The 1153433-nt window shown below is 46.5% G+C and overlaps 2 protein-coding genes across 2 annotated transcripts; both read left to right on the top strand.

Moving 5' to 3' along the window:
- The first annotated feature begins 270360 nt into the window (after positions 1–270360).
- Positions 270361–461316, top strand: LOC144828453 (cytochrome c1, heme protein, mitochondrial-like). Its single transcript, XM_078686630.1, has 7 exons — positions 270361–270536; positions 295511–295701; positions 319023–319149; positions 397889–398046; positions 430161–430321; positions 446630–446730; positions 460841–461316. The coding sequence occupies exons 1-7, from the start codon at positions 270438–270440 to the stop codon at positions 460943–460945; spliced, it is 942 nt and encodes a 313-aa protein (XP_078542756.1). The 5' UTR covers positions 270361–270437; the 3' UTR covers positions 460946–461316.
- Positions 461317–538158: 76842 nt separating this feature from the next.
- LOC144828452 (ranBP-type and C3HC4-type zinc finger-containing protein 1-like) lies at positions 538159–1078230 on the top strand. The gene is made up of 14 exons (XM_078686629.1): positions 538159–538753; positions 630230–630404; positions 634151–634342; positions 663366–663507; positions 685774–685864; positions 713748–714039; positions 744723–744877; positions 767754–767927; positions 914746–914906; positions 952140–952251; positions 971180–971359; positions 1030397–1030495; positions 1046647–1046790; positions 1075849–1078230. The coding sequence occupies exons 1-14, from the start codon at positions 538502–538504 to the stop codon at positions 1075927–1075929; spliced, it is 2250 nt and encodes a 749-aa protein (XP_078542755.1). The 5' UTR covers positions 538159–538501; the 3' UTR covers positions 1075930–1078230.
- Positions 1078231–1153433: the final 75203 nt, after the last annotated feature.

Raw genomic sequence — 1153433 nt, 5'->3', positions numbered from 1 at the left:
TAAATCTGTACGACCTATTTCGCCACATCCATCACTTCCAGCTTGACGTGGTTGTGGTGGGTAAGCCCCCCTTTTCTCATGGAGTCCCAGGATGTGGCCCATTGTATGTTGAAAGAACAGGGGGGATGTTGAACTTTAACGTTCGTGAACTTAGCACACAGGTATGGTGGAGGCTCGATCTGGAGTGAGAAGCCTCACAGTCAGTGGAGCTGAATAAAATCTTGATCAGACTTGCCCACTGCTTGTTCAACAGAGAAATTGCAGTACTCAGGCCAATCTAACTAAAGGCCTACATTTTAAACAGAAGGGCCTACACAGGGGTTCATGCTGGCTAAGTGATAAGAATGTCCCAGAATACTATGTGGAAAAATCGGTCCTCCTCTCATTTCCCCCTTTTTGTTCATTATTGAACACCATTCGTACTGCATATTTAGCTGGCGGCGGGGGGAGTGGCCAGGCTGAGTCATGAAGATGCGGCTCTTCGGGGCTTTTGTTCAGGGCAGCTCCTAAGTCCTCATGTGGTCCCCCTGATTTGTCACACATTGTCTCATAAGGATGTACCAAGTCTCCCCCGAAGGAAGTGGGTGGGCTATTATGCACCTGGGCCTGGTAGTGACTATCAAGAAGAACCTGTAATGTGCGAGAGTCAGGGATGGTAAGCGCTACTATGTTTAACATTGCTACTTCTTCCTTGTCCCCAGCGTATTCCAGTGTATACTCCTGAGTCTGCATAATTCATCCCAACTACCTTTGAGCTAAATCTCTTAACACAGTGCAGCAATATCTGTGTCCCGAAACACAACAGCAACAACACACAAAAGATAGGCATTAGAAACTTTAGTACTGCAGACAGCCATGAAGGCATCCAGTCCAAATTCAACCAATTAGGTAAAACGTCTGCTTGAGCACCTCACTCCTCATGCATCTGTCTTCCCAGATTGTCCAAGTCCTCAATGGTTTTTTTAAGTGTTCCGTTGTCCGCATCATTGGCCAATATGAAAGTATACAGCAGAACCTCCCCACCTTGGCGCATACACCACCATTCATCGCAGTTAACTGATCTAGAACATATCTGTGCTCCAGAACCATAAGTCGCAATGGTCGTAGATCTTCTTTCACAGCGTTGAATCCATCACGGGTGTTGTTGACGAGCTGCATCAGTTCATATCTTGTGACTTGAAGCCAGCGGGCATTGGCTTTGGTCTGGAACAGGGGAATAACGCCCCCGAAGAAAAGTTCAGCATCGTTGAAAAGACTGAATTCTTGTGGAATCTCCTGAAATGGGCCATCTGAAAAATATTTCTTGACTTCCCTTTTTCGGTGGTGGAGCAGGGTGACATCACCTGTCATCGGGTGGGTATGGATGTGGGAAATGTTCGCTGCTGGAACAACCAGATGCAGTTCATGCATTGTGATGATAGAACAGAGTCCTTGCCAGTGGGGAGGCAACTGCAGGTAGATGTGCTCTCCGCAGGCACAATAGATGTCCACGAGGCTGGAGGTGTCGTACTGAAGGTCCGAATTAAAAAGTGTGTTGCTGCAATTAGTGTTCCAACCCACAGGAATTGTTCCGTTACCTAGGAAGCAAAGGAGAGGAGACTTTAGCTTATATGCTCTTTTTGGTTTGTATGTTGTACCCTCATTGAAAGTGTATCTTCTAGTTTCCTGTGCCCATATCTCAGCACACTCCCTCCCAACCTCCGCATTGATATGGTGTTTGTGCTCTTGTCCCGCAATTGGGCTACCTAAGGAGGCTGCCTTACATATCAAGTGATTTGGGCCATTCCACTTGCTGTTGATATAGATAGTCGGAAGGTCATCAGAGATGGGGCCCTTGTTCTTTGTCTTTGATATCTGAACAGAAAGTAACTTAGCAGCACGAGTTAGGGCACACAAATAGTCAAATAGTTCACCTTTCACAATCTCAGAAGACGTTTCAGTGTCTACTTTAGGTTTAGTCGAGGGAACAACCACATTTATTGATCTGCCAGTGACAAGCTGGTGGGGTGTGAGGTGATGATCAGAGCTAGGAGTGTTTCTATGTGTAAAAAGAGCGATGGGAAAGCAATAGAGCCATTTCTTTCCAATTGTGGCACTTATCATACTGATCTTTGCTTTGAGCAGACCGTTGAGGCGCTCACAAACACCATTGCTTTGGGGGTGATAGGCTGAGGTCAACTTATGTTTTACTCCTAACATAGTGGAAATTGTGTCAAAAATGGCGTTTGAAAAATGGCTGCCATTGTCGCTGCGAATGGCATTAGGTAATCTACAGCGACATATGACCTCACGAAGCAGGAAGGTAGCTGCAGCCTTTGCGTCACAATGGACACATGGTCCAGCTTCAATCCACCGTGAGAAAGGGCACACCACTACAATGAGGTATCGGTAGTTCTGGCACCTGTCAATCATGTCTACATAGTCAATGTGGAGCTCTCTAAAAGGACCCTTGGGCCTTGGTATTGTTGAGGCAACTGTTTTCATAGCTGGATTAGGGGAATACTGTTGACAAATGAGGCATTGATGAACGAAGAGTTGTATATGCTCATATGCGTTGGGGATGAACCACTCTGTCTGCAAAGTTGTAGACATGACATCACGAGTGACATGAGTAGGAAGGTGTAACTGAGTGAGTGCTTTTTGCAAAAGAGTCTGTGGCATGACAGGCTTCCCTGTCATTGTCTGTAAATAAAATCTGAAACATCCTGCTGTACTCCCCTCTTCTTCCACAACTCTTTTTCTTCAGGTGGGGCACTTTCCTGTATCTCTCGGAAGTGCAGTTGTGCAATGAGATCATATTGCTGTGTATCATCAATAGTGTATGGAAGTGTTTGGTCAGGGGTATCTGAGAGTGGCGACTCACTTCTGTCATCAACTGTATTTTGTGTACCTTCCTGCACAGCTGAGGGTGCATCTTGGGCAAGCAGAATAGGGGCACAGTCATTTTGTGCTGGGGATAGAGATTGTACAGGTCGGGTCCCTCTGGCTGCTGATTTTGCAGCCCAATCTGCCATGGCATTTCCTCTGGACACGAAATCTTGGCCATTTGTGTGTGCAGCACATTTTATTACAGCTATTTCTGTGGGCAATGTCAATAAGTCTATTAGTTCTTCAAGTAACTGTTTGTGCATCACAGGCGTGCCATCTGTTTTGAGAAATCCACGCCTTTTCCATCTCAAGATGCTGCAATGTGTTGTTGTGGTGACATAAGCAGAATCAGAGTATACAGTAATTCTTTCTTCAGCTCCATATTTGAGGGCTGCAATCAGTGCCACTAGCTCTGCTGCTTGTGCAGAGTAATGTGATGGCAATGCTATCTGCTGTACAATGTCTAGAGAGTCAGAGGAGTTATTCTGCTGTGCTCTGACTACTGCAGCTCCTGTGTATCTGATCCCCGTTTCTTGATCAATGGTAGAGGAACCATCAACAAAGTAGACTGTACTGTCTGGTAATGGGTCCTCTTTTGCTGTTCCTGACTCATCTGGACAGCATGTGGCACAATCATGAGTGTCATCATCAATGGTGGCAATGGGATGGGCAAAGAACGTGGCTGGATTTGCAGTGTGACATTTAACAACCTTCAAGGATGGCAATGACAGTATGACTTCGTATCCTGACACTCTCTGTGTGGCAAGGGTCGTTTTAGCCTTTTGTATTATTGCAAAGACAGCATGCTCAGTATACAGTGTCAGAGGGGAGCCCATAACTATGGGGGTGCTTTTCTCAACAGTGAATGCTGCCGTAGATAAAGCCTGTTCAAAGGGATAATGGCCCCTCATCACTGAGTCTAGCATGCCACTGAAGTATGCAATTGGTTTGTGGCCCATTGCGTACTTTTGGGTGAGGACTGCTGTCATGACCTGTCTATTACAGTGAGTGAACGAATATAATTATTTTGTATAGTCTGGAGAGCCTAACACTGGGGCATTTGTAATTTCATCTTTCAATTTTACAAAGGCTGATGTCATCTCAGGTGTCCAGTCAATCTTGTGATGCCTGTCTTTAGCCATTTTGACAGCTTGCAGTGACAGTAGAATAATCAAAGACCCACTTTCTGAAGTAGTTCACGAATCCCAGGAAATTTTGCATGTCTTTGACTGTCTGAGGTTCTGGAGTGTTCCTTATTACCTCTACTCTTCCTGGGGTAACACTTCTCCCTGATGCTGAAATCATCTGACCTAGATACTGCACTTCCTCCTGACAGTATTGTAATTTCTGTTTGTCTACTTTGTATCCTCGTTGTGCTAGTGTTGTAAGCAGTGCAATTGTATCTTGTCGGCACTCTTGCTCTGTGGTACTACAGAGGAGTATGTCATCGACATATTGTAGCAGAGTGTTGTCACATTGGAAATTTGACAAATCATCTTTGACAACTCTGTTGAACAAACTGGGGGACTCACAGTAGCCCTGGGGTAACCTTTGATACGTGAACTGCCTATTTCTGAAGGAAAATGCGAATAAAAACTGGCTGTCAGTATGCAATGGGACACTGAAAAAGGTATTTTTTAGGTCAATGACGGAGAAGTACTTGCTATTGGGTGGGATGTTAGTAAGGATCACTGAAGGATCAGGAACAATGGGAAATTCTGGGACCACTATACTGTTAATCGAGCGAAGATCATGAACTAGCCTCCATTGGTTTGTTTTCTGTTTGCGTACAGGAAAAAGACACGTGTTGCAAGGGGAGATACAGGTGTATATCACGCCTTGATCTAGTAATGCTTGTATGGTAGGGGCAATTTCTTCCTCTGCTTCTTTAGACAAGGGGTACTGGCGCACTCTGGGGAGAATGGCGCCTTGTTTCAGTGTCACTCTGAATGGTGTAGCTGATTGAATGAGCCCTACATCCTTGGGACCTGTGGTCCAAAGGATGCTGGGTACCTGAGCTAAGTCTGAGTCACGTGTAGCATCAAATACTGTGGTTGAAGTTGGTGTTCTAATTTCAACTGTCACCAATAGGGGGACTGGATTTTGATACATAATTTCTGCTTTCAAATGTTCCTCAGCATCACCGAATAGTTCTTTATTTGAAATGTTCCTCACCAGATATCCAGGCTCAATGAAAATGACGCAGGCCCAAGAGTGGGCAAAGTCATCCATGGCTAAAAAAGCTCCATATGTGGGTGTTATTTCCAGACAGTGTATTCCTAGGATCATATTTTTGTCAGGTACTGGGATGTTCTGTGATTGGGGCGGAAGAGAAATTATTTGGGAAGCTGGACAGTGCGCCCATTAATCTCTGGTGTGTTGGCAATGACAATGTATACCGCTGTGGAGAATGCTTGTTCATCCACTGGGCGGGCTCCTATCTGATCCCTCAGGGAAGAATCCACAGTGACAGCCATCATTCTGGTCAGTGGTGCACCAGGAATGGAGCAAGTCATTGTGCCATTTTCTTTGAAGTGTATTGTCATATTTAACTTGGCCATGAGATCACGTCCCAAGAGATTTACTGGGGACTGTGTTGAGTAAAGTAGACGCTGCTGAATACTTTTACCTCCTATTTCTATTGGCACTCGCTAGGTGAAAGGGACCCTTGTTATTGCCCCAGAGAAACCCTGTGTGTCTGCACTTTGATTGGAGATGGGCAGTGCTCCTTCCCTTATACAGGAGAATGTGGCACCTGCGTCAATCAGAAAACTATACGTTTTGTTGTTAATCGTGACGTACACAACTGGATCCTCTCTAATATTTGTGAGACACGACAACAAGGGACACACAAGGGTTGTCTGTGGGCTGTCCTAACTTGAATACCTTCCAGCCCGGTGCTGCTGGATGGTGCCCTGTAAAACTGCATTGGCGGGGGGCAGTACTGTGGCTCAATGAGGTACAAGAACGTGTGTCTGTGGCACCATTTGGTACACAGGCATTTGTGGCTGAAGCAGCTGTAGCTGTGCCTGTTGAATTGGGGGCTGTACTTTGGCCATCACAGGTGTTTGTAATTGTACCTGCTGCAGCATTGGCTGTTGCTGTGCTGGAGAAGGGTAGGTGTACACTACTTGGGGCTGCAGTGGCTGTGGCTGCTGCTGAACGTATTGTGTTGGTGCCTGAACTTGCTGTGGGTGTCCTCTACCCGCTGACCTCTCTTCATCCTGTATTTTAGTACGGCATTCCTTTATAAGGTGACCTGGCCGCTGACAGTAGCAACACAGTCGTGCTCCTGGCTGGGGTGCAGATATTTGGGAGCCTGATCCTCTGCCCCTCCCCGCATCCCAGTATTTTCAGACCTCATTTGCTTGTTATCATAATACTGCTGTTGTTGTTCATTGGTGCCTGTCTGTTGCTGTGCATTGTCATGGATGGGCTGTGCCTGTATTGGTTGTGCTGCTGCCTGCGTGTTGCCTCCTAGTGCGTTCTGGGCATTTTGTGGAAAATTAGTGACAGCAGTCATTTGACTCACTGGTGTAGCTACCATAACTGCATCAAGAGCCTCCCTTTTCTTTAGTTTTTGTTCCACTAATTTAGCAGCTGCGTTTTCAATTGCTAATTGCCTCTTTTTCTCCTGCTCCTGCTCCTTCTTGCAAAAGTGAATGATGTGATGTTGTATTTTTCGCCATGGTTTGCATTCCATGGCTACTATTCCATCTAATTTGTCCTGTACTGCAGTGGGCAGTCTTATTTTAACTGTACGGTAGAAGAACCTACAGTTACCTCCAGTCACGTCCCATTTCTCTCCTAACTCCTGATGCCATTTTTCCTTCATTCTTGAAATGTACTGTGCTGGATCTTCATTGCTTTGCATTGTTTGTGACATTAGAGATCCGATGTCTGGGACATCGGGAAACTTCCGGCATAGTTCACTCCATAGGGCAGATCTTATTTTATTGAAAGGATTACCATCTAATTCCGTGTTAGTGCTGGAAAGTCTTGTGTCAATGTGTGTGAACATATCATCTGCATCCTCTCCAAAAAGGGAGGTGAGCAGACTTTTTACATCCCCAATAGCCAATGGCACACCGGCAGTGTGTGTTTCAAAGGCTTGTATCCACTTTCCAGCACCCTCTGTGAGGGGTGGGAGTTCCTTCTTTAAGTTTTCTTTGTCCATAAGGGACCAAGGGACATAGATGAGGCGGTCCTTAACATTTTTAAACAGCAGGGGCAGTTGGCGTGTTACCCCTGTGGGCCTTGTGAGGTCATACCTTCATGCGTATTTCTGCCAGACCCTTAGGCCTTGGCGCATGTAATCGTAGTCCCAATCGTCGTCTCCTGCCCCCTGCAAGATACATTCTTCAGCAGTGGCCATTTCCTCTGGTTCAAAAGACCCGTTTCGGGGCCAAACATTAATTTGTGGTGCATTAGCTTCCGTCCAGCCTGCCAAGTCATCTGATAATGGATTGACATAGTAGTCAGACCCTTCTCCAAGTATCACTATCTCATTTGGTGTCAGACCATTGGTCAGTGACTGTCTTGGCCTGTTAAGGGCCATGCGGTACAGTGTTATAGATCTGGTGGTGCGCAGGTGTGCTGTACCTGATACATCATATTCCTGTGGGATGTCATCGGGTCTCCCATGGTTACCTAACACTGCGAGATTTTCTACTTCTGTTCTTCTCTGCCTTATCCACCTGTTTTCTGCTCGTTCAAGCACATTTGACAGGTCCAAATTGTCTATGTCTAGCTCTGGTGTTACTGGCCTGTGTGGTGTAACTACTGGAGATGATGCCTGGGGTACAAGCGTGGGTGGTGGTGTCACCTGGGGGTTGTAGTTAATGACTGTTGGCGGAGCTTGGGTACACTTAAGTTGGCTGTAAGGGAAGCTGCTGTGTTATTCTGTGGTGGTGCTATACTTTGGGACTCCTGATGTAAGTCTATCCATGGCCTTTGCTGTGGCATGATAGTTGGGACCCCACCATTGTGTAACCCTGCTAGGCTTGCAGCACTTGCTAATTCATTGAGTGTTGGGTGTCGCTTCTTACTAAATTGGCCCAAGCCACCCATCAGTTCAGTCATTGTATCCTCTACCCTGCCTACTTGCAATGACATTCGCTGGATGGTTGCTGTATTGCTAGTGGGGCTTCTTGAGTACTGTTCATATGACATGTCCACTGCTTCTCTACGCGTTCTTTGGTGTAAGTCGTGCTCTGTCCTCCACCTGTTGATATCTCCCTCAGTGACTGCCTCAGAGGGGTACTGTTCGCTGTCCCTGTTTTCTTCCTTAAACTGTAGCAGGTGTTCTTCCCCTCGCTTGGGACCAGCAAGGGCTGCCACCCATTCTGGTGTGTCTGTGTATTGTAATGCTGCTGGCTAGGGGACAGGAATGGGCCATAATGTCTAGTTCTTGTCCCTGAGGTATTGTGATCCCTAGTGAAGGATGTGGGGGCTGGGCGGTTAGGTCTGGGGATTGGCATGTGGGAGCTGTGCTGTGAACCGCCAGAGGCCCTATCGCTCTCTTGGTCCTCTTCCTGCTGGGGGTCTGCAGAGTTGGATGCAGGAGTCATCTTTATTGTAAATAGCGCGTCAATCTGAACTGGCATTCCCGATGTTGCACCCTACATCACCGGGCTTTGGGAGCTTAGGGATAGCTGGCCCTGTGTATTCTCTGGTCTACTGTCTTGTGAATCATCTGAGAGATGTCTGGGACATAGATATCTTCATGGCCTATGGCTGCCCGGTCATTTGATAAGGGTTCTAGGTCGATTTTGATGACCAGTCCTGGATACATGCCACCTTCGTCATAGGCTGGGGGAGGTGCGGTGGGTGTTGGGGCAGGTGTGTCATTGTCCTTAAAGATGCTCCACATAGCCAGGGTAGCTTTACGTTTTTTGAGCTTGCTACCAGAGTATTTACCCTCCAGGAATGTTCTAGCATGATCTAGCACCGTTCTATCGAATGTACCTTGTCTGGGCCATGGGTGTAGCATATTTTGTGTGAGTTCGTGCAGCTCCTTACAATGTTTCCTGATACGTTTTTCCTGAGCTGTGAAGTTTTTTATCACGTGTAGCAGTGGTGTTGTCATTATTCTTCAGCGTTGTGTGTAGGAAGGAGTAAGGGTGTAACTCCACTGGGTGTTATTGTCAGCCTCACCTGCTGCAAGTTTGTTGTGTCAATTCCTAGGGCTGATATTAGTGCCAAGATGACTGTACACGTTAGGGGTGAGACCTGAACAGAGAATGGGGTTGTAGCCTCAGAAAGGGCAACAACACAGCCGTTCTCTATGTGTACCGTGATCTGTAGTCTTGGGTGTTGTGTGGGCAGTCTGCTCATCTCCTAGAATTATCTTTGAAGTGGGCAATCGGTTGCAGCGAATTTTGACAATCTTATTCTCCTTTTAACTGGCGGTTTTGTAAATATGCCCACAATAATGGATAATATGTTGTGGAAGGGTGTCTTTATAACCGCTCTATGATACTTTGTGAGGGCTGTTGCTGCAGCTGCTCGTGCAGCTCCTGAGCGTGATGCTCACAAACCAGGGGCAGGTTGGGGTCGTGGATTGCCTGCAGGAATGATGCGTGATGTTCACAGCCTAGTGGTGCTTGAGTATCTCGTGAATCTCCCTGCTTTTCCAGGCAGTTGATGCTTGAAGGAGATGGTATCAGTGAGTGCTGGGGGGTGTGATCAGGGCTCTTGCTACTTACTACACTTCCCACTGACTGTATTGATTCTGTGGAGGACTCTTCAGTAGTATATGATGTTGATGGGAATACCAGTGGCAGTTGCAAAGGTATGTCTTGAGTGTCCCCCACAGAGGGGGAGCTCTGTGAATACTGTGGTCCCTCAAGTGTAAGTTGTGGGCTATGGGTAGGGGGTCTATTGGCTTGCACAGGGAGGCACAGTTGCACCAGATGCAGTGCAGATACTCTTACCTCAGTGCCCCGTGTGAGTGGGACTCCCAACAGGTTCCACGCTTTAGATATCAAGGTACTTTGGCGTTTGTCAAATTTTGTTCGATTTTGAGCGCTAGGATTGTGTACTGCTATTATTCTGTTGTCTAGTATGTGTAGAACTACCTCAACTGATTGCTGCCCTCTACAGCTCATCTGTGTATCCTAATGTAGTATGTATATATATATATACTTGCTGCCCTTATGTTTCAAGTTAAGGAGGTAGGGTGGTCGAGTACAAGCTCTTCCCCCAATGCTTCTTTAATGACTAAATAAAATGCCTCTCTAATCTCTTGTTTATCTGGGCCGTTATAAACACCTTCTGGAGAGAGGTCAGAGAATTGTAGGGCACTAGGGTGTTTGCCAAAGCAAGCAAAGAGGGCCTTGCTTCGCATGGGGTTGCGGGGTATAGTGGGTATCTCTAATCCTGGTGTTACCATAGAAACTTCCACGTGTATGGTGTGTGCAGTCTTATATGTTCTGTAACTCTGTATTCTATTCATTTCTGTGAAAATGCAGTTTTAAAAGAAAAACATTTTCTGCAGACCTAAAATGACAACCAGTTATTTTAAATGGCACAGTGGATGTTCTCTGGCTTTTTCCTAGCGAGGTCTGCAGTGTTGATGGGGGGGGGGGCAATCCTGAATGAAAAATATACACATAGGAAAGTAGCAGCACTAAAGTAATATACCTGAGATAATTGTGGCGCTCCAGATGCTTTAGCCTACAAAATCTCTTTAGTTAGTCAGTGGCAGATCAATACATATGGAGATACACAAATACATTTGAAACCTCCCTAGTTATTGAATCTCACTAACAAACCAGTGTTCTGCATTTGGCAGGGACCTTCACTAATATTATTTTATAATCAATATTCATGTGCGTATAATTAAACAAAGAATCAACAAAAACAATCAATGTGCACCTAAATAATATGGTCTCACTAAAGTCAGCCTCTGTACCAGCCAGTGACTTCCAACACAATGACCATGAAAAAAACAATAGTCACAAAAAAGCTACGCTGTTACACCTAATAAAAAACCTCTATATATACCACTAGATACTAAGCAATAACATACAATCCTGACAGTGCCTAATAATTAGCGAACATTTGTATATACATTTCAAAAAGGAAAAGAAATGCAAATGTTTTAATGTTTGCACTTTTTAACCAGCAATTGCGCACCTTGGCCACTAGAGGGCGCTAAGGTGCTTCCTGTGATAATGGTGTACACAAAAAGAAGAAGAAATGCAAAAGATACTTTTAACTGGCGAAAACACAATGCTTACGACAGAAAACACTTAATCATCCCAGGGAACCACTTAAATTGTCTACACAGGCGATATCCGAGATTCCGTCAACTACACGGTTCTCAGATTTAGCCTCTTCTCTAGTGACTACTGAAATAGAGGTTTTCTCATATCTTATCACTGCTATTTTGTACAGCTTCTTCCTTCGCAACTTATAACTACTATGGGGTTTCCCTCCCTGTCACTCTTTACATCGGACAGAGGTTTTCTCCTTATAAAACCAAATAAGCGCTGAAATATGCCACACGCAGTCTTTCCTTCTTTGTATTTACAAGAGGCACAGTAATAACGTGTCTATTTCTAGCAAGATAAACACGTAAATCACAGTAATTTCCTGACTTCACTCTCAGACTCAGTATTCCACTTCGCACACAATTTTCCCTCAGCTTGAGAATATTTTTAGCGAGACCAACAGAGAGTAACAAACCGATAACCTGGAAGGGATACAGCTGTGTCACAAACACAAACGCCTCTCTACCGTGACCAAGAAAAGACAATCGCACCAGCCAGTCCAGTTATAAACGTACCCGTGCATTGTGCTCCTATTATGGCTCAGTCAGAAAGGAGGGCACAATTGTTTAGCAGCCTGCATTTCCTCCTGGTCCAGCTGTTTCCTGTCTGCTGGTGCTGCTATCCGAGTCCGCGGCACCAAATGTTCGAGGGAGATTTATTACGGGGCAAAAGGACAATGGGTTCAGCGCAGGACTCTGAGAGCCTGCAGGGAATGAGCAAGGGAGTGAGTTAGGGACAATAGGGGCACCTTAATTTGTACCGGGGTGTCCAGAAACGCTTGCTCTAAAAATAGAGAAAACAGAGATGTGAGCTGTGGAAACTGAGGCTAAAAGTTTAACAGATTTATTATGAAGATGCAACTTCAAGAAACTTCAATATAAAGGCATGAAAATCATAACGTTCTGAATCCAGTGCTCCGCATTCTCAGATAGCCACGTGGATCAGATTGCATTTACTGAATCACAGTTTTCTAATAGTCAGAGAGAGTCTATACCTTAAAAACACATTTATGATTTGAGGTAGATTGTATTCAAAAAGCAAAGTACATATGATCCGAGAATACTCACATCTGCCTATAAGTGAGAAATCCTACAATTACAATTTGAACGCTTAAAATGTGATAAAGGTTAAGACAAGTTACAGAGAGCATAGCAGATATAACATTTCATATGGCAGAACAAAAAAGTACAATACAGTTAGTATACATATATATATATTAAGTAAATCAATTGATCAAGAGCTCTTGGAGACAACTCGCTTGCCCGATACCTACAAACAGACGAGGAGTTGTCCAAAGATATTTCTGTGGACCTCCTTTTTATATTCTTTAAGGCGATGAGAAGTCTATTGTAGCGTCATCTCACGCCACGCCATGCCACTTCTCCTACCAGCGTCACTTACGGCCCAGTCCGCACTTTTCCCTCCATACATTCAAATGCAGCCCTTCCTGTAACTTCCTCTGTCCATCACCACCCCTTGTTGTAAATATTTTTGTCCACCCTAAGCGTGGAAGGGTATACTCAGATGTGAGTCCCTTGCTCATTGCACCATCAGGATTCAAGCAAGCCGGGCCGAAGACGGCTGAAATGCCAGAAACCGGTCCCCGGAAGCTTGTTTCCTTCCCAGTGTAAGAATTGGCTTTTGTAGTCTGGTCTGCCCTGTTCCCATGATGCACTGGGCCAGGGACAGACTAATTTGCATACAGCCAGGTTCTGAAACTGGGATGGTGCAATGAGCTAAAAAACGGTGTTGGATCTAGCCCTGATCTCTTGACTGGGTGAGAGTATTCTGCTTAATTCAGAGACTCTGTCCATCACCACCCCTTGTTGTAAATATTTTTGTCCACCCTAAGCGTGGAAGGGTATACTCAGATGTGAGTCCCTTGCTCATTGCACCATCAGGATTCAAGCAAGCCGGGCCGAAGACGGCTGAAATGCCAGAAACCGGTCCCCGGAAGCTTGTTTCCTTCCCAGTGTAAGAATTGGCTTTTGTAGTCTGGTCTGCCCTGTTCCCATGATGCACTGGGCCAGGGACAGACTAATTTGCATACAGCCAGGTTCTAAAACTGGGATGGTGCAATGAGCTAAAAAACGGTGTTGGATCTAGCCCTGATCTCTTGACTGGGTGAGAGTATTCTGCTTAATTCAGAGACTCTGTCCATCACCACCCCTTGTTGTAAATATTTTTGTCCACCCTAAGCGTGGAAGGGTATACTCAGATGTGAGTCCCTTGCTCATTGCACCATCAGGATTCAAGCAAGCCGGGCCGAAGACGGCTGAAATGCCAGAAACCGGTCCCCGGAAGCTTGTTTCCTTCCCAGTGTAAGAATTGGCTTTTGTAGTCTGGTCTGCCCTGTTCCCATGATGCACTGGGTCAGGGACAGACTAATTTGCATACAGCCAGGTTCTGAAACTGGGATGGTGCAATGAGCTAAAAAACAGTGTTGGATCTAGCCCTGATCTCTTGACTGGGTGAGAGTATTCTGCTTAATTCAGAGACTCTGTCCATCACCACCCCTTGTTGTAAATATTTTTGTCCACCCTAAGCGTGGAAGGGTATACTCAGATGTGAGTCCCTTGCTCATTGCACCATCAGGATTCAAGCAAGCCGGGCCGAAGACGGCTGAAATGCCAGAAACCGGTCCCCGGAAGCTTGTTTCCTTCCCAGTGTAAGAATTGGCTTTTGTAGTCTGGTCTGCCCTGTTCCCATGATGCACTGGGCCAGGGACAGACTAATTTGCATACAGCCAGGTTCTGAAACTGGGATGGTGCAATGAGCTAAAAAACGGTGTTGGATCTAGCCCTGATCTCTTGACTGGGTGAGAGTATTCTGCTTAATTCAGAGACTCTGTCCATCACCACCCCTTGTTGTAAATATTTTTGTCCACCCTAAGCGTGGAAGGGTATACTCAGATGTGAGTCCCTTGCTCATTGCACCATCAGGATTCAAGCAAGCCGGGCCGAAGACGGCTGAAATGCCAGAAACCGGTCCCCGGAAGCTTGTTTCCTTCCCAGTGTAAGAATTGGCTTTTGTAGTCTGGTCTGCCCTGTTCCCATGATGCACTGGGCCAGGGACAGACTAATTTGCATACAGCCAGGTTCTGAAACTGGGATGGTGCAATGAGCTAAAAAACGGTGTTGGATCTAGCCCTGATCTCTTGACTGGGTGAGAGTATTCTGCTTAATTCAGAGACTCTGTCCATCACCACCCCTTATTGTAAATATTTTTGTCCACCCTAAGCGTGGAAGGGTATACTCAGATGTGAGTCCCTTGCTCATTGCACCATCAGGATTCAAGCAAGCCGGGCCGAAGACGGCTGAAATGCCAGAAACCGGTCCCCGGAAGCTTGTTTCCTTCCCAGTGTAAGAATTGGCTTTTGTAGTCTGGTCTGCCCTGTTCCCATGATGCACTGGGCCAGGGACAGACTAATTTGCATACAGCCAGGTTCTGAAACTGGGATGGTGCAATGAGCTAAAAAACGGTGTTGGATCTAGCCCTGATCTCTTGACTGGGTGAGAGTATTCTGCTTAATTCAGAGACTCTGTCCATCACCACCCCTTGTTGTAAATATTTTTGTCCACCCTAAGCGTGGAAGGGTTTACTCAGATGTGAGTCCCTTGCTCATTGCACCATCAGGATTCAAGCAAGCCGCGCCGAAGACGGCTGAAATGCCAGAAACCGGTCCCCGGAAGCTTGTTTCCTTCCCAGTGTAAGAATTGGCTTTTGTAGTCTGGTCTGCCCTGTTCCCATGATGCACTGGGCCAGGGACAGACTAATTTGCATACAGCCAGGTTCTGAAACTGGGATGGTTCAATGAGCTAAAAAACGGTGTTGGATTTAGCCCTGATCTCTTGACTGGGTGAGAGTATTCTGCTTAATTCAGAGACTCTGTCCATCACCACCCCTTGTTGTAAATATTTTTGTCCACCCTAAGCGTGGAAGGCTATACTCAGATGTGAGTCCCTTGCTCATTGCACCATCAGGATTCAAGCAAGCCGGGCCGAAGACGGCTGAAATGCCAGAAACCGGTCCAGGGAAGCTTGTTTCCTTCCCAGTGTAAGAATTGGCTTTTGTAGTCTGGTCTGCCCTGTTCCCATGATGCACTGGGCCAGGGACAGACTAATTTGCATACAGCCAGGTTCTGAAACTGGGATGGTGCAATGAGCTAAAAACGGTGTTGGATCTAGCCCTGATCTCTTGACTGGGTGAGAGTATTCTGCTTAATTCAGAGACTCTGTCCATCACCACCCCTTGTTGTAAATATCTTCCTGTAACTGCGGCACGTAAGCTAGGCTAAAGGTCATACCTCTTAGACTGGAAGTCAGTCATAAATTTGCTTCGGGCAGCAGAATAAGGGGCTATTGGAAGAGATATAAGTACATGTATATATATAGTCATCAATGGTTCGCACACCGCTAGCCCCTCCTCCGGATCGCCCCTCGGGACTCTGGTACTTGTAGTAATTTGTGGATCACCCAGGTGGGTGCAAGTCGATACTTGTTGGACTGATGTATCTCTAGACCCGATACATGTCCCGGGTTTTAGGATATCGCCCGAGACATGTCTCGGGTTTCGGGATAACTTCCCTCATCAGTAGAGAAAGATCGTTAGGGGTGGAAGAGAAGGCCGCCACACAACAGTCAAAGGCCTCGATGCCAGAACCGGCACGCAGGTGCGTCGTCCAAGAGCCCGTCGGCCCATAGCTCAAGGGAGCCATATTGTGTTTAGTCATCAATGGTTCGCACACCGCTAGCCCCTCCTCCGGATCGCCCCTCGGGACTCTGGTACTTGTAGTAATTTGTGGATCACCCAGGTGGGTGCAAGTCGATACTTGTTGGACTGATGAATCTCTAGACCCGATACATGTCCCGGGTTTTAGGATATCGCCCGAGACATGTCTCGGGTTTCGGGATAACTTCCCTCATCAGTAGAGAAAGATCGTTAGGGGTGGAAGAGAAGGCCGCCACACAACAGTCAAAGGCCTCGATGCCAGAACCGGCACGCAGGTGCGTCGTCCAAGAGCCCGTCGGCCCATAGCTCAAGGGAGCCATATTGTGTTTAGTCATCAATGGTTCGCACACCGCTAGCCCCTCCTCCGGATCGCCCCTCGGGACTCTGGTACTTGTAGTAATTTGTGGATCACCCAGGTGGGTGCAAGTCGATACTTGTTGGACTGATGAATCTCTAGACCCGATACATGTCCCGGGTTTTAGGATATCGCCCGAGACATGTCTCGGGTTTCGGGATAACTTCCCTCATCAGTAGAGAAAGATCGTTAGGGGTGGAAGAGAAGGCCGCCACACAACAGTCAAAGGCCTCGATGCCAGAACCGGCACGCAGGTGCGTCGTCCAAGAGCCCGTCGGCCCATAGCTCAAGGGAGCCATATTGTGTTTAGTCATCAATGGTTCGCACACCGCTAGCCCCTCCTCCGGATCGCCACTCGGGACTCTGGTACTTGTAGTAATTTGTGGATCACCCAGGTGGGTGCAAGTCGATACTTGTTGGACTGATGAATCTCTAGACCCGATACATGTCCCGGGTTTTAGGATATCGCCCGAGACATGTCTCGGGTTTCGGGATAACTTCCCTCATCAGTAGAGAAAGATCGTTAGGGGTGGAAGAGAAGGCCGCCACACAACAGTCAAAGGCCTCGATGCCAGAACCGGCACGCAGGTGCGTCGTCCAAGAGCCCGTCGGCCCATAGCTCAAGGGAGCCATATTGTGTTTAGTCATCAATGGTTCGCACACCGCTAGCCCCACTGGGGTGAACCACTCAAGAACTCCATGTACCAGAGTCCCTAGGGGCGATCCGGAGGAGGGGCTAGCGGTGTGCGGTCCATTGCGATGGTTTCTACAAATTGGCTCCCTTGAGCTTTGATCCGACTGGCTCCTGGACGACGCACCTGCGTGCCGGTTCGGGCATCGAGGCCATTGACGGGTGTTTGGCGGCCTTCTCTTCCACCCCTAACTATTTTCTCTACTGATGAGGGAAGTTATCCCAAAACCCGAGCCATGTCTCGGGCGATATCCAAAAACCCGGGACATGTATCGGGTCTAGAGATCATCAGTCCAACAAGTACCTACTTGCACCCACTGGGGTGAACCACTCAAGAACTCCATGTACCAGAGTCCCTAGGGGCGATCCGGAGGAGGGGCTAGCGGTGTGCGGTCCATTGCGATGGTTTCTACAAATTGGCTCCCTTGAGCTTTGAGCCGACGGGCTCCTGGACGACGCTCCTGCGTGCCGGTTCGGGCATCGAGGCCATTGACGGTTGTTTGGCGGCCTTCTCTTCCACCCCTAACTATTTTCTCTACTGATGAGGGAAGTTATCCCGAAACCCGAGCCATGTCTCGGGCGATATCCAAAAACCCGGGACATGTATCGGGTCTAGAGATCATCAGTCCAACAAGTACCTACTTGCACCCACTGGGGTGAACCACTCAACAACTCCATGTACCAGAGTCCCTAGGGGCGATCCGGAGGAGGGGCTAGCGGTGTGCGGTCCATTGCGATGGTTTCTACAAATTGGCTCCCTTGAGCTTTGAGCCGACGGGCTCCTGGACGACGCACCTGCGTGCCGGTTCGGGCATCGAGGCCATTGACGGTTGTTTGGCGGCCTTCTCTTCCACCCCTAACTATTTTCTCTACTGATGAGGGAAGTTATCCCGAAACCCGAGCCATGTCTCGGGCGATATCCAAAAACCCGGGACATGTATCGGGTCTAGAGATCATCAGTCCAACAAGTACCTACTTGCACCCACTGGGGTGAACCACTCAACAACTCCATGTACCAGAGTCCCTAGGGGCGATCCGGAGGAGGGGCTAGCGGTGTGCGGTCCATTGCGATGGTTTCTACAAATTGGCTCCCTTGAGCTTTGAGCCGACGGGCTCCTGGACGACGCACCTGCGTGCCGGTTCGGGCATCGAGGCCATTGACGGTTGTTTGGCGGCCTTCTCTTCCACCCCTAACTATTTTCTCTACTGATGAGGGAAGTTATCCCGAAACCCGAGCCATGTCTCGGGCGATATCCAAAAACCCGGGACATGTATCGGGTCTAGAGATCATCAGTCCAACAAGTACCTACTTGCACCCACTGGGGTGAACCACTCAAGAACTCCATGTACCAGAGTCCCTAGGGGCGATCCGGAGGAGGGGCTAGCGGTGTGCGGTCCATTGCAATGGTTTCTACTTGTATATATATAAATCTGTACGCCCTATTTTGCCACATCCATCACTTCCAGCTTGACGTGGCTGTGGTGGGTAAGTTCCCCTTTTCTCATGGAGTCTCAGGATGTGGCCCATTGTATGTCGAAAGAACAGGGAGGATGTTGAACTTTAACGTTCGTGAACTTAGCACACGAGTAATGTGGGGGCTCGATCTGGAGTGAGAAGCCTCACAGTCAGTGGATCTGAATAAAATCTTGATCAGACTTGCCCACTGCTTGTTCAACAGAGAAATGGCAGTACTCAGGCCAATCTAACCAAAGGCCTACATTTTTTTGTCAAATTTTTTTTTAGTCAAAGAAAGGCCTACATTTTAAACAGAAGGGCCTACACAGGGGTTCATGCTGGCTAAGTGATAAGAATGTCCCAGGATACTATGTGGAAAAATCGGTCCCTCTCTCAACGGTGATCAGTCTGGATCACATTTCATTTATTGGGAAAATTACCTCCTGTATTCAGAGCCTAAGGTTGCTGAGCCTGGGTCAGCCTGTGTGCTGGTGGTACTCCAGAGTTTCAGAGCCTTCCTACTGGGGCTGGCTGCCGATGTGCCATTGGCAGGGCATTTGGGGCAGGACAGACCTATGAAAGGCTTGTCACCCACTTTTATTGGCCTCAAATGCACAGGAATTCAGACGCTCACTGTAGGACCTGTCAGACTTGCCAGGCAAGTGGGAAGAGTAGGATGAAGCAGAAGGCTCCTCTCCAGCTATTCCCTGTAGTCAGTACCCCATTCTAGCGAGTAGGAATTGACATTGTGAGGCCACTGGACCCCAGGACAGCCATGGGCAACAGGTTCATCCTGGTCCTGGTGGACGATGCCACCCGGTGCCCGGAAGCCATCCCTCTGAGGACAGTGACGGCCCCCATGGTGGGACGTGCGCTGAAGGGAGTTTTCTCCAGAGTGGGATTCCCTCGAGAGGTGGTGTCTGACCGGGTTACCAATTTCATATCCAAGTTTATGAAATCCCTTTGGCAAGAGTGTGGTGTAACCTACAAGTTCACCACGCCTTACCAACCCCGAAGGAAATGGGTTGGTTGAGAGATTCAACCGAACTCTGAAGGGCATGATAATGGGTCTTGAGGAACCCATGAGGCATAAGTGGACATCCTCTTACCGTGCCTTCTCTTTGCTTACTGTGAGGTGCCACAGAAGTCTCTAGTGTTGAGCCCCTTTGAGCTCCTGTATGGCCACCCAGTGAGAGGACCTCTAAGTCTGGTCAAGGAAGGCTGGGAGAAATCTCCCGGAAACCTCCCCAGAATGTATATAGCTACATGCTGGCCTTCAGGAACCAGACTAGGCGTTTCAGAGCACTTGCTGAGGCAAATCTGGAAGCCAGCCAGGAGGAGATGAAGCGGTGGTATGACCAGAATGGCGCTCTGGTAGAGCTTCAGCCTGGTCAAATGGTTAGGGTCTTGGCCCCAGTGGAGCCTTGTGCGCTCAAGGATAAGTGGACTGGCCCCTTTGAGGTTGTGGAGCGCAAGAGTCCTGTTACTTATTTGGTGGACTTGCGGTCTCCCAGGAACCCCTTGAGGGTCCTGCATGTCAACCGCCTTAAGCCCCACTTGGAGAGGTCTGAAGTGGGCGTGCTCTTGGCAACAGATGCTGGAATGGAAGAGGAGACTGAGCCTCTTCCTGACCTCCTGGCAGCCACAGAGCAAGATGGGTCAGTGGATCCCTGAGCAACAGAATGACTGCCGCCAGTTGCTGGGACAGTTTTCTGACCTGTTTTCCCTGGTTCCTAGTATCACAGATTGGTGCGTCCATGATGTGGATACAGGAGACAGCTTACCTATCAAGCACAAGGCTTACAGGGTAACTGACAGGGTGAGGGCTTGCATCAAAGAGGAGGTCTCAAAGATGCTTGCCCTGGGGGTGATTGAGTCCTCCAGCAGTCCTTGGGCCAGCCCAGTGGTCTTGGTCCCGAAGGCTGCAGCGCCAGGTGCCACACCCGAACTCCGGTTCTGTGTGGACTACAGAGGACTCAATTCAGTCACCAAGACTGTCGCGCACCCCATCCTCAGAGCTGATGAGCTCATTGATCGGTTAGGGGCTGCCCGGTACCTCAGCACATTTGACTTGACGTCTGGGTACTGGCAGATCGCCTTGACTGATGGGGCAAAAGAAAGGGTGTTAGAAGGGGCGATCTCCGAGGGCCAGGTTGTGCTCACCCAGACACCCCAAGATCCACCTCTCCCACAGAACTTGCCGAGTCTTGATTGTGAGGTCCTCACCGGGGGGGCTTCGGGTCTAGGATCGTACACACTGAGCTCACACCACACTACGAACAGACACCACACCGTTGGATTTTAGTAACAAGTTCTTTATATAAGCAAATAACGAAGGAAGCACTCTTATATACACAGTGGTCAAAGGACCACAAAGTTTTGGAGGATTCGGGAAGGGGGAAGCGGGACAGTCTTTTAGTCTCTGGGTCAGTACGAGGCGTACCCTACGCACAGCTCTCAATCCTCGAGCCGGGGGGTACGGGATGATGGTCGTACTGGCTGCCTCACCTTCGTCGAGTCGGCTCGGTCGGGATGGTGGTCTCGATGGTCCAGCCGGACCAGAGTACTCCTCGAGCTGCGACGAGGTCAGCAGGGCTCGCTCTGGAGAGGTTCGTGAGAGCCGCGACAGCGTCAGCAGGGCTCCGATGGTTGCAAGTTCGGGGTCCTCGGGGGTCGCTGGTGCCGCCTCTATGGTCACACCTTCGGGGGTGACCCTTCGTGCGATCATCGACCGGGTACTCACACAGGCCCACTCGGGCAGGCCCACCATCTCTAAGTGGGTCCTTTTCTCAACCCGCTGCCATGGGGAGCTCTCCAGATCGTTGCCGAGCAAGCAGTCCACAGGCATGTCGGAGCGGACCGCCACTCGTAACTCTCCAGAGACGCCCCCCCATTCGAACGGGACTTGAGCTATCCGGCAGGTGCGGACAGAGTTATCAGCTGCGATCACCCTGCAGGAGATGTGGGGAACAATCTGGGCTTCGGTGACGAGGTGCCGTTTGACGGCGGTGATACTGGCCCCGGTGTCTCTGAGCGCCCCTATGTGATGGCCATTGACAGTCACCTGCTGTCGGTACTTCTCTGTGTTGTCGGGTAGGGGAGCTCCGGGGACCATCTCCCTATCACCCAGGGAGACTAACATCATAGCTGCGGGGTCTGCTCCCTCGAACTCTTCCTCCCCCTCCTCTTCTAGGGCTACTGAGGTGATGTGGCGCACTGGGGGCCCTGCAGCGGCAGGCTTCTGGAACAAGGGGCAGCGGGGGTCATTGGCATAGTGCCCGGGTTTCTGGCAATGGTAGCAGGCTTGACTGACTCGGGCCCTGGCTTAGCTGGGGGAAACCCTGCGCGCGCTGTGGGAGGCGAGGTGCCGGGCTGGTTTCTGGGGGGACTACGCGGGGACCCTACCTGGGAACCCCTCTGTCTATTCCGATTCCCCCCTCCCCTCTGGCGGGACGATCCCTGTTCATTTCGGCCAGAATCTCCCCTGGGCCCCCGGGGGACTCTGGTGCTCACCCAGCGATCGGCCTCGACGGCCAGCTTCCGGGGGTCAGCCACCTTGCTGTCCAGGAGGTGCTGTCGGAGTTCCACAAAGCAATTCAGGGACAAGTGTTCGTACGCAATGAGGTCGATGAGCCCCTCGAAGGTGGATACTTTGCTGCCCTTGATCCACCCTTCCAGGGCCCGGCTGTAGAAATTGACATATTCTACCCACGTGGTGCCGGGTATCTTCTTGCAGTCTCGGAAGCGTGGCGGTACATTTCTGGGGTGAGCCCGTACCTTGCGAGGAGGGCCTCTTTCATGAGGCTGTAGGAGGTCTGTTCGGCGGACGGTAGGTCGAGTAGGGTGTCTCTCCCCTCACTCAGGAATCGGCCCGACAGCCCGGCTCCCCAATCTTTCTGCGGAACTCGGTGGGAGGTCATAGCTACCTCGTAGGCCTTGAACCATTGCTGGATGTCATCGTTTTTATAATATTCTTTGACCACATCCTTGGGCATGTGGACCTTGGGTTCCACCGGGGGAACAGACTCTCGGGTCGCTGCTGTTTTGTTGCCTTTGTTCCGGGCCTTTAGTTCTATTTCCAATACGCTGCGCTCGTGCTCCAGCTGGAGCTTCTTTCCGTCATGTTCTCGTTGGAGTTTCTTCTCCTCCAGTTCTCCTTGCAGCCGCAGCTGCTCGATGGCGATTTTTTTTCTCGGCCAGCTTGAGTTCTACCTCCATCTTTAAACGGGCTAGTTCTAGCTCGTGGCTTCGGTTGCGTTCTCGGTCGGTCATCTCTTCTCGAGATAGACCTCTCCCCGTGCTGTGAGTCCGCGTCGGGGACTCTGCTCTTTCTTGCTCTGGGGCGTGGGTTTCGGTCAGGGGGGCTCCCCCTCCATCGGCTTCTGTCGGTGCTGGAGGTTGGGCTCCGGTCTCCACCCAGGCTGTTAGAGCTTGTTGGAAGTCCTCTTTGGTGTTTAATCCCGTTGACGGGATACGGAGATCTTTGCAGAATTGCTTGAGCTCACGGTGCGAATAGTCTCCCAGAAGCTCCATCTGGAAGGTGGTCTTGTCGGTCGTGATGCTCATGGCTGCTCTTCGTTCGGGTAGTGTGTCAGTACTGTACGATCCCTAGACGTAGGTTCTTATCCCGCCGCTGCCACCAATGTTAGAAGGGGTGATCTCCGAGGGCCAGGTTGTGCTCACCCAGACACCCCAAGATCCACCTCTCCCACAGAACTTGCCGAGTCTTGATTGTGAGGTCCTCACCGGGGAGGACTTCGGGTCTAGGATCGTACACACTGAGCTCACACCACACTACGAACAGACACCACACCGTTGGATTTTAGTAACAAGTTCTTTATATAAGCAAATAATGAAGGAAGCACTCTTATATACACAGTGGTCAAAGGACCACAAAGTCTTGGAGGATTCGGGAAGGGGGAAGCGGGACAGTCTTTTAGTCTCTGGGTCAGTACGAGGCGTACCCTACGCACAGCTCTCAATCCTCGAGCCGGGGGGTACGGGATGATGGTCGTACTGGCTGCCTCACCTTCGTCGAGTCGGCTCGGTCGGGATGGTGGTCTCGATGGTCCAGCCGGACCAGAGTACTCCTCGAGCCGCGACGAGGTCAGCAGGGCTCGCTCTGGAGAGGTTCGTGAGAGCCGCGACAGCGTCAGCAGGGCTCCGATGGTTGCAAGTTCAGCTTGAGCCGCGACAGCGTCAGCAGGGCTCCGAGGTCTTAGAGAGGACGAGCCGCGACAGCGTCAGCAGGGCTCCGGTGGTCTTAGAGGTCGAGCCGCGACAGCGTCAGCAGGGCTCCGATGGTTGCAAGTTCAGCTTGAGCCGCGACAGCGTCAGCAGTTCTCCGATGGTCTTAGAGGTCGAGCCGCGACAGCGTCAGCAGGGCTCCGATGGTTGCAAGTTCAGCTTGAGCTGCGACAGCGTCAGCAGGGCTCCGATGGTCTTAGAGGTCGAGCCGCGACAGCGTCAGCAGGGCTCCGATGGTTGCAAGTTCAGCTTGAGCCGCGACAGCGTCAGCAGGGCTCCGATGGTCTTAGAGGTCAAGCCGCGACGGCGTCAGCAGGGCTCCGATGTTCAGGATGAGTCTTCTTAGGGTCAGCCGCGATCAGATCAGCAGGGCTTCAGGTCCAAGATACAACTGCCCGCTAGTTGTCTGGCGGGCCCAGTTATAGTCCTTCTGCTCTTTGATCTCCGGACCCTCGCAGGCGGAGGTCTCAGGCCCTGGGGGCTGGTCGTTGGCGAGGTCCGGCGGTTGGCTCTTTCATCCCTTTGAAAGATGGGCCCGGGAATTCCCAGATGCCCAGCGGGTCTGGAGCCAGCCCTCGGGGAGGCCAGAGGGGTGATCGAAACTGGCCCACAGGAGAGGGCCAAAGGTGTGACAGAAACCAGCCCCTCAGGGGAGGCCGGAGGTGCCATCGAAACTCCCTGGTTTCTCTCACTCGGGAGCCCTTTACCCCCCAGCCGGGACTGGCGCGCCTTTGGAGTCTGGGTTTCGCTGGGGCCGGGGTCACGCTAGGCCCCGGGAGACAGGGATGCCGGGAAGGGAAGATGGCGTCCGGGCCTTGTGGGGCATGCAAGGTTAGGCGCTCGGAGCCGGGAGTGGAGCGGGGAAGGCAGGCCTGGTCGAGGTTCCAGGGGGATCTAGGTTTAACTGTGGTGGGACGACCAGGCTTGGGGTGCAGGCTACACTAATGGGGAGGCTGCGCAGGGGACTCGGGGTACAGGCCTACGCTCACAGGGTGTGGAGGGACAGAGGCGAACCACGCCACGAGGCCGGGTCCAACACGCGTCCCCCCAGCTGAAGGCGGGGAGAACTACCCATCCTCTTGGGGGTTCTCTTCGCTGAGGCGGAAGAATCTGGACAGGCCGTCTGCGTTGGCGTGGTCAGAGCCAGGCCGGTGCTCAACAGTGAAGTCCATCCCCTGGAGGGAGATGGACCAGCGCAGTAATTTGGGGTTCTCCCCTCTCATCTGCATTAGCCACCGGAGAGGTCGGTGGTCGGTCTGGACCCAGAAGTGAGTACCGAACAGATAGGGCCTCAGCTTCTTCAGGGCCCAAACCACCGCGAAGGCTTCTCGCTCGATGGTGCTCCACCTTTGTTCTCGAGGGAGTAGCCTCCGGCTAATGAATGCCACTGGTTGGTCTAGGCCGTTCTCGTTCACCTGGGACAGGACGGCTCCGATGCCATGCTCGGACGCGTCCGTCTAGACTACAAACTCTTGTGAGTAGTCGGGGGCCTGTAGGATGGGGGCGGTGCACATGGCTTCTTTCAACATTTCAAACGCCTCTTGGCAGGCGTAGGTCCAGCTGACTTTCTTCGGCTGGTTTTTGGAGGTTAACTCCATGAGGGGGGCTACGATGCTGCAGTAACTCTTGATGAACCGGCGGTAGTACCCCGTGAGCCCTAGAAACGCCCGCACTTCCGTCTGGGTCGTGGGGGCCTCCCAGGCCACGATGGCATCGATCTTGGGCTGGAGGGGGGCTACGAGGCCGCTTCCGACCTGGTGCCCGAGGTAGATTACGGACCCTTGTCCGATCTGGCACTTGCTTGCCTTAATGGTGAGACCAGCCCTCCTCAGGGAGGTCAGCACCACCCAGAGGTGCTGGAGGTGCTCGGGGCAGTGGGAACTGTACACGGCGATATCGTCCAGATACGCAGCGCTGAACTCTTCCAACCCCGCCAGTACCTGGTTCACAAGTCTCTGGAAGGTGGTGGGGGCGTTCTTCATTCCGAAGGGCATCACCCGGAAATGGTAGTGACCATCCGGGGTGGAAAAAGCGGAACTTTCTTTAGCTCCCTCGGTGAGGGCGATCTGCCAGTATCCACTGGTCAGGTCGAAGGTGCTAAGGAAACGAGCAGCCCCGAGGCGATCGATAAGCTCGTCGGCTCGGGGGATGGGATGAGCATCGGTTCTGGTGACTGCGTTGAGCCCGCGGTAGTCAACGCAGAACCTCAGCTCGGGAACAGCACCGGGGGCGGCTGCCTTCGGAACCAGGACCACGGGGCTAGCCATGGGCTGTCAGAGGCTTCGACCACCCCGAGAGCCAACATCTTCGATACCTCGGCCTTGATGCAGGCCTGGACTCGGTCAGGGACGCGGTAGGCTCTGTGCCGTACTGGGGGGCTGTCCCCGGTGTCCACGTCGTGGACGCACCAGTTGGTGACGCCGGGGGTGAGGGAGAAGAGGTCCGAGAACTGTCCCAACAACTGGCGACAGTCCTCGCGCTGCTCGGGAGAGAGGGAGGAGGAGAGACTCACCCCCTCTACGGAGCCATCTTTTTCTTTTGTGGACAGGAGATCGGGGAGAGGCTCCGTTTCTTCTTCTTCCCAATCGTCCGTGGCGAGGAGTAAGCTCAACTCGGACCGGGCGAAGTGGGGTTTGAGGCGGTTTACGTGAAGGACCCGCAAGGGGTTCCGGGGGGACTCTACATCGATGAGGTAGGTCACCTGACTCTTGCGTTCTACCACCTTGAAGGGCCCTGTCCACTTGTCTTGCAGGGCACAGGGTTCCACGGGGGCCATCACCCAGACCCGCTGTCCGGGCTGAAACTCGACCAGAGTGGCATTCTGGTCATACCACCGTTTCATTTCTTCTTGACTGGCCTCGAGGTTCGCCTCGGCCAGTTCTCGGAACTTCCTCGTCTGGTTCCGGAGGGCCAGAATGTATCGAAACACATCGGGAGGGGGCTCTGGGGCCGCCGTCTCCCACCCTTCCTTGACCAGGGTGAGGGGTCCCCGGACGGGGTGCCCGTAGAGCAGCTCGAAGGGGCTGAACCCCAGGGACTTCTGGGGGACTTCGCGGTACGCGAAGAGGAGACAGGGAAGGAGGACATCCCACTTACGCCTCAGTGGCTCTTCGAGACCCATGATCATTCCCTTGAGGGTCCGGTTGAATCGTTCCACCAGACCGTTACCCTGGGGGTGATATGGGGTGGTGAATTTGTACGTCACCCCACATTGTTGCCAAAGGGACTTCATGTATTTCGAGATGAAGTTGGTCCCTCGGTCGCTGACGACTTCTCGGGGGAATCCCACCCAGGAGAAGATGGCCAGGAGGGCCCGCCCCACTACGGGGGCGGTCACCGTTTGGAGGGGAACGGCTTCGGGGTATCGGGTGGCATGGTCTACCAGAACCAGGATAAAGCGGTGCCCCAAGGAGGTCCGGGGGTCGAGGGGGCCCACGATGTCGATTCTCAGCCTCTCAAAGGGGGTACTGACCACGGGGAAGGGTTGGAGAGGAGCCTTGCGCTTCCCTCCGCTCTTTCCGCTGGACTGACATGTGGGGCAGGACTTACAGTGGGCTTCCACATCGGAGCGCATGCCCGGCCAGTAGAAGTGGGTGACCAGGCGATGATACGTTTTGTCTTGTCCCAAGTGTCCCGCCAGGGGCACGTCGTGGGCCAGGTTCAGGAGAAAGCCGCGGAAGCGTAGGGGGACCACCAGCACTCGGCCAGGCCCTAGTTCGGCGGACTTTTGCTCGCTGTATAAGAGGCCGTTTTCCCAATAGACAAGGTGGGAGCCGGACTGGTCACCGGCGGCCTGGGCGGCGGCCTGCTGCCGCGGCCCCACCAAGGATGGACAGGATGTCTGCTCTAGGCAGAATTCTTCTCGGGGCGGTCCCCCTTCCTGGCGCCATTGGGCCAGCTCAGGAAGGTCGTCCAAGCTCGGGGTCGGTTCGACACCAGGGCCGAGGGGACCTGCGTCGGGGGGGAAGCTCTCCCCGGGGAATAGCTCAGGGGCCTCAGAGAATTCAGGGACCTCGGGGTCCTCGGGGGTCGCCGGTGCCGCCTCTATGGTCGCTCCTTCGGGGGTGACCCTTCGGGCGATCATCGACCGGGTACTCACACAGGCCCACTCGGGCAGGCCCACCATCTCTAAGTGGGTCCTTTTCTCAACCCGCTGCCATGGGGAGCTCTCCAGATCGTTGCCGAGCAGGCAGTCCACAGGCATGTTGGAGTGGACCGCCACTCGTAACTCTCCAGAGACGCCCCCCCATTCGAACGGGACTTGAGCTATCCGGCAGGTGCGGACGGAGTTATCAGCTGCGATCACCCTGCAGGAGATGTGGGGAACAATCTGGGCTTCGGTGACGAGGTGCCGTTTGACGGCGGTGATACTGGCCCCGGTGTCTCTGAGCGCCCCTATGTGATGGCCATTGACAGTCACCTGCTGTCGGTACTTCTCTGTGTTGTCGGGTAGGGGAGCTCCGGGGACCATCTCCCTATCACCCAGGGAGACTAACATCATAGCTGCGGGGTCTGCTCCCTCGAACTCTTCCTCCCCCTCCTCTTCTAGGGCTACTGAGGTGATGTGGCGCACTGGGGGCCCTGCAGCGGCAGGCTTCTGGAACAAGGGGCAGCGGGGGTCATTGGCATAGTGCCCGGGTTTCTGGCAATGGTAACAGGCTTGACTGACTCGGGGCCCTGGCTTAGCTGGGGGAAACCCTGCGCGCGCTGTGGGAGGCGAGGTGCCGGGCTGGTTTCTGGGGGGACTACGCGGGGACCCTACCTGGGAACCCCTCTGTCTATTCTGATTCCCCCCTCCCCTCTGGCGGGACGATCCCTGTTCATTTCGGCCAGAATCTCCCCCGGGCCCCCGGGGGACTCTGGTGCTCACCCAGCGATCGGCCTCGACGGCCAGCTTCCGGGGGTCAGCCAACTTGCTGTCCAGGAGGTGCTGTCGGAGTTCCACAAAGCAATTCAGGGACAAGTGTTCGTACGCAATGAGGTCGATGAGCCCCTCGAAGGTGGATACTTTGCTGCCCTTGATCCACCCTTCCAGGGCCCGGCTGTAGAAATTGACATATTCTACCCACGTGGTGCCGGGTATCTTCTTGCAGTCTCGGAAGCGTTGGCGGTACATTTCTGGGGTGAGCCCGTACCTTGCGAGGAGGGCCTCTTTCATGTGGCTGTAGGAGGTCTGTTCGGCAGACGGTAGGTCGAGTAGGGTCTCTCCCCTCACTCAGGAATCGGCCCCACAGCCCGGCTCCCCAATCTTTCTGCGGAACTCGGTGGGAGGTCATAGCTACCTCGTAGGCCTTGAACCATTGCTGGATGTCATCGTTTTTATAATATTCTTTGACCACATCCTTGGGGATGTGGACCTTGGGTTCCACCGGGGGAACAGACTCTCGGGTCGCTGCTGTTTTGTTGCCTTCGTTCCGGGCCTTTAGTTCTATTTCCAATACGCTGCGCTCGTGCTCCAGCTGGAGCTTCTTTCCGTCATGTTCTCGTTGGAGTTTCTTCTCCTCCAGTTCTCCTTGCAGCCGCAGCTGCTCGATGGCGATTTTTTTTCTCGGCCAGCTTGAGTTCTACCTCCATCTTTAAACGGGCTAGTTCTAGCTCGTGGCTTCGGTTGCGTTCTCGGTCGGTCATCTCTTCTCGAGATAGACCTCTCTCTGTGCTGTGAGTCCGCGTCGGGGACTCTGCTCTTTCTTGCTCTGGGGCGTGGGTTTCGGTCAGGGGGGCTCCCCCTCCATCGGCTTCTGTCGGTGCTGGAGGTTGGGCTCCGGTCTCCACCCAGGCTGTTAGAGCTTGTTGGAAGTCCTCTTTGGTGTTTAATCCCGTTGACGGGATACGGAGATCTTTGCAGAATTGCTTGAGCTCACGGTGCGAATAGTCTCCCAGAAGCTCCATATGGAAGGTGGTCTTGTCGGTCGTGATGCTCATGGCTGCTCTTCGTTCGGGTAGTGTGTCAGTACTGTACGATCCCTAGACGTAGGTTCTTATCCCGCCGCTGCCACCAATGTTAGAAGGGGTGATCTCCGAGGGCCAGGTTGTGCTCACCCAGACACCCCAAGATCCACCTCTCCCACAGAACTTGCCGAGTCTTGATTGTGAGGTCCTCACCGGGGAGGACTTCGGGTCTAGGATCGTACACACTGAGCTCACACCACACTACGAACAGACACCACACCGTTGGATTTTAGTAACAAGTTCTTTATATAAGCAAATAACGAAGGAAGCACTCTTATATACACAGTGGTCAAAGGACCACAAAGTCTTGGAGGATTCGGGAAGGGGGAAGCGGGACAGTCTTTTAGTCTCTGGGTCAGTACGAGGCGTACCCTACGCACAGCTCTCAATCCTCGAGCTGGGGGGTACGGGATGATGGTCGTACTGGCTGCCTCACCTTCGTCGAGTCGGCTCGGTCGGGATGGTGGTCTCGATGGTCCAGCTGGACCAGAGTACTCCTCGAGCCGCGACGAGGTCAGCAGGGCTCGCTCTGGAGAGGTTCGTGAGAGCTGCGACAACGTCAGCAGGGCTCCGATGGTTGCAAGTTCAGCTTGAGCCGCGACAGCGTCAGCAGGGCTCCAAGGTCTTAGAGAGGACGAGCCGCAACAGCGTCAGCAGGGCTCCGGTGGTTGTAGAGGTCGAGCCGCGACCGCGTCAGCAGGGCTCCGATGGTTGCAAGTTCAGCTTGAGCCGCGACAGCGTCAGCAGGGCTCCGATGGTCTTAGAGGTCGAGCCGCGACAGCGTCAGCAGGGCTCCGATGGTTGCAAGTTCAGCTTGAGCCGCGACAGCGTCAGCAGGGCTCCGATGGTCTTAGAGGTCGAGCCGCGATAGCGTCAGCAGGGCTCCGATGGTTGCAAGTTCAGCTTGAGCCGCGACAGCGTCAGCAGGGCTCCGATGGTCTTAGAGGTCGAGCCGCGACGGCGTCAGCAGGGCTCCGATGTTCAGGATGAGTCTTCTTAGGGTCAGCCGCGATCAGATCAGCAGGGCTTCAGGTCCAAGATACAACTGCCCGCTAGTTGTCGGGCGGGCCCAGTTATAGTCCTTCTGCTCCTTGATCTCCGGACCCTCTCAGGCGGAGGTCTCAGGCCCTGGGGGCTGGTCGTTGGCGAGGTCCGGCGGTTGGCTCTTTGATCCCTTTGAAAGATGGGCCCGGGAATTCCCAGACGCCCAGCGGGTCTGGAGCCAGCCCTCGGGGAGGCCAGAGGGGTGATCGAAACTGGCCCACAGGGGAGGGCCAAAGGTGTGACAGAAACCAGCCCCTCAGGGGAGGCCGGAGGTGCCATCGAAACTCCCTGGTTTCTCTCACTGAGGAGCCCTTTACCCCCCAGCCGGGACTGGCGCGCCTTTGGAATCTGGGTTTCGCTGGGGCCGGGGTCACGCTAGGCCCCGGGAGACAGGGATGCCGGGAAGGGAAGATGGCGTCCGGGCCTTGTGGGGCATGCAAGGTTAGGCGCTCGGAGCCGGGAGTGGAGCGGGGAAGGCAGGCCTGGTCGAGGTTCCAGGGGGATCTAGGTTTAACTGTGGTGGGACGACCAGGCTTGGGGTGCAGGCTACACTAACGGGGAGGCTGCGCAGGGGACTCGGGGTACAGGCCTACGCTCACAGGGTGTGGAGGGACAGAGGCGAACCACGCCACGAGGCCGGGTCCAACAAGAGGTCCGCATTCTCCACACCAGATGGGAATTTCCAGTTCCGGGTTATGCCATTTGGGATGAAGAATGCCCCTGCCACCTTTCAGAGGTTGGTCAACCAGGTGTTGGTTGGGCTGGATGAGTTCAGTGACGCCTACCTGGATGACATAGCAGTGTTCAGTGTCACATGGGAAGAACATCTGCGCCACCTCTGGAAAGTGTTGTTGGCACTGCGCAAGGCAGGCCTCACGATCAAGGCAAGTAAGTGCCAGATCGGGCAGGGTTCCGTGGTGTACTTGGGACACCAAGTTGGGAGCGGCCAGGTGGCGCCCCTTCAGCCCAAGATTGAAACCATCCTGGCTTGGGAACCCCCCAAAACCCAGACAGAGGGGAGGGCCTTCCTGGGACTCACTGAGTACTACAGGAGGTTTGTCAAGGGGTATGGCAACATTGTTGCAACCTTGACAGAGCTGACTTCCAAGAAGCAGCCAAAGAAAGTGATTTGGACTGACACCTGTCAGAAAGCTTTTGAGACCCTGAAAACTGCCATGTGCACGGCGCCCGTGCTCTTGGCCCCCAACTTCTCCAAAGAGTTCCTTGTGCAAACAGGCACTTCAGAGCATGGTGTAGGGGCTGTTCTCTCACAGATGACTGAGTAGGGCTTTGACCAACCTGTAGCCTTCATCAGTAGGAGCTTACTTCCACGGGAACAGAGGTGCGGTGCAATTGTGCGTGAGGCATTTGCTGTGGGCTGGGCATTGAAGAAGCTAAGACCCTACTTGTTTGGGTCTCACTTCCAGGTTCAGACAGATCACAGGCCCCTCAGATGGTTGATGAAGATGAGGGGTGAGAATCCTAAGTTGTTGAGGTGATCCATTTCCCTACAGGGGATGGATTTCACGGTGGAACATCGCCCCGGCACAGATCACGCCAATGCTGATGGTCTGTCCAGATTTTTCCGCCTCAGTGATGAGAACTCCCTGGGGTAGGGTAGTTTACCCCACATTTCAGCTGGAGGGGATACGTGTTAGACCTGGCACCATTGGCGTGGGTCTCTCTTCCATTTTCACTGTTGCCTCATGTGTTTTTGCTGGTGTTAGCTGCTCAGAGCACTGTGCCACTGCCAATCAGGGCCACAGTGCAAGTGCTCCCTATGTTAAATTCTTATATTGATTGGATTCCATGTGTGGCTTATTTGGTTTACTGTCAGTCCCTAGTACAGTGCACCAGGAGTGCCCAGGGCTTGGAAATACAAATGCTGCTAGTGGGCTTGCAGCACTGGTTGTGCCACCCACAGAAGCGGCCTGGTAAAATGTGTCTAAGGTCCGCCATTGCATAACCTGTGTGCAGACTGGGCAAGTGCACCCACTTGCCAGTCCCTAAACCTTCCCTTAACTTCATATCAGTCACCCCTATGGTAGGCCCAAGTGCAGGGTGCATTGTAAGCATAAGGTAGGACAAGCCCTGATGTGTGTGGCATGTCCTAATAGTGAATTACAGACATTTTCGTTTTTCACTATTGTAAGGCTACCTGTTCTTCATAGGCCAGAATGGGCTGCTGGAATTATTACACTCTATAATCCTAAGAGACTCAGAGAACATGGTAGAAATTCAAGTTTAGTATGCCTGAACTCAGAATAATAAAATACATCTTTTAATGAAGTTTATTTTAATATCCTGGGTTTGCAAATACCACTTTTAGAAAGTTAGTATTAGTTTGCCTAACTATTTCAGCCCGCCTCTGCTAGGATGTGTATCTGCTGTCTGGTTTCTGTGAGTGACAGGGCTGGGGAATTCCAGGAAACAGGCTGGGGCAGCCAGGTGGTGAATAGGAAGATTCCAACCCGATGGGTGGGAGGAGTGCACCTCGACTCTGAATAGGGCTGTGCTCTGCAACCACAATGCTGGCTCCACCTGCTGGGGAGTGTCTGATGTCTCTGCCCTGCACACTGAAAGAAGAAGCCAGAGTCCGGTAAACAAAGTGCTCCAAAACTGGGCTGAACTGGGCACAGGCCCCCTGGCCTGAAAGAACAAAAGAAATGTGGTATAAATATTGGAGCCCTACTCCTAAGAAATTAGATCCTACTTGAACCAAGAAGAACCTCTGCCCGACGAGAAGGAAATGGGAAAACTGCAAGGAGGAGTACTGTCCCTGACCTGGGGAATTGGCCTGCAGTGGTTGCCTTGCTGCGAGAGGAGAGGAAAAGGCTAAAGAGACTTTTATCAACTTGTGCTTTCAACAATCTCCAAGGGCTTGTGGGTGAGCTTGCCCCCTGAACGGAGTCCCAGGAATATTGGACTCCTACTGCCTCAGACAGAGCCGCTGGACATTGCCAAGATTTGCCCTGCCGCTGGAACCGCGATCTGAGTGCGACTCGTATCCCCCTGTCCACTTTGAAGTCTGTGCCTGGCTGCCCCGCACCGTGTGACTCCGCTCCAAATTTGAGCCGTAGCTCGCACCGTCCAAGAAGAGCCGCCTGCACCCCGCTTCACCCTACCCCCTTCGAGCCGCACTGACTAGCCGCACTTCTGCCGCTGGACTCAGGGATCGGAGCGCACCGCAAGGCTGAATACGGCCCCTACGCTCGCAGCGTACCGGCCGCCTTGCACCGTGCTAGTGAGATCCCCCGGCAGCCCCGCACTCGAAGAGTACGGCCTGTACGTTCGCCACGTACCGGCCGCCTCGTGCCGTGCTGCTTCGCATCAAACAGGCATCCCCGCTCTGAGGCACGACGCACATCACGCCTCACATAGTGAATGCCGGAAAACCAGCATCGTCCGCCTCGCTCCTCGGGGCCCCCGCTCTACGCCTCTTACAAAGACGCCTACAGTCAGCTGGGGTCCGCACCACAGAGGAGCCGCCAACATCCCTGGTTTGCCTTCACTCCTGCCAGCGCCTCGTCCGCTTCGGACGCATTGAAAGGTACTGTACAATTCGCACCATGACTGTGTGCACACCGGACCGGAGAGTCTGCAACGTTTAGTTAACTCTTTGTGTATACGATCTTCCCCCAAAAGAGCCACACAGTCAGCGCGAAGCGCATGGAACACGCATTTTTAAAGAACTCTTTACTTGCTAATAGTATTGTGGCCTATTTTTTACGTGATTTTGGTCTTGTGCTAAGCCTTACATAAAGATACTTATTTTTATACAAATTCTAGTGTGGTATCCCTTTTGTGGTGTTGTCACTGAGTTACTATAGGTGTTCACAAATGCTTAACCTATGACGCTCTGAGATAAGCCTTGTCTGCTTGCGCCACACTACCTAGAGGGTGAGCAGGGTTTTTTTTAGAGGGTGATACCCTTATCCTGACTAGAGGAGAGGGTCCCTGCTTGTCACAAGTACTTACCTGTGCCAACCAGAGACCCCCAAATCTAACACCGATTTTTCAGTATTTATATTTTTTCAAGTTATATAATTTGCAGGAAAAACAGATGCTTTCATCTGCAGCACTTTTTCCCATTTTTCCCAAAAATAACAAAAACTATCTGTATTTTGGCTAATTTCTGACCCTCTTCAGGGGAATCAACAAACCCTGTGTATCTTTAAAATCCCCATGATGTTGAAAGAAAAGGACGCAAATTTGGCATGGATGCCTTATGTGTTAAAAAAGTTAGAGGGCCTAAGCGCGAACTACTCCAAATAGCCCAAAAAAGGCTTAGCACTGGGGGAGGCCTAGCAGCGAAGGGGTTAAAATACTAATACTGTATCTCAGAAAGGGGACCAGCTAGAACAATAACTAAACACCTATTTTTAATAGTTATTACAAATCCAATAGTCTGATTTTGAATGATTATTATGAAAAATGTAACGTTTAGAAAATTACCTTTCCTCTGCCTGAAGTTCCTGGAGGCTAATTTGCATGTGGCTCTCCTGTCATTAATTAGCCTTTGATAGGTGTGAAATGCCTCCCTAGAGTAAACAATAGGCTGACCTGAATGACTTGTCTGAACTCAACACAATATCCAGGGGATGTGGGTATCTTTTTTGAAACTACAGTGTCAAATATTCCTTGAGTATCAAATCCTGTTTGACAGCTCTGCTGGGTTTACATATAAAACTTGGGATATACTTGAAAGGGGGAGAAAACAGGATGCCAAAACAATTCTTGTGGATCCACTGTACCGTGGCTGCCTGAAACTGGATTTTATTTTTAGATGCGAGAAGACACTAGGATTACCATAGTACACCCCGACATATGCACACTCACAGCCTAAGGGGGTCATTACGATGGCGGACGGACTTAAGTCCATCCGTCATCGTCCCGGAGATTGGGGCCGGCCGCCTAAAAGGCAGCTGTCCCGCAAGTGAAATTACAATGCGGCCACCACCACAGCGGCCGCATAAGTCACGTTTAACTTTGCAGCGGGTGCTGCTGTCTCCAGCACCCACCACAATGTTAGAAATGCACTGTTTCCATTTCCCTGCTCTATGTGGCAGGCACCATGCGGTGCCCGCCACATGGTGCAGGGAAATGTAGGGGGCACCATAGGTGCCCCCAAGTGCAAAACAAAAGTGTCCCTACATTGGGTGTACCGCAACGGGCCCCGAAGTCCCAGCCAGCCTTTCCATGGCGGGGGAACCGCCATGGAAAGGCTGGCGGGGATCCAGCATCCAAATCTGGCGGGCGGTGCCTCCGCCACCATTCTGTGGGTCCCACTCCACATCCAATCATAATCAGGCCCTAGGTTAGTGTGGCCAAAGACTTTCACCATCTTGAAAATGTTCATAGTGTGTAGGGTTGGCCCCGTTAACACTTCCCCCACTGGGGTGACCAGGCCAAGGAGTCATTCCACCTAGCCCAGTACTGGCACAAATGAGGTTGCTCCAGGTGCCCACTTCAGAGACTTCCTGAACCTGCAGAAGATAAGAATTCAGACAAGACGGAAGTCCTCATCCTGGGACCATCGCCCTCCGCCTGGGACGACTCATGGTGGCCCCCCGCCCTGGGCACCACTCCCAAGCCAACAGACCATGCACGCAACTTGGGCTTCATCCTGGACTCCTCCCTCTCAATGACCAGACAAGTCAACGCCGTCTCGTCATCCTGCTTTCACACCCTTCGCATGCTCCGCAAGATCTTCCGATGGATCCCGACCGAAACCAGGAAGACGGTCACCCAGGCACTCGTCACCAGCCAACTGGACTACGGGAACACCCTCTACGCCGGAACCACAGCCAAGCTACAGAAAAGACTCCAACGCATCCAGAACGCCTCCGCCCGACTCATCCTGGATATCCCCCGACGCAGCCACATCTCCGGCTACCTGAGAGACCTGCACTGGCTCCCCGTCAACAAGAGGATCACATTCAGGCTCCTCACCCACGCACACAAGTCTCTCCACGACCTGGGCCCCAAGTACCTCAACGACCGCCTGACCTTCTACACGCCCACCTGCCAGCTACGTTCTACAAGCCTCGCCCTCGCCGCCGAACCACGCATCCGAAGAGCCACCGCCGGAGGAAGATCCTTCTCCTACCTGGCGGCCAAGACATGGAACTCCCTCCCCATCCACCTTCGATTGACCGAGGACCATCTCGCCTTCAGGAAGCAACTCAAGACCTGGCTGTTCGAGCAATAGCGGACCCCTTTCCCCAAGTGCCTTGAGACCCCTCCGGGTGAGTAGTGCGCTATACAAGTGTTATGATTGATTGATTGAAGAAGAGAACTGCACCTCCTGTCTGTAACCTAGGAGGAGCCTTGAAGGACTAGGCCTGCACCCTCTTGTACCAAGGACAAAGAAGTGGACTCCAATAACCTAGAAGAGGTCTTTTCCGGGAAGTACCCAGCTGCCTGTGGCAACTGAAACCTGGTGTTGACCCCTGCCTAACACCCTGTGAGTCTCCATGGGTTAGCCCTGATGCCCTGAGGGGGCTTTAGGGGTGTACTCCTTTGGTGGGTTGGGACTTAAAGGACTAAGTCAAAAGGTAAAATCTTTGCCAGGATGAACCTGGTTGTTGTTTCCTACCCGCGCTCCATTTCAGTCAGCGTCAAATTGCACTTCTACAGTTGTACCCAGCGTCATTTCTTTTTAGAGGCCTCACATGTCGTTCTTGTACCCCCGTGACTCATTTTTGCCGGGCGAACATTCTCCTCCCCCTGAGTTGAATACTCATTAGCCTAGCCGTAGGGTTATCTTCCCCTGACTTTGATGCGTAGACCTCATTCTTTCTTTGAGGTAAGTCTAGGAGTTAATATATTACTTGATGATGCTTGCCTTAATCTGGCATCCTGTTGCCCATAGAATAACTTGTTGCCCTTTCTCATTACCGCAATGTTGTTTCTTTTCTTCATTAGTTGATTTACTGATGTGAATTCATACTAGACGCTGACATTTGGAGTCAGTACGGACTATGTTTCTACGCTGAGGTCTATCTTTTGTAAGTGGTTTGCTTTTCTGCACATCTATTTTCTAGCATGTATTCTCAGCTCTTTACACAATTTTTTGGAACATGGTGAATGTAGTGATCTTTCTTTACACCCTATCACATTCCTTCTGGTATTTTCATTTTGCAATCTCTACCGTGGTTGCTTCCATGGCAACAGTTTTTTTTTGTAATCCTTTTTCTTATTTTCTACTTTTTAAGGCATAACTAAGGTACTGGAGATGTTCATTAGTTTTTATCTTTGACGCATTTGAGATTGGCTGGTCTGACGGGCAGGGTCAATATGCTATCTCTCTAATTTATCTATGTTTTGCTTTATAGAACGGAGCCCTGGATCTTATTTATTGCTAGATACACTACCTTCTCCCCCCATTCCACTGCAGCATACACTTTGGATTGCATCTTGTTTGTGCCCTGAAGAAGGTGGCGGCTAGACCTTAGCCTTTTACCAAAAAAACGTGTCGGCCCTGGACATAGCAAAATCAATGCCTTTTAACCAATGATAATGTATATGACATTCTCTGGGTATTAGTTGTCTGATCAAGATATCCTAGTTAACACCTGATGTTCATTGTCTTAAAGTGTTGTTCTCTTTTGCCCAAACTCCAGATTGTGCATGATACCACTGCTCTTTTCATTTGAGGCTCCCGTCTATGTATATGCAATTGTTTTCATGTGCGGTTTTGTTAGTGAGATAGAAGTGTGGATGTGAATACTGTATGCTCGATTTTTAAGATTGTGTTAGGATGCAACTGATATGAGGATGCTTTAATTGTTTTTCTACTGCGATTTATTCATTTTGGGGGATATGCCACGAGTCACATTATTAATTTTTTTTCTTGTGGATGAAATTGGAAAGGATACATTTATGTAATTATGCCAATTGTTTTGTTTTAGCACATATGCATATAAAAATGTAAGAATTGTACAAAACATTTAGAAATTGTGTAATTTTTAATAAAATATTTTTGTATTATCTATTATGGATTTCATTACAAGACAGGAGGCTACATTATGCATTAATCCTATTACTGCAGCTCACACAGCCGCCTACATCACAAAGGTTTAGAATAATAACAAGGTGACATCACAGTATCTATAAGAGGCGTGTGCCAGGAGAGATCAGCCTCTTTTAAATGCGGCTCACAACAGATAAGTTCTCTTTCTCTTACCTTATCACTATCTCACTGTTTATGATATGCTTATTTGTATTTGAAGGCTTTCTCTGTTTTGCTATGCTTATTCGTAATTGAAAACCTTATGGCTTTACACTAGCATGGTTTAACTTGGTACTTGAAATGTTCCCCGTTTCGAAATGCTCCTATTTCCTCTCTCCCACGACTTCCAATCTATGGTCGTCGCGCTTTACACCACCCCCTTGCCTTCACCCCTCCTCACCTCCTCGCGCTTAATTACAGCGCGCCTCACTCGCATTCACCCGGCGCTCACTCCAGTCTCGTCCTTCCCGTCGTGGCGCCTTTCCCTTGCCGCTCCCACTTCCAGCGTCCTTCCCGCCCTCCCCGGTCTTATCCGACTGCTCCCCATTGTTTCCCCCGACCCCTTGCGGCTCGCGAATAACCCCCGAAACCGGCTCTCCGTCTGGGCAGAGGAATGGACCTCGGCAACCGCGACGTTCCGCGAGGCGCCCCCTAAGGTCCATTCCTCCACGCTGTTAGTTAGAGAGGCTCGAGCACGCCCGTTGCTCTCCGAAAGCGCCTCTTTCAACTGACCGACCGGCTGTTCCCCGCAGCAACCCATTCCCATACTTAGCGGAAATACCAATTACCGGCAACTTCACCCTGGCATTAACTCCGGCCCTAAAATAGGTCATTTAACCCTCGTTCTGACCCAAAAAAAAAAAAAAAAAGACCTGATACAGCAAACAGAATCTGAACAAGCCTAATACCATAAAAAAAAAAAAAAAAAAAAGTATTAGAGACACTTTATCTTAAGAACCAACCGGCTTATACATTTAACTCTAACTTGACCAACCCTTATTTACTCATGTCTGATTTGGAATCAGACGATGCTATGGCTAGCTCCCCTAACCACAATAGCGACGCCTTTAAAACCTTCCTACAGAGGGAGATGAGGACCTGTATGCTGGATACATTCAGGGAGGTCATATCCAATAAAAGATCACTTTTGCTTGACCCTCCATGTGATTCTAATTACTCTAAGCCCCAAAAGAAATCCAGACACTGCCCTAGCACTGATGGAGGTCGTGACACCTCGCACATCATGGGAGGTCCAAGCACCTCACAAGGTTTGGGAGGCCCTAGCGCCTCAAAAGGCAAGGTTGCCCCTCGCGGCACACTTGGGTTGGGTGTCCCTAGCGGCACAACTTTGACAGGTGTCCTAAGCGGCACATATACTGACAGTGTTCGTGTGGATCCTAGTTCTGATGAAGACGAGTTCTTCAACGAACCAGACGATGAGTTCGTGCTCGACCTCGATGAGGGAGACTTGGGCGACTTGGATCTCAACACATTTTCAGAGGCAGACTCCTCACCCTCTTCAAAGGACGCGGTCCTTGACCCCCTAGGTGGAGAAATGTTCTCCCCAACCAACATATCTCACCCCAACAGCTCTAGATGGTATCCACATGACCATGTCGCAAAGTTCGTAACTAAATGGCTCAGAAACTCTCTCGAGCTACACTCTCGCAATACCATGAGGTCTGAATGCCCCAGGCCTTACATTGAGGATAAGGTATGCCAAACCCCCAACCTAGACCCTGACCTTATAAAGTTCCTATTCAAATTAGGGAAGGACCCCAGGAGGGGGCTTGAAAGAGCTCTTAAAGCCTGCCAGGATCGCCTCCTCGACCTTCTAGGCCCCCTTACTAAAATTCTCGACCTAGCTGAAGAATCCCACATCTCCAACACTCCCCTGGATACTAGCCTAATCAGGGGATGGAGCCAAAGGGCAATTGTACTTCTGGGTAACGCAAATTCCTCACTTAACATCGAAAGAAGGAGGACCATCCTCAATAGAATAAACCCCAAACTCGGCGATCTCGCAGAGAAGGAGCCTTCCTCTAAGCCTAATGGCCTCCTCTTTGGAGAGGATATGATTAAAACGCTGGGTAAATATGTCGCGACCTTTACCGCTCTGGACAGAGCACAATCTAATATGAAAAGGGTTTTCCCTACAAACCTTTTTGGCCGGGCCGGAAGAAGGGGACGCTCTTCCGGCCGTGGAAATTTTCGGCCCTTCCCATCTGGAAGAGGAAGGGGTTCGAGCGGCAGAGGCTTCTACCCCTCCAACAATAGGCAATACTACCCGCCTAGAGGAAGAGGTTCCCGAGGAAGAGGCTTCCCCCCCCGTGGTGCCTCCAACAACGCTACCCAAGGTAAGTGCTCCTCTTCCTTCTTCCCCTCCCAAGGTCGGGGGCAGGCTCAAACACTTCCTTCACGTTTGGAAATCCCTAACGCAAGACCCCTGGGTTCTAGAAACAGTTCAAGGGTTCAAAATAGAATTCCTAGAGATCCCATACCAATACGTCACTCCGAACCCCCTGGTTCTTCCTCCAGAACACCTGCAAATCGTCAAAGAAGAGGTCTCTTCTATGTTAAAGAAGGGCGCCATAATAGAGGTACCTTGGTCTCAGAAAAACTTCGTAAGCACCCTCTTCCTTGTCGAGAAGAAGGACAAGGGTTGGCGCCCAGTAATAAACCTTCGAGAGGTAAACAAATACCTCGTCTATCGACACTTCAAGATGGAGGGCATCCATCTTCTCAGGGATCTCCTCCTTCAAGGAGACTGGTTAGTCAAATTGGACTTAAAGGATGCCTATTTCACCATACCCATGGCTGCAGAACATCAACCCTTTCTCCAATTCATCTGGGACAATCGCCTTTTTCAGTTTCAGGCCCTTCCCTTCGGCCTTTCATCCGCACCTTGGTGTTTCACCAAGGTCATGAGAACGATCGTCTCCACCCTAAGAACCAGAGGTATCCGTCTCATTATTTACTTAGACGACATCCTCATCATGTCCCAATCCCATTCGCAGTTACTAAAAGATCTCCAGGCCTCCATGAATCTCATAGAGGACCTCGGATTCATTATAAACAGGGAAAAGTCCATTCTTTCACCCTCCACTTCTCTGGAGTTCCTAGGCTTCACTGTGGACACCTCCAGCTGTCTCCTCCTACTTCCAAGAAAGAAGATTGCCAAAATCCGCAAGGAAATCAGATTCGTTCTGAGACAACAATCTCTCTCCCTCCGAGAACTGGCCAGACTTCTTGGTCTCCTCTCTTCCTCGATCCAAGCTATCTTCCCAGGCCCGCTGAACTACCGTGCCCTTCAGAGAGTGAAAGCCAATGCTCTCAGATCCGGCCTCTGGTACGGAGACCATGTCTCCCTGGACGAACAAGCCAGACTAGAACTTTCTTGGTGGCTGGACAATTTGGATGCGTGGAACGGAAGGGCTATCTTCGGTTCAACTCCGGATTTCGTTCTAGAGTCAGACGCCAGCCTTCACGGCTGGGGAGCACGCCTCCTCGACCAGGACACCGGTGGTGTCTGGACCCCCTCAGAATCTTCTCACCATATAAATTTCTTAGAGCTGACAGCTGGACTCTACGCTCTGATGAGTTTCAGACACTCTCTCCAGGGCAGATCCGTTCTCCTGAAAATGGACAACATCTCTGCAGTCTCTTATATCAATCGTCTCGGTGGCACGAGGTCTGCCGACCTATCAGACCTGGCCAAGAAACTTTGGATGTTCTGCCTAGAACACAAAATCTCCCTGAGGGCAGAATATCTCCCAGGGAAATCCAATATTTCAGCAGACTGGAACTCGAGGTTCCTTCTAGACTTCAGCGATTGGAAACTCGATACCTCTGTTTTCAACTGCCTTTTCCACTTCTGGGGTCCCTTCGACGTGGACCTCTTCGCAAGCCGGTTGACCTTTCAACTCCCCCAATACTTCAGCTGGATGCCAGACCCGGGTGCTCTGGCTGTGAACGCCTTCCTCCAGCCCTGGGCTCCCCTCTGCCCTTACGCCTTTCCCCCCTTTGCGATGATCCAAAGGGTTCTGCAGAAGGTGAGACAGGAACAATGCTCCTTGGTCCTGATAACCCCCTTCTGGCCGTCTCAAGCATGGTTCCCCACTGCTCTGGAACTTTCTTGCGACGTTCCCTTCCTGATTCCGGCTACTCAGGGACTCCTCCTAAACGCAAGCGGAGAAGATCACCACCTGGTTCTCTCAGGGAACCTGAACCTTCTTGCCTGGAAAGTGTCAGGCAATCTAACCAATTGTCTGGACTTTCGTCTTCGGCTCTCACCCTCCTTGGAGAATCTTGGGCACCTGGAACACACTACAGATATAATAACATCTGGAAGAAATGGTCTAGTTGGTGCTTGGAAAGGGACTTGGATCCCGTGGAAGCTCCTATCCCCAGTATAGTCAATTTTCTGGTGGAACTCTTCGACAGTGGTCTCTCCTATAGATCTATTAACTGTTTTAGATCTGCAATTTCAGCTGGACACTCTCTTGTCAATCATAAGACGGTAGGTAAAAATGTTATTATTTGTAGAGTCCTTAAAAGTATCAGACTTAAGAGACCTCCTAGACCTAAATATCAATCTGTTTGGGATGTCAAACTTTTGCTTGACCTTTTTTCCTCCTGGCCTGATAATTCCTTTCTTAATAGGAAATGTCTTTCCATTAAACTTGCCACTCTCTTGTGCCTGATTTCCTGTCGCAGGGTTTCCGATGTCAAAGCCTTGGATATTTCTTATAGATGTTATGACATGTTTGGTGTTAAATTCGAGATTCATAGGAGAACCAAGACTATGTCTGATTTCATTTCCTACCCTCGTTTTGATTTCTGCAAAAAACTTTGTGTTGTTAATTGCATGAAAGAATATGATTCTAGAATGAAGGACCTTCGTCCACCTGATGCGAATCAGCTTCTTATCTCCTACGTCAAACCTTTTAAACCCATTTCATCTTGCTCCATTGCTAGATGGGTTAAGTTGGCCATGAGCCTTGCTGGTATTGACCTTTCTAAATTCCAAGCTCACTCCCTAAGGAGCGCTATGTCCAGCAAGTCCTTTTGGTCTGGTGGTAAGTTGAATGTAATTCTAAACTGTGCTGACTGGTCTAATGCTTCTACCTTTGCACACCATTACTGCAAACCCATAGAACACGTCTCAGATGCTGTTCTTCAGGGCTACCAACATGCATAATGTAGCCTCCTGTCTTGTAATGAAATTGCGATTCTCCTATTAACATGACCAGAGAATCTGGATTTCATTAAAGACACGGAGGCTAACATTATCCCTCCCGTCCCTCCCTTGAGGGATGTGGAGAATTGACTTGCTTTATTTTGCCTTTATTGATTCATGCCTTCTAACCTCATGCTTTCCTTGTTACTGCTTCTGAAGGTTACCTTGTGTCCTTTTTGACTCCCTCTATTTTCTTTCAGACAATTCTAATTGATGAATCTCCAAGGATTCTCCAGGTCTCTCCAAGGATCTTCCAAGTTTCTTCATTACCTCCTTCAAGTTCCGAGATGCATTCTTCGTTCCTTCTGTCGTTCAAGGCATTTAAAAGAGGCTGATCTCTCCTGGCACACGCCTCTTATAGATACTGTGATGTCACCTTGTTATTATTCTAAACCTTTGTGATGCAGGCGGCTGTGTGAGCTGCATTAATAGGATTAATGCATAATGTTAGCCTCCGTGTCTTTAATGAAATCCAGATTCTCTGGTCATGTTAATAGGAGAATCGCAATTTTCCTTAATATAGGTGCATTCTCAGGGGCTCGCTTTATCATTGATTCTGCTCCCCGTTTGAGAGATATGCCTTTAGTTATTCAGAGACGCTTTGTGCTCAACTTTAAACATAGGCAGGTGACACCCTTTACCATCTAGTGGAGGGTTCCACTCTTAATTTCTATTTCCCTAGGCCACCTTCCCGTATCCTTGTTTCGGGATCTCTTTCTTGTATTTGTAGCTTGTTACCCCAGCACCTTTGCTGCTAGGGAGTGTTATATTATGTTGTAGCTCTCCTCTTCTTGGAGAGCATTTCTCCAGTACACTGTAGCCCTGTCTGCTTCCTAACTAATTCACTCTATCAGTGGTTTACACTTTTAAACACACTGGACATTTGCGTGTTGTCTAGTCTGTTTATCCATTGCTGTTTAGCTTATTCATTTATCTTTTTCTCTTACTTTTGCACTTAATGTCTTCGTACTTGAGTTCCCTTTGCAACCTTTTGGGACAAAGGCCTCTGTCACTATTAGCTCTATTGATTATTTTCTCTGACTCTTTTCCTTATGGACAGTATTAAGACATTTGGCTTCACCGATGAGGACTTTGCCAAGCTATTAGGGCAAATATCACAGGTAACAAACCCTTCACACTTTCTAAGGGCCTTAATGACGACTGGAATACAATCCTCAATTAAGTTAAAAAGGTAAGCAAGCGGAATCCCATCTCAATGTTGGAATACCTCAAAGAAGGCATTATTCCCATAGATCTCAGAGTTAGGAACATACCCGGTTTGTTCACTGAGATTGCAAAATGTTTGGAGAAGTGGGCCCTTATCTTGAATCGCTGTTCACAAGACTGGATGATATTAATCATCATAACAGCCAGGAAATCTGTGACAATACTTTCCAAAGAAATAGAAGAACTTGAAGATAAACTCAAACAAAATAACCCTCTAAAAACGAAGCCAAAAAGAAAATAGAAGAGGTCAACTTAGAATTAGACTCGTTCACTGATTACTTAATAAAGAGGAAAACAGAGAAACTCCAAAAAGACATTAGGTTCGTTTCTCAAGAACGAGTTTATCCATTTTTGACAGAGAACTATTACACAACCAGCAGAGAAGGAGCTCCTCACACAGACCAACAGTTGTGGACGAATAGGAAGATACTGAAGTTTTCTGACACCACAGACTCTGAAGGAGAGGGTTTGCCTTCTCATATTGATTCTTATAATAACAGGAGAGGGAGAAACGACAGACCCAATACTAGCAGTCGTTTTTTAGGGAGGTGGAGGGGGAATTTTCACCCCAGATACTGGAACCAACAGAGGGACCAATTTGTGGACCAGGAACACCCTCAACAATACATTCAATCGAGGAGACAGCAATATTAGCGCAGCTGAAAAGTATCAACATTTTCAAACTCTGTACTGAAAAACTAGATCATAATACTGAAAGTTTGTTCACTAAGGGGACTCTCTTTTGTCCCAGCCATGGGACTCTCTAGATTCAAACTTCAGAAAGACTGCTTTCCTTTCTTTCGGAGGGTCAGGCTTAAAAAGTATTTTTTAAATAGAGATACCAACGAGAAAGACAACTTGTCAGGTTTGAATCTTACATCATCCTTTATTCCCAGCCTAGATCCGGAAGTTGAAATATTTGAAAGATTACTAAGATTAACAAAATCACTAAATTTATCCCTCCTTCAGTTCCTAATCTTACAAAACTGAAGAACATGGCACTTCGTAAACTTAAGGATGAATCGAAGGTGATCATCAAACCTTGCGATAAAGGGGGTGGGATAGTTTTGTTTTACACACCTACATACAAAACCAAAATGAAAGCCATGCTTTCTGTTCAGGAGCATTATTGGAAAATGAGAGGAGACCCAGAAACCAGAATCAAAACCAAACTATTTGACATCAGTAGGAGGCCAGAACAAGAGGGCGTCATCTGGAAAAACAGAGTTTGAATTTCTCACTCCTAAAGTGACCCGCATTCTAGGGAGTTCCCAAAACCCACAAGAATCCGCTAGACCCGCCACTTTGACCTATCGTATCGACGATTGGCGCAGCTATAGAACCTCCAGCCAAGTATCTCAACATATTTTGCAAACCCCTGGTGAGTCTTCTTCCGTCATATATCAGAGATACTGGACATCTTATCTCTAAGATTGAAGGAATCCCATTTAATAATCACAGGGAATTACTGGTCACGATGGACATCGAGGCCCTGTATACGAAAGTGCCTCAACAACAGGCACTGGAAGGTGCCCAAAACTACATGATTGAGGCTGGGATGGAACAAAACCACAATTTTCTAATCCAGTGTTTGGAAATTGTTTTGAACAAAAACTTTATTAAATTCGATCGGGAGCTATACAAACAAATCAAGAGGGTTAGCATGGGGACAGCCTGTGTCCCTGGTATAGCCAACCTATACATGGGTAACTTTGAAAAACAGTTCATCCATAACAAAATTGCGCCCTTCTTTGAAAACATACCAGCCTGGTATTGATTCATCGATTACATCTTCTTCGTGTGGCGTGGCGAAGAGGATGACTTGGACCAATTTCTAGAGTGGTTTAACCTATGCAATAGTAATCTCAGATTCACCCCCAAGAAAAGCAGAGATATGGTCAAATTCCTTGACATCTGGATAGAGCACGAGAATCAACATCTGTCTGTGTCTCTCTATACTAAACCCAACGCAAGGAATATGTCACTCCACTACAGCAGCTTCCACCCGCGCTGTCAGAGAGATGGCATCCCCTTTAACCAATTTCTAAGTTTCCGTAGAAACTGTACCAACATCCTTGAGTTCGCCAGACATGCGGATATTTTCAATCAACCAATCAGGGGATTGTAGCGCACTACTCACCCGTGAGGGTCTCAATGAGCTGGGAGGGGGTGTCACCAGATCTGTTTAGCCAAAGAGCCAGGACTTGAGGGTGTTCAGGGAGGGGGCGCGTCTGATGTCTGCCGGTAGCACGTTCCACGTCTTGGCTGCAATGTGGGAGAAGGATCTTCCACCAGTTCTGGCTCTGTGGATGCCTGGGATTTTGGCCAGCGCGAGGTTGGCAGATCAGAGGTTTAGTTTGGGTACGTGGAAGTTGATCCTGTAGTTGAGGTAATTGGGACTGTTGTTGTGTAGGCATTTGTAGGCATGAGTGAGGGTCTTGAAGGTGACTCTTTTCTCCACGAGGAGCCAGTGGGGTCCACGTAGGTGTTGGCTGATGTGTTTGTGCCACAGGATGTCGAGGATGAGTCTGGCGGCGGTGTTCTGTATTGTCAGGAGTTTGCAAAGTAGGGACCTGTTGATCCCGGCATAGAGCGTGTTTCCGTAGTCCAGTCTACTGGTGATGGAGTGCATGGGTGACTGTCTCCCTTCATTCTGGAGGGATCCATTTGAAGGTCTTTCGGAGGATGCGGAGTGTGTTGAAACAGGGAGAGGTGTCGGTGTTGATCTTTTGGTTTATGATGAGTGATGAGTGATGAGTTGAGCACAATGCTGAGGTTTTTGACATGGTCTGAAGGGGTAGGTGGGCTTCCGAGGGCAGTCGGCCACCAGTTACTGTCCCATGCCAAGGGGGTTGGTTCAGAGGACGAGGACTTCTGTCTTCTCTGCGTTGAGCTGGAGGCAGCTGTTGATCATTCAGACTGCGACGTCTTGCATTCCTCTCTGGAAGTTCAGTTTGGCATTGGTGGGGTCTTTGGTGAGGGAGAGGGGCCATGTAGATGTTGAAGAGGGTCAGGCTCAGGGATGATCCTTGTGGGACTCCGCAGGTGATTTTTGTGGGATTGGAGAGGAAGGGTGGTAGTCTGATCGTTTGGCTTCTTTCGGTGAGGAAAGATCGGATCCAGTCCAGGGCTGTTCCTTGTATGCCGGAGTCGTGTAGTCTTGCGAGTAGCGTGCAGTGGGAGACGGTATTGAAGGCTGCTGATAGGTTGAGAAGGATGAGGGCTGCGGAGTGGCCTTGGTCCAGGAGGATATGGATGTCATCTGTGGCAGCGAGTAGGGCGGTCTCAGTGCTGTGGTTGCTTCTGAATCTGGATTGTGACGGGTCAAGGATGGAGTTCTCTTCGATGTATTGTGTCAGTTCCTTGTTGACTGTCTTCTCTGAGACTTTGGCTGCGACGGGGAGGAGCGAGATGGGCTGGTAGTTCTTGAGGTCGGTGAGGTCGGCTGTGGGCTTCTTTAGCAGGGGCCTGACTTCTGCGTGTTTCCTGTCGTCTGGGAAGGTGCCTGTTTTGAAGGTGATGTTGATGGTGTGCTGTAGTTCGGGTGTGATGGCGGCTGCCGCTCTGTGGTAGATGTGCTGGGGGAAAGGGTTGGTGGGGGACCCTGAGTAGTCGAGGCGGTGTCTTCAGTCATAATCGGTGCCCAGTTGGAGATGGTGGGATGGGTGGTGTCTAGGGGGCGGTGGTGCGTCTGCGGCATCTGGAGGGCGGTCGATGAAGTTGTCATAGAGGTTTTTGATCTTGAGGTAGAAGTAGGTTCCAAGTTTGTTGCAGAGGTCCTGGGATGGAGTGATGTCTGTGGTTCCACTGCGATGGTTGGTGAATTCCTGGATGACACTGAAGAGTTCCTTGGAGTTGGTTAGGATTTTGTTGCGGATGAAGCTCTTCTGGTTTGTTGTGATTTGGTTGTGGTAGTCTGTCATGGCGTCCTTGTAGGTGGAGTAGTTATCAGGTGTCTTGGTGTTTCAACAATTCTTTTCCAGGCATCTGCAGGTTTGCCTGGCGTTTTGGAGGTCGGTTGTGAACCAAGCGGCTTTCCTGGAGCGCTGTTTGCCGGGGTTGCGTAGCGGGGTGAGCTTGTCTGTGCAGTTGGAGATCCAAGTGTGGAGTCCTCTGGCTGTGCTTTTTGCTTCGGATGTCCTGGTGTGGACGTCACGGGTGAAGGTAGAGTAAAGTTGCTCATCAGTGACTTTGCTTCAGTTTCTTCATGGTGGGCGTGGGGTGGGTATGGGTGCCTTTAGTTTGTCGACAGTGAAGTGAATGCAGTGGTGGTCGGTCCATGGTGGTTGTGTTGTGTGGCTGAAGTGGATGTTGTTTCCTGCGGCAAAGATGTGGTCGAGGGTATGTCCTGCTCTGTGGGTTGGAGTGTTGACGAGTTGTTTGAGTCCGATGTCGGCGAGGTTGTTCTGGAGGTTGGTGGAGTGGTGGTCCGTGGGGTTTTTGAGGTGGAAGTTCAGATCTCCGATGAGGATGTAGTTCATTGAGGCGATGGCGTGGGGGGCAATGAAATCAGTGATGGTGGAGGCGAAGGGTGACCGGGGGCCGGGTGGCCTGTAGAAGAGGGTCCCTCAGAGTGTGGTGTTGGGGCTGATATGGAAGTGCAGGTGTTCCGCGGCGAGGAAGGTTTCTCTGGAGGTGGAGAGTCATAGGGTGCTCTTGTGGGCGAAGGCGAGCTCCCCTCCTGGGTGTTTTGGGTGATCCTTTCTCTTTATTTTGTAGCCGCCCATGATGGCGTTGTTGATGTCGGGGCCGAGGAGGCGTTGGTCCAGGATCCCATGAAGAAGGCGATGTCGGGTGAGAAGGAGTCAATTAAATTCCAGATTTCCACGGCGTGTCTGTCTACTGAGCGTATGTTGAGAAGGATGCATCTTGGGGTGTCGCTGGTGCTGGCATTGGTGGCCGTGTGGATTTGAAGGTCTTGCGGCAATGAAGGCAGGACAACTGGCCGTGGGTTGTGTTCGGTGTGGCCTGTTGGCAGTCTGAGTCTTCTGGGGTTGGGTGCGAGGAGGGTGGTTGTGTCCTAGCAGCGAATTAGCGTGTAGCATGATAAAAATATTTAAAAATTGGATCACAGGTATCCAGTTCAGGGATGCAGGGGAACACAATTGTATATAATGCAATGGACATTCCCATCCCAACATAGTTCAATAAGATTAATTAAACTCTGTCAGTTTCCAGTATGCTTTGATGTGTAAACATGTATGAATGGGGAAAACTGTCTGAAAAAAGTAAGTGACAGTACTAATATATTTAGGTCACCAGTCAAGATATGCATGCTACAAAAGCATGACCATTGAGAGGGGATGCCCTGTAGTATATCCTGCAACCTGTATTAGATTCCCAACTGTGTCATGTAAAAGTACAACTTTTAGTCTGCAATTACTTGCATGCGCTTGTTAGGAGCAAACCCAGGTCAGCAGGAACTGCATGACTGGTTTTCAGGCTTCCCTTAAGATGTTATAGGTGACTCAGGCAGTTCGGGCTGGACTGTTTCCATGAGGCACAGGGTCATGGCTGATTTGCATATGGCCATGTCTGACCTGGGGTGTTGTGGAGTGCAAAAAAATGATGGATTTAGGCCCAGATCTCTGTATTGGGGTGAATGTATGACATTGTTCTGCATTCTGTCCATCAATTGTAGTTTTTGCATTTGTTACCCCGAGTGGGATGGGTATGCTCAGACGTGAGTCCCATGCTCTCCACACCACTGGAGTCAAGCTATCCAGGCTGATGACGGCTGATAGACAGAAACCGGTCCTTGGATGCTTGAGTCCGGTCCAGGAAAGACATGGCTTGGCAGTTCGGGCTGGACTGTTCCCATGAGGCACAGGGTCAAGGCTGATTTGCATATGGCCATGTCTGACCTGGGGTGGTGTGTAGTGCAAAAAAATGATGGGTTTAGGCCCAGATCTCTGTACTGGGGTGAATGTATGACATTGTTCTGCATTCTGTCCATCAATTGTTGTTTTTGCATTTGTCACCCCGAGTTGGATGGGTATGCTCAGACGTGAATCCCATGCTCTCCACACCCCGGGAGTCAAGCTATCCAGGCTGATGACGGCTGATAGCCAGAAACCGGTCCTTGGATGCTTGATTCCAGTCCAGGAAAGACATGGCTTGGCAGTTCGGGCTGGACTGTTCCATGAGGCACAGGGTCAAGGCTGATTTGCATATGGCCATGTCTGACCTGGGGTGGTGTGGAGTGCAAAAAAATGATGGATTTAGGCCCAGATCTCTGTACTGGGGTGAATGTATGACATTGTTATGCATTCTGTCCATCAATTGTTGTTTTTGCATTTGTCACCCCGAGTGGGATGGATATGCTCAGACGTGAGTCCCATGCTCTCCACACCACTGGAGTCAAGCTATCCAGGCTGATGACGGCTGATAGCCAGAAACCAGTCCTTGGATGCTTGATTCCGGTCCAGGAAAGACATGGCTTGGCAGTTCGGGCTGGACTGTTCCCATGAGGCACAGGGTCAAGGCTGATTTGCATATGGCCATGTCTGACCTGGGGTGCTGTGGAGTGCAAAAAATGATGGATTTAGGCCCAGATCTCTGTACTGGGGTGCTGGGGTGAATGTATGACATTGTTCTGCATTCTGTCCATCAATTGTTTTTGCATTTGTCACCCCGAGTGGGATGGGTATGCTCAGACATGAGTCCCATGCTCTCCACACCACTGGCGTCAAGCTATCCAGGATGATGACAGCTGATAGCCAGAAACCGGTCCTTGGATCCTTGATTCCGGTCCAGGAAAGACATGGCTTGGCAGTTCGGGCTGGACTGTTCCCATGAGACACAGGATCAAGGCTGATTTGCATATGGCCATGTCTGACCTGGGGTGGTGTGGAGTGCAAATAAATGATGGATTTAGGTCCAGATCTCTGTACTGGGGTGAATGTCTGACATTGTTCTGCATTCTGTCCATCAATTTTTGTTTTTGCGTAGGTGACTCAGGAGGCATTGGGCTTGTCCGAGCAAGGAAAAGATAGAGGCCTATGTGCTGACTGGGAAGCTAAGGTGCACATTGATGCTGCTACTGTGAAGTCTGAGTTGGTCCTTTGCTGCTTGAAGCTTACTGGTGATGAGTCTGCCACTCAAGTGTGACTGGAATAGTGTACCTCAAAGCAGACTTAACTTGCATATTACAAGTCACATAGGAATATTATGACATTCTCTGATCAAAGACAGTACTTGGTGTGCCTTTAATTGGGCATGGTACTCGGAGGTAACTTGCTGTATACCAATAGCTAGTTAGTACATACGTATAATTCAGTCTACCATTTCTCTGGTCTTTCACATTGAAATCAGATGTTAATTATTAGCCAATTTCATCTTACTCATTGTATCAACACCAGAAAAATAAAAATCTGAGTGGCGCTCCAAATATTCAAATCTGTGACTCATCTTACACATGGATCTCTACAATGGTTAGATTAATTCCCATGGTGAACATGGAGGCACTTTTTTGTTTGTTATAATACTTGGTGTTTCCTCTAACCATCCTCCTCATATTTAAGTGAAACAAATATACCATACTGTGATGATCAATGTGTTGGCTGTGTTTTTTTAAAGGGCTAATCGTTCTTGTAAAACTATATAATACAGTAGTCCTTCGACATAGGTACAATGTGTTTTTGCTAGCCTAGAATGCAATTTCCTGTAATCAGGATATTGCCCTTGTTGAAAACTTCCATGATTATATAGGGCTGCATAACTCTTATGTGGCTGGCAGTATTTTCATTACTTGCTTAACCTTTCTCCAGAACATTCTATTGCATGTAGCACTCATACGCTGAAAGGCAACTCCTTAGTGACTGAGTGGAACTTGTGCTTACTTTTCCCAACTCAATGGGAACTTTTGTGGCTGGCAGTATTTTCATTACTTGCTTAACCTTTCTCCAGAACATTCTATTGCATGTAGCACTCATACGCTGAAAGGCAACTCCTTAGTGACTAAGGTGGAACTTGTGCTTACTTTTCCCAACTCAATGGGAACTTTTGTGGCTGGCAGTATTTTCATTACTTGCTTAACCTTTCTCCATAACATGTTATTGAATGTAGCACTCATACGCTGAAAGGCAACTCCTTAGTGACTGAGGTGGAACTTGTGCTTACTTTTCCCAACTCAATGGTTTTGATTTCATCAACCTCTGAAGGATGGATTCACTGGAATTCAAACCTGTGACTGCAGGTAGAACAAAGATTTCTGTTGCAGGCCTCTAAACTCGAACAGCTATCTTGCCAATAATCCATGCATTTCAGGTCCTCCTCCCTCCCCTTATCCCTATTATTATATTGACTGTGCCGCAAAACTCAGTACGATGGCACTGACAATCCCTACTATGATGACATTCACTTATAAACCACCAATGTCTTGCTCCCCCCAAAATACAGGGCTTCATGCCTTCCAATTCCTGGTGCCCACTCCACGATTGTATATCTTCATCCTCATTTAGCATTTTCTTGTTCTCGTGATATTGGTGGCCCTTTCTTCGTCTTTTTTTATAGCAAATAAATTGCACTTAGGCAACCTAAATGTCAAAAACCCAAATGGAAGAGAAATGCTGTACGTTCCAATTTGCTGAACAAGGACATAATTGGCAGAATAATATATTCATATTCAGACCAGTAATATTTCAAACATGTTTATGTATGCTTTAAATAGTCTTATTTTTTTTATTTTATTTTGCTGTACAGTACATGGTGCTTTTGCCTCAAACGCCCCATCCCTTCTTCTGCAAGCTCTACAAAGGCATTTTCAATAGCTGAACTAATTTCTCTCATTAACCCCTCACAAGGTGGTTGGATAGTAATCTTATTTGTTGTAATAAAGGCTGATTCCAGTGCTTGTGTCTACATTAATGTACAATGTAATATATGCAATAAAACATTGCTTGCATACTGTTTATTAACGGAATGGCAGTCAAAAAAACACAAGCATGTGTTTGAAAGGCTCTGTGTTTCGTCACTGTTATGTTTAGTGACCATGCCCTAACCCTTTTTTCTATATTTTTTACTTTTTAGCAGTAGAATTGCTTAGTTCAGCTGCAAACAAAGAACAAAGAAAAATGCCTTTCCATAGTAGAAAACGAAAAGATCCAAAATAAAGTTCAATATTGGATTTCTTCATTAAAAAAGGAGTACCTAAGACCCTCCTATAGGTTCTGTAAAGACAAGCGAAAAAATAGTTGTCTGATTCAGCTCTATTTAGCAGAGAAGGTATATGCTCACATTCTTCCTACATCCCTGAAGCATCATCTGCTGCCATTAGAGCTGCTTCTTTTGTGCTGATGATAGGTCTGCTATTGTTGACATTAGTGATATTTCTTTACATGCTGATGTGCTGAGTGTTCATTTCTCACTGAGGTTGAGGATTCGTCTTATGTTGGCTCTTTAGACAGTGCTTCCCTTGCTGGCATTGCTGACTGTTCATCATCATGTAATGACAATACAGCCAGCTCATTTTTGGTGAGTGACATAATAGAGGCACCTCAAATTGGACAAACTAGTCAGACACCAACATAAAAAAAATCCCTCCCGGCAACTGAATTCTTTGCTGCTGACTTATCACTGAATCAATATAGTGACCCAGTAAAACCAAAACTTCAAACATTCCCCTTAACTGTATGCCATAGGTTTAATGGAGATTACAAAACCCATCCTTGGGTAGAGTATTCATTCCTTAAAGTGTAGTGTAGTTCCTATATTCCCAATAGGCTCTGCGCATTGGAATAACATAAACGATAGTTGAGACGTAGAACTGAAGTCGACTAGGTCTCTATTGAATATGTTAGACTTAATTGTGAATGCCAGCTAGCTCAGAGGTCACTAGAAACTTTCTCGAATAAAGAAGAAGGGATTAGTTTCTGACAACCATATAACATGACAACTTTGTTCCCCAAGAATAAGAAATCTATCTTCAGAGTCGCGGAAACAATAGATGGCTATTTCACTCAGTCAATCGTGCATGCTTCGTTTCACCAGGGTTTTTGCAGAGAAATAGAGAGACGGGGGTTTTCAATAAACAGGTTATTTATTGCGCAGTCTTCTTTCTCATGCAAGAGAAGTGAATTGCTACAATTGTAATACTTGCTATGAAGTAAAGTGCGTACAGTAAAAAAAGTATTATGAAATAATACTGTAAAAGCATGATATGGTTTCTAAGCCATAAGATACATAAAATAGATAAAATACATGCAATGATAAATAATGACTAAAAGTACTCAACTGGTGCATCTAAAATACGCCTACCCCGGTGTACCTAACCTAAGTCTAGTACAAGGGAAGAAGTAAGTGAGGTGTAGCTTGAGTTAAATAATTTCTGCCAAGAATCTATCCAAGAATTCTCTAATGGTCTAATCAGCTCCGTACCTTGGTTATTGAATGAAGGAGGTCTTGTATCTCTCTCTCGGGACTCGATCTCCAAGTAACCCGCAAGGGTAGCAGGGAAACACCGGAGCTGGATTTCTCGGCAGGAGAAAAGACAACGTCTCTCTCAGTGCGTCAGCTGGAGGGTCGGCTTCCTTCGGCACTCGCTACAGCAGGGCGTCGGGCAAGTAGTTAGTCGAGCTGCTCCAAACCACTGTGTGTTTGCTAGGGCAGATGTGGGTATATTTATACATGGAAGGTGCCGAGTTTGCTGTAAGGGTGGACATAATAACGTCACTAAGAACTCAAAGTTCTTTACACGCTCCAGGAGTTCTGGGACAAATCAATACTGAAGCAGGGGGAAGTTCCGTACTGCTGAAGGCTGGTTGTCTTCAAGAACTCGTTGTACTCTAGGAGCTTAGTGGAAGTAGCCATGCCATATTTGGAATGCATTGGCTGTGTATAAATATGGTTATGATTCTTATGCCTATATAAGGATATGATTAGTTATACCTATATAAGGGCATGAATTGGGAAAATGACACTAGAGTCCTAGATTAGTTTACAACAAAAGATGAGGTTTATTGTTTTGCACGCAGTAATTTTAGTGCTGTTAATGTGGGAGGAGGAGGAGGACGTGTATCTGGCAATCTTGCTTTCATTAATATTGGCTTCAGTAAGTGGGAAAATCTTACTCGTTCTTTGTCCAAACATTCAAAGTCAGAGAAGCATAAATCATCAGTTATTGCTTGGACCAACTTCAAAAGATTACAGCAGCCTACAAACCATCAGCAGTCAGTTTCTTCCGTACTAGTAAGAGGAGAGAAGTGGGAAATTGAGGAGAATAGACAACCTGTGGAGCAGCTGCAGTATGTTTCTTAGATCATCAAGGACTTGCATTTTGTGCAACGAATGATACTGATGATTTCTTGTAAAGATGAGAGATTAAAAGAAAAAATTACCAAGAGACATGAGCACTATACCTCGTATATTACCCAAAGTGACATGATATCTGTGGTGTCAGATCTTGTCCGTGAACGCATTGTTGAATTAGTGACAACATATTTTGTGGTGCTAGTTGATGGAACCACAGATGTTTTGCATGAAGAGCAGATGAGTTTGACTATACAAACAATAGTTGATCCTCAGTCAGTCTACTCCTCTTGAGGCATATGCCACCCGAAGATATCTGTCAGTGATCACAGAAGCCAGCACCCTATGCAGGGTCAAGAAGACAGAAACTAACACACTGCCAAGCAGTATCGACCTTCTCCTGACAGTTAAACAAGCAACCGCTACTTCCCTGTCAGTCTCCTCGCACCTTGAGGCATATGCCACCTGACGATATCTGTCAGTGATCGCAGTAGTCAGTAACCTATGCAGAGGCACTAAGACATCAAATACCATGCTGCCACGCATAACTGCCCCCTCAGTATGGCCAGGCAAGCAACTGCTGCTCTCTAGTCACTCTGTTTTCACCTTGAAGCATTTGCTGTCCTAAAACAGCCAGTGATCACAGACACTCTGAGGGTGCAAGAAGACAGCATCTACCATGCTGCTAAGCAGTATCAGTCTCATCCTGAGGGCCAGACAAGCAGGAGTTTCTCCCTATTCAGCTTCTTTTCACCTTGAGGCCTATGCCACCTAAAGATATCTGCCAATGATCTTCAAAGCCAATACCCTATGCATGGTCATGAAGATAGCAGCTACCATGCTGCCGAGGAGTATTGGCCTTCTGATGGACAGGCAAACAGCAGTTGCTCCTCAGTCGGTCTCTAATTCCCTTGAGGCATATGCCACCTGAAGATGTCTGCCAGTGATTGCAGAATCCAATACCTATGCAAGAGCATAAAAATAGCCGCTATAATACTGTCAAGCAGTATGTGCCTTCTTTTGAAGGTTTGGCAAACAACAGTTGCTGTCCAGTCAGTCTCTTCTCACCGTGAAGCTTATGATGTCTGAAGACATCTGCAAGTGATCTCAGAAGCCAGTACCCTATGCAGGAGCAAGATGATAGCAGCTACCACACTGCCAAGCAGTATCAGCCTTCTCCTGATTGCCAAGCAAACAACAGTTGCTCCTCAGTCTCTACTCCACTTAGGCAGATGCACCTGAAGATATATGCCATTGATCACAGAAGGCAGCACCCTCTGCAGGGGTATGAAGGCAGCATCTATCATGCTGCCAAGCACTATTGGACTCCTCTCGTAGGTCAGACAGGCAGCAGTTACTCTACTGTCAGTTTCTCTCACCTTGAAATGTATGCTTCATGATGGCATTCTCTAATGATCGCAGAAGCTAGTACCCTATACAGGGTCAAGAAGACAGGCAGTACTACACTGCCAGGTGGTATTGGCCTCCTCCTGATGGCCAAGCAAGCAACAGTTGCTCTACTGTCAGTTTCTTCTTACCTTGAAGTATATGCTGTCTGACGGCACATGCCAGTGATTGCAGAAGCCAGTAAGTACCCTATGCTGGGGCAAGAAGATGGTAGCTACCATACTGCCAAGCAGTATTGGCCTTCTCCTGATGGGCTAGGCCAGCAACCACTATTTCCCAGTCAGTCTTTTCTCACCTTGATTCATATGCCACCTGAAGATATTTGCCAGTGATTGCAGAAGTCAGTAAGCTATGCAGAGTCACAAATACGTCAGGTACCATGCTGCCAAGCAATTCTACCTGCTCATTATGGCTGAGCAAGTGACTGCTGCTCTCCAGTCAGTTTGATTTAACCTTGAAGCATTTGCTGTCCAAAGGCATCAGTCAGTGATTGCAGTACCCTGTGCAGGGGCAAGAAGACAGCATCTACCACACTGCCTAGGAGTATCAGCCTTCTCCTTCTGACCAGGCAAACAATAGTTGGTCTTCAGTCAGTCTCTACTGTTCTGAAGTTATCTACCAGTGTTCACAGATGCCATCACACTATGCAGGGTCAAGAAGACAGAAGCTATCATGCTGCCTAGCAGAATTGGCCTTCTCCTGTTGTCTAAGCAAGCAACAGCTATTTCCCAGTCAGTCTCATCTCCCCTTGAGGTATGTGCTGCCTGAAGATATCACACAGTGATCCCAGAACTCTGTAACCTATGCAGGGGCACAAAGACATCTGTTGCCATGCAACCAAGCATATCCACCTCCTCAATATGACCAGGCAAGCAGCTGCTGCTCCCCAGTCAATCTGTTTTCACCTTGAACCCTTTGCTTGCCGAAAACATCTGCCAGTGATCGCAGAAGCCAGTATCCTATGCAGTAGCATGAAGACCGCAGCTACCACGCTGCCATGCAGTATCGGCCTTCTCCTGATGACCTGGCAAACAGCAGTTACTCCTCAATCAGTATCTGTTACCCTCGAGGCCTGTGCCACCTAAAGATATTTGCCAGTGATGGGACAAGCTAATACCCTATGTTGGAGCACAAAGACGGCAGCTACAATGCTCCTCTTGAGGGCCAGACAAGCAACAGTTGCTGTCCAGTCAGTCTCTACTCACCATGAAGCATATGCTGTCTGAAGACATATGCAAGTGATCTCAGAAGCCAGTCCCCTATCAAAGGGCAAGACGGTGGCAGCTAGCATGCTACCAAGCAGTATCAACCATCTCCTGATTGTCAGGCAAACAACAGTTGCTTCTCAGTCAGTCTCTTCTCTCCTTGAGGCATATGCCACCTAAAGATTTCTGCCAATGATCTACAAAGCCGCTACCCAATGCAGGGTCATGAAGTTGCAGTTACCATGCTGCAGAGGAGTATTGGCCATCTCCTGATGGCCAGGCAGACAGCAGTTACTCCTCAGTCTTTATGCCCCTTGAGGCATATGCCACCTGAAGATATCTGTGAGTGAACGCAGAAGCCAATACCCAATGAAGAAGCACTAAGCAGCAGCTACCATGCTGCCAAGCAGTATTCACCTCCTTTTGATGGCCAGACGAGCAACTATTGCTCTCTCACCTTGATACCTATGACTCCTGAAGATATCTACCAGGGATCACATAAGCAATTACCCAATGCAAGGGCAAGAGACAGCAGCCACTATGCTGCCTAGCAGTAGTGGACTCCTCTTGAAGGACAGGCAAGAAACAGTAAGTCTTTTCTCAGCTTGAAGTGCATGCTTCATGATGGCATTCTCTAATGATCGCAGAAGCTAGTACCCTATGCAGGGCCAAGAAGATAACAGCTACTACACTGCCAAGAGATAATGGCCTCCTCCTGATGGCCAGGCAATCAACAGGTGCTCTGCTGTCACTTCCTTCTCACCTTGAATCATATGCTGTCTGAAGACATCTGCCATTGAGTGCAAAAGTCACTACTCTATGCAGGGGCATGAAAACACTATGTAGCATGCTGCAAAACAGTATTGGACTCCTCTTGAGGGCCAGGCAAGCAACAGTTACTCTACTGTCCGTTTCTGCCCATCTTGAAGTGCATGGATCCCAATGGCATTCTCTAATGATCACAGAAGTTAGTACTCTATGCAGGGTCAAGAAGAAAGAAGCCAATCAACCAGTTCTTCATCACAAAGTATACCGCCTTCTGGCAGGACTTGTACTAAACATTTGAGGTTCGTATTTCACCCAAAATATGCCATTATTACATTACTGAACATAGAAAAGCCTCTGAAGTAGACAGGAAGTTCATGCCCCAATGCACAGGACCCGATGCTATATTTATCATCTATGCTACATCATGCAGACAGAAATGAAGAATAGGATCAGGGACAACCATGTAACAGCATTGTCCCACGCCCTGAAGATACATAGAACAAATGTACACTATTGTCTGAAAATAAGGAACCTCTTCAGCAATATTTCATTAAAACATCCCCTCCAGACAAAACCTCTGCCTACCATGCAGTATTTCAATAGGTGTCATTCATCAGAATGTCACTTTGGCTGTAGATTAGAAGGTGGTTGATTTCTCCTTGAAATAGCAAGCTCAACTGAGAGCAGTTCAGTATTTACTCATGTTAATTAAACATTCTGTTGCAAACATTTACGATGTCATAGGAAAACAGTGTATATCTCCAAGATATGAGCACAAATATAAAACTGCCCTCAGGATCTTCCTTATATGTTTGTGGGCATGCACACCTGACTAAGGTAGTTTACAATACCTAAAAGAGGTCCATTATTCAAGTTGCCACAGAAGGGGCCACCTCCACATAAGGAAAGCAAATGCCTTGATGCGCAGAATAACACTTGGGGCAGCAATATTGTGGTGCACCGCTGACTCTCATGTACTCCTGAGCCAGTATGACTGTTTCTATTGGGAGGAAAAAAAAGAGCTCCTCCAGAACTTTCCTAAAAAATATTAGAATAAGGTTGAAGAAATTGTGGCTGACGGTAAAACCATTTCCAGTGTGGGTATAACCTGCTCTCTGGATGCCTCAGGTACATCAGGAGCTTGCACAACAGGCTGAGACGCCATCGGGCGGTGCCGTGAGGGTGTGGAAAAGTAAATTTTGCCATGTTCTGTGTCCCTACGCCTCATCCATCATATGTTATGTGTGCATGACCAATATGCATATGTTATTCCCCATGTCTGTTTAATGACGCAATTACAGTTGTGTCCACCTCTGGTATGTCACTTTCCAGTCCTCGTGAATACTACGAATATTAGGCCTATGTAAAGCTATGTTGCCACGTTTCCCAGTGTGCACGTTATTTCATTATAAAGTCCCCGTTTCCAGGCCTCAAAAGGGCCCGGACCCTAGATTCAGCTCCTGTCTCCTGAAACCTCGCTAAGGAGCGATACAGCCCCCACCTGTATCCTCGACCTTTCACTTACTTCCTGCCTCGCAGTGCTCGGTGCAGCTTGGCTCTGCCTCTGAGTCTGCCAAGAGTATGTTATGATTCCAGCTATCTGTTCAGTCCTCCTTCTCTACATTCCTAAGCTACTGAACTGCATCAATAGTTTCCGTCATTGTCTAGCCTATTCGGCTCCACGTTAGAGAAATACTGTATTAATGGTCATTTAATATTCTTCATCACGCACTACATGTAGAATAATGCATGGTCCAGTCTTAGAATCAAGTTAGCCTTTTCCCCTCATGACTTCTAGTTTATATCAACATGTTCCCTAAACATCAGATACCAGATAGGGTTTAGGTACATGTCGCTCCGACCCTCCAGACTCAAGTCTCTGCTCCTAGCACAGAGTTCGTAGCCCCCAGCTTCTCCTAGTAACACGTCATTGCCAGTTTACGCGCACCATTAGGTTAGAGGTCCCGGCTCCTTAGGTAGCCCCCTCCAATGATTCCGCCCATTCATGACATATTCTGTTACGTTTGCATCACATGTCCATGTATACTCCCAGTTACACCTACTTTTACTGTTATCTCTCGCGACTGCTACGCGTCACGCCTTCTGCTCCACCCACTGTTACGCCTACTGCAATGTAATGCTATGTGTTTGCGCTATGTATATAAGTTGATGTATTGTTATTAAAAGTTAGCGCGCTCATCCCAGACCCGGCCCCAGCAGCTGCTGGGTCATCCTATGCAGGTTGTCCTGATCCTGTCCTTATGCTGTAATAAACCTGCAGAAACTCCTACTACCTCGAGTCTTGACTCTTATTTTATTGAGCTATCTGTTATTCATTCATTCATTCAAAAATAGATCCGGTATTATTTATTTATATACCACATAATGGCGCCCGAATAGGGACTTGCCCTTTCCCCACGCGTCGGTGAAGCCACGCCGACCCCCTGACCCTCTGCAGCCGTGACGGAACCATACCGGCCACGTGCAGATATTTCTGCTTCAAGTATCCCTCAGGCCCACGGAGGAGACGGAGGAGGCGGTCCAGCATCCAAACGAGACGGTGGAGGAACGCGGCGAGTCCCGACCAGAGCCCAAGCCAAGAGTCCAAGGTCCGAGGTATCCGGAGGCCCACCCGTAACTGAAGTCCGAAGTTCGTCGTCCGTCGTCCAGTCCAGTCCGAGGCTTTCCGTTCTTGCTGCCCGGTGAGTACCATTGCTGGGGTAGTATCTAGACAGGACCAATCTAAATTGACTCCTGGTCCGTGGGTTGGTGGTGCCCAGACTCACAAACGAAGTGTTCACCTAGGTGGATACGGGTCTTGATGCGTCCCTTTATGGGACCGGTATGTTCCGTACTGTTACAGCAGTGCATCCAGTAACTCTAGTCTGTTCCGTTCTCAAGAAATTCTTGTATTTCTGTTCTCAGTATTCCAGGTAATATTCTGTTCGAACTGTTATTTATAATGTTGTTCAATGTATTTCCAATGTCGTGGTATGCCTGAATTGTTTTCCCAATTGTTATTGTTTTTCGTGTATTGTATTGTGTTCCGATTCAAGTTTACAATGCCGCTCTTTTCCAAGTTACGTCAGTTAAAAACTAGAAAGGGTTTATTAGAGGAAGCAGTTCCTGTCCCGCCCAGGGACAGTCCAGGTCATTTTATGTATCAGAAACATGGCATAAGCGCCATATTGTATTTAGATTTATGGGTAGAGTATACCAAACAGTTAGACGAAAAGTATAGATGGCCCGTATCGGGTACATGGGATGCCGAATGTATCATGCGAGTAGAAGAAGCATTATGGAAAAAGAAAGCCAGACAGTCACAGAAAGATGCCATCGAGTTATGGCGCAAGGAAGCTCATAAAAGAACGGAAAAGGAAGTCAGAAAGTCAGAGTTAAGTAGAGAATCCCAGGAACGAGCCCAAGAAAGAGAATTAATCGAGATAGGTGAACAAGTCAAAGCCGAACAATCAGACAGACAGAGACATGCCCTCATTAAGGGTATGTATCCTCTTCTTGCCGAGGGCCTGCCAAAAGCGACCCCAGAGGCATCTAGTAATTTCCCGCCACCATTAGTTCCGACCAAGCTACGTCACAAACCGACCGCAGCTGATATTTTTATTTCATCCTATCTGGACGACACAGTCCCCGAATATGCAAATCCTGTTCGCGCTCCGCCAGTCCCTGTAAATCAGGCACTTCCCGCTCTTCCAGACACCGGGGTGCCCTTAACAGCTCCCCCGGGTCAGCCCGCCATACAAGTCCAGCCCACGTTACAATTACCGACCTTGCCAGCACAAAAGGCATCAGTCGACGATTCTAGTCTAGGGGCCGCAGGAGGAGGTCTTCCTCAAACCCCGCCGCCACACAAGCGTTTAACATTACTCGAATTACATGCTCAAGCGTTACAGCGCACGCCTAAACATCAGTCTGTTACAGAAATCAGGCAAACCCTTAACGAATGTGTCTATGATCCAGTTCCAGGCGAATATAATATGGTTTTATATTCCTTACGTGTAAGGAGAGTGACCGAGTATCTAGTCACCTTGCCGAATATGAAAGAAGATCTAGACAGAATATATCGTTTCATCCGTACAGGGGATGATCCAGAAAGTATTAGTGATGCCATGTCCCGAAGGAAAGCTGAGATCCAGCGTATGATATTAAAGTTCTTAATTAACTGTCTAATAAGAGAACAAGATTACCCATCTACAGATCCAGTCGAAATGAAAACTCTGACAAAGTGGAGTGATAATATAGCCGAGGGTAAGCACAATACCATTAGTGCCATGGAAAGTATGTACAAGAAAATCCGGAAAGAGATAATAAAGATACACGAACAGCGTAAAGCAGCACAAGTAAGCGAGAAAGAAAGTACCTCTGAACCTGAAGAGGAAGAGGACGAGAATCCCGCCAGAATAGCGTATGTAGGAAAATCTAGATTTCCAGATCGCCATTTACGTCTAGAACCCAAGTCTATTTTTCATCATTCAGCACCAGAACAAGGTTCCCTAGAACAAGTATTTCAAGCTACCGATCACATTCTGAAATCACGAATCGGTTACAGTGAATTAAGTACTATGCATGAACAGGAACTAGTCCGATCAGCAGTCCGATGGATTACTGATTCTACCACTTTTCCAGACGAAATAGTGGCACAAATGTTTCTGAAATTGCCCCCAGCCGAGCAACGACTGGTGGGTATGTATATGATTCAGCACCTCATTACATTGTATGAGGGTCAACATTCTGATCCAGGCCCGTTACATGACATCTTGAACGAGTTACTCCAGTATAGATGGAGAGGTCTAGGTACCGATTTAATTAGTGTCATTCTAGAACAGCGTCACAAATATAGAACGTTCTTGAACCCGCATTTTGTTCATGTCTCACCCCCAGAAAGTAAACCATTCTACATAGACAGACAGAATCCGTTACGAGAAGTCCACCCAGTTAAAGGAACGGGTGGCGAAATGCAACGAGTGTTTGTATACACTCCAATATCAAAGATGGAACTCCTTGAAATGAAGAAATTAATTCCCTGTCATGACAAAGATCCAGCAGGGTTCCATAGAGAATTAAAAGACATGCTCCGTATGGGAGAATACACTTACCCAGATATCATTAAAATGTTAAAGGTCCTGTTACCCGCAGGGGTGTATGAAAAGCTAAAGGAAAAAGAATGGGAGGTGGGAGAGAAAAAGATCGATTGGGCAGTTCTAGAAGCTGAAGACAAGGCACGAGTACCAGGTACCGGTCTTGGAGATAAATGTAAAGAATTACCAGAATTATTGATTCAAGTTTTACCCAGATTATTGACAACGAGAAAAGAAGACTGGGATGCAATCTCAGCCTGTAAACAGAAACAAGATGAAGATATTAGTGATTTTTATTCTAGGTTTGAAAAATGTTTTAGTATTAACAGTGGTCTCAAGACAAGTAGTGAATCATACCCTCACCTTTTTGTTACTAAATTAGTCGAGAATTCAAGTCCACAAATTAAAAATCGAGTTTTGAAAGTTGAAAGCACCTGGCAAGCAAACACTCCGTCCCAGATGCTCCAGATGCTCCAGTATCACCAGAATAGAATCAGGGAAGAGCAAGAACACGAAAGAAAACGTATGAAAGACACGAAAATGAAAGTGCTAGTTGCACAATCTGTTCCTCAAGACAGTCAGAAGAGGGGTCCGAATCAAGCCAGTCATCCTGCAGCTCCTGTTAAAGGGAACTGCAATTATTGTAAACAGCCAGGTCATTTTATAAACGAGTGTGCAGTTCTGAAACATAATATAGCTACTGGTAAGACTAAAGAAAGACCACGTCCGCCTAGACAAGAACAAGTTTCACAGACTCCTCAGCCACAGAATGCACAACAGACAGTTCCCGCACCGCAGCCCATTGCTGCAACACAGCACGTTACATCGCAGATGTACCAGTATGCTCAGACAGAGTATCCAGAGTACCAGCCGTATTCATGAAACAGCCTAGAGAGGGAGGTAGGCTTGCCTCTCATCGAGATACCTGTAGATCAAGAAGGTCCCTATGTTCACAGTCAAGTATTAGGGAAAGACAGAACGTTTTTGATCGATACAGGGGCAAGTAGGACCACAATTAGTCATGCCGAAGTTCCAGGGGCTCCGCTCTCAGGCTCAAGAAATGTTTCCCTTGGATTTTCAGGAAAACCAATAGTTAACGAGATTTCAAAGCCAGTCACTCTAGAAGTAGGTCCATTGTCCCGCACTACTGATCTGTTACTTACTAAGTCCTGTCCAGAAAATCTATTAGGCATTAAGACACTGAAAGAGTTAGGTGCAGTTATTTGCTGTTCCCCAGAGGGAATACGATTGTTCCTACGTGACTTTAAGGGTCACTATGTATTACGAGATTTTGATTCCAGACTGTCTAATGTTCCGCAGCATTTATGGGCGCAAGGTCCAACTGATGTAGGTTATATGCAAATCACACCCCATCGTGTGACTCTCAAACCAGGTGTAGTGTTACCACGAATCAGACAGTACAGATTGCCACCTGAGGCTGTAGCAGCCTTATCCAAAATTATTGACGAGCTCATGGCTCAAGGAGTAGTTGTAGAAACTGACTCCAATGTATGCAATTCTCCGATCATTCCAGTCATGAAACGTACTGATCCAAATGCACCCCCAGTATATCGATTAGTGATTGATTTACGAGAGCTTAACAAATGTATTATTCCTCAGTACCCAGTTGTCCCAGACATTTCTTCCCTGTTAACAGCCATTGATTCCGAAGCCACGTTCTTCACTGTTATCGACCTCAAGAATGCATTTTTTAGTGTTCCTATTCATCCAGACAGCCAGTTTCTTTTCGGATTTTGTTTAAATGGAAGGAGCTATACGTTTACACGCGCTCCTCAAGGTTTCACAGAAAGTCCTAGTATTTACAGTCAAGCACTCAAGAGACAACTAGACAACATTCACATGCCAACTGACACTGCCCTGCTCCAATATGTCGATGATCTACTGATCACAGCCCGTTCTGAACGTGACTGCGAGCGAGCGTCACTGACAGTTCTGTATTTCCTAGCCGAGATGGGGCACAAGGTGTCCCCTTCGAAGCTTCAATTCTGTGTCCAGCAAGTGGTATACTTAGGACACTTGCTGTCCAAGAGGGGTAGGCAGTTGACACCCGACCGTATCCAGTTAATAGCGAGTCTTCCCCAGCCCAGAACCCAGAAGGAGGTACGTGCCTTTATCGGCCTTACTTCTTATTGCAGACAATGGATTCCCCAGTATGCATTTCTAGCCAAGTCACTGATACAGTTAACGACACAGGAGGCAGCCGTATCGACTGTCCTCCCTTGGACATCTGAACATACACTTAGTTTCAACGAGTTAAAGAAAGCTTTATGTCAAGCTCCAGTTCTAGCTACACCGAACTACAGTAAGCCTTTTACACTTTTCGTTATTGAACGCGAAGGTACAGCATTATCTGTTCTTACACAAGATCAAGCAGGACAATACAAGCCCTGTGCTTATTTTTCGAGCACATTAGATCCAGTCGCCCAGGCGTTGCCTGCGTGCCTCAAGTCAGTTGCAGCCACAGCACTAGCTATCAGACAAAGTGATTCCATAGTTTTAGGACACTCTCTGACAGTACAAGTCCCACATTCAGTAGAAGTTCTTTTAAACCGAACACAAACTCAGCACTTGACAATTGCACGTTTAACAGGTTATGAATTGACACTGTTCCAGCCACACATAGAAATCAGACGCTGCAACGTCCTGAATCCTGCTACACTGTTACCATCAGTTAATTCAAATCCTGACACACATGATTGTGTGGAAGTAGTCAACATTACGACAAAGCCAAGACAAGACCTGACAGACATCCCGTTACCAGATCCCGACCTGACACTTTATGTGGATGGTTCATGTATGAGAACTAGTACAGGAGAACTAGTCGCCGCGTATGCAGTGACTACTGATACTGAAGTTATTGAAACACACCGTATTGACACCCTGTCCGCTCAAGCAGCAGAGCTAGTTGCTCTGACACAAGCCTGTATACACGCCAAGAACCAGAAAGTTAATGTTTACACAGATTCACGTTACGCATTCGGAGTTGTACACGACTTCGGAGTGCTCTGGCAAGAGAGAGGTTTCATGACTTCTCATGGAACCAAGATTCAGCATGGTCTCCTTATTCAAGCCCTGTTAGATGCCATACATTTACCGACATCTATTGCTATCATGAAATGCAAAGCACATACGAAAGTTACTGACATTATTTCCCAAGGTAACGATCTAGCAGATCGCACAGCCAAGCTTACAGCACAGACTCCAGACATTCCAGTTAATCAGACACATACTCCAGATCCGATGACATGTATGACAGTTAAGGACCCTACTCAAGATGTCATAGATATCCAGTTACATGCTACTCCCGATGAAATCAAGAAATGGTCTGAACAAGGAGGGGTTCAGACAGATCAAGGATGGTTAACGAAGGGTAGAGCCACATGGTTTCTCCCCGACTCTATGGTTCAAGTCATTATTAATACCGCACATAGTCCAGCACATTTAGGAGAAAAAGCTATGTTAGACAGTATCCAGAACATTTGGTTCAACAAGCATTTACGAGCTGCAGCCAAGCAGAAAGTCCGTACCTGTATGATATGTTGTCAGTTTAATCCAGGTAAAAGTGTCCCGGTGGAACAAGGTGGTTTCCAGCCCCCTGACCACCCTTTTGAGGTCCTCCAGATGGATTATATTCAGATGGAGCGATGTCGAGGTTTCAAGTATGTCCTTGTAGTTGTATGCGCTTTGTCCAGGTGGACAGAAGCATATCCAGTTCCAGATTACACAGCCGCGACCACTGCCAAGCAGTTGGTTCGTGAATTCTTCCCTAGATATGGACTCCCTAGAGTCGTATATTCTGATAACGGTCAGCCATTCTCATCCGAACTCATGAAGCACGTTTCCCTGTTGTTAGGGTACCAGTGGAAGTTCCACTGTGTACGCCATCCTGAAGCAGCTGGTCTAGTTGAGAGACATAATCAGACCCTGAAAATCCGTATTGCCAAAGTCTGTAAAGAAAAAGGTGTGGACTGGCTAGTAGCTCTGCCAGTCGCTTTGTTTTATATGCGCATGGTCGCACATTCTAGATCAGGTCTGTCCCCATATGAGGTCGTATTCGGCCGTCCCCCTAACATGTGGGGTACTCCTAGACCCCGAAGTATTACCGATGTTTCATGTAATATGCTGACAGATTACCTAGCTTCCTTGATGTCTGCCCTCAACTCATGTCGTTCACAGGTTGCTGCCGCATTTCCAGACAATACCGAGGTGGCACCGCATGAAATCGTTCCAGGTTCCCTTGTGATGGTCCGAAATTTTGACAGATCAAGTCCGCTGGAGCCTCGTTGGAAGGAGCCCCGTCAGGTCCTCCTCACCACCCGTACTGCCGTCAAGTTGGAAGGCAGAAAAGGATGGATCCACCTTTCTCATATTAAACTTTTTAAAGGATTGAAACCAGTCTCTAAAAACATTTCCCAGGATTTGAAAGACTGCCAGAATATTGCTCTTAAGGACTGTCCCGCAAAAGACATTATTACAACCCCTTCCTTGTTAGAGAAAACTCCGCAACAGGAGTATAAGTTAAAGCTCAGGTCTAGTAAAATAAGTCAGTCAGTTTGATTGTATAAGTCCTCCCCTAGGTGAAACGGTTAGACTGTTTCTGACATGTATAAAATAGACCCCCATAGTGAGAGAGTCAGTAATAACTCAATTCAATGTATCGTTTTTCTGAGTTTCGTATTATTCATCAGTATTTTGATTTCCTGCACCAGCTATGCGTTCTATCTGTATTTTCCAGTCCCTCATGTAAATATGTCTGCTAATGCTACAGTAGAGCACACGTTTAGTGATCTGCCTCCTCACGAATATTCATACCGCCTCGCTATGCGCAACAACACATTTATCCGTATGTTACATTATTCACACCAGACCAGCAATGCCACTAATTGTTGGGTGTGTGGTCGACTCCCCCCTTTCCAGACGCCGAAGGGAGTTCTGCCACTTTTTCCTTATCCTTTTTCACATAATGGTTCGTGTGGAGCATGGTCCACGTTAACGTCATCCTCAACAGATATGTCTTTTCTTAACAGCACATGTTTCCCAGACAAGCAAGGTTTCCCCCACAGAACAGGTTTAGATCTAGAAAATGAAGTGTATAATTTAGGTAATTATTCGTCGAATTTCATGGTCCTGAATGTTCAGTCTGATACTACTCCAGACTTACCTGCTATTTCAGTACTACCTGTCAAAGGCGAATTATGTGTCCGTAGTTATGGTTCCATACATGTAGGTCATAGTGATTGTCTTACTGTTATCCAGTATAGTGACAGTGGGAAATCTGTTTTCAAAGCTTCACGTCATTCTTATTTTATTTGTGGTCAAACCGCATATGTCCGTCTGCCCCTCGATTGGGAGGGAACCTGTTACATTGCTTTCCTACTGCCACCTGTTTTCCTAGCCCCATCTGATTATCACAGAAACACACATCTAGTACACACTAGACATAGAAGGGAGTCCCCAATTGTCGATTATACTGAAACTACTCTAGAACAGTATACAGATTTCAATAAAGGTTTCTTCTTCTTTGTAGGACCTGTCCAGAATAGTAAACTGATCCGTAGGTTAACAAGAACCCTTGAAGCTGTAGTAAATGAGACTGCCTCTGCTCTAGGTAACTTAACCGAAGAACAATCTGCTATGAGATTTGTCGTTTTGCAAAATCGTCTCGTCCTTGACGTCATACTGGCCGATAGGGGCGGGGCCTGTAGAGTCATCGGATCTAGTTGCTGCATTTTCATTCCAAATAACGCGCCGTCTGTTTATTCAGCTATAACCAGACTCCATAAAATTGCCCATCTGTTACACCAAGATCCAGGCACCTGGACATGGTCCGGTTGGTTCTGGAATATAATTTCCGCATGGGGATGGAAAGTCCTGTCCTTTCTAGGTATTGCAGTAGCGATCATATTTAGCTGCTGCCTCTGTATACAATGTGGCCCTGCGATTTGCAGCATGTGTGCTACCTCTTATATTCCTAGTCCCAAGCCCCGTTCTGAATCCCGTTCCAAGACAATTCGAGACGAGCAAATGATACTGTATGAAATGATAGATGGTATCATGAATATTGATGTTTCCTGATGGAAACGTAGTGACAAGGAGGGAATGTGGAAAAGTAAATTTTGCCATGTTCTGTGTCCCTACGCCTCATCCATCATATGTTATGTGTGCATGACCAATATGCATATGTTATTCCCCATGTCTGTTTAATGACGCAATTACAGTTGTGTCCACCTCTGGTATGTCACTTTCCAGTCCTCGTGAATACTACGAATATTAGGCCTATGTAAAGCTATGTTGCCACGTTTCCCAGTGTGCACGTTATTTCATTATAAAGTCCCCGTTTCCAGGCCTCAAAAGGGCCCGGACCCTAGATTCAGCTCCTGTCTCCTGAAACCTCGCTAAGGAGCGATACAGCCCCCACCTGTATCCTCGACCTTTCACTTACTTCCTGCCTCGCAGTGCTCGGTGCAGCTTGGCTCTGCCTCTGAGTCTGCCAAGAGTATGTTATGATTCCAGCTATCTGTTCAGTCCTCCTTCTCTACATTCCTAAGCTACTGAACTGCATCAATAGTTTCCGTCATTGTCTAGCCTATTCGGCTCCACGTTAGAGAAATACTGTATTAATGGTCATTTAATATTCTTCATCACGCACTACATGTAGAATAATGCATGGTCCAGTCTTAGAATCAAGTTAGCCTTTTCCCCTCATGACTTCTAGTTTATATCAACATGTTCCCTAAACATCAGATACCAGATAGGGTTTAGGTACATGTCGCTCCGACCCTCCAGACTCAAGTCTCTGCTCCTAGCACAGAGTTCGTAGCCCCCAGCTTCTCCTAGTAACACGTCATTGCCAGTTTACGCGCACCATTAGGTTAGAGGTCCCGGCTCCTTAGGTAGCCCCCTCCAATGATTCCGCCCATTCATGACATATTCTGTTACGTTTGCATCACATGTCCATGTATACTCCCAGTTACACCTACTTTTACTGTTATCTCTCGCGACTGCTACGCGTCACGCCTTCTGCTCCACCCACTGTTACGCCTACTGCAATGTAATGCTATGTGTTTGCGCTATGTATATAAGTTGATGTATTGTTATTAAAAGTTAGCGCGCTCATCCCAGACCCGGCCCCAGCAGCTGCTGGGTCATCCTATGCAGGTTGTCCTGATCCTGTCCTTATGCTGTAATAAACCTGCAGAAACTCCTACTACCTCGAGTCTTGACTCTTATTTTATTGAGCTATCTGTTATTCATTCATTCATTCAAAAATAGATCCGGTATTATTTATTTATATACCACAAGGGGAACGGCTTGGTACACGGAGGCACGCAGACGGAGGCGGACCGGCAGACCAGCTTACCGGACCACACTGCCCAACAGCCTCTGGGGCAGCGCGCCCGTGACGCGCCAGGAGCGCCAGGAGGCGCTTGAAAAAGGCTGACACCCCACTCGCCACGCGAGTCGCGCGCGGGAGCGACCGGGAGAAGCCCGGGACAAGGGCGGGGCCGTCTGTGGCCGTCAGGGGCCAGAGGAGGCCTGGCCGGGCCACCTCCCTTGGAACAACAAATGGGTAAGCGAAAATTATTGGGCACTGAGGGACAGGGGGCTAAAGACGCTAAAGTTCCCCGTAAGGCGGACACTATAATTTCTTACCTAACATCAGCGGTAGGAGCCATTAATCAAAGAATCGCTAATGCTGAGAAAGAACTAGAATTGGGCAAAGCTTCTAACTCCGCTGACACTGAACCTTCCCAACATCCCACAGTAGTGATTCCACCGGCTGAGGAGTTGCCAGCCAACAACCCTGATATCATAAATTTATTAGAGCAACATACTGAGAATGGGGAGTTGGGTCGGACAGCATCTCCTAATAGTCCCACAAAGAAAGTTAAGAAAAAAGGAAAGAAAGGTGTCCCAATTTCCAATCACCAGGACCTTGTTAAAGACATTTGTTCAATAATGGGGGACAAACTGGAAGACTTGGTTACTGCTCGCCTCGAGCCAATACTGGAAGAAATTGGCAAAGATATTGTGGACTGCCTGAATAGCTGTCTGGCAGGGTTGTTAAAGAGGTGTGAGAGAATCGATACATTTATTAATGATTTTCGGGCTAAAGAGCAGTTGTCAAATGATACTACTAAGTCTAATGTTATCCATACTGTGGAGTCAATGGAATGCACTACAGTTAAAACTATTCCACCCAATGTACAATCACAACAAATAGTGGTTCCACCAAACCAATTGCCAACCACACCTAGCGTGCCCAGTCGTGGCACTACTATTCAGTCCACCACACATGGAAATACCCTGATAGGTCATAATAGCTTGCCTAACCACAGCCTAACTAGTATTAGCACTGCTAGATTGCATTTACCTCCCCAAGCAGCTCCGTATGTAGCAGTGATATGCCGAGTTCCACCTCTGCTCCTTAAGGAGAGAGAGTCTATTAGAGATCTCTTAGATAAATCTAAAGGATGGTGCAAGCAATATTCGAGTGGTGAATTAGACATTACTCCCTATATTATTATGGCCAGAAGGGTAGGGTGGGTTGGACACGGAAATAAGAACATCATGGGAGACTGTATAGTTGTTAACTTCTCAGATAAAGGTATGGCGGATAAATTATTCTGGGATGGATCACCAACAATTAACAATGAAATCAGACCACTACCCCTGGGCTACTTTTAGCCATCGAGGAGGGTCCAAAAAGCTAATTTACCCATACAAAAGCTAGATGGGGGAGAATATAGCCCAACCTTAGGACCATGTGATTTTGCAATGCAACCCAAGGCTAGGCCCTCAGCACCCACCATTCAGTATCTCTCACGACCCACGACAATGCCACCGCAACCGAATAACAAACATACAAAAGGTGTCCCTTTGTCTAATCTAAATTTGGTATGACTAGAGAAGACAAATGTTATCAATGAGACCCCTTATGTGCTAAATAGTAAGACCTGTAGGATCCTTAGTTGGAACATTGCAGGATTAAGATCCAAGGCTAAGGATGACAATTGGATTAGTTTTATCTCATCCTTTGATATCATAACGCTACAGGAAACGTGGGACACTGATAGTAAATTCGAATTAGATGGATTTGTACATTTTAATATTTTGGCTACGCCAAGTGCCTCGGGTAGAGCAAAAGGCGTCTTATCCACTTTTATTTCACTCAACTTGAAAGGGAAAGCCAAACAGTTACAGACTTGCTCCCCACACTTCTTGGTTGTAGAATTGTTAATGGAAAATTTGTCTACTATACTGTTGATCAACTTTTATAACTCTCCTGAATTTGTTAGCAATAACCAAGTCTTGATGTTACTTGATGAATTTTTGGAAAATTATAAATCAAGTAAATGTGGTTATGAGATTATTTTGGTGGGAGATTTTAATACTCACCCTTGTAATATGAATTGTATGATTAATGATAAGGATGGCCCACCCCACGCACTCCCAACACATTTTGAACACACAAAAGCTGGGGAGGGTTTGGAAAATTATTTGGCCACCTATAATCTATATGAATCTAGCTGTAGCCCGCTAGGACCAAGACCATCAACATACAAAGGGAAAGACACAGGTTCAATCATAGATTTTATTTTCATTTCGTCATTTATTTCGACTTATATTTTAAGCTATAGAGTTGTGGACTCTATTTTTAGCGACCACAAACCTGTGGTACTAGAGGTTTCACAAGATGGATTGATCGATTTTAAAGACCCTAAAGAATCAGGTGTACAAACAGTGACAAACTTAATATCAAAAGATAAGGGGAGAAGGTTAAAATGGTCTAATGTAACACCAATTAGCTTCTTACAAGAAGTTTTAATAAAAGTAGAAAAGGAAGTTGGTATTTGCCTGGACCCCCTCTCGGCCAATACCATCATTGTACAGGCATTTAACAGACTATGCCAACAAGTCAATAATGATTTAACCATGAAAACAAAAAGTGGGGGTCAGAATGTTAGCCGGTGGTTTGATTCAAATTGTTCAAGGGCTCATTCTGCCCTGTTAAATGCATTAAAAGAGTCACCAAGAAATAAAACCGCTATAACACAACTAAGGAAGGAGTAAAAACAGGCCATTTGTAAAAGGAAGAAGGATATCAAGGAACAGGCATGGCTGGACCTTCAATCACCAGAGGTCCTTCGGGATAGCTCCAAATTCTGGGAAGTTATTAATCATTCATACTTCTCGGAAGTAGATAGTCACTCAGTTGAGTGTGTTATACCCGATGACCTGTGGTTATCCCACGTTGGTAACATCTATAAACATATCTCAACTAACCAATCACAGGATAAGTCGACTCACCCTGATGTTGATCTAATCGAGGTCTTTCAACCAGATGAAATTGAAGATGCAATAATTAAAACATCCAAAAATAAGGCCCCGGGACCTGATGGGGTCCCGGCGGACCTGTACAAGGTAGCACCTAAAATTTGGGCAAAGATTCTGACGAACGTGTTTAACGCCGCCAGAACAGGTACGATGCCACAGTCCTGGGCTACGTCTATTATCGTGCCAATTTTGAAAAAAGGCCTAAAGAGTGACCCTGCCTGCTACAGACCTATCTCCCTAATTGACTCTGCTGTTAAAATCTTGGGCAGAGTCATTTTGGGGAGATTAACATCTTGGTTGGAGGGCAGGGGAATTCTATCTAATGCCCAATATGGTTTCAGGGCCAAAAGAAGTACACTGGATCAGTGCCTCAACTTATACTTGATAATCAGTAAATATACTGTAGTTAAAAAAGGGGCCTTATACATGGCATTTATGGATCTCTCCTCAGCCTTTGACCTGGTTAACAGGTCAAGGCTGTGGGGGATCCTTTTGGACATAGGCATTGAAAAATCATTAGTAGGCTTCTTGGCTGATTTGCATCGGGGATTGGAGGCTTTGGTTAGAGTTACTAGGGATGGCAGATGCACCAAACCTTTCAGCTCTGAGAGAGGAGTGAGGCAAGGATGTATCCTTGCCCCTCTCCTCTTTACACTGTATATAAATAAGCTTGAGCCGATGCTTTCCGCCCTGGGGGCCGACGTTCCGCGTGCAGGAAAGACTAATATTCCGGTCCTCCTGTACGCGGACGATGCGGTCCTCTTGGCGAGAACAGGTGTCGCTCTCAACAAATTATTGGCCTCTTTTGGGGATTTCATGACCTCCCTAGATTTAAAAATAAATACGCAAAAATCTCATGCCATGATCATGGGACTCAGTAGTAGAAGAAGGAAACCCATAACCCTGGTTTTCACGGGGAAGGAGGTACAGAGGGTTCCTTCTTTCGCCTATTTGGGTGTTCTATTCGATGATAAAGGCAATTGGGGTGTTCAACATAAGGCCAAATCAAATGCAGTGAGTAGATCGGCAGGAGCCATCTTGAATTTTGCAAGGAAATTGGGGTCAAGACCAACGAACGCGATCCTCAAAGTATACAACGTCAAGAGTATTGCGATCGCCACCTACGGGGCATCGATCTGGGGATACACAAGTCCTGTCCTTATTCAAAGGGCAGAGAACAGGTTTTTAAGATCATTACTTACTGTTCCCCAGTCTACCCCCACTTTTACTATTCATTCAGAATTGGGGGTTGGGTATGTCTCAGACGTCATAAAATCTGCCCCTGTTATTTCCTGGTTAAAAACTTGGCTAAATGATGAGATTTCTTTAAATCACAATATTTTGGAAGATTGTCTAAGTATGGATGGAGTACTTAAGATTCCATGGATAATGTATGTGAAAACTATGCTAGCCCAGGTGGGACGTATTGACCTTTTTAATTCCCCCGAGAGCATACGAAAGGAGGATGTTAAAATAATTAAGGAATCACTGAGAAACCTTTTCATAACAGAGCGAGAGGAAATTGAACTAAAAAAAATGACAGTGAAAAGGAACTTTACACTTAAAACTGTCCCAGGTCCAGAACCTTACCTGGTATTTGTCAATAAACCATTCCACCGCTTTCTTTTAATTAGATTTCGTTTGAATTTAATACATTTTTTGTTGGGCACATATTACAGATGGGATACTCCTGATAATAATAAACCTTGTGATTGTGACAACTTTTCATCCCAGGACACTTTACATTTTATTATGTTCTGTGATCACTATAATAAAATCAGAAGGAAATATCTTTTTCCCATCCTTAGAGAGGCTCGTTTTTTACAAGTTAGGCCTGCACTCTTGTTCCTGCAACTTTTGCACAATGCACGCGTCACTTTTTATGTTGCTAACTTTTTAGTAGCAGGAGTACGCATTAATAAGAAGCGCAGCAAAGGTAATAATGGATTAATTATAAACGAAATTTCCTAAGTGTAACCATAATAGATAATAGATATACTGATGCTTTAAAATATTGATGTTTTAAAATGTTTTAATTGTATCTTTTTAAACTTTTTTAACTTTTTTTGACTATATACATTGATTGTTTATGCATATGTCACTTTACAAATAATCGTTTTGACGATATGATTTATGACTTATTATGTACATATATCATGTAAAAAAAAATTGTGATTGTTTTCTTTTCTGTGTGTAATCTTTGAAACGTATCCTGTGTCTTTTTATGATTTTTAAAAAATCGAATAAAAGTGATTGACTGGCCTCAGGTACAACCAATCACCACCATTATTGTTTTACTTCACCCTGCCCGACTATATATTTCTGGGTTAGACCCTGATTTACAGCAATACCTGTTTATCTCGACTATTCACTGTTAATGATTTGTTCAGCCTGTAGGTTGATGAGAGCCTTGAAAAACATAGAAAGGACATGGATATGGGCCAGTCCAGGGGCTCCCTTTCAGGAGCAATGCTCATTCCATCGTCGTTAAAAAACATGGCAAGTCACCTTAGGTAAGTCTTTCAAGGCACACAATATTGGCCTTAGCAAGTGCCACAATGAAAGAAGCCTTCAAACAACTCTTTTCCGGATAGAGGTTTCTGGGGCACTAAAAAAGGCTGCAGCAGAGGCTCCCATTGTTTTATCTTTCAGCATAAAATCTGCACTGAGTCCTTACCACAAGTCTTGCCATAGTGGGGGGTTATCTCTGCCACCAGGCAATTCATGTTTACTCTTCTCCAGAAGATAATCTGCTGAAAGGAAAAACCCAAAAAGAACAATTGATGGACAGAATGCAGAACAATGTCATACATTCACCCAGTACAGAGATCTGGGCTTAAATCCATCGTTTTTTTGCTCACCATACCATTCCAGTTTGGACCCAGCCATGTGCAAATCAGTTTTGACCCTGCACCCAATGGGAACAGTCCAGCCCGAACTGCCAGGTCAGGTCCTCCCTGGACTGGAAACAATCATCCTAGGACCGGTTTGGGGCTTTCAGCCCCCATCAGCTATGATAGCTTGACTCCAGTGGCATGGAGAGCACTGGACTCACGTCTGAGCATACCCGTCCCACTCGGGGTGACAAATGCAAAAAGAACAACTGATGGACAGAATGCAGAACAACCCAGTAGTGTGTGTCTTACACACAGAAAACAGTGTGTTAACTGTAGTGTAGTTAGTTAGAAATAACAGAACCCTTTTGGCTCCTGAAGGACTCCGTAGACCTGTGACATAAGAATTAGAGTGTAGTGAAGTGAATGCAAGTTTAGAATGATGAGTTTGCGTTTACACGCTGATAAATAAAGACGTGTAAAACTACCCTCCATGTGTGGTGTAGTCATTGGAAAATGCCCAGGCTGGCGGAATGGTCTAGCTGGTAACGAGATAGGGGATAAGTAACCTGAAGATCGACGATGTTCTCCTAGAGAGTTTGCAGTAGTGGTCCAGCAGACTGCTCGTGCTTGCCATGTGCGCCTCAAACTGCAGAATCGATGTTGGAATATGTAGAGTCAAAGTTCAGCCCCAGTTCTGTGTACAGCATTTGAAGCTAATGAAAGCTTAACTGAGAAGTCTACACATCGCTGGATGAGAACCAGATGAGAAGGCCATGAAAAGAGGTACCACAATACTATGCAAATTTATGCCACACATCATGTGGAATGATAACGTTAAAGGCGGATGCAACCAGGTTTTAAAAAAGCAGCTTATAGTGACCGCCAAGGGCAAGTTAAATCTGAGATCAGACGCACTGCAAGGCAGAGATTCAACCTGGTATCAAACAGTGCAAAAGACATCTAAGTGCAAAGCCATTTCACATACGGAACAAGTCTTGACTTACCAGAACTGATTAAAGAGAGTCATCTTACCGCAATGCTGGGTGAAGTGGCCCCAGATGAAGTGCTGAGATGTGCTTATGGTGCTGTCCATACTTGTAGCGGCACGCCACTAAGACTGCTGGGTGGAGTTCAGAACAATTCCATGCTCTTCGAAGAAAGAGGCCACGCTTCCTGTGATTATCAAAGATGACTCTGAGGCCAGCACTTTGCACATTGTTTGCATAAAAACAAATCACCAAACAGCATTGGAAAGAACCTTACTTTCTACCTCGGCTGGTTACAATGCCCCTGCCGTCCTGAAACCACCATCATCATTAGATACAGCCAAAAAGCTAAATATTGGTGATAGATGGATTGCTTGGATAGAATCATTTGAAGATTTAATTGATGCAATTGAAGAAGCTGATAAAAAGATTATCAAGTGTCTCAATAATCTTGCTGAAGGTGTAAAAGAAATCATAAAGAAAATGCAACAAGGTGATTAAATTACATACAGTCAAACCAAAGCAGCTTTGAATCTCAAGTTCAATTCAGTGTCAAATGTAGATTATGAAAGGTATATTTGCAGTCCAAAAGGACAGGAATTGGGTGAAAATATCGATGGCTTTGTTGAAAGACTGTATACCCTCATCAAACACTGTTAGTTCAATGGGATTAAAGTCAAAGAAGCTATATGTCTCCGAGTTATTGATGAATGCCTGTCAGATTTATTCAGACGAATGCAAAGAGAGACTCTTGGCCTTGAGATCGTTCTCATGGCTGCCAGGGCTGAAGTTCGTGCTGATCGACAAGCGGCTGACATAGAGGCCGGAGCTGAGACAGATTGACACAGAATGAAGTTGATCGTTGTGCAATGTAAGTGTTCACCTCAGAGAAATGTGCACATGTGAGACTGGTTGCATGTGGAGAAATACATAGGCCCACTAACAGTCGCCATGAGAAAGCAACAAAGTAATTCAAACATTGTCTGAAGATTACACTTAAAATAAACAGATGTTCCATACCTTTCATCATCAACAGTGGTGCGTTGATAAAAAATTATGTCTCATGAGAAGTACAATGAACTCTCTCCATTGCCTCGATTTACGCCATCGAAAACTAAAGTACACATGGACTGCATCGACACCCTTAAAAAGTCAAGGTTGGTTTGTGGCCATGATGAAACACAAGAAAACAAAAGTAAAAGCACCCATTCATGTACTTCAATGTACGGCGTCTAGCGCCTGTTTAGTCAGCTTCAGTACAGCTGCTGCTATGGGACTGATATCAGTGAAATATAGCATGAATTCTCATCATGAAATAGTAAGTCCATTAAATTTGTTGTTTCATAGGTTAGGAAAACACAACACTATGAAAGTACAGTTACACATTAATGAGGACATTCGGCCTATAGCTCAAAGATACAGACAGAATGCATTTCATTTACAGGAAGTAGTTGAAAAAGAACTTGAATTATTAATCAAACTTGATATCATGGAGCTTTCCACTGGTCCGACGCCCAGGGTTTCTCCCATAGTGGAAGTTCCCAAAAGTTCCCAGTGAAGTAGCTGTGAGTTAGGCCAACAAGGCAATTGAAATAGAATGACATATAGGTCCGCACTTAAAATTAAATTAAATGGTGCAAAGGTTTTCTCTGTCCTTGATTTAAATAAAGGAACTAGTTGGAACTAGAAGAGAATTGTTCTACACATATTGGTTTGTTCCTATATAAAAGACTAAGTTTTGGTGTGTCTTCTGCTGAAGAGCTCTTCCAAGACATCATTTTATGTATCATACAGCCTGTCATGAATGCTTTTAATAATAGCGATGACATATGGGTTTTCGGAACTACTCAGAAGGAGCATGACAAGCTCTCACACAAGTGTGTTATTTGCTAGCTGATGCAGGTTTCACTTTGAATGCTGATAAATGTGAGTTCCATAAGATAAAGTTTACATTCTTTGGCCATATCCTTTCCAGCTAAAGTACAAGCGTTGTCTACTGCCAATCCTCCACAATACATTTCCATGTTAGGTTCATTCCTTGGCATGGCCAGTTACTGGTCTAGATACATATGAGACTTTGCCACGGTCAGTGCTCAGTTAAGAGACTAGACGAAAGAGAACGGTTCATTCCATTGGTCACCTGAGTGCAAGCAAAGCTTCAAGAAAATTAAGTAAGCCATACAGAATGCCACTGAAATGGCATACTTTGATCCAAAGCTTCATACAGAGGTTGCTGTTGATGCAAGCCCTTTCTGGTTAGGCACAATTCTTGCACAGCACAGCGGACACCCAAATGCTCGAAGACATATAGTGACATATGCAAGCAAAAATATGTCCCAAACTTAATGAAAGTTTAGCAGTGGTGTGGGCTTCTGAACATTTCCGCATGTTTTTATATGGAAAACCATTTATACTTATGACTGATAATCATGCCTAGTTGACTATCTTTTGCAATCCACAGGCAAAGATGCCTCCTCGCATTGAACGTTGACATCTGAGGCAACAAGAGTACAACTAACTACACAATTGGGCACCGTTAAGGGAAAGAATAAAAACCCTACTGACTATTTCTCAAGAGTGCCACTGCAGTGCCCTGGCACCCCTTCCAAGGTGGCTGAAGCTTACATTTATGTTATGTTATGTTAAATTAATTTCTTGAGCGCACGTTCACCAGGCAGTTTATTGGCGCTATAAGCAGGACCGATCGCCGTGCCAAACAGTAAGTGAGTATCAGTTGTACGCGTTGGAGAAAAGGCAAGTTTTTAGTAGTTTCCTAAATTGAGTATAGGAGTCCGTCGTGCGCTGATAGGGGGGAAGGGTGTTCCAAAATTGGGGAGCCAGGGTTGTGTATCTGAGGCCGCTGTGTTTCTTCCGTTTAAAAGGGTGGGACACCAGCAAGTTCTTATTGGAAGAACGTAGGTCGCGAGAGGGAAAATACTGCTGGATTTTTAGGGCAATAAAAGCAGGGCCACGTCCTGACAAGGCTTTGTGGATGGTGCAGCCCAACTTGAACAGGCAGCGTTGGGGAATAGGTTCAGCAATGGTTTCACGTGGGAGTGCTAAGGCTGTCCAAGAATGAATCTGGCCGCCTGATTCTGAACTTGTTGCAGGCGATGTACTTGGTAGGCAGGAATACCCACATAGAGGGAGTTGGCGTAATCGATTCATTCATATATGTAATCATAAAATCAAGCACCCCTGCAGCCATTTCATTGGAACACATTGTCGCTGCCACAAGTCATGATGGTAACATGTTGAAATTAAAAAAACATTATTACTCATCAGTCTTGGAACCAGCACTCTTGACCTCTCACTAGTGACAGTGAATACTTGAAGTTAAAAAATTTAAAAAATGAATTGTCTATACTCAAGAAGGGCTTATCCAGAGAGTATCAAGAATTGTTATTCCAGAGAGTTTGTGACAACAGATAATCTAGGTGGCCCATGAAGTATATCGTGGATTTGTTGCCACAAACAAGCTCTCTGAGATAGAGTCTGGTATCCTCATCTCAACAAGAGGGTTGAAAGAGAACTGAAGGCTTGTCATCTCTGCAACTGCTGTCATTGAAAACTGGTCAACACCCGTTGAACATGTCAGAGTTTCCAAAGCATGCATGGGAAAGAATTGCTGTTGACTCTTTCGGTCCTCTAGACAATGGACATCACCTGATTGTGATCGTCGATGACTACTCTAATTTTCCATTAGTAGAAGATCTTTCACCTTTTGCTCAAGGAAAAGCCATTGAAAGATTAGATGGCATCTTTGTGACATGAGGTGTCCATGTAAACGTAAAATCTGTCTGTTGGACTTGGCCCTTTTTGCAGGGTCTTCCCTGAACTTTTTGCCTTCCTCCTGTATTTTGTCTGACCTGTTTTTGTTGGTTTTATGACTCTTTACCACTGCTGATCAGTGCTAAAGTGCATATGCTCTCCCTATGGTAAATTGATGTATGGATTTATGACTCCATGATTGGCTGGTTTGGTTTACTTGTCAGACCCTAGTACAGTGCACTGCGTGTGCCAAAGGCTTGTTTATTACTTATTTATTTTTATTTGAGGAGTTTTATATAGCGCTAGCCAGACCCGAGGGTATCGGAGCGCTTTACAGCATTTATAGTACAGGAATCACAAATAATCATTAGTGTACATATCAGTTCGGAAATCCTGGTGTGTAATGCAACATAGGGTAGGGTAGTCCTGTGAGCCTCGCAGAGTGCATGATTGTCTTGCGCAGAACCATTAAACCAACCTTGTAAATCAAATGCTGCTGGTGGGCTTGCAGCACTGGTTGTGCCACCCACAGAAGCAGCCTGTAAAGTGTGTCTCAGGTCTGTCGTTGCAGAGCCGGTGTGCTGTCGGGTAATGCCATGTTGACTGGGCAAGTGCACCCACTTGCCAGTCCCTAAACCTTCCCTTTTATGCATATTAGTCACCCCTATGGTAGGCCTCAGGGCAGGGTGCATTGTAGGTAAAAGGTAGGACATACCATGCTGTGGCATGTCCTAATAGTGAATCACAGCCATTTTCGTTTTTCACTATTGCAAGGCTACCTGTTCCCCATAGGCCAGAATGGGCAGTTTGATTATTACATCTTATAATCCTAACTGACTCAGGGAACTAGGTATATATTCGTGTTTAGTATGCCTGAACTCAGAATGATAAAATAGTGAAGTAGGTTTTAACATTCTGTGTTTAAAAATACCACTTTTAGAAAGTAGGTATTTTCTTGCCTAACCATCCAAGCCTGCCTCTGCTAGGTTGTGAATTCCTTGTCTGGAGTTTCAGTGACAGGGGCTGGGGGATTCCAGGAGACAGGGTGAGTCAGCATAGAGCTGAATAGAGAGATCTGCATGTAGATGGGTGGGAGGAGGTGCACCTGGGACCTGAATAGGGCTGTGCCTTCCCTCCACAATGCTGGCTCCACCTCCTGTGGTGCGTCTGATGTCCCTGGCCTGCACTGTCAAAGGAAAGAAGGAGTCTAGTCAACAAAGTGCTCTAGGACCGACCAGAACTGGTTTGGACTAGGCAAAGGCCTCTCTGCCTTCAGAGAACAAAGGGAAAATGAGTATAAGTTTTGGGACCCAGACCCAAGAACTTTAGATCACTTTTGGGAAACGAGAAGAAACCTTTGCTGAGGAGACAAACTGAGGAAGAGACTATCCATAATCTGAGTGCTGTCTGGGGGATTGACCTGCAGTGGTTGACTGACTGCCAAAGAAAGGAGAAAGGATGTTGTGCTTCTCTCAAATCTACTTGTAAAGGATCTCCAAGGGCTTGATATAGAGCATATTTATTATTTTATTTGTGGTATTAAACGGGCATATTTAATAAAGAAAAGGAGATTATCGACTAAAAAATAAGAGAGCCCCTCCTTTGGTGACTTTCGAAATAATTTGAAGGTTGCTATCGCTACAAATAAGAAATAAATTAGACAACAGTTCATAGAGATTCTTTACGTTAGCCCTGACGAAGTCCTTGGGCTTATTAGCCGGACGAAACACGTGTTGGCAATGGCAATGAAGCAATGAATTGCAAGTTAAAGAATTAATGTGAAGAGCTGTGTGCAGCGACTGCATTTGGATTGTGAAGAAATAAAGAAGAAAATATTTTGAAAATCACTTTTTTGGAGTATCAGCAAAATTCTTTGATTGGACTCTATTGATTTCTTACCTACTATTGCTCAGGTTGAGAATTGTAAAAAAGGCTTGAGATAGAGCTTGCCTCCTGCTGAAGTCTCAGGGACAACAGACTTCACCCACCAGCTCCCCAAGAGTTCTTTGGAAGTGCCTGCAGTTATGTTGGGCTTTCTGAGGGACTGCGTGTTGCAAGGAGCTGGAAGCGCGACTCACGAAGAAGCATGTTGCTGCCGCAGCGCTGTTGTCGCATCACTGAAGAAGGGTGCTGCCGCCTTCACTTCACCTCGCAGAAGCGCCTCGCATCGCCAGAGACGAGTGTCGCCATCGCATCAGACGCCGTCGCATCATCGGGAAGCGTGTCGCCGCCGCAGCCCCTGTCGTCGCATCACTGAAGAAGGGTGTCGCTGCTGCAGCTGTCACATTGCATCGCTGAAGCATCTCGCATCCCCGGAGAAGAGTGTCGCCGTCGCATCAGACGCCGTTGCATCACCAGAGAAGCGTGTCGCAGGGCCTGTCGCGGCTCAGAAGAATCGAGTAGTCGCCGCACAGCCTTCGGGCATGCACGCATCGTGTCGCATCAAGGAGAAGACACCATTTTTGTTTCATTGTAAAGAACCATTTTTACCCACTTACTGGGTCTTGGTGGCGGGGGAACGGCCCTCTTTACGTAGTAAAAGGAGACACAGGAGCCTTCATCTGCAGGAGAAACCAAGTTTTATTAGAAGAGCCCGGGCTATGGAACAGAGTCCCAAGCTCGTTAGAAACAAGACAGAGGAGGCTGCTGCTTTACTCCGCAGCGAACAAGCCTTATATACATTTCTACTCCACTCTCTTGGAATTTAGTCCATTGTTCAATCAGGGCGGTGTTTGCGGTTGGTGACCTGATCAAAACTCGGCATTCAGAACATTGTTCACTCAGGCTGATCAAGGCTCAGTCAGTCAGACCATTGTCCAGATAACCTGATCACGGTGTTACGGATGTTTATTAAGCAGGAAGTGGGTGGGGGAGGCCCTTGGCGCCCCCGAGTCAAAATGCAGTTACACCATTCTTTGTTCAGGCAGGACGGGGGCTGTGGCAAATGGTACAAAGATTACAGGTAGGTTTTGTGAAACAGGATAGGTGCGTGGAAGAACAGATAGGTTTTGAACAACAGGATATGTGAAAGAAACAGGTTCTGGGATGGTGGCGCGACCAAGTTTTGTGAAACAGGATGGATGTGTGCAGGAGTTCAGTCCGAGGGTGGTGAGGCCAATTGTTTGTTCCCCTATTTCGAAATTGGCTTAACCACAAGGAGCAGGAAGGGCAGTGTGGTTGTGACAGCTAGAATTTTATCAGACATTAGCAGAAACGACCAGGAGGGTCGTGCAGAGGTGTTTGACACGAAAACAATGGAGTCCTGACACAAAATGGATGCCAACAAGAAGGACACTTTTCCTCAGCCCTCCTTTTGCCATTGAGTGGCAAATACCCTAGGAAACGTCGATATTCATGAGAGCATCTGTTTCTAGTTGGAGCATCATCTTCATATTGGTGTCGTGAATGTTAGAGGGTGGGGGCTTGAGAGCCGGAGCACACATTGCACAGAGCATTGGCAGGCGCTGAATGCACAAACAGCAGGAGACTAGGGCAGCTATTCCCAAGGCAAGGAAGATGAGGACCCTCCACCCCCATTGAGAAAGGAGGTCCCAGATCCAGCCAGGGGGGACCAGTTGCTTTCATCCTGATGAATTTCAGAGGAAAGGTGATGCAGGCGTTGGATGGCATCATAAACGGTAGGTGCGTTATCGGGGATATACACACAGCAGCTGGAGCCGATCAATTTACACACACCACCACGATCAGTGAGGATGATGTCAAGGACCATCCTATTTTGAAGTGTTATAAGGCGGTCCGCCTGTAGTTCTGCAGTGATGTTGGAGAGGGCACCAGCTGTAACTGTGATGGTGGCCTCAAGGACCCTGGTTAGTCCTGGTGTAGCCCGACTGTTTGCCATGGGACCACAGAATGGAAGGAAACCCTTAAAGAAGTCCCCGGCTTCCTGGCCTGCTGTATCCTCAGCTGATATGACACCCCTACGTGAGCTGCGCAAAGTGCCCCTCATCAACAAGTGGTAATTTCCATGGGTAGAGTAAGTTGGCGGAAGAAGGAAGGCCAGATAGCAGGTACCAGACCAGTTACGGGGAAACCAAGTGTAGGCCGCTGTACCACATACAAAGTAAGTGTTGAGGGACGCCACCAACTTTGGAGGAGACGTAGAGTTCAAAGTTTTAGTAATTTCACAAGTACTGGTGCCAACTTTCTTTGTTCCTAGGCCATGGATGCAGACACGGCACTGCACATTTATAACATTAAGAGGGTTTCGCACATCAGGCAGTATCTTTTTAGTGCGGAACTTAGAAAAGGTTTGTCGAGTAGTTGAGTTGAAGACTACCATTTCATCGAGTTCACCCGTTGATAATAGCAACGTGGATGAGTTGGTCTGGCAAAAAGGGGCATATGTATTGCCAGACCTGTTTCGCCAGAAGTCATCTTGAAATGTGCCAAGGGCAGAGTTGGCAGTACCATTGATAGTGTAGGCCTCCTGCATCAGCCTCCACCATGTAAGACAAGTCCCAGAGATGGAAAAGGGATAAGGAAAGAATGGGACAGGGAGTATCATAGAATGCGGCATCAGATCACATACCCAACAGTTGGAGGTATTCATGATCAGCTGATGATGATGCAACATTTGGATGAAGGTGTTATTAAGAAATTCTGCACGGTGGGGTAATTCGTGGGCTGGTAACGTGATATACTGATGCTCTACAGGAGTCGGGGTAGGAGTTGGTGGGGTAACAGGATAGTAGATCAGTAATATCCAACCGATGATGGACAAGATGAGGGAGACAAACAGTGTCATCACGGTGGTCATGAAACACTTGCTATGTAGGAGACTGTCATATCGTTAATGGTTTTGGGTGTGGTGGAGGGCTGCCATTGTACTAAGCCAGGGACCACTAGCGGCTATCTGTGATTGGTGGTTGCTTCACTGGATGCAGGTGTCAAGTGCCCTAGGGCGTACCTTAGTCTGTCATACCAGCACCGTTCTTAGCCGGGAGATCACAGCCCTACAGCCTATAGGCACCTGACAAAGTCAAGGGCAAGCCTTCCTTCTGGAACGCAGGTTATATCGGGTGGAAGTAGGAACAGTATGGTCGGGTAATAATTGTCCTTGATGCTGAGCAGACTTAGGGGAGTGTTCCACCCTTTCCTTTAGTAAATTGTCACTCTCTGCCTTTGTAGAGGTAAGATGTAATCTGGCATCGCTGAATGGGACGAACGTCTGGACTATTTCTGTCTCTGAGTCTCCTTGTCCTTCTTTCACCCACTGATCATAGGGGAGAGGCAGAGGCACGCTTTTAGTGTGCGTTCCATGGATCCAGTTCTTCCGACCTTCAACTTTCACGGCAGTGCGGGTGGCCAGCAACACCTGACGAGGCTGTGTCCAGCGGGGCTCGAGGCTCTTAGTACATTGAAAGTTGCGGATCAGAACCCAGTCACCAGGTTGGATAACGTGTCCTGGGCCCTCGCTTTTATCTGGTATGGCCTTATGCACCTAATGACAAAGAGTACGGAAGGTGTTAGTCAGACTGTACAGATAATCAGTTAATACGGGGTATTCAACATCAGACAGTTTCTTAGGCCGCGGGACACCCCACACATTGGCAGGCCTCCCGAACACAATCTCATGGGGGGATAACCCTATCTTGGTATGGGCCATTGTCCTGGCAGACAGTAGAGCCAGGGGCAGGGCATCAACCCAAGTGACACCCATCTCGGCTACAATTTTGGCCATTTTGGTCTTTAGGATGCCATTGTACACTTCCACTAGACCTGCTGACTGAGGGTGGTTAGCTGCGTGGAATTTTTGTTTCACACCCAATGCAGAACAGACATACTCCATTATTTGAACCGTAAAGTGTGTCCCGTTGTCACTCCAGACCAAAATGGGGCAAACCAAATCGTGGGAAGTATTCTTTAAATAGCACTTTGGCGGTAGTGATAGCGGTGCAGTCTTTGACAGGGCAGGCCTCCACCCATTGGCTGAAGGTACAGACCACCACCAGGACATATTTCAGATTGTTACATCTGTCCATCTGGATGTAATCCATCTGGAGGACTTCAAAAAGAAAGGTAGGAGGAGAGAACCCTCCTTTAGGAGTAACTGTGCCTTTACCTGGGTTATACATATGGCAAATCATGCATGTTTTGACCAACCTATCAGCATATGCCTGTATCTTTGAGTTATACCAAGTAGGTTCCAACAGTTTACATATCCCTTTGGCACTAATATGAGCAGGGCCATGGGCCATCGTAACTACTGGTAGCACATGACTGTCAGGTAGCATCCATTGCCTTTCCATAGTAGTGTGGACCCAACAACCATCAATTCACTCTTCCGCCAAATGTTCCTTCCACACCCTTAGTTCCTCAGGAGTAGCATGACACTGAATATCAATCACACTTTGTACTGTGTCTCCGATCATGGCCCCCTTTGTCGCCAACCTAGCGGGACCTTCTACATACATTCCTTCCCTTTTCTTAAGAGCTGGCTGTCTGGTCAGCCAGGGCATTGCCTTTCCCGACATCCTCTGTCACTTTCTTATGCGCTTTACATTTTATAATGGCCACCCTTCTGGGGAATGTCAGGGAGTCTAACAATCAGTGGATTAGGGGGCCATGTTGAATCTTTGTCCCATGTGAAGTAAGGAAATTCCTTTCTTTCCATAGTCTCCCGAAATTGTCAGCCACCCCAAAAGCGTACTGGCTGTCGGTGTAAATATTAACTGTTATTCCTTTGCTTAACTCACAGGCTCTAGTGAGGGCCACCAATTCTGCAGCTTGAGCAGAGCACTGTGGAATCTGAGCTGTTTCTACTACTTGCTCCAATGTTGTGAGGGCGTAGGCGGCTGATGTGTTACCATCTTGCCCTCTGAGACATGATCCGTCCACATATAGTGTACCTTCTGGGTCTACTATCGGGGTATCCTGTAAGTCAACCCGACCCTTCGTCTCCTCCTCTGTCCTCAACATACAGTCATGTGGATCTAAACGGGCATCCTGAGTGTCCAGTGGGAGTAAGGTGGCGGGATTCAGTATGGTACATCTCTTGATGTTAATGTGGCTGGAAAAGAGTGTCAATTCATATCCTGTGAGTCATGCGTTAGTGAGGTACTGTGTCTTGGTGTTATTAAAGAGGGTCTCCACAGAATGGGGAACCATCAGAGTCAAGGGGGAGTTCATGACGATGCCCGCACTCTGATGGACCATGAGTGCAGCTGAAGCTGTCGCCCGTAGGCACCCTGGGAGAGCCCTCGCAACAGGGTCTAAGGTAGCTGAAAAATAGGCACATGGCCGATGGTGACCTCCGAATATCTGGGTCAAGACAGCGCATGCACAGCCATCTGTCTCATGTACAAAAAGAAAAATGTGTTTGTTATAATCAGGAGTACCGAGGACTAGAGCAGTACACAGAGCTCTTTTTAAGTTCGGGAAGGCCTGAGTGTGCTCTCTAGTCCATGGAAAGGGACTGTCTGATATGTCTTTAGTTGTGAGGGCAAGAAGAGGTTTGACCTTGGCCGAAAAATTGGAAATCCACTGTCTACAGTATGAGGTTAGGCCTATGAAGGCTCGCACCTGTTTTTGTGTTCGCGGGGCCGCCATAGCATTGATAACGGCTACACGATCAGCGGTGAGCTGCCTTCCCTCCTTCGAGAGGAGATGACCTAAATAGGTCACCTTCTCTTGACAAAACTGAAGCTTTTTCAAAGAGACTTTGTGGTTATGGAGGGCAAGGTGGTGTAATAAACAGAGAGTAGCCTATTTACATGTTGGGGCAGAGTTTGCAGCAATAAGGAGGTCATCAACATACTGCAGCAGTGTGCAATTATCAGGGAGTTCCAAGGAGTCTAACTGACTTTTGAGGGCTTGACTATAGATACTGGGGCTCTCGGTGAAGCCTTGAGGGGCACGGCAAAATCTAAAGCCCCGCCCACAAAGGGAGAAACCTGTCAGGATGTCTGCTGTCAGGATGTATAGGAATACTGAAAAAGCATGCTTCAGGTCTATGACAGAAAAGTGCGTGACGTCAGAAGGGACCATCGTCAAAAGGGCTGTAATATCGGGGACAACAGGGTATTGGGATATTGTTATTTCGTTAAGGGCTCTCAGGTCAATCACAAATCTGTATATTTTAGGGGAGAGAGAATCTCCATTGGTCTTTTTAAGAATCGGAATAATGGGACTGTTACAGATATTTCCACGTGTCTCCTCCACTACGCCCTTGTCCATCAACTCTGATATTATTGTTAAAAGTGCTGCTTCTCCGTTCGCTGGTAGTCGATACTGCCTGAGGCGGGGGAGAAGTGCGCCTGCCTGAATGCGTACCACATGAGGGGGTATGTTAAGTCACCCCACATCAGTATCTGATGATGCCCAGAGGGAGGAAGGTAAAGACTGCAACTCTGGTGGGAGAGGACCGGACAGATACATATAGGAGGCTGTGGTGAGTGAAATTGTCAATGATACACCTTGGGGACTACAGGATATGGTCGCAAACAGAGCTTTCAGTAAATCCATGACTAATAAGTTTTCACTGCAACCTGTAGTGAGGACCAAGGGAGCGTCAACATGTGCGGGGCCAATATTATGGGGGGGGGGAGTTCAGAGACAGGACTGGTCACGGGCGTTCCTGCAAAACCCACGGAGACATTCATTTTGCCAGAAAGGGATGCCTCCGGAACTGACAGACATGCAATAGAAGGCCTGGTGGCCCCAGTATCCAAAAGAAAATTCTGATCGTTCCCCACAACTGACATTTGAACATAAGGGGCCCCTTTGATCCACTGGAATTTGCACTCTAGTAATACCCCTTTCCTGGCTGTCCTATGCTTGATATTACCCTGTCTCATCAACTTCGTCATAATCATCATTGTAATAAGTGTGTGTTGCTTCGTACCCATCAAACATACTGGCCGGGCGTTGCCGAACAGGAGCGTCATCCCTGGACCTACTTTCCTTATCCTGCGGATGGGGCGGGCCATGTTCCCTAGTCGGTCTTCCCTCCCTAGAAGCGCTAGGCCGAGCCTTCCCTGTTCGGATGTTTTCAGCTAATACGGGACACTCATCTATCCAATGGCCGTACCCTTTACAATAAGCACACTGATCTGTTTGGAGGGCTCCCGTGTGTTGAGGGCCTGAGGGGGTGGACTGGCGAGCCTTTGGAGGGCGTTGGATCTCTGGTCTGAAGTTCCCACGGGCATCGGGACCTCGGGGAGGATAAGCCTGCTGCAGAAGTACCTTAGTCTTAAGATCCTTAGCCTTCTTACTTTCCTTTTCTCTATCTTCGTTCGTTCTCCCTATTCTCGTGATACTGTGCCAAAGCCAAGATACCAGTTATAGTCTGGGCAGACCATGTACTCTCAACTTTCTTGAGCCTGGCGGAAATCTCAGGAAGTAAGTTGCTGACAAATTTATCGACGAATATCGGGCTAGAGCCTGGGATTGGGGGATACAAGCCACTATGTACCTTGTATTCTGTTTCAAAACAAGTAAAGAAGTCAGCCACACTTTCAGCTTTTCGCTGTCTACAGGCATTTATCTTATCCCAGTTAATGACTGTTTCTGGCAAAAAAGTTTTCATAAGCGTTATTATTTTACCAGGCAAAGTCAAGATGGCAGTTTCTGGTTTAGTCCCTCCTGCCCATGCGTCTTCTATTGCTTCCAGATTAGCCCATTTACCTCCTAGTTCTACTTCATGGTCAGTATGTCTAATTTTATCCCAAATTTCAGTGGGAACGACCGTACCAAAGAGCAAGTCAATGTCTTCAAGAATAAGTGTGCCAGCAGATATTTTTTTACACGAAAGACAAGAACCCACACTTCCATAAATTTCACACCATATACTTTAGGGATGAAAAAAGATAAACACTATTTAATGTGTTTACCTTGGCGATTAGTTGCGCCAGTTTTATTCATCAATTTTCACGAAAAGAGAACATGTCACTATAGTCAAGAGAAATATCAAAGCCTTAAACGTAATGGCCATTTAGTGTCCAATATTTACAATGAAAAATTCAATATTTACAATGCAGAAAGAAGATTTAAACAACAAATTGACAAAACATACATAAATTGTGAAACTGTGCAAAAATAGTACACAAACGTCATTATGTGATATCATTTCGTAAATAAAATGAGGGGAAGAATTATCCACATGTTTTTTTTTTTTTTTTTTTTTTTTTTTTTTAACATAGCATTTTTTATGAACCAACAATTTTTTAAAGACTGAAATATAGTATTTGGCAAAAATGGAGATTTTTAGTAGATCTCCAAAAACAACACGACAACCTCTCGGTAGAAATGTTGATAGACTTTTAAATCATAAACAATTTTAGATGTTTACAGGACTTGATCCTATCCGCCTACGCGTTTCGAGTTTGTGAGGGTTCTTCTCAAACTCTCTTCAGGGCCAAATGAATTCCATTCCCCATTTGTTAAACCTAATAGTGAAAACATAACAAATAATGGATACTTAGTGCTAGCTGCTTCCATCAACCCGCTAAAATCTCCTCCTATGTACAATTTGTTAAAACAACACATACCTCTAGGGACTCGAGGTAGGTTAGTTCATCCAAATAACTTGTGGAGTTTTGAAGGATTTTGAAGGATTTGTGCGTGTTTCTAGAAAAACAGGAGTTTTATATGTGATACCTGTTTTTTAACATAAGGTGCCATTTTCGATGAGACAGATTAACAGTGAGCTCATACCTGGCTATAGTTGAAAAGGCCATCTGGTCGTACTGCTAATTTTCAGTTTCCTTCATTTGGAAAACAAAGCGCTGTAAGTGAAAACGCTCGTGTTATTTTATTTCTGCGCCAGCATGCTTCACTCAATCTTATGCTGTACTGTCCTGGGTGGGATAGCACTTACTTTAATTATGTTGAACCGTCTGGTGTATTAATTACCAACGGTATCTCCGTGTGCTTGACACTCACGGTGTCTCCGCAGGAATCTTCCTCTCGCACCGCAGCTCTGTTGAAATAACGTATGAGCGGCAATCAGGGATGAAATTCCACAACGCCCTGTGAATTATATTGGAGCCACTGATGCGTGTACTTGCATTTTAGCAGGGCGGCTCAGTTTAGAATTTAGACGCATGGGGACCGCGGTCGACATTATTACAACAAAGTAAGCCCGCGCTGTAAGTTAAGCGGGAGCCACTAATAAGAGCTGTGACACTTTGTCGGGCGGCACAGCCTGAGATTTACACGCGGGAGAGCCCGCGCTCGGAATTATTAAAACCAAAGTACTCGCATTTGTGTTTAAACGCAACATTATTACAACAAAGTAAGCCCGCGCTGTAAATTAAGCGGGAGCCGCTAATGAGCGCTATGACACTTTGTAAGGCGGCACAGCCTGAGATTTACACGCGGGGGAGCCCGCGCTCGGAATTATTAAAACCAAAGTGCTCATGTTTGTGTTTTAAACGCAACATTGCAGTGTGAAGCTGCTAGGCTATCTTAGTTAGCGCGCTGTAAGGGGGCGTCTTGGATACTCGACATACCTTTCAGTCCAGGAGCGTGAATCACTTCCTCATTCCTTCACATGAAGTGAGTGGAGTTCTAGCATTCTTACTAAACGGGCTACGCCTCCATTATAGACCAATCACAGTTGCAGGAGTTTTGTGTGGTCCAACTCATGCATTGTGGGGCATGTAGTCCAATGGCTTAAAGCCTAGAAAGTTCACTCATCGAGTTTAGACCTGAGTTGATAGTGTCAAACCGAAGTATAAGGTAGGCCTCTTTTCGCAGCAGCGCCTCCTCTACATTAGGTGACCTATGCTGTGGGTCAATTGCGGCTAGAACAGTCCACTTGAAATCTGTCTCCTTATGGTTTGCAGTGGTAAAATGTTCAACCATTGGGGCATTTTGCACTTTCCTCTTTAATCTAGAACGATGTTGTGTGATCCTGACATTTACTTGCTGGCATGTCTTCCCTATGTACAATTTATTGCAAACGCACACAATCCCATAAATCACATTTTTACTCTTACAGTTTGTGTGTAAACTGTGTCTCCATTTCAGGCCATTATGGCTAAATACATCTCCTTCTACAACACTTTGGCAGGCCACGCAGTTGCCACATTTGTGGTGGCCAGTGATTGGTTTGAGGTTCCATTTAGATATTAAATCACTTTTAGGTTTCTGGATGAAGCTATCTGCTCTGATGATTTGTTGGCCGACGCTCAGATTTTTCTTCATCGCGAAAATGGGTTTTTGCAACGGGGATTCCAACCCCTCCAGCAAATGCCAATTCCGCAAAATAATCTGGCGGAACTTGTTTGTGTGGGCTCCATAAGTCGTAACACATACGAGTTTGTCCAACTCCTTTTTAGGTTTTGCCTCGCCAAAAAGATGCGCTCTGCGCATCTTTTTCGCGCAGGCGAAAACCTGATGAGAATTGTAGTGTGCTTTGGGTCGGCCCTCCTCATTCATTGGCTGGCTCCGTAAATGGAGCCTTGCCATTGGACGAGGGGCCTGTCCGTCAATGCCGGACCAGACACGGGGGCGTTCCCGACATTCTTTGGCTTTTGCCGACGTCACGCGACGTCAGCCGAAAGCCGGGAACGCCCCCGAATCTGGTCCGGCATTGAGCCGGCACTCGCCTTCCTTAAGCACAGCCTGCGAAACTCAGGCACTGACAGTGGTCGACCTCGAGGCTGGGAAACCGGGATCGAGTCTCGGCAGGACGCTTAATCTCCCCGTGCCTAACAACATGAATGTGTCCGTCTGTAACGCAACATGTGCTCATGTAAAGCGCTCTAACCCCTTCGGGTCTCGTTAGCGCTATATACAACTTTTAAAAAAAAAACATTAATGTGTACTGCCTAGCAGATATTTTAAAAGAAATACCAAAGAGCGGTAAAAGTAACGGCCTTAACAGCACTACTTCAGACACTGCGCTTCGTCACAGCTTACTGGGGCAGAGCAATGCTCCACTTGGTCGGGCAGCCAGTTCCTGGAGCCCGTGTTGGTAGGCGTGTGGAGTTAGATGCCTTGGGTGGTGAGCGTGTGCGGGGGGCTTCCCACTCATCGGGCCCGCGTCCCGTAATTAATACCTGGCCTCGTCGGCGTGGTTGCGGTCTCCTTTGTTCATGGGACACCCTGTCCACATCGCGCTGTAAGGCATGGTTCCCTGGTTTCGCCTGGAGCGAGCCGCAGGGGGCAGCGAGAGACGCGATGCAGTGGCCCTATTCATCATGCCAGCATTTGCATAGAGCGTTTAGCGCTATATACAACTTTTAAAAAAAAAACATTAATGTGTACTGCCTAGCAGATATTTTAAAAGAAATACCAAAGAGCGGTAAAAGTAACGGCCTTAACAGCACTACTTCAGACACTGCGCTTCGTCACAGCTTACTGGGGCAGAGCAATGCTCCGCTTGGTCGGGCAGCCAGTTCCTGGAGCCCGTGTTGGTAGGCGTGTGGAGTTAGATGCCTTGGGTGGTGAGCGTGTGCGGGGGGCTTCCCACTCATCGGGCCCGCGTCCCGTAATTAATACCTGGCCTCGTCGGCGTGGTTGCGGTCTCCTTTGTTCATGGGACACCCTGTCCACATCGCGCTGTAAGGCATGGTTCCCTGGTTTCGCCTGGAGCGAGCCGCAGGGGGCAGCGAGAGACGCGATGCAGTGGCCCTATTCATCATGCCAGCATTTGCGTAGAGCGTGCCACAGCAGACTTTGGTCCCTCCCCGCGCCACTAACAGGATGCGCCCGCCCCAGCTTCATCACCCTGGGCATAGCAGAACATCAGTTACGGTATTGCGGGTGGCAGGTTGAGGCAGCTGAGTGACTCTATCACCACCATGCCTAGCGTGACGGGCCAGTGATGAATGGAGTCCATTGGGACCATTCAGACCCGCGCTGAGGGCTGTAGATAGAGACTATTTGAGGCAACAGTTACGCTACGGAATTAGCCCCTGTCGGTGTGTGGCGCGGCGAGCCCGGGTGTTACTCTGATGCGCCGGTATTTCAGTCAACATGTCACTATCGAGGAGGCGCACATTGCTGGTTGCGACCCCGCCCGCCGGTATATTAGCTATAGCCTGCTGCTCGACTGAGATATGGCGGTGTGAGTTTGGTGCAAGCAGCAATGGGTGTCAGAACTTTGATATCTTGCGGCGCACATGGCTGCTCGCAGTTCACCTGAAGCCGGAAACTTCAGATCGCTTGTTAAGGTGCGGGGTCACGGCACTGGGAGGCCCACACCAGCCGCCTCAGCGCTGAATGGCAATCTTTACAATACCCGGCACAGTTCATTTTACATTATTTAAGAAAGTTGGGCACCTTGTTACCGGCTATTCGAAACATTGTTTGATGGTTTCTGCGTTCTCGCATACTGAGGTCTATTTAACCGAACTTCGTTGCTTCTCGCCTATGAGGGAGCTCAAGCGGTTGGAATGTGGCACTTAGAATAGCCAGGTTTGCCGGTTCAAACCCCAGGTGGGTCATGTAGGGCTACGAGTCTGTTCTTATTGGGTTGTGTTACAGTCTTAAAGTCGCTTGAGAGTAGCAACAAGTTTTTCAAGTCCCACCTGACAAAGGCCTAACTGCTAGGGCGCTCGACCCCGGACCTGGGGAACTGGGTTCGAGTCTCGGTAAGGTCGCTAAACATCCTTTGATTCTGGGCAAATCACTTAATCTCCCCGTGCCTGACAAAAATGAATGTGTGGCCTTATGTAACGTAACTGGTGCTATGTAAAGCGCTCTGATAACCTATTCGGTTCAAGTTCGCGCTATATAAAACTCTTAACAAAAAAAAACCCAATGTATTCGTTTGTTTGTGTCTGGTCAAAGTCAGAATAATTCCCCTTTTGTTCTCTTGGCTCTGGGGGATGCATTGGTGCGATATAAACTATTTTACAGGTTCAACCCTCTGTCGGGGCTGTCATCGATGGTGACACAGTCACATACTACAGTCATGTTAGTACTTCAAAGGCTGTCTCGATGTTTTGGCAGGTTTGGTGTTAATGTCTGAGTATAATATTTTAAATGTTCTATGGAAAGCTCAGATCCCTCCACATGGCTGCCATTTACGTATTTAGATTGGGATAGCAATGCTACTGTTTCTGAACCATTTTTACAGACAAAGCAGATCTCATCTTACACAGGGTCACAAGTCCTCGTTTGCACGGCTCCAATGTCATTCGTGAAGGAACAGGGGGGACTTTCGCCTGTACTTAAGCTAAAGTATGTATACACGTGTCAGAACTGGTAGCAAAAGCAATTTAGTTTTATTGTCCAGTCGAACTTAGAGTAGTAGGACTGTGGCCCGATTGACCTAGTGAGTTGTCAGGCTAGGATGTCTCGCGCTCTTGCGGCACAGTTGAGTCCCAGCCACGAGTAGATTGTATTAGGGTTAGCTGGCTGTGGGTCAGTAAGCGCTGAGGCATCAGTAGCACTTAGCGGCTTACAGCAGATGTGGTTTCCGATACATGTGGCACCAGTTAGACTAGAGCCCTACTCGGAGGTAATGCCTTAAGTGCTTAGAGGTCTGTTGCCATCGGCTTTCAATTGAAGCCATTGTCTAGCTTGTCTTTTGATTAGTTGGGCCTGCACAAGCCACACGGAAACCTCCTATATAGTTGGTCCACGCTGAGACTGTCTCTTAAGTTGCATCACATAATCACCAGTTACTTATACGCAGGCACTTTCGCACTAAGGTGATGCGTGAGCAATCTGCACTGAATGGGGGCCTACTTTAGCCGCACATCCTCCTACAGCCTGACCCCACTAAGACCATTCAAGTCTGGCTCGGCATCAGGTTTGGCTGATACAACAATGCCGCATTCTGGCTCCATCTCAATGGGCACGGGTTGATGCGTTTACGGCCAGGTAGGCGTATGGTTTGGCTGAGTGTTTTGGGTGGGTGTGTATGGCTCTGGGTGTGTGTGTGTGTGTGTGGCTCTGGGTGTGTGTGGGTGTGGCTCTGGGTGTGTGTGTGTGTGTGGCTCTGGGTGGGTGGGTGTGGCTCTGGGTGGGTGTGTGTGGCTGGCTCTGGGTGTGTGTATGTGTGGCTCTGGGTGTGTGTGTGTGGCTCTGGGTGTGTGTGTGTGGTAGTAATTGCTGACTGCTGAGCTCGTCCATAGGGTACAATAGGTCTCACATTTGCGAGAGATTAAGCTATTGGCATTGTAAATGACAATGCCATTTATTTATGTTTAAAAAAACATAAATAAAAATAATGTCAAGAGCAATGCCAATAGCTCTAACTTTAACAAAGGCAAAACCATTGCATTGTAAATGCTTTTTCTTTTTGATTTTAAGCAATTCTTCTCGCGGGGTAAAACGTGCTCTTTTTTTAGAATGCCTAACGAGTTTTTTAGGATAACCCCTTTTGGCTAGTTCTTCACAGAATGTATCTGCATGGGTATTAAACTCATTGAGGTCAGAACAATTCCGTCTGATCCTGAGTAGCTGGCCATAAGGGAGGTTCTGTTTCAAACCCTGAGGGTGAGCACTCTTGTAGTGCAGAATTGTGTTCTTGTCTGTTTCTTTCTTAAACAGAGTAGTTGTGAACTTCCCCCCTTCCGTGCCCACAGCTACATCGAGGAATGTCATTCTCTGATTACTGTGGTCAATGGAAAATTTGATATCTGGGTGTCTCAGATTTAGCCATTCATGAAAGGCCATGAGTTCTGACTGGCTCCCCTGCCACAGGAGCCAGACATCATCAATGTATCTTAGCCATTGTTTGATATTAGTGCTGTAGGGATTATTATTGTGAATGAATTTTTCCTCGTACTGTGACATGTAAAGCACCGCCATCTCTGGAGCATAGGGACAACCCATGGCTGTACCCTTTGTCTGGACAAAAAACTCGTTTTCGAATTTGAAATAATTACTTTTTAGTGTAATTTTAGCTAGGGCCAAGATGAAAGCAGTGGGAACTCTGTGTGGTCTCTCGCGTTGTTCGAGATAGATTTCCATCACCTCCAGAGCCTCATCCTGGGGAATTTGAGTGTACAACGAGGTAACATCCAGTGTCACCATCAGTTGTACTTCGGGGTCAAATGTCATTTCCTGAAGTTTATTGATGAAGTCAATAGTATCCCGCAGGTACGATTTCACTCCAACTAAAAACGGTTTTAGGAAGAAATCTATATACTTTGAGGCAGGCTCGAGGGCTGAATCACACCCGGAGACAATTGGTCACCCAGGGGGTGTTGTATGGTTTTTGTGGATTTTTGGCAGGAAGTAGAGAACGGGTGTTCTCGGCGATTTTTTGTTTAAGAATTCAAATTCTTTAGGACCTAGGAAACCATTCTCCAATGCCTCCTTAGTTATACATGAAATTTTATTCAGAATTTCTACCACTGGATCTTCTTTGACCGCTCGGTACCATTCCAAATTATTCACATGGGTCTTTCCTTCCAATAAATACATTGTGCGTGGCCAGACAACCACCGCACCGCCCTTGTCAGCCGGCTTGATAATAATTGAAGTATCTGATTTTAGATCTTTAATGGCTTGTGTTTGACCCTTACTTATATTGTTGTTGAAAAACAATTTGCTCTTTTCTAATTTAGTTAGAGCTGAGAGGACTGCTTGCTCAAAAGCATACACCTGTTTGGGGATATTCATAGTGGGCAAGAACTTGGATTTGACCCTAAGGCCAGTTGTTTCACAGTTTGCAGCTGTTTCTATGCCGGCAAAATAAGTCTTCAATCTAATTTTTCTGCAAAACTCTAGTGCCTCTAATTTGAGTTTTGTGAAATCCGTACGTTTATTCGGGACGAATTTGAGACCCAAAGTAAGGATCATATTTTCGTCATCTGTGAGAACTTTATCAGAAAGATTCACTATTGTGGATACATCTAGTTGTTGTAATGTTTGTTCCTCGTCCGCATTTCCCATTGGGGTTTGAATCGGACGTTTTGTTGCCCGCCCCTTCCTAAAAAAGGTTGATTGGGACCCTTTTTGTTTTGTTGGCCTTGATTGGAATCAGTGGACGACCCAGATGATGAGGCAGAGGAGAAGGTGGTATATCTTGTCCTTGACCTTCCCTGGTATGAGTTCAATGCTCTTTTTGATTCTACGGTGGTGTAGTAGTCTTCCTTTAAAAAAGGATACACTGACTCTATTTTAAATGATTTGGAGTCCTTCTCAAACTGAGCAGTTTTGGTATTGATAGTGATATCTTTAAATGTCTGGATTTCTTTTTCTATTTTCTCAAGTAGAGTCTTGGCCTCTAATTCAGTTTTGTTGTCCGCAATTGCTTTTATCAGTTCAGCAATTTCCTTTTCTTCCTCACTACATAAGCGTTGAGCAGTCTCAATAGAAGAACTAGCCAAAAGGGGTTATCCTAAAAAACTCCTTAGGCATTCTAAAAAAAGAGCACGTTTTACCCCGCGAGAAGAATTGCTTAAAATCAAAAAGAAAAAGGAGTTGGACAAACTCGTATGTGTTACGACTTATGGAGCCCACACAAACAAGTTCCGCCAGATTATTTTGCGGAATTGGCATTTGCTGGAGGGGTTGGAATCCCCGTTGCAAAAACCCATTTTCGCGATGAAGAAAAATCTGAGCGTCGGCCAACAAATCATCAGAGCAGAGAGCTTCATCCAGAAACCTAAAAGTGATTTAATATCTAAATGGAACCTCAAACCAATCACTGGCCACCACAAATGTGGCAACTGCGTGGCCTGCCAAAGTGTTGTAGAAGGAGATGTATTTAGCCATAATGGCCTGAAATGGAGACACAGTTTACACACAAACTGTAAGAGTAAAAATGTGATTTATGGGATTGTGTGCGTTTGCAATAAATTGTACATAGGGAAGACATGCCAGCAAGTAAATGTCAGGATCACACAACATCGTTCTAGATTAAAGAGGAAAGTGCAAAATGCCCCAATGGTTGAACATTTTACCACTGCAAACCATAAGGAGACAGATTTCAAGTGGACTGTTCTAGCCGCAATTGACCCACAGCATAGGTCACCTAATGTAGAGGAGGCGCTGCTGCGAAAAGAGGCCTACCTTATACTTCGGTTTGACACTATCAACTCAGGTCTAAACTCGATGAGTGAACTTTCTAGGCTTTAAGCCATTGGACTACATGCCCCACAATGCATGAGTTGGACCACACAAAACTCCTGCAACTGTGATTGGTCTATAATGGAGGCGTAGCCCGTTTAGTAAGAATGCTAGAACTCCACTCACTTCATGTGAAGGAATGAGGAAGTGATTCACGCTCCTGGACTGAAAGGTATGTCGAGTATCCAAGACGCCCCCTTACAGCGCGCTAACTAAGATAGCCTAGCAGCTTCACACTGCAATGTTGCGTTTAAAACACAAACATGAGCACTTTGGTTTTAATAATTCCGAGCGCGGGCTCCCCCGCGTGTAAATCTCAGGCTGTGCCGCCTTACAAAGTGTCATAGCGCTCATTAGCGGCTCCCGCTTAATTTACAGCGCGGGCTTACTTTGTTGTAATAATGTTGCGTTTAAACACAAATGCGAGTACTTTGGTTTTAATAATTCCGAGCGCGGGCTCTCCCGCGTGTAAATCTCAGGCTGTGCCGCCCGACAAAGTGTCACAGCTCTTATTAGCGGCTCCCGCTTAACTTACAGCGCGGGCTTACTTTGTTGTAATAATGTCGACCGCGGTCCCCATGCGTCTAAATTCTAAACTGAGCCGCCCTGCTAAAATGCAAGTACACGCATCAGTGGCTCCAATATAATTCACAGGGCGTTGTGGAATTTCATCCCTGATTGCCGCTCATACGTTATTTCAACAGAGCTGCGGTGCGAGAGGAAGATTCCTGCGGAGACACCGTGAGTGTCAAGCACACGGAGATACCGTTGGTAATTAATACACCAGACGGTTCAACATAATTAAAGTAAGTGCTATCCCACCCAGGACAGTACAGCATAAGATTGAGTGAAGCATGCTGGCGCAGAAATAAAATAACACGAGCGTTTTCACTTACAGCGCTTTGTTTTCCAAATGAAGGAAACTGAAAATTAGCAGTACGACCAGATGGCCTTTTCAACTATAGCCAGGTATGAGCTCACTGTTAATCTGTCTCATCGAAAATGGCACCTTATGTTAAAAAACAGGTATCACATATAAAACTCCTGTTTTTCTAGAAACACGCACAAATCCTTCAAAATCCTTCAAAACTCCACAAGTTATTTGGATGAACTAACCTACCTCGAGTCCCTAGAGGTATGTGTTGTTTTAACAAATTGTACATAGGAGGAGATTTTAGCGGGTTGATGGAAGCAGCTAGCACTAAGTATCCATTATTTGTTATGTTTTCACTATTAGGTTTAACAAATGGGGAATGGAATTCATTTGGCCCTGAAGAGAGTTTGAGAAGAACCCTCACAAACTCGAAACGCGTAGGCGGATAGGATCAAGTCCTGTAAACATCTAAAATTGTTTATGATTTAAAAGTCTATCAACATTTCTACCGAGAGGTTGTCGTGTTGTTTTTGGAGATCTACTAAAAATCTCCATTTTTGCCAAATACTATATTTCAGTCTTTAAAAAATTGTTGGTTCATAAAAAATGCTATGTTAAAAAAAAAAAAAAAAAAAAACGTGGATAATTCTTCCCCTCATTTTATTTACGAAATGATATCACATAATGACGTTTGTGTACTATTTTTGCACAGTTTCACAATTTATGTATGTTTTGTCAATTTGTTGTTTAAATCTTCTTTCTGCATTGTAAATATTGAATTTTTCATTGTAAATATTGGACACTAAATGGCCATTACGTTTAAGGCTTTGATATTTCTCTTGACTATAGTGACATGTTCTCTTTTCGTGAAAATTGATGAATAAAACTGGCGCAACTAATCGCCAAGGTAAACACATTAAATAGTGTTTATCTTTTTTCATCCCTAAAGTATATGATGTGAAATTTATGGAAGTGTGGGTTCTTGTCTTTCGTGTAAAGTTATTGGGCCCTTACCCCGCTTCTGTCCGTATGGGCCATACTCTCCCTTTTTGAAAAAGCAGATATTTTTTGGCCTAATTCTTTGTAAAAGGCGGCTGGATTTTTTCGAGCGTCTGGTAACTGTCCTTTAACTGCATTACCTCGGACCTTTTCCTATCTCTCTCCTCCCCTTTTGTGGGAAAGTTGTGGAGAAGGTAGTGAATAGGCAACTTATGAAATTCATTGAAGAGAACTCTTGTCTCCATTCAACCCAGTCAGGGTTTAGAGCAGGATATTCAACCGAATCCGCGGCCCTCTTTTCCACAGAATGTCTAAGACAACTTGTTGATGAGGGGCAGACAGCAGCGTTGGTGTTATTAGATCTTAGTGCAGCATTTGACACCGTGCTGCACTCAACGCTGCTGTCTCGCCTCTCCGACATGGGAATAGAGGGTCCAGCCCTGGAATGGATAAAATCTTTTTTGGAAAACAGGAGTTTTCAGGTGCATTGCCCTCCTTATAAATCATCCCTTCGCAAGTTGAGACATGGGGTTCCACAGGGCTCAAGCTTGAGCCCCACGCTGTTTAATATTTATATGGAGCCTCTGGCACATGTTGTGGAAGCCTATGGTGTGGATATCGTCACATATGCTGACGATACCCAACTAATAATTAAACTTGCCAACAACCAGCCAGAGGAAGCCACTAACTTCTCCAACTGTATGCGGGCTGTGGCAGGGTGGATGAACAGCAACTGCCTACGCCTAAACGGCGACAAAACTGAGTTGTTGGTGGTTGGTAGGTCCCCCTCCACTTGGTCGCAGGACTGGTGGCCGACGGAATTAGAGGCAATCCCCCGCCCAGCGGAGGTTGTTAGAAATTTAGGAATTATGATAGATGCGGAGCTTTCTTTAAGCAACAGATTAGTAAAATCACGGGAAAATGCTTTGGAATATTGAAAACTCTCCGCAAAGTTCTTGACCTGCTCCCCATTGGTGCCAGGAAGAAACTTATTCATGCCCTAGTCACACCACATCTGGACTATGGCAATGCCCTTCTCCTAGGCCTGAGCAAAAAAGGCATTCAACAACTACAGTGTGTCCAAAATGCCGCCGCCCGCCTGGTACTTAATCTTCCATGCAGGGCATCTGGAAAGACGGCATTGTGCAAACTTCATTGGCTCCCCATTGTGGAGCGCATTAAGTTTAAGGCACTCTGTATTGTTCATCGCATCGCCCAGGGAAAAGGCCCAGACTATCTGCAAAACCTCCTCACCACTCATCGCCCCATCCGAAATCTTAGATCTGCCTGAGTGATGTTATTCCAACTACCTCGTGTCCGCAAGACCAGGATGGGAGGTAGCTCCTTCCGCTTCTTAGCAAGTAAACATTGGAACAGCCTCCCCTTGAATCTTCGGATGGAGCCCTCCGAAATAAGATTCAGACAAAATTTAAAAACGTACCTTTTTCCCAAGTAAATAAGTGCCTTGTTGTAGCCCGGGATTTTAGTTTGACCCGGTTTCGGCCTTCTTAGGGAGTAGTAGCATATCTTAGCGCGGGGACACACCGTCTCAGGTGTAACCAGGCGCTTTAAAAAATGGTTTTATTATTATTATTATTATTATTTTCCAAGGGACATGAACCCATAACCTACGCCAGTGGGCTGCAACAGACCCCCTGCCGTTATTTTGGGCATCAGTGAGGGCGCTAACAAAGACAGGGGCCGCCTCTCTCATTGTCATAGCTGTCTGTAGAGGGGGTGTGGGGTAGGTGGTCATATCACGGTAAGCTATCAAAGCGGACATGGCGCCAAACATCCCTTCTCCCTGTACAACGCCTCTTTTTATCTGTGACCTGAGGTCCACTAATCCGGCCGGTACCTGCATGAATGAATTCTCGAATCTCTGCATAACCAAGGTACACATTTTTCAGCCAAGGTGGTCGGTTCCATAATTGTCCACTGGGAAAAGGTGGACCATATTTCTTTAAATGGATAAATATTCCCGCTATTCATCTAACATTCACACTGTTGCTTTTGCAGGTCATTTTCTCGAATGGACGAAAAGCTGACTGCAGAGCAAAAGGAAGCCAGTCGGGGGGAATTTAATAATCTATATAAATCCTGTTGAACCGTAGACCACGGGGAAGAAGAGAGGGGGCGGGTAGGGGTAAGGCTGCATGGACTGGGCGGGTGGGGACTTGTTGCCATTCCTTCGGCAAGGACATGGGTAGTGTGCGTAGTCGGTGTCATAGGTGTAGAAATAGTAGGGGTTGGTGTGACGGGGGAGGCAGTAGGAGGGGCAGTGGGGGCAGGAGTGGGCAGCACGGCTGGTGCAGCTACATGCGGGGCACGGGGTTCAGTGCAGGGTACATGGGGGCAGGAGGACTTTCCAACATGGTACAAAGCAGGGAATCGTCCTCGTCCCCCCCTTCCATAAAGCCTTTTCCTTTCTCTTCACGGGCCGGGAAGCACTTATGCATCAGTGCCTTATGTTCCCTATCAGCTATCTCTACAGATTTTTTCATTTGGTCCTGTAAGTGCTCCCTAGCATGGTCCGCCATTGACATCCACTCCCGCTTTTTTTCTAATGCCTTTTCTAATGCCTTTTCCTTCTTTGCTCTCTGCTCAATTTCCTTCCTCCACAACATGACAGACTCAAACATTGAGGAACGAAACTTCAGTTTTAATAGTTGTTCCTCTAGATTTGCCTCTAGATTTGCCAAAACTTGCGGGTCAAAAGACTCATAAGGCGGCCATTGTAAATCTGAGTTACTTTTAGTGTATTTGGTCCAAAAAGGGGAAAACATTATAGCAGAAGGACCATGTTTAGTATACATGGTGTGACCAGGGGTCCCTTCTGGAGGAAGTGGACAGGCCGCCTCCAGCTGGGAATCCTGCGAACACACGCAACAACATAATTTCTTAAACTTAATACTGACCGGCATGCTTATAAACAGATAACAGACAACAGCGGGTTTTAAAACTCACCTCGCTGCCTTGGCTTTTGCAAAAGTCAATAACAGCAGAATCATACTGACTCGGCGGGTGATCAGCCTACCCTTACCTGACAGGGGTAGTTCTCTTCTGCAGACATAGGGCTGTGTCCTGCTCCAGGAATTATTCTAGGGGACTCCAACGAGGACGTGGTCATGTGGCCCAGACCGGGTGGGGAGGAACGACTACCGAACTGCAAGAATCCCTCGGGTAGGGTACCTCCGTCGGAGTCTCAGAACATTGTTCACTCAGCCTGATCAAGGCTCGGTCAGTCAGACCATTGTCCATATAACCTGATCACGGTGTCAAGGATGTTTATTAAGCAGGAAGGGGGTGGGGGAGGGCCTTGGCGCCCCAGAGTCAAAATGCAGTTACACCATTCTTTGTTCAGGCAGGACGGGGACTGTGGCAGATGGTACAACGATTACGGGTAGGTTTTGTAAAACAGGATAGGTGCGTGGGAGAACAGATAGGTCTTGATCAACAGGATATGTGAAAGAAACAGGTTCTGGGATGGTGGCGCGACCAAGTTTTGTGAAACAGGATGGATGTGTGCAGGAGTTCAGTCCGAGGGTGGTGAGGCCAATTGTTTGTTCCTCTATTTCGAAATTGGGTTAACCACAAGGAGCAGGAAGGGCTGTGTGGTCGTGACAGCTAGAATTTTATCAGACATTAGCAGAATCGACTAGGAGGGTCGTGCAGAGGTGTTTGACACGAAATGGCAATGTCAAAACAATGGAGTCCTGACACAAAACGGATGCCAACAAGAAGGGCACTTTTCCTCAATTGCATCAAATCTTCATCGCATCACAGTGCTGCTGGTCACATCGCCACGTAAGCGCAGTAAGGAATCGACGTATCACCTCCCCATGCCGAGAAGGACCGGCGCATCCCCTACGCATCAGTAGGGACCCGACGCATCACCGTTCTTGCGTGTAAGGAACCGACGCATCACCTTCCCTGCAACACTTTCGTTGTATAGCGTTACGCATCCAAAGGTACATTGAACTTAAAGTGTCGCATTTACCATCTAAAGCCGAGGTCTTCAAACTTTTGGATGCCGAGACCCCCCTGTCAACATTTTGAGGCGTAAGGACCCCCTCCTGACAAAAATTTCTAAACCTGTAGGCAGGGCTACTAGAATTATGAGGCAGGCGAGGACCAAATTACGCGACAGGCTTGACTAAAATGTGTGGGAAGAAAATGTAAGTGATGTTATGTGATGCAGCGTATTTTGGGATAGCATTGCTTCATTATTTTGACATTTTTTACACACAGTAACACTGAGGAAAGATTTCACCCCATCAGTACCAGTTTATAACCAAAATACAGCAATTAACATCAGAAAGATTTCTAGTCAACTTTTGAGAAGGACCTTCCACTCCGCAGGAATACGTGCTGCCACATTAGAAGCTCACCTGGCCCTGGCCAAGAGAAGCCGGGGACCCTTAAAAACCTGGCATTTTTTTGCAGAATTAAGCAGCTTATCCATGCAGCTGTCCTCTCACCCCCTCCCTTCCATCCCTCTCTCCTCTCCTAACCCTGGATCCCTCTTTCACTTTGCAGGTCATTTTCTTTCACCCCTTTTTACAACTTCTGAACTCTCCCCATTCAACCTCACTTCACCTTTAATCACCGCTTGCCATTCTCTCTTTTCACTGCCCTCATCTCTAACAGTCTCCCGCATTTATCTCATGGCCTCTCTGGTCCCGTCACCTCCTGTGCCCCTCAGCACTTCTCATTCACCTCGTCTCTCCATTCAAAATGTTGTCTATTTGTATCTTACACCTCTCCAGTCCCCCCCTTCAACTTTCACATCTCCCCTTTGTTCTAACAGAAACCCTCACCTTTGGCTCACACTCACTTCTTGCGTGTCCACACTTCTCTTCGGCAATTCACATTTCTCCTCATCCCTGACCTCTTCAATCAAATTCTCTCACTCCCTTGCTGTCCTCTCTCATCCTCTCATCTCTCCTCACTAAGCATACGGGTCGGCCCCATATGCCCCTCTCGGCCTGTGCTACTCTGCTTATTGTTCCCTAATTCAAGAAGGCATGAGTTGTCCGTCTCGCTGTTTTGGTGCAGGCCACGCAATTATGGAACTCTTCTTTGCTTCGCTCCACCAAGAATCTATTATCATTTAGGAAGATATAAAAACCTTTCTCTATGCTCTGTAGGTTACCCCATTTGGCTGGTTCTCCTTCTCCTTCTGTGTGTTTCTCATTTGCCTACAGGCAGCAGATGGTTTTTAGCCCCAGGACATCTTTTGGTAACAGTAGCGCACTACAAATGTAAATAATAATAATAGCCAGAAGCAGGGGAGTCACTAGACCAGAAATTCGGAGGGAACTAACACTCCCAGCCAGGGCTGGTCCAAACACTGATCGCACACGGTGCAACAGTCTTTTTTGGTGCCCCACACCTGTTTCCTCCTTCTCCATGAATTCCTTCACTGCCACTCACCAACAATGCATCTCATCTCTCTATAGCACCTTTCTGACAAACATTTCATTTTTTTATAGCGCTACTCATAGTTTACTCACACTCAGTTCTGTGATCTGCATGGTACACGTTCTTTGTAGCAGGCACATTAACCCTCTGCACACTGTGTGGGTGACAAGAGTGCCCATGTGAGTGCACAGTGAGCGATACAACAGTGCGAGAGTAGGGTAAGAGGAGTGACTGCAGGGTGAGTGAGGTGGCGTATGAATTTATGAATTTGGGTGCGAATGCAAGTTCATCGATACGAATGAATGTATGATTACTGATGGGCTTGTTTGAGTGAGTTGCATATTGAGCAGCGAGGGGGACAGGTGAGTGAAGTGTCACATGAGTTCAGGATGAGTAGTGTACTCGTGTGACTGCAGGGTGAGGTACAGGGTGAACAGCGCAAGTGCATTGTGAGTGCAGAGTGATCACTGTGAGTGCAGGGTGAGTGGGTGAATTGTGTGAGTGCATGGTGATCAGTGTGAGTGCAGGGTGAGCGTGAAAGTGAAGGGCGAGGATGAGGAGCGAGTTGTCTGAATGCAGGATGCATTCCTAGACACTTGAAGTAACTCAATATGTTATTGACGGCGGCGTAGGGTTAAAGATCTAAGTTAAACTATTGCGGCATTAATCGGGGATTGAGGGTGGAGGAAATAAATAATGTGCTGATCCTGCATCAAACTTACAGTCCTATGGTTAGGGTTGCCAGCAGATTATTTTGATGGCCCAGTCGGTACAAAAGCTGCATTTTCAGCACTTATCTGTGCATACTTCGAACAGCAAATATAAATAGAAAGCACTTTTAATTGTGTTCTAGGGCTGCCTCAATGATCCATGACTGACAACGAGAAAAAAGACAGAAAAGTTACATAAAGACTGCATACATACTTTTGTATTTAAAAGTCTATTTAGTGTCGAAGAGGTATTTCCAGGCTCTTTAAACAAAACAGGCAGGCATTTTTCTTTTGGCAACCCTACTTTATATTTATTTTCATTAAATGCATTTTCACAGTACAACAGTAATTGTAAAATGCAAATGTAAGGAACAGGCAGAGTGGGGGCCCAGGGGGTACTGGAACCAGGAAAAAACGAAGCCTCTGCAACCAGTTTACCAAGGCATGTAAATATGCAAATGGTCTTTAAAGACCTGTGAAAAACTCTGGCATGCCGGAGATGACTCCAGACACACCCCAGCTGAGCCCCCAGCAGGAGTTTCACTGCAGCAGCAGCCGGGATGAGACACACAATGAGGGAGGAGAGGGGCTGAAGCCCTTGGGTCTGGGCAGAAGTGTGACTGTGAAGGCGCGACCCCCTTTGCTTCGCTCCACAGCCCCCCTGGGGGTCGCGCCCCACAGTTTGAAGACCCCTGATCTGAAGAGAAATAAGCTAATTCTACCATTTGTAAAGTACAGTATTGTGGATTTTTGTCCTTTGTGGTCTTGTGTTAAGTCTATATAAAAATACTTATTTTTATACTACAACTTGTGTGGTGTCCATCTGTAGTGTTGTCACTGGGATACTGCATGTGTTCACAAATGCTTTACAGACTACCTCTGAGATAAACCTGTCTGCTCATGCCAAGCTACCAAGGAGGTGAGCAGGGGATATTTTAGGAGTGTACACCCTTACCCTGACTAGACGCAAGGGTCCCTATTTGGTCAAAGATACCTACCTCTGCCAACTAGAGACCCCCAAATCTAACACTGTCAATGGCCCACCTTTCAACAGTCTAGGGTTCAGAGACTTTCTCAGTTATCTTAGTGTGAAGCATCAGAAAAGCACCCCTCTTGGCCTCTAGCCAATGGCCTTGTTGAACGTTTCGTGAGCACTTTCAACAAAGCTGTTCAATGAGCAGTGTTCAAGAAGCTCTTATATCTGTTTTGTATTCCACTCTTTGCCCCCCTCACCTGAACACAGGTGAAAGCCCTGCAACCCTGATGTTTGGGAGAGCCATGACAACCAACTTACCTCAATGGACCAACCAGAGATCAAATACTGAAGAAGATACCTGTACCACTGACTTGGGTCGTAAGAAGAAAATGAAAGAATATGGTGACAAGCGACAACAATCGAAATGTTACTTTCGTAAAAAGGCGATTGAGTGCTTGTATATCAGCATCTGGAAATCTGATACTTCCTTCAATGCTGAACCTTTTCATATTGCAACCAGTAAACAACACATGGTGACTGCGATTCCTAGCACTTCCAACATGTGGCCCATAGCTCACCGAGCACTGATGTCAATGCAAAGACTGGGTCTCAATGGATGGTTGAAAAGTAATTGACTGCTGTTGTTTCCACATCGCCATCACAGCTTACAGACATTTCGACTGCCTGTTCCCAGTTTCCGATGATCAGGATGTGTGATTAGAGCACCATGACCGCTCATTGAAGAGCTCTAATTGTGTATATATCTGTAAAAATGTATTTTTTATTTATTTAACAAAGGGGAGATTCAGTGTTGTGAGTTAGAAACGACAGACCCCTTTTGGCTCCTGATGGCCTCCATAGACCTGTGACATAAGAGTTAGAACGTAGTGAAGTGAATGCAGGTTGAGAATGTTGTGTTTGTGTTGCACGCTGATAAATAAAGACGTGCAAAACTACCCTCCGTGTGTAGTGTAGTCATTGGCAAGTGGTCAGACTGGAGAAAATGCTACACTAATTTCCCCAGTTAGAGTTCACTATCAGTGCCAAAAGTATACCATCTGCCATCGCTGCTGACCCAGAATTATCTGGGAAAAACACAAAATACCTAGTTAGTTCACGCTTTCTCAGTACTGGGAGAGAGTATAGGAGTTTCAGAGATTGATTCCAATTTTCCAGATGTCACTCTCTCGGACAGTAAGTATTGTGATGAAGTTGTTAGGCATGATGGCTTCAGGCATATAGTTGGTTCTCAATGTACATCTGAGTCTGTTGCAAGAGTATTTGCAGATCCTGGCCATACGTAACACAATGCACTCCTCCTTATGGGGATCACACATGATCATTTCACAGTCCAGGCAAAATGTAACACTACAAATCAACTACTCCACATCATTGTGTTAGAATTAAAAGGCACTGCTTTTATGACTGAAACCTTTTCAAACACGTTTGTAGAAATTGACATAAATTTGCTGCTACACACAAAAAACACAACAACCATGTATTACATTAGGAAGCAAGAAGGGATACAATCTTTACTTCTGTTTCACATTTCACAAGTCATGTGGCAATGGATTTTTGAGTGTTATACCACTCTTCTGGCAGAACACCTTCCTGGGACAGACGACGACTTTGCAGACCTACTCGACAGTCATGAAACACAAAACTGGGAACTAAATCTTAAGATTCTCAACTCATTCTTCCAAGATTGGAGCACAGCAGACATAGATCTGTTCAGCACAGGGCAAAACAACAAGGGGCATATTTACATGTTCTGGCGCATCTCTGCAAATCAGCAGGGATGCGCCAGAACAGATGCGTCATGCAATCCCCTCCTTGCGCCACCACAGATGCGTCGCATTTACAATGCGGCGCACCATGGTGCAAGGAAGGGAAGATGCGTGACGCATCTTGTGGCGTATGGGCGGCGCATTGCTGGAGTCGCGTCGCAAACGTGACGCAACTCCTGCAATGCACATGGGCCACCCATACTCAACGTGGTGCGTCACTCCTTACGCCTGCTTCAAGCAGTCATAAGGATTTGACGCAGCAGCATCGTAAAACTGACTCAGTAAAATCTTGTAGATTTCACTGCGTCAGTTTTACGGGGCTTTCCTGCGAGGGAACGCATCTGCCTAGTTGCGTCACGTTGTAAATAAGTTGCAACATGGCATTGTTTATGCCGCTGCTGCGTCACAAAAGTGATGCAACAGCGGCGTAAAAGTGTCGCAAGGGGCTTGTAAATCTGCCCCCCTGTTCCCATGCTTTGCCTCCAGGTTTTCACACCGATGATTCAAGGGAATGCTCTGTGAATAAAGTTCTCAGGCATGTTTGCAAATGCTTTTCTGCCTTTTCCACTGATTCAATCATGGTATAGAAGGTGCTGTAAGTGCCTGTGGCCTTGATCTTAGTTACACCATGATGGTCTAGACAAGTATGGTAATCACAGTTGCTCTATATGTCCATACAATCACAATGGAAGCTCAGGCTGTGCCTGAACTTGTTGACAATGCAAAACATGCAAATTTGCCATGCTAATCCTCAGTCACACAATTTAGCTCTTGAATTCTTTGATTTTGAATACAATAACTTACCAATACAGTTTATTCCTATTTTTTAGTAGGCACACCACCCCACAAAATGGGTGTCCTTCACAAAAAAGTATAAACACTTTTTTTTCATTATAGTGAATGGAACTTGCATATTTCTTTTAGGTGGGAGCTAACAAACAGGAAGTGTGGGGCCTCGGGGGGAGGTTCAGGACTCCCTGGCCCCAGCCTGCTACCCCTTGCTGCAGCAGCTGGTACTGCTCCCGCCTGGCAGGAGGAGCTGTTATTTGTTTGTTCCTGCCATGTGGGAGCAATGTGTGTTTCCCTGCCCACAGGAGTGTGGCAGGTAAACAAAAGTCTACTCCCGCCCGGCTGGTGCATTTTTAAAGCTCCTGCTGAGGGAAGACATATGTTTTCGTGCCCATACTCCTGCGGGCAGGGAAACTACTGTGTCCCAGGGGTGGACTCCTCGACACACAGTGATTGAGCCGTACCCAGTCGATGGCAACACTGGAGCCTTTTAAGGCTTGAGACGGTGGTGCTGATGCGGCCCCCACACCCTTTTTTGCAAAATTCTGCCCTGAGGTATTAAGTGCCATGGGCTATTAAGGCTTGGGAAGGGGTGGGCCGTACAGCCCCCGCTACTTTATTGCAGAATTCAGACCTGGAGTATGTGGTCCCCTGCATGCCCGCCCTTTATTTTACACATCAGCCCAGGGGGATGGTTTCCCCAGGGCCTCACAGAGGCTTGGAGAGGGGAACAACTACCCCCCTCACCACCCCTATGTCAAGACCCCTCATGCGCCCTCTGTGCAGTGTGCCTAGCACGCAGAGCTCATGGTATATGTTGTAATGTACTATTTACTCAATGCACTCTCCCTACAGAAGTTCTCTGCCTTGCTGCTCAGCCTATGATGAGGTCAGATAGAATGTTGAGTGTGTTTATATTGGAAGGGACAGTCAGTTGGTGTGGATGGGCTGAGCAGCGAGGAGGCTGCTCCTGGTGGGGCACTTCAAAGGATATGACTTATTACATCTTGTAAGCTGTAACCAAGAAGTGATCTTATGAATAAAGCTGTGATCCTGTTCAACATCACCTGGTCTACGCATCTTTCATCTTTGTAACACTGGTGACGAGGAAAAAGAACCTTACGTGTAGAGTAAGCAAGACTAAAAGGACTAATGGTATGGAAATTTCTTATGTGTGAAGTAAACTGGCACCCCCACCCAAGCCCCACCAGTGACCCTGTCATCGGTCGCCCACAACGCAAGGTGCCAACCTATGTAACTTGCTGTAATCTGTATTGGGTGATCATCACTGCTGTTTACTGCCTGCTTTTCCAGCTGGACTTTCTATCTCGTGTTGTTGTTCAGCGAGGGCACCGTATTGACCCTGACTGGCACTTCAATGGAATTAGCAGCTGCGACATGTGCTGAGGAAAACCTACACTTCTAGTGAGCTGTTTTGAAGTGAATGCCTCAACACTCCGGAGGAAAGCGGCGTTGTGTGCTGGGAATTGGCAGCAGTGAAGGGAAGCAGTGATGTGTACAGGGAAAACTGGCATCCCTGAAAGGAATTGGCAGCATTGGAAAGCTCATGCACACATTTTGGACATTTAGGCTGCAGCCACGTGATATCTGATGTACCGACTAGTTCAGGGAGAGGCGCCACCCCTTGTAAGTCTATGTGCATATTTGAATAAGGACACTCTGCAGTGACAGTGATCTCATGACAGAGAATATTTTGTTAACGGGTGCACCGACTTGTTAAGTGAGTATCGGCAAATCTGGTGTGCTGATGTTCGAGAGGGCAGGGCTTTTGCCTGTCTTGTATCCGGTGTGGGAATATTTTACTCTGTTGTTTGGGATGCCACAAAAGATGCATCTGCACCATGGCAGTTTGACTGTTTGCACTCAAATAGCCCACGAGCCCTCCACTGTGCATTTACATTTGGCGCGTGCAGTCTTACCGGTCTGGTGATGCCTGCAAGCTTCTTCCTGTGACGTCCCGTCATGTTCTGAGCCTCCTAGCTGCTTATTCACGCACTGTCTCTCAAACGCGCTGTGAGCCACCCGGCGCGCTGTCAAGTAACGTACCCCCATCTTGGGTTTGTTCATAGTGTCGATGCTGAAGTATTCCTGCCTGCCAGCCACGATGTCATTTTAGTTTACTAAATGGTTCCGCTCCATTGCAGTTTTCTCCCTATTGTCTGCTACCTTCGCAAGACTTATTCAAACGTTGTGTCTCAAGCCACAATGGTTTTGGATGTTACCGATCTACACATCGTATTCATGCCACATTACCTTGACATGAAGTCAATGATACACAGATTCCCTGATTACACTCTGTGAGTTTTCTTCAAACAAGAGAGACTTCCTTATTGACTGGAAACAACTCGAACATTCCGAAGGGACATCACAACTTCGTAATGCATTTGTTAGAAGTTTAAGTAATGCTGTGGTTAGTGTGTGCATGCTACATCTTGTTTAATGTGTTTCCAGGGTAGCTTGCAGCTAGTATCACTTCTAGCCTTTATCCTGGGGGAGATTTTATGGTGGGGAGGTGTGGTTTGGCGAGCGTGCAGTGCTCCTGTTTTATCCTCATCTGATAGGGTTTTGGGGGCTGGTGGGTGTTTTGGTTATAGGGAAGTTTACCTACTATTAGTTGTAGGTTGCGTGGGCAGTCACATCGTTTTTTTCAACTTGTTTTTTTTCTTTGTTTTAGGTGTGTCGCATTTAGCGGAGTTAGTGTACACTGTCCACAATTTCACAGGGAGTTTTTGGTCCCTTATTACGGTGTTTCTTAGGGACTGATGGTGTGTTCCCTGTTGCGCTTGACTGTGACTCATTGTCAGTGAAGTTGCTCTCCCACCCTCGCAGCTCCACCATTAAGTGAGGTGCCCCAGCCCCTGCACTCTTGAGTGTTGGTGATTGAGGCCCTCCTCCACCCGCAGGTTTCCCTGCGCCTCATCCCTGGTGGTCCAGTGGACCTCTGTCTCCTTTCTCTCACTCTGCTCCTCCACTCGTTTTTCTACCCTTTCTATCTTTCACCTTTCTGCACCTTTCTGCATCTCTGCTCTTTTGTGCCTTATTTCTGCCCATTTTCCCTTTCTCTCCCTCTGCTCCTTCACTCGTTTTCACTCGTTTTTCCACCCTTTCTATCTTTCACCTTTCTGCACCTCTGCTCTTTTGTGCCTTATTTCTGCCCATTTTCCCTTTCTCTCCCTCTGCTCCTTCACTCGTTTTCACTCGTTTTTCTACCCTTTCTATCTTTCACCTTTCTGCTCTTTTTTGCATCTCTGCTCTTTTGTGCCTTATTTCTGCTTATTTTCCCTTTTTTCTTTATCCCTTCTTTCCTCCCTTTACCTTTCCCCGCCGCTGCTGCCCCCGCGGCCCCTCCACCCCAGCGCGACCGGCCCAATCCAGCTCCCCTCCCCGCCTCCTAGCTGTCCAGCCCTCCCCGACCCCTACTTAATGGCGGCCACTGCTGCGCGGCCGCGGTCTGCTGGCGCGCCGCTGGTGCACCGAAGGCGCGTCAAAGGCAAGCACGTCTGCGCCCGTCTGCAACCCGTCCGCGACCAGCACCAGGAACCCTGGACCTCCGCCCCGCCAACGCTATGACCCAGCAGCACTCCACGCACTCAACCCAGGCTGCAACAACAACTGTAAGCTAGCATCACCAGCCGACACCCATGGCCCTTCAGCTGTCACCGCTGCCGGCACACCTGCAGCACCGCCAAGAACACGGATCCAGCACAACTCGCCCACAAGAACACAACCGAACCGAAGACCCTGCAATGCATCCTCCTCAATGTCCGATCCCTCCACAAACACGCCACAGAAATCTGGGACCTCCTCGACAGCACCACCCCAGACATAGCATTCTTCACCGAAACCTGGACCAACACCACCTCGGGACCGGACATCGCCATCGCCATCCCCCAAGGATACAAGATCTCCAGGTAGGACCGCCCCACCCACCCAGGAGGAGGAATCGCCATCATCCACAAATCCAGTCTCCGCCTGAGCACACTCCCTGACGAGTCCACAGAACTGATGGAACACCTTCACTTCAAGATACTGGCCAGCCCCACCGCCGCCCTCCGAGGAACCCTCATCTATCGACCCCCTGGACACCGCGGACCCTTCGCCAACTCCATCACGGACATTATCTCCCCGCAGGCCATCACATCCACCAACTACACCCTGCTGGGAGACCTCAACTTCCACCTCGACAATCAACTGGACCCCAACACCACATGCCTCCTGGACAACCTCCACAACATTGGACTCCGCCAGATCGTGACCGAGCCCACGCACTCAGCAGGACACACCCTCGACCCCCTCTTCACTACAGGAAACTCCATCACCTTCAGCCACACCACCGAACTCCCATGGACCGACCATCGTCCACTTCACCTTCAGAACACCCACCATCCACAGACACCAGCACCTGCTTCCACAAAGAAACTGGACCAAAATCACCGACGACCAGCTCCCCTCCTCACTCAACAACTCCACCCCAACCATCGCGGAAAACGACGACCCCAACACCGCAGCCTGAACCCTGCATAGATGGATCTCGGACAGCACCAACACCATAGCCCCCCTCAAGAAAAACAACAATACCCGTGCCAAGAAAGCCAGATGGTTTACCACCCAACTTCGAGAATCCAGGCGCATATGCCGCCGCCTCCTCGAAAAGGCCTGGAGAAACACCAAATCCACAGAAGCCCACAACAACTTCAGAGCCGCCACCAACGCCCACCATCAACTCATCAGAGAAACGAGGAAAAAAGCAATTGAAGACAGAATCTCCACCCACGCACACAACAGCAAGGAACTCTTCAGCATCATCAAGGAGTTCGCCCAACCCACCAGCGAGTCTACCGACATCCCTCCCTCACAAGACCTCTGAGACAAACTCAGCACCGTTTTCCACCACAAAATCAAGAGCATCTACGACAACTTCGACGAAGACAACCAACACACTGAACCCTCACCAACCACCCCCGACACCCGGAAACCAGCGATTGATGACTGGACAGCCCTCACCACCAAAGACACACTGAAGACAAAGAAGGCAATCCACTCAGGGGCCCCCATGGACCCCTGCCCCCACCACATCTTCAACAGAGCCGCCGACACCATCGCACCCATGCTCCGCCACACCATCAACCGCTCCCTGGCGACCGCCTCGTCCCCCGACGACTGGAAACACGCCGAGGTGAACCCCCTCCTAAAGAAACCCTCAGCGGACCCCACCGACCTAAAAAACTACAGACCCATCTCCCTGCTCCCGTTCCCAGCGAAAGTCATCGAGAAAGCCATCAACAGCCAACTCGCCACATTCATTGAAGAACACAACATCCTCGACTCCTCCCAATCCGGCTTCAGAAAAAACCACAGTACGAAAACCGCCCTCCTCGCCGCAACAGCTGACATCCGCACCCTACTGGACAAAGGAGAAACAGTAGCCCTCATCCTCCTCGACCTATCAGCGGCGTTCGACACAGTCTCCCACCGCACCCTAATACGCAGACTCTAGGACGCAGGAATCCAGGACAAGGCCCTCGACTGGATCTGCTCCTTCCTCTCCGGCAGGACGCAGCGGGTCAGACTCCCCCCTTTCCTCTCAGACCCCACACCTACCACCTGCGGAGTCCCCCAGGGCTCCTCCCTCAGCCCGACGCTCTTCAACGTCTACATGGCTCCACTTGCCCCCATCGTCAGAACCTACGGACTCAACATCGTGTCATACGCAGACGACACCCAGCTTATCCTCTCCCTATCCAACGAGCCCAACACCGCCAGACGCAACTTTCGAGAAGGCATGGAAGCCGTCGCCAAATGGATGAAAAACAGCTGCCTACAACTAAACACCAACAAAACAGAAGTACTCATCATGGGCCAAAACCCCGACGCCTGGAGCGACACCTGGTGGCCCACCGCCCTCGGAAACCCGCCAACCCCCACAGACCACGCACGCAACCTGGGAATCATCCTGGACTCCGAGCTCAAAATGGACCGCCAGATCAACTCTGTCTCATCTTCCTGCTTCCACACCCTCTGCCTCCTTCGTAAGACCTTCAAATGGATCCCCCTCGAACACCGAAAGACTGTCACTCACGTCCTGGTCACCAGCAGACTCGACTACGGCAACGCACTCTACGCCGGAATAAACAAAAACCTCATCCGCAAGCTACAGAACATCCAGAACGCCGCCGCAAGACTGGTCCTCAACCTGCCAAAACACTGCCACATCTCCCAGCACCTGAGCACACTCCACTGGCTCCACGTCGAGGCGAGCATCATCTTTAAGATGCTCACCCACGCACACAAGGCCCTCCACGGCACCGGACCAGCATACCTGAACAGCAGACTCAAATTCCATGCACCCCAAAGGACCCTACGATCAGCCCAGCTCTCCTACGCCGTGGTCGCCCGCACCAGAAAGACCAGATCGGGAGGCCGCTCCTTCTCCTTCCTCGCGGCCAAAGCATGGAACGCCCTTCCGCTCCACCTCAGACAGACAACATCGCTCCCCATCTTCGCAAGAAACATCAAAACCTGGCTCTTCGACAGACCCCCTCCTTGATGGAATGGAACCTGCACCCCCCCCCCCACCCCTAGCGCCTTGAGACCCTTATGGGTGAGTAGTCGCGCTTTAACAAACCCCTGATTGATTGATTGATTGCTCATTTCTCCTAGATTTTCTGTATTCCAGGTTTTGGCCATTATGGCTTGGGTTCAAGGATACCTGGATTGTTGTGGGTTTAAATATATCCTTAGTATGTTGTAAGAGTTTCGTGACTGCGCATTTGCGCTAGCTTTTTTGAATTTCAGGTTTTGGCCAGTATGTCTCTGGTTCAGGGATACCTGGGATTGTCATGGGTTTAAGGATACCCATTGTATTTTGTAAGAGTGTCTTGATTGCGCATTTGTGCTAAATTTTCTGTATTTCAGGCTTTGGCCAGTATGTCTCGGGTTCAGGGATACCTGGGATTGTCATGGGTTTAAGGATACCATTGTATGTTGCAAGAGTGTCATGGGTTTAAGGATACCCTGGATTTGCCTTGGGTTTAAAGATACCCGTCATTAGTATGTGCAGTTGAGGGTTGTAGATCCCTGCTCTGCTGCAGTTTTGTGCCTTAGTTTGTGGCGCAATGGGTACTCCGTGTAGTGTGACGGTATTGTACTCATAGTTTGGGTGTGAGTTATGTGGATAATACCCACTGTTTTAAAAAAAAGTTTTTAAGAATGTATTTCTTCAAGTTGCATTCTTTGTTGTTCATGATCAAGTATAAAGGGGGATATAGTGATTTTGTGGTGTTATGCATCCTCATTTATTGCCATTTGTATGTTTTACAATCTCCATGCATTTGATTGTTTTTGATCATTATAGCAGGGGGATGATGTATAATTACTTTGTTGTTATTGCGTCCTTGCGGAGATGTGTGTTTTATCACCTTCACACGTTTTGAATGTTTTCCAAATGTTTTCCATCACTATAAGGGGGAGATGTGTTGTAATGTACTATTTACTCAATGCACTCTCCCTACAGAAGTTCTCTGCCTTGCTGCTCAGCCTATGATGAGGTCAGATAGAATGTTGAGTGTGTTTGTATTGGAAGGGAAGGGTTGGTGTGGATGGGCTGAGCAGCGAGGAGGCTGCTCCTGGTGGGGCACTTTAAAGGATCTGACTTATTACATCTTGTAAGCTGTAACCAAGAAGTGATCTTATGAATAAAGCTGTGATCCTGTTCAACATCACCTGGTCTACGCATCTTTCATCTTTGTAACAGTATATTACACCTGTGGCGTTTTATGGCATACAATGATACCATTACTGATGTTCCCCAAAGCCCGTGATTCCATTGTGATTGAGTCCCTGAAAGCATCCTCCAGAGCCAGTGAACCAATAGATTATCTTGCATCCGCTGGTACTAGGGCCTTGGTGTGATTTTCCATTGAGCCTCTGCAAGCTTTCTCCACAATCCTGTTAACCAATAGAATACCATGCACTCGCTGTTGCTGGGGCCTTGGTGATGTTTACCATTATACATGTTTAAGCGTAAATGGTACATTTGGTTCCTGTTATTTGGTTCCGATCGTCATGTTGCACCTGCCCATCCTGTAAGGTCAAAGCAAGTGTACTAACACCTGTTTTCTAACAGAGGTTCAAGAACCTTCAAGATGGCCATGTGCCCCACGTGCCACATGTGATCTAGCTACATCCGTTGAACCTTAGAGAGGGTATATAAACCATGCACAACCTTGATTTGTGGCTTGGCCTTGCTCCCTGCAGAACAAGCTTCACTCTTCCCAATCACCTGAAGAATCCATCCAGAACCAAGAAGCGATCCAATCTCCTTCAAGTCCAAGTTGAACCAGTGGTTCCCATAACTCCAGCTCCCTTTGTTTACTCCAGCTCTTCCTCCTGCACAGCTACTCCTGTTCCCTTGCGACTCCCTGAATAAAAGCCTCAAGACCTTCTTTGTACTTCAGACAAGTGGAAGAACAAGGCTAAGTACTTGATATCAGGTTAGTGTGCACTAATCCTCTTACAGTAGTAAGCAGGACTGAGTATCTACATCTTAAAAAACGATAGACCTTTCCTCCATGCCCTCCCTGTGATTTCTCCTGTTACGCAGTGTTGCTTCAGTCGAGGAGCAGATCCAGTACCGCAAGACTCTCTTTTCTCATTTTATCCCAACCCCACCTTCTCCCCGGAGCCATGCGTGATCTCAGGAGTTCGATGCCTTGATCTAGTGTGGGCCCGAGGGGGATAGGAGGTCCAGCATCGGCTCCAGTGTTGTGTCCGCAGTTGGGACCAGCTGAGTGCATGACACCCTGGATGTTGTTTTTTAACAGTAGAGTGAGAGCCTGTGAGTTTGTTTTGTAATTTTGCAGCGGATTTGTGAATTCTCCACAGATTTGCAGCATTATTTTCTTTTAAAAAAGGGCTGGAGGTCAGGAAACCCTATCCTGCCCCATTGTGTTTGTTTTTTAGTTGATATAGGCTGTATTTACAATACTGTGCTATAAAAGAGGTGACACGCGAACTATAGGACGATGTGCGATCAATCCCAGAAAGATCTAGCATGCTGTCAGTGCTGGTGCAAGCAGACAATAGCAGAGATAGTAGAACCTGTCTATTTGCCGCCATGTAGGGATGATGCATACAAGCGCATGCGCACACAAAGTGGGAGTCAGGCTGTATCCAGTGCTTCACAGATTCACAGGGGAAGCAAGCATTGCTGTTAATTAAAGAAGTCTCTAGAAATGCCATATACAGATTATTGTATTTTAATAATGTACACAGGACATATATGACGCCTGCAATGTTGCACCATATACATAATACATCATGGGGTACTGTCCCAAATGTAGGGACCCAGAGGCCACATATTATCATTTGGTATAGTAGTGATTGAGAGTGGCGGCATACTAGAGGAGATGGTGGACTGCTACTTGACATATATATGTCCCTCGCAGTGCAATTGGCATCACAAACATGTCTCCTAGGTATTGGTGTTATAAAAACAAAGTAGAAAATGAACTGGAAATGTGTACAGTTTACACTATTGCTAGCAAAAAAGACGAATAGCCATATTCTGGCTTGGCACACGGTCTCAAGAGATACGATAATTGATTCAGGATGTGACGGAGTGTGCGACGACAGAGGAAATAAAAATGACTTTGAGCAGAACTGACAACAAGCTACAGAGGACTGCTACAAGAGGACCTTGACTTGAGGAAAGCTGTCACGCACACTGATCTATTCCTCGGATGAAAGACTCCCTTGATGCCGAAAAACACACTAGTCTGCAATGACATCGAAATATGTACCATAATGATCAAACCACTGTTATCCATGACAATGTACAATCCCAGTGCTCACTTAACATACTGCAACAACGAGCCACAATTACCTTGTGTGCCCAATAACCCGACTACCACCTTTGTCTGTGTACTACATATGTGCTCTTTCAAAAATGTATTAAAAATTGCATTAAACAAAATACTGTAACAATAAATTTGATTTGATATAATCGTTTAATAAAACAATTAGAACCTCGTTATTTTAGGCCCCTGATTCCTCCTGTATTTCACTCATCTAAATAGTTCAGTTACTTTTGGGAATCCATAGTCCTCTAAGTATAGTACCAGGCAGAGGCGGCTCATCCGCTAAGGCGGAGGAGCGTCGGCCCACTGCTCAAAAGGACAATTAATAATAACATATTTTTGTTATCATTTTGTTTTCTCTATTGCAGTCAGTGGTGGGGCGGGGCAGGAATGACCATAGCAGGGTAGGAGTGGTGTGCACTCTGTAAGTGTGCATGAACTGTTTTGCCGGCCCTCTTTTTTAAGTCTATTTCGCCCAGTCATCTCTGTTCCAGCCATGTTCGATTCCAGTACCTCCAGAATGCCTATGGACTTCAGTTGTGACCACAGCAGGTCCGGGTGGGGCCGGATTTGGGCCCCTGGGGGACGTTCGGCAAAGAGCTCGGCGGCTCCTCCAACCCCCCCTTCCCCCCCCCCCCCGAGTGGGGAGGCGGGAGGGGGGCGAGCACTTTGCCCGGGCCGGTTGTGGTTCCCAGTCCGGCCCCGGAACAGAGACTCTAAATTATGGTCAGGAAGATGCCATTGACGGATCATCATTGACGTCAGCTATAGTGATCTCCATCATGATTCCTCTCTTACTGCCAGATTTATACTTTGGTGGGCGGCATTTACTCCATCAGGGTGACAGAGTAAAATACTCTGTCTCCCTGATGGAGTATCAACCTGCTGAATCTAGAGTCATACAGCAAACATTAAATTGTATTTTATTTTTGGAAACAAAATCTGAACCAGGGATTTTGTTTTTGAAAATAAAAAAAGCACTGACCCATCTTGCCATAGGAGATTTCTGCATGTCATTGGGGTTATTTACAAGTTTTCTTTGCCGCTTACACCTTACTTATGGAGAGTGAAAACTAGCCATTTGACTGCCCACTTTAAATCAGGCGGGCTGTCAAAAATTCAAACCTCGGATGGCCCTTAGTCCATCAAGCCATCAGAGGTATATGTTAGTGGCAGAGAGTAGAGTCCTCTGCTGACATACTGAAGGTCTGCCCAATTATAATGAGGCGAGCGAACCTTCCTCAACTATACTCTGATGATTTTGCGATGGAGTAACTTTCCGCCATACTCTAAATCAGGCCCTTAGTGTCTTTTGTTTATCATAAAGAGATGGTTGCCTTTGAGCTAATCATGTCTCCAAATTATTCCATTGTGATTAGGATACCCCAGCTGGAACAACAGAAGCTGTACATCATTTGGGAGACCAGGGTCTTCTCTCTTTCCTCCCAGTTTTGTAGAGACAATTGTTATTCGAATTGGGCTCAAGTGGTAAAAGACCTTTCTGAGGATCAGTTTCATTCCACTATAACCCAGGCCTTGTCCATTCCTATGGATTATTAAGAGGTTTTTTACGTCTTTCAGAGGCCTAATTCTGTGTCACTCCCTTCACAAAGGGATTTGGATTGTGCCATCCCGACAGTACCCAGGGCCATAGTTCCCTATTGCTATTGCCTATTGCAGAATGTACTCTCTTTCTCAGCGCGAGAAGCAGGTCTGAGGAAGTATTTGGATGAAAACCTTCATGTGGCCTAATTGTCAGGTCAACATCTGTCCCTGGAGCGCCTCAGTTCTTCATCCCAAAGAGGTTCAAAGAACTAAGATCTTGTATCAATTATTGCGAATAAGGTCACAATTAAGGACTGCTACCCGCTTCTCCTCAACAAAGTCATCAAGTTAGACCTACGTAGAGCTTACCATCTGCTCCAGATAAAGATAGACAATGAGTAGAAGATGAGTTTTTGGACACCGCTTGGCCACTATGAAAATTGGGTGATGCCCTTTGGCCTTATCAATGCTCCATCAGGTTCCCATAGATTCATTAATAGAAACTTCTCTGAACCCATTTCTTGTGGTGTACCTGGACGACATCCTGATCTTTTCTGCTTCCTTTTCAGTCCCTGTTTGTTCCGTTATTTTATGTGTCAGGAAAAAAACATCTATCCTGTAAAGCAGAGAAGTGCGAGTTTGAAAGAACAGAAGTAAAGTATTTGCAGTTTCTCCTCTCTTAGAATGGATTACCGATGGATCTTTGCCATCTTGGGCTGGGTGACTCCTAAGTCCATCATGAAGGCCTAGAGATTCTTAGGACTACCTAACTTTTATAGACCGTTCGTAAGGAACGTTGCTGGCATGAGTAGCAATATATATGCCACTTTGAATAAGGGTAACCTCATTAAAGGTTTTTCTTAAATCCTTATAGCACAGATAGTTTACTGTGATTACTGATATTACAAATGGTGCTGTATCAGCCATGCTATTTCAGCTCCATGGGAAGGACATACTGGAACATACAATTGTTTGTCTCTCCCATGGCAGAATTCATGTGAGCAACGGTATTCAATACCGGAATGCAAGTTTTGGTCCTCAAGCATGCTTGTATGGAGTGTGAGCGTGTGTTAATGGGTGCGGTAGAACCTTTGAGGTTTGCACAGACCATTGAAACATCCAGTTTTTGTAGAAACAGCAGACAAACTTGCTAGGCCTTTTTCTTTTCTCAACATTATTTCTATATTACTCACTTGCCTTGCATAAGGAACGTTCCTGCCAATGTATTGTCTAGCCTGGACTATTTAGGGGCAGGTTTCAGGCAGGAGAAGAAAGTGATACTTAGCGGCACTCGGGTGTGTGGTGCTGTGGTTCGTAATGCTACAGTTCTATGTCTGGATCATTGATTGAGGCAAGTATCATGAATAAAGTGGTGAGGGCGTTATTCTGCTGATTATAAGGGTTGAGAAAAAAGTGATTTTCACCAATGTATGAACTGAGCACTTCCTTGATGAACAGTAGCATTACCTGAAAATATTCATTTTTAATGCATGTTAGGCCGTGGTGTATTTAGTCTGGTTTGCACTCATCCCAAACTGAGCACAGGGTGCTATAAAATGAGCATATTTTGCTTTGAAGGAACGCCATGAAGACTCTGGAGGGTAGCAGCACTCACAGCTTAATTCCCGTCCCTCTCATCAATTTGTTTTAACCCGAGTCAGGCTGGGCATTGTACATCATCTTGTCGCATTTCCAGTACAGAAAGTAAGATCAGAGATTCCTTGCCCATGTGATAATACTTCACACCAGAGTTGCTGTCATTTTCTACTTTTTTGTAAATGTTATCACTTCCTAAGGGTAAGATACTTGAAACCCATTCTTTTAAAATATAATATCCGCTCCTCTAAAAGTGCACTAGAGTTACTATCTTCCCTAGAGAGTGTGGACATCTGTTTCTTTCTTGCCACTTTTATTCTGAAATGTACAGCTGCCAGGAAGTGTATAGTGCTGCCATAACCTTATATATCCCTGTCTGTACATATATGTCCTAACAGTATATCACCTTTTAACTTTGTATTATAGCTTCATATTATAATTATATACAATTGTATGCCCCCTCCCATACAGGAACCTCTGCATTTAAACGTACAGCTGCCAGGAAAGCACCTCGCGTGTCATTTGCATCTATTCCTGTCTGTACATGCTTGACCTTTTTTAACTTATTGGCTTCATATTTTATTTTTAACCATGTTATGCTGACCATGTATTATTCTCGAGACTATCTGAGTTACTCTGTATTTTGAACAAATATGTTTATAATGTATCACTTTTATATGTTTTTATGCTTGTATGATTTGTATTTCTCAAATCGAATAAAAGCTTATGACTTGACTTGACTTGAGTATAAAGTCCATTCCAACCAAATTAAAGGAGAAGACATGCTATTGATTTCTAAACTTGAGAAAATAAACTATGAAATAATAGTAAATATGTTTCATTTGGGATAACCTACTAAAAAAGAGTAATAAAAAGCCTTAAACCCTCTCATACCCGATGTCTTGACTTTGGACCCTGTTACAATCTTCACCAAAGCTGTGAGGTTAATGCTGGAACCACTGTGATCACAGCAACATCTGAAGATACCTCATCTGTCACCTGGCAGGTGGCACCAACAGGATGCATGAGGCATGAGGCTAAGCAGACGTAAGATCTTTGGTACTAGAATCCAAGCCCAAGTTTAGGAATCACTACTCATCTCCTGAATGTCCATGATCCTCTGAGGAGGAGGAAATATCTTCGAGTGGGTTGCGTACAGTACTACCCCTAGGTAGGTCATTCTGTGCATAGGAAAGATTTTTGGATGCTGATGGTAAAACACAAGTAGTGTAGAGAGTTATTGCTCACTGAAAATCTTTCCAGACTAACACCACAAAATCCGCTTTCACTAGCCAGTCGTCCTAATGCAGAAATACTTGAACTCCAGACACTGCATTAAAGCAACTACAAATGTTAGCACTTTCATAAAAACATGTGGAGTAGTACCATACCCTACAGCAGAACCATGAACTGACAGTGCTAGGATCCGGCTTTTGCGGCTCGAAGCGATGGAAGTTTTCCGGCACACGTCCAACGTGGACAGGACACCACAATACTGGTGTCTGGAGCCCAAAATACCGAATGGAGTGAGTTTTACCCTTCAGTTAGGTTACCACTAGGATTGGCGGAACTTCACGCTCGCATCCATGAAGTGTGGTAGGTAGGAGTCTCCTTTCCCACCACAACGTGTAGATAGTATTTAAACTAGGTCCTGATGAAATGCAATGGATCAGTATTGACCACAATGCATGAAACATGTTGACCGCATTATGAGAGATGAGCTAAGCTCCACTGGACCATAGAGCCAGAGAGCGGCCACTCTGTTTGCTTTTAAGAAGGTGGATAACCACCTTAATAAAAAGTTTATTTGGATTATCCAACCTTTTTTAACGTCACCCACCCACATCACATTTACACGGTTTTTAGGGCCCTCACACCCACACACCTTAGGCAGGAACAAAAGACCTCCACTAAAGAGCCCCTATATGGGTGCCCGTCGGGTATTGCAGCACCAACCCGACGAGAAGCAAGTTCATATGATGAAGCATGACACCTAGCTTGATGGGTGTGTGAGGACTCTAGTTCCGACAAGGAGGATTTCCTTCCCCCAACCTCCTTAACACGTTGTCCACCCTGGGGAACAGCATACTCTTCATGTAATGTAGTGCTAGGATACCACATAAACCTCAGGTAACGTCTGTGGGCAGGAAGAATGGAAAGGCACACAAGCAATTTCTCACATGAAGAACGAGTAAGGCTTGGCTTAGAGACAGCATCTTGAAAGTATCCTGCAATTATTTGTCCAAGAGGAAGAAGAGCCCTAGATGTTTTGAAATACAGAGTTAGTACAGAGTGTGGTGATGATTGTTAAAGAGAACACTGGTCCCATACAAGTTAAATTAGTACAATACCACAATTTTAGCAATATAAATTGGGATTACGAATGTATCAATGGAAAAATAAAGGTTTATTAACAATTAAGTTCAATGCAAGGATAATATACGAAAAAAGGGAGTGAGCAAACCGTGACAGGGTAATGGGAAATCAGCCGATTTCCTTACCACAGGCAAGTGACTTAAAAAGTGACTTTTTAATTTTAATTTGTGAAAATATAAGTAAGCAAAAAGTCACAATCAGAGTTACATCTCATACTCCACAATTAGATACAAATTACAGTATAGAGTTGAAGAGGTATGTGTTGGCAACGTTTCGATCCCAATTAGGGTATAGGGCTCTCATCAGAACTAGGCGATAGAACAAGGTCCTGTGAAGTTGCTTGGTTAAGTACAAAAGGAAAAAAGTGGTTTTTTATGCAAATGGTGTGTAGAAAAAGGAAGGAGGAAATTAGTTTGTAAAATATAGCAAGGAGGCAAGGACATATATAGTTAAAAGAGTTAATGCAGAGATAACAATGAGGTAACCAGTGTTTGAGGTACCAAAATGGAGAATAATAAGAATAAGCCTAGAAAAAGACAAGAGGGATCAAATTGTAATAAATTATGCATGGGGCATAGCAATAGTCAGAAAGAGGGGGTGTTCGTGCTAATAGTAGAAGAAATCTGGTTAACTAATACACATGTAGATAGGTACAAAACGGTTGGTAAATTATTTATATGCGCTTACCTGAATAGGCAGTATTGCAGTACAGGGATGAGGGGTAGCTAGCCGAGTGTGGTGATGATGATACAAAGATCCACCCTTTGTCCAAGAGGAGTTGTACATGTGCTGGAATATGACTAATGAACTCTAGAATAGAATGAGGCCAGCCCCAGTTGTAGCTCTGTTGTTTGTTAACAGTTACATGGAGTCAATCATGTGAACAAAAAACATCTCACCATCAAGGGCATGTCTTTCAGAGGTGTTTGGACATCACCCAAAAGCCAGAGGAACACATTCATGAATGGTGACATAGTGTCACAGCTGTGACCATGTAGTGTACCACAATGTCTGCCAAATTCAGACCTCACTTTCTGATCTGCTTGGAAGCATGCATGCCAAACACAGACCAAATCAGAAAAGGGGTTCTTGTGTTCCAGAAGGCTACTACAAGTGCTAGCCTTGCCAGTTTCCACATAGCATCGACAAGGAGGTCCATCAGAAACGTGGCATCTGAAAACCTGCCAGCTCATGTCATCCAGCTATCTAGAGTTTCTAGGCCTGTTTTACAAAAGTAACTTACATTTTTGAGAAAGCTTACACATTTGAGTAAGTTTACTACTTTTTGGTATTCACAAACTCCGACTGTACGTTTTGGCAAATTAAAACAGTGGTACATCCAGCACTATACATAGCCAACCACTGTAACACCCTCCCCTAGAACATAATGGCGATATGGTCTTAAAATAAAACCCCACGGTAAATCATTTCAACCTAAATTAAATTTAATTATTTAAAATAGTGGAAAATATAAATTAAAGTTAAAAACAAAAATATAAAAATAGTACATATTCATTAGTAAATTATAAAGCAGTTAATTATAAAATTATTTATTAACCTATTCTGAATTTAAAAAACAATATAACAATCAATGTTATTAAAAAAATAATTAACTGAATTTTAATTAATTATTTACATCACTTTTAACAATTATTAGTGCATATTAAAAAAAGATTTTTTTTCTTTAGCGGGTAATTTTTACAAATGTCATTTATTACACTTAATTGAATTTAGCACTATTTCCTATAGGGTCTTATGCGGTTTTATTTGAGGTCCCTGGCTGCATTAGTTTCTATGGGAGGGTGTTACAGTACCAGTGTTTAGCAATTTGTAGTGTTGAACTTACTACTTTTTATTTAGTAGTAGTAGTAACTTATACTCATAGTCTGATTCACAAACGTAAAGTTAGATCAAAAGTCTAACTCTACGACTTTCAGTATTCACAAAGCGACTTATAGTAGTATCTTTACGGCTGCAGAGTTTCCACACTTGAGCGGAATCTCTGCACTCAGGGCGGAGTAAGTGTATTTTCATACACCTGCAGACACTTAATACCATATGCAACCCCTGCACTAAAAACCACATAAAAGCAGCACACCTTCTAGGCTCTGGTTTTTCCATTCCTACACTTCACCTGCCTTCTCTGCACCTTGCCTTGCCATCAGCATTCAACATTGGTGGAGGAAGAAGAACTACACTGAGGCAGATACTAAAATGATTATAACATTTGCAGTGAGGGACTACAAAAACAAGCATTTTCAATGCAATAGGTCTTGTATTTTTTAGAGTTAGACCTGTTGATGTTGTAAATGGTAATGTTTTATACATATGTGTTTTTTTTTTTTTAGTTTAGTGTTGTGTAGTGGAAACATGGTTATTTTTTATTTGTTAGTAGTGTATTTGTGTGTGGTGTGGACTGTATTTGTGTAATGTAATTATGTGGTAGATTGTTTATTGGTAACGGATTATGGTATTAAGAGATAGTGGTAGTTAAAGAAAGTATGAGTGGCTAAAGTAAAGTGAGAGTGGGCTTAAGGAATATGTAACTAGATCTATCAAGTTTGTGGAAGAGTGGTGTTGTGTGGAGTGGTGTGCAGTGGTGTGGAGTGCAGCAACATGGAGTGGTGTTGTGTGGAGCAGAGTGGTGCTGCCTGGAGTGTCTGTGCTTGTAGTGGGTTGCGTTGAGTTGCGTTGTGTAGAGAGGTGTTGCATGAAGTTGGGTGCTGTGTGCAGTTGTGTGGAGTGCAGCGGCATGGAGTGGCATCGCATGGAGTGGCGTGTGGAATGGAGCGGTGCTGCGTAGAGTAGCATTGCGTGGAACAGAGTTGCATTGTGTGGATTGGTACTGCGTAGAGTGGCATTGCTGTAAGTGCCACTGCTTGGAGTGGCATTGCATGGAGTGGTGCTGTGTAGAGTGGCATTGTATGGAGTGTCGTGTGGTGTGCAGTTGTTTGGAGTGCAGCGGTGCTGCGTTGCATGGAGTGGGGATGCATGGAGTAGCATTGCATAGAGTACACTGGTGATGCATGGTTTGGCATTACATGGAGTAGAGTGGCATTGCGAGGAGTGGGCTTGTGTGGAGTGGAGTGGCGTTGCATAGAGAGATGCTACCTTGAGTGTCACTGCTTGGAGTGGAGCTGCATAGAGTAGAGTGGGTTGGGTAGAGTGAAGTGCACTTGTATGGAGTACAGTTCCGTAGAGTGAATTAAGTTTGTGTGGTGTGGACCTGCGTAAAATGGAGTGTTGTTGCATAGAGCAGGGTGGTGTGGCATTGTCCGGAGTGATATTGAACTGAGTGCCATTGCTTGGAGTGTTGCTGCATAGAGGGGCACTGCGTAGAGTGGCGCTTTGTAGAATGCCAGTGCTTGAAGTTGTGCTGCATGGAGTGGCACTGTGTAGAGTGGCAATTCCTTGGAGTGGTGTGTGGCGTGCAGTTGTGTGGAGTGCAGCAGAGTGGAGTGGCATTGAATGGAGTGACGTTGCGTGGAGTGTCGTTGTGAAGCAGCGTTGGGGGAAGCGGCGTGCGTAGAGTGGTGTTGCCCTGAGTGTCACTGCTTGGAGTGGCATTGCATAGAATGGAGTGGGTTGGGTAGGGTGAAGTCCAGTTGTATGAAGTACAGTTGCATAGAGTGAATTTGCGTTGCATGAAGTTACGAAAAATGGAGTGGTGTTCCATAGAGCAGGGTGGCGTGGCGGTGTATGGATTGGCGTTGCCGTGAGTGTTATTGCTTGGAGTGGTGCTGCGTGGAGTGGGAGCGGTGCTGCGTGGAGTGGCGTTGCCTGGAGCGGAGAGGTGCTGCATAGAGTGATGTCACGTGGAGTGGGGGTGCGGCGTGCAGTTGTGTGGAGTGCAGCGGTGTGGAGTGGTGTTATGTGGAGTGGCACTGCGTGGAGTGGTGTTAAGAGGACTGACGTTACATGGAGCGGAGTAGTGTGTGGAGTAGTGCTGCATAGAGTGGTGTTGCCTTGAGTGGCACTGTGTAGAGTGGCATTGCCTTGAGTGCCATTGCTTGGAGTGGTGATGAATAGAGCAGAGTGGTAGTGCACGGAGTGGAGCTGTGTGGCGTTACATGGGTGGCTTTGCATGGAGTAGCGCTGTGTAGAGTGACATTGCCTTGAGTGGTGCTGTTTAGAGTGGAGCTGTGCACAGTAGCATTGCCTTGAGTGTCATTGCTTGGAGTGGCGGTGCGTAGAGCGGAGTGGTACTACATGGAGTGGAGTTTTGTGGAGCGCAGTGGCACTTCGTGGCATGGCGATGCATGGAGCAGACTGGCGCTGCCTAGAATGACATTGCCTTGAGTGTCACTACTTGGAGAGGCGTTGCATAGGGTGAAGTGTGAGGGCCATCTGGCTTGATTGGGAAGGGGAAAGAGGCTAGATAGTGGAGAGAGAGTGAGTGAAGAGACAGCTATTGCAAACATTGGCTAGGACATGCACTGAGGCTTCACAGAGTTGAACCCAAGGGCAGGGAAACAGGAAAGAAAAGGTTAACCGACTACATGCCTCAGCTACTGCTGAAGTAAAGAGGCAGGCAGGGGGAGTGCTGGTGCTGGAGGTGGATTCGAAGTGCGAGTTCTGTCTGCCATAAGACACGCACAGCTGTGTGTGTGCTCGGAGGGTAGGGGAGGGCTCCGAGCGCATGGAAGGAGAGGGAAGCCACAAACAGGCAGACAGAATGGATTATGAATGCCTTCGTGAAGCAGAGCGAAGGGAAAGGATAAGAGAGTGCGCAGGAACTAACCTAAATGAAAACCAGAGTACTGCCTCAGTAACAGGGACAATCGCCTGGGAGGATCCAAAACTGCAAAAGGCAAGACTAATTTATCATTTCCACCAATCAAAGGGAGGCCTTGCAGACGGGCAGTAGCAGAAGCCAATACAAAAGATGGGAGGTTCTTTACCCACACATACCAGATACACCGTGCCTTGCAGAGCAGTGCATGTGCGCTGTGCTAGGCTCGACCTAAAAATGCATGGGCTACCTCCATACTTCAGCAGTGCAACACAGAAGGCAGCTCTGTGGCAGTTGTTGGCAACTGCAGTCAGTGCATTGGGGCAGGATGTCCAGACCGTCACAGACGTCAAAAAGAAGTGGCAGGATGAGAAGAGGTGGGTGAAGGAGTTGTTCACTAGGATAGAGGTGGGCAGAGCTTTCTATGGTGGACAAACTGGTGGGCTTCCGCTCCAACCATGCACCCCCGTCTGCTTCATGGGCTGGATGTGGATGATGGCCTTAGTGTGGTGGGGTAATATATGATGATTTATAGAATGACTAAAATTATAAATGTGTACGATACGCTGCTAATGTGACTAAGGAAGTCACTTCCTGTTTGTGCAAATTTTTGTGGTGAGTTAGACTCGCATGTGTCTCATTTTGTCTATTGCACTACAAGTCCCAGAATATTTTGTGATGGAAACTGTAACTTCCAATCTCTCATTCACAAACATTGAATAAATATGTGAAAAGCTTTACATAATCATCATTTGTTGGTATTGTCTGTTGATTTCTACTTTTTATTGCCACATACAGCCAGAGTAGATTCACCTTCTGGAGCAGATGTTCCTGCACTTGCAGGGAGGCAACGTTATCAGGCACATCAACCCATAACACCAGCAAAAACTGGTACATAAATATGCCCAGAACAGGGTCCCATTTAATACATTGTGATCAGACAACCCATAGATATTTTACGTAGAATCCAACAATACTCTCAAACATGTGAACTGAACTAGGATACGTTGTTCATTACATGTGTCAACTGGAATGTAAACTAGATATACTCATAACATATTAGGCCCTGTGTCGTTGTCCAGAGAAACACAGACTACAGCGATCCCTGCTCCATGTACGAGTGTGACATATGGTCAGGCTCCACACACTGGGCCCTGGTAAGTACACTTAATTACTTTATAAAGGGCTTATAGTCTTAAATATTGGATGATATGTCAGCTGTGTGTGGTGTGTGTCTAATATCGCTGATGTCACTTATCTCCATATGCTCAGATATGGCTCATAAGAGTATACTACTTCATAACATGTTGGCTAATCAAAGGATGACTACATTTATGTGAAATGAATACAGTATGTCCCAAATTACTTATACTGTCTCATCTAAAGAGGAGAAGCCACAACTAGGTTCAAAGTCTATACCTATTACATATACATAAAAAATGATTCCCGTCATCCTTTTTATTGAAATATGGTTATGTATGGCACCTTATAGCTGCTGTCAGGTCTTCCTCGGTGATCCAATGTACACTATCCAGGGATTTGGGAGATAATCTGGCTGCAGCAGTCAGACCACAACCATTCGCCGTCAGGTAAGTGTGCCATATAGTGTCGTAACTATTGATTCCCAAATAGTGCACAGTAACCCAAGCCTTGTGAAAGGATATTAGCAGATATTGCACATTGGAGCATCTGAAGTTGGTGTGTGAAATGCTCCCAAACAAATCAGTGATCTCTGTGTTAATTTTGAATATTCATATATAATTCATGCTGAACATGAATTACGGTTTCAATTTCTTCTGAAGCTGTTGGATCGAGGACCACATCTTCCGCCACCCACGCAAGGAGCCAGGTTCAGCAGCTGACATCATGGGGAGATCTCATTACCACACAGAGCTATGGCTGGAGCTGGTGAGTTTAAATTTGCATTGCACATCTGCATTGAACACCTCAATGCTATAGTGTGAGCTGTCACGTGTAGGTTTACACAAAACAAGTCACATGTGGTACATCAGATAGATGCAAAGATTATTTGACCCTACCCTTGCCCATGATATACTAGCACATGATATACTATGGCAAATAATTATCCCTATTGCAGCCTCTGTATTTCAGGTGCAGAGTAAAATGAGTCACTTGAGGAATTTAAACCATCCACCAGTGGAGGGTGGTGGGCAATCTGAGCAGAGAACCCAATCCTCCTCCAAGCAGCAATGTCAGATGCCAGCAGCACTCAAGAAGAGGAGGATGAGGAGGAAGAAGATGAGGAGGAAGGAAATGACCAGGTTCTGGTTGTGGGGGATGTCCTGGATTATCAGGAGTGCATCAGAGGCCCACTGGGCAAAACACTATCTCTCAAGCATCTGAGGGACCTAACACCCCTGGTGAGGAGCAGGTATCTCCTAGGCACCAATTTCCTCCCCACAGCCTCTCACATGCCATCCCTCCGCGTGCTGATGGACCCATCTTAATAGAGGCCAGCCCATGTGGAGGAGGCTGGCAGATGGTCATGATGGCCAGTGGGAGGATCAATTTGTGTAACAGTAGGCTAATGAGAGGCAGGACATATGTGCCTTAGGAGCAACTCTGTCTGACATTTCAGACTCAATTTAGGAAATACAGACAAATGGTTTGGTTGAAAGGTTCAACACCGCATGAAAGGCATGATAATGGGCCTCCCTGAAAAACTCGGAAGGAGATGGGAAACCCTGTTATCTTGCCTGCTATTTGCCTACTGAGAGGTGCAAGAAAGGGGGTTGGATTCAGCCCTTTGAACTTATGTTTGGCCATCCTGTAAGGGAGCATCTGAGTCTAGTGAGTTAAGGATGGGAGAAACCTCTCAAAAAGCCCAAACAGGACATAGTGGATTATGTACTGGGCCTGCATTCACATATGGCTGGGTATATGAAGAAAGCAAATAAGAAACTAAAGGCCAGCGAGGAGCTTCTCAAGCACTGGTATGGCCAGATGTCAGCACTGGTTGAGCATCAACCAAGTCATCTGGTGTGGGTGTTGAAGCCTGTGGCTCCTAGGGCCCTCCAGGACAAGTAGCCTGGGCCCTATCCAATCTTAGAAAAAAGAAATACTTGTTTCTGTATTTTTGTTGGCTGTTTTGACGTTTGAATCTTTGAAACTGCCAAGTCCAGTGTCCCCGGTTTCTAGTAATGACTCAGTGGTGGTCCTCAGATTGCTGTAATCATTAGGTGGAGGATCCACGTCAAGTCAAAAAGTTAAGAACTGCTGTTATAGAAGGTTTTTACATTTTTTTCAAGTTCTTTTTAGCTCCATATCACCATTTAGCAGTTATAACAGTTTGGTTGTGCAAGTAACTTCTACCAAAGTAGGATTTTGACATTTCACAGAAGTCATGAGAAAGATCCCTTTAGGCGACACCTGCACTATCTGAAAGGTCTATTAATTACTCAGGACCTCTTTGATAGGGATTGGGCAGCACAGCAAGTCACGAATGCGACAGATCACAAGTTCTATATAAAAAAACATACAAAGTGTTGTTAGAGCAGCAGCAATTTCCACGACAGATTGAACCCAGGCAGCGAAGGAGCTCAGAGCTGACTGTGTAAGGAATGGGGAAGGAGTGAGTATTCGAAGCCGAGGAGAGAAGCGGGGAAAAGGGAATGACAGAGGGAAACATGGAGGTAATATATGGAGAGGGGGATGAGGCCAGCCAAGTGTGAAGTAGCCAGGAAGGTAAGGGGAATTGGAAGGGAAGTGGAAGAGGAAGGAGAATTCAGAGGAACTGTAGAGTGGGGCTGGGGTAGGAGGATGAACAAATGAGAAGTCAAAAATAGGAAATTTTGAGAGCAGACAGCAAATAGGAAAAGTAATGGACAAGGAGAACAAGCGAGTGTAGAGGAATGAGAAAGAAAAGGAGAGGAAAGGAGAAGATCTAGAAATTAAAACAATTGAAGGGAGGTTTGAGTGGCGGGATGGAGAGTGAGAAGAGGAAAGGTGAAACAAGTGGAAGAGCAGAAGTGTTTTTTGAGTGAGACAGATAAGAAGAGTGCAGGGTTTGTGGAAATGGGAGGCAGGTATTGACTTGAGGAGCAGGGGAGCAGAAGAGGCAATCCTACTCCAATGCATATAGGACATAAGATTTGCTGGGCAGGTAATGCGGAATCCTAACAGAAGCAATGGAGGAACATGTTCATCCAAGTCATGAATAGCGTTCAATTGGCAACAAAGATGCCGCAGAGCAGCCATTCCGAAGGGGATGACCAGGAACTAGGACATGGAGGATTTCAGAACCAGAATCACAATGGTGATGGTTGTATTCCTGGAAGAGGTGGTTGTTCTCAGCTCCCTCTTAGAATTCATAAGAATTAGAGAGGAAGTCAAGAGGGGCGTTGGGGTGTCAGACGTTGAGATCCAAGAAATGTCTCAAATGAGACTTATCGTTCCCAAGTGCTTCCAGCAGAGGTATGAGCTTTGCTTAATTTGAGTTTAGTTTGCCTAGGCTCAACCTGCACCTTTATTATGAGCCAAGTATTTATTTTGGTACATTTCATGACTCTAACATAATGCGTCTTCATGCACTCCTTCATTTTTCCCTAACTTTGTTGGCAAACTATATTTTTTTGCAGAACTGCTTGGGAAGGACTGCAGCACTTCTGATTCTGCAACCCCAGCAAGGGGGAGTGGTTATGTAGATTCAAAATAGGAACCCAGGCATCTGCCACGCCGCAAGCAGAGAGAAATGTCCTCCTATTGGCTGCTTTGAACCTTCTGGGCGGGGGCACACCTTCACAAGAATGTGTGGGTCTGCAAAGTGAGACCAGAGCACTGGCTAATATGCGACGGGGCCCTCTAATTCAGGTCTCACCCTCTTCGGAGGGCTGCATTCCCACGACTAGTGAGCCCAAACAAGTTTACTGTGTGTTTGACTTGTTGTTCATCTCTGCCCATCCTGTACCCTTGTATGGCTTTCAGGAGTGGTGGTCCATCTCTTTGCAGTTTTAGGTCTGTGCCTGCTGACACCCTCAACGGGAAACATCCTTTACAACGCAACTTTTACCACACAGTGCCTTTACGACGCAACTTTTACAACACAAGTTATTACAACGCATTGCGCTGGGGGGCGCTCTAGGATAGGGAATAGTTTAATTTACTATCCAACACCTTCCCTACTATCCACGGGGACTGGAGTTGGAATAGTAAATTAAACTATTCACTATCCAGCACCCCTAAGCGCTATGCGTTGTAAAGGCATGCGTTGTAAAAACTGCATTGTGAAGGCATGCGTGGTAAAAGCATGCGTTGTAATGCCATACATCCCCCTCAACACTTCAACGAATCAGCTTCAAATCATGAGTCAGAGGAGCCTGAAGTTAGGTATGCGCACAGATTATTCTGCTTATCAGGACTACTGAGTTAAGATTAGACCACAGATTTTAGTATTCTGTAAAATAAATTAAACTTTAACTCGGGCAGAGCTGTAGTGGCTTCATTTGTTCTCGGTTATTTATTTGCTAAGGATTTCTGTACTGTCCTGGTTTGTTTGCAATGGGCTGCCATGTTTGTTTATGTATTGTAATGCGTTACTACGCTGCCACTGGGAGCAGTAGAGGGCAACAGGCTGGCAGTAGGTGAAGGTGGCAGTGTGAGAGGGTGGTGCCCGTGGAGGCAGTGGTTGGCACGGGCCTACCCTAAAACAGTGTGGGTGTGGCACGAATGTATTTGTATATTTTTACATATTAAGCACTGATAAGGCACATTACTGACCCTTACATACCCCTACTGGCCTTTAAGTGGTGTCAGACATGTGACTGGTTCTCCCCTGCGCCTGCACCTTTGGATGTGAGGACGTCTACTGTTCAGCAGGTAGGGTGGGCTGCCAATGTAGATGTGGAGGCTGTATGCAGTGGTGAGTGACAAGAAAAATAAATTATGGAAACAGGTGATAGGTGAAGTTTGTGCCAAACGCTCCTTTCGTTTGCTACCTGCTCAACAAGAAGTCCCCAAACCCCCTTAATTACCCTAACTGTTCCTCTTTTCTTCATTACTCTATTTTAAGCTCCTTATTATTGCATTACTTTATATCGACAACCATTGTATACTTTTTGTTTAGCTTTCAAATCCGTTTTTTTCTTTTAATATTGCTTTCTTTTACTTGCTTTTTGATGTACGATTCACTTGATTGTTTATGTATTTACTCTTGACTTGTTTTTGTATTTTGTATTGACACCCTGCTTATCCCTAATAAAATGTTCTTGAACTTAAAAGGTGATAGGTGAAAGGAAAGGTTAAGCTAGGCAAAAGCTCAGCGACTAGAAGTAAGACAGGGAAAGTAGGGTGGAATATCAGCTTTGAGTTACATATCCTTTCTTGGTTTCTCTGACTGTACTTTAAGCGCTATGCGAAGAAACAACCCGAACATCAAATAATACATAATTTGAAAATACTAACTCTCGTTTGCGGACATAAAAAGCGGTAAAACTAAAAAGCACAAAAAAAACCTGTGTCATTTGAGGGAGAAGCATTCTCCTGCCACAAAATGATTTGAATCCAGGCAAAAGTTCTGAGGTCCCCCAGTTTCGATTCTGGGGCGTCATTGAGGGAGTGGGGACACCGTGGTAAACTGTGGTAGCCAAAGGGCTGTGGTTTGGGGCGAGAGATGAGGAAAGTTATAGGAACCACAGGAGGCAGGGTAGAGTGCAGGAGCAGAGTTCTACTCTTCTACAAGACAAATACTGGAGTTTCAAAATATTGCAGGTATCTCCTGGGGAAAGATCAATATGCTGTGTTGGTGACACCTCCACCTATCCTGTGCCTCACCTCTGAGGCTCAAGGAGAGCACCTCTGTGGTCCGTGGCCTGCTTCTGATTTAGTATTTATTTTCAAAAGCAAGTGCTGTGTGTATAATGCTTTTATACTGTCCCCCAAAGTATCTGCAGTACTCCAGTCGCACAATCCAGCAGCGCCTCTCAAGGTGGACATTCCGTCTGCTGCTGAGAGGGACCAATCAAGGGCCTCATCTCATCCGCCACCCTACCGACCTACTGCGGTGAGGCTGCCGGCCTCTCTTGCGCCTTGCCAGCCACCTTCTGGGTGCTGGGCACCGGCACCCAAGACGAGATCAGCACAACAAATGCCTCTTTGGAGCTTTCGTCTCTTCTGATCAATTCAAATTCTCACAAAGTTGGACTCCCGGATCAACCATGGACTAGACCATGGACCATGCAGCACAGAAGAAGAGCAAACGCCTAGCCTTCCAGTCATCCCTTAAAACAGAAGAGAGAATGAAACCTCCATAAAGGACCCCATTTTGTGCATTCCTTCTGTTTCCTGCTTATATAGACTCTGGATAATCTCCTGCTTTTCCCTTGTGATTTTCACTACTACTTCACACCCATGCCAATCCCAAATCGCTTTGGATTACTTTCTTGTTTTGTCTTGATTTTGCATAAAAGAGGAATTGTATTGTTACTCCAATGAGGCCGCCCGTTTTCATATTGAGGACTCTTCTGCTCAAGCTTCCTCAATTCGAAATACTACCTTGAGCCTCATACAGTCATGGCTTACACTTGGTAATTGTTATAATTTTCCATAATACAGTAAACTGCAAATCTTACAAAAATTTACCCCCAAAATAATTGTATTGTTCATTTTTTCTTTGCCAATGTTTGTTCAAAATTAAGTGAACACAATTACTGCTTACATTTTAATATAAGCATTTCTAATAATATTTGAGAGGACACACCTATAACTCTTCAAAAAGGATGCCTTTCTAGGCACATTTAGACATCCTACACATTCATATATTGCATTTTCATTGTCTGAATTCTGTGGGACCAGATATGCAACCCAATAATAGATGATTGAATCTGCGCTTCCAAGCTGAAATCAATACCTAGTGGCCTTCAGCCTCCCACCATAGTCTCCTTGTGTGACCTGTTGTTCCTACGCCCAACCACAGTGCCATATCATGATCATCCTCGGCTGTTCTTATAGGGTACATAATCACATAAAGCAAGCCATGCAGGTGTTAAATAAAGACAGACTCATTGCCTCTCTTTGTGGCTGACCCCTGTATTAAGTAGAGGAAAATGTAGAGCAACGCTATTTCACTACTTTAGGCAGTGGTAAATAGTTGTTTATCACATGTACTTTAAAGACATGTGCTGCTTTTGGCTGTAAATGTAGCGGCATCTGTTCGCAAATCTAAAGTAAACAAAAGAACATAACACAATAACATAAAAAGAAACCAAAACAAAAATATAAAGCAACAAAACAGTCAAAACAGGAACGCAACACACAATCCCAGAAACACAATATCATATTGCAGTAATGCTGCACAAAAATGCTGCAGCACAAAAAACAACAGAAACTATCACCACCACAACAAAATGCCACACAACCAATGCACCCAAATATTCGTGTCACTCATTGCCACCTCCAGAGTCCTGTTTCCATAATACTGTGATAAAATGGGTTTCGAGCAAGCACTGGCTTAGCTTACCGCCTAAGACAACATGAAATAGAGTCAGCCAGAAATGTTTTGTGATGCAGCCCCTTACCTCAAAGTTTGACCCCTTAATACTAAACCCCTCTAAAGATCCCGTTCAAACCTTATCTCACAACGTCTCCTCTCCAGGCTGATACTGTGAACTTATGTCCAAAATCCCAGACCATGATCATAACGCAACCTCTTAGTTATCTTGTATATGATGTGTGATCAACATTGAAACCTATATTGATGTTTTTAAGTAAAGCTCCTTGATAATGAAGAATGGGAAGCGACTCCGAACACAGGGGTCTGTGGCGACTACCTTGGTCCAGAGGTTTTCATAGGGTTTGTGGAACGAAGAGGCAATTATGCAAACCCTGCACAGTACATAATGGCATAATCAACGCTATATTGCTACTATGACAAAACCTCCATGCATTATGATATCATGGCAAATCATATAGTTTTTATTTCTGTCCCCTCGAAGGAGTCTAGTGGTGGATGGCAGAAGTCCAGTTCGAGAAACAGCTTTTGATTTTTGCTACACGTGAATTGAAAATGTGCCATTTTTTTAAGCTCCCTCACAAAGGATCCTTCCTCTGACCAACTCTGGTAAATCATTCATGAGAGTTAACCGACAGGAGACCTGGAGCAGGTTATATTAGGAAGAACTGAAACAAAAAAGGTGATGGGTGGAAATGTTTGGAAAAGTCTAGTCACAGACAATTCCCTACACTGGTTTTCAGCCCATCATTTTTGCCCGCTGTCCCACTTCAGACTTCTGGAAACCATATGCAAACCAATCTTGGTATTGCTCCAACAGGACCAGGTCAGATCAATTTTCCAGCTCAGGTCCCCTCTGAACAAAAGCACAAACAGATTAAGAAGAAGTCATAAAACTTAAACAATGAAAAGCACTCCAAAAGGGATGTATGACAGTACAACGCGGTTGTTTTCAACGCGGTACTTTACATCGCAGAGATTACAATGCAAGTCGTTACAACGACTTGCGTTGGAGGGCGTGGATTTAGGAATCTTATAATTTTATATTCCAACACCAGTCCCCGTAACAGTATGGATGGTGTTGGAATATAAAATTACAAGATTACTTATCCCACAGCGCCATCCCGCGCAAGTCGTAGTAACGACTTGCGTTGTAATAGCAGCGTGGTAAAGGTTGTGCGGTGTAAACACCGCGTTGAAAACGACGTTTCCCCTCCAAAAGTGGACCACACAGTGAGAGTTAAAAACAGTGACAGAGAAAGCTCAGTGTCTGAAGAAAAGGATATTAGGTGCGCTAAGAATCATGATATGACATACAGGATGGACGAAAGGCCTTGGACCAGAGGACGAGCACTCGAAGGAGCACCACAGACATGGAGTGCTGATATTACAGCAAGGTTGACAGTGGATGAGAATGGTGAAAGGCTAAAAGTTCAAGCCAGTCTGGAACCAATTTTCGGATAACTCTTGCTACTGATTCTGAAACACCTCAGAGCTTTATTCCCCACACGATGGCACATATTGTTGCAGGTTTACCTCTCAGAGGTAGTTGAAGTGAAGGATTACTTATGATGTGAGATATATTTGTTCTGTGCAACATTTGGTTCTTACTGGGTTTTGTTGGAAACATTACATAGTTTGCTGGTTAAAGTGAATGGGGTGGGGGCTAGAATATAGGAGGAAACCAGGAGTAAGAAGCCAAATTGATTTAATGGCTAAAGGAAGCAGGTGGGGGTGATTCTGAGATTACATTTATGTGTTAATGGTTTAAATGATAAACCTAAGAAGGGGAGAGTATTAAGTGTGTACAAGAAAGCAAGAAACAAGACATTTCATTATTTTCATTAGAAATACAGGTTGTGTCCTGTTGAGGGCAGTCTCCTGTCAGTCAAACATGGGAACAGACATGTAATAAAATTGGTAAGTCAATCTCTGCCTTTAAAAAAATGAGAATCTGTGGAGAAATCAAAGAGGGCGACTCGAAAATGACCTTATGACCCCTCTGGGTGGGGGGTGTATGATGGGAAAGGGAGGCGGTGGAGGAGAATGACCAAACATAATGTGCATGCTCCTCTGCCTCTGTCCAAGGAATTATTGGAAGAAAAAAGGTTTTTAATACTAGGGCAATTTTAGGAAAAACAGGGCAGCCTTACTATACTATCTCTTGACGATAACCAAACCTTAGACCTCTAGTACAGATAAACTCCAGGAACATGTTTCTTCCCTGTGTCAATCTCTTGTATAGTATAACCTAGGGTACAGGTCAGAATAAATGTGCTATTATATGAAAAAGTTGTGCTGTAAAGAAGTACCAGGCAGGACTCATCCTGGCCACATTTGCTCTCTTTCCTGGCTTTGAAATCCTTCTTAGACAAGGTCAACCCTAATCACATATTAACCAATTTCAGGGCCCTCGGAAGGTTGGGAGAAGTAAAAGTAAGTCAGCAGACTAAGGTTTTCTCTTTGCTTATGGGATAGCTTTTTTCTTGGGATATCCTAGGGTTTCAAGACCAAGGCAGATGAGCATGATCACAGAATTTGGAAGACAGTGTGAAATGGAAATTATCTGGCAGACGTCAATCCTTTTGTTTGTAAAGGTGGAAAGGTCACATAAATTGCATTCTGAAGGAAGAATAAAGATCTTTCAAACACCTAGGGATACAGAATACAAGGCTGCAGGACAAGTTTCTGGTGTTCAATTTAAAAGTCTTCAAAGTGTGGAATGATGAGGGAAATTACCACAGTACTTGTGGAGAAGTGTGGCTCACTGGTTAGAGGAGGCAGACCTGGAAGCAGAGATCAGCCCAGGACCAGGGTTCAATTCCCGGCTCGGCAGGGTCTTGAGTCCTAAAATGTCCATGGACTCGACAATTCTCGCTCCGGTGCCTACTCAATTCATGGGTTCACACTCTGCGACTCTGGGCAATAGCTTGCTTAATCTCCACAACGGCCCCTCGCGGCGGGATGCCTGGCTTTCACCTTGCGGATACCCTGCCGGGGTTATCTCACAGGGGAATACCAGGACGGGTTCCCTAAGCAAGCGCTTAGAAACCGCTCGGTGATTTGCGCTATATAAATTCCTGTACTATCTAAAGTAGAAACTACCAAAATGTGTGTGTGCCTTACAAAATTTGACTTTTGAATGCTATTTCCATCTCTAAGAAGGAAGATAGAGAGAGGCGAGAAAAGTACCATGGGGTCAGACCAACCTTGTATCACACAGATGGTGCTGCACAGTTAGGTCTATGTGGAGGGTATGGTTTAAAAAAACATCTTGCGATTCAGTTAGTACTTTGAATTGCCAGTTGCCAATCCGTGGATGTGGGTGCCCTGGCCTAGGTAAGACATTGCTACTCCAAGAAAGAGGCAGATAGTGGAAGATTATTTTCAAACTCTGACATTTGGTTCACAAAGGTCTGTCTCAACTAATTTCCCTTACACATCAATAGCAATAGAAGATCACAAGGATGAATGAATAGGTGGTAGTGCAACTGCACAATTTTAAGTTCTGTTTCTAAACTGAACTAATTGAAAGGGTTTGTCAGATGGAATGATGAACTATGCGGGCATTTTATAGCTAACATATCTGATAGGAAATCTGGATTAACAGAAATTAATTTTAGAAACATCAGCAGTTTCAAAATGCATTCAAAACATACACATTGTTTTTAGTCCCCATTATAGTTTTACTTCCTGGGATAAACATATGAACCTAAAACTATTTCAATATTATTTGGTGCACTGCGTACTCTAATTCAAAATACACTACATACATGAAAAGATATTCGTTCAGACGAAGAAGTGCCGATGGTGGGAAGTTCTTCCGGGGCCCAGAGAAGTTAATTCTAACCAAGACTGTGGTTGGAGCAGTTAAAATATATCCAAAGAATTAGCAACTGCAAATCTTGATCAACTCAGATACATTAAACCCCTGTTTATATTGGCCTTTGTGAGTCAAGCTATCCTGGTTGAAGATGGCTGATAGCCAGAAACCGGTCCTAGGATGCTTGATTCCGGTCCAGGAAAGACATGGCTTGGCAGTTCGGGCTGGACTGTTCCCTTGAGGCACAGGGTACAGGCTGATTTGCATATGGCCATGTCTGAACTGGGGTGGTGTGGAGTGCAAAAAAATAATGGATTTAGACCCAGATCTCTGTACTGGGGTGAATGTATGACATTGTTCTGCATTCTGTCCATCAACTGTTATTTTTGCATTTGTCACCCCGCGTGGGATGGGTATGCTCAGACGTGAGTCCCATGCTCTCCACACCACTGGAGTCAAGCTATCCTGGCTGAAGATGGCTGATAGCCAGAAACCGGTCCTAGGATGCTTGATTCCGGTCCAGGAAAGACATGGTTTGGCAGTTCGGGCTGGACTGTTCTCATGAGGCACAGGGTCAAGGCTGATTTGCATATGGCCATGTCTGAACTGGGGTGGTGTGGAGTGCAAAAAAACGATGAATTTTGGCCCATATCTCTGTACTGGGGTGAACGTATGACATTGTTCTGCATTCTGTCCATCAACTGTTGTTTTTGCCATTGTGCTTTAACAGACATAGGGTCTGATTACAAGTTTGGCAGATGGGAAACTCCATCACAGACGTGACGGATATCCCGTCCGCCATATTCCAAGTTCTATAGGATATAATGAAATTGTAATTTGGTGGAAGCGATATCTGTCACGTTTGTGACAGAGAAACCCTGTCCACAAAAGTCGTAATCAGGCCCATAGATATTAAATTGAGGAATAGACGTATCTGGCATGGAAAGTTTAATAAATAGCATGGATAGAATTGTAAACTTTGAAAAAAAGGTCTACTTGAACATGAATCCCCTATAAATATGAGAAAACCTCTGGCTCACATATGTCCTGTTAGCACTTTTAGGTTGGAATGAATCAAGCTCCTCTGAGGATTGGAATTTGAAAAGGAGATCCACACTGAGGCTCAGTGGGCATAAGGGTAAAAGAAGCTACAAGCCTGCAGTGTATTTTTGACTTATATCTTCCTGAATAGAAGAGTTTAAATGAATTTGTATAGGCCTAGACACCTGGCAGAAAGAGAATGAGTTTTTCAGTGAATGTCCTTAAAAGAAGTATTTTTACTTCTCTCTTTCAAGCAACACATTGATTTGGCTGGTATGCCTAGATTTGTTTTGCTGAAGTGTCTGGAGTGTGGCTACTGCAAGCATTTACAGGTTTTCTATTAGTTTGGTGCTCCTGTAGGTGCGCTTAAAAAAGAAGCGCATTTCAGCAATTTCAGAAAATGGTCTTGTCCAATCAAGCAAAATCAAATATGTTGTTCTGTTGCACATTCTAAGTTGTTGCCAATCTCCCTTCAGCTGATAGGTGGCCAAAGGACAGCTCATAAAATTGCCTTTTCAATTTTTACTCAAGAATTTCCCCAAATTATGCCATTTCTCTTCTGCCTGCCTTAGAAAAGAAGACATCAGGAATCACTGCACAGGCAGGCCTAGTCCAGACCACACGCAAGCAGGCCAGCAGCAGCCAAGGTAAGCGAATGCAGAGCTGCCAACAACTGAAAGTTTAGACATTTTACTCTTATGTGAACTGACAACTTGCCATTGCCAGGTTGTCAAATTACAGGAGAATGACATTTCTATACCCTGTGTTCCGATGCGTGACATTTCATTTCTTATACATCATGCCTGCAGCAGAGTGTTCATAATGGAGAAATGCAATCCATGTGTACTTCCCCATTCTCAGTCATTTAACAGACAGATAGTAGGGCCAGTTATGCCCTGGCTCTCATTACAATGGCTGTGAGGTTGAATTGCTTCAAAGCCACAATAGAGAGGCAGCCAATGTACCTCTTCCACATATCTGAGTAACCGACAGGTCACACTAGCCACCCTTAAAGGATCCTTGGTGGTCCATGTTGCCCGTGATAAGGGTCTCCTTCCTTCGCACATGATCCTGTTTGTGATGTTTCTACCTCATGCTAATGTCCCTGAAACGCCCATATTCTCCACCCTATCAATCCTACTTGGGAAACATCCTTTACGACGCAACTTTTACCACGGTGAACAACACTTACAACGCAACTTTTACATCGCAGAGCCTTTACAACACAACCATAACAACGCAAAATATTACAACGCATTGCTCTGGGGCGGGCGCTCTAGGATAGGGAATAGGTTAATTTACTATCCAATAACCTTCCCTAGTGTCCACGGGGACTGGAGTTGGAATAGTAAATTAAACTATTCACTATCCAGCGCCCAAAAGCACTATGCGTTGTAATGGACTGCGTTGTAATACTTGCGTTGTAAAGGCATGCGATGTAAATGCATGCGTTGTAATGTCATACATCCTTTTACCACGCAGTGCCTTCACAACGCAGGTTTTTCAACGTAAGTCATTACAACGAATTGCGCTGGGGGCCGCTCTAGGATAGGTAATAGTTTAATTTACTATCTAACACCTTCCCTACTATCCATGGGGACTGGAGTTGGAATAGTAAATTAAACTATTCACTATCCAGCACCCCCCAAAGCAAGTCGTTGTAACGACTTGCGTTGAAAAACCTGCATTGTAAAAGCATGCGTGGTAAAAGCATGCGTTGTAACAACGTACATCCATCCTACTTTACAAGTTGAATAGTAGTAATGCTTTTTTGCCTTCTGAATGAATGCTCAGCACTATTGCTTGTATATCATTTCACCACCACTACATGATAGACACAAATCTGCAAGCAGATAAAAAAAATACTATTTTAAATGGGGTCTTCTCCTGTACAAGCTCAATTACTCATTTAATTCGTCTTTTCCTAAAATATATCAAACGCTAAAGAGAACCCTAATTTAAAAAGACTCGCTCGAGTAGAGTGCTTTTCATTGTTCATGTATAACAGAGGACAAGAGGTTTTATCAGGGAGACCTGTCCGTTCAGTTTTGTGCAGTTCCTAAATTGCAGCTAAATGCAGTTCCAAATGGTTTGGAAATAGGAAGCATTAACAAATAGGTTCTAATATATTAAATACAGCAGAGTTCAGTGGGTATCCTGGTGCACTGAAAGGGTATCGTTTACTATGCTGTAAAAGTTAATGTATTTGAATATATAATGAACACTGTGTGTTACACACACCATTTTTCGCAAACTTTTCTTGGGGGAGGACCCAACAACCCTCCTTGCAGTGGTCTGGATCTGACGCTGCGCCCCGTATGGGGACAGGTCTGTCTTTTTTTGGGTTCTCTATAAGAATGTCAGTGGGTATGACTGCTGCTACCTTGATTATTTTAGCACTATATAGGTGCCGAATATAATGCAAAAAACACAGTTGATGGACAGAATGTAGAACAATGTCATACATTCACCCCAGTACAAGGATCTGGGCCTAAATCCATCGTTTTTTTGCACTCCACACCACCCTGGGTTAGACACTGGCTATATGCAAATCAGCTCTGACCCTGTGCCTCATGGGAACAGTCCAGTCCGAACTACCAAGCCATGTCTTTCCCAGACCGGAATCAAGCATCCAAGGACCGGTTTCTGGCTATCAGCCTTCATCAGCCTGGATAGCTTGACTCCAGTGGTGTGGAGAGCCTGGGACTCACGTCTGAGCATACCCAGCCCACTCGAAGGGAAAATTGCAAAAAACACAGTTGATGGACAGAATGTAGAACAATGTCATACATTCACCCCAGTACAAGGATCTGGGCCTAAATCCATCGTTTTTTTGCACTCCACACCACCCTGGGTTAGACACTGGCTATATGCAAATCAGCTCTGACCCTGTGCCTCATGGGAACAGTCCAGTCCGAACTACCAAGCCATGTCTTTCCCAGACCGGAATCAAGCATCTAAGGACCGGTTTCTGGCTATCAGCCTTCATCAGCCTGGATAGCTTGGTGCAATGAGCTAAAAAACAGGTGATGGATCAAAACCATGATCTCTTGACTTGGTAAGAGTATTCTGCATCATTCAGAAACTCTGTCCATCACCACCCCCTTTTTCCAAAATCGATTTTATCCACACTATGTGTGGGAGGGTATACTCAGACGTGAGTCCCTTGCTCATTGCACCATCAGGATTCAAGCAAGCCGGGCCGACGAAGGCTGTGATGCCAGAAACCGGTCCCTGGAAGCTTGTCTCCTTCCCAGTATAAGAATTGGCTTGGTAGTTTGGTTTGCCCTGTTCCCATCATGCACTGGAGCAGGAACAGACTAATTTGCATATAGCCAGGTTCTGAGCTGGGATGGTGCAATGAGCTAAAAAACAGGTGATGGATCAAAACCATGATCTCTTGACTTGGTAAGAGTATTCTGCATCATTCATAAACTCTGTCCATCACCACCCCCTTTTTCCAAAAGCAGAAAATAATGCAAAGAAAGCTTGTGGATGGTACAAGAATAAATATGGTTTCGTGGTGAAGAACTCGTTCCAGTGTTGTCAAGAGACAGAAACAATTCAGGGGGCCCCTGATGGGGCACAGGCTGAGGCAGGAAATACACCTATGTTGCCGGTGGCCACCTGAAAAATAATTAACACATCATCCTGCCTCAGCCAGCCTACTCCGACTAGAACGCTGGCTCAGACAATCAAACCATTAATAGCATGCCGCAGAGCATCAGTTTGGACTCCAGTCCGCTTTCTGTCCCACGTGGGACAAAGGCCCGGCCGACTCGAGCTTCGCAAACAGAATGTGATAGGCCCCAAACATAGATCTCTTCTCACCTGCATACATCAATCAATCAATCAATCAATCAGAGTACTTGTAGAGCATGCTACTTACCCGTGAGGGTCTCAAGGCGCTGAGGGGAGGGGGTGCTGCTACTGCTCGAAGAGCCAGATCTTTAGGAGTCTTCTGAAGGCGAGTAGGTCTTGGGTCTGCCGTATGTGGGTAGGGAGGGTGTTCCAGGTCTTGGTGGCGAGGTAGGAGAAGGATGCGGGGTCGTTCGTTGGATGCGGGGGACAGCGGCGAGGGCGAGGCTGGCGGAGCGGAGCTGGCGCGTGGGGGTGTAGAAGCTGAGTCTGCTGTTAAGGTAGGCTGGTCCGGCGTTGTGGAGTGCATTGTGTGCGTGGGTGAGGAGCTTGAAGGTGATCATCTTGTCGACGGGGAGCCAGTGTAGGTCTCTCAGGTGGGGGGTGATGTGGCTGCGGCGGGGGACATTGACGATTAGTCGGGCGGAGGCGTTTTGGATGCGTTGTAGTCGTTGTAGGTGTTTGGCTGGGATTCCTGCGTAGAGTGCGTTGCCGTAGTCCAGTCTGCTGCTGACGAGGGCCTGTGTCACCGTTCTTCTTGTTTCGGTTGGGATCCACTTGTAGATCCTGTGGAGCATGCAGAGGGTGTTGTAGCAGGAGGAGGAGACGGCGTTGACCTGCGTAGCCATGGAGAGGGAGGAGTCGAGGATGAATCCTAGGTTGCGTGCATGGTCGGTGGGTGTTGGTGCTGTTCCCAGTGGGGTTGGCCACCAGGAGTCGTCCCAGGCTGAGGGGGTGTGTCCGAGGATTAGTACCTCCATCTTGTCCGAGTTCAGCTTCAGACGGTTGCTCCTCATCCAGTCGGCGACAGCCTTCATTCCCTCGTGGAGGTTGGTTTTGGCGGTGTGTGGGTCCTTGGTGAGGGAGAGGATGAGCTGGGTGTCGTCGGCGTAGGAGATGATGTTGAGGTCGTGCTGGCAGACGCTCTGGGTTCTGCCGGAGAGGAAGGACGTGGTCCAGTCAAGGGCCATCTCTTGGATTCCGGCTTCAAGGAGGCGTGTCTTTAGATTGCGATGGCAGACCGTGTCGAAGGCGGCCGACAGGTCCAGGAGGATGAGGGCTGATGTTTCGCCGTTGTCTAGTTGGCGCCTGATGTCGTCTGCGGCGGCGATGAGGGTTGTCTCGGTGCTGTGGTGTAGTCTGAATCCGGACTGGGATGGGTCCAAGATATTGTTGTCTTCCAGATGGCAGACCAATTGCCTGTTGACGATTTTCTCGATGACCTTTGCCGGGAACAGGAGCAGGGAGATGGGCCGGAAGTTCTTGAGGTCCTTGGGGTCTGCCTTGGGCTTCTTGAGGAGGACGTTGATTTCGGTGTGCTTCCAGCTTTCCGGGAATGTCGCTGTTCCGAAGGAGATGTTGACGACCTTCCGTAGTTGGGGTGCGATGGCTGCGTCTGCTTTGTTGAATACGTGGTGTGGGCACGGGTCTGACTGAGATACTGAGTGGATGGAGTTCATGACCTTGCGTGTCTCGTTGTCGTTGATGTTGGACCAGGAGGTCAGGCGGATGGCACTGGTGGTGTTTGCAGGGGAGGTGGAGTCTGGCGTAGTCGGGGTGGTTGTGGTGTTGAAGCTGTCGTGGATGTCAGTGATCTTGCGATGGAAGAAGATGGCTAGAGAGTCGCACAGTTCTTGTGAGGGCGGGATGTCGTTGGCACTGGGGTTGGAGAGTTCCTTTACGATGCTGAAGAGCTCTTTGCTGTTGTGTGCGTTGTTATCCAAGCGCTCTTTGAAGGAGGATCTCTTGGCTAATCTAATGAGGTGGTGATGTCTGCGGGTGGCGTCCTTGTGGGCTGCGTGGTTGTCCGGTGTGCGTTCGTGGAGCCATATTTTCTCCAGTTTCCGGCATGCGCGTTTGGAGGTCTGCAGCTCGTTGGTGAACCAGGTGGCTCTCTTGCTGGCGTAGCTGTTGCAGGGTATCTTGAGCGGGGCGAGGGTGTTGGCGCAGTCGTCAATCCACTGTCTGAGGTTGCAGGCTGCAGCGTCTGGGTTTGTGGGGTCGGTGGGTGGGTTTTGGTCGAGGGTGGTGATCTACGGTCTTCAGTGACTTTGCTCCAGCAGCGGCGAGGCAGCTGTTGGGTGCGGTGGTGCGTGGTTGGTTTCTTGAAGGTGAAATGAATGCAGCGGTGGTCGGTCCAGTGGAGTTCGGTGGTGTGGTCGAAGGCGACGTGGGTGCCTGTGGAGAAGACGGGGCCCAGTGTGTGGCCGGCGGGTGGGTGCGTTGACGAGTTGTTTGAGGCCAAGGTTGGCGAGGTTGGCGATCAGGGTGGCGGAGTTGGCATCGTTGTGGTCCTCGAGGTGGAAGTTCAGGTCTCCGAGGAGGGTGTAGTCAATGGAGGCGAGTGCGTGAGTGCTGGCGAGGTCAGCGATGGAGTCGCTAAACTGAGCTCGAGGTCTGGGGGGTCTGTAGATGAGTGTTACTCTGACGGTGGTGTTGGGGTCAGTGTGGATCTGGAAGTGCAGGTGTTAAGCGGTGTGGAGGGTGTCATCTGCGTGGGTGGCGACCTGGAGGGTGGACTTGTGGATGATGGCTATTCCTCCTCCGGTTCTGTTGGCGCGATCCCTGCGGGTGATCTTGTAGCCATCCGGGATGGCTATGGCGATGTCGGGCGCCGAGGAGTCATTCCACCAGGTCTCGGTCAGGAAAGCCACGTCTGGGGCGGAGGTGTCGAGCAGATCCCAGAGCTCGATGGCATGTTTGCGTGCGGAGCGGGTGTTGAGGAGAATGCAGCGGAGGTGGATGGGTCCAGTCCTTGGAGGTTTGGTGGTTCTGTCGCAGGTAGAGCTGCAGGTGCGACAGGAGAAAGGTCCATGGGTCCGTTTTGGGGTGGCCTGGAAGCAGGTGTGGGTTCGGCCGGCGTTGAGTGCGTGGAGGCTGCAGCGTCGTTGTGGAGTCTGGTGTCGTGGCGTTTGCGAGGTCCAGGGGTTCTGGCGCTGGGCGCGGTCCAGGTGCGGATGGGCGCAGACGGGCTTGCCTTAGGCGCAGCTGCCGCCATTTGAAGGGGAGCTGGGAGGGAGGAGCAGCTGGGAGGCGGGAGGCAGGGGATGGCAAATGGGCGCGGGGGTGGGGCCGCAGGGGCAGCAGCGGCGGGAGGTGAGCAGTGGGTACGGGGGGGCGAGGCAAAAATCAGGGGCAGAGAGGGGGACAGAAGGCAAGAAAACTAGCACAATTAGGGGAGCAGAAGGCAAGAAAACGAGCACAAGCAGGGAACAGAGGCAAGAAAACGAGCACAACCAGGGAACAGAGGCAAGAAAAAACAAGCACATTCAGGGAACAGAGGCAAGAAAAACGAGCACAATCAGGGAACAGAGGCAAGAAAAACAAGCACAATCGGGGAACAGAGGCAAGAAAAAACGAGCACAATCAGGGGGCAGAGGCAAGAAAAACGATCACAATCAGAGGGCAGGAAAACAAGCACAATCAGGGAGCAAAGGCAAGAAAAACGAGCACAATCAGGGGTCAGAAGGCAAGAAGACGGGCACAAATCAGGGACAGCAAGGGGGTGCAGAAGGCAAGAAACAAGCACAATCAGGGAACAGAGGCAAGAAAACGAGCACAGATAAGAATGTAGGCACAGGGGGGAGACAGGCAACGGCGGTCACAGACACTAGAAGACAGTATGGGCAGTACAGAGAAGACAGACAGACAGCGACAGAGATACAAACCTAAGGCCTACCACTGGCCACCAGGGATGAGGCGTAGGTGGTAGCCTGCGGGTGGAGGAGGGCCTCAACTTCTACTGCAGCGGCAGCTGGGACAGGGTCAGGACACACAGGTGGAGCTGTGTGGTGGGGGAGCGACCTACCAGCAAGGTCATTAAATAGAGAGTCAACAGTCTGACTCAGCTAAGGAGAGTGAGTCTGAGGCAGGCGCGCAACACCAATTGGACTCAAAGGGCTTCAGCCCCCCCCGTTGTGTGTGGCAGCCCGGTATGAGACAGCTTCCCGGGCGCACACACAGCCACACCCGAGCACTTCACAGGTCTTTAAAAGACCATTTGCATGTTAATGAGGCTTTGTTGTTGTTTCACCCCTTCTAAGAGCCCCTGCAGCTCCACTCTGCCTATTGCTTAAAGTTTCAGCCCCCCCCCCCCAAATTTTTTCTTAGCCCCCCCCCCCTGAAATGTGGCCTTAGTTGCGCCTCTGGTTTGAGGCACACATAGGTCACAGCCAGGCCTGGATGTATTGTTTCAAAAGCACTAGACTAGTTCAAACTTTACTTTCAACTTGTTAACTAACACTAAAAAAAAAAAAATGTAACGAGCTGAGCCTTGACCGCCTATCACACCAGCCGCACGGCGCAGCAGGCCTTTCACAGAGATAGTACAGGGCGGCTCTGCTGAAGTCTGGTCAGAGCTGCAAGAAAGTAAAGTTCAGCTGTTGGACACCGGCAATGGGCACCACAATGGGCAGGGGCTCATCAACCCAACAAGCATTTGCAATGCAACAGGCCTCGCATTTGCAAGAGTTTAAGCTATTGGCATTGTAAATGACAAAGCTTTTTATTTATCTTTTCAAAACCAACACATAAATAAAAGGCATTGTCATTTACAATGCCAATAGCTCAAACTCTCGCAAATGTGAGACCTATTGCATTGCAAATGCTTGTTTATATTGCTACTCATAGCTCAGTCACACTCAGTTCTTCCATCTGCATGGTACACGTTCTTTGCATCATGCACAGTAACCCTCCATTCTACTTTATGATGAGTCTAAACTGCCACTACACAAAATTCTGAACTCTCACTAGTAGGAACATTAATCACCAAAGTTATCTTGACATTTTTATGGTTGCCTGAAAACTGCATGATGCACAAGGAAGTTCATGTGCTTTTAAACCAAACATTCTTTTTAAACACATCGCTCCTAACCAAAGTCAACGCCAGGTGCGGCTGTACCAGGTGCACCGCCCTAAAGCCAGTTCTGTTGCCAGCAATGAGGCAGGACAAGCAATTCCAGAAAAGAGTGATAGCTAACCACATACCCATTACATGAGTAACAAGCATTTGCAATGCAATAGGTCTCCCATTAGGAAAGTTTGAGCTATTGGTATTGTAAATGGCAATTTTTTTTCTTTCTGTGTTGGTTTTGAAAATAGCTAAATTAATAGCTTTGTCATTTACAATGCCAATAGTTATAACTTCCGCAAATGTGACCCCTATAGCATTTGTAATGCAATATGTGTTGTATTTACGTGACTTAGATGTATTGGTATTACAAATAACAATGGCTTTTAATTTTTTTAAATAATTAATACTTGAATAAAAGTTATTGTAATTTATAATAGCAATAGCTTAAACTTTTGTAAATAACTTTTGTGAAGATTGTGTTAAGTGTATATTATTGTGACGAAAATCCAAGAACAGAAGTGAAATATTAACATCTTTTTGTGACATTTGTAATAAAGTTTGAGACATTGAGAGAACATATTTGAACCAGTTGTTGTTGAATGGTTGCACAGATTGATGCTGTGGTGCCCCTGAGTGGTGGTTCTGAGTGAGTGCGATAGAGTGAGTGCGATAGATAGAGTGAGGGCGATAGAGTGAGGGCGATAGAGTGAGGGCGATAGAGTGAGGGCGATAGAGTGAGGGCGATAGAGTGAGGGCGATAGAGTGAGGGCGATAGATAGATAGAGTGAGGGCGATAGATAAAGTGAGGGCGATAGATAGTGAGGGCGATAGATAGTGAGGGCGATAGATAGTGAGGGCGATAGATAGTGAGGGCGATAGATAGAGTGAGGGCGATAGATAGAGTGAGGGCGATAGATAGATAGAGTGAGTGAGGGCGATAGATAGTGAGGGCGATAGATAGTGAGGGCGATAGATAGTGAGGGCGATAGATAGAGTGAGGGCGATAGATAGAGTGAGGGCGATAGATAGATAGAGTGAGGGCGATAGATAGAGTGAGTGAGGGCGATAGATAGATAGAGTGAGGGCGATAGATAGATAGAGTGAGGGCGATAGATAGATAGATAGATAGATAGATAGATAGATAGATAGATAGATAGATAGATAGATAGATAGATAGATAGATAGATAGATAGATAGATAGATAGATAGATAGATAGATAGATAGATAGATAGATAGATAGATAGATAGATAGATAGATAGATAGATAGATAGATAGATAGAGAGTGCCTATAAATAAACACATCAAAAACATAAACACCTAATAAACAAAAATGCCTGATTATTGAAAAGGAATAGACCAAGATATTAGATTTGTGCAAATATAATAAACCGAAGCAAGACAGTGAAGGGGCAGGAGAGAGTGAGACGGAAATAGAGGAAGAGTGGAGAGGCCAAGACAGGGAAGGGGCAGGAGAGAGAGAGAGACAGAAATAGAGGAAGAGTGGAGAGGCCAAGACAGTGAAGGGGCAGGAGAGAGTGAGACGGAAATAGAGGAAGAGTGGAGAGGCCAAGACAGTGAAGGGGCAGGAGAGAGTGAGACGGAAACTGAGGAAGAGTGGAGAGGCCAAGACAGTGAAGGGGCAGGAGAGAGTGAGACAGAAATAGAGGAAGAGTGGAGAGGCCAAGACAGTGAAGAGCAGGAGAGAGTGAGACAGAAATAGAGGAAGAGTGGAGAGGTCAAGACAGTGAAGGGGCAGGAGAGAGTGAGACAGAAACTGAGGAAGAGTGGAGAGGCCAAGACAGGGAAGGGGTAGGAGAGAGTGAGACAGAAATAGAGGAAGAGTGGAGAGGCCAAGACAGTGAAGGGGCAGGAGAGAGTGAGACAGAAATAGAGGAAGAGTGGAGAGGCCAAGACAGTAAAGGGGCAGGAGCGAGTAAGACGGAAACTGAGGAAGAGTGGAGAGGCCAAGACAGTGAAGGGGCAGGAGAGAGTGAGACAGAAATAGAGGAAGAGCGGAGAGGCCAAGACAGTGAAGGGGCAGGAGTTAGTGAGACGGAAATAGAGGAAGAGTGGAGAGGCCAAGACAGTGAAGGGGCAGGAGAGAGTGAGACAGAAATAGAGGAAGAGTAGAGAGGCCAAGACAGTGAAGGGGCAGGAGAGAGTGAGACAGATATAGAGGAAGAGTGGAGAGGTCAAGACAGTGAAGGGGAATGAGAGAGTGAAACAGAAATAGAGGAAGAGTGGAGAGGCAAAGACAGTGAAGGGGCAGGAGAGAGTGAGACAGAAATAGAGGAAGAGTAGAGAGGCCAAGACAGTGAAGGGGCAGGAGAGAGTGAGACAGAAATAGAGGAAGAGTGGAGAGGCCAAGACAGGGAAGGGGCAGGAGAGAGTGAGACAGAAATAGAGGAAGAGGGGAGAGGCCAAGCCAGTGAAGGGGTAGGAGAGAGTGAGACCGTAATAGAGGAAGATTGGAGAGGCCAAGACAGTGAAGGGGCAGGAGAGAGAGTGAGGCGGAAACTGAGGAAGAGTGGAGAGGCCAAGACAGTGAAGTGGCAGGAGAGAGCGAAACAGAAATAGAGGAAGAGTGGAGAGGCCAAGACAGTGAAAGGGCAGGAGAGAGCGAGGCGGAAACTGAGGAAGAGTGGAGAGGCCAAGACAGTGATAGATACATAGTCCGTGACTATCCTGAAAACGTGTCAAGGCACCAATCTTCCTGGACTTACGATGGACACCCCTGATGTACTGCTTTGTGTGCATGCATATGTTGTTTTAATGGTGTGCTGGCATGCACTTATGATAGTGGATCGTGCATTATTTGGGGTTTGGGTGCACGCACTGTATGCTATGAATGCATGCAGTGTGTGTGAGAGTGCGTGGGCTGTCTGTGCACCCTGTGCGTTACGGGAGCCCAGGTACAGTTTGACAGCATGAAGAGTGGGCCGCTTGTGCTGTGCTGAATGGACGAATGCACCAATTTTATGAGCAAGCACTCTCTGATGTGCACGCATGTTGCAGAACACCCCTATTGAATGAATGACTCGAACATTCCAGTTACATATGGTGCCAGTGAAGCGCTACTGTAGTTTCTGTCGTGAAATATGACTCTAATGATCAAAGGCTGACAGTTACCAACTCCCTCCAGCTTTCTTGGTCGGATCATCTGGCTGTTTCCTTCAGTCTGACTTATCCGACCCAGAATACTGCTGGAAGGTCTCCAGGGACGGTGGAAGTACGTAGGAACCTTAAAAATATTAAGGAAGATTCTTTCCTTCCTTGGATACCTAGACTGTCTACTGCTCAGGAGCAGGACGTCTCATCAGCGGTCTCACAATATGAAAAGACCATTTCGGAGGCCTTGGATCTTCTGGCTCCTGCTAGGTCCTGCTACACAGCCAGGAAAAGACCTTCAGCTCCCTGGTTCTCCGAACAATTAAGGCTCTTTAGACAACAAGTAAGGAGACAAGAACGCTTATGGCACTCTAGTTGGAATCTTAAGGACAGAGAAGCACATAAGATCTTGCTCAAAAAATATAAATTGGAAGTGATCAAAACTAAACAGGATTATTTTACGGCCCTCACTTCCTCACTTTCATCTCCTAAAGAGCTCTTCAGAATTGTTGATTCCCTCACCTCTCTTCAGACCCCAGATCCGGTGGTTGCTTCCCAGAGGCTCTGCAACAAAATAGCCTCTTTCTTTCAGTCCAAAATACTGGACATTCATAGTGCTTTGGAATCCCAAAAATCTTCCACCATTATGCCTTCGGTGCCCGCTTTCCTGGACTCTAACGGTGCCGTCCCTCCCCGGCACATGGATCTTGAATCTTTTCCCCCTCTCTCCTACCAAGATCTTGAGATCCTTCTTACCAAAACCAAATCTGGATCTCCACTTGATGTATGTCCGCTAAAGATCCTAAAGCAGTGCAGAGAATCCCTCCTTCCCCCTCTAGTTGACATCATGAACAGGGCGATGGAGGAGGGCGTTTTTCCCCAGCAGTGGAAAAATGCTGTGGTAAAACCTCTGCTCAAGAAATCTTCTCTTGACCCTGGGGTTTTAAAAAACTTTCGCCCCATTTCTCTGCTCCCGGCTCCCGCAAAGATGCTGGAAGCCCACCTTAACAAACATCTTGCAGCATTTGTGGAGAACTCCGGATGCCTGGATCTTTCCCAGCATGGATTCAGGAGGGAACACAGCACCGAGTCAGCCCTCACCATAGTGCTTGATAACATCCGCACGCGGGTTGATGGGGGACAGACCTCCCTCCTGATCCTTTTAGACCTCACGGCTGCTTTCGACACCCTTTCTCCCTCAGTCTTAACATCTCGACTGAGGGACATTGGGGTGCGGGGGGCGGCCCTGGGACTCCTTTCCTCTTTTCTCGATCTTAGAGAGCAAAGGGTGATGCTGGGTCAGTTTCTATCTCCATCCCTGTCTGTGCATTGTGGGGTCCCCCAAGGGTCAGCGCTTAGTCCTACCCTTTTTAATATCTATGTGACCCCCCTTGCCAGACTTATTAGATCTTATGGGATGGAGGTAGTCTCCTACGCGGACGACACTCAGATCCTCGTCTCTCTCTCCCAATCAGTTACGCCGACTGCCGCCAACTTTAGATCTTGTATGGAGGCAGTCGGCCAATGGATGATTCACAATTCATTGAAACTGAACGGGGAGAAGACGGAGGTGATGGTGTTTGGAGGGAGGGAGGACATTTGGTCCGCCGAATGGTGGCCGGACTCTTTAGGTGCCTGCCCGGACCCCACATCCTCAGCGAAAAACTTGGGGGTCTTGATTGATCCTATCCTTAGTATGTGCCAACAGGTCAACAGGACCGTATCGACCTGTTGGGGGATCATCCACATTCTTAGGAAAATCAGGCACTACCTGTCCTTACAGGCAAGAAAGCAACTGGCTGTTGCCCTGCTGGGCTCGCGTCTGGACTACTGCAATGCGCTGTATGCTGGACTTAACAAGTGCCAGCTGCAGCGCTTGCAGGTGGTTCAGAACGCAGCGGCCAGATTTGTTCTCGATCTACCCCTACGTGCCTCTGCCTCCGCGGCTCGGAAGCAGCTGCACTGGCTCCCCGTTGCGGATCGCATCCTTTTCAAGTCCATGTGCATGGTTTATAAGGCCTTAGCTAAAACCAGCCCCACCGGGATTGGTTGCATCCTCTCCCGCTATAATCCCGGTAGGAACCTTCGTTCCTCCAACAGACTCCTCCTCTCCGTTCCCCGTGTTCGGAAGGCTAGATGGGGTGGCAAGGCCTTTTCCATTCTGGCCCCTAAATGGTGGAATGCTCTCCCTCTTGAGGTTAGGTCTCTCCCCACTCTCCAAGCCTTTAGATCTGCCCTGAAAACCTATCTCTTTGTACGTGCCTACCTGTAGTAGTGCTGTTGTAATTTGCTGATCTTTTTTAGATAGGCGCCTTGACACCTTCGGGTTTAGTACGCGCAATACAAATTGCTTAATAAATAAATAAATAATAACCATAGAATGAGGAGACACAACTTAGGAGATGCGTCACTTCCTGCTATCGGGGAACAGTAGGTAAATTCAAGATGACTGGCTTAAGGAACGCTGGTTATCCTCCGTTTTAGCTCAAATATAGTCTGCTTAGCTTTCGGATACGGCAGCTTGAACTTCGTCTTTTATTCTAGAGGAAATTTTTTTGGGAGGCGCCCAGTCTGCGCTCAGGACCTGGCGCAGTCTGCGCTTTGTTCTCTCTGTCAGTGGCACATGGACGAGACAATCAACTGGATCCGCTTCAGTCATAAAACCGAGCCCCATCAAAGCTACCGGACACCATAAACACACGTATTACATCATGACCTTTATGTATCACACCAACTTGTCTGAGGAAGTTTACCCTTCTGATCACTGAAGATCTTGTTCCTCGCAAAAAAAACAAAAATGGATTTAAGCAACTATACAAACTTTGTGGTTAACGGATTTATCACGTTGTTTTCACATACTGTTTGCTTGCTCTTAAAATATCCAAATCAATCGGTTTGTGTTCGTGCTTGTGTGCACAGTCACTCTGAATTTCTCATATTGTTATCACGGTTGGTTATTAACCTAGATTATTGTGTTGGATGTATTGAATGAAAGGTAAAGCCGTTCTAATGCTCTTGTCGTTATCAGCTAAAAAAAACAAGTACAATAAAAACTCACCGCCGCAGCCCGGCTTGTACAGGAAGCCAGGCAACCTGTGTTGGGACGGGGGCGGGGCCGCAAAAAGACAGGAAGCAGACGGGAGCCTACCCCGCGCTCCTGTGCCCGTCAGCCGGAAGATTGCCGGAAGATTTGCGTGTCAGCTAGCGGGGCTCCCGTGCTCGTGGAGAGCCCCGCCTGCTGCCGAGGATGACCCGCTGCCTGCCGAAGGAGAGAGGGACACACAAAAAGAACTCGGTGAGTGGGGTGTGAGGGGGGGGGGAGGGGACATGTGCGGGCGGGCTGTCTATGTGTGTGCGTGTGTGCGTGCGTGTAGTGTCTTGAAGTGCGTGTGTGTGACTGTGGGGGAGGGGGGTGTGTGTGAGCGAGTGTCTGTGCCGTGTGCCTGTATGTGTGCCGTGTGCCTGTATGTGTGTGCCTGCGTGTGCATGCGCTCGCCTGTGTGTGCGTGCGTGCATGCAGAGGGGTGGGGGCTGCCTATATGTAAAGCGCTCTGATACCTGATTCGGTTCGGGTCTAGTTCGCGCTATATAAAAGTCTGAAAAAAAAAATGGCTGTGAGTTACTCTGCGCATGCGCGGGTCAGACGCGCGCTCCCGCGGTGAAAACTGCAAAGGAAACGCTCATGCACATTGGTGTCCACATTCCCAATAACGGGCAACAATAGTTGTCGAGCAGACACTCTCAATGCTCACGCATTGAGAGTACGTCTGCTCGACCTAAAAAGATCTATGTGAGTGGTGGCATGTGATACTTGCCACAAACTTCATCAAGCAAACCAAATTAACAGATTTCTTGTAGGGAGAGTGGACTTCTCCCCTGAGAATTGTTTTATACTTTTGGGGTCAAATTTGCTAAAACGCCACAGACCTTTATGCGCAATCAATAAATGTTCCAGTACTTTCAAGCTGCACCAGGGAAGCCTGGGCTTTCCTAGACGTTGATCTTGTGTTTTTTACAATGTCTTAAGTCAGAAATACCTTCTACTATACCAAGGTCATCATTTGTCATGGGTGAGCCCCTTATGTCAAGGATTACATTCAATATGACCGTGCCAGAAATTTACGACAGATACTTTAGCTACAGCCATGGGTACCTCTATAAATTCCCTCCGGTATACAAGGGTCAGAATTTTGCCATTGACACCCACTATAAAATGAGGACAGGAAATCTCACGACAAGAGTTACCTCAAATATTAGTTCCAACATTTTGCTATGAATCCACCCAATATATTAATAATTACGTGCATCATGTCAGGGACTTCGGCCAAGTGTGGTGGCGTGTGTTGTGTATCCCTGCTGCTGGGTATTACTGAGCTAGCAGCTTTTTCAGTTAGACAGTTTAGCTGCCCACAGCCAATGATGGTGTCTTAATAGAAGCATGTCAGGGCCTGTAGTTTGCCATAGGTAACACCTCCTACCCATATTCTATTAGTGCTCTTGTCCATAAGGCAAGAATAACCTCCAGTATGCCAGACCAGCAGCATACTTGCACACACAGCACACATACACTGACACACACACATTCTCACTATACCTCTTGCACTCTTTCATACATTTGTACTCTGTCACACTCACACTCCGACACAGTGCCACTCACACTTCCATTGGTCAATCTTCTTTTATGGTGTGAGAAAAGGATGCCCTGCTGCTTCTGCTATACCTGCCTTGCCTTTAAGTGTAGCTTAATAAAACCATATTCTCTATACGCTATTTAAAAATAATAATATATTGCCTTGTCAATGTTTGTTACAAGTATGAAGTGAATGAAAAGTACACTTCCTTAAAATAGCTGTACAGGGCTTATATCTATTTTTACGTGTGGATCAAGCACTTACAGTAATGGAAATGAACCAATCCACGTTCTAACATGTAATATCACAGCATCCAACTGATCTTCTGAAATGCTTGACTTCTTCAGCAACCACGGATTTCAAGTAACACTTTGCAGTTTGTGGTTCTTGAGACCCAACTTACAATGTAAAAAAACTACAAGTCCTAGAATGAAGCATTGTGGTGAATGGAAAGCAAGGAATGCTGAAGGTGTCACACGATCTTCAATCCTTCACCATGTGCCTTCACGCGCCATCCCACATTCTCTGCCCACTCTCCCCTCTTGCACCAGCCCCGTTGTTGCAGATGGAATTAAGTAGGCAACTGGTACTATGGAAAGAGCAGGTATTCTGTGGGTGCTTTTGTAGAAATATGTGTATTAGTCATGATAGTTGTGTAATTTTTACATGTGCAGAGTAGAATGTGTGCTCATGCAAGTGCTGGTGAATAGTATTAGTGAGTGCAATGTGAGGGGTGCAAATGTAGGGTGAAAATGTGCTGATGTGAGTGGCGGGTGAGGTGCATGAATGCAATGTGAGAGGAGGGCCCATGTGCTTGTCGGGTGTGAGGAGTGCATGCAGAGTGAGAGGAGTGAGTGCAGGATGTGTGAGCGTGTAAATGCAGGGTGAGTGGTGGAAATTAAGGGTGATCTGTGAGAGTAACTGGTGAGTGCATGGTGAAAGGAGTCAGTGCAGAGTGAATGGTGTGCCCCTTTGAGCTCTGGCAGAATATTGTCCCTGTGTGCAGGATAAACAGTGTGCCCCTATAAATACAGGTTGAGAGGTCTTCCCTGATATGGAGGGACCTTTCTCTTGTAGATATTGCCAATTCCAAAGTTTGGAGTTGAGGCAGACGTCTGTGGATCAACTTCCATCTGATCAAGCAATGAGCAATTATAATTTGGATAGTCTACCTCCCTCCCTAGGCTCCTTGACTAACAAACCCAGTAAAGGTTGTAATTGCTTTCTGAGCAATGTCAGATTATTGTCGAAGGACACCACTGAAATCTGGGATATACTTTCCTCTGGAAATCCTGATTTGGGGTTGGGTTCTTATTGAAATCTGGCACTCCCTGGTGGCTACCGTATTTAAAGGCTAGAGAGAATAAGGTTGGTGGAGGCATAGCCATCATCCATAAAGAGATTGTGGGAGGGCAGGCTTGATAAACAGGCGTGGAGGCTGAAGTATGGGTTTAAAAGATGGTTTATTAACAAAAGTGGGGACTGTAGACAGTTGGGATGGGGTCCCTGGACGGTCTTCTTCCTCCGATGACTCATGTGAGCTGGAAGGGTTTGATGAGGACAAAGGTGTTGTTCCGCTTCCTGGTTCCCCTTGACCGTGGTGGTCACACCGGAGGCTCATAGGAGGATAAAGAGAAGACAAAGGAGCCGTCAGACTGTTGTACTATTAAGATGAGGGGTATACTCCCATCCCCACACCTTGGTGCTCTATGTTCATTGGTGTGCCCAGTCTAGGAATAGTAATAGGTCTTGAGTACCAAAAGCCAAGGAACAAACAAAACGAGGTAAGGGTAACGAAAATGAGGAAGGAAAACGGTAGACTCCTTATTGAGAATGAGAGTTATGTGCCTAGGATGAGAAACATATGAAAGGTGCCCAATCATGCGACAATATCAAAGCTCGTGATTGAGAAGGTGTTTACTTCACAGAAGGGGTTCCAACTAGCCAAGACTACCCTCCTGTTCACGCTTCTTCCCTGGTACTCCCACCCACTTCTTCTCCCTCCCTCTCCCTGATAACCCAGAGCCGAAAACACTCACCGGCTCCGCCGTAACTCTCCTGAGTTACGGCCGCTCCCCAGCCTCCTCCGGACACCACCAGTCCTCGCACCAGCTTTCTTCACCGTCCTCTGGATTTCCTGGCGTCCGGGTGTCCAGCAAGTCGGGTCCTGTGTCTTCTCTCTCGGGTCCCGCGTCTTCTCTCACCAAGTCGGGTCCCGCGTCTTCTCTCAGCAAGTCGGGTCCCACGTCTTCTCTCAGCCAGTCGGGTCCCGCGTCTTCTTTCTCGACGTTCCCACTCCAGCATTCTTCCTCTCTCTCCCCCGGCTGATTCTGCTCCTCTGTTATTGGTCCTGGGCTTCTCCTTCCGGTTTGTGGTGGCGGTACTTCCGGGGCATGGCTCTGTCCGCGTCCCTGTGGGAATAGAGCAAAGATGTCTGGTTGCCATGGTTCTGTCGATCGCCGTGGAGACATCACCCATGAATGTGGACCTCCCCTTGTTGTTCCTTCGGTAAGGGTCTCTCTCCGCAGGGCACCTTCCTCACAGAGATGTTTTTAGAATTGATTTTCTGCTCCATTATTGCTAGAAAGGTGCCCTTGTATACCGGCCCCGGGCCCCCTCAAGATTTTTCACTCCACTTGATGGAACTAATTGCCCCCCAAATTATCTCCACTAAATATTCCCTCCTATTAGGGAACTTCAATATACACAGTGAGATTACGTCCAAATTGGAGGCCTATACATTCCTTGTTGACTTGGCAACTTTAGGATTAGAAGGATCAACGTGGGTCCTACTCATCTAGTGAGACATACATTAGATCTTATCCTGACCAACTCCCCAAACATTCTCTGTGAAGTTCAAATCCTTAGATCTTTTACAAACCCAAAGGCCTGAAACAATGAAGTTTCTCCTTCCCAAGAACTCTGTGATAAGATTGCTAACCATTTTGAACAGAAAATCAATCTCATCTATAATAAAATCACCAAAGACTGGAGACCCTTGAACAGCACTTTAGACCTCTGTCCTCTATCTTTGACCAACTGGCACTTTTTGGAAAGTTTTACACCTCTCACAGTAGATTTAGTGGAGACATTGATGAAAACAGCTAAATCCGGCTCACCTATGGACGTTATTCCAGCTAAAATCTCCTCTCTTCACATTATAAGCAGTTGGCTCCAACTATTTGTTCAACTCTCAATCTCTCTATGAGAGCGGGCCAACTACCATTAGAATGGAAGGCGGCTAAATTATTCCCATCCGAAAGAAACCTAATGTCCCTGTGGAGGATCAATCTAATTACCGCCTGATTGGCCCTGATTTCCCCCTTGGCCGTCACCTACCCAGCCGGACATTTGGCACTGTTCTTCCTCTTCTCCCTGCTATGGCTCCTTCCCCCTTCCCTCCTACGAATTCTCGCAACATTGTTTTTGTTTACTTTAGCTTACTATGCTCTTGTAACTGATGTAACTTGTAACACAGCGATCCTCTTGTAAAGCGCTCTGATACCTCTGGTTCTAGCCAGCGCTATATAAAACTCTTCAAATAAATAAAATTAAAATAAAATTGTGGCAAGTGAGTCTTCTCTAAATAGACTTTAGGTAGTTCTGTTACCTCTTCTGAGTAAGTTATTAGAAAAACATATTAATAAACAAGTTTCTGAATATTTGAAGCTACTGGTTACCTCGACTCCTCACCTTCTGGGTTTAGGCCAATTTACAGCACGTAGTCAGCACTGATTTCAATCACTGATAATATAAGACACTCCCTTGACAATGGCCAGGCAGTACTATTGGTGCTGCTGGATTTGTCAGCGGCTTTTGACATGGTATCTTATTCCATTGTACTCAGAAGACTCGGAGAAATCAGGATTCGTGGACAAGCCTTTCAATGGATCTCGTATTTTTTTACTCGCCGGACACAGACCATTAATCTCGCTCTTTCCGCTCGCAGACTATGGAACTTACCAAAGGAGTGCCTCAGTGATCTTGCCTCAGCCCTACTTTGTTCAATATTTATGTGGCTCTGCTGGCAGGGCTACTTAGAAAGCTTGGTTTTACTCCTATTTCATATGCTGATGATACCCAGCTCCTACTGCCATTTGAGGAATCTCTAATAACATTCAGACCACCTTTTCAGAAGGCATGACTGCAGTTGCTGCCCGGATGAGGAAGAACTTCCTACAGCTAAATGCTGGGAAAACTGAGATCATGCTTTTCGGAGATGTGCCTCTGCTCTGGTCTCCAGAGTGGTGGTCACCCGAATTAGGCGCTGTCCTGGTCCCCAAGACTGTGGTCAAGAACTTAGGCATACATCTGGACCAGAAACTCATGATGAAAGAGCAAGTTACGACTCCCGTGGGTTCCTGTTTCGATATGCTAATCCTTTTATGTAAGGTATTTCTTTTTCTCCCCTCACCACACTCATTCAAGCACTGATGATTAGCTGCCTGGACTACTGCAACGCCCTCCTGATCGCATCTGGAGGTTTCCTGAACTGTGGAGATTGCCGGTGGGGTGCTGAGGGAGACGTAGTGAAGCGCTAACACCGGGTAGCTGTTCACCCGTGATCTTAAGAGGCAGATTTTTGCGCTTGCAGAGTTGCAGGTGGGGCAACATCACTGACTGGGGAGAGGTGGTACCATGGATTAGTAGCTGTGCATACCAACTGGTACTGTAGGGACTATAGTGATAATTTGGCCTCGTCTTCCAGAGAAAGAGGAAGTCCCGCCTCTTTTACCTCACATGTCTCTGCATCTAAATGGCGTCCAGGGGGTCCGAGCTGTCTGCTGCCTCCCACGAGAAGGGCTTCATCATGGCCGAGACCAACTACTGTATTAACACCTACACAGGGATCTACAGAGGCCTGGACATGACGTGCTGGACCTTAAAATGGCGGCCTCCTCTGCCTTCATTTCCTCAGCAGCCTAAATGGCAACCCGAGCTCCTTTTCCGTTTTGTTTTATACTCCCCGCCCTTCTTTTACCTCTTTCCTCTAGTGGGGACACGTTCTTCCGCTACTTGACTAAGCAACTCCAGCCTATCTAACTATTCAAAACTGTTTTTCCTGAACTCTGAGATCTGAGCAACATGGCTGATGCCCGGTGGAGCTACCAGACAGCTATAGAGGAGATTTGCCCTGTTTCCCCTTGACCATCACCTACCCAGCCGGACATTTGGCACTGTTCTTCCTCTTCTCCCTGCTATGGCTCCTTCCCCCCTCCCTCCTACGAATTCTCACAACATTGTTTTTGTTTACTGTAGCTTACTATGCTCTTGTAACTGATGTAAATTGTAACGCAACAATCCTCTTGTAAAGCGCTCTGATACCTCCGGGTCAAGCCAGCGCTATATAAAACTCTTCAAATAAATAAAATTAACATAAAATCGTGGCAAGTGAGTCTTCTCTAAATAGACTTTAGGTAGTTCAAAATACCGCAGCTCATCTTGTCATGAACTCACCAGCCAGAACAGCCTCTCTCCCTCTATTAGAACACCTACATTGGCTACCAATACACAAGTGGGTCATATTTAAGATATGTTGCATTGTGCACAAAGCACTGAATGGTAAAGGCCCTGGTTATCTAGCAGATAAACTCATCCAATATCAGCCATACAGACCCCTCCGTTCAGGAGCAAATTCCCTGCTCCGCATCCCTCGCTTCAAGAAATACTGTATGAGTGGGAAGACTTTCTTCTACTCAGCCCCCTATTACTGGAGTCAGGTCCCAATCCATCTCTGGAAATGCCCAGATTATCTTTTATTTAGAAAGCTTCTTCAGACCGAGATTTTCTAAAGTGCCCACATTTTGTCTGCTCTGACTGCTGCACCTCCCTAGCGCGGAGATACCCCATGGGGTGATTCAGGCACTTTACAAGTAAATAAATAAAAAATAAAGAGATTTGTCTGTGTGAGTGCAGAGTGAGAGGAGGAAGTGCAGGGTGAGTCATGGTGAGTAGTGTGACTCCAGCGTGAGTGCTGTTTGTTTGTGTGGTATGAGTGCAGGGTGAGTGCTGTGCCCATGTGACTGAATGGTGAGCTGTGTGAGTGACAGGAGTGCCTATGTGAGTGCACAGTGAGTGATGTGACAGTGTGAGAGTAGGGTGAGAGGAGTGACTGCAGGGTGAGTGATGTGACATGGATTTGGGTGCAGGTGAAATGTTGAGTGAAAGGAATTAATGCATGGTAAGTGATGTGCTTGTTTGAGTGGGATAACAGTGAGCAGTGGGAGTGGCAGGTGAGTGAAGTGTTACATGAGTGCAGGGGGAGTAGTGTGCTTGTGTAAGTATAAGGTGAAAAGCCTAGGTGCATGGTGAGTGGTGTGATCGAGTGTGATCCCTGTTAATGCAGGGTGAGTGGTGTGCTCCTGTGACCGCAGGGTAAGTGGAGGGAAAACAGCGTGAGTCCATGGAAAGGGCCATAAGTGAAGTATGGTCGCTTTGAGTGCAGGGTGAGTGGTGTGTTCGTGTGAGGACAGGGTAAGGGAGGATGAATGGTGTGAGTGTAGAGTAACAGCATGAGTGCAGTGTGATCACTGTGAGTGTAGGGAGAGCAATGAAAGTGACAAGTGAGTGGAGTGTCATGTGCTTGCAGTGTGAGTGGTGTGCTTGTGTGAGTGCAGAGTAGGAGGAGGGTGGTTGGGGTGAGAATGAGGAAGGAGTTGTCTGAATGCAGAATGTAGTCCCAGACACCTGGAGTAACTCAGCTTTGTATTGACAGCTGGCATAGGGTTTCAGATATAAGTTAAACTATTGCTATTATGGCATCAATCAGGGATGGACAGTGGAGCAAATACATCATGTGCTGATCCTGCTACAAACTTTCAGTCTCCTGATTAGGGTTGCCAGCTGATAGGATTTATACCGGCACCACCAGTATTTCGATGTCCTAGCCAGTGCAAAAATAGCGAAATCACATAAAGCCAGTATGTTTAGCACTTATTTGTGCATACTTCAAACGGCAAATATAAATAGAAAACACTTTTATATGTGTTCTAGGGCTTCATGAATGATCCATGACTAATAATTAAAGGAAGTGAATGAATACATACCATTTTATTTACAGCCCTAATTAGTGTCATGGTGAGTCCTTTGTAGACAGAAAGAATTCAGTGTAACAGGATTGCATCTGCATTTATCTACATACTGGATGGTCTTCCTGGGCTGGGAGAGAGGGAGGTGGTGCGCACTTACATTTGTATAGGCTGGGGTCTGCCCTCACACAAAGGACTCGCTTACCCCCTACTGATGTCTGGAGCCAGGGCTTGGATTGAATGATTGCTGTGCACTTCTAAAATTCTATTGAAGTTACCTCCATATCAAAGATATTTTGAGTGTACAGGGGGTCTGATCCCACATCTTTAAACACTGCGCAAGACTTATAACCAAACGCTGCTGGCTCTACATGCCTGCCTGCCATTGCCACAGACTGCTGCGCTGTGAGGAGGAACCACTATATTGACTACTTGCTTTGTTGTTCTGGTCTGCAGAAGGGACTGCCACCTTGCATCTGCCCTGATAACGCTGGCCCACCTGGACTGTCCTTTGTGCCTTCAAGTGCTCTCCCAAGAGCTCAATGCCGAGTGAGCGATGTAGCCTGCTCCTGGCTTTTGCATGGTGACTATAATTTTGTCCTCCCCAGAGAACAGCGCATGGTGAGTGCTCCTCAGCCTCATTTGTGTAGCGGGCATTGCATCGGGCTCCGTGAGATTCATGGTTGGAGCACTTTCAACTTTTCAAAATCACATTGGGTTCTGGCCAGGAGTTGCCCTTTACTTCATGGTCTCACAGTGCGTGATGAAGCCCTACCACATGTTCCTTTCTTTTGCCGAGAAGCACCTTGTGTAGTATTTTAACTGTGCCCACCCACCTCCTAGAGGGTGTGTGTGTGTATATAAATCACCAATGTTGTCCCACACGAAGGGCGCACTTCTCACAGCTGCTGCGCGTGGTGAGGCAGGACTAGCCTCAAATTGCAATTCCCCAAAAGTCAATAGTTTTATTCTTTTAGCAAGCCATTACTCCTTACAACACCTACGCGTTTCACCCGACTGGGCTTGATCACTTCATAAATATTGAGAAATTACAGTGAAAATACCGCTGTATCAGTTTCTGGTAGCTAGAGGATGGTCATTATTGATTAGTTTGGTGATTAAGGATTATTGATGTCACCATCCACTATTCAACTAATGGATCATTGACCTTAGGAGGGAAGTAAAATAATTGCCTAAGTGAGATAAATGTCCAAGTCCTGATTCCTGACTCCAATGCTCAGAACCTGAAGACTGGCAAAGCAGTACTGGAAGGTGACGCAAGAAGGTGATTGCTGGAGTGGTGTGAGTATCAATAGGGTTGTGAAATGTTGTTAATGTGCTAGGATGTATTTTTTTTAAGAGTTGAAAACAGTAAGGATTTTTACTGTTGGTGAAATTTTGCTCATTTTTAATTGATGCTGTTATTGATTAAATTGGTAATTTCATAGGACAGAATTTTTGGGGTATTGATTATATGTTCTTAACATGAAAAGTTAAGTGTCTTGTTTTATGTTGTCTAGAAATCCCGGGAAGGAATAGCGGGTGGTAAATGGAAGTCACACTGCTCTGAGGTTACTCGTCTGTTGGAATAACACTGATAATCTAGGTAGGGCTGGCAGTGTTAAATTATGGACTATTTTCTGTGTAAAAGAGAGAGTGATTGATAGCAAAGAGTTCGCTGGTGAAACTTTGGTTTTATATCACCTAGAAAGGATAACACTGAAGGAGTAGTAGGTTCTTCTGAGCTTGAGTGAAGGGTAAGCGAAGGGATTTACTCGCAGTGTTTGAAGAGTAAACAGAAGTTCTTACTTTGTGAAGAGTAAACGGAATGTGTTACTTGCAGTGAAAATACATCTATCCTTTATTTAGTGGAACAGACAGAGTAGCAAATGTTTTTATGTTTTTAATAAAATAACAGAATTTTGATTAGTAAAACTCAGAAAAATATTGCAGTAAGATTTTGTGGAGGGTCAGTGGAAGGAGTAAAACTGACTGAAATTGAGACTGACAGCATTGGAGAAAAGAAATTGCATTTATCTATTTCAAAAATGAAATTTTTTGAAGGTTTAAAAAAACTGTTTGAAGGTAAAGTGAAAAATTCGTTTTTAATTGGTGATGCTCATGAAGGAACACATTTGCATTTTATGTCTACCAATTTAGGACAAAATTCATGTATGTGGGTTCACCAATGGTGCAAGATTACTGAAAAAGAGGGTCCTTTGAGGCATCCAAAAGACGGTACTTTTGAACTGCAAATCATTGACAAATTAAGGGAAGCGTTATGTGAAATAAGGACACCATCTAGAGCTGCACAATTTGAGGCTTTAAGCATGTGGGAAAAGACAGCAAGAGAAAAAGCAAGTGAGGATAATAAAGTAAAGCACCAGATGCAGGAGAAGGGAACTAGAAATGATAAAAAGCTTCAAATAAATAATGATTCAGGGGATGAAATAATGGATGCATTGTTAACTGAGTGTCCGCCACTTTATGTGGTTCCCATTAAAAATACTAAAAATAGTGTACCAGTAAGTACTACAATGACTACTGCTTCTGTTGAACAGAGAGAAACACAGATTGAGAGAACTGTGCAGACATTTCAGATTGACCCACTACCTGTTGATTCAGCACTGACAGTCATAATTCCAGGTGTTACTGCTTCAAACGTGACTGATTCAGTCCAAAAATAGCAAACTGCAGATGCACAGATAATGTCTAGAATAATTATGACTGTCCCAGTTAATATGGTCCCTACTCAAAGGGTTCAAAGAGCTGCAGAAGAAGTGATTTTGTCAGGGTTTATTTCAGAAACTCAGAATTCACAGATTATTGAACAGAAATTACCCCAGACAATCCAAGCACTGAAAGGTGAGGGGAAAATGGTATTTACAACTTCTGCAGCCCAGGGTAAAATGAATATATTTGAAAATGGGATTTTTCAAACCTGCTTTGAGGAAGTAGCAGGGATTAAAAAGATAGAGAGCATGGGAGAAAAACGACCCTGAAAAAGAGAGACAGCTTAATGTTTTAAATTCAACATTTGAACATGAAGAAATTAACAGTCCCTGCTGTTTAAGTCATGAAAATGTGAACCAGTGTCAGGAAAAAGAATTAATTTCCCTGAGTAAAGAAACAGCTAAATGTGCAGTAACTACACAAGATGCACTGACAGATTTGGCTCAAAATTATGAAATTGATGTTTCAGGAAGTTTTTCATTTCAGAAAAGTATCAGGGTACATATGGATGATGAAGCAAATGAGAAAATGTGTTTTTCAGGAATGCATTTACACATTGCAGGAATAATAAAATATATTTTCAAATGCAATGGGTTTGAGAAATTAGGAGACAAATGGGAAAGAAAACATGAGATGAAAAAGAAACCACCAGACTTTGTTAGGGAACATAATAAACAGGATGAGGGAGAAGCTTTTGCTTACTCATTGAGAGAAAATGTGGGAGAAGTGCACGTGAATGGGCCACAGAATAAAAGTGAACACATTCCCACAATTTAGAGACACATTTATGCTGTGGTGCCCACAAATTGATGGATTATTTGAAATTTTAAAGGAATTGTGCAATAATTTGGAAATGTTCTTTTATATTGCCATGCAAACTGAATTGTGGTTTGAATCTAAAGTTGTTGTGCAAAGGCCAGGCAAGAAGACAATGAAAAGGGTTTACATGAATGCACCATAATTTTCTGTTGTTATGGAGAAAAACGTAGCAGTGATTACTTTCCTGAAGGGCAGAGTGACCGCAAAGGATGTTGATTGGGTACAGATTAAAATAACACATGATGGAAGTAAAGGTGTTTTGGTTCGTGCAAATTCAGCTATGGATGTTGTACTGCTGGAAAGAGTGTCCTTTTGCCATCTTTATAAAAGATTTGAGCATTGGAAGAAGAAATATAAATTTAAACATGATGCACAAAAACATAGAGAAATGCACATGCAAAGTATGCCAGTTAAGTAAATGCAAATATCTGTTTAGTAACAGGTACCAATGGCAGGAATATGTCAAGCGCAGATGGTCCCACAAAATATGGAACATTTTAAAATGTATTTAAATAAGTTGTCCAGAGCAAATGAGTATTATTTCCTAAGTCAAAAACAGAACCCAGTCCAACAGGTTGCTGTGATTGAAAATGAGAGTTTTAACCCTCACAATTCTGAATTTACCATGTCCATTGTGAAAGCAGTAGACTTAGTTGCGGAGTTTTAAACAAAGAAATTACAAACCCAGTTTTAGAAGAATGTGCACCAAAAAGAGGCCCATTTGAGGAAAATTGCCAAGTTTCTGTTTGTGACTCAGGCCTAGCAGGAAAACAATTGTTTTGCCAATTAAACAGCACAAATTACTGTATACCAGATAATGTCCATTTTCAGATTCCTGATGAGGATGTACATTTTAAAATGGCCCAACAAGAGACAGCTATAGCATTGTTTTCAGAAAAGGCAGTTGAAAGTTTACCTTCTGATTTGAAAGAAAATAATAAACACAGAAATAAGAAAGTTCACAGAGAAGGATGCCAGATTAATAAAATGTGCAGAACATGTCTTTTTAAAATTAGAACCAGATGACATGTATTCAGGAACACCATCCGTTGCAGACATTTTACCAATAAAAGGATTTTTGATGGCATTAATTGGAAGTTTATGTAACTTTCTGATCACAGGTTCACAGAAAATAAATGAAAAGAACAGAATAGTGCAGATTAAAAGCATACTTTTTCCATGTTGTCCTGTAGTACCGAATCCAGCCAATATATTTTTTCATTTCATGTGCTGAAGAATGGCTTACTCTTATTGATTTTTGCCAAGTTCATGTCACAGTGCCATTGCATGAGAATAGGCAGGAGTACTGTCAAAAAGAAAATGAATGTCTGGGACACAAAATTGGAAAGGGAGGTAGAAAGGTGTCACCAGAGAGGGTGGAAATAATTCCCAAGGTAAATCCACCTCAAATTCAGAAAGAAATCAGGATTTTTTTTAGAATGGTTACCTGCTGTAGAGAGTGGTTACTGAACCTTTTCCTAGTGGCTAAGCCTTTACTGAGGCTGACACACAAGTATGTGTCTGTTCCGCTTCCATTGGACAACAATTGCACAAAAGCGTTCCGAGAGTTGAAAGAGAAGAAATGTGGTGCCCCAGCACTAGGAATAAAAGCTTATTTGAAAGAAAATACACCACTTGCAGTGAGAGGGAGAGCTGCACTCTCTCTCTGTCTATTCAAAAACATGAATGTTTGCAAGGGTCTGTAATGTATTTCCCAATGACCTTTGACCATAACTTCACAGAAATGTCAGTAAATGAATTGGTTTGTGATGAAACTGAATATGAGTGTCTAAATGTCATGAAAATATGCATAAAGCCAAAATCAGACTTTAAGGATGAACGACTGAGTCAGCCCAACAATGTCCATTTTGTAGATGGCCCATATTTAAAAGGTAACAATGACACATTAAAATGAGCGCATGCTGTGCTTCTTATACCTTTGGTGGTCAAAGCTTCATGGCTTTCAGTAGTTACCTCAGCCCAAAATTCGAAATTGATTGCCCTTACCATAACATGCAGTATATCTGCTCAATTGGAAGTCACTGGGAGTCACTGTTGTCATGGGAGAGAGAAATGCTAATTCAGTTGCACAAAATTGTGTTCTGTTAGCATATAAATTCTATGGAATCTTTACAGTTGAATTAAAAGAGGCTCAAGAAAATGTTTCAGAAGCAGAACAACAGGGTTGTATCAGAACTGTTTTTGAGAAAAGTGACATCTGCATAGTGGCAAAAGTGTTTCTCTGAAATCAGATGATATTGAGGTCTCAAAGATAATGAGTGCAGAACAACAGATTGGACAAGGAATGGATTGTCGCTATCTGCCTGAAGTGTCAAGCGTAATAAAGCAACACAAAGGCAGCACAGTGTAACACTTTGCAAAAGACTGTTTTTCAGCATCACCAAAGTGGCTTGAAAATGCATATGCAAATGCACTTGTGGAAGTCACTGATGAGAACACTAGCCATTGCTGTGTAGGTCTGGTTGATGTAAAGCGTGCAGTTTCTCACCAGATTGCAGCTGCTAAACAAGATCTGCATAATGGATGGTGCAACGACTTTGATCTGAGAGATGCTGTGCTGAACTAAACTAATAGCTTTGCTAGGTAATCATTTATAAAGGGTATTAGTATGGAGGTGGAAAAACATAATGGGTTTATTTACATAAAGTTAATACTCTTTTGTGTTTGTTTTGTTTTGGGGCCTAAGATAAAATGGCTGCCTGTGAATCCAGCAAGGCTGTGACTTGCATTAAAAAAAGAGAGCATGCGCAGATTGTACCAGCTTGCCTCAATTAAAGAAGGAGTCAAGGCCACTGTGAACTGTACATTCTTGTTATTCTGCCAATGTACCAGTGTTAGTTAAAGTGTCCTTCCTGTCTGCGATGTGACAGGAAGGAGGAAAATAGAATGAAGCATTTTTCCTAGTAAATGTTGCTAAAACATATAAATGTATTAAACATTAGCGCTTCTTTTGTTAAAACCATTTTGGCTAACCAATCAGGTACTAGCTTTTCTGAATATGAAACATTTTTGCGTAGTCTGCCAAGAATTAGAGTATAAATAATGACCTCTTTGGAGGCGTGGTTGGCTCTTTGGCTTTTAGGCTCTTAGGCTTTAGGGGGGCTTGTGAGCTCTTGAGAGAACAGATTAGACCAGACATCATATTGGTTAGGTACGAGAAATGTCGCGGAGGAGATTGCTGCAGCCCGGGAAGATATTGCGTCCGAGGAGAGACAGGAGGGGTTTCTTGCTCATATTTTTTTAGAGAAGTCCTTGCACGTCATATTTTTGGCAAGGCAGATCACATTCCTCTGTGGTCTGCGAAAGGCGGGCTGTCTCACTCTTTGTGTAGCTCAGAGTGGCAGAGATGCAGAGAAAGCAACAGTTAGAAAGGTTTTTTTTAGATTTAGATGCTAAACCCTAAATTTGTGCTTTGACTAATTATTTGTTTTGAAAAGATATATTTGTCTTATGCATTCTTGTCTCTTTATGGGAGATTTATGCAAACTATCAATTATTGATTAGCCTTGCAGGACTCTTTTTTCCTAGAAACTCTTCAAGAGTTTTGACTGACATTTGGGCCACATTTTCTTTTCTACATGTGATGCTTATATGCAGACTGTAAAATGTTCTGTATTAATGCTATTTTTCCTGTTTTCAAAATTCTGTAACCTGATTGTTATTTGACGAATGAATAAAGGGTTAGAGAAAACCTTAATTTTTTTACTAGAAAATAAAACCCTTTAAAATACTCACCAACTCTCTTTATTGGCTTAAATAATAATAGCATTTTTGACTGTGCATGTTTATGTAAAGTCTCCTGAAGGTAATACATGGTGTCAAGGGTCCAACACCTTTTCAGCAGTAAAATAGAGATAGATGAGATTTTGTGTTGAAAAATTACCGTGAAATTACCGCTGTATCATTGCTTCATAGTAGTGTACATAACCATTTAATTTGGCAGACCCTGCCCCCACTACTTCTGAGTTATGCTGTTGTGTTTGTGCTAATGTGGATCATATGAGCATTCTTGTGCCTGCCTGGTGAATGTGCAGACCAGGTCATTCATCGAGAAGCCAGACACCCTATTCGGTCATTTGGTGTCAATCGCTTTGCTTTCTAAGTGAAACTTACAAATTACTTTTATGCCCTTCACTTTCTAAAGTCACAGGCCGCCACTGCTGTCGATGTGAGTAAGTTGAAGATAATATATGTAGTTGTAGTGTATTGTTACTTGGCAACCATCCACCAGCATGCACTAAGGACTCTGGGGCATATTCACAAGCCTCTATCACCACCACAACCCCACTTTCAGTGACGTTGTGATGGCGATACGGACCCCGCCTTATTCACAAGGCAATGTTAAGCCGCTGTATTTAGCGTGAAGAGGGAGTGTAATGGGTGTTGCTGTGGGCCTTCTACTGCAACCTCCATCGATTTTGACGCTGCCCCCTATTCACAAGGGGCATGTAAATAGGAGGCACCACCAAAATTAAGACCAGGAATATCCTGTTCTTAAACAGGTGAAACGAGGAGAAATGCTTTATTTCTCCTCGTTTTTGCTTTTTTCATGTGTGCTGCCTTGTGCAGCACACATGGAAAAAGCAAATTGCCATGGTTTGTCTATGTGCAGGAAGGTGTCCCTTCCTGTACATAAACAACCATTTTTTTAAAATGCCATTCTGTCACTTTTATGTGTGCTGCAAGTGAGAGAATTGCATTTAGGATTGTTTATGTGCAAAAAGAGACACCTTCCTGTACATACACAATCCTCCCCTGCACACAGACACCCTTGCACTCTGGTGCAAGGGTGCCTGCGTTGCCGCTAAGTTGTTAAACTTAGCGCCATCGCAGGGTGGAAAGCAAGGCTGCACCATATCCTTGTGAATATGGTGCAGCCTTCCATTTCCAAAGTGGCAGAGAGAGGCGTTAAGACAAGAAGGCTAACGCCTCTCTAACCCAACTCCTTTTGAATATCCCCCTCTGTGTCACAACATCATCATCAAAATGAATCATGTGTACTCCCAGTTAAGGGGTCACTAAATCAAGTGTTCTATTGCTGTTATTTCAGGCTACATGGTATTTCTTGTTTCTAAATATGTATTTATTTACTAATGAGGGTCAGATATGTCAGTGTTTTCCATGAATACAGAAAATGACGTTTAAAAAATGGGCAATGTTGTTGAAGTTTTGCTCAAAATTATCATTGCATGGCACCATGGGTAAATCAAGGCACCATGGAAGTTATGTTATGTTATGTTAGATGAAATTTGTAGAGCGCACTGACACCGTGGGTTTCCTGGCGCTGTAAGACAGAGGTGAGTGTGGGGTCTGAGGAGGCGGAATTTAGCCAGGTGGGGGAAAAAGGAAGGTTTTGAGCAGTTTTCTGAAATGAAGAAGGGAGCTACTGGATTTGATGGGCAGGGGAAGAGGATTCCAAAATTTGGGGGCTAGGTGGGCAAACCGACGGCCACCGAATTTGTTGGTTTGGGTTTTGGGGGCAACAAGCAGGTTGAGGTGAGCTGAACGGAGATTGCGCGTTGGACGGTGTGGGTTGATAAGTGTTGTCAGGAAGGCGGGGCTGGAGCAGTGGAGGGATTTGAACGTGAGGCAGCCCAGCTTGAAGGCCGTCCTTTGTTCTATAGGTAGCCAGTGCAGTTTGTGTAGCAGAGGTTTGGCCGACTGCCATTTAGGAGTTTTGTAGATGAGACGGGCTGCTTGGTTCTGCACGACCTGGAGGCGACGCAGCAGTGATTGTGGGAGTCCGTGATACAGGGAGTTGGAAAAGTCCAAACGGGATAGTACTGGGGGTGGTAGAAGGTGACTGACTTTACGGATTTTACGACGCTGGAACGTACATGAGGAGATCACAGCGCCCACTTGAGATCTGAGGGAGAGTTCGGCATCGATGGTCACACCAAGATTTTTTACTGATTTCACAGGGACCGGGGAGGGGCCTAATTCGTTAGGCCAGAACTGCGGACCCCAGTGGGAAAGGCTGGAGCCGGGGAGGAGGAGCTCAGTTTTCCCAGGATTTAATTTTAGTTTATTTGTAGGTCATCCACTGCTGGATGTGTATCATGGCGGAATGGAAGTTGTTCACGGCGTCCGAGGAGTTGAGTGGGAAGATGATCTGCAGGTCGTCAGCGTAGTTGTACACTGTGATGTCCCAGCTCTGAAGCGAGTGAATCTGGGGCCGGAGGTAGAGGTTGAATAATAGGGGTGACAGGGAAGAACCCTGAGGGACTCCTCAAGTCGTGGGGGTTTAGGGCGCTGTGTAGGGGCCCAAGCGGACGGCTTGTGTTCTGACGGTCAGAAAGGACTGGGTCCATTTGAGGGCAGGACCCTGGATGCCTGCCCGCTCGACACGGTGAAGAAGGATGTTGTGGCCAACCATGTCAAACGCGGCCGACAGATCCAGGAGTACGAGGGCCTGGGGAATCCCTGTGTCAGCGTTCCTCCTCAACGTGTCCAAGACTGCTAGGATGACGGCCTCAGTGGAATGGGCTGGCCTGAAGCCGGCCTGGTTAGGCTCCAGGTGGCCGGAGGTCTCGATGAAGTTGTAGAGACACCGGGTGACGTGGGCCTCCATTAGCTTGGAAAAGTAGGGCAAGAGCAATATGGGACGGTAGTTAGAGAGTTCGGCCGGGTCCGCAACCGGTTTCTTCAGGAGAGGCACTAAAATGCCTCCTTGAAGGTGCTGTGGACAATGCCGGTGCTGAGAGAGCCATTCAGCAGGGGTAAGATGCAGTCGGGTAGTTTGAGACAGACGTCCCATAGGACCGAAGGGGTGAACAACCTTTACAACGAAACTTTTACAACGCACTACCATTACAACGCAGTCATTACAACGCAAACCATTACAACGCATTGCGCTGGGGGGCGCTCTAGGATAGGGAATACGTTTAATTTACTATCCAACACCTTCCCTAGTGTCCATGGGGACTGGAATTGGAATAGTAAATTCAACTATTCACTATCCAGCACCCCAAAGCGCTATGCGTTGTAATGGATTGCGATGTAAAAAACCGCGTTGTAAAGGCAGGCGTTGTAATAGCCTGCGTTGTAACGTCATACATCCGACCAAAGGAGGGCAGCAGTCGTTCGGAGAGCCTGATTTTACCAGGGTCGCAAGTTCAGCTAGTGAGTCGGAGTTGAGGGTGGGGAAGTGGGTGAAGGTCAGTAAGTTGTTCGGAGGGGTGTCTGGGGGGGTATCTGAGGGAGGGGGGATTGAGTCCTTGATTTTATTGATTTTCTCGATAAAGAAAAGATTGAGAGCATCGCAGGTCTCTTGGGTGGGGGTCTGAGCCGGGAGAGTTCTGTCGTCTGAGGTAAGTTCATTCATGAATTTAAAGACCTCCTTTTATTTATTGTCCGCGGACGAGATTCTGTTTGAAAAATTTTCCGATTTGGGTAGGAAGATTGCGTTTTTGTATTCTCTGCGAGCTGTAGTGTATTGTAGTCTGTCTGACTCAGAGTAATTGCGTCTCACCGTCCGTTCCAGCTGGCGCACCTTCAGTTTGTGTTTCTTAAGGTCGCCAGAGAACCATCTGTGGGAGTTGTGGTGTCTGGTGCGGGGGAACTTGGTTAGGGGGGCAAAGTGGCCGCTGGCCGACTTTAGCCAGGTGCCGATATCACCTTCCATCGTATCAATATTGGCTGGTGTGTTAATAGCTGGACGGGTATCGGCTAAGGTCGCGAGGAAGCCTTGGGAGTCATGGGAGTTCCATTTACGTGAGAGGCCGCCAGCCATCAAAGGGGCGGAGGTCCTGCCAGTGACAGTGAGGGTGGTGTCAACTAGGTAGTGGTCTGACCAAACGCAGGGGGAGACGGATGGCTGGGAGAGTGCTAAATTGTGGGTCCATAACTGGTCCAGGATGTGGCCCTTGATGTGAGTGGGCGAGGAAATTTGTTGGGTCAAGTTAAGGCTATTGAGGGCTTCGAAGAGTTCTGTGGCATGGGGGCCGGCGTTGACGTGGTTGAACCAGTAATTAAGGTCGCCAAAGAGAGCTAGTCTGGTGTGCAGTGTCAGTAGGTCGGACAGCTGTTCGATCAGGGTGGTAGCAAAGGATGGCATAAAGTGTGGGGGCCGGTATAGAAGAAGGAGTGTTAGGGCTCCTGCGTCAGTTTTCAGACTGATGATTAGGTTGTCTACTTCTGGGAGGGTAAGGGAAGTTGTGGAGATGAAGTTAAGATGTTTTGATATAATGGCTGCCACCCCACCCCCGGGACGATTTCCAGTGCGGTCGGCATGGAGGATGTAGTAGTCTGGGGGGAGGGCCGCCAGAATGTCGGGGAGGGAAACTGTGGTCAGACAGGTTTCTGTGAGAAGAAGTACGTCTGGTTTCTCATTAGACAGGAGGATATAGATATCAGCTTGGTGTTTTACCAGGGAGCGGGTGTTCAAATACAACACCCGGGTGGAAGTGACACTCCTGGCCGGTTTAGCGGGAGGTATGCTCTGGCTGGGGGGGTGTAAGTCTGAGCGCGCGAGGCCAGCTGTAGTAATACGTCTGATGGTGGAAGGGGAGGGTGGTGGGTATGGGAGTTGCAGTTCTCTGAGGGAGTTGGCCGAGTATGAGATGGAATAACCGGCATGGCTGGCCCCTGGGCCCGGCCTGGCACGGACGGGCGCAGACGGGCTTGCCTTTCGCGCGACTTCGGCGCGCTGGCGGCGCGCCCGCTGCGCGCGTCCGGGGAAGGCACATTGTTTTTTAGGTGAAGGGAGGGGACGTGGCCTCACTGCCGTGGGCGTGGCCTGTGGGCTTGGAGACGAATGGCGGCAAAAGATCTCGGACCCGCGGCAGCGTTTACATCGGCTGCGCGGGGATTTCTGATGCAAATAAGGACGGGGGAGTGCTCAGGGGGAAGTGCACAACAGATAAAAGCAATCAGTTCCAATTTTTTAAATTTTTTAAAAACGAGCGTACTCCCGGCTTTCCGCCTCAGGAGTTGGTAACCTCTAATGCGGGCTCTGTGAGTCAGCGCGCCTTAAATAGTGGTCCAGAAGGGGGCGTGGCCTCACTGCCATGGGCGTGGTCTGTGGGCTTGGAGACGAATGGCGGCAAAAGATCTCGGACCCGCGGCAGCGTTTACATCGGCTGCCCGGGGATTTCTGATGCAAAATAAGGACAGGGGAGTGCTCAGGGGGAAGTGCACAACAGATAAAAGCAATCAGTTCCAATTTTTACAATTTTTAAAAAACAAGCGTACTCCCGGCTTTCCGCCTCAGGAGTTGGTAACCTCTAATGGAAGTAGTTACTGTCATTGATTTACTAATCGAAGGAGAAGAAATTCTAACTTTTGTTAATGTTCTCAATTTTATAACAAGACAGCAGGCTCTACTATGCAGTCTCTTTTCCTGCTTTATATTTAATAAGCACGTTTACATTTAAAGCACATTACATTTCCCTCAACCCTGCTCTCCTGGGCACGGTATAAAAATAAATTAATAAAAAAATACACCCAACACTATAAATAAGCACTGTCCATAATCAACTTCCTCTTTTCTTGCTACTTGTGTTAAGTTCATGTGGAGCCTCTCAACTAAGCTGTGATTTAATATGCTTTGGGCATTTTCTACTGGAATTAATTAGATGTATTTGTATGGAATATTTGTGCGTAGCAAGTACGATGTGCTTGCATTGCTGTTTGTTTAGTCAATTGCTTTCCCCCATGGGCAAATGCTAGACCTACTCTGGGTGAAGAAGTTTATGTAATTGCCATTTGTTTCTTGTTTAAACAAACTTTAGACACTCCATTGTTTACCTATTCGAGTATGCATCGTTCCGCCTGGCAAAAGTATAGATCCTTACTGCGGTGTAATCTACTCTATCTCGATTGAATATTTTTATTTTCTTCAGTTGTACCTCTCTTTCATGTTTGTCTAATCTCTTTTCAAGTTCCCCTAGGCACTCCTTGCCCTCTTCTTCTGTTTCTTGAAATGTCTCTATGGCATTTTTCCAAAATGTTTGACCGTTTCCATTGCTACTAAAAGTGTTTGTTAAGCATGAATGATAAAGGTGTTGATCAATTTCATTGATCACTCTGAAGTGTCTGTCTGCCATTGTTGGAGCGAGTCAGAATACATATCACTCAATGTTGGGAGTACAAAGATCCTTAAACCCCCGGTATCTGACCATATTCAATATATTTATTACGGGGTCGCATTTTCCCACCATTTAGTGATCTCCATTGTTCATGCTTGTTCCTATTCCTTTAAAAGCTGGTTAAGATTATCAATGTGTGTTAATGTTTGTGCCTGTGTCCCTCCGGGGATGACACTACATGTTTCGTATTCCTCAAATAATTCTTTTAACAGTTGTTCTGGTATGCTCCATCTGTCCGTCATGGTTGATTCGGACATTAATATATGTGTAAGGTCTAACCCGCAATTATATTGATCACCAACGTTACAAATTATTCTTGGTGCTGATTACCACAATCATCCACACTTTAAAGACTTGGAAGTACTTTTCAAGCAATTTGTAATCAATCCAACCACCTTGTCAAGTTTGCACAAGATCTACTACATGCACAAATGGGGTATTTACTTAAATCCAGTCATATTCTCCATTCTCCCAGTATCGCGGGAGACCAGACAGACGGTTGGTGAGACAAAGTTTTAAATTTCCCATGAATGTTCGGCTAAAGCAAATCAGCGAACCGCATACTGGTCACTTCTCATCTCCCCCCCCCCCCATTAACCCGGAGAGCCACCTCACATCTGGGTGCACCTTCTATACGGTCTGACCATCTGATCAATCTGTATGAACGTTTCCAACACCAACTCCAAAGAACGCTCCACATTTACGATCCAACAGGGAAAGCAGGAAGAACTTCACAAACAGGTGTGTTTCTTTCAAAAAGAATTGATTGTTTTTATATTCTCACTTCCAAGAGCATAGATAAAGAGCAGGATGACAAAAAGCCCACACATTTTAGCAGCAGCCTTCAACTGGGACAGAGTGGTCACATCTATATTGTCTTTTAAAGGTTACTGCCCTGAATTCCACCCCTCAGTGCACTGCCCTGAATTCCCCCCACCACTTAAAATAGCAGCAATTGATTATACATATATATATAAATGTCCATATGCAGTTTCACATCAACATATAACTTTTTTTAAATGCTCTTGTTTCATATTTATATCTTTCCGTGCTGTTTGCTATATTAAATTATTTTTATGTCTCTAATACAACAAAAATGTAGATCATTATATCCAAATTTTATCACTCATTGCATCTTGCCACACACATTCATGTGTCCACAATTTATTTCAAAGCTGTATTGTGTGCTTAAAATGTTTAAATGTTAGTGTATGTATGCATATATAAATATTTTAGGCGGCAGAACGATTTGTGCAAACATGAATTCAGACTGGCTCAAGACAAGAGAGTCCGAAGCAGAAAGGCTGTTTGATGATATTTATACGGAACGGGAGCCACATATTACAGGACACACCAACTAAGAATAAGGACATTATGCATGCTTTAAAAAAACTATATAAGCGCAAGATATCTAAATGGTGGGAGAGCAAATCTCTCAAATGATATCTGGTTGTGGGACGTATTTCAAGAAGGCTACGCATCCTTATAGCTCCAACGTATGAGAACCCGAGTGCAGAGATGCTAAATTGTGCGGAATCATCTAAGAGGATGTTGGCAATTCTGATCAAGTATGCAATCATTGAAAGGGAAAATCTCCTAAAAACATTTGAAAAACTTAAAGAAAAATTGAGCACTAAGAGTGATAGAGAGGAAATTAAAAAGTTGGAAGAAGAAATGTAAGGTTGCTTACGTGATCAATCCATTAGGAGCGAAAACCGACGAAGTTCTGAAGAAATAGGCTTGATTACCAGAGAGGGCAGATCCTTACGTTTGCCAAAAGTTTTGATAATTTGAGATGTTAGAAATTGTCCCAAACAAGCCCAACAACAACGATCAGTGTCCAACAGGAAGTCTCAAGCTCGGAATTCAGCTCTGAGGTAGACACCGACAATGAGGATATTAGGAATAAGGCCCAAATACCAACAGCAGAAGATGAACTGTGTTTTCTACATTGGGATTGCAGCTTGAATCTCCGACCCCTGGCGTATTGTGCAGGAACCCGTGAGGGGAAGGCAGTGGTAGAGGAAGAAGAAAAGGAAAAGGAGAAGGTTCAGCAGAAGAAAGCAACAAACAATCTTTGACAACAAAAAAGAAATAGAAATGGGGGACAGGAAGATTAATATTATCATTCTAACCAGTATGGTATTGACGAAAGAAGAATTGAACATCTTGACCTTGGGACTATCATTTTGTATTCCAACTGGATTTGACTATGTATAATCAAGGGTGGACTGCTACAAGTTTGTTAGGAAATTAAAACTGATGATTTTTTTTTAATAAGAATATGACACAAGGTAGCAGGGTACGCATTATGGAGAAAAGAAACAATCTAGTCATTGCAGACCTCGATACTTTATGGGACTTACATTGTTTACTTCATGAGAATCAAGAGGAAGCCTCAGACAACTAGTTAATTCAGGACAAGGGCCTGAATGTTATTGGTAAACCTAATACTCCTTTAAGGCCAAAATCTATATTTACACCAGAAAGGCCTAGAGATTCTATAGACATGTTTTCAGAGTCTGTAATTAGGGACCTTAAGGGTCTTCATTTCAGGAACCATACTATAGAGGCCTTACTTAATAGGAATATGCAGATATAATATAAGCAATTGATGCTTAAAATTAAGAACAGGAATCATATAGTGGTGAAGCAGGCAAATAAGGGCGGCAACATTGTGCTCTGGCCCCTGGATATGTATCTGGAGAAAGCCAGAACACAATTGAATGCCACAGACTGCTATGAAAATAGGGAATAATAAGGCAGTAAGAATTCAGAATGATTTCCATAAAAAATTCTCCCAATGGAAATCACTAGGTCTCGTAACACAAAATGAATTGCAGTTCCTTAAGATCAATGAACCAGTACTCAAAATATTCTATCTAATCCTGAAAGTCCATAAGAATACAAGGAAACCTCCAGTTAGGCCTATTATTTTGGCCATTGCTAGCCTTTTTGAAAATACATCCAAATGTGTAGATTATTTTCTCCAGGAGCCAGTAAAGAACCTGTCCCCTTACATCAAGGATACAGGGGATTTTCTGCGCAAAATTTATGATATCCATTGGGAGGACGATTACATTCTGATTACCTTAGATGTAACGTCCTTGTATACGTGTATCTCCCACAATGACTTTTTGAGGGCCACTTGGCACTTTTCAAGTACGAGGCCCTTAATGTTGTATAGGCAAACAGAAATGATTTTAGAAATGATCGGTGGTGCCAGACTAACAACATCTTTTTACTTGGTACAGATCTTTTCCAACAACTGGGAGGTACGGCAATGGGGACCTGCTTCGCCTCCAGCTATGTAAATTTGCATATGTGCTGGTGGGAGGAGCAGGTACTACCAGACAAATGTCCTGAAGAGTTGGCTAATAATGTAATGTTATGGTCTCGTTTTATCAGCAACCTTTTTGTAATCTGGTGTGGATCATTAAGTTCAGCTGAGGAATTTGTAGAAAAGATAAATGACAATTCCCTTAATTTTCGCTTCACTGCCCACTTGAGCCAACAGTCTGTAGAATTTTTAGATCTGAGAGTGTATCTAAAAGATGATAAACTACATATGAAGAATTTTAGAAAGAGTACAGCAGGCAATATGATTTTGCATCCTCAGAGTTTCCACCCTACCAGTTTAAAATATAGTATCCCCTATGCAGAAAACTTAAGAATGTGTAGAAACTGTAGTGAAGATGTAGATCAAGATACTGCACAGTGTAAATTGCCACAAAGATTTTCAGAAAGAGCGTATCACAAGAGAACATTGGGGGACGATAGATAGAAAGCCAATTCAAAAGAGAGGGACAAACTTTTATTCTCAGAGAAGGAGCAGAGTGGCTCGGGACAAGATCTTAGATTCATTACAGGCTATAATGCTAAGCACAGGGAGATGAGGCTGATCGTACAGAAGAACTGGCACCTATTAAGCAGCGATCCTGTCATAGGTCAGAAAATCAGCAAGAGGCTGTTGTTGACATTTTGCAGGGCCAGATAAATGAGGGACGATTTAGTAGTCAGTAGCCCAGAGATGTTGATGGGGGCACTTGGCTGGGCAGCAGAGAAGATTTCACCAAATGCCACAGATGCAAGGCATGCAGATATGGAATTATACCCGGCACGAACCAGCAATGGACTATTCTGCACTCCTTGCTTTGTAAGAGCGATCATGTGGTGTATGTCTTAAAATGTACATGCCAAAAGATGTATATAGGCAGTATCATTCTGAGCGTAAATCTGAGGATTCTACAGCACATTAGGGCAATTGTGAATAAGGACCCTTCGAACCCGGTGGCAAGACATTTTGAGCGATACATAATAGTAATCTTGATAACTTGCAGTACTTTGCTATTGATCAGGTACCGGTTCATAGCAGGGGAGGCAATAGGGACCGATGCTTAAGACAATTGGAGTCTAAACATATTTTAAGTTTCAATACGAAGGTCCCTTTGGGTCTCAATATTGAAGAAGACCTACATGTGCACCTTAATGAATTATGGATTTCTCAGCTGCTTGAATTGTAATTTTGGAACCAGTCTGTTTTCTATAGGATGTAAGAATGTGTGAAATTGTAGTTTTTACTTTGAGCACATAGCACTTTATTTTTGAACATATAGATGAATTTAGTGAGGGTGGGATAAGTGAATCAAGCGCACTGCAACTTAAGGGTACTTGCCCATTATGGCAGACTAGTAGAAATTGAGCATGTAGCACTTTAATTTCAGAAAGTGCAACTGTTCATCCAGGTTTTGATTAGGCCACCAAGCACTTTAATATTTATGAAAATGTGAAACGCTGCACTTGGCCCCTTGCACTTTATTCCCTCAACCTACTGCAGTTGTAGGGATACATGATGGTTTAGGATGTATGCACAGGGTTGAAGAAAGTAGTTTTGCATTTGATCTTTATTAGTTATTTACACTCAAAATTGCACTGTTGCACTATGCACACAGCACTTTAGTCCCCAAGTAATTCAATTTTAGGGGAAGTGAGTGTGCAATCTCATTTGGATTGGCAGCAAACTATACTAATATAGACTTGAATGAATATGAAAAAATAACATGACTCAGTTTGTAGCCACAGGATGACATGTATAACTAGGGTGAGAAATTTGTAGAAATTCTATGTTGTGATGAATTTGGGTTTTGTGCATATGAATTGTGAATGTTTAAGCAGCATCATGCAGTTTGAGCATTGGCTCCTTTAATAAATTATCACCAAGCACCTTAATGGTGGCATGGGGCAGAGAACCAACGCACTGGTCGTTCTATACAGGAGGGGAGCCAGCACCAATAAGATGGTAGTATCCGCATTGGGCAATGAGCTCGATAGCCCGACTAAGAAATGCTGAAATATAACGCTGCACAAGCTGTTTCAATACAAAGGAGTCATGCCGGCAGTGGAAAAGCCGTGTAAGTGACATTGCGAATTAAGTCCAAGTTTAAAATATAAAACAAAGATTAGCACCCTCGCATCGGGACAAAGGATGACACATGGAACTGCTAGTGTTAGATAAGTACACTTGAATCAATGGCAGAATGCTCATTGTTTTTTTTGGAGGTGAACAGAGTGTTGAAATGAGTTGTGTAATTTACACAGAGCAACAAAGTATTGTAATGAAACTTTATTGAATATATTTTAATGTGAAAACGTTAGTGTTCAAAGACGTTTTGAACCTGTAATGCAATGTCACTTATTTGATGAAATATGTATTTAAAGCGCAAAATGGCAATACGTAACTGTTGTGAAAAAGACCACGTGCACGGTTGAAATGTGTTACCAGTTGCTGCATTAAACCGCTGAACTTAAACCCAAGTGTGTTGAGTCCTGTTTGTTGAGGAGGAACAGGATGATGATTTTATATATATATATATTCACAGAAAAAACCATAGGTTATAGACCATATATAGTTAGGAATTAGCATTTACAAAACCTTGAAAATTCACTGAAAAAACCATAGGTTATAGACCATATATAGTTAGGAATTAGCATTTAGAAAACCTTATTTTACTCACACAAAACCATTGAAATTCCATATATAGTTAGTTGCACTAACTATATATCGCGCACCCGCAATCCACTGCTGATGATGTCACATATTACATCATTCATGACATGGTCAGTGACATCACTGATGACATCACTGATGACATCTCAAATGACATCACTGATGACAACATCCAGTGACTGTATGTTTCTGTAAAGTTAAAATATGTCTTAGATATTGAAGAATGAGTGGATGTATAAGTGTCTGGATGAAGGATTTAGTAGGTGCGTGACTGACTGTATGAGTGAGTGATTAAATGTGTCTCACTGAATGCATGGGTTAGTGACTAAACTGTCTTAATTTGTGCATCATTATGTCTGTTGTGATGTAAACTGCTGCATGTGTTGATCATTAGCTATACGAGAGGCTATATGTGTTATTAATTGGTTGCCCAAGTATTTCTATGGGAGATTGAGTTTGTGTGGGGGTGGCTGGAAGGTGTGTGACTCTGTGCATAGATGTGTGAGCAGTTTATTCACTAGGTGTATGAGTTCAAGAGTGCATGTGGAAACAGCTACATGGGCAGTTGACTGTGTGCATGAGTGTATTGATGAGTGAATGGATATCTCAATGCTACATGTCATAGTAAGTACATATGTAAAACACAGTACATGTGAGAGTTGGCATATATAAATAACTGTGCATGAGAGCCACTGAGTGAGTGGTTGTATCGATCATTGTGAACTTGTATCAGGGATTGTATAAGAGAGTAAATATGTGTTAGTATATGTTTCAATAAGTAAGGTGTGTATAACTGTATAGTTGAAGAAATGGAGGTGAGATTGTTTCTTTGCATGACTGACTGGGTGTGTGAGTAACTCCATGGATGAGTGGCAGTGTGTGAGTGTCTGTATACACTGAGTGTATCTAAGGTTATATTAGAGTCTGAAGAGGTTTATCGTATTAGCACAAGAATGATGCCAAATGAGACGTCATCAGTGATGTCATCAGTGATGTCATTTGAGATGTCATCAGTGATGTCATCAGTGATGTCACTGACCATGTCATGAATGATGTAATATGTGACATCATCAGCAGTGGATTGCGGGTGCGCGATATATAGTTAGTGCAACTAACTATTAATGGAATTTCAATGGTTTTGTGTGAGTAAAATAAGGTTTTCTAAATGCTAATTCCTAACTATATATGGTCTATAACCTATGGTTTTTTCAGTGAATTTTCAAGGTTTTGTAAATGCTAATTCCTAACTATATATGGTCTATAACCTATGGTTTTTTCTGTGAATTTCATTGGTTTTTTAACAGCTAATATCTGTAGCTGTAAAATGTATTCTTCTTTAAATCCAAAAATATATTTTATATGTTTATGAATAATTTTTTTTTTTAATATTTTTTTTTCTTCGTTCCCGCTTCGCGAATCGGGAAGCTTCCCGTTAGCTGACCTTGATGCCGCGAAATAGACCGCGAGCCGGTAAACGTTTCTTTACCGCAAGTGCCGCGTTAGAAAACAACATCGTGACGCCTCCCGTCCGCATGACGTTTCACGTTGTCGCGTGATACGTCATATGACGTGCTACGTTAGCGAACTGGTACGCGAAGCGAGTCGCAAAGCGCAGGTTTCTGGAAGCAAACCGGGAGGCCCTGCAAAGCGCTTAACGTAAACACAGCAAGTCATGTGACTTGGTAATAACACTTTTCATTGGTTCATTTCACTTTTGGTTTCCTAATGATGTAAGACTAGGTCATATAATCTAAAATGAACACTTTTGATTGGTTGAGAACTCTTGTTTTTCCCAAATGATGAAAATCCCTCCTTCTTTCCTCACTCTGACTTTCATCATTGTGAGAGAAAGACCCTTTGTGATCACTGAGCAATGGCTTCTTTAGTAGCTTCAGCTGGTGCTTCCCCACCACCTCCACCACATCCAAGGAAGAGTGGACCACCTGCTCAAGTTCTAATTCAACAAGAAGAAGAAGAAGAGGAACAGGAGGACGAGCACGAAGAGAGGCAGTTTTTGCCTGAGCAGCCCAGGACGTCTCACCGGAAAGAAAACTTCATTTGGCAATTTTTTAAAATTCCCAAAGGTCAGAAAAAAGTAAATGCAAGATACGTAACTTGCCTTATATGTCAAGATAGACTGTCCAGAGGGACCGACAAAAAATACAGTTTCGGAAACTACACAATGCATCGCCATATGACTAGGTGGCATCCTAACAACTACAGTGCTGCACAGTTTCGGAACGACCTAGATAATCTCCCTATTATGGCCAGAAGATCTGTTGTACCGGAAGTAACGGGACCAGAGGGCAGGGAGATGGTGCCAAATATACAAATGAGATTTGGTGATGTAAAACACATCTGCGCATTTTGCGATGGATTCATTTCCTACGGAGAAAAAAGCATCACTCTGATCAACAGAGCTATTGACTATCATATGCAAGTTTGTCCGAAACGCCCAAAATAATAAATACTTCTTTTTTTTGTTTTGTTGCTCCTGTTGAGCCCTTTACAATGAATCGTTTTCATTGCCCCCTCCAAGAAAAACCCAAAAAAATATAAAACTGTTCCGAAAAATTCAAAAACAGTAAAAAAATGTTCAGAAAAAAAAAAAAAAAATTCTTTTCAGAACTACCTCCCCGTTATTAAAAAATTGGTACAATATTTGGAATTTTGCCAACCTCTATTTCTCTTAGTTCGCTTCCTAGTTCGCTCGCTGGTACGTGAACCGGAAGCGAACCAAAAACAGTAAGTATAAGGGAAGGAAACAGACACTTATGTTAAAAGAAACACAGCTATAAGGGAGTAAACTAGAGATACCATTACCCGTAATCCACTGCTGATGATGTCACATATTACATCATTCATGACATGCTCAGTGACATCATCAGCAGAGGATTGCGGGTTTTTTGGCAACATGCCTTATCCACGGTTTAATAACGCTGCCTTTTGCTTTATATAAGTTTTCAAATTGTATGAAATATATACCAATAGGTCGTTATGAACCTTTAGGTAGTGCTTTTCTTCATGAGGTCTGGTCGCTTCCATACACATACAGATGTTTCAAAGATGATCAAGAAGTTTATCTGAATGGAGAGGAATGCACTGAGACGCCAGATCATTCACTAATGTGTAGGCACATACAGTTACACGGTTCATGCAACAAACACCGACCAAATATGGCTTGCGTGTTGCAAGGCACGCCAGTTCCTGCTATCATCCCCACGTTCAAGTTGTTGGAAAATGGTAGTTATTTGATGCTCAATAATGAAGATTGTTCTGAGTTAATTAAAAGTATTCCTTTTATCGTAACAGTAAGTGAACGGGTTATTTGCTGCAGAAATGTTCTATTTCCTCCCACACATGAACATAGGGAGTTTTCAATCTGGCCACAAATACCAACCTTGGGACACGTTTCAACGGCATGGCAAGAATAAGAGCTCTTTTGTCTCAGAGAGAGGTGGCCTTGAGTTCGGCCCGTGAAACTTTCGTACTTCACATAGCGAACACCCATACAGAGGTGCACACCCTTTTCAATTAAGATTTGCCTTTCAATTTCAGCAACATGTTTCCGACTATCTTTAACGCATCCTCCACAAAGTCCCTGGCACACTTTTTTAAAGTTGTTACCAGTGGTCTCGTGACTTCATTTGAGAAAATCTTTGGAGTCATCCCTGCTTCCTTTCATTGTATTTTCTGCACTCTGGTTCGTAGATTGGCATTTTTACTTGCATTACCAGCGGACGCTCTTGTGCTTTTTTACATTTTTAAATATGGATGTCCCTCCTATGCAACCTCCGACCCTGCAGCTGCTGACACTGTTCCGCAATCGCATGCTAGAATATTATGGCACAATGCCGTTGGCGATATTAAGCACGGCATATGGATTATCTTTTCGGTTCTCCTACTTCACCTGTGTCCAGCCTGTATTTCACTGCCTGACCTGTGATTTCGATTGGGCCATTGATTTGTGTCTCTGCGGACCGGTTTCTCCTGACGTCGACTTTAATCAGCTGATGACTCCTATCATTACTCACGAGTTGGTTTGTCCTGGCGAAAGGATTATGGCTGTGGCATTGATGCATGGACTACTTGGTCCCTGGAATTTACTGGCGGCAGCACAGTCTTTCTTGGAACAGAGCTTTCTTGAAAACCCACCGAGCTGTCCTCTGATGGTGATAGAGGATCCGGTGCTGGGAGAGCACGTATGTTCTTTTCCGCTTTTAAATTGGATGGCTGAACTGTTTTCGGATGAAGACGGTGACTTCCTATTGGAGGCTGTTGCAGCTTATTTTGCATACACAGTTATGTCATAGACCTTTTTCATGTTTGATATGCTGAGTACTAGCATTTCATTGACAATTCATTGACTTATTTGTCAAGTTTTTATTATTTACCTTGCCTATTGGCTTAAGACTCGATAAAGTACTTGGCTGTTTTATTTTTCTTTAGCATTAAATTTTCCTAGTTTTTAATGCTTTACCTTGCGGACCGTCCACATATAAACTTGCAATCTGCTCTCATGAGATGGCACTTCTATTATCTTATTCAGTTCGTTTCCGGATCATGAGGAGGTGTCATCTAGGTCCTGGATATCTTTACACCGTGTTAAGTTAGCATGGGCTCATTACCGGTTTAAACGCCATTTTTCCTTTTTTGCAACTTCTGCACACGACACTTAGTTGTTGCTTTAGCTTTCCACCTAGTAGTTCATCGTGGTTTACATGAGAATAATATGTTATTGGTCTACTATCTGCTTTACTTGTTAAACTATATCTGTACAGCGAGTGCTAAAGTTTCAAGAACAACACGATACAGAATTGTTATGAGGTCTGATCTCCACGACTTCATACTCATAACATAAGTGCAACTTCTGCCAATTCTGGGCATGAGGCGGGTTTTATATTGCTTTGCCGAACACACATACACAACAGTTGATGCGGTTCACATGAAGAGAGAGCTGGTGTATGCTGATGTGATTCCTTCAAATCTAAGACACTAAAGTATGGGCACGCCCTAAACCAACACAAAGAGACCTTCTTAGCAAATAATATAATATGTGTATTAGGGAGGGTGAGATATAAGCAGCCGCGGGCCGTGGAGGGAGTTACGATGGGGCAGGGAGGCGGGGAGGGGGAGAAGCAGGGTGGAGCCCTCTCTACCTTGCCCCTCCCCCTCCCCGCCTCCCTGCCCCACCGTAACTCCCTCCACGGCCCGCGGCTGCTTATAAGTGTTGCTAACTCTTATTCATTTACAGCATGTTAACATACTGTCACCATTCGCTTTTTATGTACTAGTAACTATGCTGGTAATTTTGCTACTGATAATATGTGTACTTGTATTCTCCACCCTGCTTCTCCCCCTCCCCGCCTCCCTGCCTCACCGTAACTCCCTCCACGGCCCGCGGCTGCTTATAAGTGTTGCTAACTCTTATTCATTTACAGCATGTTAACATACTATCACCATTCACTTTTTATGTACTAGTAACTATGCTGGTAATTTTGCTACTGATAATATGTGTACTTTTATTATCTAAGGTACTACGCCTGAGAAGACGGCATTAGTAAATAAACATTTCAAATACACATCTGTTCTTCTTAACTCCATGTTCTGGTTTCTAAGAAATCTATAACGACCGACTGTTCATGAGTTCCACGTATCCTGAGGTACTATAAGTTCATATTCTGGATTGTCTAAACATTGAGAGTTTGTTATATCCAATGTGACACTGTACCTAGCTTGCTAAGGAGTTTTTGATTACTAACGTGAGTTTTGGGACACCCTAATTCGCCGAGGTTCCAATCCTCTGTCCACAGTTCTGTGTGAGAACAGAAACCCTGCGACAGGGGCACCCCCGACCCTTGCTGGAGCTTCATCACACTTGCGATACAACTCCAGCAATGCGCCACCTTTACGGCACAGATACATCACGCATCTGTGCTGTTTTTGCCCCAAGATGCGCCGCATTGTAAATGCAGCACACCATAGGTGACGGAACAGCGGCACAAAATGACTAACACATCCCTGGTGATGCGCCAGTCATCATAAATGTATCCCTATGCTTCTTATCTTGTTAGAGATGAACCGCCATATGTATCATCAAAGTTATTTGCATTTCCTAAATAGCGAACTTTAAGGAATAAATAGCGATTCTTTACCATTCCTAGTTTGCGATGAGCTATTTGCTAATTAGCCGAATGTAGCCCAATGAAGCCCAATGTAGCCCAATGTAGCCCAAAGATGGCCGCCAGACACACAAAAAAACAAATGTAGCCCAAATATCAGCCAGATGTAGCCCAACTATAGCCCAGTGACAGAATGACCAATCAGCTTCGCAAACCTCCGTTACGCGAAGCGGAGCGCTGTTACAGATATATATCTTTTTTTGAACGTTAATTTCTCAAAATCCACTGGAGCACATATATTGAGACCTAGCAAAGGCACATCGGGCTACCAGTCCCTAATATTTTGCCAAGTTTCGTGCAAATCCATTCAGCCGTTCAATTATTATTATTATTTTTTTTTTTTGCCCCGCGGGGCCCTTTTAAAACCTCCACATCAAACCTAGGGGGTCAGCGAGGATCTACTATGCCCCCTTATAGTTATTTCCCCCTTTGTTTTGACCTCCTCTTGTCTCTCGATCCTACCGAGAGACAAGATGGCGGCCGCTACGGACTGTTTGGAATGTTGACAGACGCCGGAGAACCAATCAGCTTCGCTTCACAGAGCTCCGTTGCGCGAAAAGTCCGCGAACCAGTGCGCTGCCCGGTCCGCTGTTACAGATATATATCTTTTTTTAAACGTTAATTTCTCAAAATCCACTGGAGCACATATATTGAGACCTACAAAAGGCACATCGGGCTACCAGTCCCTACAATTTTGCCAAGTTTCGTGCAAATCCATTCAGCCGTTCGGGCTAAAAGTGAGGCCAACCGCCCTATGGAAAACTCAATGTTAAAAACACGTTTTGGGACCCCCCTTTTTTCTCGGCCCCCACTGGACGAACCCCCCTCAAATTTTCAAGGGCTGCTCAGAAACAAAATGTGCCATTTTCCTGAAAATTTCAGCCAATTCCGTCCACAAACGCCAAAGTTATTAGACATAGAATTTTCAAAAAAACCATAGAGAAAAAATCCTAACTATATATACCTACTGGCGACCGCCAGTAGGTAATATATATATATATATATATATATATATATATATATATATATATATATATATATATATAAAAGACTTTAAAAGGGAAGCAAAATGTTTCAGTTTCTTCTGAATCACAATTGTCTTCCTGAAATACCTTATGGAATCATGAATTTGCTTGAATAGTGAAGCGAGCATTTTTATGACAGAGTAATTCCTTGTATCCCATTTTAATTACTTTAGATAACACAGCGTTTTCTTTTCTGGTGCACGCAGTAGCCCTTACCCGAGTCCTTCAACAGGAAGGGGTATTTAAATCCGCTGGATATGATTCTCACCTCTTTAATGCCTGAGAACAGCAATCCTTGAGTGAAGAATCAACAGTCAACGTTTGCAAAGTGTTCCACACTGCTTTGCCCCCAGTGGTCAGCATTTTTGTAATGCTTTATCTGTTTAAGGTAGGAACTGCATTTTGTTGTGGAATCAGGCACTTCAATTCAGAGTGGAGTTGTCTTAGTCCCGGCTTATGTGGATTCGCAGGTTGGCAGTAGGATCTATGGACTCTCAGTCAAGTGAAGGATCGGGAAAGTAGACAAACATACTGTGGGATAGCTGTAGATAGATAGCTATAGACCAAGCCAGGCCTCCTACCTCTTCCACACCTGACATGGTGGTGGTTGACAATTCTTAAGACATGTCTCTCTAATAAACTGATTATTGTAAGACATTTGAAATGTGCTTCTCAGACTTTCTGCCCTTTGAAGTTTTGATTCATTTTTTTTTATCGGGGACTTAGAGGATCATAGCCATGAAATTTAAAAATATATTTTTTGTGATGGGAAGAAGGAGTGCAGGTTAAATATCAATTCAGTTTTGTTAATCAGTGCTTCTGTATCTTTGGGAGCTTTCAAAAGGCAAAGCGGGAGAGCAGGACAAAACTACACAATATCCCATCCTTGTATTTTGTGTTTTCATGGGGAAAGAATGGAAGTGCTTTTAATGCTACATATGGCATGCCTATCCATACTTCCCAGCTGCCATCTTTAGCAAGGCAATCTGTCCGATTTTTGCAAATAAATATATATATATATATATATATATATGCGAGCCAACAAACTCCGGTTCCGAAAGAAGCCGACAAGCAGGGCGGTCCGTGAGCAGGGCACCGGCAGCCCTGTATACTATCAAATCCAGCACTCCCCAGCTCCGGAAGAAACACCACGGACACCTTGCAAGGATTGCAGGTAATTTATTAAAAAATGTAGAACTGCACCGCAACGCGTTTCACCTTTCGGCTTGATCACGCTAAGGAAGCCCAGCAGTATACACATTTAAATATTAGTGATAGACATAAACATAAACAAAGGACTCAAAAACACCGTGAAGTGAATATCAGTGAACCACTTACTAACTAGTTCCGCCATTTTGACCTAGTCACAATTAATAGACAATGTATGCAATATATGTTTGTGCACCCTATTTTCAGTTCATAAAGTTGGTTTGCGCACGCTGTCACAGTGATAATTAGACATGATATAGAACAGTATTGGTCACAATGCTTGTAGTCAAGAATAACTGCCCAAGTGGGCCATAATCATTCAAAAGTAAATACAACACTGCGCTGCATGCAAATCAAATAATCTACATAGACATAGAACGTAAAAAACTCTCGCCCTAGTGGGCATGAACATCAAAGAAGGGTATACTAAACAATCTGGCTGTGCTGGTCAAGATCCAATTGGCGTGTCCCACCATCACCAAAATTGTGCCATCACCTAAAAGTAATAAAATATCATACAGTCAAAACACATATGTACAAATTTCTAAAAAACAGTTCAGAAAACAGCAGCAGCTACAAACAGCACACTTCAATGATAATAAATGTAACACAACTATGTGGATAAACGATCTAAGGACAGATCCATTTATACCTGGAGTAGCACTAGCCAATGATACTAATTGTTCACACTATATACATATATTACAATTTAGTCAGATCAAGGAGGGCGCTGGGAATTTACTGTATGTGCCATTCTTAGTGCAAATGAATTGACAGTTCCACACTCGAGTTCAAACCCTGTGGCATCATCGTTTCCATGTCGATGATGTATTTGGACTCCAGTTTACGAAGTGCCAGTCTACGGTTGCCACCACGGATGTTAATTGGAATTTCGTCGATAACAACCATTCTCAGTAATTTTTCATTCTGAAAGTGTTGTTCGAAGAAATGGCGTGCAACCGGATACTGTCTGTTGTTGTGTCTTATAGCTCTCATGTGTTCCAGCACACGATGTTTGGCACATTTGATAGTACTTCCTATGTATGCTCTATTGCATGGACACAATAGTGCATACACACAATACATGGTGTTGCAGTTCAGTTTCTTTTTGATAGTTAGCTTTTTCTCAGTGCCAGCAATGGATAGAATTTTGCAGTCAGCGCTGTTACTGCAGGCCTTACACTTCCTGCACCTGGTAAAACCTATAGATGCAGGTCTGTCTTTTCTAGGCCTGCCAGTTATCAGGTTTGGACTTAGCTCATCTCGTAAGGAATTACTTTTTTGAAAAGTTATCTGTGGTTTGACACTTAGGTGTTTTTCCAAGTGTGTGTCAGTCAACAACACATGCCAATGCTTGTGCAGTATTTTGCGAACTTGTGAGGCTCCACCCGAGTATTTGGTAATGAACCGTAGGGTGTTTTTCTCAGTGGCCTCCACTTCAGGATGAAGTAGTTTGGTTCTTTGCATGGTGTCAACCTTAGCACATGCTTCCTGGATATTTTTGGGACTGTATCCCCGTTCCAAAAACCGACCAATCATGGTCTGTTTTTCGGACTGGTAGTTTTCCTCAGAGCTGCAATTACGTCTTGCCCGTAATAATTCGCCATAGGGGATACTGTATATTAGCTGTCTAGGATGTGAACTGGCAGCATCCAGGATACTGTTGCCCGCCGTGCTCTTGCGGAACAGTTTAGTCTGCATGGTACTGTCAACGATTTCCACTAACACATCCAGAAATTCAATTCTGGTTTTACTCATGTGTTCAGTGAATTTAAGATTGTGATCGTTGTCATTCAGACGCTCCACAAAGGCACGTGCTGATTCCATATCCCCATCCCAAATTAAAAAAATGTCATCTATGTACCTCAGCCACAGGACACAGCGATCATGATTTTCCAAGTGGGCGGCCACCCGCTCCTCCCACCAGCCCATTGCTAAATTGGCGTAGCTGGGGGCAAAGCAGGTGCCCATCGCTGTGCCCTGTGACTGGTGATACACAGCCTCATCAAAAAGAAAAAAATTGTTTCGCAAGCAAAATTCCATCATGTGAAGAATAATTTTGGAGTGGGAGAGGAAAGCGATAGAGCGTCGCCTCAGATAGTATTCCACAGCTTTTAATCCAAAGTCATGTCTTATGGATGTGTACAAACTGCACACATCCAGCGTGACCATGATGTAATTAGGTTCCCAATGGATTCCTTCAATGATTGTTAGAAAGTGGGTGGTATCTTTAAGGTATGAGGGCAGGCTGACAACATAAGGTCTTAAATAATGATCAATGAATATAGATGTCATTTCAAGAAGAGACCCAATAGATGACACAATGGGTCTCCCTGGTGGATTAGTGGGGTCTTTGTGGACTTTTGGCAGCAAATAAAGAACGGGAATGCGAGGATATGGGCATTTCAAATAATTGTACTCCTCCCATTCTATGAGACCACGCGCTTGCCACTCACTAAGCATTTCACCATAAGTTTTGTTAGATTCAGTCACTTGGGACATATCAGATATCTCATAGCACGTGGTATCTGATAGTTGTCTAAGCCCTTCCTTTAAATATGCATCCTTATCAAGAACCACAACATTACCTCCCTTATCAGAGGGCCGAATCACAATTGAGATATCATCTTTCAATCTATCCAGGGCTTGCCACTGTCCTAGCGTTAAGTTTTTGTCAAACCCAGGTGTTCTACAATATCGCATTCTTTTAAGATCCTTAAGTACACCCCTCTCAAAGACATCAATAGCATCACACTCCACCAATGGGAGAAAAATCGATTTCGGTTTAAAACCACTACAGGGGTTCTTATCACCGCTTAGATTGTATTGCAGCAGGTCAACATCATCACTATTTACATCTCCCTGTGATGTCATTACATTTAACAGATCAACATCATTCATATTGAGATTGCTATATGTTTCAAAATCTCGCACGTTGTCATTACCAGAGTGGTGTTTGGTATCAAACCATTTTTTTAACTTAAGTTTGCGGGAGAAATAAAACAAATCAATACGAGTTTGGGGAAAGTTAAAATTGGAGGTAGGGCAAAAAGACAAACCTAGTCCAAGTAGCTCAGTCTCTTCAAACGTGAGTATCCGTTTTGACAGATTCATCACCGTCATACTTGAGCCTTCTTGCCCCTTGTTACCATTCCCACTGGGGTTGCATCTTTTCTTACGTCTTGTTTTGGCTTGTTTGTTCCTCTGCTTCTGCCTCTGCCTCCTCTTCCACCTCCCCTCTGGAAGTTTAGACCTTGTTGCTGTGGATGTTGTTCTGTCCTTCCCTGATATATCGCCTGGAATTGGTCTAAAAAATTCGGCATCTTCGTCTGTTTACTTGTAGCAGGTGTGGCTTTAGATGAGCTGTCTGAGATATTTCCATCCGAAACATCACTCTCAGAGATGGTGATGCTTACGTCCCTCACAGCGGATTTCTTCAGCCCCCCTCCATTTTTCTCAAAAAGATGATCATACTTTTTGTGAAAGGTAAGCGTGCGTCCAGATTCATAGTCCTTATAGTCCCTCATGAACTTTCTTTGTTTTTTGGCAGTAATTTCTGCCTCTAAGATCTCCAAGCGCTTGGTCAAAGTTACCATAAAGCCATCAATCGCCTCTTTGGTCGTTAACTTTTCCAATTCTAGGCTTACTTCTTCAATTGCCGCAAGCAGCTTCTTCCGATCTTTCAGGGCAAATTTCACGAGGATTTGCATCATCACCATCGAGCATGCGTTGGAATTTTTGGACCAGTCCTCCAACATCTCGGGGTCTGGGTCCTCATATGTAGGGATTGTAAAAATTCTGAGCCCGCGTGGTACTCGTGCTGCCTCTATATACCGCTGGAGGGACTCCGCTTCCCACCATTTAGCCAGTTCCTTGCGGTAAAGTTTTTCAAGTTTCATGAATAGTTCCTGTATTTTGATTTCTTCGGAAATGTTTCTATTAGTATTATCCCCAGCTGTATTGTCAAGGATTATATCCGATTGTTGTGCAAAGAACAGTTTGTCTGCTGCCGTTTTCCTCTTTGCTTCCAAAGCTGCAGCCATATTCAATTAAGTTTCCTGCTAATTCCGTGCAACGCCACCAACTGGACTACGTAGTCCAGAATGCAACAGTGGCTCCCTTCGCACAATGCCCAGCCGGACTATACTCCAGTGGAATGGACTCTCGAGTGCACCGAACACCGCGTTCCTTCGCCGGAGGCGAGAATACCGCAGTGTCAGGAACCCAAGAGTCACGTCAGCCGGATCCAGTTGCGGCTATTAGTGACAGAGTCTAATCGGTAAGCCCGCCGGTTTGCTGTTTACCTTCCAGCGGTCCCATCAAGGAGCAAAGGAAAATTCCGCTTCCTCGGATACCGATGACACGGGCAATGTGCGGTCAGCTTCTTCTTCCAGTTAAATGCGAGCCAACAAACTCCGGTTCCGAAAGAAGCCGACAAGCAGGGCGGTCCGTGAGCAGGGCACCGGCAGCCCTGTATACTATCAAATCCAGCACTCCCCAGCTCCGGAAGAAACACCACGGACACCTTGCAAGGATTGCAGGTAATTTATTCAAAAATGTAGAACTGCACCGCAACGCGTTTCACCTTTCGGCTTGATCACGCTAAGGCGCTGTCACAGTGATAATTAGACATGATATAGAACAGTATTGGTCACAATGCTTGTAGTCAAGAATAACTGCCCAAGTGGGCAAAAGATTATTTGATTTGCATGCAGCGCAGTGTTGTATTTACTTTTGAATGATTATGGCCCACTTGGGCAGTTATTCTTGACTACAAGCATTGTGACAGATCCATTTATACCTGGAGTAGCACTAGCCAATGATACTAATTGTTCACACTATATACATATATTACAATTTAGTCAGATCAAGGAGGGCGCTGGGAATTTACTGTATGTGCCATTCTTAGTGCAAATGAATTGACAGTTCCTCACTCGAGTTCTGTTTGTAGCTGCTGCTGTTTTCTGAACTGTTTTTTAGAAATTTGTACATATGTGTTTTGACTGTATGATATTTTATTACTTTTAGGTGATGGCACAATTTTGGTGATGGTGGGACACGCCAATTGGATCTTGACCAGCACAGCCAGATTGTTTAGTATACCCTTCTTTGATGTTCATGCCCACTAGGGCGAGAGTTTTTTACGTTCTATGTCTATGTAGATTATTTGATTTGCATGCAGCGCAGTGTTGTATTTACTTTTGAATGATTATGGCCCACTTGGGCAGTTATTCTTGACTACAAGCATTGTGACCAATACTGTTCTATATCATGTCTAATTATCACTGTGACAGCGTGCGCAAACCAACTTTATGAACTGAAAATAGGGTGCACAAACATATATTGCATACATTGTCTATTAATTGTGACTAGGTCAAAATGGCGGAACTAGTTAGTAAGTGGTTCACTGATATTCACTTCACGGTGTTTTTGAGTCCTTTGTTTATGTTTATGTCTATCACTAATATTTAAATGTGTATACTGCTGGGCTTCCTTAGCGTGATCAAGCCGAAAGGTGAAACGCGTTGCGGTGCAGTTCTACATTTTTTAATAAATTACCTGCAATCCTTGCAAGGTGTCCGTGGTGTTTCTTCCGGAGCTGGGGAGTGCTGGATTTGATAGGCTGGGGAGTGCTGGATTTGATAGATATATATATACATATATATATATTACCTACTGGCGGTCGCCAGTAGGTATATATAGTTAGGATTTTTTCCCTATGGGATTTTTTAAAATTCTATGTCTAATAACTTTGGCGTTTGTGGACGGAATTGGCTGAAATTTTCTGGGAAATGGAACATTTTGTTTCTGAGGAGCCCCTGAAAATTTGGGGGGGGTTCGTCCAGGGGGGGCCGAGAAAAAAGGGGGGTCCCAAAATGTGTTTTTAACATTGAGTTTTCCATAGGGCGGTTAGCCTCACTTTTAGCCCGAACGGCTGAATGGATTTGCACGAAACTTGGCTAAATTGTAGGGACTGGTAGCCCGATGTGCCTTTTGTAGGTCTCAATATATGTGTTGCAGTGGATTTTGAGAAATTAATGTTCAAAAAAAGATATATATCTGTAAGCGCGGACCGGGCAGCGCCCCGGTTCGCGGACCTTAAGCGTACCGGAACTTCGCGTAGCGAAGCTGATTGGCTCTCCGGTGTCTGTCAACATTCTAAACAGTCCGGAGTGGCCGCCATCTTGTCTCTCGGTAGGATCGAGAGACAAGAGGAGGCCAAAACAAAGGGGGAAATAACTATAAGGGGGCATAGTAGATCCTCGCTGACCCCCTAGGTTTAATGTGGAGGTTTTAAAGGGGCCCCGCGGGGCAAAAAAAATAAAATGTTTTTTTTGTTTTTTTTCGTGGTTAGCTCCCGGTCCGCGTACCGGGAAGCTAACCCGGGAGCGAACCAAAAGAAATAGAGCTTGCCAGAGTGCTAAACATTGTAGCAATTTTTTTGGAAAGGGAAGGTAGTTCTGAAAAGAACTTTTTTTTTATATTTTTGTTGTTTTATATTTTTTTTTTTTTGAACATTTTTTGTTTTTTTTGTATTTTTTGAACGATTTTATAATGTTTTTTGTTTTTTTTGTGGGGGGGGAAACAACAAAAAACAGGCGTTGAAAAGGGCTCAACAGGAGCAAAAAAAATTTACTGGGGGCGGTTAGGGCAATCATGGTGTTCATACGCCAGGTTCAGTGCATTGATGCTCATGTTGCCACAAGCTATTAATGCACGACAGTGCATACATAAGTGAATCATGTGCCCAAAATTTGGTTGGATATTTGGCACAGTTTCCCGTGCCTCCTCTGGTGATAAAGAAACCGATGTTGTTGGTCTCGCCACAGGAGTTGGTCGAGGATTGTCCATCATATCCCTTAATTCCGCCCGGCTGTAATTTAGGGGATGTTTCCTCGTCATGTGCCTATGCATGGTATGATTACCATAGCTGTATTTTTTGTCCGTCCCTCTGGACAATTGTTCCTTGCATATGAGGCATGTTGCGTACCTGGCATTGACCTTTTTTTGGCCACGAGGGATGGAAAAAAACTGCCAGATGAAACTGGGTTTCTTTCTTGAAACCCGGGGCAACTCTTCCAGGAATTGTGGTTGTTCTCCCTCCTCATCCATCTCTTCATCTTCCTCCTCAGTGTTGGTAACCACCTGGGGAGGTGGTCCTCTCTTCCCATGAGGAGGTGGAGGTGGTGGTGGGGGTGCACCAGCTGAAGCAATCAGTGAAGCCATTTTCATACAATCAAAATAGGTCTTCCAAGAAGCAAAATAGGTCTTCCTCTCACAATAATGAAAGTCAGAGTGAGGAAAGGATGAGTGGTTTTCATCATTTGGAAAAAACAATACTTCTCAACCAATGAAAAGTGTTATTTTTAGGTCACATGACCTAGCCTTCCATAATTATGAAACTAAAAGTGAAATGAACCAATGAAAAGTTTTATTAACAAGTCACATGACCTCTCACGCTCATGTTACGCACTGCGGAACGCTCCCCGGTTAGCTTCCGGGTCGCTCCCCTTCGCGCCGCGGTCCGCGCCCCGGGACACTTCCGGGTGCGCTAACGCGATACGTCACAAGACGCATTTCGCGGCAATGCGATACGTCGCGCTTTCGCGCTGGGGATCGCTTCCGGGGAGTTGCGTTTCGCGCCTCGGTCCGCGCCCCGGGGCACTTCCGGGTGCGCTAACGCAGTACGTCATAAGACGCATTACGCGGCAACGCGATACCGTCACTATGTTGATTTGTTACCGGTTCGCGGACCGGATCGCGGAATCGAATTGAGCTAACGGGAAGCTTCCCGGTTAGCGGACCGGGAGCGAAACAAAAAAAATATTTAAAAAAATTTATTAATAAACATATAAAATATATTTTTGGATTTAAAGAAGAATACATTTTACAGCTGTAGATATTAGCTTTTAAAAAACCAATGAAATTCACTGAAAAAAACATAGGTTATAGACCATATATAGTTAGGAATTAGCATTTACAAAACCTTGAAAATTCACTGAAAAAACCATAGGTTATAGACCATATATAGTTAGGAATTAGCATTTAAAAAACCTTATTTTACTCACACAAAACCATTGAAATTCCATATATAGTTAGTTGTACTAACTATATATCGCGCACCCGCAATCCACTGCTGATCATGTCACATATTACATCATTCATGACATGGTCAGTGACATCACTGATGATGACAACATCCAGTGACTGTATGTTTCTGTAAAGTTAAAATATGTCTTACATATTGAAGAATGAGTGGATTTATAAGTGTCTGGATGAAGGATTTATTAGGTGCATGACTGACTGTATGAGTGACTGATTAAATGTGTCTCACTGAGTGCATGGGTTAGTGACTAAACTGTCTTAATTTGTGCATCATTATGGCTGTTGTTCTGTAAACTGCTGCATGTGTTGATCAGTAGCTATATGAGTAACTATATGGGTTATTGGTTGATTGCCTAAGTATTTGTATGGGAGACTGAGTGTGTGTGTGGGTGGCTGGGAGGTGTATAACTCTGTGCATAGATGTGTGAGCAGTTGATTCACTAGATGTATGGGTTCAAAAGTGCATGTGGAAACAGCTGTATGGGCGGTTGACTGTGTGCATGAGTGTATTGGTGAGTGAATGGATATCTAAGTGCTACATGTCAAAGTAAGTACATATGTAAAACACAGTACATGTGAGAGTTGACATATATAAATAACTATGCATAAGAGCCAGTGAATGTGTGAGTGGCTGTATGGATCATTGTGAACTTGTATCAGGGATTGTATAAGAGAGTAAATATGTGTTAGTATATGTTTGAATAAGTAAGGTGTGTATAACTGTATAGTTGAGGAAATGGAGGTGTGATTGATTCTTTGCATGACTGACTAGGTGTGTGAGTAACTCCATGGATGAGTGACAGTCTGTGAGTGTCTGTTTACACTGAGTGTATCTAAGTTTTTATTAGAGTCTGAAGAGATTCATCGTATTATCACATGAATAATGTCATCAGTGATGTCATCAGTGATGTCTTTTGAGATGTGATCAGTGATGTCATCAGTGATGTCATCGGTGATGTCATTTGAGATGTCATCAATGATGTCATCAGTGATGTCATCAGTGATATCATCAATGATGTCATTTGAGATGTCATCAGTGATGTCATCAGTGATGTCATTTGAGATGTCATCAGTGATGTCATCAGTGATGTCATTTGAGATGTCATCAGTGATGTCATCAGTGATGTCACTGACCATGTCATGAATGATGTAATATGTGACATGATCAGCAGTGGATTGCGGGTGCGCGATATATAGTTAGTACAACTAACTATATATGGAATTTCAATGGTTTTGTGTGAGTAAAATAAGGTTTTTTAAATGCTAATTCCTAACTATATATGGTCTATAACCTATGGTTTTTTCAGTGAATTTTCAAGGTTTTGTAAATGCTAATTCCTAACTATATATGGTCTATAACCTATGGTTTTTTCAGTGAATATATATATATATATATATATATATATATATATATATATATATATATATATATATATATATATATATATATATAAATATATATATATATGTATATAGTTTGCTTTTCTATGCATTTTACCACTGCTAAACAGTGGTAAAGAGCCACTGTTTCCCCTCTAAAATGTGTTTAACATTGTAACTCCTTAATTGGTTTATTTAACTTCCTTATAAGTCCATCCTCTCTACCAATTTATTGTAAAGCGCTCTGATATCCTTCGGGATCTTGTTCGCGCTATATAAAACTTTATAAATAAAAAAAATAAAAAATAAAAAATATATATATATATATACATATATATATATATATAGATAGATATAGATATAGATATAGATATATAGATAGAGATATAGACAGATATGGATATAGATATAGAGAGGGAAATGTCTATATATATCTATATATATGTAGATATAGTTATACATATATATGTGTGTATCTAATTATACATATAGAGAAGTATATGCACATACATACATATCAATATAGTTTATAGGGGGCCCACCTGTTTTAAACTGTGGCCTAATGTGTGTCTACCCAGTGCTTTAAATGGGCCGGCACTGTCCGGTACCGAGTACCAACACTTTTTTATTTTGAGAGTGAGAGTACCCACACTGCTCAAGAGAAATGCAATACCTTTGATTGGAGAATACCAGCACTTCTCAGAAACAAGCAAGTACTCAGATACAGAGTACCCACATTTCTATTTTTCTCCATTTCAACCATTTCAAGCACTGTGTCTACCCCCAAAATCCACTTCAGGAGACGCCACTGTAACTATTCATGCTTGACCATACCATTCAACCTTGCAGCAGCTTGGAGGATAAGATTTCATTATGTGGTCTCAAGGAATGGGAACACTCAATTTAGAATGGAGTCTTCAAAATCTTTTAAGCCAGAATTGGCGATTTTACTTTTCTGAGCATATGTGATTCCATATCTTTAATGTACATGTTGTTTTGCTAAAAATAAAATGCAGGTACTGATTGGTTCCTTACTTGTGTACTCATTTGAATGATTAAATAACCAGCCGATCTATCATTGTTTTGATAAATGGCCTCCATTGTGCTCTCCTAATCTCTCGGCTGTACAAATGTGTGCAGGCAGTTTGATCAGAGAACTGCTGTGAGTGTCAGGCCTGCAGAACGGCTGTTGGAGTCTGTAAGAAAGCAACAAACACAGGTAAGAAAGGAGCCCAGAGATGTTGGGCTCCTGCTACACCGACAAGCTCGCACCCCTCTGCCACCCGCCAAACAACACCCTCTGAAGGCAGCATGGTTCACCACAGAACTACAAGAAGCTAGGCGCTCCTGTAGACACCTAGAGAAAACCTAGCGAAACCAGAAAACCATGGAAGCACGGAACAACCACAGGAGCGCACTGAAGGAATACCACCAGCGCATAAGAGACAGCAAATGGCCCTTAATAAGAGACAAAGTCCAGACCAATGCGACCAACGCCAAAGAACTGTACAGCATCATACAGCAATTCACCAAACCCACCAGCGAAGCCACAGACATCCCACCTTCCCAGGAACTCTGAGACAAGCTCAGCTCCTACTTCCATCTGAAGATCAAGGCCCTCTCTGACAACTTCAGCAAACGGACGCCGGACACAAAACCCCCCTCGTCACAGCTGCCGATAAGCCAACCATCATGACCTGGAATCCCGCTACCGTCAAACACATCACTGCGACCATGAAGAAAACCCACTCAGGAGCCCTAACTGACCCCTGACCACTGCACACATTCCACAGGGCTGCAGCCGCCATCGAACCCTAACAAGTCCAGACCATCAACACCTCCTTCAGATCCGGCATCATCCCGGACAACTGGAAGTGGGCTGAGATTAAACCCCTCCTCAAGAAACCAAAGACCGAGCACCTTCCAATACTGGCCAGCTCCCAACTACCCAAATAACAAGAAAAAGGTACCATACCTGGCAGCTTATATTTAAAGCTGCATTTATGCAACAAAACATTTCTTTCGGAAGTTTCTGGTCTTGAAGCTAGTTTAAAGCTTGATTCAGCGTAAGCTTTCTAAGGTTTTGCAAGATTGTTTTCAATACTTTTAGTGAGAGTGATTCCTGGTCACTCGGTTTCCCATTTAAGTGGAAAATGATCATATTCATGTTTATTGGCCATTTTAAGTTTTGGCATTACCCTGGATTTTGTCCACTTAACTAGATCTACACCGAAGCAGCTCCAAATTGCTTTACAAGCAATTTTTGGGAGGTACGTGATTGTATTGGATCTAGTAATATTATTTAACATTATCAGCAACATTTATCATTTGTATTCACAGATAGCAACCTTTATCCCTTTAATGTTATCATTAAAGCTACTGTGTTATCTCGCCTGGACTATGCAAGCTCTCTTTTGGTAGGTTCCAATCTGGCTGAGGTTGTTCGCCTCCAGCGTGTTCAGAACGCCGTGGCGAGAGCCATAGTTGGCTTACCCCGTTCTAGCCCCGTTTCCAGCACACTGAGATCTTTGCATTGGCTGCCCGTCAGAGCCAGAATTCAGTTTAAAGTGCTGTGTCTGGCGTTCAAGATCCTGAGGGAGAGGGTCCCCCAATTCTTGCGGACCTTTTGTCCTGGTATGTGCCCTCCCGGCCTCTGAGATCCTTGGGCCACGCACTCACTGTGGTCCCTCGATTCAGGTTGTGTCGGGCTGGTGGCCGGTCCTTCCGGGTCAGAGCGGCTCAGCTCTGGAACTCCCTTCCGGTAGAGCTGCGGTTAGTAGATGACCTTTTTGCTTTTCGTAAAGCTTTAAAGACCTTTTTGTTTTAATAAACTTGCCATCTGTGTCTTTTTATCTGTTGTGTTTCCATGTAGGTGTTGCATATTACCAGACATGCGCCAGGACGCCCCTTAGCTGGGGCAGCTGTGCGCGCTACAAATGTATGTAACATAACATAACATAACGGACCTGAAAAACTACTGACCCATCTCTCTCCTCCCCTTCGCGGCCAAAGTCACCGAGAGACTTGTGAACGCCCAACTGACAATCTTCTTCTAAGAGAACTCCATCCTAGACGCCTCCCAGTCTGGATTCCGCAGCAGCCACAGCACAGAGACCACCCTCCTCGCCGCCACTGACGACATCTGCATGCTACTCGACCAGGGACACACTGCAGCCCTCATCCACCTCCCAGTGAACATCAGACACTCCTCGACCCTCCACACTTCAGGAAAGACCTTAAGACCTGACTCTTCGACTAATCTGGAGCTGCTCCCCCCACCCCCCAGCTCCTTGAGTAGCGCGCTTTATAATCCCCTGATTGATTGATTGATTGAAAGGAGGCTGGAAGGTGAATGGGTGACAAACACATTGTTATTCACCAAAGCAGGTGTGTTGAGAGCTAAATCTCAAGGTGCAAAAAGACATTTCCACAGCATTTGTGCATGAATTCCAAGGGGTTGCACCCCCTCGCACGCACCTTACTCTTTGCAGTTCTCAGTGGTTTGCAAAGTATGCATTGGCATTTGTAACGGAATCCTGAATCGCGAAGCACTTCCGTACAGTGGGAACTCCGATTTTTCATTCACAAAGTCAGCTGCACTGGCTATGCAAACACAAAGTCTTTTGTGCTCGAGTCTCATAATCTTTGGCGCAGAAAGGTTCAAGACTATATGTGACATACTGCGCCCACGTATTTGTCAAATAAAGAATTCCAAATATTGCTTTTTGGAGCGTAAAATAATGATATCTTTTTTTAAATACTCCTGTTTCTTTTAAGCAATATATATTAAACAATATACTTTGTTGAATCTGGTTGTCAAAGCATTTGCCTGGAACTTTGCCAATCAAGTTATTCGCAGGATGGCTACTGACTTTGTAGAAGGACAACATGCGGCAATCGAATGGATTTGATTGTGTACGTAGGATACTTCAAAACTGAAGCGCTGTTTTGGAGTATAAAAATGATGGCCGAGTGACCAAGCAGTAATCTTTTCATTTAACATTTAAATCTGTGCATTAGTCTGCACAATAACATCTCAAATTAAATCCTAGTCAATACCAACTTTCTGCCTCCTGTAAGGATTTATTTTGACTCACCTACTGCACAACTTTATGATCAACTTCTTTGACCCTTCCAATTAGCCATCATTATGGTCTTTTGCGCCTCCTCCTCCCTCGCCAAATGCCTCTCTAGAACGGGAGTCAATTTCATTACAATCACTCATCCTCGAAATTTATCAAAATATGTCATGGAATATTTCAGACATAACATTCTAAGGGAATTCACAGAAACTCTGATTGCTGACCAGCACATTGCTCGGAAGGGATTCCTCAATACCGATCTATCTTCTACGTTTTACTCACAACAAGGAACGATGGCTCAACATCTCACATAGAACCCCAAATATCTATTCTACAAATGCCATCCCTCATGGTTAAAAAGCTGATGGTTTAACCTCTTTACACTTCACACTCCCCGTGTTTCTTCGGACACTCTCTGATCTCCCTGATCCCAAACAACCGTACCCCGATACAACCACTACTAGTTATCTTCTCCCAAAAAGATCGCTCCTCCCTGCTCCCAGTCCACCCAACATTGACTTGACTCTCTTTGACTCCCCACCTAATTCTCCTCCTAACTACCCTCATACCTACCCTGCTAAGGCCACAGCTCTGCCTTTACCCCCTAAATGTTTACAATTTCCAATAGAGGTCTTGGATATATTACCACACGTATTTATGTCTCTGGAGGTTATTAACATGTGGTGCAAGGATCAAAAGAAACAAGACCTCATAGTCATCAACAATTGAATCAGATATCTCTGATATCTAATAACAGTTCACTGTAAACGAAATAGTGGATATCTGGAGCCTAATTTCTGCATGGAATAGGAATACTTTCTTCAGTACAATATTCAAAGCGATAGTATCTGATTTACACCTGACCGCAATGAAGACTTACATTGTTCAGGTAGGAGTCTTTTATATAAGCTTATATACATAAGTGTATGAAATAGATGGATAGATAGGTGTGTACAAACTAAAAAGATGTTACTCTACTTGACATTCTTGCTATTCCCACTTCATTTTAGAAGAAGCCTTTCTTGCTTTACCGAACCTGTGGAGTATGGATATTTGTGTACCCATGAGTACTATTGATGAGGTAATTATTTCATATAAGGAACATATTTATTTGAGAATTATGGGTTCTTGTGTGCTGGTCTTTCAGTGATTATTTACAACAAGAGGCTGAAATGCCAGAAACCGGTCCCCGGTAGCTTGTTTCCTTTCCAGTGTAAGAATTGGCTTTGTAGTTTGGTTTGCCCTGTTCCCATCATGCACTGGGACAGGAACAGACTAATTTGCATACAGCCAGGTTCTGAAACTGGGATGATGCAGTGAGCTAAAAAACGGTGTTGGATCTAGCCCTGATCTCTTGACTGGGTGAGAGTTTTCTGCTTAATTCAGAGACTCTGTCCATCACCACCCCTTGTTGTTAATTATTTTGTCCACCCTAAGCGTGGAAGGGTATGCTCAGACATGAGTCCCTTGCTCACTGCACCATCAGGATTCAAGCAAGCCGGGCCGAAGAGACTGAAATGCCAGAAACCGGTCCCCGGTAGCTTGTTTCCTTTCCAGTGTAAGAATTGGCTTTGTAGTTTGGTTTGCCCTGTTCCCATCATGCACTGGGACAGGAACAGACTAATTTGCATACAGCCAGGTTCTGAAACTGGGATGATGCAGTGAGCTAAAAAACGGTGTTGGATCTAGCCCTGATCTCTTGACTGGGTGAGAGTTTTCTGCTTAATTCAGAGACTCTGTCCATCACCACCCCTTGTTGTTAATTATTTTGTCCACCCTAAGCGTGGAAGGGTATGCTCAGACATGAGTCCCTTGCTCACTGCACCATCAGGATTCAAGCAAGCCGGGCCGAAGAGGCTGAAATGCCAGAAACCGGTCCCCGGTAGCTTGTTTCCTTTCCAGTGTAAGAATTGGCTTTGTAGTTTGGTTTGCCCTGTTCCCATCATGCACTGGGACAGGAACAGACTAATTTGCATACAGCCAGGTTCTGAAACTGGGATGATGCAGTGAGCTAAAAAACGGTGTTGGATCTAGCCCTGATCTCTTGACTGGGTGAGAGTTTTCTGCTTAATTCAGAGACTCTGTCCATCACCACCCCTTGTTGTTAATTATTTTGTCCACCCTAAGCGTGGAAGGGTATGCTCAGACATGAGTCCCTTGCTCACTGCACCATCAGGATTCAAGCAAGCCGGGCCGAAGAGGCTGAAATGCCAGAAACCGGTCCCCGGTAGCTTGTTTCCTTTCCAGTGTAAGAATTGGCTTTGTAGTTTGGTTTGCCCTGTTCCCATCATGCACTGGGACAGGAACAGACTAATTTGCATACAGCCAGGTTCTGAAACTGGGATGATGCAGTGAGCTAAAAAACGGTGTTGGATCTAGCCCTGATCTCTTGACTGGGTGAGAGTTTTCTGCTTAATTCAGAGACTCTGTCCATCACCACCCCTTGTTGTTAATTATTTTGTCCACCCTAAGCGTGGAAGGGTATGCTCAGACATGAGTCCCTTGCTCACTGCACCATCAGGATTCAAGCAAGCCGGGCCGAAGAGGCTGAAATGCCAGAAACCGGTCCCCGGTAGCTTGTTTCCTTTCCAGTGTAAGAATTGGCTTTGTAGTTTGGTTTGCCCTGTTCCCATCATGCACTGGGACAGGAACAGACTAATTTGCATACAGCCAGGTTCTGAAACTGGGATGATGCAGTGAGCTAAAAAACGGTGTTGGATCTAGCCCTGATCTCTTGACTGGGTGAGAGTTTTCTGCTTAATTCAGAGACTCTGTCCATCACCACCCCTTGTTGTTAATTATTTTGTCCACCCTAAGCGTGGAAGGGTATGCTCAGACATGAGTCCCTTGCTCACTGCACCATCAGGATTCAAGCAAGCCGGGCCGAAGAGGCTGAAATGCCAGAAACCGGTCCCCGGTAGCTTGTTTCCTTTCCAGTGTAAGAATTGGCTTTGTAGTTTGGTTTGCCCTGTTCCCATCATGCACTGGGACAGGAACAGACTAATTTGCATACAGCCAGGTTCTGAAACTGGGATGATGCAGTGAGCTAAAAAACGGTGTTGGATCTAGCCCTGATCTCTTGACTGGGTGAGAGTTTTCTGCTTAATTCAGAGACTCTGTCCATCACCACCCCTTGTTGTTAATTATTTTGTCCACCCTAAGCATGGAAGGGTATGCTCAGACATGAGTCCCTTGCTCACTGCACCATCAGGATTCAAGCAAGCCGGGCCGAAGAGGCTGAAATGCCAGAAACCGGTCCCCGGTAGCTTGTTTCCTTTCCAGTGTAAGAATTGGCTTTGTAGTTTGGTTTGCCCTGTTCCCATCATGCACTGGGACAGGAACAGACTAATTTGCATACAGCCAGGTTCTGAAACTGGGATGATGCAGTGAGCTAAAAAACGGTGTTGGATCTAGCCCTGATCTCTTGACTGGGTGAGAGTTTTCTGCTTAATTCAGAGACTCTGTCCATCACCACCCCTTGTTGTTAATTGGTCTTTCAGTGATGTTTCAAAAAAATATGTTGGGTTTTGTCTTTTCTCTCATGTTCTCCCTTCAGCCAATATAACATCTGCTTAATAATACGCTATGATAATTTGATCAGACTCAGTCGGGCAGTTCCTAAAATTAAGGTATCCCATACTGCCTGACTGATATGAATGTAGATGACCGTTTTACATCTTTTGTTAATAATACGCATTTTACATTTGATGACTATGCTGAAAATGTGTCGGTTACCCCGACGAAATATTATGGCCTCTCTAACAGCAGTGTTTATGTGTTCTTTCGAACCGTATATAATTGTTAACCATTTTTGTAAATTTGTAAATAGAACATGATCTCAAATGTATATATGTATTCTTCTGTGAAGAAAATAAAGGAATAAAAGAACGTCGAAAAAAAATCTCACTTTCTGAAGTTGTTTGTTGCTATCAGTGTGTGCTGATCAAATTCTTTTTTTCAACGCTAAATGTTTAACCCACTCTCAAGAAACTTTTCTTCCTGACTGTCTCTCTCTGACACGTTCCTGAAAACCCATCCCACAACTGTCCCTGCTAACTTCTCCCCTTATAACCCTCCTATGATCCACTTACAGTCTCCTCCCTCCCTTCCCAGTCCTATTCCCTACTCGCCTCTTCCCGATGTACCTAACAACTCACTCCAATTAATCTCTCCATTGCACCCATTGCTCTACCAAACAGCACTCTCACTTACATCTTACCACACCGCCCCTCAATTACATCACAACAAACAGACCTCTCACTTACATCCTACCACTTTTGACTCCTAGCCCACCACTTTTTCAAGTAAATGCACTCACTTCCATTCGAACTTCTCCCTTCCAAACCCTTAATCATCTGCCTACTGCTCAGCCACTAACCTTGTTCCTCCCCTCCCATCTAGTACCAGTGCAGCAACCACCTCAGATAGTGCACCACAGCCACCCCTCTCCTCCCAGCTCATATCCTAATTTCTACCGTTCTTTTGCCGCTGTCGGATCTCCAACTGGTTCTCTGACAAATACCAACCTATGTTCTCAGATGTCAACCTTATCACAGACAACTCTGTTAAACATAGCTCCTCCAGTCACCCCGATGCTGACTACTCCCTCCAACTCACCACTGACTATACCGCTCCTGCCCTCCTCACCCGAGCTTCTAGCCTCTCTGACTTTTCAATCTAGTTAAACTGACTCCCTGTCACAAGCAGGGGCGTAGCTTGGTCAGTAAGACTGGGGAGGAGGGTGTGGAAAAGTAAATTTTGCCATGTTCTGTGTCCCTACGTGTCATCCATCATATGTTATGTGTGCATGATTAAATATGCATATGCATTCCCCATGTTCGATTCAAGACGCAATTATAGTTGTGTCCACCTCTAGTATGCCAGTTTCCAGTTCTCGTGAATACTACGAATATCAGGCCTATGTAAGCTACGTTGCCACGTTTCTCAGTGTGCACGTTATTCCATTATAAAGTCCCCGTTTCTAGGCCTCAAAAGGGCCTGGACACCAGATTCAGCTCCTGTCTCCTGCAGCCTCGCTGAGGAGCGATACAGCCCCCACCTGTATCCTCGACCCTTCACTTACATCCTGCCTTGCAGTGCCCGGTTCAGCTGACTCTGCCTCTGAGTCTGCCAAAAGTATGTTATGATTCCAGTTATCAGTTCAGTCCTCCTTCTCTGCATTCCTAAGCTACTGAACTGCATCAATAGTTTCCGTCATTGTCTAGCTTTTCCGTCTCCACGTTAGAGAAATACTGTATTTAATGGTCATTCCATATTCTTCATCACGCACTACATGTAGAATAATGCATGGTCCAGTCTTAGTGTCTGTTAGCCTTTCCCCTCCTGACTTCTAGTTTATATCAACATGTTCTCTAAACATCAGATACTAGATACTGTTTAGGTACATGTCGCCCTGACTCTCCAGACTTCAGTCTCTGCTCCTAGCACAGAGTTCATAGCCCCCAGCTTCTCCTAGTGATACGTCATTGCCAGTTTGCGCGCACCACCAGGTTAGAGGTCCCGGCTCCTCAGGTAGCCCCCTCCAATGTTTCCGCCCTATTCATGACATATTCTGTTACGTTTGCATCACATGTCTATGTATATGCCCTGTTACACCCACTTTTACCCTTATCTTTCGCGACTGCTACGCGTCACGCCTATTGCTCCACCCACTGCTACGCCTACTGCAATGTAATGCTATGTGTTTGCGTTATGTATATATGCTCATGTACTGTTATTAAAAGTCATCCTTTTCCTTGTCCCGATCCTGACACCAGCAGCGCTGCTGGGCCCTGCCATCCTATTCCTATGCAGGTTGTCCTGTTCCTGTCCTTTATGCTGTAATAAACCTGCGAAACTCCTACTACCTCGAATCTTGACTCTTATTTATTGAGCTATCTGTTATTCATTTATACATTCAAAAATAGGGTATTATTTATTTATTTACCACATAATGGCGCCCGAACAGGGACTTGTCCTTTCCCCACGCGTCGGTGAAGCCACGCCGACCCCCTGACCCTCTGCAGCCGTGACGGAACCATACCGTGCACATGCAGATATTTCTGCTTCAAGTATCCCTCAGGCCCACGGAGGAGACGGAGGAGGCGGTCCAGCATCCAAACGAGACGGTGGAGGAACGCGGCGAGTCCCGACCAGAGCCCAAGCCGAGAGTCCAAGGTCCGAGGTATCCGGAGGTCCACCCGTAACTGAAGTCCGAAGTTCGTCGTCCGTCGTCGTAGCAGTCCAGTCCGATCCGAGGCTTTCCGTTCTTGCTGCCCGGTGAGTACCATTACTGGGGTAGTATCTAGACAGGGTCAATCTAAATTGACTCTGGTCCGTGGGTTGGTGGTACACAGACTCACAAACGAAGTGTTCACCTAGGTGGATACGGGTCTTGATGCGTCCCTTTATGGGACCGGTATGTTCCGTACTGTTTCAGCAGTGCATCCAGTAACTCTAGTCTGTTCCGTTCTCGAGAAATTCTTGTGTTTCTGTTCTCAGTATTCCAGGTAATATTCTGTCCGAACTGTTATGTTATGATGTTGTTCAATGTATTTCCAATGTCGTGGTATGCCTGAATTGTTCTCCCAATTGTTATTGTTCCTCGTGTATTGTATTGTGTTCCGATTCAAGTTTACAATGTCTCTCTTTTCGAGATTACGTCAGCTAAAAACTAGAAAGGGTTTGTTAGAAGAAGCAGTTCCTGTTCCGCCGAGGGACAGTCCAGGTCACTTTATGTATCAGAAGCATGGCATAAGCGCCATATTGTATCTAGATTTATGGGTAGAGTATACCAAACAGTTAGAAGAAAAGTATAGATGGCCCGTATCGGGTACATGGGATGCCGAGTGCATCATGCGAGTAGAAGAAGCATTATGGAAAAAGAAAGCCAGACAATCACAGAAAGATGCCATCGAGTTATGGCGTAAAGAAGCTCATAAAAGAACCGAAAAAGAAATCAGAAAGTCAGAATTAAGTAGAGAATCCTTGGAACGAGCCCAAGAAAGGGAATTAATCGAGATTGGTGAACGAGTTAAAACTGAACAATCGGACAGACAGAGGAATGCCCTCATTAAGGGTATGTATCCTCTCCTTGCCGAGGGCTTGCCAAAAGCGACCCCAGAGGCATCCAGTAATTTCCCGCCACCATTAGTCCCGACCAAGCTACGTCACAAACCAACCGCAGCTGATATTTTCATCTCGTCCTATTTGGACGACACAGTCCCAGAATATGCAAATCCTGTTCCCGCTCCGCCAGTCCCTGTAAATCAGGCACTTCCCGCTCCTCCAGACACCGGAGTACCTGTTACGGTACCCCCGGTCCAGCCCGCCATACAAGTCCAGCCCGCATTTCAATTTCCCACCTTGCCAGCACGAAAAGCATCAGTTGATGATTCTAGTCTAGGGGCCGCAGGAGGAGGTCCTCCTCGAACCCCGCCGCCACATAAGCGTTTAACGGCAGCCGCATTACATATGCAAGCGTCACAACGTACGCCCAGACTGTCTGTTGCAGAAATAAGAAAATCCCTTGCCGAATGCTGTTATGACCCAGTCCCAGGCGAAGATGATATGGTTTTATATTCATTACGCGTAAGAAATGTGGCCGAGTATCTAGTCACCCTACCAGATATGAAGGAAGATCTAGACAGAATATATCGTTTCATCCGTACGGGGGAAGATCCAGAAAGTATTAGTGACGTCATGTCCCACAGGAAAGCTGAGACCCAGCTCATGGTATTAAAGTTCCTGATCAATTGCCTAATAAGAGAACAAGATTACCCGTCCAAAAATCAGGCCGAAATGAAAGCCCTGATGAAGTGGAGTAATAGTATAGCCGAGGGTAAGCATAAGACTATCAGTGCTATGGAGAGTATGTACAAGAAAATCCGTAGAGAAATAATAAAGATACACGAACAACGTAAAGCAGCACAAGTAAGCGAGAAAGAAAGTAACTCTGATCCTGAAGAGGTAGAGGACGAGAATTCCGCCAGAATAGCGTATGTAGGAAAACCTAGATTTCCAGATCGCCATTTACGTCTAGAACCCAAGTCTACTTTCCATCATCCAGCACCAGAACAAGGTTCTCTAGAACAAGTGTTTCAAGCTACCGATCACATTCTGAAATCACGAATCGGTTACAGTGAGTTGAGTACTATGCATGAACAAGAACTAGCCCGATCAGCAGTCCGATGGATTACTGATTCTACCACTTTTCCAGACGAAATAGTGGCACAGATGTTTCTGAAACTGCCCCCAGCCGAGCAATGACTGGTGGGTATGTATATGATCCAGCACCTCATTACACTGTATGAGGGTCAACATTCTGATCCAGGTCCGTTACATGATATCCTGAACGAGTTACTCCAGTATAGATGGAGAGGTCTAGGTACCGATTTAATTAGTGTCATTCTAGAACAGCGCCACAAATATAGAACATTTCTGAACCCACATTTCGTTCATGTCTCACCCCCCGAAAATAAACCATTTTACATAGACAGACAGAATCCGTTACGAGAAGTCCACCCAGTTAGAGGAACGGGTGGCGAAATGCAGCGAGTGTTTGTATACACTCCGATCACAAAGATGGAACTTCTAGAGATGAAGAAATTAATTCCCTGTCATGATAAAGATCCAGCAGGGTTCCATAGAGAATTAAAAGACATGCTCCGTATGGGAGAATACACGTACCCAGATATAATTAAAATGTTAAAAGTTCTGTTGCCCGCAGGGGTGTATGAAAAGCTCAAGGAAAAAGACTGGGAGGTGGGAGAGAAAAAGATCGATTGGGCAGTCCTAGAAGCTGAAGATAAGATACGAGTACCAGGTACCGGTCTAGGAGATAAATGTAAAGAATTACCTGAATTATTGATTCAAGTTTTACCCAGATTATTAACAACTAAAAAGGAAGACTGGGATGCAATCTCAGCCTGTAAACAGAAACAAGATGAGGATATTAGTGATTTTTATTCTAGATTTGAAAAATGTTTTAGCATCAACAGTGGCCTCAAGACCAGTAGTGAATCATACCCTCACCTTTTTGTTACTAAATTAGTCGAGAATTCAAGTCCACAAATTAAGAATCGAGTTTTGAAAGTCGAAAGTACCTGGCAAGCTAATACCCCGTCCCAGATGTTGCAGATGCTCCAATACCACCAGAATAGAATCAGGGAAGAACAAGAACACGAGAGAAAACGTATGAAAGACACGAAAATGAAAGTACTAGTTGCACAATCTGTTCCTCAAGACAGTCAGAAGAGGGGTCCGAATCAAGCCAGTCATCCTGCAACTCCCGTTAAAGGGAACTGCAATTATTGTAAACAGCCAGGTCATTTTATAAACGAGTGTGCAGTTCTGAAACACAACATAGCTACCGGTAAGACTAAAGAAAGACCACGTCCGCCTAGACAGGAACAAGTTTCACAGACTTCTCAGCCACCGAATGCACCACAGACAGGTACAGCACCGCAGCCTATTGCTGCAACACAGCATGTTACATCGCAGATGTACCAGTATGCACAGTCTGAGTATCCAGAGTACCAACAGTATTCATGAAACAGCCTAGAGAGGGAGGTAGGCTTGCCTCTCATCGAGATACCTGTAGATCAAGAAGGTCCCTATGTTCACAGTCAAGTATTAGGGAAAGACAGAAAGTTTTTGATTGATACAGGGGCAAGTAGGACCACAATTAGTCACGCCGAAGTTCCAGGGGCTCCGCTCTCAGGCTCAAGAAATGTTTCCCTTGGATTTTCAGGAAAGCCTATCGTAAATGAGATCTCAAAGCCAGTTTCTCTAGAAGTAGGTCCATTGTCCCGAACTACTGATCTGTTACTTACTAAGTCATGTCCAGAAAATCTATTAGGCATTAAAACACTGAAAGAGTTAGGTGCAGTTATATGCTGTTCCCCAGAGGGAATACGATTGTTCCTACGTGACTTTAAGGGTCACTATGTATTACGAGATTTTGATTCAAGACTGTCTAATGTTCCACAGCACTTATGGGCGCAAGGTCCAACTGATGTAGGTTACATGCAAATCACACCCTATCGTGTGACTCTCAAGCCAGGTGTAGTGTTACCACGAATCAGACAGTACAGATTGCCACCAGAGGCTGTAGCAGCCTTATCCAAAATTATTGACGAGCTCATGGTTCAAGGAGTAGTTGTAGAAACTGACTCAAATGTATGTAATTCTCCGATCATTCCAGTCATGAAACGTACTGATCCAAATGCACCCCCAGTATATCGATTAGTGATTGACCTACGAGAGCTTAATAAATGTATTATTCCTCAGTACCCAGTTGTCCCAGATATCTCTTCCCTGTTAACAGCCATTGATTCCGAAGCTACATCCTTTACTGTGATCGACCTTAAGAATGCATTTTTCAGTGTTCCCATTCATCCAGACAGCCAGTTTCTTTTCGGATTTTGTTTAAATGGAAGGAGCTATATGTTCACACGAGCTCCTCAAGGTTTCACAGAAAGTCCTAGTATTTACAGTCAAGCACTTAAGAGACAACTAGACAACATTCACATGCCAACTGACACTGCCCTGCTCCAGTATGTCGATGATCTACTGATCACAGCCCGTTCTGAACGTGCTTGCGAGCGAGCATCCCTTACAGTCCTGTATTTCCTAGCCGAGATGGGACACAAGGTGTCCCCTTCTAAGCTCCAATTCTGTGTCCAGCAAGTGGTATACTTAGGACACTTACTGTCCAAGAGGGGTAGGCAGTTGACACCAGACCGTATCCAGTTAATAGCGAGTCTTCCTCAGCCCAAGACCCAGAAGGAGGTACGTGCTTTTATTGGCCTTACTTCTTATTGCAGACAATGGATTCCGCAGTATGCATTTCTAGCCAAACCACTGATACAGTTAACGACACAGGAGGCAGCCGTAGCGACTGTCCTCCCTTGGACATCTGAACACACACTTAGTTTCAATGAGTTAAAGAAAGCTTTATGTCAAGCTCCAGTTCTAGCTACACCGAACTACAGTAAGCCTTTTACACTTTTTGTCACAGAACTCGAAGGTACAGCATTATCTGTTCTCACACAAGATCAAGCAGGACAATACAAGCCATGTGCTTATTTTTCGAGCACATTAGATCCAGTCGCCCAGGCTTTGCCTGCGTGCCTCAAGTCAGTTGCAGCCACAGCACTAGCTATCAGAGAAAGTGATTCCATAGTATTAGGACATACCTTGACAGTACAAGTTCCACACTCCGTGGAAGTTCTTTTAAACCGAACACAAACTCAGCACTTGACAATTGCACGTTTAACAGGTTATGAATTGACACTGTTCCAGCCACACATAGAAACCAGATGCTGCAACATCCTGAATCCTGCTACACTGTTACCATCAGTTAATTCGAATTCTGCCACGCATGATTGCGTGGAAATAGTTAACATTACGACTAAGCCAAGACAAGATCTGACAGATATTCCGTTATTAAATCCCGACCTGACACTTTATGTGGATGGTTCATGTATGAGAACTAGTACAGGAGAACCAGTCGCCGCGTATGCAGTGACTACTGACACTGAAGTAATAGAGACACACCGCATCGACACTCTGTCCGCTCAAGCAGCAGAGCTAGTTGCTCTGACACAAGCCTGTATACATGCCAAGAACCAGAAAGTTAATGTTTACACAGATTCACGCTACGCATTCGGAGTCGTACACGACTTCGGAGTGCTCTGGCAGGAGAGAGGTTTCATGACTTCTCATGGAACCAAGATTCAGCATGGTCTCCTTATTCAAGCTCTGTTAGATGCCATACATTTACCGACATCTATCGCTATCATGAAGTGCAAAGCACATACGAAAGTTACTGACATTATTTCCCAAGGTAACGATCTAGCAGATCGCACAGCCAAGCTTACAGCACAGACTCCAGACATTCCAGTTAATCAGACACATACTCCAGATCCGACTACATGTATGACAGTTAAGGACCCTACACAAGATGTCATAGACATACAGTTACATGCTACTCCTGAAGAAATCAAGAAATGGTCCGAACAAGGAGGGGTCCAGACAGATCAAGGATGGTTAACGAAGGGTAGAGCCACATGGTTTCTCCCCGACTCTATGGTTCAAGTCATTATTAATACTGCACATAGTCCAGCACATCTAGGGGAAAAAGCTATGTTAGATAGTATCCAGAACATTTGGTTTAACAAGCATTTACGAGCTGCAGCCAAGCAGAAAGTCCGTACCTGTATGATATGTTGCCAGTTTAATCCAGGTAAAAGTGTCCCGGTGGAACAAGGTGGATTCCAGCCCCCTGACCACCCTTTTGAAGTCCTCCAGATGGATTATATTCAGATGGAGCGATGTCGAGGTTTCAAGTATGTCCTTGTAGTTGTATGCGCTTTGTCCAGGTGGACAGAAGCATATCCAGTCCCAGATTACACAGCCGCGACCACTGCCAAGCAGTTGGTTCGTGAGTTCTTCCCTCGTTATGGACTCCCTAGAGTCGTATATTCTGACAACGGCCAGCCATTCTCATCTGAACTCATGAAGCACGTTTCCCTGTTATTAGGGTACCAGTGGAAGTTTCATTGTGTACGCCATCCTGAAGCAGCCGGTCTCGTAGAGAGACATAATCAGACTCTGAAAATTCGTATCGCAAAGGTATGCAAAGAGAAAGGTGTGGACTGGCTGGTAGCTCTGCCAGTTGCTTTGTTTTATATGCGCATGATCGCTCATTCCAGATCAGGTCTGTCCCCGTATGAGGTAGTTTTCGGCCGCCCCCCAAATATGTGGGGTACTCCTAGACCCCGAAGTATTACCGATGTTTCAAGTAATATGCTGACAGATTACCTAGCTTCCTTGATGTCTGCCCTCAACTCATGTCGTTCACAGGTTGCCGCCGCATTTCCAGACAATACCGAGGTGGCACCGCACGAAATCGTTCCAGGATCCATGGTGATGGTCAGGAATTTTGACAGATCGAGTCCGCTGGAGCCTCGTTGGAAAGAGCCCCGACAGGTCCTCCTCACCACCCGTACAGCCGTGAAGTTGGAAGGTCGCAAAGGCTGGGTGCACCTTTCTCATGTCAAACAATTTAATGGACTGAAACCCGTCTTAAAGAACATTTCCCAGGATTTGAAGGATTGCCAAAATATTGTTCTCAAGGACTGTCCCGCAAAAGACATTGCTACAACCCCTCCCCTGTTAGAGAAAACTCCGCAACAGGAGTATAAACTCAAGTTAAGGTCTAGTAAAATAAGTCAGTCAGTTTGATTGTCTAAGTCCTCCCCTAGGTGAAACGGTTAGACTGTTTCTGACATGTATAAAATAGACCCCCATAGTGAGAGAGTTAGTCAAAACTCAATTCGATGTATCGTTTTTCTTTGTTTCATATTGTTTCTCAGCATTATGATTTCCTGCACCAGTTATGCATTTTTCTTGTATTTCCCAGTTCTTCATGTAAATAAGTCTGCTAATGCTATAGTAGAGCACACGTTTAGTGACCTACCTCCTCATGAACTCTCTTACCGCCTCGCTATGCAAAATAATTCCTTTATCCGCATGTTACATTATTCACACCAGACCAGCAATGCCACTAATTGTTGGGTGTGTGGTCGACTCCCCCCTTTCCAGATGCCGAAGGGTGTTCTGCCACTCTTTCCTTATCCTTTTTCACATAATGGTTCGTGTGGAGCATGGTCCACGTTAACGTCATCCTCAACAGATATGTCTTTTCTTAACAGTACCTGTTTCCCAGACAAGCAAGGTCTTCCCCACAGAACCGGGTTAGATCTAGAAAATGAAGTGTATAATTTAGGTAATTATTCTTCGAATTTCATGGTCCTGAATGTCCAGTCTGATACTACTCCAGACTTACCTGCTATTTCAGTATTACCAGTCAAAGGCGAATTATGTGTCCGAAATTATGGTTCTGTACATGTAGGACATAGTGAATGTACTACTATTGTCGAATATAGTGACAGTGGGAAATCTGTTTTCAAAGCTTCACGTCATTCTTATTTTATTTGTGGTCAAACCGCATATGTTCGTCTGCCCCTCGATTGGGAGGGAACCTGTTACATTGCCTTCCTACTGCCACCTGTTTTTCTAGCCCCATCTGATTATCACAGAAACACACGTCTAGTACACATTAGACATAGAAGGGAGTCCCCAATTGTCGATTATACTGAAACTGCTCTAGAACAGTATACAGATTTCAATAGAGGTTTCTTCTTCTTTATAGGACCTATCCAGAATAGTAAACTGATCGGTAGGTTAACCAGAACCCTTGAAGCTGTAGTAAATGAGACTGCCTCTGCTCTAGGTAACTTAACCGAAGAGCAATCTGCTATGAGATTTGTCGTTTTGAAAAATCGTCTCGTCCTTGACGTCATACTGGCCGATAGGGGCGGGGCCTGTAGAGTCATCGGATCCAGTTGCTGCATTTTCATTCCAAATAACGCGCCGTCTGTTTATTCAGCTATAACCAGACTCCATAAGATTGCCCATCTGATACACCAAGACCCAGGCACCTGGACATGGTCCGGTTGGTTCTGGAATATAATTTCCGCATGGGGATGGAAAGTCTTGTCCTTTCTAGGTATTGCAGTAGCGATCATATTCAGCTGCTGCCTCTGTATACAATGTGGCCCTGCGATTTGCGGCATTTGTGCTACCTCTTGTATTCCTAGTCCCAAGCCCCGTTCTAAATCCCGTTCCAGGATAATTCGAGACGAGCAAATGATACTGTATGAAATGATAGATGGTATCATGAAAATTGATGTTTCCTGATGGAAACGTAGTGACAAGGAGGGAATGTGGAAAAGTAAATTTTGCCATGTTCTGTGTCCCTACGTGTCATCCATCATATGTTATGTGTGCATGATTAAATATGCATATGCATTCCCCATGTTCGATTCAAGACGCAATTATAGTTGTGTCCACCTCTAGTATGCCAGTTTCCAGTTCTCGTGAATACTACGAATATCAGGCCTATGTAAGCTACGTTGCCACGTTTCTCAGTGTGCACGTTATTCCATTATAAAGTCCCCGTTTCTAGGCCTCAAAAGGGCCTGGACACCAGATTCAGCTCCTGTCTCCTGCAGCCTCGCTGAGGAGCGATACAGCCCCCACCTGTATCCTCGACCCTTCACTTACATCCTGCCTTGCAGTGCCCGGTTCAGCTGACTCTGCCTCTGAGTCTGCCAAAAGTATGTTATGATTCCAGTTATCAGTTCAGTCCTCCTTCTCTGCATTCCTAAGCTACTGAACTGCATCAATAGTTTCCGTCATTGTCTAGCTTTTCCGTCTCCACGTTAGAGAAATACTGTATTTAATGGTCATTCCATATTCTTCATCACGCACTACATGTAGAATAATGCATGGTCCAGTCTTAGTGTCTGTTAGCCTTTCCCCTCCTGACTTCTAGTTTATATCAACATGTTCTCTAAACATCAGATACTAGATACTGTTTAGGTACATGTCGCCCTGACTCTCCAGACTTCAGTCTCTGCTCCTAGCACAGAGTTCATAGCCCCCAGCTTCTCCTAGTGATACGTCATTGCCAGTTTGCGCGCACCACCAGGTTAGAGGTCCCGGCTCCTCAGGTAGCCCCCTCCAATGTTTCCGCCCTATTCATGACATATTCTGTTACGTTTGCATCACATGTCTATGTATACGCCCTGTTACACCCACTTTTACCCTTATCTTTCGCGACTGCTACGCGTCACGCCTATTGCTCCACCCACTGCTACGCCTACTGCAATGTAATGCTATGTGTTTGCGTTATGTATATATGCTCATGTACTGTTATTAAAAGTCATCCTTTTCCTTGTCCCGATCCTGACACCAGCAGCGCTGCTGGGCCCTGCCATCCTATTCCTATGCAGGTTGTCCTGTTCCTGTCCTTTATGCTGTAATAAACCTGCAAAACTCCTACTACCTCGAATCTTGACTCTTATTTATTGAGCTATCTGTTATTCATTTATACATTCAAAAATAGGGTATTATTTATTTATTTACCACAAGGGCGGGAACTTCAGATTTCCCAACAATCATGCTGGCGTATCCTGTGAAAATACATTATATGAGAAGCAGGGCATGAGGGGGGCGTAAGGAGCAGTGCGTTAGTAGTACTTCAAACAATATTTTTCAAGCTAACCAACATTTTTAAAACCTTCAAAACAGAGACCTGAGTGTGTGTGTTTTTTTCTGTGTGTATGGGAAAATCCCTGATGAAATCCGACTGACACCTCACCATACCCGACTGAATCAACGTGTACCTAACTATTTACTACAGAATATATTTTTTAGTGGCGAATAACACCCCAAACAACCACCATTAAGCTATGACCCTAGTCATAATCAGTTTCTCAACTCTCATTCTCATTATTCACACTCAACTACTGCTCACATCATAATCCCCAACATAGTGCTCACTCCCCGAAGAACAATTTTACTGTGTTAATCTGTCTAGAAACTACCAGTAGCCTAGACCCAACAGAACAATTCCCACACTGGATGAGATTCTTAATAAATTTAGCTGATGTTATGGAAATATATGGCCCATAATAGGGCTCAACACCTCTTCCATCAAGACCATAACCTCTAGCCAGGAATAAGGGACTCCCTAACATCATTCAGGTTCCCACTGGAGGCTCAAACTGTCCAGTCTTGAAGACCACTCACTCGACTCTGCGATGCATGCTTCGCGATTACCAATCCGCAGCTAAACACTGCCTGATACTTTTGGACTCACTTGTGAACCTCTATGTTGATATCCTAGTCCTAACAGAAACTTGGCTAACTGATGCCTAGGACAATAGCCTAGACCTTCTTCCTCCACAATATTCCATTCTCTGCTGTGACTTTGAAATCAGACAAGGTGCTGGTGTGGCAGTAATTCATTGAAGCATTCTTAGATACAAATTACTTCCAACTGATAATTTTCTTTCTTTCCAATGGCTCTCTCTTGAAATTGGTGCCTGTAAGACCTCCAATCTCAGGACGAACGTCATATACCACCCTACTGGTGAGAACAGCATGTTTCTCAAGAAAGGCATTGAATTAATATCATCACAGCTGCTACGCCCAGAGCCCCTCATCTTCCTTGGAGACTTCAATCTTCATTGGGATAAAGAAAATAACGAACCTGTTAACCTGTTCTCTTATTTTCTACAGGACAAGGGCCTCTTCCAACATTGTCAGAAACCAACACACTACAAAGGCTCTATTATTGACCTCTATATCTCCGAAGGCACATATCGGACCTCATTTCAGTGGATACGCCCGACCACCGGAAATTTCCTTTCAAGCTATCCTTTGTACATCCAAAACCTTTGGGCCATTTCAAGAGAGAGAAATCATGCCTCCGTGACAAAAACATTGGCATCAACAACCTGTCTATCTTGAACAGGACATTAATTCCACAACAGAACAATACAACAAATGCATAGGTAGCCTGGTTATTGACTATACTTCACTGAAATGTAAGAGTAAGTGACCTAAGCCTTCCCTCTCCTGATTTCCAAAGGATCTGTTTACCAAAAGAAATCATCTGAGGAACAACAAATCAAACATCTTCAAAGCTAAATCTAAATCTCGCCCCATTAAACCCATGCTTGATGTCACTACAAATCACCCAAATCTAGTTTTTGATATCATCAATCGAACTCCCACTCCTTCACCAGCACAGTTTCCACATCAGCATCAAAATATGAAGAATGTGTGATCTCCTTTGCAGAGGAAGTAAAGTCTGTTTGTGAGCAATCACTTTCTTCAACATCCACTATGCCCGATGATTGCACACAGACTAGTAGAGCCCAGTGGACCTGGTCACACTTCAACACAGTCTCTGAGTCAGTTACATGAGACTATAACTAGGGTCAAACCTCCCAATCACCTCTTTGATGCTTGTCTGGCACACTCTGCAATAGGCACCGAGTAAGTTGTGGAGACAAGTGTGTCTCAAAGTATAATGAAATTAAGAACTTGTATCTGGTTTTCAGTACAATATAGCTAAAACTGGAAGGCCAGCTAGTAAGTGAAGGGCACTGCAGAGATGAGTGTTCCGTGCATGAGTCACCAGCTTAGACTGTGTCACCAGAAGTGAAGGGGGAATGATTCTGCCAAGATGAGCGCTTGCCCTAAGTATCTTCCAAGTTCTGGGCTGGGTGGAGGAGCCACCAGGCCGGTTCATGTAAGCAGAAAAGCCGTGGACAGTCCTGTCCTGTCCAGTCCTGAGCTGCCAGAAAGCTCACCTGTGTCTGCCAGCCAGACCAGGAAGAAAATGTTCTCCCCCTTTAGTCCCCCATTACTCCCACTGCAGTACAAAATCCCCCCACCAGGCCCGGGCTGGGAGAGAATATAACCTTAGCAATCAAAGTGGCCCTGATTAGCAAATCAGACAGCTAAACAAAAAAAGGCCAGCATTTGTAAAATCTGGACAATTTTTAACTTGTCAAGTCATGCTATATAGGCATTTTTCAAGGTATGGCAGACTGCATTTATGCTTGCTGCAGTTTAAGGTTTGTGACAATATCATGAAAATCAATTGTAAAACCCGGCCTAACATACCCAACAGGCCCACAAACAGCCCAAAAATCGTCCCACACACTGTCCTGTCACACCCATCCTTGGGGACACTATTGGCAGCGGGCTAGGCAAAGGAAAAGAAAGCTAGCTTCCACCACTTCATAACTGTATCAGTGTTTCTCTGCGTGTTTGAGCTTGCTGCAGGCAAGAAGCGGTTTGGGAAATCAGCAGTAAAACCCGGCGCTCCAGACCCAACAGGTCTACAAAGAGCCAAAAAATCAACCCCACCCCACCAGATGTGCTTAAAATTCGTGCAGATAAAATTACTCTAAGAAGTAGACAATTTACACGCACATAAAATGACAGTAGCCCTCTGGCCTCATACTCCACAAGGCACTGGGCGACACCCCTGGAGAAAGTCCAGCTCACCAGTTCTATAATGGTTTCTACTGACTCCAGGTACTGACATCATTTTTGGGGACATGTGCCAAACTCCGTTGGAGTTAATTGCAGTTGATTTGTGTGAAAACTATGTCGGAGACTGTGTTCAGATGTCTGGTATTTTTGTTTATCCAGCAACATGTATCTTCTTTTTCTATTCAGGGGATATAAATGATATCAAAAATTAGAGAGTTCAGAGCTGGATCAAGTAGAAGCACTTGTACCTGGCCAACTTTGGATTTGTCACGACAGAACATTTCTAATTGACTAGTCCGTCCATCAGCCAGCCTCATTAATTCTGACAGTAACACCTGTAGGTAGGCCAGGTAACATGTTCTATAGTGGCCTGTGAGTTGTCAGCAATGTGGCTGCCACGAACGTGCTCCCTATGGCTACCTAGACATCTTTTCACAGACAAGAGCAATCCACGTGTGTTTTGATGCTCTCAGGGATGGTAGCAAGGATGCACGCGCCCTTCCTATTCAGTGACGCGCACTGCGCTGCCCAGGAGCTCTGAGCTGCTCCGTTATACTTTGGTACGTATGCCCTGCTGTTGTGATTCAAACTGGAGGCATGCAGAAGTGCACATGCTTGCTACCCTCTGCTTGAAGGAAAGGAGCTAATGATAGGTATCCAGAAACATGAAGCATTTATGTAGTCTTTTCTAGATAATTGTTTAAATTGTGCAGCATTAGCTGTGACCAGAAGGAACTCCAGAGTGCTTGTTCCAGCAATTAAGAAAGTGAGGTCCTAAACTCTGTCCTGTCACACCAAACTCTCAGGCTTGTACTGCTGCACAGTCAGTAGTCGCAGCAATAATTACACATGCATTCGCTGGTCAGATTGTGAGGTAAGGCCTCATTCTATTTGAAGAAGCAGATTATCAGGCAGTACAGAGCACACTCCGAGCACCACGCTTGGCATTTAGATAAAGCGCCTGGTTGAACTCACCTCACACGCATGGGTTATCCAAAGCGCTATAGATGCGTAACTAATGCTGTGATGCGGACACAACGTTAAAATCCAGTCTAATCCCTAATCTGTGATACTTGGCAGGGATACGTGCCCCAGAGAGACTTGGCAGACATTTAGTTGTACTGCTCTTTTGGTTACTTGCTATGATAACTACTTATTGGCCTGTTATGTCGCTGCTAGGATGAACTGTTTGTTCCGTGTTTTCATGGTGCTATCTATATAGGTTGCTCTAGGATGTTTGTCAATCAGAACTTAACTTATTTTCTGAACTTTTATGAAGCTAATGTGTTCAGCCAAACACATTTTGCTACATAAACAGGGCACAGTTTTAGGGTACGCTCAGGTAGGCAGCGTCTACCCACTCTTTTCACAGGGTGGACGCCGTCTACCCAGCCAAGAGGTTGCACCCCCACAGAAATATGCCAAACTTGTCTTGATGTCAATCAATCAATCAATTTTTTTATTCAGATACAAGAAAATATCCATAAAAGTACAAAGTAAAACCAGCACAATGCATACATAGTTAGGAGATTAAAAATCAATATGTGCAATATACATAGTGCAAAAGGTAATTCGGCAAATCAATCATAGCCCTACAATTTAATTATTAATTCAGAGGTAGTAAGGGTATAGTATTTCAAATGTAGCAACATATAATATTAAAATGCGGACACATTGACACATAATAAAAACATTAAAATTATGCGGCCCACATATAAATTTAATCAAATGCCGAACATACAACCAAAACCGTCCATACTGTATTCATAGAGGCACGGGAGCGAACAGCCAGTCTCAAAAAGGTACTAACACGAAAAGTTACATTTTCCCCATTGAGCGTAACAATCTCCCTGTATGCTTCCCTAAAATCAGTTATATCGTGGGCCTTAAAGTAAGGTATCAGCAGCTGCTTACTATATATTTAATAAAAATCACGGAAAAATAAAAAGTGTAACATAGATTGGCTACCACGATTTCCATGGGGACGGTGTATTTGTTCAAGATTAGTATTGAATGAAAGAAAGAAAAGGGGTATCCCCGACTAGAGTTCCTAATTTCGGGATATATAACCGTGTGTCAATACAATAATTAGGAACAAGGTTATAAAGCGGACATTTACTGACAGGGAACTAGGAAAACTGAATCATAAACAAAGTGCATGGTACAAATAAGGTTTGTGCAATTTTATTGAACAATAATTTATAAAAAAAAGGGAAAACAATATTTTTTACATTTATTATATTTTGATCTCCTTTATATTATACATTCTACGACGGCATGAGATTGTGCGTATTTGTTTCTCTATGCAGATTATTTGTACTTTACAGTTTTGATACTGTGTGAATGATTATATTAAAAAACATGGCTAAAGATTTGATTACTACTACTACGCGCGTTTCGGCTGTTTAGCCTTCATCAGGAAGCCATGATGAATTGTTCTGAAGTACCGGAGACTAATGGATGTAACGTCCTGCGATGTTGACACAGGAGTAATGGGTAAGATATCTTAAGTTGCCAGTAGTGAAAAGTAGTACTCTATATATGGACAGCATCGATGGTGACCATTAGTGGTATGGTTGTAGATAAATGACCATCGTCGCAATAGGCATAGAACTATCTATAGGTTGCGCTGCATCCTCCAATGAAATAGTCTCTAGGTGTTAAGTTCTGGTGATGGTCGGGTTGCGGTGATGGAGCTAGTCAGCTATTTCTCTGAAACTATTGCTGAAGTCCGATATATGCCCCAATGGTGGAGTCTCTCTATTTGCAGTGGGTGGATTCGTAGCGTGCAATCAAGGACCCTCGTGGAGATAGTCTGGTGAGGCGGTCCGGCGTGCTTCCGAATCGTGGGTGCTGGCTAGTTCGCGTACCGGCCGCTGGAGAAAGGGTCTGGCGTGCTTTCCAATCGTGGGTTCTGGCTGATTCGCGTCCCGGCTGCTGTTCGAGAAGGGCTCTCGAACAGCAGCCGGGACGCGAATCAGCCAGAACCCACGATTGGAAAGCACGCCAGACCCTTTCTCCAGCGGCCGGCACGCGAACTAGCCAGCACCCACGATTCGGAAGCACGCCGGACCGCCTCACCAGACTATCTCCACGAGGGTCCTTGATTGCACGCTACGAATCCACCCACTGCAAATAGAGAGACTCCACCATTGGGGCATATATCGGACTTCAGCAATAGTTTCAGAGAAATAGCTGACTAGCTCCATCACCGCAACCCGACCATCACCAGAACTTAACACCTAGAGACTATTTCATTGGAGGATGCAGCGCAACCTATAGATAGTTCTATGCCTATTGCGACGATGGTCATTTATCTACAACCATACCACTAATGGTCACCATCGATGCTGTCCATATATAGAGTACTACTTTTCACTACTGGCAACTTAAGATATCTTACCCATTACTCCTGTGTCAACATCGCAGGACGTTACATCCATTAGTCTCCGGTACTTCAGAACAATTCATCATGGCTTCCTGATGAAGGCTAAACAGCCGAAACGCGCGTAGTAGTAGTAATCAAATCTTTAGCCATGTTTTTTAATATAATCATTCACACAGTATCAAAACTGTAAAGTACAAATAATCTGCATAGAGAAACAAATACGCACAATCTCATGCCGTCGTAGAATGTATAATATAAAGGAGATCAAAATATAATAAATGTAAAAAATATTGTTTTCCCTTTTTTTTATAAATTATTGTTCAATAAAATTGCACAAACCTTATTTGTACCATGCACTTTGTTTATGATTCAGTTTTCCTAGTTCCCTGTCAGTAAATGTCCGCTTTATAACCTTGTTCCTAATTATTGTATTGACACAAGATTAGTATTGAAACCGAGGGGAAAACAAAGTAAATATTTTAGGGTACCAGCCCTAAGGCAAAAGAGCAAGCTTTGTTTTCAGTGATTAGTCAACTTTAGGAGATAGGTAGCTGGAAATTTTGTGGGGGGGTGGGGGGGGCATCTGCACCTATCATAGTTATATACCGGGCAACTGAGTGTTTCAGAATTTCTTGCTCACGTCTCAAGTTGCCATAGTAAGCGTACAATGCCCCCTGAATAATCTTTTTATTAGTGCCTGCCATATTTACTGGGTCTGTATAAATGTGTGACAGATTTACAATGCTCAGGCTAGTCTTAACAGCTGCCAACCATGGTATGTCTCCACCCTTTTGCGATTAAGACAATCAACTATGATGTCTCTGGTTAACGTGGCTGCTGGGTTTTCCCATACTTTCATCCAGAAGATCACTGGACGGGTCTTGATGTAATCCTCAATGAATGGTAGTTTTAACTCATGATGGCAAACAAAGGAGGAAGAACTGATTGGTGCCCCCAAAACTCTGACAAAATCTGCTTTCTTCTACCTGAATGTTGTTACAATTTGCATAACCCCAGATTTCCGCTCCGTATGTTGCGGTAGGTAGGCACTGAGTTTTGTATATTTTCAACAGGGATAGCGCTACCTCAGTTCTTTTTGGCTGTGGTAGGCACAAGATCAAGTTGGTGGCTTTTAAAATTTTACTCCTGCTATGAGCCAAATGGGCAACCCAGGAACCATTGTCTGTGAATACCAAGCCCAAATATGGAAAAGTGCGTGTGCATAACAATTTTTCAGAACCGGAATTAATTACATTTACATAATATTTTTTGGGTTGGCACCTCATTAAAAATGATTTTTCTTAATTTGTGCAGAGGTCCAGCTAATTCATAAAATCCACAAAACCCCCAACTAAAGTGTGAAGTGCATTGGGTGTGCGGCCCATTAGGACGGCATCGTCTGCGTATAGGAGGGCGGGTAGCATATTGCCATTAATCATTGGGACGTCTTCATGTCATTTTCAGACACCCAGACACAGTCAGAAGTGCCTTTCATTCAGAACAGTAACGTGCAGGCAGGGAGGGATCTTGGGGAAGGGGCTTTTAAGATACCAGCTGGACCCATAACAAAGGCTGAAGTTAAGGAGCAATCAGGCCTCCTTTAGTTAGAGTATCTTGGATGGGAGCTATCAGGAGCCTCACACCTAAATGCAATGGTATGGAAACAAAGGCACACAACTTATCACTTCATAGGTCATTAAGATGGGCATGCTTTTGACTTTGTTCAGTCCCTGTATATAAGAGATGTGCATGCACTGTAAGCAGGGCAACTGGAATTATGCATCAGAAGAGGGCCAAATTATGCGGCAGAGTTGAGTAAATCATGCAGCAATAAAAGGCAAATTACGCTGCATAATGCAGCACATTTAGTAATAGCATTACTTCATTATTTTGTCATTTTTAAACTTGGTAACACTGTATAGGCATTGGTTACACCACATTAAATCCATCTTTATAGCCACAGATAGCAAAAAGCAACCTAAAGGTGACAAATCCAGCTTTGTAAGGGGCCTTTCATTGCGCTGGAACATATGTTGCTGCATTTTTACTACATTTTGAAGCATTTGAGCTAGAAGCAACATTTTTTTCCGTCAAATCTGTAGATCATGCTGCAGAAGATGAATTATGTGGCAAATGCGGAAATAATCATGCAAAAATTGTTGCGGCTGCACAATCGCATAATTTAAGTGACCCTGGCGGTAAGGATGTCATCTGTGTAGGTCCATCCCAGTATTTACACAAATAACAATTTTAATACCACTAATTTGTTTTATTTCTATTATAGCGCTATTCATTCCAATGCAGGGTGTCAGAGCGCTTTACATCACATTACAATCAATCATATATATGTAAATCAATGTGTAAGAAGTGTTACATAAGACAGTGAATGGTTACAAGGTGTAGAAGGCACATGTCCTTTATAGTTCACTGTGCTATAGTAGAAGGATTACAATTTATGAACGCAAGTAACAAGTCGACCTTTGTGTTAAAAGCAGTAACCCACTTACCCATTTACATAAACTAAAACTCAGCATATTGCATAACGTGCTTTGCAGGAGACATAACTCTTTATAATACTTTGATTAAAAACTGAGACTGGGCAAAACACAGATTGCTCCAGCAAATATGCTAACCTTGAGAGTTATCTTCCCTCAATAATTATTCCTTGAGATATAGTTGGCACACAAGGTCTTTGCAGTAGGTGCCTTAACCCCATAAGATATTTTAAAATGCAAACTTTGAAACCAACTAAGCAGAACAGATTTACTGCAACTTTTCTCCTTATTGCCAATTTCTTTGTGTCAGGGCTTTAAAAAATAAATGTATAAGTTGAGGCCCATATTTTGCGTCTGGGTTGTGTCACTTTTTTGGCACAATCCTGCTTCAAACTCTAATTTGTTAAAATATTGTGATGTGCTCAAATGTATGTATGATGGACCTAAGAGGGAAGAGGTGTGGCACCGCAGCCAGGGCGACTGACGCTGGACGCTGGGGATCATGGTTTGATCCCTGGCTCCGGGGCAGGGGTCTGCCCAGCACCATGCGACTCTGGGCAATAGCTCGCTTAATCTTCCCAACGGCCCCCAGCGCCGAGATACCCCTTTGGGGGTGATTCGTGTGCTATACAAATACTCGATTTACTTTTACTTTTTACTAAACATATGTGTGAGGTCCTAAAATCTGACGTCACTATGGCCAGGGACTACCGAACATCCCCCTCCCCCGCCTTGTGTAAACCAACATTTATTAAATGGACATGAGAGAGGATTTCTTTGGAGACGGGGGGGGTCGTACAACCCCCCGGCCGTATTTATTAAAACATAAAAACAAATTTTAAAATTTGAAATAAACAATATTTACACAAATATTTAGGCAGAAAAACGTACTTGACATTAGATTACAATTCATGTATGCAGATATCAGATGGCTAACCTTAACATACTTCTAATACAAAGTATTCCTATCCAAAACTAATATCTGAATCATAATCACACATTAATGATTTTTCTACGTATCCTATTTGGGCCTACGGCAAGGTCGCTAACTGGTGTCCGATCCTTATCAAACAGCCGCGCCCTGCCGTAGGAGTGCGCGTGCGCAGAGGGCCCTTTTACCGAGAGCGTACTTCCCCCCCCGGTTACCCCCGTACGCTCCATGAACTCCATTAACAAGCGGGGGGCCCTTGCACTCTGCGCCGTTTTAGTGACGTCATTGTGCCCATGTGGGGTGGCTAACCAGCCTAAAGAAAGCATGACTCCCCCTTCCCTGCACCCATCTAGCCGACCGGATGTACCGCCTGTGGAGTTCTAGGAGAGACCACTTGTCCCTCCCCCTGGGCAACCCCATTAAAGAATGGTGCCGCCCCCTAAGGACCTTAAATTGACTGTTCACCAATCATGACCTTACCGCCTGACCAAAGAATATCAATAAATACGATTGATGACCTATAAACGGGAAAAAGTTCTAAGGAACAAAATATTCATACACCACACCTGTCACATTGGGAATACCATATTAACAACATTGTCACAAAATAATCAATATCTGCTTTAGGGTATGGTGGGTGGGGAAAAAGATGACAGCCTCCTACAAGGCTGAGGTAGGGCAGGCCTGGGAGCACGGGAAGAAGAAAACACCTACCGCGCTCCCCGGCCTTTTAAACCCCTGGGTAGCCAGACTAGTTCTAACTGGCCCGACCCCCAGCTCCCCCTTGACCCGGAAGCGATCCAATCGCTTCCGGGTCACCTGGGAGCCTTTTGCACCAATCCATGGTGAGGCACGCTCACCACGTCACGATGACGCGGCGGGCGCGCCCCACCGATGGATTGCAGGCGAGGGGGAGGGGGGCAGGTGCCCCGCCATACCAGTGATAGAGCGCGCAGGTCACCCGACTATAATATTTTTACCATATGCACATTTGGGCCCATAAATTCAATTTACCATATTTATTAATCGGGTAACCTACACTCTACTACCAGTAACCCAGTTCATTCCTATTTATTTCCATTGTACCTGACTTACCAGTCCTCGTCACAGGTACCTATGACCACAAAGGATCAGGGAGCTAGCTGTAAAAGATAAGCAGTCACCAAAAATACAACAATAACATCTATTATATTTGCACTCCTTATAATAACCACAGACTCAGGAAGTTTTGAAAACCTTTATCTAGTTCTCGTCAAAATCAGTAAGCATAAAATTCACAGTGAGTAAACTATCAATAACCAAGATCATGAAAAGTGTATATCCATGTAAAAATAAAATAAGGCCCAACATTTAGAAATCTAAAGGGTGGGTAAGAACAGGGAACATACTATAATGAACTCACAGAATCTTTATTTAGAAAGGTGTTTCTAAAGGACGGGAAAATAAGGAGCATACTAGAATGTCAATTTTAACCACTGTTAATGAGATGGATAAGAGAAAAGGAATTCAATGTGAAATGACGATAATAGGAATATCCATACAACTAAGGGAAAGGTAAAAATTGGAACACACTAATAATTCAGGAATGACTTCTTTGGTCCAGTAAAGTGAAGGTAAAGAAATGGAACATCTATTTATTCAGAGACAGTACTTTTGAATCCAACCTATAAGGTAAGGTAAAAATGGAACATGCCAATAAAGGCACTTTCACGACTTCAGTATTTTGTCACGAGGGAAGGGTAAAGGAAAGAACATATGCAATTACGATTTTAGCAAGATTCCAGTCAAAGGGTAAAGAGACAGGACGCAAGTGTTTTTCCCTCACAGATTTATATTTACCTAGAACGGTGTGGAGACCAACCCTGGCCACGGGTCAGTTAAGGACAGGAAAAACCCCAAGGAAAGCGATTGCCAGTAGGCCAGCAGGTGCAGTAAGGAAACCAGGACAGGAAACTCCGATTAGGATCAGGACAGGACCACCAAAGTTGAGACCAGCACCCGCAGTTCAGTTGTCACGCCGGCCCTACACCCTCTCTGCAGCTATCAGTCAGAACCCCGATTGGGTTATCGAATTCCCCAGCCAAGTGCTCCGCCAGCACTTAAGGTTCCCAAAACCCCGATTGGGTCTGTGGAAAATTTGGACAGAGTGCTCCGCAGCACCTCTGTTATCGATCAGCTATTGAGTGCGTTGGTCAGTGACAGGTCAGCTATTCGGACAAGTCGGACAATTTCTCTAGCTAAAACTAGGCTAGTTATACTGTTTTTGGGTCAGTGTACCACCCCCCAAATGTTGCAAGTGTAAGAATCCCCAATTTCGATTGGACAAAAGAAAGGACAGGTCATCACACCAGCTAGGATTTGATTTTCTCAAGCCCATAATTTACATCTTCTGGGTACGCCTATCGAACTTCAGGTTCACATGACTTATTCGTTACACCTAACAATGATGAATTTAGATTTGTATACAATGTAGAAAAATTGGTACAGTCCAGTCCTTTCGGCTAGGTAAGAGGTCGTCTCCCCATGCACATCTTGGCTGGAATACCCATCTGGCAAGGATTCAAAGGTCACTGCTGTAGAGACTCGCAGATCTCGCGCAGACTCAGTTTCAAGCAAGATGGAGCGCGGCAAGGGGAGACAGGACAGATTTCGTAATGTACCATGAAATAGAAAAGAAACAGTTTTAGAACACAGAAAAAAATGAATACACTGTATACCATGAATCCCTATACTATTCCCATTACTTTAATATAACTATAGCCTCTATCATTAATGCAGACAAACAGTATAGCAAAAGCATCGCTGCAAGCTTCAGACATGTGAGAACATAAAGCAGCCATTTTAATTCTACTGCCCAAGTGCAAAAGGTTTCCCACCAGAACTGCGAGTACGTCATGTCACATGGGTGTGACCGACGCATGCGCAGAAGAAATTCCCGCGTAGCAGCAGACATTTTAGTAGCAAGCGTATTAGGATTAGTAAACACATAGGCAAGCGTATCTCGGACACCCACAATGTCAGAATAAAGGATAAATTAATAAGACAAAACAGATTGATTAATAAATTAGGGTTATTCGAGGTTCATGATTACAAGCAAGTCGCTTTACGTGCGAATCCTTGCTCCATCAATCCATCAAACCCCTCTTTGATGATATTTTATATCATCACAATTAATGGAACCAGATGCCAACTTTTCACATTTTCCCCAGTTCAATCTCAGCTTTTTCAGAGTATCTTTGTTAGGATGAGAATTTGTCACCCTTTTTTAAATTTGATTATTTAATTCTTCTAATTCAAGTTCATCAACATTGCGTTTCACTCCTCTCTTGTTCACAGTGTATTTCTTTTGGTGTTTTCGACATTTGCAGCAAATTATTATGATGAAAACTAATAAACCTATTCCCGCTATTGGCATCAGTATTTTGCTCACAAGACTTTTACCTAGGTTAGAAAACCAATTACCTACGGCGGAGAGACCATCAGTAAGTCTCTTCCAGGCACTGTCAACCTCAAGTGGTTTAAGCTCTTTTTCCAAATTTGTAATGTTCCTCACATACCCTTTGATTTCCACACTTTTGTCAGGTATGTAAGAGCAAATTGCAAAAAACACAGTTGATGGACAGAATGTAGAACAATGTCATACATTCACCCCAGTACAAGAATCTGGGCCTAAATCCATCGTTTTTTTGCACTCCACACCACCCTGGGTTAGACACTGGCTATATGCAAATCAGCTCTGACCCTGTGCCTCATGGGAACAGTCCAGTCCGAACTACCAAGCCATGTCTTTCCTAGACCGGAATCAAGCATCCAAGGACCGGTTTCTGGCTATCAGCCTTCATCAGCCTGGATAGCTTGACTCCAGTGGTGTGGAGAGCCTGGGACTCACGTCTGAGCATACCCAGCACACTCGGGGTGAAAATTGCAAAAAACACAGTTGATGGACAGAATGTAGAACAATGTCATACATTCACCCCAGTACAAGGATCTGGGCCTAAATCCATCGTTTTTTTGCACTCCACACCACCCTGGGTTAGACACTGGCTATATGCAAATCAGCTCTGACCCTGTGCCTCATGGGAACAGTCCAGTCCGAACTACCAAGCCATGTCTTTCCCAGACCGGAATCAAGCATCCAAGGACCGGTTTCTGGCTATCAGCCTTCATCAGCCTGGATAGCTTGACTCCAGTGGTGTGGAGAGCCTGGGACTCACGTCTGAGCATACCCAGCACACTCGGGGTGAAAATTGCAAAAAACACAGTTGATGGACAGAATGTAGAACAATGTCATACATTCACCCCAGTACAAGGATCTGGGCCTAAATCCATCATTTTTTTGCACTCCACACCACCCTGGGTTAGACACTGGCTATATGCAAATCAGCTCTGACCCTGTGCCTCATGGGAACAGTCCAGTCCGAACTACCAAGCCATGTCTTTCCCAGACCGGAATCAAGCATCCAAGGACCGGTTCCTGGCTATCAGCCTTCATCAGCCTGGATAGCTTGACTCCAGTGGTGTGGAGAGCCTGGGACTCATGTCTGAGCATATCCAGCACACTCGGGGTGAAAATTGCAAAAAACACAGTTGATGGACAGAATGTAGAACAATGTCATACATTCACCCCAGTACAAGGATCTGGGCCTAAATCCATCGTTTTTTTGCACTCCACACCACCCTGGGTTAGACACTGGCTATATGCAAATCAGCTCTGACCCTGTGCCTCATGGGAACAGTCCAGTCCGAACTACCAAGCCATGTCTTTCCCAGACCGGAATCAAGCTTCCAAGGACCGGTTTCTGGCTATCAGCCTTCATCAGCCTGGATAGCTTGACTCCAGTGGTGTGGAGATCCTGGGACTCACGTCTGAGCATACCCAGCACACTCGGGGTGAAAATTGCAAAAAACACAGTTGATGGACAGAATGTAGAACAATGTCATACATTCACCCCAGTACAAAGATCTGGGCCTAAATCCATCGTTTTTTTGCACTCCACACCACCCTGGGTTAGATACTGGCTATATGCAAATCAGCTCTGACCCTGTGCCTCATGGGAACAGTCCACTCCGAACTACCAAGCCATGTCTTTCCCAGACCGGAATCAAGCATCCAAGGACTGGTTTCTGGCTATCAGCCTTCATCCGCCTGGATAGCTTGACTCCAGTGGTGTGGAGAGCCTGGGACTCATGTCTGAGCATACCCAGCACACTCGGGGTGAAAATTGCAAAAAACACAGTTGATGGACAGAATGTAGAACAATGTCATACATTCACCCCAGTACAAGGATCTGGGCCTAAATCCATCGTTTTTTTGCACTCCACACCACCATGGGTTAGCCACTGGCTATATGCAAATCAGCTCTGACCCTGTGCCTCATGGGAACAGTCCAGTCCGAACTACCAAGCCATGTCTTTCCCAGACCGGAATCAAGCATCCAAGGACCGGTTTCTGGCTATCAGCCTTCATCAGCCTGGATAGCTTGACTCCAGTGGTGTGGAGAGCCTGGGACTCACGTCTGAGCATACCCAGCACACTCGGGGTGAAAATTGCAAAAAACACAGTTGATGGACAGAATGTAGAACAATGTCATACATTCACCCCAGTACAAGGATCTGGGCCTAAATCCATCGTTTTTTTGCACTCCACACCACCCTGGGTTAGACACTGGCTATATGCAAATCAGCTCTGACCCTGTGCCTCATGGGAACAGTCCAGTCCGAACTACCAAGCAAAAAAACGATGGATTTAGGCCCAGATCCTTGTACTGGGGTGAATGTATGACATTGTTCTACATTCTGTCCATCAACTGTGTTTTTTGCAATTTTCACCCCGAGTGGGCTGGGTATGCTCAGACGTCAGTCCCAGGCTCTCCACACCACTGGAGTCAAGCTATCCAGGCTGATGAAGGCTGATAGCCAGAAACCGGTCCTTGGATGCTTGATTCCGGTCTGGGAAAGACATGGCTTGGTAGTTCGGACTGGACTGTTCCCATGAGGCACAGGGTCAGAGCTGATTTGCATATAGCCAGTGTCTAACCCAGGGTGGTGTGGGGTGCAAAAAAACGATGGATTTAGGCCCAGATCCTTGTACTGGGGTGAATGTATGACATTGTTCTACATTCTGTCCATCAACTGTGTTTTTTGCAATTTTCACCCCGAGTGGGCTTGGTATGCTCAGACGTCAGTCCCAGGCTCTCCACACCACTGGAGTCAAGCTATCCAGGCTGATGAAGGCTGATAGCCAGAAACCGGTCCTTGGATGCTTGATTCCGGTCTGGGAAAGACATGGCTTGGTAGTTCGGACTGGACTGTTCCCATGAGGCACAGGGTCAGAGCTGATTTGCATATAGCCAGTGTCTAACCCGGGGTGGTGTGGGGTGCAAAAAAACGATGAATTTAGGCCCAGATCCTTGTACTGGGGTGAATGTATGACATTGTTCTACATTCTGTCCATCAACTGTGTTTTTTGCAATTCTCACCCCGAGTGGGCTGGGTATGCTCAGACGTGAGTCCCAGGCTCTTCACACCACTGGAGTCAAGCTATCCAGGCTGATGAAGGCTGATAGCCAGAAACCGGTCCTTGGATGCTTGATTCCGGTCTGGGAAAGACATGGCTTGGTAGTTCGGACTAGACTGTTCCCATGAGGCACAGGGTCAGAGCTGATTTGCATATAGCCAGTGTCTAACCCAGGGTGGTGTGGGGTGCACAAAAACGATGGATTTAGGCCCAGATCCTTGTACTGGGGTGAATGTATGACATTGTTCTACATTCTGTCCATCAACTGTGTTTTTTGCAATTTTCACCCCGAGTGGGCTGGGTATGCTCAGACGTGAGTCCCAGGCTCTCCACACCACTGGAGTCAAGCTATCCAGGCTGATGAAGGCTGATAGCCAGAAACCGGTCCTTGGATGCTTGATTCCGGTCTGGGAAAGACATGGCTTGGTAGTTCGGACTGGACTGTTCCCATGAGGCACAGGGTCAGAGCTGATTTGCATATAGCCAGTGTCTAACCCAGGGTGGTGTGGGGTGCAAAAAAATGATGGATTTAGGCCCAGATCCTTGTACTGGGGTGAATGTATGACATTGTTCTACATTCTGTCCATCAACTGTGTTTTTTGCAATTTTCACCCCGAGTGGGCTGGGTATGCTCAGACGTCAGTCCCAGGCTCTCCACACCACTGGAGTCAAGCTATCCAGGCTGATGAAGGCTGATAGCCAGAAACCGGTCCTTGGATGCTTGGTTCCGGTCTGGGAAAGACATGGCTTGGTAGTTCGGACTCGACTGTTCCCATGAGGCACAGGGTCAGAGCTGATTTGCATATAGCCAGTGTCTAACCCAGGGTGGTGTGTGGTGCAAAAAAATGACGGATTTAGGCCCAGATCCTTGTACTGGGGTGAATGTATGACATTGTTCTACATTCTGTCCATCAACTGTGTTTTTTGCAATTTTCACTCCGAGTGGGCTGGGTATGCTCAGACGTGAGTCCCAGGCTCTCCACACCACTGGAGTCAAGCTATCCAGGCTGATGAAGGCTGATAGCCTGAAACTGGTCCTTGGATGCTTGATTCCGGTCTGGGAAAGACATGGCTTGGTAGTTCGGACTGGACTGTTCCCATGAGGCACAGGGTCAGAGCTGATTTGCATATAGCCAGTGTCTAACCCAGGGTGGTGTGGGGTGCAAAAAAACTATGGATTTAGGCCCAGATCCTTGTACTGGGGTGAATGTATGACATTGTTCTACATTCTGTCCATCAACTGTTTTTTTTGCAATTTTCACCCCGAGTGGACTGGGTATGCTCAGACGTGAGTCCCAGGCTCTCCACACCACTGGAGTCAAGCTATCCAGGCTGATGAAGGCTGATAGCCAGAAACCGGTCCTTGGATGCTTGATTCCGGTCTGGGAAAGACATGGCTTGATAGTTCGGACTGGACTGTTCCCATGAGGCACAGGGTCAGAGCTGATTTGCATATAGCCAGTGTCTAACCCAGGGTGGTGTGGGGCGCAAAAAACGATGGATTTAGGCCCAGATCCTTGTACTGGGGTGAATGTATGACATTGTTCTACATTCTGTCCATCAACTGTGTTTTTTGCAATTTTCACCCCGAGTGTGCTGGGTATGCTCAGACGTGAGTCCCAGGCTCTCCACACCACTGGAGTCAAGCTATCCAGGCGGATGAAGGCTGATAGCCAGAAACCGGTCCTTGGATGCTTGATTCCGGTCTGGGAAAGACATGGCTTGGTAGTTCGGACTGGACTGTTCCCATGAGGCACAGGGTCAGAGCTGATTTGCATATAGCCAGTGTCTAACCCAGGGTGGTGTGGGGTGCAAAAAAACGATGGATTAAGGCCCAGATCCTTGTATTGGGGTGAATGTATGACATTGTTCTACATTTTGTCCATCAACTGTGTTTTTTGCAATGTATGTAAGTGCAACAATGTTGCGCTTTCAACATTCTGCAGACTCCACCCTCTTTTGCCAATAATGTATCAAGAGCAAGTCTGTTTTGTAAAACCATTGATCTAACTGCAACCAATTCAGTATTGACCATCAGGAAACCTCCAGCAGTGTCAGTAAATAACCGATCCACTACTGTTGACAATTTGCAAATTCTGTGTGTGTTCAGAGCCACTCCCACTGTAGGTATCATTGCACTAAAAATATCACCTACTATTTCACCAACACTTTTTTCTTTTAGTACGTACTAATTCATTAGTCTTTCCAGTGCTTCCAGTGATTTTCCCCACATGGTATATCTTTGGGAAGACAATACCAAAGTAACAGCTCCCGTACCAATGGTCAGGCAATTTGAAGTAAGCCTTGTTCCCACATATATAATAGATTCCAGGAAACACAGGCTCTGACCCACCTTTGAAACCCCAACCCCCAATTACCTTGTAATTGTGTTCACATTCACTGGAACCAATGAATATATTGTTATAATAACTGGTTCTTTCTCTGTGAAGACAAAGTTTCCCTTCCTTTTCGAAATCCAGCAACTTGGCAGCATTAGCTCCACCATTTGAGGTGCTCCCTATGCTTTCAGCCCATTTAGGAATTTTCTGATTCTTGTCTTTGGCTTTCTTTTGGAAACTTTCTCTTCTTTTCTCTACCATATTCAGAAACTCTTTCTCTTTTTCGTGTAATGAACAGGTCAAGTTATCTTTGTGTGCGTCATCTATATTTATTTTACCTACAGTTAGAAAATAATCACTCATATATTTTGCTACATCACTAGTTGTATGTACAGGGTTCAGGTTTCTTAGGACAGGAAGTTCAGAAAATGTCATATCAAAGTTTGAATAGTAATACTGGAAAGGTCCTCTTCTATAAAATAAACTAGTTAGAATACTACAGGAAATTCTATAGGTTAAGGGCAAGTGGTGGTAAGTCACACCCTCAGCTACTGAAGTGGGCAGCTTCCTGCAAACATAACAATCATCTATTTCCATAGCTTCTACATAATGTACTAACAGGTTTGCGAAAACATTTAAATGTGTTTTGTTCTTGATTTTATTGTAATGTAATCATTCCTCATCTGGTGCTTCTAAATCTAACTTTGTTTGCTTAAGGCTAAGTGGATTGTCTAGTGTATCTACTCTTTGTGGTGCAGTTCTAGTGTGTGATTCTACAGTGTCTTCTGGTAAGTGATTATTTGGGTACAGGTCATCATAGAAGGAATAGCTATTGTTAGTCCTATCCAAAGTATCAGTACTATTGCTACACTACATAAACATACGTGGCAGCATGTTTTTAAACAACTTCGTCTCGGTCTCCCATTCACAAAAGAATCACACATTTTGGCTCAAAAGAAGCTTCAACCCCTCTTTGTTAATTGTGCACAGTTTGCTTACTCGGAGCAACTCTCAGGTAGGTTTCGCTTCTTCACTGGTCTGTTCAGCAATCAATTCTTCATCACTTTTGTCACTTATCTCCAGATTTTCAAAGTCCTCCAACACAAAGTATGTCCATTCAGGACTCTGAAACTTGCTATTCAGTCTTTTTAGTCGGGCACTGCGTCTCCTAGCTTGTATCTCAGACGGACCAGCTTGACTTGAGACTTCGTTCACCTGCTCAGGTTCTTCATTAATTGTCTTTAGTCGCAGTCTCAGTCTCTTGACAAATCTGGGTACTGAGTCACCTTTCTTGAGTCTTTTAACTGGCACTGTCTCTTGGCTTTCCTCAAACACTCCTTTATTTTCGTTTAGTTGTGGCACATTTGCTTCAAGATCGTCTTCTGTATTTTTCCCTAACTGACTAGGTCCAGGTCTTTCATCAGTTTCTTCTGCCTGGTCTCTAAACTGGCCTTGTTCAGGTGTATGCTGAATTTGGCTTTGATCTGTTTCGATTTCGTCTTCCTGAACACAATTGTCTAGTCCTATCTGGTCCTGTTCAAGCTCTTCGAACTCTTGATTTTCTTCCGCTCAAACTTCCGCCTTAATTTCTGTCTGTCCCTCTTCTGGCTCAGGAAATCTTGGTGGAATGTCAGTTACCTGTTCTCTCCCTATCTGGTCCTCCTCAGAATCAGATTTGACTTGGATTTCGATGATCTGAGTATCTTCTTCTTCACCTGTCTCGTCCTCACTATCCCACTGTCTATCTAAATAAATTTGTCTTCTGGTTCTCACAGGATCTATAGTCAGGTCGATTATTGGGACCCAATCATCTTGACTGGAGCTCGGTTGTTCTTCTTCAGCTACTTCAGGACCGATATCTTGGGACCCCTCAGCTGCACAACCTTCAGCCTCAGTTTTGTCAGGTTCAGTCACTTTCTTCGTGTGGCTGGCATGGATCCAGCGAGGTACTCCTGCACACTTCACAGCTGTGGTGGTTACTAGGATCACCTGTCGTGGCTTTCCCCACCTTGGTGCAAGGCAACTTTTCCGAGTATGTTTCTTTATTACGACCCAGTCACCTGTATTCAGGTCATGTGCTGGAGTCGTTGGCCTGGCGACAGTGTCTCCCCCAACCTGGTGAGAGATAGAACACACTTGGTCAGCTAGTTCTTTACAGTACTCTAGTACCACATGATCAGATATGCTTATCAGTTTGTATCCTGGTACCCATGCTTGCCGCATTGCTCTTCCCATTAGTATTTCATGGGGACTCAAGCCCGTGTTCCGGTCTGGAATACTTCTGAGTCCCATCAACACAAGTGGCAAAGCATCAGGCCATTCCAATTGAGTGTATTCACACATTTTTCCCAATCTTGCTTTAATTGTGCCGTTCAGTTGTTCTACCACTCCAGAAGCCTCTGGTCGATATGCACAGTGCAGTTTTTGCGTGATTTTGAATGCTTCACAGATTTGTTTTATTATTTCATTTTGGAAATGCCCTCCTCTGTCTGATTCAATCGTGACTGGGCATCCGTACCTAGGTATGAGTTCCCTAAGTAACAGTTTGGCTACCGTGATGCTGTCATTTCTACGGGCAGGGTAAGCTTCCACCCATTTTGAAAACAGGCAGACAATGACAAGTAGGTATTTCATTCCTCGGCAAGGGGGAAACTGAATGAAGTCAAGTTGTAGTCTAATAAAAGGGCCTTCTGCCTTTCCAATCTTTCCTGGCAACACTACAGTTTTCTTTCTTGGGTTAAATTGCTGACAAATCAGACACCTTTGGCAGAGAGCTGCTGCTACGTTTCTGAATTTCAAATTGAACCATGTCTGGCGGAACATACGAATCATGACGTCTCTGCCTAAATGTGTGTCTCCATGTATCAATCTAGCCATAGGAGCAAGCAGACAGTCTGGCAACACAGGCATACCATCCACGTAAACAATGACACCATCTTCTACCCTTCTCTGACAACCAACGTTTCTCCACCTTTGTTTTTCCTGTGGCTCTGCTGTGTCCTGTAAGTCTCTCTCTTCCGTTTCCCCCAACCTTTATGTTGATTGCTATTCGGTATCTTGCACAATGTTGGGCTAACTGGTCAGCATATCGATTACGTGCTGTCACTTTGTCATCGCCAGATTTGTGAGCAGCACACTTGACCACAGCCAATTCTTTTGGTAACTGGATTGATTCCAGTAAATCCTGTACGTATTTTCGATTTCTGATAGGGGTGCTTGAAGAAGTAAGGAACTCCCTTTGCATCCATAATTGGCCAAAGTCATGCACAACCCCATAACCATACTGGTTATCAGCGTATATGGTTATTTTCGAGTTCCTCCCAAATTTACAAGCGTTTGTCAATGCAACCAATTCAGCTATTTGTGCAGACTTGACTCCATGTAAATAGGATGCTTCCACTGATCCTCCCAATGTACACACTGAGTATGCAGCACTTAAGCCTCCTTCCTCATGTCTCATGCACGAGCCATCTACAAACAGCTCATAATCTTCGTCAATTAAGGGTGCTTCCTTTATGTCTGGGGCTGGCGTGGTTTTGTACTGAACTCAGTCAAATCAATGCTGTCATGTTCAATTTCCTCCCTCACTCCTGCTGCGAATGAACTAGGCAGTAAGGTAGCTAGATTCAGAATATTACATCTAGAAATGGTTACGTTGCCTGCACCTACAAGAATTCTCTCATACTTAGTCAGCCGACTAGGCGTGAGATACTGAGTCTTTGTTCTTGTCAGTAAAATTACAACAGAATGTGGAACATACACAGTTACTGGATGTCCCATAACAATGGACTTACTCTGTTCAAGACTCGTGCAAGTTGCAGCTACAGCTTTCGAACATCCAGGTAATCCAGCTGCGACTGGGTCCAATGTAGAAGAAAAATATGCCTCTGGACGTCGAGTCAAATCATAAATTTTGGTCAGGACTGAAAGTGCACAATTATCCCGTGTGTCACAGAATAGTGCAAAATCTTTTGAATAGTCAGGCATTCCTAATGCAGGAGCAGTACACAGACACTCTTGTAGTTTCACAAAAGCAGTCATGCTTTCGTCATCCCACTCCACTGGATCTTTTGCTCCTTTCTTTGTCATCTTTATCAATGGTCTTGCTAGGACTGCAAATCCCACAATCCACTGCCTACAGTATCCTACAACTCCAAGGAACATTCTGATTTCTTTCTGGGTATTGGGCAATTCCATGTTACGAATTATTTTAATTCTTTCTGTGGTAACTTTCCTGATACCTCTCTCTATCTGGTACCCCAGATATTTTACTGATGAGGTAAAGAATTGCAGCTTTTCTGGCGACACTTTATGTCCTCCTTCACCTAAATGGTTCAGCAAGGCAATTGTGTCAGTCACACAGTCTTTTTGACTCTTAGATGCCACCAAGAGGTCGTCTATGTATTGCACTAGGACTGATTTTCCGGGCAATACCAGGGTTTCAAAGCACTTTTTCAAAATTTGATTTAAAATCGAAGGACTTTCCGTGTACCCCTGAGGAACACAATTCCAGACATATACATGGCTGTCGAATTCAAATGAGAAAAGAAATTTGCTGTCTGGATGCAATGGAATTGAAAAGGATGCGTGACATAAGTCAATTACGGTAAACCATCCAGCATTCCATGGTATTTGGTATAAAATCACTGCAGGGTTTGGCACGACAGGACAGTAAGGAACCACAATTTTATTAACCTTGCGCAGGTCCTGTATGACCCTGTACTTACCACTCGGTTTCTTTATGCCAATTATTGGTGAGTTACAAGGACTGCTCAATACTTCTTGCAATATGCCTGCTTCTAGAAATCGTTTAATCTCAATAGCAACTCCTGCTTTCACTTCTGCACTCATTTTATACTGTTTGGTATTTGGGTAGACTGCATCTTCTTTTATGGCTATTTTAATTGGGTCAATATTAGCCATTAATCCTACATCTTTTCCAGTAAAATCCCATACTTCCGATTTGACTGTCTCTTGGAGTTCTTCAGGTAAGTCTTGTATTGTCAGTCTTTTAATTTCTGTGTCAGGTCTTGCTAACATTAACTTGTAAATTCCATCTTCGTCTGGGGTCTGAATTTCAACACCATTTGGAGTGTGAAAGATAGTGCAGTTCATTTTGCACAGCAAATCTCGTCCTAGCAGGTTTACAGGACTGGAATCACAAACAACAAATCTATGCATTTCTTTAAAATTCCCAATTTTAATCTCCATAGGTTCTGTAACTGGGGTACTAATTAGAAATGCCCACTACTTGGATCGCTTCTCCCGAGAGGGGTAGGTTTGGAAGGTCTACTGTTCTCACAGTAGAACGGGTAGCACCAGTGTCCAACAGAAAGGTGACATCATTTCCTTCAACCTTTCCTTCAATGTATGGTCCTGACTGGTCCACTGGCAAGGAGTCGCCAAGCACGCACTCCTCGTCCTCCCCCCTCAGGCACCGTCAGTAGGTGTCATCACAGAGAAATGTGTCATTCAACAGAAATTGTGAAGTTGCTGCATTTCTATCCTCCCTTCCTTCCCAAACTTCGGTGTCTTCACCCTGTTGTGCTTTGCTCCTATAATTTGGCCTAGGTGCACGAGGCAACTGATTCTGTTTTACCTGTTGCTGGGTCTTCCGTGGTGTCTCATTCTGCGTCTGTGGATTTAAATCATTAATTTGCACATTACCATTCTGCACAGCCTTACACTTGTCTCTCCAGTGTCCTATCTTTCCGTACCCGTGGCAGGGAAACTTCTTTCGTGCCTCTTCTCTGCTCATTTTTACTCTGGGCTTTCCCCCACCCCCAGGACCTGACTTTGATTACCAGTCATTTTGCTCAGCTGCTGTTCTTGGTGCTCTGCTAATTTTACCTGTGCCAACATGACCTTTTCCTTTAACTCTTTCTGTTTATCTGCCAGCTCATCTTCGCAGTATTTAGCATACTTCAGGAATTCATCAATTGGTTTAGCCTGCCAGCAGATTTTATTGTCTTTGATCCACTGTGAAATCTTAGGCCTTAAACCTAACACAAAGCGATATATGAAGTCGGTCATGTCCTTCATTTCGATGTTATCCAGTCCGCTGTACGTTTTGAACACCTGTAACAGTCGTTCATAATAAGAATGTACAGTTTCATCTCGATTTTGGGTAGTTCTATCTATTCGGGTCCAATCAGTTTCTTTTGCAAGCACATTTCCTTTCAGATACAGCATTACCTGATTATATTTCCTCATCATGTCTGCTGAAGGAGCCCCTGTCTTTGGGTCTCTGGCATATTCTTCACTTGGCCAATCAACAGCAATTTTACATTCTGTCCATAAATCTACGGGAACTACAATGTCAAAGAAACCATCTAGATCTTTCAGGAGGCATTTCTGAACTTTCACAAATCTCTCGACCTGTACCATTCTACAGGTTTTTCTCGTAATTTTGGGAAGTCATTTGTAAAGGACACAATATCCTGTCGGGACCATGGAACATGTACATAACCTCCACCTGGCACTTCTTGCATAGGATATAATTTTTCCACCTTTTCTGCTTCTTTTAGGACATACTCAGAAGTCATTTGTTTTGATCTACTATCTTCCTTTTTCATGGCCCACCTGGCTTTCCATTTTTCTAAATCACCCCATTTCTGTAACAGGTTTAGCAATTCTCTGATCTGTACCTTTTTCCCAGACACATTATATTTTCCAAATCTTTGTCTGAGAATTCTGCTCTGTAGGGTTTTTGCAACACTGTAGATCTGCCAATGTCTATCCCCATACTAGCTGTGGTGTCTACCAATTTCTCATAGTACACCCTGGTATTTCGGGTAAGGGTTTTGCAAATAAATAACAACTCTTCTTCACTAAGGGTGTTCAGTCTGTCCAATCCCACATTTCCAGCCATCAGTTCCTCTAATTCTATTCTCAGCTTGTAAATATCTAAGGGCTTTGGCTGGGAATTCATTTTCTCTAGTTCCCGGGTCCATCGATCTATTTCTTCCGGAGTCACTACCGTGGCACTTCTCGTACCCGAAGATGACTCAATCTGGACTTCTCGAGTATTAAAAGGAGTGTTCTTTCTCTGTGAACTCCCTTCTGGTTCCCTTATCGGTAAATCCATCAAGGAAATCACAGATTCACATTCACTTGCCTGATCATCTACTATTAAGGGCTCTTTTCTCGGCTGTACGACAAATGGGGTTATAATTGGAGTTTTCGGGCTACTCTGCTTATCCCCATACAGAGGAACAACTGGGCCAATAGTTACTGGAATTGTCAGAGCTTCAGGACTGGTATTCAGTTGGGAGATTTTCTGAATTAATTCTGTTCTTTGTTTAATTAAAGCCTCTCGTTCTCTATCTTGAAGTACTTTGTCCATGGTACGGTAAGGTAAGGTAAAGTTTATTATGCATAGTTAATTAAAACCAGTGCAAAACATGTTACAAAAGATCATAAAATATCATACTATAAAACCGTTAAAAAGTGAACATACAATAAAAGGTTCAGTATGGCTGACTATTCGCCTTTTTTTGCGAGGACGGCACAGTATGGTCCTTTCACTTCCTTTTGTCAATCTGCTTGTTTAGCCTGTGTTTATATTGTTCGACCCCGGTTTTGGTAGTTTTAGAATTCTTTGCTCGACCATCGCAAGAAATTTGACATATCTGCAGTTCAGTTTAATATTTGCAGGGTTCAGGCAGACCAGCACCGCTTGTCTTCTGAAACTGATCCCTTGTTGCTTAAAATGATCCTTGAGTAGCTGTTGACGGGCTTGTTGTAATTTTTCACAGAGACAGGTGACATGATGGATGTCCCCCTTCTTTGAGATACAGAGCGGGCAGGCCTCGTTGCCATCTGTTCTGAGCCAAGGTGGAATGTGCTCTGTACTTGGAAGAATTCCTAATCTATGTTTCATGAACCTCATTTTTGTGGCTTTTGGATAACCCTGACTAAAGTATGTTTGCGGTGTCAGGGATTTGTATGCGTTAAGGGTCATCCACGCGTGGGATCTTTTGGAGAAAGCAGCCTTGTCCTCTAATAAGGAGAGTAATTTGACGTTTTTTCAGACTAGTTTTCTAAAGGTGGTATGCCCTAGTTGCATGTCCCAAAGCGCCGTGAGTTTAGCCGTTCCTAGCGCTGCCTGCAAATAGGATCTTGCTTGACATACCTCCTTGCCTTGTATGTCCTGCCAGAGCAAGGAATTTGAAGTGTCTGTAGTAGCGGATCTAAGTTTGTGGCAGCAGATAATATATGCTCCGTGCCTGGCTAGGTTTTGTTTTTGCAAGCCGAACTCCAGTCTTATTTGAGCTGGCGAAGTATAGTGCGGGAGTGAAAACATTGATCTGTAAGCCTTGACCTGTATAATGTCCAGGTTTTTTCAGTCTCTGCCCCGCAAGGCCTCACTGCCATAGGTAATCGAGGGGAGATTTTCAGGTAGGGGTCAAAGTTGGTCCCATCAGTTGAGTTGCTAGGTTTTTCAGCGTCATGGCAATCAATGCTCCTCTCCTTTTTGATTCCTGCTTCTGCTGCGTAAATGAGCCTTCTCTATCAAAAATGACTCCCAAGTATTTGTATTCATTGGTTTGCTCAATTTTTATGCCGCCAAGAGACCAAGTCTTCTGTTGTTTTTTGTTGATGTTAATTGACATAGTGCGAGTCTTGCTCAGGTTTATTTTTAAGGTGTTTTCCTGTTGCATAATTGTGCATTTCCATCAGAAGCTGCTGGAGACCGATGTAAGTGTGGTGATCAGTACAACATCATCAGCATACAGGAGGTTGCTCAAAGTTTTCCCTCCCAACCTCGGGGAATGAGAGTTGCAGGTGTCAAGCAGTCTTGGCAGATCCGCCATAAAGAGGTTGAACAAGATTGGAGCAAGCACGCACCCCTGTTTAAGTCCTTTGGTGGTGCGAACTTTTGAGGACAAATGGGTGCCGCTTCCTAGTTTCACCTGTACCCAGGTGTCAGTCTGAAGAAGCTTCAACATGTTTAGGGTCATCTGTGGTATGCCCCATTGTGCCAATTTCCCCCAAAGTCTGCCTCTTTCGATGTTATCAAATGCAGCGCTAAAATCGATATAGCACAGGTGTAACAGGAGTTTTTGGGATTTTGCTGCATCACTAAGTAATGAAATGGCAAGAATGTTAGTTGCTGTGCCGGTCTTTTTCCGAAAGCCGGTCTGGTTTAGAGGTATAATCAGGTTTAACTCAGCCCAAAGTGCAATCTCCTCTAAGATGGTGCCCGCAAAGTATTTCGCCTCGTTGTCAAGGAGGGCTACTAAGCGGTAGTTGTTTGGGTCCATCTTATCTCCTTTTTAGGTCGAGTGACCTATCTCAATGCGCATGCGCATTGAGCGGGAGCGAGATATATAGGGCCTTATCGAGAGTTTACCTAACTGGCGATTCCACTGGCGATTTCTTGCAGTGCATGTGAAAGCGCGTGCACAATGCCACCAGCCGCCTGCCTGCCTGCCTCGCATTACCACATCAAAGGCGGCCGCGTCTCAGGCCCCTGCTGCTTCACACCCTCATGCCGCTCTCCCCGCTCTGCCCCCTCCCCTGCCCGCCGTGTCGCATTTCTCCTCGTACTTTCACTTTGACGGCCACAGGCCGTCTCTCGTGTTTCTCCTCCCCCCTTCCAGGGTTTTTTTTTTTTTTTTAAACTTGTTGACCTGTTGCTGCAGTCAAGCACCAGCTTCTTCACACTGTGGCTCTGCAGTGCTTTGTCTGACTCACAACTCGGTTCAAAGGCTATACACTCGACTCACTGTGTGCTCTCCCTTTCATATTACAGTCTATCGCACTGTGCAGAGCTGTCAGCATGTGATCCTCCTGTCTGACACTCACTCGGCGCAGGTCTTCTCTCACTCCGCACTATTTACAAGTCAATGAGGGCTGATCTCGATGCACTTATTTCGATGGCAGTCCGTATTCCACGCGTTGTATCAGGCGCCCTGCCACATTTTACTCTGTTTATCGTACCGTCTCTCCCGAGCAAGCAGCGCAATTGCTGCGTGCCTTCAGTTGATCACAATGGGTCTAGTTTTTTCTTCTCGAAACACCTGGTCCATTAGCAGTTGCCCATGTTTTTCTCAAGATTGATGGGATAGATACCTCAATGCTTTAAACGCTCGAGATCGCACTATGCCGTGGTCTGCGGGTAACGAAATGTTGATCCCAATAAGACAGCTCAGCTTTTCTTTCTTCTTTGGTCAGTGTGCCAAGTAGCAACCCAAGGCCATAGTAACCCCTCCAAATAACGGAGCAAGTGGCTTTTGAAGATAATCCGTTATATTCAAACCGCTGCACCCTGCCGGCGCTTCGGTCTTCTTCCGTGTCTTGCGCGGTGCCAGTCTCTTCTGCTTATCTTGCGTTCTTATTGTGTGTCTCACCTGACGTTTACACCCTGTACGGTCTCAATATTCGCTGTGCGCCTGCTTTCACGGTCATCAACACACTTGCCTCCTCTGCAATCTCTCTGTATTTTTATTGTGCATTTCTAAATTTCCAGCTTTACTACGGCCCAAGGTCCCATCACAGTTTATTCAACAACTCTTAAATGCAGTCTCCGTTCTCCTTGCAACTAATTTTCACTTCTGTTGGCAATGGACAGCGTCACCCCTTGTTTGAAGCTTGCCCTTAAAATGGTTAGTATGGCCCTGGGACCTCAAACTGTTTGCATATGCAAGGTTCCCTAACGCACGTGCAAAATTAACCTCAGAGCGCCCTCGCCATTTTTCTGAAAACAAAAGGCACATTTATAGCAATTGCCTGCCTCTGGGGTCAGAAAAGAGGGCATCTTCTTTAACACAGTGCATGCAAATAAAAAACTTCTCTGCAACTTACAAAGTTGCCCAATTAATTTCAAGTGGCAGTCATTGACCGACCCTGACATTGAACTAAACGCTGCCCTCTTGCAGTGAGAAGGCATCCAGCTCCAGTGAACGGGTGCATAAATATCTTGAGTTTCCATGAGCTACTCCGCAAACCACATTTGGCTAACATACTGCACTCAGTGGCTCTAGAACTGAAAGGCAAGTTCCCCTTCTTGCCACGGAAGGAATGCTATACATGAAAATTAGGGATATTCCTTGTAGAGATGTACACTTGTCAAAGAAATTAGTTAAAAGTAGTGGGCCAGATCAAAAAACATTTTTAGCTTGCACGTTTGCATGTCGATGGTGAGTAATAAGGCGTGTGACTAGTGCAAACACCTTTTACCACCTTATTCCTCAATCAGATTATATTAAGGATTTAATGTGTGACAAGAATATGTATGTATATTTAAGAAGACCAACTATAGTTGCAATACTTCGATAACACAAACCCATATTACAACACCCTTGAATAACCGCACTTTGGCGTAAATAACAAAACAATGCAGCATTGAAACACCGACAAATATTCAATGCAATACAACAATACAGTCGAATGCACCAACAAAATGGAATAACATAAATCAATCACAACAAAAAAACAAGCATTGGCATAGCCAATAGGTCTCGCCTTTGGGACCTTATAAGTGTTCAACCATGCAACAGTTAATGTTGTTGCACCAAGGATATTGTGCTGCATAACTAAATACTTATAAGGTCCCAAATGCGAGACCTATTGGCTATGCCAATGCTTGTTTGTAAATAGGGACGATCATCGACCCCCTCCAGGATTCTGGAATTCTATTTAGAAGCCTGACTTCCACGAATAAGCTTTGCATGTTATCCGCCCACTCAGTGTTTTTTGCTTTGTAAAGAGCCGGCGGAATGCCGTTTGGTCCTGGAGCTCCTTCTTTCCTGCCTTTCGTTATCTGCTTTATAATTAAGGATGTCTGTTGGGTATTAGAGGTATCTTGGCTGTTGGTGGGTGAGCCTTGATCAGCCTGACCCAATATCGCGGACATGTGTATTGCGCGATCTGACTCTGTGCTCTTGTTTAATCTTTTTTGTGCTCCTTCGTGCTCTGAGCGGTCATTGTAGTGACCTGAGAGATAATTAATCCAAGTCTCTTCCGTGATGTGAGATCCCAAGTCTTTGTACTGTGGGCGCAAGATCCTATTCACTGTTTGCCAGAAGCGGGCACAGTTGTTAGATTTGGTGTCGTACAATAATTTTGCCCAGTCCTCACCTTCTGCCTCTCTTTTAAAGTTCCATTTGATTCAATTGAGCGCAGCCCTGTGGTGTTTCAGCTCTGCTCAAAGGTAGATGTTATTAGGGGCTGATCTCAGCTTTCGTAGTGTTTGGTTTACTGATCTTTTTTGTGTCTTTAGTTGTACTCTCTGTTCTTTCTTTAAGTTGTTTATGCTGCTCTCTTTGTGAGGATTGCTTTTTGAGGCAACCTTGGTTGCCAGTTCTTTGAGCAGTGTTCCTGTGTAGTGCTCCCAATAAATGATGTGCCCGACTGCACTTGATTTTTGGATGTTGTATAATTGAAGTGCAGCTTCAGCCAGAGTGGTTGAATTAAGTGAGGTGCATTTGATCCTTTTTTGGTTCATGGAATGGATCGACCCAAGCATTGTGTGTGGCCTTATTGCAGTTGATGGCTTTGATGTTATGTGGCATTCCTGGGGGCGGTGATCACTTTCACCCTTATCCCCATTCTGAACCCCCAGGATGTACGGAAAAACCTCTAGACTGGCAAAAGTGTAGTCAAGAATGGAGCTTGCTGAGGAGGAGCTACGCTAGGAACCAAGATGGCCGCGTAAGCTCCCGGCTCCGCTGACCTCCGCCAGTTGCTTATAAATCCTGATATCGATCCTGAATTCGCACCGGACTCCTGTGTGGCTGAAGTGTCGCTGAGCCTAAAGCTGCAATCCCGAGCTTTTTATCATCTCGAATGGTGAAGTTACGCTGTGTTTTCATTCTCGGCCTAACCCAGCGTAGAAGCCGGGGCCTCGATTTCTGACCCATCCGGGTTGGAGTTGAACAACATCGGCCGCGGGACCTAGGCGGTGTCCGGTCTCCGGAAGTGGAGAATATCCGACCGGTTTGGATGGTGGTACTGTGGTCAGGTTGATACTAAGGGTATGGCGGCAAGAAGCACCGGTAGCTGTTGACGGGGGTCTGCGGCCTGAAGACCCTGCTGATCCCCCGGGGTCGACGGGTCTGGATCCTCGCTGGCGGCAATGGTGTTGAGACTACGAGTTTAACGGGTGCACACCGTTACCGTCTACCCCGCCTGTGCCTGTTACCCTGGAGTAGTCGACCTCCGGGGTTAAAGATCTGATCTGTCGCTTTGCGAGAGGAGATGGAACGGGCGAGAGGTACGCCGTCGCTGCAGACCGTAATGGCCGCCATTGGGGCGCATCACTCGCAAGTCACCGCCATCATCCACAAAATGTCGTAACAGCTGAAAATATGTGCTTGAGACCGGACTACGACCCTTTGCCAGATTTGAAACACGCTGTGTTACCCGCGAAGCAGATCTCGCCTGAGACAGAAGGCCCCGTACGGACACCAGATCTGGTGTTTTTTGTCAGCTCCCGAACAACAGCTTACAAACTTGGAATTACCAAAAACTCATCACTCTCAATGGCGATACCGCCCAAGATGGACACAACCGATCTTATACTCCTGGATAACGTCCTCAGTGCCTATCAGACTGATTTATCTTTCTTCCCCTCCCAGTTGCTTCCACTACGTTTTCGTGACTTACTGTTGGTGGACGGATATCTTCGTTTGGTTTGGGGACTTCGAGTGCTGAAACTGTGGATTCGATTGAACGTTTTGATTCTCCTGTTAAGATGGCGGTTCGAGCGGAGAGAGCTCGCACGAAAGATTGGAAGGGCCAGGGATGAGTTTGATTGTCTGGGTTTGATGTAAGGACTTCATTTGAAACGGGACTTGCAGCTTATAATGATGCGGGAGTTGGGCGGTTTTTGTAAACTTCCCCGGTTTGTTTGGCTGGTAATCGCTGCTTATAAAATGTTTTGACTATACTTAGGGGTGGTTTGCTTCTGGCGGGGAATAAGGGAGACCGGGAGCCTGTATGACATCTCCTCCTCCACTCTTTCCTTCTTTTAGGTCTTAGTTTTTGGGCGACAGGCACGCTGCTAGTGGGGTCAGGCCGTAGCCATTGCAGGGGTGCAGGATGGTGGGAAGGGGGGGGGTCTTTGTTTAGTTCTATGGCCTTTTTCTTTCCTTTCCCCTTTTATACGAGAGGTGTTTGCCTATCCTGATTCGATCTATCTCACATTTCTGGGTGTCTACTTTAGTCTTAATTATCCTGAGTCGTGGGTGGACGGGCCTTGTAGGTATCAGCGTAGCGGGGTTGTTGATCGTACTTTTTTTCTTCTTTCACATACCTACTAATGTTGACATTTCATACTCCGTGCTTGATTTTATCACATTGGTTTATTCGCCTGCTCACCATTGTAAAGTACCCTATTGTATGATGCCCGATATGTGTACTATTTCCTCTTGTTTTTCTTCTATTAATAAAAAGATATATAAAAAAAAAGAATGGAGCTTGCTGTGGTCGAGTAAAATGTTTCTACTGGGGGAGAGTCTGTCGGAAATCTTCTGTTAAGAGTCCTAAGGTTTTGATGTTCAAGGTCTTCGAGGAGGCGGTTGTTTTGTTGTTTTCTCCTGTTTGGTGGGGCGCTTTGCGTTGGTATGGTGTAAATTCTATTTAGAACTTTGTCCATGGAGGTTTCATGTACTATTTGCGGAACTAATGGAGGGCTAAAACTCGGGGCAGTTGGATGTGTCATACTCGGTCCCTCACCATAATTGGGTTTCAGGAATGGGTTTCTTGTGCTTAGGGATCTTGGTTCCTCATTATAAGGTGGTGGATTCTTCATTAACAAATCCTCCAGATATTCATCGTCTGAATCCCCACTGGTCATTAAATGTTTTGTTTTCTGTCCTTTTCCCTCCCATGGGCTCTTCTACTGTTAATACAGGATATAGTCCGTCGACCACCATATTCTGTCTCCACTCTTTCATTCTTTTTTCTCGGGTCTCCTTCTGTACTTTTGGATAAAATGTTGCTAACCCTTTGTCAATTCGGGGTCTGTCTCGCTCAAAAGCCTCTATTTCCCATTCCTCTAATGCCTCATATTGTGTTAGTCTGGGTCTGGGATGTAAATCATTCATTTGGGTCCTCAGATTGAACAAAATTCTGCCATTAAATGTACCTTCTAAAGGAAATGCTAAGATTCCGTCATCTTTTGTATATTCCACCCAATTTTCTAACCATACACATGCATACCTTCTAAAGGAAATGCTAAGAATCCGTCATCTTTAGTATATTCCACCCAATTTTCTAACCATACACACGCATGGTAGCATCTGTCAAACAACATAAATGATGCGGGAGTATTAGGTGGTGGAATAATAACTCCTTCTCTAGTTTTGATTGGCTTGTCTTTCTTGAAGTAGTTCTTTACTTTGTCTACAAGTGTCATTTTTCTCTTGCCTCCATACATAATGCGATTTCTACCTGTTCTCCACTGATCTCTCACAAAACCTTGATATATTGGATCAGGTCGATTCTGTGGATGAGTTGGATACCATATATACCTTTTTCGCAAACTACTCTGTTTACAAAATCACTTCCAATACAAATGCGTCTTTTATTTTTCTGCAACCAACCAACAATGCGATTTCAAAATAGTTTTCAACCAATGGGTGCGCGGCTTTTCTCGTGAGATGAGTTCCCACGCTCCTGCGCTCACCCCTCCTTTACAATGCTATCTCAGCTACACGCCTGCTGTCTTAACCAATACCAGCGCAGCACTGAGTGACGTCAGCGCAGCTCCGCAACTGACTCTCTCTCCTTCACAAGGTAACGGAAAACTCAATCTCTACCTTTTAAAGTGCAAGTGCTCTGTTTAATTTACAACGCAAAAACATTCACCACTGTACTCGAGTGTCTAGAAAGAAAAGATTTGTTTCACTGCAAGTAAATCTCTTCTGTTTACTTTTCATATACTACGGATAGATCCCTTCTGCCTATCCTTCACACAAGCATTAGAGAACCTGCTACTCCTTCGACTCATCCACTTTGGGATATATACTAAGCCAAAAGTTTCACCAGCAAACCCCTTTGCTAACAATCAAGCTCAGACGAACCTGCTACTCCTTCCGTGTGACCTTTACTAGGTGATATCACAATAGAAGTTTTGCCAGCGAACTCTTTGCTATCATTTATTCATACATTCATACAGAAAACCCTAATTAGTGCTTCCAGTTCTGCCCAACCTGCACTAACTCTCCTCGAGCCACTGACCTCACTGCGAGGTGGATTCTCCTCACCACCCGCTATTCTGCCCCCGGGGATTCCAGACAAACATATAACAATTACTAACGAGTGTATTAGTACATAAATCACTATAGCAGCATATCGGAAAAACTTTTAAAACATTTCATAACATTTCAAAGCAACAAAAAAAACAATTTTTCATTCGATCGATCAATACTTTTAGCAGCAATACATTTTCACAGTTAGCAGCAGTTTACCTATCTACCTATCTTAACTAGTCCTACCTACTTTTAACTAGTCCCTAACCATCTCCTCTGCTACCAGAAAATTACTTATAGAGCGCGCAGGTCACCCGACTATAATATTTTTACCATATGCACATTTGGGCCCATAAATTCAATTTACCATATTTATTAATCGGGTAACCTACACTCTACTACTAGTAACCCAGTTCATTCCTATTTATTTTCAATGTACCTGACTTACCAATCCTCGTCACAGGTACCTATGACCACAATGGATCAGGGAGCTAGCTGTAAAAGATAAGCAGTCACCAAAAATACAACAATAACATCTATTATATTTGCACTCCTTATAATAACCACAGACTCAGGAAGTTTTGAAAACCTTTCTCTAGTTCTCGTCAAAATCGGTAAGCATAAAATTCACAGTGAGTAAACTATCAATAACCAAGATCATGAAAAGTGTATATCCATGTAAAAATAAAATAAGGCCCAAATTTTTGAAATCTAAAGGGTGGGTAAGAACAGGGAACAAACTATAATGAACTCACAGAATCTTTATTTAGAAAGGTGTTTCTAAAGGACGGGAAAATAAGGAGCATACTAGAATGTCAATTTTAACCACTGTTAATGAGATGGATAAGAGAAAAGGAATTCAATGTGAAATGACGATAATAGGAATATCCATACAACTAAGGGAAAGGTAAAAATTGGAACACACTAATAATTCAGGAATGACTTATTTGGTTCAGTAAAGGGAAGATAAAGAAAGGGAACATCTATTTATTCAGAGACAGTACTTTTGTATCCAACCTATAAGGTAAGGGAAAAATGGAACATACTAATAAAGGCACATTCACGACTTCAGTATTTTGTCACGAGGGAAGGGTAAAGGAAAGAACATATGCAATTACGATTTTAGCAAGATTCCAGTCAAAGGGTAAAGAGACAGGACGCAAGTGTTTTTCCCTCACAGATTTATATTTACCTAGAACGGTGTGGAGACCAACCCTGGCCACGGGTCAGTTAAGGACAGGAGAAACCCCAAGGAAAGCGATTTCCAGTAGGCCAGCAGGTGCAGTAAGGAAATCAGGACAGGAAACCCCGATTAGGATCAGGACAGGACCACCAAAGTTGAGACCAGCACCCGCAGTTCAGTTGCAACGCCTGCGCTACACCCTCTCTGCAGCTATCAGTCAGAACCCCGATTGGGTTATCGAATTCCCCAGCAAAGTGCTCCGCCAGCACTTAAGGTTCCAAAAACCCAGATTGGGTCTGTGGAAAATTCGGACAGAGTGCTCCGCAGCACCTCTGTTATCGATCAGCTATTGAGTGCGTTGGGTCAGTGACAGGTCAGCTATTCGGACAAGTTGGACAATTTCTCTAGCTAAAACTAGGCTAGTTATACTGTTTTCGGGTCAGTGTACCACCCGCCAAATGTTGCAAGTGTAAGAATCTCCAATTTCGATTGGACAAAAGAAAGGACAGGTCATCACAACAGCTAGGACTTGACTTTCTCGAGCCCATAATTTACATCTTCTGGGTACGCCTATCGAACTTCAGGTTCACATGACGTATTCCTTACACCTAACAATGGTGAATTTAGATTTGTATACAATGTAGAAAAATGTGTACAGTCCAGTCCTTTCGGCTAGGTATGAGGCCGTCTTCCCATGCACATCTTGGCTGGAATACCCATCTGGCAAGGATTTAAAGGTCACTGCTGTAGAGACTCGCAGATCTCGCGCAGACTCAGTTTCAAGCAAGATGGAGCGCGGCAAGGGGAGGCCAGATTTCGTAATGTACCATGAAATAGAAAAGAAACAGTTTTAGAACACAGAAAACAAGCATTTGCAATGCAATAGGTCTCGCATTAGGAAAGTTTGAGGTATTGGTATTGCAAATGACAAATATTTTATTTATGTGTTGGTATTGAAAGTAGGGAAATTACTAGCTTTGTCATTTACAATGCCAATATTTTTAACTTTTGCAAACGTGACACCTATAGCATTCTAATGCAATATGTGTTGTATTTACATGACTTTGAAGTATTAATATTACAAATAACAATGGCTTTTATTTGTTTTAATAATTAATACTTAAATAAAAGTTATTGTAATGTATAATGGCAATAGCTTAAACTTTTGTAAATAACTTATGGGAAGATTATGTTCAGTGTATTTTACTGTGATGAAAATCCAAGAACAGAAGTGAAATATTAACATTATTTTGTAACATTTCTAATAAAGCTTAAAACATTGAGAGAACATATTAGAACCAGTTGTTGATTGGTTGCAAAGAGTGATGCTGTGGCATTCAGTGATGCTGTGGCCTTCAGTGGTGCTGAGTGATGCTGTGGCCTTTAGTGGTGCTGAGTGATGCTGTGGCCTTCAGTGGTGCTGAGTGATGCTGTGGCCTTCAGTGGTGCTGAGTGATGCTGTGGCCTTCAGTGTTGCAGAGTGATGCTGTGGCATTAAGTGTTGCTGTTGCGTTGAGTGGTGCTGTGGCGTTGAGTGTTGCTGTGGCGTTGAGTGGCGTTGAGTGATGTGGTGGCGTTGAGTGATGCGGTAGTGTTGAGTGGTGCTGTGGTGTTGAGTGTTGCTGTGACGTTGAGTGGAGCTGTGGCGTTGAGTGGTGGAGTGGCGTTGAGTGGTGCTGTGGTGCTGAGTGGTGCTGTGGCGTTGAGTAGTGCTGTGGCGTTGAGTGGTGCTGTTGCGTTGAGTGGTGCTGTTGCGTTGAGTAGTGCTGTGGTGTTGAGTGGTGCTGTGGCATTGAGTGGTGCTGTGGCGTTGAGTGGTGCGGTGGCGTTGAGTGGTGCTGTGGCGTTGAGTGGTACTGTTGTGTTGTGGGGTGCTGTGGCATTGAGTGGTGCTGTGGCATTAAGTGGTGTTGTGGCATTGATTGGTGAAGTGGCATTGAGGGGTGGATTTGGAGGTTGGAGTTGGAGGTTGGAGTTGGAGGGTGGAGTTGGAGGGTGGAGTTTGAGGGTGGAGTTGGAGGGTGCAGTTGGAGGGTGGAGTTGGAGGGTGGCGTTGGAGGGTGGAGTTGGAGGGTGGAGTTGGAGGGTGGAGTTGGAATGTGGATTTTGAATGTTGAGTTGGAATGTGGATTTGGAATGTGGATTTGGAATGTGGATTTGGAATGTGGAGTTGGAATGTGGAGTTGGAATGTGGAGTTGGAATGTGGAGTTGGAATGTGGAGTTGGAATATGGAGTTGGAATGTGGATTTGGAATGTGGAGTTGGAGCGTTGAGTTGGAGCGTTGAGTTGGAGCGTTGAGTTGGAGCGTTGAGTTGGAGCGTTTAGTTGGAGGGTGGAGTTGGAGGGTGGAGTTGGAGGGTGGAGTAGGAGGGTGGAGTAGGAGGGTGGAGTTGGAGGGTGGAGTTTGAGGGTGGAGTTTGAGGGTGGAGTTTGAGGCTGGAGTTTGAGGCTGGAGTTGGAGGGTGGAGTTGGAGGGTGGAGTTGGAGGGTGGAGTTTGATTTTGAGGGTGGACTTGGGTTCTGTAGTTGTCTTGCGTGTGGATTTGGAGGGTGGATTTGGAGGCTGGAGTTGTAGTTGGAGGTTGGATTTGTAGGGTGGATTTGGATGTTGTAGTTGCAGGGTGTATTTGGATGTTGTATTTGGAGGGTGGAGTTGGAGGGTTGAGTTGTAGGGTGGAGTTGTAGGGTGGAGTTTGAGTATTGTGAGGGTGAGGGTGTGAGGGTGAGTGAGGGCGTGTAAGGATGAGGGTGTGACGGTGTGTGACTGTGTGGGGATGTGTGGGTGAGGGGGTGTGAGGGTGAGGGGGTGTGAGGGTGTGTGAGGGTGACTGAGGGTGAGGGTGTGAGGGTGATTGAGGGTGTGAGTGTTGTGAGAGGGGTATGGGTGTGAGGGTGAGTGAGGGTGTGTGAGGATGTGGGTGTGAGGGTGTGATGGTGAGTGATGGTGTGTGAGGGTGAGGGGGTGAGGTGTGAGGGTGAGTGAGGATGTGATGGTGTGTGAGGGTGATAGGGTGAGGTGAGAGGGTGAGAGGGTGTGTGATGGTGTGTGATGGTGTGTGATGGTGTGTGAGGGTAAGTGAGGGTGTGTGAGGGTAAGTGAGGGTGTGTGAGGGTGAGGGGGGGTGAGGGTGAGGGGGTGTGAGGGTGTGTGAGGGTGAGGGGGTGTGAGGGTGAGGGGGTGAGAGGGTGTATGAGGGTGAGAGGGTGTGTGAGGGTGAGAGGGTGAGTGAGGGTGAGAGGGTGAGTGAGGGTGAGGGGGTGTGAGGTTGTGGGGGTGTGAGGTTGAGGGGGTGTGAGGGTGTGTGAGAGTGGGATGTGTGAGGGTGGGTGAGGGTGTGAGGGTGAGTGAGGGTGTGTGGGTGAGTGAGGGTGTTTGAGGGTGGGTGAGGGTTGTGCACAGAGGAGACGAGTAGGGTGAAAAACAGAGCCATTGCTGGGACTTTTCTGGTAAAATACTTGATGAGAACCCAGGCCAGTATAATGCTGTCTTCTGCGTGCAAGTCTAGGAAGTCATGGTGTATTCGGCAGTGGTGCAAGTACGGTGAAAACGGAGCAATTGCTGGGACTATTCTGCTCGTAACTAAAAAAAAAAAAAAAAAAAAAGCTCTCGGCATTGCTGTGGCGGGGGGGAGGCGGGGGAGCTGCAGCCTTTGAAGACTGATGCCTCGGGCTAGGCAGACAAATGGTGGTGCGCGATATGCACGGGGGGGGGATACCAGAAACTAACCACTGAAATCTACAAGACTAGTGTGACCAACTAAGCCCAGAGAGAGTGCAGCCACAACTAGTAACAATCCAAAAACATAACATTGTGCACGCAGATACAATCCATGCCTGTGACACTAACAGCTCTGAATATCTGTGACAGCGTTACAGGCGGATGAGAGAAGGGGCATAGGAAACAGACTAAGAAGTGTGGAAATCAAAAGCTGAGCTGGAGAGTGAGAGCGGACGCACTAAGGCTGGTCTGTCTGTGAGAGAAAGGCAGGCTGCCGTATTAAGTTATATCAAGAGAGGAGCTGGGAAAGAAACTGCAGACAGAAGGTTTAACAGACGTGCACAGAGCCTCTTCACAGAGAAGGAATAGCAGAGGAGGTATTGGTAGCAGAAATGAATACCAACGGGTGACACTGAGGCAGATAGCAAAGAGTAAAGCTAGGAGAGAAAGAGTCCTGAAACAAGGAAAGCGAAAGTAAATGGGAAATCTAAAGCGGAGCTGGAGAGTGAGAGCGCACGTACTAAGGCTGGTCTGTCTGTGAGAGAAAGGCAGGCTGCAGTATTGTTATATCAAGAGAGGAAAACTGAAAGTAAACTGAAAGCAGAGAGCGGCCGTGAAAGAAGTGAAAACAATGGAGGAAGGGTGACGAGACGCATGGGGAGCAGCAGCCTTTGATGTGCCGGCCGGCCATGCAGTGAATAATTAGGGGAGGAGAAATGCCGGCCTGAGGCCGAGCGCAAAGCAACAGATGGCTTTGATGTGGAGGCAGGCGGCAAGCTCGTGCACGAGGCGTGCACTTCCCAAAATCCGCTGGAGAGCCCTTGGCCTTAAGTATGGTTTGGCTGCATTAGGGCTCTTTTCCTATTCCTGCGGAATAGGAAAGGGGCGAGCCCTAAAAATTAATACACTGTATACCATGAATCCCTATACTATTCCCATTACTTTAATATAACTATAGCCTTAATCATTAATGCAGATAAACAGTATAGCAAAAGCATCGCTGCAAGCTTCAGACATGTGAGAACATAAAGCAGCCATTTTAATTCTACTGCGCAAGTGCAAAAGGTTTCCCACCAGAACTGCGAGTACTTCACGTCACATGGGTGTGACCGACTGTAATAAGATGATCTGTAGCCGAGTAGTATTGATTGAAGATAGTTTATTGATGGATTTCATAAAGATCATATAAGTATATTTAAGTCTCTTCTAAGCCCCACCAGGAGTAGCTCTCTTGCTACTCAGCCCTCTTTTCCAAGTGTCATCCATCCACACACCACACATTCCATAATACCTCACTCACTCAACATTCCACCATTCACCTAGATAGGGCTGAGCAGCAAGACAGGATAATAAGAAAGGTAGTGGTTTCCAAACCAGGATACTACATCACCTTCCCTTTTATAAATGAACAAACAAAAGAATAGCGTAATATTTAAGTCTCTTCGAAGCCCCACCAGGAGTAGCTCTCTTGCTACTCAGCCCTCTTTTCCAACTGTCATCCATCCACACACCACACATTCCATATTACCTCACTCACTCAACATTCCACCATTCACCTAGATAGGGCTGAGCAGCAAAACAGGATAATAAGAAAGGTAGTGGTTTCCAAACCAGGATACTACATCACCTTCCCTTTTATAAATGAACAAACAAAAGAATAGCGTAATATTTAAGTCTCTTCGAAGCCCCACCAGGAGTAGCTCTCTTGCTACTCAGCCCTCTTTTCCAACTGTCATCCATCCACACACCACACATTCCATATTACCTCACTCACTCAACATTTCACCATTCACCTAGATAGGGCTGAGCAGCAAGACAGGATAATAAGAAAGGTAGTGGTTTCCAAACCAGGATACTACATCACCTTCCCTTTTATAAATGAACAAACAAAAGAATAGCGTAATATTTAAGTCTCTTCGAAGCCCCACCAGGAGTAGCTCTCTTGCTACTCAGCCCTCTTTTCCAACTGTCATCCATCCACACACCACACATTCCATATTACCTCACTCACTCAACATTCCACCATTCACCTAGATAGGGCTGAGCAGCAAGACAGGATAATAAGAAAGGTAGTGGTTTCCAAACCAGGATACTACACCGACGCATGCGCAGAAGAAATTCCCGCGTAGCAGCAGCCATTTTAGTAGCAAGCGTATTAGGATTAGTAAACACATAGGCAAGCGTCTCTCGGACACCCACAATGTCAGAATAAAGGGTAAATTAATAAAACAAAACAGATTGATTAATAAATTAGGGTTATTCGAGGTTCATGATTACAAGCAAGTCGTTTTACGTGCGAATCCTTGCTCCATCACCAGCGTCAGGGCCAATGCCGGCCCCCGCCTTTCTCTTTTTGCGGTTACTTCCTGTGAGGTAATGGGTTGTGATGACACTTCCTCTGATGCTACGTGCCGTGATGTCACCGATGTAATGTCACGCAGCATGATGTCACTTGCATAATACCTAACTTGGTTGGTCCCCCCACTTCTTTTTCAGGATTTGTGCCCTGTATGTAATTCCCACAAAATAAAATAAAAATGCCTGTGTGGAAATGGATTGCCTTACAGCAAACAACTGCCCAACTTAATAGATGCCGATTTCTGTTGAATGTCTCTTGTGCTTTCTTTGCTGTCTTCTATTTAAAAGAAACATTTATGCTTTTTCAAGATGGCCACTATTTTGCCTCTCCAATGCCATCCTTTCTTTTGCTGATATTACGCCGCTTCGTCCTTCTTCTCTCTCGATGGCGCGTCGCTTCCTTCCGTCCTTCTCACGTCCGATGCCGGTCCCAAGGTGAGAGTCCTTACGTCACGGGAAAGCCAAAGATGGCGGCGGTGGCGGTCAGCCTAGCGGCGCGGAGCTCGGTACAGAGGGGACTCCTCAGGGTCCCCGGGGGCGGGGCGGCCTGGTCCTCGCAGCCCAGGGTAAGGACATCGAGATCAAGGGGCAATGAAAAGTCAACGGGCCGGTGAGATTGGAATCTGGTGCACAGTTTCCTTTGAATGAAGGTCACAGTGAGAGAGGCAGAGGCCCGGGATCAGGGCAGGAATTAGATCCATGAGGGACCTCTCCTTGCTTGTCTGCATAGGGAAACGGTGTCTGGGGGTGACTGGTGACTCCAGCAGGGTATTTGTGTGGCTGATCTGTAGTGATGTCCAGATGGGGTTTCTTCTGTCTCCCGCAGACTTTTCGCGTTGTCCCATGTTTAGCGTGCTGGGACGTGGAGTCCTATTTTTTTGTTAACGCGAAGAGCTACGAGACATGAACAGGAAGATACAACACGAATTAACGGTATTTTCAGTAGGATAAAAAATGATCCTTCAAGTGATATCACCGGCTGTAGGTTAGTGATAAAGTGGTATAAGAAAATGGATATAGGTTAATGAGTTTGTGTTACAAACATGTCAAGTCTCACTCGCAGGTTGTGTCTCGCAGGTTGTGTGTGCATCACACATTAAGAATTCGGTCTCACATCGACCTTGTGATGAAGACTAGAACCTGACCTCCAAATGTTGTTCTCCTCATAACTGTGTGTAGAGCATATCCCGGGGAGAGCCAATCTGCAGACCCTTCTTTTGCTGGAATGTGCCTCTCTGGCCATAGCCTAGTTCTTCGCAAGTGCTGGAGGAGGGGTCCCGTGCACAAAAGCTTCCATTTTACAAATAAACGTTTACATTTGACTTTTTTTTAGACGATGACTTTTTACATGCTTTGCACGTACATGATAACATACTCAGAAAGTGTTATGCTTGCCAGCACATTTCATTTTATCCCTACACTTGTACTCTGTCCAAGGTTGAAGAACACTGAGCAAGTTGCCCCTGCTTGTTGTTGTCTGGTTGGAGACTGCTCTGAATCAGAAAGGCAATCGCATCAGCATTGCACCTCTGACACAATGCACATGGAACCAGGCTTTGAGTATATAAACTGCCTCTGAGCCATGTTCCTTAGAGGATAACTTCTATGGATTTTCCTGAAATGTTCGCCCGTGACTGAGGTCCAGCATTGCTGACTCCTATCTGTATCATGCAAAGGACGACTGACTGTTCTATTCCAGACTGGCTTCCTGATGCATCTTACACAGGTATGGGGAGTTTTGGCATCCCTAGCGATCTGGCGGACAGCACTCTCTCTATGCTCTAAATAGTATAGGTAAGAGTATAATTATGGCATATTTGTATATGCATGGAATCACCGTAGCTGTGACAATGGTTGAATTGTTCCTCTTTTTCACATTTCTTGTAGTGCTGGTAACAGTGCTGTGTTTCCTTCTGCAGATAATTGCAACCCATGCATTTTACACAAGAATACAATTGCTTGAATGAATGCTTGAAATGCCAATTTGTATATTTCTTGTGACTCCCTTTAGGCATGCCTAAGTAACAATGACATTGTAGATCCATTTCCACAATTTCCTTAGGGGAATTAGAATTGTCATGTTCTGAGGTTGCAGACACCCCCGAGTACCCTCTAAGTTTAGGACTCCAGATGGGGTTCTGTGAGCTAGCCATGAACTGGGACAACATACTCTGAAAAATGAGTGGGCTCAATCACCAAAATTAATGCTTATGTTTTCCAGATACACAATTCTACTTAGGAGCAACCATACAACACTTAGAACAGATATTTTGCTTACGTTAATCCAGACACTCCTATGTATTATGCATTCATTGTAATTGTACGTCTTGACTTTAATGTTGACGTTTTGCTTGTGTTCGCATTGTTTTTATATTTTTTGTCAATTATGTTTACTATTTCTTTGATGTGGCATCAATAGCTTGTCTTCAGTTGTTGTATTGCATCTATTTTTTGTGAGGTTATGAATAATGCTAAGTAGTATTTCTTATTTCCCCGACTGTGTGTATTCTGCTAGTGTTTACTCTGACTGTAGGTATCACTGAGGTAGAACTAAGTTGTAGGCTGTGTCTGAATCCATTGACTGCAAGCATCTGCTGGAGAGCACGCTCGTGCGAGTCTGATGGCAGAAGAAGGGGCTCAACCATGAATTTCTGTGGACAAGGTCCGCTCTTTATTAAAGGAAGTTGCTGGGATTGGGCTGACAGTACGTCTTTGATTTGTTAGACTCATCTGCTTTTCATTGACAGTGGTTTTGGAAGTGAGTCACTCTTGTATCTTTTGTAAAGGTCTGATTCGCTTAGATAAAGGACACAATACTCGCATTTCCCCTCGTTGTTGGTCTTCAAGTAATATCCCTGTTCCTGACCTATCATGGAAAAACAATTTATGTGGTGGAGTTTGAACCCTCCCTTTTACTTCCCTGGCAAGTCCACACGTCCCAACTCAGCAGCAACTTTTGACTTCTCTTTGCCATTTATTGTGTACCATTCACTTCAGAGATGTGTTTTTATTGTGATTGAAGTCACCGTAAATTAGGGTGTCTGGCACGGGCACTCAGTGGTGAAGACAGTGACTCTTTAGCTCTCAAATATGTAGGAATGAGCAAATAATACCTGGCAAGAGCTGTTCACTTCTAGTGCTTCAAAGCAATAAACTCCCCTTCATCTTTATTTACGTCCGATGCTTAAGATCCTCTTTTTGGTGTGCACAGGGTATATATCTGGTCTTTGGCAAAGAGAATATTATATTGTAAAGGTGCTATGTTAGCATGGGATTCTGTTCTAATTACAAACGGATGCCGTTTTCCTTTCTGTTGTGTTAAGGAATCCTGATTTGGTGTAAAGACAACCACTATATGAAAGACTACCTCATCTGAGGGTGCCTTGAAGTTTAGATTGTCAAGTTTACAATTGTTAACGTTTTACACAAGGAGAATGCTTATAGAAGAGAGGTTTCCTCTAGAAAAAAGAAAACTTCTGATGCTGACACTGCAGTCTGTCAATCCAAATGCTTCACAGTATGTAGGCATTCCTGTACTAACCGCGCTATGGAACTGTTGTCTACTAGCCAGGTTTTTGGAATCTAAATGCTAGTTTGAATCCAGACTTGAACAAACGGTTAGCAATTTGCCAATCCTTACTCCTTTTACCTCTATTTCCGTATGGTCCATATTTTGGAGCATCTGAACCAGGTCAATTTGGTTGGTGAACTATACAAAAAACACCTTTTGTGTTTGGACGTAGTGATAAGTCATACATGGTGCACTGGGTGAAGGTAGAATGCTTGTTCATCTAGGCTAGTCACACATCTGCTCAGTACCAGGATACTCTCATGGGTGATAGCGTGCTCCACAAACCTTCATAATGTAACAGACCTCTACTATTGTTTGAGGATATCATTTAGCACTTTTTTTTAACCTTTCAGCAAAAAGTTGGTCACCCAACTCAGGCGCTGTTGCTGGATTTGTTTCTGAACAGATTCCTTGCATCTTTGAGGCCTCTCTTGGACTAGAATTGTGTCGCTGCTCGTAATCAGAACTGTAGCCATGGTAAGTTGAGCTGCACTGCCCTGGGAAGAAGGAAGCTGTTTTAAAAAAATATTTGATCTCATTTGCCTCCGACAACAATAACCACTCCAAACGCCTGCACCTGTATACCTTGGACCAGGTATCGAAACTTCCCAATTTCGGGAACTCTAGCGCGCAGGAGGGAATTGTCCCAAACTGGTAAAAGTCACTTTTGGTCTGTTATGAGCCGGCAGCTGCTGGTATAGATTTTTGGGAACTGGGGTTGCAATCCATTACTGCCTGGAGAGATATTTAGCAGGTTTAAATATAGGGCATAGAGGGCAACAGATTTAGTGGAGACCTCCATCAATATTCTCTCCCCCCTCTTTGTAAAACCATCTCAATAGGAAGCTCCAAAGGGCCTTCTTTATTTTAGATGTATTCCCCCTTAGATCTAGCTTGGATGTAGTGATTAAAGAGTCCAGCCACATATCATTCGTGGGGTGAGGGCGTTAGGCATTCAACCCATTTGCAGCAGATTTCCCTTCTAGTGAGCAGTATAGCGAAGAAAAGCTCTAACCGGCCCACAAATGTTGTCAGTGAATCCAAAGATGATCAAGGGAAGGCTTGCCTCGATTTGCAGCCCTAAGATGGTAGACATGGTGTTACAGATTAAACAATGGTGATAACCTGCACACCTAAAATTAACCCTTGTAAACCATTAATCAAAACGTTTTTGTGGTGCTGCTCCCTGTCCTGACTAGCCCCTGTCAGGTATACAATACTAAATCACAAGACGAACAGAACCTGCCCGTGTTAGGAGCACACTGTACACTCACCCTTACGGTGCTTATTAATACGTCAATTTTTATGCCTCGCGGTACATAAACTTATCTTCAAGTACAACATTTATTTGCAACACTGCCATAATCAAACAAATATTACATATTCATATCCAAGCCACTTTGTTGAACTTTTCTTGATTTCGTTTATTTCTTGAACTTGTTTTCAAATTCTCATAGTTTCACAGGATTCATTATTTGCATGAAGATCCTTGCTTATTTACATCTCCATGGTATTCACATCTCCCAATGCATTTAGGTAAATAACTTCGTCAGGGGAATACTGTAGCGAACACGCTAGAGGTGCCAAACTCATCAAAAACCTGGTACTCATACCCCAGGTATCTCGTCTCTTAAATGAATACATTTGGATTAAATCAAACTGAAAAAGCGGTTGATGGTGACATTGTTTTGTTCAATGTACCGGATGTAAGGTGATAAATTGTGCATCAGCATTGGTGTTTTGTTGGTTTTGGCTTTATCATAGCCACTCCTCTTATATTTGCATTCTGATCCGTGCAGATAATATGCCGACCCACTTTAGGTTTTTAAATATTGGCATACATTCATTTCTGATCAAGTGAGTGTCTTAAAGAATAATTCTGTGAGGGAGAGTCCCTCAAATATTGTAACATGTTTGCCCTTCTCCTTTTTGTGCGTAAACCATTAACATTCCAAGAGAAGAACCGAATCGTACTTTAAGTTCTATTTGAGTGGTGTGATGGAAAGTGCCCCACGGAACATATCATGAGTGCACACATACCGATGTGACCAACTTAACTGAGGCAAAAGAGGAATTTAAAAATACATTTCTTGATGTTAGTCCTGATTGCTTTGTTTGGACACCCCCACCGCAACCACAACCTCTAGCCTACAATAAGTGTGACCGCTTGTCTTGTCAGTATTTTTTTCAAAATGTAAAATCTTTAAGATGAAGAAAAAAAATAGACCCCCCCCCAACATATCACACCTCTCAGCTTTAACACTGGTTCTGTGTTGAAGAGCGAACTAAAAGAAGAAAGAAAGGAAGCAAGGTAACAAAAGAGAGCCTCATCAGTTATAAAGGCTAGACGGTGTTGTTTCCTTTTTTTATTTTTAATCCTTTCTAAGAGTTCTTCTGCTTTTTGCTTTCTCCTTACATTGTGCATCTTATTCGTGTGCATTACCTTCAAGGAGGTGGGGAAATTAAGTTGGGCTACTGCTCCTAGCTTTTTAAACTCATCATGTTTTCCCCCCAGATCCCATTGCCTGTCAAGGCTATAGACAGGATTCTTTCTTTTAGGGAGTACGTGTGGAAGTTCACTAGGGTTTTCAGGGGTTTAGCTTTGTTGGGGTTTTTCTGAAAGGATCTCTATGGACCCTTTGAATGTCTTGACTCGAATCACCTTTGGATTCCTCAATCTGCATTGCTTCCTTAATTAACGTGATAACATAGGCCCTTAGATCTTCTCCTTCTTTCCCTTCTGTGACGTTTAGGATTCCGAGATTATTCCTTTTTTAATTGTTCCAGTTGTACACCTCCTGCTCATCCTTTCTTAAGCCTACTATGCATTCCTTCACCAAACATAGATCACTTTTTAGCTCATCCACAGAGTTCTCCAGAGTCTGGGTCCTAGTGTTTAATAGGTCTATCTTCTTTTCTAGTGACTCGCAAAAGACTGTATCTCTCCCTGGTTTATTTCAGAAACCGCGAACCCCTTCTTGATTTCCTCTGATAAAGTCTGGAATATAGTTTCCATGGGCAATGGTGGTCTTGACTCAGGCGTATTGTTCTATGCCAACGGTATTAGAATCTGACTCGCCCCCCTGAGAAGTTGTAGTTGGGGCCTCCAGGGTGGTTGTTTCATCACTCTCACCTAAGGGAGCCTGTTTCTGACCTGCCAGCAAATTTGAAAGCGGGGAGTCTCCTGCAGCAGCCATTTGATTCCCTTTAGCTTCGCCCACTGGCTGCTTCCTAAGGGCCCCTGCCTGTTTTATGATGTCCACTACTGTAGGTTGCACTTTAAAGAAGGACCTGAAGGAGTGGGTCATTTTCTGTCTATGTTTTTCCGCTTTCTCTCCTCCCCCCCCCCCCCCCCCCTTTCCTGGTTTTGACACTCCTGCCCTTGACCTCGCCTTGAAGGTAGGTATGAGGCATAGTCCCCCCCTCTAGTTACCGTATAAACCCTAGGGAGCAGGACCAAGAGATTTAAGCAGAACCACCTAAGCATTCTGCCATCACAACAGGACTGGGTTTCCAGAGGCATTTGAGGCATTGCACCAGCTTGTCCAGTTGCATGTCTTAGTCCAATTGAATGAAAAACAAGAAGAACGTTTAAAGTTTGATGTAATCCAGAAGAAGTCCACAAGTAGCCATGAAGTAGGTTATAGGTAAGAGGTTTATTAAACTTAGTTACAGGATGGTAAGTAGGATAGGTTCAGCACCACCAGGAGCAGCCCACCCACTCCAACTGTCTCTCTCTACACTCCACTACCGCATCAAGCATTCCAACATTCCACACACATCACACATTCATACTTGCTGAGCAGCAGGGAACAGATAGTTAAGGGAAAGGATGCAAGCAACATTACAAGTTACAACACAGGGCTTGATAAAAAATAGCATTTAATACTGCTGATGATTTGTGAATCTCTATTCACTGTTTACATGTCTTATAGAACTATCTCTGGTGCTTTTAGTCTGAGGTGGCCCCTTTACTCTTCTCAATCTACATAAATGACCTCCCTAACCGGGTAGGGGAGAGTAAAGGGTACCCTCCACAAGTGGGTGGTCTAAAATTAAGTTGTTTACTGTATGCTGACGACGCAATCATCATGGATCTAACTCCAATTGGGTTGCAAAGACGTTTGACGGAGCTGGTCAGGTACACTAAAGAATATTTTTTTTAAATAAACACTTCTAAGAGTAAGGTGATGATTTTTAGTCAGAAAGGCTGTATGGTTAGATCAAATATGAAATGGAATTTGGGAGATGAAAATATGGAAATAGTGACATTTTATCCTTATGTAGGAATTTTTTTACAAATAGGTGCTCTGCTATCAGACATTTAGATCACTGCAAAAGTAAAGCTATTTCACAAGCTTCGGCAATTAACCGCTTGTATAAGCAATGCGGGAAAATACACTTTTTACATACTATTGCAGTGTACAAAATAAAGATTCCGCCGACCTTGAATTATGCTAGTGAAACAATTGACGAATGTGAGTGGGCTAAGTTCGATAAAGTGGAAGGCAAAATCTGGCGCCAAATATGTAACCTGAGTCAGGCTGCATTAATTGCGGCTCTTAGGCTCGAATTTGGCCTCCTCTCAACATATGTTTTGTCATTGGCAGGGTCTTTAAGGTGGTGTAATGCTTTGATAAATGGTCAAGAAAATCTATTAAGGCTAGCTCTGCACAAGGAAATTTTTGATAACTTATTGTGTAAAAGTGTAATATTTAGAAACTATTTAAAAGCTTTAAGTACCTTTTTGGTGTGGACATAACAGGGGCAGCAGGTTTAAACAAAATAGAATTAAAGCATATAATTAAAAAAACCATATATGTGATCTCACGAGAAAGAGATCTGGAAATATGCAGAGGGAATGGTAAACTGGATTGCTTAGCGGAGAGTTCAATTGTAAAAAATCCTCAGCCGTATGTTCTTTGGAACTTGAAACATGGTGTACGTAGAGTGATTTTACTCCTAAGAATGAATTTGTTGCCGCTGAGGATAGTAACAGGAGCTTGGGAGGGTATCCCCAAAAATAAAAGAATTTGTGATTTATGCAATGGAGGCATCCAAGATTTTAATCATGTTTTGATTGTGTGCCCAGCACTTAGTTCAATGCGACGCAAATTTCTAAGTCCTGGTTTTTTACATTATAATATTTCAACAGCAGATCAGGCACGCAACTTTCTTCTGCATCCCCCGTCAAAACAGATATGTTTTAAGATTTTCTGTTTTTTTTAAGAATTTTTAAATATATATTAGAAAGTCTATAGGTAGGGGGTACAGTGGTTCATGTAGTACCTTGTATAACTTCCCTTGTCTTAGCACTTTTCAAGCACTTTAAGAATTTTTAATACTTGCAACATCGGATAAGTATCATTGTTTAGTAGTGTGTTTTAACAAATTTTGTTTGCTACTTAAATTTTTCAGTTCTTTGTTCCGAGTTAATTTGGCTAAATTGTTGCTAGATAATCATCCTGAGTTCTGTCCTGGATTAGGGTGTCGATGCACTAGTACTTTATCTTGATATATTTGCACTTTTAGTATCATCTTGCATAAATCATCTGCTGTTAACACTGTTCTCTGTCCTCGACATAAGAAATATTTTAATTGCTTTTGTTAACTACTGCCTGTATATTGGATAATAATTGCATAAATGTATATGATTTTAGTAATTTTGGGCTAAACTAAAAGGGTTGATTCAGGTATTAGGCCTGGATTAGGATTATGGTTTCTTTACGTCTGCATATTGTAAATGGCATGTGCACTTTATACGGTACTTTATAGAAATCTTGCCGCTGCTTTCATTTAATATTTATCTCCCATAGATAAGATTTTAATGGTGTAACTCTTTGTACTTTTTAATACTGTTTTTTATGAATTAATGTTTTATTGTAATGTTATGTGGAATTCCTTGGAATTCCAAATCATAACAAAATTAATTGTGAATTGCGTTAGTCCATTTTTTGAAGCACGCTTAGTTCTACCAGAGAAGTGGGATGTGCTTTTATTCTAATTAGAATTCTCTTTGACTTTTCTGAGACCAGATTTCAGCATTTATTGCGAGTCTCTTTGAGTTATCTGTTTATAAGGGTTATCTTTTTTGCCATGCGTATCTGGGGCATGAAGCTGCTCTTTACCAGTTAAATAATTGATGTGAAAGATAATTGTGTCCATATTTTTAGGTCGAGGACTGTAGGCTGCGCTTGCGCAGTCTCCGGGAGGAGATTTAATGTTTTGGAGTATGGGGGCTTGAACCCGCCTCTCTCCTCCATTCTGCACCATTGGCTGGCTTCCTAAACCGAGGACAGCCATTGGAGGAGAGGGGAGTCACTCCAATAAAGCCCCATCTCTTTCGGATTCGGTGGCGTGTTTTTTTGCGTTCTTTCGACTGTGACGTCACCAGTCACTCAGAACGCCAAAAACACGCTCCAGATTCCGAAAATTTCGGAAGTTTGCGGCTGCCATTTTTTTTGTTGTTGTTGTCTTCGGGGAACAAGAAATGTATATGTTGAGATTTGGCACACACTTGAGACTTGTGCAGTCAGACCTGGCATACAATTTAGATATTAGTGCTTCGGTACCAGATGCGTGGATATCGGCTCATTCGTGTGGCTGTATATGGTCATTGGTGCTATGAGATCGGTGTATATTTGAAAATCAGAGGTTCGAAGTTCTGAGACACTGGGAGGATCTGTCTTTGGACCAGAGTAATTGTGTAGGTTTGTGACGGGCACCTAGAATTCTGAAATATTTTGTACAACGGAGAACTGAGCCCCGAGACACACGATAAGTTGGCGTTCGGAGGTAGTTTGGCATCGAGGACATTTGGCAGAGCTGCGTTGGGACTGGCCATACCTTGCGCAAGGTACTACAGAGACTGTCATCACCCAGGGGCTCTGCTCCGAGCCGGGATACTGCATCAGCCTCGGGCGGGTACTTGGACCAATCGTGAATTCCCCCTCAAAGAAAGCTGCCTTCGGCATCTCTGAGCGATTCGGACCAGAGCACCTCTGAGCTCCCGTCCCGGAGGGCAGAGGCCGGCACCCTTTGTAGCCGCCGCCATGACGCCGCACATCCTGTACCGGGAGCCGGGCGGCGGAGCCTAGTGCAAGATGGGCCGGCAGCAGAGCCAGGAGAGCGCGGGCAGCGGCGGCAGCACCGACAGCGGCCGCATGCACTGCTCCCGCGGCAGCCTCTCCGCCTCCTTCGAGGCGCTGGCCGGCTACTTCCCATACATGAACTCTTTGGACGAAGGTGAACTGTTCTGTATAGTCCGCTCCTCAATTGTTTTCTAAACATTTCGCATACAATAGGTAAGTAGTGCGCCAGAGCTATTGACATATTAGCTTGCCCCAGTTGCTTGTGTTTTTTGTTTTGTTTTAGAAATGTAAATATTTCAACGTTTTTTCTTAGTATGCCATGGGCTTCAGTGCACGTCAGTTGTATAGTGTGAGATCCCGTTTTTCGCCCCACATGGCAGTATTCAAGAAGCTTAAATGTCGGCAGCCGAGCGCAGGGTTGAACTGGAAGAGGAAACCGGTCCGGATACCAAAAAAAAGAGTGCGCTTTTAGTTAATTGGATGCGTAAAAAAGTGGCCCATGTTTGCAAATTGGGACACTTTTGAACTTGTCAAAACAGGCTGTATAAATGCTTTGCAAGGTTCTGCCCCCTGATTGTGCCGTTTTTTCTTGCCTTCTGCCCCCTGATTGTGCCGTTTTTTCTTGCCTTCTGCCCCCTGGCTGTGCTTGCTCTTCTGCCCCTGGCTGTGCTTGCTCTCCTGTGTGTGTGTGTATGTGTGTATTTGGCTCTGGGTGTGTATTTGGCTCTGGATGTGTATTGCTCCCCTGCCCCCTGGTTCTTCTGCCCCCTAGCTGTGCTTGCTCTCCTGCCCCCTAGCTGTGCTTGCTCTCCTGCCCCCTCGCTGTGCTTGCTCTCCTCCCTCCTCGCTGTGCTTGCTCTCCTCCCTCCTCGCTGTGCTTGCTCTCCTCCCTCCTCGCTGTGCTTGCTCTCCTGCCCCCCTAGCTGTGCTTGCTCTCCTGCCCCCTAGCTGTGCTTGCTCTCCTGCCCCCTCGCTGTGCTTGCTCTCCTCCCTCCTCGCTGTGCTTGCTCTCCTCCCTCCTCGCTGTGCTTGCTCTCCTCCCTCCTCGCTGTGCTTGCTCTCCTCCCTCCTCGCTGTGCTTGCTCTCCTGCCCCCCTCGCAGTGCTTGCTCTCCTGCCCCCCTCGCAGTGCTTGCTCTCCTGCCCCCCTCGCAGTGCTTGCTCTCCTGCCCCCCTCGCAGTGCTTGCTCTCCTGCCCCCCTCGCAGTGCTTGCTCTCCTGCCCCCCTCGCTGTGCTTGCTCTCCTGCCCCCCTCGCTGTGCTTGCTCTCCTGCCCCCCTCGCTGTGCTTGCTCTCCTGCCCCCCTCGCTGTGCTTGCTCTCCTGCCTCGCTGTGCTTGCTCTCCTGCCTCGCTGTGCTTGCTCTCCTGCCCCCCTCGCTGTGCTTGCTCTCCTGCCCCCCTCGCTGTGCTTGCTCTCCTGCCCCCCTCGCTGTGCTTGCTCTCCTGCCTCGCTGTGCTTGCTCTCCTGCCTCGCTGTGCTTGCTCTCCTGCCCCCCTCGCTGTGCTTGCTCTCCTGCCCCCCTCGCTGTGCTTGCTCTCCTGTGGGTGTGTATGTGGCTCTGTGTGGGTGTGTATGTGGCTCTGTGTGGGTGTGTATGTGGCTCTGTGTGTGTGTGTGTGTGTGGCTCTGTGTGTGTGTGTGGCTCTGTGTGTGTGTGTGTGGCTCTGTGTGTGTGGCTCTGTGTGTGTGGCTCTGTGTGTGTGGCTCTGTGTGTGTGGCTCTGTGTGTGGCTCTGTGTGTGTGTGTGGCTCTGTGTGTATGTGTGGCTCTGGGTGTGTGTAAATGCAATAGGTCATGCATTTGCGAGCGATTTAAGCAATTGGCATTGTAAATGACAATGCCATTTATTTAACGATTAAGCTATTGGCCATGTAAATGACAATGCCATTTATGATTTTAAAAAAATGTCATGAGCAATGCCAATAGCTCTACCTTTAATAATTCCGAGACCATTGCATTGTAAATGCTTGTTTTTTATACAAACCGTAGTGCTACTGCAGCCGCATGCTTCTTACTGAGAGCAGCTTAGGGATCGGCCATCTTGATCTATAGGTCTGCATGTTTGTTATACAAACCGTAGTGCTACTGCAGCCGCATGCTTCTTACTGAGAGCAGCTTAGGGATCGGCCATCTTGATCTATAGGTCTTTTCAGCTATCATTCATATTTCAACCCACTTCATTCATTGGATCTCTTGTTCTGTAAGTGATGGGCCATTTGCCTGGTTGCATGTACATCTGCTTACTGAGAACATGCTGGTGGTCCAATGCTTTACCAAGTTTTTTTGTTGTTTTTACTTTCTATTTATTTTCATTATTTTTATTTTTTAACTGCTCACTTAAAAGAACATTTACTGTTACATAAAAGTAAGAGTGGTAATCCATTCTTCTTCACATATACAGTAGCTTGCCAGTGCTGGACCTATTGGCTTTGCCAATGTATTTTTTTGATAATTATTTTTCACCCACTTATAGAATCACTATCCCAGATGAGAGTATTTCTGTTATTTTTAAATCTCCAGATGAAATCATTTGTGCTCATCTTTCAAGATTAAGATATTAAATTCTGCCACTTCAAATCCTGTGTGTTGTTGCTCCTTTGCATCTAGGTTCAGCATCTACCCAATGTTTGATGGGCTCAGAATCAAACAAAAACTTCATCACTGTCTGTAAGTAGAGAAGAGTAATGAGCCATATTTGGTTTGTAAGGAGATTTTCAGCGAATAGATAAGTGGCAGAGCATAAATTGCTATAGCTGGAAGAAGCAAGTTTTGAGTAACCTAAAGCAGTTGGTAGTTGTCTTTTGTGTTGATGTGACTTCTGTCCCTTGGGAGTTTTAGATGCTCCATACCCAGCACCAAGTCAGTAATTCACAGTGCATACTTGAATTTAGTAAAATGTATCTGTCTGGATAACAATTTCTGATTATCTTGATTTGTCTTTCAAGGGCATAATAATAAATGTACATTGTTGGACTATACAAAAGAAATGCAAGTTAATAGTAACTAGTGTTCAAAATTGTTAATATGCCAATTAAAATGCATTCACTCTCAGCATGATGTTGAGCTCTTGAGTATTATTTATGTTTTAGTACTGGTAATCTGCTGTTCGTTTGCCCACTTCTCCAAATCTTAAGGTGCTAGGTTGCCTCTTACCTCCGCCGTTGCCGTTCTGCCTAACCAGCCTTTATTAACAAATACTCCAATTGGGCACATCTCTCCTGCACCAGACTGTCGCACTGCGAAACCTGAAATCATTCCTTCGTGAAACACTTCCTCCAAAGTTACATCATAAATATCTGATTATCAATGTTAATCCAATATCTTAAATCGTGCATCATTCTTAATATTTCACCACAACGGAGACAGCATGTTTGCGCTTTGAATTCTTTATTCGTCATTTTCAAGTGCCAAACGTTGCCAATCCAAGCTTTAACGGAGGCATGTGAAGTCAAACATGATTAAACAGTGGTTTTGTAGCACAGCATGCTCCCAATGCATTTCGAATTTTTACAATTCTTCGTCAGGGGTTAACTGTAAATAAAATAAAGAAACAATTAAGCTAGCTACTTGACCATTACAATTGTACATAAACCCAGACTCATTGCTCTAAACGCTACCCTCAGCCAAGCAGAGCTAAAAACCATACGATATTAACACTAAAACATCAAACTCCCGCCATACTCATAACCTTCCCAACTCCCAAAATGTGCATCACCGGTTTTCTCAAAATATGCAATTAATCACAGCTCCCTCCCAGCTGAACAGTTTCTGCAAAACTACGAGCCACCCTTCTCCCCCATTTACCTTCTCTGCGCCACAACAGGCAGCATAACCTCACTTCACTTCCTCATGACAGAAACTCTTGTTATATTTCCCTCACGCTCGTGCCGTTTTTAAAGAAAAAGCTTTCACACCTGTAAACCATCATGCTGTGATTACCTCCAACTCCTCCCCTTTTTCTGGTGTGTACCATGGCGAAAAACTGCATCTCCCTTAATACCCGTACTCCGTTGTCAAAGAAAAAAATATGTACTCCATCAAAATAACATCCACCCCTTTGAATCCTACAGTAAAATAAACAAAACCTGTTTTGAAAATAACCACAAATCTTCAGATGCCACACCCAGCCTTTATTGGCAGCTTGATTGTACAAGCAGATAGTAGTGTTTCTTTGTGAAATATATATTTTTAGAATTCCCATTAAATTGCTTTTACAATTTAACTTGTCAATTTTCTTAACTTTATTGTAAATATGGGGGCGTGAATTGGCCGGCTGCAAGATGGCTGTACTCTAACTGGGCTCTGCTGGCCAAGTTAATAATCCAACATAATCTGCAAGCAGACAGCATTTCTTCTGTCTCCCACCTGCCTATCCCGAAGCTGCAGCACCCTGGGAGCCGTTTGTTGCCGTTTTGATTCCCGGACGGCCTGTGTGGGCTGAGATCAGCGGTCCGCCTTCTTCGCGGGGGCCCACTCCTTAGGTGGGCCTGGTCTGGCTTAGCGCTGCCTGCTCTCCTGATTGCCGTCTGGGAGGTCTGTGCCGCCTAAGGGGCGCCGAGGGCCTTTCTGCATCCTGTCCCGGTGAGTGCGGCTACTGCTGGGGCTGCCCGCGGCGGGGTTGGGGGTCCGTGAGTATTACAGCCTGGCCCGAGCCTGCCGACACACTTCATCGCATTGATTCGCAGCCGGGATCGCGCTTACAGCCGATGGAGGCTGGGCCTGGTGCCGGGAGCGGCGGACCCCCGCTCCTCCTCGCCGCGGCTCCCTTTCAGCTTGGCGTGCGATGCCGGTGGCCTCCTGGAGATCCTGTGCGGTGCAGCCGGCGTGAGACCGCGTTCTGGCTGCCTGCCCCCATGGCCCATCACACCCTGCTCTGGCTGCTCCTCGGCGCTTGGATCTGACACCTCTCCTGCAGTGTTGGCCCTGGACCTCGGCTGCGAGATTGTGATTGCGTTGGGCTGACGGCATCTACCCCCTGGCCTGCCTGACTCCGCTTTTGCTGCTCCACCGAAAGCGAGGAGATCCGACGTGACACTCTGACCCTGCACGTACCGCATGTTGCATCCACTCGTGTGAAGCCCCGCTTCCACCGTTTTGCCCCCGCTTTAGGAGCTTGGTGCCACCCCTGCGCCCTGGACTCGCCCTGATCTAGGCTGTTGAGACTCCTATAAGCTGCGCTACGTGTCTTGTCTATCCCAGTATTCAGTGCCGCATTGGTCCTGTAGTCTACCTGATGCTTGTGGCCGATAGCGCGGTGTGCTCTCTGCACAATCTCACCATACCCTGGGGGCTCGCCCCTGGAGAGCCACTGTGTGGCAGATTTGTGACCTCTGGGAGCCGGTTTCTCCTGTAGCTGCTATGTGGCGCCCTTCTGTGTTCACTTTGGGTCGCGGCAGACCGCTACTGCTGCTAGGCGCTGGGTTCTTTGCCGGCTCTGCCACCCGGGCTACCCTTTCTGAGAGGTGGTGTCCGGTCCCCTGCTCCTGGTGCTGCTGCCCATCCTGCCTGCAGTCCAGCCTCTCTGGCGCCGTTCGCCATGGGGTGGGCCGACCCCAAACAGCCAAAACTCACCTTTGATCAGTGTTGATCTACTCGTCCGGACGGTGCAGGGCCTGACGGGGGTGACTCTGCTGTCGGCATGGAGGCGCCTCCGGTACGTGGCGTCGACCTGAAGGCGATCATGTTAGACGTTAAATCAACGGTCACCGGTATTGCTGCGCAACTGGACCAACTCTCTGCACGTCTGGACTCTGTTACGGCCCGGGTGGACTCTCATGACAATCGCCTACTCCATGCGGAGCCCCGGATCTCGGACATTGAGGACGCTGCCACTCGGGATCACCAGAAGATCCTCCAGATGGATAACATTCTGGACGTTATTCGAAGTAAGAATGAAGATTTGGAAACACTCTCCTGTCGGAGCAACCTCCGTATCACATGCGTGCCAGAATCAACCAATATCTCCCGCATGGAGGATTTCGTGGAACAGCTGGTCCGGCAACTATTTGGGGACATTCTTTCTCCAGTCTTTATTGTGGAACGTGCCCACCGCTCTCTTGGTCCCCGCCCTGCCCAGGGCTCCCTCCTTGCCCCATCATTGCTAAAATATGAAATTATAGAGATCGAGACGCGATACTCCGTGCAGCATGCTACAGGAGGAAAATCACTCATCAAGGAAACTCACTCTCCTTTTTCCCGGACTATACTCTGGCAATTCAGGCTGCTCGACGTGAATTCCTCCCAGCAAAGCAGATCCTCCAAAAACATGACGTTACTTATTCTTTGGCCTACCCAGCAAAGCTGAGAGTCCGTCAGGGCACCAAGACGCTCATGTTCCTTGACCCGAAAGATGCACTTGCATTTGCTAAGAAACTTGATAAATCTTCACACCAGTCTTCCTCTGGCTACCAGCTCGCTCCTTCTGACAGTCTCAGCGACAATGACTGATTGACATTGACTCATTGGTGAACTCTGCTGTATGCTTTCTCAACAGCTTGGCCACCCCGCTTTATTGCGGTGGTGTACGCTAATCCCCGCCATGCCCTCGCAGGATAAGTCCCTCTCTTATTGTTTTCTTTCTCCCCAGTTGTGGGTCCCTTGGGGGGGTCGGGGAGGTATCTCAGCCTGATTAGGGGTTTGGAGTGGGTGTGCGGGTGGCTGTTTTTTTGTGATTTTTTTGGGTTGCAAAGGCGGGTGGTTCGGTTGGGGGGGTTCTTGTACTATTGCTGCCTGCATTTTGTCTGCTCTTATTCTGGCAGATTCTAGACCGCCGAAGGTTCTGTGGAGTGGATGTGGTTGGAGTGGGGGGGTTCTGCGGGTTGCCCTGCATTTTTTGAGGGTTGGGATGTTGTTTTGTATTAATTTGTCTTTTGTACTCGGAATGCATCACTTTACCGCTATTGATGTTTTTTTCTGCAGCACAATTGTGCATGATATACTCCTGTCTGACTGGCACTGCTTCCTTCCCTTTTATTCCCTCTGTGATATTTGCGCATTGGAAGGTCTCTCCTGAGTATGGGCCTGCTCATGCTGCTGGCCCCCAATCTGTCCAACCATTTGCTAAGGGCGTCCATCCTGCTTCCCTCTCGGTTGACACTATTATGCTGCAGCACACCAACTGGTCTTATCAGATGCTCTCTCCTCTTGTGCTGCGCCTCGTTTCACCTAGATACAGTACCACATGACTGACACCATTTGTTGGACCTGGAACATTCGTGGTCTTAACGATCACCGAAAAGCCAGGCTCATACATTCCAGTAGACATTTGTCTCTTGCAGGAGACCCACCTTCTGCTTGAGTCCTCATCCAGACCCCAATCGCATTATTGGGGTGAATCACATGCTGTCGTACGTCACGTCCCTCAGAGATGGTGGCCCCTCTAGAACCACCTCTCCTGTGGAAATCATGGCTCGTTTCACTGACTATTACTCGCAACTTTACACCGCCGGCTCCCCTCCCCCTCGCGTGAGGTCTTTGAGCAATATTTCGAAACCATCGCGTTGGTCTGGTTGGAGAATTATCACTGGAAATTCTTAGACGAGCCCTTTACCAAGGATGAGATTCTTGCTGCCATAAACAGCCTTACCTAGTGGTAAGGCCCCCGGTCTGGATGGTCTTCCAGCTGCTTTCTATAAGACTTTTGCATCGCTCTTAGAACCACATCTGGCCACCATGTACAAAAACTGTTTCAACAATGGCCTCTTCCCTCAGTCCATCCGTGAGGCGATAACGCTACTACTCAAGCCGGACAAACCGGCTGACTGCCACGATTCCTACCGTCCCCTCTCCCTCATTAATATTGACAACAACATGTTTGCAAAATTGGTGGCCTCCCGCCTTCTCCCCCTCATTGCTCTCCCGGACCAGTCCGGTTTCATCCCCGGCCGGGACACCTCGCATAACCTCAGGACCATTTTAGCGGTTCTTCATCAAATCAACCCCAGTCTCCCCGCTGTTGCCGCTTTTCTCGACGCCACTGAGGCGTTTGATACGCTTGAATGGCGCATTCTATTTTCTTCTACCTCGCCTTGGCTATTGTAATATGTTCATACGAAAGATATATCCTTTCTCTATACTCGCCCCTCTGCTCGTCTTCGAATCAACGGTCGGGTATCGGATCCTATCTTGATCGAACGCGGAACTTGGCATGGATGCCCTCTATCTCTTATACTCTTCGCCATTGCAATGGAGCCTCTCGCGGCTAGACTCCGGCAGCATCATACTCGGCAGGGTATAGGTTTTTCGGCCCGCTCTCTCAAAGTCTCCTTGTATATGGACATCTCATTGTCTGTTCACCATCCCCAAGACCATCTCAGCCCTCTTGAGTGCGACATAAACGTTTCGGTGGATTGTCCGTCATACAGGTGAACTGGAGCATGGCGGTGTTGTTCCCTCTTACGGATGCCACCAACCCATTCCCTTCATTTAAACCTCTGGTCCCACCCACTACCTAGGTATCTGGCCGAGTAGAGACTTGGATGACCTCAGGAGGGCCAACTTTGGGCGTGCGGTGGATTGGCTAGAATCTAAAGGTTCCACATTGGAATCAGCTCCCACTGTCCCTTGCAGGCCGTATAGCCATTTCCAAGATGGTGGTTCTCCCAAAATTTCTTTACCTCTTTTTAAATATCCCCATTCTCCTCACCGCCCATTTCTTTCGTAAACTTCGCTCCCTGATCATCTCTCTTGTCTGGGCCGGCAAGCAGCCCAGGACTGCGTACGATATGCTTACTCTCCCCGTGTCGGTAGGGGGTATGGGCGCTCCTAATTTTAAGCTTTACGCCTAGGCCAGCTTCCCACTTTTTTGATTCACCCCTCGCCCTATCAACCACACGTGGCTGTGAAGACTGACATCGCATATCCCTGGCCGCTGACTACTGCCCTTTTTGCCCCAGTGAGTAGCCCGCGTGCGGAAGTGGACACAGTCGAATCCCTGCGCTGGGCCTGGACTGTACCAACTCCCCAATGCCCTGTTGCTATCGGCTAACGCCATGCCGATTGTACGACACCCTGCTTTTCCCCCTCTCCAACCAACTGGTATGTCAAAACATGCCTCCCGCTTGGGTCTGACGACATTGACGGGTCTTTACCCAGGTGAAAAGTTCTATTCTCTTTCCACCTCCTCCAGTCCGTTGGACACTTTACTCTTTTATCAGTTGCATGCTATATGTAGGGTGCTGCCTCCACCTTTGATGCCTGCTCTTGATTTTATATATACATCCCCAGCTCCTCATAAATTAGTGACTAATTACATTATCGTCTGCCTCTATCTCCACAGATCGCGCACGCATGGCATGGGGCGAGGACTTTAGTATGGATATCGCCCAGGCCGACTGGCTTTACTGCTGTAATCAGACGAAGAAACTGTCTTCCAACAACCGGCTTCGTCTTATCCATTTCAAATATTTGCATAGACTATATCTTACTCCTGATCAGCTCCACAAACTGGGACTCATACCTAATAATAGTTGCATGCGTTGCGCCGCCCCTGCTGCGGATTTTGCTCATCTAGCGTGGTTGTGCCCTAAGGTGTCAGATTTCTGCCTGGCGGTATGCTCTGCTATATCCGAGATTACCTCTGCACCGGTGTAGCCTGATCCACCGCTGTGTCTGCTAGGCTTTGTTAAATTTTGCCCCGATGCTTCTGGCCGCCTGATCATAATGCTGCTCGTCCTGGCTAGGCGTAGGGTGGCCATGTGCTTGGGTCTCAGACCGGTGCCCCAGTTCACTCACTGACTTGAAGACGCTTAGAGATGTCAGACCCTGCTATCTGAATTTTGGGACTTACTTCCTGCGCGATCTCGCCCAATTGACATATGGGGGCCCTTGGTGACATATCTTCGTTCCCGTCCTCATTTTAGTCGTGCTGCCTCCCCCGTGCTTCCTGCCGGCTCTCCGCCCGTGGAGGCTGCCGGTGCAGTTCAGTAACTGGCCCCCTCACTCCCCCCTCTTCTTTCTCTTCTGGATGTGTTTGCCACTATCCCTGCAGTAGTGTCCCCACCTCCTTTAGCAAATGTTAATTATGGTGCCATAGTAGTGCCTTACGGAACTCGACTCTTGCATGACGGTATTATCATTACATCTATGATATTCGGCTTAAACCTTACTGTGTATGATGCTCTGATTTGATACAAAATTTATTTTGTTCATATTGAATTTGACAAAGGTTTTGATAAAGCGAAGAAAAAAAACTTTAAAGATTTACAATATTTGTGTCCATTTTATGCAATGCTCAGTCAGTTTGTTTTTCAACAAACAGCTAATATATATTAATATTTTAAACCATATATAGTTTAAAATAAATGTTTCTTCCAGTCATGGTATATGAATTTACTTTTCCTTACGTCAGACATTTGTTTTTAACATCTAAAACTCCACTTTCCAAGCATATCCAGTTTTTGTGCACCGGCCAAATGGAAAACTGGGAATTGCAATAATTTGCATAGGACTAAAGAATTTGGTGTAGAGAATTTCTAAACTGAACTTCATTTTTCAGTCTATAAGATTCATACAATGGTAACTGCATAAAGCCTCTTTAAAAAGATGGCCGCCTGCTTTAAACCACCAAATGACAAACTTGGTGGTTTGGTAAGCGTAGTCTGGCCACGTCTTTCTGTTAGATAGTAGCTCATACCTGCAACTCCTTTCTTGTAGTTCTGACAAATCTATGTAGGATCTGCACGTTTAGACAATATAAACTAAGGGATTGATGTCCATGCTGATTCCCAACTCCCCCAAAGGATGTGTTAGTCTGTAGACTGGCTAGCTCACTATGCCACAATAAGCCCCACAACCTCACCAAGGAGCGAATAGTTTCTGGCAACAATCGAACATGGCAACTCTTGATCATGCAGGGATCGTGGATACAGTACTTTTCGCTCAGTCACTCGTGCTCACTTCTTCTCAGAGAGATCTACAGAATAAACTATGGGAACGTTTTCAATAAGCATTTATTTGACCAGTCATTCTAGTATAAAATACGTGTGCTGCAACGACCATTGGACAGAAACCGATATATACAATTACAAGCACCAACAGAATAAATAAAAGGCAGAATTCTACCATGGTGCTGAAACAGTGAATATATGCAGGCATATGGATACACGGCAGTAATCATGAGTCCTCCTAATGTACCTAGCATGTATGTAGGTGTACAACTTGGAATCCACAAAGGAAAGAGCCAGCCCCATTACCTGATGCAAGAGAATGAAGGACCTAGTCTTGGTTTCAAGTTGGACATCCCGCGAGGGATGTCAGACCACTGGGAGCTGGAGTGTCTGCATGCAGGGACCTCAGCGTCTTGTGTCCGCATGAAAGCTTTTGTACAGAGTTATTATACAGAACATGGTAATCCTGCGGTGTGATCCTAAGAATACTCATGCATAATAAATGAGGCTAGTTTTCGAAGACAAGCACACAACATTTATTTGGCACATAACTAGGTAAAAGGTCAGCACTAGAACCGTTATGTAGAGAAAGGTAGGACAAATGTAGGTAAAAGGTTATGCATCTACATAGGTCTATATGAGGGTGCCTTGGGGCTCATAACCCTCCTCATAGGTGGTAGAGCTAAAGGCTCAGTCCAGACTTATTGCCTGCAAAATTGGGTGACAAATTTACTACATGTTAGACTGCATAAGATAATAGGTGACATTGTGAGACTGTATTGGGCGAAGGGCCAGTTTGTACCTCAATGTCTGGGAATGTAGTGCAGTCTGAAATAAAAAAACAAAAGTTTAGAATGTGGAGAACAGGCAGGATGCATCCAGATTTGGTAATCATATGACCCTTTCAGTCCATATCAGGCAACAAAGAAAGAGGCTGGGGAAGGGGGCTGTTGTGAATGACTCAAAAGAGGCTTTGAAACGAACTGAAGATGAGCAAGCGCTTGAAGTCTGTAGGTTGCCTACCCATACAAAAAAACTGGCTCCATTTGGGGATAGATCCCAGGAGAGTTATTGAAGGAAGGGTAGAGAGTAAGTCTTAAGAGTGAAAAGGTCAAGGACCCGCCATTAACAAATATTCCAGAATGTGATATTTCCTAGTTATCTTAAAGAGGAGTTTAAATGTTATTAATAACACAGGGGGCGAAGATTATGCGAGAGTCTTTACTTCCATCAGGAGCCACGGAACAATAAACTACAAGACCAACATAATGATGCAAAAAACTTGAGTCACATAGTTTAAAATAACCTATCGTGTCTGTAACAGTTTATAAAAGTGTGTTCCTCAAACCAACTTCCTCTTTCTTTACACTGTGGCCAGTGGGCATGCGGTCTGTTTCTTGATAAACCCTCTGCCCCCTCTAGCTCTGTTTTTGCTTCCAGTGCTGAAAGTACTGTAAAACACAAGCCTCATTCTAGGCCTCATTCAACATACAACGGATAGTCATTATCAATTATACAGAAAATACTCATCATTGCTAAATACAAGCCAACGAATATAATTTATATTTCAATAGTCTTAGCATTCGGGCGAGGAAATAATTCATTATGCCATGAATGTGGTGGGATAATGAATCCCTAGTTGAATTAAATACTGTAGGGCAGACGGCAAGCTGAATGGAAGGACTTGGAATTTCCAGACCTGCTGTCCCCGAATAAAATGTAGAAAGTCTGTTGTTTTAAAATCTGTAACGACAAGTACGCTTTTCTCTAATCCAACCTCCAGTTCTTGCATTTCAGGATATCCTCTGGCAGATGGGCCCCTTTAATCTTCCATTTTGAAGTGCTTGTAAACCAACCACCCATTCTCCCTCACATTGGTGAATTGGGGAAGACATTTGCCCTTCTCTTTTACTAAGAACAGATTGCTTAGATACCCACTTGGATGAATAAATTACCTCTGGACAGTCTCTTTAGCCCCCAAGTACTGGTGTCCTATGAGAATCGGATAGGATTCTGCAAAAGTCTATTTTGAATTCTTGCACTGTTTGGAGGACCCAGGCTTCTGGAGATTTTCTAAGCAGAAAGCAAGTCTGACCCTTTCTAGAGAAGATGGGAAAGTCTCACCTGCAGTGTCTGATACTCCTCTACTACTACCACTGTTAAAATAGCGTCTTCCAGATCGTGCCGAAGAGGGAAGAAGTGGTTGGACTTCTAGGATCCAACCAACCTTCATGCCTGAAACCTTAAACTTGGGAGTCTGGGGTATGGAACTGCCCATGGCCGAGCTAGCGTCACTCTAACATTCCCAACCACTCAGAATCAATCATGCTCACAGCTAGGTCCCTCTCATTGCCTACTCTTGTGCCTATTCTTCGTGCAACATCTCTCTTCACCCCCATCAAATCCCCTGTTGAGGAGTGCCACTCTGACTGTTATTAACCCGTTTCTTGCATCGAACGTTCAGCGCCAGTAGTGGAGGTAGTGCTCGCAATGGCCGACGACAGCACTAAAGGGGTTAATCTCTGGTTCGAGTCTGTTGATGCATCTGAAATTACGCTTCCGAAGTCAGTGGAGGCCCAGACTAGCAACCTGGCCTGATGGCAAGGTAGGAGCTTTAGTTTCTGGTTGTTCTCAACAGGTTGCAGGGGTTACTACCCCCTCCCTCTCCCTGGCCTTTAATTCCTTGCACAGTTTGCAACAGTCTATAAAAGTACGCCCCTTCTAACCAACTTTCTTTGCTACTTTCTGGTGTTCTTTATTATGGTCATTTGTTCAAACTGTTGGTGATCTACCAGAAGCGCTCCCTATCCTGGCTTTTAACTCTCACACGCTGACCCTTCCAGTGTGCGGTTGCAGGCTGCTCTTGGTCACTGTGGTGTCACTCGGGGTAGAAAGAGGTCTGTGCATAATCTATATTAATGTTATATTGACATCTGCACCCACTCTGAGGAGGCAGCGGGGAGCTCAGTATTTCAGCTCTCCTTATCTCGTCTGGGCGCACAAGTCCACAACTGTTTACTTTTTTTGCCCACTCGAGAGCGCCAGTCATATTCTTAAGCTGCATGGCGCTCTTTTCAAATCTGTGCATGTGTTCTGCTAGTTTTTTTTTCTTCCCCTGGTATTGAACAAGGAGTATCAGGGCTAACAACATTGAGTTTCCCTCGCACACCTCTTTACATTCCATTAGGAGGTACATACTTTTATTGACTGTTGCAAACCTTCTTGGCTATTTTAATCCAGGTGACTTGAGTTTTTTTTACATACATTTTTTAAGTTTATTGTTGTCATATAATTGAGGATTAATATTATGGGAAAAGGATCTCAGCATGTCCATGTGCAACTATAATGGATGTAGATTATTAGCTGCCTGACATGGAAGCTGATCCTGACTTGAGTGACTTAGTTATCACTCACCTATACACAAGTTGCACTAATTAATCTCCTGGAAGTTAAAAATAAGAAGTCCACTTTAGTCAGAAATAACTTTCAGATGAGTAAGGGGAACTTGCTCCCTCTTATTTGATGATGTGCATCCCACGGATTCCATTCAACTATGCTAACTCATTCTGTTGAAGAAGTTGAAAGATCTCTAAGGCACTTGGTCGGAACAAAACACGTGTTTGTTTAAAAACATCCATTCTTACACCATTGACATTGAGCTAGTGCATGAGTTGGTCTGAACTAAAACAGAATAAAAACACTCCTCACTGAACACCGAAAAGAAGTATTTAATTCTATTGATGGGTGGGTCACTCCCAGTCTAGTGGCATTATGGCCATTGTGTGTGTGTGTTTATATATAATGTGTTTATATGTATGTGTGTGTAGATAGATGCACAGATATATATTTAGTTCTGTATATATATTATTTGATTACAGTGCATTCGTCCATATTTACAGAACTTTGTTCTTTCCTGTTATCATTTTGGGACTTTGATCTAGAATCAGTAGTACAAACCAGTAACCTTCTTGTCTTTCACATTATTTTTCAGGTTTCCATGTCCTTTTCCAGTCTGTCCAGAGGCCGAAAGGTGGCCCTGTCCACGCTGGGCGTGCTTGCTGCTGGAGGGGCAGGCTTAGCCCTGGCTCTACACAGATCGGTAAAAGCCAGTGATTTAGAGCTGCATCCTCCAAAGTATCCTTGGAGCCACAACGGACCTTTTTCTGCCTTGGATCACAGCAGGTACGGTGATACAATATGGCATCCTGTAGTAACTGCATTTTGGGGTGTGAGGAGGCAATTGTAGCTAATACTAAAATTAAATCTCTTGTAGTTGGGCTAGAATAAGTGGTGTTGTTGTGGGAAATAACGGCTGTAGACTCTGATCTTCTGTTAGGGTGCCATAAGCCCCTGTATTTCCACCACCTTTAAAAGGGTTGCCTCTGACAGAAGTCAGCGATTTTGAAAGCCTGCTTCAGAGATTTTAAACTTGCAGTGCCAGCTCCACCTTCTTTCTTACCGAATTCACAAAAATAAGAATAATATGGAAGACATTGCTCCAGCATTTGCAGAATCACATTTTGAATGCTTGCTTTATTTACCCCATATACTCTCTTGCATTATGATCATGAGGTTACTACTACCTTTGAGTGCAATCTAGACTCCCCCAATATTTTCCTATGGAGGCATCCTGCCTGGCATTACTTTATGCCTTCAGCCCTAGCTCTGATATTGCTAAAGCTGTGGTCTAAAGGTAGAATTTAAGAGGATAGACGTGTCACCTGATTGTAGGAATTGCCTAATATCTCACCTGCAAATAATGTTCTTTCTATAGTTTTGTATCCTGAGATTGCATGTAGTCTCAAAAAAGTTTTCCCGGGAAAGCTGACATTGACTTAACATTTTCGATCGCTCATTTTCTTTGTTCTTTCAGATGAACCTCCTTTTTAGGTTTCGCCTGTCGAAAGCTGTGCAAGCAGCCTTTCGCGCAGGCGAAATCTTATGTTTCACAGTATGTGCACTTCGTCCCGCCTTCTCTTCCATTGGCTAGCTTCATAAATGGAGGCTAGCCATTGGAAGAGCGATCTGTCCGTCATTGCCGGAGCAGATTCGTGGGCGTTCCCGCGATTTTTACTCATCCTGCCCCCTTGCGATCGTCATGCGGCGGTGTTTTTTATTTTTTTACGTTTCTTTTGGTCAGTATTCTGAAGATGGCGGCCGGGCAGTAGCCTTCATTTTTTTTTTTGTTTAAACGTTTTTTTATTGCAGATCAAGTTACAGTATACATATCACTACCGGATCATGTCAGTACAGACTTTTCCTCAATCGAACTCCGCACCTGATTAATACAAACAGCCATTCAGCCCACATCCCGTAGGCCGGGCGGCATCCTTCGTTTCCTCGGTGCTTGTTACACTTCTTCCTCCCATGGCCTTAATTTGAGGTAATCTGGTGTCTGCTTTTCGGTCAATACCCCCCCGTCTCTCCAGTAACATCAGACAATAGTTCCCCAGATCTTCAGTTTGTACCCCTGAACCCGCACTACTACTCTCCCCCTCCCCCTCCCTCCCTCAGTGTCCACGCCTGCGCCTAGCCCTGGGTGGTATGAATTTGTGGTAATGGGCAGAAGCAATTTGGTGTGTACTATGTGTGTGTCTAGTGGGGGGGCCGGCACCGCGGCCCTCACGATCAGGTCTCCTTGGTCCTCAGGGTCCCCACTTTAGGAATTCGTTCAACCACCTCCGGTGTGTCGGTCCCGTCCTCGACTTCCACCCCTTGGTCAGCTCCCTTTTCGCTAATATTAGGCCCATGTCGATGAATTTACTCGATCTTGTTTTTGGGTGTGTGTGGAAACCAATGTAATATGCTAGTGGCACTGTCGAATTGCAGATTCCGGTCTGTCACCTCATTCAGTGTGGCGCCAATGTCCGTCCAGTAGTCCTGCAGGTGAGGGCAGTCTCGTAGCATATGCACTTGGCCGGGCAGTAGCCTTCATGGCGTGGTCCGCACGCGATAGCCTCAGCGCTGTACAAAGTCTGACGAAATGGCGTCCGAAGCAGCAGCAGCTCCGGATCAAGGACAGCCGCCTACCTCTCTCCCACAACCAAACAAACCGGTGAGTTAAGAACGTATCTTGAGGGCAGTCTTTCTCGTCCCAGACAAATAGCACGGGCCAAGGAACCCCAAAAAAGGCAATGTGTATTTTTTTTTTTTTACACAACTGATCTACCCTTTTTGAGCACCAGCCGCCTAAAGACTGTGGTGACATTTCACTGCAATACTAAGCCAATTGCAGTGTAATCAGCGATCCTGATCAGAAGAAAGGCCTTTTTACGTGAGTCGTGACCCCCAAAATAAAAAGATGCATCTACAGTTTAGTAAACGATCAACAAAGCGCCTCTAACCACGCATGCAGATGCTGCCTGCTGGTGCATATTGAGAAACGTTCCCCGAATTTAAGGCTCGCGGCACTACAGAAAGTACTGCCATTTGAAAGACAAAAATACCCCAGGAGACTAGTGAGAGCCCCAAGTGTAGGCAAGGAGTGAAACTCGTTAAAGTATGGCCTGTAATGGCTGGCTGCAGAGCCGCCTGCCGTGAGCAAAGCGCTGTTCTGGAAGCAAGGAGAGGAAACTTGCGTTCAACGCAGTACGTGGATTTGTAGAGCTGGATCCCACCATTGGATGCCCCAAGCGCTTTTAGAAGCGTGTGCCAGACTGGAGTCTGCGATGTGCTTATATTGTGTGTCAGTGCACTTCCTGTATGTGAATACAATAGAAGCGGTGCTGTGTACACCGATGCGTTGGCAGCACTTTGTTTAATCATGCCAACGACCGTTATTGAGAGTACTATCCCTGCCGCAGGTGTGGCTGCATGTGTTACTTACTGGCCAGGGTGCTAAGGACTCGTTCCGAGACCAAGATAGCCGCCTGAGATTAGCGTGGACAAACTGTCGAGGCCTCCCTCGTGGGCTGGTTGTGACTCGATGCAGAGTTTACAGTTGTTACAATGCCTGTAAACTGGACTGTCCACTTCTGTGGCAAGGAAGCTGGCATTGCTACTGCCAGTGCCCAATTTGTGTTGTGCAGATGTCAGTCACGCACCTGAGGAAAACCTTCTCTGTGTCGCCTAATGTGGTTTATGCGGGAATTCCCCCCTGGTCGTGAACAACTATCCTGTGTGTATATTTGTGTGTCTTTCTGTACTGCTGCCATTGACGTACCCGTACCTGTTTATTCATGTGGAAAGTTGTGCTGCTTTTGCCGGGCTGTGGCGCTTTGTGTGAGGAAAACCCGCACCACTACTGCCTGTGCTTCGTGCGTTCTGAAGAAACCCGCCCTGCTAATGCCACCGTTTTCCATGTATTACTGACGCTTGAGAAACCCAAAAACTTATTATTATATAAAACCCCGAAGCATTGTCTGCTCGGTTGCATTGTGCCTTCCCTTTCTTCTTTTGTATTGGGAATGGTTGTGGTGGGTGGGGGCTGCGGGTAGTTCTGTGTAAGCACTTTTTGTCATGGACTCCATGTTTAATGATGCTATCTCTCGGGGTGTGAAAGGGCGCCAAGCCCCTCTCGGTGTTGAGGTGTGGTCTGACAATACTGGCAGCGGGTGGTGCCCGACTCTGCACACGGAGGGGCTGGGACTCGGGCCTTGCATTTGAGCCCCTCTCCTGCAGTCACAGCGCACCTTATTGATGTGATGGCTGGTCTGGGTTTAGCCCCCACTCCATGTGTGATATCTGGGAGGTTTCAAGATTGTGCTAGATTCCGCCTGCTGTGTGTAATGTTTTTCCCCCAGAGAGGTGTCGGAGGGACTCCTCCCTCCACACCCGTGATGATGCCCTTCGTCTTGAGGGGAAGCTGGCAACTCCTTCTTGCTTATTGTGCCCAACACGGGATTTAATATCACACGTTCTTGTGATGGGGGTTACCCTCTGCTGATGGCTGAGCGGATTAGCTTGGGTGGGGGATATAGACTGCTCCGAATTTCATCGTTTTAGTTAAGTGATTTTCAAGCTGCTGGTTAACCACTGCACAATGCTAAGAAAAGCAAAACAGCAAAACAAGCATGGGCAAAGCCAGTTGGTCTCGTCCATGCAAGAGCTATTGACTTTGCCAATGTCTGTTAGCAATGTTGTTGACCAGAATAGATGCTGTGCAGCATGGTTAAAAGTTGTTTAAAAAAGTGCTAGTGCATGGTCAGCGCTGGTCATATCATAGCACTTTTCTGAGTGTGGGTGTGTGTGTGGCTCTGAGTGGGTGTGTGTGGCTCTGGGTGGGTGTGTGTGGTAGTAATTGCTGTCTACTGAGCTTGTCCGTCCGTAGGGTACAATAGGTCTCACATTTGCGAGAGATTAAGCTAATGGCAATGCCATTTATTTATCTGTTTTCATAACCAACACATAAATACAAATTTTGTCATTTACAATGCCAATAGCTCTAACATTCCCAAAGGCGAAACCATTGCATTGTAAATGCTTGTTACGTTTAGCCTAGCGTTTCAGCGCATGCGATGCTCGCTTAGCGAGGCATGCAGTATTTAGTATAGCATGGAAGCTTTGTGAAACTCCGCCCACACTCTGCCCACCTTTTTTATTGGCTTAGGTCCACTGACAATTACTCGAGCTACATCCCAGTCCATCATTTTTGCACCTCAAGCCACCTCCGTTTGGGCCCAGCCATGTGCAAATCAGTCTTGACCCTGCTCCAGTTGGAACAGTCCAGCCTGAACTGCCAGGCCTGGTCCTCCCTGAACCGGAACACAAGTAACCTAGGTTACCCTATGGGCCCTAGGTTACCCTATGTACCTAGGCTACCCTAGGTTACCCTATGTATAAATAGGGCAAACCCTGGGTTTGCCCTATTTAGGGATCATCACCCAGCCAGGTATAGCTGGGTTCCAGTGACCGTGTGCACAGGTCCCAAATCTGGGCATACCACTAAGGCGAAACCGGTCCGAGGTTACTTGTGTTCTGGGTCAGGGAGGATCTGGCCTTGTAGTTTGGGCTGGACTGTTATTTGCTGTATTTGTTTCACTACTGCACCTTACATATATTCCTTTAAAAGCATAGAATCTCGGGCTGCATTGGATGTAGAAAGATTGGAGAAATAGCCCTCTTTAATTCTTTAACTGGATTTTAATCTTTTTATATTCTCAACAGAATGTGTATTAATAAATCCAGTGCAGTCATTTTTTAGGTCGAGCCTAGCGCAGCGCGCATGCACTAGGAGAAAGCCTCTTGGAATCACTCTTAGCTTTTCTGAAAACTCGTACGTGTGTTTCAGTCTTCCACACATTGTGTTGGCCTTGGCGTGTGGCTTTCAAAAATGAAAGCACGCAATTGGCCAAAGGCGGGTACATGTCCCACCTTTTCAAGTAAATGTTTCCTCCTACGGCATCCAGCTCGCGGGAGCGAGCAGGGGCGCGCAGGGTGCCATCTGATATGGATCATGTTACGGTCGCTTTCACTTATGTGGCCGCGCTTGTCTCAGATGCTTTTGTTACCACTTTGCTGCAGTGTGTTTGGTGTTTGTACAGTGTGCGCTACCCTGCTCCGCATGCCTTTGAAATGACTTTGGCAGTTCTTGATTGGTAAATGTCGGTCAAACCCCTCCCATCAGTGTTTTTCGCAGTCTGGTGCTTAGTCTGTATTTTGTGCACTTTGGAGTAGTGATCAGTCACTCCCGCTGCTTGTGCCGAATGCAGGAATGATGTGACACTGTCTTACTCCTCCTTCATGCAATCTGCTTCACCCAGCTCGTTCAGTCTGCAGTAATAAGCGGTTAATCTCACTCTTTCCTTCGAGGTCAATCTTACTCCATCCTTAATCACTCTGCAGTAATAGCCATCCAGTGTTCCCTGTTCTTCCTCTGGTCTGCAGTCGCGCTCCCCTCTGTCCATACTTACTCTGTAATGATGCTGTTGCTTCTCCTACCCTTGCCTATATTACCTCTCAGTTTATGTTACTCCTTTCCCTACCGCATAAAATCTCGAGTCTTCATCCTCTGAGATCACCTTTCCTCCCTCTTTGCTCTCCCCGTCAATCACATTTTCTATTTCTTAATATGCCCAACAGTTTCCTGCTGGATCCACAGTGAAAGTTTTCGGTGGATACAGGGGGTCTAGGCAAATCAGGACAGGACATTGCTTCTGAAAGGCCGACGGGGCTAAGGCAGTGCAAGTCAGAGTTCGGGGTTTTGAGATGCTTATTATTTTTAGACCTTGATATTCTTATTTTTTATGGTGTTTAATAGGGTGCTTTGATTTTGTAACCGCCAGTGCTTTTTTTGAGCCGGTGGATTTCAGGACTCACTACAGCATTTAAATAACACTTGCACTTTATACAGCAAACTGGACCTACAAATATTGGAATTTTTATGAGCATAACTTAAGGGCATATTATTTCTGGTACAAAAGTGGAGACTAAATGATTTGCCCAGAATCACAGGATGTTGGGCCAATGCCAAAACTCAAACTTTGTTCCCTAGCTCTGAAGTTGGCACCTTTAAGTGCTGTGGTGAGTCCCGGAAAGCACCAGCTCAAATTAAGCACTACTATAGAAAAAGTAACCGATTAGGCGAGGCAAATGCCATTAGGGAAAAGCTATAGCTATAGCTTTTTCTGATACTTTTTCTATAGTAGTGCTTAATTTGAGTGGTGCTTTCCGGAACTCACTGCAGCACTTAATTATAAACACTGGCACATAACCACTTAACCGCTGCGGCAATTCCGCAGCGGTGCGGTGGTTTTGAGTGGGCAGGGTCACGTGGCCAACGGACGTGCGCAGCACTACAGAGGTAGTGCTCGCGACGGCCATTGGCCGACGGGCGCATCGAAGGGGTTGTAGCATAAACTTGACCTAGCGTTTTTGGAGTGCTTTTAATAAACATTACTTAAGGACATATTACCTTATTGATCAAACACTGTTATTTTCATAAATACCAGTTATATGCATAAGAATGTTTGGTACAAACATGGAAATTAAGTGATTGGCCCAGGATCACAGGATGTTGACGCCAAGACTCGAACTTTGTTCCCCAGCTCTAAAGTCTGCATATTTGCCGGTTAGACGCTAGCTTTCCCCAATGACATTTGCTTCTCCTAATCTGTTCCTTTTTTTTTATAGTAGTGCTAATTTGTGCCGGTGTTTTCCTGCACTCCCCACCGCATTTAATTGTCAACACCGGCGCTTACAGTGCAAACTGGACCCAAAGGTTTTGGAGTGCTTTTTATAAGGACCATTTTAAGATATATTAAAACTCTTTATAACACGCTTTAGTAAAACTCATTTCGGATATATTTTTTATTTATAAACTGCGATGTTGTTATTGTGTGCAATGTTTTACATGCTCTTTGTCTTTTATAACATGCACAAGTAGAATGCATTTCTGATATAGCTTTTATTTATAGACTGTGATGCTGTTACTGTGCGTGCCGTTTAATATGCTTTTGGCATTTTGTAACCTACAGTGCTTAATTTGAGCTGGTGGTTTCCGCGACCCACCAAGGCACTTAATTATTAATACCACACTTATAGAGCAAACCTAACCTACAATACTTCAGTTGTATATAATGTTTTTTTTTAGGTTATATATGGTGCCAGAAATGGGGGGCGTGGCTTGGCCGGCTGCAAGATGGCCGCACTCTGAGTGCCAAGCTAGATAATCCGTAATAAATCCTGCAGATATCGTACCTATTGGAGAGCTTCTTGACACTGCCTGCTTTCCAGATCGGGTCCTGGTCCTGCCTGACCGGCTCCGGGGCTGCTGTGGGCCTCCCTGACGACGATGTCCGACTCGTGAGCGCGGCTCCTGTGCTGAGGCCCTGCTGTGCCCTGGTTGGTCCAGCAGCTGCCTGGAGGTGACTGTGCTGTGGGCGTCGGGCCCGGGCGGCAAAGACGTATCACCGACGACACCGGTGAGCTGCGCTGCTGCCTGGGGGTGCCCCTGCGGGGGTGGGGGCCGACTGGTGCAGGGCCTGGTGGTGCGGCGCTGCGGCCCGGCACGGGCCTGTGCCCTTCTCTGTGGCGCCCGCGCAGGCTTGGGTGCGGCCGGTGCTTGGCAGTCTCTGCGGTCGGCCCCCCTTTGCATCCTCCGCCGGTGCTCTCCTCCACGGTGGGCGCCGGCCTCGAAGATCCTGTGGCTTATCTGCCCCCTTCTGTGATGGAGCCGCCTGGTGTTCCCGGCCCCCTCCTCGCTCCTTGGCCTGTTGCTGTTGATGGCGGACTCCCTGCGGCGAGGCCTCGGAACTGCTGCCAGACGCTGTTTGCCCCGGTTCCATCGATTGTGGTCGCTGCCCTCTGGGGACTACCTACTGCCCGGCTGCCTCTTGCTCCCTCCTCCTGGGGATCTACTGCGCCGCTCCGGCGGCCCCTGGTCGTCTCCTTCTGGGCCGTTCTGGCTTCGCTATCCTTGCCTCTGGTGAACCTCCCCTGGGGAGGTGCTGTGCTGCAGTCTGCGTCCCCCGGCCTCCGCTGCGGTGCTGGGGGCAAGATCCTGTGTTTTCTGGCCTGGCGACGGCCACCTGGTGTGTCCTTATACTGCCGTTGCCTTTGCTGAACTGTGAGCAGTTGCTGTAGTTCCCCAACGTCGCCGTTCTTGCTTGCAGCCCAGAGCCCCGCTCCCTTCATACAACATCCTACCGCCAGGTTAGGCGACACTGCCTGCGGAGAGGAGGCCTCTTGTTGGTTTGGCGCGCAGAGTGGGGATCCTTTCATCTTGAGCACTGCGTTGGCGGTCGCCCGGCGAGGGAGAGACATTGGCGGAGTCTTGATCTGGCAGCTTGCTGTCGGGATCACCCTACGCGTGCACTGTACTCTTTACTGGTCTGGATCGCTGGCCACGAGCACAGGGTGGTGGCAGCCCATTTTGCACCGACTGCCCTATGGCGTTTGCACTGCAGTGGACTACTCTTCGTCCCTTGTCGTTCGCTCATGGGTAGCTACTGTACATCCTTTGATCGAAGGCAGCCAGTCTCCTTCCCCCTGCCCCCCCTCTTCCCCCCCCTCTGCTCTACTGCCAGCTCTCGTTCTACCTTTCCAGCTATCGTGGTGGACTTTACCTTTACACAATGGGGAAGGGTGACCCTAAACAGCCAAAAATGACCTTTGAGCTGCGCAAGTCTTCTCGACAGGACGCTGCAGGTCCTGAGGGTGCTGATTCTGCCACGGGGGTTCGGAGGTCCTGCCGTCCCGGGAGGATGACCTCAAGGCAATAATGTTGGATGTCAAATCCACTGTCACCGGCATCGCCGCCCACCTGGACCAACTCTGCCCGCCTCGACATGGTGAAATCGCGAGTGGACTCCCATGACAATCGCCCGCTGCATGTGGAGTCGAGGATCTCCGACGTGGAAGACGCTGCCACCCAGGATCGGCAGAAACTACTACACATGGACAAAATACTGGCTATAATTCGGGACAAGAATGAGGACTTGAAGGCCCGCTTTCAGAGATGCAACCTGCGTATAACTGGCCTTCGGAGTCCACGAACATTACAAAGATGGAGGACTTTGTGGAATAATTGATTAGGGAGCTTTTCGGCGATGTCTTGTCTACAGTCTTTATCGTCGAGCGGGCGCACCGGTCTTTGGGGCCCCGCCCGGGTCCTGGGCTTCCCTCACGTCCCATAATTGCCAAGTTCTTAAATTATCGTGACCGCGACGCAATCCTCCGGGCGGCTCGCGAAAGGGGAGCTATCACCCACCAGGGCAATGCCCTTTCCTTCTTCCCTGATTACACCCTTGCAGTGCAAGCCGCCCGGAGGGAATTTCTACCCGCCAACGCATCCTCCTCAAACATGAGGTCTCCTATTCATTGGCCTACCAGGCGAAGCTGCGGGTCCGCCAGGGGTCGAAGTCGCTGGTCTTTCCGGATCCCAAAGAGGCCCTGGTGTTCGCCAAAAAACTGGACAGGGAGGCCCGCTCCTCTCCATCCACGCCTCTGTCAAACAGAGCTGGCCATCTCAGCGATCATGATTGAAGTGAATTCTCTCCATTGCATGCCTTTATAAGGTAGATATCTGCCTCCTGCAGGAGACGCACCTCCTTCCTGGTACGGTCTCTCGGCTGTGTTCCCGGTATTGGGGGGGAGACCTACTCCACTACCTACTCTTCATACGGCCGGGGTGTGTCCATACTGATGGGTCGTGGCTTGCCGTGGCAGACTATCCGGGTGATTCAAGACCCTGAGGGTAGATTCGTGATACTTAGCGGCGTGCTCTTTGCACAGCTAGTTACTCTGGCCGCAGTTTATGGCCCCAATTGCGGCGATCCGCTATTTTTTGCACACATATGGCACCTCGTCTTCTCCTGCGGCCCTGCTGCTATTCTTTGGGGTGGAGATTTTAACATTGCTCTCTCTGCGCCCCTGGACCGATCGGGGTCTATCTCGTCCCACCCCCGCGCCACGGCTATCTATCCTTTCCGACAATGCTCTCCATGACGCCTGGCGTCGCTTACATCCTACCGCGTGAGAAGGCACCTGTTATACTGGAGCCCGGGACTGTTGGTTGCGCATTGATTTCTGGTTGGCCACCCCCGACGCACTGTCCTGTCTTACGGACGCGAGGCATATGGCGCTCACTTTTTCGGACCACGCGCAGGTCCAGATCTGTATTTGCCCTCCTCACTCCCCATGTAGGGCCTTCACCTGGCGTCTCCCACAGAATGCCCTTCGAGACACCGCCTTTTGCGCCGATATACAGACCGCCATCACTAATATTTTGACACAAACGTTGGCACTGTGGACTCCGCGGCCACCCTCTAGGAGGGGTTCAAGGTCGTGATCCGCGGTGAATGTATCTCTAGGCAAGCGGGGGTACTTTGCTCCATTCGCAACACCCTGGCTAAGCTTGAGACGGAGATTCGCGAGCTAGATGAGACTCAGGCGGCTCGGCCTTGTCCTGCGACGCTAGTTCTACTCCGTGCGAAACACACTGAATTTGCCGAGGAGGCCGAGCCCGAGCTGTCATTTCTGAGTAGGGAGGGCCGGGCACGCCGTTTCGGGGAAAGGGACCGTCTAGGCCGCACGCTGGCCAACCTTCTGCGTCCTTCCCGAGCCGCTTCGTATGTCACCGCACTTTGCGATGGTGGCACCGTAAGGACCACCTCCCCGGTAGAAATACAATCCCGCTTCCTTGACTATTACTCCCGGCTATATTCCTCTACTGCTCCTCCGGCGCGTGCGGAGTTTGATCAGTACTTCGACTCTTTAGCGCTGGTTTGGCTGGAGGATTATCATCGCAAATTCCTAGATGAGCCGTTCTCCAGGGAGGAAATCCTTGCTGCCATCAGTGGCCTGCCTGGGGATAAGGCCCCTGGTATTGACGGGTTACCGGCCTCGTTTTATAAAACTTACGCTGACATTCTGGTACCTCATCTGGCTGCTATGTACAACGACTCCATGGATAATGGAGCATTCCCACCCTCGCTTCGTGAGGCGTTGATAACCTTACTTTTGAAACCTGACAAACCGGCGGACAGCTGTGATTCGTACCGCCCTCTTTCTTTAATCAATACCGACAATAAGATATTCGCCAAATTGCTAGCTGCCCGTTTACTCCTGCTCATGCCCACTATTGGTCTCCCGGACCAGTCCGGCTTCATCCCCGGCAGAGCCACCTCGCACAACCTCCGCACTATATTTTTGGTCCTGCACCAAATTAACCCTCAGCTGCCGGCTGTCGCCTCCTTATTAGACGCAACGAAGGCATTCGACGCGCTGGAATGTAACTTTTTGTTCTACGTCCTACCGCGTATGGGTTTCAGCTGTGTTTATTCGAAAGGTTCATCTGTTATATTCTTGTCCGGGGGCGCGTATCCGCGTCAACGGCCAGATCTCCGACTCGTTCCCTGTAGCGAGGGGCACACGCCAGGGTTGCCCGTTTTCGCCGATGCTCTTTGCTGTGGCGATGGAGCCTCTGGCCGCTAGATTGCGTCGGCCCCACACCCATCGAGGTATCGGGTTTTCTTCCCGTTCATTCTTGGTGTCAATGTGTGCGGATGATGTTACGCTGTATGCTCGCAATCCTCAAGACAACCTTAGTCCTCTGGTCCGAGAGATCATTCAGTTTGGTGGGTTGTCGGGGATACAAGTGAACTGGGGATAGTCCGTTCTCTTCCCCTTGACGGAGGACACTCTGCCCTTTGTTCCTGATTTCCCCTTTGTCTGGGCCACTGGCCCCACGTGTATCTAGGCGTCTGGATCAGCAGGGATCTTGACGAACTCTGGTGATCGAACTTTGGGCGTGCTGTGTACTGGTTGGAGTCTAGAATCCCCTCCTGGAGTAGTCTCCCTTTGTCGTTAGCAGGCCGCTTTGCAATTGCAAAAATGGTGGTCCTCCCTAAATTCCTCTATTTGTTTCTCAATGTCCCCATCCCTCTCACTTCACATTTTTTTGTAAGCTCCGCTCCTTAATAATTTCGTTGGTCTGGGCGGGAAAACAGCCGAGGATCGCTTACGACGTTCTTATACTGCTCATGGCTGCTGGCAGGATGGGCGTGCCCGACTTTCGCCTCTATGCCCTGTATGCTCAGGCCAGTTTTCTTCATTTTTGGATTCATCCCTCTCCGTACCAGCCGCATGTGGCGGTCAAGATGGATTTGGCGTCCCCCTGGCCTCTCTCAATGGCCTTGTTCGCGCCAGCGGTCCGGCCCCGGACCGCGGTGGACACGGTGGAAACGCTGCGTTGGGCCTGGTCGGCACTCCGCGGGTTCTCTGGCGTTCCTCTGCTCTCCGCCAACTCCATGCCCATTGTGGATCACCCAGATTTTCCCTCCCTTCGGGCATCCAGTTTGACTGCCGTTGCGAGGCACCTGGGTCTGGCGACGATGGCGGATCTTTATCCCGGGAATACCTTCTACTCCCTTCCGGAGGGTTCGGGCCGCAGGATACGCTCCTATTTTACCAGCTACGTGCCACGTGTCGGAAATTGCATCCTACCTTCCCTCAACCTCCTCCCACCATGCCTGCCTTAGATCGCATATACTCCTCCTCGACGCCGCGTAAACTCGTGACCCGCCTGTACGCTCTCACCTTGGTGTCCGCCCCCATCTCCTCTGATCGCGCCAGGTTGGCATGGGGTAACTATCTCGGCGCCGAAATTCTGCTGGCTGTATTGTTGTGGCCAGACGAAGAAGCTATCGCCAAATTATCGTCTTAGTTTGATTCATTTTAAATATTTGCATCGGCTGTACCGAACTCCGGTGCAGCTTCACAAGATTGGGCTCCTACCTAGTGACAATTGCATGCGATGTGCTGTGCCAGCCGCGGACTTCGCCCATCTCGCTTGGCTGTGTCCAAGGGTGTCGGATTTCTGGCGCTCGGTGTGTTCGGCTATCTTCGAGATCACTGGTGCGGAGGTGAACCCAGATCCCGTTTTGTCTTCCCTGGGCTTTGTCAAACCCTGCCCGGATGCCTCACGCCGTCTTATTGCTATGCTGCTTGTCCTCGCCAGGTGCAGGGTGGCTATGTGCTGGGGTTCGCCGCCCCGCCCCTGGGTTCGAGAGATGGTTAGAGGACGTCTCTCGCTGTCAAACTCTCCTGTCGGAATTTTGGGATTTAATGCCTGCAAGGTCTAGGCCTGTCGACATCTGGGGTCCCTTTGTCGCCTATTTGCTTTCCCGCCCACGCTCTAGTTGCGCTGCCTCACCTGCGCGCCCTGGGCCCGCGGTGGCCGTCGGTGCTGGTCAGTAGCCCGCTTTCTCCCTTGCCCTGTTGGGAACTTGGACCCCTGTGTGTGCGCTGCCCCGCTTTTCTTGTCCGGCTGCATGCTAGGTCCCTAAAAGCGGAGTGCTCCCTGGGTTCGTGGGTCATGTTTGTATTCTTACAGCTGTGTTCCTCTGTAACATTGGCCGAACTCCATGTGAATTGCACTGTTTAATGTGTCCAAGGATGTATATGTAACTGTCATTTGATACTACGATTTGCAATGTGTCTGCTTTGAATTTTGTTCAATAAAGGTTTTTCCAAATCAAAAAAAATAAATAAAAATATATATATATATATATATATATATATATATATATATATATATATATATATATATATATATATTCACTGAAAAAACCATAGGTTATAGACCATATATAGTTAGGAATTAGCATTTAAAAAACCTTATTTTACTCACACAAAACCATTGAAATTCCATATATAGTTAGTTGCACTAACTATATATCGCGCACCCGCAATCCACTGCTGATCATGTCACATATTACATCATTCATGACATGGTCAGTGACATCACTGATGACATCACTGATGACATCTCAAATGACATCACTGATGAGATCACTGATGACGTCATCCAGTGACTGTGTGTTTCTGTAAAGTTTAAATATGTTTTACATATTGAAGAATGAGTAGATGTATAAGTGTCTGGACGAAGGATTTAGTAGGTGCATGACTGAATGTATGAGTGAGTGATTACATGTGTCTCACTGAGTGCATGGGTTAGTGACTAAACTGTCTTAATTTGTGCATCATTATGTCTGTTGTTCTGTAAACTGCTGCATGTGTTGATCATTAGCTATACGAGAGGCTATATGTGTTATTAATTGGTTGCCCAAGTATTTCTATGGCAGATTGAGTTTGTGTGGGGGTGGCTGGAAGGTGTGTGACTCTATGCATAGATGTGTGAGCAGTTTATTCACTAGGTGTATGAGTTCAAGAGTGCATGTGGAAACAGCTACATGGGCAGTTGACTGTGTGCATGAGTGTATTGATGAGTGAATGGATATCTCAATGCTACATGTCATAGTAAGTACATATGTAAAACACAGTACATGTGAGAGTTGGCATATATAAATAACTGTGCATGAGAGCCACTGAATGAGTGAGTGGTTGTATCGATCATTGTGAACTTGTATCAGGGATTGTATAAGAGAGTAAATATGTGTTAGTATATGTTTCAATAAGTAAGGTGTGTTTAACTGTGTAGTTGAAGAAATGGAGGTGAGATTGTTTCTTTGCATGACTGACTGGGTGTGTGAGTAACTCCATGGATGAGTGGCAGTGTGTGAGTGTCTGTATACACTGAGTGTATCTAAGGTTATATTAGAGTCTGAAGAGGTTTATCGTATTAGCACAAGAATGATGTCAAATGAGATGTCATCAGTGATGTCATCAGTGATGTCATCAGTGATGTCACTGACCATGTCATGAATGATGTAATATGTGACATGATCAGCAGTGGATTGCGGGTGCGCGATATATAGTTAGTGCAACTAACTATATATGGAATTTCAATGGTTTTGTGTGAGTAAAATAAGGTTTTTTAAATGCTATTTCCTAACTATATATGGTCTATAACCTATGGTTTTTTCAGTGAATTTTCAAGGTTTTGTAAATGCTAATTCCTAACTATATATGGTCTATAACCTATGGTTTTTTCAGTGAATTTCAATGGTTTTTTAATAGCAGATATCATAAGCTGTCGAATGTCAAGTACGTGGTAAGTGAAAACATTTTCTCTCTCCATTTGATTGATTGTTATCCAAGTATTTACTGTTTTAGAATTAGTTCTCTTTGGTTCATTCTCTATTTACAAACAAACACAGAGTCGCAATACTCTGTTTAGTCTTTGCAGATAACGAAAAATCGTGTAAAAAAAAAAAAAGGGAATCGAGCAAAATCAGTAGGCCACTAATGGGATCTCTTTTTGACCTCGCTAAAATAGAAACATTAGGAACAACCCCTCATGACAAATACAAAACTAGTGAGATGAACTGAACTCCACACAATGATGGCTGCAAAACAGCTCGGCTCCGCCACCCACCCCGCCCAAAATAACGATAAAGAGCGGCTGCCATGATTGGTTGCGGAATGGCCACAACGGAGCTACGAAATGGTGGTGCTCTCATGCTAACCCCAGCTTCAGTCTGAAACATCCAGAAACACTGTAGACTACCAATTCGATCAGTTCCGGTAGCGCCCCAATGTAACCCGGTAGAGAAGAACTAGCCCTCCCCTCTTTGACTGATGGTTCTTGTTGCCTGTCCCTTCTGTTGTCATTTAACAGAACTATTTAGCCTGCTGAAAGGGGTTGTGTTTCGACCGCTGGTTGGTGGAGACATTTTGACTATATTCTGGACCTGCGTTGTCGCGTAATGCGTCATATGACGCGCCGCGTTAGCGCATCCGGAAGTCATCCGGGGCGCGCAGCGCGTAACGTAAGCATAACAAGTCATGTGACTTGTTAATAAAACTTTTCATTGGTTCATTTTACTTTTCTTATTCTAATGATGAAAGCCTTGGTCATATCACCTAAAAATTACGCTTTTAATTACTTCCGAACATTATTTTTTCTTAAATATATGTTATAATGTTCCAGGCTAATGTACTTTCCCGGAAATTTTACAACTGTCCTGCAAGTAAAATATATTCTTTTTTCGAGAAAAAGAGCGTTTCTTCGTCCCATGACGGAGCCGTTGAGCAAAAGAGGGTCGACCTGCTGTCTTAGTCGCCGATACGCCTGAATATGAGATTCTTATCGATCACTTTATGTTGCAGGAATAGAAAACACAACAGCCCTTGACCATTTATCTTTACTGCGTTCCTTCGTATTATACCTTTTACCCTTCATGTAATTGGTCTGCTTTATTTCACTTGCCTTTTAATGATTCTAAAACAGTGACTATTATTAAAAACTTTACCAATGTATATACTACTACCATGTTTTCTTTTAAAAACCTTTATTGTGAAAATTTCATTATACAAATACGAGCCTATAACCACGTGGGCCTGCCACGGAGCAAACTGTAATCGTATATGATGAATAGACATTTACACTGTAGAGGAACGTAACGGGCGGGCCATTAGGTTGCAAGAACTAAGGTGTCTAACAGTTACGGAATCGGTGGACGTACATTTTATAATTAAAATACGACAGGGCCAGTTACAATAAAATTATCTAGATATACATTTGCGGGCAAGTACCATGGGTGACGTTAATTCGAATTTTCAACAGTACAGTAATCAATAACACATCAGAACTTAATATCAATAGGGATGTCGAAATATTCAATCAATTCTCGTCCCCGCCCGCCATGTGCTTCAAAACTGCATACGTATCTCGTGATTTCAAGGTTCTGCAACCAGTACACAACAAGGAGTTACGAGTCCCATTTATTCCGGCGCCATTTTGGGCGAGGACGGGCAGGTCCAGGATATAGTCAAAATGTCTCTACCAACCATCGACTATGATGATGTTCATATGCTGTATTTATTAGAGTAACACTCATCTGTCCACATGAAATTAATTTACCACAATCTAAACATGTCATTTTAATCTTTCCAAAGTTCTTCTAAATATTTGGGACCGTTTCCCTTGCCTCTGAAGCTCTCAGTGCCACTTCTTTGATGAATGTACTAGCAGGTCAGGGGTTCTCCTCCAAATCTCTCTTTTATGCAGCACTATAATTAATTGGTGCCACCTCTCCATATGACGATGCATGGTATAGTTACCACAACTATATTTTTTTTCGGTTCCTCTGGAGAGTTCATCGTGGCAGATGAAGCGTGTAACGTACCGGGCATTTACCTTTTTTTGCATGTACAGGAAAGGAAAAAAAATCGAGCGTCCGAGTTCTAAGGTGTCCCAGGGCCATTTTAGTGGACCAGGCCCAAATCCAAAGAACAGGCCGCCATTTTGAGAGTCCTCTTGCAGCCGCCTGTCGCTGTAGCATCAAGAGCAGCCGAAACTCAGCTGAATGGCAACTGAAACGGTAAATGGGCGCCCCACTACATTTCAGCATTGTAGGATGACCACACCAGTACAGCAACTTGCTAGACATCACCTCGGTGCCATCCGGATCTCGGCGCCCCACTGCAGATGAAGTGCCTCTCAACTATGAAACCACCACGGTGACATCCGGATCTTGGCGCGTTGTGCTGCCTTCGGCCTATTCGCACATCGGTCCGCTACTGACGCCATCTCACAGGCTAATGGGGTGACCCACGCCGAGTTTCAGCATTGTAGGATGACCACACCAACTTGCTAGACATCACCTCGGTGCCATCCGAATCTTGGCATCTCAACGCCTAGTGGTATCTTCCATACAGAAAATATTGTTACGCTGCCTTTGGCCCCATTCGCACATCAGTCCGCAACTTAGACATCACCTCGGTGCCATCCGGATCTTGGCATCTCAGCGCCTTGTGGTGTCAGTCAGAAAATATTGTTGCGCTGCCTTTGGCCCCATTCGCACATCAGTCCGCTACTGACACCATCTCACAGGCCAATAGGGCGCCCCACGCCGACTTTTACCATTGTACGATGGCCACACCAGTGGCACAACTTGCTAGACATCACCTCGGTGCCATCCGAATCTTGGCATCTCAACGCCTAGTGGTATCTTCCATACAGAAAATCTTGTTACGCTACCTTTGGCCCCATTCGCACATCGGTCCGCAACTTAGACATCACCTCGGTGCCATCCGGATCTTGGCATCTCAGCGCCTTGTGGTGTATTCTCTTCAGAAAATATTGTTGAGCTGCCTTTGGCCCCATTCGCACATCGGTCCGCAACTTAGACATCACCTCGGTGCCATCCGGATCTTGGCATCTCAGCGCCTTGTGGTGTCTTCTACTCCGAAAATATTGTAGAAAATATTGTTGCGCTGCCTTTGGCCCCATTCACACATCAGTCCGCTACTGACACCATCTCACAGGCCAACAGGGCGCCCCACGCCGACTTTTACCATTGTACGATGGCCACACCAGTGCCACAACTTGCTAGACACCACCTCGGTGCCATCCGGATCTTGGCATCTCAGCGCCTTGTGGTGTCTTCAAATCAGAAAATATTGTTGCGCTGCCTTTGGCCCCATTCGCACATCGGTCCGCTACTGACGCCATCTCACAGGCCAACGGGGCGCCCCACGCCGACTTTCAACATTGTAGGATGGCCACAGAAGTGCGGCAACTTGCTACACACCACCTCGGTGCCATCCGGATCTTGGCATCTCAGCGCCTAGTGGTGTCTTCTATTCCGAAAATATTGTTGCGCTGCCTTCGGCCCCATTCACACATCGGTCCGCTACTGACGCCATCTCACAGGCCAACGGGGCGCCCCACGCCGACTTTCAGCATTGTTGGATGGCCACACCAGTGCGGCAACTTACTAGACACCACCTCGGTGCCATCCGGATCTTGGCGCGTTGTGCTGCCTTCGGCCTATTCGCACATCGGTCCGCTACTGACGCAAACTCACAGGCCAACGGGGCGCCCCACGCCGACTTTCAGCATTGTAGGATGGCCACACCAGTGCGGCAACTTGCTACACACCACCTCGGTGCCATCCGGATCTTGGCATCTCAGCGCCTAGTGGTGTCTTCTATTCCGAAAATATTGTTGCGCTGCCTTCGGCCCCATTCACACATCGGTCCGCTACTGACGCCATCTCACAGGCCAACGGGGCGCCCCACGCCGACTTTCAGCATTGTTGGATGGCCACACCAGTGCGGCAACTTACTAGACACCACCTCGGTGCCATCCGGATTTTGGCGCGTTGTGCTGCCTTCGGCCTATTCGCACATCGGTCCGCTACTGACGCAAACTCACAGGCCAACGGGGCGCCCCACGCCGACTTTCAGCATTGTAGGATGGCCACACCAGTGCTGCAATTTGCTGGACACCGCCTTCGGCCTATTCGCACATCGGTCCGCTACTGACGCCGCCTCACGTGCCAACGTATTTTCTCCGCATTTTACACCCTATGCCGCATAACAGGTCATGTGACTTGTTTATAAAACTTTTTATTGGTTCATTTTACTTTTGGTTTCCTAATGATGGAAGGCTTGATCATGTGACCTAAAAACAACACTTTTCATTGGATGAAAACTTTTTTTTTTTCCCAAACGATGAAAGCCCCACCTTGTTTCTGGATGTTTCAGACTGAAGCTGGCGTCAGCATGAGAGCACCACCATCTCGTAGCTCAGTCGTGGTCATTCCGCGAGCAATCATGGCAGCCGCTCCCCACCAGAAGCCTGCAGGAGTCGGAGCCCCCAAAACTTTTGATGAATTCTCAAGGCGGAGGGGACGCTTTCGAGAATGGGGTCCAAGACCTAGCAGACAAGCGTCCGATTTCCAAGGTGTCCCAGGGCCATTTCAGTGGACCAGGCCCAAAAAGGAAAGAGCCTGCCGCCATTTTGAGAGTCCTGTGACAGCCGCCTATCGCTGCACCGCAAGAGTGGGCGCAACTCAGCTGAATTGCGGCTTTTGACACAGTGGACCAAAAACGGACGGAATGGCAACTGAAACGGTAAAGGGGCGCCCCACTACAACAGATGACACTCCACCTGGAGAGGCCCGTTCACGCCGCCTCCCCCGGGGCGCCCCACGCCGTTATTCGGAGCAGCATTGTAGGATACCAAAACCAGTGCGGCAACTTACTGGACATCACCTTGGTGCCATCGTTCTGCTGCCTTGGAACTATTCGCGCAACAGTTTGCTACTGATGACCCACCCCCCGCGACGCCCCATGCCGTTATTTGCTGGGTGGCAACTTACTAGACATCACTTTCGTGTCATCTAGATTTCAGCGCGTTCTGCTGCCTTGGAACTATTCGCACAACAGTTTGCTACTGATGACCCACCCCCCGCGACGCCCCACGCCGGAAATCTGGACGTTGTGCTGCGTTGGGACTATTCGCACAGCCGACCGCTACTTCGTTGTTTTTCCCTAAAAATGTTTATATGTTATTACTATTTTTGCTTTCTTGTATATATTTATAAATTATTAAAGTTTTATAATCTTACTACTTTGTCGGAGTGCTATATATTTTTAATGTGACACATAATTGTAAAAACTTTGATGTACAAAGAGTCATCCCTGGAATCTTCCGCTTCAGGCTCGGTCCCCTCCCCAATCACAATACAGGATGGTTTTCAGATAATAGCAACGCTTCTGCTGTGACGGATCTCATCGAGTGTGGGCCTTGATCTACTATAACTCCTTTGAAGAGGGGTGATTCTTTACAGCTGTGGCCATAAACTACATCTGCAGGGCTAGCTGATACCCTAGGACCAGCCTGGACAATCGGACACAGAGGAAAAGGAGTGTCAGAGGGTGCGGTAGTGAATAGGGCGAAAGGGAGGTGTCGGGCGGGCACAGGGTGTGATTCTCAGGGAAGAGCAGCGCAGATGGGGGGGGGGTTTATTACCCATGCATAAGACAGAGAGCGGGGGTGACCACTGCCTGGGGGAGATGCTTGCGAGGGTGGGGAGCCATGCTAAGGATCGACAGCGTGCACAGAGTGGGTCTGGTCAAGGCATCTAAAATGGCTGCCGTGCACGACAAAAGTGTGGCATTTGAAAAAAGACAAGATGGCGCAGACAATGTTTTTCAACACTTCCTGATTTCCTTCGAATCGAACGTTAACAGACGTTGGGGCATATTACCAAAGTTAAGCGATATTTATCCCTAACGATGCTTAGCAACGATTTTTTTACCGTCAGAAATTATCGCAGATAAACCTTGCTATTATCAAGGTTTATCGGAAATACGATAAAAAACGACCGCAATGCATTAATATCGCTGAAAACTCAGCGATATTCATGCATTACCGAGCTAATGCTCTTAGCCATGTTATCCACCTCCCATTGGATAACATGGCTAAGAACTGCTCAGGGCAGGTGGTAGCTTTTGGAGATATTCGCGCTTATCTCGAATATTTCCAAAAGTTGATAATAGGAGATAGCGATGTTAGCGACTGTTTCCAGTCGCTAACATCTTGGCATGCCCACTTTGCATGTCATTAGTGATAAATATCACTCACATGCAAAGTGGGGCCCAAGATGGTCGCTATCTTCTACTAGCCGTCGCTAACTGGTGTTAGCAACAGCTAGGTAATACACATATAATTTTATCTCCGCGAAGCGGAGCGCTGTTACAGATATATATCTTGTTTCTGAACGTTAATTTCTCAAAATGCACTGAAGCACATATATTGAGACCTAGCAAAGGCACATCTGGCTACCAGTCCCTACAATTTTGCCAAGTTTCGTGCAAATCCATTCAGCTGTTCGATCCTACCGAGAGACAAGATGGCGGCCGCTACGGACTGTTTGGAATGTTTACAGACACCGGAGAGCCAATCAGCTTCGCTTCGCAAAGCTCCGTAACGCGAAAAGTACGCGAAGCGGTGCGCTGTTACAGATATATATCTTTTTTTGAACGTTAATTTCTCAAAATCCACTGGAGCACATATATTGAGATCTAGCAAAGGCACATCGAGCTACCAGTCCCTACAATTTTGCCAAGTTTCGTGCAAATCCATTCAGCTGTTCGATTATTATTATTTTTATTTTTTTTTGCCCCGCGGGGCCTTTTTAAAACCTCCACATCAAACCTAGGGGGTGAGCGACAAGGTACTATGCCCCCTTATGGTCATTTGCCCCTTCGCTTTGGCCTCCTCTTGTCTCTCGATCCTACCGAGAGACAAGATGGCGGCCGCTACGGACTGTTTGGAATGTTGACAGACGCCGGAGAACCAATCAGCTTCGCTTCACAAAGCTCCGTTGCGCGAAAAGTACGCATCCTGGGGCGCTGCCCGGTCCGCTGTTACAGATATATATCTTTTTTTAAACGTTAATTTCTCAAAATCCACTGGAGCACATATATTGAGACCTACAAAAGGCACATCGGGCTACCAGTCCCTACAATTTTGCCAAGTTTCGTGCAAATCCATTCAGCCGTTCGGGCTAAAAGTGAGGCCAACCGCCCTATGGAAATTAACATGGGATAAACGTGTTTTGGGACCCCCCTTTTTTTCTCGGCCCCCCCTTGACGAACCCCCCCAAAATTTTCAGGGGCTGCTCAGAAACAAAATGTGCCATTTTCCTGAAAATTTCAGCCAATTCCGTCCACAAACGCCAAAGTTATTAGACATAGAATTTTCAAAAATCCCATAGGGAAAAAATCCTAACTATATATACACCTACTGGCGACCGCCAGTAGGTTATATATATATATATATATATATATATATATATATATATATATATATATATATATATATATATATATATATATATATATATATATATATATATATATATATATATATATATATATATATATATATATATATATACTGATTAAACCATAGGTTTCAGGCCTTATATAGTTAGGAATTAGCATTTAAAAAACCTTTAAAATTCACTCAAAAAACTATAAGTTTTAGGGGTGTTATAGTTAGCTGGACATTTCACTCAAACAAAGCCATTGAAATTGCTCCTATATAGTTAGTTGTACTAACTATATTTCGCGCACCTGCAATCCACTGCTGATGATGTCACATATTACATCATTCATGACATGGTCAGTGACATCAGTGAAGGTGGATGGGTTTGTCCGTCCGTCCACAGGTGCCCTGGATGGCATGATATTTTATTTGCAGGTAAAAAAAAACCTGCATTGAGCTATCCCATGCCTTCTTGATTTACGCAATATTATTCTTTTCCTTTGAGAGTGAACATAATATGACTGAACTTCACATCTGCATTATTTGAGATATTTTCTCTATAATAAACAACTGTCTGCTTCTCCTTCTCTTGCAGTGTTCGTCGTGGTTACCAGGTATACAAACAGGTGTGTGCTGCCTGCCACAGCATGGAATACCTGGCCTTCCGAAATCTGGTGGGAGTCAGTCACACAGAAGCGGAAGCAAAGGCTTTAGCAGAGGAGGTAAGAGCTGCCTGTTGATTTCTGTTCAGTAGTTGGTGAAGTGTGTGCTGGAAAAACTTTTTTTTTATTGTTACTTGATATTTGTATAGCATACTGTTGCAGCTTATGTGATCTAGTCGCACACCTTCTCGTGGGTTTAGTTGCAGGCTGCGCCTCACATGCGTGGAGGAAAATATGTTTTATGTGCGAGCCTCTGAGCGCTGCTCTGAAACATATACATTGACGCTGCAATTAGGTGTGCATATGTTTGGAAGAGTAAGGTATTCCAGCATACCTTCATCTGCAGTGGTGTTCTGGACCCCTCCACATTGTGCGAATAAGCAGAAGGCACATTTTGTTTTGTATTGGGTTCAGAGATGTCGAACTGCTTACTCTAGTAGCAAATATTAACTTTTAGTATACTGGCAATCTACGTAGACTTGTGTGAAGAAGAGCAGCCCAATAATGATGGATTTATACTGAGAGAACAATCATTTTAGTCCTAGAGGGCATAAATGATTAACATTTATTTGGTCATTTGTGAGCCTCCATTTGTTTCTGTTCGGTGTCTGTGGGACTTTGTGCGACATTATGTTGGACTACATTGTGATACAATCAGTGGCATGGTTATGTTTTCCATGGTGCTCAGCCGACGTTGCATCCAGAGTTGATCTAGTGTAAGAAAAGGGTTTTATGAGCAGCAACGTTGCAATATTAAAACAGCCTAAAGTATGAATGGTATTTATTAACAATGGTTTGTATGTTTGAGAGCATACTATTGATCTGAACTAATGCATAGTGGTAAGCATTTGACTATTCCATAAACGCAAATGGAATTTGGTTAATTTTAGCTCCGCAAAAGGTGTGGGTGGAAAAGAAAGTGAAGAGCTAGTCCCTTGCAGACTTGGGTGACAAATGCATAAATATACTAGCTCGGCACACCCATGCCTTTGATTCCAAGGAGAGCATGTGATAAAAGTGCAGTCAGAATGGTTGTCATCTATTTATTTATTTATTTGAAAGTGTTATATAGCGCGGACAAGATCTTTGCAGATATCAGAGCGCTTTACACAGATGGGTACATGAGGGAGCATAGTCAGACAGATATATCAATAGATCAAACAGTATAAGTAGGTGGCTACAATGCCAATCAAGTGGGTAAAAAGATAACAATAAAAATAATCACAGGGATCAAACATGTAGTACAGATCGGTGCATATAGTCTTACCAGAGTTCGAGATAATAGTTCAAGTGTATTTAGCCATGAGGATAGCTTTTACTTCATTTTTAAAGAGTGTAGTGGAAGAGATAAGCCTGGTTTCGGGAGGGAGTGAGTTCCAGATCCTAGGCGCCATTCCCGAGAAGGAGCGCTTATATGTTTTTTCCTTCCGGAATCTTCGAGGTTTCAGCAGAAGATTGTTTGTGCCTCTAGTGTTTCTAGCTCCGCCAGAGATTGTCAGTTTCTGAGCGAGGTAGCCGGGTGAGTTTAGGTGTACCGCCTTGTGTGTCATGCAGGCTATTTTCAGATGAATTCTGGCTTCAAAAGGCAGCCAATTCAGGGATTTCAAGTCAGGGGTGATATGGGAATGCTTTTTTGATCCAGTGATGAGTCTCGCTGCAGCGTTTAGAGAAGCTCTTAGGGGTGCGGTTGAAGTTAGGGGGAGTCCGCAGAGGGCGATGCTGCCGTATTCAATTCGGGGGATGACTAGTGCTTGTACTGCGGTTTGGAAGTCTTTGGTTGGGAGGAAAGGTTTGAGTTTCCTCAGAGTATTGATCTGGAAGTTTGCACCCTTTGTTGCCTTGCTGATATGTTGCTGCATGTTGAGATTGGTGTCAAGTGTTATGCCTAGAGATTTTGCTGAGTCCACGATGGTGGGTTGGACATTGAGTGCGGTTAGGTGTTTAAGCCAGATTTGGGTGGTGGAGATCTTCGCTGGAGGTGAGATCAGAAGGAACTCTGTTTTTAGGGCATTGAGTTTGAGATGATTATCGGCAAGCCAGGATTGGGTGCTTCTGATCGTTGAGTTCAAGAGCAAAATGTCTTTGGGGGACTGTAGTTTGAGATAAAGTTGGGTGTCATCAGCGTACATGTGAAAGTGTACATTGGATGCTTGTAGCAGGGTAGTGAGAGGTTCCATGACTAGGTTGAACAGAGTTGGGGATAGCGAGGATCCTTGGGGGACGCCTAGCGTTACAGGTATTGGCGAGGACATCAGGTTGTTGCTCTTGAATTTCTGCGATCTGTTGTGAAGAAAGGAAGTGAACCACTTGAGAACAGTTCCAGATAAACCCATTCTTGTGTTTAGTAGTTCTAGTAGATTCTCATGTTTAACGGTGTCGAATGCTGAAGAGGGATCAAGAAGGATGAGGAGGCAGGTGTCGTTTTGGTCTAGCATTTGAAGTGCGTCGTCAATTATGTGAGTCATAGCAGTTTCTGTACTGTGCCCTGCTCGGAAGCCTGACTGGTGAGGGTTAAGGAGATCAAATTGTTCAATGTATTTAGTCAGTTGTAGTTGTGCGCATTTTTCCAGCAGTTTGGCGAGAGTGGGGATATTGGTAATGGGACGGTAATTGTTGAGGTCAGAGGGGTCGGCTGTAGGTTTCTTTAGTAGAGGTGTGACTTGACCAACTTTGAGGGAGTCAGGTATGCTTCCTTCTTGGAGAGAGCTGTTGATAATTTTGGTCCAGAGCGGGAGAAGCACCGGGGTAAAGTCTTTTACTGCGGTAGCAGGAAAGGGGGTCCGTGAGGTGATTGGATGGTTTCAGGGTGCTGAGTAGTTTGCCAATTTCTTTTTCCGAGTATGTGCCAAAGGTTGACCATGTAGCCTTGTTTTTTGGTTCAGTGGGTGCTAGACACTGGGGTTTGGAGTAGAGGCTTGCGTCGATGAGGAGATCACTCTTTATGTTGTCAGTTTTTTGGATAAAGAAAGCGGCGAAGTCTTCACAGGAGGGTGCCTCACGCACAGTGTTGACTGGTGGGGGTTGACCCTTGGATTGTGATTTGATTAGCTCAAACAGTTTTCTCGGGCGGTTTTTTGCTTGGTCGAGTTGGAGGCTGAAGAAGTCTGATTTTGAGCGTTTTATTTTCCTGAAGTAGGCGTTTCTCTTTTTCTTCAGATCTTTTAGGTGCATTGCAGAGGGCGCTGATCTCCAGGTACGCTCCGCCATTCGCATGTCTCGTCTATCCTCATTGAGACTCCCGTTGTACCATGGATTGGAGATTTTAGTAGAGACTCTTTTTAGCTGCATAGGTGCAGCCTCATTGACTATTGAGGTCATAGCGTTGAGATATTGGTCAGTCAGGGTTTGAACGTCCGTAGCGCCAGTCGGCGGGCGTAGGAGATTGCAACTGTTAGGGGGCAAAGAGCCTGGGTTGAGTTTTTTCATGTCTCTTTTCCAGACTTTGGGCTTGGGGAATTGAGCCGGGTTAACTTTAACCTTTTCATTGATGAAGAATGTGACAATATGATGATCTGACCAGTCACAGGGTTGGATGGACTCGAGTTGGATAGAGTCTTCATTGGAGATGATCAGGTCGAGTATAGAACCTTTCTCGTGGGTCGGGCTGTTGCATATTTGGGTGAGGTTAAGGGCATCGAGGAATATCTAATATCTTGGAAGGGTCGTACCATTGTTATTCGCTTTGAGACATCTGCTTGAAAGGGTCTCCAGCCCCCTGTAAAGAGTGCTGCTTTCTCAGTCAGCCCCCAAGTATGCAATTGATCAGCCTCCACCTATATCCATGTACAAAGTATGTTTCACTGATTGTCCAATTAGAAGCACATAGTGTATGAGTATTTATTTATTTATTTTAACGACTTGTAGAGCGCCTGGTGACCCGAAGGCATCCCCGCGCTGTAATGATTTTGATATCCAGATGAGATGGAGGAGAGAAAAGGAAGAAAAAAAGGGGGGGGACGTTATTTCGGAAATAGAAGTGTTTTCAATTTTTTTCTAAAAATAAGATAGCTGGGTTCCAGTCTGAGGGAACGGGGGAGTGAGTTCCATCTGGTGGAAGCTTTCACAGAGAAGCGTCGGCCACCAGTGCGTGTCTTTTTAAATTTGGGGATGATGGCTAGATGCTCGTTCTCGGACCGCAGGGATCTGGGAGCTATATAAGGCGTTACCAGGTCGCTGAGAATCGGGGGGCCAGCTCCATTAATCAGTTTGTAAGCCGTGCACATGGCTTTGAATTCCACTCTTTGACGCACCGGGAGCCAGTGCAGGGCTTTGAGGGCAGGTTTAGCTGACACTCTGGAGGGAAGGTTAATGAGTAGTCGGGCTGCAGCGTTCTGTGTTCGTTGTATTTTAGCCAAGGTGACCTCAGGGGCACCCAGGTAAACCATGTTACTGTAGTCCAGCCGTGACAATATTAGCCTTTGGACTAGGAGTTTTCTGGAGGTGGGCGGGAGTAGGGGAAGAATCTTGCGGGTGGTGCGCATAAGCCCAAAACAGGTTCCTGCAGTTTTGGCCGCTTGTGTTTTCATTGATAACTCGGGTTCTAGCCAGACTCCTAGGGTCTTAATTTCTTTTTTCGGGGTGGGAATTTCCCCGAACACGTCTGGCCAGGCTGATGGGGGGATGGTCACCCATTGCTTTCCCATGAGCATCACTTCGGTCTTCGACCCGTTTAATTTGAGTGAGGATTCACACATCCAGCTGTAGATTTTCGTAAGGCAATTTGCCAAATTGTCTGGGTGATCGTCTAGTTGGGATAGGGAGACGACCAGCTGTGTGTCATCCGCGTAACTCACAATTTTGATGCCGAAGGGTGTCACCACGTCTTCAAGGGGGGCCATATAAGCATTAAAAAGCGTAGGGCTTAGAGATGATCCCTGGGGGACTCCAGTAGGCTTTATCAGTCAGTTGCCAGTGACATCCGACTATTGGTAGGGCTAAATTCCCAAATGTGAACTCTGAGCGTGATATTTTGTTGATTGCTTATCTGTTTTGGGACAAAATCTTCCTGCATAGTTTTATAAAGCTGTGCTGCCGTCTAACGTTTTTCTCAACTGTCCTATTTTCCTTTTGTGTGTACTATAATGATATGCGACCACGTGAGATGCTTCGTGCACTTATGTTTTTGTAGTCATTAAAGCACTCCAATATCTGTCAGAGTAGAGCGAAATGCCCCACTTTTTAGGTCTCGCCTAGGCAGCGGCGTGGCGCGGCCACGTTAATTACAAACATATGGCCGCTGCTCGCTCCCGCAAGGTGGGTGGGTTGCTAATCCCGACAGTGCATATGAGCACATTATACTTTTGTCCTCTAATATGAGCCATACGTGATTTCATAAGTATTCCCCCATGGTGCTTTCACTGGAGATATAACGTAACACAGCGTGTCTCCGTTGCCTTTTAGTTTTTCAAGCAGCACGTTTCCAATCGATGTTTTTATTACCACGGTTCTGTGCCGCCTGGCTGCAGTGGACACCACATGCGCGGCACTGTTCTCATAGCCATACAACAACAGCACTGCACTTGCTGCAACACATGCCTGCACAACTCACAATGACTGGCCTCTACGAGACCCAGTGACGTCTACACCACCCTGTACATATGGGGGAAGGTGCCACTCTTACCAGCACATTTCTGCAGGTCCTGCTAAGATTTCATGACTGCATGCACTCCACTGTACACCCGAAGTATCACTGGTCTCACCATGTCACGTATAAGGCAAGCCATAATCTTAAACAGACACACACTGACGCACATACTTTGGGGCATGCACTTTGATCACCAGCACATCTAATTAATGGTTGCCGGCTACACCAATACCATGCAAACTCTGGAGTGACGGCTTTTGAACAAAAAACTACCATGATTAGAAACCTATCCAGTTGCTTTCTAAGTGCATGCCATTGAATGCTTGCCACATCTCAGCGCCTAGCAGCGCTACTCTAAGCACGAAGCTTCAGTGTTAAACAACAATAGATGTTGTAGCACCCAGTATAATGTGCTGCATTGCTGAATACTTATAAGGTCCCAAAGGCGAGACCTATTGGTTATGCCACTGCTTGTTTATTTGAGTAACCGAGAGGTGTATGTATTTCACTACTCGGCTAGAACTTCATTTAGTACCAGAAGGGTGACCGGGTTGGGGGAAGGGAATTGCTACAGATCAACGTATAATACACTTCTTTAACCAGAAGTTAAACCTCCTCTTGGCTGCTGTTTTCCTTCAAACTGGACGGAAGTTTGGGGTAACGTACCAACTTGCCTTGTGTCAGTGACCTATGATCCACAGGAAGTCCTCGTTTCATGATCTGTATGGGTGAAATCTCGAAGGACTGAGGTCTCCCAGTAGCTAGCCATAAGCTCATCATAGCCTAAGCTGATCAGCAAAATTAAAATCAAAGAACAACAGTATAGCAGACCAAACCAAAGAACTAAATCATGGTGAGAACATGTGCTTCAAGTATAAATTATTTTAAGAAGCTAGACCCTCACCCAACAATGATGGCAAGCTTCATCACAGGGTTGCTCTTGCAGAGAAATTGTTTTGCAGACACGGAGAATGGGATCCAGTATTAACAAGGACAAAACATATGGATGTTTATCCAACAAGTTATTTTTATTTTATGATACCACTGATCAAGTTAAAAACAAAGATGGGATGTTAGGAGCTTCAGTTGTTCCCTCATCTGATGGTCAACATGTTTCTGTCAAATGGCAAGCCTAAAAAGCGTCATGACCTTTTTCAGGACCATGGAACCTTATGACTATCCCTATCCCGTTAATATAGTGCTTTACATGTAAGTAACAGGAAAAAGAAGGAATGGATAGTACAAGCAAAAATATAATTGTGTATAACATAGCAGAACCTGGTGGTCGTATCTTACTCTATAATTAAAGAGTCCAAGCCCTTTGGAGTGAAAGAGATAGTGCCTCCCTGTAGGCACATGATGTGTTTATTTATATATCTATATATAATTAAAAAAAAAAAAATTTGTGAAGCACAATGGCTACCAAATGGCCTCAGTAGCATAAACAAATTGGTTTTGCCACGTGAAAATGGACAAAAGTCCCAACTTCATCACGATTTGCCACCACCCTTCAAAACGGTTTCCTCAATTTCGTCTGAATGTTGAGACCGTAAAAGAGTGTGCTAATCAATCACACAAGCAGTGCATGACTTAATACGCTCCTGGCAAGTTGCAGCCCATGGTTAGCTAAGAGGCATTGTTTCCCCTGTTTTATCTTGTTATGCTCAAACATCTTGACCGAGATATTTACCCAAGTATTTAGTCCAAAAAATCTAAAGCAACGGTAAAAGCATTTTTCTTTCATTTAGCCAGAATAAAATTACAGTAAAGATGACCCTGCAAAAAATAAATACATAAGGGTATCGCTGAAGGCACGTCTTCCCAATGTTTTTAAGTGACATACAAGTATATTGCAGTAGTATACCTACACCAGTGGTTCCCAAACTTTTTCGACCAATGGCTCCCATGACCCGTTGGCCATTGCCTGTGGCTCCCCAGTTTTTTTTTTTTTTTTTTTAAAGTCCCTTTTTCTTGCTTCCAAATGTTGGCATTATGCCTTATATGGTGTTTTACATCCCTGTGCGCAAGTAGAGAATGTGTACTGAGGTACCTATGATTCAAGTACAAATGTCAATGCTTAATAATATTTAGTGTGTTTAATAAACAGGACAACTGTAGTTTTCTGGTAACTTGCATTGGTGTGAAATGCATTTGGAAAAAAACAAAACTATTAACGAGTCTAATAAAAGAAATCAGGCATCTTCCGCTTACTTTGAGAGTGTTTAAACATTGGGATCCAGTGAAATATGGAGGTCATCTTCCTCGACATGCCATCAATTAAGCACTACATTTACAGCTTTAGGCATGTCACTTACAAATCATCGACATCATGCGTTGAAGTCTAATTAGTTTAACTGAGGCCAACAGACCGGTCAACATTAAGGGCCCTATTATGATGGCGGACGGACTTGCGTCCGTCCGCCACCCCTGCGTAAGAGGGACCGCCCGCATGGGCAGCGGCAGTCCCTCCACGGCAATTAGGATGTGACCGCCACCCTGGCGGTCACATCCTGTATTTTTTACATTGCGGCGGGTGCTGCTTAAAGCAGCACCCGCCGCAATGTAAAAAATGAAAGCAGTGCATTTGCATGCACAAAGCGGCAGGCACCACGCGGTGCCTGCCGCTTCGTGCACGCAAAGGCAGGGGGTACCATTGGTACCCCCCATGTGCACCCCCCATGCCCCCTTCAGCCAGGGGGCCCGCTACGGGCCCCCGAGGTGAAGATCCACATGCTTTTCCTCGGCGGAGAATCCGCCGCGGAAAAGCATGTTTGCACAGCAATCCTAATATGTCTGGCGGTGTCTGAGAGACACCGCCACCGTATTAGGCCTTTTCCGCCGCGGTTGTAAGCCAACCGCGGTGGAAAAGTGGCGGACAGAAACCAAGACCCACCAGCCATCCTAATGTGGCGGTGGGTCTTTGGTGGGTCCGCAGAGGATTTTCCGCATCCTCCGGGCCGGCGGTGGCTTCCGCCGGCCCGGAGGATGCGGAAAATCCTCCATCCTAATGTGCCTTTAAATGCATTAAAGTGCTTTGTGTGTGGCTCCCCTGGCTAGGTTTGACGGCTCCCCAGGGAGCCACAGTGCACAGTTTGGGACCCACTGACCTACACCATGAATCATTTTTTTTTTTTTTGTTTTTTTTTTTCGAGTATTGGTTTCATAAAACCTCATCTGACCAATTTTATTTAAGCAATATTGATATTTGTCCAAATTGTAAATGAGCCAAAAGTACCCATTGCCACAAAATCTAAGAAATGGAAATTGTTCAAAGGGAGAATAGTGGTAAGTAAGGTTTCTTCTGCTAGCTCTACATCGTAATCACCTATATATAATTCACCTAAGGAAATAGTGCTAGAAATTCACTTAGCAAGACCATGGGCAAAATCTAAAATATCAAATGTTATCTTTGTTTCATTATCATGTGAATCATTGTGAAAGGAACTTGCAATATAAGAAATTGGACCTAAAATGAGATGTAGACTCTAACACCAGTCCATCGTGTTGTACAACAGTGACCTCTATATTCTTTCAAGGGGGTCTCCAAAGCGCCAGTGGCAGGGCATGTCAGGTCGTCTCAGGTGGTGTTAATTTGTAACTCTCAACATATCCAAGACCACAGGGACAGGTGATCATGTAGAGCACATTTTCAGAATTATATTAGTGTGTTCTACAAGAAGCAATTTATTTTAAAGTTGTATATATCGCGAACATGATCCTGATGGATATCAGATCGCTTCACGGTCAGGCAGGCAACAAATACACATCAAAGGAAACAGTTACAAAGGTTACAACAAAGCAGTACAATAGTTGAAGAAAGAAATAAAAAGAAATATATATAGAAAAGATTAGGTATGGGGCCAGTACAAGAGATGAGGGTAAAAGTCCATTATTTTCAAGCAAATGAAAAGAGACAAATTAGGTTAAGAACTTGCAGATAAGGAATTGTTTTACTTCCATTTGAAGGCAACCGTGGAGGGGAGTCTGCGAATTTCAGGAGGGAGAGCTTTCCAGATCCATGGAGCGGAGCCAGAGAAAGCTCTTTGACAAGTTCTCTTTTTGCGAAATATCTGTGGTTTAAGAAAGGTGTTCGCACTTCTTGAGGGTCTACCAGCTCCAGATAGTTCTAGCTTTTGGCATAGGCATTTAGGGGTTTTGAGATGGAGAGCTTTGTGAGTCAGGCAGGCGATCTTTAGCTGTATTCTTGCATCAAAAGACAACCAATTTAGGGATTTTAGAACTGGGGAAATGTGTGCAGATCTTTTTGTGCCTTTGGTCAGTCTGGCCTCCGCATTAAATACAGCCTTAAGGGGTGCCAAGGTATATTTCGGGAGGCCCATTTGTGTAGCACTGCCATAGTTTAGCCTTGGCAAAACCAGCGCTTAAACCACCTGCTTGAAGTCCGCTTGTGGGAGGAAAGATTTGAGATTCTTTAGTAGTCTCATCTGGTGATTCGCACCCTTACAAACATTACTAATGTGGTTCTTCAAATTTAAGTGTTTGTCCCGGGTGATTCCGAGCGATTTGGCTGAATCCGTAATGACGGGGGGCAGTTGAAGGCAGTGAGCTGTTTCAACCAGAGTTTACCTTAGGGGTATGATTCGGAGGAGAAATGAGCAAGAATTTGGTTTTGGAAGTGTTGAGTAGGAGGTGGTTCTCCACTAGCCAGTTTTGAGTGTTCATGAGGGTAGTGTTAAGGTTAAGATTGTCAGGGGAGGAGATTTTCAGGTAAAGTTGCGTGTCGTCTGCATACATATGGAAGCGAATGTTCATTGAGTTTAGTGCATTTGCAAGAAGTTCCAGGAAAAGGTTGAATGGAATGGGGGATAAGGCGGACCATTGTAGGACACCCATGGATTCATGCTGCATAAGGAATGGTTCACCTGTATGCTTTGAGATCTGTGGTGGAGGAAGGACAAGAACCATTGTAGCACCAGACAAGAGAAGCCCATCCTGTGTTCCAGAACTGATAATAAGTTGTCGTAATTTAGTGTCAAATGCAGAGGAAAGATCAAGGAGGATCAGGAGGCAGGGTTCATTGTGGTCGAGCATTTTAAAAATGTAATCTGAAACATGAATGAGAGCCGATTCAGTGCTGTGTCCGCTCCAAAAGCCAGATCGGTGATGGTCTAGGATGTTGAAGTTTTCAATGTGAGCACAAAGTTGGGATTGGACACCTTTTTCAAGGAGTTTGGACAGAGTAGTGATGATGGAGATAGAGCGGAAGTTGTTGAGGTCTGCACGATCAGCATTAGGTTTTTTTAAGATAGGAGAAAGCTGATCCGCTTTTAGGCAGTCGGGGATCATACCTTGAGATAGAGAGGCATTGACAATATTTATCCAGATGGGAGTGATGACTTCCTTTATTTCCTTGAGATGGAGGGAGGTAGCGAGTCGTTAAAGTGATTGGATGGGTTAATACTCTGAAGAATTTTGCTAATGTCTATTTCACTAAAAGGGGTGAAGGTGACCCAAGAGGCATTAGTTTTGGTGCTCAGACTAGCTGGTACGGACTGTTCAGAGTGGGATTGGGGGAGCATAGGCCAATGGGGGGGGGGGGGGGGTAACAAGGCCTTTTTAGAATCCAGTTCGATATTGAGGAGTCTCGATTTCTAAGAGAAAAACCTAGCCAAGTGTCGCAAGAGGGTGGGCTGTGTCAGAACGAGTGAGTGCGTCACAAGATTATTATTTAACAATTTAAAAAAGTTTCTTGGGACGATTAGAGGCTTGGTTAAGTTGAGATCTGAAGTAGTCTGTCTTGGTGCTCTTAATTTGTTTGTTATACGAGCTACTTACTGATCTGAGGACTTTTAGTTGATCTGAGGAAGGATTGGATTGCCAAGAAAGTTCAGTTGCCCTTAGGTTGCGTCATTCGGAGTTTAGGTTGTCATTAAACCATTGTTTGGACATTTTTGTTGATGCATTTTTTTGTTGGATTGGTGCAACTGAGTCCATGATACTTGAGATAGTAGAGTTGTAAAAGTCGGTAAGTGAGTTAACTTCGGGATTGACAACTTGGGTGGAAAGGGCAAGTTTACATTGGGTTGCTAGTGCCGCTGTATTAATATATCTAAGGTCCCTTTTCCATACCTTCAGCTTCTTCGAATGAGGCTTCCTCACTGACACCACCCGGTTAATGTAGAAGATGAGGTGATGGTCAGAGCAGTCACAAGGGGAGATGTTATCCAATGATATTGTGTTTCCTTTGGAGATGATGAGATTAATTATTTCTCCTTTTATTATACCTTGACCTGTCACAATATTGGGTCAACTTGTGATCTAAGAAGGATTTCAGGCCTTTAACAGCTTGGTCATTGGGATTAGACCAGTGAAGGTCTGTATAGTCCTAGGTGAGTGCACTTAGTGGCTTTAGTAAAAGGACAACCGGTCCATTTACCCAAACTGTAGTGATTAAAGGTTCTGGAGTAGGCTGTGGAGTGCAACTCGAATAGGAAAATGAGGATTCCTATTTCCTATTAGAGACACTTATACCCTCACAAAAGGAGTAATTACCTCTCTCGCATTGCCAAACGTACTTAACCAGGGAAAGGTTGCCTTTCAGGAGCCAGCCACACCCAAGGCTGTGACCCCCGGGTTAAGTAAAATGCAAGTACTGGTCACATGACCATCATCCTGGTGACAGTGAGAAAGGATTAATATCCCCACATCAACAGGCCTCTACCCAATAGAGTAAAAGGATTGACCTAATGAGACGGGGGGTTTGAAAGAGGCACAGCAAACCAATGAAGGCATGCTAATTGCAATGACATCCCCAAATGCTGTGACCATCAACAGTGGGATGAGATAGAGAGAGCGCCTCATGCAGCGCCTCCATGAGGAGCACAAAAAAGGGCCTTTACGGTTATTCAGGTAGGAAAGACCTTTGAAAATAGCTACCTTATGGCAACCCTTTGATGCATCAGGTAGATGTGTATTGGTAAAACTCTCAGGAGCCACGCCTGGCTGGGAGTTTCTGAGTTTAAGATGGGGGTACCTCCTCTATCAACATACTCTTCACAGGGGCTGTTGGTGGACAACGCACTGCAACAAGTAAAGGACGAGGAGACCGCTAATGCAATGGGAGCGTTGTAATTCTGCAGGTCTTTCACGCAGGGAAGCATGTCCACCAAAAGACAACTATACAGGGGAACCATCCCACATGCCGCAGGCCATCATCCACCCGCCAACCACAGCTCCAACTGCCTACCAACAGTGGCAGTACCTGGCAAAACCACCTATTTAGGTCTCGCGCCTGCGATGCATACGAAGCCATATGCATCGCGCAGGCGCGATACTATAGTTGCCGTGTCTGCTTCCCAGGAGACAGGAGACTGTCACGCGCACGCTCAGGAAAGCGATCGGAGCCGGCCGCGCGCGTTCCCAATCTCCTGTCTCTCTGGCGAAGCAGCTGAGCCGCGATCTTTCTTCTTCCCTCATCGTCTCTTATCCCTTCCCGTCTGGTGTCCTTTCCCCCTCCTTCTCCTTTTCTCCTGTGCTTCTCCCCCTCCCATCACCACTCGTGTCTGGCCCCGCCAGGCCCATATCCGCTCGGGCTTTGCAGCTTCCCGCACCTTATCGCCCTGCCTGGAGGTGGGTATGTATTACAGGATATTGGCGGCTGCCTCGCTCGGTCTGTTTACACGAGGGCGTCCAATGCCTCGCAATTAAGCGATCAGACAAGGCCGCCAGGATCTGGGTCTGGCTTGGGGGTGCCCGACGTGGCACAGTTTTATATTTATGGCCCCATAAAGACAAGAATCCTTAGCGACGCACACACGGAAGGCAGACCAGCAAGTCCAAATGGGATGGCACAAAAAAGACAACAGTCTACGTCATGGCGAGCGCATAGAACAGGAGTCTCTAAACCTGAAATCTAGCCTGGTAATGGTTCATTTGAGCTGCGATTTATTGACACGTTTTTTGCATTTTACTTGTGGGACTTTATTTTTATTACATGAAGCAGGCAGTGAGTGACCCAAGCGCCCCGAAACCCCGATCGCCACTAAAGACGAGTTAGTGTCTGCCTGCTGACATCAGACCTGAACCTGACTGGAATCCGCCGCAGTGGCACACTGAGGTGAGCTCCAGACACAAGCTTGGTGTGCTGAGCTGCGCCCATCACATCTCAAATCCAAAGCAGATGTAGAGCCGGGGCTGCGGCCCCCAACGAAGCTCGTCTCCGACACCGCAGAGCTGGGGAAGCGTTTAATAGAGCCGCCCTGCGTGTGGTGATTTTGTGTTCATGTGTGCATGCGTGAACGCTTGTGTTTCCTTGTTTGACATGGGTAGTCTGTTGTGTATCTGTGCTCGTTTGTCTGTGTTTGAGGATGCATGTGTGTGCGGTGCATTTTTTATGTACGACCGTGGTTTGTGTATGTGTGTGGTATGTGTTTGCCTCGGGCAGTGTACTTCCTGTGCAGTTTGGCGTGCGATGGCCGAATTGTAGAGTGTGCACCTGGGTGTACAACGTTGTTTTTTAGGTTTCGCTGGAGGGCGGAGCTCTTAGCTCCGCCTCCAGAGAAATCTCTTGATTTTAGTAAGGACTCTGGAATACGCCCCCCTGTCCCATTGGCTAGCTCCATAAATGGAGGCTAGCCATTGGAACAGAGATCTGTCCGTCAAGGCCGGACCAGATTCGGGGGCGTTCCTGAGATTTTTTCCCTGGGCGTTCCCAGGTGAGTGCTCTGCCTTTTGATTACCCTTTCCCGCCCCCTCCCGTTGTCTGTGCGCCGTTCCCGCCCCTGTAAACACGCCCCCAATCTGAAAAATTCAGGAGTTGCTGGCCGCCATTTTTTTTGGGTCCCACGACGGAATATTAGTCACCCGGCTCACGGCAGACAATGGAGTTGCTCGGCCTGCCCTGCTCCCTCCACCCCGCCTCCCTCTCCTCACACTGGCTCTCCTAACCCGGGCAGCTGCAGGCACCCCCATGAGTCCCGCAGCGTGTGAGCACAGCCGCGGTGCGAGCCGCGTTTCCAGCGAGGCTCGCACCGCTCTTTGTCCCCTGGGCGCCCCTGGTACTCTCCGTAGCCTGCGCTCCCTCCTGACGTCCACACCGGACCCAGAGACCAGACCGCTGTCCGTTCCCGCCCCCCCCCGTGCTTCATGTTTTTCGAGCGCACATGGCCGTGGGCGGGGTTGCCGATCTAGGAAATGCATGTCCCTATTTGACGTACTAGTGACCTGTCTCGATGCCTCTTACCGGGGGAGAGCGTTACTGAATGCATGAAGCAGGGGTAAAAACCTACATGCAATTAAGACAAATATGCACACTTTTAACATGGGGATATAATTTGCAAGTGTGATTTTTTTGCCAATGATAAACTCATTAGTTTAAAATGAAAATGATCTTTTATGTGCTGTGACGCCTAATATATTGGAGCTTGGCCCAATGCGTGCCAGGCAAAGGGGCAGAGCTCCCCTGCATGGGCAGAGGGCCGCCGCTGCCACTTTGCGTGCCAGCTGACGCGGCAGAGCTGAAGTTACTTGAGGACAGGCTGGCTCCCAGGTCTGGGCCTGCTGCTTCAGCAGTGCGTCTGTGCGGCGGGCGGAGGGCTGGGGGAGGCCCCGGCCGGCCCATTGGGCTCTGCCGGGCATCTGGTTTCGGTTTTTACGTGCTTGTGTTTACAAAGCTGGCGGCCGAGCGAGCAGATGCAGTTTCACAACAATAGCTCTCGTTGCGCAGGAGCCCGACCACCAGCAGCGGGGGCACCAGCGAACCGAGAGGGGGGCACCTCAGCAGCGACGGTCCCAGCAGAGCGGGAGAGAGGCGAGGAGGGGCCCGGGCACTGCGGCCACCGTCCTCTCTGCTGACACAAGCACCGGAAGGAGGGCAGAGGCCGAGCGATGGGCTCAATGATCGGCAGCGTGGCCCGGGGGAAGGAGGAGGCCGAGCCCCCGGTCCTCTCCTACCCGCCGCTGGGGGACTCCGGGGAGCCCGAGCCCTCCGCCTTCTATTGCTCCGTGTGCCTGGAGGTGCTGTGCCGCCCCGTGAGGACCCGCTGCGGACACGTGAGTAACCCCTGCCCTGGCGCCCCACGGGTCCTCGTGGTCTCTGTGCCACCTCACGCGTGCGTGCCCACACCTGTCTCTGCACCCACAGTGCGACAGCTGTCCCCATAAAAAAGCTGGTATGCCTCCTGTATCACTGAAAGTTTTCCACAGCGGTCAATATTTACTAATTACAACATCTGTCTTTCTCTCTAATCTTATTTCCTACAGTGCTTTTCTGCACTCAACCCCTTTGTCTTGCTTTGCGCGCCTCTCTAATTGTAGCGATTGTTTTTTGTCTTTGTTTTGCTCTCGTGATGTTTCGAGTTGTGCATTCTCCCTTTTCTCCACAGCTGGCAGCAGCCCCCCTGGGATCGGCTGTTGCCTTTGTGCTGAGGCCACGTGCTCACTCAGTACAGTAGCAGACTGGATCCCACACACGAGTGTTTTTTTTACACATCGTCCCATAGGCTTTTACACCAAAAACGAAGAGACAAAACTTACTTTCTGTCACGATCTCTTTTAAAATAGTCACTTCCCCACCAAGTTAAGGCACTTTTTAATCCCTATGTCAATACTGTGTCTTCTATGTGAAGGGGGAAAAGTAAAACAAAGAAGGGTGGGGGGGTTGAGTATTCCAGCGGCAGGCACACTGTTGCCAGCGCAGTCCTAAAGCGCAACGGAGTGAAGCAAGCTAGATTGGTGCACAAAGGACAACACAGGGGGTTTAACTGACGGTACAGCGTCACAACGTTACTTTATATTTATACAGTTTAAACATGGCTTCAGGGTGTTTGATGGCATGATAAGATATAATAACACCCATGATCTTTTGGGGGGGGGGAATCATATTTCCACTATTTTCTACAAACAAAAAGTATTTTTAGAGCTGGACAGAAAGTTGCAGCAGCTCATGCCAGCAGCCACTTTTTCCTACAGCACGTTTTGTAGTTATTAAAGTGAAAGAGGAGGTTCTGGCGGTTCACGCTCGGTGCCATTTTGAAAATCCACCTGTTGTTTGAGGCCTTTGTGCGATGAGCAGGTGGAGGCTGTCCACCTATGCATCCCACAGCTACCTCTTGCCGCACATAGCAGAGGCAATATTTAATGCGCCCAAAAGCATATTGAAAACGTTGGACCTGCCAGATATGAAATGACTTAATCTGCGCGGAACAAGAGGTCAAAATAGAGGTGGCATTTTGATTTTTTTTTAAAACAGGGACTGCCCCCGAAAAACAGGACTCGTCGCAGCTCTCGTGAGAGCCCTGAAACCCACGGGTGGACACTTCTGGCTGTGACTTGAAATTAGAAAATATGTTGGGGCATAGTCATATACTGCTTTTGTAGTACATTTTATACTACTAACATACTACAAAACGTTATTAAGTAACCTACGCGCAGAGGCCTCTTCTCTGATCTTTCATGCGGTGGCCCGGCTTTAAAAGTTAGACATTGGACCAAGCGCTACTTTGGTGGAGCAAAAGATAAAACATGTTTTCATTAGAAACGTTTGAATTGTAAACAATGCGTGACGTTGAAGGGTGTCATGGTTTCTAATGCAAATAAGGTACCACCCCCGTTAACCAGTTTGGTGCTAAAATACATCCACAGTTATGGTGCAGTGGGCCCCTCTCACCACTGGGCCCCAGTGCCGCTGCACTGATGACCACTGCTCCCCTACACACTAAACCTGTAAAAATGCAGTAATGGTTTAATTATATCTGATATCCTGGTGAACAATAGCATATACCTATGCAACAAAGCCTCAAATGCTGTCATCGTCCCATAAGTAGTTGCATTTCAGCTAAATTGCACGTGCATGCGGTCTTATTTGTAAATGTGCAACTCTTAAAAAATGCCATGTTTAAAACTTGACACGATGCATCATGTGTTTCTTTCTGACAGACATGCATTTCCTGTGCAGTGACAATGCACTGGGAGACACGCAGAGTGACGCATTAACTTGTCGTGAAGTGCCTGCATGTTTCATTTTAGTGGTGTTTTTGTTATATATTACAATAGAGAGAGGACTACCCCCCCCCCCCCCCCACACCCCCCGTTCCCACACACTAGAATCAAATTGCTGTTCGGGGTCGCAGATCCATGTATTTAGAATAAAGCCATCTTTCATCCCAAGTTTCTGTCCGTTGTGGAGCTGTGACCAGCATACATTGTAACTTCTTAAACTCCCACTCCTGGCTGGCTGTGAGGCACTGCCAAGCACACGCTGATCACGTGAAGCCATTTTCTTTGTTGCAGTCCATTTTATGAATTATGGGAAAAAGCCATTTTGTAGCAGAAAGAACATTTGTGTTTTTTTCAATCAAAAAGCAATGCACGATGAATGGTCCTTTGTGATGTCATTTTAACATTGCACCTTAACAAAAAGAGATTTCAGAAGGCATTGCAACAAAGAGGCTTTCTCATGAGCGAAAAAAACGTGGTTAATTGTTAGGGGGCAGGCGACGATCTGTAGAACCGGCCACATAGCCCCATTGGTCTAACACATCTACTGCCAAAATGGCTGCATCCTGCACGCTACATGCTTAAATGCCGTCCTGCTAACTCGGCCTGTTATCCCCCCAAAGTCATTAAAACGAGTACAACTCAGCAAACGCTACAATACACCCAATAAATATTTGCATTGTTTTACAGCGCTTTAAACTGGGGATTAACCTGTTTTTAAGCACTCCTGGGTTTCTTTGGGTGCGGACTTTCAGCCAGGAAGAGCTCTAGTGTCTCTGCCTTAGCATCACACAATTTGGTCACCTGTGGGTCCAAGGGTGTCTGTCAGTTGTGGTTCCACAGCTGGGCTGTTAGAACACGAATTTGCCATAACAGATTCACTATATTGGAGTGAACCGCCCCAGCAAGTTTCCCTTCGACCCTTTCCCTGGAAATACCAGGCGTATGAACTTGAATGCTGTTTAGATGAGCTGATGCTGGTTGGCATGCAGCCCGCTTTAAGGCATGGCATTGCATTTTCTTTTAATGGGTAATTCTAGACCTACAACAAACAAGCCTCTCTCTGGACTTTGCTCTTCTCTTTTTTAGGTCTGCCATTAACAAAGACGGTTTGATTTTATTACAACAATGCATATAATTTTGGGGTTTTACAAAGAAAGTGACAAACCAAAACACTAACTCAAAGCCAAAAGACTGTCTGCCACAGCCCAGGCCTGTTGGCTTTGACAATGCTTCTGAGCCTCTGAGCAGGCATATTGCCCGTGGATTAGGGGCTTAGACAAGGATGAAGAAGATCACATTGGGGGTACTATACCACCCAACATACTTGATCTGACTCTAGGAGGACATTGGCATGGGACAACACCGTACAAAACGTGTTGATAAGTGATTCTTTTCATTGTTCAGCCCTGATGAAGTCCTAAGGGACGAAATGCGTTGGGCTGATTGCAACTTGTTTTGATACAAACAACTCAATAAAAAGTTGGTAGAACAACAAAACCGAGGAATTGAATTTATTTGAACCGTCTTTTTGGATGTATATGGACATTGCAACATATGAAACTTATTCATTATGGGGTGTGATGCAGGAATTGGAATGTTTGGCTTTTCGATTAACTGAACTGCCAGCACCATGTTTATGGAATCAACAGTATTTACTATGCATGCCCTTTATAAAAAAAAGCCCATCTCTAATTTCCTTATTACAGGTCCCGCCTCTAGTCACCTGTAATAAAGAAATTACCTTGCTGCTCAACCGTAATAGGTAATTACAGTTGAGTTCGGACTCCATAATGCCTGCTGTCAGAGCCAGCGGCCAGGATGAAAGGCAGACCACGGAGCATAATTACAGTTGCAGTTTTATCACTGCTTGCTAAAGCATTCTTTTAGTCCTCTTTTGCTGGAGGACTCCAAGTAGCATTGGCTTTTAAATATTTTTTTCCTGCACCTATTAATGAAAGTCTAGCAAACCTTTCAGTATTGTTTGACAACACTGGGGCGTGAATTTGCAGAAAATGCTTTTAAAGTTGTTCTCGAAAGGGCCCCTCAAAATACGTTTTTGCCTTGGAGACACAGAAATCTGTAAGTTGGCACTGATTTTAAGGTCCTGCCTTTGGGACGTTCAGCCTATATTCCTTACTCCAAAGCTCTCAGAATCCCATCCATTGCTTGTGACGATTTGAGCTCGGCCCCTTCTGAGTATTTGGGAAGGCACACCTTTGCATGTCACAAGCTGTTTCATTTCCTGTAGCCCTCCAATTGAAACTGAAACGTTTTAAAAGCTGGAGAGTCGATCATACTCGTAGAATTTACCTGCGCTTTGTTTGTCATGCTGCTGGCCAAAATCGCTTTAGAGCCTTTCATCTTTTAGGGAGAAGTCTGCATTTGTGGTCGAGAATGCATCTGCTTGTCTGCGCTGCTGTCGGTTGTGAAGGTGTGGGAAACTCCAAAACCAATTTTTATCCTCACAGGTTTGCCATAAGGTTTCGTTTTCAGTTTGCAAAAAGGTATTTTTTCTATTTCGTTTTATTTGTTTAATTCAACGTGACTGTCTCATTGTTCTTCTTGGTATTGTTTCAGGCGTGTCTCTTTTAGTAATGTATGCATTTCCCTTGCCTCTGATTTCTCGAAGTGGTGGTTGGAATATTGAAAACACTGGTGAACTTCAAATGGTATCAAACTAGGACCATTCATTATATGCCACTATTCATGTATAATACTGTATTGTTCGTTTTGGTATACAAGTAGTCGTACATGCGTGCAACATTGGTCTCCCAAAGCGATACCTACTTTTTTCATGGGAGGGAAGTGTACACTCCTGTAGCCCATGTTGTGTCTTTGCGTTATGTTTTCGTTAAGCTTGTTCAAAGCCTTTGCACAAGCCACAGCTATTAATTGTCAGTGCTTCCAAATGATGGGTAATTTATGGTTCTAGCCTCCAGATATTGGGTATGACATCTGAGTGTGATTTGTGACACATTATTGCACAGTATAGGTGTAGATGGCTTTTTATGTAGTGTACCAGAAAGAGGTACACTATGTTGAACCCTTATTGGTTTACAGGTCTTAAATTAATAATCCTAGATGCTCTTTTGTGGTAGTGTGGACGAGCAGTTTAGGCTCATCTGAGGATAGTGTTAAGCTTTTGTTGTATTCAATTAGGTAATAAATGAGACACTCAAGAAGAAACTTGACACCAATTTAGAATATCCGTAATAAAGAGAGAGGAGGCCCCACAAACCCAAGGGACCAGGGCACTACTACTAGTGGTAAAAAAGTATCAATCCCTTAGGGAAATTCAGTTCACATTAACCCATACGCACCACACTTTAATTTTATCACTCCGCTTCAAAAGAGAAGACACCTCAACTGTAATACCACGACCACATTCTTTATTAAAAAAATATATATATATAGTACAGATAAAAACACAGTGCCTGGTCAAAGTACCGCTTAGTTATTTTTTTTTTTTTTTTACACCATATCAAGTTTCTAATACATATTAAAAAACATTACATTGTGTCACAAGTACATTTGATAATAAACAAGCATTTACAATGCAACGGTTTCGCCTTTGGAAAAGTTAGAGCTATTGGCAATGTAAATGACAATGCCATTTATTTATCTGTTTTCAAAACCAACACATAAATACAAATTTTGTCATTTACAATGCCAATAGCTCAAACTTTTCCAAAGGCGAAACCGTTGCATTGTAAATGCTTGTTTGGATTGTGTGTGGGCATTTTGTTGTAAAAGTACGTTTATATTGCTGGTGTGTATGCGGGTGAGCTTGTGTGTGTGAATGTGTATGTGCAGATGTATGGGGTTTGTGAGGCTTTGGGAATGTGAATATAGGTGTGTGTTTGATGAGGCTTTGGAAACCCACGCCATCTGGTGGATGGGGCTAGATCACCGCTCCCTGTGGAGTTGGGCCCCTGGCCGCCCCGGCCTCCAGATTGCCTCCTCCCAGGCACAGTCCCGCTGGCTCCACTGTACCTGCCGGACACTTCCAGGGCCTCCGGGAGCCGCAGACTGGCCACCTCGGCCCGACACACTCAGATTTTATCCGGCAAAGAGTTATCTCGGCTCGCAGAATATTTCACATTCTTCGCAGGAGCAGGAGTCCGGTGGTACAGGGTGACTGTGCCTACGAATGGCTAGCGTGGGGGTCTTATGGGGGGAGCGGTGTTTGCATGAAAAGTTGTTTTAGCTCAGCCTGCCCGTTGCACTCGTGTTCATTCTGCACCGGTGGACGCCCCAAAATCCATTTTTAAAGTGCAATAAAGTTGTAATGATTGCATTTCCATTCTAAGCGTTTCCACATCTGCCAGATCAGATCCCAAGAGGCAAAACAAAATATGTTGTAGAAGCTCAGTTTCTGTGAGCGTAAAGCACTATTTACCGAGAAGCCTTTGTAATTTGTATCAACCTCAGATTATAGGGTATGGATTTTAGCCACTGGAGATTTGTTGACTGAAAGATGTTTCCATTCTTTGATTATGCGGCCGGTTGCCAGCTGGCCTTTGACATCAGTGCCATTAAAGAGAGTGTACGTTCTGGCTGCTCGATGTCAGGGTGTTTTCTGAAATGAAGGGGGCATTGCGGTCGTGCTCTGTAGCAGTGCGTCACTACCTCCCACACAGTTGCCCCCTGCGCCTTTCTGTGGCCTACTGCACCCTTAATGAGTGTTTGAAAATGTGGCAATGCTTACATCTTCTGCTCAAGAATCTAAGCTGATGGCTTTCTGGTTTATGTCACCAACATATCTAAATCCGAGGTCAGTTTTAGGTTAAGCCGAGCCTATGGGACGAGGAAGGCCACCCCGTGGCGTCATCTTTCATCTGTTCCCTGTGATTCACAGCTTGGATCCTGCAGCATTAGCTAAAGGCAGGCCGGGGGCATTTACCCTGCTCCCACCTCAGGTTCTCACGCAGTGGTAGTAGTTTATAATTTATTTTATCTTATTTTGAGCCGCTTTTGTTTGTTTTAATATTATATTGTTCTATCGGTATTTGCATGGCACATGCCTTCCGTTCCAATGCCTTCGATTCTTTGCACACAAATGGCTCTCTCTGCAGCTTCAGCTGCTTCTGGGGGGCACAGGATTCCTTTAGGAAGCAGACCATCTTTATGCTAAGGAGGTTGAGGAGAGAAAATGTAACTTTTCTAAGACTAGCCACAAATACTTACGGCCCCAATGCATATAGGGGTGTGTTTTCAATCCTAAACAGCTGAAAGTGTGAACAGCCTCTTGCCAAGGTTGTGATTTACTGTATCACTGCTCTATTCAGGGTACCAGATTGAAACCTCCCCTGGATTTCAATGATATATTCTTTGAACTTTTTCCATGTTAATGGGCATTTCCTTGGCCATATCTTTTGTCATGTTTCTGTACACATTTGTTCCAAACTTGACGTATTTAATGCAGTTGTGATCACTTGTGGGAAACCTACACAATTATATTGTGTACAAATCTACGCTTAGAAGAAGAGTCACTCTCTACTACTTTCTACGCATTCTCTACTACTCACTACTACTCACTCTCTACTACTCTATTACTCACTCTCTACTACTCACTCTACACTACTCTCTACTACTCACTCTACTACTCACTCTACACTACTCTCTACTACTCACTCTACTACTCACTCTATTGCTACTACTCACTCTACTACTCACTCTACTACTCACTCTACTATGCTCTACTACTGTACTACTCTCTACTGAATCTCTACTACTCACTCTCTAATCACTCTACTACTCTCTACTACTCACTCTAATCACTCTATACTACTCTCTACTACTCACCCTACTACTCTACTACTCACTTCTCTACTCAATCTCCTCTACTCTCTACTTCACTCTCTAATCACTCTACTACTCTACTCTCTACTCATTCTCTACTACTCACTCGCTATTACTCTCTACTACTCACTCTACTACTCACTCTACTACTCTACTCACTCTCTACTACTCTACTCACTCTCTACTACTCTACTCATCTACTGCTCTCTACTACTCACTGTCTACTACTCACTCTACTACTCACTTTCTACTACTCACTACTACCCACACTCTAATCACTCTTTACTACTCTCCACTCAACCTCAACAACTCTATTACTCACTCGCTACTCACTCTGCAATCACTCTCTACTACTCTACTCATTCCCTACTACTCACTCTCTACTACTCACTCTCTACTGCTCTACTACTCACTATACTCACTACTACTCTCTACTACTCACTTTCTACTATCTACTACTCACTCTCTACTACTCACTCTCTACTAACTCTCTACTACTCACTCTCTACTACTCACTCTCTACTACTCACTCTCTACTACTCAACTCTACTCATTCTCTACTACTCACTCTCTACTAACTTTCTACTGCTCTCTACTCACTCTACTACTCACGTTCTACTGCTCTCTACTGTGTACTCTTTACTACTCTACTACTCACTCTCTACTACTCTACAAATCACTCTCTACTAATCACTCTCGACTCCTCACTCCCTACTCTCTGATGGCATGACATGAGTGACAGTGAATCGGGTACCAGCATGATTGGCCATTGCGGCGTTTTCATAACTCCGGTAGAGGTTAGCGCTATTAAAAAAAGCATTAAGACATCAGACATGCACAAACATCAGACATGCACAAACAGACATCAGACATGCACAAACAGACATCAGACATGCACAAACATCAGACATGCACAAACATCAGACATGCACAAACATCAGACATGCACAAACATCAGACATGCACAAACATCAGACATGCACAAACATCAGACATGCACAAACATCAGACATGCACAAACATCAGACATGCACAAACATCAGACATGCACAAACATCAGACATGCACAAGCATCAGACATGCACAAGCATCAGACATGCACAAGCATCAGACATGCACAAGCATCAGACATGCACAAGCATCAGACATCCACAAGCATCCGACATCCACAAGTGTCAAGCATTCACAAGCGTCCAACACCCACAAGCAACAGACATGCACAAGCGTCAGACATGCACAAGCGTCAGACATGCACAAGCGTCAGACATGCACAAGCGTCAGACTTGCACAAGCGTCAGACTTGCACAAGCGTCAGACTTGCACAAGCGTCAGACTTGCACAAGCGTCAGACTTGCACAAGCGTCAGACTTGCACAAGCATCCAGAAGCATCAGACGTCCACAAGCATCAGGTTCAAATATGTCCTCTCTATGTTTCAAGCTTTATTACAAATGTCACAAAAAGATGTTAATATTTCACTTCTGTTCTTGGCTTTTCGTCACAATAAAATACACTGAACATAATGTTTACAAAAGTTATTTACAAAAGTTTAAGCTATTGCCATTATAAATTACAATAACTTTTAAGTATTAATTATTTAAAAAAATTGAAAGCCATTGTTATTTGTAATATCAATACATCTAAGTCGCGTAAATGCAACACATATTGCATTACAAATGCTATCAGTGTCACATTTGCAAAAGTTAAAACTATTGGCATTGTAAATGACTAAGCTATTAATTTCGCTATTTTCAAAACCAACACATAAATAAAAAATGGGTCATTTACAAGACCAATAGCTCTAACTTTCCTAATGCGAGACCTATTGCATTGCAAATGCTTGTTGAGGGAGAGGGTTGAGGCACAAATATGAGGCTTGCATGGATCACATGCCTAACTTTGAACACCAGTAGCAGGAAGAATAGGAGGAGTCCACCCAGAATGGAGGTAAATCACCTTGGACAAATGGATTTCAATTATATGACACAGCTACTACATCATGCGCATCAAAAGACCTCCTTCGCTACCACAAAGGGAAAGGTCATCAACAAAGGAAAAACTCCTGCATCTATGCCGGGATGTAAAGGTGCTGATCAAAAAAACAGCAATAGAAAGAGTTCCCCTAAAAGAAGTCTGAAAGGGGGCTCTTCCTACTTCCTCGTGCCAAAACGTGATCAGACATTAAGGCCAACCCTAGCCTCCCATATCAAATTCAGTTCATACAAACGCATCACATCAAAATGACAGTGTTGCAGGAGATCATTCCTCTTCTAAAGAAAGACTACATGACCACACTAGATCTAAAGAACGCCTACCTACACATCCCATGAAATTCTGGCAAAGGTAGGATCTCTGATTTATCAAAGACCAGGTACACTATCGATGAAAGTGCTGTCCTTCGACATCAAATCCACGCTGTGTGTTCACAAAATGCAGCCGATAGTAGGCATGCTTCAAAAGGCAAGGTATACATGTCTACCCCATCTCAGGCAGCTAGCTAGTAAAAGCAAACTCAAAATGAAAATGCCAACTAAGCATTCAGACTTTGATGGGGACACTGCACAAGCTGGCTTCCTCAGGTGACATTTAGAAGTAATCCATACACCCATAACAGGAACGTTTAAGAATGTGCTTACTGGTACAACATTGATTAACCACATGTATACTTATTTATTGTATACTATCATAGCATGACCGTGGAGAGTGAGGACTCAGTTCATAAAGGTTTATATACATACTGTGTAATTTGGATGGAACGATACACACACACACACACCCCCACACACACCCTAACACACACAAACACACACACCCTAACAAACACACACACCCTAACAAACACACACACCCTAACAAACACACACACCCTAACAAACACACACACCCTAACAAACACACACACCCTAACAAACACACACACCCTAACAAACACACACACCCTAACACACACACCCTAACAAACACACACACCCTAACAAACACACACACCCTAACAAACACACACACCCTAACAAACACACACACCCTAACAAACACACACACCCTAACAAACACACACACCCTAACAAACACACACACCCTAACAAACACACACACCCTAACAAACACACACACCCTAACAAACACACACACCCGCCCACCCTAACACACACACCCGCCCACCCTAACACACACACCCGCCCACCCTAACACACACACCCGCCCACCCTAACACACACCCGCCCACCCTAACACACACCCGCCCCCCTAACACACACCCGCCCCCCCTAACACACACCCGCCCCCCCTAACACACACCCGCCCCCCCCTAACACACACCCGCCCCCCCCTAACACACACCCGCCCCCCCCTAACACACACCCGCCCCCCCCTAACACACACCCGCCCCCCCCTAACACACACCCGCCCACCCTAACACACACCCGCCCACCCTAACACACACCCGCCCACCCTAACACACACCCGCCCGCCCACCCACCCTAACACACACCCGCCCGCCCACCCACCCTAACACACACCCGCCCGCCCACCCACCCTAACACACACACGCCCACCCTAACACACACACGCCCACCCTAACACACACACGCCCACCCTAACACACACACGCCCACCCTAACACACACACGCCCACCCTAACACACACACGCCCACCCTAACACACACACGCCCACCCTAACACACACACGCCCACCCTAACACACACACGCCCACCCTAACACACACACGCCCACCCTAACACACACGCCCACCCTAACACACACACGCCCACCCTAACACACACACACACATCCACCCTAACACACACACACTCACACACATCCACCCTTACACACACACACTCACACACATCCACCCTTACACACACACACTCACACACATCCACCCTTACACACACACACACCACCCTAACACACCCACCCTAACACACACACACCCACCCTAACGCACACACACCCACCCTAACGCGCACACACCCACCCTAACGCACACCCACCCACCCTAACGCACACCCACCCACCCTAACGCACACCCACCCACCCTAACGCACACCCACCCACCCTAACGCACACCCACCCACCCTAACGCACACCCACCCACCCTAACGCACACCCACCCACCCTAACGCACACCCACCCACCCTAACGCACACCCACCCACCCTAACGCACACCCACCCACCCTAACGCACACCCACCCACCCTAACGCACACCCACCCACCCTAACGCACACCCACCCACCCTAACGCACACCCACCCACCCTAACGCACACCCACCCACCCTAACGCACACCCACCCACCCTAACGCACACCCACCCACCCTAACACACACCTACCCTAACAGATTAGCTCTCTACACTATCAAGCCCTGATGGGAGTTCTAAATTAAATTGGAACGAAACACGTTGGCTGGATATTGTTACATATTTTGATTTAAGAATAAAAAATAAACATTTATTCTTTGATTACATATATTGGATTTCTTATTGTACTTTTACCAGTGCACCTTTCTACTTGCTATCGTAACAGGAATGGTGTTCATGGGAGCAAGTCAGAACTCAAGAAAAGCAAGAGTATATCCCATACCCAGAAGAATCAAGGCACTTCAGAGCAAACTCACCCATACCGGAAGAAACAGTTTCAGACAGTGAGGGCAATAATTAAAATAATGGGTGTGATGGCATCATGAATTCCGCTCCTACCGCAGGCAAACTAAACACGGGCCCAATCCAGAAGGGACTGAACCTCAGATAGCCACAGACCATGAGAAGTTTGGAAGATGTTCTGGTTGCCACAGAGAGGATTTAGGGAATCGGTGCTAGGTCAGCCAACATGTTAACGGGGGAAGTCTTTTCAAGCTACCATCTCCCACAGTAACCGTTATTACGCATCCCACAGAGGATGGGGAGCACACAGAGGCAGTGAGACATATGCTCCTGTTGGTACTCAGAACAACATAACCATAGTGTTCTACCTAAGCAAACAAGGAGGGACTGAATAATACCCACTCTTACTAGCACAGGACTGCTAGAAATTAGCAATTCCAAGAAACACAACAGTGGTGGTGATACATACAAAACATTTAATCCGACAGGCTAAGCAGATAGTAAAACAAATCCCACAAATACTGGAAGGCATTTTCAGGTCCAGAACAGAATGGTGAATTTTAATGAGGCCATCAGCCCAAGTACATGCAAATACTACACCACCAAGTGGAACATATTTATCCATTGGTGCACGAAAGAGGACAGAAAGCATCACAGTCCTAACATTTCTAACCCAGCTGCTGATATGTCATACCTATGTACCACTCAAGGTTCACCTGGCCCCAATGTGGCCTACACCAGAGGTCCCACGAGGAACAGCTTCTTCAATCTACCAGTGGTAAATAGATTCCTAGACAAAGCAAAAAGAAGCATTCAAGGCCAGAGTCAATCCCTTTGTTCCAGTGTCTATGGGTCTGGTCAAACAACCACATCCCATCATCTGGTTAGGGCCCCAGAGCGTGGAGTCACTTATAGGCCTCAAGTAGTAAGATGCATTTTGCCAGCATATGCACTTCCAACATCTGAGACATTTTGTAGGCTACCAGGGGTACTTTCTGCAATGCAATGCTTTTGTATTGTTCAAGGTGTTTTTAAACACTAGATTAACAAAAGTAACTTTTACTGAATAAATAATTCTATCTTAGTGGGTGGACTGCTGTCCTTCCTTTTGCAGCGTATTGTGGGCAGCTAGTGTTCTCAATCCCTGTATTTTTAATAACATTACTATGCAAGTTATGCCCTTTTAAAAATTGTTTTTCTGCTCCTCTCTTTACCTCACCCCCCCCCGTGGACATGAGGCAATTAAGTCCACTTATGGTGCTTTGTTTATGCTTTTGAAATCCCTAGTAGAGTACATAGGTCTGCAGAATTGTGGGTGTACCTAGAAGATGCACACATCCATTTTTGGGTGTACCTAAAGCCCTCTTATTGGGCAAAGGGGACATTGATGGCCCAGGCACTTTTTACCTAGACTCTTGTGAAAGAGACTAGTATCAAACTATTTATGGAGTCTTTTTGGCTCCCCATGAATGAGGCACTCTACAGCCTACCAACTGCATGCAGTATGATTGCTTGTGCATGTAACCTGCATAGGAGTTTTTTGTTGTTGCAGTCGTACTTAAGGACATGAGTGCTGCCTAAGGTGGAGGTTCCCGTTTATGTTGCCTTCATCATGGTGATAATCTCAACTTGCATTCAGCAGCCGTTGGGAAAGCTTGGTATGAGTTTTTTATTTATTATTATTTATTTATTATTTTAAAGTTTTATAGAGCGCGAACTTGACCCGTGAGGGTATCAGAGCGCTTTACAGATTCAATAGAGTAATACAAGGTTACGGCAGGACATAAAAAACCAAAAACAGGAAAAAAAATGAAAATCAGTACGTCGGAGAAGTTACAGAAACAGGGGGTCGTAGGTGGTATGGGGTAGCATACAAGTACTGTACATTGAGGAATAGAATAAGCTATAACAGCAGGAACAGAAATAATACAATAAACAAAGGAGAAATGTACAAGGACGCAGGACAAGGCAATAGTCTCTTAGGTGGCTGCGGGAATGAGTTTAGCCAAGGAATTTACCCATGAGAAAGGCCTTGGCCTCTTTTTTGAAGCGTGCAAAGGAAGTGATTAGGTCTCGTGCCGTTCAACAGTGCGTAAGCGCTGTCTCCGCCAGAGACCTATTGTCGCTGGGTTCGCTTCCCAGGAGACAGCACCTGGCCGCGCGCATCTCGCAAAAGGCGATCGACGCAGGCCACGCGCACGTGAACGTGCTCGCTTTGGCCTGCTCCTGTCTCCTCTCCAGTACCACACAGACACACCTCCCCCTGCTTACACATGCGCACACAGAGACACACACAAGCACACCTACGCACACACACATACAGAGACCCCCCCCCCCCGCTCCCCCCCGCTGCATACATACAAGCGCACCCCCCCCCCCACTAAGCCCCACTTACCGCCATTCTAAACTTCTGCTCTCCCTCGGGCATGGGAGCCCCGCCCCAAGGAAGGTTTCGGTTTCGCACACGTCGCCCTGCCGTATTAACCATGCTGGCACTGTCAGATTGCGCTGTAGCCTGATCCGACCCAGATCAGCCCCGAGGATTAAAGGGGTGCCTTTCGGATGCTGGCCGACGAGGCAGCGCCTTGTGAGCTGGCACCGGGCTTGGCCCGAGAGTCGGAGGTCATCCGGTGAGAAACAGAGTAAACTGGAACTAGGAGCCTCTGGGAGAAGAGGGCCATTTGTCCGGTGGGGTGGCCGCTACAGGGAGCTCCAGGTGTTTGCCTTACAAGATCTGTTTGGCGTGCCTGCGTCCTCTTCCTTCTTTCCATCTGTATTGTACCCGTGTCTCCCTTGGTTCACTGTCTACCCCGGGGTACCTGTCAGTTGTATATCCATGTGCTGAGGCCCCACGTATTCGCTCTAGCGCCTCATGTTTCTATGTGTTCTGCATAGCTCGGTATTGTGCATAATGCATGTCTGACACATTCCCACGCGTCCTTCGCTCTGTGTATCCACCTCTCTATGAAAACCCGTCACACGCTCAGTTCCCAGGGTACCCAGGTGTACTCTGAATGTTTCCCTCCACCATGCGGGAGACTGTATTCAGGCGCATTGGTCTTTTCTCCCTCCTTGTCATCCGGCCCCCTCCGAATGTCTGTCTACTGTCAGGCCTCGCTCATTCTATCCTCTTTCTGTTCTCCCACTCTGCGTTCATCTGTATTCCTCTAGTCTCCATGTACGCATCTGTATTCTCAGTGTCTCTTGCCCTGGCGCACCTCCCACCCTGCGCACCCCCGTGCATCGACTCCTTCCACGTGCCCCTCGTACAGCGCGCTGTGTTCTGCGTGTCACCATCTTCTCTCACTGTCCAGGGGCGTGACGCGAAATGATGGCTGCTCCCTGCAGAATGTAAACAGGGGCACTCGAGTCTCCCACATCTCAAATAATTTAATTAATCTTGGCCTGAATTGAGGGGGAGGGGGTCGGAAGGGGTGTACCCCTTCCGCCACTGCGCAGCAGGGGGTGTAGGGACTTGTGTTACGCCCCTGTAAGTTTTAAAGAGGCTGCAAAGTGTGTCCCGACGTTGCACTGTACCTCCAAAAGTATTGCAAGGTGAAGCGCCTTGGCTTTGGCAATGCATGTTCATTAAAGCAGTTATGCATTTTTTGACATAAATAATAAAGAGCAATGTAACCCATACGCTGTCCTCGGAACGTACGCAAGGTAACTGAAAAATGCAGTGAATATGCGTTTTTCTCGTGAGTTTACATTTCTATCTAGCACGTTCTGCTAAGTTGGAATTGGGTGGTGTTGCATTATTGTAAAAAACGCGGCAAGACCTAGTCGTGCGCAGAAATGTCTCAGGTTTAAAATCTGCGGATGCCTGCAAACCGTGGAAACTCCTCCGTGTAACTCACACGTGTGGAAATGCTGCTGACCATGAAGGCAGTCGGGTCATTACCGCATAGTGGCCTTGCCCTCATTGAGTTCGCCTGGTACTCGAACAGGAGGTCAGTCAACGGCCTGCCTTGGTTTTGCCCTATAGACCCCCCTCCTGCCTTGGGAAGCAGGCGTGTGGGGTGTAGTGTGTTGTGGCGCAGCTGTGAACAGAACGCGCCTTTCCCTGCACACAGCCTATATCCACATCGCAACTCTATACACAACAGCCTGGCCCTGCGGGTGAATAACTTCCTCCATTCTGCTCTTCACGAGTGACGTGATCTTGGCTCTGATGACATGGCGTAGTGTCGGCGTGCAGGGTGTGCGGAGTTGTAGGTGTTCTACAGGGTAGGGGGCATTGCAAGTAGGAGGGCCCTGGCGGGCCGAGCCCCTCCGGGGGCAGCGTGCATGCTATTTGTGATTTGCGGAGCCTCCTGTGTCGGATCGGGACGAAGGCCTGCCCCCGGGCACCCTGGCACAGCCCCCGCCGCTCTCTGGGCGGCATGAACACAGTGTGCAGAGAGCGGGGGACTGCAGGCATGTGTCCGGTGGGAGCTGCGACTAGACGCTGCTCATGGAACCAGCTAGTTAAAGCTTGTTTGTATATGCGTGTGCCTTTACTACTCTTTCTAGGGCTAGACACCGTGTGGTCGTGAACGAAGTCAGCCAGGTCTAGGCCTTTCAGCAGCACGAGAGCGAGGGGAGTGTCACAGACACATTTCACCAGTGGACGGAGGAGGTACAGCGACACGCCTTTCATCGACTATGGGCTGCGCCTCATTGCCCGACGCTCCCCCTCTCAGCACTCGGGCTGAGTCTAAAGTGCATCCCACGGTTTGTTGCTCGGTTTGTTGTTAGTGACAGGGTAGGTGGGGGCATTTGCTTGGCATCAAGGGAGGCTCTGCAGTCTGGTCGAGCTGGGCGTTTTAGGATGCTGTGAAGGCCTCACATGGTTACTGTGGCAGGAAGCAGTGTCCAGTGACTGTCCCTCACCATGCACTCGACCAAAAGGCCTCAGCCCTGCTGTCCTCCGGGCGCTCTATTCCTAGCCCAGGCTACTGCTGAGCCAGCATGTCTCATTTTCTCAAAAATGTTGTCTTTTCTCACAGGCCCCGGCACCGGTTTGATTATTTCTGAGCCACACTGAGAGAGGAACATCGTCCTCGAGGCGCCCGTGGTGACAGCCCTGATTATGCAGGATGCCAGGAATGACATCTCTCTTAAAGCACACGCCAGCCCTACTTATGAGACGTTAAAGAGTTACTGTGTCATGCAGTGACCTGCAGGCTTGGGCCCACGTGCATTGAGGTAGGCTCTCCTGCAGTGTAACTAGGGGTGCTCCAGGATGAAATACGTACACCACTGAGGCATGCACCACAAACACACTGTGCACACTTGAACCACACACATTGCGCACAGCAACCAATCATAGACACGCTGTTCACAAACACATCCACCCCACTAACATGCACAAATAGCTACAGTCAGCAGATACACACACAAACCTCCTCACACACACACCCCCACACACTCACTCACTCACACACACACACACTTACTCTCCTATCACACATATAACACACTCCTTTCACTTCTACATACAGCACACACACACTCCTATCACTTACACACAAACGCACACTCAGTCCACACACACACACACACACACACACACACACACACACACACACATACACTCTCCTATCATTTAGACATACAGCACACACACATTCACACAAAATAACCCACCCATTATGTTTTGGGAAACTGAAGGCAGTGCATTAAGCTGCAAGTGTGGCTTTGAAAAAAAGATGGCTGCTTGTCGTTTGGAGGTACTAGGCCTTGAGGGCTAGAACCTTTAGTAACACCAATACAGACTTTGCTAAAAAATTTAATGCAACCCATTGTCATATACAATGCCAATAACTCAAACTTTAAAGCTGCGAGACCTATTGCATTGCAAATGCTTGTTTTTCTGATGTCGGGAGGGAGGGAGTTCCATATTCTTGGTGCCGTCCCGGTGAAAGCTCGATTGTAGGTTTTTATTTTCCTAAAGCGTGCAGGCCGGAGTAGGAGGGTCCTGGTCGATCTCGAGTTTCTGTTTCATCCGGATAACACCAGCTTCTGTGCAAGATACACGGGGGAGTTCGAGTGAAGGGCTTTGTGCGTGATGCATGCCAGCTTGAGGTGAATCCTAGCCTCAAAGGGGAGCCAGTTTAACGCTTTCAGGTGAGGAGTGATGTGATCGAATTTTTTTGAACCTGTAAGTAGTCTGGCGGCTGCGTTGAGACAGGCTTTCAAGGGTGCCAGCGAGATCTTGGGTAAGCCAGAGAGGGAGGAGCAACCATATTCCAGTCGAAAGATGACTAATGATTGGACTGCGAGTTTTAGGTCCGGAGCGTCTAGAAAGGGTTTCAATTTCCATAAGTAGCTCAGGTGGAATCTGGCCTCGCATGTTTAGGTTATAGTCTAAGGTAATTCCCAGCGATTTGGCTGAATTCACAATGGTCGGGGAGCAGTTCAAGGCTGTGATGGCTTTGATCCAAGTCTGGATATCAGGGTTGTTCTTGGGCGGGGAAATTAGAAGGAACTCAGTTTTCTTAGCATTGAGTTTAAGTTGATTGGAGGAGAGCCATCTGACGGTCAGTTTTAGGGCCTCATTCAGGGTGAGGATCTCTGCAAGAGATGAGATTTTTATGTAGATCTGAGTGTCATCAGCGTACATATGGAAGGAGATATTTGCAGTGCGCAGGACTTCGGCAAGAGGTTTCCAGATAGAGATTGAAAAGGGTGGGGGACAATGTCGAACCCTGAGGGACTCCCACTGTGACCACGGAGGGAGCGGACAGTTCGCCATTGACTAGGAATCTCTGGGATCAGTTTTGGAGGTAAGAACTAAACCAGTCGAGGACTGTGCCATCTAAACCCATCCTGAGATTGAGGCGTTCGAGTAGCATCTCATGGTTGACCGTGTCGAAGGCCGATGATAGATCAAGGTGGATCAGTAGACCGGTTTTGTCTTGGTCAAGGGCTTGAAGAGCGTCATCAACGATGTGGAGCATGGTGGTTTCGGTGCTGTGCCCCGGTCGGAAGCCTGATTGGCAGTCATCGAGTAGATAGAAGTTGTTAATGTGGTGACTTAGCTGTATTTGTACACACTTTTCCAGCACTTTTGCCAGGAGCGGAATGTTGGAAATTGGTCTAAAGTTGTCTGGCAAGGCTGGGTCCAGCGACGGCTTTTTCAGAATGGGTAGGACTTGGCCTGTTTTCAGCGAGGTCGGTATTGATCCCTGTCGAAGGGAGGCATTGATGATTGGAAACGGTCGCGAGACAGTTTGAAGGGAGCGGGTCATTGAAGTGGTTGTTGGGGTTCAGGGAGGCAAGGATTTTCGCGACAGTGACTTCATCAGAGGGTGCAAATTCGGACCAGTGTGCTAAATTCTTCGGTAAGGACCATGGCGGCAGGGAGGGAGGAGGCAGGGGGTCAAAGTTCGGCGGGGGGAAGGAGGCGGCCTTGAGTTCAGTATCTAAGGTTTTGATTTTGTTTGCGAAGAATGAAGAGAAAACCTCAGAGGAGATGAGAGACTTGGGCTTTTCTTTCGCTGTTTTGGACAGTTTGTTCGACTGGAGTTTGATCATCTCAAAGAGTTTGAGAGGTCTGTTATGGGCATTTCCTAGTTCCGCTCTGAAGGATTCTTTTTTTGATTTGACGATGTTCTTGTTATAGATATTTCTGGCCTGTCAAAGATGTTTTAGGTGATCTGTCGAGGGGTGCTGTCTCCAGGTTCTTTCATATTGCCGGAGGGATCTTCTCTCATCATTGAGGGAGCCAGTGAACCATGGGTTTCTATCTCTGACTGGAGTTCTTTTTAGTTTAAGAGGGGCTAGGTCATCCAAGATGTTTGACATTGTAGCAGAGTAGTGATCATTGAGGTCACTGACCGAGGTGATGTGGGGTGGCGGGGGTAGGTCGGTTATGCAGCGGATCTCAAGTTTGTTGATGTCAAGGTTTTTGGTGTCTCTGACCCAGCGTTTTGGGAGTACCTGTTGTGGTGACCATGTCTTTCGTGTGCTAGGTAACAAAGGCGATGGCATGGTGGTCGGACCAGTCGCAGGGCTCTATCGAGGTGAGCTTGACGGTGGTTTCCTTGGAGATGATCCAGTCTAGGGTTGCTTCTTTCGAGTGGGTTGGGAGAGGGCAAGCTTGGGTCAGGGCTAGATCGGCCAATAGGTCTTTAATGGCGATGACATGGGGATCCTTAAGGTCATTCCAGTGCAGGTTGAAGTCGCCGAGGAAAATGTCCTTGGTGTTTGGGGAGTTCTTAGCTGTAATAACTTCCATGAGGTAGTCCGTGAAAGGTTCATTTGTGCCTGGGGGATGGTAAAAGATGTGTAGGTTACATAGGTGGATGGTCCTACTGTAAACTGAGAGGGCTAGATATTCGCAGGAGTCAGTGGCATCCGTTAACAGCTCAGTGACAAGGAGGTTAGAGCGATGGATGCAGGCAATTCCGCCTCCTTTTTTGTTGTGTGGTCTGTTATTTTAAAGCAAAAATAAAAAAATAAACAGACATATCCGGTGCCATAAATACATACGATGTTACCAGGGTGAAGTGGTACAAAAACGGGATAGACTTAAAACAGCAAAATTCTTCGAGAGGTCCGCACTATTAAGCACAAAAATAAAATTGACCGCAGTATAATCGCTAAACAGTTTAGAAGCGGATCCTCAACACTCACCCACCCACAAATCAAACAGCAGGAGAATCATGGCAACCTGACACTAGAAGTTAAGGATCAGAGTCCGGATATTACGACAACAGTACATGTATAGGAAAGACTAGGGAAAAAAATGAAAAATTAGAAAAATAATATGGACGATAACAAAAAGAAAACAAACCCATCCCCCCACCCTGCACCCCTGCAAACGGTTACCGCCTAACCCCCAGTAGCAGCGTGCCTGTCGCCCCAACTAACTAGGTTCTAAAACATGGGTACTCACAAACTTTCTCTCGGGGGCCAAATTTACAGTGTGGTTTGTGTCCGAGGGCCGCACCGGTGGGGGCGGGGTCAGTGGGGGGGAGAGGGGGGCTAGAGCAACAAAAAAAAACTGTAACCATGAGGTTGAACACAGGTCCCTACAGCAGATGCCTTCGTCCACTGAGCTACCAGACCCAGCATACACACCTCTCCCTCTCTCTCACTCTCTCTGACTCCCTCCCTCTATCTATCTCTCTCTGCCTCCCTCCCTCCCTCTATCTATCTCTCTCTGCCTCCCTCCCTCCATCCCTCTATCTCCCTCCCCGGTCTCCCTCTGTCTCACTCACTCTGACTGTCTCACTCCCTCTCTCCTTCCTTCTCCCTCCCTCTCCCTCTTCCTCCTTCTTCCTCCCTCTTCCTCTCTCTCCCTTCCCTCTCCTTTCCTCTCCTTCCTTCCCTCACCCTCACTCCCCCTTCCCTTCCCCTCACTCCCCTTACCCCTATAACCCCTCACCCCCCTCCCTCCCCTCCCTCACCCTCACTCCCTCCCCTTCTTCTCTCCCTCCCCACTCCCCTTCCCCACACCCCTCCCACACACCCTCCCCCTCACTCCCACCCTCACACCCCTTCCCTCACCACCCTTCCCTCACTCCCTTCCCTCACTCCCTTCCTAACTCCCTTCCCTAACTCCCTTCCCTAACTCCTTCCCTAACTCCCTTCCTCACTCCCTTCCCTAACTCCCTCCCACCACACCCTCCCACTCCCTCCCACTCCCTTCCCCACTCCCTTCCCTCACTCCTACCCTCACTCCCTTCCCTCACTCCCTTCCCTCACTCCCTTCCCTCACTCCCTTCCCTCACTCCCTTCCCTCACTCCCTTCCCTCACTCCCTTCCCTCACTCCCTTCCCTCACTCCCTTCCCTCACTCCCTTCCCTCACTCCCTTCCCTCACTCCCTTCCCTAACTCCCCTTCCCTAACTCCCTTCCCTAACTCCCTTCCCTAACTCCCTTCCCTAACTCCCTTCCCTCACTCCCTTCCCTCACTCCCTTCCCTCACTCCCTTCCCTCACTCCCTTCCCTCACTCCCTTCCCTCACTCCCTTTCCCTCACTCCCTTTCCCTCACTCCCTTTCCCTCACTCCCCTTCCCTCACTCCCCTTCCCTCACTCCCCTTCCCTCACTCCCCTTCCCTCACTCCCCTTCCCTCACTCCCCTTCCCTCACTCCCCTTCCCTCACTCCCCTTCCCTCACTCCCCTTCCCTCACTCCCCTTCCCTCACTCCCCTTCCCTCACTCCCCTTCCCTCACTCCCCTTCCCTCACTCCCCTTCCCTCACTCCCCTTCCCTCACTCCCCTTCCCTCACTCCCCTTCCCTCACTCCCCTTCCCTCACTCCCCTTCCCTCACTCCCCTTCCCTCACTCCCCTTCCCTCACTCCCCTTCCCTCACTCCCCTTCCCTCACTCCCCTTCCCTCACTCCCCTTCCCTCACTCCCCTTCCCTCACTCCCCTTCCCTCACTCCCCTTCCCTCACTCCCCTTCCCTCACTCCCCTTCCCTCACTCCCCTTCCCTCACTCCCCTTCCCTCACTCCCCTTCCCTCACTCCCCTTCCCTCACTCCCCTTCCCTCACTCCCCTTCCCTCACTCCCCTTCCCTCACTCCCCTTCCCTCACTCCCCTTCCCTCATTCCCCTTCCCTCATTCCCCTTCCCTCATTCCCCTTCCCTCATTCCCCTTCCCTCATTCCCCTTCCCTCATTCCCCTTCCCTCATTCCCCTTCCCTCATTCCCCTTCCCTCATTCCCCTTCCCTCATTCCCCTTCCCTCATTCCCCTTCCCTCATTCCCCTTCCCTCACTGTGTCTCCCTTATTCCTTCACCCTCATCCCTCTATCGCCCTCCTCCCTCTGTCTCCATTTCTCTGTCTCCATTTCCCTCCCTCCCTCTGTCTGCCTGTGTCACCCGGGCTGAGACAGCTTCCCCAGCCTTCTTCCCCAGCGCGCACAGACACACAGCCCCACCCGAGCATTTCACAGGTCTTCAAAAAGACCATTTGCATGTGAATGGGGCATTGCTGTATTTCACACCCTCTTGGCGCCCCTGCAGCTCCATTCTGGCTTCGCGGAAATAAATTGTCCGGCCCCCACAGAGCAGCAGAGTGCTTGCAGACAGTCTTTGTAAACACGGGTACCATGTCTCATGACCCGCGGGCTGCCACAGAAGGCTTGCCGGGCCGCTGCCGGCCCGCGGGCCGTACTATGAGTACCCGTGTTCTAAAAGAAGAAATCTACCAGAGTAGAGAAGTGAAGTGGAGGAGGGCATATTTGTACGGGCCCCCGGTCGCCCCTCCCCCGCCAGAATCATGAATCCCCAAATTGAAGTCAAGAAAACTATCGGATAACAAACATATGTCTCTACAAGGGGAACTTCAATCACTGCCCAGCCATTCCAAGGCATAAGTTTAACAGATCCCGTGTCCATCGTTCTTAAGTAAAAACCCAGTCTTTCAAACTCATCCTTGCCCCTTACGATGAGACGCAGGAGTCCCCTCTGGACAAACCGCCTCTGCCACCGGACAGTCCGAGGACGAAGAAAATGTAAGATAATTCAATGCGAGACAAAGTAGTAGAACGAGAGTGCTGTGAACACCGACCGGTCCAGAGACTCCCCTCCTCGTTATGAAATCCCAACGTTGATCCTTCCGCCATCTTAGCGACCCCGATGTATGGAGGAGTGACGCAGTTCCATTCCGATAACCGTTCTCATCAAAAGTCTCTAAAATGGGAACAACAATTAGTTCTTCCATAGGCGGCAGCGATCGTAGGCTTGGCGATCCATTGGTGGCATCAAGTTTGTTCTCATCTTCCATGGCACTGGCCAAAGGCTCCGACACATCACACAGTACGGGGTGTTACTTCCTCCAGCAGAGTGGCCATCTTGGGTGTCTCGGTCGTCACCGTTTCTTGTAGTGGAGTAGGGTTCGGTCCAATTTGTACCAACTCAGACAAGCTCACCATCATCGTCTGAATGCGCTCTTCGACGTATACATGAATAGACTCAATGGCTGCCAACACAGTTCGTAGCGACGGGTCACTCTCGGTCCGCTCCTCTACTCTGCAATCGGCGACAGTCATGATCGCTTCCCCTTTCGAACTCTGAGAGCGGGAACGGGCGAGTCGGGAATAGTCGACTGCGGAGGGGGACTTATCAATGGTTCAGATGAAATCCCAGGTCCACAACCGCAGGCGGAGGCCCCAACCCAGCGAACACCAGCGGGCCCTTTACCGGTTCACCGGGCAGGACCCCCGTCCACAGCCGCGACCGTTGAGCTGTCACCCCTCCTCCGACTTTCACGAAGGCAGCCAAACGTCATCCATAGCAATCAAGAAAACGAAAGAAATGTTTCCACTCCGGTGGACCGGACCCAAGCACACCACCGCAGCCGATGTTGTTTAACTGAAACCCGGATGGGCCAGTACTCGAGACCCCGGCTTCTGGACAGATCTAGGCCGCAAACTTCCACTCGACGTAACTTCGTCAGCCGAACAGGTAAAAAGTTCGGAATAGCTCCATTAAGCTCACGGCAGGTTCATAAACACGGTGGCTGGGCGCAAGAACAGGATAAGTGACAGGATATTCCGGCGGGAGTCCGAGGTCGGCAGAGCCGGGAGCCTACGCGGCCATCTTGGTTGCTAGCGTGGCTCCTCCCCCTGTATGAGCGATTTTGGTGGAATCCAAACCTCTGGCTTACTTGGAAATCTCTTCTGAACAAGTGACAAAAACTGGTTTGGCTTCCTTGTCAGGATTGATTCCAGGTCTGACTAATATCTGAATATCAGTTGGGATATCTGCTCAGTTCCTATTCAACTAAACATCTGTGATCTATATGGCGGCAACCTGGTCCTCCATAAAGGCCTCATCTAAATACAAAGAGAAGCACTGGTTTGACACAAAGTACTAAAACACCTGTTTGCTGTTGAGTGCCTCTCAACCCAACATTCACAAGAAAGCAGATACTGCTACAAAATTAATGCACAGCTTGTGAATCCTGAAAAGATTCACACACCAAAATTAAATGGTTACTTACCGGTAGTTGTGGTAGTTTTGCAGCTTTGAGAGGGTTATTTGGGATTCCCATGTGACCTGCCTCCCTCTCTGAAAATGACAGGAGCAAACTGGTAAAGCTAACTATATATCTAATAAAGAGGAAGTTCAAGCACCTGCAAGTCGCCAAAAGAGGGGTTGGGGGAGAGAATCTGAAGATGGAGTACTATGCACAGGAACCCTTCTGGGATGCAAGTCTGACTTTGCAGACGAACATACCACCCAGTTGTAGTCAGCGACAACGCCTACAGGAAAAAAACTGTTCCGTACCCAACCAATAGATGGTGGAGTAATGCCCAGCAATGGAATCTAGAAAATTCTTCAAGCTACAAAACTACTCCTACTGGTAAGAAAACATTTAGTTTTTGGGATACAGATATTGCCTGAATCATGGAACATTATGCCTCGTCATGCAGGTGAGCCTGCACAGTCCTCCTCCTTAATTCATTGTTTATTTACCCTTTCCAGCCTGAGAGAGACACCCTCAAAACCTAGGGCTTACCATCTGGCCTGATAAGTGAAAGAGATCGTTCTAATTCTGTAACTGTTGGAAACCTCTTTAGAGCTCTCGCCGTTTGAAGTTGACGTTCTATTCCAACCACTAATTAACTAATTACTTGGCCAGTTAGAACTGGTAGCACCTACAACTGAAGTGGTCATTCCTTGAGGTGCCTCAGAATGTATGATGTTACAACACATGCATTTACAACACATGCCCTTACAACACATGCCCTTACAACACAGTTTTTACATTGCAACATCCTTAATCATGCATACCACTACAAAAAAAATTTTTAAACTACACTTACAACTCATTCCATTACATCGCATTATACCTTTACAACGCATACCATTACATTGAATGTAAGGTATGTGTTGGATAGTGTAGGGGTAAAAATTACTATTCTAACTCCAGGGGGGTGCAACAGTAGGGTAAGTGTTGGATAGTGTAGGGGTAAAAATTACTATTCTAACTATAGGGTTTGCGGCAGTAGGGTAAGTGTTAAATAGTGTAGGGGTACTATGCGTTGTAATGGTATGCGTTGTAATGACATGCAATGCCCGCGTTGTAGTGACATGCGATGTAATGTCATGCGTTGTAGTGACCTGCGTTGTAAAGGATGTTGCGATATAATGACTACGCTGTAAATGTAGTGCGATGTAATGGTTGCGTTGTAAAGGTTGTTTCCTTGTGCCTCCTCACTAGAAAAATTTGTTGATGAGTAGATAGGCACCTTTGGATGTCAGTCGTTGTGGCTCACCCAGTATTTTCATTTTTTTTTTTTTTTTTTAACGAGTGCACCAGATCAGACTGCAACTAGTCCCTAGTGTTTAGGAGACTGTCCTTACATGTCCGTGTAAGAACAAACTTGGGGTCACCTGATTGTCTAGTACTCGTGACATTACTGGTTGAGGTTCTTGTTGGGGCTGTGTGACTGGAGGGGCACATCTTTTAGAGGCGACACGTCTAATTTTTGCCTGTGGTCACAATGGTGTTAATTGCCCCCATCGTAATTCCCTTTGTTAAAGAAATGCTCTAAAACCAGTCTACAGCACTAAGCCATCCTATTGTATCTTAGCATCAGAAGATGGTATCAACTTTTGGATTTTTTTTCTACCTAATCAGCAACGATTCTATTTACCTACCTGGTAAGTCACTGGCTTAATTTCTGTTAGTGTTATGCTATCCCTTTGTGAAAATGTGCCTCTAAGCATGAGTACCAAGGCAGTTCTGCTAGAATTTTAGAGTATGTTGTGCAGTTAGTGGGTACGTGTTTTGGCTACTTCTTGATCCGGATAAACCGATCTATGGCCCTTGATTCCATAGACCATCCTATTTTTTTTTTAAGTCTGCTATATATGTGTTTACAAACGCAACACATCCAGTTTCACAAGGTTTGTGATTTTTAAAACTGAGCTCTGTGAATCGACCTATATCTGTAAGGGACCCTCGTTATGGTTACTTCAGGATTTTCTCCTCTCCTATTCCTTAAATAGTACAAGTGTGGTCTTACAGTCCTACGCTGATGAGACCCCTGTCTAAGTTAAATTGTCAAGATTCTTTATTTGTGTCTGACCTTTCTGGTACCTTAATCTAGGTACTGCCCCATATGCATAATTACATCAGGAGCTTGTCCTAACTTAACTTATCATATTTGGGGTAACAGTTAGTTCCCCTTTATTAGGTCGAGCTGGTACAGCTGGAGACCTAATGTTGCCCGTCACGAGGGAAGGAGGACAAGAGGGTGTTACTAGCATTTTCCCTGGATTTGGGTACGCGCACGTTCCGTCCCGCGCCGTGCACTTCCCTCCCATACTCCCAGCAAGCATGCACACAGACACACACACACGCGCGCACACTTACTTACTTACTTACACACACACGCAGGCACCCACATACAGGCAACCCCAGGCATCCCCCTCTCTTACCTAACCGGGCTTGGCACGCAGATTTAACATCGTGGACGCGCATGCCCAGCCTCCCGGCGCCGTGCACATATCCTGTCTGTCCCACATTCACACAGCGCCTCTCTCATTCACGCACGCAGCCCCCCCTGAACACACACACAGACACGCACATACACACACCCGCCCCCCCCAACTAAGCCCCACTCACCCATCGACGTCCTCAGTCGCCCCTCCTGACTTCTGCAGCCACCACCCGACAGCCGTGACGCTCCCGAACTTCCGGTTTCGGGATGTGCACGCTCACGGCTTGTTCTCTGCGCCTTCCTGTTCTCGAGAATCTGTAACTCATTGTAAGAAACATTACCTTTTCAGCAAGGTCTGCGCGCGAGCAGCCCGCGCGCCGGGGCTGGGCTGGACTCTGTAATTGGCTGTCACAGAAGTGCTGGCCCGGGGAATCCTTCTGCAAGCCTTAAATCATGTCTGTCTACTGTAGCTTACCCACCGCGCGACTAGTTTGGCAGTTTTTTTCCTCTTTAATGAAAATGAAGTGCGGTGATTCACCCGTCTTCGCAGCTGATAATTACTTAGCGCGCGGAGTCCCTCTTCTGTTGTTGTTAATGAAGTTCAGAGCGCAGGGGGCGCCGGTTGGCCTAGGAGCCCCCTTCCATGAAGGGGTGAACCGGTTAACGCTTTCTGTTTACCCAGAGACCTCCCGCCCCTGTTTTTGGAAAGCGTTTCACGGACGGCGCTCGCCTCCCCTCTCTGGAGCGGCTGCCGAGAGGTATCATTACCAGGGGCACCCCTCGCGCGCGCCACCACGGCCTCCGTCGCGGCCTCCTGCAGCCCCTGCATCTTCTGCCATCTAGAGCGGCAGATGTAGCATTGCTACATTAGGGCAATGCCACCAGTAGGCATTACAATTATCCCATTGATCCATTTTTATAGGTTGAGCGAGCCTGCTTTGTGTAATCCTTCTTTTCTGCCTTGTTTGTCCCTGACAAATGCAATTACCCTTCATTGTGGCAGATTTCTCTCTCCTTATCGTGCCACCAGCAATGTAGACACAAGACGACAATCCACACGTCGCAGTTAATTTTCAAATCACTGTGTTGAAATGATATTTAGATGTGTTGGCAATTGTTGAAGCTCAATGTAATCCTGGGGAATACACTTTCATTTAGTTTTAAGAGCGCAGTTACAACTGACAGTGTTGTCGTTGAGTCGCCATCAAACAGTTCAGTACTTCCCATATGGTTTTGAGCCTTGTTTGATGTACTTTACTCTAGGGTTTACGCTGGCGGTGGCGACATAGACTGGCGCAAACAGTTGAACCCAATTTCCCATGCTCCAGCGCTGTTGTATAGCTGCCTGCATAGCATTTTACACTACTACTTTGTGGTTTGATTGATTGAAGGCCATTTTATTATTGTGATTGATTTTTCTCTTGATGTACCTATCAGAAACGTGCGGGATCTCGTGCAGGTGGTTCTCGGCAGCCCTCTCTGCCTGTGGGATGTACAGCCCAGGAAGCCTGCACCCGAAAACCTGAGGTTAAGCAGATTTTATATGCTGCCCCTTCAGAGCCGAGCCGCCCGGCTGGATTAATGAACACATTCAGGCTCGCATAGCCCCTTCTCAGTGGGATTTCTTTTCGGGGCTGCCGCAGCCTTCAATAAATAAGACGTTTAGGAAACGCTCATTTGTACTTTAATTTTGGGCATGTGTGAGTTATGGCCTCAGTTAACTCATGAAAACAAAGGCATGTTGGCGCTTCGCTCCGGGTTAGGAGTTCTGCGGCTCACGCACCCGTGACTGCTATACATGTGAATACCATAGATCTTAGGAGAACTTTATTACATTAAAAGTATAAACTCTTTGAGAAGTGGGCTGTAATAGAGCAGGTCGTGGGCTAGGACCCTTGGGTGCAGTCTGCATGTTCGATGGACTGCAGAAGTGATTTACACCCTGCTCACTAATGCACGCAGCAGTGTGAGTTACAACCCAACTGCTGCCAATAAAGTGTGCTCCAGCTGTGTATTTCTTTAAAAGTAAATTACTGAACTGCGCTCTGGCGTTCAGTGTGTGCTTCCCTTCCCTCGAAACCACTTCCCCTGCTCATAACTGCAGCAAGGCGCCCGATCCACCTGACGCTGTGGATTTCGGAGCAGAAACCTGCCCTCCATACACTGTGCTGAATGCACCGTTTTCTGAAACGCGGGTTTTGTTTTTTTAATAAACCAACAAGTGATCCACTATGCAGATTTCACTGAGCCACGTCCCCTGCTGTGATTGGCATTGCCGTGTAAGTTAGAAGAGCTAAAACAGCAATATTTCTGATGTTTTTGGGCTAATCTGCTGTAATTGTGCAGTGTACAACTTCAGTGTAAGAGAGCCCCTCGTGGAAAACTATAGGCCAAATTCTGACAGAGGCGGTTAAAATGTTCAAATCAATTCCTTTTAGTTACCTTTTGCAATTTGAGTTGACTACTTTATTTGCTCATAAAACCGAAAACTTTGCATGCCAAAATCTGCAAAAGCATGTCTACAAGCGTCAGACATCCACAAGCGTCAGACATCCACAAGCGTCAGACATCCACAAGCGTCAGACATCCACAAGCGTCAGACATCCACAAGCGTCAGACATCCACAAGCGTCAGACATCCACAAGCATCCAGAAGCATCAGACGTCCACAAGCATCCACAAGCATCAGGCATACACAAGCATCAGGCATCCACAAGCATCCAGAAGCGTCAGACGTCCACAAGCATCCAGAAGCGTCAGACGTCCACAAGCATCAGGCATCCACAAGCATCAGGTTAAAATATGTCCTCTCTGTTTCAAGCTTTATTACAAATGTCACAAAAAGATGTTAATATTTCACTTCTGTTCTTGGATTTTCGTCACAATAAAATACACTGAACATAATGTTTACAAAAGTTATTTACAAAAGTTTAAGCTATTGCCATTATAAATTACAATAACTTTTAAGTATTAATTATTTAAAAAAATTAAAAGCCATTGTTATTTGTAATATCAATACATCTAAGTCACGTAAATGCAACACATATTGCATTACAAATGCTATCTGTGTCACATTTGCAAAAGTTAAAACTATTGGCATTGTAAATGACTAAGCTATTAATTTCGCTATTTTCAAAACCAACACATAAATAAAAAATGGGTCATTTACAATACCAATAGCTCAAACTTTCCTAATGCGAGACCTATTGCATTGCAAATGCTTGTTATACATTCCCCTCATTTCATTTTAAGCAACAGTTACTGTACATGTTTTAAAAAGCATCATGGATCTTAACAAATGTACCTAGAGCTGTATTGGTCAAGGCCACTGTTGAACTAGACTACTGAAGTCTTATTATGTTTCATCAGTTGCAGAGTTCTTTAAGTGCTGCTTTCCTCAGGGTTAGGAAACACAGCCCATGTCACTGAGGCTAAATACGCATATTGGCTGCCTATGCGGCTTCATATTTTCCTTAAGATTGTCAGTGTCGTCTTCAAGTGTATTCAGACTGGTTTCATATTATCTGACACGCAGCAGCTCTAGTTAGAACTCAGTAGTTGACCTACGGGACAAGGACAAATGTCTCAACATTCCGTGTTTGAAACTTGAATAAAAATGCCTAAGAGCCATCTTCTGGCTGTGTATCTTTCTGGAAATCTCATCTCCCTAAGTTGATTCAGAAGCTCCTTAAAACGCATTTATGTTGAGTAACTATTTGATTAATACCATGAGATAATCGTGTAGTGTGCTTGTTAAGTGTATTTAATCTAATTCCCTATCTCCTTCCGAAGTAAACCTACATTTATTCTTCCTTCCCTGAGATTTAGGTCTCAAAGGGAGCACCTTTGTTATCTCGAGTGCATTAGTATGTTGCTTAAACACTGGCTGTCATTGGGGGGTCCCAGCTTTTTGTCCGTTCAGTTGCCACCAACTGCCCCAGACACCCAAGAAAAGCTGTCAGCCTTCCAGATGTCAAGGTTTCAAATGCTGGTGCCCAGATAGTCCCATTGAAGATGTGGCGCTTCATCTAGAGTCTACCACAATTTAGTTCTAATGGTCTGTTATTTGTTGTAGGCTCTAACAGCAAGTTCCACTTTTTGGCTTGGGCCCATACATTGGGACTGACACTAGCCAACCGCTGAGCCACGCTGTACAGAGCAAGCTGAGATGCTGTGCGGAAGTCATAGATCTAGCCAGACAAGAGGTCACTGAGGCTGACTCTACTCTCACTTGACTATGTAAGAAGGGTGGTGATCCCGCTCTTTGCATTCTGCAGATACTCTGATTAGAGGTGTGGGTCCCATAATCCCAGATCTCAGGAAGGCAGGAACAGTGAAGCTGAAAATTGGAAACGTGAATGACAAAGCTGAATCCAAGTGAATTGACCCAGGCCAGATATTTGCTGTCCACATATTCCTTCCTCTTTCTTTGCGAGAGTCCAACAGATCAGAACCAGAAAATCTTCAGTCATAACTGGCTGGAAAAACCTGGTATCACCTCTTGGATCGGAAGACATCTTTTTCGAGCCTAAGGGCTCTTCATCTACTTCATCGATTGGATTGATTCCATAAGAATCTAGCGCTTCAACCAAAACTGCGTAAAGCACTCCAGAATTCAACCCTGCTTGCCAGCCGAACCTGCAGAAAAAGAAAAACTCATGTAATATCGCCCAGAAATTGACCCATAAACCAAATGACAACACCCAGAAAACTTTTTATTATGTCAAGACTGGAGGCTTCGGATTATGCTTGTTCAAAGCTGACCCAACACAACAGAAGAAACATCAAAAATCTGTTTATGATCAAACACTTTAAACGTAGAGTCCAAAGACAAATTTGCAGCCGCAATGATTTTCTCCAAATGGGACTCCAAAGAAAAATATTTGGAGGCCATGGCCCCTCTCACTGAATGCGCACCAAAAGGGAATTGCCAATGCCAGCCTCAAATAAAAGCCACTTAACCCTCCTGGCCAAAGTGGCTGATTTCCCTACCCTGATATTTTTCTGTAGAGCAATAAGTAACTGTCCACTAGGGGTCTGACGTAATATCCTGGTGCAATCTTCATAGGCATTAAGGCAAAGCACCACACAGTTTGATTGTCCGGGAGTGCTGAATTGCTCGCACAACGTGAATGCATCTTAGTACAGTTAGAAATACGGAATAACACACCAAAAGGGAAAATACTTTACCTGTTTAATCCAGTGCACGCACATCTGCGGTGCGTCAATACGCAATGAGACCCGGAAGAACTGTAAGATTTGTATGCAACTATTTCCTGAAAACGTTGGCCGGCCGTGCCCTAGGAATCCTAGCACTTCATTGGCATCCCATAAAATTGAATGTTTTGGCTTAGGAGTTTGTATCAATCCAATACCTCGCAACAATTAGCACACCACAGGGTGTTCACTTACTGGTCCTCCGTACAACGAATGACAACCAACTGAAATAGCCAACCATAAATGATTAATTGATCGAAAGGCTAAATCCTGTTCCACTGAGGAAGAAAACTGTCAGAGGTAATTCACACACTGTTCATCGCACCAACAAACCTGTTTCTTCCATGCTGAAGCATACCATTTTGAGTACTGGGGACCCAAGATTGTTTGAGGTTGAACAAAGACTATTCATAAAGACCTGGAATTTGCCTGCGTCTCCCAAAACCCTCCAAGCCATCAATACCAGCTGGTCCAACAAGATCAATGGATGCGGGAGGACGAATGTGTCGGTGAGAAGGTCCCAGAAAGTTGGAATCCAAATCCTATTCTGACACAACATTTACAACAACAAAGGGAACCAGGGCTGAACCTTCCACAGCGGCGTCACCAGAACCAGTTCTGCCACCTGACGTTGCATCTGAGAAATGCCCCTCTGTATCATGATATTGGGGGGTGGGGGTAGAGTAATAGTGGAGGTTCCCCTGCCAGTTCTGGAGGAAAGCATCCAAGCTCACCACCACGGGATTTGATCTCCAACTGAAGATGATTGGGAGTTGAGAGCTCAGACTGGAGGCAGAAAGATCAGTCACACAAGGACCCCGCATTAGCTAATTGCTGGACTCCCCCAGGAATCGAGAATTCCAATCCGCGACTACATTCTTCTTGACTGGGATGGGTTCCACTATAAAGGAGATCTTGTTCTGAAGACAAAAATGTCAAACATCCTTAACAATCCCTGCCAGGGGTTGAGATCTCGTCTCCCCTCCCCCAATTTGTTGATACACCTCACTGCGGAGACATTAGCCATCCACAGGAAGATGCAGCATTGAGACTTGAGAGGAAACAAAGTCCTGATTGCAAAGGACACTGCCATCAGGTCCAGACAATTGATATGCAACTGAAGTTCTCACTGGGCCCATCAGGCCCCGTTGGAAATCAAGCCACATCGTGTCCCCCAACCCCATCTGCTGGTGTCCGATTGTATTACTAAGTCTGTAATGCTGCCGAATATGGCTCCGCCATTCCAGGCTTCTGTAAGATCTCGCCACCTAGTCATCTCTACTATGGCCTCAGAAGAAATGGATATCTGTTCCAATTATATGACCATCCCTTCCTAAGATAGAGGATATTTAGTCATTGAAAGGCTCTTATTGAAGGGGACCAAGAATAATTGCATGCGTAATAGATACCTCTGAGACCGTCAAAGAGGAGAAAGTTCATCTCCGTTCCCTCTTGATTTAAAAAATCTTCTATTGGTCCGGTACAAAGTCGATCTGAAACCCCAGAAATTTTGTCCATTGGGAAGGGATCATACACGATTTTGGAACATTTATTGTGTACCCAAGCCTTCTAACAACTGAATCGCGCCGTTTAAGTGTTGAATGACATTATCTCAGTTTAGGGCATTTTAATTAGGTCATCCAAATAAATGAGGCAGACCCACCACACCCTGAGTCTGAGGGACTCTACCATGGGTCTCATCAACTTGGTGAAAAACCAAGGGACCGAAAAAAGCCTGAAGGGAAGTGTGGTAAATTCATACTATTGGTGAGCCCAACAAAATTGCACAAAACATCTGTGAGAGGAAAAGATCGGAATGATGAGGTACACCTCTTTCAGGTCGAGCCTGACTAACCAAATATTTTCCTGATGTAGATGCCTGAGCAAGTGGATACCCTCCATCTTGAAGTGGCGATAGACCACCCAGGCTTTAAACTGTTTGAGGTTGAGAGCCAATCTGAAAGCCACTCAGATCGCTTCCTTTATCAAAAGTTCCATGGTCTCTGTGTTGACAAAACTCCTCCCTGGTGGAAAAAGGATAGGGAAAGAGGAATCTCTTGTTAACTGGACTTCCTATAGAATTATTTTCTGAACCCCATTGTTACAGGAGTTTATCCCCCTCTTCCTGATTTAGATCAAGTTGTAGCAGTCAAAGTGCCCACGCTGCAACTTTACGACCACTCTCCAGCACCCAAAGCTTACGTACGCCCACTCCAGTTGACCAATCTGTTCATTGTAAGTTGAACCCTGCCCATAATTGTGGTAGTTTTAAGTTTTTTGCAATCTAAAATGCTGTTTGCTCGTAAAACATAGCAGCGGGGTCATGATCCATAAGAAAATAAACGCCCCAGTGGTCTCTCTAAGAGCAACCTGGCCATGCCCCATCCTATCGGATTTTGAGAGTGGACCACAAAAATAACAAGCATTGAAAATGCAATAGGTCTCGCCTTTTATTAAGTTAAAGCCATTTGCTTTGTATATACAATACCATTAGCAAAGCCAATGGTTTTAACTTAATCAAAGGGGAGACCTATCGCATTTTCAATGCTTGTTATACTTCTGTCTTGGGGTTACCTGGTTACTTCTACAGGCTTCACTTGTGTTTCCTACACAGTGACTTCACTGTAGCATAACACAAGACATGTGGAAACGAGTGTGTACTTTGTTGAAATTTGCGGATGTTAGGCAATGGCACGTTTGAAAGGAAATGCACTTTATATCCAGTAGTAGATACATTTTTTGTGACCTCCTATCACAAGGCGCTTGACTGTACAATGTTTGAACGATTTCAGATGTGTCGTTTTTAGTGACGTAATTTATTTATGTGTACATTTAAGCCTGTTGCTTCCGGATACTGTAGTTATGCCTTTGTTAAAAATTGCTAACCATAAAAGTGGAGTTAGGCGAGAATAGTAATTAGCTCATCGACTCTGCTGCAGGGGAACAGAAATATATCAGTGTCTCTCTGATTTCCCGTTCTTTGTATGATCAGAAAAGGTCATACAAAGGGGAGAGGATGTGACCTCGCAGCTAGAACTGTCTACTTTGGAGCTGGGGAACCAGGTTCGAGCCTCAGCTCAGCATCTTGTGATTCTGGGCAAATCCCTTAATCTCCCCGCGCCTACCAAAAATTGAATGTGTCCTTGTGTGATTTAACTGCTCTTGTAAAGGGCTCCAATACCTTCGGGCCGAGTTCGGGCTGTATAAATACACAAAAAAACGGAAAATACAGAATCCCAGGTACGCGCAGTGAATGGAACGGAAAGATGTTGAGTGCTCGGTAAATCGCTATTTCATTGGCAACTAAGGAAGTCTTTTGGACTCCAAATTTCACCAGCTTGGAATGATTTTGGGGAACAGGCCAGAGGCGCAATTACTTATCCGGTGATTCCTTGCTCATCTATGGCCTGCTTGCTGGGGGGATAAACTCGCCTGAATAAATGTAACACCATCAATAGATTTACGGTCTTCGCTCTGATTCTTGCGAAGCCAGAAATCACAATGCATTGGAGGCCACCAGACATCCCAGAGTAGTTAAATGGAGGGAAGAGCTTGTTAAATGAGCTGGGTTTGAGAGTGCAGTCCTGCTCCAAGATTGGAAGAGGGGGGGCGGCACAATTGACCAGTCGCGCGACTGGGAGAACCTAGTGTTTTGCAGCGTGAATCTTTCTGGATTCACTATGCTGTGCATTATTCCGCGGTCTTGTGGTTGGGTCCGGATTCGTAGTCATTTCTTTTTTTTTTTTTTTTTTTTTTTTTTTTTTTTTTTCTCAGCCCAGGTGGGCGTCGGCGTCACACCCCCTTGGGTGTATTTCCGGTGACGTCGGCATGCTTCCTGCGGAAGCTCCCACTCTTGGGCGCCATCTTCAGATTCTTTTTTTCCGCGGTCGGGTCTGGATCGTTCCCGTTTGGGCTCCAGACATTTTTGGAGAAAGAAGAAAGAAAATACAGGAAAGACGAGGAGAAGTCATCTGAAGACTCCAGGGGACTTCATCGACGAGAAACCAGCAAGGATAAGGCGTTTTCCATCGAGATCTTCGACGACCGTCGACGAACACGCGACCAGAGAGGCCCTGGACGCTCGAGGATGGACAACACGCCGTTCAAGTTCTGCCGTAACTGCCACCACAAGTACGCGCAGAAGGACCAGCACCCGGTATGCAACCTTTGCCTACCGGTGGACCACGAAAGCGGAGACTGCAACGCCTGTTCCGCCTTCACCCCGAAGACCCTTCGTGTGAGAGAGAGGCAGAGGGTAGCACACGCCGCCCTGCAGGGGAAGGCCCCGACTCCGTCACTCTACGAGCTGGGGATGTCCTCCGAGGAAGAAGACAACGCTGCCGCCGAAGACGACAGCTACACGGTCGTAGAGACCGATTACACGAAGACTTCTGACAAGGTAGGAGACTCTTCGGCCCCCAAGAACCCGAGAGACTGAGTCTAGAAAGATCGAGGGCAAGACCCCGAAAGCGCCGACGCCAAAAAAGGCGGCGTCCGCGACTACTCCCAGGCCCAGCGGATCCTCCGAGAAGGAGTCCCCGGCGCCGAGAGCTGCTGATCAGCACAAAACGTCGAAAATCGTCCCCGAAAAGGATCGATCGACGCCGAGGGAGAAAGACCCAAAACCGACGACGACCAGAGAACCGAAATCCGGTTCGACGTCGAAAACTTCGACTCCGAGAGGCACGGCGACGAGCCTTCCGCCGAAGAGAGCGGCCGACCCATCCGACGCGGAACACGCGGCCGAGATGGAAAAGAAGAGAAGGCGCCTCGAGGCAGAAATGGAGAACATCATGCAGCGGAAGAAAGATTTCGACGCAAAGATGAAAGCCTTCACGATCCCTCACAAGACCAAGCCACCGGTGATGGAGCCGGTCGAGGAGGAAGAGGAGATCGCCGAAGTCACCGAGGAACAAGACCAGGACGTCGAGGTGATCGACGACCAGGAGGAGTTCGAGAACCCCTACGATAGTTATAACTATGGGGAGGAGGAGGAGGGCAGGACAGACACAGAGTCGGCACCCTCGGACCTTCAGGAGGTAGATTACATCGATGTCGACACCGACAGCCCGGAGGAGGTGGTCGACACCTACCCCTCGAGGCCCTCGCCGCCGGACGACATCGGGGCCTACAACTCGGTGATACAATCTGCCGCAGCAGCTTTCAAGCTCAAGCTCGACGAAGAGAAGCAGAAAGCAGACTTCCTTCTAGAAACATTGCTCCCAACACAAACGAGGAGCCAGTTCCTTCCAATGCTCGAGAGCGTCTTGGCTCAGGGGAAGGAAGCTTTCAGGGAGCCCGCAACATGCAAGGCAGTAACTCCCAGAACTGAGAAGAAGTACAAGCATGCCACAAAGGACCCGGCCTACATTCAGGGCACGGTCTCCGCAGACTCCATTATCACGGCCACAGCAAGGAGGAGGGCTAACGTACCCACTACCTCGGTGCCACCACCGGATAAGGAGAGCAAAAGGATGGATCTGGTGGGCAGAAGGATCGAACGGAATGCCGCGACCCACTGGCGCATGGCTAATTCCAACGCCCTGATAAACAGGCACATGTACCAAATCATGGAGGGGCTAGGGCAGTTGGTGAAGGACTTGCCCCAGGATGCCAGGCAGAAAGCCGAAAAGCTGGTTGAAGAGGGAAAGAATGCGGCAAATTCTTGCCTTAAGACGGCCCTGGATGGGGCAGACACCGCCAGCAGGCTCATGATGATGGGCGTCACGGAAAGGAGGCACGCCTGGCTCAGAATATCCGGTTTCAAACCGGAAGTGCAACACAGTATCCTGAACACACCGTTCAACGGCAGCACGCTTTTCGGACCAACAGTGGATGAACAGCTCAGCCAACTGAAGAAGGATAACGAAACAGCAAGATCCATGGGAGCATTGCAGTTCAGAGGGAACAAGAGGGGCACCCCGTCACGGAGGCCCGGCGGGAGAGGCGGAAACCAGCCAGGTACATCACACCAGGCTTTCCAGCAAACGCACCAGGCAGACTCGCAGAGTCAGCAGGGTCATCAGAAGCAGCCCTGGCAGTACCAACAAAGAGGCCAGTCCTTTCGAGGGAGAAATGGACGGGGACAAAATAGAAGAGGGGGCCAGCAGCCCACCTCCAAGTGACTTCAAAAAACTCCGTGTGCCCGCCCGCAAAAAAGACCCCAGGGGGCAGCACGTACAGATGGGTCAAGACAAACTAGACACCTACGACCACAGGACACCAGTGGGAGGAAGATTAAGATTCCACCTCCAAGAGTGGAGAGAAATCACATCAGACAAATGGATCCTCAACATTATCCAATTCGGATACTGCATAGAGTTGGAGGCGAGGCCAACAAGCAGAAAACCAAAAAGAAAGCCACTAGCAAGCAAGCAACTGCAGTGCCTTCAGGAAGAAGCAAAAGAACTCCTGCAGAAGCAGGCCATAGAACGGGTACCCTTCAAGGAAAGAAACACAGGAGTATACTCAACGTACTTCCTGGTACCAAAAGTAGACGAGACAATGAGACCCATTCTCGATTTACGGTTCGTGAACAAATTCATAAGAACGCAAAAATTCAAAATGACCTCCCTGCAAGAGGTGCTCCCACAGTTGCAGATCGGGGACTTCATGGTCACTATAGACCTCAAAGACGCATACCTGCACATCCCAATGAACAGAAAGCACAAGCACATGCTCAGGTTCACCGTCGGAGAAAGCCACTACCAGTTCACGACACTGGCCTTCGGTCTAAAATCGGCACCAAGAGTTTTCACAAAGTGCCTCGCAGCAGTCGCAGCGCACCTAAGAAGGCAGGGAATACACGTATACCCTTACCTGGACGACTGGCTGGTGAAAGCAAACTCATACCAGAAATGCAAGCTGCACGCACATACAGTGACCAGCACGCTCATAAACCTGGGTTTCTCCATCCATTGGAAGAAATCATCAATGGAGCCGGAACAAGTGAAGATCTTCCTGGGAGCACAGATCAACACCTTACAGGGCAAGGTGTTCCCCAGCGAGAAGAGGGCGAGGGCGCTGGTGAAGGAAACTCGCCTCTACCGGAAGGGACAAGCTCGGACAGTGAGGACTGCGAGCAAGATCATGGGGATGATGGCATCGTGCATCCACCTGGTACCGAATGTACGACTCCACATGAGACCCATTCAAGAATGGCTACAGGAGCAATGGTCACAAGCTACAGGGAGTTGGGAGGATCTAGTGGTTGTAACGCACGCAGTGCAGAAGGAGATGACATGGTGGACCATGGAGAACATAGCAAAGGGAAAGCCTCTAACGCCCCCAACGCCAACAGTGACCATCACCACAGACGCATCCCTGAAGGGATGGGGCGCTCACATGGAGGAGCTCAAGGTGAGGGGACTGTGGACACCGACGGATGCCACAAAGCACATCAATTACTTAGAATTGAAGACGATCTTCCTTGCACTGAAAGCCTTCCAAACAAGACTGTACAAGCACAAGGTGCTGATACAAACAGACAACACCACTGCGATGTTCTACATCAACAAGCAGGGGGGCACCCAGTCGGCCCCGCTTTCAACGCTAGCGCAGGAGATATGGAGATGGGCCATCCCTCTCAAGATAGACCTACTGGCCATACACCTGCCAGGGAAGGACAACATACAAGCAGATTGGCTCAGCAGGCAGACATCGGCATCCCACGAGTGGGAGCTCAATGCTCAGGAGACAAGGCGCCTATTCGACAGATGGGGAACTCCATCGGTGGACCTGTTTGCCACACGCCAGAATGCAAAATGCCGAAACTTCGCATCCAGGCAGCCCGAGGAAGGGTCACTAGGGAATGCCCTATGGATAGACTGGTCAAGGACATTTGCCTACGCCTTTCCCCCGATACCACTGATGCACAGAGTACTGAGCAAGTGCAGAGCGAGCAACATGACACTGATACTGGTCGCACCACAGTGGGCGAGGCAGACATGGTACTCGCAGATCATGGAGATGACACAGTGTGCACACCACAGATTCAGCAGGCGAAAAGACTTACTCTCCATGCAGAACGGGGAGGTGCTACACCCAGAGCCAGAGAGCATGAGCCTAGTAGCGTGGCTTCTGAGGACATAGAGTTCGCACATTTAAGATTGCCAGAAAGTACACTGAAGGTCCTGCGGGAGGCAAGAAGGCCTAGCACTCGGAAGTGCTATGTGGCTAAATGGAAGAGGTTCACAATATGGTGTAGACAAGAAAGACTTCACAATAAAATGAAGAAGGATTCCACAGTGCTAAAGTACCTGACGCACTTGCTAGAGAAGAACCTTAGCTCATCCTCCCTGAGGGTTCACTTAGCAGCGATAGTCGCCTACACAAGGGGTGAAACTTGCAGGAGTTTCTTCACGTCACAGGTGGTGAAGAGATTCCTAGAAGGGGCGAAAAGGATCGCACCGCCCAAGCGGGTGCCGCCACCGGCATGGAACTTGAACATAGTCCTAACGGAACTCATGAAAGATCCCTTTGAACCGCTCCACAAGGCGTCCTTAAATATGCTAACTATGAAAACTGCTTTCCTGGTTGCAATAACGTCCCTACGCAGAGTAAGCGAGCTTCAAGCGCTGACGCTACAAGAACCCTACATACAAATACACAATGACAGGGTTGTGATGAGGACTGACCCAAACTTCATGCCGAAGGTGGTATCTAAATTTCACATGAACCAGTCTATACAGATACCGAGTTTTTTCCAAAAACCAACAACTGCGGCAGAGCGAGCTCTGCACACCCTGGACGCCAGAAGGGCAGTCATGCACTACATCGAAAGGACGAAGGGACACAGGAAGACAAAACAGTTCTTTGTGTCATTCGCCAACAGTTACATGGGAAAAGCGGTAACCAAAAAGACCATTGCACGATGGATCGCACAGACAATCCAACTCTGCCACAAGCGGGCAGGACAAGAGCTAGCAGAGGGGACACGTGCCCACTCCACTAGGAACAAGCATTGAAAATGCAATAGGTCTCGCAGCATTAGAGTTAGTGCATTTAGAATTGTTTATGGGTTTTTTGTTGTAAATCTTTTGCATTTTTATTTTTTGTAGCCAATGCTAAAGAATTACAAATCAAAAAAGCAATAAACATTTGTAAAAGCTTTAACTAAAAATCCTGTGAGACCTATTGCACTGTGTGAGGGTGAGGTGTTGAGGGTGAGTGAGGGTGGGGGTGAGTGAGGTGTTGAGGGTGAGTGAGGTGTTGAGGGTGAGTGAGGTGTTGAGGGTGAGTGAGGTGTTGAGGGTGAGTGAGAGTGAGAGTGAGTGAGGGTGAGGGTGAGGGTGCAGTGGTGTGCTTCCATGCCTGAGGAACTGAGCCCTTATGCAATGAACAATTGAGGAGTTTTACCAGAGGAAGCATGATGTGCGGGTCTAGAAGACAGAGCTTGGCAGGAGGAAGGGGATCCTGTGAGAACAAGATCGTATAGATTGTGCCAAAGACAAAAATGAAGGCAGGTCTAGAGTATCCCACAAGTCCAATGTCTGGTGGAGGGGAGGAGAGTTAATCGAAATCAAAGCATCAAAATCAGCGAGCAATGGAGCGATATATAAAAATCTCCTTTTCCTCTCAGCAGATTGCTGAATAGCCTGCACTTTACTCATGAAGAAAAGCACCAATACCTCGCATTGAACCTGAGATAGTAGAGCCGCAGGAGCTGCTGGGGTCAGAGAGCTCACTGACTATTCCAAAAAGTTTTACAGTTCTTAAGTAAAGCTCTCAGATCCCCTCTTGGGGTTTGTTCATGCTATATAAAACTTCAATAAATAAAGAAGTCCATGCGGTGATTTTATATCAATATGAATGTAATAAATTAGTAGATATAAAGCGCTACACATAGCATAACATCAATAACTAATACAGCAAATGCATCAGTGTCGGATGGATGGCTGGTGAGTGGACGGGTGGTAGATGAAGTTGGTAATGCGAATTATTGGGTGGAATTGTAGTGGGAGCTTAGTCCATGAGAAGAAGGAACAGACAGATGAATGTATCAATGGATGGGTGAAAATATTGATGAACCAGTAAAGTCTGAAGCAGACAAAGATTTCAGTATATAGGTAGGTAAAGCCTGAAACATTTGTAGAGTTTGAAAGAAGGCTACTCTGTTTGTAGCTTTTAGTAGTAATGTATTGAGTCAAGTAAAGTCAACTAACAGCCAGAAGACACCTAATTTGGCGACAAGTCAGAACGAGAACATTCGATGGGAGAAAAACCATTTCTCAGCTTCCAAAGAGTAGAGTATGTTTGGTTATGTCAGCAGAGTATTTAATCCATAATAAGAGGTGGGAGGTGGTACTGGGGATGGGGTGCGCTGGTGTAATAATAAAAAAAAATCCTCCATGCCCATGACATCCTTGCGTATACCTAAAAGGAGCACTGCAAGATAGTTGTGTGTCAGCCACAAACTTTTTCCATTCCTGCGTCTATGTGTGTCGGAGGAGGAGGAGGAGAGTAGGGGAGGCACGGCCTAGCGGCCGTGCAATCAAGAAGTGAGGGGGCGGGAGAGTAGGCAAGGCAGGCGGCTGGGGGGAGGGGGGAGGAGAAATGCGACGCGACATGGCAGGCAGGGGAGGGGGCGGAGCGGGGGTGTGGGAGGAGTGCGGGAACAGACAATTCACAAGCCAAACATTTGTTTATCACTTTCAACAAATATGTGCTGGGCATCGCCCAAAACCCCTACGAAGTCACGTGCAGGTAACATTGTTTCCGGAAATCCGAAGAGTTGTCTCACAGTGAACCTTCGGGTCGGACTAACATGTGTGTGCGTGTCCCAGTGAAAGACAAAAGCGAAGTTCTGTTAGCCCAATTTTCAAAGTGCGCCTGAGTATGTGTCGCTTATGGTGGGGTGGGAAACACCGAAACTCTAAGCACTTGCACACTTGTGCAATTGGAGCCAGATAGTGGGTGATTCAAGTGCTTCTTTGTGTAAATCCTTAAATCATCGTTCGTTTCGACACAATCCAAACATAGATGTGAATCGTCGAACCGCTGTCTGTCTTCGGCAGTGGGCGTGCCATTGGAAGGCTGCCCAGTGAGCACAAGTGCCAAGCTCACCCGGACTCAAACAAAAGCTGCTAGGCACGCGCCCAATATCTCGTCATTCATTTGCTGCCATCACCCACGGGTCCCACGTGGGTGGGTGAAGATAGTGCCGCCTGTTTACTGTAGCAGTCTCCTCAAGTCCAAGTGGTGATGTAAGTGCAGGGCGGATAAGGGGCCCTAAAGTGCGCATCTCAAGCAGAGTATTTAATCCATAAAAAGAGGTGGGAGGTGGTACTGGGGATGGGGTGCGCTGGTGTAATAATAAAAAAAAATCCTCCATGCCCATGACATCCTTGCGTATACCTAAAAGGAGCACTGCAAGATAGTTGTGTGTCAGCCACAAACTTTTTCCATTCCTGCGTCTATGTGTGTCGGAGGAGGAGGAGGAGAGTAGGGGAGGCACGGCCTAGCGGCCGTGCAATCAAGAAGTGAGGGGGCGGGAGAGTAGGCAAGGCAGGCGGCTGGGGGGAGGGGGGAGGAGAAATGCGACGCGACATGGCAGGCAGGGGAGGGGGCGGAGCGGGGGTGTGGGAGGAGTGCGGGAACAGACAATTCACAAGCCAAACATTTGTTTATCACTTTCAACAAATATGTGCTGGTCATCGCCCAAAACCCCTACGAAGTCACGTGCAGGTAACATTGTTTCCGGAAATCCGAAGAGTTGTCTCACAGTGAACCTTCGGGTCGGACTAACATGTGTGTGCGTGTCCCAGTGAAAGACAAAAGCGAAGTTCTGTTAGCCCAATTTTCAAAGTGCGCCTGAGTATGTGTCGCTTATGGTGGGGTGGGAAACACCGAAACTCTAAGCACTTGCACACTTGTGCAATTGGAGCCAGATAGTGGGTGATTCAAGTGCTTCTTTGTGTAAATCCTTAAATCATCGTTCGTTTCGACACAATCCAAACATAGATGTGAATCGTCGAACCGCTGTCTGTCTTCGGCAGTGGGCGTGCCATTGGAAGGCTGCCCAGTGAGCACAAGTGCCAAGCTCACCCGGACTCAAACAAAAGCTGCTAGGCACGCGCCCAATATCTCGTCATTCATTTGCTGCCATCACCCACGGGTCCCACGTGGGTGGGTGAAGATAGTGCCGCCTGTTTACTGTAGCAGTCTCCTCAAGTCCAAGTGGTGATGTAAGTGCAGGGCGGATAAGGGGCCCTAAAGTGCGCATCTCAAGCAGAGTATTTAATCCATAAAAAGAGGTGGGAGGTGGTACTGGGGATGGGGTGCGCTGGTGTAATAATAAAAAAAAATCCTCCATGCCCATGACATCCTTGCGTATACCTAAAAGGAGCACTGCAAGATAGTTGTGTGTCAGCCACAAACTTTTTCCATTCCTGCGTCTATGTGTCGGAGGAGGAGGAGGAGAGTAGGGGAGGCACGGCCTAGCGGCCGTGCAATCAAGAAGTGAGGGGGCGGGAGAGTAGGCAAGGCAGGCGGCTGGGGGGAGGGGGGAGGAGAAATGCGACGCGACATGGCGGGGAGGGGGCGGAGCGGGGGTGTGGGAGGAGTGCGGGAACAGACAGAGTAGGAGGAGGAGAGTAGGGGAGGCACGGCCTAGCGGCCGTGCAATCAAGAAGTGAGGGGGCGGGAGAGTAGGCAAGGCAGGCGGCTGGGGGCATGTGCACGCGCTTTTAAGCTCAATGCGCATGCGCATTGAGCTTAAAAGTCACGGGCACTGCAAGGAATCGCCACGATTCCTTGCAAGTTGGATAAAGAGTGGATGAGCCCCTATAGTCTCGCTTGCTCGATGCGCATGCGCATCGACAGGCGAGACCTAAAAAGGGCGCTACAATAGCCTTCCTGGCTAACACACCCATACAAGACATATGCCTGGCGGCAACATGGGCTTCGGTGCACACGTTCACGAAGCACTACTGTGTGGACATACAGATGAACAAGGAAGCTCAAGGTGGACAGAAGGTGCTACAGCACATATTCAATACCCAACGCTCATCTTCCACCCAACCGCCACAGAAATGAGAAACCGCTACATAATCTATGCACAGCATAGTGAATCCAGAAAGATTCACGCTGCAAAACGAATAGTTTTCTTACCTGTCGGTGTAGTTTTGCAGCTTGAAGATCTTTCTGGATTCACTAGCGAACCCACCCACCTCCGCCAGAAAGATGAGGCTGGAGAGAGAAGAGGTGGTTAACAAAAGAAAGGATATTAAAAAGTACAAAGCGGTAAAATACCAACTAATTAGAACATTGCCATTACTTCGGAAACGAAAGAAACACGGAAAAAAAGAACCCGAAGATGGCGCCCAAGAGTGGGAGCTTCCGCAGGAAGCATGCCGACGTCACCGGAAATACACCCAAGGGGGTGTGACGCCGACGCCCACCTGGGCTGAGAAAAAAAAAAAAAAAAAACAAAGAAAAGACTACGAATCCGGACCCAACCACAAGACCGCGGAATAATGCACAGCATAGTGAATCCAGAAAGATCTTCAAGCTGCAAAACTACACCGACAGGTAAGAAAACTATTCGTTTTGGGGACCCTGATTTGGATACACCAGAGGGGCCCCCACCACTGTAGGCAGATTAGACAATGGGGCTGTTTAGATATATTCTGTACTCAAGCATTGTAGGGGTTAAGAAGATGTGCACATATATGTGGGCTGAGCAGAAACTGACAGTAGTAGTCTTCTTGGACGGCATTGCATGGCATGTGGTGGTGAGGGTTGGGGAGGGGGGTATGTTTGCTATGAGTGAGAAGGGCCTGATATGCATAACAATGTATACACTGTTTGCTTGTTAGTGATGACGAATACTAAAACGATTTACACTCGATGCACTGTATGTAACGACTTTCTATTGTACTGAGCCCTTGGACCACTTGAAACTGAAAATTAAAATGTTGTTTAAGAAAAAAGTGGAGTAAGAGGCCTGCTAGCCTGCCACTGAACAGAGTACATGCCAACTAGTGGCACCAAATTAACAGGGCTGAGCTGAGCCCTGAAAATATTACAACAAACTTCACATAAAATATGATTCAGTCTCTTTAAAATTCAAAATAGTGTATTTCTAACACGTGGAAGCTTTAACATTAACAAGGCACATTACAGAACTGTTCTGAGACGTACTTATTAAAAGTGATAGTTTTGTAAAACTGGTAGTCAGAACTCACATATTTGAAAGTTCGATAATGAAGTAAAAAAGGGTTTTGGTGAAATAAAGTATGCTTAAGATCACACAATTTAAGTGGTGTAGTCCCAATTTATCCAGGTTTTCTGGTTTCACTTTGTACTGATCAGCCAGGAAATGGGTCTCTCTTTGTCTTTCCTAATATTAAAACGTTGTTTTTACCTCTTCGTCCATTTTCTGCAGTATTAAATACAGCGCAAAAAGGCTTTAGTTCTTTACATAAGCACCAGTTACATTCCACAAGGTGATGTGCATTGTTTATAAGCAGGGGGGAATTAAGTATTGTGCCTAGAATCGCAGGATGTTGAGCAGACGCTGAGACTCGAATCTGCTTCCCCAGTTACACGGTCGGCAGCTCCGACAGTAATGCCACGTCCTGGGTTGAGGAAGAGCAGGCATTGATCGTCCGTCACTCCGAGCGTGGCTTGAGGCTCACCCACAGTGGGGTAACAATAGCCCCTGCATCCGTGGCCCAGGCTTAAGCCCCCACCACTGTGCACGGGCGTTTAGCCCCTGGCCTGAGAGCTCCAGACTGGGTCTGAAGTAGGGGGACACCCCCATGTAATTCGCAGGCCCCCCCCTCAAGTATCTTTACGCTGCTACGAAACGCCCACCTGTAATGCCAACAAAGACATGGTGAAGGCCGGACACAGTCTCAAGGCTCCCTCCCGCCATAGCCTCCACAGACCTTTCTGCACAAACTCCAGTGTGAAGTGTAATCGCTATTTTCAGGAGCAAGACTTTTTACTTCTGATAAATACTCGGAATCTTTCCTGAGCTTACAGCCGCTTGTTTATTCCATGATAAAAAAACATTGTTTTTTCATAACCTATCCCAAGCCTTCCCTGCAGCAATAACGGTTAATGTATCCCAATATTTTAATATATAAGGGGGGGGGGGACAGTGCATCGCCAAACCATGTCAGAGTATTCTTTAGCCTGGAAGAGAAGAGTGTGAGTCTTTAGGCCAAAGGTCTGAGCCGCATTTCTCAGCGGTAGCAAACGACCTTATGTTAATGTCTGCAGCAGATAAAACGAGTGGACATCTTCAGGTAGCGAGAGATCACAAGAGCTGTCACGGATCTTAACCTCCCACGCTACGATCCGCGCTGTGGGTAACAGTGCAATGTTTCACCAAATGACTCCCTCCCCTTTCTACTCTTTTTACGGTGCCCGTGTGATGTCATTTCCACAGGAAACAAAGTAGTAAACGAATGTCATTTCATTGATTGCTAAAACCTACGTTTTCTAAAGAAATGTGCACTAAATGCACAGGTATTCTTTAGGCTGCGGGATAGATCACTGCGTTAAGAGTTTGCTGTTTAGAGTAACAATCACGTTTGTATATAGCATCTTATACCACCTCTAAGTGCTGAAAACAGTAGATTATACTATTGCCCATTGCATTGGTACTCAGTTTACTGAGCTAAGACGGCATTTGAGCCTGCAGGCAGCCCAGCGCGTGTTGCAGCTCAGTGAGCCATGCACCTGTTCGTCTGCATCTGTGTGCTGCCAGCAGCTCACCGGTTGGAAGCCCGGCGTGCCAGACGACGCCTCTTTTTCCTTGAGAAGTCGGTACATTGACAAACAGTGATGAGAGCCGCAGTAGCACTTTTTATTTACTCTGCGGTAGAAAGCACTATATAAGTGGGGTTATTAAGATGCTTTAGATGAGACCGCACGATTCTTATTATTTACAATGCGTGTTTAGCTTTGGAGTTTACGTGGCTCTGGCTTACAAATCTTTTCATCAGTGGTAGGACCTTTCCATTTGGCGACGAGGCAATTCTGATGTGGAGGGGGCAGCTTTAAAAATAAGTCTACCTGGGTGACTTCAATCTCCACTGGAACGATCAGAAAGACACAGTGGTGAATAGTCTCAAAACTTTCCTTAATGCGCTTGACCTCACCCAAATATGCGATAGACCAACACACGACAAAGGCTCGATACTCGATCTCATCATTGCCAAAGAGAACTCCACACATCTGGAGGCGATCCAACCCTGCGACTGGTCAGATCACCACATTATCACCTTCTTTATCAATGAAAAAGTTAAACCTAACCCGGCTCAACCAATAAAATCCAAAACATGGAAAAGGGACATGAAGAATCTTAACCCCTCTACCCTGCCTCCTCACATCGGCAATCTCCTCCTTCCCCCTTCAGGTGCCTCGGATGTTCAATCACTGACCGACCACTACCGTGTCTCTATGAATACAATAGTCAATGAAGTCGCCCCACTGCAACTGAAGAGTCTCCACCAAAACTTCTAACCCCTGGTATGACGATAGACTCAATGACGACAGGCGTACTATGCGAATGGCAGAGCGCACCTGGAGATCTGACCCTTCAGCACTGCACCTCAAAAGGCTTAAGAACAAGAGAAATGCCTACTTCAGGAAAATAAAGCGCACAAAGTCGGACTTCTTTAGCCGCCAGCTGGACCAAGCAAAAAACAGTCCAAGAAAGCTGTTCGAACTAATCAAGACCCAAACAAAGACACAACCCTTACAATCAAACAGCACAACAAGCGACACCCCACACTGTGAAGCCTTCTCTGCTTTCTTTAAGCTAAAGACTGACAACATAAGAAATGACCTCATCATGGATGTAAGCCGTTTCCCCAACCACACCAGAATGTCTAACACTCAACCTAAAAACAAGGCATCTTGGCTGTACTTCGATACCTACTCGGAAGAAGCAATACACAAACTGCTCTGGACCTTGAAGCCCTCTAATCACCTCACAGACCCTCTACCTGCTAATGCTGTAAAAGACTTCATTCCCTTGCTCCTCCCTCTCTGGACCAAAATCATCAACAGCTCCCTACAACAAGGCCTCATTCCAGACTCCCTCAAGGTCGGGCAAGTCACGCCTATACTCAAGAAACCTACAGCTGATCCGTCTGACCTAAACAATTACCGACCCATCACCAATATCCCCACCCTGGCCAAACTGCTGGAGAAATGTGTCCAACTCCAACTAACAAAACACATTGATCAATTTGACCTCCTCAACCCTCATCAATCAGGCTTCCGAGCGAAACATAGCACGGAAACAGCTATGACGCACATAATTGATGACGCCCTCCAAATTCTTGATCGCAATGAGTCCTGCCTCCTCATCCTTCTTGACCTCTCCTCAGCATTTGACACGGTCAAACATGAGAACTTGCTGGAGCTGCTAAGCACTAGAATGGGTCTATCGGGAACTGTTCTCAAATGGTTTTCGTCCTTCCTTCACAACCGGTCTCAGAAGTTCAAGATCGACAATGCGCTATCTACACCTGTGCCTGCAGATCTAGGTGTTCCACAAGGATCCTCCCTCTCCCCCACACTGTTCAACCTCGTCATGGAACCGCTCGCCACCTTGCTCCAAGCTTCCAATGTCCAATTCCATATGTACGCCGACGACACACAACTTTACCTAAAGCTACAATCCCCGGAAGATATCAAACATCTGAACTCCACGCTTATTAACACTCAATCTTGGCTGGCCGATAATCACCTCAAACTAAATGCTCTGAAAACTGAGTTCCTACTCATCTCGCCCCCGGCAAAAATTTCCCCCACCCAAACCTGGCTCAATAACCTTACAGCACTCAATGTCCAACCTACCATCGTGGATTCGGCGAAATCCCTAGGCATCACACTCTACGCCAAGCTCAACATGCAGCAGCACGTTAGCAAAGCCACAAAAGGAGCTAATTTCCAAATCAACACACTGAGGAAAATTAAACCCTTCCTCCCTGCCGAAGACTTCCAAACTGCTGTTCAAGCTTTAGTCATCCCTCGAATAGATTACGGAATTGTGGCCCTCAGTGGACTCCCGCTATCCACAACAGCACCCTTAAGAGCCTCCCTGAACGCTGCCGCGAGACTCATTACTGGCTCAAGAAAACATTCTCACATATCCCCAGACTTAAAGTCTCTAAAATGGCTGCCTTTTGAAGCCAGAATACAGCTAAAAATTGCAGTTATGACACACTCGGCTGTGCACCACAATGCACCCAACTACCTTGCTCAAAAGTTGTCTATATCAGGAGGTTCGAGATCCAATAGAAGTACAAAAAATCTACTCCTGAAACCTCGTAGATTCCGGAAAGAGAAAACATACAAGCGCTCCTTCTCAGGAATGGCACCCAGGATCTGGAATGCGCTCCCTCCTGAAATCAGGCTTATCTCCTCCACTGCACTCTTCAAGAAAGAGGTGAAAACCATCCTTATGGCCAAGATCTCCTGAACCTTATAGGTGCTGGATCAGAGACTCTGCATTGCTTTGTATCACTCTTCACCTTGTCCTTTGGCTCTATACTTATACTTGATGGGGACACTATTACGCTACTCTCTTACTACCGACCAATATATGACACACTTTGGTTTACTGATTCACTCTCCTGATGCCCCCACTCAATGTTCTCTCTATACTAAGACATTGGTATAAGCCATCCACACACCCAGGGTGTACCTGAACACCTCTGTAGTGGGATAAATGACTTGTGCCGTCTTATATTACTTGTTTACCTGATTGTATATTGATATGTTTTATGTATGTTATTATTATCCTACCATGTTAAGTGACTATTATACTGCTCCCATTATCTCTGTTCATTCGCACTGCCCCTACCCTGTCTTTGTGAAGCGCTCTGATATCTGTAAGGATCTTGTTCGCGCTATATAAAACTTTGAATGAATAAATAAATAAATAAATACGTGTAACTGCGAAACCAATATGCAGCAGCGATCCATTTACAATACCACAAAGACCGTGTTTGCTCTAAGAATGGAGTCCCAAGCTCTTTCTAGCGCCTGGAACAATAGGAAATGCATTCAGCGAAAGGCAGAGGACAAACAGAGCATCGAAATGGCCGCCGGGGAGCGAGTTGGACAGACAGCCACACAAATCACCAGCCTTCATGAATATTTGGTGTGGGCATCGGGGTTCTGTCAGGCTTGACACCGCGTCCCAAGTAGCTTAAAGCCCACAGCTCTGGGAAAGTGGAGGCCTCGTCGACTGTCCAACATCTGGGATTTTAGTTGTCATTCTGGCATGCCAAGCAAGCGCAAACAAAAGAGTAAAAGGGGATTATCCTGACAATGAAATGAGTTACCGAATCTGGTGATAATGAAAAGCAGAAGCGCTCTAATTCCCGGCCGCAGTCCCCGTGGTGGAGGTGCGTTTATAGCTGCAGGAGTAAAATGTTGGCGGGACAAACAGATGGCCTGCCGTCCCGCACGGCTTCCTTACCATCAGTCAGTGCCCGCTCCAGAGTTGCTACTGATGAACTGCCATCTTGTTAAAACCAGCACCCCCTCACCCCCACAACCTCCATCTCCGAGGACTCCCAACGAAATGACGGCACAAACGCCACCAAAAAAAAAAACGGGGCAGAAACAGGATACTGAATCTCTCTCCTCCAGGACTCCCTGACCTGCCTCATGGTTGCCAAGGCGATATTTCAAGAAATATTGTCGTGATACCGTAAGGCAGGTCATGGAGTCCTCGAGAGGCGGTATCCAGAGCAGACAAATCTGCAAAACAGGAGCTTTTTTCAATGGCAGGCCTCCGTTTCGAGAGGCCTGCCAATGGAAAAAAGGGGCGTGGCTTCATGCCGTATTGAAAACCCCTCCTGACCATATCTCTTTGCCTGCTACAGCGCATGCGCTGCTAGCAGGCTTCGACCTAAAAAAGTAGGTGGCATTGTTATTATTTTTAAATAATACTTAATGTGCAAAATAGATGAGCTGATACTCCCCGATTGGGAAGCTCTTCTTTATTCATTGTTACCAAATAAGAACTTCACCTTGTCCGGAACTTTAATTATCGCCCACTGGGCAATTGGGCCAATTGAAGCGTTAGTATTTCCACAGGTCTTGCATCCCCTATCCTTACATTTACTATTTTGGGTGATGTTAACATCCATTTTGAGAAAGTGGATTGCAGCACGGCTTCCTCTATTTATAGAGAATCTTGCGGTTCTTAATGTTCAACTCCTCACAAACCTCCACACTCCGTATTGATGCCCATGTGTTGGATCCCATATTTACCAACCTTAGTAGTTTACAGACTGGCCAGCCTATCCCTCTGTCATAGTCTGATCTTTTCACAATCCAGTTCTTCTATTCCGTTCAACTAGTGGCTCGAGTGACCACTGCGCCTTCCGGCCTAGTCACCCCCAAGCTCCTGTGCCCGTGCCTGCTCGCGCAGCCCCAGCCACCCGAGGGCCGCCGAGCCCACACCAGCCTCCCGCAGCCCCAGCCACCCGAGGGCCGCCAAGCCCGCTCCAGCTTTTCCCGCCGCCCTAGCCCGCGGCCTCGCCCCCCCGCTAGCCGATTGGCTCTCGCTCCCGCCTCCCCGCAGACCCTCCCGACCGGCTCCCTTCTTAAGGGGAGCCTGACCAGAACCAGGGAGTGACCACTGCGCCTTCCGGCCTGGTCACCCCCAAGCTCCTGTGTCCGTGCCTGCTCCCGCAGCCCCAGCCACCCGAGGGCCTCTGAGCCCACACCAGCCTCCCGCAGCCCCAGCCACCCGAGGGCCGCCAAGCCCGCTCCAGCTTCTCCCGCCGCCCTTGCCCGCGGCCCCGCCCCCCCGCCAGCCGATTGGCTCTCGCTCCCGCCTCCCCGCAGACCCTCCCGACCGGCTCCCTTCCTATGACGTCCCCAGAGCGACCGCGCAGCGGGAGCACCGATTGAGCGCCGAAGGTGCGCCAAAGGTAAGCCCGTCCGCGCCTGGACCGCGCCCAGTGCCAGGACCCCTGGCCCCCGCAGAGGCCACCCCTCCCGCCGGACGTACGACGCCGCCACCCTCAACACCGGCCGAGCCCCGGGATGCTACCGAGCCACTCCGAGACGCACCCACGGACCCTTCAGCTGCCACGCCTGCAAGTTCATATGCATCAGGACCTGCACTACACCAGCACCCACCAAGCCGAACACCAGCAGCAACCACCTGAAGTGCATCCTGCTCAACACCCGCTCCGTCCACAGACACGCCGTTCAACTCTGGAACCTCCTCGACACCACATCTCCAGACGTCGCCTTCCTCACGGAAACCTGGATGAACGCCTCCTCAGCGCCCGACATCGCCATCGCCATCCCGGACGGATACAAGATCACCCGGAGGGACCGCGTCAACCAGACGGGAGGAGGCATCGCCATCATCCACAGGAACACCATCCGCATCACGACCAACACCGACGACACCCTGACAACCGCCGAACACCTGCACTTCCAGATCCACACCGACCCCAAGACCACCCTCAGAGGCACCCTGATCTACCGTCCCCCGGGACCCCGCACACAATTCAGTGAAGACATCGCCGACTTCATCAGCCCGCACGCCCTCCCCTCCGCTGACTACATCCTCCTCTGGGACCTCAACTTCCACCTGGAGAACAACAATGACTGCAATACCACCACCCTGCTTGACAACCTCGCCAACCTCGGACTCAAGCAGCTGGTGACCACCCCCACCCACCTCGCCGGACACACACTCGATGCCGTCTTCTCATCCAGCAAAGACATCGCCTTCAGCCACACCACCGGACTCCACTGGACGGACCACAGCTGCGTCCACTTCAGCTTCAGAAGGACCACGATCCACCACCACCAGCAACAGGTTGCACGAAGAAGCTGGAACAAGATCACGGCCGACCAGCTCACCGCAGCCCTGAACCAGCACCCTCCCGCCAGCTCCGCGAACCCCAGCCAGGCCGCCGACAACCTCACAAAGTGGATCAGCAACTGCGCAGACGATCTCGCCCCACTGAGGACCCCGCCCAGCCGACCCGGCAGCAAGAAAGCATCCTGGTTCACCGACTAACTCAAGAGCTCCAAGAAGAACTGCCGAGCTCTCGAGAAAGCATGGAGAAGAGACCCAACACCGGACAACATGACCACCCTCAAGCTCGCCACTCAAACACCATCAACTGATTCGCGCCACCAAGAAAACAGCATTTAAGGAAAGACTGGACAACAACGCACACAACAGCAAGGAACTCTTCAACATCGTGAAAGAGCTCTCCAACCCCAACGCCGGAATCAACGACATCACCCCATCACAAGACCTCTGCAACTCCCTCGCCTCCTACTTCCACAACAAGATCGCTGACCTACACAACAGCTTCAGCACACAACCAACGCTCCCCACGACCGCACCAACGCCCCCCACCACCACCCTCAGCGCCTGGACCCCTATCAACACCGAAGACACCATCCGCACAATGAACTCCATCCACTCCGGATCTCCAACCGACCCCTGCCCTCACCACGTCTTCAACAAAGCCGACGCCGCCATCGCACCCCAGCTACGGGACATCATCAACGCCTCCTTCGACACCGCAACCTTCCCTGAGAGCTGGAAGCACGCCGAACTCAGCGCTCTACTAAAGAAACCAACAGCAGACCCCACCGAACTCAAGAACTACCGCCCCATCTCGCTCCTCCCGTTTCCAGCCAAAGTCATTGAGAAGACAGTCAACAAGCAGCTGGCCGCCTTCCTCGAGACGAATGGATCCCTCGACCCCTCACAGTCGGGCTTCAGGGCCAACCACAGCACCGAGACCGCCCTCATCGCTGCCACCGATGACATCCGTGCCCTGCTTGACAACGGAGAAACAGCGGCCCTCATCCTCCTAGACCTCTCCGCGGCATTTGACACTGTCTGCCACCGCACCCTAGTGCAACGCCTCAGGAACGTCGGAATCCAGGAGAAGGCACTGGAATGGATCATCTCCTTCCTCGCTGGAAGAACACAGAGAGTCCGCCTACCCCCGTTCAGGTCGGAGGCCACCGAAGTCATCTGCGGCGTTCCTCAAGGCTCCTCGCTCAGCCCCACCCTCTTCAATGTCTACATGAGCCCCCTTGCGGCCATCGCACGCCAACACAACCTCAACATCATCTCCTACGCCGACGACACACAGCTGATCCTCTCCCTGACCAACGACCCCGCCAGAGCCGACCTACACGAAGGGATGAAACACGTAGCCGAATGGATGATGACTAGCCGTCTGAAACGAAACTGAACTCAGACAAGACGGAAGTTCTCATCCTGGGCTCCTCGCCCTCCGCCTGGGACGACTCCTGGTGGCCACCCGCCATGGGCTCCGCACCCAAACCAACAGACCACGCACGCAACCTGGGCTTCATCCTGGACTCCTCCCTCTCCATGACCAGACAAGTCAACGCCGTCTCCTCGTCTTGTTTCAACATCCTGCGCATGCTACGTAAGATCTTCCGGTGGATCCCCACCGAGACCAGGAAGACGGTCACCCAGGCCCTCGTCACCAGCCGTCTGGACTACGGCAACGCCCTCTACGCCGGAACCACCGCCAAGCTCCAGAAGAGACTCCAGCGAATCCAGAACACCTCAGCAAGACTCATCCTCGACATCCCCAGACGAAGCCACATCTCCAGACACCTGAGAGACCTGCACTGGCTCCCGGTCAACAAGAGAATCACCTTCCGCCTCCTCACCCACGCACACAAAGCCCTGCACAACCAAGGCCAGAGTTACCTCAACAGCCGCCTCAACTTCTACGCTCCCACACGCCACCTTCGATCGATCAGCCACGCCCTCGCCGCCGTCCCCCGCATCCGAAGAGCCACAACAGGAGGAAGATCCTTCTCCCACCTGGCCGCCAAGACTTGGAACTCCCTCCCGACCCACCTCCGCCTGTCCCAAGACCACCTCGCCTTCAGGAAGCAGCTCAAGACCTGGCTGTTCGAGCAGTAGCGGACCCCCCCTCCCCAAGCGCCTTGAGACCCTCCGGGTGAGTAGTGCGCTATACAAATGCTATGGTTGATTGATTGATTGATTGAATGAGAGAGAATCGGATGACATCTTTTGGTAGGAGCTGGTCAAAGCTTAATGTTCTTGACCTTAATTTGCTACTTGAAGCCAATTGTCCCACGCTGAGAAATTCAGTAGAATCGGACAATCACACTTTAGACTCCTGGATCAGATCCTTACTCTGTTAGCTCCCACATCTAGTAAAAACATCATTAAATTCGTCCCCCTGCTCTATGGTACAATGACTTTGCAGCAACTTAAATTGTGTAAAAGTTTGAAAAGAGGATGGCGAAAAACTTTGAAAGATTCTCAGAAAATATGTGGTACGGCTAGAGCCAAATTTTACTCGTGATAAAATCACTGCGGCCACAAATTGCCCTAAAACTCTTTGTCAGTTAACAATCTCTCTGATCAGGCCACTACTCCTCTCACACAAGTTCAATGCACTGAAAATTGCGGATTTTTCCGCACTTGAAACTGTGAACCACTCCATTCTACTTTCCAGCCTAGGAGATATGGGTGTGCAAGGCACAGCCATAGCTTTGCTCAAGGTTCTATCCTGAGCCCTCTTCTCTCCAATCTCGATATTAGACCTTTAGCTGAGATTAGAGAATTTCATGGGCTTACATTTTTTATTGTACGCAAATGAAACCCAAATTGTGGCATCTCTATCATTGAAGGATAACCACAAGGCAGAATCTCTCAACTCCTGTCTAGTTCGTTTCATCTTGGATGAATATGAACTCACTAAAGCTTAAGGGGGACAAGACCAAGGTTTTGCTGGTAGACAACCACCCCTACCTATGGGGCCATTGGCAGTGAGTATCATTCCTTCTCCAGTTAATGTGGTAAAAAATCTGGAGAAATGGCTTGATGACAAGCTATGTATGAGCAACCAGATCAATTAAAGTATCTGCCACTTGTTTTGGCTTCCTTAAGTGGTTAAGGAAAATCTTTATATACCCTGCTCAAATATCTGTAGTCCTGGCGCTGGTAATCTCCAGATTGGACTATGGTAATGCCTTATAACTGAGTGCTGCAAGATCTCTGCTCAAACAACCTCAGACCGTACAAACGCCTTCTCCACCCACCCTGATTCACTTAATCAGCCAGTCTGTTACATAATCTTCACTGGCTGCCAATTAAACGTCTGGTTCAATTTAAAGTCTTATGCTATATGCATAAGTGTCTAAGGGCCCATGTTTCTGAGACCTTTGTTGTCTTGCTATAAACACAAACGCTTGCTCTGCTCTAGCCACCAGGAGCTGGCAGTGGTTCCTTGAATTAAGAGAGCCCATCAAGGTGGTCTGGTATTTGCGTATCTGAGACCAAAGTTGTGAAACACTGTGCCACAAACACGGTCTGCAAATCGCTCCTACCTGTCAGCAAATTGCTCAATACATTTATGTTTCCACTTCTTTAAACACTTATCCTTTGCTCTTGGAAATGCTGGATTTAGTGGGGAGGCTTGTGCTGTGAAACCTTTTTTAGGTAGTCATGCGCTTTACAAATTGTGCAAATAAAGTCTTGCACCGCCTCGGAGGGCTTCAAAACTGTAGGTGGCTCTGGATCATCGTCCACTCCATATCCATGGTCTGAGCGTCCTTTGCCTTTTAATACAAGGCCTTCTAGTGTGGGTAAGACTGGTCATCCATGACAGCAGCAGTCATATTAGGCGTGGTCAAGGGATCCTGCACACCCTGACCCTAAGCGCATATGCCCTTAAAGGATCCCGAAAAGATTACAAAGCAACGGCCAGGGCCTTGTTGACCAACTCTCGGACAATTATTTATGTCCACGACCATAGTCTTGGAAAAACCCTTCCATGACAGGTAATTGGATACGGCTTGAAACAGCCAGGCAGGTTCAAAGGAGGGGAAGGTGGAGGGCAACCCTAGCGGGCACAGCAGCAGAGAACTTGTAAATACAAGTCTGTAAATGTTAGACCTGCATTTTGTAAACTGGAGGGAACGGCGTGATACCCATAGAGCCCAGCTCTAATAGTTTATTACAGCCCCAGGAGGGCGTAGAGGAGTTCACAAAGTTAGCGGCAAGCCGCTGGTAAAGTTAAATCAGTCTGTGCTTTAAAGACGTGGGTGCGTCTTGGCCTTCGCTGTGAAAGAAATCCAGTTAACTAAATATACATCGAAAACATGTGAATTAAAAGTTGTGATTGCGTCTGCCTAAGAAGTAGCAGGTCGGATTTAGATCGCGTTTGTTTGTCTGTAGCGATTGCAATCAACAAATGTGATTAAATTACAGCGCACATTAGAAGAGCGTAGTAAACCTTTATCCACATAAATCCATGGAAAAAGACAGGAAAATGAATCACACTTAGTTTGTGGCTGCTGGGGCAGCAAAGAAAGACAGCATGTCTTATAGACTATCCCGAGACCTGATGTGGTAAATGGGGAGTGATGTCATGTGACTGTTCATGGGAAATGACGTTTTTTTATGGTTAACTGAAATGTTTATTATAATTTCATTGGTTGCTGTGTGCTGCAGTAAAGTGAGAGAAGCAACCTCCATTCCAGACATAGAATCGCATAGTGAAGTGGAGAAAAATCAAAGCCTGGAGAATGCGGATCCAGGAACTGGGGGAGGAACCTTGTTTGATGGTTTCTGTTAGAATCTTATTGACCCTACAGTCCTGTTGTTCAGTGGAGATTGGAAGTCCGCTCTATAGGAATATCCGACCCCACATTGGGTTCACCAACATGTTGGTAGAGGAATAGTTTTCCTTTTTCCACAGACCAAAGCTCAGTGTCACTCCACCTGCTGTCTCTCGACTGTTAAGATTGCTCTGAAGACCTCCAACAAGGAAAGATTGACTACTTCACGACAGTTCTGTATTTCACCTATTCTCTTCTAAAATAACTCCATGGCAAACATATCTTGAAGTAAATATTCATACTGTCAGAAATGCTAGCGTATGGGTTGTCTTGCGATTATTACTCACTTATCAACACCTGTAACACTAACTGGTTTGTAATCCAGTAATGTGTGCTGAAAGCAGAGGTGGATTTTTTTCAGCACCAGAATTGTAAAAAAAAAAATGTAACGAGGAAAATATTAATATGCTGAGTTAACACTGGTATGCCCCGTTTTCTGCTCCTCTGAAAAAGGTTCAAGTATTTTTGGTATTTTATGTACACCTTTCAGTCTTGCTACTTATCCACAACATAGGTGTTTCGGAATGTCCAGCTTCTGATTCATTGCCTGAATCAAAATCCTAGAGTTCATATTGTTTGATCTTGTGTCTAGCTCTGGTTGACCACTTTAGCTACTTATTACTAACTTGTTATGTTATTTAAGTTTATAGAGCGCCTGGTTACACTGACCCACTTTGTCCCCACGCTAAGGTGACAGCCATGCACCAAAGTCACAACAGAAAAAAACAAATGACACACTAGATTAACATACGGGGAATGGAAAGGTCTTCAGACCTTTACGAAAGATGGATTCGGATTCCTCCAGTCTGAGATTCTGAGGAAGGGTTTTCCACAGCCACCACATATCGAAACGAGTGGCCACCCATCCTAGCTCTCCTGATCTTAGGGATGTGCACCATCCCTCTCCCACTTGATCTAAGCAGTCGAGTAGGTGCAGAGGGAGAAAGAAGGTTGTGTAAATACACAGGACCCTTTTTCTGTAGGATCCGGTGGCTCACACACATAGCATTAAACTTCACTCTCTCCCTAATAGGAAGCCAGTGAAGGGAGGCAAGCGTTTTCTGAGCAGACGCTCTTAGGTAACATAAGAACAAGTCTTGCCGCTGCATTCTGGATAACCTGCAATTTCCGTATGCACTTGTCAGTTGCGCCCAAATACAGGAGATTGCAATAGTCCAGGCGCGAGATCACCAGGACGTGCACCATGATCTTTCTGGATGCAATGGGGAGAATATCTAGGGTCTTCCATAGACCTCGTAGGATGCCAAAACACGCCCCTGTCACCCGCCTGGTGTGATAGTCGAAGGACAGTTTGTTATCCACCCATACGCCGAGGTTTTTTCCTTGTTCACACGGTGTCGGGGTAGGGCCCAACGTCTGAGGCCACCATGCCGATGTCCAGACAGATGGAGCCTTCCCTATTATCAGTACCTCGGTCTTAGTACTGTTGAGCTTCAGACAATTTCTTGCAATCCACTCAGCCAGTTCTTGCAGGAACAACATAAAGTTGACAACCGCATCAGACCGGGCCTGAGTCGGAATGACCACCAGCTGAGTGTCATCGGCATAGGACAGGGCGTTAATCTCAAACTTATCCGCTACTTATGCCAGGGGGGCGACCTAAAGATTGAACAAAGTAGTACTCAGGGTAGAACCCTGAGGCACCCCCTGCATCAGCTTGATGTTCCTCGAATAGTGGGCCCCTTGCATAACTTGGAAGCTGCGCTCGGTCAGAAAAGATTCCAGCCATTTCAGAGCCCCATCAACACCACCACCTCTCTTCAAAGCTTGCAGCAAAGTATGGTGGCCGACAGTATCAAACGCGGAACTTAGGTCTAGCAAAATTAGTGCCGCTGTTTGTCCGTCGTCCACGTGCTTCCGAATGATCTCGGTGGAATGCAGTAGTGCCGACTCGGTGGAATGGAGGGCACGGAAGCCGGACTGCGAGGGGTGAAGGAGGCCGTTCTTGCTGATGTGCTCTGTCAGCTGTGTATTCACAATCTTCTCGGCTACCTTGGCAAAATAGGGAAGTAAAGAGATGGGTTGCAGGTTGTCTAGTTGCTCCATATTGATATGGGGCTTTTTTTTGCAGAGGAAGCGCCACTGCCTCCTTCCATCTATTAGGCACCATTCCTGAACTAAAAGACAGGCTGATAAGATGTCTAATAAAGGGCTCTAATATATCCAGACTCCCTCTAAGCACCCTCGGGGGTCCCTGGATCCCTGGGTGATCCCGATTTAATAGTACTTGCTATCTGTATGAGACTGTCCGGTGCAGGCACCAGAAATCCATGGAGCTTTTGTATTATGGGAGCATCCACTTGTTCCCCCTCCCCTTCCACGCTAACGTGAGCAGAACCGGGGAAAGATGAATACATCTGTTCAACCTTAGCCGCAAAATACTTTCTCGATCCCACAACGGGAAGAGCAATCGATGCCAGGGAGGACATTTCTTTATTAACCTTAAAAAGCTCCTCAGTGGAATTTTCGGCAGTTTGGATTCTCTCCTTAAAATAAACTGATTTTTGCCTCCTTAATAAGCGAATGATAGGACTTCATGTAGCTTTTATACTCCTCTTCCACAAGGGTGGAGAAATCTTTTCTCCATCGTCTTTCAAGACGCTTGCACCCTGTTTTGGCTGTCCTAAGTTCTTCCCCGAACCAAGGGGCATATTTACGTTTTGTTGAGGACACCTTATTAGACTAGGGTACCGTACAATCAAGAGCGTAAGTAATGCGCTTCGCTATGGCTTTGCACGCCTGGTTTACATCTAAACCAGAGGGAGGTGCATCTCTCATAAGGACCTGGTTAAAAGCCTCCTGGGAGAAGCTAACCCACTTACTGCTTTTAAAACCCATTTTAGCTTCCTTCTTTGCTTTGGGGGTCGGGAGTTGCATGGTAAAAGGTATCCAGAAGTGTTCTGACCACTGCACCGGACAGGGGGATTCAATCACCACTAACTTGCTTTTGCATTGGCATTGTTTATTCCATACTGCAAGTGTTTTATTTCCATCTGAGAAAGCACGGTACCTAGTCTTTTATCGGAGGTTTGCAGAAATAAAACCACACTCTAGGAACAAGACAAATGGGCAACAGTCGGCACTGTTTAGTGATAGAAAGCTCATCTAACTGTATTTCTTGCAAAGTGTTTGCTAACGTCCCTATGTTGTAAGTTTGCACAGTCCTAAAATGTGGGGCGTTGCTCTGAATTTGCTTGTAAAGTTACGGGTGGCTCCAGGTAGGGTCAAGTACACCTGATCTAGACCAACACAGTGCTGGAAAGCAGTAAAAATGTCTGGTAACCAGCCTTTGTTCGACAGTACTTAGGCATTGTACATTCTGTGGACACAGATTATAAAGTATGGCAGTTTTCAGCTTACTGTGTTATGTATTGGCTCCTTTATATGATATTGCTTTTTTCCTTCTATTGAAAGTGCAATTCTGTGCCTCTGATTATTAGAACACTTGGAGTAAGCTGCTTGATTACGACTAGGAATGTACCCAGGGTGTGTACAGCATATTTTGTGTTGCTTTTGCATCTTTGTGTTCTCATCTGTTTCCCTTATTTATGTTACAGTGTGAAGTGATAGACGGCCCTGATGAAAGTGGAAATATGTTTACCCGGCCAGGCAAGCTGTCTGATTACTTCCCCAAGCCATATCCTAATGATGAGGCATCCAGGGCAGCGAACAATGGGTCATTGCCCCCTGATCTGAGCTACATTGTCAATGCTAGGTAAGTTTCCTCCTAAAAGTACTTGCTTTCCTGTTGCTGATGCCAACTCTATCAAACAGCAGTCATTTGCATTCCCAGTGCTTACATTTTTTCATGTTCTTGATTATCAAGATCCTCATTTCCATGGCGTAACACGCCAGACCTGTAGCATTCCTTACATGAATATCTCTCTCCACCGGGGGGGAGGGCGGGCGCTTATGACTATAACAGAGATACCCCTACTACAGAACTGGAGTTACAGGACAGAAACTACTGCTTCTGTAGTAGGGGATCTCTGTGTTAAGTCATAATCTAGTGAATAGAATGGCAAGCCCATCCCCACACCAAAGCGGCGGTGGAGAAAAGAGAAATAACACCACTACTGTGCGAACAGATTTCGCAGCGAAGCCAGCCCAACCTGAGCGTCTGCCCTGGCATCAGTGTCCAGGCAGTAATGCTTAGCAAAGGTATGGACCGACTTCCAAGTGGCCGCCTTGCAGATTTCTGCAATTGGAACATTACGGAACAAAGCAGTCGTGGTAGCTTTGCCCCTGGTGGAATGAGCCTTAGGTTTACCCCCTAAGGTCTTACCAGCTTTTTGGTAACACAACTGTATACAGGACACAATCCACCTAGAAATGGACTGTTTAGAGGTAGCAAGACCTGTCCTGACTGATCCATAATTGACAAACAATTGGTCTGACCTACGAATATCCTTGGTTTTAACCAGATAAAATTTCAACACCCTCCTGACATCCAGGGAATGCAGGGACCTTTCCGCTGGAGAGGAAGGATTCTGAAAAAACATAGGTAAAGTTATGGTCTGGTTAACATGAAAGTCAGATATAACTTTAGGAAGAAATTTAGGGTGAGTACGGATAACAACCTTAGCAGCATGAAATACAGTATAAGGTTTTTGGCAACAAGATGGCCATATTGCACTATCTCAGGAGCCATGCCGCCAAACTCAAAGATGAGAGGTTGGGGTGCAACATCTGCCCCCAGGAACTTCGTGAGAAGGTCCGGCCTGCACAGCAGCCGTATGTGAGGAAGGAGAGACCGGTGAAGCAGGTCCGTGAACCACCACTGTCCGGGCCATTCCGGGGCACTCAGTATCATCCGTGCCCTGGACTGGGACAGCTTGATGAGGACCGTCGGAATCAGGGGAATGGGTGGAAAAGCGTACAGAAAGCTGTTCGACCAGTTGATCCATAACGCATTCCCCAGCGTCCCCGGCTGGCATTTGCTGTTTTCGGAGGTGGCAAACAGATCTACGTCTGGAGTCCCCACCTTGCGAAGACTTCTCCTAGTACTTCGTCGTTTATGACCCATTCGTGGTTTTCCTGAATCAGTCTGCTCAGTGCGTCTGCCTGAACATTCTGCACACCTGGTAGATGGGTAGCCGTTATCGTCAGTCCTCTGGCCACAAGCCAGTGCCAGATCGCCTGTGCCTTCTGCGACCGGGTGCGCGATCTCGAGCCCCCCTGCTTGTTGAGGTAATACATCGTGGTCGTATTGTCAGTTTGCACAAGCAGAGATTTGGTCTGGAAGGACGGAAGAAAAGCCTTCAGCGCCAAGTGAACAGCTCTGAGTTCCAGGAAATTGATGTGGTACGTGGACTCCGTCTGGGACCACGTCCCTTGAATCTGTAAGTCTCCGGAGTGCGCCTCCCAGCCGTGGAGAGACGCATCCGTCACGATAGTCTGCGTGGGAATGTCCTTGTGGAAGGGAACCCCTCTCAGGAGGTTCTCTGCCGAACACCACCACTTCAGAGACTGAAGAGCATGCAGAGACAGTCGTATCTTGTCGTCCCAAGAGCCTCTCCTCTGATCCCACTGATCCTCCAAGCACTCCTGCAATGGTCTCATGTGCAGCCGTGCGTGAGGCGTGAGGAAGATACAAGAGGCCATTGATCCCAGTAGAGAAGACACCGTCCTCACCGTCGTGGATGGAGTGGTCATAAGAACCTGAGCCTTCCGAAGGAGTGATAATCGTCGCTCCTCCGAAGGAGACACGCTTGCTGACAGCGTATTGATGGAGCCTCCCAAGTACTGGATGCACTGGACCGGAGTCGGGACAGACTTGGACATGTTGATGTGCAACCCCAGCTTGTTCAAGAGAACGCACTTCTTCGGGAAGTGCGCTTGAGCTTCCGAGAAGGAGGAGGGCTTGATCAACCAATCGTCCAGGTAAGGGTAGACAAACACCTTGTTCTTCCTTAGGTGTGCGGCTACCACTGCCATGCACTTCGAGAATGTCCTGGGCGCAGACTTCAGCCCGAATGGCAGTACTGTGTACTGATAATGATTGGCGCCGACTTGGAATCGCAGGAACTTCCTGTGTTTGTGTGCAATGGGCACATGGAAGTATGCATCCTGTAGGTCTATGGCACACAGCCAGTCTCCCCGTTGCAGCTGAGGATAAATCTGATGCAACGACAGCATGCGAAACTTTTCCCTGCGAATCCACTTGTTTGCTTGTTGCAAATCCAGAATGGGCCTGATCTCGTTCTTGTCCTTTTTGCGAACCAGGAAGAACCGGGAGTACAGACCTCTTCCTCTTTGAGACAGAGGTACGTCTTCTATCGCACTTTTCCTTAACAGGATATCAGCCTCCGCCTGGAGCTCGGGCAGCTGAAACTGCGAGCTGACCGGAGGGATTGATGGAGGCGGGCTGGTGAACCGAAGACTGTATCCATTGCAAACAATATTCAGCACCCACTTGTCCGGAGTAATTTTTCTCCACTGTGCCAGAAAAAATCGAACGCTTCCCCCCACCGGAGCGGGTAACGGATGTAGGGGAAGTAACAGCTCAGGGTCGAGACCCGGCCGCGCCCTTGTTCGCTGTAGTGGACTGCTGATCTCCTCTACCCTTCTGGCGCTTTTGGAAGGGCCTCCGGAACTGCTGCTGATGTTGCTGCTGCTGTCCCGAAGCCTGTCCTCGCCCTCTGCCCTGCGCCCCAAACCGTCTTTGGAACGGGCGGTAGGTTTTCTTTTCTTTGGGCTTCTCCAAGCCCACAGCCGTCAGGGTTTCGGCCTCCGCCTTCATGCGAGCCATCTCATCATCTGCATGTTTCCCGAAAAGGGTCTCCCCCGAGAAGGGCAGATTCGCCACTCGCTGCTGGGCCTCCGTCTTGAGTGATGTGAGCCTGAGCGATGTGAGCCTGAGCCAGGCATGGCGTCGCTGGTTGATCCCATGTCAATATCCATGGGCCGCCAACCGAGAGCCGTCAGCGGCCGCGCTGATGACCTGGTTCGAGACCAGCATCCCCTCCTTCTGAATCTCTAGGAAATCCTCCCTCCTATCTCTTGGCAGGAGATCTGCGAACTGCTGGAGGGATTCCCACAGGGCACGATCATACCGCCCTAGCAGAGCTGCATCGCTAGCGCCCTTCATGGATGTAGAGGCCGTCCCACAGGCCTTCCTGCCATTTGAGTCGATCCATCGGCTCTCCTTATCCGGAGGCACAGTAGATGACGGAGAGGTAGAGTGTTGCTTCCTGGTAGCCGACACTATAACTGAGTCCGGAACAGGGTCAATCCTCAGAAAAGCCGGGTCGGAATCTGGAGCCCTGTACTTCTTTAGAAGACTGGACGGAGCGGCTTTCGTCGTTGCAGGTGTAAGGAACAGCTCCTCCGCTGGCTCTACCAATCCTGGCACGAGCGGTAGTAGAGGGCGAGACAAATGCTTCTTGTGAAGTGTCTCAAAAATCACGGACGTCGTAGGTGTTGGAGCAGTCACCGTGATTCCCAATTTCGCAGCACCCCTCACGAGAACATCCTGGAACGTGCTGATATCATCCACGGGAGACACCCTCGTCCCCGGGGAGTCTGATGAGGTCGGGGAAAATGACCTGGTCCTGGAGGAGTCCGTGCGGGACCGCGATCCGCACCTCCGGTGGCGCCGTCTTGACCTCGTAGAGGATCTGTGACAACTGCGCGACCTCCCTCTGTCCGGAGCGGGATCGTGACTTCCTTGGCTTCGGTCGCCCTGCCGGTTCCACCGGGACGGGAGACTTTGGCTTGGATGGAGCCCTCGGCCGAAGGGTCCCCTTAGGAGGAGTAGGAAATTGTGGCACTGACCCGTTCCTCGGAGGAATCAGAGGAGGCTTGTCAGCCGGCAACTGGGGTTGCGGTTGAGGCTGTGGAGGAGGCGGAAGTGGAGGCGGGGTGGGAGCCCGCGGAGGCAGTCCTCTCGGTAACGGAGGAGGAGGAGGAGTAACTGTCTTCGGCCTAGCAGGGGTATACACAACAGAGTACACCGTGCCCGGTGAACCGCCCTCCCTACTAGGCTGGGACTTTGGAGAGTCCTCCATAGGCACTTGACGCCTGCCAGATCGACTCCTGGCGCCAGAACTCCTTCCGCGCCTTCCCGGCGTCTAAGAACGGCGACCAGACGGCGAGCGTCGGCCCCTCGACGGCGAGCGTCGGCCCCTCGACGGCGAGCGTCGGCCCCTCGACGGCGAGCGTCGGCCCCTCGACGGCGAGCGTCGGCCCCTCGACGGCGAGCGTCGGCCCCTCGACGGCGAGCGTCGGCCCCTCGACGGCGAGCGTCGGCCCCTCGACGGCGAGCGTCGGCCCCTCGACGGCGAGCGTCGGCCCCTCGACGGCGAGCGTCGGCCCCTCGACGGCGAGCGTCGGCCCCTCGACGGCGAGCGTCGGCCCCTCGACGGCGAGCGTCGGCCCCTCGACGGCGAGCGTCGGCCCCTCGACGGCGAGCGTCGGCCCCTCGACGGCGAGCGTCGGCCCCTCGACGGCGAGCGTCGGCCCCTCGACGGCGAGCGTCGGCCCCTCGACGGCGAGCGTCGGCCCCTCGACGGCGAGCGTCGGCCCCTCGACGGCGAGCGTCGGCCCCTCGACGGCGAGTGTCGGCCCCTCGACGGCGAGTGTCGGCCCCTCGACGGCAACCCTCTATGCCTCGACGGCAACCCTCTATGCCTCGACGGCAACCCTCTATGCCTCGACGGCAACCCTCTATGCCTCGACGGCAACCCTCTACGCCTCGACGGCAACCCTCTACGCCTCGACGGCAACCCTCTACGCCTCGACGGCAACCCTCTACGCCTCGACGGCAACCCTCTACGCCTCGACGGCAACCCTCTACGCCTCGACGGCAACCCTCTACGCCTCGACGGCGACCTTCGCCTCGACGTCAAGGATCCCCTCGAGGACTAACTTCTCCGCCGACGGCGAACGGCGGTGTCGCCTCGACGGCGAGCGCCGACGCCGGGCCTCTCGACGTCGAATACTCGACGATGACGCCGACGAAGACGACGACGAAATCGTCACTGGAGACTTCAACGGCGGCCTGTTAGGTCCCTCAACGCCGAACGTCGACGTCGCCTCGACCCAGAGCCCAGGGGAGACTGGGAACAGACTGCAGTCATCCCTCTCGACGTCGTGGTCGGTGCAATCGACGCCGACGGAGAATGGGGACGTTTGCTGGTCTTCCTGCCCCTGAGGAGCCCCCCAGAGGCCTCAGCATGGGCAGATGAAGCTCCTCCAGACCCACCTTGTGCCTTTCGTCTTCTGTCTTCAAGGCCCTGAAGCCTGATCTTCATCCTATCCCTCAGGGTCCTGCTAGAGAAACCCTGGCAGATGTCGCACTCCTCTGGGACATGGGATGAAGGAAGGCAGATGATACACACCTCGTGTGGGTCAGACTTGGCCTTCTTCCTGGAGCACTCAGGGCATTTGTCGAATAATGCAGGCATATTTGACAATAAAGAGTGCACCCAAAGACAAACCGGAAGAAACCGTAAAGTACTTCAATAAAAGCACTCAAATAACTGTGAAAAATATCACCAATACACCCTTGAAAAGGGAGAGCTCCATGCTCCAGGGTCCTGCTTGCAGGAGCCGGAAAAAAGAACTGAAAGTTCATTCTGGGATACTGTGAAGTTCTGGAAAGTTCTCTTAAAGGCACAGTATCCTGTTCTGAGCCACATAATGGCAGCCTATGGGGCTTGTCTGTCCATGTCCTCCTATCTATCAGAGGGATTTTGCTGTTAAAGCAAGGGAAATCTGGACAGGCTTTGCTGTTTGTGGATTTTTGGTGGAATTTCTAGTTGAAGTACTGGACAGTGTAGCCTGTGGATATAGGCTGCATTATCTGTCTTTAATTCTCTCTTAAGTGTCTGTGCAGTTCTGCATTTTTCGACACCTTAAGAGATTATTTTTGATTGCTCCGGGGACCACGCACATGGGCGGGACTATTCACTAGATTATGACTATACACAGAGATCCCCCTACTACAGAACTGGAGTTACAGGACAGAAACTACTCCTTTTGATGGCTACTTCTAACCAGAGAGCCTCACCTTCAAAATGGATACCAAAGCATTGCTACCCCCTGGTGGTGGGTTTGTCGAATAACATAGACCAAATAGTCTTGCAGGACCCAATGATCATGAATTCATAATGTCCTTTCCCCGTTGAGCCTCGGAAACAGTGCTTTGGGGAAAGGGCATTCATGCCTGTGAAGCAGCTTGACAAATATCAAAGACAGGCCCTCTGCATGCCAGTGCAATTGCAGCAGCTTTGGTTCTTTTATTAGATGGCAACTAGCAGAAATGAGTTTGAAACTGCATACCAGTAAGCTGTGGTCAAGAGACAACATATTTTCCTGGGTACTTAAAGAAATTCTGCCCTAGCTGTTGTAAAAAAGTGACAAGTCTCCGCTGCACGACAATTTAAATACAAAATTCTCCCTTGTAGGACATTATCTCACTGATACAGTTAGGTATGACGAGTTCAGGAAGGGTGAGCAGACACTGCCATATTATCATTAAATTAACGAAAAGATGTTTGAGACTGCTGTCACTTTGGAAGTGCCGCCACACTAATCAACATAACCCAGTGCACCAGAGGTCTATTGCACGCCACGTTGTTACACGACCTGCTGAGCACAGCAAGAGCTGCTTGTGACATGATGCGTTTGTCAGTGGAATGGTATTAACTAACCTCTGCGATTGTATGTTGCAGTGGTCTATTCAACTGTTTTAAACTGTGTTCTTGGGGATCTAAACACAATGGTCGTATTTCTGCAGTATTGGTATGTTGGAAACTGGGTTTTTGTTACAGGAGCCCTACCCCTCTTTTTGTGTGTTTTTTTTTTTTTTTTTTTTTTTGCTAGTGGATGCAGGTTTTTCAACTCTGACAGTGCAGTCAGGCCTCCGCGCAAATGCTCTTTCCTTAAAACAAGGTGATGTCGGAGTGTAACACAGTTGGCAAAGGACTTAAGCACCCCTGTAAGTCCCTAGTAAATGGTACCCCTGGTACAGAGGGCATGGATACTAAAGAGGATCCCTAAGGGCTGCAGCATATCTTATGCCACCCTAGAGACCCACACACACATTCCAAACAGGCTGCCATTGCAGGCTGCATGACATGGTTGCAATCAATGAGTGAAAACATGACCTGGCACACTCTTGTGTGCCATGCCAAAGTCACTGCTTTTGATAGAACTAAGTCACCCCCACAGCAGGTCTTTGTTCCCTAAGGCAGGGTTCATTATATTTTATGCGGCAACATATCTGCGTCAGCAGATATAACCCTGTGATGTCTAGTTCTATTAATAGATATTCCAAGTGAACAGAGAAGCCATCTTAAGGTATGTACTGGGCACTGGTCAAAACGAGTTACCCAGCTATATAATAGCTTCACTGAAACATATGGTGTTTGGTATCAAACACTTCGTATTAATAATCCCACTCTGATTCCAGTGTTGTATGTATTAATACCTGCACCCAGAGGGTACATTAGAGATACCCCCTAAACCCTACTAATCCTCTTAGTGTGCTGGCTGTGTGGTCCTTTTCTGCCTGCCACCACAGACGAGTTTCTGAACTCCTTAGGGGGTCAGAAACCTTGCCTGTTCTGGCAAGTGAGGTTTACACCTCCTCCAGCCGGAAGGCTAGTAAATCAGCATATCAAGGCCAGAGGCTTCAAAGCCTCTGCCGCCTTTGATATGCGAGCCTGGCTTAACCCAAACCTGGAGGATGCCACCCTCTGCCCTGAGGCCCATTTGACAACAGGACAGGTGGGGAATTAAATAGTCGGGAGGTGTTACACTGCCAGGCTGGACACACCTCTAGGGAGGGCAGTGTAAAGTGAACACGAAAAACAATATTCCACCATCTTGTGTGTGGTGGAAATAAGTACGCTGGGACAGGGTGATGCCCGCTGCTCACAGGAACTTGTTAGCTAGGGGGTGTAGTGGCCCCTGGGGTAAGTAACCCATTGGCTACTACCATTCACTCCCTCTAACGTTTCTAAATTGAGATAAGATTTGTCTGATTGAAGACGAAAGAAGGACAAGGAAGAGCCGCACAACGCGAGAACTGAGGCCCTCACAGCCACTTGGTGCAAACACCACCCACCCCCTTACTTGCAGCCTCTTTTCCCCAGGACTGTTTCCCATTGAAGTGAACAAAACACCCAATGCTGAAATGCACCTCTGCACCGGGATGCCCCAGTGCAGCTCTAAGTGACCTGTTAGTGCTGCCTTAGACCTTGCCCTGTACTCACCTTAAGTTCAAGAGCATATTCCTGTAAGTCATTACTAAGTGACCCTAAGCCGTATGTATATCCCCATAGGATACATTACCGCTTGAAGTCCACAGTATAAGTGTTTTATTGTGACTTAAAAACGGATAATTCAAAAAGTATCTACCTGCTTAAAATGATCTTGGTGTCTAAATTCATACTAAAATCCTTTAAAAAAAATAAAAAAAATTGATGTTTGATTTCTTTGAGTGTATGTCTCGTTTACGGTCTGTGTGTGCAATAAATGCTTAACACTATCCTCTGATAAGCCTAAACTACTCGCCCATACTACCGCAAAAGAGCATTTGGGAATATTTAACCCATGTAAATCAGTAAGGGTTGTCTGGAATCTATATACAGAGACTGTTTCCTACATGGTATTAAATACTTAAAATTGCTATTCCACATGTCCGTCTGGGACAGTCACTTTCCTGGAAACTTAACACTCCACTTACAAAGTCCAATATCTTCCCCACCCAACTTCAGCCAGTTCCCACGCATATCTCTACCATACATATTCTATTGTGTGGGCAAAGCACTCCTTGCAACACCCCTTAGTAGTGAACGTCCTCCTAGGGCCTAACCTGTCCCTCCTTATTTCCCTGTACGCTACTCTTTGATCATATTCTGTCCTCCTTTGGCTCCTCATACAGTCTCTATATCCCCTTCCCTCCTCTGCTACCCTCTGCCTAGAAGCACGGACTAACCGCTACTGTTACCATACTCTACTCTCACCCAATCCCCTCTCACTTGCACAGTATTGTATGCATGCATGCCCTGTGTTCTTCAACAAGTCCTCTGCTGCCATTTTGCCACCACTGAATAGCTAAAAGATTTGCTTGCACCTTCCCCATCCACTGCCGAGTACTTCACTCCCTAGTCCAGAGAAAGATCGACTTCTACAATCTATTCCTTGTCAGGCACTAACAGCAGTTCTTCACCACCTAAATGAAATCAACTTGCTAGACATAGTCTTAACCCTTCTCGGACGTACACCCACTTAACACTGACTCTCCTACAATATCCACTTCTCAATCACTGGCATGGTTAGTGGATGTAGATTCTGCATTGACTTCTCCAAACAGAACTGGAATTCATACAACCACATGTTCGAGGCATGTGGGCTGCTAAATTCATATCTTTTGCATTAGATCGCCGCCTAGTGTTGGGTCCGGATGATCGCACATTGTTGTCCTGGAAGAGTCTTCGAAGTATCCTGAGATAGGTGGCTCCTCCCCTGGACTACAGTGCGCATGGGCATCGGCTCCATCCCCAGATTGTTTTTTTCCGCCATTGGGTTCGGATGCGGTCTCGACGTCTCTCTGCCGGAACCGAGAAAAACTAGCTTTTTACGGGCCAAAAGGCCTTATATTCCTTACGTCGGTATTGTTTGCGCACGGTCTCGAGTTCTTCCGTCTCTTTGAGTCGGAATCAGCGGAGTCGTTTCACTCTTCGGACATCGAGGCCTTCTCATCGCGACACGACCGCAACTTTTCGGCATGGAGCGGAGTCCGTTTAAAAACTGTCCGCTCTGTGGGTCCAAATACCCACATATCGACGTGCACCCGGTCTGTAACAAATGCCTTTCACCAGACCATAACGAAGACAACTGCATGGCCTGCGCCAGATTCAGGTCAAAGAAGACACTCAAGCTTCGGCGCGCAGTGCGCCTCGAGGCCAGACAAGCGGCCCCGGATCCAGAAAACATCTTCGGCGACCAAGAAGAGGAGGACCAGAGCCATCATCTTCAAATCTCCCCGCCCGAGACGGAAGTCGAGGCAGATCCGGTAGACGACGACGGAGTCGTGGGTCAAGGCCTTGAATACGTCGACGAGGTAGGGGACGTCGAAGAGGTTTACGGGGCCGCGGAAGATAGCTCAGGGGATGAGCTATGCCCCGAAGGTTACGAGGATCAGGCTTGGGTCACGGGATCGCCAGTCGGCCTTACCCACGACCCCGTACCGCAAGCCACAGCCCCGCCTTCAGGCCCGGCCACGGACATACTTGCAGCGCACGCCGTATCGAAACCGAAACTGAAACCTACGGTATCGACTACACCTAAAATGGCCGACCCTAAATCGAAACCGAAACTTATGGATTCGAGCGTCCCTAAGATGGCGGCCGTCCATCCAAAAACACCTAAACCCGCTGCTTCATCGACTCCGTCGGCCACCGGTCCACAGAAGTCGAAGAAATCTGTCGATTCCGCAGTGTCGAAATCGGCGCCAGAGGAGGGTTCCTCTAAAAAGGGAGTTCGGCACGGGTCGACCGCTGCGACGCCGTCAAAGCCCGCCAAAGCCAGCGACACGGCTCCGGTTCCGACTGGGACTTCGTTAGTCGGACGCGTGGTGGAGACGGAGCCAGCGAAATCACACGGATCGAAAGCTGGAACATCTACGCATCGGTCCAAGGACTCTGGGTCGGCGGCTGCGGCATCATCGTCCAAGACTCAGAAGGGCCAACAGGACGTCGGATCCGAGGGCAAGGTCAAGACCTCCTCGTCGGCGCCAAAGGCCGCTGCAAGTGACGCGTCCCTCGTCGCCTCTTCCCTACAGAGAATCAGAGAGAAGGCTTCTGCTACGTCGGCTCCGATGCCGTCGCCACAGAAGCCGGTGGACGTTCCGGCAAAGCCTGCGAGTAAACTTCTCTTCCTTCTGCCGCCAAAAGAGGCGCCGAAGGCCTTTTCAACAAAAACGACGCCAAAGAAGTCGGATTCTTCAACGTCTGGAGCACTTTCAGGTCGACTACTCGACTCAGAGGAGGATTCTGAGCGTTTTATCGACGCAGACACGGGCAAATTGACCCTTTACAAGAGGAGGATCACTTCACAGCCAGTGGACTCCTATGTTATCCCCCTGAAGAAGAAAAGGCTTACTCAGGACGCTTCAACACTGATGGAACCTATCCAGCCTCCTCCTAGAAGGAGCCCAACTCCTTCCCCAGAACACTCTGAGGGTGAGGGATATGGTGAAGATGACCAATACACTTTCCCCATCAATGAACCTGATGCACAGCAAGATTCATATGATGACATAGGGGACCAAGGCACCCAAAATGTGGGGCAAGACCCACAGCCTTTCACTGCACGTGCATCCCCAACAGAAGATTCTGCAGGTTTTCATGCACTCATTGAAAGGGCAGCTGCTAATCATGATGTGGACATGCATGCTGACCCAGTAGAAGAAGACTTTCTATTTGACACTTTTTCAGTCTCTGAAAGGACAGTAAAGACACTGCCCATGCTCAAAGGGGTCCTCAAGCATGCTGCGGACATCTTTAAAGAACCTACCAGGGCGAGGGTGGTCAATCCACGCATCGAAAAAAAGTACAGACCAGCACCTGCAGACCCTGCATACATTCGGGGACAGTTGCCGCTTGACTCCCTTGTGGTCGCAAATGCCCGTAAAAGGGCGAACTCCCAAACAACGGGTGAAGCTCCTCCCCCGGATAAGGAATCAAAAGTCCTAGAGGCAGGAGGCAAAAGAGTAGCTGCACAGGCTGCCAATTTTTGGCGTATTGCGAATACACAGGCACTCTTGGCACGTTATGATAGGGCGCATTACGACACCCTAGAGCACGTTTTAGAACACCTGCCTCCGCAGTTTCAAGAGGGCACCAAACTGCTTATAGAAGAGGGAAAACTAATCTCTAACGCAGCCATAAAGTGTGCACTTGATGCCGCAGACACAGCAGCTAGGGCTATTAACACTAGCGTCATGCTGAGACGGCAGGCGTGGCTCCGCATATCGGGGTTTAAACCAGACATTCAAACAACCATACTTAATCAGCCCGTCAATCCTGATAGACTGTTTGGTCCAGATGTTGACACCACCTTGGAAAAGATTAAGAAAGACAACGAAACTGCTAAGTCTATGGGGGCCCTACAATCACAACAGTTCAGTGGCAACAATTTTCGTCGCTCAGGTGCACGTGGAGTCACCAGAGGACAGATGGGTCAACAATCACAATTCTCTAGAGGTGGAGCACAATCCTCGTACCCCAAGCAGAACAAAGGGGGTTACCGAGGAAACAGCACCAGAGGACGTGGCAGAGGAAACAACAACTCCCGCTCCTCTGCCCCAAGCAAACAGTGACTCTCTGTCACTGCCCCCCGACCACTTAACACCTGTCGGGGGGAGACTACAGCAGTTCCTGCCCGTCTGGAGACACATCACCACAGACAGGTGGGTGCGACAACTTGTCCAGTACGGTTATTGTCTAGAGTTAAAATCCACTCCACCCAACATTCCACCAAGGCAACGGCCTATGTCCGCAGAGCATTTGCACTTATTGCAGCAGGAGGTAGTGGTGATGCTGCAAAAAGGCGCAATCGAGCTCGTGCCGGTGGAGGAGGAGGGCACAGGGGTATATTCCCTGTACTTCCTTATTCCAAAGAAGGACGGATCTCTCAGACCCATTCTGGATCTGCGTCCCCTCAACCTGTATATACTTTCAGAACATTTCCATATGCTTACACTGCAACAGATTCTTCCCTTGTTAAACCAAGGGGACTTCTTAGCAACCTTAGACCTCAAGGATGCTTATTTCCACATTCCACTACACCCATCCCACAGGAAATACCTCAGATTCACTATCCAAGGCAACCATTATCAGTTCAAGGTCCTACCCTTCGGAGTGTCCACAGCCCCAAGAGTGTTTACCAAGTGTCTGGCGACAGTGGCGGCGCACCTCAGGAGGCAGAACATCCATGTCTACCCCTACCTAGACGACTGGCTCGTTCAAGCCAAGTCGGAACAACAGTGCGCCGCGGACATGTCGACTACCATTCACCTCCTTCACGATCTGGGCTTCTCGTTGAACTACCCAAAGTCGCATCTTCAGCCGGCGCATGTCCGGCAGTTTCTAGGTGCGACAATCAATACCCTGACGGCCATGGCCCAGCCAAACCAAGTCAGGATAGACAGCATGCAGTCGCTAATCCAAAAGTTCAGACCGCAACACTCGCTTCCAGCGAGAGTGTTCATGCAGTTAATTGGCATGATGGCCTCCTGCATCTTCATAGTCCCTCACGCACGTCTACATATGCGTCCGCTCCAGGAGTGCTTAGCGAATCAGTGGACGCAGGCTCAGGGACAATTAACAGACCTAGTGTTGGTTACCAGTCGGCATACGACTCTCTGCATTGGTGGACTCCACACAACCTTTGCAAGGGCCGACTGTTCCAGGAGCCAGTGCCACAGATTATCCTGACAACGGACGCATCTCTCCAGGGATGGGGAGCTCATCTGCTCACTTACACGGTGCAGGGACTATGGACGACGCAGCAACAGAAGATGCACATCAACTATCTGGAACTGATGGCAATCTTCATGGCGCTCAAGTCCTTCCTTGTACATCTGTGCAACAAGGTAGTGTTAGTCCGGACGGACAACATGACCGCGATGTACTACATTCAAAAGCAGGGGGGCACCCACTCGCCACAGCTGTCTCATCTGGCTCAGGGCATGTGGAAGTGGGCCATTCAGAGGAACATTTTCCTCATGGCAGAACACCTCCCGGGCAAGGACAATCAGATGGCGGATCTGCTCAGCAGATACAGCCATCAAATGCACGAGTGGGAGTTACACCCGTCTGTACTCCACCCGTACTTCCAGCAGTGGGGTCATCCGGAGATAGACCTGTTTGCCACAAACGAAAACGCAAAATGCCAACACTTTGCCGCCAGGTTCCCTCACCCACAGTCGCAGGGGAATGCGATATGGATGAACTGGTCAGGCAGATTTGCGTACGCTTTTCCGCCAGCCCCTCTGATACCGCTGGTGGCAAGAAAGCTAAGGCAGCACTCGATGACTCTCATCCTGGTTGCTCCAACGTGGGCGCGCCAAGCATGGTACACCACGTTCCTCGAACTCTCAGTGGTGCCGCATCAAAGGCTGCGCCTCACGCCCAGACTTTTGACGCAGAACCATGGAGACATTCAGCATCCAGATCCGCAACAGCTCAACCTGGCGATCTGGCTCCTGAAGTCCTAGAGTTTGGATACCTTCACCTACCTCCAGAATGCATGGACATCATCAAGGAGGCACGAAAGCCTACTACCAGAGCATGCTATGCTGCAAAATGGAAGCGTTTTGTCATTTACTGTACAGCCAATAACATCAACCCGCTAGATGCATCTATCCCTAACATCATTTGCTATCTGTTACATCTTTACAAGTGCAATCTGGCATACACTTCTATTCGGATACATCTATCCGCCATAGCAGCTTATCTTCAGAATAGGCAGCATCTCTCTGTCTTCAGGGTGCCTGCCATTAAAGCTTTCCTTGAAGGCCTGAAACGAGTCATTCCCCCAAGAACACCGCCAGCTCCGGTGTGGAACCTCAATGTGCTCCTCACCAGACTAATGGGACCACCTTTTGAGCCACTGCACTCGTGTGAACTCCAGTTCCTAACGTGGAAAGTAGCTTTCCTAATAGCTATTACGTCACTGAGGCGGGTTAGTGAGCTACAAGCGCTCACAATCCAAGAGCCATTCATTCAGATTCATCCAAATAGGGTGGTACTATGTACTAACCCAAAATTCCTTCCGAAGGTGGTGTCACAGTTTCATCTCAACCAAACTATTGACTTGCCGGCATTCTTCCAAAACCCACAAACGGTGGCGGAAAGAATGCTTCATACTTTAGATGTCAAGAGGGCGTTGATGTACTACATTGACAGGACACAACACTTTAGGAAAACAAAACAGCTTTTTGTTGCCTTCGCGCCACAGCACAAGGGCAACCCTATTTCCAAAGCAGGAATAGCCAGGTGGATTGTTAAGTGCATCCAAATATGTTATCAAAAGGCAAAACGTACCTTGACAATACCCCCAAGGGCGCACTCCACACTCAAATTGGGGGCATCTATGGCTTTCCTGGGGAACATTCCTTTAGAAGATATTTGCAGAGCAGCCACGTGGGTTACTCCACATACCTTTACAAAACACTACTGTGTTGATGTACATTCCAAGCAGCAAGCAGCTGTAGGACAGGCTGTTCTCAAAACACTTTTTCAGGTTTCTGCAGCTGGCACAGGCAACCGCCGCTAATGGAGGGACTGCTATTTATTCTATGCAAAAGATATGAATTTAGCAGCCCACATGCCTCGAACTGAATATGCTACTTACCAGTATGCATCTGTTCTTGGCATGTAGGGCTGCTAACATTCATATCGCCCACCCTCCTCCCCGGTGCCTGTCGCAGCTGCAGACATACTCTTGTATTCAATCATTAGCATGGACATCCTTTACACTTTACACTCCATCTCTGCCACAATGGCTAAAAACAATCTGGGGATGGAGCCGATGCCCATGCGCACTGTAGTCCAGGGGAGGAGCCACCTATCTCAGGATACTTCGAAGACTCTTCCAGGACAACAATGTGCGATCATCCGGACCCAACACTAGGCGGCGATCTAATGCAAAAGATATGAATGTTAGCAGCCCTACATGCCAAGAACAGATGCATACTGGTAAGTAGCATATTCATTCCGTGCTGCATTCTTCTGAATAAATCTGCACAAAGTCTTCTCACTCGTACTGTGATTGTTTTACCTTTCATGATTTGAATTACAAGTTAAAAATATTCAGTCCACTTCTCCACACCAACACGAGTGCTTGCAGCCCTTATCGGGGCACTGCATTGAAATATCGCAGGAGAAGGTTGACAAATTCACTGATGGTGCATATTAAATGTTTTACTTAAAAAACGGTTAAGCAATTAACCAATTTACTGTTAATTCTTTGGTTTTCAAACCGTGAGATTTGAGAGTAGGATTTTAACCAGAATGAAGATATGAATTCCATAATCAAAAGCAACAGCTCGCAATCTGTTCCGTTAAACTTCATTCTTTAGTTTAATAAAAAAACTCACAATTATGGCCAGTCTGCCGTATGAATGTTTTTGTTCAGCTGTCGTATATTTTAAGTCTTTCTTCATGAATCCCTTTTTTCCATAAACCTGAATTTTACATTTCTAGTCATGATGTCCCGATTTTCTTTTTTTTTTAGTGTGATACAATATTGAAAAAATTCCATACAGTTTGAGGCTGCTGTTCAGATAAACAAAAAACAGATCCAGTCGAGTTTAGTGGGACTAAATCATGAGCTGTTGCTTTAACTATGAAATGAATGTCCTCAATCTGAGTTTCATACCTCATGAGATGAGGAAGATTTAAAACAGATAATTAAAAGTAAATCAATACTTTTTCAACTGTCTCGAAGTAAAACGTACATAGGAACGATGCGTGTTTGACTGTTTTAAATAGCAAACACAAGACGATGGACGGAGTGCTGAACCTTTTCAACCACTCACCCCCAGTCACAGATCTGGGTTTAATCCATTGTACATTTGCTCACTTCGCAACCGCAGTTCAGACCCGGCTATATGCAAATAAGTCTTGACCCTGTGCCTCAAGGGAACAGTTCAGCCCGAACTGTCAGGTCAGGCCCTCCCTGGACCAGAAACTAGCATCATGGGAGCGGTTTCGGGGTATTACCCCTCCTCATCCAGGCTAGCTTGAATCCAGTGGCACAGTAAGCAAGATGCCTTTTTTACAGCATACAGAAAACCAAATGGGTATCTGGTAGACGCCAAGCCCTCTTTAAGCTCTTCATCCTTTTTGTTCTGACTTCCACAAATTTCTAACTATGTTTACATGGGTGCTGAGCTCTGCCAACATCAAACACCTGTTAATCTCTAAAACCACTGTTGGCCCTACCTAAATGTAGATCCTGTGACTTAAAGTTAATCTAAAAGACCATTCTCTAAGGTATGTTCCCTACTGCACAGACCACCCTCAACAGTTTGTGGACCTGGACCTCATCTAACTATTGTTTTATGTACTGAACATCTCTAATATTATAATACTATATGTATTGTGCTGTCTGTATGAAGGTGGAATCTGACTGCATGGTTACCCCCACTTTTTTCCTTGTGTTTTGCTGATTTTCGGCTTAGACCGGAGGCTACATTATGCAGTATACCTTTAATGCAGACCCCAAGCAGCCGCATACATCACAATAAAAGGTTCCAAATAGAATAAAGGCAACAGATAGTGTTAATGAGGCAACAACAATCAGCCTCTTTTAAATGCGGCTCCCGAGCAGATAAGTTGATCTTTTTTTTTCTCTCTCCATTTTATTGTATTATGCTGTTTTTAAACTTTTTTCTCTACAGGGTGCGCTATTGGTGCGGTTCTACCTCCCACCCCCCTCCCCCCTCGCAGCACCCCTTCCCTTACTTGTCCCCAATTTATGGAGATTTATCCTTTATATTCCCCCTTGTCTGCAAAACAGTCCTTATGTGCTTATGTTATTTGCGATGCTCTTAATGTATTTACGATGCTCGTTTTGAACCCCCCTTCGTGAGGGAACAGCGCGTACTCGAACGATGTCGAGCTTTATCTATAGCATCTCCCGATTCTTACTCGTTGCGCGGCGTACGCGCTGGGGAATCGCTGTTCTTTAACTCTGGCCATATTTGCACTTTGATTAAACAGAGGGTTCGAGGCATGTGGGCTGCTAAATTCATATCTTTTGCATTAGATCGCCGCCTAGTGTTGGGTCCGGATGATCGCACATTGTTGTCCTGGAAGAGTCTTCGAAGTATCCTGAGATAGGTGGCTCCTCCCCTGGACTACAGTGCGCATGGGCATCGGCTCCATCCCCAGATTGTTTTTTTCCGCCATTGGGTTCGGATGCGGTCTCGACGTCTCTGTCGGAACCGAGAAAAACTAGCTTTTTAAGGCCAAAAGGCCTTACTTTCATCGCGTCGGTATTGTTTGCGCACGGTCTCGAGTTCTTCCGTCTCTTTGAGTCGGATTCTACGGAGTCGTATCACTCTTCGGACTTCGAGGCCTTCTCATCGCAACACGACCGCAACTTTTCAGCATGGAGCGGAGCCCGTTTAAATACTGTCCCGTCTGTGGGTCGAAATACCCACATATAGATGTGCACCCGGTCTGTAACAAGTGCCTCTCGCCGGACCACAACGAGGACAACTGCATGGCCTGCTCCAGATTCAGGTCAAAAAAGACTCTCAAGCTTCGGCGCGCGGTTCGCCTTGAGGCCAGACAAGCGGCCCCGGATCCAGAAAACATCTTCTGCGACCGAGAAGAGGAGGGCCAGGGCCATCATCTTCAAATTTCACCGCCCGCGACGGACGTCGAGGCAGATCCGGAAGACGACGATGGAGTCGTGGGTCAAGGCCTTGAATACGTCGACGAGGTAGGGGACGTCGAAGAAGTTTATGGGGCCGCGGAAGATAGCTCGGGTGATGAGCTATGCCCCGAAGGTTATGCGGATCAGGCTCAGGTCACGGGATCGCCAGTCGGCCTTACCCAAGACCCCGTACCGCAAGCCACGGCCCCGCACATACTTGCTGTGCTGTCCGTAGCGAAACCGAAACTAAAACCAACGGTATCGACTACACCTAAAATGGCCGACCCGAAACCGAAACTTACGGATTCGAGCGTCCCTAAGATGGCGGCCGTTCCACCAAAGAAACCGAAACCTGCTGCCTCATCGACTCCGTCGGCCTCCGGTCCACTGAAGTCGAAGAAAACTGTCGATTCGACAGTGTCGACATCGTCGACAGAAGAGATTTCCTCTAAGAAGGGAGTTCGGCACGGGTCGACCGGTGCGACGCCTTCAAAGCCCGCCAAGGCCGGCGACAAGACTCCGGTTCCGACTGGGACGTCGTTAGTCGGGCGCGTGGTGGAGACGGAGCCGGCAAAATCACACGGATCGAAAGCTGGAAGCTCCACACATCGGTCCAAGGACTCTGTGTCTACGGCTGCAGCGTCAACGTCTAGGACTCAGAAGGGCCAACAAGACGTCGGATCCGAGGGCAAGGTGAAGGCCTCCTCGTCGGCGCCAAGTGCCGCTGTGAGTGACGCGTCCCCCATCGCCGCTTCACTACAGAGAATTCGGGAGAAGGCATCTGCGACGTCGGCTCCGATGCCATCGCACCAGAAACCGATGGACTTGCCGGCGAAGCCTGCTGGTAAACTTCTCTTCCTTCTGCCGCCCAAGGAGGCTCCGAAGGCCTTTACGCCAAAAACGGCGCCAAAGACATCGGAATCGTCAACGTCTGGAGCACTGACAGGTCGACTACTCGACTCAGGAGAAGATTCTGAGCGTTTTATCGACGCAGACACGGGCAAATTGACCCTTTACAAAAGAAAGATCACTTCGCAACCAGTGGACTCCTATGTTATCCCACTGAAGAAGAAAAAACTTGCTCAGGACGCTTCAGCCATGATAGAACCTATCCAGCCTCCCCCTAGAAGGAGCCCAACACCTTCCCCAGACCACTCTGAGGGTGAAGGATATGGAGAAGATGACCAATACACTTTCCCCGTCAATGAACCCGATGCACAGCAAGATTCCTATGACGACATAGGTGACCAAGGCACCCAGGATGTGGGGCAGGACCAACAGCCTTTCAGTGCACGTGCATCCCCAACAGAAGATTCTGCAGGTTTTCATGCACTCATTGAACGGGCAGCTGCTAATCATGATGTGGACATGCATGCTGACCCAGTTGAAGAAGACTTTCTATTTGACACTTTTTCAGTCTCTGAAAGGACAGTAAAGACACTGCCTATGCTCAAAGGGGTCCTTAAGCATGCTGCGGACATCTTTAAAGAACCCACCAGGGCGAGGGTGGTCAATCCACGCATCGAGAAGAAGTACAGACCAGCCCCTGCAGACCCTGCGTACATTCGGGGACAGTTGCCTCTTGACTCCCTTGTGGTCGCAAATGCCCGCAAACGGGCGAACTCCCAAACGACGGGTGAAGCTCCTCCCCCGGACAAGGAGTCAAAAGTGCAAAAGGGTAGCTGCGCAGGCTGCCAATTTCTGGCGTATTGCCAATACACAGGCACTATTGGCACGTTATGATAGGGCGCATTACGACACCCTAGAGCAAGTTTTACAACACCTGCCTCCGCAGTTTCAAGAGGCTACCAGACTGCTTATAGAGGAGGGAAAACTAATCTCTAACGCAGCCATAAAGTGTGCACTTGATGCAGCAGACACAGCAGCTAGGGCTATTAACACTAGCGTCATGCTGAGACGACAGGCATGGCTCCGCATATCGGGGTTTAAACCGGACATTCAAACAACCATACTCAATCAGCCCGTCAATCCTGATAGACTGTTTGGTCCTGATGTTGACACCACCCTCGAAAAGATTAAAAAAGACAACGAAACTGCTAAGTCTATGGGGGCCCTACAATCACAACAGTTCCGGGGCAACACTTTTCGTCGCTCAGGCGCACGTGGAGTCACCAGAGGACAGATGGGTCAACAGTCACAGTTCTCCAGAGGTGGAGCACAGTCCTCGTACCCCAAGCAGAACAAAGGGGGTTATCGAGGAAACAGCACCAGAGGGCGTGGCAGAGGAAACAACAATTCCCGCTCCTCTGCCCCAAACAAACAGTGACTCTGTCACTGCCCCCCGACCATTTAACACCTGTCGGGGGGAGACTCCAGCAGTTCCTGCCAGTCTGGACAAACATCACCACAGACAGGTGGGTACGACAACTTGTCCAGTACGGTTATTGTCTAGAGTTAAAGTCCACTCCACCCAACATTCCACCAAGGCAACGGCCTATGTCCGCAGAGCATTTGCACTTATTGCAGCAGGAAGTGGTGGTGATGCTGCAAAAGGGCGCAATCGAGCTCGTGCCAGTGGAGGAGGAAGGCACGGGGGTATATTCCCTGTACTTCCTTATTCCAAAGAAGGACGGATCTCTCAGACCCATTCTGGATCTGCGTCCCCTCAACCTGTATATACTGTCAGAACATTTCCATATGCTTACACTGCAACAGATTCTTCCCTTGTTAAACCAAGGGGACTTCTTAGCAACCTTAGACCTCAAGGATGCATATTTCCACATTCCGCTACACCCGTCCCACAGAAAATACCTCAGGTTCCCTATACACGGCAAGCATTACCAGTTCAAGGTCCTACCCTTCGGGGTGACCACAGCCCCAAGAGTGTTTACCAAGTGTCTGGCGACGGTAGCGGCGCACCTCAGGAGGCAGAACATCCATGTCTACCCCTACCTGGACGACTGGCTCGTTCAAGCCAAGTTGGAACAACAGTGCGCCGCGGACATGTCAACTACCATTCACCTCCTTCACGATCTGGGCTTCTCGTTGAACTACCCAAAGTCGCATCTTCAGCCGGCACATGTCCGGCAGTTTCTAGGTGCGACGATCAATACCCTGACGGCCATGGCTCAGCCAAACCAAGTCAGGATAGACAGCATGCGGTCTCTGATCCAAAAGTTCAAACCACAACACTCGCTTCCAGCGAGAGTGTTCATGCAGTTAATTGGCATGATGGCCTCCTGCATCTTCATAGTCCCTCACGCACGTTTACATATGCGTCCGCTCCAGGAGTGCTTAGCAAATCAGTGGACACAGGCTCAGGGACAATTGACAGACCTAGTGTTGGTTACCAGTCGGGCATACGACTCTCTGCATTGGTGGACTCCACACAACCTTTGCAAGGGCCGACTGTTCCAGGACCCAGTGCCACAGATTATCCTGACAACGGACGCATCTCTCCAGGGATGGGGAGCTCATCTGCTCACTTACACGGTGCAGGGACTATGGACGACGCAGCAACAGAAGATGCACATCAACTATCTAGAACTGATGGCAATCTTCATGGCGCTCAAGTCCTTCAATGTACATCTGTGCAACAAGGTAGTGTTAGTCCGGACGGACAACATGACCGCGATGTACTACATTCAAAAGCAGGGGGGCACACACTCGCCACAGCGGTCTCATCTGGCTCAGAGCATGTGGAAGTGGGCCATTCAGAGGAACATTTTCCTCATGGCAGAACACCTCCCCGGCAAGGACAATCAGATGGCGGATCTGCTCAGCAGATACAGCCATCAAATGCACGAGTGGGAGTTGCACCCCTCTGTTCTCCGACCGTACTTCCAGCAGTGGGGTCATCCGGAGATAGACCTGTTTGCCACAAACGAAAACGCAAAATGCCAACACTTTGCCGCCAGGTTCCCTCACCCGCAGTCGCAGGGGAATGCGATATGGATGAACTGGTCAGGCAGATTTGCGTACGCTTTTCCGCCAGCCCCTCTGATCCCGCTGGTGGCAAGGAAACTAAGGCAGCACTCGATGACTCTCATCCTGGTTGCTCCAACGTGGGCGCGCCAAGCATGGTACACCACGTTTCTCGAACTCTCGGTGGTGCCGCATCAAAGGCTGCGCCTCACGCCCAGACTTTTGACGCAGAACCATGGAGACATTCAGCATCCAGATCCGCAACAGCTCAACCTGGCGATCTGGCTCCTGAAGTCCTAGAGTTTGGATACCTTCACCTACCTCCAGAATGCATGGACATCATCAAGGAGGCAAGAAAGCCGACTACCAGAGCGTGCTATGCTGCAAAATGGAAGCGTTTTGTCATTTACTGTACAGCCAATAACATCAACCCGCTAGATGCATCTATCCCTAACATCATTTGCTATCTGTTGCATCTTTACAAGTGCAATCTAGCGTACACGTCCATTCGGATACATCTATCCGCCATAGCAGCTTATCTTCAGAACAGGCAGCATCTCTGTCTTCAGAGTGCCTGCCATTAAAGCTTTTCTTGAAGGCCTGAAACGAGTCATTCCCCCAAGAACACCGCCAGCTCCGGTGTGGAACCTCAATGTGGTCCTCACCAGGCTGATGGGACCACCTTTTGAGCCATTACACTCATGTGAACTCCAGTTCCTAACGTGGAAAGTAGCTTTCCTAATAGCTATTACGTCACTGAGGCGTGTTAGTGAGCTGCAAGCGCTCACAACCCAAGAGCCATTCATTCAGATTCATCCAAATAGGGTGGTACTGCGTACTAACCCCAAATTCCTTCCGAAGGTGGTGTCACAGTTTCATCTCAACCAAACTATTGACTTGCCTGCATTCTACCAAAACCCACAAACGGTGGCGGAGAGAATGCTTCATACTTTGGATGTCAGGAGGGCGTTGATGTACTATATTGACAGGACACAACACTTTAGGAAAACAAAACAGCTATTTGTTGCCTTCTCGCCACAGCACAAGGGCAACCCTATTTCCAAAGCAGGAATAGCCAGGTGGATTGTTAAGTGCATCCAAATCTGTTATCAAAATCCTAAACGTACCTTAACGATACCCCCAAGGGCGCACTCCACACGCAAATTGGGGGCATCTATGGCTTTCCTGGGGAACATTCCTTTAGAAGACATTTGCAGAGCAGCCACGTGGGTTACACCACATACCTTTACAAAACACTACTGTGTTGATGTGCATTCCAAACAGCAAGCGGCTGTAGGACAGGCTGTTCTCAAAACACTTTTTCAAGTTTCTGCAGCTGGCACGGGCAACCGCCGCTAATGGAGGGACTGCTATATATTCTATGCAAAAGATATGAATTTAGCAGCCCACATGCCTCGAACTGAATATGCTACTTACCAGTATGCATCTGTTCTTGGCATGTAGGGCTGCTAACATTCATATCGCCCTACATGCCAAGAACAGATGCATACTGGTAAGTAGCATATTCATTATTGAAAAACCTACTTACAATCTCTTCGGTGCTCGAGCCTCGGCACCTTTTCTAACTGGGAGGCGTCATTTGAGGAATGGACCCTTAGCGAGAGCGACGCGCCCTCGTTGCTAGGTTTTTTTTCCCCCTTCAGCTGTCCATATGCCGGTCACAGTCGGTGTTTCCATAGCGACCCTGCATTCACGAGCACTGCGCTTGAAAATACCGGCAGTTTATCTCTTGGCTCCTACGTTTTGAGACGCTTCACCTCATTTTAAGCACATTTTGACACAGTTTGCTCTTCTTCCCCTCATATTCTTATATATATTGTTTGTTCCATAAAAAAAAAAAAGGGGGTCTATTTATATCTGACATTGCCTAGTCCCACTCTGGCTCCTCCTTGTTCATTACCTTCACATTATAATGTCCAGCAGCGAATCAGACGAGGCTTCTGCCCCTACAGCAAATCTGGAAAATGATTCCTTCAAGAAAATGCTCCATATGGAGATGAAATCTTGTATGCTGGAAAGTCTCTCATTTTAGGTCTACAAAATGTCTGAATGATAACACTCAACAATCTCTACATCATGAGAGTGGTTTAGGAGGTAAGAGACTAAAGAGCAAACATGGTGATGTGAGCATGGGAGGTCTTAGCACCTCAAGAAATAGAGGAAGTCCGAGCACCTCATGGTCTGACGGAGGTCTTCGCACCTTGAAATTTATGGGTGTCCTTGGCGGCACAAAAGATTCAGGCTTCCTAAGCGACACACTAGATGGAAATGCTCATCACAGCAATGGAAATGATAATTCTGATTTTATTGATGAATATGTCCTCGACCTCAAACAGGATGCTCAAGATTTCAGGGATTCATTTGAGGATGCTCCATCCTCCTCAAAGGACGTAATCCTTGATCCATTAGGTGAAGAAATGCTCTCACCTCAAAATCTCAACACCCACGGAGTTCAGAATAGACTCCACAGGAACATGTGGGAAGATTTATAAAGAAATGGATTAGAAACCCTTTGGAAAGGGAAACACGCAATATTTTGAGAGCGGAATGCCCAAGACCTGCCATTGGGGATAAGGCTTGCTACACCCCAAACCTAGACCCCGATTTGATTAAGTTCCTTTTTAAACTAGGGCGCGACCCTAGAAAAGGTATGGAAAAATCATTTAAGGTAGGATCGTCTCCTTGACGTCCTTGGTCCCCTCACTAGGATCCTTGATTCAGCTGAAGAGAGCCATGCCCAGGTCACTCATATTGATACGGTGATAAGAGGATGGAACCAGAGGGCCATTATACTTTTAGGCAATGCGAATGCAAGCATTAATGCTGAAAGGCGTAGGGTTGTGCTCACTAGGATCAACCCCAAACTCAGTGACCTCACTGATAAACAACCCTCGAAAAACCACCAAGGGCTTCTCTTTGGAGAAGAATTAATTAAGTCTCTGGGGAAATATGTTTCCACATTCACTGCCTTTGACAAGGCGCAACAGAACATGCGCAAGGTTTTTAACACTGGCAATAACCTTTTTTGGAAGGGCCGGAAGACGGGGCCAACCTTCCGGCCGTTATAATCAGAGGGCCAATTTTAGAGGACGTGGGTTTAACAGAGGCTACCAACAGTTCAACAACCCACAGTTCTACCCGCAGAGAGGAAGAGGTCAACGGAGCAGAGGCTTCAGATCACGCGGATCCAATAATCAAAGCAATCCCTCAGGTGAGTGTTACCCTCCCTCCTTCACCTTCTTCCCCCTTAAAGGTGGGCGGGAGACTCAAGTATTTCCTGGAAAACTGGAAATTAATTACTCAGGACAGCTGGGTCCTAAATACCATAAGGGGTTTCACAATGGATTTTTCTCATACACCTACCCAGGAATCCTTTCCCAAGGAAATTCCTCTATCACCAGAACAGCAATGTATCATAGAGGAGGAGATCTCATCAATGATCCAGAAAGGCGCAATATTAGAAGTTCCCATGGAACAACTAGAGTTTATAAGCAACCTTTTCTTGGTCGAGAAAAGAGACAAAGGTTGGAGACCAGTTTATAAACCTTCGAGATCTGAACAGATTTCTTACATACAGACGCTTCAAAATGGAAGGTATCTATCTTCTCAGGGACCTACTTCTACAAGGAGATTGGTTAGTCAAGCTAGACCTGAAGGATGCCTATTTTACCACTCCAATGACAGAGATCCACCAACACTTCCTTCAATTTCTCTGGAAAGGTCATCTGTACCAATTCCAAGCTCTTCCTTTTGGTCTCTCTTCCGCCCCTTGGTGTTTTACCAAGGTCATGAGAGCCGTCGTCTCTCATTTAAGATCAAGGGGCATTCGTCTTATCATTTATCTAGACGATATCCTCATTATGGCCCAAGATCGCTCTCAACTGGAGAGAGATCTCACCTTTACGATGAATCTCATAGAGAGTCTAGGTTTTATCATAAACAGGGAAAAATCGTCCCTAACTCCCTCCACGTCTCTAGAATTTCTGGGTTTCACGGTCGACACAGTTCGCGGTCTCCTCCTCCTTCCCTCGAAGAAAATTTCGAAAATAAAGAAAGAAATAAGATATGTTCTCAGTCGTCAAGACCTATCCCTCAGGGATTTGGCCAGACTCCTAGCTCTTCTCTCGTCCTCCATTCAAGTCATCTTTCCCGGTCCCCTAAATTATTGTACTCTTCAGAGAAACAAAGCAAGGAAGACTGCAAGAGATCGGGGCTTTGGTACGGCGATCATATCTCCCTAGACCAGGATTCTCGTTCAGAATTGTCTTGGTGGCTGAACAACCTGGAGGCATGGAATAGCAAGGCTATTATGGGATCAATTCCAGAATTTGTCTTGGAATCAGATGTCAGCCTTCATGGCTGGGGGCGTGCCTCCTATATCAGAACACCGGACGTCCCTGGTCTCAACAGGAATCTCTCCACCATATAAACCACCTAGAACTTACCGCCGGTCTCTACGCTCTGATGAGCTTCAGACATTCCCTTCAAGGGAGATCAGTTCTTTTAAAGTTGGACAATATGTCAGCAGTGGCTTATATCAACCGCTTAGGAGGTACCAGATCTGCGAACCTCTCAGATCTAGCAAAGAAGCTCTGGATGTTCTGTTTGGAACACAAAATCGCACTCAAAGCGGAGTACCTTCCAGGAGCGGTGAACTCCTCTGCGGATTGGAACTCAAGGTTCCTCGTAGATTTCAGCGATTGGAAAATGAATCCATCAATTTTCAACACCCTGAACAAGATTTGGGGTCCCCTGGAGGTAGATCTTTTCGCAAGCAGGCTGACCTCCCAGCTTCACAATTATTTCAGCTGGATGCCCGACCCAGGTGCTCTGGCAGTCAATGCCTTCCTTCAGGCCTGGAAAGAAATCAGAGGATATGCTTTTCCCCCCTTTGCAATGATTCAGAGGGTCCTTCAAAAAGTGAGACTAGAACAATGTCTCCTTCTCCTAGTAACTCCCTTCTGGCCTTCCCAGGCGTGATTTCCAACCATCTTAGAACTGACTTGCAGTCTTCCTTTCTTAATTCCTCCCATAGGGAACCTCCTTACAGACGCGGACGGTCGAATTCATCCTCTAATCCAGAACTGGGAGTTTATCCCTTCTTGCTTGGAGAGTGTCAGGAGATCTAACGAAATCTCAGGCCTTTTGGAAACGGCTTCAACTCTCCTCAAGGAGTCTTGGGCACCAGGCACACATTACCGATACAATAGAATCTGGAAACTTTGGGTACGTTGGTGCTTGGAAAGGGACCTGGATCCCTTGGAGGCCCCTATCGTTGATATAACCAACTTCCTTGTCGAACAATTTGAAAGGGGACTTAGTTACAGATCTATCAACTGTTTTAGATCTGCTATCTCTGCTGGTCATACCCTTGTTAATGGAAGAGCATGCGCCTAAGGAGACCTCCTAAGGCCAGATACGAAACGCTTTGGGATGTTAATTTGATTCTCAAGCTCTTCAACAGTTGGCGTGCCAATTCTTTTCTTAACAGGAAGAATCTCTCTATTAAACTAGCTACGCTCTTATGCCTCGTCTCTTGCAGAAGAGCTTCTGATATCAGGGCTCTAGATATTACCAATCGTTCCTACTCTGTTTGGCGTCAAATTTGACATCCATAGAAGGACAAAGACAATGTCCGATTCTATATTTTATCCTCGATTTGACCTCTTTCCCAATCTTTGCGTTGTTAGATGCATGAATGAGTATGATCTCAGAATGTCTGATCTCCGTCCTCAAGGAGTTAATCAGTTACTTATTTCCTTTGTTAAACCCCACAAAGGTATTAGCTCCTCTTCTATTGCTAGATGTATTAAGACTGCTATGAACTTAGCTTGTATTGATTTGAATGTCTTTCAAGCTCACTCCCTTAGAGGTGCTATGGCCAGTAAGTCCCTCTGGTCTGGAGGTAAGTTAGACAACATCCTGAAAGCTGCAGATTGGTCTAATGCCAGTACTTTTGCTCGTCATTATTGTAAGCCAATTCAACATATGTCTGATGTTGTTCAAGATAGCTTCCAACATGCATAATGTAGCCTCCGGTCTTGTAATGAAATTGCGATTCTCATATTACCATGACTAGAGAATCTGGATTTCATTAAAGACTCGGAGGCTGACATTATCCCTGCCTTCCCACCTCTGGTGGCATTCAATTTACAATGCATTGTGTAATACATTTTTTATTGTAATGCTCTTTATGCTATGTCTTTTAGTTTGTTTATAAAACACTTTTATGTGTTTCCTTTGGACTAATTGCCTTATCTTTTCAGATAATGCCTGACTGCGGCTGTTCTTTCGGCAGATCACCTTGGCTACATCCCTTTCCATGGATTCCTTCATCTCCTTCATCTCGTTGTTGTTTTCTTCTTATGGAAGTTTTTACGAAGTTGGACATCTCAAGTTTCTTCAATAGATCTTATCTGTTGTTCATTTAAAAGAGACTGATTGTTGTTGCCTCATTAACACTATCTGTTGCCTTTATTCTATTTGGAACCTTTTATTGTGATGTATGCGGCTGCTTGGGGTCTGCATTAAAGGTATACTGCATAATGTCAGCCTCCGAGTCTTTAATGAAATCCAGATTCTCTAGTCATGTTAATATGAGAATCGCAATTTTCGGCTTAGTTTGACTGGGATCCTGCAAATCAGGACCCCAGTCTATCTGCTTTCTCCCTAAATTGGTTGTTCATGTACTTTAGGTACACTCCAGATTGGATTCTGGGGTACCCTTGTGAGTCCCTAGTATATGGTATACTATGTACCCAGGGCATAGGTACCCCAGAGGCCTCACAGGGGCTGCAGCATGTATAATGCCATCCCTGGGAGACCATTCAAAATGGCACAACAGGTCCGCTACTGCAGCCTGTGTAAGGTGGTGCAAGCACTCCGTACTTAGATATAGGTTAACTCCATCTACCTTATATCCCTGCACCTATAAACCTATCAGTCACCCCATGGCAGGCCTGATCAATCCTGAAAGCAGGGTGCTGGGTTTTGTGTGAGGATGCAGATGCCGATGCATGAGCAGAGCCCCTCTGCAGCCTTCGCAATCTATTCTCCTGAGTTGTTCTGTGATGCAGCCAACCATATACTCTTAAGTGCATTATAACCACGCGGTAAATGCTAACTTCAAAACGGCTGAAAGGAAACATGTCGTGTTTGGTGTCCAACACCTTGGAATCATACCTTCCCGCCAGTAACTGGGGGGGCACTGGTATACCCGGTACCAGATTTTTCAACCCTTGCATCACAAGATAGATGCTGCCAGCCACAGATACGAGTCTGCCCTCCTGCTGCTGGACGAAACTCCGGCAGGGGACGGCTGGACAATAGGTTTCCTATCACAGGGAGGTGTGACCACCTCCTTTAGTGTGTTGGGGCTGGGTGGGGCTCAGAGCTTTGATGTCTGCACTGGGGGCACATTTGCTGCATAGTCCAGCTCAAACCTGTTGCAGGAGCCAATTGCTCTTCCTCTGGCGCGATCCTGAACAAAGGGCATGGGTAAAGCCACCCCTCTGTTCTGACCCTCCCATAGGTGGGTCTCCACAGTTTGTCCCACCCCTTCCTTGGGTATAAAGTAGGAATCCCTGACTATAGGACTTTAGATTTTACCTGGACTAAACTCTGCTACAGAAACCAAGTACTTCGATGATCTGCACGACGCTGGACGACTGAAGCATCACCCTTGGAGTAAAGGAGTTACTCCCCTGCTAAGCAGGCACTAAAACGCATCTCACTGGTTTGCATCTCCAAAGCTCCTGAGGACTCTGAAGATTTCTGCAACACAGGAGGTGGGTTCCCAAGGTCTCCGAGGCCGATCTGCACGTTCAGCAATTCTGAGGCCCGTATCCCTAGTGGGGACCGTGCAACACAAACTCCTGTGGTCTTTTGCAGCAGCATATGCTTTCCGCCGACCCCTGAGGCTGTGCTTTGGGCTACTTGTAGTCCTGACCCTGAGCAGTGTTTCCACTGAAGATTTCCGGCCTACACTCCACAAGTGTTCCGTGGGCTGATATTTTGTGATTCCTCTCGAGGTCCCTTCGCGATCCCTGGTCTGTGGGTCCATGTGAAGGTAACTTTAACTTTCCGGGGCTTTCCTGGTTGCTCCAGACGTGCCCTGACTCTCCATTGCTTGGAGAGTCCCCAGGATCTTGCTGGTCCTCAGCGAAGCTGATTTCCTCTGATTGCGTGGGTTGCAGTTGCCAAGGCTTGTTGGTGTTCCATCTGAACCCCCCTTTCTCCTACCCCCCTCCCACTGTTAACCCCCCACCTCCGGACTTTGGTCATCCTCGACATCTCCTGCTCTCCGTGGCTGCAGAGTCAAGCATCATGTCATCTCACCTGAAGCACCCCACAACGGTAGGCATTAGTCTACCGAGCCTCTGGTCACTCTGAAGTGACCCAGACTGTCCGCTCTTCTTTCAGGTTCTTCTCATCTCCAATCCAGGCTTGGATCACACCGCACACTTTTCCTCTTCACGACAGCAGTACTTTGCAGCATCACGCCATTGAAAACAACGAAGATTCCTGACACCATTTGACACCTATGCACCCGGCTTCCTTGGGTTAGGTAACACAAGTACTCCGGTGCTCACATGGGTGCTGGCCTTAGAACCTTCTATGTTTAAAAGGATTTGCTCAAAGTTCTCTCCTGTGTGTCCTTAATCTTTAAAATTCCAACCGCGACTTTCCCTTAGAGTTGTACGGAGCTCGCGGCTGTGTTCTCACACTGCATACGTCCCCCGTGGGTCCACTGTGTCACTACCTTGGGGGTCCCAGTGATTCTACGTGCTCTAGACTCTGTGTCTAGTCAAGTCGTGGTTGTTATACCACTTTCTTAGAATATGGTTCGGTCTCCCCCTGGAGCCCGCTATGTATTGAACTATTTACTGTTGTTCTAGTACTGTAATATTGTGTGCCTTGTTCTCTAATCTCGTAAAGAGGCTAGTAGAGCTTGTTTAGTAATAAATACATATATTTTACATACACCTTGTGTGGTTCTCCTTCCATTTGGTCATTCAGGAGATTATTATCTGGTAAACCAAGCTGCTTTACATTCCTTCGAGACTTAGCCTGAAGATTGCTCTCCATAGCTACCCCGGGATAGCTTTCAACAAAGGTTGTCTTTAACCTAATCATCAGGGTTGTTTGGACTGGTGCAAGGTGCCCACTATAACTAGTGGACCGCATACACCAGGCCAACTTCTCACACTCATTAAATTGTCCCACCAATCTAAATAAATATGGGTGTGGGGCGCTCATGCACCTAAGACCCATGAACTCTTTGAAGCTGTCTGATAAGGAGGCATGGAGGGCAGTCAATAGTTTAAAAACTAGCAGCACACTTCTTTCAGATATTGCGACATTAATTCTAAACCTTGCTTGCTGCTGTGCATTTTATTGTACTGTGTTGACATTTCTCTATTGTTCTGATCTCACAATTAATACTGAGTGTCTTACCCAGTGTTTTTTTTCCTATGCATTTTCCTATTGCCCTTTTCATACCATTTAATTGTTTTGCAGGCATGGTGGTGAGGATTACGTCTTCTCTCTTTTGACTGGCTACTGTGATGCCCCCACAGGGGTCACCATACAAGAGGGCTTGCATTACAACCCCTACTTTCCTGGCCAGGCTATTGGCATGGCAGCGCCTATTTACAATGAGATCCTGGAGTTTGAGGATGGTGAGTAGGGGCTTATGAGGGGGTCTGTTAGGTTACTTAATTTAATACAACTATAAAATGGTACACAGAAAGCCCTTTTGAGATGTAAACTGTGTATTGCATTGTGAGATTGAGGGTTGAAGTCCTAATAACTTGAACTGACTGCATATTGTAAGTGCCAAACACACTTAAGTTAGGTAAATAACATGTTCGAGGCATGTGGGCTGCTAAATTCATATCTTAGCATTAGATCGCCGCCTAGTGTTGGGTCCGGATGATCGCACATTGTTGTCCTGGAAGAGTCTTCGAAGTATCCTGAGATAGGTGGCTCCTCCCCTGGACTACAGTGCGCATGGGCATCGGCTCCATCCTCAGATTGTTTTTTTCCGCCATTGGGTTCGGATGCGGTCTCGACTTCTCTCTGTCGGAACCGAGTAAAACTTACTTTTTAAGACCAAAAGGTCTTATATTTTATAGCGTCGGTATTGTTTGCGCACGGTCTCGAGTTCTTCCAACTCTTGGAGTCGGGTTCAGCGGAGTTTTTCACTCTTCGGACGTCGAGGCCTTCTCATCGCGACACGACCGCTACTTTCAAGCATGGAGCGGAGTCCGTTTAAGTACTGTCCGCTCTGTGGGTCTAAGTACCCACATATAGACCTGCACCCGGTCTGTAACAAATGCCTTTCACCGGACCATGACGACGGCAAGTGCAAGGCCTGCGCTCAGTTCCGGTCAAAGAAAACTCTTAAGCTCCGGCGCGCGGTGCGCCTGGAGGCCAGACAAGCGGCCCCCGATCCAGAAAACATCTTCGGCGACCAAGAAGAAGATGAACAGGGTCATCATCTCCAGATATCCCCACCCGAAACTGAGGTCGAGGCGGATCCGGCGGACGACGACGGAGTCGCGGGTCAAGGCCTTGAATACGTCGACGAGGTAGGGGACGTCGAAGAAGTTTATGGGGCCGCGGAAGATAGCTCAGGGGACGAGCTATGCCCCGAAGGTTTCGAAGATCACGATCGGGTCACGGGATCGCCAGTCGGCCTTACCCAAGACCCCGTGCCGCAAGCCACGGCCCCGCCATCAGGCCCGGCCACGGACATACTTGCTGAGCAGGCCACATCGAAACCGAAACCTACAGTGTCGACTACACCTAAAATGGCCGACCCGAAAACGAAACCGAAACTTATGGACTCGAGCGTCCCTAAAATGGCGGCCGGCACACAGAAAACTACTGCACCCGCCGCCGCATCGGCTCCCTCGACCTCCGGTCCGCAGAAGTCGAAGAAGCCGGTCGATTCCAAAGGGTCAAAATCGGCGCAAGAGGAGGGATCCTCTTCAAAAGGTGGTCGGCACGGATCGACCGCGGCGACACCGTCTAAGCACGCCAAGGCCAGCGGCACGGCTCCGGTTACGCCTGGGACTCCGTTGGTCGGTCGCGTAATGGACGCGGAACCGACGAAGGCGCACGGATCGACAGCTGGCACATCTGCGCATCGATCCAAGGACTCTGGGTCGGCGACAACTGCATCGGCGTCCAAACCTAAAAAAGGCCACCATGACGTCGGATCCGAGGGGAAGGTCAAGACACCCTCGTCAGCGCCAAAAGACACTGTGAGTGAAGCGTCCCCCATCGCCGCTTCGCTACAGAGAATCAGGGACAAGGCCGCTGCTATGTCGGCTCCGTTGCCGTCGCCTCAGACGCCGACGGACGCTCCGGCAAAGCCTAAGAGTAAGCTTCTCTTCCTTCTGCCGCCGAAAGAGGCTCCGAAGGCTTTTTCCACGAAATCGACGCCAAAGAAGTCGGATTCTTCTACGGCAGGTGCACCTTCAGGTCGAGAACTCGAATCAGAGGACGATTCGGAGCACTTCATCGACGCCAACACAGGCAAATTAACCCTATACAAGAGGAGGATCACTTCGGAGCCTCTGGACTCCTATGTCATCCCACTAAAGAAGAAAAGGGTGCCTCTGGACGCTTCTAACCTGATAGAGCCTATCCAGCCTCCTCCTAGAAGAAGCCCTACTCCCTCACCAGACCAATCTGAGGGTGAGGGATATGATGAACAGGACCAATACACCTTCCCCATCAATGAACCAGATGCACATCCAGATGCATATGATGACATTGGTGACCAAGGCACCCAGAGTGTGGGGCAAGATCCACAACCATTCAGTGCACGTGCATCCCCAACAGAGGATTCTGCAGGTTTTCATGCACTAATTGAGAGGGCAGCTGCTAATCATGATGTGGACATGCATGCTGACCCGGTTGAAGAAGACTTTCTCTTTGACACGTTTTCAGTCTCTGAGAGGACTGTAAAGACACTGCCTATGCTCAAGGGAGTCCTCAAACATGCTGCGGACATCTTTAAGGAACCCACTAGGGCGAGAGTGGTCAATCCACGTATTGAAAAAAAGTACAGACCAGCACCTGCAGACCCTGCATACATTCGGGGACAGTTGCCGCTGGACTCCCTGGTGGTCGCCAATGCCCGCAAACGGGCCAACTCCCAGACAACGGGTGAAGCTCCTCCCCCGGATAAGGAGTCCAAAGTGCTAGAGGCAGGGGGCAAAAGAGTAGCTGCACAGGCTGCCAACTTTTGGCGTATTTCTAATACACAAGCACTCTTAGCACGTTACGATAGGGCGCATTATGACACCCTAGAACAGATTGTACAACACCTGCCTCCAAAGTTTCAAGAGGGCACAAAACTGCTTATAGAGGAAGGAAAATTGATCTCCAACGCAGCCATCAAGTGTGCACTTGACGCCGCAGACACAGCAGCTAGGGCGATCAACACTAGCGTCATGCTAAGACGACAGGCTTGGCTCCGCATATCTGGGTTTAAACCTGATATTCAGACAACCATCCTTAATCAGCCAGTCAATCCTGATCGACTGTTTGGTCCAGATGTTGACACCACCCTCGAAAAGATAAAAAAGGACACAGAAACTGCTAAGTCCATGGGGACCCTACAGTCACAACAGTTTCGTGGCAACAATTTTCGTCGCTCAGGTGCACGTGGAGTCACCAGAGGACAAATGGGTCAACAATCTCAATTCTCAAAAGGTGGAGCACAATCCTCGTTCACAAAACAGAACAAGGGAGGTTACAGAAATAACAGCAACAGAGGTCGCGGCAGAGGAAACAACAGCTCCCGCTCCTCTACCCCAAGCAAACAGTGACTCTCTGTCACTGCCCCCCGACCACTTAACACCTGTCGGGGGAGACTGCAGCAGTTCCTGCCCGTCTGGAGAAACATCACCACAGACAGGTGGGTGCGTCAACTAGTTCAGTATGGTTATTGCCTAGAGTTGAAATCCACTCCACCCAACATCCCGCCAAGGCAAAGGCCTATGTCCGCAGAGCACTTGCACATATTGCAGCAGGAGGTAGTGGTGATGCTGCAAAAAGGCGCAATCGAGCTCGTGCCAGTGGAGGAGGAAGGCACAGGAGTGTATTCCCTGTACTTCCTTATCCCAAAGAAGGACGGATCTCTCAGACCCATTCTGGATCTACGTCCCCTAAACCTGTATATACTGTCAGAACATTTCCATATGCTCACACTGCAACAGATTCTTCCCTTATTAAACCAGGGGGACTTCTTAGCAACCTTAGACCTCAAGGATGCTTATTTCCACATACCACTACACCCGTCCCACAGAAAATACCTCAGGTTCACTATCCAAGGCAAACATTATCAGTTCAAAGTCCTACCCTTCGGAGTCACCACAGCCCCAAGGGTGTTTACAAAGTGTCTGGCGACAGTAGCGGCGCACCTCAGGAGGCAGGGCATCCATGTCTACCCCTACCTGGACGACTGGCTCGTTCAAGCCAAGTCAGAACAACAGTGTGCCGCGGAAATGTCGACTACCATTCACCTCCTTCATGATCTAGGTTTCTCGTTGAACTACCCAAAGTCGCACCTTCAACCGGCGCATGTCCGGCAGTTTCTAGGCGCGACGATCAATACCCTGACAGCCGTGGCTCAACCAAACCAAGTCAGGATAGACAGCATGCAGTCTCTGATCCGGAAGTTCAGATCACAACACTCACTTCCAGCGAGAGTGTTCATGCAGTTGATAGGCATGATGGCCTCCTGCATCTTCATAGTCCCTCACGCACGGCTACATATGCGCCCACTCCAGGAGTGCTTAGCAAATCAGTGGACACAGGCTCAGGGACAATTAACAGACCTAGTGTTGGTTACCAGTCGGGCATACGACTCTCTGCATTGGTGGACTCCACACAACCTTTGCAAGGGCCGACTGTTCCAGGAGCCAGTGCCACAGATTACCCTGACAACGGACGCATCTCTCCAGGGATGGGGAGCTCATCTGCTCAATTACACTGTGCAGGGACTATGGACGACGCAGCAACAGAAGATGCACATCAACTATCTGGAACTGATGGCAATCTTCATGGCACTCAAGTCCTTCATTGTACATCTGTGCAACAAGGTAGTGTTGGTCCGGACGGACAACATGACCGCGATGTACTACATTCAAAAGCAGGGGGGCACCCACTCGCCACAGCTGTCTCATCTGGCTCAGGGCATGTGGAAGTGGGCCATTCAGAGGAACATCTTCCTCATGGCAGAACACCTCCCGGGCAAGGACAATCTAATGGCGGATCTGCTCAGCAGACACAGCCATCAAATGCACGAGTGGGAGTTACACCCATCTGTACTCCACCCGTACTTCCAGCAGTGGGGTCATCCGGAGATAGACCTGTTTGCAACAAAAGAAAACGCAAAATGCCAACACTTTGCCGCCAGGTTCCCTCACCCACAGTCGCAGGGGAATGCGATATGGATGTACTGGTCAGGCGAATTTGCGTACGCTTTTCCGCCAGCCCCTCTGATACCGCTGGTGGCAAGAAAGCTAAGGCAGCACGCGATGACTCTCATCCTAGTTGCTCCAACGTGGGCGCGCCAAGCATGGTACACCACGTTCCTCGAACTCTCAGTGGTGCCGCATCAAAGACTGCGCCTCACGCCCAGACTTTTGACGCAGAACCATGGAGAAATTCAGCATCCAGATCCGCAACAGCTCAACCTGGCGATCTGGCTCCTGAAGTCCTAGAGTTCGGATACCTTAACTTACCTCCAGAATGCATGAACATCATCAAGGAGGCAAGGAAGCCAACTACCAGAGCATGCTATGCTGCAAAATGGAAGCGTTTTGTCATTTACTGTACAGCTAATGACATCACCCCGCTAGATGCATCTATCCCTAACATCATTTGTTATCTGCTACATCTGTACAAGTGCAATCTAGCGTACACTTCCATTCGGATACATCTATCCGCCATCGCAGCATATCTTCAGAATAGGCAGCACCTCTCTGTCTTCAGAGTGCCGGCCATCAAAGCTTTCCTTGAAGGTCTGAAACGAGTCATTCCCCCAAGAACACCGCCAGCTCCGGTGTGGAACCTCAATGTGGTCCTCACCAGACTGATGGGACCACCATTTGAACCACTGCACTCGTGTGAACTCCAGTTCCTAACGTGGAAAGTGGCTTTCCTAATTGCTATTACGTCACTGAGGCGTGTTAGTGAGCTGCAAGCGCTCACAATCCAAGAGCCATTCATTCAGATTCATCCAAATAGGGTAGTACTACGTACTAACCCCAAATTCCTTCCGAAGGTGGTGTCACAGTTTCATCTCAACCAAACTATTGACTTACCGGCATTCTTCCAAAACCCACAAACGGTGGCGGAAAGAATACTCCATACGTTAGACGTACGGAGGGCGTTGATGTACTACATTGACAGAACACAACACTTTAGGAAAACAAAACAACTTTTTGTTGCCTTCTCACCACAACACAAAGGCAACCCTATTTCCAAAGCAGGAATAGCCAGGTGGATTGTTAAGTGCATCCAAATATGTTATCAAAAGGCCAAGCGCACTTTTACGATACCCCCAAGGGCGCACTCCACACGCAAATTGGGGGCATCCATGGCTTTCCTAGGAAACATTCCTTTAGAGGATATTTGCAGAGCAGCCACGTGGATTACACCACATACCTTTACCAAACACTACTGTGTTGATGTACATTCCAAGCAGCAAGCTGCTGTAGGACAGGCTGTTCTCAAGACACTTTTTCAAGTTTCTGCAGCTGGCACGGGCAACCGCCGCTGATGGAGGGACTGCTATGTATTCTATGCTAAGATATGAATTTAGCAGCCCACATGCCTCGAACTGAATATGCTACTTACCAGTATGCATCTGTTCTTGGCATGTAGGGCTGCTAACATTCATATCGCCCACCCTCCTCCCCGGTGCCTGTAGCAGCTGCAGATATACTATTGTATTCAATCATTAGCATGGACATCCTTTACACTTTTCACTCCATCTTCTGCCACAATGGCGAAAAACAATCTGAGAATGGAGCCGATGCCCATGCGCACTGTAGTCCAGGGGAGGAGCCACCTATCTCAGGATACTTCGAAGACTCTTCCAGGACAACAATGTGCGATCATCCGGACCCAACACTAGGCGGCGATCTAATGCTAAGATATGAATGTTAGCAGCCCTACATGCCAAGAACAGATGCATACTGGTAAGTAGCATATTCAATCCTACACTAGAATGGCAGAATTATTCACATCACTGTGAATCTAGAATAGGCTCAAGCTACAAAACTGATTACAGGTATGGAGTATTTTCCTTACAGTAGCATATTTTTGGCAGAACAGGTCTTTTTAACCTCTTCCCTTTCCTTTTCTGTGATGCTAAATGTGTGATCTCTGTAAACGCCCTCATTGCAACAATATTGAACCTCTTTCTAGTAGCATTTCCTTTTTATTTCCTCATGATAATACTCCCATTTTCTGCCAGTATGAATAACCCACAGAACTTAAGGTCCACTTGAAGAGTTCAGTGAATTTAAAAGAACAAGTAATCTGCCCGATAACGAATAGTTTTCTTACCTGTCGGTGTAGTTTTGCAGCTTGAAGATCTTTCTGGATTCACTATGCTGTGCATTATTCCGTGGTCTTGTGGTTGGGTCCGGATTTGTAGTCTTTTCTTTGTTTTTTTTTTTTTTTTGTAGCCCAGGTGTGCGTCGGCGTCACACCCCCTTGGGTGTATTTCCGGTGACGTCGGCATGCTTCCTGCGGAAGCTCCCACTCTTGGGCGCCATCTTCGGGTTCTTTTTTTCCGTGTTTCTTTCGTTTCCGAAGTAATGGCAATGTTCTATTCAGGTGATATTTTACCGCTTTGTACCTTCAAAGTATTTTCCACTTGTTCTATTTCCACCTCTTCTCTCTCCAGCCTCATCTTTCTGGCGGAGGTGGGTGGGTTCGCTAGTGAATCCAGAAAGATCTTCAAGCTGAAAAACTACACCGACAGGTAAGAAAACTATTCGTTTTGCAGCGTGAATCTTTCTGGATTCACTATGCTGTGCATAGATTTTGTAGCGGTTTCTCATCTCTGTGGCGGTTGGGTGGAAGATGAGCGTTGGGTATTGAATATGTGCTGTAGCACCTTCTGTCCAACTTGAGCTTCCTTGTTCATCTGTATGTCCACACAGTAGTGCTTCGTGAACGTGTGCACCGAAGCCCATGTTGCCGCCAGGCATATGTCTTGTATGGGTGTGTTAGCCAGGAAGGCTATTGTAGCGCCCTTTTTCCTAGTGGAGTGGGCACGTGTCCCCTCTGCTAGCTCTTGTCCTGCACGCTTGTGGCAGAGTTGGATTGTCTGTGCGATCCATCGTGCAATGGTCTTTTTGGTTACTGCTTTTCCCATGTAACTGTTGGCGAATGACACAAAGAACTGTTTTGTTTTCCTGTGTCCCTTCGTCCTTTCGATGTAGTGCATGACTGCCCTTCTGGCGTCCAGGGTGTGCAGAGCTCGCTCTGCGGCAGTTGTTGGTTTTTGGAAAAAACTCTATCTGTATAGACTGGTTCATGTGAAATTTAGATACCACCTTCGGCATGAAGTTTGGGTCAGTCCTCATCACAACCCTATCATTGTGTATTTGTATGTAGGGTTCTTGTAGCGTCAGAGCCTGAAGCTCGCTTACTCTGCGTAAGGACGTTATTGCAACCAGGAAAGCTGTTTTCATAGTTAGCATCTTTAAGGACGCCTTGTGGAGCAGTTCAAAGGGCTCTTTCATGAGTTCCGTTAGGACTATGTTCAAGTTCCATGCAGGTGGCGGCACCCGCTTGGGTGGTGCGATCCTTTTCGCACCTTCTAGGAATCTCTTCACCACCTGTGATGTGAAGAAACTCCTGCAAGTTTCTCCCCTTGTGTAGGCGACTATCGCTGCCAAGTGAACTCTCAAGGAGGATGAGCTAAGGTTCTTCTCTAGCAAGTGCGTCAGGTACTTTAGCACTGTGGAGTCCTTCTTCATTTTATTGTGAAGTCTTTCTTGTCTGCACCATATTGTGAACCTTTTCCATTTTGCAACATAGCACTTCCGAGTGCTAGGCCTTCTTGCCTCCCGCAGGACCTTCAGGGTACTTTATGGCAATCTTAAATGTGCGAACTCTGTCCTCAGGAGCCACGCTACTAGGCTCATGCTCTCTGGCTCTGGGTGTAGCACCTCTCCGCTGTGCATGGAGAGTAAGTCTTTCCTCCCGCTGAATCTGTGGGGTGCACACTGTGCCATCTCCATGATCTGCGAGTACCATGTCTGCCTCGCCCACTGTGGTGCGACCAGTATCAGTGTCATGTTGCTCGCTCTGCACTTGCTCAGTACTCTGTGCATCAGTGGTATCGGGGGAAAGGCGTAGGCAAATGTCCTTGACCAATCTATCCATAGGGCATTCCCTAGTGACCCTTCCTCGGGCTGCCTGGATGCGAAGTTTTGGCATTTTGCATTCTGGCGTGTGGCAAACAGGTCCACCGATGGAGTTCCCCATCTGTCGAATAGGCGCCTTGTCTCCTGAGCATTGAGCTCACACTCGTGGGATGCCGATGTCTGCCTGCTGAGCCAATCTGCTTGTATGTTGTCCTTCCCTGGCAGGTGTATGGCCAGCAGGTCTATCTTGAGAGGGATGGCCCATCTCCATATCTCCTGCGCTAGCGTTGAAAGCGGGGCTGACTGTGTGCCCCCCTGCTTGTTGATGTAGAACATCGCAGTGGTATTGTCTGTTTGTATCAACACCTTGTGTTTGTACAGTCTTGTTTGAAAGGCTTTCAGTGCAAGGAAGATTGTCTTCAATTCTAAGTAATTGATGTGCTTTGTCGCATCTGTCGGTGTCCACAGTCCCCTCACCTTGAGCTCCTCCATGTGAGCGCCCCATCCCTTCAGGGATGCGTCTGTGGTGATGGTCACTGTTGGCGTTGGGGGCGTTAGAGGCTTTCCCCTTGCTATGTTCTCCATGGTCCACCATGTCATCTCCTTCTGCACTGCGTGCGTTACAACCACTAGATCCTCCCAACTGCCTGTAGCTTGTGACCATTGCTCCTGTAGCCATTCTTGAATGGGTCTCATGTGGAGTCGTACATTCGGTACCAGGTGGATGCATGATGCCATCATCCCCATGATCTTGCTCGCAGTCCTCACTGTCCGAGCTTGTCCCTTCCGGTAGAGGCGAGTTTCCTTCACCAGCGCCCTCGCCCTCTTCTCGCTGGGGAACACCTTGCCCTGTAAGGTGTTGATCTGTGCTCCCAGGAAGATCTTCACTTGTTCTGGCTCCATTGATGATTTCTTCCAATGGATGGAGAACCCCAGGTTTATGAGCGTGCTTGTCACTGTATGTGCGTGCAGCTTGCATTTCTGGTATGAGTTTGCTTTCACCAGCCAGTCGTCCAGGTAAGGGTATACGTGTATTCCTTGCCTTCTTAGGTGCTCTGCGACTGCTGCGAGGCACTTTGTGAAAACTCTTGGTGCTGATTTTAGACCGAAGGCCAGTGTCGTGAACTGGTAGTGGCTTTCTCCGACGGTGAACCTGAGCATGTGTTTGTGCTTTCTGTTCATTGGAATGTGCAGGTATGCGTCTTTGAGGTCTATTGTGACCATGAAGTCCCCGATCTGCAATTGTGGGAGCACCTCTTGCAGGGAGGTCATTTTGAATTTTTGCGTTCTTATGAATTTGTTCATGAACCGTAAGTCGAGAATGGGTCTCATTGTTTCGTCTACTTTTGGTACCAGGAAGTACGTTGAGTATACTCCTGTGTTTCTTTCCTTGAAGGGTACCCGTTCTATGGCCTGCTTCCGCAGGAGTTCCTTTGCCTCCTCCTGCAGACACTGCAGCTGCTTGCCTGCTAGTGGCTTTCTTTTTGGTTTTCTGCTTGTTGGCCTCCCCTCCAACTCTATGCAGTATCCGAACTGGATAATGTTGAGGATCCATTTGTCTGATGTGATTTCTCTCCACTCTCGGAGGTTGAATCTTAATCTTCCTCCCACTGGTGTCATGTGGTCGTAGGTGTCTAGTTTGTCTTGACCCATCTGTACGTGCTGCCCCCTGGGATCTTTTTTGTGGGCGGGCACACGGAGCTTTTTGAAGTCACTTAGAGGTGGGCTGCTGCCCCCCTCTTCTATTTTGTCCCCGTCCATTTCTCCCTCGAAAGGACTGGCCTCTTTGTTGGTACTGCCAGGACTGCTTCTGATGACCATGCTGAGTCTGCGAGTCTGCCTGGTGCATTTGCTGGAAAGCCTGGTGTGATGTACCTGGCTGGTTTCCGCCTCTCCCGCCGGGCCTCCGTGACGGGGTGCCCCTCTTGTTCCCTCTGAACTGCAATGCTCCCATGGACCTTGCTGTTTCGTTATCTTTCTTTAGTTGGCTGAGCGTTTCATCAACTGTTGTTCCGAAAAGCGTGCTGCCGTTGAACGGTGTGTTCAGGATGCTGTGTTGCACCTCCGGTTTAAAACCGGGTATCCTGAGCCAGGCGTGCCTCCTTTCCGTGACGCCCATCATCATGAGCCTGCTGGCGGTGTCTGCCCCATCCAGGGCCATCTTAAGGCAAGAATTTGCCGCGTTCTTTCCCTCTTAAACCTGCTTTTCGGCTTTCTGCCTGGCATCCTGGGGCAAGTCCTTCACCAACTGCCCTAGTCCCTCCATGATTTGGTACATGTGCCCGTTTATCAGGGCGTTGGAATTAGCCATGCGCCAGTGGGTCGCGGCATTCCGTTCGATCCTTCTGCCCACCAGATCCATCCTTTTGCTCTCCTTATCCGGTGGTGGGCCCGAGGTAGAGGGTACGTTAGCCCTCCTCCTTGCTGTGGCCGTGATAATGGAGTCTGCGGAGACCGTGCCCTGAATGTAGGCCGGGTCCTTTGTGGCATGCTTGTACTTCTTCTCAGTTCTGGGAGTTACTGCCTTGCATGTTGCGGGCTCCCTGAAAGCTTCCTTCCCCTGAGCCAAGACGCTCTCGAGCATTGGAAGGAACTGGCTCCTCGTTTGTGTTGGGAGCAATGTTTCTAGAAGGAAGTCTGCTTTCTGCTTCTCTTCGTCGAGCTTGAGCTTGAAAGCTGCTGCGGCAGCTTGTATCACAGAGTTGTAGGCCCCGATGTCGTCCGGCGGCGAGGGCCTCGAGGGGTAAGTGTCGACCACCTCCTCCGGGCTGTCGGTGTCGACATCTATGTAATCTACCTCCTGTAGGTCAGAGGGTGTCGAGTCTGCGTCCGTCCTGCTTTCCTCTTCCTCCCCATAGTTGTAACTATCGTAGGGATTCTCGTACTCCTCCTGGTCGTCGATCACCTCGACGTCCTGGTCTTGTTCCACGACGACTTCGGCGATCTCTTCCTCCTCCTCGACTGCCTCCATCACCGGTGGCTTGGTCTTGTGAGGGATCGTGAAGGCCTTCATCTTTGCATCGAAATCTTTCTTCCGCTGCATGATGTTCTCCATTTCGGCCTCGAGGCGCCTTCTCCTCTTCTCCATCTCTGCCGCGTGTTCCGCGTCGGATGGGTCGGCCGTTCTTTTTGGCGGATGGTTTGTCGCCGTACCTTTCGGCGTTGAAGTTTTCGACGTCGGACCGGGTCTTGGGTCTCTGGTCGTCGCCGTCAGTTTTGGGTCTTTCTCCCTCGGCGTCGATCGATCCTTTTCAGGGATGATTTTCGATGTTTTCTGCTGATCAGCAGCCCTCGGCGCCGGGGACTCCTTCTCGGAGGATCCGCTGGGCCTGGGAGTAGTCACGGACGCCGCCTTTTTTGGCGTCGGCGTTTTCGGGGTCTTGCCCTCGATTTTTCTAGACTCAGAGTCTCTCGGGTTCTTGGGGGCCGAAGAGTCTCCTACCTTGTCAGAAGTCTTCGTGTAATCGGTCTCTACGACCGTGTAGCTGTCGTCTTCGGCGGCAGCGTTTTCTTCTTCCTCGTAGGACATACCCAGCTCGTAGAGGGACGGAGTCGGGGCCTTCCCCTGCAGGGTGGCGTGTGCTACCCTCTGCCTCTCTCTCACGCGAAGGGTCTTCGGGGCGAAGGCGGAACAGGCGTTGCAGTCTCCGCTTTCGTGGTCCACCGGTAGGCAAAGGTTGCATACCGGGTGCTGGTCCTTCTGCTCGTACTTGTGGTGGCAGTTGCGGCAGAACTTGAACGGCGTGTTGTCCATCATCGAGCGTCCAGGGCCTCTCTGGTCGCGTGTTCGTCGACGGTCGTTGATGATCTCGATGAAAAAACGCCTTCTCCTTGCCGGCTTTTCGTTGATGAAGTCCCCTGCAGTCTTCAGATGACTTCTCCTCGTCTTTTCTGTATTTTCTTTCTTCTTTCTCCAAAAATGTCTGGAGCCCAAACGGGAACGATCCAGACCCGACCGCGGAAAAAAAGAATCTGAAGATGGCGCCCAAGAGTGGGAGCTTCCGCAGGAAGCATGCCGACGTCACCGGAAATACACCCAAGGGGGTGTGACGCCGACGCCCACCTGGGCTACAAAAAAAAATTAAAAAACCAAAGAAAAGACTACGAATCCGGACCCAACCACAAGACCGCGGAATAATGCACAGCATAGTGAATCCAGAAAGATTCACGCTGCAAAAGTTAACTTATTTCAAATGTTTCAAAATAGGAATTCTGTTAATGCTTTTTCTGTTTTTTAAACATTTCACAAGAACATTTTCTCTCAATTGCTGTCCGTTTACTATTCATTAACATGTGCCCTTGAAGGCCTTTCTGTCTCTCTGAATCTTCCATTGTAGCATGTATTGATTCTTCAGACGTTTCACTTGTCACTGTTCTCGTTCAAAGAATCCACCTGTGTAATTTGTATTGATTGTTGCTGTGCAGTTGCTGTTGCCGTTTTGGCATTTTGAAAGATTTCCACACTGGTTCAGCTGCTTAGGAGTCTTGTTTCTCGTCCTTATTACTCTCCTTTTCCTCTTCAAATCAATTTCTTCACTATTCTTTCTTGACGTATCTTCATCCTTCTCGCTCACCTCCTCCTTTCTGTCCTTCCTCTTCCTCACTTCATTTCCTACACCTCGGCCTTCCTCCTTATTACTTCTCCCCCCTACTTCCTCTCTTCCTTTCTCTCCGCTTCATTCCATCAACATTGTCTCTCTTCCTCTGTCATTACATGCTGGCCTAGGCACAGTACCCAAAAGTATATCCTGATTAGACCGGAAACAAGTGTAGTTAGAAAAGGTCTGACATTATGTGATGGCTCTTGAATTCTTTGGCTGATCTGTACTTTACAAAGTGTGTGCAGCTAGAGAAGAGAGAATGGACACCCTCACCAAATTACTCTCTAGGATATTCAGAGGACTGAATGTTTTCTATTAGTATTAAATAAAAAATGTCACTTTCACTACCATGGAAAACTATTTATCAGTTAGTGTTCCCTTATCCAACTGGGTAATTCACTCTGAACTCTCTGACCTCCCAGTTCAGTTGTCAGGACTCTGAAAAGTTCTCACTTCACTTGTACCACCTAGCAATTCCCGGTTTTGGGCTTGCTGAAGCTCACAACTCAGTCCAGCAGCTGGCAAGTGTAGTGCATTCAGTTCTAAAGTCTCCAAAGCACTGATCAGTTTTCCAGGGGAGCCGATGACTTGGATCATCGGCCTAGTCATGGACTTGAACCAAGGTCCTTGTTGAAGCTCTCTTTCAGTCCTGCAGACTATAAATTGCTTATGTGAATAACAAATTCTTTACCACATCATTACAAGTTAACTGGGCTTTTGAAGGTCACTGTTGATGAGTTTCATAATTTGAAGTAGGTCTAATCTTTTCTCTTTCATTATGCTGCATTATGGAGTGAAAAGGTCTTCTAAGCGGGCTTCAGTACACCGCTTTTGCTATTACTATTTATTGGAGGTCATGAAATGCAAACATGAATTTTAGTAATTGCTGAATTAATGGTAACCAGGCTGTCTTTCAGCCGTGAGTAGCAGTGAACGGTGTATTCAGAACTGCTAAAACCTCTTAATTATGCAGTAACTGTTTTCCGATAACAGGCATCACACCACTTGTGCAGGTGTGGTTACTGACACATGGGCGCGAGTTACCTGATCTCAGCTCTTGCGTCTTGTTCCCAGCTCACCTCTATAAGTCTTCATTATCTCCCTGCTAAGTCGTTTTAGGCTAGATCAATTCACCTTCTGTTTATAATATGTGCAAAGCATTTCCCAATATTTTTAACATGGAGGTCTCTGTGCAATGGCAAGTGCTGTGGAGCCTCGGTTAGCCTACGATAGCCAACCTCTGGGCCAGTGCTAAAGCTGCTCGCTTGAAGACCGGAAAGTAGATGGAAGGGGTCCGCCTTCATATCCCTGAGTGCAGCGATTGTTCGAGGGGCACTCTGTGCTAAATCATTCGTAGACTTCCTAATTCTGGGTCCCAGTTTTGTAAGTTGCAGAGCAGCTACCTCACTGTGATCTATTGAAAGTCATCCTCGGAGCCAAGTTTTTGCCCCCGTCAGGGGCTCTATCTGCTGTCAGGTCGGCGGGAGGGATGGGGGTGTTCGAAGAGCCAGGTCTTGAGGAGTCTCCTGAAGGTTAGAAGGTCTTCGGTCTGCCATAGGCGGATGGGGAGGGTGTTCCATGTCTTGGCGGCGAGGTGGGAGAATGATCTGCCGCCGGCGGTCATTCTTCGGATCCTGCGAAGCATGCGGAGGGTGTTGAAGCAGGAGGAAGAGACTGCGTTGACCTGCTTTGTCATGGAGAGTGTGGAGTCGAGGATGACCCCTAGGTTTCGTGCGTTGTTGGTGGGTGTAGGGGGTGCTCCTAGTGCCGTCGGCCACCAGGAGTCGTCCCAGGCCGAGGGGGTGGAGCTGAGGATGAGGACCTCTGTCTTGTCCGAGTTCAGCTTCAGTCGGCTGTTCCTCATCCAGTCGGCGATTGCCTTCATTCCTTCGTGGAGGTTGGTTTTGGCGGTGTGTGGGTCTTTGGTGAGCGGGAGGATCAGCTGGGTGTCGTCGGCGTAGGAGATTGTTTAGGTCATGCTGTCGGGCGACGTGGGCGAGTGGTGCCATGTAGACGTTGAACAACGTTGGACTGAGATGAGCCTTGGGGTACGCTGCAGATCTCGGTGGCTTCGGAGCGGAAGGAGGGGAGGCGGACGCTCTGGGTTCTCCCGGAAAGGAAGGAGGTGGTCCAGTCCAGGGCCTTCTCTTGGATTCCGGCATTGTGGAGGCGTGCTCTTAGTGTGTGGTAAGATCAGTGTGTTGATATCAGGGCCTATTGCGTTATTTAGGGCCCCTTATATGGATGGATGTTGAGCACCACTGATCTATGTCACTATGCAGTTAATACAGGGGCAGTTCGGATACAGCTTTCACTAGTCTCGCTATTGAAAGTTGAGGTCCCTATGAAGTTGTTTGAGGAAGAACTATATTTTCCGACACATCTTCCATAAGCTGTTTGACAAACAGATTATCACATGGGGGATTTTACAAGATGTGGAATTTGGTAGCTTTTGTGTCTGAGGTATATTCATCACCTGACGGACATTAGAAAGTTGTGAATTGCTCATTGTTCTGATTTTTACATTGTTAGAACTTATTGTGGATAATTGCAAGATGTTCCTTCGCTTTACTATGCCAGTCACTACAGTTGGTGTTTTCTTCTCTTTCTGACCATTCTGTAGTTAAAGAGCGTAGGATGTGCATCTGAAGAGACCTGTGTTATGGTTAAATTCCTCATAGGGTTGATATTGTGTGCACGGCCATATAGGAATATTCCCTGATGTGGTTTCTATTCTGAAGCGCTGTAAAGATAGACTTGCTCCTAAGCATGATTGCATAATTTACTCTACATGGCAGTGTTCACCCAATGAGTCCAATCTCCTTTCTGATGTGGAACAGAGTGGTCAAAGTTAATAGCCGACAAAGAATCCAAGTAACATGTCAGATGTGCGTTCCTGTAATGTAATCAATTTTTTTCTGAGGGCATCTGCAATGAATGATATTAAATTCTGCATCTTATTTTCCAAACACTATAGGCACTACAGCTACCATGTCTCAGGTCGCTAAGGATGTATGCACATTCCTTAGGTGGGCAGCTGAGCCAGAACATGACCAGCGCAAGCGCATGGGACTGAAGGTCAGTATGAAGCCCTGTATTTGAGAGAAAGCTTGGGGTCATTTCTGTATTTTCTCCTCATTATTTTTAACTCCAAAGCACCTTTCTATAGAGATGATTAGTCTGTTTTGAAAACATACAGCAGCAAGGTAACGAACTCACAATATATCAGTCCTTATATTTTATTCAGTTCCATTGGTAATACTAAATAAAATGAATCGGAACTTGTACATGCCTCCTGTACAAAATTTGGGAGCAACCTATTTTGATTGGTACTAATGGTCCTGTGAAAGGTGGAACCCTAAGACGAACTGTCCTTTGCTACAGACTGCTTACTTGCATGTTTTTGTGCTACACTGAAATGGAGACACTGAAAGCAGGATCCTGCTTTATTTGTTAAAGTTATTTATATAGCGCAGACCTAGTCGCAATAGAGGACTTCATAAGAAACATGTAACGACTACATTACCAGTAACCAATGAGGTGCAGGTATCTATTATCATTTTTTTTTTTTTTACTTTTTCAGAGAATATTTTTTAAAGCTTAGCCACACATTTTTGAGGGAGGAATTAGATGACTTATGAGTGATTAGCAAGCATGTTAATTGTTTTAAATATCTTCTTAGTCATGTTTTAGGCAGCGGTGATATTTCTTGCAAATAATACCCTTCTGAACTAGAAGCAATATTTACGAAGCTGAAAGAGCAGTTTGGTCTCTGAAGGATTATTGCACCGTGCTTTCCATTTTCTTTTTAATGTTCTTTTCTGATTTAAAACAGCGGGGTTTACCGTTTACATGCTACATGTTTCCAGTGTTTTTGTACTCACTGGGCATGTCATCCAGGATACTACCTGGTTGTAGAAGGTATTGACCCGGCTGGAAGGGTCGATGTTATTATATTTGACGGAGGATAACCCTAATGAATCAGCAAGTTTGTGGACCATTTTAGAAATGTCACCAGACCAAAGTCTACTTGACACTGTGTGTTGCAGAATTTTAAAAAACAAGCATTTGCAATGCAATAGGTCTTGCATTTGCGAGAGTTTAAGCTATTGGCATTGTAAATGAAAATGCCTTTTGTTTATCTGTTTCGATAATTAACAAATAAATAAAAGGCATTGTCATTGACCAAGCCAATAGCTCAAACTCTTGTACATGCAAGACCTATTTAATTTCAAAGAAGCAAGACCTATTTAATTTCAAAGAAGCAAGACCTATTTAATTTCAAAGAAGCAACAGCCATTATCCCAGCTGCTTGGAAAGTGAAAGTGCGCATGGGGCGCTGAAAACAGAAATACAGTGAAGCGCATTTAAAGTGGTTAGAATAACGCACATTAAACAACAAAAAGCAGAGCAGTAAGACGGTATGACTCTAATCCATCTATGCCTGTCTGTCCATCCGTCCGCTTGTCTGTGCTGTATTCTACACAAACAGCTTTCCTCTGTAGGGCGTGCCTGGGCGCTCGGTAATGGAAGCCTCATACAAGTGGACATGTAGGGCACCTTCTCTGCGAGGTGCACACTGCGCAGGAGGCCCCGAGAACCCATACAGAAGGCAGGGAAGTGGCTCTCATTGCAAAGCAGGTGCTGGGGTGCTAGTGCCTAGAGGTCTCCGGGGTACACTGAGCCCTGATAAATACAGTGGGCTCTTTCCATCCCTGAACTAGGGCCCATGACACACGGACTATGCTATTGACAGCAGACCCCACTCTTGTCCAGCATAGAAAATGTGAACAATATATCTTCAAACTTGAGGGAATATGTCCGGCTTGCATGTTGAGTCCTGATTGAAACGTTTAAAAAAGACTACGCAGTGAAACAAGCAAAATAAATGTAAAACAACGTTAGCTCTGTGTATCGAGCATAAATGAAAAACTGATTTAATGTGGGATTATCCACAGTACTTTGATATGTAAAATATTTCCTTGTGTACTGTAAAGAAAACAATCTGTGGGAGGTGGAGTGATACACCCAACTGCCTATAGAAATCTATGAGGGGAAATGTGCGACGCCAGAGCTCTCTGTTCGTCCATTGGAAAGAGATGGTAACAGACATGCCAGTCCTAAAAACAGCCTCCCCTGGCGACGGCAGCACGTTGCGCATAACAGACCTACTTCTCGCATTTTAATGGTCTCTCAAACCATGTGGGCACCTTTCTAGTTAAAAGAACAGTTCTCCTTGAATCTGGAGACGGGTCTTTGAGACAGACGTCTGTGACTGCAGCCGTCTCCAGCCCCACCGAGATGGAAAAACTAGACTTCTCGTAGTCCTAGCGCTGACGCTACGAGTGAAGTTTGTTTGCAAGGTCTGTCAGTTGCAGGGGAAGGGAGTGGAGAAAAGCAAACGCGTGTACGTACCTGTTTAAGAAACTACTTAAAGCTCCTGGCGTTAGGACCATAAGACATTGCACACAAGCAGAAATTTTTGTGCGAAGCATTTACCATAGGCACAAATAACTTTTCACTATTTTATGAGCACGGTTCATATTTTTAAATTAAGTAAACGGCAAAAACAATTCAAAATGCAAATAAAAACTGATCGTTCAAGCATAATCAACAAAGTATCCACTGAGGCACTTCGCACTCAGACCTGCATGCGGCAAGTCGTGCCAAACTTTTTCCATTGCTGCTTTGACAGTCGCTCGCACACATACGTCCTATGTTTATAGGACTGCAAGCGATACTTGCCATGTTTGGGGCTGCTTCATCGCAACCTTTCCTGTAAAATTCTGGCCTTTTATATAGGGCACTGCCAGCAGGGAGCTGATGACTGGCCTCAGTGGACTAACCTAGCGAGTGTGGAATTTCTCTCGATGTCTCTGCACCCTTGTGTGCCAAGCACATGTGAAGGTCTCCTGCCCAGCCCTGGTGGCTTCACAAAGGTAACTCAGGTTTGGTCAAATCCTGCTGTGAGAAGTCTAAACTCGTAACACTATACTGCACTGTAGTTACAGGGATCATTTGTTAAACACACAGCCGTGTGTGGTTGATGTAAAGTGAAAGGCTGGTGCAAAAAGTTCACCCACAAATATTGTAAAACTGTTAGCGCAGAGTTTGTCAATCAAACTGCTCTTGATTCAGGATGCCCTTCTGGGCATACAGATGTGTTCTCCCCCTTCCCCCCCTTTACCTTGCTTCTCTGTATACAGGTGGGAGCCCCCAACGCCCCCATGCCGCTGTGCATCCCTTACCTTCACCACGTAGTTGTTGAGGTGCTAGGGGTCCCTGTCCACCAGGTTGATCTCATTAGTGTGGGCGTCACGGCAAGGCTTCTTGTGCATGCACTCGTCTGCCATGACTTTGTAGTTGGGCTTGTAGATGTTACCCTGCTCACTGATGGGAGACTAATACAGGGGCCCCTGCGTGGCGCGCGGCGGATAAGGAAAGAAAAGTAACTTTAGGAGAGACGTCTCGCCACAATGCAAGCAGTAGGAGCGAAGGAGGCAGGGCAGTCTGCTTGGGAGGGAGCGCAGTGGGCTGCCTTTTAAACGACAAAATGAAGACCCACCACACCCCTCCCTTCGGTACCAGAGCACAGGCTTGCACCACCAGGGGTCAGCGGATAGCGGAGCTTTCACTGCTCAAGAGCGAAGGAGACTCCCATTCCAGGAGATTCCCTCCTCCTTTCCCATCGAGGACGCCCACCCGACGAGCAGCTCACACACAGGATACCTCTGCTCCAGCAGCGATGCGCTCACAAGGGAGGGACCAGCTGCGCACAAGCACCTCTACTCTGAGCCGCTCTAACCAAACAAGCATTTGCAATGCAATAGGACTTGCATTTACGAGAGACCTGTTTCATTGGAAAAGGGAGGGCGAGTGAGAAGGCATGAACGGGAGTGCGGTGGGGTGTGGAGGGTTCCAGAAGTCAGACTGCGAGGGGGTCACAAGAAGAAAATAATTTTTGAAGTAAAGGGGCCAGTAGTCATGGTAGGATACTAATGACCAATATTGTTAGGACTCTGATTAGATTTGCCCATGGGCACCTCGTTGGTGAGTTCATGAAGCCCTCACCCACCAACCTGGTTGGTGGCAAGCTTCATCATCGGGCCCACCCAGTGACACCTAATGTGTCTCGGGTGTGCTGCGACGCCTGATTACAGCGGAGCTGGTATTTTACTGAGTGCAGTGTGAGGTGTAAAATGAAGTGTGAGTTAAAACGGCTTGGCGAGGGTCCCAGTACCCGAGGGTAAATTAAATTTTAATAACTGGGCCCCCGTTAGCGGTTAAAATAAGGCTTGGGGATGTTTAAGGGAGGCGAGTTACTACCTCCTACATCCATCAGTTGGTCGACATGTTTCAGCCAGTGCCTTAAACTAAAACTGGCTTTCCTCAGGACCTTTTTAAAATAGAGTGTAGTGGAGGTTAAAAAGGAGTGTAATCCAGGCTATGTGTTACACTCACTAAGGTGTTTCTCTAAGTGTGAGAGGGGGGATTCCCTTCTCATTTATGCCTGTACCGTCAACATTGAAGACAGACAAAACATGTAAGAAGAGGAGAGTCAATTAGGCGTCTTCGCCACATAGTCATATACATAGAGTGCCGAATCTACAGTGCTCAGTGGGTAGACTACAGTCGGCAAAAGTGTAATGGCACTGGTGGTGCCATCATTGTGATTATCGCAAATAATTGGGGGTGGTGTCGCTAAAACACGGGTATCACACATATGCATGAGATGCAAAGTGTGATGGGGCGTAAGTAAACACTCTTACGCTTAGATTTTGCAGCCAATGCTTCCAGGAGTGAAGCGGTAAGGGGTTGACCCTGTAGGGAAATAATGTTGGCCACTGGGAGTTAGAGACCTGTAAGGAGGGAAAAGCGCTTACCCAGAGATTGTTGCTTGGAGGTTGTCATACTCACAGCTTTTCTGGTCAGAGCCTGCCTTGTACCTGTTGCACCGTCCTCGTACTCCGGTAGAAAGAGCTGGAGTTTCTTGTTCGTTTTTATATGCTTGTTAATTGGTTAACTATCTGCACCTGTAGCTGGGAGTAAGAGTAGAAAGACTACCACGGGTGTGTTCCTAGCTGTCTGCTCACGGGCGGTGGAAAGACACTAGTCTCTTGCACATGAGCGGTGCTGCTTGTGTATATTGCGCATGAGTGGGGGTGAGACACTAGTTGGTGAAAAGACACTAGTCTCTAGCACATGCGCGGTGCTGCTTGTGTCTATTGCGCATGAGCGGGGGTGAGACACTAGTTATTAGTGCTGTTGCGTGGTAGAGAATGTGTTGTGTTAAAGACTGCAATCTGTCACTATCATGGAATTAAAGGAGGTTCATTTAGCATGTGACTGAGTTCCAAGGGATTGCATCGTTCAGGCCATTGATGTGTAAGGAAAGGCGATAGATCCAACGCTGTTCTTTGCTCATCAGTCTTCTTTCATTGTCTAATGCCTGCTCAGGGATTTGTTCGATGACTGTCCATGTGAGGTCATTGGGGGTATGGCCATGGGTGATGAAGTGGTTGGTGGTGGTTGGTTAATTTACTGATGTTTTTCTTACACCTAATGGTGCTTCTGTGCTCAGTGACCCTAATGCTAAATGCACCTCCATTCTCTGGGTAAGTGCTTTTCCCTCCTTACAGGTCTCTAACTCCCAGTGGCCAACATTATTTCCCTACAGGGTCAACCCCTTACCGCTTCACTCCTGGAAGCATTGGCTGCAAAATCTAAGCGTAAGAGTGTGTACTTACGCCCCATCACACTTTGCATCTCATGCATATGTGTGATACCCGTGTTTTAGCGACACCACCCCCAATTATTTGCGATAATCACAATAATGGTACCACCAGTGCCATTACACTTTTGCCGACTGTAGTCTACCCACTGAGCACTGTAGATTCGGCACTCTATGTATATGACTATGTGGCGAAGACGCCTATTTGACTCTCCTCTTCTTACATGTTTTGTCTATGTCTTCAATGTTGTCGGTACAGGCATATATGAGAAGGGAATCCCCCCCCCTCTCACACTTAGAGAAACACCTTAGTGAGTGTAACACATAGCCTGGATTACACTCCTTTTTAACCTGCACTACTCTATTTTAAAAAGGTCCTGAGGAAAGCCAGTTTTAGTTTAAGGCACTGGCTGAAACATGTCGACCAACTGATGGATGTAGGAGGTAGTAACTCGCCTCCCTTAAACATCCCCAAGCCTTATTTTAACCGCTCACGGGGGCCCAGTTATTAAAATGTAATTTACCCTCGGGTACTGGGACCCTTGCCAAGCCGTTTTAACTCACACTTCATTTTACACCTCACACTGCACTCTCAGTAAAATACCAGCTTCGCTGTAATCAGGCATCGCAGCACACCCGGGACACATTAGGTGTCACTGGGTGGGCCTGATGATGAAGCATGCCACCAACCAGGTTGGTGGGTGAGGGCTTCATGAACTCACCAACGAGGTGCCCATGACCAATCTAATCTACTCAATTGCAGATCGGCCCAGAGACACTCCTCCGACATCGCTGATCTCGTCTCAGCAATGGATCTGGACCTAGCCATTCTGACTGAAACGTGGCTTACTGAAGCCTCTACCCCGATAATGGACATACTAGTCCCCCTCAATTATCACATCATTAGACTGGACAGGCCTGGCAAGACGGGCGGGGGAATTGCATGCATTTTTAGGAGCAACCTCTCCGTTACTAAAGCCACCTCCCCCTCCCTTACTTCCTGTGAACTCCTCTGCCTCGATATCACCAGCGAGGGCAAACAAGTTTGTGCTTTACATCTCATCTATCACCCGCCTGGTGACAACCTCATATTCACCCAACAACTCATGGACACGATCACATCAAATGCCGGTCGGCAGACCACCCAAGTCTACCTGGGTGACTTTAATCTCCACTGGAACGATCAGAATGACACAGTGGTGAATAGTCTCAAAACTTTCCTTAATGCGCTTGACCTCACCCAAATATGCGATAGACCAACACACAACAAAGGCTCGATACTTGATCTCATCATTGCCAAAGAGGACTCTACCCAACTGGAGGCGATCCAACCCTGCGACTGGTCAGATCACCACATTATCACCTTCTTTATCAACGAAAAAGTTAAATCTAACCCGGCTCAACCCACCAAATCCAAAACCTGGAAAAGGGACATGAAGAATCTTAACCCCACTACCCTGCCTCCCCACATCGGCAGTCTCCTCCTTCCCCCTTCAGGTGCCTCGGATGTTCAATCACTGACCGACCACTACCTTGACTCTATGAATTCAATAGTCAATGAAGTCGCCCCATTGCAACTGAAGAGAGTCTCCACCAAAATTTCTAACCCCTGGTATGACGGCAGACTCAATGACGACAGGCGTACTATGCGAATGGCAGAGCGTACCTGGAGATCTGATCCCTCATCACTGCATCTCAAAACGCTTAAGAACAAGAGAAATGCCTACTTTAGGAAAATAAAGCGCACAAAGTCGGACTTCTTTAGTCGCCAGTTGGACCAAGCAAAAAACAGGCCAAGAAAGCTGTGCGAACTAATCAAGACTCAAACAAAGACACAACCCTTACAATCAAACAGCACAACAAGCGACACCCCACACTGTGAAGCCTTCTCTGCTTTCTTTAAGCTAAAGACCGACAACATAAGAAATGACCTCATCATGGATGTAAGCCGATTCCCCAACCACACCAGAATGTCTAACACTCAACCTAAAAACAAGGCATCATGGCTGTACTTCGACACCTACTCGGAAGAAGCAATACACAAACTGCTCTGCACCTTGAAGCCCTCTAATCACCTCATAGACCCCCTACCTGCTAATGCTGTAAAAGACTTCATCCCCTTGCTCCTCCCTCTTTGGACCAAAATCATCAACAGCTCCCTTCAACAAGGTCTCATTCCAGACTCCCTCAAGGTGGGGCAAGTCACGCCTATACTCAAGAAACCTACAGCTGACCCGTCTGACCTGAACAATTACCGTCCTATCACCAATATCCCCACCCTGGCCAAACTGCTGGAGAAATGTGTCCAACTCCAACTAACAAAACACATTGACCAATTTGACCTCCTCAACCCTCATCAATCAGGCTTCTGAGCGAAACATAGCACGGAAACAGCTATGACACACATAATTGATGACGCCCTCCAAATCCTTGATCGCAATGAGTCCTGCCTCCTCATCCTTCTTGACCTCTCTTCAGCATTTGACACGGTCAAACATGAGAACTTACTGGAGCTGCTAAGCACTAGAATGGGTCTATCGGGAACTGTTCTCAAATGGTTTTCTTCCTTCCTTCATAACCGGTCTCAGAAGTTCAAGATCGACAATGTGCTATCTACACCTGTGCCTGCAGATCTAGGTGTTCCACAAGGATCCTCCCTCTCCCCCACTCTGTTCAACCTCGTCATGGAACCGCTCGCCACCTTGCTCCAAGCATCCAATGTTCAATTCCATATGTACGCCGATGACACACAACTTTACCTAAAGCTACAATCCCCGGAAGATATCAAACTTCTGAATTCCACACTTAGTAACACTCAATCTTGGTTGGCCGATAATCACCTCAAACTAAAACTGAGTTCCTACTCATCTCACCCCCGGCGAAAATTTCCACCACCCAAACCTGGCTCAATAACCTAACAGCACTCAATGTCCAACCTACCATCGTGGATTCTGCGAAATCCCTAGGCATCACACTCGACGCCAAGCTCAACATGCAACCGCACGTTAGCAAAGCCACAAAAGGAGCTAATTTCCAAATCAACACACTGAGGAAACTTAAACCCTTCCTCCCTGCCAAAGACTTCCAAACTGCTGTACAAGCTTTAGTCATCCCTCGCATAGACTACGGAATTGTGGCCCTCAGCGGACTCCCGCTATCCACAACAGCACCCCTAAGAGCCTCCCTGAACGCTGCCGCGAGACTCATTACTGGCTCAAGAAAACATTCTCACATATCCCCAGACTTAAAGTCTCTAAAATGGCTGCCTTTTGAAGCCAGAATACAGCTAAAAATTGCAGTTATGACACACTCGGCCGTGCACCACAATGCACCCAACTACCTCGCTCAAAAGTTGTCTATATCAGGAGGTTCGAGATCCAATAGTAGTACAAAAAATCTACTCCTGAAACCTCGTAGATTCCGGAAAGAAAAAACATACAAACGCTCCTTCTCAGGAATGGCACCCAGGATCTGGAATGCGCTCCCTCCTGAAACCAGGCTTATCTCCTCCACTGCACTCTTCAAGAAAGAGGTGAAAACCATCCTTCTGGCCAAGATCTCCTGAACTTTATAGGTGCTGGATCAGAGACTCTGTATCGCTTTGTATCACTGATCACCTTGTCCTTTGGCACTATACTCCTACTTGATGGTGACATTACTACGCTACTCTCTTACTACCGACCAATATATGATACACTTTGGTTTATTGAATCACCCTCCCGATGCCCCCACCCAGTGTTCTCTCTATCTTAAGAAATTGGTATAAGCCATCCACACATCCAAGGTTTACCTGAACCCTTCTGTAGTGGGATCAACGACTTGTGCCGTCTTATATTACTTGTTTACCTGATTGTATATTGATATGTTTTCTGTATGTTACTGTTAGCCTATTATGTTAGTGACTATTATACTGCTCCCATTATCTCTGTTCATTCCTGCTGCCCCTACCCCTGTCTCTGTGAAGCGCTCTGATATCTGTAAGGATCTTGTTCGCGCTATATAAAACTTTGAATAAATAAATAATCAGAGTCCTAACAATATTGGTCATATTTAAGCTAGTCTCTTTTGATAACACATATAAACCACGGGGACTCGGACTAGCTTTCTAGTCCTCTCTCTCTCTTGATACGCGCAGGATACTAATGACGACATGGCCATCATGGGGAGGGACTAACAAGCCTAAAACCAATCGGAAGGCAGCATTTAGGACCTAAACCAATTAAAAAGATGGGCAGAGAGTGGGCGAAGCTTCCATGAAGATTTCACACTATATTGAGTACTGCATGCCTCGCAAAGCGTTGCAGCGCATTGCGCTGCAATGCTAGGCTCAATAATGGAAATTTTGCTGCATTTTTGCAGCACTTTATTTTACTCATAATTGTTCCTTTTAGACAGCAAAAGGCACAAAGATGATGGACGGAATGCAGAGCAAATCAAACATTCACCCCCGGTCGAGACATCTGTGTTAAATCTATTGTTTATCGTAATGGACATAAGCCACTTCAAAGAGATGTGTGGTAATGTCCAAAATGCCCACTGTAATAAATAACGGGACGCCAGCAGAATGCCTGTTAACATGAACATTATATGAAGAGAGGGCAGACCAAATACATTTATTTAAAGCCGAAAAAAAGACTCACCGACTCAACAACAAAATCACCACTCTGAAAGGAACAATGACACACAGCACTTCGTAATGTTCAATTGTCTAAAGTCTGGTATTTGAAGAAATATCCCAGGTACCTTTTATTCTGAATAACAGAGCCCGCAAAAAGCCTGATGAAAATGAACATTGTATAAGAGAAGCAGAATGCACGGGAGCAGACTAATTTAAGCCCATGGAGATGGACATTATATAAAAGTCAACACAAAGGTAAACTGATTGAAATTATATAAAGTCGGAAAGGAGGTCAACAAGAGCATACGTCATTCTGAGACAGATACTTGCTAAGCCTCACAAAAAAAAAATTCTGAATGAATTAGATGCAACCTTGTGAAAACTCACAAGCCCTTACAATAATGCCATACTGAAAGAGTCAACTGTTTGGTGCCAAATACACCAAACGTCCAGAACACAACCACGATGTAAGTACGCCTGAAGAAAAGTTAAAAAGGAATAATCCCTAATAGTACTCAACTAAACATGTAAAGGGTCCATACTGTGCTTACTAGAAACGTGGGGCATAAATGTACCTGTTCATAACCGATGCAGAAGAGGCAGAACCACTCCAAGCTGTAGCATGCCATCTGCGAAGAGGAAGGGAGTAAGAGAGTATCGTAATCTCAGTATAGGCCTCAAACTTTTGGGGCTGTAAATCACTGCCCACGAGTGTGCGAAAGATGGTTGATTGATTAATGGGCTGCTAAACTCAAATGATTTCTATAGACTGAATGTCTTTCTAACCACGTCAAAACGAAAACAGACACATGGCAAGAAGCACAAATAAAAACACCTTCGGAGAAATGTAAAAAACACCACTTTCTTATCTCCGAATATTATGCAAGCTGCATCCAACCAGGTGCCCAGAATATGTCCACAATGCCATTCAACTTTTAAAACTATTGGTTTCAAAACCCTTCCTGCTCCCGGTGACTCCTGCGTGTCCTCTTATCACAGCTCTCTCTTTGATGTGAACTGGAGGCGCTGGGTCCTGAGGTATGTTAACAATTGACGCCGATTACCACTAATCAGCCTCCCGTGTTGCTTGCAACACCCGATTACGCGGGCAGTTTTGTAAAAATCGCGGCCTTTTTGCAAAAGTGCAGATCTGGCGATTATTTTGCAAATCGTGAAATCCTGGAGGGTCTGATCAATGCCTGCTCCTGCTGGATGCCGGGAGCCGGCTGAGGGTGTGGGGTCTATGGGGCCCTTGCACCCCAAACAAGGATAGTTGATGGGCACCTGAACACCCACCGTTTATTGGCCTGGCCACAGGGTATGGGGTCTCCGAGGCCCAGCGGAAACCCCCCATTGTAATTGGCGAGGCCTCAGGAGATGGAGTTCCCGAGGCCCCATATTGGCCCAGGACTGGGGCTGCATGCCGGCTCCTCATTTAAAAAGGTAGAGGGCCCTGGGGTATGGGTTCCTGGGAACAAATTCGCCTGGGGAGGGGTGCTGTGTGCCTGTCCCCCATTAGAATATGGCTGGGGCCTGGGGAGATGGGGTCGAAATCAGCCCAGGGAGGGTGGCTGTGCCCCCCCATCCTCCCCACCCCCCTCCAAAACCCCATAACTCCAGTGGTGGGCCCCGGCTGATGTGGTCCCGGTATCAAAAACGGCCCATGGTTTGGGCTCACTGAAAACTAAAGATTACAAGGACGTTATTGTTGGGTTCAGATTTTACACACACAAAACCATAGAAATTTAGCAGTTACAGTGAATTATCTCAAGTAACTATAACTCGTGCCCTAAATGAGGATGTGGCCTAACGGCTAGATCGGTGACCTTTAAGCTGGTACCAGGTTTGCGTCTGGGGGTAGACTCAAACATCCTGTGATATTAGGCACATCACTTAATCGACCCATGCCTTAAAAAAACAAAAAGAATGTGTTCGTCTGTAATGTAAGTGGTTCTCATGTAAAGCGTTTTCATCCCTTCGGGTCGAGTTCCCGCTATATGGAACTGAAAAAAAATACAATAAAAATAAGATAACTATAACTCGTGCCCCTCACCAAGCACTGCTAATTAACCCACTTATTACATCACTCATGACATCTATTACATCATTGATAATATCACTGCAACATTTTCTGAAAAACTGATGAGAAAACTGTGCATGCTGAGGGCTTGAGTTATAGTTACCTATAGTTACTTGATCACTTTAACTATAGCTGCTGAATTTCTATGGTTTTGTGTGTAAAATCTGAACCAACCTATAACGCCCTATATCCTTTAGTTTTCTTAACACACACACACCCCTTCATTAAAATGTATTCTTTACAGTGAAAGTGACACTGCAGAGGCAGGCTTGTGGTGTGTTCATTTTGGATGGCCTTCATGGGGATTTGAATTATAAAATTTGGAGGCCCTGATCTTAATGGATTGGGGTGATGTAAATTTTCCTAGCGCAGACTTTGTATAACTGCAGGGTCGGATTGGAATTACCTGAAAATACATTTAAGAATGACTTTCAAGTGCACATGTTATAGCCTAAGTTGTAGCATGGCTGGCTGATGACTGTGGACTGGGTGCAGACTAAATTGCCTACTGAAGGTCTGTGCAGGGGTTGCCAGTTTATGGGCCTCATTGCTTGCATTATAGGACATACCAGTAAATTACATTGCTGGCTCCACCCCAAGTCTAGCTGCCAAGAGTTAGGAAAATTGGCAAAAGAAATACAGCAGGCAAAAGATAGCTAACATAATAAAGGTAACACAAATTGAAAATGAGTCTAGTCACCCTTGTTTGTACAAAGAAATAAAATTAAGGGAACAGAAACAGCAACTCAAAAAATTAGTGGCTTTAGTAGGAAGATACTTCGCAAAGGCTCTCTAGGCTAGCACTAGATTTAGCCCTTTCGTTGTGGCCCCAGGAAGCGTTACCATTTGACCCTCTTCTTACTTTAGGATTAATGAGTAACCTGTTGCAATCTGCTGCTGTTTCTCATTCAGATTAACAGTAGGCATCTTAGTGTTCATGTTGCATCTGACTGTCAATCAGCATTGTTTTGGCAAAGCTCATAGTGCTTACATACCCCGACTAATAAGCCCTCCTAACTTCTATTAGTTTAATCTGCCACCAAGAAGCCGGAATGAAAGCATTGCTTGAGCACACCTGACTTATCCCAGTTGCCAAAAAATTGCCAGTAGCATGAGACTAACCACTAACCTTGGTTCTGGAAGAGTGTGCTGACTGGTGTAAAGCTCTTCAATACCTCGTATGGGGGGGTGGGCGCTCTATAAAAGCAACTACAATACAATAGTGGGTCCTTTTGATAAGACTCAGAAACCTGATTTATAGTATTTAGTATGGAAAGATTTCGTAAGTCCTTTTGCCATCACATTACCTTTTTGTGGGAGGTTGTATCTAATTTTTGTGTATTTTCTTTTCCCATAACTCCAGTTGGCTCTTATTAACTGCTCTTGTACACCTCTGTGTCTTAGAATTTCAAACTTGAACTTATCTAAACTAGGAGTTGTCTTTTCCTTTAATATCTATTGCTAAAACCTCTGGTTCCCTTCTTGCCCACAGCTGCGACTGTAGCACTCTTGGGTGGAGTTTCTCTTCCTGAGATTCTTACAGCAGCCACCTGAATTTCTGTTTGCACCTTTTGTGCACATCATTGCTCTGACCGTGGAATGTCAAGTGTAAGGTTAGGGGGCGAGGGTTGGTCTTTCCTTTGAGCACTTTTTCATTGTCTGCCCAAGACATTAGCGAAATGTTTATCCCTAAAAATGTCATAAAGTTTAAAAGTGCCATTTGAATGAAATGTATCATCCTTTTTCTTTTTTTAAACAGGTTTTGATGATTGGTGCTATCCTTATTCCCGTGGTGTACTATTTGAAGAGACACAAGTGGTCCGTAATGAAGAGCAGGAAGATTGAATATAGGCCTCCTAAGTAAAACGTCCAAAGCACACCACCTCAGCACTCAAATGCTCCAGTATTTGGCGCCCTATCCAGTTGGTTACACCGCCGTGGTGCAGATGACTATATAAAGCCTTTCACCTCCATCTAAATCCCTGAGCAGGAGCCCGCAGAGTCACAAGGAACTTATATCTGTTAATATTATTATTGTTCATGGCTCAGCTGTTTTTCTTCTTTTACTTGTCATCCTCACTGATGCCAACAAAACCCAAGCATCACCTGGCTTTGAACAGAAGGGACTTGGGAGGAGGAGAGAACGTGGGGTCAAAGACAAATTGATTGTGTTCTTCTTTTGATTCTCATAAGAGGGAGGCAAATAAATTCAAACGGTGTCTTTTAAATCCAAAATGGCAGATATTTCAGCTTTGCCTTTTATTTCACAAGCAAGTAGAATGAACTATCACTGTATGAAGAGGGCACTTTTTTTTTTTTTTAAGGATGCATGTTATCTGCAGATGTAGTCTGAAATGTCTGACAGGCACGCGGAGTAATTTCAGAAATATACCTCATTCTTTTTGGCTCCTATGCTTCTAAAAGGAATTTCATAATAAATGATGGCCCATTTGCTCCCTATTGCAAAACTGAAGAAAAGCCTGTTTTAAAGAAGGAATGTTTTTCTCCTTCTTGATAAGGAGTGCTGTTCACTATCGATACAATGTGTCCGCGTAATCATTTTGTTTAACTTTACATTATTAGTTTAAAGGATTGTAGAGAGAAATCTGGTTAAGAGCTGACACATTTGAAAGATTTAAGCACTTATTGCACCACAGAAGTGCTAATCGAGCCATACTCATTCGGCAACATCTGGTTCTGTTCTTCTAATTGGGGTTTCACATTAAGCCTTTTATTGACGAGTTGTACAGTTATTGTCATGTTGTCAGGCCTGCTTACAGAGATGTAGCATATCTCATAAATGATTAAAGTAAATTGTTATTGTTGAGCAACTGGCTCATCTGAAACTGCCTTTTTTAAACTAATTTTAGGAGAGAGATCTTTTTTTGTGCTCATCATCAGTACCTAGTTTACCCAACCAGAGATATGCAGACGTTGGTAACTTGAAAGGCATTTCGAGAATACCTTTGTATATCTTCTTGATACTGCTAAGCGAGAAGTCTTATCATGCACACTATAGGGTCCTTATTTTTTCAGTTTCTTTCTGAATGTGAAAATTTGTACTACGTGTGAAAAGAGCAATGTATTGAACAAGCAAACCGCATGCAGTGGGTGATCACTGCTCCCTTTGTGTGCAGTAAGGTGACATGTCCACAAGCAGACCCTGATTGCCAAAATGGACCAGTATACGCTTTGCTTTGTCAGGTATTTAGCACTTACAAGTAAAATACTTTTTGTGTCAGACGGAGTGCTTGAAATTCTATCTGGTAACCAGATGACTGGTGAAGTGTGATCTGTGAAACTTCAGTTAATAAGGAGGCAGGCTGCTGCTTTATGCTGCCATTGCAGAGGCTTCACCTGCTTCACAGGGATACCATTATAGAGTTAATTCCATTAATAATGTCGCAAAGACTTACAGCTGATTGGAGAAGCTAAGTTGCTATTCTTTTGCCACCATTTGTATTTTGACAAGGCTATCTTTAGTTTGTGTTTGAAGTCTTCCAAGATTTCTTTGTTGATGTGATATGGTGGTGGCAAATACCAGCTGATCAGTCTTGAGTTGAGGTATGTCGCTCGGAACATGCCAAAAGAAACTGTCTTGCATGGGTTATGATTCCGATACAGGCATAGCCATCTGTTGATAGCTTGAATTGAACCATCACTTTGTTTTAGTAGGATTTGCCTTTTGTCTGCCTGACTATAGGCTAAATAATCAAATAAATGTTTGGAGCCTTGGTTATTGTTTCTTGATTTATGGAAGAGGAGATGGCAGGCTCCTCATTCATCCCACACAAGATTTACAATTGTGAGTGAAATGGACTTAGTCACAGGTCTGATGGGAGAATCTTATTGAATGCAAGGCCTGTTCGTGTTTTCCTATATTACGGGGATGATTAAAGGATTTATCTATTTGAAGCTCTCAAATAGATATAATAAGTCAGTAATCCAATAATGGTAAAAACACCTACCATGGAATACACAACCAATATAGAAGACTACTGCTCTACGGACAGAGTGCATTGTTCGTGAGTTTCCCATAACTACATAGCAACAGCTATGTTCACTGTACCACAGGAAGTCAGTGAAGGAAACAAGGTTGGTCTGGAATGGTTTTATCATGTAAGGATCAAGGCTGCACGAGCTGCTGCAATTTGTAGTCTGAAAACCTATGCAATCCTATGTGTACCATCCCTTAGACACACCCCTGCCCACCACTCCAAAAATACGTGCTGTTGGATAGCGTGTGATATGATTGACAAGACTACTTGCACTCTTTGGATTTTCTAACTTCCCATAAGCTCCTTTCCCAAGAGGTTTTTCAAGACGTTCTGTTGGTAAGGGTGAACGCCTTAGTTGCTGCAATTATTTTCACAGTGAAGGTCTGTTTCGCTGAGCTTACAACCAGAATCTCCGTTTTCCCTGATGTACCGTCAAACAAGTTGCGGTTCTTTCTTTGGATCATCCTGACTGAAGGGAAAGTATTGAATGGTTCTTCGGATATAGGTTGCATTTTGAAACGTTGAAGTGTTGTCAGCCTAATTTTAAGCCTTGATTCCATGATACTGAAGTTGTTCCATGAAAGGCATAGTAGAAATATTAGCTAGAGGACAGAGACCTGCCACACTCCACAAACCAGCATCTGAGGTTTAGATTAGAAAGGGTGTAGAGACATTTGATGTCTGTCCTTCCAAAAACAGCCCGCTACTTTGGTTCTTGTAAATTTGAGCAAGACAGCACAGTCGCCTGTATTGAAAACCAGCATGATCAATGCTGTGGTTCACCACTTTCCCTACATTGGCATTTTATATAGTATGGAACAGATCATGGACAGGTGGAAGGCATGGCTGACGTACTTCAGCTATTTCTTCTTCTTAATAGTGGTCTGCAGTTGATTGTATTGTTAGAAAATGTGGTTTCGGAAATTGTGCAATAGTTGGATCCGTCTCTGGAGTCTGCATGGTTTTTTCCACCAGCAGTAGAGGAAGAATAGCTGTTTTGAATTTCCTGGGGATGTTTTCAGTTGTCTCAGTTCCATCTGTAACACACTTCAACTTTTGTGAGATGAAAGCCAACTTGAACAAGATTCAGAAAGCGGTTAACCTAAAGCCTTATTACTGGCATGCTGTGCTGATTTTTCAAAACCACCTTAAGACACCTGGATTAAGGAGTGGCTTTCTCTAGAGAAGACCGATGGTCACCATTTTGAATTGAGATGACAGAAGCACTCTAGTATTAAAACTTCTTAACATGGGTGTCTTTGTAGAACTAGAATTTAACCTACATAAGATTCTGTTATCTCTCTGCTGCGCAGAGATATTCTATTCTGGGACTGAGATGGGATGCTCATGATGAACAGGTCTTTTGTCTGTTAAAACGGTACATCACCAATAATAGTTGCTTGAGATTAGTTGCTAGTTAAGGCAGATTATACATTCATGTAACATGTGCCCTGTATACCAGAAGGAAAATGTGTTGTAGTGTATGTGGTGGTTGGAAATATATGTGGAAAGACCCTCGAAGAGGTTGCATATGGATTTTAGAGGCTGTAATCTGTCTACTAAAAGTGTATTGTGCAAGGGTTGACCAGCAGATGAGTAATGTTAAAAACTATGCAAGTGATATTTTGGTGACAGAAAATTTGCTACTTAGTATACTGTGATAAGGGTCATTGGATGTACAGCCATGAATTCCAGGCTGGATTGGAAACCAAAATTAGCCCGGGTAAAATGTTCAATCCAGCCAGTGCAAGAGGTTGCAAGTACTATAAAGCGGTGTAATTCTGCTTTGAAATCCGCACCCTAACCTGAAGCCTACCAGGAAAATACCTGCCTGGCAGAATGGTTAGTCCAGACATGCATAAAATACGGTCACCCAAGTATTGACTCCAAAATATTGATCACTGTCTTTGTTACCAGTACTTAGAGTGCAGAACCAGATGTATTTCAGCACCAGAAACATACGAACAAGTTGCAATTTTGAGGGAAGTAGGGCACAGATGAGAATGTTGGGATTAATGCATTGGTACTATTAAAGTGTAGTGTACTGGAACTCTCACAAAGAAAGGTAACAACTCCCAACAAATAAAGCTTTTTTACCATTTTTGTAGGTTTATTTTTGGACGCAAACAACTCTGCCCCTCAGTCTCCCTGCAATTATCCTAATTGTCTTGTATCAGTGTCCTGCTCTGACGATTGACCTTTGTGATACGGATGTAAACCACTACTAAGTTCACTTATTTCATGGCATTGGGCCCCAAAATATCTCCTTCAGCTATTATCAATCCCTTTTCAATCGATACCGTTGTAAGGTGAGCACTGACCACCACTTTTCTAATGGATACTTCTGAACTGCAGGTTCCTCACCTTAAAATATCTCCCAGGTGTCAGACTGGATCTAGTAGGCCTGCGTGCCGATAGGTTGCGACATTTGGCTCCGTGTGGACTCCATACCTCCCTGGAAGTGATGGAGTGGCTGAAAGTGCCACCACTGCCAGTTCCTTCCTTTCTTTCTGCACCTTCTGACATGGATCTAGAGCTCTGCTCCTACCTTCTCTGTTTTTGACAACTCTTGAATTGTGTGCTAGAGAATGATGTCCAATCAAAAACGACAGGATTCAGGTTTTGCCACGACTGCAGGAAGCAGATGTCTTGTCATGGACTTGCAAGATGTGTGCTTTTGGCGTCTGAGTTTTGAGTTTGACCCTAAGGTGTGTGATAAAAAAAAATCCTGTATTTGTAAAGCGCACAGCTACACGTAGGTTTCCAGGCGCTGAGGGCCGTCGGGAAGAGTAAGAAAGCTATTGCCCAGAGTCACATGGTGCTGGGGATCGAACCGTGATCCCCGGCGTCAGTCGCCCTGGCCGCTGCGCCCTAATGCACCTGAAGGTGATTCGAAACTGGGAGGCAAAGTTGTAAGTCACGGTCTTTGTGCAGGTCCCACTCGCTCTCCGAATCTCAAGCCTGGTCCCACTCACTGTTCCATACCTGCACCCGCTCCGCTTCCCGCTAGAAATATTCAGCCAACTCAAAGTGCAAGTATAAGAAAGCGAAGTGGTGCCGAATTCCATGCTGCTGATATGAATTCAAAGAGCAGGCATGAAGAAGTCTATATTAAAGTCACACTCACTCACTGGTGATGGACCAGTTTCTTCAGTTGGTCCTGACAGGCCTTGGTTCCCCAGGTCATTGTCAACCCCGCAGCAGATCGAGGCGTTCAAAGAGGCCAGGCTGCAATTCTTCAGTGGGGTTCCAGCTGCATTTCGTGTGCCTTAGGGCCCCACGTGACTGCATGAGTCTTAATTTGCCTGTCACTCACAGCCTGTCTTCGGCCCATTTACTGGGCCCGTAACAACTCTAATACAGACTTACACACTAGTCCAGAGATCCACACCAGTTCCCACTGCCACAATACCACTACTGCCAGTTGATGAATGGAGCTCAAACTGGCATCGGCTTGAGAACGACCAGTGTTGCGCTATGAAAATACAAAAGCAGGACCAGTTGTTATGCAGCCCTTCTCTAACCCTGACAACATTTTCTTTTTGGCTCTGACTCTGATCCTGTGCCGGAGTATGGTGCACCTCCAGAAACTGATGATGATGGGGATCGCTTTCTCCCTCATACTGATGATGCCTTATACCTTAATTTACAAAACACCAGGAGGTTTGTTTCCTTCCCTGAGACTGATCTTGAACCGCCACATGGGCTACCAACAGAAGAAAGTACCTCAGTGGCAGTTTGGAGGGCAGCCTAGGTACAAGAATTACAGCTGCCCTTTGATTGAGACTAAAACAAATGTTTTGACAGACATTGTGCAGCCTAGAGACCACATCTGAACCTGTGTACCCATTTAATGACACCCTCATAGATTCTCTTGATGGTTGCCTAGTTGAAACTATGCACTTGCCCACCTGTTAGCTGGCTGGTGGCCAGGTGATAGGCTAATGTCTGGTGACCTGAATCTTCTCACTAAGCTCCGTAATCCAGAAAATCTCCTAGTAAGGCCTCACACAGTACAATTAATCCTATTTTCTGTATATATCAACCGCCAGGTAGAGAATCCAAAAGGACTGAAGCCACAGATATTTTCATCTGCCAGCTTGGCGCTGAGGTCTGTAAACGAAGTCTGTATGTCTGGACGACTATAAATATTGTCCTTTCGGGACACGGCCAGCTAGAATTTGCCGGCAGTCCTGGTGGACGTTGGAGCCTCAGTGTTCAGACGATGCATGATGGGTCAGACGTGGCCAAGTTGGTCAGCCAAGCAGGGTTCAATACTGTAAACTCCATTGGCAAAGCAGTTTATACCAACATCTTTTGCAAGTATGCCTTGATGAGCTCAGCCAGATTCTCTGGCAATGTCGCGGTATCATTAATGGCTATGCCCTTTAATGGGTAGTGCCTCCTGTTAAAAGATAGCAGTTGACCCCTCCAAAGTAATTTACTGACCTGTTCTGAAAATTGCAGAAGGCTGGCATTTGGCAGGAACAGCCTTCCCAGCCATTGATACAGCACACATCCCAGTCCGTTTGCAGCAGCAGGCAGGGAAATTGCATACAGTGTGCAGGCCAAATTGTGCTCCAACACTTCCCCTGCTACAGCAGCCAAAAATCTGCTTTAGTTTGCCCTCAGCAGTGCATGTCCAACTAATAGGGACATGATCCGGCACTTCTCCGGAGATGGCGATCTATCGGTTCCGACAAGTCTTTCAAATTGTTCATTAATGCTCAGCCCTACCTGTAGTCTCCTCCCAACCTCCATTCCCTCCCGTACCAAAATGTATTTCGAAAAGGCATCTGCTTATCCTGTCACAGGCCTGACGCCTGTTGCTCTCCCAGGGTGCCATAGAAAGTACCAGACTCTGAGAAAGGAAGGTTTGTTATTCCTGCTACTTGTCTCAAAAAGGGACAGGGCCTTAGACCTCTGACCCCTGAACACCTTCCTGCGGAAGGGCAAGAATGCTTCATTGGTTCAGATCCTTTGTTCCCTGAACCCAGGAGACAAGATGGTGTCCTTGGACGCGCAGAATGCATATTTTCATATACCTGTCCTGCAGTTTTACAGGCGCTACCTACGGTTCAGTATGAACCAGAACCATTTTCAGTTTGTTGTGCCATGCTTTGGCCTCACCAGCGCTCCTGAGATGATTAATAAATCTGATGCTGATGGTCGCTTCCCATCTTTGGAGGTCGCTACTTCCTGTACTCCTGCACCTAGATTATTGGTTGCTGAAGGCAGGTTCACTGTCAGTAGTCAGTCATGGAGTACTTCCGGAACAACAGTGGAACGCCTAACATTGTTGGGGTTTACCATAAACAAGCCAAAGTCCCACCTGATTACATCGCACAGTTTTCGTTCGTTTGTTAGGGTTGATCCTGTACATGGTGGAGCCCAGGGCCTTTCTGCTGCTGCAGTGAGCCTGGGACGTGACGTGATGATTGTGATGTATCTGGTTCGATCCTGTATCTAGTTCAGGGTGGCTCTGGGTGCTTCCCGACCTCTTTCATCCCTCTGTGTTAACAAAGCCAGATGTGACCCCCTACTATGAATTACAAAGTTCCAGTGGGCAAATCATCAAGGACGCCTTTCAAACACTATCCAGGATACGAAGGAGAGAGGCCCATAATGTGCAATGGTGGCGGAATGATCACAATTTGTCCTGCAGCAGGCCACTCTATCTTCCCCACAAAGAGCTGACAGTGGTGACTGTTGCATCGCTTCGGTGTTGAGGGGAGTACTTGGAGAGGTTGAGATTATAGGCATCAGTTTTCCAATAAACGACCTGCTCCACATCAGCCTTCTGGAGCTACAAGCCATTGATATGTTAGTTACAGCTCTACTAATGTTCATCGGAAGGGGGCTGGTGCAGGTTCACATTTACAACACCACTTCCACCTGGTGCTACAGCAAGCAGGGTTGTAAGATGTCCTAGGCCCTGTACCAATAAGCTTTGCATCTCTGGCCATGTATAGAGCTCCAGGACATCTTCCTGGTCACCAGCAACCTGGTGAGATGCCAGAGTGGTAGAGCAGACAAACTGAAAAGATGTTTGACATATGACAAGCTGCACCTACACCCCAAGGTGGTGCATGGCATCTTCAACCAGTAGGGAGAGCCAATGCTAGATCTTTTTGCCACTGTTAAAAAGTGCCTCATTTTGCATGGTTAGCCCCCACTTTGTGTCTGGTTTTGATGTGGTTTCATTTGTAGTGCACAGGGTCCCTCCCAACCAGGTCCCCTGTGCCAGTGCTTCTTGCCTACAAACATGTCCACAATTGGTACTTCTGCCCCCTGTAAGTCCATAGTAAATTGTACTCTGGGTACCTATAGCTTGGGAGCTGAAGCGGGTACTATGGGACCCCCTCACTGGGACCATGCCACTGCCTTTGCAGTTTGCTTGCCCCTGTGAGGGAGAAAACAAAGTTGACATGGTTCCCTGCCTGGGTGCCATGTCAGCCAGCACTGCCTGAAGGTATAGGTAAGTCATCCCAGTAGCAGGCCTCCCAGCCCTAAAGCAGGGTGTTATATACCACAGGTGAGGGCCTATCTGCATAAGCAGCTATGCCCCTGCAATATTGGGGTCCATTCTTTAATATTGCAAGTGCCAGTGAAGCCATAGAGAGCACATGGGCTGGAAACTCGTCAACTTTAGTTCCACAGCTCCACGATGGCTTCACTGAACATAGGAGTGTTTGGTACCAAACTACTTTCAATAAATCCACACTGATTCCAGAGTAACATTTATTGTAGAAACTAGATCTGCGACTACTTAAGAAGCAAGAAGACATCGCTGCAGAGAAGACTTTAGGTGACTACTGCCTTGGCCCCAGCCCGTCGCCATCTTCTGCGAACCTGAAGCCAGCGACCTTTGAAAACCATGGGAGGACCGCTGCCTTCGAAAGAATCCAAACTTCCACGGACAGTGGACCTGTCCAGAAGAAATGGACTTCAAGGGCTCCGGAGCTGCGATCTCTGCACCCGACGCCCACAGTCCGAGTCTGAGTGGCCCACTTGTGCAGTGAAGTCTCCCCAGCAATTCTGACCTCGTGTCCAGCATTGGCTGACCTTATTGAGCTCCATGGCCGCGCCTGCAGTGTGAATCCAGAAGCTCCCCCTGACCATGACTAGTTCCAGTAAGAAGACTCTGATGTCGAAAGGCACCCCTGCACCCGAAGCCCCATGGCCTCTGTGAGCTGATCCGACAGTGCCCGTATGACCCCCTACATCTCTGCTTACCCTTGCTGCCATTCTCCCTTCTGTAATCTCAGGTACAACACCTGCAGCCTGTTTGCCAAAAGAAAAATCTGTTAAAAATCATTGGTCGTCCGATGCTGAAATTGCACCCTGCATCTGGCTGCCCCAGGCCCACTGGTACTGCTTTGTGCCCCTGTGCTGCTGCTAACTCCCAATGCTTCTCTCCGGCAACCTATCTTGCCTGCAAGCAGTGTGGCTCCAGGCACCCACAGTCTCCATTGAAAAGCATTGGGCCAAACTCAGATTTTGACCTCTTCACCCTGCCTCCCCTTTTCCGCTGGTGGTGCCGTTTGGTACTCACCTGTCCCTTGCCCCTTGATGACCTTTGGTCCCGTCCCAAAGACTGGAATTGTAAGCGCATACTTACCTGTTTAGCTTCGATATTGTTTTCCCCAAAGGATAACATTGAAATGTTCTGAAAACTTTCAAAGTGTCAATTTTTCAAAGTGGAAAAAAGTATTTTTATTTAAAAATGTACTTACCTTATTGCGAAGATCTTGGTCTTAAAATAAAATACAACATATATATTTTTTTAATTGGTATGGATCTCCTTCAGTTGTGTCCATTTTTGGTCATTGTTGTGCAATAAATTTCTTAAACGCCTCTGTGTTAGACCTAAGGCCGCCCGCCCTCACTACCACCAATAGAGCACTTTGGGTTTTACATTGAGTCCTGTAGACGTTTGGGGAATCCCGGGACTTAGTGCATTGTATGACCACCAAGTGGTGATACCATATACAGAGCTAGCTTCTTACATGCGTCAATAGTTTTTTGTGGACATTCATCAAGAACACTCATTGAGAAATTAATTTAAACTGGAATGGAACAACGGACTCCTGTATGTTTCTCTGCCACTATCTTTCTTTCCCCAAATTCTGAAGATCAAGAATGACCAGGCCCAAGTCATCCTCGTGGCCCAGGATAGGGTTGAAATTCCTAAGCATGAGCATCCGTCGTCTGATCAGGCTAACGCTTGGATAGAACCTCTGTCTCAACAGGGCCCTACACACGAATATATGTAACGTACACTTCCATGCATTGAGTGACTCGTGGCAGTTGTCTACTTTCAGTTTGCCACCTAAAATGGACACTTTCTGCCAGATGCCCCATCTTCAAATACACCTACGTTGGCCACTATGACAAATTTGTAATCGGGTGCAGTGCCCTGGGCCCTGAACAACTGCAGGCAAAGTTGTCCGGTGTCAGTTTGTTTTGTCTTTAATAGTGCAAGTCTATGCAGTGGGCACTGTAAAAGGTTATTATACCCTTTTGTTCTTTGTTTGCTGGACCAACTACACTTACTTTGCGTTATTTATTTTTTAGGTTTTACACATGTTCCCTCCCAAACCATTTGCGATTCAGGAGTGGGAGCTTATTCTGATAGATACATCTGCTGTGTGGATTCCTCACCTTGTGAATATCCCCCTTGCGTCAGCAACATTCGGAAATTCTTTTTGTAGCCTCGCGCCGACGTGGTCTAGGACGTCATAGAGACACGACCTCGCTCGCGACTCCGCTGACGTCACCGACGCCTACAATAGGCCCACGCCGACGTGATGACATCAGTTCCCTTTTTTCCGCGTCGTCGACGCTAACGGTTTCGGGATACTCTGTAGCTTTACTGGTAACTTTGTTACTATTTTTCTTAGATTCTCCATTCTCTGCTCTTTTTCTTCGATTGTCATGTCGACAAAGAAAACAGGGTTTAAACCTTGTAGAGAATGTGGGAAGATGATGTCCGTTACGGACCCTCACCAAGACTGCATCTGGTGCTTGAGTTCGGATCACGACGTTGATGGGTGTTCATCATGTCAGAAGATGAATCCGAAGGCTCTTCGAGAAAGAGAATCGAAACTTCTTGTGGCTAAGCTAAAGGCGAGTAAAGTTAAAAGATCCTCGAAGCACTCGAAGAGATCGAAGTCGAGATCCAGGTCGAGATCTCGAGAGGCGTCGGCCTCGAAGTTTTCGTCTGATCACTCTTCCGGTTCTCGTAGGAAACATAAGAAAAGGAGACATGAATCCCGTCATCATTCAGGTGATAAGTCTGGTTCTAGATCGAAGTCTCCCAAGAGGATGAAGTCGAAGGTAATTCCCCTGCAAGTGTCGGATCAAGAAGGTGAGGCTTCGCCTTCAGAGTCCATAGTCCATTCTCCGACTCCAGTTCCGGATCCGACTCCGGCTCCGTCTCCGATTCCATCTCCGGCTCCAAATGACACCGATGGAGTTCCTATTGAGGAGGAGACTTCAAATCCTGTTGTGGAAACCGATTCAAACCTACCTCGAGATCAGCCTGAGCATCCACCATTCCCGACTCCAGGTCAGGACCCCTCTGCGTTTTTGAACGCGATGTATGGTGTTTTCTCAAGATCGTGGTACCCCTCTGGAGCACCTTCTGGTCCCATGGGTCCTATGACTTTTAATTTGGGTGTTCCTCACTCATATGCTCTGGCACCTTTCATGCCGTATATGCCAGCTCTGACTCCGCTGTGGCAGTACCAAGCTCCACTGAGGTCGACGCCGGCTCGGCAGAAGTCGGCGACTCCGGCTCTGACGTCACCGGCTCCTAGCAAATCTATGGAACAACCTTCCAAGCCCTCGGATTCGATTCAGAAGTCGGCTCTGGCGCCGTCGAATTCGGCGTTGGATTCGACTGCACTTCGAGTTAAAATAAGGTCTCGAAGAGAAGCTCAACGTCTTCTTGATGAACAGAGAATTGGTGAATCTTCTTCTGAAGTGGAGGAAGGTGAGCTGGATGGGAGTTGTTTTGAGGACCTAGCAGAGGCGAGTGGTCTCGAATTTTCCCCAGAGTGGTCTTTACCTTCAGGACCTGATGCACCCTCCAGGGATGTTCAACCATATCATGTTGTCATGAAGAAGGCAGCAGGACTTTTGGGTTTGACTTTGCCTACTGTCGAATTTAAGTCAAATTTACTGACTGAGGTCCTTCATTCTCCAAACTCGGCAGTGGAACCTTTACTACCATTTAATGATGCTTTAAAGGATCCCATTATGGAGGTATGGAAGAAGCCTTTTTCTGCTCCTGCAGTTTCAAAAAGTGTGGCTAGGAGGTATAGAGTGGCTCCTGAGGATCCTGCTTTCTTGTCTTCTCATCCTTCTCCTGAGAGTTTGGTAATTCAGGCTGCTTGTTCTAAAAAGTCACTTGTTGCTTTTCCGCAGGTGCCTGGCGACAAGGAGGCCAAGAAACAGGATCAAGTTGCAAAAAAGACTTTTTCTTCGGCTAGTATGGCATTGAAGTCTTCTAATGCCACTTGCCTTATGGGTAGATATATTCATGCTCTTATGGACTCTATGCGTTCATTAATCCCTAAGGTTCCTGAGGATAACAGAAAAGACTTTGAGGAAGCTTTGTCTGATTCTCAAGCGGCAGCCCGTCAGGTCATCCAAAGTGGGCTTGATACTACGGATTCTGTGGCAAGGATCATAGGCACGGCGGTTGCCACGAGGCGTTCAGCCTGGTTGAAGTCGTCTGATTTTTCAGCTGATGTGCAATCTGCTTTATTGGATTTGCCTTTCGATGGTGAGGGGCTCTTTGGAAGGAAAGCAGACACGGCCTTGGAGAGATTCAAGGACAGCAGGGCAACTGCTAGATCTCTTGGCCTTCAGGTCAGAGGTTCTACGACCAGGAAATTTAGAGGGTTTGGCCGCTCTTCCTTTCGTTCATATAGACAAGGTCAGCAGCAGCAACAACAACAGCAGCAGCAGAATACCTTGTATAGGTCATACAGGGGAAAACAGAGGGCATGTCCTCGAGGGCGTCAAGCCTCCTCCTCCTCCTCCGCCTCCTCCAACCCCCCAGCCACAGAGAAGCAGCCCTAGATCCGCCATTCAGGATCATGTAGGCCCAGTGGGGGGTCGGCTTACCCACTTTCTACGAGATTGGGAATCGGTTACATCAGATCTTTGGGTTCTCAATCTCCTAGAAAATGGGTATGCCCTTCCCTTTCGGGAATTCCCTCCCAATTACCCTCCTTGCCAGGGGTATTGCTCAGAGGAACATCTGTTACTCCTTCAGGAGGAAGTCCAAACTCTATTGAGAAAAGGTGCGATAGAGGTGGTCCCAGAGCAGGAAAGGGGTCAGGGATGCTACTCCCGGTATTTCCTGATTCCCAAGAAGGATGGCAGACTTCGTCCAATCCTGGATCTCAGGATCTTGAATTTTTATCTGAAGCAGGAGAAATTCAAGATGCTCACCCTTGCTCAGGTTCTTCAGGCTCTGCTGGAAGAATACTGGATGGTGTCACTCGACTTGCAGGATGCGTATTTTCATATTCCAATCCTGAAGTCGCACAGGAGGTATCTCCGTTTTACGGTGAGATCGCAGCACTACCAGTTTGCGGTCTGTTTGGACTTACTACTGCGCCTCGAGTCTTCACCAAGGTGATGGCAGTGGTGGCGGCGCATCTCAGAAGATCAGGGATTCCTGTATTCCCGTATCTGGACGACTGGCTGATAAAAGTGCAGTCGTCAGAGACTGTGCTTCATCATCTGCGAGAGACAACCCAGTTGTTGTACAGGTTGGGTTTTTTGATAAACGTACCCAAATCTCACCTGGTGCCCTCCCAGCGCAACCTGTTCATAGGTGCTGTACTGGACACAACTGTATGTCGTGCATTCCCTCCCCCTCAAAGGATTCGCGACATACAGGAAATGATTCCTTTATTTTACAATGGAGCGGTCGTTCCAGTCCTGAAGTTCCTTCGCCTGCTCGGTCTGTTGGCTTCTTGCATTCTGTTGGTCAACCATGCACGCTGGCACATGAGGGCGCTCCAGTGGTGCCTCCGCAGGCAGTGGTATCAGCACATTGGAGATCTCAGGGAGTCTGTGAGGATCTCCAGAGAAGCTGCGGCGGATCTGTCTTGGTGGGGCGTGGAAGGCAATCTGTCTCAAGGAAAGCCTTTTCAGCTGCCTCCATCGGTGGCCACAGTGATAACGGATGCATCCACTCTGGGGTGGGGTGCTCATCTGGGGGATCTGGAGGTCAAGGGCCTTTGGTCTCCAGAGGAAAGGTTGCTTCACATCAACCTTCTAGAATTGCGGGCGATTCGTTTAGCGCTCAAGGCCTTCCTCCCTTCCCTTCGCGGTCGTTCGGTCCAAGTCCTGACGGACAACACGACCGCGATGTGGTACATCAACAAGCAGGGAGGAGTGGGGTCGCAGTGTCTCTGCAGAGAGGCTCTGCGTCTCTGGTCCTGGGTTCAGGACCATCAGATTTGTCTGATGGCAAATCATCTGGCCGGGGTTCTGAACGTTCGTGCAGACATTCTCAGTCGGCGGTTCTCTGCCGACCACGAGTGGAGGCTTCACCCAGAGGTGGTTCACGACATCTTTCGGATGTGGGGAACTCCTCGGGTGGATCTGTTCGCCACTCGCGAGAATGCTCTCTGCCTGTCATTCTGCAGTCTCCAGTTTCCGATGCAAGGAGCTTTGGGGGACGCGTTTCAGTTGAGTTGGGGAAGTCAACTCCTTTACGCGTTTCCTCCCATACCCTTGATTCCTCGGGTTCTGAGGAAGATTCGCCAAGACCGGGCCCAAGTCATATTGGTCGCCCCGGACTGGCCAAGAAGGGTGTGGTATGCAGATCTTCTCCACCTCTCCTCTCACCCGCGGCTCCGTCTCCCTCTCAGGGCAGACCTCCTCTCTCAGATGGAGGGGCAGGTTCTACACCCCCACCTCCAGACATTACACCTTCATGCCTGGAGATTGAACGGGGCAACCTGAATTCCTTTTCCCTCCCGCCTGACGTTTTGGATGTCATCTTGTCAGCCAGGCGTGACTCCACTAAGTCCATTTATTCTTATAGGTGGTCGAAATTTGTCACGTGGTGTGGGGAAAAGTCTATTGACCCTTTGAGAGCCCATTTGTCTGATGTTCTCCAGTTTGCCCTTTCTCTGGCTCGGCAGGGGCTTGCTGTTGCCACTGTGAAGGGTTATCTTTCTGCGCTGTCGGCTTTTATCTGTTTGCCTGACCAGCCTTCTCTTTTTAAATCTCCTATAGTTTTAAGGTTTTTGAAGGGCCTTACTAATAAGTTCCCTCCTACCCCTTTTATTGTGCCTCAGTGGGATTTGAATCTAGTTTTGACATTTTTAATGGGTGCTCCTTTTGAGCCTCTTCACAAGTGTCCCATAAGGCTTCTTACCCTTAAAACGGTCTTCCTCGTTGCAATAACCTCGGCAAGGAGGGTAAGTGAGCTTCAAGCTCTTAGTTACAAGCCCCCTTTCTTGACCATTCATGTTGATCAAATGGTTCTCAGGACCAGGGCTGCTTTTCTGCCTAAGGTGGTAACTCATTCCATCTAGGACAGTCCATTACCCTACCTGCCTTCTATCCTCCCCCTCACCCTTCTAAGGAGGAAGAGAGACTGCACCGTCTGGACCCTAAGAGGGCGGTGTCCTTTTACTTGGACAGATCCAAGGACTTTCGTTTGGAAGACCAGCTCTTCATTTGGTTTGCTGGCTGCAAGAAAGGAAGAGCGGTCCATAAAAGAACCTTGTCAAGATGGATCGTCCTCTGCATAAAGATCTGCTACTCTTTGGCCGGTAAGGAACCACCAGAGGGTATAAGGGCTCATTCTACAAGGGCTAAGTCTTCGACCTCGGCATTGGCTAGAGGTGTGCCTGTAGAGGATATTTGTAGAGCGGCAACTTGGTCTTCCCTCCACACTTTCGCGAAGCATTACTGCTTGGATTCCGAGGTGAGGAGGGATGGTCATTTTGCACGCTCTGTCCTTCAGGATTTCCTGGTCTAGAGGAGTGGACACCCTCCTCCGGGAGTGGGGACTGCTGTGGGACTCTATTCACAAGGTGAGGAATCCACACGGCAGATGTATCTATCAGAAGAACAAGTTACTTACCTTCGGTAACGCTTTTTCTGGTAGATACAATATCTGCCTGTGGATTCCTCACTGACCCACCCGCCTCCCCGTTGTCCACTCTTCTGTACCAGTGTTACTGTAATGTAATGTATTTATATTTGTTATCAGGGAATGTTTCAATAGCTTTCCTGCTTTTGCTTTACACTGTGTGTTTTATCTTTACTATTGTGTACTGTGTATACTGTATGCATTTCTACTGTCATTGGTCCGTCCGTGTGTCTCGATGGCACGGAAAAAAGGGCGGAACTGATGTCATCATGCCGGCGTGGGCCTATTGTAGGTGTCGGTGACGTCAGCGGAGTCGCGAGCGAGGTCGTGTCTCTATGACGTCCTAGTCCACGTCGGCGCGAGGCTACAAAAAGAATTTCCGAATGTTGCTGACGCAAGGGGGATATTCACAAGGTGAGGAATCCACAGCAGATATTGTATCTACCAGAAAAAGCGTTACCGAAGGTAAGTAACTTGTTCGTTTGGTCCTAACAGTCTTCATGTGTTCTCCTCACGAGCCTATGCATGCCTGTGCTTGCTGCGTCTCCTGTCATTAGAGTGTCTTCTTTATTGTGATTAAATCAGTTTGTTGTACGAGTAATCTGCAGGCACTTTCAGTGCAACTGCCCTGCACTAACTTTTTTGCAGATAAACTGTTGCTGAGGACTCTGGTGGCCTTCTTACTGGAAGTCATGACTTATTTCCACATTCGGCATTTGATCTCTACAATTGTTCCTTGCTCTGCCCCATCCCCTGAAAGAGGAGGAGAGTATTCATTGGTTGGACCACAAAAGGGCTTTCAATTTTTACATTGATTGCACTAAGGATCATCAAGTGGACAATGTAGATCTTTTACAGGCTGGTGGGCAGAAAATCTGGATTTTATTAAAGGCACGGAGGCTAAGATTATGCAAATCTTTTATTGCCTGCTGACCGCAACAATAGAAGGAATTTAGGACTTTAAAGCATTCTATATAACACAGTAACGTGCAGCCATCTTCCAGCACAGCGAACAAGATTAATCCAGTTCCTGAAATAGATGGTCAAATGCTTCCCAAAGGACACACCAGATGTAAGAGTCTAATCTTTATTATTCTGAAAGAAAATATAAAAGATATGAAGTTATTCCACCTGGGTGGGTATATGTGGTGGGATAAACTTAGCCTCCGTGTCTGTAATAAAATTCCAGGTTTTCTGCCTACCATGCTGAAAATTCAACTTTTTATGGCAGAACACAGAGGCCAACATTATGCAAGTTTAAAGTGCAGCTAACGCGCTATCAATTGCAATAGTCATTGGTCTGAAATAACAATTTCTAAACCTATTCTCATTTGAACAATCAGCCGCCCCAGATTTAGAAAAATCCACACCAGCTTCTCTCATCACATCTTTCACCCATCTTGCTAAGGTGGGGTTGGGGGGGGTGATTGAGAAACTGCTCTGAGGCCTTCTGTGCAAAATTAGCAGTTGCTCAAAACCATTCCTTACACTTTCAGTTCTTTTCTCATATTCTTTTAAACATTTAACTACACCAAGCTTTTAATTTTCGTTTGAAATAAAGATAGAAAATAGTGGTTGTTAATGTGTTTGTTCTTCTTTTAAAATGGAAACAGGTTGGTATGCCTTGCTGGTAACATCTAAAGCTCTTACATCTGAAGTGCGTCTAAAAGATACAAGACAGAGGAGAACTGTCAGTTTGCAGGAAATACGTTTTGGCACTAAAGAAGAGTTTTCACCCCAATCCTATAGCGCCTCTAAAACCTCTTTAACATCCGACAGTGAAGTATATTTTGCTGTGGGTGGTTTTAGAACTTGCAGGCGTTGCATTATTTTCCTCGACAATACCGTCTGGCTGACAGGTATGACATCTAACAATGTCCAGCTGAGATAGCTGACCTATGTTTACTATCCTGTAGGACAAGCCTGATCCTAACAACTCTGTTTAATAGTTAATTGTGTATTAAATCGGTTAAAACTGGATTGAAACCCTTTTCAGGACCCTAACAAACCCATTTGTACCAAGCCAGTCGGTCGATACTTTCCTTGTTCTGGAGGCCCATGGCTAATGAGTCTGAAAGCATCTGCCGAAAGCCCTGGGATTTCCCACCGTCTCCTTAAATCTTCCGAGCCATCAATGTGAGAAGACCCTCTTGCACAAGAGGATGAAATTCTCCCTATGGCCCTGGGATTACGGCCTTGCAGTTCGGTATTCGTACTGGGAAGTCTATTGACATTTCTAGCATTGTCGGGAACCAAGCTTGTGATCTCCAGAGAGGGGTTACTACTACTACAGTTTCCCCGCATCTGCATGTTTGCTGGAGAACTCTTGGTAGAATGGCAAATGACAGGAAGGCATAGGTTTAGACCTCTCCAATTTTGCAGGAAAGCATCTACGCTACTGGCCTGTGGATCTGGTTTCCAGCTGAAAAACCTTTTTAATTATGTGTCTGTCTGCAAATCGGTCCATCCCGAAGGGGCCCCATTTCTACTGAATACTGAGAAAGATCTCTGTTCAGTCTCCAGTTGAGGAAGTCCTTGAAGTTCTAAGAAAACCAATCCGCTACACCATTGTTTAACCCCGGACAGGAATATGTTTGGCTACGACAGATCTTCATTTGTTCAGTCAATAGCCCCAAAGTCTTTAGCTAACTCTGCTAGGCACTTGGGAGTGTGGTCCGCCCATCTTGCTGACATATCTCACTGCTGATACGTTGTCCATGCGGAGCATCACACAATATCTCCTCATTCCATATGTAAAACTGTATACGGCAAAGGAGCATGCTAACAATTCTGAGCAATTGAGTTGTAATTTCCTCTCTTGAGCTGTCCAACACCCCCTGGTGGAAGAGTTCACACATCTCGCTCCCCATCCTTCTAAGCTTGCTTTTGATTCTATTAACAGTTCGGGTACCTCCCCGAAAATGGCCCTCCCTTTCCATGCCTGCATTTTTTCAGCCACCATGATAGTTATTTCTTTAATTCGTAAACCAGGGTCAGTATTTTCAAATATGACTGATTGTTTCACAAGCATTTTGTTTTGAGTCTTTGGAGAGCCCAATGTAGTATAGGGGGCCTGGGAATATTGCCTGAATCGTTGAAGATAACAGGCTCAAAACCCTTGCTAAAGTCCTTAATGAGATCTTTTTCCTTTAATACCTTTCTCAGCTCTTTAAATCTGTTAAACTTTTCTGTTAGTTGTTGAAGTTCTGCCTGTACCGTTTCTACAATTAAGCCCAGAAACCGAGTGGCCTGTCCTGGGAATAGGCAGGATTTGTTCTGATTTATTATGAAACCTAGTTTTTCTAGTAATTGAATTGTCCAATTAGTGTGTTGTATTACAAGTTCTCTGGACTGGCCCATTATTAGGATAGTGTCCAGGTAAATTATTAGTCTTACTCCTCTCTCTGAGCCATGCTGCTACTGGGTGTAGCGATACAGAAAAGGGGGTGGTGATGAACAGAGTGTCTGAATTAAGCAGACCACTCTTACCCAGTCCAAAGATCAGGGCTTGATCCATCACCGTTATTTATCTCACTGCCCCATCCCAGCTCAGAACCTGGCTATATGCAAATTAGTCTGTCCCTGGCCCAGTGCATCATGGGAACAGGGCAGACCAAACTACCAAGCCAATTCTTCACCAGAAAGGAGACAAGCTACCGGGGACCGGTTTCTGGCATTTCAGCCTCTTCGGCCCGGCTTGCTTGAATCCTGATGGAGCAGTGAGAAAGGGACTCATGTCTGAGTATACCCTGCCACACCTATAGTGGCCAAAAACGATACAGAAAAGGGGGTGGTGATGAACAGAGTGTCTGAATTAAGCAGACCACTCTTACCCAGTCCAAAGATCAGGGCTTGATCCATCACCGTTATTTATCTCACTGCCCCATCCCAGCTCAGAACCTGGCTATATGCAAATTAGTCTGTCCCTGGCCCAGTGCATCATGGGAACAGGGCAGACCAAACTACCAAGCCAATTCTTCACCAGAACGGAGACAAGCTACCGGGGACCGGTTTCTGGCATTTCAGCCTCTTCGGCCCGGCTTGCTTGAATCCTGATGGAGCAGTGAGAAAGGGACTCATGTCTGAGTATACCCTGCCACACCTATAGTGGCCAAAAACGATACAGAAAAGGGGGTGGTGATGAACAGAGTGTCTGAATTAAGCAGACCACTCTTACCCAGTCCAAAGATCAGGGCTTGATCCATCACCGTTATTTATCTCACTGCCCCATCCCAGCTCAGAACCTGGCTATATGCAAATTAGTCTGTCCCTGGCCCAGTGCATCATGGGAACAGGGCAGACCAAACTACCAAGCCAATTCTTCACCAGAAAGGAGACAAGCTACCGGGGACCGGTTTCTGGCATTTCAGCCTGGCTTGCTTGAATCCTGATGGAGCAGTGAGAAAGGGACTCATGTCTGAGTATACCCTGCCACACCTATAGTGGCCAAAAACGATACAGAAAAGGGGGTGGTGATGAACAGAGTGTCTGAATTAAGCAGACCACTCTTACCCAGTCCAAAGATCAGGGCTTGATCCATCACCGTTATTTATCTCACTGCCCCATCCCAGCTCAGAACCTGGCTATATGCAAATTAGTCTGTCCCTGGCCCAGTGCATCATGGGAACAGGGCAGACCAAACTACCAAGCCAATTCTTCACCAGAAAGGAGACAAGCTACCGGGGACCGGTTTCTGGCATTTCAGCCTCTTCGGCCCGGCTTGCTTGAATCCTGATGGAGCAGTGAGAAAGGGACTCATGTCTGAGTATACCCTGCCACACCTATAGTGGCCAAAAACGATACAGAAAAGGGGGTGGTGATGAACAGAGTGTCTGAATTAAGCAGACCACTCTTACCCAGTCCAAAGATCAGGGCTTGATCCATCACCGTTATTTATCTCACTGCCCCATCCCAGCTCAGAACCTGGCTATATGCAAATTAGTCTGTCCCTGGCCCAGTGCATCATGGGAACAGGGCAGACCAAACTACCAAGCCAATTCTTCACCAGAAAGGAGACAAGCTACCGGGGACCGGTTTCTGGCATTTCAGCCTCTTCGGCCCGGCTTGCTTGAATCCTGATGGAGCAGTGAGAAAGGGACTCATGTCTGAGTATACCCTGCCACACCTATAGTGGCCAAAAACGATACAGAAAAGGGGGTGGTGATGAACAGAGTGTCTGAATTAAGCAGACCACTCTTACCCAGTCCAAAGATCAGGGCTTGATCCATCACCGTTATTTATCTCACTGCCCCATCCCAGCTCAGAACCTGGCTATATGCAAATTAGTCTGTCCCTGGCCCAGTGCATCATGGGAACAGGGCAGACCAAACTACCAAGCCAATTCTTCACCAGAAAGGAGACAAGCTACCGGGGACCGGTTTCTGGCATTTCAGCCTCTTCGGCCCGGCTTGCTTGAATCCTGATGGAGCAGTGAGAAAGGGACTCATGTCTGAGTATACCCTGCCACACCTATAGTGGCCAAAAACGATACAGAAAAGGGGGTGGTGATGAACAGAGTGTCTGAATTAAGCAGACCACTCTTACCCAGTCCAAAGATCAGGGCTTGATCCATCACCGTTATTTATCTCACTGCCCCATCCCAGCTCAGAACCTGGCTATATGCAAATTAGTCTGTCCCTGGCCCAGTGCATCATGGGAACAGGGCAGACCAAACTACCAAGCCAATTCTTCACCAGAAAGGAGACAAGCTACCGGGGACCGGTTTCTGGCATTTCAGCCTCTTCGGCCCGGCTTGCTTGAATCCTGATGGAGCAGTGAGAAAGGGACTCATGTCTGAGTATACCCTGCCACACCTATAGTGGCCAAAAACGATACAGAAAAGGGGGTGGTGATGAACAGAGTGTCTGAATTAAGCAGACCACTCTTACCCAGTCCAAAGATCAGGGCTTGATCCATCACCGTTATTTATCTCACTGCCCCATCCCAGCTCAGAACCTGGCTATATGCAAATTAGTCTGTCCCTGGCCCAGTGCATCATGGGAACAGGGCAGACCAAACTACCAAGCCAATTCTTCACCAGAAAGGAGACAAGCTACCGGGGACCGGTTTCTGGCATTTCAGCCTCTTCGGCCCGGCTTGCTTGAATCCTGATGGAGCAGTGAGAAAGGGACTCATGTCTGAGTATACCCTGCCACACCTATAGTGGCCAAAAACGATACAGAAAAGGGGGTGGTGATGAACAGAGTGTCTGAATTAAGCAGACCACTCTTACCCAGTCCAAAGATCAGGGCTTGATCCATCACCGTTATTTATCTCACTGCCCCATCCCAGCTCAGAACCTGGCTATATGCAAATTAGTCTGTCCCTGGCCCAGTGCATCATGGGAACAGGGCAGACCAAACTACCAAGCCAATTCTTCACCAGAAAGGAGACAAGCTACCGGGGACCGGTTTCTGGCATTTCAGCCTCTTCGGCCCGGCTTGCTTGAATCCTGATGGAGCAGTGAGAAAGGGACTCATGTCTGAGTATACCCTGCCACACCTATAGTGGCCAAAAACGATACAGAAAAGGGGGTGGTGATGAACAGAGTGTCTGAATTAAGCAGACCACTCTTACCCAGTCCAAAGATCAGGGCTTGATCCATCACCGTTATTTATCTCACTGCCCCATCCCAGCTCAGAACCTGGCTATATGCAAATTAGTCTGTCCCTGGCCCAGTGCATCATGGGAACAGGGCAGACCAAACTACCAAGCCAATTCTTCACCAGAAAGGAGACAAGCTACCGGGGACCGGTTTCTGGCATTTCAGCCTCTTCGGCCCGGCTTGCTTGAATCCTGATGGAGCAGTGAGAAAGGGACTCATGTCTGAGTATACCCTGCCACACCTATAGTGGCCAAAAACGATACAGAAAAGGGGGTGGTGATGAACAGAGTGTCTGAATTAAGCAGACCACTCTTACCCAGTCCAAAGATCAGGGCTTGATCCATCACCGTTATTTATCTCAATGCCCCATCCCAGCTCAGAACCTGGCTATATGCAAATTAGTCTGTCCCTGGCCCAGTGCATCATGGGAACAGGGCAGACCAAACTACCAAGCCAATTCTTCACCAGAAAGGAGACAAGCTACCGGGGACCGGTTTCTGGCATTTCAGCCTCTTCGGCCCGGCTTGCTTGAATCCTGATGGAGCAGTGAGAAAGGGACTCATGTCTGAGTATACCCTGCCACACCTATAGTGGCCAAAAACGATACAGAAAAGGGGGTGGTGATGAACAGAGTGTCTGAATTAAGCAGACCACTCTTACCCAGTCCAAAGATCAGGGCTTGATCCATCACCGTTATTTATCTCACTGCCCCATCCCAGCTCAGAACCTGGCTATATGCAAATTAGTCTGTCCCTGGCCCAGTGCATCATGGGAACAGGGCAGACCAAACTACCAAGCCAATTCTTCACCAGAAAGGAGACAAGCTACCGGGGACCGGTTTCTGGCATTTCAGCCTCTTCGGCCCGGCTTGCTTGAATCCTGATGGAGCAGTGAGAAAGGGACTCATGTCTGAGTATACCCTGCCACACCTATAGTGGCCAAAAACGATACAGAAAAGGGGGTGGTGATGAACAGAGTGTCTGAATTAAGCAGACCACTCTTACCCAGTCCAAAGATCAGGGCTTGATCCATCACCGTTATTTATCTCACTGCCCCATCCCAGCTCAGAACCTGGCTATATGCAAATTAGTCTGTCCCTGGCCCAGTGCATCATGGGAACAGGGCAGACCAAACTACCAAGCCAATTCTTCACCAGAAAGGAGACAAGCTACCGGGGACCGGTTTCTGGCATTTCAGCCTCTTCGGCCCGGCTTGCTTGAATCCTGATGGAGCAGTGAGAAAGGGACTCATGTCTGAGTATACCCTGCCACACCTATAGTGGCCAAAAACGATACAGAAAAGGGGGTGGTGATGAACAGAGTGTCTGAATTAAGCAGACCACTCTTACCCAGTCCAAAGATCAGGGCTTGATCCATCACCGTTATTTATCTCACTGCCCCATCCCAGCTCAGAACCTGGCTATATGCAAATTAGTCTGTCCCTGGCCCAGTGCATCATGGGAACAGGGCAGACCAAACTACCAAGCCAATTCTTCACCAGAAAGGAGACAAGCTACCGGGGACCGGTTTCTGGCATTTCAGCCTCTTCGGCCCGGCTTGCTTGAATCCTGATGGAGCAGTGAGAAAGGGACTCATGTCTGAGTATACCCTGCCACACCTATAGTGGCCAAAAACGATACAGAAAAGGGGGTGGTGATGAACAGAGTGTCTGAATTAAGCAGACCACTCTTACCCAGTCCAAAGATCAGGGCTTGATCCATCACCGTTATTTATCTCACTGCCCCATCCCAGCTCAGAACCTGGCTATATGCAAATTAGTCTGTCCCTGGCCCAGTGCATCATGGGAACAGGGCAGACCAAACTACCAAGCCAATTCTTCACCAGAAAGGAGACAAGCTACCGGGGACCGGTTTCTGGCATTTCAGCCTCTTCGGCCCGGCTTGCTTGAATCCTGATGGAGCAGTGAGAAAGGGACTCATGTCTGAGTATACCCTGCCACACCTATAGTGGCCAAAAACGATACAGAAAAGGGGGTGGTGATGAACAGAGTGTCTGAATTAAGCAGACCACTCTTACCCAGTCCAAAGATCAGGGCTTGATCCATCACCGTTATTTATCTCACTGCCCCATCCCAGCTCAGAACCTGGCTATATGCAAATTAGTCTGTCCCTGGCCCAGTGCATCATGGGAACAGGGCAGACCAAACTACCAAGCCAATTCTTCACCAGAAAGGAGACAAGCTACCGGGGACCGGTTTCTGGCATTTCAGCCTCTTCGGCCCGGCTTGCTTGAATCCTGATGGAGCAGTGAGAAAGGGACTGCTACTGGGTGTAGGACTTTTGTGAAGCACCAAGGTGCTGAGGACAGACCGAAAGGGAGACTTGAGTACTCCCAAAGTTTGCCTCTGCAAGTGGAACGGAGGTACTTCTGATGTGGAGGCTGAATTGGAATAGTTAAGTATGCGTCCTTGAGGTCTAATATTGTTAGTCGGTCCCCTTTTCTTAAAATGTCTCTTAATGAGTAAATCTCTTCCATTTTGAAGTGGTGATAAACAACCCATTCGTTTAGTTCCCTGAGATTTATGACAGGCCACATTCCTTTGTCCTTCTTCTCTATTAGGAAAATATTGCTTTGACGACTACACCAGAGTCGTAAGCCTCCCGGATGGCCCCTTTTGATAGTAAGTCTTTGTCCTTTTTTTTGTGCTTTTTTTCGTCCTTTTGAAAGTAAGTCTTTTTTTAGTAGGCTGGCACACTTATTTAAGTGAAGCACCTTGCACTAATCCAGGCAACCCTTATGGTGATTTTAGTGGTATTAGACAACCATAGAATGTTCTCTAAGTGGTAGCTGTGGTGAGCAGCCTTCAAGCTTAGTCCAGAAGGAGTGTTTATCAGAACTAATCATATAGTGCAAGTTAAACAAAAAAGAACTACACTGTGTAGTTAAAATAAGTATATTATACACACTAAAATGTTGGTATAGCTCCTCCCCGGAGATGACCACACAATACGCAAAATATTTCAAATGTAAACCAGTAAATAAGCACAAATACACAGGGGGAGACCAAACCATAAACTAAAGAAGTGGAATGCGAACGGTGACTAAAGTTGGGACTTGGACCAGAAGAGCTGGGAACCCAAGGAACCACCCGAGGTAAGTACCCAGGAACCCCACGGAGGCTGTGTGCAGAGTAGAAACACAGCCGTGTACTCAATGCAAGTCATTGGGAAAGTCGCGGTTGCAGTTTTCAAGAAGCACCCTTCCGAGTAGACCCTGAAGAAACCCCATGGAAGACAGAAGGTTGGAGAGTCACCTCACCAGTTGCTACCCCATGAACCAGGATAGGGAATCAAGGTGCATAGGTGCGAATTGATGTCGGTAATCGCCCTAGACCACAATGGAGGACTTAATTGAAGAAGCTGCTGGTGAAGAAGGTGAAAGTCTTGGTGGAATCCAAGGATGGATTCTAGAAGAGAAGAACTTGTAAGCAGAGGGACCTGAGTCCATTCCACTCAGAGGTGACCAGGAGGCATGGAAGAGCAATGACCACTGATGATGGAAGATGCAGGAATGTTGGTAGTGATCTTGCAGCTGTGAGGGCTGGGCTAAGCTGTGGAAGACCAGGAGCCGTTCATGAGCTGTCGTAAGTCGAGAACCAGGGGGTTGGTGTTTGGCGGGAGCACCAATAAACCTTGGCAGCAGCAACAGATGTGGTAAAACAAAAAGATGCAACGTTGAGACCAGCTAGGTCCAATGGACTCATTAATTGCAGGAGAGTCAGAGCAGGTCCCGAGCAAGCAGGGGAGCCCACTGTAGCCAAAGACCCTCAAGGGGTCCCACAGGGTGAAGGAACAAAAGTTGCAAGAGTACCTCGAGCAGCTCACCAAAAATGCAGGCCCATGGTGCAGAGGATGCAGTGAGTACGAAGATCCGTGGCAGGAAGAGATGCTGGAGCTTCTTGTTGCCCAAAGATCTCTGGAGGACAGAGCCAGCAAGCCTTGGTAACGGCAAGTCGACGCGGTGCACAGGGGTTCTGTTCCAGCAGTTCTGAAGAGGGATACTGGCCTAAAACTTGCTGAGAGGACAGGTCAGGCCTTGAGGGGATTGCAGAACCACCACCTGTGTTGCTGAGCCTTCCGGAGTCCTTGGGACCTCAGGAGCAGCAGACCCGTCTGCTACGTTGCGATGCCTGCAGATGCAGCGGAGTGACTCCTTCACTCCAAGGGAAATTCCTTTGGGTGTCTTTAATTCCCATAGGCCTGGAATGGAACCTGGATGAAGCACAGGTACAGAGGACAAAAAGACTGGCGGAATAGCGAGTCCAGGAGCAGCAGGAGTCTGCCGTGGCCCAGTCTCAATTCCAGGCAAAATCCAGCAAAGTCCAAGGTGCCCAGACAGTTGAAGTGGCTTCAAGATTAATGCTTATCCCTCGATGAATCTGAAGAGGCACCCACAGGTAAGCTCTTAAGTACCCTCTGGAAAGGGTTGGGACGATTCAGTGGTCCTTCCCAGAGGAGGGGGTCTGACAGAGGGGAGGTTACTCCCATACCCTTTGTCCAGTTTCGCACCAGAGTGGGAGCCAACGGCTCTCTGAACTGGCGTATGCAAGGAAGGCACCAAATGTTCACCTCAAAGCAGTCTGGTGGCACTGGCAAGCGCCCGACACCAGCCCAATCCACTAAGTCTTGTCTGGGAGGTGTTCACACCTCACTGTGACAGGAAACGTATTCTACCTTCCCCTGCTCGAGCTCCGCTCGGCAGCAGGAGGCTTTCCAGGAGGAGCCCTCTGGTGTATGTAATCATACCTCCAACACCGATAATGGTGTTGAGGTAGGATTCTAACATGTTTGATACCAAACATGCCCCGGTTCGGCACGGCCAATATATACACTTGGCCATCGCGTAATGATGCATGGCCACTATCTATAACAAGCTTTGAAAATGCATTTGTTAGAGCTGTTTGGCATTGTAAATGGCAATGTCTTTTCCCTATGTGTTAAGGAGTGTGTGTGTGTGTGTGGTGTGTAGTGGTTTTAAGTGGGTTGTATGGTATTAGTTGTGGTATTGTGTGATGTAGATTTGTGTAGTGGAAATATATGGATAGTAATTAAGTGATCTTAATTGTACTGGAATTATGTAGTGATATTATGTGTTATGTAGTTTATTATGTGGAATGGTATGTGTTGTGGAGTGGCATATTTTGGATTTGAATTATGTGGTGTGCTGTTACATTTTATGGCATGATGTGGAACTCTGGTGTGGATTGGGGTATGTGGTGTGTTGTGCTGTGTATTTCAAATATGTTTGGTGTGGAATTATGTGGTGTGTATTGGCCTGGAACTGTGTGGCATTGAAATAAATTATGCGCTTCGGAATTATGTGTCATGGTGTGGAGAGCATTTTTGTGGATTGCTGTATATGCCATAGACTTCATTCATGTGGGGTGTATTTATGTTGTACTTAGGAGAGTGTAATTATGTGGAGGGTAATTATGCAGCAATGAGCGGTATTAAGTTGAATTGTGTGGCATTGAATTGTGTGGTTTTGAGTGGAATTAAGTGGGAGGTTTGGAGTGGATTTATGTGGCATGGTGTAGGGTAGTATATTATGTGAAATGATTTGGCATGTTGCAAAGTTGAATTTATTTTGTGCAATGCCAATAGGTCTCGTATTTACGAGAGTTAGAGCTGTTGGCATTGGAAATGTATTTTACCCATGTGTTATTGTGTGGAGTGGATGTATGTAGTGTTGAGTGGAATTATATGGGTTGGATTGGAATTATTTGTGGATTTGTGTAGCACAGAAATGTGTGGCGTGGAGTGGATGTGTGTAGTGGAATTATGTGCATGGCGTGCACTGGAATTATGTGACTAGTAATTGTGGGTTTGAATGTACTGGGATTATGTGGAGTGTGTTGGAAAGACTGGACAGTGTTTGTGGAACAGCAAACCCTGCTTGACGTGCAACTCACTGCCACTGTAAAAGGTGACAACTATGGTGCTTTTTAGTAATTTGAAATTCCATGTTACCGCGCCAGATATTCTCGAATGACTGTCAGTGACACAGGACGTCCTGCTTAAAGTGCAGGTCACTGCCACTGTAAAATACTAAAAATATAGTGGCTTTTAAATCTACATATGCTATAATTTGGTGTCTTCACACAGACTGCACATAATATGGGCTGCATAATTTTCAATCAGTAGTTGCACATTATATAGCTCTTAATGCAAACAATATAACACTTAACACAGCTTTTTGCTGCCATTTATGAACCACAAACTGTCACAGAGCGAACTAACACTCATAATGTACATTATTGAAGGGAAACAATCTGACTTGAATGTACGAACACTTTGAAAATAGCATTTGCACATGACTAGATTTGTGTGTCTTGTCTTCAAGCCACAAAACATGAACTCAAGCACTCATCAAAAATACATTCATATCATGAGCAATTTGTGTTTTGGGCGGTTTCTTCTGAAAGTACTGCCATTTGTTCTCAAGACGTCCGTGGTTGACACAGGCACTCTTGCAAATGAATTCCCAAATATGCTTTTATCCGTAATGAATAACTTTAAATTACCTTTATTTCATTATTTATGCCCTGCTTTTTGGGAACATATCATTTAGCTTTTCGTGTTCATACAATATTATTGTAAGTAAGCACAATTTCACATTTAGAATTAAAGTGAATAAAACAGCATGGGTCAACTTAGTTTGAAACGAAAATGTTTCTCTTCTGGGCCGAGCTGCGAGAATTAAAAGTAAAAAACATCCAATAAAGTGTGGGCATCACTTTAACATATGGTCATTTTGGGCGATTCCGTGTTTAGGGCTCCTTTACTGTGGAGACTTTCATAGCACATAAGAGCGCTGCAGACTGTAGAGCAGGTCAGCCTGCTTTCTTTCCACATTGTCGCCTTGATGTGCACTGCACGTTTTAGGCTTTCTTTCAACCTATGTGTCAAGAACTATTCTTGGATCACTTCTTTTTACAACTGAGGGCATGTGAAAGGCAGTGTGTCTTTCCCTTCTTATATATACTTTCAATTTGCAAATGTTATGTTCAAATTACGGGGCACAACTTGGGGGGAAAAAACGAAAAGTTAAAAAAGGAGCTATTGACCAAAGACACATAGGTATGTGCAATTTAAAAGGGGGAAACAGACTTGAAACACAAGCAGCAAACAAACTAATCGGTGTTATGGGGCACACATCTCAAAACAAGCAGGGAAGTAATTAAACCGAGAATTGGGTGGCAGGTTTGGAACACGGGGAGCAAACATAATATGCCAGTGTCTTTATATTACAATAAGTGGTGTGCATTCGCTGCATTGCTTTAAGGATGCTGCAATGAACCGGCATTATAATAATCCACACCCAATTGAGCAACACACTCAATATACCATACATAAACGCGATTAGGGAGGAGGCAGCAGCTGCAGTCCACGAGAGGGACCAAAGAGCAGCTGCTCAGAATATAAACAAGCTGCAACTGGCAGGAGGTGTTGTTCTGGGAGCACAGGAGATTACGTGAACTGGGAGCAGCAGCGAGCACAGAGCGAAAGACAAAGTAGTGCACTGAAGGAAAACATGGCCCATAGTGAAAAGATTTATGTAGCCGGGTCAGTCTCCAGGCTGGGCAAAAAAGGAGGGACAACTAAATGATAAGCCAGCATTTCTGTAGGAGAGTAAGATGAACCAATAAAAAAGTGGGACATTTTTGATGCCCACATCTAGCTACTGCATGTCTCTTTGAGACAGTGCATGCAGCTCGTGCTGCCTAGGCGAGACCTAAAAAAATGGCTGACTGCACTTGCAAAGCCTGGAGAATAGACTCCTGGGTTTGTAGGGGTTGCCCTCCTCATGCAAGGAACCTCCCACTTATAGCCTAGCACCCTGCCTTCAGGATTGAAAGGCCTGCCTTAGGGGTGATTTATAGGTTTTAAGCGCAAAGACCTCCGATATAAGGAAACGTTTGTCGTTCGTGGTGCTAGCACCAACTCACACAGGCTGCAATGGCAGGCCTGTAGTTACAGTTTGAGTGGTCTCATGGGTGGCATAATATATGCTGCAGCCCATAGGAGACCCCTGGCGTACCTATACCATGGGTACCTTACTACCATATACTAGGGACTTACATGGGTACACCAGTAGCCAATTGGGAAGGTACCAAAGTACTTATAACAGTCCAATTTTGGGAGGAAGTACAGTGACTGGGGTCCTGATTAGCCGGGTCTGGTGACTCAGTGGATTATGCGTCCATTGCAGGGCCCTGTGTTCGACCTCCTGGTCACAGGTTCCAATCCCGGTGGGTCCACTCAGCCTTTCATCCATCTGAGGTCGATAAAATGAGTTCCATTGAGTTGGGTAACAATGAACATCTGTTATTCAGCGCCAAGAGACCTCTTGGTGAACGTGCGCTTTACAGATACACATGTTATGTTATATCATTAGGATCCCAGTCAGACTAGTACGAAAACAGAGTAACACCAGCAAAGAGTAGGGGTAACCATGAAAGCAGATCCTACTTTCCCACAGCCTTCTACCTCTTGTGTTACTAATTTTGTATCTTCTTAAGAAAAGGTTATCTCCCTGGGGATTTTCATCTGGATTGAAGTATTTATAAATTCCAGTTTGTATCACCTGATAGTTTCAAAGACCCAAGGATCCTGTGTCAGTATAGTTCAATTCCCATAAAATTGGCGCAACCTGCCCCCACCCTTATAGGGAGGGGTATCTAAAAGGCCTGTCATAGGACTTACCTGTTGAAAATCCTCTCTGTCTTCGATCTCCTCTAGAGGCTCTGTTGCAGGATCTCTGCCTCTGGGGGTAGGATTTCTGATAGGACCCAAAACTAGACTGCTGGTAAAATCTATTGGTACGTCCCATAAAGGGTCTAGAAGAGGACTCGCCTCGGCCGAGGAACAGACCCTTGTTCTCCCGGCCCTTGCAAAAAGCTCATTATGAAAAACGTTTTACATTTATTTTGGGGATTTTTGTATAGAACTAAAAATCCTTATGTATCTGGCTATGTGCTCTTATAAATTCTTCCCCGAAAAGATGCTCTTTGGTGGATGGGCCCCCATCCTTATTTGCCAATTCGATACGTTTGGGATGCAATTTAAGGAGGATGTTCTTCCTCCTTCCATTATAGAGAGCTGTGTTTGCATTTCTTAAGAGGCAGAAAGCTCTCTGCACCCACTGGTGCAATTCTTTAGGGCCAACTAGTGCCTCACTTAGGTAGGCAGTCTCTGCCATTTCAAATATTTTGGTGAGAGATCCGATGTTATCAAGCAAGCGTTTTTGGCATGATTTTTAGACTCTATCCAGTCCCTTTCTTTGGTCCTTACCCCCTCTATTAATAAAGGCTACCACCTTTGGGTCCAACTCTGGGGTCGGTTATTTTGTTAGGTAGGGATGGTCGAGAGCACTCTGATCTTAGGCGATAACTTACCTCTTTGGGAATCTCCCCTCTTAGTAGGTAATATACTCCGCAACATGTTGCCCATTCAGGTGACGGGGGATGTTTGACAAGGGGATTGAACATATCGTCCCATAGTGGATCAATATTACCCATTTTTGAGCCTGAGGCCTTAGATGCCTCCTCTGATGTCCTTTTTGTGTGACTGTAATCTCTTTCTGGTCAGAATCAGATTCTGATGAGCAGAACAATTACATTTCAGGTTCATAAACCTCATCGTCAGTATTGCTTGAAATAGGGACAACTGGGCCTCTTACTTGCCCATCTACAGTATCAAACACTGAATCCATCACCGGCTCCCTCCGGTATCAACTCCTCATCGGTTACTTTTGATTTTGTTTTAGTTTTTTTTATGAGGATTGTCCCCTTCAATTCTTTTCCTGTGGGTCTTGTCTGCCCCAGAGCAATGGGGTTGTTCAAAGGTGTCTAGATCTTTTTGTTTTTTTGTGTAAAACTCTCTAACTACCTATTGATGGTTTCATCCAGCAACCCCATCTATTTTCCTATTGCCATATTAACCATTTACTCTAGCTTCCTTTCAATGCCACCCTCTAACTGTTCCTCAGATCTCTTGCTGTAATTGTACAAGCAGATGAAATGAGCAGATTAATAACAAGGGGGTCACTAAGGGGAAACTTTGTTTCAAACACGGTGGCTGTGAGTCTGTATTTCAACAGCCAACCGTCTTTCAAATTCAAAGAGATTAGTGCGCAAACCTGCAAAATGACTGAACAGTTCATGGGAATGAGAAATTTCCTAGTTCACACAAAGGAAAGTTTCAATTCTATTAAGGACGCGGAGGCGAGGATTTTGCTAGTCCTTTCTCCATTTTATTGGACAGCACGTTTAAAGATATAAGAAAAAAACATAAGTCCTTCCTCTTTTCTTGCTGCTGCTGAAAAGAAGTCCTCTTTTCCACTAGTCCGTCTTCTGATCGGAGCCTAGGGAAGAGAAACAGTAATAATAGCCCGTCCAGTACAATGTTGTAATCAATCAAAACACATTGCAATGGGAAAGAGCAAATATAATTGCAGTAAAAGGCAAAGAATATCATGTAACACATATTCAATGTAAATATCAAGATACAGGAAAAAAATTACTTCTCTCAAATGAAGAAATAAACCCTGGAATCCACAATTCAGGGAGGGAAGGCTAGATAAAGCCAGGGTGGGAAAATCCTCGCCTCCGCGTCCTTAATAGAATTGAAACTTTCCTTTGTGTGAACTAGGAAGTTTCTCATTCTATGTCAGGAAGCGGAGGCGAGGATTTTGCTTGTTTAAAGCTTACTCACCACCAAAGAAGCAGCCTCATGGATTGGCTTAAAATAAAACTTTTTGAAAGTTGAATCTGAAGACCAATCCGCTGCGTTCATAATGTCCTCCAATCTGCCACCAACCTGTACAGCCTTGGATGCCATTGCGCCTCTAGTGGAGTGAGCGCCAAAGTTTGAGATGTTAATACCAGCCTCAGACATAATCCACCTGACCCATCTGGCAATGGTGGGAGAAGAAACCGCCTTGAAAGGTTTCTTAATTGCAATCAGCAGTTGTCTTTCGCCCGGAGGGCGCACTTCCAAAGTGACATCCTCATAAGTTTTGAGGCAGCGAACCACACATAGTTTAGGTGAATCTGGAAAGGCCGTGTAAGATACTGACCTGGTATTGCATTTAGTTCTTCTGGATACGGTAAAAGTAACTCCATCAGGAGTAAAGACTCTTGCTGAAATATCAAGGGCACGAACATCTGAAGCCCTTTTGCAAGATATTAGACAGAGGAGAATAGCCAATTTAGCTGAAAGCTCCTTCCGTGAAAGATATTCATTATCTTGCCAGGAGCGTAGGAAACGTAACACCACATTAACATCCCATAAACCAGAATAACGAGGTTCTGGGGGGCGTGAAAGACTAATACCCTTGAGGAGTTTGCAAATCCAAGGATGTTCTCCCACCGGGGAACCATCCACAAGGGCATGACCAGCAGAAATAGCTGAACGGAAAGAATTGATGGTACAGTATGCAAGTTTCTTGTTGTAAAGTTCGGCCAGAAAATTAATCGCCTCTGTAACAGAGGAGCCCACGGGATCCAGGTGTTTTGCCACACACCAACGAACCCATCTGTTCCAGGCTGATCTGTAACGTTTCGTGGTACTAGGGGCCCAGGTTCGCTGAATGAGGAGTTCAGCGTCTCTCGAAAGAGAGTCGTTAGACCAACGTCCCCTGAAATCCTCCAGGCCATGAGACGTAGATGGCCTTGGAGAACCAGGGGATGCGGATGACCCAATGGATCCGTCAGAATGTTGTGGAAAAACGGCAAGCGTAGAGGTTTGTCCCAGGATAACTCCAGAAGGGACGGAAACCAACATTGAGCCTTCCAGATCGGAGTGATCAAGATCAGAGAGGCCCGTGTCTGCGGACCTGGGCTGCAACTCTCTGAATGAACAGAAACGGGGGAAATGCATACGCTGGAAACCGGGACCAATCCTGCAGGAAGGCATCTACTGCTTCCGCACCCGGATCCGGTTTCCAGCTGTAAAATCGGGGAACTTGGGCGTTCCACCTGGACGCAAACAAATCCATCACTGGAAGACCCCAAAGATCCGAAATCATTTGAAAGAACGAATGATCCAGCTTCCAATCGCTGACATCCCTGAAGTTCCTGGAGTGCCAATCCGCCACAATGTTCAGATCTCCGGGGAGATACTCCGCCATGACAGAAATCTGATGAAGAAGGCAATAGTTCCAAAAAACCTTCGCGAGATCCGCTAGGACTTTGGAGTGAGTGCCACCCAGTCGATTGATGTAACGAACCGCAGTCGTATTGTCCATCCGTAGAAGAACACAACAAGAGACTTTGGTCGCGGTGAATGAGCGGATGGCGAACGAACCCGCAAGGAGTTCCAAGCAATTTATGTGGAGATGAAGTTCCTCCTCCGTCCATCTGCCTCCCACCGAGAGGGAGCCACACCGGGCTACCCAACCTTGGCGACTGGCATCCGACTCGATCACCAGATCCGGACGGGAGCCGAAAATAGCTTTCCCGTTCCAAGCATCCATGTGGTCCAACCACCATGCGAGTTCCGATCTGGCTTCCGTGGACAAGGAAATGAGTTCAGAGTACGTGAGGTCCTTGCGAAGATGGAACGCTTTTAGTCTCTGGAGAGCCCTGTAATGAAGCGGGCCTGGAAAAATGGCCTGAATCGATGAAGACAGTAAGCCCACAATCCAGGCCAATTGACGGAGGGAAATACGGTCCCGACGAAGGACCTTGCGAATCTCCTTCTTGATTTTGCAAATCTTCTGAGAAGGAAGATGTAGCGTCGCGTCCGTCGTTTTTATCAGAAATCCTAGGAAAGTCAATTCCTGATGGGGGACTAAGTCCGACTTCTGGGAATTGATGATAAACCCCAGAGACTGAAGAAGAGATATGGTCACCTGAAGATGTCGCAGAAGGAGTTCCTTGGACTGATTCATTAAGAGAATGTCGTCTAAGTAAATTATTAGACGGAACCCCATGGTTCGGAGGTGTTCGACAACCGGTCGAAGGAGTTTGGTAAAGCACCATGGTGCTGATGACAGACCAAAGGGAAGGGTACGAAATTCGTAGACTTGATTTCCTCCATAGAAACTGGAGGAAACGACAATGCGGAGGGAAGATTGTGACCGAAAGATAGGCATCCTTCAGGTCCAAACGAACCAACCAGTCGTTCTGTAGTAATAGGTGTCTTAGTAGTAGTAGATGGATACCCTCCATCTTGAAGTGTCTGTAAATCAACCATTCGTTGAAGGAACGTAGGTTGATGACTGGTCTGAAACCTTTGTCTTTTTTCTCGACTAAAAAGATGTTGCTGAGAAAACCGTGCGGATGAAGAGACGCGGGAATTATTGCGCCCTTTACCAGCATAGCTTGAACCTCTAAGTCTATGAGTTCCTGTTCTGCGTGAGAAAAATGCAGTGGACGAGGACGAGACTCTTGGAAGGGGTAACCGTAAAACTCTATGTGAAATCATTGAACTGTTTCTAGAACCCAAGAGTCCGATGTTAGATCTGACCGGGCCTGAAGAAACAAGGCAATTCTCCCTCCCAGACGAACTGGAGAAATGATGGTAAAGCTTACCGTTAAATCCTTTGGAATTGGACTGGTTGCCACCATGTCCTCTGCCTTGGCCCCTACCACCTCGGGAGGGGTAGAAGGAACCCTGTCGTCCATCATTCCATCCGTTGTTCCTTCTGGGTTGTCCTCTGTTGGAGCTTTGCTGGAACTGGCGGCCGGGAGAGCGACCCCTGCCTCTGCCGGCCCCGCCAAAAACCTTCTTGGGGAACATTTTCTTCATGGAGGCTTAAGCCTTATCTAATGCCGAGAAGGTTGCTACAAATTTCCCCAGTTCTTTGACAAAGGGGTCTCCAAATAAGGCACCTTGCGCCACTGCACCCGCTCCAGAGGAAGATAACTCTCCCAATTTTTAGCAAACGACGTTATGCGGAAAGAGCACAATTGGCATTGCCAAGAAGGCAAATCGCCCTTTGAGCCCAACCTGCTACATCCTTTACAGGAAGAGGCATACATGTCTCCTTAGTACGTTGCGCAAGCTCTATTATCTTAGTTAAAGGTCCAATAACGTCCAGTAACTTGTCCTGGCAAGCCTTCCAGGATCGGTCTATGCCCTTTTTGGGTTCCTTAATGTACTTTGCGAAAAAAGTGCAAAGCTTAGGGTCTATCTCGGGTGTAGCCGCCACTCTATTTGGAAGATTAGGCCGCGGACACTCCGAGCGTAGACGTAAGCGCACATCTTGGGAAAGAGGTTGACGTAGTTTGGCGGCAACATAATCAGTAGTAGACTTTTCTGGAATCCATTCCGAAGAACGGGGGTCTGTAAATAGTGGTGGGATCAAACATGTCAGGTGAAACCAGTTCACTATCACCATACTCTGAGATATTGGATTTAGGGCGCCAAGACCTACCAATATCTGACATGTCTTCAGAGGACTCATCCTCGTCATCATCATTGTAACCCTCCTCGTCATCTTCTCCCTCTAGGGGAAACCCTTCTTCCGGGTCAAGGTCCTGGGTGATCTCATCACCAATATTCCTGGGTGAGTCGTCCCCCCGGTAGGGTGCGCTTCTCAGCGTGCGCGCACTCTTATGAAAAACTTCAGCAAGTTTGCTGAAGCCCTCCAGGTGCCCCGCGCTACGCTTTCTGGCCGTGCGTGATGGCTGGGAAGGCACACCACTGGGCCCAGCCCCGCTGTCGCAGAAAACGTTAGTACCTTTGAAGACCTGTGCAGACAGCTTATTGACGCTGTCCTGCAGAGGGGCCAACGCCTGGGCAATTGCCGAAGACAGGAGTTTGTCCACCTCTGCAGGAGGGCGCAATAGGGGCTGATTAGGCTGGTCAGAATTTTCTGCCAAATAATCATGGTCTTGATGAGTTTGCATTTGTGCAGAGGGACGGGCACCCATACACTAGAGGTACTCCCCAAACTAGGTAATAGGGGTTTTTCCCCACACGGGCACCCACAGAAGTCAACAGTAAATAAATAAAAAATAATGTTTTTGTTGTAAAATAATTCAGTCACAATATTTTAAACTTGCCGTAATAAACGGCGTCGGTGTGGGTAAGAGAGGCAAATGATTAAAATTGAAGCGCTGTGCCTCAGCGCGTGTCCGCCACAAGCGCGAAGAGCGCTTTGGAGAAAAAGGCCGACCGGCGTCACAGCCGACACCTCAGACCTGCGCACGCGCGCAATAAAGACGCTCGAGCTAAAAGCCTACCACGTCAGACCAATTGTCGAAATGAAGCCTACAAAGCAAGGCAAAGTTCTAAAACAAGTAGCGTATGAGAAATAAGCGCTGTCACAATAACTCCCTAATACTGCCACGCCACAAGAATAAGGAAAACGGGACTTATCTTGACGCGGCAGCAATGAAGAAAGAGGAAGGACTACCCACGTGGGATCCCTATATGCTGTTGTGTGGACTGTGATTGGCTATATGTTTCCATGACTACCGCTGCCATGTTGGTTAGGGTAGCTTCATGTTATGTTTTTTTCTTATATCTTTAAACGTGCTGTCCAATAAAATGGAGAAAGGACTAGCAAAATCCTCGCCTCCGCTTCCTGACATAGAATTGGTATTTTCCAGATAGTGAAGATGGCGGCCGACGCATATACGTGCAAAGCGTGTTGTACGCCAAATGCCTTTCCTCTAATCTTTTATTATTTTCTTACTTGGTACGGCATGTTGCCGGAAAGCACCGTATTGAGTAATTTCTCTATTTAAATAAGCAGTGCGGCAGTTTGTGGGTAGAGCGTGCTGCACAGGAGATCCAGAAATTATTTGTTTTGCCTCGGTCCGGTCGCGTTGCGACCGAACAGCGTTTGTTGTGGCAGTCTGGAGGAGCACCCGGTCTGTTATAAAAGGCTGCACGTGTCTCCGGTTCCTGAGCTGACATGCGAGGTTACGCAATCAGAAGCCTCGGCTGACGTGAGGTCGTGCTACATCGGAGTAGCGAGCAAGGTCCACTCTGGGTGCATCTTTCAAGCACCCGTTCCCAGCAATGGGATTCCTCAGTATTCTGAATTTTACATTAAGTTGAAAATATAATACAAATACAGATTCAATGCTGTTGTAATGAGTTGTAGCAAAAGGAAGCAGCTATTAACGGTATCATAAGATGTTTATACAGCACCAAGCACAATTAGGAAAAAATAACGTTCTAAGCAAACAAATACTGCTTGTCTAATCAAGTCAAGCTAAGAAACTTAATCTAGAGAATAGAGTCCTTTAAGTGAGAGATATAAAGTGAGGGTAATTATCTTGTGAGCAGCTGCAACAAAAGAAGATGGCTGCATATTACTGTTATATACTAGTTTTTTAAAAGTTCTAAATTCCTTCTATTTTTGCTGCTGTGAGCGGGCAATAAAAGGTGATGTGCATAATGTTAGCCTCCGTGTCCTGCCGTAAAATCAACTTTTTGCGGGGTTTCCTGAAGCAAAGAAAGGGAAGGCTGCACAAAAGAAGACCTTGTCAGTGTGGATCGTCCTCTGTATTAAGATGCAGTACGTGCTGGCCAAGAAGTAGTTGCCAGAAGGTCTGAAAGCTCATTCTACCAGGGCTAAAGCTGTTACAAATGAGTTGGCGCGAGGTCCTTGAGGCTTAGATGTGGGTGTTGGTGCATAAGTTCACAAAGCACTACTGCCTTGGCAGCCAGGTCTGGAGGGTAGGTTGTTTCAACCACTCTGTTCTGGAAGACTTTTTGGTATGAGCCCACTCCACAGACACTATACCTTGGTGAGGTACTGCGTTCATGCCTATTTTGAGGTGAGCAGTCTATGTTTAGAAGTATCCATCAGAAAAACAAGTTGCCCAACTTCAGTAACACCCTTTCTGCATTTGGAGTATCCACCAGAAAGAGCATTTCCATAGGTAGTTCACTTGTAATTTCATGTAAAGCAAGTAAACATATCTTAAATGAACATTATGATATATTGGAAAGGTCAATTAGCAAGGGATATGTAGCACTCCTACGATAATACTGACACCACTAAAAGCCATTCTACATTTGTCTGGAAGACTGGTGCCCATTGCAGGGAGACCTGTCTACATTGCTCAAGTTCTGAGAGAACTCGTCTTGTTGCCCCTTGAAACAAAACTTAAATTCAAGATATTCTTCCTTTCATTCAAAGCTGTATGCACATACTATCCTGCTTATCTCTATCCCTTCCCGCAGTTCATGGGCCCTCTGAAGTGACAGTGAACTACTACAAGGTTGCCGGTAAAGGATATAATCTTACATTAAGACCATGGATTGCCATGGCATTGAACAGTGTTGTAAGTATTTTTAAATCAAATATATTTTAATGCTAATACAGCCGTTCTGATTATACACTTTATATGGATAATATGTTGCATTGGAGAGCTGTTGTTGGTAAGTATTTTTTATTAGACATAAACTTAGGTACCAGCTCCAAGGAAACGGCCCGCTAAAGGAGAGAAGAGAGGTTAGGAGGAAGATCTGGCTAAGCATCATTGAACTCTAGTGCTTATCGCTTACTGAAGGAAAGCTTTCACTAGTAAGCAGCTACATGAAAGACTGCCATGATCAAAACTGAGTAATGGTAGAATGATATGAGGATGGCTGGAGCGATAAAGAATAAGATGGAGTTAACCTCATCGCTGCTAGAGAGTTTCCCCTGCTGTGCTGGACAGCAATAAAAACAGGTGTGGTCATGACGAGCTCAGCTCGTCATGAGCACCTGAGAGGTATATGCCATGACGAGCTGAGCTCGTCATGAGCATGGAAGGGGTTAATAACAACTGTTTTCCCTTTGGCAAAGGGGGGCATTGCGCGTATGGTATAATTGTTTTTGGATGTATGTCTCTGAGCATACCATAGAACAGCTAGGAAGCTATATGGTAAAGCAGTAGCGGATGCATGGGAGGGTCACGGAGGTTTCAAATTCAAGAACTAAGAATCTAGCTTATCCCAAATGGGCCATTTAGGGTATCGCAAAGGGATTGGAGGAGCGTAATAGCCTCTATAATAAGAGATAACCATTCTCTCTGGATATGAAAGAAGATTTTTTGCATAGAATGGCTTTGCACCCTGGAGAAAGTGTCAGGTAGTAGACTGTCTAGCTACACATTTGATGTTAGGGTTTAAGGAACCAGTAATTGGGTTGGAAAAGTCAGTGGATTTGGGGAATGTAAAATTGAATATATAGGGCTGAAGGCCTTCAGAGTTGGCCAATTGTATAACACTTGCTAAGTCACGCCTGTTATTTTTGCAATTGCAACTTTTTGACAAATAACCTCATTTCAATTTGTGTTGGTGTTGTGTGGTCCAGAAGGATCTGTAAAGCAACATGTTTGCTGTGTGCTAGGGATGATGTAATTTTGTGTTTAAAAGATGAACTCCAGATATCTGATCAGGTGATGTGGGAGTCTATAGAAGAACAGCCCTCTTCCCGCTTGTAGATGAAGTAGGTTTGTGGCTTTTGAACACGAGAGAGTAGGTTTCGTGGCTGTATGCCCACTTTTCTGTAGTTTAGGAATAAGTTGGAAGATTGATGGATTATTGTCTAAAGCTCATAACTTGTTGAGAAGGGGTTTTAATTTCTAGAATTTACAGAAATCTGTGTTATTTAGGTTGAATGTTTGTTGTAGACTAGCAATAGGTTAAAGATCTTTAATAGAGCCAAAATATTTCATCTAAAGAATGCCGTTTAAAGCCCATTTGTTGCAGTCAAGGGTGTTGGCCTCTATTTGATTATTTTTGTTTTGCCAAATGGAAGCTACGTTAGAATTGCAAAGATTGGCTTCAAGACTGGGGTTTATGCTCAGAATTGTTTCTTTGTGTCATTCTAGATGCATTTTGAGTGTCGGAAATATTTTGCTGTGTGTGAGATAAGAGACTACATTAAAAGTTTTAATGGTTGTATTTTCTGCTACTAAGCAAGGTGAGTAATCTAAATCTACTGAGGTGCCTCTAGTGCCTTATTTAAAGAGGAAGTCTGATTGATGGCCTTTAAAGTCAAGCAGAGTTAATGCCATCTTGTTCATTAAAGAGTCTTAGTTTTTTAGGAGATCATCTCCGGTATTTTCAGAGGAGGAGATTTAAGGTGGTATTCAGTTTCTGGAAGAACTCATTGGAAAGTGTTGTTGAGACAATGCTTATTGAATAATTTTCCACCGGCCTTATCATCATCTTGTATAGTTTCCGCTCTTCCCCACCTTGCTTGTGAGTGAGCCTTATTTGTGTGACTGAATTGGCGATTCAAGATAATGTTGTAGAACTGTGCCACTTGTTTTCGGAATATGAAGGTGTGTTCCACAATTTTGATTGTTAATATGCCAGTCAGTGACCAGTTTTTGCCCTCACTTTGCCCTGTTTTGCAACCCGGAATGGACCTCAGATTCTCTTCAAGCTTATGCCACAGTGTATAGTTGCAGGTGAAATAAAGTCTGGCAGCGACGCTAATCTGGGATCATTATATGAACTTGGTGGCAGTGAGCTTTCAGTGTGGTGGTTGCCACCTTGGAAGATCAGGTGCCCCACAGAAAAATTGATTTTAGTGTTCTTGTGGATTTCACCACTCTGTTAATTGCAGGTGTTTTGCTGCACTGACATTTGGACATCAAGTGATTAGTTTGTGGAGGTTTTTCAGCATTTCATCTGCTAGAACATGAGGACAGTTTCCTATGCAAGGTCTGTGTCACGGGGCTAAGCAGTGATCTTCCTCTCTCAGTGGAATCCATGCCTGCCTCCATTTATTTGCATTAATTGGTGGTTGAATTTTTTACAGGAAGTTTTTTTCAAGCAGAGGGCAACATTATTAAGGAATGCATAGTGTAGAATGTGCTTCCTTGTTTATTGTTAGCATCTAGTGGTGTAATGAAACATGATACCCCATCTTTCAGTGTGGCAAAGGGCCCATAGGACCCGCATATCTCACAGATACTCCTTGCCTTGAAATGTAGCCCTATGCCTGATGAGGCCACAATACAGCTGTGGCCTTCTAGAGTGTCCTTGCAACTTTGGGACATTTTCAGACCCATTCTGGGTCACATCAATGAGTTATTGGCACCACCTTCAAGTGGTTATACCACTGCTCAACCCTCCACCTTGAAGTGACACCCATTTCTCCTGATTGGCCTTTAGTTTCCTGTTATGATATGACCAAGATTTATAAGAGCACAACAAATGCCCTTTTGTGTCAAGGCGCTAAAGTCCTGTTCTGCTGCTCAACTATATGCTGGTTCCAAAAAAATGCCAAAGGAACTGGTTCTCCCTATAAGGTAAAAAGCCAGGTCGTTAAGGCTTTGCTAAAGGAAGAATGCAGCTTTGTACACATGAGGTGACCAAGAGCGTTCCAAAGCCTTGCTGCTGCGACAGAGAAAGCTCTCCCTCCCTAGTTCTTCTTCTCAACTCTGGGTACAGTAAGCCAATTATGATGTGCCAATCGGAGATTTCTCATAGGAGTATACCTATGAATTATGGCTTTGATTCCAGCCGGACTCACATGGTAAAGGTATGCACAGTACAAAGTGCCTTGAACATAATGCGCTTTCTTACTGGAAGCCAGTGCAGTTCATGTAGTCTTTTGGACACCGACTGACATTAGGGATATCCAAGGTTCGCCTAGCCACCCCATTCTGCACTAGTTATAGCTTTGCTTGAGTCATGTTGTTGATCTCCAGGTAAAGCGTGTTGCAATAATGAATCCCACTTCAGATTACTTTCCTGAAACTCTCCTCTGAGTAAAGGTCAGATGTTTAAGGACAACTTCCTGTGGCAACTTTTTTTTCATGTAAATGGGCCTGTATTTCCACGTACTGATACTTGCCTTTCTCTAATCCCTACCGCCTCCATCAGAAATCTGACTTTTGGTCCCTAAGTACCCTTGCTATTTAATCACCGACTTTGTCTTCCATCTCCTGGTTGAGCCTGTAGTCCTCTGGAGTACTGGTCTTAGCTGGTACTTTCTGTTTTGTTGCATCCATTCTTTGAATGAAAAACGGGACTTGTCCTAAAACTGTACCTTCCCACTGGTTGAACCTCATCTCCAGAGTGAATGACTTAGTCTTTGAGTAGAACTGGATTATAGTTCTCGAAGCTGTCGCTTCCCTTTTGTCACACACGTCGCTCCACTGTGGACACCATAGGTTTAAACATAGTCTCCTGCACTTAACATGGGAAGGCATGTTATAGTCAGATTACCCAGTGCCTTTCAGGATTGAGTTATAAACTGGAATTATTGCTGAGACATTGTCCTTCGGTCTTTGAGATATAACTTAGAGCATGGCTGTGTTCTCCCCAGTTTCCTAATTTACAACAGATCTAGTGCCAAGCACCCTTAAGACCCAGATCAAGAGGCAATATTCTTGTTTCCCTGACAGATTTCCCAGCCTACACAACACCCTTTTCTTTAATGCCCTCTCACTGACCCACTGCGCCCTCACTGCCATTTGTCTTTACTCCCATACCCCTCCTTTCAAACTATCCCACTTTGCCACTCTTTTTTCTCTATCAACTCTTCTTCCTCCAAGTTTTTTCACTTTCGTTTCCTTTTCTTAACCACCTAACTGAGTCTTGTCTCCACTCCTGAAAATGTAACATCGGTCTATTAGAAATTGGGTTTCTGGTTGTCAGAGGTATGTCCAAGCAGTAACCACTATGCTAGTCAGGGTAAGTGTGGTACACAATCAACATTTACCTATGCTCACCTTCTGGTAGCTTGGCACAGAGCAGTCAGGCTAAACTAAAGAGGCAATGTGTAAAGTATTTGTGTACACACACATAATAATAGTGAAAACACCACAGAAGTACTCCACATCAGTATAGTGTGGGAGTGGAAAGTGGAAAAGCTCGAAGAAGATCCAACGAAGTATGTTAAATGCAATTACTTCTTTTACTCTCATAGTTATAGCCCACGACGGCACAAACATCCAGATGCCACAGGGAACCAACAGACGACAGCCTGCAAATTCCAAAAGTCATCCCGAACATTCGCTCCGACCATGGAATACACATCAATTATAAACCATTGCATTTAAAGGAACACCAAATATTAAATTAATACTATATCACCTCTAATCCTTAATAAAACAATAAAATGATTAATACAATTCAAATTCTTCAAACCTATTTGGTACTTTTACAATTCTTGAGGAGTGAGTGACTGTAGGAGAGTAGGGTCTCCTTCCTATGGTCACCCCCACTTTTTGCTGTGATTCTCTGGTTTTTCGACTTTAATGTGGCTGTGGGCCTGCTAATCAGACCCACAGCCCAGCTGTTCTCTCTCTGAAATTTATACCATGCACTTTAGGTGCATACCAGATTGGTTACTGGGTCACCAGGGGCTGCAGCATATATTGTGCCACCCCTGGTTTGCCTTCCAAACTGACACCACAGGTCTGTTCACACAGCCTTGGTAAGGTGGTGTAATCACCCCTTACTTAGATATAGTATACCTATATCTACCTTTACATTTAGACACATATACACCTATATGCCACTCCTATGGTAGGCCTCGACAATCCTGGAGGCAGAGTGCTTGGTTTTATGTGAGAGGGTGCCCTAGCATGAGCTGAGCCCCTCTGCAGCTTTCGGAACCATCTCCTTATAGCTGTTCTATGATATAGCAATACCATATACTCTTAAGTGCATTATAATCCTCGCGGTTAATGCTAACTTTGGTTTGGCTTTATCATAACATGTCGTGTAAGGTGTCAAACACTTTGGAATACTACCCCCTGCCAATTCTGGCGGCGGGGTTAGCATTCCACCCTTCTAGAGGGAAAAGACATGTATGTTACTGCTTTACCCGGTTAAAGTTAAACAGAGCCTCAGCATCACAAAATGGATGCTGCTGCCACAGACACGAGTCTGCCCACCTGGTGCTGGGGTAAACTCCAGCAAGGGCGGCCTGGACAATAGGTTTCCTGTCCTGGGAGGTGCCAGCACCTGCCCAGACAGGGGTTATGTGTATTGGGGCAGGGAGGGCTGCATTCAGTGAATGCATCTAGACACTGCCTGGGGCACACAAGGTGCTCCATGCATAGCCCGGTTCAAACCAGTTGCTGGGGCACTCCAGCCCCAGCTCTGGTGCGAAACTGGACAAAAGGAAAGGGGTGTAACCACCCCCTTCTCAGGTCCACCCATAGGAAGGACCTAGGCAGGTAATCCCGCCCCTTAGCTTAGTATAAGAATAGGAGCTGTGTCCCCAGGACTTTAGATTATCCTGGAACGATAGGAAACTTTGATACAGAACTCTTGGACCTTCGACATTCTATTCTGACTAGTAGATGGAAGACATCTCCCTTGTGGTCAAGGAGTGACCACCCTGTTCAAACAGGCACCAACAGCAACTTTGCCGGTCTACAGTTTCAAGGCGCCTGCCGGAACCCGAAGACTCTACGACTCAAGAACTGGACTTCCAGACTTCTCTGATCCCGACCCACATCCACAGCAAAGCTTAGACCCGTGGCGGACACGAGAGACGTGGGACCGGACCTCTTGGACATCCTGCATTTTGCTACCTGCACTCCTTTCCTGAAGCCTCAGTAAGTTGTGTATTGGGGTACGAGAAGCCCCAGCCCGAGCATCATTTGACCTGAAGCCCAGGACCCAACACTCGGTGAGTGTCCCGTGGGCCCCGCCTTTACATTTGTGCTCGACGCGTCTTCACGGCTCTTTGCCCGTTGGCTAGTGAGCCCCCTGAAGTCGCCATCTTGAATTTGACTTGTGGTGCTGGTAGCTCAAGGCTCGCCCCAGCTTCCCTACAAAGGAGAAGCGCCACAGACCATGCTGGTCTGCAACAGAGCCAATCTCGTAATCCTGCGTGGGTTCCGGTTGCCAAGGCTTGTTGGGTCCAATCCGGATTCCGACGCCGCAGTCATCTCGATCCATCGTGGGACAGCTCGAATTCAGCTCTGGGTCATCGCCGATGCCTCCTGGACCTCGTGGCTGAAGAGACAAACTCACCTTCTTCACCTTCAAGCACGCAACATCGCCTGGTTCCTTCCTGGTCACTGGCTAGTGACCCAGACTCTGTCCCCTCTGCTTTCAGGTTCTTCACATCACCGATCCACCCTTGGATCCACCCGGACACGTTTCCTCTGCAGCTCTCCATAGAAAACGACAACGAAACCCGACATCAAAAGACACCTATGCACCGGCTTCCGTGGGTGAGGTAACACGAGTACTCTGGTAGTCTCGAGGGCATTGGCCCTCCTAGTGTCTAAGTCTGAAAGGGTTCTGTCCTAGTCCATCCGGAAGTGTCCTTAACTTGTAACTTTTACGAACTCCATAGAAAGTCAATGGGAACCCGCGCCTGTGTTTAGACACTGCACGCGACTCCCGTGGGTCTCCTATTTCCTAACCTTTGGTTGCTTAGTGTAGCCCCAGCGATTCTACAGGCCCTAGGCCTGCTTTCTAACTCTCACGTGGTACTTATACCACTTTCTCAGTATATGGTTAGTGAGGCTCCTAGGGCATAACGTATACTGTGCAACTTATTGTGTATTAACTGTGTATTGTATTTTTACCTCTGACCTCATAAAGAGTGCAGAGGGGTTGATTAAATACATATATATTTGATATATACCTTGTGTGGTGTCCTTTCACTTGGTATTCAAGGGATTATATATGGTAAAACAACTTGCTTAACTTGCCTACAGAAGTCTTAGCCTATGACTGCTGGTCCATGCTACCACTAGGATAGCTTTCTATAAGGTTGACTTTACAACCATCATCAATAAGGGTTGATTAGACTGGTGCAAGGTGCCCACTAGAACTAGTGGACATCATATGCCAGGCTAACTTCTCACAGTGACAACATCACTTTGATTGATAGGCAAATTTGTTTTAGTAACCATTTGTTCTGAAGTTCTAGGATTCACAGTATTGCTGATGTCTAAGCCTAAACTCGCATTTGCTAAGGCCTTATCAGTGGACAGCATTGAGTCAGTGTCTTCTTGTAAATTACAAGTTTGATCATAAATGCTTGCCTGTACTTCACAGATGGGTATGAGACTATTCTTATTCCACCAGCCTCTACCTTGTAGTAGAACTGATGCTACTCCAGTTTTATTTACCCTAACCGGAGAAGAAAATTTTGATTTTCCCTTAGAGACTTTTTTTTTTTAATCAACACAAAATCATTGACCTTGAATACATGTTCACGTACATTGTGCTTGATATCATACCAACTTTGATGTTTATCTTGTTTTGCTAATACTCTATTCCTGATATTCCTTTCCTCAGTGCTGGGAATTCATTTGGTTTTCGCTTCTCTTCCTCTCAAACTGCAAAAAGGAGAAACACCTGTGGTAGAGTGTGCTTTAATTTATCTTCCAAAAAATCATTCACATCCAAGTGAGCTTAGAGAGCTTTTTTTATTCCTTCTTTTAAGATACGATTAGCTCACTCAACCAGACCATTATAGGATGGATTATAAAGATCAACTTGAAGGTGAGTCACATCAACACTTTCCATAATTGTTTTCATTTCCCTGGATGCAAAATGTGTCCCATTATTTGTGACTAAGAATTGAGGACATCCTTCAATAAGGAATACCTTTTATAAGAATTCAAGAGCTGTTTTAGTGGATGGGAATCAACAAAAGAGTAGTAAATCCATTTAGAGAAGTAATCCACCAACACTTTAAGCAATGTTTACAAGCCGGCAACAAATTAAATGTCCTGGAAAATCCAGTGCTACCTTAATCCAAGGACCAGAAGGAAGTGGAACAGATTTTAGAGGCTTCACAGCGGTTACCTAAGCTTTCTCTGAAATTAAACACTGAGGGCACCTGTCAATCAAAGCAGGTACCATCCTTTCGAAACCTGGCCACCAGAAGTACTGTCTTAACTGTTTGCATGTTGAAGAAATCGCTAAATGACCTTCATGTGCTTCTCTAATAATGTGTTCATATAATGCCATAGGAGGCATAAATACTTCTCATGCAAATTTGACCTATGCATGAAATCTCTGGTGCCACATTAGCAAAACTGCGTAGTTCTTTAGGCTGCAGTTGGCCAGGCGGCCAACTAAATTTAGTGAAATATGACTTTTTGCATGATATTTGTAGCAGATGCTCACTCTTCGTCTGAAATTATCCCATTGCAAGCATTCACAACGTACAACATGGCCACCACACATTCTTCATCCCCTCCAACATTAGTTTCCAAACTGAAGGCCATATTGACAAGCCCCTATCGCCATCACAATATCACTTTCAGTGATGTGGTATAATAGGGGCCTTGCCTTATTTACAAGGCAGCGTTAAGCCACTTAACAAGATACTTAACGTGGTTTAACGCTGCCTTTTTTTATAAGGCCCCCTTTTACGCTATGCTTAGCGAGAAATGCGTGGGCAGCGGGTGTTGTGGTGAGCGTTCCACTGCAACACCCATTGTTACTCCAGTATTGGAGCTTTCATAGTTCACATGCCTGAATCATTCCCTGTCGTCGAGACGAGAGTCTCCGGTATATAAAAAAGCAATGCTTAGTTGGATAGCAAACTGAAAAGAGGCCTAGGCCCATTTCCCTTTTGCAACCTATAACCTTCATTATGTAAAAGAGACCAAACTTGTCCATGAACCAATCAGAACGTTGTGCTAGGGAGTCTCCTTTGAGCTCTGCTCAAACTCTGTTTTTTTCTACCTAATTGAAGAGTTTTGTTCTTAGAAATTCATCTGGATTTTTTACTACTCTAGACTGTCTTCAAATACTTTTCTTAGAGAATGTCTGGAAAGGAGAAGAAGGGTTTATTTATTGCCCGTGCCACTTGTTCCAAGAAAAGGCTTTATACTGATGACCCTCATACTGACTGCATTTACTAGCTATACCTGGAACACCCAGCCAAAGACTGTAAGGTATGTCACACTTTTTCAAGTAAGACTCTGAGAGATCGTGAAGGGCGCCTTTTGATATGGCTTCAAAAGCTAAAGGCCAGAAAGGAGGTTATCTCCAGTGATAGTGATGAGGCTTCCTCCTCAACATCTAGGAGATCTCAGAAGAGAAGAAAATCTCCTCATACTCATTCCTCAGAAGAACGTCCTGAGAAGGCCCTAAAAAAGACCACTCATGGGTCTTCTGGGCGCAGTCCTTCAAAATCTCCTCACTCTGTGGAAAAGGAGAGTAAAGAACATGCTTCTGGAGAAAAACTACCGAAAGAAACAAGTTTTGAGCCGTCAAAATCGCCTTCTCAAATAAAAAAAGAGCCCTTCAGGAAGCCGTCTTCTATTCCTCCTGAGGTAAAATCTAAAAAACCTGCATCGTCGACGGGATTGTTGACGAAGAAACTATCATCGTCGACGATGAAGATTAAGGTAAAGCTCATATCAAAGACACCATCATTGCCTATAACAGTTGCCTCTCCATTGCCGACGTCATCGTCGACGGTGGTGTCGACGCCGGTTACATCGACAGCGACACCGACAATGACTGCAAAAGCGACGAGGACAGTGTCGACGATGGATAAATCTCTACGCCTGGTGTCGACGACTGCATCAACAACAGTGGTGTCAACAGTGATCTTGTCGATGGGCTCGTCCACGAGGGAAACTCTAGAAAAGCTGGAAATTGTCCAGAAGAGGAGAATTACACCAGAGATCACATCCCCAAGCAAAATACTCCTCTGGTGCCATCACACCTACTAGAGGAACAGGATTCAGAGGAAGAGGAGGACGACGGACCCTTTGGATACGCCAGTAGTCCCTCACAGCTACATGTGAAATGTCAAATTGATGACTATGAGGAGGGATACGGGGAGTATCAATATCCTCCACAACAACACTATCACCAAAGGTACCAGAACGAGATGGTTGGCATGCCATCGTCCATGATGATGGATCTACAGTTTATGCTAGCAGACTATAAAAAGAGATTTCCCCCGACACCAGCTTCTCAGGAAATCCCTATCTCTCATCCACGTTCCATCCCTACTACTCCAGTTAGGAGCAGGGAGTCATTACAAAACGTTACACCTACAACTCCTCAAATGGTACACCACCAGGAACCTGTCACCACTGACGATGATGACCAGGAGGAAGGAGAAATAACAGATCCCAACAAAGAATGGGATGATTACCTGATTCCATGACCGGCATCTCCCTCACCAGTACCTGATGATTCTCCGCCACTTGACATCGGCGGATTCCATAATTTAATGGAAAAAGCTGCAAAAAGGTTCCAGCTTCCAATATCTACAACACAAACTGAGTGTTTCTGCTATGATTTTAAGGAGCCATACCACAAGTCAGTTCGGGCTATCCTGATTGTCAGCCATGTGTGGGAAGAAGGTTTAAAAGTCATGAAGACACCGGCGACAGTTACACCTGTGATCGCTAGATTAGAGAAGAAATATAAAGCTCCTTTAGACGCACCAGCGCGTTTACTGGGCCATCCTCAGCCAGATTCTGTGATTTCTATAGCGGCGCAACAGAAATCTAAGAATCCCTCTGTGCCTATATCATCGCCTCCTGACAGAGAGGGGAAATGCTTAGAAAATGCAGGAAACAGGTTTTAATTCATGTCTGCTCTCCTAGTTAAATAAATGTAAAGTAACGAGCGCACTTCTTCTCTTATTGTGATTTCATTTTCTGCTTGAAATGCCAATTGTATGCGTGCAACACGGCGCTGTGCACGTCCCACACAGCATATCTAAGATAACTAAAAAACGGGCGACCTCTGCACACCGTGCTGTTTGCACTGCTAGAAATGAGGATGCTGACCTCTCAAAGTTAACCTGTTTCATCAATTTTAGCGAAGTGATCCACGATAATCTTTGTTAATCCACAACTTTAATCAATAGTTCATTCATCTTTGTTGTAATCACTCCGGAGACAGTGGTGATAATATAGAATGTTTTTGTTTTATTTCGCAATTTCAAATGTCATTTGCTGCCATCCAAGCTTAAACAAAGACACGTGCTTGTAACATTCAATGAGCCGGTATTTGTCAAAACAACCCAATGCATTTCGAACAAAGTTCTTCGTCAGGGGTACTGTAAGTAAATCAGAAAAAGCTACATGAAAAACATTGTCCTGCCTTTGATATTAAGTCCCAGCAACTTAAAATCAAATCAACTTATCTTCCCTCAATCCCCCACCTGAATCCCCTTCTGTGTGTGCTAGAAAAACGAAACTTATTGAAAAACATTATCTCCCCAGCTTGTCTTTGCCTCTCATTCCCCACGTTATTGAGAATACTTAAGTTCATCAATACATGCTCTTGTGGGAGTTAGGCACTTGTTGGTTTTAGTTTAGAATTACGACTCGGGGTGGGTCACATGGTTAGGGTAATTGGGCTTTGATAAGGAAAACGTGTGAAGGGTGGTTTTAAGATCAGTGATGTTGGGTGTTGAGCGGCAGTGACTATGAAGACAAACACAGAAACGAACTGCCGGTTTCGGCGGAACAAAGTAAAAGGAGCGAGGTTGCTGAGATGGGCTCTAAAAATGGGAGGCAGCACGTTGGTTTTTTTTAAGGAAGTTAACATGGGTTTTCACGTGGGGAATGAGAGGCAAAGACAAGCTGGTGAGGAAATGTTTTTCAACAAGTTTGGTCTCTTTACATAATAAAGGTTATGGGTTGCAAAAGGGAAATGGGCCTAGGCCACCTTTCAGTTTGCTATCCAACTAAGCATTGCTTTTTTATATACCTGAGACTCCCGTCTCGAGGACGGGGAATGATTCAGGCATGTGAATCTATGAAAGCTCCCAATAACTGAGAACTATTCACAAGAGCAGCGCCAAAATTAAGACTTGGAAATACCTGGTCTTAAGTTGCCGAAACGAGAAGAAAAGGTTAATTTCTCCTCGTTTTTGCTTTTTCCATTTGAGCTGCCATGGAAAAAGCAAAAAGCCTTGGATTGTTTATTTACAGGAAGGTCCCCCTTCCTCAACATAAACAATCTTAAAAAAAAAAAAAAGAAGACATTTTGTGACTTCCATGTGTGCTGCATTAGGCAACACACATAGAAGTGACAAAATCGCATTTAAAGATTGTTTATGTACAGGAAGGGTGACCTTCCTGTACATAAACAATCTTTCCCCTGCACACAGACACCCTTGCACTATGGTGCAAGGATGCCTGCATTGGCGCTACCAGCCAGGGAGAAACGCATGGCTGCACCATATTCTCGTAAATAAGGTGCAACCTTGCGTTTCTGAAGTGGTGGAGTGAGGCATTAAGCCATGACAGCTAACTCCTCACTTCAGTTGTAAATATCCCCGTCAGGGGCATGCGAGGCAGACAATCTGCTGTCAAATTTTTTCCACCCTGAATGTATTTGATTTACATATGAAACTCTTGTAACTTTGATAGTAACTTCACAAAGCATGGAGATGCCTTACCCAGACTGTTGCCACTTAACAAGAATACAAGTGGTTTGTGATCAGTAAATAAATCAAAATGAGTTCCCCCAAATATACGTTTTAAATTACGACTGCCCATACACAAGCCAGTGCCTCCCTTTAGATGGTAGTGCAATTCGTTTCAGCAGTGGATAAGGTATGTGATGCAAAAGCTTCTGTATTCTCAACCAATTGCCCAAACACTGCCCATATACCTTTCAGACTAGTGTCCACCATGATGAATGCTTGTTGGGTCAAAAGGTTGCAAAGATGAGGCACTAACCACTAAACTCTTAATATCTTCAAATGCTTGATTAACCTGTGGTGACCATTCAAACTTTGTTCCTTGCTTTAATAAGGTACGCAAAGGTTGTACTGAAAATGCATATCCCAGAACAAAGCGTGCATAGTGCTCACAAAGTCCTAAAAAGGATCTTACGGCATCCTTAGCTTTTAGTGGTGGCACAGATTTATTAGCTTCCACATTGCATGTTTTAGGCTTGATACCATCTGTAGAAATAGTGGGACCTAAGTATTCAACCTGATGTACAAACAGTTTACACTTCTTAGGTTTTGCCGTCATACCATGTATATCCAACACTTTTGAATACCCTGTCAAGGGCAAGCATGCTCTTCTTTGGTCTCAGTGTAAACTACTATCTCATCCTGAAAGGCTTGCACTTGGGGCTCATCCCCAAGCAAGCTGTCTATCATCCTTTGGAACATACTTGCGGCCGAAGCAAGACCAAAGGATAGTTTCAGATACTTTTTTTATTTGTTTCCCACATTTTACATAACATAGTTTGCAGTATCAAAGTAAGGAAGTTTCAGATACTTAAACGCATCAAAAGGAGTGACAAAAGTGGTCAGGGACTGTGAATCTAAACGCAGAGGTATCTGGTGATAAGCAGAATGAAGATCTACAATAGAGAAAAACGTAGCACCTGCAATATTTGCCATCATTTCTTGTATGTGTGGAAGAGGGTGGCAGTTTACCAAAATGTTTTGATTAGGGGACCTCAAATCCAAATCCACACACAACTTCAAATCCCTTGAGGGTTTCCCGGTCAAAACAACTGGAGAAACCAATTCATAGGATTCTGTCTTGGTAATGACCCCCCTCTGAGGTAACAGTGTCTAAAGAGGCGTTCAAATCTTTCCTTATACTCCGAGGTATGGGGCGTACTTTATGTATGACTGCTATATAATTCTTTTTCAGTTTAATTGTATGCTCAAACCCTCTTACAGTACCTATTGCATTGCAGAAAACCTTTGGAAAAACCTCTGAGTCAATAGCTGCGAAGCATTAACTTGACTTTCCACTGCTAAAACTGGCATGTCACCAAGCACTATTGGTACGTCATTGCCCAGACGTAAATATAAACCAAATTTGGCCAGATCCATCTTTCTGCAACATACACATAGGTATCAATTTGCCTTCCAAAGCATTCAAGTAATGTTACAAAATACTCTGTGAGTTCAATATCCTGCTCTCCAAATGCCTTCTGGAGCCTTTAAAAACATATCAGATGTCCAATGCTTGAAAAATGTTGTGCCTGCCAAATGGTGACCGGGCACCCCAATCCGCCATCATCACAATGGTTTTACCCCCCTCCGCCCCCCCCGTTGCTAGAGAGAAAGGTCCTTTTATTGACCTTATTGGATCTAGAGAAGGCCCATCAATTGTACAAAATATATTGGAAAGTTTGTCTACACAATCTTTAAGATCCTCAGATACATTAACGGGTACATCAATAAGGTTTATATTAACTCTGTCCTAGTTAAAATGTACACTTTTGCACATGCTCATGTAATGGGCTATCTTGCAACAACAATTACATCTCTTAGATAAAACTGGACAAGCAGGATAATTGCCCATTTGATTCCTAGAACCATATCTATAGCATACCCCCTTCTTTACTCTGGTTGTTTTGTTAACAGTAGGCACTAGTGACTCATCACTAAATAGACTGTTTGGGGACATCACATTACTCCGCATAGTTTGATTGTTCATAACCTGAGAAGTTACAATGGACCCCTCTATACTCTGTTCAATGTCAATGGTTTCAGAAAAGCTGGGGTTTTTACAGGTTAAAAGCCTTTCTTGCACCTTTTTGGAAAAGTAATTAAACACAAATTGATCCCTTATGTAGATGTCTACATTGTTTTCAAATTCGCATTAGAAGCTAATACTCTCAATGTAGCAATGTACTCCTCAACTGCTTGCACTTAGAGAAATTGTGGCGCTCCAAAAGCACACTTGTTTCATCCGTATATTGTTTGTGCACCCTCTCGTTAGCGGCTAAATAGACATTCCACGATGTATCCTCTCCAGATGGAGCTGGAACCATTGGTAAATTGTCAAAAACTCTGTGTCCTAAAACTCCCAAATGGTTAAACAACAACTCTGCTTTTCTAACAGGTGAGTATCCATTAGCGTCTATAGCTGTGATGTAATTTTCTTAACCATTCCTTCCATTTAATTTCAGGTCTGCCTGGCTTTTGTAAAAAAAAAGGAGGAGACTGCATAGCTCCTTGAACTGTAGCCATAATGTTGGGAAATAATATATAAACTGGACAGTCACAAAATGAGAGATGAAAGGCCAATCAAAAGGATGACAAAATGAAATAAGTAAAATTCACCTGGATAGTGCCAATAAAATCAAGTATGTGCTGCAAGCTACAATTACGATCGCATTGAAATAAACAAAGTTATTCAAAACAGCACTGTGTGATCTCAGAATGAAGTGACTCGAAAGAACTGGCGGCGTGACACAAAGACGGAGAAAATTAGTTATCCAAAATGGCTGCCACATCGGGCGTAGGTGTCATGATGCTCCGGATGTGGACGTCAAAGTTTAATGTCCTTCGTTGATGCATCCAAGCGCATAAACGTCAACAGGAGAAGACAAGACAGCTCGATGCAATGGAATCCTGCCATTTGAAAGATGCGGCCTCGGCTTCCCAATTGTACCGTATAGTTTGGGGGAATATCCCTATAGTGTAGGTCACAATCTGTTTAACTCACAATAACATTCGCTTTCCAATCCAGCTTTAAAGTTCCTTGTCTTCAGTTTGCGCCTTATGTAGGTGCGCCTTCCGGTTGGTGGGCTCTTGAAAATTTCCAAAAATACTCTCCACTCCGATGCTTGCTTTACCCCATTCCTGGTACCAATATATTGTGGGAGCAGAATGTGGAAAAGCTCAAAGAAGATCAGACGAAAGTAAGTTCTATACAATAACTTCTTTATTCTAGTTGTTAGAGCTCACAACGGCACGAATGTTCAGATGCCATAGGGAACCAACAGACGACTGCCTGCAAATTCTAAACATCTTCCCAAGCATTCGCTCCGATCATTGAATACACATCAATCATAAACCACTGTATTAAACAACATTACATTAAAACACACTACTTATAATAATACAATCAGTTTTAGAAAAACAGCCAATATTTATCTGATTAAAACAAGACCAATACGATAAGCATCCAACATACACAGGTCAATTTATGAATTTTTTAAGATGAAAAAATATGCTGTGCTTAGAAATCATTAGCTCCAATTGGGGCTGTCTAGCCACACTTGGTCGTGGCAAATCCAAAGGTTCAGTCAGGCCGTGATGGAATGTGGGCCGGATTCAGGAGTCACGCAGACCCTCTTGACAGTACCTTGGATACATCGAATCTCAAAGACAATTCGTTAAGCAAAGAAGGAGCTGCGTCGCTGTTGTAGGCAATGGGTTGTTTCCAAAGTCGGGCAGTGTCGTTGATGCATCAATATCAAGAGAGCTGTACCTTGGGCTGATCCATCGATGTTGAACTGGGGGGCTGTAGGCGATGTGTGGACGCAAAGCCATGCTGGGCTGGGATTGCATCTGAGTCGGGAATGGTGCATCGCAGACGTTGGTGATGCAGTGTCCGAGGCTCGTGCAGCAGCAGTATATTGGAGGCATTGCGTTGGCAAACTCAAAGCTGCTTGGTTAGTCTAGGTCATTATATTGTACAGCCGGCGAGCGGTGTCCATGGTTTTCGGGGCAGGCAGTGACGATGCGCCGATATTGCAGAGGTACGCGCCGGTCCTGATCGACGTTTCATTGTGGAGCATTGGTTTCTTGGGTTGCAGCACCAAACACTCACTTCCAAGTGCCCGGGACTGGATTTGGCACCACTTGGCAGAGCATGACTCACAGAAGAGGAACACAGGTGCTGGTAGCAAGGTGCAGGTAAAGTCTTTGATATCCCCAAGACTTCAGAAACAGGAGGCAAGTCCTTGGAGAACCTTTAGAGATGCAGGATGTATAGACGTCGGTGATGCAGTGTCCGAGACTCGTGCAGCAGCAGTGAATTGGAGGCACTGCGTTGGCAAAGTCAAAGCTGCTTGGTTAGTCTAGGTCATTATATAGTACAGCCGGCGAGCGGTATCCACAGTTTTCGGGGCAGGCAGTGACGATGTGTCGATATTGCAGAGGAACGCGCCGGTCCTGATCGACGTTTCATTGTGGAGCATTGGTTTCTTGGGTTGCAGCACCAAACACTCACTTCCAAGGGCCCAGGACTGGATTTGGCACCACTTGGCAGAGCATGACTCACAGAAGAGGAACCCAGGTGCTGGTAGCAAGGTGCAGGTAAAGTCTTTGATATCTGAGTATCTGGTGTCAGAGGTCCAGTACTTATAACTATTTTAGCCTTGGAAGTAGCGAGACTTCAAAGAAAGGTCTTCGTAGTGAGCAAGACCCTGTCCTGACTCCAGACACACTACACGGGGTATGCAACTCTTTGTGAGAGGATAGGCGTAGCCCTATTCGGGTGCAAGTGTCAGCTCCTCTATCTCACTCTAGCTCCGGAAGACCCATCAGTCTGGTGATGGGCCATCAGGATACGCAGGGCACACCTCAGCCCCCTTTGTGTGTGACTGTCTAGAGGGAATGTACAAAGCACAACTGTCACCCAACCCAGATGTGTATTCTAGAAACAGGCAAAGGCACAGAATGGTTAAAAAAGGCCAACTTTCTGAGTGGCGAGTCTCCAAATTTACTTTTCCTGTCTTTTCCCAATTGGAAGTTAGACTTGTAGATTGTTACAAGGCAGCTCCAATGCTAACCTATGGGTGACAAAGGTCTTGCAGTAGTGAAAAACGATTTTAGCAGTTTAGCATTACCAGGACATATAAAACTCAAAAGTACATGTACTACCTTTTCAAATACACTGCACCATGCCCATGACCTAGGGCCTACTTTAGGGGTGACTCATATATATATATATATATAGTAAAAGGGAGGGTTTGGTGAGTAGGTGAACTTGCCAGGTTGGAATGGCATTTCAAACTGCACCCACAGGCTTTGCGGTGGCAGGCCTAAGACAACTTTTAAAGGGCTACTCGTGTGGGTGGCACATTCAGTGCTGCAGGCCCACTAGTAGCATTTGATCTACAGGCTCTGGGCATATATATTGCAGAGTATGAGGGACTTATCAATAAATCAAATATGCCAATCATCGAGAAACCAAATACCATTAGATTTTAGACACATGCCATATGCACTTCAGCACTGGTCAGCAGTGAAAAGGTGCTCAGGGTCCTGTAGCCAGCAAAAATGAGGTTCAATACACGGCCAGAAAGCAAAAATTCAGGGGAAACCACACCAAAATATGCCAGGTTTAACACTGTCCTTTCTGAGCCCTCTGCCACCATCCATTCCTTCTCTATGTCTTCCAGGAGACTCCGCTGCCAATTTCTGCCTTTCCTTCCCTTCTACCCAATATTCCGCGAGCTGTAACTCTCTCCTTCCCTAACCCAGCTCACTTCTATCATAGATTGAAAATTCCTTATTTTTTCTTCCTAGCACCCTCCGCCTTACACACAAGCCCTCTCATCCTCTTGGCATTCAAGACTAAGACCATTAAGCCACACTCCCCCAGTGCACCTTCTCACAAACCAGCAGAGCTGCACCCTCAGCCGTTATTTCTCTCCTACGTCTGTCCAACCATGACTCTACTCCCTTACTTTTCCAAACACCCAGACCATTCTCTTGCTCCTACAACTATCCCACTGGTGGGAACACACTTTCTAATGGATACTACAACAGATTCCTCAGCTTAAGAATAGACCCACACTCCGGACTGGATTTGGTAGATTTCAACAGCAGCATTGCCTCCATGCTGGTGGGTGGCATAATGTGGCTCTGTGCTGACTTTATTCTGCACCCGAAAAGGGGCACAGTGCAGATGTAAGCACCACCCTGGCATGCTGACGTCAGTTCTTTCTTTTCATGCCTTTGCATGCAGATCTAAAGCTGCTCTCAACTGTTTCCTCCACCGTTGATGACATTTTTGTTCAAAATATTTTTTTCCTGTGTGCAAGGGAAATATATCCCCTCTTCAAACTGGAGGGTTTAAGCCTAAGAAGTCCCTCTCAAAGTTGAGGATACTAACTTGTTCCCTAGGACATTTTCATGGCTGGTTCTTGCCTAGGTACAAATCTTATGGTAAGTCAAAATCAAAGGGTAAGAACAAGAGGTTTTCGTTTTAGTCCCACCATTCTCAAACCTAGAAGTTGGAGGGATGTCCGGGTGCCTCAAGGTTTCAGTCCCGGTCGAAGAACTGGTTCCGATGCACCGCCAGTTTCCAGGACCATAGGCGATGTCGCAATGGATTGATGCCTTCAGAGAGGCCATATTGTACATTTTTCTACTCCCTTCTATCTCCTTCTCGTGTCCCTTCAGGCCCCAAGCACCCACAGAGTCCTTCAGTTGGGATACCGCCGCAGGTGTGCCCTTGGCGCCCAATGTGCTTGTAGGACCTGCCTCTGGTTCAGATCTGATGCCAGAGCCGACTTCCATTCCAGCTCCAAAATCATGTCAGTTCCTGTGACATTGATGCTGGTGGATGATTCGGTTGTGACAGGTTCTGTCTCGACACCATGCTGGTACACCCAGCACCAGTTCATTCCCACTCTGACAGAAACTTGCCTTTTGTCTCGAAGCTGCACCCAGTGCTCCTGCAACTTTTGGGTCAGACTGTGATCAGTCAACCAACTTTTGGGGATCCCAATGGGGAGTATGTCCTCCAGCACTATGATGAGCATTTATATCTAGAGTTGCAGGATGCCTGTGGCTTACACACTTCTCTGAGAAACTGGATTGTGTTCTCCCCTTGGACCAGGCGCGCAACACCCATTGGGCTCCCGGGGCTTCAGCCACCCCCGTCGTGCGTGTCAGCCCGGGCTGACACCGCTTCGCGGGCTGGCGAGCATTTAATTGCAGGGGCACCCGAGTACTTAACAGGTCTTTAAAATACCATTTACTTGTAAATGAGGCTTTTGTTGTGTGTTCACTCCTTCTTTCAGTCACTCGGTCTATGGTAAGAAGAATTAGCCCCCCCCGAAATATTTTACAGCCCCCCCCCCAAAATGTGGCTCTAGTTGCCCGCCTGCCTTGGACCACCAATAAAAGAGAGTGCCGCCTTTGCCGTGGTAATGAAATGTGCTGCTCGAAGTTGCTTGGCTGCTGAAACTCTTGCCGGGCATTTGGAAATCACGGACCTTTTTCTTCCTGCTTTGCCTACCTGGGAGTCCTGCTGAATTGGAGAGCGGGTCCCTGTCCTGCCATTTTCGAACTGTTGCTGGTCGCGGGGGAGCGGGACTGCGAGGACCAGGGTTCTCTGCGCTCCTGACATCGCGCGCACCTGGTGCCTCTTCCCGCACCTCCTCCCTCCCTACATAAGGAGCGTCAATTACGCAACCGCGGGACGCAGCACAGAGCGAAGCCCGGGCAAAGGGCGGGCCCTCTGAGGCCCTCAGAGGCTGAAGAACGCTGTGCTGTGCCCATCCTCTTTAAAGAATATTCTAACCATTATAACGTTAGTTTGTAGGCCTGTGACTGCCTTAGTGTGTATTGCTGTTCCCGTGATTCTTTGTGCTTCCTCTAGATCTATTCAAAATGACGGCTAAAAAACTAAGGTCTGGGAGACAATTAGTTGGAAGGTCGTGCTCCAAAACAAAATCGAATCCCCTTCGTAATAAGGACAACCATGTTGCGCAACTTAAGGGCACTTGTCAGTTATTCAACCTTTGGGAAAGGGGGAAGAATAGAGCTACAATGGTAGAGCCTACTCACGATGACATGGTAAAAGCCCCCACCTCTTTGATGGGATTGAGTACTGTGGGTTTGGTGCATGAGAATAACATGGAAACGGGAGCTATTACACTAGCTGCAGTAACGGAAGGCTTGGCCTCCTTGGACAATTGTGTATCTCCCCCCTTGTATGCATCAAAGGATAAAAATATACAATCTCTTCTCCCCCTACAAACCCCTCCTGAAGCTATCTTACAAGTGGTGGGGGTGATAGAACATGTTTCTCTTCCTAAAACTAGTGGGCCTCCACCTAAACACCATGAACCTAGCCCTTCTTCCTCTAGAAGAGTGTATAATAATGACCTATCCTCTTCTGACTTGGATATAGAGCTCTGTAGGAGATATATTGAGGTTGATACTGATAAGGCTAGGGATTTTACAAAAACTCCTGTAACATCAGTTCCACCTGTCCTCCATCTTTATAGCAGTACTCCCTCGAATATCTCCCAATTAAATACTTCGACGAGCTCTAACTTTAACATAACTGGTATTGATGATACCCTCCCACCTATGTTGGATAAACCTGTCTCTGACTGCCTATCTCCTCTTGAACATTTGCTTTCCTCCATTCTGTCATTATTAGAAAAATGTGTTGGGGGCTCTGACTGTGTATTGGAAACAGTCACTCAAATATTGAAGGTTTTATTGCACAACAGACATGAGAAGAAAATCAGTCCAACCTTAGAGGCTGATGGACAAGATCTTGTAGTGCAGAAAGTCCCTAAGACAGAGAACGGGATTTCTAATAATCCCCAACTATCTTATGATAGGGAAAAATCAGTTCTCCTACTGAGAACCCCTGCCTCAAATTGTATAGTTGATTTTGTTCCAGTAATAGAGGTCTTACACGAAATGGTGTCAAAGGAAGGTAAAGAACCCTCTTCAACAATAGAGGTTCCACACGAAACGGATCCTAAGGAAGCAAAAGAACTCTTCCCGATCTTTAATAAACAGCGGAGTGAGTGAGATAAGGAGGTTCCAGAACCTGAAGGCAATAGAAAAAAGGATAATTCAGGGAAAGTTAAAAAGAATGTGAAACAAGCATTTACAATGCAATGGTTTCGCCTTTACATTAGGAGAGAAAAGGGGTGTCAGAGGCTACGCAAATGAACGCACACGGTAATGCACAAGGGAGCGACAGATCTAGTGAGGGAGTGAATGAAGAATCGGCTTTGAGCTATGGTTGAATGACTCATTGAATAAAAGGAGAAAAGTGGAAGTCAGTGGCCGAATGCCTGGGTAAGTGGGTCAGTGTTTGAATTACTGGGTGAACGGATGAAACAGTGACTCCCTCGCCTGGGTGAGTGATTGAATGGGAGCGTATTTTTATCTCCACAAATGAATCACAGGTGCATCATTGACTGCGAATTTGAACATGCGTTTGCAACATTCACAGGCGTAGTTAAACACATCGAAATGCAATGCAGTTTGGAAAACAAATCGTCTGGACACCTGTAAAAACTGAATTTTGACACAACTAAACCTACTAATTTCCTCGTTCAAAGAGAAATATAATTCTTCAGATATACATCAGCACTATACGATTTGTTTGTCTCCGCAATGCCACAATTGTGGATGCTAAAGCTCTGCAAAATGCAAACTTGCTGTGAAAAAAGTATGCCTACATTTTCCGGCATGGAATGAGGTTACAAATGTGCCTCAGATGTTGCTTTTGGCGTGGTTGACTTTGAGTAGTTTGAAAAATATAGAAACGTAAAAGCGAAGGAAAATCGTTAAGCTCCTCAACATTCACGCAGGAAAAACAGTGAATTTTGCACAAAAAAATCATAGGTTAAAAAACGTGTTTGTGCTCGCAGCACACTTTGTTCTCTACCCGTGCATGTGTCTGCCGGGTGTGTAAACGCTATCAATGTGCATACGTAGGTGCCCATTGTTCAGCACTATGGATATGGCACGCGGACTCGCACTTGATGGCTTGAGCGCGTTGCGTGCAGTTTCCACTTTTGTTCCCGCTATGTTGGCCTCCTGTGTCTCCCCCAGGGTACATTTTGCAATGCGATGCCCAGCTCTGTATGTAATGGTTTAACGAGGTAAAACAAGGCCACCCGCCAGAATGCTAGCAGTCGAAGCTGGGGTGGCTCGAGTACATTATCCACGACGCAGCGACTACTAAGGTCGAGAAAAGAAGCCGGAAAGGCAAAAGGGGCAGTGAGCTGCTGAGAGGCAGTGCTTCATTTTTGCCGGTGGTCGCGGGTGGTGACCTCTCACTTTTGCCAATCAGAACTTATTTTTGGTCATTAGAATTTGACCAGGAGCGAGAAAGGCAGCAAATTGGTAATATTAGAGAAAAATAGGAAAACAAAGACTGGGACAAATCAGGAGAAAAGGGGGCCTGCAACTGCAAGAGTGGGATGAGGAGACAAGAAATGTCGGATTTGTGGAAGAAAGAGACACGAGGTGGAGTCGAAACTTGGTAATCGGTAACCCCTATATTATTGGCAAAACTGCGGCCGGTCAACAAGGAAAACTGTGGGTCCATGCACTTTTTCTTTTAAACACATTAGCAATGGGGGGACACCAGGAACTGTTGAGACGAGACGGAGAGATGGCAGACGGGACAGACACAGAAGTGCTGACGACAGACGATGGCGTAGCAAAGGTGCCGGCTGACCAATAACAATACAACAACCATAGTTCAGTTTGCTCCGTGCCGCTGCACGTGCTACACTAGTGATAGCCACGCCCCTGAACACAGAGAGAAGCCAAGGAAGCACTAAGGAAAATATGGTAATCAGACAGATAGGACGTGTGAGGAGATCCGTCAACACATGAAATAGTCGTGAGAAAAATAAGAACTGAAAAAGAGACGCAAAAGAGGTGCGTTTACAGATCGGGCGCTAGCAGTCCTGTGGTCGACTGCCGGGACCTGCCCGACTCCTCTGTCCCATCTCACATCTATAGCAGACTTTCCAAGCCGGGCGGGGCGCTCCCCGGCCCCGCACCTCTCAGGCCTTTTTGTGCAGGGACAGAAATAGTTCCGAGAAGTTTGTTTGGAAACGGAAAAAGTCAGTCTGCCCCTTTTCCTCCTCAGTTTCCTCCCCCGAGCCGGCGTCATCAGCGGAAACAAGTCAGGTCCCGGGCCGGCAGCCAATCACAGCGCGGCCTGGGGAATGACGTCACGGGGTGTCCCGGGCCGGCAGCCAATCACAGCGCGGCCCGGGACACACGGCAACAAGGCAACAAGGGGCGGGACTTAAAAAAAGAGTCAGAAACGCCCACGATTCACGTTCTGACCAGGAAAAAGTGATTGACACTGATGTCTTCCAATGGCTAGCCTCCATTTATGGAGCTAGCCAATGGAAGAAGTCCCCACTACTGAGATAACATTAGATTTCGCCCTGGGCGGGGCACTGCTTACGCAGTGCTACGGCCAGGGCGAAACCTAAAAAGTATTTAGTATTATCTACTTTAGCCCCTGTAAACCAACTGGGGACCCACTGGACTATGTGCACACCTTACTTTGGTATAGTATATACAGAGCCAGCTTTCTACAAGAGGGAACATGGAAATGTAAGAGAGTGAAAACAACCTATTGCTTTGGTTCCGACCACAGAGAGGCATTGGTCACATTCATTGCATTTGCCTGCTGTTTATAAAAGGAAAGAAAAGAGGTTTGTTGTGACAGAAGAAATGTATGGAAAACACACAAAAATAGAGGAAGCCACCTACCCCTATGCAAATGTATGACCAAAAAGATATACAAAGTAGAAGGAGCCCAGGCCATATACTCCTGGACGGGGGTACCCATACTAAAATATATGCGTGAGTGTATACCAACACAAATACATGAAGGAAGATTCGCATATGCAAATATGCATGCACAAAGTAACAATCATATACACAAACGTATCCAAGGTGTGCAACATGTTCACCTAAAATTAATCAATATATAAACATTATTAAATAAATGCAGGAAGGCACACAAAAACGCACATAGCCAGGCATATTCAGAAAGACACACACAAACATACACTAGAAGGTAAGGACACACTTGCTCACACAAACGTTTGTAGAAAGGTAGAGACATGTAATAATGACATTAAGAAGGTACACATACACACTCTTGCTCACACACCTCATGGCTAGGGAGGTATACAGAGATCCAACCATAAGCACATAGTGTACAGACAAACATGCAAGATGCAAGGCGCAGCGAGATTTTCCAAACACACAGCAGCATATCAACACACGCCTCAGGACTGCTCTTCTCAGAAATCGCAGCACAGGACCATTGTGAGAATACAAATCTGAATGGGGTGGAGGGTAGCACATGGAGGAGGAGAGCGGATGGTGGGAGGGTGTCAGACCGCAATGCTCACTTGTAGAACCTCAGAACTGGTTACAAAGCCAAACACAGCAGCAATTGTGAAGGCACCACATAAATGCAACTGGGCAGACTTGGGCTGCTCTTTCTGTGGATGGCAGGGGGAGAGCGGTGTGACAGGCTAAGGAGGGCTTTGGTGGGCCACATGGGAGAGAACATATGTACGAATGGGACACGGAACGAGAGCCTACATAGTAAACAAGGGAAGTTAAGCCCTGAGGGAAACAAAAAAAAGAGGCAAAACTATGCATTCCTGTCCAAATACAAAGCACACTGGAGAGTAGTGAGTCAGCCTCTCCATATTACAGCAAGAAAAGACAGATCCATCTAACAGCTCCTAACAATAAACAGCTTGGAAAGGCAAGGAGGAAACTTTTGTAATACTTGTCTGACTTGCCATGCCAATAAAATAAGTTTGTATTTTTATGTATAAGAAAATAAAGTAAGACAGCATATACCAGATGCTGCAAAGACTAACTTAAGTTGGTTACAGTATGAACTACTGAGATCGAACCCATCTCAGTGTCTGTAGCCAATGGAGGTGGAGCTCCGATGCCCAGATGTCAGCAGGAGCCAATTCTCGGACAGGAGGCTGAGAAGGGTCAGGGAAGACTGCTCTGTGAGGCCAAGGGCTGCACACACCCCAAGTTCATGCACATTCTCTTTTTTCTGCACATTGTGTATCAAAACAATGCATGTGTCAAACCCAACAGATTAAGAAAATTAAAGAGGCGCCATCAAAATCAGCCTCTGACATTTGATCTCGGTCTTTGAATGCATAGCAAATGTGAGGAGAACAAGAATTACAGCCATGTTTACAGAAACGGAATTCAGAGCTCGTAGCACCTGAGAACATCTAGCGCTTGTGTGCGGCGCTCTTGGAAAAGGAAAAAAGGAGTACCTTTTACAGTTGCTATAATGGGAAAGTGGAAGGTTACAAGTACTGGGACACCGCTCCGTGGGAGTAAACAAACAACGAAAAGATGGGACAAATAGGAAAAATTAACTACTTAGAAGCAAATATTTTTAAAGGACCCCGACAAATGAAAAGCAGTGGGTGGGCCCGTAAACCCACTGAGTGAATACAGCAAGTCTCGGAGAGACAGTGCATGCGAAGTCTAGGCTCGACCTACAAAACTGTGCTGTTTATAGGGTCCAGTGTACATTGTGATTCCTGTGCAGAGTGTTACACTCCTAAGCCAGTGTCATCCTACTTTTTTTTATTCCTTCAGCATTGCAGGAGTTTGGAACCATTTTTTGACTCCTTGAAGCAAAAGCCTATTGACAAAGGGGCTAAAGTTCCAGGGCTGTTAGTCTATCTGTACATAATGTAACCAAATTGCAGTATGGCTTCTGCATTTTATATTCTTAATTTTGTCTGGGAGAGAAAGGCAAGAGAACCGTTAGAGGGGGACTTAGGAAAAGATCCAACTGTTTGGTACACATGGTAGCGCCCCAGAAAGATGAATGGATGAGTTGGCCATGCCATTGGTTGAAGCTGTGTTGCTCAACCTAGTGAGCTATTTTAAATACTATTCTAAAGTCCTAATAGATTTATAGAAATGGATGCCCCCCTTTCACATGGACCAAAGACAGAAGCTTCTCTTGAATAATTCACTGCTTGGTAGGTTTGATCGTTTTGTCAAATGCACAGGGCTTGTTCGCTAATAGACTACCAGGACTACTGAAAATGAAATATGAAGACATTTAGAAAGAAAACAGCATTGGTTTTGAGAGTTACTGGTGATGGTTCCTGCTTACACCAAGAGATTGTGAGATGTCAACACTTCCCCTTTAAATGACATTCTCAGAATCTACTTGAAGGGGCATCTTGAAAAAAAAAGTTGAAGTGAAGTAAAAGACTATGCATTTTAATGAGACATAGGCCTTGGGGACAACCCTATAACCCTGGGAAGTGTAATTCATTTTTTTATGTATATTGTGTACATTTGGTTCATATGCATTACAGCACTTTAAACGAGCTCCCCACAAGGGTAGATTCATTTTTAAGACATCAGGAGTTTATGTGGTTTGCCCAGATTCACAAGATTAAGAGCCAGAACAGAGATTTGAACCGTTTTCTCCAGTTCCAAAGTTGGCAGCTATGGTCCCCAGGCCACACCTCTTCCCCTCCTCTCATAAGCTCTTCCAGGGAACACTCAAAAAGTATTGGACTATTTCACTAGTGCCCCATCAAAAACTCTTGTTTTTTTACCGCTTATGAGATAGATGGGCTGTAAAATGTACAATTTTATCCTATTTTTATGTTTTTTCCTTGGGTGAAATCACTCCACCTGAGACTTGTAATGATGTGCACCCGTAGGTATCGATTTCATGGGAGCCTGGTGCTAGCACGGAGGTCAATGGCAAGGCGGTGGTGGCCCAGAGGTAGAAGTGTGCCATATGAGTCGCAAACGTGGGCCTCAACCTCCTTAAAAAAAGCTTTCGTCAAGGGTATTTGTTTATTTACTTACAAGTTAAGCACCGACTAAGAGTTCCTCCTGTTACATGACCGAAAGCGTAATAGTATTCGGATCTTACCTGTGACATCGTTGCGACCACTGGCTGGCAGGTCGAAAAGCTCACAAAAGTGGCTCTTGTAAGGTGGGTGTAGGCGCTATCAATGATCGGTAAAGTGAAAAGGTCGCTCTCGAGTTCAGAGTGAGCACCTCAAACCGAAGGGCAAATTCAGCGTTTACAGTGGATGGCAGCATGAGAATATGACCCCTCTGAGCACCGTGAAAGCTTGTTTTTGGGTTACCAGAAGCATTACAGTGAATCTAAAAAAACAAATGCATCATGTACATTGCTCATTTGACAAAGATAAGTGTTACATAGTTGCAAAATAGGGAACTAATTCAGTAGGGCAAAGATGTGAATAATCTTATCAGAAGACTCCATGTCTTCTGGGACAAAACATTTCAATCCTGAGAATTCGTTTAACAACCTAATGCATGCTGTGGGTTGTAGTCTCCGTTCATTTAAACGGAACATAAGTGGACTTACACCCTTGAAAATGTTGATCTGTGGGAAAAAAGTAAAGTGGGTAGTGTCCCGGTTGACATAGATTCATCTAGCGACCTAAGTTTGGGAAAACTCCAATAGACCAATATTTCATGAAGGACCAAAACACTGTTTACGTGCCTGTAAAGTCTGTTGCTAAATCTGCGTTTTATCTCTTAGTTCTCATTAACCATGTGGCCACACAGTAAGGGACATTGTATCCCTATATGGCGAAGCCCCTTTGACCTCAGACTTTCTCACTTAAAAGTATTCTCTTACATTTTTTTACCCACCACTGCAGCACCAATAACTTGGTGGGGTCCGTTTCCAGGTAGTCTGTGGCGTGACCCATCTCGCCCGGTAGAGTGAGAGGCAGGGACGTACTGGAGTATCTATTAAGAGTGCAACATGTGCAGCGCCACCGGGTCCCATGGGTGAAAGGGACACTAGAACTACAACTAACGATTATTATTTTTTTATGGCGAGGGCTTAACAACTCCGCACGATAACATACTCGTCAGAAATTCCCGGTCAGGCGCTTAGCTTCAAGTTCTGAGTCACCCGAGCCACCTAATTCAAAGGAACATCCAGGTGGGTGTGGAGGCGTTAGATACATAAAGCTCGCGCGCCTCACGGGTCACACACTACACCAAACAGTAGCGACACAGTACCTCACTACAGGGAGTTAGGCAGGCCAGCCTCCTTCACCCTTCCAGCCAGCATGTCTTTCGGATGGCCGCAGAGGAAGAACCGCGCCCTCCTCATTGTCATGAAGTCCTTCCACACCCGCTGCCCCCTTCCCTCGCGCAGCGGGGCTGGGGCGGACGCGCACAAACTCTTCAGAGTCCTCTCGGACATGGGCTTCACGGTGACGCTGCACTTTGACCTGACGGCGCAGGAGGTCACGGACGCCTATCAGGAAGGTAAGCCTCGGGGCGGCTTCTTCTCTGGCAGGAACTTAATTGCTGATTCTATAGAGGTGTGCAAGCCACAGGTCAAACGGGAGAGTCGAGACATGGGTCTGGCTAGGTTCTAAGAACCCTTACACTAGCCGAAACAGGTGCATGTAAAGCGTGCAACAGACCTCATGTAAAAATCTAGTAAAGTATGTCCAGAATTAAAAAAATGTATATCTTTAATTTAGGGACACGTTTCACTTTAGCATTTCGGATTATAGGCGTGTATTTGAAGCGTTTATTAATAATGATACATTTTGAACATGAACTTGGAAACATTCGTGCCTCCGTTCACACTGATGAGGATGCCATTAGTGAACTATGTGCAGAGCCACTAGAATTATGCGGCAGGGAAGGGCCACATTAAGTGAGAAGGTTGACTGTATTATGCAGCGCGAACATGAAATTAATGCGGCACATTTTGTGCTAGTGTTACAAAATTATTTTTTCATGTTATTACACATGGTAACATGTGGCAAATATATATTTTTTAAATCTGCAGATTATGCAGTTTATTATGTTTTTATGTGGCAAACGCGGAACATCCATATTTTTTGCAGAAAACGGCACAGATGCACAATTCCATAATTCCACTGACCAAAAGAGGCAAATCAGTTGTCCTGTGTACCCTCTGTGTAGCCTCGATCTTTATCATACATGGAGCAACGTGAAAGTCTATTAAAATGAATACAGAAGTAGTTTTTGTGCAGCACACATCCTGAGCCCACATATTCCAAGGTGCTCTTATGTGCAATAATGAAACAAGCCAGGTCCCGGGCCGCGCTGTGATTGGCTGACGTCACGGGGGTGTCCCGGGCCGGCAGCCAATCACAGCGCGGCCCGGGAATGACGTCACGGGGGTGTCCCGGGCCGGCAGCCAATCGCAGTGCGGCCCGGGACAAAGGGGCGGGGCTTAAAAAAAGCACCAGAAACGCCCCGAATCGCGTTTTCGTGAGAAAGCGCGATTGACAGCCTCTGTCTCCCAATGGCTAGCCTCCATTTATGGAGCTAGCCAATTGGAAACAGAGGCGGTCCGAACCTCACTACTAAAAACAAAAGATTTCGATCTGGGAGGGGCTTTGCCCCTCGCCAAGTCGAAACCTAAAAAAAGAGGAGACTAATTAGAAGAATCGAAAAAAATAGGCGGAGAAAAATTATTTTGGGAGAAAACCCGGAATCGCTCTCAAATGAAGAATTACATCAGGTCTCCCTGTTGGTATTAAAAGATTAAAGTGAGGACGTAAAAGGAGTGGTGGATACCTCAATTTCCGTAGTACAAAGATCTGTCCCCCTGCCCTCAATTCCTTGCTCTTTTGGGGGGCTCTATACGGTCAAAGGGGATCTGTTAAACTCAGTTTCTCAGGGAAATGAGATTAACTTTACTGGCCCTGCTTCCTCAGCTCTTAATCCTTTGGCCAGTCCCTACTCCAATAAAAGGGATGGAGTAGTGGTTTGTCAAAATCCTTCTGAAATGCCTAAGGAGGAAACTGTCGATACCCTTACTCTTGACTTCTTCCCCCTATTCGATGCTGATTGCATCCTAAATAGATCATTACTCCTTAAATATTTTCAGGAATCCGCAAATCTGAAATTACCACAAACTACAGATATAGACTTAGTACGGATCCTGAAGACAGAGGGTGGAAATCTAACGAGGGTAAAGTTCTACTCTAAATTAGTAGTAAATCTAATTCTACAACGGTCGGAAGATTTCCAGAGTAGAGGGATCGACGTTATGCCTTTTTGGGGGAATATCCCCATTGGTAGACCTTTTAAGTCTTCAATGCCTTTAGGGTCTTCTTTATCTCTCTTGCAGGTAGCCACTGGAAACATAGAACAGTCTGGTGGTTTTGATGATTTGAAAATTTGCATATCGAAAGATCTCCGTCTTGTATCTTACTCTAATCCTCCTATGCCCCCCCCCCCCAGGATAAGGTTGTGGATGAAAATCTCCGTTGGAACTGGTTACCTGGTGTTCTCTCGAGGAAATTGACTATTAAGTATCCGCTCCGTCCTCATCTTTAGCGACAATATAACGATACTATCTTGGAATTCTGCTGGGTTGAAGAATAGCCCTGAAAAAATTAAATTTCTCCTGTCTTTAAAAGCCAGTGTGATTTGTCTCCAGGAGACGTGGTGTTCGGAGAAAATTCAGATAGGAATGGATTACTTTGTACTTGAGGGTTGCGCTGTCCCCTCCAGGAGAGGCCACGCTAGTGGGGGTATTGCCTGTTTATTATCCAACCGGATAAAATGGAATTTCTCTCACTATTTGGATCCTTGTAACCTTTTTCAGGATGTAACGTTGTTTAGTTGTGACAATGTTGATGCGCCTAAACCTTTAGTCTTGATCAACGCTTATATTCCCCCCGAAGTTAGTTTTAACGCAACTTTAAAAAGGGTTTTTGTCTATATTCAGAGTATTAGGGAGAAATCTCCTCCTCCTAATATAATCCTAGTAGGGGACTTGAACTGTAAAATCTCTAATTTAAGTATGAGCCTGTTTCGCGATAAATATAAAGAAGAATCATTACAGATCCCCCAAGCTCTCTTCCCTGAGAATATTAAAACAAACAAGCGAGGGAAGATACTTCTCAAAGAACTGTCCGATATGGATGGGATCATAGCGAATGGAAGGATCCCTTCTGATTCCCCTGCAAATTTCACCCATAAATATCATCAGGGAGAATCCATATTAGATTTTGTGATAGTAGAGAATTCTACTTTTGCCCTATTAAAGGACCTCAGGGTTATTGAAACCCTTTTCAGCGACCACAAAATACTTTCTACCTCTGTGAACATAAACCCTCCCAAATCCAACCAACGGTCACTTAATAGTGATCTGGTAAGTTTTGGAGCGATATCGGGAAGGTGCTATTGGAATACAAAAGCTGAACGAGAGTTGGAGAGGGTTCTTGATGTCGCAATTAATGACCTTGCATTGTGGCATGGTTTTGAAATTGTGTGCTTCCTAGACTTTATGAAGGTAGTGATTTCGGTGGCTAAAAAAAACAAATAAGAAAAGGTGTATCACAATACCCTTTAGTCCCCTGCGTCTACTTAATATAGAAATAAATAAGTTAGTAAGGGAACAATATCTGTGTAAATCGGTAGAAGGAACGCGTAGAGTAGCCTTACTAAAAAGGAGGAGGAGAAGGTTACAGGCAAAATTACGAAAAGAAGGGGAGGATATTATTTGGATAAAATTTAGAGAGGCTGCCTTCAATGAAGAAATGAGACAGTTTTGGTCCCTCATAGGTGAGGGCTGTGGGGTAAGAACAAGACCGCTTCCTATCCCCATTGAAGAACAAATATGGGTGGATTATGTCACAACCCTTTACGCAAGTAATGGAGCCGCGGTTCCCCGTATAGGTTTTATTGAGAATAGTCAGCCTTTGGTCCCTTTATCTGAAAAGGATATTGAATTAGCAATTAAGGAAATGCGTTCTTCTGGGGCAATGGGGCCGGATGAACTTCCAATTTCTGTCCTAAAGCAAAGTAGTGCAAAACGGAGCAAACTGTTATGCCCCATGTTTAATACTTGCTTTTCCAGCGGAAAGATTCTTCCCTCTTGGAAAGGGAGTATTCTGGTGCCCCTTTTTAAAAAGGGTGACCGGCTATCTCCCCAAAATTATCGCCAAATTGCCCTTTTGGATGCAATTGGCAAAGTTTTTGCAAGATGCCTTTTGAGACGAATTAATGATTGGGTGGACCAAGCTAATATACTTCCCCTTGAGCAGACGGGATTTGGAAAGAACCATGGCACCATGGATAACTTAACAGCTCTGCAAGTAATAACCGATAAATACATCAGGGTCAGAGGAGGGAGAGTCTATGCAGCCTTCATAGACTTCTCCACGGCTTTCGATAAAGTTGATCGTCCTCTGCTGTGGAAGAAACTACTTACTTTTGGTATGCCAGCTCGGCTGCTAAATCTAGTTCAGGACCTCCACTCTGATACCTGGTGCAGAGTATTGTTGGGAGGAGAGAGAGGCCTATCCCAAGCAATCCCCTCAGCCAATGGTCTTAAACAGGGCTACTTATTAGCTCCACTATTGTTTTCCCTTTAGGTTTGTGACCTCCCCCAGACCTTATCCTTAAGCGAAGGAACTGCCCCCATTTTAGGGGAAAAACCGGTTGCATGTTTAATGTATGCAGATGATATATTACTTTTAGACCTTACTCCGAAAGGACTTAATAATCGTCTGCATGCATTACATGTATTTGCCGAGTCCCATCATTTGAAGATCAATATCTTAAAAGCAAGGTAATGTGTATGATGGGAAAGAAAAAAATCGAAATCTGGGAATTTTAGCTGGTCTTTAGGCAGTGATAAGCTGGAAATTGTAAAATCCTACTTTTTTTAGGGAAAATAGTATGAACTTGAGCGATAAGGCTCATATAGATAACAACATTTGGAAGGCCAGGACACAGGGTAATGGACTGAGTGCTCTTTATAAAGCCACCGGTAAAAGACATTTTGTCCATTTGCTAGAGGCCTTCCGAGCAAAAATTCCAGCCTCTCTGCTCTATGGCATTGAGCTTATTGATTTGGGGCAATGGTTTTTTTTAGATACCATCGAGGGCAGACTTTTGCGACATCTAACTACGGTTAATAATGCTTGTACAGTGGCATCTTAGACTTGAATTTGGCATACGAAGTAGTTGGGTTCAGGCCCTGGCGGGAGTAATACGTTGGGTCTCTTGCTTAGCCAATGGAAAACCGGCCACTTTAAGATTTCTCATTAAAAAAGAATTATTGGGTTCCCTAAAAGAATATTCCTTACTTATAAAGAATTTCAGAAGGGCTGTTACATTACTGGAATTGGAGGAATCAACTCTTTTTTTTGCTATCTTCAGATCAGCTAAAGTCCACCCTAAGACTGGCTACATGGGAGCTAAGTTTTAGGAGGGACAGAGATGCCCTTATTACAAAGAAAGGTGCTACGCAGGTTGTCAATTCTTATTTATTTAAACACATACAACCTTATGCCTCTTGGAACCTTCCTCACGGCATACGCCGTTTTTGGTTCCTCTTGAGGCAAGATCTCCTCCCTTTAAATAAATTACTAGCTAGATGGTATGGTTCCTCCGACAAATGTAACCTATGTAACAACAATAATTCGACCCAGGATATCGCCCATATTCTCTTCATATGCCCTGCCCTAATGGCTCATCGCCGAAAGTGGGTGAGACCAATTTGTTTACAACTAAGCATTTTATCTGCCAAATCTTTAATCGATGCTATCTTTAACCCCCCTAATGAAATGTTTTGTTACAGAATCTTTAACTTTTTTTAATGTTTTTTAGAATTATATTAATGGATATGATTTCCATATTCTAGTTCCTGTGTCTATAGAATGTATTTTAAGGATTTTATGTTTTGTCATTTTTTTGGTGTCTTTTATGCTTTGTTTATATGTAGATCTCAACCGAGTTCCAAATCATATATTAATAAAATTGAATTGAATTGCTGCTGAGGTTTTGGACTTGCAAATGCCAATGATGTAAGTCGAAACCAACGTTCTAACAGTTTTGCATCCTGGTCAAACTTTCTATTAATGAAGCCCTCACTGACACCCTCATGGGCACCTACTTTAAGCCCAGTTCCTGTCCTCAAGTGAACAGGCAAGTTACTAGACGTGATTAATCATGTGATTAATCAAAGAGGACTAGCTTAAGTTGACCAAAGTGTTGCAGTACTCTAATTAGTTCTGTCACGGGCACCTTGTTGGTGTATTCATGAAGCCCTCACCCACCAACCTAGTTTGTGGCATGCTTCATCATCGGGCCCACCCAGTGACACCTAGTATGTCCCGGGTGTGCTACGACGCCTGATTACAGCGGAGCTGGTATATTGCTGAGAGTGCAGTGAGTGAGGTTGAGTGAGTTGTGATTTAAAACGGCTTGGTGGTGGTGACAGAACTAATTAGAGTACTGCAACACTTTGGTCAACTTAAGCTAGTCCTCTTTGATTAATCACATATAAACCCTCGGGGACTCGGACTAGCTATCTAGTCCTCTCTCTCCCTCTTGTTACACGCAAGTTACTAGACGTCACATGTTGCCACCAGGCTTCTTTTTGTTGTTTATGTATCAATATTTAAGAAATGCAGCTACTTAAACAACAATGGTGCCTTATTCAAACACAAACTTACAACAACAAAAAATCACTTCCAAAAACAACAATTACAAACCTATACTCAGATACAATCTTTCTCTGTATAATTGCATTAAAGGTGCAGTTCCTTATTTGGAAAATATACATGAGTTTATTAACTCCATATAAACAAGTAGTAACCGGTACTGAACTATTTCCTTGCTTAATTGATTTTCTTTTATTACTTATGCTGCTGCCAGAATGTTTTTATAGCAAAAAATATATATAACAAGCACTCTTTTGCAACGCCAAGAGCTCTAAATTTAACCAATGCGAGATCTATTGCATTGCAAATGCTTGTTTAGATTCTGTTGTAGGCTAGGTTTCGACGTTTAGAAAAAAACAAAAAAAAGTACTTAAAATAAAACTACTGTTTACCAAAATAAATCTGCACCTTAGCTGACATTTTTATTACGCATTTTCCATACCCTATCTGAAACAGATAGGGTATGGAAAATGCGTAATAAATACCCTATCTGAAACAGATAGGGTATGGAAAACGCGTAATAAAAATGTCAGCTAAGGTGCGGATTTATTTTGGTGAACAGTCTTTCACCAGAGTATTCGGGTTTTCCATACCTGAAAACTTTAAAGCTATTGTAACAATTCCTCCTCAAGGACTGAGATTTGTGATGTTACTATTTCCTATATTTGTAGTTATATATAATGTTTAATTTATATACTCGATATATCTATTGAATTAACATATGATTCATTCCTTAAGACTTTTATATTTCTTATATATGCTGCTTGCATTATTTAAATATTTAACGTATTTCACACCATATTTATTCAACTGTATACCCTACTATTTATCTTTATAGTTGTAAGTGTAAATTATTGGTGCATAGTAATTATATATGCATTTTTTCTTTTCTTTTACATATATTCCGTATATTTATTCATATTATTCAAATTGTAAGTTATTATCAACTGTATTGTACTATCAACTGTATTGTACTTATGATGCAATTTTCTCAAAATGGCAATAAAAAATTATAACACAAAAGCTATTGTAACGCTCTCTGTAACCGTCATTAAAACACTTGCCTGTTTGTTCCACAATAGACACAGAAGACAGAAAAAACTCGCTCTCGTTTCCAGGAAAGAGCTATGCAACACTTCAAATAGAAAACGAAAGTAGAAAGTTACAGTGGGAAAACACAGACCATTCTAGATCTATAAAGCGGCCATGTCGAACGGATGTAGCAGTTAAGTTTGCAATCAGACCTGCACAAAGACAGTACAGTTAACTGAAAAGTCTTTGAGTTAACTGAAACCACTGCATGTAATACTGACAGGAAGGAATTTAGGAAAAATAAAATAGATTGCACATTGCTTGTAATATATTCTACCTTTAATGAAAGGTCATTCATGCCATTGTGATTGAAATTTTAAAAAGAGTGTTGAAATTGCGAATGCGAATCCCAAACATTAAAAGGCTCTGGCTTTCTGACTGGTTTACGTCCCCAAATGTACAAAATGTACGTTTTCAAATATGGCCACCCCCTGAGAGCGACAGCATCCGTTTCCCCTCAGCGACTCCCGGAAAGAACGCGCGCCTGCTCAGCAGCCCGGGTTTGTGTATGTTTTGCCTCCCCGAGTCTTCCTGGAGCTGGGCGCTGAAGCTGGATTTGCTGTTACCCAGGAAGGAGCGCGAGGGAGACAGCCAGCTGGGGGCGCGTGACCTCGCCTCGCGGAGCGCGGCAACGCTACAACCGGTGACGCGTCCGGGATCACACCTGACCCCACCGCTGGGGCTCACTCCGGGCGGGCCAGCGGGTGGGGATGGCCGTGCCGACCACCTGGCAGGGCGCCACGCCCTTCGCCGGCGTGCCTGCAGCGGTGGCGGCGCTGGGACCGGGACCCCCCTCGCTGTTGCCCACTGTGCTGATGTCCGTGCGGGTGTCGTGTCCCGGGGTGCGGGGGCCCGGAGGGGACACCCCCGCCGAGGACCTGCGGCTGCAGCTCAGCATGGACCCGGAGAGGAGCGGCGGGAGCTTCCGTCTGACTCTGAGGCACGGTCAGGTGCGCAGCCCGGTAAGAACACGGGGTGAGGGGAGGGGGTGTGGCAGCCCTTCACTTATCCCACCCCCGAGATAATGATGGTCTGTACTTTTCTGCTTTTAAGTAGTTGCGGGAGGGGCCGAAGCCCAGGGCGACAATTTTCAGAGGGGCGCAAAGAGCTTTCTGCATTAAGGTCTTGCAGAGTCCCTGGCTCCAGTGCGGCTATAGCAGTTTTGAACACCCTTCTTTTTTGCACTCCCTTCTCCCCCTGCCGGCACATCCTGTCAACCCTCCCCTCCAAAAAACAAGTTGGCACAAACTGAGATGCCAATCCATGCATAATACAGGAGTGTGGGGTGGTGCAGAGATGTGCTCAGAGGCCTGTCACTACTCTTTATTAAATTTTCCAGGGGCTGACCTCTGAACCCAAAAGGGGCTCTCCGCGGTTTTATATTATTCACCAGCTTCGAGGGTGCCACATTTATTTCTGCCCCGGTCGCTACCCGACAAAGGTAGCCTCTGTTTACGGGTATATTGCTAATAACTTTTGTTTGAGCTCTTCAGTCAATTCTAAGCGCTATCATTTGCAGGTGTTACTATTACCTAACTAAATTATCTTTACTGTATCAACACCTATAGCCGATATTATTACAACTCTTGTCTGTATCGCTCAAGAAGACCCCACCAATTGCATCCCCATGGCGAGTCCGCGGCACACTGGCTCTTAGTGACCAGTCCCCTAGAGGGGGTCCGACATAGATACTTGAGTAACGACTGCCTCTCGCGTTCACTTAATGACAGACTCGGTTGTTATGAGTCTCTGACATACACTTAATGACAGCCCTGTTGGTAGAAAGTCATCCACTGACTGTGACACTTCTATAAGAAGGCTCCCTCTCCCCTATTTATCGGCACTTGACATTAACACACCTCACAACACTTATACCCACCCTTTACTGTGAGTCGTAACTGTCCCTTCCACGTCACCATAAACCTGTTCTCCTTCATGAACAAAATCTCTCATACTCAAAGGCCAACACGGATCATGTACACATTTCAAGGTCCAAAGCAAGCCTCCCGCGGCAGCTCGTGACAGCGCCTTGAGCTGTAGGGAGCATGTGAGGCTGCAGGGAGGGGGAGTCACGGGTCTGCAACCTTCCCAGCTCACTGATGGCAGAGAAACGTAGACCGATGCAATGAACTCACAACTCTAAACATTCTCTTAACACCTGGACGGCCCTCAGTTTCTAAGAAGTGATTCTAGTGGCAAAAGTTGACGGACAAGCAGTTGTTGCACAACAGAACATGTAATGACTGTCCTCCCTTTATATATCTGTCCAGAGACCTATTTAACTGTAGATGACGGGACAACATCTTCGAACGCCTCGTAATCGCTTTCCTCTGGGAGAGTGGGTGCCAAACGATACCAGCTTAATGACAATACCATGAGAGAATGTGCAGCAGATATCAACTGTAGAATATTGACACCTGAGAGTAATATCAAACCTTCGAGTACTATCAGCTGATAACAATGTTATTATGGCAGCACTTTGGGCACGTGGACATCTAACACCATGTTTCTAAGATCACCGTGTGCAGGCAGGCCAGCCAGCAGCTAATGACAGCTTACTGACAGCCCCATTTTCAGCATGCAGAGTTAAAGGGGTGATGGGGATCAGTCTTGGCATACTTTAAGATACCAGTCTGCTAATAAGGTCACAACTCCCACTTTGTATTTCTTCCAATACATTGGCCATCTTTCATGACAATGTCCATTTTATTCCATTTTATTCCTGTGTATTATTTTTGGTTTGATAGCCCCTGGCGTTACATTTGGCATCTATATGATTGTGTCATTGTCTTCGATGTGATGAGTACATGACCGGCCTCCTCGAGCATTGAACGTAAAGTGTGTACAGAAGTATTTTTTTTCTCATGAGTGGCATAAAAATGCCAATGGTAGGCGAATAGAGCGTTCAGATTTCATTCAATGAAGCATGCAGGCAAGTGCGTACCAGCTAGAACAGGCCTGTCCAGTGTAGGTCTAGAAAGCTGAATCTAAAACACTTTCAGGATTTCTGCATAAAATACATGTACCTACCACTAATCTGAATGGAACTTATTTCAAGTGGTTAACCTGGAATTCTGGTATGCTTCTGGCCCTATGGTGAGCGCCATTGACCTTGAAGATGTTGGATGTTTCTATTTATTAGAAAACTATGAGGTTTAATCTCACAGAGAGACCTGTTTTTCAAAATCTTTTACTTTTGCCCTGTTTCTAAAAGGAGTTGATGGGCTTGCCGGTAGGGGGTGTTCATAAACTACCAAAATATGATTGTCTCAAGAGGCAGACGTCCACGTTACCCTATAAGAGAGTTCTCTTTGGTAACTGATGGTTTACAGCTCTAACTTTAGTAACCTTATCGCACATTAGGCAATCTTTAATGATGACTTGATTGAGGGCTACTTCCTCAGTTCATAAAAAGACTAACTTAAATATGACCAATATTGTTAGGACTCTGATTAGATTTGTCATGGGCACCTCGTTGGTGAGTTCATGAAGCCCTCACCCACCAACCTGGTTGGTGGCATGCTTCATCATCAGGCCCACCCAGTGACACCTAATGTGTCCCGGGTGTGCTGCGACACCTGATTACAGCGGAGCTGGTATTTTACTGAGAGTGCAGTGTGAGGTGTAAAATGAAGTGTGAGTTAAAACGGTTTGGCGAGGGTCCCAGTACCTGAGGGTAAATTAAATTTTAATAACTGGGCCCCCGTCAGCGGTTAAAATAAGGCTTGGGGATGTTTAAGGGAGGCGAGTTACTACCTCCTACATCCATCAGTTGGTCGACATGTTTCAGCTAGTGCCTTAAACTAAATCTGGCTTTCCTCAGCAAAGCCCTTGTTGTCGCAAAGCGAGCCTATAGTGATCGTTTCGGCTTTCAAGGAGTACAGAGGAGAGGACAAGAGACTGGCACGCGCACGCAGCCTGCCGGAATCGGATCAGGTCGCGCGCGTGAACACGCGCTCCGATTCCGGCAGGCTCTTCACACACACGCACAATGCATATGGACGCTCACACACAAACAGCCAGGCACACACAGACACACGTACACAGACACACACGCACGCACACACACGCAGACAAATGCTGACACACGCGCGCACACACACCCACGCACACACACACACCCACGCACACATACAGAGACACCCCCCCCTGCCGTCGCACACATACACATACACACACACACGCGCACACAAACGCACCAAGACCCCCCCCCTCCCACCCCCTCTACAACTAAGGCCCTCTTACCGCCACTCCGGACATCTGCAGCCTCCGCGGGGCTCTTCCTCTGGCCAGGCACTCAGTGGGTGCGGGCTTCACAAAACTGAAGTCCCGCCCCACGATAGGTTTAGATTTTGCAAGTGCACGCTCGTCTTGTTAATAGTTGAAAATGATTTACCGTAGTCAAATGGAGGATGCCAAAGGCCGCTTTCTGGTAGTGTTCATGTTAAACAACCATCTCCATTGGTCACCAGTGTGAACGCCCATCCGCTGGCACTGTGGTGAATCCACCATCCTCCTACTCCAGGACATGGCCCCGTGCCGGCTCTGCGGGTCTCTGAGAACAATGGTAAGCGTGGCGGTCTGGGGCGCCCGTGCTATCAGGCGGACTGGTGCCCGTGAAATTCTCCGATACACAGGACAGAAGAGATGGTGATATTATCGAATGCTCATAAAGTATTTTCCACTTAGTGCTTTTGTAAAGCGCTGCGTGCGGGTATGTCAGTGCGCTAATCAGTTGGAGCCCAGTCAGTGAGTAGACCTCATAGTCTGATCTTCGTCGCTACCACCTACGATTCGAGTGATACGCAACGTGTCATAATTTTTGGGTAATGCATCTGTCCGGCTCTCCTGCGCATGCAGTTAACAAACTGTGTTCATTTTAGTTAGGAGTAAAAAAACACGTGCCTTTCTCAAGAGGGCCTAGAAGCACATACGTTATGCACTGTGTGCTGTACAAACAAATCAACACAAGCCTTATCTCGCGTTTCTTTTAAAATGAATGACTTTGGCCAAGGGCCCGTCGGTCGGTTCCCCGTGCCTGGCCCTGGATCCAACGATAGTGAAAGGTGTGAGAACTAGACAGGAACAGGAAGGGTGAGGTGCCCATACCTTCGGCTTTGTCTCACCACACTGTCTGCGTTGTTAGATCACGCTCTGGAGTTAGAGCGCGCTTAAGGGCTGTCGGTGAGTCGCGTTCACTTAGTGAGCCCCCCGTGTAGCCAACTCATCGTTGGGCCTCACTGCTGCTACCAGTAGAAATGCCACCGTTTTATGCCTTCCCAAGCCATGCTTCCACATGTCCGGCTTTTTAACCGTCTTTGGTAATAGCTTTACATTGCAGTCTACTGGGTCTGTAATCTGCAGCAGTCCAAATCTGTGGCTCAGATTTTTCTTCTGGAAAACGGAAGCCACTGTTTGAAGCATATTGTGAAAAAAAGATCTGCAGAAGTTTTCAATCTGTCTAAATTTCCAAATCTGCAGAATGTGTGCAGAAGCAACAGAAAGGAAGAAATGCCTGGGACCAGAAGTTAGGTCTGTGGGCAGCTGTTTAAGGTCTTTTGGCACTTAGTATGGACTAAGGTGCTGATTTATTAGACCTAGTTTGGCACTGCAGCAGTTTGCAGGATCTGTTACCATTTAAAACAAGGATTTGCAATGCAGTACGTCATTTGCAAGATTTAAAGCTATTGGCATTGTAAATGACAATGCCCTTTATTGATCTGTTTTGATAATTAATACATAAATAAAAGGCATTTTCATTTACAATTCCAATAGCCCAAACTCTTGTAAATGCAAGACCTATTTTATTTCATAGAAGCAGCCACCATTGTCCCGGGCTGCTTGGAAAGTGAAAGCGCTCATGGCGCACTGAATGTAGCAGGAAAGCATGTTGTGCTTGCAGTAGGAGAAACTCATTAAAGAAAATAGTGCTTAAGACATACCATGTAACAACAGAAGTAAAAGGGCCAGTCCTTATGGGAGGTTACAAATGATACAAGGCGGTACTAAGGAGGGACTAACCAGCTTATTCACAAATTAGACAAGCATTTGCAATGCAATAGGTCTTACATTTGCGAGAGTTTGAGCTATTGGCATTGTAAAAGACAATGCCTTTTATTTATGCGTTTGAAAACATGCAAGCTGTACATAAACAAGCACTTTGTACTTATAGTCCTTGCTTATGAGAAGCTAGGCTGGCAGTCTCTTTTACTGCCAGTCTTGCTTCTCGCAAGCAAGGACTATACGTATAAAGTGCAAGTTTATGCTCTGCTTGCAGGTTTTCAAAACAAATGAATAAAAGGCATTGTCAATTACAATGCCAATAGCTCCAACTCTTGCAAATGCGAGACCTTTTGCATTGCAAATGCTTGTTAAAATAGAGTGTAGTGCAGGTTAAAAAGGAGTGTAATCCAGGCTATGTGTTACACTCACTAAGATGTTTCTCTAAGTGTGAGAGGGAGGATTCCCTTCTCATATATGCCTGTACCGACAACATTGAAGACATAGACAAAACATGTAAGAAGAGGAGAGTCAAATAGGCGTCTTCGCCACATAGTCATATACATAGAATGCCGAATCTACAGTGCTCAGTGGGTAGACTACAGTCGGCAAAAGTGTAATGGCACTGGTGGTACCATTATTGTGATTATCGCAAATAATTGGGGGTGGTGTCGCTAAAACACGGGTATCACACATATGCATGAGATACAAAGTGTGATGGGGCGTAAGTAAACACTCTTACGCTTAGATTTTGCAGCCAATGCTTCCAGGAGTGAAGCGGTAAGGGGTTGACCCTGTAGGGAAATAATGTTGGCCACTGGGAGTTAGAGACCTGTAAGGAGGGAAAAGCGCTTACCCAGAGATTGTTGCTTGGAGGTTGTCATACTCACAGCTTTTCTGGTCAGAGCCTGCCTTGTACCTGTTGCACCGTCCTCGTATCCGCTCCCTCTCTTTTCCCAAGCCTCAGCACTGCTCCTCTCTTGATCCCGTCCAGCATGCCCTGCACATTCCAACTCACCACCCGCATGCAGGCCCCAGACGCTCTAGAGTCCCGACTCTCAACCGCCATCCAGTCGCAAACATACAAATTGGCCATGTGATGGACCTAGTATGCAAGCACACACCAGGATAGACAAGCGCATCGACACTGTGTACGGGTCTTGAACCCACCCTCCTCCCCCCTCCCTCCCCCCCCTCCCCATCCCAGGATCCTGTGTCCAATCTTGCTCAACTCCACTGCCCAAACCCCCAGACCCAAACCCCAACTTTCCCCATCCTCCCCCGCCTCCCCGTACCTCCCAAACATGGAAGCACCTGTCGTGGCCGGACCTCGGTCTGATCTCCAACGGGAGATCCTCAGCGATGCCGGCGCTGGTTTCTGAGGCCCCCCCTTGCAGCACTGCTGGTAGAGGAGTCCGATTCCCCATCTCTAGCAACGTTGACGCGAATCTTCACTGTTTCGTCCGTCCACTGGAAGACTTTCTCCGGAGTGTCGAAGAACATTGTACGGGACTGAAAGATGACCCGCAGCCGCGCAGGATAGAGAAGGGCATATTGGAGCTTGAGGTCCCGGTCTTGGCCGCCTGAAATGACTTACGCTGCTGTTGCACCATCTTTGTGTAGTCCGGGAATATGAGGATGCTGGAGTTCTCATATAAGAGCGCGCCCTTAAGTCGTGCTTGCCTCAGGATGGTGTCCCGATCTGAGTAATTCAAGAATTTTGCTATGATCGGCCTCGGGCGCGCTCCCACCGGACGTTTCTGCACTAGTGCCCGGTGTGCCCTTTCAACTACAAAGCATCGAGATAGTGCATCTGCCGGGATCCAGTCCTCCAGCCACCGGGTTAGGAAAGTTTCCTCTTTGTTGGATTTCCGGAGGGCTGCGAAGGGGACAAAGCGAAGGTTATTCCTTCGAGCGCGCCCTTCCGCATCTTCCACTCTCATTGCCAGGCCCTTCTGAATCTGTTCCATTGCCGCCAGCTTTTTCTTTAAGACCGTGACATCATCTTCTACCCCTGAGATGCGGGTCTCTGCTCCGGTAATCCGTTCAACAGCGTTGCGCAAGTCTTGTTTCAGCAGGGTAACATCGGCCCCAACAGCGCCTATTTTACCGTCCAGCATGTCCCTTGACTGCGTGATTGCATTCAGTAGCGCTGCGTTGTCGGGCGCAGACGACTGAGAGCCCCCAGGGCCCGCCGATTCTGTATACTTGTCCATGGCCCCGTGTTTGCCCTGACCCCCTCCGGCTACACCTCGCGTCATGGCCCTCTGGGGTTCTTCGAGAGTTAGGATCCCCGTAGGCAGGTATGCGCCCCACTCCCTATGCGGGCTAAGTAGGTAGGCCTCGAGATATATCAAGCAAGGGAGCACAGTGGGTCTCCCAGAGCAGGGGCCCCACACCCAGCCGCCAGCACTCTCTCCTCGTCTTGTCCAGGCTGTGGAACGCCGGGCCCCGACATCCCCACCGGGGGCACTTCAAGCAGTAGCTCCTTAAGGATCTCTCCGCCTGCCGCCGTAGTCTCCTCCAGGTCCAGGTCCAGGTCCCACAAGTATTCCCCACCGGGGCCCGATGTAGCCCCTGAGCACGCACCCCACGCCCCAGCAGCCTGTACAGCTCACCTCTCGGTCCTCCGGGGACCCGTCAGGTCCACAGCAGGGGTCTCCTCCACACTGCGCAGGCCGGATCCACCTGTCCGGGACGTGGAAGGCGGGACAGCAGCCTACACCACACCAGCCAAGTGTACTCTGCCGTCCGCAGCTGTCGTCCGGCCAAAGCGCCACATCCACTGGCATCTGGGGACCCAAAATGGTGGCCCTCTCACCGCGGCCGCTCCTGACACACTCTCACAGAGTTCCCTGCAGAGCGCCGCGTCAGCTGCAGAGGGCGAGTGGGCAATGAGGCGTAGGGGGGTTCCACCAGTCACTCGGGCCTTCCAGAAATAATGGGCGACGGGGCACTCCCACCTCGGCTCCAGCAGACTCACCCAGACCGGGCAACGCCAAAATCGAGGTCCCGGCGCGGTAGGCCTCGCCGGACCTCTCAGGATCAGCTGCGCCACCCAGTCAGATCGCCTGTGTCTGGGCCGCCACTCGATCCCATCCGCCGGCGATTCTCACCCGCTGCAGGTATGGGCGCCGCGATCCGCGCTTCCCCATCGTTGGCAAAGAAAGCAAAGTCCGGACCGGGCGGTCCCCAAAATCGAGGTTCCTGCTGCCTAGGCCTCGCTGGACCTTTCGGGACCCGCGGCGTCGCCGTGCTGCAACCTCGTCTCCCGGGCCGCCTCCGAGGTGAAACCGTACCGGACACAGCCCAGCGTATCCGCTGCCGGTTGCTGTAGCAGGGAACCCCTTCCGATGCCCAGGGCCAGGATAACTGTTAAGGATGCTTTCAGGCTGGTCGGAGCTCAGGCTCTAGACGACCGCCATGCTCGCCGGCCAGGCCACGCCCCCCCCCCAGCCTTATTTTAACCGCTGACGGGGGCCCAGTTATTAAAATTTAATTTACCCTCGGGTACTGGGACCCTCGCCAAGCCGTTTTAACTCACACTTCATTTTACACCTCACTCTGCACTCTCAGTAAAACACCAGCTCCGCTGTAATCAGGCGTCGCAGCACACCCGGGACACATTAGGTGTCACTGGGTGGGCCCGATGATGAAGCATGCCACCAACCAGGTTGGTGGGTGAGGGCTTCATGAACTCACCAACGAGGTGCCCATGACAAATCTAATCCGAGTCCTAACAATATTGGTCATATTTAAGCTAGTCTCTTTTGATAACACATATTAACTATGGGGACTCGGACTAGCTTTCTAGTCCTCTCTCTCTCTTGATACGCGCATACTTCCTCAGTTCGCCATATGAATACCTATAAAAGTAGGGGACTAGCTCTGATACAATTTACCCTATAACTCCAGGCTAGCTCCTCATGATAAATAAAATGAGAGGTGGATAGAGAGACTAACAAAACCTTTCTACACGATTGATTCCTTCCTCCTGAATAGCTGCGCAATCGGCAATGTCCCATCTCTTGGCAACGTACATTGCTGCAGGGACACACTGAGTAGTATAAATGTGCAAACGTGAGGAAAGTACCCTCTCCCCAGGGGGCTGTGGCAGGCTCAAGAAATAGCCAACTTCTCTAGATAGCCGCAGCCTATGATGTGTAATATTAGACACCCAAGAGCCTGAAGAATCAAAAATGACCACAAGTTAAGAAAAAGTACTATTTCTATCTAAGCAATTAGTACCAACTGCAAATTCAACTCAAGTTCATTTGGACCACAAGCCTTAATTTACGATTTTGTAAAGTTTGTGAGAAGATAAAGATAGGCCATAAATTGAGGGAAAGAAGTCACTGGTAGATGCAAAGCTTTTGGTGTGCGGGCCATCATCAACACTACGTCATCCACCTATAGCAGCATGGGGAGGAATTAACCATTAAGCTTGGCAACATCAGAAGTAATAGTTAAATAGGGACTTAGCTGATTTATATAGAGTATAAAAAGAAATGGTGCCACTATGCAACCTTGCCTGACCCCTCAAGAAATTTCGATCTCACTAGAGAGTTTACCATCTGCCCCAAATCTTATTCTGGCTTTAATCTTCTCGTGTAGGGGTGTTAAAAAAATGTATGAGTGCTTCATCAGATTCCATGGTTAGGAGTCTGCACAGATTTGAGTGATTTATGAAATCAAATGACGAGACAAATCCATAAAGTTCCACGTTGTGGATTGTTTAGCTATTGTAAACTTGCTGATAATTAGGTTTAGATTCAGGCATTGCTCAATTGTTCCCATACGATTCCTATAACATACTGGCAGCTATGTAGGATATAGTCTTCTGACGCCCATTCCATGATCCTATTGTAAATGACTATACCTAACATTTTCACAGATGTATCAATATGTGAAATAGGGCGATAGCAGCTGGGATCAGACCGATTTTCATTTTTAGGTCTCGCCTGAGAGACTTATAGTAAGTGGGCTTCAGAAAATGCTACCATGGCCTGAAGCATGAGTGCACGCGTGCGTGCACGTGCAAAGCCGCCTTCTGGTTCTGGCTTTCCTCGTGGCACAGGCGCCATCTGTGTCTCACTTGCTCTCCCAAGCGCCTCGCTCCGCCCCTCCCCCACCACAAAGCGCATCTCTATCGCGCGCACCATTCGCAGACTTGTTGTGTATTGCAGCAGCAGACTGCTCTCCCCAGCCGCACACCACTCTCTGGCTCACCTCCTGCTCCCCTCTCACAATGCGCGTGCACTCCCCCTCCCCCCCCACCCCTCCCACTTGATTTCCTTTTAATGTTTAGCACGCACGCTTGCACTCCCACCCCCCCACCCCTCCTACTTGTTTTTTTCTCCTTCAGCGTGCGCTTGTTTAAAACGTAGGGACGTAATAAAATGTTCACTCTTAACCGTTATTAAATTGTAATAAAATTAGTCTGTAATCCTTAACTGTAAACCCTAAAAAATTAGGACACGTTTTAGGCCACAGAAAGACCGACATCCTCTTTTATCACATAACGGGTCATTTTGTTTCTATTCTGTTTTTCATTTCTGAGTTGGGTATTGTTTTCTTATACAAAGAACTACTAAGTATCAGTTTCAAGATGGAGGCCAAGTCTCACACGAAGACTATGTTGACCTTTTTACGATTTTACTCTCTTGTAAAAATTTTCACAAATACTATCGGCAGATTCCTCACACGTTGTGTTGTGGCTGTGCGTGGAGCAAACTTTGGAGGATGCCGGATGCTGCTACCCCTAGTCGAGGAGACGCAGGCCCCTTCTTTGTCTACAACCCAGTTTGTGGTGAACGCCGATACGGAGTACCGGGGAGCTGCTGCTCGAGTCACGGCATAGAAGGCGGTAATATAGGGCAGTCACGCTTACAGGCTGCTGGACGGCCTCTGGGAAAGAAATGTCTCAAGCCAAAGACACCTGCTACTAGCCCTAGTTACCAAAGGCTGGGAAGTGCACCTGCCTTCTCAACTAGGGCATGCCATCCTACCAAACACCCGTCTTCCACTCTCAAAGTACCCACTAGTAAAGAGTACCGGTTACTGTCCTGCAACTTACTCACTGCACACATCTGCCCACTGGTTACAGTCTCTTCTACCCTCTTTCCCCCAATTTGACTTCACTAGTTTGCAATACTTTGCTTTAATTCCAACACTATTCCACCCCCCCCCCCCCCCCAAAAAACGTCAGATTAACCAGTGCTCCATTGTCCAACCATTAATATATACCTATGATGTTTTGTAGATCTAACCTTGGCATCCTGTAACTGTGTTTGGATTGTACCACTGCCCATCTACCCCAACCACATTGCAGTTTCTTTCAAGTGCACCATCCATTTCGCCTCATACTGGGAGTGACCTGTCCTCACTGCTCTGCAGAAGTATGTTTTAGCCTCAGCAATGCTCTCTACCTTTAAGTCATTCACACAGCCCTGGAGAGAGCACTCCCTGAACCAGTGTGCGGATGCTACCTACTCATTTGATTTAGGCTCTGACAAGTCTGGAATGAGTATTTCTGGATCAGATCCTGGTGGCACAGTGAGCCAAGAACTTGGACAGAATCTAAGCCTTGAGACCAATGCCCTTCCTGAATCTGCTTCGACCAGCCAATGGAAAGGAAATGCCGGGGCAAGGGTCTGCTCTTTTGTCCCCAGCAGCCGAAGATGAAGATGAAAATGGTAAAAACAAGTATGGGCCAAAGCGGATAACTTTCCCCTCGGATGACAACATAGTTTCTGGTGCTGTGGAACCAAAGACCCCTGGAGACATGCTAAATACAGTAGTCCCTATATATGTTTCTAAATATGATTCATTTATTGGTTTGAAATTTCAGCTACTGTTTCTGCATCACTTTATACACATTTGACTCTGAGACTTGCTTTCCTACCGGTTGCAGTCAAATTTGTGTTTACATTGTACTGCTATGAGCCTTTGGTAACTGGATTGTAGTAGAATGTCATGCTTTGCGTGGACTCCCAAAAGTTAAGCCCGTGGCATATTTTACATTTTTGGTCTGGTCTGAATATGATTATATGCTTGTATAACTGAAAAGGGATTCAGCATGGAGTTGGTGATAACTTTTGAATTAGCAAAAAGAAAAAGTGCAGTAAGTCAAGTTTTGCGTTCACATACCTTCCATCTACAGATGTGAGCAGTTGCAACATTCTTGCGGCTTTGACAGTTTGTTTTCGAACCTTTTTAAACATTTTTTTATCGTGATGAGCATCATGCATCTGTGACAATATCTGAACTGTGCCAATTCGTAATGCAAAGAACGTTTAGTGTCTAATGGAAGAATTGCTAAAACTGACATGCCTCTGAATCGGTTATATTGTAGTGAGGCAGGGTGTTCGTTATACGAGAGAGTACAGTGGAATAATAACCCCCCGCACAATACAGTACCTGAAGCCATAGAAGTGTTTGTACGACTAGCTTTGGTTCTCTAGTTCACATCTGTGCAATGATTTTGTTACCTAGAGTCGCAATTAATCGATCAGCTTCATAGGTAATACAGCGAACAGAGAATTTAAAAGTGCATGAGATAACCAAGGCTCTCATGTTTCTGTGGTTGAGATGGCCGTAACATAGGTGTGTGGTAGAATGAACTTTAAGCTCATCTGTCTCACAACTTGAGGTATGTGAGCCAGTCGGTGGCTTGTCTTGTGGTCCCGTGGGAATTTCAAGCTTTAACAAGCATTGGCGTAGCCAATAGGTCTCGCTTTTGGGACCTTATAAGTGTTTAGCCATGCAACAGTTGATGTTGCAGCAAGGATATTGTGCTGCATAACTAAATACTTATAAGGTCCCAAAAGTGAGACCTATTGGCTATGCCAATGCTTGTTTAAATATTGCCACTATGATTAAAGTGCACTGTGAGCCTGGTAACGGGGAGCGTCCAAGGTTGTTAAAAACATTAGCCATTAACGGTGCCCACAAATCAATATTGCACTTTATCAAATCTACAGGGACTCCATCCAGCCCAGGTGTCTTCTTCCTAACACTCTGCCGGATAGACTCAACGACTTCGTACAGTGAGATCAATATACCCTGATGTGTGCTGCCAATCATACTGAATTGTTTGGTAGGTGCTGTGACAGAGAATTGTTTAGAAAACTGGTACACCCAGTGTTCACTAGAAATGTGACAACTGATCGGGGTCACAGTCTGATTTAAAGTGTGCATAGCAGTCAGCGCAGACCAGAAAGACTTAAAGTCCTTCGCAGACGCTGCTTGAACTAATTTGTCCCATTGCTAGGTAGTGATCCCCTTTCCACCTCTTTGTAATGACAGCTTTATACTGCTTACGCCAAGTGACTACCATGACTGGGCCCCTAGGATTAGCAGTGACAGCTGCTTACACAGCTGTCGATTGGCTATCAAACATTAATTATTAGACCACCATAGTACAGCATGTTTAGGCCTGATTGGTTTGACAAAAACTTTTTAAATGCAAGTACAAAGGACACCAAAAGAGCAAGCTACTAAGTCCCTACCATTCTCATCCTCCAAACATCACATAGTCGGCTCCTGGTTATTTTTTATTTAGGTTTCAAGGAATTGGACTGGGTCATGAAGTTTCCATACCAACCTAAGGCCATCAGAAGAGGGTTGAGGTTAACTAATCCCCCTCAACTGCATTGGATGCCTTCCCCAATGATAGAAACTCTTGCTTCTAGGGATTATGGTCTCCAACATTTGAGGGTATAATTACTCCATACGCTAGTAGGTTAAGCCATTAGAAATGAAAATGGAATCGAGTATTGAGGTACAACCTCTATCCCTATAATTAGGCAATCCCGTTTCACTAGTGCCTCCTAGATCCATAATGGTACTCAGATCATAGAATGCTACGAAGGCCTCTAATTCCTTGGCTTTATGATCCATTCCACCTCCAGTATACTCTAAATTGTGTGACATAGGGTACTGGCCCAGCCTGGCATTAAAATATCTGCTAGGTGCCATCCCATAATAGTGGTCTTTGATATGAGTGAACCGATGAACTCAAACAGAATGCGGAACTTCGCATTTGGTATGTTTACAAAATCATTGCTCTAAAAATTAATCGTATACAAACTTGGGTTCCCCTTAATAAATACTGCTTGAAAATACTTTCTGGGTGTTTCCAGGGCCTGGGCACGTGCATGATAGATTAATCCTAGTAGATATGCCCCCGGAGGCACGCCAGTGCTGTGATGGAGTAGCTCCGCATCCAGAGAGCCGTAAGAGACTCCACTCCACTATTGAGACCTTTAAAAATGCTGATTGCAGCACGAGGTTAACCTAAGATATTTCCAGGGGGACCAGTGACCCTCCCTCTTGACTTTTCCCAGCATGAGGTTGCTAGATTGATATAACAGGGTTACCAATGCCCTTTATTAATATGATAGGGTGACCAGTGCCCTAGACTCACTTACCTGGTCCATGGTGCCTGGTACTAGTTTGAGACAACATAACCAATTTTTCGAACTAAACTAGACGGATTCCCTTCCGGAGTCTGCACGACCGATTCACTATTCCTTGACCAACAAGATCAAGACAAAATATTCCCATACCTTTGGCCAAATATAAACGCCTAGATCCTCAGAATCTCTTGTCCTGAAGAGACCCCGTAACACAAGAGGGTCGAAACGTCGACTACAAAAAAAAAAGGGAGAGTCTTAGGACACTAGAACAATTTCCTACCAAGTGGAATGTCAATTGATTCCAAAAGGGACCTCCCTTGCTATTCCACGAACCAACTGTTTCTTTCTTAGTCACTGTATAATATGTCACTGTTGGTTTTGGTCTCTACCCTGGGGCACAAAAGTCACATGGTTCACTTTTTATCTTGTATATGGTGTGAATGCACAGCAAATGTTTTACACTTTTTTTGTCCTGTGATTGTTCTCTGCAAAATAAAAGTTATGCCCATCTTCGGCTGAAGTGGGTTTGATAGTAATTCTTTTGTTTGTGGGCTCCAACTTCATAACATTGATTGATTCCATATTGAACTAATATAATAGTTAGAAGAACCAACTCCCCGCCCTAACTACAAACCCCAATTTGGTTACAAGGAAGTTGCACACCTTGTCCTTGTAAATTTGTTTTTAAATGAGTTCCTTGTGACCATTGTTTTTTGGCTGACTTGCTATACCCAGTTCACAGGGATGTATGGGTTGCTCTTGTTCCTTGTTAAAAGCGATGGTTTGCAGGCACACTTATGCACTCACACCCCTCAACTGTCAGTGGCTGAGAACCCCAGGTCTTTTGAAACAAGAGAATGTCCTAGTCTCTTATGAACAGTTGCGAGTCAGGAAGGTGTACCTTGGTACAAAGGCCGGCTATATTCCAGCTCAAATTCCTTTACAGGGATGATACTGAGTTAAGATTTACTATAGATGGGGTGCAGTTGAATGGGGTGGGGGGGCTTGGGTACTCTTCTCGAACACTATATACATATCCTGGCTTGTGTTCACAGTACCAGGTAGTCAGTCGATATCAGTGAGCTCGTACAGAATTGCTAAACTGTTCTTCATCTGGCTTGTAGAAAAATCCCAAACTGGTAAGATGACCACCCCTGAGCTGAAATGCTTGTCCCCTGCCTGTGAATTAAGATTTCTCACACAAGCGAGAGATAACCACAAAGCATTCTACCTCTATTTTTTTATTTTTTATTCGAGGGCCCCAATCGACCAACTCTATGTATCATTAAGATCTTATTACATTCCATCACATTGAAATTCTAATGCCTGAAAAGCTAATGAGTTATTTTGTTTCAAAGTTGTTCCCAGGATTCAGATTGATTACGCCTTTAAGACGGTACACAGGGGTGTGGAATTAAATGACATATCTACTTGTCCATGGGGTAGGTTGCTTCATAAATCTACTTACCCTGTAACAAAATCCACTTGTCCCTTTGGTGCCATGTAGTGAAGCGACATTATGGCACCAATCTCATCATATAAGAGCTCTGATATAGCCTCTCTAGTTATGCCAGGGCTTATACCTTAGTAGTGTTTGAATACTTGCAATCCCCTTATGTTGCCATGTTTTCACAGATCTACAAACTGGGGCTGAAGGTGGTGGTAAGCAATAGTTCCAGGGTTAGAATGCCCTTTTTTTTGGTTTTTTTGTTTTGTAATTTTTTATTTGCATTTTTGTAAAAATTAATCACAGGAACAATAATGATAATAGCATTCACCATGTAACAATTCATACTAGAGAAATTAATACATGATAAGGAGAACTGTATATAGGAAATAAGTACTATTTGTTAGAAAATAGAATATATATATATATATATATATATATATATGTATATGTGAATAAATACGTAATTTAAGAATTGAATAAAGAAAAGAAAAAAAGGAGGTGGGGAGCTTTTGAGATAATAGATAATGTGGACAGATATAAGAAAGAAGTGAGATATCAAATAGTATAATGTAACGTGAGATAGGTTAAGAGAAGATAACATAAGATAGGATAATATAATATAAGATAGGATAAGATCGAATATGATAAGATAGGGTAGGATAACCAGAGGTAGGAAAGAGTAAAGGGTAAAAAGGGGAAGAATATAATTGGACTAAGGTAGAGAAATAGTAGTAGTGGGGTTATTAACATCAAAATCAATACCACTATTCACATTCAAGAAAGGTGACCAAACCTGAAGGAATATGTCAGTTTGATTCTGGAGGTGTAAATCACTTTTTCGTGTGATGCTGTGTGTATCATAGTTGTCAGCCATTCTTCTTGTGAAGGAGGAGATGTGGATTTCCAATGACGTAAGATACACATTTTTGCGGTGTCCAGTGCTGTATGAAAAAGACGACGTTGGGGTTTGGAGAGGTTTGGGGAGAGCCGGAGATCATGAAGAAGTATATTAGCATACGTAAGCGGAAGAGATAAAGGCATTGTAGATTGTAAGATTCAACCCACAGAAGTCAAGTAAGGTTGTATCATTGGGCAGTCACACATAATGTGTGTGGAGTCACAATTGGTATTAGGGCACCTCCAGCAGTTAGCATGTGAGAGTAAACCAGCCTTCTGTAGTTTTGCAGGGGACCAATGCCACTCGTTGCACTTGTCCTACTCGATCTGAGTACGGCCTTCGACACCATCTCACACGACAGACTGCTTACCAGACTGAGTGAGGATGGTGTCGGAGGGGCAGCGCTGGACTAGATTGAATCCTATTTGTGCAACCGGACGTTTCAGATCTCGTCTTCACAGGCCCAGTCAGACACCTTTTATTCGCCCCATGGCGTGCCTCAGGGCTCAATTTTGAGTCCGTTATTTTTTTATCTGTATCTCCGCCCTCTCGCCGATCTAGCGGAGCGAGTTGGTCTAGAACTAATGACCTATGCGGACGATTCGCAGATTATTTTTTCTCTTACTAATTCGGATCCTTCATCCCCTTCTGCGCTGAAACTAGGTCTTCATGAAGTCTTCAGCTGGATGTCTACGAACCAGCTGAAGCTCAATGGGGAGAAGACTGAGATCCTTCTCTTAGGTAAAAACAGAGACCTTTGGCAGGATACTCACTGGTCGCCATCCCTGGGCGCTTTCCCTATTCCAGCTACCCAGGTCAGAAACTTAGGGGTGCACATCGATGACACACTATCGATGAAACAACAGGTCAACAAAGTGGCTGGTACTTGCTTCACTATCCTCAAATGGCTGCGGAAGATTATCTGGATGTTGCCTGCTGATACCCAGAAGACCGTGGTCAATGCCCTCATTACATCTCGGCTTGACTACGGTAACATCCTTTACCTGGGTTCCAACTTAGCTGTGATCAGACGGCTTCAGCTTGTCCAGAACTCCGCAGCCAGGTTGCTGTGTAAAATCCCCAGGACAGCAAGGATTTCTAAGTACCTTAAGGACCTGCATTGGCTCAGGGTGGAGAACCGGGTTCGGTTTAAAGCCCTGAGCTATATGTTCAAAATAAAGGCAGGAACCGCACCAAAGTATTTGGAAAAATTAGTCAGGCCCTACTTTCCTACACGTAATCTCCGCTCTCTAAATGCAGCAAACTTTGCGGTACCCAGATTTAAACTGGCCAGAGTGGGAGGGAGATCCTTTTCCTATCTGGGACCAGTCCTCTGGAACTCCCTTCCCCCAGATATACGAAAGGAGGAAAATTTTGCCAGCTTTAAGAAAAGCGTTAAAACCTGGCTTTTCAATAAATAATTGGTCTCTGGCCGTCCTGTTTTCTGTGCTGTTTGGTTCTTAGTCCTGGCGCCGGGAAACCCTTTGTGGGTATCTGCGCGCATTACAAATGCAAAAAATAAATAAATAAATACATTTTGAAAAGGCTGAATTTTAGTCTAGCTTCACGGGTGCCTTTGTCTAAATTTTACAGTATTTCCTCCCATTCCTCATCAGTGTGAGATACTGAAAGCCGATTCTGCCATTTGAGGTGTAACGTCTGTGACCGGGGTTGAGAATGAAGGTGCAGTGTAAAAATGTTGTAGAGATATTACTCCTTTATGTTTACTCCAAATGTTTAAATATGTGACTGTGTGAAGTTTGAAGAATGGAAGAAGATGGAGGGAGGTGCTTTTTCAAAAATTGTTGAAGTTGAGTATATTTCGGAGATTGATGTAGTGGAAGACCAAATTCTGCTCTAAGTTGTGTGAATGATTTAAAATCACCATCGTGGAAAAGCTGATCTAGTGTTTGAATACCTGCCAGATGCCATAATGGCCATGATAGCACTTTCCAATTTATACGAATACTGGTATTGTTCCAAATAGGTTCTCTCTCTCCCTCTCTCCTCCCCCCCCACACACACAATAAGGTTTTACAAAAACCATGCCAAAACTAAAAAGTTGACCACCAATTTCAGACCTACTGACTTTGCCAGTGCTTGTTTATTTTTGTTTAACATAATCCGGTTGCAACTGGTTACACTAATTTTCCATTATGAATATTTTTGGGAAACACTAGCATGCATCAACACATGTTTCTTAATGATGCTGTAGACAGATGGTACCTGAAATTTTACAGTGGTTTAGCTAAATGTTTGTTTTTCTGCTTTCATTTATAATGATTATTTTATTTCGAAAGCAAAGAATCCTCAATCTTGCTTTCAAGCTTCTGCAAGCATTTGCATCAAATCAGAGAGTATTAGGGGGGCATTATACATAGCCTTATATTGCTACACATTTTTATACTGGAACCACTGTCAGTAGTGCTGTCAAAGCTTACTACATTTACTTGGAGCGCTCAGCCTAATAATGAAGGCATTCAATTAATGAACCATAAATACATAGCCTCATATCGCTAAACTTTGAAACTGTGTGTTCCCATTTTTATACTAGAACCACTGTCAGTAGTGCAGTCAGAGCTTACAACATCCATAAATACAAGTTTGAGCATCATTAACATGTGGACAAAAATATTACCGTAACTGCAGAGAGTGCCCTTCCCTGATCTATAATGTGGTATACATGGCCATATGCAAATCATGGAAGACCTGTTCCCATGAGGCACAGAGTCAAGGCTGATTTGCATATGGCCATGTCTTAACTGGGGTGGCGTGGTGAGCAAAATAACGATGGATTAAACCCAAATCTGTGACTGGGGGTGAATGTTTTGCTAATGTGCAACATTCTGTCCATCATCTTGTGTGTTTTGCTGTTTGCTCTATGTGGGAAGGGTATGCCCAGACGTGGGTCCCGTGCTCACTACGCCACTGGAGTCAAGCTATCCTGGCAAATGACGACTGATAGCCAGAAACCGGTCCTAGGATGCTTGATTCCGGTCCAGGGAAGACATGGCTTGGAAGTTCGGCCTGGACTGTTCCCATGAGGCACAGGGTCAAGGCTGATTTGGATATGTCTGAACTGAGGTGGCTTCGTGAGCAAAATAACGATGGATTAAACCCAGATCTGTGACTTGGGGTGAATGTTTTGCCAAAATGAAACATTCCATCCATCATCTTGTGTGTTTTTTAGCTTATTATAGAGCAACATTTTGGCCTATTAAATCAAACAATACAACAAATTAGTGAAGGAGGGTCCGAGGGAAAGTTTAACGACCTAACAGGTAAATACCCCCAGTGTAACAACCTAAAGAACAAAAGTACCTGTCAGTCGGGTAACGCCGAGGTGCTCAGAAATCGCGCTGGAAAAAGGAAAGCACAGGAAAATACACACAACAACCAGATAGATCAAAGGACACATTGACTATCAACAATTGCTGGTTTAAGTCCTATCAGACCACCCAAATGGCAGAGCCTCATCATGTAGGACACTCAGGCCATGGTTAGTCTGCAAACGCCCAGGTGTATATTGGCAATGCATGACTGAGTCATGGTCTGGATACCGCAAATGCTAATGCAAGGTGGTACTGATAGGTGCAGTGCAAAAAAATATATACAAATAGTGCAGTGGCTAAAATGGCTGTCAAAGCAAACAAAGACCTTTATTAGTGCTTGCCTGGACGTCAGATTAAAAATAGTGTAATGACAGTGTAAAATAATCACTGTCCAGCTTGCTTGGTAGAAAACAAAAATAATAAGGCCAACATGTTTCTGCCGTACTGTGTAAATTCACTGGCATTCATCAGGGCCAAGCTTACAAAATGCTACTGCAGATTACACTACCAAATGTGTAGAAATGAAAAAGTGAGAAATTAAATCGAAAAAACCATATTGTAGGTAAACTAAGAGTGGTCGAACACGACCATCCTACCGCATCTTCTCGAGTTGCTCAGTGGATGCGATTGGTCTTCCCTATAATAAAAGAGTCAAAAGAAAACCATATACAAATTGAATAACCACGTGGAGCCTGGTAAAACATAGTCAATCTAGATTATTTGAATATGCCCAGGCACCGCGTATTAATACTGTGCATAACCAGCAATCATTCCAGCAACCTCAGCCAGATCAATCACTCACTTATGATGATCCTTCTAGTGGTGCGAGAAATAACGTCACCAAACAGTACTACTGTATAGAATTTCAAGAACTATAACGTCACCAAACAGTACTACTGTATAGAATTTCAAGAACAAAAAGATATATAAATTTGACACTTACCCATCAATATGTGGGAAGTAAGCCTCACCTCACCCGGCAACTGCTCGGAAAGATAAGGCCCCGCTCTAGACGTGTAAATGAAGACAGTTCCTTGGTCAGATCACTGTCAAACCTACAATACACTGTACTGTCTACATAACCCAATAATTTTCTGAATTGCCCACAAGTAGGATCACACCATGAAAGACCCGATGACCGCATTAAGCGAATCATTTGTGATGTAACCTCAATGCATATTGTCAAATAATGATAACAAACAAGTTACATGGTTCTATACCTGTACTGAACAAATGTGCAGTATCTGTATCTACATGTTACAATTTCGCTGTAATCAACACGAAAAACGAGGGGTGAATAAGGAGGAGGCACAAGGTGAAACCCTCATCCCAACAAGCATGTCTAAGGTCAGGAAGAAAAACCGCCCACCCGACCAGACTCAAAGTCCACGCTAGACCACCACACACTCTAGCCCACACACTCCCAACTCACCTGTCCGTCGGTACCTCACGGCGGGTTCACGAGCCGAAGAGGAGGCACCGACGGACTGGTTGGGGCCAGTTATATACTGGCGCTAGTGGGTTGATGATTCCCAGCTGGTGCAAGTACCGCTGTAACAGCGCCTGTGCGCCGCTGAGACGCTTCCCGGCGCCTGCGCCTCCACGGCAAAGGCAATGATGCGCATGCGTGGCCAGCTGTCCCCACCGGCGCCCAGAACGCTACCCCAATAGCGCGTCTAAGGTTTGCGCATGCGCAATACAAGGGCTCTCTCGCAGCACCCGTTCAGGCTTATCTAACCGCCACTGCTATCTAGTGCCAGCGAGGCGCATGCGCATCCTGAGAACACCTGCACGGCACTTACAGGCTTCTCAAGCGCCGCATTCTAACAGATGTAATGAGGAAATAATAACAACAATCACTCGTGTGCAGTCACCACTGCCTCAACTGCCAATCAAGCCGACTAAGCAGGAGGGAGGGGCAACGTTCAACACGAGGAATTCATTAATATGGGAACAATGCATCCTAAGTCGGACGCCTGTGATCATAGGGCGCTACTATGTACATGTACTAGTTATGTACGCCCCTGTCGCTACAACCAAGTATGTTAAGTAGTGTAAGACATCTACCTTAATGCAAAAAATATATATAATAATATGCCCCTCGGGATAGGTGTTCCCAGGACCTAGGCCAGGCAAGACAAAGCAGGCTGGTGCCCACCCCAGAGAATCACGGATGTACGTCATTAAAGGCTGAGGACTGCTTTCAAGAAACCTGCCTGGGCAAGAGTAAATGCCCAAATGAGTCAGACAACACTCGGTGTAATATTGGGGTCTAATCAAACCTAGGGTGTAAAAGTAATTATACATCCCCCCCCAGGCAGACTCCCTTCCTAAATTGGTGCACCCTACTAGTGGAGAAGGCTGTGTTTAGCAGCCACCATTTCAAGAGTCTGAGTGGCCGCTTGTATCACAGCACCTGGAGGTACGCACTCAGTCCCAAAAATATGGACGGAGGAGTATCGTCATGGCAAATGGTGCACACGCAGGTTAAAGAGCACGGAGAGTGTGTTCAGATAGAGAGCCACGGAATGTTGTCATTCAGTCCAATCACATCAGTTTTTAATTTGAAAATCCAACGCTGCTCTTTAACAAATAAAAAGTGCGAAACATCAGCGATGTGTGGTGGGATGTACGGCTGTTCAAGAACCACCCAAGTCAGATCCTCTGCTTTGTGTTTAGCCTCTAGAAAATGATTTGTGAGGCCCGTAATTAAAAACTGATGTGATTGGACTGAATGACAACATTCCGTGGCTCTCTATCTGAACACACTCTCCGTGCTCTTTAACCTGCGTGTGCACCATTTGCCATGACGATACTCCTCCGTCCATATTTTTGGGACTGAGTGCGTACCTCCAGGTGCTGTGATACAAGCGGCCACTCAGACTCTTGAAATGGTGGCTGCTAAACACAGCCTTCTCCACTAGTAGGGTGCACCAATTTAGGAAGGGAGTCTGCCTGGGGGGGATGTATAATTACTTTTACACCCTAGGTTTGATTAGACCCCAATATTACACTGAGTGTTGTCTGACTCGTTTGGGCATTTACTCTTGCCCAGGCAGGTTTCTTGTAAGCAGTCCTCAGCCTTTAATGACGTACATCCGTGATTCTCTGGGGTGGGCACCAGCCTGCTTTGTCTTGCCTGGCCTAGGTCCTGGGAACACCTATCCCGAGGGGCATATTATTATATATATTTTTTGCATTAAGGTAGATGTCTTACACTACTTAACATACTTGGTTGTAGCGACAGGGGCGTACATAACTAGTGCATGTACATAGTAGCGCCCTACGATCACAGGCGTCCAACTTAGGATGCATTGTTCCCATATTAATGAATTCCTCGTGTTGAACGTTGCCCCTCCCTCCTGCTTAGTCGGCTTGATTGGCAGTTGAGGCAGTGGTGACTGCACACGAGTGATTGTTGTTATTATTTTCTCATTACATCTGTTAGAATGCGGCGCTTGAGAAGCCTGTAAGTGCCGTGCAGGTGTTCTCAGGATGCGCATGCGCCTCGCTGGCACTAGATAGCAGTGGCGGTTAGATAAGCCTGAACGGGTGCTGCGAGAGAGCCCTTGTATTGCGCATGCGCAAACCTTAGACGCGCTATTGGGGTAGCGTTCTGGGCGCCGGTGGGGACAGCTGGCCACGCATGCGCATCATTGCCTTTGCCGTGGAGGCGCAGGCGCCGGGAAGCGTCTCAGCGGCGCACAGGCGCTGTTACAGCGGTACTTGCACCAGCTGGGAATCATCAACCCACTAGCGCCAGTATATAACTGGCCCCAACCAGTCCGTCGGTGCCTCCCCTTCGGCTCGTGAACCCGCCGTGAGGTACCGACGGACAGGTGAGTTGGGAGTGTGTGGGCTAGAGTGTGTGGTGGTCTAGCGTGGACTTTGAGTCTGGTCGGGTGGGCGGTTTTTCTTCCTGACCTTAGACATGCTTGTTGGGATGAGGGTTTCACCTTGTGCCTCCTCCTTATTCACCCCTCGTTTTTCGTGTTGATTACAGCGAAATTGTAACATGTAGATACAGATACTGCACATTTGTTCAGTACAGGTATAGAACCATGTAACTTGTTTGTTATCATTATTTGACAATATGCATTGAGGTTACATCACAAATGATTCGCTTAATGCGGTCATCGGGTCTTTCATGGTGTGATCCTACTTGTGGGCAATTCAGAAAATTATTGGGTTATGTAGACAGTACAGTGTATTGTAGGTTTGACAGTGATCTGACCAAGGAACTGTCTTCATTTACACGTCTAGAGCGGGGCCTTATCTTTCCGAGCAGTTGCCAGGTGAGGTGAGGCTTACTTCCCACATATTGATGGGTAAGTGTCAAATTTATATATCTTTTTGTTCTTGAAATTCTATACAGTAGTACTGTTTGGTGACGTTATAGTTCTTGAAATTCTATACAGTAGTACTGTTTGGTGACGTTATTTCTCGCACCACTAGAAGGATCATCATAAGTGAGTGATTGATCTGGCTGAGGTTGCTGGAATGATTGCTGGTTATGCACAGTATTAATACGCGGTGCCTGGGCATATTCAAATAATCTAGATTGACTATGTTTTACCAGGCTCCACGTGGTTATTCAATTTGTATATGGTTTTCTTTTGACTCTTTTATTATAGGGAAGACCAATCGCATCCACTGAGCAACTCGAGAAGATGCGGTAGGATGGTCGTGTTCGACCACTCTTAGTTTACCTACAATATGGTTTTTTCGATTTAATTTCTCACTTTTTCATTTCTACACATTTGGTAGTGTAATCTGCAGTAGCATTTTGTAAGCTTGGCCCTGATGAATGCCAGTGAATTTACACAGTACGGCAGAAACATGTTGGCCTTATTATTTTTGTTTTCTACCAAGCAAGCTGGACAGTGATTATTTTACACTGTCATTACACTATTTTTAATCTGACGTCCAGGCAAGCACTAATAAAGGTCTTTGTTTGCTTTGACAGCCATTTTAGCCACTGCACTATTTGTATATATTTTTTTGCACTGCACCTATCAGTACCACCTTGCATTAGCATTTGCGGTATCCAGACCATGACTCAGTCATGCATTGCCAATATACACCTGGGCGTTTGCAGACTAACCATGGCCTGAGTGTCCTACATGATGAGGCTCTGCCATTTGGGTGGTCTGATAGGACTTAAACCAGCAATTGTTGATAGTCAATGTGTCCTTTGATCTATCTGGTTGTTGTGTGTATTTTCCTGTGCTTTCCTTTTTCCAGCGCGATTTCTGAGCACCTCGGCGTTACCCGACTGACAGTTACTATTAAATCAAACATCATCGGTTTTTGTACGGTTGGTATTCTGAAGTTACATATTTGATAGTGCTTTCATACGCAATAATGAAGAAAAAGGGGTTTTGGCAAAATAAAATATTTGCCTAAGATCACACAATTTCAGCGGGGAAGCTGCTATTTATCCAGCTTTTCTGGTTTCACTTTGTACAAATGAGCCACTACATGGGTATTTATTTGTCTTTACTTTTTCATGTTAGCGCTTTCTTTTTACCTCTATGCATTTTTCCGCAGTTTTTATATAGCGCAAGGCCGACCCGATGATATTGGAGTGCTTTACATGAGAACCACTTGAAGTACAGAAGGGGACACATTTTTCTCGGGAGGAGGAGATACAATGACTTACCCAGAATCACAAACTGTTGAACTAAGGCCAAGTCTCAAACCTGGTTCCACGGTTACAAAGTCTGCAGCTCTGGCAGAACCGCCACATCCTAGGTAAAGGGATAGTAGCAGGCTGAAGCAACTTGAAAGCTCGAGCCGTTATGGGCTCAATGTTCCAACAGGACCTCGAGCTGAGCCAGAGCCAGGGTTCAGCCTCGAGCTGAGCCAGAGCCAGGGTTCAGGCTCGACCGTGGCTCGAGCTTTCAGATGCTCACCCACCTCTAATAGCTTGTCCAAGAGATAGTAGTAGCTTCTAGCTTTCCTGAAATTTTAGATCTTACATTTTAACACGTTTTCTGGCATATTTATGTGTTTGCTTGTTTTTATTTTTGATAAATTAACCGTGCTTTTTGTGTTTGATAATGCATGGTAATTAGCTGAAACATTATGTTCCTCATGAAGATAAGGATTTATGGCTGAAGCAGCCTCACATAGTTTCTCAGTGTCTATAAGATTGGTGATGTTGTATTCCTTTATAGTTAAATATTACGTCTAGTTAGTCCTAGAAGCGACATGTCTCCAAAATCCAATGTGGGATAATCTGATCTAGGTAGGCGGTGTGCTTGATTAGACGCTGGTAATGGTTCTAATCAGAGGAGACTGCTTGTCAAAGTAATTGCCTTATCTACATATACTTTTATTGGGCCATTTTACACCGGGCCAACTAACAAAGACACTTTCTATTTGTAATAATTTTCTTTGAGTTCAGCATTTAAAGCCAGATACAGTAACCATAAACATATAATCTCACAGAGCACCAGTATACAAGTTCTTAGATCATTATTGACATATATCGTATACATTTAAATCTTTGCTTAAAGGATGATTCTAGATCTGACCATTTTCTGTTGACTCTGACCTCCTTGTTTGCTGTGTTTTTCCTCTTGTGGACTTATTTGGCATCAGTCGTCTTCATGGGATTCTTACCAGCTGCTGCAGATTTTGCTGTGTTTTTAGGGGTCAACCTCTGGCTTTGTATATATAGGGAGATCAAGCCTTCAACTTCTGTCCATGCTACACTTCCATACAGTAACAGTTGGCTTCCTCCAACTTTCAGTGGTCAGGTAGATGGTATATAGATATTTGAACTGTATTAAACACAATCTATTTGTGATTTCATCTCCCTCTGGAGCAATTAGTGCGAATTTTCATTGCTTCTCTTCGAGGTAGTCAATATCTTTCAGGTTTGCCTGAGCTGATTGATAGTGTTTGGGGAATTTATAATCTGGTCTGTACAGGTAGAAATTTCCCTTGCAAAGGGAGTTGAGACACAGTTAGATTTGCCTCGAGGAACTAAATTCGAGGATACCGACTAGATCTGCTAAATGGGGCATAATGTATTGTATTGTATTGTATTGTATTGTATTTTGCTCTTGTATGGCGCGACTGCCACCCTACGGGTATCCTGGCGCTCTGGGAGAAAAACATTATCAGATGGAAACTGCAGATTGAAAGGCTAAATGATGGGTGCCGGGGTCTCTGACTTTGGCAAATAGCCACATCTTTAGGCATTTTCTGAAACCTATCAAGGAGTCGGCTTGCCTGATGTTCTGGGGCAGCTCGTTCCATAGGCGAGAGGCTGCTATGCTGAAGGCTCTGCCTCCCATCCTAGATCTCTTAAATCTGGTGGTAGTTGCCAGACTTAGATTAGAGGAACGAAGAGACCTAGTGGGCTTGTACCATGTGAATCTTTCCTGCATTGGTAGAGGACCCGTACTGTGTAACGCTCTGTAGACTATGCACAGAGATTTAGAGGTGACTCTGTCCCGTACAGGCAACCAGTGAAGGTCTCTCAGGGCCATTGTGGTAGAGGAGCTACGTGGTCTATTAAGCGCCAACTTGGCTGCTATTGACTGGACTCTCTGCAACCCCTGCAAGATGTATAAGGGGGCGCCCAAATAAAGGGAGTTACAGTAATCCAGTCTAGCCAGAATTGTGCCCAGTCTAGCCAGAATTGTGCTCCTTACCACCAGGGGTCAAGCGTCATCTGGCAGGAGAGGGAGAATCTGCCTGAGTGCTTTTAGCAGACCAAAACAAACACTAATTGTTTTGTTAGTTTGTGACACCATTTGAAGGTTTTCATCAAATAACACTCCCAGATTCCGCACGGTCTTTACTGGGATGCAGGGGTCGGCCCCCGGCGAGAGCCTAAGCTTGCACGGTATCTGTTGATTTAATTTAACCGTTGAGCAGCAGACTACCTCTGTTTTCCCCTCATTAAATTGAAGGGAGTTTGCTTTGAGCTAGGCGGAGACCCGACCCATGCAATCCTGGAATCTGTCCATGGGTACCGCATGTTTCCCTTCCAGAGAGAACACCAGTTGGGTGTCATCAGCGTAATAAATCAATTCGATCCCGTAAGATTTTATAATAGGGATCAGAGGCTGCAAGTATATATTAAAAAGGATAGGGCTGATCGACGAGCCTTGTGGTACTCCATAATGGACCGGGGACTTAGGGGAAGCAAACGGAGTCATGGTCACTATCTGTTGTCTATCGGACAGATAAGATTGTAACCATTTCAGAGCCTTGCCTTTCACACCCAGTTTCTCCAGTCTGTTTAGCAAAACTGCATGGCTAACCGTGTCAAATGCTGCCGACATATCCAACAGTACAAGTATTGAGGAATTACCATTGTCGGCTCGCATTCGCAGAGTGTCCAACATGGTTGCCAATGCAGTTTCTGTCCCATGGCCTGGGCGGAATCCAAACTGATCCCCGTCCAATAGACAATTATCTTCCAGGTAGCTTGACAAGGACCTGCTAACCACTTTCTCCAGGATTTTTATGGGAAAGGGCAGAAGAGATATATGCCTAAAATGGGCTGGGATTGTTGGATCCAGAGAGGGCTTCTTAAGTAAAAGGGTTACCACTGCCTGTTTCCATGCCTCCGGCACTACTCCTTCCTCCAGGGATTGGCAGCAAATCATACGCATCCAGGGAAACCGCTCCGGGCCATGCTCCCTCCAGATCCTGTGGGGAAGGGGGTCAGAAGGGGACCCAGAGGATATGCTGAGCGCCAAGCTGGTAAAGAGCTCATCTGTGAGAGGGGGAAAACTCTCCATAGATGAAACCACCAGTAATTCCTCCTCTACCAACTGAAGAGGTGCGTCTTGACAGCTAGCCTCACCCTGAGCAAACCCCCCCACTATTTTGGCAATTTTCTCTTCAAAGAAGACGGCGATTTCATCGCAAAGTTCTTGAATTGCGACCACCTGATGCTCATGCAGGCGGGGTTGGAGAGGTCTCTTGTAATATTGAAGAGAGTTTTTGTGCTGTTAGGGGACTGAAGTATGGCAGTAGCATAAAAACGTGCCTTTGCTTTGGCAATGGCCTCTTTATATTTAGCTTGTACTACCTGTAGCAGTGTCTTATCAGACTCTAAATAGAGTCTTCGCCACTTCCTTTCTGCCTGTCTACGTTGATTACGTAGTGATTTCAGCTCCTCACTGAACCAGGGGGCTGATGGTTTGCTTCTGTTCTTTATATTTTTCAGGGGGGCAAGTTTATCAAGAGTCTCAGTGATACGGTTACAGTAGACATCATAGTTGTGGCCCACCGACTCATTTGGATCGAAAGGAGTCTGATTGGTAAAGAAAAGATTTGACTTGTCCTTTGGTAATTTGGACCAGTCCCTTCCCCTTTGGTAGTTTACAGGACGAGCATTTGTATTCACCTGAATAGGTACCGTGATCTGAAAATGAATCAGGGAATGGTCAGTCCAACTTTGGGGTAGAATACCAATCACCTTAGTCTCTGACTGGTTTGCGAACACCAGATCCAGTGCGTGTCCGCCTAAGTGGGTAGATTCCAATATCAGTTGATCGAGGCCACAGTTTCCACATATATATTGTAAATCCTTCAGATGGCTCCCTAGGGCCCCATTGTCCCAAAGGTTGAAGTCCCCCAGAAGCAACAGTCTGGAATGAGTTAGGGCAAGTGCGGCAATAGTATCAAACAGTGCCTGGTACCCTGTGTCCAGGCCTGGTGGTCTGTAGCAGATCATGCCAGTTAGTATCTTTCCTTTGGTTTCCTGTAGGGTAAAGCCCATCAGTTCTATCCCTGCAACTGCGTCGATCTGTAAGGGGGCGAAGTTCCACCTGTCCTTATAGATCACCCCGACACCCCCCCCCCTCTTCCCTGGGATCTAGGTTTGTGGAACATCTTTTACCCATTCGGGCACGCTTGGCCCAACTCAACAGAGGAGGCCATGCTAGCCCAGGTCTCAGTAATAAAAAGGGCATCCAGATTCATATCTCCCAGCAGGTCCGATACTTCCTGATGATGTTTGACCAGGGATGATGGCATGCCTAAATTGGAAGTACTGATCAAACCTAGTTGGGAGAAGTCTAAATTCCTATCTTTTTTTATAAAAGGATTTTAGTGTTCCTCCTGCCACTACATCACTTTGTGTTGAAATCCTCTGGTTGTCCCATCGCCTAAAGCCACCAATGGAGGTAGCACCTGGGAAAGTGTTATCCAACACAGAGGGATTTGGCCAGTTAACTTTCTAGCCCGTCCAGTTTCTCTTGGACGAGGCCTTGCATGTTTCCACCACCAACTCCTTTGCTGCTGGGTGTATTCTTGAAGGGAGTTTTCCTCCATATCGGAATTGAATTGGGGAGCCTTTGCCCATAGCCCCCAGCTCGGTGACATATGCTATATCTGTTATAGCTTGAATCTGGGTGGAGTAGATCTACTCATTCGTGACAGTCACATTTGTAAGCCATAGAATTAATCATTGCTAGGCTGCTGTTGTATGATGACTTGCAGAATTTGATGAATGAGGCTAGGGACTGACCCCTAGTGCATAGAAACGATCTCATAAGGGCACTAAACCGTGTGGGAGGGTAGAAGGATTGGACATCTTGGTAAAGGTGATCATTATCCGCAGCACAATTCTTCTCATCATTGATAAACAGACAGACATCCATGTTTGAATGTTCCTGTGGGCACCTTCCATCTGCGGTGTTCTCTTTTCCATGTTCTATGTGAACAAGTTTGATCCTGAGGTATCTGATACTTTGTGTGTTTACCTAAATCCCAGTGGCCTTGACACAAGATCATTATCCCTTTGCTGTGCACAGGGTTTAGTCTTCTTTCGAACCAGTAGACTTTGGGTGCTGAATGTTGACCAAATGTCTCTAGTGTATGCAACACTGCAGAGCCTGAGGCGAATGGTTTATTTAGGTAAACAAGTAGGTCATCTGTACATAAAGATATTTTGTTTCTTAGATTCTTTGATCATCACATTTTTTTTCAAATGATCTGATCTTATGGGCTAAGGTTTCTAACGAAGACACTATTGAAGTTCCAGATGGCCCGAGTATTGCAAAAAGGCTGATATTGGGCTTATGACCGGATGACCCCACACTGCCTGCACTGAAGATCCTACACTAGCTGCTGAGCACGATGTCAAGATTGTGTATACATTCACATATATTGTTCCTTGAGTTAACTCACCTAAGTTTTTCATCCCAACCAACCTACCGGGTGACTTGAAGCACTCATTATGGGAAGTAACATAGGATCCGCTAGTAAGTTCCACAGGATTTATTGCAGATAGAAATACAGGTGCTACGCAAACAAATGATGGATGGAATGCTGAATAAATCATACATTCACCCCCAGTCAAGAGATCTGTGTTAAATCCATCGTTCTTTTGCTTATCATGCCACCCCAGTTTAGACCCAGCCCTGTCCTAGGATGCTTTTTTCCAGTCCAGGGAGGACCTGGCCTGGCAGTTCGGGCTGGACTGTTCCCACAGGGCACAGGGTCAGACTGATTTGCATATGGCTGGGTCCACACTGGAATGGCATGGAGAGCAAAAAAATCTAAAGGTTTAGGCCTAGATCTCTGTACTGGGGTGAATGTATGACATTGTTCTGCTTTCTGTCCATCAATTATTCTTTTTGCAATAGAAATACAGGTGACACGACTGACTGGGCAGAGGAAACCACTTCAATTGCCGGTCAGTTTCCAATCCAAACATTCTCCACTTAATATTCGGATTCTAATGCCAGTATCCAAATCCAACACCAACACATTTTCCCCCTAGAACCTATTCTCAAAATCAAACAAAACAAAATTAAAATAAAACGTAATCAACCTGAAAAATACATAAGTTTGAGGCGTATTACACATGTATTTATATAAATGACCGGTTACATATAGTCCTGAAATCTTGTGGAAGGCTTCCTCACTCAGTGGCCTTAAAACAAGCGGACTACCTGACCCCTGTTCAGCGCAGACAACACCACCACCTTCACATCCCACACGTGCATTGCCATTCCACTGAGGTGACAACCTTTCTTTGTTCCACCACTTGTTATCCTCCAACATAACCACTCAATCTTGGACTTTAATGTCTTTTTTCAATTGAGAGAATTTGGACTTCCAAATGACTCCATTACGAGACAGTCGAACCATGACCATATACCAGGTTTGATGGACGAAGTATGTGTCCTCTGCAGTGTCACACTAGCAGCGTACTTCCTTTGTGACAGTTCACGTTTCAACTTTACAGTTAAGTCTTGCTCCACTATGGAAATCCCTTCCTTCCACCCCTCAATCCATGGACTTTCTAACTTTGTCGCAGGTTCAAGGCCTTTGAAAAGAGTGAATGGACCTCAATGGGAGTGGTGCTCATAGCCCAAAGTAACTCCTTCCTTTCTTTGCCTCAATCCAACCTGTTGAAAATGGCAACTGAATGTTGTTCTTGATGACCCTATTACACCTCTCAACAAGACCATTTCTGCGAGGGTGGTACACATATTTTTTGGCGTGTTTCACACCTCAGTGCGATAAAAATTGTTCCCTCACCAGATGAAAATTGAACTGCTTTGTCCGTCAAGACTGTCTCAGGAGCTCCTTCTCTCATGAACATCAGATCACCTCTGAAGTATCCGTTCTCACAAATTTCACCTCAGGCCACAGTGAAAAAATAATCAATAAGTACAATTCTTTTATTTTACTTTTTTATTTTAAAGGTTTTCTATAGCGCTGGCTCGACCCGGAGGTATCAGAGCGCTTCACGAGTATCAGATCATAGTCGCAGGTTACATCGTTACAAACGTTACCCAGTTATTAGAGCATGGCAACATAGTTACATGTAAGGTCGAGATAAACAGTAAGCACATATACGTAAGGGAAAAAGCAGGCAAGGGGAGAGATTCAGGGGAGGGGGTAGGAGCAGAGGAAGTAGACAGATAATGAAGGAGGGGAAGAGGAGAGGAGGGTGAGAGACACCGCATGGAAAGAGGAAGGGAGGGCGACGGACACAAACCGGTAGACGAGTTAAAGCTGCGTCCAAAGTCCAGTAAGCTGTGATCCTAGGGGAAGTGGTATCATTTCCCCATCTGTTGCGAGAGGATCCCTTTACGCAGTGGACTCTCTCAGAGGGGTTTCTGAGACTCCAAGGCCTACATACTGGATCCCTTGGCGCTGTGGACTCTCTCAGCGGGTTCGCTGAGACTCCAGAGTTTAAATATTGGATCTTTCCCCAACAAGGGGAGAAGGAGTGCTTGGTCAAAGGGCACAACGTTCAGGGGACTATGCTAGTAGGCAAGGGGAGAGGTTCAGGGGAGAGGGGATAGGAGCAAGGGAAGTAGACCGAGAGAGAAACAGTACTAAATGGGAACAAACCGTATCAGTTTAGGGAACAGGTTGTTTTCTCTTTGTGGCCATGAGTTTGCTCAATCTCAAAGGTAAAACCCTAGCACAGGCCATTCCAGAAGCTTTGCCATGCAGGACATGAAGCACACAGTTTGTAATTCGAATTATTATTATTATTTTTTGTAATTTCTCAATTCACAGAAGTTTATAGTACGCTGCACATCAGCAATCCAGATGTTTTCGTAATAATATCTTAGGTGCAGAGGATGATGCTCAGACCAAACCGTGTTTAACCCAGTCATCATCCAGGGGAGTTCAGAATCATGAGGCGGAGGGAAAAGATCATGAACCAAATGATGGCCAACTCGTGGACCGCAGGGTTCTCTGTAGCGGACACGTATGTCAGAGGGAGCAGGCATAGGTTCTCCAGGACGTTCAGGATGAAGTTAATGTCGTACAAGACATGGTAAGTGCAGGTGGAACATGACGTGGCACGATAATGATTTTATACGATAACCTAATTCTCATCCGACTTTAGTCCTCTAAAAAAAAAACCACAGCGACATTTGCAGATTTGTCCTAGGCGTACATCTTGAGCTAAAAAAAATTGCTACAACACTGTGCACAAACATACAATTTGTAGACTTCATCCCTTTAGTGCTGCTAGAAGAACTTTCAGAGAGGAGAGTGATGAGGAGAGTTTCCTAAACCATCTGAACTGGTGAGAGTTGATGTAGGGAGCGCTAGTCCTACCTCTTTTTTCGAGGCTGATTCAGGAAAGCTGTGGAACCTTAGCGATGGTTTGAGGACCAAATCATGGGTGCCATCTTGTGGAAGTGAGACTTGGAGAAGAGAAGTTGGGACATTGTAATTAGAGGACAAAATGGATGGAGGCCTCTTTTAAGAAAAGAAGAAGGCGCCATCTGGGGGCGATGGACCATTCGCCAATAGCAGCAATATTAAGCCTGGGACCCCGGGAAACAAATCCAGCCCGAACAGCTGGAAATAGCCCGACATATCTCGTGAAGTGGGACTAGGTGAGAAAACAGTGGGTCAGCCAGGGTGGGTAGATTGAGCAAGCCAGTTTACGTATGCTCTCAAGAATTCCCCGCGGAATGAATAGATGGTCACAACGTTGCCCCTCTGTGGGTTGTAGATCGGGAGGGGGCAGTCGGGGCAAGCCAGCCGCAGCGCAAGATCACATGTCCCCTAACAATTGCACAGATGAGCAGATGATCACGGCCTCTCCCCTCCGGGAGTTGCAGATGTGATAGGGAGGGAACAAAGGCAAGCAGCCAGAGGAAGTCAAACACAGAGCATATCACAATTCCATATCAATTCCATATATTTTTACCAACATTCATAGGCCCTAAAATATCCATTCCCAGTTTGGACCAAGCTCTGTCCGGAACAGACACAGCTTCCACAGGACAGGGTATGGTAACTTGCGATTTTTCACAAATGGTGCAAGAGCTGCACGGAGATTGAGTGTGAGTGCTTTGATTGAGCTTGTGCCAAGCAAAATCAAGAATCCCCCCTGGCCAACATGCCTCTAGTGTGTTCCAGGACAGACTGGAAGCTCCCTGATGCTTTACGATGTCGCCGGGATTTAATCTTATGTGTTGGCCACGAGAGCATTTACGGTATTCTCGTCAAGATTCAGGAATGCCTTAATCGGTCTTGGGCGCAGGTTTACCCTTTGTCGCCACTATGTGGGAAGTAACACAGGACCTGCTGGTAAGTTCGAAATTATTTATTGGCAATAGAAATGCACGACTGACTAGCAGAAGAAACGGCCCCTATTGCTACTGCTCCAGCTGCCACTCTGTTTCCAATCCAAATATTCTTCACTTAACATTCGGATTCTGATGCCAGAATCCAAACCCAAATCAAATTAAAAAAAAAATCTTTATTTAGATATAAAACAAATATCTTTAAATATCCAAACCCAATTCACATCCTAAGGTTTCATCTATAACTCCGCATTCATCTATGTCCGAGACACTGATAGTCTGTCGTCTACCCTGACCAAGTTGGCTCCCACCCCGGTGTCTTGACACCACCATTATCTGGTCAGACATCTATGACCAGATCAATGCCTAAACATTCCCTGGCTAGTGCAAGCTGCCTGCAGTGTTATCCTGTTCTCTGTCAAGCCTTCTCCAACCTTCCATAAGCAACAAGACAGGGCCTCTATGAGTGCAGTCATTAGTTCTAATCATGGAATTTGGAATCAATATTCAGCTTCGTTTCAACACATTTGACCGTTTTCCATTTAACTTTTTTCATTGTTCCTTTCAAGGCACTTAGAAGCTCCACAGGGCACTTTATAAATGTTACATAACCTAGAAACAGATTTGATTAAAGATAAGGACTTGTAAGATTACCTTCTATCATGCCTACCTTTTAAATGCGGTCTCTTTTTGTTTTCTTCCTTTGCATATCTTTAATAAACAATAGTTCACTATGACATAGAACTCTGCAATATTATTAGTGAGTTGCTAGAGGCAATTATTGAAGTGTATAGGACGAAAGTAGTTTTTGAAACATGCAATAAAGATGTGTTATAGTGAGTAAGTTGATGTTATCAGGTTTCAGATTGTGGAACCTGATGACATCGGGGGTGTACTGATTGTGTCAAAACGGAGTGTTCATCATTTCTTATTTTATAAAACAAAGATAAATCCTTTCTTAACTTGCGTGTTTCAGGCAATCTATTTTTGAAAAATGTATGAATCAAATTCAAATCTTGATTGCTCAACTTCTATTCTTCTTCGGAAATAACACCCTGCACAACCATACTTTTATACCCTCATCTCACGTCTTCTAAAGTGTAAGTTACATTACACTTTTGTTCGGCAACAAATACTTCATAATTTAAAAGTAGAAAACGAGACATGCAATCTGCTTGTACATTATCAGGTCCTAGAATATATTGTACAATGCACTGATGTTCTTGAAATTTAGCAGCCAACCAATCTAACCGCACTGTCAAAGTCCTATTTCCACCTGTTGATGAAATGCTTATCAGGGTTTTATGGTCGTGTTCCCCAGAGGAATTGTCTAAAATGTTGTACCGCCAAGGTACAAGCTATCAACTTCTTTTCAATCAAAGCATAATTTCTTGCAGGAGACCTTAAGGTATGCAACGCATACAATACAACCCATTCTATGCTTTTATCTCTTTGCATCAAAACTGCACCTAATCCCACGCTACTCGCATCCACTGTGACCACACATTCTTCCCCAGCTTTATATGGTCTCAAACAGGACGCTCCCAACTTTTTCCAATATCTCAAATAATATCTCCCCATTAAAATGTCCACATTTTTCCTTAAACTTTAAGGGATCCACTTTTGTGACATAATCTGGTACACATTTTGTATAAAACTCTGTTAGATCTAGGAATGATAATAATAGGACCTTAGAAATCTGTGCTGCAGCATTTACAATAGCCTCATGGTTCAGTTTAGTCTTAGTATCACTTTGAGAAGTTTGGTGGCCCAAATATTACGCTTTTTCCTTATGAAATCTGCATTTAGAAACTCGTGCAGTCAATCCCTTCAATTGGAGTTTCTCTAATACCACACACACATTTTTGTCATGTCCTTCATAGGTCTTTCCAAGCACCAAGTCATCGTCTTCAAATGCTTCAACATTCGTAACGCCCTCAAGAGTCTGTTTCCATTAATCATTGAAATACAGATGCAGCACTTGCCAAACCATAAGGCATTCACAAACCATGAAACCATCCTTCCGGAGAAATTAATGCTGCAAAGGTATTTAGAATCCTCTTGCTTTTAACTTGATGGCAAGCAGGTGCAAGATCAAGTGTTGAAAATACAGTTGCACCAGAAAGAGTTGACACCATTTCTTACAAATTTGCAAAAGGATGCCTATCAATCCAAATTTCATCATTCAAACTACTTAAGTTCACACATAGGCGTAACACCCATGACACTTTCCCAGGGATCACTACTGGAGACACCCATTGTGATGATTAAATTGGGTCTCCAAATAGAATAGTCGAGACCTAAAAAAACTATCACGTAAGTGATAAATAGACGAGAGTATTGAGGGCAAACCAAGCTCTGAAACCACCAGGTGGATTACGTCGAGTGCATGTGATCGTGCACACGCTTGCCATTTGCTCCCCGAGCTGCCTGCCTCCGAGAGCTTCACTTCAAAGGGATCCGCTCCCCGCCCCCAGCTTCACACTTTTCACGGCCGTGTCTCGCATTTCTCCCCCCCCCTAATTATGTACTCGCTGCAGCGCCATAGTTGATGTCAGGTCTGAGTATGTCTCCCTAGCCTGCTCTCTTTTAACTACGTACTTTAGTTTGATTTTCACCGAGCCTCACATTCTCTCGTGCAACCCCACCCGATCCCAGGCAGTGCCATACTTTACCCTTTAGCTGTGCTTCAGTGTCGTGTGCGCTGGACTTTGAGAGCCCCACTGATTTTCAAGATCTGATAAAGGAAACAGTGACTCTTATCTCATTTACATGCAGTAGCCAGCTGAGCACGCTGTATGAACACTGACACATGCTGCTTTTTTACATTTAATATTGTATGTGTTCAGATTGCGTGAAATACTTGTTTTTTTCTCACCTCTCATTTAACAAAAATATGCTGCATTTTAAACTACTGCACTTAGTAATCCTTAGCCATGTTTTTAGACTAAAATGTTTGCTAAATAGCAAAAAAAGTCTCCGTACAATGAACTGTAATGTAATGTATTGTAATCTACATAGAACAAACATGTACAACAGTATGCATTTGTAGATCATATATCACAAATACAAAGGAGATAAAAACGTACAAAATACCTTCTTTTTAAAAAACCATTACCAAATAAAATAAATATATATTTTTTGTACCATGCATATTGTCAACATATAGTTATTTCCGTCTGATGTCAGTCCATGTCCACATAATATCCTTGTTCCTAATTTCTGTTTTTCCAAATAAGCGCTTTAATGCCATTAGGTCCAGTTCACATTACACATCGCTCCCCCCTCGCACTCCCGTTTGCCTGGCTGCTGTCTTCACTCTCTTTTTTGTCTCACCTCGCATTTAACAAAATATGCTGCATTTTAAACTACTGCGCTTGTAAAGCGCTTTAATGCCATCAGGTCCAGTTCACACTATATATCACTCCCCCCCCCTCGCACCACTGTTTGACTGGCCGCTGTCTTCACTTTTTTTTCTCACCTCGCATTTAATTTAACTTTCTGTTAAAGGAATCACTGTTAGTCCGGGTAAGAGGGAGCTTCTTCAGTCCCGGCATTTAATTTTACTTTTTTGTGAACACTGCCGCTAATACACACATATAAATGCGAGCGCTTTTAAATGTAGATTAAAAAACAAGCATTTACAATGCAACGGTTTCGCCTTTGGAAAAGTTTGAGCTATTGGCATTGTAAATGACAAAATTTGTATTTATGTGTTGGTTTTGAAAACAGATAAATAAATGGCATTGTCATTTACATTGCCAATAGCTCTAACTTTTCCAAAGGCGAAACCGTTGCATTGTAAATGCTTGTTTAAAAATTGTCATTGTCTATAGACGCTCACTCCGAAAACATATTTTTTTTTAAGTGGTCAGCATTGGAAATTAATCGTGTTAGTGGTAAGGCAGAATGCAAGAGCTAGAATAGGAGCATAAAACAAGCATTGGAAAAGTCAATAGGTTTTGTCTTTTAGTATTGCTAATGCAGACAAATTGGCTTTGCCAGTGCTTATTGCTGATGCTGTTGAGCTTCAGAAAAAGAAAGAAAATATATGGTGGTTTCATGATGTTGAACAGCACCGACAATAAAAAAGTGTGATGATGTTCAAGCTTGCAAGATATGGCTCTTGATGCTGTGGCTGCCCTGTGTGATGATGTTTACGAGCGCATGCATAACCACACATGCATGCATATGCCATTATGTGAGTGCCATTTGATTGTTCCAAGATTATGGACGCTAATCTTGGAGTGGTAAATAAGAACAATAGGTTAAATGTGTGCCACTGTTTTTAAAAAGAGTGGCCTGGTAGCAAATTGCAGCGGCCAGGCACTCTAAAAATGTAAAAAACAAATGTAAAAAATACTGACGGAAGAGGCAGGGAAGCAAAGGTGTAGCAGACTGGGCTGGGTGGGAAGTTAGCGCCTCTGTGCCACAGCATTAACATGTAACAAAATAGGGGAGCAATGGAGGAGATGGGGCAGCTGAATTTAAAAGATATAACAAAAATGCAGAGTGGGGCAAGGGTAGCAATGGTAAAGCGGGGAGGGCAACATGGAGAGCATGGGTCAAGAAAATGAGGGGTATGCACCACATGGGGAGAGCACATGTAAACATGTGCACTCCCATGGAGTGCTAGAGGTAGACAAAAAAGTAGTTCAGTGAGCTTGGGCAGTGGCAGGATACAAGTAGCCCAATCAGAAGAATAGTAAACAAAGCTATGTTCCAGTAGAGGCACAAACACAAATAGAGGTAGGAAAGCCACTGAATAAGATGAATGCAATGGGATAGACAAGAAAGCGAAGCAACGGTAAGCAATACGTTGCCCCAAAGCATAGTGTAGGTAATTACACTGTCCACAGTAGGCCTTCTTCAACAGACAGCTAAAAGGCGTCTGTAGGCAAGACCTAAACAAGCATTGCTAAAGCAATGCTGTAGGTCGAGACCTAAAACAGTGGAACTTCACTTCCTCCTCCTTTCCCGCTCCTTACCCACAGCGTGACCTAACCCCAAAGCCTGACTGTACACTCTAGTAACCTTCAAGACACAGATTCAACCCAAAAAAATCTATGTGTCCCATTGAAAGTAACTACTTCATCTTCTGCGTATAGGTATGTTCAAAAGATTCAGAACGCTTACATATACTCATGCCATGCCACACCACTGCTCTTCTGTACACATCTCTGCATTCATTCATTGACTCTAGGCTCTTAATGCTGCAGATGCAATGGCCCTGAGGTTGTGAGGGACCAACTGCACCCCATTTATGGCTATCTTTTACTACTTGACCTGGAGGCAGGGCATTGTATTAGCTTGCCCTGAAGCCCATGGCAACGTTGGTACAGCCAACAGTTTACCTTATTATCTGTGGGAGAGGCCGTCTGAGTGACGTCACAGTAGGTTTTACAAACCGGACTCATAAAACAAACTGGCATTCTTACCAACCAACTGGTACCATTATTGCCGATCACTGTTGAGGATGTAAGATTGGGCAAGAGGACAAGTTTTGTTTTCCTTTTCAACGGACGACCCCCTTTAAATGCACGGGCAGCGCCATCTTTCCATTTGCTAATAATTGTCAAAATCAGCGTGTGTGAACCAATCCACACATACCTTGGAGAACGGTCTAATTATCGATTTACATAGGTAACCCAATCCAGTTTATGCGGGATGAACACTGTGGCTTTTCGTTTTTCCTCCTATTTTTATTTTTACATGCGCGCATATCCTAGCAACAGCTGCAGCCAACTGGCTCACAGGGGAAATAGGCAGTGCCCGATGGGCTGATCTGACACGTTAGTGTATTGGACGTTTTTTGGCTGTTTGTGGGTCTGTTTATGGACTGTTGTGCATGTTTTTACTATTGATTTGCCGGATATTAAAACAAGCATTGCCTGCAGCAATCCATGCAGTCTTCCATACATTGCAAAAAGGCATCCAGCTTATCTTTACAAGTTCAGGACAGTTCCCATTTGGAAACATGGGCCACTCTTTCAGCTATCCTAGGGATGTACTTTAATTTTGATGCCCGGGCCTATTTTCTGCCTCAGTCAGACCCCGATGATGCCCAACGTCTAGCGCGCAAGTGATGGACTGGCGCCATGACAGGTGCAAATGTCTTCTATGAGCTGGCAAAAACACACACATGCGATGGATTTGCTAACTTCAACCTGTTTGCGAACGACAATGCAAAAAATGCATTTTGCAATCTTCTAAAGCAGGGCGGAGTGCATCGTGCCACAGACGGCTGCAAAACTCAACACCATAAATAAATCACAGCTACCGTTCCCCCCCACCCCCACCCCCACCCATCTCTCCTGGGAGAGTGACTGGGGGAGTTTGTCTCTTTATTTTCTCTTGGGCCGGTTTTTGAGAGGAGAACGAGGACGGAGGGGGCTAACAGGGTCAGCTGTCAGTGGAATGCCTCTTAGTATTCAGGTTACCCACCCAAGCAGAACGCGGAGAAGAGGGAGAGGGGGGAGTGGATGAGGGCGGGGATATCTCCCCTCGCTCTCCCGTGTTAAACCAACACACAAGGCCCTGCAGGCACTTGAGGGGGCAGTTTTCAGGGGATGCTCCTAGGCCCCTCTAATCGAGGTTTGGAGCTCTGTCTGCATGTGTGACAAAAGTACCTCACCCCTGTCCCCTCCCCACGACAAGAAGCTACGCTCTAGTCTAGACACCTGTGTTTACAACACAGGCCGGGAGAGACAAACCCCCCTTCAAAACAGCACCAGCTCCCAGCCTGGCCCCAGAGATGCTAATAAAACGCTGCATACGTAGGACGCAGGGGTCGACGGGACCCTTGGGGCGCTCGGCCACGCTGTGCTGTCACCCAACAGTGATAAGAACCCAACACAGCGCCAACGACTGACTCACTTCACACCCAGACAGCTTTACATATCTTAAACAGAACAAGCAAACTACCGCGTTGATGTGAATTTTATTAGCAGCAAAGCGTGCCCATGGCTAACTATTAATGTTAACAAGCCCGTGCACTGCAGAGGAGCCTGGGTAAGCCACATAACGTCATTGCAAATGATGAGCACGTGTGTAAACCCGCAATTATTCGACAAGCACAACAAGGCGACGAGCCCAGGGCTGAAGCCTCGCATCCGGACGGGCTAGCAGCAGCAAGCTGGCACCGAGCAGGGAAATGTAACCGCTGCCTGGCGCTGAGGAGGGAGCGCACAATGGGCTCCCAGGCAACATCCAGCGAGCGCGCAGAGTGATCTCAGGCACTTTATTAGCGGGGCTAATGAGAGATGGCCCACATCGCTCTTTTCCAGGACCCCGGGCTCAGGTTACACATTTTACATTACGCGCAGTAAGTAAATACACTCATCACCAGCAATTGCACCGTTGGTTTTCCCTCCCCCCAGGCGGTCTCTCTCTCACACAAGCAGGCACACTAGCCGGATGAAGGCTGGCTGAAGCCGCTCACTGTCCTGTGGCGAAACAATGTGACACACGAATCTACACTTTCACATTTAGATTAGGGAGCACGTAATCTGACGTGTACACTAGGCAGGATTAACCCCCCCCCCCCCCTCCTCCCATCATTCTCCTCACAAGTGACCTGAAGGGACACGACTTTCTTGCCCTCCCTATCACGGTTCCTTAATGCGACACAAATCTTTCCAAATCTAATAAAGTGTTTTTCTCTCTCAGCTCTTTTTTCCTCTCTTGTTAAATGATCTAAGATTGCTCTGTTGTTCTGCACGAACAGGTGAGTTCTGCCGAAAAAAAACACACAACGTGGGGATTGTTTATAGACAACAAGCGCCTCTGGCAGTGAGCGGTGAACAGTCAAACTCTCCAGCGCCGCAGGTCACATATCCGGGCTGGAAGCAGAGACGCAGTACCGGCTCTGTTCCACAATAAAGCATGCGGTGCCAGGCCCGAGGGCACATGCTATGCGCAGCTTTAACCTATAGCCACTTTACGGCGAGCTGGTGTGAAGGATGTGCCAAACTGGCACCGAGATCATTAGAACCAGGAAAAAACAAGTAGCAAGAAATGAGTGCCCTCAGACTGCCCCTCCATTAAGCGGGTATTCTGCTGTTTCCCTGGCACCAACTGCACATCAGAGCTCAGGCGCGCTTCTGCGACAAGGCAGGTGAATTACGGTGCCAGCCCTTACAGGTGGGTACCACAACACAAACAACATGGCATGCACGAGAAACCGCTGTACCAGTGATGACACGCGCTGTCGTTTCTCAGCAAAGTGGTAGGTGCCATTCTCCAGTCAACAACCCGCACACCAACTTATCGTACTCACTCCAGAGACCGGAGGACGGTCATGTTTCTACCTTTTGGGCTTCCTCGCGAACACATCACAAACCAAGGCGCCCAGCCTGAGCAGGAATTAGCGAATTACGACGCCACATGCTACTAAATTGGTGCGATTCCCATGCCAGCTCATTAAAGCCCCCACTGGCTCCATTCTCAGGATGTGTGCAGACCTCACACCGTCACCGGAGGTGTACAATGTCTCCGACCGGAGGAGACGGCGACGAAAGCATGCACCACCGTGTTGCTCTCTGCCATCAGGCGCCGAAGGCACAGTGGAGCACAGTGCTGCAGCCACCTCGGAGAGGGGGCGACAGTCGCACCAGACACGTCCAGCCAAGACCACAGTGCATGTGGCGGAGAATGCAGAGTAGAGACGCTCTGTTTGCAGCCATAGACAACCGCGGTAAAGTTACACCTGCCCCCCTGCACCCCCAGACTACAAACCACCTTAGCAAACAAGAGATATTATGACTGCTCTTCAACCTCCGTCTCCAGACATTTTTCTGCGTTTTCTGACACCCCCCACCCCATCTGCTTCCGTTCCGGAGACTTCCCAACCCATTCCCCCAGCAACCATCCTACTGTTGTAAAGCAATGATACGGTGCAAGCAGAACGAACAAGTCAGGTCCCGGGCCGGCCAGCCAATCACAGCGCGGCCGGGGAATGACGTCACGGGGGTGTCCCGGGCCGGCAGCCAATCACAGCGCGGCCCGGGACAAAGGGGCGGGGCTTAAAAAAACACAGCGAAACGCCCCCGAATCGCGTTTTCAAGAGAAAGCGTGATTGACAGCCTCTGTCTCCCAATGGCTAGCCTCCATTTATGGAGCTAGCCAATGAGAGGCAGAGGCGGTGCCGACATCCATACTGTTGACAAAAGTTTTCGATCTGGGAGGGGCACTTCGTGCCCTCCCCAGGTCGAAACCTAAAAAACGCGAAACACACCCGCCAACTGGCCACGTTTACTTTGAGTCCTCACATTTGCTGCCACCGATTGAGCAATGTCAAGTGTTCCATTTTTTTAAAGGTAGAAAACAAATATTTTATTTAATTTGGATGTACATTTTTATATTTTACTATAACTCTCCCTTTCCTAACCCGTCTCTTTGTTGCTGTCAGCTTGTAGTTCTATCCTCCCACCCTCGCATTTAATGTCACTTTCTTTATTTGCACACGGCCGCTGTTATGTTCCGCTGTTATGTTATGGACATTACATCATGTATTTTGTGTAAGCACAATAATGGAATAAAAAAAAAGGAAACTCTACACGATTATGTAGTTATTAAAAGCCAGGTCAGAGGGAGGAGAGTGAAAACGCCGGCCAGTTAGCAAACGCTGAAGATTAAACATACTTTGCCAAAATATTAATCAGCTACCTGTCCTCCTTCTGTTCCTGCATTTGTTCTGGCATTTAATTTAACTTTTGCGCGTGATTAGTTGTAGCAGTTTAATTTTTTTGCAAACTAAGGTTACAGATATTGTGTGTCTAGGCAAGCTTTTTTAAATAATTAATGTTTTACACTCTTTTAGTGCACATTTTGGTGTCATTGTTTTAGTTATACAGCTACAATGCTTAATTAGCAACTGTTAGCTGGGAACAGACAACAGGCGCCACTGTGCCACAAGGCCGCCAGTCATCCTCTTTCAGTAACACCTCCTTTTAAACAAGCATTTACAATGCAATGGTTTTGCCTTTGTTAAAGTTAGAGCGTTTGGCATTGCTCTTGACATTTTTTTAATTTTATTTTTTTTAACATAAATAAATGGCATTGTCATTTACAATAGCAGGGCACAGGGAAGGGGGGGCGAGGAGAGACGAAGGAGAGCTGCGGGCTCAGGGAAGGGGGGGGCGAGGAGAGACGAAGGAGAGCTGCGGGCTCTTGTTGTAATGCTTGCATGGATGAGTTGGTGGATGCATGGATGGGTGCATGCATGGATGGGTGTATGGATAGATGCATGGATGGGTGGATGGATAGATGCATATATACAGCCAATCCCTCAACAATTTATGCAATCCACCAACCCATCCAACCAACAACCCATCCATGCATCCACCCATACATCCATGCATCATGCATACATCCATCCATCATGCATCCATCCACCCATTGCGTCCCACTTCGACCCCTCTAAATATAACTCATTTTTTCTGTATATAGAGATGACTGTATTCACTAGTATATGCAGTAGACCTTTCTACTCTAACATTCCTATGTGACTCTTGCAGTACATCTATTCATATCCTTTCCATATGTATATAGATATATAAGGAGAATCAACAGTCTCGTCTTTGTGTGACTACATCTAGTACATTTCAATTGTTTTCCTCTTTGTATCTTTTACTTAACGCATGTAAATCAAAGTCCTTAGGTTTGGCAACTGGTTCTTATGTAAAGCGCTCCGACACCTTCGGGTAAAGTTCGCGCTACATAAAATCACATTAAATAAAACTTTACCCTACAAATCCAACCATCCATTTGTGCCTAGGCTTACATTTTACGGCCTCGAAGCACATAGACAAGGGACAGTTTACTAAGTCGAGGCTTTGTAGGGTGCATGGCAGGGGACAGTTTTAGGCGCCAAGGGAGGGTAGGGAGCAGAGTCAGAGTACTTCACGGAGGTAGGGGGCAGTTTTTTATGGTTCAGGGCAGGGTGCTGCGGTACTTTTTGGAGCATGGCCTTATTTTAAAGGGCTCAGTTCAGGTGGAGGAACGGCACAAAACACCAGGCAGACAGAGGGCAGAAGGACACAAAAACGAGGGGAAACAATTATAACTGCTGGGAAAAGACATCACCGACAGAAGCCTGCTCCCAAAAAGCTTAAGCGCTAACACACCAAATAACAATACAGAAAATGTGTAACAGGACATAACTAAGTGAGATTGGATTGGACTGCTTTGTAAAGCAGAGGCCGTGATTTGTTCACCCCCTGGCTGGTGGTTATTGGTGCAATACATGTGTGAGAAGGGTACGAGGGCTTGCACAAGACTGTCACTAATGTGCACTGAAGGAAAACATGTTGAAAACCTGCCCTTGTTTTAGTCTGGTGGGCTTTTTTCTTGACCCTGAGAGGACAGGCGAGTCTGGAGGGGTGCTCCGGACTTCACAATGACTTGCACATTATTATGCACACTCAGCAGTTTTCATTCCAGTGGTGGCGGCCGGTCACCTCTGGGAGCCGGTGGCTGCCCTGGCGAGTCTGGAGGGGTGCTCCAGACTTCACAATGACTTGCACATTATTATGCACACTCAGCAGTTTTCATTCCAGTGGTGGCGGCTGGTCACCTCTGGGAGCCGGTGGCTGCCCTGGCGAGTCTGGAGGGGTGCTCCGGACTTCACACTGACTTGCACATTATTATGCACACTCAGCAGTTTTTATTCCAGTGGTGGAGGCCGGCCACCTCTGGGAGCCGGTGGCTGCCCTGTAAGGGAGGGTTGTTGAGCGTGGCTTCCAGGCGCACAAAGGGCGGCTTGTTGTCTGAAGGGGCCGACGCGGCGAGCACCAGGCCCGGTCAGACCGGGTGACTCAAGCTCCTCTAGTGGCAGGCGAGAATGCACATTCATTTTGTTATTTATTTACCTGATTTTTATATCGCAGATAATAAAGTAGAGGGCTGACATGCCCGCCTTGAAAACAATTGCACTGTGTGATTTCTTTTTTTGGTACAACTGTCTCTAATTAGACGGGGTGAAGGTGTGGGGCCGCACACCCCCAGGGCTATATCCAATTAAGGTACTCGGGTCGTGAAGGGGTTGCTTTCTCAGAGAAACTTTAAAAACGAATGATTTAATGTAGTATATTTTAGTTTTCATTTGCGTTTTATAAATCGTTCTTATTAAAAGATGTTTTCAGAAGTGCGCCGAATGGATGGTTGATTGACAGGTAGAACGTCGTGCGTCGGGGTACAGCCAAAGCAATTATGTTGCTCTACAGTAACAATAACCATTTATGTAGCGCACACCAGAAACCGAATTGACGGCAGGCGCTTTAATGATAGATGGTATTATTGCTCAGCTAACGGGCACTAAATGCCTCCACCTAGAATGATTCATTTGTCCAGTCAGGGCTAGTGCTGTGACCTGCGGTGCTCGGAGCAGGCGCTTTATCCACTGAGCTCTTTGCCGCCTGCGTGATAAACCTCCAGCCTCAGTGCCAGAGTGCCAGGGAGTAGACAGAGGGGACAAGGGGAGCTTGAGAGCAGGCATTCCCTCCTGGAGCTCCTTAACACACTCTTTCTATGCAGGAAGCGGGAGGGGAGGTTGGGAAAGGAACGGCCAGCGGGAGGGGGGGGAGCGGGAAAGGAACGGCCAGCGGGAGGGGGGGGGGCGGGAAACGAACCGACAGCGGGAGGGGGGACAGGAAAGGAAAGGAACCACTCACCTGGACTTCCTCGGCCGGCGGTCGGCCGCCAAATGGCCCAAACAAACCTCGACGAGCCCAAAAAAAAGCCCCGCCCACCGCTGCATGACGTGGCCAAAAGGGAAAAATTCTCGGGAACGCCCCCGAATCTGGTCCGGCCTTGACGGACAGACCCGGCTCCCAATGGCTAGCCTCCATTTATGGAGCTAGCCAATGGGAGGAGGGGGCGAGGAGGGGGCGGATACCCGACCCCACAGAGCAAAACATAAGATTTTGCTAGCGCATGCGTACTTCGTACGCATTGCCGAGGCAAAATCTAAAAACGGCGCGTGCATCCTGCTTCTTTGGCTCCTTCATCTCTGCTGGAAACAGACAGCCAGCGCCACAGGGGCATATAGACAGAGCTATCCTGCTTAATGAATGTTTAGGGGAATTCACATGTTTAAAGGAAACAAACCGAAGGCACGAGAGGAAAAAAAACACACACACACAGACATCTGCTTTATTCTGCCCTTCTGCCCTCTTTTAGACTCGTTTTTCCTTTGCAACCCCAGCATCACTCAGCGCAACCCCTGCATCACTCAGCGCAACCCCTGCATCACTCAGCGCAACCCCTGCATCACTCAGCGCAACGCCTGCATCACTCAGCGCAACGCCTGCATCACTCAGCGCAACGCCTGCATCACTCAGCGCAACGCCTGCATCACTCGGCGCAACGCCTGCATCACTCAGCGCAACGCCTGCATCAGTCGGCGCAACGCCTGCATCAGTCGGCGCAACGCCTGCATCAGTCGGCGCAACGCCTGCATCAGTCGGCGCAACGCCTGCATCAGTCGGCGCAACGCCTGCATCAGTCGGCGCAACGCCTGCATCAGTCGGCGCAACGCCTGCATCAGTCGGCGCAACGCCTGCATCAGTCGGCGCAACGCCTGCATCAGTCGGCGCAACGCCTGCATCAGTCGGCGCAACCCCTGCATCAGTCGGCGCAACCCCTGCATCAGTCGGCGCAACCCCTGCATCAGTCGGCGCAACCCCTGCATCAATCTCTGCAACCATTCAACAACAACTGGTTCAAATATATTCTCTCAATGTTTCAAGCTTTATTACAAATGTCACAAAAAGATGTTAATATTTCACTTCTGTTCTTGGATTTTCATTACAATAAAATACACTGAACATAATCTTCACAAAAGTTATTTACAAAAATTAAGCTATTGCCATTATAAGTTACAATCACTTTTATTTAAGTATTAATTATTTTAAAAAATTAAAAGCCATTGTTATTTGTAATATCAATACATCTAAGTCACGTAAATACAAAACATGTTGCATTACAAATGCTATAGGTGTCACATTTGCGAAAGTTATAACTATTGGCATTGTAAATGGCAAAGCTATTAGTTTAGCTATTTTCAAAACCAACACATAAATAAAAAAAAATGTCATTTACAAGACTAATAGCTCAAACTTTCATAATGCGAGACCTATTGCATTGCAAATGCTTGTTACACAAATCGGCCAACTTTCCTTCCAATTTCTCCCGATAGGCTAAAGGCACCTTTATACCTGACCGGAACTACTCCATCCATAAGAATTAGTTTGTGTTTATACCCATCACATTTTCCTAAATTTTCTAAAGAAACAGCCGATTATAATGACTTTATCTTAGTTACAAAATTATAGCTGGGCATCTCTGACATTACTATGTACACAGGAGGATACGCATTCTGGGCCAGCTTCATACCCAATTCCTGCTGATGTGGCCAACCCAAAATAGAATCCCCATTTTTGCCACATACATTTCTGATCTCACTCTTCTGTTAAAACTCCAAATCAGCCCAAAAATATCCTTCTAAATCATTATTGTATCCAGAATATCCACCTGGTTGAACATCAGGGTACAAACCTTTCCTTCCATCCCTTAACTCAGAACACACAGATAACCAAATAATGCTATAAAATGCGCATGAATCTATCATTACAGAAATTACCCCCATCCATTTTAAGAATACATTTAGGAAACCCTCTACAAACTTAGTCAGCCACACAAAGTATGTAATTAATATTTCTTCCCTCTTCCCCACATTCCTCACTAGTTACAAAGCTGTTTTTATTGGCCACACTGGCTCTACACACCCTGCCAAAGTGTCCCCATTTTAAAGATATATTTCAACCATATTTCATCCACTGCTGGACAACCATTGAAATGTTCTACGTGGAACGAACTTCCACATCTGAAACACACTAGACTAGCCTTCCTCTCAAATGGTTTGTTGTCAGAATCTTTACTTTATTTGACATTGTAATTGTTCCTCATAACATAAACCTAATTGCTTATGTCACTTGGTTTGATGGAATGTCCTCTAATCTCAGATTGTTCTATACCTTTAGCAATAAAAGTAACATCATTTAAAGCCTTTTGGGCACCCGACCAAAACCTTTTCTGGCTAATACATTTAAAGCTGAAACATAATCCTCAATCAAGTCATCATCCTTTTGAGCACTGAATACACCTTGAATCTTTCCATCACTGTGTTTTATACATTTTTCTAAATCTAAAGCTTCTTTTCTTTATTGCCTACTCAAAGGATCCAAATCACCCACGACTTCCAAAGGGGATAGATTATTGAACTTTTTTAATCCCATACCCCCTAAGTATTGTTCAAGTAATGGCAACTTTCTCTGTGTTGAGCAGTCCTCCTCTTCCAAAGCATCCACGTAGGCTAAGAAATAGGACACCAAAGCTCTCATTGCATTGAAGGTACACCCGCCTTTTGTAAGAAAGGAGGAGGACCGGCAATATGGAGCACATGGCAAAGAAAGTGATAATTAAAGCTTACTCCCATTTTTCCATATGTGTTTTAATGTTTTGCCCCCTTCTGGTACAGTCTGTCTTGATTTCTAGATTGTGCCTCTCTTTTGCCATTAGCACTCACCTGAAGGTTTACAACTATCCCGAACTCTTAGCAAAGCTACCCTTTGACTCATCACTTCTTGTTTTTGCTTCTCCCATTTAGAACACCGGATTAGACAGTTGCACAAATAACTACTGTGTGGATCACTGTCTTTGTCAATACCAGTGTATAAATCTTCAGAATGCTGAACATAAAAATAGGCATTTTTTGTGTTTGAACATAAAAATAGGCATTTGTTGTGTTGCATAACAGCAATGGTTCCTCCAGTTGTGTGATCACTCATTTGGAAGCTTGCAGGGGAGATGATTGTGCCTCCTGTCTTCCTGGTGTTTCCTTATGGTATGTTCTAGTGGGGATTGCTCTCCCTTCCTCCACGCTGCATAATGCACGTACTGCCAGTCCTATTACCAACTTTGGAATTTACAGGCTGGAGAAGAGAAATCAAGCACTGGCTAGCAGCCCAGCCAAAGATGGTGTCAGGTGACTTCTTACCTGTGTCCTTGCTGATGATGCAGGATTTTTCCTGCTCGTGGATCTGCTTGGCTGTAGGATCAAGTATATTTATTTATGGTAGGTAGAGAAGGTGCTTCTCGGACTCAAATATCCTATTGTTTATCCAGTATTAGGGTATCTTTCATAGATTCACATGCCTGAATCATTCCCCGTCGTCGAGGCGGGAGTCCCACGGTAAATTATATACAATAACAGTGCCTAAAAATTTCTTGTAGTAGGCTGGAAAAGCCCAAAGGCCCAACTAGGCCTCAAAACTTAGCAGCCTATCTACATCATTATGTAAAAAGACCTGAAATAGTAGCCTCAGCCAATCAGCTGACCTCACCCTCTAGAACCTTCCCAGCTCAGGCAGTTCTCCTCAGATTTTCACCGCACTTCGTGTGTAAGGCAGTCTCCCTGAGTGCCTACTCAGTTTTTTGATCTTTATTCCTTAAAATGTCTGAAAAGAAGGCTCTTTTCAAAGCTTGTGGGACCTGCTTCAAGAAGAGAGTCCATGTGGATGACCAGCACTCTGACTGCATTTATTGCCTGCACCCTTCACATGTTGTGAAGGACTGTCGAATTTGCCGTACCTTCCCTCAGAAAACTATCAGGGATAGGGAGGCAAGGGTTCTTTTGTGGTTGAAGTCTTCCTCCACTGATGATGAGGACAAAGCCTCTACCTCCAGCAAGAGAGCTAGATCCAAAGAAAGTGCTTCTCCTGAGAGAAAGAAAAAACTAAAATCCTCTCAGAAAGCTTCAGAACCCTCTAAGAGTGCATCGGCTTCTTCAACTGTAAGTACAACCCAGGCTAAGACTATTTCTCTGGTGTCTGTACCTACCACTACTTGGACTTCTACCTCCTCATCTACTTCTATGGTTACCACTTCAGCTATTACGTCACCTTTGATGTCTGTTCAACCATTGCTGACTAAATCCAAGTTACCATCGTCGAAGTCCTTCTCAATGACGGTTCCGTCCACTAAATCTCCTGCTCTGTCGACGACAACAAAGCCGTCGTCGACGAAGACATCGTCATCAAAGGAATCGTCGTCGAAGTCACCATCGACGGCCCCGTCGACTAAAGACTCGTCGACGAAGACATCATCGACGGTCTCGTCGACGAAGAAATCGTCGACGAAGACACCAACGGCGGACCCGTCGACGAAGGCCTCGTCGACGAAGACACCATCGACGGTCCTGACGACGAAAGGCCTCGTCGACGAAGACATCACCGACGGTCCCGACGACGAGGGACCCATTGACGAAGATACCATCGACGGCCCCGACGACGAGGGGTTCGTCGACGAAGATACCATTCACGACCTCGTCGACGGCAAGATCTTTTTCATTGACAGGACCGTCGACGGATATCCCGGTAACCGGGGCTTCCGCTCTGACATCTGCTCATCGGATACACGGTTCCCCTCCAGCAAAGATAGAATTCACTCATTTTCAGATGAAAACGTATCAAAGGCAGGATTATTCACATATTTCTCCACTCTTGCCATCGCACATTTTGGAGACATACATGGAAGAGGAGTCAGATGAAGGGGAAGAGGATGATGGTCCTTTTGGGATTGCCCGTCACCCTTCTCAATTAAATATTAAATTTCAGGAGGATGATGAAGAGGAAGTTCATGATCATTATACACATGATGTTTATTCCACGCCATATCAGTCACCTCATACTAGACCTTCTCAGTCTGAGGACACTACGCATTTACCAACCTCCTTAATACAGGATTTGCAGGCTACGTTGGCAGATTATCGCCAGAGATTTCCATCCAATCAGGGTGCGCCTGCTGGGTCACCTGTTCCAGTTCCTGTGCCAAGACCTCCGTCACCAAGAGCTTCATTGTCGCCACAGCAAAATACTGCACCAGTTCCTCAAATTGACGACAGTTCTTCCAATGATGATGAAGAAAGCAGGGAAGAGGGAGAGTTACCGGATAAAACACCTGTGGATCCTTGGGAGGATTATGTCATCCCTATGCCTTCTCCACCTCCTCCCCGCCCTTCAGATTCTCCACCTGAAGATATTGGTGGTTTCCACAATATTATGCAGAGAGCTGCTAATCTATTTGAGTTAGCTGTCACAGTTGAACAGTCGGACTGTTTTTTACATGACTTTAAAGAGGGATATCGGAGAGTGGTCAGGGCCATTCCTATTATTGATTATATCTGGAAGGAAGGCCTCAACATAATGAAAACTCCCGCTTCAATTCCTGCAGTCCTGCCAAGGATAGACAAAAAGTATCGAGCACCATCTGATACTCCTGCTTGTTTAATAGGTCACCCTCGACCTGATTCTGTAATATCTCTGGCTGCGCAGCAAAAATCCAAAAATCCTTCTGCTCCCATTTCAACGCCACCTGACAAGGAGGGAAGAAGGCTTGATGCAATTGGAAAGAAGTTTTCAGCAAATGCAGCAGCCTCCATTAAGGCTGCTAATTCATTAGCTATTCTAGCTCGTTATGATAGACAAATGTGGTCTGAGCTCACGGAATATCTGGAAATGATCTCTGAAGATCATCAGATGGAGGTGCGCAGAATTGTACAAGAGGGTGAAAGGGCGGCCTCAGAAATTATTGATTGCGCCATGGACATTTCTAACACCAAATTTAGACAATTGGCTGGAGCAGCTGTGCTTCGGCGTCAAGGTTGGCTCAAGGCTACCACTTTCAGGCCTGAGGTCCAAACCAAAATCTTGGACATGGCATTCGATGGTGAGTCATTCTTTGGGAAGCACATTGATGACGCTTTACTGGCTATTAAAACTGATACCGATACAGCTAAATCTCTTGGAACCCTGCAATACAAGAGGGGATCCTTTAGAGGAGCAAGAGGCCGTGGTTACTCATCCAGAGGCAATTATTCCAACCAACAAAATCGCCAGTATCAATATAACTACAACAAACCCTACTACCAATCTTCTTACAGGCAGCCTGCCTCTGGTTCTTTCTCTCGGCAAGGAGGGAAACGACGCTCAGGCAATCAAGGCCGAGATTCCAACAAGCGCCAATGAGCTTTGCCGGATGTCAGCCACTCACCTTTCCCTTCCCGTGGGCGCCAAAATTTCCGCCTTTTACCACCAATGGCGGAAGATAACTTCAGATCAGTGGGTCCTGGATTTGGTCAGCAAGGGACACACTTTGGAGTTTTTGCAGAAGCCTCCGACAACGCCGCCCAGGGGTCCCCCTCCCCCTCGTCTTCACTTACTCTTCAAAGAAGCCTTAAAGATGCAACACAAGAATGAGATAGAACGAGTCCCTCCTTCTCAAAAAGGGAGGGGGTTTTATTCTCGCTTCTTCCTCGTGGAGAAAAATTCGGAAGAGTGGCGTCCAATATTAGATCTGCGCAAACTCAACAAATATCTAAAGAAACAGAGTTTCCGCATGGTTACGTTGAAGGACATTCTGAATTGTCTCAACGAAGGGGACTTTATGGCTTCTCTGGATTTACAAGACGCCTATTTCCACATCCCTATTCACCCGAACCACCGCAAATTCCTAAGGTTCCAAGTGGCTGGCGTCCATTTCCAGTTCAAAGTGCTTCCATTCGGCCTCAAATCGGCCCCCAGAATCTTTACAAAATGCCTGGCTCCAGTGGCAGCAATGTTGAGGTCCCAGGGAATGCAAGTTTTCCCATACCTCGACGACTGGCTGTTAAAAGGTCCAACCAAAAACTCGGCAATGGAAGCGGTCAACAGTACGCTTTCTCTCTTCTCGAATCTAGGACTGACCCTCAATTCAAAGAAATCTCAGCTCCAACCTCGTCAACAATTGACATTTCTGGGTGCAATCTTGGACACATGCCAGTGCAAAGCATACCTGACACAGGAGCGACAAAACAAACTCGTAAAACTAGCAAAACAGATATCCGCAAGAAGGTCACTTTCAGTTCGGATATATGCTTCCCTTCTAGGGATGTGCTCATCTGCGATCAACCTCATTCCTATGGCGAGACTCAGAATGAGACCGTTGCAAGAAGAGTTACTTAGTCAGTGGAAGCAAGTCGAGGGATCATTCGACGACCGCATCAAGGTCACTGCCAAAATGAAACATGCTCTTCTTTGGTGGTCAAAGGCACACAACTTGTCGCCGGGCCTCACCTTTCTCCAAGAAATTCCGGAGTTCACCCTGACTACGGATGCGTCCATGGAAGGTTGGGGGGTCACCTTCAGGACCTTCAGATCCAGGGAAGATGGTCTCGTCAGTACCAACAGATGCACATCAACAGCTTGGAACTAAGGGCCATTTTTCTTTCCCTACAAGCCTTTCTGCCAAGGATTGTGAATTCGTCCGTGCTGGTGCGTACGGACAATACCACCAGCATGTTCTACATAAACAAACAGGGAGGAACAAAATCTCTTACCCTATCACTGCAAGCGCAGGAGATATGGGATTGGGCCCTGACTCACGGCATATCCCTCAAAGCAGAGCATGTACAAGGAGTTCGCAACTCTCTAGCAGACAGTCTCAGCAGAACGTTCGTGGGCTGTCACGAATGGGAACTCTAGCACCATCAACTAGAGAGGATCTTTCGGTTCTGGGGGAAGCCGGCGCTGGATTTGTTTGCCACGCAGCAAAACAGCAAATGCCTGTTTTATGCCACCAGGTTCCCAGAACTGGGGTCAAGAGGAAATGCCCTCCTGATGAGATGGACCGGAATGTTTGCGTACGCCTTTCCTCCGATTCCGCTCATTCCGAAGGTGCTGCAAAAGATGAAGAGGGAACACTGCACTCTCATCCTCATTGCTCCACGTTGGCCAAGGCAAGTTTGTTTTCAGGAGCTCCTTCTGTTGTCTCAACAACCTCCGTTTCGTCTCAAACCGACAGTGTCGATGTTGACAAGGGAGGGAGGTCAAATCCATCATCCGGATCCTCAATCGCTGCACTTGCACGCTTGGCTCCTGATTTCCTAGAGTTCAAGGACCTGAACATCTCCTCGGACTGCAGGGAGATATTGTCGCAAGCACGTGCGCAGAGTACCATCAAAACATATCGTTTCAAGTGGAAGAGATTCTGTTCATGGTGTGGAGATAATGAGGTTCATCCACTTCAGGCTCCTCCTGAAGCCATCCTTCCATACCTACTGTCGTTGGCTAAGGCAGGTCTAGCTTTTTCTTCTATTAAAGTGCATCTGGCAGCAATATCCAGATTCAGGAAGAGTTCCAACAAACCATCCTTATGTTCATCCTCTTTGGTCAAGCAATTCCTTAAAGGGCTATTCCGAGCTTTTCCGCCAGTTCGTCCTCCTCCTCCGGAATGGGATCTTAATGTTGTTCTTTCCCAACTTCTAAAAAGGCCTTTTGAACCGATTCATAGAGCAGAACTAAAGTTTCTGACTTGGAAAGTGGCAATCTTGTTGGCTCTTACTTCAGCTCGCAGAGTTAGTGAAATACAGGCCTTCACTATTACTCACCCCTTTCTGCAATTCTCTAAGGACTTTGTTACGCTTAGGACCAATCCAAATTTCATTCCTAAAGTACCAACTCAATTCCACATTAATCAACCGGTCAAACTCAGAACCTTTTTCCCGGATCCAAAAACTCCTGCAGAGAGGGTTTTACATTCTCTGGATGTGAAAAGGTGTCTGAAGTTTTATCTTCAGAAGACAAAGGACATCCGCAAATCTAAACAACTTTTTGTTGCCTATGGGAAGGCCACCTTGGGTCAAGCTGTCACAAAAGCAACTATTGCCAGGTGGTTGTCTTCTACAATTACTTTCTGTCATGACAAGGCCAACAGACCTTTATCAAGGAAGGTCAAAGCTCATTCCACAAGAACAATGTCGGCGTCTACGGCTCTTTTCGCTGGAGTGACGCTGGAGAACATTTGCCGAGCTGCTACTTGGAAAAGTGTACACACTTTTACCGAACATTACTGTCGGCGGTCCAGGATGACACAGCTGTTGGTGATGCGGTGCTGCAGCATCTTCTTCACTAAGGTTGGATAGCTTATAGTCTTTTTATTCTTCTTTTAAAGTTTAAGTATTTATAATGCTGTCCTATCAGTCATGTTTTTGAAGGTGTTGATGCATATGTTATGTTAACAAGTTTGTACTCTATTACCTTCCTGGTTGAGTGGGGATAGATATACGTTTTCTTTGTCTCCCACCTTCCTCTATGGACAGACATGATGTTACTGCTTGCTATTCTGATTCAGGCATGTGAATCTATGAAAGATACCCTAATACTGGATAAGAAAACGAGTTACTTACCTGTAACTACGGTTATCCAGTATTGGTATCTTTCATAGATTCACATGCACCCACCCTCCTCCCCGGTAGGGCAGTTCTTTCTATGGATACTCATTCTCACTTGTGCTGGGAAAATCTGAGGAGAACTGCCTCAGCTGGGAAGGTTCTAGAGGGTGAGGTCAGCTGATTGGCTGAGGCTACTATTTCAGGTCTTTTTACATAATGATGTAGATAGGCTGCTAAGTTTTGAGGCCTAGTTGGGCCTTTGGGCTTTTCCAGCCTACTACAAGAAATTTTTAGGCACTGCTATTGTATATAATTTACCGTGGGACTCCCGCCTCGACGACTGGGAATGATTCAGGCATGTGAATCTATGAAAGATACCAATACTGGATAACCGTAGTTACAGGTAAGTAACTTGTTTTCTCTGTCTTACCTTAATTGGAAGTTATTGTGATGTGTTCTAGTGCCCTGGCTGCTGCACCACACCTCTCCATGATGAATCCAGCATAGAAATTAAGGAATATGTGGTTTATAAAATGTCCTTTTTTTACAATGGAAGTTGCTTGTAGGATTCTTAAATTTTTGTTTCTTGGTTGTAGAAACCACAGCCAATATATCACCCCCTTATGGCACAGGCCTGTCTCTTTTTCAAAGTTTATCTTATTTGAGGTACTGATTTGGTAAGGATGCTCATAATTCTGTCTCTACCAACCCGAGATTCTGTCAACAGGACTTTAAAAGCATTGTGGAACCCAACCCACAAAGGGCTTCTCTTTCAAACTATAGCCATTGTTTAGTTGAATTAAATCTTTTTTGCACAGCTTTCTTCTTTTTTTAAAATTATGATTATCTTTATTAAATCACCTGTGACGCAGGCCTATAAATGTGGTCTAGGGCCTTTAACAACTTGTATAGACCATGGCAGCAGGCTATAAGGTTGATATAATAGAGATCATCCCAGCAAAGTGAGATACTTTCTTTTCTCTGTTTCCTGGCCCAAGACCATTAATGACATGTGTCTCACTGCAATCTGTGTATAGACTATTCCTAAATATGTAATCATTGAATTATCACAGGGATGAAATAGTGGAGGTGAATAATGGTTGATATGTGCCCATACTATAGCTTATTCAGCAGGGTAACATCACAACCAAGAATGCATTCTTCTGCCTGTGCCTCCTTTGTGGGATTGGGAGGTAATAGAACTACTTTTGACCCACTACTGCATTACACAACGATGTGAAGAGCCTTTCCTGGACTGATTATTGCACTTGTGTTTAGGTAGGACAAAGTACATCCAACTTATGTAACTTGCCTTATCTTTGGCCTAGAGATGTTGGACCCTATCACACTATCAGTGCAGTCTCTCCTCTGGCTGCTTATGCAGCAATATGTAATTTTCAAAACCCTTTGCCTTGTTAAAAAGGCGCTACATGAGTATGGTTAGGACTACCTCATGAAGGAGATGCGCCGATAACTCACAACAAGGTGTGCGTCAATGTTTACTTCATCTGCAGGATTTAAATTAACTATAAAGATGACCTGCAATCACAAGACTACAGTATATGGCGCTCTTCACAAGAGTACAGCTATGCCATCTACAAATTTTAGTCTACATAACTACACCCGAGAACCATCCTCTTGCTCATGTTCAACTGAGGTAAATCACTATCCGCTATCTTTAGTGCACGCCCCACTATAAGAGAATGTGGGCTCTATTTAATTTGAAGAAATTAAAATACTGAGTAATACACCTAACCAACAATATGTTTATTTGCTTGGTCTGGTTTTCAGCATGCCCAAATTGCAGCTTTGCTAATACCACAGCAATTTTGCTTCGGAAATGCAGTCATTGAAAGTTTCATTTGAAAAGTCAAACTCCTTAAGAGGTGAAGGCCTACATATCACTAATGGCCCTAATATTGACTTTTTGAAGGTCCCTTGACTGGAGAACTCGTTTGCCGCTGTCTTGGGTATCAATCGTTTAGCTTTGTTTCAAAGACCATACCAGATGATAGAAAACGTACAATCTAACGGTAACCAAACAATATTGGGATGGTGAGGTTTCATAAGAGTCACATTGCTAAGATGGCGATGGTCAGTACTTACTGATTTTCAACTATGAGAAAAGCAATTGAAATGTATGGATCCAATATTTAGATGTCAGTGTTATGTGTAGCATGTCAAACTCTAGTAGATTGGTGCTGCTAAACTTTGCCTATCTAATACTGGTCAAGCTTGAGATTAGACAAGTCAATCAATCATTTGTAAAGTCCTCAACATAAAGGTTTTGAGAAGCACATGACCGATATGGAACAGGGATATGTGATTTCAGTATATGCAGATGGCCCTGCAAGATGTGGACCTGCAGCTGTGATTAAACCCTTGCACTGCTGAACAAATGATCCAGTTTCTAGAATAACACTCAAAAGGGGCTGCCAGATAGAGCTCTGTCCTCAGTGGATTGGGGGCCAGTACTTCTACTGCAGAACGTTAATGTCCACTTGTAGCAGCAGACTCCATTGCTGGGAGATCCTCTCCGACTTTATAGTGTTCTAGCTTGATCAGATGTTTAGTACTAAGTTGAGTTAGAGTATAATGTATCATTTAGGGCATGCCCAGCGTGATGACAGTTGAGCTTTATTCCCCACTGCCCTTATGGCTTTTAGCTTTTGAATACTGGAGTATTGTGTATTCTTGGCAAAGTCAACAGGTCTTTTGTCACATCCGCTCGCCACAGCTTCTTCGCTACTGCAGTCCTTGATGCTGAACTGTATGACCACCTTGTTTTTGTATGTGACTTTGGGCACTCGTTCCTAACCGGTAAAGCATTCTGCCGGGTCTGGTGGCTCAGTGGACTAATGCTTCCACTACAGGGACCTGTGTTCGACCTCCTGCCCACAGGTTCAAATCCCGGCGGGTCCACTCAGCCTTTCATCCATCTGAGATCGATAAAATGAGTACCATTGATTTGGATAACAATAAACATCTGTTATTCAGCGCCAAGATACCTATGGGTGAATGTGCGCTTTACAAATACACGTTATGTTATGTTCTTTGCATGTTGACTACAAATTCATTTTTTTCCAGATAAGAATGTTTCAGTTTCAGATGTGTCGTTCTCTCATCCAGTTCTCTTAGGAAAGTTAACTAACAATAAATTGAACTTTCAATTATCCTATAGAAATTAAAAGGTTAAACCAGCATTGGCATTTGAAAGGCATTAGCTGAACTTTTGACTTTGCCTATTCTTGTTGGAGATGCTGAATATAATTGCCAAAAAATGGGGAAATAGGTTTAATGCTGATGCTAGATAGTACCAGCCAAATAAAACAAGCATTTGTTGCGGTACATGTACATACATAGAAGAGGTTGTGGAGTGGTGAAAGTGTAGGTCAGCACTGGACTGGAAAGAAGGGTAGGGAAGCAACAGAAGAGCCTTCAGGGAGGGGTAAATAAACGCAGAGGGGGAAGGGCTGGGTGACGGGTATCGAAGGAGGAGCTAGGGCGAGGAAAAGCAACACGGAGCTTGAAAGGTGTCAGGGATGTGAAGGAGGCTGGCATGAAGGTATACTCTTTTGTAGCCATGCACCATACCTGCAGGTTATCCAAGCTTTTGAAGAGGTGGGTGCAGGCACACTTTATATGCCACAGTACTGATACAACTGTGCTGGATTGTTTGTATTAATTAATTTCCCTTTTCAATATATGATGCCTTGCGCACATTTTACAACAAACTACGAGTCTCCCTTTTTTTCTGTCCTAGTAATGTCTTGTACACCGTTGTTAAATTGTCTTTCTCAATATTACTGGTTGAGACATTGTTAATTTTCATCATCTTGAAAGACCGTTCTCTGACCTACCACCCTAAATGCAGGCTTCTCCAGTGCCTTGCATACTTTTTCAGAAATGGAGATTTTGGGAACCTGTAAAATATACTGTTGTCCTTTGTAAACTGAGAGGATGTGTCATAACGGCCAGAGCTGGTGACTTTGGAACTGGGGAACCAGGTTAGATTCTTGCTGTTGGCTCAACGTACTGTGATTCTGGGAAAATCACTTGATCACCCCATGCATAAAATAAACAAAAATAAATGTGACCTTGTGTAATGTTTATAGTGCTCATGTAAAATGTTCAAATACCTTTGGGTCGAGTTCGCTCTATATAAAACTGCAACAGAAAAAAACTGAAGCCCTTTCTTCTGATTGCTAGACTTCATAAAAAGTTTCCTTTGGGATCAATTGTTTTTCACATGGCAGTTTCCGTTTATGCACTACAAGATAGTTCTCTTGGTGATTTGTGATTTTTAAATGTTTATTATTATTATTATTATTATTATTATTCTAATTTATAGAAAATATTACACCCAAATCAGGCTGGCTAAAAAAACAGCCCTGGCTCTGAGATTAGAAACCAGCTCCAATAACTGCAAAGAGATCTTCAACATTGTCAAAGAAATCTCCAACAACTCAGCAGCCACCAGCACCATCACCATCACCTCTTCTCAGAACCTCAACAGCAACCTCTCAGACTGCTTTCACAATCAAGCTCTCAGGGTCTACAGCAATTTCAACCTCTAACACAAGACCTCATCAACAACCAGTTGCCCAAACCCACCAAGTCTGACCGCCAGCTAACAAAACGGAGCCCCCTCACCCCAGAAAACACTGCTGAAACCCTGAAAAGCGTCTGCTCAGGGGCCCCCATTGACCCCTGCCGCATCTGCAGCCTAGGATCAACTATGATCAGCTCCAACCTCACCACCATCATCAATACATCCGTCCATGGCTGAACCTTCCTAGACGGATGAAAACACGGACGCCACTGCCCTCCTGTAGAAACCTTCGCCCCTGGAAGAGCTCCGCAGCTACAGACCAAACTCACTCCTACTCTTCCCATCCAGAGTCTTTGAGAGAGCAATCAACAGGCAACTCTCTAACCTTCTAGAACAGCACCATCGCCTAGACATCACTCAGTCCGATTTCCGCAGCAGCCACAGCACGGAAACCGAACAAATTGCTGCAACTGTCGACATCCGGACCATCTTGGATAAAGGGGTAACTGCTGCTCTCATCCTGCTCATCCTCTCTGTGGCCTTCAACACAGTCTCTGACGACACCCTTGTCTCAAACATCCACAACTCCGGAATGCAAGAACATGCCCTGAAGTGCCTTGCCTCCTTCCTTTTCAACTGAACCTAAGTGTCAGACTCCCGCAATACCCCTCCGAACCCAAGAACCTCATTTGGGGAATCCCTCAATGGTCATCACTGAAACCTACCCTCTTCAATGTCTACATGGTATCTCTAGTCCACATTATAACATCCCACGGAATTAAAATTGTCTCCTACACAGACAACACTCTGCTCAACCTCTCCCTCACAGACAACAAATACACCACTAGGACCAACTGTACAAAGTGCATGGCAGACAGGATGAAACCGAATTGGCTAAAACTCAAAACTGACAAAACAGATGTCCTGATTTTTGTGAACAAGAGTTCTGTGTGGGACGCCTCCTGCTGACCAGCTGAACTGGGACTCTCGCCCACCCCCACAGACCACGCCAGAAACTACAGAATCATCTTGGATGACAAACTCACAATGAACAAACAGATAACCGCTGTAACCTCTTCCTGCTTCCTCTTCCTATGTATGCTCTGCATGATATTCAAATTGCTCACCAGATGCACATGGTCACTGAGGCTCTCATCACCAGCAGTTTGGACTACTGCAACACACTTTGTGCTGGTATCTTGAACCAACACGTACTAAGGCTCCAGACTATCCAAGACGCCGTTCCCAGAATCGTCCTCGACCTCCCCCGCAAATTCCACCTTAACTTTCACCATCCAACTAGGCTACTGGACTCAGCCACACTTAGTGTCACATTCGCAGAAGCAAAGTAGGAGAACGCTCTTTTTCCTACATCACCGCCAAAACGTGGAACAATCTTCCCGATTACATTCGCACCTCCCCATCTCTACTAGAGTTCTGAAAGAAAGTAAAGGCCGGACTGTTGAATCAGGAGCTCTTAATGGCTACACATTTACTCTAGCACCTGGATACCCCCTTGGGTGATACGTGCAGTATTCAAGTCCTTAAAACATAACCTCTTTGTTTTTGCAATAATTTATGTCTGATAACAATGTGGCTCAACACAGAGTTGAGACAAATGGAGTTCTCTTCCTAACTAGTGAATAATTGATCTTGTGCTAATGCAGACATTTATCTGTTTGCTAAATCTTTTATGAGATACTATAGTCCGTGTTTAACAACATTATTATTTTAATACCAAACTTACTTTCAGCACAAAAATAACAACATTGATGCAAAATCTTACAACTACTAGTTGATGAGCAAAAATAATGAATATGATATATATCTATATGTTAAACATACAAAAAATGGACTTTGGTATTCATAAAATCAATTGAAATGATATTAAGTATATACATAACATCAAGTGATGACCAACAAAACAAGGCAGAAAATCTTCTTTTTTAAGTAAATACTTCAAAATAATGAGTGCATCTTTGCTGGTATTAACAATGTTTCAGGTATGACGTTTAGCTTACTTTATATGAGAAGTATGAGCAAAAGATGAATTAACAAAATAACCCCAGACGAGCCAACACCATTCATAACATTTGTTGCAGCCATCAGGGTACTTCACCCAGATGGCTTTCTGGCAAAAGCAGACAAAGTTGGGATTCCCCTGTCACGATAATTTCATTTGCGTATACAAGGCAGGTATGATTATTCATTATGTGAAGGTTGCCACCTTTTATGAGTCCGCAATAATACGCATTGGAAATATGCATTGTCAATATTTTACTGAGATCTTTACTGGCCAGTTGGAGCCACCCACCTTTTTATCATCAGGTCCTCTTGTTTATCCTGGCTAGGCTGACCATATACACATCTGCTAATATTGGAAACCTAATGTGCTTAAATTAGGTTGTAAAAATGATTTTAAAAAGATCTCTATACTTCTTGTAGATGACAAGAAAACGTTTAACTTGTTGAATGGGGATTCCTTTATGTTTAGCTACTGTCTTTGATTATGTGAATGCCCTGTAAAGCTGTACAATCAGACACAACTGTGTCCTTCGCAGGAATGCACTGTTCGAAATGGCCCCAGTGCCAAGGTGCCTAGCCCGTGTCTTTTACTAAATATACATGTGTGTATCAATACTTTCATTTACACCATCAGTATCTTCAACATAGACACATGCCAAATTTGTTTTCAAAAAATTTTTTTGTTTTTACTTTTTCAAAATACTGTAATTCTCATCTTTCATTATATGAGCATTTTACACATATTCACAATTAATTGCATTGAGAATATCATGCTAACAACTCTACTTCTTCAGACCTCCTGATCCATCTTATGTTCATATAATACATATAGTACAATAGATGTATCACAACCAACGGTGACTCTCTCCCAATGCATTTCGATGCCGCAGCATCTTCGTCAGGGGAATAACTGTGTCAAAAATTTTTTTTTTATAGACTGTCAAAAAAGTTACTTTTTCTTTGCTTTACAATTTCAGTATTCATACTCTACATGCTGTATGTTATTCTATTTCCATGCAGTTTAAACATAATCCAAGCCTACTAGCTGCTCGAGCAAAATTACAACAGTATCGTGGTGTTCCCTATACATGCAATTCAATGTTTTGGTTATCGCACCCCAAATTTGTGATCCAGTACACCAGAACTCCCTAGATACCTCCACCACACTCTGCGGTATTCATTACCACCGTGATAAGTGGTTCACACAATCAAATTAAACCTGCCGTATACTCTGGGCATCAACTGTATTCGTGCTACTAAGCAACATGCAAACCCAAAAAGTGAATACCGGTATGCCCGGTTACGTCCGTCACCCAAATCCATTATCACTTAATGTCAGCCGACTTACTTCTAGACTTTAATGCGTACCGCACAACAACCAATACTGCAGCACCTGCAAAGTCTGCAAAATGAAATGCGCATTTTAGCCCACTCGTCGTGGAACAGCGAGTTCAATATCACACCGCTCCCATTGACCCTTACCGTGCCTTCGTCACACCGGTCCTCTACTGTTCCTCTTCCTGAAAGTCAGCCGGATGTCGGCTGTACGTGACGAGATCTGCTTTAAGTATCCGTCATAAACATAGGACTAGTGCCCCTCCCACCTTATTTGAATACTCTTCATCATGTGCGCGACCCGCTTATCAGTTCCAAGTCGTTTTAAATTGCATCTGCGAGTCTAGAGTCACATAAATATTTTAATATTTTAAATATGCCGCTTACCGAATATTTTAAGTGATTAAGCGTTTACCAACGTAATAAAACCACGTGATGAACATAAAAAAAGGACTATCACACTCGCAACTTTATTTACACCCAAAACCTCAAAATGCCTCCAATCATTGATTTAATATCGTAAATGATTCAATTATGCCTACAACGCGTATGACGACTCTGTGACTCCCCACCCTGCAGACTCCTGTCCTTAGCAGAGGACTGCAAAAACTTTACACAGTGAAAATTACAAACTGAACCTTATAGAAAAAGAAAAGTGTACTGGGAGTATGTGATACTAATATCAACAAAAGTTTGGTGCGCTTCTCAAAAGACCAAATCCTGTATTAACAACTTATTACACCACTGTAGCACATATCTTTACATAAATGTTACAGTTCAGCATTCATAGATAACAAGCAAATTCTATTTTGTCATTCAGCCCCCCGGGTTTAACTGTCTGAAGGTACCTCATCCAAAAAGTTTCTCTTTGTGCAATTCTCACATTCGGGTCCACATGGGGCTCAACCAATACCTGCTCTAGTACAGTAAATCTAAGTTGAGGAATGGTGTGTCGCCTCTCTTTCCAATGTTGTGCAAGACTGGATTTTTCATTCCCAAGCCTGATATTGGACTTATGTTCGGTGATCCTAATTTTGATTTTTCTAGTGGTGCGGCCCACATACACTAGGCCACACGGACATTTGATTGCATATATTACTGAACAAGTGTTGCAATCTGAAGTGTGTCTCAATATGATCTGTTTGCCTGTGTGTGGGTGTGCGAATACCTCTCCAACCAGTACATTACCACAATGACCACAATTGAAAAATTTTTGCATTCCTTTAGTTTTAACCTGTCCTTGCTTGGACTTTTTGTTTTTCAACAGTTCTTTAAGATTCTTGGATCTCGACAACGCAAAAATTGGAGTTTCAAAAAAGACTGTTTTAAAATCTTCTTCTTGCTCAATGAGTTCCCATCTTCTCAGTATGCATCTTTTGATCTTCGGTGTAATTGTTAAATGCTTCAGAACACAGACCTCTCTCTTGGATGTCGATTTTTGTACTTTTTCTAGTAAAGTTTCTCGTTTCTTCATCGACACTTTTGTTTTTGCCTCTGTTAAAACTTGTTCTGGATAGCCCCTCTGGCTATATTGTTGTGACAAGTCTTCTATGTCTGCTGTGGCCTGTGCTTCATCGCTGCTGATCCTCTTGATTCTAATGAACTGCGAAAATGGCAAGTGGTTCTTCAGACTCTGTGAGTGAAAACTGGAATAGTGTAGTGCATTGTTTCTGTCCGTTGGTTTTTTGAATAGTTTTGTGGTCAATTGATTTCCCAGTTTTGAAATGGTGATATCCAAAAAGTTTATGGTGTTCTGATCAATGGTGTGGGTAAATTTAATGTTAGGGTGGCATTCATTCAAAATCTCTATTGACTGGTCCAACTGTGCTTTAGATCCCTGCCACAAAATCAGAATGTCGTCTATGTAACGTATATACAATTTCAGATGCTCAGTCCAATCAGCGTTCTCTAGTATGTGTGAGTGTTCAAACTTGGCCATGAAGATATTCGCGTACGTGGGCGCCCCCGTAAACCCCATGGATGTACCTGTCTTCTGTAAATAGAAGTGCGATTGCCATGAAAAGTACCCATGATAGAGACAAAATTGTAAAATCTCTAGTAAAAAGACACTTAACGATTCCTCATAATCACTCCTCAACAGCATCCATTCCACCGCTTCTATACCTTCCCCGTGGGGGATGGACGTATAAAGGGCGGTTACATCAATCGTAGCTAGCCATGTTTCACTTCCAGTTTCCATTTGTAGACCTGCCAGTTTCTTTAGGCAGTCTGTGGTGTCCTGAACGTACGAAACCCACTGTTGCACCAGTGGTTGCAAGTAGTGGTCTAGAAATTTTCCTATTGGCTCATGAATTGAGCCGCATCCTGCCACGATCGGACGAAATGGTGGATCCCTCGCATTTTTATGCAGTTTAGGCAGCATGTAAATATGAGGTCTTTTAGGGTATTCAGTCAATAGATATTTGTAGGTCTTGTCGTTAATCCATCCTAGGTCTTTTGCTTTCTTTAAAATGTCAATGAGTACAGTTTGAAACATCGCTGTGGGGTCTGTATCCAGAGCAATGTACGTATCGGTGTCGTCCACATGTGCTGAAACTTTTTGATTATAATATGTGGTGTCCATCACCACCAGGGCGCCTCCCTTGTCAGCTGCTTGAAACGTAAGATCCTGATTTTCGCCCAATGCTTTTAATGTTGTCCATTCTTTCTTGGTCAAATTGGTATTCCTGGGTTCTTTCTTGTGTATGTCCACCAGATCCTTTTTCACGAGTAGTTCGAATAGGTCCAAAGTTTTATGTGAGGTCGGAGGAATGAAAGTGCTTTTAGGCCTAAAAGTTGACGTTGTTGTGTCCTTCTCTGGAAGTTGAGGTAAATTGTGAAAAAACCATCTGAGTCGAAGTTTCCTTGTGAACTTATACAGTGCTATCTCAGTTTCCAGTGGATTCGTCTTATAGGTAGGTACGAAAGACATTCCTTTGTTCAAAATAGCCATTTGACTGTCCGTGAGGTTTGTACTTGAAATGTTTACCACCAGATCTATCGGTTTTTCCCCCTGGGTTTGGGCTTCTTTTGCTCTTGTTGAGCCTTGTCCCCTTCTGACCCTTTTGTTCTGCTTGCCCTGTCCTCTTGAGGTGGGTGGTCGCTCCTCTGGCCTGCCTCTAAAAAAGGCTCCCTAACAGTGCCACTGGTGGATGCTTCATGCTCTGTCATGGACGTGGGACTCATCGTTGGTGCTGGAGGTCTATTGGGTCGGGTGTCTTGCTCCGTCGCTACACTTTCCTCTGATGACGCTTGTGTTTTCCTGAACGGTCGTCTCTGGGCGTATACCTCAGCCCAGGTGTACACCTCATCCAGTTTGTAGTCAATCGTATCCCTACGAAATTTCCTCAGTTTTCTTTCGTGAACCTCTTTTTCATGTGCTTCTATGGTCTCGTTGATATCCTTCATAGCTTGGTCCAACTCCTCCTTTGTCATACGTGAATCTAAATCGGTTTGCAGATCTTGAATTTCAGTGGCTAATTCTTTCAAAATGTCCTCTAATTCCTCTATTATTAAGAGTATCAAGTCCAGGGAACATTTATTCAGGATTGAATACCATTTCACCATGAAAGGTTTATTGAATTTAAAAAGCATCGGTTTCAATGCGATCCTCAATCCTCGTGGAATTCGTTTAACCCGGTGATACTGAATCAATGTAGAGGCGTGTAGCCTCTGGTTCACCTCTTTTCTCAGAGTGTATTGAAGTTGCTTGAGTGCTTTGCTAGTTGAGCTTGGAGCTGCTTGAAAAGCCTTTGCTTCCTTAATCAGTGAGTATATACTAGTAGCCTCATCATCTGTGTAGCCTTTTACCTCAGCCTGATTGGCTGTTAGATGAGATATTTCTTCAAAATTCATGATACTTCCTTTTTGACAGTCTATAAAAAAATTTTTTTTTTGACACAGTTATTCCCCTGACGAAGATGCTGCGTCAGTATCACCGGGTTAAACGAATTCCACGAGGATTGAGGATCGCATTGAAACCGATGCTTTTTAAATTCAATAAACCTTTCATGGTGAAATGGTATTCAATCCTGAATAAATGTTCCCTGGACTTGATACTCTTAATAATAGAGGAATTAGCGGACATTTTGAAAGAATTAGCCACTGAAATTCAAGATCTGCAAACCGATTTAGATTCACGTATGACAAAGGAGGAGTTGGACCAAGCTATGAAGGATATCAACGAGACCATAGAAGCACATGAAAAAGAGGTTCACGAAAGAAAACTGAGGAAATTTCGTAGGGATACGATTGACTACAAACTGGATGAGGTGTACACCTGGGCTGAGGTATACGCCCAGAGACGACCGTTCAGGAAAACACAAGCGTCATCAGAGGAAAGTGTAGCGACGGAGCAAGACACCCGACCCAATAGACCTCCAGCACCAACGATGAGTCCCACGTCCATGACAGAGCATGAAGCATCCACCAGTGGCACTGTTAGGGAGCCTTTTTTAGAGGCAGGCCAGAGGAGCGACCACCCACCTCAAGAGGACAGGGCAAGCAGAACAAAAGGGTCAGAAGGGGACAAGGCTCAACAAGAGCAAAAGAAGCCCAAACCCAGGGGGAAAAACCGATAGATCTGGTGGTAAACATTTCAAGTACAAACCTCACGGACAGTCAAATGGCTATTTTGAACAAAGGAATGTCTTTCGTACCTACCTATAAGACGAATCCACTGGAAACTGAGATAGCACTGTATAAGTTCACAAGGAAACTTCGACTCAGATGGTTTTTTCACAATTTACCTCAACTTCCAGAGAAGGACACAACAACGTCAACTTTTAGGCCTAAAAGCACTTTCATTCCTCCGACCTCACATAAAACTTTGGACCTATTCGAACTACTCGTGAAAAAGGATCTGGTGGACATACACAAGAAAGAACCCAGGAATACCAATTTGACCAAGAAAGAATGGACAACATTAAAAGCATTGGGCGAAAATCAGGATCTTACGTTTCAAGCAGCTGACAAGGGAGGCGCCCTGGTGGTGATGGACACCACATATTATAATCAAAAAGTTTCAGCACATGTGGACGACACCGATACGTACATTGCTCTGGATACAGACCCCACAGCGATGTTTCAAACTGTACTCATTGACATTTTAAAGAAAGCAAAAGACCTAGGATGGATTAACGACAAGACCTACAAATATCTATTGACTGAATACCCTAAAAGACCTCATATTTACATGCTGCCTAAACTGCATAAAAATGCGAGGGATCCACCATTTCGTCCGATCGTGGCAGGATGCGGCTCAATTCATGAGCCAATAGGAAAATTTCTAGACCACTACTTGCAACCACTGGTGCAACAGTGGGTTTCGTACGTTCAGGACACCACAGACTGCCTAAAGAAACTGGCAGGTCTACAAATGGAAACTGGAAGTGAAACATGGCTAGCTACGATTGATGTAACCGCCCTTTATACGTCCATCCCCCACGGGGAAGGTATAGAAGCGGTGGAATGGATGCTGTTGAGGAGTGATTATGAGGAATCGTTAAGTGTCTTTTTACTAGAGATTTTACAATTTTGTCTCTATCATGGGTACTTTTCATGGCAATCGCACTTCTATTTACAGAAGACAGGTACATCCATGGGGTTTACGGGGGCGCCCACGTACGCGAATATCTTCATGGCCAAGTTTGAACACTCACACATACTAGAGAACGCTGATTGGACTGAGCATCTGAAATTGTATATACGTTACATAGACGACATTCTGATTTTGTGGCAGGGATCTAAAGCACAGTTGGACCAGTCAATAGAGATTTTGAATGAATGCCACCCTAACATTAAATTTACCCACACCATTGATCAGAACACCATAAACTTTTTGGATATCACCATTTCAAAACTGGGAAATCAATTGACCACAAAACTATTCAAAAAACCAACGGACAGAAACAATGCACTACACTATTCCAGTTTTCACTCACAGAGTCTGAAGAACCACTTGCCATTTTCGCAGTTCATTAGAATCAAGAGGATCAGCAGCGATGAAGCACAGGCCACAGCAGACATAGAAGACTTGTCACAACAATATAGCCAGAGGGGCTATCCAGAACAAGTTTTAACAGAGGCAAAAACAAAAGTGTCGATGAAGAAACGAGAAACTTTACTAGAAAAAGTACAAAAATCGACATCCAAGAGAGAGGTCTGTGTTCTGAAGCATTCAACAATTACACCGAAGATCAAAAGATGCATACTGAGAAGATGGGAACTCATTGAGCAAGAAGAAGATTTTAAAACAGTCTTTTTTGAAACTCCAATTTTTGCGTGGCGAGATCCAAGAATCTTAAAGAACTGTTGAAAAACAAAAAGTCCAAGCAAGGACAGGTTAAAACTAAAGGAATGCAAAAATGTTTCAATTGTGGTCATTGTGGTAATGTACTGGTTGGAGAGGTATTCGCACACCCACACACAGGCAAACAGATCATATTGAGACACACTTCAGATTGCAACACTTGTTCAGTAATATATGCAATCAAATGTCCGTGTGGCCTAGTGTATGTGGGCCGCACCACTAGAAAAATCAAAATTAGGATCACCGAACATAAGTCCAATATCAGGCTTGGGAATGAAAAATCCAGTCTTGCACAACATTGGAAAGAGAGGCGACACACCATTCCTCAACTTAGATTTACTGTACTAGAGCAGGTATTGGTTGAGCCCCATGTGGACCCGAATGTGAGAATTGCACAAAGAGAAACTTTTTGGATGAGGTACCTTCAGACAGTTAAACCCGGGGGGCTGAATGACAAAATAGAATTTGCTTGTTATCTATGAATGCTGAACTGTAACATTTATGTAAAGATATGTGCTACAGTGGTGTAATAAGTTGTTAATACAGGATTTGGTCTTTTGAGAAGCGCACCAAACTTTTGTTGATATTAGTATCACATACTCCCAGTACACTTTTCTTTTTCTATAAGGTTCAGTTTGTAATTTTCACTGTGTAAAGTTTTTGCAGTCCTCTGCTAAGGACAGGAGTCTGCAGGGTGGGGAGTCACAGTCGTCATACGCGTTGTAGGCATAATTGAATCATTTACGATATTAAATCAATGATTGGAGGCATTTTGAGGTTTTGGGTGTAAATAAAGTTGCGAGTGTGATAGTCCTTTTTTTATGTTCATCACGTGGTTTTATTACGTTGGTAAACGCTTAATCACTTAAAATATTCGGTAAGCGGCATATTTAAAATATTAAAATATTTATGTGACTCTAGACTCGCAGATGCAATTTAAAACGACTTTGAACTGATAAGCGGGTCGCGCACATGATGAAGAGTATTCAAATAAGGTGGGAGGGGCACTAGTCCTATGTTTATGACGGATACTTAAAGCAGATCTCGTCACGTACAGCCGACATCCGGCTGACTTTCAGGAAGAGGAACAGTAGAGGACCGGTGTGACGAAGGCACGGTAAGGGTCAATGGGAGCGGTGTGATATTGAACTCGCTGTTCCACGACGAGTGGGCTAAAATGCACATTTCATTTTGCAGACTTTGCAGGTGCTGCAGTATTGGTTGTTGTGCGGTACGCATTAAAGTCTAGAAGTAAGTCGGCTGACATTAAGTGATAATGGATTTGGGTGACGGACGTAACCGGGCATACCGGTATTCACTTTTTGGGTTTGCATGTTGCTTAGTAGCACGAATACAGTTGATGCCCAGAGTATACGGCAGGTTTAATTTGATTGTGTGAACCACTTATCACGGTGGTAATGAATACCGCAGAGTGTGGTGGAGGTATCTAGGGAGTTCTGGTGTACTGGATCACAAATTTGGGGTGCGTTAACCAAAACATTGAATTGCATGTATAGGGAACACCACGATACTGTTGTAATTTTGCTCGAGCAGCTAGTAGGCTTGGATTATGTTTAAACTGCATGGAAATAGAATAACATACAGCATGTAGAGTATGAATACTGAAATTGTAAAGCAAAGAAAAAGTAACTTTTTTGACAGTCTATAAAAAAAAATTTTTTGACACAGTTATTCCCCTGACGAGGATGCTGCGGCATCGAAATGCATTGGGAGAGAGTCACCGTTGGTTGTGATACATCTATTGTACTATATGTATTATATGTATTATATGAACATAAGATGGATCAGGAGGTCTGAAGAAGTAGAGTTGTTAGCATGATATTCTCAATGCAATTAATTGTGAATATGTGTAAAATGCTCATATAATGAAAGATGAGAATTACAGTATTTTGAAAAAGTAAAAACAAAAAAATTTTTTGAAAACAAATTTGGCATGTGTCTATGTTGAAGATACTGATGGTGTAAATGAAAGTATTGATACACACATGTATATTTAGTAAAAGACACGGGCTAGGCACCTTGGCACTGGGGCCATTTCGAACAGTGCATTCCTGCGAAGGACACAGTTGTGTCTGATTGTACAGTTATATTGAAACCTGACAGGGGTAGTCAGGCAGCAGGTCTGCACCGATGAGCAAAAGCTAATACACTGATGAACACAGAGAAAAGGTGTGCAGGTCACTCAAATATTTTTTGTAATGCCCTGTAAAGGACATAAAGAACTGACCAACACAGTTTCCCATTTGACTAGAATTGACCATTGGTCAAGAGATTGCACTAAAGCAGCGGTATTTCATAATTCATTGTGCATATGTTTCTAACTAGGAAAAACTGAACAGTAATTGCTGTCAATAAGAGTGCTATGATACTGTAAAGAGATATCTGGATTTAAAGCAGTTTATGTCAAGCAACTGCCTTAGCATGAGACCATTTCTCCCGGGCTTGTAGCAGTAGGTTGTTACTGGGCAGTGTTCCTGGTGGACACTGTTATTCTTCTAAGGTACATTTGCACTCCAGTTGGATAACCAAGTTACCTCCTTTGTAATCTTGAATGTTAAAGGGTAGAGCAGTTTCTCTCAGGGCTTACTTGAAGAGGTAGCTGTAGGTGTGGATTGTAGATATATCATGAGACTGGCATTGTGTACAGTAAAGCCAGTGTCCATTCAGATATACAACTGCGAAATGAATGTGGAGCCCATATATAGGTAAGTAAAGTTGAGCGTAGGAATGTTTGTCAACAAGAAGAGGATGGTTCTAGCACATTCGGAGTCATGTAGTTTGCTAGTGCTTATGCGTATCTGCGCTCTGCAGCAAAAAATATTGAAGTCTCAGGGCAGTGTTATTCTGTATGCTCTTGTGGCGAATGTAACGTCTGCAGTCTCATTAGAAAGGTTACATAGATTGATCTTGGTTTACCAACATATCAATTTGTAATCATAATAATGCAGGGGTGTGGAATTTAATAAAATATCTACTTGTCCATGGGGCATTTTGCTTCATAAATCTACTTGTCCTGTAACAAAATCCACTTGTCGTTTTGGTGTCCTGTATTGTGGCGACAAATTAGGGCAGCAATCCCATTATACAAGAGCTCTTATATAGCCTCTCTGATTATGCCAAGTCTCCTACCATAGTAGTTTTTTAATACATGCAATCCCCTTATGTTGCCACGTTTCCGCAGATCTGCATACTGGGGCTGAAGGTAATGGTAAGCAATTTTTCCAGGGTTAGAATGCCTTTTTGAGTCTGGGCAAACCTACTAACTTGCATATTTTAAGGGTTTTCAACAACTCTTCTCTAATCTTTTCCCATACTGAGAAATGTTGGAAATTTACTCCTGACAATGGCAGACATAAACCTTTTTCCAGAGTTAGGAAAAACGTGGTTTGAGGGAAAGCGAACTTGCAAACACTGAGATTTCACATGAGCAACTCTAGACATGCATATTTGCTCATGCTAAAATTAACCCTGCACGTATAACTATGCTACGCTTGTGTAGTTTGCGCATTTACGCGCTACACAAATGGCATGTAGCACAGTGCAAAAATGAGTAGCGGGCATTTTTTGCATGCTCGCGGTCCTCAACGGCAAGTTGGCGACCGCGAGGGAGCAAAAAAACATTCCGGCGAGATTTTTTCCTCATTCGCGATCAGCAACATCAAGTTGCCGATCGCGAGCATGGAAAAAAAAACTTCCGGCGAGATTCTCAATGCGGGGAGGTCAGGTTTCTCATTGCGAGTGGTCGCATATGCTCGCGACCGCTCGCGACGAGATACTACCAGTCCCTGTTGAAAAAGCTGCCGCTCAAGTACAAATCTACTCGAGCGGCAGAAAACGACCGCTTGCACTGTGCAAGATGCGGTTTGCAATGATTGCACAGTGCGGACAAGCATCCATCACTGTGCAATCAGTGCGAACAGCATTTTGCACAGTGCACTAAGGAGTTTGCGTAGCTAGCGTAGTACCAAGTGCACTTCGCGTTGCTACGCACAGGGTTAGCTAAAATGCAGTTCCCATATACTTTCTAGGAGAACTATTTCTTGTCCTACTACTGTAAATTCTTTGGAATTCACGAAAGCCGGATAGCTGCACTTAATGCAAGGATATATACCATGGGTGCACTTTTGGGACTTTCTTTAATAATTGGGCCCCTAATTTGGTCTGGCTTTGACAGAGACCTTTTGTGTTTAATAAAATTCTGTCTCTCTCTCTGTATCGGCTGGCTTCACTGTGAGTGACCGCATTCTGCTCTTTCACAAGGAGCATATTGGCACACAAAGTAGTTTTGTTCAGTGCCAGTAACAACTGTGTCAGTGTGTGCTTTTGAGACCAAAAACAATTTTTGCTTTTACCAATGTTTGTTATAATGGTGAGGGCCCAGCAGCTCCCACACCAATACTGTTTTACAAAAACCATGCCAACACAATTCACAAATTGACAAAACTAAAAAGCTGATCACCAATTTCAGACCTACTGGCTTTGCCAATGCTGTTTATTTGTGTTCCCCATACGCTTATTGAAACTAGTTACATTGATTTTCCATTAGGAATATTTTTGGTAAATACTAGCATGAATCAACACATGTTTCTAAATGATGCTTTAAAGAAATGGTACCTGTAATTTTACAGTAGTTAAGCAAAATGGTTTTTTTCCTGCTTTCATTTTTTTATGAACATTTTATTTTTAAAGCAAAGAATCATTAATCTTGCTTTCAAGCGTCTGCAAATATTTGCATCAAATCAGAGAGCATTCTGGGACCATTATACATAGTCTCATATTGCTAAACTTTGAGAACGTGTTACACATTTTTATACTGGAACCACTGTCAGTAGTGCATTCAGAGCTTACAACATTTACTTAGAGCCCTCACCCTAATCATAAAGGCTTTCAATTAATGAACCATAAATATAAGTTTGAACAGCATTAACATATGGCCAAAATATTACCTAAACTGCAGCGAGTGCTCTTCCTGATCCATAATGTTGTACTGCAAGCTGGCAGCCAAAGGGTTGCAGGAGGTTCAGCCTACTTGTCCCAATGACAAAATACACATGAAAACCTGTTGCCTTTGCCCCCAAACAATATGTCCTGGGCGTCGAGCTATAGGAATTCCACATCCCTGATAATGTAATATATGTCATCATGTGGCCTCAAGTATGTAGATATGACATTCAGGAAATTGTGTATAAGCTTTAACGTTCACTTAAGTACAATTAGGTGTCAGAAGACAATGGCAAGCTTTTAGGACAAGAGAGACAAAGAAAATGGTCCAGAATCGCACGCCATTCAGTGACTCACAAACTTTAGCAATAACACCATGGCATCCCTACTATTGTTTGAACATTGCTGGATCTATTGTGTAAGAACCAACATTAGGGGCCTAACTGATACTCCTTGGTCACAAATAAGATGATCAATATTTCATGATGGTCTGCCCTTACTTTTCCCTGCAGGATAGAGAATGACACTAATAATCAAATATACATACTTTCTATTACCCCAAATTCATTTTGGTAGTCTATTATCATGATATGCCTACCTTATTTGTTAATATTCCATACATATGTACCAGTTCTATCTGCAAGAAACACGTAGTGATAATTCCTTACCTTAGAATTCCCCCCAGGCGTCAGACTGGATCCAGAAGGTTTTCGTCAGCAGTACCACTGCGCTTCGGAAGGTGGCGTTGTGCGGCTCCGCGTCTGTCGTTGGTGTCGTGGTCGCCGAGATGACATTGCGGCAGCTACTTAGACGCCACCCTCCCGCACTATAGTCAGTTCTTTCTTTTTCCGCGCCTTCAAGCGCAGATCCGGAGAGAGCGTACCCCGAGTCACTGTTTGACTGAGTTTTTCAAGGCCTTTTTGTCTCTGTCGAGTCGACCAACTCCTGGTGCCATAGGGATGCCCCGCTTCAAGTCCTGCAGGGACTATCATCGCATGATGTTGGTGACAGCCCTGCACGGCGTGTGTCTCTACTGCCTGGGGCCCGACCACGACCCAAAGTCGTGCCTCGACTGCCGTGCCATGGCGCCGAAGAGTTTGCGTGAGCGGTCCCAAAAGTTGCTTGAAGTCCGGCAGTCGGCTCTGCACCGGTCAAGGTCCCGGTCCCGTGGGAGGTCGAGGGACTGGTCGCGGAGCCACCATCATCGTTCATCGGGATCGAGGTCTTCGCACTCGGGGTCAGGTAAGACGAAGCATCACAAGAAGTTGAAGATTCCTACGCCGATGGGACCTTTTTATCCCTATGTCCAGCCTCCTTATTTCCGGCCTGTACATCAGTCTTCGGAGGAAGGGGAGGACTGGGAGGGGTCGGAGTACCCTCTCACAGCTCAATGTGAGTTTGACCCGGACTGGGCAGAGGAGTTGGGGGATGCCGGTGTTCTTGATACTTCTCCTGACCTTGGCATGCTAACTCCTCCTACCGTGGCTACGGAGGAGGGTGCAAGTTACGCAGTGTGTAGGGTGGCCGAGGCCCTCTACCTCGAGCTCCCTACAGTGGCCATCAGGACTAACCTCCTGACAGAAGTGCTTCAGCCGGCGGCTACCTCTGCGGAGCCACTGCTGCCCTTTAATGATGCACTTTCCAACGTTCTTTTGAGGACCTGGTCCAGGCCCAACACAGGGGCACCTGTGGTTAGCAACGTGGCCCGACGCCATCATACTGCCCCGGTGACCCCCTTTTCCTTTCCCAACACCCCACCCCCTGAGATCCTGGTTGTCCAAGCCTCTATGTCCCAGAGCGCATTCCCTACCGCACCCCCGGAAAGGGAATCCAAGAAACTGGAACAGTTCAGTAAGAAGATTTTTTTTTTCCGCCAGTTCAGGGCTGCGGGCTATGAACACCGCATGCCTCTTGGGCCGTTATTCCCCCTTTGTGTGGGATATGGTGGCGCAATTGCTGCCTCAGTGTCCGGAGGAGGCCTGGACAGTGCTCTCTCAAGCTATTGCTGAACGGAGAGATGCAGCCATGTTCACAATCTGTTGTAGCCTTGACACCGCCGACTTGCTGGGCAGGGTGATTGTGCGAGTGCAGGGCGGATATATAGACGTGGAGGCTGAATGAATTGTCTAACAGATGTGGTTTCATTATCAGTAGTCACAGTTTTCTGCTTAATAGGGTTATCACCAGTCTCTTTATCAGGATTGATGTTCCCGCTCTCAAGGTGGTTAGTTGCGGTGGCCCCGGCCGTTCCTCCCTCTTCAAGTTGGAGATGGATGGGTTGGGCTTCGTATTCGTCCGTGGTGCCACTTCCCCGGAGGCTCGCCCAAGAGAAAAGAAAAAGGAGCCTGTCAAGTCACTGTGTTATAGGTTTATGCCCGTTACCTACACCCAGTAGTGCTCAAGGACTATGGACTGTGAGGGAAGGAAGGGGTTAAGTACGGTGGGTAAATACGGTGGGTATTTAATGAGAGACCTTAATAGGGTTGTCAGGGATTCAAATACTGATGGTCACAGGGGTTGAGGATATACTCGGGGATTCATTTAGCACAACATCAACAGCCCGCGTTCCTCCTGTTTCATGCACACGTGTCCTCCTCTCCTCCCACCTCCCGCTTCCCTTAGCAATACCGTCTCCCTATTCCCAAGTATGAATCACTTACATGGCTCCGCTGTAACTCTCCTGAGTTACGGCCGATCTCCAGCGTCCTCCGGTGGACACCACCACTCTTCCGTCCAGTGGTCGTCAGGTTCCTCCGTCTCCTGGTCGCGCTGGTTGGTTTCTCTTCTCTCCTCACTCGGCTCCGCGTCCTGCTCTTCTTTCTCGGCGTCCAGCTCCCCGCTTCGTGTCTTCAGCCCCTCCTTCCAGCCATAGGTCAAAGACGCCTCTTCCTGCCCTGGCCTCCATTTCATTGGTCCATCTCGAGCGTTTCTGGGGTCAGCTCCACCTCCTTGCTCTTCGGAGCCGCTCTGCAAGGAGAGAGGAAAGGTACGTGTTTTCTGCCTAACTCGCGTCTCGCCCGCTTTCAACTGTGTCTGTCCCCTCTGTGCGAAGGATCCTGGTTGCAGAAGTCCCATGCTTTGTGGTCTCCCGAGGTTCCCCGTCTCACAGTGATTTCCGCGACTGTGGTGCTCCGCCGCCACGCCTGGCTGAGGACAACTGGTTTCTCTGGGGATGTCCAGAACACTCTGATGGACCTGCCCTTTTTGGCAACAACAGATAGTTCATTGGAGTGTTTTAAGGACTAGTGGGCTACGGCCAAGTCCTCCTTCTTTTCACGCCCGACACGTTGGCTTTAGAACCACGGGCCTGCGCAGCAACAGTCGCAGCTCGTCCGCGGGACCTGCCGAGGTGGGTCAGGGGGCCAGCGGGCGGGTCAGTCCACCTCCACCCTGGCCACCACTGCCTCCAAACATTCCTAGTCCGGTCTTTCAGCCCCATCAAACGCCAGTGGGTGGCAGGATTCGCCATCACCTTCCCCACTGGTGCACAATCAATACGGACAGGTGAGTTTTACAAATAGTCCAAAGGGGCTACTCCCTCCCCTTCGAGACTACCCCTCCAGCTATGCCACCCCAGTACCACCCCATGTCGGCGGATCACTTGGCACTTCTTCAACAGGAGGTTGTGGCCCTCTTGGCCAACGGGGCCATCGAGCGCGTTCCTGCGCCAGAAGTAGGACATGGCTGCTACTCCCATTACTTTCTAGTGCCCAAGAAGGACAAAGGCCTGCGTCCTATCTTGGACCTCCGGAATGTCAATCGCTTCCCCCTGAAGGAGAAGTTCAAGATGTTAACTCTGGCTCAGGTCTTTTCTGCCCTTGACCCTGGCGACCAGATGGTAGCGTTGGATCTGCAGGACGCATATTTCCATATTCCAGTCCAGCCGGCCCACCGGCTTTACCTACGGTTTACGGTAGGCCACGAGCACTTTCAGTTTACTGTGCTCCCCTTTGGCCTTACCAGTGCCCCTCTGGTGTTCACGAAAGTGATGGCGGTGGTCGCAGCTCATCTGCACAGATCAGGGGTTCCATTCTTCCCCCTATCTAGACGACTGGCTGTTGAAGGCGGGCTCCCCCCAGGGAGTTGTCTCCCACCTCCAGACTACGGCCGACCTCCTGCATTTGCTGGGGTTCTCCATCAATGTGCCGAAGTCGCACCTGATCCTCTCTCAGAAGCTCCTCTTCATCGGAGCAGTTCTGGGCACGGCGCAGTTTCGAGTCTATCTTCCCGAAAAGCGAGTCTGGGATATTCCGGCTATGATTCCGATCTTTCGGCCCCTATCCTGGGTTTCGGTTAGGATGACCCCGAGGCTGCTGGGCCTCATGGCCTCCTTCATCCTGCTGGTCGATCATGCCATATGGAATATGCAGGCTCTGCAGTGGGACCTGAAGTTCCAGTAGTGCAGCATCAGGGGAACCTGTCCGAGAACGTCCAGATCTCGGAGGGCACTGCACAACAATTGCAGTGGTGGCTCAAATAACTAGCATTGGGTCAATGGCAGATCTCTCTCCCTTCCCCAACCGGAGCTCACAGTGATGACCGTGGTGCCACTTCCCCGGAGGCTCGCCCAAGAGAAAAGAAAAAGGAGCCTGTCAAGTCACTGTGTTATAGGTTTATGCCCGTTACCTACACCCAGTAGTGCTCAAGGACTATGGACTGTGAGGGAAGGAAGGGGTTAAGTACGGTGGGTAAATACGGTGGGTATTTAATGAGAGACCTTAATAGGGTTGTCAGGGATTCAAATACTGATGGTCACAGGGGTTGAGGATATACTCGGGGATTCATTTAGCACAACATCAACAGCCCGCGTTCCTCCTGTTTCATGCACACGTGTCCTCCTCTCCTCCCACCTCCCGCTTCCCTTAGCAATACCGTCTCCCTATTCCCAAGTATGAATCACTTACATGGCTCCGCTGTAACTCTCCTGAGTTACGGCCGATCTCATGCGTCCTCCGGTGGACACCACCACTCTTCCGTCCAGTGGTCGTCAGGTTCCTCCGTCTCCTGGTCGCGCTGGTTGGTTTCTCTTCACTCCTCACTCGGCTCCGCGTCCTGCTCTTCTTTCTCGGCGTCCAGCTCCCCGCATCGCGTCTTCAGCCCCTCCTTCCAGCCATAGGTCAAAGACGCCTCTTCCTGCCCTGGCCTTCATTTCATTGGTCCATCTCGAGCGTTTCCGGGGTCAGCTCCACCTCCTTGCTCTTCGGAGCCGCTCTGCAAGGAGAGCGGAAAGGTACGTGTTTTCTGCCTAACTCGCGTCTCGCCCGCTTTCACCTGTGTCCGTCCCCTCCGTGCGAAGGATCCTGGTTGCCGAAGTCCCATGCTTTGTGGTCTCCCGAGGTTCCCCGTCTCACATCCCCTTTCCCTTGCTGTCTTACTACTAGTGTTGTTCCCTTGTGGATATCTTGATAGAAAGTCCATGTTCCCTTGGTCTGCTCCCTTTCGATGTTGTGTTCGGAATCTGTAAGGTTGTAGAGCCAGAAACCATCTTAACGCTCTGTCATTGTTTCCTTTTTTTTGGGCTAACCATTCTAGAGGAACGTGATCGGTGTACAGGGTAAATTCCCTTCCTTCTAGGTAGTACCTGAGGGTTTCTATCGCCCATTTAATTGCCAAAGCTTCTTTCTCTATCACAGCGTAATTTTGTTCTCTCGGGAATAGCTTTCGGCTAATGTACAAGATGCGTCTTTCCTCTCCCTGTCTTGTTACTTGGGACAATAGTGCTCCTATTCCTTGGTCGGATGCGTCTGTTTGTAGGACAAAGGGAAGGGAGTAATCAGGACTGGCTAATACTGTGTCTGATGTAAGGGATCTTTTAAGGGATTCAAAGGCCTGTGTGATTTCTGAGGTGGGATGTTTTAATAGAGCCTCGGTATTCGTTGCTTTCTGCAACAAGTTAGTGAGGGGGGCTGCTGTTTGAGAAAAGTTAGGAATTAATCTACGGTAGTAACCGAGTAACCCTAAGAATGCTCCGAGGCCTTTCTTTGTCTTTGGTAAGGGGATTTGAGAGATGGCTGTAAGCTTGGAGTCCTGTGGTCTTATTACGCCCTCTCCTAACAAATATCCCAAATACTTGACAGTTTGGGCTGCTAAATGGCTTTTGGCCGGGTTGATTTTCAGTCCGTACTGCCCTAGGGTCTGGACTACTTGTGATAAATGGGCCATGTGTTGATCCCAGTTGTCGCTATAGATGACTATGTCATCTATATACGCGCCAGCATATTGCTCGTGTGGGCGTAGAATACAATTCATGGCCCTCTGGAAAGTAGCCGGAGCTCCATGTAATCCAAAGGGTAGCACTTTGAATTGGTACAACACGTCTTGGGTGGAGAATGCAGTTTTCTCTTTATCTTGGGAACGCAGAGGGATTTGCCAATAGCCTTTGCACAGATCCAGGGTGCTGATATATTTGGCTCTCCCAATTTTCTCTACCTTTTCGTCCACCCTGGGTAAAGGATAGGTGTCAAACTCTGAAATTTTGTTTACTTCCCTGAAGTCAATGCAAAACCTCACCGAGCCATCCGGCTTCGGTACAAGGACTATCGGTGAATTCCACTCACTGATGGATGGTTCTATTATATCCATCTGTAACATTTTTTTTACCTCCTCACGTATAGTCATGCGGCGGTCTTCTGGTATTCGGTAAGGCCTTAGACGCACTCTTTTCCCTACAGGGGTTTTTATGGCATGTTCCACCAAGGTGGTTCTCCCTGGGGTCAGGGAAAATACCTTACTATGAGGTAGTAGGACAACCCTTAGTATGTTTCTAAGAGGGTTTGACAGAGCAGGGTCTAAGCATTGTTCAAACAAAAGGTCTTCTGTTTCTATCTTTGCTACAATGGTTGGAAGAGGTCCTTCCCATTTTTTCAACACATTGATATGATAGATCTGTGTGGTACCTCGATTGGGATCCAATTCAATACGATAAGTAACCGGGGTTACTTTCTCTGTAACTATGTAGGGTCCCTGCCACTGTCCCAGAAGTTTGTGATCTGCTGAGGCCATGAGGAGTAACACTGCATCACCTACATCAAAGGACCTCTCTTTAGTTTTTTTGATCATATTGGGCTTTTTGGGCAGATTGGGCTTCCTCTAAGTTGGTGCGGACAATTGACCTAATTTGACTTAAATGGGTCTTGAGGTTAGAGACATGATCCACCAAGGGTTTAGCGTTATCTGGTTCGGTTTTCCATTTCTCTTGAGCCATGTCTAACAATGTTCTAGGCTGGTGGCCATACAACAACTCAAAGGGTGAATATCCCGTGCTTTTTTGTACCTTGCATCGTATTGCGAACAGGGCCAGGGGTAACATATCCTCCCACTTTCTGGTTTCTAGATTTAGGAGTTTTTTTAAAGTTGTCTTAAGGGTGGCATTATATCTTTCCACTAACCCATCGGTTTGTGGGTGATATGCTGCTGTCCTAATCTGTCGAATCCCCAACTGTGTGCATATCTGTTTCATGACTTTTGATATGAATGGGGTTCCTTGATCAGTTAGAATTTCTTTTGGGAGTCCTACTCTAGAGAATACGGTTACCATGGCCTTAGTAATATTGGTGGTATCGGGTCTGCGCAGTGCTATCTCTTCCAGGAACCTGGTGGCGTAGTCAACAATTACCAAAACATACCTACATCCACTCCAGGAGGGCAATAAAGGACCAATAATGTCCATGCCAACCCTAGAAAAAGGTTCTTCTATGATTGGTAATGGGTATAAAGGGGCCCGGGGTGGTTTATACCGGCTATGTCGTTGACATATGGGGCATTCTCTACAATATTTTTTTACTTGTCGGAAAATACCTGGCCAATAGAAATTCTCTGTAATCTGTTTCTCAGTCTTATCTACACCAAAGTGTCCCCTTAACAGATGGCTATGGGCCAGGAACAACACCTTTTCTCTAAAGGGTACAGGAATCAACAGTTGGGATTTCAGGGTGGGCCCTCCTTTCCTGTCTAACAAACCATTCTTCTTAACAAAAATAAGGACCTACGTGAAGCGGGTCTTCTTGTTCTAGTGCGTTTTTCCATGCTTCCTGTAAGACTGGATCTTCTCTTTGCGAAGCCCGAAAATTCCGGTCAGTTTCCCATGGGTTATCTTCTGTTACAACGGGTAACACAGTAGGAGTTTACCCTTTCTCTGCTCTTCTCTGTTTTCTGCTTTTCCGTATTTTGTAGTCCGGCCAGTCTGGTTTTTCATCTCCGGAAAAGGGGGCTTCGGCCCACCAGTCCTCTTCCTGGTTCGGGTCTTTTTTTAACATTTGAGGAAGGTGTGGATAATCATTCCCGAGAAAAACTCGTTCAGGTATGTTGGGAATAAGCCCCACTTTCAGGGATGTACCTGAATCACTTTCGTGTTGGATGTGGACTTGGGTAGTCGGATATTGCTTAACATCACCATGTACGCACCGTATGGCAACTGTTCCATCTATGGGCCCAATCTAGGGTTCCAGATCTTGAGGGCGTACCACACTTTGACGACACCCCGTATCTGAGTGAGCCATGGTTTGCTGTCCATTCACCCTTACCGAGCAAGGATAAGATGGAAGGAGCTTTCCAGAAGAAGAACAGTACTAATTGCGGGCCACTCGGATTTCCATCGGTTCCTCTTTTTGTGGGCAAAACCAAGCAATATGTCCCATTCCGCCACAATGGAAGCCCTGGGGACCTGGATTCGGAGGTCGAGGTATTGGGGTTGGGGGTAACCATTCCAGGGATAAACGTCACGGGATCAGGCTTCTTGGGAAGTGTGGGACGGGGTGGTCGGTGTGTTCCTTGAGTACCGGTCTTCCATGAAGGTTCTTCTTTTCCTTTTTGTATTTCCTGGGCACGGTTATAAGCGCTGGCGATTTCCACTGCAGTTTCAAGAGTAAGATGGGCCTGTTGTCGGACCCATTTTTGGATGGGTGGATGAAGGGAAGCCAAATACTGTTCCAAATAAATTTTGGCCATTATACCATCTTTATCCGTGGTGGCTGGTTTCAACCACCGGTCCGTCATGTCCTTTACCCTAAAATACTTTCTTGGGGCCCTTTCTTTATCTGTTGTAGTTTGATCCGGTAAGATTCGTCATCTACTCCTAGTCCCTCCATGATACACCGTTTAATGTCAGCATAGGGAACAGTTCCTTGTACTGTTGCTGCTTGATAGGCCGCTTGTAGGTCGCTGGAAAGTAAGGGTCCCAGATATTGTCAGATATTGTCCCCATTTGTCTGCAGGCCAGGCAGCGGCTGTGGCTATTCGCTCGAAGTTGGTAAAAAAAGAAATCCGGATCCTCCCCGCTAACCTATTTCTGAAGGACCATGGAAGGTAGGGAGGTGGGTCCTCTCTGTTGTCCCAAGACCTCAGCAATCTTGTCCATGGCCGCTCCGTGGGTTTGGCTTTGTCCCGTTTTCGCCTTTTGTACCTTGTCTCTATCTTCTTCTACCACATGTAGGAACCTCTCCATCACCTTGCTTAAGTGTTCCTGATTCTCCGCCATCTTTGCAATAGCAGCCTCCATTTCTCCGCTGTTTCCCACTTCTGACACCACATGTGGGAGTGCAGGGCGGATATATAGACGCGGAGGCTGAATGTATCGTCTAACAGATGTGGTTTTATTATCAGTAGTCACAGTTTTCTGCTTAACAGGGTTATCACCAGTCTCTTTCTCAGGATTGAGGTTCCAGCTCTCAAGGTGGTTAGTCGCGGTGGCCCCGGCCGTTCCTCCCTCTTCAATTTGAAGATGGATGGGTTGGGCTTCGTATTCGTCCGTGGTGCCACTTCCCCGGAGGCTCGCCCAAGAGAAAAGAAAAAAGAGCCTGTCAAGTCACTGTGTTATAGGTTTATGCCAGTTACCTACACCCAGTAGTGCTCAAGGACGATGGACTGTGAGGGAAGGAAGGGGTTAAGTACGGTGGGTGAATACGGTGGGTATTTAATGAGAGACCTTAGTAGGGTTGTCAGGGATTCAAATACCGATGGTCACAGGGGTTGAGGATACACTCGGGGATTCATTTAGCACAACATCAACAGCCCGCGTTCCTCCTGTTTCATGCACACGTGTCCTCCTCTCCTCCCGCTTCCCTTAGCAATACCGTCTCCCTCTTCCCAAGTATGAATCACTTACATGGCTCAGCCTCTCCTGAGTTACGGCCGCTCTCCAGCGTCCACCGGTGGACACCACCACTCTTCCGTCCAGTGGTCATCAGGTTCCTCCGTCTCCTGGTCGCGCTGGTTGGTTTCTCTTCTCTCCTTACTCGGCTCCGCATCCTGCTCTTCTTTCTCGGCGTCCAGCTCCCCGCTTTGTGTTTCCAGCCCCTCCTTCCAGCCATAGGTCAAAGACGCCTCTTCCTGCCCTGGCCTCCATTTCATTGGTCCATCTCGAGCGTTTCTGGGGTCAGCTCCACCTCCTTGCTCTTCGGAGCCGCTCTGCAAGGAGAGAGGAAAGGTACGTGTTTTCTGCCTAACTCGCGTTCCGCCCGCTTTCACCTGTGTCTGTCCCCTCTGTGCGAAGGATCCTGGTTGCAGAAGTCCCATGCTTTGTGGTCTCCCGAGGTTCCCCGTCTCACAGTGATTTCCGCGACTGTGGTGCTCCGCCGCCATGCCTGGCTGAGGACAACTGGTTTCTCTGGGGATGTCCAGAACACTCTGATGGACCTGCCCTTTTTGGCAACAACAGATAGTTCATTGGAGTGTTTTAAGGACTAGTGGGCTACGGCCAAGTCCTCCTTCTTTTCACGCCCGACACGTTGGCTTTAGAACCACGGGCCTGCGCAGCAACAGTCGCAGCTCGTCCGCGGGACCTGCCGAGGTGGGTCAGGGGGCCAGCGGGCGGGTCAGTCCACCTCCACCCCGGCCACCACTGCCTCCAAACATTCCTAGTCCGGTCTTTCAGCCCCATCAAACGCCAGTGGGTGGCAGGATTCGCCATCACCTTCCCCACTGGTGCACAATCAATACGGACAGGTGAGTTTTACAAATAGTCCAAAGGGGCTACTCCCTCCCCTTCGAGACTACCCCTCCAGCTATGCCACCCCAGTACCACCCCATGTCGGCGGATCACTTGGCACTTCTTCAACAGGAGGTTGTGGCCCTCTTGGCCAACGGGGCCATCGAGCGCGTTCCTGCGCCAGAAGTAGGACATGGCTGCTACTCCCATTACTTTCTAGTGCCCAAGAAGGACAAAGGCCTGCGTCCTATCTTGGACCTCCGGAATGTCAATCGCTTCCCCCTGAAGGAGAAGTTCAAGATGTTAACTCTGGCTCAGGTCTTTTCTGCCCTTGACCCTGGCGACCAGATGGTAGCGTTGGATCTGCAGGACGCATATTTCCATATTCCAGTCCAGCCGGCCCACCGGCTTTACCTACGGTTTACGGTAGGCCACGAGCACTTTCAGTTTACTGTGCTCCCCTTTGGCCTTACCAGTGCCCCTCTGGTGTTCACGAAAGTGATGGCGGTGGTCGCAGCTCATCTGCACAGATCAGGGGTTCCAGTCTTCCCCCTATCTAGACGACTGGCTGTTGAAGGCGGGCTCCCCCCAGGGAGTTGTCTCCCACCTCCAGACTACGGCCGACCTCCTGCATTTGCTGGGGTTCTCCATCAATGTGCCGAAGTCGCACCTGATCCTCTCTCAGAAGCTCCTCTTCATCGGAGCAGTTCTGGGCACGGCGCAGTTTCGAGTCTATCTTCCCGAAAAGCGAGTCTGGGATATTCCGGCTATGATTCCGATCTTTCGGCCCCTATCCTGGGTTTCGGTTAGGATGACCCCGAGGCTGCTGGGCCTCAAAGCCTCCTTCATCCTGCTGGTCGATCATGCCATATGGAATATGCAGGCTCTGCAGTGGGACCTGAAGTTCCAGTAGTGCAGCATCAGGGGAACCTGTCCGAGAACGTCCAGATCTCGGAGGGCACTGCACAACAATTGCAGTGGTGGCTCAAATAACTGGCATTGGGTCAATGGCAGATCTCTCTCCCTTCCCCAACCGGAGCTCACAGTGATGACGGATGTATCCCTGCTTGGATGGGGTGGCCACATGGGAGAGGCGGAGATCAGAGACCTTTGGTCTCCGGCGGAGTTCCGGCTCCCTATCAACCTTCTGGAGCTCCAGGCGATCCGACTTGCACTGAAGGCGTTCCTTTCCTCTGTCAAGGGGATAGTAGTGCAGGTGTTTACAGACAGCACCACTGCCATGTGGTACTGCAACAAACAGGGTTGGGTGGGGTCGTCGACCCTTTCTCAGGAGGCTCTGCGCCTCTGGACATGGCTGGAACATCAGGGCATTTCCCTGGTGGTTCAACACCTGGCAGGTTTGCTGAACGCCAGAGCGGACGAACTCAGCCGCAAGTGCATGATGGATCACGAATGGGGTCTTCACTCTGACGTGGCGCAAGGTCTCTTTCAGCAGTGGGGAAAGCCTTGGTTAGATCTATACGCCACCGAAGAGAATAAGCAATGCCAGTAGTTCCACGCGTTGGAATTTCCAAAGCAGCACTCGCTAGGCGACGCTTTTCGTTGTGAGTGGAGTTGCGGTCTGTTGTATGCCTTTCCGCCTGTATCACTTCTGCCCAGAGTGCTGAAGATGATCAGGCGCGACAGGGCCCAAGTCATTCTTGTGGCCCCGGACTGGGCTCGAAGAGTTTGGTATCCGAGCTACTCAGTATGACCATCGATCCCCCAATCTGACTGCCTCTTCAGGAGGATCTTCTGGATCACTGAGACCTTGATCCATGTGGAGCCTTGAGATGAGATATGTCGTGGGTGAGTCCAGGACTAACCTGAAGCTCTTCACAGAAAGTGTTGTAATAAAAAAAAGAAACTATGATTTAGAAAGTCGGGCGTATTTCAAGATATCAAAGCGAATGTAAATGTAGAACTAAATGGTTGGTGCAGTAATGCAGGGGACAATGAATAGGGGAGAGCCAGTGCCCCTTGTGAGTCCTTCTCTGCTCATATTAGCTTTATTTGTCTGTGGTCTATTCACCTGTTTCTAATATATTGTTCTCTCTTTTCTGGCTATTAGCACTCCTTTGTCAAACTTTACACCTGAGTTACTGCAGAGGTGTGCTTTTTTGAGAGTATTACCCAGACCAAAGACACGTAAGATTTGTACCTGATTGGCAGACCTGAATTTAGTGTTAGCCAGAAGATGGAAAGCGATGAGAAGAAACTGTCACATTGTGGCTCCAAAGTTCTGGCCTAAAAAACAGCATTCAAAGGTGAACAAGGATTCCCAACCCACCAAAAGTATCTGTTTCACTGGCAAAGGAAAACGTATCCACATTCAGTGTTCATAGTATCCAGTTAACAGAACCACAGGGGAAGGGGACCGGACATAGAATTACAGTTTTCTGATGTCTACACTTCAGCAGATTTCTTATCTTTTGAATGTCCATCAGGCAGTAGTTTGGATCCTGAAAGATTTTCCCCGCAGCAGCTCTTCATTGTTGCTGTCGCAACATGTGGATGCGGCTGTGCCTGCCCCAATGTAGTCAAATTGGAGTACAAAAGGTGCCAACTGGCGCCCGTTTTGTTTTCCACAGTATTCCAGGGCTCTTCTTGTTGCTTCATTGACATAATTCCTCCGTTTGTTTGACAGTGGCAAGGTAGACAATCTGGCTAGGGCAGAGGAACGGGCACTGCTAAGGGAGGATACTCGAGGGATATGGAGATGCCCATTGCCGGGCCGTCTGGGTGGGATTGCTTGAGGCGTGGTTCCACAGAAAAGATCAGAGGGAGGGAGATGGAGGTGCCTCTATGACATATAAATAACAAAGCATCTTTCTGCGTTAGCTTGGGAGAACAATAGTTGGGGTTCCCTGAGAGGAGTTGTTACTGAGTTGCTGGGAGACTGTGTGTTGACCCGTCCCTTCCAAATGAGAGGAGTAGAAACCAAGGTTGGACAGGGACACTGGTCATCCCTGACCCCTAATCGGAGTGAGTGTGTCCCGTGGTACTCTCTACACAGTGGTTGGGCTGGTCCTGGAAGATGGCCTCTACCATAGCTCCCTCTTTGACATGCTTGATTACAAACTTGCCGATCCGCCAGGGCAAACAAGCCACAATGGATCTTCTTCCATTTACTAGGAATCCAGACCCTCAGGATGATTTTAATTATTTTTATTTTTTTAACTATTATTTAAACTATTTTTTTCTTGTTACTTCACTTGAGCCATATCACTAATTCTTATGCACACTTTGGTGGTGACTAGATTTAACCCTACAACTCTCTTTAGGAAGCACACGTCTGAACAGGTCCTGTTAACAGATAGTTTATTAACTTCGAATTTCAGCAGGTTACCGCTGCTTTTTCAACATAATGTGATGAATAAGGTCAATCAATTCACAACAGAGTGATGGTGAACCATTAGATCCTATTTGATGCCTGCGTTACAATGGGAGTATAACTACAGGGCTCGAAAAATCTGAAAAAATGTACTAGTCCTTCAGGTCCAGTACCTAGAAAAATGTCCTCGACCTAACAGCAACCTACTTGACCCCCGTCTCAGAAAGCAATAAAAATGCCTTGAAATCTTGTTATTTTGTCACATTTGCTCCGTTTTCCTACTCACCTGAAAGGGCGAGTAGGACCTAAAAATAGCTCGACCTCATTAAATTTACCTCGCAAATGCGAGCGGTCGAATGGATTTGTCGAGCCCTGAACTACATTTCAATATTGCAATGTATCCACATGCAATGCACATTACTAAATGAAAAGCCAAACCCGTTGAATGTAAGACCGATCTATACTTATGTCTTACCTTGTGCAATGTTCTGCTCTTGTGTGTATTAATATGATGACAACCTAAAAAGCCAATGAAATATATTTTTAAAAAACTTTAAAACTCTGTTTTGTGTTTTTCATGCAGGCTGTTGCAGAGTTTAATCTCAAGGATGTGTCCTACCAAGTGATGAATCCCAAGTGTCATAGATTGACCGTTGTTGGTCAACCAGATGAACTCATGATTTTTAACTTTGAAGAAGCACGAGAGGCACAGAAATGGTGGACTGTTGTCAGTAGTTCTATACGAGAGGTACAGAAAGGTGAGACTTCAATCCACAACACCCATTGACACCCTTGTTTTATGCTTCCTACCCATTAGAAGTTATTGTACTTGAGCAAGTGTCTCTTGATTTTCCCACTTAAGACTTTTTTGTCATTCTTGTTTCCAATCTTTTAAATTTTAAATTGGTCTAAAATATCCTGCCTTTTTATAGATGTGGGCCTTATTATAGTGTTGCAATACTATACTATAGCATGTCTTATCCTCTGTTTTGAAAATGTCTTTCCGCTCCTCTTTAGGTCTCGCCTAGCAAATGCAGCGCATGCGATGCTTCGCCTTGGCGAGACTCTATTGTTGTAGCTTTGGTGCGGAAGGGAGACAAAACATGTGCGCGCCTGGACAGCCCTCTCACAGCATGTGCATCAGCTTTGGCCCGGACAGCACAAGGGCACGCGCACAGGTTGTCTTTCAGCTTGTTTACTTTTATGTTTGTTGCCGCATTAAATCATATTGAAATGGAAGAAGGCGTCGAGGTACCCGGTTTGCGGTATTTGCAACTTGGATTTTAATCTTGATTTTAGCCCTTGACTGAAACTCCGGAATTCTGAATACTTCACTGCTCTCTACCAAGTGCATTGCGTTGTGAATCTATGTAATGTAAAACAAAATCTGAATATTGGTACATTTAAGTAGCATTCTCCTATTATGAATGTGAAAGGGTGGGGATTACAATATTTGTTTATCTCTCACTCGCATTTTCACACCATTTCCTAAGGTTGTCTCTGCAGTACATAACTATAGATATGTCACTGCGTCAGTAAGGGACAGTCCAGGCCTGGAGACTGTGAGATAGGAAAATATAGGATAACCGGGGAAACTATGTTGACGTTAATCTTTTCCTTCCTGGTGTGGTTATCTTGCTGCCCAGTGATTGTATTTCGGTGACCTGTTATGTGTCAGTCAATGTGAATTTTGTTGCAAAATGTACCTAATATGGCCTCTGGACTCTACGCACTAATTCCACACTGAAACGGTGTGGCCCTGGCCTAATCACTATCACGGATGTCGTTATGTCCCAACACAGGGGCTTCTTCTTTCTGGCGCTGTTCTCGTATGCCCTTAGTTTCTGCTTCTACACTTAAACTGTGTGACCCTGGAAAAATCACCATTCCATGTCCTTTATATTCAAAAGAGGGACTGCCTAGACCCTTACTTATAGTCACTTTGTTCAGTGGTAAGGACTTAAATAACTGGCCGTTTCGATTTTTTGAAATAATTGGCAGGCAAGTATTACTTTCTGTATATGGTGATAGAGTGACTCTTGTCCGATTTCTTATGCAGAAAGCAGCTTCGGAACCATCTTATAGCCTGTGACGCTCCTTAATTGAATTTACATTAAATTTAGTTATAAGGTTCCCTGTTTTCCGTTTTGACTGTTTTTACAGATAAATACAGACCGAAAACAGTTTTGTTTTCGGTCTGTGTTCACTCTTAAATGTGAAATAAAAACGGAAATTGTGTTATTTTTGGGTAATTGTAAATGCTATCATTCATGACTGCTATGTCAAAAGGTATGTAGACTGACCGGTAAGAAGGTTAAACAAGTAACATGCATTTGCAATGCAATAGGTCTCGCATTTGTGAGAGAGTAAGCTATTGGCATTGTCAATGACAATGCCTTTTATTTAGATTTTAAAAACCAACACGTAAATAAAAGGCATTGACATTTACCATGCAATTAGCTCAAACTCTCACAACTGCGAGACCTATTACGTTGCAAATACTTTTTTCATTTGCTGAGCACTTCACTAACTCGTCACCTTGATGGATATTTGCAATTAGTTGGACTTTTACACTATTGTTTTTGTTTTTTTGCATTCCATTCATGTAAAACACTCTCTGCTTCTTCCGGTAGATATTTCAAATCCTTCCACTCGTTTTTCACTAAGACAGAACCTTATCCTAGGCACCAGAAAAAAACAAATATTTCTGTAAATTCGACTTGTGACCAGTCAATATGTTGATTCCTTTAAGTAATGCCTATTTTACTTTTTTTCCGCAGAACTCTAAATGACATAGAGTGCTTATATTTATGAAGTAAATGTAGGTCACAACAGAAACCCTAAACCCTAAAATGTGGTCCGTAAAACAAGGTTATTTTCGACCAGTGTGTGCTACCCTATGATTTTGTTCTAAATATATTCACCTTTTCAGTGGTACACAAACTGTTTCGTAAAGTGCCTGGAAGGATGCGTTCAGACTGCAGTGCTAGCCAACTTATGTTCTTGGTATTTTTTGTACCTGTACCTATCCATGGCGCTCAAAACATCTTGCTGAGTGCAGGGAGGGTGGCTGGCTGCAGACTGGTAGCCTTTTCCTTGTAACAGTTGTCATATGGGCCCCACCATAGTCTAATTGAAATACTTTTGGTAATGTGGGTTTTCTTATAAACATTGGTGTCAGAAATAACACCCCAGTCTTCCACCTGAAAATAACTTGTTGGCTAGGACCAGGAACCTTCAATGAGCGTGCCAAACGACAGTAGTGACTGCAATTTCACTGTCCCAAGAGCCAGGCGTTGTATTTCGAATTGGCCCCTAAATATACTTTTCTCAATCTCCAGTAACATTTCGGCTACAGTTATGGAAGTTTATTCAAGGTCAGACTGGAATGAGACAGCCCTTCTGGACTACCATGAAATCTTCAGCAGGTTTCCATCAATTTGCAGGGATACAGGGAATCCTATAGCATGTCTCGAGTCTCAACACTGCCTGCTGTTTCCCACCATCTGAGAGTTTTATAAAAATGTAGGCCCATTCAGTGTGTGACTTTACGGACTGGTGGGTGGTATTCTTTTTAGATGTATTGCAATGTCCCAGAAAATAACGGAAAGATGGCAGTGATCATTATGATTTAGAAGCTACAAAGATCTGTTGCAGTCTGTTTATTCCATAGTGAGATGAGCACATTTAATTGTCTTTATTATCAGTGGCATTTTCAATTTCCTGTTAATAATGAGGAGAACAGTCCGCTTGCAGCTATACATTAGTGACCCTTTATAAAGCAATGAGACCGAAAATGAATTTTAGCAGTGAGCTGTGTATTTGGGGCCAATGTTTGTAAAAGCACGTCGATGCTATCTGTCGAAATTTTACAAATGATGCAGTGGCAAACGTTATAAGTTCGTTTTTCGTCTGATCTTGATGAGCTGGGGAAAGATGGACCCCACACTGTGTAGAATCTTGATTTTGCGCCCATATATAAGATATAATAGGAAGAGGGTGTCTGGACTATATATTAATGATGGAAATGGGCAGGATTTAATGGTTAAAACATGGCCAGACCCTGTTCAGATAGTCAAGCTAGCTTGCAGTCTGATAAAAAAAACAAAAGCGTCGCAGAGTCACTGAATGTCTACTGATGGTTACAAATTAGTTTATTGAAGCCAGTGTTTGGTATCCTATTTCCGTTATGCCATATATATTTTTTTTAACTCTTTTTATTAACAAGTTGTAGTGCACCAATTTACATTGTTCTAGACACATGATCAAACCGGAAAGGTACAAATACATTGTAGTCTCATTTCCACTTCTGCATGTTCGCCATCATTCACATGAGCTTTCTCGCTAGCATCAGCTTCCTCTTGCGTATCACCCTGTTTTGGCCCTGTATGCCTCCCACGGGTTATGCCATATTTTAATCTGCATTTGTATTTCTTTTGCCATGTCATCCAATGGACAATATAGACCTAATTAACCCCCCCCCCCATTGATCTTCTTTTTCCAGCTGCTGCTTGTAATAATTTAAATTTGCACAATCATGCCTTGCCTCAACCTCTACTTCCAGTCGATGGAAACCCTTTCAGGATCGCACCTGCTGAACTGAATGCATCAATAACTGCCAGCACCGGGAACCCATTCAGAACAGATCACTTCAATGAAGACACTTCCACAACCTTATTGAGCAATTCAAAGAAAGGTAACCATCTTTTTTTGTATAAATATTCAAATATTAGTGGTAGTATTGCTGTGATAGTTTTTAAGTTCACTAGTATTCTGTCGTCTACAGATTAGCTTGGTTGTTTGAATATTGCCTCCAAATATTTATCACACAAATAAATAATTGACATTTCATTTTCCAATACTTGTTCTGTGTTCTTGATCTGAGTTTATTTTTATAAGTACACCTTTGTGCTACAGGCGCTGAAGCCACATCCTCCTTTTAATTTGAGTCTTTAACAAAGAACTGCCCGAGAGCATCTTTTCAAGTTTGCGGTGTTCTTGACATTGTAAATGCTTTTTGCAACAATTAGCTGTAAATCATAGATACTTCATTGGAGGATACTGATTTGTCTCTTTCTTCAGCCAAGTTAACTTGCAGGGTTGGGGAATGGAAAAATGCTTTTCAAGAAGCGTGCTCTGGGTGGACATTAGAGTATGGTGGAAGAAGACTTTAACCAGTACTGGGTTTCCTAACTTTTTGTCATCATTCTGTGAAGGCATCTGAAATTAACAGAGGATTCTTTTTCTAGAACACGGAGGCAGATGTTCCATATTGACCAGGAACAATGTTTTCTGACAGTCTCTAGAAAGGGATCACAACCGCCCATGATAACGGAGTTGCACCCTAGGCTTACTCAGCAGTCTTAAATGCCCTCCTTCCCAATGAGATGTTTCCATTCCATAGTGACATACATTTTACAGAACATTAAATGCATTGTTGTTTCAGTCTATAAATAATCCAGTTAACATGGATTTCTATAATTACATTTAGCCCATCCAGTGGTGAATAGGTAATTCTAAATATACCCCAAACGAAATTTAGACCGCATCCAACAGCTGTAAGTGCTTAATATAAAAGTTAAATATAGCTCCATGTGGCACTTAGTTATTCGTAAGTGAGATCTTACAGAAGATGTAATTACTTGCGGTTGTCCTCTACCCATACTGCAAAAATAAAAAAAAGGTTTATTAGCCCAAGTGGTGTTCCTACTGACCATGGTTGGATAAAAACCTCTGGTTACCGAGGGCATTAGTGAGCTTTTAAATATATTGAAACCTGGGTCATTTCAAAATGCCATCTAACCTCATACAGTCAAAGATGACCTATGATTTAACTGTGAGGCGGGATTTGTCCGGCTTGATATTCATAATACTAATCGAGCGATTTAAATCCGTTTCAGAGTTACTGAAGGCCTCTACATAAAACACATCTTCCCATGGGGAAAGACAGCCCTCATGCTCCTGAACATATACAAACAATGTGCAAGGCTCGTACCTGCACGGGCTACTGACCCCAGCTCTCGTCTGCTGCTGGGCTTATTATGGTAGGGTGAGTGTGGACCAACTTAGCCTGGGATCCCAAATACAACAGATAATCCAATGCTTATCAAGGCAACAAAGCGATATCATTGCTCCTCAAGAAAGATCACAGAGCTGGGACTGGATACCTGGCGCCACCTACACTCGGAAGAGAAGGACTACTTCCTTTCTCACTTTCACCCCACGTATTCACAACTAGACTATGTCCTGGTTATACAGTGAATGCTCTATGCCCTTGGCACCAAATTTATGTCCGACATCTTCATATCGGACCACACACATATTTTACTCACATGCTGGGACAGCTTAACCCTCAGGAATGGTCCACCAAGATCGAGCCTCAACCCCAAAATCCTGAGGGATCCAGTCAATAGACACTCCATTGACACTCCATACGCACCGCAATCACAGATTACTTCAGGAATACCACTAGCCAGGATGGCTCCCTACACGTAATATGGGATGACTTCAAAGCCACAATTAGGGGAGCCCTGATCTCTTTGGGGATTGAGAAACCCAGAGATGCGCACCTTGTAGAAAATACCCTCACGTCTGAGATTAAAGAGCTAGAGAGAGCAGACAAAGCTCACTCTAGAACCTCCAAATGCAAACTCGGTATGCTCAGGACCCAATTAAAATCACATAGGACCAACCCAGAGCATCTATGGTAGGGGTGAGAAGGCGGGCTTTCTTCTCGCCCATAATATCAGACTACACAGGAATAAGACACTCATCACACAGATTTGATGACCAGATGGCACCGACACGAAGAGGGAAGTGGGGTTTGGGAACTTTTCACGCCTTTTCACCAACAGTATACGAATGTGGCCCCAGACACTAGGGAGACACCCAGGCTTATCAGGAAACCTGTGACAAGGTCCACAATTAATCACCACCACTGAGAGAGCCTGGAAGTCCCTATCACAGGACTGAAATCCGGCAGCCACTCTGACTCCTTCCAAATGAAAAATCCCCACGCCCCATTGGACTACCACTAGCCTTCTAGAAGACATTCCTTTCTGATCTACTGCCCCACACTTGAATGTCTTATTTTTCTCTTTTGCTCAAGACACCAGCCTCTCACCTTCAATGCGTGAGGCGCAGATAACTCTTATACCCACATCCGGGAAAGACCTGGCATTATGCATGTTCTATCGCCCTATTGCTCTTTTAAACACAGACACTCTACACCAAAATCTTGGCTATGCACCTCCACCACCTGCTCCTTGAGCTGATTGGCCCTAATCAAGTGGGCTTCATCCATTACAGACAGGGGGTGAACAGTGTTGGAAGCCTCGCTCAAATTATAGAAAAACTACACAAAACGAAACTAACATCCTAACAGCTTACCGTGTCAGTTGGGCCTTTTTGGAAGTAGTCCTTACAAAAATACAGATGGGACCCCAGGTGAAACATAAAATAATTGTCTAATGAAGGGGTTCCCCAGAAAAAATGATAATGGAGCGGGACACGGAACATAAACCAAAACAATTAGCAATATATACGATCCACAAAACACCTTTCAAAGCATTGGAAACATTCTCCAGTAGGTTTTATTTATATTTTAAATTTCTTTTCCCCCCCTTTTTAGGTCTTGCACTGGCTATGCAGCGCGAAAGCGCTGTCTCGCCGCAAGACCTATAGTTACCGGCTATGCTTTCAAGGAGACAGGAGATGGGCACGCGCAGCCTCAGGAATGGGATCAGGTCGCGCCTGTAAACATGCGCTGTGAACATCGTGCCTGAATCCGATCAGCACTCATGCGGTTAGTTTCACTTTCGCTCCCCTCCGTTGGCTCAATGCTCACCACACAAGCTCCAAGCGCGCCATGCTTTCCATGTACAGCATGCTTCACCCCACGCACAGCATGCTTCACCCCACTTACCGGCACTTTGCGCTGCTCCTCGGCTGGTGTCCATCATCAGCCGGTCACTGGAGCAACAAGCGGGGCTCCGTCTTGCTCACAGGAGCAACGCCTGAAATATTGCTTTGGCCGCACTATGTGGCTGCGGCATTCATCACCTAACTGTCCCCACTAACTCCGCGAGACCCCAATCCCATTGCCCATCCTCTCCCCCGGCTCGTGCAAACACCGATCACCCTATCGCCCGGCTCGCGCGCAGCCCTTCTCCGGCTGCTGCTGTCTTCCCCCGCGGACGCGCCCCCAAGTCATGTGATGGTCGCTTGCAGCCCCGCTTCCTTCTGTGAATGGGAACCAGTAGTTACCGTTAGTGGAGGCAGGATAGAGGCTGTGCCGGGGTGCGTCGCAGGAGAAGAGGCTCTTCTTCTATCATGGGCAGCCACGGACAAACCCACTCTGCCCCCGAGGCTGCCATGCACATCCTCCTTTTCAGGTAAGACTGAGTTTACTGCGGCATGTTTGCTCCCAGCCCAAGGTCTGTACATTGTTTAGAAGAAGCCATGTACGACTGAGAGGGTCCACATACCACAAAGAGATATATAAGCATGGTCCGTGTTTTTGCAAGCACTGCTCTCTGCTAGAATATATAAAATGACACTTTTCACCCCTGCAAAAAAGAAATTCCACTGTCTTATGTTCCCGTCAAATGGACACTGTGCTAACAAGCATTGCTCGATCGTTTACAATGTATGCACGTATTGATTTTCCTTACAGCATTTTCTGTGACACGCTTCCAACACCACGCGCCCCAGGACCCCTTAAAGCGGAAAAAATACTTTAAAGGGAAGACAAAGCCCAAAAGACACAGAGAAACAAACACACAACACAGTTATTGCATGTAATATTGCTGTGACTGTGGAACGCCGGTTATAGGCAGTTGACTACAGCCTCATGACGACCACAAGTTCGACGGGGTCGAATCACATTTTCATCCTTCCTAGGTCGGCACAATGAGCATCATTCATGTGGATAATAAGTGCTGCTTTTATTTTAAGCATCAACTGACTAGTTCGCCTTTGATAATGAATGATACACTCAAGGTATCTCAGGAGACAGGATGTGGCCTAAAGGCCAGAGCTGCCGATGGTGGAGCACAGGATGAAGTCTCGGCGTCGGCTCATCATCCTGTGATTCTGGCCAAATCACTTAATCTTGCGTCCTTGTGCAATGTAGCTGGTGCTGACGTAAAGTGCTCCAATACCTTCAAGTCGAGTTTGCGCTATATAAAAACGGCTACAAAAAAAGGTAGAAGTAAGGTAGTCATTTCAAAGAAAACTAACGACCCAAATTAGTTCAAGGCAGGAGATGTGTGTGGCCGAGGGGCTGGAACTGCTAACTTTGGAACTTGAACCAGGTTCGAGTCCCGGCATCTGCTCAACGTGCTGTGATTCTCGGCAAATCACGGCATCTGCCAGTGCCTTTAAAAACAACACACATCTGACCTTGTGTAATGTAACCTGTTGGTCATAGAAAGCACTCGTAATGCATTTGGGCTATGTCTCTTTGATAGCCCCACTTCATCAATGGGATGGAAATGCTGACATTGTAAAGGGGGGTGGGAAAACTGGGCGATAGCTGCAGGATACGGGAACTAGAAACACCCCTCAATTAAAGGAAATACAACTCTAGCACCCCACCTCGCAACGCAAAAAGCAAGGTAAGTTTCAGGCAAGGTTACCTAATAAGCCAAGGTCTGAAAAATATTTAGTTTTACAGGGAATAGGACTTTGATGCGCAGGGTGTGTGTGTGGGGGGGGGGTTGGTAAGTTATGAAGACCTAGGCGAAATATCAACAATGCCAAACAGTAGCTTCCACATAAAAGATGAACACCCCCGTAATTCTGGCAAAATTAGTTAACCACGTGCCTACAAAAATATGATTATATCCCTATGTAATGTAATTGGTGCTCCAATGCCTTCAGGTCCAGTTTGCCCTTTATAAAAGCGCAAACAAGAAAAACAAGCATTTGCAATGCAATAGGTCTCGCGGTGGAGAGATTGAGCTATTGGCATTATAAATGACGATGCCTTTTATTTATGTGCTGGTTTTTAAAACATAAATAAAAGGCATTGTCATTTACAATGCCAATAGCTCAAACTTTAATAATGCGAGACCTATTGCATTGTAAATGCTTGTTCTTATACCAGATAGGTCACATATATTAAATAGACATACATATAAAAAATCATATATTTTCTGAAACAGTCTTTAACCTCCCACCCTTCAAAATATGTATTTCACACCACTCCCATATCACGCACACACAACCCACACTAAACCCTACCCCGTGGACTGAGCTCAAATTGTCCTGCTGCTTCATCTCTCCGCAACACCATTCACCAAACATCAATGAGTATCACTTTTCTCTTGAATTCATACCGTTCCACAATTCAGAAGTTCATGAATTTCTTAGACTTACCTGCTACAACTACTATTGATACCCAGTTCATCTCGGGAAACCTCAAGACTTGGCCTTTGCCCTTTGACTGTTGATTACGGAAAACTACAAAACCATGTGAAACTACCCAAAAACGCATATCCATCCTTGTGGATCATGACAAAAATATGATTCCACCCTATCATAGCATAAGGAAATGAACCGCCCCCAGCCATCACTAAATATTTGGTTGTTACTTGCCTTCCACAACATATGTGGAGCACACACACACCAAACTACTCATAGACTACATCTCAATCAACACTCTTCCAAACATCAATAAAAATTAGAGTAGCTGTGTATGAGACCAACCTAAAAGCGCTTTGGATTCTCATCAATAGCAGAGAAGGGCTCCAGAAATGCTACAATCAAATGCAATCACTCAAATACATAAAGAAATACTGAACACGATTAATACTATTGTCAACATTGTATTGCACAACAAAAAGTGATACACTTATAGATACATCAAACTTCACAGGTCAGTAGCTTGTAAATGAAATGTTCAGGGTGACTCCTTTATTTGACTCCTTGGTTGCTGTTTGTTGCTTGGAGTCACAGGACTACACTGCCCATAATTGATGAGTAAGGAGGAACGTAGATCTACTACTGCTGAATGCCCCTAACATAGGAGCTCCTCACTTCTGCTGCGCGATGTGAGCCAGTCTGCAGCGAGCTGAGACTTGAATAGGGTAGAATGGCCACCTTCCCCTCTTTCATGTGCATCATTTTAGCTATCTGTGCCTGTAGCGGAGAAAAGAAAGGCATCAGCTTCTCCCTCAGCTGACATTTCAGCTTCTCCCTCAGCTGACATTTCAGCTTCTCCCTCAGCTGACTTTTCAGCTTCTCCCTCAGCTGACTTTTCAGCTTCTGATGAGAAACAAAAACATTCAATCTTAATTTATAACATTCTGGTCCCCGCTTTAGACAATGAGGTAGCAGACACTGAGCAATGTTTCTTCCAACCCTATTGTTAACTCTAAACATCTTTCTTAAACGAATGTACCAACATCCACATGGTTGCGGATATCAACAAGACCTTAGGCCCCAATCACTCTAGCTCCCCTTTACTTTCTATGAGTGCTAACTCCAAATGGGTGCCAAGGATTCCGTCTAGTTGAATTGTTGCATGCACTACGCAAAAGCCAGGCCACCAATACAATTTTCCTGAAGAAATCATGGTGGAAATAAATAATAGTTGCTATTAAAAAAATAATAATGAACCATGTCTGTATTCAAAAGAGGGACGGTCTTCTGAACCTTCTTTATTTACTTGATGATGAGTGTTAATCAGGTTAAAGGCACTTTGATTGATCAGTTGCAGATAATGCTTTGCTTCCAGCATAGGAGGTTGATTTAGCCTCTGTTATGTGGGATACTGTGATGGCACCCTAACTGGACTCTGATTTGCACCTCAAACAATGTGCAACCTCCTAGTGACAGAATAGAAAAAAATATATATTTTTTTTACTTAGTAAGGTATGATTTTTAACAAGTTAGGCAATTGGGTCTAGAAGGCTGTGGTTGTGTATATTTTATTTGTACCCAGGGCAGAGTTTTCAACTTTGCGAGAAACCGAGCAAAACACTGATGGCTGGTGACTGATAAAGGGGATCCACCCAAGTGTGCTTTGCATAATATAGCTCTCCTGCCATCTTATATGCATGTGAGGCCCAACACTGGTGGGGATATGCTGGATGGAACATTTGCATGAGGTCCTTTCAGAGTAGTTTAAGACCATTTGGAAGTTTGTGGCTATTCACAGACCTTTGGCAGCTGCAGTCCCTCCCTGAAAGCTAACTTTCTTTTCATGGTGAGAGGGAGGAGGATATGTAACAACAACAAAAGAACTTGGAGGTCTGTTAGGGTGAAGGAGAAGTGACCACGAGAAGATGACACACACCACTGTCACAACTAACGGTGAGGGACCATCAGTAATGAAGAAGTCCTATCAGCCCACCCATATGGCGGAACCTCGTCATCTAGGACCTTATCAGCAGGTTCTCATATGGCCAAGCTCACAAGTACTTGCTTGGTACCAATTGATCCTGTGCTGAAGGAAGATGAGTCCTCACTGAGAGTGGTACTGATAGGGTGCAGTGCTCAAAGCAAAAGTGCGTGATTAAAATGGCGGTCAAGGTAGAATTTTTTTTTATTGGTATCTCCCTGGACGTCAGGTTAAAAGAGATGTGATGACAGTGTGAGAATATCACTGTACAGTAAGCATCTATGAACTAGGCCAACATGTTTCTGCCACTCAAGTAATATTTTACAGGCATTCGTCAGGGCCAGGCTGAAAAAATAGCTACTGCAACATCTACTATTTTCAATGTGAAAACGAAAATCTAAAAAAACTGTGTGACATGGTTAGGGTAAGTTTAATCAAGTGGCTGGATCAGCCACCCTACCGTATCCTGGTGATAAACCATGCAGAGAACAATCCTTTCCTGTGAACATTAAAAGGAAAAGTGTAATCTTGTAACAATTAGAGACAACTCATTATCAACAGATGTGAAAAACAAATTCTCGTGGTATTCAAACACTTCTTAGAACCGCTAAATTCTTACCGGCCAAATGGTAATTTATGCAAAGTCATAATCAGATAATCTGTATTTTAAAGCATTAAAAAGAAAAGAAAACTCACCCAGCGTTGTGTGGGAAGTAAGCCTCACCTCACCCGGCAACCGCTCGGATAGAGAGGCCCCGCTCTGTAGGACATACGGAGAAGGACAGGTTCATGGATTGATAGCTGTCAGACTCTACATATGTGATAATATATTCATAAAAAATCATAAAACTTGGTTTTTCAATCAAGGCCCCCGGTCCAAATAATGCGAAGGTGTGAACTCATAGGGTCACCCTCGACTAGGACTTATCTAGGCTTATGTTATTTGGTATCTAAATTGAATATGCTGATTAACGGCAACATAAAAATAAAAGTATAAAGAAATAAATAAAGAAAGGTTGGTGTAGGTCATCTGAATCGTTGCCAGGTTGAAAACCAACAAGGAGGGCAGGGGCAAGCTGTGCTAGAAGCCCTCTTTCTTTGGCTATTGTTCATGCAGTATAAAAATAATCTGCAAATAGCTGTTCAAACCCTGTGCGGGGTGAAAGTGTCCCAAAAAGGCAAACACATGGATGGACCAAGCATCGAACAAAGACCATGGGTTGTAGTGTCCTTACCTGTCCGTCGGTACCTCCGGAAGTGACCTGAACCGAAGGGGAGGTGCCGACGGACAGGAAATACTGCGTTTTTATACCAGCGCTGATTGGTACTAATCTTGCTTAATGGACCTCACCTGCGGTTAAAAAGGGGCGCGGCCGCAGGGCGTGTGCATCAAAAGAGCGCATGACGCGAAAAAAGTGTCAGACTCGCGTCTGCGCATTTAGACAAGGATTAGTTCCCTCGTTTCCGGGTCACTACCAACGCCAGGCTTCGCACAAGCGTGAGCGTGTAGTGGAAAAGGGAATATCTAAATCAGTGTATACTCTTGGCGCATGCGTAGTCGCCAAGGAGCAGTTCTTCGCATCGCGGATCACTACCTGCAACAAACTGTGCGCGTGCGCAAATAAAACCAGAATCGGCTATGCAATTACAGTTATATCTAAGCCCTGTGTTTGCCCATTGTCTGCATATGCAAGCGGACCCATTGCGAGGCAGGTACAGTCTTTATAGACAGACACGGAAAATAAATGTTTTAATCGAAACTTCGTTCTCTGGCTGGATTACTACATTGTATAAGAACGTTGCTCTGCTGGTATGTGAGCTTGGTATATCTGATCTATAAACAGATCTTGACTGACTTACATTGAGGCAGCTAAGAATGTCTTATATGGAGAGATATATAAACAGATAATCAAGTCATTAGACGGCTGTTGATAAATTGTCAGCACAAAGTTTATTTTGAAAATAAATCAACTTACAGTTAGACAAGGAAATGGTTTCTAGAGATTATCTTGTGTATAATGTACCTCTCCACTAGTCCAGTACTGAGTGCATGTTATTCAGATGGAAGACGGTGATGGTCTCCATGGCAATAGACCGGTGATGTGGACAGAATCATGTCACATGGTGTAGTGCATCTCCTAAGGACAAGCTCACACTACGAGTGTAGGATAAAAACTGTCCCAACGGTGTGACTAGAGTAGTATGATTCATAGTGACACCCAAGGTATATTGTCGTTCAAACCCAGGACGTCCCTCTTAAGTTTGTAAATCCAGCGCTGCTCTCTGAAGAATAGAAAATGTGACACATCTGTCACATGTGGTGGAATAAATGGTCGTTCAAGGACAACCCATTTCATTTCGTCAGCCTTGTGTTTGAGCTTCAAGAAATGATTCGTTAAGCGAGTAGATTGTTTATTGCACCTGATGGTGCTCTTGTGCTCGCTTATACGGAGCTTGATCTTCCTGGTGGTGTGTCCAATGTAGGTCAGTTTACAAGGGCATGTTATCATGTAAATCAATTTGTCTGAATTACAGTTGGTATGGTTGTTCAAACGCCAGGGCCTTTTTGTCCCTATATCTATTGTCAAAGTTTTGCATGTTTGTGGGCAGACCGCGCATCCTCCGCACGGATAGTGACCACGTACTGGTTCAGTGTTCCAAAGGGTATTTGTGCCTTCTCTTGGATGATACCTAGGCCTGGTATGTACCAGGTTGTCCCGAATGCTGGAGCCTCGTTTAAAGGCAAATAAGGAACGTGGGATAGCACCCGTTGCTGTATTCAATATTTTCCAATGTCTGAGGATAATTTTCTTCACTTCATTGGAACGGGTGTTAAAAGTGTGCACCATGGTCATGCGGTCAGTGGATGTGTGCTTGATCCTAGGTTCCATGAGCGCCTCCCGATTGTTATTAGCAGCTCTTTTGCAGGCACGTCGAACCAAATGGTTCGGGTAATGTCGTTCTCTTAACTGGGCCGTCAGATCTTTGGCATGTTGTTGAAAAAGGGTCTTCGAGGAACAGTTCCTTCTGACTCTCAAAAATTGGCCTACTGGAAGATTATCTCGGAGTGCCTGAGGATGGAAACTATGATAAGACAGCAAAGAGTTGCGTGACATGGGTTTCCGGTAAAGTTCGCTTTGTAGACCTCCTGTTCCTACCTGGATCAAGATGTCCAAAAATGGAAGTTTTTCATTACTTGAATCCATGGTAAAATTCAGAAATTGATTTTGCGAATTGAGCCACGTGAATTGAGCCACGTATGGAACAGTCCCACGTCAGCCGTGGAGCCTCTCCAGATGACTATCACGTCATCGATATATCTTCTCCACAGCAGCACCCGGTGGAGAAAAGGGTTGCTCTGGTGGAGGACGTGATCTTGTTCAAATTGGTGCATGTATAGGTTGGCTAGGCTGGGGGCAAACACACTACCCATCGAGGTCCCCGAGACCTGCAGAAAAATTTCATCCTCATATTGAAAATTATATTTGCCATGGAGACCATCACCGTCTTCCATCTGAATAACATGCACTCAGTACTGGACTAGTGGAGAGGTACATTATACACAAGATAATCTCTAGAAACCATTTCCTTGTCTAACTGTAAGTTGATTTATTTTCAAAATAAACTTTGTGCTGACAATTTATCAGTAGCCGTCTAATGACTTGATTGTCTTATATGGAGAGATATATAAACAGATATTCTTAGCTGCCTCAATGTAAGTCAGTCAAGATCTGTTTATAGATCAGATATACCAAGCTCACATACCAGCAGAGCAACGTTCTTATACAATGTAGTAATCCAGCCAGAGAACGAAGTTTCGATTAAAACATTTATTTTCCGTGTCTGTCTATAAAGACTGTACCTGCCTCGCAATGGGTCCGCTTGCATATGCAGACAATGGGCAAACACAGGGCTTAGATATAACTGTAATTGCATAGCCGATTCTGGTTTCATTTGCGCACGCGCACAGTTTGTTGCAGGTAGTGATCCGCGATGCGAAGAACTGCTCCTTGGCGACTACGCATGCGCCAAGAGTATACACTGATTTAGATATTCCCTTTTCCACTACACGCTCACGCTTGCGCGAAGCCTGGCATTGGTAGTGACCCGGAAACGAGGGAACTAATCCTTGTCTAAATGCGCAGACGCGAGTCTGACACACTTTTTTCGCGTCATGCGCTCTTTTGATGCACACGCCCTGTGGCCGCGCCCCTTTGTAACCGCAGGTGAGGTCCATTAAGCAAGATTAGTACCAATCAGCGCTGGTATAAAAACGCAGTATTTCCTGTCCGTCGGCGCCTCCCCTTCGGTTCAGGTCACTTCCGGAGGTACCGACGGACAGGTAAGGACACTACAACCCATGGTCTTTGTTCGATGCTTGGTCCATCCATGTGTTTGCCTTTTTGGGACACTTTCACCCCGCACAGGGTTTGAACAGCTATTTGCAGATTATTTTTATACTGCATGAACAATAGCCAAAGAAAGAGGGCTTCTAGCACAGCTTGCCCCTGCCCTCCTTGTTGGTTTTCAACCTGGCAACGATTCAGATGGCCTACACCAACCTTTCTTTATTTATTTCTTTATACTTTTATTTTTATGTTGCCGTTAATCAGCATATTCAATTTAGATACCAAATAACATAAGCCTAGATAAGTCCTAGTCGAGGGTGACCCTATGAGTTCACGCCTTCGCATTATTTGGACCGGGGGCCTTGATTGAAAAACCAAGTTTTAGATTTTTTATGAATATATTATCACATATGTAGAGTCTGACAGCTATCAATCCATGAACCTGTCCTTCTCCGTATGTCCTACAGAGCGGGGCCTCTCTATCCGGGCCGTTGCCGGGTGAGGTGAGGCTTACTTCCCACACAACGCTGGGTGAGTTTTCTTTTCTTTTTAATGCTTTAAAATACAGATTATCTGATTATGACTTTGCATAAATTACCATTTGGCCGATAAGAATTTAGCGGTCCTAAGAAGTGTTTGAATACCACGAGAATTTGTTTTTCACATCTGTTGATAATGAGTTGTCTCTAATTGTTACAAGAATACACTTTTCCTTTTAATGTTCACAGGAAAGGATTGTTCTCTGCATGGTTTATCACCAGGATACGGTAGGGTGGCTGATCCAGCCACTTGATTAAACTTACCCTAACCATGTCACACAGTTTTTTTAGATTTTCGTTTTCACATTGAAAATAGTAGATGTTGCAGTAGCTATTTTTTCAGCCTGGCCCTGACGAATGCCTGTAAAATATTACTTGAGTGGCAGAAACATGTTGGCCTAGTTCATAGATGCTTACTGTACAGTGATATTCTCACACTGTCATCACATCTCTTTTAACCTGACGTCCAGGGAGATACCAATAAGAAAATTTTTTCTACCTTGACCGCCATTTTAATCACGCACTTTTGCTTTGAGCACTGCACCCTATCAGTACCACTCTCAGTGAGGACTCATCTTCCTTCAGCACAGGATCAATTGGTACCAAGCAAGTACTTGTGAGCTTGGCCATATGAGAACCTGCTGATAAGGTCCTAGATGACGAGGTTCCGCCATATGGGTGGGCTGATAGGACTTCTTCATTACTGATGGTCCCTCACCGTTAGTTGTGACAGTGGTGTGTGTCATCTTCTCGTGGTCACTTCTCCTTCACCCTAACAGACCTCCAAGTTCTTTTGTTGTTGTTACATATGATTCAGTTGGGGGTGTGTACTTGAGAGGTCGGTAAAGATTGTCCCCTTGACCCTTCTATAATAGTTGTTTTCTCTGAGAGGGAGGAGGAACCATTCACAATTTAGGTAGGGGTGTAATGGATTGAGTTTCTCTATAGGGAAGATTATAGATTCCCTTTGTAGAAACAAAATAAGAAGAATGAAAGTGCAAATGCATATATCTGTAGCATTTCTTTGTGTGAAAAGTTAAGCAAGCCGTTACTTTTGAAAAGAGCCAACAGTTGCAGCTTACCAGGAGTTTTTTTGTAAATTCTCAGAAAGTTGGAAATTTGTTCATAATGTATGTGAAGACATTTGTACTCTCAAACATTTTCCCTTGGGCCAAAAAGGTGTGATGTGACCAATGGCCGCTTTGATGCAAGATGGGTGTCAGTCGGGCAGGGGTTGATTGGCGGTGCGGCGGTCCGAGATCTGTGGTAAAATGGGTGTAGGTTAAGTGAAGCATATACATCTAGTGGCTGAATTGACAGTGTGAAACCAGAAAGCCTGGGATTAATTCGTGCTTTCCCACTTACCTAAATTGTGTAATCCTAGGCAATAGTTTTATTTCACTTTCCCTCTTTTTCTTCATTACAACATATAAGTGTACCTCGAAATGCCATAACTTCAGGATGTGCCCTTTACAAAACGTTCTCCTGTGCCTGACTTAATACACTATATAATGTTGTTCAGGTACATTAAGAACCCAGGCCACATAACAATTGATATGCCTCTTAGTTCTTTTCTGGCATTGTTGTCAAAAGGGGAAGGGGGGGATTATTGATTCTAAATTCATGTCCTGTTTAAAAACTATCATTGTTATGTAGTGTAGTTCCTATTATCCCAATAGGCTCTGCGCATTGGAATACTATCTTCAATAGTATAGACCTAGGCTAGAGGTTAACTAGGTCTTCTACCGACGATATTAAAGGTTTGTGTTTGCCAGCTAGCTCAGAGTTCACTAGAAACTTTTTCGAATAGACAAGGAGGATTTTAACCTCCCTGGATAGACAAGAAGGGATTTAGTTTCTGACAACCATAGAACATGACAACTTTGCTCTCCCCTAATCAAGAGTGTATCTCTAGAGTCATGTGAAAACAATAGACAACTTATTTTACTCAGTCAGTACGTGCATTCTTAGTTTCACCAGTTTGTAGAGAAATAAGAGATGGGCGTGGTTCAATAAAAGATGTTATTTATTGATCAGTCTCTTTTCTCATACAAGAGAAATGAATCGCTATTATTGCAATACTTGTAGTTAAGTAAAGTGCATACAGTAGAGACAGAATTATAAAATAATACTGTAAAAGCATTGATATGGTTTCTGAGCCATATGATACTTTAAAATGGATAAAATAGATACATACATATATACATTTGACTAATCGTACTCAACTGGTGCTTCTAACCACGCCTACCCCAAATGTACCTGACCTAAGCCTAATACGTGGGCGGGAGTAGATAAGTAGCAGTTTAAGTTAAGTTTGTTTTGCCAAGGGACTGATTCGAGAATTCTCTGCAAGGGGTTATTCAGTTCTGTACCTGAGATCTAGAATGATGGAGGGCTGGTATCTCTTATCCCAGGTCTTGATATTCCAGCTGCCTGCGAGGGCTGCATGGAAGCGCCGGAGCTGGATTTCTCGGCAGGAGAAAGACAGCGTCTCGTTCTCAGCGCATCAGGAAGGCGGGGCAGCGTCTGTTGGCTTCGCTCTCTGCTGGGCTCCTCAGCACGTCTCGCTGCTCCGATCTCGTCACCACCGCATGTTTTTGCTTAAGGCAATGTCGGTAATATTTATACCTGAAAGATGCCGAGATTGACGTAAGGATGGACATATATACGTCAATAAGGATGTCATATGAACGGGCTCGTTCGCACATTCTTTCGCTGAAGTTCTCGGTGAAATCAAAACAATGGTTATGGGAATTTCCCAGGTCGCTGTAGGTTTGATTTGTTTTGAGAACTCCGTATGCCTTATCAGGGGCTGGAGGAATATCGCTTGTCTAATTAGATGGCATGCGTTATGACCTAATCAGATAACGCGCTTCTGTGCCGTGGTGTGGCTTATTCAGATAACGGTTTTTGCACCGTTGGATGGCTGCTAGTTAATTATTAACCAAACCAGGGTCAGGAATAGGGGAATCGATACAGTACCTATAGGAATACATCACACCCACTCCACGTAGACTATGTCCATATTTACAAATCTAGGCATAGTGAAACCAATAGCGTTTGTGTATACCGTACCACCCCAAAATACAATCATATGTATCCAGAAATTGGAATTATAAAATATATGAAACACAATCACATGTACTATCACGTGTACTATATGCACAAGCAGTCTAATAATGCTAAACATATAATTCATATTTTTAAATTCAGCATGAATAAATGCGAAAACCACACATGAAATGGCTCTTAATACAGAAAAAAGAATGCGAGACCATTTCATCACAATCATAAAGTTATGTATAATAGTGCTAGAGGATAGCGAATGTCTCGTGACTACCTAAAATAGAAATTTAGTTCTCTAAGAATAATGTCTACTTTAAGCAGAAGATAAGTGTCCCAAAAATCGTAAATATTTTGGAATTGGGGAAAAGTTCTTGCAGTCTGAAAAAAATGATGAGAATTTTTCATATCGCTTTTCTTTAAAAAGTTGAAGGCCAAATTCAGGATGTGGGGAACTCCGAGTGCTAGTTTGCTCAAAGTTATTCCTGCTGCTCTGGTGAAAACATCATATCATTTAGACTGTTGAAAAAACTGTCAACAGCTTCTTGCGTAAGTTCCACTAATTCGGAAAAAGTTGTTACCATGCATTCATGAGCTTGAGCATGATTGCCTCCATTGATGTTTTGATCAGCATAGCTGACTGAAGGTCGTACCTGATTGATGCTGCTTTCATCTTGTACTTCACTACCCCTCAATCGTAGTGGTGAAGACTCCACGAATGCCGTCATCAGGATTGGTAGCCGCTGGGGACAGCACAATGCATGAGCCGTTACCGGACCCAACAAGGTATCTGCGTCCATTGGCACATCCGATTGTAGTGCCAGACAGGTGTCCAACACGCATTCTTCGCCGCATAGCAAGCACCTTAATACAGGCATAACACAACTTTGCCACATTGGTCTAAATGAAAGAAACCAAGTCATGTTCAGGTCTCTAAGCCGGGATAGTCCAAGGATTTTAGTTTCCCGGTAGCCAATGGCTAGGATCATTTCTTCCCTTGTCGCAGGTGTTTTGTCTGTGACATGGTTTGCCATAGCGAAATAACAGGATCAAAAATAGAATACCCGCTACTAGTCCTAAAAGGAGAGGAAGTCCGCCAAAAATGGAATGGACAAAGTCTGGAAAAATACCCAGGATGGCTTTGAATGGAGTTAAAGCACCCGAAAACACTGCTTTAAATACACTGGAGATACTAGTGGTATCAGAAATATTTAAGATTTCGTTCAGTATTTCTGTGAAATGTATGGGGGAATTAGTTGATAATAATGAATGAATCTCTTCTGTTGTCCTTGCAACTTGGAGATCATACGTTTCTTTTGATGACGTGAGCCTTGTCGGCGTCTGTAGGAGCACAGTCTTCATTCTGCTTAAAGTATCTATTCGAATAGAAGCAATTTTCAAATCGGGCCATAACCTTGCCTCCCTGTCTGGAGAATCGCTGGGGAACAATACATGTTCACAGCACATGACCTTCCTAGTCACAGTTATGAGAAGGTTTTCCGGGCAGCAAACTACAACATCTGCGATCTACTATTAGAATGTAACTCCCGTTCGAGAGTCTCCTAAAGAATGGTTCTATTCGTGTTGCAGGTGTGCCTAGCTGGTAACATGAAAGGTTATTTGAAGTCCCTTCACAGGCTCCGTGCAAACTAATACCGTGACACAGAAGTGTACCACTTAGTGATCGTGCACAATTATCGCCACTGAGAAACACTTTCTGGCCTTTATTACTTACACATTCGTGTGTATAGGGCAAGTTCCATATTGACTTAATGTATCCTTTACCCAACCTTTCATACTGGCCTGCCTGTATATATTTTTTGCAGAATTGAAACTGGAAAGTAGTTATCGGAATATTTATTATTCCATGTATTATCCATTCAATGACAGGTCGTTCTGACATTGTCAATGGTAATCTCTCAAGTTTTTCAATGCTCAGAATTGTATAGTCAGCACCCTTCTGTGCCAAACTGATTTGTTTATCAGTGAGGTTAAAGATATTAAATAGTGACGTTGTGTTGATTAAACGCCAGGGCACATAGCCAGAACGCAGATTTTGTAACGTCCAGCCAAGCTGTATAATAGAACGCAATTGGGACTGACCGTGTTGTAACATCAGTAAGTCTTGCGATATTATATCGATTGCTGAAGACACAATGCTGTCCAGAGAATATATTCTGGAGGACAGAGTCATTAACCCATTGTCCACCACAGAAAGTGATTTTTCCAAATTAATACGGTCAATTTTCCGTATTTTTTCTGCTGTCTCAATTTGAGTTACTTTCCAAACTTCGTTATAAGCTGCATATATAGAGGCCGCTATGAAACGTTTTTGACGCTGTTTGCATGGTCCCAATATGAAATCACGCAAGTCAGCACCTTCTGTAAGTAAAGTTAGGTGTTGCTTAATTTCAGCCAGTGTGGACGTTTGTAGCCATTGAAGGCAGAGCTTGCCCACGCTGTAGGTGGTTACTATCCCTGGATGTTGTCTTTGGGAATATCTAGGGTCTGGCCTAGTCAATGTGAACCCCTGTATTTTGTTCAGGAATCTGTCTTGACAGTTATTTGTATCTGTGGGCCAGATCAACCATTTTTTCCATTCCGGATCAGTTCTGTTTTGGTTTAAAATATGGTTTACGTCTATCTCAACATCTTTAGAGCTATTACTGTACACTGTTGGCTTTGGAATAGACGGTTTGTTCAAATCTTTGATTTTGGCTAAGCCAAGACAGGTAGTTTGTTGAATAGTGTCGTTCAAAAATATAATTTGTTCTGGGATCATGCAGGCTCTAAACAATGATTCTATACCTTGTACTTGCCAATCTCTTGTACCCCAAACAGTTTTTGCTTCAATATTATTGTTCCAGAAATCAAACCCAAATGTATTCATTTGTTCAAAGAATGAATCGGAATATATCAATTTTGTGTTTGTAAGCATGGTCTTCATACCTGTCTTATTTGACAATTTGAAATAAAATGTTTCTGCATTACTTGTGTTAAACCCTGAAAAGTATGAATATTTATCATAAAATGTTTTCGAGCTATCTTTTGGAGGAGTAGCACAATGTTCCCATTGGTTATAATTCAAAACATTTCTAGGTTGTGCAGATTTATGTAGATAATGGTTACCATAGTGGTTATAGCAGAACATCTGATCATAATTAGACGAACCCTGCAAATAATCATGTTCTGTGAATTTAGCAGACATCACAAGATCAGACATCATGTCATTAATACTTTCAAAGTCCCAATCATCAGCAAATGAACTCGGTTTTACAAAGTCACTCAATGAGATCTTGAATTGGTGTGGATACTTCAGGATTTCAACCGGACCATAGATTTCATAATCAGTTTTGTCCCATGCTACACCGCCTGGTATAGGATTGGCTGTGAAGTTCACTGAAGAAAGTTCTCTTTTCTCGATGTGTGAAGATGTGTGTGGTTTAAGGACCAAGTTGATTTTCTGGCTTGCTGTGTCCATTTTAGCATATTTTCCTTCAATGAAATGTCCCAAGCATAGTACTAAGATGAGCCAAAGAATGAGGATAAATGCACCGAAGGCCACCCAAAATTCAATCCAGGGAGAAATCAGATAGGTTTCTTTCAGCTGTTGAAAAAGTTCCTTAGCTTTGTCTTTAAAAGTTTTTGTTGATGGCTGTTTCTTTGCTTCACTCAGGTCTTCAGATGAATCATCGAAGTTGATGAAGTAGCCGGATGCTGTTCTGTCAATTGTTCCAATTGCTTTTGGATTTTGCTTTGTTTCATTAGCAAAGTCTGCAGTTACATCATCATAGGTTGTTGTTTCTTGATGAAAAGTTTTAATTTGGGTTTTAAGAGGTTCAAGTTCCATTGCTTTGTTGCATAGCCCTTGTTGATTCACTCTGGATTTTCCAAAGGAGATCAGTCTTCCAGTTTGAGCCTCTGTATTCGTAGCAAACATTGGTGTTCTGCTACTTCTTGGGAGTCCACTTGGCCTACTGTTTGTTATCGGCCACATGATTGTGGTTTAACCAGGTCGATGGATACAACTCTGTTCTCCTTTTTACCAGCAAGAGGCGGTAGTACTACTGATCCTGTCCCGTTGATAGACAAGACAGGAACTGCTTTTCTGTAAGAAGGCCTAAATTCCTTCTTTACCGCGATCTTTTCTCTGACTAGATCCCCGACTTTTGGAATCCAGACAGGCCTTGCTGGGACAGGTGGTTTCTCTTCAGTGGTTGTTGGCTGTTGTTTCAGCTTTATGTTGCTCAGGTCTTTTCTTGTTTCATTTAAGTCCTGTAAAATAGCCAAACGATCTTTGATATCAAAGCTTTTGTCTTTAACCACTGAAGTCTGACTATCAAGATCTTGGATCATCATTCTAGTCCCGAACAATAGTTCGTACGGACTGAACCCTTTCAGAGAATTCCTTGGCAGGTTATTTAGACTACGTTGGACACTTATTAAATGTTTGACCCACCCAGCTCCCGAACCTAATACCTTTGCTGTTATAGATTGCTTTATGTCACGGTTTTTTCTTTCTACGATTCCGTTTCCCTCGGGATGAAATAGACAAGAGTACCGCAATGCAATGCCCATGCTGGTCATGGCCTCCTTATAAGCCCTGGAGCTAAAAGCAGGACCCTGGTCAGAATGTAGCATGCCAATTGCGTATGTGCCGATAAAGACTCGCAAATCTTTTATAACAGTTCGGGCGTCAGCCGATCGCTGGGGCCACATCCATATGAATCTCGTGCATGAATCCACTGCGACCAAGATATATTTATAGTTACCATCCCTTTGTAAGGGACCACAGTGGTCCAGGTAAACACAGGCTAATGGTTTATCTGAGATTAGAAGGGGCGTCTGTCTTGGTCGTTTCACTGTTGATACTTTCATTCTTTGACATGTTTCACATTCTAGAACATAGTTCCTTGTTTGTCTTCTCATTTGTGGCCACCAATATCTCTGTTTTAATAATGATACTGTGGCTGAAACGCCAGCATGTACAGAAGCGAGTCCTTCGTGTGCCGCTATAATGAGTCCTAACCTATGTTCCATGTTTGGAATTGCCCTATCCCCCACTCCAGGGATTCGAGCAAACGGAACATTATTTGCATCAGTTATATATGAGTACTTTACTGGAAAGCCTTTCGGGAGTGTTTCTATCGCATCTTTTTCTGTAGCGCTGACAGCCTGTAATATTTCGCTGTCTATTTTTGTTTTTGACCGGGTGATAGCAGCTACGGACGCCGTTTGCACTGCTGCCTTCGCTGCTTCGTCAGCCAATGAATTCCCTGCAACGTGAACGCCATCACGTTGATGACTCAGTGTATGTATCACGTGAGTCATTTGTAGTTCCTTTTGCAAAAGAACTATTTGTTCCCAAAGCATTTTATGTTTGATTGTGCCACCTTTTGCATCTTTAAAACCATTCTGAACCCAGATTTGCAAGTATTCATTGTAAGATTGGACGCAGTAATACGAATCGCACACAATAAGTGTGGGGAATTCTCGATCCTTATTTTCAAGCGCCATCTTGAATGCCAGTAGTTCTGCTCTTTGAGCTGTACAGTCTCCTAGAGATTTCGTTTTAGTGACCACCGGTTTAAATTTTCCTTCGTGCCAGCGACCTTTAACAATCGCGCACGCAGCACTGTAGGCTTGCTTACCCCCCACTGCGGGTTGTGCTGATCCGTCTGTATATATTATACAGCCGTAATGTTCTAGAGGCATAATTTCGGTCGGCGGAGGACATTCGAATTCATATTGGAGAAATTCTTGTGTTTTTAAATTTGGATCAAATTTGTATACCACGTCTGTTGCAGCAAGAGAGTTAGCCCACTGTATCCACCTTGGATGGAGTGCTTTAGCATTCGGAATGCTTGCCTTTGTTACCGCCTCTAGGGCTGGTATAGGTGTCACGATTATTATTCGTTTACCCTGTGCTAGGGCCCGCTCCTTTGCTACAGCAGTCTGTACCGCGGTCAGAATTTTTTCCGTTGGGCTAAATTTCATTTCAGCTTTTGTGTACAAATGTGATTTGTATGCTATTGGTACCTTCTCTCCCTCATTAGAGGTCAGGTATGTGAATCCGCATCTTCCTGGGATGACTCGAATCACAAGGTTGCGTGTGTTGTCACGTGTTTGTAGTTTTGTTTTAACTAACATATCTGTTTGTAACGATCTCAAAATTTCTGTGTGTTTTTGAGTCCAATTGATTCTTTTAAAATCTGGTTTTATTAGATCATAGAGAGGTTTAATTCTCTCTGCATAATTTATAATGTAAGTTCTTCCGAAGTTTAGGAAGCCTAGAATTGAATGTAAGTTTTTCAGTGTTCTAGGTGCTTGGATTACAGCACATTTCTCTAGGAAATTGTCAGCCAGGCTTTTGCCTTCACTTGATAGTTCATATCCTAAAAACAGGACTGTTAGATGGGCAATTCTTGACTTTTTAAAGTTGAATTTGTAACCCTCTGCTGCGAACCCAAGTATTATGGTGTTCACTCTCTTCAAGTGAGTATCCAAGTCATCATCTGTTAGATAGATGTCGTCGACATAAGATAATGCCTCGTCATCATATGTTTGTAGTAATTCTGTTACTCTCGCTGAGAATAATCCTGGGCTGTTCTTGAACCCCTGGGGCAAACGACAGAAATTCTTTTGCGCGCCATTTATTGAGAACGCCGTCAAATATCTGCTCTCTGGTGCTATATTTTGACAAAAGAATCCATTAGAAATGTCTAATGTGGTTTTGTATTTTTTGCGCACTATGTTATTCATTAGTGCAGCACTATGCGAGTTTTGTACTGCAAATGTTTTGCAACATGAGTTAAGGTGTCTGTAGTCCAAAACAAGACGATATGAATTGTCTGGCTTGGAGACAGGAAACAAAGGATTATTCATTTGTGAGGTGCATGTTTCAATCACCCCCTGGTATTCAAGTTGATCTAGGATCTCTTTTACCTGTTTTTTAGCTTCTTGCTTAATCGGGTACTGCCTCTGTGCAGTAGGTTGTGATTTTAACTGGATTTTGTGAGGAGGAGAGTCCTCATCCCATCCCACATGATTTTTATATAAGGCAGGGGCTTGAGCTACTGCCCACTTTCTTGCAAGTGTATATTTTTTATGAATTGGAATATGGTTTGAGAAGGCAGGCATAATTATTTCTTCGCCATGTGGGCACTCCCTGACAAACTCTGGAGGCCAGTCTCGTTCAGCTAGAAGGATGTCATAGCCCTTGGAGAGATTATCCCAAAATAGTCCCCTTATTTTTCTAGTCTTATCCCCTTCTATACGCAATGTTATTTCATATATTTTATGAGGTTTGCTAACTCTGGTATCTGCAGTTTCCACCTGAATGTATTCATTCGTGTCCACTGTCTCCAGATGATTCATAAGGACTTTGCGAGCTATGCTCACTTCTGCTGCGCTGTCTAGCATTGTCTGAGCCCATTCTCCGTTTTTCAGCTGTGTCCTCCGTATTCTCGGCATTGTTGATTACTTTAATACTGGCTACCTTCTTTTTTGGAAATTGTAATTTTTTATTCAGATGAGCAGGTTCTCTGTCTTTGGACTTGACGTGCTCTTCCCTTTGTTCTGATCGTCCTCTTCTTTCCGATTTCTGCGAGGAAGTCTGAAAAGATTGAGAGGGACGTGTATCAATATCTTGATATCTATCAGGTTTCTTTATATTATCCCTATTTCTAAGGTTGTATTTTTTCACAGAGGGCTCCCTTTGGGGAGACTTGCGTCCTTGGTCGGGAGATCTTTCTCTCCGCCGAGGAGACCTTCCTCTGGACTGGAATCTTTTTTCTTTAGGATTGGATTGTTTATTTCCATCCCAGCTCTTTTTTTGAGTGTTTAAATTATTTTTTATAAATACTTTTTCAGGACTTTCAACTAGTTGGGGTTTCACTGGTATTCCACCCAAACTATCTCTTCCTAGTTCTTCATAGGATTTTTCTATGATTCTGGCAATTTCAGATGGTTGGTCTGCTATATTTGTCTCTTTTAACCTCTGGCGAATCGCCACATTTGCTGCTTCTCCCTTTATGTTGGCTAATAATATTGCAGAGACCTGCTTGAAGTCTTTCAGTAATTTCATACCGAGAGTTAAAGCGGGTTCTGGACCGTATTCATCTTGAATCTGTTTTAGCACATCTGGTATTACTGACATGGATGGTACACCATGTGTTTTTGTGTAAATGGAAGCAAAGACTGTTCCCCAAGTGTCACAGTCCTCCACATGTGGTGCGATTCCCATTGGAAGACAGATAGTCAGAATCCTATGTTTCTCAACAGGGGTGGTATCTGGAAACACTGCCTCTATTTGAGTTATTTTTTGTGCTAGCCAGAAAGGAATTTGTTCCCGTTTTGCGGGTACCTTACCTAGACAGGACTGTATGTTCTGTGGTGTAATTTTATTTGTGTTCCCCTGATGACTGGTCAACTGTGGAATTTTAATTGCTGGTTGGATTGTTGAAGTCCGCATTACATATTGGACTAATTGTCTATGTATTTTTATTAATTGTTTTAGCTGTGCTAAAAGTTCTGGTGCAGGCATTTCTTCAATGTCTGGATGTGGTGTGTATCCGGCTAGGACCGGCCATGTTGCTCCTGGTCTACCTGGTGGACCGAGCCTGGTGATGTGATTATTATGTTTTAGGGCGCCATTAAACAAGAGCAGGTGCTCTTGGAATTTGAGTGGTATTTCCACCTCCTCGAAAGGAGTGTACTCATTAGGAGGTTCCTCTATTTTGTAATAGTGGAAGTCCTTTGTTACAGCGTTTGCTGCTGGAAAGTTTATCCATGAATAGAATACCTCTGTCTGCCGATATTCGTGTGCCTCAATTACGAATATGACTGTACCACCTCTTGGTGTCAGTCCATTTTCTATAAGCTTTAGGGTTATAGAGTTCCTTATGTTGACCGGGATGAGTATTATATCCGGGTCATTTTCCTGCAGAGTATTATCTGCTTCTAGGAGTTCAGCTGCTAGTCTAACTGTCTCCCTTTCTTCTTCAGTTTCTGACATACTATTGTCAAGAAGGTTATTCTGTTTGTTTGCAGATCAGGTTTCTATGGAAACAAAGATTAGATGCACAATATTTTGGAACAGTGTATCCTTCAACGTTGAGTAAACCATGAACCATACATAGGAGTCTCCTCCTGCGAGGTTTGGCGGATATGACCTTTCACCCACTCCAGACGTCTTTGGAGTATTATGGGAAAAAAGGGGTCTGTGTGAAAAAGCACGACTGAGTTACTCTAATGTCTTGCGTTAGTTTTATCGCCTATCCAAACGTTGGGCGCCATGTAGTGTAGTTCCTATTATCCCAATAGGCTCTGCGCATTGGAATAATATCTTCAATAGTATAGACCTAGGGCAGAGGTTAACTAGGTCTTCTACCGACGATATTAGACTTAAAGGTTTGTGTTTGCCAGCTAGCTCAGAGTTCACTAGAAACTTTCTCGAATAGACAAGGAGGATTTTAACCTCCCTGGATAGACAAGAAGGGATTTAGTTTCTGACAACCATAGAACATGACAACTTTGCTCTCCCCTAATCAAGAGTGTATCTCTAGAGTCGTGTGAAAACAATAGACAACTTATTTTACTCAGTCAGTACGTGCATTCTTAGTTTCACCAGTTTGTAGAGAAATAAGAGATGGGCGTGGTTCAATAAAAGATGTTATTTATTGATCAGTCTCTTCTCTCATACAAGAGAAATGAATCGCTATTATTGCAATACTTGTAGTTAAGTAAAGTGCATACAGTAGAGACAGAATTATAAAATAATACTGTAAAAGCATTGATATGGTTTCTGAGCCATATGATACTTTAAAATGGATAAAATAGATACATACATATATACATTTGACTAATCGTACTCAACTGGTGCTTCTAACCACGCCTACCCCAATGTACCTGACCTAAGCCTAATACGTGGGCGGGAGTAGATAAGTAGCAGTTTAAGTTAAGTTTGTTTTGCCAAGGGACTGATTCGAGAATTCTCTGCAAGGGGTTATTCAGTTCTGTACCTGAGATCTAGAATGATGGAGGGCTGGTATCTCTTATCCCAGGTCTTGATATTCCAGCTGCCTGCGAGGGCTGCATGGAAGCGCCGGAGCTGGATTTCTCGGCAGGAGAAAGACAGCGTCTCATTCTCAGCGCGTCAGGAAGGCGGGGCAGCGTCTGTGGGCTTCGCTCTCTGCTGGGCTCCTCAGCACGTCTCGCTGCTCCGATCTCGTCACCACCGCATGTTTTTGCTTAAGGCAATGTCGGTAATATTTATACCTGAAAGGTGCCGAGATTGACGTAAGGATGGACATATATACGTCAATAAGGATGTCATATGAACGGGCTCGTTCGCACATTCTTTCGCTGAAGTTCTCGGTGAAATCAAAACAATGGTTATGGGAATTTCCCAGGTCGCTGTAGGTTTGATTTGTTTTGAGAACTCCGTATGCCTTATCAGGGGCTGGAGGAATATCGCTTGTCTAATTAGATGGCATGCGTTATGACCTAATCAGATAACGCGCTTCTGTGCCGTGGTGTGGCTTATTCAGATAACGGTTTTTGCACCGTTGGATGGCTGCTAGTTAATTATTAACCAAACCAGGGTCAGGAATAGGGGAATCGATACAGTACCTATAGGAATACATCACAGTTAGAGTATTACTTCTCAATGCACTTGTATAGTCTGATATACTAAGTGCAAATGTTCTGCATGTTAATTATACTTTTTTTTCATTTTGATGTCATATTTCTACTCTTTTGATACAGGATGTCTTTAAGATGAAGGTGTTCTTACAGTTAAGTGGTGCAGGACACTAGTTACTCCCTTTCTTTAACTTAAATTAATCTTTAAATACACACTTGCTTGTTTATTTAGCATATTTTTTATTGTTCGTGCAGAGTTGAGTAAACCAGGGGGCCGTGCTTTAAATCAATGATGTAAGCAGTCTCTGTGCATTTCCTAAGTTCTTTGTCATTCTTGCCCTACAGACTGCATTTTTTGGAAATGTGCCATTATCACCACATTATTATTGTTTATGAATGTCATTTGAAACACTCTTTACCTTCACAAAGGGACCGTTTGAGCACCTATTGATATGAGTGGGGTTCCTGCGACTAGACTACGGACGGGTGTCTAAACAAGTGTTTTAAACACATCACTATCAGTGACTCCGAGCATTATAAAATGCTTCAAGAGACGTTTGTACATATCAAAAATGTATCGATATGGTAGATCAGTTTTTTTTCTTTGGTGCCTCATTCTGATGCTTAATATTAAAAGTAAAGTGCTCCAGATCTGCATTCCACACAATCACAAGTATGGGAACAAACGAGCATACAAGTAATTTATGATATAAGGATTCCAGTTCTTGTTCATAAAATCTACTGGTAGTCGGTATTCCCTTCGAAGTGCTTGTTATTTGACAGACTTGAGTCTGTCATGACCCAACTCTCGAATGTATTTTTGTTAAATTATATTATCCTTACTTATGGTTTCCAGCCAGCCGTCTTCACCTGTTGGTTTGTTATTATTTTCTTCCACTATAGCGTGTAAACTTACTTTAACCATTGGCTGAATTCAGTGTAACAAGAATAAGCAAAAAGGAACCTCTGAACTGACCTTTCGAAAAAAAATGTTTTAACATGTGAATGAATCAACCTAAATTCTCTAAAAATGCTGCACGCATATCATGTAATAAGCAGAAAAGTTAAATTCATATTGTTTATTCTTTTTCAAAGATGATTTTCTTCTGTTTGCAGTGTATCATTTTTTTTAGATTTTTTACAATTCATTTTTGTGATTGATAGAAAAACAATTTGTGGCGCAGTAATTACAAATCCAATTTTTTATAATCCCCCAAAAGAGCAATTATAAAACATTGTTAAACATTCTCTACAATGGCCAAACATTCTCAACTATCTCGCCATCTATTCAACTCATACAAACCCACTCACATACTGTGCAAATTTTTTTTAAAAACACAACAGACTAACAGTACAACTGAGATGCAAGGACCAAGAGTGACAGAGTTCAATATTATCTGTATTGCACGTATCCCATATGTTTTTATCCTCTGGGTTAATCTGAATTTTCCTTGGACCTCCTTGGTGAAGTTCTCAGGTGTGTGTTTTTTAAATTTTTTGCACAGTATGTGCGTGGGTTTGTATGAGTTGAATAGATGGCGAGATAGTTGAGAATGTTTGGCCATTGTAGAGAATGTTTAACAATGTTTTATAATTGCTCTTTTGGGGGATTATAAATTATTGGATTTGTAATTACTGTGCCACAAATTGTTTTCTATCAATCAAAAAAATTAATTGTAAAAAATATAAAAAAAATGTTTTTTTTAATGATATACTGCAAATAGAAGAAAATCATCTTTGAAAAAGAATAAACAATATGAATGTAACTTTTCTGCTTATTACATGATATGTGTGCCACATTTTTAGAGAATTTAGGTTAATTAATTCACATGTTAAAAATGTTTTTTTCGAAAGGTCAGTTCAGAGGTTCCTTTTTGCTTATCCTTGGTTTTTCCCCTTCCTCTAGACCAAAAATTATTTTTGGGGGTACCTTAGTTTATCATTACTGAATTCAGTGTAACGGCATTCTTACAAAAGTTAATACACACAGGACATGACCCATATGAGCAATAACAGAACCTGGGAAAGGAGCAAGGAACGAACAATAATGGTTCAGTGGGACTCTTTCATTAAACGAATAAATGTAACTCTCTCTCTTGACATTTCTACTTCATTTATTCTCCAAAATAGTTATAATATATCTCCTATAGACAAAAAAAGTGCAGATGGTGCAGTTCTCAAAGGTGCAGTGATTGCAGCATTTACAATACATATGTGCAATTGGGATGTCTTAGAATTCCATAAAGATAACAGTGCAATCTGTATTCATTGATTACTGATCCGAGGATCATTGTGTTCAGCTCTGAGGCGTAGTCCCTTAACCCATTGCTTACAGAATGGACTGTAGTCGGAATATGTCTCACTTTTTGCTTATATTCTTTCAGTCCTGACCCTAAGCAAGAGAGCCTTGCAGAGTAAGCCACCTGAAGATAGTGATCAATGAGTCCACCATTTTTTTTTTTTTAAACAGACTTAGCTAAATAGTGTGACTGAGAAGGAAGCATAGGTCAGAGCCTTTAGTGTTCTAAAACATCCTGCCTATCAGTACAATTTGTGAACATTTACTTTCCCCATTGGCTACACTCAGTATATTGGAAGTGGGCAATGGAAATGCATCCCTTTCAGTAGTAGACTCTAAATTTTCATAATTTGTCTTCAGTTTGTCTCCTGTAGAATAGGCCATAACTGTATTTGTAATTTAAAAAAACGCCTTTCAAAGCAGAAACCTGGTTGCATTTTACGCTAGGTTTAAATATTTTTAAATGTCTTTTTTGACAGAAGATCTAGCCCTTCGCCTCTCCAAAGCGATAGAGATGGGTGACCAGCAATCTGCTTCCCAGTTGGCTGTGGCTTTGGCCACACATTCCACTTCCTTGCAGATCCAGCTGAAACCGTCCTGCTTTCCTAAAACCGAAATCAGGTGAGTGTGATATGGAGAGGAAAAATCATAAATGCCAGCCCTGAGAAAGGTTGATCTGCTGCCCTCATGGTACTGAGAACATGCACGTTGTTAGCAATAATTAATACAGAGGGAAAAAAAGCATTGGCTAAGTCAGTACATCTGGCCTTCATGTATTAGTGCAACAAAAAACATTTATGCTTGGCAATGTCTTAATGTTTTAGCCACCTCAATGTCTCATCCGTGGGATTTTAAAAGAATAGTACTATTTCTGGGTGTTTTGTGCAATATATTGTGTACATTGTTGTGTGAGAGTGTTACAGTCGCTAAACTGCTCTGCTGTGGGCTGACATCATTTTCTTACATTGACCATTTGTTGCTGCCAAGATGGTTCAGTGAATTAAGTACTCATCGCTGACAACTTTTAAGATTTGTTGCAATGCCATAATTAACCTACCATTCTTCCATATTTTTCCAATGTAATCAAAGTCGGATAATAGTGATGTTTATAATTTGCAAAGCCTATGAATGAATGAAGTGCCTTAAGAAGATTGTGCTTTGCTTTTTTGCAGGATGGAGACTTGAGTCTTGAACTGTTATATGATGTGTGGCTATAAATGTATCTATTTGATTAATGTTACAGATTTTGAGGGGACTCAGAGCCCCAAGTTTGTAGATCTATGGTTCAGTTCTTTCGCCTTGAAGAATTTGGTTTCATCAGCTCTGTGGTCTAATGAAACTTGGAGAACAAGGAAGCAAGCAAACACTTTTATTTAATGATAGTGAAAATCCACCTTTATGATGTAATGAATGTATCTTGCCATTTTCACACATCCAGTGACAACAAGATCTGTTTTTCAACATACTCTCAATTTAAAAGGTGTTTGCTAATTTCTGTAAGTCTGGAGCAAAGGAGAAACATTGGAACAGACATTCAACAGCATATATGTATTTTTCTGAATATTTTATTTTAAAAAAGCCTCAGTAAAATATTTAAGCCAGAACAGAATATGATTAAATACAGCTTCATTCGTATTTACTTAATTTAAACTGTATTTCATTGACCAATACATACAATTGCTTGACTAGGTATGCTATCTTGAAAGTGCATTTAAAATGTTGAGTTCACTAAGCCGATGTGATACCTAAAGCTGATTGGTGCAGTTTCTGATTTACTCTTCGGTATTCTGCTGAAGTTGTTCCACCACCTTCGTTTAATTAGCTCTCTCTTTTTCTTAGGTAATTGTTTGGTTCCATCAACAAACATGCAGCATGATCATAATGCTTCTGTGATAATTTTTACTGATATTGATCTGGGTGCATCTGTCTCTTCAGCAAAATCAGATAATGGCAGGACTCATGACATCCTGTGTTTCAGGATGTTCAGAGATCCATGGAGACAGTACACAATAGCCTCAGAACTCTACTTGGTTGCCCTCAGATGAACTGCATAAATAAAGCAGCCTTTTTTTTGCAGGCATCAGAGCGCTTAAATGCTAATAAAGCACCTGTTTACCTTCTTGCTGATTTGACTTGAGGTTCACTCTTAGTGTCACTGCAGCACACAGTTAAACTAAGACAGATGGCTGAGGTGGGTGAGCGCCCTGCGCCAATCATAATGGTGCTTGCACAGACTTGAGCGGGGCAGAGTTGCTGTGATCCTTCTGTTGATCAGTGTGCGTCCAACAGGGGGTGCTGATTAATCTTGTAAGTTAAGGAGCAAAAGAAAAGGTGAAACAAACGGTTAACCATTTTAGTATCTAAATACACTAATTCTTGTCAGGATTTCAATAACATAGGGTCTGATCTATAGTTTAGCAAACATGTACTCTGCCACAAACATAACAGATATCATGTCAGCCCTATTATAAATGCCATAGGGTTTAAGGCAATGGTAATAAGGCGGGCGAGATGTCCATCACATTTCTAGTGGAGTCTGCCAAACTCTCAATCAGGCCCATGTTTTTTTTTGCATTTTTTATTTATCGTTTTTCCACACACAAAAAATAAGTCATTGAAACCTAACCACTGTAGAGCATTTTCATACTTTAGATCACATATCAAGTAATTCTTTGATTACCATGCAGAATGGGCCTCCTTTAGTGGGGAACCCTCATCTGAAAGTAGCATTCACCAAAAGGTCCCTTTCACATATTGAAAATAGTGCACTTCCTATGTGTCGGAGTGATGCACCAGAAGACCATTATCATGATGTGACTCCTACTGTCTGGTCAAATTCTGATTGACAAAGTCTGAAGAAGCGGTTGAAGAACGCTGACCCAAAACCCAATCTCTGTATATAGGAACAATAGGTCATGTAGCCGGCTGCACTTTCAAGTCAGACCTACTCACTGCTCAAGTGTCTGTAGCCTGTGTAAGTATAAAGAGGCTAAGGGTTTATTGTACAAATCTAACAATGTAGTGCTATTGCTGTATTTAGTCCTGGCCCCTTGATATACCTCCGTAAAAAATAAATCAAAAAAAATTGTTGTCCAGAGATTTAAAATTTGTATTTGTATTTTTTTATCACTAGAGCAGTAATTTAGCTTGGGTAGACCTTGCTAATCCAGGCCCAATTTTTCGGGACATTTTAAAAAATGGTGGATGTGTTGCAGTGATGTATTATTTCAGGAACCATGAGAACTATATACTTAATTTTGGTATCAATACATAGGTTTTGTTGGTCAGTTAGTCTTAGAGAGACGGAAAATAACTCCTCAGAGCATTATATCATTATAGAGCTGCTATTTTTTCAAAATGGCGGCTCTGTAATGGTGTTTTTAACCATCATATTGGTAAATTATTTTAATATTGTTTTTGTTTCAGGTTTTCCGTAATTCGAATTCGTAAACATGAGCAAAGCAGGTGGTAGCAGAGGATCTTCACCTCCTGACAGACTGTTGCTTACTACAAAATCCTAGGACTCCTTCAACATTGAAATTTTTCATATGCCAAACTATTCTGAACATCTAACATCATCTGTGGCTGGACAGAAGAGAGTTTAAATTGCTGCAAAAGAACAGCAAGATGAAGTTCTCAAAAGATTGAAACTGAGGGGGGAAGAGTATCAAATATGCTATCATATGCAACATACAAGTGCTATAAGTCGTATACAATGGAAAAAGCCTTGGAAAAAGTCCTAAAAAAATAGCAGCAACCAACGAATCACAACATATTTCCAACTCTTCTGAGATTGGGACGACAACCAAACCCAATACTCATCCACTTAGAAGATCAATGGCTAACCGTTGTCCTCCCCAAATAACGGTGGTTTACCTAGAAAAAGGACCAAAGGGATTGACCAAGGAACAAAGTATAAAGTATGTGAGCCTCAAAGGACAAACATGTTTTATCTGCTGCTAGTTTCTTCCAAGATGAATTTTTCAGCCAAGTAGCTGATCTAAACAATGAGGGAAATGTATTTGCAGTGGATTTGTATGCCCACCGAACTGCATGAGTGGTTACATTCGAGAATATGAATGTACAGTGAGCTACCAGCAGCAACATAACCGCCAGCCTTCAATTAAGTTTGCATTCTTTGAAAAAGCAAATGAAGTTTTAAAGCCACTCTTGAGTCCTGGCTATGGGTTCACACTCAGTGAGATCCGGGAAATAATGGTCAACATGGATGAAACTACATTGATCTGTAATAATGAAATTAAGATTTTTCTGGTGAGAATGTACAATGACAGAATTCATTTTTGTCAGTCTAACAAAAAGAATCAGCCACATAACGTGTTCTCAGCTGATTTTACTCCTGAAGTTCTTACTGCCAAAATAAGATCACAGGATGCAGTAAAATCAGCAGGAAACATTTTAAGAAACGTCCTGAAAGATTTAGATTTTGGACTTGATGTCAAATTTTGTGCTGCCCTAGAGCTCCGTAAATCATGGGAGTCAACAAAAAGGCCTGATGTTTTCTTAACATTTTATTACATCTATCAGCCAAGCAAAACTGTTACTAAGCAAAGAAGTGAAAGACCATCCCATGAACCAACAGGCTTATGCTGTGCAAATGTACTGTCTTTTTCAAATCATATTTTATGACTTGCATCACAGCAAAAAGAAAACTCTTCTACTCATGATAACTGCCCACGCAATCTATGACCAGTGCAAAAGTAGAGAGCAAATCACTTCAATGAATCGGATTGGTGCATCAACAAGTTACAATGACGTAGTACGGAGCAGGAACTTGTTAGCAACTCATGGTGTAAAATCTTGTGAATCAGACGGCACACCACTTCCAAGTCACTTTACCAGGAAAGGGTTTACAATTGCTGTTCTTGATAATTTTGATTTTAAAGACCACTCTTCTTTGTCTGGTATATCCAGCACACATGATACTGTAATGGTGCTTGTTCAAGACTGTACCAATGAAGTAGCTTCTGGAAAAAAAGCTGTCAGCTGTAAGCATAAACAAACAAAGCTGCAAACTTCTAACCCAACTGCCTTGTCAACGTGTGCAAAATTACTACAAGCCATCAACATGTCCCAGTCTGCCAGAAAGTTTCATAGTGGCTGAAGGCCAGCCTATCCTGCCAATTTTCAGCAATGAAGGTGTTTTCCTTATTGTAGCTGACATTTTTATGAGCAATCCAGCAGATTAGATCTTTATTCAATGATGGGTGTTTTCCACATGACGAAAGTTGCGATGTGCAGGAAGGTATCTCAGTGGACGTGGAATAGACGATGCACCTGTTGAGGCTGAAATCTTTGGAAGCAAACTGTCCAGTCAATATTGAGCGGACCTCATTATGTTTGTTTGTTACAAGGTATGCTCATCATATCTAAGGCTATAGAAACATTGCGTTGGATTGATTTCTGGAAAAAGAATGACAAATTAGGTTTTGCATATCTTATCTCAGAAGTTAACTAGGCACAGGGTGCACTTCATTCTAAACACATAATCAAAGCCAGACAATGTTCAATACACTCGGTTCAAAATCAGAAAACCAAGTTTGTAGAGTTTGTCAAAGAATCTGAAGAAAAATCTGAACTTTGCAAGTACTGGGGAAATGTTTTACACGTCATATCTCTAGTGAGAAACTTGGCACATGCTTATCGGGAAGGTGATTGAGAGCTGCACATGAAGACTGTGGAGTCCCTGATTACTGTGCTTCGCAAATGTGATTGCATAAACTACCTGAGATATGGGTCCTGGTATTTGGAAAGAGTGGAGAAGCTAGAGGTGGAAAAACCATACTTCTACAGAAAATTCATCCAAAGACATGGTGTGATGAAAGAGACGGAAGGTTTAATGCTGTGGTTCCAGATATGAATTGGAACAGACCATCCAGAGATCACAGAAAAGCTCCTAGGGAATTTTTGGTCAGACACGTAAAAGTAAATATGTTGCTTAACCTTTTCAGCGCGACCGCGATTCCCCCTCCGGTGCTGGGCCCTAATAAAAACGGGCGTGGTCATGACGGAACAGTTCCGTCATGAGCACAGCTCAACCGTAGCTCATGACGGAACCGTTCCGTCATGAGCATCGAAGGGGTTAATGACAGCTTGTTTACCATGAAGTCCTTTCTATTTGCAAGGTTTTCAGAGAGAGGACAAATTCAAACTTAATGGGCCATCGTGAAACTGTTCCTCACCACAAACTTGTGGGAAAGAGAGGGTAACATTTTAATAAACATGTTAACAGCCTTCTTCATTTCAATTTCAAATGACTGAGCCTGTGCTACTACACAACTTCGTGACCATCAATATGTGGATAAAGATATAAAGACGTCTACTAGCATTCGTGGCCTGTGCAGGTAAGAGCGGTGGGGTGGTGGGGCGGATGGGCCAGATGGGGGGGATTGAGACGGACGATTACGAGGGAAAATGTAATAAATAATTAATTTCCCCTCATCATCGTCCATCGAAATCCTCCTCACCCGTCCTTACCGCTCTTACCTGCATGGGCTGAGGCTGTCTACTAGATGTCCTGGAAAATTGATCGAAACTATACACAGAATTGAAGCAGGAGAGATTTGTATTGAAAGAGAAAAAGCTGCTTGACCTAATCATGAAAGATAAATTCCATGCTTTAATTGCCATAGTAAGAGTTTCGTCCAAAACAGGTTACCAAAGAACAATTTTAGTTAGCGCATAGAGAGATGGATGTAGCAAAAGAAAGGGGTGAATTTATCGAAGACATTCAGTCTCATTATCTTCCATCAAGCTCATGATTTGATGGAGATGCTGCAACCAAACCAGTGAAGCCCAAACTCTTATAAAAACACTTTCACCCGAAGAGTTTCAATTTTGTAAAGGTATCCTCATTGAAAACTGTTGCTGTTGTGGACTATGTCACAATTGCGAATGGTCAAGATTTTATCCATGCAAAACTTCATAGAGGTCATTCAGACTGTTCTACAGATAGCAAAATTCAATGTGCACCTTGCAAGAACTGCACATTGTATTTGACAGTTATCTTGAACTATCTGTCAAAGAATGTGAGAGAATCTAACAAATGTCTACAAGTGGAACAGTTGACCTTCCCTGCATTAACAATTCGACACCTATACCGATGAAACTTGATACATTTTGGTCATCAACATCGAACAAGATGAACTTGGAGAGGTTAACTCGCCAAAACATTGATGCTTCAATGACACTGAAATTTAATTACTGCAAGCGGAATGATTATCAATGAGAAGTTGGTGTCTGCAGAGATGTATTCAAAAGGTATGGGCCATTGTGTTCAAGAACTTAACAGCAGGTTTGAAGAAGCTGACTTTCGTTTTGTGCCTCATGCTGAGTGGGCTGTTCAAAATGGTTCCAATAAATTAATTGTCCTGTCAAATGAAACAGATGTTATTATTATGCCACTTGGATTTGTTGCAATATTCATAAGTCAAGGATTGTCAGAGATATGGATATGTTATGGAACAGGTGATAAAAAACACTTAATCCCACTTCATATTCTGTACAACAAATTTGACCCAGGGATGCCCAGTGTTCTTATCAAAGTACATATTCGTACGGCCGATGACACTATAAGCAGAGTTGGAACAGAAAAGGTGACTTTAAAGACAAAGAAGAATACCTTGTGTGTGTGTGGAAAACAAGTTCTGGCTTTCTCACATTTGACGATCTTCGGTACAGTGAGCTCAAGAGATCAGTTCCGCTAAGTAACCGTTCCTCCACCGATGTCCTATTTTGTGCGTGGACATCAAAAGTGCGTTCTACTTGATCAGATGTGTAAATCTTTTGGATCATGCATATGTAGAGAAAGATTAGTGTGAATTTGGTTGGGAAGATATTGACGGGGTGCTAAAACCTACAAACCTTCTAAAGCCTCTACCCAAAGAACTTACACATACATGTACTTGCAAAACCTGTGTTACAAAAAGATGTCCTTGTCGATATGTTCTTCTCAAATGTTCAACATTCTGCAAATGTACCGCAAGTGATTGCCGAAACAAATAAAGTGAACTATGAAAATGTGTCTAAAACAGGAGTGAACACATTATTTTATTTTTATATTCAGATCGGTTTTATGGTATTTATTTTTTTCCATTTCAGTCTGTATTTATCCATATTTATGTTTTGGAAATTTTATCTATATTTGCCCCTATTTTGTTTTTTGAAGGGGGGGGGGGGGTTGTGGAAAAAGTAAGCTGAAATTAGCATATTTCCACATTTATTTTGACCAATAAATATGCACTCATGCTTGAATGTCTGCCAAATTTCAATGCAGTGAACACCCACAGAAGATAAATCAGTGCAATGATAAGTTAATATGCAAATATCAGTATCAACCTTGTGTATATCTACTGCTATTAAAGCTTCTTTACTAAAGTTCCTTTCTTTTTTAACCCCCTTATCTGTCAATCCACACATCTGTTGGCCTGGCAGTCATGGCAGAAAGTATTTAGAATTACTCAAAAAGCAACCTAATTTCCGTTTTCATCCACATTTAAAAATAAATACAGACAAGAAAATGAATGTTTTCTGTTTGTATTTATCTGTAAAAATCAGTGAAAACGGAAAACAGGGAGCCTTAATCACAAACATTATTTGGTGCATTCAATAAATATGCACTCATGCTTGAATGTCTGCCAAATTTCAATGCAGTGAACACCCACAGAAGATAAATCAGTGCAATGATAAGTTAATATGCAAATATCAGTATCAACCTTGTGTATATCTACTGCTATTAAAGCCTCTTTACTAAAGTTCCTTTCTTTTTTAACCCCCTTATCTGTCAATCCACACATCTGTTGGCCTGGCAGTCATGGCAGAAAGTATTTAGAATTACTCAAAAAGCAACCTAATTTCCGTTTTCATCCACATTTAAAAATAAATACAGACAAGAAAATGAATGTTTTCTGTTTGTATTTATCTGTAAAAATCAGTGAAAACGGAAAACAGGGAGCCTTAATCACAAACATTATTTGGTGCATTCAATAAATATGCACTCATGCTTGAATGTCTGCCAAATTTCAATGCAGTGAACACCCACAGAAGATAAATCAGTGCAATGATAAGTTAATATGCAAATATCAGTATCAACCTTGTGTATATCTACTGCTATTAAAGCCTCTTTACTAAAGTTCCTTTCTTTTTTAACCCCCTTATCTGTCAATCCACACATCTGTTGGCCTGGCAGTCATGGCAGAAAGTATTTAGAATTACTCAAAAAGCAACCTAATTTCCGTTTTCATCCACATTTAAAAATAAATACAGACAAGAAAATGAATGTTTTCTGTTTGTATTTATCTGTAAAAATCAGTGAAAACGGAAAACAGGGAGCCTTAATCACAAACATTATTTGGTGCATTCATAAAAGGATTAAAAACCATTGTTATTTGTTTGATTTTTATATGTGTCTCTTCTTCCTTTATATAGCTGCAATTTTGGAAAATGGCTGAAGAGTTGCTCTGAAAAAGTTATATTCTGTCGTCTCTATATTACGCCATCATTGTAACAAATCCACCATTTTAAAAATGTCAGCCAATAAAATTCATCCTGGATCAGCATTGTGCACCAAAGCTAAATGACTTCTCTAATGATTAAAAAAGCACAAATTAAAAATGAAAATCTCTGAAATGCAGTTTTTTTTTTTTTGCAGAAGTATATCAGGGGGCTGGGATTCATTTCTATCTCCTCTAGGATGCCACAAAATACAAAAGACCCATGTTTTTACTTGTCTAAGTACTTACAATAAGACCTAGTAAAGTGTACAAAAAAGTGATGGATGAAATGCATGAGTTAATCTCAGCCTCTGGTAATTACTTGTAATTGCCTAGTCCATTGTTATTTTTCACTCCATCCTACCTCCGTTTTAACCCAGCCATATGCAAATCAGTCTATACCCTGCTGTAATGAGCACAGTTCAACCCGTACTGCCAGGCCAGATCCTCCCTGAACTGGAGCACAGGCAGCGGTTTCTGCCATGTGCTTGTTTTTATAAGCTCTGTCTCCTTCCACTTGGGCTTCATTTCAAACTGCTCCCATTTTAGGAGCTACTTTTTTCTTTGTGGTTGAGCAATCCACACGAGTGCTTGTATCAGAATAGTCTTTCAAAAATCAGTCTGCACTCCGAAGGCTGCGGCTAATTTGAGTTTCTAACACGCACACACTTTTTTGTGCTTTTGAAACCGGGGCACTTGCCATGTAGATATCGATTTTAACTAGCAATGGGGGAAAAAAAATTGTAGTCATTGAGCCTGCTTCCGGATTTCTTAAACAACTGCAGCGTTTCACTATATTCAACAAAAGTAAAAGGATCGTCTCTATTTGATCAAAATCAGTCCGTGTTTTGCAGCAAAAAACCACAATACATGCATGAAGTGGCATTATTCTGCTCTGTGATTTCAATTCAAGCTTTGTTTTACAGTTCTAGTATCTGAACATGGAATATGCCACACTCCCATCACATTTTATTTGCGTTATACAGCGCAGGCTGGGTTATAGCGCTTAGTTGCATGACTTTTAGCCATACTGCTATTCAACATGGCTAATAGACATTGACCACGCAAGTAGCTCTCGCATTGCAGAGACCTATTGGCTTTGCTTGTTTTCTGATGAGGAAAAGAGGCCTGGATCTTAGTGAGCAGAACTGGTCCACATGCTCTGTGCTGGTAAGGATACATTTGAAACAAGCATTTGCACATCAATAGGTCTCTCATTTGTGGGTTTTCAAGCTATTGGCTTTGTAAATGACAATGCCTTTTATTTATCTGTTTTGATAATTAACACATAAATAAAGGCATTATCATTTACAATGCCAATAGCTCAAACTCTTGTAAATGCGAGACCTATTTCAATACAAAGAAACGGCCCCCATTGTCTCGGGCTGCTTGTAAAGTGAAAGCTTGCATGGTGTGCTGAAGGTTGCAGGAAAGTATGTCGAGCCTGAAGTAGGAGAAACTCACTAAAGAAAATAGTGCTTTCAGACTAAATAAGACATACCATGTAACAACTGAAGCAAAGGGACCAGTCCTCATGGAATGTTACAAATGAAGACAAGTCGGTAGTAAGGAGGGACTACCAAGCCTATTAACAAATCTGAAGCCAGCATTTACAAAGGACAATGACACAAGCCAATGAAAAATATGGGCGGAGGTTCAAGTCCATACTCAAATACAGCATGCCTCGCAGAGCAGCGCATGCACTGCCCAGGCTCGACCTAAAAATGGCCCACACACTGATCTGTCAGACCAGCCCATCAGGCACTGCCTGATTGCACTATATACCGCCTGTCCGACCTTGATTGCATCCCATAATTTTTTTCATCATTAAGTACTTACAAGAAAAAAATAAAATGAGCTCCATATTTTTAAAGGCGTAGAATGTAAAACATCCTGTTAAAATGTTTATCTAATCCCTGTAGCAGAAGAGCCCTTCGCAGGTATTTTATTTTCCACTTGTCAGTGCGGAAGCTGCTTGTTTCTGTACTGGGTTATCATGGCGGGAAACAAACTGTTTGTTTTTCTCACTTTTGTACCACAGGACCACTCCTCTGGCCTCAGATTGTCTCTAATGTGTGTAAAAGCACTGTGGTCACATAGGCTTCCCTCACAATCCATGTATAATTCATGCAAGAGCTGCAAAACACACGCGTAGGATCTGTAGTTTGCTGTGAGGGGGGACTACTAAGTGAATAGAAGTACTTTGGTCATCATGTTTTGTTTAAGAGTGTAATTGTTTTTTGCGACACTCGCATGGAAAAACAAAGCAAGGTACACATTCCATAAAAATTGCTCACAAGTTACTAGTGGGACTCTGTTTCTGAAAAACTGCGGCAGACACCTAATTGTAGTCACACATTGCACGTACAAACACCATGCTTGGGAGTTACCACAGTGACAAGGTTTCAAACTACTGCCAAAAAAAGACAGGAATGCACTTGCACACAAAATATTTAAAAAGCTACTGCCGTGAATGAACGCTCTTGAGACCAAACTATGTGAGTTCATTGGTGCAGGAAAAGCAGGACACTCTACGACCTAAGGGATGCCAATAATTAGCAATGGATACAGAGAGACTGGGCTGTCAACTATGTGGTTGATGTTTTGGTATCAGTGAAAAGAAACAGGACTGATAACCGAGTGAATGGATCTCAATGGATTCCATTTCATGTCATTAAGGACACAATGCTTCAGTTCTGGGATTTCCTCTTGTAAACCATGTTAGCTGGTTTGTTTGGTCTAGTTGCTTTCATTAGGAGTGGTTAAAACTACAACTACCAGAATGCATGAGGCTCTTAAATAAAAGACACTGACTACAAGCATTGATATAGTGTAATATGGTAGCTTAGAGATCAACCATGTTTACTACAGCTTTCTGCGTTGTCACGAACAGAAAACCCTTCAGCCTACCAGGGACTGGACATCCAATTTGTGTCAGGTGCTTGAGAACCCAACACGTAGCAACAAGAACAGACCTATTCCCTCACGTGATCTCCCAGATGCGCCAACCTCAACCTTTGCACACTGGTCGTCACGTGACTCTTTGCAAAAGTTAATACGCAATATTAGGCTCTGTTATAGTTAAGTCAAATAAGGAAGTGAGCACCGTGGTTCGCCACACATGGCTTCCCTGATGAGCGAACTTGAAGTCTTAGGAGCTTAGTACTGAGAAGTATTCATTAACTCCATTCACACAAAATAGTCGCGGTTTGGTTAGTGCGTGTGGCTGTTTTGCAACATTTAGACACTCCGGAAACAAGACCTAAGGCATTGGAAAGAAGCGGCCGCCATTGTCCGGGGCTGCTTGAAAAGAGAAAGCGCACATGACGCGCTGAATGTAAGCAAAGCACGTTGTGTCTGCAGTAAGGGAAACTCAATAAAGAAAATAGTGCTTACAAGACTAAATAACGCGTACTGTATAACAACCGAACTAAAAGGGCCAGTCTCCATGGGAGGTTACAAATGAAGACAAGGCTGTACTACGGAGGGACAATCAAGCCTATTTATGAATCAGAAGTCAGCATTTACGAAGGACAATGACACAAGCCAATGTCAAATATGGGCAAAGTGGGCGGGGCTTCTATTCCATACTCCAGTAAAGCAAGTCTCGCAGAGCAGTGCATTCGCTCCGACTCTATGCTCAACCTAAAAAGCATTATCTTCCCAGTGCTTCTGACTTGCTTGCAGTACTAACAGTGGACACAAGTCAACAGCAGAATGCCACAGACTAGAAGTTATGAACCTGCTAATAAATACTGAGTCTGGTCACTGCCGACATAAATGGCTAGTGTGTAGCACCGTATCTTTCTGCAATATGCCTGGCCCTTGTACGTATGCTTCTCATGAGCTCCTGGAAACTGACAACTGAAGCTGTCTGTAAGAAGACGCTAAAAAAAAATTATTACAGGAACATTATTCATAACTTGTTCTTTTTCTGAGAAATGTGAGAAGGTATTAATTAGCATAAAACTAGCTGATGAGCGATGTAGTTCCATACAATGAGTGATGGTAGACTATTTGATATCATCTTGTGTAATAGAGGTGTACATAATTTAAGCCTTTCCTTAAGGGACTTTAGGAACCTATATTTATTCAGCTCCAGAAAGCGAGTGTGGGAGTCCGATGCTCATAGAAAGAAAGTGTTTTTGTTATCTGAAAGAGACTGTTAGTTAAAGACTCCTTACCATATAATTACACCCAGGCGTCCGACTGGATCTGGAGAATTTTTCTTCAGCAGTATCCATGTGCGTTGGTAGGTGGCGTCGTTTGACTCCGCGTTCGTCGTTGGCGTTGTGAGCTCCGGAATGATGTTGTGGTATCTACTTAGACGCCGCCCCTGCGCGCTGACATCAGTTCTTTCATTTTCCGATGGATTTAGTCACAGATCTCTGTACTGGGGTGAATGTATTACATTGTTCTGCATTCTGTCCATCCATTGTTCATTTTGCATTTGTCACCCCGAGTAAGACTGGTATGCCCAGACGTGGGTCCCGTGCCCTCCAGGCCACTGGAGTCAAGCTATCCTGGCAGATGAGGGCTGAAAGCCCGAAACCGGTCATAGGATGCTTGTTTCCAGTCCCGGGAGGACCTGGCCTGGCAGTTCGAGCTGGACTGTGCCCATTGAGCGCAGGGTCAAGACTGATTTGCATATGGCTGGGTCCAAACTGGAATGGCATGGTGAGCAAAAAAAAAAGATGGATTTCGGCCCAGCTCTCTGTTCTGGGGTGAATGTATGACATTGTTGTGCATTCTGGCAGCTGAGCCTTTGGGCCTTGAGCTTCCCACGGTGGCAGTCAGAACTAACCTCCTGACTGAGGTGCTTCAGCCGGCAGGAGCCCTTTCGGAGCCCCTGCTGCCGTTCAATGAGGCCCTCGCAGACATCCTTCTGGGCAATTGGTCCAGGCCCGGCACAGGAGATCCTGTGGATAGGATGATTGCCCGATGCCCCCCCCCCGACCTCGCGTGACACAATTTTCCTCTCCCAACACCCTACCCCAGAGAGACATTGATGGTCCAAGCCTCAATATCCAAAGGCACGTTCCCTTCTGCTCCCCCAGAAATGGAATCCAAGAAGCTGGACCATCTTGGGAAGATGTTTTCTTCTGCCAACTTTGACTGCGGTCGGTGAACATCGCATGTCTCTTGGACCGTTACACCCACTCTGTGTGGGACACGGCTATGCAGGTGCTGCCACAGTGCCCGAAGGAGGCCCGGGCCCCACACTCCTGTGTGGTCGCAGAGGGAAGAGACCAGCAAAGTTCGCCATCAGATGTGTGCTGGACAGCGCCGACTCACTGGGTAGAATGATTTCTACGTCCGTAGCCCTAAGGCGCTATACCTGGATGAGATCCACGGGCTTTTCTGGTTGAAGTCCAATCGACTCTTTTGGACATGAGCGCGTCAAGTATTTAAAAGCTACGGCCAGATCTTTGGGCCTCGCTGCCACCTCCCGTCCTGTGCAGTCTACCTTTTGCCCCTTTTGTGCCTACAGAAGGGGTGCCCCTACACGTTCCTCACAGGGCCACAGGCCGGCACAAGCTACCCAGCCTCTACGTGGCACCCAACACTGTGGGTCTGGGGGCCAGGGGGCGGGCTAGTCCACCAGTGCCCACTCTGCAGCAGCCTCTAAGCCTTCCTAGTCCGACCTTTCAGGGCCACCAGTTGCCAGTGGGCGGCAGGATCCGCATCACCTCCCCACTGGCGCACGTCAGACAGGTGGATTTTGCAGATAGTCCAAAGGGGCTACTCCCTCCCCTTCAAGACTACCCCTCCCTCCATTCCACCAACACTCCATCGCATGTCGGATGATCACTTGGCTCTTCTCCATCAGGATGTTACGGCTCTCTTGGCCAAGGAAGCTATTGAGCGAGTCCCTGTCCCAGAAGTAGGTTGTGGTTGTTACTCCCACTACTTCCTGGTGCCCAAGAAGGACAAAGGCCTGCATCTTATCTTGGATCTCAGGGACGTCAACCGCTTCCTCCGGAAGGAGAAGTTCAAAATATTGACATTGGCGCAGGTCCAGTCTGCCCTCGACCATGGAGAGTGGATGGTAGCGTTGGACTTGCAGGACGCTTACTTCCACATTCCCATCCTGCCAGCCCACAAGCATTACCTACGGTTTACGATAGGGCACAAGCATTTTCAGTTCATTGTGCTTTCCTTCGGCCTTACCCGCGCCCCTTGGGTGTTCACGAAAATGATGGTGATGGTCGCAACGCATCTGTGCCGATCAGGGGTTCCAGTCTTCCCCTATCTCGACGACTGGCTGTTGAAGGCAGGTTCGCCCCAGACTGTCGTTTACCACCTCCAGACTGCGACAGACCTCCTGCACTCACTGGGTTTCATTATCAACGTGTCGAAGTCACACCTGATTCCCTCTCAGAAGCTCCTGTTCATCGGAGCAGTTCTGGATACTGCGCAGTTTCAGGCTTATCCTCCCAAGCAGGGAGTCCGGGTATTTGGGCTATGATACAGATGATTCAGCCTCTATCCCTAGTTTCGGTGATATTGATCTTGAGGCTGCTGGGCCTCATGGCCTCCTGCATCCTGCTGGTGGATCATGCCAGGTAGTATATGCGGGCTCTTTGGTGGGACCTGAAGTTCCAGTGGGTGCAGCATCTGGGGATTTTTCCCCATGTTGTCCAGATCTTGGAGTGCACTGCACACCAGTTGCAGTGGTGGCTAACGAACCAGGAGTGGGTCAGCGGCAGATCCTTCTCCCTTCCCCAACCAGACTTCCAGTGTTGACAGATGCGTCCCTTCTGGGATGGGGTGGCCACATGGGCCAGGCGGAGATCAGAGGCCTCCGGGCTCCACTTCAACCTCCTGAAGCTCTGGGCGATTCGTATTGCACTGAAAGCATTCTTTTCTTCTTTCAAAGGAAGAGTAGTGCAGGTGTTCACGGACCACCGCCATGTGGTACTGCAACAAACAGGCCGGGTGGGGTTGTCAAAAAGGGCTCTCCGCCTCTGGACATTGCTGGAACATCAGGCATGTCTCTGGTGGTTCAACACCTGGCAGGTTCACTGAACACCAGGACGGACGAACTCTGCCGTCGGTGTATGATGGATCACGAATGGCGTCTTCACTCATATGTGGTGCAAGGTCTCTTACAGCAGTGGGGAAAGCCTTGGTTAGATCTGTTCGCCACCGAAGAGAAAGCGCATTGTCAGCAGTTCTGCACGTTGGAATTTCCAAGGTGGCACTCGCTCAGCTACACTTTTCGTCGCAAGTGAAATTGCGATCTTCTATACGCCTTTCCGCCTATACCACTTTGCCCAGAAGATCAACCTCGACCGGGCCCAAGGATCCCGTGCTCTTGAACATGGCCATCGATCCTCCGATCAGACTGCTTCTTCAGGAGGATCTTCTGTCGCAGCAACAGGGGATGGTCCTCCACCCGAACCTGTCCAGCCTCCACCTCCTTGCGTGGAGAATGAGCGGCAACAGTTGACCACTTTTGGCATTCCTCCAGAAGTTTATAATGTCATCTTGGCAGCCAGGCGTCCCTCCAGAAAACGGTGTATGCCTGTAGATGGAACATATTTGTGGCATGCTGCACAACAAAGGTTGTGGATCCCCTTTCTACCCCTCTTTCTGAGGTTCTTCTCTTCATTCTTTCTTTTGACTAGCAGGGTTTTGTAATAGGTCTCACCTTTTTTTTTTTTAAGTTAAAGCCATTTGCTTTGCTATACAATCCCATTAGCAAACCAAATGGCTTTAACGTAATCAAAGGCGAGACCTATTGCATTTGCAATGCTTGTTCTTTTCTCTCTCGTTTACTTCCTTCCCGCCCTCTTCATTCATGTACTCCCCCTCGCCCTTCTCTCCTAGTTTTCCCTTCCTCCTCCTCCTCCTCCTCCCCCATGGCCACGTCCCCCGTTATCTCTTCTCCCATCTCTGCCCCTCACGAACAGTTTCCTTTGCACTTTTCATTCAGCTTTCCTTGTGATAGTCCTGTGTGCTCTGCCAGCCCAGCAGTCCTTTTGTGGCAGGGAGTCTGCTGATTATTCAATGTCCATCACCCCCTCCCCCAATCCCCCCTGGAACTTCCCACGTCATGCGCTCTCCTTTATGGTATCATTTCACCTTGGGTGGAATCTTTAATACCACCAAAGGCTTGTGTCCCTCCCCCCAACCCTCTTCCATTCACATCTACACCCCCTCCCCAATGAAAAGCGCATCACCGGCCCCACCCCAAGGGAATCCCCCCTTATTCGCTATATATCCCTGCCCCTAATACATTGTCAGGACCCCTATGTACACAGTGAGTTTAGCGGTTATGTGTCTGCAGTTTAAGTAACCCCCCCCCCTCTCTGCCCCATGGTGCAGCCTGCAATGGACACTGATTTCACAGTGCACGCCTGCACAGAAGGGTCTGCCTCCGTGCTATGATCGTGCCTGTGAGCATGTTAACATGGCCCGGGCACACTGGGATGTAACACCTGCTGGCGTCCTCTATTTCCAATCCCAGTGCACAGCTGGGTCCGGAATACCTCAGGAAAGTGACTCCGGGGCCGCACCTGGGGCGCTTGAGAGGGGATGGAGGGGTGGGGGGGCTTTAATGGCATGTTGATAGCGCACACCACAAACCGCATCGTCTTCCGGGGTTAATCACGTTTGTCAGTGCCAGACACCGCGGTGCTTACTTTATCAGCTCCCGTGGGATGAGAGGCCGAGCTGGCCCGACCAAGATTAGTGTGCTTGGCCCATGAGCAGCTCTACTGGGAATGGAGGCGGGTGGGGGGAGGTTTGGGCGGGGGGGACTTGAAAGGGGTGGTGGGTCAGATGAACCCTTCGGTTCCGTTCTCTTTGGGGTGGAGGGGCAAGTTGTTTCGACAGACACGAGAGACTTTAGTGCAGTTACTCATGCTCGCTCATCACACACACATGCACTAACTCCCACACACTGTGTGCCTTAGAAGAGCAAGCACATACTTTCAAATTTTCTCATGATGCCCTCTGCCCGGAAACTGCAGTGCACACAAATCATTTCAGCTGGTTATTTGTATGCAGCTAGTGTCTGGATTCCGCATTACTTGCCTTGCCAATTAAATACTTTAATTTTGTGTTCGATGCAGGCTGGGGCAGACCCAGAGGTGGGCTGGCTCTTCCAGAGAAACGATTGTCGTGCAGCAGATATGATCAGCATGATCGCGCAATAAACAACATCCCTCAAACAGCCGAGTAACGAAAACGATACTTAACTTGAGAGTGAAAATTGGTTCTCAGCGTTTTGCATTAAAGATGACGCTGGCCAATAAAAAAGATGGGCGGGGCTTCAACTCTGCCTCCGAGAGCTTTGGAATCTGAATTGATTCCAAGAAGCTCTCGGATGCCGAGAGGAGCGCATGCGCTCTGCTTTCTCCAGCTGAGACCTAAAAACTGCAGAGCCTTCAACAGTGATGAAAGATTTGCGCCTTTGGTGTAAGGCATGTAATTGTACATATGGCTATACAATGATTCCAGATCTGGAAACTTTATGTATAAATATGGAAACACATTTACCTTTTGATGATAGTATGCCTTACGACAGCTTGCCTTTGTTGATATTCTTAATTTTTAGGAGGTATGGACCACATTCTGATTTTAATGCAAAAGGTAGCAGAGCTAATGAGTTTTCCTTTTCCATTTACAGAGCCTCTTAATACCATCATTTTCCATATCTTAGTTTAAAACCCTGTTGTTTTTCTCTATTACAGTCTTGTTACTTCATCCTCTTGAGATGCCTACTCTCCATATGCCAGACAGAAGATGGGCAGCATGTAGTTGGAACCTAGGGGCATATGTATCAAAAACCAGTATTGCGATTCTAAAATAGCGATTTTTAGAGTATCGCTATTTGAGAATCGCAAAAACGGATGTAATAAACAATTTGTAAATATTTTGCGATTCCTTGGCATTCCTTAATTGCGATTTAGCAAATTGCGAATCGCAATTAAGGAATACCTTCCCATTCATTCCTACGGGCTAGGAGGCCCATAGGAATGAATGGGAAGACATTCTCCAATTAGAGAATCGCAAATTGAGAATGCAATTTCAAGGGTGCCAAGGTGTCAAAAGGACACCCAGTTGCACCCCTGAAATATGCATGTGCACATGTGGTGCACATACATGCCCTAAGGGCATGTATGTGTGGCACATGGCACTTTGAAAAAAGCAAAAAAGTGCTTTTTCAAAGAATTGGTGGTAATTTGCGATTTCTTATGCCAAATTCGCACAACTTAGGTGCTTTCTACATCGCATTTAAGGAATTTAAGGAATCACAATTTGCAATTCCTTATATGGAATCGCAAAATAGAGCATCTCCATTTTGCGATTCTCTAATTTGCGCTGCCCTTTTGGGATGATACATCCCAAAAGGCCTTTTCCCGTTCGCAAACGGGCGATTCTAAGACTCGTCCCGTTTGCGAACGGGGAAAAGGGCTTGATACATATGCCCCCAAGTCTTCATAGGGTGGTTCCCCCATTGTAGTTACCAAATAAATAAAAGAAAAGGGCACACGCCACATCCTTCATTTTCAGGTGTGTTCATAAAATGGTCTGTTATAGTCCGCCAAGGCTGCATCTCCCAGAATGTATTGGGTTCTTAAACAATAGTTTGGGCCTTAGCGACAACATGGAAAAGGCAATAAAACTATATGGAAGCCCAAGAATCTGTAAACCAAACGTGCCCAAAGGCTGAACTCCACTGCAGGGCTGAATGTTATGGGAAATAGAAGCATTTACAACAAGGGGTGGTGATGGACAGAGTCTCTGAAATAAGCAGAGTACTCTCACCCAGTCAAGAGATCAGGGCTAGATCCAACACCGTTTTTTAGCTCATTGCACCATCCCAGTTTCAGACCCTGGCTGTATGCAAATTAGTCTGTCCCTGGCCCAGTGCATCATGGGAACAGGGCAGACCAGACTACAAAAGCCAATTCTTACACTGGGAAAGGAAACAAGCTTCCGGGGACCGGTTTCTGGCATTCCAGCCGTCTTCGGCCCGGCTTGCTTGAATCCTGATGGTGCAATGAGCAAGGGACTCACATCTGAGTATACCCTTCCACGCTTAGGGTGGACAAAATTATTTACAACAAGGGGTGGTGATGGACAGAGTCTCTGAATTAAGCAGAGTACTCTCACCCAGTCAAGAGATCAGGGCTAGATCCAACACCGTTTTTTAGCTCATTGCACCATCCCAGTTTCAGAACCTGGCTGTATGCAAATTAGTCTGTCCCTGGCCCAGTGCATCATGGGAACAGGGCAGACCAGACTACAAAAGCCAATTCTTACACTGGGAAGGAAACAAGCTTCCGGGGACCGGTTTCTGGCATTCCAGCCGTCTTCGGCCCGGCTTGCTTGAATCCTGATGGTGCAATGAGCAAGGGACTCACATCTGAGTATACCCTTCCACGCTTAGGGTGGACAAAATTATTTACAACAAGGGGTGGTGATGGACAGAGTCTCTGAATTAAGCAGAGTACTCTCACCCAGTCAAGAGATCAGGGCTAGATCCAACACCGTTTTTGAGCTCATTGCACCATCCCAGTTTCAGAACCTGGCTGTATGCAAATTAGTCTGTCCCTGGCCCAGTGCATCATGGGAACAGGGCAGACCAGACTACAAAAGCCAATTCTTACACTGGGAAGGAAACAAGCTTCCGGGGACCGGTTTCTGGCATTCCAGCCGTCTTCGGCCCGGCTTGCTTGAATCCTGATGGTGCAATGAGCAAGGGACTCACATCTGAGTATACCCTTCCACGCTTAGGGTGGACAAAATTATTTACAACAAGGGGTGGTGATGGACAGAGTCTCTGAATTAAGCAGAGTACTCTCACCCAGTCAAGAGATCAGGGCTAGATCCAACACCGTTTTTTAGCTCATTGCACCATCCCAGTTTCAGAACCTGGCTGTATGCAAATTAGTCTGTCCCTGGCCCAGTGCATCATGGGAACAGGGCAGACCAGACTACAAAAGCCAATTCTTACACTGGGAAGGAAACAAGCTTCCGGGGACCGGTTTCTGGCATTCCAGCCGTCTTCGGCCCGGCTTGCTTGAATCCTGATGGTGCAATGAGCAAGGGACTCACATCTGAGTATACCCTTCCACGCTTAGGGTTCTGAGCTGGGATGGGGCAGTGAGCTAAATAACGGTGATGGATCAAGCCCTGATCTTTGGACAGGGTAAGAGTGGTCTGCTTAATTCAGACACTCTGTTCATCACCACCCCCTTTTCTGAATCATTTTGTCCACCATAAGCGTGGAAGGGTATACTCAGACATGAGTCCCTTGCTCACTGCTCTATCAGGATTCAAGCAAGCCGGGCCGAAGACGCCTGAAATGGCAGAAACCGGTCCCCGGAAGCTTGTCTCCTTTCTGGTGAAGAATTGGCTTGGTAGTTTGGTCTGCCCTGTTCCCATGATGCACTGGGCCAGGGACAGACTAATTTGCATATAGCCAGGTTCTGAGCTGGGATGGGGCAGTGAGCTAAATAACGGTGATGGATCAAGCCCTGATCTTTGGACAGGGTAAGAGTGGTCTGCTTAATTCAGACACTCTGTTCATCACCACCCCCTTTTCTGAATCATTTTGTCCACCATAAGCGTGAAAGGGTATACTCAGACATGAGTCCCTTGCTCACTGCTCCATCAGGATTCAAGCAAGCCGGGCCGAAGACGCCTGAAATGGCAGAAACCGGTCCCCGGAAACTTGTCTCCTTTCTGGTGAAGAATTGGCTTGGTAGTTTGGTCTGCCCTGTTCCCATGATGCACTGGGCCAGGGACAGACTAATTTGCATATAGCCAGGTTCTGAGCTGGGATGGGGCAGTGAGCTAAATAACGGTGATGGATCAAGCCCTGATCTTTGGACAGGGTAAGAGTGGTCTGCTTAATTCAGACACTCTGTTCATCACCACCCCCTTTTCTGAATCATTTTGTCCACCATAAGCGTGAAAGGGTATACTCAGACATGAGTCCCTTGCTCACTGCTCCATCAGGATTCAAGCAAGCCGGGCCGAAGACGCCTGAAATGGCAGAAACCGGTCCCCGGAAACTTGTCTCCTTTCTGGTGAAGAATTGGCTTGGTAGTTTGGTCTGCCCTGTTCCCATGATGCACTGGGCCAGGGACAGACTAATTTGCATATAGCCAGGTTCTGAGCTGGGATGGGGCAGTGAGCTAAATAACGGTGATGGATCAAGCCCTGATCTTTGGACAGGGTAAGAGTGGTCTGCTTAATTCAGACACTCTGTTCATCACCACCCCCTTTTCTGAATCATGGGAAATAGAAGCAGTCAGAGTTGGAAATAGTGGGGGATGTAGCTGAATTTCCTTTAAGTGACCATGTGAAAATAAGGTTCACAGTGTATAACAGAGTTTCCTTTTCTTGTTGTTTTCAGTATGAAGGTTGGTGTTGAAGATGCAACCTCTTCTGTGAATATTACCGTCCAGGTCCACGCATACACTACAGTATCAATGTTAAAGCAGCAGGTAAGCATTTGGTATAGTCTTTTTGATTAAACAGTCTGCACACTGTCACTGAGGTGCGTGGGGGATAAATGGAAGCAACAGTGGAGCTCATCAACGGAGAATGTAATTTTATTTCTGTGTTCTAGAAAGCTCTTGAAACTGCTGTTCAGCAATTCTACCTTAAATGCAAATTGTAGTAGTAGAACAAAATATAAATCCTATGAGAATGTCTGCAATATCTGCAAGATGGTGTTCTGTTAGAAAGACGCTAACATGAGGTTCTAATAAATGTGTGTTATCAAAAACATATGTTTTTATGTCAAGCCTAGCGCAGCGCTCATGCACTGATCTGCGAGGCTTCTTGTAGCTACTCTGTGTGGGTCCGACTCCTCCCATGCATTGGGTGGGCTTTTGCTTATGTCTTTTTAGAATAAAAGCCTACAAATGGCTAAAGGTGGGTGCATGTTCCTCCTCTTCTGAAAAGTTAACTCCCACATCGTTTTGCCGCAGGAGCAAGTAGCGGCACACAGCGTGGCAGCTGCAGTGCCTCTTTGTCTCTGTGTGCCCGCCCCCACCACTCCTTGTTAAATGGCCCAATTAAGTGTAAAGTGCCTGCGAGCAGTTGTCTGTTGCCTTTGCTCCCGCCTCCTCTCTCCTCCTCTCCCTTTCCTGGGTGTGTGATAAGAACTTTTCAGAAAACTAAAGTCTTCTGGCAGCTTGCCCCATCTACCGTCGCACCCCGCCCCCCCCTCCGTCGAATTACTGGCAGGGTCGCCATACAGGACTCAGGCTGAAAGCAGCTCTATGCAGGTTTAATTTATGCAGGTGTGAGAGGCTACTGCTCACCCAGCCCTTCCAATACCAACTCTTCTCCCCTCCCCCACCACACAATTAAGCAGCGCACCTCTCCACTACAGAAGACCAGCACCGCGCTGACACCCTTACCAGTGCATGCCCAAAGCACCCAGCGAAATATTTTTAAAATTGACACGAAATGCTGTTCTCCCCAGTACACTCCATTCTAGTAGGAGGAAATAGCCCCGAGAAGCGCCTGCAAACAGTAGCAGAAAGTTGACTAAATGAAGACCTTCCACCCCCTCCCTCCCTTCCTCATGTGAGCTCTACCACCTAGCGTAGCTGAAGAGCCAACTCCCCCACTGTATCAGGGCCGTAAATAAGAGGGGGTATATTCGTTTTCTAAACAAGTTTTCAGTTTTTTATACCTTTAAAGACAAATAGATGAAAAGGATACATTATAAAATATAAATACATAATACTAATATGCAGTGGAATTTTTTTTTTTCCTTTCACAAAAGATGATTACATAGGTAGTCTCAAACATGCTTGCATAATTTAGCCTTGAGTATGTCATTGAGTGTGATGCTTTGCATAGTCTCAAGCATGGCTTCAGGGCGCTTCGGACAGAGACGTTTTTACAACACTTAGAAGCCTGCACGACAGAAAGAATTCTCTCGTCACGGAAACAGAATGGAGAAGGCTTACTTGGCCCTTATAGAGCCAGTACTATGTCGAGACAGTCTGCTTACCGGCGAGGGTTTATTGGCCAGCAGCCATAGTATGTTGCAGGCTCAACGGTATGTGCTGAGCCTTTTTCTCCGACCTCCGTGCAGATTTTGACTAGGGGTTCAAATTGGTTTTATTAACCAGCTCAGTGTCCCAGTCCTGGAAGGAGGAACGACTGAGTGAGCCCTGGCATGCTTGCTGGCGGATTAAGCAGCATCTCCGCAGCAACAATGTTACAAGCAAGCAGGGGCGTTCTGAGAATGGATGCTAGAACTTGCGTTAAAGTAGGGATAACTCGTTTTCGTAGTTTGTAACGACGCATGATAAAATGTATACTGGGATAGATTGTGATCGTGTTAGTAAAGGAGTAATTTATATTGCTGTTTTATTTCAAACACGTGCCATCAGGGGAGCTGGAACATGGGGTGCTGGCCATCCACATCACCTGACCTTAGTGCCTTGATTGTACTTTCCATGTAGCTGATGTAGATTTCAAGATGGCTGTACTCTACTTCGTTACGTACGTACGTACGTCTTCATGTATCTATTAGAAAACCTCTGAAGTACTCTGACGTTCTCTGTTCCCCTATATTCCATCAAGAATGTCACTAGTTAAAATTACAAAATTTCCTAAACAAGCGGTCAGAGACCCGAATAGTAGACACAGCTCTCTGCGTTTAAACAATTAGCAGCACTCTGTCAAACAAAGGTGCCTGTCACGAGGCGATTTGAACTTCAGCACACAGTAAATGCGTAGCACCCCTTCTTCCAGCGCCACTGTGTGCCATCGACCAATAATACACAGCCACTTGGTACCAGCGACTCTGTTTGAGTCAGGGCTCGAGTCGAGGTACCACGCGGGTGGACGGCGTCCCCCCACTTATTTTACCGGGAGCTCGATAACTATAAACTGCAACTGAGTGCAAGCCACCTTTCGTGACGTCCGATTCCCCTCCCACTTCTTTTTTTAGGACTTGTGCCCTGGTTTGAGTGCTGGGCCTTGGTACATCCATTTGTTAATTCCAGGTCCCCGGCAAAGCGTCTGGAAACAGTGATGGTGCTGTCAAGCGCTGGGGCGGTGCGAGCTCTGCAGCTTGTGACATTCCAGAGCCCGGGCTGCGGCGGGTGCTGTAATAGCGCTGGTGGTAATAGGCCCATCACGCGCAGATCAGCTCGCCTTTGAGCGCTCCAATTTTCAAGTCGTAAATGCAGTTGCAGAGTTTCTCGTAGGAGCCCTGCTAGCATGGCCCGTAGGCTGTAGAACTGCTTGCGATCGGTGAACGGCATATTTTTGCAGCTGGGAGGTGGTATGGGTTTAGCATGTAAGGCACGGCTTAGGATGGGAGTTCCATTTGGATGGTGGATCTAGTGGGCACAAGTTTTCATCAGTATGAGCTTTGTCCCAAGAGTAGCCAGAAAATGTAATTACCTCCCACCCACCCCCACTTAAAACTAAACCTCTGATGGCACCAAGCAAACAAAGCGAGTGAGCCCAACCCTCGCTAAAAGAGCTCCCTTTTCTCTTCCATCCACGTATCTATCCATTCATCCTTTTGCACTTCCATCCACCCGCTGATATCCCCCATTTTACCTTTACATTCTGTCATCCATTCATTCTTTCATCCATCATTCAATCTTTCCATATTCCATCCTCCCCTCTGCCAATCATCAGTCCATCCATTCATCCACTCTGCCATCAATCCTTCCACCTATCGACCCTGCCATCCACTCATCCTCCCATCATGCATCCTTCCATTCTGCAATCAATCCATCCATCCATCCACTCTGCCACCCAGCTATGCAACCTCTCTGCCTGCCATCCATACACCCTTTCTGCCTGCGATCCTTCCATCCACTCATCCATCTTCCATCCATCCACCTTCTCATCCATCATGCATTCATCCACTTTGCCATCCACCCATCCATCCAATTGTCCACCCACTCTGCCGTCCATGCACTTGTCTGTTTACCCACTCATCCATCCAGTCTTTTACTCTGTCATCCTTTCACCTGTCCATCCCCCTTCCATCACTCATCCGTCCTTTTACTCCACCATCCTTTCACCTGTCTGTTCACCTATCCATTGACTCATCCTTTCACCCATTCATCGGCTCACTTATTCATTTACTCATTTATCATTTATCCGTACATCCTTGCTACCATTCAATATTGTTTCCATCTTTCCCTCTTCTATTTACCCATCTTTTATTATTCCTTGCTCCTGTTAACTCTTCGATTGAGGCTGTATTTCTTGTGAGCGACATTTATTAGCTTACACTGCTGCTAAAGCTGATAAAGCGAGGTCTTCACAGCGCCCCTTCTTTGCCCTGAGATTACTGATTGATTCCCGTGTGTGGGAATGAAAAGACTGTTTCAGTGTGAAAGACGTAGCTGCACGTTGGATTGATCCATTGGATTTGTGTTACTGCAATGGCTGCACAAAACACAAACCAAATTATCTGCAAGTTCATTGAAACTGTTGGGAACAGGTGACAACCTAAGTTGTAAATGCACTTTGGTAGAGCAAAAATATGGCACCAGAGGAAGTTTGAATTTGAAGAGCCTATACAAGATGGGCTATACTTTTACACCGTTAAGGTGGCATGCTTTAATAATGTCACTTGAGGACCAGCATGACATGTATGTGCTGTTTGGTAGAGAGCCTATGGACCTTAGTCTGGCGTCATGGTCCTTCTCAGTTACTACTCACAGGGCCACCCACAAAGGCCAGTAAACCACTTTTAAATCTTGAAATTTCACAACAGTTAACATTTCTGTTTCCCATATTAAGCTAGTAAGGGCTCAGCTCACTTTTTGAATTGCCTTTCAGTGGAATGCATTCAAAACAATGTCAAAGTAGCTGTTTTGAATGAGTGTTTCTGTCAACCACAACTTGTTTTCTTCAGGTCAGGGGGGCTCCCAGGGGCCCAATGGATGGGGCTAACATACACTTGCGGGGTAGGTGATTGAGTGTCAGCAGTGCAAGTGCACAGTAACCTTGCTGAACGCTTCTATACTTCAAACAGTGTCTCACTGATAGTGTGTTAGCTTTTTAGGTCGAACCTGGGCAGTGCATGCGCTGCTCTGCGAGGCATGCTGTATGCCATGTGCCATATTTTTCATTGGCTTGTGTCATAGTCCCTTGTAAATGCTGGCTTCTGATTCGTTAATAGGCTTATCTGAAAGAAACACATAGTGATAGATTCCTTACCTTAGAATTACCCCCAGGTAATTGAAGTCCGGCAGTCAGCTCTGCGCCGGTCGAGGTCCCGGTCCCGTGGGAGGTCGAGGGACCGGTCGCGGAGTCCTCACCATCATTCTTCTGGATCGAAGTCTTCGCACTCGGGGGTCAGGTAAGTCGAAGCATTCCAAGAGGAAGTCGAAGAAACATCGTCGCTCTTAGACTACCCCTCGCCTGTCGCGGCTGAGGGTGTGGGCGGTGCCACCCCTTCGGCTCTAGCAACGTCTGCAACATCGCCCCCCAGTCTACCCCTCCTCCCCAGGTGCGGCGGCGACGCCTGCTCAGGTGCAAGAGTTTCTTGCTGCCATGGCCTCACTCTTTGGGCTATCTGGCCCCACCGGTGCACCTACGGGCCCCGTGGGCCCGTGTGGGAGTCCTGCTTTGCCATCACCGGCGGCTCCGGCCCCCGGCCTCCCAAGGATCAGGGATCGGATCCACCGGCGCCGATCTCCCCGGCACCGACTTCAAAGATGCCTATCTGCACATTATCATGAATGAAGGACACAAGAAGAACCTCGGATGCATGCATGAAGACACACACTACCAATTCAGAGTCTTACCTTTTGGAATAAAATCGGCACCAAGAGTTTTAAAAAACGCACAAAAGGTAGTGCCTTAAGAGTCCTCTGAAAGGGCTTCATCAGGGTTTATGACTATCTTTGTATAAGAATGTACTTGATGATGGTGGCGCATAATGCAACCCGCTCTGAGCTCACCGGAACCTAATGGGTGTAGATATTATGCTGCATTATTGCTATATGGCCTTCAATTATTGTTCTACGATAATATAGGAGTGTTCCAAAAATCTCTGGGAGAACTGATTCCCTCCCACATGGACTTCAATGTGATATTGCTGAAAATATATACATGAACCCTGATGAAGTACTTTTACAGGACAAAACGTGTTGTCTAGGCTGTTTCATTGATATTTTGAATAATAATAAAGAGAACTGTTTCCAGACTTCATACTACTGCTCCCATGTTATTTTTGTGTTGGAGAAAAGTATATTGGGATTGACACCAATGAATTATAAGTTATTCGTGAAAAGAGGAGAAAAATGAGAACAAGTTCTATAATGCAATTGTTGGACTCTTGGGGCACTCCCTTTTGTGTATTTTTGTCTGTTCAATTGTATTCATGATTGTTGAGTAGTTTGACCATTAGAGGGTGATTGCCTAAAGCTATTACCTTACAAGACTAGCGTTTGGGCTGTCGTTCATAACCATAACTACTCTTGCTTTGAAAATATGTGTGCCTAGCTGCAGCGGCAGCTTTCCTAAGAAGAAAGAGAATCCACGTCTGCCGTTATCTAGACGACTGGTTGGTAGCGGCAAACTCAAAACAAAAATGCCACAGACCCATACACAAGGTAATCACAACGCTGCAAAGGCTGGGTTTCTTCATAAAGCTCAAGAAATCATTGCTAAACCCGGACCAGGCAAAAAATCTTCCTAGGGGCAAGACTAAATTCCCAAGATGGCATGGGTGTACCCAACTCAAAGGAGCATTCAAGCAATCAAGGAGAAAACTCGCCTCTACCAGTGAGGACGTTTATGAAACTAATGGGCTTGATGGCATCATGCATTCCCCTCATTACCCATGTGTCCTCTACAAAAATGGCTATACAACAACTGGCTACAAACCCCCAGGAGTTGGGAAGATCTAGTGGTTGTAACAGAAAAGGTACAGAAGGAGACATAATGGTGGGCATCCAAGAACAGAACACTAGGCAGACCTTTCAAAACAACAACTTGCTCAGTGATCGTCACAACAGATTAATCTATGTTTAACATGTATATAAGTGACTGCATAAATAAGTAAATATTTTATCATAACTATCTACAATTGCTTCATTATTCAATTACAAAAACAAATAATTTAATTTAAAGGACACTTAAGTCTTAATTTATTAACTGCAACTTTAATCTACATATATTACCTCCCTTATGCATATACCTTCCATGTACTTATGTATCTTTATATTTATTACTTTGCTGCAAATTCAGCATATCCAATTCACTACCGTGTATCTCACGCAATATATTCTCTACAGCCATTCTGACTCATCTCAAACCTCATTGTACTACTCTCGCCAATGTACTCCAGTATTTCACTATAACTCTATCAATATATCTTCTACCTCCACTCTCTCATTCATCCCAGACCCCATACACTTACTATGACCCCCAAAATAACCCTTTGTAGATTCTTCCCTCCTATATCCCTCCTTGCATCATCTCATACCTTTTTTACTATTCAGATATCCCAAACAAGCCTTTCTCAGCCCTTCCCTCCAACTCTTCCCCCTCCACCTCCTCTTTACTCATCCCAAACCCCCTCCTTCTGCTATAAACTCCCCAAAAAAATAAACTTTCTAAACCGTTCCCTCTTCGATCCCTCCACTATTTTTTTTCAATCCAATAACATACAGACATGTCCACCACTCAAATTCATTTCATATTTCCCTATACTAATGCCCCACTAATCCTGTTTGGGTTTCGAAGTAGCATGCTACCCGGCAAAAAGCAATTCAACAACTCATCCGGGATAGTAAGCACTATATAAATGCAAACCCTTCCCTCCACTATCTTTTTCAATCCAAATAACAGACTAACATATCCACCACTCAAATTAATCTCGTATTCCCTCAGACTTTGTTTCGGAGCAGAGTGTTACTTGCCTAGAAGCACTTTGACGCCTCATCAGGGGTGGCAAGCGCAATATAAATCAACCCTTATCCCTCCACTATCCTTCTCAATCCAAATAACAGACTAACATAGCCACTGCTCAAATTAATTTTACATTTCGCTATACTGATTTCACCGCTAATCCTTTATTGGTTCCAGAGTAGCATGCTACTTGCTGAAAAAGGGCTTTGACGCCTCGTCAGGGGTGGTAGGCGCTATATAAATGCAATAACAATACAATACAATACAAATGGTCATAGGTGTGATACAATCCAATGCATCACTAATCCTGTTTTCTAATTGTGGGTTTGCTGTGTTAACGCAATCCCTAAAATTGGAGTGGTTGGCAGTCCAAGTCTTCTTAAAGGTAGCTGGAGTGACCTTAGTCCACTTCCACGTTTTGTTCTGCTGACCTCCAGACAACGCTGTTATAGGAGAGGACATACCGACCTGGAAAGGGAAGACGAAACGGTCCAACCATGACACAGGTATGGAAAGAGCCACACTCACACAGGAAGAGTTCACAGATATGGGATCCAAAGTGTGAGGTAGCTTGTACCAGTTGGACAAATTGGAGTCTTCAATGAGGGAGGCAGCCGACCGACATGTGGCTTCCTCAAAATGCAGGTTGAAGTTTCCCAAGATTAAGAAATTGGTGTAGCGTAACTCAAAGGCAGGTAAAATATCTGTTAAGGCAGTTATAAATTGCGCGGCTGAACCAGGTAGGTGATGAATCGAAAAACCCGCTAACGTGCAGTTTCTGGATAAAGAGTAAAAAAAGCTGCCTCCTTATCTTATCTTATCTTATCTTAGGTGACATTTATAGAGCGCACTGACGCCGAAGCTTCCTGGCGCTGAGAGACAGAATGAGTAAGGAGGGAGCATGAGTAGCCGAAATCTAGCTAAGGGGAGGGAAAAGGTGAAGAGGAGGATTTGACTGAGAGAGGAAGGAGATTCCACAGAACGGGAGCTAGGTAGGAGAACCGGCGATCGCCGAATTTCTTGGTTTTGCTTTTAGGAGTGACTAGCAGATGACGATGGGCTGATCGGAAGGACAGTGAGGACGGATGAGAGATTTCAGGAACACGGGGCCAGAACAACGAAGGGTTTTGAAAGTGAGGCATGCCACCTTGAAGGCTGCCCTTTGGTCTATTGGGAGCCAATGAAGGCTGTGAAGCAAAGGCTTGGCCGATTGCCATCTGGGGGTTCCATGAATCAAGCTGGCTGCTTGATTCTGGACGACTTGGAGGCGATGTAACAAGAATTGTGGGAGTCCGTAGTAGATGGAATTAGGGAAGTCCAGACGGGAGAGCACGAGTGAGATAACAGCTTGAGTAAGTGCTGCAGGGGGAAGAAGATGGCGGACTTTACGGATCCTCCGTAATTGGTACATGCAGGATGAAACTACTGCTCCAACTTGGGCTCTGAGGGAAAGTTCGGCGTCAATGATTACGCCCAGGCTCTTTACTGCTTTTGCCGGGACTGGGGGGGAGCCGAACTCCGGATGCCAGAACTGCGGGCCCCAGTGGGCGTGACTGAATCCGGGGAGAAGGAACTCAGTTTTGCCGGGGTTCAGCTTCAATTGGTTCTGGTTCATCCAGAGTTGGATGTGAATCATGGCTGCGTGAAACGTACTGATGGCGTGTGATGAGTTGAGTGAAAAGATAATTTGTAAATCATCGGCATAGTTGTAGACGATGATGTCCCATTTCAGAAGAGATTGGATCAGTGGCCGGAGGTATAAATTAAAAAGAAGCGGTGAAAGGGAGGAGCCTTGGGGGACTCCGCAGGACGTGTTTTTTTTTTTTTTGGCAGTGTAGGGACCCAGGCGAACCGCCTGTGTCCTTCCAGTGAGGAAGGACTTGACCCACTCGAGAGCAGTACCCTGGATGCCTGCCTGCTCGACACGGTGGAGGAGGATGTTATGATATATATATGATATATAACGTGGCCGACAAGTCCAGGAGAACGAGGGCTTGAGGGGACCCCGCATCCGCGTTGCTCCTGAGTGTGTCCAGAACTGCCAGGATGACTGCCTCTGTAGAGTGGGCAGGTCTGAAGCCGGCCTGATTAGGCTCGAGGTGACAGGAAGATTCAATAAAGTTTGACAGGCACCGGGTGACATGGGCCTCCATTAGTTTAGAGAAGTACGGAAGGAGGGAAATGGGGCGATAATTTGACGGCTCCGCGGGGTCGGCGCCGGGTTTTTTGAGGAGGGGCACTAGAATGGCCTCTTTAAAAAAAAGTGGTGAAAGTGCCACTGCTGAGTGATCTGTTAAGTAAATGCAGGGTTCGAGTCATGTGGGCTGCTGAATTCATATCTATAGCCTAGATCGCCGCCTAGTGTTGGGTCCGGATGATTGCACATTGTTGTCCTGGAAGTATCACGAGATAGGTGGCTCCTCCCCTGGACTACAGTGCGTATGGGCATCGACTCCATCCTCAGATTGTTTTTTTCCGCCAATCGGGTTCGGATGTAATTTCGTTATCTCCAGTTCGGAATCAACATAAACTTTTTCGAGGCCAAAAGGCCTTTTTCGAACCGACGGTATTGTTTGCGTTCGGTGCCCAGTTCTGTTCCGACTCGCTTCCCGAGTTGGACATCCAGGGAGTCGCGTGACTCTTCGGTGATCGAGGCCCAGTCAATGCAGCAAGACCTTTGACGACACAACATGGAACGGACCCCGTTCAAGAAGTGTCCCGTGTGCGGATCGAAGTACCCACACATCGACGTCCACCCGGTGTGCAACAAGTGCCTGTCGCCGGACCACGATTCGGCTTCGGTGCGCGGCGCGCATGGAGGCCCGGTAGTCGGCACCGGTGGACATCTTCGACAGCGAGGAAGCAGACGAACACGAAGTTCAGATGCAGATTTCACCTCCAGCGGAGGAAATCTACTACGACTATCAAGTGGATGTCGAAGGCCTAGACGTAGAAGAAGTCGTCGACGAGGTAGGAGACGACAATGATGCCTATGGGGCCATGGAAGATAGCTCAAAGGAAGAGCTATGCCCCATTCGAACAATTACAAAGGCTCAGGTCGAGGGATCGCCACTCGGCCTTACCCAAGACCTTCTACCAGGATCCACGGCCCCGCCTCCAGGCCCGGCTACGGACACTTCGGCGGAGCCGCCATTGTCGAAAACGAAACCGAAAGTGAAGCCTTCGGTGTCGACACAACCGAAAGTGTTTGAAACGCCATCGAAACCGAAGACGTCTGCTCCCCTGTCGACACCCTCGTCTTCCGAGGTGTCGGGACAACCCAGGCCGAAGAAAGCTGTCGACCCGGTGAAGTCGGGCTAGAGCGTCCAGCCAAAATTGACCAAGGGCGTCGAGCAGAATTCCAAGAAGGGCGTCGAGCTAGAGTCAAGCAAGGGCGTAGAGCCGAAGTCCAAGAAGGGCGTCGAGCCGAAGACCAGCAAGAGCGTCGAGCCGAAGACTGGGGCCCCAAAAACGGTTACCCAGGCCGCCGACCCGATACAGTCGGCGTCGACGTCTGCTGTCGCGGAATGGGGGCGTAGCACGCCTAAGAAGGATGCTCCTAAGCCTCGGCCGGAACAGCCCAAGTCATCGACGCTCGAGTCTTCACACGTTGGTGGACCGAGATCGTCTGTCGTGTCGACGAAGCCGTCCGCTTCCTTTACGAAGCAGGTCTCGGACTCCCTGAAACGTATCAGGGACAAGGCTTCGGCGGAAGACCCCAAGACACCTTCCGCCCCGAAGCAATCATGCCCCACGTCAAAGTCATCGACGCCACTCCTCTTCACGTTGCCGCCGAAGGTGGCACCGAAGGCCTTCGCACCACGGTCGGTGCCCGAAGCGAACTTGCAGGGTTCTGCGGGGTCGAAGCCTACTCACCCGGCTGGGGGCTTGCAGCATCGACCACCATTGGTAGAGGAGCAGTCGGAGCGTTTCATCGATGCCGACACCGGGAAGCTTACGCTTTACAAAAGGAAGATTACGGCGACGAAGCCTTTGGAGTCATACACAATTCCTCTAAAGCGCAAGAAGCCTGCTTCGGATTCACCGGTCTTGGTCGAACCACTGGCTCCTCGGACTCCAAGAATTGCCACACCCTCACCAACCTATTCGGATGTGGAGGATGCTGGGGATGAGGACGAGGAATACAACTTTCCTGCCAACACAGATCCTGATGAACAACAGGACTCATGGGTAAAGGCAGGAGACCAAGGGGATCAGCAACCCGCCCTTGACCCTCAGGTCTACAACGTCAAGACCTCTCCCACTGAGGATTCTGCGGCATTCAATGCCTTGATCGAGAGGGCTATTTACAACAAGGGGTGGTGAGGGACAGAGTCTCTGAATTAAGCAGAATACTCTCACCCAGTCAAGAGATCTGGTCTGCCCTGTTCCCATGATGCACTGGGCCAGGGACAGACTAATTTGCATACAGCCAGGTTCTGAAACTGGGATGGTGCAATGAGCTAAAAAACGGTGTTGGATTTAGCCCTGATCTCTTGACTGGGTGAGAGTATTCTGCTTAATTCAGAGACTCTGTCCATCACCACCCCTTGTTGTAAATATTTTTGTCCACCCTAAGCGTGGAAGGGTATACTCAGATGTGAGTCCCTTGCTCATTGCACCATCAGGATTCAAGCAAGCCGGGCCGAAGACGGCTGAAATGCCAGAAACCGGTCCCCGGAAGCTTGTTTCCTTCCCAGTGTAAGAATTGGCTTTTGTAGTCTGGTCTGCCCTGTTCCCATGATGCACTGGGCCAGGGACAGACTAATTTGCATACAGCCAGGTTCTGAAACTGGCATGGTGCAATGAGCTAAAAAACGGTGTTGGATTTAGCCCTGATCTCTTGACTGGGTGAGAGTATTCTGCTTAATTCAGAGACTCTGTCCATCACCACCCCTTGTTGTAAATATTTTTGTCCACCCTAAGCGTGGAAGGGTATACTCAGATGTGAGTCCCTTGCTCATTGCACCATCAGGATTCAAGCAAGCCGGGCCGAAGACGGCTGAAATGCCAGAAACCGGTCCCCGGAAGCTTGTTTCCTTCCCAGTGTAAGAATTGGCTTTTGTAGTCTGGTCTGCCCTGTTCCCATGATGCACTGGGCCAGGGACAGACTAATTTGCATACAGCCAGGTTCTGAAACTGGGATGGTGCAATGAGCTAAAAAACGGTGTTGGATTAAGCCCTGATCTCTTGACTGGGTGAGAGTATTCTGCTTAATTCAGAGACTCTGTCCATCACCACCCCTTGTTGTAAATATTTTTGTCCACCCTAAGCGTGGAAGGGTATACTCAGATGTGAGTCCCTTGCTCATTGCACCATCAGGATTCAAGCAAGCCGGGCCGAAGACGGCTGAAATGCCAGAAACCGGTCCCCGGAATCTTGTTTCCTTCCCAGTGTAAGAATTGGCTTTTGTAGTCTGGTCTGCTCTGTTCCCATGATGCACTGGGCCAAGGACAGACTAATTTGCATACAGCCAGGTTCTGAAACTGGGATGGTGCAATGAGCTAAAAAACGGTGTTGGATTTAGCCCTGATCTCTTGACTGGGTGAGAGTATTCTGCTTAATTCAGAGACTCTGTCCATCACCACCCCTTGTTGTAAATATTTTTGTCCACCCTAAGCGTGGAAGGGTATACTCAGATGTGAGTCCCTTGCTCAATGCACCATCAGGATTCAAGCAAGCCGGGCCGAAGACGGCTGAAATGCCAGAAACCGGTCCCCGGAAGCTTGTTTCCTTCCCAGTGTAAGAATTGGCTTTTGTAGTCTGGTCTGCCCTGTTCCCATGATGCACTGGGCCAGGGACAGACTAATTTGCATACAGCCAGGTTCTGAAACTGGGATGGTGCAATGAGCTAAAAAACGGTGTTGGATTTAGCCCTGATCTCTTGACTGGGTGAGAGTATTCTGCTTAATTCAGAGACTCTGTCCATCACCACCCCTTGTTGTAAATATTTTTGTCCACCCTAAGCGTGGAAGGGTATACTCAGATGTGAGTCCCTTGCTCATTGCACCATCAGGATTCAAGCAAGCCGGGCCGAAGACGGCTGAAATGCCAGAAACCGGTCCCCGGAAGCTTGTTTCCTTCCCAGTGTAAGAATTGGCTTTTGTAGTCTGGTCTGCCCTGTTCCCATGATGCACTGGGCCAGGGACAGACTAATTTGCATACAGCCAGGTTCTGAAACTGGGATGGTGCAATGAGCTAAAAAACGGTGTTGGATTTAGCCCTGATCTCTTGACTGGGTGAGAGTATTCTGCTTAATTCAGAGACTCTGTCCATCACCACCCCTTGTTGTAAATATTGATCGAGAGGGTGGCAAAAAACCACGACGTTGAGCTGCATGCTGACCCTGTGGAGGTGGACTTCCTCTTTGACACTTTTTCGACAGCTGAAAAGACTGTGAAGACTCTCCCGATGCTAAAGGGGGTCCTGAAACATGCTGCGGACATCTTTAAGGAACCCACGCGGTCAAGGGTAGTCAATCCTAGAATTGAAAAAAAATACAGACCGGCACCTGGCGATCCAACCTACATCAAGGGCCAGTTGCCATTGGACTCCCTGGTCGTTTCTAATGCCCGCAAAAGGGCGAATTCGCAGACCACTGGTGAAGCTCCTCCCCCGGACAAAGAATCCAAAGTGCTGGAGGCATCAGGAAAGAGAGTAGCAGCTCAGGCGGCCAATATCTGGCGTATTTCTAACACGCAGGCACTCTTGGCTCGGTACGACAGGGCACACTACGACACACTAGAGACCGTGTTGCAACAGCTCCCAGACCAATATAAAGAGGCAGCGGAGATGCTCATCTAGGAAGGGAAGCTCATCTCCAACGCTTCCATTAAGTGTGCACTAGACGTTGCGGACACTGCAGCCAGGGCAATTAACACCAGTGTGATGTTGAGACGTCAGGCATGGCTCAGAATCTCCGGGTTTAAGCCTGAGATCCAAACTACCATACTGAACCAGCCGGTAAACCCTGACAGATTATTTGGTCCTGAAGTGGATACCACCTTGGAAAAAATAAAAAAGGATACCGAGACTGCTAAGTCCATGGGAGCTCTCCAGTCCCAACAGTTTAGGGGGAGCACTTTTCGTCGCTCAGGCAATAGAGGTGTTTCCAGAGGCCAGATGTCGCAGCAAACACAATTCAATAAAGGTGGGGCGCAATCCTCTTACCCCAAGCAAAGTAGAGGAGGTTATCTGGGCAACAGCGCCAAGGGCAGAGGCAGGGGCAACAACAACTCCCTTTCCTCCGCCTCCCACAAACAGTGACTCCCTGTCACTGCCCCCCGACCATTCCACACCTGTCGGGGGGGGGGAGGGAGACTCCAGCAGTTCCTGCCAGTCTGGAAATCCATCACCACAGACAGGTGGGTCAGGAAACTTATCCAGTTCGGTTATTGTTTGGAGCTCACATCCACTCCACCCAACATACCACCAAAACACCGTCCTATGTCCACAGAGCATTTGCACTTATTGCAGCATGAGGTTCTTGTCATGCTGCAAAAAGGCGCTATAGAGCTCGTGCCAGTGGAGGAAGAAGGCACAGGAGTGTACTCCCTGTACTTCTTAATCCCGAAAAAGGACCGGTCCCTCAGGCCTATTCTGGACCTCAGGCCCCTAAACCAGTACATTCTCTCAGAGCACTTCCACATGCTATCGCTGCAGCAAGTTCTTCCGTTACTCAATCAGGGAGACCTCCTCGCAACCTTGGACCTCAAGGATGCTTACTTCCACATTCCACTCCATCCATCACACAAGAAATACCTCAGATTCACTATTCACAATCGGCATTATCAATTCAAGGTCCTTCCTTTCGGAGTAACCACGGCCCCCAGAGTGTTCACCAAATGTCTGGCGACAGTGGCGGCGCACCTCAGGAGACAGAACGTACATGTCTACCCTTATCTGGACGACTGGCTGGTTCAGGCAAAGTCAGCCCAGCAGTGCGCCGCCGACATGTCCCACACCATTCACCTTCTTCACGGTCTGGGCTTCTCACTAAACTAGCCAAAGTCGCACCTTCAGCCGGCCCATGTGCGGCAGTATCTGGGCGCGACGATAGATACCCTGGCGGCCACGGCTCAACCAAATTCAGTGAGGATCAACAACATCCAGTCACTAATCCAAAAGTTCAGACCGCAACACTCGCTTCCTGCGAGAGTGTTCATGCAGTTGATAGGCATGATGGCCTCCTGCATCTTCATAGTCCCGCACGCGAGGTTACATATGCGTCCGCTCCAAGAATGCTTGGCGCATCAGTGGACTCAGGCTCAGGGACAGTTGAACGACCTAGTGTTGGTGACCGGTCGGGCATACAACTCTCTGCATTGGTGGAATCCACACAACCTTTGCAAGGGCCGACCGTTCCAGGAGCCTGTGCCACAGATTATCCTGACGACGGACGCATCTCTCCAGGGATGGGGAGCTCATGTACTCCACTACAAGGTGCAGGGACTATGGACAACGCAGCAAAGGAATAGGCACATCAACTACCTAGAACTGATGGCAATCTTCATGGCGCTGAAAGCATTCAAAGTGCATCTGTGCAACAAGGTCGTGTTGATCCGGACGGACAACATGACGGCCATGTACTACATCCAAAAGCAGGGAGGTACACACTCTCCACAGTTGTCTCATCTGGCTCAGAGCATGTGGAAGTGGGCCATTCAGAGGAACATCTTCCACATGGCGGAACACCTCCCGGGCAAAGACAATCAGATGGCGGACCTGCTCAGCAGGTACAGCCACCAAATGCACGAGTGGGAGATACATCCATCAGTACTCCACCCGTACTTCCAGCAGTGGGGTCATCCAGAGATAGACCTGTTCGCCACAAGGGAAAACGCAAAATGCCAAAGCTTTGCCGCCAGTTTCCCTCACCCACAGTCGCAGGGCAATGCGATATGGATGAACTGGTCAGGCAGATTTGCGTACGCTTTTCCCCCAGCACCTCTCATACCGCTGGTGGCAAGAAAGCTGATGCCACACTCGATGACACTCATCCTGGTTGCTCCAAAGTGGGCACGCCAGCCATGGTACACCACGTTTCTAGAACTCTCCATGGTACCGCATCAACGGCTGCACCTCACACCCAGGCTTTTGACACAGACCCATGGCGACATTCAGCATCCGGATCCGCAAGGAGGTCTTAGAGTTTGGCTACCTTGACTTGCCTCCTGAATGCATGGATATCATTCGGGAGGCGAGAAAGCCCACCACTAGAGCCTGCTATGCAGCAAAATGAAAGCGGTTTGTCATTTACTGTACTGAACGCCACATCAACCCGCTTGATGCATCCATTCCCAACATCATATGTTATTTGTTGCATCTTTACAAATGCAATCTTGCATATGCTTCCATTCGGATACACTTATCCGCCATAGCGGCTTACCTCCAAAACAGGCAGCATCTCTCGGTTTTCAGGGTGCCTGCCATTAAAGCCTTCCTAGAAGGGCTGAAGCGGGTCATCCCTCCCAGGACCCCGCCAGCTCCTGTATGGAACCTCGATGTGGTCCTCACCAGGTTGATGGGCCCACCTTTTGAGCCTCTACATTCATGTGAGATTCAGTTCTTAACATGGAAAGTGGCTTTTCTCATTGCTATTACGTCTCTACGACGTGTGAGTGAGCTGCAGGCGCTCACTGTGCAAGAGCCATTCATACAGATTCACTCAAACAGGGTGGTGCTGCGCACTAACCCTAAATTTCTTCCTAAAGTGGTTTCGCAGTTCCATGTCAATCAGACCATTGAACTGCCCGCATTCTTTCAAAACCTAGAGACAGTGGCCGAAAGAATGCTCCACACTCTTGATGTCAAACGTGCTTTGATGTACTACATCGATAGGACCAAAGACTTTAGGAAAACACAACAACTCTTTGTTGCCTTTTCAGCCCAGCACAAAGGCAACCCCATTTCCAAGGCAGGTATAGCCAGGTGGATCGTTAAGTGCATTCAGATTTGCTATCACAAGGCTAAGCGCACTTTGACGGTCCCTCCCAGAGCCCACTCCACTCGCAAGTTGGGGGCCTCTATGGCTTTCCTTGGTAATATCCCTTTTGGAAGATATTTGTAGAGCAGCCACATGGTCTACACCACACACATTTACTAAACATTACTGTGTAGATGTGCACTCCAAGCAACAGGCAGCTGTAGGGCAGGCTGTTCTTAAAACACTTTTTCAGACTTCTGCAGCTGGCACAGGCGGCCGCCGTTCATGGAGGGACTGCTATGTATTCTATGCTATAGATATGAATTCAGCAGCCCACATGCCTCGAACTGAATATGCTACTTACCAGTATGCATCTGTTCTTGGCATGTAGGGCTGCTGACATTCATATCGCCCGCCCTCCTCCCCGGCGCCTGTAGCGGCTGCAGACTTTTTTACACTTACTCTTAGCATGGCCATCGCTTACACTGTTACACTCCATCTTTGCCACAATGGCTAAAAACAATCTGAGGATGGAGTCGATGCCCATGCGCACTGTAGTCCAGGGGAGGAGCCACCGATCTCGTGATACTTCGAAGACTCTTCCAGGACAACAATGTGCAATCATCCGGACCCAACACTAGGCGGCGATCTATGCTATAGATATGAATGTCAGCAGCCCTACATGCCAAGAACAGATGCATACTGGTAAGTAGCATAATCAATACAATCTGGCAGGTTAGGGCATATACTCCGCAGGACAGATGGTGGACAGCAGTCGTTCGGGGAGCCAGATTTCACGCGGGTGGCGAGTTCCGCTAGAGAAATGGGGTCTAAAGCAGGGAAGGTGGTGAAAGTGGAGGAGTTGTTAGAGGAAAAGTCCGGTGAATGTGGCTGGGGGAGGGGAGGGATAGATTTTTTAATTTTTGTAATTTTGTCCAAGAAGAAAGAGTTGAGTGTGTCACAAGCCTCCTGAGTGGGGGTCTGGACTGGGAGGGTTCTGTCCTCTGTAGTTAACTCGTTCAAGACTCTGAACACCACCTTTGATTTGTCGACCGCCGACAAGATCCTGTTGGAGAAGTGTTCCATTTTGGCTAAACTGATGGCTGTTTTATAATCTTTACGCGCGACCAGATAGGACTGTCTGGCTAGTTCGGAATAATCGCGTCTCTAAGTGCGTTCTAACTGGCGCGTTTTTAATTTCTGAGCCTTGAGGTCGTCGGAGAACCACCTATGGGAGTTCTGATGCCTAGTACGGGGGAATTTGACTAGGGGAGCAAACAGGTCACTGGCCGATTATAACCATGAGCCGATGTCGCGTTCTAGTCCGTCGATGTCATTAAAGGGGGAACAGGCTGGGCGGGTGTCGGCCAGGGCAGTGAGGAAACCCTGAGAGTCATATGTACTCCATTTCCGTTAGAGGCCACCGGCCATCAGGGGGGCAGAAATCTGACCGGCGACGGTGATGGTGGTGTCAACTAGGTAGTGGTCGGACCAGACACAAGGGACAATGTCTGGTGGAGACAAGGCCAGATTGCAAGTCCAGATCTGGTCCAGGATGTGTCCCTTAATGTGGGTGGGTTGGGTGACCTGTTGAGTAAGATTCAGACTATTAAGAGTCTCAAAGAGCTCTGTGGCATGGGGGCCGGCATTAGTGTCGTTAAACCAGTAGTTTAGGTCACCAAAGATGGCGAAGCTGGAGTGCAGCGTTAACAGATTGGACAGTTGTTCGCTCATAACGGTGGAGAAGGATGACATAGAGTAGGGAGGCCGGTATAGGAGGAGGAAGGTAAGGGAACCGGTGTCAGTTTGCACACTGATGAGTAAATTCTCTACCTCAGGGAAGGGGAGAGAATAGGAGGAGATGGAGTTCAAGCGTTTAGATATGATGGCTGCCACCCCCCCAGGCCGGTCATCGGGGCGATCGGCATGAAGGATGTAATAATCAGCCAGGATATCAGGGAGGGACTCTGATGTTAGCCAGGTTTCCGTGAGCAGGAGCATGTCAGGATTGGTGTTAGATAACAGGATAAAAATGCCTCTCAGCCCATATTCTCTATTTCTGAAAAGTTGGAGGGAAACATCTGTTTAAAAATCAACGCAATTCCTCCTCCCCTTTGAGTCTGTCTGTTCAGTCTCATTATACCATAATCCTGTGGAATTGTGGCAAGATTGTCAGTGGCTTAGTTCGCGGCTAGCCATGTTTGGAGAAAAATAACGCATCTGTCTGGTAATCATTCAGAAAATCATATATCTCAGCCCTGTTCTTGGGTAAGGAACGTGCAGGAGGTGAGTCCAACCTTAAACTCCCTTAGGGACCTCTGTAATCGAATCCGTAAATATGAACCCATACTTACCACAGCTTGTTTCGCCCTCTGCGATGTCCAAAGAGTGCAGACAGTCTCCAACAACAGTGGGGGCAAGTTGTAGAATCTCCTTAGAATCATAACGGTTGATGGCTGGCTACGAACGGGTAGGGGTCCTGGCCTCTGGCGCCATCCAAATGCAGATGGGTCTGCCTCACATGCACCTTTGGGGCATCTGCAGAACTGTCATGGTTAAGTAGCTCACCGAGAAGAGGGCTTGGCTAAGGTGTGACGGACGCCGAAACTGAGGGCCAAAAGATAACAAACTGGAACCTAGCAGGCTACCCTCCCAGATGGAGATACTGGAAAAGAAATGGTGAGTTAAAATAAAAAAGTCAGTGAAAAAGTGAGACACTAAGCACATAAACAGAATTAAAACTGGTGGGGTTGACCTAAGACAGCCGCCAATGGGGACAGGAGCCAGACAACTCCCAGTGCCCTAGTGCACTTTAAGAAATGAAAATAGCAGGAGCCATCCGAGGCAGCTCCGAGAGGTGATGGCTTATAAACACACCTTGCAGGTAGAAACCCTACTACACATGTGAATAGATAACTGTTTGGAGCATATCTTTGTCAGTATGATTTCACCACCACCCAGCACCTCTTGCTAACTGAAGGATTAAAAATTATGATTTTAGCTGTCCTTCTCCAGATAAGAATATTAGCTCTGTTTGAGACCACTGGTGTATGGACCTTTGTTATCCCTTAGGAGCATCGTGTCTTTGCTGAAAGATGCATAGACCCCAAGAGTATAAAGCTGCTTATGGGAAGGTAGTCTTGCAAAGATGAAGTGTCTGGTGGTTGGGCTGACTATGCTGTCTCTATCCTTCAGCAAATCTCTGCTTGATCTTTCCAAGATGTGCCTTATATAAATAAGTCCACCTCGTGAAAAGGGGCTGTTTTACACTTGATTAGATCAGATCCCTTCATAACCTCCGCTAATGAGCTTTGATTATTTTTAATTGGTTTGACAACATGGAAGAGGAAGTATTTACTATATGGTTTTATAGGAAAAAGACCTACGTTATCACAGTTGGTGTACTAGCAAAAGTGGGAAGAAGGGAGGACAACCTTTGGATATTGATAGTCTAAATTAGGAAGAAATCTCTCTGCTCCAGCAGAGTGAAGACTGAAAGGAATGTAAGAAGCCATATGGTGCTCATACGTGCCTTAGCAGTTGATCTAAACCATCCTCTATTGTGAAAGTGGAGGCATCACGTCTTGTACAGTAGAAGGCAAGCTGATCGAGGGCAAGCTTCTCATGGATTTCTTTAAATAAATCACAGCAATCCTTACAGTGTGAAATGTGCTAGCTGTGGCAACAGTGGTGTCAAAGGCATGATGTAGAGGTCAGTTATTTTATTTCCTCAAGAGCTTTGAGCTCCTCCGAAAGCTATACTATCTGTCCTGAAACTGGCTATAGATGCCTCTTAACCCTTGTATGAGGGGCGGATTCCCCCGCTGTGCTGGGGGCGGGGGCGCCCACAGCGCCCCGGCGCTCATGACGAGCTCCGCTCGTCATGAGCCACGGTGCTCGTGTGCTCATGACGAGCTGAGCTCGTCATGACCACACCCGTTTGTGAAGAACGTTCGCACAGCAGGGGATTTCCCCAGCGTGCGAGCGCTCTAAAGGTCATGACTAGCACCGTGGCTCATGACGAGCTGAGCTAGTCATGAGCGTTCAAGGGGTTAAAATACTTTCAAATGTGCCAGATGAAAAAAAAGCCATAAAGGCATAGAAATCCTGTGCGCTATCCTCTTTTTAGAACTAGCCTACTTTAAAGCCTCTTCCACTACCTCTTCACAGGATGAAGTCATCTAGGTTAAATCCGAATCTTCAGATGTAACTCGACTTTGGAAGCTAAGCACACACAGAACAATTTATCCTTTAAGTACTCTTCTGAATAAACTAGGCCTGTAGCTTGGCCATGGCTTCAGCCAAGCTGTAGGAAACAGGAAAACAAAGACTGGAATGGGAAACCGAGAATCCTTGACTCTGGCACAATTTTCTGAGAGAAGAAACTTTGAGTCCCCTCATCTGAATTGGTTTATGCACTCCTTTAAGTGAGGATCCTTTGGCAGCCAGGATGATTTGGATTGATTGTCCACTTATGCATGGACCTGCCTGTGGCTGATGAACAGGTTGTGAATTTGTGCTACCTCTCATCTATGTTCCACCATCCCCTCTATGCTAGGCATCCTCCCTTACTGGTCCTCCATCCATCTTAGGCACCACTGATCACATGCAGCCTTTTTGCACAGTACATCAGTCCTCCGCTCAGAAGCATACCCAACATCCAGTACTTAACAAGGGATCCTCTCCAGATTCATAATCTCAAGGTTGATCTTTGGAAACACCAACATCTGAATTAAAAATATAATAACAGTAGACACTGCTGCCCCTGAAAAAGAAGGATGTCTGCTACTTTACATTTTGCTTATATGGTGTGATTTGCTACTAAAGGTGACCTCAAGGACCACAGCTGCAGGGGCCTTTTTACATGGATTCTTTATTATCTACTGTTATCTGCTTTGTCAGAGCAGGACTTGCAACACCCTCATGTGGTGCATAACATTTTTCTTTTTGTAATACGTATATTATTTTTAACTTATAGTTTTGCTATCTCGTCCTTGTTTATTTTGTTTGAGGCTTGGGCTTCTAGACTGTTAACCAGTGTCTATCTCCATTACCTCAGATATTCATTTTTGAAGATTCTGATATCCACTATTTTGATAGTTTCTAATCTGTTTGGAAATTTCAATTCAGAATTATTTTGTGCCGACCTGAGCTTAAAGTGAAACCTCCCCATACCTTTCTTCATGGTTCATCTTGCAAACTGCGTGAAGCAGCACCATTGTCAACATCAGTGATCCATCTGGCACCTCCTGAGGTGCATAACCTTCAGTCTTTGTAACTGTGTAATGAATGGGTCCTGGAAATATTGCCTGAATGTACAACATAAGTAGTCTCACTATCCTAGTTAGGTGTCTGAGGGAGAGACTCTATGACCACGGTTCTCTTCAGTTCCCTTCTCATTAGTGGCATAGTTTTCTGAGGCACATTCAGTGTTTGCCAAACTGTATCTATCAGGAAACCCATGAAGATGACTCCCTGAGAGGGTTTGAATTCCGAAAGCTACTCTTTTATTATAAATCCCAGGTCTTGGATAAGTGACACTGCCATCTTCAGTTGTCCCTTAGTCACAAAGGATTCTGATGCATCAGTAATATATTGTCTGAGTATACTATTAGCCTAATACCTCTGGACCTTAACCACTCTATTGACTGATTCATCACCTTGGTGAAGCACTATGGAGCGGATGAAAGAACAAACAGGTGGGACACAAACTCTTAGACCTGTTGATTCCACCTGGGCTAAATGAATCTCCTGAGCGATTGTAAAATTGGAATGTGAGCTGTGCATCATGAGGAGTGGAAGACCAGAGTCCTACACTCCTCTCACATTTGAACTTGTCCTCAAGTGTTAGGGAGTTTATTTCCTATTTAGGCATGCCTCAGCACCAGGGGAACCAGCAACAGATGAGCTGGCACTCTAGGTTGGTGTATTTCTTCTTGAAAACATTTCTCCAACAACTCAAAATCCTGAGTGTGGATGGGAAAATTTGGCCAACAGACTATCTACTCTGTATAAGATGTGCTAACTTGACCCTGGTTCTGGTCCATTTCTTCTTTCAGGCATTGCTTTTGTCAGCCATAGGCTGACCAGCTGGAACTGGCTTTGCTTGGGCCAAGTGTGCAACATAGTGTGCGCCCTACGATAGGATGATGAATCAGGCCAGAAATGTTACACTTCCTTATGAATTCTAGAGGTAGGGGGGAAAAGAGGAGCAGTACGAGGCGGTATTCATCGAGAAGGGGAGACAATGATAATTACACTCAACTTATACAAGGGACCTTCAATCCTATGAGCTACCAAAATCCAGCCTATCATGTACCCAAGCAAATATGCACACTTCACTTACAGTTGTGGAATGAGGTGTATATGAAATCCACATTTTCTCTGTGTTCACCCTGTATTTGTCACCTTTTCCTGGACTTTATATTTTTGCTGTTGTTAGACATCTGTGCACTTTAACCCTGCCAACCTGTGGAAAAGTGACGGGCATCCCCTTTATAAATGGTCGAAAATAACATAGTCTTAATTGTTATAATTAGAATAAACCTATCTTCACTTCATAGTATATGATTCAAAATCTACTGAGGTCTTGTAAGGTAAATATCACTAGTGGAATATAGTGCATATTGTGCCAGCCAGTGTAGTGACAGTGTAAAACATGTTTTAGGCCTACCCTGTGTAGCCTGATTATAGCATTGTGAAAACTGCATTTTCACCTGTCAAATCCTATTGACAGGTCAGCACCTTCCTTTTAAATTTTGTACTTCACTTCTATGTATTCCTTGTAGCCCAACATGCAGGGTGCATAGTATTTAAAAGTAGAATGTTAATATGTCCCTACATTGACCAGAAACCAAAACCTATTTTTCACTGTGGCAGGCCTAGCTGTCCTATGTCGAAAACCATAGTATAGATTAAAATCTTAATACTGTACCTCGGTAATTGAACAACTATTCGTGATGGGTATTAAAATCTAATTCAATGTTGAAGTCTGATTTTTAGTAAATATTAAGGAAAAAGTAACTTTATCAAAAGTTACCTTTTCCTTGCTTGACCTTCTTGGTGTCTGATTTGCATTTGCTCTCAAACTTCTCCCAGCTAGGAATTATCAATAGGAGCGAAATGCTTCCAAGAAGCAAACAGTAGGCTGATCTGAATGGTCAGAGATCACTCCACTGAACACAATATGCAGAGTGGGTGTTTTGCACATCCTTTTTGAAAGTGTCAAATCCTGCTTGACAGGTCTGCTGGTTTTACATGTAACACTTTGGGGTGCCATTAGAGAACAGGATGGCCAGACAATTTGTGTGTATCTACTGTCTGGTTGCTGATGAACACTGCTTTATCCTACTAGACGTTGTCTCCAGGTTTTACATATAACACTGGGGGTGCACTTGAAAGGAAGGGGAGTATGATGCCAAGACATTTTGTGTGTGTCCACTGTTTTGTTGCTGGAAAAACCTGCTTCTGTTCTACCAAAATAGTCTCTTGGTTTATTGGGGGCACATTGGCTGCCTCAAACTGGATTTTGGTGTTAGATGTGGGAGGACACTAGGATTTGTATGTACAAGGAGGGTACGAAGTTCCTCTACGTTCCAAGGAAAAAAGGAGCGAGGAGATACTACAGGAGGGGGTAAATCACGTGTAGCCCCACACTGAAGAAAGAGGAAGGGGAATTCCCCTTTTCGGAACTAGGTCTCTCACAAGCTAGGTGTCATGCGTCCTCATATGAGCCTGCCCCTCGTCAGGTTGGCGCTGCACTACCTGACGGGCACCCAGTCCGGGGCACTTTAGTTGGGATCTTCTGTTTCTGACTGTGGGTGCAGTGAGGGTGCGGGGCCTAGTGTGTGTAGATGTGGTAGAGGGTGAATTAAAACAGGTCAGTTAGTCCTAGCAGTCATTTATTCAGAAGGTAAACTGCCTCATTAAAAATGTAGAGAGTGGCAGTGAACTAAAGGCAATGTATCTAGCTGTCTGTGCCCTCCTCTCGATTGATCAACATGTTTCGTGCCTTCAGTGTCAGGAGGATCTGGGCACTTCTTCAGGATCAAAGTGAACACTATCTACACAGCTTGGTTAAGTGAAATCTACATACCACGTTCTCCGGTCAATAACCTCTACTGTTGTCTAGTAATTACTTGCAACAGTTTCTGGCGGTCAAAATGGACACCAATTTGGGTCCAGCGTCCTAGCGCGATGTGCCCGCGACCTACCTTACCGCCGGAACCGGGATACTAGGATTATCATAGTACACTGCCCAGAGCCCAAGATTCCATGAAAGAAGACATTGACCATCTTGAAAATGGTCAATGAGGGTAGGGTTGGCTGGGAACTTTTACCTTATTCGTTAAGGCATACCCAAAAATAATTTTCACCTACTAGCTTGTGCGAGGAATAAATGTGTCGCCCCTAAGCACCCACTTGAGCCGCTACTGGAGCTCAGTAAGAAAAAAAGGTGTACTGGGCCTACTGCCTGTGACCTGAGGCGAGCCCTAAAGGAATGAAACTGATCCCTCTTGTACCCAGAACCAAGAAGGGGATGCCAAGGGTCCTAAGATTGACCTCCTGTTCAAGCTGCAAGGATACAAGAAGCTACAAGAGGCCCTTTCTGCAACGGTCCTGCTGACCATTGACAACTGTACCTAGTCTGGACTATGCTCTTGGCCTCTGTTTGACACCTCGTAATTCTCTCCATACTTCTCCTAAGGTCCAGGGGGCTTTAGAAGAGGAACTTTTCTGGTGAACTAGGACTTAAACAACTGAGTCAGAGGTTACAGTCGTTGACCAGGATGAGCCAGGTTGGCATTTTTTACCCACTCTCTTTTGTGGTCAGCGTCAAATTGTGCTTAGGTCCCATTTTACCACGACCTTTGTGCTTTTTGGTGCTATTCTTGCTTAAAATTCAAAAAGATTGTACCTCTGGTTTCCTTTATTTTTTTGTTATTTTGGTGTTGTTTTGTTTATTACACTTGACTCTCTTTTTCTAATTTGATTTGGGATTTTTATCATTTTGTATTTTGATTTTATTACCGTTTTGATACTGTATAAATCGTTTACACTTTGCCCTAAGTTAATCCTGTCTGCTCTGTGTCATAGGAGACAGAGGGGGTTGAATTCCAGTTAATTTAATGACTTTGAGGATTATTCACAAGGATTGTTATTTGAGGTGGGAGCAACTCACCCCAAATAATAGTACGATTTGTTACAAGGAGGCATCCTACACAGATTTAGTTGCAGAGAGCTAGTAGGTAATCTTCCCAGTAGGGTTCATGTAAAATGCCTTATTTCCCACTATTAGTCAGCTGCCACCCTCTATTAGTAGTATTATAGCCCGTTTTATTGAAGCAGTAGCCTCCCATGATGAAAGCAGTGCATCTTTATTAAGTTCCCTATCACCTAACGTAAGCTACTACTTTGTTGGTAATCAACACACCAGAGTCATAAAGGTCTCTAGTCAGGAGTTGTGACAGGAGTATCCGGCACAATAACACATTCTGGCTCTGCCGCAACGATAAAATGAGAAGCTTGTTGTCACATAAATTCGGCAGAGTCTACTGTAAACAGTACACACATTCTACATAATTCTAAATTATTGTTAATTAATATCACTCTCTGAGAACTTAATGTTTCTGTTCTGAGGCTCATATACCTCCAGTTTGGTTGAAAATGTTAATCGTTGATGTGGTTTCACAGTTTTCAAAGGGAGAAAAGAGGCAAAGCATGCACAGTTTGAAGAATGACTGGTCACGTCATCATCCGTTTTATACTGGTCACATATTTTAAACCAGCTCAAAAAAATATATTTACTTTCATATGTCGCTGTCCGCATTTCTATTTGCAAGTAAGCTGTTTTTGTTTCTAAAATAAGGGCTTTCGATTCAAGCTTGAATTTCAGATTAGAGTGTATCTGAGTTTTCCTCCACACATCTAACACGGTTTATTACATTTTTATAACTTCGATTTAAGAGGCATACCTGTTCATGTTTTATGATAAGATTGTGAATAGTAGCATTTTTATGACTTAGTCCTTTATACCACCTCTACAGGTGTTAAATAACTGATGTTACTATTATTTAGCCCCTGCATTATGTATTGGAAGCTCAAGCTTGATTATCTTTGTGTCCCAAAACACAATTTCCCAGAAATAACTTTCATTCCCTTGTTGTCAAATTTCTGTTCGAACAGCAGTAAACGCTGCGTAGAGCACACCCACCCTGGCGACCCATTCTTGTTGAAGCTTACTCAGTCTTAACTCCAATTGCAGTAGCTCTGCCTTGAATCCTGTATAGTGCTACTGCCCTTTGGCTAGGTCAGTGCTAAGTTAATGCCACATAGGTACATACATACATACTATGGTGAATGCACAGTTTTCCTTTTTTTATCAGGACTGACTTGAGGTAGTCGTTAGACACTAATACACAGCTAAATAAGTAATGTTCCTTTTCTAGAATTAACATATTTTTATTCTTAATGTTTAATATATTTGTAATGCTTATAGGTTGAAATAGTAACAAACGTGTAAGCAATAAGAACTTTCTTTTTAGGTTTTTCAGGAGTATGGATTCCACCCTAGTGTGCAGCGCTGGATCATCGGCCAATGCCTCTGCATAGACGAAAGAACACTTGGTTCCTATGGTATCAGAAAGGATGGGGACACTGCCTTCTTGTACCTGCTTTCAGCCAAAAAGGCACATCTCTCCTGGCAGCGTTATGAGGATGACCAGAATCTGACCATGACCAGACCTCAACCTCTGATTGCAAACCAGGATAGTAGTTGCAGTACAGATGAGAAGTGGAAATTTTCCACGTTACCAAGCAAACTTCCCTCCAAGAAAGGTGACCGTGTTTCCATTTTCCAGTTGTACACTGACTGGCAGTTTGTTTAATATGTTTTCCTTGTGAGTATTGGTTTAAGAGCATAGGTTTCTGTACCCTTTCTAGGTTTCGATGCAGACAGGGTTAGCTGTCTGTTAACTAGAGCAGTTATTTCAAGTATACATAGAGTGGGTTGGAGGACAGCCCCTGGTTCATGATTGGATTTTTTTAGTTTGTTTGTCTGGCTTCCCTCCTTTTGATTCTATGGCTTTCTTCCCTTTACTTGTATTTGTCCTACTTAGGATCTTTTCTGTCTCAGTGTTTTTTATACTTTCAAGATGACGGCCACGTGGTGTGACACAACGTGATGATGTGATGCAGCAGCTGCTGTAAAGTGTAGAAACCCTTTTTGTTTTTAATACTTTCAAAACTGACAAAGTGAAACTATGCTTCGTGACTCAATGTGGTGGCCATCTTGAAAGTATGGAAAATGTTTGGGTTTTGCACTATAGGACTGGAGATATACAGCTATTCTCCAGTTTAGGCTGACATAAAAACTGTAGCCACCATGGAGAGTGCTGGCAAGAACATGCTATGGAATAAACACACCATTGGCGGACCCGCTGTCCCATACCTTTCCCTGAATTCTTACCGGTTTTGAATTCAGCACCTGTGTTTTGTGTTGTAAGCTACAAAACTTTGCAAAGAGCTCACATTTTGTATGTCATTGTTAGTTCCTTTGAGAGTCTTGCTTTCATTTTTGTACCTAAGATGCTGTTGATTTTTCACAATATGAAAACATGTCTTCAAGTACCAGAATGCAATGAGAATGCAGAACTTTGTGAACTCTTACCTTCTAGTGGGCAAGTGAACTCTTGCCTTGGAGGGGGCAACTTGATGTATCTGAAGTCTGCTCTTTATCCTGCAAGACTTGTATATTTATGTGTTCCTGTTTATAATGGTATATTAATAGATTATAAAGCAGGCAAGTACCAATCAGAATATTGGTGCAAGTGTCAAACATGAGCCTACGGAGGAAGGCAACTGAAGAGCTAATTAAGCAGTGGACCGAAAAGGCCAGGTTTACAGTTATTTCCTGAATGTTAACAGCTTTGGCTGCCCTATAAGGTGGTCAGGCATAGTATTCCACCATTTACATGTGAAACAGGAGAAACGTCTTCCTTCCCAGTATGGCTGTTTTATAATTCTGGGGATGACTATCTGTCTTGCCATGCTAGACCGAAGGTAGGTATATACCATTTGAGAATCTTCTGAAAGAAAAGTGGGCCAACCTTGTGCGGCGCAAACATGTTATGTTATGTTATGTTCTACTAGATTTATAAAGCGCACAGCTACTCAAAGTATCCCGGCGCTAATTCCAAAGAAAGCCCACCACACAGCCAGGGCCTCCGAAAAGCAAAGTTTTTAATTTCTTCTTGAAAGCAACGGGGTCCGACACCCTCCTGAGGGCCAGCGGAAGCTCATTCCAGGCAAGACCTGCTTTGCGGGTGAAGGAACAACCACCCAGCCTGTGCTGATTGAAAACGAGGGTTCTGTATTAAGAGTTGGTCAGAGAAACGCAATTGCCTAGAAGGTTTATAAAAGGCAAAGCGCTTCTGAAGATAGAGCGGACCCAACCCATACAGGGCCCGATGGACAATGTACAGCATTTTAAATTTCAGACTAGACTCTACTGGGAGCCAGTGTAGATGACAAAGATGGATCCGCACACTCTGTCTAACAGGGAGTCCCAGGAGGAGTCTCGTTGCCGCATTCTGGACTACCTGCAGCTTCCTGGTCAGATAGCCGGGACATCCCACCAGGATAGCATTGGCATAGTCCAGGCGGGAGAGGATCAGAGCCCAGACGACCGTCTCTTAGGCGCCACCTGGCAAGAGGGGAAGAAATTTCCTCAGAATTTTCAGGGTGCCAAAGTATGTCCCTGTTAGCTTCTTCACCTGTGTTGCAAAATTTAAATTTTCCTCAAACCAGACCCCCAGGTTTTTGGCAAGACCCTTCTCAGTCAAAGGGGGCGGGAAGTCAGGTGGCCACAGCCTAGTTTTAAAATCCACAGGAAACAAGCCAAACAGGAGAACCTCCGATTTTTCTTCGTTACACTTTAACTGTGCATTAGCCAGCCAGCGAAACACAGCTGAGAGACAACGCTGCGCCGTGCTGACTGAGTCCTCACCCCGTTAACAGGAGAACAGAAGCTGCGTGTCATCCGCATAGGCCATCACCTTAGCCCCCAAGGACTCCGCCAGATAAACCAGGGAAGTCACATAGATATTAAACAATAGAGGGCTAAGTGAGGAGCCTTGCGGAACGCCGGTGGAAAGAGGCGTCGGCGCCGAAGCGCAGGGGGCAGCCATACTTGCTGTGATCTATCCTCCAGAAAGGATCTAAGCCAGCTCCAAGCTGAACCCACAATGCCGATGGCTGTAAGACGATCTAGAAGGAGAGAGTGGGGCACCGTGTCGAATGCCGCCGAGAGATCCAGCATTACCAGGGCTGCTCTCCCGCCGGCATCCAAACAGTCACGTATAGCTTCCGCCACCTCCAGCAGAGCTGACTCCGTGCTGTAAGAAGCACGGAACCCCGATTGCGCAGGATGTAACAGACCCACCTTCTCTACATAGTCGGTGAGCTGAAAAGTGACTGCCTTTTTGCAAACCTTGGCCAATCTAGGCAGGACTGAGATAGGACGATAGTTGGCGGGAACTGACTGATCAAGAGTCGGCTTCTTAAGAAGGGGAAGTATTAAGAGCCTGCTTCCATGAAGAGGGAACACAGGCCTCGCGAAGCGACTGATTAATCAGTAGATTGACTTCCGGGTTGATCGTGTGGGCTAGCTCGGCCAACAGCCTAGCTGCGCAAGGATCCTTAGGGGAGCCGGATTTCAGTGCTCCAAGAATTCTGCGCGAGGACAATGAATCCACTGGGCTAAAGACCGAGAGAAGATGAACCGAATCCTTCTCCAGACTCCTCGACGGGACAGTCGGGGTCGGCTTAGGGTCTTTCAGAAAGGATTCTTGAATGTCCATGATCTTATCCCTAAAGTATTTTGCCAAAGTATTGCACCAGTTATCAGAGGGGGGAACCACCGCGTCCTGGGCACATGGAGTTACAAAGCTCTGCACGATGGCGAAAATTTCCTTGGAATTATTATTCGCTCGGTCAATGCGGGTGGCAAAATGCTGGCCTTTGGCCGTAGCAATAGCTGAGTAATAGATTTTCTGTTGGACTCTAAGAGCCTGTTTGGCAGTGGGGCAATAGCCGCTGACCCGCCATGCTCTCTCCAAAACCTTACAGGCATGCTTTAGAGCCTTCAACTCCGAGGTGAACCAAGGCTTAGAGGGAGCCTCTCTCCCCAGCTTGCGATGATTCTGGGCCGAAAGGGCATTGACTGAACCACTGATCCAGCTAGAGAATGTGGTAACATTGTCCTGTAGATCACCTAAGAGGGTAGGACGCGAGACCACCAGATGAACACTGAGTAAACCTACGTCCAGCTTCCTGGCCGTAGGGGCACGCTGACAGCTAGCTAATTGCAGCTGGCACTGGGTGGTCCATGAAAAAAATATAGGGAAGTGGTCCGACCAGGTGATCGGGAGTAGCTTTCTGACCAGCACCGGGAAATTGGAACAGATAGGATCCAAAATGTGACCCCCCTTGTGGGTCGGATCTGTCATCCATTGGGAGAGCATAGCCAGCTGGAGATTATCCATAATAGCTGCGGAGTCAGCCGACTCCAGGGAGTCAAGATGTAAATTGAAATCCCCCAGGAGAAGGTAGTTGGAGAACCTTAAGACTCTATCCGCCAGAGCATCTCCACAGGCATCCAAAAAGACACCCGCTGGGCCCGGAGGACGGTATAATAATGAGCCCCCCAATGTGAAGTGAGGTGACAATTGGAGATTAAAATCCATAGCTTCACAACCTCCCCATATAGTGGAAGATTCACACTGGAGAGCCCAGCGTTCTCTGTATAGAATGCCCCCCGGCCCCCCCTTCCCAACTGGGCGGTCAATCCGATAGATTTTATAACCAGAGGGGGTGGCCAACGCGACGATATGATTAAAGAACGTGTCGAGCCATGTCTCCGTAATGAATAACAGATCTAGGTCATTATCCAGAATCCGGTCGGCAATGTCAGGATGGTGCCGCTTCAGAGATCTGGAATTAATGAGGCAGGCTTTAAAACAGGCCTGAGGGCAGGGGTCGGCACTCAAAGAAACCGAGGGGAGCTGAATGGACGGAAGAAAACCACAGTCAGGGCACGCCATGATATTCTCGGGCCCTGTAATGGCAGTGGAGTAGGAGGGGCAGCACGGGACTCTTAAAGACCTTAACGCCGTGCTGGAGTACTGAATGGACGGGCCATTATAATGAATGGGGGCTAATCCAGCAGCATGGCTCGCCCTGAGCCCTGACTTAGCACTGACGGGCGCAGACGGGCTTGTCTTTGGCGCGCCCACTGCGCGTTCGGCATAGACACATTTAAATAGGGTATGGCCAGTGCTGGGAAGATGTGTTCAGCGACTGGACCGCTGACCGCGCCAAGCGCGTGTCACGTCCAAGATGGCCGCTACCCGGCCGCGAATGAGGTCAGGAGTGCTGCAGAGCCGTGGCAAGGAGAATAGAGCCCCGAGGAATGCCGAGCACCAAGTGGCAATTACGTTCCTTTTTAAAATTCACAATGATGCCAAAAGCAAAATAAACTGACATGCACTCCCCCCCAAATTCCCATCAGACATACAAAGAAGAAAAAACGGAAGCGAGCAGTGTTAAAATAAGCGGCAGACTAGCAATGTAGGGAGCTTACATGATAAGATGATGGACGTAGCGCTGAAACTTTTCAGACACACACCTTATTAGCCTAGAACAGTGCTTTGAACTTGATTTGCTCCCTGATTGGTAAACAATGCAGATCGATAATGGTTAGAGAGAGAGAGAGAGAGAGAGGGAGAGAGAGAGCAGAATTTAGGGAGATTAATCAGTACCCGGGCTGCAGCGTTCTGGAGAGTCAGCAGTGTGTTTAATAGGCGAATTTTAGAGCCTACATATAAGGCACTGCAGTAGTCTAGTTTTGAAATTACCAAGGCAATTATAACTGTTTTCTGCAACTCTCTTGAATGGAAAGGAAGGATTCTTTATAGGTTTTTTAAAATGAGGAACCAGGACGATGTTACCTGTTTAATGTGGTCTGTGAATGCTAATTAGGCATGATAGATAATCCCGAAGTTCTGTGCTTTATGGACCGGAGGCGGGAGCAACCCAAGGTAGGGGGCCCCAGATGGTGTTCCAAAAAAAGGAGTCTCTGCCAAACAGTAATACTTCTGTATTTTCAAAATGTAATTTCAAACAATTCTTCTGCATCCAATCAGCGATGTTACCCATGCTGATTTTGAATTGTTTGGCTATTTTTTCTAGATTGGAAGAGACTGACACCACTATCTTGGTGTCATCAGCATTGGAAAATACTGAAAAGCCACATGATCGAATGAGTTCGATCAAAGGGGGTAGCATATGCATTAAAAAGAGTGGGACTTAGCGAGGATCCCAGGGGGACCCCGCAGAGAAGAGTAAAAGGATCTGAAGTAAAGTCCTCAAGAACATCAACCTGCTCTCTATTGGACAGAAAGGAGCTGATCAGTAGTGCCGGACCCCTTAGGCAGATACTAAAAAGAGGAAAATCAGCCGGGTTGTAGGAAACTGCACTACCTGGATCAGTCATGTGGTATAACATTATTGCCTGCCACAAATAATCAGCTGCCCCTTGAACATGAATATAAACATGTACACAGGGTGGATGAGAGGCATTACAAACTAATAGTAAGTAAAAAGGTGCAAAGTATGGAAGTTTATAAACAAAAACAAGTTGTTGACAGAGAGTCTTTTTGTAGCTTTATTTCAGGTATACTTTGCATTCATTGGGAACGGCCAACACGTTTCGCCTTAACAAGACCTACTTCAGGGTGATGAGCATTGCCTTATGACTGGCATCGTAGGTAAAGATAAAGCACGAGTGCTTAATCATTCTTCAGTGCTTCCTTAGTCTGGTGTTCACATACCTCATGTGTTCACTTGTTTACAATTGTTCTCTGCAGTTGCTTACCTTGGATTGGCCTATTAACAAGCAGCAGACCTTTTCTGTTCATCCTCCTTTTACCTCATCCAAACAATTTAGTCCTTTGCACTAGGCTTCCTTACTGTCAAAGGTAGTTAGTTACCTCGTTTCTTGTGGGACATTCCATCACTTTACTTAAATTTTACTCACCTCCTCATACCACCAATAAGTAGAGATTGCAGTGACTGGATCTTTACAGGGCCATCCGTTTATACATTTACAGGACCCAAAGTACCAGATTGATGATCTGCTTTTTCTTTTCTGTGCTGGTTCCAAAAAGGTAAGGTAATTCAGAAGTGAACAAATTCCTGATGGATGATGCATCAAAATCTGCTATGTTCTCGATAGCAAGAAGTCTCCTGTGAGCATCTGTGCCAAATCAATCAGCAGGAAAGCTGGTTCTTCTACATTATCCAGGAATGTTTCTGTCTTGGATATCTGTCAAACTGTTACGTGGGCTTCAGTACGCATCTTCAGCAAGCATATTGCCTCTAATTTGAGTTCTCAGAGTAGGCCATTTTGCCTTGTCTGTGTTTCAGGACTTTTTGATTTACCCATCCACTCAGACTCACCACATTAGAGCTACTGCTTAGATATTGGTTCCGCAGATGAGGAAACTGCAGGTAAAAGTATCAATACAACAAGTAATGCAACTTTGGTAACAGTTTTTCTAGTGGAGATTTAGATTCCTCCCTGATCACTCCCGTCTCTCCATTCTGAAAAGTAGTCCCAAGTTCGTGTTGATACACTACAATCTCTGACAATTGTGTCAACTATGTTGCCACCTCTGGGAGGGTATAACTGGGAACTGATGCCAGTGTGCCTTATAAAGACCAATCATGTTCTATTTTGGGTGGATCCTTGAGTAGAGTCAGAGTTTAGGTGGCATCTATTGGAGAGTTATTTCAGATTTTTGATCTAGTCTGGCACCTTGAGGAGATTCAAGAGGTGAGAAATTCATAGATATGTGTAGTATCCACAAGAAGAATCATCACAGATACTAACTAACTTGTTCTTTGTACTTAGAACAAAGATAATTCTGAAACTGACACTGTAATTGTTGCTTTGTCTTTCCAACTTCAGCTCTATCTGGAGTGTGCTTTCGAAACAGATTAAGACTGTTTGATTCAGATTTTAATCACTCATTATTTAAGATGCTGAATTAATAACTGAGATCACTGCACCCTCGTATCCCACACTTAGTTTGAATATAGTTCTGCTAACAAATGTGTTGGGCTTCAACCCTCCAACAAGCAATCAGGATTATTGATTGAGCAAATTTTGCCTGTTCCTTGACTAAAATGGTAATCAAAATGAACATGAGGCCAGTTTGTCCCTCGGGATAACAAGCAGACTAGCATAGTTATTATTCAGTTGGTCGGTATCAGTAGGGACTGCTTTAGAATGGTAAACCTCATCAGTTTAGTTGGCTGTAAAATGGGATAACAAAATAACTAAGTAAAACGATTGTGTCCAGCAATAGATCTTGCATTCTCATATTATCCACTTCATAGGGCCACCAACATTATCGTTGGATTTTCAGCATTAATGTGTACATTTTGCTACTGTGTATATTTCACAGAGGATAACACTTTGTTCTGTAGGCCACTAGGTGTGCAGAATAACAGGATCAGCCGCATGCAACAGTGTTGGAATACTTTGATTAACTATTTTGGAAAAAACAAGGGTTGCTACAAAAGGTTCCTCAATAAAACTTCTAATTAAGACTTGCCATTTACTTTGCTTACTGATTTTTGCAGATAAAGCACTGTGAGAAGTTGGCCTGGTATATGATGCTCACTAGTTCTAGTGATCACCTTGTACCATGCCAAGCAACCCTTATGGTGCAGGTTGTAAAGTCAACCTTATAGACAAGCTATCCTAGGGGTAGCATGGACTAAGCAGTCTTAGGCTAAACTCTGTAAAGGCATGTGAAGCAAGCTGTTTTACCATACACAATCCCTTGAATACCAAATGAAAGGACACCACACAGATATATATTGAAAATATATATAGATTTATTTCTACAAATAACCCTGATACTCTTTATGAGCACAGAAGCAAATGCGTTAAAACAAAACACAGTTTAAATACACAAAAGTTGCACAATTATGGATGAGCCCTAGGGGCCACCTAAACCATATACTAAAATAGTGGTATAAGAACCACTATGGGGAAAGTGAAGAGGCCTAGGGCCTGGGGAATCGCTGGAGCTGTTCGGGACTAGCAGTGAAGAAGTCGGGAAAGGCCCGCGGGACTCGGGTGCAGTGCGGAAAGTGCACGCTTTACCAATGCAATGTCAATGGTGCGTAAAAGTTACAAAGTTAGTTAAAAAGGAACCTTCCGAGTGACCTAGAAGGATGAAACTTTAGACACAGACCCTAGAGGTGTGTACCAGTGTGGGAACACCGGCGGAGCTGAGTTACCTCACCCACAGGAACGGGTGCACAGGGTCGAAGTAGTGTCGGGTTTCGTCACGCAGGTCGATGGTGCTTGGATCTGAAGATGCTGCAGGCGACTCGATGTGAAGAGTTCCGGTGGATCCAAGGGTGGATCTGAAGAGGTGAAGACCTGAAAGCAGAGGGGACAATGTTCAAAGTCACTAGCCAGTGACTACCGTGGAACCAGAGTGGAACCAGGCGATGTCGGGTGCAAACAGGCGTCGAGGTGTAGCTTCTCTCTGCAGCCACGTGGACACGAGGGGTCGAAGACGTCCAGGAGTCGGTCACGAGCTGTCCCACGCAGGCTTCTCGCTGTTGGCGGTGTCGGCAACTTGATTGGAGCAAACAGGCCTTGGCTAATGCAAGCTACGCAGGAATCGAAAAAGGCTTGTTACTCGGACCAGCAAGGTCAGAGCAGGTACTCCTTTTTACAGGAGTGAGGGCAAGTCTGGAGCAACCAGACCCGCAGTGTAAATTGAAGGTTTCGTCGCCAAGATGGCCGCTAGCCACGTGGCAAGTGGCCGGGATGGCGCGTCGAGTGGCACAGTGCAAAAGGGCCCCACGCAGATTGTGGAGATGCTGGGGGGCTGATCTTCGGTGCAAGGGCTGCTCGAGGTTGGGGCTTCTCAAACCCCAAAGCACAGCGTCGAGGGTGCCTCTGATGCTGCGCAGTCAGCTTCTCGGGGGTCTTTCAAGAGGTCCGGTCCCACGTCTCTCGGTGCCTCCACGGGTCCCTTCTTTGCAGGGACTGTGGATCGGGCGGTGAGCAGTCTGGGAGTCTGGGTCTTGTCAGGCTCTGGGCTCGGGCTCCGGCGGGAGGCGGCGGCAAAGCAGACGTCGAGTTGCTGGTTGGTGCCTGTGTTCACAGGGTGGTCACTCCTTGGCCACAAGGGAGATTCTCTTCCGTCTTCTGTGCAGCAGAATGTCGAAGTCCAGTCTTCTTCTGTATTTCAAGTTGATTCAGGATGATCTGAAGTCTCAGGACACAGCTCCCACTCTTATTCGAATCTGGGGGGCCGGATCACCTACTAGGTCCCTCCTCTGGGTGGAACCAGGAAGGGGGTGGTTACATCCCCCTTTCCTTTGTCCAGTTTCGCGCCAGGACTGGGGCTGGAAAGCCCCAGCACCGGTTTGAACTGGCCTATGCACAGGGACACCTTGTGTGCCCCAGGCATGTCTGATTCTATTCAGCCCTGTCCTACCCATTACACAAAATCCTGTCTGGAGTGGTGCTAGCACCTCCCCAGGCAGGAAACCCTTTGTCCAAGCTGCCCTCGCTGGAAGGACTCCCAGCAGCAGGAGGTCAGACTTGTGTCTGTGGTGGCAGCATCCATTTTGGGATGCTAAGGCTCTGTTTAACTTTAACCGGGGTTCAGGCTAGGTACATGTCGTGTCCCTCTAGAAGGGTGGAATGCTACCCCCGACGCCAGAACTGACGAGGGGGTTGTATTCCAATTCGTATGACACCTTACTCGACATGTTTTGATAAAGCCAAACCCAAGATAGCATTTAACCGCGAGGTTCATAATGCACTTAAGAGTATATGGTATGGCAATATCATGAAACAGCTAAAGGACATGGTTCCGAAAGCTGCAGACAGGCTCAGCTCATGCCAGAGCACCATCTCACATATTTCCAAGCACTCTGCCTCCAGGATTGATGAGGCCTTCCATAGGAGTGGCTGACAGGAACATATGTGTCCATTTTAGGTTAGGTATAGGCATACTACACCTAAGTAAGGGGTGGTTACACCGACTTACCCCAGCTGAGTGATCAGCCAGTTGTGTCAAATATGGAGGCCAGGCCAGGGGTGGCACAATACATGCTGCAGCCCCTGGTAGGCCTTGGAAGCACCTATGCCCTGGGTACCTGGGTACACTGTTACAGGGGCCAATAAGGTGAACCAGTTCCAATTGTGTATGTACCTAAGGTACATGGAGTCCATTTTAAGGAGAGAGCAATTAGCCTGGGGCCCTGAATAGCAGGATCCCAGGCCAACTATGTCAAAAACCAGCTAAACACCAGGCAAAATATTTGGGGGTAACCATAGTCGGATATCCACCTTCCTACATAACCCCCCCCCGCCCCCCAAACGAAAGGAGATAAGGCTATCCTTGACCAGGTAAGCCTATATTGCCTAAGTGGCCATATAAGGAAGTACCAGCTCTGGCTTGGTTACCCCCTGTCTCATGGTCCACTAAGCAATCCCTCACCCTAAGGGTATCTGAGGGTCTCCACCATAGGGAATCTCTACCTGTGGTGTGTCTTTGCAAAGTTAAAGGCTGGTGTTGGGATGGAGTACTGAAGTGAGATCCCTCTGTAGGACTCAGCTTCCTCCAATCACTCTCCACCATGTGGGCCTTTCTTTCTTTGACTGAGTTGCACTGTGCTCTCAGGGTCAACCTTTGGCTACCTAAAGCTGGAGGCTGGGTCCCTCTTGTTGTTGTTATTGTTAATATGTGCTTGTATAGCGCCAACTCACCGACAGGTCTCAAGGCGCTTTGACCATAAAAACATAACAGCCCACTCAGCATCATGGAAGGGAGAGGCTAAACTAAATTCAGCGCTGCCCTAAACAGGATGGTCTTTAGGGTTTTTCTAAAATGGAGCCTGTTACCATCCCTACGCAGGGCTTCAGGTAATTTGTTGGCTTACTGGAGGGACAGGTCAGGTTTGGGGCCTTGGGGTCCCAGGTTTGGCTGTGCCCAACAGAATCCATCTGTGGGAGGTCCCTAACTACTTTTAAGGGGGCTCCCTCAGGAGTTTTTAAAGTTTTTACCTCACTAGGGCTACTAGTTTCGGTGCCCCAATCTGTTGATGGGGGTGCTTTATTTGACAGGAGGCCCTTTGGGGCTCACTGTCCTTCTTGTCCTCTGCAGCCCTGGGCTGACTAAGGCAAGGTAGAGAGGGGCAGGTTACCTACTCCAGACTGGGTCCCACCTGAGAAGGGTCCACTGTCATCAGAGGCTCTGTCAGGCCAGGCCTAACAACCTCTGGGATAGTTCCTTCATCAGGGGTAAGATCAGTTCCCTGAGGAGGCTGATCCTTTCCTAAAGTCTGGTGGGAGGGAGATTTCTCTTCCTCCTCAATGCTCTCTGTCTGTGTGGAGTGATCCATCTTTTCAGGCTTCACAACACATGTATCAGTTTGAGTTTGGGCTGTGGCCATCACAGCCCCACCAACCTTTTCAGGAGGAGACTCAGTTTGGGTATGGGCTGTTACCATCACAGCCCTGCTAATCTTTTCAGGAGGGAAGTTAGCTAAAGATGGGGCTGAGGTTTGCTCAGCCCTACCAACCTTTTCAGGAAGGACATCTTGGGTTGGGGCTGTAGCCATCACAGCCCCACTAACCTTTCCATGGAGATTTACCATTCTAGAATGGGTTTCTTGTTCCACCTCAGCCCAGGCTGAGATTTCTAAATCATTCCCCAGTAGACAATCTACAGGCAAGTTTGATGACACTGCCACTCTCTTTGGGCCAGTGACACCTCCCCAGCTAAGATTTACTACTGCCATGGGGTGATTGGTTTCTATTCCATCAATGTTTGTCACCTGATATGTGGCATCAGGTAAAAGTTGCCTTGAGGGGACTAGACATTCAGCCAACATGGTGATGCTAGCCCCTGTGTCTCTAAAGGCCTCAACTTTCAAGCCATTGATGAGGAGCTCCTGTCTATACTTGCTCAAAGTGTTTGGGCAAGCAGTGAAATTGGCAAACCCCATGCCAGTCTCATAGACAAGAGTATCTGAGGTAGGGGACCTGGTTAGGCCAGAATCCACCTGTCCTCCAAAAGTAAACCCACCCAGATTCCTGGGTGTGCTCCCACTTCCTGGGGGATTACTGCTGACAGTAACAGGAGGTGTTGGAGCTGGCTTTGGAGGTATATTCTCTTTATTGCCATTCTTGGGACAACAGCTGTCTGTTTTGTAATGCCCAACCTGTTTACAGACATGACAATAAGGCTTTTTCTGGGTTGAAGAAGTGTCTTGGGACCCACCCCCATCCTTGGAGTTTTGGGGCCCTGGGGAAGTCTTTTCCTTACTTTTATCCCCACCCTTCTCTTGAGGCTTGGTAGTCTCTTTCTTTTGGTCACCACCCTGGTTCTTAGGCCTGATCCTGGTTCTGACCCATTTGTCTGCCCTCCTACCCAATTCTTGTGGGGAGGTCAGATCAGAGTCAACCAGGTGCTGATGTAGAAGCTGATTTTGACAATTACTTAAGATTTGCTCTCTCATAATTAAATTATACAATCCTGTATAGTCAGTAACCTTACTTCCCAGCAACCAGCCCTCCAGAGCCTTAGTGGCACATTCAACAAATTCAGACCAGTCCTGAGTCTGTGTCTTCTGGGTGTCTCTGAACATTAACCTGTACTGTTCAGTGGTTAAGCCTAACCCATCAATCAGAGCACTCTTCAGGACCAGGTAGTTTCTAGAATCCCCATCACTAACTGTGAGGAGTCTGTCTCTGCCTCTACCTTCAAAGGAGAGCCACAAGATTGCTGCCCACTGCTCCTGAGGGACCTGCTGTACTTTGCAAGCTCTCTCAAGTGCAGTCATCCATTTGTGGATATCATCCCCAACTTTGTAGGGGGGCACAATCTTACTCAGGTTTCTATTGTCATAGGACCTGTCTTTATCCTTAGGGATAGTGCTGCCACCAGTGGAATCTAATCCACTCTCTCTAGGCTGCCTTGCTCTAGCAAGTTTCTCTTTGGCCAGGGCAACTTCTAATTCTTGTCTCTGGATCCTAAGTTCAGCCTCTCTCATTTTGGCCTCATGTTCCCTTCTCTGAGGGCTAGTGAACTCCCTTCTGGAGTTACCATGAGAACCTCTAGAAACATGGGAGGTATTGGACTCACCTGAGTGATTCCTCCTCCTCCTATGCTCCTGGTTAAGTCCATTTGGGGGTCTGAATGGGTTGGACCCACCTTCAGTCCCAAATAAGCTTAGGTTAGCCTGGTTACGCCTGCTGACTAACACCTGGCTATTTCTACCATCATCAGAATCCCTTTCTTCTCCCTCCTCCTCCTCTTCTTCTTCCTCAGGCTGAGTATTCCCAGGGGTCTGGTCTTCCTCATCTATCTGGATGACAGGGGTAGGGGCATCAGGGTTATCATCTTCAGAGGGAGAAACTTCCTCACCAGTCCCTGAGGTGCCTGGCTTGGAGTTCTTTAGAGCTTCAGACTGGTCTAACAGCTCTCTGAGGTGTCCTGCTGTAGGAGTAGGACCTGTTTTGATTCCTCTCATGGAACACAGTTGCCTCAGTTCCTTAAATGGAAAGATAGCAAATTTGGATGGTGCCCTTGGAGGGTCACTCTCAACAGAGGTGGTTCCAGTGGATCCCTCTGCTCCAGACATTGCTCTAGTGTGGTGGATGTGTTGCAATCTACCTACACTTGTGTTTTCCTACAAAACCTATCTAGTAGTTGTAGTCAGGGTGTGCTACTCCCTATCCTCTACAACAACTAAGTTCAGTAGAACTTAAGTATATCTAGTCTTGTTTTAGTGTACCTATCAGGTACCTGTATATCTTTCAAATGATATTTTCAAAGATTGTAATGGTAAAACAACAGCAAGCTCAAATCCCAATCCGCTGCTCACCAATGTGAGAAGTTGGCCTGGTATATGATGCTCACTAGTTCTAGTGATCACCTTGTACCATGCCAAGCAAACCTTAAGGTGCAGGTTGTAAAGTCAACCTTATAGACCAGCTATCCTAGGGGTAGCATGGACTAAGCAGTCTTAGGCTAAACTCTGTAAAGGCATGTGAAGCAAGCTGTAAAACAGCAAAGCTCTCGCAGCCACAAAGACAGTGTAAAATGGGAAAGAGAAAAACAGTTGCAATACAGATGAAAGAAAGCAGCAGATCTGTGTTCAAGTTCTTTTTCAAATGAAGTTTAATTGGATCCAAGCTCAGCCGACACGTGTTTCATCGTGTTAAAGTGGAGTCAACACGACTCTTCAGGGCTAGTAGATAGCTTCAGGCATCCACGGTTGGATGCGGGATTTGAGCGAGGTTGATGGCGTATCCTGATGAGAAATTGGCGAGTCTGCCAATAAGTATAATCGATCACGACCCTGGTTCCGGGTTTGACAAGTGTATCTTGCACCAGTAAGGTACAAAGTAAACAAACAAATGTTGCACGTCTGAATTCAAAAGGAGACTATGCACGTGTGTGTGAATAGCCGTACCGGGAGGGGACTCGACTGTGGAGTTAACAAGGTGGATTCTTGGTATGAGAATCTTCGTAGGTAGTTATAGGCTAAGTCTGATAGCCAGAGTCCCTCCTCTGTAGGTTCCCGGTCGCCGTGTTCCATGGACGGACCAAAAGAGTGGGACTTAGCGAGGATCCCAGGGGGACCCCGCAGAGAAGAGTAAAAGGATCTGAAGTAAAGTCCTCAAGAACATCAACCTGCTCTCTATTGGACAGAAAGGAGCTGATCAGTAGTGCCGGACCCCTTAGGCAGATACTAAAAAGAGGAAAAGCAGCCGGGTTGTAGGAAACTGCACTACCTGGATCAGTCATGTGGTATAACATTATTGCCTGCCACAAATAATCAGCTGCCCCTTGAACATGAATATAAACATGTACACAGGGTGGATGAGAGGCATTACAAACTAATAGTAAGTAAAAAGGTGCAAAGTATGGAAGTTTATAAACAAAAACAAGTTGTTGACAGAGAGTCTTTTTGTAGCTTTATTTCAGGTATACTTTGCATTCATTGGGAACGGCCAACACGTTTCGCCTTAACAAGACCTACTTCAGGGTGATGAGCATTGCCTTATGACTGGCATCGTAGGTAAAGATAAAGCACGAGTGCTTAATCATTCTTCAGTGCTTCCTTAGTCTGGTGTTCACATACCTCATGTGTTCACTTGTTTACAATTGTTCTCTGCAGTTGCTTACCTTGGATTGGCCTATTAACAAGCAGCAGACCTTTTCTGTTCATCCTCCTTTTACCTCATCCAAACAATTTAGTCCTTTGCACTAGGCTTCCTTACTGTCAAAGGTAGTTAGTTACCTCGTTTCTTGTGGGACATTCCATCACTTTACTTAAATTTTACTCACCTCCTCATACCACCAATAAGTAGAGATTGCAGTGACTGGATCTTTACAGGGCCATCCGTTTACAGGACCCAAAGTACCAGATTGATGATCTGCTTTTTCTTTTCTGTGCTGGTTCCAAAAAGGTAAGGTAATTCAGAAGTGAACAAATTCCTGATGGATGATGCATCAAAATCTGCTATGTTCTCGATAGCAAGAAGTCTCCTGTGAGCATCTGTGCCAAATCAATCAGCAGGAAAGCTGGTTCTTCTACATTATCCAGGAATGTTTCTGTCTTGGATATCTGTCAAACTGTTACGTGGGCTTCAGTACGCATCTTCAGCAAGCATATTGCCTCTAATTTGAGTTCTCAGAGTAGGCCATTTTGCCTTGTCTGTGTTTCAGGACTTTTTGATTTACCCATCCACTCAGACTCACCACATTAGAGCTACTGCTTAGATATTGGTTCCGCAGATGAGGAAACTGCAGGTAAAAGTATCAATACAACAAGTAATGCAACTTTGGTAACAGTTGTTCTAGTGGAGATTTAGATTCCTCCCTGATCACTCCCGTCTCTCCATTCTGAAAAGTAGTCCCAAGTTCGTGTTGATACACTACAATCTCTGACAATTGTGTCAACTATGTTGCCACCTCTGGGAGGGTATAACTGGGAACTGATGCCAGTGTGCCTTATAAAGACCAATCATGTTCTATTTTGGGTGGATCCTTGAGTAGAGTCAGAGTTTAGGTGGCATCTATTGGAGAGTTATTTCAGATTTTTGATCTAGTCTGGCACCTTGAGGAGATTCAAGAGGTGAGAAATTCATAGATATGTGTAGTATCCACAAGAAGAATCATCACAGATACTAACTAACTTGTTCTTTGTACTTAGAACAAAGATAATTCTGAAACTGACACTGTAATTGTTGCTTTGTCTTTCCAACTTCAGCTCTATCTGGAGTGTGCTTTCGAAACAGATTAAGACTGTTTGATTCAGATTTTAATCACTCATTATTTAAGATGCTGAATTAATAACTGAGATCACTGCACCCTCGTATCCCACACTTAGTTTGAATATAGTTCTGCTAACAAATGTGTTGGGCTTCAACCCTCCAACAAGCAATCAGGATTATTGATTGAGCAAATTTTGCCTGTTCCTTGACTAAAATGGTAATCAAAATGAACATGAGGCCAGTTTGTCCCTCGGGATAACAAGCAGACTAGCATAGTTATTATTCAGTTGGTCGGTATCAGTATGGACTGCTTTAGAATGGTAAACCTCATCAGTTTAGTTGGCTGTAAAATGGGATAACAAAATAACTAAGTAAAACGATTGTGTCCAGCAATAGATCTTGCATTCTCATATTATCCACTTCATAGGGCCACCAACATTATCGTTGGATTTTCAGCATTAATGTGTACATTTTGCTACTGTGTATATTTCACAGAGGATAACATTTTGTTCTGTAGGCCACTAGGTGTGCAGAATAACAGGATCAGCCGCATGCAACAGTGTTGGAATACTTTGATTAACTATTTTGGAAAAAACAAGGGTTGCTACAAAAGGTTCCTCAATAAAACTTCTAATTAAGACTTGCCATTTACTTTGCTTACTGATTTTTGCAGATAAAGCACTGTGAGAAGTTGGCCTGGTATATGATGCTCACTAGTTCTAGTGATCACCTTGTACCATGCCAAGCAACCCTTATGGTGCAGGTTGTAAAGTCAACCTTATAGACAAGCTATCCTAGGGGTAGCATGGACTAAGCAGTCTTAGGCTAAACTCTGTAAAGGCATGTGAAGCAAGCTGTTTTACCATACACAATCCCTTGAATACCAAATGAAAGGACACCACACAGATATATATTGAAAATATATATAGATTTATTTCTACAAATAACCCTGATACTCTTTATGAGCACAGAAGCAAATGCGTTAAAACAAAACACAGTTTAAATACACAAAAGTTGCACAATTATGGATGAGCCCTAGGGGCCACCTAAACCATATACTAAAATAGTGGTATAAGAACCACTATGGGGAAAGTGAAGAGGCCTAGGGCCTGGGGAATCGCTGGAGCTGTTCGGGACTAGCAGTGAAGAAGTCGGGAAAGGCCCGCGGGACTCGGGTGCAGTGCGGAAAGTGCACGCTTTACCAATGCAATGTCAATGGTGCGTAAAAGTTACAAAGTTAGTTAAAAAGGAACCTTCCGAGTGACCTAGAAGGATGAAACTTTAGACACAGACCCTAGAGGTGTGTACCAGTGTGGGAACACCGGCGGAGCTGAGTTACCTCACCCACAGGAAGCGGGTGCACAGGGTCGAAGTAGTGTCGGGTTTCGTCACGCAGGTCGATGGTGCTTGGAGCTGAAGATGCTGCAGGCGACTCGATGTGAAGAGTTCCGGTGGATCAAGGGTGGATCTGAAGAGGTGAAGACCTGAAAGCAGAGGGGACAATGTTCAAAGTCACTAGCCAGTGACTACCGTGGAACCAGAGTGGAACCAGGCGATGTCGGGTGCAAACAGGCGTCGAGGTGTAGCTTCTCTCTGCAGCCACGTGGACACGAGGGGTCGAAGACGTCCAGGAGTCGGTCACGAGCTGTCCCACGCAGGCTTCTCGCTGTTGGCGGTGTCGGCAACTTGATTGGAGCAAACAGGCCTTGGCTAATGCAAGCCACGCAGGAATCGAAAAAGGCTTGTTACTCGGACCAGCAAGGTCAGAGCAGGTACTCCTTTTTACAGGAGTGAGGGCAAGTCTGGAGCAACCAGACCCGCAGTGTAAATTGAAGGTTTCGTCGCCAAGATGGCCGCTAGCCACGTGGCAAGTGGCCGGGATGGCGCGTCGAGTGGCACAGTGCAAAAGGGCCCCACGCAGATCGTGGAGATGCTGGGGGGCTGATCTTCGGTGCAAGGGCTGCTCGAGGTTGGGGCTTCTCAAACCCCAAAGCACAGCGTCGAGGGTGCCTCTGATGCTGCGCAGTCAGCTTCTCGGGGGTCTTTCAAGAGGTCCGGTCCCACGTCTCTCGGTGCCTCCACGGGTCCCTTCTTTGCAGGGACTGTGGATCGGGCGGTGAGAAGTCTGGGAGTCTGGGTCTTGTCAGGCTCTGGGCTCGGGCTCCGGCGGGAGGCGGCGGCAAAGCAGACGTCGAGTTGCTGGTTGGTGCCTGTGTTCACAGGGTGGTCACTCCTTGGCCACAAGGGAGATTCTCTTCCGTCTTCTGTGCAGCAGAATGTCGAAGTCCAGTCTTCTTCTGTATTTCAAGTTGATTCAGGATGATCTGAAGTCTCAGGACACAGCTCCCACTCTTATTCGAATCTGGGGGGCCGGATCACCTACTAGGTCCCTCCTCTGGGTGGAACCAGGAAGGGGGGTGGTTACACCCCCTTTCCTTTGTCCAGTTTCGCGCCAGGACTGGGGCTGGAAAGCCCCAGCACCGGTTTGAACTGGCCTATGCACAGGGACACCTTGTGTGCCCCAGGCATGTCTGATTCTATTCAGCCCTGTCCTACCCAATACACAAAATCCTGTCTGGAGTGGTGCTAGCACCTCCCCAGGCAGGAAACCCTTTGTCCAAGCTGCCCTCGCTGGAAGGACTCCCAGCAGCAGGAGGTCAGACTTGTGTCTGTGGTGGCAGCATCCATTTTGGGATGCTAAGGCTCTGTTTAACTTTAACCGGGGTTCAGGCTAGGTACATGTCGTGTCCCTCTAGAAGGGTGGAATGCTACCCCGTCGCCAGAACTGGCGAGGGGGTAGTATTCCAATTCGTATGACACCTTACTCGACATGTTTTGATAAAGCCAAACCCAAGATAGCATTTAACCGCGAGGTTCATAATGCACTTAAGAGTATATGGTATGGCAATATCATGAAACAGCTAAAGGACATGGTTCCGAAAGCTGCAGACAGGCTCAGCTCATGCCAGAGCACCATCTCACATATTTCCAAGCACTCTGCCTCCAGGATTGATGAGGCCTTCCATAGGAGTGGCTGACAGGAACATATGTGTCCATTTTAGGTTAGGTATAGGCATACTACACCTAAGTAAGGGGTGGTTACACCGACTTACCCCAGCTGAGTGATCAGCCAGTTGTGTCAAATATGGAGGCCAGGCCAGGGGTGGCACAATACATGCTGCAGCCCCTGGTAGGCCTTGGAAGCACCTATGCCCTGGGTACCTGGGTACACGGTTACAGGGGCCAATAAGGTGAACCAGTTCCAATTGTGTATGTACCTAAGGTACATGGAGTCCATTTTAAGGAGAGAGCAATTAGCCTGGGGCCCTGAATAGCAGGATCCCAGGCCAACTATGTCAAAAACCAGCTAAACACCAGGCAAAAAGTTTGGGGGTAACCATAGTCAGATATCCACCTTCCTACAAGCACCAAACTATCTTTTTTCCCTGTCCGTTTATTTTTAAAGAATGAAGAAATGGGAAGTAGATCTTTTTTGGAATGACTCCTAATTTTGTTATTCGTTACTGCCAGGCCAACAGTTGTTAGAATTGACAGCATGGTGCGTTATTAAAAAGATATTTTTTTAAGAACAGTTCAGTAGCTGTGGATGTTATCATGTGATTGGTCTACGATATTGTTGTTTTCAGGTAAAAGAATTGTTCGAATATATAAATAGCTTTTTATAGCACCAAAATCCTGTGGGTATCCAATAATTGTGTGTATGTTTAACTTATGAATAAAGGTGGAAATATACTAATTACAAGTATATTCCACTGAGCACAAACATAAATATAACTAAATACAGTGACAGGGGCAAAAATAAATCTAGATACAGACAGGAATGTAAAAAAAATAAATATTTTTAGCCGGGAGTCCTACTTATAAGATCTAAATTAAAGAGGAATGCGGTCAACACACAGCCTTGTCTCGCGCCACTCATTGATCTAAAGTGTTCAAGTAGCTGTTTACAGTAGCTGTACACCTGATTATAATCTATAAAGCTGAATGTAAGCTCAAACTTAAAATCAGCAAAGATTTTTTTAATATAGTTATGTCTGTGAATAATATTTTTCCTATTAACCAGTAAAAAGCAGAACGTTGGTCCGTCCATTAGTGCGTGGTTCAATGATCCAGCCATGTTGACAATCTGTCTATCCACCAATAGAAAAATTGATTTATATATTGCTCCTGCATTACTTGGCCTTTATAAAGGTATATGTTTATCATGGTTACTTCTTCCCACAGATTCCTTATATTAAGAAGGTACTCCTAAAGCATGCTGGGATCCCGGAATGTTTTTCCCGGTAGTAGCACTCCAGTACACCATGCCTAAGATTTTGTGGTTGAAACCCTGTTGCAGAAGCCTTAAGATGTCCATGTTGGATCCAATCAACATCTTAATTGAAAAAACTCCTCCTCATCCTGTGACTCCTGTTCATTGAAAGACCCGAAAGCCTTGAGAGATAGCGAGAGGCCTATGCCTGCTGGTATGCACTAAAGCTCTCTCCTTCCCCTTCAAGTGCCCCTGACAAACCATGACCTCCCAAGTTAACTTACCACAAAAAACATCAAATGTCATAGATAGGAAAACCTATTTTATTTTGGGTGAAATTGGTCCGCACAATTGTGCTCTCGGGACAGTTTACATTTCTGATGCTGTTAACCAGGTTCTTCCTGATTGGCGTTAATTCTGATGTTGAAAAAGAGTAAGATAGAATTCACATCAGTCAGCACAGAGCACGTCTTCTGGCAGGTCATGTTCTATATTATCAAAAGGGCCTGTTACCCTCTGCAAGCTATTCCGAATGGGTTTGGTGATATTGGTGTCTTTGACCAAGACATAAATCACCTCTGAAACTCCACAGGTGCTAACAAAGCATATGCTCTGCTAGGCACCCAACCCTGTGCACATGCCGCCACCTATAGCACTGGCATCTCCATCTGTGCCCATTTCAGCTCCACCTTCAAAAGCCTTGAAGTTGGCAGACATTAACACAGTCCCAAAAGATAAATGTTCTGGTCAGTTTTTGATAATGAACATGTGGCATAACCCATCCCTGTGGTCAAAGAATGTGCTCTTATGGAGGAACTCTATGAATCTGAATGTGATGCTTTTGTCATGCAGAATAAAGATTCTTGCTGTTCAGCGGATGATGATTGAGAGGCAGGCGATCATCTTCCTTCTTGCTACTCAGATGCTGCCCTTTTTCATGACTCAAAAAATGCAAGTGGTTTGCATACATCTCCAGAAGGGGTTAACTCTTAACCAGTTGATCCACCTACATAATTGGTCTTGTGCAACACCTTTGAGATGAAAGTCCTTGGGAGACTTCATTAGTTCTGTCTGTGATAGATGGCCTCTTGCTGTCTCCATCCTTTAGACCACCATAACTAATACAAATAATACCTAGTACTATTATTAGAGGAATTTTAGGGCAAACACATAAAGAGGGACCTCTTAGGGCAATATTGAAGACATTGAAGCAGGTTAAGGGTAGGAGTTTGGCTGAGCAGTTTTTCAGCAATGTTCACCTTCTGTAATTGACCAACTCAAGACTGCCCGAAGACATATGCAGCGTCACAAATGGGAACAGATCCAAATGGATATTATACACACATAGACAGAAACAACAGTGGCTGATGTCTTATGAGGTGAAACTGGAACAGATCGAATCACATCTAGCTGTCACCAAGTATACCCCTGTATCTGTGGAGCTATGAATTGAGAAAGTAGAGGCAAATGCTCAACTGCAAAACATGCACAACACGGCCTGGCCAAAACATCTGTTAAAATAGATGCTGTGATCTCCATTGTCCTCCTAGAAGACACAGTGGAGGGGCTGCCCAATCTTCACATATCTACTCTGTCAGTACTCACGGTGTCTGATAGGTTTCCTAGAGTTCTTTCTCCTCAAATAACTTTCTCAGGCTCTGAAGAACCTAGTGATAGAGAAGGCAACTCTAATGCTAACGAAGGGTTCCACGAAAGGTGACCAGTCCAGAGGTATGTTTTTGCCAACACCGGAAGTTGAAAAGAACACCGGAAAGATGTTCAGTGTGGCAGTGGTAAGTGAAAAGCTACTCCTCAAGGGCTTTGGATTCCCCTTTTTCCAAATATTAGTACGTTGATCAGCAGAAGAAGGCACGAAATGTAATAATTGAGAAAGGAGTCAAGAAAGCAAGGAACGTTCACCTCACTCTTAAACCCTATGCAACCAAAGTTGGCTATGGGAGATGATGTAGCAGTGTCCATGCATGGCAAAGCTGCAATATTTGTGAGATACCTTACTGGTTTGGACTCTGAAACAAGCCTAAAATAGGCCAATACAACTTGCTATGTTAATTATTATGTTGATACTGTACTTTGTCTAAGTCTCTTAGTATTAAACAGTGTAATTGTTAGTTTCCTCAGGATTGGTAACAGAAGTACGCCTACATGCTCTGGGGATGGAGTTACACAAGGACTTTGAACTACGTATTGGTCCCTAACCCTCTCCACATTAGTATTACCAGACTGCACATACAGTGAAATGTAAACAACAGAAAGGTTGCACCTCCTTCTATTTATTTTTGCCTTCATGGCATCTACCACACCTATTTAAATGAGGTTACCATTTGTGTCTCTCAACTCACTTTCTTGTACTTCTCCCACCACCCCTATTACTGCCCCCTTCCAAACAGTTTCCCTTCCTATTCCTCAACCCCTCATCCTTATTTAATTTAAACTGTCTCCTGTACAAAGTCCATAGCCATTGCATTATCCAGGCATGGGAAATTCATAAATTCTGCATTTGTAGAGGTTGGAAGCTCCTTTGGATGGACCTAATTGGTGCATTATTGGAGATATTGGAGGTAAGCTGTTCTGGTCCATCACCCTACCTATTTTCTTTTATTTCTCTGTGTAAACTACTTGGGTAACTCTACTGTTTATTCACTGTTAGAAATGTTGATATCCTCTGGTTTGCTATAAAGATAAAGTTAAGAAACACCTAGTTCTGTAATATTTTATGTCACTTTAAACTTGTGATTTGTTGATAAAGTAATGAAAAATATAGTGTAAAGTTTACCATTTGACCTCCTTTAAAACATTCTTTTGGTATAATCCACACTTGTGGTGGCTGTTCTTGCTTCATATGCTTGCTCAATGCAACAGCAATTTATAACTCAACCATTAAAAATGTCATGAGTCCCCATTGGCGTTCTTCTGCAGCAAGAGCGTTAAGGATTGTTGATTGGAGGAATATCTATCTATCCAATCTATCCAATCTATGTCCCAGAGGCACGTACGTAGCCTTTAGTTCTGTGGACAAAAGGACAGGAGACAAACTGAAAGAAACAGTTAGTTATAGTTTCCTTACCTTAGAATTACCCCCAGGGGTCAGACTGGATCCGGAAAGTTTTTTTCGTCAGCAGTACCTCTGCGCGTCGGAAGATGGTGTCGGTCGGCTCCCCGTTCGTCATTGGCGTCATGTCACCCTCGTGCCCTGACGTCAGTTCTTTCTTTTACTGTGCCACCCATCTCAGATCATGAGAGAGCGGTACCTCCAGTCGATTTTTGACTGAAATTTGAGCGACTTTTCTTGACGTCTTCTAGAGTCTATGACTCCTGGTTAACATAGGGATGCTCGGCTTCAAGGCATGCGGTTCCTGCAGTCGACTGATTGCGGTTACGGATGCGCACCGCGTGTGCCTCTTGCCTGGAGCGCAACCACGTCCCAAAGACGTGCTCCGACTACGGTCCATGGCTCTGAAGGCTTTGCGGGAGCGGTCCTGAAAGCTTATTGAACGCCGCAGTCTGCTCCATTGCGTTCAAGGTCCCTGTCACGAGGGAGGTTGAGGGACCGGTCGTGCAGCCATCATCATCACTCTTCCAAGTCTTTGAAGTCTTCGCACTCGTGGTCGGGTAAGTCGAAGCACAAGAAGAAGTCGAAAAAGCATTGTCGCTCTTCGACTTTTACTCATTAGCCGACTGACGTGACGAGGGATGCGGGCGGTGCACATCCTGCAGCTACATGCGCAGAGCCCGAAGAGTCGACTCTGGGCTTCCCTCCCTTCCCAGGACCGGGGTGACTCCTGCCCAACTTTCGTAACTTTTACGAGGCGATGCACGCCATCTTTGGCCAGCCCGATGCTGCCGGCACGCCTTCAGGCCCCGTGGACTCAAAAGGGGGACCTAGGTCTTCTCCGGCGCCGCAGGCCTCCCTTGGATCCAGGCCTGGATCCGGATCAGCGCCAGTTAACCTTATTACGCCTCCACTGGTGCCGCTCCTTCCGACACTGCTACCACATTCGCCGCCGGTCAGCCCCCCAGCCCAGTCGGCCTCCATCCTGATGTGGAGCCGGGCCGGCGTCGCCCGACGCCGGATCTGGCGCCAAGCGGGAGTTTTGTGCCCCTGTTCACTACTGGGGTCCCTTTTCGGCCAAATTGGCACCCAGAGGATGAGTAGGAGGACTGGGAGGGGTCAGGTGACCCTCTGACTGATAAGCTAGAATCTAAGCAGGACTGGAGAGAGGAACTGGGGGATGCCAGTGGTCTAGACTCCTCTCCTGACCTTGGCATGTTGTCTCCTCCTTCCGTGGCTATGTAGGATAGAGCGTCATTCGCAGTGGTGTTGCGTAGGACGGCCGAGGCTCTCAACATCGAGCTTCCTACGGTGGCGGTCAGGTCTAATCTACTGACATCCTTTTGGGCACCTGGTCCAGGCCCAACACAGGGGCTCCCGTGGATAGGATGATTGCCGACACCACCACCCGGCTCCGGGTGACCCCACTGTCCTTTCCCAACACCCCACACCAGAGAGCTTGGTGGTCCAAGCCTCTACTTCCAAGAGCGCCTTCCCTACCGCTCCACCGGAAGGAGAATCCAAGAAGCTGGATCATCTTGGAAAGAAGATTTTCTCTTCCGCCAGCTTGGGACTGCGGTCGGTAAACACCACATGTCTGTTGGGCCGTTAATCTCACTCTGTTTGGGATACGATAGCGCAGGTGCTGTCTCAGTTGCCGCCTGAAGGGATGCAGCGAAGTTCACCATCCATTGTGGGCTGGACGATTTCCACGTCAGTAGCCCTTCGTCGCAACGCCTGGATGAGATCAACTGGCTTTGCTGGGGATGTCCAGAATACCATCATGGACATGCCTTTTGGTGGCCGTCGCCTTTTTGGCGACAAAGCGGACAACGCCCTAGAGCGTTTGAAGGATTCACGGGCTACAGCCAAGTCCTTGGGCCACTCCAGCCGCCCTGCGCAGTCTGCTTTTCACCCCTTTTGTGGCTAAAGAAGGGGTGGCCCACTACTTCCCACCCAGAGCGACAGGCTGCAGCAAGTTTCCCATCCTTCGCGGGGACGTGGAAACCACCGCTGTGGTTCAGGGGGCCAGCAGAAGGGCCAGTCCACCAACGTGTCCCCTCTGCTGCAGCCTCCAAACCTTCCTAGTCCGACTTTTCAGGCCCATCAAACGTCAGTGGGCGGCAGGATCTGCCATCACCTCCTCCACTGGTGCATCATCACGTCGGACAGGTGAGTTTTGCAGATAGTCCGAAGGGGCTACTCCCTCCCCTTCGAGGCTATCCTTCCAGCTATTCCACTGCAATACCTTCGCATGTCGGAGGATCACCTCGGCCTTCTCCAACAGGAAGTTATGGCTCTCTTGGCCAAAGGAGCCATTGAGCGCGTTCCTGTCCCAGAAGTAAGTTGTGGTTGTATTCCCACTACTTTCTGGTTCCCAAGAAGGACAAGGACCTGCGTCCTATCTTGGATCTCAGGAACGTCAACCGCTTCCTCAGGAAGGAGAAGTTCAAAATGTTGACGCTTGCTCAGGTCTTGTTAGCCCCCAACTTGGAAGACTGAATGGTAGCGTTTGACTTGCAGGATGCTTATTTTCACATCCCCTTCCTGCCGGCGTTACCTGCGTTTCACGGTAGGCCACAGGCACTATCAGTTTACGGTGCTATCCTTCGGCCTTACCAGTGCCCCTCGGGTGTTTACGAAAGTGATGGCGGGGGTCGCAGCTCATATGCGCAGATCGGGGGTTTCAGTCTTCCCCTATCTCGATGGCTGGCTGTTGAAGGCGGGCTCGCCCCAGGCAGTCGTCTCCACCTCCAGACTAGGGCCGACCTGCATTTGCTGGGGTTCTCCATCAATGTGCCGAAGTCACACCTGATTACCTCTCAGGAGCTCCTCTTCATCAGAGCGGTTCTGGACACAATGCAGTTTCAGGTCTATCCTCCCGAATAGCGAGTCCAGGACATTCCGGCTATGATTCTGATATTTCAGCCTCTATCCCGGGTTTCGGTCCTTATGACCCTGAGGCTGCTGGGCCACATGGCCTCCTGCATCCTGCTTGTCGATCCTGTAGGTGGCATATGCGGGCTCTGTAGTGGGACCTGAAGTTCCAGTGGGCGCAGCATCAGTGGAATCTGTCCGATTGCATCCGGATCTCAGAGGGCACTGCACGACAATTGCAGTGGTGTCTCACGAACCAGGATTGGGTCAACGGCAGATCCCTCTCCCTTCCCCAACTAGAACTCACAGTGGTGACGGACGCATCCCTTGTGGGATGGGGCGGCCACAAGGGAGAGGCGGAGATCAGATGCCTCTTGTCCCCTGCGGAGTCCGGGCTCCATACTGATTCTGGAGCTCCGGGCGATCCGTCTTGCACTCCAGGCATTCCTTCCCACTGTCCGGGGAAGAGTAGTGCAGGTGTTCACGGACAAAACCACTGCCATGTGGTACTGCAACAAACAGGGCAAGGTGGGGTCGTGGACCTATGTCAGGAGGCCCTCCGCCTATGGACATGGCTGGAAGATCAGGGCATATCCATGGTGGTTTGACACCTGGCAGGTTCACTGCACTCCAGGGCCGACGAACTCCGGTGCAATTGCATGATGGATCACGAATGCCGTCTTCACTCGGAGGTGGTGCAAGGTCTCTTTCGACAGTAGGGAGAGCCTTGGTTAGATCTATTCGCCACCGAAGAGAATGAGCAATGTCAGTCATTCTGCGATTTGGAATTTCAAAGGCGGCACTCGCTAGGCGACGCTATTCGTTGTAAGTGGAGTTGCGGTCTGTTGTACGCTTTTCCGCCTATACCACTTCTGCCCAGAGTGCTGAAGAAGATCAGGCGCGACCGGGCCCAAGTCATCCTTGTGACTCCGGATTAGGCACGAAGATTCTGGTATCCTGAGCAACATGGCCATCGATCCTCCGACCCGTCTGCCTCTTCGAGAGGATCTTCTGTCGCAGCAACAGGGGACGGTCCTCCACCCAAACCTGTCCAGCCTCCACCTCCTTGCGTGGAGATTGAGCGGTGGTAGTTCACCTCTTTTGACCTGCCTCCCGAAGTTTGTGATGTAATCTTGGCAGCCAGGCGTCCCTTCACTAAGACAGTATACGCCTGTTAGTGGAACAAATTTGGGGCATGGTGCACAGCAAAGGCCCCTCTCTGCCCCTCTTTCTGAGGTTCTCTTGTTCCTCCTTTCTTTGGCCAAGCAGGGCTCTGCTCTGGGCTCTATAAAGGGCTATCTCCCGGCCATCTCTGCCTTCCTTCGGCTTCCAGATCAGCCTTCTCTTTTCCCCAGTTGTAAATCGTTTCTTGAAAGGCATAACTCATCTATTTCCTCCTATTCCCTTTGTTATGCCTCAGTGGGACTTGAATCTAGTCTTGACTTATTTAATGTGCGCTCCCTTTGAGCCGCTTCACAACTGTCTTTTGAGATTTCTGACGCTTAAAACTGGTTAGCATCACATCTGCCAGAATAGTTAGTGAGCTCCAGGCTCTTTCATCTAAGCCTCCTTTTCTGTCTGTCCATCCGGACAAGGTAGTTCTCAGGACTAGGCCAGCCTTCCTGCCCAAGATTGTCATTGCCTTTCACTTCGGGCAGACCATCACTTTGCCCACCTTCTTTCCGCATCCTTCGAAAGAGGAAAAGAGGCTTCACCGTCTGGACCCAAAATGTGCTCTTTCCTTTTATCTGGATCGCACCAAACAATTCCGGGTGGATGACCAGCTCTTTGTTGGGTACATGGGCGCCAAGAAAGGTTGGACTGTACACAAATGGACCATCTCCAGATGGGTCGTTTTGTGTATCAAAGCCTGCTATTCCTTAGTAAAGAAAGAGCCTCCAGTGGGGCTGCATGCCCATTCCACTAGGGTGACGGCAGCCACTACTGCTTTGGGACGAGGAGTTCCTCTAAATGACATCTGTCAGGCAGCTACGTGGGCATCGCTGCACACGTTTACGAGACCATACTGCCTCGACAGCCAAGTCTGGAGAGACAGCTTCTTTGGCCGTTCTGTTCTCCAGGACTTTCTGGTGTGAACTTGTTTTCCAGACACAACTCCGGGGTTGGTATGCTGGGGTATCTATTCTAAGGTAAGGAATCTATAACTAACTGTTTCTTTCAGATGAACTAGTTACTTACCTTGGGTAACGATATATCTGTATGAAACATAGGTCAGTGATAGATTCCTTATCGCCACACCCATTCTCCCCGTTCTGCGAACTAATTTCTAGGGTTAAGGCTTTCATTGTCCTAGTTTTGTGCACCAGTGGTCAGTCTTGCATGGCTCTGTGTTTCTGGCGCGGAAAGTCGTGTACAGAATGGACATCAGCGCACAAGGGCGGAGTTTAAGTAGCTAACATGACGTCATCCCGGTGACACAACGCAAACGACGAACGTGGAGCCAATCGACGTCACCTTCCGTTGCACAGAGGTACTGCTGACGAAAAAACTTTCCGGATCCAGTCTGACGCCTGGGGGTAATTCTAAGGTAAAGAATCTATAACTACCCTATGTTTCCTACAGATCTATTGTTACCTAAGGTAAGTAACTTGTTCTTTACATCCCATACCCTGTTTTGGGTAGACTCATAGGAACGTGGGAGATATTAGAAATACTACAGACCTCCCAGAGCATCTCTTGCAAGATATATACATGGGCATATACCCTGGACCATCATCATAGTACACAAACACACCCCTTCCTACATTATAACAATTAGTGTTTGTACCATATGTACCTTGTATGAATTAAAATTCTCATCATAATTATAGATAGCAAAGAAATTATGAATTGTATTTCTCTTTCCGAATTGATAGCTTATTTTCCTAATATTCCATTGTATCTCTAGACTCCTAGCGAGGGCTCATCTCGGGCAGAACGAGTTGGGTAAATTACAAGTAGCCACATTTGATGAACCCAGTGCTTTCATTCAAGGCATTGGTATGTGTTGAATTTGAAACCAAACCTGGTTTTGCAGGACCAGGGACCTAGCTTAGTCATTTCACAAGAACAGGTTTGCCTGTTAGCTGCTGTTAATCACAAGCTGCCTGGGAGTAAAAAGTTCACCTTTAATCTACAGTTAAATGTGGAGAAGGAGGCACGTGACATCATGCTAAAAAATAGAATAAATTGGTATTTTTGCTGAAGCTAAACAAAAATTTGTATTGAATGAACAAGCTCGTTTTAAAGCCAAATGAAGATTGCTGCTAAGTCAACACACATATGTGAAGGCGTAGTGCTTATGTTGATTCATGACACCGTCATAGCATATAGGGTTGTTACAGCACATTACAGCATGTTTGGTTTCAATGAACTCTTTTCATGTGGCTATTGCATTGCTTAAGACAGGCTTGGGCGTTGTTTTTGGATTTAGTGTGTGGTTTAAAAATCTAGGTGGACGTTGATAATGTATGTGTGGTAATCTATTGTTGCCAGGGTTGTGAGGATTTGTTAGAGGTAGTTGTACGAAGTCTGTAAGGACTAATATTACTCTGTGGGTGTCTGGTGCCTAAGGTTTTCAGCATGGAATGGATACATGGCAAGTAATTTATGTTTGATGTGCTTAGCCAACAATGGGAATGTGCAATTTAAAGTAGAAAGCCTTTGAGGGATTCGAACTACAACAGTTCATTCCCATTGTGAGTGTCGAGTAGGTTATTGTCAGTGTTTTTTTTATTTTTTATTTCATATATTTTTATCCTATTTTGTAAATGTTAAGGTGTTTAAAATAAAAGTTATCTTTGGGATGTTGGAAAATGACCTAGAATTGATATATTGGCAGACAATAAGTTATATTTACATTTCTTTTGAACAATTACTCACTTTTACTGGTTTGTTTGGCACTCTTCTAGCTAACAGCAGGAGGGGGAGTGATGGCAATAGGCAGTCGGATGTGAGAGACCTCACCCGGTTATTAAACCTGGACCGACTAACGTTGGGCAACAATTTGTTGAATCCTCCTTCTGCCAGACCTCCGGCTGCAGTCTTGCTACCATCACCTGTACAGGTACATATTGGCTAAGGGCTGCTGGGATTCTAATCATGATACTGGGTTAAGCTTGAAATTTAACTGTGTTGGGTGTAAAATGTGTAAGCACCTTTTTTCATATATATTTGAGCAATGTTTTTAGCTGTTTTCACTGAAACTATTTCGCTGTGGAATATTATTAATAGTTGACGTGGAAAACATATAACTTTCACCTCCTGGAACAGCCCTGATCTCCTCTAGTTGTGCATTGTTTTTGCTCCTCCATGTGCTGCTGGGCTTCTCTTTTATGGTAACGGTTGGCATGCTGAAACCTTTGCCTTAGCCAGTCTCCAATCTCTGCCCCTTTGCATTCCTTGCACACCACTCTACAGTGGTATCTCCCTCCCACACTTGCCTCCCTGTTTCACTTCCCCAGTCATCCTAAACACAGCATGTTGTTCTTGTTCTGATCAGCTGTTTGAGAGCCAGGTGCTGGTGCTGTATCTGGCAGCGAATTACCTTGTGTGGAATTTTCTGCTACTTACACATTGTGTGCTTACATCTCCTGTCCATATAGCGGGAACTGGCTTATCGGTCTTCTAAAAAGTTGATTAAGAGCAAGCAAAAGAACATCAAAGCATCCACTGCTTTGCGTGATTCAGTTTGTTAAAACAACTACATAATCCATACACACCTTGGGGGTCACATCCTTATACTACAAATCCATGCGTTGGTTTACTACATACTTATTTAAATATTTATCATATGTGGATGTAGGAGTCATTCAAATGGAATGTTATACCAATATATAATCCTGTATGGCCAACATTGATATATTCAGTACATGAAGACTGCTCCATTTTACATTTATAAACATAAGGAAAGTTCCTGTGTAGGGATAAGTCAAAGGGACTGCTCCTTTTAGGAGCAAGGGTCCTCACACACCCCAAAGGGTTTCATGATTCATCATTGGGTAGCTCCTCGTTGGGACGGTGCTGTAGTGCCCAGCAGCCCCCCATGAAGGGGCATTTTGCTGGAGTTCTTTTCTTTTTGCTGGTGTGAAGAGTAAGGGTGGATGACTGGGTGTGAGTCGAACAGGAAGGGAATGTGTGTTAAAAATGACTAGAGGGATCAAAGGCTATTTTAATCTCTGGATCCCAGTTAGTGTGAGTCAAGGGTCAACATGTTTCATGTATGTTGCTGTCCAAAGGGATCATGGCATTTCGTCGGTACTAGTGAACCTACTCACACGTATGCACATTTAGAGTGCTTACAAACCATTCCCTGCATACATTGCTTCTGGGGTCATATCAAAGCTTGCGCTGCCGGTGCGGGAGAGGTAGGTTGGCAGCCCTAATCGAGCATAAACCACTGACCATCGGTACACCTATTAATCGTCCGCCTTGACTGGTTAGAATGCGGCCATCGCTCCACGGAGCTCTGGTATGTGTCCAGAAGGTGTATTACATACCTTTGAAATGTATATAGGAATGGTTCGTATACACACTAAATGTACATCCCTCAGTTAGTCGATAAAGGTTCACTGGTCCTGACGAAATGCCATGATCCCTCAGGACAGTAACAGGCATGAAACATGTTGAGCCTTGACTCACACTAACTGTAGCCAGAGTAGACCATTGTATCTACCACTTGCACAACCCACGTTTTTAACCATGACAAAGGGACCCAGCGATTAAAATAGCCTTTGGATCCCTCTAGTTATTTTTAACACGCATTCCCTTCCTATTCTACTCACACCTAGTCATCCACCCTAACTCTTCACATCGGCAAAAAAAAAAAGGACTCTGGCAAAGTGCCCCTTTGAGGGGCCCGTTGGGCATTGCAGCGCCGCCCAACGATGAGCTGCCCAATGATTAAGCATGACACCTTCGGGGTGTGTGAGGGCCCTTGCTCCTAAAAGGAGCACTCCCTTTGACGTATCCAACTGGCAGACCTAGATCCCTACAAAGGAACTGCACACTCCTTATGTTTTTAGCTGATCCAGGTGCGCATGTGCTGGTCCTTATATAGCCCCAGTCCCTTCTCCATTGTTTGTGATCAATTGTACATTTATTCAGTATTTTCTTTTCCAAATCTGTTTTATTATTTTCATTAAGAACTTCAGCAGAGAAGTCAGGTTGTACATAATTAAATTTTACAGTTAGCATACATAACCACAGTAGCAAATCACGTTTGATGTCTTCACATATCTGTCTGTTCAAAATCAATTCTCCAGGCATTCCATTAAAACTTGTTCTAATACATATATTATTGCTCATCTTCTGAACTATCTTCATTACAATCTGGCGGTGACTCGCATATAACCCCCCGGTACCTATTCCACGCTGCCCATATCTTGCTCCATTTTTGGGGGCATCCTCGGTTGATAAATACCGTCTTTTCGGCCATCATGGCCAGGTCCATGTCTGTACACCATTTCGCCAATGACGGCAACTCCGCTGCCCCCCATTTCTGCGCTATATTACGTTTAGCCATCATTAGCCCCATTGTGGCCCATGTTTGCGCCGGACGCGTAAGATCATTGGGTTCCAATACATTTAGTAGGCACCTGCGCGGTTCTAGAACTAGTGATACCCCCTCCGTCTGCGACACTGTTCTTAGTATCTTTTTCCAGTAATCCGCTATCTTGGGGCAGTGCCACAATGTGTGGAAGAAGGTCCCTTCCTCCCCACACCCTCTAAGACAGTATGGATGCTGTGCTTTGCCCATCTTGTACAAAGTATATCTAGTGTGATATGTGTGGTGTAATATCTTGACTTGTACTAGTCTGAGTCGTGAGGGTATACCCACCTCTTTGGGTGAAGCCAATGCCTCCTGCCACTCCGTTTCCTCTAGGTCTCCTACATCACCCATCCACTTTTCTCTTAGAGAGGTTGTTGGGTCTGGTAAATTACTGATTAACTTACGATAAGTGAAAGATATGGCTCACTTTTGCATATAGTCCGTTAGTAGTCTATCCTCCAGCGGGGAGACCTCAGGCACTTCCGTGCCCTGCGGCAGAGCTGCTAACAGTGCATGTCTAATCTGTGTATAACAGAAAGCTTCAGACGGTGCAAGCTCGTACTGTTGCCGGAGTTGTTCAAAGGGGATCACAGTCCCTTTGTCCCACAAGTCGCCCACTGTGGAGATGCCTATGGTGTCCCATTGTTCAAAGCCCTTGCTGTTCCTAAGTTGTCCCAGTCGTTTAGTATCCCAGAGCAGAGTAAGCGGGTAATGACTCCCTTCCCTCCCAGCCGTGTCTGTGCTGTGTGCCATATCATGACTGTGTGCTTTGTGGGTCCTATTAGCTTTAAGACCTGGCCTTTATTATAGAGGGCTGCTAGTATATTTCCTGTACCCAGCTGAAACCTGTCTGCCCTGTATGCCAGGTCGGCCTGGGAGCCATGTATCCACTGATTAATGACTTTTAAGTGCGCCGCTCAATAATACAACTGGATGTTAGGGAGTGCCACTCCTCCGTCGTACCATCCCCGGTTCAGCTTCGCCTGAGCTATACGTGCCGGTTTATTGCTCCATAGCAGCGTGGAAACCTGTGCCGCAATTTGCTTAAAATATTTCAGAGCTACAGGAAGTGGCGTGTTCTCAGAGCATATAGGAATCTGGGCAGCGCCATCATTTTGAACAGTGCCGCCTTCCCCAGCAATGTCAATGGAAGCGATTCCCAGTGCGTCACATCCCTCTTCAGCCGCTCCAACGGGGGTGCCAAGTTTTTGGAGAAAAAATCCTCAGGGCTAGTCGTGACGTGAATGCCCATGTATTTAAATGAGTTACGTGAATTTAAGAGCGGACAACCAGCGGGGAGGTGTGGTGTGGGGCCATGTAGTATGTACATAACAGACTTGGTCCAGTTGATAGTGTATCCGGATATCTTTTCAAAGCTTTCACAGATCTTAAGGAGTATCTGTATAGAGTGTCTGGGGTTGGTCAAATACACTAGTATATCGTTCGCGTGAAGGGAGATGCAGTCCTCCCACCCATCCGTCCACTGAAGGCCCCGTATCATTGGCTCCCCTCTAATCCATGCTGTCAAGGGTTCTAATGCCAAAGCAAAAAGTATTGGCAACAGGGGGCACCCCTGGCGCGTCCCCCTAGCTAGTGGGATATTGTCAGAGATGTGCCCGTTAGCCGTAACGTATGCCAGAGGTTTGGTGTACAAAAGGCGAACCCATGCAGAAAATATGGGGCCAAAGCCCAGATGGTGAAGGACCGCGAATAGGAAATTCCACTCCTCCATGTCAAACGCCATCCTTACGTCTAGGGAGATCACAACTGCTGGTTCCTGTAGGGATGGAATTGCAGTGTTTCTGCCCGGCATAAAACCAGATTGATCTGGATGGATTAAGTGCGTGAGGTGCGGTGCCAGCCTAATCGCCAACACCTTTGCAAGTATTTTGTCTTCTGCATTGATCAATGAGATTGGGCTGTAAGAGGTGCAGTCAGTCGTAGGTTTCCCAGATTTAGGAATTGCCACAATAGTAGCTAACCGTTGGTCAATTGGCAGCTCCCCTCTCTCCAGGCTGTCGGTGTACTTTCGCAATAAATGTGGGCTAGTGATCCCCGCCGTTTTCTTGTATAATTCGATCGGTACCCCATTTGGTCCCATTGCTTTGCCTGATTGCAGTGAGCGGATCGCGGTTTGCAGTTCCTCCACCGTGAGATCAGCCTCAAGCTCTAGGGCTGCCTCCGGAGTAAGCTTGGGCATTACTATGTCTTTAACCACATCCCCTGCTGTGCTGGACAGCAACGAAAACGGGTGTGGTCATGACGAGCTCAGCTCATCATGAGCACCTGAGAGGTATATGCCATGACGAGCTAAGCTCGTCATGAGCATGGAAGGGGTTAATAGAGGCTCTCGCGTCCTCCTCTGTCATCACAGACGCTGACGTATAGACTTTCTGAAAATGTCCTGCTAACGTTCGTACTATTTCCCGTGGATCTGTCGTCATCTGCCCATCCTCTGTATCTGTGCTATTCCCTTGGTGCCCTGTTCCCTCTTGTCTAGTCAGGCCAGGAGCTTTCCAGCTTTGTCCCCTATGTCGTATATTTTATGTCTAGTGGCCGTGAGCTTTGATTTTGTCTCTTCTCTCAGATGGTCTCTGTACTGTTGTTGTTTAAGTTGTTGCGCATGAGATGATGCTAGTGTGGGGTCCGCAGAGTGTTGTACCTCGGCTGCATGCAATTCTAGTTCTAGGTCTAGCATTTCTTTCTGCTTCTCTCGCTTGTACCCTACAATAGAGACTATAGCTTGTCCCCTAATGACGGTCTTGTAAGCCTCCCATAAAACTGATGGAGAGCTAACTAATGGCGTGTTGTCTGCAAAGTAGTGTTTTGTGGCTTTGAGGATCTCTTTCCGAACTTTCGGCACCTGCAAGTAGCCTGGGTAGATAGGATAGGTCCGCCTAAGGGTCTCGTGGTGATATGAAAAAGTTAACATTATCGGCGAGACTGTTAACTGAGGTCAGGAAGTAATCTATTCTGGATAAACTGTTATGGGTGCCTGAGTGAAAAGTATATTGTCGTGTCGTGGGGTGGTGGTGTCTCCTGAGATCAGTAAGCCCTAGCGCCTCTATGAAACTCTGCAGACGAGAAACCCCAGGCGTCTGTGTCCTCACTGGGTACCTGTCTAGGGTTGTTATCCATAGTGGCATTAAAATCCCCCCCAATTATAAGTTCCCCCTCTGGTAGAGTAAGCAGAAACTCGCCAAGGGCAGGGAGCGCTATCGCATGCAGGGCAGGGGGGACGTATGCGGATACCATATTGACCGGTTTGCCCTCCCATTGAACCAAGAGAGCTGCAAACCTCCCCTGATCTCCTTCATAGTACATCAAACGAAAAAGGATGGAGTGTTTCCGCATCAAAATGCCTACACCTCTGGAGCCCCATGAGAACTCCGAATGAACCACCATCTTGTATCCCCACCTATCCAGTGCCTTACACGCAGTGCCAGTGAGGTGTGTTTCCTGCAGGAGAGCCAACGTTGGGGCATAGCGCTTTAGAGCCTGCAGTACTAGGCCCCTCTTGATTTTATCTCCCAAGCCGTGCACATTCCACGTAAGTAACAGGGGTCAACTCTGAAGTGTGTTCAGCTGGGATTAGTGTCGCAATATCCGCGGTAGCCATGGGAAGCAACCATTAAATTGCCCGTGTATTGTGCCCGCAGATCAACTCGTGGGTATGCTGCCAACCTTTTACTGCCGTTGTAAACTAAAACCATGAACATTGAAAACCCTGTGTACCAACCTGTTGTCCCACCCTGCCTCCCTGCCCAACTGACTCAGAACTGCCCGCCTCCCCAACTTAGCAAAGTGCTCGATCCCAACCCCGAAAAAGTACTTGCGTGAAGGGGGTAAGAAGTCCAAGGAGAGGCGTAGTCCTTCCCTTCCCCCCCAAAAACTGCTGCAGCTTAGCGTCCAAAGCAGGCGCGACTGCACTATATTCCAGGTGCGTGTCTTCACACTGCGGTTATTTTCAAAACTAAAGGTCTCCCTTAACTTTGTTCTTCAGCTTCATTCTGTTGTAGTTGTTCTTCCTCAGCCCGTCGTTGTTCTTGGTCTTCAGTTTCCTCAGTTATGCCATGGCGGCTTTGGCTTCTGTTCCTGCGCTTGGACCCACCTACTTGTCGTCAGCCCTCGAGCCAGTCGTGCGCCTCCTCAGGTGTGTCAAAAAACCATGTCTTGCCATCCGCCACAACTCTGTTTCGCCGGGAATAGCATTGAATAAGGCAATTCTTTGGCTCTCAATTATTTTTTGACCTCCATGAAGCTCCGGTGGGGCTTAGAGACCGCCATTGTGTAGTCCGGAAAGAAAGACACTGCTGAGTTCTAGATTCGGATCGGTGGTGCCAGTCTGGTGGTTTGTAATTTAGAGTCTCTATCTCGGAAGTTGAAAATATGGGCAAGTACAGGTCGGGGGGGCGGGTTTGGGCTTCCCCTCAGGGACTCTGTGGGCTCTTTCGACTGAAAAGAAGGTTGATAATCCCCTGGGTTGGAGCCTTGATTTTATAAGATCCTCAACATATAGGTCCATCGCCGAGCTCCCTTCGCTTTCAGGAATTCCAGTAATTCGTACGTTATTTCTGCGGGAGCACCCTTCCTTGTCGTCCAGTTTTGCCGCCATTAGTTTGTTCTCCGCCTCCAGCCGGGTTACTGTTTTCTGCAGGATTGCTGTATCTTTCACTAGAGCTTTGGTGACTTGTTCGACTTCAGTGACCCTGGCTGTCATTTTTTGGAAGTCCGCCTTTAAGAAAGATACATCTGTTGATTTTGTCCCCACTGTTGCTTGGACATTGGTAAGGGCTACCATTATGTCCTCCAAGGTTACTTTTGGTGCGCCCTCACCCCCTGGGGTCTTGTCCGATGGTTTCCTTCGCTCCGGCGGTGGCAGGACGTCCTTTCCGTATGCATATTTATCTAACTTGAACTGGGTGGCCGAAGACCGTGGGCCCCTGCCCGCCATCTCCCCCCCCCACCCCTAACTGTTGGTGCACCCCGGTACAGGCCGCTGCTTACCGTAGAGGTTCTTGTTCCACGCGGCGTACCGGTGTTCTCAGGGCGCCTCTTGATGTTGTATCACCACCGGTAGGTCAATTGCTGGGGGTCGTTGTTCGCCCAGTACCTCTGCAGTCCTGTACGATTGTCAGCCTTGTGCCCCTAATATAGCGCCATTGCTGTCCGTATTACAATTTGGCGTCACTACGCGGCCACTGGGCGTGGATAATTGTGTCTCACCGCCCCCGCCTTCCAGCCAGGATCTCAGACACCGTTATTGGGATGGGGGGGTGGTTACGTGTATGTGCTTTTCACACCGTGATGGGGGGGGGCCCTTTGTCTCCAGCACTGTCCAAAGTTCGGGTCTGCCGAGTAATTGAGTCCCTGGCTTCACGGCTGTGGGCAGGCCTCACCTAGTGTCTGGTCTCCTTGGGGCCTAGATCACGGGCTGGTGATCTGCTATGGCAGCACTCCCACACGGGTCGTCTCTGCTCCAATGCCCCCCATTCCACCCCCTAGCTTGTCGCCCAGGGTGTCTTTTGTGTCAGCGCTATTTTGCGCCGTAGGATCACACCGCTCCAGCGGCCACCGGTTTTGAACCTCCATTGGGCGCGGCGGATGGGATCGCGGGGAGGCTGAGGCGCCGCCCGGCTCCCGAGGAGCTCCTCCGGTGTCGTAGGTTTCAGGGCCGCACACGCTAGCTCCCGCGCCCCCGCTGCCATAGCGTCCTGCCGTGGGTGTGTCCGCCAATCGAGTCCCCAGCTTCAGTGGGGTCTGTAGGCCGCTGCAGTCCGCACTCGGCTAGCACGCGTTCCTGGCTTTGGATTTTGACCGGAGTTGTGCCTGCAGACGTCGCTCGCCTCCGAACACCAGCGAGAGCCCCTGGAGCATAAGTTTGTGACCGATAAGTTATCGGATTGATGCGGAAGGCTACTGCTTCCCCCGGAGCTCTTCTAAGCAGCAGCCATCTTGCTCGGCTGCTAACCACTCCCCCCATTTATTCAGTATTGACAATTGAATGTTAAGTAACTGAACACAAGAAATTGACACTTCTATCGGAAAGAAAATGACTCTGGACTCAAAAAAGTATGCAAATAAAGGGAGGACATGAGTCCAGATGTTTGTAAGCCACTGGTTTTTCAACCTCTATTGTAATTGGGAGGTCATCATCAGGACTGGAAAAACAATGGATAGCACTCATAGGCTGAAAAATAAAATAATGAGAGGTTTGTTTGTGGGGATGTGAGGCTTGGTCGGCCAGAATATAGGTGTTCCCGAAATAATAGCCTGGAAAAGGGGAGACTTGTACTGTGCTAGCTGGTACTGTGATTGGATTACCTGTAAAATGAAATAAGGCTTGCAAGGGGGTAAGGAGAACCATGAAGAAATGTATTATGGGGAAAGGGAATTATTGAAAATCCTAGTATTAGAAAAAGCAATCTTTGAGTCAGATACCACAACAATGTTAAAGCAGCATTGGAGAAATTGGGGAGAAAAAACTATTAACTAGTTCAATTGATTTGAACATAACAAAAAGTCTAACTTAGTGTTGATAGACGTAACAAATGAAAACTAAAGCGAGAACTTACCGATATCTCTTGGAGGATTACTATTGAGAATAGACCTTCCTATAATAGAGAGGAAGACCGATCCTCTTGGATTAGATATACAGAACCAACATGTATACTGTTCTCCGAGTCCATAGTGGAATCCGACAACTCTGACCCACTTGAGGGCGCAAGCAGAGGTCAATACGACCTGCGAACAACTCCTTTTTGGGCCCAAGTCCAATGAGGAAGAGGTTTTTACAGACACAAATACCCCTCTGCATATATGAAGGAGGACCTGGCAGTTTGGGCTGGACTGTTCCTATTAGAGCAGGGTGAAGACTGATTTGAATACGGCTGGGTCCAAACTGAGGTGGCATGGTAATCAAAATGCGATGAACTGAGATGCACCCATGAGTAATTACTAGTGACTGAGATAAATTCAACCCATAACTTGTTTGTGTACTTTAGTGTGAAAATCTGATGATGGCCTGTGATAGAGATTATACTTTTCAACCTTTTTGGCTGGATGATTGACTAACACAATAATGTTGTTAGGTTGTAAAACTAAATGAGTGATTTGATATTACTTTTCCATGATTTGTTGAGGAGTCCCAGCATCTCATCAAGAAATAATTCACAGCATATGGATTATACTATGAGGTACCAGTACTTAGATTATTATTTTTATTCTTACAGATTATTAATGTTCGAGGCATATGGGCTGCAGATGGTACATTTATGAATAGATCGCCATCTGGTGTTGGGCTCGGATGATTGCACTTGTTTTTCTTCTGGAGAAGTCTTTGTCGTCATAGATGACTCCTCCTCTTGGTGTTAGTGCGCATGGGCATCGGCTCCATCCTTAGATTGTTTTTTTCCGCCATCGGGTTCGGATGAGGATCGAAGTGCTCCGGACCGACTTCAATAAAGAAGGTTATATTCGGCGCGTAACCCTTTCCAATTCGACGGTATTGTTATCGAACGCGACTTCAATTCCATCTCGACGCGTTTCGAAGAACGACGACTACGAGAAGACCAGCTCGACGTAGTCCAGCCCGGAGTCCATGGAAAGGACTCCATTCAAAAAATGTCCAACGTGTGGTGCTAAGTTCCCACACAAGGACCTACACGAAGTGTGCAACCTCTGCTTGTCCCCTGAACACGAATCCAGGGACTGTGAGGCCTGTGCAGCATTTTCTTCAAAATCGACGATTAGAAACCGTCGAGCCCGAAGACACGAGGTATCGAGAATGCAGTCACAAGCAATCCCGGAGCTGTTCGAGGACCAGCACCCAGAACAGGAGGAAGAGGAGGTCGACGAAGCGGGGTCAGAAGTGGACGAGTCCGACGTCGAGGAAATCGACGTCCAGCAAACCGTGAGTGACGACGTCCCTTTACCAAAGAACAGACCCCGCACGGTGTCGACCCCGCCCTCGAGCCCGGTCAGACAACCGAAAAAAAATTCCGACGTCCCGCCTTCGGGCCCGGCAACGAAACCGAAACACTCGGTCTCCCATCATGGTGGTTCCGATAGACGACCCACATCGACACCGAAGCTCCATGTCAAAGAAAGCTCGAAGTCGAAACAGTCCATGTCGACACCGAAACACGTTTCGACGTCGAAAACACCCTCGACATCGGGGACATCGTCGACACCGAAAACATCGGATCCGAATAAAATCTCGGTGCCGAAAACACAAATAGACAGTCAGAAGAAAAAACACCTTTCGGACCCGAAAACTGCGGTACCGACACAGGAATATAAAACAGATCCTAAACAAAAGACTCTGTTTATTGATCCACAAACTGGCAAGGTAGTCACAGAACTACCTAAAAAGAGGAAGAATGAACAGTCGGACGACAGGACTCATCCGAAGAAGAGAACAATGGGGACAAATACAACTCCTCCCCATTCTCCAAAACCTAGAGACACACCCTCTTCTCCTCTTCCTCACAATAGGCCAAATATTCCTCCCACACGACCATCTACACCTACAACAGATGTAGAAAGTGACACAGGGGAGGGAGAACATCCTGGGGATGATGAAGACACAATCCCAGAGGAGGCAGACCCATGGGAAGAGTACAATGTAGGGTCAGATAACGATAACGACCCTGAACTGTATCCTTCAAAACCTTCACCTCCTGATGATAATACTGGTTTTGCGCAACTCATTAATAGAGCAGCAAGATACCACAAGGTAGAACTACATGCAGAACCTCAAATAGAGGATTTCTTATTAGAAACACTACCTACTACACAAAGAACATCAGGAACACTACCAATGCTTAAGGGCCTTCTCACTCACACATCAGAAATATTCAAAGACCCGGTGAGGGCTAGGGTACTGAACCCAAGGATTGATAAGAAATATAGAGCAGCTCCAAAAGACCCAATATTCATTAAAGGGCAAATTCCTCTAGACTCACTAGTAGTCACAAACGCTCGTAAGAGAGCAAACTCTTTATCTACAGGAGAAGCTCCACCTCCTGACAAAGAGTCTAAGCTAATAGATGCCTCTGGTAAGAGGGTAGCATCTCAAGCGGCAAACAGCTGGCGCATAGCTAATACACAAGCACTACTTGCAAGGTATGACAGAGCGCATTATGATGAGTTAGAAAAACTCATCACACATCTCCCTAACGAACATCAAAAGAGAGCAGATCAACTCATACAGGAAGGGAAGTTAATTACTAACACTTCAATCAAGTGCGCCCTAGACGCGGCAGACACTGCAGCAAGAGCTATAAACACAAGCATCATGTTAAGGAGACATGCATGGCTCAGGGTTTCAGGGTTCAAACAAGAGGTACAAACATCATTACTGAACCAACCTTTTGATGAGAAAACACTTTTCGGCACAGGGACAGATGAGGCCTTAGAAAAGATGAAAAAGGATACGGAAACGGCTAAATCAATGGGAGCATTGCAACAGCCGACACAAAGAGGTTCCTTTCGTAGGTCCACCTATAGAGGAGGATCCAAAAATACAGGTACAAGCCAGCAACAAACCTCTTTTACACCTACATCACCCAGAGGCAATTCTAGAGGTAGTTACAGAGGTAACAACAACAAGGGTAGAGGTCGCGGAAACAACAACAACCGCAACTCTCCAACCCCAAAGCAGTGACTTCATACAGCTCCCCCCAGACCATATAACACCGGTCGGGGGACACCTATCACAGTTCCTACCTGTCTGGGAAAACATCACATCAGACAGGTGGGTGAGACAAATTATCCAACATGGTTATTGCCTGGAACTCACATCTACCCCACCAAACATCCCCCCCAAACAGCGTCCAATGAAACAAGATCACCTGACACTGTTAAAAAAAGAAGTACTATCCCTACTAGAAAAGCATGCCATAGAGAAGGTTCCACAGCACCAACAAGGAACAGGAGTATACTCACTATACTTCCTAATTCCCAAAAAGGACGTGTCTCTAAGGCCAATACTGGACCTGAGACCTCTCAACGCATACATAAATTCGGAACATTTCCACATGGTCACGCTCCAACAAGTACTTCCTTTACTGAAGAAAGGGGACTTTCTTTCTACACTGGATCTAAAAGACGCTTACTTTCATATCCCAATTCACAAAGCCCACAGGAAATACCTCAGGTTTGTGGTAGAAGGACAACATTATCAGTTCAAAGTCCTTCCGTTTGGTGTCACAACGGCACCAAGGGTGTTCACAAAATGCCTGGCAGTGGTGGCAGCTCACCTAAGAAGACAACAAATACATGTCTTCCCATACTTGGACGACTGGCTAATAAAGGCCAAGTCACAAGAGGAATGTCTTCAAAACACACAAAAGACAATTCAGCTACTACACCAGCTAGGGTTCACAGTGAACTACACAAAGTCACACCTACAACCAAGCAAGGTTCAACAATATCTGGGGGCTACTATAGACACAGAAAAAGCCAAAGTATACCCCAATCCAGTCAGAATCCAAACAATGCTTACAATCATTCAAAGATTCCAGCCACAACACTCACTACCAGCAAGAGTGTTCATGCAGCTATTAGGGATGATGTCATCCTGCATACTGCTAATACCATATGCCAAACTACAAATGCGTCCGCTACAAGAATGCTTAGCGACACAGTGGAATCAGGCTCAAGGACAGATTACAGATCTGGTGTTGGTAGACGACCGCACACACCGCTCTCTGAAGTGGTGGAACACAACAAACATTGCCAAGGGGCGGTCGTTCCTAGAACCGATTCCACAGGTGACAATAACAGCGGACGCATCGCTCACAGGATGGGGAGCACATATGGAGAAATACACAGTACAAGGAAGGTGGAGTGTGCAGGAAAAAAGACTGCACATCAATCATCTAGAACTACTAGCAGTGTTTCTAGCATTGAAAGCCTTCCAAATACATGTTGCCAACAAAGCAGTCCTGATCAGAACAGACAACATGACAGCAATGTATTATATTCAAAAACAGGGGGGTACGCACTCTCTCCAACTATCCAGACTAGCACAGGAAATCTGGAGATGGGCCATTCCTCAAAACATCTATCTGTTAGCCGAACACCTACCAGGAGTCCAAAACCAGATAGCAGACATCTTAAGCAGACAGTCGGAACAAATACACGAATGGGAACTGCACCAACAAATACTGCAGCCATTCTTCCAAAGATGGGGACAGCCAGAGATAGACCTCTTTGCCACTCATCAGAACGCAAAATGCCAAAGCTTCGCGTCCAGGTACCCACACCACCTGTCACAGGGCAATGCGTTATGGATAAATTGGTCCAACAAATTTGCATACGCTTTTCCCCCTCTCCCACTAATCCCATTAGTGGTCAGGAAGCTGCAACAACACTCAATGACCATGATACTAGTAGCACCCACGTGGGCAAGACAACCGTGGTTCACCACGCTCCTGCAACTCTCACAAGTGCCACATCAAAAGCTAAGAATTCTACCCATGCACCTTACACAGAACCATGGAGAAATAATGCACCCAGATCCCACACAACTGAACCTAGCGATCTGGCTCCTGAAATCCTAGAATTTGGATACTTAGATCTACCCCCAAATTGCATGGAGATAATTAAACAAGCGAGACGTCCCACCACCAGAGCATGCTATGCAGCTAAGTGGAAGAGGTTTGCTATACACTGTACTACTAATAATATCAACCCTCTGGACGTATCAACAAGGGAGATTATTTGCTACTTACTACACTTACAGCAATGTAATCTCGCGTACACATCTATCAGAGTACATTTAGCAGCTATAGCAGCGTACGTACAAAACAGGCAGCATATATCACTGTTCAGAGTGCCAGCGATAAAAGCCTTCATGGAAGGCCTTAAAAGAGTCATTCCACCAAGATTACCACCTTCCCCGGTCTGGAACCTCAACGTAGTACTCACCAGACTAATGGGACCACCTTTCGAACCTATGCATAGGTGCGAGATACAATTCCTTACATGGAAGGTGGCGTTCCTTATAGCCATTACCTCACTCAGGAGAGTAAGTGAATTACAGGCATTGACAATACAAGAACCATTCCTACAGTTACACCAGAATAAAGTGGTTCTTAGAACAAACCCAAAGTTCTTGCCTAAAGTAATTTCAGCATTTCACATCAACCAGCCAGTGGAGCTACCAGTCTTTTTTCCAAAGCCACAGACGGTAGCAGAAAGGGCTCTACATACACTAGATGTCAAAAGAGCCATTTTGTACTACATAGAAAGGACACAAAACTTCAGGAAAACTAAACAACTATTTGTAGCATTTTCCCCAACACATAAGGGCAATCCTATCTCTAAAGCAGGCATCGCTCGATGGATTGTAAGATGTATACAGATATGTTACATTAAAGCAAAGAGAACATTAACTGTTCCTCCTAGAGCTCATTCTACACGAAAGCTAGGAGCATCTATGGCATTCTTAGGGAACATTCCCCTAGATGACATATGTAGAGCAGCAACTTGGTCTACACCACATACATTCACAAAGCACTACTGTGTTGATGTACAGGCTACACAACAAGCCAGAGTGGGCCAAGCTGTATTAAAAACTCTATTTCAAACAGTTGCGACAGACACTGGTGACCACCGCTAGGGAGGTAACTGCTGTACAATCTATTCATAAATGTACCATCTGCAGCCCATATGCCTCGAACGGAATTTCTCCAGTATTAGGGGTGTCTTTCATAGATTCACATGCTTGAATATCCCCCGTCGTCGAAGTGGGAGTCCCACGGTACATAAAATAGCAGTATATATGCATGTATACATGAAAAATATAACTAATAAAATATACATACATATAGTGCAGTAAATTGTAAATTCCAAAAGTACCATAGAACACAATAGGCCCATTGAAAAGCCTAAGGGAGAACTCACTTTAGTAGCATATCAGAGTCATTATGTGTTGGATCACATTCCAGCCAATCAGGCTGTAGCCTCCTCTAGAACCTTCTCCTCAGAAGCCCAAGTCCTCAGATTTTCTACCGCACGTCGTGTGAAGGGAGTCTCCCTGAGCTCTGCTCAGTTTTCTTCAACTTTAACTGTTTTTTCTTCAAGAAAATGTCTTCAAACAAGAAATCTCTGTTTAAAGCCTGCCCTTCATGTGGTAAACTGCGCCTTTTCCACGAGGATCCACACAGTAAATGCATTTACTGTCTCTACCCAGACCATGAGGTGAAAAACTGTAAGTACTGTCGTACTTTCCCTCCTAAGACTCTGAGAGATAGAGAGGCCCGTCTCCTTCTGTGGCTACAGAAGTTGAGAACTTCGGAGTCTGTGGTTTCTGATGTGGAGAGCCTGTCATCTTTTGCTTCAAAGTCCTCTCAGAAGCGTGGGTCTGAGACCGAGGCTCCTTCTCCTTTTCTCAAGAAGAGGAGACTGTTGGAGTCCTCTAGGATTGTCTCCCCACAGGATTCGCTTCAGGGCACGTCTACGGGACCTGGTTCTCTGACGTCTGCGCCCAAAGCCTTACCTACCAGTAAGAAATCTGGTTTTGGCTCGTCGACGGGCTCGTCGTCGCGCCCGCCGACGTCTTCAGCGTCGACGAAATCCATTTCTACCACCTCCACGTCGACGACGACATGTTCCATGTCCACCGGCGCTACGTCGACGACGACCACCTCGTCGACGGCGACCTCGAAGGTGAGACCCATCTCTTCAGTGGTGAAAATCTCGTCGACGACCGGCAAGGATAGACCGTCGACGACGAAGCCGTCGACGCATACACCGTCGACGAAAACCAAGCCTCCACTCAGCGCCCCGTCGACGACGAAGCCGTCGACGCATCCTTCGTCGGCGCATCCATCGTCGACGAAGACCAAGCCTCCACCCAGCACCCCGTCGACGGGCCCGTCGACGGTGCCCCCGTCGACGACGTCTCCGTCGGCCAGCATTACTTCGTCGACGGCCTCGTCGACGACTCTCATACCGTCGACGCCTTCGTCGTCGACGGCCAAAGCTCCACTCTCGTCGACGAACAAAGCCCCGCTCCCGTCGACGGGCTCGTCGACGGGCAAGGAATCCTCGTCGACGAAGAAAATCCCGTCCAAGTCGCCTCAGGGCGTTGCTGACGGTGCCGCATTTACGCCAACGGGCTCGTTGGCGTCGCACCAACCTCTACCGAAGACGGCTTCCATCTACACAGTGGTTACTGCTTCTTCTTTGCGGACCATACCACTCATCCAACTGAGTCCTGTGAGGAGTGGTGCTCGTCTTCCAGACAAATTATTCCAGTCTGGTGAGGAAGAATCCGGAAACGATTCGGAAGTGGAAGGATTATTTAAACAGGCAACAAGTCCTTCGGATTTGAACATTAAGTGCCAGGAATATAGTGACGAGGGTGAGGTGGTGGACAATGTCGAAGATGGGACTGACTTGTTTCCTGTTGATACGTCCGAACCGGTGCCTTCAGAGCCTGTTACCCAGATACCTCTGTCCTTGGTGATGAACCTTCAGCACATGCTGGATGATTATAACCGCAGGTTTCCATCTTCTACTCCTGCTTCTCCAGCACCGCTGCCTCCTCCGCAGCCTCAACCGCAACTTCCTCAGGCACCTACACCAGTTTCACCGGCTTCACCGGATGGTACTCGCCCTGACACTGGAGATGAGGATCCGGATCCTCACAACACAGATGACGACGACAATGACGCCGGCATGGATGAGTGGGACGATTATAGGGCTCAAACACCTTCCACTCCGCCCACCTCGCCTCTACATTCGCCCCCAGTGGACATGGCACATTTCCACAATTTGATGATCCGGGCTACAAAACGGTTTCATCTCAAAGTCGAACAACAACAGCATGAAAGTGATTGCTTTCTATATGACTTTAAAGACATCTCACAGAGGCAATCCCACACTATACCAATCGTGGAATATATTTGGAAGGAAGGCCTTAAATTGATGGAACGTCCCAATTCTGTTCCTGCGGTCTTACCCAGATTGGACAGGAAATACAAAGCACCGGCGTCTTCTCCGGCCTGCTTAGTGTCTCAACCGAAGGCAGATTCGGTAATTACTCAGGCTGCGCAAAAAAGATCACGCAATCCTGCTACGCCACTCACGTCTCCTCCTGATCAGGAAGGCCGCAAATTGGATTCCATAGGGAAGAAATTCACGACCATGGCGGCTACTACAGTGAGGGCGGCAAACACTCTGGCTATTCTGGGCCGTTATGACCGCCAGATGTGGTCCGAGATTGCTGCATTGATTCCTCAGCTGCCTGAGGCTATCCGGACAGAAGCACAGGCGATTATTCACGAGGGAGAGTTGATTTCTTCCGAAATCATTGAGTGTGCACTCGATATTTCCTCCACGGGATTTCGACAATTGGCGGGGGCTGCAGTCTTGAGGCGTCAAGGCTGGCTGCGCTCTACCACTTTCCGTCCTGAAGTACAGGCAAGAGTCCTAGATTTGCCTTATAACGGAGAATTATTGTTTGGCAAACATGTGGATGATGCCCTTGAGGCAATAAAAAAGGACACTGACACTGCGAAATCCCTGGCAAGCCTACAATACAAGAAACGGCCTTTTCGGGGTGCACGGGGTAGGGGCGGAGGCTCCTCTACTTTTCGTGGCTCCAGTCAATATCGTTCATTCAACACATACAACGATAACAGACAGCGGGGTGCCTATCAATCTCAAACTCGACAATCCACCTCCAGGCCTTACCAAAGGAAATCCACTTATAGAGGTGGATCAAACACCAAAAAGCAGTGACTGCCTCAGACCCTTCCTTTTGCCGACCGTACATCTTGGAGGTCGCATCTCGAAATACTTTTACAAATGGTCTACAATCACCTCCGACCAATGGGTCCTGGACGTTATATCCAAAGGACATACCCTGGAATTCACAAAATTTCCACCCAATCATCCACCTTCGGGGCCACCACCCCCTCATTTCAAGGACCTTCTGGCCCAGGTGAATTTAATGATCAAAAAAGGAGCCATCGAACTAGTGCCGCAAGGTCAACGCGGCAAGGGGTTCTATTCCCGTTTTTTCTTGGTCAAGAAGAAGTCGGGGGAATGGCGTCCAATATTGGATCTACGAGCTCTAAACAAATTTCTAATTTCAAAAACTTTTCAGATGTTAACCCTGATCCAAATTCTGAATTTTCTCAATCCAAGCGAGTTCTATTCCACAATCGACCTTCAGGACGCTTACTTCCATGTGCCAATCCACCCCAGACACAGGAAGTATCTCCGCTTCACGGTCGGACAGCTACACTTCCAATTCAAAGTCCTGCCATTCGGCCTCCGCTCGGCACCAAGGGTTTTTACCAAGATCTTGGCCCCCGTAGCTGCCTTCCTACGTCTCCAAGGTATCCAATTTTACCCATACCTGGACGACTGCCTCATCAAGGCAAGCACTTTTCACCAGACGGAGCAGCACACTCAAGTTTGCGTCTCCCTTTTCCACGCCTTGGGGCTTTCAATCAATTGCCAGAAGTCACACTTTCAACCTTCGCAACGCAGAAATTTTCTCGGGGCCTTGCTAGATTCTCGGCAGGGAAAAGTGTACGTTTCCCGGGAAAGACAGGACCGCATGTTAATGATGGTGCGCTCCCTCCAATCAAAACTGTCCGTTTCTGTCCGAATGTTCAAATCATTCCTTGGCATGGCATCCTCGTGCATCCACCTCATTCCAAATTGCAGATTGCACATGAGGACTCTCCAGGAGGAACTGGACAGGCAGTGGAAACAGGTGTCGGGGTCCTTCGAGGACAAGGTCCTTTTAACACCTCGCATACAGAAAGCGCTGGAGTGGTGGGCTCACCCTCCACACATCTGCAGGCCGTTCATTCCAGGACGAACCCCCAACTCTGACGCTTACAACAGACGCGTCTCTCGAAGGCTGGGGAGCGCATCTCGACGGCATGTCTGTGAAAGGGAAGTGGACAGCAATACAACGAACTTGGCACATCAATCGTCTGGAACTCTTGGCGATTTTCTTAGCCCTCAAATCTTTCCAGAGGTTAGTGCGGGGACACACTTTGCTGGTGAGGACGGACAACACCACCAGCATGCACTACCTCAACAAGCAGGGCGGCACGAGGTCTCTTCCACTTTCTCAACTAGCACAAGAAATATGGGATTGGGCGATCCAACGTCAAATTCATCTCACAGCCATTCATGTGCCAGGTGTGGCCAATGTTCTGGCGGATTCACTCAGCCGAGCGTCATCAGACAATCACGAGTGGGAACTCAATCAACCCACGGTCGAGTACATCTTCCGGCGGTGGGGCCAGCCACGGATGGATCTTTTCGCGACTGCTGTCAACAAGAAATGCCCACGCTTTGCAAGTCGGCATCCCCACAGAGAGTCGAGCGGGAATGCATTTTCGATCGATTGGTCGAACGATTTCATCTATGCTTTCCCTCCACTTCCTCTGATCCCTCGTTTGTTACACAGGATGAGGTTCCAACCTTGTCGCATCATCCTGATCGCACCCAAGTGGCCGAGACGTCCATGGTTCACGGACCTGCTCCTCTTCTCGCAGTCCGATCCGTTGCCACTCCATCCTCTGCCGCACCTCCTCACGATGCAGCAGGGACAAATTTGTCATCCGGATCCAGCATACCTTCAACTCCATGCCTGGAACCTGAGTACAATGAATTTGCACGATTAACTATTGACAAGGACTGCAGGGAGGTGTTAGCGCGGGCTCGCGCTCCCTCCACCATAAAAACGTACCAACTCAAGTGGAAACGTTTCTGTGTCTGGTGCCGCACCAAGGATTTGGACCCAATGACTGCAAAACCTGAACAAATTTTACCTTTCTTTTTATCCCTGGCAAAATCAGGTCTGTCCCACTCAACTCTTAAAGTGTTTCTGGCGGCGATTTCCCGTTTCCGCCATGATGGTTCCACATCTTTATGTTCTTCAAGGATCATTAAACAATTTTACAAGGGCCTTTTTAGGATGTTTCCACCTATCCGTCGCCCTCCGCCTGCCTGGCGTTTGAATTTGGTCTTGTCTCAACTACTTCTACCACCATTTGAACCTATTCACTCGGCAACTCTTAAATTTCTCACGTGGAAAGTTGCTCTTTTACTCGCCTTAACGTCCTCAAGACGTGTCAGTGACATCCAGGCGTTTACCATACAGCCTCCTTTCCTAAAATTCTCCAAAGAGGCTGTGACATTACGAACTAATCCTAAGTTCATCCCGAAGGTTCCCAGTGACTTTCATCTCAACGAACCTGTAATTCTGAAAACTTTCTTTCCTGCTCCGCAAACTCCAGCTGAGCGGTCATTGCATTCATTAGATTTGAAACGTTGTCTCAAATTCTACATTCAACGAACTGCACCTATCAGAAAATCTGATCAATTGTTTGTGGCATATGGTCCAACTTGCAAAGGACAACCTGTTACCAAGCAGACTATAACCAGGTGGATCTCCTCTACCATATCCTTCTGCCACCAACGGGCTGGAAAGCCCCTTCCTGCTCCTGTTCGAGCTCATTCAACTAGAGCAGTGTCTACTTCGGCTGCCCTTTTTGCGGGGGTACCCTTACGCCAGATCTGCAGAGCTGCTACTTGGTCGAGCAGCCATACTTTTACTAAGCACTACTGCCTGCAATCAACAGACGCCGCGGATGCGGCAGTGGGTCAAGCGGTGCTGCGGAATCTTTTCCAGTAAAGGTGAGCCTCTGTTGCTACCCACCTCCAGTCATAAAGGTTTTGTTTTCTAGTAATAATGTTTTGGTATTTATTGCTTATTACCATATATATTTACCTTCTTTGCTTGATGTATTACCTTTATGACTTATGTGATCATTTACTGCTTTCTACTCTATTCAAGCATGTGAATCTATGAAAGACACCCCTAATACTGGAGAAGAACTATAGTTACTTACCTGTAAACTGTGGTTCTCCAGTATTGGTGTCTTTCATAGATTCACATGCGACCCTCCCATCCTCCCCTCAGAGGCTCTCTTCTCCTCAGGCACTTTTACTTACTCTGTGCTACGAAAATCTGAGGACTTGGGCTTCTGAGGAGAAGGTTCTAGAGGAGGCTACAGCCTGATTGGCTGGAATGTGATCCAACACATAATGACTCTGATATGCTACTAAAGTGAGTTCTCCCTTAGGCTTTTCAATGGGCCTATTGTGTTCTATGGTACTTTTGGAATTTACAATTTACTGCACTATATGTATGTATATTTTATTAGTTATATTTTTCATGTATACATGCATATATACTGCTATTTTATGTACCGTGGGACTCCCACTTCGACGACGGGGGATATTCAAGCATGTGAATCTATGAAAGACACCAATACTGGAGAACCACAGTTTACAGGTAAGTAACTATAGTTCATGCTACTTACCAGTATGCATCTGTTCTTGGCATAGAGGGCTGCAGAGTGGTACATGCCCTCCCTGCCTCCCCGGAAACCTGTGTCTGTCCCAACATTATCTTATTTAGATAAATTTACATGGGCATATCTTTATGTATTATACTACACTACTCCATCTAACCCTACTATGGCAAAACAATCTAAGGATGGAGCCGATGCCCATGCGCACTAACACCAAGAGGAGGAGTCATCTATGACGACAAAGACTTCTCCAGAAGAAAAACAAGTGCAATCATCCGAGCCCAACACCAGATGGCGATCTATTCATAAATGTACCACTCTGCAGCCCTCTATGCCAAGAACAGATGCATACTGGTAAGTAGCATATTCCTTCTCATTCATTTATGCAAAAATTAAGATTTAAGAAGACTGCATGGAATGCTCATTAAGCTACTGACTTCATTTTTCATTTAGAATAATATGCCAGGTTTAACTTGATGTTCATCACAGTCTGTGCGCTTTAATGTGAAAGATGTAAATGGTGATTCATTATCAGTTCAGACTTGTTTTTGTATGATTTAGGTTACACAGCATTCTGTTTGTGTTAGTTGTTTTCTTCATTGTGAGATAAAACAAAATTCAATGTTCTAAAATGTGCCAAACTTAACGTGTTAAACATTCCAGATATGAAATAAACCAAGTTAAAATGAAATTGCAGCTGTGTGGATTTCCTAAGTATTAGCACATGAGTGTGCTGTCACATACTGTTACTACATAGTGTATCAATTACTTTGCATCATCAGCACAATCACATGGCAGGCCCTTTGTTCTCTACTGCTTGTTTAATGTGTACCATGCCTTTCTTGCAAGTTTCATTACATTATTATTGTTACTTGTAAGTCACTAAATGTAGAGCAGTTTAACTGTTTTCTTTCCTAGCTTTCACGGATTTACAGTTATGTTTAAAAAAAAAATGGAATATAGTTATGACGCCATTTCAACAAGAAGCTGAGAAAGTACTGATCCAAATAGACTTTACTTTGTCTTTACAGGTAGGCTGGTCTTGTCCCATTTGCACATACATCAACGTACCAACCAGGCCGGGCTGTGAAATGTGCAGTCAGGATCGGCCACGTGACTACGTGATTCCCGAAAGTTATACACCAGATGAGCGGGAGCGTTTGAGAATGCAGCAGGAGAAAGATGGAATCCAAAAATATCAGAAGGTAAAAATAAAAATAATCCCAGCTACTTTATGTATTTGAATTTGCTCTACCTGCCACCAATGGGCAAAAGCAAGGGACTCCATATGTTCATCTGAAACATGTAGAACTGGGTCTCTCTCATCATATCTACATTCAAATTAGGTCTGGTCTTAACTTGGTCTGGTCTTAACACTTCATACGGGGAGGCGGAATCTATAATGATTAAGACCATTTACTATTCACTGGGTAGCATTGGCCCATCATACTCTAAGTGAGTCTTTTTGTCTGGCATGGAGCCTTTGGAGTAGAGTACAAAGGCACTGTTGAGGGGTCTCTAGTTTTTTTTTTTTGCTCAACCGTTCATGTTAATAAATGTTATAATTGAAGTCCACCTCCTAGTAAAGAAAGAAATAATGTTGATTCTGTAGCTTGTAGAGCTAAAAACAAAATATCCCACTGCAGCCTACATTCAAAAGGACAGAGACTTCTCCAAAGATATGAATCTAGAGGCACAGTTTCTAAACCAGAGAACACAAGATAGGTACAGAGTTTGGATTCAAAGTGTAGACAGATTCTTAAGAGGTCAGACTTGAAAGATGTTTAAACCCCCGCAAGATTTTAAATGAATCTAGACTTCACACTGAAGACTGATCTCAAAAAGAGGTTCAGCTTCAAGAGCAGCATCTAACCTTAAGAGGTTTGCGAGTTCACACAGACCTAGGACTTGAATATAGTCTTGTGCACTCGAAGAAGACCAACCATGAACGTTTATTTTGACTCAGACTGGTCTTCAAAGAAGTATTTCAGTTTAAAAATGAAAACCCAGATTAGGAACTGTTTTCGAATTAGAATGTGTCCATTGGTTTCTGTTGGAACCCCAAGAGCAGGTATATGACAACAAAATATTGATCCAGAACTAGGGCATATGGTGGTTTAATTTTCTCCAGATTTTTCAGTTCCTAAGAACTGGAATCAAATCGCAATGAAGTTGTTAAAGCGTTTGCGTTGCCACCTACAGTCACCAGAATTGATGAGATTGGTTCACCACATGAAGGTTAGTGTACCTATCCAATCAAACGTTCCCTTATGGGGAGACCCTTTTTATGTTGCGCAGTTATTCAAAGGTAAAATTTCTAATTTTGTGTCACTATGACAGGTAAATTAAAAGGAAGAAGTTCTCGTACAAATAAGAAGTGAAGCACAGTATTTACCACAGCTGTAGGCTGTTTTTAAATCCACACCATAGAATTTTAAAAGCTCAGCAAAGGCCAGCTAAATAATCCCTAGAGTTAGAACGAAAATATTATGTAGTTTCTTGGGGTACTACTTACATTAAGGAGCAAGTTCCACCAAACTCTGTGGTGGCTCATAAATTCAGGAAGAGAACATTTAATCAAGGGATTGAAAAAAGACTCTGGCCAGGCCGGCAGAGAAGATCACAGCAGGATGCATGATGGCACCAGTGGTGGCTGTAGACTTGATAGGTGCCAAGTCTCAAGCTTCAGATATTACTTCCACCATTGGAAATAGAGGGATTTCAGCACAATCGAGATCCTCAAACTGAATCTAGCACTTAAGGGGAACACTATCTGGAGTGCAGTCATTTGATGTGCATTAGATGCAGTAGAGACAGCTTGCATTCTAATTAGTCAACTACTAAGGCACCATCTCCGTTGTGCATTTAAGCGTTTGGAACTGCAGGTGCAACTTTTGCATGTGGTTTGAAGTCTCCTTGGGCTAAAAGTACGCAAGGTGTTATAGAAGCCACTGACTTGTCATCTGGTGACAGGACAAAAATAGCAGGCGTATTAAGAGTTTCTTGGCAAAACAAGGTCTGGAAACCAGTCAAAGTAGAGGCTAGTCTTCAACCAAACGGTCAATCTGTATCTCCTCCTCCAATGTCATAGTTGAGTTTTTCTCTCAAAACAGTTGGGGAAATAACCTCAGAATGGTGGATACTGTCAGCAATTATCTAGGGTTATTTCTGTCACAAATGGAGTGTAAAATGTAAAGGTAGAGCAGAGGAGTTTCAACTCTCAGCACTGTTCAGAGATAACAAAGTATGTCTACTTTGATTCCAAAGAATGATATCACAAGGAGGTTGAACTTATATTTGAGAATACTAAAAAACGTTTGTGTGAATAATTTGTATCAAGATGACAGCACTCCCGGAGTTCATCAACGCTTGCAAGAACAGAATTACATGATGAAATTAGTCTTGCAGGATGTATAATTTCACATCACTATGCATTAACATTACTAGTTCCAAATGCCTCCTTTCCGCACAAAGTTTGCACCAATGGTGTATGCTAAATATGTAACAATGTGGCAACATATTTCCATCGTCGCTGCATGCATCGCTCTACCCTTACCTGGGCAACTCCTTGATGGGAAAGAGCAGTCAGAAATACCAAATGCACACATGACAATTATTGTCTTGCATTATCTTGGACTTGCAATCAGTGGGAAGGAGTAACATGTGCAGCCACTCCAAAACCGAAACTTCTTGAGATCCACCATCAGTTCATTAGAGGCAAAAGCCAAGTTTTAACATGTGGAATAGTATGATCCTTCCAAGTAATCATGCTCTGGCTTGTCATGATGTTGCAATATGTTTATTCACAAGTCTGAGATACTGAGAGCCATCCCAGCCAACCGCCTCGCAGCTGCTCCAATCCACTCATTTCAAACCCGAACATTCTCTATTAGAATCACTCTTGCCCAGCATCATTATACAGCATGATAGCAGCTCCACATTCAAAGTCCCAGATACCTCCCTCTTTTACAGACAATAGCCAATCCCCCTCGCCCCAAAGACCTTAGTTACACATCAATTGAAGTACTTTAACAAACAAACTTTGACATACATGAAAAGGTGTACAACTGAATAAAAGGCACTGCTAAATACATTTGCCATACAGTAAAATGCATACATTTATAAAAGGCAAAACGAAAGGCATTTGCTGTACAGTAAAACGCAAAATATTTTCAAAAACTCTGAGACTGTTCGTGAGGCGAATATATACCGAAACACCACCACCTTCAGTAGATCCTGGTGAGAACCCCTCACTACAGCCTGCTATCATTTTCTACATCTACATATGTGAGTACCTTTACAGTTCTTTGACTTTACTTTCAAACGACTTTTCATTCCATCACTTCCCGCATCTTCATTTCCACCGTCTTGATGTCGCCATTCTTTAACTACCTCTCACCACAATCACCAAATTCATCAAATAATCTTTATTCAGTCAAAAAGACCGTAAAAGCACAGAGTAGAAAACCGATTACAATCAGATCACACACAATAAAGTCAAGATAAAATGCTAAGTTGCACTTAATCATTGCCTTTCCATGACGTCATAACTGAGTCACACTGCATACTTTTCCTTTAAACTCCTCGCATGAGTAATAAAATCACTGATTGGGACTCATAGTGTTGTAAACACAGTAAATCTTCTTGGTGTGTTGTATAACATTTCACAGCTCAAACTGGGCGTCAAAACCGGATTCTAAAAGCTGAATATAAGGTGCAAAATAACAAAGTGCTCAGTGGACTGTATGGACACTGTATCACATGGGGAGCGGGATAATGATGCAAACCATGTCCCAGTAAAGGGAAAAGCCACCATGAATTGAATCATCCATTGGAAGGCATGTTAAATAAAATGTATGTTCTGGTGCCTTTAACCATAATAGATAAGGCTCCATACCTTCGCAAGTTGACAAAGGGATATACGCGTGGATGGTTGCCATGCCCAGAGCTTTCTTGAGTCTCATTTCATCTCTTCAGGCATGGTATGTGCCCTTTACCAGAACCTTTTGTGTGTGAGCCAATCTCATTAGTATTCTCAAAAACGCTAGTTAATCCCAAGTCATGAAGGTTATTTTTTTTTTACATACTTGATCCATGGGATATCTAGCACATTAGTCTGTTTCAGAATATCCTCTACTATTCCCAGAGCGAAACTTAGCTCCGGAGCACATCCAGTTTTAACCCACAAGAAGATAGGTGCTAAGCCCACCTTGTCTTCATTGAAATCAAGGGCCATTTATTTATGAGTGATAACATTTTATGTGGATCTGGGAATTTCTAATAACCTTGCTAAATTTTGTATTCGGCTAACTGGAGGTGTATGTCCTCAGACTCCCGCACCATATGTACCCACTGTACCCACTGACAGACATTCACATTTTTTGCGAATCTAAACAGAGATTCACCGGCCACCTCCATCGATTTTTTTTTTTTTTTTGATGAATCCGAGGGTCCCATTTCAGGTTTGTGCTAAATAGGATGCCCAGGTAACGAAAAACTGTTTTCTTTATTGGTGTATGGCCGCTATAATACGACTTGGAGCGGGTGGTCTTATGCCTGCATGTTAAAATATAGGAATTACCATTATTAACCTTGAGGTTTAATCCCCTGCGCATAGCTGTAAAACTCATCTAAAATAGCTTGCAGTCGGTTTGCAGTACTGGCCAGAAGGACTGCATCGTCTGCGAATAATATAACCAGGACTAGGCTCAAACCAATTTTTGGGATGTCAGGGGTACAATCTGTTAAAAAGGAGTAAAAAAGGAACCAAGATACAGCCTTGTCTCACCTAATGGGTAACTATGATAGGGGAGTCTGGCCACCTAACTGGGAGTAGTGTACATATGTGTATCTTGGTGAAGACTTTAACACATGCAGTATGGATTAATCTACTCCTGCAAGTCCCATGCTGTCCCACAATTTATTTCTGGCTACTAAGTCAAAGGCACAGGAGAGGTCCATAAAGGCCATGTGTATTGTCTCCCTCCTGGCCTTGACTTATTTAACCAGTATTAGGGAAAGATTTAGAGCTTGTTCTGTGGTGGTCATTATTGGGCGAAAACCAAAGTGCTCTTAGGTAAAGGAGGAGTTTTCACTCGCCTAAGCTTCCGATCACTCGATTCAGATTCAAAACCTGTGAGACTGCCTTCTTAATAGCATTTTTTTCAAACCGTTTCACTACTCTTATCGCATTGGAGAACTTCACTCCCTGACCACTTCCCGGTATTCTGATTCTCACCCAATCACCACCTCGCCCTCTTCGCTACTTCCCTACCGTCAAATCACATCTTTCTCTCGTTTAGTTTTCTCCCTTCTCTCTCATGCCAATTTTCACACTTTCCAACCTTCCTTTCACACATCTTATTCAACCATGGAGGAGATCAATCAGGAAATAGCAACACACTACTCACCAATGAGGGTCTCAAAGCGCTAAAAGGGGGTGGGGGGGGGGGGAGAGTCCACCTCGCCTTTCCACTACAACGCACAACTGTTGGTAATCTGGACGGTATCTTTCAACACCTTATTGAAGCTTTCTACTATTCTATAAGCTTCTGGGTTATATAAAGCATACATCTTGTGCTCTATACAATTTCCCATCAGAAACTCCTCCATCTCCATGGAGATTAGCTGGACTCCATTATCGGTCCGTAATACATTCAGTATTCCCTCTCCCTATGTGTTCCTTCAGAAATGCCACAACATGCTTTGTTTCAATCCCCAGGGTGAAAGTTACCTCTGGTCACCTTGAAAACATGTCTAACAGTACCAACACATACATTGTCCCAGCTGCCAAATGTTTGGCACCCAATATATCTAACTCTACTTCTTCCCACAAACTATTAGGTAAAAGCTAACCACCATGGGTTGAGTCCCGGGCTTCAGTACTTTTTCACTCAACATACACTGTCCAATCCCTCATGAACCTCTCCACTTCCACATCCATTCCCAGCCACCAATACATTGTTATCACTTTCCTTAGTCTTAGAGATGCTGAGATGTCCCTCGTGCCATGTTCAGCAGTGCACCTCTCAGAGCTTCAGGAGAAACCATCCTTCTCTCTCTCAAAAGCAACCCGTTTTTCAGATACTTTGTCCTTCCCATTTCAGTTCTTTCCACACTCAACACTGCTACATTCCTTCCTTCTCCATCCACATTTCAAAAGTTCAGATTTTCCTGTACCCCACTGTCTACCTCAACCGCCATCCTCCACTGGCCTTTGGAAATCATTTTCCCCCACACGCACCTTCTTTCATCTCCTCACCCCCCACCAACCTCTCTTCTTCATGGTATATTCATGGTATATTAGCCTATACAAGGAAGCTGCCACCATTTTCTTGCACCTGGAAGAGGGGAGCGACCCTTGACCTTGTTAGGGATGTCTCTCCCCCTCCACACAGCACCGCCTGTGCGCCCTGACCCTGCCCCAGCTGCTGCTGCTGAGGTAAGTCGAGGCCCTCCTCCACCCGCAGGCTACCACCTGCACCTCATCCCTGGTGGCCAGTGGTAGGCCTTAGGTTTGTTCTATTGTCTGTGTCATTTTTTGTATTGCCCTTATTGTTTTTATTGCTTTTGCTGTCTGTAACTGCTATTGTATGTGCCTGTATTTTTTCCTGCACCCTTTTTTCCTTCTGTTTCCCATCGTGCCCCCGTGATTCTGTGCCTTTTCTCCTTCTGTTTCCCATCGTTGCCCTATGATTCTGTGCCCATTTTCCTTCTGTTTCCCATCGTGCCTCCGTGATTCTGTGCCCTTTCTCCTTCTGTTTCCCATCGTTGCCCCATGATTCTATGCCCATTTTCCTTCTGTTTCTCATCGTTGCCCCGTGATTCTGTGCCCTTTTTCCTTCTGTTTCCCATCATTGCCCCCGTGATTCTGTGCCCTCGCTTTCCGCTCCCTTCGCCGCTCCCGTTCCTGCCGTCTGCGCCCGTCCGCGCCGAGCGCCAGAACCCCTGGTCCCCGCGCCCACCACAACGACCGCCGCTGCTACGGTGCCAGCACACTGCACACTCTCAACTCCGGACGGACGGACAAACACCTGCATCAAGGCCGCCCCGAAACACACACATGGTCCCTTCACCTGCCGGAGCTGCAGCTACACCAGCCTCAGAGCCGCCAAATCACCCACCAAGAAAGACCTCAACCACCTCCGATGCATCCTACTGAACACCCGCTCCGCACGCAAACACGCCGTCGAGCTCTGGGACCTGCTCGACACATCATCCCCAGATGTCGCCTTCCTGACAGAGACTTGGATGAACGACTCCTCCGCACCTGACATCGCCATAGCCATCCCAGACGGCTACAAGATCACCCTCAGAGACTGCACCAATTGAGTCGGAGGAGGAATCGCAATCATCCACAAGAACAACATCAGGGTCTCGACCAGCACAGACGACACTCTCAGCACCGCCGAACACATGTATTTCCAAATCAACACAGACCCCAAGACCACCCTCAGAGGCACCCTCGTCTACAGACCCCCAGGACCACGATTCCAGTTCAGCGACTCAATCGCCGACTTAATCAGCACACACGCCCTGACCTCCACCGACTACATCTTCCTGGGAGACCTGAACTTTCACATTTAGAACATCGACAGCAACTCCACCACCCTGTCCGACAACCTCGCCAACCTCGGACTGAGGCAGCTCGTCCGTCACAACGCTAACCGATTCCGCCGGCCACGCGCTCGCCCCTGTCTCCTCCTCAGGCTCCCACGTTTCCTTCAGCCACACCACCAAACTCCACTGGACCGACCGCCGCTGCATCCACTTCACCTTCCAGAAATCCACCACACACCATCGCACCCAACAGATTCCCCGCCGCTGCTGGAGCAACCTTAGATGCTGGACCAACGACTGTGCCAACACCATCTCCCTGCTGAAGAAACCCACTCACAGAGACACCAGCAAGAGAGCCAGCTGGTTCACCACAGAACTCCTAGCCTCCAAACGAACATGCCGGAAACTAGAGCAGAAACAGCACAATGAAAAGACACCGGAGAGCCTCGCAGCCCATTAGGACGCCATCCACAACCACCATCACCTCATCAGGTCTGCCAAGAGGACCTTCTTCAAATACCGCCTCAACAACCCACACAATAGCAAGGAGCTCTTCAACATCGTAAAAGAACTCCAACACCGACATCCCGCCATCACAAGCCCTGTGCGATTCCTACGCCACCTTCTTCCACCGCAAGATCACTGACATCCACAACAGCTTCAACACCCAGACAGCCCCAACTGACATCGACACTCCATTCTCTTCACACACCATCAACCATGACCACCTGCCAGCCTGGGCCAACCTGAACATCGATGACATCATCAAGACCATGAGCACCATCCACTTCGGCTCCCCGCCAGACCCATTCCCGCACCACATCTTCAACAAAGCCAGCAGCTCCATCACACCCCACCTGCCCAACGTCACCAATCTCTCCTTCGAGACCGCGACCTTCCCAGAGAGCTGGAAACACGCCGAGATCAATGCCCTACTCAAAAAACCCAAGGCTGACGCGAGAGACCCCAAGAACTTCCGGCCTATCTCCCAACTTCCTTTCCAAGCCAACGTCATCGAGAAGATCGTCAACAGACAGCTAACCCGATACCTCGAAGAAAACGGCATCCTGGACCCCATCCCAGTCAGGGTTCCACAGCAACCACAGCACCGAGACGGCCCCTACATCTACATGGCCCTGCTCGCACAAGTCGCCCGACAGCACGGCCTCAATATAATCTCCTACCCCCATGACACTCAACTGATCCTCTTCCTCACCAAGGACCCCCTCACCGCCAAAGCCAACCTCCACGAATGAATGAATGATTACGTATTTGTATCGCGCATGGCTACCCGGAGGCATCCCAGCGCTTTAGACAACGTTCATTCACCAAGATCAGACAAACAAGAGGTTTTTCAGTGACTTCCTGAAACTAAGATGATTACTTTCCATTCTGAGATAGAGTGGAAGATTGTTCCAGAGTCTTGAGGCCTGTAGGGAGAAGCGTCTGCCACCCATGCGCACTTTCCTAGTTTTTGGAATTGAGAGGAGATTCTTATTAGAGGATCTTAGTTCCCGCTTAGGAAGGTAGGGGCAAAATAATGATTGTATCAGTGAGGGTGCTTTTTTGTGGATTATTTTATGGACCGTAACCAGGGTTTTAAATTCGATCCTCTGCTGCACTGGAAGCCAATGCAATTGGCGGAGTGCAGGTTTGGCAGATGTCCTTCGCAGGATGTTCAGCAGCAAACATGCTGCACAGTTCTGAACAATCTGCAGTATCTTGATTGTCCCTTGGGGGGAGCCTAGATATACCGCATTGGAGTAATCTAGGCGTGATAAGATCAGCGCCTGTACTAAAATCCTTCTGGCTTCAAAGGGAAGAAGACGGATAATCTTCCTCAGAAGCCTGATAAGTGCGTAGCATGTGGCAGCTACCTTCCTGGCTTGCACTGAGAAATTAAGAGCTGGGTCCATCCATACCCCAAGGCTCTTAATTTGGGTCTTTGGCTTGGGTGGTTGGCCCAGCTTGTCCGGCCACCAACCCTCCACTGTGGTAGGTGCCTTATATCCCAGCATCATTACCTCGGTTTTAGACCCGTTCAATTTTAGGAAGGATTCATCCATCCATTCCCGAACTTTATTAAGGCAGCTGGAGAGTCTTTCAAAAGGGGCCTCCTGGGTAGATAGTGAGATGATCAATTGCGTGTCATCTGCGTATGTAACAAGTTGTACTCCCCAGGGAAGCACCACCTCAGCCAAAGGCCTCATATAGATATTAAATAAGGTGGGGCTGAGGGATGAGCCCTGGGGTACACCGCAGTTAAGACACATTTGGGGAGAGGAAGCATCATTTTCAAAGACCACAAAGGTCCTGTCAGACAGAAAGGAGTGTAGCCACTGTAGTGCGCGTCCCGAGACACCGACTTCTTCCAGCCTGTGGAGCAGAATGGAGTGGTTCACGGTGTCAAAGGCCGCGCAGAGGTCTAATAATAGTATGGCCGCATGATTCCCACTTCCAACGATCTTCCTCGCTTCCTCAACCACTGTAATCAACGCTGTTTCAGTGCCTTGATTTCTCCTGAACCCTGTCTGCGTAGTATGTAAAAGGTTATTATCCTCTAGGAAAGTAGCCAATAAAGAATTGACATACTTCTCAGTGAGTTTACTGACAGTGGGCAAAAGAGAGATGGGGCGATAGTTGGCCCAGTCCTCAGGGTTAAGGTTGGGTTTCTTCAGCAGGGCCTTAACTTTAGCCTGTTTCCAGGTTGGTGGTACCTGGCCTGAGGTCAAGGAGGCGTTGATCACCTCCTGAATGACTGGAGCCACAGAGTCAGATACCAGATTTAGTATTGTGGGGGGTGCAGGGTCATTCGGGGAGCCTGATTTTAAGTTCCTTAAAAGACACTGAGTCGTGAGGGGGTCTATCGGAGCAAATTCATTAAGTTGAATTAGATCCATGTGTGGTACCGAGGGGGGTCCAGTGGGAAAATTCTGAAAAGATGAATATATGGTAGCTACTTTGTTGAGGAAGAATTTGGCCAGTTCCTCGCAGCGTACCTGGGCAAGTCCTGAGTCTTCAATTGGGGCAGGAGGGGTGACCAGAGATTTAAAAATTTTGAAGATTTCTCTTGGGGAGTTGGCAGCCATGCTAATCTTAGTCTGATAGAAATTAGATTGGGTGGTTTTAATCTCATCCTTATACTTTTTCAGGGCAAGTTTATAGTTGGCCTTATCACTTTCGGAGTAATGTTTTCTCCACTGTCTTTCCTGTCGCTTGCATGCAAGTTTTAGTGATTTCAAGTCAGGCGTGTACCAGGCCTTCTTGTTCTTGCCACTTCTATGGGATAATTCCATCTTCGGAAGGGAAAGATCCAAGGAGGTCTCCAGCCACAGGTTGAGGGACATATCAGCTTGCAAAGGGTCAGAGGAGATTTCGGGTCGAGTGTTCTTAAGGTTAGCATCCCAGGTTTCAATGGGTAGTTTAGACCAAATCCGACAGGATTTTTTCATGAGTTTAGCATGTTCGGGTAGATTATGCGAGGGCATAGAAAACAGTAGTAATGAATGATCAGACCACTGGATCCTAATCACATTATCGTAGCTGAGGTACTCGAGATTGGTATAACAATGATCAAGGATATGTCCTGCAGAGTGTGTTGGATCTGTGACTAATTGTTTCAGATGGAGAATTTAGAAACCGGTGTTCAATTTTATAGAGGCCGGTGCATCAACTTCCTCTGCATAGATATTAAAGTCTCCCATGATGGTGAAATTAGGGTGGATGCTAGAGTAGTTACTAGCTGTGCAAGCAAGATCTTCACAGAATTGACCGTATGGGCCGGGGGGTCTATAGAGCAGAATTCCCGTAAAAGTGTTAATGGGAGAGAAAGAGATGGCAAATTTAAAACTTTCAGCTCCAGAAATAAAGAGATTTTCGAATCGACACCCAAGGGTATTCCTATAGATAATTGCAATCCCTCCCCCCGATCAAGAGGACGATCCTGTCTGTGTATAGCATAATTGGGAGGTAGAGCCCGTACAATATCCGGTTGGGAGCAATCATTTGTCCACGTTTCCGTGAGGAAGTGTACGTCTAGATCTCGTTCCTCAACCAACATAGCGAGCTCAGTCGCGTGTTTGGATAAGGAGCGGCAGTTAAGTAAGGCCAAACGGTATTTATCAGCGCCGCCCCCCCCTGCAATATAAAGTTTCGGGGAAGAGATTGTAGCTGCATCCAGTGCAGAGATTGGGGGCACACGTGTGAGTACCCAGCAAGATACAGTTAGTGGAGACAGGAGGAATCAAAGCCATCAGCTCATTCCGGCTGTATATAATAGCCGGTCTGACCTGAGTTGTGGAGGATAGCATCGTGGCCCCTGGTCTCGGTCTGGCCCGGACGGGCACAGACGGGCTTTCCTTCGGCGCTCCTTCGGCGCGATGTTGGCGCATCCGCAATGCGCGTCCGCTGCGCGGAGAAAGTACGTATGGCTAAATACTAGCGCCGAGTGCCTTGCGCCTCAGAAGCTAGACTGCACCCTGCTCAGCAACCTGGGAGATCCCTCCCTAAGATGGCCGCCGCGTTCTTGTACTTGCCTCCTAAGATCGAGGCTGGACTGAGCCCTCAATCGGCGCAGTCAGTGAAGTATGGTATATTTTAAAAATGCCCCCAAGGCTAAAGAAATAAATTAACACAAGAAATAACAATTTAAAAAAAAACGAACTCCAATGCAGTTCAGAATGTGCTGTGGCAGTGTGTGTCTCCCGGCTTCCGCCTCAGGAGAGTGAGCGTGTCTCGCGAGCAATACTGGTTCCTGGCTAAATACTAGCGCCGAGTGCCTTGCGCCTCAGAAGCTAGACTGCACCCTGCTCAGCAACCTGGGAGATCCCTCCCTAAGATGGCCGCCGGGGGGATGAAGTAATGAAGGCCGTCGCCGTCTGGATGAAGATCAGCCGTCTGAAGCTGAACACGGGCAAGACGGTGGTCCGACGACTCCTGGTGGCCCACAGCACTGGGGCAGCCCCGACACCCACCAACCACACACGCAACCTGGGAGTCATCCTCGACTCCACTCTCCATGACCAAGCAAGTCAACGCAGTCTCCTCCTCCGGCTTCAACACCCTCCGCATGCTCCGCAAAATCTGTTCGAGGCATGTGGGCTGCTAAATTCATATCTTAGCATTAGATCGCCGCCTAGTGTTGGGCTCGGATGATTGCACATTGTTGTCCTGGAAGAGTCTTCGAAGTATTCTGAGATAGGTGGCTCCTCCCCTGGACTACAGTGCGCATGGGCATCGGCTCCATCCCCAGATTGTTTTTTTCCGCCATTGGGTTCGGATGTGGTTTCGACGTCTTACTGTCGGAACCAAGTAAAACTATCTTTTACCGGCCAAAAGGCCTCGATTTTCTTGCGTCGGTATTGTCTGCGCTCGGTCTCGAGTCTTCCGTCTCTTGAAGCCGGAATAAGCGGAGTTTTCTTCGCTTTCTAAACTTTGAGGCCTTCTCATCGCGACACGACAGCAAGCCTTTACGGACATGGAGCGGAGCCCGTTCAAGTACTGCCCGCTCTGTGGGTCTAAGTACCCACACATCGATCTACACCCTGTGTGTAACAAGTGCCTTTCACCGGACCACGACGACGGCAAGTGCAAGGCCTGTGCACAGTTCCGCTCCAAGAAAACTCTCAAGCTTCGGCGCGCGGTGCGCTTGGAAGCTAGGCAAGCGGCCCCGGATCCGGAGAACATCTTCGGCGACCCGGAAGAAGAGGTCCAGGGTCACCTTCTACAAATCTCCCCCTCACAGTCGGAGGTCGAGGCGGATCCGGGTGACGACGACGGAGTCGCGGGTCCGGTCCTCGAGTACGTCGGAGAGGTAGGAGACGACGATGAAATTTATGGGGCCGCGGCGGACAGCTCTGCGGACGAGCTCTGCCCCGAAAGTTTCGAGGACGACCGGGACACGGGATCGCCTGTCGGCCTTACCCTGGACCCGTTGCCGCAAGCCACAGCCCCGCCTTCAGGCCCGGCTTCGGACTCACTTGCTGGGCACGATGTTTCGAAACCGAAACTGAAACCGTCGGGGTCGTCAACACCTAAAATGGCCGACCCGAAATCGAAACTGAAACCAAAGGACTCGAGTGTTCCTAAGATGGCTGCCGTGCCTGTGAAGAAGTCGGTGCCCGTCACCCCGTCGGCTCCGTCGACCTCCGGTCCGCAGAAGCCGAGGAAGTCGGTCGATTCCGACGCTCCGAAATCGAAGCCGACGCCCGATGAAGGGGCCCCCAAGAAAGATAGTCGGCTCGGATCAACGGCTCCGGCGCCGTCCAAGCCCGCCAAGGTCGGCTCCAAAGAGGCTACGCCCAAGAAGTCTGCGCCCCGGCCTCAAGATTCGGAGGACCCGAAGAAGGTTTCCGCGCCCAAACCGCACAAGGCCCGCGAGGGCGTCGGATCCGAGGGACCGCTCAAAGCATCCTTGTCGGCGACAAAACCAACTGGCAGTGTACCGTCCCCTATTGCGGAGTCACTGCAGAGAATCAGGGAGAAGGCCCTTGCTCCATCGGCTCCGATGCCATCACCGCAGCCGCAAAAGGACGCTCCGGCTAAGCCTTCGGGGAAACTCCTTTTTCTCTTGCCACCTAAGGAGGCGCCGAAAGCGTTTTCGACGAAGTCGGCTCCGAAGCAGGTTTCCTCACTGCCAGACCCTCTTCCACGTCGTGTACTCGAATCGGTGGACGATTCAGAGCATTTCATCGATGCTGCCACCGGCAAGCTGACCCTCTATAAACGGAAGATCACTTCGGAGCCGGTGGACCCCTACGTCATCCCGTTGAAGAAGAAGAGGGTGCCCCTTGACGCCGTAGGCCTCACGGAGCCGATTCAGCCTCCTCCAAGACGGAGCCCTACTCCCTCCCCAGAACACTCTGTGGGTGAGGAAGATGATGAGGATGAACAGTACAATTTCCCCATCGATGACCCTGATGTACAACCAGATTCATACGACGACTCTGGTGACCAAAACACCCAGGGGGCGGGCCAAGACCCGCAGACCTTTAATGCACGTGCATCCCCGACTGAGGACTCAGCAGGATTTCATGCACTAATTGAACGGGCGGCGGCCAATCATGATGTGGACATGCATGCCGACCCGGTTGAGGAAGACTTCCTTTTTGACACCTTTGCCATATCTGAGAGGACAGTAAAAACACTTCCTATGCTGAAAGGTGTTCTCAAACATGCTGGAGACATTTTTAAGGAGCCTACGAGGGCTAGAGTGGTCAACCCTCGCATTGAAAAGAAGTACAGGCCTGCTCCTGCGGACCCCGTCTACATCCGGGGACAGTTGCCACTGGACTCTCTTGTGGTTGCCAATGCCAGGAAACGTGCCAACTCCCAGACAACGGGTGAAGCTCCTCCCCCGGACAAGGAGTCCAAAGTGCTTGAGGCAGGAGGCAAAAGAGTGGCTGCACAGGCGGCAAACTTTTGGCGCATCGCAAATACACAGGCGCTCCTGGCGCGTTATGATAGGGCGCACTACGACACCCTAGAACAAATTATACAACACCTGCCCCCACAGTTCCAAGAAGGCACCAAGATGCTTATTGAGGAAGGGAAACTAATATCAAACGCAGCCATCAAGTGTGCACTTGACGCTGCGGACACAGCTGCTAGGGCTATCAACACTAGCGTTATGCTGAGAAGACAAGCCTGGCTCCGCATCTCAGGGTTCAAGCAGGATATTCAGACGACAATCCTGAATCAGCCGGTCAATCCTGATAGTCTGTTTGGTCCGGATGTTGACACCACCTTAGAGAAGATAAAGAAGGACACGGAAACTGCTAAATCTATGGGGGCTCTGCAGTCCCAACAGTTTCGTGGCGGCAATTTTCGTCGCTCAGGTGCACGTGGAGTCACCAGAGGACAGATGGGTCAACAATCCCAGTTCTCCAAAGGTGGGGCGCAAGCCTCGTTCACTAAGCAGACCAAGGGAGGTTATAGGAACAACAGCAACAGAGGTCGCGGCAGAGGAAACAACAGCTCCCGCACCTCTACTCCGAGCAAACAGTGACTCTCTGTCACTGCCCCCCGACCACCTAACACCTGTCGGGGGGAGACTGCAGCAGTTCCTGCCCGTCTGGAGAAACATCACCACAGACAGGTGGGTGCGACAATTAGTTCAGTATGGTTATTGCCTAGAGTTGAAGTCCACTCCACCCAACATCCCACCAAGGCAAAGGCCTATGTCCGCAGAGCACTTGCACTTATTGCAGCAGGAAGTAGTGGCGATGCTGCAAAAAGGCGCAATCGAGCTCGTGCCGGTGGGGGAAGAAGGCACAGGGGTATATTCCCTGTACTTCCTTATTCCAAAGAAGGACGGTTCTCTCAGGCCCATTCTCGATCTACGTCCCCTCAACCTGTACATACTATCGGAACATTTCCACATGCTTACACTGCAGCAGATTCTTCCCTTGCTAAACCAGGGAGACTTCTTAGCAACCTTAGATCTCAAGGATGCTTATTTCCATATCCCACTACACCCGTCACACAGGAAATATCTCAGGTTCACTATTCAAGGCAGGCACTACCAGTTCAAAGTCCTACCCTTCGGAGTCACAACAGCCCCGAGGGTGTTCACCAAGTGTCTAGCGACAGTGGCGGCGCACCTCAGGAGGCAGAATATCCATGTCTACCCCTACCTAGACGACTGGCTCGTACAAGCCAAGTCGGAGCAACAGTGCGCCGCAGACATGTCGACTACAATTCGCCTGCTTCACGATCTGGGTTTCTCCCTGAACTACCCAAAATCGCATCTCCAGCCGGCGCATGTCCGGCAGTTCCTGGGTGCTACGATCAACACCCTGACAGCCATGGCTCAGCCAAACCAAGTCAGAATCGACAGCATTCAGTCGCTGATCCAACGATTCAGACCACAACACTCCCTGCCAGCGAGAGTGTTCATGCAGTTGATAGGCATGATGGCCTCCTGCATCTTCATAGTCCCTCACGCACGGTTGCATATGCGCCCGCTCCAGGAGTGCTTAGCGAATCAGTGGACACAGGCTCGTGGGCAATTGACAGACCCAGTGTTGGTTACCAGTCGGGCATACGACTCTCTGCATTGGTGGACTCCACACAACCTTTGCAAGGGCCGACTGTTCCAAGAGCCTGTGCCGCAGATTATCCTGACAACGGACGCATCTCTCCAGGGATGGGGAGCTCATGTGCTCACTTACACAGTGCAGGGACTATGGACGACGCAGCAACAGAAGATGCACATCAACTATCTGGAACTGATGGCAATCTTCATGGCGCTCAAGTCCTTCATTGTACATCTGAGCAACAAGGTCGTGCTAGTCCGGACGGACAACATGACCGCGATGTACTACATTCAAAAGCAGGGAGGCACCCACTCGCCACAGCTGTCTCATCTGGCTCAGAGCATGTGGAAGTGGGCCATTCAGAGGAACATCTTCCTCATGGCAGAACACCTCCCGGGCAAGGACAATCAGATGGCGGATCTGCTCAGCAGATACAGCCATCAGATGCACGAGTGGGAGATACACCCTTCTGTTCTCCACCCGTTCTTCCAAAAGTGGGGTCATCCGGAGATAGACCTGTTCGCAACAAAGGAGAACGCAAAATGCCGACTCTTTGCCGCCAGGTTCCCTCACCCACAGTCGCAGGGGAATGCGATATGGATGAACTGGTCAGGCAAATTTGCATACGCTTTTCCGCCAGCCCCTCTAATACCGCTGGTCGCACGAAAGCTAAGGCAGCACTCCATGACTCTCGTCCTGGTTGCTCCAACGTGGGCGCGCCAAGCTTGGTACACCACGTTCCTCGAACTCTCGGTGGTGCCGCATCAAAGACTGCGCCTCACACCCAGTCTTTTGACGCAGAACCATGGAGACATTCAGCATCCAGATCCACGACAGCTCAACCTGGCGATCTGGCTCCTGAAGTCCTAGAGTTTGGATACCTTAACCTACCTCCAGAATGCATGAGTATCATCAAGGAGGCGAGGAAACCTACTACTAGAGCATGCTATGCTGCTAAGTGGAAGCGTTTTGTCATCTACTGTACGTCCAATGACATCAACCCGCTAGATGCATCTATTCCCAACATCATCTGTTATCTGTTACATCTCTACAAGTGCAATCTGGCGTACACTTCCATTAGGATACATCTCTCAGCCATAGCGGCTTATCTTCAGAACAGGCAGCACCTCTCTGTCTTCAGGGTGCCCGCCATTAAAGCCTTCCTTGAAGGTCTGAAGAGAGTCATTCCCCCAAGAACTCCACCAGCTCCGGTGTGGAACCTCAACGTCGTTCTCACCAGACTGATGGGGCCACCATTTGAGCCACTGCACTCGTGTGAGCTCCAATTCCTTACGTGGAAAGTGGCCTTTCTGATAGCTATTACGTCTCTGAGGCGTGTCAGTGAGCTGCAAGCGCTCACCATACAAGAGCCGTTCATTCAAATTCACCCAAATAGGGTGGTGCTACGCACTAACCCTAAATTCCTTCCTAAGGTGGTGTCACAGTTTCATCTTAATCAAACTATTGACTTGCCAGCATTCTTTCAAAACCCGCAAACGGTGGCGGAAAGAATGCTCCATACCTTAGATGTACGGAGGGCGTTGATGTACTACATAGACAGAACACAACCCTTTAGAAAGACAAAACAACTCTTTGTTGCCTTCGCACCACAACACAAAGGCAACCCAATTTCTAAAGCAGGGATAGCCAGGTGGATTGTTAAGTGCATCCAGATATGTTATCAGAAAGCCAAGCGCACTTTAACAATACCCCCCAGAGCGCACTCCACACGCAAACTGGGGGCATCCATGGCTTTCCTAGGGAACATTCCTTTAGAGGATATTTGCAGAGCAGCCACGTGGGTCACACCACACACCTTCACAAAACACTACTGTGTTGATGTGCATTCCAAGCAGCAAGCAGCTGTAGGACAGGCTGTTCTCAAGACACTTTTTCAGGTTTCTGCAGCTGGCACGGGCAACCGCCGCTGATGGAGGGACTGCTATGTATTCTATGCTAAGATATGAATTTAGCAGCCCACATGCCTCGAACTGAATATGCTACTTACCAGTATGCATCTGTTCTTGGCATGTAGGGCTGCTAACATTCATATCGCCCGCCCTCCTCCCCGGTGCCTGTCGCAGCTGCAGATATACTATTGTATTTATTCATTAGCATGGACATCCTTTACACTTTCACTCCATCTCCTGCCACAATGGCGAAAAACAATCTGGGGATGGAGCCGATGCCCATGCGCACTGTAGTCCAGGGGAGGAGCCACCTATCTCAGAATACTTCGAAGACTCTTCCAGGACAACAATGTGCAATCATCCGAGCCCAACACTAGGCGGCGATCTAATGCTAAGATATGAATGTTAGCAGCCCTACATGCCAAGAACAGATGCATACTGGTAAGTAGCATATTCAACAGGTGGATCCCGACAGATACAAGAAGAACAGTCACCCAGGCCCTCGTCAGTAGCAGACTCGACTATAGAAATGCCCTCTACGCCGGAGCCCCGGCCAAGCTCATCAAACGACTGCAACGCATTCAAAACGCCTCGGTACGCCTGATTCTTGACGTACGAAGTCACTGTCACATCACCCCAACCCGAGAAACCTACACTGGCTCCCCGTCAGAGGATTTCCTTCAAGCTCCTCATCCACGCACACAAGGCACTCCACAAGACCGGCCCAGCCTACCTCAACAGACGACTTTTCTTCTACATCCCCAACCGCCAGCTCTAATCTGCTGACCTCGCCACAGTACCTCGCATCCAAAGAACAACTTGCGGCAGATCCTTCTCCCACCTCGCCGCCAAGACCTGAAACACCCTCCCACTGAGCCTACGACAGACACAAGACCTGCTGACCTTCAGGAGGCTACTCAAGACCTGGGTGCTCGACCAGTAGCGGCTCCCCTCCTTTTTTTCTTTTTTTCCCCCAGCGCCTTGAGACCCTCACGGGTAAGTAGTGCACTCTACAAGTTCTTGATTGATTGATAGTTTGGAACATAGTCCACCACAAAACTATACTTTTTTGAGAAAAGATCTCCCTCAATGGTTTTTTTTTTTTTTTTTTATTTTTTTTCAGCAGAGGTAATACATACAAGGACATAACCAAAAAAATATAAGAAAAAGAAAATACAAAGTCAAACAAAGTTCTTTACATAAAGAAACAATGATACAATTCAAATCCAATTGTCAATTGGTGACCATAACTTCCGACCAAAGGTCTGCTTTCTAAGTCCTTTCAATTTGTAAACTGCTTTATCCATTCTGTAAACATTTAGTAATTTTCCCAGCCATAGCTCAAACGTTGGAGGATCTACATCCAACCATCTAGATGTAATACAGGCTCGATAAATAGACATTCCGATAAACAGAAAATATTCTTGATCTATTGTAAAATCCTGAGGAGGGAAATACACGCCGAAAATAATAACGGTAGGATGCAGCGTAATCCGGACATGTAACAGATTGGATAAAAACTTTTCAATCTTCGTGATATAATCATCAAGTTTAGGACAACTATGAAACATATGGATTGAGTCGGCTGCTAAAGTACCACAGCGACTGCAGTTAATACCCTTTACAGCGTTCCATTTTACCAGTTTTGCAGGTGTATAATAAAGATCTAGGGTAGACATAAAATGTTGACTCTTAAGAGAGCTATTAATTAACGTCTTTTTACTCAGCTCAAATGCTTTTACCAGATCGATCCCTACGACACCAAACTTCCTCTCCCATTTCCGAGTATGATGATCCAGATCATTCTGCATCCTACCAATCATTAATTGGTAAATAATACCAATACGACTATTTTTCCTAGAACTTTCTAAAATATCGACAGTTTCCATAGTATCAGTAAACAAAACATTTTTTTTCCCCAAAAAACTACGAATCTGTAAATATTTAAAAAAATCATTCCTAGATAAACCAAAAATCTCTTGTAATTTATCAAAGGACAGGAGACACCCATTTTGATACAATTGACCAAGTGAATAGATCTGTCTCGAGTACCATCGTTGAATTACCATGTCTTGAAAGATAACAGGTAATGACTTATTATCAAACAAAGGTGTATAATAATTCAGTTTTAAAACTAAACATAAAGTTTTGTTCATTTGCCTCCATATTAAGCCTGCCGCAAGGGCTACCTTAAATTTTGTTTTTTTATAATAGCTAGGTTCAATAATTTTCACCAAACATTGCCTTGCATCAGCACCTAAAAGCATTTCGAAAATAGAAGGTCTCATAGCTGGATCTAGAGCATAATCATGAAAAAGCAACACCCGAAAGGTTTTCAAAGCAATAGCCCAGTAATATAATCTAAAATTCGGAAGCCCCAGACCAGCAGACTCTAATGGTAGAGTACACCATTTTAAAGATCTTCTAGCACGATGATATCCCCACAAGAACCTAGACACCATTCTATCTATTCTATTGAAAAGAGACATTGGGAAAAATAGAGGGATGGTTCGAAAAAAATACAAAAATTTAGGAAAAATCATCATCTTGATAACATTAGTACGGCCATATAATGACAAATGTAGATTGTTGAATCTTTCTAACAATCTATTAGAAGATATGAGCAAAGGGTCTACATTTAGTGCCACAATATCCTCAACCTTGGAGGATAGAGTAACACCAAGGTAAGAACCAGTAGTATTTAGTGGAATATCCATAGGCTTACCCTTCTCTGAATGAATGATCTGGGTTTTAGTGATGTTCAACTTATAGCCAGAAACCTTTCCAAACTCGTTGGCTAAATTGATTATTGTGGGTAGCGCAGAGGAGACGTCAGAAGTAACAATTGCGACGTCATCCGCATACGCTAGAACTTTATGGTCTACTCCAAAAAGATGAACTGGTGGAATATTCGGTTCAAGAATAAGTCTGCTTAAATAAGATTCCAGATATAATGCAAATAAAAGCGGGGAGCAGGGGCATCCTTGTCTCGTCCCTCTCGTTATTGGGAAAGGTTTTGAATAATCAGTACCCAGTCTTATAATGCCTTTAGGACCCGAATACAGTGACTGAACCGCCTGAATAAATTGTAAAGGAAACCCCTTCCCTTCTAGCACAGCCCAAAGGAATCCCCAGTCTACTCTATCAAACGCTTTTTCAGCATCGAGTAAGACCACCCCGACTGGGGACTCCTTTGCCTGAGCCCAATCTAAAAGTGTGATAACACGACTCACATGGTCAGTAGTATCTCTACCTCTAATAAAACCGTGTTGAATGTTAGAGACTAAGCTAGACATTACCCGGTTAAGCCTATTTGCAAGAATTTTAGAATAGATTTTACTATCAGCCGTAATGAGAGATATAGGTCGATATGAACCTAATTCTTTCGGATCCTTATTCTTCTTCACAAACACCACTATAATAGCAGTAGACCAGGAATCAGGTGGTTTCCCTGAAAATGCAGAATTAAAGATCTTTACCAGTTCTGGCTTCAACATATGTCGAAATGTGCGATAAAATTCAAGAGGTATCTGATCAGATCCCATCGCTTTACCTGCAGCAAGGCTCAGAATAGCTTGCTCAATCTCATCCCAGCTTATTAAACCTCCGAATGAATCAGTCTTTTCACTTCCCAATACTAATTGATTGGTACCGGTAAGATAATCTACGGGATTCAAAGTCTTGTCCACTTCATTGTTTAGATCATTATACAATGTTTTATAGAACCCCAAAAATGACTCTAGAATTCCTTCCCTACATTCATGATAATTACCGTCGATATCATTAATACCCTTAATTTCATTAAAAGAAGATTTCTGTCGTAAGCGCTGTGCTAAGATTTTACCTGTACGCTCACTATATTCATAGCGTTCAGTTTTGAACAGCTTAAAGTCTGATGCTACTTTATCAGCAATATGGGTCCGTAAACCAGAGCGTTCAATTACAAGACGTAATTGTGCCTCTTCTATACCAACATTATCTTTACACGCCGTCATTAAATCCATCTCAGCTGACCTAATCTTATTCAATCTCTCCTTAAATTCTGTTTGTGTTTTTTTTCTCTTGAAGTTTGCAAAACTAATTGTCTCTCCACGTATTATTGATTTGAAAGCGTCCCACACCACTGGTGGGGGGGCTGAACCGTTATTTGTAGAGAAATAGTCATTAATAACAGTCGCCATGAAATGTAGATAATCATCATCTAGTAACAGGTTTCTCTGAAATGACCAGGAACTACTTGAGTTAGGGAGTTCTGTAGAAACCTCAATCTCGGCAATTATAGGATTATGGTCTGACATGACTTGGGGAAGAATTTCAAGACTAATTGTCTCCAAAAACTGCAGGGACGTAAAAAAATAATCTAATCGGGCAAACTTACGATGTGGATAGGAATAGAAGGTATAGCCAAGATCATTAGAATACTTTTTATGCCACACATCCATTAATCCGTTATTCAAAACTAGCTCGCGAAGGGCAAAATAGGTGCTAGGTTTATGCCCGATATACCTCCTTCCTGAATTAATATTCCAATCGGCCGGCAGATGAATATTTAAATCCCCACATATTATCATAGGTTGTGCCCAAGTAGCTAATTCTGCATTAATGGTATTAAAAACTTCCGCATCATCTAAATTCGGCCCGTACAAACAGCATAAAGTAAATTTGGACCCACCAATAACTAATTCAACAAGTCCCCATCTGCCCCATTTATCGGCTAGAGTTTTCAAGCACTTTGCAGCTCCCTTTCGCATACAAATAGCTATACCTCTTTTTATACCCATCTGCTTAGAAACAAGCAGTACATCCAAACCCAACTTATCTAACAATGAACGTTTATCCCAGGCAACATGAGTTTCTTGTATACATAATAAGTCGATAGACAATGCCTGTATCAAAGAGCGAAACGCTGCAATCTTTTTAAAGTCATTGAGCCCATTAATATTGATTGTACATATTTTCACCTTAATCATTTTTCCCATCATTTTAAAATAAAGAGAAAAAAATTAGCAAATCTCCACAATATAAAGACCTCACTACAACAACTTAAATACAAACTAGAATACAAAATTAACATCCTTGCAATGAATACCTCTGCTTTACACCCCCACCACCAACCCTTACCCATTCCCACCCCCACCCATTTCCCCAGAGCCCCTCCCCCCACCCTCCCCATTATAGGAGGCATAGGAACTATCAGTTCCTAAAACGAATGGGTGCCGTGTCCCTGGGCCATAACGTCCAGACAGAGAGAGGAAAATGAGAAACCATTAGATAAAGAAGGGAAAGATTGAAGGAAAATTTTAGAAAAATTAGAGAAAAAACAAGAAGAAAGAGAGAGAGATAAAAACCACAAAAAGGGAAAAGAGAAAGAAAAAAATGAGAAAAGGCACAGCTTCAACAAGGTTTACTTAAACAAACAGCCCTTTTAGCCTTTTTAGCCATATAGACCATATCGGATTGTAGGTCAAATAGAATCCAAATATTCTTTGGCTTTAATCTCTGAAATGAAATATTTGACTGTGCCTTTAAACACGGTCTTTAACTTGGCAGGACCTTGAAGAAATACACCAACTTCCTTCTTTTGAAAATTGGGAATCAATTGTCTCAGCCTCCATCGTTGAGCCACTGTAGCCTGGCAATAATCCGGTCGAACAAAGAACTGGCAGCCAAGTCCATCCGCTTTCTTATCTGGTCTCGCTGACGCATAAATAGCTTCACGAGCAAGAAAATTATTAAATGAGACCAGAATAGCCCTAGGATAGTTTGCTTGGCCTTGGCGAGGACTCCGCACATTAAAAGGGAACCTGTGCGCTCGTTGTACTTCTCGAGCCCAGTCCCACTCTGCCATATCAGGAAACGCATCCTTCAATAGACTAACAATGAACCGCCGTGGATCAGATCCTTCTTTGTTTTCCGGAATTCCCAGAAAGCGTAAATTGCTTCTTCGGGCCTGATTCTCCAAGTTGGCAATCTTATCAGACAAGTCCTCTTTTAAGGCCAAAAAATCACCAACTTCTTGTCTCTGTGCCATGGTTTCTTCTTCCAGAACTGCTATTCTATTCTCCGTTTCTATAACTCTGTCGGTGGTCTCAGAGCACATCTTGATAGCCCGGCGAACTGAATTTTTAACCTTGGCACAGGTAACCTGCATGCGTATATTTTCGGCCTTGCTTTCAGCCCTGTGGTTCATCATGGTGTCGTAAATCATCTTCAAGGTTATCTCCTCAGGTTCTTCACTATTGCCTTGTATAGTGACCAAATCAGGAGCAGAGACAGAAACAGAATCTGGTATGGCTCCCACAAAATCCGTGACATCAGTAGCAGAAGCGGGTTCCAAACCAGGAGACAAACTTGCAGATAGAATAGACCCCTCTTTATATGGATTAGCAGTGACTTCCTTACTACCCACACGTAGTGACCGTTTTTTCCAAAGTTTTTTTTTAATGATAGTGGCCGTGTTAGCATCAGGACTCACACTATATTCACCGTCTGAAGATAGGCTCTCGCAGCTAATCTCAGCCCAATCTTTGTGGAGTCCGGTCGCCTCATCCGAAGAAAGTTCTGACAGGGAAAAAAACTTCTCCGAGGCCTCTAAATTAGTATGCACAGCCGAGTCTACCGGGTCTGCCAGTATCTTAGACTGTTCACTTTCTGCTGGTATTGACACCAATAGCATGGGCAGCGAGCAAGAGCGAGTAATACCAGCAACACCATGGACTACATCTCCCATAGTTCCCTTCTTTAAGAGATTAGCCGACGGTAAATTTGGAAAATTATTTACTGACTCATTGTCATTTTCTACTGTAATAGTAAGTTGCTCATGCTGAGTAGCCGTCACATCACTACCTTGCACATTATTATCAATTATTGTTTTTTTTCTAGCCGCTTGCTTCTCGAACAGAGCTGGCAGAGTCTGTAGCATAGCGTCCTTAACACTTGCAGTCTCATTAGATTTAGCTTGTAGTTTGCCAGTATTCTTACCCTGTTTGCTTGCGTTGTTAGCAGGGATTGAACTCGAAGACTCCAAAGCCTCAGCCATAGCAGGTCCCAGAGCACCCAGACTCAGATCCGCGTTTCTCTCTGCTTGACCCGCGTCAGTTTTCTTATTGCTGCGAGTGCTAACTGATGAGGGTAGCGGTGCCTTTTTCTTCCCCTTCCGTGTGCCACCTCCACCTCCGCTTCTGCCAGGAAAGACAGCGCTCTGTGCCCAAAATAGACAAACTGTAGCACGCCACAGCGGGGACCGCCGTTTGAGTTCACAGAAATTCAGCAACATTCGTGTTTTCTTTCAAGAGATACTTTGTATCACGTATCACGTTTACTATACGCCGACGGCTTCCAAACAAACTGCCCAGCAATGCTTCCTCCTGCCGTTCTCCAAACCGCTGTAGCCGCCTGATTGCAACGCTCAAACTCAGAGTAGCAACCGGAAACTGGCGACACCTCAAACGGCCTCCGTCCGTTGAAAATGTCCAGCGAAAGAGAAAACGCCGATCCAGCCAATGCAGCCAACCAAGTAAATAATCGGATACAACTGAAATGCGGTCGCGGAGCGCCGCTCAAATCATGAAACTCAAGAACGCTGCGAGGCAAAGATTTTCCTCATAGTAAAAAACGGATTCTCTGCTTTCTCCTTCCTCCCGGACGCCGGACGCCTGGAGCCAGGGAGCGAGCTGTTCACACAGCCTTCTGCACGGCAGCCATCTACCCCTCAATGGTTTTTGATCGGTTTTTACTATGAAGTCATAGCCCCAGAGAGCATTTCTCATTTTCTTCACTGCCCAATAGTTGGCTAACACCTACCTCTAAAATAACCGAGTATCGGGTCTCTGGCCTTTTTAGACTACATAAGGCAAACATAATTGACCTTTCACCTTCTCCTTCACCTTGCACCAATCCTGCTCCCAACTCTTTCATACACCCCTCAGTTATCGGGGTTGATTTCACAGTTTGATCGAAGCTGCCCAGATTTGGAGCCACAGCCAGCCCTAATGTTATCACTTGGTCCCACACAAACTCCACACCTTTTATTCAGTAGTACCCTAATTCTATCACTCTTCACTGCAAAGTTGCCCTGAATTTTATATAGTATTCTGCCGTTCAGAAGAACTTTAAAACTTCTCCCTTGATTGTGGGCAAGGACAAAGTGATGATCACATCAACCAAAGCTCGCTTAGGCTTTATGCCACATGCTGAAATTTCATGTCCCAAATAATCAATGTAAGATTGTCTAAATTTACACTTCTTATCCTTGATTGTCTGACTAACTTCATTTAACCTTTTAAAAACCGCTCTTACTTGTTTGGCACTTTGCTCCACATCACAGCCAAATTTCAACACATCGGCTTGATAGATCTTGATGCACTCTAAGCCCATCAATACTCTTTCCATTGCCTTCTGAAAGACTGAGGCCGCAGGAACCAGCCCTAACGACATCCTTATATATCTGAATGTCCATAAAGGTGTGACAAAAGCAGGCAACACTTGGATTCCTCATCCAGTACTATCAGGTGATAGGCTAATTTGAGAGTGAGAGAAGAAAATACTTTAGTGCCAGTCAACGACGTCAACATATCAGCGGATATTTGGCCACAACCATGCATCTATTTCACTCTCTCAGGTCCACACACAACCTTAATTCTCCATTACCTTTCCTTGCTGCCACAACCGGAACCAACCATTCTCTCCCTTTAATGTCTTCTATCTCACCTTCCTTTCTCAGGTTGTCCAATTCAGTTTGCATATCCGCTTTCATGGAAAATGTCACACCACGCACTTTACTACATACTGGTTATGCACCCTTATTTATTTTGATTCTGTGCATATATCCCTTTGAGCACCCCAGTTGTTTCCTGAACACAGTCAAAATTTCATACTCGCTTCTTTATCACCCACAAAATGAAACATGCTGGTTCAACTCTTTCAAGAATATAGGGGGGTCACTGTTAGGGTCCAACATTATTCCAAGGTCGTTTTGGTGGAACCAAGTTAATATGCTATCCGCCCACGATAAAACATAATCTTTGCCAGAAACTTATCTCCCTTAATATTTAATCAGGCCCACAAAATACCCTTATAGTTTTATAGGTTCCCCTCCATATGCACACAGTGTAATGTCCGGCTTCTGCAGTATTATTTTGCCCTTAAGTAGTTAATTGAAAAATACCTTGGAAACTAAGGTTATTTTCATGCTTGAATCAAACCACATTCTCGTGCCCTTTCCTTCCACCAGAATCCTATCAACAGGACTGTCAACATTCAATCTCACCCTCACTTTCCTCTTGTCTTACACCCACTTGTTTGACTCGTTCCTTGCTCCGCTTGCTCTTACATTCAGTTTGGAAATGACCTCTCTTCCAACAATTCAACATTCAGCTTTTACAGCAGGAAATAATTAGTGAAAAGTCAAATTACTTGTGCTTCCACATCTGAAACATTTTTTCTAAGCATCAATTTTTCTCCTTCGCGGAGCGTTTTTTTGTTTAACCACACTAACTTCTTGCACAAAGTCTTTCTTAATAACATCTACACTTTTCAAGGAATGTTCAATTTTCTTAGCTTCAATTAGCACAGCATCCAGTGAAGGGTCACCCTTCTGCCACAACTCTGCCCTAACTTTAACAATATTGCAACACAGCATGAATTGATCCCTAATTCTCTTTTCCACAGGTCACTGGAACTTACTCGAAGATGCAAGTTTCCTTAAGTCTGTGATGTTGTCTTCCAAAAATTCTCCTCTTTTTGCACCCTTCTTCCAAAGTGGTACCTCTTCAATATGGTACTTACGTTTGGCACATAATGAATGTTCACTTTTGTAATACACAACTTGTATTCAATTCGGTTTAAAGCATCACTGTCAGACACATTGTGAAGGCGATCAAAAACGTTTTGCCCTTTAGGACCTAAAGAATAAAATAACAATGTTGTCTTCCTTTCTGAGCTTAATGAGGATAATGAGGATCCACACATTCTCACGTACTTTCTTCCATTTACCCATTTGATGTTGAGTTCCCCAGGGAATGGCAAAAAGAAAGGAGGTGCTGTAAAATTTGTATGTCTTCTACAATGTCGTCAATCAAGAAGATAATTAGTGTATAGGAGGATAAACCCAACAGATAAAGCAAAGTTACTAACCGGCACATGCATCAATGTTGGCTTTTGCAATTCCATAATTGCGATTTTTAAGGAATCGCAATTAAGGAATCGCAAAAGCCTATGCATGTAAAAATCGCTTAAATAATAGCGATTTCTAAACATTCCATAATTGTGACTCGCAAATTGCGAGTCGCAATTAAGGAATACCTCCCCATTCATTCCTATGGGCCTAGAGGCCCATAGGAATGAATGGGAAGACATTCTCAATTTGCGATTCTCAATTAGAGAATTGCAAATTGAGAATGCACTTTCAAGGGTGCCAGGGTGTCAAAAGGACACCCTGTTGCACCCCTGAAATTGATCTGTGCACATCTGTTGCGCACACACATGCCCTAAGTGCATTTTTCAAAGTTTTTGCAAATTACCATGAAGTTCAACTCATGGTAATTTGCTTCCCCTATTAGCGATATCGCTGATTTTTTTACTTTAATGCATTGCATTTAAGGAATCGCAAAATGCAATTCCTTAAATGCAATCGCAATTTGAGAACTCACAATTAATTGCGAATTCTCAAATTGCGAGGGCCTTGACGGGCCCTCGCAATTTGAGGGCAAACAGCCGATTTTTGCGAATCGCACCATTTGTGATCGCAAAAGGCTTTAATGCATGTCCCTGAAAATCCTTCTTTCCACCCCTCTGTGTAGTTTTCTTTTTTAATAGAAAACCTAATATACCATACTCCAGCACTCTATAACTTTACAGAATATTTTTTTCCAATTAATTTAACAAATTTCCACTACAATATTCTTGGATCAAGTGTGCCTGTCACCTTTTGATGTTAAAACAAGCACATTTCTTCACTAGTATGCCCATCAATGTATCATCCACTACTTTTCCAATCAATTAGCAATTGGTATTACCATGGGTGTGCCCATCACCGTTTGCTACCAAAGCAGGCACAATTCTTCACTGGTGTGCCTATAACTGTGTCGAGCACTCCTTTCCTCAAACCTTTCAACACCTCACAAAGGATCCAACCTTCCACAACAAGATAACAATGTCTTATTCCACTAATAACTCAATCCACTAGTGCCCAATCCTGGAAAGTTGCTGAAATACTCATCACGTTGTCGTTTTCTATGGACAACCTCATTGGTTTCGCTTTCTTTTTTCTTTACATGATGTGATGAGCCTAATGTTTAGAAATGAGTAAAACTAGCGTTGCACAGCGTCTTTTTCGGCAGGCGGTTCCACTTATTTCCACGCCGCCTTACTGACGCTAGGCATGTGCACAGCAGAGCATGCATGGAGTAACTATGGCTCCATACCTTCGAGTTTCGGGGGAGCAGCAGGAGTGCATTTGGTAGTTATTAGCCTTAGATTAAATGTTGACAAGATTAGCAAGCAGTGTTACACAGGCCCCTCCTACAGTCTAGAATGGTTTGCAGGTTGTACCGGGGGAACCAGTAAGTGCTAAATTCATGTGACTCAGTTACCACGAACCTCTCGCCACTGTCTCCTCACCTTGATGTTGGGATGGGTGTTCTCCAGAAAGAAAACGTTATTATCCTTGTTGCCAGTATGGAAAAGTACGATCTTCCAAGTAATCACGCACCACCTGGTTACACGGTTCCATATGGTTATTCACAAGTTCAAGATATGGGGAACCATCTCCGCCATCTACCTCGCAGCTGCTCCAATCCTCTCATTTCAAACCCAAACATTCTCTAATGGTACTACTCTTGCCCCGCATAATTCTACAGAATGACGCCATCTCCACATCCCAAAGTCCCAGATACCTCATGGTGTTCCTAAAATTACCCCACACTACAAAATGATGATGATGAGGAAACCGTTGTAAATGATGACCCATGCATAATCTAGGTTTCAAATGCTCTGTCATAAATGTGACAGTGCAACTAGAGCCTGATGGTATCTATGTTTTTGACACCCAGCGTAATGCATAGACTTAAGTGGTGCAATAAGCACAATCTTTTACTGGTTCGTCCTTATGTAAACCTACATCCACAGGTGTTAATTAGAATAGCTGTATCCCTAGTTGAGTGGATGCACACATCCTAAACGTAATAATTCAGATCAAAGCGTTCTGGAAGCTATCATACCATAGTATAATATTATGGACGGGCATCATGACAGTGATGCATTATATTCAGAAACAAAGAGACTTCCCAATCTCTTCAGTTGCCGGAGTAGCACAACAAATTTGACACTTAGTACGCAGTCATGATGTTCACCTCCCGATAGAAAATCTTCCAAGAGAGGACAACAATGTTGCAGGCCTCTTAAGTAGAATCAGAAGAGACATGAATGGCATATCCGGCATGTATCTCAAAAATCATTTATGAAGAGAGAACCCCACATCGATCAGTTCGCAAGTATCAAAAATAGAAAATTACAAAGGTATGCCTTCTGGTACCCAGTATCCCAATCACTGAGTACTGCTATGTGGAACACTTGGTCTTGGACTTTTTGTTAAGTTTTTTTCTACTCTACTTCTTCCATACTTCCTATGCAAGAAGCATCAAGTTTGTATGACCGTGATCCTCATTGCCACACTGTGTGCCATGGTTCCACTTTCCTTTCAAATTTCTCAGCACAGCACCGAAACCGCCCTCATCGCTGCCACCGATGACATCCGAGCCCTGATGGACAACGGTGAAACAGCGGCCCTCATCCTCCTAGACCTCTCCGCGGCATTCGACGCGGTCTGCCACCGCACCCTAGTGCAGCGCCTCAGCAACGTCGGAATCCAGGAGAAGGCACTGGAATGGATCATCTCCTTCCTCGACGGAAGAACACAAAGAGTCCGTCTACCACCGTACAAGTCAGAGGCCACCGAAGTCATCTGCGGCGTCCCTCAAGGATCCTCGCTGAGCCCCACCCTCTTCAACGTCTACATGAGCCCCCTCGCGGCCATCGCACGCCAACACAACCTCAACATCATCTCCTACGCTGACGACACCCAGCTGATCCTCTCCCTGACCAACGACCCCGCCGCCGCCAGAGCCAACCTTCACGAAGGGATGAAAGACGTAGCCGACTGGATGACGACCAGCCGCCTGAAACTGAACTCAGACAAGACGGAAGTCCTCATCCTGGGTTCCTCGCCCTCCGCCTGGGACGACTCCTGGTGGCCCCCCGCCCTGGGCACCGCACCCAAACCGACAGACCACGCACGCAACCTGGGCTTCATCCTGGACTCCTCCCTCACCATGACCAGACAAGTCAACGCCGTATCCTCGTCATGCTTCAACATCCTGCGCATGCTACGGAAGGTCTTCCGGTGGATCCCCACCGAGACCAGGAAGACGGTCACCCAGGCCCTCGTCACCAGCCGACTGGACTACGGCAACGCCCTCTACGCCGGAACCACCGCCAAGCTCCAGAAGAGACTCCAGCGGATCCAGAACGCCTCAGCCAGACTCATCCTCGACGTCCCACGACACAGCCACATCTCCGGACATCTGAGAGACCTGCATTGGCTCCCCGTCAACAAAAGAATCACCTTCCGTCTCCTCACCCACGCACACAAAGCCCTACACGACCAAGGCCCGGGCTACCTCAACAACCGCATCAACTTCTACGCTCCCAAACGTCATCTCCGATCAGCCAGCCACGCCCTCGCCGCCGTCCCCCGCATCCGGAGAACGACAACAGGAGGAAGGTCCTTCTCCTACCTGGCCGCCAAGACCTGGAACTCCCTCCCGACCGACCTGCGCCTGACCCAAGACCACCTCTCCTTCAGGAAGAAGCTCAAGACCTGGCTATTCGAGCAGTAGCAGCACCCCCCCCCCCCCCAAGCGCCTTGAGACCCGCCGGGTAAGTAGTGCGCTATATAAATGTCTGTGATTGATTGATTGATTGAGAGTCAATGGTTGCAGGCCTTATCAATGGAAAACCCATATTTACAAGTACACAAAGACAGGGGAGTTTTGCCTGAACACCCAGGGGTTCATACCTGAAGCGGTGTTATGTTTTCACACTGTTTTCTGATCACAACTCAGTAGATCCTGTTTGGCCCTAAGGCAAGTGCTGGTATGAATACATTTAGCAGCTTGAGCGGAAACAGACAAGTTTTGATCTAATCATTTTTCTCACACTGACCTGGAGATTATATGTATTGGCCACATAAAAACTGACTGTCGGGCATTTTGATTTATTTTTGTGAGCTCTGGTAACTTTTTGCCTAAAGTGTAAGCACACAAGAAATTCACACTATTACTTTTAAGGCTTTATTTTAAGCTACATTTAGTGCATAAAAATGTAACAACATTATTGCAAAAAGAAATAAAAATGTAGGGAAGCAAAAAACAGCTTGTGAATAAAATGAAAACAGACACCATTTAACATAGTGTATGTTTTTAAGGATCCCTATATGTCTGATCTTTGCATTAAAGATTTCCAGTTATGAGAGTTCAGCATTTCATAAGGCCATCAAATAAGCGTACCTAAATGTTATCTATTTTTCCCAAAATTGAGGGTGAATTAGGTCTCTTTGGAATGAATTGTTGGAGACTATGGCCTCTGCGGTTCTGTGTTCCAATGTTGTCCGATAGGACCAATAATGTGAGAATGCTCTTGCATACTCATGTTAAACCTAAATCTACTACATCTTTTTCTACACTCCAACAATTTAAAAAAATGTATGAACTAAAAGCATACTGTCAGAATATACAGTAAACATAACCATTGTTGCATAGCAATGAACATTAATGCACAACTATTGCAAAGGAATAATTCGTTTTTTTTACTTGAGGGCTCGCAGATCATCTAATCAAAGGCTCGAAATTGGGGGGTTTCCTTAGAGACATATTGGGCAAAACTTTTCAAGCTGTTCCATTGCCTACATTTCTTTTTACTAACACAGAATGGGGCATACAACTATCTATGTACATTTGATTTTAGCAGTACAATCATTTAGTACTTTAACCATTCTATTAGGAAAACAATAAAGTTTTGTTTCTTTTGCATAATCGCTGTCACATTTTAAGCATGTATTGCTAAATGCATGTGCAAAGCCAACACTTAATAGTGTGCCTCACGCACACTCCACTTGTAAGAAGGGGATGACAATCGTATTCTTAGGAAGAATTCCATTTGCTGACATTTGTACAGGGACAACCTGGAAAACTGTTGCACACATTTTGGTTAGACAGTTATAAAAACTGTAGTTGCATCTTTCTATGCTATTTTCTGCCAGTCAAATATTAGAGGAAGAGGGTTTTGCTTGCAATTCATGCTCACCATTTCTCTATGCTGAACATGCTGGAAACAGAAACAGAAAGTTATTTATTTATAACACTTGATATGCAGCTTGTGTAGATTATAATATGAGCATCCCACCTCTTCATGAGCCTGTAAGATAGACTATACCTAAATGTACTACACACACGTACATATTTCTATAGGGAATATTTGTATGCATACGTGTGACATGACCCATAATCATGGACCCGATTACTCTAAAAGGGGTCTGGTGGATTTTGCTGCTTTTGTGTTAAATAGGCACGCTGGAATGAAACTGAGTCGCGCCCATTTTCCTTTATGCGCATTACAAAGGGCGTATAAAGTGATTAGTGTTGGTAGTTTATTGAGGGGGTCCCGCCATGCGCTCACCCCAACAAGAGGCAAGTGGTGTCAGCGAAGTGGTGTTGGGATATAACAATACATAGTGTGTGTATACACATAAGACTTAACAAGAAATATCAAACCGAACACTCAAGGGATGGCGCAGCACGCAACTATACAAAAAAACAAGATCAAACTGATAGTTATAGGAAAGTAAAATTTTTCTTTTGTGGAATCCATATTTTCCTGTGCAGATTTTTTATACCAACTTAGCTTTCTCTTTTTAGAATTTTCCTCCTGCATTGCCTGTCATTGTACAGTACTCCTCTGCCTTTTGTCTAGGGCTAAGTTCACACTACGGAATTACCATATACAGATTTACAGACATTCGAGCAGGTTATCTGAGAAACTGAGTGTATGCCCTACTTTGCTATATCTCCCTTTCTTGACATCACCTCTGTTGTATTGGGTTTTTCATAGAGTTACAAGCCTGTGAACTAATTGTTTTCCTTCTCACAGTGACTGTGTAGCCCTAAAGCCTTGGCCATATCAAATATTACTATAATTGTATTGGTGTTATCCTTGGTGGGGCTGTTGCTCTTTTATTCTTTTAAAACGGTTTAAAGTCTTGAAAATCTATAGCTTTAGCTAATTAGCTACCACTTGAATATATTGGGGATTAATTGGCGAGCCGATGCTCCTCATTGCCCTCTCAAAGACAAAAACGGCTTGCAAGCTCCTTGCCTGGCAGCTGAGGATATTCAGATAAATGTTTCTTAGGAGGCCGTACAGTATTAGAACAGCAGTTAACACAGGTAAGCAAGTATTCATCACAACCTCTTGAAGATACCTTGGATCACATAGAAGATCACTTTTTGTGGATGAATTAAGAATTTTGAACCTTTCTTGGAAGGGACCTTTTCCAGCTCCTATCCTGGTAATAAACATTAAATAAAGTAGATTGGAGCTGTGCATTTGCTGTGTGTGTGCAAAGTGCGACGTAGATGTTAATCCCAATGTATGATGGGAGAATGATGGGACACTTCGAAAATCTGTCAAGTTGGCTGGCTGAGTGACTGACCCAACTCTTCTCTTCTCTCTTTTTCTTTTTGAATCTCACCAGGAAATTGGAAGGAGAGAAGACGGGTCAGGCCACCAGTATGACCAGAAAGCCAACTCCTTGGATGACTTTATCCACCTGTCCACGGAATTCAGCTAGCAGGCCCTCAGGTGGCTGGTGTCACCACCTGGACAGTGCCAAGAGTTCTCAGTTGTGTCCATAGACCACTTGACACTAGGACTGGTGTCTGTGCAATTTAGTCACTTGAGCAATAAGGCAAAATGCCTCCTGCTCCACAGTCAGGAATAAAACTGTTTTGGGTGGCTGCATTGTACGGTTTGATGAATCCCAAATGTCCATAGTGTATAATTGAAAAATTATAGCAGCCAATATGGCAATTATATTTTTTTATGCTGTATATAGAGGAGGCCTGATCAGAGTCCCCATTGCTGTTTTAAATCTTCTGTTTCTGTTTGTATGCGACATGCACTATCTGGATTGTTGCTTCCATTTTATGTGCTGGTTGAATATAAATACACAACTCTTTCTCAAGGCGAAGTTGTGATTCAGTATCTCCACCTTCTGAAAGCACTGTTGCATAAAGATAAACTGCATCTTTTGCACTATTAGTTCTCAGTTTGTATATGTGCCCCAATCACTTTTTTGTGTTTTCATAACGATTTTATGTCCAAACTAAATGTAACAACATTACTTACAAAATGTAATAAGATTTTAAATAGTAATATGTGGCATTGTAGGTTAGCCTCAAGATGAAGTATAGGGGTCATGTCTGGTTGGAAGGAAACTTATTTTCAGTAGAAGTTCTATATAGTTGTCAAGGAACATTTGCTTCAGGAATCAGCATTGATATTGCTGCAGGTGTACCATAAACTGACTTTTTTTCTGCTTCACAATTTGTATGTAGTGCCAGTGGTAGTTTATGCCCGAATGCAGGAGTATCTAACAAAGGTCCAGATGGGTCATAACACCTATTAGGTAAAAAAAAAGTTACATTTCGGTTGTTGCAGTTAAATTTAATTTGTCATGATAGCAGAAAATATCTGGTATGAATCTGGTCTTTCTGACTATGTCTTATATCTCCTACAGTGTTTACTTTTTTTTTTTTAGACATTTCAGAAGAATACACAGTGGTGAAAACAGTTGTATTCAGCCAACCCCTTGCTCCCAATTTCCACTAGGTCAGTAGTCCACACCTGATTAATATCCAGTCGTTGATTACATTTCTTACAGACCCCAAACAATAAAATGCTCCAACCGCAGCTCTCCGATCCGATATCCTGTTGTATCAGGCCTATAACAATTGCTACTATTACTCTTTTAATATACACATAACCTAACCATGCACTCTCACAGCCTAGCATACTCTGTCCTTACAAATTCCAATCATTCCTAAGTCTATCGGGAAGGGTCAACTTCCAAGTGCTAGCTGGGGATCTATAGAAGATAGAAAAATGAATGACCCAGGCTGTAGTAAGCTAAAAAGTACCAGATGAAAATAAATGGCTCCAGTCACCCCACCCTGTGAATTTTAATATTCTTTTCGCTCCACCCATTTAGCAATTAAAGCAATAAATACTTTGTCCACTCTTATGAATAATTCCCCGAAGTGACATAATGGTGGAAACCTGTATTTCTCAGTTACGCTTTATATAAATATTCCACCATTTGCACAGGAACAAATTAAAGAGTCTTACTCTAAACATTGCTACTTTTAGAATACACAACTGTCTTTAAACTCTCCAATAAAGACACTCGTGGCCTCCAGAAAATCCAAAATCGAGTTGCCCCAAAAACCTTAGCCATTCATCTTCGCAACTGAAAACTAATATCACTGGTGACCAGTGTATTCCCAGTCTTTGGGCTCATTCAAAATCACTCGACCTATTAAGTGCCAAAATATCTGAAAGAGAATATATGGTCAAACGTGGGATTCTTATACTATGCTTATCTGCTCAAACTCTCCTGGACAGCTTGTATCCAACAGCAGACACAGATTTACAGTAACAAGACATTTCTGTTAAATATCCTACAGCGAGACAGGTTTCAAAGCTGCACTTTTTATCCCAACAGTCATCTGCCCTCCCTGTCACTGCTGAACACGCTAAACTTTCTTTCTGAACACATCTGTTCGAACGGGAGCTGTGACAAAAGCATAAGCACAACCATTGAAATGAAATGAAAAAAGTTCTTAATAAAGCGCACTGCGACCAAGCGGCTTCTTGGCGCTAAAGGTAAAGAGCTAAAGAGTAGGTATTGCCGAAGGAGATCAGCTAGAGTACGCTATGAAAAACAAATGAGTCTTGAGAGCTTTGCGGAATTGGGAGTAGACTGGTATAGATCTGATCGACAGAGGGAGGGTGTTCCAGAAACGGGGAGCTAGTACAGAGAATCTAGTGCCTCCAGTTTTAGATCTACGGAACCGTGGAACAGTGAGGAGAGATTGATTGGAGGAAAGAAGGGCACGTTTAGGAGTGTAGGGGATAATACGAGAATTGATGAAGGCCGGGGCATTGCAGGTACGAGACATGAAGGCCAGGCAGCCCATCTTAAAGAGGGATCTCTGGCAGATGGGAAGCCAGTGGAGTGATTTCAAAACAGGAGTGATGTGAGAGGACTTGGGAAGGTGATAAATAAGACGGGCGGACTGATTCTGGATAGCCTGCAGTCGACGTAGTTCGTAGGCCGGGATGCCCACATACAGGCTATTCCCGTAATCAAGACGGGAAAGAATCATTGCCAAAATAATAAGTTTAAGGGCATCAGAGGAAAAGAAACTGGACACTTTCCGGATAATCCGGAGAGAGAGGAAACAGGAAGAAACAACTGAGCTAATCTGGGCATGCATGGAGAGGTCCCGACTGACTTTAATACCCAAGGTCTTTGCGGAGGCAGCCGGTATGGGCGGGGGGCCGAAGATGGAAGGCCAAAAGGCGGCCGACCACGGGGAGATGGTAGGGCCAGTCAGGACCAACTCAGTCTTGTCCAGATTAAGCTTGAGTTGGTTACGGTTCATCTACTCCGAGATGAAAACTAAAGTGGAGTGGAATTTAGGAAGGGAGTGCAGAGGAGAAGACAGATCAAAAACTAACTGGAGGTCATCCGCATAATTATATACGGAGACCCCCATGTCAAGGAGAGAAAGAATAAGGGGACGGATGTAAAGATTGAAAAGAAGAGGGGACAGGGAGGAACCTTGGGGGACCCCGCAAGGAACCAAGCGGGTTGGGGCGGTGTAGCCAGAGAGATGGACAGCCTGAGTCCGTTCTTTAAGAAAAGAGGCGAGCCAAGAGAGGGCGGTGCCCCGAACGCCCGCCGCGCAGACACGGCCGAGGAGGATGGAGTGGTCGACCGTGTCAAACGCGGCGGACAGATCTAGGAGCACCAAGGCTTGAGGTAAGTTGGAGTCTGCCTTGCTCTTTAGCTCGTCTAGGACGGACAGGACCACTGACTCGGTAGAATGGGCCGTACGAAAACCCGCTTGGCGGGAGGCCAAGAGGTGATTATCCTCAATGAAGGAAGAGAGACCAGATGTAATATAGCTATCCAAGATCTTCCCAAGGTAAAGGAGAAGGGAAATGAGTCTGAAGTTGGAGGGAAGAGAGGGGTCCGAACCAGGCTTTTTTAAGATGGGGCGGACTATAGCTGATTTAAAGAATTTCGGAACTAAACCTGAGGAGATAGAGGCGTTAAGGAGGGAGAGAGGGGGATCGGGCAGTGAATGAAAAGTTCTCTCAGAATGCGAGCTGGAGCACAGTCAGCCGGAGAACCTGACTTCACTTTCTGAAGTAGAGCCAGAAAAGAGTTCAGAGGGATAGGTGGAAACTGATCGAGAGAAGGGAAAGACAGAGGAGGAGTAAGAGGAGGAGAAAGAGGTGGCGAGGGTACTAAAGGAATATTGGATTTAATCTTCGCGATCTTCTCTTAGAAAGAAGTCGTTCAGAGACAGACAGAGAGCGTGGGAAGGGATGAGGTTAGGGTTGACCCTATCCGAAGCAACTGAGTTGCGAACTATGGAGAAAATCTCTTTGGGCTTATTGGCTGACAAAGATATTCTCTCCGAAAAGTAGGTGGTTTTGGCTAACAGGATAGCCTTCTTATAATTATCCAGAAGAAGCTTGTATTTGGTTCGCAAGAAGGGACAATAGTTGTGTCTCCAGTGGCGTTCGGAACGCCTAAGATCCAATTTAAGAATTTTCAGCTCGTCTGTGAACCATTTTTGGGCGTCATGGGGGCGGCAGGTCTTGACTTTCCTAAGGGGGGACCCCCGGTCGCAAGAGGTGGACAGCCAGTGATTCACGGCGTCTGCTTGACAATCAAGGGAAAGAGTACATAGATCGGGGGGAGAGGTAGTGAGAGAGACACAGAGAGAGTTGAGGTCAACCCGATTCCAATTACGAGCTGTAACATTCTTGGGCAGGGGGAGTTTCTCTTGTGCTCCGAGCTCAATAGGGAATTAAATCAAAAAGTGATCGGACCAGGTGCAAGGAAGGACTGTGGGGGGGAGGATAGTACAACTAGCTGACCATATTTGATCTAAAATATGGCCATGAATGTGGGTGGGGGAGTGAAGGTGAGGAAGAAAATTAAGACACTGAAGAGTGGCCGAGAAGTCCTTGGGAGGACAAGTCCTCCCTGGGGTCGCCTGGCCAATAGTTAGTCTCCCAAAAGGAGCACAGAAGAATTATTGACCACAAGCGTAGCCAGTAGTTCTTGCAAGGCGGGCACAAAGAAAGGCATGTTCTGAGGGGGACGATACATAAGGACTATTGTAAGGGGGGCCAAAAGGTTAACGGAGCGGGCAACTAAAAAGTCGACGCCAGGTATGGGAGGGTAGGGAAGAAGCTGAAACTGAAGATTAGAACGAGTGATCATCGCCACACCCCCACCGGCTTTACCAGCTGGTCGGTCCGCCCGAAGGGCGTAGTAAGAGTCAGGGAGGGCGGACAGAAGATCAGGGAGGGAGTCAACCGAGAACCAAGTCTCTGTGAGAAACAGAAAATCAGGGGCATCGGTGTCTAATAAATTAAAAAGCTCAAGCTGGTGCTTGCCTGCCGATCTAGTATTAAGCAGGCAAGCGGTGGCCGGGATGGATGAGGGGGGAGGGAGAGGGACAGGGGGGGGGGGGAAGAGCCTGTAACCGGGGAGTAAGCAGCCTAGGTTCAGATGAAGAGATCAACGGGACAGAGATGCCCAAAGCTGCAATGCGCTGAAACAGGGAAGGGGCAATGGGCTGAGCTAGCTTTAAGGAGAATAATTGAGCTGGGGTATAAGTGAGGGCGGGAGCAGGGTGCATGGCCCCTGGTCCCTGCCGGTCGCGGAAGGGCGCAGACGGGCTTGCCTTAGGCGCGCCTTTGGCGCGCCCGCTGCGCGTACGAGGAATGCACATCTTTATGGGAGAAGGGGGCGTGGCCTCGCGGCCGAGGGCGTGGCTTGTGGGCAAGTGGAGAATGGCGGCGAGTGTGTTTCCAAGCCACGACAGCGCTAAGGTCCGCTGCGTGGAAGGTTAGCACAGCTGATGTCAAGGGAGAAATGCCCAGAAGAAGGGAGCAGGCAAGTTAAAAACACAATTACAGTTCCAAATTTTAAAATAAATCACAGCGTTTCTCCCGGCTTCCGCCTCAGGAGCAAAATTACCTCTGCCGCGCGCTAGCACTCAGCGCGTCTAAGTAGCTGGCGAGGGAAGGGGGCGTGGCCTCGCGGCGAGGGAAGGGGGCGTGGCTTTGCGGCCGAGGGCGTGGCTTGTGGGCAAGTGGAGAATGGCGGCGAGTGTGTTTCCAAGCCACGACAGCGCTAAGGTCCGCTGCGTGGAAGGCTAGCACAGCTGATGTCAAGGGAGAAATGCCCAGAAGGAGGGAGCAGGCAAGTTAAAAACACAATTACAATTCCAAATTTTAAAAAATATCACAGCGTTTCTCCCGGCTTCCGCCTCAGGAGCAAAATTACCTCTGCCATTATAAAATTGGTTGTCGTTGCACTCTAAACAGTGTGTACAGTGTTAAGTAACACAAGTAAAACCAAGCAAATAACAAAAGTGACAGAATTATCAAAACAAAGAACTCTCAATGCGTAGATCTTGGAGTCTTTAATGTTGCGAACAGCCAGCCGACACGTGTTTCATCGCATTCGCGATTCCTCAGGGCTAATTGGCTGCGATCCAGTCAGAAGATCGCTCAGCTGGTGATACTTCCAACCCAGCCGGGCCCTTGACCGTGGATACTGCGATCTAGTATCCAATGTGTGGACAATTTTCTTCAAAAACGCCAATACAAATCAGAGTGACGCTCTCAAGTATTTGGGGGTTTCTTACTAGATGGCCCACGACGAGTCCGGTCATGCTCTTTTAGTATATGGAATACTTGGTAGTCGTGGGAGCAATCAGTGTAAACCGCGCTTCAAGCTATATCACGCGAAGCTGCGGCGTGTAAACCGTCCGGATCCGACGGCCGTGTTCCTGTTTGGACGAAACAGGAACACGGCCGTCGGATCCGGACGGTTTACACGCCGCAGCTTCGCGTGATATAGCTTGAAGCGCGGTTTACACTGATTGCTCCCACGACTACCAAGTATTCCATATACTAAAAGAGCATGACCGGACTCGTCGTGGGCCATCTAGTAAGAAACCCCCAAATACTTGAGAGCGTCACTCTGATTTGTATTGGCGTTTTTGAAGAAAATTGTCCACACATTGGATACTAGATCGCAGTATCCACGGTCAAGGGCCCGGCTGGGTTGGAAGTATCACCAGCTGAGCGATCTTCTGACTGGATCGCAGCCAATTAGCCCTGAGGAATCGCGAATGCGATGAAACACGTGTCGGCTGGCTGTTCGCAACATTAAAGACTCCAAGATCTACGCATTGAGAGTTCTTTGTTTTGATAATTCTGTCACTTTTGTTATTTGCTTGGTTTTACTTGTGTTACTTAACACTGTACACACTGTTTAGAGTGCAACGACAACCAATTTTGTTCACATAGGGGTAGTTTTCTTTCTACTCCATTGAGTGGTTCAAGGTCTTTCCACTCGCCGTTTTGCACCGGATTAATCAGCAGGTTCTAACTGATGTGCGTTTATACAGGCTGTGCACCCATCTCTCTTACTGATTAAAAGCCTTTTTTTGTTACCTCTGCCATTATACTGGCCAGCGTGTCAGCTTAAAAAAAACACCTGCAGTACTCTTTCGGTTTACTTGGGATTTTGTTTCTTAAACTACAGAGCTTAAATTTAAAGCTCTACATTGCACACCAATTTCAGTCAGGGAATCCTTTTCTTTTGAACAAACCTGCCTTTTCACAATTGTATAGACATTATGTTAGAACAATGAGCTTCTCTAGAATGTTTCACTCTTTAGAAGGCTGCTGGTTGTAGGCAAGATTTTCTTGCCGTCTCGCCACAAATGTAGCTATCTTACAGACTGCATTGTAAGCAATACTTTAACAGGTACTTAATGCTGACTTTTGATCTGCCCCTGCTAATTGGTGGATAACTTTCTTGCCTATTTCAGTACATTGCCTACTATGTTCTCTTCCTCCTTCCCTTGCAACACAAAGCATTACTGGTTGTCAGTGTCTTTCCTCCTTTCCCTGCCTCGGTCTTCCTCCAGCCCCTCTGCAACCCTGCACCCCTTGATGTTGGCTTTACAAACACTTGTAAAATTGAGCACAAGAATTGACAAAGTCAGTATGATGACCATCCATTTTGGAATGCTACTGCATGGACTTGCAGGATGGCCTTTGTGTTGCTTCTAACAGCAATCTTGGAAGTATACAGAATAACATTCCAAGATGGCTATCAGCTGATATTGCCTTTGCCATTGCTTGTGCTGAACAAACATTGACAAAGCCAGTACTGGCAGCGAACTTGCATTGGCAAAGCAAGGCAAATTAGCTTTGTCATTGCCTTTCGTTGATTGCTTCCAGCCGTGTGGAATGCCTTGCGTCTGTCAGAACAATGATTGGTAACTCTTCTGGTGTTTGCTAAAACAATAAATGTGTTTTGTCTTTTAATTTGAAGTGATAGTGTCATTCTTGCTTTCCCTCTTTCACTGTGACGACTTGACCAGTAAACAAATGCAAATTATTCAACCTCAGAAAAAATCCATGGCAGTCAGAAAGATACTCCAGTGTTCGAGGCATGTGGGCTGCTGAATTCATATCTGTGCATAGATCGCCGCCTAGTGTTGGGTCCGGTTGATTGCACTTTGTTGTCCTGGAAGAGTCTTCGAAGTATCACGAGGTAGGTGACTCCTCCCCTGGACTACAGTGCGCATGGGCATCCTTTCCATGCTCAGATTGTTTTTTTCCGCCATTGGGTTTGGATGCAAACTCCTATCCTCCAACTCGGAATCGAAACAAACCTTTTCTAAAGGCCAAAAGGCCTTCGACTTTGTCGGTATTGTTCCGTTCGATACCTCTCTACTCTATATAACCTTCCATCTCGAATCGGTCGTCGACGCGGGCCGTTGGGCCTTTTCGACGCCACGTGAGCCGACCGTCGATGGAAAGAAGCCCTTTCAAAAGGTGCCCCCAATGCAATTCAAAGTTCCCCCATACTGATAAACACTCAGTATGCAACAAGTGCCTTTCCCCAGACCATAGGGAAGAAACCAGCCCGGCCTGCGCCCAGTTCCGATCGAAAAAGACTATACGGATCCGAAGGGCCGCCAGGCAAGAAATGCAGAGACAGGCACCGGAACCCGACAACATCTTCGATGACCAGGATCTTCCAGATGCTCAAGACTCGGATCTAGAGATCGTCACAGTCGAGGACTACTCCGACTCCGACGACGAACTACCGTCAGGCCAAATCGTGAGTACACTGCCCCCGACACCAATTGATCCCTCGCCAAAGGCTCCAGTCGAGGCATCGCCAACAGGCCTTAGTCGAGATCAAAAAAGACTTTCGACAGCCCCGCCTACCGACTCGACTCCAAAAACGAAACCGAAACCTTCAGAAACCCCAGGGCCCAGTTCCATCGCCCCGAAGAAGGTTCCTGAGCCAAAGGTGGTCACCGACCCGGAGGGGGTCGATCCGAAAAAGGCCGCACAGCCAAAGACTGTCGGGCCAAAGAAGACTGTCGACCCCGCAAAGGCCGATCAGCCAAAATTCGTCAACCCCAAAAGATCGGTCGACCCGAACAAGGGCACCGAGCCAAAGGCCATCGAACCGAAGAAGGTCGCCGACCCGACCAAGCCTGCGGTTCCCAAAACCGTCGACCCGTCATCTGGTGCCATACCGAAGCCATCGAAGCCGGACAAACCTGTCGACCCAAAAGTAACAGCTCCAAAGACACCGGTCGATCCGAAAAAGACCGTCGATCCGGTGAAAGGCTCGCACCCAAAAAAGCATACGGAGCACAAACAACGTGTCGACCCGAAAGTTCCCGTCCACCCGAAACGAGTCGAGCCCAAATCGGGGCCCGAGCCGAAAAAATCAAGCAAAACACCAAAGGTTGTCGACAAACCTGCCTCTGTCGACCCGAAAAGGTCCAAGCCTAAGCCCAGGACTGTAGAGGAAGAACTATTCCACCCAGATCCATCCGAGGACCAAGCAAAGATTTACATTAACCCAGCCACTGGTAAAGTCACCATCCTGCATAGGAAGAAGAGACCTTTGGACTTTGCTCCTGATTCATCTATCCCACTCATGAAAAAGGACTTTGGCACTTCTCCCACTAGGCCTTCACTCCCTTTTCAACCTATCATGCCCTCCACACCACTTGCACCTACCTCACCTTCTAACCACGATGACGATGAGGGGGACACAGGGTATGAACCACAGCCCCTATATGACTTTCCTCAAGATCCAGATCCAGAGGAACCCTGGGAGGAGCCAACAGACCCTTATGATACACATCCTATCCCTGATGTGACCACTTACCCTACTAAACCATCACCCACTGATGACACAGTAGTATTTAACCAACTCCTAGACAGGGCAGCACAGTTCCACAACGTGGACATGCACAGTGACCCTGTAGAAGAGGACTTCCTCTTTGACACCTTCACTACGGCAGAGAAGAGTGTCAAAACACTTCCAATGCTAAAGGGCGTTCTAAAACATGCACCCGACATCTTCAAGGACACGGCCAGGGCACGGGTAATCAATCCCAGAATAGAGAAAAAGTATAGACTGGCTCCTACTGACCCCACCTTTATCAAGGGTCAGCTGCTACTAGACTCCCTAGTGGTTGCTAATGCATGAAAAAGGGCCAACTCCCAAACTACAGGGGAAGCACCTCCCCCTGATAAGGAGTCCAAAATCCTAGAGGCTTCGGGCAAAAGAGTAGCGGCACAGGCATCCAACTCTTGGAGAATCGCTAACACACAGGCACTACTGGCTCGTTACGATGGAGCACATTACGATCAGCTCGAAACCCTTATGCAACATTTGCCCGAGCCATTTAAAGCACAAGCAAATGATCTCATCCAGGAGGGGAAGTTTATCTCCAACGCCTCCATTAAATGTGCACTGGACTCTGCAGGCACCGCAGCTCGGTCCATTAATACTAGTGTCCTTCTACGCAGACATGCATGGCTGAGGGTCTCCGGCTTCAAGAATGAAGTCCAGTCCACCGTTCTAAACCAACCAGTTAACCCAGACTTTTTATTTGGTCCTGCGGTGGACACCATCTTGGACAAAATGGAAAAGGACACATAATAACAGCAAAATCCATTGGTGCACTGCAATTTCTGCAACATAGGGGCTCCTTTCAGCGCTCCTCATACAGAGCAAACACACGAGGAAATGCCTCACAAACATCTACCTCCTACAAAGGTAACACACAAGGTTCCTTCTCAAAGAACACAAACAGAGGTGGTTACAGAGGTAACAATCCTAAGGGAAGGGGGCGGGGAGGCAATAACACCAGAGCCTCCACCTCCACAAAACAGTGACTTCCTTACGCTGCCTCCGGAACACTTAACAGCAGTCTGAGGCAGACTACAACAGTTCCTACCTGTCTGGCACGCTATCACCACAGACAGGTGGGTGAGCGAAATTATCCAATCTGGTTATTGCCTAGAACTGACTTCTACGCCACCAAACATACCACCCAGACATCGTCCTATGTCCATAGAACACATCACCCTACTTCAACAAGAGGTGACAAGCATGCTGGAAAAGGGGGCCATAGAGCCAGTCCCTTTCCACCAGCAGGGAACAGGAGTATACTCCCTATACTTCCTTATTCCCAAGAAGGACGGTTCCCTCAGACCAATACTGGACCTCAGACCCCTAAATCAATACATACTGTTGGAGCACTTCCATATGATCACACTGCAACAAGTGCTCCCGTTGCTACAACAAGGAGACTTCCTAGCAACACTGGACCTCAAGGATGCGTACTTCCACATACCCATCCATTCAGCCCACAGAAAGTACCTCAGATTCACAATAGAAGGGCAACACTACCAATTCAAGGTTTTGCCCTTCGGGGTTACCACGGCTCCAAGAGTCTTTACAAAATGCTTAGCCACAGTAGCAGCGCATCTCAGGAGGCAACACGTCCATGTGTACCCTTATCTGGACGATTGGCTAATACAAGCAAAGTCGTACCAAGAGTGTGCAGCACACACGTCACAGACAATCCAGTTGCTGCACAGCCTCAGCTTTTCAGTCAACTACACAAAATCGCATCTGCAACCTTCCCATGTACAGCAATACCTGGAAGCCACTATAAATACCTCAGTGGCGAAGGCATATCCAAACACAGCAAAGATAGCCAGCATGCAGACACTCATTCGCAAATTCCAGCCAGAACACTCCCTACCAGCTCAAATCTTCATGCAGCTCATAGGCATGATGGCCTCCTGCATATTCATTGTCCCCCATGCCAGACTTCAGATGCGCCCATTACAGGAATGCCTAGCAAGGCAATGGAACCAGGCTTGTGGACAACTAAAAGACCTAGTGTTGGTGGACAGTCGCTCTCACAACTCTCTGCAGTGGTGGAACCCACAAAACCTTTCCAAGGGGCGACTGTTCCAAGAGCCAGTTCCACAACTAGTACTAACAGCGGACGCATCACTCACAGGCTGGGGAGCCCATCTCCTCCAATACACAGTACAAGGGCTCTGGACAAACAAACAGAAAAAATGGCATATCAACCGACCTAGAGTTGCTAGCGATATTCCTAGCCCTAAAGGCCTTTCAAAAATACGTGTACAACAAGACGGTGTTTATCCGGACGGACAACATGACCGCAATGTACTAGATCCAAAAACAGGGGGGACGCACTCTCCACAGCTGTCCCATCTGGCGCAGACCATATGGAGGTGGGTGATCCCCAAAAACATCTTTCTCCTCGCAGAACACCTTCCAGGGAAGGACAATCAGATTACCGACCTGCTCAGCAGGCACAGCCAACAAATACACGAATGGGAGATTCACCCCCAGGTTCTCCAACCATTCTTCGAGGAATGGGGTCACCCAGAGGTAGACCTGTTTGCCACAAGAGAACTCCAAATGCCAGTACTTTGCCGCCAGGTTCCCATATCCGCAGTCACTGGGCAATGCGATATGGATGAACTGGTCAGGCAGATTTGCGTACGCTTTTCCCCCAGCACCGCTAATCCCGCTGGTGGCACGCAAACTCCGGCAACACTCGCTCACCCTGATCCTAGTTACTCCCACATGGGCGAGACAACCATGGTACACAACGTTCCTAGAACTTTCAGTGGTTCCTCATCAAAGACTGTACCTAGCACCCCATCTCTGACTCAGAACCATGGAGAAATAAGACACCCAGATCCCAATCAGATGAACCTAGCGATCTGGCTCCTGAGGCCCTAGAGTTCGGATACCTCAACTTACCCCCAGACTGCATGAACATCATTCGGGAGGCAAGGAAACCTACCACACGTGCGTGCTATGCAGCCAAGTGGAAAAGATTTGTTATTTACTGTAACAATAACCAAATCAACCCATTAGACGCTTCCACACAAAACATTATATGCTACCTGTTGCATTTACAAAGATGTAACTTAGCATACTCTTCCATACGACTACACCTCGCTGCTATAGCAGCATACCTTCAGAACAGCCAACACCTTTCACTTTTCAGAGTACCAGCTATTAAAGCATTTATGGAGGGCTTAAAAAGAGTGATCCCTCCAAGACACCCTCCTTCCCCAGTCTGGAATCTAAACATAGTGCTTACCAGACTCATAGGACCCCCTTTCGAACCTCTACACTCATGCGAATTGCAATTCCTAATGTGGAAAGTCGCATTCCTAATTGCCATCACCTCACTCAGAAGAGTGAGCAAATTGCAAGCACTGACAATTGAAGAGCCATTCATGCAGGTACATGCTAATAGGGTAGTTCTTCGAACCAACTCTAAATTCATGCCTGAAATCGTATCCAACTTCCATATTAATCAAGCAATTGAACTGCCAGTATTCTTTCAGAATCCACAATCAGTAGCTGAAAGAGCCCTACACACGCTAGACGTCCGGAGATCTCTACTATACTATGTGGACAGAACTAAATCCTTCAGAAAAACAAAACAGCTGTTTGTTGCCTTTGCACCACAACACTAGGGAAATCCTATTTCAAAGTCAGGAATAGCCAGATGCATTCAAATATGTTATCTAAAAGCTAAACGCACTTTAACAGTCCCCCCTAGAGCGCACTCTCCACGGAAAATGGGGGCATCTATGGCTTTCCTAGGAAATATTCCACTAGAAGACATCTGTAAGGCAGCCACATGGTCCACCATACACACTTTCACTAAACACTACTGTGTAGACGTGCAAGCAAAACAGCAAGCTGCTGTAGGCCAGGCTGTCCTCAAAACTCTTTTCCAAACTGCTGCAGCTGGCACAGGTGGCCACCGCTAGAGGAGATACTGCTATTCAGTCTATGCACAGATATGAATTCAGCAGCCCACATGCCTCGAACGGAATATGCTACTTACCAGTATGCATCTGTTCTTGGCATGTAGGGCTGCTGACATTCATATCGCTATTGGTTTGTTAGTCCCTCCTTGGTACTGCCTTTTCTTCCTTTGTAACTTCCCATGGCTGCTGACCCCTTTACTTCCGTTGTTACACTGTGTGTGTTATTTAGCCTTGTAAGCACTATTTTCTTCTTTGATCTTACGGCAGGCACAACATGCTTGTCAAGCATCCAGGACAATGTATTTTTTTAACATGGCCCCTGCTTTACTGGCAGCCACGCACTTACAGGGCGCTGCACTTTATTCACCATTGCTGCTCGATCTAAAAATGGACAAATGTAAATCAGTCTGGAGCCTATTTTACAAGCTCCGCGCTTTAATTTTATTTGAAGCTTCAAAGTGCCATGCTTTCATTTTATTTGCAGGCCGTGCGCTTTTTTTTATAGTAGCATGGCTTGTACTTAACCTGACATTCGGAAATTGGTGAAATACCAAAAATGTATTGCATTCTATATATAGTAATTACTTTCTGTGAATGTCTTGCACTTGTATATGATCTCTGTGGCGTGGGGGAAGATAGGTGCACTTTCTGACACCTTTTGTGTTAACTGTCTCTTCGTCATTCAAATGGATTATCTCGTGTGCAGATTTGTCTGTCAGTGCAGTGTGAGTATTTGAGATCAGGGAAAAGGTTGATTCTGTTGGTAGTCCCACGATTTACACTACATTGCGCTGACACTCCTCTGGCACTGAAGGGAAATGCCTGCGTCTCCTCTTTCATTTAGAACTCGGGATTGAAAGTTGTGCCAAGTAAAAGCCTTTTGAATTGAGTTTTCTCTCTCCAAAACTCATAAAATGTTGTGTGAATGTGGCGTATTTCCAATGCTCTATCAATGAATTAAATAACAAACTAAAGAAGCTACCACTTTTATTCAAATAATCGTACAGACCTGTGGAACAGGTGCTCAAACACACTGAGCTGTGATAGCAGCTTGTCGAGTAGAAGCTCAGTCTTTAGAATTGCGATTTCTAGAAGGCCAGCCTGTGCCCAGACTAGGTTCTGCCTGCAAAAGCCTGTTCGTGCTGTTGCATTTGTATTTCTGACAACACCCACTCTAGGCAAAGCTTTCATTTATCCAACAAATTATATATATTCTGAAAAATACCAATTTTGCCCTCCGCCCCCTAAAACTTTGTGGTTTTGTTATTCATTTTCAATGTTTATTTCTACACATCAGTTACTGGATCCCAACAATGCGTTGCTTCATCGGGGTCTGGCCCCACTTTATGCCTTGTGTGGTCTTGAATGAAGATAGCTGTGGTCTTCTCACTAATGTTAGAAAAAGGCATGCCCCAACCACGCCTTACGTCTTTGTTCCAGGCTCCACCATGCTCAGTGCCATCTGATTTGGACATAGCCGTGCTCTGCTGCTTTAGGGTTGGATATGGGAGTGCCCCATGCCTTGCTTCATCCAGGTCAGGGATGGCCGGGCTCCACATTTACTTGCCACATAATTGCTGATTTTGGATTCTTGGTCATACCCATGCACTGTGAGCTCTATAGGTTCTCCCTAAATTGGTTTGGACAACGTGTCAGATGCTGGAGGCCCATCTCTGGACTGCAAGTTGGTCATCCTAACATCTTAATGTCTACTTCCTGTGGTGCGGCCTAGTTCACAGTTCATGCATGTGCGTATTGCTTCTTGCTTTTCGGTCCCCAGAGCCTGGTTCTCTCACCTCTGCACAAGACTGTATTTTTGCCTCCTTGGCTTGCATATGTTGTGGTCAAAATACGCCCTCCTCACCCTTGAAGCCTGCTTTGATGGTGGTGTTCTCCTAGTTCAGTTGCTAATTGTGTTGCCCATCTATCTGGAATAATAAGGTACTGCAGCATTCTCCTAAGTTAATCAAAGATTACCCTGTTGTCAAAAAGTTGGTATGTGATGACCACCTTTGGAAACTGGTGATCTGGATAACATCAGGGTGTGACATCAAGCCACAGCTTTGCACAGTTTATGGACCATGCATTGCTAGCTGGAGGTCTATGTACACACTGGAAGGGTCCGTCCGCATTGGCATTGCACACACTGGCAGCTTGTGGGCCCTTTCTGGTTTTCAGACCTGTACCATCACTGAGTTAGGCTCCAGTTAGCTCCAAGCCAGGACGAACGGGACTTGGTGGGAAGGAATTCTGACTGACTTTTAAAAGAAGCATTTGTGTTGGGGGTTCTCCTAGAACTGTCACGAGGGACCCACCTCGGCCCCTTCAGGGCACTGCTGTGGACGCAAAACGCCCACAAACTGCGGGTGCTGCTTAATGTATCGATTACAAAAAGGGGGTGGTGATGGACAGAGTATCTGAGTTAAACAGAACACTTCTACCCAGTCAACAGATCAGGGCTTGATCCATCACCGTTTTTTTAGCTCACTGCACCATCCCAGTTCAGAACCTGGCTATATGCAAATTAGTCTGTCCCTGGCCCAGTGCATCATGGGAACAGGGCAGACCAAACTACCAAGCCAATTCTTCACTGGAAAGGAAACAAGCTTCCGGGGACCGGTTTCTGGCATTACAGCCGTCTTCGGCCCGGCTTGCTTGAATCCTGATGGTGCAATGAGCAAGGGACTCATGTCTGAGCATACCCTTCCACACTCAGACTAATTTGCATGTAGCCAGGTTCTCAACTGGGATGGTGCAGTGAGCTAAAAAACGGTGATGGATCAAGCCCTGATCTTTTGACTGGGTAGGAGTGTTCTGCTTAATTCAGATACTCTGTCCATCACCACCCCCTTTTTGAATCGTTTTGGCCACCACAAGTGTAGAAGGGTATGCTCAGATGTGAGTCCCTTGCTCACTGCACCATCAGGATTCAAGCAAGCCGGGCCGAAGACGGCTGTAATGCCAGAAACCGGTCCCCGGAAGCTTGTTTCCTTTCCAGTAAAGAATTGGCTTGGTAGTTTGGTCTGCCCTGTTCCCATGATGCACTGGGCCAGGGACAGACTCATTTGCATGTAGCCAGGTTCTGAACTGGGATGGTGCAGTGAGCTAAAAAACGGTGATGGATCAAGCCCTGATCTTTTGACTGGGTACGAGTGTTCTGCTTAATTCAGATACTCTGTCCATCACCACCCCCTTTTTGAATAGCTTAATGTATCGAAGCATCAGCAAATTTCACCGGGACCCATTTAACATGTCCCAGTGAGGCAGAAGGCCTACGATTCAACAACTGATGGATCTCTCCCTGTTTTGGACATGCTATGCATATGTTACACCTGAACACCTGGAGATCACACAGAGAATGTTGGACTGCAGTAATGCGGGTCTTCCTGTGGCACGTAAATCAAAGTGTGTACTGCAACAAGAATAAATAACAAACCGAAAGCTGGCGAGCATTTGATGTCAACCACAGTACCAAGATAGTTAAGCTACAAAAGTACTACTCGTATTGTTTTCCCATTTTTAAGGTGTCAAAAGCGGAATGTGTAATGTTGTTGAATCAGCAATTTGTGTGTGAAGTTCATGAATCCAGGCAGGTTTCAGCCTTTCTTCATTCTAAAAGAAGAGCACCGCTTAGTATAGCAACACCCGCAGAGATTTACAAACATGCCCTGTTTTGATATTTCTATAGTACAACTGCTCTACTGTCCTGGGAACCTGGTGTTTACCCCTTGGTCAGGTAATGAGTTCATCACAATAAAAAAAATAAAAGCATTTGCAATACAATAGGTCTCGCATTTACGCAAGTTTGAGCTATTGGAATTGTAACTGACAATGCCTTTTAATTATGTTTTCATTTTTAAAACATAAATAAAAGGCATTGTCATTTACAATGCTAATAGCTTAAACTCTCGCAAATGCGAGACCTATTGCATTGCAAATGCTTGTTACATAGGGCGTCAATTCTTGGTTTGTGGGGGTGGTAAAACTGAAGAGTTCCCTCGGGACAACCACCTTTTACAGAGGGCTATGTATTCATATAATGCAACGTAATTGTTGGGCTGAAAAACCTACTTCGATTTTTTTTAGGCTCTTTCGTTAATCACTAGTGTGATATAAATTGCAGAGAAATCCATGATTTCCTGTCTGTGGAAATGTGTATCTTGCTGTAGTGTCATGTGTGTGCTGTACTGCATGCAGCTGATGCCATCTTGCAATCGCATACCCCCCACTTTTGCTTCCATTGTCCTTTTTGGAATCTTCACTTCCTTAGGTTCACATCCAACCCTACCTTTTGTGAACAATGAGGTAGGGATTGCTGAATTGTTTCAAAGTTAGTATCATAAGCAGTTTAAAATTAAGTCAAATTTGAACAATTATTGAAAGTATGACTGCTGTTGCTTTTCACAAAATTAATAATGTCCTTTGTGAAACATATGTCAAGTAGGCGATTTTAAGATGCTTACTTTGCTGATAAACGGTACTCCGATTTTGAAATGAAGAACTGTAAAATTAACAAAGTATTGTATTTAATTTTATTATCACATGTTTGCACTAAATGTTACCTGACCCGTAATAGCTAGCTGAACATCTGCCACAGGTTATCTACATGTGGGTTGCTAAGTCGATCAGCATCGTGACGTCAATGAAATAGTAATAATTTTGTTTAAGTGCCAAGAGAGGATTCATTTGTAAGGTCAGTCTTAATAGTAGAAGTATAATCATTATTATGTTGCTATGTCTCAACCTCTTTTTGGATTATTACCCACATACAGGGTTGTGGACACACCTTGCCAATGTTAGACCGAAAAGTTTCTTTATTTTTATGATATCTTGTTTTTAATTATTATTCTCATATCTTAGAGACACATTAGATTCCTTACCTTAGAATATCCCCAGGCGTCAGACTGGATCCGGAAAGTTTTTGCTTAGCAGTACCCCTGCACGCCAGTATGTGGCGTCCTGCGGCTCTGCGTCCGTCACTGGCATCGTATGCGCCGAGATGACGTCATGGAGACTACATAGGTGCCACCCATGCACCCTGATGTTAGTTCTTTCTTTTTCCGCGCCAGCAAGTGCAGATCCGGACAGAGCATGTACCTTAGTCACTTTTTGACTACTCTTTTGAGACTTTTGTCTTCCCTCTTTTCTCCTGGTGCACGTAGGGATGCCTGGCTTTAAGTCCTGTGGGGCCTGCCGCCGCAATATATCGGTGGCAGACCCCCATGAGGTTTGCCTCTACTGCCTGGAAACCGACCACGACTCCCGGGACTGTCGGGCTATGGCACCGAAGGCCTTGAGGGAGCAGCGCAGGAAGCTGCAGGAGATCCGGCACTCGTCTCGACGCTGCTCAGAGTCCAGGGACCATTCCCGGGACTGCTCGCGGGGCGTAGTCGTCTCTCCTCAGGCTCCAAGTGTTCGCTCTCGGATTCCGGTAAGCGACAACATAAAAAAGTCGAAGAAGCGTGTTCGCTCTCCGATGTCCCACCGTTGGTCCTCGAATGCGGACGAGGGGGGGCAGGTGTTCTGCCCCTGCGGCTCCCTTGGAGCCTGGGAGTCCCGCGGTCTCCCCACCTTTCCCGGTTCTGTTGGCAACTCCCGAACAGGTGCAAGAGTTTCTTGCCACCATGGACCACCTTTTTAGGCCTCGGGCTCCCGCCGGTGCGCCATCGTGGTCCCCGTGGTCTCGTGTCCAGATCCTGTTAGCCCGTCTGCGCTGCCGGAGGAACCAACTTTGGTGCCACAGGATCCTATGCCGTTGGCTCCGGCACCACGGGGTCCGGCACTGCCGGCTGCGGCCCCAGCGCCGCCCTCCACTCCGCCGTCAGCGTCGCAGTGGGTGCCGTTCATTCAACCCTTGCCCCGGTCCCAGGATCATTTCATTCCTGCCTGGGATCCGCATTGGGAGACTGCGCCGGCCCGGCCCCGGATGGCGCCGTTCACGGCACCATTCAGATGCCGTTCGTCCCTCCTCCGTGGCGAGCTTCTCCGGCAATGGAGGTGGAGGATGATTGGGAGGGGTCCGAGGACCCTCTTGCCCGTCAGTGTGACTCCAAGCAGGACTTGATGGACGATCTTGAGAATGTAGGTGACCTCGATGTCTCTTCTGACCCGGGGTTTGCCTCTCCTCCGCCCATGATGGAGGAGGGCGCTTCCTACACGATGGTGCTCTGTCGGGCGGCTGAGGTCCTCAACCTAGACCTTCCTAAGGTAGCCCTCAAGACCAACCTCCTCACAGAGGTGCTCCAGACGGCGTCTACCTCGTCGACCGCTGCTTCCCTTCAATGACGCCCTCACTGATGTACTATTGGGTACTTGGTCGCGGCCGGCCACAGATGCCCCTGTGGACAAGAATGTCACCAGGCGTCACCGCCCGGCGCCTGGTAACCCTGCCTTCCTCACCACCCAGTGACGCCTGAGTCTGGTTATCCAAGCCTCGACGTTGCAGAGTGCTTTTCCCACGGCTCCGCCCGATAAGGACTCCAAGAGGCTGGAACAGTTCGGTAAGCGGTTGTTCTCCTCGGCCAGCTTGGGGCTGCGGTATGTGAAAACCGCCTGCTTATTAGGCCGCTACTCCCATGTGGTGTGGGATACCGTGGCTCAATTACTGACTCACTGTCCTGAGGAAGTTCAGGCTGTTCTTTCACAAGTGGTTGCTGAGGGTAAGGATGCGGCTAATTTCGCCATTCGGTGTGGTTTGGACACCGCTGACTCGTTGGGCAGGGCGATTTCCACGACTGTGGCGCTGTGTCGCCAAGCCTGGTTGCGTTCTACTTGGTTCTTGCCCGATGTCTAGAGCTCACTCATGGACATGCCTTTTGATGGCACTCGCCTTTTTGGCGATAAGGCAGACAGCGCACTGGACCGTTTTAAGGACTCACAGGCCACGGCCAAGTCCTTGGGTCTTTCTGCGAAGAGCCTGGCCACTCCTGGTTTTCGTTCCTTTCGTGGCCGCGGCAGAGGCGCCCAGGCACGTTCCGTCAGCAAGCCTGTACAGAACCTACCTCAGAACTGCCACGGCTTCCGCAGGGGCAGGTCTGGGAATCAGCGTGGGGGTCAGTCCGCCTCCGCCCCGCTGCTTCTACCTCCAAACCTTCCTAATCCGAGCTTTGTGGAGCACCCCATGCGGGTGGCAGGATCCGCCTCCACCTCCCCCACTGGAGCGACATCACATTGGACAAGTGGGTGTTGCAGATCATCCACAAGGGTTACTCCTTTTCCTTTCAGTCCACCCCTCCAGCCATGCCACCTCAGTACCACCGCATGTCGGGGGAACACTGGGCACTGCTCCGGCAGGAAGTCACGACCCTCTTGGCCAAGGGGGCCATCAAGTGCGTTCCTGGTCCAGAAGTAGGGAGTGGTTGTTATTTTCACTTCTTTCTGGTCCCCAAGAAGGATAAAGGGGGTCTGCACCCTATCTTGGACCTCTGGAACGTCAATTGCTTCCTCTGGAAGGCGAAGTTCAAGATGCTGACTCTGGCTCAGGTCTTGGCTGCCCTTGACCCTGGAGACTGGATGGTAGCGTTGGACTTGCAGGACGCACATTTTCACATCCCAGTCCTGCCGGCTCACCAGCGTTACCTGCAGTTCGCGGTAGGCCAGGAGCATTTTAAGTTTGCTGTGCTCCCCTTCTGCCTTACCAGCACTCCTCGGGTGTTCACGAAAGTGATGGTGGTGGTCGCAGCTCATCTGCGCGGGTCAGGGGTGTCAGTATTCCCCCACCTCGACGATTGGTTGTTGAAGGCGGGCTCGCCCAAGGCAGTCGTCTCCCACCTTCAGACTACAGCCAACCTCCTGCATTTGCTGGGGTTCTGCATCAACGTGCCAAAGTCACACCTGAGTCCCTCTCAGAAGCTCCCCTTTATTGGAGCAGTTCAGGATTCAACGTGTTTTCGGGTCTATCCTCCCGAGCAGCGTGTCCGGGAGATTCAGGCTATGATTCTGATCTTTCAGCCTCTATCCCGGGTTTGTCAGGATGACCCTCCGGCTCCTGGGCCTGATGGCCTCCTCCATCCTGCTAGTGCATCATGCATATGCGGGCTTTGCAGTGGGACCTGTACTTCCAGTGGGTGCAACATCAGGGCAACCTGTCTGATCATGTCCAGATCTCGGAGTGCACTGCATTACCCACTTCCCCAACCGAAGCACACAGTGGTGACGGATGCGTCCCTCCAGGGATGGGGAGGCCACTTGGGAGAGGCGGAGATCAGAGGCCTCTGGTCTCCGGCAGAGTCCCGGCTCCATATCAACCTTCTGGAGCTGCGGGGGATCCGACTTGCACTCAAGGCATTCCTTCCCAATGTCCGGGGAAGTGTAGTGCAGGTGTTCACGGATAACACTACCGCCATGTGGTATTGCAACAAACAGGGCACGGTGGGGTCCTGGACCCTTTGTCAAAAGGCTCTGCACCTCTGGACATGGCTGGAACATCAAAGCATCACCTTGGTGGTTCAACACCTGGCAGGTTCTCTAAACGCCTGGGCGGACGAACTCAGCCGCCGGTGCTTGATGGATCACGAATGGCTTCTGAACTCGGACGTGGCGCAAGGTCTCTCTGCAGTGGGGAGAGCCTTGGTTAGATCTATTCACCACCGAAGAGAACGCGCAATGTCATCAGTTCTACGCGTTGGAATTTCCAAGGCGACACTCGCTCGGCGACGCTTTTCGTGGCGAGTGGAGCTACGGTCTGTTGTGCGCCTTTCCGCCGATACCACTTCTGCCCAGAGTGCTGAAGAAGATCAGGATCTTTGTGGCTCCGGATTGGGCACGAAGATACTGGTATCCGAGCTACTCAGCATGGCGATCGATCCCTTGATCCGACCGCCTCTTCGGGAGTATCTTCTGAAGCAGCCGCAGGGTGCGGTCCTCCACCCGAACCTGTCCAGCCTCCACCTCCATGCATGGAGATTGAGCGGCGACAGTTGACAGCTTTCGATCTTCCTCCCGAAGTCTGTGATGTCATTCTGGCAGCCAGGCGTCCCTCCGCGAAAACGTTATACGCCTGCAGGTGGAACAAGTTTGTGGCATGGTGCACAGCTAAGTCTGTGAATCCCCTTTCTGCCCCTCTTTCTGAAGTCCTTCTATTCCTTCTTTCCTTGGCCCAGCAGGGCTCTGCTTTGGGCACTATCAAGGGTTATCTTTCTGCCATCTCTGCCTTTCTACGGTTTCCTGATCAGCCTTCTCTTTTTAAGTCACCGGTTGTTAACCGTTTCCTGAAAGGCATTATGCACACGTTCCCTCCGGTCCCGTTTATAATGCCTCAGTAGGACTTGAGTCTTGTGTTGACTTATTTGATGTGCGCTTCCTTTGAGCCGCTTCACAACTGTCCTTCACGTCTTCTCACCTTAAAGACGGCTTTCCTGGTTGCTCTCACCTCTGCCAGAAGAGTGAGTGAGCACCAGGCTCTTTCTTCTAAACCGCCTTTCCTTTCTGTTAATCCGGACAAGGTGGTTTTAAGGACCCGTCCTTCTTTCCTGCCAAAAGTTGTCACGCCCTTCCACATCGGCAGACCATCACTTTACCCACCTTCTTTCCGCCTCCGCATCCTTCAAAAGAGGATGAGAGGCTCCACCGTCTGGACCCAAAGCGTGCGCTCTCATTCTACCTGACGTGCACACAGCAGTTCCGGGTGGATGACCAGCTCTTTGTTGGTGCCAAAAAAGGTCGGGCCGTGCACAGACGGGACCATCTCTCGTTGGGTCGTTCTTTGCATCAAAGCCTGTTACTCGTTGGCTAAGAAGGAGCCTCCTGTGGGGCTGCGTGCCCATTCCACCAGGGCAACGGCAGTCACTACTGCCTTGGGACACGGCGTTCCCTTGCAGGACATTTGTCAGGCAGCTACGTGGGCCTCGCTGCACACGTTTACCAAGCATTACCAAGCATTACTACCTTGACAGTCAAGTTCGGAGGGACGGCTTCTTTGGTCGTTCTGTTTCCCGTGACTTTCTGGTGTAATCTTGTTCGCAGACCCTCCACTGGGATTGGTATTGCTGGGGTATCTATTCTAAGGTAAGGAATCTATCACTAGCGTGTCTCTTTCAGATGCACAAGTTACTACTTGTGTAACAATATATCTGTAAGAGACATTAGTTACTGATAGATTCCTTACCGCCCCACCCATCCTCCCCGTTTTGCGAACTGATTACTAGGTTTAAGGACATCCCTTTCAGGGCCCTAGTTTCATGGCACCAGTAGTCGGTTTCTTGCATGGCTCTGCGTTCTTGGTGCGGTTAGTCGTGCACAGAACTGACATCAGTGCGCATGAGTGGCGCCGAAGTAGTCTCCGTGGCGTCATCTCGGCGCATACGACGCCAGCGACGGACGTGGAGCTGCAGGACGCCACCTACTGTCGCGCAGGGGTACTAGTAAGCAAAAACTTTCCGGATCCAGTCTGACGCCTGGGGATATTCTAAGGTAAGGAATTTATCACTAACTAATGTCTCTTACAGATATATATCGTTACACAAGTGGTAACTTGTGCTTTAAAACCAACAAACCTGCAAAATCTGAGATGAGTTCTTGCGATGTATAGTAGAGCTATTACCTCGGGTGAGGTCTGAATGAAGAAGTTAAGACATCAAAATTGTCTGATGATTATCATCATGCAGTGTTGGTTGTATCGCTGCATCCACATCCTTCAGCAACAATTTTTTTTCCAAAACTCCTTTTTGATCAAAAATTACTTTTTAGTTGGGTATCCCTGGCCATGTCATCTTCCCACAACAGCACTTGTGTTTGTTCTGTTGCAGGACATGATGTAATATGGAGTTCTGAAATTGCCATAATTTCGAGGCTCATTCCAGCGGGCTGTGAATTCGTTGTTCCACCTTGCAAAGTCTGTTTTCTTCTCCTGTCAGTTGTTTATGAAATGAGGAACTCTGCCCCCGGAGTGACTGTACCTTAGTACTCATGAATGCTACACCTATGTTTACCAAGCTTATATAGATCTTGATGTCTGCTAGTTCGTTCTTCAGTAAGCTCAGAGCTAAATCAGATACTCTGGAAGTGTAGGACATTGCTACCTTGGGGGTTTAACTCTGCTTCATTAGCAACAACTTTGAAGAAAAGTAACTGCCTTGAGTTTTTCGGTTTTGAAATGGACCAGAAAGAAGGGTACTTCCTTCTCCCCTATTGGTTAAATGTTCTGCGGTATGAGTGCTCCAAACTTATTGGCCCGAGGTGATGAGGCTCAGCTCAGTTTCCACGCGATTTACGCTTTACCGCACCACGCATCATTGTAATGGTAATTACAGCCTTCTTTCCGTTCACTTCTTCCCAATGTCTATGTATTCTAGGCTTTCTTCAAGGACTTCTACTTGCAACCCTTGGTTCAATCCTGGAATACTTATGTGAAGGACACTACAGATTGTCTAAACAAACTTGAATTGATTCGGCATAATTTCGAGGATGACATACTATTGATGTGGTGGCATTTTACACTTCTATCCCTCATGGAGAAGGTTTGGAACCAGTGGAGTGGAGAATATTGGATAGCCATCAAGACAATCTAAATAGAGACTTTCTGATAGAATTACTGCAATTTTCACTTTACCACAGCTATTTCTCATGGAACGGGAAATGTTTCCTACAAAAAATGGGAACATCATTGGGTTTTCCCGGGGGCACCTTCGTATGCCAGTACATATATGGCATATTTCGAACACTAGCATATATTGAACAACTCACTATGGCAAGTAGCTTAGTCGCATATATGCCATTTATAGACAACATTTTAGTAATCTGGAAAGGGAACCGTGCAACACTTAAAGAAAACATTTAGCAACTCAATCACTGCAATCCACGCATTCAATTTACATACAAGATACATCCCAACTAGATTCACTTCTTGGATATTGAAATACAGAAAACTAGCAAGGATTTACAAACATCAGTATACAGGAAATCTACTGATAGAAATAATGCTCTTCACTTTGCTAATTCTCATCCAATATCTAAAAAAAAAAACATCTGCCTATTTCACAGTTCATACGCATCAAAAGAATCACCTCGAACCCTTCCCAAACTGAAATATTGATTCAAGAACAATTTGGGAGGTACAACAAACGTGGATATCCATCAGAAACCCTTGAATCAGCCAAAACACTTGTTTCCCATATGAAACTCGAAGATTTACTCCAAAATACTCCTAAAACTCAACAAAACGTGAGCTGTTCGGTTTAAAACATTCACAGCAAGCAACAAAATTCAAAAAAGTGATTATGAGGAGATGGAAAGTCTTGGAACAGGAAACTGTTTTTGTGACAATCTTTTTGGATAAACCTCTTTCTCCACACACGATCAAAGAATTTAAAAGAACTCTTAAAAATCGAACTGACAAAAGTCGCACACAAAGGGATGCGTAAATGTTGGAATTGTGGGCAATGTGGCAGTGATATCACTGGGGACTCTTTTCATAATCCTCATACTGGCCAAAAGATCTGTTTAAAACACGCCTCATATTGCAACACAGAGGCAGTGATTTACGCGATTCAATGTCCTTGTGGGCTAATATATGTTGGTAGAACAGCCCGCAAAATTAAAACGAGAATTATAGAACACAAGAGCATGATACACACCAAGAACCACAACTCATGCTTAGCGGCTCATTGGTTTGATACACCACACACCATCCCCAAATTAAGATTTACAGTCTTAGAGAAAGTTAAGGCACGAGTTGGCAAAGATATCCAGAATCTACTTGCTCAAAGAGAGACCTTTTGGATTACTTATCTAGGAATTATAATACCCAAAGGTCTTAATGATCATTCTGAATTGTGATGCTTTTTGTGACACACTTGTGGTTTTTCGCGATTTCTCCTTGATAATGTCTCATGTAAATCTGTGTGCGCATCCACTGTCACTAATGTGGCATCATTCACTTTTTAATTTTTCGAACATTTAGATTAACCATTACACTGCACTCGCATATTAATTCTGGTAGAGAGAGCCTGTGTTTGTAATAGAGATTAAATACTGGTAATTATTACATTTCCACGTTAGATCTGCTTGTGTTCCTTTGACTGGTGAGATTGCATTGTCCGCGTTTATCGCGTACAATAAAGTTTAGCTCTTTTGAGAAATACCCCAGCACGGTACCACTTTAAATACAAAAGAAGAGACAGTCACGGATCACGTTGCACGAAGTCACGTGACCAGTCAGGATCGCGCGTACGTCAGACGCGGGTGGGTTACTTTACCGGAATAGTGTGTTAGAGCGCACTCGGAGAATCTTGTTTCAAAACAGCATGGTAATCTCTACTTTTTACATCCCAGAGTGCATTTAACAGTTTTCTTACAATCAAGTTTGTCAGGTATGGGCAAACTGGCATGGTAGAAACTTAGTACATATATTGTCCGCGTCATGGAAAGGAGGGTGAATAATTCCGAGGCTTCTCATTCAAATTCAAATTCAAAATAGTCTTTATTCGATATATTTCAATCATGAAAGACATATTACAATCAATAAAAAAGAAAGAAAAACGACAAAAAAGTAAAAAGAAAAACAATTATTGTTGAACCCCACCCGCTATCCCAGGAAGGTGCCGGAACCACGATTATTTCTCCATAGGCAAAGTACAATTTAAAAATGTTCAATATACAATTTAAATACAATAAATAACACCCTCACTCATCCTATTTACATTTTTACATATTCTAAAATTAAACCTAATTTAAAAAAGTATTTCTAAATAAAATCATTTGAACAAATTCATCATTTCAAAAGAAAAATTACCAAGTTATCAGTTACTAGTGCAGTGCACATAGTTAATCACTTAACAATATGCTAAGCAGAATTGAATATCCACAGACGACAAAAATTCATGGTTATTCCAGGCTCATTTTGCGTGACCGAATAATCCATATCCAATGCAAAAACTTTGACATGGCTATAACAACAGGCTGTGATGTATCAGTTCTTAGTACCCGAAGTGCCTCACTAGCATTTCTCAAGTTTAACAGGACACAAATCGGTTTAAGCCATGACCGCCTGGGGACAATATATTCGGGGCAGGCAAATAGCACATGTCCAAAGTTTTCATTTTGCTCAGGGCAGAAAGGGTACCTTGGACTTTTACTCTTATTCCATTTCTGAGTTAGGGCATTTAAGGGTAAAGACCCTACCCTCAACTGATGGTACCTTTTCCGATCCCCTGGTACAGTTATCCAGTCCCAGTAAGGTTCAAGTGCCGGAGCATGCTTAAGTTCAAGAAAATCTCCAGTAAAGGATCGTTCAATGCGATTACTAAAGCACTTAGTCTCAATCATGCTCCAGTATAGGTCTCAAAGTACCTTTTTTGGGGGAAAAACATTATTAACAGGATCATCCCACAATAGGGATAAACCCATCGCCCTATATATACTTCTCACATCTCTCAGCCAGACAATTTTACACCCTTTGTCCAATGATCGGACCTCTAGGAATCCTTGGGCATACTGAGAAAGCTCTGGGGTTACCCAGAGCCTTCTCCAGTAGGCTACAGATCTATATCTAGCCATATCCTCAAAACTATGGAAACCCAGATCATATTTCAGGGGTATCAAAGGTGTTGACAATGGTAGCCCAGTAATGTTACGAAGGAATCTATTCTGCGCTACCATCAGCTTTGTAAGATTGCTGGGCCCCCAGAGTTCAGCTCCATACAAAACAGCCGCTCCAACCTTTGCATTATAAATTTTTAAGACTGGTCTGATAGGTTTAGTATATGATGTGAAAAGTTCCTTAGCAAGAGCTCCAGTTAATTGAGCGTGTCTTGTCGCTAGCTCATTTGTATGTTGTTTCCAATCCATATTATAAGACAGATTAATTCCAAGGTACTTAAAAACCTGAGTCTGTTCCAACTGGACCCCATCCATAATGACTTTCCCTCTAATATGTCGCCGTTTATGTAGAACCATACATTTTGTTTTACTTGTATTAATTACAAGACCATGTTCTACACAGAATAGTTCAAACACTCCTATAGCCTTCTGCAATCCCTGTTGTGTCTTGGATATCAACAGCGTGTCGTCCGCAAACATCAACAGGGGTATCAATTTACCTGCCAACTTGGGGGCATCTGTTGGTTGACATTCTTAGTATTTGATCACCCTGTTGATGTATAGCGAAAAAAGCGTTGGAGCGAGCACGCAACCTTGGCGTACTCCTTTCTCAATTGGAAATTTGTCAGTGACATTACCCTGATGATTCCATCTCACTTGTGCAAAATTATTTTCATGCATTCTTATTAATAGGGACAGAATGTCATTTGGGATGCCCTGTTTTTGAAGAGCATTCCACAACTTGTGGCGGGGGACTAAATCAAAAGCCGATTTTAAATCGACAAAAGCGGCAAAAAGCATTCCCCCCCCAAGTATAACTACGCGCCAGTAGATTAAAACAAATCTAAACACCTGGTCTATGGTACTTGTATGACTGTGAAAGCCTGCCTGCAAAGGTGACAGTATATCCTGATCGTCTATCCACCCATGGATTCGCTGAAGCAAAAGTCTGGCTAAAACTTTCTGAATACATGCAATGAGGCTAATAGGCCTATAATTGCCTGGATCCGAGCATGCCCCCTTTTTATAGATGGGGATAATCTCGGCTCCCTTCCAGGTCTCAGGAATAGGCGAGCCCTTTGCGATTCCATTTACTAGCAGGTGAATATACGTGGCCCAAAGGTCTTTATCGTGCATAAAAAGGTCTGCTGGGACAAAGTCTAAGCCCGGTGCTCTGGCTTTAGGGATATTATTTAAGGTTTTTAGGACATCAGCTTTGCTAAAAGATAAGTAGCTCTCCAGTGTATTTACTGGAGTCGCACAGTCCTCTCCATCTATTTCCTCAGCAGCAAACTGAGTCGCATAGTGGGATACCCAAGCTTCTGGTGACACATGGTTCATGGGTTCTCCTCTTATGGCACCCCTTCCCCATTTAACAATGTTCCAAAAGGGTGTCATAGATCTTTCCTCACTTGCTTTAAGCAGATCCCTCCAATAGTCCTCCTCCCAGTCCCTTCTTGCACTTGTCTGGACCTTTTTCTACATAACACGTGCTTCGCTTATTTTATTTTTATCCTTTGACTTAACTGCAACAGATAATGCCTTATAAGAATCCCTGCAGGATTTATCATACCACTGATCTTCCTTTCTTACTGGCCTACGCTGCTTCTTAGTAACTGTTCTAACAAAAAATGTTTTTAACCTTTTAAAAAATTCATCGTGGATCCTACTAATTTCAGATAACTGGGTATCCATAAGACTTATACTCCTTATTTCTTCAATGGCCTGTAGCGTTAAATCCCTCATAGCTGTTAGGCTTTCCTCAGTGGCTGCACAAGTTGCCCATCTAATGCGTCTAGTGTCATTTGAGAGGTTTATTTTAACAATTTCCCTCAAATCATCATCTCTCAGTACTCCATACATTTTAAATGTCAAAATTAATGGATCATGGTCGCTTTCCACTCTAGGCTCTACACACATATCAACAACACTGGCCCAATTCTCTTTGTTGATTAGAATATAGTCAATACGACTGTGTGAATTTCCATTAGAAAAGGTAGTAGCACCATGTTTGTCTGAGATCACTCTTCCATTAGTGGCCCGCAAGCCAGACTCTACACACAGGATTTTTAGCTGCAATGCAGCCTCAGACCATTTTTTAATTGGTGGTAAAGAAAGTTGAGGGATATCCCAGATATAATCCTCATCTAGCGTAAGATCGATATCGTGGTTGTCTAGGGGTTCAAAACAACAATTAAAATAACCTCCAACAATAACGTTTGCTTTTAAGCAGTATTGTTTTAAGAGGGAATCTAACAAGTCAACCACCTCCGTGGGTTTGCCACCTGGTAAGCCCCTTGAATAGATGTTAAAAATATACAAATCCAAGCTAGATGGCCGTTGTAGCTTAATCAGCAGAATATCAGGATGGTTAGTAACAAGTTGAACCACTGAATAGCCACTATTTTGTTTTACCCATGTTATTAATCCACCTTTAGGTCTTCCCCTTAAACTTGGTGTGGCCGGAACATAAAAGTGTAAATATCCTTCCATAGGATCTGGATCTAGTTGCCAAGTTTCCTGGAGCAGGATTATATCCTTAGAATCCAGGAAAGATTGCCAATCCTGTGAAGGTATCTTGCTTCTCAGACCTGCAATGTTCCAGGACAATAGGATACATTGTCCAGATGCTCTGTTAATAGAAGATTCACTACTGTAAGGTGGGTTAGCACTTTGTTCCTGACTATTATAGTTTGCACCTAAATTATCCACATTTACAACCATATTTGGGGATAAATTGGCATTATAGTCAGTTTCATCAGTATTATCAACCGCAGCAATACATTGATACTCATTACATGTAACACCTGTGACTCCTATATCCCCCTGTACACTACTTGAATTTATCAACAGATTAGTAGTTACAGAGTTTGTCTGGGCATCCACTTCCCCTCTTAAGAATACCCCAATAGGGGTTGGGAAATCAGTATGGAAATTACTTCTGCCCAGTCAATCACAGGCATTTAGATCTGATAAGACTTCATATCTATTCCCTAGGGTCAAACCCCATTCATTTGGAGCAGCCCTTGATCCTCTGTTGTTTCTAACTGATTCCCATAACGGGCCAGGAGTTCTTGGGAATGTCACATTTTGTTGCTCACCATAAAAGAATTTTAAAGTTAGGGGGACAACAGACCCTGCTCTTCTCTGTGGTGGAAAAATATAGTTTAAAACATTGGGTAGTACAGCAGCATGGCAAAATGTCACTATAACACAGTCTCCTTTGAACCTTTTCGGGCGGTTTCCAATCCAAGCAACCCTTTTCACAGACTTGATTTCACCTGCAAGCTGATGCTTGCCTCCTGGAGCCATTTGCATATTAGATGTAAGCCAGTGCAGAGCCTTACTTGACAAGGATGCTGGTGATTCCATTTGAGTATCCGTTGGCGGGGGCACATTGGCCAACACTAATACCACTGGCGATGCTTCTTCAATAAATTGAAGGGGATCTAATTCCTGGCGTATTACTGGTTGAATTGATATTGGCGGTGGTATACCATCTGTAGTCGCAGGATGATTAGTAGGATTAGTCCCCTTTTGAGCTGTAAGATCAGGGAGTATTTGCCCATTCTCGTTCTCTGCCGGACTTCCTTCCTTAGACTCGGCTGGCTCTCCCAATTGTGACACCAATGTAGTTAAATTATCAACCCCATCCTTTGTCTTTGACTGAAGAGCACCCATTCTTTTTATTTCCGCATTTAGTCTGTCGATCTTTGCAACAAGCGGCTTAATAATAGTTTTAATTTTTGAATCAATGATATCAGCTATTTTCAGCAGCAGGTCATCCTCATTATAGCTGTTATCCTGATCACTTTTTTCAAGGGTATTATTTTCTGCATCTTCAGTGGGTTTTACTTTGTATTTCCCTATGGGTGGGGATTTTCTCTTCCTATTTCCTGATCGTAAGCCTGACCGTTTTTCCTGCACTCTTCTATGTCTTCTGGCAGGTCGGGCTTCTAGTTCAGGAGACGAAGGGTCATCAGGTTTATCATCCAAAGTCACAGGCTCAGAATCAGAAACGGCTTCTAAGTCTGGAGAAACTAAATCTACTTCAATGTCTAGTGAAAGGGTATTATGCTGGTCCATAATTGGATTAGAATCGACCATTAGATCTATCAGGTCGGTAGAAACATCCGGAGCTGTGATGCTTATCTGGTGACTATTTTGAGTCGGGCTTAATGGATGTAAATCCGGGGACTGACTTAAGCCCAATGACTGTCTCCTTTTATCATTGATCTTACTCACTACTTGAACCATATAATTCTCTATAGGCTTAGTATTCGCTTGAGCCGGTTTTTTAGTCATATTTTTAGGCATGATACGATTACGCCGTTAAGTTAGCCAAGCAAGAACAGGTATAACACACTGACCCCTACTAAAAGCACTAACGGGGGTTCCAGAAACACAAAAATACGCAAACAGAATAATACCAAGGAGCAATAGTCACATTTGACAGTCAATCAAAGAGAAATACCCCAGATGAGTACTATCCGTAGCATATGATGAATAATAGGCTTGTTTTCTTACTTGTATGTCGACTTTCAGGGGGGTGGCCCAGTCCAGTCCCGGCCAGTCTAGGACTGTCTAAGACTGTCCCGCCCTTGTCCCGGGCGCGACTCGCGTGTGCGAGAGGCGTTCCCTGCTAATAAGGCGCCTCCTGGCGCGTGGCCGCCGTCACACCCGCCGCGTCCACCCCCGGGGCAGCTGGGTGATGTCGTTCCCCAGCTGCTGCTGCACCGGGTGGATGGCGGTGGATGGCGGTATGGGCGCTGAAGATGTTAAGCGCTGGCCGTTTCCCTCACGGCGCGGTTCTGGCAGTGAGCAGGCGGTGAGCAGGGGCAAAGTAGAAAGCAAGTTGGCCGTTCCCCTCACGGCAGGTAAGGCGGCGTCTAGAGTGGCTTCTCATTAATATTGTAGATCCATCGGGTTCCGTAGAAACTTAGGTAAGATCCTTTTGGTTTTGGCATGTTAAGGGCATTTCAATGAGTATATTCCACGCTTGTACTCACGGTCTGATGTTAACTTTTAGACCCGTTTTGGAGGCAGTGAGCTTCAATGCAAGAGTTTCCACTTTAGACATTTCACATGTCGAGGTAAATAGATCATTGTGGTGACGCAGATTTCTGTTAAAACTTGTGCGTAGCATGCAATCTTTATATGAATCTTTTCAGTAATAAGGATGTGAGAAGCCGTAAATGCTTCTCCTAAAGTCGGCTTAAGGAATCTACTCTTGGCACGGGGTGTCTTTACCAGATGGTAGGGATATTACAGATGGGTAATTTTGGAATCACTATGCACTTTGCTAGATTAACTGTTATGAACACATTTTGTCATAATGGCGGCACACACAGGTATTTTTAAGTCAGTTTGACGTTTTTGTTTACACACATGAAAAGTGATATGTTTTCTTTTTCTATTCTGTTCCGGCAGAAGGTAGCAGACCATACCGAAAATCATCTAATTATTTTTCCCTGATGAAGGGTTTTTATAACCCGAAATGCATTGGGTCAGCTTCTATTGAATAAAACAAACAATGTTAAGAGTATATATTTTCAAACATTGGCTTGGCTATTATGCTTTGAATTGCTGACATTCTCGTAATGTAAATATGTGGATGTACATAATTTTCCTGAAATAAGTTCTCTAATGAAAGAATCTTTTTAAGGCCTAGCCACCCTCCCCTTGGTAAGAAGACATTTTATTATATAATAGATGATCTCCGGGCTTTGTCAGCAGACCCCATACCTTAGTGCCTAGATAGTATATCTACATCATAGGAACTGCATGGCTCTTCTCCCTGTAAAGGTCCCCCTCTAAGTGTGTGTTAAACCAACCTGCATCCCCACAATATCAATGCACAAATTTCCCAGCAGCCGCATGTTTTGTTTAGTTGCTAGGGACTGACCAGAACAGAATAACAAGAGGCATTGTTTATCAACCTTGCTCAACGTGTTCAGACTAAACTCCAGGAACAGACCGAGAACGCACAAAGCAGACGTTTCTCATGTGAGGGGTATAAACGGAGTCTTGCAAAATAGTCATTTAGTAACGTGCGCAAAAGCAGCACCATGGCAGCAGAGCTCATGCTAACTTAGCTATGTCGACAATGACCATATGACAAGTGAGCCACACGGGAAATGAGGTCGGTCTTTAGGAGCTTGCTGAATTTGTATTTATCAGCTGTGGTTGTTCAGTTATCCAGGACATCACTCCAGTGATGAATATCAAGGGTTGAAAGTAACTTGTGCTTCTAATTGAGTAGTCCATAAGGCAATGGTTTAAAGAGGAGTCTGAGGCAGATCTGAGGGTGTGACTGGTATATAGAAGAACATGCATGAGGACTGATTTGTGTACCAACTTCTCCTGTTACTCCAGTGGTTTTTTTTCTGTGGCTTGGCTATACGGAAATGTTACAGACTTTTCTCCTTCCAGTTTTCTCACATTGTTATTTAGATCGGTATTTGTTAACTGGGGGTTTGCGAACCCATATGACCGCTAAGCTTCATTATCTGTCAGTCATAAGAATCTTGAGCTAATTAACTATGTAAAGGTGATTCCCCCTACAAGTATAATAGTTTCTTGAAGCAACAATCCTTATTTGAAAGCTCCTATATTGTCTCCCCAGTGTGTTTGCTGTATGCATTAACAAAATCATTACATTTGTTTAGAAACATTTTAGTCCGAAACTGATTGCTAGCTCAGCATATTGCAAGGGTGAATACTGAGTCACTTTTTATATTCAAACATGCTTAACTAGCAATCTGCGTCCGACTAAAACATGTTGAAAATTTTCATGATTTCCTAGAAAATCAGATGCACCAAGACGACACTGGGCCATGGCCGTGAGATTGCATTTCCTTGTGCTGGTACCGGAGCCCAGGGGTGCATGCAGGAATAAACACTGAAACAGGATTTATTGTTAACCCAGCAGCAATTTAGAATGAGGCCTCTGGGACATATGCTCTGCAGAAAGATACTTCTCTAGTAAGGGATCTCTGTGTATAGTCATAATCTAGTGAATAGTCCCGCCCATGTGCGTGGACCCCGGAGCAATCAAAAATAATCTCTGAAGCTGTCTTCATTGCAGTCCTGCATAGACACTTGAGAGAAAATTAAAGACAATAATGCAGCCTGTACCTACAAGGCTACACTGTCCAGTACTTCAGCTAGAAATGCCAAGGATGTAACATCAAAAACACATTAAACACAATCTGTCAAGTTTCACCCATAGAGAAACTTTCCTCCCCTCACCAAATCCTTGGAATGATAGAGAGGAAGGTAGGGACAGACAAGCCTCCATAGGCTGCCATTATGTGTCTGGAAAAGGGATACCGTGCCTTTAAGGAACTCTCTAGAGACCCTCGGTATCCCAGCATGCTCAGCCCCTTCCTTTTACTTTCAGTTCTTTTTTCCGGCTCCTGCTAGCAGGACCCTGGAGCATTGAGCTCTCCCTTTTTTGGGTTTTTTGTCTAATAATTGAACTTTTAAAGGTGTGTTCACTCGACATCTTTTTGCCTTTTCTCACCTTTCCTGAAGTTTCTCTGGTGTTTGGAGTGCTCTTTTATCAAATATGCCTGCCTTAATTGATAAATGCCCTGAGTGCTCGAGGAAAAAGGCCAAATCAGATCCTCACAGGATGTGCATCCTGTGTCTGCCTTCTTCTCATGTTCCTGAGGAATGTGATATCTCTCTGCAGTTCCCTAAAAGGACCCTGAAGGACAGGGAGAAGACCAGGCTCCAAGGCCTGGAACAGAGAAGGCAGCAAGGACAAGGTGGGTCTGGGCATGAAGGGGCTCCTTCCTCTGCCCGTGCACAGGCCTCTGGGGGGCTCCCCATTAAAGAAAAGGCCAGAAAACGCCACCGGTCTCCGTCGACGTCGATGGCCTCGGCGTCGAAAGGAATGACCACGGTCTGTTCCCCGTCTCCCCAAGGCTCTGGGTCGAAGCGCCGTCGATGTTTGACGCCGAGGGGACTGACGTCGAGATCTCCAACGAGGTTGACGTCGAGGACTGACTCGTCGTCGAGCCATTATCGACGTCGAGAGGGGTCAAGACACCGGCGCTCGCCGTCGAAGCAACACCGCCGGTCACCATCGACGCAACACCGCCGGTCACCATCGACGTCAGCACGTAAGTCAGCGGCGTCGAGACGAAGATCAGCGTTGAGGCGGAGGTCATCGACGCCAAGGAGATCGGCGTCGTCGAGGAGACTATCGCCGTCGAGGCATCGACCGTCGACATCGAAGCGCCGGCCATCGACGCTGAGTAGACTTTCGTCGATGTCGAGGCGCCGTTCTTCGATGCGCCGTTCGTTGACGTCGACGTGCCGTTCGTCGACGTCAAGGAGACGTTCGTCGACGTCAAAGGGACGCTCAGCGTCGAGGAGGAAGATTAGACGTTCTAGGACCAGGACGGAGTCTTCGGCTTCAGCGAGCATACGGTCGCGGCAGCGCCGTCGCTTGTCTACGAGGGGTAGGTCCTCAAGATCGCCCCCCTCTGGACAGAAGAAGAATAGGAGAGTGGGACAGTCTCCGGGCTCAGAGTACTCTCGTTTACTCACCCTCCAAACCGAGGTCTCCTACACCTCCTCCTTTGCCTGTGGGGCCGCGGAGATCGAGGTCCTGCTCACGGAGAGATAGGCCCAGGAGTCGCCGTCGCTCATCTACGAGGTCCAGACGGCGCCTTAGGAGGGACATGTCTAGATCCCACCACACGGATTCGTCCAGTGCCAGGGACTTCTCGCCGACCCGGTCGGACTCCCCTCGGACGAGGGTGTCCCCGATCGACGACATTGTCTCGTTCCAGGAGGTGTTGCAGCGAGGTGCGGCGAAGCTGGGCATTAGGCTCACGGTGCCCACGCCCTCGACGTCCGTCATCTTTGAGACCCTGCACAAGAAACAGTTGTCTCGCCCCTTGTTGCCGTTGGTGCCTGGGCTGGTGGAACCCGCCATGGAGCTCTTCCTCACCCCAGCGGTTACGAAATCAGCGCCTTCCAGGCTGCATAAGAAGTATCGGGCCCCTGACTCGGATCCTGCGTTCCTTCGCTTGGACCCTGTGCCGGATTCAGTGATTGTGATGGCGGCGAGGAAGCAACACGCCACCACCCCGTCATCGACAGTGCCTCCTCACAAGGAGAGCCGCTGGATGGATTCGGCAGGCAGGAAGGTCTGCGGGACGGCATCCACGTCTATGAAGGCCGCAAGTGCCTCGGCCCTGTTGGGACGTTATGATCGGTCCCTTTGGGAGTCCCTTACACGGTTCGTGGAACTCCTTCCCCGGGAGAACAGGGAGGATTTCCAAGAAATCCTTAATGAAGGACTGATGGTCTCCAACCAGGTGATCAGTTCGGCTGCGGACTCTTCCCTCCTAGCAGCGCATGGCTACTGCCATGGGGTCAACCTGAGGCGCCACGCCTGGCTGCGTCTGACGTCCTTGAAGCCTGAGGCACAGCAGAGTGTTGCCAATCCACCCTTCTCGGGTGAGACCCTTTTTGGAAAACATGCGGACGAAGAGATGGCCCGCATGAAGGCGGAGGCGGAGACATTGATGGCTGTCGGATTGGAGAAGCCGAAGGAACAGAAGAAGACCTTCCGCTCGTTCCAAAGACGGTACGGGGCGCAAGGCAGAGGGCAAGGTCGACAGGCTGGGCAGAAACAACAGCAGCAGCAGCAGTTCCAGCGGCGCCCGTTCCAAAAGCGCCAGAGGGGCCGTTGTGGTCAGCAGGCCTCATCCGCGACTAAAGGCCCGGCTGGGTCTAGGCCCTGAGGTGCTTCTTCCCCCTCTTCCGTTACCCGCTCCGGTGGGGGGAAGCATCCAACATTACCTGGCAGAGTGGAGAAACATTACTCAAGACAAATGGGTGCTGAATATTGTTTGCAATGAATACAGTCTTTTTGGTTCACCAGTCCGCCTCCAGCGATTACACCGGTCAGCTCGCAGTTCTGGCTGCGCGAGCTCCAGGCGGAGGCCGATACCCTGTTAAGAAAAAGGGCGATAGAAGACGTTCCTCTGTCTCAAAGGGGAAAAGGCCTGTACTCACGCTTGTTCCTAATCCTTCTTCTGGATTAGGAAGGAGTTCAGACCCATTCTGGATTTGCGACAAGCAAACAAGTGGATTCGCAGGGAAAAGTTTTGAATGCTGTCTTTGCACCTGATTTATCCTCAGCTGCAGAGAGGAGACTGGCTGTGTGCGATAGATCTGCAAGATGCGTACCTCCATGTGCCCATTGCACGGAAACATCGGAGGTTCCTGCGCTTCCTAGTCGGCGCCAATCACTATCAGTACACCGTACTACCGTTTGGACTGAAGTCTGCACCCAGGACTTTTTCGAAATGCATGGCTGTGGTAGCAGCGCACCTGAGAAAGAACAAGGTGTTTGTCTACCCATACCTTGACGACTGGTTGATCAAGGCCTCCACCTTCCAGGAAGCACAGTTGCACTTCAACAGGACGGCCGTCCTGTTGAACAGTCTGGGGTTGCACATAAATCTGTCCAAGTCTGTCCCGATTCCTGTGCAGTGCCTGCAGTACTTGGGAGCCTCTATCAATACATCAATACGCTGTCGGAAAGCGTGTCTCCTTCGGAGGTGAGACGCTTATCCATCCTTCAGAAGGCTCAGGCTCTCATAGCTGCTCCATCTACAACAGTGAGGACGGTGTCTTCTCTACTGGGATCGATGGCCTCTTGTATCTTCCTCCCTCAGCACGAGCGCCTACACATGAGGCCGCTACAGGAATTTTGGAGGACCAGTGGGACCAGAGGGAAAGGGTGTTTGGACGACCGGATTTAGTTGTCTCTTCACGCCCAACAATCCCTGAGATGGTGGTGCTCGGCAGGAAATCTCCTCAGAGGGGTTCCTTTCCACAAGGACATCCCGACTCAAACTATCGTGACGGATGCGTCTCTCCTAAGCTGGGGAGCACATTCAGACCATCTACAGATCCAGGGAAAGTGGTCTCCAGCGGAGTTCACGTATCACATCAATTTCCTGGAACTCCGAGCTGTTCACTTGGCACTGAAGGCCTTTCATCCGTCCTTCCAGACCAACTCCTTGCTTGTGCAGACGGACAATACGACCACGATGTATTACCTCAACAAGCAGGGGGGCACAAGATAGCGCACACTGTCACGGGAGGCGCAGGCGATCTGGCACTGGCTTCTAGCCAGAGGACTGACGATAACGGCAACTCATCTGCCAGGTGTGCAGAATGTTCAGGCGGACACCCTCAGCAGGTTGCTTCAAGAAAACCACGAGTGGGTCATCAACGACGAAGTGCTCGATGACATCTTCGCCATGTGGGGCACTCCAGACGTGGATCTGTTCGCCACCGCCGAAAACAGCAAATGCCGCGACTTCGCCTCGAGGTATTACCAACCGGGGACCCTGGGGAACGCGTTATGGATCAGCTTGCCGAACAGCTTTCTGTACGCTTTTCCACCCATTCCCCTGATTCCGGCGGTGCTCATCAAGCTGGCCCAGTCCTGGGCACGGATGATTCTCATTGCTCCGGAATGGCCCAGGCAGTGGTGATTCACGGACCTGCTTCATCGGTCAATCCTGCCTCATCGGCGGCTGCCGTGTCGGCCGGACCTTCTCACGAAGTTTGGGGGGCAGATATTGCACCCCAACCTCTCATCGCTGAGTTTGGCGGCATGGCTCCTGAGAAAGTGCAATATGGCCACTTGAATCTTCCTGAGGATTGCAGGGACATATTGAAGGAGGCTAAGAGGCGATCTACGAGGACCTCTTATGCTTACAAATGGAAGAGATTCTGCATCTGGTGCATGTCTAAGAACTATGATCCAACGACCTGCAAGGAGGATGTTATCCTTCTGTACCTTCTGCATCTAGCTCAGTCTGGCCTTAATTTCCATTCCATTAAGGTTCATCTGGCTGCTTACAGAAAATGCCCTTCACAGACATCCTTCTTCCAGATTCCTGTGATTAAGGATTTTTTGGAAGGGTTGAAGAAGGTGTTCCCTCCTGTTCGGCTTCCTTCGCCTTCATGGGAGTTGAATGTGGTGCTGTCCAGGCTGATGAAGGATCCCTTCGAGCCTATTCATAAGGCTTCACTGCAGCACCTGTCTTGGAAGGCGGTGTTCCTCGTGGCCATTACATCGGCCCGCAGGGTGAGTGAAATTCAGGCATTGTGTTGCCATGAACCTTATACTGTATTTCATGCTGCTACGGTTGTTATGCGTACTCACCCTAAGTTCCTTCCCAAGGTGATTTCTGATTTTCATGTTAATCAGACTATAACTTTACCAACATTTTTCCAGAATCCTTCCACTCCAGCGGAACGGTCTCTGCATTCCCTGGATGTCAGAAAGGTGTTGAAATTCTATCTGGATAAGACCAAGGATATTCGTAGGTCCGACCAGCTGTTTGTCAACTATGGGTCGCTTAGGACTGGTCTGGCTACTTCGAAACAGTCCATCTCTAGGTGGATTGTGTCATGTATCCAGCTCTGTTATCAGAAAGTGAATAAGACCTTAGGGGGTAAGCCTAAGGCTCATTCTACCAGCGGCAAAGCAGCTACAACAGCTTTGCTTAGAAATGTTCCCATTGCAGAGATCTGCAGGGCGGCCACTTGGAAGTCGGTCCACACCTTTGCTAAGCACTACTGTCTGGACTCGGATGCCAGAGCAGATGCTCAGATTGGGCAGGCTTCGCTGCTGAATCTGTTCGCACAATAGTGGTGTTATCTTTATTGCCCCACCGCCGGTTTGTTTTGGATGATCTTGCCATTCTATTCACTAGATTATGACAATACACGGAGATCCCCTACTACAGAAGTATTTCTTACCTGTAACTCCAGTTCTGTTATAGGGGTATCTCTGTTAGTCATAAGCACCCACCCACCTCCCCGGTGGAGAAAATGGTACTGTGATGTATGCTACAGGCCTTGCTTTATGCACCTTCAAAAAGAACTGAAAGTAAAAGGAAGGGGCTGAGCATGCTGGGATACCGAGGGTCTCCAGAGAGTTCCTTAAAGGCACGGTATCCCTTTTCCAGACACATAATGGCAGCCTATGGAGGCTTGTCTGTACCTACCTCCGTCTCTATCATTCCAAGGATTTGGTGAGGGGAGGAAAGTTTCTCTATGGGTGAAACTTGACAGATTGTGTTTAATGTGTTTTTGATGTTATATCCTTGGCATTTCTAGCTGAAGTACTGGACAATGTAGCCTTGTAGGTACAGGCTGCATTATTGTCTTTAATTTTCTCTTAAGTGTCTATGCAGGACTGCAATGAAGACAGTTTAAGAGATTATTTTTGATTGCTCCGGGGTCCACGCACATGGACGGGACTAGTCACTAGATTATGACTATAACAGAGATACCCCTACTACAGAACTGGAGTTACAGGTAAGAAACTACTCCTTATTAACATGGGCAACTTTACATAATCCGAATGACTATAGGATACTATTGTACTGCTCCCCTATGGGATTAGGAAGGGATGGGACTGTTCCCAAATTGTGGAAACACCATCTCATTCTCGCCAGGCTGGAAGAGGTTAAACCCCCTTGACGTCTTTGAAGAAACCCTAGAGTACATAGACATTGGGAAGAAGTGAATGGGAAGAGGACTGTAATTACCATTACAATGATGCGTGGTGTGGTAACGCACAAATCGCGTGGAAACTGAGCTGAACCTCATCACCTCGGACCAATACGTTTTGAGGCCTCATATCGCAGAACATTTAACCAATAGGGGAGAAGGAACTACCCTTCTTTCTGGTACATTTCAAAACCAAAAAACTCACGGCAGTTACATTTCTTCAAAGTTGGTGCTGAATGCCCGAACAAGCCGAGAAGACATGACATAGTTCCTATATACGCGCTGCCCAGATCACTTGCAAATATCCTTCTGACATTCTCTAGAATTCTATGCGCATAGAGTGAATTATTGCCGCAGCTGCAAAACTGGCTGCAGCAAATATTGGCATGCTGTCCACAACACCATCATGCATGGCAAGTAATCAATTCAGCGAAGAACCATGGCCCCTATTAACTCAGAAATACCCAAGTATATTTTTCAGCTGACCTCACATATAAGACCAACTCTAAGACGAGACAGTTCCTGGCAGTAGGACCACAACTGCATAAAGCGGAGATATTATATGTCAGACTGAAACCAGCTCTGAGGTTGAGAACGGTGGATGAGAGGACAACAGAATGGGGCATATGTGCAAAATAATTTCCCCATAGACACAGAATGAGTAATACCTGTTGATACAGCTGGCCCAATTTGAAAAATCGTACAATGAAGAAACGTTCCCAGACATGCTAGTTAGTATAGGCATGGGTACATCGATGGTGGGAGCTGGATTTGAAAGGAAGGATGAGAAGAAACAGCATAGCAAAGACCAGAAAGAGACTGAAACTGGTGATGCAGAAGTGGTAACAAGGAAGCAAATAGAGACAATGGAAGCTATTAGCACTTATTTACAAATTTGAATCACTGCTTAAAACTTGAAGAGACATGAACATTAAGAATGTGAGCTATTTTTAAACTTAGTCATTGCCCTAACGTGTTGACTGAGTTGGGTAAAGTGTATATGGGATAGTAAGGAAAAACTTGGAGAGGGATGCCTTGGTCTTGTAGCATCACACCATGGGTGATCTGCTCCCCCTTTGATCTCTGAGTTCAGAGACAATCAAGTCCCATTCATTAACCTCTTCGAGGCTCATGACGAGCTGAGCTCGTCATGAGCCACGGCGCTCCGGTGCTCATGACGAGCTCAGCTCGTCATGAGCCGTGGAACGCTCGCATGCGGGGATAATTCCCCTGCTGAGCGTTCCACGGCAGGTAATGAACCTGTGACGAGCTGAGCTCGTCATGAGCACAGGAGCGCCGTGCATCATGACGAGCTCAGCTTGTCATGAACATGCGGCCGCTGTGCGTGCCCCCCAGCACAGCGGGGGATTAACACCCGCAGCGAAGGGGTTAACAGGCTATATTAACAGCAATGTCCTTTACAAACAAATCAAACTCGTACAGCACCCCTATCATCAAAGTTCTTTTGTTAGGGGAGGGTCATGCTCCAGTGCCCAAGTGGTTACTACCCTAGTGCCTATTTGTGATGCTTTGGCCTCGTCAGGTGACCGAGGACATTCACATCAGTCCTGTTCCCAGAACACACACGTATATATATATATATATATCTCAAGTAGGCAACCACCACAAGCTTCTTGGCTTTTAACAATTTGCTACCTTTTTTCATCATTGACCTCTTTCCTATAACAGGAGGAACCAACACCTGGACTACATCAAAAAGTGGTGCTTGTGGGTATCCATATCAAATGTGTCACACCTATTTTTGCCTCCCTAGGTCCTCATAATGGAAAACACACGGTCTTCCTCACCAAAAATTAAAAAATTAGTTGTGTGTGGCATCTAGCATGCAGTTTTATTTCATGCCCACACATGATCAAAGCCAAGTCCCATGTTTACACCATTTTAATTTGAACAGCTGACACTGTTCATTGCCACACTCCAACTTACAGGCAATTTCATCAGGGCATGAGGATCAGTGATCACACAATTCTACACCAGACCTGTATTAAAAAGATCTGGAGAGACAACAGAGCGTGAGATATATATCTCAAGTCCTGTAGGAGTTAGAAATACCCTGAACACACCACATGTTTCAATTAAAATGTAATATCTACCATAAGACACCCGCGTGAATGCCTACCAGTAGGCCAAAGGAAGAGCACTTTGGGTAACAAAATTGTGGTTACCTGGAGGTGAAATAATATATGTTCGAGGCATGTGTGCTCTAGATAAACTTGCTTTGCATACTCCTGCCATCTAATGTCGGGTCTGGATGTTTGCAAGTTGTTTTTCTTCGAAGAAGTCTTTTCAGTCACGAGGTAAGGTGATAATGTGCAACGGCATTGACTACATTGTGATTGTTTTTTTCTGCCATCTTGTTCTGATATGTATTGCTGCGCTCCAGTTCGAAACAGTTCTTCAGGTTCCCCTCGGTGCGTAATCCACTCTACCCTCGACCTTATTGTTCTAAAATGCGTTTCCCTGTTCTCCGGTTATCAAATTCATCGGAAAAAAACACTATCTCCGGTCCGAAACCACGGAGGTGGCCCTCCGACCTAGCTGCGTTGGTCCACCATTCCACCTTTTGGAACAAACTCCATTCCAATTCTGTCCTTGTGCCGTGCCAAGTATCCTCGCACCGACCTACATCAATTTTGTAACTTGTGCCTATCACTGGAGCACAAGGAGAAAGCCTTTGACGCCTGTAAGTTGTTTTGGTCGAAGAAAACTCTACTTAATTGTCAGGCTCAAGGATGTGAAATGCAACACCAAAGCATTCAACACACTCCGAAATTCTTTGGTGAAGATTCCGAGCATGAAGAGGTCAAAGCTTCTGTAGCAGAAGAGGCCATCTCTGTCCCAGAGTCGGATTCTTAACTCAAGATAGACTTGAAGTATGAATACGTGCCTCCTGGACAGGGTGTCATGAATACCGAAGACCCTTTGCCTCCCTAAACTTATTATAAAAACCATAAGGCACCACCTCGACAAAGAGACAATGTTTCTGATGCCCGCCTTCTAGCTTGGCACTGAAACAAATAGTCAAGCCTTCCGGCTTGGGACTGAGTCGACCGAAATCATCTTTGGCTCCAAAACCCTCTGGTTCGAAAGACAGATCTCATTCGGAGCCGAAACAGTCCGGCTCCAAGGACAAATCTGATTCAGAGCCAAAGCATTCCACTCCCAAAAACAAATCTATTTTAGTGCCGAAATCAAAGGACAGCCTCTGTGAGCCTCCCGAACCGATTTTATACATTCTCAAGGCTAAATTGGTTCCTAAACAGAAGAAAACCTATGTCCATCCTGATACAGGACATATTTCTGTCAAAACACCTGCCGAACACAAACTTACTTCAGAATACCCTGCTGATAAAATCCCTCTGAAGAAGACACTCATTTCCCTGTAGGCCCATGGAGTGACTACACCATTGACCCCTTTTAGCAAAACAAAGAACTCAGTAAATTCGGAAAGGATAGCGATGGACATACCCTCCACAATGAAAGAAAAACAGTTTTTCGTAAAGACCCCTCACCCTTCAGGGTTGCCCCTTGGTGGCTATTCCCGATCCGCTGCTGATCGAGGCGTTTTTCAACCAGATGAAATACGTGGGAGCACCTTTTTGGTTTTTGTCTGACAGAGGTCTTCAAACTTTTGTAGGTTGAGCCCCCCTCTCTGAATTTTTATAGATGTCGGGGGCCCCCCATCACCGGACAGAAATTTCTGGAATCTGGTACACTACAAATTCGACCGCCACCCGCATATCCCGAGCCATATCTGACAAATAATGTTCAACACAATAAGAGTGTTTGGTAAACTGCAGATTTGTGACTGAGTGTGGTTAAATGACAGAAGCTTTTTACACAGCTCAAAAACATTTTTCCAAGATAAAATATGCGCAAATTGTTTTCACCAGGTTGCTTTATTTTACACAAGACATAGATTGGTCATAACACCACCAACATTAATGTGACAGGTGTGCCTATTTTTCGCCACAGAGACGGTCAATCTGTGGATGGATTGTTGCCACTGCCATCCTCCGGCTGCGCTCCACATCCACTAATTTTACATCTAATAATATCTGTGAAATCCTCCAATTTCTCATATGTGAGGTCCCGTTTTGATCTAAAAAAACTTTTTTATGGTTGTTGCATGAAACAAACACATTTCTCTGCAAATAGTAAGACTCTCCCACATCAATCACATTCAAAATAAATGGAGAAAAACGGTATTCACAAGAATCTGTTTGGGAATTATTCCAGGCCATCAGGGCAAAAACAACAGAGCTGTCTCGATCAAGGGGCCCCCTGAAAGGCTGAACTGCAGTGGATGTAAATGTGTACTTTTGTACTTTAGGACAAAAACTTGATGAGGCACGACATGTCCATACTTGTGTATAGGGGCGCAACTAGACCCAAACTTCGGTTAGGAGGAGGGCTACCACTCTCAGCCAGGGATGGCCATAACACGGGTCGCACACAATGTTATAGTATTTTTGGCACTCTTCCCTCATTTCCTCCTTCTCCATGAATTCCCTCACTACCACTCACCAACAGTGCACCTCATTCTCTGTAGCACCTTTCTGACAAACATTTCATGTTTTATAGCACTACTCATAGTTTACTCAGACTCAGTCCTTTGATCTGCATGGTACACGTACTTTGTAGCAGGCACATCATCCCTCTGCGCTGGGTGGGTGACAATGTGAGTGCACAGTGAGCAACGCATCAGTGTGAGAGTGAGGTGAGAGGAGTGACTGCAGGGTGCGTGAGGTGACCATATGAATTTGGGTGCAGATGTAAATGCAGAGTGGGACGAATTAATGCATGGTTAGTGATGGGCTTGCTTGAGTGACATTGCAGATTGAGCAGTGAGGGGGACAGGTGAGTGTAGTGTCACATGAGTGCAGGTTGAGTAGTGTGGACGTGTGACTTCGGGATGAGGTACAGGATGAACAGCGCAAGTGCATTGTGAGTGCAGAGTAATCACTGTTAGTGTAGGATGAGCGAGTGAATGGTGTGAGTGCATGGGGATCAGTGTGAACGCAGGTTGAGCCGGTGAATGCTGTGAGTGCATGGGGATCAATGTGAGTGCAGAGTGATCACAGTGAGTGCAGGTTGAGCTGGTGAATTCTGTGAGTGCATGAGGATCAATGTGAGGGCATTGTGATCGCTGTGAGTGCAGGGTGAGCGTGAAAGTGAAGGGTGAGAATGAGGAGAGAGTTGTCTGAATGCAGGGTGCATTCCCAGACACTTGAGGTAACTCAGCATGTTATTGATAGTGGTGTAGGGTTTCAGATACATGTTAAACTATTGCTACTATGGCATTAACTACGGGGGGTTCGGTGAAATTTTGAAAAAAGAGTGGGCAAATGGTGCATTTTCAAGCAAACCATAAGGTGCTACAGGAGGGAAGGAGGCCACCGGCTGAGCCGTAAGAAGGGGTGCAGGTAAAGTTGGGGGCCTGCAGTGGTTAGATGCAGGACAGGGATACTTGTGATAAATGGTTCTGCATCAAGCATCAGCTGAAATCCAAAATGGAGAGCCCTGCTAGCCCTTTATTTATTTATTTAATGCGATTTTATATAGCACGAACTTTACCCGAAGGTGTCAGAGCGCTTTACAATAGAACCAGTTGCAAAACATAAGGACTTAGGATTACATGCGTTACATAAAAGATACAAACAGAAAAAAATTGCAAATGTACAAGATGTAAGGTCACACACGCACCGACAGAAGCCGACCCGACGGACCTACGACACCACCGAACTCATCGCTCTCAACACCGGCCGAACCCCGGGCTGCTACAGAGCCACACCAAGACGCACCCACGGACCCTTCAGCTGCCACTCCTGCAAGTTCACCTGCAACCGGACCCACGCCACACCAGCACCCACCAAGCCGAACTCCAGCAACACCCACCTGAAGTGCATCCTGCTCAACACCTGCTCCGTCCACAGACACGCCGTCGAGCTCTGGAACCTGCTCGACACCACAGCCCCAGACGTCGCCTTCCTCACAGAAACCTGGATGAACGCCTCCTCAGCGCCCGCCATCGCCATCCCGGACGGCTACAAGATCATCCGGAGGGACCGCTTCAACCAGACAGGAGGAGGCATCGCCATCATCCACAGGAACACCATCCGCATCACGACCAACACCGACGACACCCTCGCACCCGCCGAACACCTGCACTTCCAGATCCACGTCAACCCCAAGACCACCCTCAGAGGCACCCTTATCTACAGACCCCCGGGACCACGCACCCAATTCTGCGAAGACATCGCCGACTTCATCAGCCCACACGCCCTCCCCTCCACCGACTACATCCTCCTCGGGGACCTCAACTTCCACCTGGAGAACAACAACGACCGCAACACCACCACCCTGCTGGACAACCTCGCCAACCTCGGAGTCAAGCAACTGGTGACCACCCCCACCCACTACGCCGGACACACACTCGACCCGGTCTTCTCTTCCAGCAAGGACATCGCCTTCAGCCACGGGACTCCACTGGACGGACCACAGCTGCGTCCACTTCAGCTTCAGGAGGACCACGCTCCACCATCACCAGCAACAGGTTCCCCACAGAAGCTGGAACAAGATCACTGCAGACCAGCTCGTTACCTCCCTGAGCAAGAACCCTCCCACCAGCACAACGAACCCCAGCCAAGCGGCCACCAACCTCACGAAATGGATCAGCGACTGCGCAGACGACCTCGCCCCTCTGGAGACCCAGCCGAGCAGACCCGGAAGCAAGAAAGCCCCATGGTTTAACGACTAACTCAAGAGCTCCAAGAAGAACTGCAAAGCACTCGAGAAAACCTGGCGCAGAGACCCAACACCGGACAACATGACTGCCCTCAAGCTCGCCACCCGAAAACACCACCAACTGATCCGCGCCATCAAGAAAACCGCATTCAAGAAACGACTGGACAACAACGCACACAACAGCAAGGAACTCTTCAACATCGTCAAAGAGCTCTCCAACCCCAACGCCGGAAACAACGACATCACCCCTTCGCAAGACCTCTGCAACTCCCTCGCCTCCTACTTCCACAACAAGATCGCGGACATACACAACAGCTTCAGCACTCAACCAACGCACGCCGCGACCGAACCACAGCCCCCCACCACCACCCTCCGCGGCTGGACCCCGATCAGCACCGAAGACACCATCCGCACGATGAACTCCATCCACTCTGGATCTCCGACAGACCCCTGCCCTCACCACGTCTTCAACAAAGCCGACGCTGTCATCGCACCCCACCTGCGGGACATCATCAACACCTCCTTCGACATCGCCACCTTCCCGGAGAGCTGGAAGCACGCCGAACTCAGCGCTCTACTAAAGAAACCATCAGCCGACCCCACCGACCTCAAGAATTACCGCCCCATCTCACTACTCCCGTTTCCGGCAAAAGTCATCGAGAAGACCGTCAACAAGCAACTGGCCGCCTTCCTCGAGACGAACGGTTCCCTCGACCTCTCACAGTCTGGCTTCCGGGCCAACCACAGCACCGAGACCGCCCTGATCGCAGCTACTGATGACATCCGAACCCTGCTCGACAACGGAGAAACAGCGGCCCTCATCCTCCTGGACCTCTCCGCGGCCTTCGACACTGTCTGCCACCGTACCCTAGTACAGCGCCTCAGCAACGTCGGAATCCAGGAGAAGGCACTTGAGTGGATCATCTCCTTCCTCGCCGGAAGGACACAGAGAGTACGCCTCCCCCCGTTCAGATCGGAGGCCACCGAAGTCATCTGTGGCGTTCCTCAAGGATCCTCGCTCAGCCCAACACTCTTCAACGTATACATGAGCCCCCTCGCAGCCATCGCACGCCAGCACAACCTCAACATCATCTCCTACGCCGACGACACCCAGCTGATCCTCTCCCTCACCAACAACCCCGCCACCGCCAACCTGCACGAAGGGATGACAGACGTAGCCAAATGGATGTCGAACAGCCGCCTGAAACTGAACTCGGACAAGACGGAAGTCCTCATCCTGGGATCCTCACCCTCCGCCTGGGACGACTCCTGGTGGCCCCCCGCCCTGGGCAGCGCACCCAACCTGGGCTTCATCCTGGACTCCTCCCTCTCCATGACCAGACAAGTCAACGCCGTCTCCTCGTCATGCTTCAACATCCTGCGCATGCTTCGTAAGATCTTCCGATGGATCCCCACCGAGACCAGGAAGACGGTCACCCAGGCCCTCGTCACCAGCCGTCTGGACTACGGCAACTCCCTCTACGCCGGAACCACCGCCAAACTCCAGAAGAGACTCCAGCGGATCCAGAACACCTCAGCACGACTCATCCTGGACATCCCCCGCCGAAGCCACATCTCCGGACACCTGAGAGACCTGCACTGGCTCCCTGGAACTCCCTTCCGACCCACCTCCGCCTGACCCAAGACCACCTCGCCTTCAGGAAGCTGCTCAAGACCTGGCTGTTCGAGCAGTAGCGGACCCCCCCGGCCCCCCCCCCCAGCGCCTTGAGACCCTCCGGGTGAGTAGTGCGCTATATAAATACTTTGATTGATTGACAAAGAAGAGATACGAACAGAAAGAAAATTGCAAATGTGCAAATAGTAAAGTCACTCAAGGAAGAGATACAAATGGATATACTTTAAGAGTCACATAGTAATGGTAGAGAGTACAAAGGTCTACAGCAGTGGTTCCCAAACCTTTGACTCCTGAGGACCCCCATTGAGTCACCACTGGAAGCCAGGGACCCCTAAGCAATTTGTATGATTTAAATGTAATTAAAACAGTAATTTGAAAAAAATAAACACACATGTGCACACTAAACAAATACTCTAATTACTGAGGATTTTAGTATTTTATATTGAAAGAATTTCAAAAATCGAAGATTGGTGCTGCATCTCCCTGACTGACTTTTAAATGGTTGGTTTTATTTCGCAGTAGGAGGCTCCTGCTTCTGCCAGGGGCGGACTGGAAACCCAAAGCAGCCCTGGCAGATGTTTTCTGACCAGTACCCATAGGGTGCACAGCAAGTGCAGTGAGTGAGCCTGACCACTATAAAGGTGGCTTTGGGAATCTCTCCCCCCAAGAAAATTTAGGAAACAAGGGTGCATTCTATAAGACGTTTATCATTATATATTGAATTGTATTAGCTTGTAAAGAATAGTAAATGATGACCTTACTATGCACCAGGATACGACAATCTTTATCGGGGTTCTTCAATGATTCCTTCACTATCACTCTCCAAGAGTGCCTCTCATCTCTCAAGAGCCCCGCTGTCACATGTATTTCATTTGTTTTATAGCACCTCTCATATCAGTGTAGGATGTCAGAGCACTTTACATCACACACATATAGAGACAATGAATCATATGTGTAAATCAGTGTATATAAAATGTTACATAAGGCAAAGGAGGCTACAGGGTGTAGAATTCACATATCATACTTACTGGTTGGCGTTTTTAAAGTGTGCTTGTTCTGGAGAACCACAAACCCAGGATTCAGAACATAAAGTGGTTAGCATTGACTTTAATAATAAAAATGTATTTCTACTCAAATAAACCTTTTTAGCAGCATCAGGATAATGAAAGAGTGGGAAAGAACAGAAGTTACTAACTTGTACCATGCAGTTTGCAAGCAGCTCTTTGATTACAGTTTATAGGTCACGGTGCTAGATTACGATTGTAACATATGAACTGTGCAGTTACAAAAGAATCTGGGTGAGAAAAGCAGTAACCCACTGAGCTACGCACATAAAATACTGTTTTTGAGCTGCATTTTACACGTTTTTTGCAGTAGGCATATTAACCCTCTGCGCTACCTTAGATAACTCAAAGCTGCCACTGGACAAAACTCTACTCTCTCTCCAGCAGGTACATTAATCACTGGTGTTACCGTGACACTTTTTTTTGTTGCCTGGAAAACTGCTAATTATACAAGGAACTTTGAAGTGCTGGGAATGTGTCACGGACCCCTGGGGGTCCGCGGACCACAGTTTGGGAAACACTGCCCTAGGTAATCGATGGAATTCCTCCTACAACTTACATTTTTCCATCTTTACCGTCAAATTACTTTTCTCAAATTTTCCTAACACTTGCCTGACTCTATAATCGTGTTCTTCTACATCCCTTCCGAAAACCAGAATGTCATCTAGATCAATTTTGATACTTATGAGAACCCCTCAAATCTAACGTACCGTCTGGACTCCCTATCTAACGCCATCTGATCATATGCCGAGGTTAAATCAATAGTCAGATACTTTAGCGCCTTCAAGTAACAACATGGCAGCAATGTTTGGTAAAGGATATTTGTCATTTACCACATTCTTATTAAGTTCTCAAAGTTTCCCACATAAACGAAGACTTCCAGTAGGTTTCCCAGCAACCACAATTGGTGCTAACCATTCGCTGCCTTCCACTTCCTCAGTTATTCCTTCAGACATATGTCTCTCCAATTCTATTTTCACATCCTCTTTGATAGCTATCAGTATACTATGAATCTTGCTACTAACGGATTTATCTTGTGGCAGCACGTAAAATTGATGTTTGTAATGGTTCAAACATCCTAATTTATTTTGGAAAACCCTTATAAAAGTTCAACTTTACATTTTGGAGAAAAGTCTCATCCTCCGTTTCCACTCCTTGAATCATATGCTTTTCTTTCAGTATGATAGGAGGTACAATATTCAAATCTAGCATGATACCAATATCGCATTGGTGAAACCACCTTAATATGCTGTCTCCCTTTTCAGACAAATACACTTTTGCAGTAGAGGTATGGTACTGCAAAAATGTATCTGGCCATATTCTACCATGCCTTCAAAGTAGTCATGTAAATTAGTCTGCTTACCCCCATATGCATATGGTCTAATGTATGAACTGTGAATTTCAACACCTCCCTTGAGATTAATTTTCAGAAAATGTTTTCAAAATGTTGGCAGTTAGCTCCAGAATCAAAAAGCATTTTGGGGTTTTCTCCATTCACTCATATCTATAGGCATGTTACGTTTTATCTTGTCCACCTTAAGTACAATTGACCACATTCACAATCCGTATCTGTATCACTATCAATGCTGTTATAATCAATCTCTAAAACCTTTTTCCCTGGCATGTACATTTTCCTACATGCTACAGCAAAGTGTAATTTGTTTTTACAATAATTACATGTGGATTTAATTGTGGGGCAATTTCTGTCATTGGTTAAATGTCCTGTTTTTCCACACCAAAAACATGTACCTGAAAACTCCTTTTCCCTCAGATTTTGTTAATTTACTTTTCTTTGCAACTTTATTAACCATTGTGACTTCTTCTCCGTTGTTTTTCTCTTTTTATAGTCTCTACACATTTAAGAGACTGTTCAATGATCTTTGATACAACTAGCAGTTCTACTCTAACCCTGTCAATACTACAACTCAACAAGAATTGAGCCTGAATTATTTTTTCTACCAATCCTGCAAATTGACATGAGTTTTTTAGGTCTCGCCTGTCGATGCGCATGCGCATCGAGCTTGCGAGACTATTGGGGCTTAAACAGTCTTTAACCAACTTGCAAGGAATTGTGGCGATTCCTTGCAGTGCCCGTGTAATTCAAGCTCAATGCGCATGCGCATTGAGCTTAAAAGCTCGTGCACATCAGTTCCCTCAGCCGGCTGCTTTAACACCCTCTCCCCGCTCCGCCCCCTCCCCTGCCCGCCGTGTCGCATTTCTCCTCCCCCCTCCCCTTCTCTCCCTCCGTCTTGTTTAATCCCTCCGTCTTGTTTAATGTAGCGTCCTCAGCGTGTGCTCTGCCTCAGGACGGCATTTCTCCTCCCCTCGGGCAAGCAGATAGCCGCAATAACACCCTCCCTGCTCAGCTTTCTTCTCAATTTCTCCCCGTCTCCACTTCCCATTAGGAGCCCTTCCTCTCCCCACTTCGTATGCTAGCCTTCACTCTAGCAATGGCAGTGCTTTCACTTGTTACAAAATCAACGACTTTAATGGTAGTCAGTGGACTAATTCAATTCCGAATATTTGTTTCGAAATCGAAACTTTGAGAAAGCCATACGTGATTACACAAAATGCAGATCTTTTATTTTGTGCTTTATTTTATTGCATAATGCATCCCGGTGTCAATTCTGGCAAAAGAACACATTTTGCACAAAAAGATGAAAAAATAAATTTGGTGCGAACAGCTGCTTGCGTTCTGTTTGTTCATGTTGTTCCTGTGATATAATTTTGTAGCGAACTGCTGCATAATTACTCAACATGGTATAGTTTTACAATTTTTTCCAAATTACACCGGCGTAATTTTACTTTTGCTCAGCCCCTGGTCTTTTTAGAGGAAGTACATAGAGACGCAAAAGTGAACTCCGCTGACTTTAAAGCATCCTGCTTCAAATGCTTGAGACTGCTCTAATCGCCTGTAGTTTTATATTCCCATAGCTGCCGCTTGATTTAACGACACCTGGAATAGCGCCGTAAACAGCACTCGAAGTGTAGTGGAAATGCTGTATTGATGTCGGCGTAAAAGCAGTTTTTGACTTTAGGTTACTTGATGAAAAGAAGACATTGAAGAATTATAAGAATATGTGACTTTTTTGGGGACCTTTTATATAGCGTGAAACTGACTCGAAGGTATTGGGGCGCTTTACCTGAGCACCAGTTACATTACAGAAAGACGAGTTTATTTTTTTTCTCTCTCCGGAGATTGAGTGATTTGCCCATAATCACAGCTTGTTGAGCCAACGCCGCTCCCCCCGCCCCCTGATTCACACGTCTCACGGCCAGCAGGCCGTCTCGTATTTCTCCTCCCTCCCTCGCCTCCCTCCCTCATCACTGACGACGCGAAAGATTTACCTCCATAAATCTTAGCTTGGTCGGGTCCGTTTTATTTTTTGCTTTATTTGTTCTTTGCCATTCTTGTTATTGTGTTCAGGTCCTCCGAAAACCCTCATCTCCTTCCTCTCAGCTGTCAGAAAACAGTGGTCAACGCACTTAGTTTATCACGTGGCCTGGACTATGGCAACTCTTTACTTGGGTGCTCTTCCTTATGTTGTAAAACAGTTTCAAATTGCGCAGAGCACAACAGCCTTTCTGCTTAAACTTCCTTGTTATTCTCCAGCATCTGCACGTCTTTTCTTGCTTACATTGGCTTCCGCTTTAGCTGCTGTTTGTATTTAAAGGCCTCTGATTCTCTCATCGAGCTTTCTATGGCACTAGACCGAATTACATTCCAGACAAACTTCAGATCTACTCTTCTGTGTGCATTATTACGCTTACCTGCTCAGAATTTTCATCTATTCCTTGAAATTCTCAGGACTAGAGTAAGAGGTCGTGACTTATTCTTCTTGGACCCCCAAATTATGGAATGAACTCCCTTCTGTTCTTCACGAGGAAAGTAGTTTATCAGTGTTCTGATGCAACCTGAAAGCCCATCTGTTTCCATAGGGCAGCTAACTATGATTTCTGTTCTCTCTTCTCCATTTTTGTTTTCACATTAAACTACTGAAAATATATTATTGCAGTTTCCTTTGCAAATATGCGAACAAACTCCCCGACCCTACTTATTTCTCCCACTCCCACTTGCTACCCTGCTCCCCCTCCCCCGCCTCGCACCAGACTACCATTTGTCGCATTTAGACTACCTTCTCCCCCACCCGACTTGAAAGGCAGCCTCACACACCAACATTTGTCTCTCACACCACAGACTCCTGCTCCCCCGCCCACCCAGCAATGCCGAGAGCTATTCCCTCCCACTTGTTTTTTTTACCCGCTCCGCCCCCTCCCCTGCCCGCCGTGTCGCATTTCTTTTCTCCTCTTTGCTCCTCCAGCAGTTCTCTGTCACCTTTCCTTCTCTCCTCCCTTGTCCACCTTTTCATTGTTTTTGCCCACCTCTCCTCCAGTTGAACTCTGTCACTAGCTCCTTTCAGCCCCTTCTCATTCCAGTGTTTTCGGGTCCCATCTCATGCTTGTTATAAAGGGGCTGCCAAAATGCGGACACTCCTCAACCCTCTGCTTCACATGAGACTCTGCGGCTCTCCTGGGACAATAAACCACTCCAGAACAAACATGGAGTTGTCATACGCGGCCATCTATCTCAATTAAAGGCCACATAGCTTCTCTAACCTCTAGGAAAATCTAGCCCTGCTATTTAATTTTGGTGCGGGATTACTGTGTAAAGAAGGTTTGCATAACGTCTCATCTGACTAACTAGTGCTTTAATTTAGCATTGTATGTGTTTTCATAGGCTTGTGTGTATGTCCTTTAATGCATGTGCATGCTTGTCTTTTTCTGTTCAGTTCCCGTGTCAGTGTGTGCTTACCTGGATTTCCGTTTGTCTAATTTATGTGGCCTTTGTCAACGAGGCAATCCGCTACTCTGTCCAACGTTTATGAAGACGAGACACTCAACCACGCAATGCCACTCACACACACAACGCCACTCACACACACAACGCCACTCACACACGCAACGCCACTCACCCACGCAACGCCACTCACCCACGCAACGCCACTCACCCACGCAACGCCACTCACCCACGCAACGCCACTCACACACGCAACGCCACTCACACACGCAACGCCACTCACACACGCAACGCCACTCACACACGCAACGCCACTCACCCACGCAACGCCACTCACCCACGCAACGCCACTCACCCACGCAACGCCACTCACCCACGCAACGCCACTCACCCACGCAACGCCACTCAACCACGCAACGCCACTCAACCACGCAACGCCACTCACACACGCAACGCCACTCACACACGCAACGCCACTCACACACACACGCAACGCCACTCACACACGCAACGCCACTCACACACGCAACGCCACTCACACACGCAACGCCACTCACACACGCAACGCCACTCAACAACGCAACGCCACTCAACCACGCAACGCCACTCACACACGCAACGCCGCTCACACACGCTACGCCGCTCACACACGCAACGCCACTCACACAAACAACGCCACTCACCCACGCAACGCCACTCACCCACGCAACGCCACTCACCCACGCAACGCCACTCATCCACGCAACGCCACTCATCCACGCAACGCCACTCATCCACGCAACGCCACTCATCCATTTGCAAAACGAAAAATGTTAAACTCTTCTATTGCGAGACCTATTGCATTTTCAATGCTTGTTTTTATTGTCTCCCTCCTTTTGATTACGTCTAACAAAATGTTACAGTTCCAAAATTGTATTCACTTTAGGGAGGTAATGTTTATTCAATTTCATAATTTACCTCATATTCATTGAGATCCTCTGCCTCCTCTTCAGTTATGTCAAGCAAATGATCAAAGACTTCTTGGCCTTCAGAGCCCAAACATAGTAGTAGTATTGCAGTTTTCCTCTCCACACTTAAATTAACCCCACATACTTTAGCATATCTTTCAAAAACTTTTTTCTATTTTTGCTAAAGTAAAGGCGGTAACCCTGGACTTTTCAGAAAAAATGGTGGAGCTACTATATTCTGCATCTTTACTCACACTTATATATATTACATTTCAAATATTAAAGCTCTAACACTCGATAACTGTGTCCGAGAAGTAGCTGTGGAAAAATGTATGTATTAGTAACAACATAACTTGTAAAATATACTGAATTAAAACCAATACACTCCGACACCTGAACTAGTAAAATCTGGATCTATAAACATAAAAACGTCCCTCCAAAGGAATGTGCCTTCCAATTCAAACAATACAAGCATTAATCATATAGAGGTCTAGTTAAATAGACCGCAGGAAATGAAAAACAGGATACTCCGTTAGTTGGCAGGTTGTTACATACACAAACGGGAAACAAGGTTTTCATAGAAATCTCCCATGCACTGTCCTTGGGAAAATTCCTGAAAGTATCTTTCACCCTGCGGAATTCTCTCCACAGCAGCTCTAGTGAACACGCTTTCACTTCACTACAATACTGCTGTAATATTACTTTTATTCACTTTTGATTAAGCTGCCTTCAATCGCTTTACAAACTTCAGTGAGTAGACTTCTGCTGTGTGGATTGCCTTGCCGCACTCACCCTGGCCTGTTCATTGAAGGTTCCTCACATGGATGGCTTTTTGCAGAATTAATTCCCCCAGTCAAGGTGAGTTGAGACTCCCAGCTGAGATAATTACTTTAACAACAAAATGGGAGGGAGCCTAGTGAGAGAGGGTGAGAAGCTGCAGTGTTTATCTGCTCTGAGCAAGGCTGTGGTAATTGTCCAGTCTGAAAATCTGCCTTCACCACTCACGGCAAGTTTATTTAATGGTTTCTTCGGCACAGTTTATTTATTTTAAGCAAGGTAGGCTCTTCGCCTACTTCTATCTAATTCTGCTTCAAGCAGGTGTATCAAAGCTCCTGGCTCCATTCCATAGATGTCGGTCAGAGTTTATTTCGGAGGGTTGCTTCACGCTTTGCAGTTTATTTCCTTTACAGACTTCTAGGAGATAATTGACTGCTGCTGATCAGAGCCTATTATTAATCCAGTAATGTTTTCCTTGCATGCAGCTTCAAGAGTCTCTGTTTTAACTTTCCAGCTGTAATGGCAGTTCAAGTTCTGCGCTTTGTTATTCCTTTGCTCCCGAATAAGCACGCGACCAGTAGTGACCCCCCCCCCCAACAAGGCTGCAGATCACTTAGTAGTCCTCCTTGAAACCGCTTAACTTAGTGAGTTAAACCTCAATAAAATCAAACGCAGTGCTTGTTGCTATCCTTAAAATCTGCATTTAGAGACCGCAAACCGCAATTCACTGTTCTCACGCTGGGTCACTTTTATACAAAATGCAATAATCACGCTGATTAAAGGCCTCCCGTAACTGCCACACTTTAAAATAAACATACCGCCACACGACAGCACCGCTTGTTTTAGCCTTATGACCGGAAGTAACCGTGACACTAGCAGGTAAATGATTTATAACCCTGCCCTTGCTCGGGATTGAGGCGCAGCGAGACACAGTCATGGAAGATACTGCCTGAAATACTACCAAAAGCAGACTTGCCTCACACAGGAACTGTTGGAAGGCCATAGCTCCTACAGCCAAAGCCGTCTCAATAAATGTCTCTTGCTGTCATTGGAGATGGAACAGCGTCATTAGATAACAATCTGCTGTTGTTGAGGTCTCTTCTCATTAACCCCTTTCTGGTCGCAGGACAGCTGGGAGCTGTCGTGTGCCACAGTGATCGTGTGTGTGCGCAGGGCGGCTCCCAGTCTGCCCCCCGCCCCTCCCCCAGAAAAAGGGGGGGGGGGGGCAGAAAACCCTCTAGACCCCATGGATTTTTTTGGGGCAATTAAAATTAGGGTGGGGGTTCTTCTTCATACCTCCGGATAAAATCTCCATGTTGATCCACGCGTTAGAGGGAGGCAAACCAGGAGGATGGCAGTGGGAAACGCATCAGATGTGAACTCCGGAGGCAGTAGAGAGGTCTTGGGGGGGCGGAGGGTGGAAGAGTCTCGTACTCATGTAGAACATAGAAACCTTCTCGGGGTCCCACTGATACTTGGTCCTTTTAAACCAACAAAGAAGAAATTGGCACTGAAGCTGAAATATAAAAGTAACATCTTTATTAACCTTAAATGAGGGAGACTACATCACACAGAAGCCTTAGCAAATGAATGAGGCAGTCTAAGGAGCACAGAAAACTGGGGCCTTATATATGCTTATGGTTACATAGTCAGCATAAGACCAAGGGGCAGTCCTGGCTCATGTAAGCATGCAAAATGCCTGCTATGGGCATGCAAGATCTGCTTGCTCAACAAAGTGGGAGGAGAGTTACTTCTCCATACAGCAGCAAAAATAGCCTGACAGTTCTACAAGATGAGCAGGTGCATTCTACTAGCTAGGCTCTTCTGAGCATGTGCTAAGGTGGAAGATGCTAAATATAGTTTGTTACTAGGCAGATTACAAGAGCAGTCAACACTGAGGGAGGACAGAGCACATGGCGAGCACGTGGCAGCACATGGCAAACAAGATGGCTGCCAGAAATACAAAATGGTTTTCAGCTCATGCTAACAAATCCGTCCAATCTTTAACAGATGGTCCTTTTAGCATGAGTTGAAGACATTCCTATGATCCAGTAGGAACATAGAAAGTATTTGCACATTCATTTTCATAAATTTATCAATATCCTAATTCATTGCAAGGTGGGCATTTTCCATTCTAAACATTTCATTAAGCCTGTACATGTAAGGTATAAGCAGGAACACAAAGGGAACAAAGCATCGGGTCATAATTAACATTCAGGTAGCAGGAGAAAGTAATGATCACTATTACAAATAGAATTATCATTTTTCACAACCCTAAGCAAAAGCAAATCCTAAAATCATCTAGTAAACATTTTCAGGGCTCGTATGCATTTCAGTGACAATTCATTTTAATTTCAGAATAGCCAACAGCACATATCTAATAAAAACATTTTTAGTAAACTTTTCTATTGTTACCTTTATGAGGGCTAGAACTTCAATTATATTTGGGACTAGGAGGACCACACAGGGCCATAAGAATTAGGACGAAGAGCTGCAAAGGGCTGCTCCTCCTTAAAAACAGGACATCCAAAGGGGTACATTATTGACAAGAAAAAGAAGAAGTCGTCCTTGGGGAAATTGAAGCCGCTGTACAACCAAGCCAGAGGCGAGTCTTCTCCCTGTGTCCGTTTGAGCCTCACAGGCAGACTCTTGTTGTTTCCACGGTGGAGCTGCACAACTCGCAACTCAAGAATCACAGCCCAGTTTCAAGGCAAAAGTCTCTTCTTTCAGGATAGGGCAGTCACCCACCGGGGCAAATGCTCTTAGTGATCCTGTCCAGTGTCTCAGGCAGTGCACCAGTTTTCTTCACTTCAATCTAACAGGTACCAGAGACACAGCACCTGTACCCTAAACTCAAGTCCTTCTCTAACTCCTGTATTGCTCTGCTGGCGTACTGCTCATTCGTTGGGGCCACACATTGCATCCAGTGTGCTCAGGTATCTCTTGACCAACAAAAACAGGAGCAAACTTGCATTCACTTTAGGACCAGGATTCAGAGGCCTGAGGCTAGGATCTCTGAAGCAACCCTTGTTTCAAAAGGGGTCACCTCAAGCAAAGTCTCCTCGCCATTCTGGTCGGTCTGTGACTCTCAGCTGGGCATGATCCACGATTTCTCCTTACGATTTCTCCTTTCTGATTTGTGACCCCTGCTTTCGCCCAAGACAGTGGCAGGGGTACACAATTCATTACAAGGTACAAGGTAATTACTGCACGAATAAGGCTGTGATTTAAAAGTGCTACTACTGCACGATCAAGGCTGTGATTTTAAAGCGCTTAATGCGACCTGCGCTGTATATTTGTGGCAATGAGAGGCACTGAGTTTTAATATAGGGACTCGATTTTACATTTAGTTAAACTATCGTTTAAATATAGTTCAGTGTTTTAAATAGTACTGCCCCTTACTTGCACGATAATAGGTTTTCCACCGCTGCTTAGCGGGTCCTCTACACCACCAGAAACATCTTGGACGCCATTTCCGATTGGGAGAGGGTGGACGCCTGGCGGGCGCCATTTTTGGGACAACATCAGAGTTGTCAGGCGATCTTCTAAGACGCCTATTTAAGACGGGCTCTTTGCCGGCGTCGGTCTGTACAAGGTAATTACTGCACGAATAAGGCTGTGATTTAAAAGCGCTACTACTGCACGATCAAGGCTGTGATTTTAAAGCGCTTAATGCGACCTGCGCTGTATATTTGTGGCAATGAGAGGCACTGAGTTTTAATATAGGGACTCGATTTTACATTTAGTTAAACTATCGTTTAAATATAGTTCAGTGTTTTAAATAGTACTGCCCCTTACTTGCACGATAATAGGTTTTCCACCGCTGCTTAGCGGGTCCTCTACACCACCAGAAACATCTTGGACGCCATTTCCGATTGGGAGAGGGTGGACGCCTGGCGGGCGCCATTTTTGGGACAACATCAGAGTTGTCAGGCGATCTTCTAAGACGCCTATTTAAACCAGCCTCATGTTGACGCGCAGCGTTTATGCGCAGCGAGCGCGCCGTGGGCGCGCCGGAGGCTCGCCAGAGGCGAGCCCATCTGCGCCCATCCGCGACCTACCGAGACCTGGGGCCAAAACCCCTGGACCAATATTGAGGTACAGCAGATTGGAGCTAATGGCTTGTTACCACGGGAACCTTGAGCTCAGTGTAGACTGTCTCACTTCATTACGGAGGGAGGGTCTACTCAAAGCGGCGGGGGAGCAGAAGAACCAGAAGGTCAAGGCAGCTGGAAAGCTTTTGAGGTATGGGCTTTTAAACACCAGATCACTTCAGAAACACAACCTTGAAATATTTACATTATTACAAGGTGGGGAGTTCGACTTCTTAGGGGTTACAGAGACATGGTTGGAAGATTCCTCCATACCAGATGTAGTGGCCGCCCTACCTCCTAACTATTTGTCCATCTGTCTGAATCGAGCTAGTGACAAGAGAGGAGGGGGAGTTGATCTCTTATATAAAAGCTGCTGGAAGGTGGAAACAGTATGTGTTGAATGCTTGGGAGGAGCAGATATTTTGGGGGTCAAATTTGGGGCGGATAAGACCTGTTTTGTCATTCTACTGGTGTACCGCCCCCCTAGGGCTACCCACGATTTTGTAGAAGGCTTTATAGAGTTGGTCCACGATCTAAGTTCTCGTTATAAGGATCTAGTGGTCATGGGAGATTTTAACTTCCATTGGGAGCTATTCCCCAAAGAAGGGCATGCTAGTCATATAGAAGAAGCCTTAACAACGCTTGGACTAACTCAACATGTAGTTGGTCCTACGCATGATAAGGGCCACACGTTAGACCTGGTGTGGTCGACCGACCCCGGAGTTGGACCGATGGCTGGCAGTCCATGTGCATGGTCAGACCATTATCTGATTAGGGGAACAGAAGGCAGTACCAAAACATGGAGGGAAAGCTAGGCCATCATGGAGAACAGTGAGGCGATGGAATTCCATCAATGAAAAAGATCTGGTGGGAAACCTACTAAATTTCGCCGCACCCACTACATGTGACGATAACATAGAGGTCACATACCAGAGGGTAGTGGACAAATTAAAATTGTCCATTGACTTAGTGGCACCGGCCAAAAAAAATGAAAATAGTGGATAAAGGCGCAGGAGCACCCTGGTACAATGATCTTTTGAGGTCAAAGAAACAGGCCCTGCGGAAGGCCGAGAGAGCCTGGAGGCAGGATTATAATACGAAGGCACGGAGTCTATATCAGCAGGAGCTGGCCTCGTATAAAAAGGCTATTGTAGCCCGCAAATCCGAGTTTTTTGAGACAAGGATTGCAACTGCCCAAAATCCCCAGAAAGAAATCTTTAAGGTACTTTCGGAGCTGAGAAAAACTAAGGAGCAGAGGCCTGACTTTTCACAGAAGGACTGTCAAAGCTTCCAGGACTTCTTTGTTAAGAAAATTGAGGATCTCCTGTCAGAAATTTCTTGCACTTCTGTGCTGGAATGCTCGCTTCAAGTGAAGCCCCTTACCCCTAAAGTGGATATTCCCCTGAATAGCTTCTCCTTGATTACAAAAGAGTCGCTAGTAAGCTTGGTAGGGAGGGTAAAGTCAGGTTCTCAAGGAGATCCCTGCCCCCCGAAAGTCTTCAAGCTAGCTATGCCAGGGCTGGAGGAGGATGTCATCAACCTCCTCAACAAATCTCTGGAAACTGGACAAGTCCCGGCTATGTTTAAGGAGGCTCGGCTAATTCCGCTGCTAAAGAAGCCAGGGGCGGATATGAAAAACGTAAACATTTTTAGGCCTATCTCCCAATTACCTTTTTTAGCAAAGGTCTTGGAACAACACGTGCTATCCCATCTCTCTAAGCATCTGGAGGTCAATGATCTGCTAGAGCAAAATCAGGCTGGCTTCCGGCCATATCATAGCACGGAGTTGGTTATGGCGTCCATTTTAGACGAATTGAGGTGCAGAGCTGATAAGAGGCTCCCGGGGGCCCTGGTGCTACTCGACCTCTCCGCGGCTTTTGACACTGTTTGTCATAGTCAATTGTTGGCACGCGTGAGAGACTTGGGCATAGGGGGCCCCGTTCTAGGCTGGCTTGCATCTTTTCTGCAAGATAGATCGCAGAAGGTGCAGCTGTCTGACCTAGTTTCAACATCTTCTGCTATCACCTGTGGAGTACCGCAAGGCTCGGCCCTCTCACCACTCCTCTTCAACATCTACTTGCAGCCACTGATTTCTGCTCTTAATCAGATGGAGTGTCAAATCTTTAACTACGCTGATGACACGCAGATTATTATCCAACTAGGGGATTCTCCAGGGGCACAAACCAGGTTGCACAACATCTTAAGGTACACAGTAAATTGGATGTCCGCCAACTCCTTGAAGATCAACCCGGATAAAACTGAGGTGCTGCCCATTGTAGTGTAGTTCCTATTATCCCAATAGGCTCTGCGCATTGGAATAATACCTTCAATAGTATAGGCCTAGACCAGACGTTAACTAGGTCTTCTATTGTCGATATTAGACTTAAAGTTTTGGGTTTGCCAGCTAGCTCAGAGTTCACTAGAAACTTTCTCGAATAGGCAAGGAGGAGTTGAACCTCCCTGGATAGACAAGAAGGGATTTAGTTTCTGACAACCATAGAACATGACAACTTTGCTCTCCCCTAATCAAGAGTGTATCTCTAGAGTCGTGTGAAAACAAAAGACAGCTTATTTTACTCAGTCAGTACATGCATTCTTAGTCTCACCAGATTGTAGAGAAAAGGAAGAGACGGGCGTGTTCAATAAAAGATGTTATTTATTGATCAGTCTCTTTTCTCATACAAGAGAAATGGATCGATATTATCGCAATACTTATGGTTAAGTAAAGTGCATACAATAAAAGCAGAAGTATAAAATAATACTGTAAAAAACATTTATATGGTTTCTAAGCCATAAGGTGGTTTAAAATGGATAAAATAGATACATACACATATACATTTGACTAATCGTACTCAACTGGTGTTTCTAACTACGCCTACCCCGGTGTACCTGACCTAAGTCTAATACGTGGGCGGGAATAGAAAGTAGCAGTTTAAGTTAAGTTTGTTTTGCCATGTGACTGACTCAAGAATTCTCTGCAAGGGGTTATTCAGTTCTGTACCTGGAATCTAGGATGAATGAGGGATGGTATCTCTCGTCTCTGGTCTCGATATTCCAGGCTGCCTGCGAGGGCTACCCGGAAGCGCCTGAGCTGGATTTCTCGGCAGGAGAAAGCAGCGTCTCGTTCTCAGCGCGTCAGGAAGGCGGGGCTGCGCCAGCGGGGTCTGCTCTGCGCTTCGGCAAGTCTGGCTGCTCCGATCTCTTCACCACCGCGTGTGTTTGCTTAAGGCAATACCGGTAATATTTATACCTGTAAGGTGCCGAGATTGACGTAAGGATGGACATAGATACGTCAATAAGGATGTCATACGACTTGGTCGTTAGCACATTCTTTTGCTGAAGTTCTCGATGAAATCAAAACAATGGCCGCAGGGTTTTTCCCAGGTTGTCATAGGTTTGATTTGTTTTGAGAACTCCGTATGCCTTATCAGGGGCTGGAGGAATATCGCTTGTCTAATTAGATGGCAAGCGTTATGACCTAATCAGATAACACGTTCCTGTGCCGTAGTGTGGCTTAATCAGATAACGGTTTCTGCATCATGGGATGGCTGCTAGTTAACTTGTTAACCAGAACAGGGTCAGGAATAGGGGGATCGATACAGAACCTATAAGAATACATCACACCCACTCCACGCTAACTATGGCCATGTTTACGAATCTAGGTATAGTAAAACATACTGTAGAGTATCGTGTATACCTTACCACCCCAAAATACATGTAATGCATTTCGAATAATGTAATATACGGAAAAAAAATATTCACATGTACTATATGCACTCAAGCTGTAGAATAATGCTAAAGTAATCACGCATATGTATACATTATTGCTAATTGGTATATGAGAATTTACACATGAAATGGCTCTTAATACAGAAGAAAAAAGGTTCGAGACCATTTCATCACAGAATAAAAATAATTATGAACATACCAGCGGGCAGCTAATGTCTATAAAGTTTCTAAAAATAGAAATTTTAGTTCTCTAAGAATAGTTCTTACTTTAAGCAGAAGATAAGTGTCCCGAAAATTCGTAAAAATATTTTGGGGCTGCTGAAAAAATCGCTGTCCGTGAACTGGAGGGAAAATTGTTCATGTTATTTTGCTATTAAGTTGAAGGCCAAATTCAGGGTGTTGGGAACGCCGTGTGCTAGCTTGCTTAAAAGTCTCTATTTCTGCTCTGGTGAGAACATCATATCATTTAGACTGTCGAAAAAGCTGTCAACAGCTTCCTGGGAGAGTTCCACTAACTCGGAAAAAGGTGTAACCATGCATTCGTGCGCATGATTGTCTCCATTGACGTTTTGATTAGTATTGCTGACAGAAGGTCGTACCTGATCGATGCTGCTTTCATCTTGAACTCCACTACCCCTTAATCGTAGTGGTGAAGTTTCCACGAATGCCGTCATCAGGATTGGTAGCTGTTGAGGGCAGCACAAAGCATGAGCCTTTATCGGACCCAACAATGTTTCTGCATCCATAGGCGCATCCGATTGTAGCGTCAGACAGGTGTCCAACACGCATTCTTCTCCGCACAGCAAGCACCTCAATACAGGTAAAACACATCGATGCCACATTGGTCGAAATGAAAGAAACCAAGTCATGTTCAGGTCTCTAAGCCGGGATAGTTCCAGGATTTTTGATATCCGGTCCCGGTATCCAATGGCTCGGATTGTTTCTTCCCTTGTCGCAGGTGTTTTGTCTGTGACATGGTTTGCCATAACGAAATATCAGGACCAAGAATAGGATTCCTGCAATTAGTCCTAAAATGAGGGGAAGTCCGCCAAAAATCGAATGGACGAAATCTGGAAAAATACCCAGTATGGCTTTGAATGGTGTTAATGCCATTGAAAATACTGTCTTAAATACTTTTGAGACTCCACTGGTATCAGAAATATTTAAGATTTCATTCAGGATTTCTGCGAAATGTATGGGGGAATTAGTTGATAACAATGAGTGAATCTCTGCAGTCCTTGCGACTAGGAGATCATACGTTTCTTTTGATGACGTGAGTCTGGTCGGCGTCTGAAGAAGCACTGTTTTCATTCTGCTTAAAGTATGTATTCGAATAGAAGTAATTTTCAAGTTAGGCCATGCCCTTGCCTCCCTGTCTGGAAAGGAGCTGGGGAACAATGAGTGTCCACAGCACATGACCTTCGCAGTCGTAGTTACGAGATAAGGAGTCCCGGGCATAAGACTACAACATCTGCGATCCACAATTAGAATGTAACTCCCCTTATAGAGTCTTTTAAGGAATGGTTCTATCTCTGTTGCAGGTGCGCCTAGCTGGTGACATGAAAGGTTATTTGAGTTCCCTTCACAGGCTCCATGCAAACTAATTCCATTACACAGAAGTGTACCGCTTAGTGACATCGCACAATTATTGCCACTAAGAAACACTTTCTGTCCTTTATTACTGACACATGCATGTGAATAGGGCAAGTTCCATGTTGTCTTAATGTACCCTTTTCCCAATTTTTCGTACATGCCAGCCTGTATATATTTTTGGCAGTATTGAAACCTGAAGGTTGATATTGGAATATTAATTATCCCATGTATTATCCATTCACTGACAGGTCGTTCTGACATTGTCACTGGTAATCTCTCGAGTTTCTCAATGCTCAGGATTGTATAATCAGCACCCTTTTGTGCCATACTGATTTGTTTATCAGTAAGGTTAAAGATATTGAATAGTGACGTTGTGTTGATTAAACGCCAAGGCACATAGCCTGAACGCAGATTTTGTAACGTCCAGCCAAGCTGTACAATAGAACGCAATTGAGACTGACCGTGTTGTAACAACAGTAAGTCTTGCGATATTATGTCGATTGCTGAAGACACAATGCTGTCCAAAGAAAAAATTCTGGAGGACAGAGTCATTAACCCATTGTCCACTACAGAAAGTGATTTTTCCAAATTAATACGGTCAATTTCCCGTATACTTTCTGCTGTCTCAATTTGAGTTACCTTCCAGGCCTCATTGTAAGCTGCATATACAGAGGCTGCTATGAAGCGTTTTTGACGCTGTTTGCGCGGTCCCATAATGAAATCACGCAAGTCAGCACCATCAGTAAGTAAAGTTAGGTGTTGCTTAATTTCTGTCAGTGTGGAAGTTTGTAGCCATTGAAGGCATAATTTGCCCACACTGTAGGTGGTTATTATCCCTGGGTGTTGTCTTTGGGAATATCTAGGGTCTGGCCTGGTCAATTTGAACCCCTGTTTTTTGTTCAGGAATCTGTCTTGACAGTTATTAGTATCTGTGGGCCAGATCAACCACTGTTTCCAATCAGGATGTGTTCTGTTTTGGTTTAATATATAGTTTACGTCTATCTCTTCATCTGTAGAGCTATTGCTGTCCATTGTTGGCTTTGGAATAGACGGTTTATTTAAGTCTTTGATTTTGGCTAAGCCAAGACAGGTGGTTTGTTGAACAGTGTCATTTAAAAATATAATTTGTTCTGGGATCATGCAGGCTCTAAACAATGATTCTATACCTTGTACTTGCCATTCTTTTGTACCCCAAACACTTTTAACTTCAACATTTTTGTCCCAATAATCAAAACCAAAAGTATTCATTTGTTCAAAAAATGAGTCTGAATATATCAATTTCGTGTTTGTTAGCATGGTCTTTGTCCCTGTCTTATTTGACAATTTGAAATAAAATGTTTCAGCATTACTTGTGTTGAACCCTGAAAAGTATGAATATTTGTCGTAAAAGGTTCTTGAGCTTCCTTTTGGAGGGGTTGCACAATGTTCCCATTGATTATAATTTAAAACATTTCTAGGTTGTGCAGATTTATGTAGAAAATGGTTACCATAGTGGTTGTAACAGTACATACTATCATAATTAGTCGAACCCTGCAAATAATCATGTTTGGTAAAATTAGCAGACATCACGAAGTCAGACATCATATTATTTATACTTTCAAAGTCCCAATCATCAGCAAATGAGCTTGTTTTTACAAAGTCACTCAACGAGATCTTAATTTGGTGTGGATATTTCAGGATCTCAACCGGACCATAAATTTCGTAGTCAGTATTGTCCCATGCTACCCCACCCGGTATAGGATTGGCTGTGAAGTTGACTGAAGAAAGTTCTCTTTTCTCGACGTGTGAAGATGTGTGTGGCTTGAGGATCAAGTTGATTTTCTGACTTGCTGTGTCCATTTTAGCATATTTTCCCTCAATGAAGCGTCCCAAAGTTAGTACCATGATGAGCCAAAGTATGAGGATAAATGCACCAAAGCCCACCCAAAATTCAATCCATGGAGAAATCAGATATGTTTCTTTCAGCTGTTTCAAAAGTTCTTTAGCTTTATCTTTAAAGGTTTTTGTTGATGGCTGTGTTTTTGATTCACTTAGGTCTTCAGAGGAATCATCGAAGTTTATGAAGTAGCCGGATGCAGTTCTGTCAATTGTTCCAATTGCTTCAGGATTACTGTTTCTTGCATATTCGTTTGTTACTTCATTGTAGGTTGGTGTGTCTCTACTAAATCTTTTTATTTGGGTTTTCAGAGGTTTAAGTTCCAATGCATTGTTGCATAGTCCTTGTTGTTCTTCTGTAGGCGTTTCGAATGTGATTAGCCTCTTAGTTTGGACCTCTGTATTGGTAGCAAATCTTGGTGTTCTACTACTTATCGGGAGTCCACTTGGCCTACTGTTTGTTATCGGCCACATGATTGTGGTTTTACCAGGTCGATGGATACAACTCGGTTCTCCTTTTTACCAGCAAGCGGCGGTAGTACAACTGATCTTGTCCCGTTGATAGACAAGACAGGAACTGCTTTTCTGTAAGAAGGCCCAAATTCCTTCTTTACCGCGATCTTTTCTCTGACTAGATCCCCGACTTTTGGAATCCAGACAGGTCTTGCTGGGACAGGTGGTGGTTCTTCAGTGGTTGTTGGCTGCTGTTTCAACTTTATGTTGCTCAGGTCTTTTCTTGTTTTGTTTAAGTCCTGCAAAATAGCCAAACGATCTTTGATATCAAAGCTTTTTTCCTTTACCACTGAAGTCTGACTGTCAAGATCTAAGACTAACATCCTAGTTCCAAACAATAATTCGTACGGACTGAATCCCTTCAGAGAATTTCTTGGCAGGTTATTTAGACTACGTTGGACACTTATTAGATGTTTGACCCACCCAGCCCCCGAACCTAATATCCTTTCTGTTATAGATAGCTTTATGCCTTGGTTTTTTCTTTACACCATCCCGTATCCCTCAGGAAGGAAGTGAGAAGAATCCCGCATCGCTATGCTCATTTGGCCGTGCTTCCCCACAAGCTTGAGGGCTAAAGAGAAAACATTGGTCAAACGTAGCATGCTCCTAGCGTATATGCCATTTAGACTCGCAAATCTTTGTATAACAGTCCAGACGTCAGCCGAGTGCTAGGGATCTACATTATAAGTGGAAACTAGCCTGTATATGTTAATCGGACGCTTTGCTTTTTACTGCTGATCCTTTCTGGAGTGAAACGCCACGGTAGTATACCGTTTCTCTCGCCACTGCGATCTCTGTTGCAGTCCGGGCATTTTTTTACAAAAATGTGATGCTGCAGGCTCATGCCTGGCCACCAGTACACTGATTGTAGTTCTTCCAGAGAATCTTTTAGTTTGAGGTGTCTGAGACCCTCGCCCATATGTGCGTCTGCAATTAACAAAGTTCTCCTGTCCATGTTTGGAATTACTCTATCCCCCACTCCAGGGATTCGAGCAAAAGGGACGGAGTTTGCATCGATTATGTATGTATAATTGAGTGGATAGTTGATCGGTAGCGCTGAGCAGTCGCCTTTTGATGACGTTTTTACCGCCAGCACTGTTTCACCGTCAATGTATTTCATTGTACGCTTTTTTCTAGCTACGGAAGCCGATTTAGTTGCTACCGCTGTGGCTGTCTTAGCCAATGAATTCCCTGCAACGTGAACGCCATCACGCTGATGACTCAGTGAGTGTGTCGCGTGAGTCTTTGGTAGTTCTTTCTGTAAAAGAACTATTTGTTCCCAAAGCAGTTTTTGCTTTATTGTTGCACCTGTGTCATCTTTGTAACCGTTTTGAATCCATTTCTGCAAATCGCTGTTATATGATTTGACGCAGTAATACGAATCGGACACTATAAGTGTCGGGAATTCGCGATCTGCATTATCTAGCGCCATTTTCAATGCTATTATTTCAGTCTGTTGTTCTGAATTGGTTTCTACTGAGTGTGTTTTTGTTAATAGAGGTCTTAGTTTATCTCCGCGCCACACTTCTTTTGTAATCTCACATGTGGGGTTGTATGCATGTTCTCCCCAAACGGAGGGTTGAGCATGTCCGTCTGTATAGATTACACAAGCGTACTGTCGTAAGGGCAGAATGTCGATTGGCAGAGGGAATGTTCTTTCATATTCTAGATTTTTCAATTCTTTTAATTCTGGATCAAAGTAGTATTTTACTTTGTCCGTTGTAATTGAATTCACCCATTGTATCCATTCCGGATTCAATGCTGTTGTTGGTAAATTACACGGTGTTGTTAATGCCTCAAAGGCTGATTCTGCTGTTCTGACTGTGATGTGTCTACCGTCAGCTTTATCTTTTTCTCTAGCTATTGCGGTTTGAACTGCATGAACAATGTTTTCTTTAATGCTGAATTTCTTTTCAGCTTCTGTGTACAAGTGTGATTTGAATGCAATTGGTACCTTTTCTCCCTCGTTAGAGGTCAGGTATGTGAATCCGCATCTTCCTGGGATGACTCGAATCACAAGATTGCGTGTGTTATCACGTGTTTCTAATTTTGTTTTAATTAACATGTCACTTTGTAAGGATCTCAGAATTTCTGTGTGTTTTTGAGTCCAATTTGTTCTTTTAAAATCTGGTTTTATTAGATCATAAAGGGGCTTGACCCTTTCTGCGTAATTTGCCATGTATGTTCTTCCGAAATTTAGGAAGCCTAGAATTGACTGTAAGTTTTTTAGTGTTCTAGGTGCTTGGAGTACGGCACATTTCTCTAGGAAATTGTCAGCCAGGCTTTTGCCTTCACTTGATAATTCATATCCTAAGAACAGGACTGTTAGATGGGCAATTCTAGATTTTTTAAAGTTGAATTTGTAACCCTCTGCTGCAAACCCAAGTATTATGGTGTTCACTCTCTTCAAGTGAGTATCCAAGTCATCATCTGTTAGGTATATGTCATCGACATAAGATAATGCTTCGTCATCATATGTTTGTAGTAATTCTGTTACTCTCGCTGAGAATACTCCTGGGCTGTTCTTGAACCCTTGGGGTAACCGACAGAATTGTTTTTGAGCGCCATTTATTGAGAACGCAGACAAATATCTGCTCTATGGTGCTATATTTTGACAAAAGAATCCATTATTGTAAAAAGTTCAATCGGGTCGGGGACAATCGATATTTGCCCGGCGGTATTGCCTCTGTGACCCTCTAGTTATTTTAATCAATGAAGAGGCAGGCGCTGGAGACTGGAAAGCAGGAAACAAGGTTTTTTTATTCTCTCCGGAGGAGAACACAACGAAACGGACAGAAGGTATCGTTCTGAGGTGCTCTAACTGTATTTCTGAGGCCTGGCCTCTTATATCCACATTTATGACTTTATTACAGTTTACATACATGTGACAAAGCTTTGATATACGGAAAGACATACCCGGAATCCCCCTTTGGGGCCCGGTCCCACACACATTTACAGTTGAAGTCCCCACCCTAATCACAACAGGTGATGAGCATCGCGCAGCTGGATAATCCGCCGAGTCACGGAATGTGGGGAGTGTGATTGGATCTCATGGGGTGGGGGCTTTGATCAACCCGGGGATTTCTTTGATGGGGGAAGCTTTCTATTGTACGGGGAGGGGCAAGGGTGGTATCGGCAGAGCTGGGTGTCGGCTTGGGAACGGGGAGGACAAAACGGGCACACGGGGAAAAAGGGGGTTTGCATCTAAGGGCCGGAGATCATGAAAGGAAAGCAGGGAGGTGTCGCGCTGGGAACAGGATGAGGGCCGGGGGCAGAGCAGCGCCGAAGAGGGGTTTATGACTCAAGGCAGGTGCAAGCAGGGGGTGGTCAGCGTGCAGGCTTAGCGAAGGCAAAGGGCTATGTCAGGGGCCAGCGGCATGCAAAAGGGTTTGTTCTGATCGGGGCATCTTAAAATGGCGGGCGCGCACGACAAAAGTGTGGCATCAGGGGAAGAGGCAAGATGGCGCAGATAATGTTCACCAAAACGCACTAATTTTCTACAGTCCTCCCTTTAACATATTCAAGACATCTTGCTGGTTCATTTTCTACTCGGGTCTATTGCGGTGGGCAAGAGAAAGAAACCGGTAGGAACTCTAGAAAAAGAGTTGTAAACAATACATTTTGAGGTTTCTCGTTTTTAGGAGGTGCACCTATTTGATAAACTTTGATAAATTGGTTCAGCAGGAAAGTCATAGGAATGAAATACAAAAAACGGCGAGCAGCAAGTACATATCATAACGTGAACTGGCAGGTTAATACATATTTCAGTTTCGGTTTGGAGCAGGATCAATACAATGGCGGCTGGGAGAGAAATGAGGCAAAAAAAAACGGTGATTGAGGACGTCAAATGTTCGAAGTCTACGAGTTCTCATTGTTCTTTGTGGTCTTTCGTTGGCGCTGTTGAGCACCGGCGGTGGAGCTACGAGTCCAGCTCTGTTCTAAGTTCTGCGTTGCAGGGCACGACCCTTTCCTCGCGTTTCTGGTCGGAAAGGTCCTTTTCGCCCTGTGTCCTTTGAGGTGATTGTTAGAAAGTTCTGATGGAAGAAGAGCGTTCAAAACAGTCCATAGGGTAGGTCAGAGGAAAAAGGGGGATGGAGCAAGGCCAAATTAGGAACAAACTAGGGGAACGAGAGACTTCAAATAGGCGGGCGTGTGACGGAATTCAGAGAGCGGGGACTTGTCGACAGGCACTGGACGTCGAGCAGGGGCATCAGGTCGACCCTTTCTTTTCATGCTGTCGAAAACAGTGCCTCGTCCTGCAGCTCTTTTCAGTCGTGGTCTCGCCTTGACTAATGTCGCAGGTGTCCCTTAGTCTGCAGTCGGGCCTCGTGCTCCCACATCCGGTCCTTCTCTCCTCCAACAGCAGTACCCTTAAACAAGTTTGAAAAGACAGTCTTTAGAAAATTTGCAGATGAAGATAATCAAAAAGTCTATTTCTCTCCCAGCTCCAGGCAAAGAATGAAAATGTCCATTATTTTTAATGTTCACAACTGGCATATGAATGACCGGTGGCGGACCTGTTGGATTTACTATGACTTTCCTTCATAATCATTTATTACAGGCGTGACAGTTCATCTGATGGTAACCCACCTTCGGGAGACAAATCTGGCAAAGATATGCCGCTCTCTAGAGTTTCACATTTACAAAAGGGTACAGTGAGTCGTCAACATGGTACTACACAGGTATTTTGCTGAGAGACGAACATGGCTAGACATTTCCTACCTATCGGTGCATCCTGTTTTTCAACTACTGCGGGGTTCATTTTGATGATTTCTTTACCTTGGTCTAGCCTGTTAACCTTGTAAAACATCATTCTGGGTCCTACGTAACCTTTTACAGCCCGGTTACATAACTAGGAAGGACAGGGGTTTTATGGGAAACAACCAGGGACATAGACAGGGGAGGTAACGGGGGTGGTCACTTTTCCGGTTTGGGTATTGCGACAATTCGGGGAGGGGAGGGTCGCGTATTCTGAGGTCCTTGTTTTATACTATAGGAGCCGTTGACATGTAGTTCCCTTATTTCGGGCCAGACTAGGGAACCTCTGTCGTCTTACCTGTCCTTTCCCTTATGGCCCAACCTGGGTTCATTGACTTCTAGCGGAAAAGGAGAGGTAATGACGCGGCCTCAGGGTGATTGTATTAAAGACAAATGTTTGTACAAATACTGACGGTATTTGAAGCCAATTAGGTGGTGTGCTAGGGGCGGCAATCTGCCAATTTTGGGGCTAACCACTCGGAAGAGTGGTAGTGCAAAAATAGAGAGAGAGAGAGAGAGAGAGTGAGAGAGAGAGAGAGAGAGAGAGAGAGAGAGAGGGAGAGAGAGAGAGAGCGAGAGAGAGAGAGAGAGAGGGGAGAGAGAGAGAGAGAGCGAGAGAGAGAGAGAGAGTGCAACGGCAGGCTAAATAGTACACGTGCAGCAGAGAGGGCGGCAGTGCATTCAAGAAAGGCTTTTTAGTGCATTACACAGTAAAGGGTATTCACGAGTCCGCGTTAGAATCTTGTAATCATGCAGTTTGAGCATTAGACAGGGTAGAGGGGACGTGCTCTGAGAAAAGGAAAGAAGAAAAAGGAGGTACCATTTTGTCGCACTTTCTCGCATTCTCGGTCCTTTGACCAGTTGGGTCAACGCCTCAGTCACACACACACATTCCCTCACAGTTTCGCATCATACGTGACATGGATTCATTCGTCCGGTTTGGTTTAAGGGTGATCACTTTCTATCGGGTTGTGCTAATTTTTTTTCGGGTTTGTTCGATACGTGAGTAGTTTGCAGGCGTGCTTAGACACCACCCGGCGGCGCTAGTCCGTTTCGTGTATTTAGACATGGCAAGGTCTCAGATCTTCGCCACACCTCGGCTGTAATTTCTGACGTAACCTGCAGAGGGAGGAAAAGAGGGGGGGTGGGGGAGACAGCATTCGCGCGCATTCAAATACATGGATTCATAAGTCCTTTACTTACCTCTTACTCGTCTTTCCTCCTTGGGGCAGGGTCCCCGGGGATATAGTTTTCGGAGTCGGGGGGGTAGTGTGTTCATGTAGGGCGTGTGCGGGGAAACATAAAAAGGAAACCAGAGGTGCCTAGTGCGAGGTATCTAGTCAAAGGATATATCTCACTATCGGGATCCTTAAACCTCTTTTAACGCCGTGGCGTTCTAAAGTTCTTCGGTTCTTGGGTCCCTGCTACTTTGGAACGTTGTATTTTACAATATTTACATTATTTCATTTCACCCTCCTTTTACATTCCCTCCTTTACACCATTCGTTTTACCCATCCTTGGAAGTCAAGGTCTTCCTCTACGCGAGAGTTCATGAGTCAGTCGCGTACTTTTAAGGCCGAGTGTCGTGTTGTCGATCCGATCCGTCCTCCAGGGCTGGGCAACCATCTTCCTTTAACCTTAAAGAGAGAGCAGAGTAGGGTGCACAGAAAAAGAACCTTCCTACCCCTCCCATATTGTTTTAAAATAAAGCATGCAATACCCGTCCATAGTTTCAAAGATTTTATTTTGCAAATTCATTTCAGCATATGGATTAGGAGGGAGTGGTCGTATTTGGTCGGTCGTGGCAATGGCTAAAGTGCGTACAGTGGGGGCGTCGTTTGCAACAATAAAAACATCGGAAAGTTTTACTCATTCATTTGTAAGAGACTAAAACGTCTATTAATTGGCTGGGGGTTCGGGGGCATATATTTTCATAATTTAGAAGCATAATCATAACAGTTGTAACCAGATTTCCTATATGCATACCGTACGTGTGCGTCGTAAATGAGGTTTACATCAGTTATAAAAATATAATACAGTGTACATTTGTAATCAACATTTGTAATGGGGATTCTTTCATACTGTTCGTCGAGTGAGCTCTCCTTGTCTTTTCTAGCCAAGTGTACAAAGGATCACAAAAAATCTCAGAACATCAAGTTTATATTAGTGCGAAGGAACACCACGAGGTGTTCGTAAGTTCCGATTGATACCAGCGCCATTTTGGGCGGGGCCGGCACAGTCCGGAAGCAGCATCAGGGGGAAATGTTTCCATTACTGGCAGTTTGGACCAGAGTCCTTTTCGGCAGTTCTAGAATTCACGCTAACAGAAGGTGTGGCAATGTCATGTTTGTTTCGTTGGCGATCAAGGCAGCCGTCCCTTACCGGAAACCTGCAAAGGCCGAAGGTTCCGCCGGGGACCTTTGTATGATCTTCAAGGCTGCGGAGATGCTGTCGGCGATGGGGGCTCGTGCTCCATGGGACAAATGTTCGAGTTGTATGGCTGGCCAAAGTTACTCTAGTGGCCGGGGGGCCCGCCTTCCAGCGGATCCAGACGCCATTTTGAGGCCCTACAGGGGCCACTCTCGTCGAGTTTGCAGGAATGGAAGAGACCCTTCGGAGTGAAAGGAAGAGGTCCCTGTTTTGTGAGAGCGGGACGCTCAGCTGGGGTGCAGCTGTGATGCCCCCACCTGGGGGGGCGAGGGAGACTCGCCCACATCGTCTCCCTCTCCCGGTGCACTCCATGCCGCTCCTTTTCATCGCCCCGCATGAAGGCCTCTCCACATCCGGTGTTCCCCAAGTGCCACCATTGTACGTTCGGTGCTGCGCAAATACTGGGGTGCCACCATTGTACGTTCGGTGCTGCGCAAGTACTGGGGTGCCACCATGGTGTGTCCGGTGCTGTGGAAGTATGGGCACCATCGCCTGACTGGGGGTGTTCGGCGTCGGGCTGGGGGCTGGGAAACCTCCTACCGGTGGAGGTGGGAGAGGCTCGTCCGCGTCGCCTCTCCCTCCCAGCCCAACTTGGACAGATTGTTGTGGAGGTACGTGCAGGACATCCCGCCGTTCAGGACTGCTACGGCTGTGACGGAAGAGAAAAGGAAGAGGTGCCTCGTTCTCCTTTTGACATGTGGCGGGACTACCTTAGTCTTTCCAGGCCCGTTGCGGCCGGCCAAGGAGACATGTGGCGGGACTACCTGCAAATGCCCAGGCCGCGGGCTCCTGCCTCTCCTCCGGCTCCCCCATACGTTAAGATTTCCTGACCAAGAGTTGGCGGCGGGGCTCGCCTTATATGGGTTGCCGTTGGTTGGGCGTAGCCGTAACCCTGCCCTACTTTGGAAGGTTCCAGAATGGGGGGGGCGAATGTTCTGTTTGACTTTCATTTTCTACAGTTTCTCGTTATTATTCCTTGTTTGTTGTGTTAAATTAAAAGTTCAAGTTTATTAATGGTCTACGGATTTTGTTTTATCATTTCTTTCTTTCCAGGTTGCTTTTATGCCAAGTTTCTGCTAACAGGGGTTGAGTAACACGAAAACACGTGTAGAGGGATGACGCAGATTTGTACATTTACATACACACAAACTCAGACGGTGGACAGTACAAATACGACATACAAAGACCCAGGACAAATATAAAAACAGTTATTGGTCATAATTATCTCTTTTCGTCTGTGAATTTTAAACGAGGCTGGGTTCCCTTCTTGACATTGCCCGACCTAGGAGAACTCGAGCATGCCGCTGAGATTTTCCTGGCGAAATCTGTGCCATCGGGCATAATCAAACGTGGTGGTTCTGTCTGGTCTGTCTATGTAAGTCGGGTTCTTCTCTGTCTCGCGCCTTTTCTCGTACTGTCGGTCTGTCGTTCTTGTCGACCCTTTGCCTTTACTCACGCTCAGTAGAGTCGGGCATTGGGCTTTCCAGTGTCCGACATACCTACAAAAAGCGCATTGGTCTGACCCTAAGTCTGGTCGTCCTCTGCGTAGTGTCGGGGAATAAGTTGTGGGTAGCGGTGTCCTGGGGTTGTCCTGTCGGTATATTTCCCTACTTGGTTTATCCTCGTCTTGTCTTTGTCGTTTCGTAGCCTCTCTGCGCCACATACCGAGACTGTCGAGCATAATTGGCGTCGTCTTATTATTTCGAAGGGCTATTTCTAACGTTTCTATTTTATCAAGGTCAAAGGATCCTGCTAGTGGCCACTGTTTGTCTTGGCTATCTTCGGTATACCTGTGCCATAATTTATTATAAGCTATGGTGACTAACCCATAGTTTATGAACATGTCCTTGTTAGGGGTGCCTTCTAGTGGAGCTACATGGTCCACCTCTAGCACCCGGTCCGGGCAAAACAGGCTATTTATCAATGGGGAGAAGACAGACATGACGGCTCGTAACGAGGGACTAAAAAGTCAGCACTGCCTATCTTATCACTAGGTGCAAAGACTAGACAGAATATTTCTATTCTACGTTGTTTGCAGGCAGTGAATACCTCATGGATCCAAGAAAACCAATAGACCAAAAAAATAACAATGGGGAGAATGAGTAGGACCGCAAAGATCTGCGTTACCTACCCTTTTCACTATCTGCAAAAAGGATGGTCTCTTCCCTGCTTGCAGACAGAGAATCTCCAGGAAACAATAGTTTGTGAACAACAGTTCAGTTTCAAGCAATTATTGAGTGGGGGAGAAAAAGAATAAGCACGGCTGCTACCCTACTTATCCTCCACTGCTTGCAAAGGGAGAGAGAGCCTGTTGCTTCTCCGTTTGCAGACAGTGAATCTCTAAATAAAAATAAACAAGGCAATACTAGTATTTTTGAACAATCAAGCAATCAAAACGAATTTCGATTTGTCGTGGCAACACGACCTTACCCGGACCATGTGGACAGTTTCTTGTCTTCCGCATCCAGCGCCTGATCGTCCTCTTTTTCTCTTATTTCTCACGGCACTCCTGATGGTTCCCAGTCAGGACCGTAGATCACTCGAGAGAGGTCTGTTCGGAACTAGTGAAGTTCGGATGATCGGCTGCCAGACGAGGGTCTATTGGGCAAGAGCTCTCCCGATCGTTGCAGTCGTTCACTCTGTCGTCGGGACCTCTCCCACTGGATCCACGAGTCGCTGATGGGCCCCACGCTTGGGACGCCAATTGTAAAAAGTTCAATCGGGTCGGGGACAATCGATATTTGCCCGGCGGTATTGCCTCTGTGACCCTCTAGTTATTTTAATCAATGAAGAGGCAGGCGCTGGAGACTGGAAAGCAGGAAACAAGGTTTTTTTATTCTCTCCGGAGGAGAACACAACGAAACGGACAGAAGGTATCGTTCTGAGGTGCTCTAACTGTATTTCTGAGGCCTGGCCTCTTATATCCACATTTATGACTTTATTACAGTTTACATACATGTGACAAAGCTTTGATATACGGAAAGACATACCCGGAATCCCCCTTTGGGGCCCGGTCCCACACACATTTACAGTTGAAGTCCCCACCCTAATCACAACAGGTGATGAGCATCGCGCAGCTGGATAATCCGCCGAGTCACGGAATGTGGGGAGTGTGATTGGATCTCATGGGGTGGGGGCTTTGATCAACCCGGGGATTTCTTTGATGGGGGAAGCTTTCTATTGTACGGGGAGGGGCAAGGGTGGTATCGGCAGAGCTGGGTGTCGGCTTGGGAACGGGGAGGACAAAACGGGCACACGGGGAAAAAGGGGGTTTGCATCTAAGGGCCGGAGATCATGAAAGGAAAGCAGGGAGGTGTCGCGCTGGGAACAGGATGAGGGCCGGGGGCAGAGCAGCGCCGAAGAGGGGTTTATGACTCAAGGCAGGTGCAAGCAGGGGGTGGTCAGCGTGCAGGCTTAGCGAAGGCAAAGGGCTATGTCAGGGGCCAGCGGCATGCAAAAGGGTTTGTTCTGATCGGGGCATCTTAAAATGGCGGGCGCGCACGACAAAAGTGTGGCATCAGGGGAAGAGGCAAGATGGCGCAGATAATGTTCACCAAAACGCACTAATTTTCTACATAGAGATGTCTAATGTTGTTTTGTATTTTTTGCGCACTATGTTATTCATTAGCGCTGCACTATGCGAGTTTTGCACTGTACAAGTTTTGCAACATGAGTTAAGGTGTCTGTAATCCAAAACTAGACGATATGAATTGTCTGGTTTGGAGACAGGAAACAAAGGGTTGTTCATTTGTGAGGTGCAAGTTTCAATCACCCCCTGGTATTCTAGTTGATCTAGGATTTCTTTTACCTGTTTTTTAGCTTCTTGCTTAATTGGGTACTGTCTTTGTGCAGTAGGTTGTGATTTTAACTGGATTTTGTGAGGAGGAGAGTCCTCATCCCATCCTACGTGATTTTTATATAAAGCAGGAGCTTGAGCTACTGCCCACTTTCTAGCAAGTGTGTATTTTTTATGAATTGGGATATGATTTGAGAAGGCAGGCATAATTATTTCTTCGCCATGAGGGCAGTCCCTGACAAACTCTGGTGGCCAGTCTTTTTCAGCTAGAAGGATGTCATAGCCCTTGGAGAGATTATCCCAAAATAGTCCCCTTATTTTTCTAGTCTTATCCCTTTCTATACGTAAAGTTATTTCATATATTTTGTGAGGTTTGCTAACTCTGGTGTCTGCAGTTTCCACTTGAAGGTATTCATTCGTGTCCACTGTCTCCAGATGATTCATAAGGACTTTGCGAGCTATGCTCACTTCTGCTGCGCTGTCTAGCATTGTCTGAGCCCATTCTCCGTTTTTCAGTTGTGTCCTCAGTATTCTCGGCATTGTTAACTACTTTAATACTGGCTACCTTCTTTTTTGGAAATTGTAATTTCTTATTTGGATGAGCAGGTTCCTTGTCTTTGGACTTGACGTGCCCTTCCAGGGTTCCGATCGTCCTCTTCTTTCCGATTTCTGCGAGGAAGTCTGAAAAGATTGAGAGGGACGTGTATCAAAATCTTGATATCTATCCGGTTTCTTTATATTATCCCTATTTCTAAGGTATTTTTTCACAGAGGGCTCACTTTGGGGAGACTTGGGTCCTTGGTCCGGAGATCTTTCTCTCCGCCGAGGAGACCTTCCTCTGGACTGGAATCTCTTTTCTTTTGGATTGGATTGTTTGTTTCCATCCCAGTTCTTCTTTTGACTGTTTAGATGATTTTCAATCAGTTGGGGTTTTACTGGTATTCCACCTAAACTATCTCTACCTAGTTCCTCATAGGATTTTTCTATAATTCTGGCAATTTCAGCTGGTTGGTCTGCTATATCTGTTTCTTTTAACCTTTGGCGGATCGCCACGTTTGCTGCTTCTCCCTTTATATTGGCTAGTAATATAGCCGAGACCTGCTTGAAGTCTTTCAGTAATTTCATACCAAGAGTTAAAGCGGGGTCTGGACCGTATTCGTCTTGAATTTGTTTTAGCACATCTGGTATTACCGAGATGGATGGAACACCATGCGTTTTTGTGTAAATGGAAGCAAAGACTGTACCCCAAGTGTCACAGTCCTCCACGTGTGGTGCGATTCCCATTGGAAGACAGATAGTCAGAATCCTGTGTTTATCCACAGGAGTGGTGTCTGGAAACACCGCCTCTATTTGGGTGATTTTTTGTGCTAACCAGAATGGTATTTGTTCCCTTTTAGCTGGTACTTTACCTAGGCAGGACTGTATGTTCTGTGGTGTAATTTTATTTGTGTTCCCCTGATGAGGGGTCAGCTGTGGAATTTTAATTGCTGGTTGGATTGTTGAAGTCCGTATTACATATTGGACTAATTGTCTATGTACTTTTATTAATTGTTTTAGTTGTATTAGAAGATCTGCTGCAGACATTCTTTCGATGTCTGGATGTGGTGTGTATCCGGCTAGGACCGGCCACGTTGCTCCTGGTCTACCTAATGGACCGAGCCTGGTGATGTGATTGTTGTGTTTTAGGGCGCCATTAAACAAGAGCAGGTGCTCTTGAAATTTAAGTGGTACTTCCACCTCCTCGAAAGGAGTGTATTCATCAGGAGGTTCCTCTGTTTTGTAATAGTGGAAGACCTTTGTTACAGCATTTGCTGCTGGAAAGTGTATCCATGAATAGAATACCTCTGTCTGCCGATATTCGTGTGCCTCTATTACGAATATGACTGTGCCACCTCTAGGTGTCAGTCCATTTTCTATAAGTTTTAAAGTTATAGATTTCCTTTTGTTGACCGGGATGAGTATTATATCCGGGTCTGCTTCTTGCATAGTATTATCAGCTGCTACGAGTTCAGCTGCTACTCTAGCTATCTCTCTTTCTTCTTCAGTGTCTGACATTCTACTGTCAGGAAGGTTATTTTGTTTGTTTGCAGATCAGGTTTCTTATGGGAACAAAGATTAGATGCACAATATTTTGGAACAGTGTATCCTTCAACGTTGACTAAACCAAGAACCATACATAGGAGTTTCCTCCTGCGAGGTTTGGCGGATATGACCTTTCACCCACTCCAGACGTCTTTGGAGTATTATGGGAAAAAGGGGTCTGAGTGAAAAAGCACGACTGAGTTACTCTAATGTCTTGCGTTAGTTTTATCGCCTTTCCAAACGTTTGGGCGCCATGTAGTGTAGTTCCTATTATCCCAATAGGCTCTGCGCATTGGAATAATACCTTCAATAGTATAGGCCTAGACCAGACGTTAACTAGGTCTTCTATTGTCGATATTAGACTTAAAGTTTTGGGTTTGCCAGCTAGCTCAGAGTTCACTAGAAACTTTCTCGAATAGGCAAGGAGGAGTTGAACCTCCCTGGATAGACAAGAAGGGATTTAGTTTCTGACAACCATAGAACATGACAACTTTGCTCTCCCCTAATCAAGAGTGTATCTCTAGAGTCGTGTGAAAACAAAAGACAACTTATTTTACTCAGTCAGTACGTGCATTCTTAGTCTCACCAGATTGTAGAGAAAAGGAAGAGACGGGCGTGTTCAATAAAAGATGTTATTTATTGATCAGTCTCTTTTCTCATACAAGAGAAATGGATCGATATTATCGCAATACTTATGGTTAAGTAAAGTGCATACAATAAAAGCAGAAGTATAAAATAATACTGTAAAAACATTTATATGGTTTCTAAGCCATAAGGTGGTTTAAAATGGATAAAATAGATACATACACATATACATTTGACTAATCGTACTCAACTGGTGTTTCTAACTACGCCTACCCCGGTGTACCTGACCTAAGCCTAATACGTGGGCGGGAATAGAAAGTAGCAGTTCAAGTTAAGTTTGTTTTGCCAAGTGACTGACTCAAGAATTCTGTGCAAGGGGTTATTCAGTTCTGTACCTGGAATCTAGGATGAATGAGGGATGGTATCTCTCGTCTCTGGTCTCGATATTCCAGGCTGCCTGCGAGGGCTACCCGGAAGCGCCGGAGCTGGATTTCTCGGCAGGAGAAAGCAGCGTCTCGTTCTCAGCGCGTCAGGAAGGCGGGGCTGCGCCAGCGGGGTCTGCTCTGCTCTGGGCTTCGGCAAGTCTGGCTGCTCCGATCTCGTCACCACCGCGTGTGTTTGCTTAAGGCAATACCGGTAATATTTATAACTGTAAGGTGCCGAGATTGACGTAAGGATGGACATAGATACGTCAATAAGGATGTCATACGACTTGGTCGTTAGCACATTCTTTTGCTGAAGTTCTCGATGAAATCAAAACAATGGGCGCAGGGTTTTTCCCAGGTTGTCATAGGTTTGATTTGTTTTGAGAACTCCGTATGCCTTATCAGGGGCTGGAGGAATATCGCTTGTCTAATTAGATGGCAAGCGTTATGACCTAATCAGATAACACGTTCCTGTGCCGTAGTGTGGCTTAATCAGATAACTGTTTCTGCATCATGGGATGGCTGCTAGTTAACTTGTTAACCAGAACAGGGTCAGGAATAGGGGGATCGATACAGAACCTATAAGAATACATCACACCATAGTCACCTCGGGCAGCCCCTGGAATGACGGTTTTTGGCCCAAGGAGCTGGGCAGGGCACCAGAACCAGCAACCGTGGTGAAAAGCCTGGGTATTCACATTGACAGTAACCTGTCCATGAACAAACAGGTGTCCGTAGTGGTTGGCACTTGTGTAGGTCTTCTGAGACAGCTTCGTAAGATTTCTGCACTGCTGTCTTTTTCCACCTTAAGAAGTGTTGTGTCAGCTATGATTTTGGGGCGTCTGGACTACGGCAATGTGTTATACTTAGGACTTCCCCAGCGGCAACTTGCGAGGTTGCAGATCGTAATGAATGATGCCGCGAGATTAATTTTTAAGATGCCAAGGAAAACGCGTGCTACCCCTCTCCTGCATCAGTTGCATTGGCTCCCAGTGAGACATGGGGCGCTTTTCAAAGGACTGTGTATTTCACACAAAGCACTCTATGGTAATGCGCCCAGTTACATCAAGACCAGACTTACTGGTTACACCCCTGGTAGGGCGATCCGTTCCTCTGAAGCTACTCTTTTGGCTAATCCACGTTTTCGCCTGTCCACTATGGGCGGGCGTGCTCTTTCCACTCTGCTTCCGGCAGCGTGAAATAAACTGCCAATCAGTCTCCGCAAGGAGTCAAACCTATTGCTCTTTCGCCGAACACTAAAAACAATACTTTTTCGGGAAGCATGGGGAGTGCTATAAATTAGACATCTGGTTTCGGTTGCACTGATTTCCTTTATGTACAAGCGCTTAGAGACCTCGGGGTGATAATGCGCTATATAAATGGAAATAAATAAATAAATAAATAAATAAATTACAGGGCTTCCGCCTTCACTGAGGTCCTAGTTGCCAGCAATGCCTGTGCTGGTTACCTTCACTTTGGCTTCAAGCTGGACTGGTGCTGACTTCCCAGGCTGAATCTGATGTCCGGGCCCCTCTGGCAATGGTTGTAAGGAAGCAAATATCTATTGGTGGACAGAACAAAAGGTCTTTAGACAAGGCACTGAATACATCACACACACAGTCTATCAACAGAGAGGATAATGTCAGAATACTTCCTAGTCTTGGGACGCCTCATATATTAGCAAGGCACCCAGGAACCACTTCCATATATCTATGTGAGAGTTAAAATACAAAAAACAGCCTGGACCTATTGGCAAGTATAAAAGGAACTCTTTGGCAAGAGTAATACATCATTCCCACTACAAATATAGAACACCTGAAGTCTAGGACATGTGTATGTAAACCAATGTTTTAGTGCCTCTCTCCCGGGGCTAGCTCTCCTACGTATCGAGGTACCGACGGACAGTGCAGGGCCTCCTTCCAGAGCAGCCAGCCAGGTAGAGGTGAGGTAGGACTATCCTACAATTGAGGATACCTGGGTATGACCTGACAGAGAAAATAAAACATTTCTTTATTTCTATATATTTTTTCACATATTTGCAGCAGTATTAGCACGTAGAATATCTGGTCCTGAAGAAAGCCGCTGATACTCTGGTATAGATCAACAGGCTGAAACATGTCGACCATTAAGTGACAGTGGTTCTATATCCATACCACTGTGCTGTTCTTTTTAACCCTGTCAAGTTAAACACATTAATAAAGCTATTCAGTGATTCCACTTAGGCAGTTTTTTTTTTTTTTTTTTTTAAACCTTTATTGTGCAACAGTAGCATACAGTTACGGGCCTACAACCAATCTGGCCGGCCTCTAAATCAGTTCGTAGCACGTAGGGCAACCAAAAGACAGTTCAGCAGTCCCCAAATACGAAAAACAGCAAATATTCCAAATATCACTTACGTTGAACGCGACCACCGAGTACAGGATTAAGTAAGGTTCATTTTTAAAAATAAAATAATAAGGATCAGATGTCATACAATCCACCGAAGGCACAGAGTGGGCAATGCACACAGCAGGATGTCAACAAAGCGGAGAATCATAATCGGAGAAGCGGCACATAAATACACTGATCAGGATAAAGGAGCATATATACACATTTCGTACCAGTCATCACCCACCCCCTAAACGTGGAACTACCTAAATAATGTAAGCGGTAACACAGAAAACATGCTGACCCAAAATAAGAAAGGAAAAGAAAAGAAAGACTAAGAAAAGAAGAGAGAAGAAATAAAGGCCCATAGAAACTATGAAGGACAAAACAAAAAACCCTCTCCCCCCAACCCCCCACCCTACACGCATGCAGAGGCTACGGCCTACCCCCCCCCTAGCAGTGTGCCTGTCGCCCAGTAAACGAGTACCCGAAATATAGATACAAAAAAGAGAAGAAGAGAAAGAAAAGGGTATATAAAACCGGAGAAGGGCCAACCATACAGGCTCCCGGGCTCCCCTTCCACGAAGTTATTCTCCACCCCAGGAGCAACAAGCAACAACAATAATCAATCAATACGATAAGAAATGGAGAGTATTATCACATACTGCGCAACTAGGTGTGTCATAAGAACATGCCAACCCGCTCCCCCGCCAGCCAAACAGATGTCAACCTTTAAAGAGAACCACTTAGCCTTGGCCTGTTCTTGTAAGTCCCCCGAGGCATACCCGCCGAGTAAATCCCGTCTCAGCCGAAACAGGAGGGCAAAATGTCCACGCAAGATCGAAGAGCAGCATGCAAATACAAAATGGACGCCGCTGACCACCGACAGAGTCATCTTCACTCACAACCATCACCCCCAGTTCCGTCCCTTGATACGTATTCCATAGCAAGGGTACAAGAGCGAGGAAAGAAGAAGTAGTCACTGGAGCCAACAGTTGCTGAAACAATGTCCGGGCCATTAGTGGCGATACAATGGACGAGGCCACCGTCCTCTGCTGAGAAAGGAACCCTTCAGTGTAGTAGAGGCATACGGACATCTGTCCACAGGTACCAACACAGTCCGGGATCCTCCCTTCCCCTCCGCACCCATGGGCAACCACAGTATCCCCCTCAAAGACAGTTAGGGGCAAATCTTCGCGCACCTGGGAGCCATCCGGGCGCAATCGCCCCAGTGTGAGTGCAATATCGTCAAGCTTTCCTCCCAACGCTCGGGAACCGTCTTCCCAAACGGACTGTAAGTCACCAAGAGCAGCAAGAATGTCACCGCAAGACGGCGTAGGCTGTATTTCCCATATCACAGCGCTACTCGGTAACTCGCACTCCCCATCACGCAGCACTTCGGTAAACAGGATATTGTATTTCATCTCGTTCAGGCAGCCCCCAGGCATTTCCACCTCGCAGGGAGAATGAAGGCAGGGCAGGGACGAGTCCGGCTTGGATAGCCCACAATCCGAATCCCGGGGGGCTTCAAAGCATACGTCCAAGGAACGGCCGCTGGTAATGGCCATCCTCTCTCCGATTCGGCGCCAGCGGCAAATTCGGGAGCGGCCCGCGAAAACCGGGCGGAATAGAAGACAGAGCCAACACAGCTCACCTTCCGCGCTCCGAAGTTAGACAGTATTTCCACTGAGCCCTCACCTCGAGGATGCACTCCGGCCGTGTCGTGTGACAATCAGAGCTCCTGCAAAAAAATTCCCTCGGTGGCTACTGTGTCTCGGAGAACCGACTCCGCCCAGGCCCATCTGGCCGCTGTTGATGAGTCAGCACCCGGCCATGTTTTGCGGTCGAGGTCCCGGTTCCAGGGTCGTGAAGGCCGTCAATTTACTTCGTGGATTTCTCCGGCTAGCGGGCTGGCAGAGACTTCGGGATCGCGCGAGCGATGTGTGCGCACTTTCACCGTCACCCCGCTGCAGCGCAATCATAGGATCATGACCAGGATTTCCGTGCGGGGCTCGGAGGCTTGCGGAGCCGGGAGCCTAAGCTTCCAGTCCGATCGCCATCTTGGCTCCTCCCCCCACTTAGGCAGTTTTAATCTCACCTACCCACTCTTTATACAGCGCTGCATACCTTACTACACCTTTCATCTCACATATGGGATTATCATCCTGTTCCTTACCTGATAAAACATCTCTGAGCTCCTTCCTTAAACACCGAAGTAGTAGCTCCCAGTGGTGACTAGATTTTCCACACTGGTAAGGAGGACCCATATGATGAAGCATGGCAGGGTTCTTATCCTTAAGGGATGTCTCCCCCAGTTAGTTTACGCTTGTGGCTTTGCGTTTGAGAGAGGCACTAAAACATTGGCTTACATACACGTCCTAGACTTCAGGTGTTCTATATTTGTATTGAGTTTACTTGAGGGAACGTACACCTATTAGTCTATCATCCCTCTAGACCCCCAATCTACGGTAGTGTTATATAAGAGTAATACATCACCCAATCCCAAGCAGCCAAGGAAGTCTGTATTCATTTACTAAATTGTGAGGAAAAGAGAAAAACAACACAGACATACTCTAAATCCTTACATTGGCGTATTCCTGTGTACTAATTTGAAAACCCTCAAAAAAAGGAAATGTTCTACACTTTTGCTCATAAGCTTTACATTACTTGTACAGGACTGCAGACACTTCTAAAATGATTTCTTCTTAATAAAAGCACCTACGTTGTATGCTTAGGACCATGCTCATGTTATAGGAGCAGCAGGAAAATCTAAAACTACTAATTTAACAGGAGTTTCTTATCTATAAAATAACATTTCCTTCAAAAAATGTTTTGCTAAGGATCACATGGGCATCTTCCCTGCGTTCTACTTTTCATGATCCAAACTATGCAACATCAGCTCTAATAAGGACTGTCAGTTTATTTACACAGACTAGCTAATAAAAAACTAGCAATGCCCTTGCAAAACTATGTAGCATGGGATAACATACAATAATGGTGTTATCACCTTAGAATTTTAGAACAAAAACTACCCACATCTAGCTCCCCTTAAAGGTCAAATAAGGGAACAACAATCTAGACTACTTATCCTGCCATAATTTCATCAAACAGGATGGGCAGTAACATAACATATATTTTTATTCATTTTATTAATGCTAACAATGTTTAAAACAGTATTACTGAATAGCCAATTAAGTGTCTCATTGCTATTTCACAGACAATTTAGACAGGCTAAAAATAAAATTGAGAAAAGGAGAGAGCAACATACATATTGCCTAGCCTTAATTTGTAGAGGAGCTAGCCTCCTTCCCCCATTTTGACAGTAGGAAACCTGAAACAGGTTTCACTTCTGTCAACACTATCACAGGGCTCGACAAATTCACTCGACCGCTCGCATTTGCGAGTGAGATTGATTAAGGACGAGCTATTTTAAGGAATACAAACTTGACACTTGACCTCTGCCTCTGAAAGCAGAGGAAATGTGACAAGATAGGAAGATTTAAAGGCATCTTTATTGCTCACAAAGTAAATGAACAATAAAAATGCTTTTAAGTCTTGTTAACTTGTCACATTTGCTCAGTTTTCAGAGTTGAGGTCAAGTTCATTTAAGTTAGGTCGAGGAGATTTTGTAGTTTACTAGACCTGCAGGTCTAGAGCATTTTTTATGATTCATCGAGCCCTGTATCAACCCCTACTTGTAGCAACTGGGCATAAACAAAGTTATAGGACGTAGATAGCACATTTGAGAGAACTACAAAACATGAATACCCAAACCCCAAACCCTTTTAGCAAATGTACAAGTGAAACATGAAGGCGAATGAATTCAAACTAAATCCCATTGGCTCAGCCCTAGTAAGCACCAAACTAAAAGCATTAGTGCTGTATATATGGCCAAGCTCACATATACAATTGTATTGTGGTATATTCATATGAGTGCATAAAAACTTGCTTTTGCCAACAAAAAATAAGCACAACTCCTCCTTCTTTCCCTGCGCAGCCATCTTGTCTTTCAAAAAGTTTCAGATGTCAAAATGTCAAAGCAGACCTTGCTCTGGTAGCCCTGCCAGGCTTCTAAATATAGAACTGACTTTTAACTCTTCCCAGCTGTCCTATTCTGTGTGCCAATTTTCAATGCAGCTTTCCCTATTCAAAGTCACCCTGAAAACAGAAAGCTGACACATTCCTCTGTTTGTCAGTTTAATAACTTCTGCTGGTTTTTATACATATGTTCAATTGTAAGCAGTGTGCAATATACTTGTCTAACAATATAGAAGTCAGCTGTTTGTATTATACCTAAATGTATGCATTTACTGAAGCCTAAGGCACTTTAAAAGCGGCTCTGAATGGAAAAAATGCTGTTTAAATAGTGAATTTTGCCCAATTTCGACTTTGATATTTGGGGCACTTAAAAATGAATATCCTATAATTTCTTTGCATAATAGTCATCCTCAGAATGTTCTCTACAAATCCCAGAGATTTGGGCATCAGAAATATCATTTATACGCTTTATAAAAATGAGTTTTTTACGCCTGCGCAGAGTGAAATTTCATATGCAAATATCCTCATTATGCGGTACAACACAACTTAAATTAAATTTTAATGCTGGAGGTCACAGTATGAGTATTAAGCTTTATACATATTAAAAAATGAATTTAAAAGCACTTATTTTTTAAATACTTTTTTCATAATTAATAATAAAAAAAAATATTTAATAAAACCAATCATTTTGATAATTCCACATAGGAAAAGTAAGCTTCATTCCTTGCCGATCATATTTCATTCATAAGCCTAAACACAGAAGCCTAACTTGAAACATGAAACATTTTGCGGCACTTTTTTTTTTAAAGGACAGTCATTCTTTCAAATATGCTTATGTAAAAAGGCTTTAGAAAAGGAAATCCTTACTTTAAATGTGTTCCTGTTATCTAAAATAATGAAACTGATTTTTGTAACTTTTTAAAACAGCAGTCTGAAATGCAGGGTTTTACACCATGTTCTGTAGTGACAAAATCCTGGCTGAGTCAACATTCCTGTCTCTCCGTGGCCGACAATCAAAACAACAGCTGCTGTTCAGCAGTTAAAACACAGCTGTTGTAAAGCTTTTTTTAGTGTTGAAATGGAAGCACGGTGACTGTCTATTTAAAACTGAGGCATTTCAATGCATGTTCTATAATATGTGTTTTAGTTCAACAACATCCAGTTTACTAAGATGATGTGTTTGCCTGTTTATATATAATACAATGTATCTCAGGCAAATGTTTATTTATTACAAAACACGCAATTTAGTTTTTGAGGCCTATTTTATTCCTATTGAATGTGAATTCTAATTTTATCTTTTAAGCATTAGCAGTTTGTACATGTGCATAGTTGCTTACTCTTATCAATTTAATAGTAACATACAGTTATTTAGCATATCATATGGTTCATTTCTGGATTTGTATTTAATAGTAATTAAGTGACATTTTGCATAACAGACTGATGACAGCACAAAAACACAAACACACACATTGAGCTCATTCCAGACATTTACAGAAGGGGTCATACACTCAGAATCACCTAATACAGTGCGCTTAAGGCTAGCAATCCTTACACAAAGAGCGCAATCACTATTTACTTACAGAAGTATCACTAATGTGAAAACCACAAACCACATAGACATTTAAACACACATTTAACCCACAGAGCAACACTTAAGACAGAAACAAAGGACAGCCCACAGACTGTTTTTAACCCCTTCCATGCTCATGACGGAACGGTTCCGTCATCAGCGTCGGTGCTCCGGTGCTGATGACGGAACATTTCCGTCATGAGTCAATGTGATTTATGACCCTTCAGCACTGCAGCGAAATTCGCGTAGCACTGAAGAGGTTAAACCAAACCATTTGTAAATACTAGTTGTAAGTCATATTTACAAGAAGAGCTTCTCAATAGTATTCCAAAAGACTGAAAACAAACAGCCCAACAGACTGTTTTATTTTCAAGAAGCCAAAATGCAGTCAATTCACTAGCTTTGTCTGGCAGAACACCAAAAAATCGCTCTGCATATCTCTATTTGTAAACGTGCGCAGAAAAGGATCCTTGTTTGTATTATGTCCATATTTGAATTCCATGGGGATACAGAATCACCAAGGAAGAAATATGTTTTTATACCTAAACCTATTTAGGTATTCCCTCAAGGGAGCCGGCGAATTCACTTCACATCTCACTATGGTACCTCCAAAAAGCAACACATTATTCGATGTGTGCTTCAAACAGGCATGCCAAAAATATTGCAAAATATGCAAAAATTATAATCAAAGTAGCGCTTAAGGTACTCTTCGTACGTTGTGCTGTTTAAACAAATACAAATAGAAAAATCTCCTCATTACCTGCCTACACAAATTGCAATTCGTATATCTATCCCATACAAATCCAAAGTTGGCCAACACAAATTCCAAAGCCACAGTAAGCGTTACTAAACTACCGTACCAATCCAAGGCCTCAAAACCAACAGCAAGTGCTGCAGAACGACTCTTACCAATCAAATGGTTGTCCAAATTCTAACTGCCAAGTTCTGAATGACCTAACGGTCTTTTTTTGAATACTCACGCCAAAAAGTTTCTCAGTCAGGAGTGACATCATGTGGAGGATTAAAATCAGGAAGATCAGAAATATACTGGGCTGCAGAGACAGAGAATACCTAGAATCTCCGTGCACAGAGTACCTCCTTAGTAGAGTCCTGTCCTGTCCTCCACAGTAGATTTCTGTCTCCTGACAAGATCACTCCGTAGATAGCCACTTCTCTGATGAGGTCCACGTTGGAGCGCCATTTGTAGAACATAGAAACCTTCTCAGGGGTCCCACTGATACTTGGTCCTTTTAAACCAACAAAGAAGAAATTGGCATAGAAGCTGAAATATAAAAGTAACATCTTTATTAACCTCAAATGAGGGAGACTACGTCTCACAGAAGCCTTAGCAAATGAATGAGGCAGATTAAGGAGTACAGAAAACTGGGGCCTTATATATGCTTAGGGTTACATAGTCAGCATAAGACCAAGGGGCAGTCCTGGCTCATGTAAGCATACAAAATGCCTGATATGGGCAAGCAAGATCTGCTTGCTTAACAAAGTGGGAGGGGAGATACTTCTCCATACAGCAGCAAAAATAGCCTGACAGTTCTACAAGATGAGCAGGTGCATTCTACTAGCTAGGCTCTTCTGAGCATGTGCTAAGGTGGAAGATGCTAAATATAGTTTGTTTCTTGGCAGATTACAAGAGCAGTCAACACTGAGGGAGGACAGAGCACATGGCAGCACACGGCAAACAAGATGGCTGCCACAAATACAAAATGGCTTTCAGCTCATGCTAACAAATCCGTTCAATCTTTAACACTCAGTCCGATTCATCGGCGGCCAACCTGAGGGCATCGGAAGTGTGGCAATGGAGTTCTCAGAGCGGCGCCGCTGAGGAAGTCAGATGGCAGCGATGAGTATGGAGCAGATCCCAAGGGGAAGGAAAGAAGCCCCACCGGGGCTGCCAAAGTCGCCAGTGTGGGATGTTTCAGCCGAGATGAGTTTGCAGCCTTGGATCTCCCAGCGGGGATGGTGTACACACAGGGCCACAACAAAGCTGAAATGAGATAGGTGGTCTCAAGAAATCAGGCCATATGCATCAGTTCTCAAGAGAATGGAGACAGCAGGACGCCAATTGCCTCATGCGGTGGGCCCCCCAACCTGGAAGAAGCAGTCAATGCTAGCGCACAAAACGGGAGTATCGGTGAAGTAAATGCGCCCGCCATATTAGGGTCAGGCAGAGGCGAAGGGAGAAATGTCCTGCCGAGCCAGTTTTGCCGCCGATAGCACCCCTTTGCCAAGCGGTACCTTAGAACAGGTCCGGTGTGTCACTAGGGGGAAACGGCATCCTCACTGCAGCGGGAATCCACGAAGGGGGCCCATCACCGCGGGCCTCGCGCCGCCATCTTAATGCGGTATGCTTCCACCTTCCGAGGCAGCCAAGTCAGATGCCATACTGCTCGCAGCGATCAGGAATCAAAACCGACCTCCGCAGGTGCCTCACATCTTCAGACGTCGGTAGGATCTTTTTGCAGCGTTCCCTGATGGCTGTAGCCGCTTTTCTCCGCACCAAGACCACGCGTTGATGGGTGTCAAGCACCAGGCAGGAGTAACGACTACCAAGCAGGGTGCATGCTTCAGGGAAGGAGGGCAGCACTGTCCCTGAAAGACCGCCTGGTTCCCCGGACTTTTCTTGCACATGCTGAGATTCGGATGCAAGCAACACGCTATTTTGTTTCATGTTCACTTTTACTCCTTTCTCACTCTGGGAACCTTCCCCTGCCAACCAAACCTTTCTTACCCAGACATCATTCTCTTTTCTTGTAACAAAATCTCCAACTTCCTGTCTATTCTTATATCCAAATGGTGTGTACATTTTTGCAACATACACTTATCTTATCTTCCAAAGGCACATCCTTACTGCATAGATCACTTTTCTCTGCCATCTGTTTACAAGTTATGGGTCAATTCTGAATTCAAACCAACAGCTTATTCTCTTCAAAGAATTAGTTTACAAACCAACTCTTATTTAATGCCAAAAATAAATTCCTAATCCTGCAACCGCAACTCTGTAAGTACCTGATTAACCGATCAATTCCCATTAAAACGGCTGTCCCCATACTGTCAAACTACTTCCTTCAGTTTTCAGTAATGGACCTTTACCCAATCTACTAAAATGGCCACCCGCTCACGTCTTGTGTGAGTCGGATGTGTCGTACACAGTCCTTTGTCATTTTCTTCTAAATCAGTGCTTTCCTACTAAGGATTGTATTTCCAAAAAAGAGATCTGGCTGCCCTTTGGTCTGCTCACCAGGTAGGATTCCTTTACTAGCAAATGTTCTTTTAAAAAAAAAAAATATATATATATATTTTATCCTGACCGCAAAGGAACCTCCTTCCCTGTACCTATCACATCATCCGCAGCATTTGAGCATCCACGAACATCTATTTTGTAAGGTCTAACTCAAAAATGTATCTTTTGTTAAAATTCATGGCTGGTCCGTTCTGAGCCAAGTAACCCAAAGGAACATCAAATTGATGTCTGTCTATCGCAGTTTATTATACGTGCAGCTAAAATTAGCTAAATTCTCGACACGGGCTACCATGAGGTTTGGGCCATCATTATTTTTTTAAGTGGCTTGTATGCTTCCTAAAGTAACGTTTGAGTGGCTTTTATTTTAGATATACCTATTTGCACAGACCTGGTTTTCAAGAAGTACGTGCAAGGCTGAAGTCAACAAGCAATGCAAGGAACTTTCACAGGAAAAAGCGTTGCACAGCGGTGGTTACGAAGGCGATATGTCGGTCCCAATTTATGGGTGGAGGCGACAATGCAAGTCTTTTGGGATGGGTCCAATAATGGATTGGACCCTTCCCAAAAGACTTGCATTGTCGCCTCCACCCATAAATTGGGACAACTGCTGAATGAGTGGCGATGCGTTGGTTCTGCCCAGAGATGCGATGCTCAGCAGAGAAGATGTGTCAGTACCACTGGTAAGCATCTTGGGCCCACTTCCAAGGGTCCAGGAGTGGGTGGCGCCACTTGACAGAGTAGACTCACAGATGACAGAGTCTTAGTGCAAGAGTTAGAAGCCTGTTATGTCCCTGAGGCTTCAGATCAGGAGGCCAGCCAACAAGCTCTGGATGCCACTTTGGGTTCTGAGGTCAAGTAATGCAGGTCCAGTCCTACTCACTCAGGCAAGAGGGCAATAGATCAGCACAGCAGTCCAGAATAGTTGCAGTCCTTCAGCAGCACAGCTGTCCTTCTGCCTAGCAGAGTATCTACAGGTCGAGAAGTGTACTAAGTGGTGGTGTCTGAGGTCTACTAAGTGAGGGAGTCTTCAAAGACATGCCTTTGAAGTGCACACATGTTCTTTCTTTTATCATGGCTTCAGACTCACTACCGGGAGGTATGCAGCTCTTTATGTGTGGACAGGACACAGCCTATTCAGGTGTAAGTAAGGCTGTGTCCAGCTCCTCCTTCTCATCCTGCCCCTTGAGACATACCTAAGCTCCCATTGTGTATGGCTGTCTAGGAGGAATACACAAAGCCCAATTGCCAACTATATCCAGTCATGTGGTCAGAGACCAGCTCCAGGCACCAAATGGCTAAAACACTGTCTAAAAGGGGCATTTTCAGAATTGTAATTTAGAATTTGTCTTTACCATGTTAGGATTTTAAATTAGGATTCCAGAGCCACTAAACTTGAACCAGTTATATCTTCCCATTTGAAAATTAGACTTAGAAGTTGTAATACGGTAACTCCAATGTTAAACTATGGGAGAGATAGATCTTGCAGTAGTTTATGGGTTTTCCACCACCAGGACATGTACAGCTCACAGGTACATGCCCAACTTTTTAAGTACACTGCACTCTGCCCTTGGGCTGTCCAAGGCCTACCCTAGGGGTGACTTACATGTAATAACAAGGATTGGCATAGCCAACAGGTCTTGCCTTTGGGAACTTATAAGTATTTAGTAATGCAGCACAATATCCTTGGTGCAACAACATTAACTGTTGCATGGCTAAACACTTGTAAGGTCTGGAAGGCGAGACCTATTGGCTTTGCCAATGCTTGTTAGAGCTTCTTAGAGTTTCTCGTTGCTCAAATTGGTGTACATTTCTAATATTTATATGTTTACCCCGTCTTCATTCCTTAATTTTGCTCACGAGAAAGTGTCACTCATAGTCGTTAAAATGACACTCGTAATTACACTGAAATTGTGGAACTGTCACACACAGCAATCTGAAACCGTGGCAGCTATGATTATTCTAAAAATAAAATGTTCGATTTGGACAAAAAAATAAAGTATCAGTGAGCCTGAACCATATAATAACTTAACAGATTGCTACAGCGGAACTCCAAAAATCATTTCTAATCAGCATCCCCATTTCCCTGAAACCTCCAAACACACATTCATTTGTCAGTGGGGCCCATAACACTGCACAGTTACTCTGTTCACTTAATTCGGCTTCAAGGATTGGTGAAACACAAAGGAGTAATGCTGTGACATTTGGCGTAGTGTCTAAACCTATTTAACCGGTTATTATTTACACCTATAGTTTTATACGATTTACCATGGTTTTAACAAACATGAATTTTATTCAGACACACCACCATAGTGGCAATGGATCTGCTAGAAAGAAAATCAGGCGTAGGAAAAATTACAAGACCAGCTTTAATATTCCATTTTCCTAATTTTATAAAAAGCAAAACTTTAATATGTCTGACATTTAGGCATTACTTAATTCTTCATTCAGTAAAATCTTAAACTTTATTTCAGAATGCTCATTTTTATTTAGTGCTCAGAAAATAGTCATTTATTTAGAAATCAGTTAAAAGTTTAGCAAAGAATAGATAGTTCCAAATTCATTCTCTCCTAACATCCCTAACTAACGCCCTCATCTTATCCATCAGTCCTGCAAAGCAAACAAGAAATAAATCAAAGTATCTTACATCCAGGAATCGATCTGCAATCCGACAGCACTTCGAGATGAAATCGAAAGAGCGACCCTCTCTAAGCAAAATCAGGGGTTTTTATACACTAATTTCCTAACTTAATCTATCTAAAAAGTATCTAACATCCCCAATTCGGGTTCTGATTGGACAAATTTGGGATGGGTGAGCATTTCCTCACCATTACAACATCATCTTCATGGTGAATCAGCATTTTAATAAAGGGGTATTGTTTGGGACAGTCTTTGGACTGGTCACTTCCTTGACTTGTAACTTCGCATTACTTTCCCACGTTCAGAACACTCGACTGTCCATGTTTTGGCAACCATTCTGACTTCCAGGGCACGGTAGCTTTGAACTTCCCATCCGAGCACAGGCAGTTCACTCTCGCTTGCAGGCTTTGAGCACGCATGCGCATTCCAGCATTTGCTCGCAGTTTACCAGAGCAGCCATGTTTTCACTAGGCCTCAGAGGCCACTTTTGGAACTATCATAGAAACAAACACAAATTCATGTTAAATATGGAACTAAAGCCCTTCTGTTTACCTCCCACCGTACTAATGTTTCCCTATTAGTTATTACCTAGCAGGTAAGCCACATAAATGCATTTTATACTTACATATCCGACAACTTTCTAGCACAATAACGTGTACAATAAGCACATTCATATTGCGTTTATTTATTTTTAAGCTGTGCATTAGTTCACAACACAAAAACAATACAAATTAGTTAATTATATTGCTTCATGCAGGCAAGATTAGTATTCCCACGTGTGCATGTGTGTGCATCTTATACTATTGTTGATTAATTCACCACATCACTCCATTAGTAAATGTTAACGTTATGGAACATTGATTTCAAAAGGGGTAAACAAAATTTTGTTTTGCCACCTTGCTATATCAAGATCAATGACAAACTAACAGTTATAAAATGGCCACCTCCTTTGCCTTACCTTCTAAAGTATTAGATTCTCGCAACGTGCGGGGGGGAGCTGGGTGGGATGAGCGCGATACCGTCACCTCCGGTGAACAGCCAATAAACAAGCCCACGAATGTCTACCGCAGACTTGCAACCTGAAAGTGATATGTCTCAAGAGTGGGCCCGTGTGTAATTATTCCGCTCCTAAAATGGCGGGGAATAAGCGCTACGTCAAGGGTCGTGTACGCTGGCCCCAGCATGCTTGTTGACTAAACGCGGGGTGATTTGAAGGCTGCTCCCCAAGCCAGAGGGTGAAATTAAGATGAGCAAATCCAAGGATGCCGCAGGTGAGCAGCCCGGGCCTTTGCACCTAGGAGAAAGCCGGGGTGAGAGGGAAGTCGTACGAAAGGGGAACATGCGGCGGAGAGGCATAAGTGTTTCAAGCTGCCTGCATACAGCTTTACTCGAATGTAGAGCAATGTTGTTCCATTGATTCACATTATGCTCTGTCAAAAAAGATGCGTTGTACTTGAAAAATGTTTCTCTTTGCACAAAACTGTTGGTTGTATTAGTAGGTAGACCATACGTTTGCAAGGAAAAGAATGGCTGAAGCTTGCTGTCAGATCAGAAACGCGAATGTTTTTTTTTTTTTGCTTCATTGTAAGCTTTACATGTCGACATTCTCTTCTCGCGAGTCTGTGCTGTAACGTGACCCATCTATGTACACTCAAGCTGCAATGAAGTGCTGTAATCTTTGGCACAATCTCATGTCCGACAAGTTCGTGCTGTAACACTAGGCATTTGTATATCTGGTGTTTCAAGCTTTCTCTTGTATCGCCACAAAGGGAGCCAGAGAGAAGGAGCAACAAGACCCGTGGCCGCGATACGCCCTCTGGGGAAGGGAGAGGGGCGATGAAGCGCTTGGGTGTGTCGTAGAATAGAGCACTACGAGCCTCGGGTAAATCCTCAATAACACACAGTAAGAGAGCCGCTCAGCCTTGAAAGTGATCGAGTGGCACCCTGAAAGTTTAATGAGCCATGACAAGCAAAGCCAGATGGCGCATGACGCTTAATGAGGAAGAGATAGGAAAGACTGATGGCTGTTGTGCCCGCGCGCATAATCCCAAGCTTTAGGCCACAACTAAAAGCTTGAGGTCGGATTTCTAAAGCCCACTCACTAAATGTCTCGCCAGCCCAGCGCAAGCGCTTGCTCAGGCGGGACCTAAAAAGAAAGAGTTGGGCCTGGAGAAAGGTTTATTTTAGCAGGTCGAAAGGGCAGGCTAAACTGCACACACAGGCTCTGCAGTGGCAGGCCTGAGACATGTTTAAAGGGCTACCTAAGTGGGTGGGACAATCAGTGCTGCTGGCCCACTGTAGCATTTCATTTACAGGCCCTGGACACATGTAGTCCCGCTGTGCTAGAGATGAATACGTAAATGAAAGATGCCAATTTGGTATAAGCCAATGCTAACAAGTTTAAGGAAAGAGCACCAGCACTGGTTTGAAGTGGTAAAGTTCACAGAGCCCCACAGCCAAGAAAAACAAATTCAGCAAAAAGGGGAGGAAGAAGGCAAACATTTTTAGGTGGTACCCTACAAAATGGGGTATTTCCAACAAAGGGTCTAGAAATGGTTGGATTGTTTTCTGTGCTCAATATTGCCTTTCACTTTTTTTTTTATCATGTTGTGTCTGCTATGTAGTAGCTTAGAAAGATGTGAAAATTGGATAAGCCTATAATGGTCTACATGTTACAAAATAAAAGTGGTATGCAGTGCTATTGTATCAATCTGTCACTGAATACACAAGGAGGCAGATGTACTGTGTTTATAAGTTGTATGATCTTGGGGTAAGAAGAAGCAGGTGTTCATTCGAGTCTGCCATGAAATGACATCACTCATGCCAGCTGATGGCTTCAAACCCATGATACAACCTATAGTCATCTCAAGGCTTGACTATGGTTTCTTCGTCTGGGTGGCCATCCTGAAAACTCACCTTTCACCCTTAAAATGAGTTGTTAGCGCTGTGGTTGGTTAATATCTTGGACCACAAGATCTGACCAGGCTACTCAATACTGTTTCTGCTCAACTGGCTCCCTGTAGTGGTGAGAAACCTGTTTCAATTGGTTTCAATTGCTCCTAAGTCTATATATGAAGACTCTCACAACTATCCAATTAATAAAAGGACCTTCTTCAGTGGTTCTTGTGCTCTCTGAAGTGTGACTCTCTCTACACGGAATCGCCTGCCTAAAAAAAGAAATCAAGAACACTCAATTAAGATTTTTCACGAAGTGGATAGAGTTGTGACTTTCATTTTCTGCCTCTATTATGACCAATCAATCACTTAGCAGCTCCACATGAGAGCCCAAAGCCCTGCTTTTACAATACCACTTGCAAGAGGCAATGTTTGTGAGAATATGGTATATCGTCTTGAAAAGTAAATCATGGATTGGGATTGTTGCACTACAGAGTCCGATCTCTCCATTTAGTGTTACTTTATGAACGTGAGCTTTAAATTACAACGGGCCACCATGGTTTGTCACAGTCAGGAAATCCGGTGCCTGACCTGGGGTGCTTAAAACTTTGGCTTCTAAGAACCCCTAGTGAATCACTACTGGAATCCGGGTACATCGGCCTAACCAATTTCTACAATGTGAACTTCAAAGCAGTGCACAAAAATAGGGAAACAACTACACACCTAATAAATACACCAATAAATTAAATGTATTCACAAACACAAAATATACAAAAATTAAAAATGTAATGGGCAGATTGGAGCTTTTCAAAACATAGCTTTATATCTAAAAGATGAAGTCAATATGGTAGGCTGTAATGTATCACTTTGTTTTTGCTCCTAGTGTGTGCTCTCTCTTAATCAGAGTATATCAGAGATTCAATGGAGGCCACTAATTGTCCATGCTAGATTCTGTTTGCTGTGCTTGTGCTGCCTCCATGAATCAAACTAACGAATGATACCTACGAATATTTAGCCTCCAGTTTCAAATAACTTCACATTCAGAGTGCTTTAAAATGTTAAATTTTTGCTTTTCTTGTATAAATACTTGATTAATCTCCTATTTTCTAAAGAGTTGAGGACACACCGAGTGGGTTTTGCAGACCCCAGGTTTAGAACCGTTGTTCTAGACAACTTCATCAGGCTGGACCCTGAAGACTAGGAAACATGATCACCTTCTGAGCACATCTTGGTGCAGACGGCAGCACTATATGTACCATCATGATCCGTATTTGTGCACACCTATGCTGAACCTGCAATGAGCTATGGGACATGATGGCTCCGGTTCATACCATACAGGACTTGTAATAAATAAAAGGGAATAACGCCTCAATTATGAATACTGGGCAGGCGTCCGACTAGAAGCTTTAGAGGTAACACTGGGATGAAATATACCTACGCACGTGATTTTCTCATAGTCTGTGTTAATGTCAGACCTTCTACAATAATGATAATTCTGAGAGCCAGTGTATTTACAAAATAATGTTATATCGTTTACTGGCTACTCCGGCAGCTAAGAGTTGAGCGTGTTTTCTCAGGTTCAAGACTTGGTAGCGGAGATGAAAGCCCCTGAGAACAGTATTACTGATTGCCAAAAAGATCAGCCAGAGACCTGTAAAAAGCATAAAGAGGCCTTTCCCCCAAAAGATCCGACTTCATGTAACTGTAAGGTGTTTCCCATGAAAACAGAAACGAAATAATTTGTTTCGCTGTTGTGAGAGGGATTTTTTTACTGTCGGAAAGGTAGGGGAGGCACAATTTGTACAATTACATGTAAATTACATGAAGTGTAACCACAGTATTTGGCGCTATGTTTTCGAAGCAAGGATGCATTTTGCGCTAAATTAATATTGCAATAACGCTGACGCTACAAACAGCACTCACTCATGTTCTGGTTGTTTGCGTTGCTGTCGTGCACTCGTGATGTGGCATGATGGCATACGTTTGGGAATTTCATTTATTAAGCATAAGGCAACGTTACCAAAATTGCCAAGATTACTCCTGGATGATGTCAACCTCGCACAGGCCTCTACAGAGCAATCTACTTAATGTTCTTATGTATATAACACTGGAAATAATGATGGTTCTTTACTCGTGTGTGTGCAGGATATTGTTATCGAACACACCACAGGCTGCGTCAATGTTGGGTCCAAGTAGGCGGTGCTTGGGGATATTTGCTTTCCACCTTGGCCTATTTACACGTGCGTTACAGCTGTCTCAACTGATCAGATAACAGGCCTCATTAGGTCTAGCTTGTCAGTGCCTCTGTCTGCAGACCTATTGTTGCTAATTCTTAAAAATATTCAGTGTGCTTTGGCTCTGCCAAGAGGAGTATTTCCTTGCCACTTCATTCTATTGGTTGTTATATTATTTTCCTATTGGAGAGTGCTTCTACTGCAATGCATGAAGGACTGTTTTACACCTCAAAAGTGCAGTAAAGCGTAACAATAAATTATTTATCTCATACATCTAAGGTATACAGAAGGCATTCATTTTGTTTTTACTGCAGCAGGCTTTTAAAAATATTTTATTCAGATTTATATTTCCTCACCTATTGACTACCCCCAACCTCCAGACTGGATAAAGCAATTTTCTCAGCAATTCCCTTGCGCGCCAGTAGGTGGCGTGCAGCTCCATCTCAGATCCATCTCGCCCAGAAGTGATGAAGGGCCCACATATAATGGCCATCCCTTCGCGTTGACATCAGTCCCTTTCTTTCCATGCCCTCCAACCCGGATCCGAAGTGAGCTCCCTTGCTTTTTCACCTAAATCATAACAGTTGTGCAAAGGACATGTCTCCCCCTAAAACTACAGCTTTTAAATCCTGAAAGAATTGCCATAATCAGCTGTCAATGATGGACCCTCTCGAGGTCTCTTTTGACACATCTCCTAACACTGCTCTCAACTCTGCACCTGGACCATACACAGAAGAATCTGCATTATTTTGTAATGGTCATCAGGAGTGCTGCAGAAGTCCTCAACCTCCACCTGTCCTCACGTGGAGGTGAAAACAAACATCCTTACGAAAGTTCTGCAGCCAGAGTAGACTTCCCCAGTGCAGCTTCTGTCTTTAAACAGGGCCCTCACCGACACCTTGGTGGGCACTTGGGCTAAACCAGGATCATGTCTCTATCAACAGATTGCAAGGTGACCTAGGCCTCCTTCCGGGATCCAACTTTCCTCTTCCATCATCCTGCACCAGAGAGTCTTGCAGTACAAGCATCTGAAAGCAGGTTGAATACTAACTCATTCCCAACCACACCTCCAAACAGAGAATCTAAGCGCATGGAGACCTTTGGGAAAAGAATGTTCTTCTCTGCCACCCTCGCCCTCAGATCCATTAACTCGAGTTGCCTCCTGGGACGTTCCTCCCAAGCATTGTAGGACATATTGAGCAAGATCTTGCCTGCAGTTCCTGATTACATCTGGGCCAATTTAGCACAGATAGTACAAGATGGATAAGACACAGCAAATTATGTCACTGGTCAAGCCTGGAACCTACCAGCTATTTGGATAGGGCAGATTCTATTAGGGTGAAGCTTCAGCACCACACATGGATAAGATCCATAGGCTTCTCAAGTGCTTTCCAAGCATCACGGATACATTTTATGAGGCCCCATCTCTTCGGAAACAAAGCAGACTCAGCCGTGGCCCACTTTAGAATTGTATTTATTTATTTATTGATTGAGATTGAAATTTAAATATTTATAAAGCGCACGACTACCAGGCTTTTCTTGGCGTAATTTGGTATTGCATTACCACATTACATATAGCAGCATACATAGATGCACAGGCTGCAACAGAACAGGATGATACAAAGGAAACAGGTATTTATTCCATCCCTCCTTGTTACAACTTTAAATAAACAGCCAGGTGTGCAGAGCATTGCAGTACATTCCCATCACATGCATGGTAATTTAACACTCTGAGGTCCTGTAAAACAGTACAACCATTAAAAAAGGCCAGTTACTCAAAAGCATTTTACACCATGTCAGGATGATCCATCAAGTACGCAGTCAATGGTGTTCAAAAGTCCTTAGGTCTGGACACTTCTGGGAGCTCCTCAGCATAAATGTCCATTTGTTCTTTACAATACACCAGATCTTTGATCCATTTTACCAGGGTTGGCACAGTTTTACCCCCCCAATGCATTGCGACAGATAGAGATAGTAACTATATATCTATTACATGGCTTTTATCTTCTTCAGGGATCCCAACAAGCAGAGTTCCAGCTTACATTCAACTGTTTCCATTATCATATCTGATAATACCTGAGTAACTTTCAGCCAAAAGTTATGATTAGCAGCACGTCTCTCCAGGCCAGGTGCCCAAAGTTCACCCCCTCAGCCTCGCATCTGACGCACCTGGCATGCTCCCTTAGCCCAAATCTCATCAATTGGGCGGGGTGTAATACAGCTGATGCAAGTATTTAACGTGAATTATTCGTAGGTTACAGTTGGCAGTCAATCTCCTGGTCAGTGCACAACAAGCCTCCCAATCCTCACAGGCCATAGGGTCCACCAGCTCATTATTCCATTTCTCAAGGGATGGGGAACTAGACACATAATGTTCCCACTGAGAAGCCCAGTACAACTTAGTGATCAGTCCCTTGCTCTCCCCTACAGTCAACACGATCTGTAATTCTTTCAACATCATCTGCGATTGAGGGAACTCAGGATACAATGTTCTCACTGCCATGCATAGTCTGGTATATGTAAATCCATGCATTGATGTATATTCTTGACCAGCCAGGAAATGTTCCCGGGTCAGAAAAAGACCATTTCTGTACATGTTCCCCAACGTAGGGACACCTGCATTTTGCATGACATTTAATGCCCACTTTCCCGAGCAGCTGAGATACCCGAGGGCGCAGCAATTGGCATCCAGGTGCATATAAATACTCTCTCTCTCTCTACACGAGCACCTAGGGCCCTCCACGCCCTGACAGTGCTTGAAACCGGGTTAATCTCCTTCCTGGGACCCCATTATCATTATGTAGGACCATTGCAGTAAGCGGGGTTGGGAAAGAAGTGTCCGCCTCCACAGGTAAATGTGACAGATGGCGCTGAGGAAAATATCAATAATGCGCTCGTTGCTCCTAGGTACACAAATAGTACATTCGTAGGTCCGGCGCCTCACACCCTCCCCGCTCAAACGGCAGCGTCAATGTGTTCCAGCTGCTCCTTGGCTACCTTCCAGCCTACACGAGAGCCAACACACAGGACTGTAATGTTTTTAAAAGTGCCATATTCAAGGTTATCGGGATGTTTATGAAAAGATAGAGAAGCTTGGGGGGAAGAGTCATCTTTACCACTGCGACTCAGTCTGCTAGGGACAACGGGAGCCGGGTCCACCGTGTAACTTGTTCTATTATTTTTGTTATTGCCCGCCCATAATTTAACTGAGCACCTTATCTGTATCTCTATTCTCCCAAACCCCCAGGTATTTCACAGGCTCATTGGACCATGTGAGTGGGTCCTCCAATACAATTTCTTGAGTGCAATCAGTTAATGGGAATACCGTGGACTTCGCCCAATTTATGCCCAACCCCGAGTGCCTCTCAAGCAGGACATACTTGCGAAGCACAGGTGCCAGATGCATGGCCATATAGCCTCATATCGTCCGCATACAATGAAATGGCTTGCGGGTGCTGCCGGAATCCCAATGCGGCGTCAGCATGGAGCTGTCGAATATTACACACCAATGGTTCTCGTGCCAATGAAAAGAGCTTTGGGGAGAGAGGGCTGTCCTGTCTAGTGCCCCTGCTTATTGTGATTGGGCAAGATACCCATCCATTGACTCGGACTATGGCTACCGGACCAGTGTACAAAAGTCACACCCATTTCAGAAAAAATGGCAGCATCCCCATTCTCTGCAAGACCACAAACATGTACCCCCACTGAAGCGAATCAAAAGCTTTCGCCGCATCCAGGAGCGCCGCGGCGGCAGGTAGCTCCGGATCCATCTGAAGCAGTACCGCAAAAATGGTATGTAAGTTATGCACGGTTGATTGCTTAGGCACAAATCCAGGCTGGTCCAGGAGTATCAACTGGGGACCAAGGGCTTAAGCCTGTTGGCAATGATTCTCACCAATATGTTTGTTTGTAGCAGTATTTGTAAGGGACAGTGGTCTGTACGACTCTGTTGGCAATGATTCTCACCAATATGTTTGTAGCAGTATTTGTAAGGGACAGTGGTCTGTACGACTCGATCTATTGGGTTCCTTGTGTGACTTTAGCAATGTTACAAAAAGTACCTCCCTCAGAAACGGGGGCTCGACAACCTTCTCTTAAGCCTCCGCGAATACCTACAGCATCCTCGGGGCCAAAGCCTCAGCGTATGTTTTATAAAAACTCGCTAGGCAGCCCATCCAGCCTAGCCGCATTGCCTTTAGGCAATGCCGTTATTGCCTCCCTAACATCTTCTTCTGTGAAGGGTTGTATTAGATATTCCCGCTGACCATTAGACAAACTCAAGTGCTACGCTCTACAAGCAGCTAGAGATCTCACTATCGCTCGCCCTCTGGCTCTCCCCATAGAGATCTGAGAAGAAGTCTAGGAACACCTTACTGATATCAGGAGTGGTAAATTGCGGGATAGAGTCACTGTTTAGTATCTCTACTATGTGCTCTTGTCCCTTTGGAAGCGCCAGTTTATGCGCCAAAGAGCAGCTGGGCCTACCACCCTCTCCGTAGGGACTGGCCTTACATCTCCTGGACCTGTGTTGAAGTTCCTGTTCAGCATCCTGATTGTATTCCGACACCAGATCAATAATTTGTGCTGTGAGTGTAGTAGAGGGGCACTGTTCATAGCTTCGTTCTAGTGCACTTATCTGCTCGCCCAGGCCCTGTAGCCTATTCCAAATTGCCTTTAGTACACCTGCTTACATCCAGATACATACCCCCCTAATGGTAACCTTAAAAGCCTCCTAGAGAGGGCTTGCCTCATCAATCTGCCCTTCGTTTTCAAGAAAAGAAATTGTTATAGCATTTCCAATTGTGGTCCGGAACACAGGGTCCAACAGGGACGACGGCTGTGGCCACCACTAGAACAGAGGTCTGGCAAGAGCGGGCACATTCAGTTCCAGAAGAACGGGGGCATGATCAGACCTCGTTTTTGCCAGATGCAGTCACTGTCCATGGGGCTACTTCCTTCGAGACCAGCCAGTAGTCCAGCCTTGACCATGACCCATGCACAGAGGACACAAAAGTCCCCTCCCTCCCAGCAGGATTGCGGCTCCGCCAGATATCCACGATCCCCTCAGCCTCCATCAGCTCGGCAAGTACACATGCGGTCTGCTTACCCTCTCTCATAGAGATGGCAGACCGATCCGGCTGAGGGTCCAGGTACACATTCAGATCCCCACCCTATATCACAACAGAAGGGGGGGAACAACCCGAAACATCTCCAGACATCATTATAGAAGGCTGGGTCATCCACATTTGGCCCATATGTATTGGCAAACAGGACAGTCATGCCACCTAGCTTACCCTGCACCAGTAGCACACTTCCATGCTCATCCGCCTCAGTTTTGAGCAGAGTGAACTGTGTGCCCTTCTTAACTAGCATCAGCATACCCATAGGATACGATTAATATGATGTTGCTGCTTGCACACCGGCCCAGCGGGCCCCCACATTGCATTCCGAATGCTCAGTAAGGTGCGTTTCCTGGAGGAATGCCATCTGTATATCATTCCTATCAAGAAAAGCTAGCACATTTTCTTAGGGTTGTTTAGGCCGCGTATATTCCATGTTATTAACTTAACAGTGCCACCCAGACCTGCATATTCAAAACATGGCACACAGGCCCCCCCTTAAAGATCCCCGGAATGGTACACATAATTTTGAAAATGTACTACATTTGTATTGCACTGCACCTGCAACGTTTGTTCCCCCCCAAACCACCCATTGAGAAACGCTAGAGTGCAGTCAGCCTCCACTGAACAAAGATGGTGACAGAACGAGTCCATTATATCAACTTGCAGTCCAACAAGAGTCCAGAGCCCAACAAGAGTCTAGAGCCCAACAAGAGTCCAGAGCCCAACAGGCTATCCATACCCAGTCAGTACACTTACAACTGCCAGGAGATGTATCCCAGGCACCGAGATGCCAACATATGATGTCACTAGTATTTTACCTCATTACAGTGAGCCATCCCCTACAGACCTTTTCCATCCCCGCAGCCGCGGGGGCACAGCCAACCCGCAGCCGCCAGTCAATAATATTCAGTCCTGAACTGGTACTCACTACTCCTCTTCGTCAGGATCGCTTGCAGCATCTCATGGTCTCTTCTTCAGGGATTTTGTATGTTTCATGACCGCCATGGGGTTATTGTAAATCTTGGCAGTTCCCTCAGATCCAATTCTCAGGTGTGCAGGGTAGAGCATAGCGTAAGGAATATTTTCAACTATCTACAGCTTTTTAAATGGTGCAAATTCCCTCCTCGCCGCTTGGACAGCTAGCCGTGGAGCACTTTAAAGCAACCAAAGCTGCATCATGCTGCCTTGGACTTTCAGCATCTATGCTGCTGATTCCCCAGCAATATCACCCTTGTTCAGGTTTTAAAAGGGGTATTCACTAAAGGCAATAGCAAAAAACACCCCCACAACAGCAAACCTCCCAATACTTTATAGGTTGAGGTCTAGGATTTGGCCTACAGCATCCAGGTCCTGCGGGGCAATGCACTACCCAGTCCCCCAACCTCCCCCAGCCCCAAAACCCCTTCAGGTTGCCCTCGGCAGCACATTGGCGGCCGACTATGTTATTACCTCCACGGGTGAAATGAGTGCTTCAAATCATCCAGGGTGAATATGTCCTACATTTCTATCCACTCCTCCATACATTCCTCCTATACCACAACAGCTTCCAGAGGACCATCAGGCTGTCTTGGACAAGGGAGCCAAAGAGAAGGTGCTGCCTTCAGAAGTAGGGACTGGTTGCTTCTCCCGTTACATTCTGGTGCTGAAAATAACAGAGGAATTTGTCCTATTATGGATCTTTACCCTCTGAACTTCTTCCTCAAAAAGGAGAATGTCATGATGCTCACCCTAGCCCAAGTTCTGTCTGCATTGGATACAGGTGACTGGATGGTGGCGTTAAACTTACAGGACGCCTATTTTTATATCCCCGGCCTGCAGTCACAGAGGCTTTACCAGTGGTTTCAGGTTGGCACAAGCACTTATATTGTTAACCCTAAATACAGTGCTGCCCTTTGGTCTCACCAGTGAATCTTGGGTTCTCACGAAAGTATGGTGGTGGTCACTGCTCCTCTTTGGAGGTTGGGAAACCTGGAAGACAGTGTTCCTCATCGAAATCATGTCAGCTCATCATGTGAGTAAGTTACAAGCATTCTCTGTCCAGTAACCTTGTACCACTTTTTTCCACACAAAATAGTGCTGAGGACGAAGACAGTTTTTTTTTTATCTAAAAGGTGTACTGCCTTTTCATAACAGCAGTCTAGTACCCTGCCAGCGTTCTTTGCCCCACCACATCCATCCTGGACGAACAGAGAGTCCATTGCTTGGACCCAAAGTGAGCCCTGAGCTTTAATATTGATTACGCAGTGGACCATTGCGCAGATGATCAGCGGTTTGTGGAGTTCTCTGGGACAGAGAAGGGCAAAGCAGTGCAGAAACAGAGCATCTCTAGGTGGATTATGGTTTGATCTGCTGTGGACTGGCTAAGAAACAGCATCCGGAAGGTCTACGGGCTCATTCAATCAGAGGCACGGCTGCTACCACTTGAGTGTGGAGTACCTGTTTTGGACATCTGCCAGGAAGATACATGGGTGTCTGTTCACAAATTTCTACTGGCTGGATAGCAAGGTTCAGCAGGAGGGACATTTTGATCTGTGACATTCCACAGGCCCATCACCTGGGAAGGTGGTTCTGTGGAAAGAAGTATCTATCAGAAAAACAAGTTACTTACCTTTTTGTAATGCTGTTTCTTGTGGGTACTCAATCTAACCGCAGATTTGCCAGTACTTGTTTTGCCAAAAGCCCAGCTCTTCACAATCCTTCTGGAATGTTATTTTGACTTAATTGGAAGGATCCCTAAAATCTGCAATGACGTGGAACGCAGAACAAAGATAATTATAAAAAATAAACTTTAAACACCTCTATTTTGTGACACTTGATTTATTAGTAAAAACCATTGAGCTGTTGGATCTCGCAAAAGAGCGCTAATGATTCTCTTTTTTAATTACGTTAAGTTATAGTTTTCAAATAAATGCATTTGAATCTATTCGTATACAAAACGCAGTACTAAAAGAGAAACATTACAATATCAATTCAAAATACAATCTATTTTCCAAGAACAAACGCAATGAATCCTATAATGTCTTCCATCATAATGATTCGCTTCACACCAGGTGATTTGTCCATGGTAACCTCTGGGAAGCAGAATGTAGTAACCTTAAGAGTATTCATGTGAATCATTGTGGGCTTTGCCCTCTCAACCCTTGGATTGTGGGCAGGTGGTAGCCTTGCTTCAGGTTCTCATCTCCCAGCACAAAACGTGTATCCGGCCCCTAAAAATTTGCAAGTCAAATGCTGGATCTTGGAGAAAAAGAAAAGGAAATTTCAGGCACTTGTCCCCCACACCACCTGAAGTGTGGCAATGTCCTTGAACGTTTGTGGAAGTTGGAGAGGGCCATATGATGCCCTGACCAACGCAGGTATGCACAACATACACAACTCAAGATTGTGAAGGAATACAATCCACTGAGTCGGTACACAATCATGGATCCAGAAAATGGCGGTGTCAGTAAGTGGTACACAAAATGGCGGTATCTTTTAAAGTGGGACATAGACTTGCAATGGTATGACCTAGGGATGTTGCTTATTCACATGAATTGTTAAGGCGTTGCAGGGGGAGTGGCCACCTGTCAATTTTATGTGGCGACATCTCTTACAAACATATGTATTGCAATGATTATAAGCTGCAAAATGTATAATTGCAAAAGTTTCATTGGTACCATAATGCAATAAAGTTCTTTTGGTCACTTTTTTGTGTTTACATTGTGAAATAACAAATTCGGTTCTGATTCATACACTTTAACTAGACTAAAGAATAAATACTCATTGAAAAAAGCCTGTACTACCTGGTGCTCGTCAAAATGTTGATAGTTGTTTTTTGTGTTCCAGGCACAGGAAGAGGAGAGACTCCAGAACTTCTTATATCTGCTGCAGCTGGACGAGGAGGCTCTTGTACCGAACCAGGAGGAGATTGAGTGCCTGATCTGTTACACGAAGGTGCCCCATGGAGCGGGGGTGCTGCTGCGTGAATGCCTTCACAGCTTCTGCAGGTGAGCCTACCTTCACCAGTTCCATCTGTGAGCATACCTTCACCAGTCCCATCTGTGAGTCTACCTTCATCAGTCCCATCTGTGAGCTTCCCTGCACCAGTCCCATCTGTGAGCCTACCTTCACCAGTCCCATCTGTGAGCCTTCCTTCACCAGTCCCATCTGTGAGCCTACCTTCACCAGTCCCATCTGTGAGCCTACCCTCACCAGTTCCATCTGTGAGTCTACCTTCATCAGTCCCATCTGTGAGCTTCCCTGCACCAGTCCCATCTGTGAGCCTACCTTTACCAGTCCCATCTGTGAGCCTTCCATTCACCAGTCCCATCTGTGAGTCTCCCTTCACCAGTCCCATCTGTGAGCCTACCTTCACCAGTCCCATCTGTGAGCCTACCTTCACCAGTCCCATCTGTGAGCTTACCTTCACCAGTCCCATCTGTGAGCCTACCTTCACCAGTCCCATCTGTAAGCCTACCTTCACCAGTCCCATCTGTGAGTCTACCTTCATCAGTCCCATCTGTGAGCTTTCCTGCACCAGTCCCATCTGTGAGCTTACCTGCACCAGTCCCATCTGTGAGCCTACCTTCACCAGTCCCATCTGTGAGCCTACCTTCACCAGTCCATCTGTGAGCCTTCCTTCACCAGTTCCATCTGTGAGCCTTCCTTCACCAGTCCCATTTGTGAGTCTCCCTTCACCAGTCCCATCTGTGAGCCTACCTTCACCAGTCCCATCTGTGAGCTTACCTTCTCCAGTCCCATCTGTGAGTCTCCCTTCACCAGTCCCATCTGTGAGCCTACTTTCACCAGTCCCATCTGTGAGCCTAGCTTCTCCAGTCCCTTCTGTGAGTCTCCCTTCACCAGTCCCATCTGTGAGCCTCCCTTCACCAGTCCCATCGGTGAGCTTACCTTCACCAGTCCCATTTGTGAGTCTCCCTTCACCAGTCCCATCTGTGAGCCTACCTTCACCAGTCCCATCTGTGAGCTTACCTTCTCCAGTCCCATCTGTGAGTCTCCCTTCACCAGTCCCATCTGTGAGCCTACTTTCACCAGTCCCATCTGTGAGCCTAGCTTCTCCAGTCCCTTCTGTGAGTCTCCCTTCACCAGTCCCATCTGTGAGCCTCCCTTCACCAGTCCCATCGGTGAGCTTACCTTCACCAGTCCTATCTGTGAGCCTACCTTCACCAGTCCCACCTGTGAGCCTACCTTCACCAGTCCATCTGTGAGCCTACCTTCTTCAGTCAGCCTACCTTCACCAGTCCCATCTGTGAGCCAACCTTCACCAGTCAGTCTACCTCCACCCGTCCCATCTGTGAGCCTGTGAAGCTCCACGAAGTAACTATATTATGCACACAATGTTAGTCAAATCAAAAGGTCTTGGCTAAAACAACACCTTAAAAGTCAGAATTCCCTGAGATGTTTTTTTAATTTCCCAAGATAATGAGGAGGTGACACCAAAGATAACCTTTTAAGAGATAAACTAAGTGTAAGATGCACCCAAGACAGCAAACCTGAATACAGTTCCATGTTGTTACAATACAACATGTACAAATCACTTGAAATTTTAAAAAACATATAAGTATTTCTCTATATACTTTTCTCAATTAGGTCGCAAGAAGATATAACATTCAAAATTATTGCATATAATCTATGCAAAGTCGATGTGTCAAACCACAAAACGCCTGTTTTGTGACACCCTGCGATTTTTACAGCTGCAAAATAAAAGATAAAAGCAGACATATAACATTTTACTATATTACTGAAAACAACTAGAATATGCAGTTGGCGGTCATTAACTATTTACAAGTTGTACTTATACCAGTTTATACAACAGTTATATAAATTCATAATCCCTTTCATCATGATATTTCTCAGTAACAATTGCACATTTTGTAACAAATACTTCACATGAAATTATGGAAGTGGAAAGAGCAACCAAATATTGTATATACAATTGACAGTTAATGCTTATTTACAAGTGGTAATTACACTCTTTTATAAAAAGGGTATATACATTTATTATCGTTTTCATTACAAAACTTCTCAAAAACGCTCAAAAAAGTTCTACCTGATTCATCACACAAAATAATTGAAGTGGGAGGGGCAAATGGATAGTTCTGCAAATCAAACTCACACATTCACAGATTATATTTAGTGTTAATGAATACCATATAGTGTCCAGAATCTATATGCAATTTAAGATAACTGTAGGAAGCTGGCTTTGCATATACTGTCCAAAGTAAGGTATAGTGTGCACAAAGTCCAGGGGATCCCCAGAGGCTAAACTATATAATCACTAACAGCTCTGTTTGTGGTAGTGTGGTCGAGCAGTTAGGCTTATCAAGAGAGTGTGTTAAGTATTTATTGTATTCACTCAATCAAGGCTGATGTTTCACACTCAAAGACAGAATCCAGATCAATTAGGGAAGTATAAAAAAAGTATACTTATAGTTTATTTCTAGAACCAAGCCACTCAACAGTGGGGCAACCAAATGCAAGTCAGCCTTGGTACCGCACTGGAAGGAACAGTTGGTCTACCCTCATCTGCCAGACTCTGAACAGGAAAAGAAGCAAGCCCAGACCAGTCTGGGCAGGGCAGGGGCACTGGAATTATGCAATGCTATGCTTTTTTCTGCATGATTGTGGATTGGTGACATAATCCATAATTTCCTGCATAATTTGTATCTTTTAACAAACATAATTGGGTCTAGCGCAAATGGATCAAAAGTTACTAAGAATGTGGTGACACATTGGTGCACGTGGAAGGCCCTTCTCAAATGTTAATTGGTCACCTTTCAGTTGCATATTTCTGTATTTGAGTGTTATACTGGTTCTAATGAGCTGAAACCTTTGCTCATACATTGTTAAAATGTGTAAAACATTACAAATGATCCAAAAAGCTACTGCAGCCACTTCTTGACCACTTTTTTAAACATCATTTCGATGCTTGTTGGATCATTTGCTCCCAGTGTGTTAGGGACATGTCCCCACCACAACCTATGGGTTTTAAACCCTCCGGAAACTGCCATAGACAAATGTCGTTGTTGGATCCTTATTTGGTTTGGCTTTCATGCCTTGGGTCGGGCCACCACCCCAAGGCCTGCTCCAAGTCCAAGTCAATGCTCCCCAAGGCAATCTACGGGAGGTCGATGAAACTTTTGACGTCATGACAGATGAAGACTCCACTCTGTTCACTAGGGAGATATTGGGCTTCTCTGGAATCTGTTCCCTTGGGCGTTTGTCTTTTCACTCCATGCCGTTTTCTTTGAAGTCTTGTAGTTGGAATAAAAAGCAGAAAAGGAAGTTGAAGCATTCTTCTGCTTTCACCTCATGACCTCGTACTTCGAGGCCCTGCTCCCACACTCTACATGCAGAGCCAGCATCCTGCACTGCAACACGCTTCCCAGAGTTACCTGGGGCCAGGTCAACTCCTGTTCAGTTGAAGGAGTTCTGCAATGCTATGCATGTCATCTTTAGGCCACAGACTCCCTTTGGCATGCCTTCGAGCCCCATGGAGTCGGGAGATGCCCCGACTGGGTTACTACTGCCGGGTCCACCCCTGTCACCAGCTGGGCCCTCTGGATATGCCTCCTGGATCTGGATTGATGCAGCCAATGGTGCTTTCATCTATCCCAGCTCCTTTCCATCCAGTTCCATCCCCAGTCCCATCAGCACTGCTCGGTGATGAGCCCATCATTATCCCAGATTTCAAGCTGGTGCCACCTCTGTTCGATGCCGGCGTCATCCATGTCCCACCAACTCATGGACCTGCCATCCCTAAACTGTCCATTCCTTCCTGAAGGGGGATGTGAGGAGTAAAGGTATGGTCCCTTTTGCTCAGGCCTTGTTTGGCTTGGACCCTGGAGGCTGGATGGTAGCGTTGGACTTTCAAGATGCTTATTTTCACATCCACGTTGTGCAAGAAGCATTTCCAGTTCACTGTCCTCCCCTTCGGCCACACTAGTACCCCTCGGGTGTTCAAGAAAGTGATTGTGGTGGTTGCAGCTCATCTTTGAAGGTGGGGGGTTCAAGTCTTCCCCTACCTCTACTATTGGCTGCTGAAGACGGGATCGCCCAAGTCAGTCGTCGCACACCTTCAGACTATCGTAAACCTTCTCAGACGCTCCCTTTCATCAAAGCTATTCTGGATATAGTGCTGTTCCTCTTCTATTCCCTGGAACGGAGAGTCCAAGATATTCGGGCTATGATCCCTATTGTTCAGCCTCAATCCTGGAATGCAGTGAGATTGACTCTGAGACTACTGGATCGGATGGTCTCCTGCATCCAGCTGGTGAAGCACGCCAGATCGTATATGCAGGCTCTGCAGTGGGATCTGATGTTTCAGTGGGTGCAGCACATGGGGAATCTCTCCGATCTCATCCAGATTTCAAAGGAGACTGCAAAAGATCTGCAAGTGGTTGCTAACGGACAGCAATTGGGTCCACTGCAGATCCCTCTCTCTTCCCCACGAGAGCCGACAGTGATGACCGATGTGTCACTTCTGAGTTGGAGCGGCCACCTGGGTGAGGTGGATATCAGAGGTCTCTGGTGGAATCTCAGCTCCATATCTACCTTCTGACACTGAGAGCAATCTGATTGCCATTGAAAGCCTTCCTCTTGTCCATCAAAAGAAAGCTGGTTCAGGTTTCAAGGACAACACCACCACCCTGTGCTATTGCAACAAACAGAGCAGGCGGGGTCGTGGACCCTGTGCCAGAAGGCTCTGTGCCTCTAGACTTGGTTGGAGCGTCCCGGGCTACCATCAGAGTAATGATTAATATCCCTTATTACTGGCGGGTAAACCGCTTGTGAGAGGGATCCAACTGTTGGAAGCACCTCATGTCTCTCCTCCTCCTTGTAAAGGGATTTGAAATACTCCCTCCAGACCTCTTCTTCCAGATTAGGTTCTAGCGCTCTTTTGGGTATAGTCGAGCCAGAGTTTACAACTCCCCAGAATGTTCTCATGTCTCTATCCCCTAGTGAGGTTTTTAATAGGTCCCAGTTATCCATTTCCCACCTGTGCTTTGCTTCATGGACAACTTCTTTATAAGCCCTTCTCAAGATTTTAATTTGAGGGCTATCCTTTGCTTTAATAGAAGCCACCAATGCGCTTTTAGCTTTGCGGCAGGATGCATTATACCACGGTTGGGGCACAGGCCTACTAGGTCTATTGGGTTTACTTGGGAAGAAATAATTTAATAAAATTTCTTTTAGTTTATCGAGGTCTAACACAATCGCCTCTTTATCCATAAGGTCCCTGTTATGATTATATAGGGTAGAGGCTTCTAAAAATACCGGTAATAAAACAGCATAGAGACAACTCAGGTTTTCCTGTGATTGGCTAAAATTAATCCAGCGTACTCGCCTCCTGCAGTTTGAAACAATTAGCTTAGAATCACCAGGAGTATCATCATAATGGGCTCTCCTGGGGTTTACTATTCGGAGATCCACTACTAACACATCAGGTCACTATCTACACGGGGAAGAATTCTGAAATCGGCCATCCTATCCCAAGAATTAATATTAATAAGAATGTAATCCAGTAGGAACCCTCGGTCCTTGCTATGGAACGTGTAACCATGTGATGTATCTGAAAGTGATCTTCTGTTACACGCTCTTAATGAGTGTTTAAGGACAAGGCAATTCATCTGGATTACCAAGGGAGACCATTTGTTCACTATTGGGCATCTGGATTCCGGTATTTCAAAAAGGAGGTCCTCTTCAAGAATACTGTCAAGATACAAGCCCTCAAGAGGCTCGAACTGGCAGTTGAAATCCCCTCCTACTATGACCATATGTTTTAAAGTGATGCTAGATAGAAATATATCTAATTCCTCCACAGTGGTGGACTCCATTCCCATAGAGGTAGGCCTTGAGTAAACATTGATTAAAGCAATAGTTTTAAGAGGAAAATGCAATTGGACACATAATATATCATTGGAACCTGTATCAAGTTGCACAGCCGTTGCAACCTAGGTGGACACCTACCCATGTGGTTAATCCCCCTAATGGTCTCCCTACACCAACAGAAATTGCCGGGATGCTAAAGGAGGCAAATCCTAGCATGGTAGCCTCTCCTCTTGCCCATGTTTCTTGGAACATTCATATATCATATTCACCAATAAAAGATCTCCAGTCGGGGTAATCTATTTTGTTATTGATGCCCGCAACGTTTCAAGATATGGTACGTGTGATCTGATGATTAAGAATTATCTTATTAGCAGTTTCCAAAGGCTGGGGATTGCAATTCTCAGTTCCTATTGTGTAGGTACCTGCTCAACTGTCCCTTCTACTATGGGGTGATGAGGACTTTCAATCAGGGCTGGTTCACCCCCATTATGGATGCTGCTTCGGGAGCCGCTCAGGCACTCTCCGACCAGACCTTCCTCTCTATGGGGGTTTAGCCCTGGGAGACAGCCCTCATTATCATAATCAGTGAGGATAGCGGGATTTTCTTCCTGTACCGTTCCAGGCACTTCCACTAGTCAATCCACCCCTTCAAGGGGCCTGAACCTGTTCCCAGTGGGGATATTAAAAATGGGTTAATTTCTACAGTTCTGACATGTATTTCGAAAAATGTAATTGTTATGAAGGGGTCTCCTTCCCAACTGCTGGCAATGGTCATACTGCTGGGGAGCATTGGGGGGATAAAAAAAAAACCCCAAAGGGAGTAAAAGAATATTACCCGTATTCCTCCCAAACTCCGATGCTAAAATTCTTTCTGTTATTATTGGGTTTCTAAAATTATTGACTATGCAGTTTCCTTGAATGTCCTTATATTGTGCGCCAATCCAACCCACCCTTCTAGTAGATAAAATCTCTTCAGAATTTTCATATCCAAAATCACTATGGTTAATTAACCAATGAACGCTTTTATTCTTTAATTCTTGGTGGGATTCTATCTGACCATTTCTTAATTCAGGTACCCCTGCCAGAATTATTACATAGGGAGTTGACGCCGGGGCAAGATTTATAATTGGTGGATAGTATGTTTGATCATTATGCTCAGGAGTTGGTTGCGTTACTGCCGACCACTGGCCATGATTCTTTGAAATTTCCCCTGTGCTTCTGGTCGCTAATGGTTGGGTAGTTGTTACATTTGTTTGGTTTGTAGCAGGCTTTGCTACTCCTTTTTCCTTCATGATCCTTGCCTGTTGCGGGCAGTCTGAAATTACATTTATTTTTGGCGAGAGGACTCTTTCATTCGAAGGAAAGGGAGGCTTATCTCTTATTGTCCTATTGGTGGCCTGATTGCTTGTCTTGTTTTCAGAGCTAGAATTAGCCTTAGTTGTCTCCCTTGTTTTTAGCCCTTCATTCATAATTGCATTCAGTCCCTCTAACCTTTCTATTATAGGGCTGAGCTCCTCTTTGATAATGGCTCTCATCTGAATCTGCAGGATCTGAAATAAACATGTTAGTATTAGATTCCTTACCTTAGAATATCCCCAGGCGTCAGACTGGATCCGGAAATTTTTGCGTAGCAGTACCCTTGCGTGTCGGTAGGCGTCGTCTGCTGCTCTGCGTCCGTCGTTGGCGCCGTGATGACGTAGCTGGAGTACTTAGGCGCCACCCTCGTGCGCTGACGTCAGTTTTTACTAACTTTTTTTATCCTTTTTGAGCATCTTTAGAGTCTCTCGACTCCGACGGTGCCGGTAGGGATGCCCGGTTTCAAACCCTGCGTCGATTGCAACCGACTGATGTCGGTTACCGACCCCCATCGCCGTTTTCTCACTGTCTGGGCCCAGACCGCGACGACAAGTCCTGCTCCGACTGCCGGGCCCTGACGTCTAAAGCTAGACGGGAGCGGTCACGCAAGCGACTCAAGCGCGAGCAGTCAGCCCCGCGCCGCTCGAGGTCCCGGTCTGGAAGGAGGTCGAGGGACCGGTCTCGGGGCCGGAGTCACCACAGTTCCGGGAGTCGTCATCAGTCTTCAGGCTCGAAGTCCTCAGGTAAGAGGCATAAGAAGTCGAGGAGACGACATCGCTCTTCTGACTCCCCCCGACGCTCGTGCGACACGGCCGGGGGTTCGGGCGACACCACCCCGCGGCTCCGCCGGATCCGCAGGCGTTGCAGCCTGCTCCATACCCGCCGGTCCCTGGGCAGCCCGCGAGGCCGGAGGAGATTGAGGCCTTCCTCTCGGCCATGAGGTTGCTCACTCCTCCGTCGGGTTCCGCAGCGCCTTCAGGCCAAGCGGCCTGACTGGGTCCCCGAGCGGGCCGGGTGCGTCGGCCCCGGCGCCGCAGGGCCCCGCCGGATCCGGGTCGCCGCCGGTCGACCTCACGACCACGCCGGCGCCGGCCCCCAGAGTGTCACCCCCGGCGCCGTCCCAGGATGACCCCGTCCCTGGTCCTACCCTCGATTCGGGTCCGGCGCCGATGGGAGACTTTTACTTCTACGACCCGTCCCCGTCTTTTGAACATGAGTATCAGGCGATGGGTGACTAGGGGGATTGGGAGGGGTCCGAGGACCCTCTGACATGTGAGTGTCAGTCTTTTCAGGACTGGACAGGTGAGCTTGAGGAGACCAGTGGTCTGGACACTTTGCCCGACGCTGGTTTTGTCTCCCCTCCTACCGTGGCTACGGAGGAGGGGGCTGCCTATAGTGTGGTGCTGACGCGGGCTGCCAAGGCCTTGGGCCTTGAGCTCCCCGTCGCGGCCGTGACGACTAATCTTCTCACAGAGGTCCTTAAACCACAGACAAGCTCGGCCGAGCCTCTGCTGCCTTTTAATGAGGCCTTGTCGGATGTTCTTCTGAGCACTTGGTCCAAGCCCGCTACAGGTCAGCCTGTAGATAGGCGACCCTTGCTTCCTGTCCACCCACCCCACTCCCGAGAGCCTGGTCATCCAGGCCTCTAACTCCCAGACCGCATACCCTTCGGCTCCCCCCGATCGGGAATCCAAGAGGTATGAGCAATACGGGAAGAAGGTATTCTCCTCCCTTAGTTTGGGATTGCGGTCAGTCAACACCGCATGCCTCTTGTGCCGTTACACCCACTCTCTGTGGGACATGGTCGTGGAAGTGCTGCCACAATGTCCGGAGGAGGTCCGGACTAAACTCGCCCAAGCCCTTGCGGAGGGTCGAGATGCAGCACGGTATTCCATCCGGTGTGGGCTGGATACCATGGACTCACTGGGCAGAGTGATGGCAACGACGGTGGCGATTCGTCGCCACGCCTGGTTGAGGTCAGCCAACTTTTCGGCTGATGTCCAAAACACCCTTATGGACATGCCGTTTGATGGCCGTCGTCTCTTTGGCGACCAAGCAGACCATGCGCTCGAGCGCTTTAAGGACTCCAGGGCTACGGCCAAGTCCTTGGGCCTCTCGGCCCCACGCCAGCAAACGGCTGCCTTTCGCCCCTTTCGTGGCCAAGGAAGGGGCGCCTCCACACGTCCGGCCAGCCACGGGCCGCAGACTACCATCCAGCGCGGTGGCGGACGTTGGAACCGCCGTGGCGGCGGTCGGGACAACGGCGAGGCCAGTCCACATCTACCCCTGCAGCATCCGCCTCAAACCCCTCCTAGTCCGTGCTTTCAGGCCCATGTGACGCCAGTGGGGGGCAGGGTCCGCCATCACCACCACCACTGGCGCACTGTCACATCGGACAGGTGGGTGCTGCAAATCGTCCGAAGTGGCTACTCCCTCCCCTTCGAGGTGTCCCCTCCAGCCATGCCACAGCAGTACCACCACGTGTCGGGGGATCACATAAAACTTCTACAAGAGGAAGTTACGGCCCTCTTGGCCAAGGGGGCCATCGAGCGCGTTCCTGGGCCAGAAGTAGGGTGTGGTTGTTACTCCCACTACTTTCTGGTACCCAAGAAGGGCAAAGGGGGCCTACGCCCTCTCTTGGACCTACGGAACATCAACTGCTTCCTCCGGAAGGAGAAGTTCAAGATGCTGACATTGGCTCAGGTCTTAGCTGCCCTGGACCCTGGAGACTGGATGGTAGCGTTGGACTTGCAGGACGCTTATTTTCACATCCCCGTCCTGCCGGCCCACCGGCGTTACCTGCGGTTCACGTTAGGCCACGAGCACTTTCAGTTTACCGTGCTCCCCTTCGGCTTTATCAGCGCCCCACGGGTGTTCACGAAAGTGATGGTGGTGGTCGCAGCTCATCTGCGCAGGTTAGGGGTTTCAGTCTTCCCCTACCTCGATGACTTGTTGTTGAAAGCGGGCTCGCCCCAGACAATCGTCAACCACCTCCAGACTACGGCCGACCTCCTGCACCTGCTGGGGTTCTCCAATAATGTGCCAAAGTCACACCTGTGTCCCTCTCAGAAGCTCCTCTTCATCGGAGCGGTTCTAGACTCTGCACAGTTTCGGGTTTATCCTCCCGAACAGCGGTTTCGGGATATTCAGGCTCTGATTCCGATCTTTCAGCCTTTATCCCGAGTCTCGGTCAGGTTGACGCTGCGGCTTCTGGGGCTGATGGCCTCCTGCATCCTTCTGGTGCATCACGCCCAGTGGCGGATGCGGGCTCTGCAGTGGGACCTGAAGTTTCAGTGGGCCCAGCATCAGGGCAACTTGTCCGACCATGTCTTGATCTCGGAGGGCACTGCAAGACAGTTGCAGTGGTGGCTCACGGACCGTGATTGGGTCAGCGGCAGATCCCTCTCCCTACCCCAACCGGAGCACGTAGTTGTGATGGACGCGTCCCTCCAGGGCTGGGGGGGGCCACATGGGAGAGGCGGAGATCAGAGGCCTCTGGTCTCCGGCAGAGTCCCGTCTCCACATCAACCTTCTGGAGCTGCGGGTGATCCGGCTTGCACTGAAGGCATTCCTCCCCTCTGTCTGGGGGAGTGTAGGAGAGTAGGGTCTGCAATCCTATGATCACCCAGATTTTTGCTTTTTGCTTCACTGGTTTACGACTTTCCCTGGCTGTGGGCCTGCTAATCAGACCCACAGCCTAGCTGTTCTCTCTAATCCAAATTGTACCCAGGTACTGAATTGGCACTGGGCCCTCTCAAGTCCCTGTACCCAGGGCTGAGGTGCCCCCAGAAGTCTCCCAGGGGCTGCAGCATGTATTATGCCACCCCTGGACTGACTAACTAAATCTGACACAACTGGCTGCACGACAGCTGGGGCAAGGTGGTGTAATCACCCTTTGCTTTAGATATAGTATTCCTATATCTAAACCTAAATGGACACACAGATCTCCTATCAGTCACTCCTATGGCAGGCCTTAACAATCCTGAAGGCAGAGTGCTTGGAATCGTGTGAGATAGTGCTCTGGCATGAGCTGAGCCTGTCTGCGGCTTTCGGGATCCATCCCTTAGCCGTTTCCATGATATCGCATACCATATACTCTTAAGTGCATTATAATCCTCGCGGTTATATGCCAACTCTGGTATCGCTTTATCAAAACATGTCGAGTAAGGTGTCATACGAATTGGAATACTAACCCCTCGCCAATTCTGGCGACGGGGTTAGCATTCCACCCTTCTAGAGGGACACGACATGGATGTAACCTGTAACCCCGGTTAAAGTCAAACGGAGCCTTAGCTCCACAAAATGGATGCTGCCACCGAGACACAAGTCTGCCCTCCTGCTGCTGGGAGTCCTCCCAGAGCAGGAGGCAAGGACAAAGGGTTTCCTGCCAGGGGCGGTGCTAGCACCGTCCCAGGCAGGATTTTGTGAATCCTAGGTAGGCAGGGCTTCAGAGGAAGGTGACTGCAAGTGGCACCCCGGTGCTCGCTGTGCATAGGCCGGCTGAAACCAGTTCCAGGGGCACTCCAGCCCCTGGCCTGGGGAAAGCCCGCCAAAGGAGAGGGGTGTAACCACCCCCCTCCTAGTCCCACCCATAGGGCAGGACTTAGTCGCGTGCCAGCCCCTTTTTGCAGGATAAAGGTAGGACCTGGCCCCCTTCCAAATCAGATCATCTTTGAATCCTGAAACTACTTTCTTCAAGAAGGAACTCAAGACTCTTCCTAAGATTTCTCCCTTGTGACTAAGGAGTAGTCACCCTGCAGCAGCAGGCACCAACCAAGCATCGCGGTTTGTTGCCAGTCTCTCCTTCGGATCAAGACTGCTCCAGCACGACGAGAACCGGCTTCCCTGGCACCTCTGACCTCCACCTACATCATCAGCCCAGCTGTGATCCGTGGGTGTGACGAGACCTCGAGGGACCGGCCATCTTCAGAACTGCACGACGCTTGTCCAGCACGACGCCTGAGTGACCCTCGACTGAGTGCCTTGGGGTAAGAGAAGCCCCGACCCTGAGCAGCTCCAGCACCGAAGTCCAGCCCCCCTGCATCCACGAGATCGGCGTGGGGCCCTTCTGCTTTTTGCTGCTCACCGCGTTGTCCAGGTCGCTTGCCCGTTGGCTAGTGGCCCCCTCACGACGCTCCACGACAACTAACACTGCTGGTCTGGTTGCTCCAGACTAGCCCGTGCTCCCCTCCAAAAGAGGAGCACCCTGGACCCTCCTGGTCCACTCAAGACGCAATTTTAGGTCCACCGCGTGGGCCTTGCATTTGCCAAGACTTGTTGCCCAATCCTGGGTCCAGGGACGTCGACAGCAAGAACCTTTGTGGGACAGCTCTCACCTCCATCCTGGTCGCCGACAACGCCTCCTGGTCCGAGAGACTGCAGAGCCCAGCAGCGCCCACTCACCTGACTGCGGTGACTTCGCCCGGTGCCACCCTGGTGCCCACTTAATCACTGGCTAGTGATTCAGAACTTGGTCCCCTCTGCTTTCAGGTTTTCTTCTTCCCTGATCCAGGCTTGGATCTCTTCGAACTTTTCTTCACTGGCCGCCTGCCAGCAACTTCTTCTTCAGGCTCCTGGTCCGTCAACGTGGGTTTCCGACGCAACTTGAACCCTATGCAGCCGCAGCCCCTGGGCTAGGTAAATCCAGCACTCCGGTGCCCCAGCATAGTCCAACACTCCAAGTGTTCGGATCCACTCCCGTTTTCGTCCCAGCTAGTCGGGTTCGCCCGAGAACAGTAACTTTGTGAATTCTAGCTTCCATAGACTTTTTCCCGCCTTACGCGTGAGAGTTCCCACTCTGCACGTGGCGTCCCTAGGCCTCCTGCTCCTAACCTGAGTGTTCAGTATTGTAGGCCTAGCGTTTCTAAAGCCTCTGAGAATCGTTACTTACCTGCTAGTAATTCGCATTCCACTTTTGTAGTATATGGTTTTTCGTGCCCCTAGGGCATTTGTGTAAATTGTGCGACTTAAAGTATTTTCATAAGAGTTTTGTTGTGTGCTTAGCTCCCTGACTCATAAAGAGTTCAGGGTAGACTTGTTATAAATAAATACACTTTATTTTCATAACAACTTGTGTGGTGTCCTTTCACTGGGTGTTCAAGGGGTAATGTGATGGTAAAACAGCTGGCTTAACACGCCCTCTAGAGTCTTAGCCTTAGACTGCTCGTATCCATGCTACTAGGATAGCTGGTCTATAAGGTTGACTTACAACCAATCATCAATAAGGGTTGTTTGGACTGATATATAGTGATCACTAGAATACTGAGCACTGCACATCAGGCCAACTTCTCACATTGGTGGCAGCGGTGGGATTTGAGCTTGCTGTTGTTTTACCACACATATCCTAAGAATATCTTGTGAAAGATCACATAAGTACTAAGGTACATATAACTTAGCTTAGAATACTCTGAGTTCTACTGAACCAGCTGTTGTAGCTCCTAGGGCCTAGCACACCCTAAACTACAACTCTAGCAAGGGATCAGTAGGCAAACATATAGTGTAGGTAAGTGCACCACTTACACCTCACTAGAAAAGCATGTCTACCCAAGGAGAATCTACTGAGACTCCCCTTGTGGATATTGACCCTCCACAGGTCAAATCAAGATATGCAGCTCTCAGTTTCCAGGAGATGAGACAAGTGTGTACCTCCAGGAAACTGAAACAGGGGTCTAACCCCACCATTCCCTTTTTAATAGGTCTCTTAGAGACTTATGATGCGAGAAAGATTTCTCAGCTAGATGGGAATATGCCAGCCTTAGAGGGTACCTCTGGGGATCCAGGCCTCCCCAACACTGCCAATGCAGTTGAGGAGGAGGATCAAGAGGAACTCTCTGGGGATGAGGTAGACAAAGGTCTTGAGGTAGTCAGAAGGCTAACCAGGGCCAACTTAGACTTACTTGGGCTGGGATCTGGGGGACCCCCAGTACTAACCCGAAGTGGGCCTAACCTTGGAGTTAGGAGAGATAGATCTCTTTCTAGGGACTCCAATAGATCTCTGCACTCTAATGCCTCTTCTCAGAGGAGAAGGAACTCTCCCCAGAGGAGATTGACTTCCCCCCAGAGAATAGAGCATGAAGCTAGAATGAGACAGGCTGCTCTGAGGATTGAAAGGGAAGAACTTGCCCTGGCCAAAAAAAAGCTTGCCTTTGCTAGAGAGCAGCAGATGAGTGGGTTAGCTCCCACTGGTGGCAGCAATCTCCCAAGAGATAGAGAGAAGGGTTTAGATACTAAACACCTGACAAAAATAGTGCCCCCCTTTAAACAAGGGGATGACATCCAGAAATGGATGGCTGCTTTGGAGAGGGCCTGCACTGTGCAGTGCATTCCCCAGAGTCAGTGGGCAGCTATACTGTGGCTCTCCTTTGATGGTAAAGGTAGAGATAAGCTCCTCACTACAAGAGTGGAGGATGCTAACAATTACCAGGTCCTGAAAAATACACTGGTTGATGGGTTTGGTTTAACCACTGAGCAGTACAGGTTGCTGTTCAGAGACACCCAGAAAACTCAGTCTCAGGACTGGTCTGACTTTGTGGATTGTGCCACTAAGGCTTTGGAGGGCTGGTTGCTGGGTAGCAAGGTTACTGATTACACAGGGTTGTACAATCTCATGATGAGAGAACACATTTTAAATAATTGTCAGAACCAGTTGTTGCACCAGCACCTTGTTGATTCAGATCTGACCTCTCCCCAAGAATTGGGAAAGAAGGCAGACAAATGGGTCAGAACAAGGATCAAGCAGAACCAGAACCAGAACCAGGGTGGTCAGAGGAAAGCAGACCAGAAGGGTAATGCTAAGAGTGAACAAAATGACCAGAAGTCTTCACCAGGTCCCCAACAAACCAAAGAGGGTGGGGGTCAGGCTTCCCAGAAGAAGAAGACTCAAGAAGGCCAGTCAAAAAGGTGGTGCCAGTGTGGTATATAAATAAATAATACCGGATCTAGGTTTGACTGGACATAGCAATAACAGATAGCTCAATAAATAAGAGTCAAGATTCGAGGTAGTAGGAGTTTGCAGGTTTAATACAGCATAAAGGACAGGAACAGGACAACCTGCACGGGAACAGGATGGCAGCGCTGCCGGGGGCAGGATCAGAATCGGCGTAACATTTAATAACAGTGCACAAATATATATACTAAAACAGTTACATTACAATGAATTACAGTAGGCGGAGCAGTGGGTGTGGTCAATAGCAGTCGCGAAAGATAAGGGTGAAAATGGGTGTAACAGGGGCGTATACATGGACATGTGATGTAAACGTAACAGAATATGTCATAAATGGGGCGGAAACATGGAGGGGGCTACCTAAGGAGCCGGGACCTCTAACCTAATGGTGCGCGTAAACTGACAATGACGTGTTACTAGGAGAAGCTGGGGGCTATGAACTCTGTGCTAGGAGCAGAGACTGAAGTCTGGAGAGTCAGGGTGACATGTACCTAAACAGTATCTAGTATCTGATGTTTAGAGGACATGTTGATATAAACTAAGAGTCAGGAGGGGAGAGGCTAACGGACTCTAAGACTGGAGCATACATTATTCTACATGTAGTGCGTGATGAAGAATATTAAATGACCATTAAATGCAGTATTTCTCTTACATGGAGACGTAAAGGCTAGACAATGACGGAAACTATTGATGCGATTCAGTAGCTTAGGAATGCAGAGAAGGAGGGCTGGACTGATAACTAGAATCATAACATACTCTTGGCAGACTCAGAGGCAGAGCCAGGCTGAGCCGGGCACTGGGAGGCAGGAAGTAAGTGAAGGGTCGAGGATACAGGTGGGGGCTGTATCGCTCCTCAGCGAGGGTTCAGGAGACAGGAGCTGAATCTGGTGTCCAGGCCCTTTTGAGGCCTAGAAACGGGGACTTTACAATGAAATAACGTGCACACTGAGAAACGTGGCAACGTAACTTTACATAGGCCTAATACTCGTAGCTTTCACGAGAACTGGAAACTGGCATACTAGGGATGGACACAACTGTAATTGCGTCTTTAATCAAACATGGGGAATACATATGCATATTTAATCATGCACACATAACATAAGATGGAGGACACGTAGGGACACAGAACATGGCAAAATTTACTTTTCCACATTCCCTCCTTGTCACTACGTTTCCATCAGGAAACATCAATATTCATGATACCATCTATCATTTCATACAGTATCATTTGCTCGTCTCGAATTTTCTTGGAACGGGATTTAGAACGGGACTTGGGACTAGGAATACAAGAGGTAGCACAAATGCCACAAATCGCAGGGCCACATTGTAAACAGAGGCAGCAACTGAATATGATCGCTACTGCAATACCCAGAAATGACAATACTTTCCATCCCCAGGCGGAAATTATATTCCAGAACCAACCGGACCATGTCCAGGTGCCTGGATTTTGGTGTAACATATGGGCAATATTATGGAGTCTGGTAATAGCTGAATAAACAGACGGTGCGTTATTAGGAATGAAAATGCAGCAACTAGATCCGATGACTCTACATGCCCCGCCCCTATCGGCCAGTATGACGTCAAGGACGAGACGATTCTGGAGCACGACAATTCTCATAAAGGATTGTTCTTCGGTTAAGTTACCTAGAGCAGAAGTAGTCTCGATCACTACTGCTTCAAGGGTTCTCGTTAATCTACGTATCAGTTTACTATTCACGACAGTACCTAAATAGGGGAAGACACCTTTATTGATATCTATGTATTGTTCTAGAGCAGTTTCAGTATAATCGACAATCGGGAGGTTTCTCTTGTGTCTAGTATGTACTAGGTGGGAATTCCTATGATAGTCAGGTGGGGCTAGAAAAACTGGTGGCAGTAGGAAGGCAATGTAACATGTACCATCCCAATCAAGGGGCAGACGAACATATGCGGTCTGACCACAAACAAAATAAGAATGACGTGAAGCTTTGAAAGTAGATTTCCTACTGTCACTATACTTGATAATAGTAGTACAATCACTATGTCCTACATGTATGGAACCATTATTTCTGACACATAATTCGCCTTTGACTGGTAATACTGACATAGCAGGTAAGTCTGGAGTAGAATCAGACTGAACATTCAGGACCATAAAATTCGAAGAATAATTACCCAAATTATAAACTTCATTTTCTAGATCTAACCCTGTTCTGTGTGGAAGACCTTGCTTGTCTGGAAAACATGTACTGTTCAGAGAGGACATATCTGTTGAGGATGACGTTAACGTGGACCATGCTCCACACGAACCATTATGTGAAAATGGATAAGGAAAGAGTGGCAGAACTCCCTTCGGTGTCTGGAAAGGGGGGAGTCGACCACACACCCAACAATTAGTGGCATTGCTGGTCTGGTGTGAATAATGTAACATGCGGATGAAGGAATTATTACGCATAGCAAGACGATATGAGAGTTCATGAGGAGGCAGATCACTAAACGTGTGTTCTACTGTAACATTAGCAGACTTATTTACATGAGGAACTGGAGAATACAAATAAAATGCATAACATGTGCAGGTAAACATAAGGCTGAAAAACAATATGAAGCTTAGAAAAACGATACATCGGATTGAGTTTTGACTAACTCTCTCTCTGTGGGGGTCTATTATATACATGTCAGAAACCGGTCTAACCGTTTCACCTAGGGGAGGACTTAGACAATCAAACTGGCTGACTTATTTTACTAGACCTTAATTTAAGCTTATACTCCTGCTGCGGAGTTTTCTCTAACAGGGAAGGGTTCGTAGCAATGTCTTTTGCGGGACAGTCCTTAAGAATAGTACTTTGGCAGTCTTTAAGATCCTCGGAAATGTTCTTTGAAACAGGCTTTAGTCCAAAAAATCTTTTCACATGTGACAGGTGGACCCAGCCCTTCCTGCCTTCCAGCTTCACGGCAGTACGGGTGGCCAGGAGGACCTGTCGGGGTTCCTTCCAGCGAGGCTCCAGCGGACTTGAACGATCAAAATTCCGGACGAGAACCATGGATCCGGGAACGATTTCATGCGGTGCCACCTCGGTATTGTCTGGAAATGCGGCAGCAACCTGTGAACGACAAGAGTTGAGGGCAGACATCAAGGAAGCTAGGTAATCTGTCAGCATATTACTTGAAACATCGGTAATACTTCGAGGTCTAGGTGTACCCCACATGTTAGGGGGGCGGCCGAATACGACCTCGTACGGGGACAGACCTGATCTGGAATGTGCGACCATGCGCATATAAAACAGGGCGACTGGCAGAGCTACTAGCCAGTCCACACCTTTCTCTTTACATACTTTAGCAATGCGGATTTTCAGGGTCTGATTATGTCTCTCTACTAGACCAGCTGCTTCAGGATGGCGTACACAATGGAACTTCCACTGGTACCCTAACAACAGGGAAACATGTTTCATCAACTCGGATGAGAATGGCTGGCCGTTATCAGAATATACGACCCTAGGGAGTCCATAACGGGGGAAGAACTCACGAACCAACTGCTTGGCAGTGGTCGCGGCTGTGTAATCTGGGACTGGATATGCTTCTGTCCACCTGGACAAAGCGCATACAACTACAAGGACATACTTGAAACCTCGACATCGCTCCATCTGAATATAATCCATCTGGAGGACTTCAAAAGGGTGGTCAGGGGGCTGGAAACCACCTTGTTCCACCGGGACACTTTTACCTGGATTAAACTGACAACATATCATACAGGTACGGACTTTCTGCTTGGCTGCAGCTCGTAAATGCTTGTTGAACCAAATGTTCTGGATACTATCTAACATAGCTTTTTCTCCTAAATGTGCTGGACTATGTGCGGTATTGATAATGACTTGAACCATAGAATCGGGGAGAAACCATGTGGCTTTACCCTTCGTTACCCATCCCTGGTCTGTCTGGACCCCTCCTTGTTCGGACCATTTCTTGATTTCCTCGGGAGTAGCATGTAACTGGATATCTATGACATCTTGAGTGGGGTCCTTAACTGTCATGCATGTAGTCGGATCTGGAGTAGGTGTCTGTGTTGGATTAACTGAAATGTCTGGAGTCTGTGCTGTAAGCTTGGCTGTGCGATCTGCTAGATCATTACCTTGGGAAATAGTGTCAGTAACTTTCGTATGTGCTTTGCATTTCATGATAGCAATAGATGTCGGTAAGTGTATGGCATCTAACAGAGCTTGAATAAGGAGACCATGCTGAATCTTGGTTCCATGAGAAGTCATGAAACCTCTCTCCTGCCAGAGCACTCCAAAGTCGTGTACGACTCCAAATGCATAACGTGAATCTGTGTAAACATTAACTTTCAGGTTCTTGGCGTGTATGCAGGCTTGTGTCAGAGCAACTAGCTCTGCTGCTTGAGCAGACAGGGTGTCAATACGGTGTGTTTCAATAACTTCAGTGTCAGTAGTCACTGCATACGCGGCTACTAGTTCTCCTGTACTTGTTCTCATACATGAACCATCCACATAAAGTGTCAGGTCGGGATCTGGTAATGGAATATCTGTCAGATCTTGTCTTGGCTTAGTCATAATGTTAACTACTTCCACACAGTCGTGTGTGGCAGGATTTGAATTAACTGACGGTAACAGTGTAGCAGGATTTAGAACGTTGCAGCGTCTGATTTCTATGTGTGGCTGGAACAGTGTCAGTTCATAACCTGTTAAACGTGCAATTGTCAAGTGCTGAGTCTGTGTTCGGTTTAAAAGAACTTCCACGGAGTGTGGAACTTGTACTGTCAAGGAATGTCCTAATACTATGGAATCACTTTGTCTGATAGCTAGTGCTGTGGCTGCAACTGACTTGAGGCACGCAGGCAGAGCCTGGGCTACAGGATCTAATGTGCTCGAAAAATAAGCACAGGGCTTGTATTGTCCTGCTTGATCTTGTGTGAGAACAGATAATGCTGTACCTACCCGTTCTGTGACGAAAAGTGTAAAAGGCTTACTGTAGTTCGGTGTAGCTAGAACTGGAGCTTGGCATAGAGCTTTCTTTAATTCATTAAAACTAAGTGTATGTTCAGATGTCCAAGGGAGAACAGTCGATACGGCTGCCTCCTGTGTCGTTAACTGTATCAGTGGTTTAGCTAGAAATGCATACTGAGGAATCCATTGTCTGCAGTAAGAAGTGAGGCCGATAAAAGCACGTACCTCCTTCTGGGTCTTGGGCTGAGGAAGACTCGCTATTAACTGGATACGGTCAGGTGTCAACTGCCTACCCCTCTTGGACAGTAAGTGGCCTAAGTAGATCACTTGCTGGACACAGAATTGAAGCTTAGAAGGGGACACCTTGTGCCCCATCTCGGCAAGGAAATACAAGACTGTAAGGGATGCTCGCTCGCAAGCACGTTCAGAACGGGCTGTGATCAGTAGATCATCGACATACTGGAGCAGGGCAGTGTCAGTTGGCATGTGAATATTGTCTAGTTGTCTCTTAAGTGCTTGACTGTAAATACTAGGACTTTCTGTGAAACCTTGAGGAGCTCGTGTGAACATATAGCTCCTTCCATTTAAACAAAATCCGAAAAGGAACTGGCTGTCTGGATGAATGGGGACACTAAAAAATGCGTTCTTGAGGTCTATGACTGAAAAAAATGAGGCTTCAGAATCAATGGCTGTCAATAGGGAAGAGATATCTGGGACAACTGGGTACTGGGGAATAATACATTTGTTGAGTTCTCGAAGGTCAATCACTAATCGATATACTGGGGGTGCATTTGGATCAGTACGTTTCATGACTGGAATGATCGGAGAATTACATACATTGGAGTCAGTTTCTACAACTACTCCTTGAGCCATGAGCTCGTCAATAATTTTGGATAAGGCTGCTACAGCCTCAGGTGGCAATCTGTACTGTCTGATTCGTGGTAACACTACACCTGGTTTGAGAGTCACACGATGGGGTGTGATTTGCATATAACCAACATCAGTTGGACCTTGCGCCCATAGATGCTGCGGAACATTAGACAATCTCGGATCAAAATCTCGTAATACATAGTGACCCTTGAAGTCACGTAGGAACAGTCGTATTCCCTCTGGGGAACAGCAAATAACTGCACCTAATTCTTTCAGTGTTTTAATACCTAACAGATTTTCTGGACATGACTTAGTAAGTAATAGATCAGTAGTGCGGGACAATGGACCTACTTCTAGAGTAACTGGCTTAGATATCTCGTTTACAATAGGCTTTCCTGAAAATCCAAGGGAAACATTTCTTGAGCCTGAGAGCGGAGCCCCTGGAACTTCGGCGTGACTGATGGTGGTCCTACTTGCCCCTGTATCAATCAAAAACTTTCTGTCTTTCCCTAATACTTGACTATGAACATAGGGACCCTCTTGATCTACAGGTATCTCGATGAGAGGCAAGCCTACCTCCCTCTCTAGGCTGTTTCATGAGTACGGCTGATACTCTGGATACTCGGACTGCGCATACTGGTACATCTGCTGTGTAACATGCTGTGTTGCAGCGATAGGCTGCGGTGCTGGAACTGTCTGTTGTGCATTCTGTGGCTGAGAAGTCTGTGAAACTTGTTCTTGTCTAGGCGGACGTGGTCTTTCTTTAGTCTTACCGGTAGCTATATTGTGTTTCAGAACTGCACACTCGTTTATAAAATGACCTGGCTGTTTACAATAATTGCATGTCCCTTTAACGGGAACTGCAGGATGACTGGCTTGATTCGGACCCCTCTTCTGACTGTCTTGAGGAACAGATTGTGCAACTAGTACTTTCATTTTCGTGTCTTTCATACGTTTTCTTTCATGATCTTGCTCTTCTCTGATTCTATTCTGGTGGTATTGGAGCATCTGTAACATCTGGGACGGGGTATTAGCTTGCCAGGTACTTTCGACTTTCAAAACTCGATTCTTCACTTGTGGACTTGAATTCTCGACTAATTTAGTAACAAAAAGATGAGGGTATGACTCGCTACTTGTCTTGAGGCCACTGTTGATACTAAAGCATTTCTCGAATCTAGAATAAAAATCACTAGTGTCTTCGTCTTGTTTCTGTTTACAGGCTGAGATTGCATCCCAGTCTTCCTTTTTAGTTGCTAATAATCTGGGCAAAACTTGTATTAACAATTCTGGTAATTCTTTACATTTCTCTCCTAGACCGGTACCTGGTACTCGTGCCTTATCTTCAGCTTCTAGAACTGCCCAATCGATCTTTTTCTCTCCCACCTCCCAATCTTTTTCCTTGAGTTTCTCGTATACCCCTGCGGGCAATAAGACTTTTAACATTTTAATTATATCTGGATACGTGTATTCTCCCATACGGAGCATGTCCTTTAATTCTCGGTGGAACCCTGCTGGATCTTTGTCATGACAGGGAATTAACTTTTTCATCTCTAAGAGTTCCATCTTTGTAATCGGAGTGTAAACAAACACTCGTTGCATTTCACCATCTGTTGTCCTAACTGGGTGTACTTCTCGTAACGGATTCTGTCTGTCTATGTAAAAGGGTTTACTTTCTGGAGGTGAGACATGAACAAAATGCGGGTTCAAAAACGTTCTATATTTGTGGCGCTGTTCTAGAATGACACTAATTAAATCGGTACCTAAACCTTTCCATCTATACTGGAGTAACTCGTTCAGGACATCGTGTAACGGACCTGGATCAGAATGTTGACCCTCATACAGAGTAATGAGGTGCTGGATCATATACATACCCACCAGTCGTTGCTCGGCTGGAGGCAGTTTCAGAAACATTTGTGCCACTATTTTATCTGGAAAAGTGGTAGAATCAGTAATCCATCGGACTGCTGATCGGACTAGTTCTTGTTCATGCATAGTACTTAACTCACTGTAACCGATTCGTGATTTCAGAATGTGATCGGTAGCTTGAAATACTTGTTCTAGAGAACCTTGTTCTGGTGCCGGATGAGGAACAGTTTTCTTGTAGTCTAGACGTGAATGTCGGTCTGGAAATCTAGATTTTCCTACATACGCTATTCTGACGGGATTCTCGTCCTCTACTTCTTCAGTAGAAGAGTCATTTTCTTTCTCGCTTACTTGTGCTGCTTTACGTTGTTCATGTAACTTTATTATTTCTTTACGGATTTTCTTGTACATACTCTCTATACTACTGATAGTCTTGTGTTTACCCTCGGCTATATTATCACTCCACCTTGTCAGGATTTTCATTTCGGCCGGATCTTTAGTTGGGTAATCTTGTTCTCTTATTAGACAATTAATCAGAAACTTTTAATATCATGAGCTGGATCTCAGCTTTCCTTTGAGACATGGCTTCGCCAATACTTTCTGGATCATCCCCTGTACGGATGAAACGATATATTCGGTCTAGATCTCCTTTCATATCTGGTAGGGTGTCTAAATACCCGGTCACCCGTCTTACACGGATGGAATATATTACTGTACTATCATCACCTGCAACCGGATCATAGCGGCATTCAGTAAGAGCTCGTCGGATATCTGCAACGGACTTAAATTTGGGCGTACGCTGTAACGCACATTCATGTAACTCGGCCAACGTTCTACGTTGGTGTGGTGGCGGGGTACCAGGAGGACCTCCTCCTGCGGCCCCTAAACTGGAATCGTCGACTGATACTCTTCGTACTAGCGCGGCGGGAAATTGTAATGTAGGCTGGACCGGGGGTACCGTAGCAGGTACTGCAAGAGGTGCCCCGGTGTCTGGGGGAGCAGGAATTGCCTGATTTACAGGGACTGGCGGAACAGGATTTGCATATTCCGGGACTGTGTCGTCCAAATAGGACGAGATGAAAATATCAGCTGCGGTCGGTTTGTGACGTAGCTTAGTCGGAACTAGTGGTGGCGGAAAATTACTGGATGCCTCCGGGGTCGCTTTTGGCAAGCCCTCGGCAAGAAGAGGATACATACCCTTAATGAGGGCATGCCTCTGTCTATCTGACTGTTCGGTTTTGACTCGTTCACCTATCTCGATTAATTCCCTTTCTTGGGCTCGTTCTAAAGATTCTCTACTTAATTCTGACCTTCTGATTTCTTTTTCGGTTCTTTTATGAGATTCTTTGCGCCATAACTCGATGGCATCCTTCTGTGACTGTCTGGCTTTCTTCTTCCATAATGCTTCTTCTACTCTCATGATGCACTCGGCATCCCATGTGCCTGATACAGGCCATCTATACTTTTCTTCTAACTGTTTGGTATACTCTACCCATAAATCTAGATATAATATGGCACTTATGCCATGCTTTTGATACATAAAATGACCTGGACTGTCCCTAGGCGGGACAGGAACTGCTGCTTCTAGCAGACCTTTTCTGGTTTTTAACTGACGTAATTTCGAGAATAAAGGCATGACTGAACTGTAATCTAGACACAATACAATACACAACGAACACGATAACTACACCACTTTCATACCACGACATTAAAAATACATGAAGAACATTTAAAATAACAGTTCGAACAGAATACTACCTGGAATACTAAAAACAGAATACATGAATTTTCTCGAGAACAGAACTGACTAGAACAGAAACTAGATGTACTGCTGAAACAGTACGAAACTTACCGGTCTCATAAAGAGACATGTCAGGACCCGCATCCACCAAAGTGGACACTTCGTTTTTGGGTCTGTGTACCACCAACCCACGGACCAGAGTCAATTTAGATTGACCCTGTCTAGATACTACCCCAGCAATGGTACTCACCGGGCAGCAAGAACGGAAGGCCTCGGACTAGACTGGACTGCTTCGACGCCGGACGGACGAACTTCGGACTTCTGTTACGGGTGGGCCTCCGGATACCTCGGACCTTGGACTCTCGGCTTGGGCTCTGGTGGGGACTCGCCACGTTCCTCCACCGCCTCGTCTGGATGCTGGACCGCCACCTCCGTCTCCTCCGTGGGCCTGAGGGATACTTGAAGCAGAAATATCTGCACGTGCACGGTATGGTTCCGTCACGGCTGCAGAGGGTCAGGGGGCCGGCGTGGCTTCACCGGCGCGTGGGGAAAGGGCAAGTCCCTGTTCGGGCGCCATTATGTGGTATATAAATAAATAATACCGGATCTAGGTTTGACTGGACATAGCAATAACAGATAGCTCAATAAATAAGAGTCAAGATTCGAGGTAGTAGGAGTTTGCAGGTTTAATACAGCATAAAGGACAGGAACAGGACAACCTGCACGGGAACAGGATGGCAGCGCTGCCGGGGGCAGGATCAGAATCGGCATAACATTTAATAACAGTGCACAAATATATATACTAAAACAGTTACATTACAATGAATTACAGTAGGCGGAGCAGTGGGTGTGGTCAATAGCAGTCGCGAAAGATAAGGGTGAAAATGGGTGTAACAGGGGCGTATACATGGACATGTGATGTAAACGTAACAGAATATGTCATAAATGGGGCGGAAACATGGAGGGGGCTACCTAAGGAGCCGGGACCTCTAACCTAATGGTGCGCGTAAACTGACAATGACGTGTTACTAGGAGAAGCTGGGGGCTATGAACTCTGTGCTAGGAGCAGAGACTGAAGTCTGGAGAGTCAGGGTGACATGTACCTAAACAGTATCTAGTATCTGATGTTTAGAGGACATGTTGATATAAACTAAGAGTCAGGAGGGGAGAGGCTAACGGACTCTAAGACTGGAGCATACATTATTCTACATGTAGTGCGTGATGAAGAATATTAAATGACCATTAAATGCAGTATTTCTCTTACATGGAGACGTAAAGGCTAGACAATGACGGAAACTATTGATGCGATTCAGTAGCTTAGGAATGCAGAGAAGGAGGGCTGGACTGATAACTAGAATCATAACATACTCTTGGCAGACTCAGAGGCAGAGCCAGGCTGAGCCGGGCACTGTGAGGCAGGAAGTAAGTGAAGGGTCGAGGATACAGGTGGGGGCTGTATCGCTCCTCAGCGAGGGTTCAGGAGACAGGAGCTGAATCTGGTGTCCAGGCCCTTTTGAGGCCTAGAAACGGGGACTTTACAATGAAATAACGTGCACACTGAGAAACGTGGCAACGTAACTTTACATAGGCCTAATACTCGTAGCTTTCACGAGAACTGGAAACTGGCATACTAGGGATGGACACAACTGTAATTGCGTCTTTAATCAAACATGGGGAATACATATGCATATTTAATCATGCACACATAACATAAGATGGAGGACACGTAGGGACACAGAACATGGCAAAATTTACTTTTCCACACCAGTACTGTAAAAGTAAGTCTCACTGGTTTAGTGAGTGCACCAAAAGAGGAGGACAAACTCCTACCACTACAGCCCCTAAGGTAACTGCACCCCCTAGTACAGTCAGTAGTGGTAGTGTACCTCCCAAGGCATTAGTTGGGTTAACCTTGGGAACTGAGGGGTCTGACAACTTAGTTGGCACACTCACTCAGGCTGTCCTTGTCTGTACAGGGGATATGGATATATCCCCTGATATAAGTCCCAATACTTTGGGCAAATACAGGCAGACACCTTTGATTAATGGCAAAATGGCTCAGGCCTATAGGGACACTTGTGCCAGTGTCACCATGGTGACACCTAACTTTGTGGACCCTGGACAGATCATGCCAGGTACAGATTTCCTGGTGACCAATGCCAGCAACGTCACTACCAGTCATAGTATGGCGATTGTGGCTTTCTCCTGGGGTGGAGTGAAGGGTCAAAAGAAAGTTGTAGTCAGTTCAGACCTCCCAGTTGATTGTTTGTTGGGCAATGATTTGGAGTCATCACTATGGTCAGAAGTGGAGCAGAGGACTCACATGGAAATGTTAGGCTTGCCAGCACATGTGCTTGCTGTGACTAGGTCACAGGCCAGAAGATGCCCCACTGAACAGGTGCTGGATCCTGGAAGAATGGACCAGACACCTTCCAAGAAGAAGAGCAGTAGGGTTAAGGCTTTGCCTTCCCCCTTGCCCCAGGTTGAGGATCAAGTCTCTGAGGAGGCTGATCTGAGAGAGCTGAGGGAAACTGAGCCTAAAGAGCTTGAACTTGATCAAGTTGAGTTTCTGGGCTCAGGGGGACCCTCCAGAGAAGACCTGGGGAAGGCACAGTTAGACTGCCCTTCCCTTGAACCCCTCAGACAGCAGGCTGCTGCTGAGGCTGCAGGGAATGCCACAGGTGCCCACAGGGTATACTGGGAAGATGGACTCCTGTACTCTGAGTCAAGAGACCCCAAGCCTGGTGCAACCAGGAGGCTGGTCATCCCCTTGTCTCTGAGAGGTTTCCTTCTCACCTTGGCCCATGAGATTCCCCTTGCAGGTCACTTAGGTCAGACAAAGACTTGGGACAGGCTTGTCTCACACTTTCACTGGCCCCATATGAATGAGAATACCAAGGAGTTTTGTCGCTCCTGTGTCACTTGCCAAGCCAGTGGTAAGTCAGGTGGCACAACAAAGGCCCCCCTCATACCACTACCTGTGGTGGGGGTTCCCTTTGAAAGAGTGGGGATTGACATTGTTGGTCCAATGGAACCCCAGACAGCATCAGGGCACAAGTTTATACTGGTGGTGGTGGACCATGCCACCAGGTATCCTGAAGCTATTCCACTTAGGACCACTACAGCACCTGTAGTGGCAAGGGCCCTAGTTGGAGTGTTCTCCAGAGTGGGCTTCCCTAAGGAGGTCGTTTCCGACCGAGGTACAAACTTCATGTCAGGATATCTGACTGCAATGTGGAAGGAGTGTGGTGTGAACTACAAGTTCACCACACCCTACCACCCACAATGCAATGGGCTTGTTGAGAGATTCAACAGGACCCTCAAAGGGATGATTCATGGACTACCTGAAACTCTTAGGAGAAAATGGGATGTCCTGATCCCCTGCCTCTTGTTTGCTTACAGAGAGGTCCCACAGAAGGGGGTTGGCTACAGCCCCTTTGAGCTTCTGTATGGGCATCCTGTAAGAGGACCCCTGTGTTTGGTGAAGGAAGGATGGGAGAGACCTCTCAAAAAGCCTGCAACCAACATAGTGGACTATGTACTTGGTCTCCGCTCCAGGATGGCTGAGTATATGGAAAAGGCATCTAAAAACCTGGAGGCCAGCCAAGAACTCCAAAAAGCTTGGCATGACCAAAAGGCTGTCCTGACTGTGTACAAGCCTGGACAGAAGGTGTGGGTGCTGGAGCCAGTGGCCCCAGCAGCTCTCAAAGACAAATGGTCTGGGCCCCACACCATCATTGAGCAAAAGGGAGAGGTTACCTACTTGGTGGACCTTGGAACTCCCAGGAGCCCTCTCAGAGTGCTCCATGTAAACAGGCTCAAGGCATATGTCGACAGGAAGGACATGAGCTTGCTCATGGCCACAGATGAGGGACAGGAGGAAGAGAGTGACCCTCTCCCAGACCTGCTCACTCAGAATCCTGATGATGGATCAGTAGATGGTGTTGTCTTTTGTGGCAGCCTCACTGAGCATCAGCAACAGGATTGCAGGCAAGTTCTGCAATCCTTCAGACATATGTTCTCTCTGACACCCAGCCAAACTGATTGGTGTACCCATGATGTTGACACTGGAGACAGTCTGCCTGTCAAGAGTAAAATCTACAGACAGCCTGATCATGTTAGGGACTGCATCAAAACAGAAGTGCAGAAAATGTTGGAGCTGGGAGTCATTGAGCCCTCAGATAGCCCTTGGGCTAGCCCAGTAGTTCTAGTGCCAAAGCCTCACACCCAGGGTGGTAAGAAAGAGATGAGGTTTTGCGTAGACTACAGAGGCCTCAATGCAGTCACTAAGACTGATGCCCACCCAATACCAAGAGCAGATGAACTTATAGATAGATTGGCTTCTGCCAAATACTTAAGTACATTAGATTTGACAGCTGGGTATTGGCAAATCAGGTTAGCTGAGGAGGCCAAACCCAAGACAGCATTTTCTACCCCTGGTGGGCATTATCAATTTGTGGTAATGCCCTTTGGTTTGAAAAATGCACCTGCCACCTTCCAAAGGTTGGTGAATCAAGTCCTCACTGGGCTGGATGACTTCTGTGCAGCATATCTTGACGATATTGCTGTCTTTAGCTCCACCTGGGAGGATCACCTGGTCCACCTGAGGAAAGTGTTAGAGGCCCTGCAAAAGGCAGGCCTCACTATCAAGGCCACTAAGTGCCAGATAGGGCAGACACAGGTTGTATACCTGGGCCACCTTGTAGGTGGAGGCCAGGTTCAGCCATTGGAGAGTAAAATACAGGCCATCCAGGACTGGGCTCCTCCAATCACCCAGACTCAGGTTCGAGCTTTCTTGGGCCTGACTGGTTATTACAGAAAGTTTGTCAGAAATTATGGGTCCATAGTGACCCCTCTTAATGACCTGACAAGCAAGAAGATGGCAAAGAAAGTTCAGTGGACAGCAAGCTGTCAGAAAGCATTCAATGACCTAAAACAGGCCATGTGAACAGCACCTATCCTTAAGAGTCCAGATTACTCCAAGCCATTCATTGTCCAAACAGATGCTTCTGAGTTGGGTGTGGGAGCTGTTCTGTCTCAGCTGAATTTTGATGGTAATGACCAGCCTATTGCTTTCATTAGCAGGAGGCTGACCCCCAGAGAGAAAAATTGGTCAGCTATTGAGAGGGAGGCCTTTGCTGTGGTTTGGGCCCTGAAGAAGCTGAGGGCCTACTTGTTTGGTACTCACTTCACCATTCAGACCGACCATAAGCCCCTCTTGTGGCTAAATCAGATGAAGGGTGAAAACCCCAAACTGCTTAGGTGGTCCATTTCCCTACAGGGGATGGATTTTACAGTGGAGCATAGACCTGGTACTGATCACAGCAATGCTGATGGGCTCTCCAGGTATTTCCACTTAGAACAAGAAGACTCACCTGTTCAAGGTTAGTTTATTGTCCCAAAGTTTGGGGGGGGGGTCATGTAGGAGAGTAGGGTCTGCAATCCTATGATCACCCAGATTTTTGCTTTTTGCTTCACTGGTTTACGACTTTCCCTGGCTGTGGGCCTGCTAATCAGACCCACAGCCTAGCTGTTCTCTCTAATCCAAATTGTACCCAGGTACTGAATTGGCACTGGGCCCTCTCAAGTCCCTGTACCCAGGGCTGAGGTGCCCCCAGAAGTCTCCCAGGGGCTGCAGCATGTATTATGCCACCCCTGGACTGACTAACTAAATCTGACACAACTGGCTGCACGACAGCTGGGGCAAGGTGGTGTAATCACCCTTTGCTTTAGATATAGTATTCCTATATCTAAACCTAAATGGACACACAGATCTCCTATCAGTCACTCCTATGGCAGGCCTTAACAATCCTGAAGGCAGAGTGCTTGGAATCGTGTGAGATAGTGCTCTGGCATGAGCTGAGCCTGTCTGCGGCTTTCGGGATCCATCCCTTAGCCGTTTCCATGATATCGCATACCATATACTCTTAAGTGCATTATAATCCTCGCGGTTATATGCCAACTCTGGTATCGCTTTATCAAAACATGTCGAGTAAGGTGTCATACGAATTGGAATACTAACCCCTCGCCAATTCTGGCAACGGGGTTAGCATTCCACCCTTCTAGAGGGACACGACATGGATGTAACCTGTAACCCCGGTTAAAGTCAAACGGAGCCTTAGCTCCACAAAATGGATGCTGCCACCGAGACACAAGTCTGCCCTCCTGCTGCTGGGAGTCCTCCCAGAGCAGGAGGCAAGGACAAAGGGTTTCCTGCCAGGGGCAGTGCTAGCACCGTCCCAGACAGGATTTTGTGTATCCTAGGTAGGCAGGGCTTCAGAGGAAGGTGACTGCAAGTGGCACCCCGGTGCTCACTGTGCATAGGCCGGCTGAAACCAGTTCCAGGGGCACTCCAGCCCCTGGCCTGGGGAAAGCCCGCCAAAGGAGAGGGGTGTAACCACCCCCCTCCTAGTCCCACCCATAGGGCAGGACTTAGTCGCGTGCCAGCCCCTTTTTGCAGGATAAAGGTAGGACCTGGCCCCCTTCCAAATCAGATCATCTTTGAATCCTGAAACTACTTTCTTCAAGAAGGAACTCAAGACTCTTCCTAAGATTTCTCCCTTGTGACTAAGGAGTAGTCACCCTGCAGCAGCAGGCACCAACCAAGCATCGCGGTTTGTTGCCAGTCTCTCCTTCGGATCAAGACTGCTCCAGCACGACGAGAACCGGCTTCCCTGGCACCTCTGACCTCAACCTACATCATCAGCCCAGCTGTGATCCGTGGGTGTGACGAGACCTCGAGGGACCGGCCATCTTCAGAACTGCACGACGCTTGTCCAGCACGACGCCTGAGTGACCCTCGACTGAGTGCCTTGGGGTAAGAGAAGCCCCGACCCTGAGCAGCTCCAGCACCGAAGTCCAGCCCCCCTGCATCCACGAGATCGGCGTGGGGCCCTTCTGCTTTTTGCTGCTCACCGCGTTGTCCAGGTCGCTTGCTCGTTGGCTAGTGGCCCCCTCACGACGCTCCACGACAACTAACACTGCTGGTCTGGTTGCTCCAGACTAGCCCGTGCTCCCCTCCAAAAGAGGAGCACCCTGGACCCTCCTGGTCCACTCAAGACGCCATTTTAGGTCCACCGCGTGGGCCTTGCATTTGCCAAGACTTGTTGCCCAATCCTGGGTCCAGCGACGTCGACAGCAAGAACCTTCGTGGGACAGCTCGCACCTCCATCCTGGTCGCCGACAACGCCTCCTGGTCCGAGAGACTGCAGAGCCCAGCAGCGCCCACTCACCTGACTGCGGTGACTTCGCCCGGTGCCACCCTGGTGCCCACTTAATCACTGGCTAGTGATTCAGAACTTGGTCCCCTCTGCTTTCAGGTTTTCTTCTTCCCTGATCCAGGCTTGGATCTCTTCGAACTTTTCTTCACTGGCCGCCTGCCAGCAACTTCTTCTTCAGGCTCCTGGTCCGTCAACGTGGGTTTCCGACGCAACTTGAACCCTATGCAGCCGCAGCCCCTGGGCTAGGTAAATCCAGCACTCCGGTGCCCCAGCATAGTCCAACACTCCAAGTGTTCGGATCCACTCCCGTTTTCGTCCCAGCTAGTCGGGTTCGCCCGAGAACAGTAACTTTGTGAATTCTAGCTTCCATAGACTTTTTCCCGCCTTACGCGTGAGAGTTCCCACTCTGCACGTGGCGTCCCTAGGCCTCCTGCTCCTAACCTGAGTGTTCAGTATTGTAGGCCTAGCGTTTCTAAAGCCTCTGAGAATCGTTACTTACCTGCTAGTAATTCGCATTCCACTTTTGTAGTATATGGTTTTTCGTGCCCCTAGGGCATTTGTGTAAATTGTGCGACTTAAAGTATTTTCGTAAGAGTTTTGTTGTGTGCTTAGCTCCCTGACTCATAAAGAGTTCAGGGTAGACTTGTTATAAATAAATACACTTTATTTTCATAACAACTTGTGTGGTGTCCTTTCACTGGGTGTTCAAGGGGTAATGTGATGGTAAAACAGCTGGCTTAACACGCCCTCTAGAGTCTTAGCCTTAGACTGCTCGTATCCATGCTACTAGGATAGCTGGTCTATAAGGTTGACTTACAACCAATCATCAATAAGGGTTGTTTGGACTGATATATAGTGATCACTAGAATAGTGAGCACTGCACATCAGGCCAACTTCTCACAGGGAGTGTAGTGCAGGTGTTCATGGACAACACCACCGCCATGTGGTACTGCAACAAACAGGGCGGGGTGGGGTCGTGGACCCTATGCCAGGAGGCTCTGCGCCTCTGGCAGTGGCTGGAACATCAGGGCGTGACCTTGGTGGTTCAACACCTGGCAGGTTCCCTGAACGCCAGGGCGGACGACCTCAGCCGTCGGTGCATGATGGATCACGAATGGCGTCTGAACTCGGACGTGGCGCAAGGCCTCTTTCAGCAATGGGGAGAGCCTTGGTTAGATCTATTCCCCACAGAAGAGAACGCACAATGTCATCAGTTCTGCGTGTTGGAATTTCCAAGGCTGCACTCGCTCGGAGACGCTTTTCGTCGCGAGTGGAGCTGCGGTCTGTTGTACGCCTTTCCATCTATACCACTTCTGCCCAGAGTGCTGAAGAAGATCAGGCGCGACTGGGCCCAAGTTATCCTTGTGGCTCCGGACTGGGCACGAAGATATTGGTATCCAGACCTACTCAGCATGTCTGTCGATCCCCCGATTCATCTGCCTCTTCAGGAGGACCTTCTGTCGCAGCAGCAGGGGACGGTCCTCCACCCGAACCTGTTCAGTCTCCACCTCCATGGTTGGAGATTGAGCGGCGGCAGTTGAGGCCATTTGACTTGCCTCCAGAAGTTTGTAATGTGATTCTGGCAGCCAGGCGTCCCTCCACAAAGTCGGTATACGCCTGCAGGTGGAACAGATTTGTGGCATGGTGCACAGCAAAGGCTGTAGATCCACTCTCTGCCCCCCTTTCTGAGGTTCTTCTCTTCCTTCTTTCTCTTGTCCAGCAGGGCTCTGCTCTGGGCACTAACAAGGGCTACCTTTCTGCCCTTTCCGCCTTCTTGAGGCTACCTGATCAACCTTCTTTGTTCAAGTCCCCGATTGTTAACAGATTCTTGAAGGGCATCAATCATATGTTCCCCCCTGTTCCTTTTCGTGATGCCCCAGTGGGACTTGAACCTGGTTCTAACTTACCTGATGTGCGCTCCTTTTGAGCCACTTCATAACTGTCCTCTCATCTTCTTACACTTAAGACTGCTTTCCTGGTTGCCATCACCTCTGCCAGGAGAGTGAGTGAGCTCCAGGCTCTTTCCTCTAAACCTCCTTTCCTTTCTGTCCATCTGGACAAAGTTGTGTTGCGGACAAGACCCTCTTTCCTGCCCAAGGTAGTCACAGCCTTCCACATCGGGAAATCCATCACCTCTGGCAGTGGCTGGAACATCAGGGCTCGAAAGATCTGTCTGGACCCAAAACGTGCGCTCTCATGCTATCTGGGTCGCACACGCCAGGTCCGGGTGGATGACCAACTCTTTGTTGGTTACGTGGGCGCTAAGAAGGGACGGGCGGTGCACAAACGGACCATCTCTTGGTGGGTCGTGTTGTGCATCAAGGCGTGCTACTCTTTGGCTAAGAAGGAACATCCTGTTGGGCTGAGGGCCCATTCCACTCGGGCCATGGCGGCTACTACTGCCCTGGGCCGGACAGTCCCCTTGCAGGACATATATCAGGCAGCTACGTGGGCCTCGCTGCACACGTTCGCAAGACACTACTGCCTGGACAGCCAAGTCCGGAGGGAATGCTTCTTTGACCACCGTTCCGTCCTCCAGGACTTTCTGGTGTGATTATTGGTTCGCAGACCCACCTCCGGGGTTGGTATTGCTGGGGTATCTATTCTATGGTAAGGAATCTAATACTAACCTGTTTCTTTCAGATGCACAAGTTACTTACCTTCGGTAACGATATATCTGTAAGAAACAGTAGTTAGTATTAGATTCCTTACCACCCCGCCCATCCTCCCCGTTCTGCGAACGGATATCTAGGGTTAAGGTCATCCCCTTTCAGGGCCCTAGTTTCATTGCACCAGTGTTGGTTTTTATCATGGCTCTGCGTTGCTGGCGCGGAAAAGCTGTGTATAAGAACTGACGTCAGCACGCGAGGGGGGCGTCGTAAGTACTCCGGCGACCTCATCCCGGCGCCAACGACCCCGACGACGGACGCGGAGCCGCAGACGACGCCTACCGACGCGCAAGGGTACTGCTACGCAAAAAATTCCGGATCCAGTCTGACGCCTGGGGATATTCTAAGGTAAGGAATCTAATACTAACTACTGTTTCTTACAGATATATCGTTACCGAAGCTAAGTAACTTGTGCTTTAATACCAAAATTGTCACCCACCCAGGTTGATCAGTGGCTTGGAATATGGGATCTACTGCTGAACTATCCACTGGGGGCTGTTCTATATCTACAGCGTGACCCTGCGTTTTTTCCTTTTAGCTAGCGGCTTCGCTTTTGATTTTACTTTGGCTTTGGTGTTTCTATCTAACTGAGGGCGAACACTGCAGTTCAGGGACTCCCTACATGCCATATCTAAATTTAGCGGTAGGTCATTGGACAACTCAGTGGGGTGTTGCTTCTATTTCACATGGACAGTTGGAGATCAATGAATCAGAATCTAGGTTTGGTGTAATAGATAAACGCCTTTCAGTCCATTCTATTTCAGAGGCCACAGCTCTAAGGGCTTTCTCCAACATCCTATCTATTGATGTGGGTTTGGTGGCAGGTTTAGGCGTAGATGGTATTAGTTTCTTGGTAGGACAAGCCCTTTTACCCATCTTAGTAATATTTCTGGGGAAGGAAAACAAGAGGAAAAAAAAATAAAACATTTAGGGAAATAACTAAACAAACCAATATAATATACAAAGTAAAAACTACATGCGAAAAAAGTTTTTGCGTCCTTAGCAGGTCCTTGCTGGGGACAGGTATGTCAATAAGCCGTACCTGGGGGCTTTCGAACTTAGGGAACCAGAAGGCAAGCAACAATACCTTTACTTCCAGGACCCTCTTTGCAGAAATTAGGGGGGTGGCCCGGCCCGGCCTCTTCTGGCTTAGCCCGGCGCCCGCCCGCCCGCGTCCCGCGCCGCGGGAGAGACCAGACGCTTATGACCTTCCGGTGGTTATGGGGAGGGGCAAGCTGTCCGCCGGTGTCCCGCTGGCTTATGGGCCTCGCAGTTCTGCCCAGGACATTCTGCAGTCACGAGCGCCTCCCGCAGAGTGGGAGACGCGAGAGGTCTTTGTAGCCCCCGGTGGCTAGGGGGAGAGGCAAACTGTCCCCCGATTCCCGCTGGCTTATGGGCCTCGCAGTTCTGCCCAGGACCTTCTGCAGTACAAAAGGGGGTGGTGATGGACGGAGCATCTGAATCAATCAAACACTCACACCCAGTCAAAAGATCTGGGTTTAATCCATCACCGTTCTTTAGCCCACTCTGCCACCCCAGTTCAGGACCTTCTGCAGTCACGAGCATCTCCCGCGGAGCTGGAGACGCGAGAGGTCTTTGTAGCCCCCGGTGGCTAGGGGGAGGGGCAAGCTGTCCGCCGGAGTCAAGCTGGCTTATGGGCTTCGCAGTTCCTCCCAGGACCTTCTGCTGTCACAAGCTAGAGGTCTTTGTAGCCCTCGGTGGCTAGGGGGAGGGGCAAGCTGTCCGCGGTGTCCCGCTGGCTTATGTTAATTATATATCAATAAAAATGCACTGTGTAACTCTTTTATTTTTCTTTAGTTTATTGTAGTGCGTAGATGCATAGGTCCAGTGAGAAGGGAAGCTCTATACACCGAACCGTTTTCTATTGCAGGCAAACACATCAAACATGAGGTGCTGTACATGCAGCAGAGTGGTCTGTGCAGTCCATTTTAGACCATCGTGAAGAAACCAGGCTGTGATGAAATGCTAGACAAGCCGCTGAACACTTGAGCTTTAAACCAAAATTCTCAATATGTATTTGCAGTTTGAGTCACATGTAAAAAGTGATTTTACACAGAATCGCACAATTTTTAGCCTGTTGCCAAAGTTGGAATTGGGAGCCAGGACTTTTAGTTCTGAGGTCAGCCAAGTAGCCTCTACACCAATCCTACTACCTTTTTCTTTCCAATTGCTCCTATTGCTTATGTGTAAATGAATCACAGTATTAACTTCCTTGTTGTATAATTGATTTTTGAATGGTTGTGCTTGCTATAAAATTAGATTCGGTGGATGGTTGCTCTAACAAACTACTTGAAAATAATTAATTTAAAAGCGGTTAATTATTTTCCTGATTGAAATTGAACATTGAAATTGTGACACCACAACAAAGAAACAAGCAAGTAGTCCATTCATTATAGAGGTTTGTGTTTTACCGATTATCACTTGTTATTTTTCCTATTGAACTTAATAGTGATTTGTTTTCTTCTATATTTATTAGCTGTAACATTGAGACTTTTTGATGTTATCAAAAAAGTTAGACCCAACAACATTCCCATTATACACTCAGACTTCTATCAATCCCCACCCACTCAAATTAATAAAAAATATATATCTCCTCTTACAAGTTGATTCGCACATAGGAGCTGTGATGTTCGTGTATTAGCCATAATATTGAAACGGGCTGTGCGATGTTAGGATTTAATGTAGTGTGACATCATTTTTAATTGCTCTTAACAAAGTTATTTAAACCTTCATTTATTTTGTATTTTCTAAGCAATCGTGTTTGTTTTATTGCAGGGAATGTCTCAGACAAGTGATACACTTCTGTGAGGAGCCTGAAGTTTCCTGTCCCTTCCGCAATGAAGCCTATGCGTGCACTCTTAAACTACAGGAAAGAGAGATCCGAGCTGTAAGTTAAGAAGTTTGTGAGTAATTTATAAAATGCAGGTGTCATGTTCTGACACTGACAGCATGGACTCTGAGAGCCTGGATTCACATTGGCAGTAAATCAGTCCCCTTGCTACGCCTTTGCCAGAGAGCATTAGTGTGTGGCATCACCATGACATATTGTTGAGGTCACCTTGTGCCAGGTTTCTACCTGGTGCAGATAGCACAGACCACAATATTTTTTTCATTCTGCATCAGTAAACTAACTGTCCATATCTGCTTAGACTTAAGCACTTCTCATTAATTATTTTGTTAGCTTTTTCAGCCTTTTTGGCCATGAACATCACTACAACAGTTAACATGTGAATATTCCCCTTACATACCCCTGTGTAGTAAAATATTTGGCAATTCTTCCAGACAGAAAAGTAAAATGTCTGTAATATACATTCTTATACTTGGGTAGGGTGTTTGGAAATGAAACCCTTTAAGCTAATTACCCACCACTATCCAATATTACGCACTGGCCATAGAGTAACACATTGAGGAACGGAGGAGGGATGGGGGGTCCATTCAAGACCGTAACTTAGTTATCAAAATGTACAACACTTTGCCACACAGGTGGGAGGGCTTCCAATAATTTGAAGTTTGCAGTAAAAAGGTAGAGTGACAGTAGACACAAAAAAGGTTTCGGCTCTCTGCTATATTACATAGACTGTGTCTTAATTGTACCGCTTTTGGCCGCCATAAGTGTGGCAGGGTATGCTCAGACGTGAGTCCCTTGCTCACTTTGCCACTGGATTCAAGCAAGCCGGGCTGAAGACGGCTGTAATGCCAGAAACCGGTCCTCGGAAGCTTGTTTCCGGTCCAGGGAAGACATGGCTTGGCAGTTCGGGCTGGACTGTTCCCATGAGGCACAGGGTCAGACTGATTTGCATATAGCCATGTCTGAACTGGGGTGGCAGAGTGGGCTAAAGAATGGTGATGGATTAAACCCAGATCTTTTGACTGGGTGTAAGTGTTTGATTGGTTCAGATGCTCCGTCCATCACCACCCCCTTTTGTACCGTTAATTATTATATTAACATAATTTTTCCTTTTGCTGTTGTATCACCAGTACACATTTGCAAGTTTCAAAGGCGAAGAATTCTGTCTCTGTCTAATGTGTAGATTCTCATTACATTTATTACGTTTATCTGCCAACAGTTCTCTTATTGTTTTTCTGCTTCTATTTTTTTATATGAAATCATATTCATAGTCTCTCAGACCTACCGTTTGGTTCTCGTACGTTCTTGGTACTATTGACCAATGCCTTAATCTATATTTGTTGATCAACAAGTATTCTATAGCCAACCAGGATAGTTGGTATCTGGCATTCATGGACCTGATTCCACGTTGACCATGTAAATAGATCTAAATTGTGCATATTATGTCCAACATGGGGGTGGATGTTCCCGTTGTTAGTTTTCTCAGGCAATTGCATAATGAGGTAAGTACTGGTCTTAGATATGTCCCTAATAGGAAAACCACTAAGGCAATTAAGCTTGTGAGGATAGTATAGTGGGGTTGTGTACTTCCACCCTTCTTGTTCTTAATTTATGTTCATGGTCTTGAGAAACATCTGGCCAGTTTTGGTGCTGATTCACTTCGAGTAGACACCCGTCCTATACTGGTGTTACCTATGCCGATCATCTAAGGAACAGTGTAGGGTTTCAAAGGTCGCTGGATCAATACTCTAGGTTCATGGCCGATTTAGATCTCCCCATCACCCAAAATAAAACCCATATTTTGGTTTATGGTGCCAAAGGATGGAGAATAAGGCTTACACCTTGAATAATTCCAAGACTGAGTTAGTACCTACTTGGGGTTGTTTTTGATGAAGGCTGTAGTTGGAACCCATTGGGAAGGAGGATAGAGGCACTTTTTGACTATGATTCCAAGCTGGGGCTTAAACCGCCCAAAGAATTGGTGGTTGTTTATAAAGCTACATGTCTATCACTTGCCACCTATGGTACAGGACTTTGGGGTGTGTGTGATTACTCTGCTTTGCAGAAACTAGAGAATCGTTTTTTGAGGAGGATGTTTGGTGTACCTAATAGCCCCTCGACTTACATGTGTCATGCAGAGTTAGGAATAGGTAATATTACGGATTATATTAAATTGAGCTCTCTGCTGCTGTGGCTATCTCATGGAACCATACAGGAAACCGGCCTTAATAGGCTGGTTCGATCTGACTGTCAGAAACTAGATATAGCATTAAATATTCCAAGGGGGGGCGTGGCCAAGATGGCGAGCTAGGAGGACGCGACCATCGTGAGCTCCTGAAGCCTCGGAACCCGCGCGCCGCCTGTAACCGCTGATCTCCCCCGGATCAAGCGGGACCAGGCACCCGGCGCACACGGAGTAGCAGCGACACCATTTGTGGGACCCCACCGCCCTCCGGTGACCGACAGGAGTGTGCCGGACGTTCCCCGGCAGCGAGGCCTGCTGCTGCGCCGAGAGCCCTGACGGTCCGCCTGGCGGTGCCGGCCGGCGGAATACCCAGGGGCACCAGCGGAGCCACCGGGACGCCTGAGGGGACGGCGCTCCCCGATCCGAGCTCTCAGAGGAGCGGCGGAGGGATACGCCGCACCGGGCTAGCGGCCCGCCAGCCGAACTACAGCGTGCCGGACCCGGGGGGCAAGACTACGCGACCCCGGGGATTCGAGGAGTGGCGGGGCCTACCCCGGAGCCTGGACTTCAGAAGCCCGCCGCGGCGCCTCACTCTGCAGAGGGGGTTGACGCGGCGGCCTGGCGACACGCTACGCTGCCCTGAACTGCTTGAGAGGGCTGTGGGGGCCTCAGCGCCGTTCCCCCCCCTCGGAGTCCATTGGGGGGCCTGCGGAGGTACGACGACGCCCGGCCTAGGAACCTTGCAAGTAGCGGAGCCCCCCCTCCTTCACCACGCCACGCACCGGGGCCGGGCTGGGGCCCCGGGCACAGACACTTGAGGTGCGGGACTGTTGGCCTGGGTGAAAAGTGGCGCAGCTGCGGTGGGGGTGCCTGCCTCGTGGGTCATAGACTGGTGCCGCCTTTGTAGCGGAGCGGTGAGGGGCCATTCGGGCCCTTCCGGACGGGCTTCATCCCTTTGGGCGCTGCAGGACCGACATAACGGTGGAGCCTGCCTACCATCCTCCCCCACCGCATTCTTCCTCGTGTTAGCTACGGGAGGATACTCCACGCTCGAGGCGAACGCTGCCGCCCACCTTGAGGCGACGACACGGAAGTGGACCCACGGCTGTACCCGATCCGCGGACTGCGGCTGCGAGGGGTGCTGACGGGCACATCCTGGTCCGCCCTTCACGGTACCCTCTGTGTCGTGATCTACGCCTGTCACTGCGATGTCGGGCAACCGTGGGTGTAAGAAAGGTGACCGCACCCTGCCTGACATGCTGAGCAGAGCCGCTCCCCGGCAAGATAGGACCCAGCCGGCCCGAGTCCCGCGTCCGGCTCCCGGGGGGCCGAGGGAGGGGAACCTCCGGTGACCCGATCGTTTCTGGAGTCGTTGTTCAGCACCCTTAGGGAGGACTTCCAGGCACTGAAGCAGGAGGTGGCGGGTGAGGTCCGTGAGGTGCGGCGGGAAGTCGATTCCCTGGGAGAGCGAGTGACCGTCGTGGAGGAATCTAGCCAGGCCCGGGATGAAGAGATAACGCACCTGCAGCAGGAGGTCCTACGACTCAGGGACCAGCAGATTGACCTCCAGGCCCACGCAGAGGACCTTGAGAATAGGTCCAGGCGCAACAACATCAGGATTCGCGGCGTTCCATCGGGAGAGGAAGGGGAGGACGTTGCTGCGTACCTGGGCGACTTGTTCCGCGAGATTTTGGAGGAGCCTGGTGACTTCCAAGTGAGAATAGACAGAGCGCACAGAGTGGGGCCACGTCGCCGTGCCTCCGCACCAGCCCCTGATATCTTGGCTTTCCTGCCGGACTTCCCCTTGAAGGAGCGAATCCTGCGCGAGGCTCGGCGTCGGCAGCCGCTCACTTTCCGGAGTCATCCAGTGGCGCTGTTTCAGGACTTGTCGACTATCACCCTTCAAAAGCGCAAATCCTTCAAGATAGCCACGGACTTTCTGAGAGAACACGGCACGCAATACTCCTGGGGTCACCCCTTTCGGCTCATCTTTCGCTGGAACGGCACCCTGCATCAGCTCCGATCCCTTCAGGACACCTGCGAGGTATTGGGGATCACGGCTGCTGACTCCGACACTCCTACACCATCCCAACGACGCATCACCAGAGATGGGTGGCAAACTGTCCGCCGGCGCCGGTCCACTGCTTTACCTGCACGGCCGGCCTCGCCAGCGGCCAGTGCTGAGAGTGACAACGCGATCCTGGCGGTTGCCGGAGCCACGTCGTCTGGTGACACGGCCCTGACGGCCTGAGAACACTCCGGGGGGAGATCCTGATGACCTCATCTTCATAGCAGGTGCGAGGGTTCCGGGAGGGAAGGGGTGGGGGGGGGTGCTGAAGGTGGCTGGACGTCCACACGAACACACTACCACAGACTTGTCCACTAGGGACTGGACTGGGACAATGTTCTTCGTTCAAGAGGGGTTGGGATGGCGGGGATGTTGGGGTACCGGGTGGGGTGAAGGTGGGAGTGAGTTGGGATTGGAGGGGGGGGGTTCGAGAACGCCACAAGTCCAGAAGTTTGGGGTGGAGTGGCCGGGTGTTGGTTTGGTTCGGGGTTGATTGGGGGGGGCTCTGGGTTTTGTGCTGGGCTGTCATCTTTGCTTGCTATTCCTCCTGTTGCTTCACGCCAAGTGCACTGGGTTGTGGTTCCGGTGCTGCCTGGCTCCTGCCTCTACTTGGCCTTCTGCCGCTGCTTCTCACAACCAGCGTCACTGACATGGCCTTATTGATTGCTGCTCTTGTGCCGCCTGTTAATGGCCCTTAAGGTAGTCACACTAAATGTGAAGGGACTTAACAACCCGGTTAAGCGCAGAGCGATTTTGTCCCTCCTTGAGAATGCTCAGGCAGACATCTGCCTTTTACAGGAGACTCACCTTTTGGCGCGAGATTGCATTAGAATGAGATCACCGAAGTTCCCAGTGCAGTTTTTCTCCTCGGGGTCCACTAAAACAGCGGGGGTTGCTATCCTAGTCTCCAGTCACTTTAGAGGGGAGGTCCTGCATAAAGTAGCGGAGCAGAAGGGGAGGCTCCTGGCTTATAGAGTCAAACTGGGGGGATTGTTGTTCACAGTAGGTTCAGTTTACAGCCCGAATGACCGCCAGGACATATTTTTACACTCAGCCCTAGAACACATAACGACTACACCTGATAGGCACATACTCATCGGGGGGGACTTGAATATGGTTTTTGATTCGCTCCTGGACAGATCTGCGCAACGCCGCCCGCACACCGGGGAATTCTCGCGACTGAGTCATTCCCGCCTAGGTGATCTCGACATGCATGACCTGTGGAGACGCCTGCACCCCACTACCCGGGCCTATTCTTACTACTCCCATGCGCACAGGACGTATGCGAGGCTGGATCACATTCTAGTTTCGGGGCCGATGGCTGCGCTGGCGACGGCTTCCGACATTGGGGTGCTCTCTTTGTCGGATCATGCCCCGGTTTCGGGTTCCTTTCAACTGCCGCCGGTAGCGCCCTCTCGAGGGGTTTGGCGCCTCAGGGACACACTGCTGCATAGGCCGGCAGTGGTGCAGCAGATCCGCACCGCGATATCGGACTACCGGTCCCATAATGATAATGGGGATACATCCTGTGCGACACAGTGGGCTGCCTTGAAGGCGGTGCTCCGCGGGGAGTTCGTCTCCATCTCATCTGCGGAGAATAGGGACCGGCGGCTGAAACGAGAGGAACTTACGACCCGGGTGCGGGAGCTGGAACAGATGCATCAGAGAACGGGGCCCCCCCGGGTTTGGAGGCAGCTCAAGGCGACGCGGAAATTGCTCTCCGCGCTCGATATGGACAGGGCGGAATATGCAGCGCTCCGCTTGAAGCATGCATATTACACTGGGGGCGATCGTTGTGGCCGTCTCCTAGCAAACAAGCTTCGTGTGAAGCATCAACGCATGCGGGTTGCGGAGCTCTCCGCTCCGAATGGAGTGGGAGCTACGGAGGACCCTCAGATTGCGGAGGGATTCCGCCGATTCTACGCCGACCTGTACGCAGGTGAGCCTCCTTCGGTGCTCGCAGAGGCTGAATATCTGGCTTCGATTGACCTCCCTGCTCTCACCCCAGAGCAAGCGGAGTATCTTGAACGAGATGTTCGCCCGGAGGAGGTGATTGCGGCTATCTCCCGGCTTAAACATGGGAAAGCCCCGGGCCCTGACGGTTACTCCCCGCTTTTTTACAAGACGTTCTGTCCGGAGCTAGTCCCTCTGTTGACGAAGCTCTTTAACACCTTCGCGGAACCGGGAGCCATCCCTCCGGATTTGCTCAGGGTGCAGCTCCGACAACTTTGCGATTGAACGAGGGACCAGGCAGGGATGCCCACTGTCCCCGCTTCTTTTTGCTCTTTATATGGAGCCGTTTGCCCAGAGGGTCAGACAGAACCCGAGAGTGACTGGCATTCGGATGAGGAGGCTATGTTCACACCATCAGCCTGTACGCGGATGACGTGATCCTTCTACTTGTAGACCCACGAGAGGCACTCCCAGCCTGCGTCGCTGAGTTAGACGCCTTCGCCAGGGTAGCGGGCTTTAAAATGAACATGGGGAAATCATCGGCCCTGGACCTCTCGCTGTCTACCGCGACGCGACTTGACTTACAAGGGCGCTTCCCCATGAGCTGGTCTAAAGACCTAATCCCGTACTTGGGTGTCTTATTGGCGCCTTCCCTGCCCGCTATGGTGGCGGCGAACTACACGGCATTGAGCAGTAAGATGAAAGAGGAGTTGTCCCGCTGGAGCAAGGGCACGTTGTCGCTGCTGGGTCGGGTTGCCGCTGTCAAGATGACTCTTCTACCGCAAGTCCTGTACTTATTTCGGGCGCTGCCGCTTCAACCACCGAAGGGATGGCTCCGTCAAGCGCAAGCGGATATAGCCCGCTTTGTCTGGCAGGGTCGCAAACCCAGGCTTAAGAGAGCCTTGTCTACTCTGGCTCCGGAATCTGGCGGCCTTGGCATTCCCGATCTCCAGAAGTACTTTCATGCGGCGCAATTGCGGTTCTTAGTGGAATGGAGCAAATGGGAATCTGACAGGCACTGGCTTTTTCAAGACCAGGCGGTGGCCGGCAGGACTTTGCAGGAGATTCCCTTCATGCGCAGGGCGCACAGGCCCCCTAACCTCTACGCGTCCCTGGTTACCCGGGTCCCGCTCAGAGTGTGGGACGCAGTGAACATCACGCGGGAGCTTACTACCTTCCCGTCGCCGCTTACGCCGCTGATCGGGAATCCTGACTTCCAACCTGGGATGGAGCCTGGCGCGTTCGCACACTGGAAGGCGGCCAGGTGCTGCGCTTTGTTTCACATGTATGGCCCAGATGGGATCGTGTCGTTCCAGGACCTCAGACGGGATTACCACCTGCCTGAGACCGAACGTATGCGATATTTCCAGGTTCGCCACTGGGCGCTGCAGCCGCAGGTGAGGGAGCTGGCAGACCGGAAACTTACGCCCTATGAGATGTGGTTGGCGACTCGCTCCTCGGATGCCAAGCTCGTCTCCGACCTTTAAAAGCTTTTGCAACCCCCCGCCTTTCACATCCATAACCCAGGGAGGGAACGCTGGGAACGCGAACTGGGGAGGGTGCTGAGCCACAAGGAATGGGACGACATATCTTATCGCGCACGACACTCAGCTTACCACACCGGGCTCACTGAGACTTTCACTAAAATAACTACATATTGGTACTACACACCTCAACGACTACATGACATGAATCGTGCTCTTCCCGACACCTGCTGGCGCGAGTGCGGACAGACTGGTACCCTCACACACATCTTATGGGACTGTCCGTTGCTGGGCCCCTACTGGAAAGACATCCTGGATGAGATCGACCAATGTTTTGACATTGAACTGCCTCGCCTACCGGCCTATGTCCTATTAGGGCTGCCCAACGGGTTGATGTACCCCCTGAGATCCAAGAAGGGTAGGCAGATCGCAATTGCACTGGGCTCGGCGATACAGAACATACTCATATTCTGGCGCACCACCACCATTCCCGACATTACAGGTTGGCTACATAGGCTATGGCATGTTCTTGGTATGGAGAAGCTGTCCCTTACGGTGGCGGGGGAGGTAGATAAGTTTGAGGAGCTGTGGCACCCCTTTCTCACTCTGTTGCAGTCGGAATTCAAGGAGATTACTTGTCCCAGATACCTCAGGCTCCTGCGTTTAACATCTCTGCCCAGTCAGCAATCTTAGTCGCCCTAGAAGTTATCTGTGAAGCCGGAGGCGGATCTATTGCCTTGTTAACAAGAGCAAGTGACATTGACTTGAAACATCACCACCCGAGGGGGGGGGAGGGGGGATTTCAAGGGGGGCGGGGGGGCAGTTCTGTTGAGGGGGGGGTTGTTTTTGGGGTCAGTCGTCATCGCTTCTGCGCCTAGCATGTGATCCTACCACTTGTTTTGACTGTACAGTTTGCATATCTGATGGCGCTCATGCTGTGGTGTCTCTGAACAGCATCTTTATGACGACGAGTTTCTGTTGTATGTATTGTTTTATACTTCTGCAATAAAATGCTTTAAACCTAAATATTCCAAGAGTGGCCTATGTAAAGAAAGTATGTTGGATATGTCTGACTTGTTTAGCAAACTGAAAACAATGTGTCGGAGGTGGTTCCCCACCTACTGACTCCGGTCGCACTTAACTTAAAAACTTGTTTTTTTATCTGGATATCGTAAATAAAGTCCTAGTGTTCTGCAGTTTGAATCATCAGTATTTATTCACAACAATTTTCATCATTGGTTAATGTGGTTCCTTCATATAAAGACGTTGAAGATTTTAAATTTCTGACAAATTAACAATTTTCCAAATCTGTGACTAAAAGTTCTTCTGTTGAGAAGACTTCACCCCTAGACATGCCGAATGCATTTCGGATCATGGACCCTTCTTTAGGGACATCCAAGTAGGAAATCTACAAGCAAACAGTACTGTGGTCAGCTCAATGCAGTCCTCTCTATTTTAAATAAATCTATGTGTTTAGCCCCTCCCCTGCGAGGCTAATTCCCCCGCTGTGCTAGGGGGGGGAGGGGCGCGTGTAGCGCCCCGGTGCTCATGACAAGCTCGGCTCGTCATGCAGCACGGTGGCGCTGTGCTCATGAGCTCGTCATGACCACGCCTGTTTTAATGGAACGCTCAGCACAGCTGGGGAATTAGCCCCGCGTGTGAGCGCCGCGCGGCTCATGACGAGCTCAGCTCGTCATGAGTACAACGCAACCGTGCCTCATGATGAGCTGAGATCGCCATGAGCACGCAACGGGTTAAACAAGATATCATGTGTTTATTACGGACGTGTATCACCCGTGTAGTAGGTAAATTGGTATCGTGAATGTCATAAACGAGACTGAGTGTAAGTAAGTAACTTTTTATTGTTTAGGTTAATTAAAACCATTACAAAAAATACATTAAAACAATCTCCACAAGTAGAATTAAAAGAGAAAATGTAAAAGCAAGACATTTTAGTTAAAAAGTAACATTACTAAAATCAATAAACGTGAGTGGCAAATTGTTCATAGCAGCTGGTCACAGCCCGAAATTTCCTCTTTAGCTGACTGCCTGGCATTGTAGTTTCCGTTCTGCTAGTATCAAAAATTTCACCAGCTTCCCATTTAGCGGTGGAAGACCAGAATCAAAACAAGCAAGGACTGCTTGTCTGCGTGAGCGGATACTTAGTTCGTTAAAGGCTGTTTTTAACAGAGCTGCTCTCTCCTCGTTCAGCCTCGTGCAAGTGCATAGTAAATGTTCTAAGTCTTCGACTCCTATTCCGCACAGCCGGCATCTAGTCCCATAGTTCGTTCTCAGCCACGGTGGTAGATATGGAATGGCAGGTAAGATCCCCAACCTATGTTTTAAAAAGGCTTCTTTTGTTTTCCAGCCATATCCCAGACCAAAATATGCTTGGAGCCCCGGTGTTTTGTATGTCCACAGAGTCATCCAGGCATGACGCCTGTGAGAAAAGGTGGCTTTGTCCTCCACATGAGAATGTCTCTTTAAGCTCTTGTTCACTGCGTGCTTAAATTGTGCATGCGATAGAGGAATCTCCCATAGCTCTTTTAGACCTGTAATACTCAGGGACTCCTCTAAGTATTTTTTTGCCGGTGTTCCAGAGGAGTTGGTCAGGTATTGCCAGAGCTGTTGATTCAAAGAGTTTTCCGGTGAATTCTTTATTTTGTGCCAACACTTTATATATGACCCTCTACGTGCAAGCATTTGGCTCGTCAGACCAAATTCTAAACGAATCTGAGCTTGTGAGGTATAGGATGGCAAATGGAAGAGAAGTCTGTAGGCCTTTGATATAGTTATATCTAGAAGTTTTGCATCAGTACCTCTTAGGGCCTCACTGCCATATGTGATTGATGACTCTATTTTAGTTTTCACCACTCGAAGCAGTGGCAATAGAGTCTCACCACTCAAGTTGGACTTTAGCTGTTTCAGTGTCATGGTTATTAGCATCCCTTTCCTCTTAATGGCTTCTAATTGATTTTGGTAGCGGCCACCTTTATCAACTATGATCCCAAGGTATTTATATTCTGAGCAGTTAGAAATTACTTTTGTGCCAAGTGTGCAACGTGTTGTTCCTAGTTATGGACAACACTTTGGTTTTGTTGATGTTGACTTCTAATAGACTGTCGTCGGCGTACCCATGGAGCGTGTTAATCAGATTTTGAAGGCCCACTTTTGTGTGGCTGACCAGGACCACGTCATCAGCATAAGATATGCTGGGCAATGCTTTTCCCCCTAACCGGGGGGCGTGGGAATTGCAAGCCTCTAGTGCGGGTGGCAGGTCAGCTGTAAATAGATTGAAGAGGGTAGGAGGTAGCACACACCCCTGCTTTAGGCCTTTTGTAGTTGGAATACGCCTAGAGAGGTGCGAGCCATTTCCAAGCATTACCTGGACCCACGTGTTCGTGTGCAATTCAATCAGGAGACTTAATAATGACGAGGGAATCCCCCAGGAGGCCAATTTTCACCAAAGGATTCCTCTGTTAACATTATCGAAGGCCGCCTTAAAGTCCACAAAGCAGAGATGGAGAGCCTGTTTGGTCGCTCTTGCCTTATCGATGAGTAATGAAACGGCCACCAGATTTGTTGTTGTTCCGGTGTCTCTGCAGAATCCCGTTTGGCTAGATGGTATTAGGCTATGGTTTGTTGCCCATTCTCGCAGCTGGGTCAATAGAAGGCCCGCAAAATATTTAGCCTCAATGTCTTGGAGTGCAATCAGGCGGTAGTTTTTTGGGAGTATTCTATCCCCTGCCTTGTAAATCGGTGAAATGATTGAGCCCCTCCATGAGGCAGGCAAGCGCCCCGAATTATTGACAGACATAAAGAGGGGGGTCAGCGTGTCAGCCCAATATTCCGGTTTGAGTTTAAAGAGGGCCAGCGGAATTCCATTAGGCCCGGCTGCGCCGTCTTTCCTGCCTTTGGAGATTAATTTCCTGATTAGGACCGCAGGAGGTTCAAGTTTGACATCTTCACATGGTGAGACTGTTTGAAGTGGTCGGCTCTCTAGCTGAACCTGGGGCTCGCTTGTTTTTGCGACCTGTAGATTGAAATGTACGTCAAGAAAAGATTCCCAAGACGATTTGGTTATATAAGATGTTATGCCATTACTTCTCGGATTTAACATTTTGTTTATAGTAGACCAAAATTGGGCGCTGTTATTATCCTTGGAAGCATAATGGAGTTTTGCCCAGAAATTTTCATCATTGGTTCTTTTGATTACCCATTTCAGCTTTTTGAGATCAGCACGATGCTTACGAAGCTGCGCTAGTAGTATTCCGTCACCCGGGCTTTTCTTCAACAGTCTTAACCCCATCCGCGCTAAGCATTTTACTGCTGTGCGCTAAAGATTCGCAATTACCGCGTTACATGACGAGCTCAGCTCGTCATGAGCGTACGACAGGCGTACCTCATGACGAGCTGAGCTCGTCATGAGCGTGGAAGGGGTTAAAGATCTGTTAATCATTTTTTTGTGGGATTTCATGGCCAGTTTCTGGGTGCCTGAGATCTTCCTTGCAACACCAGATGCAGATGGTGGAAAGTGCCGTACAGTTGTTGAATAATTGTTTGCAAACTCAGTCGTGAATTTTTCCCAACCTGTGACCTTTGCCCCTGCCTGCATGGCTGGTCGCTCCACACACCGCGCAGCTCCCTCACTGAGTGCCGGGACCCCCGACCCCTCCGCTGCTGCCTCGCACAGGCGTGTGCCTGGACCGTCACTCTACAGGCTCACTTCCTGCATTGTGCCCCTGATCGTCTTAGCGTTCCTTTCGCCTGTGTACAGCGTTGCTTGGTTATTTTGTTTTCTGTATTGTGTTGACCTGTATTTTCCCCAAATTGTGCCACCTGTGCCGTCCTCGTGTCCTTTCCGCCACTTGTCCCCCTCCCCGCCGCTGCTCCCCTGCGGCCCCGCCCAGCTTCGCTCGTAATTCCCGCCCATTGGTCCACCCCGCTCCCGCCTCCCAGCTGCCCCGCCCTCGCTCCGCCCCCACTACGCCATTTATGGCGGAGTCCACGCGTACGCGCAGTGCGCACACGCAGCGGGCGCGCCGATGGTGCGCCGAAGGCGCACCAAAGGTAAGCCCGTCTGCGCCCGTCCGCGCCTGGACCGCGCCCAGGGCCCGGACCCCTGGCCCCCACCGACGGAAGACGACCCGACTGTCCTACGACGCCACCAAACTCATCGCACTCAACGCCGGCAGACTCCCGGGCTGCTGCCGAGCCACCCCGAGACGCACCCACGGACCCTTCTGCTGCAACTCCTGCAAGTTCACCTGCATCCGGACCTGCACCACTCCAGCAGTGCCCAAGACCTCGACGAGCAACAGCAGCAGCCACCTGAAGTGCATCCTGCTCAACACCCGCTCAGTCCACAGACACGCCGTCGAGCTCTGGAACCTGTTCGACACCACAACCCCAGACGTCGCCTTCCTCACGGAAACCTGGATGAACGCCTCCTCAGTGCCCGACATCGCCATCCCGGACGGCTACAAGATCATCCGGAGGGACCGCGTCAACCAGACAGGAGGAGGTATCGCCATCATCCACAGGAACTCCATCCGCATCACGACCAACACCGACGACACCCTCGCACCCGCCGAGCACCTGCACTTCCAGATCCACATCAACCCCAAGACCACCCTCAGAGGCACGCTCATCTACAGACCCCCGGGACCACGAACACAATTCAGCGAAGACATCGCCGACTTCGTCAGCCCGCATGCCCTCCTTCCGCTGACTACATCCTCGTCGGGGACCTCAACTTCCACCTGGAGAACAACAACGACCGCAACACCACCACCCTGCTGGACAACCTCGCTAACCTCGGACTCAAGCAACTGGTGACCACCCCCACCCACTACGCCGGACACACACTCGACCCCGTCTTCTCCTCCAGCAAGGACATCGCCTTCAGCCACGCCACAGGACTCCACTGGACGGACCACAGCTGCGTCCACTTCAGCTTCAAAAGGACCACGATCCACCACCAACAGCAACATGTTGCACGCAGATGCTGGAACAAGATCACAGCCGACCAGCTCGCAACTTCCCTGCGCAAGAACCCACCCACCAGCGCAACGAACCCCAGCCAAGCGGCCACCAACCTCACGAAGTGGATCAGCGACTGCGCAGACGACCTCGCCCCCCTGAGGACCCCGCCTAGCAGACCCAGCAGCAAGAAAGCCCCATGGTTCACCGACGAACTCAAGAACTCGAAGAAGAACTGCAGAGCCCTTGAGAAAGCCTGGCGCAGAGTCCCAACAGCGGACAACATGACTGCCCTCAAGCTCGCCACCCGAAAACACCACCAACTGATCCACACCACCAAGAAAACTGCATTCAAGGAACGACTGGACAATAACGCACACAACAGCAAGGAACTCTTCATCATCGTTAAAGAGCTCTCCAACCCCGGAAACAACGACATCACCCCCTCGCAAGACCTCTGCAACTCCCTCGCCTCCTACTTCCACAACAAGATCGCGGACATACACAACAGCTTCAGCACTCAACCGACGCACGCCACGTCTGAACCACTGCCCCCCCACCACCACCCTCCGCGCCTGGACCCCGATCAGCACCGAAGACACCGTCCGCACAATGAACTCCATCCACTCCGGATCTCCGACCGACCCTTGCCCTCACCACGTCTTCAACAAGGCCGACGCTGTCATCGCACCCCACCTGCGGGACATCATCAACACCTCCTTCAACACCGCTACCTTCCATGAGAACTGGAAGCATGCCGAACTCAGCGCCCTACTAAAGAAGCCATCAGCCGACCCCACCGACCTCTAGAACTACCGTCCCATCTCTCTGCTCCCGTTCCCCGCTAAAGTCATCGAGAAGACCGTCAACAAGCAGCTGGCCGCCTTCCTCGAGACGAACGGATCCCTCGACCTTTCGCAGTCTGGCTTCCGGGCCAACCACAGCACCGAGACCGCCCTGATCGCAGCCACCGATGACATCCGAGCTCTGCTCGACAACGGAGAAACAGCGGCCCTCATCCTCCTAGACCTCTCCGCGGCCTTCGACACTGTCTGCCACCGTACCCTAGTACAGCGCCTCAGCAACGTCGGAATCCAGGAGAAGGCACTGGAGTGGACCATCTCCTTCCTCGCCGGAAGGACACAGAGTCCGCCTCCCCCCATTCAGATCAGAAGCCACCGAAGTCATCTGCGGCGTTCCTCAAGGCTCCTCACTCAGCCCAACCCTCTTCAACGTCTACATGAGCCCCCTCGCAGCCATCGCACGCCAGCACAACCTCAACATCATCTCCTACGCCGACGACACCCAGCTGATCCTCTCCCTCACCAACGACCCCGCCAGAGCCAACCTACACGAAGGGATGAAAAAGGTAGCCGAATGGATGAAGAACAGCCGCCTGAAACTGAACACGGACAAGACGGAAGTCCTCATCCTGGGATCCTCACCCTCCGCTTGGGACGACTCCTGGTGGCCCCCCGCCCTAGGCAGCGCACCCAAACCAACAGACCACGAACGCAACCTGGGCTTAATCCTGGACTCCTCCCTCTCCATGACCAGACAAGTCAACGCCGTCTCCTCGTCGTGCTTCAACATCTTACGCATGCTACGCAAGATCTTCCGGTGGATCCCCACCGAGACGGTCACCCAGGCCCTCGTCACCAGCCGACTGGACTACGGCAACTCCCTCTACGCCGGAACCACCGCCAAACTCCAGAAGAGACTCCAGCGGATCCAGAACGCCTCAGCACGACTCATCCTGGACATCCCCCGTCGCAACCACATCTCCGGACACCTGAGAGACCTGCACTGGCTCCCAGTCAACAAGAGAATCACCTTCCGTCCTCACCCACGCACACAAAGCCCTGCACAACCAAGGCCCAGGATACCTCAACAGCCACCTCAACTTCTACGCTCCCAAACGCCAGCTTCGTTCGACCGGCCACGCCCTCGCCGCCGTCCCCCGCATCCGAAGAGCCACCACAGGGGGTAGGTCCTTCTCCTACCTCGCCGCCAAGACCTGGAACTCCCTCCCGACCCACCTCCGCCTGACCCAGGACCACCTCGCCTTCAGGAAGCAGCTCAAGACCTGGCTGTTCGAGCAGTAGCGGACCCCCCCTCCCCAAGCGCCTTGAGACCCTCCGGGTGAGTAGCGCGCTATACAAATGCTTTGATTGATTGATTGATTGACCTGCTACTGTATTGCCCGAAGGGTAGTTTGAGTTGTTCAATTGCCTTTTTGCAGCTTGAAGTACCTACACAGTATTTGCTACCGAGGTTTTGATTTGTTTATGATTTATGGTGTGACTGTCCTGCAGACCTGTTGGATTTGAGAGTATGGCCTCAGGAAGGGCTCCTAGGATGACTTCTTGAGGGCGATGATCGCTATCACCCTTGTCCCCTAAGTTGAAGCCCAATATATGATGGAACAATGAAAGGGAGACTAAAGTGTAGTCAATAGTAGAGGTTGTTTTGCCTGAGGTGAATGAGGCCACAGATGGTGAATCATCAGGAAATCTACCATTTAGAGCCCTTAGGCCCATATGTTCTAGATCTTCCAATAGTGATTTTGCAAGCTTGGATGTTTTACATTGGCAACTAAATGATTGAGTTGGTATATTCCAATGGTACGTCTGGGCTTGAATATCACTGTTTGCGGAAGACCCTAAGATGCATTGATTAAGGTCTCCAGACAGAATTAGGTTTGTTGATGTTTGAGTAGTGATAACGTGATGTAAGTGGTCCATTAGAGGTTTCCCCTCATGACTCTTATTTTTTGGGTTAATATAAGTGTTGGTCAGCTGGATATATTTCTTTATGCCCCCAAAGTTAAGTGATATCTCTACTGTATTTGTGGCCGAGGAATTATTGCTTAAAGCCCGTGCGCTACCAATGGTTGATATTTTGAGGTAGGTTGCTAGGCCTCCTGACAACCGACCAAACTTGCTTTTCCTTGTTGCTGCAGAATGGTAACAGGTATAACCCTCTAGTTGAACCGGCTCTTCCAGCCATGTTTCCTGGAGAAGGATGATGTCAAATGTTTTCACGTATTGTATGAAATCAGTGTCCACTACTTTGTTGTTAAGCCCGTTTATGTTCCACGAGCATAGTTCTATGTGTGATGCTTCTATGGACATTTCCGGCTTTGTTGGATATCCTTGTCATTGGGAAATCATTGTTGTATTACTTATTCTGAGGAGCCGATGTTCAATCGTGCGATTCATGTTGGTAGGCCTTGAAATATTCTCCGCAGATGTTGCCTGAACTACTGTAGGAGAGCAACCCAATGCGCCACTCAGCACAGACCTTGTCGTTGGAGTTGTTTTGGGTGGTAGCTGCTTGGGCCTTTGGAGCAAGGGAACGGGTATCCTGTATCGTGGTGGACGGCTGTGCAAATCCCCCATATTTTAAGGAGACCTTTCTCTTCGATGATTTTATTAGCGATTTCAGGCGAAATCCATGTTGCTTTTGTCGCCTCGTTCCCATCCAACTTATCAGTTCTTATAAATTCTATAGATAGCAGGTCTGCTGAAGATAAGTCTTTTAGCGCTGGTATGGTGCTGAGTAATCGTAGTAGATACCCTCTGTTTAAGATATCGAACCGGCCCTTTGATTGGTACTCAGGAGTGAAAATGATGATGCTAGTCGGGAACTTGTTCGGAACATGCGACAGAGCAGTTAACTGAATGTTAGGGCCTTGAGTTCTTAAATTGTTATAGTCACACTGAGGCAATGTTCCAATGGAACTGTCTCCAGAGGGGAAGGTTATTGAAACGGGCACAGAAGGAGCTGCGGTGATGCTTGTGTGCGAAACCACATCATAATTAGTGGACCGTGTTGTTAATCGTGCCCGATATCAGAAAAAGCCATATATACACTGATGTTAAACAAGACCCTGCAACACGTTGGTTACATTTTCCTGTCATCTAGAGGTGATAGAAACATGCTCAAAGGTAAAAAACATGCTTGAACAACACTCTGTGATGGGTTGTTATGGACGCTTTAGGTTATAACTGTATTCTTAAGGTAGTGACAATGTGCTCAATGGTGCAAGACATGCTTCAAAATGCTCCATAAAGGACTGTTACGGCTGCTTTCAATTAAAGCTATATTCGAACCCCATGTGCACCATATATTAATGTGTGCACAAGTTGTAACTTACTTTTCATACAGGAAATCACAGCGCGTCTCGTGAAAACATGCACAGTGAATGGCGTATCTGATCGAAAAGTGTTTAAACTAACGTCAAGTGTCGAGCGTGAGCCTCAATCTGACGTGGCTCGTAGGTTGCTTCCTCTTAAATGTATATTAGCTGAAAAGTGACAATAGTGTATTTTAAAACAATGGTGTCATTCACCTGTATTCGAATTAAACACCCTGTGGATTAGTAAAAGCTGATAATGTGTTGCATGAAATTACAGCCGCACACAATAAGATGTATGCAAATACCAGATAAACACAAGGTTAAAACACCAAAGATAATGGTGGTTGCAGAGGAAAACTGTTTCTATACCAATACTTATAAAAAAATGTAGTTATAAAAAAATGGTAACGAACTTTAACATGGTCAAATTATGAACAGGTATATAAATCTCATAAGAAACATGAATATTCCAATCTGTCATTCATCCCAAAAGGCACATGGATTCCAATGTTTGTATCCAAAAGAATTAAAATCTCGCAAGTTGTTTATGAGGATCCATATTGGGTCTGGATTTCATTACTTCTAAGATGGTAAAACGCAGTTGCGCTATGTTGTGTCCAGCTTGAAGCCAATGCATGGCTGCAGTTGAGTTTTTGTTGTAGTTTTTGATGTTACTTTTGTGTTCAGTAATCACGATTTTTATTTTACGCTCAGTTTTCCCAACATATAGTTTATTTGAACTGAATGTTGTACTCTATATTACTTATTCTTCGCATATACAATAAAATAACTATTGCTGTATATGAAAAAAAGTAATATGTCTATAAAAAACAGATAACAGTAAGGGAGATATTAAAATGTAAGATTATAGAAAGGAACTCAAGTAAGCTTAATGTTTCTGGTGTTTCAACCACTGGTTAAAGGTAAGTATAATTTGTATTGTCTACAATGATGTATGTTAGATTTAGTCTATTGATTGATTATCACATCGAATTATATTTCCTTAAGTGGCACTTAGAGTACAGTCGGCCATTACTAGGGCATCCTAGTGTGTTTATTAGTCCTGGCATTACATTCCAAATGGTTCTGAAGTTTTAACAGTTCACTATCACTGTTTCAAAAGTGTGTATCTGGTTGTGTTGTCTTGGTTGTAGCTGGTATCTGCCGAGGAGTACAGGAAGTTCTTAGAACGTGGACTCACTGTTGCCGAGAGCCGGAGCAAGAACAGTTATCATTGCAAGACGGCGGACTGCAGAGGGTGGTGTATCTATGAGGACTTAGTTAACGAGTTTTGGTGCCCAATTTGCCAGAAGACAAACTGCTTGATTTGCAAGGTAATACACTTCTTAGCCGTGTATATTCATATCTATCCTGTTAGACTTATACAGGGGCCTACTTTAGGGCCCGATGCTCAGGTCTATGTCATCGCCTTTACTGTTAATGTTCCTCGAGGTACTGTGCTTGATTTTGCTGTCAATGCGAATGTTTGTCTTCACCTAAATATCAATAAACTTGATTATTAAAAAAAACACTTCTTAGCCAGAATGTTGCTTTCAAAGCTAAGTGGATGCTGGAACAGCAAACAGGATGATCTGTGATAAATAGTACTGTAAAGTATCACCTATTAATTAGCTACTTATAATGCCTACTATGTTATTCCAGCTTCAGTTGTTAGCTGGTATGGTATTTAATATGGGAGAAGTTGTAGGTAACACTTGCTTGGCATTTTTTGGCATTGAATGTCAATGTCAAAAACTTTCCGTAATCATCTAGTTGCTTTTCAAATTTAACTTTGTAGTCTTTTTAACTTCAATTGCTTAAACTTGACCCTCACCATCCACCATATTCTGCAATACAGTTTAAGGCCCTATGGCACTTGAGATAAAGTCACTTGTCCAAGAAGTGCGTTCAATTGGAAATTGACTGCATCCCTGGGGGCACTCATTGAGGAACAGATTCCTTGATTGATTCTTAATGAATGTTCTTGACACTAGGTCGATGATTGTGAAATTCAATATTTATTTCCTCATGTTCACAATTTTCTGTTTGTAATTGTATTTGTTTTCATACAATTGTTGATTCATTCATCCATGCACAAGTGTTTATAGCTCCAATGCATTTCGGGCAACCGCCCTTCATCTGGGAGCATATCTACAAGGAACGACATAAGTACGATTTACTATTTCATTACTTCATAGTATATGCAATAAAAATATACAAGCAAACAATATCGTGCAAACATATCGAAACTGCTACTTCCCAAATGTGACAATGTGTGGTGAAAGAAAACGTGAACGGTGCTGAAAAACATGCGGTGCATGCGGGTGTAATGCTCTACAATATGAGCGCACGACTTACTGGTGTGGGCGATTACTGGCTTAAAAACGCTGAGCCTGAAAAGAGAGAAGACGGGTGATAGAAAGGGTAAAGTGCGTCCGTCGACTAAATGGACTATAAAGTCAATGTTTATCGAACAATAATACAGGCTTAAATAGCTACTCACAATGGAGTGTGAATGCCGTAACACGATCTTCGTTTGGCTTAAAAAAATAGATGTAACTCCGCTCTGCTGTGCGGCGGAGTTTCGCGGAGTTTTATGGCAGCCATGTTAAAATCTGATCGTTCTTAACAAACAGACTAGGTCATGTGGGTGTATCGTGACCGAAGTAAGTCAACGGACTAGAGAGCGGACTGAGATGGTGTTGGACTGAGAAAACGATCTATATTAAGGAAACTTAAAGTTAAAAGAAGCTAAAAAAGCGGATAAAAGGTGTGAGATGCGTGGAAAAGATGTGAAAAGACTGATCTTAAACGTAAGCATATATAAAAAGCATATTTGTAAACATTAACATATATACGATCAGGAGGCAATACAGAACGAATGTTGCCCTAATACGTGCTGTTGAAGGTCACATCTAGTATAAACACACTTTATAGGTAACATGAGAACTCAATACAATCATTGAGTCCATGTGGTTTAGAGGCATTAAGTTTATAAATCCAATAATCTCTCGACGGAGTAGGTGTCTGCTGTTGTCTCTTCCCTCAAGTTTTTGAACCACTTCTAACACCATGAACTTGAGTTGAGAAATATTGTGATTCATTTTCATGAAGTGGTTTGCTACTGATGACTTAAGATTTTTAGTCCTTATATTAGATGTATGTTCATTGGGGCGAGTTTTTAGTTTGCACTCGGTTTTACCGACATAGACTTTGCCACAAGGGCATTTCAACAGGTAGATTACATTGTTCGTGTCGCACGTGGCTGTAACATTTAGGGCGATCTCCTGTCCCCTCATAGGATGCATCACTTTATTTCCTGGGATTATGTTGTTGCAATTATTGCAATTGGTGCATGGTCTAGTGCCACGCGCACTGCTGCCGGTTGTTTGTGGTGTTTGTAGAATTTCGCCTAAATTTGTTTCCTCGAGTCAAGGCGAATAAAGGTTGTTGATCAAAGATCCCTTTGAAATCCGGTTCTGCTTTTAACATTGGCCAATGTTTTAATATTATGTTTTTGAACGTTGAACTCACATTTAAAAATTTGGATACTATGACTATCCTGTCACTTTTGTGTTTAATTGTGGGTTTTAATAGATCCAAACGGTTCAGGTTATCAATCTGGGATTTGGCTGTGTTTATCAAATTTTCAGGATAACCTCATTCACAAAATATCTCTGCCATTTCCTCCAAACGTTCATTACATTTAGTTGGGTCGGAGGTAATGCGTTTCACTCGTAACATTTGTGATTTAGGAAGATGTTTCTTTAACGAGCCCTGATGGAAACTAGAACAATGTAGAACGTTATTGCGGTCGGTGGGTTTCCGGTATATTCGATGATGATACGATTGTTCTGTATTTGAATGAGCACGTCCAAAAAGGTTATGGTTTTAGAGTCAATCTTCCAGGTAAATTGGATGCGTTGATTCACTGAGTTAAGACAGTTCATAGCGTCTTCTAAGCTTTCTCTAGAATCTTTCCATAAGATGAATAAATCATCGATGTAGCGTGCATACATTTTTATATGTCTGTTCCAGTCCGTGTTGGACAATATGTGTTTGTTTTCATATTCGCCCATGTATACATTAGCGTATACGGGGGCTGCGCAATTTCCCATACTAGTGCCTACTAATTGCAAGTACCAATCGTTGTCATGTCTAAAGTAGCTCTGGTATAAAGTGAACACTACCAGTTCCATCAAAAATATTTGCATTGTTTCATCCAAATCCAGCTTGAGGATGGCTTGCTCCATAGCCTCTATTCCCTCCTTGTGGGGGATTGAAGTGTATAAGGAATCTCACACCTTTTTTCCGCTTTTTTAGCTTCTTTTAACTTTTAGTTTCCTTAATATAGACCGTTTTCTTAGTCCAACACCATCTCAGTCCGCTCTCTAGTCTGTTGACTTACTTCCGTCACATGATACACCCACATGACCTAGTCTGTTTGTTAAGACCGATCGAATTTTAACATGGCTGCCATAAAACTCCGCGAAACTCCGCCGCCCAGCAGAGCGGAGTTATATCTATTTTTTGGAGCCAAACGAAGATCGTGTTACCGCATTCACACTCCATCGTGAGTAGCTATTTAAGCCTGTATTATTGTTCGATAGACATTGACTTTATAGTCCATTTAGTCGACGGACGCACTTTACCCTTTCTATCACCCGTCTTCTCTCTTTTCAGGCTCAGCGTTTTTAAGCCATTAATCGCCCACACCAGTAAGTCGTGCTCTCATATTGTAGAGCATTACACCCGCATGCACCGCATGTTTTTCAGCACCGTTCACGTTTTCTTTCACCACACATTGTCACATTTGGGAAGTAGCAGTTTCGATATGTTTGCACGATACTGTTTGCTTGTATATTTTTATTGCATATACTATGACGTAATCAAATAGTAAATCGTACTTATGTCGTTCCTTGTAGATATGCTCCCAGATGAAGGGCGGTTGCCCGAAATGCATTGGAGCTATAAACACTTGTGCATGGATGAATGAATCAACAATTGTATGAAAACGAATACAATTACAAACAGAAAATTGTGAACATGAGGAAATAAATATTGAATTTCACAATCATCGACCTAGTGTCAAGAACATTCATTAAGAATCAATCAAGGAATCTATTCCTCTATGAGTGCCCCCAGGGATGTAGTCAATTTCCAATTGAACGCACTTCTTGGACCTAAATCCCAGTCGTCTATCGGAAGGGAGACGACTCCTAGGGAGCACCTACCAAACTTCACACTCTTCATTAACTTTTTTTGAAAAACAGCAGTGCACTGGTCCATTGACTTGAGAGTATAAAGTCACTTGTAACATGCATAGAGGACGGTAACACACACACACACAGAATGGCACTGTTGTTGAACTGCAGCAAGGCTATTGGCATGTCTTTTATAAGGTCAGCCCTGCTATCAAAGACCCCCACCTCCCTGCAAAGATAGGATTTAGCATCAGACCATTATGAGCTACATTTTCAGATGTTCATCCAGCATGAACTTGTTTACTGGCCAAAAGTAAAAACTACTAAACAGTCTATTTTCACCAGTTTGTTTATTTTTCTGTACCTTTGTTGATGCTGAAGTTAAAAATGTTCTCAGGTTTACAAAGTAACTTTTTCATTAGTTCTTCTACCATATTGTTACTTTTTCTAACATATTTTCGAATAAACTTCTGAGCAACAAAGAGCGCGATAAAATGGGCGTTTTCTGAAGAAGGTTGCACATTAACATATTAACACCAGATGTGTAGACATACCCACAGTGGACCAAACCAACCCACTTATCCCTTAGCCTTATGCACAGTTGGACTGGCTGTTACCTGGACAGACATTCTTCTTCTCCAGGAAAGTCTGAATGTGACTATGGTGGTCTCCAATAGTAGTTAATATTGTACTCATGCTGACTGAAATAGGGACCAAGCAGTTAACAGCAGCTGAGCTAAATTCAAGCACTAATTAAAACCTACATGTAATGGTTATTCCGTGACGTGAGTCACATGCTTGCTGTGCCACAGGACTCAAGCTGCACATCACTGAGGAGACCCAACTAGGCTGAAGCCACTCTGGTGTTACATGTGTTACCGTCTGGGTGGGACCGACCATGCCTGTTCCAGCCGAACTGTTCCTGTAAGGGCAGGGCCAAGGATTGATCTGCATAGGGCTGGACTCTGTCTGGAGTGGCACAGTGGGGAAAAAATCAATGGACTGAAATGCAGTCCAAGTAATTACCAGTGGCCGAGATTCATTCAAGCATTTCAACAATCCTATTTTTAGGTCGAGGCTACTGTCCCACAGCGAAGCAGTGGGGGGCGGAGCCGAAGATGTAATCACTTTAACAGAGTGGGGCTTTATCCTGCCTCTCTCTTCCATTGGCTAGCTTCGTAAATGGAGGCTAGCCATTGGAAGAGATGTGTGTCAATTACTATTTTCCCCGCCTTAATGCGATCCGTGGGCGTTTCTGCCCTTTTTTTAAGTCCCGCCCCTTTTTTCGTCCTTGTTTAATTCGCGCTCAGCACACCATGCCCGCTTTCACTTTCACAGCAGGGACAATGGCGGCCGTCGAGACTGTGATTGCTTTCTATGCTGCTCTTCTGAATTAAACGCAAAGCTCTTTGCTAACCTCAGTCAGCAGGGGGAAACGAGGCGTCTTCAAGTGAAGTGTCTGTCTGTCCATCCTGCCTGACACCTTCTCCGGTCTCCCGCCAGGGACGAGTGTCGACGCCTCTCCTGCGGGATCTACCGTTGCTGGTGCTTCACGTTCGGCTGCACCTCGGAGGAGCACGGCCCCCCTCAGGCCCACCCTCACCGTCTCATTACCACACCACTCTCCCCAGAAGGAGAGCAGATTGCAGAAGAAAGTCTGTCTAATCTCTGCCCTCAGCTGGAGGCCTGCCTGGGTGGATAATGGGATGCGGGTAGACGGGGGCGGCCCGAGTGGATAAGAAGGGCGCCCCTCCCCCTCCACCCCTTTCCATTTGAAAAGCCTGGCGGAGGGGGCTCGGCGACTGTACATATTTTCTACTAAAAGCTTTAATTTGAACAGCCTTTGAAAAATGAACCGGCGGAGGGAAGCCAAAATCAATATGCGCCCGAGCCAGGCTGACTGCACCGGTCGCACTCAGGCAATTTGGAAATCCTGCTGAGGTGACGGAAGGTGGGCGCCGGCAGGCGGGAGCAATCATATTTTATTTGGAAACTACGCCTCTGGCATCTTGTTTCCGGGGCCGCTGCTCAAGTTTAATATCCGTGTTTTTTTGTCTCGTTTAGCGCATAGGGGCTGAGGATGAGATCATGAGACAAAGACATGTTAGGTTCGCAAGAAAATGGACGCCTCTAGAACGAAAGCTTTTATTATAGGACCAAGGGGTTTATAATCAGTGTGTCATTAAAGCACTACTGATGCTCACTCAGACAGCTGTTGTAGAGACTGCATGTGACCAGTCACAAATGGTTCTTCCTGCATCCCGTACATGACCTGGGTTTTAGTAGGGCTTTAAGTGGGATGAAAAAGGGGGTGTCTCTCAAGGGGGATTGGCCACTGTAATTTCTCTCAAGGGGGCGTGACTAATGTAGTTAAGAGCGTGGCTTAAAACACATAAGCTAAAAATCTGTGCTTAGCATAGTGTGCTTCCCGACTTGTATTTTGCTGTTCCTGTCATTGCATCCAGATATATGATACAACAAGTAACATCATACCTACATCAAGTCAGGACAATTGGCTTTGTCAATGGTTGTTAGTTGCATAAAATAAATAAGCAGCAACTATGGCTTCTATATGATATTGAAAAATCTTCCACTTAAAGCCCTGGTGACACCAAGACAATGTCGCTGCAATACAGCGTGAGTGCAGAGTGAGTGCAGAATTAAATAGAGTGAGAGTGAGTGCAGAGTGATAGTGAGTGTAGAGTGAGTGCAGAATAAGTGCAGAGGGAAGTGAGTGCAGAATAAGAGAGAGTGCAGAGTGAGTCCAGAGTGCAGAGTGAGTGCAGAATGACTGCAGAGTTAGAGTGAGTAACTGCAGAGTGTGAGTGAGTGCAGAATGTTTGCAAAAAGAGTGCAGAGTGACAGTGGGTGCAGAATGTTTGCAAAAAGAGTGCAGAGTGAGTGCAGGGGCAGGGTGAGTGCAGTTGCAAAGTGAGTGCAGTTGCAAAGTGAGTGCAGGTGCACAGTCAGTGAGTGCCTAGTGAGGGCAGGTGCAGAGTGCACAGAGAGTGAGTGCAGAGTACAGCGTGAGTGCAGAGTGAGTGCAAAGTGAGTGCAGGTGCAGAGTCAGTGCACAGTGAGTGCAGAGTGAGTGTAAGTGCAGAGTGAGTGCAAAATGAGTGTCAGTGCAGAGTGCGTGTAGAGTGAGTGCAAGTGCAGAGTGAGTGCAGGTGCAGAGTGAATGCAAGTGTAGAATGACTGCAGAGTGAGTGTGACTGCAGAGTGACTGCAGAGTGAGTGTGATTGGCGAGTGAGTGTGCAGGTGCAGAGTGAGTGCGAGTGCATATTGACTGCAGAGTGAGTATGACTGCAGAGTGACTGCAGTGTGAGCGTGACTGCAGAGTGACTGCAGAGTGAGTGTGACTGGAGAGTGACTGCAGAGTGAGTGTGACTGCAGAGTAACTGCAGACTGAGTGTGACTGGAGTGTAACAGTGACTGCAGAGTGCCAGTGACTGCAGTGTGTGAGTGTGCAAGGTAAACAGTGTGTGAGTGTGCAGGGTGAACAGTGTGTAAGTGTGCAGGGTGCACAGTGTGTGAGTGTACAGGATGAACAGTGTAAACTATGCAGGGTGGACAGTGTGAGTGTGCAGGGAGAGCAGTGTGTAGGGGCACTGTGTGAGTGCAGGAGACGAACACTCAAACTAAGGCCACCACACACATACATAAGACCACATACGAAACACCACACACACATACGCCACACACACATACCACACTCACACACACCAGCCTCTCACCACCGCACACTCACCACCACACACTCACCACCACATACTCACCACCACACACTCACCACTACACACACTCACCACCACACACTCACCACTACACACACAACCACACACACAACCACACACCACCAGCCGTCAGTGCACGCTTTCACCAGGCGCAAACACCACCAGCCATCAATGTACGCTTTCATCAAGCACAAACACCACCAGGCGTCAGTGCAAGCTTCCACCACACACACAACACCAAATGTCAGTGCATGCTTTCACCAAACACACACACATCACCAGCAATCAGTGCACACTTTCACCAGTCACACACAACACCAGCCGTTGGTGCATGCTTTCACTAAGCGCACTCGCCACCAGCTGTCAAAAAAATGCTTCATTAAAAAGTAATCAGGGACATGGTGATCTCAGCAGGCCACCATCCCTGTGATGACTGTAATTCCTAATGGGTCCCAAACTTCGACCTACCTCATTGATATTCATGAGTGAGGTCTATTTACGACCCCCACGGAACCCCTAAATGAAACTCAATGAGATCATACATTAGGAATACCAGTTTCCAAATTGCAATTCGGAGAGAATCCCAATCAGAAAATTGGTATTCCTAATGTTTGTACATCTGGCCCTTGATAACTGATGTTGCTGAATCATTTATTTAGAGTGAGAGTGTAATGGGATGGGATATCAGAGTAATAGTTTGGAGATAGACCATTGATAGCTTTGAAAGACTGCATTTTACAGAAGTTATTATTCCTGTATTTCGAGGGTATGAAGAAACCTGCAAAATGTTTGTGAGTATTTATAAATACAGTTTTATAGGAGTTCACAACATTTTACATGGCCACTAATATCAAACCTTCTTTCCTGGGTTAAACCCACACTGTACCAATATGAATGTGAGATCTGCCACCTTCTTGTAAAGAGGCACCTCCTCCAAACTGTTTTCAGGCACACATAAGGAAAAGGGGCCAAATGTACCAAACAATGTTGCCAATACAAACCCTGCGATTCACAGAATATTGGGGTTCCAACCACATAATTACCTATTTCCAATGCACAAAACCCACTTAACGAGTCGGAAAAGTTTTTACGACTCACAATTCTGAATGGGTTACACAACCCATTTTATGAGTGGTAAAATGGGTTTGTGACCCATATCAAATTGCATTTTGAAGGGTAGTGAATGGAGCATCCCTTCCAAATGTAATCCAGTCAGTAGTGCAATTCCAGTTGCGAACGGTTGACTAGTTAGAGACTCCTCAAAGGAGGTGGGAACTCATTCACAAAAAGAAGTGGTCCCTTTGGGAAATGTGTTGACAGCCTCAGGTGAAAAAGGCACTCATTTGCTCTCACTAATATTTTCCCAATTGGGAATCTTTTATCTTTATCCAGTATTATGGGTGTCTTTCATAGATTCACATGCCTGAATCATTCCCCGTCGTCGAGATGGGAGCCCCGGTAATATAAAAGTAATGTCCTATAGACATACATAGAGAAAAATAGGCCTAAGGGCCTTGCCTTAGTAGCCTATCTATGTACTTTTGTAAAAAGGACCAAATTCCTAAAGGTAGCCAATCAGCTACCACCTCCCTCTAGAACCTTCCTGCCAGGAGCCTCAGTCTCTCAGATTTTCTACCGCACGTTGTGCTAGGGAGTCCCCACCTGAGCTCTCCTCAGGTTTCTTCAATTTCTCTCCTTTTCTTCAAGAAACTTGGATTATACCTCAACTATGGCTGAACAACAGAAAAAAGGACTCTTTAGAGCCTGTTCTTCTTGTGGCAAGAAGAGACTGCACGTCGACGACAAGCATGAGACTTGCCTCTACTGCCTCTACCCTGACCATACAGCAAAGGACTGCAGGGTATGTAGAACATTCTCTAACAAAACACTTAAGGACAGAGAAAGAAGACTGCTCCTCTGGTTAAACAGATTCAAAACCAGAGATGATGAGGTACTCTCCTCGGAGGGTAGTGAAAGGGCTTCAGTTTCTTCGAAACTGTCCTTGAAAAGGCCGAGGGAGGCTTCCCCTGGCCATTCAGACGTCCCTCACAAAAAGACTGCCTCAAGGTCTTCTGAGGCAAAATCTGACACGTCTGTGAAGGATGCTGCAACCTTCAGAAAGCCATCGCAGTCCTCGTCGACTACTTCCACGACGTTCTCTTCAAGAAAAACGAACTATGTCTCCACATCGACGACGACAGTTTCGACGACGGTGGCATCGTCAGCCTTAACTTCAACGACGACGACCACCCACTCGTCGACGATGGGTAAGCCAATATCGTCGATTGTACTTATTAAAAAACAGCAGTCGTTTGTCAAAACTCCGTCGTCATCACCGTCGACGTCGACAAAAACATCGTCGACGAGAATTCAGTCGACGCCAACCGCATCGTCGACGAAGACACCGACGACGGTAGGAGCACCGTCGACGACAAATGCACCGTCGTCAGCTACTACGCCGCCGACGACGAAGGTACCGTCGACGGCCACATCGACGACGAAAGTACCGTCGACGGCCACGTCGACGAAGACGAAGGCACCGTCGACAGCCACGTCGACGAAGACATCGTCGACGGCCGCACCGTCGACGCCCGCTCCGTCGACAACAGCTTCATCGGCGACGGGACAGTCGACGCTTGAAAAACGATCGACGTCGATACCGTCGACGACACCGACGACGACATCGTCGACGCCATGGAAAAAAGCGGAGTTAGTTCCAACAAAAAAGGTCACAAAACTCCCTATTACGCCCAATTTAACATCACCCAGTAGGGTTCAAACACTGCTCCTTTCTCGCATACTGCAAGATGACGAATCGGATGATGAGCAATTCGAACAAGCTACTAGTCCGTCAGATCTCCATGTCAAATGCCAGAGTACTGACGATGACGGAGATGATGTTATTTTTACAGAGGAAACTGTTCAGGCTCAATTAAATACTCGAGTCACTCCAATGATCGTCTTGCCGGCTGAGATAGTCACTGATCTTCAATTCTTGATCACAGACTACAAAAAACGATTCCCTGAGTCGTCAGCGACCCCTTCAAAAGACAACTTTCAGGAATCTTCAATGCCGCGCAGCTCACCAAGGACAAGACCAACGCCTTTGGTTATTCCTCAAGATAGTGAACAGGTTCACAACATCCAATCCTCTGATGAGGACGACGAACCTCCTGAGGAAGGTGAGGTTAGAGATGACCTCTCTCAAAACAGAGATGACGAAGATTATGTTGCCCATTCTCCGGCCACACCGGAACCCAGCACATCAGACTCTCCACCAGTAGATATCGGTGGATTCCACAATTTAATAGAGAGAGCTGCCACTAGATTTCACATGACAATGGAAACAAAAGTAACGGATTGTTTCTTATATGACTTTAAAGATCCTATAAAGAAAGAGGCAAGGTCCATTCCCATAATAGATCACATCTGGGAACAGGGTCTACAGCTCATGCAAACACCTGCATCCGTTTCGATAGTGGTACCTAGACTTGATAAAAAGTATAGGGCTCCGTCAACGGCAGCCACTTGCTTTAATTCACATCCTAAACCAGATTCGGTCGTCACTCAAGCCGCCCAGAAGAACTCCAGAAACCCATCCTCGCCACTGTCAGCACCACCAGACAAGGAGGGCAGGAAATTAGATGGCATAGGCAAACGCTTCTCCACAACGTCAGCCATGACGGTCAAAGTGGCCAACGCCATTGCTCTGCTAGGCAGATACAATAGGCAACTATGGGAAGACATCGCTCCATATCTAACGCATGTACCTGACAACTTGAAGGATGAGGTCCAGGCACTCCTCCATGAAGGTCAAATGTCAGCATCGGAAATCATAGATGCAGCTGTCGATGTCGCCATGACAGGCTTCAGACAGCTGGCAGGTGCCGCAGTTCTGCGCAGACAAGGATGGCTCAAGGCGACATCCTTCAGACAAGAGGTCCAAACCAAAGTTGTAGATATGCCCTATGACGGACAACAACTATTTGGAGCAAAAATAGATGAAGCCTTGCAGACGATCAAGAAAGACACCGACACTGCAAGGGCACTCGGGACTTTACAATTCAGAAACCAGTCCTTTCGAGGGCACAGAGGAAGAGGACACTCCACATATAGAGGATCCTATCAAGGGAGATCCACATACTCATACAATCAAAATCGCTCACAACAGCAGCGACAGCAACAACAAGGTCGTCAGACCTCCTACGGGAGATCGAACTTCAGGGGCAAGTCTCAAAAGAAAACGGCTGGCGGAAGACAATGACCATTTCCCACAGCCAGTCCCCCCCCGTCCTGTCCGCTCAAAATTGGAGGCAAATTGACATATTTCCTCCACAATTGGAAATCGATTACGACAGATCGGTGGGTACTACAATTAATCCGTTGAATTTATGGTAAAACATTTTTTTACTAAAGGAGATGACTACGATTTATGTGCTTACATCTTATCATGTATCAATGAATAATTTTTGAAAAATGCACAATTATAAATGCAGTCAATGTCAATAAATAGGGCATTGTACAAAAGTATGTGTCAAATCTATGGTGTCAGAGGCATTTCTACTTTGATATACTACAATTAATCCAGCACGGTCACACCTTGGAATTCAACTCCATCCCACCGTTAACTCCTCCTCACAAACATCATCACAAACACCTTCGTATGTTGCTAAAGGAAATCTCTTCCATGATAAAAAAGGGAGCAATAGAACGAGTCCCATCAGCTCAAAAGGGAAAGGGATTTTATTCCCGCTTCTTTTTAATCCAGCAGAAAAAGAAGAAATGGAGGCCCATTCTAGATCTCAGGGCGCTCAATGTCTTCCTGAAAAGTCAATCGTTTCGAATGGTGACTATCCAGGAAATCTTAGGTTCCCTAGAGGAAGGAGACTTTATGACATCCTTGGACCTGCAAGATGCATATTACCATGTCCCAATACACAGACGACACAAAAAATACCTACGATTCGAAGTGGCAGGTCTCCACTACCAATTCTGTGTCCTCCCCTTTGGCCTCAAATCAGCCCCACGCATTTTTACAAAGTGCCTGGCTCCTGTGGCAGCTTTCCTGAGACAACAAAATCACCAAGTCTTCCCCTACCTGGACGACTGGCTGGTGAAAGCACCGTCTCTCACAGACGCGCAGCTGTCTTCCAACGCCTGTCTCGATATTTTCCGGAACCTAGGTTTGACTCTCAACTTCGAGAAATCTACCCTACAACCCACCAGGATTATAACATTCCTAGGGGCCACTATAAACACCATTTCCTCCAAAGCCTTCCCATCTCAGGAAAGAAAACACAAACTGATGACTCTGGCTACCGCAGTATCTTCAAAACAAACCATCAAAGTACGGATTTTCAAATCTCTTCTAGGGATGATGTCTTCATGCATACTACTCATCCCTCACTGTCGGCTCAGAATGCGCCCCCTTCAGGAGGCCCTGACCAAACAGTGGACCCAATGTACAGATTCCTTCGAGGATCACATAGTCATCACTCGACAAATATCCGAGACGCTGGATTGGTGGATGAAGAACAAGAACCTATCCAAAGGTCTCACGTTCTTGTTACCAGAAACTCCACACGTGATAACGACGGACGCATCTCTCGAAGGATGGGGTGCAGTCCTTCAAGACTTACAAATCAGCGGCAGATGGTCAGAGCAAGAGAAGGCTCTGCATATCAACCTCCTAGAACTACGAGCAGTCCTTCACTCTCTACAGGCATTCCTCCCTCGCATCAAAAACTCAGCAGTGCTTGTGAGGACAGACAACACGACCACAATGCACTACTTAAACAAGCAGGGAGGGACTCGCTCGCTGACACTGTCTCGCGAATCACAAAAAATTTGGAACTGGCTACTGCTCAACAACATCACATTAACATCGGAGTATGTCCCAGGAAAAGACAACGTCATAGCAGACGCCCTCAGCAGACAGAGGTCACTGTCCCACGAATGGGAACTGGACCAACAGGTTCTGAACACCATCTTCTCGACATGGGGAAAACCGCAAATAGACCTCTTCGCCACCAGGGAGAACAACAAATGCCACAGCTTTGCAAGTTGGCATCCCCAACAAAGGTCATTAGGAAATGCATTTTCCATCGCATGGCGCAACGTGTTTGCGTACGCATTTCCGCCATTTCCCCTGATAAGCAGAGTCATCCGGAAAATGAAAATGGAACATTGCACATTGATTCTCATTGCCCCATACTGGCCAAGACAACATTGGTTCACGGACCTCCGTCGCCTCTCAGTCCGACCATCAATCCAACTGCATCAACATCCCTCTCTACTCTCGATGTCCAACGGCCAGATACTCCACCCGAATCTGAAATCTCTCAGATTATCGGCTTGGCTCCTGAGTACCGAGAATTCTGTCACCTACGCATCCCGCAGGAGTGCAAGGAAGTCCTAGCTAAAGCAAGAGCAGTTAGCACGAACAAAACGTATTCCTTGAAATGGAAACGCTTTTGTATTTGGTGTAAAGACAACAATATACATCCTTTCAGGATCACTCCAGAGCAGATACTTCCTTATCTACTACATCTGGCCCAAGCAGGACTTGCGCATGCTTCAATCAGGGTACATCTGGCAGCAATCTCACGCTTCACAAGGACTTCAAAAGGTCCTTCCCTATGGTCCAACAGACTGATAAAGCAGTTTCTTAAAGGGCTTTATAGATCTTTCCCTAGGCCAAGACGAATACCGCCAACATGGCATCTGAATGTTGTACTCAATCAATTGATGAAGCATCCATTTGAACCTATCCATAGGGCTGATCTCAAATACATTTCATGGAAAACTGCACTTCTTTTAGCTTTAACGTCAGCCAGAAGAGTCAGTGAATTACAAGCACTTTCGATACAGGATCCTTTCATGCAATTTAGAGAGGACAGAGTAATTTTAAGAACCAACCCACGTTTCATTTCTAAAGTCCCCTCGGACTTCCATCTCAATGAAGCGCTTGTGCTTCGCTCATTCTTCCCGAACCCAAGCACGGTGGCTGAAAGATCTCTTCACTCTTTGGACATTAAGAGATGTCTAAAATTTTACCTGGACAAAACGAAAGATTTCAGAAAAACAAAACAACTTTTCGTCGCCTTCAGCAGGCCTAGAAAAGGCATGCCACTCTCCAAACAAACCATTTCAAGATGGATATCGGCAGCAATTGCATTTTGTCATGCCAAAGCCGGACGTCCATTACAATCCACAGTCCGAGCACATTCCACGAGAGCTATGTCCACATCGGCTGCACTATTCGCTGGAGTACCGATTCTGGACATCTGCAGAGCGGCCACCTGGAAATCGCCGCATACCTTTACCAGACACTACTGCCTGGACACGGAACTGATGCAGGATGCAGCTGTGGGCCAAGCTGTACTTCGCCATTTATTCCAGTAAGATGAGCCTTCCTACTTCCCACCGTCCTGCAATGGTATGCACATTTCTTTACTTTACTCTTTATATTACGGATGGTATCTAGTCACATGATATGTATTATCTCAGACTGTTATATTCCATCGCATATGTGCATACTGTATTGCTTGCTATTCTGATTCAGGCATGTGAATCTATGAAAGACACCCATAATACTGGATAAGAAATGCGTTACTTACCTGTAACAGCAGTTATCCAGTATTGGTGTCTTTCATAGATTCACATGCAACCCTCCCACCTCCCCAGGAAGGGCTCATCTCTCACTACAGAGCATATGTTACGTATACCTAGCTTGGTGCGTACGAAAATCTGAGAGACTGAGGCTCCTGGCAGGAAGGTTCTAGAGGGAGGTGGTAGCTGATTGGCTACCTTTAGGAATTTGGTCCTTTTTACAAAAGGACATAGATAGGCTACTAAGGCAAGGCCCTTAGGCCTATTTTTCTCTATGTATGTCTATAGGACATTACTTTTATATAACCGGGGCTCCCATCTCGACGACGGGGAATGATTCAGGCATGTGAATCTATGAAAGACACCAATACTGGATAACTGCTGTTACAGGTAAGTAACGCATTTCTTTTTTTAAGCAGCACCTATTTCTTTTAGGAACTCGAGCTGCTTTAAAAAAAGATTGTTGTTTGTTGTCCCTTACAGGCCACCATCCTTATGTTTGTGAACAGGACGACTGGGCTTATTGGTCCCAGTTTTACAGTTTTCCAAACAGAGTCGTCTATCAGGTTCTCATTTAGATATTAGTCCCCTAGGCTGGCTTTGACACCTCCGCTTACTTTTAATAACTGAACTGACAACTCTTTTATCCTTGTGCATGTTTCCAAATAGTTAGAAAGCTGCAAAGGTAAAGCTATTTTTAGAAAGCTGAACCTAGACACTTCAAACTTTAATAATATTAGACCGATATCCCTACACCCATAGTGGTCCAAACAGCTGAAAAAAATGTGGTTTGTCAACAGACTACATACATCCTCCTCGGGTACCTCAATTTCCACCGGCACAAACTTAATGACCTCCTCTCCCTACTGGAGAACCTCACCACCATGGGACTCAAACAACTGGTCACAACACCAACCCACTCAGCAGGACCCACGCTATACCCCATTTGCACCACTAACAACATCTCCGTCAGCCAGACCTCCCAGCCACACTGGACGACCACTACTGCGTCACTTCTCCTTCACCAAACCTAATGTAAGCCACCATGCCTACCACGATTCTTGCAGAACCTGGAACAAGGTCACCGAAGATCAGCTCACCACCTCCGCAAACCCCACCACAGACATCTACGGATGCCAACACCACAGCACGCAACCTCCACCTCTTGATCTCTGACTGCGCCAACACACAGACCCCCTCAAGAAAGCGTCAGGCAAGCAGCCCTTCAAGAAAGCCAGCTGGTTCTACTCCACCCTCCGCAATTCCAGGTACACCTGCAGGCGACTCAAGAAAAGATGGAGGAGCAGCAAGACCACGGCAGACCACGCAGCTTTCAAATCCTCCATCACCGCACACCCCCACCTCATCAGAGCAACACAGAGAGCAGCCATTAAGGCACGCAACAATGCCAACGCATACAACAGCAAAGAAGTCTTCGTCGTAGTCAAAAAAAATTGACAAACCCAGCACAAAGACAGAAAACATCCCCTCGTCCCAAGACCTCTGCGACAAGCTCGCCACCTTTTTCCAACACCAGATCCAGGAGATCTATGACAGCTTCGCACCCCAAGACTCACCCACCGCACCCAGTGGCTCCAGCCCCCAGCAGACCACACCAACTGGACCACCCTCAACTCTGACGACACCTTCAGGATCATGAAGAGTTTCCACTCAAGAGCCCCCTCGTATCCCTGCCCTCACCACATCTTCAACAACAGAGCCCACACCTCCATTTCACCCAAACTCTTGACACACCATAAACTGCTCCATCGAGTCTGCTACTTTCCCGGAAGACTGGAAGCACGCTGAGATAAATACCCTAGATAAATCCCCTGCTGAAGAAATCTTCAGACGACCTGATGGACCTCAAGAACTACAGACCCATCTCTCTGCTCCCCTTCCCAGCAAAAGTCATAGAGAAAGCCATCAACGCCCACACTCCAAGTTTGTTGAAACAAACATCCTGGACCTCTCCCAGTCGGGGTTCAGAAGCAACCACAGCACTAAGACCACTCTCCTTCCTGCTACAGACGACATCCACACCCTCATCGACTGAGGCAAGACTGCAGTCCTTATTCTCCTGGACCTCTTGGCCGCCTTTGACACGGTCTCCCACCTCACCCTCTGCGCAGTACTCCACGATGCCGGCATCAGCAATAAAGCCCTAGAATGGATCCATTCCTTCATCACCGACCGAATGCAGAGAGTCAGACTGCCATCGTTCAAATCTGAACCGACAAAGATTAGTCACGGGATTTCACTGTTATTCTTCCTGAGCCCCACCCTCTTCAACATCTACGTGGCCCCGCTTGCAGCCATCATCAGAAGCCACGGGCTCAACATCGTCTCTTACACCGACGACACCCAGCTAATTCTCTCCCTCACAGATGAACCCACAGTTGCCAAAAGCAACTTCCGTGATGGAATAAAGGCAGTTGCCACCTGGCTGAAGGACAGCTGCCTCAAGCTTAACTCAGACAAGACTGAAGTCCTCATCCTGGGCTACAACCCATCCCTCTGGGACGACTCTTGTTGGCCCTCAATGCTCAGAATCCCCTCCACACTCATGGACCACGCACAAAACCTCAGCATCATCCTGGACTCCTCGCTCTCAATGAACCACCAAATCAACGTCGTTTTGTTCTCCTGGTTCCAGACACTCTGCCTCCTCCATAAGATCTTCAAGTGGATCCCCACTGAGTCCCGGTAAAACGGTCACCCATGCGCTCATCAGCAGCAGACTCAACTCAGACAACGAACTCTATGCTAGCACCACCCAGAAAAAACTGCAGACCATCCAGAACGTCTTAGCCAGACTCATCCTGAACATCCCACGCCGCTACCACATCACTGGCCACCTGAGAGACCTTCACTGGCTACCTGTCAACAAGATAATCACCTTCAAGCTTCTCACACATGCCTACAAAGGTCTCCACAACGCTGGACCTGCATACCTCAACCACTGCCTCTCCTTCTACACTCCCACTAGACATTTCCACTCCGCCCAACTGGCCCTGGCCACCGTCCCACGATCTGCAAGACCAAGGTTGGAGGAAGATCCTTCTCCTACCACACTGCAAAGACCTGGAACTCTCTGCCTCTGCATCTCAGGCAATCACCATCACTGCCACAATTCAGGAAGGACCTCAAGACCTGACTCTTTGAATGAATCGCAAATGCACTCCCCCACCCAGCGCCTTGAGACCTCACGGGTGAGTAGTCGCAAATTATAAGATTACGGATTGATTACTGAGTTACATGACTTTGTCAAACTGAGGCATTCAGTCTCGTTTCTGGGGGCAAGGAGTTCCAAATTCTCTGGGCGATCCCAGAGAATGCTTGGTTGTAAGTCTTCTTTTTAGAGAATATCTGTGGTTTCAGCAGTAAGATACCGGAGCTTCTGAAGGATCTGTTGTCACCAGAAAGATCCACCTTTTGAGCAAAGTATCTCCGGCTATATGGCTTTATGGGTCATGCAGGTGATTTGTAATTGAATTCTTGCTTCACAAGGGAGCCAGTTGAGGACTTTTAAGTCAGGGATGATTTGTTTTTTTCTTTTTGATCCCTTGATGAGTCTGGCAGCAGAGTTCATGGAGGCCCCTTAGAGGAGCTGTTTGGATCTGGGCAGACTGCATAGAGTTGCACTTCCATAGTCTAACCTAGGAATTACTAGGGCTTGCACTGCAGATTTGAAGTCATTGGAGGCAGGGGAAGGCCGGTTTTTAATTTTCTCAAGATCTTCATTTGAAGGTTCGCTCCCTTTGTGGCGGCGCTGATGTGCTTCTGCATGTTACGTTTCTTGTCGAGAGTTATTCCCAGTGATCTCGCTGAATCAATGACATGGGGCAGGCAGTTGAGGGCTGTTAGTTGTTTCAACCATTCCTCAATGATAGGTGACTGGTTGGGTGGAGCGATTAGAAGAATTTTGGTTTTGAGGGTGTTTAGTTTGAGGTTGTTGTCTGCCAGCCAGCTTTGGTTTTTTTGTAGAGTTAATTTGAGAGATCTGATTTCTTCAGGGGTGGAGACTTTCAGGTATAATTGGGTGTCGTCAGTGTACATGTGCTAATGAACTCCGAATTTCGGTTTGAGGGTCCATGAACAAGTTAAAGAGAGCGTTTATAGGCACCTGCAAACATTCTGTTTGCTGAAACCCTCTTGATCAATTGGAGTGTTAAGTTTATTGAAGGTCTCATCAGTACCTCAGCAGCACTTGGAGAAAATGGTCCCAAACGAGTTATCTTGTCAACGCTACTGCTCTGCTGTGCCTCCGTTTTTGTCAGTTATTGCTTTTTCACATCTTCCCTTGCAAAAGGAGTTGAAAACTCTTCTTTTCGAAGCGGACCTCATCCAGGATTTATAGTCCTGCACCCTGTTCCACTCTATGAAGAGAACCTCCTTCATTTGTATGTTATCTGAATGCATTAGCTGATTCTTTATGCAGTAATTTGATGCTTCCCACGTAGTGTTGCAATTTATAAGTCTGATTAGGTACATTTAGGTGAATGGCTATTATGATACATGTTCCCCTCGGCACAATAACATTCCACTAGTGTCAACCTGCAAGAAGCCGAACTACTAAGCCAAGCACATAGGGTGGAGACTTTGGCCTATCCAGTTTTGAGGCGCTTCTTTCTAGTGGCTCTGGGGTTGCAAATATAGGGGTTATCAACTTCCTTAGGTCCCTATAGTTTAATTAATCCCAATGGCCTTTTACAGGCCCTTAAAATAGCTATTGGTATTAACCTCTGAAGGAGATGGCATTCAAATGCCTCAGTTGGGAGGACTAAGTCCTGGTGTTGAGACAGCTAACTCACACTCTCTATAAAGATGCAGATCAGCTCTTAAGACTGACCTGCTAGACATGTCCAGACATTATGCCTGCTGCAGTCATGGAATCCTTTTAATGCCTTGAAGTATTGGTCCATTGCCTGAAGATCCCTCAAGAAGTCTGGCAAGCTTTCAGGGCAGGGTAGTTGCCGGTCTTCCTGACTTCCTTTTACTGAAGAGAAAGGACCTCGTTAATGGAAGAGCTGCAGTCATATAAAGCAGTGCAATCAAAGGTGCCAGAAATCGTACCTCTGGCAACTAAACGCATACCTGATGCTGTGCAGTGAGAAGCTAATGGATTTTTTTTAAGTAACTACTATTTACACCCTTGTTTTCTCCCAAAGAACTAGCCTCTAGAAGTTTTCTAGAGCAAATCATTTTTACATTAGACATGTTTTGTTCACTTAATTTAACAACGAACTGTGGCCACTTCGGAGCATGATGTTAAACTGGAGCAGGCTCCAATAGCCCAGCACGTAAAGAAGTAGAGTGCTTCTGTGCAGGAGGAGGAAACATATGGGAATCCTTAGAGAAACTATAATCACTTAATGGCAGTAGAAAGTGGATGTAGGTGTGTGGGCAGCCTATAATCCTCTGAAGAACTGTTTCTCCATCATGAGGACAATAGGGAGAGGACAATAGGGAGGCAGGAGTTAGCATACCCGAGTGATTCATGGGCAAAAAGAACTATGCAATGAGGAAGAGGTGATAATGTGTCTTGTCGAGATGTGACTCGAGTGCAACGGCTGGAGATGAGGGTGGATGTACTCCAGCCTCAGATGTTGTAGAGCACTCTCTTTGTACTATAGGGTAATATGAGGTGTTTGGGAGTGGTGGAAAGAAGTATAGAGCGCATCGCCAAAGTCAAACTGGAGTATGACGTGTGATATAGGGTGCCCTCTGGTGTGTGAGAATGTGTGGCAGGTTTTCTGACCTAGCAAAGCTCTGCTTACATGGAAAGGAGTGAAGTGAGGGAGCCCATCTTTTTTCCTACCTCCCTTTACCCCAGTTTTTTTTCTCAGAACAGCTGTTAATAGTCTCAGAAACTTTAGGTTTTGAACTAAGGAGTTGCGGAGGACTGCTGACTGTGTACTCTTAAGTTGCTATACCTGCCCATTGGGTAAATCACTTACTTATGTGCAAGTGTTGTGCGCTGAACATAGTACAGATATAATTGGGTCTGAGTGATGGAAAATCGTTCCCTCTTGTATCTAAAATACAACATAACATTTTGGAATGTATCCCCTTAAGCGAGGCTGCACAATCTGTAATGTAAAACATGGTTTACCTGTTATACTGTAACTTTTTATAGGACATCCCTGTTAAAACCAAATTTGCAACCTATAGGTAAATCAAGTATAAAAATGCCAGTAGGCAACACAGATCTATATTACCTGTAGTACTTAAATCATTTTCTAAATATTAAAGATCCTCTGCTTAAACACAGCTGCAGCGGTGATCAAATGGGAATTCACATCTCTGGCTCACTCCCTGCAGCTCATGCTAGCCCCATTGATACAAGTGCTCAGGCCCTATGACCGAAGCTTGCATTTGCCTCTCTCTTGCAGCCGGAGAGTGGAAAAGGTGCTGGAGGCTGTGTGTGTTGTGTCCACCTGGAATAAATCAGTAGACCTGTTACAGGTGAACATTTCTTGTGCCTGCTGGTGTGAAAAACTACTCTTGCTGGCACAAGGTGGTGCTGTTGTAGAGAAATCCCGAAGACCAGTTTGAAATGAACATTTATTTGTGGACTTGAACTGGAGTTGTTAGTGGCACTTGTACAACTTCAACAGTTCTTTCTCGTAAATCAAGCTTTGTGTGTCCTTCAGGTTGAAAAACTGAATGTGCTGAGCCCCCAGTCCCTTTATGGGATCCTTTTTAAGCACATTTTTATAGATTTCCTTGAACCTCAAACCTCATAAGCTAGTCTGTACCAATAAGCATCGAATTTAGTTTTCAATCAATATTTCAATGGTACATCAGACTTCCTTCATTGTCTCTGCCATTGTAATCCTTAATTATTTCTTTATCTAACTTCGTTTGGTACTTTTAAGTACTTTATTTTCTTAAATGTATTGCTTTTTATGTTCTGTAATACACACGTACTTTGATCCAGATGATCCAGTAAATCCATCCTCACAGAAATCAGTTAACCCGTTAGGGATCAGATTGTCTTCATCTATCATGCCGCTTCATCAAAACTGTCATGTGTTTTTCCCATAATAAGATGCTCCACATATGACAGAAAGCCTTTATCTTCATTTGTTAGTGTACAAAGACAGACCGGGTTTCACCAAGGGATACACCAGAGACCCCAGCCTGCTCAACTAGACACAGACGGAGATCCTAGAAACAAACTGGTAGATAACAATTCTCAAGTCAACTAATGCCCAGGTTAAGAGGCAGATCCTGCCTGTACTGAATTCCAGAACACGATTTAGAAGAAAGCAATATAACTTGTATTCTCTTTCTAAAATATATTTATTGCCATCAATTGACTAATTGTTGTAGACAATCTCTCTGACATAATTAAACATCTGAAACAAGTTAAATGATTTCTCGATCATCTCCCAGTAGATTTCATAAGAGATACATTTTCAATTTTTAAAGCCACTTTGTATGACCTTATCAATGCTTCCCTTGCTAAGGGTACTTTCCCAGAGTCTTTAAAGATCGATTAAATCACCACCATACTAAAAACAAATCGAACCTTGATCCGAACCGGCTCTTAAAGTTGAATACTGTATCAAATCTCACCTGGCTTGGGGAAGATTTAAAAGAATATGTTGGCAAGTAACTAAACATTGTCATAGGTAAAGAGCATTGCTTGTTAAATATACATCCAACATCTCCTCTAGTTTGTGTCGAAACTGCTACCTAAAAGATATTTGACAATCTGCTTCTGATGGATACCTGTAACAGCAAATTCCTCACCTTTAGAATATTCCCAAAGTACTTGACTGGATCCTGAAATTTTCATTGCAGTGGTTTCATGCACTGTGAGGTTCACCCTGCAACCCTTAATCCACCCTGGAAGTTACAGAGCAGATCCGCATACAAGTTCCTTCCTTTCTTTCTTCACCTTCGCACGCGGATCCAGAACTCCTCTCCTTTTTGTGTGTTTACATATATTCTTTCTAAGTCTCTCCAGTGTGCAAGGGAATGATGTTCCCACCGAAGACTACAGTGTTCAACAAACCATGTTGTGAGTGTCAGAAACGGATGGCGGTGACACACTTGCATGAGATCTGCCTTTTAGTTTTTTTTGCTCGGGCTTCAACCCCACTTCGCACGTGAAGTTGTTCAGGTACCATGAAGCAAAGTGATATGTCGCTGAGCACCAAAATAAGTTCCACCTTCACGTACGTCCTGCTCTCAATTCAAGTTGATGCATGGACTCGCTCCCAAGGCTGCCACCTCTACAAGTCCTCTTCAAGACTCTCCTGTATGTCAAAATGAAAAAGAAATGCAAGAAGTCGAAGTGAGACTCTACCCCATTCTGCCACTGTCTGTACAAAGAGATGTCAGGAGGGCATTAAAGTGCCGCCGGATCTTGCTCCCTCCCTCTGTCGAGTAGCGATTTCACAACTGATCCCCTTATGCCCTGTTTTTCTAGAGCCATCAGTGACGCCCGCTGTAAGTCGAGGCTTTCAAGGAGGCCATGCTGTGTATGTTTGGCATTCTTCTGACTCCCTCTGGCTCACCTTCGGGCCCAAGGTTCTACAGGGCCTCCAGTTGGGTTTTCATCATCGGATCCATGACAATGTCTGTGCCTCCAGGAACCTGCTTCACAACATCTAGTGCCGACTTCCACTGTGGCCCCAAGATCCGTGCTGGTGATGTCTCCACCAATGCCAATCTGAGTGTTGCCAGCCCTAAAGGTCAGGCCACTGCTGACTCCGGTATACCCTCTGAAGCCGAATCTGCTTTGACTCCATTGTGCCCGGTCCCTCAATGCTCTGATACAGACAAGACTCTTTCTCTTCTGCAAAGACTTCATCACAGGTATTCTCACTTCTTCGGTTCTGATCAGCCTGATGGAGATGATTGAAATAGTTTCCTCCCACTATGATGATGATGACATTTACATGAACTTGCAAGAGGCCAGTAGTTCGGATATATATCCCCATAGGGTTACTGTCTACAATTGGCCCCTCTATGAAAGAGATCACATCTTTTGCCATGGTGATTGGACCTGACTCTGAGGTCCTTAATCTACAGCTACCTTCAGTGGAAGTCAAAATTAATTGACTGACGCTTTGCATCCCAGGCCAGCTTCATCTGATCCCTTACTTCCATTTAAGTAAGCCATGACTGATACCCTTTAATGTACTTGGGAGAAGCTGTGCCCTTGCTTGCCAGTAACAGACACGTGGCCAGATTGCTGTAGACCATCACCAGGCGACCTGGACTTTCTTTTGCAGCATAAGACTCCAGAGAGTTTGGTGATCAAAGCTTCTTCTAGTAAGGTTTACCCTAATACATTTCCTATAACTCCTCCGGATGAGGAGTTGAAAAGGATTGAGGCATTTGGAAAATAGGTGTTATCTTCCACCAACTTGGAGTTCTGATTAGTCAATGCGGTGTGGCTATTGGGCACACACTCTTTGGGACATTGTTAGTGAGATCTTGCCCTTGGTTCTAGAGGAGTTTCGGAAATTTTTATCTTTTTGTCGTCTAGGATGACCAAATATGTCATCCAGGCTGGCCTGGACACTACTTGCTGTTGGGGATGTTTGGTGGACACTTGTGGGGTGCTCCGCCACCACTTATGGATGACATCCCCTCCCTTTCTGCCCATGCTGCAGCCCCTCATATTATACCTGTGGTTTAGACTCGACCAGGAACATTATCAGTTTGCCATGCTCCCCTTTGGTCTTCCTAGTGCCCCTTGGCTGTCCACCAATTTGATGTGGTGGCCGCTGCAAATCTTCGGACATTAGGGATACCGGTTCCTCCCTACTTTAATGACTGGCTGCTGAAGGTGCGCTCCCAGAGTCAGCCGTAGAACAACTCCAGATGGCGCCAAACCTCCTAACATCGCTGGATTTCTCGATCAATGAGTCGAAGTTGGCCTTGACTCATTTGCAGAGGCTCTCCTTACTGGAGCTTCTTTGAATATGCTTCTGTTCAGTGCCTTTCCTCTGCTGCAACAAGTTCATTTTATTAGGCTCTAATCCCAATGTTTCAGCTCCAGTCCTGAATCTCAGTGATCGTGGATCTAAGACTTCTTGGCTTGTTTTCCTCCTGCATCCTGTCTGTCGATTATGCCAGGTTGCAAATGCAGTCTCTGCAGTGGAATCTGTAGTCTCAGTGTTCTTGCACTAGGAGTACTTGTCGGATACCATATAGTTTTTCAAGGAGACTGTACAGGATCTGCAGTGGTGGCTAGTCGACATCACTTGGACCAGCAGGGGACCTTCTCTTTGCCCCTCCAGGAGCTGAATGTGGGAACCGATGCACTACTGCTGGGTTGGTGAGGTCACGTGGTAGATGGTGAAAATCAAAGAACTTTGGTGTCCTTCACTATCTCTGTTTCTTATCACTCTATTGGATTTACAAGCCATTTTTCTGGTGCTTAAGACCTTCCGACCGTCCGTCAAGGGGAGGTTAGTTCAGGTTCTCACAGACTCTCCAGTGGAAAATGAAGTATCGGCGAGCCCAGTTCCAAAGAAAGCTGTTGGATGAAAGTAATCTGACAACTGCAGACTCCTCTCTTTCCCTTACCCAGTGTTGATGGTGGTGATGGATCCATCCCTGTTGGGTTGGGGCAGTCACGTCTGAGTGGAAACCCAGCCCCACATAAATCTGTAGGATCTATGGGCCATCGTCTTGGCATTAAAGGCCTTACTGCTGTCCACCTAGAGGATGCTGCTGCAGGTTCTCACGGACATCATCACCATCATTTGGTACTTCAACAAACAAGGCAGAGTGGGGTTCTGGATCACGTGCGTGGAGGCGCTACTACTGTGGAGTTGGCAGGAGCGTCAGGCCACCTGGTCATGTCTTTAAACACTAGATTGAACGAGTTCAGCAAGTGGTGCCTGGAGGATTACGAATGGTGGATTCTCCCCTAGGTGGAGTAGGGCATCTTCCAACAGTGGGGAGAACCTTGGATAGACCAGTTTGTCGCTGTCAAAAACATGCAGTGTCACACATTTTGTGAATTGCAGTTCCCAAGAGCACTGTCTCTAGGAGGCACATTCAGGCTAAAGTAGAGCACAGGACTCCTGTTCATCTTTCTGCCGCTGACTCTCTGCCTTGAGTTCTGAAGTAGCTGAGGAATGTCCCTAGTCATCCTAGTGGCTCTAGATTGGAAAAGGAGAGTATGGTGTCTGGAAATTCTGGGTATACGCATCTGTACCCCCATCAGGCTACTGCTGCATAAGGATCTTCTGTGGCAGCTGAAGGGCAGGCTTCTGCACCTACGCTATCTACACCTCCACATGTGGAAATTGAGCGGCAGCAGTTGACAGCATTTGCTCTACCATTGAAGGTTTTGGATGTCATGCTCGTGTCCAAGAATCCCTGTACAGAGTCTCTTTCTGCCGGGCACTGGGACGTTTGTGGCCTAGTGTGGAGATTTCTCTAACCCTGTACAAAAATATACGAAGCTGGACTATTTTCTGATCTCATCCTCTGAGCTACCTAAAGTGGATATTATTAAACTTCCTAAAGTGGTCTCCGACCATAATCCCCTAATTTTAACATATAATATAGGTCAGAGGAAAAGAAAAAGTAATTCCTGGTCTTTTGAGAAAAAGCTACTTAGTGATAATAGATTTAGATTTACAGATCATTTGAAAAAATGGGTGCCACAATTTTTTGCAGCAAATAGGTATAGTGCTTCTAGAAACATGGTCTGGGAAGCTTTTAAGGCGGCACTGAGGGGCGAAACCATTAGTTGCTCAGCAAAATTGAGGAGGGAAGATAGGAGTAAGATTGATGGTTTAATGACAGACTTAGCAAAAGTAGAAGAGCAACATATGAAGGATATAGTAATAGGGGTTAACACTACTGGAAGTCAGGAAGCGCTATTGGCAATTAAAGCCGCACTCCAGAAGGAGGTAACTATAAAAGCTATAGGAGAATATCAGTCAAATAGGGTTAAAAGATATGAGACGGGGTAGTAGGCAGGGAGAGTGCTCGCCCTCCGTTAAGGCAGGAAAAAGCGAGAAATACCATTGTATGTATCGAAGAGGATGAGATCAGGTTTACAGAAAGCAAGGATATTCTAAGAGTATTCGAAAAATTCTATCAGCAGCTGTATGAGCAGGAAGAACCTACTAAAAAACCCGGGGAAGGAATACGAGATCGGGGCCCCCTATTAGAGGCGTCAGTCAAAAAAAAACTGGATGAGGAAATTACATTACTGGAGGTAACATCAGCATTACGGGAACTAGCCTCTGGAAAAGCTTCAGGTCCCGATGGCATTCCTCTAGAAGTATATAAAACGATAGAAACCGAAATCATCCTGCTCCTTGTAGATTTGTTTAACGGGGTTATGTGTACGGGATTAACACCCGCCTCTTGGAAAGAGACAAACATTGCAATCTTCCATAAAAAGGGGAAACCAGTGGAAAAGGCAGGATCCTATCGACCCATATCACTGATAAATTCGGATACCAAGCTCTACTCAAAAATTTTGGCAAAGAGGTTGGGCAGGGTCATTGGTGGTCTCGTATCCCCGTGGCGGCATGGGTTTGTCCCCGGTCGGGGCACAACTGATCATACATGCAGGGCAATATCTTTGTTTGACGCCCAGGCTGCCGCGGGAGGGGAGATGGCCATGATCCTGCTCGACGCAGAGAAGGCGTTTGATCGTGTGGATTGGAGCTTTCTTTGGGCTATACTAGAGGCTAGGGGATTCGGTCCCAATATTATAGGAGCCCTTAAAGCTATGTATGTAGAATCGACAGCTAAGGTGACTGCAATGGGTGAAAAATCAGGGGTTATTCATATAAAGAGGGGAACTCGTCAAGGGTGCCCCTGCTCCCCTATTCTATTCGCTTTGTATATCTATCCCCTCATTCAGGGTATCCTTGACTGCCCAGAGATAACTCCAGTAATCTGTAACGGGTTTTCAAATAAAATACTGGCTTATGCTGACGACCTCGTGGTGATAACAAATAATCCACAACATATCCTTCCTATCTTGATTCAGATGGCTAAACTGTTTGGGGAAGAGTCAGGATACCTTCTAAATGAATCAAAAACGCAGGTCATTTGTTCCAAAAATATTATCAAAACTGATTATAGATTTGTCGACTCTGCCATGTATCTTGGGGTTAAAATTAATGCCAATACGAGGAAAATTGTTTGTGAGAACTACTTGCCGCTCATTAAGAATATTGAGACAGAATTAAAAAGAATAGATGTATTGCATCTTTCACTAGTAGGTAGGGTGAATGCAGTTAAAATGTCTATGTTTCCTAGAGTACTTTATTTATTCCGCGCCATTCCATTATTAATAGAGGACAAGATTATGAGACAACTCGAATCAATGTTTATTAGATTTGTTTGGCAATATGGAAGGGTGAGGCGCTCTACAAACTTAATGGCGTTACCTAGAGAAAGGGGCGGGATGGGACTCCCAAATTTAAGGTTATATCACTGGGCCTGCCTCTTAACCCAAATGACCACCCTATTCCAATCTGCTTCCTTACTTGAATTAGCATCCGGGTTTGTAGATGAGCAGTCTCCCCCTCAGAATTACAGGATGTTATTGGGCGACAAGGCTATAAACCTATTTCAGTGTGAATTGGAACGAAGCTTTTATAAAAAAACAAGACTGAAGACACTGTTTGGAGCTTGGCAGGCATGGAAAGCCATTATGAAAATTTTTAATATCTCGAAAGTTAACTCCTATGTGCAACTGTATAATTCGTCTCTATTTCCCCATCTAAAAAATGATAGAAACATGCTGATTTGGAAAAGGATGGGGATCAGATCTTTGGGAGATATGATGGAAGGAGGCGAAATCTTGGGGTTCGAAATCTTGCAGGAAAGATTCGGAATTCCTGACAGTCACTGGTTGGTATATGGTCAAGTTACCCGTGCGATTAAGGCAGTCAGGCCACGGATGTCAACAACAGCAGATTTCCCTATGATTGAGTTACTAAATAGAGGTTGTAGGAAGATTAAGATTATATACAATTGCTTATTGGATCAAATTCCGGATGATATTGAGAAGGTCGAGTCTAATTGGGCTCTAAAACTAGGAGACCCTGATGTCGATTTAGATCTTGCTCTTTTATTGGATAAAAAAATATTCCGGGCATCAAATCTTCGCGCACAACATTATAAGACTATTTTTAACCTATATCACACACCTGCGAAGATTTATGCCTGGGGTATAAGTGAAAATGATAATTGTCCCAGATGTAATGAAAACCAGGCTGACATTATACATATGTTTTCTTCCTGCAAACGGCTAGATATTGTTAAAAATGAGATAATGACATTTTTGGAGGGGCTGCTAGGTCAGTCCATCGACCTATCCCCTACCTTAATGCTTTTTGGTATAGATTCTAAGCTGGGTCTGGGGGAAGATAAAAGAGATTTAGTGTTTTTATCTGTTGCTGTACTTAGAATTTTAATTTCCGCTGCGTGGAAGGATTCGAATCCTCCATCCTTCCAGATGTGGCTCTCCAGATTGTTAGGAATCCATAACATAGAATCATACCTCTATGAATATAAAGGCAAAAGGGAGCGTAAGAAGGGTATACGTCTGTGGGCTCCTTTAACAAACTGGAGAATAGATAGAAATGGTTAAAGACGCTCGTTTTTAATCCCCCGTAACTGTTCTTTGTCCCTTTTTATTTATTTATTCCCCTCCCGCTATTAAGCTTCTCTGATAAAATGCCTGTAAATATATCAAATGTATGAATAATGTTCTTATTATGTATGTAATAATTTATGAAACATGTCCTTATATGTACCATCTTTTCCAATAAAAAAAAAAAAGAATAAAAAAAAAAAAGAGTAAAAGGTAAGAGGCCGATTCACAGAACTAATCAGAGATAAAATCCTAAACTTACTACTTTTGGTATTCACAGAAGGCATTTAGTAGTAGTAAAGTTAGGACTCCTAACTTTACTACTACTAAACTGAGACAAAATCCTAACTTTACGACTTTCGGTATTCACAAAACGCATTTAGTACTAGTAAAGTCCTTCAGGCCTAGTTTTCAATACATAAAACTCAAAAAACAAACGGCTTCTGGGTCTTTTCCAAAGGTTATTTTTCTCTAGGAAATTGGACTTCCCATATGCTTAAAAAATCTTATGATACCAAGTGGTGGAGATAGGAAACCTCATATATGTTAAAGCCGCAGTTCCATTTAGTGTCCCACTACATCAGTGGGTTCCTGTTCCCTGAGACTCATGCTTGAGGACAAAGATGTGTTTGTATAGCAGCATTCCAATAACACTCAATTGTACAATTGGGAGACAAACCATAACGAAAAGAAGCGTCACTGGATCGAGGCAGAGTGGGCAGCCTGAAGATCTCATAGCGCCTGCACCAGCACCGGGTCTCACCGCCACCAACCGCGCCGCCGCTCCGGGACTACACATCCCGGTGGCCTCTGCGGCGGCGCGTTGACCTGACGCGTTACACGCGCCAGGAGGGGCCGCTTAAGACCAGATCCCTCGGTGGAGCGGGGGGGAGACAAACCATAACGAAAAGAAGCGTCACTGGATCGAGGCAGAGTGGGCAGCCTGAAGATCTCATAGCGCCTGCACCAGCACCGGGTCTCACCGCCTCCAACCGCGCCGCCGCTCCGGGACTACACATCCCGGCGGCCTCTGCGGCGGCGTGTTGCCCTGACGCGTTACACGCGCCAGGAGGGGCCGCTTAAGACCAGAGCCCTCGGTGGAGCGGGGGGGGAGACAAACCATAACGAAAAGAAGCGTCACTGGATCGAGGCAGAGTGGGCAGCCTGAAGATCTCATAGCGCCTGCACCAGCACCGGGTCTCACCGCCACCAACCGCGCCGCCGCTCTGGGACTACACATCCCGGCGGCCTCTGCGGCGGCGTGTTGCCCTGACGCGTTACACGCGCCAGGAGGGGCCGCTTAAGACCAGAGCCCTCGGTGGAGCGGGGGGGAGACAAACCATAACGAAAAGAAGCGTCACTGGATCGAGGCAGAGTGGGCAGCCTGAAGATCTCATAGCGCCTGCACCAGCACCGGGTCTCACCGCCACCAACCGCGCCGCCGCTCCGGGACTACAAATCCCGGTGGCCTCTGCGGCGGCGCGTTGACCTGACGCGTTACACGCGCCAGGAGGGGCCGCTTAAGACCAGATCCCTCGGTGGAGCGGGGGGGAGACAAACCATAACGAAAAGAAGCGTCACTGGATCGAGGCAGAGTGGGCAGCCTGAAGATCTCATAGCGCCTGCACCAGCACCGGGTCTCACCGCCTCCAACCGCGCCGCCGCTCCGGGACTACACATCCCGGCGGCCTCTGCGGCGGCGTGTTGCCCTGACGCGTTACACGCGCCAGGAGGGGCCGCTTAAGACCAGAGCCCTCGGTGAAGCGGGGGGGGAGACAAACCATAACGAAAAGAAGCGTCACTGGATCGAGGCAGAGTGGGCAGCCTGAAGATCTCATAGCGCCTGCACCAGCACCGGGTCTCACCGCCACCAACCGCGCCGCCGCTCTGGGACTACACATCCCGGCGGCCTCTGCGGCGGCGTGTTGCCCTGACGCGTTACACGCGCCAGGAGGGGCCGCTTAAGACCAGAGCCCTCGGTGGAGCGGGGGGGAGACAAACCATAACGAAAAGAAGCGTCACTGGATCGAGGCAGAGTGGGCAGCCTGAAGATCTCATAGCGCCTGCATCAGCACCGGGTCTCACCGCCACCAACCGCGCCGCCGCTCCGGGACTACACATCCCGGCGGCCTCTGCGGCGGCGCGTTGCCCAGACGCGTTACACGCGCCAGGAGGGGCCGGTTAAGACCAGAGCCCTCGGTGGAGCGGGGGGGAGACAAACCATAACGAAAAGAAGCGTCACTGGATCGAGGCAGAGTGGGCAGCCTGAAGATCTCATAGCGCCTGCACCAGCACCGGGTCCCACTGCCACCAACCGCGCCGCCGCTCCGGGACTACACATCCCGGCGGCCTCTGCGGTGGCGTGTTGCCCTGACGCGTTACACGCGCCAGGAGGGGCCGCTTAAGACCGGAGCCCTCGGTGGAGCGGGGGGGAGACAAACCATAACGAAAAGAAGCATCACTGGATCGAGGCAGAGTGGGCAGCCTGAAGATCTCATAGCGCCTGCACCAGCACCGGGTCTCACCGCCACCAACCGCGCCGCCGCTCCGGGACTACACATCCCGGCGGCCTCTGCGGCGGCGCGTTGCCCTGACGTGTTACACGCGCCAGGAGGGGCCGCTTAAGACCAGAGCCCTCGGTGGAGCGGGGGGGAGACAAACCATAACGAAAAGAAGCGTCACTGGATCGAGGCAGAGTGGGCAGCCTGAAGATCTCATAGCGCCTGCACCAGCACCGGGTCTCACCGCCACCAACCGCGCCGCCGCTCCGGGACTACACATCCCGGCGGCCTCTGCGGCGGCGCGTTGCCCTGACGCGTTACACGCGCCAGGAGGGGCCGCTTAAGACCAGAGCCCTCCGCGTCGCGGGACGCCCGGGGCGAAGCCCGGGCAAAGGGCGGGCCCTCTACGGCCCTCCAAGGCCAAACAAGGCGTGGCTTGGCATATTCCCTAATGTGTTCTACTTCGTACCTGGTCATTTAGATTTAATACGTTTACCATTAAACATCCCCAGAAATGTCGACACCTGCTCCGGACGACCTGCTACCCAGGGTAGGTGTTTCTATCTTGGGTCCTTTGGATAAATATTTTTCAAGAGCTATTGCAGAGGTCGATAGAGACATGGCACTTGCGGAGCGGCGAGCTGCTCGTCGTCTTTCTATCGAGCTGTTAAAAAACACGGCAACTGTCTCTTCTCCCAAGGTTACCAATGGTTTACATCTGGATAACGCCTCCATGGAAAATACAGACGCTGATCTGTTTAATACCAAGAGTATTCCCCTAATATTTCAAATTAGCTCGTCCCCAAAAAATGCCACACTCGCTGCTACTCAATTAGACCTAGCCCCCCCCAGCAGTAATCCAATTATCGATCTTATAGATCTTGACACGCCCAAACCTCCGCAGGCTCTTGAACATTCTATTCTAAGCCCCACTGGGGCACAAACATGCTTGGGGGCTGAACAGCAAATGCAATCATGTACTCTTCCTCATGTGGTTCCAAAAACAAAAGCACCGTTTGTAAAAAAAACCCTATAAAAAAGAAACAGCAAATTATTCGCTCACCCCCAAAAAAACGTAGAAAAAGAGGCCTGGGAAATATAAACACTCCAGCCTGTAAACTATTGCCTTCTAAAGACTTACTTAGAAAAGAACTACTTGGAATTGTAGAGGGGGTAGCTAATACATCCGAAAAAATAAATCCCTCTCATGTTCCACCTTCTATAAAAGACTTTGTTGATGCAATGGAACACCTATTTAAAGCTCTACTACTCCCAATAGTAGAGAGAGTTAAGAAAATAGGTGCGCAACTGGATACCCTTATGGAACGTCCTACCCTAAAAACTCCAATCAGTAAGGATATAGTTAAACCACCTATCACAAAGGAGCCAGTAAAAATAATAAGTAAGGTTAAGAGTATACCTGCAGTTAGCACTCTTACTGCTCAATCCTCTTCTGATAAATTAAAATCAGTCAATAAAAATGTTCCTACTGTTCCATCGAAGACGCCTTTAAACCCACAGTCACAGTCTTCCCAAATAAATTCTCTCATGGAATCAGCCAGAATGGGTAGCAAAAAGTCCATACCGGGCACGAATAAGGATGGTTTAAAATCAACACGAGTTTCAAGTGAAAGAAACGTGGACCTACCTCCAGCTGCTTCACACAACGTTATTGTACTAACAGGGGTTTTGCCTTTACCTTCAGGATCTTATGAAAACCACACCAGCCTGAAGAATAAAGTCATCTATTGGTTAAAAACTAACAGGCCATTACCACCCCACATAGATGGTGATATCATCACTGTGAGACGGACTAACTGGGTTGGAGTGCGCCCTAAAGACATAGAGGGTGATGTAGTAATTATTACTTTCAAAGATCCTAGAGTTATTTTGCACATTAGGGACTGGTTTACAGATTATGACAGGGGCTCGATTACACCCAAAGTCTTATCTTACTTTTATCCTGCTTTCCTGACCAATCCCAACTGGTATATGCTGTTTATATTACTCTTGAAGCCTGCCCTCGATCTTACAAAAACCACAGTACAAGGCCACAGGTGTCATAGTTGAATAAAGCGTTTCTTATGACAGCGCCGTGACATCTAAAAGTGATTGAAAAACGGGCGTCTAGATCCTTCCGCGGAACTACAAAGTGACGGCAACGCGGCCATGTTTGTAGTTCCGGAGGCACTCGCATTACACTAGACATCGATGTTGCTACAATCTCAATAGACATCGATGTTACTACAAAAGGGACGTTTTCCTGAACAGAGATTACAATAGGGAGCCGTAAATAGTTATAAACTCTGGACTCAGGCTCAACCAGATGATACACATAAAATGTAAAAAGGAAGATGGGACTCGAACTACAGGATGACCATCAATCGGCCATCTTAGTAGTTCCAATCAGCAATAATGCTCTATGAGTAATAACTCTGTTGTTCATATGTCGACAGACCCTAAAATGTCTACAACGCTGGCACATGCCCTGATACCCGGTGGAATAGTATGGTCAGATGCCCTCATATATTAAATTGCTAATGTTTTCAAACCCCAACCAGGGAACAGCTCACCTACTCTAGAGGTGTTTAAAAAGGTATCTCAAGATTGAGGGTGATATTTCAATACCATCTAGTAATCTTAATGGGGCGGGAACAGAAAATCCTGAGTGATGGTAGCTTGAAAAATTGATGAATATCTGGTGAATATCTACTTAACTCACAACCCCCATGAGGAGTCTTACAGGGGTGTGAACTCAGGCAAAGGTATCTGCAGGTCTATCCAAACGCGAAATTCAGTAATGCCCGAGGATGACTAAAGAGCATTCCAAGGTATCTGGTGATTAAGTCCAGCTGTATCAGAGGAAAGCTTAAAAATCAATTTTTGCTCTCTCAAAAAGAGATATCTGGAAACGTTGCTCACATGAGACGGTATGAAAGGCTTCTCCAGAACCGTCCATTCGAAATCTGATTCCCCATGATGTTTCTCGAGGAAATGTCTGGTTAAGCGCGTCAAGGATTTCTTACAGCGAATCAAGCTCTGGTATTCGAGCATACGTACTCGCACCTTACGGGTAGTCATTCCTACATATTGAGAAGAGCACGGACAGGTCAACAGATAGATGAGGTTATCACTGTTACAATTAGTAAAGTGAGTTTGTAACCAAGGCCTGTCTGTGCCAATGTTTATCTCAGTAGAATGTTTGGTTTGGGGGGCAAACAGAGCAATTACCACACGGGTGGTGCCCAACTACAGGTGGTAAATCCCACAGAGTACCCAACAATCTCTTTGGTGTCTCCTTAGGGCGCGTATGTGCTAAGCAATCCCTGATGCTATTGGATCTTTTGAAAGCAAATAGAGGTAATGCAATCTTTTCATTACCATGATTAAGGATACGCCAGTGCTTCCTGATGATTTTCTGCAGGCTATTACTTATTGTGTTAAAGGTACTCACAAAAGCTAGTCTGTCAGTGGGAATTTTGGAACAGGTGGTTCTAAAAGCGCCTCCCGATTATTGTTATAGGCTCACTTGAGGGAACGCTTGATCAGAGGTCGCGGGTGGTGTCGCTCCACTAATTGGGAAGACAAGTTCTTCGCATGGCTATTAAAGTCTTCCACCCTGGAAGACTTTAAGACCCATGGCCAATACATTTGGCTGATAGACTTCACAGGTTCTTCTGTGTTATTCATAGTATGTTGTTGGGGAAGTGAACTTGTAGTAGGTCTTTAATCTCTTTTTCCCTATGACCCCTCTCTCCCTGTTTTGTGCAAAGGCACATCTTATTCCATCTCACTTGAATCCAAGTAGCGCTAAGCTGTGTCAAGTTAATTAATAATGTACTCTGTCATCATTATCTTGTCATGATTGGGAAAGCTATTCATGACATACGTACTTTGATAGCAAAATCTACACACATCAAGACTTTGCCAAAGAGACGGTTGCTGTCCACAAACAATTTGCTTCAATTGGAACTCGCCTCAAACAACTGGGATATAAATTTGGTCTGTATGATCCCTCAACAATGAGAATCTGGAAAGATGGTGCAACAAAATCCTTCAATGTTCGAACAGATTTACTTCACTTTCTTGACCAACATCTTCCAATACACAGTGGCATCTTAGAACCTCATCTCGACGTTTTCGGCCCTTATATACATAACGATAATTTAAGGCTACCATATAGAGCTTTTTCTCATTCTCACCATCTGGTTCTTGGTCGGCAGGCTTTCATACTTCTGTATGTTCTTTTTACTGGTCTGTCATATCCATGTTTTATGTTCTGTTTTTTATTTGTCTCCATTTATATGCTACTTCTTTACTCTTACAATGCTGATACATCTAATATTCTCCTTTTCTGATATATCTGTCCTTGGAATGTCACATTAAAGTATTATCCCTCAATGTTAAAGTCTTTTAACATCCAGTCAGACATAAAAAGATTAATGAATATCTCTCTAGACACTAAGCGGATTTTGTATAATCCAAGAAACACATGTGAGCTATACAATTTTATCCTCACTTACTAAGGGATGGTATGGAAGTTATCTTTCATCTCCAGTTAATAAGTAAAATGGAGTTGCTATTCTTTATTCACAACAACCTAATTTGCAGGTTTAACATAAATATAATGATGCTAATGGTAGGTTTTTATTGGTTAAACTATAAATTGACACATTTGTCTTAAATTCTGTTAGTGTATAAGGTCCACCAGCAGATGACTCCTGTTTCTGGAAAGCTCTCAAAACTGAAGTTGTTAAGTTAGGAAATGTCCCTTCGATGGTTGAATAGACTTTAACCTTATGACAGATACTTTACTAGATAGGCATCTACTCCAAATTCAAACTCCCTAAAATGCTTCAGAACTTAAAATAATTTCTCAAAAGCACCAGAAGGCTTGATATTTGGAGAATTAATTTCCCAAAAAATAAAGAATTTACCTTATTTTCTAATCCACACTCATCCTACTCCCGAATTTCTGACCATGCAATCATATCATTTCTAGTTAAAAATGAAATCCTTACACTACCTTGACCCCATTGGAGAATGAACACTGAGATCCTTCTTCAAGATGAACACAAAACCAAATTAGTAGATACTATTATCCCATTTTTTACACTCTATCTAGATACTGATACTTCTAACATTACTGGATGGAATGCATTCAAAGCTTCCATCCGAGGTATTGCTATTTGCATTATGGCTCATGACTACAAATCTTTTTATCCCAAACTCGCTAATCTAAAAGAATATATTTCTAAATATGAAAGACTGTTTATTTCTTCTAGTAATTTAAATTATAAAAAAACAGCTTAAAAATTACGATATCACTAGCATTCTATGCGAAGCCAAAGTGCAAGTATAGAAGTCTCCAACTGTTATGTTTTGTAATGTAGGGAAAAGGTGTGGTGCAGCGGCCAGGGCGTCTGTCTCCAGAACACAGGGGCTCACAGTTTGATCCCCGGCACCGGCGGCAGGTTAGCCCAGCACCTTGTGACTCTGGGCAATAGCTCGCTTAATCTTCCCGACAGCCCCCAGCGCCGGGACACTTCTCCGGAGGTAACTGTGTGCTTTACAAATGCTGCTGTTTCTATTTCTTCCCCAATATAGGCCTGGGTAGTCACCTAACCTTTCGCCTACAATTCCCTGCCATTGTACTACATAATGGTTTTGGTATTGACCTTTTACCTAGTTAGGGACTGCATAAATGTCGTGTGGTTTCCCCAGAAAACTAGCATCATTTATTATGCATGAGGATTTTCAGAATAACGCAGGATTACCATCTATTGCATAATAACTATGTATTAGGGTCATCCCTGCTGTTATCCTCAGCCGACATGACACAGCAAGGTAGAACCCCTGAGGGTATCTTTTGGGTATATGTACTCAAGTCAAGTCAAAAAGTGCTTTATTCGAGTAATTACTCATAAAAGCATAACATACACAGTTATTTACAAAGTTAAGATAGGATTACATTTACAGACAATAACATTTACAAAGCACTGATTGATCCATAAAAATATGTTCAGATAAAAAGATTCTCACAGTAAGATAAAATATTTTTGAAAAAAGAGATTTAGTTAATTCATTAAAAAAAAAAATTACAATTCAGAAAAGCTGCAGTATAATTTTCCATGGTACAAAGATTACATACAGAGAATAGTCAGTAAACTAGCAGTCTCTATAAAACTACCAAGTTTCTCATTTAGACTAAAAACGATAAAAGCAGGGTAATAAAAGCCAGTTTACAAACAGAGAATAATCAAGTGACTAGCAATCTCTGTGATGGTATCAATTTCGTGGGAACAAGAGCTACATACAGAGAATAGTTAATTAACTAGCAGTCCCTGTATAATTACCAAAATCATTAGTAATCTAAAAATCAATAAGGACAATTTCATAGAAATAGAATTTTCAAACAGAGAATAGTCAAATAACTAGCAGTCTCTGCCGTATCACCCAAGCCCAAGAAATATATTTTGCTGTGGCTATCATTATCCATATAAGTGGGCTTGAGCAGATAATGCGCAATGCAACAGAACTGCAAGTAGTTCCAAGATTCCTACACATAGGTGCTAACCAGGCACGCCTTGGGGCGCAGTATTCTTTGCAGGAAAACAAAAAATGACCAAGAGTTTCCTTCCCAGTTCCACATGAGGGGCGGATGTCACACCCCCCAGAGCCCCATTTGGCTGTCAATGATCTTAAGGGAAGGGCTCCAGCTCTTAGTTGGAATAGGAGCTTCCTGTCACCCGGTTTAGGGATAATATCCCAATATAACTCCAAAACCGGGTACATTTTTACCTCAAGGAAACCCGCAGACATAGACCCATTACTAACATTACACAGGCTCCTGCTCGCAACATATTCCCCAAAAATATTTTTAAGAACAGTCTTAGAGGGAAATAATGCACCTAGAGGGTCAAGCCATAAAGGACTTAACCCAAGCTCGAACAATGTAGCCTTTAGTAAATTGAGCCAGCTGATTTTGTGAAAGCAGTCCGCTTTGATGACATTGATAAAGCCTTCGGCATAATGCGCGAGCTCAGGGGTGGTCCAGAGTCTACGCCAATATAAGATTGGTCGTAGTCTGGCTATGTCCTTGATTTGTTTCCTACCAAGCTCATATCTTAATGGTAGAAGTGGGGTACTTTTCGGGGTACCAGTGAGTAGCCTTAGAAATTTGTTCTCTGACCCTTGTAACGAGTTCAAATTTTCAAAGCCCCACATCTCAGCTCCATATAGTGCAGACCCTATAGCCTTAGCTTCATATACCAGCAAGGCTGGCTTAACGAGTTTGGTCAAAGACTTCCTATGTTCCAAATTAATTGCACCCGATATTTGCTTATGTCGCAGGGTAGCAATATTTATATGCTGACTCCACCTACTATTGTCTGCAATAAGAATTCCCAAGTATGTGAATGAGTTTACCACCTCAAGGGGTCGCCCACTCATTAGAATCTTAGATTTAAAGCTACGATGAGGCTTAAAGGTCATGAGCTTAGTTTTAGTAGCATTCACCTCCAAACCATGGTCCCCGCAAAAGGACTCAAAAATGGTCAAGGCACGTTGTAAACCACTAGGCGTTTTGGACAAGATTAACGTATCGTCCGCAAACATTAGTATGGGGATTTTTAAACCTGAGAGAGATGGAGCGTCTACTTGAGCTGCTACCATAGGTGGGACAACACCATTTATGTATAAAGTAAACAGGGTTGGAGCCATTGAACATCCCTGTCGCACCCCTCTTTCTACAGGAAATTCCTCTGTGACCTTATCGTGGCCGCCCCACTGTATTTTAGCAAAAGAAGACTCATGCAGTCGCATTACCATAGTCAGTAGATCCTCAGGGACCCCCAGACTATGTAAAACTTGCCACAATTTTGCCCGAGGCACCAGGTCGAAGGTAGCCCTCAAGTCGACAAATGTCGCATAAAGGCTGCCTCCTCCCAGGACCACGGTCTTCCATTGGAGCAATTGGAAACGAAAGACTTGATCCACCGTGCTTGTTGCCCTTCTAAATCCCGCTTGGTAGGGTGATAAAATATTATTTTCTTCTGCCCAATCAAGGAGCCTATTTACCACCACACGGCCGACTATTTTTTGTACGGTGTCAATCAGGCTTATTGGCCTATAGTTACTCGGCTGTGCTCGGTCTCCCTTTTTATACACCGGAATGATCACTGCTCCTCTCCAGGAAACCGGGACCTCAGCACCCTTAGCAATGGAATTGATAAGAAGGTAGATATATTTACCCCACCGCTCTTTATCGTTTAAAAAAATGTCTGCAGGGACGCCATCTGAACCAGGAGCACGTCCTCTATTCACAGCTTTTATAGCAATCATAATCTCTTTATCAGTAAAAAGATTACCCTGGGGAAAGGACATAATGATACTGTCCTCACCAGCAATCTGAGTATTAAAAGCATACTGTGAGCTAAAAAAATTTACCCAGGCCTCCTGGGGCACATTATTGTTTGGGGATTCCTCTTCTCTCTCACAACCCCATTTAACGATATTCCAAAACGCTTTTGAGTCCTTTCTATCACTGGCTTTCTTCAGTTTGCACCAGTGAGCCTCATCCCACGCTCTTTTCGCTTTCTCAATGCAGGCTTTGTAGCTCTTTCTGGCTATACGAATAGTTTCGGCCACCCTCCTTTTAATAGCCTGGCCCAATGATAAACGTGCTGCCCTACATTCTGCATTGTACCATTTTGCATCTTTTTTTAACTCTAGCTACATTGCTCCTTGCGGGTTTCAGAAAGAACATTTTAATTTTAGCAAAAAGGGTATCGTGTATGTCGACCACCTCACCCAAGCCAGAGGGGGAAACACTAATTGTTTCCAAGGCTAATATAGCTTTATCAGTTTCATAGTTGATATTATCAATAGCCTGTTGGTTAGACAATACACTAGCCCATTTAAGCCTACGCATGTTGTTTTCAGGGATGACCAAAGGTGGAGCAAGAGCGTTCGGACAAATTATATCTGACCCCCCGGACCACCATTTTTGCTCTACACATAGGGGGTTATGATCGCTCTCAGGTCTCGTAACAACCTCCATATCACAGATAGATGGCCACAACAGTAGGCTACAAATGACATAGTCTATCCTACTTTTGTGTCTTCCATTGTCAAAGGTCATAGAGCCGTTTTTGTCCAAGGCTGTCCGTCCATTCAAGGCTCTTAGACCTTTTTCAAGGCACATAGCATTTAGATCTATGATGTCCTCAGACCAGCGTGTGACTGGCTTCAGATCTAACACCGGAATACCCCATTGGGAGTCCTCTTCTGAGCCAACAGAGACCTCACACCTAACCAGAGGCTCAAAAGTCCTATTAAGATCGCCTGCTATCACAATTTTATTACCAATGGAAAATGTGTCAAGGAAATTGGACAAAGCAGTTAGAACGTCAGATCGACCACCTTTAGCACTTCTAACATATACGTTGTATATATCAAGCGACCCCACTGTGTCACCAGTTACCCTGATCAACTGGATATCATTATGGCTAGTCTCTATAGTTTTGATGGTAAGTTTAAGGGTCTGTCGGACCCAGATTGTAAGACCCCCCATTGGTCTACCTTTTAACCCCTTTATTGCTGGTACAGAGAAATTTAGATAACCTAGAACAAAAACAGGTTCACAGGCCCAAGTCTCTTGGAATAAACAAACATCATATAGATTGACAAAGCCGAGCCAGTCCCCACAATCTAATTTAGAACATAGCCCCGCCAAATTCCAAGAAATTAGGTTTCCCACCCCAACCGACCACTGTTCCGCTATGTGTGCTGCTGGGTTTATCTGGGCTACAACACTTGTAAGGACGGATTGGTCATCGTCATTCACATTACCATGAACAGGCAAGGCACATAGGTTCTGGTCTATTTCAGGTGGTAGCAATGGACTTTCACCCCAGGGAGTCAATCACAGTCATTCAGGTTGGAGAGGGCCGCGTACCTATTCTCAAGGTCTAGACCCCATTCAGTGGGTTTGGCAACACTCCTCCCCTTAGCAGAAACCACATTCCATTTAGTTCTTAATGTACACCGATTGGGCCCCTTCCCTCTCCGGTAATAGAAGAAGTCTAGGGTAAGTGGAATAATGTCGGCGGATCTTCGCTGTGGCGGTAGGAGGTTGGGCAATATGTTGGTTAATACCTCAGGGTCTGAAAGGTTCAAAATGACACAATTACCACTAAATTTTTTTGGACTGCTTCCAATCCACTCCACCCACCTGGCCATGACTAATTCCTTTGCTAGCTGTTGCCTACCCCTGGGAGTGATCACCATATTATTAGTTAGCCAGTGTAGGGCCTTGGACATTAATGATGTAGCGGATTCGTCCTGACCAAAGGCCAACTTAGGAACGTTAGCCAAAACAAGGATTAAGGGAGAAGCCTCGACAATAAGCTCAACTGGTCCTTGCTCGGGTCCTTGAGCCGGGGGGACAACTGGAGGGAGTACAACCCCATGCTCACCTTCTACCACAACCATCTGGGGGGGCCTCAGGATGATTAGACAATGTACCTACTCCTCCACCATCCTCAGATCTCGGGATTACCATCTTTAGTTCAGCCCTGTTCACAACCTCTTCAGGCAGTTTCTCCACTTCTTCCAAAGTTTTACTCAAAAGGCCTCCTAATCGGTTAACCTCGTTAGTAAGCTTTTCGATCCTGCTTACCAACGGCTTTACAATTCCCTTGATTTTAATATCTATCAAACCCAACAACTTCTCAAATTGCTCATTGGTTAGAGACATACAAGCGTCATCTATTGACCCTGCTTCCTCGACCACAATGTTACTGACTGGAGAGGCAGGCTTCTTCCGACTTGAACGGAGCCCGCCACGCTTTGGTTGGCCCCTCCTAACTCCTTTAACTCCTCTAGTAGCGCGCGGTGCAGGCGCTGGAGTAGGGGATTTTTCTTCTTGTAGATGTATTTCAATCTCGTCTTCACTGCCACTAACTTCCAGTACACAGTTTGTTTGGTCCACAATAGCATTGCCATCAGGGTCAATTATTGCAGTAGAGCAATTACCATTATCTGGGTCAGGGGATTGGGCTGGGTCAGATGGTGGCACGATAGGAGAAGGTAATTTAGGAGATGAGCCCACCCCAAGTGAGGATCTCCTCTCACTATTAATTTTAGCAACCACCTGGACTAGGTAGTTGTCCATTGTATTCTTTGTCGGGGATTGCTTTCTACTAGGCATAGCGCACCAATATAGTATGTATAAAATATCCTCTCAGGAACTAAGCGTAGATTCCAAAACAACGTGTACCAATAACCCACCAAGCAACTTAGCCTCTTGTCATACACAGTTAATGGAAAAAGATATCCTGAGGCATCCTTAAGCAATGAGGAAGTCTCACCTCAGATTTAGAGTCACAGACAGAGTAACTGGCCCAGCCCAGACTCTGACAGTCTCGGACTGTCTTAGACTGTCCGCCCTTAGTCCGGGCTTCGTCCGGCGCGTCCCGCGCGCGTCCTCGCGGGACGAGGGACCTGTCAGAGCTTTATGCGCCGCCTGGTGCGCTGCTTGGTGACGTCTGCGCCTCCCCCTGGAGGCTGCTGGGAGGTAGAGTGCGACCGGCGGAGCGAAGCCCGGCCGGTCGCTAAGACGGAATGACGGAGCCAAGCCCGGCCACAACACAAACAGGTGAGGTTCCTCGAGGCAGGTTGCAGGATTAACGAAAGACAAGGGACTCGGCCCCTGTCAGAGCTTTATGCGCCGCCTGGCGCGCTGCTTGGTGACGTCTGCGCCTCCCCCTGGAGGCTGCTGGGAGGTAGAGTGCGACCGGCGGAGCCAAGCCCGGCCGGTCGCTAAGACGGAATGACGGAGCCAAGCCCGGCCACAACACAAACAGGTGAGGTTCCTCGAGGCAGGTTGCAGGATTAACGAAAGAGATATATATACACCATCAATCAATCAATCAGTGACACTTATAAAGCGCGCTACATACCCGTAGGGTCTCAAGGCGCTGGGGGGGGTGCCGCTACTGCTCGAACAGCCAGGTCTTCAGCTTCTTCCTGAAGGAGAGGTGGTCTTGGATCAGGCGCAGGTCGGGAGGGAGGGAGTTCCAGGTCTTGGCGGCCAGGTAGGAGAAGGACCTTCCTCCTGTAGTCGCTCTTCGGATGCGGGGGACTGCGGCGAGGGCGTGGTTGGCTGATCGGAGGTGGCGTTTGGGAGCGTAGAAGTTGACTCGGCTGTTGAGGTAGCTCGGGCCTCGGTCGTGTAGGGCTTTGTGTGCGTGGGTGAGGAGGCGGAAGGTGACTCTTTTGTTGACGGGGAGCCAGTGAAGGTCTCTCAGATGTCCGGAGATGTGGCTGGTTCGTGGGATGTCGAGGATGAGTCTGGCCGAGGCGTTCTGGATCCGCTGGAGTCTCTTCTGGAGCTTGGCGGTGGTACCGGCGTATAGGGCGTTGCCGTAGTCCAGGCGGCTGGTGACGAGGGCCTGGGTGACGGTCTTCCTGGTCTCGGTGGGGATCCACCAGAAGATCTTTCGTAGCATGCGCAGGATGTTGAAGCACGACGAGGAGACGGCGTTGACTTGTCTGGTCATGGAGAGGGAGGAGTCCAGGATGAAGCCCAGGTTGCGTGCGTGGTCTGTCGGTTTGGGTGCGGTGCCCAGGGCGGGTGGCCACCAGGAGTCGTCCCAGGCGGAGGGTGAAGAGCCCAGGATGAGGACCTCCGTCTTGTCTGAGTTCAGTTTCAGGCGGCTGGTCGTCATCCACTCGGCTACCTCTTTCATCCCTTCGTGCAGGTTGGCTCTGGCGGCGGCGGGGTCGTTGGTCAGGGAGAGGATCAGCTGGGTGTCGTCGGCGTAGGAGATTATGCTGAGGTTGTGTTTGCGTACGATGGCCGCGAGGGGGCTCATGTAGACGTTGAAGAGGGTGGGGCTCAGAGATGATCCTTGGGGGACGCCGCAGATGACTTCGGAGGCCTCTGACTTGTACGGTGGCAGGCGGACTCTCTGTGTTCTTCCGTCGAGGAAGGAGATGATCCATTCCAGTGCTTTCTCCTGAATTCCGACGTCGCTGAGGCGCTGCACTAGGGTGCGGTGGCAGACGGTGTCGAATGCCGCGGAGAGGTCTAGGAGGATGAGGGCCACTGTTTCTCCATTGTCCATCAGGGCTCGGATGTCATCGGTGGCGGCGATGAGGGCGGTCTCGGTGCTGTGGTTGGCTCGGAAGCCGGACTGTGAGGGGTCGAGGGATCCGTTCGTCTCGAGGAAGGCGGCCATCTGCTTGTTGACGGTCTTCTCGATGACTTTGGCTGGGAACGGGAGCAGCGAGATGGGGCGGTAATTCTTGAGGTCGGTGGGGTCCGCTGTTGGTTTCTTGAGTAGGGCGCTGAGTTCGGCGTGTTTCCAGCTCTCAGGGAAGATGGTGGTGTCGAAGGATGTGTTGATGATGTCTCGCAGGTGGGGTGCGATGACAGCGTCGGCCTTGTTGAAGACGTGGTGTGGGCAGGGGTCTGTCAGAGATCCGGAGTGGATGGAGTTCATCGTGCGGATGGTGTCTTCGGTGCTGATCGGGGTCCAGGCGTGGAGGGTGGTGGTGGGGGGTGGTTGTTCGGTCATGGTGTGCGTTGGTTGGTTGTTGAAGCTGCTGTGTATGTCCGTGATCTTGTTGTGGAAGTATGAAGCCAGGGAGTTGCAGAGGTCTTGCGATGGGGTGATGTCGTTGTTTCCTGCGCTGGGGTTGGAAAGCTCTTTCACGATGTTGAAGAGTTCCTTGCAGTTGTGTGCGTTGTTGTCCAGCCGGTCCTTGAATGCTGTTTTCTTGGCGGCGCGGATCAGCTGGTGGTGTTTCCGGGTGGCAAGTTTGTAGGAGGTCCTGTTGTCCGGTGTCGGTTCCCTTTTCCAGGCTTTCTCGAGGGCTCGGCAGTTCTTCTTGGAGCTCTTGAGTTCGTCGGTGAACCATGGGGCCTTCTTGCTGCCGTGTCTGCTAGGCGGGGTCCTCAGTGGGGCGAGTTCGTCCGCGCAGTTGCTGATCCACTTCGTGAGGTTGTCGGCGGCCTGGCTGGGGTTCGCTGAGCTGGCAGGAGGGTGCTGGCTCAGGGAGGTGGCGAGCTGGTCTGCTGTGATCTTGTTCCAGCTTCTGCGGGCGGCCTGTTGCTGGTGTTGGTGGGTCGTCGTTCTCTTGAAGGTGAAGTGGACGCAGCTGTGGTCCGTCCATTGAAGCTCTGTGGCGTGGCTGAAGTCGATGTCTGTGCTGGATGAGAAGACGGCGTCGAGTGTGTGTCCGGCGCGGTGGGTGGAGGTGGACACCAGTTGCTTGAGTCCCAGGTTGGCGAGGTTGTCGAGCAGGGTGCTGGTGTTGCGGTCGTTGTTGTTCTCCAGATGGAAGTTGAGGTCTCCCAGGAGGATGTAGTCAGCGGAGGGGAGGGCATGCGGGCTGACGAAGTCGGCGATGTCCTCGCTGAATTGCGTGCGTGGTCCAGGGGGTCGGTAGATCAGGGTGCCTCTGAGGGTGGTGTTCGGGTTGGTGTGGATCTGGAAATGCAGGTGTTCGGCGCTGGTCAGGGTGTTGTCGGTGCTGGTCGTGAGACGGATGGTGCTTCTGTGGATGATGGCGATGCCTCCTCCCATCTGGTTGGCGTTTCGGTCCCTCCGGACGATCTTGTAGCCCTCTGGGATGGCGATGGCGATGTCGGGCGCTGAGGAGGCGTTCATCCAGGTCTCCGTGAGGAAGGCAACGTCAGGGGCTGTGGCGTCTAGGAGGTTCCAGAGTTCGATGGCGTGTCTGTGGACGGAGCGGGTGTTGAGCAGGATGCACTTGAGGTGGGTGCTGCTGGTGTTCGACTTGGCGAGTGCTGGTGCGGGGCAGGTCCGGATGCAGGAGAACTTGCAGGCGTGGCAGCTGAAGGGTCCGTGGGTACGTCTTGGGGTGGCTTGATGGCATTCTGGGAGTCGGCCGGTGTTGAGAGCGGTGAGGGTGGCGGCGGAGTACGTCCGGCGGGTCGGTCGGGATCTTCGGGGGCCAGGGGTCCTGGCGCTGGTCGCGATCCGGTCGCGGACGGGCGCAGACGGGCTTACCTTTGGCGCGCCTTCGGCGCACAATCGGCGCGCCCGCTGCGCGTCAACGCTGCGCGTTCGCACGGTCGCCATTTAAGGCGAAGTGCGCGGGTGGGCGGAGCAGCTGGGAGGCGGGAGCGGGGAGGGTACAGAATAGAAAAAGGGGCGGGGAAAAGCGGCGGTGGCGGGAAGGGAGGGCGGAGGGCGGCGAGGTAGGCGGCCAGAAAGGAAGGAGAACCTAAACACGGGCAAGGAGAAATTGCCATAAACCATATCTGGGCAGGGGAGAAAGACTTCCATGCTGACACACTGACGCGGGACGCTGAGGTTCCTGCATGCAGACACTCCAGCACGCCGTGGTCTGATATCCCTTGCAGGGTGTCCATCTCGAGACCAATACGGGGTCCTTCATTCTCACACGCCAGGTAATGGATTGGCTCTATTCTAGGAGGATTCTTGGCTCTACTCCTTCATACATGCTAGGTAGACTTAGGTACATCTAGTTAGGGTTGCATCGTAGGAATACGCATTATGTTGACCTGTTTTTTTATACCTGCCTATATTAATTGGTTTAGCACTATGATATAAATCTACCATTGATTTACTCTGTTGATGCTTATAATCATTTATATCAGTTTCTGTCTTATGGTTGTTTCAGTACACCTATTTTACACTAGAATGACCCTTGTTCAATAAATGCTTATTGAAAAACATCCCCACAGTTTATTCCGTGTATCTCTCTAAGACAAAGTGAGCATGAGTGACTGAGCGAAAAGAACTGTACTGTTTCCACGATCCCTGATGGGACAGGATTGTCATGTTCGATAGTTGTCAGGAACTATTCTCTCCTTGGTAAAAGGGTTTTACAGTGGCACTGTGAGCTAGCTAGGTATACAGGCGAACATACCCAGTGGGGGTGTCTGGAATCAGTCTGGACACCAATCCCACAGTTTATGTTGTCTAAAAGTACATATCCTATATAGATTTATAGGAACTACACAACACAACTCTAAAGCGAAATTCTACTATGAAGCTAATTGATCTAATAAATTACTTGTCACTTATCTAAATATCAAACATGATTATATACATACACATGCAATTCATTCACAGTCTGGACAACTTTTAACATCTTCCAAAGATATATTGAATGAATTTAAAAATATATAATTCTACCTTATATGGTAACTCAGAGATGGTTGATTCTAAAATCACTGAAGACTACTTTTATTCATGTAATATGCCTCTCCTTACTCAAGATAATAAAGACTTTTTAGACACTCCAATTTCTTTATTAGGCATCCGATCTCCCATCACATTCTTTAATTCTGGCAATTCCTGCTGCACCGGATTAAGTTCAATGTCCTCTTTACGGTTCTGGCTCCATGTGTAGGCTGGGGAGAACACCTTTCTTCTTATGATTTGGAGCTGTCAGAGGATGTGTGAACAGTGGGGGCACTTGTAACAGAGCTGGAAGCCATGGTGGAGCCTGCTATCCCCCCCAAAAAACAACTGATTACAGTGGCCATACTCAATGACTTTGGTCTCCCTAAAAAGCAACTACAGTTTTACATGCTCGGTTTTGTTGTAGCTAAACAAGACGTTGCTATGTTGTGGGGTGGAGACTGCCCCCCCACGAGAACTATGTGGCGAGAGGGAATGAATAGATGCTTGGAGGTGAAACAAGTGGTCTTTGAAAGCTGTGAATACCCCAGGAAAGTTAAAAACATTTGCACGAAATTGCGAGCCTACCATGGTTTGGAGCACACACCTGATGATCTCTCGGGTGGAGAGACCCTGCCTTAGTATTATCTCTCACCGAGAGGCACCAAGATGGGTTGTGCGGATTGAAGTGCCAAGAGCGCCCACATCTTGTGACATGTGCATCTAGGGGCAGAAAGGGGAACAAGGGAGGAAATGGACTGGTATGTATATGTGCTTGAATCTATTTCATGTGTATAACCACAGTTTGTGTAAAATCAATAAAAAGATTTTTTTTAATTTGGTAAGTTCCCTGGCCCTGATGGCATTTCTGCTGCATTCTATTAGGCCTTTACTGTGCAGTAACTCCCTATCGTTTCCAGCATTTTACAGATTTTAAAGACAAAGGCACTGTTGTTGGACCTTTTTCTGACTGATGCCTTAATCGTTGTTTTTCTTAAACCATATAAGGAGCCAACATTCTTTCTACAGGGTTGTTTACAGTTATTGATAAGTTAATCCATGCTGACCAAGTTGGGTTAATTAAAAGTAGACTTTCTGCTCATATTACAAATTGATATACTATAAAATTGCATCAATATCAACTATAGATTTACCTTCAGGATTATTAGCACTAGATGCATAAAAAGCATTTGATAATGTCAATTGCCAATTTTTATTCAACGTTATGGAAATCTGTCATATTGGTCTCCCATTTATTACCATTATTAAATCCCTCTATTTACATTTAAGGTTTTAGTTTCGTAGAGGGGTAACTCCATCGCCTCCTCCTGCTTCAACACCCTCCGCATGCTCCGCAAGATCTACAGATGGATCCCGACAGATACAAGAAAGACAGTCACCCAGCCCTCATCAGCAGCAGACTTGACTACGGAAAAGCCCTGTACGCGGGAGCCCCGACCAAGCTCATCAAACGACTACAACGCATCCAAAACGCCTCGGCACGACTGATCCTTGACGTACCACGCCACGGCCACATCACCCCCCACCTGAGAAACCTGCACTGGCTCCCCATCAACAAGAGGATATCCCTCAAGCTCCTCACCCACGCACACAAGGCACTCCACAAGACCGGCCCAGCCTACCTCAACAGACGGCTCTGCTTCTACATCCCCAACCGCCAGCTACGCTCCGCCGACCTCTCACTCGCCACAGTCCTGCGCATCCGAAGAACAACCACCAGTGGGAGATCCTTCTCCCACCTCGCCGCCAAGATATGGCACACCCTCCCACTGAGCATACGACAGACCCAAGACCTGCTGCCCTTCAGGAGGATACTCAAGACCTGGCTGTTCGATCAGTAGCGCCCCCTCCCCAGCGCCTTATACCCTTGCGGGTATGTAGTGCGCTTTACAAATGATTGATTGATTGATTGAGTTGAAAGGACATATCTTTACTTCCTTTCCCCTTTATCGAGGAACTAAGCAAGGATGTCCCCTTTCGTCTCTACTTCTCCTTCTTGCTATTGAACCTCTCCTTACATCTATTAGGAACTCCATCCACAATATAGGTATTCATATTTGCAACAGCACCATTAAAACTGAAGCATATGCAGATGATTTTTTAATATCTATTTCACTTCTTGCTATTCTGGCTATAATCCACAAATTTTCACTACTGTCTCAGTATACACTTTAAGCATAAATAAATCAGAATTTTCCCTTTGAATGTCCAATGTACCTCAGATATGATTAAACAATCTAATATTCTTTGGTGTCCACATTGCACTTTTCCTTAATAGTAAAATGATTATTGTATCCTAAATCTATATATATTTAAAAACAAAAGTATGTCTGTCTGTCTGTCTGTCTGTTTGTCCTTTATGCATTACTACACCATTCATCAGATCGCCATGAAACTTTGGGAAGTTGTTGAGTATACTCCCGCGAAGGTTTCTGGCATAATTTTATTTTTAAATTTTGAAAATATCGCCCCCCCAGGGCCCTCATAATCTTTCGATTACTGATGTACGCACCAGACGGAAAAACAAAAAATCGTGTATCCACAAGCACTCGAATAAATAAATAGACTTAAAACGACACTTTGAAATGTTTTCCATATTAAAATGAATACGTTTCAATAAAAATGACATAATGTAAATTGAATGTTATCATAACAAGTTTCCTTGAATTTCCTTTCTTCGGAGATCGCAGCAACGCGTGACGGGTAAGCTAGTATTATGTATATATATATTCTCTGTTGCCTATCTATTTCCCTTCATCTTTTTACAGAACACTGCAACAAATTACTTCCCGTTATATATGGAATGGGAAGACCCAAAGGATATGCTATATGCATCTTCAGTATGATAATGCTAATGCTGGTTTAAGATTACCTCATTTTTATGATTGACATACTATCTTTATTATACAATAAGATTCTTATTGGTTTCAAAGTACTATACTCCTCTGTGGCTGGAGATTAAAAAAGCTATAGTTCAACCTTTTCCTCTATAGTCTATACTGACTATCTCCTACACCCTGTCTTTTCTTTAGACCTCTCCAATTATAAGAGCAACTAAACGTGCCCTTCTATTGCCTTATACATTTTCCAGCCTAGAAAGTCATTCATCTTACAGAGCTGCTCCCCATTTCGGGTAAAGTCTCAGAGGCAAAAACATACTCTAGTTTGAGGATTTTAAGTTTAGAACAACTTCCTCTCAAAGCATTCTCATCAGGTGCCGCTGAAGTACTCGAAAATTTTGTTCTCAGGGAATACTTACTAATATAACAAAGAACTTGGCACAGAAGCTGTAATATGAAAAGACATCTTTATTACGTTTCATAAGTGAGGCCACGTCACCCAGAAGCCGTAGCAACTGAATGAGGTAGTCTAAGGAACACAGAGGACAGATGCCTTTTATATGTTTTTAGCATTACATGACTCAGTACAAAAGTAAGGGGCAGTCCTAGCTTTTGCAAGCATGCAAAAACCCAACATTCCTTCTTACACAAGCTGCACAAACCCATAATAAAAACCCGGCACATCCCCATCGTAAACAGACCATAAAGAAAGGAGCAGAGACAGGTGTGAGTAAGATAAGACATAGTTGTGTGCAATAAAGGTTTATGATCTCCTGTGCCTTGATGCTTAATCTTGATTAGCTACTGGGAAAGGAACTGGTCGAACAGGTTTGGCTTCGGGCAGTGGAGTCAGCTTGCCCAGGTCACACAGAAGTCAAAGAAGGTGTACGTGTCCTTAAGACTCGCTTGGCCTTAGTCATCGGCCTATGTGAGGGCAATCACAAAATGGCTGCTGTGTACAAAATGGAACCCGAGGGTTCAGGACGAAAACTCTGATTTCAGGGTGATTTCGTTACTCGAATATGACGAAAATGCTTGTATATAGTATACTAGTCATTTTCGGTCTGCTGATACCAAAATCGTCATGATACGACGATGTTTATGACGCAGGTCCAGAATTTTCAGTACCACACCGCGTCCACTGCCTGCAAAGTATTACCCCTTAGAATCAAGAAATTTCCCCATACTTCTCATCATGAAAGCATCTTAAAGCCTATATATGCTGTCAGTTCGTAATCTAATGCTCAATGAACTGAATTAACGTCCAACTACATGTTATGCTATTATTTTGTTATTATTGCATTGCACGTCTTTCTCCATTGATTTCTATTGTTACATTTCTTATTCTGTATGGTTTACTATGTTTTTTCTGAAGCTGTGTTAGATGTTGACCATACGGTCGATGTTAAACAAAAATAAAGAGAGCTGTGTTTGTCTTTGCTTTGCGAAGCAATGCACATATTTGCTTGTTATATGTGTCGGCACGAATCAATACTTTCAGTGTTAATGTTAGTCTTCTGTACTCAGCAATAACATCACCTCTACAAGACCTCAAGACATAAGTAGCAATCCTATTTGTTCTCAAAACAACTGTGAGGGTTGTGATGTTACTTTGTGATGAGGGTTGTGAAGAGTGAGGGTTACTTTGAATAACAACTTTATAATATAACTTTGACAACTATTGTGCACTCCCTGATGAACGCAGTATTCTTCACACTATCATAGATAGTTCATAGATATTACTAAAAAACTACTTTTGATCATGGGTCATCAGGAGAATGATGTCAAAGAAGACCTCAAAATCCAATCTGACATCAGCAAACAAAGCTCATATCTGAAAGAGACATGTTAGTGATAGATTCCTTACCTAAGAATATTCCCCAGGCGTCAGTCTGGATCTGCAAAGTTTTCTGCGTAGCAGTACCCCTGCGCGCCAGTAGGTGGTGCCGTGCGGCTCCGCGCCCATCACTGACGTCGAAAGCGCCGAGATGACGTCACAAAGGCTATTTAGGCACCACCCATGCGCGCGGACGTCAGTTCTTTCTTTTTCCGCGCAGATCCAGATTGAGCACGTACCTCGGTTATTTTTTGGCCACTTTTTTTAGACTTTTATCTCTTGTCTCCTGGTGCAAGTAGGGATGCCCGACGTTACGTCTTGTGGGCCGCGCCGCCGTAATAGGTAGGTGGCGGACCCCAATGATGTCTGCCTCTGCTGCCTGGAGACCAACCATGACTCCCGGGATTATCGGGACTGCCGTGCTATGGCCCCGAAGGCCTTGCGGGAGCGGCGCCGGAAGTTGCTGGAGGTCCGGCACTCCAATCACCGCCGCTCCGGGTCTAGGGGCCGTTCGCGGGACCTGAGCCGTCGCTCCTCGGACTCTAAGTCTTCACCTTCAGATTCCGGTAAGCGACGCCATAAGAAGTCGAAGAAGCGTGTTCACTCTCCGACTCCCCTGTCGGTCCCCGGAGACGGACGAGGGGGACAGGTGCTCCGCCCTGCGGCTCCTCCGGAGCCTGGGAGTCCCGTGGCCTTCCACCTATACCCGGGTACGTCGGTGACTCCCGAACAGATGCAAGAGTTTCTTGCTGCCATGGACCGCCTCTTTAGGCCTCGGGCTCCCGCCGGCGCACCTGCGGTCCTAGCGGTCCCGTGTCCAGATCCTGTTGGCCCTGTGGCACCGCCTCTGGTGCCGGCCCTGGAGCCACTGGATCCAGCAACCTCGTCTCCGGCCCCAGCGCCACAAGGTGCAGCACCGCTGGCTCTGGCCCCGGCGCTGCCCCTGGCTCCGGCCCCAGCGCCTCCCCTGGTTCCGCACTGGGTTCCGTTTATCCCGCCCCTGCCCCGGTTCTCGGACAATTTTGTTCCGACCTGGGATCTACATTGGGATGCGGCTCCGGTTCAGCCCCGGCCAGCGCCACTCCTGGTGCGGCTCCCGCCGCCACTGGCCCCCTCTCCGACTCCGTCCCTGCCGCTTCGGCCGGCTATTCTACCCCAGAGCAGGATGAGGACTGGGTTGGCTCCGAGGTCCCCTTGCGCAGCAGTGTGACTACGAACAGGATTGGGTGGATGACCTTCAAGATGCGGGTTAACTTGAGGTGTCTTCTGACCCGGGGTTTGCCTCCCCTCCGCCTACTATGGAGGAGGGCGCTTCCTACACTATGGTGCTGCATCGAGCTGCGGAGGCTCTCCTTCTCGACCTTCCTACGGTCGCCCTTAAGACCAACCTCCTTACGGAGGTGCTCCAGGCGGCGTCTACATCGTCGGAGCTGCTGCTCCCTTTCAATGAGGCCCTTACCGAAGTTCTCTTGGGCACTTGGTTGCGACCTGTCTCGGGGGCACCGGTGGATAAGAACGTCGCTAGGTGTCATTGCCCGGCGCCTGGTGACCCTACCTTCTTGACCACTCATCCCACGCCTGAGAGCCTGGTCATTCAGGCCTCGACGTCGCAGAGGGCCTTCCCCACGGGTTCGCCGGATAAGGACTCTAAGAAGCTGGACCAATATGGCAAGAGGTTGTTCTCCTCGGCCAGCTTGGGCCATTACTCCCACGCCGTGTAGGATACGGTAGCAGAGATCCTGCCTCAATGTTCCAGCCGTCCTTTCCCAAGCGACTGCGGAGGGCAAGGATGCGGCGAAGTTTACCATCAGGTGTGGTCTGGACACAGCTGATTCCTTGGGCAGGGCGATCTCCACGACTGTGGCGTTGCGGCGCCATGCCTGGTTGCAGTCTACCGGGTTCTCGCTTGATGTCCAGAGCTCGCTCATGGATATGCCCTTTGATGGCTCTCGCCTCTTTGGCGACAAGGCGGTAGTGCCCTGGAGCTCTTTATAGACTCAAAGGCCACGGCTAAGTCTTTGGGTCTTTCCACAAAGAGCTCTGCCACGCATGGGTTTCGTTCCTTTTGTGGCCAGGGTAAAGGCGCCCAGACGCGCTACTCCGCAAAGCCTGCACAGAACCTGCCTCAGCGTGGCCGTGGACGCGGCTTCCGCAGGGGCGGGTCTGGTAACAAGCAGGCGGGTCAGTCCACCTCCACACCTGCTGCTTCCACCTCCAAGCCTTCCTAATCCGAACTTCATGGGGCACCCCACACCGGTAGGAGGCAGGGTTTGTCACCACCTCCACCACTAGCACGAAATCACATCGGACAAGTGGGTGCTGCAGATAATCTGCCAAGGTTATTCGCTCCCCTTTCTGTCCTCCCCTCCAGCCATGCCACCGCATGTCGGGGGATCATTTGGCTCTTCTGCGTCAGGAAGTCACGGCCCTCCTGGCCAAGGGTGCCATTGAGTATGTTTCCGATCAGGAAGTAGGGAGTGGTTGTTATTCCCACTGAAGGACAAGGGGGGCTGCGCCACATCTTGGACCTCCGGGCTGTCAATCGCTTCCTCCGGAAGAAGTTCAAGATGCTGACTCTGGCTCAGGTCCTGACTGCCCTGGACCCTGGAGACTGGATGGTAGTGTTGGACTTGCAGGACGCCCATTTTCATAGCCCCGTCCTGCCGGCCCACTGGCGTTAGCTGCGGTTCATGGTAGGCCAGGAGCATTTTCAGTTTGCCATGCTCCCTTTCAGCCTTACTAGCGCCCCTCGGGTGTTCACGAAAGTGATGGCGTTGGTCCCAGCTCATCTGCGCAGGTCAGGGGTGTCTTCCCCTACCTCGACGACTGGCTGTTGAAGGCGGGCTCGCCCCAGGCAATCGTCTCCCACCTCCAGACTACGGCCGATCTCCTGCATTTGCTGGGGTTCCCCATCAATGTGCCGAAGTCGCACCTGAGTCCCTCTCAGAAGCTCCCTTTTATCTGAGCGGTTCTGGATTCAACGCTGTTTCGGGTTTATCCTCCCGTGCAGCGAGTCCGGGATATTCAGGCTATGTTTCCGCTCTTTCAGCCTCTATCCCGGGTTTTAGTCAGGATGACTCTCCAGCTTCTGGGCCTGATGGCCTCCTGCATCCTGCTGGTGATGCAAGCCGGATGGAATATACAGGCGCTGCAGAGGGACCTGAAGTTCTGGTAGGCACAGCATCAGGGCAACCTGTCCGATCTCATCCAGATCTCGGAAGGCGCTGCACGACAGTTGCAGTGGTGGCTCACGAATCGCGACTGGGTTAGTAGCAGATCCCTCACCCTTCCCCAACCGGAGCACACAGTGGTGACGGATGCGTCCCTCCTGGAATAGTGAGGACACATGGGAGAGGCGGAGATCAGAGGCCTCTGGTCTCCGGCGGAGTCCCAGCTTCATATCAACCCTCTGGAGCTGCGGCGATCCGGCTTGCACTGAAGGCATTCCTTCCCTCTGTCCGGGGAAGTGTAGTGCAGGTGTTCACGGACAACAACACCGCTATGTGGTATTGTAACAAACAGGGCGGGGTGGGGTCGTGGACCGTATGTCAGGAGGCTCTGCACCTCTGGACATGGCTGGAACATCAAGGCATTACCTTGATGGTTCAACACCTGGTAGGTTCTCTGAATGCCAGGGCGAACAAACTCAGCCGCCGGTGCATGGTGGCTCACGAGTGGCATCTGAACTCGGGCGTGGTGCAAGGTCTCTTTCTGCAGTGGGGAGAGCCTTGGTTAGATCTATTTGCCACCGAAGAGAACGCGCAATGTCATCAGTTCTGCGTGTTGGAATTTCCAAGGCAGCACTCGCTAGGAGATGCTTTTCGTCTTGAGCGGAGCTGCGGTCTGTTGTACGCCTTTCCGCCTATACCACTTCTGCCCAGAGTGCTGAAGAAGATCAGGGGCGACCAGGACCAAGTTATTCTTGTGGCTCCGCACTGGGCCCGAAGAGTATGGTATCCCGAGCTACTCAGTATGAGCATCGATCCCAAGATCCGTTTACCTCTTCGGAAGGATCTTCTGTCACAGCAGCAGGGGATGGTCCTCCACCCGAACCTGTCCAGCCTCCACCTCCATGCGTGGAGATTGGAGATTGAGCAGCAGCAGTTGATGGCTTTCGACCTTCCTCCTGAAGTCTGTAATGTCATTCTGGCAGCTAGGCGTCCCTCCACCAAAACGGTATACACCTGCCGATGGAACAGATTTGTGGCATGGTACACAGCAAAGGCTGTGGATCCCATTTCAGCCCCTCATTCTGAGGTTCTTCTGTTTCTCCTTTCTTTGGCCCAGCAGGGCTCTACTCTGGGCACTATCAACGGCTATCTTTCTGCAATTTGCGCCTTCCCGAGGCTCCCTGATCAGCCTTCTCTTTGTAAGTCCCCGGTTGTTAACCGCTTTCTCAAGGGCATTACACGCACGTTTCCTCCCGTGCCCTTCATAATGCCTCAATGGGACTTAAATCTTGTCTTGACTTTTCTGATGTGCGCTCCCATTGAGCCTCTTCATAACTGTCCTTTACATCTTCTTACTCTTAAGACAGCTTTCCTGGTTGCTATCACCTCTGCCAGAAGAGTGAGTGAGCTCCAAGCCCTTTCTTCCAAACCTCCTTTCCTTTCCGTTCATCCGGACAAGGTGGTTTTAAGGACCCGTCCTCCTTTTCTGCCAAAGGTTGTCACGCCCTTCCACATCGGGCAGACCATCACTTTGCCCACCTTCTTTCCGCCTCCGCATCCTTCAAGAGAAGAGGAGATGCCCCACCGTCTGGACCCAAAACGTGCGCTCGCTTTCTATCTGCAGCGTACACAGCAGTTCCGGTGGATGATCAGGTTTTTGTCGGCTACGTGGGCGCCTCTCTGCACACGTTTACCAAGCACTACTGCCTTGACAGTCAGGTCCGGAGAGACGGCTTTTTTGGCCGTTCTGTGCTCCGTGACTTTTTGGTGTAATCTTGTTCGCATACCCACCACCGGGGTTCGTATTGCTGGCGTATCTATTCTAAGGTAAGGAATCTATCACGAACGTGTCTCTTTCAGATGCACAAGTTACTACTTGTGTAACGATATATCTGTAAGAGACATTAGTTAGTGATAGATTCCTTACCGCCCCACCCATCCTCCCCGTTCCACGAACTAATTACTAGGGTTAAGGTCATCCCCTGTTAGGGCCGTAGTTTTATGCACCAAAGGTCGGTTTCTTGCATGGCTCTGCGTTTCGGCACGGAATGTTGTGTACAGAACTGACGTCAGCGCGCATGTGTGGCGCCTAAGTAGCCACCTTGACGTCATACCGGCGCTTACGACGCCAGTGACGGGCTCGGAGCCACACTGCGCCACCTACTGCCGTGCAGGGGGTACTGCTAAGCAGAAAACTTTCCGGATCCAGGCTGACACCTGGGAAATATTCTAAGGTAAGGAATCTATCCCTAACTAAAGTCTCTTACAGATATATCGTTAGACAAGTAGTAACTTGCACACCTCCGCTTGTTGGTGATTGTTAGCAATACAGCACTCGGTGAAGAGATCTGTTTTTTCTCTACAATGTATGTCCCCTCTAACAATATCCTGAATTGAGATTATGATGTAATTTCTGAAGACTGTCAGATGATGAATGCTATTTGTAATCAAACTGATACTATGTCCACCTTGCCCTGGGTACAATAGCTGTAATGCACATTTTAATATTGCACCATAGATAAACCCCTTCAGTGAGTTGTTTTAGCTTATGCTTACATTCTTCATATCTATGATCTGATGCCTTGACCAACATCAGGAGATGGGCACAGGAGGAAATTACATTTTATTGGGCTGAAATGTGTTTTTATTTTTCCTTTTAGGCCATTCACGAGGGAATGAACTGTCGTCAATACCAAGACGACATTCGTATCCGAGCTCAGAATGATTCTGCCGCCCGCCAGACCAATGACATGCTAAAGGTAAAACAAGTACACAGAGGTGCGAAACTTGCTATGGATCCTTTACTTTTTTCAGGGTACAGACATAATTATAAACTGCTACAACATAAAAAAGTACTGCAAAAAAACCTTGAGTAAGGGTGACGTATTGGACCAATGGAGCCGAGGAATGGGGGCTCACTGGAGTGTGCAAAACTAAAGTGAGACATGTTTGGAGTCCTTAATGTGGTTCTCATAGAAGATGTTACTGGTCAAAGTGAAGCATCATGTGGAAAGCGGCATTAAAAAATATAAATAGTATTCAGGGATGAAACCTCTAATATCCTAATCTCAATAAGGAAATATGAAAGACTGAGTATTTACACTTAATGTTACTGATATAACAATAATTAGGATCCTGAATGGAATACTTAGAGTGACTATTCCAAACAAACGGCTTAGAATGAGGACATTAACATCTATTACGTGCTTGCATTGTAAATTCGGTTAAAGTGTGACAGGGACAGATTGGGTTATGTTACTGACTGCGGGCAGAGTTTAGGCCAGCAGTGCATGTTAATGTACATTTTCTTATGAGTAGAACATTGACAAGCACTACCCTGCCTTCATATCTTCTATGATCAAACGCTACATCCCTTCCGGAAATCTGTGCTCCTCCAACCTCAACCTACTGTCCACCCCTCCCCCCATTTCAAACGCAAAAAGCATGGAGGGCTCAGATTTGTGGTCCTGGCCCCACAACTCTGGAACTCGCTCCCTCTGGAAGAGAGAACAGCGTCACCCTATGCCCTGGCTGTTCTCCAAAGCATATCAGTGAGGTGATTGCCCGCTTAATACTGCGTTCTTTCCGCTATGAAACCGCCTGGTTACGTGCGCTTAAGAAGTCCCTTTAACATTGCATAACATAACATTATATGGAAAAATTATCCTTCCAATACATGCAAGATGTTAGCCCTGTCAGCCTTAGGGTGGCCTTCCCACATACCTTTTGCCTACTTACTTCCAATTTTCGCTGAATGCCGGTCCCAGGATGCTTGTTTCCGGTCCAGGGAAGACATGGCTTGGCAGTTCGGGCTGGACTGTTCCCATGAGGCACAGGGTCAGACTGATTTGCATATAGCCATGTCTGAACTGGGGTGGCTGAGTGAACTAAAGAATGGTGATGGATTAAACCCAGATCAGTTGACTGGGGGTGAGTGTTTGATTTGTTCAAACGCTCCGTCCATCATCCCCTTTTGTATCGCTTTGTTCGCCCTAAGTGTGGCAGGGTATGCTCAGACGTGAGTCCCTTGTTCACTTGGCCACTGGATTCAAGATAGCCTGGCTGATGAGGATTATGAATCCGAAACCGGTCCCAGGATGCTTGTTTCCGGTCCAGGGAAGACATGGCTTGGCAGTTCGGGCTGGACTGTTCCCATGAGGCACAGGGTCAGACTGATTTGCATATAGCCATGTCTGAACTGGGGTGGCTGAGTGAACTAAAGAATGGTGATGGATTAAACCCAGATCAGTTGACTGAGGGTGAGTGTTTGATTTGTTCAAACGCTCTGTCCATCATCCCCTTTTGTTTCACCTACTCAAGTAGCACTTTAAAAATGTCCCAGGTCAGCCACTGCAGCCTGAATGCAGTTTTAAACTGCCATGTCGACTTGCATTTAAACCCCCTTGCCAAGCCTTAAACTCCCCTTTTATCACCTATGTCACCCCTAAGGTAGGCCCTATATAGCCCATAGGGCAGGGTGCTGTGTAGTTAAAAGGTTGGACATGTACTTTTAAGTTTTATGTGTCCTGGTAGTGAAAAACTCTGAAATACGTTTTCTCTACTGTGAGGTATATCACTTCAGTACGATAACATTGGAGATTCCTTATTATATTTAATGAGCTGTTATTCTTAATTGGGAGCTGGTAGATATGTCCTGTTTGGTACCTATGAAATTGTAATAAAGCGCTCTCTTGAATGGGAAAGCTAATTTTTCATTACAATTTTGAAAATTCCACTTTTTTAAAGCTAAGGAATTAGCTACAAGAGCAACCCTTAAACCTATGGGAGCCTGGGTATATGACTGTGTTTTGCTACAATGGTTTGCACGGGTATCAAGTGGAAGATATAGTAGTACAATACAATTACAAGCGAAAAAAAGTCTCAAAGATGTTACACAAACTTGACAACACATAAACCAGGACCAAATAAGCAATGCCACAGACACAAATGTGCAAGGAGGAAGTTTATAATTACTATATATGCTGCAGTGCAATTGCAGCAGACCAGTCAGGCGGACTGGACCATACCCAGAACTCCCAATTCAAGTAATTGGAAGAATAGGTAGTCAATAGAGCGAACACAATGTGACATGTGCGAATCAATATAGCAAAATACACTTTTCAAAAGCTGGCATTTTCCGTCCCTTAGCCCTTTGTGTCTACAGCCTGTCTTGAGTCACTTAATTGGGTGTAGCTGACAGACTTTGTGAATTCACCCCAGACAGTCACACAATTTGGGGATTAGGTGTGCCTCACTGTGCCATATGCTGGCAGGATGGGGCAGAGCTGAGCACAACCCCACTTACAACTGAATAGCTTGTGTTCTGCCTTCAAACAAAGGACCTACAACCCTGTATTGTCACTGCAGCCAGTTTGGAGCCAGGGCAGGGGAGTCAGGAAATTCCATGCTCTTCAAAGAAGCTTTCCAGATGCTTCTCCCACCTCCCAGAAGAAGGGCATCAGGGTGTAAATATTGGACCGTAAGACCCACTCTTCAGTTTACTACTGGACCGGTGGAAGTACTTTCAGAGGACTGCCTGCTGCTGTGACCTGTTGTGTTCTCTGTCAGATTGGTGAACTCTCAGTGGCCATCCATGCTGTTGAGACCTGCAACTTCACTTCCACCCAGGACTACCAGAAGTGACTCCAAGGGCTAGTTTGCTGGTCTCCCGTTTAGAGTCACGGGACATAAAATGCTCCCTGCATCTTGAACCCACACCTGGACCCTGCCGGAGTGAGCCCTGACCCTCCAAAGGTATCCCACCATTCCTGGACCCTTAGCTGTGGTGCTACAGTTGCCCAGATGGGCAAAAACCAAAACTGAGGGCAAAGTTTGGCCCACAAGTGCTCTGAGAACCAAGAGGAGACCCCGACCAGCCTCCTCCACCCGTGGTGCATCGCATGTTGAATTGACTTCGTTCGTTCTCCCACTATGTTCTTCACAGCAGCAGGAAATCCATTTCAGGGGCCCTTCGCCAAGAGGAATCCAATCTTCTGGAACTGTTTTAGGCTACAGCCCTCTGCCTCGTCCTTCTGGAGATTTTCAACTTCCATTTCGGCAACTAAGACCGAATGTAGAAATCTTCATTATGGCTTTTACCCAGGCAATCCGGCGATAACTCTCCGATTGCGGACACCTCCTGCAGCCTTGACCTGTTGACCTTTACCTTCTCAGACACTTTTTTCTCAGAATTTCTTCTAAGTGTGAAGGTAAGCGCTGACCAGGAACAATTCACTTCTTAGATCTGAACAGCGTTCCATCGTGGTTGGCCATATTTTTCGACTTTGACCCGGTCTCGTACGACTAGATGTCCATGGTTGGGGCTTTGAACTTTTAGATGCTAATTTCCACAAAACAAATTTATAATGCATACCTCTGGCTCTACTAATTTGAATTTTGTTGTGTTGGTGCCAAATAATGGGATTTTTCTTGAAATGTGTTTTCACTTTATTACTGTTTGTGTGCAGCCTAAATACTTTACACATTGCGTCTAAGTTGAGCCTGATAGGTGGTCTGTGCCAAGCTATCCAGGTTAAATTTGTAACTTTCTTTCGTTCACCCTGCAAGGGATTGTGGTTGTTGCTTGACCAGGGCTCACATCCCAGTCAACCAACAACCCAATTTCTCACATTAGATCTTTGAGGTTTCTAATTCTATGTAGCATTGATGTCACATATGTTAACATAAATGTGTTAATTGTGGCTTCAGATGGTCTGGATAGTCTGTGAGGTGCTAATCACAATGGTCTAGAAGGATAAAGCCTACCTACCAATCGAACCGTATGTCTAGTGTGAAACTATACGCACATTCCAGCCTTTTATAACCTCGCCAGATTTGTTGCATTGCTGAGAGGGGTCTCTTTTATGGTTGCTCTTTACTACTGCTAACACACTTAATGTACAAATAACGAGCTGGCAAAGTTACAAAACATGATGTTTCTTAGTGGATGCCATTATTGTCCCTCTATGGGGTCTCTTCTTGGTAACTCTTACTGGCAGAAACCAAGGGGATGGCTCATAGAGCAAAGCTACATCACATGATCTTATATAACAGTGTTTTCATGTACATTCATACACATGAGTCATATGCATATAGAAAACCTAGATGTCCTCTGTGATGTGTAGGAAACCATGAATGTTAACATTTCCTACCATGTCAACAGGAATCCATATTGGACAGTTAACCATGCTGAACTTTATCTGATAAAAACATTTTAGTTCTCACCCTCAGAACACAAGCTACACATGACAAACACTTCCCTGCTGAATTTTTAGATGCTTTCCTGGCCTAAACATTACGACCTCACTCTTGTCAGGGTACAGTTTTGCTTGTCTGTTCCATCCAAAAGGCAGTCTTGAATAGATCCAGTCATTGTCAAAGGCTGATGGTAATCTGAATATGACAAGGTCAGACAGATTGACTATAGCTAAAAAATGATCAATATTTGCACAGCGCAGAACACTCTTGCACTTCGCTGAATTCTCAACCACTTTTGGGTATTGGTGGCTTTCCTAAAAGCTCTAGCTGGATGGTGATAAACTTCTCAACATCCTCACCTCAATAGGGATGTTTAGATCAGATGATATTCATGGTTCATTCTGACTCCTTCGGAAATGGTCAGAGCAAGATAACTCCTACAAAAAGGTTCAGACTTCAAGGACCTCTTGTGGGACCTAAGCAGCAACAACCATGAGCACACCTCTTTCCCCTGAAACACCCTGTTATCTAGATGAGTGTAGGAGAGTAGGGTCTGCAATCCTATGATCACCCAGATTTTTGCTTTTTGCTGCACTGGTTTACGACTTTCCCTGGCTGTGGGCCTGCTAATCAGACCCACAGCCTAGCTGTTCTCTCTATCCAAATTGTACTCAGGTACTGAATTGGCACTGGGCCCTCTCCAAGTCCCTGTACCCAGGGCTGAGGTGTACCCAGAAGTCTCCCAGGGGCTGAAGCATGTATTATGCCACCCCTGGGCTGACTAACTAAACTGACACAACTGGCTGCACGACAGCTGGGGCAAGGTGGTGTACTCACCCTTTGCTTTAGATATAGTATACCTATATCTAACCCTAAAATGGACACACAGATCTCCTATCAGTCACTCCTATGGCAGGCCTTAACAATCCTGAAGGCAGAGTGCTTGGAATCGTGTGAGATGGTGCTCTGGCATGAGCTGAGCCTGTCTGCGGCTTTCGGGATCCATCCCTTAGCCGTTTCCATGATATCGCATACCATATACTCTTAAGTACATTATAATCCTCGCGGTTATATGCCAACTCTGGTATCGCTTTATCAAAACATGTCGAGTAAGGTGTCATACGAATTGGAATACTAACCCCTCGCCAATTCTGGCGACGGGGTTAGCATTCCACCCTTCTAGAGGGACACGACATGTATGTAACCCCTAACCCCGGTTAAAGTCAGACAGAGCCTTAGAATCCACAAAATGGATGCTGCCACCGAGACACAAGTCTGCCCTCCTGCTGCTGGGAGTCCTCCCAGAGCAGGAGATAAGGACAAAGGGTTTCCTGCCAGGGGCGGTGCCAGCACCGTCCCAGACAGGATTTTGTGTATTGTAGGTAGGCAGGGCTTCAGAGGAAGGTGACTGCACGTGGCACCCCGGTGCTCACTGTGCATAGGCTGGCTTGAACCAGTTCCAGGGACACTCCAGACCCTGTGCTGGGGAAAAGCCCGCCAAGGAAGTGGGTGTAACCACCCCCCTCCTGGTCCCACCCCTAGGGCAGGACTTAGTCGCGTGCCAGCCCCCTTTTCCCAGATAAAGGTAGGGACTGGCCCCCTTCCAAATCAGATCATCTTTGAATCCTGAAACTACTTTCTACGAAAGGAACTCAAGACTTCTTCCTAAGATTTCTCCCTTGTGACTAAGGAGTAGTCACCCTGCATCCGCAGGCACCATCTAAAGAACACTGCGGTCTGCTGCAAGTCCTTCCTCCGGAATCCGACTGCCCAGCTCGACGAGAACCGGCTTCCCTGGCACCTCTGACCTCTACCCACCTCTACAGCCCAGCTGAGAACCGTGGGTGCGACGAGACCTCGAGGGACCGGCCATCTGCAAGACTGCACGACTTGTGCACAGCAAGCCCGCCGAGTAATTCCCTGGTGAGTGCTTTGGGGTCCGAGAAGCCCCGACCCTGAGCAGCTCCAGCACCGAAGTGCAGCCTCCCAGCATCTCCACGATCTGCGTGGGGCCCTTCTGCTTTTTGCTGCTCACCGCGTTGTTTGGCTACTAGCCCGTTGGCTTGTGGCCTTCTGAACGACGCCCGACGACATCACTGCTGCTGGTCTGGTTGCTCCAGACTGGCCCTTGCTCCCTTTCCGAAGAGGAGCACCCCGGACCCTCCTGGTCCACTCAAGACGCCATTTTGAGTCCACCGCGTGGGCTTGAATTAGCCAAGGCTTGTTGCCCAATCCTGGGTAACTTCGACGCCGACAGCTTCATCCATCGTGGGACAGCTCGCCTCTCCATCCTGGTCGCCGACAACGCCTCCGGGTCCGTGAGATCTGCAGAGCCAGCGTCGCCCACTCACCTAGTCGAGGTGACTGCCATCCGGTGCCCTCCTGGTGCCCACTGACTACTGGCTAGTAGTCACGAACTTGGTCCCCTCTGCTTTCAGGTGTCATCCATCTTCCAGATCCAGGCTTGGATCAACTCGAACTATCTTCACTGGTCGCCTGCCAGCATCTTTCTTCCAGGCTCCTGGTCCGGCAACGAGGATTCCCGACGTCTTTTGAGACCTATGCAGCTGCAGCCCCTGGGCTAGGTAACTTCGGCATTCCGGTGCCCCAGCATAGCCTCACTATCCAAGGGTCAGGATCCACTGTCGTTTTCTTCCTACCAGGTCGGGCTCGCCCGTAAACACTAACTTTAACTTTACTAGCTTCCATAGACTTTGTCCCGCATCCCGCGTGAGAGTGCACACTCTGCACCCGAGTCCCCTGGGTCTCCTAGAAGTAATCTAACGATTCTATAGTCAAGTCCTAGCGATTCCAAAGCCTATTAGTACTGTACTTACCTGCTAGTAATTTCGCATTCCACTTTTAAAGTATATGGTTTTTCGTGCCCCTCGGGCATTTGTGTATACCGTGCTAACTTAAGTATTTTCGTAAGAGTTTTGTTGTGTGCCTAGCACCCTGTCCTCATTAAGAGTACAGGGTTGTTGTGATTCTAATAAATACATTGTTTATTTTCATAACACTTGTGTGGTGTCCTTTCACTGGGTGTTCAAGGGGTAATGTGATGGTAAAACAGCTGGCTTAACACGCCCTCTAGAGTCTTAGCCTTAGACTGCTCGTATCCATGCTACTAGGATAGCTGGTCTATAAGGTTGACTTACAACCAATCATCAGTAAGGGTTGTTTGGACTGATATATAGTGATCACTAGAATAGTGAACACTGCACATCAGGCCAACTTCTCACATTGGTGAGCAGCGGTTGGGATTTGAGCTTGCTGTTGTTTTACCACACATATCCTAAGAATATCTTGTGAAAGATCACATAAGTACTAAAGGTACATATAACTTAGCTTAGAATACTCTGAGTTCTACTGAACCAGCTGTTGTAGCTCCTAGGGCCTAGCACACCCTAAACTACAACTCTAGCAAGGGATCAGTAGGCAAACATATAGTGTAGGTAAGTGCACCACTTACACCTCACTAGAAAAGCATGTCTACCCAGGGAGAATCTACTGAGACTCCCCTGGTCAGTGTTGACCCTCCACAGGTCACTTCAAGATATGCAGCTCTCAGTTTTCAGGAGATGAGACAAGTCTGTACCTCCAGGAAACTGAAGCAGGGGTCTAACCCCGCCATTCCCTTTCTGATAGGTCTCTTAGAGACATATGATGCCAGAAAGATTTCTCAGTTACATGAGAATATGCCAGCCTTAGAGGGAACCTCTGGGGATCCAGACCTCCCCAACACTGCTACTGCAGTTGAGGAGGAGGATCAAGAGGAACTCTCTGGGGATGAGGTAGACAAAGGTCTTGAGGTAGTCAGAAGGCTAACCAGGGCCAACTTAGACTTACTTGGGCTAGGATCTGGGGGCCCCCCAGTACTGACCCGAAGTGGGCCTAACCTTGGAGTTAGGAGAGATAGATCTCTTTCTAGGGACTCCAATAGATCTCTGCACTCTAATGCCTCTTCCCAGAGGAGGAGAAACTCTCCACAGAGGAGAGTGACTTCCCCTCAGAGAATAGAGCATGAAGCTAGAATGAGACAGGCTGCTCTGAGGATTGAGAGGGAAGAACTTGCCCTGGCCAAAGAAAAGCTTGCTTTTGCTAGAGAGCAGCAGATGAGTGGGCTAGCTCCCACTGGTGGCAGCAATCTCCCAAGAGATAGAGAGAAGGGTTTAGATACTAAACACCTGACTAAGATAGTGCCCCCCTTTAAGCAAGGGGATGATATCCAGAAATGGATGGCTGCTTTGGAGAGGGCCTGCACTGTGCAGTGCATTCCCCGAAGTCAGTGGGCAGCTATACTGTGGCTCTCCTTTGATGGTAAAGGTAGAGATAAGCTCCTCACTACAAGAGTGGAGGATGCTAATGATTACCAGGTCCTGAAAAATGCACTGATTGATGGGTTTGGTTTAACCACTGAGCAGTACAGGTTGCTGTTCAGAGACACCCAGAAAACTCAGTCTCAGGACTGGTCTGACTTTGTGGATAGTGCCACTAAGGCTTTGGAGGGCTGGTTGCTGGGTAGCAAGGTTACAGATTACACAGGATTGTATAATCTTATGATGAGAGAACAAATTTTAAACAATTGTCAGAACCAGTTGTTGCACCAGCACCTTGTTGATTCAGATCTGACCTCTCCCCAAGAATTGGGAAAGAAGGCAGACAAATGGGTCAGGACAAGGATCAAGCAGAACCAGAACCAGAACCAGGGTGGTCAGAAGAAAGCAGACCAGAAGGGTAATGCAAAGAGTGAACAAAATGACCAGAAGTCTTCACCAGGTCCCCAACAAACCAAAGAGGGTGGGGGTCAGGCTTCCCAGAAGAAGAAGACTCAAGAAGGCCAGTCAAAAAGGTGGTGCCAGTACTGCAAAAGTAAATCTCACTGGTTTAGTGAGTGCACCAAAAGAGGAGGACAAACTCCTGCCACTACAGCCCCTAAGGCAACTGCACCCCCTAGTACAGTCAGTAGTGGTAGTGTACCTCCCAAGGCATTAGTTGGGTTAACCTTGGGAACTGAGGGGTCTGACAACTTAGTTGGCACACTCACTCAGGCTGTCCTTGTCTGTACAGGGGATATGGATATATCCCCTGAGATAAGTCCCAATACTTTGGGCAAATACAGGCAGACACCTTTGATTAATGGCAAAATGGCTCAGGCCTATAGGGACACTTGTGCCAGTGTCACCATGGTGACACCTAACTTTGTGGACCCTGGACAGATCATGCCAGGTACTGATTTCCTGGTGACCAATGCCAGCAATGTCACTACTAGTCATAGTGTGGCAATTGTGGCTTTCTCCTGGGGTGGAGTGAAGGGACAAAAGAAAGTTGTAGTCAGTTCAGACCTCCCAGTTGATTGTTTGTTGGGCAATGATTTGGAGTCATCACAATGGTCAGAAGTGGAGCAGAGGACTCACATGGAAATGTTAGGCTTGCCAGCACATGTGCTTGCTGTGACTAGGTCACAGGCCAGAAAATGCCCCACTGAACAGGTGCTGGATCCTGAAATGATGGACCAGACACCTTCCAAGAAGAAGAGCAGTAAGGGTAAGGCTTTGCCTTCCCCCTTGCCCCAGGTTGAGGATCAAGTCTCTGAGGAGGCTGATCTGAGAGAACTGAGGGAAACTGAGCCTAAAGAGCTTGAACTTGATCAAGTTGAGTTTCTGGGCTCAGGGGGACCCTCCAGAGCAGACCTGGGGAAGGCACAGTTAGACTGCCCTTCCCTTGAACCCCTCAGACAGCAGGCTGCTGCTGAGGCTGCAGGGAATGCCACAGGTGCCCACAGGGTATACTGGGAAGATGGACTCCTGTACTCTGAGTCAAGAGACCCAAGCCTGGTGCAACCAGGAGGCTGGTCATCCCCTTGTCTCTGAGAGGTTTCCTTCTCACCTTGGCCCATGAGATTCCCCTTGCAGGTCATTTAGGTCAGACAAAGACTTGGGACAGGCTTGTCTCACACTTTCACTGGCCCCATATGAATGAGAATACCAAGGAGTTTTGTCGCTCCTGTGTCAATTGCCAAGCCAGTGGTAAGTCAGGTGGCACAACAAAGGCCCCCCTCATACCACTACCTGTGGTGGGGGTTCCCTTTGAAAGGGTGGGGATTGACATTGTTGGTCCAATGGAACCCCAGACAGCATCAGGGCACAAGTTTATACTGGTGGTAGTGGATCATGCCACCAGGTATCCTGAAGCTATTCCACTTAGGACCACTACAGCACCTGTAGTGGCAAGGGCCCTAGTTGGAGTGTTCTCCAGAGTGGGCTTCCCTAAGGAGGTTGTTTCTGACAGAGGTACAAACTTCATGTCAGGATATCTGACTGCAATGTGGAAGGAGTGTGGTGTGAACTACAAGTTCACCACACCCTACCACCCACAATGCAATGGGCTTGTTGAGAGATTCAACAGGACCCTCAAAGGGATGATTCATGGACTACCTGAAACTCTTAGGAGAAGATGGGATGTCCTGATCCCCTGCCTCTTGTTTGCTTACAGAGAGGTCCCACAGAAGGGGGTTGGCTACAGCCCTTTTGAGCTTCTGTATGGGCATCCTGTAAGAGGACCCCTGTGTTTGGTGAAGGAAGGATGGGAGAGACCTCTCAAAAAGCCTGCAACCAACATAGTGGACTATGTACTTGGTCTCCGCTCCAGGATGGCTGAGTATATGGAGAAGGCATCTAAAAACCTGGAGGCCAGCCAAGAACTTCAAAAAGCTTGGCATGACCAAAAGGCTGTTTTGACTGTGTACCAGCCAGGACAGAAGGTGTGGGTGCTGGAGCCAGTGGCCCCAGCAGCTCTGAAAGACAAATGGTCTGGGCCCCACACCATCATTGAGCAAAAGGGAGAGGTTGCCTACTTGGTGGACTTTGGAACTCCCAGGAGCCCTCTCAGAGTGCTCCATGTTAACAGGCTCAAGGCATATGTTGACAGGAAGGACATGAGCTTGCTCATGGCCACAGATGAGGGACAGGAGGAAGAGAGTGACCCTCTCCCAGACCTGCTCACTCAGAATCCTGATGATGGATCAGTTGATGGTGTTGTCTTTTGTGGCAGCCTCACTGAACATCAGCAACAGGATTGCAGGCAAGTCCTGCAATCCTTCAGACATATGTTCTCTCTGACACCCAGCCAAACTGATTGGTGTACCCATGATGTTGACACTGGAGACAGTCTGCCTGTCAAGAGTAAAATCTACAGACAGCCTGATCATGTTAGAGACTGCATCAAAACTGAAGTGCAGAAAATGTTGGAGCTGGGAGTCATTGAGCCCTCAGATAGCCCTTGGGCTAGCCCAGTAGTTCTAGTGCCAAAGCCTCACACCCAGGGTGGTAAGAAAGAGATGAGGTTTTGCGTAGACTACAGAGGCCTCAATGCAGTCACTAAGACTGATGCCCACCCAATACCAAGAGCAGATGAACTTATAGATAAATTGGCTTCTGCCAACTTCTTAAGTACATTTGATTTGACAGCTGGGTATTGGCAAATCAGGTTAGCTGAGGAGGCCAAACCCAAGACAGCATTTTCTACCCCTGGAGGGCATTATCAGTTTGTGGTAATGCCCTTTGGACTGAAAAATGCACCTGCCACCTTCCAAAGGTTGGTGAATCAAGTCCTCACTGGGCTGGATGACTTCTGTGCAGCATATCTAGACGATATTGCTGTCTTTAGCTCCACCTGGGAGGATCACCTGGTCCACCTGAGGAAAGTGTTAGAGGCTCTGCAAAAGGCAGGCCTCACTATCAAGGCCACAAAGTGCCAGATAGGGCAGACACAGGTTGTATACCTGGGCCACCTTGTAGGTGGAGGCCAGGTTCAGCCACTGGAGAGTAAGATACAGGCCATCAAGGACTGGACTCCTCCAATCACCCAGACTCAGGTTCGAGCTTTCTTGGGCCTGACTGGGTACTATAGGAAGTTTGTCAGAAATTATGGGTCCATAGTGACCCCTCTTAATGACCTGACAAGCAAAAAGATGCCAAAGAAAGTTCAGTGGACAGCAAGCTGTCAGAAAGCATTCAATGACCTAAAGCAGGCCATGTGCACAGCACCTATCCTAAAGAGTCCAGATTACTCCAAGCCATTCATTGTCCAAACAGTTGCTTCTGAGTTGGGTGTGGGGGCTGTTCTGTCTCAACTGAATTTTGATGGTAATGATCAGCCTATTGCTTTCATTAGTATGAGGTTGACACCCAGAGAGAAAAATTGGTCAGCTATTGAGAGGGAGGCCTTTGCTGTGGTCTGGGCCCTGAAGAAGCTGAGGGCCTACTTGTTTGGCACTCACTTCACCATTCAGACAGACCATAAGCCCCTCTTGTGGCTAAATCAGATGAAGGGTGAAAACCCCAAACTGCTTAGGTGGTCCATTTCCCTACAGGGGATGGATTTTACAGTGGAGCATAGACCTGGTACTGATCACAGCAATGCTGATGGGCTCTCCAGGTATTTCCACTTAGAGCAAGAAGACTCACCTGGTCAAGGTTAGTTTATTGTCCCAAAGTTTGGGGGGGGGTCATGTAGGAGAGTAGGGTCTGCAATCCTATGATCACCCAGATTTTTGCTTTTTGCTGCACTGGTTTACGACTTTCCCTGGCTGTGGGCCTGCTAATCAGACCCACAGCCTAGCTGTTCTCTCTATCCAAATTGTACTCAGGTACTGAATTGGCACTGGGCCCTCTCCAAGTCCCTGTACCCAGGGCTGAGGTGTACCCAGAAGTCTCCCAGGGGCTGAAGCATGTATTATGCCACCCCTGGGCTGACTAACTAAACTGACACAACTGGCTGCACGACAGCTGGGGCAAGGTGGTGTACTCACCCTTTGCTTTAGATATAGTATACCTATATCTAACCCTAAAATGGACACACAGATCTCCTATCAGTCACTCCTATGGCAGGCCTTAACAATCCTGAAGGCAGAGTGCTTGGAATCGTGTGAGATGGTGCTCTGGCATGAGCTGAGCCTGTCTGCGGCTTTCGGGATCCATCCCTTAGCCGTTTCCATGATATCGCATACCATATACTCTTAAGTACATTATAATCCTCGCGGTTATATGCCAACTCTGGTATCGCTTTATCAAAACATGTCGAGTAAGGTGTCATACGAATTGGAATACTAACCCCTCGCCAATTCTGGCGACGGGGTTAGCATTCCACCCTTCTAGAGGGACACGACATGTATGTAACCCCTAACCCCGGTTAAAGTCAGACAGAGCCTTAGAATCCACAAAATGGATGCTGCCACCGAGACACAAGTCTGCCCTCCTGCTGCTGGGAGTCCTCCCAGAGCAGGAGATAAGGACAAAGGGTTTCCTGCCAGGGGCGGTGCCAGCACCGTCCCAGACAGGATTTTGTGTATTGTAGGTAGGCAGGGCTTCAGAGGAAGGTGACTGCACGTGGCACCCCGGTGCTCACTGTGCATAGGCTGGCTTGAACCAGTTCCAGGGACACTCCAGACCCTGTGCTGGGGAAAAGCCCGCCAAGGAAGTGGGTGTAACCACCCCCCTCCTGGTCCCACCCCTAGGGCAGGACTTAGTCGCGTGCCAGCCCCCTTTTCCCAGATAAAGGTAGGGACTGGCCCCCTTCCAAATCAGATCATCTTTGAATCCTGAAACTACTTTCTACGAAAGGAACTCAAGACTTCTTCCTAAGATTTCTCCCTTGTGACTAAGGAGTAGTCACCCTGCATCCGCAGGCACCATCTAAAGAACACTGCGGTCTGCTGCAAGTCCTTCCTCCGGAATCCGACTGCCCAGCTCGACGAGAACCGGCTTCCCTGGCACCTCTGACCTCTACCCACCTCTACAGCCCAGCTGAGAACCGTGGGTGCGACGAGACCTCGAGGGACCGGCCATCTGCAAGACTGCACGACTTGTGCACAGCAAGCCCGCCGAGTAATTCCCTGGTGAGTGCTTTGGGGTCCGAGAAGCCCCGACCCTGAGCAGCTCCAGCACCGAAGTGCAGCCTCCCAGCATCTCCACGATCTGCGTGGGGCCCTTCTGCTTTTTGCTGCTCACCGCGTTGTTTGGCTACTAGCCCGTTGGCTTGTGGCCTTCTGAACGACGCCCGACGACATCACTGCTGCTGGTCTGGTTGCTCCAGACTGGCCCTTGCTCCCTTTCCGAAGAGGAGCACCCCGGACCCTCCTGGTCCACTCAAGACGCCATTTTGAGTCCACCGCGTGGGCTTGAATTAGCCAAGGCTTGTTGCCCAATCCTGGGTAACTTCGACGCCGACAGCTTCATCCATCGTGGGACAGCTCGCCTCTCCATCCTGGTCGCCGACAACGCCTCCGGGTCCGTGAGATCTGCAGAGCCAGCGTCGCCCACTCACCTAGTCGAGGTGACTGCCATCCGGTGCCCTCCTGGTGCCCACTGACTACTGGCTAGTAGTCACGAACTTGGTCCCCTCTGCTTTCAGGTGTCATCCATCTTCCAGATCCAGGCTTGGATCAACTCGAACTATCTTCACTGGTCGCCTGCCAGCATCTTTCTTCCAGGCTCCTGGTCCGGCAACGAGGATTCCCGACGTCTTTTGAGACCTATGCAGCTGCAGCCTCTGGGCTAGGTAACTTCGGCATTTCGGTGCCCCAGCATAGCCTCACTATCCAAGGGTCAGGATCCACTGTCGTTTTCTTCCTACCAGGTCGGGCTCGCCCGTAAACACTAACTTTAACTTTACTAGCTTCCATAGACTTTGTCCCGCATCCCGCGTGAGAGTGCACACTCTGCACCCGAGTCCCCTGGGTCTCCTAGAAGTAATCTAACGATTCTATAGTCAAGTCCTAGCGATTCCAAAGCCTATTAGTACTGTACTTACCTGCTAGTAATTTCGCATTCAACTTTTAAAGTATATGGTTTTTCGTGCCCCTCGGGCATTTGTGTATACCGTGCTAACTTAAGTATTTTCGTAAGAGTTTTGTTGTGTGCCTAGCACCCTGTCCTCATAAAGAGTACAGGGTTGTTGTGATTCTAATAAATACATTGTTTATTTTCATAACACTTGTGTGGTGTCCTTTCACTGGGTGTTCAAGGGGTAATGTGATGGTAAAACAGCTGGCTTAACACGCCCTCTAGAGTCTTAGCCTTAGACTGCTCGTATCCATGCTACTAGGATAGCTGGTCTATAAGGTTGACTTACAACCAATCATCAATAAGGGTTGTTTGGACTGATATATAGTGATCACTAGAATAGTGAACACTGCACATCAGGCCAACTTCTCACAATGAGTTTGGAAGGTTCTCTAACAGGTTTAGCCTTTGTCAATAAGGAGTGTTTGAATTTCCTATGTGCTCATTAGAGACAAGTAAGAAAACTGAAGTAAATATGGGTGTATGAAGCTGTCCAGTTGCTTGGGAAGTGCTGCTAGCAAATTATTTGCCACACTCTTGTTTAATTGCTTTATTGATCAACATGAGGTAGCATGAAGCATGAGATGCACAAAGCATATGTGGTTATCAGAGTGGCTTAATGCACAACTGTGTGTTTGACAATTAAAGATTAAAGGGACCATCCAGAAAATGATGTCACAATACAGCTCATAACTAAAGTAGACATCAACAAGCAAAGCAAAATTCTAGAATGTCTTTCGTTCATGATTGTTAATGATAAAGAACTTGGTAATGTGAACTGTTTTACTGAATGACTACTTTGAACAATAAGTTAATATATTTTCATCAATATAGCTGTTTATCCATACATAGATTTTTTTTTTTTGTAGAGGCTGGTGCAAGTAGGAGATGCAATGCACTGTCCATTGTGTCAAATTATCGTTCAGAAGAAAGATGGCTGTGATTGGATACGCTGTACTGTCTGTCAAACAGAGATATGTTGGGTCACCAAGGGGCCACGTTGGGGACCTATGGTAAGCACATCACCTTGATTTTTATACAAAAGATTGTGTTTGTTAGTGATTCCTTTGAAGTTAAGATCAGCCACCAATATCTATGATACAAACGTGTATTAGCAACCAGGATTAAACATTGGAATCCACCCATCCCGGCAAAAGGCTTAGATTGCAGTTAATACTTGCTATTATTTTCCAGCAAAGTTTGCCTTCTGGAGCTTGTAGATGCCAAAGTAAGTCAGAGGAGTCTCCTTCTGCAGCTCTTCCCCATGTTGGGTGTACTACTTGTTAGGCACCTCTTTGGGGAAGGTTTGCTGCATGAATCATATGACTCTTCAGGGAGAGTAAAGGAACGCAGAACTTAAATGATCAGTGGCAGGTCAGAGTTGAAAGAAGGGAAGTTGCCTGAAAGCAGATATGTTTAAGTAATTATGTCAGAGTTTTGGTCATGGTAGGAAAAATAGTTATCTGTTTGGGTCTGTGTGAGAAAATGCCACTTCTGTATTGTAGAATCTTCACTCAGAGTCGTAAACTCTAGAATATTCCCTGCCGAGTTGCGTCTAGCTCGGACTAGTTTTATGCTTAGTTTTCTCCCATACAAACATCACTAGATAGAATATCTGTCCCTGGATGCAATATTGGAAAAATAACTGCATTGGTTTATCTAAAATGCTAGACTTCTTAATAAGAATACTTACATGAGAGTAAACAAATATCCAGTTAGGCTTACATTGCAAACAAAGGAAAATTAGTCTGTCTCTTTAAGAACCTGGAAGGCACCCTTTCCCACAATGCCTTGTACTGGAAGTTGCATGTAATAGAAAATGTAATATCGAAACAGCAAATCAGGGAGTGTACGTACACTTCTTGATACTAAAGAAAGTTCAGTCTCAAAAAGTCAGGCTGATTCTAGCCTACTGTTGATCAACAAATTCTCCCTCAAGGAAAAATTCAGAATGCTCTCATATATAAAATGTTCCCACACACAAAAATGAAATATTGGCTATGTTCCATAGATCTCCAGGACACTTATTTTCACTTTCCTGTCTCTGCTCATCAAAGGCAATTGGTGATTTGTCAAGCTGTGCCAGTCCCGGATAAAGATTATACTTATAAGCATCCTATTAGCTGAGTCAATGGTAGTACCCAGACCTTCTGTAATTATCACTCATTCAACATAGGAGATTGCCATGCACATCAGACCTCCTGACCAGTCTTCAGAGCCAAATCTAACACCTGGCCCTACAATCCTTGCATTTGGCTGGATGGCTCCTGAAGTCAGATGGTATGGACATATGAACCTACCTCCAGAATGTATGGACATTTTAAAAGAAGTGAAACATCCCTCAACAGGATGTTGCTACACTTTTTAACACAAAAGATTCTGTATCTGGTCCTTTGGCAAACGTCATTACCCTTTCACATGTCAGGAAATTGTTATATAACCTTATTTATTTATTCTAGCAAAGTCGGAATTACAGATCTGCTTCATTAAGGTTCAACTGGCTGCTCAAATAGCCAATAGGAAATCCCCCAGCAGACTTCCTTCTTCAAAGTTTCAGTAGGTAAAGATTTTCTAATTAAGAGTCCATCGTAACTTTGGGAACTCAGCCTAGTAATATGTCGATTAATGGGGGCACCATCCTAACAGATATTTCGTGCTACATTGCAGCATCTTTCATGGCAGACTATTTGCCTGATTGCAATTTCATCTGCAAGAAGGATTAGTAAAATACATGCTATGTCAGCAGAAAAACATTTTTCTATTTTTCACTCTAATAGGATTGTATTAAGAACTGACCCTTCCTTCTCACCCAAAGTAGTGTCTGATTTCCACATCAATCAAACCATTACTCTTCTGACTTTTTTCCATAACCTATCTATCCAATCAAAGAGAACTTTGCATTCATTAGATTGGAGTGTTACGATTTTACTTAGGCAAAACTCAGAACATCAGAAAAACAAGCATTGGCATAGCCAATAGGTCTCGCCTTTGGGGCCTTATAAGTGTTTAGGCAGAGCTATCGAATTTGCCAATGTGTTTAAGCTGTGCTGTAGAGAAGTGTGGCCGCTGTGCAGCATGCTGAAAAGTTGTAATAAAAAAATGCCAGAAGCATTTTTGTTACCTTATATATGACCAAGAAGGCATTATGTCCAACAGAAAGACCATATTAAACAAGGCGGAGAAGAGTGCAAGGTGGAAGGGGAGAAGGGTGCAAGGTGGAAGAGGAGAAGAGTGCAAGGCAGATGTGGAGAAGGGTACAAGGCGGAGGGGGAGAAGGGTGCAAAGTGGAGGGGGAGAAGGGTGCAAAGCGGAGGGGGAGAAGGGCGCAAAGCGGAGGGGGAGAAGGGTGCAAGGTGGAGAAGGGTGCAAGGCAGAGGGGGAGAAGGGTGCAAGGTGGAAGGGGAGAAGGGTGCAAGGCAGATGTGGAGAAGGGTACAAGGCGGACGGGGAGAAGGGTACAAGGCGGAGGGGAAGATGGGTGCAAAGTGGAGGGGGAGAAGGGTGCAAAGCGGAGGGGGAGAAGGGCGCAAAGCGGAGGGGGAGAAGGGTGCAAGGTGGAGAAGGGTGCAAGGCAGAGGGGGAGAAGGGTGCAAGGCGGAGAGGAAGAAGGGTGCAAGGCGGAGGGGGAGAATGGTGCAAGGCAGACGTGGAGAAGGGTGCAAGGCAAAGGTGTAGAAGGGTGCAAGGCAGAGCATGAGGAGCATTTAGTAGCACCAGGCCTGTCAGCAGTTTTTACGGACCCCTATACAAACAACTATGCAGGGCCCCAAGTCACAAGCGACTATTTCGAAGTTGAAAAATAAAGAGTTATGGAAAAGAGAAAATGTAGTAGCTCCAGTCTCCGCCACCAACTAATGATTTTAAATGCGTCAACTGACATGAAAAAACACAAAATGCTAGCTCCAAAACCTATGCATAGATTTTATAGCACAAGCACCGGTGCTGTCAAAGCGCAGGTTCTGAGGAAAAGAGTGGCGGTGTCTGGGGCCTCAAAATAAATTATGAGGGTGCCGAGGCCTCTAAACAGCAACAGGCTCGGTATTAGCGAGAACATGCTCTACATAGGTAAGTATACTTGTAAAGCGCACTGTTACATACAGCTTGGACCCGTTCTCATCAGAGCTGCGCGGGCCAGACACGGCTGGGGCTGGAAGCTTCTAATCACAGCCAGCGTGTTTACCAAGGAGACGTGTCCTTGGCAACCACAGGCCCCAAATTCATTCTCTGCAGGTCTCACTAGGGAAGTAGCCGATCCCGAGCTGGCGGGGGCCCGAGGGGCGGCCGCACAGGGCTAAAGTCAGAGGGGCCCTTATGAGGGCAGCAACTTCTGCTGGTAGCGAGAGGAGGGGTGCGGGGGGTGCACAGCGAGGGATACAGGTGAGAGGGGGGAGTGTGGAGGGAAGAAGGGACAGAAGGTTAGATGGGGTGAGAGTTGGTGCATAAGGAGGGAGGGTGCAGAGAGATTCAAAAGGGGGCTCTGGTGAAAAGGGGAGAGCAGGAGGGTTTCAAGGTGGAGAGGGGTGAATGTAACAGAGAGAGGAAGAGAAACAGGAGACAGGTGTGACAGGGGGAAGGCGGCACAGGGAGGGATACAGGTGTGAAAGGTGTAAAGGAGTGGGGAGGGGAGGTAGCAAAACGAAGTAAAGAGAGGAGCCAGGTGAGTAAGAGAGATGTAAATATATTAGTAAAAGAAGGCATTAAGGAGCGAGAGAGACCGGGATGGGGCTTGTGAAAAGGGGACACACGAGAGAAAGTGACTGAGGATGAAAACGATGCAGACAGGGAGTGAGACAGTGAGCAGGTGGGTAAATGAGGTATGGGGGAAGAAGGAAGTGGGTGAGCGAAAGGCCTTGGAGAGATATCGAGGAACGAGGAAGAGAGGCCAGAGGGAGCATATGTGACTAGAATGAAGAGGCCGGGTGTGCAGAGAGGCCGTGAGAAGGGGGTGCAGGGCGAGATGAGAGCGGATCAGCAGTGGGGAAACAGGTGGGGGCGAAGGGGAACAGGAATATATAGAGTTGGACAATGGAAGGCTGATGATCAGGAGAGAAGGGGAGATCAGAGGGGCGAGGAGGCGAAAGAGAGGGGGGCTAAGTGAGTAGGTGAAATGGGCAGAAGGTGGAAGGGGAAGCGGCGAAAAGGAGAACAGGTTGAAAAAAAGGAGCTCAAGGAAATCGGATGCTGGAGGGGAAAGAACGACCGATGTAGAGAAGCGCGGGGTGAGACGGGGTTGAAGGGGAGACAGGGATCAATAGGAAAGAGGAAGGGGAGGAGAGGTGGACGAAAATGAGGGAGGAAGAAGGGATTACAACGGAGCCATGAAAGAAAAGTGAGATACGAAGTGCTAAAAGGAGGTAAAGGAGAGGGGCGTGGTGAAGAACAGGAAGGTTCACAAAGCAGCGAAGAGACCCTAAAATGTTATGAAAGAAGGTGTGCAGGAAGAAAGTGCAGGGGGTGGGATAAAGGTGAGAGAGGGGGAAGATCGCAGGTTAGGAGAGATACAGAGAACCAAAGAGGACGGAGAATAGAAAGACAAGAAGAAACTGGGTGCTGCTTGTGCCAGGGATAACAGGAGGAGAGGCACAGATTACACGAGGAGAAGGCGCACGGACCTAAGGCGCTTAATGAGCATGACGAGGAAAGCCATATGGCGCCTTTGCTCAAAAGCGCGCGCACATGCACGCAAGCTGTAGGCCGGCCATGGTAGCATTTTTTGAAGTCCTTACTAAAAGTCACACCAGCCTAGTGCATGCGCTGGGTCAGGCGAGACCTAACAAAACAGTTATTTATTAACTATAAATATCATACAAGGTTTAGCTACTTTCAAAAAGTCTGTTGCAAGATGGATAGTAGCATGTATTAAGTATGTCAATATTTTTAAGTAGTAAATACAACCTTAACTGGTAAATCCAAGGCCCATTCCACTAGATGAAAAGCATGTACTGCAGCTTGGATCAAAAATGTTCCCAGCCCCGAATTCTGTGGAGCTGCTACCTAGAGATCTGTTCGCGTTCTCACTAATTTTTAACATAGTTTTTATTGTTATCATTTGTTCGCAGCTAGGTACAGCAATCATCCCACCCAGGGTCCTCTGTAGACAGCGTCCATCAACATCACATACCAGTACGTAATACATTCAACTCATAGGTGATTATGAAAACAGTCCCCCAATTATAACCTCCCATTCCCTCCCCTTCTAATATCCACTGGATAGCAATGATGCAGAACTAGTCACTGCCTTCTTATCCCTGCTATCTGGTCAAGGCCCGGGAAGCCAATCACTGTTGGGGTAGTTTCTTAGGTCTAAGTCATTTAGTACTCGCCCCATGGAGTCGATTAAGTGTGCAGTTTGTTGACCGATCTGCTTCAAGCATATGTAATGTCCAAATGGATGTGAGGCCAAGGGTGACGCGGACCATGAGAGCACTTCCATGTGGGTCTCTTGGCAGTCAGAAAGTTCTACAATCACTGCTTCTTGTTGATTGGAATCTATGGACCTCTGAGTCCCATCTGTCCGAGATTGGTTCTTTGCAAAGGACCATTCTTCCTCCTTGAGTAGTATTCTACCCTTCACCTCAGCCCAGTGTATGACATGCCTTCCCCACCGTAGGAGGAACAGACACCCTTTAGTTTCCATTGATGGAGCTTTTTGGCAGTAATAGTGCTACGTCTTCAGATATTCCGATATATGACAATATAAGGCAAACATTTACAATGCATGCCTTTACAACGCAATTTTTACATCGCAACATCCATTACAACGCATGATTTTACATCGCATGCCATCACAACGCATTTTTAGAAACTACATTTACAATGCATTCCATTACAATGCATACCATTACAACGCATACTATTACAACGCATATTACTTTTAAGGCAACAGTAGAGTAAGTGTTGGATAGTGTTGGGGTAAAATGTACTATTCCCCCTCCAGTGAGTGCAACAGTAGGGTAAGTGCTGGATAGTGTAGGGGTAAAAATATTACTATTGCCACACCAGTGAGTGCAACAGCAGGGTAAGTGTTGGATAGGGGAGGGGTAAAAATTACTATTCCCCATTACTTACCTTCTGTAGTAGGGGATCTCTGTGTATAGTCATAATCTAGTGAATAGTCCCGCCCATGTGCGTGGACCCCGGAGCAATCAAAAATAATCTCTTCAAGTGTCGAAAAATGCAGACCTGCACAGACACTTAAGAGAGAATTAAAGACAGATAATGCAGCCTATAACACAGGCTACACTGTCCAGTACTTCAACTAGAAATTCCCCCACAAAAATCCACAAAACAGCAAAGCCTGTACAGATTTCCCTTGCTTCAGCAGCAAAACCCCTCTGGAATGATAGAGAGGAGGATCTGGACAGACAAGCCCCATAGGCTGCCATTATGTGGCTCAGAACAGGATACTGTACCTTTAAGAGAACTTTCCAGAACTTCACAGTATCCCAGAATGCACTGCAGGTCCCTTTTACTTTCAGTTCTTTTTTCCGGCTCTTGCAAGCAGGACCCTGGAGCATTGAGCTCTCCCTTTTCAAGGGTTTATTGGTGATTTTTTCACTATTAATTTCGTTTTGAGTGCTTCTAAAGTACTTTAGTGCAGTTCTTCTTGGGTTTTGCTCCTTTTTGATGTCAAATATGCCTGCATTATTTGACAAATGCCCGGAGTGCTCCAGGAAGAAGGCCAAATCGGATTCCCATGAGGTGTGTATCCTCTGCCTTCCCTCTTCCCATGTCCCAGAGGAGTGTGAGATTTGTCAGGGCTTCTCTCGCAGGACCCTGAAGGAAAGAAAGAAGATCAGGCTTCAGGGACTCGAGGAAAGAAGGCTGAAGGCACAAGGTGGGTCTGGAGGGGCTCCTTCTGCCTATGCTGAGGCCTCTGGGGGGCTCCCCAGGGGCAGGAAGACCAGCAAACGTGCCCACTCTCCGTCTGGGTTGATTGCAGCGACCACGACGTCGAGAGGAATGACTGCGGTCTGTTCCCCGTCCCCCCAGGGCTCTGGGACGAAGCGCCGTCGGCGCTCGACGTCGAGGGATGTGCACAGACCGCCGTCGAAGTCTCCGGTGACGATTTCATCGTCATCCTCGACGGTCTCGACGTCGAGTGATCGACTTCGAAGGGCCTGGCGTCGGCGCTCGCCGTTGAAGCGACACCGCCGTTCGCCGTCGGCGAAGAGGAGGAGAACATCGTCGTCGAGAGGATCCTCGTCGTCGAGGAGTGGTCCGCCGTCGAGGCGGAAGAGGTCGCCGTCGAGGCGGAAGAGGTCGCCATCGAGGCGGTCGAGGTCGCCGTCGAGGCGCAAGAGGTCGCCGTCGAGGCGCAAGAGGTCGTCGTCGAGACACGAGAGATCGACGTCGAGGCGTACGAAGACGACGTCGAGGCATGGACGACGGTCGACGCCGAGGAAGAGACGCTCGACGTCGAGGGGCGACGCTCGCCATCTGGTCACCGTTCTTCGACGTCGAAGAAGCGGGAGAGGAGGCCTGATGCCATGGGAGGCTCTCCGACGCCCCAGGCTGGTGGTGGATCACAGGGCTCGGTGTATTCCGAGGTGTATACGCCTTCGCAGGTTACGCCTCCGCCGCCATTGCCGAGGGTTCCTACCCCTCCGCCTTTGCCTCCGCTTCCGCAAACCGTACCTCAACCTCAGGTGCCACTGGAGCCTCCTCCGGTTCCTCCAAGGTCGTTTTCGTTGCCCAGGTTTCCGACGCCTCCCAAGGGGACTCCTAAGTCGCAGGCCCCGGCCAAGCCTAAGACGCCCGCGCCGGTGGAACCGGCCGATCGCCCGAGGCCTAGGAAGTCAAGATCACGCTTCGGACGGAGAGGAAGATCTAGGAGTCGGCGCAGATACTCCAATAGATCTAGGCGCCGCCATAGGAGGCGGGGGTCCAGGTCCCGCACAGACTCCTCCAGGACGCGATCCTATTCGCCGACCTTGTCGGATTCCCCGGGGACAAGGGTGTCTCCGGTGGACGACATCAGCACGTTCCAGGAGGTTCTCCTGAGGGGGGCTACGAAATTGGGCATCACGGTGACGGCTCCTACACCTACGACGTCCGTGATATTCGAGACACTTCACAAGAAGCATCTGTCTCGCCCTCTGCTGCCGTTGGTGCCAGGGCTGGTCGAGCCTGCGGAGGAGCAGTTTCTTACGCCTGCGGTGGTGAAGGCCGCTCCCTCCCGACTTCTGAAGAAGTACAGAGCACCGGATTCGGACCCGGGCTTCCTGCGGATGGACCCAGTGCCCAACTCCGTTATAGTGACGGCGGCCAGGAAGTTGCACTCTATCTCTCCGTCCTCCACCGTGCCGCCTGATAAGGAAAGCCGATGGATTGATTCGGCTGGAAGGAAGGCTTGTGGAACTTCTTCCACGACCATGAAAGCCTCCAGTGATTCGGCTTTGCTGGGGCGGTACAGCCGTGCCCTGTGGGACTCCCTGGAACAGTTCACGGACCTTCTGCCACGTGACAAGAAGGAGGACTTCCTAGAAATACTTAAGGAAGGGATGCTGGTTTCAAACCAGGTCATCAGCGCGGCTGCGGATATCTCGCTGTTGGCGACCCATGGTTACTGTCACAGGATCAACCAGGGCCGTCACGCTTGGCTCAGGCTCACGTCACTCAAGCCGGAGGCCCAGCAGCGGGTGGCCAATCTGCCATTTTCCAGAGAAACACTGTTCGGAAAGCATGCCGATGATGAGATGGCCCGCATGAAGGCGGAGGCGGAGACCCTGACGGCTGTGGGCTTGGAAAAGCCCAAAGAAAAGAAGTCCTACCGCCCGTTCCAGAGACGGTTCGGTGCACAGGGGAAAGGACGAGGACAGTCTTCGGGACAGCAGCAGCAACAACAGCAGCAGTTCCGGAGACCCTTCCAGAAGCGCCAGAAGGGTAGAGCTGGACAGCAGTCCTCTACAGCTAACAAAGGCCCGGCCGGGTCTCGACCCTGAGCGGTTTCTTCCCCTTCATCCGTTACCCGCTCCGGTGGGGGGAAGCGTTCAATTTTTTCTGGCAGAGTGGAGAAAAATTACTCAGGACAAGTGGGTGCTGAATATTGTTTGCAATGGATACAGTCTTCGGTTCACCAGCCCTCCTCCATTGATTCCTCCGGTCAGCTCGCAGTATCAACTGCGCGAGCTCCAGGCGGAGGCCGATATCCTGTTAAGGAAAAGGGCGATAGAAGACGTACCTCTGTCTCAAAGAGGAAGAGGTCTGTACTCCCGGTTCCTTCTGGTCCGCAAAAAGGACAAAAACGAGTTCAGGCCCGTTCTGGACTTGCGACGGGCGAACAAATGGATTCGCAGAGAGAAGTTTTGCATGCTGTCGTTGCATCAGATTTATCCTCAGTTGCAACAGGGAGACTGGCTATGTGCAATAGACCTACAGGATGCGTACTTCCATGTGCCCATTGCACACAAACACAGGAAGTTCCTGCGATTTCAAGTCGGTGCCAATCACTATCAGTACACAGTACTTCCGTTCGGGCTGAAGTCTGCACCCAGGACTTTCTCGAAGTGCATGGCAGTGGTAGCGGCACACCTGAGGAAGAACAAGGTGTTTGTCTACCCGTACCTGGATGATTGGTTGATCAAGGCCTCCTCCTTCTCGGAAGCTCAAGCGCACTTCCAGAAGACGTGCGTTCTTTTGAACAAGCTGAGGTTGCACATCAACATGTCCAAGTCTGTCCCGACTCCGGTCCAGTGCATTCAGTACTTGGGGGCCACCATCGATACGAGGTCAGCAAGCGTGTCTCCTTCGGAGGAGCGACGATTATCACTTCTTCGGAAGGCTCAGGCTCTTATGACCACTCCTTCTACAACAGTGAGGACGGTGTCTTCTCTACTGGCATCGATGGCCTCTTGTATCTTCCTGACGCCACATGCGCGGCTGCACATGAGACCGCTGCAGGAGTGCTTGGAGGATCAGTGGGACTAGAGGAGAGGATCTTGGGACGACAAGATACGACTGTCTCTGCATGCTCTTCAGTCTCTGAAGTGGTGGTGTTCAGCGGAGAATCTCCTCAGAGGGTTTCTCTTCCACAAGGACATTCCCACTCAGACTATTGTGACGGATGCTTCTCTCCAGGGCTGGGGAGCGCACTCTGGAGACTTACAGATTCAAGGGACGTGGTCCCCGACGGAGTCCACGTACCACATCAATCTCCTGGAACTCAGAGCTGTTCACTTGGCACTGAAGGCCTTTCGACCGTCCTTCCAGACCAACTCTTTGCTTGTACAGACGGACAATACGACCACGATGTATTAACTCAACAAGCAGGGGGGCTCGAGATCACGCATCCTGTCGCAGGAGGCGCAGGCGATCTGGCACTGGCTTCTGGCCCGAGGACTGACGATAACGGCCACCCATCTGCCAGGTGTGCAGAATGTTCAGGCAGACGCACTGAGCAGACTGATTCAGGAAAACCACGAATGGGTCATAAACGACGAAGTACTGGGAGAAGTCTTCGCAAGCTGGGGAACTCCAGACGTAGATCTGTTCGCCACCGCAGAAAACAGCAAATGCCGAGACTTCGCCTCCGGGTACTACCAGCCAGGGACACTGGGGAATGCGTTATGGATCAACTGGTCGAACAGCTTTCTGTACGCTTTTCCACCCATTCCCCTGATTCCGACGGTTCTCATCAAGCTGTCCCAGTCCAGGGCGAGGATGATACTGATTGCCCCTGAATGGCCCAAGCAGTGGTGGTTCACGGACCTGCTTCACCGGTCTCTCCTTCCTCACATGAAGTTGCCCTGCAGGCCGGACCTTCTCACGAAGTTCGGGGGGCTGATGTTGCACCCCAACCTCTCGTCTTTGAGTTTGGCGGCATGGCTCCTGAGATAGTGCAATATGGCCATCTTAATCTCCCAGAAGATTGCATGGACATACTGAAGGAGGCTAAGAGACCTTCCACTAGGACTTCTTATGCTTACAAGTGGAAGAGGTTTTGTATCTGGTGCAAGTCCAAGAACTATGACCCCACGACATGTAAGGAAGATGTCATCCTTCCATACCTTCTACATCTGGCGCAGTCTGGCCTTAATGTCCATTCCATTAAGGTCCATCTGGCTGCATTGACTGCCTACAGGAAATGCCCTTCACAGACTTCCTTCTTCTAGATCCCTGTGATCAAAGACTTTTTGGAAGGTTTGAAGAAAGTGTTTCCTCCTGTCAGGCGTCCTTCGCCTTCATGGGAACTGAATGTGGTGCTGTCCAGGTTGATGAAGGAGCCTTTTGAACCTATTCATAAGGCTTCGTTGCAGCACCTGTCCTGGAAGGCGGCGTTCCTCGTGGCCATTACATCGGCCCGCAGGGTGAGTGAAATTCAGGCTTTGTGTTGCCAAGAACCTTATACTGTATTTCATGCTGCTAAGGTTGTTATGCGTACTCACCCTAAGTTTCTTCCCAAGGTTATTTCTGATTTTCATGTCAACCAGACTATAACTTTGCCTACGTTCTTTCAGAATCCTTCATCTCCAGCGGAAAGGTCTTTACATTCCCTGGATGTTCGGAGAGTGTTGAAATTTTATCTGGATAAAACCAAAGATATTCGTAGGTCGGACCAATTGTTTATCAATTATGGATCAGTCAGGACAGGTCTCGCTACCTCTAAGCAGTCCATCTCGAGGTGGATTGTGTCCTGCATACAATTGTGTTACCAAAAAGCTAATAAGACCTTAGGGGGTAAACCTAAGGCTCATTCCACCAGGGGCAAAGCTGCCACGACTGCTTTGCTCCGTAATGTTCCAATTGCAGAAATCTGCAAGACGGCCACTTGGAAGTCGGTTCATACCTTTGCTAAGCATTACTGTCTGGACACTGATGCCAGAGCAGACGCTCAGGTTGGGCAGGCTTCGCTGCGAAATCTGTTCGCACAATAGTTTCTCCACCACCGCTTTGGTGTGGAGATGGGCTTGCCATTCTATTCACTAGATTATGACTATACACGGAGATCCCCTACTACAGACGGAGTTTCTGTCCTGTAACTCCAGTTCTGTAGTAGGGGTATCTCTGGATGGCGAAGATGATGATATTTAAATTCAATAGAAGATACGATGTTCTGAACAAAGGTAACTACAATTACCATGATCCTTTGGGGCGATCCCGCTGATGAGTGAGCGGTGTGCGAGCCCATCTTATTTGGTATCTCTGTTATAGTCATAAGCGCCCGCCCTCCTCCCTGGTGGAGAGAGATATTCATGTATGGAATGCTATAGGTCTGGCGTGTTACGCCTTCAAAAAGAACTGAAAGTAAAAGGGACCTGCAGTGCATTCTGGGATACTGTGAAGTTCTGGAAAGTTCTCTTAAAGGCACAGTATCCTGTTCTGAGCCACATAATGGCAGCCTATGGGGCTTGTCTGTCCCGATCCTCCTCTCTATCATTCCAGAGGGTTTTTGCTGCTGAATCAAGGGAAATCTGTACAGGCTTTGCTGTTTTGTGGATTTTTTTGGTGGAATTTCTAGTTGAAGTACTGGACAGTGTAGCCTGTGTTATAGGCTGCATTATCTGTCTTTAATTGTCTCTTAAGTGTCTGTGCAGGTGTGCATTTTTCGACACTTGAAGAGATTATTTTTGATTGCTCCGGGGTCCACGCACATGGGCAGGACTATTCACTAGATTATGACTACAACAGAGATACCCCTACTACAGAACTGGAGTTACAGGACAGAAAGTACTCCTTATATTGCGTTGTAATGGCATGCGTTGTAGTGACAGGCGTTGTAGTGACATGTGATGTAATAGCCGCGTTGTAATGGCATGCGATGTAAAGGATGTTGCGTTGTAATGACTTCGTTGTTAAGATAGTGTGATGTAATCAAATTGGATCCCCCTTGAACACAGAAAGACCGCCACTCACGCCCTGGTCACCAGCAGACTTGACTATGGCAACGCACTCTACGCCGGAATAAACGAAAACCTCACCCGCAAGCTACAGAACATCCAGAACGCCACCGTAAGACTGGTCCTCAACCTGCCAAGACACTGCCACATCTCCGAGCACCTGCACACACTCCACTGGCTCTCCAGGCTAGAGTCACCTTCAAGATGCTCACCCACGCACACAAGGCCCTCCACGACACCGGACCAGCATACCTGAACACCCGACCCAATTTCCACGCACCCCAAAGGACCCTACAATCGGCCCAGCTCTCCTACGCCGTGGTCCCCGCGCACCAGAAAGACCAGATCGGGAGGCCGCTCCTTCTCCTTCCTCGCAGCCAGAGCCTAGAATGCCCTTCCACTCCACCTCCGATAGACAACATCGCTTCAGGTCTTCGCAAGAAACCACAAAACCTGGCTCTTCGACCGACCCCCTCCTTGATGGACTGAAACCTGCTCCCCCCCAACCCCCAGCTCCATGAGACCCTTACGGGTGAGTAGTCACGCTTAACAAACGCTTGATTGATTGATGTAATGACTGCGTTGTAAAGGTTGTTTCCCAGATATTCACTAGATAGTACTGCCTAAAGTCAGATAATCAGGCAGAAGCCAACATAGGGTAGGATACGCTTGGGAATCTTTTCAAATTATTTCAATGTCAATAAACACTACTTCTGACTGCAAGTATTTAATAGTTATTTCTTCTATAACAGCTGCTATATACATAAAATTGTGCTTGCTACTCTGTTCTAGCGTTTGGGTATCAATGAAGATCCTACAATGCAGAAGAAAAGGTTATGTACCTGTAGTCCTGTTTCTACATAGTGGGATCTTCATTGTATTCATAAGCGACCTCCCTGGCTATTTTTCTTAGTATTCCTATTTATAGAGAGGGGGGACACTAGGAGCTGATTATTAGGTCCAGTGACCATTGCCCCCGAAAAGTAACTAGTACACAAAGGGAGTCACTGTTCCTTGTAGAGGATGAAAGAGGAAGAAACGTTTTTTTCGTGTGCTACTCTGTGGAGGAAAGTATATCCTCATTATAATGCCCTCACACACCCCGAAGGATGTCATACTTCATCATTTGGGCTTTGACTCTATAAAAAGGCTCATTCATAAGGTAAGTACATGAACCATAGCTCTCTAGGTAGACTCTTGAAAAACCAAAGGATGAGACTTTTACATGTTTGGTTTTTTTTGCAGAATTTTATATAGCGCGAACTAGACCCGAACCGAATCAGGTATCAGAGCGCTTTACATATTTTTCCAGTTACGTTACATTTTACGTTTCCAGTTACTTTCATTTTAGGCACGGGGAGATTAAGTGATTTGCCCAGAATCACAGGAGGTTTTGGCGTCGTTACCGAGACTCGAACCCAGATCCGAGGTCGAGCGCCCTAGCCATTAGGCCAACTCCACGTGTGACAACCTACACACCACAATCAAATCAAATAATGAAAATCCTACTAAAACACTGGAACATCCTGCACGTAGGAGGGATGCAACTGTAACGCCCAAGATTTGCTTTCAGACGTACACAGAAAATTAAAGACATGGTCGTGCACACAAGGCCACAGGGTAAACAACTGGACAATCAAAGGACACTGTGGGACCTCCCAAAAGTCAAAGGGCATTATCCATGTGGAACCTGCAATATTTGCCTCCTAACAACACATGCCACAACTCTACAACTAAACAACCAGGAGTGGACACAGAAGAAACAATCAAACTGTAATACTAAAAACTGTGTGTACATGGTAAAATGTCCTGGCAACCTCCTCTATATAGGAATGACAACCAGAGCCGTGAGGACGAGAGTGAACGAACACAGAAGTAATATACAGTGCAAGAAAAACACCATTAAAATGAGCAGACACTACATTGAAACAGTACATACACCAGATCAAATGACCTGGACTGTCATAGAGTCCAATCCTTCATGGTCTAATAGTACACTATATAAAAAAGAACAACGATGGGTCTACCGCCTACGGACAAATACCCATGGTCTAAACGTTGAAATACCGTGGATTGAGGTACTGTAGCATAATGACCACCTCACCATCAACCTCTTCTCATCCCAATTCTGAAAACAAAGTAACCAAAGTGATGTGTAAACTATAGAGACACACAAAACACACATATGTCGTTTTTTCAGAATACAGGCCACCTCAGACACTCCGTTTGAGGACAAAACCATGTCAGTTGAATATTAGAAATGGAGCTTCACTATTCACATAAAGTGAAAAATAACATATCACGATACCACTCAAAGATGGCGCCCATGGTCAAACAATCAATCTACCAACTACACCACTCAAAGATGGCGCATGTGCCCTATAAACCTATCTGCTTAGATCTACTAGTAAATTTTTACCTGCATCACCAACATCACACTTAGAAAAATAAAGAATTCATTATAGGACACTCGCTGGTAACAATAGCTTGATAACAATAAGTATCAAGAACTATGTCTGCTCAAACACCCGATTACAAGATGGCGCCCACGCATCACGTCACAAACTCTCCCATTAGCATGTTATTAACTCACTGATTGACAACACACCTCCGTTATATAAGGGATAGAGGACAACCTTCACATTACCGGCGGAGACAGGGAGAGGCACGCAGGTGGATCAGCCCTGCTACTACGGGAGAACCTTAGATAAAATAGAAAGGGTAAACCCTTTCAGTATGAGAGGCAACATCTCTCTGGCTTTATTAGCACCTAGCCTTTAAACAATTGGTTCTTAAAAACGAAGCCTCATTGATACATGTACTGTTTTTTTATGTGTCTAATCTGCTAAAATGCGAGTAAGGTCTGGTTTTATGCATAGTTCATTGACCCACTTAGAACCTTTTTGACCTGATAAGTGGGGCACTATGAAGCCACATACGTCTACGCAGAGCACTCTGCTGTTCCCCACAGGCCTCCAAGGACGCTACTCCCTTCTACAAACAAGGTGGCACTGGTTAGTTCAGGCCACCACTGATGCTAAAATTGACCACTCCTTTGGTCCTGAAGAAGCGCTTTGGATCTCCTTCTGAGGCCACATACAGTGTGAAACATGTTGAGTGTTAAATATGTCCATTAGGGACATATACCCAGGTACAAAGGGACATAATATCCCCTAGAGCAGCACTACACACTTTGTTATATCAATGACAGAGGTATCACCCTAATAAATAGTACCCATTCTCCCTCCAGTCATTTTTTTAACACACCACTTTAGATTTCACTGCCACTTACACCCACGCACCCAAATGGCTTCTCATCAAAAGATCTCGATAAAGAGACCCTTCGGGGGACACGTAGGGCATTGTAGTGCTGGATCGACGAGGAGCAAAGCCCAAATGATGAAGCATGACATCCTTCAAGGTGTGTGAGGGCATTATGATTAGGACACACTGTCCCCCACAGATAGGGTAGCACACAAAAAAAGTTTCATCCTCTACAAGGAACAGTGACTCCCTTTGTGTACTATTTTTCTTAATGAACCCCGAAACCGGTCCTAGGATGCTTGTTTCCAGCCCAGGGAGGACCTCCCTTGACAGTTCGGGCTGGACTGTTCCCATGAGGCTGACTGATTTGCATATGGCCAGGTCTAAACTGGGGTGGCATGGTGAGCAAAAGAATGATGGATGTAACCCAGATCTCTTGACTGGGGGTGAATGTTTTGATTTGTTCTGCATTCCGTCCATCAATTGTCTGTCTTTTGCTATTTTTCTTAGTAGGCATTAAGAGAGCCTTATTTTACATTCAATCCTTAAAAAAGAACTAATTCTGGGAGAGTGCAATCTTTGAGACAGACTCCTTTTTCTTTGCCTGCCCTGTAAGTTCTGGACACTTTTATACTCTCATGTAACACTACTAATATGTCTTCCTTTTTAGATGCTGCAATGCAGTTCTTTTGAACCAATAGAACAATTCTGATTCACATTGGTGAAAACATTATGCCTTTGATAGGCTTCCGTTGCATATTTCCATTATTGCATCTATGGACAAAGACTCTATTAACTACTATTTCAATAGAAGAAAACTATGCAAAAAGGCGGCACAACCTCTCTAACGGTGATCAGCACATCACCAATCCCTTTATCAACTCCAGTCATCAAATGCATTAGCCCAAAGACGCTGTCTTTTTGACAATTTTCAATAATGTGTTTCAGGGTCTCTCTTCCAACTTACAAGACCCACATATCCTAGAGGTCATCAGACCCAATTTTGCTATCTTTATAAGCGTTTATTAGTCTTAAAAGGTAAGTTTTGCTGATGAAAATGTAAGTTACAATCAAATTTGTCCTTGGAAATATTACTGTATGACACAACCCTTATGAAGTCAGTGTTGGACGAGGATAACTCCACTCATCATGCTTGTCACAGATTCTTCATGACCACTTTATCCATCTCCGGGTGTGATCCAGCAAAGAAACCAAGAACCTTAGAAAAGAGGAACCAGTTATTCTTTACAAACATAAACAACACCTCACCAACACTGGCCTCTTCCCAGCTACATATACATGATTGGATCTAGAAGTGATTGCAAATTGTACTTAGCCTTTAATGTTTAAGATCACCAAAGGAGCTCATACAGCAGGTACACTACATCCTTTATCAGGAGAGTTCTAGTTTAAAATGCCAACGCATCTAGTAGTTTATCATCAATTTGTGCTTGATACCACCATAACGCAGACTAGGCAAAGGCATAAAAATGCCCACCTCTGTCTCTCTAAAGTCTCTCCCAGACAACACATGTGAACTTCACAGACTGAGGAAAGGGTTGGATATTATGTTTTATTTCTGTATTAAGTAGTGAAACTAATGGGAGTGGAGATCCAACTTAAACATTTGCGGCATTATCCTGAAAGCCAATAAGCGGATTTTGCACAAGAAACACTTTGAGGCTTTTCAGTGAGTATTATTATACTATTTTACTTGCTGTTCTGTGACGCACCCCATATTGGACACGTAGTTTTCCTCTTTGCCTGAAAGAAAATCCTTATTCACTCCATTCCACTTTCAGCTCATCTTCTCAATAGAGGCGTGTTGGAAATAGGATCCCCGGCTGGCCAGGGCTTTCGCCAAAGTCAGTCAGAGACCACCACACCCAAGTCAGGGCAAGGGAGTTACACGCCAAGATAACCCCTACTCCCCCTCTAGGTAACGTGGCGCGAGCAGCAAGGCTAAACTTGGAGGCGATGTAAGTTAAGTATTTGCGCACGCACCCCAGCAACAACCACCAAAGGCCCACCACAAAGGAAACTCCACACAAGGTTATATAAAAATAGCCTTTGTATTATCATAAATATACATCAGATAAAACACACATCTTGTTACATTGTGCCAACAGGCACGGGCGGAATTTACAAGGGATATTGCACAGGACAGGGCCACTTGGACCACTGTCAGGGGTATCAGCACTTCTAGAAATAATACTTTCAGAAATAGCACTTTAGAAAGTAAAATCAGTGTAGCACACAATATGAAAATAGAGCACACAACCAGTAATCACTGGTAACAGGACCTCACTAGCACCACCTGTACTAGGGAGAAAAACAACCACCTACATGTCACACTACCTGTAGGGGTGTAAAAACAAAACACATGATGCATTACAATACATTCAGAGGTGTAAAATCAATAACAATTGCGCCAAACTCACAAGTCACCACCTGTGACTGTCCCTGTGTCCCAATGTCAGGGCCTAAACGTCGCAGTTGCCCACAAAGTGCTGGGCAACTGGTGCAGGGAAAGTTAGGGCAACGTTGGAGCCTCTCTGGGCTCAAGAACCACCACTGTGGCACTGTGGGGCCTCACTGGGCTCCAGACAAGAAATGGCGCCCTGAGCCTCGCTCAGGCACTTCTTTCCAGAACCACTGCCCCAGAGCCTCTCTGGGCTCCTCAACAAATAGCGCCTGGAGCCTCTCGGGCTCGTAAATCAAATGTAGGCTGGAGCCTCTCTCAAGCTCGTCACGCAAAAGGGCTGGAGCCTCTCTGGGCTCCTACACGAGGGGATGGCACCCTCAGAGCCTCTCTGGGCTCAACGAACAAAATGGCCCCCAGGAGCCTCTCCGGGCTCCTCAACAATGATGCGGGCGTCAGGGCCCCTCGCGGGGGACCCTCGAACACGTGGGGGCGCTTGGAGTCCCCCCTCTGGGGACTCAGGACGAGAAATGCCCCCTAAGAGCCTCTCTGGCTCTAAACACAAGGGCGCGAGGTCGCGCTGCTGAGGGGGGCAGGGGGGGGGGGGGCGGACACCGACAACGTGTCCCGGCGCCCCTCCCCTCGCTTCTGGCAACACTCACCGGCTCTGGGCTGCAGGGCGGCTCCTCTCGCCGCGGGGCTCCTTTCCCCTCGTCCCGGGGCTCTCCTCTCCACTCGGGGAGCCTCGGGGACCCGGCCGGCAGCTTCTCCCTCCCCGGCTCGGCTGAGGAGGCGGGACTTCCGGTCGGCCTTTCCTGGGCCGCGCTGGGATTGGCCGGGCCGCTTACCACTTCCGGGTCGCCGCGGGCAGCGCGGCGGCTCGCTTCTTAGGCAGGCAGGCGGCTTCCCAGGATCCGAGGAGTGGGCTCCCTCGTGAATCCAATAAAAACGGGCAAACAAAGCGGCAATGAGCGGGGTGGCACCCGCGCCGTCAAACCGCCACACAGGGCGATCAGATGCCGGGTGGGCGCCGGCTGTGCTCTCACAGCGCTCGCAGCGCTAGGGCCAAAATAAAGCGCTTCCAAGCGCTATGCAGGGATTCCAGCGCTCCCCAGCGCTGAAGGGCAGAGAGCAGCGCTCTCAGGCTGCAGGCAAAGAATCCTCAGTGCTCCCCAGCACTGGAGGACAGGACAAGGCTCCAGCAGGGGCTGGAGGCAGGCAGGGGGGGGCAAGGCTGGGCCAGAGCCAGCACACTGGGTCTCCAGGCAGGGAGACACCCCAAGTGGCGGTCCTCCTGGCCCCAGCAGCAGCAACAGCCCCCTCTGGCAGGATCCAAAAGCAGAACATTTTCTAAGGGGACACAGCCCCTTCTTATACTAACAAATCCTTTGTTTCAAGGTGCAGGGTGGGGGGAAAACCAGTTTCAGCTGGCTTTGGAGCACTCTTAATGGCCCAACCACCCATCTCATTCACTGGGGAGGCTAGGGTCGTTAGACACACCACAGGGGGGCGGAGCCAGCATTGTGTGGGGAAAACCCAGCCCATCCAGGACACAGGTACACTCCTCCCACACATCACTCATGCTAATCTCCCACTCACCACCGGGCAAACCCATCTAGACTTCCTGGAGCCTGGCATGCCAGCCAGCTCCAGCCAATCACTCTCCAGCACCCTCACAGCACACGCACATCAATGTCCAGAAGTAGCACTTCCCTTCTAGACACATACATGCCGCATATACCATCTCGCAGCATTCACTCTCACGAGTTTACACATACTAAACTCGAGCCTGCACTCCCCATGCATCAGGAACTACTAGGGACACACACATTCCCCATGCATTCCTATGGGAGGGCAGGCCAGCCATGCTACACGCACGCACTTTCACTCTGGGACCCAGGGAAAAGTGCGCAGAGACCCAAAATCACTGACACAGGGTCACACATAAAGCAAAAAGTTCAGGGGTGAACCAGCCCTGCGGGCCAAGTCCAACATAACCCCCTTCCAGCCAAAACGCAGGGGAGAACAATCACCACCGTGATGGACTTCCCTGCTTGGGGCGATAGAACACGGACGCGGGCCCGCCACTGCCGGGACACCCTCCTGTTCTATGCCACGGTGAACCCCTAGGGTTCCTTCTAAAGCTACTGTAAGGACCAACTGGGCTACCCCACTGGTACTCCTCAGCTGTCCGCGGCCAGGACCAGGCCCAAGGCCACCCAGGTGCCACTGGTTCCTGCCTACTCATGAAGTGGGGGGTAGTAACCCCAGGCCCATAGTAGCCATTCTCCACTCCTCCTGTCTGCAAGACAGGGCTAGACTGCCACTGGTTCTCCATCCTAGGGTCTACAACCTCAGGTGGACCAGGAGTCTCAGGGAAGGCTCTCCTCCCCTTACCTCTTCTTTTAGGGTTCCTCCTCCCCGTGCGAGGGGGACACCTAGAACGCCATTCCAACCTAGGGTTTAACCCCTCAGGTTGCACCGGGGTCAGAGGTGGGCTCTCCCACCCTCTGCACCCCCTTCCAGAGGTCTGCCCTCTCCCAACTGGAGAAGTTCCTCTGGAAGAAGAACCGGTCAGGACACTGGTTACAGTCGTCCTACCCTTCAGATCAGGCTGATCCTGAACCTGGCCATCCAACCTCCGGTCTAAAACCTTTGGTGGAACAATTGCCTGGCACTCCAGGACTTCTGGGGACTCACACACAATCCCCCTGAGGCTAACAACTGACACATCTGTTGTGTGACTGTCTGTCTGGCGCAGATCTCCCACCCTCTGTCCACCTGACAGTGCGTGACGATCCCCCAGACCAGAAGTGGTGCCACCCGGGTCCCTCCAAGAAGATCTAGCCCAACTGGCTAGTCTCTGGTCCACTGGTGCATCCACTGGGAAACTCATCCCCCAATCACTCCTCACGCTGGACTCCTGTACCCTCCCTACCGGAGCGGTACTGCCAGCCTCTAGAACCACAGGAGCTCTGGTTACAGACGCTCCAGGTCCTCTACTCACTAGGAGATCCTCCTCAAATGGGCTAACAGGACAGCCTAGGTCCCCAACCTGGTGTTCCCTCAAGAAACCACCCAGGTTCTGAGACAGGGCTTCGGGCCTCTGGGGGCTCTCAGCCACCCACTGACTCCTGCTCCACTGAGCCAGGCAGTCAGCCCCTACACCCTTCTCACTATACTGGGACCTAGCTGGGCTACACTGAGCCTCTTCCACCACGCTGGGCTGGAAGATACCTGAACCACTTCTTTTGGAGTCACTCCCTAATGACTCTACAGAACCCCTGGTACCTTCTCAGCGGTCTGCTTCCTCTGCCAGCTCACATGGTTCAGACAATCCACACCCTAACAGGTGTTGGCGCAACCCTGGTGAACAACAACTGAGCAACTGCTCTCTGAGAAACATATCGAACAATAGGTCCCAATCACATTTCGTGGGCTCCCGTACCCAATCACACAGGGCTCCACAACAGTCATCCTCAAAGCCTTCCCAAGACTGATGAGACGGTTTCCTAAGGTTCCTAAACCTCAACCTATTCTCCTCCTCTGGGGAAACAGGAACCATACTCTGGGAACTGGGACTTTCTAGACTGAGATTTAAATAGCTGCCACCACTGGACTCAACCCTCCCTGGGGGATCCAGAAAATTAAGACTGCGCTCAGGGGATAACCTACACTGTAGGGCTATCTTCTCCCTGGCCAAGGCCCTCTCAGCCTCTGCAGTCCACTCATTCACACCCAGCTGCGCCATCTCTCTGGCATACTCTAACCGGAGCTTCTCCATGGCCAGCTGGTGCTCCCTCTCTTCTCTCCTATCCACCCACTCCTCTGGGGACAGGGAAAGGGATGGGGTGCTACATCTGACACTGGACCCAGCAAGGGACTCCCTATCTAGGGGGTACTCACTCTCTGCTGGCGCCCATCCACTGTCACACTCACTCTCCACATCAGACTCTTCAGGGCTCCCCTCAGACCCACCACCCTCATGGTGTGCGGCCCGGGCCCTCTCTCTCTCACTGTGCTCACGCTCCCAGTCACTCTTCTGCCACAGGATCAGGTTATCCCTAAGCTTGGACTGGGGGTCTGACTCACTCACTGGGATGTCTCTCTCCTCACAAAACCGTACCAACTCATGCACACTGTACTTAAACAGGCCACAAAGGTTAAAAGGAGATTCCATCTTGACAGGATGTTCACAGACACGTGCAACACAAGGGATCTAGCAATCTGAAGTAGGAGTACACAAATCCAAAACTTCCACACTCTCCTTAAAAAAAGAACTCACTCATGCGTCCAGGGAAACACACCATTCATCCACACACACCCTCCCCTCGGATCGGTAAGGCAGTTTCTACCACCCCTGACTTCTCAACCTGACCAAAGTGACACAGGTACCAAACTCTGGAAGCAGGGCGGGGGACAAATGCACTGAACACAATTATAAAATGACAATCTTCAGGAGAAGAAACAATGGAATTTTACCAACAACAATAATCCCCAAAATGTGGTTATCTAAAAATGTAGAGCTTTGAAGTGCGGCCAGCCGCTACTGTGGTACAACGCAAACACAAATCCTTATCCTCACCGCTTGCCGCCAATGTTGGAAATGGGATCCCCGGCTGGCCAGGGCTTTCGCCAAAGTCAGTCAGAGACCACCACACCCAAGTCAGGGCAAGGGAGTTACACGCCAAGATAACCCCTACTCACCCTCTAGGTAACGTGGCGCGAGCAGCAAGGCTAAACTTGGAGGCGATGTAAGTTAAGTATTTGCGCACGCACCCCAGTAACAACCACCAAAGGCCCACCACAAAGGAAACTCCACACAAGGTTATATAAAAATAGCCTTTGTATTATCATAAATATACATCAGATAAAACACACATCTTGTTACACTGTGCCAACAGGCACAGGCGGAATTTACAAGGGATATTGCACAGGACAGGGCCACTTGGACCACTGTCAGGGGTATCAGCACTTCTAGAAATAATACTTTCAGAAATAGCACTTTAGAAAGTAAAATCAGTGTAGCACACAATATGAAAATAGAGCACAAAACCAGTAATCACTGGTAACAGGACCTCACTAGCACCACCTGTACTAGGGAGAAAAACAACCACCTACATGTCACACTACCTGTAGGGGTGTAAAAACAAAACACATGATGCATTACAATACATTCAGAGGTGTAAAATCAATAACAATTGCGCCAAACTCACAAGTCACCACCTGTGACTGTCCCTGTGTCCCAATGTCAGGGCCTAAACGTCGCAGTTGCCCACAAAGTGCTGGGCAACTGGTGCAGGGAAAGTTAGGGCAATGTTGGAGCCTCTCTGGGCTCAAGAACCACCACTGTGGCACTGTGGGGCCTCACTGGGCTCCAGACAAGAAATGGCGCCCTGAGCCTCGCTCAGGCACTTCTTTCCAGAACCACTGCCCCAGAGCCTCTCTGGGCTCCTCAACAAATAGCGCCTGGAGCCTCTCAGGCTCGTAAATCAAATGTAGGCTGGAGCCTCTCTCAAGCTCGTCACGCAAAAGGGCTGGAGCCTCTCTGGGCTCCTACACGAGGGGATGGCACCCTCAGAGCCTCTCTGGGCTCAACGAACAAAATGGCCCCCAGGAGCCTCTCCGGGCTCCTCAACAATGATGCGGGCGTCAGGGCCCCTCGCGGGGGACCCTCGAACACGTGGGGGCGCTTGGAGTCCCCCCTCTGGGGACTCAGGACGAGAAATGCCCCCTAAGAGCCTCTCTGGCTCTAAACACAAGGGCGCGAGGTCGCGCTGCTGAGGGGGGCAGGGGGGGGGGGGCGGACACCGACAACGTGTCCCGGCGCCCCTCCCCTCGCTTCTGGCAACACTCACCGGCTCTGGGCTGCAGGGCGGCTCCTCTCGCCGCGGGGCTCCTTTCCCCTCGTCCCGGGGCTCTCCTCTCCACTCGGGGAGCCTCGGGGACCCGGCCGGCAGCTTCTCCCTCCCCGGCTCGGCTGAGGAGGCGGGACTTCCGGTCGGCCTTTCCTGGGCCGCGCTGGGATTGGCCGGGCCGCTTACCACTTCCGGGTCGCCGCGGGCAGCGCGGCGGCTCGCTTCTTAGGCAGGCAGGCGGCTTCCCAGGATCCGAGGAGTGGGCTCCCTCGTGAATCCAATAAAAACGGGCAAACAAAGCGGCAATGAGCGGGGTGGCACCCGCGCCGTCAAACTGCCACACAGGGCGATCAGATGCCGGGTGGGCGCCGGCTGTGCTCTCACAGCGCTCGCAGCGCTAGGGCCAAAATAAAGCGCTTCCAAGCGCTATGCAGGGATTCCAGCGCTCCCCAGCGCTGAAGGGCAGAGAGCAGCGCTCTCAGGCTGCAGGCAAAGAATCCTCAGTGCTCCCCAGCACTGGAGGACAGGACAAGGCTCCAGCAGGGGCTGGAGGCAGGCAGGGGGGGGCAAGGCTGGGCCAGAGCCAGCACACTGGGTCTCCAGGCAGGGAGACACCCCAAGTGGCGGTCCTCCTGGCCCCAGCAGCAGCAACAGCCCCCTCTGGCAGGATCCAAAAGCAGAACATTTTCCAAGGGGACACAGCCCCTTCTTATACTAACAAATCCTTTGTTTCAAGGTGCAGGGTGGGGGGAAAACCAGTTTCAGCTGGCTTTGGAGCACTCTTAATGGCCCAACCACCCATCTCATTCACTGGGGAGGCTAGGGTCGTTAGACACACCACAGGGGGGCGGAGCCAGCATTGTGTGGGGAAAACCCAGCCCATCCAGGACACAGGTACACTCCTCCCACACATCACTCATGCTAATCTCCCACTCACCACCGGGCAAACCCATCTAGACTTCCTGGAGCCTGGCATGCCAGCCAGCTCCAGCCAATCACTCTCCAGCACCCTCACAGCACACGCACATCAATGTCCAGAAGTAGCACTTCCCTTCTAGACACATACATGCCGCATATACCATCTCGCAGCATTCACTCTCACGAGTTTACACATACTAAACTCGAGCCTGCACTCCCCATGCATCAGGAACTACTAGGGACACACACATTCCCCATGCATTCCTATGGGAGGGCAGGCCAGCCATGCTACACGCACGCACTTTCACTCTGGGACCCAGGGAAAAGTGCGCAGAGACCCAAAATCACTGACACAGGGTCACACATAAAGCAAAAAGTTCAGGGGTGAACCAGCCCTGCGGGCCAAGTCCAACAAGGCGCAAGGTTGTTTTACAAGAAACACAATTTAATTACATTCAGTAATCCCCATAAATGTATGGTTATGCGCCCAGCCACTTAAAATCCCCTTGAGTACTATATCTAAATTCAGATTAATCATGGACGCATATTTCTTTAGTCCCCAAACATTAAGTGCCATTTAATTGGCTAAGTAGTTTGTTTAAGTTACTTTACACAATAACTTTTATATGTAAATTTTCCGCGCAGAAATGGCCCCATATTTTATAATTGATTAAACCAAAGGGCAACCAAATGTTTCTGGGATTGAAATATAAATCAGCATTTCATTTGCTTGAAGCTCTATACTCTTAAATGCCAATTTAAATGCCCTTTTATCTGTATTTTCTATCTGGAATATGGGTTAGGCTTAGTTTTGGCAAAAAAGGTGTATTCAGTCTGCAGAAAGCAGATGTTGGTTTCTACCCACATGATGTCTGGATGCGTTGTTTAGAGTCTAAGCATAACTCAAAGTCATGTGACAGATGCTCTGTTATGCACCTGAAGGCCATCAGGGGGCACACGATAAAGCTGTATATCGACAAGCGTAAGAAATGAGGAAGGTCATGGTCCAAGCCCTGGGTCTGTTCCTGCTCCAGGTCATGGCTCTAGTCCCTGGTTTCCTCAGTCGTGTTCGACCCTTAAGTAGGTAGCGACCTTCAAGGAGGTCATACTGCAACTCTTCGGATGATTCCGGGTTCCCTCAGGGGCATCTGTTGGGACCCCCAGTAGAACTGACCTAGTTGGGCCCCCTCAGAGCCCCAGCCAGTGCTGGACCATACCTCCACACCTGCGCCACCACCCCGATATTAGCAATGGCGAGAGGCACCAAATCGAGATCAAGACCCAACCCCAATGCCTTTTTTGGATCCAAAGTCAACTTCGGCCCAAGCTCAGCAGTGTCTCATTTTGAAATATCTAAGGTGAAAACTTTAGTATTGGAGGACTTCTAGTCAGTGCCACTAGCGCAACACCAGGACCAGAGGCTAGTGACTTTATTTCAACCTGATTCAGACATTGTCTAAGGGATACAGAATGTTCCTCATGATGAAGATGACTACAATAAACAAATAATTTATTCTTACCTCATTACACAGACGCAGGTATGTATTTAGACTTGCACAATGAATGTGGCTTTGACACTTCTCCTGCAGCAGAATGGACTCCCCAAGGTGGGCTCCTATAGAGGAGAATGCTTCTTTTCCCTTGGTATTCCGCCTAGCCAAAGAGGATTTGGATCTTCAATTTTTTCTAGGAAAAATCAAGGCTAATCTACAAACTGATATCTTGCAGCCTGGGCCTGTGTCTTCACAACATGTTCTGCCCTTTAATGATGCTCTAATAGAGACCTTGACAGCTGCCTGTTATAGGCTGTTATTGGCTCCCCTACCAAGGTGCCCTGTAGCGAGGCATCGTAGCCTGCTCCTGGGGACCCAGTGTTTCTGACTCAGCCCCGAGTCATGAGAGGTTGGTGGTTTGGCTTCCACCATCATGATCAACTGTAAAGTGTTTCCCTCGGCAAGATTTTTTCCTATTGCCAGAAGCAGCCCTTTCCACAGCCTGTACGGTCCTTTCCTGGCACCAGAGTTGGTGGTGGCAAAGGCCATAGCAGGGGTAGGAATCCTCCTCCTTTTTGTTGGCAACCGGAACTGCATCCAAGCCACTCTGATTTCCCCTCCCATAATCATGGTGACCCGGTATGGGCGCTATACAGTTTAATCTGCCCTTTCAGGTGACCAATTACCTCAGACCAGTAGGTGCTCCTTATTATGCCCGCTCCCCCTCCTGTTCCTCATTTTGTTTAGATAGAACATGCCTCTATCCTTGCTCTGGAGGTTCGGTCTCTGTTGGTATTCATCTGTGCTAAGAAAGAGCAATTCAGAAATTAACATTGTCCAGGTGGATCATCCAGTGCATAAAATGTGTTTTGCTCTGGCCAGGAAGGAAGTTTCTGTGCGCATCTGGGCTTATTCCACCAGGGCCATGACTGCCTTATGGGGTTTGCGCAAGACATCTGTGAGGATGTCACGCGGTTGTTCATTAACACCTACACCAGCCATTACTCTGTTCATGTCTGCAGCAAGGCCATTTTGCCTGATGGTCCTGCAGGACTTCCTGGTGTATGCCCACTCCTCAGACCCTCTACCTTTTGGGTGGTACTACTTTACTATCTATTCAAAAGGGAAACAAATCTGAACAGCATGTTACTAACCTTCTGTAACTCTCTCTAACTGCAGATTTCTCATTGCCCTCCTCTCCATTCTGTGGAGTAGACTTTTATGGTTATAAAAAGGTCCCAAGTTAGGTTTTGTACTCTTTTATGTTTGCAATCTGTCATGGCTGATCTCCGTCAGAGGGATGCGGAAGTGTTTCAAAATAAAACTGACATCGACAAGTGCGGGTGGGACCTATATACAGGTCTGTGCCATCACTTCCGGAGCAGGTGAGAAGCTGCTGTGGAGTCTGATGCGATGGTGCCATCTACCGGTGTCGAGAACATTACTAAATAAATCTCCAGATCCAGTCTGGCACCTGGGAATATTCTGCAGGTGAGGAATCTGTGGTTAAGTAGAGTAGCCACCATAAAGAGTGTAACTGAAGGTAAGTATATTGTTGTTTAAGGTTATCTTATGGTCCTTGTGTGGAAAACTTGATGGATCTCCAAATCGGTTTTTTTAAGCAAATCTGTTAAGGCCATCTTGATCAAAATATGAAACAGTACAATTGATCTGTGAAAGTTGTAGTGAGTCCTTGTATCATGCTGCTTATCTCAGTGACAACCAAGTTCTCCCCCTGTGGAATTTTCTTTAGCCGACCAAATGAAAACAGCGTGCAAAGTGTTCCATTGTCCAGATACATTGACATAAATGTGTGAACTTTTGATTATAAAATTAGTAGGACCAAAAAAGACCTGCTTGCATTTGAAGGTATGGAGCCCTTCTCCTGACAGTAGCTGAAACAGATACTCACTGTCTGATGCTATGTAGTTTGGACATATTATAGCCCAGTCTAATTAGTGACTGGAAGGTTGCCTGTCCTCCAGTCCTTTCGATACATGGACAGTCTCCTGGGGAATTTGCTGTCCCCTTAATGTGAGTGCCCGGGTGTCCCATGTTCTCATTCTAACTTGCAATCTGCTTTGAGACATCCTAAGGCAGGAATTACTTCCATGGGGAATGTATTGTAAGAACTAGAGCTAGCGAGCAGACAACTAGAGTAAATGTTGTTATAAAGTTTTATGTGCCTTCATTCAAGATAATGTGTGCTTATAATGCATAAATGAGACCTTCATCAGTTAAGAGTCTAATTTAATTATTCTCAACTTCCTACCAACAGGGCCCTGGAGATGTCAGCGGAGGTTGTCGTTGTAACGTCAATGGGAGGAGATGCCACCCTCAGTGCCAGAACTGCCACTGATTTTGCTTCACTGCTACCAATTATACATTTCAATTTTTTAAAAATTGCACTCACTGGTAGGAAATTGCGTTTTTGAGAAGCATTTGGAAAAGAAGACAATTACTTTTGCAACTTTAGATGACAGCGTAATATACCACCAGCTGATGAGCGCAGCCATGGTATAGTCCGGATATCAAGCCTGCGGTGTCCAGTAGTCGTTTAGGTGGCCCTGTGGAAGAGCCAGGTTTATAAATGAATCTCTGTCAATGGTGGGGCACAGGAAGCCCTGCGGAGGGGCAAGCACACCTGGAATAGCAAAACAAATGGACTCGGATGCAGTCACTGATGTTCTATATAGCCACGTGGAGGGGCTTTCATTCCCACAATGCATATACAGCCAATGTATGTCCAGAACTCCTCATACTAAAGGCTGAATGAAAGCTCACATAGCTGGTATCTGAAGTTCACTGTGAAACTTTGTAGCCCCAAAGAGTGGGCGGAGATGCCTAGGAGTCATGAATCCATCAAAATCCCGTCTAGCTCCATCGAGGCGCTGCCACATTGACCGCTGCATAAGTAATGTGCCTCATCTTAAACACCTACTCATTGATAATGCCCGTGGAGGGGCTGCAATTGTCCCCCAAACTTCACATCACATCTCCTGCAACTATCTGGACTCCGCGCAGCCCCGTGGAGGGTGCTGCTGCATGGACAAAGTTGTGACTATTTTCATGAAGCCACTCATTGGAACCTTCCTAGACCATGCATCAAGTCAGGTCTTAGGAACCTTCTTAGACTGTCGTCTCACCGAATCATGGTCTTCCTACTGAGAAGTGGATGGAGCCACCATCTATGACCACCAGATGCCCCACAACCATTCGGTCCCAGGGCATGTATTGTTGATCACAAATGAAAGAGGCACTCAAAGCTCTTTGTAAGTTCTAACAACTGCCATATCTTCTGTACACATTGCTTGCTGGTAGTGCTAGAACCATATGGAGCTCTACAGAAGGACTCAAGCTGGCTCATGTATAGCACATCATGCCCCCCACATCAGTGGAGCAACAGCCTGCTTGGATATTTGCTGTGCACAGAGAACAATCCCAGCATGCAGCCCTGAATGCGGCAAGCACTTCCTCAGGACTTGTACTGCACTTCTGTTACAGCCCTCAGTGTTCCATGCGGTCCTGTGGAAGGGCTCTCAAGCTAGGATCCAGCTCTACAAGGGCAGCGTGACCTGTAGTTATGTGATTCTTGTGCTTATTCAAGTGATTTCTTAGTGACAACCCCCAGTATTTGGACAAAGCATTTTAAATAACGTTTTTACTTTTATGATTCTTTTGTAAAGATACATATGATTCTTAGTGCCAGGGTGGGCAGAAGAGGGTGCTAGAGCCTTGTTGACTTGTCCGAGGATGCCCATTTTCTGCTCTAATGAAACTGAAGAGCTCAGTCGTCAGATGGTTTTTAAATTGCTTCAGAGATCATAACGACATATGTGTAATTAAGAAAAGGCATCCCATGCAGTAGTTGGTGCAGTGCGTGATGCAAAGTGGTGTAAATTCAATCTGCTTGCCACTGGCTGTGATAGGTCAAGGGATGTGTCCCCCACCACCCCACACCTGGCCACTCTGAAAACCTGCCAAATTATAAGAATCAATGCATTTCTTCAAGCTGTGGTTTTACAGGCAATAGCTCGGTCCTGAGCAAGGCTAGAGTCGCACTGTGGAATGTGTCTGAAGTCCTGTGTCAAGAGCTTGGACATCTAATTGTGTTGCCAGATCCTATGCAATCTTATTCTGCAGCCTTAGTGGGTAAAATGCTGAGACTCAGAGGCATTTCTGGCCTTTCTAGCTCTCTCTGCTTTTCAGATATATTGCCAACGTGCTAAAAAAAAGTCCAGTAATTTCTTTTCTGTTTCCCCGCCTAACCTCTGTCTGGAACCTTAGTGTAACTTATGCACCTATAAATTGTCATTAATATTTAGTGAACGGAAATGCACATTACACATGCATTGCATGCCTGTTATAATATCTACTGGCTGTGTTATAGTACCAATTCCCCTATTGACCATATTGTGTGGTCTAGGGCAAAGCATTTTATCTATAGAAAAAGGAGCAGTATTAGCTCTAGATGGTCGCACTGGTGTTAGTACTTCAATGCAAAGAGCTAGCGCTCAACCTCTTGATCCCACTGCTCAGGAAGCCCCAAAAATGAACATCAAAAGACGGAACACTCAATACGTTTAAGAAATTAACAGAAAGTTCAATGATTCAAATGGTTATCATAGCTGGATAGACATATAATTGTTTCTTCTTCTCAGTCCATCATGAAGCATGAGCCATAATAAGGTATCTAAAATAGTGTTATTTATATTCATCAAACATCGCACTCCAGCCCAACCGATGCGTTTCCTCCTGAGGAGGACTTCATCAGGGCTTGTCAAGTGCCATGTTGTTTTTATCTATACTACTATTATAAAGAGAGAACACAAACCTTTGAGCCAGGTAAACTCAGGAACCACAGCGCCAATCCACACACCCGATACATCGTTGAAAATGTCAGGGTGTGCAGATGGACATAGGCTATATAAAATAAAAATTAAACTTAAATTTAAAAATTTAACTTAAATAAAAAGTAGTCCCCTGGAAGTAGCGCCGGCCGCGACGTAGCGCTGGCCGCGACGTGCGTGATGACGAGGGGAAGCGGCGGACATGAGCGGCGGACAGGCGGGGAGGAGCGGTGACGAGCGGCGGTGAAGTCAGGAGCGCCGGCTCAGGTAAGGCAAAGGGACACGTAAAATGTCGGGCCGGGAGCGAGAGGTGGCTCCGGGACACGGACAATGTCGGGGCGGGGGGGGGGCGGGGCGGGCGGGGGCCTGGGCGGGCGTTTGGCCCTGAAGCCTCATTGCCCCCTGACAACGTCGGGGCGGGCTGCTAGTGGATTTATAAAGGACCACAATAATAAGGCAATCTTTTCTGTGCTGCCATTTGTATCTTTGCGATACTCTGCAGAACCCACTTTTTACCTGATGGCATACATTTTTCTGGTCCTTCATTAATCCAGAAAAACAACATGAGACTTTACAAACCCTGATGAAGTCCACTTCAGTACGAAACGCGTTGGCTGGACTGGAGTGCGATGTATGATGAACATAAATAAAACTATTTTGGCTACCGTATTATGGCTCCCGCTTCATGCTGGACTGAAAAGAAGAAAAAAATTTTGTTTATCCATGTATGATGAACATTTGAAACATTGAACACTCTGTTAATTTATTAAACGTATTGAGCGATCTTTCTTTTTGCGTTGTTTTCAAATCATTTTATCTCTCTGGGCTGTCAGCTGCCTAACTTGAAAGTGCTTTCAAATGGATGAATTAGTGGTAATTAATTCTATTTGGCTAACTGTACATTTCTTTTATATGTTTCTACATATTTATTTGCAAAGTCATTGTGCCTTTTTAATTAGTGCTCTATAAAGTGTTTAACAAGTGCAATCTACTAAATGGTGACTTTCTGTTCTGTGCTGTGTGATGTTCTCTTTCTAGGCATTCTTAAGGCGGGGCCTTAAATGTGACAAAGACAAAGCAGGGCTTCAGGTGTGGCCCTCTGCTGGTGTGAAGTCAGAGCTATAAAAAATCCCATATTGCTTCGGTCTCGTATATGATGTCACCAGAACCCCTCAATGGCAGTGTGAGAGCATAATACACTGTTATGTATCCTATAAATAACTGGCTGTTCCTAAAAAGTCAGATTGTTCCACCCTAAATAGCCTTTCCCCAATGACCAATTTGCACCATAATCCGAGGATATTTTGAGGAGAATCCAAGAGCGTGACAAATTTGGTGTGGATCGGCGAATGGTTCAAAGGTCATAATTGGGTCCAAGCCTCGTTTTGTAACTTACCGATAAAATGGGATTTCCCACAGAAGATTTATTTTCTGTGAATAACTTGAAAACCTCTAAGTGGATGGTCACCAATTTCTTTTATGGCAGATCAGCCTGTCAGTCAGTTTTCTGTGTTTGATGAAAATCTGTTCAGCCGTTTAGGAGATGTGAGACAAAATGTCCAGTGCGAATATCAAACTAGCACTATATTGTCAAAGTTTTTAAACACGGAGGTGTGCCGTAGGTTGTCCATGCATAGTACAACAAAAAGAGAAACTGCTTCAATTAATGAAATAGTATCACCTTGAAATATTGCAAACTCTCCCAACTACACCCACACTCCTACCCACCCACTCCTTATTTACATAGACTTGTGCACTCAGACTCACACTACACACACTTAACTGCACACAGGCACCCAATTTACTACAAAATCCCAAGTGCACACATACTCCTGTAGACACCTTTTTTTGGTACTCCTTTGAAGTTCGCTCACATACACACTCCCACCTACATGCTTCCTACTACACACTCTCAACTACTTACTTCCTATTACACTCCACACAGCGACACACATGCTCCTGAGCACACATTACCACTCAGCTGACTACACATACACCTATGGACACACTTCCCATTTGGCACCTCTTCGAGTTTACAAGCACTTCCAGCTACATACACTACACCCCTGATGCACACACCACCTCACTGGGGCATTTAGAGTTTCACTTTGCTCCATTTCTGATGCTAGAGTATAATAGATAACAATGCTCACAATGGACGTATAACATTCACAGTGTCATGAGTGTGGGCAAAATCAATGCTTTGGTGACCAATAATCACAAGTCCCCTCACAAGGGGTAAAATCACAAAATATCCCTAACCTAGGAACCTCTGTCACAGGCTGGCACTGCACTCAATGACTCCTACTTATAGGAAGAAAACCGTCGGTGGCACTACTTTCTCCATGCAAGCAGCACAACCTTGGATTTCCCTACGCGCAAAGATAAGAGCCACTGAGAATCACTTGGAGTTCAATTAGATGGTTATGGTCTGTTTTTCCCAATGTGAACAAAGAATCAACCCATTCTCATTTCCTGCCCACAGACAGACACCCTCCAGGGGGCATATATTACAAGTGCCCCCAAGGGCATAACAAGTGTTTGCGCCCTCTTTGTGCGCCCCTCGAGCACTTTGGTATTACAGAAGGGGCCACAGAAGGTTATGCGGCCCCTTCTGTAATATCGATAATGCTGAAGCACATGAAGCACCAGCGTTATCTTCAGAGGGCGTGAGGGAATCCCTTTACCTGTGCGCAAGCGCTGTGTTACAGAAGCGGGCGTAGAGGCAAAGAAGCACTCAGGAGGCGCACTGAAAGTGTACCATCTAAAGGTGGTGCTCTATCAGTGTGCACCCTGATGGTAGCCCTCTGCAGAGGGGTTAAGGTAGCCCTATGGACCTCCAAGACATCCCCTTGCAGTCCACCACTGCACCTGCCTGCAAGGGAATCTCTAATACCTCTTCAAAGTGCAGGCGGGTTGGCGCCTGCACTGTGAAAACACAGAGTGGCTTCAAAGCAGCCGCTCTATTTTTCACATGAATGCACTGCCCCTAGGGCAGCACAAGTTCGCGGCTGCCCTGGGGCAGCGCACCCATCATAATACGGCGCATTTTCATTGCTTGCGCCGGGCACACCTTCAAAAGGTGCGCACGTAATAAACAATGAAAATGTTCCTTTTCTGTAATGCGCCCCAGGTCTCTTTACGATCAGGGTGTACTAATACAGCCTTATAGCCCGCCGTAGCGGGCTATACTGGCTATTAACCCCTTCCATGCTGCCGTCGGCCATTGGCTGACGGCAACGCTACCTTGCTGGTGCTGCCGTCGGCCAATGGCCGACGCAGCCCCGCCCGTTTTGCGGAAGTGCCGCACTTCTGAAAAATCGCGGGCGCAGTAGAGGGGTTGAAGGCCCGCTCCAGCGTTAAAGGCCTGAGGCGAGGGCCTTTAACAAGGGAGGGGGACTTTATTAGCCTTATACCCCAGCTACAAATGGCTATAAGGCTATTAGAACATTCTGCCACTAGAGGGCAGCATGTTCTAACAAATAAAACAAAGGCCTCTCGAGCCCGAGGGGGTTTAAATCTCCTCAGGCTCCGAGAAGCCTTTGTGAAACAACATTGGAATGTTGCTTTGCGGGCCTTTACCGGCCCGTAAAACTCAGAGCACTCTATTGTCTTCAATGGAGTGCTCCGCACTCCAATGTTCTAATACAGCAAAATCCCTTAACAAACACCCATCAATATCAGAAGACCCACACCCTACTACAAACTCAAGACCCACGCATCTTTTTCAAACAAACTCATAAACGTATGATCAATGCAAACCCCCTTGATTGTCCACTTTTGAAAATCTTAACCGGCGAAGCTACAACTCACAGTCCAACATCCCCCCAACAAAAAGGGCAAAGTCTGACACTTTCAATGATGTTCAATAGCTAGGTGGAAGAGAAGGGTCAGTGTGATCGCAACTGGGGCAACCTAAGACGGAATAACTACTACCCCCTGGCCCAGAGGTGATCAACATTCAGCCTTCTTTACAGTCTTTATACGTCATCAGATATCATCCTCCCTAAACATCCCAAAAATCCCTGCATGAAAATAAACTGATTCATAGCTATGGACTGTCATCTCTCCTACCTTCTTGTTATACGCATATATTCCATCCATCCTCTGCATTTCCTAGTGCCTCTGGGTTTACCCTACCTTTGCACATTTTTTTGCCGCCTTACTCTCTACTAAATTTCAGCAAAATAACCATCGCTCTCCTCACAAAGCATAAACCTATCTCCGAATAACTGTTTCTGACACATAAGACCCTATCTAATTTATCTGCTCAATCTCGCATTAACCACGTTCAGTTTAACCTCTCCTTGTTATGTCATAATATTTAATCTCCTTCACCCTATTCCCTCACCCATCTTTCCACTTACATTAATTCATCCCAGTTATTACACCAAGTTCCTACATCACCACTTGAAAATTGAGGAAATCCTTCAGTTTCCTTAGAGCACAAGACTAACCCAATAACCAATAACTCTACAGGAAAAATTAATAAGCACTGGATTAGCCACTAGCTCTGGGCTGCGGAGTAGCCTGCTACCCACCATAAAGTGCTTCAAGGCCTCGTCAAGGGTAGGAAACGCTATATAAATGCAATAATTTTTTTTAAAGGAAATGTGCACTTTTAATGATTATGAAGGTATTTTAGATAGCACGAATTTTAAGGATGTTTTTAATAGTGTATATAATTTTGTGTTAGTAAAAGTGAAATAAATATTAAATAATATTTAATAAATAAAATAGCGTATTTTGTGGTATACAGGAAGAATATTATCAAACATTAAGAACGCAGTCTGTATGAGTTTTTTCTCACAAAGGAGAAAGCTTTGGTTGTTTAGTGTTTAGGGATGAACATCACAATATTGTAACAACTGTGTCTTTGAGTGCTGAGTCTCTGTGTCCCTTCCACCTCCTTGAGACACCTTGGACTGGTCACCCTCACTACCCTGATAGTCAAGTGTGTAAAGGGGTCACTTAGCCAAGTTTGCAGAGCCAACGTAGGAGGGAGCAGAAGATATCAACGACAAACAACCCCATTAACCTGGTCTTACAGGGAAGCTGGAGACCATGGTCCAACCCCCGCCGTGGCGTTTGACTCAACATACTTCAAGAATGGGCTAAACACCTACTCTCCCTGTGCCTAAAAAGGGGGAATGTAAATGTGTGAAATGTAATTGTGCAATTGCCATTTGATGCACACGGTCTGTCTTAAAACACCCCACATAATGCCCAGCTCTCCGTGGCTTCCATTATTATTATTATTATAATTGCATTTATTGAGCGCACAGCTACCCGGAGGTTTCCCGGCGCTAAAGGCAAACAAAGGTGAACTAAGTAGAAAAGGAATGAGCATGTATATTAAAAATTAAAAAGCCAGGTCTTAATTCCTTAGCGGAATTTCAGATAGCACATTTCAGATCGCAGGGATTGGGGCATGGAGTTCCATAGAGAAGGTGCAAGTAGTGCAAACGAGCGACCGCCCATTCTAGCTTTGTTGAAACGAGGGGTCTGAAACTTGTTTTGCGTGGAGGATCTCAGAGTGCGCGAGGGAACATAGTGCTGCACTAAAGAGGACACGTATTTCGGGGCTTTACCAGTTTTAATATGATGCATAATGCAGAGAGCTTTAAACTTCACTCGGCTCTCAATGCGCAGCCAGTGCAGCTTACGCAGATGGACAGCGGCCGATGACCTGGCAGGCAAGTTACAGATAAGGCGGACTGCCATGTTCTGAACTACCTGCAATTTCTTTAAAACCTCCTTACAGGCACCCAGGAGCAGAATGTTCCCGTAGTCCATCCGTGAGGTGACAAGGGCCTGAACTACGGTCCTCAGGGTGTCAGCTGGAAGCATCCACGTAATTTTTCTCAGCCACCTTACGATGGTAATGCAGGTGGCTGAGACTTTTACAACATGTTGCTTCATTGACAGCTGGTTGTCAAGAAGGACCCCGAGGTTGCGGGCTGTGACTGAGGGGGTGGGGATAGGGCCCATCTGATGAGGCCAATGTTGGGGGCCCCAGAGCGATGAATTTGGGCCAAACAGAAGCAACTCCGTTTTGTCACCATTGAGTTGTAATTTATGTCTATGCATCCAGTTGGAAATTTGTTCCAGACCAGACTGCAGGGAAGACGTGGGGAGGTGTTTTTTTGTGGATAAAGAGTAGACGATTTGCGTATCGTCAGCGTAGGAATAGATCGTGAGACCTGCTTGCTCCGCCAAAAAAGCTAGAGGACTCACATAAAGATTAAAGAAAAGAGGACTAAGAATGGAACCCTGGGGAACACCATGAGGGGAAGTGAAGATAGAGGAGACAGAGGTAGAAGAAAAGACTTGAAAAGTGCGGTTAGAAAGAAAACTAGCAATCCAGGCCAGGGCCGGGCCGTCTATGCCCACAGATTTCAGGGTGGACAACAGGATGGAGTGGGAGACGGTGTCAAATGCGGCACTCAAATCTAACAGAATGAGTGCCACTGTCTCCCCGTTGTCCACCTGCCTCCTGATGGTCTCGTTCACACCAAGAAGCGTGGTCTCAGTGGAGAAGCCAGCTCTGAACCCGGATTGAGAGGCGTGAAGAAAATTAAAAGATTCAACATAAGAGGTAAGAAGAGAATTAACGTGCTTTTCAAGAATTTTAGAGTAGCAAGACAGCAAAGAGATAGGACGGAAGTTGGAGGGATTATTTGGGTCTGCATTAGCCTTCTTTATCAAAGGGACCACCATCGCATGTTTCCATTCTTTGGGAACCATGGCTTCAACCAGTGAAGCATTCAGGAGATCAAGGATAATCTGAAGAATAGATGGATCAAGGGTGCACAGTATTTGTGGAGGCATGGGATCAAGGGGAGAACCAGATTTTATTTCGTGTAGGTATTTTTGAAAAAGCAAAGGAGAGATCGGCTCCCAGGAGTGGAGTTGGGGAGCCGTGGGAGGTAAACTAGATGTATCGGCCGAGCAGGAGCTGGGCAATTGAGAATCAGGGATGGGGGAGTAAGTAGAAGGAGCGCTAAAATTAGCATAGATTTTATCTATTTTCTCCAGGAAGAAATTTGCCAGAGCATTACATTGTTTTGTGTCCAAGCAGGGGTCTTTAGGTACAGAAGACATGCCTACAAGATCTTTGACAACTTTGAACAAAGCCTTAGGTCGATTTTGGGCATTAAGTATGGTAATATTAGCATGATTAGCTCTGGCAGTATCACAGGCAGAATGGTATGCAAGAAGAGCGGCCTTATACCTTTTTTTCTTATCCACGCAGTAGTTGGAGCGCCAAAGGCGTTCCAGTTTCTTGCAACGAGATTTTTCCTGGCGAAGTGAGTCATTAAACCAGGGAGCCGGTGGATGCTACCTTCAATGCTGCCTTCATGCTGCACAAGCACCAATGCTTGCATAAGGCACAGCTCTTGCTTCTTGAAAGGGAGCGGGCACTGCAGAGAGACAAACTACATACAATATATACATAATAGAGTGTGTGAGATCTGTTTATAATGGCCTTTGGAGTGATGTCGCTTGCTTTAAGGGGCATGGGGTGAAGACGACAAGCGATTGTCCTGGTGCTTACTCTGGTCACTGCAGGGACATCTTTCCTTGGTGGTAAATATTTCGTGAAGAGATGGAGTTGGGTTTATTTTCTGAATCCTGGTCAAGATTCTGAGTTAAGGGCAGTGTGTTACAGTTTTGATGACCAAGGACAAGGCGGATCTCTGGTTTGCAGTTGTATAATTCAAGTCTTGATTTGCATTTGTTTGTTGCTTACAGTTTTGTTTTTCAAGGTACTTTGCACTGGGCCCATTCTGGGTGTTGTTGGCGTGCTATTCCCTTTCTGTTCTGTCTTGCTCATTGTTGACTTCAATGGAGACCATATTTTCACAGCAAAAGTATGACCTCTGCTGCTGCTACGATCAAGAAACATTACACTCAGACCTGTTACATACACCAGGTAATACTCTCTAGTAACGCGAGGTTAATGGATATTGTTTTCTCGTCAAACAATGTGTTTCCTGTCTCAATATGTGGATTGCTGTCTGAAGTTACGGTGCACGATTTCTTCCCAATAATGTCCAACACCTGGGCACAATTCATGGTCTTGCCTGGCATTGCAGACTTTGTTGACAGTGAACCTCGTGTTTTTCTGATCTGTATCATACAATTTTTTGTAACCATACACCATTTAACTCCTTGAAGAATCAGAGTTTTTTTTTTTTTTTTTTTTTTTACAAAGCAAGATTCTCTTGGAGTGGCTTCTGCAAGCCACAGTAGCAGCCTCGAATCCAGAACAGACCAACAGGGGCTGGTGCCCTTCCGTTAGGTTAGAACAGGCATGCCTGCGCCAGATTAATAAAAGCAAGCATTGACAATGCCAGTAGGTCTGGGTTTAAAGGAATGTTGCATGGTAGCGTGAAGCATTACAAGTAAATAGCATGGGAACTAATATCTATTTGTGTGGAAGCAAAGACTGTAGAATAATATTGCTGTAGGTTAAATGGTCAGATGGCAGTTGCACTGTCAAGCCAGACATAAACATCCATGGGGGTTAATGAATGCTGTCCTCCCTGCTGCTAGAGAAAAACAACCTAAATCATCTAGTTATCAAAGACATTTTAATAGCATTATAATGTCTTATGTGTACTCCTGAAAGTTCACGCTTAGGCAGCTGGATAAATAAACAATTTAGTCACATCTGTGTGAAGTGTAAGCACTTTTGTTGTGGAAGCACATGACGTCTGCCCAATCAGAACCTGTACTTCTGGCTCCCAACAAGTGGGCGGAGCCAAACCCCCTCTCCTAGTGATTCTCACGTAATTGTCTGGCAACGGCTGCGTTGTCAAGCCAGACTGTAACAAGCATTTACAATGCAATGGTTTTGCCTTTGACAATGTTAGAGCTATTGGCATTGTAAATGTTAAAATTACCATCTATGTTTTTTTTGAGTAAACATTCCCAAGGTCATGAAATACAGGGAATCTCAATTACCCAGGAAAGCTGCACATAAAGGAGCAGGAAAACATCGCTTCAAAGCAACGCATTTCCAGCATTCACTTGTAAGAGGCTGGGGAGGGGGTGGGGCTGGAGGGGGATTTTCACTCCCTGTATTTTCTTGTCTGGTCAGCCGCTTATTTCACTCTGTGTGGCCCTGTGTTCCGAGATCGGCCCCCTCAGCACCCTCAACAGGGTGCTGAGGAAAAAATGTGAAAAAAGGAGTTAGGTCGAGTTTAGACCAATTATTACAAAAAACAGGTATGTGCAGTATAAAGTGCCCTGGCTTTGTAATGAGGGTCAAGAAGAGGGACCTGCCGGGGCCTCAGGAGAGGGGCATGACAACGCCTCTGAGGAGGAACACTCCAGAGCCTTAGGGCTTCACCGTTCCCCGGATGAGGAACATACCCCAACCTCAGAACTCCAGCAGCCTTCCCCCGAGGAACACCATGTACCCCCACGCGGTGAAGAGACAGCGTCAGGAGAGAGAGGCGCAGCGGTGGGAGAAAAAAACAGAGAACCGGTGGAGCCACTTACCTTACCAATGAAGAGAGATCAAGAGCAAATGGAGGAACTCTCGGTAGCCGGACAGCTCACGGTACCGAGACTGGATTTAGTACTAGGGCAGCTCACAGTACCAGGGCAGGAAGCAGAACCAGGGCTGCTCACAGTACCAGGGCAGGACACAGTACCTGGGCAGGATGCAGTTACAGGGCAGCACGCAGTGGCTTTGCAGGATAGAGCACCGGAACAGTTCACAGTGCACGAACAGGACACAGTACCAGGGCAGTTCAGAGTACTGGGACAGGACACATCACTGAGGCAGAACACAGTACCAGTGCAGGATGCAGCACCAGGGAAAGAGATAGAACTGGGGCATCTCACATTACTGGGACAGGACGTAACCCCGAGACTGGGTACTGCACTGGGTGAGAACAGGGCACTGGAAGAGGGCAAAGCACTGGGACAGGTCACAGGTCTGGGCCAGGTTACAGCTGCTGTAGGTTACGAAACAGTACCAGGGAAGAGTACAGAAGGCCAGGACCTAGTAGTAGGGCATGAAAAAGGTCTGGGTCAAGACACAATACCACGGAAGAGCACAGTACTGGAAAAGGAGAGAGACCCACGAGAGGGCGCGTTGACGAGGCTTGATACAGTACCAGAGCAAGGGAGCACAGTAATGGGGGAGGGGGACACATGCTCACGTGGTTCTCAGTTCCCTGGTGCAGGCTTTATTCAGGAAGCAGGAGGCTCTTAAGAAAGTACAACACCGTCCACTCTGGTTCCTCTGCAGATGTCAGAGTCCACACCATCACAGGATCTTATACCGGAGGAAGCCAGCAGGTTGTCAGTTCTAGAAGTCCCTCGGGGACCCACGTGCATCCGGGACCTGTTGCTGCTGGCTTCCCGTGATGCCGCATCAGAGGGGGATTGGCTGGGCGCAAGCAGCTCACAGACCGGCCAACCTGGAGAGCCAACATTAGGCAGCCCACAAGAGGACCCGTTGAGGCCTGAGGTGCCTCTTCCTCCGGGCGACGGAGCACCATGTGCTGAGACCCACCAACCAGACCTGGAAAGAGCCGGAGAACCGCTCGACACTCACGAGGCCTTCGCCCCCAGAGGTAACAAGGGACTGCCGGTCTGTGAGGGGGGAGGGAACGGCAGCACTCACCTCGACGGAGCCCTGCCGGTGGGTGCATCTGCTTCTCCTTGTCCGCGCTGGGGGGGGGGAGGGTGGGACTTCGCTGCAGCTCTTCCTCACCCGGTCCCGCTTCTTGGGGCCGGATGCTCTCACGGGCGGCGGCGGGGCTCCTCTTCGACCATGGAGTCCTGCCGGTGGGCGCAGTTCCTTCTCCTTGTCCGCGCTGGGGGGGCGGGACCTACGCAACACAGGGCGGCCAGGGGCTGGAGGACTCCCGCTCCTCCCTCGAGACTGGCCAGAACTCCGGGGCTCCCCCTTCACTTGGGAGCCCAGGGAAGGACACGGCAGGCGGCTTCTTCTCCTTGCGCTGGAGCTCTTCTTCTCCGGCACTTCCGCTTGTCCCGCCCCTGGCCTGCCTGACTTCCGGGTCGCGGCCAATCGCAGCGCGGCCCTGGGGTCGGGGGGCCGGACAGCGGCGGTGTAAACACGGGGCAATGCCGGGTGGGCACCGGCTTCAATTAAAATATAAAGCGAGGTGGCACTCGCTCAAAGGCGGCAATGTCCCTGGCAGGGTGGGCACCTGCCAGGGGGCTCCAAAAAATCGGCAAGGGACGGTATTGAGGGCGGGTGCCGTCAATGCCGGAACAGATTCGGGGGCGTTCCCGAGACTGACGTCACCAAAAGGGAAAAATTCTCGGGAACGCCCCCGAATCTGGTCTGGGATTGACGGACAGAGCCCTCTACCAATGGCTAGCCTCCATTTATGGAGCTAGCCAATGGGAGGAGGGGGCGGATACCCGACCCGACATAGAGATATCATTAGATTTTGCTAGCGCATGCGTACTTCGTACGCATTGCGTAGGCAAAACTTAAAAATGAGATGGCCACTGATTGCTCTTTTTTTTAACATGTTTATTTTGCTCAATGAAATAATCAAGGCACGGCGAAACAGTACAGGTAAATTTCGTGGTGCAGCGGATTAACCCATTCCAGTAGGAACCTAAGGCATTAATTGTGATCATTAATCCATCACAGGAAATCAACATTGCATGGTATTGCAAGGAAACTGTAAAAGTACACTAGCGAAAAGCCAGCAGCAGCAGTGGGTAGGTACAGTAATATTCTTCTAATAATAGAACGCCCACACCCCTGAAACTATTGTGGGCGGAAAGTAACACGGCCCAGGAGAGGCAAACTGAAGTTCCCCTGGGAGGAAAAAAGGGGCACCGACCATTGTAACAACCTCCGACATGTAGTCCGCGCTGCACTCAGACACTTCCAGGAACGTGCATTCAACCCAGCCCGCACTCGACGCTGCACCTCAACCTTCCAGAGGGAAAGATTCTGGTCCAGGGTTCTAAGAGGCAGACGGGGCGACGTCCGTCGGCAGCTCCACCTCCATTAAGTTATCCAACTTGTCCGCCCAAAATTCTAAATCCTGTTCCGCATGTTCATCGGTGTGTACCGCCGAAACCCACTGATTGCTGAGAGATGGATAGGGTGAAACTATAATAATTGAGCTATTATTTGAGGTCTTGCTACAGACAGCGGTTTGTTGGATTAAAGGTTAGGAAAATAGGAAGTTAGGAAATAGCATTAAAAAGCCCTAGAAATACACTGAAAAAAAACAGATCACAGGGGCATTATAATTAGGTTCAGATTTTATGCGCACAAAACCATAGAAATTCAGCAGTTATAGTTATCTCAAGTAACTATAACTCGTGCCCTAAGGTAACTTTAACTCGCTTCACCACCATGCGCAATATTTAGGGAACCCTAAATATACAAATGAAATTGGGATACTTTGGATTATAGGGATTCCCAAGGCAATTTTAAATCGCCATGTCACATTCAAGAAATCACACAAAAACAACCAGCTTCGCAGTAATCTGGCGTCGCAACACACCCTCTGGGCATCGGCAACCAGGGTGTGAACCCAATGTTGAAGCATATCACCTACCAGGTAGGTAAGCAAGGGTTCATCTAAAATACCCTGTGGGTTCCAAGTCCCTAAAGCACATCAATAGGGACTGAAGAAAGAAGACTTGAGTAACCAAATCGTAAATAGGTGGATGATCCGTTCTCATTGTGTTTTGTATAAAAATATAATACTACACTCCACAGTCTAAACACGGATTACTTTATAATGTAGACAATAGCAGTAATAAGGGTGCAAACAAAATCCAGTCCAAAAAATAGTTGCCCCTGATTGAGAGTGTTTGAACCTGATAATGCACAAAAAACAGGCAACAACATGTACAAACATTTTTTTGTGCTTGATTTGCATATGATAGCACCCCAAGCGCACAGTTTTGCTAATGCAGTTACCACTAGGTGAGCTCTGGTGATAAATGCCCTGACGCACTATTATAAGGGGTGAGGAGGAACCCAGACCCCGGACATCTTACATACTGTGCAACCAGTTATTAATCATCATTTTTTTGTGAAACATTTTCATGTATCTTGGATACCCTTCCCCCAGTATTTTGTATTGATTTAGCACATAAAACAGCCAGTACAGAGATAGATTAGCGCAAGAAACAAGCCGTTTAACAAAATACTCTATTCAAGACTTCATAGACACAAGTCCTTAGAAACAGATGTCACCATGTAGTCTTCTCATCCAGAGATGAACATTAGAGGTGCCATAGAGAAGCTGTTTGTGCATGTCTCTTTTATGCCCTTTGGTGTTGAGAAATTCTGGATTGCTCTAGTCATTGGATCCATGTTCTTGAGTTGAAGGGTGGCGACGGTGATTTAGTGTCTGTTGTTCCCAAAAGAAAGAAAGTCACTGGCCATTGTCAACTGGTGAAATCGCCAAGAATGGAGTAGAATTTATTGTTATCAGATTGCTCTCTGAATTTCAGGTTGTGATTAAGATGTCTGAAGAAGAAGGGTAAGAAAATATGTACCCAAAGAGACAGAGAGTAAGTAGTAAGAAGGGAGAGAGCCTGCCCACCCGTCATCTGTACTGAATCTGGATTTGTGGATCTGGCATGGGACACACCAGTGCAGGGGGGTGGTTTCCTGCCATCTTCTTGACTAGAATAGGTTTATACATTCTACATTGTTGTTAAGTTAGAGAGGGTGTGATTTTTGTAAATCAATCCCAATCTTATCCCAAAGCTTCCTTCCTCAGATGTTTTTGACCTATGACTGGCTTAGGATGTCAGTATCATGTCTTCCTGACTAGTACACCTGCTGAAGCATCTCAACGTCTGACGTATATGTTTTGCTGTTCCACAGCTCCTCAGAGAAGCTTTAATTTACCTCATCACCAGTTCTAGTGATAAAAAGTCATATTTAAAACACGTTAAAATACCTCACTGAATCATGGGGCAAAAATGTGAAAATATGCGTTTTAAATGCCGTTTCCATGTTATGCCTTATTTGCCTTGTTTCAAAGTTAAAATCTGAGTGTTTTCTCTTCAGCTCTGGGCACCACAGATATTATCAATCATCCCCTTTTCGGCACTAGTATAAAAGGTGCTTGAATTACGTTTCCACGCCCTTATTCACTAGCTCCCAGGTCGAAAAAAAAACTGTGTAGGACTCATATTACAGGTATGCTGAACAGGAACACAGACAAGGGCAGGACATGTTCTGGACTACTGCCTGTGCACAGTTCTAGTTTGCTGATCTGGTTCCCACACTTGGTGTCCCAGGTATTGTTGGCTCTGTTTCCTGGTACGCAGGAAGGGCAGAGTCACGCCTCCTCGTGCGCTCCGTGGAATGAATGTATGGATGCAGTTGCGTTAGAAATTACAAGCCAAGTTCAGAGGGTCCTTCTTTTCTAACAAACATTAGTTGACATTTTGTAAAGCTCTGTACAAATTTCTCTTCCTCTTGAAATGATTTATGGTCAGTAAACATTTTTCGAGCAATTTTGTCATTTTTCTTAGAAAGTTATTGACGTCCCATGTGAGTTCTAAAAAGAGCCTGTAGCCTCAAGAAGAGCCAAGTGTGCAGGAGGTGATAACAAATTATCCGAATTACTAAAGGAGAAGGTTAAGCATAGCAGCTGTATGGAAGGAAAATTAACATAGTAATAGAAATAGAAGACATCTTTGAGCTACAAGCATGCATTGGGATCTGGCTTCTGAGGCACAACACCGTAAACAGCCACGCCACACAAAGTGAGAAATTCTGCTCGATCTGGGATGACGACACTCGCATAGCGGCCCACCATCCCTTTGCAGCAAAGAGTGGAAACAGATCCGGGGGAGTGGTCAGTGATGGTGCCACACCTATGGATCAAAACACAATTCAAAAGGCCGGGTTAGGCAGGACCATCGGTGCCAGCTTTGTCTTTTTTTGCATAGAATATCTGACCTGAAATCAAAGATGGTGTTATATTATGTTAGTAACACTTCTAAAGCACTTGTCTACCTAAAGGTTTAAAGATGCATTTTGAGACAGCTGCTTAATGAGAACTAGCTATCATCTACTGATAAAAAACTATGTCATAGATGATGTCACAAAGAATGACGAATCACCAGCCTCCATCTCAAGCACTCTCATAAGAAATAAAGCAGATTTCCAAATCCTCACCAGAACAGGTTGATGCACCGAACACATTACAGATTTTTGGGAGAAGCTGTAAAACCTATTATGACCTCCAGGGGGCACATGGGACACCCTGCACTACACCACAGAGACCGGATACTGAAGATGGTACTAGCAGAAGAGGTCTCTTGCTAACATTGTCTTCTCCTCCTTTAACCTCGAGGTTAACAGAAAGAGAAGATCAAATCTTCAGATCCTTCAAAGACTTTCTCATTGACAACCTAATGCTTGAACTCACCCCTCACACGATCAGCTCCACGTCCAATGCCAACACCCTTCTAAACAACTTCTACAATTAATTAGAAAGCTATGTGAACATCCACACACAATTACAACACACAAGTACAAGCAAAAGCATTCTGCTACCTGATACTTCAAAGAATTTGTTGACAATAAAGGATCCATCCACAGACTCATCACATCAGCCAAAGCAAAGTACTACACCAACACATCAATGAAGTCACCAACAGACTCAAGAACGCATTTCATGACAATAAAGCATTGCATCAACCCTGTGCTGGACTCACCCATTTCTAACTTCACAGAAAAGTGCAATGGCATCAACCTCTTCTTCAGTGAAAAATACAGAAGATCCAACAACACATTGATGACGCAAAGCCTGCTTTATCTCTTACACCCACTACTTTACATCCAATCCTGCAATGGTCAGACTTCAAAGCTCTATCATGCGCCCTACCTCTTACCACAGTCCCTCTTTAAACTTCTCTCTAGGGATGCTCTCATACCCCATCTTACCATTATTAATGCCTCCCTCATTCAAGGCATCTTCCTCGCAGCTCTAAAGATAAGCCAGATCCTCCCACCCCTTTAATAAACCTTCACTGGACCCTGATGACCTCGCCAGCTACTGGCCCATTACTCATCTACCATGCACCTGCAAGATTGTTGAAAACACTGTCTGTGTTCAACTCCAAGGCTGCATCAATGCTAACCATCTTCTGCACAACTACCAGTCTGCCTTCAGATCTTGGTGCAGCACGGAGACGCTTATCTTACACATCATAGACTATGCCTTCTTGACCACAGATGAAGAAGACCCCTGCCTCCTGATATTTCTGGACCTCTCAGCTCCCTTCGACACAGTCAACCTCCCCCCTGCCTCCATACGCACAAATGGGATTCACCAGCAATGTCCTTCAAAGGATCTCCTCCCTTTCCAACCAAAACCAGTTTGTTAACATGAGCACTTCCAGGTTACAAAAGATACCTATCTATCGCTTTTGGAGTGCTCCAGGGTTCTATACTGTATCTTGTCATCTTCAATAGCAGTACTGTTAAGAAGTGTCTGCACTGCCTGAATTAAGTTATAGCTGCAATGCTGAGAAGTCATGGCTTTGTCCCATTAGATGTAGGGCATATTTGCAGAGCTTTTACAGTCCCATTTATAATATAGAAACCCTCCTGAGAAGAGAATGTAGACTCTTCCACTTTGTAGGAAAATGCCTCTTTTGACATAGTTAGCCCCTACTTTTTGTCTGGTGTACAATGTGATTTCTAATTGAATGTGCACTGGGTCCCTGCTAACCAGGTTCCCAGGGCCAGATCTTTTTCCTTAAACTATACCACAAATGGCACAACTTCAGTAACCCCTGTAAGTCCCTAGTAAATGGTACCACTGGTACCTAGGTCCTTGGTATTCAAGAGTGTCCTCTAAGGCTGTAGTACATATTGAGACACCTCACCAAGCCCAAGCAAACTGCCATTGCAGGCTGTGTGTCTTGGTGCAGAGAAACCTAGAATCGACATGGGATACATGCCTTGCCCACAAACACAACATGAGATATAGGTAAGTCACCCCTACTGCTGACCTTATAGTCCTAAAGCAGGGTGCACTATAACGCATGTGTGGACATATCTGCGTGAGCAGATATGACCCTATTCAAGTACATTCTTGAATATTGTTAGTGCACAAGAAATCCATAGAGTGCATGGGCTGGATATGTGTCATTTTAAGTTTCCTAGCTCCAGGATGGCTTCACTTTACCCTAAGATGTTTGGTACCAAACATCTTGTCCTAATAAATCCTCACTGATACCACTGTTGGATTTATTAATAAATGCACACAGGAGACCCTTTGGGGGGGGGGGGGGGCCCTGAAAACCTACCAGGCACCAGCACCACCCCTAAGGTGGGGCAGGTGATGCAGACATGACTTTTCCAATTCCTCCATCTTGGGATGGCAGGAATTAAACCTATCGGGCTAGGGTGGTACCCCTTCCCTCAGGAAGTGGTCACTTTGACGGTGTAGACACCCTAAAGTTAGGTAGCCCTTTGGCTAATTCCTGTAACTCCCTTTAACAACCCTAAATTTAGTATTTGGGTGGCAACTCTAGACCTTGCAACTTAGATACGATGAACACAAAGAAGACAGAAGAGGAGCTGACCTGAGAACTGAAGCCCTGCTGCAAATTTTCGGCACCAAACCCTTCCTGCTGTCTTAATGACTTCGACAATCGCGGTGTGCTGTCTCTTCCTCTGCAACAGTGAGGTCTCCGAGAACCCTGGAGCTCCTCCAACCTCCTACAAATCGCCAAAGAACTCCCTTGGAGTAAGAGGTACTACTCCCCTGCAGTCTTCAGGCACTGAACCCACGAAGTCTGGTTTGTCAACATGCTGCTCCTCAGTGACTCTGACGCAGCAGCCAAACCAAAAGTGGAACACTAGCCCCGGAGGATCAAATCTGCCTCCACACCAAGTGTAAAGTCACCAGGATCAACCTGAGCTGTGCCGCACCAATACTGAGGATACCAGACCCCATGCAGCATACAGCGAGACAAAGAGTCCACTCCAGACTCCCACTGCCCACGAAACAGGCACCCATTAAGGGACATCAAGACCCCTAAGACCCATTTCATGAGTGGCTCAGCTGTCCAGGAATCACCTCTACAAGCTACCTTCTCCTGACCATAAGGACATCTTGATGCATGCCACCCAACTGACCTATCTGCTCTACACACTGCCCAACTGGCCTTGGTAACGACAATCCAGTTATGCCCCAGTTGTCCTGAGGCCTTTGTGACCTACTCCCTTGAGTGGGACCCCTGGGACTCACCTTTACGTCCCTTTGTGCAGTGTGATTTCAAGTAACCCCCTTCTTCGTAGTTCACCAGCTACCAATGACCTCAGCACCCTGCTCCAGACCAAATCCATGACATTCCCGAGAATTCTCTGGTGGAACATTGGAGCTAGTCTTGCTATTTACCTAAATCCAGAATTATTGCCTTTGTGAGTATAACAAATGCTTAGCACTACCCTTTGATAAGCCTAACTGCTAGCCCACACTACCACAAATATAGCGTTAGTATTATCTACTTTTGCCTCTTTATACCAATCTGGGTCTCACTGAACTCTCTACACAGTGTACTTCATTTTAGTGAACTATACAGAGAGCCAGCTTCTTACACACTTCCTGCCAGTGTGCACCAAACCAGTTCAGGAGAGTAAAATGTAGTTCAGGCACCATTTTTATTCCGTGGTAGGTGATAATGGGGTAAACCCTAAGTACACCGACCTGGGTCAGTATGTAGTTGCAAAGAGGAGTGGTCGGTTACAAAACAGTGTTCATTACATTTGTTTCATCAATGAGTAATTCGAAAGGTACACATATGTTATATCAGGTTGAGACTGAATTTAATTCAGGTGTAAACAGTGGTATACAAACACAGTTATTAAGTATATTAATTCATACATTGCATAACGGTGGGTATTACTCATTATTCAAAATAGTGCTCTGTGGGTGACAAAAGGAGGGATTCCAGATTCAGTAGGGTAGGGGGTGGTTGGAATAGATAGAGGGACAAAGAAAAGGAATTGTGTCCTGTAGACAATTCAAATTTAATAACGAAGCATTTCCTTTCTGTGAATAGATCACAAAGTTCCCTGTACAATCATTACACGAAAACCATTTAGGCAGTTTCTAGAGTAACGTGTATGTTGGAGAAAAAATGTCGACGTTTCGACCCCGATATGTAAGGGCGGGTGTTTCCTCAGTTTAGGGTCTTCATCAGGACAGTGAAGATAGTGTTAAGGAGCACCTACGGAAATAGATATGAATATCACTTGGTGGGTAAATTTAAAAGAAAAAATTGAAAATTAAGTTAAAAACCTAAGGGATCAGTGAATGGTCCCGAATTACGTGTACCTACATGGATTCAGGCGTATCGAGTAGTCCCACCTCGGTTGAAGACTTGCGCCGTAGTGAATGTTCTGTGAAAGAACGAATTACATTAAGGAAGGTATGAGAAGGGCAGGTCAGGAAGGAACAACTCCCAGGCATGAGAAGGCCCTACTTACTAAGTTCTTTAGGATTGTCAGCCTTGGATAGATGTATGGGGTCCCAGGTCGAATGGGAAATGGCGTAGCATCTGTGGATACAAAAATATATCCTTGTATCTCTCTGCCATTGTATGGGTGCGCAGTTGGACATACAAACAGGAGAAGTTCGGAGAATAGAAGAATGATGAACTTACTTAAAATTGTCTGGATATTGTATAAGTCGGTGAGGGTTCAGTCAGACACCAACTCGAAGGAGGTATTCTTCCACAAATTATTCTTTCAACATCTGTAAAAACCACAGTACACAAAAACATTCAATGTGTATGGTTCCTGATTGACAGTATGGGTAGCACTAATCAAGTTAAATAAACCCCTTCTGTCTCGTTAGGGACAAATCCCAGTTGGAAAGACAAGACGGGGCTCTTGGGATAGCGCGGGTGTACTGTTCACGCTAAAATGAGCGTCAAGGTTGCATAGATGCCAGGAGCGCTATACCTCTGACACTAGATCAGGGTGGGAAAAACCACGTACCCGGTTGCGCTATGTAAATAGAGCGACCGGGATGTAGAGCCTTTGAGGCTGGATCGTGGTTGGAAAATTGCAAACCAGGAGTGCGGGGAAGGTATAATAAAGTCCCCGGTTACGCTTGTGTGGTGAAAAGTTTTCCCCGAAGGCGGGGGCTGTCTCGCTAAAACGTACCTGAGCTGCGAAAGCTCCAATGCCGATCCCGTCGGCGCCCGCACAGAATCGCTACTCAGAGGCTGGATGCGGGGGATTTTAGACCAACCTCAGCCAACATTTTAAGGTTTACCCACATCTTTGTCCATTAGTGTTCATAGACCGTTCTACTAACCAATAATCATATGTCCTTCCTACCCACCACGGGTAAATGTGTTGCCTTTAGTGTCGTTTTGCACTTTTCCCTTCTTAACTTGAATGCAGCCAGCACTTGTGGTTGCTCTAGTGCATTCCTTCACAGCCGCACGCTAGGGACAGTGTTTTCACTTTTGCCCATGCGCAGTTTAGCCATCGCGGCAGCAGCAGCATTCAGCGCCGTCACCGCGAGGCACTCAGCCACGCCTTGTAAGCCACGCCCCCGCATCCAGCCTCTGAGTAGCGATTCTGTGCGGGCGCCGACGGGATCGGCATTGGAGCTTTCGCAGCCCAGCTCAGGTACGTTTTAGCGAGACAGCCCCCCGCCTTCGGGGAAAACTTTTCACCACACAAGCGTAACCGGGGACTTTATTATACCTTCCCCGCACTCCTGGTTTGCAATTTTCCAACCACGATCCAGCCTCAAAGGCTCTACATCCCGGTCGCTCTATTTACATAGCGCAACCGGGTACGTGGTTTTTCCCACCCTGATCTAGTGTCAGAGGTATAGCGCTCCTGGCATCTATGCAACCTTGACGCTCATTTTAGCGTGAACAGTACACCCGCGCTATCCCAAGAGCCCCGTCTTGTCTTTCCAACTGGGATTTGTCCCTAACGAGACAGAAGGGGTTTATTTAACTTGATTAGTGCTACCCATACTGTCAATCAGGAACCATACACATTGAATGTTTTTGTGTACTGTGGTTTTTACAGATGTTGAAAGAATAATTTGTGGAAGAATACCTCCTTCGAGTTGGTGTCTGACTGAACCCTCACCGACTTATACAATATCCAGACAATTTTAAGTAAGTTCATCATTCTTCTATTCTCCGAACTTCTCCTGTTTGTATGTCCAACTGCGCACCCATACAATGGCAGAGAGATACAAGGATATATTTTTGTATCCACAGATGCTACGCCATTTCCCATTCGACCTGGGACCCCATACATCTATCCAAGGCTGACAATCCTAAAGAACTTAGTAAGTAGGGCCTTCTCATGCCTGGGAGTTGTTCCTTCCTGACCTGCCCTTCTCATACCTTCCTTAATGTAATTTGTTCTTTCACAGAACATTCACTACGGCGCAAGTCTTCAACCGAGGTGGGACTACTCGATACGCCTGAATCCATGTAGGTACACGTAATTCGGGACCATTCACTGATCCCTTAGGTTTTTAACTTAATTTTCAATTTTTTCTTTTAAATTTACCCACCAAGTGATATTCATATCTATTTCCGTAGGTGCTCCTTAACACTATCTTCACTGTCCTGATGAAGACCCTAAACTGAGGAAACACCCGCCCTTACATATCGGGGTCGAAACGTCGACATTTTTTCTCCAACATACACGTTACTCTAGAAACTGCCTAAATGGTTTTCGTGTAATGATTGTACAGGGAACTTTGTGATCTATTCACAGAAAGGAAATGCTTCGTTATTAAATTTGAATTGTCTACAGGACACAATTCCTTTTCTTTGTCCCTCTATCTATTCCAACCACCCCCTACCCTACTGAATCTGGAATCCCTCCTTTTGTCACCCACAGAGCACTATTTTGAATAATGAGTAATACCCACCGTTATGCAATGTATGAATTAATATACTTAATAACTGTGTTTGTATACCACTGTTTACACCTGAATTAAATTCAGTCTCAACCTGATATAACATATGTGTACCTTTCGAATTACTCATTGATGAAACAAATGTAATGAACACTGTTTTGTAACCGACCACTCCTCTTTGCAACCATTTTTATTCCATCCTTTGTCTGCACTGCTGACAGTACCAACGTTTTACAGTATCCGCTTCATTTTCAGAGTCTCACAAAGTTTGATACACTGCATATCTTTGTACTCATCGTACCAAAACCTTTAATTGTAAAAAAAGCCAGTGACACTAGCACTGTATTTGAACTGACATTAGGCTAATAGGATGATAATATTACTTAACATGGAGCCAACAGCATCCTATTAGAATAAACAGCACATGGAGCAAACTCGATAAAATGCTCTATTTAAATCGACCCCCCTCCCATCTCTAACCAGAGGGTCCTTAGAAAATACCAGAGACTGCTCAGCCTGTCTCCAGTTACCCCCTACAGGTTATTAGACACCACTCAGAGATTGGTGTTCTGCTTTAGACACCTGAGCAGATCCCTACTTGCCCTACAGTTGACCCTTAAAACCCACTGCTCCATTTGGATATTTCCTGCTTTCCCTGTCAACCCCCAGAGATCCTCAGTACACTATCAGCCCCGTTGGCTTGCAATCAATTGTCACCGCTGGCCTGGTGTGCCTTCAGAGTCTCTTGATGTGCCTCCAGCATGACCTCATAACACAACAGCATGCCTCAGATACCCTTGCTCTACTCTCAGTTACCCCCAGCTGTCCTTACAGACTCCTAGCTTCCCTTTAGAGTTCTGTCAGAGACCGAGACTGGCCGGTCTCTTCATTTGCACAAGCAAGATGTTCTAGGAGGGTTTGTTTTCTACGGTACATAGAATCTTAAAGCAACATCCTTGTGGCAGAAACCACTGCAGGAAAAAAACATTTAGTCAACCACAGGCCTAGAAATGGTGGATCACCTCTAAAGTGTAGATTTAGTAATAGGTACTACATGTTAAGGTACGCACAGCAAGGCCGCCATCTTGGACTGGTACTGCTATAAAAGGGGCCATGATCAAAACCACATCACTTAATAGTCCTTTGCCTTCTAGGAGGAAAATTCTGTTGCTGGATTTTGGCTGCAGAAGTGCATCACCAGAGGAGAGTTGGTGAGAGTGCTGTTCCAGTGAGTCAGAGCTATCAGAGACAAGATGAGATGGAGGTTGGTAGGAGCATCTATTATGCTCATATTTACATGGAAGTACCAAAGTAATTGAATGAAATGACATAACACAGTACTCCTTTTCAGAGCCTCGAAGTGATAGTGTTAAAACCTGAGACTGGGGAAGGAAAGATTTTAGAAATTAGTATGTGTTGGTTTGGGTGAAAACTATATCATTTTGAAAATGTTATAGTGAATTCAGTGGATGCAGTTTGACATTTATAGACATTATTTCCTTTTGGTTTACAGAGAGACTTGATTTAACTTAAGATGCCAAAGAGTTTCATGTTGTTACTGTTGATTTAGGAGAACTTATAATTTCAGATGAATAGCTCTTTCATTAGAAAGAAAGAGAATTATGCTTGTCAGAAGGGTGCAGATCCTTGTGATAATTAACTTTAGTTCTTCTCATCTCCTTCCCTTTAGTTCTCTATCCTAATGACATTGCCCAAATCAAGCCTCTGAAACTGTTAATAATCAGGGTCTGTCTTTGCTGAGGGTGGGCCTTCGTGAGCATCCAACCAATCTCAAGGTCGGAGAATCTCGATGCCGGAGCTCCGTTGGTCTGTAGACACCAATCGCAGGCCCTCCAAAGCATCAGTGACCTTAAGAAGACCCTCATACAGCCCATGGTGCCTATCATCAGTCCTCAGATTACCTCCAGGTAACCAGAGCTGATCCATAGACACTATCAGTCCGCCACTGAAGAGGTTAAGAGACCAATGAATGCGCCTTAGTCTCCTGCGGATAGCATGCAAAGAGTATCACCTCGCCCTATGAGCCCCACTGCTCTCTGTGAGACACCCCATTCCTGACCTTTGAGCATCACTGAATGTCCTTTAGATACACCAGCAGTCTCTCAGACACATCGAACAAGCTGTCAGTCTAGCACACTAGGCACCTCAATCAATCAATCAATCAATCATGACACTTGTATAGCGCACTACTCGCCCGGAAGGGTCTCAAGGCGCTTGGGGGGAGGGGTATGCTACTGCTCGAACAGCCAGGTCTTGAGTTGTCTCCTGAAGGCGAGGTGGTCCTGGGTCAGCCGAAGGTGGATGGGGAGGGAGTTCCATGTCAGTTTGGCCTTTAGATACTACCAGCTTGTCCCTCTTCCCGCCTTCTGACACATCCATCTGGGCTTCAAAAGGCCCAGCTGTGCTTTTAAACCCATGTGGTGCCCTAAGACACCTCCAACATGAGTGTGGTACCTAAGTGCTCCCCGTTTACACTCAGTGGCCACAGGTGGGACCACAGATAAATCTCGTCATACCTTTAAGTGGCCATGAGCATGCCTTCAGTCACCCCAACCAGCTATTAGACACCCTCGTTCAGCCCTCAGGAACCTCCAGCAGACCCTCCTAAGACCTTTGTTTTGCCCTCACAGACATCAGAGCTCACCCGCTGGCACAACCAGCGGCCCTTCAGCGAGTGTCATTCTACATTCAGACACCCCATTTTTCGTCCTGAGACACCAGTTCAGCAGACCCCCGTTACTCCTGTGGTGCACATGTGCATGACTGAAGGTGCACAGTGGCAAAGTATCCTCCTGCTCGTGAACTGTAAGTGATGAATGAAGATTAGACTTGATGAAGTTGTCTTAGGGAGGTAACCTAAAAGCCAAGAACCGCACAACAGCCTTGTTTCAAACAGGGTTCAGGGAAATTCCTATGGCTATGGGCGAGGATGTGGAAGATATGTGAAATCTCTCTGACTCTGCTTCTCAGCCCGCACTACAAATAGACCTTTGTGCCCCATTTCTGTTTTCATGCCTGTTTGTACATTGGCCAATAAGATGGCTGAAAAATCGAATTTCTGTGACAAATGGTGTTTCAGGTGGCTAATTGGTGTGGTCCATGTGCAGCTGCATTTGAGGGAGGGGGGTTACCATGCTCTCTTGTAAAAAAGGACACCAGCAGTGAAAGAGTCTTCTGTTCTGTGCCTCTCTAGCCGACTCAAGCTCTTTCAGGTAATCTTACACCTGAGATGTGAGGTAACACTGACTAAATATGAAGCATATACGTAAATATTGTCATAACTTGAATGTAATGCATCTAATTGAAAAAAACTAAGGGTCTAATTTCGAGTTTGGCTCACAGCGTACTTCGTTGCAACAGCGATGGAATACCCTCTGTCAAACGTAAGGTGCATGCACCTGACCTAGCGGTGGGCGGATGCTAAGTATGTCGATGATAGCCTACTCCGATGGCCTATTGGAGTACGGGCCATCTTCGGAGGTTATCCATGCAACCAACCGCCCAATTTAGAATGGGTGATCAGAAGGCTTTTTCTTTGCCATCTTTCTCCACCAGGTAAAACCTGGTGGTAAAGTACAGTAAAAAAAAAAAAAAATCCCCACAGCATGGGAGAAAAGACACATGGTGTGGGGGACATTAGTTTTTCATTTACCTCAACAACAAACTGCAAAAAACTTTTACAACATTGAGTGGAACCTTGGGGACGGTGGTTCCTGCTAATGTTAAGATATGTCCCCGGGGCTGGTTGACATCTCTAGATTTGGGGATGGGATGTCTGTGAGGGCAACAGATTAATTTACTCCATCGCCCTAATGGACTTTACTCTATCCTACAAAATTCAAAATCAGAATATATAATTCTAACACATTCCAGTGCCAGACATGATCGTCACACACCCTTAGCTCCAAGATTCCTGAAAAACACACAATTGTGTGCACACTTCTATTTGTGTAGTATTCAATAAGGAGAACTTACACAGGGTTGTTGTTGTTCACGTTGTCTCCGACCCGAACTTGAGCACCTCTGAGTCGCTCATTGCAGCAGTCAGCTCTGTTCACCACCACAACAGAGCCAATTGGCTGACTTTGTCCCAAGTCCACTTTCCACCAAGGATTCATGTCCTCCTCTGTGTGGGAGCAGGTCTTGTCATTGTAGACACCACTGGGCTTGTATGTGAGGGGATAGAACGGCAGTCCACCATGCGGGTGCTGGCTACTCTGGGAGGATGTCCCTTTCAATGCCAAATTTTCATCTGAAAAATACATCTAAGAATGTTACAAGTTCCACAAAACCATCCCCAGGTAAATATTCTTGCAACTGACACTGAGGGATCTTGCAGCGTTTTACTTTGGGAGCATTGCTCCCCACTTACAAAGGATTCTCAGAATGATTTATGATTATCTTCCTAAAATAATCCCTTTTGAGCCTTCACATATTCTGTTGTTCCTGAACTGCATAGGTTTCACTTCTGCCAGAGAAATCTGATTGATCTGTTATAGAACTATACAGAAAGCAATATGTAGTGATGAAGGTCCACTCAGGAAGGTTGTAATTTAAGATGTTTATTCCATGAAGATAACATGTAGTAAAGTACAGGACATCATGTAGTTAAGTTGTAGATCGGAGCCCCACCAGAAGCTGCCTGTCAGCTGCTCAGCCCATGACCAACTGTCACTCTGCCTCTCTCAGTCCCAACATTCCGAGGAATCATCAGACTCCAACATTCTAATGAGTCAGAGCACAGGCACTGGCTCAGCAGGGCTGGTAACACACCTTACAATCTATATGCAGGATACTACATATATCCCTTTTCCTTCTAACAGAAGAACAAATGCAAATTACGATAAAAGATAACAAGAGTGAACAGAGGACAGATCGCAAGGAAGGAACAATGGTGTGACAGAGAGAACGTGAAGGGAAAGAGAGAGCAAGGCAGAGTGAGGAGATAGAAATAGAAAGAAGGCGACAGTGAGACACAAGAGAGGAAATAAGAAATAGAGAGAGACAGACATGCCAAAGACAACCCCCAAACATACCCACTGGCCAGGCAGGCAAGAAAGGAAGGAAGAATAAGGCAAGATGCAAACCGGACACCAGCCTACACACAGACACAGAGAGGAGGGACAGTGGATCTCTTCCTGAAAAGGGAAGAAGAAGAAAGAACAAAAACAGAAGGGAAGGCTGGAAACAAAGCAAGACAACAGGTAATGTAAGTCCAGAGACCAAGGATGAAAATAGGAAAGACGTTAAAAGGAATGCTGGACATAATGGAAACAGAGAAGAAGAAAAGAAGTACAATAGTGCAACTGATCCTCTCCCGATTTTTCAAAAAAACAATTAAAATCAATTATGAGCGATGAACACAAGCTCGATGCCACCAATGGATTGTTAAGCCTACGATCGTTGCCAACCATGGAAGGGCTAATTGATGTTCTCACTCCAGAAACTTTTGATGAGAATTGTTATCGGAGTGAAACTGCGTCACTTCCCTATGCATCGGAGCCGCTAAGATGGCGGACGAATCAACGCTGGGAGTTCATAACGGGGAAGGGAGTCTCTGGACCTGACGATGTTCACAGCACTTTCGTTCTTCTACTTTGTCTTGCATTGAGTTCTAGTATAGTTTCTTCGTACTCGGACTGTCCAGTGGAAGAGGTGGTTTATCCGGAGGGGACTCATGTGTCTGACCGGAAGGGGCAAGGATGAGATCGAAAGACTGCGTTTGGCGCAAGTATCGATGGGCACGGGATCTGCTAAACTTATGCTATAGTAAGGCTGGGCGGTGTTTGAAGATTCCCTTGTTGAGATACATATTTGCTGTCCGATAGATTTCTTGACTTCAATTTGGGGATCCTTGGTTCTGGCGGGGGGGGGAGGGGCGACCGGGAGCCCGTACGAATATGCCCTCCTCCACTTCTCTTCTCTACTTCAGTAGATTTCTTCTTTTAGAACCTTGTTGGTTGGGGCGACAGGCACGCTGCTACTGGGGGTTAGGCGATAGCCGTTTGCAGAGGTGCAGGGTGGGGGGATGGGTTTATTGTTTTCTTTTTGTTATCGCCGATATGTTTTTTTCTTTTTTTCAATTTTTTCTCAGTCTTTCCTTTACTCGTAATATTGGCGAAATATCCTGACTTTGATCCTTAACCTCTAGTATCTGGTTGCCATGATTCTCCTGTTGTTTTGATTTTATGGGTGGGAAGGTTTTGAGGATCCGCAACTAAACTGTTAACCGATTATACTGTTGCAAATTTTATTTTGTGCTTAATAGTGCGAGCCTCTCGAATATTTTCGCTGCTCCACGTCTATCCTGTTTTTGTACCAATTCACCCTGTCATTATTGGATGTATGTATGGCACCGGATATGTCTGTTTATTTATTTATTTTTTGCTTTAAAATGATAAAAAGATTTTTTTTTTTAAATCAATTATGAGACTAACATTGCGTTGTAAATACAGCAATAAAACTAAATGTAGAAAGACAATATCAGCCAATGGGACTAAAGCCCATGACCGTCCTCTACTCCTATGCAAGAGTGTGAGGAGCACTGTTAATGGGACTGTAACCCATATGACTATGTAAATGTAAAATGGGACTGTGACCCATGCAACGGTGCCCTGTGTGAGGGTAAATCCGTATGTGACCTATGTAGGCAAATGTATGTTGGCAAATGGAGCTAAACCCATTCCCATCCCTATGTAGGGAAACGTAAGGTGTAAAGAACACAAGTGTGCAAATGTCTGTATAAGCTAATGGGGCAAGAACCCATAGCTATCCTTATGATGAAAAAACAAAGTGTAAACAGTACTCAAGTTGGATGAACATTGAGCCCCTGAGGATGTGTGCTAGGAATTCCTAAACAAAATATGTCAGAAATGTAAGATGATGTGCCACCATATTTCACTAAACAATTTATAATCATTAAAGAAAATAGATGTGTGCGTGTCACCATCGTCTTGTGACACCTACTGGAGTATTGAATTGAATAAGCTTTTATTCGATATGCAAGATATCTTATAAGCACACATACAATACAGCCATTTACAAAAAAGCAACAATTTAAGAAGGCAATATTAAATCTCATTAAAAAGGATAAAAAGGACATAGAATGCCCGGAATAATTTAACTAAAAAGAGAATTAAACCGCTATTGTCAGTCTCTTGCAACGAATAAGCCAGAACTGTTTTAAAAATTTAGCTATGCCACATACAATAGGAGGGGAAGTGTCTGTCATTAGAATGCGCAAAGCTACTAGGTAACTGCGTGTACCCATATTTTGGCAGAGAGGTTTAAGCCAAAAGCTCCTGGGCTTTGCATAGTCCGGGCATTCGAATAGGATGTGCGTGATGGACTCTATCCTACTAGGACAACATGCACAGTTTGGGGACGTATGAGCAGATGATTTCCAATTTGATGTCAAGGCCCCAAGCGGGAGCAGACCTACTCTAAATTTAAAATACAGTGCACGGTCAAAGGGGAGGGTGATAAGGTCCAGGTAAGGCTCAAAAGCCACAACATCTTTTACTAATAAAAAGGCAGCAGTGGACTTGCAATGATCTGGGTTTGTAGATAATTGTTCCGCAGCCCATTTCCAGTAAAGTCTCTTCACGGCCTCTTTTGGTGGAGCTGAACGTGATGACCAACAATCCCCCAGTCCGATTTTCTCCAGAAGGTTTTTAGTGTCTCTCAGCCATCTTATTTTTGCCCAACCTCCCAAACTCATTATTTCCGCCAACCCATCAGCGTACGATTTTAACTCTTCACCCCTCCAAATCCGTGTCCATAAAAGGAGAGGGCGAAGCTTGGCTTGATCTTTGATGTTTTTGCAGCCTGTATCCAACAGCACAGGTACAGTTGGGGTGCTCAAAGGGATGGCGATGAATGTTTTTAAGAGCTTACTCTCTGCTGTAGCCAGGGCGTCCAGACGGCAATGTCCCCAGAGTTCTGCCCCATATAAGGCTGATGTTACTACCTTAGCCTTGTAGATGTCAATTACTGGGGTAAGCGATCTCCTAGGTGAAGCCCGAAATTCCCTCAGGAGCGCTCCTCCTACTCTCTTATAGTTGAGGGCCATCTTTTCAATGTGGGGTAACCAGGTCATTCTGTCAGTAATCCGAATTCCAAGGTAGTCAAATTCGGATACTTTCTCCAGGGCAACAGAGTTAAGAATAGGTGGGCGGCCCAGTTTCTTTGGAGGATTTAGGACTAGGTACTTGGTTTTGTCCACGTTAATTACTAGTCCCTTTGCAGCACAGAAATCCTGGATTCGAGTTAACAGTTTCTGGAGGCCTTGCGGAGTCTTGGAGATCAAGAGCGTGTCATCCGCAAAAAGCAGGGTGGGGATCCGTACTCCTCCGAGACTGGGGGCGTCGGCTGGTTCTTGTTGGAGATGTTCTACCACCCCATTCACATATAGTGAGAAAAGGGTGGGCGCCAGAACGCATCCCTGCCTCACGCCCCTAGACACTGGTATTTTCTCTGTTAGCTCTCCGTTTTTACCCCAGCGGACCTGAGCAAAGGTATGGGCGTGGAGGCTAGTGAGGAGGGATAAGATGTAAGGGGGCAATCCCAGCTCGTAAAGCACCCTCCATAGCTCCTCCCGGGGAACTAGGTCAAAGGCAGTCCTTAGGTCTATAAAGGCCAAATATAGACTGCCCTTGCCTAGCTCCACCACCTTCCACCCCAGGAGTGCCAACCTGAACACCTGCTCTATTGTCCCCATTCCTGCCCGAAAGCCTGCCTGGTAGTCCGAAAGTATTTTGTTCTCCTCCACCCAGTGTAGAATCCTTCCAAGTATAGCTTTTCCTGCTATCTTTTGAGTGGAGTCTATCAGGCTTATTGGGCGGTAGTTCCCCGGGATTTCTCTACACCCTTTTTTATAAATCGGGACCACTACCGCTCCCTTCCACGATTCTGGCACTGGCCCTCCCGTCATGATGTCATTAAGGAGAGCTGCAATAACCCTTCCCCACTCCACTGGGTATGCCCGCATAAGATCCCCCGGGAGGCCATCTGGACCAGCTGCCTTGCGGGGGGCTACCCACCCTATTACTTTTTCGATCTCTAAAGGGGTGAAGAGATCATAGGCGTGAGGTTCTAATACTAGTGGGGAATTCACCCTAACATTTAATTCCCCATCTGCCGGGAGATATAAATCCCCAAAGTGTTTCACCCAACTTTGAGGGGGGATATTACAGGGTCTCATAGCTGCCTCGGGCCTATTCCGGGAGCCTACAAGGTTCCAAAAAGCCCTTGAATCCCTACTTTTGCTAGCCTGGAGTAGGTCTTCCCAGAATTTATCTTCCCACTCCATCCTAGCAATTCTTAGGGATCTGCTGTAGGCCTTCCTTGCTTCCTGAATATCACTGTGGGATTTGTTCTTTACTGCCTCAACAAGCCTAGACTTGTGTGCCCTGCATGCTTGAGTGTACCAGCCATCTTCTAGCTTTTTACCTAGCTTGTTTCCCAACTTACTAGAGTGGATGGTAAACACATTTGTCAAGGCATCTACTAAGGAGACAAATAGTCCACTCACCCTGCCCACCCCTTCTAAGGGGGACCCCAGGGTTGTCACTGCATGATTTAAGAGGGTTGCAATTTCTCCGACCCTTGCCTCCGAGAGGACCAGTTTAGCCCATTTTATTCGTCTTCCACAGGGCGAGACTACAGACTCGTCGGGGGGAGCTAATGCGGGGCTATTAAGACCCTTTTTTACGGGGCACCACCACTGGTCCATGCTTAAGGAAAGTGGGTTGTGGTCACTTTCAATCGTGGGCACCACCAACATATCCCTCACATGGTTCCAATGATATACATCTACTAGGATGTAGTCTATCCTAGAGGTGTGTCCTGGTCTATTGTACGTATGGGCACCCCCCCTATCCGAGGTTGTCCTCCCATTAACTGCCCTTAGATTTAGTTCAAGGCTCAAGGAGTATAGCTGTAGCGCCACTTCTGTCCACCTCCTGATGGGTGGGATTTCCAATACAGGGATCCCTGTCCTAATGTCCTCCTCGTCTTGGTCAAGGGCAACGTCCGAGCCCAGAGGCTCGAACGTACAATTCATGTCACCAGCAACCAGTGTGCACGACTTGTAAAGAGTTTTATTCAGGAGGGTCTCAAGGAGAGATATTACAGGTGACTTTCTCCCACCCTTAGTCCCTCTGGCATAAACATTATAGACATTTAGGACTAGTCTTCCCCTTTGGTCTCTTAAGATGATATTTTGGATGTCCGGGCTACCTGTGTGTATCACCTCTATTCTGCAGTCTAAGGAGGCTGCTACCCAAATAAGTAGACCGCCTGAAGGTCGCCCCCTCCCCGTTTCCGAGATTAGTGCAGGCACAAAGTAGGAAGAGAATCCCGCCCTGTGTACCGGCACCAAGCTCCAGGTCTCTTGAAAAATACATAAGGAATGCTCATCAACCCATGCAGTCCAATCAGGGAGAGCCAGCTTTCTTGCTATCCCTGCGACATTCCAGCTGAAAACCTTGAAAACTAGGTCCGTCACAACTGGAGTGGCGCTGGTCGCAAGAATACTATGGTCTGTGGCCCCCACAAAGGATGCTTGGAGGGAACAATAATCTTGCGGAATGTCCTTTAAGACTCCCATCCCGCTAATATCTACAATTGAGGGAAAGTCAATTCGGGTGGATGACACTGCCATGGGATCTACTCTATTCACAGTTTCTTGGTCTGAAGCTACATCCGTGCATACCCTGGGGTCAACCTCCTCCAGTCAGTAACACCCTGGCATCCACGGAGGGTTCAACCCAGTACCCCCATGTGCCCCAGCCCAAGATGTCTCCCTATTTTGACAAAAATCAGGGGAGGTTAGGCTTTCCCCAATTAAGCTAACAATTTGCCTGGGGTAAAAGTAGGATAGGTCTACTACCTTCACCCCTGGAACCCCCATATTTTTTATGGGAGTACAAATGGAGTTCACTACTCTGGGGTCTTGAAAGTTTATTATTATGCAGTCCCCCTCCTGATTTTTTTTACCCTGCCCTACCCATCCTACTCTGCGGACACTTAGAATAATCCCATCCACACCCAGCGGAATTGGCTTATTTGACTTTAGCCAATGGATGCACTTATTCTTGAGAGATTGGTGATTCTCCTGCTGGCCTTCCTTTAGTGGGGGAACGTTTACCAGAACAGCGACAAAGGGTTGACAGTCTGGCGGGAGGTTTACTGGAGGGATCCGGCGTATTGGATTTCTAGGGGCCACTGTAGTAGTAGTTGAGGCTATAGGTTGGGGTGCAGCTTTGGTGACCTTCCCTGTTACTAGTCCCTGAGCATTATCTCGTGAGCCTGGTGTTCGCATATCTTTCACTTTACCCCTAGCTGTCTGGGGCTGTTTTTGTGGAAGTGGCTTAGGCTTAGTTTTAGCGGCCTCTATGTGTGTTGCCGGTCCCTTGGGTTTTGGCCCTGCTTTAGGTAAAGGAGAAGTTTTGGAAGCTTGGGTTTGGTCTCTATTAGTAACAACCTTATTTAGGCTTTTTGGGGGATTGGGATCCATCTGTGTTGGTATGGAAACTACTGGGCGCTCGCTCACCTTTAGGCCCGTGTCCTGTTTATCACTCACTCTAGATAATTGTTTAATTGTAGTTTTAAGTGAGTAGAACCCATCGAGGGTTGATTGCTCTAGCTTATCTAATCTCGCCCCCAAACCCTTAACCTGAGTTAGTAGGGGCATCAAGAGATTATTTACCCTCTCCAAAATATTTTCAATAGTCACGGGGTCGGTGAGCTTTGGGACTTTAACGGTGTTGTCATTAGTAGGTGGTCCCTTGGGAGAGACCACTTCCTCCCCCTCTGCCTCGGCTTTATTCTCGGTGGACATGCCCTTTGCATGTTTCCCATCAAGTCCACAGGGCTTTCTTATTCTTTGATAAAGCGCGGCCTGTCTCACCACCCTACCCTTTTTACGGTGTCCCGCCTTTTTACTTGTAGACCTCTTATCTTGCCTAGTTTCGACAGTTTCAGTTATAGAAGGCGCTCCATCTGGCACCCCATCAAGTATGACTATAGTCGGGGTGGGCGGTTTTGTCAATGAAGGCTGACTGGTGGCTTTTTCTAGGTGATTAGGCGATACAGGTGGAGATGATATACTGAGACCATCCTCTTCCTCAATACCACAGGGAAGAATCACGGGCAGATGTTCCAACCTGTCTATATTTTGCCCTATTTCAAGCAGCTGAGGGGGGTCTATAGAATCGTCCAGAACACCGGCAGGGGGGACGATTTGAAGCCGCTCACAACCCGGTGTAAGCGCCTGTGCTGCGGGCCCCAGGGATGAGCGTCTGGAAGGGAGGTAGACCTCGGATAGGCGCCGCTCTGACATAGCGAACTCATTTTCTATTACAGCTGCCACCCTGGTAATGAAGCGGTCCATAGTTCCAATCACAGGGCTCCCGGCAGCGACTCCCCTTTCACCCTCACTCCTGAGAAATTTACCAGAGCGGGTGGACATGATTGTTGGAAACCCCGAGGGTGCTCACACAAACCGCCTGTACACACTGCTGTGGGAGTGGAAAGGGACGTGGCCCAGCCCAGCCTTGACAGCCCCTGACTGCCACAGACTGCCCACCCTTTGCTCAGGCTTCTGGAGTATGTAAGTTGCCAAGATTTGCAGAGTTAAAAAAAACAGCAGACATTGTAATGTGAAAGGCTCATAGATAGGCAGCATAAATTTGAAATAACACATGTATTGTTTCTTTGTAGACATAGTTTCTTCCTTGTGGTCATCTTTGTAATTCTTTGTTAAATAGGTCTGTTTCTTATTCGTAGAAATTACCATCTTGTGGATACCTCCTCTTCTGAAAATTGTGGTAGGTGCCACTGTAGGGTCTGTAAATTTCACCATCACCAGGTCCACTTGTAAGTCAGGTACCTGAGATTTGCTTGTAGTTGTAGGTTCTTCGTCACCTCGTCGCCAAAATATGTAGTGATGAAGGTCCACTCAGGAAGGTTGTAATTTAAGATGTTTATTCCATCAAGATAACATGTAGTAAAGTACAGGAGATTATGCAGTTATGTTGTAGATCAGAGCCCCACCAGGAGTGCCTGTCAGCTGCTCAGCCCATGACCAACTGTCACTCCGCCTCTCTCAGTCCCAACATTCCGAGGAATCATCAAACTCTGACATTCTAATGAGTCAGAGCACAGGCACTGGCTGAGCAGGGCTGGTAACACACCTTACAATCTATATGCAGGATACTACACAATTGTATCACAATAATGTAATCTGTCCACCCTGAACGGTAGTATGAAGCACCCTTTCCCAAGGGGTCCTTTTCACCACTAGTGCCTTGAACTTTAAGGGGGGGCATAAAGTATTGAATACAAAAGTGTTCTTTTTAACTAGTCCTGCAGCACAAATAATCACCAGCAATAGACATTCTAGAATGTTGCTTTGTTTGATAATGTCTGCTTCGGCTTGGAGATGTGTTGTGACATCATTCACTGGATTTCAAATGAAATATCATCGCAATAATATTGTATCACGATAATACGCTGATCAAAGTATTGTGGACCAAAGTATTGAAGCGAAGTGTTTCTTCTTTTTGTTTACCTATTTACTGTTACACTGAAGTTTTAAATACTGTTTCTTTTAAAATGATATTGCATTAAAGTGTTTTATTGTACTGTTAGATGTTTTGGTTCATTATAAATGTTATTGTAATATCAATTATTTTAAAAGTAAATATGATTGTTATTTCTATATTTGTTAGGGTTTTTGGCTGGGTTGGCTGTAATGGGATATTGGGTTGGGAGAGATTTTTTTTTTTAATTAATTAAATATTAAGTAATGTGTTAGAAATGGGGGTCTCTAGTTGGCAGAGGTAGGTACCTTTTTTCTAGTAAGGACCATTCTTCTTAGTCAGCGTAAGGAGTTACACTCCTAAAATAACCCTTGCTCACCCCCTTGGTAGCTTGACACAAGCAGTCAGGCTTATCTCAGAGGCAGGGTGTACAGCATTTGCACATAACCAACAGTAACACAGTGAAAACACTACAAAAGGACTCCACCCCAGTTTAGAAAAATATCCACTACTTTATATATTCAAAACAGGACAAAATGATAAAAACCCAACATACAGTACTTAAAAATGTGCACTTTGCAAGAATAACTTTAAAAATGCAGTTCCTTGAAGTTGGTAGCTCCGTCCGGTGCTACAGTGGTGCTGAAAACAACAGAATCCAACAGTTCCGTCTGACTGCGTCGGTTGTGATACCTTTTCTTTGTGGCCGATCATATTGGTACAGGCTGGTCATGGCAAGGCACGGTGCAGGCAGAGGCTGGGTGACGGTCGTCAAGAGGCGTTGGTGATACGAGGCCTGCGGTGCGGAGTGAAGGCAGTGCTCGTTGCGGTGCTGACAGATAACGGTGCAGGCAACAGTGCCAGTTGGAGCCGAGCTGGTGTCAGTCGGTCCAGACTGCGGTTTGGGATGATTATGAGACGGTGCGTCGTGAGACTTAGGAGTGGTGCCCCAAGCCACGTTGCGGTTACATGTGTCCAAGTCAGCAGGTAGCAACGGGTAGACCAGGGCGGCAAAGTGAAGCGAGGCGGTGCAGTGCGGAGTGTGGTGCCCATAGGTCACAGTGCAAGCAGCAGCTTGGTGGTGGCCGTGGCGGTTGTCGGTGAAACCTGGGTTGTGGTGCGAGATGCAGCAGTGCCCTCGGCAGTGCCTTCAGGACACGGAGCCAGCGATGGAGTCGGTGACTGAGTTGGTTGCTCTCCACCCTCCGTGGCAACTGAAACCACGGTTCCAGAGGCAGTACCCAGAAGTCAGTGAAGCCTTTGTGGTGCCTGAGACTTCAGAACAGGAGGCAAGCTCTACTTCAAGCCCTTGGAGATACTCAGAAAAACTTTGAGAAAGTTCAGTCCAGTCCTTTCACTGCCCAAGGCAGAAGCAGCAACTGCAGGCCAACCCAGCAAAGCAACAGCACAGCAAAGGGGCAGTACTTCTCCTGGCAGTTCTTCCAACTCTTCTTCTTGGCAGGTTCCTTGATTCCAGCGAGTTCTAAAGTTCTGGGGTTTGGGCCCCAATATTTATACTCCGTTTCTCTTTGTTCTCTTAGGCAGAGAGTGTCTGTGCCTAATCCAGACCAGTTTGGTCCTCTCTGGCCCAGCCTCCCGGCAGGAGGTGAAGACAGCATTGTTCAAGGCAGACCAGACCCATTTAGGTGCAAGGAAATCTCCTTGCACTAATTTCCTTGCACTACTCTAAATGCAGCCCAGGTCTATTCAGCCTAGTCCTGACTCATCCAGGAAAGGCAGGACACACCTCAACACCCCCAGTGGCTGTCTATAGAAAATGTACATCACACCAAAGCCATTCAATCCACAACCCAGCAGAGGCAAAACACAGGATGGCTAGCAATAAAATACCTACTTTCTAAAAGTGTTTTTTTCAAACACAGAATATAAAAATCATTTTTACTAAAATATGCATTTCTACATTCTGAGTTCAGGCATACTAAACTCCATCCTCCTATCTTGTCCCAATGGGAAGTTACTCTTATAAGCTGTTATGAGTAAACTCCCTTTCTATCCTATGGGACAGATATCCTTTCCATAGTGAAAAACGAAATACACTGTAATTCACTACCAGGGCATGTCACATACACCAGTACATGTCCTACCTTTAACATACACAGCACCCTGCCCACAGGGTTACCTTGGGTCTACCTTAGGAGTTACTTACATATAAGAATAGAGAAGATTAAGGCCTGGCGAGTGGCTATATTAGCCAGGTCGACATGGCAGTAACAAACTGCACGCAGACACTGCAGTGGCAGGTCTGAGAACCCTTTACAGGGCTGCATGTGTGGGTGGCACAACCAGTGGTGCAGGCCCACCAGCAGCATTTGATTTAAGGTCCCTGGCACTCTCAGTGCACTTTACTAATAAATGAAATATGCCAATCATGGAACCACCAATCCATAACACAATTTACAACAGGACCTCTTGCACTTTATTGCCAAGGGAGAGAGGGGGCTGGGCAGCCCCTGATTTTAAAATGTATTATTGGGAGGCCGCCTTTCAATATATAAGTGGGTTAATTGGAGGGAATGTTATAGATCCATGGATACAGACTGGGCCACCAGATGTGTATAAGCTATTGCTGGGAGAAGATGCCACAAACTGTTTTCTGAAATTTCCGGAGCCTAGTTATTTAAAAAAAAACTAAATTTAAGACTCTGATGGCTGCCTTTAAGATCTGGGCAGCGTTCAGATAAAAGATTGGTCTTGTAAGAATTAATTTTTACATTCAGTTGTTTAGAAATCCCACCTTTACAGGAATTTTTTTTGATTCTACAATGGCAGAATCGGAGGGGTGTAGGATTCGGAAAATAAGGGATCTAATAGGGCCAGATGGAATCCGACCATTTTCCGAAATACAATGTGATTATGGTATTGACAAGAAACACTTTTTCAACTATCTTCAAATACGTAGTTTTCTAGGAGGGAAAAAGGGCGGCCTGAATAGATTTAGAGAGGTTAAAATAATTGATGTAGTCAGTAAAAGGCAAGACTGCACCATTCGGAGGATTTATGCTGAACTTTCTCTACTCAAGCAGGACGATTTGGACAAGTTTGGGAAGAAATGGGCAGACAGACTCGGCATTGAACAAGACCGCTTCTGTGACTCTTTGCAGCCGAGTCAGTCTGTCTTCTGCTCTGCGGGGCTGCAAGCTCAACATTTTAAAACAATTTATTCTCTGTATTATACACCAGCGCGGATTGCACAGTGGGGGGGGACAGAAGGGAACCAGATGTCCCCGCTGTGACAGCTCGGATGCCGAGTTAATTCATATGTTTGCGTCCTGCTCCTGACTGCAAAACCTTCTGAGTGCAATTGAAAATTTCTTTGATCAATCTTTGAATTTTAAAATCTCCCTCACCCCTGCTATAATACTTTTGGGGATAAATTGGTTGGAAGTACCAGTACTCCCTCTTTCTCTTTTTAACTATGGCTGTATTGTGTATTTGCATTGCCTCTGCCTGGCTGGATCAAGCCGCCCCTACGTTTCAACAATGTCTCACTAGCCTGCTAGCTATCTATAGTCCTGAGAGGAATTTATGAGAGAAAGGGTAAAAAAGGGAGAAAGCTCGGCAGACGTATCTGGGGGGGGCATTTACAGATGGATGAAGATATGATGGGCAGCAGTCCCTAAGTAGGGTAATTCGGCAGGTGCTTTCTCCTATCCCCTTTTTTTTCCCTTTTTTTCCCTCTCCTTTTCTATCTTTTTGTCTTTCTTTTCTCTTTCCTTCTTTTGCTTTTCTTTCTTGTTTTGCATTCTAAATCACGATGGTAATTGAAATTTTGGATAGCAATGTGGACTCTAATTCTTTTTTGTGTTAAAAAATGCTCTGCATTGTGAACTGTTCCTCAGATAATATTTGTATATTAGAGATTGCGCTGTGATATAAAATAAAAATAAAAAAAATGATAAAAAAAGGAGCACTTTCACTTTAACACGTGCACCTGAGCGAGTTTCCTGAAGCGGGCAATTTGGTTTCTGAAGGCCAACATGTAGCTATATACATCCTGGGTGGTTTTCCTGGGAGCTGTCTCCCAGCCTTCCTTCACCAAACTGAGAGCTGTTGCTGTTTGTTGTGGAGGGCGGACTAGTGGAGCGAGACACGCCCCCTCTGCCATGTCTCTCTCAGTTACATCCCCCTCAGTATTATGGGAGTATAAAAACAGGCACTTACCCAGAACGCACAGCGGTCATGCGCAGCGGGCGTGCTGGCGGCGCGCCGAAGGCACGCCAAAGGTAAGCCCGTCTTCGCCAGTCCGCGTACGGCCGGGCCCAGGGGCCATGGATTATAGCCAAATGGTCAGTTACTCGTCGGAAATGTTAAAATCTCTGAGACCCCCACCCAAACTCTGCCCCTCCCTAGCTCCTGTCACCCTTGGACGAATTATGAAAAATTGTATTTCTCTGCCCCTCACAAATGACAGGACCTCTGCTGCCCCTAGTCACTATCTCCCGGCAGCGACAAGCACCGTTGGTAACAAACAAATTCCCCTCCACGTCACTTACTGTTAGAAGCGGCTGTCTCTAGTTGGCAGAGGTATACACTTCTGACAAATAGGGACACACCTTTTCTAGTCAGGGCAAGGGGATCACACACTTAGATAACCCCTGCTCACCCCCTTGGTAGCTTGGCAAAGCAGACAGGCTTATCTCAGAGGCAGTGCGTTAAGCATTTATGACCACATACAGTAATGAAGTGAATACACTACAAATGGACACGACACAGTAGTATTATAAAAAAAAGGATGTTTATATAAGGCTTAGCACAAGACCAAATAACGACAAAAATATACCACAATCTTAATAAATACTCCTGGAAGGAAAAATAATAGTTCAAGTACGGTTTCTTCTTAGCACAAAGTCTTTAGTAACAAAAGCAACTCTTCTTCTTTAAATCAAAGTTCTTGGCAACAATGTAACCCCCACAGGAGTCACACGACGTCGAGGCAAAGTTAATCCAAAGGTTCGGCGTCGACCGCGAGGAGCGCTACGTCGAGCCCGGAGTCGCACAGACCCCCACAACACAGTACCTTGGAAAAGCAAAGCACACGATGATCAGCGACGTTGAGATGTCCGGCGTCGCGTCTTCGGCGTCGATCGGGCCTCGGAGTCGGGGCGATCTGCAGCGGCGTCGACAGATGTCAGGCAGGAGCAGCGCTCACGAGGCGAAGCAGGATACGGCGTCGGCGTCGATTTCGATGATGATGTTGCAAGAGTGAGCAGCGCTCACGGCGTCGAGAGGGCTCGGTGTCGAGGCGTCGGTAGCGGCGTCACTACTAGCGTCGATCGGGCCCGGCGTCCGGCGTCGAAGGTGCGGGACACGGGAGCTGCACTCACGATGTCGAGCTGGATTCGGCGGCGTTTGTCGGCATCGAGATTGCTGGATTCTTCAGAGGTGCTGGATTTTTAGGTTCCAGCAACAAGCACTTTAAGCAAATGATGAAGTCCTTTAACCCTGTGACTTCAACAGGAGGCTGGCACTCTTCCAGCCCTTGGAGATTTTCCTTGGCAAAGCTTGAGAGTACACACTCAGTTCCTCCCTCCTGGTTCCTTGGCAAAAATAAAGAAGCAACTGCAGGATTCCCCCTACAAACAGCACACTGGCAGAAGGGGTAGGCAAGTCCTTGGATCAGCAGGCTTCTTGTCCTTGGTTCAGGTTTCCTTGTCAGAAGTGATCTAAATTCTCAGTTCAGGGGTCCTTCTCTTATACCCCTTTTTGGCTTTGATCCCTTTGTCCATGCAGGGGAATTTCCCCCCATCCTGGGTTTGTTGTGGGTGTTGCCAGGCCGAGGCACCTGGCCTATTCACTGTGCAGGGCAGAGTCTTCAGCCGCCCAGCAGGAAGCGGAGCCAGCATTGTCACTGGCAGGGGCAGGGCCATCAGTCGCCCGGTAGGAGGTGGGGCCAGGATCGTCCCTGGCAGGCACAGAGCCATCAGTCGCCTGGCAGGAGGTCGAACCAGCATTGTCTCAGGCAGGGCAGGCTATCAGGACCTACTTTTCCCCTACTCTCAATGCAAATGCCCCACTCACCCCACACTGACTCATTCAGACCTCTGGAGCCACCCAGCTCCTGCCACACCAAACCAGCAGAGACCAGTAGACAGTCAGACAAGAAAATAGCCACTTTCTAAAAGTGCTATTTTCAAACACAGAGTCCAAAAACCATCCACCCAAACGGATGCGTTAACAAACCCTGAGTTCAGGGATACCAAACTCGGCATTGCACCATGCTCCCCGAGCCCGCTAGGATTATAGCAATAATAATCCTGGCAGCCCATTCTAACTTATGGAGAGCAGGTTACCTTACAATAGTGAAAAACGAATATGGCTGTAATTCACTATTAGGACATGCCAACCTTGTCAGGCTTGTCCTACCTTATGCTTACAATGCACCCTTGCCCGTGGGCCTACCATAGGGGTGGCTAACATGAAGTTAAGGGAAGGTTTAGGGACTGGCATGTAGGTGTACTTGCGCAGCCCGCGTGGCAGTCAGACTGCACGTAGGTCTAGCAATGGTAGACCTTCAGACCTACTTTTACTAGGCCGCTCTTGTGGGTGGCACAACACGTGCTGCAAGTCCACGAGCAGCATTTGTATTTACAAGTCCTGGCACTCCTGGTGCACTCTACTAGGGACTGACAGTAAACCAAATAAGCCAAACATGGAATCCAATCAATACATCAATTTCACGTAGGGAGCACTTGCACTGTGGCACTGATCAGCAGCGGCACAGTGCCCAAAGCAATATACCAGCAAAAACATCGTAAACAGAGGAGGCAAACAGAAAAAATGGAGGAGAGACTCATGCCAATGATGCCAGGTCTAACACGTGTCCCCTCCAGCTGAAATGTGGGGAGAACTACCCTTACCCTAGGGAGTCCTCATCACTAAGGCGGAAAAATCTGGACAGACCATCAGCATTGGCGTGATCTGTACCAGGGCGGTGTTCCACCGTGAAGTCCATCCCCTGTAGGGAAATGGACCACCTCAACAGCTTTGGATTCTCACCCCTCATCTGCATCAACCATCTGAGAGGCCTGTGGTCTGTCTGAACCCGGAAGTGAGTCCCAAACAGGTAGGGTCTTAACTTCTTCAACGCCCAGACCACAGCAAATGCTGCTCGCTCTATCGCACTCCACCTCCGTTCCCTGGGAAGTAACCTCCTACTGATGAAGGCTACAGGTAAGTCTCAGCCCTCTTCATTCACCTGAGCTAGAACAGCCCCCACGCCATTCTCTGAAGCTTCCGTCTGGACAACAAATTCTTTAGAAAAGTCGGGTGCCTGGAGTATAGGTGCTGTGCACATTGCAGTTTTCAGGGTGTCAAAGGCCGTCTGAAAGCCGTCAGTCCAGATCACAAGTCTTGGCTGCTTCCTGGAAGTCAGTGAAGTCAAGGGGTGCACAATGTTACCATAATCCTTGACAAACCTCCTGTAGTAACCCGTGAGACCCAAGAAGGCTCTCACCTGAGTCTGGGTTTTGGGCGGTGCCCAAGCCAGGATGGTATCAATCTTGGGTTGCAGGGGGGCCACCTTGCCGCTCCCTACTTGGTGCCCCAAGTACACCACTGAACCCTGCCCAATGAGGCACTTACTGGCTTTGATTGTGAGGCCTGCTCTGCGCAGGGCCAACAACACTTCCTGGAGGTGGCGCAAGTGTTCCTCCCAGCTGGCGCTGAACACTGCTATGTTGTCCAGGTAGGCGGCACTGAAATCCTCCAGTCCAGCCAATACCTGGTTGACCAACCTCTGGAAGGTGGCAGGGGCATTCTTCATCCCAAAGGGCATAACCCGGAACTGGTAGTGCCCATCTGGTGTGGAGAATGCAGACCTCTCCTTTGCCCCATCAGTCAAGGCGATCTGCCAGTACCCAGACGTTAGATCAAACGTACTAAGGTACCGGGCAGCCCCTAACCGATATATGAGCTCATCAGCTCTGGGGATGGGGTGCGCGTCAGTCTTGGTGACTGAATTGAGTCCTCGGTAATCCACACAGAACCGAAGTTCTGGTGAAGCACCAGGCGCTGAAGCCTTCGGGACCAAGACCACTGGGCTGGCCCAAGGACTGCTAGAGGACTCAACCACCCCTAAGGCAAACATTTTGGAGACCTCCTCCTTGATGTATGCTCTGACCTTGTCAGTCACTCTGTAGGCCTTGTGCTTTACAGGAGTGCTGTCCCCGGTGTCCACATCATGGACACACCACTGAGTGACACCAGGAATCAAGGAGAACAGATCAGGGAATTGTCCCAACAGTTAGCGACAATCTTGCTGCTGTTCAGGGGTCAGTGTGTCAGAGAGGACAACACCATCCACTGACCCATCTTGCTCTTTTGCAAACAGGAGGTCAGGAAGAGGCTCACTCTCCTCCTCCATTCCAGCATCTGTAGCAAGGAGCATGCCCACTTCGGACCTTTCTAAGTGGGGCTTTAAACGGTTGACATGCAGGACCCGCAAGGGGTTCCTGGGAGACTTCAAGTCCACCATGTAGGTGACATCGCTCTTTCTCCACAACCTCAAATGGTCCAGTCCACCTGTCCTTGAGCGCACAAGGTTCCACAGGGGACATGACCCAAACTTTCTGTCCAGGCTGAAGCTCCACCAGAGTGGCATTCCGGTCGTACCACCGCTTCATCTCTTCCTGGCTGGCCTCCAGATTTGCCTGAGCAAGATCTCTGAAGCGCCTAGTCTGGTTCCTAAAGGCCAGCATGTAACTGTATACATCCTGGGGAGGTTTCCTGGGAGATTGCTCCCAGCCTTCTTTGACCAGACTCAAAGGTCCTCTTACCGGGTGTCCATACAAAAGCTCAAAGGGGCTGAACCCTAGAGACTTCTGTGGCACCTCACAGTAAGCAAACAGCAGGCATGGCAAGAGGACATCCCATTTATGCCTCATTGGTTCTTCAAGACCCATAATCATGCCTTTAAGGGTACGGTTGAATCTCTCAACCAACCCATTACCTTGAGGGTGGTAAGGAGTGGTGAACTTGTAGGTTACCCGACACTCCTTCCACAGAGACTTCATATAATTGGAAATGAAGTTGGTTCCCCGGTCTGACACCACCTCTCTGGGGAACCCCATCCGGGAGAAAACACCCATCAGTGCCCGTCCCACCACGGGGCCGTCACTGTTCTGAAAGGGATGGCTTCCGGGTACCGTGTGGCATGGTCCATCAAGACCAGGATGAACCTGTTGCCCATGGCTGTCTTGGGGTCCAGGGGCCCAACAATGTCAATCCCCACCCGGTCAAAGGAGGTACTGACCACGGGAAAAGGTTGGAGGGGAGCCTTCTGCTTCCGCCCGCTTTTCCCACTTGCCTGGCAAGTTTGACAGGTTTTGCAATGGATATCTGTATCCCTTCTCATCTGAGGCCAATAAAAATGGGTGACAAGTCTGTCATAGGTCTTGTCCTGCCCCAGATGTCCAGCTAACGGAACGTCATGAGCCAAACCCAGTAGGAAGGCTCTGAAGCGCTGGGGTACCACCAGCACACGGGCTGACCCAGGCTCAGCAGCCTTAGGCTCGCTATACAGGAGATCGTTCTCCCAGTAGACCAAATGTGACCCTGACTGATCACCTGATGTCTGGGCTGAGGCCTGCTACCTCATACCCGCAAGAGAAGGTCACACATTTTGTTCAGCACAAAATTCTTCCCTGGAGGGACCACCATCCTGCCGCCAGTGGGTCAGCTCGGGCAGGTCTCCCAGTTCAGCAACTTGTTCACCTGTGGGTTCCAGGGCATCCCCCTCAGGGTCTGCCTCCTCCCGGACCACGGGAACTATGGGGGCCGGTTTCCTGCGCCTCCTGCCACTTCTCTTCACAGCTGGGTCCTGGGCCATACTTTCAGGCTCCGGGGCCCCATCAACACCCTTACTCGCTGTCATCGATCGAGTGGTTGCACACACCCACTCGGGCACGCCCAACATTTTAAAATGTGTCTCACTCTCCACCCTAGTCCAGGGGGAGTTCTCTAAATCATTGCCCAGGAGACAATCAACAGGCATGGCGGGTCTTACAGCAACCTGAAGAGTACCTGAACCCCCCCATTCAAAGGGAACCTGAGCTACCTCACACTCTCTCTGGGAGTTGTCAGCAGCTATCACGGGGTAGAATGCATGAGGGACCACCTGCTCTCTGGACACTAAGTGACACTTGGCAGCTGTCACACTCGCTCCGGTGTCTCTGAGAGCTTCCACCCTATGGCCATTAATGGTCACCCACTGCCTATATTTCTTAGTGTTACTAGGCAGAGGGGGTGGAGGGACCATTTCCATGTCTCCTAAAGAGACCAGGGACATCTCTGCGGGACCCTCCCCACCAGGGGCAACCATCTCCTCCCCTCCCAGGGCTACACTCGCCAACTGACAGGGGGTGCACGTGGTGGTGCATTAGAGTTCTTCAGGGGACACTGAGGATCATAAAAACGGTGTCCCACCTGCTTACAAGTGTAGCAGGTCATTGGGCCCCTATGAACAGGTTTACCTGTCGGGGCCTCTGACTTCTTCACTGGGGGAGGCTGGGAACCCTTCCCTTGGTTCCCTTGGGGATTACTTTGGGGCCCTTTCTGGAACTCCCTCTGTTTACCCTTGTCCCCCCACTCTTCTGCTGGGGACCCTGCCCACCTTTGGCTGAGTCTCCCACTGGACCCTTGTGGACCCTGGTACTGACCCAGCGGTCCGCCTCCTCAGCAAGTTTTCTAGGGTTAGATATCTTGCTATCAATAAGGTGCTGGTGCAGCTCTGGAAAACAGTTATTAGACAAGTGCTCCCAAGCAAACAAATCATAAAGAGCATCATAACTTTCCACTTTGCTGCCCTTTACCCAACCATCCATGGCTCTGCAAAAAAATTACACATATTCAACCCACGTAGTACCAGGCAATTTCTTACATTCTCTAAAGGCTTGTCTGTACTTTTCTGGGGTTAGGCCATACCTTAACATTAAAGCATCTTTCATATGAGTATAAGACATCCTATCCTCAACAGGCATCTCTAACAGGGTATCTCTCCCCTCATTCACAAAGCGACCCCACAACCCCGCTCCCCAATCCTTCTCAGGGACCCGGTGGGCCAACAATGCTAACTCATATGCTTTAAACCACTGGCCAATATCTTCGTTCTTCTGAAAATCTTTGATAACATCTTTGGGAAAATAAAACCTACTTTCTGCAGGCACAGATGGGATGCTGCCACCAGAGGGATTCAATTATAAATTCTTAGCCTTGAGCTCCATTTCCCTCACCAGTTTCTCACGCTCAAAAGCTAACTTTTCTCTTTCAAACTCCAACCTTTTGATCTCCATATCAGCTTCTCTCCTGCTTCTTGCATTCTCCAACTCCAACTGCCCATCTATAAGTTTTACCATTTCTAACTGGTATACTCGCTCCTTCGCCCTGTCTTCCAATTCTTCAGGAGAAAGACCTTTAGAGGAAACACTGCTGCCGGGAGGGGACCCAGGTCCATTCACTGGCACCTCCTCTTGCCCTTCCCCTGTCGGTACCACCACCGGAACAGAGGAATCTCTGGCCTCTAACCAGGCCTCCAATGCTTTGAGAACTTCCTCTTTGTTTTTGCAGCCTGTGGTAGGAACTTTCAACTGCTTGCAAAAATAGTCTAATTGCTTCCTCTTGTAATCTTTGATCTTGCTTCTATCAAATTCCTCCACAACAACAGGGGTAGTGACTCCGGCATCACTCATGGTCAAAACTGGCAGTTTCAAAAATCAAGCTTCGGAAAAGCGGAGAACAAAAATAGAATATCCTACCAAATCAGATTGTGGCTGCACTATGGTCTGCTTTCACTATGTAGCGCACACTAATCACTGCACATGGGTTATAAATGCAAAGTTCAAATCCTCACCGCTGACCCACCAATGTTAGAAGCGGCTGTCTCTAGTTGGCAGAGGTATACACTTCTGACAAATAGGGACACACCTTTTCTAGTCAGGGCAAGGGGATCACACACTTAGATAACCCCTGCTCACCCCCTTGGTAGCTTGGCAAAGCAGACAGGCTTATCTCAAAGGCAGTGCGATAAGCATTTATGACCACATACAGTAATGAAGTGAATACACTACAAATGGACACGACACAGTAGTATTATAAAAATAAGGATGTTTATATAAGGCTTAGCACAAGACCAAATAACGACAAAAATATACCACAATCTTAATAAATACTCTTGGAAGGAAAAATAATAGTTCAAGTACGGTTTCTTCTTAGCACAAAGTCTTTAGTAACAAAAGCAACTCTTCTTCTTTAAATCAAAGTTCTTGGCAACAATGTAACCCCCACAGGAGTCACACGACGTCGAGGCAAAGTTAATCCAAAGGTTCGGCGTCGACCGCGAGGAGCGCTAAGTCGAGCCCGGAGTCGCACAGACCCCCACAACACAGTACCTTGGAAAAGTGAAGCACACGATGATCAGCGACGTTGAGATGTCCGGCGTCGCGTCTTCGGCGTCGATCGGGCCTAGGAGTCGGGGCGATCTGCAGCGGCGTCGACAGATGTCAGGCAGGAGCAGCGCTCACGAGGCGAAGCAGGATACGGCGTCGTCGTCGATGTCAATGATGATGTTGCAAGAGTGAGCAGCTCTCACGGCGTCGAGAGGGCTCGGTGTCGAGGCGTCGGTAGCAGTGTCGCTACTAGCGTCGATCGGGCCCGGCGCCCGGCATCGAAGGTGCGGGACACGGGAGCTGCACTCACGATGTCGTGCTGGATTCGGCGGCGTCGGTCGGCGTCGAGATTGCTGGATTCTTCAGAGGTGCTGGATTTTCAGGTTCCAGCAACAAGCACTTTCAGCAAATGATGAAGTCCTTTAACCCTGTGACTTCAACAGGAGGCTGGCACTCTTCCAGCCCTTGGAGATTTTCCTTGGCAAAGCTTGAGAGTACACACTCAGTTCCTCTCTCCTGGTTCCTTGGTAAAAATAAAGAAGCAACTGCAGGATTCCCCCAACAAACAGCACACTGACAGACAGGGTAGGCAAGTCCTTGGATCAGCAGGCTTCTTGTCCTTGGTTCAGGTTTCCTTGTCAGAAGTGATCTAAATTCTCAGTTCAGGGGTCCTTCTCTTATACCCCTTTTTGGCTTTGATCCCTTTGTCCATGCAGGGGAATTTCCCCCCATCCTGGGTTTGTTGTGGGTGTTGCCAGGCCGAGGCACCTGGCCTATTCACTGTGCAGGGCAGAGTCTTCAGCCGCCCAGCAGGAAGCGGAGCCAGCATTGTCACTGGCAGGGGCAGGGCCATCAGTCGCCCGGTAGGAGGTGGGGCCAGGATCGTCCCTGGCAGGCACAGAGCCATCAGTCGCCTGGCAGGAGGTGGAACTAGCATTGTCTCAGGCAGGGCAGGCTATCAGGAGCTACTCTTCCCCTACTCTCAATGCAAATGCCCCACTCACCCCACACTGACTCATTCAGACCTCTGGAGCCACCCAGCTCTTGTCACACGCACACCAAACCAGCAGAGACCAGTAGACAGTCAGACAAGAAAATAGCCACTTTCTAAAAGTGCTATTTTCAAACACAGAGTCCAAAAACCATCCCTTAAACGGATGCGTTATCAAACCCTGAGTTCAGGGATACCAAACTCCGCATTGCACCATGCTCCCTGAGCCCGCTAGGATTATAGCAATAATAATCCTGGCAGCCCATTCTAACTTATGGAGAGCAGGTTACCTTACAATAGTGAAAAACGAATATGGCTGTAATTCACTATTAGGACATGTCAACCTTGTCAGGCTTGTCCTACCTTATGCTTACAATGCACCCTGCCCGTGGGCCTACCATAGGGGTGGCTAACATGAAGTTAAGGGAAGGTTTAGGGACTGGCAAGTAGGTGTACTTGCGCAGCCCGCGTGGCAGTCAGACTGCACGTAGGTCTAGCAATGGTAGACCTTCAGACATACTTTTACTAGGCCGCTCTTGTGGGTGGCACAACACGTGCTGCAAGCCCACGAGCAGCATTTGTATTTACAAGCCCTGGCACTCCTGGTGCACTCTACTAGGGACTGACAGTAAACCAAATAAGCCAAACATGGAATCCAATCAATACATCAATTTCACGTAGGGAGCACTTGCACTGTGGCACTGATCAGCAGCGGCACAGTGCCCAAAGCAATATACCAGCAAAAACATCGTAAACAGAGGAGGCAGACAGAAAAAATGGAGGAGAGACTCATGCCAATGATGCCAGGTCTAACACTTACCTTAATACGCGTTCGTTAGTAAAACACCAATTGGATATTTTCCTACTGCTCACGTCGGATAAACCCGACGTCCTCCTCCTGACCGAAACCTGGCTCACTCAGGACTCTTTGCCTGACATTTTAGCCGCTCTCCCGTCTGATTATTACATCTTATCGGCCATACGAGCATCGGGAAAGGCAGGAGGAGGAGTCACGGCCATTATCAATAAAAATTTCAAATTCATCACCCTGACTCCCATTGCACTCCCTGAAGTCGAGAACTTGGTTGTACAACTTAACACAGAGACCGGCTCCCTGGTGTTAGTCCTTATCTATCGCCCCCCCAAGCCAATGCCTACTTTTCCTACTACCCTAAGTGAGCAGTTGGCTCTATGTCAACTATGACAAGGTGATCCTGGTCGGGGATCTCAACTACTGGTTTAATGACATCGCAGGGTGTTGAGCTATCCGAACTTCTATCTAATCTTAATCTACTCCAACATGTGCACAATCCCACCCATGAAAAGGGACACATCCTGGATCATATATGGTCATATAATATCTTCCTACCGACTCCTGTGATTTTGCCATGTATCTGGTCAGACCACCATGTGATAAACTTTACTGTTCCACTTTATACCCGAGGAAAACACCCTCCCTTAGTAGGGGGTGATACTAGGAAGTGGAACTCCTTAAATAGATCTGAGTTTATCGAAACCCTGGAGAACTCGGTACCGACCCTCGGCCATGATGTTAACATCATGATGGGAGAAATCACAGAATGGCTATCTTCAGCCACTAATATCCATGCCCCCATTGTTAAATTCTCTCGCGCCTGTCATTTTGAGGCGCATAAATGGTTCTCCTCTGAATTTAAACTAAAAAAACTTGATTTGCACAAAGCCGAGAGGAAATGGAGATTAAATTACTTAAACGATGATAGGATACTTTTTGCAAACGCCCGCAGGGACTATAAGACTGCCATCGCTACCACTAAATCAGCCTACTTCTCTTCAAAACTTCTTAACGCTACCAACAAATCTAAAGAGATCTTTAAAATTTTCAATGACCTATGTAATGACACCAGAACCTCCTTGATACAGACCCCCACCAAGGAACTCTGCAACTCTCTTAATCAATTTTTTCTTGATAAAATCTTGTCCATTAAAAGCAGTCTCCCTAATACCCTTAACTGGGAATCGCTGGAAGACATCGCCACTAACCAAAGGCTCTTAAACTCCTTTCCACCTATATGTATAAAAACCTTGTCTTCACTCGCGACCCGTGTCAAGTCAGGTTCTCCTGCGGACTGTTGTCCACCGCATGTTTTTAAAGAGATATTCACTGCCTTACCTCAGTGCGTGCTTCCCCTCTTAAATAAGTCACTATTACAAGGCAAGGTCCCTATGGCTTTTAAACATGCTACAGTAGCTTCCCTTATAAAAAAGCCAGGGGCAGACCTTGCTAACCCTGTGAATTACCGCCCCATCTCCCTCCTTCCCTTTTTTGCAAAAATCCTGGAGGCCCATGTTGCCAGCAGCCTGTCCAACTTCATTGAAGACTCTGAGTACCTTGAACCTAACCAAGCCGGCTTCCGCCCGGGTCATTCCACGGAGGCTGTTATCCTGGCGGTACTGGATACTCTCAGAGTCAATGCCCATGGGTGACCATCAAGCCCTGATACGCCTGGACTTGTCGGCCGCGTTCGACATGGTCGACCACACAATCTTGTCGAACCATGTCGAGCAGGCCGGCCTGCGGGGCCCCGCTCTGGAATGGATTAAATCCTTCCTCGCCGACCGCACTCAGGCGGTCAGGCTAGGAAAGTTCTCTGCCCCTAAATTTTCCACTACCTGCGGTGTGCCACAGGGCTCCTCGTTGTCCCTATTGCTTTTCAACCTATATATAAGACCTCTGATTCATTCATTAAAAAACAAATATTACAGTATTCAATTAGGCAGATGATCTTCAGATTATTTTTTCCCTGAGCTCCTCTAGTGCCATGAGTGACTTTCAAACTACCATGCTTCATATCCAACGTTGGATGGATGTGAATCATTTGAAGCTCAACCCGGGCAAAACAGAGTTAGTTCTGCCTGGGAATAGCAGGAACACCTGGAGTCTGCAATTTTGGCCGCCTGAACTTGGCCCTCCCCCTACTCCCTCCTATTCCGTGAAAAGCCTTGGCATCACTATCCATCAAATGCGGAAAATAAGGAAAATTGCTCATCTGTTAACCCATTCTGCCTTAATTCAGGTGGCGATTGCCCTTGCCCTTTAACGGCTCGATTTTTCCAACTCGGTCTACCTTGGACTTCCACTTGGTTTGCAAAAAAGGCTTCAGATGGTTCAAAACCAGGCTGTTAGACTGATTTATAAACAACCTAAATGGTCTTCTGTTAGACCCTACCTGGTTCAACTTCATTGGCTTCCGATAGCTCATCGGATCTCTTTCAAGACAGGCTGTCTAGCTTTTAAAGCCTTTCATGGAAAGAGCCCCAGATTCATTAATCGCACTCTCACCAAATACTCTCCCCGGCGTAGCCTCCGTTCAGCCCATCATCTTCTGTTTAATACTCCTTCTTTCAGACTGAAACGTCAGGGAGGGTCTAGTTTTCTCACCATGCCCCAAGACTGTGGAACTCTCTTCCTCTAGCTCTGAGAAGCTGCAATGACCTCCTCTGCTTCAGGAAATCTTTGAAGACACTGTTATTTGAGCAGGCGTATGCCTAAAGGCCCTGACCGCACTTGACTTCAGTAACCAGCACCATGAAACCCTCGGGTGTACGCGGGCCTACTACATTCCTATTAACAATAACAAAGGGTGGCCTTACAGAAGCTCAAAGGGACTGAACTCCATTGACGTCCGTGGTACCTCCCTGTATGTAAAGAAAAGACATGGTAAGAGGACGTTCCACTGACGCCTCATGTGTTCTGTTAGACCCTTGATCATGCCTTTTAAGGTTTGTTGTAATCTCTCCACCAAACCTTTGTGGGTGGTAACGAGTGGTGAACTTGTAGGTTACACCGCACTCCTCCCATAGGGATGTCAATCATATACTTCAATATGAAATTGGTTCCACTGTCAGAAACCACCTCTCTGGGGAAACCCATGCTGGAAAAGATCCCCATTTATGTCCGGCCCACCACTGGTGCCATCGTAGTCCTGAGAGGATCCACCAAGTCCAGGATGTACCTGTTGCTCATGGCTGTCTTGGGATCCATTGGCTCCACAATGTCCATCCCAACCCTTTCAAAAGGGGTTCCAACTACTGGTAAAAGTTGGCGAGGAGCCTTACACTTCCTCCCAATCTTGCCACTTGCCTGGCAAGTCTGAAAAGACCTATAATGCCCATCTGACTGCTGGCATGTCGTGAGCCAGACCCAGTAGAAAGTTCCTGAAGGGCTGGGGTACCACCAGCACATGGGTTGATGGAGGCTCAGTGACCTTAGGCTCGCTGTGCAGGAGACCATACTCCCAGTAGATCCAGTGTAATCCAGACTGATCACCAGCTGCCTGGTTTACAGATTGCTGCTGAAAACACTCCAGAGAAGGGCATTTTTTCTGCTCCCTGCAGAATTCTTCCCTGGTGGGACCCTCTTCTTGCAGCTCAGATAAGTCCCCCAGTTCAGCCAACTGCTCCCCTGTAGGTACCGGGGCGTCCTCCTCAAGATCAGCCTCCTCCCGGACCGTGGGAACATCAGGGGCGGGTTTCTCGTGCCCCCTGCCCTTTCTCTTGGCAGGAACCAGGGTCACTGTTTCAGGCTCCAGGTCCTTCTGATCACCCTTCCTGTTGCTATCGACCGAGTGGTCACACATGCCTACTCTGGCAACCCAAGCATCTCTAAGTGAGACTTGATCTCAACATCCTTCCACAAGGTCTGCTCCAGGCCGTTTCCTAGCAGACAATCTACAGGCATGATAGGGATCACAACCACCTACAAGGGACCTGAGACCCCCGATTCAAAGGGAAACTGCGCCACCTTACACTGGTGCTCTGAGTTGTCCACAGCAACTACTTGGTGGAATACCCCGGGGACTACCTGTTCCTCAGAGACCAGGTGACACCAGTCTGAGGTCACACTGGCTCCAGTAGTGTGCTTCTACCCTTTTCCCACTGATGGTCACTCAGACGCTGTATTTTTTAGTGTTAGCAGGCACCTGGTTTCCTGTGACCACCTCACTGTCTCCTAGTGAGACGAGGCTCCTTTCTGCAGGATCACCACTCTCCTGTGAGTACCCCTCCTCCCCAAGCACTACACTAGCCAACACCTTGAACTGCCCACCAGTGGGTGGCTGTGCTGTCTTCGGACACTTGGGATCCCCCTTCAAGTGACTCACCTGCTTACAAGCATAGCACTTGCGGGGGCCGGTCTCTGCAGGCTTTCCTGAAAAGACCCCTTGTTTATCATCACAATCTTATTCCCTTTCATTCTCTAGCCTGAGTAACTTGAGCTCAAATTTCCTTGTCTCCCGCCTGTCCTCCAGCTCCCCTGGGGACAAGCCACTGCTGGCTGGCCTGGAGGGTTCCCCCCACCCCCAAAATTACATCTATCTAAGGAGTAGGCTCCTCCTCCTCCCCACTAAGATCTCCAGACTGCCCACTGGCATGTCTTGCTGCTACCCAGGCCCTCAGCGCCTTTTGTAGCTCATCCTTCCTGGTGAGGCCTCATACGTGGACCTTTAGGTTTTTACAAACAGCCTTCAATTCCTTGACGTTGTAGGTTTCCAACCTCTCCTCCACCAAGGCCTCTTCTAGGGATGCAATTGATGATGCTGCTGTACCAGGCATGATGCAAAGGCAAGTTGAAGTTCTCAACAAATGGCAAGATCAAAAATAGACCAAAAAGAAAAAAGAATAGTATGTGGTACGTAATGGTCTGCAATATGATAGTAGTGCACACCAATCACTGTATATGAAGTGCAAAAGCAAGTCCTATCCTCACTGCTGACAACTAATGTTAGAAATGGGAGTCTCTGGTTGGCAGAGGTAGGTACCTTTGTCCAAGAAGGGACCCTTCTTACACTCCTAAAATAAGACCTGCTCACCCCCCTTGGTAGCGTGGCACGAGCATTCAGGCTTATCTCAGAGGCAGGGTGTAAAGCATTTGCACATAACCAACAGTAACGCAGTAAAAACACAACAAAAGGACATCACAAGAGTTTAGAAAAATCTCCAATATTTATATATTTAAAACAAGACCAAAACAATAAAAATCCAACATACAGTACTTAAAAATAAACAACAAAATCCAATAGCTCCGTCCAACCACGTCAGTTGTGGTGTCGGCAGACTTGTAAATAGTACCTTTTCATTGCGGCCGATCACTTTGGTGCGGGGCCAGTCATGGCAACCGTCGCGGTTGTGATGTGAAGTGTAGCGCTGCAGTGCCCTCACGGGGGCGGTGCAGGCAGCAGCTTGGTGAAGGTCATCCAGCAGCATCAGTGAAACCAAGGCTGCAGGTGGAGTGAAGGTGACGCTTGCTGCTGTGCCCGTTGCGGGGAGCTGGCGTCGGTCGGTCCAGACTGCAGTGTGGGACGGGCGGTACATCATGAAACTTACGAGCGTGCCCCCAAGCCGAAGTCAGCGGGCAGCGACGCGTCAGTGAGACCAGAGCGGCGAAGGGAAGCGAGGTAGTGCGGAGTGCTGTGCCCACAGGTGCAAGCAGCGGCTCAGTGGCAGCAGTTGTCGTCGGTGAAACCAGGGTTGCAGTGTGAGATGCAGCAGTGTCCTCTGCGGTGCCTTCAGGACTTGGAGCCAGCGACGGAGTTGGTTGCTTTCCCCCTCTGTGGCAACTGAAACCATGGTTCCAGAGGCGGTACCCAGAAGTCGGTGAAGTCTTTGCGGTCCATGAGGTTTCACAACAGGAGGCACGCTCTACTTCCAGTCCTTGGAAATACTCAGCAACACGTTGAGAAAGTCCAGTCCTTTCACTGCCCAATGCAGAAGCAGCAACTGCAGGTCAACCCAGCAAACCAACAACACAGCATAGGGGCAGTACCCCTCCTGGCAGTTCTTCCAGCTCTTCTTCTTGGCAGGTTTCTTTATTCCAGTGAGTTCTAAAGTTCTGGGGTTTGGGCCCCAATATTTATACTCAGTTTCTCTTTGTTCTCTTAGGCAGAGAGTGTCTGTGCCTAGTCCGAACCAGTTTGGTCCTCTCTGGCCCAGCTTCCCAGCAGGAGGTGGAGACAGCATTGTTCAAGGCAGACCAGGTCCATTCAGGTGCAAGGAAATCTCCTACCAGTACTCTAAATGCAGCCCAGGTGTATTCAGCCTAGCCCTGACTCATCCAGGAAAGACAGGGCACACCTCGACCCCCCCAGTGGCTGTCTGAAGAGAATGCACATACCCAGCTCCTGTCACTCGAAAGCCAGACAGTCAATCCACAACCCAGCAGAGGCACACAGCATAGCTAAGCAAGAAAATACCTACTTTCAAAAAGTGTTATTTTCAAACACAGAATATGAAAATCATCTTTACTAAAAGATGCATTTCTACATTTTGAGTTCAGGCATACTAAACTCCATCTTCCCATCTTGTCCCAATGGGAAGTTACGCTTATAAGATGTTATAAGTAAACACCCATTCTATCCTATGTGGAGATAGCCTTTCATTAGTGAAAAACAAAATACACAGTAATTCACTACCAGGACATGTCACACACACCAGTACCTGTCCTACCTTTAACATACACAACATCCTGCCCACAAGGGTACCTTGAGCCTACGTTAGAGATGACTTACATGTAAGAAAAGGGAAGATTAGGGCCTGGCAAGTGGGTGCACTTGCCAGGTCGACATAGCAATTACAAACGGCGTGTAGACACTGCAGTGGCATGTCTGAGAACCCTTTACAGGGCTGCTTGTGTGGGCAGGCCCACCAGCAGCATTTGATTTACATGCCCTGGCATTCTCAGTGCACTTTACTAGGGACTAACTAGTAAATCAAATATGCCAATCATGGAAACACCAATCCATAACACAATTTACAACAGTAGCACTTTAACACTGAACAGCAATGAGAAAGTGCACAGAGACACTAAACCAGCAAAAACAGAGTCAAAACCAGGAGGTCAGAAAGCAAAAAGGCAGGGGAAACAAGCCAAAAGATGCCAGGTCTAACATAATGTTAATAAGTTCATATGTTTTTATAAAGATATATATCAAGACATTTCTCTTTCAGGCTTAGAGTGATACATAAAGTATGCAAAACAGGAAGCTGGGAACTCTGAGTAGTTCCCACGTTTAGGTGGAGAGCAGCTCCTTTATATGGAGTACCCTACAACACCAGTGACACTCTGGATTTTCTCACCTCAAATGTCTGTTTTTCTAGTACAATTTTTAGGCATAGGATTAGTAGAGAGCCATCCACACCGAGCTGAAAAATTACGAAGGCCTTTTAAAACTTCAGGCTCAGTATTACAGCTTTGGATTGGTAAAATACCATCCAAGCCTACCTGGAATAAATAAAAGCAACACATTTCTCGCTCTAGTTAGAGCTCTTCAGAAAGACACAAGGGAGCACCCAGTATAAGTCAAGATAACAACCTTTCAGGCTCAGAGCAGCACATATATTATGCACAAAAGGAAGCAGAGAACTCTAGGTAGTTTCCAGGTTTAGGTGGGGAGCGGCTCCCTTAACTGGAGCACCCTACAACACCAACGGCACTCTGAATCTGAACTAGAACTCGGTTCAGATATTGACTGCATACAAGTCCCATCTGGAATACCCTTAACCGCTTCGATGTGGTGGACGAACATTCAAATCCATCGCATTACCTTTGTAGTAAATGATTCGGCCACTGCATTGGTAAAGATAATTTCAGGACGCAAATGAAAAAACATCCCTCACATCACATATTTTTTTTTGTATATACGGTGATGCACAGAGCATGCTGATGTCACAGTAAAAAGTGTGAAAGCAGTTGGCACCATTAGGCACGACCTGCTTTTACTTTGATGCATGAGTGGGGTCTCCAAGCATTTGTGTGGGAGAAGTACTCCTGGAAAGGGGACACCAGTGAAACTGGTTAAAAGAGATGGTGGATAGGAGCAGCATTGGGCCATACCCTCTACCCAGAGCAGTCCCTAAGAGCAGTCCCTATAGCCTCTCTTCCTTCTGGGGAAATATATATATATATATATTTATATATATATATATAATATCTGGAAGCAGATAAGAATATCGTAATAAAACCCTCAGATAAGGGTGGCAACGTGGTGTTACAAACTCGTAAATGCTATTGTTATGAAGCACTTCTGCAACTTAGCAATCGAGACAATTATGCACCTATCACCCCAAGAGAATACTTGGAAAGTATTACACAATATGAATCACTGACGCATGAATGGCACATGAAAGGAATGCTGTCAGTAGAGGAATTCACATTTTTGCAAGTTCCTAATCCAAGGATACCCACATTTTACCACCTGCGAAGGTGCACAAAGACCCCAAAAAATAAACCAAGACGCCCGATAATTTCCTCCATTGGGGGTCTGTTGGAGAATATGTCAAAGTTTATACACTTCTATCTCTTTCCATTTGTGGAGGAACTGTCCAGTTACACTAGAGATACCAAGGATTTCCTACGATACGTTGAGGGAAGCCCAAGGGAATCTGATTTTCTGATGGTGACTCTGGATATAGCCAATCTATACACGAGTATTTCTCACGAACAAGGCCTGGACGCTATTACTCAGATTTTGCAGCAAAGACCATCTGAATACAGAGAACATAGTGAGATGCTAATTGACTTTCTTTGCTTCTGCCTGTTTAACAACATTTTTATTCTTCAGGAGCAGATCTATCGACAAAAGCGGGGGACGGCCATGGGAGCCTGCTTCGCCCCCAGCTATGCGAACTTGTTCGTTGGCTGGTGGGAGAAGCAGGCGGCCTGGTCGGACTCCTGCGACTATTGGGTCGACAAGACCATAATTTGTAGGCGCTACATTGATGACCTCTTTCTGGCCTGGAGAGGCGAGAGAGAGAGTCAGTTGAGGAATATATCAAACATCTCAATAGCGGAGGAGGAGCTTGGCGGGCATCCGAGATGGCCGCGTGAGCTTAGCGCTCCCCGGACCCCCGCCACTCCCGGCATGATATCCTGAACTAATCCTGACTTTTAACGAGGATTTGTGTAGAGGACACTGGGCTGATTGCCCTGGACTTATTGAAATTTGATTTGGACCCGGGGTGCCGGAGTTACATCGATTCGAACTTTCGGGCTCCGCCCTCGAGGTACGCCCGGGACTGGGTGAGGCTCAGTGGCCGTCTTGCAGTTGAACAACAACGGCAGGGGGATTCGACTTGTGGGTCCCCCTCTTAAGTTTCGGTTTCGTTTCTGCCTCAGACTGAGACATCTGGCAGAGGAGCCTGGCCTGGGCTGAAGTCAGGGCACGGACCGGCTGTCGGGCCTTTGGCTGGTTTATTCTCCTGTCTGTTGACCCTCTCAATAGTGGTACCCTTGCTGCGGTTCTTTGGTCCCGAGGCCCTGCTTTCCTGTGGCCGTTCTATCGAGCCTGGTTGATCTCCTAGTGACGCAGTTCTATCATGGCTGGCAGAGGGGACCGAGAGACTCGGAAGACCAAGACGCCCCTGCGTGGGGGCCCGGTCCAATCCAACGTTATGGACCGCTACACCCATTCCAAGGGGTCCCCCGGAGCCGCCCTGCCCGGATCAAGTACCGCTGATCACACTGTGGATGCGTCGACGGAGCCATCCTTGCAGGACGTCATGGGTGCCATTTCTGCCATGAAGGAGACGATAGGCCAACAATATGAAGCTTTGGCCCACAAAATTGACACCGTGGCCATTGATGTGAACTTGATTCGTGCTGACCTGTCGAAAACCAATGAGAAGGTGAAGTCGTTGGATCTCAAGTCATCCAGTCTCATGGGAGACGTTTCGGAGATACAGACGGAGATCGGCAACCTTCGTAAGGTGAACGACTTCATGACCCGGCGCTTGGAGGACTTTGAGAACAGGGCCCGCCGCTGTAACGTGCGCGTGGTCGGCGTTCCGGAGAACCCAGAACCTCACTCGGTTGATCTCCTTGTTGAGAACTTGATCCAGAACCACCTCTCCCCGTCTGGTTTGACTAAGTTTTTCGCAGTGGAACGTGCCCATCGTGTTCCGGGGGCAAGGGTAAGCCGGGTGCCCCTCCGAGGCCTATTGTTGCGAAACTCTTCCATTATAGGGATCGGGACGCTATCCTGCAAGCATCGCGTGTGAAGGGCCCGGTGGCCTTTGAGAACGCCACGGTGAACTTCTATCCGGACTTTTCTCAACAGGTCCAGAGACAGCGTATGGGCTTCCGTGATGTCAAGAAACGTCTCCGAGACATGGGGCTCCGCTACGCCATGCTTTTTCCGACCAGGCTGCGCGTCGAGTACAACGACCGAACCTTCTTCTTTGATCGGCCTGATTCTGTAAATGACTGGATGGACTCTCTGCCTGACCGACCTCCTGAGACTGAGTTCGCCGCCCACCCGGGTGGTGCTGAGGGTGGCGTGGAGAGCTGAACAATCCGCCTACGCCTGGGTCCTCGAATAGAGTAAACTCTTCAGGGATTTAATGCCTCAGTGCCTCTACTGTTTGGGTGTTTTCCTCATTAACTGTCCTACACGGGGTGGCGGGTGGGCCAGAGCCTTTCCTCCTCCGGGGTTCTTTTTGTAGAATAGGGGTTCTTAGGCGACAGGCACACTGCATGTTGGGGTGGCTATTTAGCATTTTGCAGGGGTGCAGGGTGGGGGGTGTTTTCTTAATTGTTGGGGGGTGGGTGATTGGGATGTTCGATGTTTATGTGTTATGTTTTCAAGGCGAATCAATCTTGCTTCTGATATTTGTTATGTCATGCTCATCACGGGGGGGTTTCGGCGTTGCTGTGTGGGATGGGGGGTAGCGGGTTGAGGCTGGTTTCGTGGAATGTTAATGGTCTGGGAGATCGCATTAAGCGGAGCGTGGTGTTAAAATGTCTACGCCGTTTATCTCCAGATGTTGTTTTTTTGCAGGAAACTCATTTGGTGGGCAATTCTTGTCGTGCGATGAATAGGTGGGGATATCGCCTTGCTGCACATTCGGGGTTTACCACTGGTTCCAGGGGGGTGGGTATCCTTGTTCGGGCTTCCCTCCCCCTAGCCATTGATGATGTGATCCTTGATGATCGGGGGCGTTATGCTGTCCTCGTGGGTCGCTATGAGGGTCGTACCCTCTCCTTGTTTACTGTTTATGTGCCCCCCGGCCTACAGACTTCCACCTTTTCCGATTTGGGCCGTGTGTTGCTGAACCTTCCTGAAAGTACTCTTTTTCTTGCAGGCGATTTTAATTCTGTGATCTCCGGTCTACATGATCGCTACCCCCCTAGGGATACTCCTTCGGCCCAACAGTGGCTAGGTGGGTTTTTGGACACGTTTGGTTTGGTGGATTGCTGGAGGCTCATGCATCCTACCCAGCTCCAATACACCTTCCATTCGGGGGCCCATGGGAGTCTGTCTAGACTGGATTATTTCCTGATGCCCGCGGCGCAGACGCCGGCGGTGCGTGAGATCAGACACCTCCCCCGGGGCATCTCCGATCATTCTCCGCTCTGGCTTTGTTTTGAGTTTGGGGTGGAGGCGGCGGGCCGAGTGGCTCCTATCAACCCCTGGTATATTGCCTCCCCTGAGACCCGAAACCTTTTGACTAAGTCTTTAGATGCTTATTTTTTGGACAACGAGGGGTCGGTTTCCTCGGCTGTGTCTCTGTGGGAGGCCTTTAAAACAGTGATACGTGGGCAGGCCCTTTCCCTTATTGCTCAATCCAAGAAGGCTAGGAATCGGGAGGTGGTGGACCTTGAGACAGAGATTGCGGAGAGGGAGGCCGACTTAGAGTCTGAGGTCACCTCTGATAAACTCCACGCCCTGGGTCTGAAACAATTTGCTTATAAATCCTTGGTCACGGATGCGGCTAGACTGATGTTTCGGGAATAGCAGGGTCGTCTATATGATGTGGGGGACAAAGCGGGTAAATTGCAGGCGTGGTTGGATAAGAAAGAGAGGACGAATCGTGTGGTGCCTGTGATTCAGTCGTCGAATGGTGTCGAAGTGACAGACCCGGTTGGAATAGTGGAATGTTTTGCAGAATATTTTCGTGTGGTTTATACCCCCGTGTCAGGACGGGATGTGGCTGACTCTCGCCTTTTGCTGCGCGATATAGCTTTGCCCAGTGTTTCCGATCTAGACCGTGTCTCGTTGGAGTCCCCTTTTACTACGGATGAAATAGCGACTGCCATTCGTTCGCTCCGTTCGGGCAAGGCCTTGGGCCCGAACGGATTGCCAATTGAGCTGTACAAGCTACGCCCTGACAAGGTAGCGCCCCATCTTCGTGCCATGTTTTTGGAGTCCCGGGAACGAGCAGAAAGGTGAAAGATAGAAAGTGTAAAAAAAAACGAGTGAAAACGAGAGAAGGAGCAGAGGGAGAGAAAGGGAAAATGGGCAAGAATAAGGCACAAAAGAGCAGAGGTGCAGAAAGGTGAAAGATAGAAAGGGGAAAAAACCGAGTGAAAACGAGTAAAGGAGCAGAGGGAGAGAAAGGGAAATGGGCAGAAATAAGGCGCAAAAGAACAGAGGTGCAGAAAGGTGAAAGATAGAAAGGGGAGAAAAACGAGTGAAGGAGCAGAAAGAAAGAAAGGAGACAGAGGTCCACTGGACCACCAGGGATGAGGCGCAGGGAAACCTGCAGGTGGAGGAGGGCCTCGATCACCAACACTCAAGAGTGCAGGGGCAGGGGCACCTCACTTAATGGTGGAGCTGCGAGGGTGGGAGAGCAATTTCACTGACAATGAGTCAATGGTCTTGCTCGCCTGTCCCCGCAGTGGCCGCCATTAAGTAGGGGTCGGGGAGGGCTGGACAGCTGGGAGGCGGGAGCGGGGAGGGGAGCTGGATTGGGCCGGTCGTGCTGGGGGGGGGAGGGGCCGCGGGGGCAGCAGCGGCGGGGAAAGGTAAAGGGAGGAAAGAAGGGATAAAGAAAAAAGGGAAAATAGGCAGAAATAAGGCACAAAAGAGCAGAGATGCAGAAAAGAGCAGAAAGGTGAAAGATAGAAAGTGTAAAAAAAAACGAGTGAAAACGAGAGAAGGAGCAGAGGGAGAGAAAGGGAAAATGGGCAAGAATAAGGCACAAAAGAGCAGAGGTGGTGAAAGATAGAAAGGGGAAAAAAACGAGTGAAAACGAGTGAAGGAGCAGAGGGAGAGAAAGGGAAATGGGCAGAAATAAGGCGCAAAAGAACAGAGGTGCAGAAAGGTGAAAGATAGAAAGGGGAGAAAAACGAGTGAAGGAGCAGAAAGAAAGAAAGGAGACAGAGGTCCACTGGACCACCAGGGATGAGGCGCAGGGAAACCTGCGGGTGGAGGAGGGCCTCGATCACCAACACTCAAGAGTGCAGGGGCAGGGGCACCTCACTTAATGGTGGAGCTGCGAGGGTGGGAGAGCAATTTCACTGACAATGAGTCAATGGTCTTGCTCGCCTGTCCCCGCAGTGGCCGCCATTAAGTAGGGGTCGGGGAGGGCTGGACAGCTGGGAGGCTGGAGCGGGGAGGGGAGCTGGATTGGGCCGGTCGTGCTGGGGGGGGAGGGGCCGCGGGGGCAGCAGCGGCGGGGAAAGGTAAAGGGAGGAAAGAAGGGATAAAGAAAAAAGGGAAAATAGGCAGAAATAAGGCACAAAAGAGCAGAGATGCAGAAAAGAGCAGAAAGGTGAAAGATAGAAAGTGTAAAAAAAAACGAGTGAAAATGAGAGAAGGAGCAGAGGGAGAGAAAGGGAAAATGGGCAAGAATAAGGCACAAAAGAGCAGAGGTGCAGAAAGGTGAAAGATAGAAAGGGGAAAAAAACGAGTGAAAACGAGTGAAGGAGCAGAGGGAGAGAAAGGGAAATGGGCAGAAATAAGGCGCAAAAGAACAGAGGTGCAGAAAGGTGAAAGATAGAAAGGGGAGAAAAACGAGTGAAGGAGCAGAAAGAAAGAAAGGAGACAGAGGTCCACTGGACCACCAGGGATGAGGCGCAGGGAAACCTGCGGGTGGAGGAGGGCCTCGATCACCAACACTCACGAGTGCAGGGGCAGGGGCACCTCACTTAATGGTGGAGCTGCGAGGGTGGGAGAGCAATTTCACTGACAATGAGTCAATGGTCTTGCTCGCCTGTCCCCGCAGTGGCCGCCATTAAGTAGGGGTCGGGGAGGGCTGGACAGCTGGGAGGCGGGAGCGGGGAGGGGAGCTGGATTGGGCCGGTCGTGCTGGGGGGGGAGGGGCCGCGGGGGCAGCAGCGGCGGGGAAAGGTAAAGGGAGGAAAGAAGGGATAAAGAAAAAAGGGAAAATAGGCAGAAATAAGGCACAAAAGAGCAGAGATGCAGAAAAGAGCAGAAAGGTGAAAGATAGAAAGTGTAAAAAAAACCGAGTGAAAACGAGAGAAGGAGCAGAGGGAGAGAAAGGGAAAATGGGCAAGAATAAGGCACAAAAGAGCAGAGGTGCAGAAAGGTGAAAGATAGAAAGGGGAAAAAAACGAGTGAAAACGAGTGAAGGAGCAGAGGGAGAGAAAGGGAAATGGGCAGAAATAAGGCGCAAAAGAACAGAGGTGCAGAAAGGTGAAAGATAGAAAGGGGAGAAAAACGAGTGAAGGAGCAGAAAGAAAGAAAGGAGACAGAGGTCCACTGGACCACCAGGGATGAGGCGCAGGGAAACCTGCGGGTGGAGGAGGGCCTCGATCACCAACACTCAAGAGTGCAGGGGCAGGGGCACCTCACTTAATGGTGGAGCTGCGAGGGTGGGAGAGCAATTTCACTGACAATGAGTCAATGGTCTTGCTCGAATGTCCCCGCAGTGGCCGCCATTAAGTAGGGGTCGGGGAGGGCTGGACAGCTGGGAGGCGGGAGCGGGGAGGGGAGCTGGATTGGGCCGGTCGTGCTGGGGGGGGATGGGCCGCGGGGGCAGCAGCGGCGGGGAAAGGTAAAGGGAGGAAAGAAGGGATAAAGAAAAAAGGGAAAATAGGCAGAAATAAGGCACAAAAGAGCAGAGGTGCAGAAAAGAGCAGAAAGGTGAAAGATAGAAAGTGTAAAAAAAAACGAGAGAAGGAGCAGAGGGAGAGAAAGGGAAAATGGGCAAGAATAAGGCACAAAAGAGCAGAGGTGCAGAAAGGTGAAAGATAGAAAGGGGAAAAAAACGAGTGAAAACGAGTGAAGGAGCAGAGGGAGAGAAAGGGAAATGGGCAGAAATAAGGCGCAAAAGAACAGAGGTGCAGAAAGGTGAAAGATAGAAAGGGGAGCAAAACGAGTGAAGGAGCAGAAAGAAAGAAAGGAGACAGAGGTCCACTGGACCACCAGGGATGAGGCGCAGGGAAACCTGCGGGTGGAGGAGGGCCTCGATCACCAACACTCAAGAGTGCAGGGGCAGGGGCACCTCACTTAATGGTGGAGCTGCGAGGGTGGGAGAGCAATTTCACTGACAATGAGTCAATGGTCTTGCTCGCCTGTCCCCGCAGTGGCCGCCATTAAGTAGGGGTCGGGGAGGGCTGGACAGCTGGGAGGCGGGAGCGGGAAGGGGAGCTGGATTGGGCCGGTCGTGCTGGGGGGGGAGGGGCCGCGGGGGCAGCAGCGGCGGGGAAAGGTAAAGGGAGGAAAGAAGGGATAAAGAAAAAAGGGAAAATAGGCAGAAATAAGGCACAAAAGAGCAGAGATGCAGAAAAGAGCAGAAAGGTGAAAGATAGAAAGTGTAAAAAAAAACAAGTGAAAACGAGAGAAGGAGCAGAGGGAGAGAAAGGGAAAATGGGCAAGAATAAGGCACAAAAGAGCAGAGGTGCAGAAAGGTGAAAGATAGAAAGGGGAAAAAAACGAGTGAAGGAGCAGAGGGAGAGAAAGGGAAATGGGCAGAAATAAGGCGCAAAAGAACAGAGGTGCAGAAAGGTGAATGTTAGACGGACCGGGAGGGTCGGCCGAGGATAAGGGGAGAGGTCTCCGGGGAGAGCCGTCTCCAGTGAATCGTACAGACAAGTAACTTCCCCCCCACAGACGGACACCACACAAGGATAAAGTTCAACGATACTTTATAGGCAATTCTTCAAGTACGGTAGAATGGTACAAGGAGGTCTGGACTCAGGGGTCCCCTCTATTCTGGTCTCTGTTTGGGAAAAGGGTAGCGGGACAGTCTTGTTACCAAAAAGATGGAAATAGCTCTCAATCCTCGAGCTCGGTGGTGTAGATGAACGGGCCGCGGCGGAGCCAGCAGGTCCCGAGATGGATGAAGGAAGACGACGGTCCGCGGCAGAGCCAGCAGGTCCCGATGAAGGTGGTGGTTACAAACGGTCCGCGGCCACGCCAGCAGGTCCCGACGACGATGAAGGATAGGGTGGTTCCCAAAGCCGCGGCAGCGCCAGCAGGCAAGACGAGGGTGCACAAGACAGAGCTACGGCAGCGCCAGTAGTCCGTCAAGGATGAGTTCTTCTTTGCGTCTCTCGACTCCAAGATACCACTCCCCTCCTGCTCTGGAGCTGCCCCAGTTATAGGGCTCGTGTGCTTTGATGTCCGGACCCTCGCACTTGGAGGTCGGGAGGTCCGGGATGAGGGAGTCTAGACACCCAGCAGGGGGGTGGAGCCAGCGCCCGGGGAGGCGATGGGCGAGCGGCACTTGGCGGGGGAGAGCCATCGACACCTCTTGCTCCCATTGACTGACCAAGTAGCCCGCTCACCTCCTGGGTGGATGTTGGTGCCGGAATGTCTGAGGCCTGGCCAGGCCCAGGGTTGAGGTCGATCGGGGGCCAGGCGGCCTCGTGGTGGAGGGTCCAAGATGGCGCCCAGGATGGGCGCGCAGGCCGGTAGTGGGTCGGCCTACGCGGTCAACAGGTTCGAGTGTAGGGGTCCCTGCGGGGACGGTGGACGTGCAATGGTGGTGTGTGGTACTTGCGTGGCTGGGCTCGGGCCTGGTTGGGCCGGGGGAGAGCGGCCCTTCATGTGGCCTGTCCAACATGCGTCCCCCCCAGCTGAAGGCGGGGAGAGTTACCCATCCTCTTGGGGACTCTTCTCGTCGAGGCGGAAGAACCGGGACAGGCCATCTGCGTTGGCGTGATCTGGCCCAGGCCGGTGTTCAACTGTGAAGTCCATCCCTTGTAGGGAGATGGACCAGCGTAGTAACTTCGGGTTTTCCCCCCGCATCTGCATCAGCCACTGCAGGGGTCGGTGGTCGGTCTGTACCCGAAAGGGTGTGCCAAAAAGGTAGGGCCGGAGCTTCTTGAGGGCCCATACCACCGCGAAGGCCTCCCTCTCTATGGTGCTCCAGCGTTGTTCCCGTGGTAGGAGTCGCCGGCTGATGAAGGCTACCGGTTGATCACGGCCTTCGGTGTTCACTTGAGACAGGACTGCCCCAATGCCATGGTCGGAGGCATCCGTCTGGACGATGAACTCCCGGCTGTAGTCGGGGGCCTGGAGCACAGGGGCGGAGCACATGGCGGCTTTCAATTGTTCAAATGCAGCTTGACACTCTGGGGTCCAGTTGACTTTCTGGGGCTGATTTTTTGACGTGAGTTCTGTGAGGGGCCTCACGATAGTACCATAGTCTTTCACGAACCTTCGGTAATAGCCCGTGAGGCCCAGGAAGGCTCGTACCTCGGTCTGGGTGATGGGGGGCTGCCAGGACTGGATGGCGGCAATTTTTAGCTGCAGAGGGGCCACCAGGCCGCTTCCCACCTGGTGCCCGAGGTAGGTTACAGACCCTTGCCCAATTTGACACTTGCTGGCCTTGATCGTGAGGCCAGCTCGCTGAAGGGCTTGCAGCACTGCTCGGAGGTGGTGGAGGTGCTCGGACCAATGGTTGCTGTATACAGCGATGTCGTCTAGGTAGGCGGCGCTGAATCCTTCGAGCCCCGCCAGGACCTGATTGACGAGCCGTTGGAATGTTGCTGGGGCATTCTTCATGCCGAAGGGCATGACTGTGAAATGGTAATGGCCATCGGGAGTGGAAAAGGCAGAACGTTCTTGTGCCCGGGGTGTGAGGCCGATTTGCCAGTAGCCCGCCGTCAGGTCGAAGATACTGAGGTAGCGGGCAGCTCCCATGCGGTCGATTAGTTCATCTGCCCGGGGGATGGGATGTGCGTCTGTCCTGGTGACCGCATTCAAGCCCCGGTAGTCGACGCAGAACCGGAGTTCTGGTGTGGTGCCGGGGGCAGCTGCTTTGGGGACCAGTACTACAGGGCTGGCCCAGGGGCTGTCTGAGGGCTCGATGACCCCGAGCGTGAGCATTTTGGCTACTTCTTCCTGGATGCAGGCCCGTACCCGATCTGGCACGCGGTAGGCCCGGTGGCGGATAGGGGGGCTGTCCCCCGTGTCCACATCGTGCGTACACCAGGAAGTGACACCTGGGGTGAGGGAGAACAGGCTGGCGAATTGTGACAGGAGAACTCGGCACTCCTGGCGTTGCTCTCGGGTGAGGGCCTCTGAGAGTCGGACCCCATCTACGGAGCCGTCTTTCTCCCGAGTTCGTAGAAGGTCAGGGAGGGGCTCGGAGTCCTCTTCAGCCCCATTGTCTGTGGCCATCAGGAGGCTGAGTTCTGTCCGTACAAAGTGCGGTTTCAGTCTGTTAGCGTGGAGGACCCGGAGGGGGTTCCGGGAAGATTCCAAGTCGATGAGATAGGTAGCCGGACCCTTGCGCTCGACCACTTTGAAGGGCCCTGTCCACTTGTCTTGTAGGGCGCAGGGTTCGGTGGGGGACATCACCCATACCTGTTGCCCAGGTTCAAATTCGATGGAGGAGGCATTCCGGTCATACCACCTTTTCATGTCCTCTTGACTGGCCTCTAGGTGGGCTTTTGCTAGTTCTCGGAATCGCCGGGTCTGGTTGCGGAGGGTTAGGAGGTAGCGGAAAACATCTGGTGGGTTCTTTAGAGGGGGCATTTCCCAGCCTTCCTTGACTAGGCTGAGCGGCCCCCGCACGGGGTGTCCATATAGCAGTTCAAATGGGCTGAAGCCCAGGGACTTCTGGGGAACCTCTCGATAGGCGAAGAGGAGGCATGGCAGCAGCACATCCCACTGGCGACGGAGGGGCTCTTCCAACCCCCCGATCATCCCTTTGAGCGTGCGGTTGAACCGCTCAACGAGTCCGTTTCCTTGAGGGTGATAGGGGGTCGTGAACCGGTAGGTAACCCCGCACTGTTGCCAGAGAGACTTCATATATTTCGAAATAAAGTTCGTGCCTCTGTCACTGACGACCTCCCGGGGGAAGCCCACCCGGGAGAAGATCCCCATCAGAGCCCGGCCGACTACCGGGGCTGTCACAGTCCGCAGGGGAACAGCCTCCGGGTAGCGGGTGGCGTGGTCCACTAGCACCAGGATGAATCGATGGCCTTGTTTTGTGCGCGGGTCCAGGGGCCCTACGATATCGATTCCGACCCTCTCGAACGGGGTGGTGACCACGGGAAAAGGTTGCAGGGGGGCTTTCAGTTTGCGGCCGCTCTTTCCACTGGCTTGGCACGTGGGGCAAGATCGGCAATGCTGGTGTACATTGTCCCTCATTTTGGGCCAGAAGAAGTGGGTCACCAGGCGGCTATAGGTTTTGTCTTGACCCAGGTGTCCTGCCAGGGGGACATCGTGGGCCAGGTTTAGCAGAAAGTCTCTAAAACGGAGGGGTACCACTAGGACTCGGCTGGCCCCCAGCTCCGCGATTCTTTGCTCACTGTACAGCAGATCATTGTCCCAGTAGACCCAGTGAGTTCCGGAGGTATCCCCTGCGCTTTGGGCTAGCGCTTGCTGGCGGAGTCCCTCGAGGGAGGGACAGGTCTTTTGTTCTTGGCGAAATTGTTCTTGCGTGGGCCCCCCCTCTTGAGGCCACTGGTCGGGGTTAGCGAGGTCTGGAGGTTGAGCTGGTTCGGGGGGGACGTCACGGTCGGTGGTTTCGGCGGGGGCGACCGGAGGCGGTGGCGCCGGCCATTCGGGTTCCTCTGGGCGGGGGTTGGCACGGGCGGTCATGGACCGGGTGGTGACGCACGCCCAGTCCGGGACGCCCAACATCCCCAGGTGCTCTTTTCGTTCGACTGCTGCCCATGGAGAGCTTTCCAGGTCATTACCCAGGAGGCAGTCTACGGGGGCATCATCTCGGACCGTCACCTTCAATATGCCGGAGACCCCTCCCCATTCGAAGGGGACGCAGGCCATCCGACACAGACTTTCTGAGTTATCGGCTGAACGTACAGGGCAGAGAATGTTTGGTAAGTATTGTTCGGGGGTCACCAGGTGACAGCGGACGGCTGTTACACTGGCCCCAGTGTCACGAAGGGCTTCAGCCCGGCGTCCATTGATGCCCACCCATTGGCTGTACTTCTGGGTATTAGCGGGTAGGGGGACCCGCGGGACCATGTCTCTCCCCCCTAGGCAGGCGAGAGCCATGGCGGCTGGCTCCCATTCTTGGTGTTCCTGTTCATATTCTTCTTGTTCCTCTGAGATCTGTTCCTCCCCCAGAGCAGCAGCGGCTACTTGGCGGGGTCTTGGGCTCTGGTACTGGGGGCAGTTTGGGTCGTTTGCATAGTGTCCGACTCGTTGGCATCGATGGCAGGTACCATTGGCTCGATATCCCGGTCGCGCTGGGGTGCTGCCCCGGTTGGCCGGGGGGGTGGTGCTGGTAGTGGGGGTGACCGGAGTGTTGCTTCTTCCGCGTCCTTGGCCTCCTCCTCCTCGGGGACGGTGCTGACCATTGTTGTTCCGGTTCTGTTCGTAGGACCCATTTCGACCCACTCTGGTGATCTCCCACCGGTCAGCTTCGGCTGCGAGCTGCCGGGGATCCGTTAACTTGCTGTCGAGGAGGTGCTGGCGAAGTTCAATGAAGCAATTGTTCGACAGATGCTCCCATACCATAAGATTGAACAGTTGTTCGTAGGTTGTGACCTTGCTTCCTTTGATCCAGCCCTCGAAGGCTCGGCTAAAGTAATTGACATAGTCCACCCAAGTTGTACCCGGGATGCGGGTGCAGTCTCGGAACCTCTGACGGTACATCTCGGGTGTGAGGCCATAGCGGGTGAGGAGTGCAGCTTTCATATGGTCATAGGAGGTCATCTGGTGGTCCGGGAGTTGCAGCAGGGCGTCGCGGCCCTCATTGAGGAATCTCCCCCACAGACCGGCCCCCCAATCGCTTCTATCGATCCGGTGTGCAGTCATAGCGATTTCATAGGCCTTAAACCATTGCTGGATGTCGTCCTCTCGGAAGTATTCTCGAACGACATCCTTGGGGATGTGTACCTTCTTCTCTGTTGCCCCTGGAGTGTGGGGTTGCTCGGACACCCCTGCTTCTTTATTCTGTTTGCGTAGGTCGATTTCAGCTAGTTTCCGCTCATGTTCATATGCCAGTTTCTTTTCCTCGAGCTCCCTTTGTCTCTGTTTCTCCTCTCTTTCTTCTCGGAGACGCAGGTGCTCTAAGTTGATTTTCTGTTCGGCCAACTTCAGTTCAACGTCCATTTTGAGCCGGGCCATTTCCAGCTCGTGTAGTCGGGTTCTTTCTCGTTCCTGGATCTCGTCTGGCGAGAGACCCGTTCTTCGCTCTTCAGGGGCCATGGGGGTTTGTGCTGTGATGTTTTGATCGGGGGTTCCGGCAGCCCCGGTTTCTGCCCAAGATTCTAGGGCCTGCTTAAAGTCATCTTTGGTATTTAGTCCGGTGGTAGCGATACCTAATTCGATACAGAACTGTTTAAGTTCACGATGGCTGTACTCATCCAATTTCTCCATCTGGAATTTCTCCGTTGATCCGCTGTCTTTAGTTGACATCGTGATTCGCCGTGGGGTGAGCTACTCTCTGTACGGTTTATGCGGTGATTCGGATCCCACCGCTGCCACCAATGTTAGACGGACCGGGAGGGTTGGCCGAGGATAAGGGGAGAGGTCTCCGGGGAGAGCCGTCTCCAGTGAATCGTACAGACAAGTAACTTCCCCCCCACAGACGGACACCACACAAGGATAAAGTTCAACGATACTTTATAGGCAATTCTTCAAGTACGGTAGAATGGTACAAGGAGGTCTGGACTCAGGGGTCCCCTCTATTCTGGTCTCTGTTTGGGAAAAGGGTAGCGGGACAGTCTTGTTACCAAAAAGATGGAAATAGCTCTCAATCCTCGAGCTCGGTGGTGTAGATGAACGGGCCGCGGCGGAGCCAGCAGGTCCCGAGATGGATGAAGGAAGACGACGGTCCGCGGCAGAGCCAGCAGGTCCCGATGAAGGTGGTGGTTACAAACGGTCCGCGGCCACGCCAGCAGGTCCCGACGACGATGAAGGATAGGGTGGTTCCCAAAGCCGCGGCAGCGCCAGCAGGCAAGACGAGGGTGCACAAGACAGAGCTACGGCAGCGCCAGTAGTCCGTCAAGGATGAGTTCTTCTTTGCGTCTCTCGACTCCAAGATACCACTCCCCTCCTGCTCTGGAGCTGCCCCAGTTATAGGGCTGGTGTGCTTTGATGTCCGGACCCTCGCACTTGGAGGTCGGGAGGTCCGGGATGAGGGAGTCTAGACACCCAGCAGGGGGGTGGAGCCAGCGCCCGGGGAGGCGATGGGCGAGCGGCACTTGGCGGGGGAGAGCCATCGACACCTCTTGCTCCCATTGACTGACCAAGTAGCCCGCTCACCTCCTGGGTGGATGTTGGTGCCGGAATGTCTGAGGCCTGGCCAGGCCCAGGGTTGAGGTCGATCGGGGGCCAGGCGGCCTCGTGGTGGAGGGTCCAAGATGGCGCCCAGGATGGGCGCGCAGGCCGGTAGTGGGTCGGCCTACGCGGTCAACAGGTTCGAGTGTAGGGGTCCCTGCGGGGACGGTGGACGTGCAATGGTGGTGTGTGGTACTTGCGTGGCTGGGCTCGGGCCTGGTTGGGCCGGGGGAGAGCGGCCCTTCATGTGGCCTGTCCAACAGTGAAAGATAGAAAGGGGAGAAAAACGAGTGAAGGAGCAGAAAGAAAGAAAGGAGACAGAGGTCCACTGGACCACCAGGGATGAGGCGCAGGGAAACCTGCGGGTGGAGGAGGGCCTCGATCACCAACACTCAAGAGTGCAGGGGCAGGGGCACCTCACTTAATGGTGGAGCTGCGAGGGTGGGAGAGCAATTTCACTGACAATGAGTCAATGGTCTTGCTCGCCTGTCCCCGCAGTGGCCGCCATTAAGTAGGGGTCGGGGAGGGCTGGACAGCTGGGAGGCGGGAGCGGGGAGGGGAGCTGGATTGGGCCGGTCGTGCTGGGGGGGGAGGGGCCGCGGGGGCAGCAGCGGCGGGGAAAGGTAAAGGGAGGAAAGAAGGGATAAAGAAAAAAGGGAAAATAGGCAGAAATAAGGCACAAAAGAGCAGAGATGCAGAAAAGAGCAGAAAGGTGAAAGATAGAAAGTGTAAAAAAAAACGAGTGAAAACGAGAGAAGGAGCAGAGGGAGAGAAAGGGAAAATGGGCAAGAATAAGGCACAAAAGAGCAGAGGTGCAGAAAGGTGAAAGATAGAAAGGGGAAAAAAACGAGTGAAAACGAGTGAAGGAGCAGAGGGAGAGAAAGGGAAATGGGCAGAAATAAGGCGCAAAAGAACAGAGGTGCAGAAAGGTGAAAGATAGAAAGGGGAGAAAAACGAGTGAAGGAGCAGAAAGAAAGAAAGGAGACAGAGGTCCACTGGACCACCAGGGATGAGGCGCAGGGAAACCTGCGGGTGGAGGAGGGCCTCGATCACCAACACTCAAGAGTGCAGGGGCAGGGGCACCTCACTTAATGGTGGAGCTGCGAGGGTGGGAGAGCAATTTCACTGACAATGAGTCAATGGTCTTGCTCGCCTGTCCCCGCAGTGGCCGCCATTAAGTAGGGGTCGGGGAGGGCTGGACAGCTGGGAGGCGGGAGCGGGGAGGGGAGCTGGATTGGGCCGGTCGTGCTGGGGGGGGAGGGGCCGCGGGGGCAGCAGCGGTGGGGAAAGGTAAAGGGAGGAAAGAAGGGATAAAGAAAAAAGGGAAAATAGGCAGAAATAAGGCACAAAAGAGCAGAGATGCAGAAAAGAGCAGAAAGGTGAAAGATAGAACGTGTAAAAAAAAACGAGTGAAAACGAGAGAAGGAGCAGAGGGAGAGAAAGGGAAAATGGGCAAGAATAAGGCACAAAAGAGCAGAGGTGCAGAAAGGTGAAAGATAGAAAGGGGAAAAAAACGAGTGAAAACGAGTGAAGGAGCAGAGGGAGAGAAAGGGAAATGGGCAGAAATTAGGCGCAAAAGAACAGAGGTGCAGAAAGGTGAAAGATAGAAAGGGGAGAAAAACGAGTGAAGGAGCAGAAAGAAAGAAAGGAGACAGAGGTCCACTGGACAACCAGGGATGAGGCGCAGGGAAACCTGCGGGTGGAGGAGGGCCTCGATCACCAACACTCAAGAGTGCAGGGGCAGGGGCACCTCACTTAATGGTGGAGCTGCGAGGGTGGGAGAGCAATTTCACTGACAATGAGTCAATGGTCTTGCTCGCCTGTCCCCGCAGTGGCCGCCATTAAGTAGGGGTCGGGGAGGGCTGGACAGCTGGGAGGCGGGAGCGGGGAGGGGAGCTGGATTGGGCCGGTCGTGCTGGGGGGGAGGGGCCGCGGGGGCAGCAGCGGCGGGGAAAGGTAAAGGGAGGAAAGAAGGGATAAAGAAAAAAGGGAAAATAGGCAGAAATAAGGCACAAAAGAGCAGAGATGCAGAAAAGAGCAGAAAGGTGAAAGATAGAAAGTGTAAAAAAAACGAGTGAAAACGAGTGAAGGAGCAGAGGGAGAGAAAGGGAAATGGGCAGAAATAAGGCGCAAAAGAACAGAGGTGCAGAAAGGTGAAAGATAGAAAGGGGAGAAAAACGAGTGAAGGAGCAGAAAGAAAGAAAGGAGACAGAGGTCCACTGGACCACCAGGGATGAGGCGCAGGGAAACCTGCGGGTGGAGGAGGGCCTCGATCACCAATACTCAAGAGTGCAGGGGCAGGGGCACCTCACTTAATGGTGGAGCTGCGAGGGTGGGAGAGCAATTTCACTGACAATGAGTCAATGGTCTTGCTCGCCTGTCCCCGCAGTGGCCGCCATTAAGTAGGGGTCGGGGAGGGCTGGACAGCTGGGAGGCGGGAGCGGGGAGGAGAGCTGGATTGGGCCGGTCGTGCTGGGGGGGGGAGGGGCCGCGGGGGCAGCAGCGGCGGGGAAAGGTAAAGGGAGGAAAGAAGGGATAAAGAAAAAAGGGAAAATAGGCAGAAATAAGGCACAAAAGAGCAGAGATGCAGAAAAGAGCAGAAAGGTGAAAGATAGAAAGTGTAAAAAAAAACGAGTGAAAACGAGAGAAGGAGCAGAGGGAGAGAAAGGGAAAATGGGCAAGAATAAGGCACAAAAGAGCAGAGGTGGTGAAAGATAGA

Source organism: Lissotriton helveticus, chromosome 4_1 (genome assembly GCF_964261635.1).
Source record: "Lissotriton helveticus chromosome 4_1, aLisHel1.1, whole genome shotgun sequence".
Taxonomy (NCBI): domain Eukaryota; kingdom Metazoa; phylum Chordata; class Amphibia; order Caudata; family Salamandridae; genus Lissotriton; species Lissotriton helveticus.
Note: the sequence above shows the minus strand (reverse complement) of the source record. Positions and strands in the feature narration are given on the sequence as shown.

Coding starts and splice junctions, on each gene's coding strand:
- LOC144828453 (XM_078686630.1), top strand. CDS start 270,438: ATGGCGGCGGTGGCGGTCAGCCTAGCGGCGCGGAGCTCGGTACAGAGG. Junction 398,047..430,160: donor AGCTACATTGTCAATGCTAG/GTAAGTTTCCTC, acceptor ATTGTTTTGCAG/GCATGGTGGTGAGGATTACG. Junction 446,731..460,840: donor GCAAGCGCATGGGACTGAAG/GTCAGTATGAAG, acceptor TTTTTTAAACAG/GTTTTGATGATTGGTGCTAT.
- LOC144828452 (XM_078686629.1), top strand. CDS start 538,502: ATGGCCGTGCCGACCACCTGGCAGGGCGCCACGCCCTTCGCCGGCGTG. Junction 914,907..952,139: donor TGCCTTCACAGCTTCTGCAG/GTGAGCCTACCT, acceptor GTTTTATTGCAG/GGAATGTCTCAGACAAGTGA. Junction 952,252..971,179: donor AGGAAAGAGAGATCCGAGCT/GTAAGTTAAGAA, acceptor TCTTGGTTGTAG/CTGGTATCTGCCGAGGAGTA.